This window comes from Triturus cristatus, chromosome 2_1 (genome assembly GCF_964204655.1).
Source record: "Triturus cristatus chromosome 2_1, aTriCri1.1, whole genome shotgun sequence".
Taxonomy (NCBI): domain Eukaryota; kingdom Metazoa; phylum Chordata; class Amphibia; order Caudata; family Salamandridae; genus Triturus; species Triturus cristatus.
Genome location: NC_140581.1, coordinates 1013054336 through 1014207768, shown reverse-complemented (window position 1 = coordinate 1014207768; position 1153433 = coordinate 1013054336). Strand labels below are relative to the sequence as shown.

The 1153433-nt window shown below is 45.6% G+C and overlaps 3 protein-coding genes across 11 annotated transcripts; 1 reads left to right on the top strand and 2 right to left on the bottom strand.

Annotated features, from left to right (window-relative positions):
* Nucleotides 1-174996: 174996 nt before the first annotated feature.
* Nucleotides 174997-175920, bottom strand: LOC146866236 (general transcription factor II-I repeat domain-containing protein 2-like). The gene has a single exon (XM_085640478.1). The coding sequence runs from the start codon at nucleotides 175918-175920 to the stop codon at nucleotides 174997-174999; it is 924 nt and encodes a 307-aa protein (XP_085496604.1).
* Nucleotides 175921-203887: 27967 nt separating this feature from the next.
* Nucleotides 203888-710312, top strand: RIGI (RNA sensor RIG-I). Of its 6 annotated transcripts, none has more exons than XR_014970727.1 (21): nucleotides 203900-204439; nucleotides 260167-260298; nucleotides 301210-301391; nucleotides 323502-323652; nucleotides 335326-335391; nucleotides 366571-366690; nucleotides 400829-400879; nucleotides 402183-402284; nucleotides 429766-429919; nucleotides 437186-437444; nucleotides 450956-451118; nucleotides 466059-466163; nucleotides 473392-473549; nucleotides 478825-478960; nucleotides 506740-506888; nucleotides 535312-535402; nucleotides 554007-554177; nucleotides 606822-606973; nucleotides 634001-634147; nucleotides 669921-671271; nucleotides 671417-674250. XR_014970727.1 is itself a non-coding variant. In XM_085634940.1 (21 exons), exons 1-21 carry the CDS (start codon nucleotides 204334-204336, stop codon nucleotides 708357-708359), a joined length of 2844 nt encoding a protein of 947 aa, XP_085491066.1. In that variant the 5' UTR covers nucleotides 203900-204333; the 3' UTR covers nucleotides 708360-710312. The 6 variants fall into 6 exon arrangements, 4 of the variants coding, with proteins under 4 accessions (XP_085491065.1, XP_085491067.1, XP_085491066.1 ...); XM_085634940.1 differs by lacking the exon at nucleotides 671417-674250 and adding an exon at nucleotides 708331-710312 and having other exon boundaries at nucleotides 669921-670140; XR_014970743.1 differs by lacking the exon at nucleotides 335326-335391 and having other exon boundaries at nucleotides 203888-204439.
* A 68524-nt stretch (nucleotides 710313-778836) lies between these two features.
* On the bottom strand, nucleotides 778837-1142878 carry ACO1 (aconitase 1). 4 transcript variants are annotated; one of them, XM_085634871.1, is made up of 22 exons: nucleotides 1142158-1142517; nucleotides 1057855-1057972; nucleotides 1046505-1046673; nucleotides 1045922-1046059; nucleotides 1037119-1037188; nucleotides 1036838-1037021; nucleotides 1036190-1036329; nucleotides 1035051-1035222; nucleotides 1016506-1016606; nucleotides 1009360-1009476; nucleotides 969760-969919; nucleotides 944990-945125; nucleotides 916871-916990; nucleotides 891690-891774; nucleotides 883955-884111; nucleotides 883661-883785; nucleotides 874127-874231; nucleotides 859950-860092; nucleotides 822047-822194; nucleotides 813628-813750; nucleotides 799056-799247; nucleotides 778837-780068 (listed from the first exon to the last, which is right to left on the bottom strand). In XM_085634871.1, the coding sequence occupies exons 2-22, from the start codon at nucleotides 1057949-1057951 to the stop codon at nucleotides 779955-779957; spliced, it is 2796 nt and encodes a 931-aa protein (XP_085490997.1). In that variant the 5' UTR covers nucleotides 1057952-1057972; nucleotides 1142158-1142517; the 3' UTR covers nucleotides 778837-779954. The 4 variants fall into 4 exon arrangements, with proteins under 4 accessions (XP_085490997.1, XP_085491004.1, XP_085491011.1 ...); XM_085634878.1 differs by lacking the exon at nucleotides 1142158-1142517 and adding an exon at nucleotides 1089647-1089848; XM_085634885.1 differs by lacking the exon at nucleotides 916871-916990 and having other exon boundaries at nucleotides 1142158-1142878.
* Between the last annotated feature and the right edge of the window lie 10555 nt (nucleotides 1142879-1153433).

Genomic DNA, 1153433 nt, shown 5'->3' with positions numbered 1-1153433 from the left:
GACACACATCACCCCGTTCTTTCCTCGCCGACGCGTTTCGGGCTATTGCGCCCTTCATCATTGGGCGTGGTTAAGGCAAAGCCATGACAAGCAGGACCAACAGTTACATCCCCTTTATTTGAATCAACATGGCGTACAGGTGAGTATCACGCACTGGTTTCTGGGACTGGTAGTCATTATATTACCCAGGTGGGTTGCTGCCACAGAATTGTCCATTAAAAAGTTCTTAGAAGCTCAAATATGTCCTATCACAGCTCCCGCCTGTTTTACCAAACAGCTCCAAGTTGCTCCGTGTTACACCATGCCCCAATAAGCAGGAACGGACTCACATGGGGTCTTGTGATGGTGCGGCTCGTGGCCCAGGCAGGACCACTTTATGAGAAAAGGAGGTTGCCGTTGTATTGAGTCGCACTCCAACTCGGTACGCTGTTCATGCAGGCGGCCCCTGCGCGGACACACATCACCCCGTTCTTTCCTCGCCGACGCGTCCCAGAAACCAGTGCGTGATACTCACCTGTACGCCATGTTGATTCAAATAAAGGGGATGTAACTGTTGGTCCTGCTTGTCATGGCTTTGCCTTAACCACGCCCAATGATGAAGGGCGCAATAGCCCGAAACGCGTCGGCGAGGAAAGAACGGGGTGATGTGTGTCCGCGCAGGGGCCGCCTGCATGAACAGCGTACCGAGTTGGAGTGCGACTCAATACAACGGCAACCTCCTTTTCTCATATATATATATATATATATTTTTCTTTTTATTTTTTTTATTGGAAAAAAGTGCTGCAAAAGAAAGCGTCTAGTTTTTTCCCAACAAATGGCATCAACAAAGGGTTTATACTGCTGAAATCACCATCTTCTCAGCTTTCAGGGACAGGCAGACGTTTGTCAGAAAACCTACATTTTCTACTCAGTTTTGGCATTTTACAGGGACATGGGCCATTTTTACAATTTTTTGTGTGCTTTTAACCTCCTTCCAGTTAGTGGTAGAAATGGGTGTGAAAGCAATAATGGATCCCAGAAAGCTATACATTTCTGAAAAGTAGATACAATTCTGAATTAAGCAAGGGGTCATTTGTGTAGATCCTTCAAGGTTTCTTTTTATAGAAACTAACAGTTGAAAATAGAAAATATTGAAATTGAGTTGCAAAAAATAGCCATTTGTGCCAACGTTTTCACCTGCAACTTCTTCTAAGTATGACAGATTTTTTAAAGCAATATACCGCAACATCCGCTGGACCCTTCTGGTTGTGGGTATATATAGGACTTGTAGGTTCACCAAGGAAGCCAGAGCCAATAACTGAGCTGCGTCTTGCAAGGGTTTTTCATTTTGTGCCGGGTATATAGCAATTCATTGGGTAAAATATAAAGAGTGAAAAATAGGTACCAAGGAAACCTATATATTTCCGTAATGGGAACAAAATATAGAGGTTGCAGGCAGCGGTTATTTGCACATCTCCAAAATTGTGGGTATCCATACAAGCATGTGTATTAGAGGTCATTTTTGAAAATGACTAATTATTTAACACATGTTCTTACATGCAAAGAAAGTCAATTGCTAATAACACTTAATCTACTATTCTGTGTTACCCTGAGTCTCCCGATTAAAAATGCTACCTCACTTGTGTGGGTAGGCCTAGTGCCTGCGACAGGAAATGGCCCAAAATGCAACGTGGACACACCACATTTTTACAGTGAAATCTGACCCTTTTTATGCGAAGTGCATAGCTGTGGATATTGAACCCTAGCTCGGCCGGCACCTAGGGAAACCTAGCAAACCTATACATGTTTGAAAACTAGACACCCAGTGGAATCCAGGATGGGGTGACATGTGTAGCTCTCAAGAGGTTCTGTTACCCAGAATCCCTTGCAAACCTCAAACTTAGTAAAAAGAAAACTATATTTTCCTCACATTGCTGTGATGGAAAGTTCTGGAATCTGTGTGGATCCACAAACTCCCGATTAAAAACGGTACCGCACTCGTGTGGGTGGGCAAGGCCCCTGTAGTACCACACCGGCCTCCTTCTCGAATATCAACATGCCTGCCGGTGATAGACAAGAAAAAGCGGAGGTTAGCGCACCAGTCCCCGTGGTACGCAAGACTGAAGAGGAACTCGACACAACGGCCCCGGGAGGGAGATGAGAACCCTGGCCGGCATGCGAGGGGTACTGGAAGCCGAACGAGACAGAGCAGGTACTAGAGGGACCTGAACAGCAGAAGAAGGGTACCGAAGACGGGGAGAATCTAGACTAGGACCCCAAAGCTGCGACTTCATCTCCTCATGACGACGGGTCTCAGAAAAGCGCTCCTGATACCGCTGAGGCCTCCAAACAGGAACTTATCTGTACAGCCCCTGCCACGTCCCAGGAGGGTCGTGGCTACAGGCAAGTCTCCTTCTTCAATTATGTAATAAAGCACAGGTGGTGGACAGGGAGTAAACCATATTAATAATACAGCCCTAACATCAACAGAGACACAGGTGCAGTGACGGTTGCACTGTTCTGTGGAAAATTAGCAACCCCACTCAACCAACATTATTTTCTGTTTCTTTATTTTTTTTTTTACATTGCTGTTGTCTTTCATCGTTTCCTGAAGCCTCTTCACACGCATTCCTAGGAACCGAAGACCCAGTAATACAAAGAAAAACCCAGCGGAGTGGAAACAAATCAAGCGGACATTCTTTTAGAAGTTAACCGACACAAATAAAGTTCCACAACCCATGACTACATTGACCTGTTAATTGGAAGCAAGATATATGGTTTTGCTGCATTTTTGTTGTTGTTGCTGACTACAATAAAAAGGAGGTGTGTATGTTCTCCCTGACTATAGTCTTAAGCCTCTGTATCTTGAGATTCCCTTACACGCCACGGCCCATGTTACAACCTCAAAACATATTGTGGTGACATTAGAATGACCTATCCCAAAACGATCTGGTTTTGCAAGGGGGGGGGGGGGGGTCACCTGGGTTTTTCGCCCCAGGCTTGGCGGACATCTAGGAAAACCTACCAAACCCACATATTTTTTAAAACTAGACACACCAGGGGAGTTCAGGGAGGTATGACTTGCATGGATCCCCCAAAGTTTTCCTACCCAGAATCCTCTACAAACCTTAAATTCAGCTGAAAACCCCCCACATTTTCCTCACATTTCTGTGTGGGATCACCGTGTCATCCCAAATGTCCTTCCACACAGCATTCCCCTCAGTCTCCCGAGTAAATTGATACCTCACTTGTGTGGGTGGGCCAAGTACTCACGACAGGCAAAGGCCCAAAGCGTATTGTGGAGACATCAAAATTAACTATCACAAAACGACCATGTTTTGCAAGGGGGCACCTGCGTTTTCTGCAAATATGACTGCCTTTCTATCTGTTCCTCAAGTACACACACACATACTGGTTGGATTTGGCACGAGGGTGAGTTAAAGGTTCAAAATGTATATTTTAATAACAAGAGATTTCACAAAAAGGAAATGCACTGTTAGTAATTAACCCCTTCCCTGCGGGAGGGGGGTGGCCGCGATTCCGCTGTGCTCGTGACGAGCTCAGCTCTTCATGACTCACAGTGGAGCTGTGCTCATGATGAGCTGAGCTCGTCACGACCCCGCCCACTGATTAATTCTCCCGCACAGCGGGGATTTAATCACGCGTGGGCGGGCCGCGCCAGTTATGACGAGCTCAGCTCGTCATGAGCACGCAGCGGGTTAAAAGGTTAAAACCTGAACCAATGACTCGCTGCTCGTGAGCTGTGAAGCCACGTCAAGGCACCTACCTCTTAAAGGCCAGTCACACACCTTTCATACTTGACACACACAAGACCATTCACAACACCGGCTGCGGGCCCAGCACATAACAACATTCACATCAACAGACAGTGCCGTTCAAGGGTCCATCACTTTCAGATGCCCACATGACTGACAAAGAATCACACCGGCTGGCAGTTGACATAGTGTGTGCAGTGGCGTTTGGCTAGCAGGGTGTGTGATGACCAGCAACAAGTCACTACTCGCACACACCGCCAATAAAGCACCAGCCCACGCACACCGCCAGCCAAACACCTGTCCACCCACACCACCAGCCTACGCACACCACCAGGCAAGTGCTAGTCCACGCACACTGCCAGCCAAGCGTCAGTCCATGCACACCACCATGCCAAACGCCACTCCACACACTCCGTCATAATTTTTTTATTTTTTAACAAGAAAGAAAACACAAACCAATTGGAAATAGATACAGAACTATAACTACAAACATAACAGCGGTAACTAAGTACGCGATTTTAATGCCAGCTGTGAAACTGAACAACAAATATAAAACCATACAGACCAGGCAGTACACTATTAGCCTCACGGTTGCTCCCAAAAACTCTTTTCAGTGTGATACAATCTGAAATGTGGGCACACACAGCCCAGGACTAGAAGGACAATCAGCACAGTGCATACGACTCTCCTTCCACATACCTGTTGTGCAAACAGGCTCTACATCTCTTAAAGGGATTGCTTTTTTTGGGGGCGTGTGAGGAATTAAATCGGCGATATCACTATCTAGCCACATCCTCCACCACTCCAACTCTAGGAACACTTGCCTGTTCCACTACAACAAGGCTGCCTATCACAGATTCCTGAAACTGAACAAAAGTCATCCTTGATGTAGGAGAACACTCATTGAACACAACAAAAGTATTAAAAGTTGCTAAATTGAGGAGATGGATGGCCAACTTCATATACCAAATGTAAGCCTTACGAACAGCAGTGTAAGATTCCAACCTCTGATCTACTCTATCGTCACTACCCATGTGCTTATTGTAGTCTACAATGCACACAGGTTTGCGCACTTCAGCAACCTGACCCCAAACCGTCACCGATTAAGTACTTTCATCATGGATGTTAGTCCGCATGTGCACATCCCTCCTGTCCACAAATTTCACAGCTAGCAGTTCATCACTACGCAAGGCACTGCATTGTCCCCTCAAGCTTTTTGCAAACAAGCTCTTATGGGTAACCTTCACAGTTAGAGCGGATTGTGCCACAAGCGAGAGTGTCCACTTTGAACAATCCCTTAAACAATTGCACAGCAGTGTAGAAGTTATCTAGGTACAAAGGGTGACTTTTGTTGAAAAGCCCTCTAGCAAGTTCCCACACAATTTTCTCTGAAACTCCGCAAGTGGACAGACAATGAGGGGGGTCAATAGTGAAATCCCTACCAGTGTACACCCGGAAATTATAGACATATCCTGTCCTACTCTTAGACAACATATACATCTTAATTCCATAATGTCCCCTCTTGCTAGGAATGTACTGCCTAAAAACCAAACTGCCCTTGAACCGGACCAAAGACTCATCAACAGCTATTTCTTTCCCCGAAGTATAGATCTCTGAAAATCGATCTACAATGTGATCAAAGACAGGCTGAATCTTAAAAAGACGATCACAGTCCGGGTGATCTCGTGGCAAGGCCGAAGCATTATCGACAAAATGCAGCATCCGAAGCAAAAGTAAATACCGATAACGATGCATAATTATAGGAAACATGGCAGTTGCCTTCAAGTGACTGGTAGACCAATATGGAGACTGGGACGGGTTACTTATCAAACCCATCAAGAAAGTTAAACCCCAGTGAAGTAGACTGGGGCCTACATACTGCAATGTAAATTGTAAATTGATACTTGTATAGTGCACTACTCACCCGCAAGGGTCTCAAGGCGCTTGTACGAATACCACTGTGGAACCCATCCTGGCTTTCCCTGTGCGGCGTCCACTCCTGGGCACCCCCAAGGTGGAGGCCAGGCATCCTTAGCGTTGTGGGGGCCGTTGTGGAGATTAAGCAAGCTATTGCCCAGAGTTGCAGAGTGGGACTCCATGATTGGAATGGCACCGAGGCGAGAATTATCAGGTCCGTGGAATTTTTGAGCCCAAGACCCGCCGAGGAGGGGAATTGAACCCTGGTCCCGGGCTAGACCTCTGCATCAGGGTCTGCCGCTCTAATCATTGAGCCACACTTCTTCAATGTGGTTGATTGTGGATGGCCTGGCATGCTTATTAGTCCTCCCCCTCACACGTTTGGTGTCCCGTGCTAGGATTCACGTTGGCTCCTCTGCCGGGACTACTCTACAGGACATAGAGGCGAGGGCCATGGATCGCGGCCTTCTGCAGCCCACAAGTGGTGATCCAGCCTGCCTTGCGCCCGCTGCGCTGGTGCGTAAGGGGCCGATCCCACTGGACAACCTGTGGTGGTGGTGATCAGCGGGCTTTAAAACAGCCGACCCAACAGTGTTCACAGACACGAACCCCGGGGAGGGTGGAAAAGCTGAAAGCAGCGAAGGGACGCAGACAATCAGGAATCCTACAAATATGTCTACTCACCATCAGACGAAGAAAGACCACTCTGTGAAGGACATGTTTGCCCGCCCCAGCATAAAAAATGCAGACGCAACATGATAGGCCGAAGACCGGGGGGGCAACTAGATAAGACCAGTGGGGAGGATGGAGACAGAGAGGAGCCTCCACTCACCCCAGGTGGGAGAAGTTGCCAGTTATATTACCGTTTTTGAGTTATTTTTTTTAACTTATGTTTCTTATGTTCGCTCCTACCTCTTTCTCCATGATGTTTCTGTCTGTTCTATCTCTTGGGGGGGGATGCGGGAGGGCTGGGTGGGCGCGGGGTAGGGGGTTGACTACAACAGGCATGGTGACCATACTTAGCCTCAGTGTTAGGGGCCATAATTCTCCAACAAAGCGGCTGGCTGTACTTTCGTTTCTCAAAGATACCAAATGCGGCATTTGCATGTTACAAGAAACCCATCTGGTCCAGCAGGACTGGCGGCGGATGCGCTCTCATTGGTTCGATCGGCAGTACTTTTCCTCTGGGCTGGACAAAAAGGCTATCTTGTTTGCCACACACTTTGCGGGGAAGGTAGAGAGTGTCTTTTTGGATGTACCGGGGCGCTTGCTAGCATTGCATATACAAATTCAGGGCACTAGATACACAGTGCCACTGTCTATGCCCCTAATGACAAGCAGGAACTGTTCCTCCGGGACATCCTGGGGCACCTAATCTCTACACCGGACAGGGAGAAGGTGGTGGGGGGCAACTTTAATGTTATAATGGGTGGGCTGCGGGACAGATCTTGTCCATGACCGGGATAAAGATAGGTGCCTTACCGCGGGCATCAAGGATTGGTTATCCGAGGTGGGCCTAACTGATCGCTGGCGACACTTACACCCTACAGAAGTGGACTATACATACAATTCAGTGGTACATCAAACATACACGCTGATTGACTATTTCCTTACCACAACGGGGATACTGAGGGCTACAATAACTGCTGACATCGGGAACGCTGCCCTTTCTGACCACCCCCTCATCACCCTACGCTTTCGCCCCACTAGGTCCACACCACACCCTAACTGCTGGCGCCTTAACACAAAACTTACTTACGAGAAGGTTCACACAGCCGCACTGAAGACATTGGCTACCTTTTTGGAACACAACGACACAGCCGACACAGCTATAGACACACTATGGGAGATGTTAAAGGTCGTCATGAGGGATCACTTTATAGGGACTGCTGCGGGATATAACAAAGAGAGACGAGACAAACGAAACCAGTTGGAAAGCCAGATTAAATAGCTGGAGACGGCACATACCCATTCGGGTTTTGTAGTGGTGCGTCGTCAGCTGACTGCTGCCCGCAAACAACTACGTGCCATAGATATGGCAAGGGCAGAATATGCCCTACTACGACTGCATCAGATGTATTATGCAGTAGGTAATAAAGTAGGGCGCATGTTAGCACACCGCCTTCGGGCACAGACATTGGATCAGCGTATAGCCGAAATTAGTGGTTCAAATGACTCCATTCTCACTACAGATGAAGGCATTGCAAATGCCTTTTGGGACTTTTATGGGGCCCTCTACACCGCTGATCCTCTACAGGAAGCGGATGTTGAGGCATATTTGGTCCGAGTCTACCCGCCTGGGGTAGAGATACCCGTATACGCTGCCCTAGAGAAGGACATCACTGTGCAGGAAGTCCTTGCAGCCATACTTAAGGTGCAGACGCATAAGGCACCCGGCAAAGATGGCTTCAGTGGGGAATTTTACAAAACATTTGTTGGCCCCGATACTCTCTAGTTATTTAACTCCATCGAGACTCAGGGAACACTCCCATAGTCAATGCGCTACGCCACTATCACGGTTATCCCTAAACCAGGCAATTGTGCATTGTACTGTGCATTCTCCTTGTTGAATGTGGACGCCAAGATCTTTACTAGTGTGTTTGCGCTCTGATTGGCACCATACGTACAGGGGATAGTTGACCTGGACCAGGCTGGATTTGTCCCAGCATGCGGGTGTAGTGACAATACGAAACAACTGTCACCTCCTGGACAAGACGCCTCGCTCACAGATGCCAACTTCGACGCTGAGAAAGCGTTCGACCGTGTCCATTGGCCATATTTATATCTGGTGCTGGAGCGAGTGGGCCTTGGGCCCCATTCCGAGGCTGGGTACGGGCCTGCTACAAAGCCCCCTGGGCTAGCACTTGCATTAATGGCGTCCAATCCCCCCTTCCCCATAGGGCGAGGAACCAGGCAGGGATGTCCACTGTCCCCTCTCCTCTTTGCGCTCTACATGGAGTCCTTGGCAGAGTGCATAAGGGACAACATGGGGATAACCGGGATCCGGAAGGGTGGGATGGACTACAGGATTATGATTTACGCGGATGACGTGTTCCTGACCCTTACAAACCCGTTTGACTCCTTAATGGTGGAATTCTCAGAGTTTGGGAGAACCTCTGGGTTTAAAATCAATCCGCAGAAATCCCTAGTTCTGGACTTGACATTACAAGAACTGAAACGGGCGTGACTGCGTGAGCAGTTCCCGTTTTAGTGGACGGATGGAGGAGTCCCTTATTTGGGCTTACAGATATTCCCCACAATTGGGGCTACTGTGGACTACAACTATGGTAAATTGCTTGCAATGACACGGACAGACCTTACTAAATGGACGTCAGTGTCTCTCGTGGCTGGGGCGGCTAGCGGCTGTTAAGATGACTCTACTCCCCAAATTACTCTATGTAATGCAGACCCTGCCGCTTCAGCCACCTGCACGAATTCTAGATAAGATACAGGCTCTAATCTGGGACTTTATTTGGGAGGGTAAAAGGGCGAGGATGTCTAGATCAAAAGCTTTCCTTACAGTAGTGAGAGGCGGCTTGGGGATTCCGAATGTTTATAAATATTACCAAGCAGCCCAACTACGGTATATGGTGGAATGTTCACGCACAGTTACTGAAAAGCACTGGTGCTTTATAGACCAGGCTATCGCCGAGATGCACATTTGTAAGGTGCCATGGTTGCCTAAACCATACAGGCCGCGGGGCGTATATGTTTCACCGGTCACGAGAGCAACAGTGGGGGTCTGGGACAAGGTGCACCGAAAGCACAATCTCTCCAATCCGATATCCCCACAGACCCCATTGATAGGCAACCCAGACTTCCCACCGGTGCTAGAGGGTTCGGACTTTAGAACATGGCAGGGTGCTAATTGTAAAATGGTGGAGGACTTTTTTGACACCGACGGCCTTATGGAGTTTACCAAGTTGCAGGATTGTTACCAGCTGCCGAATTCGGCAAGATGGCAGTATCTTGCATTAGCCCACTGGGTCACCCGACCATGGATCCAACCGCATGCGAGCAGACTGCTGCTACCTTTTGAAAAGTGTCTTATTACATGGAGCTCAGAAATTGATGTCAGACATTTATGCATTCTTGACACAGCCTGAGAGCCCCCTGCCTTCCCCCGCCAGGGACAGATGGGAAAGGGAGTTTGAATGTTCCTTTTCTGATAAAGAGTGGAGTGACATCCTACACTATTAGTAAAGAAATGCTCCTCAAAATAGCCCAATACTGGTACCTCACACCTGCACGGGTAGCCAAATGGGACACACAGGAGAGTGGGATGTGCTGGCGGCAGTGCGGACAACAGGGAACGCTTGCACATATCCTCTGGCAGTGCCCCAAGATAGAAAAGTATTGGGCGGAAGTGTTGGCTGCCATTGAAGAAATGTTTAATACAGATATACCCAAATTCACTAGCTACACCTTACTGGGCCTCCCTAACCCAATCACATATCCACTAAAGTCACCCAGGGGGAAAGCAATCACTCTCACTTTGGGGGCGGCAAAGCAACTCCTGTTGGCCAGATAGGGGACAGATCGGATACCCACACATCAAGATTGGCTAGGCAAAGTGTGAGACATCTTGAGAATGGAAATATTGCCAGCTGTAGTCATAAAACAATTACCCCGGTTTGATAAAATGTGGCGGTCTTGCATAGCGTACTTGGCAGACGAGTTCCGTGAATTGACATGTCTGCAATACTTGCTGATCTTACCCCTACTGGCACCTGGTCATACCCCATGCATCTAATCATGGGGACAATCTCAGGGTTGTCATTAAACCGGGAAAAGGAATCATCTCCCCCCCCCCCCACCTTGCGGTCCTCATCCCCTTTATTCTCTTTGATAATGTTGGAGTTATATCTTATGTTTTCGCCTACGTAAAGCTTATCTGACGTGTATTCAAATGTATAACCACCGGCCAATGGATGTAGGTGGTTTAGGTTGTAAAGTTGTTCTCTCAAAAACCAATAAAAACGATTCAAACCAAAAAAAGTTAAACCCAAAAACTTCATCTCACCCAGATTTGTGGGAGTCCACCAGTTAGCTCTAGAGCAGGGCCTAAGTCTGGCACTGTTGTCCCTCAAAAACTGTTCAGCATAAAAAGTAGTCTGCTCAATAATCTCAACCCAAAATACATCATCCATAAATAGGCTGTCTGGAAATCGGTTAAACCCGATTGTGCCAGACAGAACTCTCTTAGCTGCAAATCAGCTGACCCGGTTTAAATCGAGTTTCGCTTATTTTTCATATTTGTTGCACTGCTTGGCCACTTGAAGGAGCCAAAGAGGACAAAACGGCATTCAAGCTAGGCAGCTGTAATTCCAATTACCTGTCCCAAACTCCTCCCGTTGTTCATGGTGTTGTTTGCTCCCTTCCTCCCGCCATCCTTGGCCTTGCTTGCTCATCCCGCCCTCCTCCCAGTGTCCGTCGCTTTGCTGCCCGCCATCCCGTTCCCCTCTTGTGCTGATTGTTGAGCTTTGGAAAATGAAAATCTATACTTTCCCTTCCCAGATTGGGCCCGCTGGCTGGACACAGATCACTGCAGCAGGCGCCTTTATCACAGTTCAGCTTTGCTCTGTGGTAAGCTAATTAGAGTGCTGCTAGATGTGCAGTTGACTCCCCACGTCCCTTGCCCCCAGTTTCTTTTATGAGGGACGCACTTGGCCCTCCCTGGGATCCAGTCTCTGCTTGGAGCAGAGTCCTCAATGTCAAAATCTGAAAATCAAAGGTACCGTCGGTGCTGATCTCACCCTCGACTGATGGCTCGGCTACAAAATTAAACCAAATCTAGGTTTTGTTGACGCAGCAATCATATTCACTACGCTTTTTTTTTCTTTGTGCAGCATTTCATCACATAGGTTGTGCCTCAAATTATTGCTGTTAATTTGGAATCGCTGCTGATGGCTCATTCAGTGTTAGAAAAGGGACTGTACGCAGCCCTATGGCTTCGTACAGTTGATCACTCTGGGTCATTTATAAAATCAGGAATTATGTTACACCAACAAAGCGAGGTTAGAGGAACGCAACCTTATGTGCAGGTGACAAGGTCATTAAGTTAATCAGATCATTTAAGGAAGCCCTCGCCTTAGAGGCCAGGATACTTCTTTGGGTTGTTGGCTCAAGCCAAAGACAGCTGAAGCATGAGTGTGTCTTACGGGATGTGCAACGTCATTAAATGGGGAAAATTGGCTCAGCATTTCAGCTGCAATGCTCTTCTTGCAGGAAGGATGGGTTCTTTTAGTTGTGGATCGTGGGATTTGTATCTCAGCAGTACAGTACGTCTTACAGGAAGGAGGGCGTAACATGTTTCAGTTAGTACTAGTTGGCTCAGCATTTCAACTTTCTTTGCAGATCTTTTCCCCCTGCCTCTGATAAAAATAGATTTCACTATAAACCTCGCCTGTTTATGCCACTTGAATAAAAAACTGAGGCTAGGAGCTATTAACCCCTTCCATGCTGCGCAGATTCCGCCGCTGTGCTGACGGAATCTTGCGCGGGCGTGGTCATGACGGAACGGTTCCGTCATGAGCACAGCTCAACCGTGGCTCATGACGGAACCGTTCCGTCATGAGCACCGAAGGGGTTAATAACGTGTGCAGGCAGAACTTTGGTTGCATTTAAGTTGACATCGGTACATTCTACAGCGCCTTGAGCCGGCCTCAGGGCCACATTAAACAGGTAGCCACATTGGCGTTAGAGTATACACACAAGCCAGGCATACATTTGAATGTACAAACACATCAGAGAAGCGAATGCCTATTACAAAAAAATAATATACAAGTACGTCAGAAAATAGAGATGCAGTGCAATATATAAGCAAGTCACTAAAAGAGCATTGCAGCATCAACCCATGTCACAAAAGTGGGTACCTCAAAATATACACGCAAGTAACAAGTGGGGGGGTTAGTTGTTGAAATATGGGCAGGTCATAAGAGGAGTGCTAAACAATATGCTGGGAACCCCAAAAGAAGAGCTCGAAGAGCTCAAAACGATCTGCTTTATAGCTCTAGTGAGAACCACAAAAGCAGCATATTCTATATAGGGGCACCGAAAAGGGGTAAAATTGAATATAGGGAAAGTCACAAATGGGTTGATTTATTGCTTACAGGCGTTATGGGGCGGATGGCTGTCAAGTCACGAGAGTGGATGCATTTCACACTCACATTTTGCCTTTATGTACATGGTTTGGTTTTAAAATTCTACCTCCTATGCTATCTCTAGGTGGTGCCAGGGGGCGGGGGAGCACTAACCTCCCCTCTTCCTTTAACAGAGAGTTGAGTCTGTGCCTTTTACAATGTTAAAATTAACAGCCTCGCTGCTGCCGCAGCCCCCATCCCCACGCATCTGCTTCTCCTTTGACTGCACTTGATAATTACCAAAGGCAAATATCTCCAGCAAGCTGCAGAAATAGAAGAGGGGAACAAGGAAGGCTCTGTGGGTGGGCTGGTAATAGTTAATCTGGCCCAAAGTAGCATTTCAGACTCCTCCGGTTAATTTGTGGGGGGAAGCTAGCTCGTGTGAGCTGGGAGGCACTTACTTTAGCCTATAAAAACAGGGGCTTTGGTGTACCTGACCTTTATTTGTACTATTTGTGTGCTCACGCACAATCTGCGCACTACTGGTTTGGTTCTCATGACTTTATCCCGCATATAGCAGTGGAGGATGGTGATGCGCTCCCTATTCCCTCGAGCTGTATATTGACACACACTCATCGGCAAACACCCCGTTCTGAGATCAACACTATTGATGCCACTATAGCGGCATTGCAGACGCTAGGCTGCATGGCAGGGAAATTACCACTATATTCCCCTCGCATTTCACTCGGACCTGTCAGTCACACATAAATTAGCGGGGATTGATAAAATGCTGGACCTATATCCCGACGGTGCTTTCTTGACAGATGATGATATTAGTTATGTGCGACATAAGACGCCATTATTCATATTTCTTTTTCACAGGTTAAAAAAAGCAATACAGGTGCACTATCATACTTTCCCTGCTGAACCCCCACACTTCAGACCCTGCACATTATGCTCACTAGCCCAACACGACGCAAACTCCTGACTAAGCTCTACCAAGCGGTTCTAGCTGAGAAGCCCCTCCCGCACAATAAAAGCATGGAGCACATATCTAGATCCTCAATTGACACAGCTGGACTGGGAGCATTGCTGCCAGTTAACTGGTGGCCTAACATCTAATGGTAACCTCCAAATTATTCACTTCAAATACATACATCAGGCATATTACACCCCACATAAATTGTTCAAGTATGGGCTCAGAGACACTGATGCATGAAAGCGCTGTGGTGCTGCAGAGGCTGACTTCTGGAACCTATCCTGAGTATGTCATGGGGTGGCGGTATTCTGGGCCGATGTGGTTCGTAAATTATCTACTATGGTAAACATAAAACTGCAGTGCTCACCACATATCTGTTTGATGGGCTTGGTGTCATTCTAAAGGGTGCAACGGGCAAATTTGGGAGAGTGGCCCTGCTGCTGGTCAAGAGACATGTGGCAATGACATGGGAGGGCATGGCCAGGCCCCCCACTGCACAATGGCTTGAGGATCTAGTCTATTGCCGAGAAAATCTAGTACTCTATGCAGGGAGAGGAGGTGACCTAACGGCTAGAGCGGTCAACCTCGATTCTGGGGAACTGGGTTCAAGTCTCGGCAATGGCGCTGAACATCCTGTGATTCTGGGCAAATCACTTAATCTCCCTGTGCCTAACAAAAATGAATGTGTCCTCATGTAATGCAACTGGTGCTATGTAAAGCGCTCTGATACCCGATTTGGGTCAAGTTCGCGCTAAAAAAGGAACTTCCTACCTCCTCGAGACCCAATGACATCTGGGAACCTCTGTTACAATACCTGAGATCTGTTGAACGAGACAAGTCCCCTGAACATGCGGAATGTTGAGTATGATTCTCTCTCACTTAAATGTATGATACCTCACTATGTTACACGGTTCAGAGATTGACTGCCGAATTTGAATATTTGCAGTATAGCCACGGGATGTTATGTTTGTTTCTCAATTACATGTATCTGTCGATGCTATCTATTGATACTGTCTATGTATACTGTATTCGATTCAATAAATTCTTTAAAAAAAAAAAAAGTAGCATTTCAGGATCCCCATCAAGTGGTAGTAAAGTGTCTGAGTGAGGCTATCCACCACCCAGCATTTAGCGCCAAGACTGCAAAGGGGTAGGGTTGTGTCTCGGAGCTGACAGTACTTGACCTGCTTCTTGAGAGGACGTGGTGGCTTCTACAGATGGCAAACCACTCCATCATCTGGCATCAACAAATGAGGCACCATAACAAGCCCTTGTATCTGTTAGCGGTGCACCTTTCATATGCTGCTACACTTTTTATATGTTGTCACAGTGCCTTATATCTTTTAATGCTGTACCTTGTATCTGTTGCACTTTATATTGGTTGGCACAGAGCCTTGCTTCTATTTGGGGCTCACTGCACTGAACAACTCTGAATTTATTATCCATTTTCACCTCATTCATGCCCCAGCAACTATGGTCGGATCATTGTAAACCCTCTGCCTTGGCCAACCTCCTTGGCCCATTCCTGGAACAAACAGCCTCTCTGGCTGGCAACAAAAAAAGCCAAAGGACTAGATGTATGAACAAGATAGCTGGTGCCTCACCTGTGCATAGAGAGGGCATTTTCTATACAGACTGCACTCCTGTTTCAGCTCTACGAGGAAGAGAGATTCTAAGTCAGGTGGTACTAGACTGAGATCGTACCAACCCAGTCATGGAGAGACCATATAATGTCACTCTGCACAGCACTTTGACACTTGGCCTGCCTTCGGGCCCTACATTGGCGAAGCGGTCTCAAGCTGGAATGTATCAGAAAAGCAGACAGACTAGTGATCTGGCCAAGCTTTGTGTGGTGTAGCTACTCTATCACCACCATCAGGCATATGGTGCTGATCTGTGTTTTTGTTTGCTGCAGTGCCTGAGGTGCCCAGGTCCTGTATTCTGATTCAGGTAGCACTAAGCTGTGATCTTACTTGTCTGGCAGCAGCACTAAAAGGTTGATGCAGTCAGAAAGTAAGCACAAAATGGCAATTTCCACTGAATATTAAGTGGCATTTGCCGATATTGCTCTTACAAATTTGGCATGTCACTGCAATCTTGCTGCCATAGTGCTCTATTGTCTCTTGTTGAGGCCCCAAGGTGCTTTCTGTTTGGTCGAGTAAGTAGCTACATTGTTGTGTATGACTGCAAGGTTGGTAGAGGTGCCTGCTGTAGGCAGACCCCAATGAGGCCCTAATCTACAGTTGGGTGTTAACTTTGTAGGGTAGGGCCCGTATGCAGCAATAATGTTACTGCAATTGAGCGGTCAATTGAGAATTCAGGAGCAAATAAATTCAGTGAAACATGCAGAACATCTGTTGCTAGAGTAGGGCGGCCTTATAGTGTACACCGAGGGCCTCTGCTTACCTCTGTTGTGGGTGAACCCCCTTCCCACGTGCTCTGGTCTGAGCTCAGCCATGATCAAGCCACAGCCTGCTGTGGCCTTTGTTCGATGGTTTGCAGCCCATGCTGGGTCCTGTGAAACATCCATGCATCCGTCAATGTTGAGAGGGCCTTTTCACAGCTAAAAGTTTACATGGGAAGGAAAGAGCAAGCGAGCATGACTAAAGACTCACTGAAGAGGTATTGTATGATGTGCTACAATAAGTTTGATTTGTAAAAATGTATTTGGATCTCATATACACTGTACATGCACTGTCTATATATCATGTACTATCAGTGCGGAAAGCAAGCCATAATAAATGCAAAACGTTCCATAAACACTGGAAAAACATTGTTTTTGCTGTTTTTAATGGTGCAAAAATGTGTAACCACTGATAATCACTGTTTTTTAAGGTATTGAAATCACTGGAAAACACTGAAAAAACTCCACCAGAATTCACCCAAAATAGAAACTGAAAACAGGAATACCTAGCCATAAACAACTGAAAAAACAAACTGTATAGTCAAAAGATTTTCGCAATTCACTCTACACTTTGCATCACCCCTAAAGGCAGGCAACACCGGCTGCACCGTGTTTGTATCAACCCAGATTCCAGCACTTCCAATGGGAAGCCTTGCAGCCCCAGGCTGCAACCCAGATACCTCTTGCTGCACCATTGACACATCAGTGTCCTCCTCTAAAACAGGCACTTCATCCGCACTGAGAGTAGCTTGATCATCAGATGATTCCTCGTGGACAGAAAACTCACTTCCAGAATCTTGCGCTTCCAACTCTGCCTCAGATGCATTGTCAGTCTCATAATCATGGTCAGAGGAATATTCAAAAAGCATACCAACCACCTGCTGAGCAGTAATCCTGTGGCTAGCCATAATCCTTACTCATAAAGGTAACTTGACAAACAAGTCAACAACAACAAACATTTCATAAAATAAGTAATAAACAAAATGTGGGCTGGTGGGGGAAAATGGCGGCAGCTGGTTAGAGGCAGTCGCAGGCTCACGTCTCTCGGCAACATGCTAAATCGCTGAAGGAGGACAGAACGGCAAAAAACGGGAAGGCAGCAAGTATTTTTCAAAACGGGCATCTTTTTCCACTCTAGTAACCTTTAGGGGCTCGATGAGCAAGTGAAGTCGTTTGGATTTGGGAGTTGCAGTACTACGGCACTCAGGAGCAAGGGCGTCTTGGAGGCGAAAAAAATAAAATAAAAAATAACCTCGACGCAAACTGGCTGGCGTCTTTCTTTCCCTCGGTCTAATGCTCGGCGCCTAGTGCCTGATACAAGGCAGCGGCAGTGGGGGGGGAGCTGGAGGCTCGTGGAGGGCGGTGGTTTGAAGCCGCCGCCGGGCTCGCGGTGAGGAGAGGGGTCGCAGCAAGAGTTGGGATTAGATCGGCGAGGCTGTTTTTGGAGCCCACTAGCCCCTCGCATCGGGGGAGCAACGCTAGACTTGATCACCTGCAGGATTTACCAGATACAATCACGCCGGGGGGAAAAAAAGGACAGGAGGAGGCTGAATCCGACACATGGCGAACTTCAATGACTCCGGTAAGGAGAAGGGGGAGAGACTGGGGGCCCAAACTCCATTTTGATAGGGAAACGGGGGTCCAAGTAAATCAGAGCCCACAGCTAGATAGTAACAAAATTAAACCTAACAGGTATACCCTCAGAAGTAGAGAGATTTGGGGGAGGAGGAGAGCTTCCCCTGAACCAGACCCCGCAGCTCCCATGAACACGGCAACAATAGATAAAAAGCAAAGCGCTAAAATAGATAGATCTTCTAAGAAAGTAATAACCCCAACTTCCAGCACGGCTGACAAGAAAGAAAGGAAAAATTCGGGCAAAGCAAAAGCTAATAGAGTTACACCCTCTCTAAGATCCTTCTTTAAAGCTCAGACTGCGCAACTCGTTGTCGGGGGCAAAACAGATCAACCAGAGACTGATATAGCTTTAAAAAAAGGAGAAGCTAAACTACCTACAGCTGAAGGCTCCACCATACAGATCCCCCCAAAAAATAACAAAAATAATAAGGAAAGAATGGAGCCATTGGCACTTGAAAACAGATATGAGCTTTTAGAGCTGGAGAATAGCACTACTGTTGACGTGCCTCCATCCATGCTGCCCAAACAGGACCACCTCAACCCTACGGGGGAAGTGAGTACCCCCCCGGACGATAAATGGTACAGATGCAGCAAATGTTGGAGGGGTGCCCTCCCTCACAGAAGGGCTATTAACAACTTTACTCACGGAAATCAGAGAAAAATTTGCGGTTTCAGAAAACAATCAACTTAAAATACAAGCAGTTTGTGAGAATTTTGAAATTAAACTGAACGCAATCTCTGATAGGGTAGGAGCTGTGGAGGGAGCAGTGGAAAATTTAACGAAACAAGTCGAGAAAAACACCCACGAGATACAAGTATTAAGAGGAGAAGATAGAGCTCTAAAAGACAAACTAGAAGTTTTAGAAAATGCCGCAAGAAGGAACAACATTCGCCTCTTAAATGTCCCGGAAGATGTGGAAGGTAGCGATATAAAATCATTTGTTATTAACATCTTATGCGATATTCATCCCGATTTAGATAAAAACATCTTGGAGGGAGATATACAAAGAGTCCATAGAGACCCTTACTTTAAAAAAACCGGGAAGAAAAACCCCAGAAAGATCCTGGTTAATTTCAAATCATATACCTTAAAGGAGAAGATCCTGACAGGAGGTCTGAAAGCAGGAGACTATAAGAGAGCTGATTGGTCCCTCCGAATCAGATCGGATATATCCCATTTTACTCAGGAAAAACAATGGGAGCTGGGGAAATCATTACAGGAATTGAAAACTATGGGTGTTACAGCGGCTTTACGGTTCCCAGCATCTCTGAAGGTTATGTGGGAAAATAAGATGTACATTTTTAAAGATCCCGAAGAAGCAAATGCCTTCATAAATCGAATTAAGAGTTCCTCAGCGAAATAAAATAAATACTTGTATGTCTTGAGCCGAGGCTGAGCCTGAAAATAGAGGAATCCCTCTAGTAGGTAAAAGGGAGGTTTCCCTGTGGGGTGGGGTGGGGGGATGGAGCCCACCTATAAACTGGAAATGTTGTTTATTTTTATTTTTAATTTGCACAGGGTGGGGGAGCATATGGGAAAAAAAACAAAAAATGTCCTCAGCTGAAGTGGCAATCTCCAAAAAACATTTAGTTTATCTCTATCCTAATCATAACACTGAAAAACTCAATATAGAGTGATGTCGAGGATGAGGAAATTTGATTTAGAAATAATGACGTGGAATGTAAACGGTTTGAGGGTACCCAGAAGGAGAAATAAGATATTGGAATTTTTAAGATTGTCCGAGTGTAAGGTCTTTCTTATACAAGAATCTCATTTACTGAGGGAAGAATGGGAGCTAATTATAAAGCACCATAGGTGGATCGAACATTGTATATGCACAAACCAACCTTACACTTCTAAAGGCTCCGCAATATTAATCAAAAAATCAGCATTGGCAGTGCTGAAAGAAAGTATTGTGGATCCTGCAGGTAGATGGGCGGTGGCAAAAATAAAAATAAATGGTTATGAAATTTCGCTTGTAAGCTATTATGGCCCCAATTGGGATGATGCGAACCCCCACACACATTGATACCCCATTTATTAGAAGTCGATAATGATATAATTTTAGGAGGGGACTTCAACTTGGTCTTAAATCCAGGTAGAGACTCGACCTCTTCCAGAGCTGTATCTACCACAGTAAAAATGGGAAGAGCCTTAAGACAGTTAATGGTGGATATCTAAATCTAATAGATATATGGAGTGAGATACTGGTTAAATCTAAAACGAAAGGCAGCAAGTTCACTTTTCATAACAAAAAGTGCGGCCATAGATCAAGGATTGATTTTTTTTTAGTAAGTACGACTTTTTTTCAAAATACGGTCCTAGTAGCTCATGCCCCCCAACATCTGTCAGATCATTCTGCAGTTATTATAAAAGCAGCTATATGCAAGACTCAATCATCCCGAAGGTGTACTATAAAAAGAACATTATTGTTGGAACAATCTATTATTCAAAAACTAAAAATAGATACTAAAGAATTTTTTGAAAATAACTTAGATTCTGCAGCAATTCAATCAGTATGGGATACATACAAAGCTTTTTTGAGGGGGATATTACTAAGCATAAATTGTAATCAATCTAAGAAGCAAAAAGAGGAAACAGGAAAGTTAGAAATGGAGCTACAGAAACTGTATGAAATCCTTGAAATGGACGAAGATAATGAGAACATCGTAAATAGCATAAAATCAGTCAAGTGTAAATTGAATAATCATTTAGAAGTTATATTAAAAAAGAAATGGGAGGCCAGTAAATTGGCTCATCATGAATATGGGGAAGGGTGTGGAAGGGTTCTCGCCTGGTATGATAAAAGATATACGTTCCCACAAAAATGGGCTCATAGTCACAGAAGAATCAGAAATTGAGGATTCCTTTGTCCATTTTTATGAAAGTCTATATCTGGGGGAGGAAAACCTGGATATGGGAGGAATGGAGGAATACTTGAGGGGCCTAGACCTCCCACTGCTTCGACAAGAAGATAAAGAATTTCTCAATGCCCCAGTAGAAATAGAAGAGATAATCCAAGTAATAAACTCCCTAAAAAAAGGAAAGGCTGCTGGCCCCGACTCTATCCCCAATGAGATCTATAATACACTTAAAGATGAATTAGACCCAGTTCTCTTCCAGTTATTTAACGCATCCTTTTTAAATGGAGACAACACTCCCTCTTCATGGGATGAAGCAACAATCATAGTCCTCTTAAAACCGAATAAAAACCCACGTGAGTGCGAATCATATCGCCCAAAATCACTTTTAAACTGTGATCATAAAATCTTCTCACAGATTATTACAAAAAGATTAAACAAAGTGATAGATCCACTCATTCATCAGGACCAAAAGGGTTTCATGAAAGGGAGGCAGTTGAGCGAATTAACTCACGACCTTATTGGGGCAATTGACCTGGCTCAGACATATAAGATTCCCTTGGCGGTTATGACATTCGATGCCGCCAAGGCATTCGACCGGGTCGATTGGTCATTTTTATTTAAAATTCTACAATGCTTTGACCTTGGGGATAGATGTATAACAGCAATTAAGGCATTATATAAGAACCCTTCAGCTAAAATAATGATTAATGGGAATCTAACTAGAGCAATACATATTGGGAGAGGAACGAGACAGGGTTGTCCCCTGTCACCGATACTCTTTAATATGTACATTGAACCGTTAGCTCACAATCTAAGATTATCACAGGAAATCATTCCCTTTAACTGTAATGGGTGGGAAAAAAGAATAGGCCTTTACGCAGACGACTTAGTCATATTTACTGGAAATCTGGAAAAATCATATGTGGTGATATGGCAGAAATAGAGAACTTTGGAAAGGTCTCGGGCTACCTTCTTAATCAACAAAAAACAGAACTTATGAAGTGGCATATGGACTTTGAGAGCCCCTATGAAAAGAAGAAGATAAGATATTTAGGAATCCAGATCGTGCAAGATATCAACAAAATAGCGCAAATCAATTTTGATAAAACAACCAAAGAAATAGCCTCCCAATTACAATCATGGGGAGCGCTTTCTCTCTCTTTTCTGGGTAAATCCAACATTGTGAAAATGTACATTATCCCAAAATTCACTTTTCTATTTAATGCTATGCCCCTAGAATTCCCAAAAATTTGGTTTGGGAAAGTACAGGGGCTTCTCTCAAGGTTTATATGGTCTAATAAATGCCTGAGGATTGCTCGAAATAAACTTAGGAAAAAAGAGGAATTGCAAGCCCTGACCTGTACTTGTACATGTGTGCATTCCAATTAAAAAACTTCCGACAATTAATGTTAGAAGACTGTATGTTTTCACCTCTCTTCAAAGCCCTCACAAAAGATTTCTCCAAACAAGCTGGGAAGTTTCTATTTAAATTTGGGAACCCCAAATTTTTCAAAAAAGTTAAACTTAAGATATTGAGTGCGGCAATAAAAATTTGGACACAAGTAAGACGAATTCTAAAAATCCCATACTATAATGAATCCGCGCCAATTTGGGACTCCCCTGGCACTCCGGAATGTTTATTGGACAGCTTGGCAGTTCCGTTGAGAAGATCTGGGATCAACACCTGGGGGCAAATTCTATATGAAGCTGAAATAATTTCCTGGCCTCATTTATCATCAATAACAGGAGGTTCGATTTCTAAGTTCAAATTTTATCAGCTGACAAGTTGGATTAGTTCTGCCGGGAAAGATGTGAAAGGAAACTCAAATTTGGCGTATAAGATATGCACTCGTAGTGGCAAAGAAAAAGAAGTAGCTGTCTGGTACTGGTTACTTGCCCAAGGTGGAGAAGAGGACCAGGCCGCATTCATGGAAATTTGGAAAAAAGACCTTCCGGATGAAGACCTTGAAAATATCGGGCAAGTATCTATGTTCTATCTCTGGTCCTATGTAAATGCCGCTTCTTTAAAAAAGAACCACATCTTTACAGCGTACAAGGCATACTGGACTCCCCAGAAAATATCAAAGATGGGAAGTCGAGAGATCAAGAAGTGCCCCAAATGTGGAGATGAAATGGCTAACGAGGTACATATGTTTTGGAGATGCCCGGTCTTAACTCCCTTTTGGGATAAAATTGGTAAGACTCTCTCTTATATTATGGGTTTAGAAATAAAGCTAACAATAGTTTCGGTTCTTTTTGGGTTACTTCCTAGTGAATCTGAAGAACGAAGTCTAACTAGAAACCACAAAGCGCTATTTTTTGTTTTGATCCTTTTAGCCCGGAGGGAAATATGTATCAAGTGGATACTGCCATCTCCCCCTACGGAAATAGAATGGGTACATTCCATCGAAAGGATAGCAATGTTAGACCAAGTTGGGGTCCACAAGAAAAAAGCTAGTTACTGGGAAATATGGGAAAATTGGGTTGAGTCAGGGAATAGTTAGACATAAAGGGAAAGGGAAGGGGGAGAGGTGACATGACAGGTAAAGGAAACTAAAATGTTTAGAAATTAAAATATCTTGTTGCTTTTCTTTTTTTTGTTTTTTCTCCTTTTTTTTTTTTTTCTCTTTTTTTTTGGGTCCTATGATTATTTAACATGCCCAAGGTAAAGCCCTGGTGTATGGGCTGAGAAGGCCTTCCTTTATGGGCAACGTGTTACCGGGGGCCAATGTAGATTCAAGACAAAGGCGATAACCCAGATAAGGAGTTGAAGGTTCGGTTTTTGGAAGTTACATTGTATCCTACCCGCCTTTAGGGGTGTCCTCAAATCGGTAATTACAGGAGTATTCCTTCAGTCTCCAAATGGGGTTAGAGATTCCTTTTTCTTGATTCCTTTTCTTGGAGCAGGTTATCTTCATATGAGGACTAAAAAAAAATAAAAAAAAATAAAAATAAAAATAAATAAACAAAATGTGACTTTATCACAAAGACCTATAGACTCCAAAACAATGCCACTCACTTGCCAGAAACACCTAGACTCACCACCACCTACTCTGCTCAGATGCAGCAAGGACCAACAATATCCCACTAAAAAAGAAAATTACACATGAGACAACGCAATACACATCGTGCACAAATCCAAAAACAATTTCACACTCAAACCATAAGCTAAATATGCTGCTATTATAACACCACTTACAAATAATTCTTTCATGCAGGACCGTATTACTCATTTGGAGTAAACACAACCAAAATGTTTTTCTTACCAAACACCTGCAACTACGCAAACTGCAGATCAACCACTGCCGATACCGCAAACAGGAATCAAAAGCTTTGCACTAGAATAAAAAGGAGAAATAAAACATTACAATCACATATGCAAATAATGCACCACAATATACCAGCCAAGCTGGGGGCAGATGGACCTAAAAATAAAGCCAAAACATACACTTTCAAAAGGGGCCGCTCCCCAAAAACAACTTAGTGAAGCCAACATCTCCGGTGTCTAGTGGCTTCTGCCCCCTTGGGGGCAAAGGGCCTAAAAACATAAGGCTGATCTGCCCCCAATTGGGGCAGAAACAGCCAAAATAATCGCCCCAGTAATGGGGAGCAACCCTTGCCCAAGGGGCCGCCCGCAACATCGCCTAGATTGATCCTTAAAGAAATTCCTGGTGTCTAGTGGGTTCTGCCCCCCTGGAAGCCAGATGGGCCTAAAAACATAGGGCTGATCTGCCCCCAGGGGGTCAGAAACGGCCAAAATAATTACCCCCATTAAGGGTAGCCACCCTTGCCCGAGAGAACCACTTCCCAGCATTAAAAATAAATAAATCCCTGGTGGCCTAGTGGGGCACACAATTTTTTTTTTTTTAACAACTGCCGATTTTCCCCCGCAGGTGGCAGAAACGGCCAACATGATTGCTCCCCCAAGGGGCCGCACCCCAAAAACACGAAAATTATCCCCCCAAAAAAACCCTGCTGTCTAGTGGACATTCCTGCTGCATGATCACACCCCATGCCCGATTGTGCAGCAGGAATGCTCCAAAAAGACATCGGTGGAAAGGAAAACCCTTTCCTTTCCCCCATGCTTCTTTGTTTAAAAAAAAAAAAAAACCCTCCCCATGGAGAAACTCACCTCCTCTTTCTGGACGCGCTGGAAGCAAATGGCTTCCAGTGTGTCTGACTTCATCTAATGACGTTGGCGCACAGTGCTAGCTGATGTCATGAGATGACGTTGGAGAGGGTGCGGGGGCAACGGAAGGGCTTCCTCTGCCTTTCAATGTCATTAGATGGCGTGGGTGGGGGGCAGCATAAGGGCTTTTGCTGCCTTCCCTGGTGGGGGCTGCACAAAGGGTGGCCCACGGGAGGAACGCCAGCGCTCCCCGTGGGTGGGTACTAGGATGGCCAGGAGCCATCCCACGCACATGCCCACTGCGGTGTGTGACCGCTCCTGGCCGTCACAAGCATGGAAAGGGTTAAAGGTTTCCATGAATCCTCACCCAGGACTGCTATTTGGCATGAACTGTAAACTTCAAAAACAACAGTTGGTGGACAGAATGCAGAACAATGTCATACATTCACCCCAGTACAGAGATCTGGGCCTAAATCTGGTATGGACTGTTCCCATGAGGCGCAGGGTCAAGACTGATTTGCATCTGGCCATGTTTGAACTGGGGTGGCGTGGTGAGCAAAATAACGATGGATTAAACCCAGATCTGTGACTGGGGGTGAATGTTTTGCCAATGTGCAACATTGTCCATCATCTTGTGTGTTTTGATGAACTGTAAACTTCACACTCATTCCTATTCATAGAATCTCTACTGGCCCACGCAACAATGAACCAAAAATACATGCCACTCAAACAAAACAAACTACCAATGTTATCCAAAAAAGCCATTCAGTCAATGACCATGCACCGTGTAAAGTACAGTTTTCTGTGTCAGTTTTGACTAACATTTAATTTTTTTGGTAATAATATACGTGTCACGCCATTCATTGGCATTTGCTAGTTAATCAGGATTTTAATATTTTAACTTGAAAGAAATAGTGCATTTCCCTATAGAACCAATTGTTATATACTTTTAGAAAGTGGTTCAGAGTTTGGTATAAGACTTGGTCCTCCTCTATGACTTTATCGAAGGACTGTTGGATTGCTGTAATCTTGTTATGGAGGGAAAAAGCCACCTGCTTGGTCCAATCTTCTGAATGCGAGGATTCTTTCTTAACTGCCTTCGGGGAGGTGAAGGCCTTTGCAATATTAAAAATTTACTTTCCTTTATTGTGTGCAGTTTCTATCTTAACCTGCAAATAGCTCTTCTTGGCTTCTCTCACCTGAGAGTAATCGGATTTTAAGGCGGCCTTGTAAGTCTTCCTGTCTTCAGGTATGTAAGATTTTCACCATTTCCTCTCCAGGCCTCTACACATGCTCTTATCATTGGGATTTCTGACACGATAATGTAGGGCGCCACACCTGTTGGGACCCAAGTAGAGGTCTTACTAGTCAGCAGATGCCTCGGAAATCCACAAAGGTTTCTCTCCTAAACTTTCTTAATGCGAGAGGGAAAAAATCGGGCCTCTCCCGCGCAATGCAATGTTCCGACTGTGTGGGCATTTCTCTGCTCTTAACTTTGCTCTGTGTGCCTGCAGCCTGTTTCTAACACACATCGGGGCAGGGTGAGAGATACACTTTGTGCATTCCCTCTAGGCAGCCAAAAACACAGGAAGGGCTGGATGTGACAGAGGATTCATCTGCATTCTGATGGCCTTCCTGGGCCGGAAGGGGGAAGGTGGCTCACACTTGCATCTGAATAGGCTGTCCTCACACCAAGGGCTGATTATCCACCCATACACACACCCAACAGATAGCCTGGAAGACAGGACTGGGTTGATATGGATCCATGTGTACTTCAGAGAGTTCCTTTGAAGTCACCCCCTACATCAAAGGCAATATTGGGTATAAGTACTGGGGCTCCGGCCCTACCAAATCAGGGCACAACTGGACCTGGGAAGAACTTTGCTGGAGTAAAGGCTACTGTGCTGTAAGAATTGCCACTTTGCTGTGAACGACAGTTCTGTGGAACTGCTTTTATGCCTTGCTGAGCTGTCCTGCTGACCTCTGCCTGGACTGGACCCATCTCACTTGAACTCAGAGTGACTCCAATGGCTTGCCTCCTGTTTTTCTGAAGTCTTGGGACACAAAAAACATCCTTCACTCCTGCTGGTGCTGCTGCACTTTGCCATCTGTGAGTACTACCGTTGCCTGAGGTGCGCCCTCCAGTCCTGGCGCCTCAGAAGTGGGTTCTACAGCTGATTTCTGCAAAAACCGAAGCATCGCCTCAACCTTGTGAGAAATTACGCCGCATCGCCTTACAGCGCTGATGCAGAGGCTCAAGTAACCTTTTGGCCACTAGTGACTCCTAAGCACTGTTTTCACATGTAATCTTCAAAATTCATATCTCAACTTTGTCTGGACGTTTGACATTTTGATCTTGTTTTAATCAGATAACTATTCTCTATTGTTCTAAACCTGTGTGGAGTCTTTTTGTGGCGTTTTAATTGATTTACTGTAATCTAAGTGTTGTACAAATTCTTTACACATTGCCTCTTAAGTTAAGCCTGACTGCTCTGTGCTAAGTTACTAGAGGGTGAGCACAGGTTAGTTTAGGGTGTGTATCTGACTTACCCTGACTAGAGTGGTGGTTCCTACTTGGACAGGGTGTATGCCTCTGCCAACTAGAGACCCCATTTATAACATAAGTTAATTATGGGGTCATTTTTATAGATACCATCATCAACATTTGATTCTGACTGCCAAGCAGCCAAATTGTTAATTGCTGATGCTACTGAGCAAAATTGACAAAATACTGATCTAAAAGAAAATCTAGTCTTAAAAGAAACTTGCAGGTTATCCTAATTGTGCTTAGTTTGTTATCTTCTGGTAGCAGCCTACTAGTTGCTTTAGATCCCCACGTTTCCTATAGCCAGTACCTATGTTAACAATGAATGGTGTTGAAAACCCCTCATCGTTCAGGGCAGTCATCAGTAAAGTACACTTAACATATTATCTAATGGCGATTTGTTTTGCCTGCAGTAGTAGGATCTGTTAAAGCATGCCGACTGACACACACACACACTCTCTCTCTCTCTCTCTCTCTCTCTCTCTCTCTTTTTCTCTCTGTCTCTCTTTCTCTCTCTCTCTCTTCCTCTCTCTATCTCTCTCTCTCTCTCTCTCTCTCTCTCTCTCTTTCTCTCTCTGTTCACTTTGTCAGTTAAACCCATTCTGATGCTTTAACATTATTTTTACACACAGCAACAGACTTCTCCTCATGCCTCTAATGGAGCAAGGACTCGTAGAAAAGAGACTTGCTCGGAAGCGATCCGCTCCTTTAACTAACTAACAAGTTACTAAAAGTATTTTGTGTAAAACTAATGCGCACCACACAAACATGCGGGTTAGTGAAGCTTACTTATGTGTTTAATAACGTGAATAACATAAAAGAAGGACTAAAACTGCTTTAAATAGGGAATCTTTACTGCGCATGCGTGAACTACATCTACGTAATATGACGAGCTGTCGCTTGGAGGGAAATTCTTGCGCATGAGCAGAAGGCACTAAAATGGAGTCTCAAAGACTCACGTGCATGGTATCTGCTGTGCTGAAAAGAAAACAAGCTATTTTACTAATGCTAATGCGGGAAAAGTATTAATAAGTAAAGGGGAATAGAGTAGAGATGGGTGGTATACAGTGAAACCATTTATTTGTGAAAGTAACATTTGTCTTTTTGACTTTATTACTATTGCGCATTTGGGCCTCTCGTATAACTGAAGTAAGCTGATTTAGAGAAAGACTGCGCATGTCTATTTGAAAGAAGCCATGAAGGTCAATGACGGAACACTTGAACAGAAGCCAATCTGAGTGCCATAGCCTGGGAACGGATGGTGCAGAGTTCAGCAAAGAGATGTTCTATTCATCATAGTATCATTAATGTTTCAAAATGGATACATGTAGTGGATGGGAATAACATTTTGAATAAAAATTAAGGGGATGGGTTTGCGAACAATGGTCAGACTGATTTTAGATGACATGTAAGCATGGTTTGATGATCATTTCCCCTTGCCTGACCAATTAGAATTAGAATTTTTATGGTATTGAAACTTTAGTGGGTGGAACATGCAGAACGGAAGGTATAATTAAGATAGCTTTAGTTAGTTAGCGCACAAGAGATGATGAGACGGAGATGCTGTGGGTGTAGCGGGTGATGCTGATGCTGCGAGAGATGCTGTGAGATGCTGATGAAGAAGCCGAATGCAGAACTTTCTATCCTAAGTAAATTGGGTTAGATAAGAAGATCGCAGAAGAATCTCAAGGAGGAAGAAAGTGTCAGAGAGGGGTGCGGCGCATTCGTTGGTGTTCTAGAGAGGTCAACTATCCTGTACTGGGGGCGTGGCTAGCTGCCTACGATGGTGGTCGGGTCTCGGTAGAGCCTCGGGGGGAAGTCAACCTCCTACATTGCCATCCTCGACCTGCTAGCTACGGAGAGTACAGCTACCTGTGCGCTGTGGTCCCCTGGGGAGACTGACGCCTTGTTGGACCTCGGGAGCGGAGATCTCGAGCACTGCTGGTGACGGGCCTCTCCGCCGCTGAGACCAGGCGGAGGTCGCGGGCTTGCGTGTGACACGAGCGGCCCAACGCACCATTGTTTGGCGGCCCCACGGACCCGACGTCACCGGCAGTGATCCTATCGTCGGAACCGCGGCCTGGCCGGCTCGGCAATGTGAGGCGGACCCGATGGGCCTAGTGCGATGAGGTCTGCTTGAGGACACAGGTGCTTTTTTAAAATTATTTTATTTAAAAGTTTTCAGTTAACAAGATCAAGAGTACATGTTCATCCTTTCAGCCATATTACAGAGTACACAGTAGCAAGACAGAATAGTATCATCAAAGTCAATGACAATTCAGAAACACTCAGCCTGGCAGTGAGGCAAATATCATTCGCAGAGGCATATCCGGAGACATTAGCTGGTGGCAGAATGCGCTAATATATAAGCAGTGAAAGGTCCCCAAATGTCCTTCGGTCGTGAGGCTTGAGGCAGCTCCTCCCCATAACTTACCAGCTGATCACGGCAGTAGGCGACATCTCTGAGCCAATGCGCTATCTGTGGTGCAGGTCTGCCATCCCAATGTATGGAAACCCTACGGCGCGCCAACAATAACATCAGTGCCGCCAATTTCCGATTTGAGGCTTTAAGCTTCAACACATTACCTAGAAGGCATAATGTCATATCGCATGTCACCTGCTCACCAATTATCTCCGCTATGGCCCCTGTGACCTTGTCCCAGAAGTCAGACACCTTTGGACAATTCCATGCCAAGTGACAGAAGTCAGCATTATCCATACCACAGCGCCTACAGCAGTCTGACTCCCTGAGCCTATATTTATGCAGTTGTGCTGGCGTATAATACATTTGATGCAGATATTTGTAGTGGATCAGCCGCAAGTTCCCAGTAGACGCATACTGTCCTGTTAACCTACAACATGTTTCCCACTCATCATCTGTGATCGGTTGCGGCAATATAGCATTCCATCTGTCCCTAGGACCCAGTGCAACAACCACCTCATCAGCCTGCGAGGCATTATATAACCTAGTAATTAATTTAGTACGGGTTGGTAAGGTGTATAGTATCTGTAACGCTGTTAAAGTCGGCGGCTCATTCGGGAAACAGGGGTGTAATGTTCTCAGCGCAGCTCTCAGCCTACTATATATAAACGTTGCCATCGCAGGCTGTCCCCCCATCCCCACAAAGGTCTGAAGCTCAACAAATATGCCAGCAGGGTATACGTCACCCATCGTGTACATTCCGGCACCCTGCAGAGCATTGAGTGAGCCCCGTTCACCCGTCACCGAAATTCCCTCATGATGCAGAAGCAGCATTGTAAGACCTGGGGTCTCCAGGCCCTAAGGGGCGGTAACGTGACACGAGCGGTCGGGCCACCAAAGGTCTGTGTGTAAAGCAACCATACAACACGCACCTCTCATGGGACAAGGAACACACACAATAAGTGACGCCACACGGTAGGAGTTAAGTAAATACTCAAGTTTATCCATACAGATCACGTTAGATGCAGTTCATGAGGTAGCAGTACATTTCATAAGCTGGTGATACCACAAATGACATTCATAACAAACCAGTACTGCCTGAGGTACAACTACCCTTCACCTAGAGGTACACGCGCGCTTCACGTTCCTGTAGCGCCTTAGGGGGGTGAGGATGGCGCTAGGCGCGCTAACTGGTGACGACCTCAGAACGGGGCATCTAGCACAGAGAGCTACTCGGAATAGATGTCATTTAGTATTTCATTATGAACATGAATAACAGCGTGCTACTCGTAATCAATAGCACGTAGCCCTTCAACAGGGGCGTGAATAACAGCGCGCTACTCGTAATCAATAGCACGTGGTACTTCAATATGGAACATGAATGACAAAGCGCTACTCGTAATCACTAACACGTAACACTTCAATATGGCACATGAATAACAGAGCGCTACTTGTAATCACCAACACGTAGCACTTCAATATGGCACATGAATAACAGAGCGCTACTCTTAATCACTAGCACGTAGCACTTCAATATGGCACATGAATAATAGAGCGCTACTCTTAATCACTAGCAGGTAGCACTTCAATATAGCACATGAATAACAGAGCGCTACTCGTAATGACTGACATTGAGCACTTCAATCCGGCACAGGAATATCAGAGCGCTACTTGTAATTATTGGCGCTGGGTACTTCAATGCGGGGTAGGACAGTCAATGCGCCTCACGAAGCTTTTAGCGGGAAGCGCCCGGGACGGGAGGAGCGAGTCTCTCGGCTCCGGTGCAGTTCGTAGGGCACCTCGCTTCAGAGCAGTCACGGGGGCACAAGGAGAGGATCCCTCGGCGGGGTCTCTCCGTCACGCTGGCAGGGGGGAACTCCCACGGAGAGGGGACCCGGGCTGAGGGTGCGGTGCGGTTCCCGACCAGTAGGGGGCGCACCAGGGGCAATCCCAGCCTCCGGGCTTACCTCGTTCTCAGCGTCAGACGGCGTCCGCTCCAGCGGCGATGGGGGAAACTCGGCCCCAGGCCTCGCGCACCTTCTCACACAGCTGCGACGGCAGCGGCGGGGCCCCGGGCTTCTCACGGGCCTCGCAACTCTGCAGGGCACTTCTTCCGGCCTCCGGGCCGCGGCGGTGAGTGCGCTGGCTTCCACGTCACAGGGGGGGGCTCAAGTTAAGGATGGGGGTTCCGCGCTCAGCGGAGCACGCTGCCGGGGGTCCCAGGCCAGGTCAGGGAGCGCATGGGTCACAGCGCTAATACCTGGTCGATCCCCGGTGGCTCTTCAATCTGCTTTGCATACGGCTTCAGGGGTCAGTCTGGACACGCAGTCTCAGTGCTTGGCATATAAGTTTGAGAGTTCAATCTGGACACGCAGTCTCTGTGCTTGGCATATAAGGTTTAAAGTTCACTCTGGACACGCAGTCTCAGTGCTTGGCATATAAGTTTCTGTTCTCAGATGTTAGATAAAGTCTTGTTGGCGCAGATGTATCTGGCGCCCTTAAAGGGTTCTGTTACAGGGGGGTAGGGATGGAGAGGGCGACTAGATCCTTCCTAGTCAGGCTGGGCAGAGAGTCTCTGGGTCCTCCTACTGCTGGGCAAGATCAGTGGGTTTCACAGGGTCCCTCACTCACTTAAGAGGCAGCACCTAAATCCTGTCACTCTCAGAGGCATAAGTCCCTGGCTAGGCCCTACCGCCTACACTCCTGGTGGATTCTTCCAGCTCTGCTTCACCCCAATGGCCAACTCACCACAAAAAGTTCCCTCCCTCACTTAAGTAGCCCTAGGTCAGGTGACCCCTAGCCAAGGCGGCAAAAGAAAAACCACACCTCCCTTCTAGAAGGTTCCAGCACATTCCAGGAGCTTCCCCACTCTACCTATGGGACAAAAAAGGCGGGCTGGTGTCGCAACATTGTTGTGGCGTTCCAGCCAGCTCCTGGCAGCTAGGGTGCTACTAGAACAGGCCACTCTGCAGTAGCAGGGGCCTGTGGCAGCCATCTTGGGTGAAGGGAGCACCTGCACCTTAACACTACAAAAACGAAAAAATTCAGGGAAAAAGGGCCATGTCCAACATAACCCCCTTCCAGCCAAAAGCCAGGGTAGACCGATCAATGCCTTGATGGTCTTCCCTGCTTGGGGCGAGAAAAGGTGGACGCAGGCCCGCAACTGCAGGTTCTCTTCCACTCTGGAACACGATGGTTCCCTCTCAATCCTCCCTGGACCAACGAAACCACCCCACTGGGGCTCCCTAGCTAGTTGTGCCCAGGACCGGCCCCTGGGCCATCCAGATGTCTCTGGCCCTCGTGGTCTCGCAGAGTGGGGGGCAGTAGCCCCAGGCCTGTAGTGCCCGATGACCACTCTCCTACTCTTCCTTGCAGTCCTAAACTGCCTCTGGTCCTTCCACCTGGGGTCCACACCCTTAGGCTGACCAGCCTTCAGGGGCGAGGCTCTCCTCCCCCTAACTCTCCTTCTGGGGTTCCTCACCCTACCCTGCGAGGCACCCTCAGACCACCGCTGTCTCCTCAGTACAGGGCCTTGACCCTTCAACTGCTTTCTCAACCTAGGGTCTAAACCCTTAGGCTGAGCCGGTGCCCGAGGCGAGACCTTCCTCCCTCTGCACCCCCTTCCAGATTTCAGCACCCTCCTAACGGGAAAAGTACCCCTGGAAGTCAATTTCGGGGGGACCCTGTTAACAGAGGCCCCACCCGCCAGGTCAGGCAACCCCTGAGCCTGGCACCCCAGCCCAGGATCGAAATCCTGCAACTGGGCCAACCCCAGAACCTCAGGCTCGCTGGTTACAGTCGCCCTGGGTCCTCCTGACACTAGGGGCTCCCTTTCCTCGGGCGGCACATCGGGACAGCCTAAGCTCCCAACCTGGGGCTCCCTTGCGGAACTCTCCAGGCCCTGAGACTGCGGTTGGGGCACCTCGGGACACCTCCCCGTCTCACTCCTTCCTATGGATAGGTCGTGAGGCCCTACAACCCTCTCTCCCTGGGACCTAGCTGGGCTATCTGCCACCTCCCCCACCTCGCTGGGTTGGAAGAGCCCTGCACCACCCCCTTCAGGGTCACCCACCAATGCCTCCTCAGACACCCTGGTGATGTCATCCTGGGGTAAATAAAATTCCAGCTCCTGTGGAGCTTTCGGTATGCTGCCACCAGTGTCCTCACTGGACACATTCATCTGGAGGGCACGCAACTCCAGCTCTTTTAGCCGAAGCTCATGCGCCATCTTCATTTCCTCCATTGCCCATCTCTTGTCTTCTCTTTCCCGTTCCACTCTGGCCAATTCCCTTTCTTTCTCTTGTTCTAACTTGGCCAGCTCCCACCTTAACTGCCTCTCTTCCCTCCTGTCCTCGTACTCCTCTGGAGACGCGCTCCTCCTCGACCCTGTCCTACTACTGGCCCCAGAACGTCTCCCTGGGGGCACATTTTCAGACACATCTACATTCAATATGTCGGTCACTTCTTGGGCGCTCTCCTCTTGAGGTGCCTCTCGTGCCTCCTGTCCCTCATCCCCTCTCCCTTCTGGGTGGGCTTCTACCCATGCCCTAATGGCGGTGCGGAGTTCCGGTCCTTTGGCCTTCCGTACCCCAGGCACCCCCATCCCCTGCCCGAACTCCCTTAGTTGCTTCACTGAGTACCCCTCGAGGTCAGCTAACCGGAATTCCATTCTGGCAGGTGGGGACCTAGACACTAAGGAGAAAAATTCCTAGGGTATAGGTAACAGTTATCAGCTAACCAGGACTCTTGTACTCTCAACCTGGACAGTGGAAATAACAATGCAGCAATCAATGGTTTCAGAGCAATGGAACAATTAGGCGTTTAATTGTGGCGCCCTTCGCCTCACAGAAGGGTGCTGTATGGTCACAGGTCCTAAGGATCCCACCGCTCGCCAACAATGTAAGACCTGGGGTCTCCAGGCCCTATGGGGCGGTAACGTGACACGAGCGGTCGGGCCACCAAAGGTCTGTGTGTAAAGCAACCATACAACACGCACCTCTCATGGGACAAGGAACACACACAATAAGTGACGCCACACGGTAGGAGTTAAGTAAATACTCAAGTTTATCCAAGCAGATCACGTTAGATGCAGTTCATGAGGTAGCAGTACATTTCATAAGCTGGTGATACCACAAATGACATTCATAACAAACCAGTACTGCCTGAGGTACAACTACCCTTCACCTAGAGGTACACGCGCGCTTCACGTTCCTGTAGCGCCTTAGGGGGGTGAGGATGGCGCTAGGCGCGCTAACTGGTGACGACCTCAGAACGGGGCATCTAGCACAGCGAGCTACTCGGAATAGATGTCATTTAGTATTTCATTATGAACATGAATAACAGCGTGCTACTCGTAATCAATAGCACGTAGCCCTTCAACAGGGGCGTGAATAACAGCGCGCTACTCGTAATCAATAGCACGTGGTACTTCAATATGGAACATGAATGACAAAGCGCTACTCGTAATCACTAACACGTAACACTTCAATATGGCACATGAATAACAGAGCGCTACTCGTAATCACCAACACGTAGCACTTCAATATGGCACATGAATAACAGAGCGCTACTCTTAATCACTAGCACGTAGCACTTCAATATGGCACATGAATAACAGAGCGCTACTCTTAATCACTAGCAGGTAGCACTTCAATATGGCACATGAATAACAGAGCGCTATTCGTAATGACTGACATTGAGCACTTCAATCCGGCACAGGAATATCAGAGCACTACTTGTAATTATTGGCGCTGGGTACTTCAATGCGGGGTAGGACAGTCAATGCGCCTCACGAAGCTTATAGCGGGAAGCGCCCGGGACGGGAGGAGCGAGTCTCTCGGCTCCGGTGCAGTTCGTAGGGCACCTCGCTTCAGAGCAGTCACGGGGGCACAAGGAGAGGATCCCTCGGCGGGGTCTCTCCGTCGCGCTGGCAGGGGGGAACTCCCACGGAGAGGGGACCCGGGCTGAGGGTGCGGTGCGGTTCCCGACCAGTAGGGGGCGCACCAGGGGCAATCCCAGCCTCCGGGCTTACCTCGTTCTCGGCGTCAGACGGCGTCCGCTCCAGCGACGATGGGGGAAACTCGGCCCCAGGCCTCGCGCACCTTCTCACACAGCTGCGACGGCAGCGGCGGGGCCCCGGGCTTCTCACGGGCCTCGCGACTCTGCAGGGCACTTCTTCCGGCCTCCGGGCCGCGGCGGTGAGTGCGCTGGCTTCCACGTCACAGGGGGGGGCTCAAGTTAAGGATGGGGGTTCCGCGCTCAGCGGAGCACGCTGCTGGGGGTCCCAGGCCTGGTCAGGGAGCGCAGGGGTCACAGCGCTAATACCTGGTCGATCCCCGGTGGCTCTTCAATCTGCTTTGCATACGGCTTCAGGGGTCAGTCTGGACACGCAGTCTCAGTGCTTGGCATATAAGTTTGAGAGTTCAATCTGGACACGCAGTCTCAGTGCTTGGCATATAAGGTTTAAAGTTCACTCTGGACACGCAGTCTCAGTGCTTGGCATATAAGTTTCTGTTCTCAGATGTTAGATAAAGTCTTGTTGGCGCAGATGTATCTGGCGCCCTTAAAGGGTTCTGTTACAGGGGGGTAGGGATGGAGAGGGCGACTATATCCTTCCTAGTCAGGCTGGGCAGAGAGTCTCTGGGTCCTACTACTGCTGGGCAAGATCAGTGGGTTTCACAGGGTCCCTCACTCACTTAAGAGGCAGCACCTAAATCCTGTCACTCTCAGAGGCTTAAGTCCCTGGCTAGGCCCTACCGCCTACACTCCTGGTGGATTCTTCCAGCTCTGCTTCACCCCAATGGCCAACTCACCACAAAAAGTTCCCTCCCTCACTTAAGTAGCCCTAGGTCAGGTGACCCCTAGCCAAGGCGGCAAAAGAAAAACCACACCTCCCTTCTAGAAGGTTCCAGCACATTCCAGGAGCTTCCCCACTCTACCTATGGGACAAAAAAGGCGGGCTGGTGTCGCAACATTGTTGTGGCGTTCCAGCCAGCTCCTGGCAGCTAGGGTGCTACTAGAACAGGCCACTCTGCAGTAGCAGGGGCCTGTGGCAGCCATCTTGGGTGAAGGGAGCACCTGCACCTTAACACTACAAAAACGAAAAATTTCAGGGAAAAAGGGCCATGTCCAACATAACCCCCTTCCAGCCAAAAGCCAGGGTAGACCGATCAATGCCTTGATGGTCTTCCCTGCTTGGGGCGAGAAAAGGTGGACGCAGGCCCGCAACTGCAGGTTCTCTTCCACTCTGGAACCCGATGGTTCCCTCTCAATCCTCCCTGGACCAACGAAACCACCCCACTGGGGCTCCCTAGCTAGTTGTGGCCAGGACCGGCCCCTGGGCCATCCAGATGTCTCTGGCCCTCGTGGTCTCGCAGAGTGGGGGGCAGTAGCCCCAGGCCTGTAGTGCCCGATGACCACTCTCCTACTCTTTCTTGCAGTCCTAAACTGCCTCTGGTCCTTCCACCTGGGGTCCACACCCTTAGGCTGACCAGCCTTCAGGGGCGAGGCTCTCCTCCCCCTAACTCTCCTTCTGGGGTTCCTCACCCTACCCTGCGAGGCACCCTCAGACCACCGCTGTCTCCTCAGTACAGGGCCTTGACCCTTCAACTGCTTTCTCAACCTAGGGTCTAAACTCTTAGGCTGAGCCGGTGCCCGAGGCGAGACCTTCCTCCCTCTGCACCCCCTTCCAGATTTCAGCACCCTCCTAACGGGAAAAGTACCCCTGGAAGTCAATTTCGGGGGGACCCTGTTAACAGAGGCCCCACCCGCCAGGTCAGGCAACCCCTGAGCCTGGCACCCCAGCCCAGGATCTAAATCCTGCAACTGGGCCAACCCCAGAACCTCAGGCTCGCTGGTTACAGTCGCCCTGGGTCCTCCTGACACTAGGGGCTCCCTTTCCTCGGGCGGCACATCGGGACAGCCTAAGCTCCCAACCTGGGGCTCCCTTGCGGAACTCTCCAGGCCCTGAGACTGCGGTTGGGGCACCTCGGGACACCTCCCCGTCTCACTCCTTCCTATGGATAGGTCGTGAGGCCCTACAACCCTCTCTCCCTGGGACCTAGCTGGGCTATCTGCCACCTGCCCCACCTCGCTGGGTTGGAAGAGCCCTGCACCACCCCCTTCAGGGTCACCCACCAATGCCTCCTCAGACACCCTGGTGATGTCATCCTGGGGTAAATAAAATTCCAGCTCCTGTGGAGCTTTCGGTATGCTGCCACCAGTGTCCTCACTGGACACATTCATCTGGAGGGCATGCAACTCCAGCTCTTTTAGCCGAAGCTCGTGCGCCATCTTCATTTCCTCCATTGCCCATCTCTTGTCTTCTCTTTCCCGTTCCACTCTGGCCAATTCCCTTTCTTTCTCTTGTTCTAACTTGGCCAGCTCCCACCTTAACTGCCTCTCTTCCCTCCTGTCCTCGTACTCCTCTGGAGACGCGCTCCTCCTCGACCCTGTCCTACTACTGGCCCCAGAACGTCTCCCTGGGGGCACATTTTCAGACACATCTACATTCAATATGTCGATCACTTCTAGGGCGCTCTCCTCTTGAGGTGCCTCTCGTGCCTCCTGTCCCTCATCCCCTCTCCCTTCTGGGTGGGCTTCTACCCATGCCCTAATGGCGGTGCGGAGTTCCGGTCCTTTGGCCTTCCGTACCCCAGGCACCCCCATCCCCTGCCCGAACTCCCTTAGTTGCTTCACTGAGTACCCCTCGAGGTCAGCTAACCGGAATTCCATTCTGGCAGGTGGGGACCTAGACACTAAGGAGAAAAATTCCTAGGGTATAGGTAACAGTTATCAGCTAACCAGGACTCTTGTACTCTCAACCTGGACAGTAGAAATAACAATGCAGCAATCAATGGTTTCAGAGCAATGGAACAATTAGGCGTTTAATTGTGGCGCCCTTCGCCTCACAGAAGGGTGCTGTATGGTCACAGGTCCTAAGGATCCCACCGCTCGCCAACAATGTAAGACCTGGGGTCTCCAGGCCCTATGGGGCGGTAAGGTGACACGAGCGGTCGGGCCACCAAAGGTCTGTGTGTAAAGCAACCATACAACACGCACCTCTCATGGGACAAGGAACACACACAATAAGTGACGCCACACGGTAGGAGTTAAGTAAATACTCAAGTTTATCCAAGCAGATCACGTTAGATGCAGTTCATGAGGTAGCAGTACATTTCATAAGCTGGTGATACCACAAATGACATTCATAACAAACCAGTACTGCCTGAGGTACAACTACCCTTCACCTAGAGGTACACGCGCGCTTCACGTTCCTGTAGCGCCTTAGGGGGGTGAGGATGGCGCTAGGCGCGCTAACTGGTGACGACCTCAGAACGGGGCATCTAGCACAGCGAGCTACTCGGAATAGATGTCATTTAGTATTTCATTATGAACATGAATAACAGCGTGCTACTCGTAATCAATAGCACGTAGCCCTTCAACAGGGGCGTGAATAACAGCGCGCTACTCGTAATCAATAGCACGTGGTACTTCAATATGGAACATGAATGACAAAGCGCTACTCGTAATCACTAACACGTAACACTTCAATATGGCACATGAATAACAGAGCGCTACTCGTAATCACCAACACGTAGCACTTCAATATGGCACATGAATAACAGAGCGCTACTCTTAATCACTAGCACGTAGCACTTCAATATGGCACATGAATAACAGAGCGCTACTCTTAATCACTAGCAGGTAGCACTTCAATATGGCACATGAATAACAGAGCGCTACTCGTAATGACTGACATTGAGCACTTCAATCCGGCACAGGAATATCAGAGCGCTACTTGTAATTATTGGCACTGGGTACTTCAATGCGGGGTAGGACAGTCAATGCGCCTCACGAAGCTTTTAGCAGGAAGCGCCCGGGACGGGAGGAGCGAGTCTCTCGGCTCCGGTGCAGTTCGTAGGGCACCTCGCTTCAGAGCAGTCACGGGGGCACAAGGAGAGGATCCCTCGGCGGGGTCTCTCCGTCGCGCTGGCAGGGGGGAACTCCCACGGAGAGGGGACCCGGGCTGAGGGTGCGGTGCGGTTCCCGACCAGTAGGGGGCGCACCAGGGGCAATCCCAGCCTCCGGGCTTACCTCGTTCTCGGCGTCAGACGGCATCCGCTCCAGCGACGATGGGGGAAACTCGGCCCCAGGCCTCGCGCACCTTCTCACACAGCTGCGACGGCAGCGGCGGGCCCCGGGCTTCTCACGGGCCTCGCGACTCTGCAGGGCACTTCTTCCGGCCTCCGGGCCGCGGCGGTGAGTGCGCTGGCTTCCACGTCACAGGGGGGGGCTCAAGTTAAGGATGGGGGTTCCGCGCTCAGCGGAGCACGCTGCCGGGGTCCCAGGCCAGGTCAGGGAGCGCAGGGGTCAAGACCTCCCACTTGACACGTGGCTTCCCTCCCCCCCCCCCCCCCCCCAGACCAATGTGATCAATAATCCGCGGAGTGTGCTAAAGAAGTGCGATTTCAATATTATGGGCATGGTGACAAAGAAGTACAGGAACTTTGGTAAAACTACCATTTTAATTAGAGCCACCCTGTCCGCAAACGTCAAAGGCAGACGGACCCATCTGGCGACCTGTTCCTCACCTAGATATTTAACTGGATCATCACTCCACACTAAAGGGAATCCTAAGTCAAACCTTGCCGTACAGGCCATCAGGGAGATCAATACTGATTTATTCCAGTTGATTCCCAAACCAGAGTGCCATTCAAACCTTATATTTTCCCTAATGAGTTGTTCCAGATATAATGCTGGCTCACGTACATACAACACCATGTCATCCGCGTACATGGAAACTGCCAATGGCCTCTGATGAAAGCGGAGCGCCGCCTTTGCATGTCGCTGTCGTAATATACAAGCAAGCGGCTCAAGCACTATCGCGAAGAGTATTGGCGACAAAGGACAGCCCTGCCGCGTTCCGTGCCATATGGGGAATTGGCCAGACGTCCTACCATTTACCCATACTCGAGCCACTGGACCGGCATACAGTAACTTGATCCAGTTAGTGAAAACGAAAGGTACACCCATTCGATGCAACACAGCTGTCATGTAGCGCCAGGAAATTGAATCGAAGGCCTTCGTGGCATCCAAGAGGACCGCTGCAGCAGGCAACGTGGGTTCCAATAGATGCAGGACCGCGAAGAGCGTACGTAGATTATGAGCCGTGGATCTAGCAGGGACAAAGCCCGACTGATCCGGCAGCACCATGACTGGTAACAGTAGTTGTAACCAGGTGGCCAGGACCTTTGCTGGTATTTTAACGTCGGTATTCATTAAGGACAACGGCCGATATGATTCGCATTTATCAGAGTCCTTTCCTGGCTTCAACAAGGTGATGACCAATGCCTCACGTAGTGTGTCCGGCAGCTTCTGCTGTTCATAGGCATCTTCAAACATGGTATGTAGCTGCGGCACCAGCAAATCTATATATTCCTTATAGAACTCCGCAGGGAGCCCGTCCGTTCCCGTAGCTTTGCCATTAGGCAAAGTGAGGATCGCATCCCTTATTTCACCCACTGTTATAGGGTGCATTAGAAAATCTTGCTGTCTTTTTGACAACCAGACCAAGGCAATATCCTCCAGATATTGCGCTATGTCATCTTCACCAGCTGTCTGTCGAGATCTATACATATCCGTGTAATATCGGACAAAGGTGTCAAGGATACCTGCACTGTCATAGTGTCTAGCATCACCATCCACAATAGATTGCACCATATTGGTTTTCGCCCATTGCATTGTAATTTTGTTGGCTAGAGCCCTACCTGGCCTTCCACCCTCCCCATAATATCTGGCTGTCCAACGCCGGGACATATACTTCACTTCAGAGTCCGCTAAATCATTGTATTCAGTGACTTTAGTTCTGATCAATGCTAGGATATTTATGTCGGATGTGGACTCATATTGACGTTCCAGGTCGATCAAGTCCTGTTCCAAATGTTTCATAGAGACCCGAAGCGATTTGAGCACCCCTGCCTGTAAGCCTATACACACACCACGGATCGTTACATTGAATGCTTCCCATATTGTACCCACATTTTCGACTGAGCCAGCGTTTTCATCAAAATAATGTATAATGGCATCCCTCACACCCTCCCGGAACACCTGGTCCTGTAAGGCCGTGGCCTGCAATCTCCATTGGAATGCAGGCGGAGTGTATGTGGGCACAAGCATTGAAAACAGCACTGGGGAGTGATCCGAGAGCGTGCCAGGCAAGTGACGCACCTCAGTAATTAGTGAGTTGACTTCTTCAGTAGCCAACCAATAGTCTAAGCGAGACCAGGAGCGATGCGCATATGAGTGACACGTACCCTCCCACCCACCTGGGTGACGCAGCCTCCAGATGTCAATGAGGGAGAGCTCCTGTATACCATTTCTAACGGCGTGCGCAGCTTTTTAGACTACGGGTACCACACTAGATTTGCGATCCAGGACTACATTAAGGTCCCCTCCACAAATGATCGAAGCCGGCTGCAGATTATGGATTTTGTTCCAGATCGCCTCATAAAAGACGGGGTCATCAACGTTAGGACCATATATATTAATAAGAGTCACCATCATGCCACATAGCTTCCCCTGTACGATAATATATCGAACACTGTCGTCGCTATCCACATGCGTTGCCATAAAGGGGATATTTTTCTTGATTAAGATCATGACACCTCTCGCATAAGAGGAGTAGGACGATGCCCATTTTGCCCCAGCCCATTTGGTGGCCACATTTTCAACTGCCTGCTTACTCAGATGTGTCTCCTGGAGGAGCGCCACCTGTACCTCATGCCTATCCAAGTAGGCCAGTACCTGCCTCGTCTTCTTCGGATGGTTCAAGCCCCTGACATTCCATGTTATCCATGTAAGCTTGCCTATCTCAGCTGCCATCTACCCTGTTCTCAATGTGTGTAGCATACTGGACATTCATATGCATATTATACATCACATTACATCCTCCACAATGCACTCTGATTCGCATTTTATTGCAGTTAAACAAACCCCCAACCATCCCCCCACCCACTGAAGCATCCCAATTATGCCAAGTATCCCCATTGCATAAAACCCATCAAACAAAACCCCCCCCACCCACCGTGAGCAGCTAATCCGCTCGCACCCAATAAGCATACCCACAACTGCTTGGGGCGTACCCGTATGGAGGACACCAGCCGCCCAACTACCCCCTCGTTGGGATGAGGGGCGGTCAGGGCTATATCTAATTTCCCTCATCTTGTCAGACTATATCAGGTTGTACTATAACCTTTGTACCAAATGACTCGCAACAACGCAAAAAACAGATATGCAACATCTAATACTTGTAGCCCATGGTTGTATGTGCTATCGCTCACTTACACAATGCGGGCCGGCAACGTAGCATCGACAGCTCCAGCTCTACACAACTATTACCACCATGTCAGAGCTCTGAGGCAGTGTCGCACCCTGTACCATTAGATTTCTCCAACAACTTTAATAAGACCCTGGGCGCTACTCCCTGCTTCCATATATTCCCTTTACAAGGCATGCCGTATATAGCCACTTTTGCTGGCCCTTTGAAGTTCTCAAAGACTTGTCTGGACCACAGAATCCCAATGTTTGCTGCCTAATACAGATCCAGATCATCAACTTGTACCAAATATAAAGTGTATTCTAGTTCGTGCGTAGAGCAACTGTGGGCCCACCTCCTAGGAGTTCGTAGACACCAGTACCAAAGACCAGTCACAACCTGCTAGCAATGAATTTAATCTTCAGTATCCGCTCCAGCACCGCCTACGTCTGCCTTTCCCTGTCGATCAATCTGTTTAATGAAGAGCATTGCATCTTTTGGCGTCGTGAATTTTTTGGGTCTGCTACCATGCTGAATCCTGAGCCGGGCCGGGTATAGCATAGCATATGGGATTTCCATTGCTTGCAGTCGCTTTTTTACCTGCTGAAACTCACGACGGGCCTGCTGCACCGCCGTCGTGAGATCCAGGAAGAGCTGAATTTCTACCCCTTGATAGATTGTAGTGCCCATTTCCCTCGCCAATTGGAGCGCGACATCACGATCCCTATGATTGAGGAGTTTGGCGATTATTGGGCACGTGGGAGCCCCTGGAATCGGGCGCGGTGCAAGAGATCGGTGCGCCCTCTCCACCACCAGCAGGTGAGAGAATTTCTCTGCACCAAACAATGTCTTCAGCAAATCTTCAACGTATATCTCCATTTTCCCTAGATTCGTAGATTCAGGCACCCCAATAATGCGTAGATTATTGCGTCTGGACCTGGCTTCCAAGTCCTCGTTCTTCGCATTAATCACGGACAGCAGCTTCTCCATCTGTGCGCAGGTCTTGGCGACACTTCCAACTTTGTCCTCTGCAGTAGAAATGCGCTGCTCTGCCTCGGTCATGCGTTCGTCGTGCTTGTCCAGCCTAGACGCCACATTGTCCATGCGCAGATTGAGTGAATCAATTTTACTGTCTATAGTATGCAGGCTCAGCTGCATTGCCATCATCATCCGTTCAAGTTTACTAGCGCCACCAGCTTCCACCTCTGTCTCCGTGTCCGAGGTGGCGATGGGGGTTGACTGTTTTTTTGGGCGCTTTGACTCAAATGGCAACGTGGATTGCACCTGCTTCTCCGGCTTGCCCATTGTGGAGGTGTACTCACTAGTCTGAAGCGCTTGTTGCCGGTGCACACACCAAGGCACAGTTCAGGTGCCTCCAACCCGACACCGGCAGTGTTGTCCTGTACTTAATACGCAGGGAGGTACCTTTCGCCGCTTGGAACACACAGGATGAAACAGCTCCACAGCAAGGACCCCGTGACCCCGTTCATTCACTGCGATGCCGTCCCTCTCTCCACCGTGCTTCCCGAGTACATCACCAGGCTTTCCGCCTATCCTGTGTGCAGCAGCCAAGGATATGCCCCAAGAGCCAAGATGTCACGTAGCTTGCTGTCCTATGAAGCAGGGTAGGAGTCAAAACGCCAGGCTCAGTCAGTTTGAACACCAATGCCAGCCACACAAGCTAAGTTCTTCTCTGTACTTGCAATGCAGCGCCAGCAACTACAACAGTGGGCGCCCGTATGTCAAAATGGCAGATTCCTCATGTATATTGTGCTCCTGTATCTGTACCGTTAGGAACAATATGGCGGGTCTTCAGCTGCACAGTGCCGCCACCTGGCATCCACACGAAGTCACAGCGCTGTGCGGGAGCCGTCGGAACTTTGAGTGTTCACCGGTGTGTTCCCGCCTCCATTAAGCTTGGCATGCGTCCGGGCAGTGCACCATACGTCAGCGCCCTCCCCGGGGACCCGCCGCGACACTGCAGCCAGCGCCGGCAGCGAAGCAGAACTCACCGGCGCCGGAGCCGAGCCACCGCGCACTCACCCGGTAAGGGATCACCACCTCAGAGCGTCTATGCCGCCTGCTGCTCCACGGTCCGCGGCCTCTTCACTGCTCGCTCCCCATTACAAGGCCAGTCCTCGGGCAGCACAGCTCAGCTCCGCTCTCCGCTCCCGTGTCCCCGCAGCGCGGCTCGGCACTCACATCCCGGGGTCACAGAAAGCCTGCCGCCATCTTCGCAGAGGCCGATGCGGGCCGATTTCTTCGCGCACAGACCACAGCGCGCATCGATAGCGCCCGCTCCTTCAGCAATCTTTGCTCACCAGTCTCGGAGACCAGTTACGCCACCACAAACCACAAACTGTGCCTGAGAGAAGCAGGATATTTTACGGATTTTGGCCCCGACCAGCAGAGCTGCACTAGTGTGCGGCCATCTTGCTGCGGGCTCGCTAGCGCCCCCCCGAGGACACAGGTGCTTGGTGGACGAGCCGGCGGGCCACAGGGTGGAGGCCCGGGGGTGCCTGCGAGGTGCCACTGGACTCTGGTCTTGATCCGGGTGAGGTGCGGAGGCGGCAGAGACCCCCGGGGATGCCTGATTGAACCGGAGACGGACACTGCGGTGAGTTGCTGCGCCCATTTTGCGGATTCTCCTGACCTCCGGTCCTGCATTGCTGGCCCTCCCTTTTTTTCCCTGCAGTGCGTCATGGTGGACCGGACTCCGCGTTGGTGTTGATACCGCGCCGTGAGGATCGCTGGAGGGACCCGTTTGAACTTCTCTCCACGCCAAAACCGGGAGGTTTAGCAGTCTGGAGTCTGTTGGCCCAACTTACTTGCGTTGCTCCCCTGTGGCGCTACCAGACTATATGTGACCCAAAAAAAAAAAAAAAAAAAAAAAAAGCTCGAGGCGGACACGAGGTGACATCTGAGCGGGCTCCCGGGGGTACCTCTGCGACGTGTGCCTGGACTGCGAGCGGACATTTCCTTGCCGAGGTCCTACAGCTGGGTCTCGGTACTGCGACGAGGGGTGGGCCCACCTCTTACGCTTATTGCCCTATCTGCCTACCCTAAATGACCAGAATCCACTTCATTGCACCCAGGCTGAAAACCATACAACATGGGCAGACCCAGAGCAAAACCCACGGAGGGACATCAGGAACCAGGCGCAACGTCCCTGGACTCTACCGAAGACTCCCCCGATAAATTGGACCTAATACTCAAGGAAATCCGTGACTCCAGGGCACCACTGGAATTACAGATTGGCACACTTACCTTGGGCCTCACCTTGCTCAGGACAGACCACGGTAAATTGGCTGCTTCCGTTAAGGAACATGGACAAGCCCTGGAAGACATGGACCCAAGAATAACGGTGAATACCACAACCATTCACCAACTACAGCAACAGGTGACGGGCCTCCTGGACCAGGTGGAGGACGCGGAGGGCAGGAACAGACGCAATAACATCCGCGTAATTGGTCTGCCGGAGCGCTGCGAGGGTACCAGGGCCGCAGAGTTCATGGAAGCTTGGTTCAGGGATAATGTCGCACTGGAAGGACTATCACCGTACTTCTGTGTGGAGCGGGCCCACAGAATACCAACCGGGGCACCCAACCCCGGGGCACCACCTCGCCCTCTGATAGTTAAAATCCTGAATTATAGGGACCGGGACTTACTGCTCCAAAAGGTGAGGGAGAAGGTGCTGATTCAATATGAGAACCATCGCATTTCACTGTACCCTGACTACACCGTCATAGTCCAAAGGCAGAGATCGTCATATCAAGCAGTGAAAAAGAGACTCCAGAAAGCACAACTCAAATACGCTCTCCTATACCCAGCTAGACTGAAAGTCATACATGACAAGAAAACCACTTCTTTGAAAGTCCGGCGGATGCCGAGGAATGGCTGGAGGTCCTGGGGCTGGGCTCGAGCCAGAGTAGCCTTCCTGACAACTCCTCGCAGGGCTCGGGCGGCCGACGGAGGTCGGGTCAACAGCTTACACAAAAATCCACTCAGTAGAGCGGCGGTCTTGGGCCATCGCGAGAACAACAAAAACTTGATCAGGAGGAGGTTCTTGCCGCGGCTGAGACATTTCGAGAGGACTCCACCAGGATACATACGGATACCGAGGAAAGCACTATAAACTCGGATTCAGAGCATAGCATCAATCTGTTCCCTACTATCACACCAAGAGCAGCCGATGACATATTCGACAACTGAGCCTTGAGGTCAACAGGCTACGAACCCGGCCTACTATAGGTATCATAGTACTTTGAACTCCAGCTCAGCGGATCCAGATTCTGACATCCAGCGACCATTGTATCCTTTTACATATGGAGATCAAAACTGTGCAGAGCAATGTTTCCCTTCGTATGTGTATGTAATATGGGCTGGTCATTTGTTGTATTTCTATCGATCGCTGACCTCCAGGTCTCGGTCGACTTATCCCTACTGTACAGAATGGCTGACCACAGCTTGCAACAGAGCACTCACATGGTTGGGATGACTTGGACATGTTCAATATTACATCCCCCCCTGGGTTCCGTCGAGCCGCCAGGGCTCTGACCCCAACACAGACAAGACCATGGTTGATGGCAGCGACCCCCCTATGAGCGTACGCACCGTTATCTGTTTTGTAATTATGGTAAACTGTTGTTGGGCCCAGCATAGTTCAAGAGCTGTGCCACGTTTTGTTAGCGGTCAAGGGATGAGGGGCTACTGGTCGATTTCGGCAACCTGGCTCCATTTCCTATGGAGTTCTACCCAAAATGTTATTGCATGATAGATCCTCTTCCACCTTAGGGTCTTACAACCTACTAACATGGAATGTGCGGGGGATGGGGGCTATTCAGAAGAGGCACCGCATACATGCCTATCTACTACGACGCAATGCCCACATTGTCTTTCTGCAGGAATCCCACCTAACCGAGACAGAAACACAAAAAACACGCAAAAAATGGCGAGGACAGATCTACTCTACTACTTATTCGGCATTTGCTAGGGGTACGACCATATGGCTACGCCACGGGGTCCCATTTACTGAATTGGAATGCCAAATTGATGATCAGGGACGATACATATTACTAAAGGGCACACTAGATGGCTCCTGGTGATTCTGGGCAGTATTTATGCCCCTAATTTCGATCAGGACCAATTCTTACACCGACTGAGCACGGCCTTGGCCGAATGGGACGGTATCCCGTGGGTGTTGGGAGGTGATTGGAACGCTGTTCTTGACACAAACCTAGATAGATCACACCCTGCCCTTCATGGCACAAATGCCCGCAGGCTTGCCGACGAGTTCAACACCTGGACAGATGGTTGGGCACTGTCTGATGCTTGGCGACACATACACCCTACACATAAGGAATACTCTTTTTATTCTCTCATACATAGTCTCCATACCAGGATAGACAGATTCTTATGTTCCTCTTCCCTCGTCACCCAGGCCAGCCACTCTACTTACCTGGCAAAAACATTCTCGGACCACAATCCCCTAGAGCTCACACTTACCTGGAGACGGATACCAACCCCGGTTCCCACCTGGAAACTGCACCCACAAATACTGGAAGATGCTCCGTTCAGGACATCACTCTCTACTACCATTATGAATTATCTAGCAGACAATTGGAACACAGCCTCATCTCACTTAATAGAATGAGACACATTAAAGGTGGTGGTGCGGGGGGCATCCATAGAACAGATAGTGGGGGCCCGGCAGGAGATACATCAACGCTTGATCAGTGTTGAGCACGAAACATTAGAACAGGAGGCAGTGTCAGACCTAACTAAAACAGCAGCTCTACAGGAAGGCCGTATTGACCATGCGGAGATATTGGAGACTCTACGGATAATTGATCATAGAGCGTACAAGCAGCGAAAACACTCAGAGGTGGACAAAACGGGCACTTTGCTAGCCCGCCTGGTGCGAGACAGGCCGGATCCACCGGCAATAACACAGATTCGCAAGCCTGATGGCAGTATGGCCCACACACAACAGGAGATAAATCTAACCTTCTACACTCACCTTAGCACCCTCTACACGGCACCCCCTATAGTTGAGAGCGCCTCTATTGCAGAATTCTTACAGGACCTTACCTTCCCTGTGCTCACCGACACGATACAAAAGGAAATAAACAATCCTATTACGCAGCAAGAAATCCGAATCGCGATTAAAGGACTGAATCGTAATAAAGCTCTCGGGCTTGACGGATTGCCTATCGAATTCTATCATACGTACTCAGACACGTTAGTGCCCACCTTAGAGACAGTATACAGGACCGCCCTCGAAACCGGCCAACTCCCTCAGTCTACCATGCAAGCATTGGTTACCACGATACCCAAGCCGGGACGGGACTGCATGGATATGTCCAATTATAGACCCCTCTCCCTACTGGCAACAGAATACAAAATCCTGAGCAAGGCCCTTGCTAACCGCATACAACCCTACCTCAATACGCTCATACATAGAGATCAGTGTGGGTTCATGCCGAACCGTAGCAAATCTCTTAACACGAGATGGCTGCATTATGTTATGAAGGCTACCCCCCTCATATACCAGTCCGCGGGATGTGTGGCACTCGACCTCTCATGGTCGTTCATGTTTGCGACACTTCAACATTTTGGATTTCCAGACGCCTATCTTAAATGGGTGCGTCTACTATATACTTCCCCCACAGCGCAGGCCCGTACTGGCAGATATATTTCGACCCAGTATACAATACATAGGGGCACCAGACAGGGTTGCCCGTTGTCCCCCTTACTGTTTGTTCTTGCACTAGAGCCCCTGGCAATATCACTCAGGCGATCGGCAGACCAGCTGGGGATCCCCATTGATGGCGCGACCCATCTCCTCTCAATCTATGCGGATGATATCCTGCTATACTTACGCGATCTGACGGTCGAAAATGCTCCCCTTCCAGATATCTTTGCCCAGTTTGAAGCGGTCTTGGGCCTAGCTATAAATCCAAGGAAATCTGTGGCCTACTTCTTCCAGGAAATACCTTACCCTGATGACATACAGTTTGACGCTTATACCTTACCGGTAGCCCCCGCCACCTTTAAATATTTAGGTATCCAGGTCTACCGTACGCAGACGGATCAACTTGATGGCAATCTAGGAAAGGCCATAGTGGCCCTTCGAAATAGTGTGGTTTTTTGGACCTCACTGCCCTTATCGGTCATGGGACGCATCGCCATCTCGAAGATGGTAATGCTCCCGCGACTATTGTATTATTTTGTGAATCTGCCCATTGTGGTCCCTCAGCCTATTTTTAACACCCTGAATACTATACTAGTGGAGCTTATCTGGGGGAAAGGTCGTAGGAGAGTCAGTTTACAAAAACTCCAGTTGGGACATCGCCGTGGAGGCTTAGGGGTTCCTGACCTCAGAGCCTATTACTACGCCAGCCAACTGCAATGGCTATCCTACTGGACGGCTGGTAGAAATTTGCCGGAAATTGGCTACTCAACTAGGGACCTGGACATGGGCACACTAAATGCCCTGCTCCTACCTAAAGCTAAGATTCCCGCTGACAGTCCGCCCCTCCTGAAGACTGCATTATTATGCTGGAAGAGAGCATTGTCCTATACCTCTACAGTGACCCCATACTCGCCGAGCATTCCTTTATTGGGTATCCCCACACCACAGGGCACACTCACAAGCAACAGGATCCGCGACTGGGTGGAGACCGGAGTGGAAGATGTTGGGGCTTTTTTCGGAGATGGGGCTCTGCTGGATCACGAATCCTTCTTACAGGCCACAGGTGCAGCCGCACATTTATACCTATTATATGCTGCGGTCTCTTATTACATTAAAAACACTTGGGCCCCGCTGCGTACTGAACCCCCACAGCATACCCTGGTCCACGTCTTACATTATATGGGGAATGGAGGACACTTAGTCAGATGGCTATATACGGGTATACGAACACATGCCACTGTCACACTTGTATCCCTTAGAACAAAATGGTCTGAGGACTCCACTACTGAAATTCCGGATAAAGCATGGCAGTGTATACTTGAACACCCCAAAAGAGTGTCCCGTAGCGCCAAATTGAAATGTATACAAACAATGGTTCTACACAGGGCAATATCTCACCCCTCACAGGATACATCGTATGTTCCCCGAGGCTCCCCATAGCTGCCCTCGTTGTAAGGGAGACAAGGCGGACTTCCTCCACATGCTGTGGTCATGCCCCCGCCTCCGGGACTACTGGAAGGAAGTCGGTAGATACCTGGGTGAGGTCACACATATTCCCATTGCAGATAATGTTCTGGACTGCCTCATGGGCCTCTGTAGACGCACAAGTACACTGAAGGTACAACTGAGATTTATAGATCTGGCCCTCATCCTAGCAGTCAGAGCTCTTACCATGAGATGGAAGTCTCCCAGGTGCCCAACGTTGTCCAGCTGGCACGATGACATGCTACAGTGGGGGAAAGCTGAGAGCGTAGCCCTCTGGAGGGAGGAAGAGACAGGACTAAGGAAACACCCCATTTCAATGGAGTGGGATGTCATGCTACAAGGCTTCGGACTGCTTGACCCCCTGCCCCTGCCGGGTACCCCAACACCATAGTTTAGTGGACTACTTCTCGACCACCTGATTGAAAGCTCTTGTACCCCAAGCCCCCCCATTTAGTAATTTTAGTGACATATAGACCCCCCTGGTACATTCCGTTCAGACCTCCCTTTAGATACCTATGGCAATACCATAACACAGACCAGGAGCATGGGATGAGAGGGTTAGGGTGGGAGGATGTGGTTGGGATTGTTTATTCCAGTTAAAGAGGATATCTATGTTTTGTGATATGGATGCACAACGACCAACGCTGCGTGGAATTCGGACATTGTTATCTGCAGTTAGGAGTAATTACAGTTCCTCTCCAGCTACATTCTCTGTATCGCTGTATAATGGTTTTATGCACTATACTGTTTATGTTCGCCACCAAACAAGGAAAAAGAATGAAAAAGACCTTTTTGTAACAATTTCTGTGCTGCTTACGCTGTCAAGGTTCCTCAATAAAGATTGTTAAAAAAAAAACTATCCTGTCCTGAAGTCTTTGTCGCCTGAGCTATCCCGAGGGACCCATACTAGCCCTTTGGCCAGGGGGTTGGTCTTCACACCATTCTTGGTAACCATAATTTCGTGTATTTGCAGATGTTCTTTTCTATCTGTCCTCTCCCTTTCTGAGCATAAATCATTGCATGAGTCCAAAGTATGTGTTTTGGTGAATAATCAATGGAATTTTCTCTCCTAATGAATGATGGTGACAGTACTGTATTTTTTAAGTGGTTCACATGCATGTATTTTAGATAAAGATTTAATGGTCCATCAACCAGAGGAAATAAGTTTTTGATCTGTGAAGGGTTAGTAAAGGTATTTTAGACTAATCTTAAACAAACTGTGTGTGTTTATGGTAGTAGAGTATCTGTTGTTGGTACTCCGCTGGATCAGTTTTCTGGTAGCAGAGTAATGGTTATTATTGACTAGTTTGGTGATAAATATTGATTTATGTTTAACAAAAGAGTTCGCGTCTTGTTTTATGTTGTGCAGAATCCTGGGAAATGAATAGCGGGTGGTGACAGAAGCCACACTGCAGTGAGGTTACTCGTCTGTTGGAATAGCACTGACAAGCTACGCAGGGCTGGCAGTGTTAAAATAGGGACTATTTTCGTATAAAAGTGTAGTGTGAGTAATAGCAGAGAGTTTGCTTGTGAAACTTTGGTCTTATTTCCCAGTAGGGGTAACACTGAAGGAGTAACAGTTTTTCGGGAGCTTGAATTAAGGGTAAAACAGAGGTTTTTACTCGCAGTAGAAGAGGAGTAATTCTGAAACTCCAGAATTAGTCAAAATCTTTCCTTTGTTTAGTGGAACAGGCGGAGTAGCGAACGTTTTTATGTTGTTATTAAGCGAAGAATTTAATGAAACGTATTAAGAAAGAAGTTTTCGTATTACTTTGTGAAGGAAGGGTCAGTCGCTGGAGTTGTACTGACATCACAGAGAGCCACGCTGGGATTGGTTGAAACAGCAGGCGTGACACAGAAGCAGATTGTAAAGGAGGGGTCAGTATTAAGGAGAAAATACTGATGTCACAAAAGGCCGTGCTGGCATTGGTCAGACCACGAGCGTGAGCCTAAGTCTGATTGGTTGATTGATAGAAGCAGCACTAGGATTGGTCGAAAAGATTTTTATGTTGGATTCTGATTTGACTGCTGGTGTGAGTCACACCGATAGAAGAGTTCAAGGGTTTGCGGAATATTCTTTCATTTATCGTTCTTCCAGAATGTATGGAGAAAAGAGAAAAATGTTGTTAATAAAGAAAATTAAGAATTTCTTTAAGAAAGTTAAGCCTGTATTGACTAGAGAGGGAATTCCTATTCCGCCACCAAAAACGCCTGCCTCCTTTATGATGATGGAAAGAGGATATCATACTTGTGTATGGTTGGAGATTTGGATGGAATATACAAAAGGTGATGGAGTTTTAGCTTTTCCAGGACATGGTACATTTAATGGGAGAATTCTTCAGAATTTAAGGATGAGAATGAATGATTTAGAACCAAGACCTAAGTTAACTCAGTATGAGGCTTTGGAAGAATGGGAGACTGAGTGATATGAACGAGAGAAATGCAGAGGTGGTAAGAGATATAGAGGATTTTTCCCCAGATATTTGCATGAGTCACGCAAAGGTCAGATGAAGCAATGGAGAAGAGCTATGGTATCAGAAGGTCTATAGCCAGTGTTAATGGCTGAAGAACAGTTGGGAGGCAAGTGTAAGGAGAAAAGAAAACACATGAATGTAACAGGATATGGTGAGTCAGATGATGAATTATTAGAGGATATTTTAACTAAAAATCCTCCACCGTACTAAGAAGGACCCAGTAGGGTCACACCAAGTGCACCGGTAATGGGAACACTCTTAATTCCTCAAATTTTACATGATACATCAGTTAATAGGGTGCTTCAAGATAATGAGAGAGAAGCCCTAAATAAAACTAGAGAGGAAATAGTACAGAAAATAGGTCAATTGAATTTAAATACAGAAGCTTTGACAGTACCAGTGACTATAGGTCCTGTTATCCCACTATATTGAGATAAAATGAGTTGCCCAAAACCCCAAGCTATAATGATTCCTTTGAGTAATACCAGAAAAGAAATAGTAATAGCTGATGATCAGGTCAGTGAATGCGATTCAGTCATTTCATTAATGGACCTTCCAATAAGGGAACCTCTAACTGAAACCCCGAAAAGAGTTACACCCAGACATTCAAAAGAAAGAAGGTCTATGGTACCTTTAGGAACTAGAAGCTCAACAGCGGTCACTCCAGAAGATTTGGAGAGATGGGCACAGGGAATAGAAAAACAAAGCTCAACACCAAAAGTTTTAGGGGCATATTATCAAGTACGGCGTTAAAATTATCGCCGCTTTAGCGGCAGAAAACTGCCGCTAAAGCGGCGATAATGGGCTTAATAATATGCCGCAGAGATTTCCAATAGAAGCCCATGTTGACACCAGAACATGGGCTATTATCAAGCCCATTATCGCCGCTTTAGCGGCAGTTTTCTGCTGCTAAAGCGGCGATAACTTTAACGCCGTTTCTTGATGATATGCCCCTAAGATATTTATAAATTGAAAGTGGAGTTGGAAGAAATGATAGCTGGAAATGTGGGAATAGACAGGTTGATTCTTTACAATGAGGAGGAATTGTTGTTTATATGTAGGAGCATAACCAGAAATGCAAAAATGTTTCATGAGAGATTAACAGAGCTTACTTCATAAATTGGAGTGGATAAAGGGAGATCAAAATTGTTACAGAAACCATATAGAGTGGAGTTTACTGATAAGGATTTGGAGAATATGATTGTGTCTGGAAGAAAAATACAGATAAAAGAGTTAAGGAACATTTTGCAGAAGTGGGGAGACATTGACAAGTGGACAAGAAAGGAGAAGGAAGCACAAGCAAAGGAAGCGTCATCTGCATTCTTGTTAAAAGAATCAGAAAAGGCAGAAAGATTGTGTCCCGTGAGAGAGGTTTCTGGTGGTGGATATGTTCATGTTCCGTGGAGCAAACAAACAATTTCCCTAGGTTAAGAGAGAAACCTGTTGAATGGTACAAACAGGTTGAAAGATTTGTAAAAGTTTCGAAGGTTCTGTTGAAGGATCTGGATGGTCTGTTTGACATAGTAGTACCTGCTGACATATGGACAGAATGTAAGATCACAGTTGATTGGCCAAGTAAGGAGTATGCTAGAGACTCGAAAACAAGAGCACCCTCAGATGAGGTGATGAAGAAATATCACCAAGTGATTACTTTTCGGAAAGGGAAAATCCCTCCTAAAGAAACAGATTGGGTAAAGATAGATAGACCAACTCAAGAGCCAAATGAATCTGTACATGCATATTATGAGCGGCTGATACAGGTGTTTAAGCAGTATAGTGGCTTTGAGAATATTGGTGATAAGGATATGGGACATTTTGTGTATCGGTTTGTGTATGGTTTGAAACCAGAGATTAGTCAGATGATTCACAGCACATGTTGTGCTGGCAGAGTAAGTCGATGGATGAGATTTTGAAATATGCAAAGTATTGCGGAGATGATATTGAGGCAAGGCTTAGAAAGTTAAAAGAGAAAATGATGTGTGCACAAGTGAAATTGTGAGAACAGCAAGAAAATATATAAATACCCAGACTGATAGTCAGGTGAAAAAGCAGAATCAGAATGATCAAGTGGCGAATGGTGGTAAAGTAAGAGGACAAATGAATAGAGAGGAAGCGCAGAAGCTTCCTTGTCATGCGTGCGTAAGCTTGGACATTAGAAGAACAAGTGTAAAAATATTCAGAATAATAATGGGCCAAACCAAAATTTAAATCCACAGACGCAGAATGAAGTGATTATGAATCAGCCGCAGCAGGTAGTTACTCCACAGTATCAAGTGCCACCAGCTCCTATGCCAAACATTGTGAACCCTCAAAAGTACAGTGCGGACGCCGGATTTCACGGAGGAAGTGGTAAGAAAAATTCTGTGGTTTCACAATATCTTTTACAGAATAATAATGATGAAGTGGACTATGTGCAATGACGGTGCCTGAGGGGGGGGTGGAAGAGGAGTGCGTGCTTGGCGCATCCTTGCCGGTAGATCAGTCAGGTCTATTTATTGATGAGAAAGTGGAAGGTAGTATTATCACTTTTCTATTGGATACTGGTGCTACCCGGTCTACTGTGAGAACAGCAGACATCCCAAACCTACCCTTTTCGGGAGAATCCATCCAAGTTGTAGGAGTAGCAAATCAACAGATTAGAACCTCAATCACAAAGCCAATGGAAGTGCATATTGGACATTTTAAAGACATGCATCAGTTTTTAGTTTGCGATTCCAGTCCAGTAAATCTGTTGGGAAGAGATCTATTGTGCAAGATGAACTGCACAATCTACTGTACACCAGATGGTGTTGCCTTCCAAACCCCTGATGAAGACGTTGTATATAAGATGCTGCTAGCTAAGCAAGGTACTGAGGTAGATGAAATGTTTACATTGATAACCGAAAGTGAACTGCCAGAAGAGTTGAGAACAACAGTAAACCCAGAAGTGTGGGATTTTACCGGAAAAGATATTGGGCTGATGGCAAATGTAGATCCAGTGAAAGTGACGGTGAAGGATGGTGCAGTTTATCCAAATACACGACAATACAAAATGAGTCCAGAATTGAAAGCAGGAGTTGCTCCAGAAATTGACCGAATGATTAAACAAGGCATTTTAAAAGATATAATGAGTAGTCCTTGTAATTCGCCAATAATAGGACTTAAAAAGCCTAGCGGAAAATGCAGGATAGTACAGGATTTGAGAAAGATTAACAAAATTGTTGTCCCTTGTCGTCCAGTAGTGCCAAATCCAGCAGTGATCCTTTATCAGATACCCTGGAATGCAGGCTGGTTTACAGCAATTGATTTATGCCAAGCCTTCTTGTCTATTCCTTTGCACCCAGACAGCCAATATTTATTCGCATTTAAGTTCGAAGACCGTGTCTTAGCATGGTGCCGAGTTCCTCAAGGGTATACAGAGAGCCCCTCGATTTTTAACCTCTTCTGTGCCCATGACGAGATAGTCTCGTCATGGAGCACGGTCGCGCTGTGCCCATGACGAGACTATCTCGTCATGAACCCCACCCGCGTGTGAAACGCCCGGCACAGGAGGGGGAAAGGGCGTGGCACCGAAGGGGTTAATCAAATCTTGAAAAAGTGTCTAGAAACATTGGTCATGCCCAGGAATTCAGTTCTGGTTCAGTACATTGATGACCTACTGGTGGCATCAAAATCACGAGAAGATTGTGTCACTGATACAATTGCATTACTGAACCATTTGGCCAAAGGAGGACAGAAGGTGTCTCCAGAGAAATTGCAGTTTTGTCTTCTTATCTTTTCTTATCTTAGGTGCAATTTGTAAAGCACACTGACGCCGAAGCTTCCTGGCGCTGATAGACAGAGTGAGTGAGGAGGGAGCGTGAGTAGCAGAATTCTAGCTAAGGGGAGGGAAGAGGTGAGTTTTTAACAATTTTCTGAAATTCAGAAGGGAAGAGGAAGATTTGATTGAAAGAGGAAGGAGGGTCCAAAGCCCGGGAGCTAGATAGGAAAAACGGCGACCGCCGAATTGCTTGGTTTTGTTTTTGGGAGTGACTAGCAGATGACGGTGGGCTGATCGGAGGTTTCGTATTGGGCAGTGAGGGCGGATAAGAGATTTCCGAAACGCGGGGCCGGAACAGCGGAGGGCTTTGAATGTGAGACATGCCACCTTGAAGGCTGCCCTTTGGTCTATTGGGAGCCAATGAAGGCTGTGGAGTAGAGGCTTGGCCGATTGCCATCTGGGGATTTTATTAATTAAGCGGGCCGCTTGATTCTGGGCGACTTGGAGGTGGTGTAACAGGAAATGTGGGAGACCGTAGTAGATGGAGTTAGAAAAGTCCAGACGGGAGAGCACAAGTGAGATGACTGCTGGGGTGAGTGCCGCGGGGGGAAGTAAGTAGCGAACTTTACGGATCCTCCGAAGCTGGTACATGCAGGATGAGACTACCGCTCCCACTTGGGCTCTGAGGGAGAGTTCGGCGTCAATGATCACTCCCAGACTCTTTACTGCTTTTGCCGGGACTGGGAAAGAGCCTAGCTCTGGAGGCCAGAACTGCGGGCCCCAGTGAGCGTGACTGAGTCCAGGGAGGAGGAGCTCAGTTTTCCCGGGGTTTAGCTTCAATTGGTTCTGGTTCATCCAGAGTTGGATGTGAATCATGACTGCGTGGAACGTATTGATAGCATGTGGTGAGTTGAGTGAAAGGATGATCTGTAAGTCGTCGGCGTAGTTGTAGACGATGATGTCCCATTTCTGAAGAGATTGGATCAGTGGCCGGAGGTATAGATTGAAAAGGAGTGGTGAAAGGGAGGAGCCCTGAGGGACTCCGCAGGACGTGGGAGTTTTTTTGGCGGTGTAGGGTCCCAGGCGGACCGCCTGTGTTCTTCCAGTGAGGAAGGACGTGACCCACTCAAGAGCAGTACCCTGGATGCCTGCCTGCCTGACACGGTGGAGGAGGATGTTATGGTCCACCGTGTCGAACGCGGCCGACAAGTCCAGGAGAACGAGGGCTTGGGGGGACCCAGCGTCCGCGTTGCTCCTGAGTGTGTCCAGAACTGCCAGGATGACGGCCTCGGTAGAGTGGGCAGGTCTGAAGCCGGCCTGATTAGGCTCAAGATGACGGGAAGATTCAATAAAGTTTGACAGGCACTGGGTGACGTGGGCCTCCATTATTTTTGAAAGGTACGAGAGGAGGGAAATGGGGCGATAATTTGACGGCTCTGCAGGGTCGGCGCCGGGTTTTTTGAGGAGGGGCACTAGGATGGCCTCCTTGAAAGAAGTAGGAAAGATGCCACTGCTAAGTGACCCGTTAAGTAGAGGTAGGATGCAATCTGGCAGGTTGAGGCATATGCTCCGCAGGACAGAAGGTGGGCAGTGGTCGTTCGGGGAGCCAGATTTCACACGGGTGGCGAGTTCCGCTAGGGAAATGGGGTCTAGAGTGGGGAAAGTGGTGAAAGTCGAGGGGTTGTTAGAGGAAATATCCGGTGGATGTGACTGGGGAGGGGGAGGGATAGACTTTTTAATTTTTGTGATTTTTTCCAAGAAGAAAGAGTTGAGGGTGTCGCATGCCTCTTGAGTGGGGGTCTGGGCTGGGAGGGTTCTGTCATCTGTAGTGAGTTCGTTCAAGACTCTGAACACCTCCTTAGATTTGTCGACCGCCGACGAGATCCTGTTGGAGAAGTGATCCATTTTAGCTAGACTGATGGCTGCTTTATATTCTTTACGCGCGGCCAGATAGAACTGTCTGGCTGAATCGGAATAATCGCGTCTCCAGGTGCGTTCTAACTGGCGCGTTTTTAATTTCTGAACCTTAAGGTCGTCAGAGAACCACCTATGGGAGTTACGATGCCTAGTGCGGGGGAATTTGACTAGGGGAGCAAACAGGTCACTGGCTGATTCCAACCATGAGCCGATGTCGTGTTCTAGTCCGTCGATGTCATTGGAGGGGTGAAGGGCTGGGCGGGTGTCGGCCAGGGCAGTGAGGAAACCCTGAGAGTCATATGTACTCCATTTCCGTGAAAGGCCACCAGCCATCAGGGGGGTAGAAATCTGACCGGCGACGGTGATGGTGGTATCAACTAGGTTGTGGTTGGACCAGACACAGGGGAGTATGTCTGGTGAAGACATGGCCAGATTGCAGGTCCAAATCTGGTCCAGGATGTGGCCCTTAATGTGGGTGGGTTGGGTGACCTGTTGAGTAAGATTCAGACTATTAAGAGTCTCGAAGAGCTCTGTAGCATGGGGGCCGGCATTGGTGTCGTTAAACCAATAGTTTAGGTCGCCAAAGATAGCGAAGCTAGAGTGCAGCGTTAGCAGATTAGACAGCTGTTCACTCATGATGGTGGAGAAGGATGGCATAGGATAAGGAGGCCGATATAAGAGGAGGAAGGTAAGGGTGCCGATATCAATTTTCACACTGATGAGTAAGTTCTCCACCTCAGGGAGGGGGAGAGAATAAGAGGAGATGGAGTTCAAGCGTTTAGATATGATGGCTGCCACCCCGCCCCCGGGCCGATCACCGGGGCGATCGGCGTGAAGGATGTAATAATCAGGGGGAGGGCAGCCAGGATATCTGGGAGGGACTCTGATGCTAACCAAGTTTCCGTGAGCAGGAGCATGTCAGGATTGGTATTAGATAACAGGATGAAAATGTCCTCGGAGTGTTTCACTAACGAGCGAGTGTTCAGGTATGACACCCTGATGGACGTGGTATTCCTGATCGGCATAGCTAATGGTGTGCGTCCACATAGATGGTGTTGGTCAGGGCGCGTAAGGCCGGCTGTAAGTATGCGGCGGATGGCCGTTGGGGATGGTGGGGTGGCAATATGTTGTAGATCTCTGAGAGATTGAGATGAGTACGAAATAAGATGGTCGGCGTGGCGTGCCCTAGGGCCCGGCCTGGCGTGGACAGGCACAGACGGGCTTGCCTTTGGCGCGCCTTCGGCGCGCTGACGGCGTGCTGACGGCGTGCCCGCTGCGCTCGTCCGCTGCGCGTCCGGAAGATGCACATAATTTGTAGGCGTGTAAGGGTGGCGTCGGGGGGCGTGGCCTCGCAAAGGGGCATGGCCTCCGTCCTCGCCGAGATGGGGGCGGGGAAGTTTGTTGCTGGGGAGTGCCGCGACAGCGCTAACTCCACTGCGCGGGATCAGCAGAAGTGCCAAGAGGCAAGTGCACACAGAGGTCAGCAAGAAGTCAAATATTTAGGCCACAGAATAGAAAGAGGAGTTAGAACAGTGACCCCATAAAGAATAGAAATATTCAAGCAAATGCAGTTACCTCAGGCACAAAAGGAGATGAGAATGTGTCTCGGAGTAGTTGGGTACTGTAGGCAGTGAATTATAGGAATTTTCCTGCTGGCAAAACCATTGATTCAGTTGACTTGGAAAAGAGCAAACGATCCGATTGTCTGGGATGATGAGTGTGTGGAAGCATTTGTGAAGTTGCAAAATTGTCTGTGCGAGGCTCCTGCCTTAGGCATGCCTGATTATCTGAAAGAATTTGCACTATTTTGTTGTGAAAGAGAAGGTTGTGCACTTTCAGTTTTGACTCAAAGACATGGATTAAGTCGACGTCCAGTAGTATATTTTTCTGCTACTTTGGATCCTGTAGCTTCTGCATTACCCGGCTGCTTAAAAGCAGTAGCTGCTACTTGTATGAGTCTGGAGCAAAGTGAGTCGATTGTGATGGGACATCCAGTTAAAGTTTATGTCCCACATTCAGTTGAGATTCTTTTGACAAGAACTCGAACACAGCACCTTACCCCTAGTCGGATGACTAAGTATGAAAGAGTGATTCTGGGAGCAGAAAATGTAACAGTAATAAGATGTACAATAATGAATCCTGCTACTTTATTGCCAGACCCATGTTGTGAAGAAGTGAAAGATGAAGTGGATCATGATTGTTTGGATGTGACTGTGATGTGTACTAAGCCCCAACCTGGCATAAAGGAAGTGCCCTTAAAAGAGCCAGATCATGAACTATTTGTAGATGGGTCATGCTTGAGAACAGAAAAAGGAGGACTCAGTGCAGCTTACGCTGTATGTAAAGTATCGGGGGTCATTGAAGCATCCTGTTTACCGGGAGTCAAGTCTGCACAAGTAGCCGATTGGGGGCCTTAACAAAGGCCTGCAAGATTGGGAAAACTTGGAGAATAACCATATTTACTGATAGTCAATATGGTTTCGGGTTTGTGCACAGCTTCGGCCAGCTCTGGATGCAGAGGGGATTTCTGACTTCTTCAGGATCGCCAATAAGAAATGGCAAACATTTAAAAGAGTTATTGGAAGCAATACAATTGCCAAAAGAAATAGCCAGGTTGTGAAAGAAGGACAGAAGATGATGTATGGGTGTACACTGATGGCAGACCAGTCATGCCAGACTGCCTACTCTCTCAAAGGGCAAGAATGTATCATGGGGACACACATGTTGGTAGGGATGCTATGATTAGACTATTCAGACACAATTGGTACAATCCAAAGTTTAGGCTAGCCGTAGAAAGTCTTTGCCAGAGATGCTTAATTTGTCAGCAGCTAAATCCAGGCAGGAAGACAGTGGTCAGTTGGGGAAAAATTGGAACGGCAGAAGGACCATTCACAAGATTTCAATTAGATTTCATTGAGTTGCCTCCGTGCCAGTGATTGAAATATGTACTTGTCATAGTGTGCCTGTTCTCGAGATGGGTAGAGGCATACACCACAAGAAGAAATGACAGCCTTACAGTTGCTAAATTACTGTTGAGGGAGTTGATACCTCGTTTTGGTTTTCCACTATCGGGTCCTGTTTGGGTCTTATTTCAAATTGATCTTCTTCTTCTTCTTCTTCTTCTTCTTCTTCTTCTTCTTCTTCTTCTTCTTCTTCTTCTTCTTCTTCTTCTTCTTCTTCTTCTTCTTCTTCCCAGACTTATTCTTCTTCTCCTAACTGGTCCTGTTCAGGTCTTACTACAATTTGTTCTTTGGCCAGGTGGAGTGAAACGATTGAGATACTATCTGAGAAAAACAAGAGAAAGACCAGAGCAAGTGAATGAGATTACTAGTCAAACTCAGTCTAAACAGTCAATTGTGAGAAACACTCGACGAAGCCCAAGATTGAAAATTTTGAACAACAAATATAAGGGCCCTGAGTGGACCTATGTAATATTAGATTTTTAGTAAGGAATCAGAAGAAGAAGTAGATGCTACACAGATTGATGAAAGAAAATTGAGACCACCTTAAAAAACAAAGTCTGAATTTCCAGGTGAAGAAAAACAAGAAAATAAATCTTCTTAGATTAAAATGGCGAAAAATAAAGTCACTGAGCAACCAAAACGAAGTTTTAATCAATAGGGACTTGGTTTTCTGATTTAGGGAAAAGTATTTTAGGACAAATAATTCTTCCAGCAGTTGGAATAACGATAATAGTTTTAACAATAATGATTTGGTGCAAGTGTTGCAGAAACAAAGGAAAGGGAAAAAAATATGAAGTTGATGGGAAAGGAAAGAAAAGAAAAGAAAGAGGGAATACGATGAGCTACAGATGGAGGAGATGAAAGGGAGGATATACAAAAAGATGAAAGATTTAGAAGACAAAGATGAAGATGAGAAAGAAAAAGAGGAGAATGAAAATGAGAAATACTGAAAGTTGGCATCTGGTTAGGGATGGTTAATTTTGTGATGCCTCAAAAATGCCATCAGAGAGGGGATTGATAGAGCAAGGACTCGTAGAAAAGAAACTTGCTCGGAAGCGATCCTCTCCTTTAACTTACTAACAACTTACTAAAAGTATTTTGTGTAAAATTAATGCGCAACACACAAACACGCGGGTTAGTGAAGCTTGCTTATGTGTTTAATAACATGAGTAACATGAACGAAGGATAAAAAAACTGCTTTAAACAGGGAATCTGTACTGCGCATGCGTCAACTACATCTACGTAGTATGACGAGCTGTCGCTTGGAGGGAAATTCTTGCGCATGAGCAGAAGGCACTAAAATGGAGTCTTAAAGACTCACGTGCATGGCATCTGCTTTGCTGAAAAGAAAAGAAGCTATTTTACTAATGCTAATGCGGGAAAAGTATTAATAAGTAAAAGGGAATAGAGTAGAGATGGGTGGTATACAGTGAAACCATTTATTTATGAAAGTAACATTTGTCTTTTTGACTTTATTACTAGTGCGCATTTGGGCCACTCATGTATAACTGAAGTAAGCCGAATCAGAGAAAGACTGCGCATGTCTATTTGAAAGAAGCCATGAAGGTCAATGACGGAACACTTGATTGGAAGCCAATCTGAGTGCCATAGCCTGGGAAAGGATGGTGCAGAGTTCAACAAAGAGATGTTCTATTCATCATAGTATCATTAATGTTTCAAAATGGATACATGTAGTGGATGGGAATACAATTTTAAATAAAAATTAAGGGGATGGGTTTGCGAACAATGGTCAGACTGATTTTAGATGACATGTAAGCATGGTGTGATGATCATCCCCCCTTGCCTGACCAATTAGAATTCACATTTTTACGATATTGAAACTTTAGTGGGTGGAACATGCAGAATGGAAGGTATAATTAAGATAGCTTTAGTTAGTTAGTTAGTGCACAATAGTATGAGAGATGATGATACATTGATGCTATCGGTTTAGCGGGTGATGCTGATGCTGGAGAGATACTGTGAGATGCTGATGAAGAAGCCAAATGCAGAACTTTCTATCCTAAGTAAATTGGCTTAGATAAGAAGATCGCGGAAGAATCTCGAGGGGGAAGAGAGTGTCAGAGAGAGGTGCGGCGCATTCGTCGGTGTTCTAGAGAGGTCAACTATCCTGTCCTGAATCCTGTCCTGAAATCTTTGTCGCCTGAGCTATCCCGGGGGACCCTTACCAGCCCTTTGGCCAGGGGGTTGGTCTTCACACCATTCTTGGTAACTATAATTTTGTGTATTTGCGGATGTTCTTTTCTCTCTGTCCTCTCCCTTTCTGAGCATAAATCATTGCATGAGTCCGAAGTATGTATTTTGATGATGAATCAACTGACTTTTCTCTCCTAATGAATGATGGTGACAGTACTGTATTTTTGAAGTGGTTCACATGCATTTATTTTAGATAAAGATTTTAAATGTTCTCGAGTCTGTGGTTATTTACTTCGAAGTATAGAAAAGCTAATATTATGTTCATTATCACCATCAATTAGTTCAACTAATGGTCCATCGACCAGAAGAAACAACTTTTTGATCTGTGAAGGGTTAGTAAAGGTATTTTAGATTCATCCTAAACATTGTGAAGAAAACCAGTCCAGCGGTTTACTTAAACTGTGTGTGTTTATGGGCCCAGGTGAGTATATGGTAGTAGAGTATCTGTTGTTGGTACGCCACTGGATCACCTCCACTCAGTAATTAAGGGGGATTCTGATCTTAATCTTTTTGGGCTGTTAGTCATTGAGTGGCAAGGATCCCTAAAATAAATAAATGATCTGTTCTTGACCAATTGGATGTGAATTCTAATGGCAGCTAAATGCTGTTTTATCAATGACATTCTCTTTAGAGGTTTTCAGTGACATATCCGCAACTTGGGGACCCATTTCCCTGCTTGGGGCATTCCACCAACAAATGCTGTTGGGTATCCAGATTTATATTTCAACGAGTGCAATGCTGACTCATTCCGGGAAATAAGCTTGGATTTTCACGAGTGTTTAATACATCCAGAAGGTAGTGTAGGAGAGAGATAGGCTAACATTAAAACCCCTAAAAAGAATGTGGTTTTTTATGGCATATTTGTGCCAGTTGCTCTCAATGTGCTGATTCTCCTCCCATTTAATTATAATTTTGTCAAACGCATGCTCAATGGTCAAGTCCAAGACACCATGTACAGTGAATATTTGGTTAATTTGAAAAAATTTCTTAAAACCATGCTGGCTAAAATTCTCTCCCCGATTAGCCAATACCTTGTTGCACAGTTGCAGTTATCCTAGAAACTCCCACAGCTGGGGTACCCCAAATTAAATTAAGACATTAAGAAGGATTTGGATAGTCCCAATGTAGCCATAGCATATTTCTGCTAGCTGAAATGCGTGCCTCTCCATTAAGCTCCAATGGAAATTGATGGAGCAAGGACTCGTATAAAAGAGACTTGCTCGGAAACAATCCTCTCAAATAACTCATAACAATGTATTAATCTACGCGGAGGTGATACTTGTTGTCCAAATTTGAATCGGACATCGGGAACCGGAATAGCATCGATTCCAAGTTGGCGGCCTACTCTGGACCTTGCCCCGGACTCGAGTTGGCACGGTGCCCGGGCAGAAAGTGAACAACAACGGCATGCGGGACTTGGACCGGTGCACACCCCCTACTTTCACTTTCGGTTTCGGGTCTCCTCGCTGAAACTGAGGGGCCCTGGATTGTCAGCACAGATTTATAGTGAGACGACTGAGTATCCTGCCAGCTCTTGGACACTAGCCTGGGCTACCTTTCACCGAGGCTCCCTAGATTGGCTCTCTGGGGATTGCTCATCGTGTTGGTGGCCGACACCCTTGGCGACCATCTGACAATGGCGGCTAGACTGGACGGGGATAAGCAAAAATCCAAGACGACTAGGCGGGGAGCTCATACTCAAGCTAACAGCATGGATCGCTATACCCAGTCGAGAGGTTCCCCTGGTGGCTCTCATAAGTCACCGGAGAGACGCAAGGATGGCCCGGGATCGTCGACGGAGTTAACATTGCAGGACGTCATGGGTGCCATCGATGAGATGAAAGTGGCGGTTGGTCAGCAATTCGACACATTGGCCCATAAATTGGACGCGGTCTTGATCGATGTTAAACTAGTCAGAGCGGACCTTTCACAAACAAATGAAAAGGTCAAATCCTTGGGCCTGACGACGTCGAGTCTGGTAACAGACGTTTCTGACCTGCAAGCGGAGGTCCGTAATCTGCGGGCGTCCACCGCTTTGTCTGTCCGTCGACTGGAGGATTTTGAAAGTAGGGCTCGGCGGAATAATGTGCGCATAATCGGGGTACCGGAGAAATCGGAGGCCCCTGCGGCTGACCTCTTCGTGGAAGACCTTGTGATCAACCATCTCGCACCCAAAGGTTTGAGTAAATTCTTTGCAGTTGAGCGGGCCCATAGAGTTCCGGGTGGTAAGCCCAAACCGGGCGCTCCCCCACGGCCCATCATCGCCAGAATTTTTCATTTCAGGGACAGGGATGCTATACTGCAGGCCTCGAGGGTGAGTGGGCCGACGAAGTTCGAGAACACTCATATCAGCTTCTACCCGGACTTTACACAATTGGTCCAAAAGCAGCGACAGGAGTTCATGGGCGTTAAACGGCGGCTGAGAGACATGGACCTGAAATATGCGATGCTCTTTCCGGCCAGGTTGCGTGTTGAGTTTGAGGATCGGACGCACTTCTTTGATCGGCCGGAGGAGGCTGGAGATTGGCTTGATACCCTTCCTCAGCACCGACGTCGAGAGGGACAGACCGAAGGGAACGGAGCGGGCTTGGATGGACAGGATTAGACTTTTGGTTCCCGGTGACTGACTACTGTGATGACATTTCCATATTTTGGTTTGGTGTTTCTATTCAATGCCCGGGGGTTGTGGGGTGCTCAGTGGGGCTCTTTCCTCCTCTGGGGTCTCTTTTTGTAGCGTAGTTTATGTTAGGGCGACAGGCACACTGCAAGTTGGGGGGGCTACATGGGCTCACGCAGGGGTGCAGGGTGGGGAGAGTTGTAACGGGAAGGTTGGGGGGGAGGGGGGGAGTTGGGGAATGTTTGAATGTTCTACAAGGCAACTTCACGCTATACTATTGGTGGTCGGGATCGTGTTCTCTGGGGGGGGGGATTGTGCGCTGGGATGGGATGGGGGTAGGGGATTGAGGGTACTCTCGTGGAATGTGAATGGCTTGGGAGATAGGATTAAACGCGGAGTAGTGCTGCAGTTTTTGAAACGACTGTCGCCAGATATTGTCTTTCTGCAGGAAACGCATCTAATTGGGAATTCTTGCCATGCTATGAATAGGAGGGGATATCGTCTGGTTGCGCACTCTGGTTTCACTTCTGGCTCACGCGGGGCGGGCATCCTGATCAGAGCCTCTCTCCCGTTGGAGGTGGACGATGTGATCCTTGATGATAGGGGGCGGTATGCTGCACTTGTAGGCCGATGGGAGGGCAGAACCATCTCGCTTGTTTCTGTCTATGTCCCGTCAGGATTACAGACCGTAACTTTCGCTGATTTGGGGCGCATGGTCCTGGGACTCCCGGGGGGGGTTCTGGTGGTGGGGGGCGATTTTAACTCTGTCGTATCTGGCGGGGCGGATCGTCACCCTCCCAGGGATCTCCCGGGGGCACAGGCCTGGCTGAGTGAATTTATAGATACCCTCGGACTGATAGACTGCTGGAGACTAATGCACCCGGGGCAGGCGCAATACACCTTTCACTCAGGAGCCCATGGGAGTTTGTCGAGACTTGATTATGTCCTTATGCCGGCGGCCCAAGCTGGGATGATTAGAGAAGTAAGACATCTGGCCCGGGGTATTTCCGATCACTCCCCACTACTGTTGCACCTTGAGGTCACACACGGGGATGAAGGGAGGGTGGCACCGATAAACCCCTGGTACCTGCGTGATCCTAAAATCCGGGCGGACCTGGTCAAGTCTATTGACCGCTATTTCACTGAAAACGTGGGGTCAGTATCCTCTGCTGTCTCGTTATGGGAAGCCTTCAAAACAGTGCTCCGTGGGCAGGCTCTTTCTCTCATTTCCCACTCCAAGAAAAGCAAGAATGAAGAGGTGGTTCGCCTTGAAAACGACATAGCCAAGTTGGAGGGGGACCTGGAACTGGGTGTTACGAAAGAGGCGTTGCATGTTCTCAGTCTTAAGCAGCTCGACTATAGAGCGTTGGTTACTCACGCAGCCAAAGTGATGAGTAGAGAGCAACAGGGGCGCTTATACGATGTGGGGGACAAGGCTGGTAAATTGATTGCATGGTTGGACAAGAAGGAGAGAGCGAGTCGAGTGGTGCCGGTTATTGAGAGAGCGGATGGCGTGCGTGTGACTGACCCTGTGGAAATTGTTGAATGTTTCGCGACTTATTTCCGTGACGTCTATTCTCCAGTCTCGAATGGTCTTGAGGATGACTCTCATCTGTTGCTGAGAGATATAGTGTTGCAGTCTTTGTCTGAGGCGGATAGGGCACTGATGGATGCGACGTTGTCGCCTGACGAGATTGCTGTGGCTATTCGCTCGATCGCTTCCGGCAAGGCCATGGGTCCAATGGCCTTCCCATTGAACTGTATAAATTGCGCCCGGACAAGATGGCGCCTCATCTCCGCGACATGTTTCTTGAGGCACGTGACGTGGGCTCCCTCCCCTATGATCAGCGTCTCGCTACCATAGTTGTGATTCACAAGGAGGGGAAGCCGCGGGATCGGTGTATTTCTTACAGGCCCATCTCCTTATTAAATGCTGAGCCTAAAATTCTTGCTAAGGTTTTAGCTAACCGTCTGGTTGGGGTCGTCGGCGACTTGATCCATCCGGATCAGTCCGGTTTCATTCCTCACCGTAATACGGCCCTGAACCTGAGGCGTCTTCATGGAGTGCTCGCCAGAGCGGAGTACATACGTGAACCGGCCGTTTTGGCGTCCCTGGATGCCACTATGGCGTTCGATACCCTAGAATGGCCATATCTTTGGGCGGCGCTTGCGAAATTTGGTTTTGGCCCCGGGTTTATCGGTTGGGTGAGGTTGCTGTATGAGGAACCGTTGGCCCAGGTAGTTGTGAATGGCAGAGTGTCGGCTCCCTTCGGGTTGGGAAGAGGCACGCGGCAGGGTTGCCCGCTGTCGCCTCTCCTTTTTGCGCTTGCCTTGGAACCTCTGGCTGCCTGGTTACGATGGGAGCCCTCATTGCGCGGCATTAGATGGACGCCTGAATTTGAGGACCGCATTTCTCTTTATGCGTACGACATTCTCCTGTACCTCACATCTCCCCGGCAGTCTTTGATAGTACTGGTCGATGTTCTCAACTCATTTGGTCGCAACTCCGGCTTGGTCATTAACTGGGCCAAGTCATGCGTCTATGTTCTCTCTGGGGACGCTCCTCTCCTTCCGCGTGGCTGCCCTATTCAGATTGCGCTGTCAGGGTTCAAATACCTGGGAGTGTTCATAACTTTGGACCCTGTGGCCCGTTATGAACGGAACCTACTCCCCCCACTCCAACGACTGAGGGCCGACGTCTCGAGGTGGCGACAGCTTCCGCTTTCACCGCTCGGACGCGCGGCGTTGTTTAAAATGATGTCGCTGCCACGATTCCTGTATGCACTGCAAAATACACTCGACGTCATACCGGCCCGCTATTTCCGTGAGGTTGAGAGTTTGCAGAGGCGGTTGTTTTGGGACGGGCGATCCCGAATCGCTCTCACAAAATTGACACTCCCTGGTATGACGGGGGTATTGCACTCCCCGATATCAAGCGATATTATTGGGCGTCCCAATTGGCGGCGGTGAACCACGGGATGTACGGGCCGGCCCTGAACTCGGCGTTCGAGATGGATAAAATGCTATTGCCTGGGGGGGATTATAATAGAGCACTGTATTCGAGGTCTCCTGGTGTGCAGTTGACAGGCCCAACAAAGATAGCGGTACGTGTGTGGCATGCTGCTAATGCTGCGATGGGTTGGAAGGGCCGCCTGACTCGAGCGACTCCACTGTATGCTTCGGATAGGCTGGGCTGTTTGTGGAAAACCAAAGGGTTTGAGAAATGGGATATGATTGGCATATGTAAGGTGAGTGACCTCTGGGTGAAAGGGGAGTTTAAAACGTTTGAAATGTTGAAAGCGGAATATAAGCTAAACGATAGAGAGTATTTCCGATATGCCCAGGTCCGTCATGCGTTGCGCTCGGTTTTCCCTGATGCCACCGCTATCCCGGAAAATTCCCCGCTGGAGGATAGGGTGCTCGATGGCTACGTGCCTGACAGCACAATCTCCTTGATCTATAAAAAGCTTATCAACGATCGGGTGGATCTGTTGACCCGCTTGAGGGAGATCTGGGTGGCTGACGGTTTGGAATTAGATGACGAGGACTGGGTCTCGGCAATAGCCTCCCCGCGGGAGGTGGCAATTCCGGCCCGCCTTCGGTTCGTACAACTAAAGATACTCCATAGAGTGTACGTTACTGGTCCCCACCTGATGCGCATGGGTTTCTCCGTGGATGGGATGTGTAAGCGTGGCTGTGGTTCGCTGGGTACTTTCCTTCACATTATATGGGAATGCCCTGAGGTGGCGCTCTTTTGGCGTCGGGTGCATGCGGTAATGGAGGAGGTCACTCATGTTGCGCTGCTTCCAGAAGCTAGGAGGTGCCTGCTGAACGTGTGGGAGCCAAACGATTATAATGTGGCACAGACGCGGTGGGCGACTTTGGGAAATATGGTGGCCAAACGTAACATCACCCAGTTATGGGGTTCCCAGAGGCCGCCCACGGTCTCGGTGTGGAAGGAGAATATGGATTGGTGCATGTTTAGAGAAAAGACGGAGTATGTAGCGAGAGGCAAGCCGCGGAAATGGACTGGGGTGTGGGGTCCGTGGAACGCCTATCGCGGAGACATCTGTGCCCCTCCACTGGCTGTTGGGCTGGATGCCTCTTCGACCCCCTAGCCAAGCATTCCTCGTCTGTTCAGTTATGAGTGTGTTACAGTTTGTTTTTTCCTCTGCTCCCGTGCCCCCCTCCCTTCTCTGCTGCTGATCATTGGTTCCCTACCTCGGGGAGCGCGTCCTGCTATTTACACTGTCTATTGCCTTGTTTGTGTGTAATGTTTCTTAATTTTAAATTGAAAACTGAAACCGTATTTAATACTGTCACTCAACTGTTGCTTTCGCCTTCATTGGGTGAGATGATGGACCGACGGGCTACCCGGATTGATCAATTTGTATAACTGTGAATGATAAGTTTCATGCTACCTAGCGGCCGGCCCAAAGGGTTGTAGGCCCATGTTTGTAACTCATTGAAGTCCAATAAAGGTTTCTTTAAAAAAAAACAACAAAAAAAAACCCAATGTATTAATCCTGTTTGTAAAGACTAATATGCACCACATTCCATATATTTAGCTTAGAGGAAGCTTGCATATGTGTCTTACTAACAAGTAAACTTAAACAATGTCATGCTTCATCATTGGGGTCCCAACCGGGCTGCCGAGTGCCCCCTGGTTGTGCTACGACGCCTGATTACAGCAGATCTGGTGTTGATGCGTAAATGTGTTGTGAGGTGAATTACTACAGTTAAAAATATCTCTGAGAATCCGTGCCTCTAATTTTAATATTGGCGGCTCAGGATATGGCTAAAAACAATATGTGTAGCGCACTCGGCCACCCGGTTGGGACCCCAATGATGAAGCATGACACCAACCAGGTTGGTGTGTGAGGGGTCTTTTAAGAACTCCTAATGGGTCCATGTTCATACTACAAACAGTGATTAAATTACATACACATAGTGGGTCTGTCTGTTAAAGATTGCAGGGATCTGTTAGCATGAGCTGAAAGCCATTTTGTACTTGGCAGCCATTTTAGTTAGCTATGTACTAGCCATTTGCTTTCTCCCTCTTCCAGAACCTCGCACATGCTCAGAAGGGCCTAGCTAGTAGAATGCAGCTGCTCCTAGTATAGAACTGTCAGGCTGTTCTAACTGATGTCAGCAACTCATTACTCCTCCTACTTGTTGACTGTGCATTTTCTGTATGACCATCTATGTGTGTAACTCTTCTCATATGTACCTGTACCGCCTTCTTTTGAGCCCCTGTGTGGGTATATAAGGCCCCTGTTCTCTGTACTCCTTAGAATGCCTCGTACTGTAACTTGAGGGTACTATGTGACGCAATCTCCCTCATGTGAGGTTTAATAAATGCATTGTTTTTATATTACAGCTTCTGTGCCAATCTCTTCTTTGTTGGTTTAAAAGGACCAGGTGTATCAGTGAAACCCCTGAGAAGGTCTTTGATTTCTTCAATTGGTGCTCAGCGTGGACCTCATCAGAGAAGTGGCTATCCAAGGGAGTGGTCTTGATGGGAGACAGGAATCTACTAAGGAGGCGAGGACAGGACTCTATTAAGGAGGTACCCCACACTGAGATTCTCTGTCTCTGCAGGCCAGTATATTTCTGGTCTTCCTGATTTGACTCCTCCAAATGTTTACCACTCCTGACTGAGAACCTTTTTGGCAGGAGTATTCTAAAAACGACCGTTAGGTCACTCTGAACTTAAAATTGAGAGGTTGGAGATTTTTGTGCTTGGTAAGGTCGTTTGTTGCAACGCTTTTTGGAATTGTATGGAAATTGGCCAATATTTGGAATTTGGAAATATATAAATTGTAATTTATGTAGGCAGGTAATGAGAAACTTTTGAAAACTTGAACGGCACACTTTGAGTTAAGTGCTACTTTGTGTATAATATTGTATATGCTGCAATATTCTTGGCATGCCTTTTCTTAGCACACATCGTAGAATGTGCTGCTTTCTTGGAGGTACCAATATGGAACTTGTATGGAATCAGCCGGCTCCCCTAGACGGGGATACCTAAAAAGGTTAGGTATAAAAACGTATTTCTTCCCTGGTGACTAGTACCCCAAGGAACCAAATATGTACATAAAAAGGATCCTGGTCTCTGCACTTAGTAACATTCATAAGTGGTGATATGCAGAGCGATGTTTGGTGTTCTGCCAGCCAAAACTAGCAAATTTGGTGTATTATTGCTTCTTGAAAGGCTTTTGGGCTGTTTTTTAACTACTTTTGAGAACTTTTCTTGTAAATATGACTTACAATTAATATTTTACAAATGGTTTGGTTTCAGTACAGTCTGTGGGCTGTCTTTTGTTTCTGTCCTAAATGTTGATTTGTGGGTTAAATGTGTGTTTAAATGTCTATGTGGTTTGTCATTGGTGGTACTTGTGTGAGTAAGTAGCGATTGCGCTCTTTGTGTAAGAATGGCTAGCCTTAAGCGCGCTCTATTGTGTGTTCTGAGTGTATGACCCCCTTCTGAAAATGTCTGGAATGAGCTCAATGTGTTTTTTTGTCATCATTCTGTTATGCAAATTATCATTAAAATAAAATATATTTTAAAATAATCCAGCAATGAATTATGTAATATATGCTAAATAGCTGCACGCTATCATTAAAATTGACAGAGTAAGACACTATACATGTGTGCAAATTCCCACAATGCTAAATATAAAATTAGAATTCCTAATAAATAGGAATAAAATAGGCCTCATAGAAAGGAAGAAAAAATGAAATTGTGGGCTTTACAATAATTTGGACAAAGATACAAAATGTCACAGCATTTAGCCTTATGTATTAGGTATTAAAAAGCATTCACATTATCTGAGTCAGTTGGTTGTTGTTGAACTAAACACACATTACAGAACGATAGATTTGTGCTGGCTTGAAAGGCATGAGAATTTGACGCCTGCTGATCACAAGCAACAGCTGTGTCAATAGCAATTGGCTATTTCTGACTGCAGGCTACAGAGGGGAAAATGCTGAGTCACCTAGATTTTAAGTCAGTGTAAACCTGGTATAAAGGCCTGCATTAGAGACTGTTGTTTTAAAAGTTAGAAATCTAGTTTCATTATTTTGGATAACAGAGAAAAGATAAGAAGGGATTTCCTTTCCTAATGCCTTTTTACATAAGCACATCCGTTGGTTTGATGTTAAATAATAAATTGTCCTTTAAAAAGTGGTGCAGACTTTCATGTTTCAAGTAAGGCTTCTGTGCTTAGGGTTATAAATGAATGTGTTAGGAAAGGAATGACACTTGCTTTTCATATGTGCAATCATAAAAAAGGTTGAAGTTATTAAAAAATAAAAATCAAAAGGGGAATTTTGATTATATAATTTTTTTTTCTTGAAGATAAGTGCATTAAATTCGTTTTTTAATCTTTATAATGCCTAATAATAATACTGTGAACTCCTAGCATTAAAATTGAATTTAAGCAGCGTTTTACAGCAATGGGGCAACAAATATGAAAAATGTCACTTCACCCAGGCGTACAAAACTCATTTTTATAAGGGTGTACCATATACATTTCTGATCCCCCATCTCTGGGATATGTAGAGGACATTCTGGGGATGACTAATATGCCAAACAATTGTAGGATATTCATTTTTAAGTGCCCCAAACACCAAAGTCGAAATTGTGCAAAATTTGCTATTTAAAAGCAGTTCTGCAACTCAGAGCAGCTTTCAAACTGCTCTTAGGCTTCAGTAAATGCACACATTTAAGTATAACACAAGTAGCTGACTTCTATACTGCTAGACAAGCATACCGCACACTGCTTACAAATATAAATAAATATAAAAACCCAGCAGAAGTTATTCTCTTACCTCTAAATTACTGGAAAACAGGACTAACAGGACTGCCTTTCAGCTGTGATTCTTCATAGTCACTTTGAATTGAAAAACCGCATGGAATGACTTGCACACAAAATAGGACAGCTGGTGAAGGGTTAAAGGTCGAGTTCTACATTTAGAAGCCTAGCAGGGCTCAGAACAAGGTTTGCTTTGACATTTCGACCTTTGAAACTTTTTGAAAGACGAGATGGCAGGGCAGGGAGAGAAAGAGAAGTTTTGCCTACTTTTTTTTGTCAAAAGCAAGTTTTTGTGCACTCATGAACAGAGGGAAATATAATGGTATATGTGAACTCTGATTAAGAGAATGGATCTGCCATGTATATAGCACTAATGCTTTTAGGGCTGAGTTAAGGAAGCAATGGGATTTAGTTTGAATTCATGTGCCCTCGTGTTACAACTAGTATACTTGCTAAAGGAATTGATGGTTGGTTATTAATGTTTTCTAGCTAGCTACATGTGCTATTTACCTCCTACAAGTGTATTTGTGCTCAGCTGCCACAGATAGAAGTTGATAGTGTCGACAGAAGTAAAACCTGTTTCAGGTTTTCCTATTGTCGAAATGGGGGAAGGAGACTAGCTCCTCTACAAATTAAGGGTAGGCAAATTTATGTTTTCTCTCTCTTTTTCTCACTTTTTTTTGAGCCTGTCTAAATTGTCTAGGAAATAGCCATGAGACATTTAATTGGCTATTCAGTAATACTGTTTTACAAATTGTTAGCATTAATAAAATGAATAAATAAATATGCTATGTTACTGCCCATCCTGTCTGATGAAATTATGAAAGGATGAGTAGTCTAGATTGCTGTTCCCTTATTTGATCTTTAAGGGGAACTAGATGTGGGTAGTTTTTGTTCTAAACTTCTCAGGTGAAAACACCATTATTGTTTATGTTATTCTCATGCTACATACAGTTTTGCAGGGGCATTGCTAGTCTTTTATTAGCTAGTCTGTGTAAATAAACTGACAGTCCTTACTAGAGCTGATGTTGCATAGTTTGGATCGTGAAAAGTAGAATGCAGGAAAGACGCCCATGTGATCCTTAGCAAACATTTTTGAGGAAAATATTGTTTTAAGGAGTTTGTTTGTCACAACATGTTCTGCTGGAGAAATGTCTGTACCCACTATGTTGAAGTTTTTAGTTCTTTATGTAATAGGAATCCCTGTTAAATTAGCAGTTTTAGATTTTCCTGCCTGCACCTATAACATGAGAGCATGGGCCTAAGCGTACAATGTAGGTGCTTTTATTAAGAGAAATAATTTTAGAAGTATCTGCAGTCCTGTACAAGTAATGCAAAGTCTATGAGTAAAAGTGTCTTCAGATGAATAATATAGGAATACACAGATGGAAGGATTTGGAGTATGTCTGTATTGTTTTTCTCTAGTAAATGAACACAGACTTCCTTAGCTGCTTCAAATAGAGTAATAGGTCCAGGGTTTTTTACTCTCAGATAGAAGAAGTGGTTCTTGGGTGCCTTGCTAATATATGGGGCGCACCAGACTAGGAAGTATTCTGAGAATATCCTCTCTGTTGATAGATTATTTGTATGCCTTGTCTAAAGACCTTTTGTTCTATCCACCAATAGATATTTGCTGCCTTACAACCATTGCCAGAGGGGCCCGGACATCAGATCCAGCCTGAGGAGTCAGCACCAGTCCAGCTTGAAACAAGGTGAATGTAACCAGCACAGGCATTGCTGTCAACTAGGACCTCAGTGAAGGTAGAAGGCCGGAAGCACTGGGATGTGAAGTGTGTACCCCTGCCACTGTCTTGGGCGAAAGACGGGGTTACAAATCAGAAAGGAGAAATCGTGGATCAAGTTTTTGATGCCCAGCTGAGAGTCACAGACCGACCAGAACGGGGGTTTGCTTGAGGTGACCCCCTTTGAAACAAGGGTTGCTTCAGGCACTTCAACATCACGCTCCTGAATGCTGGCTGTAAAGTCTGCACCTCTGTTTGTTGATTAAGAAATACCTGGGCACACTGGATACAACCTGTGGCCCCAACGAAAGAGCAGGGTGCCAGCAGGGCAAAACAGGAGTTATGGAAAGACTTGAGTTCATGGTACAGGTGCTGTGTCTTTGGTGCTTGTTAGATTGAAGTGAAGAAAACTGGTGCACTGCCTGAGACACTGGACAGGATCGCTTAGGGCATTTGCCCAGGAAGGTGATTGCCCTATCCTGAAAGAAGAAATTTTTGCCTTGAAACTGGGCCGTGATTCCTGAGTTGTGAGTTGTGCAGCTCCACCGTGGGAACAACAAGAGCCTGCCTGTGAGGCTCAAACGGACACAGGGAGAAGACTCCCCTCTGGCTGGTTGTACAGCGGCTTCAATTTCCCAAGGACTTCTTCTTTTTTGTTAAAAATGTACCCCTTCAGTCGTCCCATTTTTTGAGGAGGAACAGCTCTTTGCGGCTCCTCGTCCTAATTCTCATGGCCCTGTGTGGTCCTCCTGGTCCCCTGGAACCAGGATAGTTTTTGTAATAATATGTCTGACTGCTTTAATATTTGCATTAGGAATAATGTTTATTCTGCGAGACAAAAGTTCATCTGAGCAGTTGACAAATGTAACTTTACCCTTTCCTTGACTATAATGATTGATACTCTAGCCCTCATAAAAGAACACTGGAAAAGTCTATTGAAAATGTTTTTTACATAGAATTGGACTAGATGGTTCTAGGATTTGATTTCTGCTTAGGGTTAAAAAATATTGGTAGTTCTGTTTGTGATAACAGTCAATACTCTCTCCTGCTATCTGTATGACCCAATGCTCTGTTCCCTTTGTACTCCTGCTTATACCTTATATATGCCCGCTTAACAATATTTAGAATGAGAAATGCCCACCTAGCAATGGATTAGGATATTGATGAATTTATGAAAATAAATGTGCAAAATATTTTCTATGTTCCTACTAGATCATAGGAATGTCTTTAGCTCATGCTAAAAGGACCATCTGTTAAAGATTGCAGGGATCTGTTAGCATGAGCTGAAAGCCATTTTGTACTTGCCAGCCATTTTAGTTAGCTATGTGCTAGCCATTTGCTTTCTCCCACTTCCAGAACCTCACACATGCTCAGAAGGGCCTAGCTAGTAGAATGCACCTGCTCCTAGTATAGAACCGTCAGGCTGTTCTAACTGACGTCAGCAACTCATTACTCCTCCTACTTGTTGACTGTGCGTTTTCTGTATGACCATCTATGTGTGTAACTCTTCTCATGTGTACTTGTGCCGCCTTCTTTTGAGCCCCTGTGTGGGTATATAAGGCCCCTGTTCTCTGTACTCCTTAGAATGCCTCCTACAGTGACTTGAGGGTACTGTGTGACACAATCTCCCTCATGTGAGGTTTAATACATGCATTGTTTTTATATTACAGCTTCTGTGCCAATCTCTTTGTTGTTTTAAAAGGACCAGGTGTATCAGTGAAACCCCTGAGAAGGTTTTTGATTTCTACACGTCCACATTGTTTAAGTTTAGTATTCATTTGGGGAACGGGATGCACCCCTAGTCTTATCCCTTGCTCTTCCCTTGATTGTTTTTACTAACAAGTAACCCGAGAGAAACTTAAAATGGCTGCTAACGCGGGAATCTGCACTGCGCATGCGTCAACTGCATCTACGCAGGATGACGAACTAAAGCTTGGAGGGAATTTTCTGCATCTGCGCACTTGCTTCTAATATGGCCACTTGAAGGCTCACATGCTAAGCATCTGCCTCGCTGAAACTAAAACATGCTATTTACTAAATGCTAATGCAGGGAGATTTATTTTAAGTAAGTGGGATTAGAGTAGAAATAGGTGGTATACAGTGAAATCATTTTATTTTGATTTTAACATGTTTCTATTTGACCTCTCTATTAGTTCGTATTTGGGCCTCAGAGCGCTGCTAAAGTCTATACATCACATGGCTACGCACGCAGGCGCAGTGACTACCAGAATTAGGAGTTTCATAAATTTGAAACATTTAGGGGTGGTACATGCCATTAGAAAAGCATGATTGAGGTAGTTTAGTTAGTTAGTTGTAGATGCTGATGGTGATGCTGATGCGGCTGCTGCTGCTAGTGTTGCTGAGATGCTGAGAGACCGGGATGCTGTCCGTGAGCTAATCAAACACTGAAGAAGAAGCGAATTGCAGAACTTAGAGCCAAATCCAATTAATTAGAAGAAGATCGTGAAAGAATCGAGGAGGGAAATAAGTCAAAGACTTAGAAGATGATCGCGGAAGAATCGAAGAGGAAGATAGTGTCAGAGAGGGGTGCGACACAGGCGTCGAATCTAGAAGAGGACATCTATCCTGTCCCTGAAACCTGCCCTGAAACCTTTGTCACCTGAGCTGTCCCAGGGGACCCTTCCACCTCCTTGGCCAAGGGGTTGGTTTTCACACCATCCTAGGTAACTATAATTCCGTGTAGTATGTCATTGTACTGCTCTCTCTATTTTCTCCTCTCCAGGTACTGTCATTGCAATAATATTGTTTAGATGATTTACTGATATATTTGATAGATTGATTTTCCTTCCTTGGAGAAAACGGTGTACGAATTGTATTTTTGCTTTGGCTCACATGAATTTAACTAGATAAACATTTAAACTCTTCCCGAGTCTGTGGTTATTCAAAACATTCAATTTACGTCATTTCACCTTTTACTACCTTAACTAAAAGGTCCGTTGACCAGAGGAAAGTACTTTTGATTTAGAAAGATATTAAAGAAAATGTTAAGGTAAATTGAACTTGAAAGCATATCACACAAATTGTCCCCAGTGACACTTTACGAGCTTACGTTAATGTGTGTTTATGGGCCCAGGTGAGTATGTGGATTGAGAGTATCTCTAGCTGGTAACCCGCTGGATCAGTTTTTCTGGTAGCAGAGCTATGGTTTTTATTAACTAGTTAGGTGAAAAGTTCGACATTTGAGGTATTGATTATGTATTAACTAACCTGTTTGTATTTTGTTTTATGTTGCCTGGAAATTCCCGGGAATATTGAATAGCGGGTGGTGAATGGAAGCCACACTGCAGTGAGGTTACCCGTCTGTTGGAATAGCACTGAAAAGCTATGCTGAGCTGGCAGTGCTGAATTAGGGATTATTTTTCGTATAAAAGTGAGAGTGATTGATAGCAAAAGAAGTTCACTGGCGAAACTTTGGTCTTATATCACCTAGAAAGGGTAATACCGAAGGAGTAGCAGGTTCGTCGGAGCTTGAGTGGAGAGTAAGCGAAAGAGTTTTACTCGTAGTATGTGAAGAGTAAGCGGAAAGGTTTTACTCGCAGTAAAAGAAATCGACTGTTCTTTGGTTTTAGCGGAGCAGACAGAGCAGCGAATGTTTCTGTCGTCATTAATGAAATTTGTCTGAAAAATTGTAAGAATATAAGTTTTTTGTGTTACCTCGTAAAGGAGGGGTCAGTTGCTGGAGTCGCACTGACGTCACAGGGGGCAGCGCTGGGATTGGTTGAAGCATTACAGCAAACAAATGATGGACGGAATGCTGACAATGCAAACATTCTCCCCCAGTCAAAAGATCTGGGTTAAATCCATTGTTCTTTTGCCCACTACGCCACCCCAGTTTAGACCTAGCCATATGCAAATCAGTCTTGATCCTGTGCCCCATGGGAACAGTCCAGACCAAACTGCCAGGCCAGGTCCTCCCTGGACCGGAAACAAGCATCCTGGAACCGGTTTCAGGGTATGTCACCCTTCTTCAGCCTGGCTAGCTTGAATCCAGTGGCACAGTGAGCAAGGGACCCACGTCTGGGCATACCCATCCCACTTAGGGCAAAAAGTGTTACAGCAAACAAATGATGGACGGAATGCTGATAATGCAAAATTTCCCCCAGTCAAAAGATCTGGGTTAAATCCATCGTTCTTTTGCCCACTACGCCACCACAGTTTAGACCTAGCCATATGCAAAACAGTCTTGACCCTGTGCCCCATGGGAACAGTCCAGACTGAACTGCCAGGCCAGGTCCTCCCTGGACCGGAAACAAGCATCCTGGGACCGGTTTCAGGGTATGTCACCCTTCTTCAGCCAGGCTAGCTTGAATCCAGTGGCAGAGTGAGCAGCGGGCGTGTGACTGACGCTAAATTGTAAAGGAGGGGTCAGTAGTAAGGAGTTATACTGACATCACAGAAAGGCCGCGCTAGTATTGGCTAGACGAATAGTGTGAGCCTGAATTTGATTGGTTGAAAGAATAAGAAGCCGAGCTGGAATTGGTCAAACCTTAAGTGTAAGAGAGAATCTAATTGGTTGCCAGAAATAGAAGCCATAATAGTATTGGACAGTGGAGTTTGTATGTGGAAATACGATCCAACACTAATAGGGAATCGCCCAGACAGGAGATATTTAGGATTTGCCAAAGACGTATATATAAAAAGATCTTCACCTAAAATGTAGGGAGAAAAGAGAAATATGTCATTTATGCAGAAGATTAAAAATTATTTTAAGATGGATAAACCCATTAAGACTAGAGAGGGAATTCTTATCCCTCCCCCGAAAACGCCTGCATCATTCATGATGATGGAAAGGGGTTATCATACCTGTGTATGGTTAGAAAATTGGATCGAATATACTAAAAGTGATGGAGTGTTAGCTTTCCCAGAAAATGGTACATTCAATGGGAGGATACTACATAATTTAAAAATGCGAATGAATGAATTAGAGCCCAGACCCAGATTAACACAGTATGAGACTTTAGAAGAATGGGAAACTGAGGCATTTGAGCGCGACAGACCTAGAAGTAGTAGAAGTTACAGAGGATATTTCCCTAGACAGATGCACGAATCACGAGATAGCCAGATGAAACAATGGAGACAAGCAATGGTTACAGAAGGACTGTAGCCTGTATTAATGGCGAAGGAACAGTCAGGAGGAAAATGTACAGAGAAAACCAGACATTTGACAATAACAGGTTGTGGGGAATCAGAAGATGAGTTCATGAAGGACATTTTAACGAAAAACCCTCCACCATACCAGGAAGGACCCAGTAGAACTACTCCTAGTGCCCCTGTTTTGGGAACTCCTTTGGTTCCGCAAGTCATACATGAGCCAATGAATGGAAGGATACTTCATGAGAAGGAAAGAGAAGCAACAAATAATAATAGAGAACTAATACAAAAAATAACTCAATTGAATACACACCCTGAAGCACTGACTATACCAGTGACCATAGGTCCGGTTGTTCCATTGTATGAAGATAAAACAATCTGTCCCAAACCACCAGTCATGACCACATCTATAATGGAGCCTAGAAAAGAAAATATAATAATTGATGATCAAGGCAGTGAGTGCGATTCAGAAATATCATTGATGGATTTACCGATAAGAGGACAGATAAATGAAACCCCAAAAAGAGTTACACCTAGCTGTTCAAAAGAAATACGATTAGAAACTTCAACAGGAGTTAAGAATGCCACAATAGTATCTCCAGAAGAATTAGAAAGATGGGCGCAGGGAAGAATTAAGCCGAAACAGCCGCTAAAGATTTGAGATATTTACAAATTAAGAGTGGAATTGGAAGAGATGATAGCTGGAGATGTGGGATTGGACCGATTAAATGCCTACAGCGAAGAAGAATTGCTGTTTATTTGTAGAAGTATTACTAGAAATACGAAGGTATTGCATGAGAAATCGACAGATCTAGCTTCCGAAATGGGAATCGAGATAGGGAAATCAAAGGTATTACAGAAACCATATAGAGCAGAATTTAGTGATAAGGATTTGGAAAACATGAATGTGTCAGAGAGAAAATTACAGATTAAGGCATTAATGAACATTTTGCAAAAATGGGGAGATTGAGAGAAATGGTAAGCAAGGTGGATGAGAAAAAAGGAGGAAGAACAGGCAAATCGAACACCTTCAGAATTTTTATTGAAAGAAACAGGAAAGGTAGAAAGATTGTGCCCAATGAGAGAAGTTCCTGTAGGAGGATATGTACATGTTCCATGGACCAGACAAGATATTTTGTCATTTACTAATGATTTCCCGAGGTTAAGAGAAAAACCAGTTGAATGGTACCGACAGGTTGAAAGGTTTGTGAAGGTTTCGAAGGTTTTGTTGAAGACTTGGATGGTCTATTTGACATAGTGGTGCCTGTTGATGTATGGACAGAATGTAAAATTACAGTTGATTGGCCTAGTGAAGAGTACCCAAGAGATGAGAAAACAGGAGCCCCCTCAGAAGAGGTAATGAAGAAATATCACCAGGTAATCACTTTCTTGAAAGGAAAGATTCCACAGAAAGAAACAGATTAGGTTAAGATAGATAGGACGACACAAGAAATAAATGAGACTCTACATGTTTATTATGAACTTCTATTGCAGGTTTTCACGCAGTACAGCGGATTTGAGAATATTCGAGACAAGGGCATGGGTCATTTTGTATTTCGTTTTGTGTCAGGTTTAAGGCCAGTAATCTCTCAGATGATTCAGCAGCACATGTTGTGCTGGCAGGCAAAGCCGATTGATGAGATTCTCAAGTACGCCAAGTACTGCGGAGATGACATTGAAAATAGATGTAAAAAGTTAGAAGAAAAGATAATGTGGGCCCAAGTGAAATTAGCAGAGCACCAAGAATTAAAATTAAACAGTTAGACAGGGGATCAAGGGAAAGGACAAGGCCAGAATGAAAATAATGGGGGAAAACAAAGAGGATGAATGAGTAGAAAGGAGACAAAGAAGAAGTTTCCCTGTCATGGGTGCGGAAAATTGGGGCATTGGAAAAACGAGTGTAAAAATATTCAGAATAATAATGGCCCAAATCAAAATTTAAATCCATAGATGCAGAATGAGGTGATAATGAGTCAACCACAGCAGGTTGTAAATCAGCAGAGTCATTTGCCACCTGCCCCCTGGCCAAATTTTGTGAACAGAACCAAGTACAGTGTGGACACAGGATTTCAAGGAGGAAGTGGTAAGAAACATTTTTCTACAAATTCATGTTAGTTAAACAAGGCACAGATGTAGATGAGATGTATTCCTTAATAACAAAAGACGATTTACCAGATGAATTAAAAGCAACCGTAAATCCTTATGTGTGGGATTTTACAGGAAAAGAAGTAGGGTTTATGGCAAATGTAGACGCAGTGAAGGTGACTGTGAAGGAAGGTGCAGTTTATCCAAACACTCGACAGTACAAAATGAGTCCTGAAGTCAAAGCTGGTGTTGCAGCAGAAATTGATCGAATGATTAAACAAGGCATTCTGAAAGAAATAATGAGCAGTCCCTGTAATTCACCTATAATTGGCATTAAGAAACCTAGTGGGAAATACAGGATAGTTCAAGAATTAAGAAAGATTAATAAAATTGTTGTGCCTTTTTGCCCCGTAGTGCCCAATCCAGCAGTAATTCTGTATCAGATACCATGGAAGGCAGGATTTTTACTGTAATTGATCTATGCCAAGCCTTTTTCTCCTTTTCGTTACACCCAGACAGCCAGTATCTCTTTTCATTTAAGTTTGAGGATCGTATTTTAGTATGGAATCGAGTTCCTCAAGGGTATACAGAAAGTCCTTCAATCTTCAATCAGATTTTGAAAAAGTGTCTAGAAACCTTAGTACTGCCCAGGAAGTCAGTTCTAGTCCAATACATTGATGACTTGTTAGTTGCATCAAAAACAAGAGATGACTGTGTTACTGATTCAATTGCTTTGTTAAATCATTTGGCTGATGATGGACATAAAGTGTTCCCAGAGACATTGCAAATTTTGCCAGACAGGAGTCAGATATCTAGGACATCAAATAGAACGAGGAGTGAGGAAAGTGACCCCTGAAAGAATAAAGATAATAAAACAAATGCAGTTACGACAAACACAGAGAGAGATTAGAATGTTCCTTGGAGTGGTAGGATACTGTAGACAGTGGATTGTAGGGTTTTCGTAACTAGCCAAACCCTTAATCCAAATGACAAAGAAACGAGCAAAGGACTCAATAGAATGGGATGATGAGCACATGGAAGCCTTTGTGAGGTTACGAAATTGTTTGTGTGAAGCCCCTGCCTTAGGTATGCCAGATTACACAAAAGAATTTGCTCTATTCTGTTGTGAGAGAGAAAGCTGTGCACTCTCAGTTTTAACACAAAGACACGGTTTGATGAGACGTCCAGTAGCATACTTCTCTGCTACTTTGGATCCTGTAGCATCAGCGTTACCTGGTTGCTTCAAAGCAGTAGCTACAACTTGTATGAGTCTGGAACAAAGTGAATCAATTGTGATGGGACATCCTGTAAAAGTGTATGTTCCACATTCAGTCGAGATTCTTTTAACAAGAGCCCGAACACAGTACCTTACTCTCAGTTGGATGACTTAGTATGAGAGAATCATATTGGGAGCTGAAAATGTGACAATAGTCAGGTGTACTGTATTAAACCCTGCTACTTTATTGCCAGATGTACAAGGAGAGGAGGTGATAGATGAAGTTAAGCATGACTGTTTTGATGTGACTGAACTATGTTCTAAACCCCGTCCAGACATTCAGGAAGAGCCATTAAAAAATGCTGAACATGAGCTATTTGTAAATGGCTTGTGTTTAAGGTATGAGGAGGGAGGATTAAGTGCTGCTTATGCAGTGTGCACATATGCTAGAATAGTTGAAGCATCCTATTTACCCGGAGTCAAATCTGCACAAGTAGCCGAATTGATAGCTGTGATTAAAGCCTGCAAAATTGGGAAAAATTGGAAAGTAACCATTTTTACTGATAGCCAGTATGGTTACGGGGTTGTGCATGATTTTGGCCAGCTTTGGATGCAGAGGGATTTCATGACTTCATCAGGCTCCCCAATTAAAAATTGATATTCGTGAAAGAACTGCTTGAAGCAATACAATTGCCAAAAGAAGTGGCAGTGGTCAAGTGTGCTGCATATCAGTCAGGAGATGACTATGTGACAGCTGGTAATAAGTATGCTGACCAGGTTGCCCAGTATTGTGCCAGAAATAAATTGGTGGTGAACAAGAAAATTGAAATGAGTGGTGTTAGCTGCCAACTTATGTTACTCTCAGAAATAGAAACATGGGAAGAAGTAAGATAACTACAGGATGAGGTGGAAGCGAGTGAAAGAGAAGAATGGCTACAAATAGGATGCCAGAGAAGGACAGAGGATGATATGTGGATATATCTGCATGGCAGGCCAGTAATGCCAGATTCCATGCTTTCACAGATGGCCAGAATGTATCATGGAGACACACACATAGGTAGGGATGCCATGATCAGACTCTTTAGACAGGATTGGTTTAATCCAAGGTTCAGGAATGCCACAGAGAGTCTATGCCAGAGATGTCTAACGTGTCAACAAATGAATCCAGGCAGGAAAACAGTGGTCAGCTGGGGAAGAATTGTAAAGGCAGAAGGACCATTTGTGAGGTTGCAGGTAGACTTCATTCAATTACCACCTTGCAGGGGATTGAAGTACGTCCTTGTCATAGTTTGCTTAGTCTCACGGTGAGTGGAGGCATACCCTACTAGAAGAAATGACAGCATAACAGTCGCCAAACTACTGTTGAGGGAATTGATTTCACGATTTGGTTTTCCAGTAACTTTGGAATCAGATAGAGGGTCTCATTTTAATAATGAAATAATTCGATTAATCGGTGAAGCATTTAAAATTGAACAAAAACTGCACTGTGCATATCGCCCAGAGGCTTCTTGAGTGGTTGAACAAATGAATGGCACAATAAAAGCAAGATTGGGAAAGGTGTGTGTATCCACACCGTTGGAGTGGCCTGATGCTTTACCCCTTGTTCTGATGGGACTCATAAGTATTACAGGATTGAGTCCCCATGAAATTCTCATGGGAAGAGCAATGAGGTAAGCATGTATACTAGGACACAAACTGTTGAATATATCTCATGATCTGGTATTAGATTATTGCAAAGGATTGGCTGACCTAGTGCATTCTGTCTCTCACCAGGTTGGATAGGATGCAGTTGCCAGGCAGCCGATTCAAGCACATGATCTGAATCCCGGTGACTGGGTGGTGGTGAAGAATCACACTCGAGAGTTGTGTCTAGCACCCAGGTGGGAAAAACCACATCAGGTTATATTGGTTACAACAATAGCAGCAAAATGTGCAGGTTTGCCTAACTGGATTCACGCAAGCCATACTAAAAGAGTAGCAGCGCCTGACGACGAGGAACCACAACTGACTCATGCAGTTGAGGCCGCTAAAGCTTGTGCAGCTGAAGGATCTAGGATATCAGATCCTGAAGTAGCTGACCAAGAACAACCAAGCACAAGTCAGGACGACTGGATACCAGTGGTTGACATACCCGAAGTGATTGTAAAGACAAAAAGCAGAACCAGGTTAGAGAGACAGTAAAATAGAGAGGACCAGATAGGTGTAGAAGAACAAGCTCAGGGAAGGGAAAATCAAACTGTTGGAGATCCTGAGCAGGATCAGACAAGGAAAGAACAATATACTCAGACAGAGGTGAACGAAAATGTTCACGGATATGAGGAGGGACAGATAGATCTAGAAGAACAAGATCAGGCTGCAGAAAACCATAGTGCAGTAAGACCTAAGCAGGACCAGTTAGGAGAAGAAGAACAAGTTTCGGTGGAGAAAAGGAACAAATAGAAATAAAACCTGAACAGGGTCAGAAAAGGGAAGAAGAACATGTCCAGGCAGATGAGGCCACAGTTATAAGCCCTGGACAAGGACAAACAGAGAGAGATTCTGAAAACGAAGATAATCAAATTGTGCCACAACTTAACGAAAATAAAACAACGCACGAAGAAAGTGACAGTGCAGTGCAAGCAAAAAGGGTCAGTAGAGGTGACAACTGGCCAGGTGGTGTTAAAAGGTTAAAATAGCACTTCAGAAAAATAAGTGAAGAACCTGAACAAGTAAACAAAGTCACTAGCCAGTCTGGGCAATCAACTAGTAGGCCTAAACGGAGAAGTCAAAGACTGAGGATATTAAATTGTAAGTTCAAAGGTCCTGAATGGACTTACGTGATTCTTGAAGAATTCGAGAATTTAGATTTAAATGAAGAAAGTGATGAAGAAATAATTGCAGAACAGATTGACGAAGAAGTGAGACCCACTTCAAAAGACACAACATTTAAAAATCCCATAGGCAAATCAAAAACAAAGAAGAGAAATCTTCTTAGTCCAAAATGGCTGATGATAGGGTTGCTGGAAGACCAAAACGAAATTGCATATAGAAATGTTGTAGAATATGTATATGTAGTATATTTTTAGTACTCATAATTTGGTTAATGTTAACAGTAACCATCCCTTATTTGATGGTGACAGAAAAGAAAAATAACAGAAACACTGATGAAAGGGTAGCTAACTTTAAAGGAGATAGAGTAGCATTAGGAGCACCAGATGAATTAGACTTACACCACACTGTGACAAACAATGACACTGCTTTAAATGTATTTACAAAGTTATTAGTGCAATATGTAGACACTATGGAAGTTATTGATTGTTATGTATGTATGCAATGACCCTGTTGGCAACCTTTTTCCCAGAAAGAGGACTTTCAAAGAAACTTACTGGAATATGGTCAGAATAAAGTCAGTACTTCACTCTTCGAATACCTCTCTGACTAGGCTATTTCTGGAGCACAAATGTGTGGCCCAATACGAGGATTATTGGGATTTTATATCCAAACCAGGTGATAAAAAAAGGTTATTTTCAGTTCAGAGTAGGTACTCTTCCGGTCAAAGCTTTCACCTGTAAATGGAAGTGTGTATCGGGCAACACATGTGTTTTTTGTCCAGACCAGGTAGAGACAGTTCCCCATATACTCTTTGTCCGGCGTATAAATCTCCCAGAGCCAAATGGATTAAAGCTCTCTGCTTCAACATGGGTACCCGATCTTGTGCCACGGCTCTCCGAATATTAATATCAAGCACAGAAATGCATATTGTGATTGCCGTGGCCAAATTCCTGAGTTGGGCGTGGAACATAAGGGCGAGTAAGATGAAGACAACTTGAACACATGTTAGCACTTTAGGATTAAGTTTAACAATCTTCGGGCCCAGGGGGGGGAAGAAAACTTTCAAACAGTTATGAGTTGTGCTTTGAATAGCTTACCCTCATTTTAATGTACTGTTTTTATCACAATCTTATAATGGAATGAAATTTTTTACTGATATGTTTTTTAATTGTTAGTGTTTTTTATATTGTGTCTTATTGCCAAATGAATTTATACTAAAATGCTATTATTGTATTTAATGGTTGTTTCTTTTATGATCATAATGATCGCAATAAAGACGTCTTTGACTTGACTTGACTTGAAATTACCAGAACAGTTGCAGAAGGTGTAACATATCACCATTTACCCTTAACATATGGTATTTCATGTAGTGTTTTGTCAAGTTTATTTTATAGAACAGGAAAATTACAGTATTATTATTCTAACGTAGATGTGATTTTTTCAGAGGTTCCTATTCGAAAGCGTATGAACCCAGTTCTTAGTACTGAATATGCACAGTTTATGGGTGAATATTTCCTAACAATGAAAATAATAGATATACCTGAAGCACACAAGCACAACTTAACTTGTACATTACACGAAGAAGAAAATATATTTTTGAATTTAGTGGAGCAAAGGAGACAGGATTTCCAAAGAAAGGCTTCTGAAAAGAAACCTCAGACTCCTCAATGGGCTGAGAAAGAGGAAATTTATACAGCTGGCAAGGCTCATGCTGCGATGTCTCTGGATTTTGAAAAGAAAGGGAAGATCTGCCTCCATAGGTTAACAACTGACTATAACAATGCATTTATTGGTTCCAGTGAATGTGAACATAATTTCTTAGTTATCGGGGGATGGGGACTAAAAGGTGGAACAGACCCAGTATTTCCTGGAGTTTATTATGTGTGTGGTAATAAAGCCTATTTTAGACTGCCTGCACATTGGTACGGGTGTTGCTATTTTGGAATAGTATTCCCAAAGGTGTACCATGTGAAAAGAATCACTGGAAGCAATGAAGACACAAAGGAACTAACACGTATCAAGAGAGGTAGTTTTTCAGAAATAGTAGGTGATATATTTAGTGCATTGACACCTTCAGTGGGAGTAATTCTGAATTCACTGAAAATTTGTCAGTTATCTACAGTAGTTGATCGTCTATCGACGGATACTGCTGGGGGTTTCTTGATGATCAATAAAGAAATGGTTGCAATTAGGTCAATGGTTTTACAAAATCGACTTGCTCTTGATATATTATTGGCAAAAGAGGGCGGAGTCTGTAAACTGTTGAAAGTGAAACATTGTTGCATGTATATTCCTGATAAAAGTGTTGAAATTGGAGGATACATTAAAAATATTACGAAATTGGAGGAAATCTTGAAACCACTGGAAGTTGATAGTGTATGGAAGAAATTAACCAGTAGTATTACTACCATAGGGAGATGGTTTACTAATATATGTGTAGAGTATTATAGGTCAAATAATACTACCAATATTTGGAATAACAATATTAGTTTTAGCAATAATGATATGGCACAAATGCTGTAAGAAAAGAAAGAGATATGAAGTGAACGATAGGGGAAAGAAAAGGAAGTATGATGGCTTTCAGTTGGAAGAAATGAAGGGAGATTTATACAACAAGATGAAGAATTTACAATACAATAATGAAGAAGGAGACGAAAAGAAGGAAAAGGCAGTTGAGATGTGCTAAAGTTGGCATCTGATTTGGTGATAGGTAAATTGGTGATGGCACAAATGCCATCAGAGAGGGGATTGATGGAGCAAGGACTCGTTTAAAAGAGACTTGCTCGGAAACAGTCCTCTCAAATAACTCATAACACTGTATTAATCCTGTTTATAAAGACTAATATGCACCACATTCCATATATTTAGCTTTGAGGAAGCTTGCATATGTGTCTTACTAACAAGTAACCAGAGAGAAACTTAAAATGGCTGCTAACGCGGGAATCTGCACTGTGCATGCGTCAACTGCATTTACGAAGGATGATGAACTAAAGCTTGGAGGGAATTTTCTGCATCTGCCGCACTTGCTTCTAATATGGCTGCTTGAAGGCTCACATGCTAAGCATCTGCCTCACTGAAACTAAAACATGCTATTTACTAAATGCTAATGCAGGGAGATTTATTTTAAGTAAATGGGATTAGAGTAGAGATAGATGGTATACAGTGAAATCATTTTATTTTGATTTTAACATGTTTCTTTTTGACCTCTCTATTAGTTCGTATTTGGGCCTAAGAGTGATGCTAAAGTCTATACATCACATGACTACGCACGCAGGCGCAGTGACTACCAGCCAGAAGCCATGAGGGTGTGCTTGGATCCCGTCCAAGGCCGCGTTCGCAACATGTCCTGGGAAAGTGATGGACATCCTGCAGGATGAACAAGACAACTGTTAAATGTATTCTTTTTATTGATAAAGATGTGAAATGCGGGTGGGAAATAAGGCTTGGGAATAAAAATTAAGGGGCGGGACCACTGAATAACTAACTAGAAAATTGTTAAAACTTAGCATGGTGTGATGATCATCCCCCCTTTCCTACCCAATCAGAATTAGGAATTTCATAAATTTGAAACATTTAGGGGTGGTACAAGCCATTAGAAAAGCATAATTGATGTAGTTTAGTTAGTTAGTTGTAAATGCTGATGGTGATGCTGATGCGGCTGCTGCTGCTAGTGTTTCTGAGATGCTGAGAGACCGGGAGGCTGTCCGAGAGCTAATCAAATACTGAAGAAGAATCGAATTGCAGAATTTAGGGCCAAATCCAATTAATTAGAAGAAGATCGCAGAAGAATCGAGGAGGGAAATAAGGCAAAGAATTAGAAGAAGATTGCGGAAGAATCGAGGAGGAAGATAGTGTCAGAGAGGGGTGCGACGCAGGCATCGGATCTAGAAGAGGTCATCTATCCTGTCTCTGAAACCTGCCCTGAAACCTTTGTCACCTGAGCTGTCCCAGGGGACCCTTCCAGCTCCTTGGCCAAGGGGTTGGTTTCCACGGCATCCTAGGTAACTATAATTCCGTGTAGTATGTCATTGTACTGCTCTCTCTATTTTCTCCTCTCCAGGAACCGTCATTGCAATAATATTGTTTAGATGATTTACTGACATATTTGATAGATTGATTTTCCTTCCTTGGAGAAAACGGTGTACGAATCGTATTCTTGCTTTGGCTCACATGAATTTAACTAGATAAACATTTAAACTCTTCCTGAGTCTGTGGTTATTCAAAATATTCAATTTACGTCATTTCACCTTATACTAGCTAAACTAAAAGGTCCATTGACCAGAGGAAAGTACTTTTGATTTAAAAAAAGGTATTAAAGAAAATGGTAAGGTAAATTAAACTTGAAAGCATATCACACAAATTGGCCCCAGTGACCCTTTACGAGCTTACGTGAATGTGAGTTTATGGGCCCAGGTGAGTATGTGGATTGAGATTATCTCTAGCTGGTAACCCGCTGGATCAAAACATAGATTTTTTTAAATCTAAAATGGGAAAAGCTTGTGCCATCTAGGAATTCTGAGAACTCCATCCACAAAGCATATTATACCTAGTAAAGTCTGAATAATTCCAAATAGATTTTTTAATTTCTGCAAATCTAAAATAGGCCTATTATGCCAGGTCACCTCTCCTCTTTTGAATGACAGAACTGTCTATATCATTTTACCACAGCGGAAAATGTTATGAGGCAGTGACATGGTCTGATAGGACTCATTCCCCGAGCAGTTGTGAATGGCACAGCTTTTTTGGCCCCCCGAGTAGTTGTTTCTAGCTCAGCGGAACCTCCAGATGGCAGGTTTTGATTTGTTCAAAAACGTTTCACTCTTGGCAGGTCACAGCTTGGAATAGAATTGGGCACAGTGGCAACACCACCTTGATTAGATTGACCCTAACAGCTAGCATAAACAATGGTTGAGATCGTAAAGTTTTGACCCTTTTGTGGTAATCTAGATGCCCGGGTATCTTTTGGAAGTATTTATGGAGGCTACAAATTCTTAAGAAGCAAATTACTAAGGGGCATATCAACAACAACCGCCGATAATTATCGCTGAGCGCACTTAGCGCTCGATTAATTATCGCCGGCTAGCGCCGATTTTTATCGCTGAGATAGCGTGCTATTAGCAACGCTTATCTCATCAGCGATAAAAATCCTAGCGCTAACTGGCTAACGTGAGATTATCGCTGGAAGCCCAGCGATAATCTCACGTTAGCTAGTTGATAGGGACTCACAAACTTAGCCATGATATCCACCTTCCATAGGATATCATGGCTAAGTCAGTCCTGAAGCAGGTGTTAGGAAAGTAGCGATAACAGGTGTTATCGCAACTTTTCCTGACGCTATGCTTCATAGCGTGGGGCTTGATGATAGGAGAAATGTCGCTTAGCGACATTTCTCCTATCATGTCAGGTCAGGAACGCCCACTTTGCATCTCATTAGAGATGCAAAGCTGGGCGTTAGACATCCCCACGCTAAAGCAAGGTTTCACGCGTTAGCGTGGCCTTGCTAATATAGCGATAAAATTATCGCCGCTTTTCGTCCGAAAATGGCCGCTAAAGCGGCGATAATTTTTTATCGTCTCGTTGTAAATATGCCCCTAAGTTTGAAAATAAAGCCTAAGCACACCATGATTAATTTTATATTCAGGCAATCATATATTTGGTGATGATTTTTAAAGTGCAGTGAATATCTAGATATGTAGGCCACATCGTCTGTGTACAGCTTTATTTTAATTCTACCAGGAACATATCTTTGTACCTCTATCTTTCCGACAATTAATGGCGAGAGCTGTAAAGAGGAGCACGAAGCAGGCAGCCCTGCTGTGTACAGCGGTGATTGAGGATCGCATCTCCGATAACCCCATTGATCAGAGGGCATGCTCCGCCCCCCTCTTATATGCCTGTTGATGATTTGGTGACCTGAGAGGATGTTCTATTCCCATTTACCGCAGCACATAGGAATTCCCAGTTCTCCACATTCAAAGGGGCAGATTTACAAGGAACTGATGCATCTGCACAGATGCGTCAGTTTCCTTGCGCCAGAGTCAAATGTCCTTGCACCACCATGGATGCGCTGTATTTACAATACAGTGCTCCATGGCGCAAGGGTTAACAGATGCGTCAGGAATTCTGATGCATCTATTGGCCCAAAAGTGACGCATTGCTGGAGTTGTGTCGCAAGCACGGCGCAACTCCAGCAATGTATTTAGAGCCCTATACTTACTGTACTGCGTTACTCCTTACGCCTGCTTCAAGCAGGCGTAAGGTTTTGATGCAATGGCGTCCTAAATGTGGCACAGTGAAATCTTGTAGATTTCACTGCGTCACATTTACGAGGCCTTCCTGCACACCCACCCTGCATACATTATACCTGACGCAGGTATAATGTGACGCAGGGCTTTACAAAGTGACGCATCTCCCTAGATGCGTAACGTTGTAAATAGGCCGCATTGTTTGTGCCGCCGTTGCGTCAAAAAAAGTGACGCAATTGCGCCGCAAGAAGGCGCAAGGGGCTTGTAAATCGGCCCCAAAGTATTTTCATCATCTAAGAAACTGATTGGCCATTTCACGCTCGCCCTCCAAAATCGCTCAGAGATCACCTTTATAAGTAAAAACAAAAAAATAAAGAAGTGCATCTCGAACAAACAATGCCTGGAATACATTCCACCTGGTCCGTGCCCACTAAGCACCCTAACCTAGCTATCAAACTCCATGACCTCTCTTCAATAGACTCTTGTGAGCACACCAAATAAGAACCCTCCTCCCTGAAGTATGGCTTTAAAACATTCCCACACCACCGAGGAAGGCAGACTACCCCAATGAGCCTCAAATACTCTTCTCTTGAGACTTTCTTTTGAAGCTCTTCTGCTCCAACAAAAGACCATCAACTTTCCATCTGAACAAGGACGTCGGATTAACTGGTTTCCATTTTGGCCCACATACCAACCAGGCTTGTCAAAGAATAAGGCTGAATGAATACCTGCTTTGTCTATCTCTAACCCCTTAGCTACCAGAAAGCAGTGAAATCTGGTCTGACTTGTGCATTGCAATGTCAGGAGATGATTTTCTCAACATACATGTTAGATGTGGAATCTAGCCATCGGTTCCTTCAGAAGGCTTCAAAGTTTTAAACCCAGTTCCTATAGCTTGAATAGTATAATTCATTTTATCTTAAATTAAAAGTGCCTTTTTCAGTTCTATTAAGGCCTTAGAATTGTCAACAACATGGTTGTAATATGATACCATTGTAATCTGGGTTGAATTGACAGATAAAATAAGCGAAACCTCTGATTTTTCCTACTTTAAATTTAATTTCAATACATGTAAACCTCTGGTCCTTGGAAAATAATGACAGTACCACATTGATCTGCTGTAGAACAGAAAAATAAGACATCTTGGGCCAGATGTGTAAACCTTTTTTTGCGCTCGCAATGGGGAGAACTGCCCGTTTGTGACCGCAAAATAGGGTCCTGGTATGTACGAGTTATTGACTTGCAAAATAGCATTTGCGACTCTCGCTATTAGGAAGGGGCGTTCCTTCTTAATAGCGAGTCTCTATGCCATGTACTATTGATTTACGGCCGCAAAACACTCGCAGTTTACCACCTACTTAAGTAGGTGGTAAACCACTCGCAAACTGGAAGGGGTCCCCAGGGGACCCCTTTGTGAGTGAGTGCGAAAATATTTTTTAAGAGCATATTTTAAGTAATATTTTTTTTAAGAGCAGGCAGTGGTCCCAGGGGCCACTACCTGCCCTTAAAAAAATGAAACTGAAAAGTTTCATTTTTTTAAAAGTGCATTCCGTTTTCCTTTAAGGAAAACGGGCTGCATGTAAAAAAAAAACTGCTTTGTTTAAGTAGCAGCCACAGACATGGTGGTCTGCTGACTCCAGCAGGCCACCATCCCTGTGAGTGTTAGCCATTCCCAATGGGGTCGCAAATTACGCTTGCCTCATGAATTTTGATGAGGCATGCAATTTGCGACCCCATTGGGAATCGCAAACAGTGTTTGAGACACTGTTGTACATTCACTTTTGCGAGTCGCAAATTACGAGTTCGAGGCAATTTACGACTTGCAAAAGTGAATGGTCGTACATCTGGCCCCATGTATACCTTTGGCCCAATGTAAGAATCACCCTCTTGCTTTCAGGCGTTTGAGTTCCATATATGCACTCAAGTGCTTCCAACGGCTGAATTAGGAGCCACATCTCCTGGTGTTGACCAAGTTGTTGGCTTTAAGGGTTAAGACTTTCACTAAGAATCTGCCATCTCTTGTGACTTTTTTTGTGTTTGTTTTTCTCCTCCATTCTCCAACATCCTAGGCCACTCAGTCACCCATCCCTTGCTTGCCCACCAACTTTAGTTGGGTGGAATTATCACCTGTCCCAAAATTCCCCTCTGCCTCACTCACCAATTTCTGAATGTATCCATTGGTGATGCTCGCCTCTCTTTGAGGTCTCAATAGAAAGGTCTGTTAACATGAGAACTAATACTGTGAGAGGGTTGTAATATGTTCCTCCACAAACTTTAGCTAAAACTCTCTCCTAAATCAGTAAATCCTAAAAGTACACCACTATTTGTATGTGGCCGACTTTAGGATTTCGAGGAGGCAAAGGAAACGCAGTGGGCCTAGGCGATATTCACTCTTTTTTGGCAGGGAGTGCCAAACTCCTTTAATAGCTTTGTCACCCATTTGAGTCAGATTCAGTTTTCTTAGCTCCTGCATATCCCCCCTCTCCTCCCAGCGCTAATGGAGCACTTCATAAGTTCTTAGCATTTTCGTTCTAAAGCCTAATATCAATTTTCCTCCTGCCAGTTGTATGTATGGATTGGAAGAGACTAGTTATTCAGCTCCCCACGAGGGTCCTTTAAGGTATGTCTTTTTGCTGGCATCGTCCACTTACCCCTGAGGGGTTGCTTGGACAGTTTTTTTAAAGTCTCCGTTAACTCCTTCAAAGTAGTTTTAAGCAAACGTTTTGCAGAGAACTCCCCATGATATGTTGCATCTGGTATTCAGCAATCTATAGAATGACTCAGCGGACGATAGCGGGAATCCTCTAGTCTAGTGCATAGCTGGTGTAATTATTTTAATGGGTAGGTTCATCTTTAGAGTGTGACGCAAGCTGCAATTAAGTAGCCTTGGCCTTCAGAAGTGGCTCCTTGCCATTGTATCCTAAGGTTTTTCTGGCTACCCAGCTGCATTGTTCTAACAGTGTTTCCTATGTTGACGCCAGCAGAGGTAGCATGGGATGACTCCTCCATGTCATATATGTCAGGACTACCTTATTATCTGCAATATCCAGTTTGGAAAGTCTGAACAAAAATGGTTGTTATCTATCAGCCTCACAGCTTGAGGGCAGCAACTTCCACATACGATAAGAAGCTTTGAGTATTGTCTAATGCGCGGATCCACTTTTTCTGGCCGCTGTATGAGAGTCTGTGCAATTTGATGTTTGCACCAAGGAAAGTGGAAGGGCAAGTTGGTCGCCTCCTAGCATGAGCCTGAGCTTTACCAGATATGCTTATCTTCTGCTGGATCTCATCAAGCTCAATTTCACCCCTGCTCATTTATCATGCCTGGGGGGGGGGGGCTTCCTATTCTTTAGGGCTCAGTTTAAAAACACTGCTCACTCTCCCTCGCCTCCGAATTCTTTCTCCACTTCCATCTTTCTCAAATCTTTTCTCCTGGTGCCCTTGTAGTGTAGTCCACTTGTTAGACCCCTGTCCTGAAATGAATTATCCTGCAGATCACGTTTAACCAGTGTTGAAGTCATAGATCCCAGGGCTTGGGTGACTGCTGCAGTCCCAGTAGGGAAAGGACAAGTTCTCCCCACCCCCTCCACCCTTTGTTTCTTTAAGACTCCTTGATTTGTAAGGGGTGTTCTGTAGTAGAGGATCTCTGTTATAGTCATAATCTAGTGAATAGTCCCGCCCATGTGCGTGGACCCCGGAGCAATAAAAAATAATCTCTAAAAGGTGACAAATCATGCAGACCTGCATACACCTTTAAGAGAGAATTTAATTTAAAGACAGATAATGCAGCCTATACCCACAGGCTACACTGTCCAGTACTTCAACTAGAATTCCACCAACATCCACAAACAGCACTGCCTGTCTAGTTTTTCTCCACATAGGAAAAAACCCTGCCTCTACCAGCAAAAGCCTCTGGAATGATAGAGAGGAAGGAATGGACAGACAAGCCCCATAGGCTGCCATTATGTGGTTGGGAACAGGATACTGTGCCTTTAAGAAAACCTTCCAGTTTTCTAGAACTTTCCCCAGTATCCCAGAATGCCCAGCAGGTCCCATTTACTTTCAGTTCTTTTTTCCGGCTCCTGCTAGCAGGACCCTGGAGCATTGAGCTCTCCCCTTTTCAAGGGTTTAATTGAGATTTTGGCAATTTTTGTCACTTTTTCTTGTGTTTAGTAGCTGGTACTGTCAACATGCCTGGCTTGTTCGTCAAGTGCCCGGAATGTGGTCGAAAGAAGGCTAAAACTGATCCACACGAGGTGTGCATTGGTTGCCTTCCCCAGTCCCACGTGCCTGAAAGCTGTACCATCTACCACTCGTTCTCAGCCAGGACCCTGAGGGACAGAATGAAAATCAGGCTTCAAGTTCTGAAGGAACGAAGACTAAAGGCACCAGGTGGGTCTGGAGGGGCCGATTTGGCCCATACTGAGGCCTCTGGGGGGCTCCCCAGGGGCAGGAAGACCAGTAAGCGCTCCCACTCCCCGTCGACGTCGAGGGCGTCGACGGCGACGTCGAGGAGGATGACCACCGTCTGTTCGCCGTCCCCCCAGGGCTCTGGGGAGAAGCGGCGTCGACGATCGCCGTCGAGGGACCTGCATAGGCCGCCGTCGACTACATCGGCGTCGTCGGTGACGACGCCGTCGTCGGCTCCGTCCAGCGGTCGTCGTCGAGATGGGACCCGGCGTCAGCATTCGCCGTCGAGGGATCGCAGCTCGCCGTCGATGAAGAGGAGAAGGAGATCGACGTCGAGACGCTTGAGGTCGCCGTCAAGGCGAAGGTCGCCGTCGAGGCGAAGGTCGCCGTCGAGGCGAAGATTGACGCCGAGGAGAAGATCGCCGTCGAGGCACAGGTCGCCGTCGAGGCACAGGTCGCCGTCGAGGCACAGGTCGCCGTCGAGGCACAGGTCGCCGTCGAGGCGACGATCGACGTCGAGGAGAAGATCGACGTCGAGGAGAAGATCGACGTCGAGGAAGAGAGAGTCACCGGGATCGGTGTACTCGGTGGTGTATACGCCTCCTCGGATGCCTCTGTCGCCACCTCCTCTCCCGCCTCCGCCGCCTCCGCCTCCACCACCACCTCCACAAATTCCTCCACCACCGCCACCTCCACCACCGCCACCTCGGCCGCGGACGCTGCTTCCGCCGCCCCAGCCTCTGTCGCTGCCACGCACCCCTGTGGGACCGCCGCCGGTTCCGCCGCGGTCGGTTTCCCTTCCACGGTACCCGACTCCGCCGCAGGGGACCCCGAAGCCACAACGCCCACGGTCGCCTGGACCAGCGAGACCGGCGGACAGGCCGAAGCCGAAGAGGTCGCGCTCCCGCTCGCACAGGAGGAGAAGATCACGGAGCCGTGGACGGTCCTCGTCGGACTCAAGACAACGCCGTAGGAGGTATAGGTCCAGGTCGCGCACGCGCTCCTCGGACAGAGACCTTTCCCCGACGCTGTCGGACTCCCCGGGGACGAGGGTGTCTCCGGTGGACGACTTGGTCTCGTTCCAAGAGGTGCTGTTGCGAGGGGCTGCAAAGTTGGGTATCACGGTGACGGTTCCAACACCCACGACGTCCGTGATATTCGAGACGCTTCATAAAAAACACCTGTCTCGCCCCCTACTGCCTCTTGTACCAGGACTGGTGGAACCCGCCTTGGAGCTGTTCCTCACTCCCGCGATGACGAAGGCCGCTCCTTCCAGGCTCATGAAAAATTACAGGGCCCCGGAGTCGGATCCGTCATTTTTGAGAGTAGACCCGAAGCCGGATTCGGTGATCGTGACGGCGGCAAGAAAACAACATGCGACCGCCCCGTCCTCCACGGTTCCACCCGACAAAGAAAGCCGCTGGTTGGATTCGGCGGGCAGGAAGGTGTGTGGTACCGCCGCCACCACCATGAAGGCGGCGAGTGCAGGGGCTTTGTTGGGCCGTTACGACCGGGCCCTGTGGGAGTCCCCGCAGCAATATGCAGACCTCCTGCCTCGGGACAAGAAGGAGGACTTCTTGGAGACGGTGCGCGAAGGCATGCTGGTGTCGAACCAAACGATCAGCGCAGCGGCGGACGTATCTTTATTGGCCGCCCACGCCTACTGTCATGGCGTCCACCAGCGGCGCCATTCGTGGTTGCGCCTGACGTCCCTCAAGCCAGAGGCGCAGCAAAGAGTGGCCAACCTGCCCTTCTCGGGGGAAACCCTGTTCGGGAAGCATGCGGACGATGAGATGGCCCGCATGAAGGCTGAGGCGGAAACCCTGACGGCCGTCGGGTTAGAGAAGGCCGAGAAAAAGAAGCGCCCGTTCCAAAGGAGGTTCGGGTCGTCGGGCAGAGGGCGTGGGCAGGGCTCGGGACAGCAGCAGCCACAACAGCAGCAGTTCCGCAAGCCCTTCCAGAAGCGCCAGAGGGGTAGAGGAGGCCAGCAGGCTACTACCACAACCAAGGGCCCGGCCGGGTCTCGGCCCTGAGCGGTTACTTCCCCCTCAACCGTTACCCACTCCAGTGGGGGGAAGCATTCAATTTTTTCCGGCAGAGTGGAGAAAAATTACTCAGGACAAGTGGGTGCTGAATATTGTTTGCAATGGATACAGTCTTCGGTTTATCAGCCCGCCGCCAGCGATTCCGCCGGTCAGCTCTCGATTCCAGCTGAGAGAGCTCCAGGCGGAGGCAGACATCTTGTTGAGAAAAAAGGCGGTAGAAGAGGTACCTCTGTCTCAAAGGGGAAGAGGTCTGTACTCTCGGTTCTTCCTCGTTCGCAAGAAGGACAAGAACGAGTTCAGGCCCATTCTGGATTTGCGGCAGGCAAACAAATGGATTCGCAGAGAGAAGTTCCGCATGCTTTCGTTGCACCAGATTTACCCTCAGCTGCAACGGGGAGACTGGCTCTGTGCCATAGATCTACAGGATGCGTACTTCCATGTGCCCATAGCGAGGAAGCACAGGAAGTTCCTGCGATTCCAAGTCGGCGCCAATCACTATCAATACACAGTACTGCCATTCTGGCTAAAATCTGCGCCCAGGACCTTTTCGAAGTGCATGGCGGTGGTGGCGGCACACCTGCGGAGGAACAAGGTGTTTGTCTACCCGTATCTGGACGATTGGCTGATCAAGGCATCATCCTTCGCGGAAGCGCAAGAACACTTCCGATGGACGTGCGAGCTCTTGCACAAGCTGGGGTTACACGTCAACATGTCCAAGTCGGTCACGACTCCGGTCCAGTGCATACAGTACCTGGGGGCCTCCATCGATATGCGGTCAGCAAGCGTGTCTCCTTCGGAGGAGAGACGGTTATCACTCCTTCGGAAGGCTCAGGACCTCAGGACTGCTCCATCGACGACAGTGAGGAAGGTGTCTTCTCTACTGGGATCGATGGCCTCCTGTATCTTCCTCACGCCTCACGCTCGGTTACACATGAGACCACTGCAGGAGTGTTTGGAGGATCAGTGGGATCAGAGGACAGGCTCTTGGGACGACAAGATACGTCTGTCGCTGCATGCTCTTCAGTCTCTGAAGTGGTGGTGTTCGGCGGAAAACCTCCTCAAGGGGGTTCCCTTCCACAAGGACATTCCCCCGACGAGTGTCATGACGGATGCGTCTCTCCAGGGCTGGGGAGCACATTCCGGGGACTTGCAGATTCAGGGAAAGTGGTCTGCTCTGGAATCGACGTACCACATCAATTTCCTGGAACTCAGATCTGTCTTCCTGGCACTGAAGGCCTTCCTTCCGTCCTTCCAGACCAACTCGCTGCTGACACAGACGGACAATACAACCACGATGTATTATCTCAACAAGCAGGGGGGGTCGAGATCGCGCACTCTATCGCAGGAGGCGCAGGCGATCTGGCGCTGGCTGCTGGCCAGAGGACTGACGATTACGGCCACACATCTGCCAGGAGTGCAGAATGCTCAGGCGGACGCCTTGAGCAGGCTGATTCAGGAAAACCACGAATGGGTCATAAACGACGAAGTACTAGGAGAAGTCTTCGCAAGGTGGGGGACTCCAGACATAGATCTGTTCGCCACCGCCGAAAACAGCAAATGCCGAGACTTCGCATCCAGGTACTACCAGCGGGGGACGCTGGGGAATGCGCTATGGATCGATTGGTCGAACAGCTTTCTCTACGCTTTTCCACCCGTTCCCCTGATTCCGGCGGTGCTCATCAAGTTGTCCCAGTCCAGGGCGCGGATGATCCTGATCGCCCCGGAGTGGCCCAGGCAGTGGTGGTTCACGGACCTTCTTCACCGGTCTCTCCTTCCTCACATGCGGTTGCCGTGCAGGCCGGACCTTCTCACGAAGTTCGGGGGGCGGATGGTGCACCCCAACCTCTCGTCTTTGAGTTTGGCGGCATGGCTCCTGGAATAGTGCAATATGGCCATCTGAATCTACCAGACGATTGTATGGACATTCTGAAGGAGTCTAAGCGCCCTTCCACTAGAACATCCTATGCTTACAAGTGGAAGAGGTTCTGTATCTGGTGTAAGTCCAAGAACTTTGATCCGACAACATGTAAGGAAGATGTCATCCTTCCATACCTTTTACATCTGGCGCAGTCTGGCCTTAATTTCCATTCCATTAAGGTTCATCTGGCTGCTTTGACTGCTTACAGGAAATGCCCTTCACAGACTTCCTTCTTTCAGATCCCTGTGGTCAAGGATTTTTTGGAAGGCTTGAAGAAAGTGTTTCCTCCCGTCAGACTTCCCTCGCCTTCCTGGGACTTGAATGTGGTGCTGTCCAGACTGATGAGGGAGCCTTTTGAACCCATTCACAAGGCTTCATTGCAGCACCTATCCTGGAAGGCGGCGTTCCTAGTGGCCATTACATCGGCCCGCAGGGTGAGTGAACTTCAGGCATTATGTTGTCAAGAACCTTATACTGTATTTCATGCTGCTAAGGTTGTGATGCGTACTCACCCTAAATTTCTTCCTAAGGTTATCTCTGATTTTCATGTCAACCAGACCATAACTTTACCTACGTTCTTTCAGAATCCCTCTTCGCCAGCGGAAAGGTCTCTCCATTCCCTGGATGTTCGGAGGGTGTTGAAATTTTATCTGGATAAGACCAAGGATATTCGTAGGTCTGACCAATTGTTTGTTAATTATGGCTCAGTCAGGACTGGTCTTGCGACCTCTAAGCAGTCCATTTCTTGGTGGATTGTGTCCTGCATACAATTGTGTTATCAAAAGGTTAATAAGACCTTAAGGGGTAAACCTAAGGCTCATTCCACCAGGGGCAAAGCTGCCACGACGGCTTTGCTGCGTAATGTTCCGATTGCGGAAATCTGCAAGGCGGCCACTTGGAAGTCGGTCCATACCTTTGCTGCGCATTACTGTCTGGACACGGATGCCAGGGCAGATGCTCAGGTTGGGCAGGCTTCGCTGCGAAATTTGTTCGCACAGTAGTGGTAGTGTCTTGTGTGCTCTCCACCGCTTTTGTTGTGTGGGGATGGGCTTGCCATTCTATTCACTAGATTATGACTATACACAGAGATCCCCTACTACAGAAGGAGTAGTTTCTTTTCTGTAACTCCAGTTCTGTAGTAGGGGTATCTCTGTTATAGTCATAAGCGCCCGCCCTCCTCCCCGGTGGAGAGATACTTGTTCATAGGTAGAATGCTACAGGTCTGGCGTGCTACACCTTCAAAAAGAACTGAAAGTAAATGGGACCTGCTGGGCATTCTGGGATACTGGGGAAAGTTCTGTAAAACTGGAAAGTTTTCTTAAAGGCACCGTATCCTGTTCCAAGCCACATAATGGCAGCCTATGGGGCTTGTCTGTCCATTCCTTCCTCTCTATCATTCCAGAGGCTTTTGCTGGTAGAGGCAGGGTTTTTTCCTATGTGGAGAAAAACTAGACAGGCAGTGCTGTTTGTGGATGTTGGTGGAATTCTAGTTGAAGTACTGGACAGTGTAGCCTGTGGGTATAGGCTGCATTATCTGTCTTTAAATTAAATTCTCTCTTAAAGGTGTATGCAGGTCTGCATGATTTGTCACCTTTTAGAGATTATTTTTTATTGCTCCGGGGTCCACGCACATGGGCGGGACTATTCACTAGATTATGACTATAACAGAGATACCCCTACTACAGAACTGGAGTTACAGAAAAGAAACTACTCCTTATGATTTTTCCTTGCCTGTTCCCACTCCATGCCCCTGGCTTCCTTTGCCACTTATCAGTTGTTCACTTAGGCACCTTCCTTTCTTAGGCACCTTCTTGCCTGTAGTTGATGTTTTCCATTTTTTTTCAGTTTCTCAGCCCTAGAGGTCTCCTGGGAGGTTTATCGCTATATCAGGGAAGCCCCAAGCTTACTCAGCAGTGTGTCCAGCTAGCTGAGCGACTCCAATTCTGACTGCAAAACAGCTTGGTTCCTTGGTAAACTGTTATTCTCTGCGTCTGATCTGCTCCAATCATGCCAACATTGGGAGGCTTGTCTCCTCAAGATGCTTCACAAAAAACAAGGGTTTCTGGTCCATTGCTACACATAAACAAAACTCTACTTTTATGGGACTTTTTGCCCTTTTTAGGTCTCGCGACCTGCGTTGCACTGCGCAGCAGTGCTCACGCAGGCGAGAGTCCTTTTGTCCGGGGTTCAGAAATGGACCCTGGAATCGCGCACGCTCGTGCGCATGCGATTCCTTTTGTGCTACCCCATTGGCCTTTGCGTGCGTCTTTTTATAAAAGACTGCACGCAATTTGCCAAAGGCGGGTGCCTTGCTCCGCCCACGGCCTATTGGTGTCTATTACGTGCTTGGTGCGCGTAATAGACACCAATAGGCCATGTGGTTTCAATTATCGTGCCCAGACACGGGCGCGATAATTGAAAGCACGTCTCGTTTAGGGATGCTCTGGAATAACAGCGACTGGATTTCTATCAGGTGCGCACAGTTTGATCTTAGTTAACCAGTTAGATCTTAGTTAACCAGTTACTGAAATTGTAAATATTTTAGCTTTGTACTTGGATTTTTCACTGAGGGCCTTTTCCGACTGACGCTTCTCTTTCAATCTAGACTTTAAATTGCTAGACTCCTGCCATGCACGACCTGCTCAAACCTCGTTTCTGTGTTCATTCTGTTGCGGCTCTTTAACCGCCTTTGTTCATCTCGCCGTTAACCTGTTTGTGTTCGGGGTGTTGTGTCTTTTCTCTTCGCTTTATTTAAAAGGTGATGCGTCACAACGTTGTGTGTGTGGAGGGGGGAGGTAGACTGCAGATGGCTGCGTAAGCATGTATCCCACAGTAAGCCACCATACTTAATTAAATACATTCAAGGCCCTGAATAGAGCCTCGTCGGCAGGTGCACAAAATTAAGCCGTTCATGCTTCAGTGACGGTTTCCATCAATACTCGGCTTGCTTAGACGTCACGAGGTCACGCTGGGATGAATCCTGACCTCTCAGCCATCAGTGGCAGGCTCGTGGGAATGCAAAGGAATGAATGAAGATTTGATTTAATGACACATGTTGTGTTGCCAGCACTTGTATAGCGCCTTTACTATCAGCATGGCGCTGTTGCGCTTTCTTGATCTGGGTGCCATTTTCACATTGTTCTGGGATTTAGTTTGATTGGTTGTGTTTAGTATGTTATGCTAAGTTAGGCGTGCTGCTTTCGTGTTTATTTTAGGAAAGGCAACTTATAAGTGCCTTTGCAGGGTCTGGAGGCTCAGTGAACTAATGTATCCACATCACCCTTAAAAGTTAGAATCCTGGCACGGCTACTCTGTCTTTCATCCTCGTGAGGTCAATAAAATTAATACCATTTAGTTAGGAAAAAATCGATATGCTATTCTGTGCCAAGATGCTCCGAGTGGTGAATGTGTGCTTCACAAATGCAGATAAGAAAATCAATGCTAAGCACTAATTTGTGGGGATTGGGACTTCGTTTTCCTCATCTGACTTTGATTCAGAGCAAGAGAGAAAGGCAGAAAAGGAGAAGGAACAGGAAGCCAAGAAGAAAGGTGCAGCGGATAAAAGCGGGGATGAAAAAGAACTTGCAATACAGAGATAAAGAAACGGGAAACGTAAGGAGGTGGAAAAAGAGGCATTCCATGGAATTAAGACTAGCCTTGACATTTGACAACCTAGGATTTTTGCAGCACTGGCAAGTGGCCTCTAACAAAAAACACTGGTCCCTTGCTCTTAGTTTATGTTCTAATTAAGAACTGGCTGCACAGAAGCTCGGAGTGGCAGGATGGACCATGCCAACTCACGGTCGAGCTACAGAAGGGGGCTCTGCTGCTATTCTTAAAGCTGAAACCAAAGCAACTTGTTCTTTTTGTCTTTTAGGACAGACATTTTCACTATGATGATCCTGAAGTTAAGCTTGAGATTCTGGTGCATATATCAAGTGCGTTTGCAACAAAGCCCTTAGTTTATGTATTCCGGTGGCTGGAGTTGTTGTCTTTGGAACCCAAGGACCTAGGTTCGAATCACGTCCTCCACGCATGACTCAACATTGTGTGTCTCTAGGAAAAACATTTATACAATGGATTAAACCCAGATCTCGTGACTGGGGAGTGGTTGAAAAGTTTCAGCGCTCCGTCCATCAGCATGTTGTGTTTGCTATGTTCGCCCTAAGTGGCCAAGGTGTATGCACAGACGTGGGTCCCTTGCTCGCTGTGCCACTGGATTCAAGCTAGCCTGGCTGATAAGGGGTGAAACCCTGAAACCGGTCCCAGGATGTTTGTTTCCGGTCCAGGGAGGACCTGGCCTGGCAGTTCAGGCTGAACTGTTCCCATGAGTAGCAGGGTCAAGACTGATTTGCATATGGCTGGGTCCAAACTAGGGTGGCATGGTGAGCAAAACAACAATGGATTAATCCCACATCTCTTGACTGGGGGTGAGTGCCCGAAAAGTTTCAGCACTCTGTCCATAATCTTGTTGTGTTTGCTAAACCACTTATACTCCCTGTGCATAAGAATAAAAGTGTGTAATGTAATATAATTGTGTTTTTCCCACTTGGTCTCCCAACACCCCACTTAAGGTGCAGCGCGCCCTTGCTCTCTAGCTAGTTTTGTCTATATAAATACGAACACATGCATACAAGCAGATCTGATTCCAAGCATTTGACTGAACCATGGAAAACATGGGAGGCCAGAGCAGGGCTGTCAGATTTGAAATATTAGTCCGTGGTTGCTGCATGATTTAAGAAAAATGACAGGAAATCTTTTTACATGTGCTTATGCTAATCTATGGCAATTAGATGTCGATGATTCTCACAACTGGAGCTATGTATTTTCTTATCAGGAAGTTGTCTAGAAGGCAGCCATTAGTCTGGAATTGCATCATTTTAGTTTGCTTGGCGTGGGTGAGAAAACATCATTTTGTGTTGGCAGTGTTGGTAAAATGGAGCAGCCTCCTTGTTGCAATACATTGGGGAACACGTGTAAAATGTGTGCTGTGTTCAGTTTGATGTGTAATTTATGGGTACTGTGAGAAGTGCCATCATAGAGTTGGTAGTTCGTATCTGGAGGCATTGTGCTTTAAAGGTTTCATTACAGCGTACACCGAATGTACAGTTAATGTAGTTCATTCCTATTATGCCGCAAGAAAATGGCGCCTTTTGACCACTTCCAGGGTCCTTGTGCACAACACCGGCATTGCATCCTACAAGTACTTACGACTGAAGCAGCATTAAGTGCATAGCAGGTGCTGTACAGGCCTTCAACACTGTGAGCTCGAGTGCAGGACACAGGCTGGTTATTGAGGGTGTCGATTATGGCCCATGGATGTCTGATGAGGGATGCTTCAAGTGACTCACTAAAAAGGCAGGGTTTCTTTGGGTTTTTGAACCGTGATATTGGGAGTAGAGGACCGGCATCTGGCTCTTTCTTTTGTGTATTGTTTGATGTTTTGGGTGGTTGCCTTCAACTTTGGTTTCTAGAAGGCGGGCGAGCCTAGTACGTAGAAAGGCCTTTGTGTCTTGGTGTCCTGCGTTCAGTACACAGGACTGTGACTTTGATCCTCTGCTGCATCAGGAGTCACTGTAATGAGTTTTGTTTGGGTTTGAAGTTCCTGCGCTTGGTGGCACATGCCATGGACCGATGTGCAGAATCGTTAACTCAGAAGTGACTACACATCCCAGGGTGGTGACCCAATCCAGCTAACATTCTACAGACAGGGTGATACCCTCATGAATAAAGAGTGCAATCCCAAAACTTTATAAGATATACTCATCTGGAAGTCTGGAACAGCATGTCGTGCTTTACCAGGCCTAATGCTCGTTTTCTTACCTCTTTATCACCCTGACTTGGTCCACATCATCTGGGACTACATATTATTTTGATCTTTGAAATGCTAGTTAGTTTAGTTAGGGATATTAAGTGATGTGCCCAGAATCACTAGATGTTGAGCTGATGTCAGACCTTGAACATACTTCCCCTGTTCCAACGTCAGCAGCTCTGAGACCATCCCACTACATTCTGGTTTTTTTCCCTCTGGGAAAGGTGACTTTGTAGCGAGGCCTATGCAAAAACTCCCTCCCCCACCTCCCCATCCCTCCAGCAAGTCCTAAAATACACTGGGGCTGAGGTGCCAACATATGGCCCTTAATGAGGCCACTTCTCTTAATCACCCCCACTCCATCCCATTTAGGGTATTATTACCTGGCATGAGTCCAGGAAAGCATAGGGCTGTTGCTGCTACTCCAGGGGGGCCTTGGTGATAATGTCACAGAGGGAGAATGACATTACTTTTGGGCCAGACGGACCACACAAGGCAGGAGGCTGAGGTGAGGATGCCCTATGGGCCAGAACAACATCTGGGCCCCTGTCTTAGTTTGAGCATGGCAGGGGAGTGGCCATGATACTGGTGACACTTTACAGTGGTCTGGGGCTCGGGGCAGACAGTAAGTCTCTGTGGGTCAGTTTACAGAGCACCTAAGAAAAGGCCCGCAGATGACCCTCAAGCACAGGCCCATCGCCCAATGTCCTACTGCCCTCCTTCCCAATGCGACCCTGGTGGTTGATGAGTATCCTTCACAGCTGACATTCAGGCAGCCACTTTGTCCTTTCTTTTTTTCTTTTGGGTGTGCAGGTGTTTTCTTTATCCCATATATTGCGTTCTACCTCACATCCCTGCCCCTCACACTTTCCCTATTGCTCCCACAAGCTCATCTGATGCTTCCCACCTCTCCTCACTGTGCCTATCCGCTTTTCTGTTGACTTTTTTAGAAGCTGAACCATGTTCCCCCTCCTCTTCTATGCTGCCACTACCCACAAGGGTTTAGTTGCTACTTCACCCTTCACCATTCCTCTCCGTCCCACCACAACACATTTTTAGAACCGTTTTTGGAGGTTCTGGCAGCAGCAATTTGTTTCTAGGCTGGTAATTTCTAAATAAGTTGCTTTCACACAGTGATCGAGTACACTTACCAATTGTATGAACTCGTCTGAGTCTACATCTGTATCATGTCTTGCTTTTTCTGTAACTGTGCTAACCTGTACAGTTGCAACAAGACTGCCTTTGTTTGCATTTCATGTGTTCATTTGCAGTTTTGCCTCAGGTGCTGTTTAACAACAGAATGCATCATAAATGCTCATTATTTTATCATAAATTTTAGCCTAGCTGGGCTGACTACATCCTTGTGCCTCAGTTTCCTTGAATGTCTCGCTATGCTTTGACACATATTTGTATTATTGTATTTCCGTTAACGCTGTGTCTAGCGGGTGATGGTTGTGTTTATTAGTTTCATACATGTCTGGTGGTCTGATCATGGATGTCAATTATGGAAGCCATGCCTACTTGGCGATTGATACTGCAAGCATTTTCTGTGCAATATTGTGCCCAAATTATGCATAGGAAGCACTGTCCCTGTTTGCGCCAAAGCACACCTTTCAAAAGGTGCGCTTGGTGCAGATCAGGATAGTGCACCCATTTTTATTGTATGTGCTGCCCCCAAGGACAGCATGTTCAGGGAAGTACAGTGCAACTGCTTCAGAGCCACTCCATGTTACACAGCGCAGGCTGCAACCTGCCTGCACTTTAAAGCGGGGAAAGAGATCCCCCTACAGGTGGGTGTTGTAAGTGACCGCACCCCCTGCAGGGGATGTCTGGGGGTCCACTGGTCCCCCTTGCGTTTTCCAGAAGGCAGCCCTCAGGAGACATACTAGCATTGCACCACCTTTTTGTGGGGCACTTTCAGTGTGCCTCCTAAGCGCCTGTTTGCCTCTCTGCCTGTAATAGGGCATGGGTACAGATCAAACTGATTCCCTCATTTGCATGTGAACCTGCCCATAATCAGTGAGGGAATGCACTCTTACAATAGCGTTGGTGTTGCATGTGTTCCATCACTATTACAGAAAGGGGTGCACAAGCCTCTGTGGCCCTTTTGTAATACCATATTCTCCTCAAGCTCCCTAAGAAGGAGCAACATGTACCAGCAGTAGGATCAGCGATAATAATAACACCAGACTTTTTGGTCATAGCAGCAGTGGCTGGAAGTGGGCAGAGATCCAGTAACTGTTAAATTAATGTCCTTGTTTAAGGATGGTCTCTTGAACCAACATTTCTGTTTAATCTGCTTTCAAATTCAAAAGATTGCTGGTCATCTAAAAAATAAGTGGAGCAAGACCACCTTGAATGTTAAGGACAACATCAGAGTCACTATCACTTTGTTGTATCATGATTCAGGTATCAACAGCATAGTTAAACAAGCATTTGCAATGCAATAGGTCTAGCATTTATGCACGTTTGAGCTATTGGCATTGTAAATGACAATGCCTTTTTCTATGATTTGGATTTTAAAACATAAATAAAAGTCATTGCCATTTACAATGCCAATAGCTTAAACTTGCGTAAATGCGAGACCTGTTGCATTGCAAATGCTTGTTCAGTAAGCCGTCAAGTTCAAGTTCAAGTTTATTTTATTTGTTTTGGTACTCTACTGAGGACCACAAATTTTATACGATAAAATTCAGTATCATATACTTTTAGAATTTCATATTAATACAAAGCTAAAAAAGGTTTTAAAAATTTATAAAAGTTATAACAAACTAGTTCGTTCGGAGGAAATTTGCATACTGTGATCAGATCCTTTACGGTGGTGATACGGCAGTTAATGTATATAGGATACAGATGTTTTGTCCTAGCTGCCACTACTTTTGGGTTAGGGCATATGAATAAAAGATGTTCTACATCCTGCTCCCCTCCGTGGCAGAAGTTACATAATGAAGATCCGTTTGGGTGCCATCTTGATGTTGTGGTTAGCACTTGTAAAATGCCGAGCCTTAACAGGGTAATTGATCTCCTTGCTCCGTGCGAGAGATTGAAGTATATGTATTGTTGCACTTGCTTAGGTGCGATTGTTTCCGTGAAACTTTTATACAGAGTCAATTTCGCACAGTGTGAAAAATCAAGGTCATAACTGAGTCTGGGGATGAAACATTTAAAAAAAAAGTTTCAGTTGTGACGGAGTCCACGTGAGCAACAGGTTAGCATTGATCTCAGCTAGTTTAAATGCAGTGGACATGTTTTTTTTTTTTTTTTAGCGATTTGTAAAGCGCCTGGTGACCCGAGGGCATCCCCGCGCTAAACATTTTGCTGAAGAATACTTGTTTCGGAGCGTCACAGTCAAAGGTCTCGATTTTAAGTAGTGAACGGAGAGTTCCAGCCTTTGCGTGCAGCAGATTATATGCCCACCTGATGACGTTTGCGATAGCTCTTGAGTAGGAGCTCGTGATAGATAATTTGAGGCGAAGAGCTTGCACCGGGGTGGAGTGTGATACCTTCAGCATTTTCCTCAGTATCTTCCCTTCTTTTTGGTCCAGGAATGACCACTGTTTTATTGGAATATATTCCAAAGCAAATGATAAAACTGGAGGTATCTTTGTACTATATACTTTGAGAAGGGATGAAAAATGTCTGTTGCCTGAAGCCGCGTATAGTCTTTGAAGGGCTCCGGCATGCACCTCGGATTTCCTAGTCAGGTTATTAACCTGTAAATTGTTTTTTAATGTCTTAGTGAAAATCCTGCCCAGGTATGTATATTCCTCTGTCTCTTCTATTGTTCCAGCGCCGAGTCTCCAACAGAATTTGGTGCTTCTTTTTCTTCCTGAGAAGGAGACTATTTTTGTCTTGGTGAGATTCGGAATTAAGAAATTTTCCTGACTATATTTGTTCAGAGTGACTAAAAGTCTTTGCATGCCAAAGGGCGTAAGATCTAACATTACAATATCGTCTGCATATAAGAGGGCGTGAATATTCTGGGCTGCGATCTTAGGAGGCAGACTTGGCGTTTGTTGCAAGTGCTGAGGCAAATCACTAAGATATAGTGAGAATAACAAGGGGTCTAGGAGACACCCCTGCTTAAGGCCATTTGCTGTTGGAATTATGTTGGTCAGGCCCTTTTCACTCCCCATTTGCACTTGACACCACGTGTGCGAGTGCAGTGTAATTATAATTTGTAATAATTGTTCAGGGATTCTTAGCTTCCTCAGTTTTTTCCAGAGTGATGGTCTGTCTACTTGGTCAAATGCGGTAGAAAAATCGATGAATGCCGCGTATACCGGTTGGGATTTTCCTACAACGTATTTGTCGAGGATTGTTTGTAGTATCGCAATGTTATCGATAACCGAATGGTTAGGCCTGAAGCCGGCCTGTTATAAGGGGATTAGATCCTGAGAAAATGCCCAATTTTTAAGTTGGTCAAACACTTCGGCGGCGAAGATTTTCCCCGTAGCATCTAGTAATGCTATTTGGCGATAGTTGCCAGCCTGATGTCTTGACCCTTTTTTGAAGATCGGTATTATGATACTCCCCTTCCAGGATTTTGGCACTGATCCTGTTTTAAAGATGAAATTAAAAAGGGGAGAGAGCATCTTACTCCAACCCTTAGGATCTGCCTGTAGGACCTTGATTGGAATTTGGTCTGGGCCGGAGGCTCCTGTGGGTCTCGCCTTTCGGAAATGCATTTCTATTGAGAACGGGGAGGCGGTTCCGATCAGAGCGTTGTTTCCTTCGCTGTTATTCCCGCTGTTCACCGCCTCTTCATTACTCGTGTTTGCTCTGTACAAAGCTGTCAGGTAGATTTCCCATTCTTGAGGTGGAACTGGAATGGGGTGCAGGGCCTTTTTTGTTCCGGTTTCCTTTGCGATTAATGACCAGTATGATCGTTGGTTGCGCTGTTTTGCCGCGATTTGTAGATCGACCCAGTTTTTGTCCTGTGTTATTCTTTTTAAGCGACGCTTTTCTCGCTTGAGTTGATTTTTCAGTTTGTTAATTTCTGCCTGTCTTATGATTGAGCAGTCCACATATTGTGCTCTGATAAGTTTGTTTAGTCTTATTGCAGTTGCAGAATTTGAGATTTTATTTTTGTTTTTATTCGTTACTGATACAACTTGTTTCGAAAAAATTGCTTTAAGTTCTCGATAATGGATTCAAAGTTTGTTATTACATCAGCGGAGTATTCTATAGTTAGAAGATGATTTATATCGATTAGAGTAGTTATTTTATCTAACATAGATGAATTCCAGAAGAGCCTCCTTTGGTTTGTTTTTGCCTCCACTGTGCTATGTTTATACATAATTTGACTAGGAGAGGAGGTGCTTATCTTCCATTGGGTATGTAATAGGAGGATTGCATGGTCACTCTCTTCAGTGAAGTAAATGCGGAGGTGTGAAGCGGACTCAAATGACTCCATACTACTGATCATATAATCTAGGATTGAGAGGGTACTGTTTCCCCGTCTGGTATGCGATGCTGGAATGTCACCTTCCACGTTCCCATTCAAAATAATTCCATTTAGTATTGGAAGTGACGCTAATAGCATTTTCCCCCTTTTATCAGCCCTGCTTCTAGTCGGGAATGTCGGCACCGGTATTTGTAGAGCTTCATCTTTATACCAGTTCGACCAGTTGGAAATTTCGTTATTTGATATATTTCCGTTGAGATCACCCATTATCAGGAATGGCGGGTAAGATTGAGCTTCGATTATTTGTTGGATGGTTTCAAAGGTTTCCTCAAGTTGGACATCGTTCTTTGGTCCGGGAGGGACGTATAAGTTAAAGAGTAGTAAACGTTTTTGGGGGTCTGAGGGGTGAATCTCCAACCTGATTTTTAGACACTGGAATTGCTTAGAATTGGTGTCAACGATCTCTTGAGCCCATAGATACTCTTCCCTTAGTAGGATAGCTATCCCTCCCTTAGCGTGTCCCCGTTTAGCTTCCTGCGCAGGGGTGTCATAAACGAAGTATCCGTCCTGGTAAAAAGTTTTTATGGACCAAGTTTCCTGTAATGCCAGTATGTCCGGTCGATTTTTTGTGACTTCCGTCATTTTTTCTGTGGTTTTCCCTGCCATGTTCCAGGATTTTATCGAAAGGCCATTGCTAAACGGGTTGAGTCGGGTACTTTGCATTTTTCCTACCATTAAGTGACTCTGAAATCCATGACCATGACTGGAACGTTTTTGCTGCTTCCTTTGCTTCTGCATCATGGCTCCAAACTTCTCTTTCTCCGTTCTTTACTGAGATCCTTAGCTTTTGGTCAGAATTTGGGTTTGTTTCTGAGTCTTCAATGTTGTAGGTAGTTTTGTATTGAATTTCAGGGTTTTCCCATAAGGGTCCTTTGGACAATTTTTTCGGGTGGTTAACTGTGATTTCCTGTGTAGGGACCAGATCATAGCCACATTTTTGTAAGGTCTCCTGTTCTCTTAGGATGATCCCTGGTAACACCGGTGACCGAAATGCTACCACCGCTATTTTGGTATTTTCTTTGTCTGGGAATATTACTAAGTCGATCTCATTACTTGTTAAGGTTTGTAACGGAGTTATGCATTGAAGAAGGTTAACTATTCTGCCTCGATTTAGTGGAATGCTGTCTGTAGGAAAAAGCTCTGTTATTTGTAAAAGTTTTGACGATGTTTCTTCCCCTAGAGGGGCTTTTTTGTCGTGATCAACTGGCCCTTTAAAGCGCTCCCTTGACCCTGTAGTTGTTAGATTGAGGTGAAATTCTTCAGCTCTTGGGTTTAAAGTGATATATTTTCGAGAAATGTTATTGTCTGTGTTTTCCGCCGCGTTTCGGTGTGTTCCCTTTGTGGGAGTCGGTGTTTTTGTGCTTTCTTCGTGCTCGTACTGGGATGCGGGGGAAGTTATTACTTTCTGAAATTTGAGTCTACGCGCTTTCTTCTTTTTGATTCTACGTTGCGGTTTTCCTCTTTTTTCCTAGCTCCTTCTTGGTTCTTCTTGATTTCTTGTGAGTCTCCCGCTTGTTCACCGTCGAGGATGATGTTTGCCTTCTTTCCTTGGTCGTTCACCGAACCGGACGTTGATGATTTATTTTTGGTGTTTGTGAAAATAGAATATAGGTTGTGGGCGTCAATGGTATCTTCTCTGAAGAGTTTCTTTAGGGAATATATAGTTGGTTCCTGGTGGTTTTTCTGAGTTCCCTTATTTGGTCTTCCTTTCGTTTGAGTACCTTTCGTTTGAGTACCGGTGTCGCTTTTTCCCTGGACTTGCAGCATGTTGGTGATATTATTATTATTACCTGTTGCCTCTTGAGAGTTTACTGGCTTTTCTTGTGTTTTTGTTGACTCGGTGTGATCTTTTTTTCTTTTTTCTTCTACTAGGAATTTTAGTATTCCTATTTGAACGTCAAGGGTTTGGTCTGAATTCTCCAGAATATGGCCTAAGAATGAGAGGACTGATTCTAGAATTTCTTGCAAGATAAGGAGTGATTTGGACACAGGAGTATTGTAATTAGTTAGGCTGGAGGATTTAAACATGTAAAGGTCTGGTGAATATTCGAGTTCAACTACTCGATCCGGAGATTTTTGTAGTGTACTAGTAAGTATCTCCTCTGGCCTTATTTGCGGTTCGAGCTTCTTATCGTCCTCCTTGACAATTATTTCTGGGCATAAGTTGTTGCAATCAGTACTGCGTTGGATGTTTAATACACTCGGAGTAATTAGACCAGATAAGTCTGATTCCAGAGGGGATTCCTCTATAACAGAAGGGCTAGAATTTTGTTCTGGGTCAAATTCAGGGTTTGTTAGGTTTTGTTCACTTGATTGGTCGTGTAATACTCCCGATATGTCTTTACCACCCTCCTTGAATTCGGGTTTAGTTCCTTTATTTTGCAGTTGACTTTCTGTTTGATCTTTGGTGGTAAGTGTGGAAAAATAATTAGTTATTGCGGGAGTCCTTGTTATCCGTCCACTTTTCACCGCTTTATTGGAGGACTTCCTGATTGCCTCTTCAGTTCCCATTCGTTTCATAAAAATGGTTCGCGACCTCAGTTTCTTAAAAGCCATATCCTTATCCTAAGGCGGTAGATTGTTCCGCCTTCCCGGGGGAGTCGTTATTTTGGGCTTCCCCACGTGTTATGAGGCGAAGTGCGGGCTGTGAGGAGGCGTCAAAATCCCTCTTGGCGTAAGACAAATTATTGGATGGACTCTCTTTCGAGGGCGTAGGGCGTTTTTGGGGGGGGCACTGGGGCGGGGAATGGTAGCGCTGACTGCTCAAATCACCACCACCCCCTTCCCCGAAACCCAGGCACCCCTCTCACCGTCCCTCTGCCGGAGGCCTCCACTCAAGCTGACCGCCTCCTTCCTCTGAGTCCACCGGTTCCCGGGGCTCCTCACCGACGCCTCTACCCACTCCGGTGCTGGGGCTCCGTTGGCGTCTCTGGTCCTCTGCTCACACTCTAGTCCGCCTCAGACTGTTCCCTGATCTCCTCTGCTCCGCTGGTCGACGGCAGGCCTTTAGCTGGTCAGGCCGTATTCGCCGCTGCGGCCGCCGCCATTCTGCGTTTCACTCTGTTGAGACCCCAGTAAGCCGTCAGAGTATTGTTTTTTTAATAAACTTTATTTATAATATTGTATAGCGATTCAAAAAGAAACACAGAGGCGGCAATTAAAAAAATACAGTTGTATGACCATGATATTTTGAACCAAATCTTAATAAAATAGGGAACTGGGAAAAAGAGAAGGAGCAAGTCGACTTAGCGTTTAATAATAACAAGGAGAAAGTGGAACGGCAGAAAAGTGGAGTTTGGAAAGAGAGAGTCAAGGGCAAGCATATATGGGTATAGGAAAAAGATCCTGGAATAGATTAAAGAACAACAGAAGACCAGAGAGTGGAGAAGAAAAGGGCAACAATTACAAATAAAAAATTGAAAGATAAGGAAAAATAGTATTCCAGAGAAATCATGAAGATGCGATGTCTCTGTCCTCGACTTCTTCCGCATCAGAGGGTATCCTCAATAAATAATCTCTGAGCGGCTGCCATATATCTATTGGCTGTGAAGTCAGAGGTTGTAGTGTGGCATAAAGTTTCTAGTTGTATCACAATAGGATAAATCACGCAGCCAGGCTGCTTCACTGGGATGTGTTACTTCCCCAATGGAGGGCCACTTGTCGTTTGACTAGCAATATTGGAATGGCTGTAAAAACTCGGACACCCACAGGGAGAGGCTTTACAAATCCAAGGAGAGCCAATAGTGGATCGGGAGTAAGTGTTTGCTCTGTCAGCGAGATAATACACAATGAACAGTTCCAGAAAGTGAGTATCGGAGAGCAGTTCAAAGCTAGGTGAACGAAGTCTGCATATTCCGCTGCGCACCCAGGACAGCGGTGTGATCTAGTCTGATCTAGTTTGGCCAATGCTTTGGGTGTGGTGTAAGCATGTTGTAAGTATTTAAAGTGAAGCAATTTATGACGGTGATTATTGGAAATCAGCCTGCTTTGTTCTCAGCAATGTTGCCATGTTTTGTCATGAAGTGAGTATCCCAAATCTCGTTCCCAAGCATCTCTCGCCTTTTCCGCTCCAATTGGTCTCAATTGTAAGGAAGTATGATATAGACGGGATGTGAAGTGGGAATTGTCTGGAGTGGTAATATTTAACGTGGGGGGAGAGGGTCTTGTGGCTCAGGGGGGAGGAAGGAAGAATGGCACGCAAAGTTTCCTGTAAGCCTTATAATAGGAACCTGTCCATGTGTGTCGTGTTTTGTCCTTCAGCTAGGGCAGTAATAGATTATAGGGTAGAGTTTGTGAAAAGATTGCCCACAGCATGTTGGTGATGTGTTGCAAGTGTGCGTTGAGTCAAGTTCTCACACGTTAGTGGAAGCCAGGGGTTATTGGAAAGATGAATATGTGGGGAATATAAAGTATCATAACCTAGGTAGCGGAGGAGTTTAGTCCAAGCCCAATATGTGATGGGGAGTGTCTGAATCTCCACAGGATTTCTAGGTAACCCCTGGGGTAGTAGTGTGGAGAGGGTACAATGGAGAGCCTGTGTCATTTCTAGCTCAAGATATTGCAATCTAGCATCAGGATGATACCAAAGTAAGCAAAATGCTCCTGGGCTTCCAAATAATAAAGATATAGATCAGCAGCTGTCCTAAGGGACCATTAGTGTACTTCAACTAATCCAGGGGTGACGGCCCGCTCATATGAGGTGTTTGAGTTAGACTACAGAGATTATCAAAAAACCCTTTGGTCTGCGCAATAGGGATATTGAGAAATAAGTATAAAAAACTTGGAAGGACCACAATCTTAATTATGGCAATTCTCCCTCCTACTGCCAGTGGAAGTTTAATCCACCGCTCATCTTGAGCAAAAAGTTTAACGATCACAGGACCGTAATTACGGCGAATTACTTCGGAACTGTGTCTATTTAAAAAGACACCAAGGTAATTAGGAGAGTCCTCATGCCACTGTAGGGGGGAGTCAAGGGGACAAGGGATCGTGGTGTCCGTCAGCGGAAAGAGTTCCAACTTGCCCCAATCAACGGCCAAGTCATGGGCAAATAGTAATATCTCGTCCACATATAAAGAAGGTAATAGCATTCCACAATGGAACTGGAGCCCGCAATGTAAATGACAATCCAAGAAATGATGGACCAAAGGGTCCATGGCAGTAATAAATAGCAAGGGTGAAAGCGGGAAGCCTTGTCGGGTGCCACGTGTCAGGTGAAATATTGAGAAAGAGCACCATTAAATTGAAGACAAACTCAAGGGGTCGTATATAACAGCGTGATGAGTTCCAGAAAAATATTAAGTTCCCTAGTTTCGTTAGGGTGGCATATAACAAACGCCATTCAAGATAATCAAATGCCTTTTCGGCATCTAAGAGTACAGCTGCCGCTGGGAGATCAGGAGGAATTTGATTGATGACTGCAAACACTGTGCGCAGATTTATTGAGGTAGAGCAACTAAGTATGAACCCTGACTGTAAAGGAGAGATAATACTATCCATTAAGAGAGAGAGATGCATAGCAATAACCTTGGCAAGTACTTTATTGTCATGATTGAGTAACAACAAGGGTGTATGAAGTACAGAGATGAGGGAGCTTACCGAGTTTAAGTAGCAGTGTAATGACCGCTTCGCGTAGGGAAGGAGAAAGGTTGCCCAGTTCCATTGACTCACCATACAGTTCAAGCAAGTGAGGGACTAAAATCGACTTATAGGCCTTATAAAAATTGCCAGTGAAGCTGTAGAACCCAGGAGCCTTTGAGCCACCCAGGGCATCTATAGCTTGGGATATTTCCTGACCTGCAATAGAGAACTCTAAAATTGCTGCTGGCCATTTTCCAGCCACACCATTGCCACCTCAGACAAATAGTCCAGCAATGTGATTTCAGAACTATCGACGCAGGATGTGTAGAGTTGCTTATAATACTTAGTGAACGTACTTAAAATTCTTGCATTAGCCATAACCATGGTTCCATCCTCCAGCTGCAAACCAATTACATACGAGGCTTGGTAAGGCATGCGAAGCAAACAGGCCAGCGTGCATCCAGGTCTTTCTCCTTCACCGTAACTATGTGTTCTAGCTTATTTGTTAAGTAGGCAATCTCGCGAGTAGCTAGGTCGTGAAATATCTGTAACATCGTGTTTCTTGTGTATGATGGGACATGATGTGTGGGGGACATGCTCTGGCTGTCCAGATCACGCAACTTCTGCTGTACCGTCTTTAAGTCGTTTCTGATGCTACAAAGCACTCCTGCATTTTTAGCAATGGATACTCCCCTAATGTAAGCTTTAGAAGCCTCCCACAGCATTGAGTATGTCTTGACAGTTCCAGCATTTGTCGTGAAATATTCAATAATTGCAGCTCAAAGCTCAGTGCGGAATAGTTCATCATGTAGAGCGATGGCAGGGAACCGCCACGTTTTGATCGGTGGACAGGAAAGTGGAATTTGCAGGGAGGCTGCAACTGGGATTTATCCGACAATGTACGAGGTTTATGGGTAATATCAGCGAGCCAAATAAGCACCTCATGGAAGAGGTACCAGTGGTGTATGCGGGTTCACACATTGTGCGGAGCAGAGTATAAAGTGTAGTCCCTATTGTGGGGGTACTGGGAATGTCAGGCATCTGTGAGGTGAAAGGTGTGGAGGAGTTCTGTAAGAGCCTGCAAGGCGTGTGGTTTAGTGACCCAAGATGAACCAGGAGAGTCAAGAGGAGGCTAGCAAGTAATGTTAAAGTTTCCCCCGAGAATTATATGGTCTGCTTGAAGTCGACTCATATAAGTGGAGAGTTCATAAAAGAACTCCAGAGAGTCAACATTAGGGGTGTACATGTTGACCAACAGTACAGACCTGCTAGTAAGGACTCCAGAAACCAAAAGATAACGACCCTCAGGATCAACAATTAGTCCCGACTCAGAAAGCAGATGCTTTTGTGGATCAACGCACAAACACCCCGGGAGTAGGAGTGATAGTAGGCAAAGAAGCGATTCCCACCCCAGGATGAAGCATAAGAGCAAGTGGCGCTCAGCGCCAGGTGTGTTTCTTGTAGGAAGGCCAATCTAACTCCATGTCTATTCAGATAGGTGAGGAGTTGCTTCCCTGTTTGGGGATTATTTAAGACCCTGGTGTTCCACGTCATGCAGGAGATAGTAAGTGAGCAATCAGTCTAGGTCAATGGCATTAATCAAGGAACAGTAAGTGTATAATGGAACAAGTGCATTTGTAGTAAGTAAGGTCATTATATAAACAGTTCTGCAGCTTCTGTGAAGGAGAACAAAGATCATCACATTAAGAACTTTACACCACCCCCCCACCCACACCGGATGAAAGAAACACCGGCGATTCCCAACAAGACCCAAATAAACCAAGGCCATAACAGGGCGCTGTACAACTTCGGGTGTGACAATGCTCCGAAGGGGGAGTCGCCGTAATGCATGAGAGTCCGTAAGAATACGCAGTCTGCCAGCTGGCAATAACAACAAACAGTGCAGCTCATGTACAGTTCTCTGTTTCATCAGATCATAGAAAGCTGCAGGGGATCAAAGCCATAGATCAAAAATAGCGCAAGACCAGGGAATTGTCAAGCTAAGGTATTGTTAATATGGTCAGAAGGTAATGAGGTCGGTAATCCAACTGGGGAGCGATCGTCAGGCGAAGTTGATCCAAGTTTACTTTGTTTGCAGAAGAGTTCAGCCTCCTTGGGTGAGTCAAACTCATGGCATTTGCCATTAAGTTGAATCCTCAACCATGCCGGGTATAACATGGCATAGCGCAGTCCACATTTCTGTAATGTTCACTTGAAATCAGCATACTTACGGCGCGCCTCCTGCACCATTTGTGTACAATCAGGAAAGAGGGTCAAGCCTTGATATTGTAATGTCCTCTTCTCTCATGCCAAACGTAAGGTAGTATCACGTTCTCAGTAATTAAGTAACAGAGCGGTAATGAGACGTGGAGATGCCTGTGGGCCCTCTAAACATCAAAAGTATCAGTGAACGATTCCCTGCCAAACAGTTCAAACAAGAGATTTTCAACAAAAGTGTCCAATGCCCCCGCAATGCAAATATTGTTGCGGCTAGAACGCACCTCTAAATCCTCATTGTTAGCAGCCACCACTTTCAAAAGGTGTTCCACTCTTTCCAGGCGTTTGATAAAGCTGTCCTTTATATTGGGTATTCGCTGCTCTGCATTATCCAACCTGGTATCATGACGTTCATGCGTGCCATCTAGTCTCATTGTAAGTGCGTTGAAGTGTGAGTCACACCCAATTTATGAACTATATTTGAGTGCCCCTCAAATGTCCATCTAACTCAACCTACGCCTCGAGGACTTTTTACCCAAAACTTATTCTTAGGGGTCGTCATCAAACAAATAATACCAAATGTCGACCTCACATGATAATGTCTCCCGATTCTTCTATCCATCTGACCACCTGTTCTGGGACCAAATGGTCTTCTTTTCCAAGCTTACCGATTTAGGACCTCTGTCGAGTTGACCCAGTACCAAGTAGCCTCAGTTCGAAACTTTGGATTTCAGATGTGAGAAACTAGTCTCCTTGTGTGGGGCCCCAGTAATCCAGCCGTCTCGGGTCGTTGCTCATCAGCCTCAGTCTGTCTCTCGACTCATCTGATGGATCATCCTCGAAAAGGTCCCTGTTCGGGCACCATTTTGTGGAGAGAAGAAATTATTAGTAACACAGCTTGTCCATCTCGTCTGGTTCCAAAATCACTCCAAATAACCAGGTTGCCGGAGGGAAAGTATAACAAGCAATATTTATTATACACTCGAGCGGGCACAGGTCCGTACAGCCTCCAGGGAGCTGACATAAGGTATCTGAGGGCTTCATTTATAGTAGTGAACAAACAGGAAGGTGATAACAGACCGGCTAGGACCAGTTTGCTCTAGTTAGCTCAAGCTGAGACATGTATTACAAAAATCTGCAGATGCAGCTAAACATGTTCTTATCAGTATCAGACACTGCAGCCTTGAAAAGGGCAGAGCATTATCTAGACTAAAGCGCAGCTAGGTTGTCTCACATTAGTCACATGATTTACAAGAAATATTAAGACATAACTTTCGGGTAGGCAAGAACAGCAACCCGGCAAGCAACGAAACACATAAAACAGATGTGCACTGCAGATGTGGCATACAAAATGGAAGAGCAAATGGTCAAACTAAATATGGCCTATAGCATATTTTCTAACACATCTCCTCAGTCATGAGGGAGATGAGGACATCTGGGGGTAATATCTAGATGCTATGAGGTGGTGGTGTATGGAAGCCGGGAGATGTTGTCATGGTTTGCAAGGAAAGGGTCTATCCCATGAAAGACTGTGCCATGACAACCCACATTCTGGAGTTTGTGTATAAATCTTGGGTGATGGACAGTATCAAAAGCAGCTGAAAGACCTATCAGAATCAATGCATCAGTCTGATTAGAATAAGCCTGAATTATGAGCTCATCCGTAGATAACAGTATAATAGATTCAGTCCCTCTGCAGAAACAGAAGCCAGCCTGCACATGTGAAGCACCCGTTTGCTATTGGTCTGTGATTTGCAGTGTATTTAGCATCAAGAGATGGTTTCTTTAAAAGTGGTTTAATGAATGTACTCATTTAAGTTCATTAGCCATGTTACTAAAATTCAATATGACACTATTTTTAGCACTATGGTGTTTAGGTCTATGATTGATAAGTAGATTCTTTTTTCAAATGCTGGGGCATGGTTTGGTTAATTGGAGCTCAGACTTTTTACTATGCAATGTTAAGTAAAGAATGGTTTGTAGACATGAGGTGGTTGTTTTGGTTGCCAAAGTGTGTCTAGCTGATTGTAAATAGTAACCTTGAAGTGTGTAGTTTGTTGGCATTTTATTAGGAAGTGATAAGCAGTGGCATCAAAAACCTTTGCAAAGTTACCATTTAATATGTGCAAACTCTCAGGTTCTTTTGTAAGTTAAAAAATAACCTTGAAAGACTTCTTTGCAGTGCATGATTTAAAGAAGAGGCAACAGGAATAATATTTATTGTTAGGTCTTGCCTACAGAGCTCTTTAGCTGTCTGGTGAGAGGTATTGTCATGATTCAACACACACTACAACACAATATGTGTTTGTGTGTGTGTGTGTGTGTGTGCGTGTGTGTGTGTGTGTATATATATATATGTATATATATATATCTGCAGCAACAAAGTAAATGCTCACTCAGGGGATAGTTTATCAGCAAAGATTTAATTTACCAGTAACGCTTTTTGGAGAACCACGTCTCTTTGTTCACGTGGTTCTCCAAAACCCGTTACTGGTAAATTAAATCTTTGCTGATAAACTATCCCCTGAGTGAGCGCTTACTTCTTGCTGCAGATGTATTATGTCCGGTGGGCTTTGTGGGCATTGCGCTCCAACTGCCACGGGCGAGAGAAGGGCGGTAGAAGCAAATTGAAACTTTGATGTATATATATATATATATGTATTAATATGTATATATATATATTTTTTTGTTTGTTTGTTTTTTGTAGAGTTTTATATAGCGCAAACTTGACCCAAATCCAATCAGGTATCAGAGCGCTTTACATAGCACCAGTTACGTTACATGAAGGACACATATTCATTTTTTTTTTTTGTTAAGCACAGGGAGATTAAGTGATTTGCCCTATATTTGCTCTATATATATATATATATATATATACTCTGAAAAAAACAAACGTTACAGGGATATTATAGTTAGGCTGACAAATCATTCGTACAAAACCAGAGAAATTCAGCAGTTATAATTATCTGAGCTAACTATAACTCGTGCCTCCTCACTTGCACTGCTTATGACCTCACATATTACATCATGGTCAGTGAAATCACCGATGGCATCACTGATGACATCTCTGATGATGTCATCTAGTGACTCTGAGGGTTTAAAAAACATATATTAGTGTTAAATGTATACCAAGGTGTATTGATGAATCAGTTGGTGTATGAGTGACTGTATGGATGATTCAAAGGGTGTGTGACTGACTGTATAAGTGAGTGAATAGGTGTTTCAGTGAATTTATGGGTGAGTGACTAGGTTGTGAGAATGTCTGTATCTGTCTGTCAGTTGGTTTCCACGTGGCTGTATGGGTGCATGAGTGGGTCCGTGAGTGGCAGTATGGGTGATTGATTGGTTGTCTGAGTGCCTGTATGGATGTCTGTGTGGGTGGGTGAAAGGGTATGTGATTACCTGCATGGATGAGTGAGTTGGTAAGTCAGTGGCTGAATGGGTTAGTGAGTGTGTAAGTGAGGGGCTGTATAGGTGCCTGAGTGTGTGTATGGCTGTGTCAGTGAGCAAATGGATATGTCAGTGGTCTATGGGTGAGTAACTGCATATGTGAAAGGCAGTATAGGTGAGTGTTGTAGTATATGAGTGGTTGTATGTGTGAGTGAGGGATTGTGATATTGGCTGTATGGGTGAGTGTGTGCTTGTGTCAGTGTCTGTATAGGTGAGTGAGTATGTGTCAGTATCTGTATGAGTACATGAGTGTGTGTGTGTGTGTATCTGTATGGCTAAGTGGCTGTGTGATTGATGGTATGGGTGAGTGATTAGGTGTGTGAGTAGCTCTATGAATGACTGACAGTGTGAGTGGCTGGATGGGTGTATGAGTGGATATGTCAGTGGTGGTATTAGTGAGTGAGTGGGTGTATGAGTGGCTGTATGGGTAAGTGAGTGGATGTGTATGTAGACCTATGATTCATTGAGTGGGTGTGTAACTACTGGTATGGGTGTGTCAATGGTTTTGACAATCATAGTGTGGAAGTTGGAGTGAGTGTATTAATGGTTATATTGGGGTGTGAGTGGGTGCATCAGAGAGTCTGTGTATGAATTCATCAGTAATGTCATCTGTGATGTCATCAGTGATGTCACTGACCATGTCATGAGTTATGTAATATGAGAGGTCATAAGCAGTGTATTGCGGGGGCGTGAGTTATAGTTAGCTCAGCTAAGCCCATCTCTGACAGGAACCAGCCATGCTCCAATATTTGCATCACTGTGAATAAGATGTTCTAACCTTAACTCGGTGATATCCACTTTATCACCTGTGAAAGGTGAAAGATTGGACAGCCCAAATCTCTTCAGGTTGATCATAGATATCTGTAGATGGCACCAAAATGGCAAATATATGCACCTACCTACACCCAGCTATATAATGAGCAGTAAACAAGCTTTTATATGGAAGGTTTATTATTTTTTTATGTCAAAACATAATCTTTTCTTTGTGCATTTTACTTCTAATAGTGCTGCGCAATATCACTGGCTTGACAGCACCAAGAAATAATTAAAACTCTATAAAGGGGGGAGGAGCCAAGATGGCCGACGGGACGGACGCTTGAGCTCCCGGCTCCGTGGACCGTCCGGCCTCCTTTGATAATCCTGATCAATTCTCCTGACCTGCGCCGCTCTACCGCTGCGGATTACCGGCACTGAAGTGACTGGCGTTCTCCTGACACCTTTGTCGGCGGGTTTGGTAGCAGACTCGGTGTTTGCTTCGACCTCCGGCGCTCCCCCTGGTCCCTGCGTGTATGGCCGCCGCTGGACGCCGAGGGATGTGGACGGGGTGCTGAGCTGGATTACTGCGGGTGGTCGCGGGGGTGACAACGCTGGCCGTGCGACTGGAGTCGGACCCTTACGTCCGGGTCGGACTCCCCCCCGCGCTGGCAGTGGTGTGGACGACGTTGGAGCCCCCTAATACTAGCTCTCCTCAGCCACCCTGAAGAACAGCGAGCGGACTCCATTTTGAAGTGTCTTCCTGCGGCGAACGGCCGGTCCTCACGGCAACCGAGGGGCGCTCTCGCCCTGTGCAGTTCCCGAGTGGAGCACGAAGTTTTTCCGGTGTCTACATCCTCGGATCTCCGGTATACATGGTCACTTTTGTCCCGCTACTAAGTGCCTGCAGTGGAGATGACGATGGCGCCTGTTCTTCTTGCTGAGACGCTGGCTGACCCTGGACTCGCAGGGTCTGCGCGCCCATGTGCCCCGGAGCTGATTGCCGCATCGGAGGAGCAGCGGGATAGGGCGGACCGATGCATGGTACAGAGAGACCCGACCTGTGGGGATGTATTGGCCGCCCTCGTGGCGTTAAAAGTGGCGATGCGGAGTACTTGCTGGGCGCTGACCCGGAGAATCGATGAGGCACTGTTCGCAACGGGACGTTCCCGGCTGGAGGATCCCCCGCCGCCCATGTTTTCTTCTGGAGGTGAAACAATGTTGCAGAGCGGAGGGGCGGTGGCGCGGAGTCCTCCTGGCTACAATGTAACGCGTCAACCCATCGACACGGATACAGTTGCAGGGACACCCTCCATTTTGAACGCTGTGACTCTGCCTACGAACTACCTGTTGAGACCTAGCCTTTCACTTCCCTTGCCAGATGTTACCCTGAAGGCACCTATCGCTGGAGCTTCTGTGGCATGTTACTGCTGCGTTTGGGACCCTGAGGTACGATACGGCTTTATTGTCCCCTTTCCTCGAGAGCGGCCATCTTGTCTCTTTGTCCTGGCTGAAGGTGACTCGCAGCAATGGACGGGCCTGAACTACATCTGCCGGTCCGGACAGGGGTGATGGCAGGCTCGTTGTCGCTTTGGTTGGATCGGCGGACGGAGACCTGGACTGATACACGTTTTGCTATATTGGCTGAGTAGTTTTTTAATGACCTGTTTTTTGCTACATGTCGCTGTGATTTCGCCCCCTGTTTCCTTCTTCTGCCGGGGGGCAGACTTGTGACGTACTGAAGTGCTGGGGGGTATTGATTCGAGACCACCGGGTTTACGTGGGTCTTTTGATACTGTGCTGTACATGGCGCAGGAGGTATGGGCGGCGCGGGAGTCCGGGAGTTCGGCAGTGGGGTGGGCTCCTCCCCGCTCTCCTTTTCCTGGGAGTAATAGGGTAGTGCACTCTTCCTTTTCTATGGTTCTTTTTCCTTTCTTCTTTTCTTACTTCTACAGTTCGGGTTCCTATGGGGCGACAGACACGTAGCTAGGGGGGGGGTAGGCCATAGCCTCGGCATGCGTGTAGGGTGGGGGGTCTTCTTCGGCACATTTTTTTTTTTTTTTTTTTTTTATTTCTATGGGCCTTCTTTTTCCTTTTTCCGTCCTTTTCTTACGTCTTTTCTAGGGTCAGTGGGGGGGACTGCTGTTAGGAGGGTAGCGGCTGGGAGGCACACCTCGCTGCGTATCTATATCCTGGTATTATAGTTTCGTGCCTCCATTTTAGATGTGTTCACTGTTAGTTGACTCTCCTGTTGGCTGTTACCCGTTTATCATATGATCGTCTGTTCTGTACACTGATCCGTTCTAGTTTCTGTATCTCCTTACATAAAAATTTTTAAAATTAACCTTGCTGTCTCCTGCCACTCGGTGCACGTGGATTTATTGTAACTTAGGTTGTATGCTTTTATGTGCTGCCGTGCCACCGAGTGGACATATACTTTGCTATCAAGCTTCAGAAGTGTCGAGGCCGGCCGGATGGTTGTAGGCCCGTATTTGTCTTGTACACAGTGCTAAATAAAGGTTTTAAAAAAAAAAAAAAAAAAAAAAAAAAACTCTATAAAGGTGTACGTTTAATTCAATACATTGGTCTAAATGCATGGACATTTCTGTGAAAAGCAAATTTCTCTTGGCATAGCACAGCTTTTTAACCGCCATATGATGGGTATTTATTGTATCTCGCATATTGAAGTGGAAGTTTGCTGGATACTCCTGCTATTTACATGTTGATGGGTGTGAGAATGGCATTTTTGAGCCCTGCCTATTTCCACTGGACCACATTAAATATGGTAGTTCATTGTTTTTTGTTATGGCATTGAAACAATCATGTATATAATACGAGACAGGAAGGCAGCAGCGATTTTAGAAAGTAATAAAATCACCTAGTCGCTTGTCTGGGATCTAAACCGTCATTGTAGGGAACACTTAAAATGTAACTGAAGGTCAAGCCAGTAGCCTCAGTCCTGACAGCGCAGGCCACAGAATTTGTGGTGGGGGGGGGTGTTGCGCGCCTGTCTTGGAGCATGAATTCACATCTCACTGACCCTGCTCCATGTCACTCGGAATTACTTTGCTGGCCCGTTTTTATGGCCTTTAAGTGTTGCATGTAAATAAAGACAACCTAGAAAGGCGCCTTTTACGCTTCCAAGCTGTCTTCATTTACATGTATTTGCAGACCCATTCGTGCCCCCCTGGGAACACTTCCACGGCCCCCCAAGGGGGGCGTGCCTCACAGTTTGAAGACCTTTGCTGTAACCTTTGGTTTTTTCAGTGAACTTCTAAGTTTTTTTTAATCTAGTTCCTAACTATAACGTCCCTGTAGCTTTTTTTTTTTCCAGTGAATTTCTAAGGTTTTGTAAATATTAATTCCAAACTATATTGTCCCTGTAATCTTTGTTTTTTTTCAGTGAATTTCTAATGCTTTTTAAATTCTATTTCATAACTATAACAAGCTTGTATTATTTTTCTATAATTACATATTGAATCTATGATTAATACATTTATTTAACTTTCCCCTTTGTATACATTTGTTGAAAAAGGTGCATCTGAAATGCAGTTTACGTTTTCGCACTGATTCCATGTGCCGCGATGATATCGGTAGCTGCGATCACTGCGAATACATTACAAAATGACAAAACAAAAGCAGACATTCAATACCCACCACCACATACAAAACTGCAAAATAGATTGTAACCAACACACTACACACATTACTATCTAAAAGACTCAATAGCATGCATCACTCCCTTAATATCTCTATAACACAGTGTATAACTCTTCCAGTGGAATATGTGACTGCATGCATCACTGTATCAGTAAGTCTCTCATTCACTGTTTAAGTATTTCAGTGGATCCATCAGACGGTGCATCAGTCTATCAATGGTTCTGTAACGAACTGTGTGACTGTTTCAGTACATCTATGACTGGGTGCATCAGTGTCTCAACAGATCTGTGATTTTGTTACTGTGAGTAGGTGTGTGAGTGCTGTTGCATTTGAAAGTAAGTATATGACTGTCTGACTGTATCTGTGAGTGAATGCATAAGCATCTAAGTGCATGTCTCAGGGGGGTGAGTAAGAGGGTGCATGAGTGTCTGAGTGGGTCTGTGACTGAGTGCATAAGTCTCTCAGTGGGTTCATGACTCAGGCTTGTGTAGGTGTACCTTCTTCCTGACTCATAGCAAGCCGCTGCCAACTAGTGAGCCGCTGCTAAATAGTGAGCCGCCACCAAATAGTGAGCCATTGCCAAATAGTGAGCTACTGCTAAATAGTCAGCCATTACCAAATAGTGAGCCACCACCAAATAATGAGCCGCTGCCAAATAGTGAGCTTGCAAATAGTGAGTCCGCTGCCAAATATTGATCCAGTGCCAGACAGTGAGCTACCAAATAGAGAGCCGACAAACATAGAGCTGCCACACGCCAAACACAGAGCCGCCAAACACAGAGCCGCCAAACATAGAGCCACCAAACACAGAGCCGCCAAAGAAAGTGCGCCAAAAATAGAGCCGCCCAATACAGAGCTTCCAGAGGGTTGAAGTCAAAAAGTTAGGGAAAAGTATACCAAAGATGCCATGTTTAACAGGCAAATAACCAACACCCACACCCCAAAAAAAGCCATCACAAGTGGTATTAATAATTAGGCCTGGGCTGTGAACTCTGCTCGATTCGCAGAGTTACCCACACTCTGCAGAGCAGAGTTCTGAAAAACTCCACTCCGCAGAAAGCAGTTTTATTCCTCATTCATCAATGTTAAGTTGGAGAGTGTGAGTGAGGAATATCTTACTCCAGACCACTTCCTGGCCAGATTTCCCAACCCCTGCAAATAGTGAGCCACTGCCAAATAGTGAGCCTGCAAATAGTGAGCCGCCGGCAAATAGTGAGCCGCCACCAAATAGTAACCCGCTGCCTAATAGTGAGCTATCACCAAATAGTGAGCCATTGCCAAATATTGAGCCACCACCAAATAGTGAGCCGCTGCCAAATAGTGATCCAATAAATTGTGAGCCGCTGCCAAAGAGTGAGCCGACAAATAGAGAGCCGCTGCCAAATAGTGAGCCAACAAACACTGATCCACCAAACGCCAAACACAGTGCCGCCAAACACAGAGCAGCCAAAGACATAGCCGCTAAACACAGAGCCAACAAAGACAGAGCTGCCAAAGACGGAGCCGCCAAAGATAGAGCCGCCAAATACAGAGTCGTCCAATACCGAGCTTCCAAAAATGTGAGGGTTGAAGGAAAGAATTTAGGGAGAACTATGCCAAAGATGCCATGTCTAACAGGCAAATAACCAAACCCCCTCCCCCCCAATAAAAAGCCATCCAAGTTGGTAGTAGTAATTAGATCTGGACTGTGAACTCCGCTCCGTTTGCGGAGTTACCCACACTCTGCGGAGCAAACAGAGTTCCGAAAAACTCTACTCTGCAGAGTGGAGTTTTTTCCTTGCTTTCATTCACCAATGATTTCCCAACACCAGCAAATAGTGAGCCACTGCAAAATAATGAGCCGGCAAATAGTGAGCCACTGCGAAATAGTGAGCCGCTGCCAAATAGTGAGCCACTGCCAAGTACTGAGCCGCTAGAAAATAGTGCACTGCTGCCAAATAGTGAGCCTCTCCAAATAGTGAGCCGCTGCTAAATAGTGAGCCACAGTCTAATAGTGAGGCACTGCCAAATAGTTAGCCACCACCAAATAGTGAGCTGCTGCCAAATAGTGAGCAGCCGCTAAATAGCTAGCCGCTTCCAAATAGCGAGCCACAGCTAAATAGGGAGCCGCTGCTAAATAGTGAGCCACTGCCTGTGAGAAGATGGCTTGGTATATGGTGTACACTGATGTAAGTGAGCACCTTGCACCAATCCGGACAAACCTTATGGTGATTTTTGTGGTCTTAGACAACCTTAGAAAGCTCTCTAAGTGGTAGCTGTGGAGAGCAGCCTTCAGTCTTAGTCCAGAAGGAGTCTAAAGCAGCTTGTTTTACCAGCACATAATCTTAAAGGTATAGATTAAGTGAAAAAGAACCACAGAGGGGGCTCAATTCACAAAGGTAAGGTTAGACGGAAAGTCTAACTTTACAACTTTTGATATTCACAAAGGGTATTTACTATTCGTAAATGCCCTTTGTGAATACTGAAAGTCATAAAGTTAGACTTTCGATATTCACAAAGGGCATTTACGACTAGTAAATGCCCTTTGTGAATACCAAAAGTCGTAAAGTTAGACTTTTGTCTGAATTTACCTTTTGTGAATCGGGCCCAGTGTATTTATGAACATATGTATTTATTATAAGACACTCACTAGCACATACAGATATCTCCTAACCGGAGATATACACAATGCACACAATACTTTTCAATAGAAACAGGTAGGTAGCATGTAAAACACAGTGGTCACCAGTGGGAGACCAAACCATATACTAAATAAGTGGTATTTGAACCACAACACACGTCAAGAAGACATAGAAGTGCAGGGGACCCAAGGATATAGAAGTGCAGGGGACCCAAGGAACCACCTGAGGTAAGTAACCAGGAGCCCCACAGAGGCTGTGTGCAGAGTGGGGTCATGACCGCGGGATCTATGCAAGTCAATGGGTAAGTCGCTGTTGCAATTTTAAAGAAGAAGGATCCTTCCCAGAGGACCCTGAAGAAACCCTGAGGAAGACAGAAGGTTGGAGAGCCACCCCACCCGTGGATACCTTAGGAACCAGGATGTCTGCACCAGGGAATGTGCAGGCATAGGTGTGAAGTGGTGTCGGAAACTGGCGTCAAACTCAATGGAGGACTTCAGGAAGATGTCATTGCTGGAGAAGGTGAAAGTGTCCGGTGGAGCCCAAAGGTGGATTCAAGATGTGAAGAACCTGCAAGCAGAAGGAACAGAGTCTATGCCACTCAGGAGTGACCAGGAGGCAAATGTTGTAGGAGAGCTGACAGTGACCTTGAAACTGAAGCTGGGTGGACCAGATGATGCTGTGGAAGACTAGGAGTCGTACATGACTGTCCCACGTCGGATGTCGAGAGTTGAGGGGTCGGTGTCCAGCGGGAGCACCAACAAGCCTTGGCAACTTCAACCAACGTGGAAGTTGAAGAAGGTGCAATGTCAGGACCAGCAAGGTCCAGGAGACTCACCACAAGCAGGGGAGTCACAGCAGGCCCCGAGCAATCAGGGGAGCCCAAAGACTTCAAAGATGACCCTCAAGAGGACCCGCAGGCCGAAGGCACTGGAGTCGCTACAGGACCTCAAGCAGCTCACCAAAGATGCGGGCCCAATATGTAAGTGATGTGATGAGAATAAAGATCTTGGTCACAGAAGATGCTTGAGGTTGGGGCTACTTGGAGCCCAAATATCTTGGTGGAAAGAATCCAACAAGCCTTTGCAAGTGCAAGTTAATGCTGTGCACAGGGGCTCGGTTCCTGCGGCTCTGACGAGGGATACAGGGCAGACCTTGAGGGATGAGAAGAACTACCACTTGTGTTACTGAGCCTTTCGGAGTCCGTTGGAGCCCAGGATCAGCAGACGGGTTAGCTTAGTAGCTCAGGGGTCCCTCTCTAAGGAGGGGCTGGACAAGGGGGAAGATACTCCTCTGTCCTTTGTCCAGTTACTCGCCAGAGCGGGAGTCAATGGCTCCCTAAACTGGTTTGAACTGGACGATGCTTAAAGGGCATCTCATCCACTTCATGTCCTGCATTCCATTGGTTTGACGTCTCCACGGCAACGCGTCTTGCTGCCTCCAGGCCCTGCCAAAGTAAACCGAGAAGAAGTCAGGTATTTATCGGCACCACATCTTGTGGTTACCGCTTTCGGACAGCAAGGATAAGGTACAAACAATTCCTTCATGCTACTCTGCTCCTAATGTACCGCATTTGATGGACAGTTGTATTGCTGCCTGACTGTATTGCTATGCTACCAGACTTGATATCCTAAAAACTGCTAGCGTTTCGCTTCCAATGTGCTCTATAGATATAGCGTGCTTCACACTCTTTCTTGTTTCTTGATTTGTTGCTATTGTATTCCATTGGTAGCACTGTATTCCTGATTCAACAGAGTACTCATTGACATTACTGCATTCTGAGTACATATAGAACATTCTTTAGTAAATCTGTGCATCAGAACTTACGAGGTGCACTTAGGCTGGAATTAACACTTGGATTACCCACCATTTGCAAAGTATTTGTTGAACTATTAGATGAACCTATACCATGTCCAGAAAAACAATTGGCATGTGCTAATGGTATTTAATGATATGTCTATGCTGATTTAAGGTATTGGTGGGCACTAACTGTAACTGTACCTGTCCCGACAGAATCCAGACTGCATTGTGAAAGCACCCACTTACAGAGTGTTGAGAGCCTGATCCTGATACCTGACCTTCACATACTGCAGTGTATGTTTGTTACTCTCCTGTCCGTCCTCACGTAGTTCCCTGATGAGGAGACGGTTCGCTTTCTCTTTCTCTCACCCCAATTCCCCCTACCCCTTGGGAACTTTCAGGAGTGCTGTGTTGTCTCACTTTCAATGCTACTGAGGTTAGCTCTCAGAGGTCCAATTATCACCCCATCAGAACTATCTGGAGTTTCAGGTGAGTGGCTTGTGACAACACCTGTTTTCACATCCCCTTCCTGCCTGCCCATCTGCGCTACCTGTGGTTTATGGTAGGCAACAAGCATTTTCAGTTCACCTTTTTGGCCTTACCAGCACCCCTCAGATGTTCACTAAGGTGATGACGGTCATCGCAGCTCATCTGTGTAGGTTAGGGGTGCCAGTCTTTCCCTATCTTGATGACTGGCAGCCAAAGGCGTACGCTTTCCAGGCTGTCGTCTCCCACCTCCAGGCTACGGTGCACTTCCCGCATTCACTGAGGTTCACTATCAACATGCCGAAGTCACACCTGACTCCCTCTCAGACACTTCCTTTCATCGGAGCTGGTCTGGACACAGTGCAGTTTCAGGCTTATCCTTCCAAGCGCCGAGTCCGGGATATGCAGGCTATCTTACCGATGTTTCAGCCTCTATCCTGGGTTTTGTTGAGACTGACTTTGAGGCTGCTGGACCTCATTCCCCCCTGCATCCTGCTGATGACACATGCCGGATGGCTCTGCAGTGAGACATGCAGTTCCAGAGAAATCTCTCTGACATGGTCCATATCTTGGAGAGAACTACAAAAGATGTGCAGTGGTTGTTAATGAACCGCAAATGGATCAGAGGCAGACCCCTCTCCCTTCACCAACCAGATCTCACAGTGGTGACAGATGCGTCACTCCTAGGATGGGGTGGCCACCTGGGAGAGGTGAAAATCAGAGGACTCTGGTCTCAAGCAGAATCCGGACTCCACATCAACATACTGAAGCTCCATGTGATCTGACTGGCATTCAAAGCCCTTCTACCTTTCATCAAGGGAAGGCTGGTGCAGGTGTTCATGGACAACACCACTGCCATGTAGTACTGCAACAAACAGGGCAGGGTGGGGTCATGGACCGTCTGTCAAGAGGTCCTGCATCTCTGGACATGGCTGGAATAGCAGGGCATATCCCTGGTGGTTCAACATCTGGCAAGTTCTCTCAATGCCGGCGCGGACAAACTTAGCTGTCAATGCCTAGTGGCTTATGAATGGTGTCTCCACCTGGAGGTGGCGCAAGGTCTCTTTCATCAGTGGGGAGAGCCTTGGTTAGATCTGTGCGCCTCTTCAGACAACAAGCAATGTCAGCAATTTTCCTGCCTCCCAGCTATCCAGTCCCCCCTGCAGCACTACCTAATGTCGGCCGCTGTTCGGCCATGCACAGTTGGCATACCACTGGTGCACCAAAGGCAAGGCCGTCTGCGTCCGTCCACCCCTGGACCGTGCCCAGCACCAAGAACCCTTCCTCTTGGACACTCCACTGCTACAACGCCAGCACCCTCCTCGCAATCAACCCTGGACACCACACCACCTGCCATCTAACAATACTGTAGAATTCTCTTGCACCCTGCGCCTGTCGAAACTGTAAATGCACCTTCTGCCACATCAGCACACCAGTGCCTCCTGCTGCCCAGCCGACCAACAGCACAGCCGACCGGCTCAACTGCATCCTCCTCAATGTGTGGTCCCTCCACAAACACGCAACAGAAATCTGGGACCTCCTCGACTCCACCTCTTCAGACATCACCTTCTTCACGAAAACATGGACCAACATCTGCTCCAGACCGGACATCGCCATCACCATCCATGGTGGCTATAAATTCACCCGCACGGACCACCCCTAGCAGCCAGGAGGAGGCATTGCAATTGTCTGAAAAAGCACACTCCGACTGACCCCGCACTCTAATGACCCGACGGTGACCATGGAACACCTCCACTTCCAGATCCGGACCAACCCCAACACCACCCTCCACGGCACCCTCATCTACAGGCCCCTCGGGCCATAAACCCCCATTCACAGATGCCATTGTAGACCTTATCGCACCCCTGGCTCTCCCATCCACCGACTACATCCCACTCAAAGACCTCAAGTTCCACCTCGACAACCCGAGTGCCCAGAACACCACCCCCCTCCTGGGGAACCTCGCCAACAAAGGACTCAAGCAGCTAGTCACCGCACCAACCCACATAGCCTGACACATGCTCGAGAACGTCTTTTCCACCAGCAGGAACTTCAACTACAGCAGCACCACAGGACTGTCCTGTACCGACCATCATTGTTTACTTCACGCCTTCACCACGTCCACCATATACCATCGCCATCATTGCCCCCCCATCGCAGCTGTATCAAGGCCACCAAAGAACTTCCCGTCAACTCCCTCAGCACCACCACTCCACCAACGCTTACAGACGTCAACACTGCAGCGTCCTACCTCCACCGATGGATCTCCAACTGAGCTGACACCCTGGCACCCTTCAAGAGAAGACCAGGCAAACAACACTCCAAGAAGGCCAACTGGTTCACTCCCACCCTCCACTAGTCCAGCCCCACATGCAGATGTCCCAGAACTCCGCAACCCAGTCACCCTTGCACCATGGCGCAAGGTTGCCTACGTTGGCGCATGGCAGCCATTGAGCGCTAATGTAGGGGAAAAAGACAGGGGGGCTTATTCATGAGCCCCTTCTGACAGTTTCACCCCGCAGGTGCATCATTTTCTTGACATACTTGCAGCGTGATTCTTGCACCACGTTGCACCGTATTTGCAAAGTGACACATCTAGGCATATGCGTGACCTTGTGAAGCCCTGTGCCACATTATACCTGCATCAGGTATGATGTATGCAGGGTGGGCCTTCCCTCGCAACAAAGCCTCATAGGAGTGGCGCTGTGAAATCCATCAGATTTCACTGCAACAATTGTAGTACGCCACTGCGATGGTACCTAACGCCTGCCTCATGGCAGGCGTAAGGGTGATGCCGTGCCACATGGATAGGCTCGCCACATGCATTGCTGAAGTTGCGTCATGCTTGTGACACAACTGCAGCAATGCGTGACTTTAGCGCTGATAAATACGTCAGGATTCCAGACGTATCTGTCATTGATTACGACATGGAGCGCCGTACAGTGAATACTGCGCATCCATTGTGTCACAAGAAGGGCTTAGTGAAAAGTTGCAACGCTGTTTTGTCGCAGCGATGCAACACTTTTCATGAATGAGGCCCAGCAATGTGCCCTATCTTATTGATGGTGCGCATTCCTGCCCTGTAGTTTTGTTTCAGGGCAGCGCAGCAACATTCCTTGCAGTGCTGTTCAGCACCAAAACATTCTGAAATGAGGCTCCAAGTGTTTGCACCATTTTTAAGACCAGCTATTTTCTGGTCTTAAAAAACTGCCCATAACTGGAGTTAGAGGCAGTTTTTTTGGTTTTGCACCATACAAGGAATTCCTTCTAAATTTCGCAAAGTGGGGTTAACAGCAGTTTTTGCACGGGAACGCCTACCTTGCATCTGATTTTCGTTAAGTCCGCTAACAGAAGTGGCGATCCTAAAAATTCACATTTATGCCGGAAAACTGCCGCTAACTGTGGTTAGCGGCAACTTGCAAATACGGCGATAAAAAAAAGCCGGCGTAATGTCAAAAGATTTGCGCTACGGCAGTGTTAACTCCTTGTACATATGCTCCCAAGTGTCAAAGACAGAGCTGGGGGCACTATCTCCTCCACCTTCAATTTAAGACAAGGTACCAGACAAGGCTGCCCCATTTCACCCTCTCTATTCCTACTAGCCATAGAACCCTTTCTACACCACCTGAGAGAAAACCATTACATACCAGGCATCATATTTGGCAATACCACAGTTAAAATAACCGCGTATGCAGACAACATCCTTGTTCTCTCTAAAAATGCACGCTCAGCCATACTGGCTTTAGTGTCTCGATACAAAGATTTTCTGAGACTTCCGGGTACATGCTTAGTAAAGATAAAACTGAGGATAAACTTCTTAACAACCAATGGAACAAAGAAATAATCGGGAACTCTGGGTTGATATGGCAACCAGACTTCATTAATTATTTAGGATTAGAATTCACCAAGAACTGTATCACCACCCTACAGACTAATGAAAATACCCTACTTAAAAATATTAACTCACTATTGGATGGATGGTTACCCAAATTTTTATCTTGGTGGGGAAGAGCCGAAACCTTAAATATAATGGTTACGCCACTTGTTAACTATCTTATTAGTATGCTCCTAATGACCTTGTCAGATGAATTCTTAAAAAAGATAGACAAAGCTTTTAACAAATTCCTTTGGCAAGGAAAGAAACCAAGAATCTCGCTTAAAAAACTCAAACTGGCCAAAGATAGAGGGGGATTAGGCCTTCCCAATTTCAAAAATGATCAAACAGTCTACCTCTGTAAACAGGGCATCAACTGGTTTGCTAATGGCTTGGAATACCAACCGATATGAGTGAAAATAGAAAAACCACTCATAAACAACATCTCCCTCCCTGCAATCTTAACAATGCACACCTCCCACACACTATATCATTCAGAATACTAAACAAACCCTCCTACGATTAGACTATCATTCACAGATCATAATAGGCAATTAGAACATGGACCCCGTATGATATAATCCTATACTCAAAATTGATGGTCAACAAACATACTGGCAAAAAAGGTCAAACAAGGGCATCAACTTGATCAAAGACATCTATGAAGACAATCTACCCCAGCCCTTCTTACCCTGCAAACGCAGTTCAGCTTAGATAATATGGACTTTTATAAGTTCTAGAAATTGAAAGTGCAGATCACAAAACACCCAATGCAACCTTCTCTACTTTCTCTAATAGGACAACTGCTTAAAGCCGGTCATACAGTGTCTAAAATATATAAACTACTGCTTCAAACCCTCGTAAGGTCCATATCTGTAAATAGCTTAAATGGGAAACACAACTAAATACCAAAAATATTGGCTTTGATTGGAGACGTATACATGGAACTCCTTTTATAAACAAGATCTCACCCTCGCTGTCCTAAGCAAATATATGATTACTAATAGAGCATTCTAGACCCCATCCAGAATTCATAAGCTTAAACTTAGTCAAAACCCTAACTGATGGAACTGCAGCCTCCACGAAGGAGATTTGACCCATATACTGTTCCACTGCCCCACCATACAAGTCTACTGGGACAAGATCTTCTATTGTATAAAACACATCCTCAACATTGAATCCACCAGAGAATTCTCCTAAATACTCTTGTGCTACCTGGACCCTCAACTACAAAATGAAAATGACCGATGTCTTTTAGACCTGATGTTCACGCTTGCCTGTAAACTGATTCTTTATAATTGGAAAAACACTAAGGTAGTCTCCTTCCGGATGTGGCAAGAATTACTCTCTTTTCTTAGAGGCGCTTACAATGTACCACTATAACTTTCACCATGACGCCCACCTGTCAGACCTCAATGGGGCTCACTCAATGCCACCTCCTTTAATTTCAAGCCTCCCTGAAGAACCTAGACAACCGTATTACAGTCTCCAGGGCACTGTTTCACCAGATAAGCTTAACCCCACGAATGGAGCCCAATTTATGGATCAATTCAAATGTGATATCAAAGTCACTACAACATTATTTTACATACTTAGGGGCAGATTTATGTTTCCTGGCGCATCCCTGCAAATCAGCAGGGATGCGCCAGGAAAGATGCTTCACGCAAGTTTACCCTTGCGCCATCTCAGATGCGCCGCATTTACAATGCAGCGCATCGTGGCGCAAGGATAAACAGATGCGTCACGCATCTGATGGCATAAGGGCGGCGCATTGCTGGAGTCGTGTCGCAAGCACGACGCAACTCCAGCTCAGGGGCTGCCCATACCGAACATGCTGCGTCATGCCTTACGCCTGCTTCAAGCAGGCGCTGAGTTTTGACGCAGCAGCGTCGGAAAAGTGACTCAGTGAAATCTTGTAGATTTCACTGCGTCACTTTTCCGAAGCTTTTTCCGACGGAACGCCCACCCTGCATACATTAAACCTGACGCAGGTTTAATGTAGCGCAGGGCTTTACAACGTGACGCATCTCCCTAGATGCGTCACGTTGTAAATAACGCGCAACATGGCGCATGCTTTACGCCGCTGCTGCGTCACAGAAGTGACGCAACGGCGGCGCAAATGTCAAGCAAGGGGCTTGTAAATCTGCCCCTTAGTGCTGACAACTTATTTTTCCTTTTGTTTATTTCCCCTGTGTACTTGCATCACACATTACTCTCTGTACATAGGATATTATTACAGTAATAAAATTGTTTGTCATTGTTGACCAAACCATCTACTGAAACAACATGCATCAGAACCAAATTTGCTGTAAGATTGTACACAGCTGTTCCCCTCATCATCTTCTGTAACCTTTTATATAATTGTGCAATATATATGCCACACCCTTTGATTAACTTATTTTACAACTGTCTTCTGGACTGCTTTGTTATTCTGACTTGTTTTGTTTTCTTTTGGAAAAACTCAATAAAAACTACTTGAACAAAAACAAAATAGATCGAAGTGCTCTCTGTATACCCTTGTGGAACTTGGCACCATGCCAAAACCCCATCTCTCTCAACATGAATGAGAACAGAAATTGACTGTCCTCATGTAATGGAATAGAGAAAAAGGCCTGGCAGAGATCCACAACAATAAACCATTCAGCATCACAAGGAATTTGAAAAATATTGTAGCTGGATTCGGTAACACTGGACAACATTGGGCAACTATACTGCTAATTTTCTGAAGATCCTGAACAATCCTATGCTTACCGTTAGGCTTCTGTAAACCCATAATCGGTGACTTGGAAGGACTTCCAATTATTTCTCTCAAAATTCCTTATTTTAACATTGTTTCAATCACTAGAGTAATTCCAGTCACTGTTTCCAGTGTGAGATTATATGGTGGTGTTCTCTGTAACACTGCATTCGGTTTTATTGTTATTTGGATTGGTTCTACACCTTTGATTAGTTCGATATCTTACCCTGAAAATACCATACTCATAATTTTACAGTATCTCATAAATCTGGATGTAAATCCTCTACTGTTCTTACAGAATACATTCCAACAGGTGTTTTCTATCTTGCTAAATTCAACATCTTCATCATGTGTTCGGACTTCAACACCATCCGGTGTGCTGTAAATTGTACAATTCAACTTGAACAAAAGATCCCTTCTTAACAGATAAACAGGACTTGAATCACACACAGCAAATTAATTATCTTCCTCAAATCAACATATTTTTAAAGGAACTTTCTTTGAAACAAGGTTAGTTATTTACTTATTTGCAGAACCTAAAACATGGATCTTCTTTCCAGAGAGGGGTAGATCTGGGACTTCTCCTCTTTTAACAATGGAACAGATAGCACCTGAGTCCATAAGAAACTACACTTTTTGGCCATTTAACTCTCCTTCTACAAATGGTCCACTGTGGTCTACCTCTAACACTGCACCAAGTACTCAATCTTCCTCCCCCAACAGGCACTGTCATTGTGAATTGTTAGACTCAAAACTTTCATTCTCAAACATGGTAAACTGTTGAAATGGGTTCTGATTTTGTAACAGATTTGAGATTGCTCTTGGTGCTTGATTCACATTAACTCTGGGGTTGCCCATGTTCTGTGGAGCCATTAGAGCAACATTATAGGAACTTGTGACGGATTTAGTGTCTGCGTTCGCAGAGCTAGGACCTGAACTGTAACATTTTGCATCTGCATTAGATTCACACTTTTCATTTGTCCAACACCACTTACTCAATTAGGATTCTGTCTAAACTCCCTCTTCAAATGCTCGAGCTTATTACAATAGTGACAAGGAGTCAACTTTTTCAATGTTGCTATATCTATCACTGAATTTGAATCAATCGGAACACCAGGGCCTCTTCCTTGTGGCACAAACCATGTGCCGACTGACCTCCATTCTGAAACCCAGTCCCCTACATTCCACCAATATTCCCTACATACGGCAGATTTTGAAACCCTTTCTAAACCAGCTTTGTTTGCACCAGCATTAATTTTTATTTATGTTTCTTCTGCTTCATCTCTTGTTCATCACTACAGTATTTTGCATACCTCAGGATTTCATATAGAGGTTTTGTCTGCCAACAAATCACATTCAGTTGTCAGTGCATACTGATTTCTGGTCGTAACCCAAGGACAAATTGTGACACAAAACTCCCCAAATCTCAGTTTTCTGAATTTTCTTGTCCACTGTGCTGTTTGAACACTTTAGCTTCCTGAGTAGTTCTATTGATTTTTAACCAATCAATGCCCCTCGCTGAAACTTTTCCCTTCAAAAAGGTAATTACCGAATCTTACTTTGTCATCACCATAGGTGAGGGTGCATGGGTAGGCGCATCTTTGGGGGCTCTGTACATGGCCATTGCACAGCTATCTTACATTGGTCCTGTACATCAATCAGTACCACAATGTCGAAGAAAGTGTTCAAATCTGTTCATAGGACCTTCGGAATTTCCACAAACCTGTCAAGTTGTGTATACCACTGGGAAGGATTCTCTCTCATTTTTGGAAAGTTTTTTGTGAATGTCACAAGATCACCTCTGCTTCATGATACATGAACATACCCTTCATCTGCTTTCTCCCTTATACGGAAAGTTAAAGCCTTCTCTTCAACTGGAGGTACTGGTGGTGGCTTGCCATCTACTTTGGTAATATCTTACTACTTCTTTTTTTCCTTTTTTCTTCAGACACTTCCTCTCTAATCTGTCAAAACAGCTCCCTTTCCGAATGCACTCATAATCCAGCAAAGTGCAATTTCATTCCTGAGGATTGCATTGTCATAATTGTTTCATCTCCTAAGTGTGCACTAAAGCGTTTCTGTAAAGGAATACTCTTTAGTGAGGTGTACCTTGCATGTTCCTGGCAATTTATCGTGTGTGGCAGCTGCACGTTTTGTTATTTTCTTAGTCAGGTACATCAGCTTATTCTCCTGATACTGATTCAATGTGAAATATCTAAACATCCCCAAATAATCTCTTCCAACTCCACTTTCAATTTTAGTACATCTAGGGGGTCTCACCCTTTCTTGACTAATAGGAGGTCTCTCTGTAACTCCCATTTCTTTATTTTCACATGTTTCCTCAAAACATGGGGGAAAACATTCCATCATCAAATGCTCCTTTCTCTCCATGTGCAGTTGGGGTTGTAAAAACAATTGTTCTCCCTTCTCTTAATGTTTGATCATTCTGTGGTGGGGTCCATGCAACAATTTGTGAGATCGGGATGAACCCTGTTGAATCTTGGAACAACAGGATTTGGATAAATATTGATTGGTGCAGTTGCAACAGTAATTGCTAATATCTGAGCTGATACAACTTGCGCAGGACCAGTCAACATAGAAGCTGTAACACCTGAAGAAATTATAGTAGGAACTGCTTCAGTAGGTGCAGCTGTAATTGATAGTGTTAGAGGTGGTTCTCCAATTTGAATTATATTTGGGTTAACAGGAGCTGTAGTCACTACAATACAAGTGGTCATTACACTTTCTGAACCTGATGTTGGAATCGCCTATGGTGGTGGACGTGAGGACAACAAAGCGTCTAAGATCTCATCTCCATAATCAATATTAATAGGGAAATGAAGGTGAGGAGACCGCAAGGAAAACTGATACTTTCAATTTTTTATAGCTTTTCTATTGTTATTGCTGGGAACATTCTATCTCCCTCAACTACACATTTCCACTATCTCTGTTGTTCTTCATCCCATTTAACACCAAAGTAATTACGCACTGCTCTCTTTGCTCTACTCTGGTGTTTTTCTTTAGGTATGAGCTGCCTGCTCCCAAGCATTTAATGATTTATACTGTGTGGGTGTAGGAGGTGGCTTCATCTCATATAGTTTTTCCTTTACGTTTTCAATAATCTTAAAACAAAGGTACCATGTTGTAGAAATCTTAATGCTCCTTCTTATTCAGTGATCTTATGCTAGTGACAAAGCCAGAAACATTGATGAAGCTCTTCATTTGTTGCCATATAATAACTTGGCTTACCTTCTGGTGGAGCCTCCTCGCCTTAATGGACTGAGACTCGCACATCACCTCTCATTAAATCTCTAAGAGCTTTAAAGCATTTCGTGATAATAGCAATTCGACAAATAACGGACAAAAGGGATCTAATTAAATTCAATGTTTTTGTTCAAATCACAATACAACACTTGATGATTCACCAACCAATCCCAGCACAACACCTTACACCAATTGACGTATTTCAGTGTGGCACACTATGAAGTAATTCTCACTCCTCGCAGTGTGTAGGGAAGTGCCTCTTTTGGACATGGTTAGCTCTCACTTTTGTGCCTGAAAAATGATGAAATTTAGACTGGAAGTGCACAGGCTCCCTGCCAAACAGGTCCCCTGTCCCAGATTTCCTTCCCTAAACTGTACCTTTTGTTTCCATAATTGGCAGCCCTTTAGCTCACATATAAGTCTCTACTAAATGGTACCCCTGGTACCAAGGGCCTTGTGGTTAAAGAGGGTCCCTAAGGGCTGCAGGTCAAAGTGTGCCACCCTAAGGGACCCCTCACCAAGCACATGCACACTGCCACGGCAGCATGTGTGCCTTAGTGTAGACAAATCTGAAGATTCGACATGGCACACATCCATGTGTTCTGTGGTGGTTCAAGACGCAATATCTTGAAAGGACCGTGTGCACAGCTGTGAATATCTGTTCTAACTACTGTCAAATTAAATCCAAGCTGTATCTGATATCCTGCAGTATAACACAAATGAAATCATCTCTGAATGATGTCTCAATTGATTATCATTTACTTCAAATAAGATGAATTTTTACACTTCATTGGATACAGTAATATTCAATTTTGCCATTATTTCATGACGATCAATACATAGAAGTTGATTCATAAACATAACATAACAATGTCAGCATTAACGGTCTGGTGATTGATGACCTTCGGCCACTGTCACTGCACTGCAGTTTCCTCGGCAGTTTAATCGGAAACGGCGGCGCATCACAGGGTGACAAGCTTTCTCACTGCGGTATCTCCACTAGACGTTGCAGTGACAGTGGCCCCTGAGGAAGGGACCAGTGGTCCCGAAATGCATTGGGCCAAAGGTCATCAATCGCCAGACCGTTCATGCTGACATTGTTATGCTATGTTTATGAATTGACTTCTATGTATCAATTGTCATGAAATAATAGCAAATTGAATATTACTGAATCCAATGACAATTGTGATGCAAACCCTATTGATACTGACAACTCCACCACTGCAACCACCTTCGGAAGTGCAAACTGCTTCAGTCTTCAAGTTTGGACTTTGGACTTAAGCGATATGGGCAATTTTAAACTTATGTTCACATTAAAGGTAAAGTATAAAAAAACTTTTTTTCAATACCTGGAAGGGTAAAGAGGTTACAAAGTCAGAGTAACTCCTCCTATGTTATAGTCACTTAATCACTTAAATTACTCAGACAGATCAACCGTGGTTGATATAGATGCACTTCAGTGGGGAAAGATGTGAAGGATCTAGATAGGGTAAATTCTTACGTCTTCACCAAAAGGTGAGCAAGGAAAATCTTCCTTTTTGTTTATTTACCCTCACACACCCTAGTGGTGTCATGCTTCATCATCGGGTCACCCCGACGCCTAAAAGTCGGGGTGGGCTCAACCACAGTGTTGGGAGCTCTTGATAGAAGTTGTTGACCTGGGGGGCTGAATAAGTTAAAATACCTCAGACAGATCCCCGGTATCCCTTTATTCTTGGGTCTGTCTGGGTAACTAAAAAACAAATATTGGGTCTTATTAGGAATCTTATGGTCCTAAGACCCTAGTGCCAACATGTTTCAGTCCTATATTGGCCGTAAAGGTCCTGGACTTTCATCAGGGCTAGGTTGGGCCTCCCTAGGAGACAGGACAGACGGGAATTCCCTATCCTGTACGTGGTGCAAGGGCAGAGTAGCTGCTCCTTGTTTGGGTGATTGATTATTTACCAATCATATATTATACTCCATCCAATTCTTGAATGGTTTCTGTATCTCAGGGGACCGTAAAGCGTCTAGGGGTAGCTCTATAGTCAAACCTTCTTCAAGAGTCCTACCCCACGTGCACACCTACTTGGCTTCGGTTCCCGGCTTTCGCCAATTTTAAACTTAGGCAATTATTTCATTTCTAGCTCCTTTTCTCCTGTGAAATTAACCATCTCTCTTTGCTACCAGTTGACGGTGCAGGGAGCTTTGTATCTCAGTCTTTGGCTGTAATCATTAAATAACTGCTGCAACTGGTTGTATGGCACTTTGTTTGCCGGAAAGGAGAAATTAAAAAGAGCAATCTTATGCATACAACACCATGAACAGTGAAGTCTATTTGGGTTATCCACAATAATCAATAAAGAGAGTTGGTGTAAGCTAAAGACTTTTATTAACAATTATAATAATTTTAAATTGTTTAATTTAGTAATATTGATCTTTTAGTCATCATTATTACAAATGTAAATAATCTTTTAGTCTGTATTTCAAAACAAGATAAAAAATTAAGTTAGTGAATATTACAAATAAAATAGGAACAATACAGCAAGCGTGTTCCATAAAGCAATTTCCCTAATCTAAGCATAAGAATGGCAATTTCTTATTTAATTCAAGTAAAAGGTATTAGTTTAGAAACCCAATAATGAGTTTTAATGAGAGAATAAAATGCATAAGACTGAAGCCTTTGAACTTAAGCAATAAAGATGTGCTCAAGGTGGGAAGTGTTCTCAGCTATAAAGCAGCAGACATCTTTTCAAAATAAAAAGGGCTCAATTGAGGATCTCTCCTGAAGAGAGGTACCTTACAAATCTCAGAAAAGAGAGTTCACAGTGCCAAAACTACTCTAGTAACACACACTAAAATTAATTTGTTAAAACGTGTTGAAATATTTGACCCATTCCCCCATTCTCTGCACCCAATTTGATTTCAGCAAACCCCTGGCAGCAGGTAAGCTCCCCAGTTTCTCACGACTTCACAACAGGCCACAGAAACACGTCCATGAAAAGAAAGTTCGTCCACATCTTGTGGTTTAGACAGTTCTTCCCATGAGTAATATTTCCTGCCATCTCCTCTCCTCTCCTCCTGGTGAAAATCTCACTATCAGTTGTCTAATACATAACAAATACCTATTAACTAACTAAAAGAAGGCTTCTGGAAGGTTACAGCATCTGTAGAGGAAGAGAAAAACATCTTGTACAAAACCAACAGCTAAATACGAAAAACAGGCCTTGTAATGCTTATGTAGAAATCAATGTTAAAATGACATTAGTAGTTAGGCTAACTTAGCTCAGTACTTTATGTAACTTCCTTTGTATGCTTGCAATGCCTAAGTATGATTGCCCACTACAAAAATTACATTTGATATACATGTGTTAATTTGCATAGAATTTTGCACTTTCTATTTAAGTGTCGTTTTTGTTTACAAAATGAAGGGATTCCCCCCATCATGAGCACCGATTCAAAGTAGGTCTTTCTATTTCAAAATCATCTCATAAAAGATAATTCTATTTTAAGGCAAAGAGTTCTTACCTGCTTGTTTTGATACTCAAATCACAATATCTAAGGCTGAAAAAGCAACACCAATGGGTGATAGTTGGCTACAGTGTTGGGCAAAGCTAATGGAATTTAAGAATTTTACCCCAACTCATATTTGGGGGCTGATGTCCAGGTGTGACTGGCAACTCAAAATCATTTTTGGTAAAGGACTGTTGTGCTAAAATTGTTATATAAAGGTAAAACATTTTCAAATCCTCACACTGGTTTACAGGCGACGTGTCTTTTTCCTGCCACACTGCCACCCTTTATCAACAATCCCTTAAAAAATGAGAAGGAAACAGAGGTTGTGTGTATGTAAATTTGACTCCGCATTTGCAATGTTAATTATTTTGATTTTGAAGGACAATCCTGCAAGGAACTGGAGGAAAACATGATCTGAGCACATTTCTGTTCATAATGTATCACTCCACTGAATGATTGGGGTTGGATTGGCTGGTAAAGGGGGCTCTGCTTCTTGGACAATTCTAGGACTTTCAAGGCTCACCATGTTAATTGTTTGTGTGTTAACTAACAGGTATATTTTCTGAGACATCTACTTGATACAAAGTTGAAAAGAATTCTTGTCTTTTAAGGCAAACATCAGGTTCTTGGCCAGGCCTTAATTGTCTCACTTGTCTTATACTTCTGCAGTTAAAAGGTGCTGCATAAAACCTGCTTACTGGCTGTCACACAGTCTCTCTTGGCAGTGATAACAGAGCAGATTAAAGCTAAAGTGATGGAAATATTTGTGAGGGTGGTGACTGAAGAAGTCAAACCAAATGCCCTAACGTTGTATGAACAAATTCAGGCCACCACTCAAGATGTATACCATCTAACTGTGATGACTGCTCATCAGGAAATCAGGCGGACAAACCTCTTGGAGCATTGTCGGCATCTCAGATCCAAGAGCAAGTGCAAACTGTAATCCCTCATGAACATTCAACAAGATCTCTGTAGTCACATCCACAGAAGAACGTCTGCTAAGAAGTTGATGGGTAGTGATGTCAAAATACACACATAGTTGATTTTGAAACTTTCATATGTTGACCATCAAGAAGTCATGAAAGCCAAGGGGTGGACACTGTTGTACAATGTATGACACCCTGGTTTCTCGCTTGTCAGGCATTCAGATTAGCTAGAAGACTAGTGTCCCTCTTCTCAGAAGATAGCACAAGCTCTAGGACAACGTCAGAAATGAATTTTTCCGTGCCTCAGGTGTATCACATTTCAAGGTCATGGAGGAAGTATTTTTTCAGTATCTGAAAGTGGATGTAGTTCCGTTCATGCCAACAGTAGCAGTTCTTCCTAAAGCTGTCTAAAATGTTGGTCACCCATAGTTTCCCAAAAGAAATGTAACTTTTCCAAGAGAGTGAATTTCAGTGATTCCTGCAGAATTTGGTGTGATTTTGCTTATGTAGGATCACACCTTGCTGGACTCTGGCTGTGGAAGCACTGGAAAAGTTTATGCATTTTCTAAAGAGGACATTTTAAATAGTTGAGGAACAAAATGGTGACCTGTAATTGGAACTTTTAAATTTTTTTAAGGACAATGTAGGGACACATCATTCTCTTTAATTGACTATACCCCAACAACAATGCATTGGAACAATCTACAGTTGGAGCAATTCCTAGCTGTAGCATGCTAGCTCCTATATTTCCTGACACATTAAAGGTGGAGGAGACAAGGTTGTAGAACAAAAACTCTTTTTTTAAGTGAAACAAAGCTGGACCATCAGAGATCCAACTAGGTCACCTTATGTTAGTGAAAGGTTACAGTTTAACCAATAAATTCCAACTCTCATTCAGTCCTTAAACCCTAACAATCATTCAAGAAGATACAATGTTTACCATGATCTGGGATGAGACCAGATCCCAGTGAAAATTGAGTACAAGATTCTAACGCAAAGCCATCGGATAGCAAGAAAGAAGGTCTACAAAAACGTATGCTAAATTCCCCTTACGGTCACACGTCCAGATCATTAGTGGAGCCGTGATCAGTGAGCCAAAATCTCAGCAAGCTTTGGAGTCTCAATACCATCTGCAGTGTCACCACCACCCATATGTAAAACTGAAAGACTATGTGGCATGAAGGGGGTAGAGATCTGACAACCAAGGGTGCGGAGATATTGTCACATTTTCGTTTTTTGGAAGGAATGCTTTTTCCACTGCACCTGTAAAGGGTGAATGACTCTTAGAAATTGGGGACTGGCGGAGCATGGCGTTAAGTACAAAATGCTATCGCCATGCTCCGCCACTCCAAAAACGCAGGGATGAGCTGTACTTACAAAGATTCGGCACATCCCTGCGGTTTCCCTAGCGCAGGTGCTAAATTAATCTGCCTAGTGCCAATGCAGGCACCCTTGCACCATAGTGCAAGGGTGCCTGCGTTGACGGAATGATTGTTTATGTGGAGGAAGGTGCCCATTCCTCTACATAAACAATCACAAATCGCTTCTCAGTGTGCTGTATTGTGCAGCACATAAAGAGGTTACAATTTATCATTTTTTAAATGATTGTTTATGTGAAGGAAGAAACACTTTCCTGCACATAAACAATCATTCAGGGTGTTTTGCTGGTTCTATGTATGCTGCACAATGCAGCACACATAGAAACAGCAAAAACAAGGAGAAATAATGCATTTCTCCTCGTTTCACCATTTTAAGACCAGATTTTCCCTGGTCTTAATTTTGGCGCTGCCTCCTATTTATGCCACCATTGTAAATAGGGGGCAGCATCAAAATCAATGGGTGTTGTGGCGGAACGCTCACCGCAACACTCATTGCCCACCCCTTTCATGCGAAGTATTACATGAAAGAGAGCCTTATTTATAAGGAGTATTAAGCCATGTTAAGTGGCTTAAATCTGCTTTGTAAATAACGCGAAGCATCTATCGCCAAACGAACGTTGTTAAAAGTGACGTTCCTCTGGTGATAGGGGTTTGTACATATGCCCTTGGGTCTCTAGTTGGCAGAGGTATGCACCCTGTCCAAGTAGGGACCACCATCCTAGTCAGGGTAAGCCAGATAAACACCCTAAATTAACCTGTGCTAACCCTCTGGTAGCTTGGCACAGAGCAGGTAGGCTTAACTTTAGAGGCAATGTGTAAAGTAAATGTGCAACACTTAATACAGTAAAACAAATCACAACACAAAAAGAATCCACACCCAGTTAGAAACATAGAGCTTAATTTAATGAACAAAACAAGACCAAAATGAAAAAAATCCAATAAGTAGAACCGGAGTTATGAATTTTAAAGAATATCTTGAAATATCGTGCTCAGAAACATAAAGCACCAGCCGGGGACATCTGGTCGCACTTGACTGAGGTAAATCCAAAAGTTCATGCCGAATTGACAGAGCGTGGTCGTATAGAGGGACCTGACTCGGACTGCTGCAAACAGTACCATTGGATGGAGAATGTGTAGTTGTCGAAGACCCAATGCGAGGAGAAGAGGGCGGATGTAGATTTGCGCAGTCAAAGATGTGTCATCGGTGAACCCTTTCTGATGAAGGCGATGCAGCGCTGTAAAGCCGTGCAGCCAGCGATGCGATATCTTCATCTGCGGCACCGGTGATGCTCAGTGTTGAGGGTAGATCTGTCTGTTCCGACTAGTGCAACAATGGCAATGCATGAAGTTTAGCAGAAGACAGCCAGAAAACCCATTTCCAAAGGCCCAGGACTGGATTGGCACCTCTTGGCAGGGCAGGACTTACAGTTAGCGGAGTCCAGAGGCTGTAGCAGGGTTGTTGGAAGTCTTTGATGTCCCTGAGAATTCAGAACAGGAGGCAAGCCAGAAAGTCTTTGGTGTTACTTTGGCTCTGGGGATGTAGAGATTCAGATCTAGTCCTTCTCACTCCCAGACAAGGAGGGCGGCCGGGCATGCACAGCAAAGCAGGAGTCCAGCAAGGTCCAGCAGAGTCCAGCAAAGTAATAGTCCTTTCAGCAGCACAGCAGTCCTGCTTCCTAGCAGACTGTCCTCAGGTCTAGAAGTGCACTGAGTTGGTGGTGTCAGGGATCCAGTACTTATACCCAGTTGTGTCTTTGAAGTGGGGGAGAAGTCAAAGACAGGTCTTTGAAGTTCAGAAGGTCCCTATTGTTCCTGCCCTGGCTCCAGGCTCAATACAGGGGGATATGCAGCTCTTTGTGTGGTGACAGGCACAGCCCTATTTAGGTGTGAGTATCAGCTCCTCCCTCCCAACTTGCCCAGGATGGCCCATCAGCCTGGGAATGGCACATCATGATGTGAATGACCCATCAGTCATACCTAAGCTCTCTTTGTGTGTGGTTGTCTAGAGGGGATGCACAAAGCCCAGCTGTCACCCACCCCAGATGTGTGTTCAGAGACAGGGAGAGGCACAGAATGGTTATGGTTAAAGTTAGAAAATGACAGCTTTCTAAAAGTACCATTTTCAGACTTGCACCTTAAAATCCAACTTCACCATATATTGTGATTTTAAATTGTGAGCCCAGAGACACTGAACTCGAAATATCTATCTTTCCCAACTGAAAATTACACACAAAATATGTAATATGGTAATCCCAATGTTAACCTATAGGAGGGATAGGCATTGCAGTAGTAAATAACAAATTTGAGAGTGCTGTAGGCCAACTAGTGCTGTCCATCAATTGTTCTTTTTGCGTTGGCCAACTAGTAGCATTTCATTTACAGGCCCTGGGAACATGTAGTGCACTTTACTAGGGACTTATAAGTAAATTAAATATGCCAATTGTGGATATGCCGATGTTGCCATGTTTTATGGAAAGAGCACATGCACTTTAGCACCGGTTAGCAGAGGTAAAGTGCCCAGAATACTATGGCCAACAAAAATGAAGTCAGGAAAGCAGGAGGTCAGAGGGCAAAAACCAGGCTACTAATGGTTTCCAAGCTTCTGAAAACCTGTTTTTTTAAGTAGTGCCTGCATGAATGTCCTTACTGGATGGCATGTCGACCTATTAGGCCCAAGATGCATTGGATGCAAATAGTGTGCTCTAAAGCATAAATAAAACCAGCCACTGGATAACTCCCCTCACCCTCTTATTTTCTTTTTCTCTTTAGCCACCACAAAAACTCAACACACCTCAAGAGAGTGTGGCCTCGTCTCCATACAAAAAGATTTGGGCACAAAAGCTTCCCTACACAGGGGTGAGTGAGCCTTCGTGATTTAACGTTTCTTTGCGCGCGAGGAGGGGTCCTATGATGACGCATGCCACCATTTTGGGGGGTGGGGGCCTTTCTACCTTAAGTGACTTCTGGTCCTATGTTATGAGAAAGCAGTTTTGCCTGTAATAGACTATTGTTTAAGTAACAAAACGCATGCAACAGACCCGTGGCGCTGGGTGAGGTTAGCAGGTCGGTTTCCACGTACAATCAGGCATACCACGCCTGGACACAGGTTTGTCAAGATTCCTACGCGCCTGCTGTTAAGATCGCCGCAGAACCCTCCGTAGCCCCAGATCCTGCAACATAACAGTATCTAAACAAGCTCGCTTAGGCATCTGAATTAAATTATCAACGATGACTTTTGCTTTCAAATTCCAAGAAGGCGTGTACGCCATAACCTTGTGAAAGCGAAAAGGAAAGAAGGGGCTTTCCGTGCAATTAGTGTCTTTATTGAATGGGACTTCCCAGATGATAGCAATACACAACCATCTTCCTGTGAGAAGGAAACGAAACTTGCAACAATTGTTGGGAAATTGTGGCAGGAGAAATACCCAATGAAGATTATTCTGTAGCTGTGCAAAAATGTCCTTGTGTTTGTTTTCTCACTTATGAAATACATCTGGCGGGTGATAACATTTGCAAGTGTAACAATCTCCTGCCTGGCCTGCTGCATTTTGCTTTTATAAATCTAATTGGTGTGAGAGCAGCTCAATCCAGTTTTTCGAATTTTAATAGTATTTGTTTTTGTTGAGTATGATGGCGTAAACAGGACTTTGAAAGGCAGAACACGTCATACACAGCAAAATACTAGCGCGTGCCAGGGCTAAGTGAGGAATACACGAAGAAATGCATTTCAAGAGTGGTTGGTTGCAATACACCGGCCGAGTGCCGCGAACGCAACCAATATGCTTAGATCTGAGGGGGTAGGTGCTATAAGAACGCATAATTTATTTACATAATAACATCATATTCATTGAATTAATTTCAGTTAAAAGGCATATAATAAACATTTGCTGCTTTCCTTTCCCCTTGTGTAAGTTTAAAAGTGACATTTGCAGTAAAATAGGAGTTCCCTGTGGACCCCTCTCCCTCACAGCCTCCTTCCCCGCCCACACTTGTCAAACTCTTCAATCAAAAATGCAGGTGAAGTCAGGCGTTTAAAATGGTGATCCCATTAAGGTGAATGGAGAATGAATACTATTTTGGACAGTGATATAGGTTTGAAAAGGGAGTGAACCCAATAAAGTCTATGTAAGCGTTTTGTTTGACGGGGGGATACAAGTAAAGAAGGGTGACTCTTGCTAAATACAGGTGAGTTGACAGGTATGGCTTCCTATGTCCTGTGGTGATTTCAGAAAGCAGAATCACAGAAGGGGCCAAGATGGTTGCCGGCGGGCCAGCTCTCTGTGAAGTTGTCCGCAAACATTCAGCGTAAGATACTATGACAGGCTAAAATTTGTAGCCACATCTATCTCATTTGATATAAGTATGAATGTGCAAATGGACATGGACTAGAAAGAGAGAATGACTGTGCAAACAGGTGCACTTCCACTGAGAGAGTGGATGGGCTATGGACTGAGAAGGTTGTGAGGGGTAGGAGAGACCATGGGTAATCTTCTAAACCCTCAAACCAATAGCCGGTGGAAAAGCAACCTGGCTAAAATAGTATTAGCATTTTTTATCAAGTGTGGTTTTTCACCCGATTATGACCTACTACCATGAAAGGAGGAACAATGAGCGCAACCTATTTTGCACTTAATATGACCTGTTGGACACAGTTATGCATAAACAATTACCAGCAGCAAAAGCTAAAGGAGATGGGTTGTGTAAAAACTGAAGCAACTGAAATTTGTGCTCAGCTCCTACTGAGGACCAGTGCTCATATGGGGGAAATAGCTTTTTGCACTTGTTTTAACACTAAAAGTTGCAAATGGTCCTGTATATACATTGCTACATCTTGTGTGAGCCATCAGTATCAGAACCCCATTTCTCACGCTTTAATGTGACCCCATGTTTCCACAACAGTAGAGGAGTATTGAAAGACTACATTATATGCGTAATACAGAATGACAAAAATATTGCATTCACTATACAATAAGGAAAACTTACCTGCAGCTGCCGGACGCCTCTTGCGTTGCACCTCGGTCTTCCCGGACCCAGCAGACACTGGATTATGTCACAGACTCCCTGTGCAATCCACGCACCACTCTCATACTATGAGAGCAGCGCAGAGATTGGACTGAGCGGGCTGAAAAGATGCTCTGCTCAGGACAGGAAATCTGGGGGGTTTCTCCAGCCCGGCTGTTCAATGCAGCCGGGTTAAAGAAACGTAAGTGCAAATGTGTGTTTGGCCGGCCGGAGACAGCCGGCCAAACACACATGTGCACTTAGAAGTGCACATAGCACTCCTTCTCCTCCTCCCAAGGCCCAGTCCCATCCCTCCCTACTACACTCTGGCTCAGTCAGCAACTGAAAAATAAAACAATGAAATTATATTGTTTTATTTTTCTGGTGCTGGCTCTGAGCCATTGGGGCAATGCTCCTACACCATTGCGGTAGAGCCGCCTCAATCACTACATCGACCTATATTATCTATCTCGATTTACTGCTGTGCAACCAATATTAGTCGAAGAGTGGGAAGTGGCAAGGGAAGCAGTGAAAAGACAAGTTATCAATGCTGATTTAAATAAAATTTATAAAAAGAAAAAAAAAGAAAAAAAGAAAAGACAAGTAATCATACACAGCTTACACAATTTAAGATGCTTTGTCTCCATCCAGGTCAGTATATCTGTTTTCCATTCTACAGTCAATTATATCTGTTTTCCATTTTACAGTAAATTGTGACAAAGGCCTGATTTAGGGTCTGATTTTGATGTGCAAGTTAATTTGGAGTAAAATCCATTTTTAAAGGCTGAAATCATTCTCCAGAATCGGTATTTGCATGCTATTTTGTTCCTTTAGGAAACTGTCGTTTGACTGCCCATTACCACAAAATTATTAGAAATAATTACATCTCTCCTGCCAAAAGTTTACCTCCAAATATTTGGAAATCCTTCCACGGTTCCCTCCATTGTTGATTTTTATCCCAAGGTGCTGATTTTGTTCAATCTGAAGTGCAATTAATTATCTCCATTTCTCATTTGACAGTTTAGCATCTGAAGTGTAATGTTATTTATGAACCTATTTTAAAGGTTCCAATTAAAGTCCTTGGTAAGGAGATGCTGTTCTGTCGATAATTTAGAAGGGCTTGCCTAGGCAGCGGTATAACAAAACTTGAGGGGGCTCCCCTGCAAAGGACATTGAGGGGTTTCTCACTTTCTGGACCCAGTCAGCTGCCACATTTGCACAGTATCGGAGGGCCCTCTGAAGTTCGGGCCCCCTCACCCTGAAGGGCTGCGGGACTATTGTTACTCCAATGTGCCTAGCAACCATTAGAAATAGTCACTAATGTGTCAGAGTTGGATTGTGTTAAAAGCAAAGTGTGTCACTGGTGTTTACATTTTTGTATACTGACAGATAATAAGGCCTGTGGACTTTGAAGCCAATAATACATTCTAAATGTAGCTACTGCTGGTAAAGCCCAGTTGGGAAAGAAAAAAACAGTAAAAATGTTCTGTTCAGAGGATTGGTTGGCTGGCCAGTTATCAGAAAAAGGCTACTTGGCTTACAACCATGGCCACTACAAATGTATGTAGAAAAAGAAAGGCCAAATGTTACTAACAATCTTCGGAACTGCTTGTTGACTATGTCCTGGAAAACCTTCTTCTAGTGCAGGGGTCTCCTACCTTTTGTGTAGTGAGAGCTACTTCTGGTCAGTGAAAATCTTTGTAAGCTACTACTAAACCCCAAGCCACTCGCGCATTTTTTCCGAGAGACCTCCCACGCCCAGTTTCATTGATTGGATTGGAAAGTACTGATTTTATCCTCCACTCTGAATTCTTCAGAAGGTTCCATTTTGTCTTTAAGGTTTTTATGGCACCAGTCATGTTCGCAGTTGTATTCTCATTGCTCCCTTTACTTTTTAGGAGTGTCAGTAAACCAGGACTGCAGTACAATTATTTTTGTTCTTATTCAATTAAAAAGAACTTTGAAAGATGCTGAAGATTCTTCTCCTTAGCTCTTTTTTATCTGGATGTCAATACACCAGGCCTCCAGTAAACACTGCATTTTTCTTATCTTGTGCCGCAAACATTTGGAAAGGTGTTGAAGATTCTTCTCTACAACTACTTTTTTCTTGGTGTCTGAAACCCAGGCCTGAAGTACACATTGCTTTGTTCTTGTTCAACTACTAACAACTGTTACCAACAAAAGGAATTTTGAAAGGTGCTGAAGATTCTTCTCTTCTATACCTATCTTTTTTGCTTGTTCTCAATAAACCAGGCCTCCAGCAAACACTGCTTTGTTCTTGTGCAGCAAATAAAAATTTGGAAAGGTGCTGAAGATTCTTCTCTCCAGCTACTTTTTCTTGTGTTTGTAAAATAGACCTGCAGTATACTTTCCTTGGTTTTTGTTTAACTAATAAAAAAACTGGGGGCTGAAGATTCTTCTCTGCAGCAACTTTAACCCCTTCTGTGCCTATGACGAGCTGGACTCGTCATGGAGCACAGTCGCGCTGTGCCCATGACGGGTCCAGCTCGTCATGAGGCATTCCCTAGGGAATCCCTCTGGTGCGGGCACCAGAGGGATTCCCTTTCAACCAAAATAGCCTCGGGAGCTGGGGAAGAGCTTCCCCAGCTCCTGAGGCCCTCCCCCCCCCTTTCACTGTAATGACGATCGGCGCGCACGTCGCGCCAACGTCATTACAGTGAAAGTGAAACTGAAATGAGCCAAGAGGCTCATTTCAGGTTTCACTCTCTACGTGCTCAGGGGGCTATCTCAGCCCCCTGAGCACGTACAAAGACGGGAGAGGTATCGTTGGAAAGGGGAGAATCTCCCCTTTCCAGTGGATCCCTGCTTGGGGATCGCCACAGGATGGCGATCCCAAAGCAGGGATCCACCCACTAGACACCAGGGAGGGGGGAGCAGCCCCTTGGGCAAGGGCCTTTGCTCCCCCCGTGTAAGTTTGGCCAAATTTAGTCTTTTTGCCCCCCCTGGGGAGCAGATGGGGCATTAGCCCCCAATCTGCCCCCCGGAGGGGCAAAAAGCCCACTAGACCCCAGGGAAGTTTTTATAGCAATGAAAATAGGGGTGGGGGCTGCCCAAAACGGGCAGGCCCATGCCCCCACCCCACCCCCCCAATTACTACAGTCTTTCTGTCCCCCCCCGGGGCGCAGATGGGGCATTGGCCTCTAATCTGCCCCTTCGGGGGGGCAGAAAGCCTACTAACAACCAGGGATTTATTTCTACTTTTTTTTAGGGTGCACGCCATTGCCCCCACCCACCCACCACCATTACAGAATTTCTGCCCCCCTGGGGGGCAGATGGGGCATCGGCCCCCAATCTGCCCCCGGAGGGGCAGAAAGCCCACTAGACCCCAGGGAAGTTTTTTTAGCAATAAAAATAAGGGTGGGGGCTGCCCAAAACGGGCAGGCCCATGCCCACACCCCACCCCCCCAATTACTACAGTCTTTCTGCCCCCCGGGGGGCAGATGGGGTATTGGCTCCTAATCTGCCCCTTCGGGGGGCAGAAAGCCCACTAACAACCAGGGATTCGTTTCTACTTTTTTTTTAGGGTGGGGGCTGCCCGCAAGGGGCACGCCAATGTCCCCACACACCCACCACCATTACAGCCTTTCTGCCTCCCCTGGGGGGCAGATGGGGCATTGGCCCCTAATTTGCCCCTTCGGGGGGGCAGAAAGCCCACTAAATACCAGGGATTACTTTCTAGTTTTTTTTTTAGGGTGGGGGCTGCCCGAAACGGGCACGCCAATGCCCCCAATCTCCCTCCCCACAAAAATTACAGTCTTTCTGCCCCCCAAGAGGCAGATGGGAGCTGTAGCCCCCAATCTGGCCCCCCCTGGGGGGCGCAGAAAGGCCACTAGAAACCATGGATTTTTTTGTTTTATTAGTGTTGGTGGTAGGGCTCCCCAAAATGGGCATGACAATCCCCCCACCCCACCCCTAGAGAAACTCCAGTCTTTCAGCCCCCCTGGGAGGGTAGTTGGTGGCAGCGGCCCCTGATCTGCCCCCTGGGGGGGCAGAAAGCCCACTAGGCGCCAGCGAGTACGCAGGCTTTTTTATGCATGGCGGTGGGGGCTTCCCAAAATGGTCATACCAATGCCCCCACCCCCACAAAAAATAGCCACAGTCTTTCTGCCCCTTTAGGAGCATATCGGGATGAAACCCCCTTCCCCGATTACCCCCCAGGGCGGCAGAAAGCCACTGGGCGCCGCCTTTTTTTTAGCAATGTGCATACCTGTGGATTTTGGGTCCTAGCGCAGTTGGCACGTAGGCAAACCTAGCAAACCTGTACATTTTTTAAAACTAGACACCGAGGGGAATCCAGGATGGGGTGACTTGACTGGCTCTCACCAGGTTCTGTTACCCAGAATCCATTGCAAACCTAAAAATGTGTCCAAAATAACACATTTTCCTCACATTTCTGTGGTGGAAAGTTCTGGAATCTGCGTGGGTCCACAAAATTCCACCCACCCCGCGTTCCCCAAAGTCTTCCGAGAAAAATGGTACCTCACTTGCGTGGGTAGACCTAGTGTCCGCGTCAGGCAAGGGCCCAAAAGCAATTGAGGAGACATCAAAATTACCTATCACAAAACAACCTGGTTTTGCAAAGGGGGTCCCATGAGTTTTTGGCCCCGGGCTTTGCGGCTATCTAGGGAAACCTACCAAACCCACACATTTCTGAAAACTAGACATCCGGGGGATTCCAGGGAGGTATGGCTTGCGTGGATCCCCCAACGTTTCCTTACCCAGAATGCCCTGCAAACCTCAAATTTAGCTACAAAATCACTTTTTTCACACATTTTTGTGTGGGAAAGTTGTGGCATCACTGGGCTGACACAAATTTCCTACCACCCAGCGTTCCCCCGGGTCTCCCGATAAAAACGGTGCCTCACTCGTGTGGGAGGCCCAATTACCCGCGACAGGCAAGGGCCCACAACGTAGTGAGGCGACATGAAAATTGCCCATCTCAAAATGACCTGGTTTTGCAAGGGGGGTCACTTGGGTTTTTGGCCCGGTGCTCGGCGGCCACCTAGGGAAACCTGCCAAACCCACACATTTCTGAAAACTAGAGACCCGGGGGATTCCAGGGAGGTATGGCTTGCGTGGATCCCCAAACGTTTCCTTACCCAGAATGCCCTGCAAACCTCAAATTTAGCTGAAAAAATCACCTTTTTCACACATTTTTGTGTGGGAAAGTTGTGGCATCACCGGGCTGACAAAAATGTCCTACCACCCAGCGTTCCCCCGGGTCTCCCGATAAAAACGGTGCCTCACTCGTGTGGGAGGCCCAAGTACCCGCGACAGGCAAGGACCCAAAACGTAGTGAGGCGAAATGAAAATTGCCTATCTCCAAACGACCTGGTTTTGCAAAGGGGGTCACTTGGGTTTTTGGCCTGGTGCTCGGCGGCCACCTAGGGAAACCTTCCAAATCCACACATTTCTGAAAACTAGACACCCAGGGGATTCTAGGGAGGTATGGCTTGCGTGGATCCCCCAACGTTTCCTTACCCAGAATGCCCTGCAAACCTCAAATTTAGCTAAAAAATCACTTTTTTCAACCATTTTTGTGTGGGAAAGTTGTGGCATCACCGGGCTGACACAAATTTCCTACCACCCAGCGTTCCCCCGGGTCTCCTGATAAAAACGGTGCCTCACTCGTGTGGGAGGCCCAAGTACCCGCGACAGGCAAGGGCCCAAAACGTATTGAGGCAACATGAAAATTGCCTACCTCAAAACGACCTGGTTTTGCAAGGGGGGTCACCTGGGTTTTTGGCCCGGTGCTCAGCGGCCACCTAGGGGAACCTACCAAACCCACACATTTCTGAAAACTAGACACCGGGGGATACCAGGGAGGTATGGCTTGCGTGGATCCCCCAACGTTTCCTTACCCAGAATGCCCTGCAAACCTCAAATTTAGCTGAAAAAATCACCTTTTTCACACATTTTTGTGTGGGAAAGTTGAGGCATCACCGGGCTGACACAAATTTCCTACCACCCAGCGTTTCCCCGGGTCTCCCGATAAAAACGGTGCCTCACTCGTGTGGGAGGCCCAAGTACCCGCGACAGGCAAGGGCCCAAAACGTATTGAGGTGACATGAAAATTGCCTACCTCAAAACGAACTGGTTTTGCAAGGGGGGTCACCTGGGTTTTTGGCCCGGTGCTCAGCGGCCACCTAGGGGATCCTACCAAACCCACACATTTCTGAAAACTAGACACCCGGGGGATTCCAGGGAGGTATGGCTTGCATGGATTCCCCAACGTTTCCTTACCCAGAATGCCCTGCAAACCTCAAATTTAGCTGAAAAAATCACCTTTTTCACACATTTTCGTGTGGGAAAGTTGAGGCATCTCCGGGCTGACACAAATTTCCTACCACCCAGCGTTCCCCTGGGTCTCCCGATAAAAACGGTACCTCACTCGTGTGGGAGGCCCAAGTACCTGCGACAGGCAAGGGCCCAAAACGTAGTGAGGCGACATGAAAATTGCCTACCTCAAAACGACCTTGTTTTGCAAGGGGGGTCACCTGGGTTTTCGGCCCGGTGCTCAGCGGCCACCTAGGGGAACCTACCAAACCCACACATTTCTGAAAACTAGACACCCGGGGGATTCCAGGGAGGTATGGCTTGCGTGGCTCCCCCAATGTTTCCTTACCCAGAATGCCCTGCAAACCTCAAATTTAGCTGAAAAAATCACCTTTTTCACACATTTTTGTGTGGGAAAGTTGAGGCATCACCGGGCTGACACAAATTTCCTACCACCCAGTGTTCCCCCGGGTCTCCCGATAAAAACGGTGCCTCACTCGTGTGGGAGGCCCAAGTACCCGCGACAGGCAAGGGTCCAAACCGTAGTGCGCCTCAACAGGCAAGGGTCCTAAACGTAGTGCGCCTCACTAAGTTTTGGGCCCTTGCCTGTCGCGGGTACTTGGGCCCCCACACGAGTGAGGCACCGTTTTTATCGGGAGACCCGGGGGAACGCTGGGTGGTAGGAAATTTGTGTCAGCCCGGTGATGCCTCAACTTTCCCACACAAAAATGTGTGAAAAAGGTGATGTTTTCAGCTAAATTTGAGGTTTGCAGGGCATTCTGGGTAAGGAAACTTTGGGGGATCCACGCAAGCCATACCTCCCTGGAATCCCCCGGGTGTCTACTTTTCAGAAATGTGAGGCTTTGGTAGGTTCCCCTAGGTGGCCGCTGAGCACCGGGCCAAAAACCCAGGTGACCCCCCCTTGCAAAACCAGGTCGTTTTGAGGTAGGCAATTTTCATGTCGCCTCAATACGTTTTGGGCCCTTGCCTGTCGCGGGTACTTGGGCCTCCCACACGAGTGAGGCACCGTTTTTATCAGGAGACCCGGGGGAACGCTGGGTGGTAGGAAATTTGTGTCAGCCCGGTGATGCCTCAACTTTCCCACACAAAAATGTGTGAAAAAGGTGATGTTTTCAGCTAAATTTGAGGTTTGCAGGGCATTCTGGGTAAGGAAACGTTGGGGGATCCACGCAAGCCATACCTCCCTGGAATCCCCCGGGTGTCTAGTTTTCAGAAATGTGTGGGTTTGGTAGGTTCCCCTAGGTGGCCGCTGAGCACCGGGCCAAAAACCCAGGTGACCCCCCTTGCAAAACCAGGTCGTTTTGAGGTAGGCAATTTTCATGTCGCCTCAATACGTTTTGGGGCTTTGCCAGTCGCGGGTACTTGGGCCTCCCACACGAGTGATGCACCGTTTTTACGGGAGACCCAGGGGAATGCTGGGTGGTAGGAAATTTGTGTCAGCCCGGTGATGCCTCAACTTTCCCACACAAAAATGTGTGAAAAAGGTGATGTTTTCAGCTAAATTTGAGGTTTGCAGGGCATTCTGGGTAAGGAAACGTTGGGGGATCCACGCAAGCCATACCTCCCTGGAATCCCCCGGGTGTCTAGTTTTCAGAAATGTGTGGGTTTGGTAGGTTCCCCTGGGTGGCCGCTGAGCACCGGGCCAAAAACCCAGGTGACCCCCCTTGCAAAACCAGGTCGTTTTGAGGTAGGCAATTTTCATGTCGCCTCAATACGTTTTGGGGCCTTGCCAGTCGCGGGTACTTGGGCCTCCCACACGAGTGATGCACCGTTTTTACGGGAGACCCAGGGGAATGCTGGGTGGTAGGAAATTTGTGTCAGCCCGGTGATGCCTCAACTTTCCCACACAAAAATGTGTGAAAAATGTGATTTTTTCAGCTAAAATTGCGGTTTGCAGGGGATTCTGGGTAAGGAAACGTTGGGGGATCCACGCAAGCCATGCCTCCCTGGAAGCACACTGGTGTCTAGTTTTCAAAAATGTATAGGTTTGCTAGGTTTCCTAAGGTGCCCGCAGAGCTAGGGTTCAAAAACTACAGCTAGACATTTTGCCAAAAAGGGTCATTTTTCACTGCGAAATTGAGGTGTGACCACGTTGCGTTTTGCGCCGCTTCCTGTCGCGGGCACTAGGCTGACCCACACAAGTGAGGTACCGTTTTTCTCGTAAGACTTTGGGGAACGCGGGGTGCGTGGAAATTTGTGGATCCACGCAGATTCCGGAACTTTCCACCACAGAAATGTGGGGAAAATGTGTTTTTTTGGACAATTTTTTAGGTTTGCAAGGGATTCTGGGTAACAGACCCTGGTGGGAGGCAGTCAAGTCACCCCATCCTGGATTCCCCTGGGTGTCTAGTTTTTAAAAATGTATAGGTTTGCTAGGTTTCCCAAGGTGCCCGCAGAGCTAGGGTTCAAAAACTGCAGCTAGACATTTTGCCAAAAAAGGGTCATTTTTCACTGCGAAATTGAGGTGTGACCACGTTGCGTTTTGCGCCGTTTCCTGTTGCGGGCACTAGGCCGACCCACACAAGTGAGGTACCGTTTTTCCCGTAAGACTTTGGGGAACGCGGGGTGGGTGGAAATTTGTGGATCCACGCAGATTCCGGAACTTTCCACCACAGAAATGTGGGGAAAATTTGTTTTTTTTGGACAATTTTTTAGGTTTGCAAGGGATTCTGGGTAACAGACTCTGGTGGGAGGCAGTCAAGTCACCCCATCCTGTGAGGTGAGGTACCTTTTTTATCGGGAGACTTAGGGTAATTCAGATTTGTTAGAAATGGGGGTCTCTAGTTGGCAATGGCTGGCCACTGTCCAAGTAGGGACCCTTCTTCCTAAGTCAGAGTAAGCAGCCTACACCCTTTGACAACCCCTGCTCAACCCTGTGGTAACGTAGCACGAGCAGCTAGGCTTATCTCAGAGGCAGTGTGTGAAGCATTTATGACCATACACAGTAATATAATGAGGGACACTACAAATGGACACCACTCAAGTAGTTATGAAAAATAGGTATTTTTATATAGACTTAATCACAAGACCAATAACAGTAAAAATCCACAATACTATAAAAATATAATTACTTTAGAAATGCTGCAAGGAAAAATAGTTCAGGATGCGCAAAATGATGTTTAGTTCAAGGCAGGGGTCTCTGCGACCCTTTTACTCACAAAGTATCTGGTTCCTGGAGCAAAGCAACAAAAAATGTCGCTAAGGCGTTGTAGCGATAAATTCCCACACGCTAACCAGCGATGCGTTGAATCCTTACCGCAAGGGAGGATGATGCGCTGGGTTGCGGGCAGGACAAAGCGACAAACTCCCTCACGCTAAGCCAGTGATGCGATGAAATCCTTGCCGCGAAGGGAGGATGATGCACCGAGCCTGTTGCGTGTGCGATCTTGCTGCGTTGACAAAGATGGCGCTCCGCAAGGAAGCGACGATCCGGATTCGATGCGGGGAAAATGGCGAACGCTCAGCGTCCGCGCTGCGATGATCCTGTTGCGATGATTTCCAGATAGCGGGCGTTTTCAGGCCCACAGACAGGTACTGCGACGATCTTCGGATAGCGGGCGTTTTCAGGCCCGCAGACAGGTGCTGCGACGATCTTCGGGGTTAGCGAGCACTCGGCGACAGCGGAGCGGCGATCTTTCTCACGCTCACCAGCTGCAGCGGCTCGCTAACGGAGGTTAGCGACGATTTCCAGCTCTCTCTTCTCAGCAGTAGAACTAGAGGCCCTGGAACACACAGGAGCCTCACCTGCAGATAGTGATCCTCGCTGGGAGGACACAGGAGGCTGATGGTGGAGTCTGATGTGCCTGAGACTCCAGCAGGAGGCTAGCTCTCTCCTAGCCCTTGGGTGATTGCTGTAGCCCAAAAATAAAAGTCCAATCAAAGTTCTTTTCCTCTTCCTGAAGTCCAGTAGTAACAGCTGCAGGCCAGTCCCAGAAACAGCACACAAGGCACAAGGACAGTCCTTCTCTTGCAGATTCCTGTAGCCACACGGACAGAGGTTCTTCTTGTTATCCAGGAGCAATACAAATTGTAGGGGTTTGTGCACAAATATTTATACCCCCAAAGTCTTTGTTCTTAGAGGTCCCAAGTCTCTGAACCCAGCCAGAACCAGTTCTGCCCAGCCCTGGAGCACTTTGTTGATCAGGCTGCATCCTTCCTTTCAGAAAGAGGGGGTCTGCCTCAGACGCACAGTGGGAGGTGGAGCCAGCGTTCACCTTGCCAGGCACAGTCCTATTCAAGTGCAGGAGCTACCCCTCCCCTTACACAAAGGCAGGTCGCTCTATTCAACCCAGGTCTGACTCAGCCTGCCCTGTCCCTCCAAAACCAGACAGCCAATACACATCATAGCAGAGCAAACTGGAAGGCTTAGGCAAGAAAGTACCTATACTCTAAAAGTGGTAGTTTCAAACACAGAATATAAAAATAACCTTCACTAAAAGATGTATTTTAATATTCTGAGCTCAGGCATACTAGATTCGTTTTTCTACCATGTTCTGTGGGTCAGTTAGGACTATAGAATGTAATAGCCCAGACCTCCCATCCTGGCCTATGGAGAACAGGTAGCCTTACAGTAGTGAAAAACGAAATATGGTGTAATTCACTACTAGGACATGCTACATACATCAGGGCATGTCCTACCTTACACATACAATGCGCCCTATTATAAGGGGGGCTTACAAGATGCCAAGGGAAGGTTTAGGGGCTGGGAAGTGGGTGCACTTCACAGCCAAGATGGTAGTTCTGGACTGCACGCAGACACTGCAGTGGCAGGTCTGAGACACACTTTACAAGCTGCTTCTGTGGGTGGCACAAACCAGTGCTGCAGGCCCACCCGCAGCATTCGGTTTACCAGCCCTGGGCACACACAGGCCACGCTACTAGGGACTAACAGGTAAACCAAATAAGCCAATCATGGATGTACCAATTCGTATGTCATCTTTACAAAGGGAGCATTCGCGCTGTGGCACTGAATGGCAGTGGCACAGCGCCCAGAGCATCTATAACCAGCAAAAACAGAGGAGACACAGCGGAAAAATGGAAGGGAGACTCATGCCAATGGTGCCAGGTCTAACACACGTCCCCTCCAGCTGAAATGTGGGGAGAACTACCCATCCCCTGGGAGGTTCTCATCACTAAGGCGGAAAAATCTGGACAGACCATCAGCATTGGCGTGTTCTGTACCAGGGCGGTGTTCCACCGTAAAGGCCATACCCTGTAGGGAAATGGACCACCTTAACAACTTGGGATTCTCACCCCTCATCTGCATTAACCACCTGAGGGGCCTGTGGCCGGTCTGAACCCGGAAGTGAGTCCCAAACAGGTATGGTCTCAGCTTCTTCAGCGCCCAGACCACAGTAAATGCCTCTCGCTCGATCGCACTCCACCTCTGTTCCCATGGAAGTAACCTCCTACTGATGAAGGCTACAGGTTGGTCTAGTCCCTCCTCATTCATCTGTGACAGAACAGCCCCCACCCCATGCTCTGAAGCGTCTGTCTGGACAATAAATTCCTTAGCAAAGTTGGGCGCCTGGAGTACGGGTGCTGTACACATGGCAGTCTTGAGAGCATCAAAAGCAAAAGACAGGTGTCAGTCCAGTTCACAATCTTGGGCTGCTTCTTGGAAGTCAGCTCAGTCAAGGGGGCAACAATGCTGCCATACCCCTTGACAAACCTCCTGTAATAACCCGTGAGTCCTAAGAAGGCCCTCACCTGGGTCTGGGTCCTGGGGGGCTCCCAAGCCAGGATGGTCTCAATCTTGGGCTGTAGAGGGGCCACCTGGCCACTCCCTACCTGGTGTCCTAAGTACACCACCGAACCCTGCCCAATCTGGCACTTACTGGCCTTGATTGTGAGGCCTGCTCTGCGCAGCGCCATCAACACTTCCCAGAGGTGGCGTAAGTGGTCCTCCCATGAGGAACTAAATACGGCAATGTCGTCCAGGTAGGCGGCACTGAAATCCTCCAGCCCAGCCAACACCTGGTTGACCAACCTCTGAAAGGTGGCAGGGGCATTCTTCATCCCAAAGGGCATCACACGGAACTGGTAGTGCCCATCTGGGGTGGAGAATGCGGACCTCTCCTTTGCCCCATCAGTTAAGGCGATCTGCCAGTACCCAGACGTTAGATCAAACGTGCTGAGGTACCGGGCAGCCCCCAACCGATCTATGAGCTCATCAGCTCTGGGGATGGGGTGCGCGTCGGTCCTCGTGACCGAATTGAGACCTCGGTAGTCCACACAGAACCTAAGTTCTGGCGTGTCACCAGGCGCTGCAGCCTTTGGCACCAAGACCACGGGGCTGGACCAAGGGCTGCTAGAGGACTCAATCACCCCCAGGGCAAACATTTTGGAGACCTCCTCCTTAATGCAGGCCCTTACCCTGTCGGTCACCCTGTAAGCCTTGTGCTTGACAGGAGGACTTTCCCCGGTGTCTACCTCATGGACGCACCAGTCAGTGACACCAGGTACCAGGGAAAATAAATCTAGGAATTGCCCCAACAGCTGGTGGCAATCTCTCTGCTGTTCTGGGGTCAGTGTGGTGGAGAGGACCACACCCTCCACTGACCCATCCTTCTCTCCTGCACACAGGAGGTCAGGAAGAGGCTCACTCTCCTCCTCCATCTCTGCATCTGTGGCAAGAAGCATGCCCACTTCAGACCTCGCAAAGTGGGGCTTTAGGCGATTCACATGCAGGACCCGCAGGGGGTTCCTGAGAGATTTAAAGTCCACCAAATAGGTAACTTGACTTTTTCGCTCCACCACCTCGAATGGACCGGTCCACTTATCTTGGAGCGCACAGGGCTCCACTGGGGCCAGTACCCAAACCTTTTGACCAGGTTGAAACTCGACCAGAGTGGCATTCTGGTCGTGCCAACATTTCATCTCCTCCTGGCTGGCTTCCAGATTTGCCTCAGCAATGTTTCTGAAACGCCGAGTTTGGTTCCTGAAGGCCAGGATGTAGCTAAACACATCCTGGGGAGGTTTCCTGGGAGATTGCTCTCAGCCTTCCTTGACCAAACTCAGAGGCCCTCTTACCTGATGGCCATAGAGCAGTTCAAAGGGGCTGAACCCTAAGGACTTCTGTGGCACATCACGGTATGCAAACAACAGGCATGGCAAGAGGACGTCCCACTTACGCCTCAGGGGCTCCTCTAGGCCCATGATCATGCCCTTCAAGGTCCGGTTGAATCTCTCAACCAGACCGTTACCCTGGGGGTGGTAAGGAGTGGTGAACTTGTAAGTCACCCCACACTCCTTCCACAGAGACTTCATATACTGGGAGATGAAGTTGGTCCCCCTGTCGCTCACCACCTCTCTGGGGAACCCCACACGGGAGAAGATCCCCATCAGTGCACGTCCCACCACGGGGGCCGTCACTGTCCTGAGCGGGATGGCTTCAGGGTACCGGGTGGCATGGTCCACCAAGACCAGGATGTACCTGTTGCCCATGGCTGTCTTGGGGTCCAGAGGCCCCACAATGTCAATGCCCACTCGCTCGAATGGGGTGCTAACAACTGGGAAGGGTTGGAGTGGGGCTTTGATCTTCCCCCCACTCTTCCCACTTGCCTGGCAAGTCTCACAGGTCCTACAATACGTATCTGAACTCTTGCGCATCTGGGGCCAATAAAAGTGGGTGACCAGCCTTTCAAAGGTCTTGGTCTGCCCCAGATGTCCTGCCAATGGAATGTCATGAGCCAACCCCAGTAGGAAGGTTCTGAAGCACTCGGGTACCACCAGCACATGGGCTGACCCCGGCTCAGCAACTTTAGGCTCGCTATACAGGAGACTGTTCTCCCAATAAATCAGATGTGAACCGGACATATCACCTGCTGCCTGGGGCTGCAGCCTGTTGCCGCATACCCTCAAGAGAGGGGCAAGTTCTCTGCTGTTCACAAAACTCCTCCCTGGTGGGCCCCCCTTCCTGCTGCCACTGGGTCAGCTCAGGCAGGTCCCCCAGGTCGGTACTCTGCTCCCCGGTAGGCTCCAGGGCATCCCCCTCAGGGTCTGCTCCCTCCTGGGCCGTGGGAACCAAGGGGGCCGGTTTCCCGCGCCCCCTGCCCTCTCCCTCTAAGGCAGGGACCTGGGCCATATTCTCAGGCTCCAGGTCTTTCTCAACACTCTCTTTGGCTGCCATGGACCGAGTGGTAGCACATGCCCACTCAGGCAGTCCCAACATTTGCAAGTGAGCTCTCCTCTCCACTGTAGCCCACGGTGAGTTCTCTAAATCATTGCCCAACAGATAGTCCACAGGCATGGCGGGCCTCACAGCCACCTGAAGAGTTCCTGAGACCCCCCCCCCACTCAAAGGGAACCTGAGCCACCGCACATTGGCTCTCTGTGTTGTCTGCAGACACTACTGGGTAGAATGCGTGGGGCACAACCTGCTCTTTGGACACCAACCGGGAGCTGACAGCAGTTACACTGGCTCCTGTGTCCCTCAGAGCCTCCACTCTATGGCCATTGATGGTTACCCACTGCCTGTATTTTTTAGTGTTATCAGGCAGTGCAGGCTTAGGAACCATTTCAAAGTCTCCTAGTGAGACAAGGGTCAACTCTACGGGGTCCCACCCACCGGGGGCACCCATCTCCTCCTCCCCCAGGGCTACACTAGCAAGCTGGTGGGGCGGTGCACGGGGTGGTGCAGGAGTATCCTTTTGGGGACACTGGGGGTCAAAGTATCTGTGGCCCACCTGGCCACACTTAAAACAAGTAGGGGGCCTCCTTGGAACAGGATTACCTGTTGGAGGCACTGGCTTCTTATCTGGGGGAGGCTGGGATACCACTGCCTAGTTCCCTTGGGAATTATCTTGGGGCCCTCGGTGGAACTCCCTTGGTTTACCCCTGTCCCCCCCACCTCTCTGCTGGGGACCCTGCCCACCTTTGGCGAAGTCTCCCACTGGACCCTTGCGAACCCGGGTGCTCACCCAGCGGTCCGCCTCCTCAGCAAGCTTCCTAGGGTTAGTCAGCTTGCAATCTATCAGATGCTGGCGTAGCTCAGGAAAACAGTTACTAGAAAAATGCTCCCATGCAATCAAGTCATACAGTTGCTCAAAAGTTTCTACTTTGCTGCCTTTTACCCAGCGCTCCATTGCTCTGCCAAAAAAAGACACATATTCTACCCACGTGGTACCCTCTATCTTCTTGCAGGTTCTAAATCTCTGCCTGTACATTTCAGGGGTCAAACCATAGCGGGTAATCAAAGCTTCCTTCATGTGGGCATAAATCATCCTACTTTCTGGGGGTAGGTCCAACAAGGTATCCCTCCCCTCACTCACAAAGCGTCCCCACAACCCCGCTCCCCAATCCTTCTCAGGGACCCAGTGGGACACCATAGCTAATTCATAAGCGGCAAACCATTGCCCAATATCCTCACTTTTATGAAAATCCTTAATAACATCTTTAGGGATATATACTCTACTCTCAGTATGCACTACTGGTATGCTGCCACCAGAGGGGGAGATCTCAATACTCTTGGCCTTAATCTCCAATTCCCTCAAAATTCTCTCATGTTCAAATTTCATCTTCATTATCTCAACTTCCAACTTCTTATTCTCTAGGTCCTTCTGACCATCCAATTTAAGCTTGGCCATCTCCATATTATGCCGCCTATCTCTCTCCCTGTCCTCCATCTCTTCTGGAGTCAGGCCCCTTGAGGACACACTAGTGCCGGGGCTGGAAACTGCTTTATCCCCTACCAAATCTACAATTTCGTCCTGCTGCTCTCCTGCATTCTCTCCCCCCTCCACAGGCTCTTCCACATTCCTAGGGGCATCCCTGGCTTCTAACCAGGCCTTCAGCACCTTGTAATACTCTTCCCTTCTAGTGAGACCTGTGATAGGGACTGTGAAGCGTTTGCAAAAATATTTGAGCTGCTTGGCATTGTAGGTGTCTAATTTCTCTTCTTCCCAGGAGAGATCCTCAGAGGCATTGGATCTGGGCTTGCCCATTGTGGCAATAACTGGCAATAACGATCAAAAATAGAATCAAAAAATCTCAACAACGTACGTGGTTATGTTATGGTCTGCACTCACTAGTAGTGTACACTATAATTACTGTATGCAATCATAAATGCAAGTCCAGATCCTCACCGCTGACCACCAATGTTAGAAATGGGGGTCTCTAGTTGGCAATGGCTGGCCACTGTCCAAGTAGGGACCCTTCTTCCTAAGTCAGAGTAAGCAGCCTACACCCTTTGACAACCCCTGCTCAACCCTGTGGTAACGTAGCACGAGCAGCTAGGCTTATCTCAGAGGCAGTGTGTGAAGCATTTATGACCATACACAGTAATATAACGAGGGACACTACAAATGGACACCACTCAAGTAGTTATGAAAAATAGGTATTTTTATATAGACTTAATCACAAGACCAATAACAGTAAAAATCCACAATACTATAAAAATATAATTACTTTAGAAATGCTGCAAGGAAAAATAGTTCAGGATGCGCAAAATGATGTTTAGTTCAAGGCAGGGGTCTCTGCGACCCTTTTACTCACAAAGTATCTGGTTCCTGGAGCAAAGCAACAAAAAATGTCGCTAAGGCGTTGTAGCGATAAATTCCCACACGCTAACCAGCGATGCGTTGAATCCTTACCGCAAGGGAGGATGATGCGCTGGGTTGCGGGCAGGACAAAGCGACAAACTCCCTCACGCTAAGCCGGTGATACGATGAAATCCTTGCCGCGAAGGGAGGATGATGCACCGAGCCTGTTGCGTGTGCGATCTTGCTGCGTTGACAAAGATGGCGCTCCGCGAGGAAGCGACGATCCGGATTCGATGCGGGGAAAATGGCGAACGCTCGGCGTCCGCGCTGCGATGATCCTGTTGCGATGATTTCCAGATAGCGGGCGTTTTCAGGCCCGCAGACAGGTACTGCGACGATCTTTGGATAGCGGGCGTTTTCAGGCCCGCAGACAGGTGCTGCGACGATCTTCGGGGTTAGCGAGCACTCGGCGACAGCGGAGCGGCGATCTTTCTCACGCTCACCAGCTGCAGCGGCTCGCTAACGGAGGTTAGCGACGATTTCCAGCTCTCTCTTCTCAGCAGTAGAACTAGAGGCCCTGGAACACACAGGAGCCTCACCTGCAGATAGTGATCCTCGCTGGGAGGACACAGGAGGCTGATGGTGGAGTCTGATGTGCCTGAGACTCCAGCAGGAGGCTAGCTCTCTCCTAGCCCTTGGGTGATTGCTGTAGCCCAAAAATAAAAGTCCAATCAAAGTTCTTTTCCTCTTCCTGAAGTCCAGTAGTAACAGCTGCAGGCCAGTCCCAGAAACAGCACACAAGGCACAAGGACAGTCCTTCTCTTGCAGATTCCTGTAGCCACACGGACAGAGGTTCTTCTTGTTATCCAGGAGCAATACAAATTGTAGGGGTTTGTGCACAAATATTTATACCCCCAAAGTCTTTGTTCTTAGGGGTCCCAAGTCTCTGAACCCAGCCAGAACCAGTTCTGCCCAGCCCTGGAGCACTTTGTTGATCAGGCTGCATCCTTCCTTTCAGAAAGAGGGGGTCTGCCTCAGACGCACAGTGGGAGGTGGAGCCAGCGTTCACCTTGCCAGGCACAGTCCTATTCAAGTGCAGGAGCTACCCCTCCCCTTACACCAAGGCAGGTCGCTCTATTCAACCCAGGTCTGACTCAGCCTGCCCTGTCCCTCCAAAACCAGACAGCCAATACACATCATAGCAGAGCAAACTGGAAGGCTTAGGCAAGAAAGTACCTATACTCTAAAAGTGGTAGTTTCAAACACAGAATATAAAAATAACCTTCCCTAAAAGATGTATTTTAATATTCTGAGCTCAGGCATACTAGATTCGTTTTTCTACCATGTTCTGTGGGTCAGTTAGGACTATAGAATGTAATAGCCCAGACCTCCCATCCTGGCCTATGGAGAACAGGTAGCCTTACAGTAGTGAAAAACGAAATGGGGTGTAATTCACTACTAGGACATGCTACATACATCAGGGCATGTCCTACCTTACACATACAATGCGCCCTATTATAAGGGGGGCTTACAAGATGCCAAGGGAAGGTTTAGGGGCTGGGAAGTGGGTGCACTTCACAGCCAAGATGGCAGTTCTGGACTGCACGCAGACACTGCAGTGGCAGGTCTGAGACACACTTTACAAGCTGCTTCTGTGGGTGGCACAAACCAGTGCTGCAGGCCCACCTGCAGCATTCGGTTTACCAGCCCTGGGCACACACAGGCCACGCTACTAGGGACTAACAGGTAAACCAAATAAGCCAATCATGGATGTACCAATTCGTATGTCATCTTTACAAAGGGAGCATTCGCGCTGTGGCACTGAATGGCAGTGGCACAGCGCCCAGAGCATCTATAACCAGCAAAAACACAGCGGAAAAATGGAAGGGAGACTCACGCCAATGGTGCCAGGTCTAACAAGATTTGTAAAGGAACTGTTATTATCTATTGACTTGCGATGAATTTCTGCCTTCCAAATGAAAGATATTGTGTAAAAAATAAGTCATTCTAAAAAATGACTGATAATTCTCATGCTAGTATGAGTATTCCCAATTTCAGAAATGTGCAAATATCTATTGTTTCTAAACTCTATATTTTGTTCCCATTTCAGAAATACATAGGTGTCTTTCATACCGATTTTTCCATGTACACATTTTTACAGAATAATTACTATATACCCGGTACATAATAAAAAACCATTGCAAGTTGCTGCTCAGTTTTTGCCTCTGGGTTCGTCGGGTTCTTGGTGAACCTACAAGTCCTATATATCCCCACAACCAGTAATGTCCAGCGGATGTAATGGTATATTGCTTTCAAAGAGCTGTCATAATTAGACGAAGTTACAGGTGAAAACGTTGACACAAAATGCTAGTTTTTTCAACTAATTTTCAATTTATCCTATATTTAACTGTTAGTTTCTATAAGAAAACCTTGATGGATCTACACAAATGACCCCTTGCTGAATTCAGAATTTTGTCTTCTTTTTGAAAAAAAAACTGTGTAAAAAATGTTGGGTTTCTGACAAAAGTCTGGTATCCCCAAAAAGCTGGGAAAATGGTGATTTCAACCCCACAAACCCTTTTTTGATAACATTTGCAGGGAAAAACCCAGATGCTTTCATTTGCAGCCCGTTTTCCCCATTTTTCCGAAAAAACCCAAAAGTTTGCTGTATTTTGGCTCATTTCTGTAACCCCTCTAGGAGAATCCACAAACCCTGAGTACCTTTAGAATCCCCATGATGTTGGAAGAAAAGGACGCACATTTGGCGTGGATACTTTATAAGGTCAAAAAGTTACAGCGGCCTCAGCGCGCACTACCCCAAATAGCCAAAAAAGGGCGTGGCACAGGAGGGGAAAAGGCCTGGCAGCGAAAGGGTTAATCTTGGTGTTCGTAATGAAACAGATACCTAGGTTTGGGATTTCACCAGGAACTGTCATTGAACAAGTATTGATTGAGAATGCATTCAAATTATTTCAGTGAGAGACTTGACACTGCATGGTGTCCACTAAACCCTTGTAATCTGATGTGTAGCTTGAGAGGGCAACTCTTATGGAGTCATTTAAATGTTCGTCAGTCAGACGTGTGCGAAACTTAGATTTTATGAAGTTCATATCTGAAAATGCTGATTCACAAAAGATAGGTAGAGCCAAATAGGGAAAAAAGTTTCAATGCAGCTGTGTGGATGTTCTCAAACTTTTCAGCATCCACAAGACTCCAGAAATTAATGTCAGATTGCCTTGATTTCAATTCAATGTCATTTTGAAGTGTGACAATCTCCATTTCCATTGTGGTAGAGTCAAGGTTCAAAAGCGCACTAATTGTCTCTGAAATGTCACTAACATCCACTTCCATGAAGGGGTTTGAAGTGAACATCACACAGGGCTCCAGTTGCTCAAAATCACTAAATCTGTCACTGAACTCTTGATTAAGCCTCATGAGGAGGCTACTGTATTTTTCTATGTCCAGGACCTCAGCCTCAGCTTTGTTTTCTGAAAGGATTTGGAGCACAGAAGGAAAGTGCTGCATCTTTCTTTTCTGTACATGCTGTATGAAAAGGTTAAGTTTTGATTTGAAAGTTTTCACAGAACTTACCACGTTGGTTATTGCCTTGTTTTTGCCTTGCAACTCGTAGTTCAATACATTTAATTTTTCTGTCACATCTGTCAAAAAAGCTAAATCGAGCAACCATTGAGTGGTTGATAACAGTGTGGTATCTTCATTTCTAGACCCCATAAAAGCTTTGACTTCTGGCAATAGCGAAAGGAATCTCCGTAGTATTTTTCCCCTGCTAAGCCATCGGATTTGAGTGTGCAGTAAAAGGTCACCATACTCGGCTGCTAGTTCTTCAAGGAACAATTTGAAGGTTCGGTGCTGTTTGGCCTTTGCACAAAATGAATTAATAATTTTAACAACAGGAGTCATCACATGATCAAACCCCATTACCTTGGCACATATTGCCTGTTGATGTATAATGCAATGGTAGTTCAATAACGGAGGGAAATCAGGATCTGCTTTACAATTGGCAATGAAGCCAGAATTACGCCCTATCATTGCGGGTGCACCATCAGTGGTTATCGCCACTAACTTTTTCAATCGGACATTTTGTTTCACAAAATAATTTTTCACCTCACTCTGAATGTCAGATCCTCTGGTTGTGGTTTTCAAAGACAACAAAGTTAAAAATTCCTTTTTATCAGTAAAATCTTCAAAAACCATTCTAACGAACATTGCCAACTGTGCAATATCGCTTGCATCAACAGATTCATCACATTGAAGAGAAAAATATTTGCATGTCTAACTGCTCTATCATGTTGGTCGATAATGCAGATACCCTTCTTGCCATAGTGTTTGACCCTAACTGCACATCTGAAATGTGAGACATCATTTCAGGGCTATTTAAAGTCTTTGAATAAGGAGATGGCCATTAGAAGCATTGCTTCCTTCACAACGGCTCCATCTGAAAATGTTGCTTTGTGCTTAATCAAGTAATGAGTAACTACAAAGGATGCTTCATTTGCCGCAGTGGCCTTCTTCGTTGGCTTTGTAAAAACAGATTGCTGTGTCTGCAATGCAGATTTCAGTTTGTTTACTTTTTGTGACCTCAAGCTGCTTCCTTTAGGGAACTTCCTCTCAAAATGCATGTGCTTGGTTGAAAAATGGCTCTCAACATTGCCTTTTTTTCCCACTGCAACTTTTGCTCCACAGATCAAACATACAGAGTTGTCTTTAATTTGTGTAAATAAAAATTTGTTCTCCCACTCTTGATGGAAGTAGTAGGTCTTACTCTTTGCCCTTTTGGAGGGGCCTGGCTCTTCATCCATGATTAGTTGTTAAGGCTGTAAGCAAGAGTAAAAACGTTGATGAAGTCAACATCCAATCCATAACAGGCAAGAATACCACGTGGACACCTTTAATAATGTTGTATTGCAGACCATTTGTGAGTAGCAGCCATGCTGGTAAATTAAACAGCAAAGATGGAAAGTGAGATAACTAACCCACCTTAGCTAGGTTTAATTATGAACACAGGAGGACTGCTTTTCACAAATGACCTGAGATTTGATTAATTTTGACCAAAGCGTAGTTCTGGGCTTGTATGATCTTTAGTCGTCTTCTATAAATAGGAAGAGGACTTAAAATTGTACCACACAGACCAAGCGCCAAATTCACAATGATGAAGGTTTTGCAAATCAAAATTTGATTGGGTTCTCCTACATTTGTAGCAAACATTGGACTTTTTAAGACAAGCTTCAAAACTACTCCAGGTAATATTCCATGACAGCTGCAGACTTTTGTGACATAGCCCTGTGACCTCAGGCTTATGGTGACTATCACCCACACCACACAATATCACCTTCCTAAACAATATTAATTCTCCATTCTCTTGGGATTACTCTCTTAAATGCCTGTCCATTCCTGCCCTTTATCTTAGCGCAGCAAGGTGGCTTGCTATGCTGTGTGAAAGTTTGCTAAAATACCCCCAGGGCCCAGACCCATTTAAGCAATTTGTGTGATTGGACCTATTTTTTCCCAAATTTCACCTAATTGCGTGAATGGAAATTATGTGTATGTTGCACACACCTACTAATAACCAGAACCAGACAATGCAAGATATCAAGTGTAGCCATTTTAAAGATGGGGAGAGAATGTGGCCTAACGGCTAGGGCGGTCGAACTCTGAGGTGGGGAACCAGGTTCGATTCTCGGCAGGGGCGCTCAACGTTCTGTGATTCTGGGGCTGGGCAAATCACTTAATCTCCCAGTGCCTAACAAAAATTAATGTGTCTGTTTGTAACGTAACTGGTGCTCATGTAAAGCGCTATGATACCTTTGGGTCTAGTTTGCGCTATAAAACTCCAGTACACAAAAAGAAAATGACACAGTTCCCCTTGAAAAGTACATTCCCCAGGGCCCAGCCTGAAGAACATCACTGCTGTTCAAGACAAGCTGGCATACTATTGCAGCCATACAGGAAGATGATGGGTACTGGGCTGCATGTGTGAGCCTTGGCTCCCGGCCAATAGGCGGAAAAGTGATAAGTAGGTAGGCCATGACATGCTACATTACTGACATGTGGGGTGTACGTTAAGAAGACTCACAGACACAACAGTGAGACAACAAACTAAAGCACAAGCCACAATAGTGACACAACACAAGGCGTGAAAGAGGAGGCCACTGCTTGTCGGAATGGGAAAGAAAAGAGGCCCCAGCACCAAATTAGAAGTAGCCCCATTAGCAAATAAATCCAATCGCTAACAAAAGTGGGCCACATTTGTGAATTATGTTTATGAGAGAGTGATTGCCTGTGACAGATACAAGAAGATCTCTTTTGGTCTTGTAAAATCTAGCAGTGTATCTGGTTCCAGTGCCCTATTGGAGCTCATCCTCTTCATTTCCGTGAGCTTTTCATTAACCTTAATTGGGCATTCCATCTTGTGTCGCTGCTCAGGATGTAATAATCATGAAAGTGTGACCCATTGCAAGTAATAGTGCACCCCTGCTAGTATATAGTTCCCCCTCATATAGTTGCTTATAAAATTACTGAATGATAGTGAGCTTCCCGACTTCATCACAAACTACCATTCCATCTCTCATCCTGACCTAATTTCACCCGTGAATCATCTCACTTAGTGTGTGTTCTGAGCCTGTTGGCAAGTTGCTTTCATACCCGGCCTATTCCATGTTCTGTAAAATGTTTGTTCTGAATGTAATATAATCATTCAGGAGCAAGGAAGTATTTGCTCCACTGTAAGCATTTTGGAATATGGGGAGTTAAGACTAATTAAGCATGCGTTGTTAATGTTAATGTTCACTTTCTGACAGGCCTGCCCGAACATAAAGGCTCAGTACTATAAGACTCACTACTACTATAAGTAGTAATTAGCTGGAAAGATAATTAGTTGTGGTAGGACGGCCGAGGCTTTGTGCAAGGGGCACATTGTGGAAGTAGAAAGGGCGCAGAAAGGGAAAGATACCAAATCGTCTTTTTTCGCAGTCTTTTTTCTCGCAGTTTTATGTTAGGGAATTTTCTTAATTCATTTGCAACAGTTTGCAGAACTGTGCAGTAACTTAAGTCCTGCACATTTCCATCACCAAGGCACTGGTGAGTCTGTTAGAGTGATTCATAACTGTCAAGGCCGCAAAGTGCTTCACTATTGCTCAGATAATTAGCAAAGCTTTCTCTGTGCATAGTTAAAAAGGTGAAGGTTTGTTTTGCAGCAGCTCTAGGAAGCCTTGGAATGGATGTTGTGTGTGCACGTCTGAGGCATAATCCGACCTAGCCTGTGTGGAAAGTGTAGGTGTGTAAAGCATGAGATTGTGAGAAAAGGTGTTAGGACAGGCTCTACTGAACACACGTGAGCAATAGAAGGACAGCCCTATCTCCCCACGAGACCCAGGGTAACCATAATAGAATGCAACAATTGTCCCATGAGACTCACTTATCACAGTACATCTCATACTTTCGGGGTACACAATGTAATGGAATCATTGATCTCTTAACAAATATTTCCAAAAATGAGTACAGAACACCTCTCTCTTGTTTTCCACAAATAACTAACTTACTTTGTAGGTCGGAACACAGTGCAATATATAATGATAATGCAGATGACACAGTGCTCAAACGGTGAACATATACAAAACATACAAAAATGACACTGTACAAAGCCCCATGTTGTAAGATGATCTGAATTCTGAAACAATTATGATAATTAGATAGTAACGACACACAAGGACACTTTCATTTATGGCTTTTTTTGTTTTCTTTTTTTTCATTTCTTTTTTTTCATTTAAGGTACAGGGAGATTAAGTGATTTGCCCAGAATCACAGGATGTCGTAAAGTAGAAAGGTGCATGTGCCCAGCCCGGATAGAAGCATGTGACTCATGAGTACACAGGCCTCTCTGCAGCAGGTGCTCGGGCCACTAACATTCGCATCGACTTCAATGCCCACTTCGGAGAGCTTGGTCAACCCCTGCTACCAGAGCACGACGGTGAGGGTACACAGCTCTTCGGTGCCCTCCCAAGGAACGACAGAAAGTCTGCTGCTATCAAAGCTCTTCCATTTCTGCCCAGTGCTCTGACGCCCGTTTCAAGGAGCAGGGGGGACGTTGAAGCGAGCGAGGTACTGAAAGCGCAGTAGAAGTACGTCGGACAATCCTATATTCATACACTTGTACAGCGTCTCACCCCCTGAACAAACACAAACATATCCCTAGGACAGGTTCTGTGACCTCGAATGCTCAGACTGCAGGCGGGTGGATTAGATAGGTTTGTGAGGCTGAGTGAAGAGGCAGGATTCAAGCGTATTTGGGTTGCTTTGCTGTATTACCCAGTCCCAGAATGTTTTTTAGAAGATTATTAAGACAGCCTTAGGTCGTCGCTAACAGAGATTCGCTGTGGGCTCATTAACCTAGGACCGGCCCATAGGTGGCTGGAACGCACCAGTGACCAGTGCCAGTCAATACAAGCCCAGATCTCCAGGTACAGGCACAAAACCACAATGCATATGTACATATTTATTTATTTATTTATTTATGAGATTTTTTGTGCGCAAACTAATACCCTAAGGTGTCTAGGCGCAGCGAGATACTCAAAGTAACAGCACAGATCAGACCGCATTCTCATTGATTAAAAAGCCAGGTCTTTAATAATTTGCGAAAGTTAATAAGAGTGGATGCAGTTTTAATGTGCGAAGGAAGTAAATTCCAGAGCACAGGCGTTGCTACCAAAAATCTCCTGTCACCCCAGGTGACCGTTCTTGTGCGGGGGACAGTCAAAAGATGGCTAGCTGATGATCTTAGATTTTTTTTAGGGATATACACCTGAAAAGCCTCTTTTAAAAACTTAGGTCCTTTTTGATGAATGGCCTTATAGGCTATACAAAGGGCCTTAAATTTAATCCTGCTCTCAACCCTTAGCCAGTGAAGATGGCGTATGGCTGCAGAAATGGAATGTCGCCTAGGGATGTTAAGCAGGATCCGTGCTGCCATGTTTTGGACGGACTGAAGCTTATTTAAGATGTATTTGTGTGTGCCAAGGAAAAGAGCATTCCCATAATCTAACTTTGAGAAAGCTAGTGTGGTAACTAGCGTTTTTCCTGCAGAGACTGGTAAGTACGGCAAGAGTTTTTTTATTTTCTTCAATACAAAGAAGGTAGCCGAAACAACCTTGTTAACATGATGTCCAAAAGATAACTTGTTATCAAAGATCACTCCCAGATTTCTGACCTTGGTTGCTGGTATTGGAGGCGGGCCCATCTGACTAGGCCACCATATGTGAGACCATTCTGGATGGATTGTGCCAAAGGTCATAACCTCAGTTTTCTCCGCATTAAGTTTCAGGCAGTTACTGTGCATCCATGACTGTACACCCAGTAAACCCTCCTGAAACCCAGCTGCTACCACAGGGCCATTCTTGTGTACCGCCAGCACGAGCTGGGTATCGTCAGCGTAGGTGGTTAAACGCATCCCATATGATTTAATGACCCTCGCCAAGTCCGAAACATAAATGTTAAAAAGTGTGGGACTTAGCGAGGATCCTTGAGGGACCCCACAAGGTAATTCAGCAGTGGGTGAACAGTAATCGCCCAGCTTTACTGCCTGTCTGCGGTTAGATAAAAAAGAGGCTATGAGGTCTTTGGCCAAATGATTGATCCCAAAGGTTGCAACACGGTCGACCAAGATGGTATGGTCGACCGTGTCAAAAGCCGCCGATAGGTCCAATAAAATGAGAACCGCAGCTCCTCCTAAGTCCATAATCTCTCTGATTTCGTCCGAGGCTTTTATTAGTGCTGTCTCAGTTCCGTGTTCCCTCCGGAACCCGAACTGAGTGTCATCTAAGAGTTTATGGTGTTCAATAAACTCTGAGAGCTGTTTATTCATAATGGCCTCTATGATTTTAGACGTAAAAGGGAGGCAAGCAATGGGCCTATAGTTGGACGAAATGGTGGGGTCCAAGGAGGGTTTTTTAATTAACGGTTTGACAATGGCCTTCTTCCAACTCTCTGGGTAGGCACCGGATTTAAATATGGTGTTACATATTTCCGTTAGCGGCTGTGTAATAATATTCTGTAATTTATTCATTATTGTAGGAAGGCAAGGGTCAAGTGGAGAACCTGATTTGATCTTACAGATAAGCGAACTGATCTGGTCTTCAGTAGCTGGCTGAAATTGATCAAAAAAGGAGTTGCTGGGTATTGGTTGAATGATGGATGTAACGTCAGTTTTTCCTAACTGTTCCTTGGAAAAAGTAGAATAAATATCCGTTATCTTGGCTTTAAAAAATGTGGCTAATGAGTCACACAATTCCTGCGAGTTGTCAATTATAGGTCCCTTTGGACTAGAGAGAGAGTTCACTACTTGAAAAAGCATCCTAGATGAATTATGTGCTTGTTCAATTTGGCCAGTATAAAAAAGATTTTTTTGGGTGTTAATGGCTTTTTTGTAAATAGCTAGAGCGCTCTTATACTCTCGCTTAGCAGAGGGACTGTAATTTTTTCTCCAGCGTCTTTCAAGGTTTCTACAGTATTGGCGTTGGAGACGCAGTTACCCGAATAGTGCAAACTGGTGTGTATTAGCCACGGTACATCACAGGACTTGGAAAGAAGATGACCAACCGCTTCTTGGCGAGAAGACTCTGTCCCTGATTACAGGACCCTGCATGCTGGACGGAGGCTTACACACAACGGTATGCACTATTGCAGGGTCTTTAGCAGGCCTGGCCTTTAGTGTCGTATTTTCAGGCCCCAGGCCGGGTGTGCGCCCATGGCTTACCTGCTGCTCTGGTAGCGATGGAAATTAGGTGGCAGGCTGTGCTGCTGAAAACGGCAGATGGCGCGGGTCCCGGCAGTTCTATTCTGCTTGCGCAGCTTGCGCGACTGGCAAAACACCTGCTCTGCCCTTCCACGCCTGCTGCAGCTGCGATGCACTAGCACCCTGCCTTCGCACTCGTGACACGCAGTGCAGTGCTAGTGAGGGAAAGGCAGGGGGGCGCACAGGGTCACAAGACACTCACATGATCAACACCGTCATCCTCGTCGGCCTGCCCCGCCCCAGCTAAGCTCAAAGCCAATCGGAGCAGCTGGTTTGGGTGAGGGCGGGCAACAGAGCCTCAAAACAGCCTAAACAGCCCAAACAACACTGAAGGGCTACTAAAGTGAGCAGGAAGCAGCGCAAGCTACTCACAGGGTCTCTGCGAGCTACCGGTAGCTTGCGATCGACCGGTTGGAGACACCTGTTCTAGTGTGTAGTGCATCATGGTATTCCACATCCTGCCGAGGGCCAACAGCACATTGAACAGGCACTTGTCTCTTCACATGATGTAAAATGTTGTTACACAAAACTGCTTCTATTGCTGCAATTTAGATAAACATGTGTATTCTATTATATAATCCATAAATAAGAAGGATTTAACCAGTTTCTCCAGATGAAATTACTACAATCCTTGTCAGTTAAGTAAAATGAAGTTGCTAACTCCAGCTTCTCCCTGGAGGAAAATACCTCCAAAAGTAGCACTAGAAAACGTTAGGTAAGTGAGATCAAAATTAGCATCTCATAATAACTAATTCGGAGTGAAAACCAACAGAGAGTGTAACCATGGAAGGCTCTCCAGATTTTTGGAGATAAATTGAAGGTGAAGGAAATGAAATTTTAAGTAACAAAATAGCATACAAATACCAATTCTGGAGGAAATACTTCAACCACCAAAAATTGATTTTACTCCATGTTAACACAGATCAAAATCATCACCCAAATGAGTTATTATGATTTTGATCCCTGTTACCTATAGTTTTCTTGTGCTATTTTTGAGGATATTTTCCTCTTGGGAGAGGATGGAGTTAGCAACTTTATTTTACTTCACTGACAAGGATTGGGTTCATTTGAGTTGGGGAAATTAGTTATATCTTTGCTACTTATAGATTTTATCACAGCATAAACATGATTATCAGAATTACACTAAGGGGCCGATTAAGAGTCTGGTGGTCCACAGACCCCCAGACTCTTGGGGGCTTGGCTTTCTCTCACCCGCCCTATTACGATTAGGGCCGTTGGACCGCCATTGCCCAACCACAGCCGCAAGGGCACCGCCATTCCCTGACAGTGTTCCGGCAGACAGGATGCTGCAATATGCTTGGCGGGACCGCCAAGGTCCCGCCAAGCATATTACGAGTTTCTTCTCCGCCGGCGGTGTCATGAAGGTTCCTTCTCCATGAACAATGTGGTGGAGAGGAAACAAAGGGGGCCCCCTGTCCCTACGCCACATTGATATGCATGTAGGGGGGCACAAACTGTGCCCCCGTGTATGCATGCACCCCAGTTCCTGCACAGCATGGACTTAACAGCCCATGCCATGCAGGAACTGTTTTTGGCGTTCTCATTACGGTGCATATTTTCAGTACACCACCGTGGGAACATCCAAATAAAGGTCACTAGTCATGAGGAAACTCCTAATCTGGCGGGCGGCCCAACCACGGTTTTGGTGGTGTGGGGGCAGAGCGGACCCGGCGCTGCACCGCCAACATTGTAATCAGGTCGTAAGAGTAGCAGATTTGTGGAACAACTTTTTACTTCTTGGAAAGTTCATGAAGTAATAGATTTCAAAGTGTTTAAAGTTATATAGGTTTGTGTGAAATGTGCGAAGTATACAATAGCTGAAAAATTACCCAAAACTATGCACAATTATGCAAAATGCAAGGGTGACATTTTGGCCATATAATTTGGCACAAAATGCGTCCATTATGGATGAGATGATGCATTTCATGCTAAAAAAAGGCAAAAAAAGCATTATTTCCTCATTCAGCAGCCACTTGTGTTCTGATTGTTCAGGTTGTTCAATGCTTGCGCTACATTTTTGCAGTGGATGGTACCCAATTACTCCACATGGAATAAACGAGTAGTTTCAGAAATTTTGCTTAGCACAAAATTTACACAAACAACACGAGATTATGCCCACATATTTCACCTGGGCCTTAAGTTCTTTTAACAAAAGGAGAAGGGGGGGCGTGGCTTGGACGGCAGAGCTAATGGCTGCCTGATCCTGCCGATGCGCCGTAATGGAGCAAGTGAAGGGAGATTACTCCGATAAATAGCGAGCCGTCAAGAAAAAAGGACACATCCCGGGGCGTCGGAACTCACACGCCGGAGATTGGTATCATCGCGGAGAGGCATGAACGTCCAGAAGTACTAAGAAAAGTAAAAGTAAGAATGCGGAGCCACCAGACAGAAGGCTGAGACAACCAAGATGGCGCCCTCGAGAAACAACGGAGGAAACTGAAACTGAAACTGTCCCCCAGCTGCGCAACTACGAAGGAGCAAGGTGAAAAAAGTCCGCCGGAACAGCTACAATATAGAGATAAGCCGGCGCTCGGTGGCCATAGGTGAGCGGGGGGAAGTGGGGAGGCAAGCGCCTGGTAAAGAAAAGGCAGCGCGCGGTGAGAACAGTGCTGACCCGAAAACCCCCCCACCGCACACAAGGATCGCGCACACCGCGATACCCCCTCCCTCTAAAGTCACCGACTAAGCAAAAGGGCGGCTGGCAGAGCCACATACGGCAGAAAAAAGAGGAAAGGGGGACAGCAGGGGCAACAGGTGAGCAGACAAGGCGCGAGTCAAGGGAAAGAAGAGACAAAATGGCGGAAGTAGGAATGAAAGCGAAACGGAGGCAGAGCGCTAACAAGTAAGAGGGGACAGTGGAGGCAGAGAAGAAAAGGCCAAACTTACCACAATACACCAGGAGAGCTAAGATCAAACAAAAGCAACCAAGACTAACAGAGGTGGGCGGGCGTGAGCGGGGCGAGCGAGGGAGGCAAGCGCCTGGAAAGAAAAGACAGTGCGCGGTGAGAACCAAGACTAACAATAAACCAAAAAGAAAGAGGAGCACAAGTAGGCGAAGGGGGGAGCGCTCATAAGACTCTAAAGAACATAACAACGCATAATAACGCACACAAAGGAATAAACACCGTTTCCTATGAAGTAGCAGTACGAAAAGGGTCTAATTAGTCCGGCTTCGAGCAACCCCCCCCCCACATGACCGCACATGACCGACTAATACCTCAGGAAGGGCTGCCACAGATACGTAGCAAAATGAACCACAGTGCCCAGGTTAAAACGACCGACCAATACAAGAAGACTTTGGGGGTACCACAGGAAGGAACAACAGAGAACGACGTTAGATAGGGGAAGGAGGAGAGAAGTAGAGCCTGGCGACAAGATAGTCAACAACTTGACCGAATAAAACAGCAGAACAGAAGAACAAACAAAGAAAGACAACACAGACAACACATTGAGCATAAAAGAAAAGAGCTAGCAAGGAGACTAGAGGAATCAACACGCAGGACAAACACACGAGACAAGGGACAAATAGCGACGCAAGAAAGAGACACAAGTGCCAACAACAAGAAAGATGGCTGACAGGGAGAGCAGACTGCACCAGCAGCAAAAGAAAAGCAAGGGGGAACCACTGACATCTGATTCACCAATCAAACAGAGGCCGTACATAAATAACACGCTAGAAACGATTCTTAAGAAACTAGCAGAGGTGCATGACTTGGCAAAATCGACAAAGCTCACCACGGAAACAATCCAATTAGAGATTGTGGCGGTTAGAGTAGATCTGAACTCTGTGAAAATCAGACTGATAGCGGCGGAACAGAGGATTAGTGACACAGAAGATGCTGGACGTGGTATGAGTAAAGAAGTAAGATCATTATCTGAAATCACGAGCGCCTTACCGAAGGGGTAACATACGAATACTCGGGGTCCCAGAAGGAGCAGAGGATACGGCAGGGTCTTGCTCCGCATTCCTCGAGGACCTAATACCAAAGCTCACCAACCTAAAATTCAACCGACAATTTGAATTAGATAAGGCATTCAGAGTACCGGCTGCCAAAGTTCCGACCTCCCAATATGCAAGACCCATCATATGCCAAACCCTTGAGGTCACAACACACGGAGGAAATTTTTAACTACGCCAGGAAGAACCAACAGATCAACTGGAACGGCCACAAAATCATCCTAACCCAAGACTACTCAAAGCCCACTGTGGACACAAGGAAAGGATTCCTCGCTCTGCGCCAGAAACTCAAACACAGGAACATAACATTTTCGTTCATCGCCCCTACAAGATTCAAAATAATAGACAAAGGGAAAAATCACGTCTTCACGGACCCCCGAGAATTGCACAAATACCTAGAGGGCCCAATGACACTACCCATGGACACAGCGCTACATGGTACAGCAAAAAGAGGCCCATCGCCAGAACACAATAATGAAGGAGACTCTGGGTAAAACAACATGGTAAAAGCGAAGAAACAAGGAAACAAAGACTTTGCACATCACTACTACCTCGGACAACCACCAACTGTTGCATCAACACAACTACCTCAAGAATCACTAACTGCTACCTCACGACCTCAGGGAAAAACCCGGGGGAACAAGGACAGAAAAGGTAAAACTGGGGAACCTCTGGGCCTACAAATATCTGTTCCACTGACTTGGGTCCCTGACAACATCAAATACATGAAAGACAATGAAGTCCACAAACAAAAGGAGTACAACAACGGGAAACGATGAGACAATAAGCTCCGGGAGGCGAGAAGGCGATCCTGCCGTCGCACCTTCCGTATCCTAATGAAGAAGGGGGAGGGGAGGGAGGGGAGGTACAGAGTGGGGGGGGGCAAAGTTAGTACATCTCAGGTACTCACTCTTTTCCTTTTTCATTCTTTCCTCTTTTCAAACTCTACATACTCGAACGAATGTCAACGTACTAGTCCGTACAGCTCTAGAAAGGAGAAATCGGGGCCAGAGACACGAGCACCCCCGGGGTGCCTGGAGACCTGAGCATATAGAATGGCCACGCCTTAGAATTACAAATGGCTGGTAGCAAAAATTTCACACTAGCTACAGACCTTAAAATAGCTTCACTCAATGTTAAGGGCCTTAACCACCCCATTAAACGCAAGAAAATTCTAAACTACCTAACAAAGACCAAGAGTGATATAGTCCTGTTACAGGAAACGAAACTAGATGAGGAAGACACCAAACTAATTAGAGCCAAATGGATAGTGCAGAGTGCAAGCTCACCTGCAGATAAAAAGAGGAGGGGGGGCTGACCCTGGTATCCAGGGGGTCGAGGCTAACAATAGACTCACACACACAAGACACACACAAGACAAAGAGGGCAGACTGCTAGTAACAACCCTATCCAGAGGGGAAGACAAACAGCACATAGTGAACATATACGGCCCATACATAGATGATCACTCCTTCTGGACAGAGGTATCTGACTCCCTAGACAAGTTGCCATAAGACGAAATCATTATCGTTGCAGGGGATTTCAACTTACCGCTAGACCCTCTAATAGATAGGCAATCCACGTGCAAATTTCAACCCACCAACTCCCACGCAGCACTACTAAATATATGCACTAAATTCAATCTCAAAGATGCATGGAGCCCATATGACGCTGTGTACCCTCACTAGTATAACTGGATATATTCTTCCATACCCGTTCCTTAGTTTATGCCCGTGTTACACCCCAGTTTCTATGCCATATCTGGAACCCGAGACAACAGGAGATGAACATCATGCTACCTCTATACATTGTTTATGCTCCCTGTTTACGTACCAGCAATATATACAGTTGCTCTGTCCCACTACTGGATGTATAATCTGCTATAACTATCTGATGGTTATGTATGATGGACAATGTGTGAAATATGAAAATGGCAATAAAAATAAGTTTAAAAAAATAAAATTAAAAAAAAAGACGCATGGAGGTTACAACACCCAGCCGAATGAGACTTCACCTTTTACTCCAACCTTCACAAGTCATACATGAGGATAGATTACATCCTAATCTCAGGGAGCCACACACACATGATTGAAGAGTCTACTATCGAACCAAGGCTAGTCTCTGACCATTCAGCCATTAATCTAAAACTAAGCGGCATACACAACGAAGCAACCCCTAAAAGATGGCGCTTTAGGAACAACACCATCAGGGACCCTGGCAACAAAAAGGAAATTGAGGACGCCATAGAGGACTATATAACCTATAATGACAACAGAGAGGTGAGCACTAACACCTTATGGGAGGCACTAAAGCAACCATTAGAGGGAAACTAATAAGCATCAAGGCAAGAATAAACAAGAAAGCGAATCTACAACTGACACAGCTTGAGAAGGATATAAAAAAGGTAGAATTTGAGCATATAAACAATCAGGACAACACAACACTCTATACCCTAAAACAACAGAAGTACGCATATAACAAGATCATAAGCGAGAGAGCAGGTCTGTGGTTCGACAAATGCAAGGCACTCAACTTCTGCGAGTCGAATAGAACAGGGATACTGTTGGCATCATACCTGAAACACAAACGTAACCAGGTAGCGATTTCATCAATCACAGACCAACATAACAAAACATACACAAGACACAAGGAGCTACTCATGACATTCAAAGACTTCTATGAAGATATCTATAGGAATCAAAAGACACTCGACAAGGAGATATGCAAAAAATTCCTAGAAAGGCTGAAACTCCCAAAACTAGATCAAGCTGACACTGCAAAGCTAGGACAAGAAATAAACATCACAGAAATAGAACTGGCAGTCAAATCACTAGAAAAAATAAGGCCCCGGGCCCAGATGGCTTCACAGCCGACTTCTACAAAGCCTTCCTACCCCAACTAACTCCAACCTTGAAAAAAGTTTTTAACCATACAGCGTCATCCGGGGTTGTCCCACTGTCTATGACAGAGGCGACAATAATAGTCATACCGAAGGAAGGTAAAGACCACCAACATCCGGGTAACTATAGGCCCATATCACTTATCAATGCCGACCGCAAAATATATGCCAAAATCCTGGCAGCCAGACTTTACAAGATCCTGCCAAAAATAGTAAGTAACACCCAAGTGGGATTCATGCGGAACCGAATGGCAAGCGACAACACACGGCTATTCTGCCACGTACTAGAACAAGTCTCAGAGAGCCAGACACCGTCAGTGGCCATAGCATTAGATGCAGAGAAAGCCTTCGATAAAGTGTTGTGGGCTTTCCTAGAACAATGCATGTACAGTTTCAACTTGGGAGACGAGTTTGTCAGAATGACAATGGCCCTATACCAGTCCCCCACGGCCCGCATCGCGATAAACGGTTCGCTATCTGACACATTCATGTTACAACAAGGGACCAGACAAGGGTGCCCACTCTCACCGTCGCTCTTCCTCCTGGCGCTAGAAGCTCTAATTAGGGACATAAAATTAAATGAAAACATAAAGGGGATAAACTTTAAAGGAATGAACATAAAACTGGCAGCCTACGCAGACGATATTCTGATAATGACAGAGCAACCCCAAGCATCAATAAAAGCGCTAATGGCCACGATAAAAGAATACTCAGAACACTCAGGGTACAAGCTTAATAATGACAAATCTGAGTGCAAGCCGCTGAATATCTTCTGTTCCAGAGAAGTCCTGGGAGACTCAGGGTTGTCCTTGCAGACCAACTATATCAAATACTTAGGTATACTATTTGGTAGCGACCTACTAACCACAATACGACACAATGAGAAACTTCTACTGATAAAGATAAAGAAACAACTAGTGGACTGGTCACCAAAATTTATGACATGGTGGGGACGAATTGAAACACTAAAAATGATGATCACACCCCTGGTAAATTACCTATCGGGGATGATCCCCATCTTCCTAACAGATGACTTCCACCAAAAGGTGGATAAATTGTGCACCAAATTTCTGTGGAGGGATAAGAAAGCAAGGAAAAGCATAAAAAAACTAAGATTACCGAAAACACAAGGAGGGGTGAACCTAGCAGATTTCAAGCTCTTCCTACTCGCTTTCATTGCCAAGCAGGGCATACAGTGGGTGGATCAAACACCGGAATAAACACCGGTGTGGTTTCAAGTAGAAAGGGCCATTCTGAACAACCTGAACCCACTAGCCCTACTAACAACAAACGCATACCCACACGCGAACAACCCTATACTGAGAAATACCAAAATAGCACTTTTAAAACTTGACAACAAAATGGAGGTCAGTATCAAAGGCTCAAATTCAGAAGCAATATGGGGAAACAACAACCTTAAATACAGAGGTAAAACCCGTAAATTCGACGCATGGATAGAGAAAGGCATCTCGCACCCGCATCAATTAGAAAAGGGAACTACACCAATCACATTCTCTGAACTGAAGACAATCCACCAGCTAGAAAACCTAGATCTGTACAGGTTTTTAAAGATAAAGACAGCCATAACAAAATCAAAAATAACAGACACCACGCCCTCGATCTTCCAATACGTAAAGAACATAAACAAACTAGGCCACCAAGCATCGAAGATATACAAAACACTAAGACCTCTCAAATCCAAACTGAGCAATAAAACAAAGAGATACTGGGATACACACTTACAACCCACAGTAAAAGAACAGGAGTGGGAAAGGATATGGGCATCGGCCACACGAAATAAAATCACACCAGTTCTCGCCCAAACCAAACTATGGCTGTTACACAAAACTTTCTGGATCCCAGCCCGGCTACACACACTAGGGCTCAGAGATAACCCAACATGCTGGAATTGCGATATGGGGAGGGGAGATTTAGAACACCTGGTCTTCCAATGCCCAAGGCTCAAGAACTTCTGGCATAAGGTGATGGACTTTATAGACAATGTTTTTAAGTGCAAGATTACAATGAACTTTGCCTCACTCATTACAGCATTCATTCGAACAGACCTCCCCACTGAGGGAGAGAGAGAACTTCTGGAGCTACTCCTGACAGCGGCAATTAAACTGGTGCTGAATAACTGGAAAGACTCCTCAAAAATATCCTACAGGAACTGGCTCAACTGGATCATCCACCTTAGAGGAGCAGACAATCTGGCAATGCAATACACCCCGTGGAAGGCGTCATCCAGAGGCCTATGGGAAGCGTTGGACAAGGCGCTAGTCCCTTATGACCCGCCATAAGAAACAGCTCCAATCAGGAACCATGGCAAAGACCAGAACAAAAGGACTACCTATGCTTGAGAAAAGTATGCACTCGTGCTTCTATCCTATCCTCTTCCTCGACTTATTCCAACCTATCCTATACACTCCCACTTTAAGACCTCTCTCTTCACTATATGAATCTAGCTAGCAATGGGGGAGACGACCTAAAGATAAGAGTATACTAATCTATATACCTTGTAACATAAGGGCGACGAACCCGACAGACAAATGTTTTTGTATGGCTTGTATGTGTATAAAAAAATGCCTGAATAAAAATAAAAAAATAAAAATAAAAAAAACAAAAGGAGAAGGGGAAAAATCATATCTGGCTGTTCATTTTCTGTATGTTTCATGGTGGTATCAATTCCATTTAGTCCTTCCAAACTAGCTGGGTCCATAGTCTCTAACACATTCAATTCAACTGTAGTAAGGTTAAGCTCTAAGGAATGGCCATGACCTGTTTCTTTAGCATGCAGCTTTGCTATAATCTTTGCGCACTTTCTTGCACAGATAATGTCATTTATTTTTAATATCAGTTACAAGGGGTTTGGTAGTGGATGTAACATTTATTTCTTGCAGGATACTCTCCCAGATACCGTTTTTAATGTGCAAAGATGTACAATGGGATTGTGTACCAAATAAAATGTCATAGTTTGCCAGGACTGAGTCAACAAGCAGATCCAAGCATTGTTCCTAAAATGCGGACTTTTTTTTCTGGATTCCTTGCACTGGTCATGTTTGCCAACGGATTATTATGTTAAATGATCTGCCAAACTAATCCTCTGGACAGAAAACTTTATCTGAGCTGGGCCTTTGTTGCAGCTCCTCTTAGAATGAATGATTCCCAGCTCAGTTCAAAGGCCTGGTTATATGTTAGCCCATAAAAATTTTCACAGCAGTGAAACGCTTTGCTTTTACCTCCACAAATGATACTCCATAACCCTTGTGACTCATTTATGACTATTTCTAATGGTTGCTCAGAAAGCACTTCTAAATTATCCTCAGATCAGCAACTTCCTACAGAGGACTTAATTGGAACCTTTAAAATAAGTTAATAAATAACATTACACTTAAGATGCTAAACTGTCGAACTAGAAATTGAGGTAATTCATTGCACTACACATCAAACATTTTTTTAAATTTTTTATAAATCTTTTTATTAACAATGCTCGTGAGACCATACAGTACAAAATAGTGCCAAAAGTCCATACTTGGAGATACCACAGAAATCAGTAGTAAAACAATCGTGAGGGAACAACAAAGACAATTGTAGTGAGGACTGCTATTTATATACGTACATTGCTAAGTTAGCACAACCGCGTTAGATGTTAGAAAGCCACTTTTGCTGCTTTTGCACACGACACTGCAGTTACATGTTATTATTCGAGAAATGCTTGCTCGCCTTTGCTTCACATGAGAACTGTCTGTTGTTCACATCCCTAACAGTGAGCTGCAAACCTTGGTCTCAACATTGTGTAAAGAAACTGTATGGGTCGCTAGACGGTGCATGTTGTTGGGTTCAGGTTGATTGGCCCACTATTTAGCTATAACACGCACGCAGCTGCAAATACCTGAAAGCCGAGTGCTTTTAATATTGCAGGCTGCATGCTTTATACACATTCGGAAGAAGAGCTTTCCCAGGAGCAGAGTATACCTGATCCTGTGATGTGATCCCACTAAGCTGATCTTTACGGTATGGGGTTCCCCATTCAAGCCTAGAGACCTTCTATTAGTCTAATAATAATAATAATATTAGTTTACTAGCGAAAGGAAGGTGGCTGTAATCCACTGTCATTTTATTATGATTTCTCCTTTCATTTTCTATGGTATTGTAACTATGCTGATGGTTTTGATCGTAATCATTTGTCTGCTTATGTTAGCCAAAGTACTGCATCTTAGGACACGAGGTTTATAAAATAAACTCTTTAAACTTTACCGTGTCTCTGTTTACTCTTATTGTGGACTGATATGATAATAATTACGAACAGGTATTTCTGATTCCCACCATTCCTGAGAATACACTAAGTCGCTTGTTCTGGGTTGTCTATACATTGGGACCGCCGAGATAAACTCGGATAACGAATGGGACACTGATGCTGGTCGGATAAGGGGTTGTGGGTTCTGAGGTGAGTTTTTGGTACACTACAATTCACTGAGGTCCTGGTTTCCTGTGCATAGTTCTGTGCATAAGCAGAATCCCTGCAACTCAATCAGTAACCCCCCATCCCGCCAACCTCTATATGTCCACCCTGGATTCTCTGTATTTCCGCCAGGGCACTCACACTCTCTTCCATTTTTTAGCACACCCCCTAATTTTGTACACAGTTTCTTCAGCCCTTTGGCACCAGTCACGGTCACGATTCAATTCCTCCAGTTGCGGGGGTGTCGGAGCCCCCCATCCCCTAGCAAAATTACGTTTCTCAATTCCCGCAGCCATGACCATCCATATTAACACATCAAACAAAATTAGCATCTTAGTTTTGGTTATTAATAAAAAAAAGTCTGGTTTCTGTAGGAAGAGCGAACTCCAGAGTGGAATCCACCAGTGAAAAGCCACCACCATGAGACTGACCTTGTAGAGGCAATTTCACTGGAGGATTTTCCTTTGATTTCAGCACCTCGTCCAAAAATCAGTAGGATTTTTCATTACCAACCAATTCTAAATCAGGTCTAAAAGGATAATATGGTGGAAAAGTTCCATTGCTCCAGATATAGCACTTTATAAACAAACTGAGGTATTCCATTACCCTCCTCCTTAGGGAAACAGTGTTAACAACACATGCTTTAGATTGCATGCCAATACAACTTGGTTGTTACAACTACAGCGTTGTTACAACGCAAACTATTACATCACAAGTCGTTAAAACGACTTGCTGTAGGGGGCAGAAGGTGTTGGATTTACAATCCAACACCTTCCCTGCTGTTGCACAAACTGGAGTGGGAATAGTAAGTTATACTATTCCTAAGTCCAGCGTGTCCCCTACAGCAAGTCGTTGTAACGACTTGCGACTAATGGGTCGCGTTGTAAAAACGCGGTTGTTGTAACGACCGCGTTGTAATGGCATATGATCTAAAGCATGAGTTGTAAAGAGATATATTTTCCTCCTTATGCTCTAAAATAGTACCATCTCCTCTCCATTGATTTCAACTGATTCATCTGCCAAAGCCACACAATCTCACCCTCCTTGTCAGAGACGCTTTAAGGCATGGGCATAGTGGGTTCTGTCCCAGGGCCCCCACTTTTCTAGGGGCCACATCATTATGCTTTCAGGACAGTCCCAGACAGTGTCATAACACAAATTGATGGGGCTCCTTGCTAAATATGAACAGGGGGCCCCCAGGTCCTTAAGAGCTCATAAATATTCATAGGCTTTGCGCAGAATGGGGGCCCCCTGAAAGGCTGGGGGCCTTTTAAAGGTTGGGGGCCCCTCATGCATCACAGAGAAGGTATGGGCCTTTGTTATGCCTCTGGTCTCAGTCTGACAAGAGTTTTAAACTAACCACTTTGTTCACTTGCTTTCTATTTTTTTTGTCAGTCTAGAATGTCCAGCCAGCACGGCCCCCACCTGAGGGATAGTGAGGGCTAAAGAAAATTATCTATTTGGCCCAGCCCAACTGAACAGGCCTTTGCCTTAAGCAGCATGTGCCACTCACCGTGCAGTAAAGATTGGCACTGAGTGCCACCTTTGTGACTGCATTGTTCCTGTGGAGCTGCAGCCAGACCAGTGCAATAATAGCCTGCTGCCACTTGACTCCGAATGGTAGTCCCATGCAGAACAGACAGTGCAATAAACTAAGGCACCCATCAGCATTGCATACCTGAGTGGTGCTGCCACACTTGCTACACCACACATGGTGGAGAGAAGGCTTGGCCAGACCACTAGTGTTTCTGCTTTTCTAGTGCAGTCCAGTTGGTGATCGCTTGTGCTGAAGTTGGGCCTGATAGTAAGCCACGTATCAGCGTGCAGTGCAGAGCAACATTATTTGGTACCTCCAAGATTGCATTGTCCCCGTGGAGCTGCTGCTGGGCCGGTGTAATTACAGCGTAGTGTCACATGACTCAAATCCCTGTTCCTCAGAGAGCACTGACGGAGTGCAGTAAACAAAATAAATCTCCAATATGCAAAGCCTCAAAAGGGGCGGAACCAGTTCACTCCACCACATGCAGCCCTTTCAAGTACCACGCATCAGGCGTTCGACTAACACAATTTAATGTGGTGGTCCGCACGACCCTATTAATATGCATTATCACACATTTGTAGTGCCTTGACCACCTACGCACGCTGAGCCTGGGTGAACTAAGCAGGTAGTGACTGTCGGTCCAGTGCTGGCGTTAATGAAATGGCAGCGCACATGGTGCCACACTGGCAATCATGCTGCTGCACTTTAACATGATAGGCATAAGCTTCCCGGACTAAGACTGTCAGGTGAGGATGCGCTATTGCAAGAAAAGCCATAAGGAGTCCTCCTCCTGATAACCAGAATCTATGATGATCAAGTGGAAGTGTTGTGTCCCTTTATTCTGCTGTGAAGTCTGCACAGGCACGCGGCACTTTAAAGCATCGAGCAGGAAAGGAGCTGACAGGAAGAAGGTAAAGTAGGAGGGATGGCCAGGCTATGAACCGGAAGCGAGTCGGGAGCTTTGAGGGAAGCATTCTGAAGCAAAGTGTTGTGCGAGCCTGGAGCATGCAAGGGTCTGAGAGGGCAAGCAGCATCAGCACCCAACGAGGCCTGGTGAGAGGAAGTTATTACTGTGAAAAGGAAAGCCCTGACCCTTAGGATGTAAAAATTATCCTTTGGTCAATCCCACCCTGAAGAAGTCCCCGTTTGTAGTGCCAAAGCATTCTCCCTCCCACCATCCACGCTGAGCGATCCCCGTACCTCTTACCGTGAAGTAGTCTGCTTGTTTAAACGTGTTGAGATTTTTTGGAGCATTTTGGGGCATGTGTATCAAGCCCTTTTCCCGTTCGCAAACGGGCCGATTCTCAGAATTATCCCGTTTTGCGAACAGGAAAAGGCCTTTTGGGATGTATCATCCCAAAAGGGTATCACAAATTAGAGAATCGCAAAATTTGCAATTCTCTATTTTGCAATTGCATTTAAGGAATCTCAAATTGCGATTCCTTAAATGCAATGTATGAAGCACAGAAAAAGTGCGAATTGGCCGTAAGGAATCGCAAATTACCACCAACTTCAAGTTGGTGGTAATTTGTGATTTCTTTAAAAAATGCACTGTTTTGCATTTTTCAAAGTGCCATGTGACGCACATACATGCCCTTGAGCATGTATGTGTGCCACATGCGCACACATACATATATCAGGGGTACAACAGGGTGTCCTTTTGACACCCTGGCACCCTTGAAATTGCATTCTCATTTTGCGATTCTCAAATTGCGAATCGCAAATTGAGAATGTCTTCCCATTCATACCTATGGGCCTCCTAGCCCATAGGAATGAATAGGAAGGTATTCCTTAATTGCGATTAGCAATTTGCTAATCGCAATTTAGAAATGCCAAGGAATCGCAAAACATTTGCGAATTTTTTTATTACATCCCGTTTTGCGATTCTCAAATAGCGATTCCCTAAAAATTGCTATTTGAGAATCAAAATAACGGAATTTGATACATTTGCCCCTTTGTCATTCTTTTCTGGACCTTCACCCTGCACGTTACTGCCCACAGCATAAGCACAGCATGCTTCACTCAACAGCAAACACCCCCTTACACAAGTCTTCAAATAACATGCATGCCTAAATTATTCTACGCTTCCAGTTATTTTCTAAAACTTATTTAGAATTTCAGGCTTATGTCCAACCATTAAAAACAGCCAATAACACAGTATAATAGATGTGTATCTATTATGTGTGTGTCTCAACAGGGAAATGTCTGCAATTCGGTGCATGGTCCTAATCAGACTGTGCTGAGTCACAGTGCGCTTGCTACAAACTGAAACTATGTGCCTTGGGTAATTCCTGGTGTCGTGTCTTCTCTGTGGAAGTTAAGATCATGCTCCTGATGCACTTGAAGATTCTCACAAAAGAAGGTTGTTCCAGGTGTTTCATCCTGGCAGCAAAGAAAGTCCTTAGCTGTTTTTCTGCATTCTGCAGTGTAACATTGTTTCTCTGTGCTGAAAATGCAGGGCCATCTAAGGTTGGAGTTTTGTCTAACTAAACTGGCAGTTTTGCTCGCCATGATTTATCAATGCAAAGGATTAATATCATTGCTCAATGGCGTGCACATTATGTATGCTGAAGTATCCCCAAAAACATCTCACCCCTTTTCTACCATACAATTCATAAATATTCATTTGTGCTACCACTTAGTTTTCCTCGTCAAGGAGGATAAATTCATAATATTATGCCTGGTCGCAGTGAGAGCAGGCCCTGAGTGTCTTCAAAGGCACACGGTACGGGTCTCAAGCAGCGGTGCCTTGCAATAAACTCTCATGTGAATTCAATCTACAGTAAATGCAACCAGCGGCGACTTCTCCACTAAGGCGGAGGAGCGTCAACCCACTGAGTGCAAAAGGAAAAATAAAATGATAATAACACAACATTAATAATGTTACGTATTATCATTTTATTTTTAGTGCGAGTAAGGTTAGGGTGGGGTGGGGCTGAGCTATGTGATGAGCAGCGGTTGGTGCACTTAAGTGCGCATGACAGTTTGGCCGGCTGTCTTGAGCCAGCCAAACAGACATGCGCACTTCGCATTTCCCCAACCAGCTGTGTTTCACAGCTGGATGGAGAACATGCACAGACTCCCACTCCCTGTCTGAGCATCGAACCAGGCCGCTCAGACCAATCACAACGCTGCAGTCATGCTGGCGACAGCAGCTTTGTGATTGGCTTAGGGGAGTCTGGGAGCCTGAGTGCTGCTGGGAGCCAGGAACAGAGGGAGAATGGAAGAGAGGCAGTGGCCGTACTCAGGTAAGTGAGCTTTATTTATTTATTTATTTTTAATTCCCTACCCACCACTAATTTTTCCTAGCAGCCGCCACTGAATGCAACTAGTGCTGTACTGCACAGTCTGCAGAAGGGAGCATCATCTGTAACTGTGCCAGCCTACCCTCTCCAAACCGCAACTGACACCTGTCTCCACATCACAAAAACACTGTCTTAGAAGCTGTCTGCAGCCGGTGAGTGAGACTCCGCAGACAGTTCAGCTACAGTGGCAGTACGAAGTACCAGGATTTATTTTCCCAGCACTGTAAAGCTTGATAAGTCAAAGATAAGGCTGGTGATTAATGTTCCGGCTGGAGAGAGGTCAGAGTTTTATCTGCTCGTTGGTTTGACTCTCACCATAAAGTAGCGAGGATGGTTAATATGCCTGCTGCAAAGAAATTATATCAGCATATTACAGAACCGCATTTTACCTGGATGGATCAATGGGTTGTTGTTTTGTCACTGAGATCCCGTTTGTTACTTGTGGTTCAGCCACACCTGGCGCTGAGGTCAGTGGTGTAGCAAGGGGGGGGGGGGAGGCGGAGGGGGTGGTACGCCCCGGGTGGCACGAGTTTTGGGGGCGACAGCGCCCCCCCCCTCTTACATGCATTTGCCTCAGGGACGGCAAACGGTGAATTAATCACCAGCACCCCCCCCTCTTCAGCACGGCCGAGGGCAGCAAAGGCAGGGACCTCCACGGAGGCTGAGTGCCTAGCTACGCATCTGGCTGAGGTTGGGATGCTGATTATTTAGAAATAATAGGTTTAAAAGCACCTGCTGCAGAGTTCGAGTTTCAAATTGCTCAAATGGAGTAATTTCTGGTGTTTGTACTTTTCCATGGACTTCATTGCATGAGTTTGATCGCGAGAAACTGTCACTCTAAGTCTCACACATTTTTAGTCTTTAAATATCACTCATAGATGTAGAGAGCAAGAAATATGGTTTCTGGCCGAATCCTGCACCCAGTCAGAGACTAAAAGACTTTGTATATACGTCCCCATAAGCTGGGAGGACTTGATGGTCCAGAACTGAAAGAAAGGAGGGATGTAGAGAGCCACCCGGGCTCTCTATTACAGTGTTGCCATTTCCACGCATCCCTACACCCCTCGGGGCTCGGGGTCTTTCGGGCACCAGAGTGAAAGTGGTGTCCTCGTGTATTGAATTATTGCGCTGCTGCGGCCTAAATACCCCTAGGCCCCGCCGCGCTACAACAAGTACACTGAAACTATGAAAATGTCACACATAAGCAATCTGAAACCTTGGCAGCGACGCACATGCAGCGGACTTTTCAGGCTGCTCGTTTTTTCTGCTTCCCTGGTTCTAGCCAGGCAGAGAGACTGTTTGTTTCAGGTTGGGCTCAGATGTAGACTGGCCAACAAAGAGAGTTGTCAGTGGTCCGGCCATAGTTGCTGAAGGTGTTAATGAGCTGAAAATGGATACTAAATTCAAGTTGTTCCCAACATGGGGCCCCACATTATGTGTGGCCCAGGGCCCCCAGAAATGTTAAGATGGTGCTGCTCCTAGGAGGTTTAAAATGTTGAGAGGTATGAATTTGGAAGCTCTGTGAATGTCCTGGCCTACCCCGGTCTGTAGTTCTTGAACTTCAGGGCAGCAGTTGGCACAGTAAATCAGCAAGACTCTCACAGATGCTCACAAATTGTGATTATCTTCACACACTCAGGCCCTTCAGGGCTTTATAAGTGGTCAACTCTATGATATCACGAGGTGGTGGGGAGAGAGGGAAGGATGCCATGTGCCTTCCCAGGTATTTTGGCGAATCAGCTTGCATGTTATGAACGTGAAAAGCGCGAGTTTAGAAATCAGCACAATAACTCTGTCGCTTCACACCCCTGTAAATAACAGCTATTAGCCAATTTAATTGTAAATCGTGTTACCCACCTCGCAAGGATGGAAGGCGTAGTCTGCCATGAGAGAAATCGTAACTGTGACCTCCAGGTCGCTGCAGATGTCAGCCGTGAGCGTCAATTAACGGAGATATTTTGCGAGCATTTCACTGCTCTAAAGTGGCCTTCATGTGGGTGGAGGCCAACCCTTATTTTAAACTCAATTTTATAATGGAATAAAATAAAAATAAACATCTTTTGCAGTGCCCCTACAAAATAGTCATACAACCGAGTGCTTTTATGTGAAAACTTCATGCTTTGCCACTGGCATTGTACGGAATACTTCTAGGGCAAGTGGTCCTATTAAAGTCAATGGGCCGAGTTTTTAGGTCGAGGACCGTCCGGTCTGCCGAAGGCAGAACCGGAAGTCGGAGATTTAATGATTCTTAGAGTGGCTATTTAGCCCGCCTCTCTTTTTGCTTCTCCTCCATTGGCTGGCTTCCTAAACGGAGGCCAGCCATTGGAGGAGAGAGCCGTCCCTCCAAATAGGCTCCGTCTTTTTCAGATTCGGGGGCGTGTTCCGTGCTGTTCTTTCCACTTTTTAGCCACGCCCTTTTACGAACAGCAGGAACACGCCCCCGAATCCGAAAAAGTTTCGAAGCTTCCATCCGCCATTTTTTCGCTATCGTCTGGCCGTGAGGATCTTCTTGCTGTTGTGCGTCGAGTGCATGAATGCGATTGGCGTTTTCCAAGAAGCTGTTGCACCTTCCGCAGGTCGGTGCTGCTCGTTGCCGGGTGAAGGGCCTGGGGTGCTCAGGGCCCGGGGTGTTCCCGGAGCGGGAGGGCACAGCGGTTCCTCGCCCGCCCTCTTCTCTCGTCCCACCAGGAAGCACAGGGCCAGGCGCCCACCTCTGGAGAGGCCGGGCAGAGGTGCGGGAGGGAGGAAGAGGCAGCGGACCCCTATCCCGGCCTGGACAGCTGCTACCCAACAACTGTACGGGTACTGCACGGAATGGAACGCAAGGAAAGCCCCCACCATGTACAGTCCAGTGGGGATTGAAACTCCGCAGGCCACCGATTATCCCTGCGCGCCTCCCCGCAGTCCTCTGGGCGCTATGCGAACGGCCAGAGAGGCCGAGTAGATTATTCCTCTTGTAAAGACAGCAGCAGCGCGTCCAGGCAGCTTGTAAAGGAGAAACAGGGTGAAATCCGGCGAGAGGGCCAGGGGAGTATGCCTCCCTGCCAGGCCCCCTCCGGCTGCTTACCATTGCTCCCTTCTGATCCTGTACAGCCGGGGTCCCAGGATGCCCGTTACCTCCAGGCTCCAAGCTGCCCCGTGCCCAGAGAAGGCCTCTCTTACCAAGGCTGCCCCGGTCCGCGGTTCTTGAAAACTTTTTCGCTCTCCCTTCTTCTTTTCCTGTGTCTTGGAGAGCAGCGCAAGGGGCTGGGCAGCCAGAGGGAGGGAGGCGCATTCCAGAGCAGGAGAATTTGGAGTATAATCAGGGCGAGTCCTGCTTCGGCAGCAGCAGTCCCGCCCTTCACGCGGCACACAGGCGGGTCAGACCTCACTCTCTGGGTGTCTCAGTACTGGGGAGGACCCCAACACGCTCGTTCTCACCTGGATTAATGCACATTAGACAAAATGTACTCCTCCAGACCCCCTCCCCATAATAGTTATTTGACTCTTTCAACCTCCTGAGCTTCCTCCCTCCCTCTCACTGTATGCCTAATTATAATGTTGTGCTGGTATCTTTATGCATCCTTATCTCCTGCTATGTAATGCAACTCTTTTTCCTTTGTGTATGCAAACCGCTCTAATACCCCCGTGTCTAGCTAGCGCTATATAAAACGTATAGAATTGAACATAACATCAGGCCACTTACCGTCCATACTCACTGGCAGGGGACCTTTCAACCTTTCTGTGCAGAACACACGTCCCGCATGTGCTAGATATGTAATGAGAGGCGTTCGGTGGTCCCACCCAAATCAGTGTCTTCCCGGGGCACGCGGGCATCGGCCCCATGACTGACTTTTCTCTGCTGTGCCCAGCATCTGGAGACAGACTGACGCAGAGCACATAGCGCCTCACAATGGTGCATCTGTTGGCGCTGCAGGTACACAGACGCAGCCACTCTCACAGTGCGGACACAGAGTTGAGAGGACCGATATACATTTACAGCTGGGCTGTAAAACTTGCAATGAGGCATCAGGAATACGTGCACTGCAGATGCAAGAGCGGCTATCCGAGGCGGAGAGGTGTGTATATATTAACAAAACGACATGCTTATAGGCAGGGGTCAAAATTAAATTAAACCCATGAAAACCTATGCTGCTCACTCTTCCAACATGCGACCATGTGTGTTCATTTATAGGTTGGTGAGGTCTGCCACACTCTGTAAATTGTATGTGCACGTGAAACTGGTAGTATTTCACGGGTAAAATTACAGGAGTATGTCACACAGCCCCCTGCTGCCACGCGCCATCTTCTGTCACAGAGAGCCAGCAGGATTATTGGGGAAGTAGTGGATCTCTCTGGTAAAATATGCAAAAAAAAAGCTAATGCCAATAGAAATGACAATGCCATTTATTTAGGGATACAAAAATGATAAAAAAATAATGAGCAATACCAATAGCTCTACCTATAATATTGCCGAGTCCATTGCATTGTAAATGCTTGTTATTTATCTGAGGGGTGAAGATGAGCCCAAAGAGGGAGACAACCTTCAAATAAGGTTGAGTTCCGAACCAATGCCAAAGGCCAATCATGCGCAGCAGCTGTCGCCTATGATTGGCACACTTCATTATGACGTTGTTCCACTTTAAATAAAGGCAACTGGGCACACATGGCAACATCTTGGAGGAGCAAAGTGGGAGATTTAAAAAAAAAATTGAGAGCATGTATTTCCCCCATTGACGTCTATTGAAGGCAATTTCAGGTGCCAGACAATCAGAATGAAGCCATTGTTGGCTTAAAAAAATCGGGAGTTTGCCGCTTGAATCGGGTCTACATTTGCATGTATGAGTGGGGTACATTTTCTATTATGCAGCATATTCACAAGTATAGAATAGCCTTTTGGTTTAGCGGTTGCATCGCATCGGTGTCATTTCACCCAACACTTATACTGCCCTTGTATCTCTAAACATTGCACTGTAACTGACTCGTGTGATAAAGTTTCGGTTTCCTTTCTCGCTCCTTGACTCCGGTTTCCTGCCTACCAGCTCTACAGAAACTGCCGGAAAGGCGGAGTCTAATTATTAGATGCCTTCAGCAGTACCAGCGCCCTGGTGACAGCTGGGGCTATGGGGGGCGCTGTCGAAGTCTCTACTGAAACACTGATGGACTTGAACTAGCCCGAGGGCGAAGGGGCGGACATGTCTATAAGAACGAGGGCTCACTTTCGATTCTTTCCAGTGTGCTGAAGGAGGGTGTGAGGCCCGCAGCCACTGCCTCTACTCCAGAGTGAGCTCGCGCCCATCTCCTGGCTTACCCGATCACCACCGAGCTCGTGCCGCTCTCCACAGAGCTCGCGCCCGTCTCCTGCGAGACCCGCTCTCCACAGAGCTCGCGCCCATCTCCTGCTAGACCCGCTCTGCACATCGAGGTCTTGCACCAACTGCTTAAGAACAGTGACAGTCCGTGAGAAGTATCCCGTCCGCGCCACCTTTGCAATGTCGGAGCACCAGAAACGCAACCTGGAGAGGGTCAGCAGCTACATAGAAAAGATCGTCAAACCGAGGCATGTTCTAGGCTTCCTCACACCGTGGCTACCGCCAGGTGAGTTGCTACTGTTAGTAGGTGCATTCTGCAGCATACTTAGAAAGAGTAACAAGCATTGGCATAGCCAATAGGTCTCGCTTTTGGGACCTTCTAAGTATTTAGTTATGCAGCACAATATCCTTGGTGCAACCACATCAACTGTTGCGTGGCTAAACACTTATAAGGTCCCAAAGGCGAGACCTATTGGTGTGTGGTTGTGGGTGTGTGGTTGGGTGTATGGTTGTGTGTGTATGGTTGTGTGTGTGGTTGTGGTTGTGTGTGTGGTTGTGGTTGTGTGTGTGTTTGTAGTTGTGTGTGTGGTTGTGGTTGTGTATGGTTGTGTATTTGTGGTTGTGTGTGTGGTTGTGTGTGTGTGTATGTGGTTGTGTGTGTGTTGTGTGTGTGGTTGTGGTTGTGTGTGTGGTTGTGTGTGTGGTCATGGTTGTTTGTGTTGTGTGGTTGTGTGTGTGGTTGTGTGTGTGTGGTCGTGGTTGTGTGTGTGTGGTGGTGTGTGTGGTTGTGTGTATGTGGTTGTGGGTGTGGTTGTGTGTGGTTGTGGTTGTGTGTGTGGTTGTGGGTGTGGTTGTGTGTGTGGCTGTGGTCGTGGGTGTGGTTGTGTGGTTGTGTGTGTGGTTGTGTGTGTGTATGGTTGTGTGTGGTTGTGTGTGGTTGTGCGTGGTTGTGTGTGTGGTTGGGTATGGTTGTGTGTGTGGTTGTGTGTGTGTGGCTGTGTGTGTGGTTGTGTGTGTGGTTGTGTGTGTGGTTGTGTGTGGTTGTGTGTGTGTGTGGTTGTGCGTGTGTGGTTGTGTGTGGTTGTGGTTGTGTGTGGGGGTCATGTGTGGGGGTCGTGTGTGTGGTTGTGTGTGTGGGTGGTGGTGTGTGTGTGTGGTTGTGTGTATGTGTGGTTGTGTGTGGGGTTGTGGTTGTGTGTCTGGTTGTGTGGTTGTGGTTGTGGGTGTGACAGTAATACTAAAAGCATCTCAAAATAAAGGAACACAAAGATCGGGTTTGTGGAAAGAGAAAGCACATTGTAAGTCAAACGGGCGCAGTGTGGTTGTGGTTGTGTGTGGTTGTGTGGTTGGGTGTGGGTGTATGTGTGGTTGTGTGTGTGTGGTTGTGTGGTTGTGGTTGTGTGGTTGTGCATGTGGTTGTGTGGTTGGGTGTGGTTGTGGTTGTGTGTGTGGTTGTGGGTGTGGTTGGATGTGGTTGTGTGTGTGTGGTTGTGGTTTTGTGTGTGTGTGTGTGTGGTTGTGTGTATGGTTGTGGTTGTGTGTGTGGTTGTGTGTGTGGTTGTGGTTGTGTGTCTGGTTGTGTGGTTGTGGGTGTGACAGTAATACTAAAAGCATCTCAAAATAAAGGAACACAAACATCGGGTTTGTGGAAAGAGAAAGCACATTGTAAGTCAAACGGGCGCGGTGTGGTTGTGGTTGTGTGTGGTTGTGTGGTTGGGTGTGTGTGTGGTTGTGTGTGTGTGGTTGTGGTTGTGTGTGTGGTTGTGGGTGTGGTTGGATGTGGTTGTGTGTGTGTGGTTGTGGTTGTGTGTGTGGCTGTGGTCGTGGGCGTGGTTGTGTGGTTGTGTGTGTGGTTGTGTGTGTGTATGGTTGTGAGTGTGTATGGTTGTGTGTGGTTGTGTGTGGTGTGTGTGGTTAAGTATGGTTGTGTGTGTGGTTGTGTGTGGCTGTGTGTGTGGTTGTGGCTGTGTGTGTGGATGTGTGGTTGTGTGTGGTTGTGTGTGTGTGGTTGTGTGGTTGTGTGTGGTTGTGGTTGTGTGTGTGGTTGTGTGTGGGGGTCATGTGTGTGGTTGTGTTTAGGGGTTGTGTGTGTGGTTGTGTGTGTGGTTGTGTGTGTGTGGGTGGTGGTGTGTGTGTGGTTGTGTGTGTGGTTGTGTGTGTGGTCGTGTGTATGTGTGGTTGTGTGTGTGGTTGTGGTCGTGTGTGTCTGTGGTTGTGGTTTTGTGTGTGTGTGTGGTTGTGTGGTTGTGTGTGTGGTTGTGGTTGTGTGTGTGGTTGTGTGTCTGGTTTTGTGGTTGTGTGTGTGGTGTGTGTGGTTGTGGTTGTGTGGTTGTGTGGGTGGTTGTGTGTGTGGGTGTGCGTGTGGTTGTGTGTGGGTGTGTGTGGGGTTGTGTGTGGTTGTGTGTGGTTGTGTGGTTGTGTGTGGTTGTGTGGTTGTGGGTGTGGTTGTGTGGTTGTGGGTGTGGGTGTGTGGTTGTGTGTGGTTGTGTGTGTGGTTGTGGTTGTGTGTGTGTGGTTGTGGGTGTGTGGTTGGGTGTGTGGTTGGGTGTGTGTGGTTGGGTGTGTGGTTGTGTGTGTGGTTGTGTGTGTGGTTGTGTGTGTGGTTGTTGTGTGTGTGGTTGTGGTTGTGTGTGTGGTTGTGTGTGTGTGTGGTTGTGTGTGTGGTTGTAGTTGTGTGTGTGTTTGTGGTTGTGTGTGTGGTTGTGTGTGTGTGTGTGGTTGTGTGTGTGTGGTTGTGTGTGTGTTGTGTGTGTGGTTGTGGTTGTGTGTGTGGTTGTGTGTGTGGTCATGGTTGTGTGTGTTGTGTGTGTGGTTGTGTGTGGTTGTGGTTGTGTGTGTGTGGTTGTGTGTGTGTGGTTGTGTGTGTGTGTTGTGTGTGTGTCTTGTGGTTGTGTGTGTGGGTGTGGTTGTGGTTGTGTGTGTGTGGTCGTGGTTGTGTGTGGTGGTGTGTGTGGTTGTGTGTGTGTGGTTGTGTGTGTGGTTGTGGGTGTGGTTGTGTGTGTGTGGTTGTGTGTGTGGCTGTGGTCGTGAGTGTGGTTGTGTGTGTGGTTGTGTGTGTGTATGGTTGTGTGTGGTTGTGTGTGGTTGTGTGTGTGGTTGGGTATGGTTGTGTGTGTGGTTGTGTGTGTGTGGCTGTGTGTGTGGCTGTGTGTGTGGTTGTGTGTGTGGTTGTGTGTGGTTGTGTGTGTGTGTGGTTGTGCGTGTGGTTGTGTGTGGTTGTGGTTGTGTGTGTGGTTGTGTGTGGGGGTCATGTGTGGTTGTGTGTAGGGGTTGTGTGTGTGGTTGTGTGTGTGTGGTTCTGTGTGTGGGTGGTGGTGTGTGTGGTTGTGTGTGTGTGTGTGGTTGTGTGTATGTGTGGTTGTGTGTGTGGTTGTGGTTGTGTGTGGTTGTGGTTTTGTGTGTGTGTGTGGTTGTGTGTGTGGTTGTGTGTCTGGTTGTGGTTGTGTGTCTGGTTGTGTGGTTGTGGTTGTGGGTGTGACAGTAATACTAAAAGCATCTCAAAATAAAGGAACACAAACATCGGGTTTGTGGAAAGAGAAAGCACATTGTAAGTCAAACGGGCGCGGTGTGGTTGTGTGTGGTTGTGTCGTTGGGTGTGGGTGTTTGTGTGTGTGGTTGTGTGTGTGTGGTTGTGGTTGTGTGGTTGGGTGTGTGGTTGGGTGTGTGTGGTTGGGTGTGTGGTTGTGTGTGTGGTTGTGTGTGTGGCTGTTGTGTGTGTGGTTGTGGTTGTGTGTGTGGTTGTGGTTGTGTGGTTGTGTGTGGTTGTGTGTGTGGTTGTGTGTGTGGTTGTAGTTGTGTGTGTGGTTGTGTGTGTGTGGTTGTGTGTGTGGTTGTGGTTGAGTGTGTGGTTGTGTGTGTAGTTGTGTGTGTGGTCATGGTTGTGTGTGTTGTGTGTGTGGTTGTGTGTGTGTGTGGTTGTGGTTGTGTGTGTGTGTGGTTGTGTGTGTGTGGTTGTGTGTGTGTGTTGTGTGTGTGTCTTGTGGGTGTGGGTGTGGTTGTGGTTGTGTGTGTGTGGTCGTGGTTGTGTGTGTGGTGGTGTGTGTGGTTGTGTGTGTGTGGTTGTGTGTGTGGTTGTGGGTGTGGTTGTGTGTGGTTGTGTGTGTGTGGTTGTGTGTGTGGCTGTGGTCGTGAGTGTGGTTGTGTGTGTGGTTGTGTGTGTGTATGGTTGTGAGTGGATGTGTGTGTGGTTGGGTATGGTTGTGTGTGTGGTTGTGTGTGTGTGGCTGTGTGTGTGGCTGTGTGTGTGGTTGTGTGTGTGTGGTTGTGTGTGGTGGTGTGTGTGTGTGGTTGTGCGTGTGGTTGTGTGTGGTTGTGGTTGTGTGTGTGGTTGTGTGTGGGGGTCATGTGTGGTTGTGTGTAGGGGTTGTGTGTGTGGTTGTGTGTGTGTGGTTCTGTGTGTGGGTGGTGGTGTGTGTGTGTGTGTGGTTGTGTGTATGTGTGGTTGTGTGTGTGGTTGTGGTTGTGTGTGGTTGTGGTTTTGTGTGTGTGTGTGGTTGTGTGTGTGGTTGTGGTTGTGTGTCTGGTTGTGGTTGTGTGTCTGGGTGTGTGGTTGTGGTTGTGGGTGTGACAGTAATACTAAAAGCATCTCAAAATAAAGGAACACAAACATCGGGTTTGTGGAAAGAGAAAGCACATTGTAAGTCAAACAGGCGCGGTGTGGTTGTGTGTGGTTGTGTGTGGTTGTGTCGTTGGGTGTGGGTGTTTGTGTGTGTGGTTGTGTGTGTGTGGTTGTGGTTGTGTGGTTGTGGTTGTGTGGTTGTGCATGTGGTTGTGTGGTTGTGCGTGTGGTTGTGTGTGGTTGTGGTTGTGTGTGTGGTTGTTGTGTGTGTGGTTGTTGTGTGTGTGGTTGTGGGTGTGTGTGTGTGGTTGTGTGTATGTGTGTGGTTGTGTTTGTGTGTGTGGTTGTGCGTGTGGTTGTGTGTGGTTGTGTGTATGGTTGTGGTTGTGTGTGTGACAGTAATACTAAAAGCATCTCAAAATAAAGGAACACAAACATCGAGTTTGTGGAAAGAGAAAGCACATTGTAAGTCAAACGGGTGCAGCAAAGCATTAATACAACAACAAAACAAACAAGATCACTTAGCGAAGACTGAGTGCTGATAATGGATACACACAGCCTATCATGCTAAGAGTTTGATTGCAGCCAATGTGCACTCAAACCTGCCCCCTCCTTGTGAGTTGCACCCCATATTTCATGAGTTGTAACTGCTGCACCCACCATAGCGCTTTGAGATGTAAAGCGCTACATAGGTCTAATCGATTAACCAGTCGCCAACATGCTGTGCTTTTAAAGAGAATGTGCCAAAAGTTTCCAGCTTCCTCATCATGTCCTCATGAAAGCGCCAACGAAAAGACTCCCTGAATGGTGCAACGGACATGAAGCAGCCGCTGCGATCAGAAATAAACACTGTGAACGTTGTCCAGTTTCACAGTAACATTTCCTTAATGTTCTTTAAGTCACAAAACAGTAATACTAAAAGCATCTCAAAATAAAGGAACACAAACATCGAGTTTTTGGAAGGAGAAAGCACATTGTAAGTCAAAGGGGCGCAGCAAAGCATTAACACAACAACATGTTCTTTGATGTTTGATGTTCTTTGAACGAGAACATCAAAGGGGCGCCGCGAAAGTGACCGCGAGTGAAAGGGATCGCGGGCGCTTAATGAGCATGACGAGGTTTGCCAGCCTCTGCTCCTAAGCGCGCGCCCGCACACATGCACTGTAGCTCTAGGCTGGCCATAGGTTTGCCAGCCTCTGCTCCTAAGCGCGCGCCCGCACACATGCACTGTAGCTCTAGGCTAGCCATGGTAGCATTTTTTGAGCCTCACAAAAAGTCTCGCCAGACCAGCGCATGCGCTGGGTCAGGCGAGACCTAAAAAACATTAAAGTATTTGTGTTCCTTCCTGCACAGAAAAAATACTATACTGCCTGCAAGACAAGCACCCTTTGCTTGCATTGGCGCTAGGCAGCCAAAAGTGTGGCAGCCCAAGGCCAGAGCGAGCATACGCCATATTTTGCTAGATATGGTGCATTCCTGCCCTTTCACGCAGCACAACACAGCAAGGTATCTTGCTGTGTTGTGTTGCGTGAAGAATTTATAAATATGGCCCTTAGAGTTAATCTGTTGGATGCCGTTGGTAGTGGTGCTGTACAATTGAGTGCTGTGTTGGTATACATGATGTTGCCACTGAGTAGTGCGGTTTGCACTGTATAGTGTTTGTTCCTTGATGTTGGGGCAGAATTACTAAAAGTAGCATTCAAAGTTGCTGCTCTGCTGTTGCTTGAGAGGAAAAGAGAGGTAAAGCACCATATCTAGTAAGATATGGTTTTGCGATATGATAAGGTGTAGGGCCCCAGGAGGAATGTGGAAGAAGTACTGGAGTGAACGCAAGTCAAGGTGCTGAAGAGTAGAACAACCGATAAATTGGGGACACCGAAGCAACCACAGCCAGGTAAAGCCAGGGGAGGAGGAACAAGAGGGCAGTGCCATTTTGATCTGTGTGCGTGACAAAAGCTATGGGGGACGGACAAATGTATTTGGGTAGATATTGTGGGCCTCATTTACAAGCCAATTGGGCTGCTGGTGCTTCACTTTTTTAGACACACCGGCGGTGGCGCAGTATGCATGCTCATATTTACAAGGCTACGTAAAGTCACCCTGCGTGAATTTTCATGGCCTTATAAATACGGACCCCTTTCATGCATTACACTGAGTGAAAGGGGCGTTCCATGGGTGTTGCTGTGGGTGTTGCCACGCAACATCCATGGAACCTGACACATTCCCAGTTTTAGAAAGTGTCATAAACCTGGGAATTCGTCAGAATCCTACAGCGTAGGAGTAGCTCAACGAGGATAAATACTTTTATTTCTCCTTGTTTTTTGCTCTTTATATGTTTACTGCAGCACACATTGAAGGAGCAAAACACCATTAATGATTGTGTGTCCTTTCCTGTACAACAACAATCATCCTTTCAACACAGGCTGCCTTGCACTATGGAGCAAAGGTGTCTGTCTTGGCACAGGTGAGAAGGACAGGAATGCACCTTGTAGTTACGGCGCATTCCGGCCCTTTTATTTTGATGCACAGTAGCACAGCAGGAAGGCTTGCTGCGCTGCTGTCCATCAAAATATAGTAAATGAGGCCCCTAGTTATGATACCAGACCTCAGTTTACAGTTTGTAACAGATTGTTGGATTTAAACTTAATAAAATGAATTAAAGGAAAGAGATATGGTCCTGCTGCCATGCCTTGCCCACAAATTGGCTGCCCTGTGCCACTCACAGACTTTTGCACCATAGTTCAAAAGTGTGGATTTTTTATCTAACATAGATTTTGTGCTTGAAGGCTATCCTTCCATCACAAAATACTGTGCTTTGACACAACTTAAAACATTTCCATGTTTGCTGTACAATACAGTAAAGATTTGAAGTAGGAAAAGTTCAAAGAAATGGACATTTTTACTATACCTTAATGCCTCCTACGAGGTGGTGTCATTTTTTGGCACAAAGACTTGGCTACCATTTTTAGTAGAGAGGGCACCCAAATGCTCAAGTCCCCTGACGGACACCCTCTCACTGTTGATGTTGTGGGTGAGCAGAAGCAAATAAATCCTGACTTAAACAGAGGAACCAAGCTCCAAGTCTCCTGAAAAATGCAAAAATCATAACTCTCAATTAGGTCATGCCAGTGAGGGAGAGCCATTTTGCTATTTAACTCAGCCACATTCCAAGAAATCACCCTAAGGTGGCGGTGGACGCTAGACTGGGGGACTGTGCAACACTTGGGTTAAAGTGGCAATGGCGATGGCCAATCGGGACCTGAGGTGAACCTGAGGGCAGTGACTTATGCATTGCTCTACACCCACTGTCCTAATGTCATTAATAGGGGCGTTACGCGTGCCCAGGTCTGCTAAGGATCTATCTTCCTTTAAATAAGGCGCCGACTGGCAATCCGCAGCTACTATGCAGCTATCTATGCAAAATGGTATAGGGGCACGAGGCCTAGAATACTGGTGAGCTTCCATCATAAGTCAATCATTAGCTTCTAAACTGGAGCTGCTAACTATCTGGCTGGATGGCTGAAAATCGCACAGCTTGCTATGTTCAAAGGGTATGAAGCGCTTAAACTGGATAGAGGAGGTGTCAGGGGAGCAGGTGCAGAATTCCAGGGCAAGATCTAGATCTGTCTCTTTCAGAGTAAGTTCAATGAAATCAAATGGCTGTACAGATGAGGAACACCTTCGTGCCATGATGATATCCTCACGAATCACCGAACGGAAACCCCTGACATGACTTATCCAGTAAATTGCTTTATTAGTCAAGGAATCTTCCCCCTCATGCCCTTTCCCCATAGCAAACTTCAGTACATTTACCATATACATTTTCTGGGTAACTGGTAGGTGTGGAATTGTTTGTTGAAGCCAAGCGTTGCATGGCGGTGGTGGGGCCCGAAATGAAGATATATCTCTAATCCCAGGGCAGCCAAGGGCGCCATGAGCGGCCACTGGGTTAAATGGGTGGCTGGGTCGTTTAGGTGCGGATTCTTGCAACACTTGGGTGTATGGCACAATTGTTATGCTAGGTTGGGTGGGCCCATTGCTAGCCTGATGCAGTTTACATTGATTGCCCAGAGAAGATGTGTGGGTTTTTGGCACAGGTGCTATGTGCAGTTGGGGGGAGGACATTTTCCAGACTGAGGACTCAACTAAGGTGGTAAGGCTCTCAATCATGTATTGCATGTTCCCTATTTCAGCCCTGAATGAGCTAATAAGCTGGTATGTGTTCTGGGATTCTAAGTAGGGTGCAGATGAATTTGCATTAGATGCAGCAAGCGGCTTTTGGGGATTATTTTCCTCAGGGTCACCAGCGAGGTCCAGGAGGGGTGAAAACCTCTTTGTACAGGGGATGATGGGTTCCAACTGTGACGTAGGACTGCTAGGGGTACCTCGAGAGGTCACGGGGGAGGATGGACCCTCACTACGTGGAGCGAAGCCTCCAAATTGTGGCGGGGGATACTCTTTGATGGCTGCTTCTTGAACATTGCTGGGATTGGGGGAGGGCGAGTGGGGCTAATGGTCCCCGGAGAGGGTTGATAAGGGCAAGTACATAGGGGAACAGCTGGTTCACCGTCTAGAATGCCTTCACACTCAGTAATCAGGCTGTCTATACGGTCAATGTGCTCTAAAATGCAATTGTTCCCTGTGTTCCCTATATTCAATGATTTTCTAACTTTCTTCCCTTTCCCAGTTTGGCTCACCCTGTAATGTTCCATGGTTTTTCCCTTCCCCATCCTTATACAGCCTCAAGCAACAATTTAAAACAGACAAAAGCCATCTGCAGACTACCCCTTAGCCAGCAAAGATGCCGAGATATTATAACAAGGTGGCAATAAATAGGGACATTAACTATTCTAACGATTCCAACCCGTGGGTTCCCACAATGGTTGCCCCGTGTTTCAGAAGTCGTTTAAATTAAAAAGAAGAAAACAAAGCAAAGGCTGTCTCAGGGAGATACTTTTTTGGTTGCATAAATAATACAATCAACCAACGTCACTAACGGCAATCCATAGGGGAATCCAATGTCCCAAGATAAATCAAGGGGCAGCTCTAACTTTATTATAATCAGGGAAACACAAGAACAAGCTTTAGCCAACACCCACAGTTTGTAGAAAAGGAAGGGACAAAAGCACAGTGCCTTGAGAGTCAAGTGGCAACCTGCAGTTGATTTTTTTTTTAAACATTTTTATTAATTTTCTGGTAAGCAAACCAACAAGAAACTTGGAACAGCACACTTCCCATCATGTCTGTCAATAACATACACCATTTGGCAATACATAAGTGGATCCCAGACCAGCACAGTGCCGCATAGCCGGCAACAGTCTCTGACCCCTTCATCCCCGGAGCCTCCCCCTCAATCCGAGTCCGAAGATTCATCTTGTGACAGTGGTGGAGGGTTGCATATTTCCCCTCTGAATTTGTTCCAAGCCCCCCAAACCTTGTCCCACTTTCGGGGGCACCCCCGCCTAATAAACACAGAGCGTTCCGCAAACATTGCTGCATCCATGTCCCTACTCCATGCGGTCAGTGTTGGTCCCCTCTCCGCCCCCCATTTTTGGGCTATGTTCCTTTTAGCCGTGATGATCCCTAGTGTCACCCAGTTCTGCGCCTGCCGATTGAGGTCATTGGGCTCCTACACATTTAACAAGCATCGCCGGGGTTCAGGCACCAATGACACTCCGCACACCTGTGACATCGTCCTCATCACTCGTCTCCAGAAATCTTGGACGATTGGGCAGTCCCAGATAGTGTGGTAAAAGGTCCCCACCTCCCCGCAACCACGCAAGCAGAAGGGATGTGTTGCTCTACTCATTTTGTGCAGTAACTGTCTGGTGTAGTACGAGCGGTGCAGGATCCGAAGCTGCACCAGGCGCAGCCTTGAGGGGATACCCGCCTCTCGCGGCGAGGCCAGCGCCTCGCGCCATTCCGGGTCATCACATTCCCCTACCTCCTCTGCCCACCTCTCCCGCAGGGGCTCCATGGGGTCCGTCAGATTATTAATGAGCTTGCGGTATGTGAGGGACGTAGCCTTCTTGGGCATATACTCCGTCAGCAACCTGTCTTCCAGCGGGGATGACTCCGGAACCTCCTGCCCGGGTGTCAGATGCGACATCAGAGCGTGTTTAATCTGAGTGTATCTAAACCACTCCGAGGGAGCGAGCTCATATTGCTGCTGCAGTCGCGTGAACTGAACGATTGCCCCCCTGTGCCACATGTCGCCCACTACCGAAATGCCGATGGAATCCCAGGCGTCGAACCCTTTGCTACCCCTCAGCCGTCCCAGTTGCTTAGCATCCCACAGAGGTGTGAGTTGAGTCAGTACTCCCCGCCACCCGAGTTTTGCCTGTGCTGCGTGCCAGATAGATACCGTCTGTCGCAAAGGGCCGATCAGCTTCGGTGCCAATCGTCCATCATATAAAGGGGACAGCATACCCCTCTCACCTAGTATGTCTCTGTCTGCCCTAAACGCCGGATCAGACTGTGGCGCGTGGAGCCATTGGTTAATCACCTTCAGCTGGGATGCCCAATAATAGAGCTGGATATCCGGGAGCGCAATTCCCCCGTCGTACCACCCACGAACTAGTTTGGTTTGCGCAATGCGTGCCGGCTTGTTACCCCACAACAGGCTGGAGACTTGCGTTGCTATCGCGCGGAAGTAGGCCGGCGGCACTGGGTATGGCGTGTTTTCAAGTACATATAGGAAACGCGGCAGAGCCATCATTTTGAAGAGCGCCGCTCTCCCCAACAGAGTCAGCGGCAGCTTTCCCCAGTGAAGCACATCCCGCTTGAGGCGATCCATCGGGGGGCTTAAATTGCGCCGAAAAAACTCCGCCGGATCCAGCGTAATATGCACCCCGAGATATTTAAACGAGCCTTCCGCCACCTGGAGCGGACAACCCGTCGGCAAGCGCGGGGGGCAGCCATGCAAGACAAATAGGACCGATTTAGACCAATTTATCGTGTATCCCGACGGCCGGCCAAAAATCTCGCAAATATTAAGCAACGCCAGTATAGAGCGGCTGGGGGAGGACAGATATAGTAGCACATCATCCGCGTATAGAGAAACACGGTCCTCCCATCCGTCCGTCCACCGGAGGCCCCGTATCATGGGCTCCCAGCGTATCCACGCCGCGAGCGGCTCAAGCACCAGGGCAAAGAGCAGCGGCGATAGGGGGCAGCCCTGTCGCGTCCCCCGCGTCAGGGGGAAGTCCTCCGACCTATGCCCATTGGCCGTGACATGCGCCAGTGGGTTAGTGTATAGGAGCCTGACCCAGGCAAAAAATTTGGGTCCGAAGCCCAGATGCGATAATACCGCAAAAAGAAAGGGCCACTCAACCATGTCGAACGCCATACGGGCATCCAGGGAGAGAAGCACCGCCGGCTCCCGCACGCGTCCCGCCCGGGCCAGCACCCCGTGTAGGCGTCTCAGATTGTGGGATGTACTTCTGCCGGGCATAAAGCCGGATTGATCAGGGTGCACAATTTCAGACAGATATGGCGTCAGCCTGAGAGCCAGGAGCTTAGCAAGGATCTTGGCCTCTGCATTGATTAATGATATGGGACGGTAGGAGGTACATTGTACCGCGGGTTTACCTGGTTTCGGGATCACCACAATGGTGGCCGTACGCTGGTCTAACGGAAGCTCGCCCGCCTGCAGGCTGTGAGTAAACATATTTAGTAAGTGTGGGGGGGCAGCGTCTCGGGCAATCTTTGGTATAGCTCAACCGGTATGCCGTTGAGCCCCAACGCCCTACCGGACTGTAACGCACCAATAGCCGCCTGGAGCTCCTCCACTGTGGGCTCAGCCTCCAAGGCCTCCCGAGCCTCGGGGGACAGCGCGGGCATCTGAATATCTTTAATGTATGTTAATGCCTCCTCCATCATCATGGAGGAAGCGGAGGCATAAACCCCTCGGTAATGCTCCGCTAGGGCACGCACTATGGCGCGCGGGTCGGACGTTATCCGGCCCTCCCCAATGTCAAGCCGCGCAATCCACCGGGCACCACTGTCGCGGCGGTCAAGCCACGCCAGCAACCTCCCCGTCTTGTCCCCCACGTCGTAAACTGTATGCCGCGAGGCCTCCAAGCGTTGTCTGGTGCGCTCCGCGAGGTGCTCTCTGTACTTAATCTGCGCCAGTCGCAGGTCCCGGGAGGCCGCGGGGGACGGGTCCCGGGCGTGGCGGGCCTCCGCCGCCTGAAGCTCACGCTCCAGCGACTCCAGCTCGGCCTGCTGCCTGCGTTTGTGTTTCGTAACGGAAGCCATAGCCTGCCCTCGAACCACCGTTTTGTACGCCTCCCAGAGGACAGTAGGGGAAGACACCGGGGCGGCATTTTCTTGGAAGTAGAGGCTCGTCGCCTTCCGTATGGACTTATTAATCTCGGGGAGCCGGAGGTAACCGGGGCGCAGCGGGTAAATGCGGCGCCGCATCAAATGGTATGTCGTGTAGTGCAGGAGAATCGGGGAATGATCTGATATGCCTCACGGTCTGATTTCTACACTGTCAATGTTTTGAATACACCCCGCCGATCCCAGGAAGTAATCTATGCGGGTCTGACTATTGTGCACCCCAGAATGGTATGTGAATTGCTGCGCCGTCGGGTGATGCAGCCGCCACAAATCCGTGAGCCCGATCGCCTCCACGAAGCTCTCAAGGCGTGAAACGCCCCCGCCTCGGGGCCGAGGGGGACAGCGATCATTAAGGTCGTTCATAACCGTGTTAAAGTCACCACCCAGAATCACCTCCCCCTCCGGTAGTGCCATCAGGAAGCCACTAAGCGCTGGGAACGCCACTGCCTGTAACGCAGGCGGAATATAAACAGTCACAATGTTAAGGGGCCGGCCCTCCCATTGGGTATGGATCGCTGCAAATCGCCCCGACCCCTCCGTGTGAACACTGTGCACAATTAGATGGGACTGTCGGCGCACCAGTATGCCCACCCCCCGAGACCCGGAAGTAAACTCAGAGTGTGCCACCATCTTGTATCCCCATCTGTCTAGGGCTTTGCTAGCGGTGCCAACCAGGTGAGTTTCCTGGAGTAGGACCACTGTCGGGGCGCACCTCTTAATACCATGCAATACCAGACCCCGCTTGATTTTATCGCCTAAGCCCCGTACATTCCATGTGAGCATTGAGAGAGGTCGCACCGGGGTCAGGGTGGTCCCCGACTGTGTATCACACTGTACCCCAGCCATTACGGCGGTTGGGACGGGAAGGCTGGAGTCTCGCGGATGTGCTGCTGTAGGGCATGTGCATCACAGTGAAAGCGTGTATCATGTGTCGCAAGTGTCATTGCCAACAAAAACCAAGACCTAAAAAGAAAACCAAGAAACAATCCCCAACCCCACCCCCTCCCTGCCTCCCTGCCATACGGACCTAGAACTGCCCGCCACCCCAACTCAGCAGAGTGCTCGAACCCCATAACCCCAAACAGTACTTGCGTGCAAAGGAGCGGGAGGTCCGAGGAAGACCAGTGCCTCCCCTGTCCCAAGGTCCATAGGTTATACAGTGAAACAGCGTGTGATAGGCCACTCCAACACCGGCGGGCCCCCGGGTGCACCACATTCCAGCAGGCCGGGGCAGACCGCAGCCCAGACCTCATCCGGCAGATCCCTCCTCCATCTCACTCGCCTGCCGCTGTCGACCATCAGGATCGTCAGAGCCCCCAGACTGTCTTTTGCGCCGATCCGAACGTCCGTTACCCTTGACGCGCTGCCATCCCTCCAGCCAGTCATGCGCCTCCTCCGGCGTTTCAAAGAATTTCGTGGTCCCATCCGCCACCACTCGAAGTCGCACCGGGAACAGCATGGCATAGGGGAGCTCACACGCACGCAGCTTCTTTTTAACTTCCAGGAAGCTCCTCCGCTGCGCCGCCACTGCCGCCGTGTAGTCCGGGAAGAAGGACACAGTGGAGTTCTGGAGACGATGGGCGGCGCCACTCGCGCCGCCTGGAGAATGGCGTCCCGGTCGCGAAAGTTAAACAGGCGAGCCAGCACCGGCCTCGGAGGCGCACCCACCTTCGGCCGGCCACCAGGTACCCTATGGGCGCGCTCCACCGAGAAAAAGGCCGAGAGGCCCCTGGGCTGCAGTTTAGACTTTACCAGTTCCTCCACGTACAGGTCCATGGCCAGGTGCCCCTCACTTTTGGGAATCCCAGTTATGCGCACATTATTGCGTCGCGAGCGCCCTTCTTGGTCGTCCAACCTGGCCGCCATGCGTTTGTTCTCCGCCTCCAGTTGCGATACCTTCTGCAGGAGATAGCTGGAGTCTTTCGTTAGGGTGGCCGTCACTTGCTTCACATCCGTGACCCTGGCTGACATTTTTTGAAAGTCCGCACGAAGAAGGGACACATCCGATGAGCTTGACCCCACGGTGGACTGCACCTGCGTCAGAGCAGCCATGATGTCCTCCAGTGTCACTTTCGGCGTCTCTGGCTCCGCCGCCGCCCGCTCAGCGCGCCCCGGGCGGTCCGACAACGAGGAGGGGTCCTTGCTGTAGGCAAATTTGTCCAAATTGCTCTGCTGGCCTCCTCGGGCCCCCTTCCCGCCCATGGCCGCGTCGGGCCGCGTCGCTAGACCTGCGCTCCGTTCACCACCAGTCTGCCGCCGCGACGCAGGGCCCGGATCGGGCGTCGATAACACCAGGCCAGCAGCGGAGCCGATCCCCACCACAGGGTAGCCCCTCAGGCACAACTCGTCAGGCCAGGGCCAGTTCCGTCCATCAATTGTTTGTTGTAACGCTTTTCGCCCTAAGTGGGATGGGTATTCCCAGACGTGGGACCCGTGCTCACTACGCCACTGGAGTCAAGCTATCCTGGCTGATGACGGCTGATAGCCAGAAACCGGCCCTAGGATGCTTGATTCCGGTCCAGGGAAGACATGGCTTGGCAGTTCGGGCTGGACTGTTCCCATGAGGCACAGGGTCAAGACTGATTTGCATATGGCCATGTCTAAACTGGAGTGGTGTAGTGGGCAAAAGAACGATGGATTTAGCCCAGATCTCTTGACTGGGGGAGAATGTCTGCATTGTCAGCATTCCGTCCATCAATTGTTTGTTGTAACGCTTTTCGCCCTAAGTGGGATGGGTATTCCCAGACGTGGGACCCGTGCTCACTACGCCACTGGAGTCAAGCTATCCTGGCTGATGACGGCTGATAGCCAGAAACCGGTCCTAGGATGCTTGATTCCGGTCCAGGGAAGACATGGCTTGGCAGTTCGGGCTGGACTGTTCCCATGAGGCACAGGGTCAAGACTGATTTGCATATGGCCATGTCTAAAGTGGGGTGGTGTAGTGGGCAAAAGAACGATGGATTTAGCCCAGATCTCTTGACTGGGGGAGAATGTCTGCATTGTCAGCATTCCGTCCATCAATTGTTTGTTGTAACGCTTTTCGCCCTAAGTGGGATGGGTATTCCCAGACGTGGGATCCGTGCTCACTACGCCACTGGAGTCAAGCTATCCTGGCTGATGACGGCTGATAGCCAGAAACCGGTCCTAGGATGCTTGATTCCGGTCCAGGGAAGACATGGCTTGGCAGTTCGGGCTGGACTGTTCCCATGAGGCACAGGGTCAAGACTGATTTGCATATGGCCATGTCTAAACTGGGGTGGTGTAGTGGGCAAAAGAACGATGGATTTAGCCCAGATCTCTTGACTGGGGGAGAATGTCTGCATTGTCAGCATTCCGTCCATCAATTGTTTGTTGTAACGCAGGGCCAGTTCATCCAGCAGCTTGGGGCCCAACACCAGGCAGATCTACAGGCAGCAGCCCTACCCACCCCGACCCAGCAGAAGGGGGGGGGGCGCCTCACAGAGCCTCTTTGCCAATCGCCGGCCACCTCTGCAGCCAATTCCGAGTTTCAGCAGCCGCGCCAGGGACCAGGGCGCATCGCAGCACGTCTCCAGCCCCGCCCACAAGACGGGCCCCCAGTCCGGGCAAAAGAGTTGAATACGGGGCCGTCCGCCCCACCGCTGCTCGGAACTCACCTCCGCCGGGTTCACTGAAGCCCCGTGGGCTAGGGGAGAGCCGCTCAGGGCGCGACGAGCGCGCGACCTCGTCCGGTCTGCCCCGGGCCGGCAGCCTCCACTGAGTGGTCCGGATCGTCAGCGCTGCCCCCGGGATACTCCAACAACTCGAGGCCCCGGCCTGGTAGGCCGCAACCCTCCGGAGCTCGCCGGCTGCGTTAGGAGCTGCGGAGGGACTCAGGAGCGGGAGCAGGCGAGGTCGCTTCGCCTCCGCTCCCCGTGTCTCGAACTTGGGAGTGCTGAAAGGCACGGATAAGTAAACGGATGCGAGGGGAGTCGGCCTCACCCTCGGAGCTCACTTAGGCTGCGGCCATCGTGCTCGGCAGCAAGCCACGCCCCTCCGCAGTTGATTTTTTTTAAATGAAACCAGAAGCAAGGGGGGTAGCCCTGCCTCTTCCTGGCAATGACGGGCAAGGATGGGCACGCCCTTGGCCCGCAACGATTTTTAAAGCTTCTCCTGGTGCTGCCTGTGATGTGGGCGGTAACGGGCTACAGTGCGTGCTGGGTCTTGGAGTCCTGACCCAGTCCTCGTAGCAGTGTAGACAGCAAGGTGATGGCAGTTAAATGTGTTAGTGATTGGTGCGATTGCCGTGCACTTTCAAGCATCTTGCCCCAAAAGACTAAACAGGTCATTGGTCAGTGCCCTTTTGATAAATGTGTATTGAACCCCCACTGTCCTGGATACGTGGGGCCTAATTCACAAAGGTGAACATACACTTTTGTCCAATTTTACAATTTGTTGCAATTCACAAAGGAATTTTATGACTAGTTTCTTTATGACTACTTATCTTTTTATGTGCAGAGTCTCTGCCAAAAGTCTGGAGGGTCTGCAGTCGTAAAAATACTACTCGTAAAATTGCTTTGTGAATTGCAAAAACATAAACTTACACAAAAGTGTAAGTTTACCTTTGTTGAGTCAAGCCCTTAGGCTTCCAGTCTAAACTTTGACTTCAAGTATAAGTTTACCTTTGTGAATTGAGCTCCAAAGTGTGTAGTGCTGTGAAGTGCACCTTACTGTTGTTACCTTTCTCCCATTATCACTGCGACCCGAAAATCCTTTACCTCGGGCTCACCCAAAAGACTACTCAATCACTTGGGATGGACCTCTCTTTCCAACTAATTTTTGGATGGACTCATCCCTTTGCTTGGACGGGCGATTGGGGCTGTGGCAGCTGCCCGAACCCAACCATGCCTGCTTCCAGCACAACCCCTCTTCAAGTATGCAAAGGCATGTGGGAAAAAAGCAGGGCTACACAGAACTGCAAGTAAAGAATATTGTGGCTGCAATAACAGTACCGTCTTGAACAGTTTCACTGTAGTTGAAAGTAAAGTCTTCTAGAGACTTGAGAGTAAGTGAGATTAGTAAAACCCCAATCCCAACTCTCATTACCCTGATTATTTAGCACTGAGGGCACATAGGTACTTAAATAAATCAACCATGCTTGAAGTCAGAATCAATAGGCAGTGAAAGTTGACTGTGAAACTAATATTTCCCTGTAGATTTAAAGGTAGTGGTTAGCACTGCCAAATTTCCCTGTTTAAGATTACAATGTGTAGAATGAATGACTTTAGCTTAAGCTGCTGTGCTTCGCTATCCTGATGGTCATGTGAAAAAGACGTGTGCATGGCGTTCAGTTTTGGGTGTAACAGTAGGAGAATTCCAGGACAGCAGAAGTAAACTGACAAAATTGATACAACTGGGGTGCAATAACCTCAGTTTGTCCTTGACCCACAAAAAGGTTCATACAAAGGGATTAAGAAATTAGGTTCTACCTGTGCAATAGATACTTCAGCTGGTCAGAGAGAGCCAGAGGAATGTACTCATTATGATGTCTGTAAACATTCTTCAGACTTAAGTTGCAGCAGAATTTTTCTTCAGGCATTGTTCATAAATATTTTGATCAAATGCATTACTATTTAATATGCTGCTCTTACCAGTGTTCATTGATATGGTGACATCTCTACGTAGCCTTTGTAGATCTAAAAACAGCAATTGACCTGGTCTGCAGCGCCAAAATGTGAGAAGTCCTAGACAGAAAGAGAGTCCTAGGAAATATTCTGGATGCTCTCATAAGATTAGACACGGACAATCATGCACATATCAGATTTAGGCCTCAGATATGGGCCTAACGGGGAGCAGTCTGACTCGTTCAAATCGAGAAGGGTGATTGTAAGGACTGTGTTTTAGTTCCAACACTCTTTTCTTTGTACATCAATGATTTAGTTGAGTTTCTCAACTTCCCAAACAGCAATGCCCCCAAAATAGGCACATCTCAAATTCCCACTGTCCTATTTGCAGTTGATACCCTTCTTATCTCGAAATCCCCGGCAGACTTCCAGGTCACAATTAATCTCTTTCTAGAGTTTTGCACAGACAGAGGACTCAAACTCAACATAATCAAAACAAAATTTATGGTATTAAATTCTTATAGGGCAGTTAAACCCAAAAACCTTGCCCAAAATTCTTTTCTTGAGCAGGTCCATTATTTTGTCTATTTAGGGGTGAATCTGACTCGTAACCTTAGCTGGAGGGCCCAGATTAACTAGAGCGCATTAAAACTGCAACAAGAGACTGGTACGATCTTTACGTTGTCAAAAAGAATGAAGTCCAACAATCTTCTGCTAGCTCTAGAAATCTAAAAGGGATAAGCCAAAAGTGCCAACTTGTATGGCGCAGAACCTTGGGGCTACGCATGTGTCAATGATTTGACACTAGCGGAAAACTGGTTTTTAAGGCAGCTAACAAATCTACCCCAAAGCACTCCTTATCTCCCCGTGCTACAGTAAATGGGACTTTATGCAATTTAATATACTGTACAAATGAGACCCCTGCTGTTTTGGCATAGCTTATGGTCCGCCGAAGAATTGGGACCTTATGGGCTCCTTTTCAAGGAAACCTTAAACACTAAGGGCAGCACTATAATTCCATGGCTGGCCAATATATAAAAATGCTTTACCTGTGGTGTAGCGCCACTGGGCCCATTCACTTTGACTCAACCTGACACTACACCTCAGGTTGTTTTACTTGGTCCTCCGATGGGTTTTGAATTGTGCTGTGAGGGGTCAGATATAGGGGATCTAATCCGGTTGTCCATTGAGGACCAGTAATTGGGTAACTGACCTACAATCCTGTAATTAAATTCTTATAAATAACTCTCAAAACTATACTATACAAGTACAGGGTTATCAGAGCTAGACCAAATCTCCTGAAGAAATTTAGCTGAACTAGAATCATGCAGACCAATAACTCAGAGCTATGCAGAATAATAACATTAGGATCTGCTTTCCAGATATCTCTCAATTAGTATTCCCATCCCTCATTAATACTCAATTGGAATGCACAATCAATAATTTGATGGAAATCAAGGAGATACAGAAACAAGATTAATCTCTTGTGGGACATCAATTACCAAAGCTCTAGAAGAGTTCAGGGAGGGACATGGACCATATCAGCTCAAAAGTTCCATGAGGGGAACAAGTCCGAAAATAGCGCACACAGCATATGTGTCTGCCAAAGGAAAACCAATGGAGTCCGCAAGGAAAGAAGCAAATGATGCGTTTCTCAGTCCGCAAAAAGAGCAAGTTGTTCTGCCTACTTTCTGTCACTTCAATGTATAAAATATTTCCTCAAGTTGTGGTGTGACACCTCCTGGGTCACCTCATCTGGTGAGACCACTCAGTCCATTGATCAGTTTGTATAGGGTGAATGTCAGGCCGCATGAAGAAGACAGATAATATAGCAAAAAGGTGGTGATCATCACGTAAACTGTCGAATCATCCAGTATGTATAATTTCCGAGCAATAGTTTATTTTCAAAAGCACATGAGTGAGTTCAAGAAGACAGTTTCTCACGGCAGACGTTCCCAAAGTAACACATTTGTTGCAAGCAATTCTAGTATATGCATGGGAACTCTCTCTATGCAACATAGTTTCAGTTCACATTGTAAGTTTACAAAGCTGTTCCATGAGAACAGAATCAAGCAAAGTAAGGAAAACGCAGGCCTTAATTGAATTTGGTTGATGAAATCTAGAATATAAAATATCAGAATATACATTTTATTCATCTCCTTTGAGATCCTTATATATTTCTTTTCAACTTATTTGAACTCATAAAACATTTTAGTTCTATTGTAATTTGCATGCGCAACTATGACATATTACTGCATTTTCAAATTACCAAAGTATAAAATTATTTCAAAACATAAAATATTAATATTCTTTCTAGTAATTCTCTTTAGTACATATATCAAGGTTACTCCCTGAATGGTTCAGAGCACTTAGTTTTAGTATAAGCATGCAGCAAGCACCCTTTTCTCTTTTCCCACTTGGTGCACAATTTCACAGATTCAAAATATGGAGTTTTAGAATGAAACCTGTCAATATCACACGTAAATGTCTAAAATATGTTAAACTTCTTTAAATTCATCACACACATCATTAATTTCATATGAAAAGTTAGAAATCTTGTAACATCAAAATGTATCTCATTTACCTTTTGAATTGTTACACATTGGGTTAGCAACTGAAACAAGTTACTATGAACCTATGTTATTTACTCTTTATCTGTATGCTTTTATGATGCAGTAACTGAATCTTTCCATTTATTTGTCTCACACCATTTTTCAATGTATAGTTAGCACAGATGGGGCATGTTTGTCATTTTTCTCTCAGAAGTGTCAATATCGGTTTTATGTGTCAGCTAAAGGGATTCAGCAGTTTATCTGCTTCATCACCTGCTTGGTCTTCATTCCCTTCGAGAAACCCCAAATGAATCTGCTCTCATTCCAAAGCAGTCAATCAAAGGTAGGTGCAGGGAATACTTCTGGGCAGAAGAGATCAGGAAATGTAAATCTGATAGTCTAACCGACAAATCTCTAGATCACAAAAACATCCCAATGTATGAAACCTTTCTCTACACCTCACAGGCCCTATGCCAAGACAGCTGTACTTAAACTTCAGATATGGGACCCTTCCGATCCAAAGGTGTACATCCAGGTGTGAGGAGCAAAACCCCTGGATCAAGCTCCTTAAGTCCTGTATGCAACCTCGTCCCTGTATCTCTGCATCATTTTCTTCTCTTCTGTAGTGCTTATAAGTGGATCTTGTCCATGCCTTTTAGGAGTCAGGAAGTTTAAAGTAGCGTTAAGAATCCTAATAGTTATTATTGTGGCAAAATGTTTGCATGCCGCTATGCTTATGCGAAAATGGAACATAGCCATTTCTTCTACAACCTTGCATAAACCACCTGGCTTATAGACAGCATTGCTTTAGAGAACCATGAATTATACATAATTGCGACGTGGGGTTTGTCTAACTTCTTTGCCACAATATCATACACTTTTTTAAAATGATAATTATTTTTATTAAACATACATCGGTTCAAATAGACATTACAGAGGGTCCGCAAAGTTTTACAGTGCAATAATCACAGGAGGCAAACACATTAATCATTATATACGAAGGGAATGTCACAGGGTAAGGGGGTCATCCTGTACATCACATCTTGGTGGACCACAGGGCTCTCCTCGATATGTATTGCAGGGACCCCATACAAGGGACCACTTTCTGGGGCAGCCCCTTGCCAGGTAAACTGTCTTCTCTATGAACATACACCAATCTAGGTTTCTTTCCCAGGCTTCTAGTGTAGGAGGGTGAGCTGCTCCCCATAATTGAGCACTATCTTTCTTTGCTAGCATGAACCCTACAGTAGCCCACTGTGTCTGGTGAGTGTTTAAGTCTGTGGGTTCCCTGATGTTAAGAAGGCATTGTCGCGCCTCCGGGAGGAGGCAGACCCGCAACACCGTGTTGATAATGTAATGTAACTTAAGCCAGAAAGAACTGATCTGTGGGCACTCCCAAAGTGTGTGCATGAACCTCCCTATCTGACCGCAGCGCCGTTTACAGTCCCCATTTTCCGACCACCCCATGCATACCAATCTGGGCCCCGTAATGTATTTTCTATGGAGGATCTTAAGCTGCACCAGCCTTGGACGCGCCGGAATTGCAACCACTCTAGGGGAAGACACTGCTGTCTGCCAATTCTCATCATCCAATTCCACCCCATCCTGTATCTATTTCTCTCGCAGCAATTGGAGGGGATCAGCCATATGATTATTGTACTTGTAGTAAAGCAAGGAAATGTTTTTTTCAGGAATGTGGCCATCTAAAATCCTATCCTCCAGCGGGGAGGCTTCCGGAACGACAACCCCCTTAGGTAAAGAGGACTGGAGTGAGTGCCGGACCTGCAAGTAGCGGAAGTGTTCAGTATCTGCCAGGTCAAATTCCGTCTAGAGCGTATTAAATGATTTGACGCCTCTGCCCCCCAAACGTCTTTAATATACGTGATACCAATGAGATCCCATTTGTCAAACCCCTTCGATCTCCACAAATCACCCAGTGCCTCAGAGTCCCAAAGTGGGGTGGCCAATGTCAGTCGTTGCCTCCATGCGAGAGAACTAGTAGCGTCATGCCAAATGTGAATGGAATGTTTGGTCAGGCCAGTCAAAGTGTATCTCCTCAGCCGGGAATACAATGCTCTGCTGTAGTTACCTCCTGGGAGAAGCCACTTGTTCATGGCATAACCGGGGTCGTCTGTACGACCATATGTACTATGATTAATGGCTGCCAAATGGGCTGCCCAATACTACTTCTTGATATCCGGGAGGCTGATGCCTCCGTCGTACCAATTTAGCGTCAATTTATTCAGGGCAATTCGAGGTTTACCGTCCCACAGTAGGTCCCTCTGTAGGCCTTCAATCTCCTTAAAATAACGCATTGGAATGGGTCAAGAGTATTCTGCAGGACGTAAAGGAATCCAGGCAAGGACATAATTTTGAACAGGACGGCCCTACCTAAGAGCGAAAGGGGGAGTGATTTCCAGTTGGCTATGTCATTTTTAAACTTACGGGGGGGGGGCAGAAGGTTTTGGGCATAACGAGTCAAAGGATCTGGTGAGATCAAAATTCCCAGGTATTTAAAGCCGACGGTGATAATTTGTATTGGGCAGTGTCCGGGAGGGACGGGTGAGTCCCCCCTCAGTACAAACAAAAGGGATTTACCCCAGTTGATGTTGAACCCAGAGTATCTGCCGAACACCGCAAGAATATCTAACACTACTATGAGTGATTTCTTGGGGGAAGCCAAATAGAGCAGTATATCGTCGGCATAAAGTGAGATGCGGTCCTCCCAGCCGGGTGACCACTTCAGTCCTCGTATCATTGGGTCCCAGTGGATCCAGGCTGCAAGGGGCTCCAGAGTCAGGGCAAAAAGGAGAGGCGAAAGCGGGCAACCTTGGTGGGTCCCCCGACTAAGCCGAAACACAGCTGACAATTTATTATTAACCACCACCTGAGCCAAGGGTTCATTATACAGGAGACATACCCATTTGATGTAAGCCAGGCCAAATCCCATCTTTGCCAAAACCGCCCAGAGGTAGGGCCATTCAATGGTGTCAAACGCCATTGTTGCGTCTAGGGACACGATCACTGCTGGCTCTAGGAGGGTATGCGTTCTATCTATAACCCCATGAACTCTACGTAGATTCAAAGCAGTATTTCTGTGTGACATAAAGCCGGATTGGTCTGGATGCACTAAGCCACTAATTACTTTAACAAAGTGGGTGGCCAAGAGCTTAGCTAGGATGTTAGGCTCCGAGTTCAGAAGGGATATTGGCCGATAAGAGGCACAGTCTGTTTTGGGTTTCCCTTCTTTATGAATGATCCCTGGGCAATGTTACCACTTCCATATATTCCTCGAACATAGATTTCATGTAAGGGGAGAGTTTATCAGGCCGCAATTTGTATAACTCAATGGGGAGGCTGTTCGGGCTGAGGGCTTTCCCAGAGTTTAAGGAACGGATTGCTTGCGCTATCTCATCTGTTGTTAATTTGCTGTCCAGAAAGTCACGGTCCTCTAAGGAGAGACGAGAGAGCTTAATGTTTTGTAATAATCCCTGAGAATCTTCTTCAGTGTGCGAGGTTACCGTTGTGTAAACAGTCCGGAAATGACAAGCAAATTTGTCAACTATCTCCTGCTTATCTGTGACAGAGACATCTCCCTCCACTCTAAGCTCCGGGACCAGTCTGCTCGCCCACTCCCGTCTGTCCAGCCACGCAATGAGTTTCCCTGCTTTATCCCCCAGGTCGTAGATTCTACCAAGTCCCTCCCTACCCAGTGTTTTGACCCTGTCAGTAACTAAAGCTTTATAATCATGCTGTTTCAGGCTCAAGAGATGTAGCTTCTCTGGTGTCACCCCAGATTGCAGCTCTCTTTCTAAACTATAGATTTCAGCCTCGATGTTCAGAACCTCTTTCTGTTTTTCTTTTTTGTCCCCAGAGATTAATGATAGAGCCTGACCACAAATCACAGTCTTGAATGCTTCCCATAGATAGGGACTGGGAAGAGGAAACGGATCCCAAATTATTGGAGAAATAAACGTACATGGCTTCGATAATATTCTCATGAATTTTCGGGTTAGGAAGGTGCCAAGGATTGATTGGGGCTAATCTCCCCACTGAGCGCTGGTTAAGGACCATATGGACCCATATTGGTGAGTGATCAGAGATACCCCTAGCTAGGTGTCTGATCTCGTGTACATAAGTGATTTGTGCAGCTGGCAAAAGGCAGTAATCTAAGTGGCAGAGACTGTGGTGCGCTCCATAATGAAAGGTATGTTGTATCTGGTCTGGGTGATAAGTTCTCCACCCATCCACTAGGCCCATGGCTTTAAGAAACTCAGGCAACCAATGGGAAGAGGACCCCAGTTCCCGTGGGGGATATCGGTCCAGTGTTCCAGAGACCACTGCATTAAAGTCCCCCCTGAGGACCAAGAGGCCATCCAGAACGGCAAGGAGGACCGTGCCCAGGTCTGCAAAAGTAGTACCCTGCAGATCCGGAGGAACATAAACGGACATGAAGATGATGAGACGGCCCTCCCACATTCCTAAAATACCTATTTATCTGCCTCGGTCATCTGCTCATGTGGAACTTATAGCAAGGGGGAGCGTGTTTTTCACCATGACCCACACACTCTGGAGAAGGAGGTAAACCCTGCATGTGCTACCATTTTGTATCCCCCTCTGTGCATAGCTCCACATCGGTTTCCCACCAGGTGCGTCTCCTGGAGCAAGACAATATCTGGTGCCTGTCGTTTGATATATTGGAAAACTACACTGGGCTTAATTTTATCCACGAGTCCGTTGACATTCCAACTTAATACTTTAACATCCCCCATTACACTTGTCATCCAAGTCGTAGATATCTGTACTTTCTACGCGAATAGATTCGGGACCCTGTCTGAAAATGAAACCATTCTTAACACCGATGCAAAAAGTACGACAAGAAACAAACCAAACGTTCCCCTCCCAACAACCCCCCACCCTGCTACCCTGCACTCTGGGCGTGGAACTGCCCATTACGAACTTGCAGAGTGCCTGTAGCCCTAGCAAAAAACTAAAAGTAGAAGAAAATAGGGGTGTAGTATGCCGTTCCCTTCCCCCCTTAAGACAAATTATGAAACCCCAAGGAAAAGCCACACCTCAAAGTTTTGATTCTCAAATAGTCATGAAAAGTTCTCTCCAGTCACCGATAGAATGGCCGCTCAGTACCTGACTCAACCCGGAATGGGCCGAGAATGTCTTGATGCACACCAACTCACTGTCACGGTTTCTCATCTGGTGGTTTGCAACGACTCCTCATCACCTGAACGACGGTCGTGTGGGCTCCGGGCCTTCCTGCTGTCAATCCAGTCTGCCGCCTCTTCAGGGTGTTCGAAGAACCAGGTTCTCCCCTCCGCCTCGATCCGAAGACGTGCCGGAAACAACATGGAGTACTTAAGACCTTTATCCCTTTTGTACCCTCTGGGTGAAGTCTGGAAAGAAGGTGATGACTGCGTTCTCATAGCGGAGAAAGGGCCCCCGCCCTCGCGTTCTGTAGAATAACATCTCTGTCCCGGTAGTTCAACACTCTAGCCAGCATAGGGCGCGGAGGGGCTCCTGGCTTTGGGCGCCCCCCAGGAACCCTGTGGGCTCTTTCAATGACGAAGAACTTACTAAGGCCCTTGGGTTGGAGGTGTTGCAGGATAATTTTCTTAACCAGCTCCATTTGTCAACATTTTTCCAAAAACCTTATCTGGGGGCATGGCACCCAAACATCTTTTAAAAGTTGTTTTTATCAAGCCATATCGAGCTGAGACCTGTACACTGTTCATGTCTGTATTAGAATGCATCATTTGGCACTGCTTGCCATAGAAACTAACACCCAAAAACCCACATCCTATCAGGTCCACATGAACAATGAATCTTAAAGAGCGACAATTGTAATTTGTTCTACTAAAATAACGAGCAAGAACCCTAAACCCAAAGTACATGCAAGTAATGCTGTTATGCTATAATTTTGAGAACAATGTTACTGGTACACTGTGTTCAATAAACCCTACATATTGTCCAGAATATTCACACCCCTTATTATGCATTGCATCAGAACAGTGAAGTGAGCATCCTCAAATAATTTTGAACACAGGCTATGAAGATGGCGCCTCCCCTACTTTGAAGTACTTGGTCCCCCACCCCCATATTCTGGATCTAGTTGCAACCCTGATAGGGACATCCGTGTGTCACCCATGGGACGCCCCCTTGCTGCAAAGTAAGGCAAATTAGTGCATAGTATTACCATGCATTACTTTGAGGCAATTTATTTTCAATTACAAAAAAAGTGTTGCTAAATCTCGCCCCATATATTCTGGGTACTGTTCTCCCTGAGTGGTATTGGTATTGGGTGAGAACACATTTGTGTTGTATGCTTTCAGTGGAAGTCATTGCTGGCATTGTGTCTTGTTGATACTGGGTGGTACTAGTTCTGGGTGCTGATGTTACTGATTGCTGTTAGTTTTGGTACTCTTGGTTCTGGATTCTGTCGGTTCTAGATGTTGACTGTTCTATATGCTCTCAATTTTGGGTGCTGTCAGTTCATAGACCACTCTGCACTGGAAGTTTATGGTTCTGGGCACTGTTGTACCTTTGTCACAGGGGGCTGGCCCACAATTGACATCATGCCTTCTTGTCCCTTCTTCATCATCGTGTGGAACAGCAGTCCTGACATGTTGATGTCCTGCCTGGACCGCTGGTAAGTGCCATCACTCTTGGTGTTTGCAGTCTATAGTCGCACCTGAAAGGGCCTTCGACACGTATGCGCCAGTTACAGATTTGGTAGATGCAGCCCCACATGGGTCAATCAGGATTCGGTAGATGCCTTCCTCAGGGGAGATCAGGATTCAGTAGGTGCAGCCCCACATTGACATGCTTGGACCAATCAGATAACATGCAGGTAACATGCAATTCAAGCTTGTCTAGTCCACAACAATCACGTCGTCCCGAAGTCATGATTTCTGTATGGAACTGTGGTAGAGTCTGGGGGAACCTGATAACTATGCCTGGGCTGAGCTTGTGAAGTTTCACTCCTCGAAATTCCTTTGAGTTACAGGAAAACTCCAAAAAGTTTCGCAGAGTTCCGCAAGCGGGCGAAGTAGGCAACCATAAATGTGTTACAGTACTCAAGGAGGTATGCACCAGCACTTTGAACAAAGCATAGCAAACAATAACAACTAGCTGCTTTAGCTAACACCTAACTCTTCAGGAAAACACTGCAGCATAAGTGAACCACGCAGCACTAAAAAACTGAGCATTGATCACTCAGCCAACATAAGAATCAGGCACCTTTAGTGGCAAGCCCAAAGCCCATTTAAAAATGTTACCCCGCGAGTTCACCAACCAAAGGCAGCTATGCCGGGTCCAGTGAAGCTCTAATTGAACAGTCGATCTGTGCCCCAACCAACCAGATCAAAATGGGATCCTGCACGGCCTCTCCTCAGGCCAATATGGTCTTGAGAGCAGACATCTTATGTTAGGTGTTATACAAGGCTTACTTGCAATTGACATAAGAGTGGAGCCTGGGTGTGAGAAGTTGGCTTGGTATATGCTGTTCACTAGTTCTAGTGGACACCTTGCACCAGTACAATTCGACTCTTCTGCTAGATAGGTTTAAGAAAACCTTTTAAAGAAAGCTATCCTAGTGGTAGCTGTGGAGAGCAGCCTTCAGGCTAAGTCTCAGAGGAATGTAAAGCAGCTTGTTTTACCTTATAATCTCTTGAATTACCAAATGAAAAGACACCACACAGGTATATATATAAAATATATATGTATTTATTACTAGACACACTCTACTAATCTCTTTATGAGATTAGAAGTCAGGAACATATGCACACATCAATGTTTCACAACAAGTTAAGCACAAATATGGCTGGGGCCCTAGTGGCGTACCAGACCATATACTAAAAAAGAGGTTTAGGAATATCGACTTGCAAGGGGACAAGGCCTAGGGCCTTCAGAATCGCTGGGGCCTCACTAATCCACCTAAAGCAGGTAAGTAAAGGACCCGCGGGAGGCGCGTGCAGTGTGAGAACGTCAGGAGCCTCTGGTGATCTGCCGTGATCGAGTGACAGGTCCTGATCCCGTGATCGTCGCCAAAATTAGGATGTAATGACGGGACGACAGAGAGAATAAAGTAAGCGACCAGCTTTATTCAGATTACAGATCGGAATGCCGTTGGAATAACGGTTTACGCACAAGCACCCCAACATTCCAAACGCGCGCCGGGGAACACGCGCACGGACACACAGGGCAGGACGGGGGCGGGGAAGGGACAAGACAGGGAAGGGTCACAGCATGTTACACCTAGGGTCTTCAGAATCGCTGGGGCCTCACTAATCCACCTAATGCAGGTAAGTAAAGGACCCACGGGAGGCGCGTGCAGTGTGAGAACACAGCCGCGGGTTCCCTATTGACTTCAATGGAGCAAGTCACAGTTGGAATTTTAAAGTTCTAGGGTACTTCGGGAGAGTCTACAAGCAAGTCACTTAGAGGGTAAGTAGTTCGAGAGCCAACACACACAGGAGCACCGTAGTGCAGGGGTTAACTCACCCAGGGAAGCTGGGTGCATAGGTGTCTTTTGGTGTCGGGTCGCTGCGTCGTTTTCAATGGGAGCCAAAGAAGACTTGCTGCTTGTGAAGACTGGAGAAGTGTCCGGTGGAATCCAAGGCTGGATTCAGAAGAAAGAAGACCTGAAAGCTTAGGAGACAGTGTTCAAAGTCACTTGCCAGTGACCCGGGGCCAGGAAGCTGGATGCCCACAGATGTCAGGTGATTTCAGGTGATCACAGGCGTATTGACTCTTCAGCCACGAGGTCCAGGAGGCGTTGACTATGACCAGGAGCTGGATTCAGCTTACTGCGGTGTCGGCAACCAGATTGAAGCCAACAAGCCTTGGTAACAGCAAGTCTCGTGAAAAGTGTGAAAAGTCAGCGGTGCAGACCAGCAAGGTCTGAGGGACTCACCCAGCGAGGGTAAGTCAGGGCAGGCCTGGAGCAACTAGGGGAGCCCTTTGATTCTGTAGAAAAGTATTTTGGTGACCCACAAGCCAACCGGGAAGGAATCGCGAAGATACCTCCGGAAGATTCACTTCACAGGAGCCCACGGTCACTCGGGACGAGGTAGGCCTCTGATCTTTGATGGAAATCCTGCTGGAGGCTTGGACCATAAGTGGTCCAATGCACAGGTTTGTAGAACATCGTGAAGGGATTGCACTCAACAATAGTGCACGGTACCCGGGTATTACTGTTCCTCGTCACTCGTGGTGTCCACTTGCCTCAGCTTTGCTGGGGACTCACGATGGCTTGGAGAAGTCAGGAAATCCACTTCTGGGGCTGCAGGGACTTTGGACTCTGGCGGGAGAGGGAAAGTTTGCGACTGTTGATTCAAAGTTTTGGTGCCTGCCAAGCAGGGGAGTCACTCCTTGACTCCAAGGGAGATTCTTCAGTCTTCCAGAGGTAGTGGAACATCGAAGATCCAGGATTCTTCTTCAGAGCGTTGTCCAGGGATATCTAGTTTGCAATGGCAAGGGTTCCCTAACTTATACTAGAAGGAAGGGAGGGACTAGCTCTATGACCCCTCCTATGGGAGGGTCAGGGGAGTGGGTGGCTACAGCCACTTCCCTTTGTCCAGTTTCGCGCCAGAGCAGGGGTGGGTAGCCCCTGAACCGGTTTGAGCTGGCATATGCACAGATTAGCCTACTGCTCCCCCAGTGCAGGACTTCAAAGCACTCTAGGAGTGCACCCACCCAGCCCCAATACACTAAATCCTGTCTGGGAGGTGGTTACACCTCCCTGTGACAGGATGCCTATTGTTGGGCATCCTCCACTGCGAGTTTCGGTCAGCAGCAGGAGGGCAGCCCAGTGTCTGTGCTGGTGGCATCCATTTTGTGATGCCAGGGCTCTTTCAGGATTCTACCGTGTTTCCACAATAGGTACATGTCTACCCCTCTAGAAGGGTGGAATCATACACCCACACCAGTTACTGGTGTGGGGGTATGATTCCAAAGCGTTTGACACCAAACACGACATGTTTTGATTCAGCCATTCCAAAGTTGGCATTAACTGCGAGGTTATAATGCACTTAAAAGTATATGGTTTAACCGCATCCACAAACAGCCACAGAGAATGGACTCTGAGGGCTGCAGAGGGGCCCCACTCAGGCAGAGGCACCCCCTCACATGGAAACCAAGCACCCTGCCCTCAGGATTGATAGGGCCTGCCTTAGGGGTGACTGATAGGTTTATATGTGTGTGAACGTAGAGACATAGTGTACCTATACCTCAGTGAGGAGTGCTAACACTACCTCACCCAGGCTGCAGTAGCAGGCCTGTGGTGTCAGATTTAGTCTGCTTCCCAGGGGTGGCATAATACATGCTTCAACCCCTGGTAGGCCTGTGAAGTGCCTATGCCCTTGGTACCTAAGGTACCATATACTAGGGGCTCATAAGGTACCACAGTATCCAATCACTAGTGCACCTAATATGCACTCCAAGTTGTTAAGAGAGAACAGAGAGGCTGGGGCCCTGATTAGCAGGGTCCCAGCCTGACTATAGCCAGAAACCAGTGTAAACAGCAGAAAAAAAGTTGGGGCAACACAAGTGCAGATCCTACTCTCCTACACAACCCCCCCCCCCCCAACGCAGGGACACTAAACTAACCTTGACCAGTTGAGTCTTCGTGTTCTAAGTGGAAATACCTTGAGAGTCCATCTGCATTGGCATGTTGGGTCCCAGGTCTATGTTCCACTGTATAGTCTATCCCCTATAGGAAAATGGACCACCTTAAAAGTTTTGGGTTTTCACCTTTCATCTGTTTAAGCCATAGGAGCGGCTTGTGGTCAGTCTGATCTATGAAGTGAGTGCCAAACAAGTATGGTCTCAGCTTCTTCAGGGCCCACACCACAGCAAAGGCCTCCCTCTCTCTAGCTGACCAACGTTTCTCTCTAGGGGTCAGCCTTCTGCTTATAAAAGCTACTGGCTGGTCTTGACCTTCATCATTCAGTTGAGACAGTACAGCTCCCACACCCAGCTCAGAAGCATCTGTTTGGACAATGAACCTTTTGGTGTAGTCTGGACTCTGTCAGATGGGGGCAGTGCACATGGCCTGCTTAAGGTCTTCAAATGCCTTCTGACAGCTAGCTGTCCACTGAAACTTTTTTGGCATTTTCTTTGAGCTAAGATCATTTAAGGGGGTCACTATAGATCCATATCCCTTAACAAATCTCCTATAATACCCAGTCAGGCCTAAAACAGGCACTCACCTGTGTCTGGGTGGTTGGAGCTACCCATTCCATTATGGTCTGGGTTTTGCTCTGCAATGGTTGAACTTGGCCTCCACCTACAAGGTGGCCCAGGTACACAACTTGACTCTGCCCTATCTGGCACTCAGTGGCCTTGATAGTGAGGCCTGCTTTCTGCAGGGCCTCCAAAACATTTCTGAGGTGGACCAGGTGATCCTGCCTGGTGGAACTAAAGACAGCAATATCATCTAGATAACCTGAGCAAGAAGTTTCCATCCCTGTCAGAAATGTATTCAGCAACCTCTGAAAAGTGGCAGGTGCATTCTTCAAACCAAAGGGCATCACCACAAAGTGGTAGTGCCCACCAGGGGTTGAAAATGCTGTTTTGGCCTTGGCATCATCAGCTAACTTGATTTGCCAGTAGCCAGCTGTTAGGTCAAATGTACTCAGATACTTGGCTGAGGCCAAAGTATCAATGAGCTAATCTGCCCTGGGAATTGGATAGGCATCAGTCCTGGTGACTGCATTGAGGCCTCTGTAGTCTACACAAAACCTCATTTCTTTCTTACCACCCTGGGTATGAGGTTTGGGCACAAGGACTACTGGACTAACCGAAGGGCTATCTGAAGGCTCAATTACACCTATTTGCAACATTTTCTGGACCTCAGTCCTGATACAGTCCCTGACATGGTCAGGTTGCCTGTAGCTTTTACTCTTGACAGGCAGACTGTCTCCAGTGTCCACCTCATGGGTGCACCAGGAAGTCTGACTAGATGTCAGGCTAAACATATGTCTAAACTGCTGCAGAACTTGTCTGCATTCAGTTTGCTGATGGTCAGTGAAGCTGCTTGCCAAAGCAGCACCATCTACTGACCCATCATCAGGGTTCTGTGATAGCAGGTCAGGGAGAGGGTCACTCTCCTCCTCCTGTTCCTCATCAGTTGCCATGAGCAAGCCCATGTCAGCCCTGTCAACATATGGTTTCAATCTGTTGACATGAAGCACCCTAAGGGGGCTCCTGGGAGTTCCAAGATTCACCAGATAGGTGACTTCTCCCTTTTGCTCAACAATGGTATGGGGGCCACTCCACTTGTCGTGGAGGGCTGCTGGGGCCACAGGCTCCAACACCCACACTTTCTGTCCTGGCTGATACACAGTCAGTACAGCCTTTTGGTCATGCCAAGTTTTCTGTAGTTCTTGGCTGGCCTCCAGGTTTTTAGTTGCCTTCTTCATGTATTCAGCCATCCTGGAGCGGAGACCAAGTACATAGTCCATCACATCCTGTTTGGGAGGTTTGAGAGGTAACTCCCAGCCCTCCTTCACCAAACACAATGGACCTTTTACAGGATGCCCAATAAGAAGTTCAAATGGGCTGTAACCAACCCCCTTCTGTGGAATCTCTCTGTATGCAAACAGAAGGCAGGGAAGTAAAAGGTCCCATTTTCGCCTAAGCTTTTCTGGGAGGCCTTTAATCATTCCCTTTAGGGTTTTGTTGAACCTTTCAACTAACCCAATGCATTGTGGGTGATAGGGAGTGGTGAATTTATAAGTTACACCACATTCCTTCCACATTGCTTTTAGATACCCTGACATGAAGTTGGTACCTCTGTCAGATATGGCCTCCTTTGGGAAACCCACTCTGGAGAAAACTCCAATGAGGGCTCTTGCCACCACAGGTGCTGTGGTGGTCCTCAGGGGAATGGCCTCTGGGTACCTGGTGGCATGATCCACTACCACCAGTATAAATGTGTGCCCAGATGCAGTTGGAGGGTCAAGGGGACTAACAATGTCAATCCCTACCCTTTCAAAGGGTACCCCCACCACAGGTAGTGGTATCAGGTGGGCCTTTGTTGTGCCACCTGACTTGCCTCTGGCTTGGCAAGTGACACAGGAGCGACAAAACTCCTTGGTGTCCTCTGACATATGTGGCCAATGAAAATGTAGAACAAGCCTTTCCCAGGTCTTGTTTTGGCCCAAGTGACCTGCTAAAGGGATGTCATGTGCTAGGGTCAAGAGGAACCCCATAAACGTTTGAGGTATTACCAACCTCCTGGTGGCTCCAGGGGTTGGATCTCTAGCCTCAGAATATAGGAGTCCCTCATCCCAATAAACTTTATGGGACCCACTAGCACTCCCAGCAGCCTCAGCAGCAGCCTGCTGTCTGAGGGGTTCAAGAGAGGGGTAGCACTGTTGCTCCTTACTCAGATCTTCCCTAGAAGGTCCCCCTGCCCCCAAGAACTCAACCTGGTCAGGTTCAAGTCCCTCTGGGGCAGTTCCTTCTTCAGGATCTGCTTCTCCTCCCTCAAGAGGCGAATCTCTGATCTGAGACAGAGGGGAAGGCACTGCCTTAACCCTACTGCTCCTCTTTTTGGGAAGCTGCTGGTCCATAGTTTTAGGATCCAGAGCTGGTTCAGTTTGATGCATTTTGGCCTGTGACCTGGTCCATAACTCTACTTCTGACCAGGCTGAAGTCTCTAGATAATTGCCCAATAGACAGTCGACAGGGAGGTCTGCACTGACTACTACCTTCTTGAGGCCAGTTACCCCTCCCCAGGAGAAATTCACTACTGCCAGACTATGGTTGGTCCTGACATTGCTTGCATTGGTAACCTGGTACATTTCACCCAGGATGATCTGCCCAGGGTCCACTGGATCCTCTGCCACCATGGTGACACTAGCACCTGTGTCCCTGAATGCCAAAGCCTGTTTGCCATTTATTACAGGCTGCTGTTTGTATTTGCCCAGATTACTGGGGCTCACTAGGAAGGACATATCAATGTCTCCATCACAAACCAGCAATGCCTGAGTGGGTACTCTGACTAGGCCAGCGCCCATCTCAGAACCCAGGGTCAACCCTACTACACACTTATTCTGAGTACCACCTCCAGTAGCTGAACTAGGGGGAACAGATGCCTTAGGGGCAGGAGTGGTGGTGGTTTGGTCTTTGGACTTGTTACAATCAGAAGTCCAGTGCCCTTTCTGTTTACAGAATTTGCACCAGTGCTTCTTTTGGCCTTTTCCCTTTGTAGACTGTGAATCCCCACCAGATGCTGATTTTTGGGGCCCTTGTGAAGACTTCTGGTCTTTTGACTTATCCCCACCTTTCTCAGAGCCTTTAGGATATTGCTTCTTGGTGTCACCACCTTGGTTCTGGTTTTTCTGCCTCACCCTGGTTCTGACCCATTTGTCTGCCTTCTTTCCCAATTCTTGGGGAGAGGTCAGATCAGAGTCCAGCAGGTACTGATGCAACAACTGTTTCTGGCAATTATTAAGGATCTGTCCTCTCATCATAAGAATATACAATCCCTTAAAATCAGTAACTCTACTACCAACCAGCCAACCCTCCAGAGCCTTGGTTGCACAATCTACAAAGTCAGTCCAGTCCTGATTCTGTGCTTTCTGGGTGTTTCTGAACTTCAACCTGTACTGTTCAGTGGTTAAGCCAAACCCATCTATTAATGCACTTTTCAGGACTTCATAGTCATCAGCATCCTCTTCTCTAACAGTGAGGAGATTGTCTCTACCTTTATCTGAAAAGGAGAGCCACAAGATTGCTGCCCACTGTTTTTGGGGGACCTGTTGTACTCTACGGGCCCTCTCCATAGCAGTTATCCATTTGTGGATATCATCCCCACTCTAGTAGGGAGGAACAACCTTGGACAGGTTCCTATGGTCTGGAATGTATTCTATGACTCTAGGGACACTGTTGCTGCCCCCAGGGGGTTCTAACCCCTCTTTTCTAGAAGCTCTCTGGAGCTCAAAGGCTTCTTTATCTAAAGCCAACTGCTTGGCCTTGAGGGCAAATCGTGCTTCCTCATACTGCAGCAGTTTGTACATTCTTTCAGTGGAGGTCTCTCTTCTATTAAAGTATGAGCTCCTCTGCTGGACAGATTCCCTGCCAGAGTGATAGGAGTGGTCAGATTCCCTAGAAGGGGACCTAAGCCTCTCCTCCACTCTGTCAGCTCTCTTAGGGAGAATTCCTCTGTCCTGTCCAGATCCTTGTGGATCTGGCCCTTCAACCACAGAGTCCAGGTCATCTTGATTTTCATCATCTGACCCAGACACTGTAATTGACCCACCCCCTGATTCAGACCTGTTAGCTCCTAGAGCTAACCTAAGATCATCTGCTGTCAGCAGATCTATCAGGTGTAGTGTGGAGGGACTCTGTCCTAGCTTCAGGTGCCTTGAAGCACACATGGCTTTCAAGTCAAAGAAAGTCATGTCCTTATACTGAAGCTGAGTGGCTCCACCCTTTGAGGACATTCTAGTGTTGTGCAGTGTTGTACTACCTACACTAGCTTGTGGCCTACTGATCCTAGCTTGAGCTGTAGCATGGGTGTGCTATCCCTTCACACACAGCTCTAAGTTCAGTAGAACTTATTGATACTAAGCTTAACTTTATATGTACCTTGAGTACCTTTAGTGGTTTTCAGTTAGTAATTCAAATAGAGATTGTCTGGTAAAACAATGGCAAGCTGGAATCCGACATGCTGCCCACCAATGTGAGAAGTTGGCCTGGTATATGCTGTTCACTAGTTCTAGTGGACACCTTGCACCAGTACAATTTGACTCTTATGGTAGATAGGTTTAAGACAACCTTTTAAAGAAAGCTATCCTAGTGGTAGCTGTGGAGAGCAGCCTTCAGGCTAAGTCTCAGAAGAATGTAAAGCAGCTTGTTTTACCTTATAATCTCTTGAATTACCAAATGAAAAGACACCACACATGTATATATATAAAATATATATTTATTTATTACTAGACACATTCTACTAATCTCTTTATGAGATTAGAAGTCAGGAACATATGCACAAATCAATGTTTCACAACAAGTTAAGCACAAATATGGCTGGGGCCCTAGGGGCGTACCAGACCATATACTAAAAAAGAGGTTTAGGAATATCAACTTGCAAGGCGACAAGGCCTAGGGCCTTCAGAATCGCTGGGGCCTCACTAATCCACCTAAGGCAGGTAAGTAAAGGACCCACGGGATGCGTGTGCAGTGTGAGAACACAGCCGTGGGTTCCCTATTGACTTCAATGGAGCAAGTCGCGATTGGAATTTTACAGTTCTAGGGTATTTCGGGAGAGTCTACAAGCAAGTCACTTACAGGGTAAGTAGTTCGAGAGCCAACACACACAGGAGCACCGTAGTGCAGGAGTTACCTCACCCAGGGAAGCCGGGTGCATAGGTGTCTTTTGGTGTCGGGTCGCGGCGTCGTTTTCAATGGGAGCCAAAGAAGACTTGCGGCTTGTGAAGACTGGAGAAGTGTCCGGTGGAATCCAAGGCTGGATTCAGAAGGAAGAAGACCTGAAAGCAGAGGAGACAGTGTTCAAAGTCACTTGCCAGTGACCCGGGGCCAGGAAGCTGGATGCCCACAGATGTCGGGTGATTTCAGGTGATCACAGGTGTTTTGACTCTTCAGCCACGAGGTCCAGGAGGCGTTGATGATGACCAGGAGCTGGATTCAGCGTGTCACACAAAGTCTGCAGCTTACTGCGGTGTCGGCGACCAGATTGGAGCCAACAAGCCTTGGTAACAGCAAGTCTCGTGAAAAGTGTGAAAAGTCAGCGGTGCAGACCAGCAAGGTCTGAGGGACTCACCCAGCGAGAGTAAGTCAGGGCAGGCCTGGAGCAACCAGAGGAGCCCTTTGGTTCTGTAGAAAAGTCTTAAGGGGACCCACAAGCCAACTGTCAAGTGATCGCAAAGACACCTCAGGGAGATTCACTTCACAGGAGCTCACGGTCACTCTGGACAAGGTAGGCCTCTGATCTTCGATGAAAATCCTGCTGGAGGCTTGGACCACACGTAGTCCAACGCACAAGTTTGTAGAACGTCGTGAAGGGATTGTACTTGACCATAGTGCACGGTACCTGGGTATTGCTGTTCCTCGTCACTCGTGGGGTCCACTTGCCTCAGCTTTGCTGGGGACTCACGATGGCCTTGGGAAAGTCAGGAAATCCACTTCCGGGGCTGCAGGGACTTTGGACTCCGGCGGGAGAGGGAATGTTTGCGACTGTTGATTCAAAGTTTTGGTGCCTGCCAAGCAGGGGAGTCACTCCTTGACTCCAAGGGAGATTCTTCAGTCTTCCAGAGGTTGTGGAACGTCAAAGGTCCAGGTTTCTTCTTCAGAGCGTCGTCCAGGGATATCTAGTTTGCAATGGCAAGGGTTCCCTAACTTATACTAGAAGGAAGGGAGGGACTAGCTCTATGACCCCTCCTATGGGAGGGTCAGGGGAGTGGGTGGCTACACCCACTTTCCTTTTTCCAGTTTCACACCAGAGCAGGGGCAGGTAGCCCCTGAACCGGTTTGAGCTGGCATATACACAGAGGAGCCCACTGCTCCCCCAGTGCAGGACTTCAAAGCACTCTAGGAGTGCATCCACCCAGCCCCAATACACTAAATCCTGTCTGGGAGGTGGTTACACCTCCCTGTGACAGGATGCCTATTGTTGGGCCTCCTCCACTGCGAGTTTCGGTCAGCAGCAGGAGGGCAGCCCAGTGTCTGTGCTGGTGGCATCCATTTTGTGATGCCAGGGCTCTTTCAGGATTCTACCGTGTTTCCACAATAGGTACATGTCTACCCCTCTAGAAGGGTGGGATCATACTCCCACACCAGTTACTGGTGTGGGGGTATGATTCCAAAGCGTTTGACACCACACACGACATGTTTTGATGCAGCCATTCCAAAGTTGGCATTAACCGCGAGGTTATAATGCACTTAAGAGTATATGGTTTAACCACATCCACAAACAGCCACAGAGAATGGACTCTGAGGGCTGCAGAGGGGCTCTGCTCAGGCAGAGGCACCCCCTCACGTGGAAACCAAGCGCCCTGCCCTCAGGATTGATAGGGCCTGCCTTAGGGGTGACTGATAGGTTTATATGTGTGTGTAGGTAGAGATATAGTGTACCTATACCTCAGTGAGGAGTGCTAACACTACCTCACCCAGGCTGCAGTAGCAGGCCTGTGGTGTCAGATTTAGTCTGCTTCCCAGGGGTGGCATAATACATGCTTCAACCCCTGGTAGGCCTGTGAAGTACCTATGACCTTGGTACCTAAGGTACCATATACTAGGGGCTCATAAGGTATCACAGTATCCAATCACTAGTGCACCTAATATGCACTCCAAGTTGTTTAGAGAGAACAGAGAGGCTGGGGCCCTGATTAGCAGGGTCCCAGCCTGACTATAGCCAGAAACGAGTGTAAACATCAGAAAAAAAGTGGGGGCAACATAAGTGCAGATCCTACTCTCCTACAGTGGGTATCACCTTATAGAATGTGGGCCGCATCTACAAGAAAATGGCACAGCGCTGCAAGCCATTTAGCTGCCGCATGCTGTGTCATTTTGAAAGCATAGTGATCTGTCGTATGAACAACAATACGATGCATCCCTGTGCTTTTCCTCACGCCGGCGCACAATTGGCTGCCAAGCGCCAGCGCAGTCACCCTCGAGTTATTTTGCAAGGGTGCCTGCGCTGCGGGGATGGTTGTTTTTGTGCAGGAAGAGACAATTTCGTGCACAAAAACAATAATTAATGGCATTTTTCTCTTTCTGTACGTGCTGCAAAATTCAGCACACAAATCGAAAGGAAAAAACGAGGAGAAATAAAAGTATTTCTGCCTGTTGCGCCATTCCTATGCCTCCCTATTCTGACGCATTCCCAGTTTACAAAATGTTGTAAATCTGGGAATGTGTCAAGTTCCATGAATGTTGCATATGGACACCCACAGCAACACCCATGGAAAGCTCCTTTCATGCAGAGTAGGGCATGAAAGGGGCCCATTTTTACAAGGCAATGAAAGGCTCGCAGGTTACCTTTATATGGCCTTGTAAATATGGGCAAGCCCATTGCGCCACCGGTGCGTCAAAGAAAGTGACGCACCGGTGATGCAATGGGCTTGTAAATAAGCCCCTTCATCTGTTTCTCCTTGCGAATACATGTAGCATATCGAAATTATACTATTTAATTGCTTAGAATTTTCTGGGACTTCAGTAATGCTGATGTTATTGATTTGATATTTGATTCAAATAGTACTGACTTGAGACTTTCATTATTAGTGATGTCACTTGATTTGATGTTTAAAAATTGATACATAGGAGGAGGAGCCTAGCCTGCAGCCGAGATGGCCGCCTAGCTCTTCGGCTCCGCCGACCCTTTCGCCCTTCGTCGATATCCTGGCAAGAATCCTGCGCCTCCGAGCCCTACGCGTACCTGCGCCACGTTCCTGACCACGATACTTTGACTCCGGTCGAAAACGGAGCTGCCCCGGCGGAGTTGGGCCCCGGTTTCCATTCCGGCCTTCCAAGCGGTCGCAGCCGGGCCATTGCTTAGTGGGGACGGCCGGCGGCGACAACGATAGCAGCGGCCGCTGTGGAGAGGGAGGAGCCGGTGCACCGGACCTGGAGCGCGGCGCTGGGATTCTCACAGCAGCCTTTTCCATGCTCGGCTGCCCAGCGCGCCCCGCTCGCAACATTGTATCCAGCTCCCGTATACTGTATCCCGGCCCAGCTGGGAGAGGGCCGGGATCGCTTCTTTGTTGCAGCCTACAGCAGCGGACGCCATCTTCCGCATCGGAAGCCCTGGTCTCGCCGGTGGGTTTCCCTGCACCACAGATTCCCCTGTCCTTGAAGCCTTTCCACGACCGGCTGCCTCCACGTTTCCTGCACCGCCGGGGCCCCGCAGAGAGCTTATCACCTTCCAGATACCGATGGCCGGTGAAGGGGGCTTGCTTCCCGGGGCGCTCGATGGTTGCTTGCCTAAGATGGCGGACGCAACAGCACCCTCCATCCTTGATCCACCGCTGGGGCTTCGCGACATCCTGGCAGCTCTGGAGGACCTGTGGTTGGCCTTCCGCGACTCTGCCACTGGTTTGGAGGACCGGTTTGATCGGACTTTTTCAGCTGGCCATGATGATTCTCCAGTGCGGCATGTTAAGCCACATCTTCAGCCGACTGTCGGTGGATCACCCGAGTTGAGGTATGTGGCAGTGACGGGGGGACGTGTCCCAGTGCCCGCTGCGGTACTCCTCGGCTCTGCCCTGGAGGAGTCTGACAATCCTGCTCCCTTGGTATGGCCGGAGCTTGTGCCTCAGCCGCCGTTTTGCCCATCTCCTTTGTCCTTTGGTGCCACGTTTCTGAGCGTCCTCCTGGACTTGCTTCCTGTACATCGGCCGGCCGCTACTCTGGGATTTATGCATCGTCCTGCTCCCTGTTGTACTAGCCACCGCATAGCAGTGGCGCATTCTGTGGTCCTTTACTATCGAGCTTCACTCCAGTTTGACTTGTCTCTTACCCCTCGATTGCTGCAACGGACTCCATGGTGGCCCATCCCGTCCAGGTTGGCTGTGCTGCAATTGGATTCTGTTGGACTGCAGATTCGAAGGGGCCAAGGCTGAGGAAGGGGGTTTTTCTTGTTGCACATTGATACGTATATGGCTGGGACTGGGACTTGTGACTGTTGGAGGTACATGTAGCAGGGTGTTAGGTCGGGGCCTGGGGTTGGGTGACCGCGGGTAACGATTTTGCTTGTATTGAATAGATCCTTGGCCCTCCTCCGATCAACCGTGACATTCTTTTTCTTTTTCTTCTCTTTCTCTTCTCCTACATTTCGGGTACTCTTTTGGGGCGACAGACACACTGCTAGGGGGGGTAGGCCGTAGCCTCTGCATGCGTGTAGGGTGGGGGGTATATTTCCTTGTTGGTTTTTTTTTTTCTATGGGCCTCCTTTTCCTTTCTTTCTTTTCTCTCTTTCTCTTCTCCCTTTCTACTCTTTACCTTTCTCGTTTGCTCTTTCCTTTCTTATTTCTGGGGTCGAGGGGAGGATTGGGAACTTGTGGGTAGTGCTTGGGGATCGTCATGTGATATGCTTCTTTTCTATCCTGATTTCATGGAGTGCGATTGATTACCTTACGGATAATGCTTGCTGACTCTTCTGATGATCGTTGCCCACTATAGTCCTAACTGCATTGCTCTGATTCGGATCCTTCCAGACCTGTTGCTATGGACTTATTTCAAAACTTTATAAAACTTAAACCTCATCATCCTGGCGCTCGGCGGCACAATTGTGTATAAACGTAATCTGGTCTATTCGTGCTTGTACTGATATGCTGCTGAATCGTATAATTGCTTGCTGATGTGCCCTTTATTGTCGAGGCCGGCCTGAGGGTTGTAGGCCCGTATCTGTCTGCGCATACTGTTAAATAAAGGTTTTCCAAAAAAAAAAAAAAAAAAAAAAAAAATTGATACATAGCAGTGTATCGTATGCTTTCACTGAAACTCTGTGCACTGTCAAAACTACTGTTACCCAACAGAAAACCTTCATCCTAGCTAGCAATTGAAGAGTGTTTTTAACAAGATGCATTAATCTCTACCACAAGACCATGTCTGGAGACTGCCCATGCTTCTCTGCTCCTTGCAAGGCACTATGATGCCTAGACATGCAACCAGATACCAGTACCTAAACATATACCGCATATTTGCTTTATAAAAATCTACTGAGCAAGGGTAATTTCCTTTTTAGGTTTCAGCCTACAAGACAGCACAGCTGTCTGGTTTGCTAAAGACATCTTGGGGACATTTAGAAAATTGACCCAGGAATGCATTTCGCTGTTGCATAATATTGGCATTATGGTTTATAACTCACATTTTCTGGCTTTCTATTTGCTGGCTTTATTTGCCTGAGGCTGTCCAGCTCGAGTTGGTCCCTCCCATTGCCCAAACCTGTTTACTGTATTCCTTCACATACTCGCTCGCTGTAAACAGGCCTTTAATTCTTGTTTTTATTAGGCTGTGTCTTCCAGGGAGCTTGTTTTTCTTTTTCTTTCTCTGCCTTCAAAGTGAGGGGATTTATGTGACAATCATTTTGGCTAGTGGGGGCTATTTGAGGAAGGCTGTACAGATGTCTGTAAATGAACTGTCCAAATGATTAAATCAATACATTGAGTGATGTTCTCTAGCTGCCCCTTTAAGCTGTCCCGCTCAGCTTTCAGATCTTTCTGGATTTCAGGAGGGGCTTGGAGGTTTAAATCTGCTCTACCTCCTTCAGCTTCCCTTCTATAGATGATACCTCCTCCTTATTTCTTTTATTTCTAAAACATATCCTGCTGGTAATTTGGCCCCGCAAAAAAGCTTTAAGCGAGTCCCATACATTAATCATTGAAGTTGACCCCAGGTTCGTTTCCAGAAACCATTCTGTCTCTTGTAATAAAAAAGTCTTCTCTTCCTCCTCCAAAAGTAAGGAGCGGTCAAATGACCATGTCCGGGCGGGCCCTACTGGTGGACCCACCAGACATAGATGTACCCCTGAATGATCTGAAAGATGGTTGGCCAGATATGAAATTTCCTTCACTCTGCCTCTTAGTGAGTTACTTATCAGCACATAATCTATCCTAGATTGGTGCCGATATTTGTGATTTCGAAATGATACACCCGGCTGCAGACCCGATCTCTCTCTCCATATATCCAAAAAAGCAAATTGTTTCATAGCCTCCAATAAAAGCTCACGAGAATTGGAAGGGACCATAGCTTTACTATTTGGGGTTTTGCCCAACGCAGGGTTCAAGACTATATTAAAATCACCGGCTAAGATTATCGGTTCAGGAAAATCTAGTAAATGCGAGAAAATGGTCTTGAGACTGGAGGGGTCATCGTGGTTAGGTCCATAATAACCCACCAGGGTAAACAGAGTCTCCCTCATCATAACTTTACTGATAACCCATCTGCCACCTGGGTCAACCAGTTGCTGTAAAATAAATGCTTTGGCTGATTTCTTAATAATAATGATAAGGACTCCTCTAATGTTTGCTGTCTGATTCGTGCATACATATGAGCCCACCCATCTTTTATTTTTAAGGAAAGAGGCTATCTCCTCTTTAAGCAGATATGTGTCCTGAAGAATCAAGACCTGAGCCGGTGAATCTTGGAGATACTGTATAATCTTGTCCCTTCTTGGTCTAGTTCGCAACCCATTGACATTCCAAGAAAAAATCTGTATAAGACTCATGTTAAGTCAACCGAAATGCCCACAGGAAATTGGAAGTATGAATTAAAGCAAACCACACCAGCATTGAGCCAACTCAGCTCCAAAAACCCTAACCTTAAGAGTGACGTGAATACAGATACAAACAAAAAAGAAGAAAGAAGGAGAATGAGGATATATATATATATTTTTTTGCTACACCTAACCCAAACCCCTACCCCGTGCCCTCCCCAAACCCACCCCCCCCTCTAGGAACCCTTACCCCAATTATCTGGACAGATGAAGTCCAGGCAATACATCCCGGAGGTACCCACCCAGCCACTACCTAGAAAAAAAGTAGAACATTCCTAAGGAGACAGAGAGACCAGATACGAGGAGAGGCTCTATCTATATTTCATGCGAAGCAGACACAAATGGAATCCAATCAAATAAAGAGTGTGAAATTTAAGTAAATCTGCTCTATCTATATCTTTTCTGATATTGGTGTGACAAACGTTTAATCGCTATAGTCTCTATAGACTCTGTAGTCTCTAAGTATGTTTAATCTTCCATGCAAGAGGAGAAAAAGGTAAGACCCTACTGGGCCCAGTATTACCCCAGTATTACCCCTGATTAGCTCCTTAAACTAAGTTCAGCCATTATAGACCCCCCTTACTGATGCTGTTAAGCAGCTCGTCTGCTTCCTGCACTGATTTTATATTGTGCATTTTGTTGTTGTGCATCACCTTTAAAAAGGCCGGGAATTTCAACTGGGCTACTGCGCCTAGTTTTTGAAAATCTGCCAGCCTCCTGCGCATCTCCCACTGCCTCTCCGGAGTACTCCTCGAGAGATCAAACCGGATCTCAAACGAGAATTCTTTTGCTCTCACTGTTTTCAGTTTCAGTGCAGAATTGAGAATTTTATCCTTTAAGGTAAAGGTAAGAAAATTAAGAAGGATTTTCCTGGGTTTAGGTCTATCGGGGTTCCTACGGAAAGGATCTCTGTGCACTCTCTGTATGTCCCGGATAAGTTCTTCCTCCGAGTCTTCAAGCTGTAAAGAAGTCTTGAGTAGGGAGACGATATAAGAGCGGATGTCAGATCCTTCGCTGCCTTCCGGAATGTTCAATAAGCACAGGTTATTCCTACGTGCATTGTTCTCAAGCCTCTCCATTCTATCGCTAAGGTCGACATGACCTGTCTTTAGCATTTGAATATCAGATTTTGTCCGCCCCAAATCTTCTTTCAATTCTCCAACAGTATTCTCTAGAGCTACCGTCCTAGAGTTTATTAGGTCTACTTTTTTTTCCAAGGATTCGCAGAAATTCCTAATTTCCCCTTGGTTCACTGTGGATACTGCGAAGCCCTTTTTAATGTCCTCAGAAAGTGTAGCGAAAAGACCCTCCCAACCTGAGGGTAGAGATATCGACGACGGTACAGATACAGATAGGGCCCCCCCCTCATAACCTCCATCAGACCTACTGTTAGACATGGTCAGTGACTGTGGCTGTAACTGTAACTGTAACTGTGATTGACTCAGAGGACAACTCAAAGGGTCCGCGCTCGGACCATTCTTGCCCCCAAGAGGTTCCCCTGAATCACTTTGTTGTTGAGAGGATATGTCTAACGCTAATTCCATACTGCTCCCAGAGACCGTATCTAATGTAAATGCTGGTACTATAGGGGTGTTTAAGCTTACGGAGCTCTGTCCTGGAGGCTCAATTCTTGCATTGATAACCAGCACCTCTGGGTGAACCCTAAAATAAGAGCGCAGCGACGGAGTCACTCTACCCAAGCTGTTAATTGACTTACTCTTTTGCTTCCTAGGTTTTATAGACCTCCCTTTAACCTGGTATACCTGAAAGGCAGAGTCACTGCTTGAAGACACTGATTCAGTAATGGGGGAGGGGTCTAGAGAAAACCAGGCAGTGTTCAAATCCTGGGATTGCTCTACAATGTTCCTTGCAGTATCTATTCTGCCAGAGATACTATTACCATCTACTTTGGCCCTCCTTCCACTCACTGTGACTTTTTTTTGATTTCTTTTGCCCTTTCCTGGTAATGGCTATGACAGCTGTTTGCGTTGTATTACCCTCCTGTGTGCTACTAAGGATCCGAGAGGTCACAATCCCTTGCAAGTGCTGCCCCCGCGGAGAAACTAACCCTCCAGCCTCTGTCTCCCCCCTGGTGCCTCGATCCTGTAAACCGGTAACAGCTGCTGACTCGCTGACCTTACCGCCACCTTCCTACGTGGCTTCACCACTTCGGTCCAGCACCTGACGGAAGAAGCCGCTAATGCCGGTTTGGGCGTCGTTCCCCCTATGGTGGCCTCTCGCAGCCGCCTTACGTCCTCTTCAGAGTTTCAGGGCGGCTTCCAGCCAGCGAGATGGTGCAGGTAGGCGTTTCCTCGCCTCCTCTCTACAAATTCCCGGCCGCGCGGCTGACTCGTAGCGCGCCGAAACACACCGCAACTGTGGAAACACCGACCTCACCCGTAAGAAGCAGCAGGGGTGCTTAAAGTTGAAGTTAAAAAATCAATCTCCTTTCAATCTCTGCCTCTCCGTCCCGACTCGACTCATGAATCGCGTCAGCTTCTCTCCATCCCAAATTCAACTCATTGAGTGGCTGCTGTGGGAGCTCCGGGTGCTAGCGGTTAACGCGCGGCCGCCATGTTCCCCTTTCCAATGGGAGACCAGCAAAATTGCCCATTTTGAGTATGGTGAAGGTGCAGGCAAGCTCCTTGCATGAAAATCCAAAGTTGACCGGGTAAGAAACCATATTAAAGAGATCATTAGTGGTAACGATACTCTCTCCTCAGATGGGGAAATTAGTCATGCCTTTCAGACCTACTTTCATGACATCCATTGTGAAGACAAAAGTCTGGATGCCCTTAGTGTTCAAAGTTGGTTGAGGGACATCACCCTTCCCTCCTTGGGGCCTGAACAACAACAACAATTGGATCAGGCCTTTACACAAACTGAGGTCAGAGAAGCCATTCAACGTTGTAAGAATGGGAAAGCAGCGGGTCCGGACGGCCTCCCAGGGAAGATTCATAAGATGTTGGGTGATAAGATCATTCCAACTCTTACGTTGCTTTTTAATCATGTACTGGAGGCCGGTCTTGGGCTCCCAGCTTCATGGAATGAAGCTTTAATAATCCTAATTTTGAAACCGGGGAAATCTCCATCAAACTGCGGGTCATATATACCTATATCATTATTGAATGTAGATGAAAATGTGGGCCATGACCTACTCATTGCAGGGGTAATTTCATTGGGTTTGTCCCCCCTGACCTGGTAGCACCGGATACTATTGTTCATTATACTCGACTGCGTACACGCTTGAGCGCCAAGCTTCCTCCAAATTAATCAAACCCTTACCACTGCCGAGATTATTGAATGTAGATTATAACATTTTTACTTCAATTTTAGCAGCAAGATTAGGCCTCATGGTGGGGGATGTCCTCCACCTAGACCAGAAGGGTTTTGTCAGGAACCGGCAGCTTTTGGATCTCACTTATGATTTTATTGGTGCTATTGATCTCGCTTCCACATATTCCCTCCCTTTGGCAGCCATGACTTTGGATGCCACCAAGGCCTTCGACAGAATGAACTGGACTTATCTGTCGGAGGTCTTGGGGAAGTTCAACTTGGGGGAAACATTTTGTCGAATAGTCCAGTTGATTTACCAGAACCCATCGGCCAGACTGTTGGTTAATGGGAATATCACGGACTCTGTTAAGATCACAAGAGGAACCAGGCAGGGCTGCCCACTCTCCTCTCTTCTTTTTGATCTTTACAGCGAGCCATTTGCCCAACGGCTTAGGGATGACACTAATATTCAGCCTTTTAAGTATGGAGAATGGGAGAGGAAGGTAGCCCTGTACGCTGATGACATTCTGGTTTTATCTGCTAATTACAGTCAGCCTTTCCAGCGGCCATCAGTTTAGCCCAGGAGTTTGGTGCTGTCTCCGGATATGAAATCAACGCTTCAAAGACGGAGATCATGACCTGGAATCTCTCAGAGACCCAGCATTGGGGCCAGCTTAGTTCCAAAATGAGATATTTGGGAGTCCAGGTGGTCCAAGACATCACTAAGATTGCTGATATCAACATGACTTTAGTAGCAAGAGACTGCCAGAGGCTAATAAGATCTTGGGCCTTACTGCCTTTATCTATCTTGGGTAGAATAAATCTGATCAATATGTCGATACTCCCGAAGATTACGTTTCTCTTTAATTGTATCCCTCTGTATTTTGAAAAATCTATGATTGATAAGTTGCAGAGTGAAATTAATTCATTTGTTCATCCAAGTCACCTAGGATTGCCTGGAAAAAGTTGAGGCGGAGAAGAGAAAAAGGTGGCCTACCTTTACCAGATCTTCAGTTGTATGCCTGGGCTTTCCAACTGTCACATTCACGTATGTTATTAAGAATGCCCGTGAATACAGGTGCTGAAGGGATGTTTCTGGCTATGCTTAGGAGTGCCAAATTATCAGAAGAGGTTTTTTTGTTTAAATTTGGGGATCCGAAGTTTAAAAAAAAAGTCAAGCTGAAGGTTCTTCAGGGGGTGGCTAAAACTTGGGCCAAACTGAGAGGTTCAGTGTCGCTGGGGTATTTTTCCAGCTTGGCTTCCCTTTGGGATTCCCCAGGAGCCCCGGAGTGTTTAAAGGATATGTTGGCAAAACCTTTGAGAGAGGCTGGGTTGACGGTCTGGGCAGACCTTCTCCCTGGAGGCACTTTTGTTTCTTGGGAACATCTTGTACATAGAGTGGGAGCAGGCCTTTCCCGATTTAAATATTTTCAACTGGCAAGCTGGGTTCAATCCCACCCACAATTAAATGATAAGAACACAGTGGGTTGTGGTAGTTTTTTAGAACGCCAGCTTGTAACAAAACCCCCAGGGAGGGAGGAAGTTTCTTTTTGGTACCAAGCTTTGTTAGAGGAAGTGGATGATGAATTCAACCTGGCTGAGGAACTGTGGGGCGGTTCTTTACCTGCACAGGACTGTGTTCAACTATGGATGAATTCTTGTAAGACCTTACACAAAGTTGTGAAACCAGCTTGGTTGAAAAGAAACCACCTGTTTACCATTCACAGGGCCTACTTCACCCCTTATAAACTGTCAAAAATCACCAAAGGACCACCAGTGAGTTGCAAGAAATGCAGTCAGGTTGCTGCTACCGACATCCACATGTTTAAGGAGTGCCCATCTCTGGCTGTCTTCTGGGGAAGTGTGGGTGAATTTTTACCAAATACTTTGGGTTGCCCTATTAACATAGATTTACCCCTAATCATATTCGGCTTTGCAGAAAAAGTTACTGGCCCTGCGGGAGCTCTGCTCTTCTATGCTATTTTACTAGCTAGGAGACAAATTTGTATAAAATGGACAGAATCATCTCCTCCCACCTTTTCCGACTGGCAGTCTTCAGTCTTGGCGGTTCCCAAATTGGATCTTGCCAAATCAGGCAGTAATAATAAGAGAGCATTTTGGAACTTTTTGCAATCAAGACGGGGTTCAGAGTCGCCGTAGTGAAGGTTTTTTATTTTTTTTTCTTCCCCCTGAGTCCTATGATTAAGCCATTAACTCTCTTCGGGCTAAGTTGGGGAGTGCCACATTCTATGGCAAATTCTCTGACGGAAGTCATCTAGCTCTTAGAGCTTGGCAGAAGAGGTATCTCAGTGGTTACTTCATTGATCCCCAAGATGTTCTGGTACTAGTAGGCGGGTCCCCCTCTTTAACAACCTGTGCCTCTCAGCTGTTTGGGGGTGAGTACAGACATCTAGGGTGTGATTTGGAGTGGGAAAGGTGGCGAATGAGGACACATTTGTTTTTTTTTATTAAAAAAAATACAATGAGTGATGACATTTCCACACATTATCATTTGTGTGCTGTATACTGTTATCAGTAAAACTGTATGTGAGTGCAAATGTAATGTATCTCACACTAAGGGTGATGTAATGGCCATTTGAATTGAAGATGTGTTGTCTGTAATGGCAGTACCATACCATTCTTACTCCACATTACCCCACTCCACTCTACACTGTACCACTCCACTGCACTCTGCTCTGCACCACTCCATACAATGCCACTCCACTCTGCTTCACTGCACTCTTCTCTGCACCACTCCACTCTTCACCTCCCAACTGTACACCACTCTGTTCTACTCTATGCCAATGCACTCTACCCCACACTACTCTACTATGCACCACTGCACTCTACACCACTCTGCGCCACTCCACTCTATGCCACCCTACTCGGTAAAACTGCACTGTATGCCACTGCACTCTACGCCAATGTACTTTACACCACTTTACTCAAAACTAGTGCACTCTACGCCAATCTACGCTGCACCAAATCACTCTACGCTACTATTATCTATGCTACTGCACGCTATTCCACTCTATTCTAATCTGCATCACTGCACTCCACACCATTATTTTCTACTCTGCACCACTGTACTCTACTTCACTGCTCTCTATGCCACTCTACTCTGTGCCCCTGCTCTTTACACCACTCTACTCTGTGCCACTGGACTCTATACCAGTGCACTCCACACCACTCTACTATACATCACTGCACTCTTTGACAATATACTTTGCAACACTGCACTCTCTTACACTCTCCTTTATGCCATTCAAGCCACTGAACTCTATGCTGCTGCACTGTACGCCAATCCACTCTAATCTAATGTGCACCACTGCATTTTACGACACTCTACGCCACTTCACTCTACTCTGAAACAATCAACACTGCCACTGCAGTCTACGCCTCTCTATTCCACTCTGCTGCTACTGTACAACACGCCACTCGACACCACACCACTTCACACCACTGCACGCTACTGCACTCTATGCCGATGCACTCTACACCACTTTACTCAAGACCAGTACACTCTACACTACTTCACTCTATGACAATCTACTCTGCACCACTGCACTGTACACCACTATACTGTACTCCATGCCACTGCACTCTACTCTAACCACTGCACTCTACATCATTTTACTCTAGACCACGGTACCCCACTCTACTCTACACCTCTACACTCTGCGACACTCAACTCTGCAGCACTGTACTCTCTGCCACTGACCTCTATGCCACTCTACTCTGCACCACTTTACTCTATTCCACTGCACTCTACTCTGCACCACTCTACACCACTCTCTTGCACTTTACGCCCATGCACTCTATGCCATTCTAGTCTACTGTCACTACTGCACTCAGACACTGCACTGTACGCCACTTCACTCTACGCCTCTCTACTCCACTCTGCATCACTCTACTCTATGCCAGTTCACTCTACTATGCACCACTGCACTCTACACCACTACACTCTGCAACACTGCACTCTACACCACTACTCTATAATACTCCACTCTAACGTGCACCACTCCACTTTATACCACTTCACTCTACTCTGAAACAATCTACTCTGTGCCACTGCACTTTACGCCATCCTACTCCACTTTGCGCCGCTCCACTCTACACCACTGCAATCAATGCTGCCCGACTCTACTCAATGCCACTCTACTCTAAGCCACTACTTTGTGCCAATGAACTCTACTCCACTATGCACAAGTGCGCTCTTCACCATTGCACTCTACATCACTCTACGCCACTCCACTCTATGCCACCCAACTCAGCAACACTGCACTCTATGCCACTATACTTTACTCTATTCCACTGCACTCTACACCACTCTACTCTACACCATTGCACTCTACGACATTGTACTCTGCACCATTGTATGCACTCTACACCAATGCACTCTACACCGCTCTACTCTACATCTCTGTACTCTATGACTCTCCAATCTGGAGCACTGCACTCTCTGCCACTAACCTCTACACCACTCTACTCAGCACCACACTACTCTGCACCACTTTACTCTATTCCACTGCACTCTACACCACTCTTTTGCACTTTATGCTAATGCACTCTATGTCATTCTAATCCACTGGCACCACTGCACGCACTTCACTGTACGCCTCTCTACCCTGCATCATTCTATTCTATGCCAGTGCATTCCACCCCACTCTACTATCCATCACTGCACTCTATACCATTCAACACCACTCCACTCTGCAACACTGCACTCTACGCCAATGCAGCCTACGCCAGTACTCTATACCATGCCACTCTAACCTACACCACTCCACTCAACGTCACTTCACTCTACTCAGAAACAATCTATTCTACAGCACCTCACTACATGCCACTGCACTTTATGCCACTCTACTCCACTCTGCGCCACTCCACTCTGCACCACTGCAATCAATGATGTGCCACTCTACTCAGCACCACTCTACTCTATGCCACTGTGCTCCACGCCACTACTCAGTGCCATTGCACTCTACCCTGCACCACTAAACTCCACCCTGCACCACTCCACTTCACTCTGCTCTGAAACAGTCAACTCTGCACCACTGGACTCCATGCCACTGCACTCTACGCCACTCTGTGCCACTCCACTCTACGCCACTGCACTTTATCCTGCACCACTCTGTGCCACTCCACTCTATCCTGCACCACTCTATGCAACTGCACTCTACGCTATGCTACTCTACTCTAAACCACTGCACTCTATACTATTTCACTCTACACCGCTTTACTCAAAACCAATGCACCCTATGCCACTGTACCTATGCCATCTACTTTGCACCACTGCACTTTATGCCACAATACTCTGCAACATTCCACTTTAGGCTACGGCACTCTACATCATTGCATGCTACTGCACTCTACGCCACTCTATTCTACTCTGAACCACTGTACTCTACGTTACTGCTCTCTGCACCACTCTACTCTGCACCACTCTATGCCACTGCACTCTACAACACTGTGCTCTACGACACTCTACTCTGCATGACTGCACTCTACAATACTGCACTCTGCGCAACTGCATTTACGCCACTCTACTGCACTCTTCCCTCTGCACTCTATGCCACTCTACAGCACTGTATGCCACTGCACTCTGCGCCATTCTATTCTACTCTGAACCACTGTTTACTACGTCACTGGTCTCTTCACCACTCTATTCTGCACCACTGTACTCTATTCCACTCTATACCACCACACTGTGCAAAACTGCACTTTACCACACTCCACTCTGCATAACTGCACTCTATACCACTGCACTCTACACCCCTTCACTCTACACCACTCTACTGCACTCTTCGCCTCTGCGCTCTATGCCACTCTCCTCCAATGTATGCCACTGCACTCTGCGCCACTGCACCACTCTACTGTATGCCAATGCATTCTACACCACTCTACTCTGCATCACTCCACTCATTTGCCTCTACACGCTACCCTGCACCACTTCACTCAGCTCTGCACCACTCCACCCTATGCCACTTCACTAAACGTCACTTCACTCTGCAATACTGCTCTCTCTGCCACTGATCTATACACTGCTCTACTCTTCATTGCTCCACTCGATGTCACTGTACTCTACGCCAATCCACTCTAATCTACTCTGCACCACTGTACTCTACAACACTCTACTCTACCCCACTACATCCTGTGCCACTCTTTTCCACTCTGTGTCAATCCACTCTATACCACTGCACACTAGGCCACTCAATGTTATACTGCTGCACTCTATGCCACTGCACTCTACACCAATGCTCTCCACATCACTTTACTCAAAACCAATGCACTCTATGCCACTGCACACTATATCAATCTACTCTGCACCACTGCATGATGCACCACTATACTATACTCTGTGACACTGCACTCTATGCCACTCTACACCATTGCATTACTTCACTTTACTCTGCACCACTTTACTCCACTGCACTCTACACCAATGCACTCTACACTACAACACTTCACTCTATGACACTCTACTCTGCAGCACTGCACTTTCTGCCACTGAACTCTATGCCACTCTACTCTATGTCACTCTAATCTGCGCAACTTCACTCTATCCCACTGCACTCTACTCTGCGCCACTCTTCTGCACTCTACACCAATGCACTTCACACCACTCTAATCAACTGTGCACCACTGCACTCTATAACACTGGACTCTACACCAATCCAGTCTAGGCTACACCACTCCACTCTGGAGCACTGCACTCTATGCCAGTGCACTCCATGCCACTACTCTATACCACTCCACACCTCTCCACTCAACCTGCACCACTCCATTCTACACCACTTCACTCTACTGTGAAGCAGTCTACTCTAGGCCACTGCATGATATGTCACTGCACTCTACACCACTCTACTCCACTCTATGCCACTGTACTCTAAACCAGTGCACTCTACTCCACTTTACTCAAAATCAATGCACCATACGCCACTGCGCCAACTACTTGCAGCACTGCACTTTACACCACTATACTCTACAACATTCTACTCTATCCACTGCACTCTATGCCCCTGCACCCTACGACACTCTACACCACCGCACTCTATGCCAATGCACTCTACACCAATTCACTCAAAACCAATGCACTCTACTCCACTGCATTCTATGCCAATCTACTCTGCACCATAGTATGTTACACCACTTCAATCTAGGCCACTCTACTCGACTCGACTACACTACACTACACTCTACAGCACTCCACTCCACGATACTCTACTCTATGATGCTCTACTCACTCAAACTCTGCTCCACTGACACTCCACTCTACAGCACTCTTCTCCACTCTATGCCATTCTACGATACTACTCCACTCTACTCCACTTAATGTGGCTTAATGCTGCCTTGTAAATAAGGCATCCTTTCATGCTATACGGGCAATGGGTGTTTTGGTAGGCGTTCCACCGCAACACCCATTCACCCATTGATTTTGAGGCTGCCCCATATTTAATAGGGTGGCGTAAATATGGGGCAGCGCCGAAATTAAGATGTTTAATTTCTCCTAGTTTTTGCTGTTTCCATGTGTGCTGTGTTGTGCAGCACACATAGAAACAGCAAAATGCCATTGATTGTTTTATGTGCAGGAAAGTGCCCCTTTCCGTACATAAACGATCATTAAAGAAAAATTACGTTTTGCATTAAGCAGCACACATAGAAGTTTCAAAACGCCATTTCAGATTGTTTATGTGCTGAAAGGGACACCTTTCTGCACATAACAATAATTCCCCTCAAAGCAGGAACCCTTGCACTATGGTGGAAAGATGCCTGCGTTGATGCTAGGCAGATAAATTAGTGCCACTGCAGGAGGAAACACAAGGCTGCAACGTATTGTTGTAAATACGGTGCAGCCCTGCGTTTCAGAAGTGGTGGAACGCGGTGTTAAGCTAAGGAGGCTAATGCTGCACTCCGCCACTTCCTTGTAAGTATGCCACTTAGTGCAGTAAAAGGAACTGTGGTGATGGCAGTTCCTTTTGATGTGAAGAGATGACCACTGGGCCAGTGGTCATCTCTAAATTTGGCAGGTATAGTACTCAATCTGGTTGGCGGAGGTAATGTCTTCTGCCAACCGGACAAACTGTACTCTGTCAGCCAAACATTAAATCCAGCCCTAATTCCATTTTTAATCCTAACTAATTTAAACACCAAAACTATACTAACTTGCCCAAAGTAACCTAACAATCCACCGACCTTCTACAAAAGCTTAGGAATAAAACATCCTTACCTGAACTGGAGCCCCCATTGGCTATATCGACGGAATACTTCTGCTGGCAGTCCAAGGAAAGACATTACACCGTCCATCCTCTTTAGAGTGGACGTTACAATTTATTTTTCCTTTCATTTTAATTTCAGAGTCGCGCCTTCAATGTAAGGGATTCCAGGTAGGGATACTGCATTGTTTCAATTTGGCCCATACTTAAACTATTCTCCTTTGTGTCCTATCAGAGGCTGTTGAACGTATACAAGCTGAAGAATCGAAGGGTGCCACAGCAGCCACAGCCATGTTGCTCAAGTATTTACTGAAGCTGGAAGCAGAGGGATGGTTTCGTGGATTTTTAGACGGGCTCACTGCAGCAGGTTTGTCTGTATTACAGTAATAAAACACTATTGTCTATATAAGTTGTGTATTCATTTGACAATTACATTTATGCTACCTTGTAAAATTAGCATCATTTTATGATGATGTTTGTGATAGGTAATGTGGAATAATACTGCCAGTTGGCCAGTCTCTAAAAATTTTTGGGGGGGAAAGAGGTGGTCCAGATATAAGGCGGCCTTAAGAAAGAAGCAGATTGACCTATTGTGTTATGCCTGCACAAAGCTAAACAGATGAAGCATGCAAGGCGTTTCTGGTACCTGGTAGTCCTGAATTGTGGATCGAGTGAAAAACTTAAGCGATTGCCATCACTTATCAAGAATGGACTGCCTAGCTTTTGGACCTGTCTACTATTAAGAGCGCCAAGTATTAGTTTGGTATTTAGGGTTTCAGGTTAAGCTTCTTGTCACCCAAATAAACACCCCCCCTTAAGAAAGGAGATAGATAGTTTTATCACAAGGGTGAGATACTCGGATGTAATGGGTCCTGACCAGAATCCTATAGATGTGATGAACAAGTGCCCTGATTTATGGGACACGTTTCTTGCTGCACTGTCCCACAACTGTTCTACACCAAAATCATGGATTGGCAGTAGAATACTGCCCTTATACAAGAGGGGCACTGAATTGCCCCTAGTTGATATTATCAACAATCTCTTCTGGCTTCAATGGGAATGATATTTGGCAAAATTTACACTGAGCACCATTAAATTTGAACTACTGATTTTACAATATATTCATGTGAACAATCATGCTTACCATCGTTGGATAGCTGTGGTACAATCTATACTAGAAGGATATGTCAGTTAGGAAACAATCACTGTGTGCTGTATTTATTGATTGCACAACAGTGCTTGTTAGTCAGTAGACACAGCTCTGGAGATCCATCAGGTCTCCTTAAATTGATTATTGTTCTTCATTCTCCGACCTGGTGGAAGATTCTCATGGAAGACAACAAAGGCATTTCCCCCTGCTCCTATTCTTTTCTCGCTGTATATGCATGATTTCCCTAGAACAGTTGCCAATCTGCTAGATTTTCCACCAAAACTAGGGTTACGATCCCTTTAAACCTTAATATATGCCCATGACTGTGATTTAGTTTGATCTCACACCAAAAGGCCTTCAAAGATGTCTGGATGCATTGCAAATATATGCAGACACTCATTCCCTAAGAATTAAAGTGTAAGATAGTTGTGTTAAGGTGTAAGTATAAGAAGATGTGACCAGAGGGGGAAGGCCATCGCCCACAGTGGGGACCTAGGCTCCCCCTATAAATCTTTGGATTGTAGACATTTAAAAGACCTAATTACCATTTATAAGGCAAAGATACCAGCCACATTACTCAAGTACATCGGTAACTTATGTGTCATGGTCTTATCTAAATAAAGGAGAAGGGAACATTTTATGTAAGTTGTGCAACATAAATAATTGGTATTGAGGCTCGACATAGGTTTGACAAGTGCAATAGCTGCAGTAATTCTGTGCACCAATGTCTGACCCAATCTTCAGTAGGCTCATTCCTGGAGCTTTAGCATGGCCATTTAGTAAGGAAGAGGACCTACAGTCCCTTCCTTAAAAATCCTACTAATGCACTACAAATCTTGGGTCTGTCTCAAATCCTTTGTCAGACTAGTCCTATAGCCAGTTGAAAAGGCCTTAAAAGATGTAGTGCCCTTTATGAGCTTTGATGTTGGTAGAGAACACTACTAAAGTATGGAATAACTGGGGAACAGGCCAAGGTCAACAGAATGCACCCCCAGCTAGACCTTTCCATGAACACAGGGTCCGGGAAACAATTACTTTGTTAAGATGTATTGGTCTTCCATTAAGAGCCAGAAAAAGGGTATGGGTGAGTAAGCAAACATGTAAAACAAACTTGCCTCCTCTATTATAGCAGCCTCCTCTTAACTCAGTGTTTTTTATTTGTCAGGTTCTAAGCGACCAGCACAGAGCATTTTAATGTCCATTATAATTTTGTTTTAAAAATAATGTGAAATCTTCAGGCGAGACTTTAATTTTTATGCTGTGTCCTATGAATGAGCAAGTCCGCAATTGTCTTTTTTAAAGTTTTTAAAAGTTTTTTTTATACTGCACTGAATTATTGTGTTCGCTTGTTTCTTTTAGCTGCTAAAAAGTTGTATGTGATTTCATAGAAAAAAGATTTCATGGAATACCATTACTCTTTCACATCAACTGTTTGATGGAAATGTTCAGGATGAATGGTATTTACTATTTCATAGCAAACAATTCATAAAATGCCTTTTTTCTCTAATTGGATTTTCCAATCTTTTTAAGGTATGAATGCAATGGTTGCTGGTCTTACCTGCATTTTGTCAGAGGTATTGATTTCTGCACTTCACTGTAGGGGATATTACTTCAGATTTATATATTTTACATTGTCAAACAATGACTTTGGATTCTTTTAATTTGCGGATCCCTTACCAGACCCCAAACACCATCGATCCTTGACCCCATGGAAACCCCTGAACACCTGAATCCCTAAAAACCCTTCATCATGCCAAATTCCATCCATCTCTGACCCCTAAACTCCGCCCATTCCTGACCCTGAACCCTAAACTCCGCCCATTCCTGACCTTGAAAGCATTTTCTACTCCTAAACTCCACTCACCCCTGAACCCTAAGAATTTTTCACCACACCTAAACTACACCCATCCCTGACCCCTAAAAACGTCTTTCTATGTTTAAACCTCACCTAATTACTGAAACCTTAAAACCCTTCACCACAACTAAACTCGACCAATCCCTGAAGCCTAGAAAACCCTCACCGTCCCTAAACACCACCAATCTCAGTCCTCTAAAACACTTTATCACCCCTAAACTGAACTAATCCCTGATCCCTAAAAAACCCTTTTACATCTAAACTCCACTCATCTCTGAACCCTTAAAACCCCTAACCAGACTAACCCCCACCCCTTCCTGAACCCTAAAAAACCCTTTACCCCACCTATCCATCACTCAACCTTAAAAATCCCCCACAGCCCTAAACTCTGCCCATCTGCGAACTCTAGAAACCCCTCATCACCCCTAAACGCCACCTATTCTTGATCCCTAAAAACTCTCACCACCCATAATCTCCACCCATCCGTGACCCCTAAAAACCCTTGTTGATCCAAACATCACTCATCCCTGAACTCACAAAACCCTCACTACCCTAAACTCAGTGGCGGTTCGCCGTGGGAATGCTGCGGGGTGGATGGGGCGGGGCGGAGGAGGGGCAGGGTAGAAGGGCAGTGGGTCCGACATATGACGGACCGGAGTAAGGTAAGTAATTAAATAAATAAAACAATTTAACTTACGCGCGCTGCATCGCCGAGTTGGCGATGCAGCGCGCGCAAGGTAAATTGTTTTATTTATTTAATTACTTACCTTACTCCTGTCCGTCGTATGTCGGACACCACTCTGCACCACCCTGCCCCTCCTCACCGCCCCGCAGCACTCCCACGGCGAGCCGCCACTGCCTAAACTCCACCCAATTCTAATGTAATTATGGATTGATGTTTAAAATTCTCTTTCCTTTCAAATGTTTCCTATAATTTTCAATTTTTTTGTGTTTCCTTAAAATGATCTTAACTTATTATTGGTATTCCTTGATTTGGTTTCCTCCAGTGTCGTTTTTTAGTTTTTTTTCTCTATGAATTCACATATATCAGCTAAAAATCACTACTTTCTGTATTGATTTAAGTCGAGGTCTAAACCAAAGGTTTTGATACCTTCTCATACCACACATATTTCATTAACTATGTTGGCTAATTTACATAAAAGAGGTATAAGGTAGGATGGAGCATAGACACCAAAGCATTGTAAGTATGTAAAGTAGTACTCCTGTTGTACTATAGTACATACTCATAAACGCTATTTACTAATCTACGGCCAGAGATCTCCATCTAAGCTGCCATATTTTTGATGTGCTGGAGCTCTTTCGCCGCCACAAGTGTGGAGAACTCTGCACACTGAGTTGTATGTTTTTTGTATAAATCTGGGAGGGGAACGGATAGTGGCTGCAAAATGAGTATTAAAAACTTTTAAATGGGTGGAGTAAAGTCAAAATTGAGAAGGAGCACAGGGAGGGACATGCAAATACAATAGAAGAGTAAACTACTAGGGTACTGGGGGCCTAACCCCGGTCAGTGGCTTTCCGACCGACATTAAAGGTTTAAACTCCGATCGCCTCATTACAAAGATGGCAGTCAGATTTTAAACTGGGCTGTTATTCCGACTGGCTTCTGATGGGCTCAAGGAGCCCTTCGGCCAGTCGGAAGCCTCGCATAATCCTTAATGGATGGCTTTTCCGCTGTCTGGATTATGATGTCGGTTTCCAACAGGCCTTCCATGTCGGGCTTTCGACATGGAAAGCCTGTCAGAAAGCGACTTTGGGTGCCCTAGCAGGGCCCCCTTCTCCCCTGGGCCTACGGTTCGTACCTGCCACACGGTGGAGGGATTTACAGAATTCCCATTTCTCTATTGGAGCTTGTGTTGCGGCCGGTTTCCAACCGCCCCCAAGATATGAAAGTTTGCGACTGCATGTGCGGTCGCATCGTAATTGTGGTTTCGTGATCACTGACTGGAGGTTGGTTGGTTCCGCAACCGCAGAGATGTCAGTCGGAGACAACTCCGACCGACATTATAATGAGGACATTGTTCACCAGAGTACCACCCAGATCTATTCCAGTAGTACTGCTGACCATACAGGCTCAAAACTACATTAACCAATACTTTAAATATGTCAAGTGCTACACATGTCCAGACACTGGTACTGCAAGCCATTCTCTTAGAAATCAATGGAGGCACGGAAAAATACTAGCACCACATAGGGAAAAACAGAATATAAGGGTAAAATATTTTTTATGTGTAAAAAAAAAAGATTTAATATTTATTTTATGAATAATTTATTTTTATTTCTTTAAAATAAAATTGGTACATAACACTAAACAAAGTAGACAACATATATTACAACAAGGCTTCATGAACATCAATATCTGCTACTGCAAGGCACATGAATGATCCATCAGGACTCCAGCACACTTGCCAACTGGTGAAACTCACTACAACATCAACCCATCACACACAGACTGTCTTCATAATAAGGCAAGCCTCAAACAAAGCTATTTTTTCACAGACAGAATGTTTGATTTGCATTGCTCGTCCGGAACAATTACTTGAGGAGCAAAGAGAGGATTTACAAGTATAAGATCTACATCTTTGGGATGTCAAGGAAAGTTGTTATTGATAGATACCTCTTCTCTCCAAATGTGATTCTTCACATGGTTGCAGACTGGGAGATGCATATCTACTGCATATGATGTGGAACTGTACCGCTCTCACTTCTTACTGGGAGGCTGTTGTCACTTACCTACCGAAGTACACCAGCTGCGCAGTAGAAGGCACCTGGGAAGTATGCCTCCAGGGCCTCTACTGCGGATTCAAAAAGCACAAAGTAACATCTAGGTTTATACACCTGGGGCTACTTGCAGCTAAGCATTTGATTAGTGGACGCTAGAAGCGTCCGGAGCCCCCGCCCAAGATAGCGTGGTTCCACTCATTGACAACCTGGGCACAGGCAGAGAGCGTCGCCCTGCGCCGTGAGGATACCCTATGACTTTGCAGGCTTCCGATGGCAGTCGCATGGGACATATTTCTCCTGGACCTCCACACCGCCTGGCAAGCAAACTAAGAGCCCATGCACCCGCCATGAGCACTGATGAAACACAGGCAACGACAGGCTATGAAATCTATGTTGTGTCTGGTAGCTTAGTGGACTAATGCATCCACTACAGGGGCCTGTGTTCGACCTCATGGTCACAGGTTCAAATCCTGACATGCCCACTCAGCCTCTTATCCTTTCTGAGGTCGATAAAATGAGTACCATAGAGTTGGGTAACAATAAACATCTGTTATTCAGCGCCAAGATGCCACTTTGGGGGTGAACATGTGCTTTACAGATACATATGTCATGTTATGAAGTGTAACGGGAACACCTACAAGGCCCAATAAGTAGACTACCAGATGACCTAATAGTACAATAGTACTTCACACACATATCCAGTACGCACAACACTTGACGGGAAAGGAGGAATTTAAAGCTGATCTAATCTTTAGGTGGAGTACAAGCCCTGGGGAGCAATAGAGAGCCTAGCTGGCATCAGTTTATACCCGAACACCACCTAACCCCGTCCCTGTCCCCTGCCCTCACCTATCCTTCCTTGCTTCTACCCCACATGTTGCATGCAGACATGGGAACTGACGACACCGTAGGCAAGACTTCATTCTTGTTGGTCATGCTACTTGGCAGCAGACTTCTTGACAACATTGACGTCGGACATCAATGGAGATAATGATATATATTGCTGCTCAAATCTATCTTGAGCTAAAATGCCTATGTGATCCGATTCTGCTCATAACTGATGTATGCACATGTGTAATACCTGTTATTAAACCAACAATTAATAATCAAATGTAAACAAACAAATGGTTGCAGACTGGAAAAGGGCACTCAGTTCACCCCTAGGTTCTTTCAGGCCATGCATACAAACGTCAAACCACTTGCTGCTCTCTGTTTCCTGTCCACTGTATCTTTCCAGAGTATTAATGGAGACATCATGGGCATGTATTGGTACTTGTGGCAGGAACTTAGCTTTATCGCCAGTCAAGTGCACTAGTTTATCGCCATGCTATAGTCACTGATGGAAAGTCAATGGCTATCAAGGGAATTCTATGCCATTGGAAGTGCCTCAATGGTAGGTGCCATTGATTACACAGACATGAAACTTCTGCCTCCCTGCCACATGGAACACCATTTCCACAGCAGATGCCACTGAAACACGATTAACGTGCTAGCGGTCTGCAAAGCAAGGGGTGAAGTGATTCACTAATGTAGATGCTGCTTTTCCTGGGGGCACTTACAACAAAAACATTGCTCATCATTCTGCTCCTGAACATTAGTTTGTTATTGGGGAATTTAGTGACTTGTGGTTAACAAGTAAGTTGAACTAACTCACACTGAGATTCCATATATATCTAGGTAATACAAGAACAAACATAATTACTCATAAACAACCCATAACAATAGACACACATAACACTAACATTGAATTCATGAATGTATAGATTGTGTGCAACATTCTCAGAGTAACCACTTTCTAATAAATATCACATCTTTGTTGCAGGTAATACCATCTCGTCACATCTCCTTACCCCCTTCCGAAATCCAACCACGCTACCTTAACAGAGGTGTGACAGAGCATACACACACACACACACACATGCATGAGGCATCATTGATCACACTTTCGGTATCCTCAAGTTGATCTTCAAATGCTTTGACCATATTGGGTGGTGTGTTTGTACTCCTAAAAAAGTGGTGTGTAAGATTATTGTAGCCTTTTGTATATTGTTCAACATCGCCATGAAACTGGGCTTACATGTAGACGTTACCCCTAAACTACTGCCCAAGCCAGGTTCAAGGGTGGGAGACAGAACAGAGGTTAACATCTGAAGAATCGTAACTCCCTAATAGCCTCACATTTCACTTGAACTGCTAGTTTTGTTCGGCAAGATGGCGGCCGTTCGTACGGCTGGATGAGCCAGTGGTGTATCCTCTCCCTCCTGGAGTAATTCCCCTCTTCTGAGACTTCAATCCCCCAGGATGTATGGGGAGTGACGACAAAATGCAGAGGAATAACGGGGGAAAAAAAGATAAACATTGCTTAAAAGCGCTGCAGAATTGCTAAATAACGATTGCCATGTTCAGGGGGCTGTTATATGCGCAAAGTATTCTTACTGGCAAGCTGTTACGGCTGTGGTGCTGCTCTTTCTTTCATCGCCCCGGAGTTCTTCTTGGCTCATCCTGTCCTCCTCCTGTGCGGAGGTATTCGGTGGTGACAATGCCTCCAAGGTTACCGGCGAAGAATCCCCCAGCCAAGAATAGAGCCTCAGCGGCTTCAGCGGCAGCGTCAACACGGTCCCTCAGTCCCGCGGCGGCCCCCGCCCCCGGCAAGGATTTGCAGGCATCCCGCTGTGATGCTATGGCGTCTGGAGAAGCCGAAGGCAATCGGGCGGCTCTAGCTACAACCAGCAGCAAAAAACCGAAACAGACTCTACCGGCATTATTCAAGCAGCAGTCGGTTAGAGTAAAGACATCTGCTAGTGCGGTGAGCACAGGGAGCATGAAGACACCGGGCATGTTTGATGAGGTGGGTGATTCAGCTTTGCAGTCTGTGGAGGTGACCCATGCGGTGTGTAGTGACGCCATTTTGACCCTTCTTTCCACGGGTGTTCAATCCCACGAGCACATTCCATTGGGTCCTCCTCATACAGATTATGGTGCTGTTAATGAGACCCCGGAAAACATTATTCTTCCAGGCAATGGAATTATGGGAATTGTAGTCCCACAGGGCATTTGTCTGAAACTGTCTTAACTGCCACTGCTGTCATTGCATCAGATCAAGCACTCACTGTTAGGTCAATAGAGTCTAATCCTAATGAATCCATATGTGAGCCTGAAGGGGTTGATACATTTTATTCCCTTTCAGAACACACAGGTTCATCAGAGGATGATGATTTAGACAGGGAGTTGACAGATGATGATAGCGATCCTGTTGACTGGCAGTTCAACGACGCACCTAAGGATGAAACTCTATCTCGAGGCCCTCGCACAGTCCGCAAGGCCTCTAAATTGAAAGATCAAGGGATTTTGCTGTCAAGTAAGGACCCGGGATCACTTGGATCATTGGCTTGGGGCTATTCTTTCTCTACTCAGCCTGGCGCAGTTGACAGTGTTTCTGCTCTGGGTCATGCATTGGCTGATCCCCTTCCGACTCCTTCTGGCGAGATAACTGTCAATTATCTATCAGTCTATCATGGCCCATCGCGAAGAAAGTCGTCAGGAGAGCGCTCGCACTCAAGGGGCGTGTCGTCGGATGCAAAATTCTATACGCAGAATTGCCAAAACTTGCTCTGACATCGCTGCCAGAACTGTCGAAGTCGAGGAAAGAATCTCCACCCTGGAGGACGAGGTGGCAACCCAGAAGGGCCTCACTGACCTCATTAAAGCACAGAAAGACGATATGCTTTGGAAGCTAACCGACCTTGAAAATAGAGCTAGACGGAATAATTTGAGGATCCTAGGGATTCCTGAAGGTATGGAAGGGTCAGACACCAGGCAGTTCATCGTGGAACTCTTTGCTGAAGCTTTCCCAGATGTAAAGCATTGGGACTGGCAGCGGGAAATACAGCGTGCGCATCGCTTTCCTTTCAAACAAAGAAAAAACTCTGCCCAGGCCGGGGATAAGCCTCGTGCAATCCTAATTTCTCTGTGTAATTTTTTGGCTAGCAAGAAAATCTTTGACCTAGCTAGGCCCGATAGAAAAAGAGCAGGGAAAGGCTGTGAATTTTTTGCTAGGCCAGATTTGTGTCCTGCAACTGTCGAGCGGAGGTGGCAGCTCCGTCAACTAATAGCTCCGTTCCAAAGGAAGGGGGCTCAGGCTTTTTTGCTTTTTCCCTCAAAATTGAAGGTAATTTATCAGGGCCAGATTAAATTTTTTCTCTCCGAAATCCAGGCAAAGGAGTTTTTGAACTCTGGATAGCTAAGCATGCTAAGCATGCTATTCTTCACCATCCCGGGGGGGGGGGGGGGGGGCTCTAGATTTAAAAAATGAGGTGCCTAGCCACTTGCTCTGAGCTTTTTTAAATTTTTGATTACCCGATTCATAACTGGCTTAGGCACCTCGTGTATTGGTAAAGTTGGGGTGAAGGATCCAGGGGGGGAGCCGATATAACCAGCTCTTCTCATCACAAGGACTTAGGTCCTGTTGCCCTATAAGGGGGGTTTTGGGGTTGGGGGGGTGGGAGGGGTGGGGTTGAGAGGGGTTTTCTTGGGGTTAAGGTAGGGGCTAGAGCTAGTGGTGGGATTAAGGGGGGGTGCTGTTGGGGGGAATCAAAGGTTTTTGTGCAATGTTAAAGTTATGCCATTGTATTTTGTAGGATCTGGGCTATGCTAAAATTTGCAATTATGGCTGTTATTAAAAGGAACAATGGGTGGCATTTGAGATTAGCTTCATTTGTGAGATTAAATGGGGATGGATAAATTGCGATTAAGCTCGTGGTACATATGCGGCCTTAATGACGGTAAAAAACGAGCCTTGTTTGCTAAAATTATCTACACCATGCAATTGGACATTGTATGTCTGCAAGAGACACATATACTGTGGGGTAAACGGGACAGCTTGAAAGTTCCTGGTTATGACTTAATTGCTTGTTCCCGTCAGACGTCCATGGTTAGAGGGGTGGCTATTTTATTGAAACGAGGAGTTGGGGGTTGTAAAAGGGTCCTAGAGGATAGTTTAGGCAGATGGGCGATAGTAGAATTAGTTTTTGAGAATAGACTTCTAACCATCTGTACAATATATGGCTCTAATTTGGACGACCCTGAAATCTTTAGATATTTAAATTTAGAATTAGCAGGATGGTCTCAACCTATGATTTTGTGTGGGGATATGAATATTAGTTTGCTCTGGAACTTTGATTTTACTGGCTCCTCAAAATACTCTGGTAGGAAACCTCAGGTATTTAAGGCCCTTCACACTTTAGTTCAAGAATACGGACTGATCGATGTCTGGTCTAGGCATAATAAAGATGAAGACGGGTACACATATTTTTCTGCTCCTCATAACAAATTGGTCCGTTTGGATTATTTTTTCATGTCCGATCAGGTGGCAGAGGCATCCTCTATCTCGGTTTATCCAAGAATCTTATCGGACCATAACCCACTCATTGCCATATATCCGCTTCCTCGCACGCCCAGACCACCCAGGGCGTGGACATTCGAAAGAAAATTATTATTGAACTCGGCTTACTTGGAACATATGAGAAAGTGGTTACCCGAATTTTTAAACATTAACAGGAGTACTGCCTCTGACTGTATCGTGTGGGACACGGTCAAGGCTGCAGTACGCGGTGAGACCAAGAGTTTTGCAGCCTTTCAACATAAGACTACTCAGGAGCAGATTAAGAGACGTGTTGAGGAGCTCCGCTCTGCAGAGATGGAATTAATATGTAATGTTAATGTAGGGTCTAACACAGAGCAAAGTCAGCAGAAGGTTGCTATAATTAAGGCTAAACTTTTGGAGTTCTTCGGGCAGGACTTGGCTGCTAAGTTTGCTCATTATCGGGCAACGATATACGAGTTTGGCGAAAATTCGGGCAGAATTCTTGCCAAAAGGCTCCAACAGAGAAGCGTTACAAATCGCATTAGTAGAATTCAGGATTCACAGGGTAATATTCAGGACACTCAAGAGGCTGTCATTGATGTGTTCCTGAAGTTTTATATATCACTTTATATGGACAATAAGCTCAATTCTCTAACTCAACCTATGTTTGATGCTTTTTTTCAGAATATAGATACCCTAAGGGTCACAATGGGTCAAAATGAGGCTCTCTCCGCCCCAATTACCTGGGAGGAGGTTGAGCTGGCGATAAAATCCTTGGCTAACGGGAAGGCCGCCGGCCCTGATGCCATCCCTTTAGAATTCTATAGGGCATTCAGCGCCGAGATCTCCCAGGATATTTTGTCAATCTTTAGGGGAGCACAGAGGGGAACTATCCTGCACTCCTGGTCTCAAACTACTATCGTCCTCTATCAGAAAAAAGACAAGCCTCAATTAAACCCTTCATCTTATCGACCAATCTCCTTGATAAATACCGACAGCAAAATCTATTCAAAAATCCTATCTTCCAGACTAGCGGCGGTTATTACTCCGCTATTATCCATACTGCAGCATGGATTCATCCCGGGAAGGGACACGGTCGACCATGTTCGCCGAGTCATTGCCCTATTGGACTGGGCTAAGGCCACTAGTGCTCCCCTCGGGGTGATCCTGTTAGACGCCGAGAAGGCGTTTGACAGGGTCTCCTGGGGGTTCTTATGGGCTGTGCTCCGTTGGAAAGGCTTCAGTGCTGAATTTATTCAGGCTGTCAAGTCATTGTATATCTCTCCAGCTGCGGTACTCCGTATCTCTGGTCAGCAATCAGGGTCTTTTGATATTAGTAGAGGTACAAGGCAGGGGTGTTCACCCCTGCTGTTTGCTTTATATATCGACCCGTTTCTTAGCAAAATTGAAAGTGATCGAAATATCTGGCCGATTAAGATCGAAACCACTGAATACAAGACATTAGCCTTTGCTGACGATATAGTTGTTTTAACTAGTGGTGTCAGATCCGCGTTTCCAGCTTTAACAACTCTTGCTGAACAATTTGGTTTGTTATCTGGCTATAAGTTGAATGTTTCAAAAACGCAGGTAGTCCAATCAACTGCTATGTGTCCCTCTGCTGCTCCTGTAGTATCAGAAGCAATTTATTTAGGGGTTAAAATTACTGCGTCGGTTGACAATATTCCCGACCTGAATATCCTTCCAGTAATAAAGTCGGTTAATATCAAGCTTGAAAGGTTAGACCATCTGCACCTGTCTTTGTATGGTCGTTGCAATGTACTCAAGATGTTGGTCCTCCCTAAATTTCTCTATCTTTTCAGAACTATCCCCCTAGAGCTCTCGCGAAAGAGTATTGCTAAGGCTGAAACGACTTGCTACAATTTTCTCTGGGGATATCGCCGCTCACGAAGGGCGGCCAAGTGGATGTGTCTTCCTAGGGATCGTGGAGGATGGGCTGTCCCTAATCTCTTGTTATATTATTGGTCTGCTATGCTCCAACATCTAGGTTTACCGTGAATGGGAGAAAGGGCAGAGGTTCCGCTCTGAAATAGACCGACAATCTATGAGATCGGCTTGGGTTCGGCCGCTAAGGGTATATTAACGTGTATTCTGGAGCCAAGCTACTTCAAGAGAACTAGGTTCAAAGTCATAGCTACCATGTTCTCAGTCTGGCGGAAAATTCGCCATAAATGGTCAATTTCTAATATTAATTTTTATACGCCCTTTAAAGCTGCCCGGCTTCTTCCTTTTATTTTTCAGGACCATATTATTTTTAAGTGGCAGCTACTAGGCATGAATTGTATAGGTGATCTAAGTGTAGGTGGGCAAATAGTTTATTTTTCTCTTTTAAAGGACAAGTTTCATTTGAGTACTCACGACTTCTTCAAATATCTTCAGATCAGAAGCTTTATCGATAAACGCTTACACGAAACACCTGCATTGTTTGAAAGGGTCATTCTATTCGAGTTAATTCAAAGAAGGGCTATAATTGGGACTATGATATCCGGCTTACCTGATGACATTGATCTTCAAAATTCTAAGTGGGAGACTAAACTTGGCAAGACCGGTGTGGACTTAAGGTCAGCGTTAGATCTTGCAAGTTTTGTCTTAGTTTCTGGTAGCTTACGGACTCAAAGTTTTATGTCAATCTTTGATCTCTATTACACACCGGCAAAAGTTTCAAAGTGGGGGGCACGGAAGGGTGATTCCTGTTCTAGGTGTGGCCTTTTGGCCGCAGATGCTATACATATGTTCCATTCCTGTCCGAACCTGAGGGAATTCCTCCATGACGTTGAGTACTTCCTAAACCGGGTTCTTAATATTCCAGTCATCATCTCTCCAGAGTTGGTAATAATGGGGTGCGCAGATAGTGAGCTATCTGAAAGAACGACTCATGTCTCTGCATTTTTGTTTATAGCCATGTCTATGATTCGTCTGTGCATTACCTCTCAATGGCTAAGCCCCGAAGCCCCCACGTTTTTCAACTGGAGAGCTAGGATTTTGCCTCTGTTCAATCTGGAGTCAGCAGTTTTCCTATTAAGGGAAAGAAGGAGGCGTGAGGTTGCTTGTAAGATCTGGCTCCCCTTAGAGGAATGGTTAAAGCAATGATTTTCTTATTATCAATAATTGATATAATGCCGAATTTTTTATAACTTCTTGTTTGATTTTTCACTTTTTTTTAACTTTCTTTGTTCCCAGAAAGTCTATAAAATCTTACTCAATTATGTTTGATGCTTTTATTCCCCAACTGTACTCCCTTATGTCTTTACCTTTGTTTATATTTCTTTATGTCAGCTGTTTTTTTTCTTTTGATATGGTATTCATTGTGATATGCTCTTGCCTCTCAATAAAAAAATAAATGAACTGCTAGTTTTGTTGTAGCAGCACAGTAGTTGAACACCGTTGAGTCAATTACAATTGGCGGACTATGTCACGTACACACATGGCATTCTCAGACACCAGTGTTACAACACCATGATGTCACAACTAAACTTGCAAATCCAATGAAATACGCATCCAGTAACACACTACACATTAATCCACACAGTACAGTTTATAACTACATACATTATGCACAGCCACTTGCAATTGCAAGTCACATAATGTAGTGTACAGATAGTAACATATAATACATGTAGGATTACATTTGCATATCTTTATATTCACATGCATGTACTTCTAGTACATAGAAGTTGCAAATCATAATTTTTTTAATGAATGTTTATGTGCAGGAAGGGACACCTTCCTGCACATAAACAATAATTCATAGCACTTTGCTGTTTCTATGTGTGCTGTACAATGCAGCACACATAGAAACAGCAAAAATGAGGAGAAATAAATAATTTCTCCTCGTTTCACCATGTTAAGACCAGGTTTTCCCTGCTCTTAACTTTGGCTCTGCCTCCTATTTACGCTACCCTTGTAAATAGGGGGCAGCATAAAAATCAATGGGTTTTGCGGTGGAACACCCACCGCAACACCCATTGCCCACCCCTTTCACGCTAAACATGAAAGGGGGCCTTATTTACCAGGCGGCGTTAAGCCAAATTAAGTGGCTAAACACAGCCTTGTAAATAAGGCAAAGCCCCTATTGCCACAGGAACGTTGTTAAAAGTGACTTTCCTGTGGCAAGAGGGGCTTGTAAATATGCCCCGCAATATCTTGTTTGAGTATGGGTCAATGACAGGTTGGCACAATGTTCAAGGGGGTGTGGGTGGTATCCACTACCAATGCCAGATCGTTGGCATGCTAGACTATGCAGTACTGGGCCCAAATATGTTTCAGGTTGTGGTTATGGAGTAGGAGTAGGTGGTTTTATGTGGGATGCAGGTGGGTTGTTGGTGGGTTTTGTGGATTGGGTGGGACTTATAGGTTGGTGTTGTGCTCCAGTTGACTAAGGTGCCATGTAGATTGACATGCGCACTTGTATGATATGGTCTATATCAACTACATGGCCATGGCATGGTGCCTTGCCTTTTCCTCCCTTCTGACAAAGATATGTTGTTTGCAGACAAAATATTGGAGAGAAAAAATTGTGTGGACAAAATATTGTGTCAAGAATATCATGGACAAAAATATTGTGAAGGTATGCTTCTAAAGGAAGTAATAGGGACGCGCTTATTGACCTGTATCCCGCATTTGATCCATGAGGCTCAAAATGAGTTCATACCAGGAGCTCTACATCTCTTAATTTAAGGCGACTCCAGTGGCTACTTGAGTCGCCTTAGTGCGACACCCCTATTCTGCTTGTCTGGTTTTGGATCACGAAAAGGTGTTTGATACACTGGAATGGGAATATATGTTTGCTGTACTGAGGAACATGGGGATGTGGGAGGGACTGATTCGGGGGGTCAAGTTACTTTACACAGAGCCAACGGCCAGTCAAAAATAGGACTGCTGATTTCTGCTCCGATCCTGGTGCGGCGTAGAATGCGACAGGGATGCCCACTGCTGCCAGTGCTTTTTGCCCTGGCGATGGAGTCCCTAGAGCAGAGATTGTGCCAGTCATATTGGGATTGGGGTTTAACACTCTGTGGTCAGATGCATGCAGTTTCACTATACGCAGATGAAGTCCTGGTCTATGTGAAAGATATACAAGGTGATGTAGATTTATACTGGGAGATCTGACTGTATTTAAGGCTGTATTGGGTCTGGGAGTGAATTGGACGAAGACATACTTATTCCCTTGCACCCAGACTGTGCCCAGGAACAGTTCTTGTAAAATCCCACCACATAAAGTGGGAAGCCCACACATTTTTGTACTTGGGCACCAATAAATATAATTTACCCAGGGATCTTCTGGAGTGCAACCTCATGAGAACAGTGGCCTCCCTTCACCCCAAATTACTGTTTGGTGCTCACTCCTTCTCACTGTGCAGGGTAGGATTGCATTGTCCAAAATGGTGATGCTACCTGGACTCCTTTTTTATTTAATTAACCTGCCTATTATTGTCCCTCAGGGAACTTTCCTCATGTTGGATGACACACTGTACATCTCGATGTAGATAAACCACTATGCCTCATGCTTACTGAGACATGGTGGGGCGACTCTTCTAACCCTGACGTCGCCCTGGCAATCCCGCCCGATTACAACATCTTCAGAAAGGATAGAGCCAACGGAAGGGGAGGTGGAGTAGCGCTAGTGGTCCGGAAAGGAACTCCCTGTGAGATCCTGCCAACTATTGACATCCGTGGCTCGGAAACCCTAGCCTTCTCTATCACTCTGTCGCCCCACCAATCCTTTAAGGGTCTGCTTGTATACAGACCGCCTGGCTCTCCCGGCACCTTCTTTGAAGATCTGGATATGGCGCTGGTGGAGCTGGCCCTGAAAGCCGAACATTTCATCGTGGCTGGCGATTTCAACTTCCGGATGGATGATTCATCCGACCCGGCGGCCGCCAAACTTTCGGAGGCGCTGACCCCGCTGGGGCTCATCCCCTACTTTCAGGAGCCTACGCATGAGAAGGGGCATACCCTTGACCAGGTCTTTTCGTCTGTCCCTCTCGAGGGTATTGAGATCACTCCTGTCTTATGGTCTGACCACTTCCTCGCAAAATTTGTGATCAAGGGCATAGTTAAATCTGTGCCTATCCCGGCACATCAACAGGGTCGTGTCCACAGGGCTTTCCATCGTGTTACCCCGGAGATGCTGGCCCAGGCAGCTGAGGCCCATCCCTGCCTTCTCTCAGGTGATCTAGACAGGGATCCGCAGACCATGCAAGACTGGCTACTGGATAGGCTTAACGATCTTGCCCCGGAAGTAACATCCCGCCCGACACCGAAACGGGTCTCTGCGCCTTGGTTTACCGCTGCACTGTCGGCTACGCGGCAGCAGTGCAAGGTAGCCGAAAGAGCCTGGCGGGCACAATATGACACTGTTGCCAAGTTGACATACAAATCGGTGGTTAAGGCTTATCACCGGGACATCCGTTTGGAAAAAAAAGCTTATCTAGCCAGGAGAATTGATGCGGCTTCCAACTCTTGCAAGGAGATTTTCTCCATTGTGAGAGAATTCACCTCACCTTGGTCTAACACCTCGGACCAAAAACCATCTGGTACCTGGGCCACGGACCTTGCTGACTTCTTCACGAGCAAGATCCAACGCATTCAGGAGTCATTCCTGGCACCAGTGTCTGCGGGCCAGACTGAACCTGACACCACCACACTGCCACAGGCCGGGCCAGGGGCGACGTTGAGTGTGTTTCCCTCTATCTCTGCTCCGGACTCCCTGGCTCTTATGGGCAATTTAAAATCTGGTTCTCCTCTCGACCCATGCCCTGCTAAATTTCTGGCGAAAGTTGCGGAGGTGATCAACCCGTTGGCTAATCCGCTCTTAAATCTTTCGCTGAGGCTCGGTGTGGTTCCGCAGGCCTGGAAGCAGGCGATGGTGATTCCATTGCTCAAAAAATCTGGTCTAGATCCGAAGGCCCCGGTTAATTATAGGCCCATCTCTCTGCTGCCGGCCCTCACGAAGATTCTGGAAAAGCACGTCCAAGGCGTGCTCTCCAACTTTCTTGAATCTAATGAGATCCTGCACGCCACCCAATCGGGCTTTCGTCCCCATCTCAGTACTGAGACTGCGCTCCTGGAGGTCTCGGAAACCATTAAAGGGGTTCTGGACTCTGGGGGCAAAGCCATGCTGGTGATGCTAGATCTGTCGGCGGCGTTCGACACCGTTCCCCATGATGGTCTTCTCGCTAGACTTTTCGAGATAGGCCTACGGGGGACGGTGTTCGACTGGTTTTCCTCTTTCCTAGCCGGCCGCCGGCAGTCGATCTGGGCCCCGCCGGATTCCGCCGTGATGCCGCCTCTGGGAGTCGGGGTCCCTCAGGGCTCTATTTTGAGCCCGACCCTCTTTAACATCATTATGACCCCATTGGCGGCGTTGGTGGAGTCGCATGGTGCCCAGATCGTATCCTATGCGGACGACCCAGCTCCTCTTCTCTTGTAAGAGAGGAGGCGACTTTGATGGGGAGAGTATTCGGGATTGCCTTGGGGCTGTTTTTCACTGGTTCCATCTAAACAGCCTTAAGTGCAATTCCGACAAGTCCGAAGTACTTTTCTTTGGGTGCGACACTGAACCAGATTGGCAGACCTGGTGGCCACGGGATATGTTCCCTCCGTCCTGCTCCTCTCAGGTTGCTAAGAATCTGGGGGTGAAGATGGATAACAGGCTTACCTTGAAATCCCAGATCCTGGGAGTGTCGGGCATTTGCTTTGGCATCCTCAGGATGCTGCGGAGGTTTCTTCCTCTGTTATCCGTGGAACACAGGACGCTGACTGTCCAGGCTCTGATTGGGTCCAGGTTGGATTACTCCAACGTTCTCTACCTGGGCCTCCCAGAGTACTTGTTGCAGCGGCTTCAAGTGGTACAGAATGCCGCTGCAAGGGCAATCTTTGGCCTTAGCAGGCACTCCAGGGCCTCGGGCTTGCTGGTAACTTTACACTGGCTTCCTATCCGCAAGAGGATCGCCTTTAAGGCGCTGACCTTGGCCTACAAAGCTCTTCACAAGGAGGGAGCCAAGTACCTCCAAAAGAGACTGGTCTTTTACCATCCAACCAGGTCTCTGAGGTCGGAAGCCCTGCACCTTGCTGTTGTCCCCCGGGTAAAGAAAGCGCGCCTCGGAGGCCGCTCTTTTGGACTGCTGGCTTCTCAGCTGTGGAACTCTTTACCACTGGGCCTGCGGGGAGCCACCAGCCTACTAGCTTTTAGGAAAGGCCTTAAAACTTGGCTGTTCACTCAGTAGCCGGTCCTCCGTGAATCTCTGGCCCATTCTTCTGTTAGTTTTATCTGGTGTTATGTTTTTTATGTTGCAGTATTGTCTCTTTCTCCATTAAAGCGCCGGGACACTCTTTTTGATTAGCCGTGCGCTATAGAAATAAATAAATAAATAAATAACATAACACTGGGAAACTTTCTCTGGAATAAAGGCAGGCACAGAGTTGGTGTGGCCAAGCTTCAATTGCCTACAGCTTCAGGGGGCCGCGTGCTCAGAATTTTTAGCACTACTAGCTAGTGGCACAACTCCAATGGCCCTTTCACTGGCTCGCAGAGCTTAACCTGGCAGAGATATCAACCACATTGGGTAGGGAGGTACTATACAGGGTGTAGAACTGTTCTTTCCATAGTCATTAGTGCCTGCATATTCCAATTGCCTTCTCTGCGTAGCCTATGACTGCTACTGCAGAGCCTTGAGGTGCTTGCTGGGCACCCTGATGTATACACTTGACATCCTGATGAGCACTCTCACTGGCTTTTGTGTGGCTGCAGGCAGGGAGGGGATGGTGACTTGGGAGTCCCTGGGGGTGTGCCCCTGGGAAATCTGTACCAAGACCACACTTTTGTCCCATTTTACATGCTGTCAGAGCAGGCTACACTTCCAGCGGGTCAGTTCTTGCTGCCCCAGCGACTAGCTGCTGAGATAGAGTACCTCTGGGGCGCAGTGGCCACCAAGCCAATCATACAAGCCTGGTCTCATTGATTGTGAGAGCCATTCCTGATCAAGGGCTGATCTACTGACCAGACTGAAAGGTCATTGAGAACACACCCTACGCCGCTTACTAGCTTCTAAGGAATAGCAATGGATACTCAAATACCTACGGAAAGTTTCACAGAACATTTGTTTCCAATACATTTAATTTAGCAGTTTGCATCATGCTTATCTGACCCTAGCTAAGCTGCGTAGAATTCATCCTACATCATCTCCAGAGTGCCCCAGCTGCAGACTAGCTATTGCCGATATATTGCACATGCCCTGGAAATGCCATATAGCACATCTATTCTGGGAGTAAGTCTGTGCAATACTTCAAAGAATTACAGGTCATTCGGATATATTTAGCCTGGAGTTATGCCTATTTGGACTTCATGGTCGTCGGAGGGCACGTGGAGCGGTTGCGCAGTTTATTGATGTTGCACTTGTACTGGCCAAACACACAATCACAATGAGTTGGAACGCCACATCGCTCCCTGGGCCAACACCATGGCAGGTGGCAGTGTAGCGATAGGCCATGGCGGAGTTGGCCACATTGCACAGAGAGGAGTTGCAGGGACTCCGTCGACATCTCATAGCCACTGACTGGGATGACTTATTGCATGCTTTTCAGAGTGACCCCTACTCCAACTCGCAATCACCACCATTACACGTACACCCACATACCCATCCTTGGGGAAAGAACGTGTTGATCCCGATAGGGCAGGCACGTTGTAATCCATACAGCAACGTAAATGTGAATGCAAGTCAAAAGTAAGCCTTATACTGTTTGTGAGCTTACTGTTTATTCTTGAGCTCTCATACTTGCAGTGATGACTTGCCCTAGGATCAACGCTACAGTTTCGCAAAGTTTTACTATGTCTAACTCCACATGTATGTACCTTGATGATTTATATATCTTCAAGGTACGTGGATATTGAGTTAAGAATAGTAAACATATTCTTACCTATTTGCAAAATAATGAGCATAGCTCATGAAGGACACTTAGGGAGGAACATGACTAAGAGGCGGGTAAGACAATCTTTTTGGTGGCCGGGGATGGACAGTGACATAGAGGAGGTTGTGAAGGACTGTTATGCGTGTGCAAGCAGCGATAAAACAAAAGTTGTAAGGCAACCTCCCCTTGCTTGTGTGGAATTTCCAAAGCACCCATGGGAGAGGTTAGCAATTGATTTTCTCGGTCCCATTTCCAAGCTTGGTTCACGTATCAGATTTTTAATGGTGCTTGTGGACTATCATTCCAAATGGTTTGTTGTAGAGTCCACTGACTGTATTGAGACTGAAAAAGTAATCGGATTTATGAAACGGACATTCGTGAATGAAGGAATACCTAAGACTCTTGTATCGGACAATGGTGTCCAGTTGGTCTCCAAAAGAATGAAAGATTTTCTCTGCAAATTAGGTGTTGTTCATGAGAGGGTTGCCATGTTCAGGCCGCAGGCTAATGGTTTGGTTGAAAGAATTAACTACATGCTAATGGAAAACATTCAACTCTCAATAACTAATGGGTTGTCATGGTCTGAGGAACTTAAGAAATTAGTGTGGTCATACAGAGCAACACCACATTCAATTACTGGAGTCTCTCCATTTGTCTCTCTCAAGGGACGTGAGCCTGGGGTAAAAGAAGTTCCTGGATGGCTTAAAAACAAAGAATGTGTATGGGTTGATCGTGCTGCAGTGGAAGATAGTGTAGTGAAGCAGCAGGAAAGTGCAACGAATAATTATAACTTGAGAAAAGGAGTGAAGGATTCCGACATAAAAGTAGGTGATTGGGTTGCTGTGAGGAGAGGTGGAATTGTCATTAAAGGGGAGAGTAAGTTCACGCAACCTATACAAGTAAAATCAGTTAAGAAAAATGTCCTTGTTCTAACTGATGGGTCTGCTTGGAGTACTGGGAATGTTTCTAAGTGTCAGGCTCCTTGAGAGTTTGCACGACTGATGTAGTTTTGCATTTTTGTTGTATTTATTGGGTGGCTATGTTTCGCATTTTAATTTTATTGTCATTCCATGTAGGGGGTAAGATATGTGGGGATCTCTTTAAGATAGAATGTAAGGTTTGTTGCCATGAATGGAATGTTGTTCTTTGAAGTAAAGAGTTGAAGCTGGGAAGCTGGTGGAGCAAGCTGGAGGTACCTGAAACTCTGTACTACAAATAAAGATTACCAACTCTACTCTTGTGTTGGAGAGATCTTTACACTTACCTTCTCGATATTTTGGTCCTCGATATTTTTAACACGATATTCTGTCCCGAAAATATTTGTGTTTCGGATATTCTGCCAGTGATCCGGGTATGTACCTGAAGCAACTTCACCATGAATTGAAACCATTTTGTAAGGCCCTCTAAGATAGGGGTCTCTCCCTTAATGAACCCTGGAACATTTTCCTGGTGGGTTTCAATTGTGCTCAGGATCTTGGCCACTTGCCAAATATCTCCCCACATTGAGGATTTATGTTGTAAGAACTGATCATCATAGAGAGCTAGATTTTCATATACCAGACCCTTCACATGTGTTTCTGTCTAACAATGCCAGCAGGTTGCCTATTATGTAGGGTTGAATTCTGGAAGGTTGTGAGAGATAGATCTTTTATTGGAGCTGTCCTCCTCATTAGGGGTTTCTTCTTCAGAAGATTGAGAGAAGATCAGAGTTGGACCTGCGTTGGTACGTGGAGCAAGGGACTCAAGTGGGGTACCTGAAGGCTTGCGTAGCCCCAGTGGGCATCTGTGGCTTTCTAGCTGTTGACTGGGAACTTGTGACCTGTAGGAGTTCTGTAAAAGGGAGATTACTGGCAAGCTATCAGGTCTTTTTGTAGAGATTTTCCTTGGCTGGAAATATTTACCTTCTCATCTTCCTCTGCTATGGAAGCCTCAAATATGGCAGCTTGGTGGAGAATAGGGCTTTCTCCCAGGATTTAATGCCATTCTTTTGTTTGTGGATGGTAAGATTTGATTGATGTTAGTTCAAAGCAAAAGGTGACACTTAAATCTAGAAAATTATACATTAGAATATTACATTGTCGAGTTCTGAGTATGTAGAACAAACCAGAGCCATCAATTCCAGTACATCCATGATGCCTTGGACTTCTAGGTTGAGAAGTCGTAACAGAAACCACTAATCAAGCACTCGGGAAACTGAGGTAATAAAGGAAGGAAAGGAGAAAAACAAAAAAAACATATCACGCTGTGATTACTCAGAACCTATAAAATGAGTACAATATTATTATCACAAGCACTTAAATTAACTCAACACTGAATGTATTATGCAGTGGATGCACAGGAGAAGAAGGCCCTTTCTTATTCCCCTGCAACTGATCTTTTTAGGGTGCTTGCCAGATGAAGGAGTTAAGTTCAATTCAGATTCATAGTTACAGTGCAACCCATTCTATCATACATTGAGGGTCGGAGTCAATAAGTCAGATTAAGTATGGGTTCATTACAAATTCAAAGCCATAATAGAATAAATCAATCTCAAAAACATTGCGTACCAATGCAAAATTATTCAAGGATATCCGAATCTGAAAACAAAATTAATTCTTAAAAGCAATGATCAATGAGAACCTCAGTAGCAATTGTGCATATTAAAAGAAATAAAGCATGATGAGAATATTGAAAGTTCCGATCCTCCTGTCTTTGATGGATTGGAAGGTTCTAATTCCTAAATTTAACTATGCTAAAGAATACAAACGAAATCCCAATTATATCCATTAGGTTAAGAAAGAAAGCTGTCAGCATAGGAGAACTTCTGTAGAAGTTCTCTAAACAAAATATTGCATAACATCAAGCGACACAATAAGAGTAGTGCATAGAGAGCTGTAGCTCACCTAGTCTAAGGGAATTTCTGCTGCAAATTCAAAGAACATCACCTACTTATAGCCACAAAGACACACTCGTAATTCTTCTACTTTGATCCACACATTCGAAATGACCTCAAATTCGTTCACCGCATTCTGTTTGGACACCAGTCCTCCTTTCTGAACTTTCATTTTATTTGCCCTCGATTCCCTTTACGGATACTTATCTTCTTCACACATTGAGCCTTTCTCCATCAATTAGGTCATTGTTCCATCACTTTCCAAAGAAAAACATTCACTTTGAAGGTTAAATGTTGCGAAATCCAAGTGCTTAAGACCTTTGGTCAAGTTAGCAAAGCTAAGACTTCCATGCGTTTTATAATTTCGTGAATACAAATACATCGACAATCACATTATAAATGTAAATGCAATTCTAATTGATACATGTTCCATTATATACTAATTCATAATACCCTTGCTTAGATACATGAATATATGAAGATTAATCAATGCTATAAAACACCCACATGTAAATATATATGAGAACTGCATTTCATTATTACTTCATAAAACATTAGTATTCACACATATATATGTCCTGTTTATAAGGCAAATGCACTCTTGTATGGCTTTAAGTGCACTGCCCTTCATTAGTCCCGTTACATCACATGGATACATTAGCCCTGTGAGATAGATTTATGAGGTCTAGTCAATAATCATGAGGGTGGAGCCAAATTTATGCTGCTCCAATGCACATTTGAACTTAACCACCCTCGTGGTTAGCTTAAGCAGGATCCAAATGGTGGTTCTAGAGGAGGCAGGATAGTGGCCAAATTTAAGAGGTGAATAAATCAGCTCCATGAAAAACCAAAAAGGTAATTCAGAGGGATTTTGGGACAACAGTGCATGTGAAGGGAAGCTGGGTACAAACTGGGTGAGAGTGGGAACCCACCAACATGGTATTGCCATTTGTAGGATTCTTTAAAGCTGTCCAATTTTATGCTAAGACCACTACTAATTTGGACGTATGTCATCAGAATGCAAGGCCATTGGCTGATCTTTCGTTGACCATGGAAGATGATGGCTGATATCTAGAAATGGGCTGCAATGCCCGCCCCACACATGTCAAAGTTGTCATGCAAACCCTGGCTGCCACAGGCAGCTGGGACCTCAGACATTCCCTTGCAGGTCATCCCACTCATGCAAGGACTCTTCAAGTTGGAACCTGTTAACTGACTTAAACCTCAAATATGAGTTCTGACACTATCCCCACCCTCAGATTTCTCTCCCATTTTCCCAGAAAACACCAAATGAAAGGCATGAAGTAAAAAGGGGGCATACACAAAAGATGCAAGTTCCCACAAATAATCAGCTCAAGTATAGTCATACCCATCACTAAGGTGCTGGAGTGGACCGCTGACTTGTCAGCAGTCAAGAACTGCATACACTTCATACTTAGGAACTTCACCCATAATAATACAGAAAGGAGGATCCAGAAAGAGAAACATAGAAGATTGAGAAGTTTTCACCATTGGTTTATGACAAAACTGATGCACAAGCCAATGACAAGGCAGAGAAAGAAAGAGGCCCATCAGAATAGTCATTTTCTCAATAGAAAAAGGGCCGATATAAACAAAGCTAGGCAAAGATTGCCCCTTTTTCTTTGGTCTCTCTCTGTAGGAGTCACTTTGGGACGCACACTCCATATCTATGTTGGTTCATCAGAAGACACCAAAGCCAAGGGAGCTTCAATATTAGCTGAAGGAATGAATCCCTAATGTCTATGGGCCCGATTCACAGAACTAACTTAGGACAAAATCCTAAACTTACTACCATTTTGGTATTCACAGAAGGCACTTACTCATTTTGGTATTCACAGAAGGCACTTACTCATTTCGGTATTCACAGAAGTTAGGAGTCCTAACTTTAGGACTCCTAAATGCCTTCTGTGAATACCGAAAGTCTTAAAATTAGGATTTTTCTCAGTTTAGTAGTAGTATAGTTAGGACTCCTAACTTTAGGACTCCTAAATGCCTTCTGTGAATACCGAAAGTCTTAAAATTAGGATTTTTCTCAATTTAGTAGTCCTAAGTTTAGGACTCCTAACTTTAGGACTCCTAAATGCCTTCTGTGAATACCGAAAGTCTTAAAATTAGGATTTTTCTCAGTTTAGTAGTAGTATAGTTAGGACTCCTAACTTTAGGACTCCTAAATGCCTTCTGTGAATACCGAAAGTCTTAAAATTAGGATTTTTCTCAATTTAGTAGTCCTAAATTTAGGACTCCTAACTTTAGGACTCCTAAATGCCTTCTGTGAATACCGAAAGCCTTCAAATTAGGTTTTTTCTCAGTTTAGTAGTTGTAAAGTTAGGAGTCCTAACCTTAGGACTCCTAAACTGAGAAAAATCCTAATTTTAAGACTTTCGGTATTCACAGAAGACATTTAGGAGTCCTAAAGTTAGGACTCCTAACTTCTGTGAATACCGAAGTGAGTAAGTGCCTTCTGTGAATACCAAAATGGTAGTAAGTTTAGGATTTTGTCTTAAGTTAGTTCTGTGAATCGGGCCCTATGTTCTTGCCTTTTATCTTTCTTATGAGCAGCGATCTGTTGTTCAGTTTGTAGTACAAAGTCAATGAGAACCCCAGTGGCAGCAGTGATGAAAACAGTTGATACTTCTTGTCTTTCAGGTCCTCCCTGAGACCTTGATGAAGTGCAGCTGCTGCTGCTTCATTCATTCATGCATCATCTGAGTTGAGACATTGAAAATGGGTAATACAGGAAGCAAATTTTGTATTTCTCTTACACAGTATCAACAACCGCATGTGGGCCTCTTTAGATGTTTGTTTATTTCTAAAACCCTGCTTGAAACTGGGTTCCAACAGAATAGGGCTGTGTCTCAGAACTAAAGGAAAGGCCCAAATTAGGGCATTTTTAGTCAGATATGGCAAGCAAACGGTTTATTTAGCTGCATATGTAGTAAGTTGCTGTGGTCAATGGAGAAAATGCAGTTGGCATTGGACCAGAAAATCAGCAAAGCATTTTGGAAGCCCCAGAGTATTTCTCAGGTGGAGCAATTGTTTAATCCGTACCAAACAAAGTGAACACAACGCACATCATGGTGGAAGTAGGGTAAGAACGTGCAGAACCAGAACAATTTCCTTGTGATGTACTGGATGTAGGAAAGCTCCATCTCTGTAAATGATTCAAGCATTCTAAGAGGTCTGCTCTTTTTGCACACTGTCCTCATATCCCTTTGTAGGGATTCTACAGCCTATGTCTGGAGAGCAAGGGGATCTGTGGACTGGTCCATATTGTTTTTTGGTGTGGCAAACTGTCAGTTTCCTATTAGGCATAGTAGACCTGAGCCGTCATTCTCAATGTGTCTCTGAAGCCTAAGGGGCCTATTCACAAACTGCATACTTCTTCACTAAGTCTTTGACTGTGTCAGTATTTTTTTTTTTTTTGAAACCGTTTATTACAAGACTCAAAAATATACAAATATGGGCCTACAACCTTCCGGCCGGCCGCTAGCAATGAAAGGAGCATACGATATACATTTATAAAACACATGGTGCTGCGGCCGAGCATGCACAGGAGGTAACATCGTTGCGAGCCACACTGTCCAGACCCCACTATACGGTTCCATTTTAAACTTAAAGAACAACAAATACAAACAAACCCACAAGGCAATCCTCAATCGGAAATAGCAACACGTGCTCCCCTAGAGGGGGGATCCTTGCCATCCATAGGAATCTCAAGAGGGGGGGAGAGATCAGAACTAGGGCTGGGTACACCTAATGCCCAGGTACCGGGGGGATGAGTTGGCTAAGGGGACGGGGCCGGCGACGGATCGGGCAATAACGGTGGAGCACAGATTCCCCCACGGTAGGCGTTCCAGGGGCCCCACACTTTCACCCATGTCGCAGGCTTACCTCTCGCCACATACACCACCTTTTCCCGAAACATGCACCAATCCATATGTTCCTTCCAGGCCGAGACAGTCGAGGGCCTCTGGGATCCCCACAGCTGGGCAATATCACGCTTGGCAACCATATACCCCAGAGTCGCCCACCACGTCTGCGGCACCGAGTAATCGGTAGGCTCCCACACATTCAACAGGCATCTCCTCGCTTCGGGCAACAGCGCCACATGCGTGACCACTCGCAGCACCTCATGCACACCACGCCAGAACCCCTCCACCTCCGGGCACTCCCACAAGATATGCAGAAAAGTCCCCAGCGCACCACACCCACGCTTACACAAACCGTCCTCAGCGTAGCCCATACGCAGGAGCTTTGGCCCCGTCATGTAGACCCTGTGGAGTATCTTGAGCTGGACGAAACGAAGGCGAGCCGGTATGGCCACCTCTTTCGGGGAGGCCACCGCGGAGATCCAGTCCTCGTCGTCCAGCTCCAGCCCATCGGCTACCCAAGCCTCACGAAGGGCAGTCAACAAGTCTGAGCAGTCGTTGATCAGTTTTTTGTAGATCAGTGAGATCGTGCTGTCAGGGACGTGTCCATCCAGCACTCTATCCTCCAGGGGGGAACACTCCGGGATGGAGGCAACGTCCGGAAAGACGGAGCCCAGCGCATGCCGGACCTGCAAATACCGAAAGTACTCGCTGCCCTGCAACTGAAATTCCGTCTGCAGCATCTCAAACGTTTTAAATCCTCCCCTCGTCCAGAGATCCCCCACTTTGCTAATGCCTATTAAGTCCCACTTCTCAAAGCCCTTCGAGGTCCACAAGGAGCCCAACCGCTCAGACGCGTATAGTGGTGACGCCCGGGTCAAACGGTCCTTCCACCCCATAGCTGCATTGGCCGCGTGCCACACTCGCACCATGACACGCGTGGGGCCCGTTAGGCGAGCGTCGGGCGCGCTAGAGTAGAGCGCTCGATTATGGTCACCACCTGGAAGTAGCATCCTATCCATTTCAAACGCCGGGTTTAAGGCTGGCCCATATAGGCCCTGATTAATCGCAGCTAGCTGGGAGGCCCAATAATACCGTTTAATATCCGGGAGGGCAATCCCCCCGTCATACCATGGGAGCGTCAGCTTAGCCAGGGCAATACGTGGCCTCCCGTCCCAGAACAGGCGGCGCTGCAAACTCTCCACTTCGCGGAAGTAGCGCGCTGGGACGAGGTCCATAGTGTTCTGCAACGCGTACAGGAAACGCGGCAGCGACATCATTTTAAACAATGCCGCCCGGCCGAGCGGCGAAAGCGGCAAACGCCGCCAGCGTGCGACATCCTCTTTCAGACGCTGGAGGGGGGGAAGCAAGTTCCGATCATACCGAGCCTCCGGGTCCAGAGTAATGAAGACACCCAGGTACCTAAATCCCTGCGGGGCGACCTGGATCGGACAGCCCCGCGGGAGGATAGGAGCCTCCCCGGAGAGAACATACACACACGATTTAGCCCAGTTGATGACCAGACCGGAGTTACGACCGAATGAATGCAAAACATCAACCAGTACTATGAGTGATTTACGTGGGGAAGCTAGGTACAAGAGGATGTCATCAGCGTATAGGGATACGCGGTCCTCATACTCAGGGGTCCAGCGGAGACCACGGATGGAAGGCTCCCACCGCAGCCACTCCGCCAGGGGCTCCAAGGCAAGTGCAAAGAGGAGCGGCGATAAGGGGCAGCCCTGCCGTGTGCCCCGGCCCAGCTCGAACGGAGCTGACACTCTTCCGTTCACCACCACCTGCGCCAATGGGCCCGAATACAGCAATTTGACCCAACTGATGAACCCTGGGCCGAATCCAAACTTCGCAAGCATCGCCCAGATATATGGCCACTCAAGCGTGTCAAACGCCATGGTGGCGTCTAAGGACGCCAAAATGGCCGGCTCCCGTATGAACGGGGCACGTGCGAGCACACCGTGCAAACGCCGCAGATTAAGGGCTGTGTTGCGATGGGGAATAAAGCCAGATTGGTCCTGATGAACCAAATCGCCCACCACACCGACCAGCCGATTGGCCAGTACCTTGGCGAGAATCTTGGGCTCCGCATTCAGTAGCGAAATGGGCCGATAGGATGTAACCCGGTCCCGAGGTCTCCCCTCCTTGTGGATGACCACGATTGTAGCCAGACGCTGGTCCAGCGGGAGGGAGCCCACCGAGTGTGCCGCCAGGAACATAGCCCGGAGGTGGGGTGCCAGCGTATCCGGTCGCAACTTGTACAACTCGATAGGGAGACCATTCGGACCCATGGCCTTGCCGGAAGCGACCGAGCGTATGGCGAGGGCGATCTCGTCGGAGGTGGGAGCGGCGTCCAACGACACCCTGTCATCCCCGGAAAGGGACGGCAGCGCGATATCACTGAGCAGGGCACGGGAATCCTCTTCCGAGCAGGGAGACACCGGGGAATACACCCCACGGAAATAATCCGCGAAGCAGGAGACAATTTCTTCTGGCTCAGTTACACACACACCATCCGTTTTCTCAATCAGCGGGACCACACGATTCGCTCTCTCTTTTTTGTCCAACCACGCCATAAGTTTACCAGCCTTATCACCCACATCATACAGTCGCCCCTGTTGCTCTCTACTGAGGCCCCTGGCCGCCTCCGTGACGAGGGCCCTATAGGCCGCTTGCTTGAGTTGGAGGACATGTTATGCGGCATCCGTCACCCCACCTTCTAAATTACCCTCCAACTCGGCTATTTCAGCCTCCATCCGGGTGACTGTGTCAGTATTGACATGTTATTGTGCAGTCAAATTGGACGATGAAGTCATTCACGGATGCACCTTCGGGCCAACATTCTCCCAACCTTTGCTTTGGTACTACACCCATTGGTGACAAAAGAAGGTTAAGTATTTGATTTTCTGTAACCAGGCCTGCCAATCGTCCACTTGCCACTTCTCTGTCTAAATTTTCTGCCACCACCTTGGGGTCATCCCTGCAGGAAGTTAAGTTCTGCGCCCATCCATCCTTGCATGGCACCTTGTAGGGTATCCGATACCCTGCATAAATCCTTCCCATAACAACCTAGCTGCTGCACCATGTAGGTATCTGAATATCCAAGGGTGCATTGCTTCCAGTTTAACTGCTGTAATCTCTTTTCCCCACTAGTCTTCTGTGCTTGCCCCCTCCCCCACCCTTCAGCAGTCTAGCTTGTATCCCCCCCTCCGTGCAGGCCAAGAATGGGCATTTTCATCTGCACTTGGAGCACTCATGCTTCAATCTACAAGGATACATTCGCAGAGTCCCCTAGTTGAATTTATAGCAAACTCCCACTGGACCCTACCGACTGTTCCCATCACCCCTCCTGGGGTGGGGTGTAAGTGAAAAACCTTATAAGGCAGTGGCAACCCATTGGCTGTATGCGCTGTTTGCAATGGTCTGGTGGGGGGTCATTAATTGTAACCACAATTCATTATCAAGTTCCCGCAAGACTTTGTGGACAATGCAATGTTTTTGGACCAAAATTCATCATCAGAGCCAGGCCTGGGCCACGAAGTGTAAGGGCACCCTAATAATGTCCACATACTTCCACAGTCCCACTCTGAACATTTCTCACATATGATATTCGTATATATAGCAAAGGCTGCCTTCCAAGTATCAAACTTGGTGAGCACCTGGGGACACTTGGCTTGCTCCCGTTCCTCTGCTTTGGACCCCTCCTTGCAGCTTGTCTCCCTAAGCAGTAGTTTGGATAAATCAACAAATTAATTTCCCAATATATTTTCCTTGGTGTTCAGCAACCGGTGGCCACTAAACTGGTCTGATATCCCTATATGTGGCACCTTTGCTGGCTGTTCTAGTCCTGCTTTTGTTCCAGTGTTGTCCTCTCTGCCCTTCTCCCCACTTCCCTTGGACACTTTTTTCCTGTCAATGTCTCAGCGTTGGACACCCTGTCCCCTCCAGTTTTTTACCCTTTGCTGGGGACTTCTCCCTCTTGAGCTGCCTCGGGCAGAGTCTCCGATCCCTAAATTTCCCATCCCCTCTGCTCAGCTGGGGCCCTCCTTCACTCCAGCACAAATCCCCTTGGCCTGCAGCTACCGCCTGCATGTGTTCACCTTGCCCTGGTCCCTCTGCTGCGGTGCTGCCCTGTGGTCCCCCTATATCCATGATCCCGCAATGTCTCCTTGAGTGGGACATAAAGAGGATCTGCCCGAAACTGCTCCCTCCTGGGTATCGCTAATTTGTCTGCAACTGATTTTATGGGTGTGCTGCACACTCTGCATATGTGGTCCTCCCCACCAGTGATCTAGTACCTCTCCCTGCCTTTCTGACGGCCCCCCTGAAACAAGGGAGTGCTCACCTGTGCGTCTTCCTCTGCTCATGCCAGGTGAATGCGCTTCTTCATTGGCCTCTTTTCGATCTCTGATCTGTACCTCCTCTTTGGTGGGCAACTCATGTGTTGTTTTCCCTTTCAGTCCTTGTGTTAGGTATACTGCGTTCTCCTGTGGTGATAGGAGAACTCACATATAAAGGGTTCCCTGCTTCCCCACTTCAAGGAGAATCAGATCCACCCCCCCCCCTCCTCCCAGTGCTCCAGTCCAACACCTCGGGGGGATCCCCATGGCAAACAGCCACTGGGACTGGCCTCCACCGAGGCTGCGTGTTGCAGGCGCGCCATGTCCCCCTCGTCAGCTGAGGGTTCTGACATTGGAGGTGGGAAGCGGCGCACCGCCCACAGGACTACCAACGCCTTCTCTACATCCATGTGAAATGAAGCCACAGAGGACTGCATCCTCTTACAACAGCGACACAGGAAAAAGTAATTTCCCCACCCACCCTGCATAGTGATGTGTCTGGCAGCCAAATGACCGCCCACCTCATTCCGCTTCTCCTTTTCTCCTCCCAAACTTACCGGGTGCAGAGGGTGACTGGGGCCCTCAGTCTGCAAGACTGAAAATACACATTTGTACTTGTAAGGCAGACCTACTGGCTTTGACAGTTCTTGGTAGGATTGACTCTCAAGGGCTAGCAAGGGCAAAGAATAAAGCTTACTTTTTGGTGCTGCAAGGTTAAAATATCAGACAGAGGTGATAGATGAATGGCACAAATAAATAAATTGTCAGTTCTTTTAGGACTCATAGACTTGCATTCTCTTATAGGTTCAGTAGTTTAACCTGGATGCGTTAGCTATACACTTTAAAATATGTATATCCAGATCTGAGTAGAATCTGAATGCTATGTGTTAAAAACAATGTCATGTCAGAAAGGTCCTGTATGATCTGCATGCTTTATAGGAAGTCTGGAGTTTTCTGTGAGGTATTCAAAAAGTATTGTGTCCTCGGTATTTGCTAATGTCAAGGCTGTCACGAGAACCAGCAGTCACTAAAGCAGGTCTTCTTCAGCTCTTCATCACACAGCAAGGGTTTGGAAGTGCTGTTGAGCCAGCCATGTCGAAACATGTGAGCAGGGACAGGTTCCAGGCTTTGGGGGACCATGAATCCAGGTCCAGGTCCAGGAATCAAAAGGCATGCTCGACGGCAAGCAGAAGCACAAGGGGCATTTTTAGTAACAATTTTTATATAGTGTACTGACTATACAGTACTTTTCCTGTTTAGAAGTAGTATGAATAAACAGGTATTACTGTTACTCAGGTCAGTACAACTTATTTTATCACCCAAGAAGAGTGAAAGGGTGAGTTTAGCTTGCTGGGATTCAACTTGTGACCTGCAGATCACTGCATGCCATGTTTAACTCAGTGCAGCAAACAAGGTGACGGAAAGAATGCTTGAATGAATCTCAGCCACTGGTAATTGCAAGGGGCAACATCCCAAGGCATCATTTTTCACCCAACTATGTCACTATAGACAGAGACCAGCCATATGCAAATCTGTCTTGGTTATCCACCAATAGGGACAGTCCAGCCCAAACTGACAGCCATGTCTCTGCCGGACAAGAAGACATGCAACCCCGAATCGGTTTCAAACTGCTTAGGCCTTGCCCTTGAGGTATAGCTTGAGTCCGATTACATAGTGAATAGGGGGCCTTCATCCCGGCATACCCTGCACACTTAGGGCCCGATTACGAGTCTGGAGGTCTGAGTATTGCCAGACTCGTGGTGCCATGGCGGGGGCAGTCTAGCAGCCACCACATTATGAGCCTAGTGGTCGTGCCGCCCTGGGACCACCGACTCTGCCATGGAACCGCCGTTCCCTGGCGGTGGCGCCGCGGCCTAGCGGCATCTATATGCTTGGCAGACTGCCACAGTACCGCCAAGCATATTACGACTTTCATCACCACCACTGATTTCAAGGTGGTGTTTCCTCCATGGAAACAGTGGCGGTGAGGAAAGAAAGGGGGCCCTGCTGGGCTCCCTTGTGCCACACGCCTTACGGATGCACACAGTGGGGCACAAAATGTTCCCACCTGTGTGCATGAACAGAAATTCCAGCAAGGCATGGACTTTTCAGTCCATGTCATGCTGGAGCTTCTTTTGACTTTCCCATTGAGGTGCCTAGTTTATAGGCACCGCTGTGGGAACAGCAAAGGAAATGACCTCCAATGACTTAAAAAATCATTGTTCGAGGCATGTGGGCTGCTAAATTCATATCTGTGCATAGATCGCCGCCTAGTGTTGGGTCCGGATGATTGCACATTGTTGTCCTGGAAGAGTCTTCGAAGCATCCTGAGATGGGTGACTCCTCCCCTGGACCACAGTGCGCATGGGTATCCTCTCCATCCCCAGATTGTTTTTTTCCGCCATTGGGTTCGGATGCAACTATCTTAGCTCAACTTCGGAATACTTAGTTTAGGCCAAAAGGCCTATAGTTTTCGTCGGTACAGTTACCGTTCGGTGTCGACTACTAGTCCTAGTGCTCCACACCCTTTTCAAACTTTCGATTCGAATTGATCAAAATTCGATGCTCCATCGACGATGGAATCGAGAACTCCGTTCAAGAGGTGTCCGTTGTGCCACGCCAAGTACCCTCACATCGACGTCCACCTGGTCTGTAACAAATGTCTCTCGCCGGATCACGACGAATCAAAATGCATGGCCTGCGCGCGGTTCCGATCCAAGAAAACTCTACGGAACCGACGGGCAGCGAGACTCGAGGCGCAGCAGGCAGCGCCCGCACCCACCAACATATTCAGCACCGAGGACGAGGACGCCGAGAGCGTGGAAGAAATACTATCTAGCCCCGCTTCGGAGCATGGTTCCCGATCGGACGACGATGACGAAGAGCTCTTTCGACGTGAAGAAGCCGTCGACGAGGTAGGGGACATCGACGAAGCCTATGGGGCTGAAGAGGACAGCTCTCCCGAGGAGTTAGGCCAATCCGTCGAAACGGAGACCGAAATTAGTCGTCAGGCTCCGGTCGAGGGATCGCCTTCGGGCCTTACCCAAGACCTAATCCATGGTTCTTCGGCCCCGCCTTCCGGCCCGGCAACGAACACTATGCAAGAGCCAATATTACCCAAGACGACCGGGTTGTTAAACCCAAAAACATCCATCGCTCCAGTCCCTTCAAAATCGAAAGCGAAACTGGTGGTGGTCGGATCAAGGGCGTCGAAACAGTCCGCTGCCCCGGCACCGACGCCGGAAAAAGTCGTCGGCTCCGAACGCGTACAGAAAGACTTCGGCGCCGAGCTCACCGCAGCAGACGCGGTCGACGCTCAGAAGAGGCGCGCACTCGTGCACCACAAGGCGCCGACACCTTCGGTGCCGACACCGAAGCCCGTCGCCTCCGCAGTCAAAATGGCCACCTCGGCAACGTCGACGCCTAAAGCACCGATGCCAAAGAAGTCCTCGACTACGTCGACTGTCGATGCATCCCTTCAAGCCAGTGACCCCCTTCCGACAAAAAAGTCGGGGTCGGCCTCCACACCTACTACCAAGATGCCCACCAAACCACCATCTCAGTTTGCTGTGCAGCAGGTCTCTGCCTCTCTCCAACGTATCCGGGACCAGGTAGCCCTCCACTCTACCTCGGGTCCCCACACTACCTCACCCGGTACAGTGCACTCGGAGCCCACCAACATCACCTTTGGGCTGCCACCGACATCGGCACCGAAACTCTTTCAAATTAGGACACGTGTCCTCCACACACAGTCCACCGCCTCTGGCCTAACAGAACACGACCCTTCAGGGCCACAGTTTATCGACGCCGACACGGGCAGGCTCATGCTCCACAAGCGCAAGATCACGCCAGTCAGGGAAGAGGTGCCATACAAAATTCCTCTTAAACGCAAGCTACCGGCGGAGCAGGAACCAGTGTTACAAGAACACTTCCATCCCCTCCAACTAGCTCCGCAGTCCTTTTCTCCTACCCCTTCTGAATCGGACACAATGCAGGAATATGGTGGGGACGATACCATCTACCCCGGGGACGCAGATCCCGATGACACACAGGATCCTGATCAGGCATGGGATGACCCCACAGACCCAAGTGTCACGCCACATGCTCAGGATGCGCAACTCTACAATATTAAAACTTCTCCTACAGAGGACACGGCCGCATTTAATGCCCTTATCGAACGGGCAGCTGCTCATCATGGGGTGGAACTGCACTCTGACGCCATTGAGGAGGACTTCCTGCTTGACACTTTCGCATCTTCGGAAAGAACTGTCAAGACTCTGCCCATGCTTAAAGGGGTTCTGAAGCCTGCTAAAGACATTTTCAAGGACACCACAAGAGCCCGAGTGTTAAACCCCAGGATTGAAAAGAAATATAAGCCTGCACCTGGTGACCCTAAATACATTAGGGGTCAGTTGCCATTAGACTCTATGGTGGTTGCCAACGCTCGCAAAAGAGCCCACTCACAGACAACTGGTGATGCTCCTCCCCCCGACAAAGAGTCAAAGGTCCTTGAAACATCTGGCAAACGTGTGGCAGCGCAAGCAGCCAATATCCTGCGCATCGCCAATACACAAGCACTCCTGGCACGTTATAACAGGTCACATTATGACACCCTAGAGTCACTGCTCCAACACCTACCAGAGGAGTATAAAGAGTCAGCGGAGCTCCTCATTAGAGAAGGACAACTCCTCACTAATGCGTCCATAAAATGCGCCCTAGACGCAGCTGACACAGCGGCCAGGGCAATAAACACAAGTGTCATGTTACGACGCCATGCCTGGTTACGCATCTCAGGCTTCAACCCCGAGATCCAAAACAATATCCTCAACTTACCGGTTAACACGGAATTTTTATTTGGCCCAGATGTTGACACTACCCTAGAGAAAATAAAAAAAGACACAGATACTGCCAAATCTATGGGGGCGCTACAAACCCAACAATTTCATAGTGGCTCCTTTCGTCGCACTGGAAATAGGGGAACGTCAAGGGGCCAGGGGTCACAACAACAGTATGCTAAAGGTAGCACACAGACCACCTACGACAAAAACAACAGGGGTGGATATCGTGGATCCAGCGCCAAGGGTAGGGGACGTGGATATGGCAACACCAGGTCCTCCCCAAAAAACAAACAGTGACGCCCTCTCCCTACCCCCCGACCACTTAACACCTGTCGGGGGACGACTCCAGCTGTTCCTGCCCGCATGGAAGAACATCACCACGGACAGGTGGGTCAGGGACATCATTCAACATGGGTACTGTCTGGAACTAACTTCCACTCCACCCAACATACCACCAAAGCACCGTCCTATGTCAGCCGAACACTTAGATTTACTCCAGCAAGAAGTGCTTGCTATGCTCGCAAAAGGGGCCATAGAAGTAGTGCCCACCACTCAGCAGGGCACAGGAGTGTACTCTCTGTACTTCTTGATCCCAAAAAAAGACGGCTCGCTCAGACCTATCCTAGACCTGCGACCCCTAAACCTATATATACTGTCGGAGCATTTCCATATGCTCACCCTCCAACAGGTTCTCCCACTACTCACTCAGGGGGATTTCCTAGCTACACTAGACCTGAAGGATGCATACTTCCACATACCAATACACCCTTCACACAGGAAATACCTCAGATTCACCATTCAAGGGAATCACTATCAGTTCAAAGTTCTCCCCTTCGGAGTAACAACAGCACCCAGGGTCTTTACCAAGTGCCTGGCGACAGTGGCCGCACATCTGCGAAGACAAAATATTCACGTCTTCCCTTATTTGGACGACTGGCTAGTTCAGGCCAAATCAGCACAACAATGTGCCGCCCACATGTCCCACACCATTCACCTTCTTCACGATCTGGGATTCTCACTAAATTACCCAAAGTCAAGTCTCCAACCTGCGCACGTACAACAGTACTTAGGCGCTACAATCAACACTCTGGCTGCCACAGCTCAGCCAACTTTAGTGAGAATCAACAGCATGCAACTGCTGATCTCAAAATTCAAACCTCAACACTCCCTGCCGGCGCGAGTGTTCATGCAGTTGATAGGCATGATGGCCTCCTGCATCTTCATAGTCCCACACGCGAGACTACATATGCGCCCGCTTCAGGAGTGCTTAGCACGTCAGTGGAATCAGGCTCAAGGACAGTTGAAAGACCTAGTGTTGGTGAGCGGTTGGGCATACAACTCTCTGCATTGGTGGAATCCACAAAACCTTTGCAAGGGCCGACCGTTCCAAGAGCCTGTTCCACAAATAATACTGACAGCGGACACGTCTCTCCAGGGATGGGGAGCTCATGTACTCAATTACACAGTGCAGGGACTATGGACTACACAACAAAAGAAGATGCACATCAACCTTCTGGAACTGATGGCAATCTTCCTGGCAATGAAAGCATTCAAAGTACACCTGTGCAACAAGGTCATGTTGATCCGGACGGACAACATGACTGCCATGTACTACATACAGAAGCAGGGAGGAACACACTCTCCACAGTTGTCTCATCTGGCTCAGAGCATGAGGAAGTGGGCCATTCAGAGGAACATATTCCTCATGGCGGAACACCTCCCAGGCAAAGACAACCAGATGGCGGATCTGCTCAGCAGACACAGCCACCAGATGCACGAGTGGGAGTTACACCCATCAGTGCTCCAACCGTACTTCCAGCAGTGGGGTCATCCAGAGATAGACCTATTCGCCACAAGGGAAAACGCAAAATGCCAAAGCTTTGCCGCCAGGTTCCCACATCCACAGTCACAGGGCAATGCGATATGGATGAACTGGTCCGGCAGATTTGCGTACGCTTTTCCCCCAGCGCCGTTGATACCGCTAGTGGCACGCAAACTGCGACAGCACTCTCTGACACTCATCCTGGTTGCTCCAACATGGGCACGCCAGCCATGGTACACCACCTTTCTGGAACTTTCCGTGGTGCCGCATCAAAGGCTGCGGATCAAACCCGCACTTTTGACGCAGAACCATGGAGAAATTCAACACCCGGATCCGCAACAGCTGAACCTGGCAATCTGGCTCCTGAAGTCTTAGAGTTTGGCTACCTAAACCTGCCACCTGACTGTATGGAGATCATTAAGGAAGCTAGGAGACCCATTACCAGAGCTTGCTATGCATCCAAATGAAAGAGGTTTGTCATTTATTGCAACAACAACCACATTAACCCGCTAGACGCATCTATTCAGAACATAATCTGCTATCTATTACACCTATACCGATGCAATCTGGCATACACCTCAATACGTGTCCATTTAACAGCAATAGCAGCCTACCTCCAAAACAGGCAGCACCTCTCTTTATTCAGAGTGCCTGCCATCAAAGCCTTCTTGGAAGGACTTAAACGGGTGATTCCCCCAAGGCACCCCCCGGCACCGGTGTGGAACCTCAACTTGGTCCTCACCAGACTAATGGGTCCACCCTTTGAACCTCTCCATTCTTGTGAGATTCAATTCCTCACCTGGAAAGTGGCTTTCCTGGTTGCCATCACTTCCTTAAGAAGAGTTAGTGAACTCCAGGCACTAACCATTCAGGAGCCATTTATACAAGTTCACGCAAACCGGGTCGTACTACGTACCAACCCCAAGTTCATGCCTAAAGTAATATCGCAGTTCCACATGAACCAAACCATTGAACTGCCGGTTTTCTTCCAAAACCCACAAAATATCGCTGAGAGGATGCTCCACACACTAGATGTCAAAAGGGCCCTCATGTACTATATTGACAGAACTAAAAACTTTAGGAAGACTAAACAACTCTTCGTTGCCTTCTCTCCACAACACAAAGGCAACGCCATTTCCAAAGCAGGTATAGCCAGATGGATCGTTAAATGTATCCAAATTTGTTATCAAAAAGCTAAACGCACATTAACGATTCCTCCACGAGCCCATTCAACACGGAAGTTAGGGGCGTCCATGGCTTTCCTGGGAAACATTCCTTTACAAGAAATATGTAGAGCAGCCACATGGTCCACTATACATACATTTACCAAACACTACTGTGTAGATGTACACTCAAAACAGCAGGCTGCTGTAGGACAGGCTGTTCTCAAAACTCTTTTTCAGACTGCTGCAGCTGGCACGGGTGGCCGCCGCTAATAGGAGGTACTGCTGTGTATTCTATGCACAGATATGAATTCAGCAGCCCACATGCCTCGAACTGATTATGCTACTTACCAGTATGCATCTGTTCTTGGCATGTAGGGCTGCTGACATTCATATCGCCCACCCTCCTCCCCGGCGCCTGTCGCAGCTGCAGCTCTCAGAATTACTGTATAGCATGGTCATCACTTCCTGTATCTACTCCATCACTGCCACAATGGCGAAAAACAATCTGGGGATGGAGAGGATGCCCATGCGCACTGTGGTCCAGGGGAGGAGTCACCCATCTCAGGATGCTTCGAAGACTCTTCCAGGACAACAATGTGCAATCATCCGGACCCAACACTAGGCAGCGATCTATGCACAGATATGAATGTCAGCAGCCCTACATGCCAAGAACAGATGCATACTGGTAAGTAGCATAATCAATAGGGTGTACGGTCCTCACGCGGGTTTGGTTGTGCGGCAGCGGGGTGGTCTCCGTCAAGCTCATAATCGGGCCCTTAGGGCAGTGACAGCAACAGAAAACAGTTTCTGAATTAATCTCAGCCACTGGTGAGTACTTGGGACACTTTCCAGTTCATCATTTTCCATTTAACCCTCTAGCCACTCTAATCATTAGGCCAGCTGTATGAAATCAGTCTTGGGCCCACAAAACCACCCATGACTGCCTTCGAATGCTTGTTAGTGGGAAGTGATTGCAGTAGTTCATGCAGGTATTTCAACCATATTTGTTATTCTCATCGTGAAAAGCTGAGGCTGTCTATTGATGGGCAGTTGACAACGGTTAAGCAATAAACCCAATAGCGCGCCCTCTTAAAAGTTAAACGTGCACGTGGACAGTCTCATTACCATGACCCAGTGAATAAGACTTGATGACAATTACTCACAGTCCCATATGTGTTGAAAAAGGCTTGGCATTGTGTTACAGATGTGGAGTCCGGAATCGTTGGGCTTGTGAATCAGGGACAAAGAGGAAAGGTCGCTGATTAAGACAGAAGCATCATTGTTTAATTATTTGTGTTTCAGGTTACACAGGCCTTTCTCAAGCAATCGAAGAGTGGAATTTTGAGAAAATTGAAAGTTTGGAAGCATTTAGGAATCTTTTGCGTGCCATTGAACCAAAAGTCAAAAATGAAATTGACCCTCGAAATATTATCACCCACCTCACCAGCTGCATTATAGACAGAGACATTGAAGAAATTCGGCAGGTATGTTTTCCATGTAGTCTACCGCAGATGATTGTGACCTTTTCATAAGAAAATATTGTAATTGAAAAAGTTCTGTTCTAATCTTTTGTTGTAAATTAATATGTGACGGCCCGAAAGAGGGAGTAGACTATTTAGCAGTAACGTGAATGCATGAATGTGTGACAAGGTTCCCTGTGCTTATAAAACATTTGAAGCAACTGAATGCTGTTTTTACTTGCTTGGTAGGTAACAGTGCTGAAGTCATAGAGCATGTGCCTCCATGTGTAGGTGGATAGACACTTGCCCTAAGACATCCTCAAACTCTACACACACACGCATACACACACACACACGCACGCACGCACGCACGCGCACACACACACGCACACACACACACACACACACACAGGGCCAGATGGCCCAGCTCTATTGATCTTGCCCCCCTTGTGCCCCACCACCACTGCTGCTTAATGTGCCAGGAGGCGACACAAAAAAAACAGTCTGCACCTTGCCATTACATTAATTTCTCTAACTGTCTGATTGCAAAGCAGTGTTGTTTGCTTACATTTTTAAAATCTGACTTAATACGGATGTGTTTACATAGCTCTAGCTAGATATAAATATATACATTTATATACACGCATACAAAGTCAAACATTTAAAGCAAATGTGTGTGCGTGCGTGTCTGTTTATTCACTGAAAAAACAAAGGTTAAAGTGGTTTTATAGTTAGGCATGGTAATAAGATCTTCCCTTATATTAAAAAAACCTTAATAATTCACTGAAAAAACCAACTTTTAAAGAGACATTATAGTTAGTTGTTGAAATAAGATACAAAACTAACGTTAAAAAATCAAAAACAATGAATTCACCAGTTATAATTTACTGAACTAGCTACAACTTGCACTACTTATGACCTCACACATTCCATCACTAAATTACATTATCAATGACGTCACACATGACATCTGAAATCCTCTGGGTCCACCCCAGCCCCACTAATGCCAAGGGGTCAAGGTGTCTCTACCCTGCCCCTTATATGTTTTTATTCATTTTATTTAAAGTTCAGTGCATGGGGAATGAGTCCTTCAGTATCGAAAGGGATGACAGGAGTTAAATCTCCCTCTAGGAATCAGAGACAGTGCTTAATTAGTAAAAAAACCAAAATAAGTGCCAGGGCCCTCGTCCGGAGGATGCTGCAGCTAGCGCCAATCATTGCCCCTTCCAGAACTCACAATGACAGTATCAACAGAACTACTAACCATCACACTTGTACAAGTGTGGCAATTCAGGCTATTCCAGCACCCAAAACTTTAAGAATGGAGTGGGAGGCAAGTATAAGTAATTTTTAATGATGGCTGAATAAAACCACAACTGTTGTGTTCATAGTTAAATTAGACAAACAGCACCACCATGTGGCGGTGTTACCCATTAAGTGCCGGTACTGAGCACCAGAAACCACTGGGTCAAATTAGGAACTGATCAGAGTCCTGTATTTTTAAAAATGTCAGAACTGTAGGACCAACTGTCCTGATATACCTAACTTTTTGACACCTTAATGAATGCATCAAGCACTTCTTTGAACACAATTATGTCAAAAACGGCTGAACAGATTTAAACCAAATCACAAAAAAGCATACTTTCTGAGTAAAATTCTAACTTTCTACCACATTTGGTGTAATTCCTCTGTGCCATTTTTTCGGTATCGAGAGCAAATTTTCCTCTATAAATGAACATGGGAAATCAATGTTTTGAGACTCTCTTCCCTCTTTTTTTTCTTGGTCCCCTCTTGATAGATGAGTACAACATACACGTATATATGTGTATATATGTATATATATATTCACTGAAAAAACCATAGGTTTCAGAGACGTTATAGTTAGAAATTAGCATTTACAAAACCTTAGAAATGCACAGAAAAAACCATAGGTTTCAGGGATGTTAATAGTCAGCTGGCCATTTCACTGGTACAAAACCAGAGAAATTCCTCCGTTATAGTTAGTTCTGCTAACTATAACTCTCGCGCCCGCAATGCACTGCTGATGATGTCACATATTGCATCATTCATGACATGGTCAGTGACATCACTGATGACATTGCAAATGACATCACTGATGACATCACTGATGACATCATCCAGTGAATGTAGTTTAGCTTGAAATTTAAATATGTATTATATATATATATATATATATATATATATACCAATCTGTATTGAAGATTGAGTGGATATATAACTGTCTGGATGGAGGATTTAGTAGCTGTCTGACTGTCTGTTTAAGTGAGTAATTAAAAGTGTCTCACTTAATACATGGATTAGTAACTAAACTATGTGAATGTGTGCATCACTGTCTCTGCTGTTGTATAACATGCTGCATCAGTTGGTCACTAACTACATGAGTGTGTATATTAGTTATTGATTAGTTGGGTGAGTATTTTTATGGGACACTGAGTTTGTGTGTGGTTGGATGGGGTGTGTGTAACTCTATGCATAGATGTGTGAATGGTTGAATGACTAGGTGTATAGGTTTAAGAGAGCATGTGGAAACAGTTGTTTGGTTGACTGAGTGTATTTGTATGTTGGTGAGCGAATATATGTTTTAGTTGTACATCTTCAACAAAGTAAAAAAATAAAAGGCATTGTATGTGAGAGTTGGTGTATATAAATAAGTATGTGTAAGAGTCAGTGATTGTGAGAGTAACTATATGAATGAGTGTATAATTGTAATGGTGATTTTTTAACATATTAACTATGAGTTACTATGTGTTTAAATAAATGAGGTGTTGTTGGATAATTGTGTCAGTGAGTAAATGTAAGTGTGATAAATTTTTTTCATGAGTGAGTAGGATGACTGCATAACCGACTAAGATGACTGCTGTTGTGTCAATGTCTATATATGTGTATAAGTGCATTTGATAGTGTTCAATTAATTAGTGACTGCATGTATAAATCATTCTGTTGTTGAATGGGAAGTTGTGTGTGTAGACTTAGGAATCAGTGAGTGGGTATGTAGTAACTGGTATTGGTGTGTCAATGGTTTCAAATATGGTACTCTGTATTTTACAGTGAGTGATGAAAGGTTATACTAGTGTATGATGAGGTCTATCAGATTGTCACATGGATGATGTCATCAGTGATGTCATTTGAGATGTCATCAGTGATGTCATCAGTGATGTCACTGACCATGTCATGAATGATGCAATTTGTGACATCATCAGCAGTGCATTGCGGGCGCGCGAGTTATAGTTAGCAGAACTAACTATAACGGAGGAATTGCTCTGGTTTTGTACGAGTGAAATGGCCAGCTAACTATAACACCCCTGAAACCTATGTTTTTTTCTGTGAATTTCTAAGGTTTTTTAAATGCTAATTTCTAACTATAACGTCTCTGAAACCTATGGTTTTTCCAGTGAATATATATATATATATATATATATATATATATATATATACATATATTATCTACTGGCGGTCGCCAGTAGATAGTTATAGTTAGGATCGTGTTTCCATAGGAAATCTCAAAATTCTATTTTGAATAACTTTGGCACCGTTTGACGAATCCTCGCGAAATTTTCAAAACTAATGGGGCGCTCTGTTCAGCTCCTACCCTGAAAGTCTCGGGGTGATTCGTCAAGCGGGGGCCGAGAAAAAAGGGGTGTCCCAAAACGCGTTTTCCCCATGCATTTTCCCATAGGACCTTTAGTCGAAGGTACAGCCCGAACGGCTGAACAGAAATATTTGAAATTTGGCAGAGAGGTAGTCCTCAGGTCAGGGAAGTGCCTTTTGCAGGTCTGGTGTAAATCTGTTCAGTATTTCCTGAGAAAATAGCATTTAAAAGCATATAAATATCTATACCCGCGCACCGTGCGCGCACCGTGCGCGCACGGCGCCGTGCACAAGCGGAATTCTGATTGGTTGTTAGATGTCAGTCAACATTCGAATCAGTCGAAATCAGGAAGTGTTGGCCGCCATTTTGTCTGTCGGACTGAAAAGGAAAGGTGGAAAAAAGGTGGAAAACGTGAAAAGGGGGCAGGGAAGAGAGTTCCTGACCCCCTAGTCTTTGTCAGGGGGTCACAGAAGGACCCCCAAGGGTGATAAAAACATTTTAATTTTTTCGAAAAAAATCGCGGGGTGCGCGCACTGTGCGCGCACGGTACGCACCGCACACCGTGGGTCCACGGTGCGCGCACACTGAAAAACCTTAAAAAAAAAAAATATTAATAAATACATAACTTAGGATTTAAAAAACCGTACAAATTCACTTAAAAAACCATAGGTTTCACACACGTTATAGTTAGGAATTAGCATTTAAAAAACCTTGCAAATTCACTTAAAAAACCATAGGTTTCCCACAGGTTATAGTTAGGTGGACATTTCCCTCGTAAAAAACCAATGAAATTCCCCCGTTATAGTTAGTTCAGATAACTATAACTCGCGCGACCGCCACTCTATCACAAGGATGATGTCATCAGTGATGTCATGAGTGATGCCACTGACCATTTCATGAGTGATGTAATATGTGACGTCATGAGCAGTGGATTGCGGGCGTGCGAGTTATAGTTATCTGAACTAACTATAACGGGGGAATTTCATTGGTTTTTTACGAGGGAAATGTCCACCTAACTATAACCTGTGTGAAACCTATGGTTTTTTAAGTGAATATATATATATATATATATATATATATATATATATATCCAAAGCAAATGTTGATTCCATTCCACCTTAAATCAACAGCCGAAGACCAAAAAGTTGCAAAAAGTGGTGATTTATTATCGCTTCGCACAAAACCCAACGCGTTTCGGGGACAACCCCTTGATCACGAGTACAGGTATCGTTAGCCAATCTGCTTAAGTAAACAAACAATCATGTGAAAAATAATGATAGAATACAGACTTAAAGAGTTAACATCACTCAAATAGTCATTTTAGAGAAAAAAAATATCAAAAATTCATGAAATGTTGTCTTGAAAATGGAAAACATGATTATTTCTGTTCTTAATGTTTTTTTTCTCACACAATTAATTTCCAATGGAAAAGTATATAGTCACTCGGATAAGTTCTGAAATTCATTATTCATTTCATTCTTTACCTTTTTGTCCATTCAATTACAACAAAAAGAAGAAAGCTTTATTGTTCACCTCTTAAACTCAATTAATCATAACATGAGTTGTACTAAAAAATTAAGCCCCAGTGGGCAATCATTATATAATTCAGTTAAATAAATGTATTTAACAGGTGTCGGACGAAAACTGGCTGATCTTCAATAACAATGAACAGAACTCCATCCTTTTCATGACTGCTTCCTAATCCAACAAATCTGCGATCTAAACAAAAACCAACAATCATCCTTAAGTTTCTATAGATTAAAGCATAAACAAACAGTTATATATATATATATTTATATCAAACTACCGCTCCTTCTTGCTATCATCACACATAAGAGATACGGACCACTTGGATTTGCTTGATGCCAAATTCAGCGTTTATTTCAGAATAAAGTGCAGTCAATCATGACGCGTTTGAGCCAACACAATGGCCTTGGTCACATATATATATATATATATATATATATATATATATATATAGATTGACTAGTTGGTGCGGGCAATAAAGAAGAATTTACGCACATATTCTGTCGGAGTCCGTGCCAATTTGTTTAAGAAAAGTGAATGGACATTGGGAGCATTGGGAAGTATCGTGGTGCATATATATATATATATTCACTGAAAAAACCATAGGTTTCACACATGTTATAGTTAGCGGAAATTTTACTGATAAAAAACCAATGAAATTCCCCCGTTATAGTTAGTGCAGGCAACTATAACTCACGCGACCGCAATCCTCTGCTGATGCTAATACTGTATTTAGACACTTATTTGCCCATGTCTTCTTCCATACATTTTTAGCTATACATATATTACAAATATTTTTTTTTCATAAAGACACATATGTCATCAGCAGAAGATTGCGGTCGCGTGAGTTATAGTTGCCTGCACTAACTATAACAGGGGAATTTCATTGGTTTTTTATCAGTAAAATTTCCGCTAACTATAACATGTGTGAAACCTATGGTTTTTTCAGTGAATTTGCAAGGTTTTTTAAATGCTAATTCCTAACTATAACGTGTGTGAAACCTATGGTTTTTTCAGTGAATTTGTACGGTTTTTGAAATGCTAAGTTACTTTACGCCATTCGTGGCGTGCGCGCCCTCTTAACGCATTTAGTTCCATGCGCGCACGGTGCGCCCACTTTACGCAGTTAGTGCCGTGCACGCACGGCGGGCACGCGGTGCGCTACGTACACCGCGTGCCCACGTTACGCTAGATGGGCCATGTTCGCACGATGCGCTTCGCGCACCGTGCGCACATGGAGGACATATGATGCACTTTGTTTTGAAAGGTAATATTTTAATTTTTCGTATATTTTATAAGCCATGCACAAATGGTGCCCTTCGGGCACCATTTGCACACGGGGTGGAGAGAGTGTGGATAATTTTTTTTTTTATTATTTTTTTTTTAAATATTTTAGTTTATCTCAATGGTATAATAAGCCATGCACAATTGGTGCCCTTCGGGCACCAATTGCACACGGGGTGGAGAGAGTGTGGATAATTTTTTTTTTTTTTTAATTTTTTACCGTACGCGTACGGTAAGCGTAATCGGCGAAATTACCGAAAAAATAAAAATTCAGTTTTTGGCCTTGGGGGATCTTTGGGGACTCCCTCAACATGGCTATGTGTGTGGGAGCTGTCTAAACAGCCCCTTTACATGTTTTTGGGCTTTATATTTTAAAAATCACTCTCAGTGCGAGAGAGAAAATGGCGGCCGCCGCTTCCTGGTTTCGGCCGATTCGAATGTTTACTTAGATCTAAGAGCCAATCAGAATCGCGCTCGCGCACGCCACCGTACGCGTACGGTAAGCGTACCGTAAGCGCACCGTAAGCTGGCTCAGATATATATATTGATTTAAAGGCTATTTTCTCAGAATCTACTGAACAGATTTACACGAAACCTACAAAAGGCACTTCCTTGACCTGAGGACTACCTCTCTGCCAAATTTCTAGTAATTCTGTTCAGCCGTTCGGGCTGTAGCCCTGTCTAAAGGTCCTATGGAAAAATGCATGGGAAAAACGCGTTTTGGGACCCCCCTTTTATCTCAGCCCCCGCTTGACGAATCCCCCCGAGACTTTCAGGGTAGGAGCGGAGCGTAGCGCCCCACCTATTTTGAAAAATTTGCGAGGATTCGTCGACCGGCGCCAAAGTTATTCAAAATAGAATGTTGCGGATTTCCTATGGAAACGTGGTCCTAACTATAACTACCTACTGGCGACCGCCAGTAGGTAATAATATATATATATATATATATATATATATATATATATATATATATATATATATATATATATATATATATTCACTTAAAAAAATCATAGGTTTCACACATGTTATAGTTAGGTGGATATTTCACTCGTAAAAAACCAATGAAATTCCCCCGTTATAGTTACTTCAGATAACTATAACTCGCGCGCCCGCAATCCTCTGCTCATGACGTCACATATTACATCACTCATGACATGGTCATGGCATCACTCTTGACATCACTGATGACATCATCCTTGTGATAGAGTGGCGGTCGCGCGAGTTATAGTTATCTGAAGTAACTATAACGGGGGAATTTCATTGTTTTTTTACGAGTGAAATATCCACCTAACTACAACATGTGTGAAACCTATGGTTTTTTAAGTGAATTTGCAAGGTTTTTTAAATGCTAATTCCTAACTATAACGTGTGTGAAACCTATGGTTTTTTCAGTGAATTTGTATGGTTTTTTAAATGCTAAGTTATGTATGTATTTTTTTTTTTATATATTTATTTTTCAATAAACTACGTATAAATTTAAAAAAAAATTTATGGTTTTTCACCGTGCGCGCAACCCCGCGATTTTTTTGAAAAAAAATGTAAATGTTTTTTTTGCCTTCGGGGTCCTTCAGGGACCCCCTGACAAAGGCTAGGGGGTCAGGAACTCTCTACCCTGCCCCCTTTTCATGTTCGCCACCTTCTTTTTCCACTCTCGCACTGAAAACAAACAAAATGGCCGCCGACACTTCCTGATTTCGACCGATTCGAACGTTGACAGACATGTAACAACCAATCAGAATTACGCTCGCGCACGTTAGGGAGCGTGCACGGTGCGCGCACGGTGCACGGCTATAGATATGTATGTGCTTTTAAATGCAATTTTCTCTGGAAATACTGAACAGATTGACTCCATATATGCAAAAGGCACTTCCCTGACCTGAGGACTACCTCTCTGCCACATTTCAAGTAATTCTGTTCAGCCATTCGGGCTGTACCTTCGACTAAAGGCCCTATGGGAAAATGCATGGGGAAAACGCGTTTTGGGACCCCCCTTTTTTCTCGGCCCCCGCTTGACGAATCCCCCCGAGACTTTCAGGGTAGGAGCTGAGCGGAGCGCCCCATTAGTTTCGAAAATTTCGCGAAGATTCGTCAACCGGCGCCAAAGTTCTTCAAAATAGAATTTTGAGATTTCCTATGGAAACACGGTCCTATCTATAACTATCTACTGGCGACCGCCAGTAGATTATATATATATATATATATATATATACATATATATATATATATATATATATATATATATATGAATTAAGCAAAGCGTCCTTGCTTCGTGATATATATATATATATATATTCCTCTCGAAAATGTCAACGTTTCACGCGCTCTCAGTAAAGCAAGACCCAGCGACAATCAGGATTACTGTTGTTTATTCACAACGCGTTTCACCTATCACAGGCTTGATCATGTGAAAAGAACCAGCCATTACTGGCAAACGTAAATAGTGTGAAAGCAATGAGCAGCAATGACAGTCTATCATGTGTCTTAATGGCAGACATATTGGACAAGGAAATGTTCAAATCAAAACAAGTATAAAGAACAAATACATTTACATAACTGAATTGCAACTCTGTCACTGTATGTAACCAATTATTGCTCGATTTAAAGAATATCATAAATACATAATTAGGCATGTGCCACATTGCATATTAATGTTGTCTCACTCTCAATACTGATAATCCGCGTAATGCGTTTACACATGTGACATAGTCGGCATATGTCCAAAAACCCTGCTAGGTATCTAGTGCAAATTAACATCATTCCATGAAGTCCTTTGCCGCTTAATCATAACCACAACAATGCCTGTTGAGATATATCTACACAAACAGTGTATAATTAATATGTACAACGTATAGTCATATCAAAAGACAGTCTAATGTTTCTACTTATAATACAAATAATACAAACAGCGATGAAGTTTGCAAATTCAGATAACAAAAGTCTCTTTATCCATGACAAGTGCCCTGGTAGGTCTAGACCATTGTAACGGCTAAAGGCCATATCGTGGCAACTGCCTATTGCAGCCTTATCAGCTCGTAATGGCAAGTGCCTAATATGAAAATACCCAAAACAGAAAAATTTTACAAAAATAGAAATGCATGGATAAATAACAAATGGTTGCAATCATCAAGTGGTGTCTTGGCACTGTATCATGTGATCTCACCATGCCTGTGTTAAAAACCATAATGTACATTGCTGTTCTCACACTGTAGGTGGCCGGACTGACTCAAAATGTTCTTGTGCTCATAAGAGGGAAGAGAGAAAGGGTAGGGAGCCCGTGCTGGTGAGTGTTGGTGATATGGGCCCCTTCCTTTCCTCCTGTAAATAAATCAAAAAGAAAGAAAACAATGATTAAAAACAGGATCACCTGACCCTGTGACAACATACATAGAACATGTAATGTCAAGAACACTAGTCTACATAATGAATGAAGGTATGAAGGTAAAAAACGTAAAACACATAGCAGCTAAAGTAAAGAAGTTATTCTTTCAAATGTACAGACAGTTCATCTTCTTGATTTAAACCCCCTGGGGTCTTAGTCTGAAAATCAATGATCAATTTAGACTCCCTCTGTCTAAGTTTTAGAACTCTGTTGCCGCCTCTGGGATTTTTATCTGCTTGTTCCAGAATGATGTAACTCATTTCTCTAGTATTAGAGAAATGCTTCTCTCCAAAATGGCGTGCTACAGGATACTTGGGGTCGTGATTGACAATGGCCCTACTGTGTTCCAAAATGTGTTTCATAGCCATGTAAGTTGTACTACCTATATACCAAATTTTACAGGTACATTCTATGGCATAGATCACGTAGGTGGAACTGCATGTCAAAAATTGAGCAATAGCTTTATTCACCCCGTTGTGTCTCACTTGTTTATAAAATGTGCTATTACTACATGCTTTACAGTGGCCGCAGGGGTAGAAACCTTTAAGGCCTTGTAAGTTACTAGGGGTATATTTTGTGATGTCGCTATGGATAAGCATATCTCTGATGTTTTTGCCCCTACGATATGTTATAATTGGTCTATCTGGAATGGTTCCACCAATAACGTTGTCGCTTTTGAGAATGTCCCAGTTTTTAGTGACGATATGTTTGATCGCTTTGGCATCTGAGCTAAAAGTCAATATCATTCTCGTCTCATTCTCTTCAGTGTGTTCACTGGGAGGTTTGTCATTTATAGTCTCTGCCCTCTCTATCTTCCCTGCTCTAATGAGTGCCTTTTTAAGCACCCATGTCGGGTAACCCCTCTCTTTGAATCTTTCCGTGATGTTCTTACTCTCCAATGTGTATGCTTCTTCTGTGTTGCAATTCCTCCTAGCCCTCAGCAGTTCTCCAAATGGGATACTCCATTTGAGGGTATCGGGATGACTGCTGAGGGCATGTAGGACACTATTGCCTGCTGTGGTTTTATAGTACAGAAAAGTGTGGATCTTGTTCTGTTTTACCACAAGTTTAACATCAAGGTATTCAACCTCTGTTCTACTTGTGATACCGCTAAGGACTATATTGCGATCATTCACATTGAGTTCCTTGATGAACTCATTAGCTTCTATATCTGATCCCTTCCATACAATAAACAAATCGTCGATATAGCGCAGCCACACCGACACATGCTGGAAGTCCTGTTGGAATATTGGGTTAGATCGGATGTCCTCCTCCCAGTTCCCCATGAACAAATTTGCGAAACTGGGAGCAATAAAGAAGAATTTACGCACATATTCTGTCGGAGTCCGTGCCAATTTGTCCAAGAAAAGTGAATGGATATTGGGAGCATTGGGAAGTATTGTGGCATATATATATATATATATATATATTCACTGAAAAAACCATAGGTTTCACACACGTTATAGTTAGGAATTAGCATTTAAAAAACCTTGCAAATTCACTTAAAAAAACCATAGGTTTCACACAAGTTATAGTTAGCTGTACATTTCACTCGTAAAAAACCAATGAAATTCCACGTTATAGTTAGATCAGGTAACTATAACTTGCGCACCCACAATAAACTGCTGATGACGTCACATATTACATCACTTATGACATGGTCAGTGATATCACTCATGACATCAATGATGACATCTGAAATGACACATTGTGCATTGCGGTCGCGCAAGTTATAGTTACCTGATCTAACTATAACGTAGAATTTCATTGGTTTTTTACGAGTGAATTTGCAAGGTTTTTTAAATGCTAATTCCTAACTATAACGTGTGTGAAACCTATGGTTTTTTCAGTGAATTTGTACGTTTTTTTAAATGCTAAGTTATGTATTTATTTTTAATTTTTGCGCGTACGCTGCGCTTCGCGCACCGAGCGCCCACGTTGCGCATTTCGTACCGTGCACGCCTCGCCATTTTTTACAAGATATCAATTGTTTTTTTCTCCCTTGGGGGTCCTTAAAATTATATATTAAATGTGATTGTTAATTCTTTTTTTTTTTTTATTTTTTTTTACCGTACGCGTATGGTAAGCTTACCGTACGCGCACTCCGCGATTTTTTTTTTAAATTATTGAATTTATTTTTCATACTTTTTGGTCCTTCGTGAACCCCCTGACGAACGCTAGGGGGTCTGCAACTCTCTTCGTTGCCCCCTTTTCATGTTATCAACCTTTGTTTTTCAGTGCGAGAGACAGAAAATGGCGGCCAATACTTTCTGATTTCGACCGATTCGAATGTTTACAGTCATGTAACCACCAATCAGAATTGAGCTCGTGCACGGCACCGTACGCGTACGGTAAGCTTACCGTAAGCGCACGGAGCGCGCTTACAGATATATATATTGATTTAAATGCTATTTTCTCAGGACCTACTGAACAGATTTACACCAGACCTGCAAAAGGCACATCCCTGACCTGAGGACTACCTCTCTGCCCAATTTCAAGTAATTCTGTTCAGCCGTTCGGGCTGTAGCTCGGACTAAAGGTCCTATGGGAAAATGCATGGGGAAAACGTGTTTTGGGACCCCCCTTTTTTCTCAGCCCCCGCTTGACGAATCCCCCCGAGACTTTCAGGGTAGGAGCGGAGCGTAGCGCCCCATTCGTTTTGAAAAATTCGCGAGGATTCGTCAACCGGCGCCAAAGTTATTCCAAATAGAATGTTGCGGATTTCCTATGGAAACACGGTCCTAACTATAACTATCTACTGGTGACCGCCAGTAGATAATATATATATATATATATATATATATATATATATATATATATATACACATATATATCAGACATGTCATGGTAGCAATGTTTTATTTTTTACAAAAAGTCCACAGGAACTTGAAAGTTCCACCAGGCAGACCCATATTGAGCTCAGTAGGCTCACAGCTGGAGTACTGTTTATGTTTCCTTGACCTGTTCTTGCAACCATATGTAACAAGTTTACCTTCTTACCTAAGGGACTCAACAGACTTTTTACAAAAATGTAATGGTGTATCATGGAAACCTCAATGTGATCTCACTGTATACCTTATTCAATCACAATGATGGTATATCTGCATATGAATACTTCCTGAGAGATAGACCAATTGAGTTTCTGGAGCATACCCAAATGGTGATTGAGATGTTGGAATATGGTCTAACGCAAAATGTGTTTACCTTCAACGGACAGTTTTACATCCAACTACAGGGCATGACCATGGGCACTTCCTTTGCTCTCACCTATGCAAATTTATTCATGGGGTGGTGGGAGAAGGAGGTGGTCCGGGCTGAAGACAACAACATCTACATGGAGAATGTCTTGATCTGGTGCTGATTTATAGATGACTTTTTCATCCTGTGGGATCGAGAAATGTCAATGCTGGAGGATTTTATCCAGAAGTCAAATAATAAGGTAGTAAATATTCAGTTCACGGCATTGGCTAGTAAAACATATTGTGAATTCTTGGATATCAATTTGGATGTCGAGGGGAATGAGTTGGTCTCCACCATGCTTAGGAAGCCGACCGCAACTAATTCCTTATTAAACGCTAACAGTGGGCACTCCATGGCCCCGAAATAAAGTATCCTGTACAGCCAGATGCTATGAACTAAAAGGATCAGCTCAACTGAGGAACAACTTGAAAGGTAATTAAGTAACATGAAAGAACAGTTCGTCCAACGAGGGTACCCCACAAGTTTGTTACACGATACCAAAGAGAGAGTCAGAAAAAAAACAAGAGAACAAGTACTTGACCCAACTAATGAGCAACAAGAGAAGGAAAAGACCAAGGGACTCTTTTTACAGTACAACTCAGCACAATAAGCTATAAAGAAAATCTTACAAAAGAATTACCATATTTTACGGAAAGATAATCTATTAAATGAGGTGGTGGATCAAAGTCCTAAGATAACATGTAAAAAAACAAATCTTTGGGAGAAATTTTAATGCGGAGCCATTTGGAACCCATTAAGGAAAGTAATTGGCTGACGAACATCACAAAAGGTTTTATGAAGTGCGGATCATGTAGAGCATGTCAGTATGGAATGACCAGAAAACATTTCCAACACTGGACGGACAGCAAAGGGCCATACATGAAAGACGGAGTTCGTGGTGCATGCACTAAAATGTGGTTGCAATAAGTACTATGTAGGTAGTACCATAATTAAACTGAAACTACACATTCTGTAACATGTTCGAGCCATCAGAAATGGAGATAAAAGTTACCCTTTGGCAAATCACTTTGAAAGAGAACACAATCGCTCCTTGACAGCATTTGGTTTCTTTGGTCTGAAGCGTATACCTAAGCACCCAAGAGAAGGTAACATGGAGAGGGAACTGAGAAAGGAGGAATCAAAACTGATTATCTCGATGGGCACAGAGATCCCAATGGTGCACAACCTTGATGCTGAAGTGCATGTCCATCTTTAGGGAATCAGTGTATCTCCACGAAGAGTGACTCCTCTCTCGGTGTTGAATGAGTTTCACCACGCTAAGAAAGTCTAGCAACAACTAAAAGTCAAGACCACACAATGGACCACATGCTAAGAAACAAGATGTGAAATGTTGTCAATATCGCTACCTATGAATATCATTTGTTCCATCCTCCAGTATATGAATCTTTGAAGGGATACATATTTTCAGTTTTCATCTTGCACGTTTAGACTGTCTAAAGGAGGAGATGTAATTTGACTTTTAGAGATGGTTTTAACGGGGTTTCCAAATCAGACTTTTTTGAGTGATTAATTAATGGACCTAATTATGACCTTTGTATGCACTTTGCACTTTATTGAGGGCAATTTCATTATTATCTGTGCAATAGAACAATTTGGTAAGAAGAATAGTCAGAAAACTGGAAAAAGAGATAGCAAGAAAATTGTATGGTATTAGTACAATTAGGGGACAAAGAATTTACAAGCACTTTAGCATGAGTCACTTTAGGAATACCAACTCGAGAATTTCCATATTTTAAGACTGCTTCAACCTAACGTATGCTCTACCACTTTAATAATGGCACTTTATCATACAGTATGTGCAATATTGGGATTTGCAAGCTGTACAGTGGGGAATAGGACATTAACGGAAAGAGGATAATTATCCAGCACTTAGTAAAAGTCTTTGAAGAAAGAACCAGGATGAGCACTGTAACACAAGTCACTTTCTTGACAAGAGGAGGCTGCAAACTAAAAAGCCCTATGTTTTAGAACCCGAGTGAAATAACCAATTATGATAATGGAAGTCTATGGGGCAGTCACCCATGCAGTGACTGGTTGCTAAGTACCCAATAATAAGTAAAGAAGGATTGGTGTATGATAACAAGAGAATAACAGTAATCGAGTGCAGGAGATTATAACTTGTGAGGGGGACTACAAAACTTTCATTGTTGATACATTATAATGTTTAGGGATTTGTGTAACAATGGGATTTGACAAACATGGGGGTAAAATGGAATGAAAAGACTATACCATTATGCAAAATGGAGGGGGGAATGGAACACAAGAGAAGTAGAGTTCGTTCACCTGTGCTTAACTGGGCATGGTAATAGTAGAAGGACGGTAGATTAAGAGTGTTTGGAAGTCACTGTGGTGTAACTTTATGCCATGTAGAAGGCGGGAGCCAAAATGCGATTTGCTGTTTTTATTGCACTTAAAATTATCATTACCTGTTCGAAACACATGGAATGTTGATGAAATAAAGAAATATGCAACTTACGAAGGATGGTGTTGAGGAGTTTGTGCCACTGCATATATATATTCACTGAAAAACCGAAGGTTGCAAGGACATTATAGCTAAGCTCAGATTTCACTCGTACAAAACCATTGAAATTTAGCAGTTATAGTTACCTTAGCTAACTATGACTTACGTTCCCGCAATGCACTGCTTATGACCTCACATATTGCATCACTCATGACATGGTCAGTGACATCACTGATGACAACATCCACAGACCCAGTCACACACCCCCATACAACCTCATACATCAACTCACAACCACTCACATACCCATTCATAAACCCATTTAGCGACTCACAGACATACACTCACTCATAGAACCACTAACTCAGCCAAATCACCCGCCCATACAGCCACTTACACACCCACTCACTCACCTATACAGCCACTCAAACACCCACTCACCCACCCATACAGCCACTCACACTAGCATTCACTCACCCATAGAGCCACTCACAGAGACACTCACTCACTAAAATATCCACTTACGCAACCACTCACTCACCCACCCAGCCACTCACCCCAGCACTCACTCACCCATACCACTACCCACACAGATACCCACTTACCCATACAGCTACTCACACATCCCTTCACTAATCCAGTTAACCACTTGCATACCCATTCACACATTCATACAATTAGTCACACACCCACTCACTCCCCTGTATTGCCAGTTACACAGACACTAACTGTGCAAAACAGCCACTTGCAAACACTCACTTGTCCATACATCCATTCAAACATATACACACACTGTAGGTGGCCCCATTAGTTTTATATGTGCCGATGTGAGCCACCCCTAAAATTCACATTTGAAGACACCACACACTCATATTCACAATAACACACAGACACAAAATCACATGCACTAATATTTAGGAAGGGAACATAGGGCAAATTCGAGTTAGCATGCTTATGTTTTTCAGTAGTCATTATTAGCTGCTTTCTGATGCGCTTCTATGAGTTTCCTAATGGAAATTTCTATTGACAGTCCTGCAGAACTGGTTTAAGTGTTCCTGCCAGAAATAGTATGAACGTTTTAAGACAGTAGTACTTCGCTACCAACCATTAGTAAACCTGCTATTGAGACTTGTACCGTTTAGGATATTAGTATTCAAATGACCTAGGAATTTGTTTCATTAATTGTAAAATATTTGCTTTCGATTTGAACAATTTTTTGTGCTGAGAGTAAAGACCTGTGCTATTTCTAGCTCCATCACCCTAGATCTTTGTCTAACTTTAACAAAGGGGTGTCCACAAAAATTGATCTTCGTTGAGAAAAAGCAGTTCTATCTCATTTTGAACAAGCATTATCACCCTGGTATGGTATGTCTTGTTCAGTGATTATTTCAAGCTTATCCAGCTGGCAGCTTAAGAGTGCTTTCCTCAGGCCGACCGGTAGTTTCCCAGAGGGCCACATAGTGCTTCACTCAATCACTGTGGGGAAAGCGGGCAGAATGGTGACAAGAGAGCCACCAACCATTGCCCTGTCTCTGTGGTTCTGACCAGAGAGACCAAATGCTAGTACCTGACAGTCTCAGGCCATTTAAGCAGTGAGACTTTGATGTGGGTTGTCAGTCAGCTGACCATGGAGATTTAAAAAGCAGATTCAACATATGGTCTTCTATCTCCTGTAACCTTTTGCTCCATTTTACCCTTCTTCAAAATATTATGTGCATGGTACCTGTAGCTGTAGCAGGATATATGGTCTGGCCTTCTGTGTTTTGTTAGGGTTCGACCAGCTTTGGAACTTTGGGGCCAATACTCAAAGGACATTTCTAAGAAATAGGCTTATGGCTATGCTTTTTATAATAGTTCCATGTTTTAAGTAATTTAAATACCATTCTGTGTTCATAGAAATCTACAGAAATCATGGTTTTAATCCCAATATCAGCTGATTGTTCACTGGCAGGCAATCTGGCATCTTACGTTAGGGTCAAGTTTGGAAACTCAAATATTGCCCTATTCTCTGCACATGGAAAATATTTTCTCATGTGATGAAATACCTTCCTTTACACCCTCTTAAAATATGGGGATGCTTGGGATTTTTCAGACCCAATTTTCAGAAATGGTTTGGATGCCCATTTTGAATGTATCACTATCTCCAGGTCACTGGTTTACATAAGCAATGTCCACAGGCATGACCTGATGGTAAGTGCCTGTGCAAACACAGAAATTATCATAATTTGTGCTACGCTTGCACCTCTTGCAAGTATTATACAAGCAGGATTTGCCTGTTCCTCCTTTTTACCACACTGAAATATATTTACTGAAAAGAATAAGACAGGCAGTATAACTCTACATCAGTGTTTCACATTGTGAGGCACGTAGGCTATGAAAGTCCAGTATGAGACTCAATTTTCAATGTGCAGGTACCTTCCCCTCTTTAATCCCTCTCAAGATATAAAATGCAACATTGTTTTGTATTGTAGACAAGATATATGTTTGAGATTTACGCTGCCAGTGGTAAATTACTGCTCCACTTAGATTGCATTTTTCTGGCCTTGTTTTGTCACAATTTGGGATATTATTTTGAGAAAGGGGTACCCTACCAACTTAATACATTCACCCTGGTTAGGTTGTAGTGAAACATTGCTCTACCCCTGGTAACTGTGACACAAGCAGCAGACATGTTTTACCTACATTCTGACGTAGGGCCTGATTATAAAGTTTGGCAGTAAGCTCGCTATTCGTCAGGGTTCTACCGCCTGCCATAGTTGGAGAGCTCTGCCAGCCTTGTACAGATCTCTGTGAATTGAGAGGAGCCGCCGTCTCGGTGAAGGTACTGAAAGTTTTGTGAGGGCTCCTATGTTTCAGGCAGCCATTCATCAAACTTTTTTGTTTTCCAAAAACATACTCCCAAAGTGGAATTGTTTTGAGTTTGTTTTTGAAAAACAAATGTAAATGACCCTAGTATTTTTCCCCCAGAGTGTGGGGGTCATGGAATGGCCCGTCTTTCCATGGCAGTCCTGAACTGGAAAAAAAATGATACCGTCCACTGAAGACAAAGTTGACCGTTTGATGCACCTACACCGACAGCCAGGGGCATAGCTACCATTGTTGCAGCAGGTGCATGGAAAACGCACCCTAGTTCTCCTAGGGGCCCACTGAACACTGACAGTGTTTATGTTTTGCTACTCTACTGCTGATGACCCCATTTTAGCCGGGCCCCAACAGCAGAACCAGTGGAGGCACTGCGGTCAAAATCATGACCGTCAGCTAGTCCTGCAATAGAGCAGGTGGTCAGTCAGTTTATTGGTCACAGTATAAATCAGGCACTTAGGTTCTGATTACGGTGGTGGTGGGACCGCCACTGTCAGGCCGTTGGTGGCCCATTGGATCCGACCACCGCTTTAGGGTGCAGGTGGTCGGATCTCAGATGGCGGGGGAAAGACAGCTGCGTCCAACAGGATCAAGGATCTCGTCAGTGTGGTATGTGGACTCCTATTCCCTACAATAGGGTGGTGCCTGCTCAAGCACCGTGTAGGGATTAGGATGTCCCTTTCCGTCTGCCCTTTCATGGCGATAAACCCGACATAAAAAGGGCTGGCGCAAAGTGACTTTGGGGACCCCTGGCAGGGCCCCCTTTTCTCCTGGCCCTCCGCTATGGGACCTGGGGAACACCTATGATTCCCTCAAAACATCCCTGCACCATGTGTCAGGCACCGCATGACACATGGTGCAATGTGTATATTTTGTACTGCGGCGTGTGCTGCAGCCCACAGCACATGCCGCAATGCAAAGTATACACTTTGCAAACAACGTGAAGGCCGTTGCATCGCAATGCTGGCTGTGGCACCGCCGACTTCTAGTCAGGCGGTCCTGCTTCAGCCACGGGGCCGGTCGGACAAAAGTCCAACGGGCATCGTAATCAGTCATATTTTTGGTTCTCAAAATCCATCAGCATGGCAAAGCTGTAGCCAGGAAGGATTCTATGACGCTTGGTACAGTGAAGTCCTGCTGAACCAGTTTTCTGCACAGCAAAGAGCGCAGAGTGGGATGAACCTGTTATTCTTGCCTGCTAATGGGTTGTCCACTCTCAGGAAGCCTCTGCACCTTTTTCTGGTCCTTTGGAGGTAGAAAAAGAAAGTATCACTGTTCTCCAACTGCTGGGAACCTTTTTTGTTCCTGGTCACTCTTGCAGCTCTCGGGCCCTTAGTGCACTCTTCTAGGAACCTGGTCTCTCTCCAGCCAGGGTACTGAAGGGCCCAGTCCTCAGTGGTCAGTGGGGTTTTCTTGTAGTCCGAAGTCCTTCTGCTTTTTTTGTCTCTGAAGCAGATAAACAGAAGACCCATCACTTGACCATTGGAGAGCAGTTTGAGTCCCTGGATGGCAGCAGGAGTTAGGAGCACTTCAAATTTTCAGGTACAATCCTTTTCTATCCTGATGTTTTCTTGCCAGGTCCAGGAATGCTCTGGAGAGGTGGTGGGTGAGGTGTCAGTCTTAATCTGTGCACTAGGTGGAGAGTTTCCTACATCCTGATTACAGTCTCACACTAGTCCCACCTCCTCTTACAGTGCTTGTTTTGGTTAAGGAAAACATTCCCTGAAGCCCTTAAAACTAAAATGGTTGTAGCCAATCTCTGCCTGAAGGAGCTCTGATCCTTTAGTAGTACTCCCCAATTTAGACGAGGTGCCTGCCACTTATCTGGGTTCAAACAGGTTTCCCTCCTGCTGGAGTTAGAGCCAAAAAGTGTGGAACGGCCCTGGTAATGATTGGGACTAGTTCCCACCAGCCACACATGGCATCGCCATGTAAGGCTTTCCTTTGTTCTATCCATTATTCTTGTCCCCCTCCCAGATGTCCAGTACCTGTAAGTGACCAGTTGTTGACAATACCCCTGCCTTCCTGGACCCAAAGGCCAAGCCTCTTTTGGGAGCATGATTGATGCTGACAGCCAGGAATGTGTATTGAACCTTTAGAGAAGGGCTGATAAGCAAACTGGTTCTAAACCAGTTTTCTAGTAGGCAACAGAAAGTCAATTTGCTAAAAGTTACTTTTCTTTCACGTTTTTTCCCATTACATTTATCAAAAATCACCTTTCACTTTTGAAGTACATTTTTGAAACTAAGTGAAAAATAACTTTGAATAATTTATTTTGTATTTACCCTGAGGAGATAGAAAATACTGATTGTATTGATATCTAGACTGATTCACATAAAATGTAGCTTTAATTGCACCATGTAGAGATTTTGGCTAATTCTTCATTTTGAGGGCCTTCTATCCCCTACACGTAATATGCCACATTTTTTTATATAATAAGCTTACAGCACTGTGTGCTTACAACATACATTTTAGTGGTGACTTCTGTGTGCTTACAACATACATTTTAGTGGTGACTTATCTAATATATAAACATTGGATGTCTTACATGGCAAATACACTTTTACCAACCAGGTACCACTGCAGTGCTTTTAAACTTCAGCCTAATCAGAGCACAATGGTGCTAGCCGAAGCTGTTGATTTTTGTCATATATGTGGGTGGTGTAAATACACACTCCAGCACATATGATGTTTAACTCCTGTGCCAATTAGGTGAACTAAATGCAAAGTACATGTAGCAGCAAAGCAGAGGCACTATACCACTGTTTAGCAGTGGCATAGAGAACACAATTCTAAAGTTAGCCTCGTTAGACAGAAAGAAAGTGTAGAAACAGCTACAAAAATGATGTCCTTGCTCACAGTTATCCTGAATTATTGCAAATAGGAATTACTTCCCCCAATATGGAAATACAGTCAAGGATATCTCATTACAAATGTCATGTCCATGAATTGGTAAAAATAAACCCAGCATAATACATATTTGCATGCCTGTTGAAACTGAACAAATAGTGCTGTAGATCAAATTTACTGCCAAAATATTTTGACATTGCAGGTGAAGGAATGGGGCCCTTACAGGACAAAACACTCCTGCTTCATTGCCTGGGTGTCTGATGATGGCACATACCACATCTTCACTTAGTGGAATATGGTTCTGGGTTTTACACATTTCAAGTACAGAGTGTATTGTCTTTTAGGCATTAAATCCCTTCGGTTCTGGGTAATATTTATTTTCTGTAATGAGAATTACCATTGGTGGTACCCTTACCAGTAGCTGTAACTTAGCAGACTGGTTTTTACCGTCAGGTGTTATTTCTTCCATTTAAAATCAGAATTTACCACTTGTGGAACTAAATTGCCACTGCAGGTGGAATTCCAAACCAACTTTTTTCAAATGAAGGCCATTATTCTATGTTAAATTGTGTGATTGTTTGAGCATTCCTGAACCCTGGTGGCCTCTTCGTAAGAGTCATCATGACATCCTTGATAATGAGATGCGGGGAACATGCAGTTTGTAGATGGCCATCAAGAAACCTATTTCTCTACTACATGTTACAGACAATGGGCTTTTCTTCTGCACAACATTGCAATTGGTGAATTAAATTCGGTATTTGAATGTTAATGAAACCATGTTTAATAATAGTTGTTCTCACAGAATGTTTCTATCTGCTCAGAGGGTGATTTTTATGTTGCTTTAGTATGTAATAAACTGAGCGAAAGTGTTTTAAGCCATATTTTATGTTGATGCAGATGGCAGATGTAAAAGGTCCAATAGCTGGGGCTGAGAAACTTATTGACTGCCTCCTCCGCTCAGACAAGGAAGAGTGGCCTAAAACTTTTTCTATTGCTTTGGAGAACGAGAGATATGATAATGTCCTTGAACTATGGGACTTAAATGCAGGTAGGTGAAACTAAATGCTGACCGATTTGCTGAACATGTATTTTATATATCTATATCTCATAGTAAGTACTATTGAAAAAAGTAGCATCAGCCACTTTTTTTGGCTTAATGCTGCCTCATACATATTGTTCTTTTTAACGCAGTTTTCTGTGTTAAAGGGGCATGCAATGGGTGTTGCCGGGGGCGTTCCCAGCAACATCCATACTTTTTTGACACTGCCCCAGATTTATGAGAAATCGTAAGTCTGAGGCAGCGCTAAAAACTTACGCCTTCCCAGGGTAGTCGTAAGGGGGAGGCACAACAACTATTTGTATTTCCCCTCGTCTTTCCCTTTTCTGTGTGCTGCATTCTGCAGCACACATAGAAAGAGGAAAAAGCCTCTTGTGATTTCCCTTCCTGCACAAAAATAATCATCCCTGCAATGCAGGCACCCTTGTACCATGGTGCAAAGGTGCCTGTGTTGGCACACTGCAATCTATTGTGCGCCAGCGCAGGGGAAAAGGACAGAAATGTGCCATATCGTATAGATATGGCACATTCCTGCACTTTTCAATTGCGGTAGGGCAGCACCCCAGGAAGGCCTGCGGCACTGCCCTACTGCAAAACCTCATAAATGATGCTCCAAAATTCTTGGATGCACTAATCTCAGGAAAAAGCAGACGTTGCCTCAGAATTTACAAAAGTACAAACATATTTATTTGCTCATAGTAAACAGTGAACGTGCTCTTACCCAAAAATAGAATGAGCGGGCGGCAACCCCTCTCCAGTGGCTTGAATGGCGAATGCTAACAGATTATCTGCCTATTAAATTTTTGCCAAAATCATGTTTGACATACCCCACTAACCATAATATAGAAAGTCACCATGAATGAGCACATGAAATAATACAAGTGATCACACAAGAAATAATCTCAAGCGTGCACTGTTTCAGCTTTTCCTGCCCTTCCAACCTCTCAGTAGTCATTACAAAAATGGTTATGGGGCCTCTTTGAGGGGAAATTAAGTAGGGGCCTATGTACAAGCCCCTTGTGCCGCTGGTACGTCACTTTTTGTGACGCACCACGGGCGCATTTTGCTGGCCCATATAATTACAATGACACCTAAGCCACCCTGCATGGCTTTTCATGTCCTTGTAAATACAGCCCCTTTTCACACACACTTTGTGTGAAAGGGGCGTGCCATGGATGTTGCTGTGGGTGTTCCCATGTAACACCCATGGCTTCTGCCGCATTCCTAGTTTTACAACCTTTCGTAAACCTGGGAATGTGTCGAGTAATGTTTTCATTTTTCCTCATTTCTTAGGTCGAGCCTAGGCACCGCATGCGCTGCTGCTAGGCATGCAGTATTCAAGTATGGCTTTGAAAGCCCTCCCATATTTTTAATTGGCTTGTGTCATTGTCCTTCGTAAACGCTGGCTTTTGAGTCGTTATTAGGCTTGTTAGTCCCTCCTTGGTACCGCCTCATCTGCATTTGTTACCTCTCACAATGACTGGACCTTTTACTTCGATTGTTTCACAGTATGTCTTTTTAAGTCTGTGAGCACTATTTTCTTCAATGAGTTTCTCCTTCTGCAGGCACGACATGTTTTCCTGCAACTGTGCCGCTTTGCTTGCACCATTGGCAGGATGCTGCTTGTTGCGAGAGCTGTTGAGGAAGCGTACATTACTCCCAGTGATATGGCATAAACACTTAAACAGTACACACATGGATTCAAACCTCTGGAATTGCATTTACATTTGAGTGCCTCATATTGCATCCAGTACTGTGTATCTTTCCGGCCCGACGCTCACTTTCGTATCCCGCACCTCTCAGTCAAATAAGAAAACACATTATTACAACTAGCTGTGTGGTATCTTTTACAACTCAAGAGTGGCACAAGCGATGCAACAGCAGACATCTCACATAACTCCGCTCAACTTTCACTGTTGAGCTGCGGCACCACAAGCTGACACCAATTATAAACTGCAAATAAGTAACCGATTTAAAACAAAATGGGGAGAAAAAAAGGAGGTCTTCTAGGAGCAGCCAGAGTAATACAACAAGCATTTGCAATGCAATAGTTCTTGCATTTGTGAGAGTTTAAGCTATTAGCATTGTAAATGACAATGCCTTTTATTTATGTTTTAAAAACCAAACAAAAATAAAAGGCATTCTCATGTAAAATGCCAATAGCTCAAACTTGCGTAAATGCAAGACCTATTGCATTGCAAATGCCTGTTCCTCTCTCTATGCATGGTACATTCTGCAGCACACATAGAAAGAGGAAATCACCTCCCATGATTGTTTTTGTGCAGGAAGGTGTCCCTTCCTGCACAAAAACAATCTCTCCTGAAAAGTAGACACCTAAGGGTGCCTGCATTGGGGAACGGCAGTCAATTGTGTGCCAGCGCAGGAGAAAGCACAGGGATGCGACATATTATTGTAAACATGTCACATCCCTCTGCTTTGAATGTGACTCACTGCGGCGCAGCCAAATGGCTTGCAGTGCAGCGCTGAGTCACTTTCTTGTAGATAAGGCCCTTAGTCTTTTCACCATCAACAGTGTGGTTCACCTATTTCTCTTGAAATAGAAATTGGTGCTTTGTTACCATGCTTGAATGCTTCTTCATCTTCACAAACACTCGCCAAGTCATAAAAATTCTCGTGTGTGTGTGTGTGTATAGAGACTGATTATTGTGCTTCAGCCATTGAATCTTGGGTCAGGACTCGACTTGAGACATTGTCACCATCTTTCTTTGCTTTTTGCGCGCCACCGCCACTGGAATACGTGAGATACTATTTTACATGTAAACAAGTACATTGAAAATCACCCTTTTTGTCGCACTCAATTCTTTATGTAGTGTATATAAAGAGCTTTCGTCTTCATTATGTGTTTTTACTGCATGAAGCAATTTAAGCTTTTATTCACGATTTGTGTGCATAATTCCAGCTCTTAAACACCAGAGGGGAGCAGAGGATTACATATGAATGTTGCCTGATTTAAAGACTTAAACTATTTTTTTAAAAATAAAATGCACCGTTAGAGGGCAGCATGATCACAGCAATGTGGCATTACTGTGGTTACGTCGAGAAACACTAAGGGGCTCCTTTATTAGCCCCTGCGTCACTTTTGCACCACCGGTGCGTCACTTTTTGTCACGCGTCAGTGACGTAAAACATGCTCCATGTTGCGCCATATTTACGAAGTAACGCATCTAAGTAGATGCGTCACTTCGTAAACCCCTGTGCTACATTATACCTGCGCCAGGTATAATGTATGCAGGGTGGGCGTACCCCCGCAAAAAAGGGTCGTAGCAGTGGCGCAGCGAAATCTATGAGATTTTGCTGCGTCACTTCTAGGACGCCAATGCGTCAAAACCTTACGGTGGAGAAGTGTGGCTCAATGATTAGAGCGGCAGACCCTGATACAGAGGTCTAGCCCGGGACCAGGGTTCAATTCCCCGCCTCGGCGGGTCTTGGGCTCAAAAATTCCACGGACCTGATAATTCTCGCATCGGTGCCTATTCCAATCATGGAGTGCAACTCTGGGCAATAGCTTGCTTAATCTCCACAACGCTAAGGATGCCTGGCCTCCACCTTGGGGGTGCCCAGGAGTGGACGCCTCACAGGGAAAGCCAGGATGGGTTCCACAGCGGTATTCGTACAAGCGCCTTGAGACCCTTGCGGGTGAGGAGTGCGCTATACAAGTATCAATTTACATTTTACATTTTACGCTGCCTCATGGCAGGCGTAAGGTTGACGCAGGCCCTTTCACATGGGGCTTGCCCCATGTGAAAGGAACATTGCTGGAGTTGCGTCAGGCTTCCGACACAACTCCAGCAATGCGCCACATTTTGCGCCGACAGATACGTCAGTTATACTGACGTATCTGTCCTTCCTTGCGACATGATACGTCATATTATAAATATGACGCATCATTGGTGTCGCAAGGTGGGTGCACTGAGAAGTGACGCATCGCTGCTTTCACGCAGCGATGCGTCACTTCTCATAAATGAGTCCCTAACTCTCTAGTCCATATCTTACCCGCTTCCCTAACTTCAGCCCTAAACCACACCCCAACCCTAATCATATCTACTGACCCACATGTCGAAGGTTAAATGATAAAATGTTTTAAACCTTATGCCCTCATACAACCTCATAAACCCCAGCTCCATTTCTTACCCTAACTACACTCCTAATGCTTACAATAACTAACGCTACCCTTAACCTTAGACCTTGCTTCAGCCTTAATCCTACCCCTCCAATGCTCTAATCGTGCCTAAAAAAAAACTTTTAATGTGAATATATTGCCTTGAGAGAGGTGTCGGGAACTGTGATGAGGCAGCAACACTTTCCTTAGGAATTGGGGGCTTCATTTACAAGCTTTCTCCGTTGGGCAGCGCCACAAGCCTTCCTGCTGCGCTGCCCTACGTCAAATGAAAAGGGCAGGAATGCGCTGTATCTATCAGATATGACACATTCCTGTCTTCTTCCCCAGCGCTGACTGACAAATGGCTGCCATGCGCCAACGATGCACCATATTGCGAGGGTGTTCGCATTTTAGGGATGATTGTTTTTGTGCAGGAAGGGACACTTTCCTGCACAAAAATAATCAATGGAGACGATTTCCGCTTTCCATGTGTGCTGCAGAAAACGCAGCACACATAGAAAGAGGAAAAAAAACCGAGTAGAAATAATGTTATTTCTCCTCGTTTCGAATCCCCTATGCCACCCTTGGGGAGGCGAAGGCTTTTGACACATTCCCAGGTTTACAAAATCTCGTAAATCTGTAAATGTGTCAAATGGCATGGGTGTTACATGGGAACACCCATTGTATCACCCATGGCACACCTCCCTATTGCAGGGTGGGGCAACGCAGCGACTTGTGCTGCTTTGCCTCAGTCCATATATACAAAGCCATAAAAAGCAGCACAGTGTGGCATTACATGGCTTTGCAGATATGGCCCTGCAGTGTTAGCTGTCAGACGTCAATAAAAGTGAAGTTCCGGCGGAACAGGGTCCTTGTAAATGAGGCCCTGGGTGGTGTCTGGGATCAAGCAGTGGTACTTAGCCGTGGAGTGAAGGTGTGGGCAGGACCGGGCATCAGAATGCAAAGGTCAGCGTCACCCGAAGGTTTCAGCATTGAGGGGTTCAACAGTGAAAGCTTGGGTGGGCTGCTCTTGACAGAGTCCGATTGGTAAAGTGGGCACTCGGCAATGGGCGATGATGGGCCGGTATCCGAGTTGCAGCTGCAGGCTGTTTTTTTTGGGCAGCGTAGTGGCTGAATTGGGATCTGTCAGTGCTGTTCCGATGACGCCAGCAGCCCCGCAGGGTCTGAGAGTCTTTTTTAGAGACCTGTAACTGGAGGCAGATGGGTCACTGTTACCCATTTTTCCCCACGGGGCCGGAGTTTCATTGCCAGTTCCCCAGCAGGTCAGCCCATTGATAAAAAAGCTGATGTGGGCTGGCTACGGATACATTAATGTAAGGAGATTGAGCAGGGGAACTGAGCAGAAGTTGCCTCACTTATATTCAGGTGTGGTTCACAAGTGTGTACTAATCCGCGCACAAAAAGTCCTGGCAACGGTTGCATTCTTTTGTATCTCAGTGAAGTTAAGAAAACATGCCTCTTTTAGAGAACCCCCACCCTCTCCTTCTGATACTACTTAAAACACTGAAGCAATGTTTTGCGAAAAGTTGCAATCCACAAATGTGAGCCACTTTTTTGGGGTGTCCGTGCCTAGTTTTGATCCCAATCCAACTGTGGCTCTTGACATGGGTCCTAATGATTAGAGGAGCATATAAATAAAATCAACTTTTGATGCATGCAGAAGAGCTACAAACTGCAACTTTGTTGAAGATACCCTTGATTTTAATGACATTCCAATTTCCTTTCTGTAGCTCTTCACAGGGGCAATAAGGCTTCAGCAAGTCCCTAGCTATTTGGAAATGGCGCCCGTGCCTGTCCATATCCTGATACCTTTTCGGTTGTGTGACAGTTCTGCTCTGCCCTGAGGCCCTCCGTCCATGCGTAGGGGCTCCGTCCGATGCACTGAGCATTGCCAGCACTGCCCTCTTTCCTAGCCTTGCAGCTGGCTTGGTTGGGGACTGGCCAGGCTGTTGTTTTCAAACAACAATGCAGGGGTTTATTGTCAGCAGCCTGGAAGCAGGAATGTGCCTTGGCGGTAGTGGAGAGATGGTTTTAAAGACGAGACAGTGACACTTTGCATTTACAGAGCATTGGTGTCTGGGAATTTTTTTCCTTTTTGGTTGTTAAAGGTAGACAAAAAGAACAATCGATGGACAGAATGCAGAACAATGTCATACATTCATCCCAGTACAGAGATCTGGGCCTAAATCCATCGTTTTTATGCTCCCCGTGCCGTTCCAGTTTGAACCCAGCCAAATGCTGATCAGTCAGACCCTGTGCCTCATGGGAACAGTTCAGCCCCGACTGCCAGGCCAGATCCTCCCTGGTCTGGAAACAAGCATCCTAGGACCACTCCTCATCATCCAAGATAGTAGCTTGATTCCAGTGGCATAGAGAGCACGGGACCCACATCTGGGCATACCCTTCCCACTCGGGGTGACAAATGCAAAAAGAACAATTGATGGACAGAATGCAGAACAATGTCATACATTCACCCCAGTACGGAGATCAGGGCCTAAATCCATCGTTGTTTTGCTCCCCGTGCCATTCCAGTTTGAACCCAGCCATATGCAAATCAGTCATCACCCTGCGCCCAATGGGAACAGTCCAGCCCGAACTGCCAGTCCAGGTCCTCAAACAGTAGGCAGCATCAAAGTGCTGTGTATGACATGTTGCAGTAATGGGAACAGGTTATTCCTGTGACAGTGGCTGCTGGTGCGGCTCTGCTTCAAAAGTTAAACTTTTTGAAGGCTGGCTTGTATGTAATAAAGATGGCTTTTAAAATGTTGACTTTATTAAAGTGGAGTTGAAATTGTTGACGTAATAATGACCTGTCCTTCATTATAAGCTATAGCAATTCCAAAAATGTTGATTTTGAAAAGATTTTTATTACATGCATTCTTTAATTTATATAAATGTATCCTAATAACCCCCTAGTACTCGTTCACACTTCCTATCCCTCAGTCCGTAAAACCCCAAACCACCCTTTAAAGCTTCCCTTCCCTCAAACCTACAAAATCCTTACTGATCCTTAGTACTACCTTTCACTGAACACTAAAAGCCCCTAACTACCTCTAAAACTGCCAGTCCCTGAACAATACAAACCCATTACTATGCCTTAATGCTACCCTTCCCTGAATCCTAAAAACCCCTTACTACTACTCAGCACATTCTCCACCCTACTGTAAATGCTCCTCTCTACTTTAGTGGAAAAATTCCCCCTTACCCCGTATACACGTATTTTTCTCCTTTCACGCTCAACATTTTTGTATATATTTTTTTGTAACCACAACTTTTTAATTTTTATATTCTATTTTTGTAGTAGGTAACATTTTTGACAACTTTTTTCAGTCTACCTTTTTCCCACCATATTTTTACTGCAAGCTTCAAATTCAACCAGGGCTTTCTTTTGGTACCAGGAATTGGGAATTTGCCATGGAGGTGAGTAAGGTTTTGGAGACCAAGACCAAGAAGCATTGCTTTCCTTGGGGATGTGGTGGTGAGGACTAAGAAAAGAGAGAACTTGCCACTCAGTTGCTTTGACCCAAAATGCAGTTTAATTGAATTTCTATTCATTTTTGACAAATTTGAATTTTCCATTCTGCTACTCGGCACTGGTGCGAAAGGGTCTATACAATGGCAGCTTCCCACCCCATTAGGAAGTGGTGTCCCTCCCCTTGTAGGCATCACTCTAGATCGATAGCGCTGCACATAAGGCCAAGAGTGGCCACTCCCCCAAGAGCCTGACTACCTAGCCTCCAAGAGCCTGACTACCTAGCCTACTAACATGTCAATGACAGGAGGCCCCACGCTTCCTCTTCCCTTCGCGGAACTCACACAAATCAGAGACCCAATGTCACTGGCTCACCGGAATCCTGCAGGGATCAATTTCACATATTGAAGTGAAGCTCTTATCTTCTGAGAGTTGCATGCATCAATAATGCACCAAACATGTACATACCTACATCAGAGACAAACATGGACACCATACCCATACATATATGATTGTCCCACCTCGCAAACACAAAGCTCAGTGCGAAATATTCCAAGGGTTACAGAAGAGTTAATAATGAAGTGGTATTTACTATAAAGAAGTGAGCCCCAGTCTTACCAATACGCTGGGGCTAATGGTTAATCCACCTGCCGTCACCTATGTAAATAACAACAAGGTTAATTGTGAGTATGCAGCTTAATTACAAATAGTTCTAGCAATACTAAGCGCTATAGTAAATCAGCCTCTTCTGAAATATGTTTATCGGCTGTAGATTCACCGCTTAATTTAAACCACACACTATTGGCTGCAAGCTATGTATAATGAAAATAACCAGATATGGATTTAAACATTCTTTTATTTATTGCTTTATTGTACATAACTCATGATGCCTACATGACATTTTCATAATTCAAATGGTTAGGCATTGACTCCTGGCCACCAGTCTAGGTGGCCAAGGGTCAATCCTTAACCAAGAAGGAAATAATTAATTTATTAAAATGACAAGGAGAGTATTGATACCTCCAGGACCAAGCCAATGATCTCCGACCACAAAAAGGGCCTCGTAATATTGTTTGGACCCAAAGCCCAAAAATATGTAAGGCTTCTAGTCTTACACCATACGACACTCTTGTCACAGTATGGATTTACAATGATTTGACAAGTCAAAGAAATTATAAATGTGATATGTTTATGTAATGTCTCAAGATTTTGTATGTACATGTCCTTTATGTTGATGTGTGTATAAGGATTTTTCCAAATGGTACATCATTTATCCTTTGTATATAAGTGAGTGTATTACGAGTGGTATTTTAAAAAAAGGAAAACATAATCCGTTACAAATACGTTTTTGTCATTTTATGTCCTGTGGGTATAACTGTATACTAATAATAGATATCAGCATTCAAGTTAAGAAAGTTGCACAAAGGTCGTAGATTAACAAATATGAGGAGTGAAGGAGCTTCTTTTTAAAGTATTTATGATCATGGTATAGGGGGTACCTTTATACACTATGAGAGTTTACTGATCCCAGCCCCCTAGGTCCATAACAGGATCACTCCTGTAAATTATATTTATCTTACCAATGGCATGTGACATCTGCACCACATTTTCCTTCAGTGTTCCCCATTTCATTAATTTTTGTAAATGTAATGAATCGATCACACGGTGGAAAATAATAAGGGCCTTATTACGAGTTGAGTAGTCTTCCTCTGGGACCGCCACCGCAGTGGTCCCAGGAGCATCACCAAGCCCATGGTTAACCCGCCTGCTGTTTATGAGTTAAATCCAGGGTGGGCTGGCGGTCCGGCAGCAGTGTCATGGTGGCGGGAATGTTAGGCTCCTAGGAGAGCCTGAACAGCCTACTCCAGTCGTGAGAGTGCCTGCAGCACGTACGTTCACGGTGTGGCATGCACCATGTCATGCATGCCACACAGTGCACCGACAAAGCTGCAATTGTAGATGGGCACAACATGTGCCCCGCCGCATGCATCCCCGTGGCCAGATTCACAAAGGAACCCTTTTAGAGCCTCCTTACTTGCATTTACGCCACCCTTTTCATAGCGGGTCCCTGCTATGAAATGTACGGTAAAATTGCAGCTCGTAATATGCTCATCGTTACTGGCATCAGCACTACCAGCATATTCAGCCTCTTTTAAGACCGCTGCCACAGCGGGATCCTGGATCCTGGCTGAGGTGGCGGTCTTGTGGAGGTCCCACCGCCACCATCGTAATACGGCAGTCAGACCTCCGAGGTGGTGGCGGTTGCACCACTACTGCGAGTACGGCAGTCCCAGGACCGCCGTACCCATAATAAAACCCTAAGTGTTTGCAATGTAGCATCATGTGTTTACAAGACTACTCCAAGGTAGGAGATTAAGCACTAAAGGTTTAAGGCACCATACAGCTTTAGAATCTGACTTACAAGTAATGATGCTCAAAAGGAAAATATAAATACTGATGTATTAGACTTAAACCAGCAAAAAATTAACCCTCAAGGTTTTCAGGCCATTAAACAACCTACACTTAAGATAAAGTGAGGCACCCCAATGCAATTAATGTCTTGAACTGAACTTTTGAAGAGAATTGGAAGAAGATTCTCTGAGGTTCCTAACCAAAACAGTTACAGTCAGTTGCTTTGTTATTACCTATGCCTTTTTAAATAATGTATATATTCTAAACACTTACTTCTTTTTATTTGTAGAAATCGTGTGCTATCTGTAAAATATAGTAGCACTGTGTAGCTGCTCACTAGAACTGCTAATGAAGTTGCTAGGTCAAAGGCTACAGACTGTAAACTTCTAGCTCAAACCTGAAGAGGTTTAACGCATGTTATAATTGGAGATAAAGCAGAAGAGCTGTTCTAAAGTTACTACAAACATACTTTTGCAGTCCTGTAGATGATGTGATATCTATCGCACCTTATAAAATCAGATTCCGCTGAGTTGGAGTTTATTGTGCGTGATACATATCACCCAATTACAAGTTTTTGGGGAATGCTGATGTTGTTGTTTACCACACCAAAATCCACATGTTCTGATTAATAGCAAGCATTTTTCCCCAATAAAGTTCGACAGGTTTGACCTTCAAATATTTATCACAGAAACAAAAAGATTTGTAGAGTAACAGCATTTACCCGTCACATATCGCAATTAACCTGGCCGCTCGTAATGAGGGCCATACAATCAAATGCTTTCTCATCACTTAGGAACTTTTATAGAAACTGTGTACTCCAAATGTTCAAGCTTTTCAACTTTTTGGGACATCATTTTTCAATTGTAAATGTTCCAGGATTCTTTTAAATTAGCAGGTTTTTATCTACTCACCATATGCTACAAAGCTGTGCTAAACATCGTCTTCATCAAAACTCCTCTGCAGTCCCAAAGTAATATTGAGAACGCAAATACATTTTTATATTTCATCTGTTCTTATTTACAACAAAATAGCTAACTACAGTTGTGTCACAACTTGAATTATGCTTTCACCCAGGCAAAAAATGTTAGTGTTAAATCTCTTGTATTAATATTTGTTTTCTTTGGGTTACACTACACTAGAGAATTAGTTTGAACCAGAATACTACAATAATGATTTGACTACTATACTACTTTATGTATTATGTAAGAGGTAAGTGCTACAATACATTTTTTTCAATTGCGTTGCCATACATTTAAAACAATTTCTACATTTTAATGTGCCCCATCAGTCATTTCCAATACCAAATATTAAACACATCACAATATCTAACTGAAGAACATCTAAGTGCCACAATTTACATTCATGCCGGTACATATAAACAAGTTACTTAATACTGTACATTAAATGTATATTAATTACAAGATATAAAAGGAACACTTTTTTCATGCAGTTTGCTAAATTAAATAATAAATATATGCCAATTTGTTACATCATCTTTAAAGTACTTCTCTTTATTTTGAGTATTCATCAGCACTAAAAAATGCTATCTCTACTAAACCCAAGTCACATTAATAATACTCCACAAAATACATTTTTCAGTTTTATTCCTACATTAACACCTTTATGTTCTTTCTCACAGGTACTACTGTAGTTAACACAAATTGGCCGTTATGTTTGGAAAGAAACACTCTTTGTACAAATACAGGTGAGTGCAAACCTATCACATTACATTTTATTTCATACAACATTATAAAATTCCCACTTTTAACGACAAGCAAATTCTGTAGGCATTTCTGATCTCCCTACATTTTTGGTCCTTCTTAACTCATCACTTTGTTTCTACCACACCTGTACTAATACATTTATTCAATTACTGAACTAATTTGTTGGTGATATTTCTGGCAGTATACTAATACTTCAGTGCTAATTTAACTATAACACTTGTGTATACATATACAACAGAATTGAACAATTACCTATAATACAACCAAATAAATATAATTATATAAATGTGTGCTGTTTATTTTTCAGCTAAATTGCCCATACCTATTTTTCCTACTGAACGTATAAAATGTAGCCTGATAAATGAGAAAAAAACACAATGTCCTCCGTAAACAAAGATGCAAAAGATACATCACAGTGAGCCACTCGTGTTGCTCTACAAAGACTATGGGGTCTATCAGGATGGCGGTCGGAAAACCCCCATGGTAGCGGGAAAACACCTCCCGCTAGGACTGCGGCATAACAGCCTGTCCAATTAGTATGCTCCGCAGTCGAAATTCGACCGCGGTGGTCGGGTCGCGGCTTTTAACATTGTGGCGGTTGCTGCTGCCAGCAGCACCGCCGCGATGTCCAAAAAGGCATGTCCAGCATAAACCCGCACTGCATGGCAGGCACTGCTCACTGCCTGCCACCTGGTACAGGGACATATAGGGGGTACCATGGGTACCCCCCAGTGCACCCACACCCCCCAAACACATTGGGGGCCCGCAATGGGCCCCCAGAGACATTCTCTGCATGCCTTTCCATGGAAGTTCTACCGCCGCTGAAAGGCAGGCTACCGCCGGCATCATAATCATGCCGGCAGAGCCTGGCCCTGCACCGGCCCCGTTTTAGTGGTCCAGCTCCGCCCTCCAGGCAAGCGTGCGGACTGCAACCGGCGGAAAACTGGTGGGCGGAAAATCTCACCGCCGCAGTCGTCACCACCATGCTAATGGGACCGGCGGTTTTCTGGGTTGCGATTGCGGGCGGACATCTGCCTGCCATCCTAATAGACCCCTATGTTTTTTCATAATAGTGATGCAATTTTTATTGCAAAGCAGTTATTGTTGTAATACTCATTAAACACTACAGATACGACAAGGTTGGGTGTCTGACTATTGTTTTTTATTATTGTACTTTTATTCAACATACACATCAGTATTCCTTGTAGTAGTCCAAAAACACTGAAAATATAATAAACAAAGCAAGCACATACTCTGCAATGCTATTTGTGCATGTTATTTTGTCATAATCACATAAATAGCTTCTTCTAAGAGTGCGCAATGACTTTTGCAGTTCATGAAAGTAGTTTTTGTATCCTTAAAAAGCATTTACTTACACAAGGGTATCATGTGAGTAAATTTCCTTTTAGGAAAAGGGAGTGGGCATTCCAGAGCAGGAATACCATTTTTTTAATGAATTCCCGCAAATGTACACAATTGTTGTTGTTCACGAATTTGTTTGCAAACCATTTTGACTCAGGGGATTTTCTCCTGTCAATTACGGGAAGGGAAAGAAAACACCCACAAAATAGGTGTGATTGTAGAGAAAGGAGTTTCTCCATGGGGAAAAGTATAGGCAAGGGAGAAGGGCTGTGTTCTGATGCCGAGCGTATGTGAGTGCCAGGGGTTAGCCATAGCACCGGAAAAGGATAATTTGTGCTCTATATGACAAATGTAATGCAACTTACATGATATACAAGGAACAATCTATTTCACTTATTACATTCCTAAATGAAATAATAAACACATGCCAATTTGTTACTTCCTTAATAAAAATAGATAACTTAGCTTAAGAACTATAGGTACCACATTTGCATTTTGAAAGTAATGCACACTATTTCAAAAGGGCACAGTGGTAACTACAGATTTGATTATTCACCAAATGGTACAAAAGTGTGCTAAAGATAGTCAATCTGCCTTTTAATTTCTCAGTATTCTATTTGGCTACTTAATTTTATCACGCAACTAGAGCAGTTACCAATTACAACAATGCTATGGCATATTTCTCTTTACTAATTACAAGCTATTTAACATTGCACCCACTAAAAGATGATTACAGACATAATCACACAAACACCTAACATACTTGGCTAACTAAATTACAAATGAAGTAGCTAAAACCCTGTATTTTTATTTCTAATCATTGGATATTGTATTTTTATTTTATTTACATTTTCAACATAGAGCATTTCTTTACAAGTATTGCTAAAGAAAACAGTACTATCCTTTATTTTCAATGGTAAAACGAGTCTCTTGTAACAGAATATTCTCAGCTGTTTGTTCCAAGATTCTCCTGAATGTATGTCACGTCCTTCAATCTTTACATTGCCCATTCATAATTTAAATAAACACACACGTATCTTTTCTTTTTTTCCCCAAATTTTCCATTTTATAGTGTTTATTCCTGTGTCCCTCTCCCACCCAACTCACTTAAACTCTCTGGAAAGCAGAAGGGTGCATTTCACTCTCTTCTACTTGCAATGTGATCCCCAGCATTCTGTTGGAGAGGATGGCCAAGCAAGGACTCCCATGACATTCTCATCTCTCTTGTAAGTGAATATATAAGTGTAAGTATGCTTTGTCTGTCTTCATTTCCTTATCTTTTTCCCCCTCCATCCTTAACATTACCCATGCTCAACTTCAGCCCATGTTCATATATTCCCAGGCTTCGTCTTCAAGTTTCACTCAGACTCCCTTAGTGATGCCACAGCCAAGATTATTTTGTTACATAAAAGTTACCTTACTATTGTAAATAACAAAGAATTCCTGGGTAAACAAGGGCCAAAATTCCAATGCTACGGCCATAGTGAGCTGGTTTGCAATAATTGTGAGAAAAAATAATTGTGGCGGGTCCAGAGGGTAAGGCAAGGCCAAAAAAAAGATGACATTTTTTACTGCTGCTCAAGGATAGTGAAAACGTGCAGGTGGAAGCTTTTACAGCCTGATTAACCTGATTACAGATACTTCACATCAATTAGAATATTTACTAATGGAACTGAGAGACTTCCCACCATCACTTTTCTTGAGTAAAGTCTCCTAAGCAGTAAGATAGGATATCCCTAGAAAGGGTGGGGACAAACAGATGAGGTTCATGTGTGAGGAGTACTAGATCCTTATTGCACAAACAACTATGACCTGGTGGATAGCTGGCTATTACTTCATCCATATAACCTAGGCTTTCCATTTTTAAATGTCAGGAATACCACAGTTAGGTCCATATGAACTATGTTATTTTGCCTGGAAATATTAAAAGCTTAGAAGCTGAAATTATCCTTTCAGATCACGCTCCTATTCACTTGATTCTCCATTAGGCAGCAGTGTTTTGTGATAATCACAAACACTGGAAGTGAGATATGTCAGATATAGCAGAGGAAACAAAGCAAAGTGAGTGCAAAAACCTGAATAAATATTTCTTTGAGTTACACTCTCAAACGTCTAGTGAAATTATGGTCTATGAAGCTATAAAGCTTACCTTTAAGGATTCTGAATTGCAGTAAAATTAGAATTAATTAGTTGATTCACAAACAAATACCTATATCCCTGATTGCGGAAAATATAATTAAATTACGCTGTCTGAGGGAAGACATTATAAGACATATTAAGAATAAGGAGTGAAAGAGAAATACTAAAGGGTGATTTAAAGTTTGGTGGAGAGATTATTCAGTCGCAACGGTGACAAAGTACCCTCTCTACCAAACTGTCAGTCCACCTACCTAATTTATAGGCAGACAGGCCAAAAGTATATAGACGACGGACCCTACGTGTGGAGGATAGTCATCAGCCCACCGGGCCTATTTAGAATGGGCAGTCAGATGACTTTTTCAGGGGTGAGGGACAGCAAAAGAAAATACAAATAAGGACCCCCATAAGATGGGCTGAAACTCCATGGTGTGGGGCTGATTAGTTTTACTTTGTCAAAAAACAAACCCCGCTTCGGGAGTTTGTTTTTGAAAAAAAAAAAACTTTGTAAAAGTTTGATGGATGGCCTTCCTGTTTGATAGAGCCATCCGTCAAACTTTACAGCATTGTCAGGAACTGCTGTGACCACCGTTCCTGCTCATGTTTAGAGGTGTCTACAGGCGGTAATAACCTCCTCCATCCTGAAAGAGTAGCCTTCGACTGTCATAATCTAAATCAGCCCCATGATCAGCAGGCACTCTTCGAAAAGTCATTTGCAGAGGACACCAAAACAGGTAGATTCTTAGCCTTGAAATGAAAAGCTAGACTTATATTTACGTAAGAGAATAAAGAATACAGAGAACGGCATGTTAGATGAGGAGCATGCTATGATGAATGATGTTTTCCTGAAATATTACCAAGACTTTTGTAAGAAGAAATTAGAATCTTTTTGTAGTAGTACATGTGTCTTTATGTGTAACGGAGGCCTTGATAGATTGGCAACTGAAGAGTGATCTTGATTATCTTATTTAATCCTATTCAGGAGGAAGAACTAAGGAGGGCTGTTATGTCTCTTCTATCTGGTATAGCTCTTGGTGAAGATGGACTCCCTATCAAAATATATAAAATTCTTATTACATTGTCTACTTTATTATGAAAACATATTCAATGTTCATATATTTCGCACTGAGCCCGCTCCATCGTTCGGTAAAGGGAAGCTGATCATATTCCCTAAATTCCAAACATTAAACTATCCACAGGCCTATGAATCACATCAGCCAATCACCTTTTCGAACTCCTATTCCAAGTTCTTCATGAAAGTCTAGTCAATGAGCTAGGCAGGCATTATCCTCAGACTTTTCGAGCCAAGTTACATGACTTTTGTACCTGGACACCTTCTCGCTTCCAGTATCTCCTATCTAAAGGAGGCTGTGGATTTCAATAAGAAGAGAACTAACCCTTAGCTGTCTGGTTCTTGGATGGTGAGAAATTCTTTGAAATGCTGAACTGCAAATATCTGATGGCAGTTTTATAGAAAAAAAAATTATCACCTCAGTTCACCCGGGTTAAAACATGTTTGAATGGGGTACCAGACAGGGATCCCCTCTGGCATTGCTATTATTTTCAGGGGTCTTTTGCCCTCATTATTAAAGTCCTGTACCAGTCCAGACATATTAAATACATCCGAAATAAATTGCCAGATGTCTTTTATGATCTCCTATTCCCATACAATCCAGCATCTGTTTAGGTGTAATCGTAGGACTTTTTTTAACTTGCCATCTCCTTTGCTTCAGACCAAGTCTCTAGGCAGTGCCAGAAACTGGCTTTCTTGTATGGAAAGCACTTTCCATCTAACATGTAGGTAAAGTAAACTTCCTTCAGCCAATCCATAATCATTGGGGAGTTAGGGATCACCCACCTTTTACAAATCTCATATCTTGCAGGCAACTTTAAACAGAACATCAGTTTCAATTCCAGCAGGCCAATGCCAAAAACTATAAGAGCTGGACTTCCCTAAATGGGTTGACGAAATATCAGAGATAGCTCTCTACTTACTTCCTCCCACAGAAGATATCAGAACAGAACAACTCACAAACACATGAAGATTGTCAACTGTGGGAAGGTTGTATCTCTTGCTGAGGACCACAAGCAGTTTCTTCAATTTGGATAGTTTTTGCAGAGTTGAGTAAATCCTATGCAGAGTGAAAAAGGGTGTCTTTTTTAGTGTGACAGAAATAACAGCATGCTAGCAGCTTAAAGATACTTGCTATATGTTCTCTAGCTCATGCTCCTGGAAACATCCTTTTCAGGTCGGAAACAGTGGTTTGATCTCATTATCTTCACAATGGAAAGGGTCCATACCATTTCAATACATTATTCTTCGTAGTATTAACTTCCTGTATCTCTGACTCTACAGTCTTAATGTCTTATTGTCTCCAATTTTGTGTAGCAAACCAGGATGATAGCTGAAGTTATTTAAACCTCGAGATTTTATTGGCTATCTTCTCCAAGAAGGTATTTTACAATCCATCATTATATAGCATATCTCTTCAACATACTATTTCTGCCTCCTTTAATGGGATTCTTAATTTATCCTTCATACACCTGGATGTACTTGTGATTCCCAGATCGGAGCCATGTTCTATAACTTGGGTTTCTCCATATTTCTCTAATATCACACTGTGCAGTGGTACTTGCAGAAAGGATTTTATAAACAAAATTTGTAAGGTATTTTGGAGCTCTAAATGTATACAGAAAGAAATTTGCCTTATTGATGCTTTCCAGGATAGCTTTAATGTTAAAACTACACTCGATTGATTGGAATGGATCATAAGCATCCTACAGTTTGTTAACTGAAAGACCCAACAGACAAAATCTGATAGTTACACACTCCCTTTCTCTTGTTTTTGTATCCTTTTTCACTCAAAGGAATAATTAAATAGAAAGAATAGTTTGCGTAGCAGATGCATCTTGACCGGGTTCACTGGCCCATGTATTGTTGTCACTTTTTAAAAAACAATATCTATTTTTGAACAATTTTGATTTGAATTTGGGTTTAAATATTATTAGTGTTCTAGGTGATGATGCCCTCTGATTTCCACACAATTATTTCTACCCACCAAATATGAGCCCCATGTTGTAACCACTGTCTTTGTTTATAATTTAATTGGTAACCTGAAAAGATTCCAAACTTGTGGGTATTCTCCTTAAAATAAATCATCGGCATATACAGCAATTTCTTTCTGATATTCCTGGCATATAAAAGATACAATATTGGGATCTTGCCTAATTATTTGTGCCAGATGTTCTATGTAAAGATTAAACAGGAGAGGTGATAAGCGGCAACCCTGTCTCATTCCCCTTTTGTTAAACCCTTTTCTGCTGTCAGGTTTCTGTGGATTAATAACTTTACACTATGTGCTTTATAGAAAGCTTATATTGCCTTAATGAAATCTGTGCCAATTCCAAAGGTAGCTTAAACATTCCAATAGATATATCAGGGCGAATCTGTCAAAAGCCTTAGCTGCATTCAGCATAATTATTGCTGAATGTGTCATATTTGTTTCTACCAGGTCAACTGAGATGAACAGGAAATACATGAGACTGCGTAGGTATGTCCCAGAATATTTTTTTTTTATCATTCTGTATCAATTATTGTTATTACCACAACAAGCACTTTAGCAAATATACCTGAGAAAACGTGTGTTTAAAAGTGAAATACTTATGTAGAATTCACACATCTTGGGGTATTTGTCAGCTTTATGATTATGGGTTATAGTGGCTTCTTCAAACGCATTAGTATCTGATATCCCTTTCATAGGATTCCGTTAAATATTTGTTTCCATAGTGGATTATGACCTCTTGTGTTTTTAAAATATTTTCATAAACTTCTCCTAGAATATCATCAAGGCCTGCCGCTGTGCCATTTTTGAGTCTCATAACAGTACTTTGAAACTTCACTTCTGAAATATCCAAATTAAACGTTTTTTGCTGACCTGTATCCATTCTGGGTAATTGCTTATCTTGTATCAACCTATTGATTTTGGTCAGATCTGCTTTTATCTCCTCCTGATACAAATCTTGAAAGAACTCGAAAAAATGTTGATACCTAAATTACTAATTAGTTCCTTTCCTGGCTCATAATGTGTATGCACTTGATGTACTTTTCGGTCTTCTCTACTTTAGTTTTACAGCCTAACATCTTTCCGCATCTTTTTCCATATTCAGAATGTGTTAACCTACTAACTCCCAGTGCGCTTTACAGTTCTGATTCAACCTTACTGAATGTGTTCTTGATTATTTCTAGCTCTTTAACCTAGCATCAGTCTTTCTTGTGCAAGATCCTACTCCTGTAGTTTAGTTTTTAAGTCCTGAATCTTCTGTACTGTCAGATGTTTTTCTCATTGTTTTGCTTTAATCTCTTACAATTTGTAATGACTCCTCTCAGAAAAGATTTATATTTGCATTTTGTATAGAACGTCTATCATTATATATTTCACAAGAATCATATGTCAGGGTTAGTCCTGATATTCCTTATATATTAATATTGACTGTATACTAATGGCTCTTCTCTCTTTCGTACACCAAATCAAAAGATATTAGGACAGAAGTGAATAAATGAATGAAAGACATTTATAAAGTGCATGTCTACCCCAACAGGAGAGTCCAAGTGCAAATCAGTCCATAAAACTCCCAAAAAGTCACAGTGGCTCAGAACCAAGGCCAACTGATCTAAAAAGCCAAGTTGTAAGGCTCTTCCGGAACAAAGTTTCTGAATTGACTAGCTTCAACTGATGCAGAAGAGAGTGCCACAACTTTGGTGCGAGGAAGCCAAAAGAGCTCCCCCTGATCCAAGCTCTTTTCACTCGGGGAACCTGCACTAATAAAGCATCAGAGGACCTAAGACGTCTAGAAGGAGAATAGGGAGAAATAAGAGAATGCAAGTATGCTGTGCCTGTCTTCCTAAAAAACTTGTAACAAAAGACCAGGGCTTTAAAACAAGCAGTTTCTTCATCGGGAGCCAATGAAGTGTAGAAAGTGTAGAGCTCATTGATGCCCATCTAGGAAGTTTTAACAAGAGCCGGGCTGCAGAATTCTGGACCTGTTGAAGCCTCCTAAGCCTGAACTGAGAGACCCCGAGATAAAGAATGTAGCAGTAATTCAGATGTGAAATCACTGCCGCTTTGATCACTGTCTTCTGGGCAGATGCAGGGAGCGGATTGATGATGTTCTTAAGAGACTTCAGGATGCCAAAACATTTACCTGCTAAAGTCATAATTTGGCTATCATAGTTGAGATGTTCGTCAAACGAAATGCCTCAATTTTTAATTTTAGGCTTTGGGGAAGGGAAGGAATCAAGTGATGCGGCCACCAATCAGAAGACCAAATTGAGTGCTGCCTTCCGAGAATGAGGACTTCAGTCTTGCCTGCGTTTAATTGCAATCAATTGAGGTCCATCCATTGCGCTGCCTCAGTAAGGCAGGCCCTCAATGACGCAGCCGCATCACAGAATTCTGTGACAGGGTGATAATCAGCTGTGTATCGTCGGTGTATGAAAGAATCAGAAAACCATGACGCATGACGATATCAGCCTTGGGGCGCATTTACAAAATGAAAAGGGTAGGCTCAATGATGTGCCCTGTGGCACCCCCTTGGGCCAGTGGAAGAGTCTTAGAGTGGAAAGGCTCCAGCAGGACTTTAAAGGTGCTGCCCTGCAGAAAAGAAGGCAGCCTTCCCAAGGCCTTGTAACCAACCCCGTAATCCCACAACCAGTAAGTGGGCGTGGGTTACGGTGTTGAACGCCGCACTCCGATCCAGCAGGAACAAAGTTGCTGTGTCACGCCTAAGTCCTCCTTAAAAATGATCACCAATCTGCTTTATTGGATGAGATGACACATATGATCCCCCATTGAACAGAAAGATACTTGAAGATACCAAATTAAGGGAAATTAACAGTTATAAAAATAATCCATTAGTGCCTTTTAACCAAAACTAGAAATAACTTTGAGATCTAAGAACACACACCTTTATCAAATGTTGGGCAAATACATGATTGCTTTACCACAGCGTCATTTTTTGTTCCAGTATTATCTGTTCCTGATTTGTTTTTGATTATGTACTTCCACTCTATTTTCCAATTTTCCTTTTCCTGTTTTCTTTATAAAAAAGAATGTTGTACGATGGTAATATATCAACACAAAAAGATGATGGACGGAATGCTGAACATGGTCAATCATTCACCCCCAGTCACACATCTGGGTTAAATCCGTTGTTTTTTTGCTCACTGTTAGACCTGGCACCTTGGCGTGAGTTTCCCTTCCACTTTTTGATGGTGTGCCTCGATTGTTTTGCTGGTGTTGTCCGCTCAGGGCACTGCGCCACGGCTAATCCGTGCCGCAGTGCAAGTGCTCCCTACGTAAAGTGTACCTGTAATTGATGTTCCTGATTGGTTTATTGGATTCACTGTCAGTACCCAGTAAAGTGCACCAGGGGTGCCAGGGCTTGTGAATGCCAATGCTGCTGGTGGGCTTGCAGCGCTGGTTGCGCCACCCACAGAAAGCGGCCTTGTAAAGTGTGTCTAGGGTCTGCCACCGCAGACCCTGTGCGCGGTCCGGGACCGTCGCGCTGACTGCGCAAGTGCCCCCACTTGCCAGTCCCTAAACCTTCCCTTACCTACATATTAGCCACCCCTCTGGTAGGCCCAAGGGCAGGGTGCATTGTAGGCATAAGGTAGGACATGCCCTGATGTGTGTGGCATGTCTTAGTAGTGAATTACAGCCCTTTCCGTTCTTCACTATTGAAGGCTACCTGCTCTCCATAGGCCAGAATGGGCTGCTGGGATCACGCCAACGCTGTGACCCCAGTGGACTCAGAGAGCATGGTAGAGTGTCAAGTTTGGTATGCCTGAACTCAGAATAATAAAATACTTCTTGTAGTCAAGTTTATTTTAATATCCTGGGTTTGTAAATACTACTTTTAGAAAGTTAGTATTTACTGACCTGACCATCTCAGTCCGCCTCTGCTGTGTGTATGTGTTCTGCCTGGCAACAGTAAGGAGCAGGGTTGGGGAATCCCCAGAGACAGGTTGGCTGCCAAGTGGTGGGTAGAGAGATTACACCTGGATGGGTGGGAGGAGTACACCTTGACTCTTGAATAGACCTGTGCTCTGCCACCACAAAGCCGGCGCCACCCCCTGTGGGGCGGCTGATGTCTCTGCCCTGCTGCTGAAAGGAAAGAGCAGAGTCACCATAACAAAGTGCTCCAGAACTGGACTGAGCCAGGCCCAGGCCCCCTGGCGCTAAAGAACAAAAGAATCATGGTATAAAAGTAGGAGCCTGGCTCCTAAGAAATCAGAATCCTGTTTACCACAAAGAACCTCTGCCCGACTAGAAGGAGAAGGAGACGCTGGAGGAGCTGGCCTGCTGCCTGCCTTGCTGAGAAAGGAGAGGAAGAGACTTACTGAAAAGACTTTGCTACTTTGTGCTTGAACATTCTCCAAGGGCTTGATCTGAGCTTGCCCCCTGAACTGAACCCCAGGAACAGTGGGTTCTTTGTGCTTCTTGCTCGTCCTCCAATTCGAGCCGTGTGTGCATCCCGCTGGAAAAGAGACTGCGCCCCTCATCGCCCCTCCTAGGGCCGTGACACCCAGAAGCTCGCCTGCCTCAAACCCGTGAGAGCCCCGCTCCGTCCCGAGCCGCTCTCTGTCCCCGGGCCAGGCCGCCTGCATCCCTGTCACCGCCTGCCACTGGAGCGCGCTGAACGCGCTATCACCCCTCCTGCCGGAAGCCGTCCGACGACTGTGATCTACGCCGGGTCATGCAGCTGCACTGACCGTGCCCTGCGACCCCGCTTCGCTATCCCCGGACATTTCAGGCCGCGCCGCCCCCGCTGTGGAGACCCTCCTGCACCGCCGTGCTAAAGGGTCGCTGGCCGCGCCTGCCTACGTGCCCACACCTGCTGATTGAGGACCCAAGAACACTTCCCAAGCTGAGAGTCGCACCGACCTGTGCCGACTCTCCCCATCACGAAAGAAGCTCCAGTATCGGGCTCGGGGCCCGCAACGCCTTATTTCCCCGTTCGCAGGAACCGATCTCTGTGAGTACTGGAACTACAAGTAAAGAACCTACGAACTATCCATTTGAAACTACGAACCAAGAACATTTGCCTGCTGTATAACCTGGTGGCCTAGCGAAAACGTTATTGGTCTTGTGATAAGTCTGTTGAGATATATATACCTTATTTTTACATAAAGAATCGTATTTTTATATATATCCAAGTCTGGTGTCCGTTTCTGGGGGGATTGATGTATTTACTGTGTGTACGATTGTAAGTGCTTAACCAACAACGCCTGAGGAATCGCCTTGGCTGCTCACGCCACGCACCTAGAGGGTGAGCAAGGGTCATTCGCGAGGGGTTATCCTGCGCCCTGACGTGGAGGAGAGGGTTCCTGCTTGACACAAGGGCAACCTTGCGCCAACCAGAGATCCCCGACTCTAACATTGGTGGCAGCGGTTGGGATTTCGGATTTGCACTTATAATTTGCATACAGTGAATTATTAATCACCAGATAGTGAGAGCAGACCAAATAACGCAGCCACAGGTTTTCATTTGTTGAACTTTGTTGAGACATCTGCCATTACTGCAACCATGCCTGGCTCACACTCCGCTGGAAGAGCACTCTCTGTGATTTCTGGAATAGATGAGGTGGATTGGGAGAGACTGGAAGGCTACACGATAGAGCAATTGAAAGGCTACAGTGTAAAATTCCGAGTCCCCCATGCTGGATTCAAGAGGAGAACCCAGTACGCCAAGGCGCTGAGAGCCTGGAAGGAGTCACGAGACCCACGGAATGCGGGGGACATCGTTCCACCCGACAACCTTGAGGAGCCCAGCAGGGTCCGGTCGCCAGAGGAGCTGGCAGACAGGGCAGCAGACAGGGCGCATGCAATGGAGATGGCAAAGTTGGCAGGACAGATGGAAATGGAAAAGCAGAAGTTGGCCCTGGAGGCACAACAACGCCAAATGGATCATGATATCAGATTGAAGGAGTTGGAGCTGAAGGCGAAAAGTTTGGACACCGCTCCTTCTGGTGGCAGCACTCCACCAGCGCAGGTAGAGTCCAAGGTGTACATCCCCAAAGATGTAGTAAAGGAGTATTTTAGAAAGGATGACATAGGGCAGTGGTTTAGGGCCTACGAGGTGGCCATGTCCTCACACCGGGTCCCTGAGAAAGACTGGGGAGCGGGGTTGTGGGGAAGGTTCCTTGCTGAAGGGCGTGACACACTGTTAGATTTACCCTTAGATCTCCAAACCTCATACCCCCACATGAAGGAAGCTTTAATGACCAGGTATGGGTTAACTCCGGAGCTATATAGACAGCGGTTCAGGGAGACGAAGAAGATCCCTGAGAGTACGTATGTGGAGTATGTGACCTTTTTCTGCAGAGCGCTGGATGGTTGGGTGAAGGGTAGCAAAGTGAATGATTATCAAGGGCTGCTTGATTTAATTGCATGGGAGCACTTGTCCAGTCAATGTTTTCCTGAGCTACGCCAGCACCTGATTGATAGCAAGCTGTCCAACCCGAGGAAGCTTGCTGAGGAGGCGGACCGCTGGCTCAGCACCAGGGTCCACAAGGGTCAAGTGGGAGACTCCGCCAAAGGTGGGCAGGGTCCCCAGCAGAAGAGTGGGGGGGACAGGGGTAAACAGAAGGGGTTCCAAAAAGGCCCCCAAAGTAATTCCCAAGGGAACCAGCAGAAGGGTTCTCAGCCTCCCCCACCCCCGCAGCAGAACGGGGCCCCGACAGGTAGACCTGTTCCAAAGGGGCCCTTCAATTGTTATAAGTGTGGTGACCCGGGTCACATTGCCTCTGATCCTAAGTGTCGCCTGTTTGGTAAGACCGCACCCACTGGTGCTCCACCCCGGCAAGTAGCTAGTGTTAACTTTGGGGAGGAAGTAGCAGTCCAGGAGGGTGGGGGTCCCGGGCAGATGACCCTAGTCTCGCTAGGAGACAGTGAGATGGTCCCTGTAACCTACCTGCCCTCTAACACTAAGAAATATGGGCAAGTGGTGACCATCAATGGAAAGAAGGTTGAGGCTCTTAGAGATACAGGAGCCAGCGTGACCTCGGTGAGGCAACACCTGGTGTCTCAAGAGCAAATTGTACCCAATGCCTACTGTAGGGTTGTCAATGCTGACAACGTAGAGAGTCGTTGTCCAATGGCTCAAGTTCCCTTTGAGTGGGGGGAGGTCTCTGGTACTCTACAAGTCGCTGTGAGAACTGACATGCCTGTAGACTGTCTGCTAGGGAACGACCTGGAGAGTTCCCCTTGGGAAAAGGTGGAGAAGACCACGCATCTGAGGATGGTGGGTCTACCCGACTGGGCGTGCGTGACCACCCGGTCCATGGCAGCCAGTAGGGGTGTTGAGAGGGTCCTGGAACCTGAGGGAGAGGTCCAGGGACCGGCCTTAGGGAGAAGGCGCGGGAGGCGCGGGAAACCGGCCCCCGAAGTTCCCACGGCCCAGGAGGAAGTAGACCCTGAGGGGGATGCTCTGGAGCCTACCGGGGAACAGATTGCCGAACTGGGAGATCTGCCTGAGCTGACCCATTGGCAGCAAGAAGGAGGTCCCTCCAGGGAGGAATTCTGCAGGGAGCAGAAAGAATGCCCTTCTCTCGTAGGTATGCGGCAACAGGCTGCAGACCAGGCCAATGGTGTTCAGGCCAAAACACACTACGTGTACTGGGAGAGTGACCTCCTGTATTCCGAGCCTAAGGCTGCTGAACCTGGGTCAGCCCGTGTGCTGGTGGTACCCCAGAAGTTCAGAACCTTCCTACTGGGGCTGGCTCACGATGTGCCTTTAGCAGGACATTTGGGGATGGACAAGACCTATGACAGGCTTGTCACCCACTTTTACTGGCCCCAAATGCACAAGAATTCCGATTCCTACTGCAGAACCTGTCAGACTTGCCAGGCAAGTGGTAAGAGCGGAGGGAAGCACAAGGCTCCTCTGCAACCTTTCCCTGTGGTCGGTACGCCATTCCAACGAGTGGGTATTGACATTGTGGGGCCTCTGGACCCCAAGACAGCCCTGGGCAACAGGTTCATCCTGGTCTTGGTGGACCATGCCACCCGGTACCCTGAAGCCATCCCTCTGAGGACAGTGACGGCCCCCGTGGTGGGACGGGCACTGATGGGGATTTTCTCCCGAGTGGGATTCCCTCTAGAGGTGGTGAGCGACAGGGGGACCAATTTCATATCCACATATATGAAATCCCTGTGGAAGGAGTGTGGGGTAACTTACAAGTTCACCACTCCTTACCATCCCCAAGGAAATGGGTTGGTTGAGAGATTCAACCGAACCCTCAAAGGCATGATCATGGGCCTGGACGGTCCAATGAGGCGTAAGTGGGACGTCCTCTTGCCATGCCTGCTCTTCGCTTACCGAGAGGTGCCACAGAAGTCTCTAGGGTTCAGCCCCTTTGAGCTTCTGTATGGTCACCCGGTAAGAGGACCTCTGAGTTTGGTGAAGGAAGGCTGGGAGCAATCTCCCAGGAAACCTCCCCAGAATGTATATAGTTACATGCTGGCCTTCCGAAACCAGACTCGGCGTTTCAGGCAACTTGCTGAGGCAAATCTGGAAGCCAGCCAGGAGGAGATGAAGCGGTGGTACGACCGGAATGCCACTCTGGTAGAGCTTCAACCTGGACAAAAGGTGTGGGTCTTGGCCCCAGTGGAGCCGTGTGCACTTCAGGATAAGTGGACAGGTCCATTTGAGGTTGCGGAGCGCAAAAGTCCTATCACCTACTTGGTGGACATGCAGACTCCCAGGAACCCTTTGAGGGTCCTACATGTTAACCGCCTTAAGCCCCACTTAGAGAGGACCGAAGTGGGCATGCTGCTGGCCACTGATGATGGAATGGAAGAGGAGACCGAGCCTCTTCCTGACCTCTTAGTGGCCTCTGAGAAAGATGGGTCAGTGGATGGAGTTAACCTCTCACCCACCCTGACGCCCGAACAACAGGAAGACTGCCGCCACTTGCTGGGACAATTTTCCGACCGATTCTCCCTGGTTCCTGGTGTCACAGATTGGTGCGTCCATGATGTGGAGGAGAGGGTTCCTGCTTGACACAAGGGCAACCTTGCGCCAACCAGAGATCCCCGACTCTAACACTCACCATGCCACCCCTATTCAGACCCAGCCATATGCAAATCAGTCTTGACTCTGCTCCCCATGGGAACAGTCCAGGCCGAACTGCCAAGCCAAGTCTTCCCTGGACCGGAAACAAGCATCCTGGGACCGGTTTCGGGGGTTTAAAATATTTCAGCAATCCGTCCACCATCTTGTTGTGTTTGATACAATGGTAATATCCAGCAGGAAAAAGAACACTGTGTAACTTTTATGCAATCCTTAGAACTAATGCAATTATTCCTTCATGCTATAAAAGTATATGCAAGCAATTAAAATACAAAAAATGTAGCTAACCAAACAATGCAGATAGAAGATAGCATTTCTGATTCGTAATATGTCACATAATTACTTTAAAAATATTATTATTAAACTAACTCAGTCCCATATTTTGCTTTTCTTTCAGATTCAAGTGCAATTAATGCTGAAGGAACTTCTCAAAACAACAGTTTTCACAGCAACAAAGGGTGAATGAAAATCCATCTATTTAAACCACAATTAACTTTTAGTACTTTATAAGTCATTATAATAAAAGCATAGCATTCCCAATACGCAAAGACTCTCATAGAATTAGTCCAATAAATCTAATGGGCCCGGTAATGTGAATTACCAACCCATTGATATTATCAGCTGTGGTGCTCCACAAAGAAATTTTAGCTGCTAAATTGAGTCAAAATCTCAGTGTGAAATAGCATCTGAAATATCCATGTGAAATAAAGGGGGGAAACATGCAGAAATCGGCGTGGAGACACGGATTCCCACATGTTATTCCCCAAACCCATGTACTCTCCTCTGTTATTCTCTGTCCTCTGAATTATTAGGACCCCTGCTAACAGTAATTTCTTGGATGAGGGAATAACAGAAAGTTCCAGGCCACTGATAATGAGGGCCTAACTTATTTATACTGTATTTATGTTAAATACGTTTACTAACTTCAGTAACATTGCATATATTACTTTTTGTATTGATGTTGTTTTGCCTCATTGCATTGTACACTATTTTCCACAGTTACGTGCATCATTAAAGTACCATATCAGCCCAAATCCAATATTCTGTCATTTAATATACTACAAATACGTAATATTATGGTAATACCATTTAAAGTATCTTTATAGCCATTACTAAATATTAAAAAGAGTTTTACAATAGCAATCTTAATATCTCTTATTATCTATTTTTTACAGAGCAATTAATACAAAGTACACATCAACAACAAAGGTTTGTAGTGAGTCATATCATAGTTAACAATTCATAATTGTTCTTTTTATATCTACTTGTATAAAATAATATCATTTAATACATCTAGGGAAACTAGAATGCACCCAATAAAAACCATTAAGTATACAGGCTGAACATTTTCAACAAAATAAAAAGGAAAAGTATATGTACCACATTTTATATTTTCAATTCTTACGCAGGTTTTCAAACCTGTACTTGGATTAAACATCATGCACCTATCATAATGAACCCTGGAGATGACCTCTACAAATATTAGAATTCCACTGTTAATCAACAAAACAGTCAATATAATGATTTACCATTACACCTACAGTAAATGTATTATTCTTTGGCTTGTGTAATAGAGATGTTAATGATGATTTAAATAATCTTTGCGACACTGCTGTTCTTCCAGTATTTTCATTCTTCCACAAAATGAGCACATCACAGAATTGACATTTACTTTGTAAAACCCCCGCCTTTCACATGGAGCATATATATTAACCTGAATCATCAACAAAACAATAATGACAAATACTGCATCTACAACACAAATACACTAAAATATTAACTTTCAAGACCCATTTTATAATTTACATTGAAACTGCTGCAACCAAACATAACTCAAAATAACTACATAGCATAAAATACAGGTACAGCTCAGTCATCATTATGCAAAACTCTGAAGGTTTGGTTTTCATAAATCACTACACTAGGGTTGTTTTTCATAAGTCACTACATTGCTGCTACTTTTTAAAAACTGTTTTAATGTATTTTTCATAAACAAAAGAGAGAGAAAAAATTGAATCAATATATTCTGTACCTGTAGGTACACTGATTTAATTATCGCACTTTGCACACTTACATTTTACCCTAGCTTAGACTTTATTTAAGAGCATGTGTAGGGAACCTGTTTCCTAGTCTGTGAATGACAAGAGAAGTGGGTGTTTTATTCAGTTGTTTTGTGTTCAATGTTATGACTTTAGTGGCTGATTACAGTTGTGGTGGCTATTTGAAAGATAGTGGTTACCCTGTGGTGTACTTGTTGGTAGACTATATGAGAATGTGTGAGGCCGCAGGTGGGTACTTAATGAACGCCTGCATGACCACACCAATGGTGCGCCAAAGGGAAGCTTTTGTAAACGTGTGTGAGTTGCGCAAGTCAGTCTGTCGTCGGCTCAGCCCAGTATCTGCACCCAGGTAGCTTGTCAGAGGAGGGGCCATTCCGGGATTGGTACTGACTTAATGTAGGCCTAATGTAGGCCTTATTGAGAACTGTAAGTCTGTAGTGCTTCACTGAAAATTATACATCATGGAGGAAATATGCACCAAAATGTAGTTTCGTCATAATTAGGTCTAGAGACTCAGATGAGGTACCAGTGTTAAACTAACCATGGATCCTGTGGGTGCAGATTCTATGTTGCTTTTGCCAAATCTGCATTTTTCCTGGCATTTGAAGATTTTTAATTTTGCTCTTAATTAGATTGCAGGTTTTTGTTCCTCCTGCAGGGCCAAGCTTTTTACTCTGCTGGCCAGCCAGATGATCAGCGGCCTTCCAAAAGTATAGTGTCATTTGCCAATGATTGGAATTGCTCCTAGGAAAGGAAACGATGGGGATTAAATCTGCATGTGCTAAAACATAGGCTTGGGAAGGCTCATCCCAAGGTGAACAAATAGGAGAAGACGTGGCCTCTGGATCCAATCACAGGAGGGCCTCTCCTTTGGAGGTAAACGGGCAGGCAGCTGTGGTATTTAGAGGCATGCTTTAAGGCTGTCAAAGAGATCCATGCTGTCGGAGAGATCTTTCAGCAGATCACTTCAAATGTTCAAATGTTCAAAATGCTGTGCAAGAGGGTTGGGACAGAGGTGGTATGATGATGTATTATCCCTGCATTGGGTAGAGGTGCATCTGGGATGTATCCACCACTACTGAAAAACGTCTATACATGAGAGTGCAAATGAGAGAGAAAGCGATAAAATCGATTTCTTATGACCCTGAAAAAGATCGAACCCCTGTCTGGGGTGTTCGAGCTCCCTGAACTTAGACTGGACTGGACTCTGTGGATTTATCTCTCCAGGGCAAGTGGAGCCGGCCCCCTTACACCTTCTGAGGGACAGGAAAGAGATCATCAGATGCTGCCCCCAACATCTGCTTTAACATTAATTCCCAGCAAGAGGTGAAGCAGGCTAAGGGATGGAAAAGTGCTGGGGGGATAGTCTGCCTTGAGGGCTCTAAGGTGCCACATGAAACAACCCCCAAGCTGAAGCTAACAGAGCTAAAATGCAGAAAGAGCAGACCCCCAAAGAAATATAACCTTTTAGAGGCCAGAGCGATGCTAACCGAAGCTAGAGCCTGCCACCTGAAGCAAAACAAAATCTCCCCCATTTAAAACAGTGTTACAGAGCTCAAGAAAACCAAGAGAGAAGTTTGGTCTCCCATGGGGCAGGTAGAGTCAGACACATGTGGCGTTCCACATTATTGGGCTTCTACAGTCCATTGGAGCCCCCACCTTCCTGGAGGTCAAAGCAGCAGAATAATGGCTTGGAGAAGCTCATGTGCGCTTCCCCCCCCTTTGGATTAAGAATTGTCCCCAGAAACCCCATCTCCTCAGGGACTGAGCAGGAACACAAGAAGACAAACAGAAACAAAAAAAGGCACCTTCCTGCTCTAATTCTCCAAGCTTCCGGAAAGGGCCAGAGACCTGGGAGTATTGACATTAGGCCTGGGGAGTCACAGCGCCAAAAATGGGTCTCCCATGAGGCTATTCCAGGGTGATGCACGTACTGGCACTCTTTTGCAGGAGAGCTGAATCAGCTGTATCCCCATGCTGGAAAAAAGAGGATTGTCAGCTCCCACAACAGCATCCAAGCAGCGACTTCTAGGTGAGGAGCCATGTTGGGGTGCACAGGTTTGGTCTCCCATTCAGCTACTTTGAAAATTGGGTCCCGGGTGCCCCATAGGAGGGACCGGGGCACCCATTCCTGAAAACAAAGAGAGCTGTGGCGTGAAGCAAAATGTAAAAGAAAAAACAGCTGCATCAAAGAATACCCTACGTACAGATCAATAAACCAAGACGTGTGTTCCCCAGGAAGGGCAGGGGCACTACCAACTTCTTTTTAAAGTGCTCTTCAGGTTGCCAGAAGTGCATAGCCCTCCACCAGTGACCATTAAAAAAAGGTTGCACTAAGTCTCTCAGGTTGGATCAATAGTGGCCTATGGAGGCAGTTAATACAACTCCAAGCACTCCTGAAGCTTGGGCCCTAGTTCAAAGGCTCTACAGTATAGGGATCCTCCTGTTGATGGGTTTCTTGACTATTACAAAGTTAACACTGAATCATTACGTGTATAAATGGAGGTCATTGGAATGTTTTATATATAATGACAAAGTTAAGAGTGAATCAGTAAATGCCCTAATGAATCTCACTGTAAGAGGGTGCCAGCTTACGTGGGGTTTTAATGGTGTTGCAGTTTTTTTATGATATATTTCAGATTTGATTGATATGTTGACACCCCGACAAAGCCAGTAGGAGCCTGCCTTTTGATAAATAAGCCCCATTATATTGAGGCTAGTAAATGTGTAGGGTAGTATGGTTATAGATGCCAGGGTTCGCAAGGGGTGTGAATTGCTAGGAGAGTGTCAGCGTAGGTATTTCCACGTCATCATGTATATATTTGTAAATTAGTGCATAGTATTCAGTGGTGTGTGTATAATAAAGTATTTTACTTTTTACAAGTAACAACATTGTCTGGACAGTGGTTGATGAGGTGTTATTGTCTTGTCTGCTGTCGGAGGTACTAGCCCTTACCCCCTCCTCTGATTATGACTTGACTGATCTGCCTCATTACGTCGAGAGAGTCAAAGCCTACAATAGGTACTTGGTTCCCAGTAGTCCAGAGTTTCAGGCGTATTACTTGAGAAGGACTCACATCTTTCCCAACAAAGAACACACTTAAATTACAATTTTCCAACTGATAATACAAAATTTAATTTCTGGGTTTCTGCACAAATCACCTTCAGTCCTGTGGTATAATCTTGCATTAGCTGCATCTAAACCTGCATGAAAATGTCTTTAAAGGTCATGGCACCATGGCTATCAGCCAGAGACTAAAGCTCAATATCCAGCCGTTTTGTAATAATTTGAAAAGGAAATTAGGCTGGCTCGCTCTCAACACTATGCTACTCGGCTGCTAACTATTACCAATGCCTCTGGTAAAATGTTTCGATTGGTTAAAAAAACTCCCCAAACCAGTTAGTACACAACAGTTTGTCTTACCTACTCTCAAACTTCTTTCTTTTGGGACAAAATAGTTTCCATTTACCCATCCATTCCTTCCCAAGTATCCATTTTTGATCTCAATGCTTTGAGTTTGGATAATACTCCCTCTTCACTGAAATTCAAATATTTTACTATGAAATTAATAAAATATTGGGCTCTGCAGAAGATCCTTGTCCTACTCATAATTTACATATGATAACAGCTTCAGTGGCACCAGTTCTGTGTAACTTGGTGAACTTGTCGTCCGTCCCCTGATTGGATGAGGTCTTGCACTGTTCCTTTCTTGAGAAAGCCTTCTTGTGATGCCCCAGTTTTAAGCAGTTATCATCCCATCTCTTGTTGCTCTTTTGCCAGTCATGCTGAAAAAGAAGTGAACCTCCAGTTGTCAAAGCTTATTGCTAACAACTCCATCCTTGCCTCTGTTCAAATAGGGTTTAGGGCATAGCACAGCGGGAAGTGGCATTGGTAGCCCACAATTTGATCTACAGGTGAGTTGTAATCAAGGAAGTGTGCCTGCTCTGATTCTCTTGGATTTCTCAGTGGGCTTCTGCCACTGTGTGTCGTTGCTCGTTGCTATGGAGGTTAAAGGAGGTTGGAGCCGGAGAACAAGCACTGGGATGGATGTGTCCCTTTTTAATGGACTGTTACCAGATTCACGTCATCTGCCACTAAAGTATTTGTGTAGTTTCTCTGTGCCCCTCATTGAATTCTACTTTATTTAACCTGTATATGGCTTCCCTTTCTAACCTCTTTGGAATGTTCCATCTTTCTTGTATGTGTTATGCCTACGGTAATTTGTTGATTCTTAGGTTGAATGGAAACACTAATATGGCCCAAAAGGTGTTCAACTGGGCCTTGGGGATAGTGGCTTACTGGATGTCTAGAAAAGGCCTGCAGCTAAACTCAGAAGCAAGAAGGTAATGGTACTGGGCAGTCCTCCCTTCATCTAGTGTTTGGGTTGGTTGCCGACACTGGAGGCAGTGTTTAATGTTTAGCTGCCCTTCAGAACACAGGTTGTTAAGGTGTTTGCTGCCTGATTTTTCCACCTTGGCATTTTAAGGTATATTTATCTTTTCTTCCTGAAAAAACTCTGTATCTTGTCTTCCTAGCAGGAGCTGGCAACCTCTGGGTACGTGCACACTATTGAATGCCTATGCATTTGTTTTAAAATCCTCCATGATAGAGGTTCTTGTTCATCAAACAGGTTTTTCTAGGTACATGCCTACCAGGACTTTGTGCTCTCACGGAAAACATTTTAAGGTACCTTTACTTTCTATCTCTTGGGGAACTCCATCCCTTCAAATTGTATGTTCATCTATGGATCTGTTTTACATTAGATTGTAAGGCATAACACAGCTGAAAAAATAGTGTGTATGTATCTGTAAATACAGTAAATTAGACACGTTGTTTTTTTCTTTTTCTTTTTTCTTTGTCTTTCATTTGTATGCAGCCTTGAGAAAGCCCGTTGGGCGAAACGCGCGTCGGCTGCGTTGTGTAAACTGGACACTCATATGATTAACAAAGAATAAACATAACATTTCCTGTGACATCAAGATTGGAAACTCATTGTGTATTTCATATGAACATTTTACGTATTTGGACCACACCCAGGAAACAGACTGTCTCAAGGGGTGCAGGTTATGTTTGGGGTGTGCAGCATTGCCTTTTTTGTATATGTTTAACATCTTGGGGATTTTTTCTTTGTTTCCTTGAGATGAATATTACTCTTGGTGGATGAGTATGTGGCTTGGTGCTAGCACCAAATACCATTGCGAATAACAATTGATTGTATTACGGCTGGAACTATACGATGTGCAGGTCCATTTAGCATATCCACTGCATAATTTATATACACAGGTTGTTAAGGTGTTTGCTGCCTGATTTTTCCACCTTGGCATTTTAAGGTATATCTTATCTTTTCTTCCTGAAAAAACTCTGTATCTTGTCTTCCTAGCAGGAGCTGGCAACCTCTGGGTACGTGCACACTATTGAATGCCTATGCATTTGTTTTAAAATCCTCCATGATAGAGGTTCTTGTTCATCAATCAGGTTTTTCTAGGTACATGCCTACCAGGACTTTGTGCTCTCACGGAAAACATTTTAAGGTACCAGAGATTTGTAAATCCCTTCAGGGTAGTAGGGCTTTTGACCTCTTAGTGGCTACTGCATCAAATACTCTACCACTGGAGCTTAGATAACTTCTTACTCAGCTGGAAATTACGAGGAAACTCAAAACATTATAGTTTAAACTCTGAAGGAATGATGTAAGCTTCAGTGCCCAGACGCCTTTCGATATTCATGTGCTTTATGAGTATCAGGGGCCAGGGGCAGGAAACCATGCAGTTGCTGACAAACAAAGGATCATTTTTGATGCAGCACAGTTGCATGCAATGAGGAAAGAGGTACCCAGTAAATCTGCTCATGCTTTACTGCCAGATTTCAGCTATCAATGCCCTCAGTGTAAATTCTATTTGCAAGACTCTTTTCCCATCTCATGGGATTCGCGCAGGGATAAAAAGTTTGATATGTTGCTACTTAATTGCCGCTCCTTGCCCAAACATTCAACAGAGATCCATCTGCTCCTCGAAGAGAGGAGCCCGGATGTTTTATTCTTAACCGAAACTTGGCTAAGTGATGACCTGGATTTTGATGTTGTCCAAGCTCTCCCCTCAAACTATGCTATTCAAAGGCTTGATTGCTGTTGCGAGGTGGAGGCTTAGCCATAATATATAAAAACTAATTTGGTTTGTAGAGTTATAGCCAACCCACTCCCCGATTGCGAAAGTATTTCTTTTGTGATTGATTTAGCACCTACATTCACTTTTTCAGGGCTTCTTGTATACCGTCCGCCCGGCCCGCTCGGAGACTTTAAGAAAGATTTACCGGAAATGGCGGCAAATCTTGCCGCTTCAACCTCCAATTTTACAATTTTGGGTGATTTTAACGTACATTTCGACGATTAGTCTTCAGCTTCCACCCAAGAATTAGTTGAAGAACTGGCTATGTTTCAACTTTTATTGAAAGGAAATAGTCCAACTCATGTCAAAGGTCATATGCTTGACCCTATATTTACCAACATAGACCAGATGTGGGTAGAAGAAGCGGTCCCTATTCCTTGGTCGGATCATTTTCTTCTTCCTTTCAGTTTTAAGTTAGCTAAGATAAACATACGAATTGCGCGAACGACAAAAATTACACGGCAGTGGACAAATCTTCCACTAGACAATTTCATTAGTAAATTGAATGACACAATCCCTCTGTCTCATTTCAATCCCACTGTGGCTAATGAAAATGTCAACAAGTGGATAGAGCGGGCGCTTAATTCTGTTCTTCCGAAAGTCAAAATATCAGAAAAAGTGGGAGCAAAACAAAACCTATGGTACTCTCAAAATCTACGCCAGTTTAAGCAAACCTGTAAAAAACAGGAGAGACTTTGGAGGAAGGATTTTTCAGTAACGAGTAAATTCAAATATCGCGAAGCTATTAAAATATATAAGAAGGAATTTAAATCCGCCCAAGCACTCTACTATCAGGGAAAGATTCTTTCTGCAAATTCCCCTCGGGGAGATATTTAAAATTGCAAATAATCTCAACAGCGGTGTATCCAAATCGCGGACTTTTTTGCAGAAAAAGTTCGGAGTATTTATGACTCTTTTTCACTGGCTGATAGTCCACAAATGGAGGGAGTAAGTGGCAGAGTTGATCTCTTGCCCCCCGCTCCACTACTGGAGGAATTTCCCCCATTGGACCTCCAGACTTTGCAAAGACTAGTGAAAGAGCTTAAATCAGGCTCTCCTCTGGACGCTGCTCCCCCCAGTATTCTTCAAAAAGCAGCTGAGGTTTCTCATTCCCCCTCTTCAGAGTTTGGCGATTGGTTGGGGTCCCCCACTTAAGGAGCGCGTGCTGTCACTTGGGATTGCGGGTTGCCTTGCGGGTGTGGTTTTTTGTGTTGTTGTGTTTTGACAAAAGGAAACCGTATTGTGGGGTTGGAGTTATGTGGCCTGCACTACTGATATCCCCTGATTTACCTTTTTGCACCGCCAAGAGATATTTCTGTATATATGTCATATGCTTCTGCTACTCTAGCGGCCGGCCAGACGGTTGTAGGCCCATACCTGTAACTATTTGAGATTGCAATAAACGGTTTCAAAAAAACAAAAACAAAAAAAGCAGCTGAGGCAGTGTCACCGGTCATATTGGACTGCATAAATTCGTCGCTTTCAACCGGGATGGTGCCTGCTCAATGGAAACATGAGAGAGTCAAGGCCCTCCTAAAAAAACCTAATCTTGACCGAGGGAACTGGGGAAACTTTCGCCCTATTTCCCTGTTGCCAGGGGTCAGTAAATTAGCGGAGAAATACATTAACAGGATTTTATCTACTTTTTTGGAAAATAACTATCGGCTGCATGTTACCCAGACTGGTTTTAGACCCCAACAGGGAACAGTAACAGCTATACTGGCGGCGACAGAAGATATTAGGAAAACTCTTGACAGTGGAGGCTGCGCTGCGCTTATCCTTTTGGACCTCAGTGCAGCCTTCGACACTGTCAATCATCTTCTTATGGGTCATAGATTAAGGGCTGCCGGAGTGACAGGGCTGGCTCTTAGGTGGCTTCAGTCATTTCTGCAAGATAGGGTTTTTTCGGTATTTGAAGGAGACTGGTCATCAAAGGCTATTCCGTTGACCTGTGGGGTGCCTCAGGGATCTTCCCTGAGCCCCACGATGTTTAATGTTTATATGAGTTCGCTGGCAGAGGTCATCCTCCCTTTTGGGATACAGGTGGTCTCTTATGCCGACGATACTCAATTGATCGTCTCGTTGAAGCAGCCAGATCACTCAGACCCTAATCTTGCAGCTTGCCTTCAGGTGGTCTTTGATTGGATGAGCAGCTCTTTCCTGAAGTTGAATGGGTCTAAAACCGAGCTAATGCTCTTCGGGAAATCGGCTCCCTCTGATATTCACCATCTGTGGCCCAGCTGCTTGGGTGCTCCGCCAGTCCCAAAGAGCTGCGTCAAGAGTCTAGGAGTTTGGATGGATAGTAACTTGGATTTTAAGGTGCAATCACGCAAAGTAGCAGCGAATTGTTTCGGACTGCTCAGGAGATTCAGAAAGGTACTGCCATTGTTGCCTTTTCCGGCAAGACGTTTACTTGTACAATCTATTGTATTGTCACGGCTGGATTATGCTAACGTGATTTTTTAATGGCTAAAATTAAAAGACTCCAAATTGTACAGAACTGTGCAGCTCGTATGCTGATGAACATCCCTAAACGGTCCTCGGCTAAGCCGGCCCTTGATATTCTTCATTGGCTTCCTGTGCAGCAAAGAGTACAATTTAAAGCACTCTGTATTATCCATAAATCCTTGGCAGGAAGGGGCCCGCCCCTGATCCGTATTCGGAACCAACGATATGTCCCTAATCGTAATCTTAGGTCAGGGAGCAAAGCCTTAATTGCTGTACCAAAGATCAAACGTGCTTGCAGTGGCGGCCAAATGTTTTTATATAACAGGGCTAAATTGTGGAACAGTATTCCACTACATCTACGCTCTGAACCAGATCATCTTACGTTCAGAAAATTGGTGAAAACCTTTCTTTTTCAGTAATTCTTTTGTTTTTTGCTGAGTGCCTGCCAGCGCTGGGATGCCTCCGGGTAACCACGCGCTCTATAAATATTCTTTCATTCATTCATTCATTCATTCATACATACATAATAATATAAAATAAATATTAAGGTCAGGAAATACCAATGGAAGCAGATCTTTTCATCACAATGTTTCCCAGCAGGGCACAGAATTATCTCACAATTTCTGCAGTGCCACAATAAGGTTTTCATGTTGAACATATTCCTAAATTTCATGCATAGAAAACAGTATATACCCTAATATAACCTGATCTTAGATTACAGGGTTTTATAATTCAACACCTTTCTCATAAACTCTTTCCTGCTTCCCAAATCCTCATCAAGCTTCTCAACAGTACAAACTCCACACATATACGGTTCTCTTCAGCAATTGTCCATTCATTCAAAATTCTTTTGAGGCATCGATGCTTGGTCCCTTATCTTGAATCCAGTGTTCATTACTCTTCTTTCTGCTGACTACAAGGCAAATGTTGCAAATTTATAGTATATTTTCTTTGGGTACAATACTAGAATATAGTGTTTTAAGGTTGAGGCAATTAACTTTCCCACCACTATTTTTAACTGGGTCACCACTTATTCCCAAAATAACTCCACTACTTGACCATATCAAATAGATAAACTCAGCTTTGTCAAATGCCCAACGGGGGCATATGCCTAAACAGGACATGAATATCTTATGAAGAAACACTTGCCTGAAGTACACTCCGTGCAGAAATTTAAATTGTGAAAGGCAAGATTGGGCTTACTGGAGACGATTTTAGTGTTCATGAGGTCCTTATCCCAATCACTGTCACTCAGCTCAGTGCTGCCATCATTGTACCATTGTCATTCTTTTGTTAATGCTACAGTTGGACATATTGAACAGATCGCCCGATACATTGAGATCAGTGGACGCCCAAAATTCGGCAATGAAATGAACTCATGGAATATACCTAGGCCCTGCGGTCTACCTTCTATATAAGAGTGGCCTCTTGAAACACTCTGGTACAGCAGAAATTGTCCACCGTGCAAATGATACTGTGTTCAAGCATTTTCAGAGGCCATTTTTTTCTCTCTTATATTAAAATCACCCATCATCAGACAGCCACCATTCAACCAGCAAAAAATATTCACTGCCACATATAGGCCCAGGTTTACGTAGAACTCATGAAACACAGTAAATAAAGTTGCTGTGCTGTGTATAAGGGAGAGAGCAGAACAGCACCATATCTACTAAGGTGTGGCACTTTTCTGCTCTCCCTTGCGCTGGCGCTCTTTTGGCTGCCATGCACCAAAGCAGACAATCTTGCATCAAAGTGCAAGGGGTCTGTGTTGTGTGAAGCATAGCAATACCTTATAAACAGTACTTAAGCAATACAAAAAAATCACCATTTAGACTATGTTGTATACAGAATATAGCAAGCGAACATTAAAATGTATATGTACACGCTATTCTGATTCACCCACATGGTATAATTGAAATGGCATAAATGAGAGAAAAGCACCTATAATAACTAAGTCCGCTTCTATACACAATTTAGTCCAATCCTACACAGACAATATAACACAAATGCATTACTAATTGTCCTCAAAACACGTTTGCTCAATGCACACTTACTATTAATGTTCCAAGATTGCAACCATAACAATTACTTGTCAAATACCAACACACAACACTACTTTATTGACAAAGTCCAACAACAAAACACTATCCAATGAATATCTCTCACTATAATATCATATTTAAACCCATCACAGAACAACATTGACATATTTTATCTTCAACTACCAACACAAAAACCTTTAAACCTACCTCTATATCCCCCACCAAAAATACCTGTCCAAACATTACTAGCAACCTTATAACATGTAACACTTCAGCACACAATTACCTAATATACCCTCATTGGTGACTTTAACATTGACATTAGGAAACAAACACCTGAAGCAATGAAATCACGATCCTCTGTGTAATATTATTTATTTACACAAATTATACAGTAATATATAACTGGCTGCCAATCCATATTATACCATGTCCATACACACACATCACTTCCACACTTTGGCACTCTTGAATCATAATACTGTAACCTGAACCATTGTGGATACCAGTAACCTAACATTAACACATTCCAGACTTCCAAACCAAAACTGCGCAATAAACAATGCATTGTCTAATTATCTACATGCAGTCCAAATTTACAACACATACAAAAAACCTCTTACAACACTCATTTTGAAAAAAAAGAAATCCCAAAATAATGCTGCTTTTGTCACTTACAGATGCTGTCCTTGCTGAGTCTGCTTGATGCTACAGAAAGTCAAAATAATCCAAATCAAGTGCAAGTTAAAGTCAACGTCATAAAGTGCTCAAGAAAACAAATTATACAAATGCTAAAGGCGAAAGTAAAGTACTCTATCATCTGGCACTTGCAGACACAACAGCTGCAATAAAAGCGACGTGCTACAATGAAGAGATATACAATCACACCAAACCATCCTATGGCCTTCTCATTACGAATTTCATTCTAAACATAAACACCATTGTTATCACAAAACGAACTAAGGTAAGCAGAGTAACACCACTAAGAATACCAACTAATCTGCAATACCAAGCTGAGCAACTATTAGGCCCTCCACCCCTACCAACTTCACCACTCAAAACAGCAAAGATTTCACCCATCAGAACTCTTCTAAGTGTTGCTGGAACTGTTCAAGAGGTAAATGTAACTCATACAACACTATTCAATGCATTTGCATATGGTATTCATTACCAAAAGTCAACATGTAATTAATAGTTTGCTTCCTTTCAGATCCGCCCCACACGTGTGGTACATATCAATGGACAACCAACAGAAGTCAAAACAATTAAAATACAAGACGCAACAGATTCCATTAAAGTTTCATTATGGAGAGAAGCCGCACATGCAGATTTCTCACTGGGAGATTATGTGCTAATGTCAAATGTTACAGTCTCCCAATTTAATGGAGAAAACATATTAAATACTACAAGAATCAGTCGTCTAAAGGTATCCAACCACAAATACTGTGTATGCTGTGCACCTACCATGACCACAATTTACATAGTAACACTTTCTTATATTTATTTTTCATTGTAATCCACAGGTGACAGCGGCACCACCAGAAACTCTACAAATCGAAATTGTAGGACTAGAAAACAGACAAGCAACAAGCTTAACAATTACAACGAGACAGCTTGAAAGCGACACCTTACAATCAATGGACATAAATACGGATATTTTACTAAACTTCTTGCTAATTGAACCAAATACAGAAAAACTTGAAGACTTACTTGTAAATAAATTACCTGTAAAATGTGAAATTGTTTTCTGCAATGGAAAAATACAAGAAATATCTAAAGTCTCACCTAACTTCAAATATTTCTGGACATACTCTTCATGAGCTATTTCTGCAAATGTAGCTTTACAGAAAATATTGCACACTTTGTCTACCATTTTTCTACATTGTTTATAAAAGATACTACAGTCTATTCTTTTAAAAAAAATAAAAAAAACATTTATAATCTAGTTAGCACCCTTTTTAAAAAAACTGTATTTATCATTTTCAGACAATAAACAAAAAACGTACCACAGTGTCAGCTGAAAACATTCTCTGCATGGTAAGAAAATACATCATGTAGCAGTTGCACATATTAACCTCCTTGTGCTGGGACCGTAGTAATGTACATACAGTTACACAGTTCCATAGCATAGCCCACCCTCCCCTCTCAGCATTCCACCCATCCAGGGCCGACCCATAGGTCACTGTAAAGCTATCACACTTTGTCTCGAATTTCCAGTACACGAAAGCCAACATGATTTGTATTGTCAATGCTTGTTCCATAATGTTTTCAGTATTTTCAATTTTTGCCATTTCCAACATGGCCATAGAGGTGAATAGTCTTTGGTTTACAGCCCACGTGAAAAGCACAAAACATTATGGAACGCTTTGACTTGAGATGATAGAGGAAAGTTAATCAATATGGTGTTTATAACTTGATACATTTGATTACTACTTATAAAGTCAGAATGAGTCTATGAGCATGGATCTGTGTTCATCTAATTTGCATAGACCCACAGTTGAATCTGTGGCCCACAGCCCTATCCTGCAACCATTTTTATGTAACTACACCATTACTTGCATAGTAAGCACACGTGCTACTCAGATACTCTCACTGGTTATTTGAAGGTAGTTACGTCCATGACAGACCCCACTTGAAAGAGTTCTTGTTACACTGTGTGTCTCCTGCCGAGGAGGTACCCGGACTACCTAAAAAACAGCTGGCTTAGTGCTATTTAGGATTCCCGAAAAAAGGCAATTTTCTGTAAAGAAAACAGTTTGACAGCTTGGACTCAAGAGTTGATAAAAATTATGACAATATTTTTTTTCTGACATAGGCAATGGAGAGCATTCCTGCGAAGCCGGAGAGGATACTGATAGTGAAATGGATGAAACCACAAGTGCTTTCAGCATGTTGCAATTCTCAGAGGAACCAGAAAAAGAATGTTTGTCTTCAGGTTTGTGACAATAAAAACTATACATAAAAAAGTGCATTCTAGCAAAAAATGATTTAAGTACTACTCTATTTCACTTTTCTCAATCTCTCTGATACTTTTTTCCTTCACTGTTTTGTTCTTTCTCCCTCTTTTTTGCCTTTTCTTAAATGTTTAATGTCACACATTGGTGCATTATAAAGTAAAAATCTGAAACTGAAGCCCATTGTGCATTTGCCTGTTTGCGTAGGGATAATAATTGGGGGCAGTGTGACACTTATTGCGCATGATAGTTATTAGGTGAGATGAAGACCACCTTAGAATGTTTCCCCTGATAGATTTTGTCAGGTCAAACCTGTCAAAAACTAAGATGTGAAAAGGCCTGGCACCAGGTCATGCAGTGCCCACGGTATGCTCCAATTTTGAGGGCCAAATGTGTCATAGGTGCTAATTATCAAGCCTGTTAAACTCTGATATATGGTGCATCGTTTTTAACGGGTGTAATAAACATGATCTACCCCTCTGAGGGACTCATAATCCAGGCCTTAGCAGATATGTGTTTAAATTACTGTTTTCATTTTTTGGGACATGAATTGTTATTTGACATGCAACGAGTTTATCAACCTACCTTCTAACCACTGTCACAACTGTGGCAATCCTCTTAAATAGTGAGCAAAAGGACTATATTGACATCCTTTATATGCTTATGTCTCTGGGTGTCTTGCTTCTGCAATCGTTTAATGACACAATAGACAGATCCTAAGGACTGTCGGTCTGTTTCACAAAGATAAACGTACTCTTTTGTATAAGTTTACGATGGCTATACACAAGGGTATTTTCCTAGCAGTATATTTACAAATGTGAAGTCTCTGCACATAAAAAGATAGGACTGTCCTATCTTTTATGTGTGGATACTCATGCTCCATCCATGGAATGCCTTCCCAACTCAGAGTAATGCAAGGCAGCGATTTGCGCTACCATGTGCTACTTTGGATTTTGCAAGTGCAAGGTGACTTTGCCTGGGTTCGGAAATCTCACTTAAGCTCTTGCATTGCCTTGCGTCGCCTTGGGTGATACAAGGGCAAGGAAGGGTTTATTAGTCGGGCCCCTTGCCAGCAGTTTTTATTTTATGTTGACTACTTCCTGTCTCCTTTTTTCAAGAATTATGTTATTCTACATAATGAAGAAACTCAAGCTAGTTAAATGGCTAGCAAACTTGTCACCATATCCCCACCATGCAAAATGCCAACCTATGTAGCCTAGTGGGCTGTCTTACAGAGGGAACCTCCATGTGATATATCTGGGTGCTTAATCAGGAAGCTGGCTGCTCAGACTATCTTACACATGACAAATCTGACAACTTGAGAAAACCAAAAGGAATTGTTACAAAGACAATAGTCAGTATTAGTGTCTCCATTTTATTGTTCCCCAACAGAAATAGTGACTTCTTTGCAGGTCTTAATGGCCAGACATTTAAGCAATGCATGTCTCCTGCATCTTAAAGGAAGTACAACCTCCTGTGGTAGCCATAATGATGATGGTCCATAGTCCTGTTAGAGATAAACTAGCTAGGGAATCACATAACTCCATTATATGCCAGGATAGTAAATGTCAAATGCTTTCCTGATTAACAAACTTCTAGAGGTATTGATCAGAAAAATAAGACCATCGTGACAGTATTAACTGAATTGAGGTATAGGCCAAGTCAAGACTGAAAAGGCAAATGACCAACGCTCTGTCACTGTCATATCTGCCTAAATCACACCTGACCAAGTGACTAAATAGCCTGTTCTTGAAACGTAGTACTCCCAAAGTACCTATAGTATGGAAGACATTTGTTCCTACCCGCATCTTGCCTTGGAGAGTGGGTATTCAATTTTGAAAAGAGAGATGGTATTGAACGAATATCACTACCTTCTAATACATATAGTGAAACTTCCGGAGAGGTAGCTGTCAGTTTCGGTTAGAAAGGGCTAACAGAAATGTCCTAAAAGACAATGATACTGGCCAACTGCAGGGGAGAGGATGTAGCCTTACGGATAGAGCGGTCGACCTCGGACCTGGGGAACCGGGTTCGAGCCTCAGCAACGGCGCTCAACATCCTGTGATTCTGGGCAAATCACTTAAACTCCCCGTGCCTAACAAAAAAAAAAATATATGAATGTGTTCATCTGTAACAATACTGGTGCTCATGTAAAGCGCTCTAATACCCGATATCTCAGGTCTAGTTTGCGCTATATAAAACTCTAAAAAAGAAAAAACAGGCCTTTGTGGAGCATGAAACCTTGCAAGGGGTGTATAGTCTCTCTCGAAATCTTGTTGAGATTTGTTGGCAAGTAGTTGAGGCCATCTATCTGGGTTGCTACCAAAGTCTAACATTTGTTCTGGCCTTCTAGGTAATGTGAGGCAACACAACTCATGCCAATGTCTATAATACAATACATTTTAAAGCTTCTTGTGGCTGTTTAATGGGAGGCAGATCAAGTCGCTTGCAGCAGGATGCTTATGAGCAAACAACTGACTTTGGTCACTAGAAAGATGAGTTGCTCAATCTGTTTCTATAGCCATAGACACGTATTTTGGTGGAGCTACTAGGAGGACATTTTGTTCAATTATGTTTGATGGCATTAGTGCTCAGCTTTTGATGTGTAACATAAGTCATATCAGAGGAATCAGTTGATGTTTTAGAGGGGAGACTCTCTCAAATGTGTTAGTCAGTATGAAGGAGGGGTCCACAATTAGGCCAAGTGCTTTGGCATTGTTAATCTTTAGAGATGTTGACCTGATGGTTTTCTTTGTTCAAAAAGTCTCACCAGTGCAGTAGATGACTTGTGCAGTTAGGGACAGAAATTCTATTTTATAACAGGTGAGCTTTAGAATGTGAATGGCCGCCCAGTCCTGAATACTAAGACTTTAAACGTACAGTTTGGTACATGAATGTACACTCATATAGAAGGAGCACTCCGTGAGTAGTAAGAATAAACTATAGTAATCAAAAGTATTTTGAAACTATCTTCCACAATAAAACCGAAGAGCTTTTGTTCGCAGACAAAGCATTATTCTTTATTTTTCTCGTGTGGAAATTACAGTGAACACAGCCAACATGTTTTGTCCCGTAAGCACTTGATCTTCTTCAGGGCTGATAAAAATACATAAAATGTAAAGTGTAAAGTTACAAACAGCTACTACTGTAAACACTACTCAAGAGAAAACTAAAATTTGACACATACATTTGAAAACCTATGCTTACAAAATGTACAGTTTATTTTTGGGACACAGATTTCCTCAAACAGATATATTTCTATTTTTGTGACCCTAATTGTAACCCAGATAAGCACCATGTATAATTCCATTGTATAATAGGTTAATAATGTTCTTAATTTAAATTTGATATTGATATACCTCAAATAGCACCTTTCTACTCTGAACCACACAACAAAGTACATTTCTTGAATATATAATCATTCTTTTTTATACTTTTTATCTTCTTTTTTTTTTAATTCCCTCATGTCAACGAGAAGGGTCTGCAAAGCAATGAAAAAAACGCATTGTCTAACTGTCTGCCCAGCGGTCACTGCACTCGCCCTGGTCCATTCCACCTGGATATAGTAGGGAATTGAGACCAAATCAAACAAGCATTTGCAATGCAATAGGTCTCGCATTATTAAAGTTTGAGCTATTGGTGTTCCATTATTTAGCAATGCCAATAGCTCAAACTTTAATAATGCGAGATCTATTGCATTGCAAATGCTTGTTTATATTGTTTTTCTTTTCTAAAAAGTATATTGTTGTGTGTTTTTGTTATGCTATGATTTGTTTTGTTATGCTATGCTTTGATTTGTTATGCTATGCTATGTTTTGTTATGGTATGTTTTGTTATGCTATGCTGTTTTGTTATGCTATGCTGTTTTGTTGTGTTATGCTATATTTTGTTTTGTTATGCTATGCTATGCTTTGTTATGCTATGCTATGTTTTGTTTTGTTATGCTATGCTATGCTTTGTTATGCTATGCTGTTTTGTTATGCTCTGCTATGTTTTGTTGTGTTTTGTTATGGTATGCTGTTTTGTTGTGTTGTTATGCTATGCTATGTTGTATTTTGTTATGCTATGCTATGTTGTGTTTTGTTATGCTATGCTATGTTTTGTTTTGTTATGCTATGCTATGCTTTGTTATGCTATGCTGTTTTGTTATGCTATGCTATGTTTTGTTGTGTTTTGTTATGCTATGCTGTTTTGTTGTGTTGTTATGCTATGCTATGTTGTATTTTGTTATGCTATGCTATGTTGTGTTTTGTTATGCTATGCTATGCTCACACACTGCTGTCCCACAGACATTGCTTTCTCTCTTACACACTGCTGTCTCTTACACACACTGCTGTCTCTCACACTGCTGTCTCTCACACACAGCTGTCTCTCACACAGCTGCCTCACACTGCTGTCTCTCACACTGCCGTCTCTCACACACCATGCTCTCCCTAGGACACACACACTGCTGTCTCTCACACTGCTGTCTATCTCACACACACACACTGCTGTCTCTCACATTGCTGTCTCTCTCACACTGCTGTCTCTCTCACACACACTGCTGTCTCTTTCACACACACTGCTGTCTCACACTGCTGTCTCTCACACAGTGCTTTCTCTCACACTGCTGTCTCTCGCACTGCTGTCTCTCTCACACCATGCTCTACCTAGGACACACACACTGCTGTCTCTCACACTGCTGTCTCTCACACTGCTGTCTCTCTCACACACACTGCTGTCTCTCTCACACACACTGCTGTCTCTCTCACACTGCTGCCTCACACACTGCTGCCTCACACACTGCTGCCTCTCACACACTGCTGTCTCACACACACTGCTGTCTCTCACACTGCTGTCTCACACACTGCTGTCTCACACACTGCCGTCTCTTACACTCCATGCTCTCTCTAGGACACACACACTGCTGTCTCTCTTACACACTGCTGTCTCTCTTACACACTGCTGTCTCTCTTACACACACTGCTGTCTCTCACACTGATGTCTCTCTCACACTTGTCTCACACACACTGCTGTCTCACACACTTTCTCTCACACTGCTGTCTCTCTCACCCCAGCCCTGAGCCCCTCCACACCGGAAACAGCCTGTGAATGTGTTGCCACCGTCTCCCACGTCCTCTTGCGACACACCTCCTCCATCCCCGTGGACCACAGAAGTGATGCTACAGTGAGGTGATTGTCACTTTCTCACAAGCCAACCCACTCACAATAAGTAGAAGCTGGTGCACTCCTGTGGAGGGTTGCTAGCTCTTGTACTACACACTCAGAAAACTGGTTCCAACTGCAACACTACTCCCCGAGACAGACAACACAGCGAAGCACAGGAACGAAGAAAGCACGGACACACCTGGTTTAGCTCCAGTTCTATTACACGCGGGAGGTGGGAGGTCAAAAGACACTTAATGACTGAGAGCTGTTTCATCTCCGATTCTCCCACGGTTACAACCAGGTACCAAAGAGGACTTGAAAAACCTGTCCCGGCATCAAAGGAGGGAACATCACAGACACCTGAAAAGCTGTCCGAGGGGGAGGAATCTGTAAGCAAGACGCAGACGGAAAATAAACACACGCACACCTTTCATTCACAAATTAAAAAGGGGTCCTGGACAAAATCAAAAGAGCAAAGAAGAAAACGGGAATGAAAGATACGAAATTCATTTCATTTCTGGATCATTGAAGGCGGTGTGTACGGAGCAAACAAAGGCTTGTGCAATAGCAGAACATGACTCTTCCAGAAATCTCAAACTTTCTTACATTACGTTTTAAAAGCTCCTCTAGTTTTGCATTTTCACGCTGGCTCCTGCAAGTATGTTGGGGGAGGGAATGGGTTGGGATACGTTACTGTTATAATGGACGAACATGAGGCAGATTTAGGCCTAAAAACGGGCTGACAGAGCCTGCGATATCCCATGCACCTGGTGGGAAAGAGACCCCCGCCTCACAGTGGAATGTTCTGCGCGTGGGCAGCATTCACCGGGAAAACACAGAGGGGGAGGGGCGGGATAACATCTGGTTAGTCAAACTCCAATTATATCGCACAGTGGAACCTACAGGTATCGGAGTAAGTCTGACATTTGTTCCATTTTATTCTCTGCACTGGAAATAGAAGGCTGGCTCGGAGAGATCACAGCATTCGCCCTTATTCTGTGCCCACAGATCAGAGAGAACACGCTGCTCGTCTCCTGCCCACCACCAGGAGCAAGCACCACGCTTCCATCGCAGCAAAGGGCGAAAGCCAACTCTCAGTCCGACTTTTAAAACGCACACAGGGTGTATGGAAATCAATATACAAATCAAGTAGCGTGAATGCCCTTGCTCGCCTGCTGCAAACCCCCAACTGCTCAGAGCTAGGGGCGATGCCAGAAACTTTCACAACTCCTCCAGAGCGAACCCCATGCCAGCGGAGGTCTGCGCAGATCCCCTTATGAAGAGCGCCCACCCCTCTACGACACACTTTCACATTACAGCTCACGAGACCCAGTAAGAGCCTGAGGTAGGACACGCACTCATGTCCCAGGGGTGGCAGCCAGCGCACACAGAGTACAGTAGTGAGAGCTGGTACAGGCAAGGTGCCGGGATGATGTTGCCAACTCTGCGCTAAAAGTAATTAAAAAATAGAGAGGAGTGACTTACCCCGCTACAGCCCGAGGAGTGGCTGCAGCTCCTCTGCTCCCAGCTCCATGTGAATACAAGCGGCACTTGTAAAAAAAAAAAAAAGAAAGGACACGCCCGCAAGTGAACATGTGCTTTCAATTATCGCGCCCGTGTCTGGGCACGATAATTGAAACCACATGGGCTTTGGTGTGCGTAACGACACCAATAGGCCATGGGCGGAGCAATGCGCCCGCCTTTGGCCTATTGCGTGGTCTGTTTAAAAAAAACACCCACTCAAAGCCCATTCACAGAAGACCAAACTAAAAAGACACGCACAAGCGTGTACAATTCCAGGGTCCATTTCAGAACCACTGACAAAAGGACTCTCGCTGCTTGAGCACTGCTGCGCAGTGCATCGCTAGGCACGAGACATAAAAAGGAGACCAGATAGATAGGCCGGGATTCTTAGTTGTTCTCTGGTCGAGGCCACAAACTCTGACCGCAGCCCTGACCCAGTTCTCTGCTATCGGAGGCAGAGGATCCTTCCATTTCAAACAGGTTTCCCTCCTAGCAATAAGAATTAAATAAAAAAGCCACCCTCAACAAGGCCTCCTTAACAACAAAGTTGATGCGCCGTCAATCCCCAAAAGAATCAGAGTTGTATTAAGTTTGATCTTGTGATAAAAGATTCCCTTAAGCAATAGTTCTACAGTGTCCCAAAAGATCTTCAGGCATGGACATTCAGCAAAAATATGAACATCGTTGTCTCCTATGCAGCCACATTTCACAAAATTGGGGGGAGGTTGAAGTGCAAACTTGGATAGTTTATGCAGGGTCCAATAGAGACGATTAATAGTAAAAAAATGGTTACGCTTCAAATTGGCCGGTTTAACCGTTGAATAAAGAGTCTTCAGAGAGCTATCCCAAATTAATTTAGAATTCCTCCTCTGGGATGTTTCCTCTCCAGACCGCATGCACGAGTAGCAACTTCCTCTCTTCTGCCCCTGAGAGTCCATCGTACCACCTTGCGACATCCTTGTTCTTAGGTCTAACATCTTGAAAAAGCAACTCCAATTCATAGTTACCACCAATATCCCTTTTTGATGCTACTAGCCAAGAAGATAGTTGGATGAACTTAAATCTGGACAGCTCATGATTAATTTAATACTCAGTACTTCCCAGGTGTGAACTTCTTCAGACGAAATTAAGTCTGACCAACTTGAGAACCCCACCCTTCTGAGTGGAACACTGAGGGCATCTTTTAGACATTCTGGAGTTCCGGGGGAGTCCCAAACCAAAGCAGCTCTCAGAACCTTTAGCCGGACCTTCTTAAAAAAACTTAGGAGCACCAAATTTATATAAGAAACCCTCTGCACTTGCAGGCCTTATCATTTCCCCCAAAAGATTTCCCCAAGTAGAATTGTCTGTTTTAACCAAAAGCATTCAAATATTTTTAAACTGAAAGGCAAGACAGTACCAATTAAAATCAGGTAAGGCCAATTCCCCTTTATTCAATTTATGTCTAAGCTTTTTCCAAGACATCCTTGCCCCTTTCTGGGCCCAAATAAAACTCGACACCATCCCCTCGATTTTATTGATGTAATTTTTGGGGAATTCTAGCAGGATAGCGTTGAAAAGATACGTTAATTTGGGAAGAATAACCATTTTTATCAGATTAATCCGTCCATAGATTGTCAACGGAAGGTTCCTCCACCTATTTAATAAACGTTCAATCTCATTGGAAACCCTAGAAAGATTCAAATGTGGGATTTTCTCAATATCTTTCACTATTGTGATACCTAAATATCTAAACTTGGAACTTACTTCTCTCTCCCAGTCAGTAATATTCCAACACATGACCTCAGTTTTGGCAGTGTTAACCAAATAGCCAGAGAGAGAACCAAATTCCTCCAGTAGTTCTTCTACCCTTGGGACCGAAGTCAAAGGATCTGCTGTATAAATTAATAAGTCATCAGCATAGAGCGCAACTTTGGAACTGTAAGACGAGCAGCTGAATGGGTCCACTAAGGGAGCAAAACGCAACTGTTGCACAAGAGGCTCTATATAGATATCAAAAAGAAGGGGAGACAACGGGCACTCCTGCCGAGTGCCTCTTAGAATATTAAAACTGGAGGACAATGTGCCATTAAGAAAGAGCTTGCCGAAGCCCCAGTATAAATAGCCTTAATTGTATTAATAAAGTTGGTGCCGAACCCCATCGAGCTCAAAACCTCCCAGAGATAGACCCATCATACTCGATCAAATGCCTTTGCGGCATCAAGTGCCACTATGGCAAGAGGGGCAGATCGCTCCCTGGCAAGATCTATCATGACAATTAACTGCTGGGTCTGATCCTGTATAAACCTCTTAGGGATAAAGCCCTTCTGGTCAGAGTGTATAAACTGGGGGGCGAGCTTGGCTAATCTCCCCGCTAGAATGCTCATAAAGATCTTATAATCTGCATTAAACAGAGAGATTGGACGGTACGAGTCGGCCCTGACTGGATCCTTAAAGGGTTTTAAAATAAGGACTATTGAGGCCTCCTTCCAGGACTGAGGAACCTTGCCACCCTGCCTATATATATAGTTGTACAGAGCTTCCAAAACAGATATCAGCTTATCTATCAAAAGACTATAGACTTCATTTGGAAGGGCATCAGTGCCCGCAGCTTTACCCCTCCTGCCCTTACTTATGCTCAACTGAATCTCCTTCTTAGTAATTGGATCATCCAGAGCCTTACAACTTACATCTGTTAGATTAGGGAGCTGCACTTCCCCAACCAGCTCTTAATATACTCTGGATCAGGAGAGATCTCTTCTCAATATAAGCTGGAAAAAAGAGACAGTAAACAAGCCTGCATATCCTCCTGCTTCCCTGAAGTGTCTCCCATGTCATTAACAACCAGTTTTTCAATAAAATTCCTTGACCTGTCTGCCCGAGTCTTCCAGCCAAGTGCCTGCTTTCTCCCCATACTCAAAATCCTGCATGAACTTAGCATCCCACTGAGCTCTACATTTTTTTATCAATAAAGACCCTGTATTCCATCCTCGCATCCTCAAGTTGCTTCTGCAGCCTTATCTGAACATCGGAGGTTTGCATTCCAGCTTGAAGCAGGGTGCCTTCTAATAAGCCCACTCTGCCCTCTAGGGTCTTAAGAGTTAATCGTTCAGCCCTTTTCTGAGCGGAAGACTGACTCTGCAATTCTCCTCTAAGGAAGGCCTTAAAAGTATCCCAGACTATGTCTAGGGAGGCAGATGCCAGGTTGTCCAGAAAAAACTGCCTACATACTTGTTTTAATACCCGACCTGTCTGAGGATCAGATAAGGTAGCTCTCCTTAGAGTTCATCTAGATCCAACAGGGCTAGAATACCCAACCAAGGAGGGAGTCATAGCTGCATGGTCAAAAATATGGGCTGGTAATATATGTATAGACGATATTCCCCCCCCCCCCCCCATGGTCTTATCAACAAAAAAGTAGTCCAATCTAGAAAAGTGGCCATGTTTCTTGCTATGAAACGTGAAACCCTGCCTAATACCCATCTTATATCTCTGTACGTCCAACAAACCCAAATCTAGCATGATGTTTTTTAGCATCTTCCTAACTCGAGGGGTGTTATCATAGCGACCATTGTTGGATCTATCCTGAACAGGGTCCAGCAAGACATTAAAATCTCCCCCCAAAATGACAGGGGCGGTGGCCTCCATTAGATTCCATTCTAGATTGGACAAATGAGAGGGGTGGTCACTATTCATCCATAAAAGACCACGCAAACCAATTCCACCCCTTCCCCCATAGTCTAAAGTGGCTATCAGCCACGTCCCAAATTTATCAGACTTAGAGGCCTTAATAACACAACCAGCTCCTTTCCTGATTAAGATCGCAACTCCCCTACAAAATGCAGACTGTTCCGAAACCACAAAACGATCTATCCATCGACATTTGGAAAATACCTTATTGCCCTCTGGGGTATCTAAATGAGTCTCCTGTATTAGGCAGATATGAGCACCACTCTCTTCCAAATAGCTCAATGTCAACCTCTGTCTACGTCTACACCTAAGCCCGTTGACATTCCAGGAAAGGATTTTTAATTAATTAAACCCCCCCATCTGACCTAGCAAAGGCAACCATACCCATGGACTGACAACGGAAGCCGCTTACAATATTAAGATGATAGAGGGATTTTTTCTTCTTCTTTTTTTCCACACTGCTACCCACGACGTGACCACCCTCATCCTCCCAACCCTTCACCCTGACCCTCCGTGCCCCCTGCCCCCCCTCATCCCCCCTAGGGGAACCCCCCCAACTAGATTAGGCATAAAGCCTATTGGTCTCCCAGTTGGCTACGGAAAAAGAAAAAAAAAAACTACATCTGGCCTCCCCTCATCACCGCCACCCCAGACCTGCCTCACTATTTGCTTGCCCCCTTCTTAATTTCCTCAATCAACAGATCAGCTTCCTCCACCAAACGATGTATATACATATGGTTGTTCCACATTGTGCAGAGAGAAGCTGGAATCTTCAACTGAGCTCTTGCGCCAAGTTTGTTCAATTCTTCCACCTTTTTCCCCAATTCCCACTGCCTTAGTGAGGTAGTGTGGCACAGATCTGACCTAATCGAGAATGAGTAGGAACCTACTGAAAAAGACCCTTCTTTTAGAGCGGAGGACAAAAGAGCCTCCTGCTTCAGCGGAAAAAGACACATTTACATATTCTCCCTATGTCACAGACTCATCATCACAACCGCTCATCCATACACTCATTCATTGGTGGGGCCCATAACACCTACACACTCGTCTCACTTGAATCTGTACACAGGAGAAAAAGCGCTGGACATGTGGGTATCTCATTACCGATCAGGATTACATTTCTTTACATTATATACATTATACACATCTGCACCTATGGAATCCTGACCTTAACATCAAGGCACTCCACCACTTGGTCGATGGACCAATTAGTTGGACTGGTTGATGGTGATTTAGAACCAATTAAAACACAATTAAAGCCTAGGAAACATTTGATTAATTTTCAATACTCCATTAAAGAATCACAAACTCATTTCTTGTTAATCCAAATTTGTTTATCTAATATTAATTTGCTCTACAGATTATAACATAATTCGGTCTATTTCAAGAAGAAAATCAAATCTTTGGAACATAAGCATAGATTTAAAATTGCAACTGATAGTTACCTGGTAATAAAAGTTGGCGACCCTACGATCACATAGAGGATTATTCAAAGTCTCTGCTACAATCTCCGGAATAAACGGTCCAACCCACAGCAATGATCAAACCATCAGATGACATAACTTCCCGAAAATCAAAGAAACCCAAGGTAAACATTGGAAATCTTGATCAGCTCAACGTAGACCCAACGCCACTGAAGATCAGCCCAGTGAACCACCCACCTTGGGCGGATGAGGGTTTTTATACCCTTTTTCCCTCTTACTTCAGATCAACATGCAACAATTTAGGGGTAGAAACTGTTCGGATTGGCCAGTCCGGGTCAACTTGCAATTTCTTAAAAGTTTCACATGACCCACTGGTTTTCCATGAGACTTGGCATAGCAAAGTATAAAATGTGTTTCTTCTACTCCGGTTCACAGGCAAAAGTTCCAAGGTAACAACAAGCAAGTCTTCTTGTACAGCTCTGTTATTGTCCCCTTGGTATTTCACACCGTTCATCACTTGGCAACCCTCCATGCTTCTATCCTTGACAAGGAACACAATGGTACAGGGCTGAGGTCACTTGGAGATCTCCGGAGCCATCCGATTCTGCGCAGAAGCTATCGCACTCACATGACAGCGGCTTCACAGGAGCTCCATTTTAAGTACTGCGGCCTAGCAGGCCCGAATTCCAACTTAAGCAAAAACAGACATAACAGTAATTAGAATATAGAAATGAAGATTCTAATGTTTAATCCCACTCTAATCCCAATATATATTAGTATTTCCTAGCTTGTAGAAACATTTAAAGCAATACTACTCACCATTCTGCAGTACTGAAAGCACAAACCATCACAAAAGCAACATGAATCATGCAATTCTCTATTCCACCACAATCTAAAGTTAGTTTGCGTACCACAGTTAATTCATGAGTTGTTCTGCCATGCAATTAGGAATTTTAGTCCCACGTGTCTCTTGTGTTTATCAAGGTGTAAGGTTGGTTAATACTTTTTCACTTCAAACTAATTAGTACGAGAATGATTATGTAATTAGTTTCATGAAAAATAGAGGAGGTAAACAAAATTGTGTTTTACCTGCTCCATCAATCCCCCCTTTGGTGATTTTTAACATCACCACTAATCACTAAAATTTTCTAAAATGTTTTCTACGCAAATGGTTTTACTCAGTTCCCTTGCATTTGTTAGGTTACATCATAGTGTTTCCCATATCATTCTCTCTTGTTTTCTTGTACATGTTTTATTGCAACTCTTCTAATTCTATATCTTCTATCTCTCTTTCTCTTATTTCCTTCTCTTTTGCTTTTATCTTCTTTTGTAATTTTCTTCTTTTCATGCACACACATCCTAGTCTTAATATTAACACTAATATAATCACAAAGGTCACAGGTATCAGTATTTTACCCACTAAAGAGCTACCTAATTTTGTTAATAAAGTCTTAATAGTAGAAAAACTTTTACCAAGTTTCTCCCAAACACTTTCAACCTTCAGTGGAACAATTTCTTAATGCAAATCAGTTATATTCTTAATGTACTTCTTTAGATTCTGACTTTCGTCAGGAATGTAAGTACAACAATGTTGCACTTTCAGCATTCCACAGACTCCTCCCTCTTTAGCCAATATAATGTCAAGGGCAAGTCGATTTTGCATAATCATAGCTCTCATGACAACCATTTTGGTATTCACCATTAAGAACCCTCCAGCTGTGCTGGATGATAAACGATCCACAACTGTAGACAATTTTCAATTTTTATGAGCATTCAGAGATATCCCAACTGCTGGTATCAGTGCTCTAAAAATATCCCCTATAATTTCTGACCAACTCTCCCTCCTTCTACGTGTTATTTGCCTACCTATTTCGTGCAAACCGTCCTCTCCACTTCCAACATGAAATATTTTTGGGAAGACCAGGCCTAGGTAGCATGTTCCATACCAGTGGTCCGGTAACCTATAATAAGCTCTGTTCCCACAGATGTAATATATTCCAGGGAATACCGGATCATTTCCTCCTTTAAATCCCCATCCTCCCATGATTTTATATAAGTCATGGCATTCACTTGCACCTACAAAATAATTTTCATAAACAGTATTATCTCTACTGATGCACAATTTCCCTTTCTGGGGCCAATCTAAAGCCATTGCGGGATTTGTTTCTCCCTTTAAATGATTTTCCCTTCCAACATCCCAAAGTGTTGTTTCCATCTTTTCCCCAGACACTTTTCTTTGCATCTTAACTCTCCTCTCCTCTACCATATTCAGGAGGTTTTCTCTTCCTTTCTCAAACTACAAGTAAGATTATTCTTAAACACTTCTAAAGTTAATTCCCTTGTTTCCAAGACAAATTCACCTAATGTCCTACCAGGAATCACCTTGTTTAGTTCAGGAACTACAGGTATCTGTGAGAAAACATTATCTATATCAGTGTAATAGTATTCTAATTTTCCTGTTCTATAAAACAAACTAGCTAACACACTACAAGTTATCCCATATGTCAAAGGAAGATGATGATAAGTGACACCTTCTGACACAGATGCAGGTAACTGCATGCAGACGTAACAGTCCCTAACCTCCATAGTCTTTACATACTCGTACAGTAGCTTTGAAAAAACGTTATTAAAAAAATCATTCATGGACTTATCTTTGTGAAGTTCTGCTCTATCTACCAGTTTTGTAACATGACTTTCATCAGTCCTCCCCTTATTAGTCCTGTTTTCGGTGTGTTTTTCTATATCTTCAAATGTTACTCTAAATGAAATTGTTATTACCAATATGATCCAGACAAGCATTAGTAATCCTGTACAACAAAAATACATTTTACACCATCTTGGGAGAAACCCACATGTAGGTTTTCTACTTTCTCTGTTTGCCATTTCGGTAATGATCAGTGTCTTTTGACTTAGCCTCTTTCGTCAACAATTTACCTTTATCTAAACCTAAGGCTTTGATTGTCTACTTGGTTCTTTTCTGGTCACTTGTCCCGTCCGTAGTTTTAATTCTTTGTGTTTTTCTTTGTCATTTCAATCCATGCATGGATAGTCTTTGTCTTTAGATTCACAATCTTGGTTCAGAACTTCCTGATCATCCGTTTCTTCTCTGATGTCAGACAAGATAACTCTCAGGATCTCCAAATCTCCTTCTTCTTCAACCGCTTCCTGCACAGTCACTCCTAGACTTTCGTGGCTATCCGCTTCCTCTTGTATATCAGGAAGTGCCACATATGTCCATTCAGGTGACTTGTACTTCTGGTTTGGTATCTTTATCCTTTTTAGGTCTCACCTAGCTATTGCGTTTACGCAATCGCTATGCGAGACTCTAGTAAGAGGGGCATTTCAAAGTGCTCCCAAAAGTGTATTGCATGGCGAGCACGCGCACAATCACATGCATCGTGCCGCCATGCAATCCGTTTGGGGAAGCGCTTCAGCCCACTGGTGCGTGCACTTGTAGCCACAGCCTCGGCATCATACTTCAAAGGGTCTGTTCTCCACCTGGAATGCGCTCCCCCGCCACAGCATGCCGAGAGATTGTTTCCTCATGGCGCCTCTCACAACTGTCCCTCCCCCACCACAGGGCTAGTTTTCATTTGCATGTTTCCGTAGCATTTGACTTTTATCACTCAGTAAGAGGACATGCGTCTTTCTCTTTCCTTTTGTGTGTCCGCATCGAGTTGCTCCCTTCCACCACCAATGTGCCCACATTTTTCCTGAGCCCAGACTCACGGAAAGAGGATTCATTTTATACAATAGGATACGAGAAAGCGATTAAGTGTCAAAGCGGTTTTAGCATCAGAAATAGCGGCTCTTATTTCCGGTTCTTTTTTTATGCGCTGGTAATGGTCCGGCATCTCTGCAACGCGATGCATTATAGTCCATTAGTTGGTGCAGTTGTGGTTTGTCTTACACTATTACACATCAATGTACTGAATTGTGTGAAACAAGAGACTTAACAAGCTATCCAAAACCTCATCTCAATACGGTGAGCCGAGAATACCTGCTGAGCCATGAATATTATAGTGCGGCTGTTTTCATGTGTATGCGACTCTTGCAAAGCACATTTCCACCTGGACCCAAACCACTGCGCGTTGCACGAAAAAGTCCTAAAAATATACATTTCAGGAACAAGGCACACCTACCGCCATTGAGGCTGCCTGCTGTTCAGAATCGGGGCGCTAAAGAAATAAAAAAATAGGCATTGGGATAGCCAATAGGTCTCGCCTTTGGGACCTTATAAGTGTTTAGCTATGCAACAGTTGCATAACTAAACACTTATAAGGTCCCAAAAGCGAGACCTATTGGCTATGCCAATGCTTGTTACTCCTAGCAAGTGTTTCTGATCCGTGTCTTCTGATTTCTCTTGACTAGGCACTTCATTCACTTGTTCAGCATTAGAAGATTTTATTCTGGTTAATCGGTATCTCAATCTCTTGAGTTTTTTGGGCCAAATTTCTTCTTTTGATGGCCTCTTTAATTTTGTTCCTTTCCCTTCTCGCTCCGTTTTCCAAGCTCTTTTCTTTAAAGTCCTTCTCTCTTGGGTTTTTTTCTTCACTCTCTTCAGATTCTGTATCGGTCTGGCTTTTTTTACTTTCTATGGAGTTTATCCTCAGGACCTCAGGTTCACTATCTACGTTTATCCCTCCTCGTGTTTCTTCCACGCATTCTTCCTGCTGACTAACTGTCCCTTTTTCTACCTGGGTGTGTGTTGTCCCTACACCTCCTCGAGGTTCTTCCGCAATTATCTTACCCTCACTCTCTGTATCTAATTCTTCACCTTCTATTTCTATGATTTCGGGCGGAATTTCTCTTGTGCTTGTACTCAGGACTTCCTTACCAAAGATTTCTTGTTCAGTTTCTTCAGTATTCTCATTTATTCTTTCTCGTATTCCCACTGGTTCTGTCTCTGATTCAGAACTGGTATCAGAAATTTCATCAAGTCGTCTTCTTAGTGGTATATTCTATTGACCCACAATTTGACTCAAATCTGCTTTGCCTGCTCCTGGGTTTTGACATGTTATTATCTCTTCTGATTCTGATTCAGAGCTGGTATCTGACGCTTCCTGATACTCTTCTTCAGATCGATTTGCAGGACTGGGAACTCGAAGACTGGCATGAATCCAATTGCACACTTCACAGCAGTCGTTGTAGTCAGAATCACTTGACGTGGTTCCCCCCAGAGTGGAACCAGATAATTTCTCCTTCTGCTACCAAATCTCCAGGACTCAAATCATGAGCTTGCTTCTTTTCAAGAGTGGTTGCATCTGGTCCAACCTGATGAAACACAGAATGTACCATATCAGCTAATCCTTTGCAATAATCCAAGATAAAGTCATCAGATATAGGCAGTAGTTTGTTGACAGGAATGAAAACATGTCTCATTGCTCTGCCCATGATAATTTCATGGTGAATCAGACCAGTGTTCCTATCAGGAATTGACCAAATTGTCATGAGTACAAGAGGCAAGACATCTGGCCATTTTAGACCTGTGGCCAAACACATTTTACCCAATCTGTTCTTTATGATGCCATTTATCTGCTCCACCAAGCCTCCAGAAGCCTATGGTCGGTAGGCACAATGCAGTTTCTGTTGTACATTCAAGGCTTAACAAATCAATTTTATAATTTCATTCCGGAAATGCGTTCCTCTATCTGATTCAATCGTTAATGGGAAACCAAACCTAGGAATAAACTCTCTGAGTAGGAGTTTTGCTACAGTAACTCCATGATTCCTTCTGGTCGAGTAAACCTCCACCCAACGTGAAAACAGACAGACAATCACCAGTACATCTCTTAGCCTGTTACATGAGGGCATTTCGATGAAATCAAGTTGTATTTGAGTGAAAGGGTCACACTCCCGTCCTATGGTTGCCAAACTCACCACAGTTTTTCTTCCTGGATTATATTGCTGGCATATAAGGCATCTCTGACAAAGGCTCTCAGCTACAAGCCAAAACTTTGCATTATACCAGGTCTGTTTAAAACGTCTAATCATGGCATCCCTACCTATGTGAGCCTGCCAATGGTACATCCGTGCCATGGTAGAGATCATGCTATCAGGCATTACTGGTCTTTTATCGCGGTAAACCCAAACTCAGTCTGTCTCTCATGGTGCACATCCTGATTTTATCCACTGTTTCTTTTCCTCTTCCCCTGCCTCTTCCTGTAACTGCCTCACGTCATCCCATGTATTCATAGTGTTAGTAAAAAGCAAAGGAAATTACTTCATTTCCCTCTCCCTATTATGGTTCAAGGAGTTTTGATTTCGTGCACAATATTGTGCTATGTCATTGGCAAACTCATTACCAGCTGACACATAGTCAGTTCCCTTTGTATTCGCTGCGCATTTTATAACTGCAATTTGTTTAGGCAGCTGTATCGCCTCGAGTAATTTTCCAACCATTTCTGCATTTCTGATTGGAGTTCCACTCGACGTCAAGAAACCTCTTTGAGACCAAATCTGCCTAAAGTCATGCACCACTCCAAACCCATACTTACTATCAGTAACCAGAGTGACTCGCAGATTCTTTCCCAACTTACATGCTCTAATCAGTGCAAACACCTCAGCAACTTGAGCAGATCGTACTCCTCTCAAACAAGATGCTTCCAACACAGCCGCTACAGTACATACAACATATGCAGCACTCAAAATCCCTTCTCCAGTTTGCAAGCATGACCCATCCACAAACATCACATAGTCACTCTCTTTCAGAGGCACATCTTTTATGTCCGGACGCGGTTTGGTGCAAAAATCAAGCACTTCCAAACAGTCATGATCAACATCATCCTTCACTTCCGCATTCACAGCATCAGGTAGTAGTGTAGATGGGTTCACATTAGTGCATCTTACAAGATTCACATTTGTAGCACCCAAAATGACCTTTCATATTTGGTTAGACGACTATGCGTCATGAACTGAGTCTTGCTCCATGTCAAAAGGATTGCCACATCATGGGGCACAAACACTCTCACAGGATATCCCATCACAATTCCTTCACTTTGTTTCAAACTTTTACACGTGGCTGCCGCAGCTTTCAAACAACCAGGTAAAGCTACAGCTACTGGATCTAACACAGCTGAAAAATAGGCAATCGGTCGTCTCAATCTTCCATGCCTTTGTACCAACACAGAAAGTGCACATCCACTGCAATAGAGCTCAAATTCCTTTTCGTAATCAGGCATTCCAAGAGCTGGTGCTTCACACAAGCTGTCTCTCAATTGTCTAAAAGCCTTCATCTCTTCTTTATTCAGCTCAAGGGGATCTTTTACATCACTTTTTGTTAAGCTTACCAATGGTTTTGCAATCAGTAAAAAGTTGCTGATCCACTGGCGACAATATCCTACCATCCCAAGAAACATTCTGACTTCTCTTTGTGTCGTTGGTGCTCTCATTCCTTTTATTATTCTAATCCTGTCCACAGTCACCTTTCTCAGACCCTTTTCGATCTTATGACCTAAGTATTGTACTTCTTTCTGACAAAACTATAATTTCGATGGGGATACTTTGAGTCCTCTATCAGCGAAATGATTTAACAGTGCAACTGTGTCCACCACACATGCCTCTCGTGTCTTCGATGCTACCAATAGGTCATCGATGTACTGCACGAGCACTGAACTTTCGGGCATTTTTAAATCTTCCAGGGACTTCTTTAGAATCTGATTAAATATGGATTGACTTTCTGTATACCCTTGAGGGATACAGCACCATGCCAAAATACGCTCGCCGAACCGGAACGCAAACATTTGTTGGCTATCAGGGTGCAATGGGATAGAAAAGAAAGCGTGACACAAGTCAATGAATGTGTACCATTCTGCATCATGGGGAATCTGATATAGGATTACCGAAGGGTTCGGTACAATGGGACAGCATGGAACAACGATTTTGTTCACTTTTCTCAAATCCTGTACTATCCTAAAAGTCCCATTCGGTTTTGTCAAACCCATGATCGGAGAATTACATGGACTGCTCATTATCTCTCTCAGAATTCCTTGTTCAATCATTCTGTCAATTACAGGTGTTACTCCTGCAACTATTTCTGGTGTTAGTTTATACTGAGGAACATTCGGGTAATTTACTCCTTCTTTTACAATTATTTTCACAGGATCAACTCTTTTCATCAATCCAATATCCTCTCCTGTGAAATCCCATACTTCGGGTTTTACGTTTTTCTTCAACTCTGGAGGCAATCCTTCCAGATCAAATACAACTAATGCCTCAGTGATTTCAGGTTCTATGTTTGCCATTGTCATTCTATACAGTACGTCTTCATCAGGAGTTTCAAAAGCTATGCCATCAGGGGTACAGAAAATAGTGCAATTCATTTTGCACAACAAATCTCTCCCCAACAAATTTACGAGCCTTGTGTCTCACACGACAAACCGATGCATATCGGTGAATTTCCCTATTTTTGCCATTGTCATTCTATACAGTACGTCTTCATCAGGAGTTTCAAAAGCTATGCCATCAGGGGTACAGAAAATAGTGCAATTCATTTTGCACAACAAATCTCTCCCCAACAAATTTACGAGCCTTGTGTCTTCCACGACAAACCGATGCATATCGGTGAATTTCCCTGTTTCAACCTTAACAGAATCCGTAAGATAAGCTTTTATTTGTTTGTTTGAGACTCCAACTACTTGGATTGTTTCACCAGAGAGAGGAAGATTTTTTACGTCAGCTGATCTAACAGTTGAACGAGTAGCACCAGTATCTACTAGGAAAGTGATGTTTTCTTCATTCACCTTTCCATCCACAAAGGGTCCTGTCTGGTCTATCTCTAGAGTTGTGCCAAGTACGCACTTCTCTTCCTCTCCTAGGCACCGTCAATAACTCTCTTCTGACTCACTCTCATCGCGTTGAAGCCAATACTGCGAAACAGCACTAGCGCGCGGTAGCTTTGTTACCTGTTCATCGGTGTAGAATCCTGTCTCATTACTGTATCTCTGAGGGTTTACGTGCTGTGGAAAAGGTGGCTTTGGCACCTGACACTGTTGGGTAACAACCTGCTGCTGTCGCGGCGGTTGGCAACTCACCTCATTCTGCACCTGTGGATTCAATGATGAATTATCACCATTAGCTCTCGGTGGCAATTTACACTCAGATTTCCAATGCCCTAATTTTCCGCAATTATGACATGGCCACTTCTTCTTAGCTTCCTCTATGCTGACCTGTCCTTTTCCAATATTAGGCTTTTGTTTTGCCTGACCCATACCATTAGCTTGCTCGACCAACTGGGCTTCTTGTCGCTCAGCTACCTTAACCTGTGCCCACATTGCTTTTTCCTTTAGTTTACGTTGTTTGGCCTCAATTTCATCACTAAACATTTTTGCATGTCGTAACACCTCATCTATCTTTTTATTCTGTCAATCTACTGTATGTTGTTTGATCATTTCACTAACTTCGGGCTTTAAACCCTAAACAAATCTGTACACAAAATGACTCAGATCCTTTTCACTTAATTTCTCATCTCCACTATATTGCTTAAAGGCTAACAGTATCCTCTCATAATATGCATGTACAGATTCTTTAGCCTCTTGGTGAGTTCTGTCAATTTTTACCCAGTCAGTTTCTTTTGGAGGTACTTTATTTTTCAAAAAGGTAATTACCTGATCATATTTTTTCATTACCTCCGGATCTGGGGCTCCCGTCTTAGGATCCCTAGGATACTCTTGCGTTGGCCGATCTATTGTAATTTTACATTCTGCCCATAAATCTGCAGGTACAATTATATCAAAAAGACCATTCAGATCTATCCACAACACCTTTGACAGTTTGACAAATCTTTCTACCTGTCTGTACCATTCAACTGGTTTTTCTCTTAACGTTGGAAAATCATTGGTAAACAACAAAATATCCTGTCCAGTCCAAGGGACATGCACATAACCTCCTCCTGGGATTTCTCTCATGTGACATTCTGTTACCACTGGCTCTTTTTCTCTCACCGGGAATGCTGAGAAAGTCTTATCTGTAGTTTCCTCTCTTTTTCGGCACCATCTACTTTTCCACCGATCCACATCTCCCCATTTCCTTAACAAGGCAATCAGCTCTCTAATTTGGGTCAACCTCCCTGCAGTATTCAAGTTGTCAATATCCTTTTCGGAAAAATCTACCCTATATGGTTTTTGTAATGACCTTATTTTCTCAAAATCAATTCCCATTTTACACGCTGTCTCTTCTAAATTTTCAAGTCAAGTTCTCGCTCTCCAAGTTATACTTTTGCAGAGGAACATTAGCTCCACATCCTGATATGCTTTTAATTTTTCAGTTGGAATGGTTCCTACGATTAATTCTTGTAATGTTACCTTTAATCTAAAGGTTGTCGTTCTGTATCTTTTCTCTGTAAACTTCTTAACCAATCACTTAATTCTTCAGACGTGGGTCCTACAGGGGTTGTCTCAAATCTTAATTTATCCGTTATTCTCTCTGGGGTTTCAGTTGCAGATTATGTGGTCATAAGTGTCTTACTCGCTGGACTTTGATTTACAGTAAATTTTTTAGGAGTATTTAAACCTGATGTTCCTGCCATATTTTTCCATTCATTCCCTCCGGAACCGCTTCTTTCTGTCTCTTTTTGCCTACTACAATTATAAGGAACTGTTAAACAATGCTCACTATCTTTCTGTTTATCAAAGACAGGCATCACCGGCTCTATAGTTACAGGTACAGTCACCGCTTCCATATTCTTAGTTAACTAATTTTCTCAGTTAATTCCAGTGTAGTTCTAGGTAACTCGGCTGAATTTTCATTTCCAGTTCTAACGGGTTGTGGCATTTCAGATTCTTTAAATGGATTAATTTTTCCCAAATTAGGTGGCGTTTGCTCAAAAGTTTTATTCATCACAGATTCTTTTACCGGCGCACTCAGCGTCAGTAATGTAGAATTCGGTTGATATGGGGTGGATTTTTATAGAACATGTCCTCCAGCACTTCATCTTCTGATTCACTCACTCCATATCTATAACCTTCTGACCCTGTGTTATTTCTCTTTTCTGTACATTTCCTGCCACTCGTCTCTTAAGCATTTCTCAGAGGAAACATACCATCAGTCATATTCGCATTTCGCCATCTTCTCATTCTGTCATCATGACTTTCTTGACCACAATGTCTAACAAACATGTATTTATATATTCTTCCACTCCGATGCCTTTCCCTTTCATACATTTCTTCTTCCCATTCAGTCAAAGCCTCAAATTGGGTAGGTCTGGGTTTCGGTTCTAACCTCATCATTCTTTCTCTTAAATTTCGTAATACAGCCAAACTAAACTAACCACTTTCTGGAACGCTAGTACTCCATCCTCTTTGGTATACCTTGCCCAATTCTCCAACCAGACACATGTATGATAACCATATTTCGTTACCATAAAAGATGCAGGTGATTTCGGTGGAGGAAGTATCTGTCCTTCCCTAGTCACAATCGGCTTATCCTTCTTAAATAGGTTTTTAATTTTCCCAAACCATGGTTTTTTCTCTTTCTCAGGTGGATCGTAGTACATCATTTTTATTTTTCAAAGTTCTTAATCAACTAGGCTTTGCAAGTCACTTCTTTCACAGCTTCTCCATATTCTGTCCAATCCCAGCGTGACTTACACTAACGCACCAATCCTGGGCGTCTACGTCACACCGGTAATTGTCCAATCACAGAGCAACTCACACTAACGCACCAATCAGTGAAAGCTTCTCCTCTCTATAACTTACCAATCCCAGCGCGGTCTTTCTGACGTCATCCTTTCTCGCTACTCCTGCTCCTGCTGACTCCTCCTTTACAAAAGTTTTCGGCAAACTTTTCTTATGTCTTCTTTAATCAAATATGTTAGTAACAACATAAAACATCTCCATTGCCTGTTTCGCTAAACCAACAAGATAGTTTTGTCCACTTACACAAGAATTCTGTCTTTTCAGTAGGCAGCGCTTACCTCTACCCTACCACAGAATTTTTCAGTTTCGCCGATAAAGTAGCACTTCCCTCTACCTTACCTTTCTAACAAGCAAAAGCAAACTGTTTCTCTGGGGATAAAACACATGTGGTGACTACAATGCTCCTGAGAATTAAGGCTAGAGTTTCACAAGAGTACCTATTACTATTTCACTCACACACATTCATACGGAAAATGTCCCTACCGATAACACACACGACGATGTTACCACCTTTAAACCAGACAATGCGCTGTGCGACTTCACTTGCTACACATTTCCCCTGCCTGCATACAGGGCAACAAACTTCCTACTTCCTGGAAGTCTTTAGAACATTTGACACCATAAAACGCTACACAAACTCAACATAAAGTGTTAGACAACAAAGCTTTGAATATAGTGGTTTTATATACACCAAACTAGTAAAAATAACCATTACTAATCACCAAACTAGTCAATAATAACCATCAATCTGCTACCAAGAGAACTGCTCCAGCGGAAAAAGGCAAATTTACATATTCTCTTTTTTTTTTTGCAGAGCAGAGAGCAAAAATATTGTTACATTGGTCAGAAGGAAAAAGAACAACCAACAAACATCCATATTTGACGCAAATACACAATATATACATTTAACAGCTGAAACCTTTAAAAACAGGGTTGAACACGTCCTGAAATAAATAGAAATCCGGAACACCATAAATTCCTAAACATCAAGAAGCAATTACATCCTCCACTTCCTAAAATACCCAAAAATGTCTTGTGCCTGATGATCAACAAAATGACAACTGGATTCCATTGGGTTCTCTACAACCTTCTTCAAGTGCAAAAACTTAGCAATAATACAGTATAATATATATTTTTTTTTCCTTCCCCACCCCCCATTATGTAGGGGCTTAAAGTGCAACGTGTTAAGGTGCTACATTTTCTAAAGTGAAACGTGCTAAGGTGCTAAAGTGCAAAGGTGCTAAACTTCCAATAATACATCCAAGTTGTCAAAAAACCTCCAAACTTCTGTAAAAAATTTTTTTTTGTTGCCCCAACCCGTTTAGCGTAAACGTCCTCAAATCTCCTTATCCTAGACATTTTTATTTATCCATTTAGGATAAGATGGAATCTCTTCTGATCTCCAATTTTGAATTAACGAGCGTGCTACTGTAGAGCAAATGGAGATGCATGCCTCCTCGGCCCTGGTCAAGTCTGACCTAACTTTGGAGAGCTCAAAGAGAGCAACTTCTGTCTTGGGGTTATCTTTTTTTTTATAGCCTGGCTCATTGCTAAAAAAATGTTACTCCAGAAGGCTTCCAGCTTTGGGCATGTGAAAAGTATATGGAGCCAGTCTCCCTTGCCATGGGACAGACATCGAAAGCATTTATTATCCACTTCCACATGACATTTATTTAGCTTGTCCAGTAGGGTTTTTATTTTATTTCGCATTGCCAGGTAATTCAAGTTAAATAATTGTTCTATACGGATTGAAACATAGATACCCAGATATCTGATCGGCTCTTCTTTCAAAGCCTGAATTCTTAAAGTCGAGGGTAAGAAGTTACAATCTATATTAGGCACTAGAATCTCAGTTTTATTTTGATTTATTTTATACCCTCCTATTTGTTCAAATTTACTGAATTCTAGAAGAGCTTCCTCAACGATCTGTTTATCGGGGCAAAGGTACATAATTATGTTGTCCGCAAATAATTTTAACTTGGACATACCTTCGCATGGGGCTCTAATCAGGGGATTTCTGCGGATTCTTACCGCTAGGGGTTCGATGAACAAAGTAGAGGTGACATCGGACACTCTTGTCTAGTGCCGCGGTTTATTTCGACACTCCCTATTGAATCTCCATTGACTATCACCCGGGCTTGAGCAGCTTAGTAAATATTTTTCAGCATATTTAGTATTTGAACCGGGATGCCAAATTTACCCAGACCAAAAAAAGTGCATCCCAATTTACCAGGTCGAATGCTTTTTCAGCATCGACCATGGTAATAAGGGTGGGTATTTTATTATTTGTTACATAGTCAAGAGCTTGAATTAGGAACCCAGTATTAGTGGACATGGACCTTCCAGCTACAAACCCGGTTTGATCACAATGAATTAGCTCCTGGGCGATGGGGGTAAAGCGTTGTGCCCAAATTTTCATTAGTATTTTAAAATCCGCGTTGAGAAGACTGATTGGCCTATACGAATTAACATCTTTACTGTTTTTCCCCTTTTTGACAAAACTAACCAATATGGATCCTTAAAACTTGGTGGAACACAACCTCCCTGAGTGATCTTATTAAAAAGGTTTGCTGGAAAAGGGGTCGGCTCTCTAAAAAAAAGTTTTATAAAATTCAATTGGAAGTCCATCGGCTCCACAAGCTTTCGCTCCTGCCATAGACTTTATTACTTTGATAATTTCTTCTTCAGAAATATCTAACAGGAGCTGTTCCACCATTGGCCCTGGAAGAGTGGGTAACTCAACCCCGTCAAAGTAGTTATTGATTTGGTTCGCTCCAGCTTCATATCTAGTAATAACAAATTTACATATTCTCCCTATGTCACAGACTCATCATCACAACCGCTCATCCATACACTCATTCAATGGTGGGGCCCATAACACCAACACACTCGTCTCACTTGAATCTGTACACAGGAGAAAAAGCGCTGGACATGTGGGTACCTTATTACCTATCAGGATTACATTTCTTTACATCATATACATTATATACATCTGCACCTATGGAATCCTGACCTTAACATCAAGGCACTCTACCACTTGGTCGACGGACCAATTCGTTGGACTCGTTGATGGTGATTTAGAACCAGCTGAAACACAATTTGATTAATTTTCAGTACTCCATTAAAGAATCACGAACTCATTTCTTGTTAATCCAGATTTGTTTATCTAATATTAATTTGCTCTGCATTAGCATTTAGGCGCTACAGATTATAACATAATTCGGTCTATTTCAAGAAGAAAATCAAATCTTTGGAACATAAGCATAGATTTAAAATTGCAATTGTTAGTTACTAGGTAACAAAAGTTGGCGACCCTCCGATCACATAGAGGATTATTCAAAGTCTCTGCTACAATCTCCGGAATAAACTGTCCAACCCACAGCAATGATCAAACCATCAGATGAAATAACTTCCAGAAAATCAAAGAAACCCAAGGTAAACCATGGAAATGTTCATCAGCTCGACCCAACGCCACGGAAGATCAGCCCAGTGAACCACCCCCCCTTGGGTGGATGAGGGTGTTTATACCCTTTTTCCCTCTTACTTCAGATCAACATGCAACAATATAGGGGTAGAAACTGTTTGGATTGGCCAGTCCAGGTCAACTTGCAATTTCTTAAAAGTTTCACATGACCCACTGGTTTTCCATGAGACTTGGCATAGCAAAGTATAAAATGTATTTCTTCTACTCCGGTTCACAGGCAAAAGTTCCAAGGTAACAACAAGCAAGTCTTCTTGTATAGCTCTGTTATTGTCCCCTCGGTAGTTCAACCCTTCATCACTTGGCAACCCTCCATGCTCCTATCCTTGACAAGGAACACAATGGTACAGGGCTGAGGTCACTTGGAGATCTCCGGAGCCATCCGATTCTGCGCAGAAGCTATCGCGCTCACATGACAGCTGCTTTACAGGAGCTCCATTTTAAGTACTGCGGCCTAGCAGGCCCGAATGCCAACTTAAGCAAAAACAGACATAACAGTAATTAGAATATAGAAATGAAGATTCTAATGTTTAATCCCACATCCCAATATATATTAGTATTTCCTAGCTTGTAGCAACATTTAAAGCAATACTACTCACCATTCTGCAGTACTGAAAGCACAAACCATCAGAAAATCAACATGAATCATGCAATTCTCTATTCCACCACAATCTAAAGTTAGTTTGCGTACCACAGTTAATTCATGAGTTGTTCTGCCATGCAATTAGCAATTTTAGTCCCACGTGTCTCTTGTGTTTATCAAGGTGTAAGGTTAGTTTATACTTTTTCACTTCAAACTAATAAGTACAAGTTAATTCTTAGAATGATTACGTAATTAGTTTCATGCAAAATAGAGGAGGTATACAACATTTTGTTTTACCTGCTCCATCAAGCCTCCTTAATAGTAAAAGTAAGGAAGTTGTTCCAAATTCGCCTTGGCCTTTGCCTTCCAGGATTTCTTTTGAATGGATCTCGATGCACCCGCTGGATTTCTTTTGAAAGATCTACATCTGGTTGATTTTTTAGGGCGGTATCTTGTAGTAATTTAATCAAAAAGGCCTTAATATCCGAACCTTCTGCATCCTCGGGGATATTTATAAGTCTGACGTTATTTCTCCGGCTGTGCTATTCGAGACGTTCCAAGTCCTCCCTCATCTCCTTATTTTGACGGGATAGACAACACACCTCAATTGATGTGTTATCGATGGTTTGCTTTAATTTAGGAACCTCTTGTTCTAAGGCCTCAGTTCTCAACGAGACCTCCTCAAGCTTCTGCGTTAAAGCAGCACAGGACGCCTGTATTGCGACCTGATTCTGCTCCGAAACTGCGAATCGGCTTTTCATGTCTTCTTTAAAGGCCAGTAGAAAGCCCACCAGTGTTTCTGAGTCAGATCCGAGATTTGTGTGTAAGGGTTGACTAGCCACAGATTTTACTAGCATAGTTTGCAAAGACTCCACCCCAACATGAAAATCTTCTCCAGATGCCCCCGCTCCCGTCCCTCTACTACCTCTAAGGCCTGAAATCAATTTGATGTAGGAATCGAGATTGCAGAGGAAGCAACATCTTGAAGTAACTCTGTCGAAATAACCCGGGCAGGAGTTATCGCATTGGGGTCTTTAGGTGCTCCACCTGGAGGTTCCATATTGGGGGTCTAGGATTTTGTATAGAGGAACATGGCGGCCGCAGTGTAAACAGCCGCCGGTCTCCGGTCGGCTTCTCCATGACTCAATGAGCTGGGCTTCCTTCACCCCTATGCCTCCCCCCCTCCTTCATACCTCAGTATTCTGATGCGACGGCGTTGTTCTAACTTGCTCTGACTCGCCTCTACACTTTGCAGGAGTGCGCGGTAGAACGAGTTTTCCCCTCAATGGTGCTGGGGGCAGCTCGTGCCCGCGTCTTGCCGTGGTGCCGGGTCCCCTGCTGGGAGGGAGCTGCCGGGAAACCACGTTACCACCCGGTTCAGTTCCTGGGGCAGCAGTGGAAGAGTCAGCACCTGCAGGGACATTTTGGATCGACCGGGCTTTCAGAAGTATACCGGTTGGATCTGTGCCTTCAGATCAGATGGCGGTAAGACCTCTCCATTAGAGGAGTGTGCAGCACACGGCAATACTTTTAGCAAGTTGGGTGGAATTATTAGAGAACAAGCTGCAATATTTGGTAACTCTGTGGATAATTTTGAAGTGTTCTACCCTGTACCACAAACAGAAGGGACTACAGAAGGGGCTACTAGGGGTCCAAGCGGACCTATTCAGGAGAAAGGTCTGCAGCTTATGGAGAGTGGGAAAACTCCACAGGATAGGCTTACTACTACGTCTAGGAAGGTGTGTAGATATACCCTCCGTACTAGAGGGGGGCTGGCGACTTCTTTTTTCTTTTCAAGGGCTGGAACCCCTGCCCCTTACCTGTTTGGGTTCCAATCTAAATCTTGCAAAAAAAAGGGGGGAACGAGTCTCTGGCCAAGGAGGGAGTAAAAGCAGGGAAAGATACATCCTCTGCTACTACGGTTGGGGAATCCCCTAGAAGTAGGGGCAGAGGGAAGAAGGCTGTGGTACCTAAGATTAAGGCTACCCCTTTTCTGAATTCGTTCTATAAAGCTTTAGCCTCCCCTGCTGTTGTTACCTCTGAAGCTCCTAGACCCCCCAATATATTATCATACTTTTAGCTTGAAAGGTGAAAAGATCTGCTAAATGGAAAAATGAACATTTAGAATAATTCTAAATTCCATAAATACAATAGTTTTTTAAAGGATTTTTTTCTTTTACCCTAACTAAACATTTATAGTGCACCCCGATCCCAATTTCCTATTTAGTAGGCACTACCAATGTCATAATGCTTTAAATCCCATTTAAAAGTTATTAAAAACAACATCATAAACGTTCAATTCATAAAATGTATGCTTTGAATAAGTAAATGCCCCTATAGGCTTAGCTGACATCTCACAATAAAGTCAGCAACGTTTTACAAATAATGTAATTTCTCACCTAATTATATCTCTCCATAAACGATATATCATTTCCATCCATTCTTCTGTGAATGAAAATGTCCACGGCCGGTACAACCCCGCAGTGCAACTGTTGGATCTACTAAACGCAAAGTATTATTTCTTCATTTGCAAATAGATCAAACGCCCCTTACATTTTTATCAAATATTTTCAATCTGAAGTGCTCTAAACATTACACAAAAGTGACTATAATCATTTAAGTGAATTATAACTATACATTTATGTAAGTGTGACATCATGTTATTGAACCACAACGCAAAAGTGCGTACGGGATGAAACACATTGGCTGTGTTTCACCGTATTTCCACAAGAGAAAAATAAAGACTAATGCATTGACTGCGAATGAGAATTCTTCTATTTTATTTGAAAGGTAGTTTGAAAATACTTTAGGTTACTATGGTTCATTCTTACTGCTCACAGAGTGGTCCTTCCATATGCATGTACTTAAGTTTATGTGATTGGATCTTCATTGAACTGTTAACCCAAGGAGCAGAGCACCAGTACATTGGGACGACTTAGAGTGCGGCATCACACCCTATAACCATTCTTAGCTATTTGGTCTTGGTATATGAATGTGCTATTTTTAAAACTAAGACCCCTAAAGCCCCTGCTACAGGATTTAGAGATAGATGGCTGTCTGATGAACCTGATTTGTGGGACTTGACTCTTGGAATGCTATTAAATAACTTATTCCTTGTTTGAAGAAATGAAGAGATGGAAAGCACACTTCTTGCTTGTGACGTCATTTGATATAGTGCTGGCCATGGAGATTTAAGTTAAGGAGTGGTGCAGAACAGTCAATCAACAGAACCTTGGGAACAGAGTTTATTAAGATGACGACACTGTTTAGGCAAAGTCTCCTAATATGCTGGGCATTACGGAAAGCACAACCCCCTGCGTGAGAAAATTTGGTAATCCCCTGGCCTCTTTGAAGAAGTAGTTACTGGCCCCATCTGCCGTAATTCTAAGGATCTTGGTGCAGTCTCCTGGTTCAACACCATGGAAATATTACCACTTCTAGGGGAACCGGAAGATGAGTTACCAGTTTTCCCATGAATACTTTATTTGTAAGTGGACTTTCAGGGTCTCACTTCTTTAGTGCCAAAGGGCCAGATGTACCACCGTTTAGTGTGGTCGAAAACGGGCAATTGGCCCGTTTGCAACCGCTAAAAAGGGTGGTGGTATGTACAAACGCTATTTTGCGAGTCGGTGACTCACAAAATAGTGTTTGCAAGTCGCTATTCGGAAGGGGCGTGCCAAGGGCGTCTCTTCTTAATAGCAAGTCAGAATGGTATGTACCATTGTTTCGCAAAATACTCACAGTTTACCTACTTCAAGTAGGTAGTAAGCCAATCGCAAAAGGGAAGGGGTCCCCAAGGGATCCTTTCCTCTTTGTGAATGGGTGTGAAAATATTTTTTAAGAGCAGGCAGTGGTAGGCCTGCCCTTAAAATATAAACACATTTTTAATTTCTTATTTTTAAACGCATCCTGTTTTCTTTTAAGGAAAACGGGTTGCATTTGAAAAAAAAAGTTTTAATATTGAAAAATCAAACACAGACATGGGGGTCTACTGTCCCCAAGCAGGCCACCTGCCCCGTGTTTGCAGGCCATTCCCAATGGGTCGCAAATTGCGACTTGCCTCATTAATATTAATGGGGCAGGTCCCTTGCAATCTGAGAAAAAGGGTATGCAGTTCCTCAGGTTGGAGAGAGAGAGAGAGTTTAAAACAAGTTGGATAGTCCAAAATAAGACTGTATTCAGACTGGCTATCCACCTGATTAAAAACAAGCTAAGAGTGGCAGCTTGCTGACGTAAGGGTTCAGCTCAGCTATGCTCATCTCTGGTGGTCAACATGTTTCATGCCTCGCGGTCCTAGTGATCCATGGCAATTCTTCAGGACCTAGTGTGAAAGAACTATCTACACAATGTGGTGGGTGCAGATGCTACCTACCACGTTGAATACTATGGGAACAGTCTCTCCATGTATGTCGGGTAACCTAACTAAGTGCTACCACCTGCTCCAATCCGTGTCCGAAGCGGTACCGGGACACCAAGATTCTGGTGTCGATTTGATTGTTACCGGAGTGGGCTGGAAAATCTACCGCTCGAACCGGGGAGCAGTCTGATTAAAGTCTTATTTTGGACTATCCAACTTGTTTTAAATCACCTCAATTCACTCACATCTACACCACTGGACCCCTCACACGCACTGCACTATACGGCCAGGAACAAAAGATCTCCGCTAAAGAGCCCCTTTATGGGTGCCCGTCGGGTATTGCAGCGCCGACCCGACGAGGAGCAGGTCCATATGAGGAAGCATGACACCTAGCTTGCTTGGTGTGTAAGGACCCTAGTTCCGACAAGAGGAATCCCCTTCCTCTCCTGTTCGGTCTCCTTGTTTTCTCTCTCTCTCTCTCTCCAACCTGAGGAACTGCATACCCTTTTTCTCTGGTTGCTTGACAGGGAAGGAATACTGGACCTCCAATAAAAGCCCTGTAGTCCCTTCTTGTTGATATATGCAGGACCCTTGCAACCCATTTCAGATTCACAAACAGTGTCTTATACACTGTTGTACATTCCATTTTCCAAATTGCGAGTCGCAAAACGCCGCAATGTGCGACTCGCAAAATGGAATGATAGTACATCTGTCCCAAAGAGCCTCCTTGGCGTTGCTGGCACCCCTCCTATATAAAAGGGGGATTGCCAGCAGATTTTGCATGGGCAGCATTCTAAGGAGACACTCAGTTAAGACTGAATGATTCTTCGCCACGTCTGGATAGAATTTCTCTGCCCACTCCTCTGACAAGCACCTTGATTCGCCCACTGGGGTAAGCTGAATTAAAAATCACTGCATGACTAAGCCGACTATTCACTTGCATATTGCATGCATTTACGCCTGTTTCATTCTTTGTGAATAGACGTAAACAATGCACAATCACTGCAAAATGTTTTGTGAATGTGACTCTCTTTTTAACCCCTTCCCTGCTCATGACGGAACCGTTCCGTCATGAGCCACGGTTGGCGTGTGCTCATGACGGAACGGTTCCGTCATGACAATCCTGTTGGCGGCCGCTCCGCCTGCGCGGCGCTGTTTCCCCGCCTGTGCGAGGGGACAACGCAAATGGGCGGAGTCATGACGGAACCGTTCCGTCATGAGCACAGCTCAACTGTGGCTCATGACGGAGCGGCTCCGTCATGAGCACAGGCCCGCCGCACTGCCCCCCTGCCCCCCCCAGCGCTGCAGCGGAATGTCCGCAGCAGCGAAGGGGTTAAAACGCATGGGTTTGCACAAGTCTTGTCTGCTTCCCCGTGCATGGTCTCTGCAGGAGCTAGGGTATTATAATCTGTGGTTTCTTCTCTCGTCTTCGGGGCGTTGATATCAAGATGAGGCTCTCTCAAACCAGATGTCATATCAGTACAGTATGCTTACATCAATGCCATATTTTCCACAATCATCCATTTTTCTATATTGGTCCATTGATGAAAACATTTACCTTTTTTATTTCACTCTTTTTTTGGGGGGGGGGGTTCAGCTCGGTAATGAGCCATTTAGGCCTATGACTTGCAAATCATCCTTGACATATTTCTCCCATGGAATTCTTAAGCGTGTGATTAAGGGTGTTGCCCATGATTCTAGTAGCAGAGTTCGGTGGTCACAGTTTTTTCATCCTCAGCCATCAGAGTTGAAATTGGCTCTCAAGTTCCAGTGGGAGAAAGTGTGCAATAATAGTGTGTTCTCGTAGTTTTTTTAAGATGTGGAAAAAGTTTCTAACCCGGCTTTTGGGTCAGAGGATTTAATGGTTTTGCGGATATTTGGGATATATTCATCCTTGTTTTTGGTCTTCTTCCAGCACCTTTTTTGATGTTCATATCATACATTTGTATGAGTTTAAATTAGTTCTTCACCGGAGGAAAGGATGTGGCATTCTTTGATTTGGTTGATCTGTGTCATGGTGAATTGCCTTTATGCAAGCTTCTGTAATGTAATGTTCTGTAAGGCTCTTGATTGTGGAGTTAACTAGGGGTAGTATGGGCTTGAAGGGATGATACTTTTCATGAGTCGGTATGATGATGCCATTGTGCGTTTGGCTGTTGTATTTGGTTTGGTGGGTGAGTTTACCAAACAGATATTGATTGGTAACATCCCACGGGCAAGTTTCCCAATGTTTATACATTTTCTTTCGAAGTGTGGAATTTTTTTATCCTAACATGGTCTGTTTTTTCTTTGGTCTTCAGGTTCTACAGTTTTGTCACAGGGAAACAAGTCATCTTCATCAGAAATTCCAGGTTAGTCCTGTGTTCCAATTCTCCTGACCCTATGTTCTTCAAGGGACTAGTTTCCACAGCTGCATCACATTACAAAGCAAAAAATCCCACTACATTGGAAAGATGATGAGCCAGGGAGGGTGTATGAATGCGAGGTTCTTTGTCGCCTGTTAAAATGTTGCCCCCTTACCACAATTCTCCATGAGCCAAAGGTTGAAGTGGTTGCCTCTCACAAGGCTTAGCCCTGCCACACAGCTTCTGCTTTGTGTGATAGCATCTGGGTAAAGCCCTTCACTCAGAATTGAGCAATAAGCACTTCTTGTAGCTCCTCCGCAGAGTGCCTCGGCATAGACTCTATTTAGAACTGTGGTTGCAGAAGTGCTGTGCCACATCTCTATGCCTGCTGGGGTGGCCTTTGTGAGAAAAAAATCATTACGTCTCTGCATCATTAGAAGATCCCTACACTTGCGGACCTCACACGTCTGTGAAGTGTTACATTATTTCTCTGTGCTTGCTGGATGTGCCTTGCATGAGGGGACATATTTACAATGAAATAGTGCAATTCGGCGCTGCAAGCAATTTTGCTGCGCCAAGCTGCATCATTTTAAAATCTCAGGGATGCGCCATATTTCCAAGAATACGGTGCACCCCTGTGCTCTCCCGGCGCACAAACAGCAGCTGTGCGCCAACACAGGCATCCTTACACTATGGTGCACAAAAAACAATCATCAATGGCAATTTGCTCCTTATATGTGTACCGCAGAACGCAGCACACATAGAAAGAGCAAAGAGGAGGAGAAATAAAAGTATTTCTCCTGGTTGCGCCACTTTAATGCCCCCCCCTCCCCACCCCCTCCCCCGGGAACACCCACAGCAACACCCATGACACACCCATTTGATGTAGAGTACTGTGTGAAAGAGGAACATATTTACAAGGCCGTACAAAGCCACACAAAATGGCTATGCGTGGCCTTGTAAATATGGGCCAGTACACAGTGCCCCCGGAGCATCAAAAAAAGTGGCGTTAGGGGCTTGTGTGAAGTTCCCAGCCTGCTCTGCATAACACACTCCATTATTGCGCAATCCATGTATGAGTAGTTCCTGCATTCATTTGTTTTATTACCACTGCTCTCTGCCTGTAGGAGTAGCCCTTGTGCTGCCACTGCCTTGCCCCATCCTTCCTCCCGAGTGATGTCTTCCGAATGCGTGATCCAGCGTCACTCATCTATGACTCTATGGTTCACAGATATTGACATTTTAATTTTTTTCTAACCAATGTTGCTTCATAAATATATGTTTTTAACACATTTCTCTTGTTTGGAAGTTGCATTTGCTATGAACAGAGACGTTAAACTGAGGAATTACCAGAAAGAGCTTGCCCGGCCAGCTATAAGTGGAAAAAATACCATTATATGTGCCCCTACAGGTAAGACAATTACAATTTAAATGATGTTCAGGGAAGAATATATTTGAGCCACTGTAATAACTATGAAGAAGTATCATTCACAGAGAGGGAGAGTTAAGAGCATTGCTGAATCCCTAAGAGAGGCTACAATGTTGATTGTTACAAAGTGACCTTGTTGTGCTGCACTGCATGTTAGGGAAAGGGCAGGAATGTGTTGTATCTCAGCCAATACTGCGCAATCCTGACTTTTCCCCTGCGCTGTACTATTATGCATGGATGCCTGCTTTGCATGCAGGATTGTTTCCTGCACAAAAACAATCATGAGAGGCAAATTCTTCTCCCTGTAAAGAGGAAGTAACAAGAAGAAATCAAGATATTTCTACTCGTTACACTTCTCTGGTAAGGCATATCTTTTTGGTCCATTCCCAGGTTTACCAGTTCTGGTAAATCTGGAAATGCCTCAATAACGATGGGAGTTGCATGGGAACACCCACACAACACCCATGAAACATCTCTTTTGTGCTGAGTAAGGCAACAAAGCGATCTGTGCTGCGTTTCTTTACTTCAGATTTATGAAGTCACTCAGGACCACGCAAAGTGGCCTTTCGTGTCTTCATAAATGTAAGTTAAGGTTTGCGTCTACCACGTTGCGTGGTGCAAATGTGATGCGAACCGCTCGTAAATAGGCCCCCTAACACTTACTTGCAAAACAAAACAAACAATTTATTGCACATTTGTGGGCAGTGTTCATGCTGTCTCAGTCAGACTGGTAATGCAAGTTTGACTTTTGAATGAAGTGTACTACAGCGGTGTAACCAGATTAGAATGGGGGCTCCATGCAAAACATCTGCTGGTCAACTGGTGACGGAGGCACTGGCTCTATTCTAGGGTGGGCAGGAGGGGGTGGTTCCTTGAGACAATAAACACTGCCCGCTACTTCCCACAATCACGTTAACGAGAGTTCTGCATGACCTAGTGGTAGCTTGCTTGCCTCCGGACTTACACACACCCTTTTCATTTAAGGTGGGCCAGTGTGTCTTTTTATTTGACTGTCGTGCTTTAAATTAAGGCCAATTAATTTACATACCCCCAATTGCTCTTTATACAGGCAGAAGTGTGTATCTTCTGCTGCAAGAGGTGACTCCCCCTTGCTGAATGACATCATCAAAGTTCTAAATAGTGTGGACAACTACGGTAAATCTCATAAAACCTCATAAAATGTTCCTTTGGCAAAATATGGAGGCTCTTCCACCCAAAGAAAAAAGATAAAAGGCAGACACAAACTATAGCCTGTGAAAGGAAAGCATGTGACCTTTAATGTTCTCAGGACTGGCAAAGGTGATTATCACTGCTCTCCCCATATTGAAATATCTCAGATCAATGTGTATACTTTGTTTCGCCACAAACCAACTAGTCTGGCACAGTTTCTGTTTTGATGAAAGTTGTGGGGTGAGATGAGAGGGTTGGTAATTTGACCAAACTCAGGACTCCAGTCAGCTCGCAAAGTACTCTCCTTCAGCTGGCCCAGTCCCAAATCTGTGCTTACTCATACAGTGCTCAGATTGTATCCAACCTCCACAATAAACCCTATCATGTCTTGTAATCGTTCACTTGTTTCCCTATGAAATTGTAAAGTGCTCTATTTTAAGGCATGGACAAGGGGGGGGGGGACAGTTGTCCCGGGCCCCTGTCTTCCAGGGCCCCTTGGGAAAGTAAAGGCTCTCTTTTGTTCTCTCATCCTCATTTATGTATCTCAACCTTTAATGTTTGAGTACATTTTGTTCGGGATCATAAGGCTTGAATTAGTAGAAAATGGGTAATAAAATACAAAGTTGTTCCAAACAGGGGCCCCAAAATATTTTTCGCCCAAGGCCCCCAAAATCCTTAATGTGACACTGGTGCTCCGATACACATTTGGACATTGTCCGCACAATTAAATTGTGTGGTAATAATACATAACGTTTGGTGCTTTTAGAAATTGCTACAACGGCGATAATTAGCAAAATATCAAATCAATGTTATTTTAGCTATTATTGTGAGAAATGCACTCCCCAAGTCTTGGGGTGTGTCCCTCGGGCACAGTTATTGTCCTCCCGTGGAGGTTTCAAATACTTGTCAAAAGATTAAACTTGAAAGTTCATCGAATTTGAATTTGAAAAACTTTATTTGTCATCGTTTTTTTGGCGTTCATTTCAATCACATTACGATAGCAGAGGCGTAGGTATTGAGCTGGGAATTAATTATTCAAAGGTGTGTCAGCTTGTGAAACTCAGTGTTGAGCCTTTGAGAAAGGAGCAAGGAGCTCTGAAATGCATCAGGCTGGAACTTTAATTGGAATGCAGGTTGCAGTTTTTGTTGAAATAAAGGCTTTCACAAGCAAGCTGCTGTTCGAGTGCATCCTTGCTCTAGGGGCAACTTGTGGAACTGTGTTTATCTCGGCAGCCCAGCCGTGGAGGATTGCACCACCCTGACATTTAAGGGGGCCACGAGGTTGGAATCATGCCAGAACCTCAAAGTGGAACAGCAGCATTTTAAATTGAAAAACAAACTTGCACTCTGAGGCCCATTGGAGGGCTGAAAATCTGCAACAACCTGAGAGACACAGCACCCATTTTGGCAGGTATTTTTTGGCACACACTACAGATCCTAGAAGGCAATGCTCATTAGCGGGTGGGGAATTAATTATTCAAAGGTGTGTCAGCTTGTGAAACTCAGTGTTGAGCCTTTGAGAAAGGAGCAAGGAGCTCTGAAATGCATCAGGCTGGAACTTTAATTGGAATGCAGGTTGCAGTTTTTGTTGAAATAAAGGCTTTCACAAGCAAGCTGCTGTTCGAGTGCATCCTTGCTCTAGGGGCAACTTGTGGAACTATATATATATATATATATATATATATATATATTGCTGCTCCCTTCGCACCTGTGTTCCGAGTCACTCACGGTCGGGTGCTGTAAGTGCGGCGGTGCCAGCCGCATAACATTATCGCTCCAAAATTCTCTAGTCGTAAAGAATTAAGCACTCACGGGTAGCGTGTCAACGAGACTTTATTCCCAGAACAGACGCGTTTCGGCAATCTGCCTTCCTCGGTGTTCACAGCACACCGTAAAACGCCATTATTTAAATCTTTCAATGCATCATGGATTTAAACATAGAAAGAGGACAGCGTGAAGTGCACAGATAATACAGCGCCATTTTGAAATGTGTTCAAAATCAAGTATATGAGTAAATAAACATATACACATGCATACTGGGTACATACAAATTAATCCAAGTTACAAAATTGTCAAAATTAGCAAACTTGATAAAGGCATATTGTCTCAAGTACCAGCACATCAATATTTTGAACAACAATTTTGCGTAAATATTAATTCATAAGGCCGTGTATCGGCTTACGCTTTCTGGCATCCGCTCTACTGCACAAAATCAAGCCGTGTATCGGCATTGCCATCGATCAAACCGTGAATCGGCCTTACTGCCCAACTAACTTTCTACAAAAGCAGAAAAAGTAACTGAAAAAGGCAACGTTAAAAACTCACCATAGTGGTCATTGCCCCACCACACCCCACATATTTACATTGATGTTATTGTTGCCATAACCAACTCTCTACTAGGATCCCAGGTGTACCGATAGTTCCTCATTACTATTCAAACCACGAGGGAATTTGGTTTGTAAGTCTATAATGTAGCGTGATTCTAACCTGCGTAGCTTTTTAAGACGATCCCCTCCTCTGATGTTATCTGGAATATAGTCAAGGCCAAAAAACTGTAAAAAGTTTCTACTGTTGGGATGTTTGTCATCATAGTGCCTTGCTACTGGATATGAGGCGTCACTCTTCAATATTGCTCTCCTGTGCTCTAAAATACGAATCTTTAATGCATGAATGGTACTGCCTATGTACAGCAGTCCACACGGACAGACAAGGCAATAAACTGCATAGGATGTGCTGCAGGTTAGAAACTTGAGGATAGGTTTTTTAAGATTTACATCAGGCACTGTGTATGTCAAAACCCTCTTGCTATTTGAGCAGGCCTTGCACTTACCGCAGGGAAAGAAACCCTGCATGTCTTTCAGAGTGCCCTGTATAGTAGGTTGTTTCACTAGATGACTACTGACTAGCCTATCCTTAAGTGATCTCGCCTTTTTGAAGGTTATCATGGGGTGATCTGGAATATCTTCCCCCATGATATTGTCACTTTTGAGAATATGCCAATTTTTCTTCAACATTCGTTTCAAAAAATTGGCTTCTGCAGAGTATGTGGTGATGATTCTGAACTTGGCTTCTGGGGAGTCAACTGACCCTGCATTTTTGCTGGTTCCACTCTTTTCCTCCAGTAACTGTTGTCTAGGGATCCCCCTGATCTTGGCTAGTGTCTTTTCCAAATGTGTCTTATCATAGCCCCTTATACAGAATCTGGATATACAGTCTTTTGCAGCAGCCTCGAAATCACAAGATCTGGAGCTATTCCGTTTTAATCTCAAGAGCTCTCCGTATGGAATGCTCTGGATTAATTTCGACGGATGATTGCTGGTTGCAAAAAGAATGGAATTGCCCGCTGTACTTTTGCGGTAAAGAGCAGTTTCCAGCTTGCCTGCGGAAACAAACACTTTCAGGTCCAGATAGTCCACTGCCACTGGACTCACTGTACCTGAAAAATGTAAGTTGAGATCGTTGTTGTTTAGAATTTCTATATAATCTCTAGCCGATTCTACTGTGCCATCCCAGACAATGAACAGGTCATCGATGTATCGATACCATGCTTTGACCTCACCCTTTATGTTTCCTCTCTCATAGGTTCTGGGCACCTGCCCCTCCCACCAGCCTACAAACAAGTTGGCATAGCTGGGGGCGAAACAGGTGCCCATCGCCGTGCCAGAGACCTGTTTGAAAAATTGATCCCCAAAAACAAAAATATTGTTCGAGAGGCAGAAGTTTGTAAATTCTATCAGCATAGAATTATGCGCTGCGAATCTCAATGATCTTTTGTTAAGGAAGAATTGGACAGCTTTAATACCATCTTCATGTTGTATACATGTGTATAAACTGGTAATGTCCAATACCATGAGTTTATAATTAGCATCCCAAATTAGAGTATTAAGCTTGCTCAGGAAGTCTTTAGTGTCTTTCACATAAGAATCAAGATGAGACACAAATGAAAACAGAAAATAGTCAATAAACATGGACATGTGCTCTGTTAGACTTCCTTGGGAAGACACGATTGGTCTACCTGGTGGTTTCACATTGTCTTTGTGAATTTTTGGTATGTGATAAAAGGTTGCCACCACAGGGGTAGTATTTCTTAAAAATAGATATTCATCGGTCTCCAACATCTGTCCATCATACCATTTTCTGATCAAAGTCTCATAACTCTTCACACTTTCTTGATAGATTTCCCGAGTAGATTTTACATAGTTTTTACTATCTGACAGCTGTCTCAAGGCTTCACTGCAGTAGTAGTCTCTGGTTTGCAACACTATGTTTCCGCCTTTATCGGAAGGCTTTATAATGATAGATGTGTCATGTAATAGACCATCGAGAGCTCTCTTCTCCTCTTTGGTCAAGTTATCACTATGCTTACGCCTTCGGGTGTTACATCTGAATTTCAACAGGTCCTTAACCATTGTATCCGAGAATACATCTATGGCATCAAATGGTAACTGCGGTACAAATGTCGATTTTGATTTAAAAGGACTTACTTCTGATTGTTGTTCGATACCCACAGCTACTGCCCTTTGCGCCATATCTCCAGTGATGCCTGATTGGGTAGGTGCCCATGTGTTGAGATTCTGCAGAAGTTCAACTCCTGGTAGGTCATTGCAGGTAAGTGTATCAGTTATCGTGATTCTTTCTCCCGCCATGATAGTTCTTGTTGATACTGGTCTTGTCTTGAAATATTTGTGTAGCTTCAGTTTCCGTACAAAATTATACAGGCCAATCCTTGTCTGTGTAAACTCCAGTTTACTAGTGGGGCAGAACGTTAGCCCTAAAGTTAATACCTTGATTTCATGGTTTGTTAATACTTTCGGAGTCAGATTGACAACGGTTAAGTTGGTCTCTTTTACTGGCGTTTCTGATTCCTCTTCTTGCGTGACATCCATGTGGGTGTTTAAATCCATGATGCATTGAAAGATTTAAATAATGGCGTTTTACGGTGTGCTGTGAACACCGAGGAAGGCAGATTGCCGAAACGCGTCTGTTCTGGGAATAAAGTCTCGTTGACACGCTACCCGTGAGTGCTTAATTCTTTACGACTAGAGAATTTTGGAGCGATAATGTTATGCGGCTGGCACCGCCGCACTTACAGCACCCGACCGTGAGTGACTCGGAACACAGGTGCGAAGGGAGCAGCAATCTATAACCGAGCAGCACCGCCGCAGTTATATCACATAATTGCCAACGAACGGTAGCGTCTAGCCTGTGTGGAGAGAGAAGTTATCGAGGCTATGACCGTTCGAATCGGTCCGACAACGCAATCACAGTTGTAAATTTTGGAATTAGCGGCAGGTCGAGGGTCGTGTGTCACAAGCATATTCCCAGTAGCAAATCACCGAACTAAGCAGCATCGTTATGTTCAGTGAAACGGCACGCCGTGAAGCGGCGAAGGATATGTTTAAAACGAAGGAAGGCAATGGAAAGGCTGCCACTGGGGTATCGTCGCCACCTACCAGTAGTCTACATATTAACCTCGTCAAACTAGAACGTCTGTACGAGCGAGAGACAAGGAAGTGGTGGGAGGCCACCTCCCTGCAGAGTTATGTGGACATAAATAGAGTTCCCAGGGGCCTCAGAGTCTACACAGTCCCGTCATATGAAAACCCTGATCCTAATCTGCTCACTGAATGGGCAGAACATACAGCGCGATATTGCCAGGGCACATTAGAAATCTTGGTTAAGTACGCTTGGAGTGACCGAGAGAAGGCCCTTTTGGAGATTAAGGATCTAGAGGAACTTCTGGCGAAAGAAGAGGACAAAAACAAAGTGGATGAACTAATGGGACAAATGAAAGCACGTCTGCTTAAATATGAGAATAAAATCAAGGCCAGAAAACAAGAGAAATTTGAACGGGACGAAAAAGATTACCTACAAGGTAGAGTGCTCACGTTTGCACGTAAATTCGATGGCCCCAGGAGAGAACTAACACAAAGGACAATACCAACAGTAAATATACGAGTGGAAACTTCAGAATCCGACTTAACCGAAAATGAATCAGGTGATGAACGGAACATACAAGTATTGGAAGGGGTTTCTAGGGCGACTCCTTTTCACGACGAGTTCCAGATTATAAGGCAATCATGGCTGCGGGGCGGCAAAAACAAACCACCCGAGTATCAGTCCGGAGAACACGTCGATCAGGGTGGGGCCGGAAGAGGCAGAGGCAAACCCACATGGATGTCACGCAAGAAGAGGAATCAGAAACGCCAGTAAAAGAGACCAACTTAACCGTTGTCAATCTGACTCCGAAAGTATTAACAAACCATGAAATCAAGGTATTAACTTTAGGGCTAACGTTCTGCCCCACTAGTAAACTGGAGTTTACACAGACAAGGATTGACCTGTATAATTTTGTACGGAAACTGAAGCTACACAAATATTTCAAGACAAGACCAGTATCAACAAGAACTATCATGGCGGGAGAAAGAATCACGATAACTGATACACTTACCTGCAATGACCTACCAGGAGTTGAACTTCTGCAGAATCTCAACACATGGGCACCTACCCAATCAGGCATCACTGGAGATATGGCGCAAAGGGCAGTAGCTGTGGGTATCGAACAACAATCAGAAGTAAGTCCTTTTAAATCAAAATCGACATTTGTACCGCAGTTACCATTTGATGCCATAGATGTATTCTCGGATACAATGGTTAAGGACCTGTTGAAATTCAGATGTAACACCGAAGGCGTAAGCATAGTGATAACTTGACCAAAGAGGAGAAGAGAGCTCTCGATGGTCTATTACATGACACATCTATCATTATAAAGCCTTCCGATAAAGGCGGAAACATAGTGTTGCAAACCAGAGACTACTACTGCAGTGAAGCCTTGAGACAGCTGTCAGATAGTAAAAACTATGTAAAATCTACTCGGGAAATCTATCAAGAAAGTGTGAAGAGTTATGAGACTTTGATCAGAAAATGGTATGATGGACAGATGTTGGAGACCGATGAATATCTATTTTTAAGAAATACTACCCCTATGGTGGCAACCTTTTATCACATACCAAAAATTCACAAAGACAATGTGAAACCACCAGGTAGACCAATCGTGTCTTCCCAAGGAAGTCTAACAGAGCACATGTCCATGTTTATTGACTATTTTCTGTTTTCATTTGTGTCTCATCTTGATTCTTATGTGAAAGACACTAAAGACTTCCTGAGCAAGCTTAATACTCTAATTTGGGATGCTAATTATAAACTCATGGTATTGGACATTACCAGTTTATACACATGTATACAACATGAAGATGGTATTAAAGCTGTCCAATTCTTCCTTAACAAAAGATCATTGAGATTCGCAGCGCATAATTCTATGCTGATAGAATTTACAAACTTCTGCCTCTCGAACAATATTTTTGTTTTTGGGGATCAATTTTTCAAACAGGTCTCTGGCACGGCGATGGGCACCTGTTTCGCCCCCAGCTATGCCAACTTGTTTGTAGGCTGGTGGGAGGGGCAGGTGCCCAGAACCTATGAGAGAGGAAACATCAAGGGTGAGGTCAAAGCATGGTATCGATACATCGATAACCTGTTCATTGTCTGGGATGGCACAGTAGAATCGGCTAGAGATTATATAGAAATTCTAAACAACAACGATCTCAACTTACATTTTTCAGGTACAGTGAGTCCAGTGGCAGTGGACTATCTGGACCTGAAAGTGTTTGTTTCCGCAGGCAAGCTGGAAACTGCTCTTTACCGCAAAAGTACAGCGGGCAATTCCATTCTTTTTGCAACCAGCAATCATCCGTCGAAATTAATCCAGAGCATTCCATACGGAGAGCTCTTGAGATTAAAACGGAATAGCTCCAGATCTTGTGATTTCGAGGCTGCTGCAAAAGACTGTATATCCAGATTCTGTATAAGGGGCTATGATAAGACACATTTGGAAAAGACACTAGCCAAGGTCAGGGGGATCCCTAGACAACAGTTACTGGAGGAAAAGAGTGGAACCAGCAAAAATGCAGGGTCAGTTGACTCCCCAGAAGCCAAGTTCAGAATCATCACCACATACTCTGCAGAAGCCAATTTTTTGAAACGAATGTTGAAGAAAAATTGGCATATTCTCAAAAGTGACAATATCATGGGGGAAGATATTCCAGATCACCCCATGATAACCTTCAAAAAGGCGAGATCACTTAAGGATAGGCTAGTCAGTAGTCATCTAGTGAAACAACCTACTATACAGGGCACTCTGAAAGACATGCAGGGTTTCTTTCCCTGCGGTAAGTGCAAGGCCTGCTCAAATAGCAAGAGGGTTTTGACATACACAGTGCCTGATGTAAATCTTAAAAAACCTATCCTCAAGTTTCTAACCTGCAGCACATCCTATGCAGTTTATTGCCTTGTCTGTCCGTGTGGACTGCTGTACATAGGCAGTACCATTCATGCATTAAAGATTCGTATTTTAGAGCACAGGAGAGCAATATTGAAGAGTGACGCCTCATATCCAGTAGCAAGGCACTATGATGACAAACATCCCAACAGTAGAAACTTTTTACAGTTTTTTGGCCTTGACTATATTCCAGATAACATCAGAGGAGGGGATCGTCTTAAAAAGCTACGCAGGTTAGAATCACGCTACATTATAGACTTACAAACCAAATTCCCTCGTGGTTTGAATAGTAATGAGGAACTATCGGTACACCTGGGATCCTAGTAGAGAGTTGGTTATGGCAACAATAACATCAATGTAAATATGTGGGGTGTGGTGGGGCAATGACCACTATGGTGAGTTTTTAACGTTGCCTTTTTCAGTTACTTTTTCTGCTTTTGTAGAAAATTAGTTGGGCAGTAAGGCCGATTCACGGTTTGATCGATGGCAATGCCGATACACGGCTTGATTTTGTGCAGTAGAGCGGATGCCAGAAAGCGTAAGCCGATACACGGCCTTATGAATTAATATTTACGCAAAATTGTTGTTCAAAATATTGATGTGCTGGTACTTGAGACAATATGCCTTTATCAAGTTTGCTAATTTTGACAATTTTGTAACTTGGATTAATTTGTATGTACCCAGTATGCATGTGTATATGTTTATTTACTCATATACTTGATTTTGAACACATTTCAAAATGGCGCTGTATTATCTGTGCACTTCACGCTGTCCTCTTTCTATGTTTAAATCCATGATGCATTGAAAGATTTAAATAATGGCGTTTTACGGTGTGCTGTGAACACCGAGGAAGGCAGATTGCCGAAACGCGTCTGTTCTGGGAATAAAGTCTCGTTGACACGCTACCCGTGAGTGCTTAATTCTTTACGACTAGAGAATTTTGGAGCGATTATATATATATATATATATATATATATATATATATATATATATATATATATATATATATATATATATATACGCATATATCATTTTTTCTCATCCAAATGAAGCCCCCATAGAGGAGGCTAAACAATGTAATCATAAACAAACAAATAACATATTTTGCAATAACATATATATATAATATACATAGACCACAGGAAGGCAAGTATAACGTGAACTCCTTTTAATGAGCAGAGTCATGAAAAAAACTGCAACAGAGCAACATTGTTAGCCTACAGGCTGCATTGGAAACCAATAGCATAGAAAATGAAAACAATTGCACATACAAACTGGCACCGTGCCTTTAAGGCAGCCATGACCCCTAGCTTTCCATCATGCCTCAGGGGTGACAGTTAGGTCAGTTGTTATTTCCGGCTCCTTCAGTCAGGACCCTGGAATTCACTGCTCTATCTTTTTTTACCTTTTTGTCAGAAAATTCTTCTTTGATTGTGGTTTTCTACCTTCACTCAACATCTTTTAGGCTCTAGAGTGAGGTATAACAACTTTTTTGACAGAAAGTGATTTATTTTCTGTCATAATGCCATCTCTTTTTGACCCTTGCCCCTCCTGTGGCAAGAAGAAAGCCAGGTCTGATACACATCTTGTGTGTATCCTCTGTCTCCTTGATTCTCATTCACCAGAGACCTGTCAGCATTGCGAGAAGCTGTCCAGGAGAATCCTCATGGACAGAGAAAGGATTCAAGTATATGGTCTCTCTAAAAGAGGTAGGTCTCCAGTGAGACAGAAGAAAAAGAGAGCAAGATCGACGTCGAGAAGCAAGATTCCGATCTGTTCTCCATCAGCATCGGGATCGGCGTCAAACGTACCAGCGGCGAAGAAGACGTCGTTGTCGAAACCTTTGACGGTGCAGACGCACCATTCGAGTTCAAGATCAAAGACGACTGTTCCAACGTCGAGTCACCAGGTAACAGACCCTCCGTTGATGTCAACCCGGCGACGATCAACGTCGAGGAGCAGGCCTCCATCAGCGTTGGGTGAACACTCATCCTCGAGGCACGGCACTCCGTCGGCGTCCCCTCGCAGGCGGTCGGCGTTGAGGCACAAATCTCCATTGATTGTCTCGTAGACGAGCAACGTCGAGGCACAAGTCTGCGTCAACGTCATCTCGGCGACGATCGATGTAGAGGCATAAGATTTTGTTGGTGACTTCGCATATATCCGCGTCACAAAAGTCACGATCACCGACGTAGAAGAAAAAGACCCCGTCAGTGTCTTCTCAGAGGTTGACATCGAGGCACAAGACCTCGCCAAAGAGGTGATTGACGTCGAGACAAAAGACTCCATCGGCGTCATCACAGGGACGCTCGACATTGAGATTAACTCCTCCTCCATCGTCGTCGACCAGGCGGCGATCGATGTCGAGGCCCAGATTTCCCCTCAGAGAAAGGTCAACATCGAGGCATCGATCTCGATCCGGTTCACGTCCCGTGAGCATTTCTCCATCCCCATCACCGACGTCGAGGGCAGGATCTCCAGCGCTGGTTCATTCAGTGACTCCACGATCAACGTCGAGACACTCTCACCAGTCGGCGTTGACCCATCGCACTGTTTCAAGATCGTCGTCCTGAGGTGGTTATCGCGATGTCGAACAGTGCGACTTCTTCGCCTGAACGCCCCCCGTTCACCTGAAGCTCCTGCAAGGGAAGAGAGGCATAAATTGCCATCTATACACCTCTCTCCTAGATGGATGTTGCCTCAACATCACTAGAAACCATTGGACACTGCACAAGCACTAGATAATCAGGACTACTCCAGTCCTCTGCACAGATCTCCTCTAACTCGACTGGTGCAAGCGGTAGATCTTTCTCCTACTACTATATCTAGGGGTCGAGATTGTACACGTACTCCTGCACCCTCCTCAAGAAGGAGATCCAGGTCTCAAGGTAAGAGGAGAAGACACAAATCTCCAACACCCTCTTCCACCCAGTCTTCAAAGAGGGACTACTCACCTACTCTTACAGACAGTCCACCGTCGAGGATCTCTCCGAAGTGAGTAAGTGTCTTTTGTGAATACCAAAATGAGTAAGTGCCTTCTGTGAATACGAAAATGGTAGTAAGTTTAGGATTTTGTCTTAAGTTAGTTCTGTGAATCGGGCCCATAGAGCTGTATATATATATATATATATATCATCAGTTAGCACAAAAGCCACTTTGGTCTAGACCCAAGGCTCATTCTACTGAAGGAAAAGCTGCTACAGCTACTTTCCTTAACAATGTGCTGATTTCCGAGATATGTAAAGCAGCCACTTGGAGATCTATACATACATTTACAAGACACTATTGTCTTGATTCGGATACCAGAGCAGACACCCAAGTAGGCCAGGCCTCTTTGAGGAATCTGTTCCAACACTGATTAATGCTGGTTGTTGTTGAGTCATTCCTTCTCATTTGCCCGCAGGCGGAGGATGGGCTTGCTACTCTATTCAGTGCTTATGACTATTGATGAGGATCCCCTGGAAGAGAAGGATAAGTTACTTACCTATAATCCTAGTTCTCTTCCAGGGGTATCCTCATCAAAGTCATAAGCAACCCACCCCCCCCCCCCCAGGCAAATGAGACTGTTGTACTGTTAAGCTATATCTTTGTGCCCTGACCTTCAGGTCCCCGCAAAGAACAACTGACCTAACTGTCACCTCTGAGGCATGATGGGAAGCTAGGGGTCATGGCTGCCTTAAAGGCAAGGTGCCAGTTTTTATGTGCAATTGCTTTCATTTTCTATGCTATCTAGTAACACATAGCTCATCTCTCAAATCTCTTTTACTCCTCCCTTCGACCCCTCTACATTTTCTTAAGTCTGAATAACTTTTCCCAAACTACATCTTCATGTTGCCATTCATACTATCTTCTCCAAACCTTCTCTGTCTTTCCCTTTTTCTCCTATGGGCGTCTGGAGAGACGCTTCTCAACACCCTCGTTACCTCGCTCAGGGGGGACTCTAAGATCCAGCCTGCTTTACCCGCGCCAGGAGGCGCTGACGGCGTTCTGCACGCCCGAAGGTGCATATAATCAAGTCGCGGCACCTGCTTCGTGGGAGACGCTTCTCAACACCCTTGTTACCTCGCTCAGGGGGGACTCTAAGATCCAGCCTGCTTTGCCCGCGCCAGGAGGCACTGACGACGTCTGCGCGCCCGGAGGCGCATATAATCAAGTCGCGGCACCCAGTTCGCGGGAGACGCTTCTCAACACACTCGTTACCTCGCTCAGGGGGGACTCTAAGATCCAGCCTGCTTTGCCCGCGCCAGGAGGCGCTGACGGCGTTCTGCGCGCCCGGAGGCGCATATAATCAAGTCGCGGCAGCCGCTTCGTGGGACGTGCACGGGTGCACCCGTGCGAAGGATGGGCATCGCCCAGAAGAGGCCGGGCTGGGCCACCCCCCTAACAAAAGTCGGATGGGGGTCCTGTCGAATCATCATTGTCTGTCCCCAGGTACTGTGGCCATAATATATTCTGTTACTCAGAGATTAGTCTGTGCCAAAATCATTCCCTTGTATCTTCATACTTTGTACCTTGTTATCATTAGTATCCCATTTTGAGTAAGCGCAAGGGTGTAGCGGGGACCCTGGATGACTTCATTGTAAGGGCTGAATCTATGCTTAACCACGAAATCGCATTGACTGAGAGGCGCCTCTCTCTTGATCCTGTGACTCTGCAGAAGCGTCTCTCCCTGGGCCATACTACTTCTGGAGTTACTGGAGATACTAGCTCGCCAATTATTTTACAAGCGGAGTCTTATCCATGTAACCTATCAGTTGTAGAAACTACTCTTGCAGCTACTCCTCAAGGCGATGGCAGACCTACTAGGAATCGAGCAACTAAACCTCAACATAAAGACAAAAAGAAGTAGCTTCCAGGGAAGCGCAAGGGGGGTGTTTGTATTCAAAAAGCTAAGCAACAGAGGAGGCATGCTAATGGGGGAGTGACTCAAACATGTTCCATTGGCACGCAAACAGAAGTCACACCCCCCGTTTCCCTAATTTACACACCTGTGGACGCAGCTTCTAACACTCCTGGGGACTATGCTGATGACTGGGCCCTTAGGCGCATTAAAGAACTGATAGACTATAGCTTTACTCTGTTTCAGGGCCGTCTAGATCATATGGACGCTGTACTGTCTACCATGTCTATTTTGTCGGACAAATATGAGGGTTTGCAACTCATTGGGGAAGGGGCAGGTGCGGGTCTAGATACACCAGCTGCACCTGATGTTCCTAGTAATCGTCTTATTTTGGCTGCTCTAGACGAAGTGATGACTAAGCTTAGTGTCATTGAGGATACCCTAAGGTTGGGACGGGGAATAACTTCAACTAACTCCACAATAAACCCTTCACATAATCCTCTAAACCTTGTGCGGGAAATTGGAAAGATGACTCCTCCTATGCAAACTACAGACATGCATATAGCACTGTTCTGCTTGGGTTTTCGGATCAGATAGAACCCGCTCATCAGAGCCTCACTAACCCAGCCAGAACGTTACCCCCTCCCTAGAACCTATTTACAATCCTGCAACCACATATATCTATCACCTAAGGACAGGGGATTCCTACTATGCATACCAAGACCTCACAATCGGCGGCCTCGCGATCCCATACGGATCCAGACCTTTCTGCCCATATGACAGTATCACAAGTGGCGGCCTCGCGGTCCCATACGAACCCAGACCTCTCTACCCAGACGGCAGTCTCAGCACAATCGGCGGCCTCGCGATCCCATACGGATCCAGACCTCTCTGCCCATACGACAGTATCACAAGTGGCGGCCTCGCGGTCCCATACGAACCCAGACCTCTCTACCCAGACGGCAGTCTCAGCACAATCGGCGGCCTCGCGATCCCCTACGAATCCAGACCTCTCTGCCCGTACGACAGTATCACAAGTGGCGGCCTCGCGGTCCCATACGAACCCAGACCTCTCTACCCAGACGGCAGTCTCAGCACAATCGGCGGCCTCGCGATCCCCTACGAATCCAGACCTCTCTGCCCGTACGACAGTATCACAAGTGGCGGCCTCGCGGTCCCATACGAACCCAGACCTCTCTACCCAGACGGCAGTCTCAGCACAATCGGCGGCCTCGCGATCCCCTACGAATCCAGACCTCTCTGCCCGTACGACAGTATCACAAGTGGCGGCCTCGCGGTCCCATACGAACCCAGACCTCTCTACCCAGACGGCAGTCTCAGCACAATCGGCGGCCTCGCGATCCCCTACGAATCCAGACCTCTCTGCCCGTACGACAGTATCACAAGTGGCGGCCTCGCGGTCCCATACGAACCCAGACCTCTCTACCCAGACGGCAGTCTCAGCACAATCGGCGGCCTCGCGATCCCCTACGAATCCAGACCTCTGTGCCCATACGACAGTATCACAAGTGGCGGCCTCGCGGTCCCATACGAACCCAGACCTCTCTGCCCATATGACAGTATCAGCACAATCGGCGGCCTCGCGATCCCCTACGAATCCAGACCTCTCTGCCCGTACGACAGTATCACAAGTGGCGGCCTCGCGGTCCCATACGAACCCAGACCTCTCTACCCAAACGGCAGTCTCAGCACAATCGGCGGCCTCGCGATCCCCTACGAATCCAGACCTCTCTGCCCATACGACAGTATCACACTATCGGCCGCCTCGCGATCCCCTACGAATCCAGACCTCTCTACCTAGACGGCAGTCTCATACGACAGTTCATCCTATGATCACCATAACATACAAAAAGGGAATCAGTCTCACTATTCATCAGATCACACAAGGATTGCCAGTTCGGGCATAGCCTGTTCTCAGGTTCGAGGGGCTCCTCTTTCCTTTATTCAGTTACCACTTACCTGATCAGGGTTAACATCTGTTCATATAGCCGCAGCTGACTAGAAGAATAGGCTACCCTCTTATGCAAGAACACGCATCACATGTTGGTTCACTACAAACTGGATACTTTATTACTCATTACATACACAATCACATAACATTACGATATAACACATAACCTGCAAAGAAAAGTGAAAGATTAAGTTGTACACTCTAATAAGAAAGGGTCGACATCACCTTAGTAGTATGTAGCCTGCACTCAGTGGTCATCTAGGCTCCCTTCTCGTCTGTGCCTCGGCTCGCCTGGAATCACCCTTCTCCGAGTCACTGGGACCTCTTCCTTATCGGCTACTCTCTCCTCTCTGGCTATTCTGTTAGGAAAGCATCTGTCTCTCGGTTCTTCTCCGCCTTCAAGATGGCGTCTGTCTTCCCAGGAATAAGTAGTAGCTTTACTGCTAACGGCTAGATGCCGCCTACGGACTGAACATGTAACTGCCTCAGACTTTCACTAATATAGAGGTGCATTTCCTCATGGAAAATTCCGGCCCGTAACCTGCCGCCCACCAAATTCTTGTACCTCCCCGTACCAAGGACACGTTCCCAGCCGGCCGGCCTGATGTAGTGTCTTCGGCATGAAGAAAAATACAATCCTTCGATAAGGGCCGGCCTGAACCGGTTCTCTCCAAGCGAATAACACCTCATAACTAAAACATTACTTTTGACCTAGAATCATCCCAAGCTGCCGGAGCAGAAAGAAAGATGGAGTCTCTCCCGTTTGAGGCCTACCAGGCCTGAATTCAGCACAGCTCCATGAAATACCCTCACTACAGGACAGGTTATCCCTAATACTAACGAATCTATCCCCTAGGCTATGTGTGCAAGCCCTGATCTATTGGGAAGAGCACAGAATCATGTCGAAGTGCCTAGTAAATAGGCTCCATTCACTACTCTAACCCTTAGGCTTGAATGGTAAGAGACTGAAGTCACATTCAATCACTTGTTAACACAAGAGGGCCGGGAAAATCGAGCAGAACAAGCACATAAACCACTTGAAGGCCATAAGGGAGCCAATAATGTTTCCTATACAGGGCCTCTGGGTCTCTTTAATTTAAATGACACGCAATCCCAGCCTCGACCCCTGCTTATCCCACGTGTGCCCCACTTGGTAATGGAGGAGGACAGATTAAATCTGCCCCCAGAAGCTACTCCATGTACCATTGTACTAGCAAATGCCCCACGGCTAACTCCTGTGATCAAGGAAACATGGTAGGGTCTGAGAAATAAGTCCCTTTGCTGGCTGGGGACAAAAACCGGGCTCATAGGGGTTCTTTTTGACGAGTTTAAAATGGTAAGACGATTCGGCTGGGTAGGGAAAATGGAGAAAAAACTCCCAGGTGATTGTATTGTACTTATCTTTAGGTCGCGGAGGTTGGTACAGGAGGTTCTATGGAGACTCGGCAGTGATCTTGTAAATAGAAATGGTATAAATGTATTGCCCCTTGGCTTTTTTTACCCCCCCAACGAATAACTCTAACTATTCTATAAAGCAGAGAACTACTAACTCTGGTACTAATTTTAGTACACAAGATTGCTGCAGGTTGCCAATGTATAACAGATTTGATATTTTACAAGATCTAGAGGACATTGATTGACTCGCCCCCACGTTGACCACTGTAGTGCAACAAGGGCTAACTCGATCTACCCTCTCTTGTGTAGGTAACAAAACCATGACTCCTGTAGCCGGAGAATCTATTAATGACGCCCCTAGCATTAGGGCTAGCCATCCTGATGACCACAACATAGCTGCCTGGGAAAATTGAATGACATACTACTTGCTAGGGATGTGAATACATCTGACAATAGAATTAATGGGTCACAAACTGTAATTGAAAGCACCCTGTTTTCACCCTTAGCAGTAGACAATTATGATTTATCTAATAATGAGGGAATTAGTAATGACCCGGTAAACTAACCAGTAAATCGTCGTGTTGAGCATTACAACAATGGCGGGCTTGTATTTGCAACCTGGAATGTGTATGGGCTTGCTGGTAAGGTTCTTATACCTGATTGCGCCAAGTTCATTCATAGTAACGATGTTATATGTCTTCAAGAGACCTAGTCTACTAGCCCTGTCCATGTTGAAGGATATTCATCACATTTTGTAGTAGCTACTAGATCACATTCTGGACGGGCAAAGGGGGGGCCTGCAATTTCTTATTTCAAATAAAATTGCCACCGTCGTCAGAAAGGTTTTAACCATAGGCCCATATGCGCAATTCCTATGGCTAAGCAAAAAGGGGGAGAAAGATCTGAAAATTGAAAATTTTTACAATAATATTTTTGATAGTTCACGCGATAGTGTGGTAATAGAAATTGATCAGGGCCTGGAAACATTTTTATCTGGGATTAATGTTGAGTACGCCATTATCTGGGCAGGGGATTTCAATCTACAGGCCTGTGGAGCACCTAATACCAAGCCATGTGGCCTTATAAATATAGAGGAGGAATCTACTCATTTCTGTCACACGACCTATTGGGAAGCACTTAACCTGATGATGGCTAAATATGATCTTAGAGGAGCTGGGGGTGTAAATGAGACCCCGATCCAACCTTTATAGGTAGAATCTCCTGCTCTATAATTGATCATGTCCTGGTTTCCGCTCATGTAAGCCATTTGTGTGGCAACCTCACTGTGGTTCCCACCGTGCTTAGTGACCATAACCTTTTAAGACTACCCTTCCTGTTTTGGGGGAAGAGGATGGATGTCCTTAACTCAATCACACATATAAAACCGGTTGGAACTAATGGGGTTACTATTAAATGGACTGGTATTGACCCCATACTAACAATGAAGAAAATTGTAATTGCTAATAAAAGTGAAATTACATATTGCCTCCAGGAGGAAATTACCCCATCAATATTAATTGAGAACTTTTTTAACATTACTAAATCGATCAACTCCATTTTAACAAAGATCCCTGGGCCATTTGGTAATAAGAAGAAGGGGTGTTTTGATGGCGCCTGCACCAAAGCACTTAGGTGTTTAAATGGTGCCCTGTCCCAATCCCCACGTTATTATTCAATCTTTAAGGTTCGAATATAAAACTGCTATAATATCCCGTAAAAGGATTCTTAATGAAGAGGCATGGGAAAATCTGGCAATTGCTGCTTAAACTAGAAACAATAAACTTTTCTGGGAGACGGTAAATGCCCCATTTCTGAAGAACAATAGTGTCCCAGAAATGTGTTCTTTTGTACCAGCAGATAAATGGGTGGAACATTTTTCCAAAATGTTTCTAAGTAATAGGCAGCCGGCTACAGGGCCGGATGAACACGCCAGTGGAATTAACCTCTCCCTGAACATTACAAACGAAGAAGTGATTCAGGCTATTAATACTAGTGCAGGGGGACGGGCCCCAGGGCCGGATGGTGTCCCGGTTGATGTCTTCAAAACAGCGCCTACTCTATGGGGACCCATTCTAAATAGGGTTTTTAACACAGCTGCTACTGATATAATCCCCAAGACATGGTACGAATCGATAATTATACCTATATTCAAAAAGGAGAATAAAGAAGACCTTAGAAATTACCGTCCAATATCACTCATAGATACATCTATGAAAGTAATGAGTAGGGTTCTCCTTAAAAGATTGAAGGAATGGGCAACTGAATATTCTGTTCTGTCACCTGTCCAATATGGATTTAGGAAACGTTTAGGGGCTATCGAACAATGTACTAATTTAGTATTGATTATTGGGAAATATACTACGGCAAAATTCAGAATCCCTTTACCTTTGTTTTGCTGATCTAAGCAGCGCATTCGATTTAGGTGATCACCATTTGTTGTGGTCAACTTTATCAGAGATGGGTGCCCCTAGGGCCATTATTGGGTTCCTTTCCCGCCTGTACGAAAAACGTACTACCCGGGTCCGTTTAGGCCCTCAGGGAGAATATACAGCGAACTTTAATGTGGGACGGGGGATTCGGCACCAATTTTATTCTCATTATTTTTAAACAGTATTGATAATCACTTACAGGCAATTCATGCAGATGTCCCTATGGTGGCAGGTTACCCAACACCAATTTTATTATATGCGGACGATGCCGTTCTTATTGCAAGAACCCCAATAGGTTTACAGAGACTGATGGATGCATTCTCTGATTTTATGCTACAGAAGAAAATAATTATAAATAAATCTAAAACTTACACCATGCAATGTGGGAATAAACCTAAATCCTCTAAAACCTTTTATATTGAAAATACCATTATCAAGACCGTGAATTCCTTTTGTTATCTAGGTATTCATTTTCACAGATAATGGTTCATGGTCCCAACATATTGCATACACGAAAGCAAAAATGAGTAAGGCATCCCAAGGGATCTTTAAATTTTCCTCTAAGTTGGGGAGCCGGACAATTATGGGAATGGTAGACTTATTTTAAGCAAAAAGTATAAGTATAGCCATGTATGGGGCTCGGCTATGGGGTTACTCTAATAGCAAAGACTTGCAACTCCAAGAAAATATGTTCCTGAAACGCCTATTATACCTACCACCATCTGCATCTAATTTTATTGCACACCACAAGGTGGGCCATAGGTTTCTAGAAGATTCCCTACTGGCTCGACCTATATTATTGTGGGATTCAATTTGGAAAAGAGAGGAAACATGTTTTACTAAATCAATTATTTTAGACTGTCTTAAATTGCAAAAGGCACTTAACGTTCAGTGGCTGCTATATCTTAATACGGTTTTAGAAAAAACTTATAAAACATCAGTGTGGTCAGAAATGCCCAAAACCTTGGCACACACTAAGAAAGAAATAAGAGACACCTTTTTAGAAAATAGGATGGATTCCAGGTTATTGATTGAAACGAACAAATCAACTGTCTCCCTATATATGTCATATAGCACCGATACGCTTACTAGTAATTACCTTTTGCAGGTTGCCTTTGGACAACATCGATATGTTCTAACAAGGTTTAGATGTGGCATTGTACATTTTCTTGTAGCCTTTCCTACTATGCGGTTACACCCGCCCGCAGATTATGTATGTTCTTGTGACAGTCTAAGTAAGCAGAGCACGTTGCACTTTCTGTTGCTGTGTACATTTTATAAGAATCTAAGGCGGTTTTATTTAAAGCCATTATTTATTAATCATAATATTAGATCATGTAAGGAGGCTATGATTTTTATGATGAGATTAGGAGACCCCCTTGACTTGCTATAGTGTTGCACTGTACATTCGGAAAGCAATTGATGAGAGGAAAATAATAAGACTATAGGAGTAATGAATTTGAATGTCCGGTCTTATAAATGATCATTTTGGGTGGGATTATCATATTTTGTTTTTAAATTATTTTAATACTGTTATGGTTAATATATATGTATGTGTTTTAATGTTTTAGCATGATGTAATGGTCCTTTTAACGATTGTGCTTTTATGGCTATCGGTTGATAGTCGAGTAAAGATAATGAAAGAAGGTATGAATAACTTTTCCCAAACTACATCTTCATCTTGCCATTCGTACTATCTTCTCCAAACCTTCTCTGTCTTTCCCTTTTTCTCCTATGGGCGTCTGCCACAACAGGCGTTTCCACTGAACTTTGCCCTGTTGAGGCTAAGATCAAACTCATCCAGGACTCCTTTCCTTCGAGTGGACCGGTCACGTTGCCGGTGCCAGAGGCGGGTATGCCCCCCCCAGTCATGCAGGGCGCCATATTGGCTGAGTTTCCATCTCTGCCAGCCTCCGCCTCCCTTGCGCTCATGGGCAATTTAAAATCTGGGTCTCCGTTTGACCCCTGCCCAGCTAAGCTTCTGGGTAAATTGGCGGAGGTGGTTAATCCGCTGGCTCACCCTCTTCTCAACCTTTCGTTGAGTTCGGGAGAGGTGCCGCCATCATGGAAGCAGGCAATGGTCATCCCGTTGCTTAAAAAGCCGGGACTTGACCCGAAAGCCCCAGCCAATTACAGGCCTATCTCGCTGCTGCCGGCTTTTGTAAAAATCTTGGAAAAGCACGTTCAGTCGGTGCTCTCCAATTTTTTGGAGTCTCATGAGATCTTGCACGACTCCCAGTCAGGCTTCCGCTCAAACCGCAGCACCGAGACCGCGCTCCTTGAGGTTTCGGAAACCATCAAAGGGGTGCTGGATTCCGGGGGCAAAGTCATGCTGGTGTTGTTGGACCTGTCGGCGGCCTTTGACACCGTCCCCCATGAGGGCCTGCTCGCAAGACTCTTTGAGATTGGCCTGCGGGGGACGGTGCTCAAATGGTTTTCTTCCTTCTTGGCCGGCCGCCGGCAAACGATCTGGACATCATCTGACACCGCTGTAATGCCGCCTTTGGGAGTCGGGGTCCCTCAGGGCTCTATATTGAGCCCGACCCTCTTTAATATCTATATGACCCCTTTGGCGGCGGTGGCGGAGTCTTTTGGTGCCCGGATCGTGTCGTATGCCGACGACACTCAGCTCCTCTTCTCATGTGAGAGGGGTGCTGACTTTGACGGGGAGAGTATCCAGAATTGCCTTGGGGCTGTGTTCGCATGGTTCCAACTGCACAGCCTCAAGTGCAATTCCGATAAATCGGAGGTACTCTTCTTCGGGTGCGATTCGGAGCCCAGCTGGCAGGCCTGGTGGCCTATCGACATGTTCCCTCCGTCCGGCTCTTCTCCCATGGCTAAAAACCTGGGGGTTAAGATGGACAAGGGGCTGACGATGAAAGCCCAGATTCTGGGGGTAACCGGCACCTGTTTCGGCCTGCTAAAAATGTTGCGGAAGTTTCTGCCTCTCTTGTCCGAGGAGCACAGGAGGTTGACGGTGCAGGCCCTGATAGGCTCCAGGTTGGATTATGCCAACAGCCTGTACCTGGGCCTGCCAGAGTATTTGCTGCAGAGGCTTCAAGTGGCACAGAACGCGGCGGCCAGGGCCATCTTTGGCCTAAGTAGACGCTTCAGCGCCTCTGGGTTGTTGGTGACGCTACACTGGCTACCCATCCGCAAACGGATTGCTTTTAAGGCTCTGACCTTGGCCTATAAAGCTCTCCATGTGGTGGGAGCTAAACATCTTCAAAAGAGACTCACTTTTTACCATCCCACTCGCGCGTTGAGGTCGGAATCTTTACTTCTTGCGGCTGTTCCACGTGTGAAGAGGGCTCGCCTCGGGGGCCGCTCCTTCAGTCTGCTGGCCCCACAGATGTGGAATTCCTTACCGCTCCCTTTGCGGGGGGCGACTACTCTTTTTGATTTTAGGAAAGGCCTCAAAACCTGGCTGTTTTCTCAATAGGTTTGCTTGGAGCCCCGTTTCTTTTGTGGACTTTTGAACTGTTTTCTCTGTGTTGTGTTATTTTGTAACCTGTTCACCTTACCTAAAGCGCCGGGATTCTCTTTTTGAGTAACCGTTGCGCTATACAAAAAAATAAATAACATAACATAACATAACTGTGTATATGCATCACCCTTTTCACCCTGATATATATTTTTTTTTACAGTTATATATAGTGCGAACTTGACCCGAATCGAGTATCAGAGCACTTCACATAGCACAAGTTGCATTACATGAGGACACATTCATGTTTTTTGTTAGGTACGGAGAGATTAAGTGATTTGCCCAGAATCACAGGATGTTCAGCGTCAATGCCGAGACTCAAACCTAGTTCCCCAGATTCGAGGTCGACCGCCCTAGCCGTTAGGCCAACTCCTCTCCCCAAATATATGATATGCTCTTAGGACACAGCTTCGATCTTGCACGTGGAAGGCCTAGCACTGTAGCTCCCTATAAGTCCTATTCCATATGCACTGTAGTGGTCTTAAGTGGCAAATTCCAAAATGACAACCAAACAGTCGAATACTTTAAACAATTGTGAATTCCTACTAGCCCTTGTCAAAATGCATTTGCAAAGGATGACTGTGACAGCTGTTAGTCCCGGTTACAGGTAAAAGGAGAAAAAAAAGAATAGAATGGGATTTCCAGAGGAGCTGTTGCTCAAAGAGGGAATGAAGGAAAGCAAAGTCCCACAAAACAGTAGTTACTACCAATATGAAAAGAAAATAGGAAATATCAATTAAAGCTCTTTGCTACAAAAGTATGACTATACTATAAAGATAGCAAAGCATCAGCCCCAGTCATTGAAACAACATAAAAACTGTTATGATAAAAAGTTAGGAGCTCATAAAAATAGAAAGTGAAGGTAAGCTAGAATCTGCAGGAGCCCAATGCAATAAAAATAGATGGAATAAAATGGAAGCCTCATTAATTAAAAAGTCAGTAGCGCTACTCTTGAAAAGTAAGGACAATACATTACTTTAAAAACGGGGGTCTTCATCTGCAAGAAGTGAGAGCGATCAAGTTACAAGGCCCTTGTCATTTCAACCAGCTATCTTAACAGCCCAGCATAGTACCTATAGTACCTGCTATGCATGATATTTTGATACACCGAGATTGAATCAATTGTGTCATCATGATGAAGGGGTAAGTGGTTGTACCCGACGGGGGTCTCTTAACACTAGTGGTTGTAAAGTCACATTATAGCAACTTTACCTGCTGCAGCGGAGTTTACCAGCTCTACTCATCCATACACACATCACTCATTTGGGCCCATATACATTCATACACTCAATGAGCTAGTAAATATCCACTGGTCATCAATTTTATTTTACCCTAGGAAACCTTTACACCAGTATTCTTACCATTCCTGTCTCCTGAGTAAATGAACATTCGAAAGATCTAGTAGTAGATTAGAATAGGAAGGAAAATACAATAATGCATTTAATTTTATCTAAAAGAACCACAGACTCAGAAGAAGTTGTAAATGTTTATCTGAATTAATAATTTTGTGAGTCAAATCAAAATGCACATGGATATACCAGAATTCTCCATCAGGAAAAATAGTGCAGTTAGCTTGTAATCAATTCGCATTAATAAATTCTTGCAATGACAGCACCTGAGGAGAGAAAGAATAGAGAGCAAGTACGGAGCATTAACCCTACAATTATATTTACCTAGAATGGTGTGAGGACCTCGACATCAGAGAGTCAAGGAATTCAGGACCAGTTCAGGACTGGGAAGGTGACCTCTTCTAGTGTAACACCAGCATTACAACCCTCTCTGGTGCTACTCTCTCCAGCTCGGGCTCAACGGACCCCTTGATGTGCCTCCTCGGTTATTCCGCGAATTTTCCTAGTGTTGGACTCTTCAGTCAGATTGCAGCTAAATCTGGCAGCATCTCAGCATAGCATCATCATCTCAGCATCAAGTGTGTCTAACTAACTAGAACTTACCTTTGTTATACCAATTCAAATGTATAATCCACCCCCAAATGTTTCACTTCCATGTTCACCCGCAATTTTGATTGGGCTAAGCAGTGGGGTGAGGGCATCACACCATACTAAGTGCAATATTTTTCTTTAGTCTATTGCCTAGCTCCACGCCCCTTAATTTTAATACCCACAAGCTTTATTCCCACAAGCATTTCATATGTGGATCGATAAGTCTGTAATACAATGTTGTGTCTTCTTCCTCTCGTAGGGTCAAGAGTTGTTCTTCCCATGTCCTTGCTGGGCTTAGGGTTTGGCAGTCACCCAATGAGTTCATCGGTCTCAGGACAAGCAGAAGTAACGCAGGCATAGTTGCCACAAGGAAACAAAGACATGGTCACCCTCCAAGGCCCAAATACGAACTATTAATAAAGTCAGAGAAGAACATGTTAGAATACAAAATTAAATGATTTCACTGAATACCACCTACTTCTACTCTAACCCCATTTACTTAATAAATCTTTTGCATTAACGGCTTAGTAAAACTTGCATAGGTTAGTTTCAGCTCAGCATGTGCGTTAGTGCGTTACATTAAAGCAGCCATATTAAAAGCTATTGCGCATTTGCCAAAATTTCCCCCCAAGCGACAGAAGACGCCATACTAAATAGACGCATGCGCAGTAAAGTTCCCGCGTTTTGGCGGCCATTTTAGGACACTCGGTTTACTGGTGAGTAGAATACATAGAAACGCTTCACCTAGATACGAAATGTAAAATGTGGTGCAGAATTAATACTCACGGACAGGTTGATTACAATGTTAAAGGTTATTCGAGAGGTTTGCATACGAGCAAGTCTCTTTTTATACAAAACTTTGCTCCATCATACCTAATTTATATCACATGAGACAGCTCTATTGTTTCTCAAGATGTTTCTAAGTCAATATTAAGTCAGTATATGAACCGGTTTGCAATCTGTACTATGCCAAAAGCAGATATCCTGGCTTTATGATTGTATAGCATATGCAGAATATCATCTTATATAAATATTGGAACCTAAATACCGTTTACAAAAATGTAGTCCCGTTGTGTGTAGAATGTAGATCGTAGATCTTCTATTATTTTAATTTCATTAGGGAAATGTTGTTGTAAATGATGGTTAGGACACTATATTTATGAAGGAGGATACTCCTACAGCGATATTCTAGAACCACACAAGTTTTACTGCTGGTAAAAGGGCCCATTTGCTTATGTCCTAGAAATAGACAAAATTGCACATTGAAAACAAAGGTACTTCATGAAAGGAGCTTGCGTTGTCACTGTTCGCAGCAGACCGTTCATCAGAGCTTAATTTGTAAAGGAAAGAGTGCTAGTGCCCAAGGCTCTACTCAGAAGCCTGCGTCCAGTGCTATTAAATGTTGGTAGTTGGATTAAATCTTTAATCCACTACCAGACTTGAATCAACCTCAGGCCTCTTTAATCCACTGCGAGACATGAATCAATCTCATGCCTCTCTAATCCAGTACCAGACACACCCTGCCCCTTTATGTCTCTCGTGCAGGTTCATACCTTCTACCTTTTTGACTTTTTTCTGTGTTTCTCTTCCTCCTTCTTTTCTTAGTTTGTTTTCTCTCTCCTATTCTCAGTCAATATCTGATGAGGAGAACAAGTGGCAGTCCCAAACAATGAGTCCCGGTTGACCCCATGGGCAACCACCTGCTCAAATTAAATACTGCGGTTGTGTCATAGTTTAAAGATGACATGACATTTATGTAAGATGATAGTGTTCACAGTAAGATTCGTACCCATGAACATGGCAGTTTTGTTACATTTGTGCTAAAAATTAAGATGTTGTTGGTAAATCTTTAATTTTGGTTGATATATCTTTGTTCTCTCTCTCAAATTCAACAGGTTCTGGTAAAACCCTTGTATCCCTGGAAATTTGTGACCATCATCTCAAAACCCAACCCCAGGGACAAAAGGGAAAGGTCCTCTTCCTGGCTACGAAAGTGCCAGTGTACGAACAGCAGAAGAACGTCTTCAAACAGTACTTCGACAACAGTGGGTATGTGGATATTGTGCTGCCTGCCATACCCTTCTCAGCATTTGCGGGCCTAGGCAAGACACATTTTACACATTGACATACGCAGAACTGTAGTTTCGTGCTCACTTAATCAAAGAAAATAAAATTGAGGAGGATTGGAACAGGGAAAAGCCACCACTGAAAAATGTTATACATTCTCCATACACAACACAGTGCTCAATTTTGTAATATTTGATCATTTTCCTGACGCAACAATATCATAAATTAAGCATAGACTGCAACACAGTCATCTTCGATCACACTCACTCAACGACAGAGCAGCACTGCTTAAAAGATAGAATTCTATTTTACTATATAAATGTACCTTGCAATTTTAATGAATATTGTTGAGTAATATGTTGACCATTGGAATTATAATCCACTAACAATTGAACCGTCAGATTGTCTATTGTAAAGATAAATAGTAGGATCGTATTATCTTTAAAATGTGAGAGATAAATATACCACATGTACTAACTCTGCCTAAGCTGGATCCATCTGTCTCATATTGCACCAGAAAATTGAAAGTTCACCGGGAAACTTGTGATGTGATTGAGCATCTGGAACCCAAATGTCTTTAATAAGAAAAACACAGACCACTCCAGTAATTTGCCAAACCATTAGAACAGATTTGGAGGATTTTCTGTGTGTGTAGTAGGAAAGAATGTCTGTAAGAATCCTTAGATAGTAGCCCACTTTTAAAGTGAAGGGTGATGAGATTGTGAGCCAGAAAAGGGGTTCTCTGATGGTGGTCTACTGCTGCCTCCTGTTCTACATTCTAATGCGGAGCATGGAGAAAGAAATTCAGCAGATCCAAAGTTTACAGAATCGAGTAACTATGCTCCATTAGAACCTAGAGAAGTCAGCCCACATCACTCAAGTTCAGAAAGATGTCCATTGGCCCCCAAAGGAGCAAATGATTGCATTTAGAATGTGCTCTACTGCTAGAAAGCTTTCCAGGGACAAGACTCAAATTGCCTGTAGAGACTGCCGCCCCCTTCCCCCAATGAACCATGTCAGATTAAAGCAAGAAGGGATGGCCCTAGACTAGCCGAAGCCTGTGCAGGTAAGAGCGGGGGGGGCCAGGTGAGGCGGGATTTTGACAGATGATGACGAGGGAAAATTAAATAAATAATACATTTTCCCTCTGCATCGTCTGTCTAAATCCCCCTTCACCCGGCCCCACCGCTCTTACCTGCACGAGACGCGGCTGTGCTAGACCCTTCAGAAACCTGGGCCTGAAACCATGGAATGCCTTAGCCGACATTTAAGGAGCCAGCCCTGTCTGCCTCCCATTAAAAAAGATTTCACTTCACATGACAACAGTTTTGTTACCTCCCTGCCAACATCACTCTTATGAGTACCAGATACAGGCCGATGACACTTAGTGATTGACTACCCGGCCAACTCATGATCGGAGGTCTCACATAGGAACCTGCATTACAATATTCTCAGTGCTGTTAAAAGCACCAAGCATTAAGCTGACAAAATAGACAAGCGTAGAAAGAAATGATGTGAAGAATTATGGTACAAGGAAGGAGAACGCAACCTGCCTAGTTATCCCCAAAGAAGTTAATTCACCTCCTGTAGTATGAAAATACCAAGCTCGTCTATCAAAGGCCAACTCTCTAAACCAAACTCTGGAAGCTGAACTAAAGTGACTTTTCTATAGACTCAAGAAAATCGACTTCTTATTATAAGATTTTTGGAAGAGTTGAACCAGTGGTTGATGGGATCACAACTATGCCAGACATTGGTTTCCCTTTACTTCTAACAACCGGCAAGTAATAACAAACATTATTTTTTAAAAAAATCTTTTTATTAACAAAGCTCATAAGACCATACAGTACAGCGTAATGCTAACAGTTCACATTTGGAGATGTCACAAAAATCAGCAGGAAGATAATCATGAGGGAACAACAAGGACAATCAATAACAAACATTATTGAGATCTTTCCTTACTCTGTACATTCCAGTTCTTGGTATCTCACTTGCAAATAGTGGGGTGAATTTTTATTTTTGTGCACCTCAGATCTACACTTAACTGATGACATGTGCTATGCTAATGATGACATAGTGATTGCAGAAAGCCAGTCGTAGCTCCTTCCCTCAAATCACAGGGAGGCTTTGTCTTCAATTCTTGACTTACAGTTATTTCTGCATCTGTGCTAATTTCTTACTCTACCCTTGCCTTGATCTGTTCTTGCCTTACCCTTAATCTACCCGTTTGCCTGTGGCAACACCCAACAGCGCATGGTCAAAGACTGTGCACTGCCAGAGTCTGCCGCCTGCGGAGGGTGGGTCACAAGGCCTGGCTGAAGTGGCTTCCAGACAATACACACACCCTGTCACTCACTTCTTCCCTTTCGTGCTCTCTTTCACTCAATTGCCAACTGTTTCTTTGACCCATCATTCCTGTAGTCCATCACTCTCACTGTTTTACTCCCAAAAACACAAACATGTATTTTTTCCACCCCCGCTTACCTTGCAGTGAAGCTGACCATCTTTGGTGGTTCTCGGCACATTCTCAGGTAGGACACCATCAGACTCCAGACTAAGAAGAGTAAAAAAAGAGAAAAAAAATGGCTGCTGGCCTTTTTCATTTATGCACCAGGGCCTGGAACAGTTTCCTTGAGTTAATACAGGACGGCTCCTAACTCCTTTAATTAGGAAAGAGTTAAAGACGCACCTCTTTAAACAATACTACATCACAAGGCATTAATAGTCCAAAAACTAGCTACCTCTCCTATCACTCATTGGTTTTATGCTTGTCTTTGAACCTATACAGTTCCCTGCTGCTTTTTGTTTTATAGAAATACCACATACATACACATTTCTTTAAGCCATTAAAACAAAACGAAACTACTATATGATGTGGGTTGGAAAAACTGGGATATAAAATGAAAAAAACATATCTTCTGATTCAGCACCACCAGATTATTTTGCTGCACGTCGTTCTCCATGCAAGATCACAGTGTGGCATGTTAAACAGTGTACGCCCACAGTGACGTTGCAGGTATCAATTTCATCCTGTTCCTGGAACGCATTATCATCCAGTAACTGTCCACCAGGCTGGATGGTGTCTGCAAAGCAGCAGGAGCTGTGGTTGTTTCTTCAGCATCCGTCTTTCTCTTTTTGACATTTTATTGCCACTCATGCTCTGCATTGAGTTGTTTGTACATGAATGGCATGGCGAAGCTACATTTGACTCGGTTGCCCCTGCTTAGTGTTTTATTGTACAAAGTCTAAATCACACACTTCAATGTAAATTTTTTCTCTACTGGTGGAATAGTGAAATATTACCACACAATCCTTTGAGGTGGCGATTTGTCTCCAAGTTGTTCTGCCCCTTCTTCCTCATCATACACAAATGGGTTTCTTTTCTTTTATTCCTGTCCAGAAGCCATTGTGGTGCAGGAAAAAAATGTTGCTTCCCCAAAAATAAAGAGACAGCAAAAGATACCTATGCCGAGAAGTGTAATGCTGTGTGTAAAAAGGTCAACACGTTTTTGAAAGTGGAGCTATACATTCACTGGAAAAATTCATTATTTTTAGTGGGCTTCAAAAATGTCTGGATTCTCTGCGGCACCAAGGTTATGCCATGGAGCTGCCTTCCCAGTTCTAGGTACTGTCTCTCCAAAATGACTTAAAAAGCCACTGAGGATTACTTAAAACAAAAATGGCGCTATCTGTTAGCTGTCCATAGCTGATTTTTTGCAGGAGTTGGCTGCAGGCTGGGCTCAGCAACCACCTCTGCTACAGGCAGTGGGGTTGCCCCCTCCATGGAGGGTGGTTCACAGGACAAGGCTGAAGGTAAGGCCTTTTGGCTTACCGCCCCTCCCACTGCACAGAAGAGGGCTGTCTACCCATGGAGGGTGGGTTTCAGGGCCTGGGCGAAGGCCATGCCTGGTGGTTCATTTGCCGCAGCACATGACTGAAGGCTAGACACAGCAATGGTTTCCCATCTGCAGAAGATTGTGTGCAGAGCCACCCCCTGCTTTGCTGTGGGGGTAATTTACCTACTGCAGGTTGTGTACAGGGTCTGCAGCCAGTCCCAACTACGTACAGTAAAAGTCTGTGCATAGTGATTGTGAGAAATTGGGTTTGTGGTTGAGGTGGGTGTTTATGCAGCACTTAAGTTTAAATTTAAAGGAACAGATTAAAGTTATTGGACACCAAAGCACCCAAAAGCACAAAGTGCCATACGCAATTATCTGGTCATGTAAGACCAGGGAAAAGCCACAAGTTCAGGCCGACCGCGATGGAGCACGGGCTAAATACAGGGACCAGGCTAGTCCCACTGAAAAAGTTGCCTTCTGAAAATGCGGCGGCAAGTGTTCAGTTCACACTGGAGGAGGCCGTAAGGAGCAGGGAGAGCATGGTGGATGGTCATTGCTGTAGTACAAAGAGCAGGCCAGGCTTCTTGGATGGCTATCGCTGCAGAACGAAGATGCTGTCGGGTGTCACAGACGACATTGCTGTAGTTTTGCGTTGGCGGTCCTTGCAGGCTGTCGATGCTGTAGCATGAAGTGCATATCTCACGTTGACAGTCATCTCTTGTGGCCACTGTAGCACAAAGAGTCAAGTCCACCTGTGCTTCGTGTTGGTGGTCTACACGGGCAGCAAGATCTTGGCACACATGGGCCTGTTTGAGGTTGTTAAGTGCCCAAAACGTCAGGATTTCTCTTTCTTCTTCCGAGGTGTGTGTTCTGATGACAACCAAGATCCCAGGACCAGGTGAGGGACCTCATGGGGATCGTGGGCTCACTCTAGCAGAGGCTAGCAGGGCTCTGGCAGGTCCAGTCGCAGGTCCAGGCGGTCCAGTTGGAGCAGATCAGCAGGGCAGTTGCAGGGAGGCCTCTGGATTTTCGATCCCTGTATATTCATATACTCTCCAATAACTCTTACTCACTTCATTACAGCCAAACAAACCACAATCACATCCAGGAACAATAAAACATATAACTTCCTCCTCCTAATGCTGGCTCACACACTGAACTGTTGTGCAAATAGTACGGCTCTTACAGTGATATAGTGGATTGAACCTGTACACTGTAACCTTACATGTTAAAGCAAATATCTCTAGAACAAGAAGCCTTAAAGGTTTTTCTTTCTTCTAACAAAAAGGAACTCAAAGGATTCATGACTGTGCAAAAGGACTGTAAGTATGCAATTTTTATGCAAAAGATTGGTGCATGCGCATGACCAATCCTGCTTACACTTGTACTCCTTCCTATATACAACTCATATCCTGTTTGCTATTAGGTTCCCCCATGCTTTGCTGTAACTGAAGACTTCCTTAGGCAGTATTATTATACATTTAAGCCTTGCCTACTGTGACTGGGCCAGTGTTTTTGCTGATACAGGTACTATTAGTGAACTATTAGTGAATCTGTGCAAATACCTGTGGAGTGAATTTGAGCGAATGTATCTGTTCTTTCATGCACATCGGTATACTGTAAAGAGTGCAAGAATGCATGTTAATGAAAATGAGATGTAGCACAGTTGAAGGACCTGAATACAGTATCTGTCGAGCCATCAGGTACAAGTTCCTCATTGTAACTGCCCCAGGAACTCTCAGATGCTCCTATTTGCATTCACTCTTGGTCGGGCGAGCTCTGTATCTTGTTTGTTATGTAGGAGTACTGCCTGCTCTTTTATTAAATGCTTTAGCAGGGAATTGGCCATAAAACACAGAGCACATAACTTTCCTTGCTAGAATGTGTTTTTATGCGCAGGACTGCCTTTAAAATGTTACATAGGATGCAAAAATAAAGCTCACTGCTACTTTTCCTGTTTTGGGGTGCGGTTGCGGGATTGAAGGCTTCAGATTGCAGTGGGCATGTGTGCCCAATTATAGTAGTACATCCTTCCGTTGACTTTAGAGAGATTTCTGGTTGTAATCTGATGAACCACACAATTTTTGATGATCTCAGAATGGTCCTCCACTTAGAACCTTAGGTCCTGAAATCTTTGTACTGAATTCAGAGGAGCCTCTATTAATGAACTGAGATACTTCATCAATTCTGCTGACTTCAAAGGGACTTTAGTAATGACCAGATGTATTGCACCCTTTCTGTCCACTTCCGAGGTAGCACTAATAATGATCTGAGGTACTGCACCCAATCTTCTGTCCCTAAAGTGGGACATCTAGTTGTACTGAACTCCTCTCCATCTGGCAGCATAAGGAGGAAGGTATAGATGAAGAAATAACTGTTGGTGATAGTTGGGATGGTGTAATATCTTCATCAACACTATGTCATTTACATATGAAAGTGGTTCACTATAATAACAGCAAATGGGGTGTTTTTTTTTGTCCGTGTAGCCAAACCTTATCATTATGATTTAATTATTTATTTATAGCATTTGTAGAGCGCACTGCAACCCTACGGGCATCCTGGCGCTAATGCTGATATTTAATACTTTTTAGAACAAAACTGAAGAAGAATTCCAGATAAAGGAGTGATTGTGCAACTCTGAGCGTGCAGTAAGGTTTACTACATGAATGTGCAAAACTTGCAAAATGGTGCTAATTTGTGACAGTTGTTGGGTATTACTGGTTCAATGATGCCCACTCCTCACTCATGCGTAATACATGCACTGGCATAATGACGTTAATTCTTGCCACATTATAAGCACTCTTGCCCACTCTCGGGGTAAGGTTGGTTTGTTGAATATATTGTGGATAGTGCTTTTTAATGTATTTGCTGTTCATGGCATCGCCTAGCCTGCCACCCTGCATTTTTAATTGCCAGTCTCACTTTTTTGTGTCTTTCCCTAATCTTTCTGTTGCATTATATTGCTAAGGAAAGCTAGGACATCTTTAAACATTCTCCCATCCCAAAAGAATGTATTGCTATTTATATAAAATCCCCAACCACTAAATAGCAGTAGGAGGTGTGCCATTCTACTGCAGCTTTGACTCCTGTATTAATATGGGAGCGTTGGTGTCTCAGCATTTTGTGGGAGGGAAACATGAAATTATGTTCTCTGTGGACTATGTCTAGAGATCAGTGTGGAAACTGCTTATTTGCTGATGCACGAAGCTCTCAAAGGATTTCCTTGGTGCTTCCCATAGGGTCTGTTATGATCGCAGCCACTTTATCAAGGGTATTTTTATGTGACCTGGCAATTTATTATATGCAATTAGGAATAATGTACCTTAAGACACTCACAGGAGAAAGCATATCAACTGTGTAGTGAATTTGCTTACTTTGTTGATAACACTGTTATCCCTTTATTTTCCAGGTACACTGTTGCTGGTATTTCAGGAGAAACACACGAGTCAGCCCCGTGTGGCATGATTTTTGAAAAGCATGATATTATTGTGTTGACCCCGCAAATCCTAGTGAACAATCTCAAATTTGGAGTTATTCCTTCTCTTTCAATGTTTACCCTGCTAATCTTTGATGAGTGCCACAACACAACTGGAAATCACCCATACAGTGTACTCATGCACAGCTATCTGAGCATGAAACTGGGCTCTAGTGCAGCAAGACTACCTCAGGTAAATAACTCTGGTGCACATGATCTTTAGTATAATATTAGCCACAATGTGGGTCCATAAACAGTCCAATTTATGAGACTCAAGACTCGCTCGGTCCCTCATTGCTCCTGAACCTCAACAGAGCTTGTTAGCCCTCACACGCAAAATACCTTGGTCGCACCTGTGTGTGTGTGTGTGTGTGTGCGTGTGTGTTTATATATATATATATTTTCGAGGCATGTGTGCTTAGATACACATGCTTTGCATATTCCTGCCATCTAGTGTTGGGTCCGGATGTTTTCAAGTTGTTTTTCTTCGAAGAAGTCTGCCCCAGTCACAAGGTAAGGTGACTCCTGTCAGTGATTGTGCACATGGGCATTGACTCCATTGTTATATTGTTTTCTTTCCGCCATCAGGTTTGGACATGTATTGCTGCGCTCCCGTTCAAAACCATCCCCTCGTGCGCAATCCACTGTACCCTCAATGGTATTGTTAGAGTACGCGTTTGCCTGTTCTCCGCGTATCGTTTCGATCGGTAAAGTCTCCATCTTTGGTCAAAAACATTGTGGGCGGCCTTCGGGCCTGGCCGCATTTGTCCAGCCTCCTGCCAATGGAACGGACTCTGTGCCACTCCAAGTAACCACGCACTGACCTACACCAAGTCTGCAACTTGTGCCACTCACCGGAGCACAAGGAGGAAGATTGTGAGGCTTGTTGGTCGTTCCGGTCGAAAAAGACCCTTCGGGATCGTTGAGCTTGATGACGAGAAATGCAGCCCCAAAGCATTCAACATACCCCGGCTATCTTCGGAGAAGCATTTGAACACAAAGCGACAGCTGTGGAAGAAGAGGAGGCCTTCTCAGTCCCAGAAACGGATTCCGACCTAGAAATCGAATTGGAGTCCAAGGACGTACCAGCGGGACAGGGTGCCATGAGTACAAAAAACCCTTTACCTCACAAACTCTCTTCCACTAAACATAAGGCTTGGGCACCACCTCTGCCTTTGGGCCCTGGTCGGCACCAAAACAAATAGTCAAGCCTTCCAGCTCAGGATCGAGTCGAGACAGATTGTCTTTGGATCTTAAACATTCCGCTCCAAAAGACAAGTCTGGTTCGGAGCTGAAATTTTCCACTTCAAAACCCAAAGTCCGGTTCCGAGCTGAAACCTTCCGCTTCAAAGGACAAAAAGAGCAAGTCCGGTTCCGCACCGAAACCTTCGCCGCCAAAATCAAAAGAAGATCTTCCAAAGTCCCCGGAACCTATCTTAGATGTTATGAAGGAGTGACTAGACCCAAAACAGAAAAAGCTATACATCAACCCAGATACTGGACACATTTTATCTAACACTCCTTCCAAAAGGAAAGTCAGTTCAGAGGACACTGGGTATAAGATTCCTCTTAAGAAGAAGAAAGACATTGCTACAAGTCCTATCCACCATTTTTTGCCTTCCCCTCCACCTCCACCATCTTCATCATTACCACAACTGCTAAGTTCAGATCCAGTTTACATAACACCACATGGTTCTCCTTATACACAGCCTGATTTAGGCGATGATGATTATTATAACAATGTTCATTTACCAACAGATCCATGGTATGACTATAATATTGACCCACCCATGGTTAATGATCCAGATGTATACCCTGCAAAACCATCACCTCCAGATGATATCATATCTTATTGGGAGTGTTCGATTTGCGGGTCTCTACTTGGCAGAGGTAGGTACCTTTGACCAAATAGGGACCCTTGCGTCTATTCAAGGTAAGGGGGTACACTTCTAAAATAACCCCTGCTCACCCCCTTGGTAGCTTGGCACGAGTATACAGGCTTATCTCAGAGGCAGTGTGTAAAGCATTTGTGAACACATACAGTAATATAGTGACAACACTACAAAGGGACACCACACAGGTTGTAGTATAAAAATAAGTATTATTTATATAGACTTATCACAAGACCACAAACGACAAAAATCTGTACTCAAAAATGATGGAAATAGCTTAGTTCTCTTTAGATGGTAAATGCGACACTTATGTTCAATGTACCTTTGGATGCGTAACGCTATACAAACAAAAGAGTTGCAGGGAAGGTGATGCATCGGTTCCTTACATGCAAGAACGGGGATGTGTCGGTTCCTTACTCCGGGGGAGGTGATGCGTCGATTCCCTACTGCTGCGTAGGGGATGGTGATGCGTTGGTTCCTTACCAGAGGGGAGGTGATGCGTCGGTTCTTGTCCGCGTGGGGCGGGTATGCATCGGTTTCTTACTGCGCTTCTGTGGCCATGCGACTAGAAACGCCGTGATGCGATGAAGATCCGGTGCAATGAAACAAAATGGCATCGTCTTCTTGATGCAACAACGATGCGTGCACGCCTGACGGCCGTGCGGCAACTCAACAAATCTTCCGAGCCGCGACAGGCCCTGCAACACGCTCCTCCGGTGATGCGAAGGCGTCTGCTGCAACGGCAACACTCTTCTACGGTGATGCGGGGCGCTTCGGTGATGCGAGGCGACAGCGCAGCGGCGGCACCATTCTTCAGTGATGCGACGACAGCGGCTGCGGTAGTGACACGCTTCTCCGGTGATGCGACGGCGCCTGCTGCAACGGCGACACTCTTCTCTGGCGATGCGAGGCGCTTCTGCAGTGCGATGCGACAGCGGCGACACCCTTCTTCAGTGATGCGACGGCTGCGGCGGCGACACGCTTCTTCTTCGTGAGTCACGCTTCCAGCTCCCAGCGACACGCAGTCTCTCAGAAGGCCCAGCACAACAGCAGGCACTTCAAATTCCCAGCAAGGGAATTCAGGGGGGCTGGTGGGTGAAGTCTGTTGTCCCTAAGACTTCAGCAGGAGGCAAGCTCTATCTTCAAGACCTTGGAGATCCTTTACAAGTTGATGAAAGTAGCACAAAGTTCCTTTCTCCTTTCTTTGGCAGTCAGGCAACCACTGCAGGCCAATCCCCCAAAACAGCACACAGCACAGGGATAGTCTCCTCCTGCAGTCTCTCTCTCTGGTTCCTCTCCTCAGCAAAGGTTCTTCTTGTTTCCCAAAAGTGATCTAAAGTTCTGGGATCTGGGTCCCCCCTTTTATACTCATATTCTCTTTGTTCTCTGAAGGCAGAGAGGCCTTTGCCTAGTCCAAACCAGTTCTGGTCAGTCCTGGAGCACTTTGTTTACATGACTCCTTCTTTCCTTTGACAGTGTGGGCCAGGGACATCAGACGCACCACAGGAGGTGGAGCCAGCATTGTGGAAGGCAAGCACAGCCCTATTCAGGTCCCAGGTGCAACTCCTACCACCACTCTCCATGTAGATCTCTCTATTCAACCTTGTGCTGACTCACCCTGTCTCCTGGAATCCCCCAGCCCCTGTCACTCAAACTCCAGACATGGAATACACAACCTAGCAGAGGTAGGCTTGGATAGTTAGGCAAGAAAATACCCACTTTCTAAAAGTGGTATTTTCAAACACAGAATGTTAAAACCAACTTCACTAAAAGATATATTTTATCATTCTGAGTTCAGGCTTACGAAACTCGAATTTCCTAGTTCCCTGAGTCAGTTATTATTATAAGATGTTATAATCAACCTGCCCATTCTCGCCTATGGGGAACAGGTAGCCTTGCAATAGTGAAAAAGAAAATGGCTGTAATTCACTATCAGGACATACCACACACACCAGGGCATGTCCTACCTTATACATACAATGCACCCTGCTCTTGGGCCTACCTCAGGGGTGTCTGATATGAAGAAAAGAGAAGGTTTAGGGACTGGCAAGTGGGTGCACTTGGCCAGTCAACATGGCAGTACCAGACTGCACATAGGCTCTGCAATGGCAGGCCTGAGACACACTTTACAGGCTGCTTCTTGTGGGTGGCACAACCAGTGCTGCAAGCCCACCAGCAGTATTTGATTTACAAACCCTGGGCACCCATGGTGCACTGTACTAGGGTCTGACAAGTAAATCAAATAACCCAATCATGGAGTCACTAATCCATACATCAATTTACCATAGGGAGCACTTGCACTGTGACACTGAATAGCAGTGGCACAGTGCCCAAAGCATCTTTAACCAGCAAAAACATGTGAGGCAACAGTAAGAAATGGAAGGGAGGCCCACGCCAATGGTGCCAGGTCTAACAGGGAGCTAATTTCAAGGGCAGCAGCTTATCATGGAGTTACACTGCACAAAGAGGCTTTAGATGATGACTTTTTATTTGAGACACTAGGTTCTTCACATAGGACTAGTCAGAGTCTACCTATCTTGAAAGGCATAATGAGGCATGCAGAGGAGATTTTTAAAGACCCTGTTCATGCCCGTATTTTAACACCCAGGGCTGACAAGAAATACAGACTATCACGATCTGATCCTGTTTTTATTAAAGGACAGCTACCTTTAGACTCACTGGTAGTTATTAATGCTCATAAGAGACCAAGCTCACAGACCTCTGGGGATGCACCTCTGCGGGATAAAGAGTCTAAATTGAATGATGCATCCGGTAAAAGGGTGGCTTCTCAAGCCGCTAATCACTGGTGCATTGCCAACACGCAGGGCCTACTGGCTAGGTATGACAGGGCACACTGGGGCGAGATGGAAGACCTACTTCAATACCTCCCAGAAGAGTACAAGAAAAAGGCACAAGAGTTAGTCCAAGAAGGAAAACATATCTATATTCTTCTATGAGATGTGCTCTAGATGCTGCTGACACTGCAGCAAGAGAAGTTAACACCAGCATTCCCTTACATCGACATGCCCGGCTTAGGATTTCAGGTTTTAAACCAGAAGTCCAGCAATCTATTTTAAATATCCCTTTTGACAAGCAACATGTTTTCGGACCTCAAGTTGATGAGGCTTTGGAAAAGGTAAAAAAAGACACCAACGTTGCGAAATCCATGGGAGCGCTTCAGTCTCCATCAAGCAGAGGCTCCTTTCGCCGCTCATTTTATATCCTCAGACCCTAACGCTTCCTCATATAAATCGAATATGCAACCCTCTTCCTCTAGAGGCTTCTACAGGGGAGGGTACAGAAGAAACAGTTTCAAAGGGTGGGGTAAGTGCATGCCAATGCGTAACTCCCCCAATAAACAGTGACTTGCCTACACTTCCCCCCGATCATTTAACACCTGTCGGGGGAAGAGTTCAACAATTTCTCCCCATTTGTCAATTCATAACATCACATAAATGGGTGCTAGACATTATACCACATGGTTATTGCCTGGAGCTCACCAGCACTCCTCCCAATATTCCACCTCGCACTCATAAACTCTTGTCAGAGCACCTGCAGCTCCTCACACAAGAGGTACAAGCTCTTTTAACAAAAGGAGCAATAGAACCAGTTCCACTACAGTACCATGGTTCAGGGGTTTACTCTCTGTACTTTCTAATACCCAAAAAGGACAGCTCCTTAAGACCAATTTTAAATCTAAGGATGTTAAATCTGTACATACTGTCAGAACATTTCCACAAGGTCACGCTTCAACAAGTGCTTCCACTTCTACAGCCAGGTGATTTTATGTCCACACTGGACTTAAAAGACGCTAACTTTCACATTCTGGTTCACCCAGCACATCGCAAGTATCTCAGATTTGTGATATCTGGAAAACACTATCAGTTCAAAGTACTCCCATTCAGAGTAACTACTGCTCCCAGAGTGTTCACACTATGTCTAGCAGTTCTGGCAGCACATCTCAGAAGACAACACATTCACGTATTCCTATGCCTAGACGACTAGCTCATCAAAGCCAGCACATACCAAAAGTGTTTACAACACACTCAGACTACATTAGACCTATTCCACCAATTGGGTTTCACGGGCAATGCACAGAAGTCTCATCTTCAGCCGTCACAAATGCAGTCCTACGTGTGTGTTTCTTTAAACACTTGCACAACTCTAGCTTCTCCCAACGCAGCCCGAATTTGAAATATTCAAACTCTGCTACTACTGTTTCAGACAAATCAATATTTAGTAGTCAGGACTTTCATGCAACTGTTAGGAATGATGGCATCATACATTGCAATAGTGTCTCATGCAAGGTTACACATGCGTCCTCTACAAGATTGTTTAGCACGTCAGTGGAATCAGCCTCATGGTCAATTAACAGATATAGTGTTGGTAGACAGCCGCCCCATCGCTCTCTACAGTGGTGGAACACACAAAAGGGTGGCCCTTCATCAAGCCTGTTCCACAGATCATGCTAACAGCAGACGCATCTCTCACAGGTTGGGGTGCCCGTCTTCACAATTTGACAATTCAAGGTCTATTGGGACAACAAGTACAAAAGTCTTCACATCAACTATGTCGAGCATCTAACTGTGTATCTAGCACTGAAAGCTTATCAGTCTCACCTCATAGGGAAAGTTGTACTAGTCCACACGAACAATATGACAGCTATGTACATGTTCAAAAACAGTGGGGGACACATTCTCTGCAACTGTCACGCTTCTCTTAGACCATTTGGCGTTGGGCAATTCATAACAGAGTTCATCTTCTGGCAGAGCACCTCCCAGGAGTGATCAATCAAATAATTGCCGACCTCCTCAGCAGAAGGCGGCAACAAATACACAAGTGGGAACTTCATCCCCAAGTTCTCCTTCCATACTTTCAACAATGGGGACTCCCACAAATAGATCTGTTCGCCACAGTGGACAACTCAAAATGCCCAAACTTCGCATCCTGGTCTCATCCTGGTTCCCACACCCTCTATACAAAGGCAATGCCCTATGGATGAATTGGTCAGGGATATTTGCCTATGATTTTCAGCCTCTCCCTCTCCTTCCATTACTGGTTCGGAAGCTCAGGCAAACATCCCTCACACTGATTCTAATGGCTCCCACTTGGGCACTTCAACCACGGTTCACAACACTCTTGGAACTATCAGTAGTTCCACATCAAAAGCTGCATCTCAATTCCAGCCTTCTCAATCAGAACCATGGAGAAGTCAGACACCCAAACCCCAAGGAGCTCAATCTAGCAATTTGGCTCCTGAAGTCATAGAGTTTGGTTATCTAAACTTGTCACCAGAGTGTATGACTATTCTTAAGGAAGCAAGAACGCCTACTACCAGAGCATGGTATGCAGCAAAAATTGAAAAGATTTGATATATACTGTACCAACAACATTGTTCCTCTAGATGCCTCTATTCAAAATATCATTTGTTACCTTTTGCATCTGCAGCATGCTGGTCTAGCCTACACTTCCATTCCATTGCATCTTGCAGCAGTAGCCACATATTTGCAAAACAGGCAACATCTATCTTTGTTCCAAGTTCCAATAATTGAAGCCTTTATGGAGGGCCTTAAAAGAGTAATACCACCCGGGGTACCTCCTGCACCAGTTTGGAATCTGAACATTGTGCTTACACAGCTCATGGGTCCCCCTTTTTAGCCATTACACAACTGTTTCTGTAATGGAAAGTTGCCTTCCTCGTTGCGATCACTTCATTAAGGAGAGTTGTTGAGCTACAAGCATTAACCTTAGAAGAACCCTTCTTTCAGATTCATAAAGGTAGAGTAGTTCTTCGCACCAACCCAAAATTCCTCCCAAAAGTGTTTTTTTGCTTTTCATATCAACCAATCAGTTAAGTTACCTGTGTTCTTTCCTCAACCTGATTCGGTAGCACAAAGAGCTCTTCATACTCTTAAATTTCTAGTGGTTTTTATTAATCTTTTTTGGAAATAAAACAAGATTTAGTACTTGACTTTTTGTAAAAAGGTGACTTTGTAAATCAGTACTAGTGAATCCAAAGGTGGTCCAATCCTCACACTTACATTTTAGGGGAACATTTACAAACAGACTTCAAATTATAGTACAAATCATACAAATCATTACATAAAAGAACAAATCAATTTAGAAGCTAACAAAGAAGTAAATTAAATTAATTCAAGGTAAACAAAGGATGGCCTGCATGTCTGAAAGTCTGATAAGAAGCAGGTAGTTGTACAGAGTTGAGACGAGGAAGAGATTTGTTAAGCACGCATATTACATGCCACAAGCTTGTTTGTATCAGAACCTATGTGTGGGTTGGCGTGAGCAGGATTGAGCGGTATGATTCAACCTATGTCAAAAGAGCGTTATTGTATTATATTCAAAGGACAAAGGATTTTCGTAAGACAAAGCAACTGTTTGTTGCATTTGCTACACCTCACAAAGACAATCCTATCTCTAAATCTAGTATTGCAAGATGGATTGTTAAATGCATTCAAACCTGCTACGCTAAAGCTAAAATAACTTTATCTATACCTCCTAGTGCACATTCCACTCATAAAATAGAAGCATCTATGGCCTTTTTATGTTACATCCCTATAGCTCACATTTGTAAGGCAGCAACATGGGCCACACCACATTTACCAACCACATTTACCAAACACTACTGTGTGGATGTGTTAGCACGTCAACAAGCCAATGCAGGTCAAGCAGGGGTAAAGAGACTTTTTCAAACAACTGCAACATCTACCGGTTAGCCACCGTTTTGGGAGAATATTGCTATATAGTCTATGCAAAGCATGTGTATCTACAGCACACGTGTTTCAAACGGATTATGCTACTTACCCAGTAAGCATCTGTTCTTGGCATGTAGAGCTGCAGAATCACATGCGCCCTCCACCTCCCCGAGCACCTGTAGTTGCAGATTTCATTATGTACATTACATACGCATGGACATCTCTGTACTACAATCACTTACTCCATTCTCACCCTCTTGCGGGTAAACAATCTCAATGGAGTTGATGCCCATGCGCACTATCACCGAAAAGGAGGAGTCACCTTACCTCGTGGCTGGGAAAGACTTCTTCGAAGAAGAACAACTTGCAAACATCCGGACCCAACACTAGATGGCAGGAGTATGCAAAGCATGTGAATCTACAGCTCTACATGCCAAAAAGAGATGCTTACTGGGTAAGTAGCATAATCCATATTCACATATATATACATATATATGTATATATACATATATAAGTATAACGCTCCAAGTTCCAGTGTATCAATGATAATGTGAACACACAATCTGAGAGTATGCCCATACAGGGCTTTACATTAATAGAACATGATGAGAATGAGATACCTCATTGAGAAAGAATTAATGAATTGAAACATGCAACTTAAAATCAAGACATTGAATGAATTATAAGTTTAATTTGATTACAAAGAATGTATATTATGAATGAAATGTTTTTTTGCATGTTCAAAGATGGCGACCAAAGTTACATGGCACTGGTCCCTTATTTATGTTTATAGAATGAGTTAAAAGTCAATTTCCGTTTTGAACGCGAGCCGACACTGACGAAAGCTACGGCTGAAACGCGTCTGTTGCACTAATAAATCCGAATTGGGATTCAAAATCTAACCGGAGTGCTGGTCCTTTGTTCTGGTTGTGGAACTTGGAGCGTTATGTTTTAACGGCTCGCCGCCGTTGGACCTGGCACCCGCCGAGACAGAGTGCGGGCTTTTTGGGCGAAAACAACAGGAGCGATGACATATATAAATATATATATATATATATATGTTCGAGGCATATGAGCTGCAGATTACACACTTGTGCATAGATCGCCATCTGGTGTTGGGCCCGGATGTTTGCAGTTTGTTTTTCCTCTTGGAAAGTCTTTGGAAGTCATGACCTCGTGACTCCTCCTTTGGATCGTATTGCACATGGGCTTCGGCTCCATCCTCAGATTGTTTTTTTCCGCCATCGGGTTCGGATGTGATCTTCACGCTCCAGTTCTGAACAGCTTCCAGTTCGACGGTCGACGCACAATCCTCACCCCAAACCGTGGTATTGTTTCGATCGCGATCTCCCCACACTCGACGCGCCTTCTCATCGGCACGCACCTTCAGTTCCAGTCATCGACGGCGGCCTTCGGGACCCTCCAAGCTTCGGTCCTGGCTAATGGAAAGGACTCCAGTTAGAAAAGTGCCCTCGATGTGGGTCCATATTCCCCCACACAGATCTCCACGAGGTATGCAATCTCTGCCTCTCCCCTGAACACGAGGCTCGAGACTGTCCAGCGTGTAAGTCCTTCCAGTCCAAAAAGACTATTCGGGGCGAAGAGCCAGAAGAACTATGGCGCACTGCTCGACAACGATTCCGGATGACATCTTCGGAGAAGGCATCGACCCTCCAGAGCGGTACACCGAAGAGGGCCTCGTCAGCGCTTCCGAGGCTGACGACTCAGATGTGGAGGACATCACCCAGGCGCAGAGGGTCGTGAGTACTGATCCCCCCCCACACCCCTGCCAGCACCGAAAAAGACTCCGGTCACACCTTTGCCTCTGGGCCTGGGTAAGACCAAGGACACTGCTTCCAAAACCCTACCTTCGGGCCCGGTGAAGAAGCCAAGCAAGCCTTCCGGCGGCTCGGGCTCAAGCCAGCCTCTCCCCGGTGCCGATAAACACGCTTCGGCACCAAAAAAGAAGCCGACCCCCATATCGACACCGAGCTCCTCACCGAAGCACTCGGGGTCTAAACCCAGCTCTTTGGCTCCGACACCACCTTAGGTGCCGACCAAAGCACACAAGGCCACCGGCACCGACACTTCGAGGCCGAAATCCATCTCGACGCCGACCAAGCGTCCAGAGGTTCCCAAACCAGGTTCCAAACAACGAACTGGCACGGAAAAGCCTAAAAAGACAACGGCCCGACGCCTTCAGCGCCGACGGACAGACCAGCCTCACCGGACTTATTTACACCGGATCCCTTGCAGAAAACACTCACCAAGGATCCAAAAACTGGACATTTGACACTTTCGTCCAAAAAGAGACATTTGGAGAAGCCTGCTCCACCTCCGCCTCCAAAGAGGAAGGACTCTGCTACCTCTCCGTTCAGGTTACCTTCCCCACCTCCTCCACCCTCTCCACCTCCACCCCCTCCGCCTTCTCCACCCTAACCTCATCGTTCTCCCACCCCTTCTCCACACGATGATGATCATGGGGACCCATATGATGACATTGGGGATGTCCCCCAGGACCTACCCACAGGGGATCCCACTCCTACAGGATCCCCAGACCCATGGGACGACTACAATATCCCTGATATCCCCAACATCCCACAAGATGACCTTTACCCCTCCAGGCCATCTCCACCAGAAGACTCATTGGGGTTCCGCCATCTACTACAAAGGGCGGCACACTATCACGGGGTAGACTTGCATACCGACCCCGTGGAGGAAGATTTCCTCCTCAACACATTCAACACCACACATAGGTCTACCTCCATATTACCTATGCTTAAAGGAGTGGTAAAGCATGCTTCAGAAGTTTTTAAGGACCCAGTTAGGGCCAGGGTCAATAACCCGTGCATAGAAAAGAAATACAAAGCTGCGCCCACAGATCCCTCCTACATCAGGGGGCCAGCGCCACTAGATTCCCTAGTGGTGTCCACGGCACGCAAAAGAGCAAATTCCCAGGTGTCAGGCGAAGCACCACCACCTGACAAAGAGTCAAAGCTACTGGACGCATCAGTAAAGCGCACTGTGTCACAAGCAGCCAATATGTGGCGTATCGCCAATACTGAAACGCTATTGGCCAGATATGACAGGGCACATTATGACGAGTTAGAAAGCATAATGCACCACCTCCCTGAAAAATATAAAGCTAGGGCCAATGAACTAATTCAAGAGGGTAACACTATCACTAACACCTCTATACGCTGTGCCTTAGATGCGGCAGACACAGCTTCCAGGGCCATCAATACCAGCGTCCTCCTCCATCGCCATGCTTGGCTAAGAATATCAGGGTTTAAACCGGAGGTACAAGCCTCCCTCCTTAACTATCCCTTTGACCAGGAACATCTATTTGGCCCAAAGGTGGATGAGGCCCTAGAAAAAATGAAGAAGGATACGGATACGGCAAAGTCCATGGTAGCCTTACAGTCACACCCTCCTAGACGCTCCTTTCGCCGCTCTTCCTTTCGAAGTACATCTAGAGGCTACTCCTCAGACACAGCGTCCACTTCGTACAAATCCCCCACTCAGTCCACCTTCACCAGGGGTTATCAAAGAGGCGGCTATAGGGGTAACAATAATAAAGGCAGAGGCAAAACAAACAACGCTCGCTCTGCCACAACGCCTACCCAATGACTTCCCCCCACTCCCCCCAGACCATTTCACTCCAATCGGGGGCAGACTCCAACATTTCCTTCCCGTCTGGGCTACCATCACCTCAGACAAATGGGTGACACAAATAATTCAATCAGGCTACTGCCTAGAACTAATATCCACCCCCCAAACATTCCACCCAGGCAGCGCCCAATGTCACAAGAACATTTAATACTCCTAAAGCAGGAGGTAATCTCCCTCCTACAAAAACAAGCAATAGAACCCGTTCCTACCAACCAACTAAACATGGGAGTCTACTCCCTATATTTTCTCATACCAAAAAGGGACGAGACTCTGTGGCCCATCCTAGATCTCCGGCCCCTAAACACGTACATACACTCCGACCATTTTCATATGGTAACGCTTCAGCAGGTACTTCCGCTCCTCTCCCAAAATGACTTTTTGACCACCTTAGATCTAAAAGACGCGTATTTTCACATTCCAGTGCACAAAGCTCACCGCAAGTACCTCAGAATTGTAGTGGACGGACAACACTTCCAATTCAAGGTGCTCCCGTTCGGAGTCACAACAGTGCCAAGGGTATTCACCAAGTGCCGAGCAGTGGTAGCAGCACATTTGTGAAGACAACACATCCACGTCTTCCCATACTTAGACGACTGGCTGATAAAAGCCGGGTCATACCATCAGTGTGTTCAACACACATCTACCACCATTCAATTGCTCCACCAGCTGGGCTTCACAGTAAACCACCAGAAGTCCCATCTCCAACCATCCCACATAAAACAGTACCTCGGTGCCACCACAGACACCTCAAGAGCACTAGCCTACCCCAATCCTGCCAGGATTGCAAGCATTCAAGCTCTAGGAAATATTGTTTATGTACAGAAAGGTCCCCCTTCTGTACATAAATAATCTTTAAATGCCATTTAAAAAAAAGATTTTTTATGTACAGGAAGAGGGACGCCAGCGCAGTTTGAAACGCAAGGCTGTACCATATTGTTATAAATACGGTGCAGCCTTGCGTTTCTGAAGTGGCAGAGTGAGGCGTTAAGCCATGACGGCTAACACCTCACTCTGCCACTTCCTTGAACATATGCCCCTCTGCTATTTATTATCACAAACATGGGCTTGTCACAGGCTGCCTTCCTGCATTCAGGATATAATCAATATGGATGAACGTGTACAGCAGCTGTGCCCATGGCTATCAGAGTTTCGGAAAAGATGCTGCACTCATGCAGGGAGTCATACTTCTCTCAACACACTCATGAAGTGGCCCTCTGTCTCGCTAAGAGAACACATTGTATGAACGATTTGCACAGATATGCAAAGGTGTTTTCAAATTGTTTTCTGGGGAGCTGCGTACAATGAGATGGCAATTTTACACCACCCTAAATGCAAGTAACTCAAAAGGAAATAGGCATAGTTGAACATGTAAAGTTTTTTTTTTTATGTCTTTCATTCATTAACTTCTCATTTTTTCCATCCTTCAGATCGTCGGACTTACTGCATCAGTAGGAGTTGGTAAATCCAAGACCATCAAGGAAACAAAGGAATACATTTGTAAGCTCTGTGCCATCTTGGATGCGCATGTCATATCTACAGTCAGAGAAAACCAAGAGGACTTGCAGAGGATTGTATTTAAGCCAGAAAAAAGTAAGTGTAATAGACTTTTGTAGGTTTCTGGACAGTTGTGGCTACCAAATTTCGATTCTCTAATACAAGGTAACTTGGGCTATAGTCAAATTGACTAGTTTTGCTTTGTCTTAAGGTGGGGATTGATTTCTTGAACCCTCTGTGTGTTAAAATAAATTAAGAAGAAATATGGAGCAAATGTCCTACGTTCTTACAAAACTTGGGGTCTGATTTATCATTCAAGTAGTGCAATGCAGCAATCCACCCTGCTGTGCTGCACTGTATGAAAGGGAAAGGGCAGGAATATGCCGTATTTACATCGCATTCCTGTCCTTTCCTAGCGCTAGCACACATTTGGCTGCCTAGCGCCAGCACAACCACCTTTGCATCATATTGCAAGGATGCCCGTGTTGTAGGCAGGATTGTTTTTGTGCAGGAAGGGACACTTTCCTGCACAAAAACAATCCAAGATGCATTTCCCTCTGTCTGCTTGTGCCTGTGCTGCTGAATGCAGCACCCAAAGCGAGGAAAAACAGGAGAAATAAAGCTATTTGTCCTCGTTATGCCTCACCTGGGAAGGCATAGCATTTTGATGCATTCCGAGGTCTACAACTAATGTCAAATCTGGGAATGCGCAAAAATCCATGGGCACATGCATGGGAACACTCACGCTCCACCCATGGAACGCTTCCCTGCCACAGAATAACGCAATGCAGTGATTTTGGCTGCTTTACGTTACTCTGGATTTATCAAGCCATGCAGGGCTACACAAGGTGGCCCTGTTGTGTAGCGCAAGGGTGACGCAGTCCTTGATAAATATGGGCCCAGGTCTTTAAAATAGCTGCATATTTTGTGCGCCGTTTTTGACAAATCTACCTGTTGAAGACAGATAGAAATACAACATTGAAAGGCTTACACGTAAGCAAATAGTATTTATAGGCACCACACCCTCAGTTTTGCTTGACGTAGAGGAACCAATGTATTAGCAAAGAAGTTTATGAATAAAAAAAAATATAGTGCAGTGCCTCGTATAATGTGAGCCATTGCCCCTATGCTGCCAACACAATACTATCTACTTTTCTGTCCAGTATAAAAACTTACCCCCATTCAAATTATCTCACTCTCAATCCATTTCCTGGACCCCTCCACTCTCACATCCCATCCTCATTGTCATTGCTTATAAAACCCAAAGAAAAATCAGGATGTCATTTTTTTCCACATATTTAATTTACAAAATGGGACTGTAAGAACCCAGTCCTGTCAGACTTATGAACTTTGTGTGCTTTTTTTCCTGTTTTTCACCATTCCCTTTAATCCACTCAATGAAGCGCTGTAACCCATCCCTTCTTGATACTCGAATGCAGATTAATTTCCACTTTTTTTGGCAAGTGTATTTTTGTTTACATTTATGGAGTACTTTGCGTTGATCCTTTGACCTATTCCAGACACTGCAGAAGAGATACATACTTCTTTATTTTTTTTATTTTTTTTTATTTATATAGGTTTTATATAGCACTAGCTAGACCCTAAGCTATCAGAGCACTTTACATATAATGCAGGGTAGTCCTGTAGAAGTACATATAAGTATACAGATTAAACATAGAGGTGTATCCAGATAAACATATCTAGGCGATCATTAAGTCGTCAAGATAGGTAGAGGACATTGTAACAGAACAAGATTAAGGCATGCGTGACAAGGAGGAAGCTTAGACAATCAAATCAAATGCCCGCCTAAGGGTCTAAATGGGTTGTGCGACTCATTGTGAGCATGGTTTAGTCTGTTTGAGTATTTAAGTATTTATTGATCAGAAGGTATTTAAGGTCCTGTTTGAGGCATGTAAAGGATGGGTTACATCAGAGATCTCTGGGGAGTGTGTTCCAGATCCTAGGAGCATTTCCAGAGAATGAGTGAGTCTGAGAGGATTTCTTTTTCAGTTTGGGAGGGATGTGAAGAAGTGAGTTGGAGCTTCTCAGAGCTCTGGCTCTTCCTGCTTTGGAAAGTTTGGAACCTAGGTAGTTTAGATTCTGGGTGTGAAGGGCTTTGTGGGTGCTGCAAGGCTTCTTGTAAATACATCTTCCTTTGATGGGAAGCCAATTGAGGTTCTTGAGGGCCGGTGAAATGTGCTCAAATCATTTAACACCTGTTAGTAGCCGTGCAGCCATGGTGAGAACTGTTGTAAGGGGGCAAGGTGGGTTTTCGGAATTCCTGTGATAATAGTGTTTCCATAATCCAGTGTTGAGAGGACAAGACACTGCACTACCATCTAAAAATCATCAGGCAGAATGAAAGGTTTGATTTTCTTGATATTTTTAAGAGTGAAAAGCACTCCTTTAGCTGAGTTGTTGATGTGGTCTTTCATTAACAGATTTTTGTCCAGAGTGATGCCCAAGGACTTTAAGGAGTTGGATTGTGTAAGAGAACAGTTAAGGGCGACCAAGTAAGTGAGCCAACCTTTGGTTGGGAGAGGGTTGTTATTCGGGGAGAAAAGTAGTAATTCAGTTTTGTTGAGGTTCAACTTTAGGTGGTTAGTGTTAAGCCAAGATTGTACATTGATTAGTGTATCATTCAGATGAATTTTGTCACTCGGTGACTTAATATTGAGTAAAGTTGGGTGTCATAGGCATAATGGTGGTATTTTACCACTGCTTGATTTAGGATGAGAGTAAAGGTTTCCATGAAGAGATTGAAAAGAGAAGGGGAGAGAATTGTGCCTTGGGATACACCAGGGGGAACTTGTGTTGGTTTAGATAGACAGTTGTGGATTTTCATTTGTTGTGAGCAATGTTGTAGGTACGAGGTGAACCAGCTGAGGACCATGCCATTGATACCACTGCGGTTCTTGAGTGTCTCAATCAGAGCTGGGTGGTTAAAAGGGTCAAAAGCAGTAGATAGGTCAAGTAGGATTAGGAGGCCTGTGTCACCTTCATCCAAGGATCTGCGGATGTAATCCATTATATTGAGCATGGCAGTTTCTGTGCTACAGCCTTTTATGAATCCTGATTGGAAGGTGTCAAGGAGACGGAATTGCTGTATATGATGATTGAGTTGTAGAAGGACGCATTTCTCCATTGTTTTGGCTAGGAACGGGAGGTTAGAGATAGGTCGGAGGTTGTTGAAGTCATTGGGGCCAGCCCCTGTTTTTTTAAGTATGGGAGTGTTTTGGCCTAGTTGGAGGGAGTCAGGTACAAGTCCTGAGGAGAAAGAGGTTTTGATGATTTTTGTCCAGAATGGGGCGATGATATGGTTGAGGTTTTGTACTAATGTTGACGGGTGGGGATCATTGGAGTGGGATGTGGGCTTCAAGATTGCAATTATATTGTAGACTTCACTCTCAGTCATGGGTTTGAAGTCCGACCAATTAGCCTTATTTTTCAGTTGAAGGAAATCAGAGTAGACAAAAAAATTTCTTGGGGCCATTTGGTCAAGTCTGCGGAGGTAGCAACCATTGGGGCAAGTGAGTCAGCGGGAAGGGTTGGTATGGAAGGCGGATTTTCGACTTGGATGATGGATTGCTCAACATTTGCTATTTTGTCAGTAGAGAATTTGGCAATTTCTTCACAACGTTCATTAGTGGCTATTGATTTGTGAGGGGAGGTAGGGGTAGTTTGTTGTTTGATCATGTTGAAGAGCTCCCTAGGTCAGTTTTTGGCAAGCTCAAGTTGGTTACGAAAGAAGGTGGCTTTTTCTCTAAAGAAGTGTTTCTTATAAGAAAGCTGTGCCGATCTTAGAAGTGCGAGGTGCGTTGTAGAGGGGAGCTGTCTCCATATTCTTTCTGACTGTCTGAGGTGTCTCATCTCACTGTTGAGGTCGGTGCGGAACCAGAAATTAGATGGTAATTTTCTAGATTATGTCAGTTTAAGCGGTGCAATTTGGTCAGGCACGTCAGTCATCGCTGAATTGTTTTTGGGTGGTGAGGTTGATACTGTAATTGGGTCTGGACCCTGGATTCCAATTCCATTATAGGGATTTGTTTGATATTCTTGGCCCAATGTGTAGGTTTGTTGAAGGGGGCTGTGAGAGATCTGAGGTGGGTCTTGATCTTAAACAGTATGAGATGGTGGTCAGACCAGTTGATAGGTGTGATGAGATCAGCTAATTTTTGCTGATTATGGCATCTAGGGTGGACCCTTTGCAATGGGTTGGTTCATTGCAGAATTGTTTGAGGTCATTTTTGTTTCAAGAAGGTTAGTAAGGAAATGAACCAAGGTGTCTTCTGGGTTATTCCAATGAGTATTGAAGTCTCCCAAGAAAACTTCATTTGAGTCTGTTATGGAGAACTGTGTTATTAGATCAGTAAGTTCCTCTGAGACGAGAGTGTGATCACCCTGAGCGTGGTAGATGTAAAGTTTGATGGGGAAGGTGCCTTTAGCTGAAAGTTCAGCTTCAAGGTATTCGACAGTAGAATATTTTGAGGTCTTTAAAGGAGTGAGATGGATACCATCTTTGTGAATGATTGCCAGCCCACAACCTAGTTTCTGTGGTCTGCCCTGTCTCAAGATGTTATAGCCGGGAGGGATGAGCAAGTCAAGAATGGGTGTCGAGAGGTCATTAAGCCAGGTTTCAGTGAGGAATGCAATATCTATTTCGTTCTCCATTATAGCTTCTGCGATATCAGTGGCGTGTTTTACTGCTGATCTGCAGTTGAGGAGCATGCATTATTGATGGCTGGGCCTGTTTGTGGTGCAAAGTGTTTGAATGGTTGTGTATTGTGCAGGTGGTCTGGGAGTGGTGACCATTTGAGGTACTCCACTGGAGCCCACAATTACTGGGATAGTGGACAAAGGTTTGATGACCATATTCTGGGTCATAGTGATGTAAGATGCTAAGAGCTCTTCAGCTTCCAGATCAGATATAAGGCTGTGAGCTCAGTAGGGTCTGTAGGCCGCACAACTCAAGGGGATGGTGGTCCCGTAGGAATGTTGGCTGAGAATTGGGGGACCTATCCATGAAGGCAGCTTCTCACTACGAGGGGTGTGGTTGGAGGTTCAATTGGCCTGGATCAGAAGGTCCTTGTTTACATGTTAGATGTCTTTAGCTATTGACTCACTATTTTGTTCTATTCGATTCAGGAGCTAGGACAGTCTGCCAGTGAGGATTCCAGCTCTAAGGGAGGATGTAAACGTGTCAGGACTTGTGGTTAAGTGGGGTGAGTGAGCTTCAATATAGGGAGGGCCAGTGCTATTGAGGTTGAGGGAGGTGGATATTTTGAGTGGGCAGAGGAGGGTCTGCATTTAGTGAGAGCCTTGGGGGGACTGTATTACTTTGGAGGGGTGCGTCCGTATGGGGCTCAGTCACGACTGGTCTTGTTTCGGGGCTGGCTCGGTCATGTTTCAGGTGTGCTTAGTTAGGAGTACGTCAGTGTGCCTTGTTTTCATATGTTCGTTGGTACGGGTGATCGCCCTGGAAGTCTTTCTAGTGATTACTTGGCTTAAGCGTGATAAGGGGTGGGGGCAGCAAGGTTGTTAAATGAGACAGAGGGTTCAACAAAGGTGAGCACCGAGTCTGTGTGGTCAACTGGGTGCAAAGGTCCAGGTTTGGCTGAAGGAGGTACAGGGAAGAGGGGAAATTGTGGTGCAAGGTCAGGTTGTGTTAGTGTAGTGAGAAGGGACGGATAGTTTCAGTCAAAGATGGAGAGGTTATGGTCAGTGGCTTGTATAAATATGTTCGCTGTCCTGAAAATGAAATGGAGATTTCCCCTCCAATGGTTCGTGAGGGGGAGGTGAGTTTAGTTCCATAGGGGATTTATTTGGAAATCTGTAGGTGGAGAAGGAAGATGTTTCTCCACTTAGCAGGGCGTTTTGAGTAGAAGAGGAAGTCAGTTTTCTTGTTTCCATTGGATGCGCTGAAGACGGTATATGCTACTAGTTTTTCCGGTAGTTGTTTAAGAAGGTTGTGTTTGAACTTCTTTTTTGCGTTATTAGGGAGATTTTTTCAATAACTGTGCTCCATGAGTTGGGGCCATATCTCGTGAGTGCAGTGTCGAGTGATTTGGGGAGGGGGGGACATAGTTAAAATAAAAGATATATATATTTTCTTTTTAACTTAGGAGTTTCTATTTAATCTAGGAAGCGCTGAAAGTTGAAGGCTGAACAGGGCGCTATCCCAGGGGGCTTGTTCTTTCTGTGTTGCTGTGCACCTTGAGGTCAGGTAGGGGGGAGAATGTTGTGCAGATTCAAGGAAGAGAAAGAGGAGGTGAGGGCATGGGTATTTGGGGCAATGTAGCCAATCGGTCTGCCTGGAACCCGATGCCAGATAGCCAGAACATGAATGGAGTATCAGTTAATTGCAGAGGGCCAGTTGCGTGAGGACGCTGCCCCAAAGGATCCGAAGTAGACGTTGTGTGAGCCATGGAATTGGTCAACACCACTCGGTCGAGTGCACTGTCTGACCCCAAACTTCCCTGTGAGCTGCACTACCAACGCGGAGCAGGTAATAGGACTGAGAGTTGCCTCCAAATTTTGGAAAAATTAAAGACAAGGCCTTAAAGAAGAGAGATCTGTCTGTATAACAGAAGAGTTGATATGCTTCATTGGTGTTTAGCCATTTGCAGTTCAGGCCACTCCTCCGGAGTTCTAGGGGCTCTTTACTGTATGATACCCAGCAGGAAGCTAGATTTCCATGCCTCCTTAGGTTCACTGATTGGAACTGAGGTCCGTATCCCAGTGGCAGATGTGACCTGGTAACTATTCATTAAGTTACTGGTCTGGAATCGGGCAGCTTGGCTGCCATTTTAAGGTCAGGCAGACCTAGTGACTATTTGTTAGATTACTCTGGTCTGGAACCGGGCCACTTGGCTGCCATTTTGAGGTCAGGCAGACCACAGGAATGGGTTGCTGTGCTCTCCTCCCTCTCCCTCTGGGGCCTGCCTGTCACACCGGATTGGTGCCACCGAGGAACGAAATCCGACTAACGGCACCGCTTGCCGGTGAGCGCCGATCCGCGCAGATGTCGGCATTGTTCCAAAGCAGATCGGGGACATCAGGACAACTCAAATCCCCACGTTCCAGCCGCAGATCGATGCCAAGATGGTGGGGTCCCCCGGCAATCAGCAGCCTCCAGGATGCTGTCTCCGCCCGGTTCTGCAGCCGCAACTCCCCGCACCAGCCTGTAGGTCACGCCCAGCTCGGTCAAGCGATGTCAGCATGACCAGGTCCTGAAGGAGCCTCCGCAAAGAACTTCTCACAAGAAAGGTGAGACCGTTTCAATGCTCCACAATGTAGCTGGCGATGGCCGTAAATCACCGGTTAGTGCACCCGAGGGAGAACACAGCACTCGGAGCTCGCTTGCAACGCCATCTTGGCTCTCCTCTTCTCTGGAATGTCATTAAAAGATTGCTGCTTCAGTCCAGCCAGCATGGAAAGCTTGAGAATTCATAATTTCTGTAGGGCAAGAAAAGTAGGCTTTCCCCTCTGTCTGACATGCCACTGACCAATGGTGGCTGGCTTTCGAGGGTGGTGAGGTGGAGGGAGGCAGAGCAAGTTCCTCCTCCCTCTGGTGTCTTCTGGAAGCTCTGGACACAGGAAAATGCACTACTCAATCCTGGTGCTGCTCTCACAGCGTGAGAGAAGCACCAGGATTAGAAAGAACAAGCTCTCTCAGCACTCTCACAGCACGGGAGACCTGCGCTTTCTTTAGCCCAGCTGTCTAAGACAGCTATGTTAGAGAACTTTAAAATGTGCATGTTTGGCTGGCCGTCCCAAGATGGCTGGCCAAGGAGACGTGCATTTTAAAGTGTACAGCTACCTGCAGCTGCCACTCAGCTGCACTGGCCCCGCCCCATCCTGACACTTAGTTCGGGACGGGTTGCTGATAAATACAATGGTAATAAATAAACTTTATCACCATTTTATTTTTCAGCTCTGGGGCTTGTGGGGCGAAGCTCCTCCACTCAGATGGAGGAACCACCCCTACCACTGACTGATTCAGCTCAAACACTGTCTTCATTTAGGCCACCTTTGCAGGATTGCATTTTCAAGCTTATGGTACTGTTATTTTTAGTGGAAATTTGCATTGCATCACTCAGTTCCTGACCGTAGCCATTTTAGCTGTACCATGATGGATGCTGTGTCCTCATGTTCTCCACCCTAGGTGCATCTGTGACCTTGCACTTCTTACTGTAATGCGTGTTCATGCATTGGAAGCCAGAGACAGAGTGTAATCCTGTCCTGAAGTTTTCTTAGCGACTCCCTGTCCTCCGACGGCTGTGGCATGATTGGTCTGGTGTTGGTAACACACCCAATGACTAGTTATTGGGAGGTCACATTATTCGGTCGTGGCTTTTATTTAGAGTTCTAATTCTGTTTGTATTTATTTTCAGTCTTTGTGGGAATTAAGGCACATCCATGGAAGTTTTCTTCTATCTAGTAGAATTGATTTTTATGCTAAGCATCACCTGCTCTTTTCTGCATTAATTCACTAGTGCTAAGAGCTTGTTACTCTGACTTGCATTGTGGAAATGCACTCCAAGCACCGACAAGGGTAACCATCCTTGCCTAAGGCAGCATCTTCAAGGCATCTTCAAATGGTGGAATTAAGATCTTTTTGTGCAGGTCAGGAACTTTGAATCAATACAAATTCTCATCTTCTCATGCTTCCTAACACCTATCGTTATTATTAGTAGGTGGTATCAAGTGTAGCTTCTGTCACTGCTTCCGCCTCTTGGCACTAGTCACCAAGTTGTTCAACATGTGACACCACCACAGGTGAAATATATTCATCAGAGTGGTGAGTTTCTTAGTTTTGATGGCGCATTGTCTATATGCTGGAAAAGGAATCATGTGTAAATTATAGTTGGCTGCAGCAGGCTCCACTGGTTGCTTAAATATGGTACATATGCATTGATTGGCTGCAGCTCTGTCAGCGTCCCAGTCAGCTGATGTCTTATATTGTTCACCAGAAACACCAAGCTGCATCGGCTTCAAGCATGTGCACGTGGAACCAGGCAATGGTGCTTTGTAACTGACCTCTACGGTTTCAACGTCACGAGTACTGGCGCCTGGCAGGTGTGGGCAGAGGGTACCGGGGACAAATGTAGTGCCACATGGTGCATTTGCAAACACATTAGGGCGGTAAAATAGGTCAAAACTTTGTATGGTTTATGTATAAAAGTATTAATTGCTTGTGGGCACAAAGGAGCAAATAAATACAACCTATATTTCATGCATAGGGCTCCCCAAACGCTTTAGTTCCTTCCGTACATTTGCTAAAAGCCCTCCACAGACAATATATTCCACTGTGTCCATCACCGCTGCCCAACCCCCCTTGGTGTGATTTAAACATTGACTTACAAGGGGTTTAAAGCATTTTCCTCGGGGAGTGTTTGGGAAACGTAGTGGTAAATTGTGCGTTTTTAAGCACATTAGGTCTTAAATATTACTTAAAGCATGAGTCATGTTACATTACAGGATTTTAGGACTTCTGTACATGCATTTTTCACCAGGGACATATTACACAACACTTGTGAAACATTAGCAGTACATTTTGTCTCTACGTAGGCTAGTGTTATTTAAAGATCGTGCTACAAAAGGAGGTTAGGAACGGCGCAATGAATATTTAGATTATGTACTTCAAAAAGGGGCATTCTATGTAAAACGTCCTGGTTTTCTTGAAGGAAATAATTTCCTCTCAGATGGCTCCACTCAAACTCCTTCCATCTTCAAGAAGACTCTTTTAGGTAGTAGGTGGTTCAATTAGCACTACGCTTCTTCATATTCACTTATGGCACAGAGGTAGATCCCAAGTCGGGGGCAAGGGCTCCCAAGGGGCGACATGATCGCCAAGGCTTGTAAGGGAGGGTTCCTCAAGGGTGGGGGGTGGGTGCAGGGGGGGGCGGGGATAATAAAAAAAAATATATATTCCTCATGTAACCATAAAGGCTGAGAAAAATAAGACGCAACTCCTCTGTAGAAATAAGATCTGGGGCATTCTCGAGCTTCCTATTTTAGAATATCCTCCTTTATGACAGGTACAGTTAATAAAATAAAAATAGTAATCTGGAATGTCAATGGATTAAGGGAAAGTAGGAAACTCTTTAGAAATTGCGAATTTCTAAATAAATCAAAGGCCGACATCTGTCTCCTCGAAGAAACTCATTTGGAGTCACAAGAATGTAAGAGAGCATTCAGGAATCAAAGGTGGATCCAGGACCTTCTCTGTTCTAACCAGCGAGGAAATACCAGGGGAGTGGCAATCATAGTCCGGGCAAACAGCAGGATTAGGGTAGAGAAGTTTGCGACCGATTGTTCAGGTAGATGGCTGACCGCATCCCTAGTGGTAGACAGCTCACGATTTACATGCGCAGTTTACTATGGGCCCAATTTAGACGCTCAAGGGGCTCTACTTAGTCTAAAAACGAGTCTCCTGAATCATGAAACACCTATCATTATAGGAGGGGACTTCAACCTGATCTTTAATGAAACTTTGGACCGTACTTCCAGGGCCAAATTTACCCCTCCACGTAAATCACAAATTGAGCTCAAAAATATCATTAAAGATTTTAACTTGCTTGACGTCTGGAGGGTCAGAAATGACAGTGGCAGGGATTATTCTTTTTACAGTCGCAGATATAGACATCATTCCAGAATAGACTTTTTTCTTTTGGACCAAACACTACTTCCTGGGGTGGATACCGTATCCTATATCCCAGCCACACTTTCGGACCATTCGATAGTGGAATTAAAGATCAAGTTTAAGCAAGGAGAGCAATCAAGAAGGTGGACTCTGGATAGATCAATACTCTTAAAAGAAGAAGTGAAAGCGGACCTAGAGGCTGAGGTAGCTGAGTACTTCAGGATAAATAGTGGTACTGTGGCGGATCAAATGGTATGGGAGGCCTTTAAGGCCTGTCTGAGAGGGCATTTAACCACCTTAATGATCAGGAGAAATAAAGCAAGAAGAAGAGAGGAAGAAGACCGCCTCACTAAAATAAAACAGAAAGTACAACAGTTGCAGAAGGCCTCGTTAGATCAGCAGGCTAATTTAGCCACCATACAGAATGAGCTGGACTCCTTGAGAGTCGAATATCAGGTCTATATTGATAAAATAGTCAAAGATAGATGGGATGCAAGCAAACTGCAAAACTTTTCCTACGGGGAGAAATGTGGTCGACTACTTGCCTGGAAGGTTAGGTCTGATAGGGCCAGAAATCTGATCAAGGGTCTATCTATACGTGATACAGGGGCCATTTCCCACGACAATGTTCTGATCTCTGGGGAGGCAAAACGATTTATGCAGGATCTCTATGCAGAAGAAACAGGTCCTCTAATTCAAGGTGCAGAAGAATGGTTAAATCAGCTTGAATTACCACAGTTATCAGAGGCAGATAGAGATTATCTGATCTCAGAAATACAAGAGGGTGAAGTTCATAACCAGATAAAGAAAATGGCAAAAGGGAAGGCAGCTGATCCAGATGGACTCCCTGCAGAGATCTACCAAATCGGCCTAGATAAAGTTGTCCCCGCTCTCACGACTTTGTTTAATAAGATACACATGTTAGGTGAGACAACTCCACAAACTTGGTCAGAAGCCACAGTTACCCTGATTCTGAAACTGGATAAGGACCCTGTAACAATTGAGTCTTATAGGCCAATCTCACTGCTGAACACAGACTATAAGATCTTTGCTGGAGTTCTGGCAGCGAGATTGGCAAAAGTTATAAAATCTATAGTACACAGAGACCAGAGAGGCTTTATTCCAGGCAGGCAGTTAAATGAATTAACTTTTCAGGTTATTGCTGCCATAGATGTTGCTATCGATAAAAAACTTCCTTTGACTATCGTAGCCATCGATGCAGCTAAGGCCTTCGACCAAGTCAATTGGACATATCTATGGTCGGCACTGTCTGGTTTTGGAATTCCAGAAAATTTTATAATATCAATTAGATTACTCTATTCCTCTCCTAGGGCAAAAATTCTGATAAATGGTCTCCTCACAGACTGGGTTTATATTTTGCGTGGAACAAGGCAGGGGTGTCCTCTTTCCCCGCTATTGTTCAATCTATATATTGAACCTTTTGTTTGCCAGTTAAGATTAGACCCTGTCATTAAATCCTTCAACATAGCAGATCTTACTTTAAAATTCGCTTTATATGCTGATGATCTCTTAATGTTCACCTCTAATCCGGAAGAAGCTATCCCCAGGTTATTCGAGCAGGCAGAGTCCTTTGGGAAAATATCTGGCTACTTATTAATCATAAGGAAAAAACCGAGATCATGCAATGGAATCAGGAGGTGGCAGCTCCGGGGGTAAAATTACGCATGAGGTACCTTGGAATACATCTGGCTCAAGATATCTCAGAGATACCCAAAGTAAACTTAAATATAGTCTATAAAGATGTGTGTAGCCTCCTGCAACACTGGTCAGGCCTCCCGTTGAACATCTTTGGGAAAGTAAATCGAATTAAGATGATCATTTTACCCAAGATCACTTTCTTATTTAATTCTATTCCACTAAGTTTCAGTCCATCTGACATAGCCAAAGTTCAGGAGAAAATTGGTTTGTTTATATGGAATACAAAGACATCGAGAATCTCCTGGAAGAAGATGAGGAGAAATCTGAAAACTGGAGGGTTAGCTTTACCGGACTTATTTATATATTGCTACTCCTTCCATTTCAAAAACTTTAGACTCTTGGCAGATAAGACGGACGCATCCTCCTTAGGTTTACTGTTCCAGGCACTTCTCCACGGTATCCCACAAGGGCAGGAATACTTTCTGTTTAAATTCGGTGATTCTAAGTACTATAAAAGGGTGAGATTAAAAGTTTTAGGCACAGCTTTGAAGAATTGGATGTATATTAGGAAAAGGCTGGGAATTCCGTACTACGCCCCCAAGGCCCCTATATGGGACTCCCCGGGGACACCAGATTGCCTTAAGGATCAGCTTTCACGCCCCCTTAAATCAGCAGGATTAACACATTGGAGCGACTTGCAAAGGGATTCAGCACTTTTAGATTGGGAATCCCTTTCTAGTCTGACTGGGGGAACTCTTACTAGATTTAAGTATTACCAGCTCTCAGGATGTTGGACTACCATATTATGGGAAGCTAATGTTTCTAATCCGAAGATTGATCTAGTAAGTAGAAAGGGCAGATGGAAAAAAGAGCTATCATTTTGGTATTGGGCTTTGATTGAGGTAGAGGGAGTGACAGAATCTGAACTTCAAAGGCTGTGGGGTGGTGTTATAGATCCAGACTTTAACAATTTAAAGGAACTGTGGGTGGACTCCTTTACCATGCTCCATACAGTGGTTAAGTCTGCCCCTCTCAAAAGAAATCACCTATTTACTATGTACAGAGTGTATATATCACCAAAAAAACTAGTTAAAATCACAAGTCTAGCACATCATTGCCCGAGATGCAACTTTTTGGCCGCCGACGATCTGCACATGTTTGTAGAATGCCCAAAGTGAAAAAATTATTGGTCTAAAATTCAAGATTTTCTGGCTGAGGTACTAGATACACAATTAGTGGTCACTACCGGGATGATTTTGTTTGGATTAACTATAGATCTCCATCTTAACGATATGGCGTCCAAATTTATTTTCTATGTTATCATCCTGGCAAGGCGAGAAATATGTAGGGCCTGGAAATATGAGAATGCCCCCAATTTCTCAGAGTGTCTGAAACATCTCATATACATAAGTGAATCTGATATGGCCTGTGATAGTACTAGCTATGATAAGATCTGGGCGGCTCTTGTGGCATGGTGGAACAGATGAGAGTATTCCAATGATTTCACCTGGGCACTGTTGGTTCTTTGTCTCCAAACCATCGAAGAGTCATGAAGATTGAATGGATTGGAGTGGAGCAAGAAAACAGTTGCTACTAGAGGGTTTTTTCCCTCCCATCTCTCCTCAGGTCTTAAACAACAGAGACGGAACATCATGGGTAGAGGAGAGAGGGCGGGATTCTCCATCTAGAATGCCTATATTGGTATATGAGGAATACAAAAAAAAAAGAACCAAAAAAAAAAATCTTCAAGAAGACTCCAGATATTTCCAGAAACTTGTTCAAAAGTTGTGTCATTAGGCATGCACTCTAGAAACTTAACCCTTTTTCAAAGTAACCCCATTTTGGGTCCTATTTACAAGCCCCTTGCGTCGCCGGTACGTCACTTTCTCTCATATTAAAAGTGACGCACCGGCGGCGCAAGGGGCTTCTAATTATAGCACGTTTAATTATATCGCGATGAGATTGGCGGCAGAAGTGGTTGAACGTTTTTTTTTTCCTGGTCGGAGAATGAAAAATCAGATTCCCATGCCGATTTTTTTCCATATATATTCTTTCTCAAGCAGATTTTCTTTTCCATGCATATTTGTTCTCATGCAGGTTTTCTTTTCCATCAGTTTCTACCCCATGTAGATTTTCTTTTCCATGCACATGCAGATTTTCATTTCCATGCACATTTATTCTCATGCAGGTTTTCTTTTCCATCAGGTTTTTCCCCATGTAGATTTTCTTTCCCATGCACATGCAGATTTTCTTTCCCGTGCATATTTATTCTCATGCAGGTTTTCTTTCCCATCAGGTTTTTTCCCATGCAGATTTTCTTTCCCATGGACATGCAGATTTTCTTTTCCATGCAGATTTATTATCATGAAGGCTTTCTGTCCCATCAGGTTTTTCCCCAAGCAGATTTTCTTTTCCATTCAGATTTTCTTTCCTGTGCAGATTTGTTCCCATGCAGATTTTCTTTCTTGCGGATTTGTCCTTTCCAAAAATACGAGAATGGACCTACATCTTACCTGATCTGCAGCACAGACATGCATGTAGCATCCTACGTACACAGACCTGCATGTTGGCTGCTCTGTGGAATAGGTTGTGTTCGCCATTGCAGAAACCTGAAGCTAAGACTTCACCATAGTAAAAACCAACATTTATCTTCTGTCTCCAGTAATAATGGCTGGGATTATAAGCAATGGGAACAACACGTAGTCTTCACATTTCCTTTTTCTTGTTTCTAGTCATTCGAGAAGTGGGAAAACGACAGGAGGACCGCTTTTCGAAGATAATTTCCTCAATGATGGCTAAAACGGAAGAAATGGCAAAGAAAGTGTTCCTCTCTTTAGGTAAGCTGTCGTGGAGTTTCTTTTGTTTATATGACTAACAAAATGATTTCAAAGGAGTGTGTTTGTTTCACAAATGTACACTTAGTGATACGAAAGGCCTAAGCTGAATAAGGAGGCCATGTTATGTTGTCTGCCTTTGTTTAGTTCTATTTTCCTTGATGGTGAGCTGTTCAGTTTCTGAAAAGGCAAATTATAACCAATGAGAGCTAAGAGGCAATGCTGTGGCCTGGGCTTGACTTTCACAAACCATTTTAACCCCATAGTTTAGTCTGGCTGGTTCAGTTGATGGAATCATGACTACAGTTACTAGAATGCATTAGGTTGTTGACTAAAAGCCAAGCTAAACTAAAAGCAAAGGGGTTGAGCATTGTGTTCTTGTCGTCAGTGAGTCATCTGGTAGCCCTATGTAAACATCATTGGAGTAAGAATAAAACAACCAAACAAGACACCAGGACTGAAAGAATCCAAAATAATATTTCCATCCTCTCGTGTTAAATGCCACCTTAGCCCTCTTTCCCTGATTGACCAGGGTTGTGGATTTTGAGTGTGATGCAGCCTTTGAATGGCCTTTGCTTCTCACCAGTGCCACATGAGGAACTGTCTTCCTCTGGACCTCTTTATTATCGGCTGGGCGACAAGTATTAGGATTTGGGAAGTTGGAAATTGGTGTTTTCCTCCAATAAGTGGGACCAGGCCTAGACCACTGGAGAAGCTTTGCTTCTGTGGCCTTTTGGGAAGATTGTTCTTTATTGCCCTGGAGAGCACTGAAGCAGGCTGACCCTGACTGAGAAGGTCAAGTTACAGCAGTGCAATGCGATTTAAGGATCTAGGGGAGCATGTTTACAAGGGGATTGCACCACAGGAACGTAACCTTTTATGGCGTTCCGGGGGCGCAATGCCCTGCACCATAGTTACAAATTGGCATTAAGTCACTTTTGTGGCTTTTTGTGGCTTAAGGACGCTTTTTGTGGCTTAAGGACGCTTTGTAAATATGGTACCCTGTCACACAGTTGTCTGCGTGAAAGGGGTATGTAATGGGTGTTGCTGTCGGCGGTCCACCGCAACACTCATTGTTTTTTTACGCTGCCCCAGATTTACAAGGATGTGTGAATCTGAGGCAACGCTAAAAACCTAACAGCATTCAATAGCAGTCGTTAGAACGGCGCAACAAGGAGAAATACTTTCTCTCCTTTTTTGCTTTTTCTATGTGTGCTGTATTCTACAGCACACATAGAAAGAGCAAAATGCCATTAATGACTGTTTATGTGCAGGAAGGTATAACCTCCTGCACATACACAATCATTAAATAATGGTGATGTGCACAATCCAGGATAGTTAGAACTAATATATAGCCATTTTGATTTTTTATGTGCAGGAAGGGACACCCTCCTACACATACACAATCCTTCCCTGCAACAATGGCACCTGTGTACTATGGCACAAGGGTGTCTGCGTTGGCGCTAGGCTGCTATCTTTAGCACCAGCGCTAGGGAAAGCACAGGGAGTTCACAGTATTGTTGTAAATACGCTGCATCCCAGCATTTTGGAAATGACGGAGCATGGCGTTGCAAAATTTGCCGCAGCTCCGCGCTCTGTCGGTTCTTTGTAAATATGCCCCCTGGGTTTGCCATGAAGTCATGAGAGCCTGCAGCTCACCCGATATTACCTGACTCAGGACATCTGCTTCACAGAAAGCCCATTGAAGGATTGCCCCTCGTAATAAGCTTGCAGTGTCCCTGGACACCCTTAGAACGTGTAAAATGCCGTATCCCCATTTGTAGCCTGAGAATGACACATGGTATTATGATTCCCTCTAGGTACTTGGGATGCTGAGTTGTCTGAGACTGGTTGTCTGAGCCTGGGGCACTTTGAACCATCCAGCTGTAGTTTGAGATATATCTCGATTTTAAGGGGCATCCTTAAAATTGGGATCCTAAACCGCAGTGTTCCCAGTTTCCAGTTTAAACGGACGGGTCCAGTGAATGCCCCAGATCCCTGAGATGCCCAACCCATGCCTAGTCATTCGCGAGTGTGTCCTCTGGTGTTCAGTAACCCGGAAGGACTATCCTTTGATGCTCCCCTCTTCCTGCAAATAGCAGCCCCTCCTATTGAGCAATAAGATCTGGGCCAGTAACAGATATAACTGGTCCCTCTTGAACTGTGTCCAGGACTCTCTTCACCCCCATTAATAGCATACTGTGATTTTTATGTTGGGACAAGCTTATTTTGAAAACCAGAAATCTCCCCTTTTGTGGGTTGGAATCCCAATTCACGTTGGGTGGTGGGTTTTGAGATTGTTTTTAAATATTTTAACAGATTCGGAAAAGTATAGCCTTTGCCAACTTTTAAATAGCTATTCTTTTCAAAATATATAGCTTTGTTTGGCCCTTCAGTAAAATGTTAATGAGTCTGAGCACTGTGGTTACTATATTTGAGCTCCAAACCCAGTGCCATCTCCTAGATTAAGTCTTGTCTGCTTGGGGATTCAGCAGTATATAGGAATAACTTAGTTGTCCGGCTGGAGGACATCAGCACCTGACTCACTGTGACACTTTTGGTAAAGGACATCATAGTGTTAAAGGTATGTTTATATCACGGATGATTCATGTCGAGTCTCTCATTTGATTATTCTGCCCCCTTGTGGTTAGATACAGAATAGTTATTTTAACATCCGCTCGCTTCTGGTAGTAAACATCGTCTGTAATTCGACCTTGGTGACTTCTTCTAAAGCCTTAGAACATCAGACCATAAACCATACATATAGGGTGGCCAACTAGCATGGGCGCAAATTTAGGATAGTGAGTGTAAAAATTTAGGACAAGGGGTCAAAATTCAGGACAAAAATTCGGGGCAACAGGTATGCTTTGCAGACACATCAGTGGATGTCATGCAATAGTATATAAATAAATAGGCAAGGAACATAAGTACAAGTCACTTCTCCTGCCCTGTCACTTTCTCCTGCCCGGTCACTTCTCCTACCCTGTCACCACTCCTTCCCTATCATTTCCCCTGCCCGTCACTGCTCCTGCCCGTTCACTGCTCCTGCCCCGTAACTACTCCTGCCCGTTCACTGCTCCTGCTCGTTCACTGCTCCTGCCCGTTCACTGCTCCTGCCCGTTCACTGCTCCTGCCCGTTCACTGCTCCTGCCCGTTCACTGCTCCTGCTCGTTCACTGCTCCTGCTCGTTCACTGCTCCTGCCCGTTCACTGCTCCTTCCCGTTTTCTGCCCCTGCCGGTTCACCGCTCCTGCTCATGCCTAATCACTGCTCCTGCCCCGTCACTGCTCCTGCCCCGTCACTTCTCCTGCCCTGTCACTTCTCCTGCCCCGTCATCTCTGCTGCCCGTTCACTGCTCCTGCCCGTTCACTGCTCCTGCCCGTTCACTGCTCCTGCCCGTTCACTGCTCCTGCCCGTTCACTGCTCCTGCTCGTTCACTGCTCCTGCTCGTTCACTGCTCCTGCCCGTTCACTGCTCCTTCCCGTTTTCTGCCCCTGCCGGTTCACCACTCCTGCTCATGCCTAATCACTGCTCCTGCCCCGTCACTTCTCCTGCCCCATCACTTCTCCTGCCCCATCACTTCTCCTGCCCCGTCATCTCTGCTGCCCGTTCACTGCTCCTGCCCTTTCATTGCTCCTGTCCAGTCAGTACTCCTGCTCATGCTCGATCACTGCTCCTGCCCCGTCGCTTCTCCTGCCCCGTCACTTCTTCTGCCCTGTTCACTACCCCTGCCCTGTTTACTGCTCCTGCCCTGTTCACCGCTCCTGTCTGTTCACCGCTCCTGTCCATTCACCGGCTCCTGTCCGTTCACCGCTCCTGCCCCGTCACTGCTCCTGCTCATGCCTAATCCCTGCTTCTGCCCCGTCACCACACCTGCCCCTTCACCTCTGCTGCCCCGTCACCTCTGCTGCCCCGTCACCTCTCCTGCCCTGTTACCTCTCCATCCCGGTCGCCTCTCCTTCCCCGTCACTTCTCCTGCCCCGTCACTTCTCCTGCCCGGTCACCACTCCTGCCCAGTCACCTCTCCTGCCCCGTCACCTCTCCTGCCCCGTCACCTCTCCTTTCCTGTTGCCTCTCTTGCCCCGTCACTGCTCCTGCCCCATCACTGATCCTGCCCCGTCACTGCTCCTGCCAGTTCACTGCTCCTGTCCGGTTAGCACTCCTGCTCATGCCCGATCACCGCTCCTGCCCAATCACTTCTCCTATCCCATCACTTCTCCTGCCCCGTTCACTGCTCCTATCTGTTCACTGCTCCTGCCCGGTTACCGGTCCTGCTCATGCCTAATCACCGTTCTTGCCCTGTCACTTCTCCTGCCCATTACCTCTCCTTTCCTGTCACCTCTCCTGTCCGTTCACTGCTCCTGCCCTGTCATTTCTCCTGCCCTGTCACTTCTCCTGCCCATTACTTCTCCTGCCCCGTCACTTCTGCCCCGTCACTTCTCCTGCCCCGTCACCTCTCCTTTCCTGTCGCCTCTCCTGTCCTGTCACTTCTCCTGCCCGTCACTTCTCCTGCCCGTTACTTCTCCTGCCCGCTCACCTCTCTTGCCCCATCACCTCTCCTTTCCTGTGGCCTCTTCTGTCCCGTCACTGCTCTTGGCCTGTTCACTCTGTGTTCAACATTTACAAATTACACATGGGGGCAAGTTCCACACAGTACTCTGTTTGGGGAAAGCTCCTCTGTAATCACTAACTATGATCTCACTGGCACATGATATGCTAAAGGCAGATGGCGGGCGCATTGTCATTCGAAAGGGGATAATCAGCCTCAGTCGGAATGACAATGGGCCTGCCCACAGTCAGTGAGAGCTCAGGGAGGGGCTGCTGCAGCCTCTGGAGTTCAAGAGAGAAGTGTGAGCTGGCCCCTGAGAACTTTTAATCTCTTGGGGATTCTCGCAGAGAACGCTGTAATTAATGTTCAAAATTACAGATAAAAGGCGTCCGTAAAAGGAATGATTACGGACAACGGACATCACACCAAAATGACGGACGGTCTGTGAAATTTACGGACGGTTGGTCACCCTACACACATAAGATTTTGTATTACGCCCTTGCCACCAGGGTTACTTTGGGGTTTGACTAGCATGGAGGAAAAGACAATAGGGCCTTATTTACAAGCCCCTTGCACCGCCGGAAGTGACGCACCGGTGACCAAGGGGTTTGTAAATAATCCCCATAGTGTTTTGCAAAAGGTGTTCAAGGAAGAGGATAGAATCTAGCATTCGCAATAAGCGTAGGTACTGTTTGCACAGTAACAGCACAGAGAGCTGTAAAACGCGCTGTTACCCCATGCCTACATTTCAAGTATCGATAGACCATTTTAAAAAACAAGCATTGGTAAGCCAAAATGTCTGGTTTGCAATTTGAGCCCGGACTAGAACGTTAAAGAAAAGTCTTCGGCAGTGAAAAAACAAACCAAAACCATTGCTTTCTGTATACAGTTCACCACTCATATAACAAATTTAATGTGTAATGATTCAGTGTTCTTTTGAGGTGTACAATATTTTCTCATGCGTTCCAATGCAAGGACTCCATTGCATGTGGAATAATACACCAAAAACGGCCAGTAGCAAGTGGTGAGAGAGAAATATTCCTTTGGATGGACTCAAAACCGACTCTATAAAAAAAATGGTAGCAATACATCAGGTAGAGACTAGCTCCACTGCCGTTTGGTTGCCTAATCTTGAAAGAAATAGATCGAGTGCTCCAATATTTTGTAGCAGGCGCATATAGTTTTGCAAGCAGGGCTTATTCCGCCATCTAGTGGTTAGAGGAGGAAGTAAAACAATTGTCTCGCCTAAAGCTAAGTTTTCTTCTTGAAGATGGAAGGAAGCCATGTTGCCTGCGCATACACGGCCACCCCCACCCTTTCCTGAAGTCAAGATGCTTTTCACGACACCTATAAGAAGTTCTTCAGTCTTGAATATCCGAGCTGCAACAAAACCAGTTACTCTCATTGGGCCATTTTGCTAATGCCCCAGCAGCACTTTTTACTCAAGTGACGCTCCAGAGGCCCAATGTGCTGGCCCATATGTACAAGGCTACGCAAAGCCACCCTGCGTTCATGCTCTTGTAAATATGGAGTAAGGCAATGTCTTACTCGGTGTGGAAAGGGCATGCTATGAGTGTTGCTGTGGGTGTTCCCATGCAACACCTATGGTTTTTGACACTGCCAATATAGTGTAAATCTGGGGCAGCGCCAAAACTAACGCACTCCGAAAGCAGGCGTAACAAGAAGAAATGTTGATATTTCTAGTCGTTTTTTTCTCTTTACACGTGTTCTACATTCTGCAGCACACATACAACCAGAAAAACGCCTCCTATGGGAGAAGAAAAGAACGAAATTATATCCCATACGTGTTACGTTTCCACAGTACTTAGCTTTTAAAAAGTTTTCTATTTTTGAAAATAAAGTGTGCTGGAGTCAAAAATCACCATAGGAACTACAGTTTATCAGGTATTGCGTTCTTTTTATAAGTACAGAAATTTGTGTAAAATGCTTGGGAGTGTGAACAAATTGCGTGTGTGAAATGTGCTGTTGTATGTGGAATTATAGCCTTAAGGTAACACAATAATCTTTGCTAGTATGGAGAGACCACAATATTTTTGCCACATAATGTATACATAATATCCGGAGTATTAAAAGAGTCCCAGTGCTGTTTCAGAGGTGATGAATCAGGGATTTCCTCTGGCCTTGTTTCTGGGTGTCTGACGTTAAATACTTCTATATTGTTTGCATGACCTCGTGTGTTTCCAAGGTTCAAATATACAAAGTTATTTGGTGGAAGACTCATTTTCACAGGGAATGTAGGCTTTCATTCCTCCTTTCTGATGAAAAAAATCACTATATAAAGCAGTTCATGGTGCCTTTTTAGGTAAATCGCAAGAAAATAACATAAAAGCGAAGAAGTTGGTGGTACATTAACAACAATGCATTAACCTGCAGGGGCGTAGCTACCATTTGTGCAGCAGGTTCAGTGCACCAGGGCCCAGAACCCTGAGGGACCCCTTGAACTTTGATAATTTGCAGAATTTTACAACCCCCAACAGCAGTCATATGGGCCATTTTCCTTGCTTGCACCATGGCCCATGACTCTGTTAAACTGCCCATAAATTGGCGCAGAGTGTTGCCAAAGTCTACACAATTGTGTTTGAATTTCTTTTTCTGCATATGCTATATTTTGTTGTTTTGCTTAAAAAAAAATGTCCCAGGAATATTATTTCATGTTTTCTAGATTCTTTGTCCAACATCCAGAACCGATCCTATGGAACACAAAAATATGAGCAGTGGATTGTTGACACACAGAAGAAGTGCCGGCTGTTGAAGTTGGAAAACAGGGATGCAGAGAGCCTGATGTGCAGAACTCTCTTTACGTATACTGAACACTTACGGGTAATTGGCCTACCCACAATGATTATTTGGAGAAAAATGTTAAAGTGCATGCAAAGTTTTTCTTCTGAGCTCGTTGCCCGTGCTTCCAACTGGTGGGTTTGTCATATGCGTAGGCTGCCTGTTCTGGACTCCAACTCATGCCTCTGTCTTCCACCCATCATTTCCATCTCTTTAATTCACTCTTGTAGGTTCTTTTTTTTAAGCATGCCTTCTCCTTTTTCACAGTTTTTCTTCTTTCTCCTGTTTGTCGGATGATAAAATATGTTCCCAAAAATTTGTGCCACCTGCAACCACTGGCACAAATTAACTCAGTCTCTCAGTATATTAATGATATGCAGTGGCGGCTGCTTATAACGGGCGAAAGGGGCGTTGCCCTGCCTAGCATCCGAGTGAAAAGAGAATTAATGTACAACACGAAGCAGCTTTAAATAAAGTGCTCTCTGCTTCTTGTTAACTGTAACACAGATTCTGTTGCTTACTTGCTTTAATAATGAAAGTACTGAGGAGCGAGCCGAGACATGTCCTCGTGCGCATGTGCTGGCTGGGGCGACAGCTCGTGCTTGCCCTTGAGGCACACACGAGGAGAGAGTGATGTCAGCATGGTAGGAGTGGCCGGTAGAAGCGGAATGGTTAACCTGTATATGGGGCGCTTATGCTGTGGTCCAGGCGTTTTCAGCAGAGTGCCATTGAAGTAAATTATTAGGGGCAGGGCTGGCCTACATCGAGGAAGCGAAGTGGGTGGCAACAACTGAAGGAATCCCTTCATGTTTGTACTGCCGTTTAAACATCCTGATTGGATGTTGGAATCTGGGGGCATGGGCTGTGGAGGAGTTCGTCTAGGCAGCTCCGATTTCATTTTGGGGTTGGGTTAATCAGAATGCAGCAGGTGTGCGTCGTGTATGGTGTTGGCGGTTTATTATCTAGGAGGGACACCGGCCAGAAGAGATGGAGCCTAACCAGGCAGAAGCTTTTGAGGTAAGTGACCGACTATAATGTGGAACATAATATACTCTGCCGGTCAAGTGTTCATTGGGCTTTTGTTGTGTCAGCTTTATTCGGAACAGCTTAAATAAAATGGTCTGGTTTTTTCCTCGCTATCAGTTCAAGCACAGTTAATTGAAAACAAACTGAGATATTTATTTGTGGGGCACCTACGGCGTGCTAAACAGAATAATCGTTCTCGGAGACATTTTGAGAATCGGCGTCGAGATGGATCCCCTCCGCATGGTGCTCTTAACATACTAGCTGTTAGTTTAAGGAGGTACTCCGGCTTTTGTGTCCTGTGGAGACTAAAATTAAACTTCTCTTTTTATTTCCGAATGACAGACCAGGGACTCTTCTTGAAGCACACTCCGGAGTAGCTCTGCCTCCACACAGGTCCTCTGGGGATCAGGGCTTCATTTCATGTGAGCAAGGGTACAGTCAGTAGAAGCCGAGGCCTGGCCATAACACCAGCACCAAATGTATTTGTTTTTCATGCACGCACTCTAGTCTACACACCTCATCAGAGCAGAGGCCGCAGGGGCCTGCTTTACACCCCTGAAGACCCTAACTATCGCACAGCACAGAAAAGGAAATTCGTCGTCATTATGAGTTTAAATAATGCTCGACATCATAGCAAAGATGCCCTCTATCTTTCACATGATTGCCAAACAATGTAAAAATTGATGGAGAACGAAGGACTGTGTAATGTGTGTATGATAAAATGAACTGCGGCACATTAACAATTTATGGGCACAGTTTGCGGCTAGAAATGCGTTACGGTATATTACATCAGTCAACGGCTGCTTTAGAATTTCACACACAGAGCCTGTCTCAAAGCCTCTGTGATTGGTTCGAAACTGCAGTATTGAAGTCAGTGCTTGGATAAATACACAATACTGCGCGGTGTTAGTTGGAAGGTTAGCAGGTTAACTCTACTTGCATTATCCGAGTGCGAGGTATTCACAAGTAATCTTGCTACGTGGCTTACTGGGGGATGAGGTAATCAAAACGATTCCAAAGGGAAGATAGATTATTGTGCCATTGTTGCCAGTCGTGCTTTACTCAGAGTGTGTGCATGAAAAACGAAGTCATTTGGGGAAGTTTTTCTCCATAATACACCACCAAATGTTGTAGTTTTCATGGAATATGTCTAGCCTGAACAGCTCGTAGTCTCAACATTAGGTGGTGTATTGCAGCAATTGCTCCGATGCCACCCCCCGAAGTGTGTAATTCAAAAACGGATGACTGTTTTTTTTTCAAAACCAAACAGACTGAGTTGAATTTCTTCCTCACCATTTTATACATCATCTTTTTTGTAAAAGTGAGCAAATTTCTCGTCATTTTGTATTTGCCTCCACCCATAGTTCATTTTATTTTCCTTTGTTATGTAGTTAGCGCCTTTTTTTAACATCAGTTCACTCAGCTCTTCGTCCTCAAGAGCGAGTAGGTTTTTCACGGAGATTCCGCTCGGTGGCCACAATCCTGTTTAAACCATGTGGGTGTGCAGTGTGTACACATCCGAGGATACAGTCGCTGGCGCCTCTTACAATGAGCTGGCACACAGCAGCAGGCATTGCATTGTTATCTCAAAGTTTGTTATGAAATTTTGTGGTTATACTGAGTAAGCAGCTACCTACATCATTATCATATGAAATCTCTTTATTGATGTCGTAACTACAGTTTCACAGTTGCCTTATTAACCTTCGTGCTTTCTCAAATGTACTTAAAAGTGCACCATTTGCCCACTCTTATTACAAATTTTCATACCGGGAGATCTCTTCTCTCCCCCCTTACCCCCCCCATATACCCCCATTATGACATACGGGGACGTTCGCTGCGTTCGATCGCAACATGCTGCTCATCCCAAACTTTTACGCCTCACCACTTTCAAATGTCACCAGCCGCCCCGGATGATATGGACTAACATGAGACTAGAGTCTTATACCCACAAATATAGGAATGTGTCATATTTGAAGAGGTGGGAGAATGCTGCTGGGTGGATTACTTCCCAAAGAATGACTAGGAAAGTGCTGCAATCTCAGGTTCATATTGTATTGTGACTCTGAAGCAACCAAAGCACATAATGCTTTGCTCTATATTTCTGGAACTGTGAAATGTATGTTTCCTCTCATACCAAATTGCCTTTTTGTTCTCCCTAATATATGGATGCAGTTAAACCTTCACCAGGTTATCAGTTTGTGTCAGAATTTTACTACCTAATATGTAATTTGTTTCTTAATCAAGATTGGATGTTGCAATGGTGAATTCTCGAGCACCCCAGTTGTTGATTGTTTTATTAACACCCGGATATCCTGCAATCGTCTGCATTATTTCTAATTCCACATCTATTGCCCCACCTGAATTACAGGTCATCCTTAAAGAAAGAATTCAACATGGTTTACTTAGGGAAGCAGTAGGAACATGTGGAAATAGCAGTAATACCTTAATGTTAACAGTAGAAGTTTAAATATATACGGAGAACACGTGTGGATAAAAAAGACATTGCTACCTTGTATCTGTTAATCTTGATATATTCCCCACTATATGACTCAGTATATAGGTTGATATGGTATGCTTTCGCTCTCGTACAAAATTAACCCCATCTCTACTTTCAATGTAAGTTCACTGTCTCTCCCCTTAAATAATCTATTTAAAGGCATTTGCCAACAATTGATTGAAAATTCTTGAAATTTGCAGTGAGTTGCAATCTATGAATTTTGCTCTCCTTTTGTCAACATTCTAATGTATCTTTTCACACTTAAACCTTACATACGTTTTAGCTCATACTGGAAATTTGAGTGGGGGTGAAGACTTTAGAAGAAGCCTCAGTGTTTGAAGAGCTCCATGGGACCCCTTGGTGTAGGGTTGCAGTCTGAGGCTTCATGCCCATTGTGTGGGCCCTCTACCACCAAGCTAACGGAGAGGGCCGAGTGCCACTGCTTAGTAGAAGTGTGGTAATTGGTAATGGTAGACAACAGTACAGTTCAGACACAAGATCTTGCACCCTAGTCAAAATGTGTGATGTCAACACAGCATTATATAGGGAAAACCTCTAGGTAGGGTGGCTCAGCACAGTTTAAATGCTTTCCATACCTAAGCGATGCTCCCATCGGAGTATAGCAACAGAGCCAGCATGCAGTTTATACCTGACATAAGAATTCAAGCCACTACTGGTAAGTCTTGTGCCAGACTTTTGTGGAATGAAAATAAAGTTATTTTGTTTCTTCCATTTCACGGTATAGCATTACCTTAACATGGCACACTAAATATGTTAATATTAAAATGGAAGGTTAATTAATCTGTTTTTGATTTTATAGGTTGTTTTCAGCTTACTCCTCACGGGGTCTAATTTACAGTGCTTAAAAAATGTGCAGCCATCAGATTAGTGCACATTTATCACATTCAGCTCTTTAAGTATAGTGTAGTATCACTGCATTACAAATGCTGTAACACCATATCACAGAACCAAAGTAACATTACCGTTTGCCATCAGCATCACCCAAATTTAAGCAAGCAGCAAAAATGATTAGAATTTAAAACCAACTGCTGTATCTGTCCCCAAGCTCACAGAAGTGAGTCGAAAAGGAAAGGATATATATGTGGTAACAAGCATTTGCAATGCAATAGGTCTCGCAGTTGCGACATTTTGAGCTATTGGCATTGTTAATGGCAATTCCTTTTATGTATGTTCAATAAGCCTGCATTAATAAAAGGCATTGTCATTTACAATACCAATAGGTCAAAGTTTCTAAAATGCGAGAACTATTGCATTGCGAATGGTTGTTGTTTACAAGTGCCCATGCTGCACTTTCACTAGAGGCCACACCCCTTTCTTTAGATGAGCCGTGTCTAAAGAAAGGTCCACGGCCACTATTAAAGTGAAGCACAGTATCTGGTGCTTTTTTTGTAAAAGTGCCCCGTGAAAGCGTGCATGGTACACTGAATGTTGCAGGAAAGCATGTAGTGCCTGCAGTAGGAGAAACCATTAAAGAAAATAGTGCTTACAAAGTAAATAAGACGTACTGTGTAACAACCAAAGTAAAAGGGTCAGTCCTCATGGGAGGTTACAAATGATGATAAGGCAGTATTAAGAAAGGACTAACAAGCCTATTAAGGAATCAGAAGCCAGCATTAATGAAAGACAATGACAGACGCTAATAACAAATATGGGCAGAGAGTGGCCGAGGCTTCATGTCCATTCTCCAATACAGCATGCCGCACACAGCAGCGCCTTGCGCTGCCCAGGCTCAACCTATAAAGGACATTAAAGTCTGGCTTTTTTATATTGCAGAAATACAACGATGCTCTCATGATCAACGAGGATGCACGCACCAAGGATGCTCTTAATTACTTGGAAGAATTTTTCAAGAATGTGAAGAATGGAGGGTATGATGAGACAGAGAAGAAGCTGACCGAGAACTTTGAAGGTAAGTACATTAGTGCAGCAGTGTAAGATCGAGAAAATGACCATTGCATAGAGTGTTTGCTTTAACCCCTTATTGGACATTTTGTAAGCCCTTAAAAAGAGACACACCTTTAGAAATATGGCCCAGAAAGGCAAAGAGACCATAGACATCAGTATGATGAATGTATGATTTCCAGTTTTAGGGCTTGATTTAGAACTTGCCGGACGATTTCTCTGTCACAACGATGGATATCCTGTCCGACGAAATATAAATTCCTTTGGATATGATGGGGTGTATATTTCGACACACAAGATATCCTTCACCGTTGTGACGGAGTAACCCGTTCACCAAGATCTAAATCAGGCCCCCTAGAGCCTTGGAAGTACGGTTGTTTCCCTTTATCACTCCCTGGAGTCCCTCTTCTGCAAATACCTTTGACTGCTCAGCCTTCCAATTGTTGTGTTTTGATTTAGATACCCGTATATAGGTTTCCCTGAATCATGTCCTTATATAGGCATAATTCACATTGCCCTTATTTAGGCATAGAATCCCAGTCCTTATTTAGGCATTAGCCATGCTAACCAAATACAGGCATGGTCACCTACATCCGTCCATCCCACGTCACAACGAGTTCTTAGAAACCAGACCCTTAAGCCGAACGGGACTTTCCCTAGCTAGGATTATTGATTTCTCCAAAAACTCATATATTATGCATGAACTACTATTCCTTAGGGGTTCATCCATGACGTCTTCCTCTGCCCGACCTTTCGTCAATGCTAGCCTTCCTAAGCACCTTCCAGGTATAAATATGCCTTCCCTTACCGTGGTAAACCACGGCACGACTCGGCATGACTTGACTGCACGGTTCGCCACGGCAAGTTCAGAAGAGACCATATCCCGGCCTGACGCACTGACCAGACGCTGTCATCCCTGCTCACAGAGAATCCAGCTTCCAGTGTTCGGACTCCCTTCGCTGGGTGTTAGAGTTTGAGACCCGGATAGAGATTCCCACCTCGCTCATTCTAAAGGTATGGAGCCGACTAGAACCTAGAGGGACTCTTGGCATACTAAACTTAGTATATACCATACTATAGAAAACAGCACCTACTTTTACCTTGCACTACACTTAGGTTAGGTACACCGGGATAGGACTATTCTAGAAGCATCAGACGAGTATTCACTTTTTAGCCTGTGTTATTTATGTATGTATATATGAATATATGTCATAGCTAAAAGACAATGCTACTGCAGTATTATTTCTTCTTACTGCTTACGCTGTGCGTATTATATCTTGTTTACTGTCTAATGATTGTAACAGCTCATATCTCTTACACGAGAAACAAGACTGTTCAATAAACCCTTTTATTGAAACGCTTGTCTATCTATTTCTGTGTAACTCTGGAGAAACTAAGCTTGACTGAGTGAAACTGTTATCTATTGTTTCCACGATTCTGAGACGCGTTCCGATTCTAAGGGAAACAAAGTTGTCATGTTTATGCGGTTGTCAGAAACTAATCCCTTCTTGTTCATTTGAGAAGTTTCTAGTGACCTCTGAGTAAGCTGGCACACACACAAGTAATTAAGTTTAATGTACTCGATAGGAGCATACTGACCTTAGTCCTATGCAAAAACTATAGTGTACATTATTCCAATGCACAGAGCCTATAAGGGAAATAGGAACTACACTACACAATTTTGCCCTCAGAATTTAAGAAAATATAAATAGGGAGCCTCCTTGCTAGCAAATCTCTTTCCCAAGTTATTGGCTCCCAGGTCTTTAGATAGAGATGTATTTAGACTTCCAAACAAATGGAAATACTTCAACAGTTGTAAGATTAAAGTTTTATAACGTTCTCTCCAAATAAAGTTAACTTAAGTACTATCTCTCCTAATATTCCAGCTTCCACAATAACAAAGCCCAATAGAATGATTTAGAGAAAAATGGCATCCTTTCAATGTGCAACATACAATATGCAGGGAAATATACAAAGGAGCAAAATCAGTTTCTGCTCTTCATCACACCCACTTGAAGACCCAAGGGAGCAACAGATGTACTTGCATTGTATATATTCATTAACATTGGGAGGTAGATTCTACCTACAATGATTTCGCAGGGCTTCAAAATAATGCTATAGCCACCTTTTACATGTAATTCTGATTGGTCTTTTGATGGTTACTTTTACAGATATAGCAGTATTTACATTTATTGTTACCCTGTTGGCAATGTCACTTTAAATGTGAGTTTTGTATCCTTTTGCCTCAACCCTATTACGTGGAAATACCTAAGGCTCTCTAAGGACCACTTATATGTGGCCTTAGTGGACTTAAGAGTGCCATTTGACCTTGTCCCTAGGCAACATTAGTGGTCCAACCTTGCGTCAATGGGAGTCAACCCTGCATTATTAGGAATACGTTTAGACTTCATGAGGAAAACTTTGCCCAAGTGAGATGGGGGTGAGGGGAAGAGCTCACAGATCGCATACTTGTTGAGCATGGGGGGGGCGTCAAGGCTGTGTGCTAGCTCCTACCCTGTTTTCCCCTTACATAATTGATGTTATAAAACATCTTACTGCCTGCACCCATATCCTAATCTGTTACTAGTGGGACTATCTACAGTTTGCCACACAGCCAAATACCCACCTTGCCTTTGTTGTGAGTTCCAGGTATCTTTCTGTCACTCATTTGTGATAAGCAGTGGCACCTAGAGTTCATTGCTCCTATTCTTTAAAAACATTATAAAGTAAAAAATAAATATAAATTAATTGTAACTATTTAATTTTAACAATGAATGTATAAAATAAAATGTTACAGGACATTAACCCATCAAAAAAGTGTAGTAAATAATTATTTATTAAATATACTAGTTTTATTTATAAGTATTCGTTTTAAAGCAGCAGATTGTTGAAAAACAACACCATACGAACACTTTATTTTATTTACTAATTACTAAATGTTATTCCATACATTTAAATTATTTGAATTAAAAAGAAAAAGTTTACTCTACTTTTTAAACATAGTTTACTAGTAAATTTTAAAACAATTACATATTTATTTATTTAGCATTAGTTGCTACAGGGTGTTATGATATGACCCTCACTCCATTGGTTTCAATGGGAGTGGGTTGCACTATCAGTGGTTGACCATGTGTGGTGCTTAACTTACTCCGAGGCTGAGCTGGTGTACATTTACACCTGTTTGACACCTTATAGTGGTGGTAACCTTGGAAGTGTAGTTACTCTTACTCTTTTGTGTTTGTGTGTGTTTGTATTAAGATTTAGTTTCCTAAATCCCTCCTTAACTCTTCCTAAACCTGTCCCATTCAGTAATAAGTATTTCCCATTTTCCAGCCACTCCCTCTTGCCTTTCCTACATTTACTATGAAAATGTATAACCACATGTGCGGCCATAGGCTTGTGAATAGTCTTTTGCAGTACACGAGTAGTACTATTGTAGTACTACTTTACATACTACAATAAGCAGTTTGTGAAAATTTATCTATTATTTGAACTTCTGTGTGAGGCTAATCCATCTTTTCCAATGTCAACTCAAAGTGTGCCTATGTTAAAAAATATCTAATGACCTTGAACTGGATGTGTGTGCCAGGTGTGGACACAAGGGCCTATGTTGTTCTTACACAACACTGCTGGAAATGTATATATGGCAGGATTGTCTAGAGAAAGCTGAGTACTCTGTTCACATTAGCAACAACATTTGGGGCTCCTTTGTCGATAGACCCGTCCTGACACATATTCCACAATAAAACATGTGCTGAACTATAAAGTCCCTTGGTCGGCATTGATAACGGTGGCAGCAGGAGCATGCTTGCAGCACAGGCACTGTGTAGGAGTGGATGTCAAATATGGAAAAAAAATATATATTCTGTGTAAGGTATGCTGAAAGTCCAACAACTCTTATAAAATATTCTTCCCAGATGATGTCTGCTGTATTCCTACTTGATTAACAATATTATTGTCATACCTGGTCCTTCAGCCTTTCCTAATGATCTTCCTTTTGCATGCTCCACTGGCCTACTCTGTTCGGACCTTCTGATAGGTGTTTGCTTCAGAGATCCTTAGGCTCCTCCTTGTGTTCTTGGAGTTGAATCTCCTGTAGAGGAGAAGGGGCTGTGCATCAGAATACTGAGCACAAAATTTGATTGTGTACAAAATATTGTAGCCAAAATATCGGTTACTATTCTTAACTCCACATCTATGTAACTTGAGACATTGTCGGGGTACATATATGTGGAACTAAGAATAGGAAATCTGTTCTTAGCTATATATACTCTTATCTTTATTATATTTTTATAGTGGATATCCTCCTTATGTTGTTTTTTTACCACAATATTTAAGACTTGACATTCTGGTACTATACGCAAGATGGATTTCCATTCCTCTAACAAGACTTTTCTGTCTTTTGAATTTTATATAGTCTGGCATTTTATGCTGACTGTTTGGTTGGACATTATTTGTTTTTCTTTCTTGTAAGTCCCAGGCCTGGAAGAGGGATGCAGTTTTCAATCATATTTCAGTTGCATTTCAGCCAAGGGGCATGTTCACTTCATATCTTTAGAAGTTCAATGAGCTTTGTGCCATCCCCTCGGTTCTTTCTGGATGACTAGGGGCCACATGTATTACGGTACATTTCGGACTGCAAAAATGCTTTAACTTATGTATGAAATACAAAGTGTGATTTGGTAACACGTTACCGAATCGCAATTTGTGTTTGCGATTCAGTATTTGGAAAGGGCGTGTTAGGGCGTCCTTTTCAAATCCTGAATCTGAATGGGATGTATGAATGTTTTGAGACTGAATTACGGTTGCAAAACATTCGTATTTTACCGACTCCTTGAAGGAGGTGGTAACCAATTCACAACTGGGAAGGAGTCCCCAGGGGACCTTAGAGAATGGAAAAAAAATATTTTTAAGAGCAGGCTATGGGCCGTAGTTTAATTTTTTATTCTTTTTAAATGCATCCTTTAAGGAAAACGGGCTGCATAGAAAAAAAAGAGTGCTTTATTTAAACGCAATCATAACCATGGTGGTCTGCTTACCTCAGCAGGCCGCCGTCCCGGTGATGGCGTAGATTCCAAAGGATCGAAAAATGTGAGCTACCTAATTAATATGCACGAGGAAGGCCTAATTGCTAATCACTAATGAAACTCAAAAGAGTTTCATACAGTAGGACTAGTGATTACCTAATTGCGTTTCTTAGAAAATACTACTTGAAATAATGATACATGTGGCCCTATGTACCTTGTTCAATGACGCTTTCAACTTGAAAGCTTGTCTAAAAAGGCACTCACATGTGTCGAATAATTCACATGATCATTACAATACAAAAGCTAGTTGATAGTTATCAAAACAACTTTGTCCACTAGGAATCATGATTCTGTAGACCTTCATTTATCGTGCCATTTTTAGATACAGCTTCCACATCAAACAATCTTACTTCAAGGCAAAGAAAGTGGATGGCCTCCATTGAAATTATTGTTCCGCCCCAAAAAAATATGTTGTTTCTAGCCTGGCTAGGCAGTCAGTTGTCTTCCCTTCAGACTCTACAGGTGCCTTGCTCTTCTGAGTCTTGCCCTGAGTTGCTGCTTCTGCACAGGGCTGGAAGTGTTGGGTCGAAAACGCTCATCAGTATGTCCCTCCGCAGGTCCTTTCTTCATGCCATACTTGCAAAAAATAGGCAAGTCTACTGGATAGACTGCGTTTTAGCATAAAGGAGAGTACTTTTCTGCAAGTCAATTGCCATTTCCAAACAAAGGCAGACTTGTTGCTATCTTATGGTCATAGTTCTGTGCCCTGTCTCCAACTTTTTCAGGTCCCAGCACCAGTGTTTCCAGACAGTCTACAAATACACTTAATCTTGCTTTAATGTTCACTGAAAACGCTCAACGCAAATGCACTATGTTGAGATGGCCGTAGAACGAACTCCGTTGATGGAAGCAATCACTATGACATTTCTCTTTAGGCGGTAAGAATAGAAGTAAGAGAGAGAGTATCTTCAAGGATTCCTTGCCCTAGCGATGCTCTTCTCTGGCAGGAAAGCTACTTAATATTTATTTATGAGCAGTTTGTTTATAGCCCAAGCAAGGCCCAATGATTGGGAAAGTGTCTTACATAAGAGCACTTTGGTGCAAACAGTAGAAAATATAACCAGATTTAATATATAATATTATAACTTACAAATACAATATATAATAAATCTTTTCAAGAGATGACTATAAAGCTAGCATTAGTAGTAGACAGTGACATCAAATTATTAACTGATATAGTACCCCAGATTTTCAGTGGTGACACAGAGGTTTAAGAGTTGAAAGTAGCATTGAAGTAGTAAGGTTTGCGGCTCTTTATTTTTAAAGGAATCATATGATGGAACTGTTGTAATGTCCAGAGGAAGTTCCAAATTCTTGGTGCATTTCTTATGAGCCGGGTAGGTCCACCCATGTTTCAATTAGGGCAGGAAAGTTACGTGGCTATAATAGAAGAAGCAGTGAGTTCAGCCTCAGGTAATCATGTGATATCTATGTTTGAATGTCTTCATGGACTTTGGCTATAAATTCAGCATCTTTATGGAGGAGGGTTTTCAGACATAGCTCAGTGTCATCTGTGTACAAAATGTTAGAGCAGCATAGAGTAGAGGTTTGCAGCTTCATGTACTGGCTGAAAAAGGTAGGAGACAGAATAAAGTCTTTGGGACCCCTCAGGGTTGAAGAGGAAATTAGCCATTTTGTCTTTTTATGTTCTAGTTTTCTAAATATGATGAGAACCAGCTAAGGATTGGACTTTTCAACCGCGGGCTCTCTTCGAGAATTTTCAGTAGAGTGGAATGGATTCAACAGGCAGCTGCTAGGTCACGGCGGACCTATTCCTATTCATTGCACTCAATGAAAATATCAAAGTTTTCTATTTCAGAGAAAACATTATCAATTCAAGGTTCTTCCCTTCGTGATTACCCAGGCATCAAGAGTATTCTCAAAATGTCTAGCAGTGGTAGCAGCACATATATGCAGACAATACATTCATGTCTTTCCATACTTAAATGACTGGTTAATAAAATAAACAGTCTCAGCCTTTACAAACACAATACTCAACAAACCCTAACCTTATTACATCAACTAGGGTTTACCATCAACCTACAAAAGTCACATCTACAACCAGCCACCATACAATCGTACCTAGGGGACATGCTCAACACTCATTCAGCATTGGCATACCCAAATGCAGACAGAATACACAACATTGTAACACTAATTCAACAGTGTCCAAAGAGGGAGTCAAATCCCAGCCAGAACATTTCTGTGACTTCTGGGAATGATGGCATCTTCTATTTCAATAGTCCCACATGCCAGACTACACAAGAGACCTCTACAAGAATGTCTGTCACGTCAATGGACTCGGTCACTAGGTCAACTTCACAATCTAGTGTTGGTAGACAGCCATACACATCACTCTCTGCAATAGTGGAATTCACAAAATCTGTCCAAAGGGCAGCTGTTTCAAGACTCAGTTCCACAAATAAATCTGACAGCAGATGCTTCCCTAATGGGCTGGGGTGCACATCTCTAAGCCCTCACAATTCAGGTAGTATGGGATTCCAGACAGAAGGATCTCCATATCTATCACCTAGAGCTGCAAGCTGTTCACCTAGCAGTGAAAGCCTTCCTTCCTCACGTAAAACAGAAAGTTGCCCTCATTCGAACAGTCAATATGACAACTATGTATTACATGCAAAAATGTGTGGGGGCGCACTTTCTCCAAATATCCCAGTTAGCACATAAAATATGGAGATTAGCGATACATTACAATATTCACCTTCTAGCAGAACATGTCCCTAGAACAAGCAGTCAGATTGTGGACTTTCTAAGCAGGACACATCAACACAAGTCAGTGAATGGGAATTACACCCCACGGTTCCTTGTACCGTACTATCAGACATGGGGGTTCCCACTAATAGATCAATTTGCAACAAAAGAAAATACAAAATACCCATGCTTCGCAAGCAGGTATCCACACCAACAGTCCAAAGGCAATGCTCAATGGATCTGGGATATTTGCATACCCTTTTCCACCTCTCCCACTACTTCCATTTGTACTCGGACAAGCATCTCTTACCCTGATACTAATAGCTCCAACTTGGGCTCGCCAACCATGGTTTTCAACACTGTTAGAGCGATATCTAGTTCCACATGAGAAGCTTCACCTCAACCCGGACCGCCTCACACAATCTCAAGGAGATCCATGTTGCGATTTGGCCCCTGAAGTCTAAGAATTTGGTTACTTGAATTTATCTCAAGAAAGTATGAACATTCTTAAAGAAGCTTGCTAACCTACTACAAGACAATGTTATGCTGCTAAATGGAAAAATGTGTTATATTCTGTCACAAACAAAAGATGAACCCTCTTTATGCAAAAGTACAAACAATAATTACTTACTTATTGCATCTTCAGACTACAGGGTTAGCATATATTTCTATATGATTACACATTGCTGCTATTGTGGCCTATCTGCAAAATAGACAGCACTTATCATTATTCAAGATCCCAGTTATCAAAGCCTTTATGGAGGGACTTAAAAGTGTTGTTCCTCCTACACTTCCACATGCACCAGCATAAAACGTAAACATTGTATTAACAAAATTAATGGGTAGTCCTTTTAAACCACTCCACTTTTGTCTATTGCAATACTTACCATGGAAACTTGCATTTTTAATCGCTATTACTTATCTTATGTGTGTCAATGAAATACTGGCACTAACCCTTGAGAAACCTTTCTTACAACTAGATAGAGACAGAGTAGTACTTAGAACAAATCTTAAGTTCCTACCAAAAGTTGTCTCCAATTTTCATATTGATCAATCCATTGACTTACCTGTTTAGTTCCGCAACCCGACTCTGTTGCAGAAAGGGCATTGCACACTTAAGGTGTCAGAAGGGCTCTAATGTATTATATTGACAGACCTAAACCATTTAGAAAAATGAACCAATTGTTTATTGCCTACGCACCTCCTCGTATGGGAAAGGCAATTTCTAAATCAGACATTTCAAGATGGATAGTTAAATATATCCAAACGTGTTATACAAAACCTAAAAGGCTTTTAACCCTTACTCTAAACCTCACTCCACTAGGAAAATAGGAGATTCAATGGCCTTTTCAGGGAACATTCCTATTGCTAATATTTGCAAAGCAGCAACATGGTCTAATCTACACACTTTCACAAAACATTATTGTTCAGATGTCTTTGTACTACAGCAAGCCAATGTGGGTCAAGCAGTACTGAGAACTCTTTTTCAAACAACTGCAACCCCCAAAGGTTAACCACTGCCTGGGAAGAGAGAGTGCTTTACAGTATCTACAGCACACATGCCTCGAACAGATTATGTTACTTACCCTGTAAGCATCTGCTCTTGGCATGTAGTGCTGTAGATTCACATGCACCAACCCTCCTCCCCAAAAACCTTGTGTAGGTTGCAGTTCATACACTTTATATACTTATATCATACTGCTGCATGGACATATCATTGCGCACATATATAGCATACTTACATTCTTGCCTACCCAAGGCAAAATAATGTGAAGATGGCGTTGATGACCATGCACAGTATTACCAAGAGGAGAAATCACACACTCTCTTGACTCGAACGAAAACAACTTCCAATCATCCGAGCCCAATGCTAGATGGCGGACTTATGCAAAGCATGTGAATCTACAGCACTACATGCGCAGAACAGATGCTTACAGGGTAAGTAACATAATCCTTCTTTTTTGTGTGCGTTTTATATAGTGCGAACTAGACCCGAGACATCGGGTATCAGAGCACTTTACATAGCACCAGTTTCGTTACAGAAGGACACATTCATTTTTGTTAGGCACATGAGATTAAGTGATTTGCCCAGAATCACAGGATGTTGAGTGTCGTTGCAGGGACTCGAACCCGGTTCCCCAGCTTCGAGGTCGACTGCTATAGCCGTAAGGCTACATCCTCTCCCCTCACCCCATTAGTCTGAGATCTATACCAGATGTGTTCCAAACAATTATTTATATGTGTATATATATGTGTGTGCATATATATATATATATATATATATATATATATATGTATATTCACTGAAAAAACCATAGGTTTCAGGGACGTTATAGTTAGAAATTAGCATTTAAAAAACCTTAGCAATTCACTGAAAAAACCATAGGTTTCAGGGACATTATAGTTACTTGGACATTTGACTCATAAAACCAGAGAAATTCGCCCGTTATAGTTAGTTGAGCCAACTATAACTCGCGCGCCCGCAATGCACTGGTGATGACGTCCCTCAAACCTATGGTTTTTTCAGTGAATTTCATAGGTTTTTTAAATGCTAATTTCTAACTATAATGTCCCTGAAACCTATGTTTTTTCTGTGAATTTCAATTGTTTTTTAAACGAGAATTTCTAATTATAATGTGCCTCAATCCTATGTTTTTTTCAGTGAATTTCTAAGGTTTGTTAAATGCTAATTTCTAACTATAACATCCCTGTTAAGTCCCCTTGAATCCTGAAGGTCCCTGGTGGCCAAGTAGCCCACCAGGTACCTCCAGTGAGCGCCACAGAGCTGCGTTGCAGAGAGGTGTTTCTAGGACATGCCCCTTTTTACACCATGCTGCAAACGCAGCTTCTGGCGCACTGCTGCTTGGAGGATGAAGACCACTTGTGTCGTGAGGTCCTCAGGACACAAGAGGACCTCATCGCCCCACCAGCAGTGCACCAGAAGCCGCGTTTGCAGAGTGGTGTAAAAAGGGGTGTGGCCTCGGACCATTTTTCTGCAACGCAGCTCTGTGGCGCATACTGGAGGTACCAGGTGGGCTAGTTGGCCCCCAGGGACCCCAGGATTCAAGGGGACTTAATTTCCCAACTTACAACGTGCCACGGGCGCGTTTGCAGAGTGGTACAGTGAGGGGGCGGGGCCTCCGGTGAGATGCCGGTTTTCTTTTTTTTATTTATTTTTTAGAAGGAGTCTGTGTGGCCTCCCCTTCTTTTACTAGTTTTTTGGGCCCTGGAGACCCCATCCCCCAGGGCCTGTCCCCTTTTTAAAAAAAATTTTTAAAAGCGGGAAGGGGGCCGCGTGGCCCCTCTGCCGAGGCCAATTTCAGCCCCGGGGACCCATCCCCCGGGGCATGGACTTTCCTTTTTTTTTCACAGGAGAGGGGCCCATGTGGCCCCCCTCCTGGGCCACTTCTGGCCCCGGGGACCCCATCCACCAGGGCCTAACCACTCCGTTGGGGACCGTGGGGGGAGCCCCAATGCCTCCACGGTCCCTGCCAGCTCCCCACCTCCTGCGGGAGCCGGCATTGCTTTTCCACGAGGAGAGCTGCTGACATGCAGCTCCCCTTGTGGAAAAGCAATCCTGCGTTTCTTCATTGAAGCAAGAGCAGGGTTCCCTGCTTTCGCTTCAATGAAGCAATGCAGAGTTTGCTATGGCAGGGCGGGAGCCGCACGGCTCCCGCCATGCCATAGCAAACAGCAGTGTCCCTGGGGTGGGCACCCCCGGACACTGCGGGAGCCAGCTCTGGGGGGTGGCGGTCCCCAGGGCCATCGAGGGCTCCAGGTGGGGGGCCGCACAGCCCCCTTCCCAACATTTAAAACCCTGGGGAGGTGGTGGTCCCCGGGGCACGGGACCCCGCAACTGAATTCAGAGTGCCCTGGGGCAATGTGGGAGGCCTCGGGCCCCCCCCCCAATCATTATTTATTACAGCCTTGAGAAGGTGGTGGTCCCCGGGGTGGCCCACGAGGCCCCCCACCCTTATTTAATGAAGCCCCAGGGAGGTGGCGGTCCCTGGGGGCAGCGTGGGTGGGTGAGACCCCCCACGCATTCTTTTTTTTAAAAGCCCCGGGGAGGTGGCGGACCCCGGGGCTGCGGGGGCGTGTGCCCCCGCACATAATCAGCATAGCCATGGCTAAGTGGCGGTCCCAGGGGCTGCGGGAGCCCAGTATTATTTTTTGACAATGACCCAGGAGCTGGCCCACCCGGGGGCCTCATTAAAATGAAGCGTGGGAGCCCACGCTTCATTTTTAAAAAACATTTCGGCGAGATTAGTGACCCCAACGCGAATTTCGCCAAAATTATACAAAAAAATGCTTTTTTGGCCTTGTGGGACCCCCTAAGCAGGCCTAGGGGGTCAGGGGGTTTCTACCTTGCCCCCTTTTCTTCTTTTTTACCCTCTTTTTCACTGTTTTCTTGTGACTCGGTTCTACTGAGTCACAAGATGGCTGCCAACACTTCCTGGTTTGGAGTGTTGGCAGCCAATCAGAGTGAAGCTGGTGCTCGGAAGGGTTCGCAAACCCACCGCGCCCACAGATATCGAAACTTTTTCTTTTTCTAATTTCTCAGGAACTACTGAACGGATTTACACCATTTTAAAACCAGCATTGGCTTAGCCAATAGGTCTCGCTTTTGGGACCTTGTAAGTATTTAGTTATGCAGCACAATATCCTTGGTGCAACAACATCAACTGTTGCATGGCTAAACACTTATAAAGTCCTAAAGGCGAGACCTATTGGCTATGCCAATGCTTGTTGCTACATTTTTAGTAACTTTTGGACCGTTTGAGCCAAAAATAAAATGTCTTTTTTGTTAAAATCGGAAGATTATGTGGCAGATGATGGATTATGTGGCAAATGCGGCAAATCTATAATTATACAAAAATCTGTTCCTCGAATATGAATTTACCTTGAAAAAGAGAAATCGGTATTCCTGAGGGATGGCGCAGGTCAGTTTCTTTATAAGGAGTAATCAAAAAGAAAAGTTGGACACGCAGTTGCATTGAGGACATATGTAACACACGCCAGGGTAGACTTAACGCGGTTCCTGTTTATTTTGCACTGCAGGTTTGACTCTGCATTAAGAGAAAGTGTCACACAACACAAACCAATGTCTAAGGGGCGGGTGGAACACATAACATACGGTGTTTTGGAGGCAAGGTGGCTCAAATTTAAGTACGGGCATTAAAAGGAGAATGCAGGTGTGCTGGTTTCACGGTCCGGTCTTTGTACAAGGGGGGAGGAGGAATACATGCCAGTAGATATACTCAGGACAGGTTCCAACTGCGTGAAGGTCAGGTTACGAAATTTGGCATTTTGCATGCATATGGCTGCCCCAAGATCATGTGGCAAAAACTGCCGCAATTCCAAAGAAAGTAGTAATACAAAGTGACTGGCAGTACAGCGGGGATTACTTCTTCCTACAAGGTTCGGGAGTCTCCACATTCTGTGCTGGGACCAGCACCCCTTCAGCGCTGGTCACAAGACTATCATCCGGGACGTAAAAGAAACAGCGCTCATTGCGTAAGCAGCACAGCCATAGAGAGAAAGGGGCGGCTAGAGAGGTTTACGAAAGCGGAAAGAGTGAGCAGCGCGGTTAGAGTTAGAGACTGGCCGACATCCGAGATGTAGACGCAAAAAGAGGACTTGATCGAAAGATCGGGAAAAATAGATGACCGCATTGGATGCAGATTTGTAAATATTTACTGTACGAATTATTCTAAACTAACCATTGCGATCCCGATTGTAGGTGTGAGAACGACAATGGCTGTGTAGGAAGCACGACGTTATCTTTTACCAAGACGTGCGGCCGCCACCAGGAGTTGTGTGTGCACGCGCGCAAAAAGGAAATAAAAAAAACCACGCAGGCTGGTGAGTGATGTGCGCGCATTATGACGAGAGAGGAAAGCCATATGGTGCCTCTGCTCGTCATTGTGCGCGTAACCACATGCTCTAGGCCAGCCAGCTTTTGGTAGGACTTTTAAAAGCCCATTTACTAAATGTCTCGCAGTGCAGCGCATTCGCTGGCTCAGGCGAGACCTAAAAAGTGCTCTTTCTGAACCAAGGGCCACCTTTTTTGCCAAATTTGGTGTAATTACATTCAGCAGTTCAGGCTGTAGCTTTGTCTAAACACATTTTGGGACCCCTCTTTTTTCTCAGCTCCCGCTTGATGAATCACCCGGACACATTTAAGACCGGAGCGGACTGGAGCACCCGACTAGTTTTGAAAATTTCGCGAAGATTCCTCAACCGACACCAAAGTTATTGGGAAAAGAAAAAACGCTTTTTGAATAGAAACAAGGTCGTAACTATAACTACCTACTGGCGACCGCCAGTAGGTAAAATAAATATATATATGCGACAACTGAACGAAAAGGAGTGCTACATGCCAATACAAAGAAAGGACTACTTGGAATGTATCAATGTGTACCATGATTTATTACAGCTTTGGAAAAACAATGGTTTATTGAATCAAGATGAATATTTATTTTTGTACTGTGAAACACCTACAATACCGACGTTTTATCACCTTCCAAAGGTACACAAAGACCTGACTAATTCCCCAGGCAGACCAATCGTGGCATTCATCAACAGCCTTATAGAAAATACATACATCGATTCCTTCTTGGCACCTTTGGTCAGGGATCTGGCCTCATATATCAGGGACACCCAGGACTGGGATTACAGCTACTAAATGGTTTCTAAACAAAAGATCATTGAAATTTTTGAAAACACAATGAAATGCTTTTGCACGTGCTTTTGCACGTGATCACTTTCTGCCTTACTAATAACATCTTCACATTTTCAGGACAATTGTACCGCCAACTGCATGGGACCGCCATGGGCACGTGCTTCGGCCCCAGCTACACAAATCTTTTCGTGGGCTGGTGGGAGAAGCACGTGGCCTGGCGGGAACCCTATGATCATTGGATTGACAAAATAATTTTGTGTACCAGATACATAGACGACCTCTTTGTAGTCTGGCGTAGAAACCGCTCCTCGGCTGAGGAGTTTGTGGCTTCTCTAAACAACAATGAACTAAACCTAAGGTTTACATGTGAAATTAGTAATACATCAGTCACCTATTTAGACCTTGAGGTCTATATTTATAAAAACACACTATCAACCAGGTTGTTTAAAAAGCCTACGGCGGGCAATACTGTTTTGCACGCCGGAAGTCACCACCCAAGAAGTGTCATCAGAAATATACCTTTTGGTGAACTTCTGCACCTGAAACGAAACTGCTCCAATAATCAAGACTTTGAACAGGTCAAGAATCAGGCCAATAAGAGATTTAAGGATAGAGGGTATACCAAGTCTGACCTCATCCTAGCTGAATCGAAAATCAGAAAAATCAATAGAAAAGATCTTCTTGTAACGAAGGAATCGACAAGACCAGCATGTAACGGCCCTGTGAGGATGATTACCAGCTATAATGAGAAATCAAGTCAGATTGTGCAGATCTTTAAAAAGAACTGGCACATCTTACAAACTGACAACATCCTCAGAAATAATCTACCCTCTTGTCCACAGGTCACATACAAGCGCAGTTTGTCAGTGGGGGACTATTTAATTCATAGTCACTATGACCCTGTCCCTAGAGTGAAAAACCGAATAGGCATCTCAGGTTTCTTCCCCTGCAAACGCTGCAAGGCCTGCAAGTTTAGTGAAAAAGTTACAACTTTCCAAGGCAGACCAGGTGATCCTAGACCCATCCGTAAGATCAAACAGTTACTTAACTGTAACTCGGACTACACAGTCTATTGCTTAACCTGTCCATGCCCCAAACGTTATATTGGGAGCACCATTCACCCTACTAAAAAACGTATCCTTGAGCACATGTGTGCAATTGCAAACAAGAACCCCACTTATCCGGTTGCTCGTCATTTTGAACAATTCCACCAGAGCAACCGTGATTTGTTAAAATTCCACTGTATTGATCGAGTGGATAAAATAGAAAGAGGGGGAGATAGGGTGCGGAGGCTACGGATTTTGGAATCGACATACATAATCGATCTCCAAACCAAGGCCCCAGTAGGGTTAAACAACGATGAGGAGCTTTGGGTTAATTTATAATGACACGCTTAAACAACTGAGAATGATAAATTATGCATGTAAAGATAACATTATATTACTAGCGTGTCATCTAGCGCCACAATCCCTCTCATAAGCTGTTCTAAAGCCCATTCAGGGCTAAATAAACTATAGGGGGGGCTACTCACCAACGATACAAATTAACGTCAAAAAGGATATGAGTCTGTTAAAAGATTTTATATAATTCATATCAGCTGAAAATGTGTGCCTTGATACATGTGTATATATATATATGTGTACATATTGTATATATTTTCATATATGAAATTTACAAACATGATGCCCCCCTACTTGTTTGTTCACGTATTTAATGAGTGAATTGTATAACATTGTTTTTAAACTTGCACCATTGCACTTTATTATAACACAGGGACAGCACCAATTGTAAATAGGACACTTTAAGATGGCCGACATAAATTTGTCAACAATGAAGCTTAAGTCCGTCTTTAATTTTTACTATGGCTCATGTGATGCATACAAACTTTAAATGCTTCCATGTTAGCACCAAAAAACTGACATCGATAAAGCCAGTAGGCGAAACGCGTCTGTCAGTGCAGGGGGGTCTGCACAAATAAAGCACTTTGCTTTGAATTTCTTTGCGTGTGCTTTCCTTTGTGACGTTATGGCGTACCTGGTTTTTTATATATATATATATATATATATCAGGATTATTCCAAGAAAGGCCCCCTCACTTCCAGGGTGTAGAAGAAAAGCAGCACAGCAGGTTGTAAGAAGTCCTTTTTCTTTTTCTTTTTTAATCCACCGATGCAACAAGCGGTCTATACTAGATGTGTTCCAAACAATTATATATATATATATATATATATATATATATATATATATATATATATATATATATATATATATATATATGAACAAACACCAGAGTTCCCACTGTTATCACCTCCAATTCAAAAGGCAAAAAATCGGGACACGGACTCCAAGGTAGGTGCGTGGTTTTCTTCTTTTATTTTTTAAGCAAATAGACGCTTCGGCATGGCGGCATATATATATATATATATATATATATATATATATATATAACAAGTTGTTTTTGTTCCAAGAAGTTTTCTTCCAATCACGAGGCTGTCTCCAATTCTGGTATGTGCATGTGATCATATATACCACCCTGGGGGTATTGCAATTGGTAAATTGTCTCAATTCCCACAGAATTTTGTAGCCCAACGCTATCATTTGTGCGGTCATAATCAGGTGACAGATACTATATCTTCCACATGGGTAGTGGCCCACAACTTTAGGGAGTTTCCCTGGTGTTTTTCTCCTCCCTATAGTTTGTTTGAGTGATCGTGTGTGGACTAGAGAGTCCTTTAGATTACTGCCTCTTTTGTGTGCGAACATTGGTTTGGGTAGGTTAAGTGGCTTGCTGTTCAAAATCCTCAATTTCTGTTGATTATTTTGCTCGTCTGATCATGTCAATATTGAATGTGGTATCACAGAACAAGCGCTCCTCTGTCTTTTTCTTTGGAATGTGATCTAAGAGAGCATCCCTGTCATTGTTCCGGGCTCTTGTATTGTATTGTATTGTATAAACTTTTGTATAGCGCAGCTATCACCCAACGGGTATCCTGGCGCATGGAGACCACGATGACGTGTAACAACAGACCACTGATCAGGAATGTTGCTTCCTGTTCCTGGCAAATAGCCAGGTCTTAAGGTTCTTCCTGAAGTTCAGCAGAGAATCAGCTTGTCTAAGGTATTGGGGGATCTCATTCCAGAGACGTGCTGCTGCCGTACCAAAAGCCCTACCTCCCATCCTTGCCAGCTTTACTCTAGCGATGGACACCAGGCTTTGACTAGTGGACCGGAGGAGTCTTTTGGGCTCGTACCAGGAGAATCGCTCTCGTATGGGTAGCGGACCTATATTGTGTAGTGCTCTGTAGACCATACACAGAGACTTGAAGATAATTCTGTCTTTGATGGGCAGGCAATGTAGGTCCCTCAGTGCCAGAGTCGCGGAGGAGCCACGCTGTCTCTTAAGAGCCAATTTAGCTGCCATAGACTAGACTCTTTGTAACCTCTGCAGGATCTATTGAGGAGCACCCAAATACAAGGAGTTGCAATAGTCCAGTCTACTCAGAATTATGCTTCGGACCACTAAGGGTCTAGCCTCGCTTGGTAGTAGAGGAAGAATTTGCCGAAGAGCTCTCATCAGGGCAAAGCAGATGGCGATTGTTTTATTGGCCTGGGTTTGCATCCGAAGATCCTCATCCACCATGGACCCCCAGGTTACGAACCGTTTTTGCTGCCACTATGGGGTCATCCTCTGGCCTAAACCTGAATTTGCCCATTAAGTGTTTAGACATTTTCGCTGCAGAACAATACAACAGCTCTGTTTTCCCGGCGTTGAGCTGTAAGGAGTTGGCCTTCAGCCAGTCTGAAACCCGCCCCATACATGCCTGAAAGGAGCTCATAGGCAATGCATGCTTTCCTTCGATGGAGAATAACAGTTGGATATCATCGGCATAATTGACCACGTCGATCCCATAAGATTTTATAATAGGGATCAGGGGGCCTAAGTAGACATTGAAAAGAATCGGGCTGATTGCCGAGCCCTGGGGTACTCCATAGCAGACCGGGGACCAGGGGGAAGCAAATGGCGTCATAGTAACCTCCTGCTGTCGATTTGACAAATAAGATTGTAGCCATTTCAGGGCACAGCCTTTAACCCCCAGTCTCTCCAATCTCGCTACCAATACCGCATAGCTAACCGTGTCGAATGCGGCCGACATATCCAGTAACACCAACACCGAAGAGTTCCCGCTGTCGGCTCGCATTCGAAGTTTATCCAACACAGTTGTCAAAGCGGTTTCCATCCCGTGCCCAGGCCGAAATCCAAACTGGTCCCTGTCCAAGAGATGGTTTTCTTCCAGGTAGCATGACAGGGACTTACTAACCATCTTTTCCAGAATCTTAATATGCAACGGCAAGAGGGATATGGGGCGAAAATTGGCTGGCATTGTTGGATTTAAGGACGGCTTCTTCAGCAAAGGGGTAACTGTCGCCTGCTTCCAGCACTCTGGCACTACTCCTTCATTCAGGGATTGGCAGCATATTTGCCGCAGCCCCGGAAATAAATCAGGGCCATACTCCTTCCAGATCTTATGAGGAAGAGGGTCAAGGGACGATATCTCCTGGGCTATACTATTAAAGAGATCTTCAGTGAGGGGTTGAAAGTATTCAAGAGATGTATCAGTTCTAGCTTCCTCATCAGTCAACAGGGTTTCAATGGTACCCTGGTCAAACCCTCCCACAATTTTAGCAACCTTGTCAACCTTGTTTTTGTGATGTATGAACTCTGTTAGCCATGCACCCAGGATTACAGAGGTCCCTCATGATATTAAAGAGGGCCTTTGTGCCATTGGGTGCCTGTAGGATGGAGTTAGCATAGAATTGTGACTTAGCCCCCCTAATGGCCTGCTTGTATTGAGCTTGTGCCGATTTTGAAGCTTTTTTATCTGTTTCTGAGTAAGATCTGCACCACCTTCTCTCGGCCTATCGGCGAGCCGAGCTTAACAATCTCAGCTCCTCGCTAAACCAAGGGGCCGAGGGTGTTCTCCTAACCTTAAGCTTTTTCCTGGGAATACATCCATCAAGGATATTGTTGACGAAATTACTATATCTATTATAGTTCTCCTCTACTGACTCATCCGGATTAAACAGAGTCTGTTGAGGGAAGAGAGAAACTGGGAACCTCTTTTGAAAGTTTCGTCCAGTCTCTCCCCCACCGGAAGGTAGTTTGGTCTTTCCTAACCAGTGTAGCTCTAGGTATAGTTATCCTAAAGTGTATCAGAAAGTGATCGGTCCAGCTTAACAGTAATATATTAAGCACCTCTGACTCAGACTGTTTAGCAAAGACTAGAGCGAGCATATGCCCTCCCTGGTGGGTTGGCTCTTGAATAAGCTGGTGTAGGCCAAGATTCTCACAGGTTTGGCTCAGGGCTTGCAGATGGTTCCCCAGGCTCCCAGTATCCCAGAGATTGAAATCTCCTAGAAGTAACAGTCTGGAGTGTGTCAGTGCTAAGGCGGCAATGGTATCAAGTAACGCCTGGTGTTGGGGATCTAAACCCGGAGGTCTATAACATACTAGGCCTGTCAGCACTCTCCCTTTAGGCTCCTGCAGAGTAAAGCCCAAAAGTTCATATCCAGCTAACTCATTTATCTGTAACGGGGCACAGTCCCATTTCTCTTTAAAAATGATCCCTACCCCCCCCCCCCCCCTCTCTCCCCGTTAACCGTGGTTTATGAAGGATTTTATAGCCTGCTGGACACGCAAATCCAATCTCCACTAAGGAGTCTGGGTTAACCCAAGTTTCTGTGATAAATAGAAAATCGAGGTCCAAATCTTCCAGCAGGTTAGTAATCTCCTGATAATGCTTTATCAGGGACCTGCTGTTAATCAGGTCACATGTCAAAGCACACTGGTAATCCCCTCGCCCCCCCTTACTGATGTTAAGCAATGAGTCCCTGGAGTAGCAAATCCTACCTGTGCAAATTTGGGCAGCGTTGCTAGCGCTAGGCGCGGCCGGTGCGCGGATGGGCGCAGACAGGCTTGCCTCTGGCACGCTCCCAGCACGCCGTTGGCGCGCCTGCTGCGCGCGCACGCTGCGCGCTTGCATTCCCCCCACTTAAATAGAGCCAGCCACTAGAGCGCTAACCAAGATGGTGCTCGGTGGATGGCACTGGCTTAATGGAGTCTCGTGGTCGTCTCTCTAATAGCGATGTGATGTTCCAGTATTTTATAGTGCAAGTGAGTGGGCAGTACACAATTTAACAATATTAAAATTATTTTCGCAACAATTAAAACAAAGTGCCCGCAATGTCAAGGCCGAGCGCAGCGCTTGTACCTACCCTCGCGTCAGCGAAGGGCGCGGTGCAGCGATGCGACAATATACCTAAACCAGGTGCAGTTTCCTAAATCAATTAACAATGCGTTCTGAGGTCTGCGTTGAACTCGCTAAGCGTCTCCTTCAATAGCCAGGCGCGCTTGCATTCCCCCCACTTAAATAGAGCCAGCCACTAGAGCGCTAACCAAGATGGCGCTCGGTGGATGGCACTGGCTTAATGAAGTCTCGTGGTCGTCTCGCTAATAGCGATGTGATGTTCCAGTATTTTATAGTGCAAGTGAGTGGGCAGTACACAATTTAACAATATTAAAATTATTTTCGCAACAATTACAACAAAGTGCCAGCAATGTCAAGGCCGAGCGCAGCGCTTGTACCTACCCTCGCGTCAGCGAAGGGCGCGGTGCAGCGATGCGACAATATACCTAAACCAGGTGCAGTTTCCTAATTCAATGAACAATACGTTCTGAGGTCTGCGTTGAACTCGCTAAGCGTCTCCTTCAATTGTTTGAGTGATCGTGTGTGGACTAGAGAGTCCCTTAGATTACTGCCTCTTTTGTGTGCGAACATTGATTTGGGTAGGTTAAGTGGCCTGCTGTTCAAAATCCTCCATTTCTGTGGATTATTTTGCTGGTCTGATCATGTCAATATTGAATGTGGTATCACAGAATAGGCGCTCCTCTGTCTTTTTCTTTGGAATGTGATCTAAGAGAGCATCCCTGTCATTGTTCCGGGCTCTCTTCATGGCTTTATGGACTACTTTGTCTGGATATTTCCTGGCCTTCAACTTGGCAGCCAAGCTTGCTGCTTTAGTCTTGTAGACCTGAACTTCAGAGCAGTTCTACCTAATTCTTAAAAATCTGCAGAAAGGGAGATTCTTCCTCAAGGGATGGGATGAAAGCTGTCATTCCCTCATTCCGATCTGAAGCCACCAAGCTCTCCTGCGGCATGCCCCAAGGATCATCCCTCAGTCCAACCCTCTTCAACATCTACATGGCACCGCTCGCCAACATCGTCCGCTCACACAACCTCAGCATCATCTCCTACGCCGATGACACACAGCTGATCCTCTCATTCACCAAGGACCACGCCACCGCCAAGACCAACTTCCACGAAGGAATGAAGGCTGTCGCCGACTGGATGAAGAACAGTCGCTTGAAACTTAACTCAGACAAGACAGAGGTCCTCATCCTCACCAGCACCCCCTCCTCCTGGGATGACTCCTGGTGGCTGGCTGCTCTGGGAACCGCACCGCAGCCTACCGACCACGCACGCAACCTGGGGTTCATCCTGGACTCATCGCTCTCAATGTCCCAGCAAGTCAACGCCATCTCCGCCTCCTGCTTCAACACCCTCTGCCTGATTCGCAAGATCTACAGATGGATCCCCACCGAAACCAGAAGGACGGTCACCCAGGCCCTCGTCACCAGCAGACTGGACTACGGCAACGCCCTCTTTGCAGGAACCACGGCCAAACTCCAGAAAAGACTACAACACATACAGAAGCCCTCCGCACGCCTCATCTTCGACATCTGCCGCCACACTCACATCACAGCCCACCTGAGAAACCTGCACTGGCTCCCAGTCAACAAGAGGATCACCTTCAAGCTCCTCACCCACGCTCACAAAGCACTCCACAATGCCGGCCCAGCATACCTCAACAAACGACTCACCTTCTACACCCCGAACCGCCAGCTTCGCTCCGCTGACCTCACCCTCGCCAACGTTCCACGCTTCCACAGGACAACCACCGGTGACAAATCTTTCTCCTACCTCGCCGCCAAGACATGGAACACCCTCCCCACCCATCTGCGACAGACCCAGGACCTGCTGACCTTCAGGAGACTTCTCAAGACCTGGCTGTTCGAGCAATAGCTGCACCCCTCCCCCTCCCTCAGCGTTTTGAGACCCTCACGGGTGATTAGTGCGCTCTACAAATGAGTGATTGGTTAAAAAGATTGGGCACTGTACAGAAGTCGTTTTTTAGCTGACGGTCGCATTGGTGGCCTCGGCGGGGCACAACCTTGGTCCTGATCATGGAAAAATTAGTATGTTCATGGGCAGTGAGTGTGATTTTGTGTATGGTGAGGTGTTTGAGTGGAAAGGGCGAGAGGTTTTGTTATTGTTGATATTGAGTATTATACAGATGGGGATTATGTCAGCGCTACAACAATGTACAGTGGGAGTGGAGGGTGTTTGGTTGGTGGGTTATGTGGGGATGCACACCAGTTTAATGCAGTGTCTACCCAGGGGGTTGGGGGTTTCATTTGTTTTAAGGGGGTGTTTTGTATGGACAGCGGCGGCAGGCACGCTAGATGCGCAAAAAGAAGAGACTTTGGGGATAGCTGTTGTCATGGGACACTATAAGACTATAACATGGAACGTGAGGGGGCTAAATTCATTTACAAAACGCTATAGGGTGCAGACATATCTGGGACGGCTGGGTGTGCATTTGGCTATACTACAAGAGACTCACCTACTGGACACGGAAATACAGAAGCTGCATAAAAAATGGAGAGGGCAATTGTTTGTATCTACCTTCTCCTATGCGAGGGGGGTGGCCATCTGGATAACTCCACAGGTCCCGTTTAAGTTGCGCAGATACAAAGCAGACGTAGTGGGTAGTTTTGTAATAGTACATGGAGACATGGATGGTATGGAGGTGTGTTTGGTGAACATTTACGCTCCAAACTTGGATGATGCAGAATTTTTGGGGGAACTGGAGGACAGGTTGATGTCATTCATTGGAATTCCCGTGAAATGGGCAGGTGATGTCAACTGTGTCTTAGGTGGGGCACTGGATAGGCATCCCCCCAGGCACCACACGAAACCACATATGACGGAAGCTTCGAGCAAGGTGATGAATAGGCTGCAGTGTGTAGATATATGGCGTGATACACACCCTGGAGACTATCAGTACACATGTTACATCCCAGCCTGCGTGGTGTATAGCAGACTAGATAGGTTCCTGATATCACATGAGCTGTGTGATGATGTAGGTGATCTTAAATTATTGAACCGTTTCATATCGGATTACGCCCTGGTGCTGCTGAAGTGGGGACCTGAGAGGTTTAGACTGAGAGTTCCAATATGGAGGCTACAAGCACAGACACTGAAAGATCGCATTTTTAGAGAGGAACTCGGGAGAACTGTGACTGATTACTTTAGTGAGAACTGGTCTACACCAATTCCAGGAGCATCGAATGGGACACCTTTAAAGTGGTCGCTAGGAGGGATTGCTTGGCTAAAGTGGGAGGCACAAGGAAAAGGTTAGAGGTGGAACTAGGCGAAGGGGAAGACACACTGACCCGGTTACAACATGGAGCGCATGCGACTGACCATTCCTCTGAGGCCCTCTTACAGGCACAGCGCACGGTGGGGGAGACTTGGGACAGGCTGGACTATATGACCCGCGGGGAATTTCTGCAGTTATTGCATAGGGAAGGGGATAGATCAGGTAGACTGCTTGCGTGGTTGTTAAAACGTGAATGCCCCTCCCCCCCCCACTGATTCTTACGTTACGGCGCCCTGAGGGAGGTTCTGTGAACACACAGGCCGTGGTTAACACGATTCTATTAGATCACCTAGTGACCACGTACAGCGAAAATACAGGAGACGATGACCCAGATGGATGTGTTTTTCTCCAGGGGTCCCGCATCCGAGGCTCTCGGATGACCAGCGGAAGGATTTAGAAGCGTTATTGTTGGAAGACCTTCAGGAGACCCTGAGAGCGATAGCTAGGTGCAAAGCGCTCGGCTCAGATGGGCTCTCTGTTGAATTTTATCAGGCATATGCCGATATTATTCTTCCACAACTTCTGGATACCCTGCGGGAGGCCAAACAGGTGTGAGCTCTACCCCAAGCCATGCGTGAGGTGCAGATCGTCATGCTCCCCAAGCCTGACAGAGACCCTGAGGACCCTGCTGCGTACAGACCCTTGTCCATGTTGGGTGTGGACGTGAAGTTATTAGCCAAAGTCTTGGCCCTTAGGCTATGGAAGGTAGTGAACTCTCTGGTCCATGAGGACCAATGTGGGTTTATGCCCGGAGGGCAACGCACATGAATTTACGCAGACTGTTGCATGCCCACCACTCGGTTGCAGACATGGACCCCAGGGCGGCGGTAGTCACCCTGGATATCGAAGAAGCCTTCGATACTCTTAGATGGGGCTACCTCTGGGAAGTACTACGGAGAATGGGGTTTGGAGATGAGTATATAGCCGGGGTTAAGCTCTTGTACCAGGTACCGATGGCCAGGGTTCGGTCTGGGAGACATGTGTCGGAGGCCATTAAGATCGGATGGGGCACAATGGAGGCATGTTTGTTGTCTCTGTTGCTGTTTGCCCTGGCCATGGAGCCTCTGGCAATACACTTGCGTAGAGACATGGAGTCATGGGGTGTGAACGTGGATGGCCGCACGCATGTTGTTTCCCTGTATGCAGACAATGCTCTCCTCTATATATGTGAGCCGGAAAGAGCAATTCCTATCGTTCGGGAAATATTACATCTATTTGGAACTTCCTCGGGCCTCCGTATCAATAGTCAGAAAAACATCCTGTTGCCACTCGCGGCTCTGGCACGGGGGGAATCTCATGATCTCCCATCAATTGGCATGGATTGGAAGGGCGATCGCTTCCGGTATCTTGGACTGCAGATTGCTCATAGTCCAGAGGCCCAATATGACCTGAATATGGGATGGGTCTTGGATGGCCTAAAGGCATCAATAGCGTTCTGGATTAGGTTTCCTCTGTCGGTTATGGGGAGAGTAGCGTAAGCAAAAAGGGTGTTGTTGCCCTGTTGTCTCTATGTGCTCCAGAACTCCGTTTGCAAAATCCCGAAGTTGGCATTTGATACGCTGAACAGCCTCCTGATATCCTTGGTCTGGGCTGGAAAGTGGAGCAAAGCCAAATTGGATATACTAAAACTTGACATGGATGGGGGTGGCCTAGGGTTGCCGGACCTACGACTATACTATATGGCGGGCTTGCTGCAATATGCTGCTCAGTGGTGCATGGGAGAACGCACAGTTGAGACGGATTTACTGGGGAGCTGGAATGTGGGAATGCAACTGCAGAAATATCTGATAGGCTCGAGGGTTCCGAAAATGTGCCCGCATATAGATCGCCAGGTTACTGAGGTCTGGAAGCAGGCAGTGACTTGGGTGGTTAGAAAAGCACCATATGCTAGTGCACTACCGCTGCAATGGTTACAGGGGTTTCGGAGGGTACAAGGTGGCATGGATCTCTCGAAATGGTACGAGGGAGGTTGTGCGACGGCTGGAGATTTATACCAGAATGGCACGTTCATGACCTTTCAAAATGCACAGGCCTGGTTTCAGATGCCACCAGGACATTTTTTTACAGTACGCCAAGATATCACATACTGTCCGGGAGATGTGGACAACATTTCCTGATGAACCAGAGGAGACCTGTACACTGGTGACCCTGCTGGACCCAGGTTCCACTCAAGGGCTTATCTCCCGCATATATAAGGCTTTGAAGGTGGATCGGGGCTCGAATTTAGACAAGGTTAGGGCACTCTGGGAAGAGGACCTCCCAACCCCTTTGACAGATGGCGAGTGGAGGAGAGCGTTAGCACAGATAGCCAAAGCTACCAGTAATGCACGGTTTCAGCTAATTCAATTTTATTATCTTCATCGCACATATCTGACCCCCCAGCGCCGAGCTCGATTCACGCCAGGGATGTCTTCCACATGCCTGCGATGTAGCACAGACCCAGCTACATTTCTACATATGGTCTGGAGCTGCCCCCGTCTGCATCTGTACTGGCAGCAAGTGGTGCAGTCTCTTAGCACAGTGGCCGCAGTGCGAATAGATGTCTCCATAAAGCATTGCCTATTGGGGGTACTTCCGATACCCAAGAAAGGGACAAAGATGCATTATAGGTCCGCATTCTTGGGACTGATCCTGGTAAAACGACAAATAGCTATTCACTGGGTACAACCAGGTCCACCTGCATGGAAAAAATGGAGAGAAGACTTACGGAAATGGGGGGTAGCCGAAGAGTGTCGCCTTAAGATAGTGGGGACAGATGACAATGCGAAGAGCGATCTCCTGTAATGGGGGCAAATGTTAACCACAATGTCCACAACAACAAATGAGAGTGAGACGGACAGTGCGCATAGCACGTAGAGCACCATGCCCGTCTCAATACACCCTGAAGAGCCGTCGTTCCATACACCTTCTCACACCATGAACACATGATTCACATGCTAGTTATGAGAGCATCACCAGCTCTCTACTAAGGTTAACCAGGTTGGGCCACCTGTCTGCCGATGTCACGAGGGTGGGGGAAGGGGGTAGGAGCTGGATTGGGGAGGGAACTTAATTCCCTAGTTGAGATGATTATTATTGTTGTTTATTTGTTATGAAGGGTATAGGTCCTATGAATATAAAAACAAAAACTGCATTTGCACTGTTATAATAGACGAGTGGCACGCTCACGTGATGGTGAGACTGTATGTGTACAGGATATGATATGTAGATGCCAAAGACTGTATATTGATTATAAGATCCTGAATCGTATATGCATGTCTTTTGTACGAGATACAGTGGAGGCGGCTTTTAATAAAAACAAGTTTAAAAAAAAAAAGGATTTGCGGTACTCTATTCAGCAGGCCCAACTGGGTCCCTGTATCTGGCTGCACTCCATCGCGGTCGGCCTGAACTTCTGACTTTGCCCCAGTGCGGCACAACCAGATACCCCCCAATAGAGTTTTGTGCTTTTTGGTGCTATTTTTCACTGTAAACTTTTTAATTTGATTTCCCCGGTTCTACTGATGTTTTGGTTTTGTTTTATTTATTAAAATAAGAGCTATTGTTCTAAACTGGTGTGGAATCATTTTTGTGGTGTTTCCACTGTTTTAATGTTTGAAGTGTTGCACAAATACTTTACACACTGCCTCTAAGTTAAGGCTGACTGCTCTGTGCCAAGCTTCCAGAGGGTGAGCACAGGTTAATGGATTATTTGTGGTGACAACCATAAAGGCGAATGCAGCAACTGTTTTCTGATTTTGCCTTGTAGCTAAAAAGCAGAAGCTGTGCGAGGTTTCTGAAGATGACTTGAATGAAAATCCCAAGCTGGATGACCTCATCTGCATTTTGGATGATGAGTACCGCCAGAACCCACAGACGAGAACACTACTCTTTGTCAAGACACGAGCGTTGGTTACAGTAAGAAATAACTCTACTAACTTTTGAGTTACTCATCAGCGTACAGACAAAAGGTAGCTGAATGTGGATAGAGAGTTACAAAAGTGGAAATTGTCTTACCTTTTGTTTAAAAAAAAAGTTACATGCAAACTGCTGAATGGAAAACTAGAATTGACTGATATCAAGTGTTGTAGAAAACTAACTAGGCAATTGTTGCTGTGCAGTGTTTGTGTGTGTGTGCGCACGCGCATGTGCGGAAGTAGGCCTGTGTGTACTTGTATCGAATTCTGGGGCAATGTATGTGTGCACAATGCATTAGGACTAGGCACAGTCCACAGCAAAGGATTCGGGCAGAGGTTGGGATTTTTTTGTGTGTATGCACATGGTGCGCCACATATGTGTGCTAAAACATTTCTTTAAAAGTGCAATCATAAATTATTGTAGAATATCTGTATGACATTGATTAAAAATGTTAAGTAGAACTAAGGTCCCGTACCAAGCATATGTAATGGAAAATTTGTAGTGATCACTCAGACACAGGTGAGTGGAAAGACACTACGGTTTATTCGATGTACATCCCGCGCAGCTTCCAGAGAGAATGGCCAGGAGTAACTGACCATTTAAACCACAACATTCTGTAATAGAACTAACACAAGACAATGCTGTGCGCACGCAGAGATGACATACTACAACATTTCCTTCCTTTTATAATGGACAAAGAAAAACCTGTGAAGGTACATAATTTACTCAGAACAAATAAGAATATCTAAATGAAACACTGAAAATGAAAGCAAAGAAATAAAACACAGAATTTAGAATCACAAGGTAAATTGATCTTGTCTACAATATGTTTAGGGATCTTATAAACTCTAGAAATGTTCCACCAACTCTGTCCATCAACTCTTACAAAACGAGAGACGGCACCCACTTTTATAGGAGGACCAAACTTAGACAAACCTTTTGGTACTTTGTGAGGAAGTTTGATTTTAGCCCAATCTCCCACACATACTGTGGAAATATTGTCGTTTTGTTTGACCGCACATTCATAAGCCGCATTCTTACTGGTGGAAAAAACAATTCCCTCCTTCTTTTGATCACCAACACCCTTGGGTAAAGTTTGCAACCCCCACTTTGTCATCCATGCAGGACACATGTCAAAACAGGCAACTCTCCCTCTCAAAAGTTCAAAAGGACTCTTGTTAGTCATTTGGTTGGGGGTGGTGTGATGTGCCCACAACATGCTTTGTACAGCCTCCTTAACCTCTAATCTATTGCTCATCGCCCATTGTATACATTCCACCAACACCCGGTTCATACGCTCAACAAACCCATTGGCTTGGGGGTGATAAAGGGCCACCCTACGATGTAGAATATTGGATTGTTTCAAAACGCCATTGTTAGAAATGGGATCTCTGGTTGGCTAAGGCTTGCGCCAAAGCCAGGCAGAGACCACCACTCTAAGTCAGGGCTGGGGAGTTACACGCCAAAGATAACCCCTGCTCCTACCCTTGGTAGCTTGGCACGAGCAGTCAGACTTATCCCGGAGGCAATGTGTAAAGCGTTTGCGCGCGCACACAGCAACAACACCCTAGGCCCACCACAAAAGAAACTCCACACAAGGTTATATATAAAAAATAGCCTTTGTATTATAATAAACACATTAGATGATAATCACATAATTTACACTGTGCCAACTGGCACTGGGCAGAATTTTACAGGGGACTATTTACACAAGACAGGGCCACATGGACCACTGTCACAATTAGCACAAATCACCAATTGTAAATGTAGAACATATACCAACTGTAACACAAATTATAACTGTAGAGCACAACCAGTAACTACTGACGCAATAATGACCTCAGCATTATCACAATAGAATCAGGTATAAAACCTATCCTGTATACATCACAGGGGCATAAACACATTATGCAATCTTTCACAAGTCTAACGCATTAGACCCTACCTCCTAAGTATAATTACACTAGGGGCATATATCACACAGGGAAGTATAATCTACCTAACATAAACCTAAACAGGTAAAACAACCTCCTATGCAGAAATCATATTTAGAGGTATGAAACACAGGGTGCGCAAAACATACTACACACGGTACATTTCCTAACACCCAAAGCATTAGTATATAAATCACAATAGCACCTATATCACATTAGGACCTGGCACCCTACAATCCCAACAGCCCCCCTGGCCAACCGGCCATCTCAAAGGAGGGGCTCAAATGCCCTGTGTCCCAACAGTCAGGGCGTGCTGCAAAGGCAACGAAGGTCAAGGTGCGCACTTCAGCGCGGACCTAAACGTTGCAGCTGGCACTAAGTGCTGCGCAGCTGTGCAGGCAAAGATGGGGGCGAAGGAGTGCGTCTCACTCCTGGATTAACCATGTCCCCAAATAACGAACAACCTAAACGGTGCAGCTGCCCACTACTTGCTGGGCAGATGTGAATGTTAACAATGAGGCAGGGTCTCTCAATGGCCCGTAGAAGCAATATGCAAAATGTGGGAGCCACGCACGGCTCTAGAAATGATCATGTCCCCTGGAGCACACTGGCTCCTGAAGTAATCAGCCCATAATAAAGAAAAAGAACTGGCTCCCTAGCACGGTGGAGCGCACTGGCGCTTTAAATAAATATGCCCACGAGCGGGGGAGCAAATGTGGGGGGGGAAATCATGGGCCCCTCTGGGCTCCCACTGGGGCACTTAAAACCAAATATGCCAATAATGTGAGAGCGAACTGGCGCCTAAAACAAAACAGGCCAGCCTCGTTGGAGCGGCCCGCTCTATGGCGGGTCTGCTCATGAAGTAAGCAAATGGGCTATTGAGCCCTTTCTTACCGGGCTCTGGTGATCTTCCGCTGGCCTGCCTCCTCTTCTGGCAGGTGGCGGCGGGCTGGGCAGTAGCGGGGGGGAGCCCATGAGGCTCGGTGGCCTCTTGCTCCTCCGTGGGCTCCGGTCGCTCTTCGCTTCTCCCGGTCCCCCATCTGGGACCGGGACTTCTCCAGCTGCACACGCGGGGCTCTCTCTCCGTGGCGGTGAAGGTCAGCACGATGCTGGGCTTCCCTTCCTCACGGGAGCCCCGCGCTGCTCACTACCGATTTGGCCGCCTCGCTGGACAGTCCTCTCGCGGGGCTTCCCTTCCCGGAAGCCCCGCCCACGGAGTCCCTGCCTTCAGGGTCGCGTTGGGCAGCGTCCCGGAAGGAATTCAGTGTGCGGCTCGGGCCGCGGCGGTGATTTCTCTGCGGGCAATACGGGGTAGGCTCCCGTTAAGTAAACACGCCAAAGCGGGGTGGGCACCCGCGTTTAAAATAGAGAAATAAGCGGGGTGGGCACCCGCATTGAAAATGAAGGTATAAGGGGGGTGGGCACCCGCGCAATCTAAAATATAAGTAGCGGCCATAAGCGGGGTGAGCACCCGCAAGGAACAATTAAAAGGGGCACTCAAAGACGCAGGGTGGGCACCTGCATATAATTAAAGCGAAGTAAGCGGGGCATCCGCAAGGCTCACGAGGAGGGGGGAATCCCTACAATGGGGATTCCCTCAGCCAGGGCTGCAGCGCCACGCTGCTCAGCCCCCAGGCTCTCCCCTTTCCTAGGAAGAAAAGCAACCAAAAAGGTCCAAGAAGTCCTGGGTATCAAAGCAGCTCCCAGCAAGGGAGAGTCCTCCAGGCATCCAGGGGCAGGACAGGGCCCAGGGAGGCAAGCCTTCCCCTGAGTCCCAGCAGCAGCACGCCCCTGGTAGTTTCCAGTCCAAGAACAAGAACATTTTCATGGGGTCACAGCCCCTTTTTTATACAAAGAATCCTTTGTCTCCAAAGGTGCAGAGAAGGGGCGAACCAGATGCAACTGGTTCCTGAGCACTTTGTTTTGCTCAGCCCCTCTCCCTATTCACAAGACAGGCCAGGGACATCAGACGCACCACAGGGGGTGGAGCCAGCACTGTGGAGGGAAAGCCCAGCCCTATTCAGGTCCCAGGTGTACTCCTCCCTGCCATCAACATGCCGATCTCTCCATTCACCACCGGGGCAGACCCATCCTGACTCCTGGAGCCAGGCACACCAGCCAATCACAAGCCAGACAGTCACTTCACATTTATTACACAGACATGCCAGCTTCTAGAAGTGGCACTTCTACACTAGACACAGTAACGCCGCACACATCATTGCGCAGCATTCAACCTCACGAGTTCGCACATACCAAACTCGACCCTGCACTCCTCTCACATCGGGACTTAACACGGTCACTCAGACCCCCCATGCATTCCTATGGGAGGGCAGGTCAGTCTCACTAAAACATACACAGAGCACACGCACTTTCCCCTGGGACACAGTGTAAAAGCGCCTAGAGGCCTAAAACCACTAGTAGAACATAGGAAAAAGGCTAGGATAAATGCAAAAAGTTCTAGGGGTGAATTAGCCAGAAGGGCCATGTCCAACACTACCCCCTTCCAGACAAAACGCAGGGCAGACCAATCACCACCGTGATGGTCTTCCCTGCTTGGGGCGATAGAACACGGACGCAGGCCCGCACTGCAGAGACACCCTCCGGTTCTACGCCATTCTGAATCAACGTGGTTCCATCTAAAAAAAACAACCAAAAAAAACTCAGGCCCAACAAGGCTACCCCATTGGTACTCCCTAGTTGTCCATGGCCAGGACCAGGCCCTAGGCCACCCTGATACCACTGGTCCTTGCCAAACCACAGAGTGGGGGGTAGTAACCCCTGGCATACAAGCCATTTTCCACTCTCCCTCTCAGTGTAGTTTCAAACTACACCTGATTCTTCAACCTAGGGTCCGCACCCTCAGGCTGACCAGAGGTCACGGGCAAGAATGCCCCACCCTACCTCTACTTCTGGGGTTGCGCGCCCTCCCAGGAGAAGCACCCTCCAGAACACAACTGTCCCACCAGTTCAGGACCTCTCTCCATCAACTGGTCTACCACCTGGGATCCACCGGGGTCAGAGGCGAGGGCTCCCTCCCTCTGCACCCCCTTCCACTGGCGAGCAGGGTCTCTTCACGTATGATGAGCCCCACCTGCCCTCAGGACTACAGCTGCCCTTACGTCCAGATCCGGAAACACCGAATACTGGCTCCCCAACCGAGGGACGTACCCTTTGGTCAGATGCCTGGCGAACCAGGACTTAACGAGGGTGACACATAACTAATGGGTCGTGTGACAGTCTGCCTGGTGCTGATCTCACGACCTCCTGTCCATCTGACAGTGCGTGCGGACCCCCCAGGACAGAAGTGGCGACACCACGGTCACACAGTGGCGACTCAGCCCTCCCAGCTGTTCCCTGACCTACTGGTCCCCACTGAGGACTCCCTCCCCCTCTCACCCCTCCCTCTGGACTTCCGCACCCTCCCAACTGGAGCGGTACCGCCAGACACCAGGACTGCTGGAGCTCTGATTACAGACACTCCACGTCCTCTAGACACTGGGAGATCCCCCTCAAATGACCTATTGGTACAGTCTAGGCCCCCGACCTGATGTTCCCTAAAGAAACCATCCAGGCCCTGAGACTGGGTTTCGGGCAGCTGGAGACATGCAGTCCCACCCACTCCTTCTCCGCAGAGTCAGGACGTGAGCCCCTACACCGAGATCTAGCTGGGTCACTCTGAACCTCTTCCACCACGCTGGGCTGGAAGACACCTCAGCCATTACTTTTGGAATCAATGCAAGCTCCCTATTTCAGTTACACCCAAGTATTCAGCAAGCTCCTTATCTCAGAGAACTCACGCTCACCTGTCCAGTGCAACACACCATTCATCCACACACACACCTCCCAGACTGGTAAGACAATTTCTACCGCCCCTGATTTCTCAACCTGACCACCACGTGACACAGGTACCATTACCCCGGGAACTGGGAATGGGAATACATGCACTGGACACACATCTGCTGCCACCACTGGATCCCACCCTTACTGGTGAAACCAGAAAACACACTGCACTTAGGGGATGATCTACTCTCCCGAGCTAGTGACTCCATACCAATTAAGTCCCCACTGTAGGCCAACCCAAGAAATAGCAAACAGCACAGGGGCAATTACCTCCTCCAGCTTCTACTGCAGGCCAACCCAAGAAATAGCTGTCTGCACAAGGGCAGTTATCTCCTCCAGCTTCTGGTTTCTGTCCTTGGTAGGACACCCAACTCAAAGTGCACAAGAAACACATTTCCACAGAAATGACACTTAAAACAATTTAGAACAATAATCACTTTCCATGTGACTATCTAAATTCAGAGTTTTGTAGTGCAGCCAGCTGTCGCTGTGGTACTGCGCAAACGCAAGTCCTAATCCCACCGCTGATCACCAATGTTAGAAATGGGATCTCTGGTTGGCTAAGCCTTGCGCCAAAGCCAGGCAGAGACCACCAGTGTAAGTCAGGGCTGGGGAGTTACACGCCAAAGATAACCCCTGCTCACCCCCTTGGTAGCTTGGCATGAGCAGTCAGGCTTATCCCGGAGGCAATGTGTAAAGCGTTTGCGCGCGCACACAGCAACAACACCCTAGGCCCACCACAAAAGAAACTCCACACAAGGTTATATATAAACAATAGCCTTTGTATTATAATAAACACATTAGATGATAATCACATAATTTACACTGTGCCAACTGGCACTGGGCAGAATTTTACAGGGGACTATTTACACAAGAAAGGGCCACATGGACCACTGTCACAATTAGCACAAATCACCAATTGTAAATGTAGAACATATACCAACTGTAACACAAATTATAACTGTAGAGCACAACCAGTAACTACTGGCGCAATAATGACCTCAGCATTATCACAATAGAATCAGGTATAAAACCTATCCTGTATACATCACAGGGGCATAAACACATTATGCAATCTCTCACAAGTCTAACGCATTAGACCCTACCTCCTAAGTATAATTACACTAGGGGCATACATCACACAGGGAAGCATAATCTCCCTAACATAAACCTAAACAGGTAAAACAACCTCCTATGCAGAAATCATATTTAGAGGTAAGAACCACAGGGTGCGCAAAACATACTACACGCGGTACATTTCCTAACACCCAAAGCATTAGTATATAAATCACAATAGCACCTAAATCACATTAGGACCTGGCACCCTACAATCCCAACAGCCTCCCTGGCCAACCGGCCATCTCAAAGGAGGGGCTCAAATGCCCTGTGTCCCAACAGTCAGGGCGTGCTGCAAAGGCAGTGAAGGTCAAGGTGCGCACTTCAGCGCGGACCTAAACGTTGCAGCTGGCACTAAGTGCTGCGCAGCTGTGCAGGCAAAGATGGGGGCGAAGGAGTGCGTCTCACTCCTGGCTTAACCATGTCCCCAAATAACGTACAACCTAAACGGTGCAGCTGCCCACTACTTGCTGGGCAGCTGTGAATGTTAACAATGAGACAGGGTCTCTCAATGGCCCGTAGAAGCAATATGCAAAATGTGGGAGCCACGCACGGCTCTAGAAATAATCATGTCCCCTGGAGCACACTAGCTCCTGAAGTAATCAGGCCATAATTAAGAAAAAGAACTGTCCCCCTAGCACGGTGGAGCGCACTGACGCTTTAAATAAATATGCCCACGAGCGGGGGAGCAAATGTGGGGGGGAAATCATGGGCCCCTCTGGGCTCCCACTGGGACACTTAAAACCAAATATGCAAATAATGTGAGAGCAGACTGGCGCCTAAAACAAAACAGGCCGGCCTCGTTGGAGCGGCCCGCTCTCTGGCGGGTCCGCTCATGAAGTAAGCAAATGGGCTATTGAGCCCTTTCTTACCGGAATTTGGCGATCTTCCGCTGGCCTGCCTCCTCTTCTGGCAGGTGGCGGCAGGCTGGGCAGCAGCGGGGGGCAGCCCATGAGGCTCGGTAGCCTCTTGCTCCTCCGTGGGCTCTGGTCGCTCTTCGCTTCTCCCGGTCCCCCATCTGGGACCGGGACTTCTCCAGCTGCACATGCGGGGCTCTCTCTCTGTGGCGGTGAAGGTCAGCACGATGCAGGGCTTCCCTTCCTCACGGGAGCCCCGCGCTGCTCACTACCGATTCGGCCGCTTCGCTGGACAGTTCTCTCGCGGGGCTTCCCTTCCCGGAAGCCCCGCCCACGGACTCTCTGCCTTCCGGGTCACGCTGGGCAGCGGCCCAGAAGGAATTCAATGTGCGGCTCGGGCCGCAGCTGTGATTTCTTTGCGGGCAATACGGGTTAGGCTCCCGTTAAGTAAACACGCTAAAGCGGGGTGGGCATCCGCGTTTAAAATAGAGAAATAAGCGGGGTGGGCACCCGCATTGAAAATGATGGTATAAGCGGGGTGGGCACCCGCGCAATCTAAAATATAAGTAGCGGCCATAAGTGGGGTGGGCACCCGCAAGGAACAATTAAAAGGGGCACTCAAAGACGCAGGGTGGGCACCTGCATATAATTAAAGCGAAGTAAGCGGGGCATCTGCAAGGCTCACGAGGAGGGGGGAATCCCTACAATGGGGATTCCCTCAGCCGGGGCTACAGTGCCACGCTGCTCAACCCCCAGGCTCTCCCCTTTCCTAGGAAGAAAAGCAACCAAAAAGGTCCAAGAAGTCCTGGGTATCAAAGCAGCTCCCAGCAAGGAAGAGTCCTCCAGGCATCCAGGGGCAGGACAGGGCCCAGGGAGCTAAGCCTTCCCCTGAGCCCCAGCAGCAGCACACCCCTGGTAGTTTCCAGTCCAAGAACAAGAACATTTTCATGGGGTCACAGCCCCTTTTTCATACAAAGAATCCTTTGTCTCCAAAGGTGCAGGGAAGGGGCGAACCAGATGCAACTGGTTCCTGAGCACTTTGTTTTGCTCAGCCCCTCTCCCTATTCACAGGACAGGCCAGGGACATCAGACGCACCACAGGGGGTGGAGCCAGCACTGTGGAGGGAAAGCCCAGCCCTATTCAGGTCCCAGGTGTACTCCTCCCTGCCATCAACATGCCGATCTCTCCATTCACCACCGGGGCAGACCCATCCTGACTCCTGGAGCCAGGCACACCAGCCAATCACAAGCCAGACAGTCACTTCACATTTATTACACAGACATGCCAGCTTCTAGAAGTGGCACTTCTACACTAGACACAGTAATGCCGCACACATCATTGTGCAGCATTCAATCTCACGAGTTCGCACATACCATAAACTTGACTCTGCACTCCTCTCACATCAGGACTTAACACGGTCACTCAGATCCCCCATGCATTCCAATGTCTAGGTCAGTCTCACTAAAACATACACAGAGCACACACACTTTCCACTGGGACACAGTGTAAAAGCGCCTAGAGGCCTAAAACCACTAGTACAACATAGGAAAAAGGCTAGGATAAATGCAAAAAGTTCTAGGGGTGAACTTGCCAGAAGGGCCAAGTCCAACAGCCATCATCTCCTTTGAAGTAAATTGAACCCCACTGTCTGAAACAATTTCTTTGGGGAAACCCTCCTTTGCAAATAACGCTTGAAAAAAATTATTTACACCATCCGTGTTGGGATCAGCCATGAATTTTTTTTTTTTAATCTTTTTTCATTAAACAGGCTCACAAAATCCCATACAATGCATTACATATATACATAATTAACCATTTCAATACATTGGTGTCCAAAGAATTTTCCAAAGCCAGAGCCACATTGAAATCACATCTCAGTTTCGTCAGAATATACCCTCTTACACCATAGTTGGGACAGTCAGGGATCAACCATGAATTGAACCTCCCACCACTTACTGTAGTAGCCAGCGATCACCACAGCATATTTATACTTGATGTGAAGAACATGAAATGGGCCTATAAAGTCCACCGCCAGCTTCATCCCTGGTCCCATGGGTAACTCAATTACCTGAAAAGGTGAGGTACAAACTTTAATGGTCTTGTCACTTGTACAACATGTCACAACCCTTTGACAATTTCATCAATGTTATGATCCATAGAAGGCCACCAGTATATGTTGCAGATTCTCCTTTTGGTGCTTGTCTGTCCAAGATGCCCATCATGTCCTGATTCAATAATTACGAGACCTCAACCTTTCAGGAGGTATACATTTCTCCCCACGCATGATCATTTCTCCCCTTCAAGAGATAATTCATCAGATATTTTAGCAAACGGTTGAAGTTCAGGACTCAAATTTCTCTCTCGCTGCCACCCTTGAATGATGTGCTCTTTGACAGCATTAAGCACTCTGTCTGATCGTAAATTTTCAAACTATTCAATTTCGGAGAAGCCACTGACATTGCACACATTCACTGCAGCAATCAAACACTCTTCATCATCATCAGGCAGAGTAAGATACTCCATAATCAAAGGAAGAGGGTACCTGGAGAGAAAATCCGCTCTAACGGTTTCCCCACCGGGAATATGCTCTGCCACAAAACTGTATTGTAGCAGTTTGGAACTGAGCCTAGTGATTCGTGGGGTGTGATCTCTAACTAAATGACCATTTAAGATGGCAATTAAGGGCTTCTGATCAGTCAACAATTCAAAGTATCTACCCCATAAAAAGCATTTAAGCTTTCTACCACCCAAGAACAAGCCAATACCGCCCTCTCAATAACGGAGTAGTTCTTTTCGCTTGGGCGTAATGCACGTGAGGCAAAACCAACTGTACATTCTTTCCCATGACTGATTTGGGTGACCAATCCACCTAACCCTTCGAGGCTGGCATCCACTGAAACAACATATTCTTTTGAAAAATCAAACGGCGTGAGAATGTTTCGCTTGAGCATTTCCTCCTTTACGTGATCAAACTCCTCCTGACAATCATCACTCCAAACAGACGCAGTCTTTTTTTTCAACAATTTTCTCATTAGTATTGTCTTAGCTGCAAAATTGGGCATAAATTTTGCATAGAATTCACACACACCTAGGAAAGATGACACTTGCTCCTTAGATGTGGGAGTAGGTGCTTTGACAATTGCCTCCACTAATCCAACACGTGGTTGAACACCCTCACCTGAAATAACATGTCCTAAATACTCAATGGACTCCACACCAAAACACACTTTTGTTTGTTTGCAATAATGGTCTTATCTTGCAATCTTGTCAAAACCTCAGTTAAATGTTTTTCATGTAGTTCCTTGGTTTTACCCGAAACCAAGATATCATCTTGAAACATTACAGTGTCCTCCACCCCCTCTAAAACCTTCTCCGTAATACGCTGAAACAGAGAGGCTGCCGAAGCTAGACCGAAAGGCATCCTTCTGAATTGAAAACTCCCTATATGAGACTTAATGCAGTAAGATGTTTAGAGGTACTGTCTAACTGCACTTGGTGATAGGCGGAAGACAAATCGATTTGAAAAACATCTTGACACCTACAAACCTTGACACAATGTCATCAATCCTGGATAACAAATGGGAATCCACCCAAATCTCCCTGTTTAGACTATGCAAATCAATTCATGCCCTAAGATTTCCATTTTTTTTCTGGGCAACCACCAACGGTGAAAACCACAATGAAGACTCTATTGGCTCTATAACACCAGACTCACACATTTTCCTAAGCTCGTCCGCCAGATCATCTCTGACACTGTAAGGCACATTACGTAATTTGTGTTTAACGAGACTAGCATTTTCCTTTACTTTAATGAGATGCTTGAATCCTTTGATACAACCCAATTTGTCAGCAAACAATTCCTTTTATGCTTGTTAGCCCACACTTGCACGCCATCTGCAGAATCACTGTCTCCCACCAAAGACACTTGCTCTCTAGATCCCGGTCTAAGGGTCATACCATAAAAGACCCTGATGGTACCACCCTAGTATGTTGAGCCCTTTCTTTGCCACATAGACTTTTCCCTGAATGCAACGGTTTTTAAACAACAAATATGTTTCAAATAAACCTTTGAGTTTTATTCTTTTGCCTTCATAGGAAACAGAAGCAAAAACAACCGTTGATGGATAGAATGCAGAACAATGTCATACATTCACCCCAGTACAGAGATCTGGGCCTAAATCCATCGTTTTTTTGCTCACCATGCCGTTCCAGTTCGAACCCAGCCATATGCATATCAGTCTTGACCCTGTGCCTCATGGGAACAGTCCAGCCCGAACTGCCAAGCCAGGTCCTCCCTGGCCTGGAATTAGCCATCCCGAGACCGGTTTCCGGGGTTTCACCCCTCTTCAGCCAGGATAGCTTGATTCCAGTGGCATGGAGAGCACGGGACCCACGTCTGGGCATACCCTTCCCACTTGGGGTGACAAATGCAAAAACAACAGTTGATGGACAGAATGCAGAACAATGTCATACATTCACCCCCAGTACAGAGATCTGGGCCTAAATCCATCGTTTTTTGCTCACCATGCCGTTCCAGTTCGAACCCAGCCATATGCAAATCAGTCTTGACCCTGTGCCTCATGGGAACAGTCCAGCCGGAACTGCCAAGCCAGGTCCTCCCTGGACTGGAAACAAGCATCCTAGGACCGGTTTAGGGGTTTCACCCCTCTTCAGCCAGGATAGCTTGATTCCAGTGGCATGGAGAGCACGTGACCCACGTCTGGGCATACACCTCCCACTCGGGGTGACAAATGCAAAAATAACAGTTGATAGACAGAATGCAGAACAATGTCATACATTCACCCCAGTACAGAGATCTGGGCCTAAATCCATAGTTTCATAGGAAACGGGGCTTCTATATGGTGGCTCAAGGGATTTGTTTCCCCATTTTTGATCAAATAATTCTTCAGTGATGATTGTCATGCGTGCTCCAGAATCCACCAAAAGCTTCAATGATTTGTCATCCACAATGATATCCACATAACGGTCCACACTTTCATCAGAACCATCTTTAACCACTAGGATCAGATCGCTCGCAGAGCTCACAACTTCCTCTAATGTGTCACTTTTTGCATAGTTAACATACACCAAATTTACTTTATCTTTGGACAAACACACCTTAGCAAAGTGATCTTGCTTGCCACATTTGCGACAAGCTGCATTCCTGGTCGGGCAAAAACAGCTGTTAGGTAAGTGAGAGGGAAAACCACATTTTGCACACAAATTTTTGTGAAGTGTACTTTTCCTGTCAGCTCTAACACCAACAGGAGTTTTACTATACTTGTTATCACTGCCTTGTTTCTCACTTTGTTCTTTTTGTTCCGTAACAACAGCTATACCTGCACTAACTCCCTAGATGCTTTTTGAGAAAACTCTATGCTTTTTACTATACTGATGGTTTCCTGTAATGATGGGTTCTTTAATGTGAGTAGTTTCACCTGGACTTTTTTGTCCCTACACCGTACTAATATTTGGTCTCGTATTAATTGAGTAGTAAAATTTTCGAATTCGCATTCTGACGCAAGGATTCGTAATGCTGCAACATATGAAACAATACTCTCATCAGGTTCTTGTTGCCTTATGAAAAACTTGTGCCTAGCCACCACTAAACTCCCATGGATCTATCCCTTATACCAGTCAGAATCGTTTTTGGTGAAGCACAGAGCATGTGCATTGTATTCAGTGCTCCCTGAGCAAAAAGGATCGTTTTTTGTGATTTTTAATTAATTTTAAAACTGTGTGATTTTCATGTTGTAAATGCACTCAGCATACCTCTGATACACTTGCACGCATTTTCGCCCATCTATCACGGCGCTAGCTGCCGTTAGAGCTTCAAACCGGGCTCAGGCTTCTCTGCACTCGGCGGCCATCTTGAGTGGGGGCTAGAGTGGTGGGAGCGCTCTAGTGTACCACATATAAGGAGCCCTGAAGCAGCGCTCGCGAGATCTATCCCTTATACCAGTCAGAATCGTTTTTGGTGAAGCACAGAGCATGTGCATTGTATTCAGTGCTCCCTGAGCAAAAAGGATCGTTTTTTGTGATTTTTAATTAATTTTAAAACTGTGTGATTTTCATGTTGTAAATGCACTCAGCATACCTCTGATACACTTGCACGCATTTTCGCCCATCTATCACGGCGCTAGCTGCCGTTAGAGCTTCAAACCGGGCTCAGGCTTCTCTGCACTCGGCGGCCATCTTGAGTGGGGGCTAGAGTGGTGGGAGCGCTCTAGTGTACCACATATAAGGAGCCCTGAAGCAGCGCTCGCGAGATCTATCCCTTATACCAGTCAGAATCGTTTTTGGTGAAGCACAGAGCATGTGCATTGTATTCAGTGCTCCCTGAGCAAAAAGGATCGTTTTTTGTGATTTTTAATTAATTTTAAAACTGTGTGATTTTCATGTTGTAAATGCACTCAGCATACCTCTGATACACTTGCACGCATTTTCGCCCATCTATCACGGCGCTAGCTGCCGTTAGAGCTTCAAACCGGGCTCAGGCTTCTCTGCACTCGGCGGCCATCTTGAGTGGGGGCTAGAGTGGTGGGAGCGCTCTAGTGTACCACATATAAGGAGCCCTGAAGCAGCGCTCGCGAGATCTATCCCTTATACCAGTCAGAATCGTTTTTGGTGAAGCACAGAGCATGTGCATTGTATTCAGTGCTCCCTGAGCAAAAAGGATCGTTTTTTGTGATTTTTAATTAATTTTAAAACTGTGTGATTTTCATGTTGTAAATGCACTCAGCATACCTCTGATACACTTGCACGCATTTTCGCCCATCTATCACGGCGCTAGCTGCCGTTAGAGCTTCAAACCGGGCTCAGGCTTCTCTGCACTCGGCGGCTATCTTGAGTGGGGGCTAGAGTGGTGGGAGCGCTCTAGTGTACCACATATTAGGAAACAGTGTTCCACCGCGCTAGCGGTCGCGTTTGCGGGGGCGCCGTCGCTGCGCCGGAGTCTCGCCTGAGTCAGCCCGTCTGCGCCCGTCAGAACAAAACACTGCCTAATACTCGGGGACTTTAACATCCACATGGATAAGGGCGAGGATCCTGAAGTGCAAAAATTTCTGGATATGACATCGTCGGTGGGACTGCATATGTATTTACAGTCCCCTACACATGAGAAGGGGCATATTTTAGATCAAATTTTTTCGACCGTTCCGGTGGTCCTTTCCTCCCTTGCCCCAGTTCTTTGGTCGGACCATTTCCTAGCGGATTTCACGCTAGGACATCAGCCTGTGGCCGCCCGCATTTCACAGCGGCTCGCTGCTCGTAGTTCTAGAGCCTTCCACAAAGTCACCCCGGCCATGATCACCCAGGCTTTAGATACCCATCCTTGTGTTTTTACGGGCAGACTGGAGGATGATGTGGTGTGTTTTCAGAATTGGCTCACTGCACGTTTGGAAGCCTTGGCACCATCTCGCCAGGTTAGATCTGAACTGGCACGAGCATCAGCCCCGTGGTTCTCTGCTGCCTTGGCGGCCAAGAGAAGGCACTGCAAGAGGCTGGAGAGAATTTGGAGGAGGCACTATGATACATCGGCTAAGCAGTCTTACAGAGCAGCAGTGAAAGAATATCACAGGGAGCTCGTTGCAGAGAAAAAATCCTATTTGGCCAGAAGGATCGAGGAAGCAGATAGCTCCTGCAAAGAGATCTTTAAGATTGTTAAAGAATTCATCTCTCCCTCCTGCTGCACTTCTGCATCTGCTTTCTCGGAACCTTGGATCATGGAGCTTGCAGTATTTTTTACTAATAAAATACGTACTATCCAGTCAGCGTTACAAGGAACCCAGATCATCTTGAGCAAAGGTTCAGAGGTCGATGGCCTTTCCAACCCCTGGTTATGCCCACCAGCTATGCATATGGATTCTGTGGGCCCTACCCTGCACTGTTTTCCCTCTTTAGAGCCTCAGGCCTCGCTTGACCTTTTGTCTAGCCTGAAATCTGGCTCTCCTCTGGACCCTTGCCCCGCCAAGTGTCTTGCGACCCTGGCACCTGCCCTTAATCCGATCATCAACCCTCTCATTAATGCATCTTTGAAGTCGGGCAAAGTCCCCTCCTCCTGGAAACAGGCCTTAGTTCTTCCCCTCATTAAACAACCAAATGCAGATGCTAAACTGCATTCTAATTATAGGCCAATCTCGCTGCTTCCTGCCCTGGCCAAGATCACTGAAAAGTGTGTTCATACCACCCTTACCAACTTTGTAGAGGGCAACTCCCTTTTACATCAGTCACAGTCTGGATTTAGATCTAACCTGAGCACCGAGACCGCTCTTCTTGAGGTTACTGAGATTGTGAAGGAGACCCTCGATAGGGGTGGAAAGGCCCTGCTTATCATGCTTGATTTGTCGGCGGCCTTCGACACCGTCCCCCACGACCTCCTCCTAATTAGACTCTGGGAGATTGGGCTGCGGGGTACGGTGTTCGCATGGTTTCAGTCTTTTTTGGCCGATCGGACACAAACGATCTGGGCCCCCCCTTTCTCCGCCCGGATGCCGCAGCTTAAGGTAGGGGTCCCGCAGGGCTCCATACTGAGTCCTTCCCTCTTTAATATCTTCCTTACACCTCTTGCGGCACGGGTGGAGGAGCTAGGGGCCCAGATCATATCCTATGCGGATGACACACAGCTCCTGTTCACTTGTGACAGGGGCTGTGACTTCGATGGAGCAGCCATTCGGAAGTGTTTGGAGTTTGTGTTTGACTGGTTTGGGAAAAATGGCCTCAAATGCAACTCCGACAAATCCGAGATATTGTTCTTTGGCTGTCCTGCAGACCCACGTTGGAAGCTATGGTGGCCTTCGGCCATGTCTCCCCCTGCCAGCGATTCGGTTACAGCGAAGAACCTGGGTATGATGGTCGATAACACTCTTTCCTTTAAAACCCAGGTTGCCGGCTTGACTGGGAAGTGCTTTGCCATCTTAAGGATGTTGCGCAAGTTTCTGCCCTATTTATCTTTGGAGCATAAGAAAATTACGGTGCAAGCATTAATTGGCTCGCGCCTAGACTACGCCAACATCCTTTACTTAGGTCTTCCTGAGTATCTGCTGACTCGTCTGCAGATAGTTCAAAATTCTGCAGCCAGGGCAATCTTCGGTTTAACTAGAAGATCTAGGGCCAGCAATCTCCTTGTCTCTCTGCATTGGTTGCCGATTCGTAAGCGTATCTTCTTCAAGACCCTAACTACAGCTTTTAGGGCGCTTCATAATTTCGGCGCTGAATATCTGCAGAGAAGGGTCAATTTCTATCTTCCATCTAGACCTCTGAGATCTGCTGCCCAGGCCAAGGCTATTGTTCCAACAGTGAAGCGTGCTCGCTGTGGAGGTCGCTCCTTTAGTTACCTTGCACCCCGCCTCTGGAACACATTGCCCTTGACGTTGCGGGTGTGCACCAATCTCTCGGTTTTTAGGAAAGGACTTAAAACCTATCTGTTTGCTTTGTAATGCTGTTATGGTTAATTCTGGTTATGTTTTCTGCTATGGCTGTTTGTTTGCTGCTGGTATTTGGTGTGATGATCTTTAGCGCCGGGACGCTCTTTGGAGCAGCTGAGCGCTCTACAAAACAAACAGTAACATAACATAACATAACATTGACAATAAATTGTTTTTCTAATCTGGCTACGACCTCCTCAAATTCGTCAAGCACCTTATCACCTTCATTATATTCCAAGAGAGGTAGATGTTCCAGAACAGCTTGACCCTCAAATCCCAAATTGTGTTCAAGAATAAATCTTTTCCGTTCTGCCTCCCACTGCACCTAAATATTTTGTAAAAGTTCTAAACCATACTTTCCACTTAACTGGTGGGTCTCCTGGAATCTGCAAAAATGGGGGTGGAAGTTGCACACTCTGCATATTGTCCACAAATACAATTGGAAAGTAACAGGTCCTCACATCCACTCACTTATAAAAAAAAAATTCAACAAACAGAAAAAAACAGAGAAATACTAGCAACTCAATAGTTACAGCTTGGAGTCCAATTAGCCACACAAAAAACAGATTACAGTTGCTAAAAACTAAGACCCAAACAAATGTTTACAACACAGTCATAGATAAGAGGATAGCTAAAAGCCCTTCACGCTGGATCCGTAAGCGTCGTTGAAGCACATATAATTTCTGTCAAAAATGTGCAAACATTTGTCAAAGAAATGTCACTGAATGCCAAAATCAACCTCTGCTCGAGCAGGCAAGTAACTAGTCAGCGCGTTAAAATATCACCGGAACTCCCGCTGAATCACCTGCTGTGTCGTGGTGCTGAGTTACATAGCGACGCTGCTCCTCTGACACCACTGACACGGCAATAGGTGCAGAAAAAGGTGCAGTAGTGAAGGAGCTGGAAACGGCACCGCCGAAGATTACCCAGAAGCTTTCCACAGACACACTTCCGGTGGGTAAAGAGACGAGGGTCACCAGACGAGACGTTTCCAACCAGCTTCTTCATGAACGACGAAAGCAACAGCCATTTGCTGAACCGTGTCTTGAACAGAATGCACAGCGTAACCTCCACTACGTGATGACAACACCCAACCACGTCATCAGTTGGATGGCGGTATCCACAGGGTGAAGAACTCCTCTGCCGCAACAAGACCAGAGTGGAGTAAAAAATTAGCTAGCATTCGCGCCCAGAATTTTCTATTCTATTAAGGACACGGAGCCGAGGATTATGCTTCTCTTTCTTATTTATTGCTACTCACAGCAGCCAATGAAAACTTTTCTTATGCAAAACAAACTAAATTTCCCATGATGCATGCACCACATCACTTCCTGCAGAGCCCCATAAGAGCCAGTAATACCGGAACCAGTCCTCTTTCTTTGCTCCGAACAATAAGTCCAATAATTATAACAAAGTTCAACAACAGCTTCCAACGTGGAAGAAACCAGACCAGCTGGGAAGAACGTCAACTTCAAACAGGATTACGCCTAATCCATCTTCTTTTCGGATCCTGAAAAAACAGAGATAGAACAACCCGTAACTTCTGTATAATTAGAGTATATACGCAAAACGGGTGGGCAATAATTACAATACTGTAATTTAACCGGGTGGGATAATCCTCGCCTCCGTGTCCTTAATAGAATTGAAAATTCTTGGCGCGAATGCTAGCTAATTTTTTATTCTATTACAGGGCCGGAGGCTTCGTATTATGCTAGTTTAACGCTGATTAAAAACAACAGAGGATATGTCACCCACCGGTTTATAATAAAACTGTTTAAACGTTGACTCAGATGAGCAGTCTGCAGAATGCATGATATCCTGTACAGTAGAACCCAACATGAAGGTCTTAGAGGCCATAGCGCCTTGATCAGAATGTGCACCAAAGACCTGAGTATCTACACCTGCTTCTTGCATAAAATTTTTGAGCCATCTGGCTATAGTAGCCGCAGTCACAGGTTTGTACGGTTTCTGCAGAGCAATCAACAATTGTACCACACCATCAGGCCTGGTAGGCCTGGTACATTCTTCATAAGCCTTGAGGCATTGGACCACACAAAGTTTAGCATTATCGGGAAAAGCATGATAATCCACACTGCGTGACATGGTTTTAGTTCTAGACGTAATAGAAAACGAAACTCCCTCCGGAGAAAATACTCTACCTGTAATATCAAGAGCTTTAACATCCGAGGAACGTCTACAAGCCGCTAGGCAGAGCAACATGGCCAGTTTGGCCGACAATTGTTTCCTGGACAACCTATTGTTGTCGGGCCATCTATTAAACAGTGACAGAACCAGCGAGACATCCCACAATGAAGAATAATTTGGTTTGGGTGTATTAGCTACTCTGATACCCTTTAGTAGTTTACATATTAAAGGATGCATTCCGACAGGTTTGCCCTCGATCTGAGAGTGGCCTGCCGATATGGCGGAACGGAAGTTATTAACAGAGCGATACGCTAAACCTTCCGACGATTTTTCAGACAGAAAATTTACAATACAGGGTAATCCTGCCCCCTTGGGATCCACATGCTGTCCCATGCACCAACGAACCCAGCATCCTCAGGCTGAAGAATATCGCTTCCTGGTAGAGGGGGCCCACGCTTGGTTGATAAAGCCTTAAGCTTGTTCCGAAAATCCTGGCATTTGCCAACGCTGCCTGAAAGTCTCCAGGCCATCAGAGACAGATGCCCCGAGAGAACCATCGGATGTCTCTCTCCCTGAGGGCCCTGGAGCATCGTCGATGACCATGGGATCCTCCTGGGGAAGTCGCAACTCGCCTCCAGCAACAACGGCAACCAAGGCTGCGACTTCCACAAAGGGGTCACTAATATCACTTCTGCTTTCTGGCGCATCACCTGAGTGAATACGCGAGGAATGAGAATGAAGGGTGGAAATGCGTAATTCAACTTCTGAGTCCACTCCTGCGCAAAGGCATCCGTCACCAGTGCCAATGGGTCCGGCCTCCAGCTGAAAAACGTCGCCATCTGACAATTCAGCCTGGAGGCAAACAGATCGATCTCGCAAAATCCCCATATCTCCTGCAACCACCGGACCACCCGTGGAAGAAGTTGCCAGTCGCTGTAGTCCCTGAGGTGGCGTGAGTTCCAATCCGCCACCACATTGGACTGACCTGGAATGTATTCTGCTAGGACTGAAATCTGGTGACTCAGGCAGTAATGCCAAAAGGCCTTCGCTATCTCCACCAACATTGAGGACCTCGTGCCCCCCAGTTTGTTGATGTCCTGCACTGCCGATATGTTGTCCATCCGAAGAAGGATGCAACATGAGACCTGCCTGGGATATAGTGTCCGGATCGCAAATGATCCTGCGAGGAGCTCTAGACAATTTATGTGAAGATTTAACTCGTCTAGAGACCAACGTCCCCCTGTGGAAACATTTCTGCAGCGCGCTCCTCAACCCCAACGGCTGGCGTTGGATTCTATGACCACCTCCGGTAGAGAGCCGAAGATTGCTCTGCCGTTCCACGCCTCGACGTGGGCCAACCACCATTGCATCTCCTCCCTCACCTCCTGGGAAAGAAGGACTACGTCCGTGTAGGAAAGACCCTTCTGCAAGTGTTGGATTTTGAGTCGTTGAAGGGCCCTGTAGTGTAGGGGTCCCAGAAATATTGCTTGAATGGACGACGCAAGAAGTCCCACTATCCGGGCAATCCCCCTGAGCGAAACCATTTGCTTGGTCAGGAATGAGCGAAGCTCTTTCTTGATATCCTGAAGCTTGGAATTTGGAAGACTGAGTTGGGCCGTCTGAGAGTTTATGACGAACCCCAGAAAATCTATCGTCTGTGTGGGACACAGAACCGATTTTGGTTCGTTGATCACGAACCCCAGGTTCTGCAAAATACGGATGGTCATGCGCAAGTGCGGAACCACCAACGCCTGAAATTGCGCCATGATGAGCCTGTCGTCTAGGTAGACAATCATGCGAACCCCTTGTTCCCTGAGGTAGGCTACGACCGGTTTCAGAACCTTGGTGAAGCACCACGGTGCTGAGGAAAGTCCAAAAGGAAGGACCAAATATTCGTACCACCGGTTCCGCCATTGAAACTGAAGGAATCTGCGATGGGGACGATATATGGGAACGGACAAATAGGCGTCCTTCAGTTCCAGACGGACCAACCAGTCCCCCTGCTTCAATAGGTCTGCCAGCAGATGGATGCCCTCCATCTTGAAGTGCTTGTAAGTCATAAAGTGGTTGAAATCCTTCAAATTGAGTACCAACCTGTAACCACCGCCTTTCTTCTGCACCAGAAAAATATTGCTGCAGAAACCGCGAGGGCCCTCGTTGAAAGGAGCTATCGCGTGTTTCCGCAGCAATCGTTCTATTTCTGAATCTATGAAATCGCACTCTAGTTGGGAAAAAGAAAGCTGTCTGGGCCGATGAACCTGACAGGGTGTCTGAAAGAACTCTAGATGGAACCCCTGAACTGTCTGCAACACCCAGGCGTCCTGTTATAGTTGAACCCAATTGTGATAAAACTGCTGAATACGTCCCCCCAATGGAAGAAGAAATAAGTCTGGAGCACTCACCTTAAGACTCGGTGTTCTGGAATCCTCCCCGATAGGATCCCTTGTTAAAGCGTCGCTTGTTGAAGCGCTGCCTGGTGGGGTAGAAGGTGCCACCGCGGGTGGAGTCCCACTCTCCCCTGCCACGTCTGAAATCTCCTCGCTGAGGACCTTGGGAGAATTGACGCCCAAACGAGCGTCCCCGGCCTCGTCCGGCCCTGTTGAAAACCCCTGCCTGGAATACCCGTTTGATTCGTGCCTGAGCTTTGTCCAGGGTTGTGAAGGTGCCCACGTATTTTGCCACATCTTAGACGAAGCGGTCGCCGAATAGGTTGTCGTCCGCCAATGGGCCAGGCTCCGCCGCCGCCAACTCCATAAGGTTAGAGTCCATGCGCATCAGGATGGACTTTCTGCGCTCCGTGGAGATTGCGCAGTTGGCATTACCTAATAGGCAGATAGCCTGCTGGGTCCAGCCCGCCAATACATGGGAATCAATAGCGGTTCCCGATTTGTGCGCCTCCAGAGCCATCTCCAATATCTTGGCTAGGGGACTGATCACATCAAGAAGCTTGTCTTGGCACCCTCGCAATGCGCGATCTATAGCCTTCTTGGGGTCCTTGGAAAACTTTTTAAGGAAAGTTAGCAGACTGGAGTCAATTTCCGGCGTTTCCGCCACCTTGTCCGTAAGATCCGGTCGGGGACATTCAGACCGCAGTCTGTTGCGCACTTCCTTGTCAAAGTTCTTGCGCAAGTTCTCATGTAGGTACGCTGCCACCTCCGGGGCAGGCAACCAATCCGAGGATCTAGGGTGAACAATATCCGAGGGGTTGAAGGTGAAAGGCGTAGGGGCCGTCTGTGGAGTCTCCACATTCTTAACCTTCCGAGATTTCTACTTGGGAGGGGAATCATCAGGGGTGTCCGATGAGATGGAACCAGGTTCCGAATCAGTATCCTGAACCCTCTCCCTCTCTGTCGCAGTGCGCGGGAGTGACGAATAGGAAGCAGAATGAGGCCAGGACTTGGGCCGTGGCGCCTCTGCCGGATCCTCAGCAGGGGTAGTGAAGCCATGATGCTTCGCAAACCTCTCCAGTTGCCTAGTAATAGGCCTCAATGCAGTCGCCAATGCCTGCTGCACAGTTCCCGGAACTGCCTTCTCCATGGCCTTGTTGACTGACTCCTGCACGGAAGCGTCCAGGGCCTCAACAATATTGGCAGGTGTACCCACCTCCTCCTCATACAAGGTGTCATCCTCCTCATAGTATACCCAATTTTCCATGGTGGAACCAAATTTGTAGACGTACTTGCTCATAAGGCAGCAGTAAGGAGGAGTAACAGGGGGGGAGCCAACCCTCACCACCACAGCACCGGTACCTAGCTCCTCAGCCAAAGCTGTATCCCAATTATTACAGCCCACAGGGCGTAGTGGAGCCAAAAGAGCAAGAAAAGATCCAAGGACGTGTGCTCCCTCCAGGCCCAAGTCGTTTTTACAGCCAGCCAGGCGTAATAGGTGCTCTCTGTATGGAAATCAGCCTGGAATGGCGAAAAACGAAAGAAAAACTACAGAAAACGGGCAGTTACGACGTGCATAGCCCAAATCCTACCAAAATAGCCCAATTGGGCTACGCACGTGGAAACCTGAAGCAAAAACGAAAGTGACCGTCTTCCAGCGCACCGGCTTATTAGGAGAGCCTTCGCGCTATACAATAATGATATGCACCCACCAAAGGCGGGGCGGTACCGTGCTGTTTTAAAATTGAAGCGCTTCCACGCGCTGATGTGCAATATACAAGGCGCGCTTGCCAAAATGCCATAAATCGGCGCGATGCCCCCACGCATCGAGCGCCGTATGCATGGAACTCCGCTAAGCCCTGAAACATCCCCGCTCGCAGCGGGAGCTCCGTAGCGCCCAGGGTGCGAAATCAAGCTCGTCCCGCAAAATCGGGCATTCGGGACACAATGCAAAGCGGCGTTAGAGAAGACCTTAAACCATACAACAAAGCGCCGCTGTCCGCATATAACGCATCAATCATCAAAATAAAGCATTTAATATTGCAGTAATCGAGAGCTCAACTTATCTGTCTGCATGAGCAGCAAAAAAAAAGGACTGGTTCCGGTATTACTGGCTCTTATGGCTCTGCAGGAAGTGATGTGGTGCATGCATCATGGGAAATGTAGTTTGTTTTGCATAAGAAAAGTTTTCATTGGCTGCTGTGAGTAGCAATAAATAAGAAAGAGAAGCATAATACGAAGCCTCTGGTCCTGTAATAGAAACAGAAACGGAGTAGCCCACCACAGGCTAACAGTGGCTCCACAGCATGATAGAGAAATCCAGAAACAGCCAGCAGCTCGTAGTGAAGGTCCTCCTCGGAGTGAAGAGTTGACACTGTATGCTGCCAAAAATCGATTGAAGAAGGACAGTCCAAATATCTGCTCGCACCTTAGCAGAGAGGATACACACGTGGGTGGGGATGTACAAAATAGTCGCCAAATTTGTAGTAATCCGTCGGACATAGGTGAGTGGAAAGACACTGTGGTTTATTCAATGGACATCCCCCGCAGCTTCCAGAGAGAATACTTAGGTGTAACTGACCATTCAAACCACAACATTCTGTAAGAGAACTAACACAAGACAATAGCTCCGCACACGCACAGATGACATATTACAAAATTGTTACCAAGTTCACAGAAAATTAGAAGGTTTCTGCTGAGGGGGAACTAAGGTTACAAAAAGTAAAAGGCAACTTTAAGCCACTCCCTTGTTTTTCCATTATATGACTGTAATTGTGAACACGAATGCATTAATATAATGTATGCTGTTGTTAACTCACTAAGTAAACAAATTAATTTAAAAAAACTTTTAGCCCCTCGCAAGATATACTGCCCCGAGTTTAACATGTGACCTCACAGAAGACCTTATAAGTGAGACTATTTGGATAGAATCACTGATGACATTATTGGAGACAACACTGATGACATCACCAATATTATCATTGATGACATCACCATTAAACACTTCCTCCAAAAGACACAGATGGGGAGGTTCGGAGATGGTCATCTGAAAGGCTGTGCTGTGTCCATTGTGACATCAACTAGAACAATAAGTTTCCAGCCATGTTGGTAGAACAAGTGGCCCCAGCCTGCTTTCCAATTATTTAGTCTTGCTTTCTCTTTAGAATCACCACATATCTTGTTGGCATATGTAACTCGTTTTCTGCAGGTATTTGTTCTTGAGAGTGACTGTTGTTTTAAACCTATGTTTTCAACCTATGTATCTGTGTAAAGTTTTCTGTGTATCTTTAACGATGTAACTGCTCTTTTGTATAGTGCTTGAACATGGCAGTAACCGATCCTATGCAGAATGCTCAGATACTCTTTTGGGTATTGTATACTGTATAAAATGATGAATAAATAAATAAGTTACTGCTTAAAGGATTTATTAAAGTACCACTGCACTCAACCGTTCAAAGTGTCTTAAAGTGCTCCTGTTGCTATCTTGCAATTTCTACTCCAGAGTATGGGGAGATTGTTGCAGGTCAGTGTCTTTTAGCGAGCCATAAGTTGAAAATTGGGAGTATCAAAGTGCAGACAAATGAAGCCTGCTCCCAATTTTATTGCTCAGACTTATTTACGTGTCACCCCTTGGCCAAAATACAACTAGGCCTAACCCACGCCTCCCTGGAAAACCTAGCAACATACTCTCTGATTCAGTCCCTATGAGTAAATCTAACCCTCAAGCCTTTTTGGCTTACGGGCACTGGTGATGAAGTAGTCCTTCTCTCCTCCACCTTATCAGGGGCACCTTCTCCTTCACTGGCGGTGATTACACTCAAGTATCATATATCTCTCTCTTGGGAGAGCAATTGACAGACAGCATCTTGAATTCACTTTCAGAACGTGCGTGACTTGTATCAATGCCTCTGGTCCGGTGTCAGGAGCTCTTGGGCAACAAAATAGGTTCCAATCTTGACCACCTGGATCGGTAACCCTCAATGGCGACTTGAAGGTAAGACTCTTTCAAGTACTGCCGACACACATGAATTGCAGAGTTCTGAGCGTCATCTGTATACACTTTTGACGCAGCAAAGTATTAATGAAGGTTTGTGAAATGGATGACCCCAAAGGAATCGGTCCACGAGTATCTTGGGTCTAATAGGGACAAGTCCATCCTCCACCAGGGTGCTCACTTTGGTCTGGGGTGTTCCAGATGAGAGATTTTCTATGCTACTCCCACCCATGTTGGACTTCACAACTTCACAGGGCCAAAGCCCAGGAGATCTATCCTACGGGCAGCATTCTGCAAACAACTTACACCTATCTGGAACCATGCTAAAACTAATTCTCTGGTGGCCTGGCGGCCTTACATTCAATTAAAACATATCATTGAAATAACTAAATTCCCTGTCAATCGTGTGGGATTCGATCTTTAGCCAAATCCATTTTGTCCTTTTTCCATCAAGAGTAGAGCTACATTGTTGAGCTCCGGCTTACCAGGGCTCTGCAGAACATCAAATCTACTGCGGTCTTTCTCCTTGCACTGCAGTCACATATGCATAAACAGCCGGAAAGTCAGTCAAATACATGCATACATTCATACAAGGAGAAAGAGACAGGCCTGCTACAATGTGAAATTTCAAGCACAAACCAACACCTCCTCCTGTCTGAACTTTATGTATTGATACTTACTTGTGGGTAACTATATGAAATAATTTTCAAAATGAGGTTTGCAAGCCAACATAACATTCGACGGTTTGGTTCTCCTTCATTGATTCTCTTTGTTTTCATATTCATGTGTGCGTGTGTGTGCTTGTGTGTGTGTACGTGTCTGGGAGCACACGTGTATGTGCATTCACTTGTACATAGAAAGGAAGTGAAGGCACAAGAGAGCAAGGCCTTGCAGTCTATCAAGATTCTCAAACTAAAACATTATCAATAAAGTGCCCAACAGTGAAGGAAACAATAACACTAGCATTCTCCAAGTCTGCAGAGAGAAAGGTCACACTGTGGCAGACCCATAGCATTGCAAGGTCACTACTGGTAGAAAGCATTCACTGCTGAAGGCCTACATTGTTGGTGAGATTAATGAAAGATATTGCAGAGTGCTGTGATAATATATTACTGACCAGAGACTGTGGAAAACATCAATTCTGCAGTCTTGAGTCACCGACTAGGCACCTGACTATGCTCTGGCTCTTTATCTTTGGCAGGTCACTGGAGTGAGTTCTCACTGGAGCTGGGAACATGTCAGTGTTGTGGCCAGCATCACTGACTGTACATTGCTGTGAAAATCTCATAGGAAGGAGTGTTTAACTCTGATGTGGCATTGCTGGTAATAGGGTCGATCATATAACAGGAATCATGTACACAGTTCCGAATCAGGTCACGGGCTGATGGCAAGAGGGGGGAACGCCACAAATACATACTCGAACATAGACCTGCGCACACCATTAACATGCACCCACCATTCAGTCTCAAACACTGGCAAACACATATCGATCACATGCACACACTTCACACAGCCATAATTCAATAACTCGAAAATAATACACACAAAAACGGGTTTAGAAATGCTTGAAAAGTGTGATTGTGCTAATTTTAAACACAAACATTGCCAGGAAAAATATCTCAATGCCCTCCTTTCCTTTGTTGTTATTTCGCTTACATTTCTCTTATTTGGACAATCTTAACTGGGCCATTTTACTTTTAAAAATACACATCTGTGAAAATAAAGTATTTCTTTATATAAAAAAAAAACTATTTGGGGGTAGCGATCCACATATCTAAATGCATAATCTTTTGGAAAACTGTGTTAGGAGGTTTTTTACAACTTTGTACAACTGCAAACTCTTGGTACACGGAATTTGGAGGTAAGCAATTAAGAACTAGACAAACATTCTGGAAAAATGTCTGTTGATCCGTAAGCATTTTATTTTCAAGAAAAGATCTCCACTTGGAGTTTTTGTTTGAGCCTGTCACTGTTGGTTGTATTGACCTACAATCTAGTCTTCCCAATCCTTACTTGGTTAGATCCCTAGCTGTGCTCTACTGAAACTGTCACAATGTAGTTCTATCCTCCTCCCCTCTCAGTATAGAAGCTGTCCTTTTCTAAGCTCTGTTTCAAATGACCCCAGCAGAAAGAGGAACTCTCATACTGCCACTGGTTAAATGCACCATTTTAAGAATGTATGATAGAGACATGGATGAACATTTGCAAAAAAGTAAGGCTGGGCAGTTCAATATGCGGTGGTTAAGCAATATTGAAATCTTAATTTACTGGGCCCCATTTTTCAGCGGTTAGAAGATAATTTTACACAGCATACAAACTGTATAAGATTTACTGGATTTTTGTGGGTTTCTATACAGTTTCTGTCAGGGCAGGGGGGTTAATTTAGGTGTAGACACAGTGAGAAGAGTTGAGTTTTAAGGTATTTTGTGAAATTGCATGAAGAGGGTACCTAGTGAAGAACAAAATTCTTAAAATGGATATTTAATGCAAGGAGCATGTCCGTTTTATGGCCAGCCTTAATATACTTAGACTGGGTGAGCTTTTAATAGAGAGTGGTCTTTCAATTCATAGCTTTCTGCTTCTACAACAAATTTTATTTCTGTTCAATGTAAATTTAGAGAGATTTCTTTTTTTGTTTTTTTAAAGAGGTGCTGGGCCAGGCGAATGGTGCTGATGGGTACATATTTTGAATGCAAATCAACAAATGACATATGCTTTTTTCAGGCTTTGAAGAACTGGATTGAAGAAAGTGAGAGCCTCAGTTACCTAAAGCCTGACGTACTTATCGGGCGTCGAAAGAGAGACGAAAGTACAGGTGAGAAATGCACAAAGAACGGTTGTCCTGAGGCTGGGCTCGTTTGCATGCATGTTTTTACTGCGAATATGCATACAACGCATGCCAATACCACGCATTGTTTTTAGATTTAAAAACAATGTATTTGTGGGGGGAGACACCCCCCCCCCCCCCCAACTTACCTTAAATGCATGGTATTGGCCTGTGTTGTAAATGCATATTCGCGGTAAAAGTAAGAGTGCTAAAAAATTAGTGGTAAAAGCACAACGAGGTAAAAACTTCTTTGTAAAGGCCGTTTCCCCTCATGCCGGTCCAAACAAGCATTTCAAATCCAAGAGCTCAGTTATTTAAAGCCAAGACCTATTGGCTATGCAATTGTTTACTAGTATAAGATAAACAATATTGTTTTTATCAATGTGTAGATGTAACGATAACTAATCTATGTTAAACACACGAGTAAGCCCATTACATAAGAGACTTTTGTGCATAATTTTAAATTACCTATCAGTAGTAGTTGATGGAAAGGGATTGCAAAATGCAATTTGTAGTGACAGCGACACATCATCTTGTAAATGATAGGACACGGAGTGTCTATCGGGTCCATTCATGAAAGATGAAGGGCAACCCATTAGAATGCACTGTTACAGGTAACCAACATACATGCACTATAGAGTCAACAAAGAATGCACTGAGTACTGACAACCAGAGTATATTCTTATTAGTGTTTACCTAGGAGCGACAGAGGAGCAACCAAAAGGAATGTACTGACCGGAAGCAGCCGCGATATTATACAGTCCACCCTAAAAAGTCCACCCATGGACAGTGGAAGAGCAACACCTATGAATCCACCGGTTACAGGCATGCTCAGTAGAGTCCACTAATGGAACAGCCCTCCTCTTATGTATACATTCAGCCAGGATATGTGATTGCCCAAGTCCCCTCTTGAGTGGTAAAGTTGCAACCCATAATATAGTGCTGCGTACAGACAGCCATGGAGTATGATCCATAAACTTCACACAGCAGCGAAGGATCAACAACCCTTAAGAATGCACTAGTTACATTTAGCCAAGGTTTATGCTCCATAGATTACATCCAGAAGCAATAGCGGGGAAATCAATCGGAAACAACTTGATACATGCAACCAGGGCACATGCTGGGTACAGTCCGTGTGTGACGTAACCTGTAGTAATGCTATTTTACGGTATGTACTCTACAGAGTGCATCAAGGAGAGATAGAGGTACAACCCATAGAATAGAAATGTACTGGGAACATGTGACCAGAGTAGATGCTCCATAGAGTCCTCTCAGACATGATAGAAAAGCCGCCCATGGCAAGGCACTGGTTTCAGGTAGCCATTGGATTTCGTCTTAAAAGTCCACCAATAAGAGAAGAGGAGCAGCCTATAAAATGCATTGGGGTAGACACCTGGTATATGGCCTATAAAGTCAATTGGTGGAGCAAATCACACACATGTGCAGGTTACAGGAAGCCACAGGTAATGATCTGTAGAATCCACACCGGAGAAACAGAGGGGCAACCTATAGGAATGTACTGTTTACAGAAAGCCATAGCGTATGCTTTATTCGGTTCACCCAGTGGCAACATGAAAGAAGCAATACAGTTGACACCTGAAGCAACATGGAGTTATAGTTTCAGAAGGAGCATATAAAGGTGTGAAGGGAATATAATTATAAGTTAGGGGGAGTGATTAAACCTATAGCCATCACTAGCCCAAATAGGTCCAAATAGAAAGGATGCCGCAGGAGAATGCCAATACCTTGCTGTCTTCCTCTTGGATGTATGACTGGACACTCTGGTTAGAGGGGGTAAGGAGAGTTATGAATAGGACCAGGCCTACACTCACCTCAAGGAAAGCAGACAATAGGCTACTTAACCGCTACTTCATGGAGAAGCATTGAATAAAAGGTAACATACCTACTAACAATTTAGAGTCAGAGACTGAGGCCAAATCAAGATGGATGCCTCTGAACTCAAAAGCATGGCTGGGTATCAAAAACAATCCAAGCTTTACAGACAGTTAATGCACAGTGTTGACCATTCTTCTCTCTTGCAGTGACGATGAGACAAGTGTGATTTTCTGAACTACAAAGTAAAAATACTATGGTCGGTACTTGTGGCATAACCCCTTGTTGATTGCGCAGGGTTCCTGGTATCAGATGAAGTTAAGGTTCACCATTTTCTTTCATGCAGGCCCCTCAAAAGGTACCTTTCACCAGCCAATAAAAGGAGGTTGTCAAGTGCTCTAAGGATGGTGCAGCTGGACTATTCTAACATGTTGGGGCCTGATTATGATGGCGGTCAGAGTTGCCTCCGACCGAAATCTCTGCGGTTTTGGAACCGACCAACGTTGGGTCGGCACTCCGAAACTACAATTACGAGCTCCCATTTCCCTATGGGAGCTTGTGCGGCGGTCGGAAAGCCCGACATGGAAAGCCTGTCGGAAACCGACATCATAATCCAAACAGCACAAATGCCGTCTGTAAGGGATTATGTGGCAGTTCTGACTGGCCGACAGGCTTGTTGAACCCAGCTGATTTGGACTCCGAGCGCCGTGATTGAAATACAGTGATCAGACTTCAAACCAAGAATGTCAGTCGGTAAGCCTCCGAAGAGCAGTCCGAAGCTTACCGACCAACATCCTAATCAGGCCCATTACCTTCTTAAGAATTTGGTGGTCAGGGTACTGCATCATAAATGTGATGGAGTACCCTGTCACCAAAACTCTCAGTCTGCCTGCTCTGTTTTCAATAGCGCAAACTGCCATGTTTCTGCAGGTAGAATCTCCGATAGCTCCACCGGTGGAAACCATTGATCGATGGCCAATTCGACATATGATCAGTCATGGATGTCAGACTGTCCATTAAATTGAGGGTGTGCATTTTGACATAATTTTCTCCGTTAACCCCTTGAGTGCCCCTCCCTTTCCACGCCCTGTGCCGGGCGTTTCATTAGCGGGTGGGGCTCATGACGAGATAGTCTCGTCATGGGCAGAGCGCAACCGCGGCCCATGACGAGACCATCTCGTCATGGGCACTCAAGAGGTTAAAGGTCCAAATGGAAAACATTTCAATTACCCACACTCGCTGGTAAAAAACTCACAGGGTGTTAGTTTTGTATAGAAAAAAAAAACACTTCCGCTTTAGAAGTATGTTTTTGAAAAACAAAAAACGTTGTGGTGCAGATGTACTAAACATAGTGCCCACACAGCAAAGCTTCAGCGCCTTCGGCGGAGATGCCTTGGCAGTAGCTCCTCTGAAGGAACACAGATCTCTGCCAGGCAGGCAGAGATCTATAAATATGGCAGGCTGCAGTTTACCAGGCAGGCAAAGATCTAAAAATATAGCAGACTGTAGTTTACCTGGCAAGCAGAGATCTATAAATATGACAGGCTGTAGTATACCAGGCAGGCAGAGATCTATAAATATGGCATGCTGTAGTCCACCAGGGTTGTAGAGTATATTCCTCATCTGACCTGTAGGAACAGAGGACAGTGTTTTTGCCTGAATCACTAGAAATATGACATTGTGAAGCCAGCATGGAAAGCTCTCCAGCTTTCTACTGGTACATAGGGGAATCAAGTAACAAATTTAGGACCTCATGTATAAAGAATTTATTCTGTAAATGTGGTCGCAAACTGTGCACCAACTTTTACTGAACATAAATACACCCTTCAAAATACTGAGGCACTTACTTACAAACCCCTGTGCTCTGCCAGACCGTCACTTTTATAGATGTTCCGGTGGCACTCAGTGTAGTGCCATATCTACAAGGCCACGTAAAGCCACCCTGCATGGCGTTTCCTGGCCTTGTAGATATGGTGTGAGGAAATGCCACGCAAGTCGCTGCGTTGCCTCACACTGTGATGGGGAGGTGTTCCATGGGCATCATGGTGGATATTCTCACGTAACACCCATGGCATTTTACTCATTCCCAGATTTACAATAAGCTGTAAATCTGAGAATGCATCAAACGTTTACGCCTCCCCAGGTGAGGCGCAAGAAGTAGAAAGAACTTTATGTTCGAGGCATATGAGCTGCAGATTACACACTGTGCATAGATTGCCATCTGGTGTTGGGCCCGGATGTATGCAGTTGTTTTTCCTCTTGGAAAGTCTTTGGAAGTCACGAGGTATGTGACTCCTCCTTTGGATCGTATTGCACATGGGCTTCGGCTCCATCCTCAGATTGTTTTTTTCCGCCATCGGGCTCGGATGTGATCTTCGCGCTCCGGTTCCGAACAGTTTCCAGTCCTCCAATCGACGCGCAATCCTCACCCCTTTTCGCGGTATTGTTTTCAATCGCGATCTCCACACTCGACGCGGCTCTCATCGATCAAGACCTTCGATTCCAGTAGTCGACGACGGCCTTCGGAAAGGACTCCCTTCAAGAAGTGCCCTCGATGTGGGTCCAAATTCCCCCACACCGACCTTCACGAAGTATGCAACCTCTGCCTCTCCCCTGAACACGAGGCTCGAGACTATCCGGCATGCAAATCCTTCCGGTCCAAGAAAACCATTCGAGACCGAAGGGCACGAAGAACTATGGCACACTCATTGACGGCGATCCCAGACGACATCTTCGGAGAAGGCGTAGACGCTCCAGAAGGACAACACACCGACGAGGGCCTCGTCAGCGCCTCCGAAGCCGACGATTCAGATGTGGAGGACATCACTCTGGCACAGAGGGTCGTGAGTACCGAAATCCACACACCCCCACACCCTCGACGCCATCGAAAAAGGCTTCAGTCACGCCTTCGCCTCCGAGCCTAGGCACGGCCAAGAACACTACTTCCCACACCGCACCTTCGGGACCGGTAAAGAAGCCTATTAAGCCTTCCGGCGGCTCGAGCCAGCCCAACGTCGGTGCCGAGAAACACTCCTCCGCACCGACGCCGAAAAAGAAAATGGCCTCCTCCTCGGCACCGAGCTCCATACCGAAACACTCGGTGTCGAAAACCAGCACCAGCTCCTGGGTACCGACACCGTCCCCGGAACCGAGCAAAAAATACAAGGCCACCGACACCCATATCTCGAAGCCGAAAACCATCTTGGAACCAAGTAACCAACCAGCCCTTTCGAAGCCGCATAGTTCAAAAGAGCGGACTAGTGCAGACTCTAAAACAAAAAAACCTACGGCCCGATGCCTTCAGCGCCGACGGACAAGCCACTCTCTGAAGAACTTTTTACGCCTGATCCATTGCAAAAAACACTGGTCAAGGATCCTAAAACCGGACATTTGATGCTCAGCATCAAAAAGAGACAGCTGGACAAGCCTGCCCCAGCTCCACCTCCAAAGAGGAAAGACTTTGCTACCTCCCCTTTGAGAATACCTTTGCCCCCTCCTCCACCCCCTCCACCTCCCCCTCCTCCTTCTCCTCCCCACCTCATCGTTCCCCCACACCCTCTCCGGATGATGACAATGATGATGTCTATGATGACATAGGGGACGAGCCCCATGACCAACCTACAGGGGACCCCACTCCTACAGGCTCCCCAGACCCATGGGACGACTATAACATTCCTGACATTCCTAACGTCCCGCAGGATGATCTCTATCCTTCGAGACCATCCCCACCAGAAGACTCATTGGGGTTCAACCACCTACTCCAGAGGGCTGCACACTACCACGGTGTGGATCTCCATACCGACCCCGTGGAGGAGGACTTCCTTCTTTTTACTTTCGACACCACACATAGGGCCACCTCCATACTGCCCATGCTCAAAGGAGTTATCAAACACGCGCCGGAGGTCTTTAAAGATCCAGTCAGAGCCAGGGTCATCAACCCTCGCATAGACAAAAAATATAAAGCCGCCCCTACAGATCCCGCCTACATCAGAGGGCCAGCACCACTAGATTCCCTAGTAGTGTCTACAGCACAAAAGCGAGCAAACTCCCAAGCATCAGGCGAGGCACCACCACCTGATAAAGAGTCAAAACTCTTGGACGCATCGGGCAAGCGCACTGCATCCCAGGCTGCCAACATATGGCGCATCGCAGATACACAAGTGCTTCTGGCAAGATATGACAGGGCACATTATGACTAGCTAGAAGCCATAATGCAACACCTCCCTGACAAATATAAAAATAGAGTAAATGAGTTAATTCAGGAGGGCAAAACCATCACCAATACCTCCATCCGCTGTGCCCTAGATGCAGCTGACACCGCCTCTTGGGCAATTAACACCAGCGTCCTCCTCCGTCGACATGCCTGGCTAAGGATTTCAGGTTTCAAACCAGAGGTGCAAGCTTCCATCCTGAACAACCCTTTTGACCAGGAACATCTGTTCGGCCCAAAAGTAGAGGAGGCCCTGGAAAAAATGAAGAAAGACACAGATACGGCGAAATCTATGGGAGCCTTACAATCGCACCCTCCCAGGCGCTCTTTTCGCCGCTCTTCCTTTCGAAGCACATCCAGAGGCTACTCCTCTGACACCGCTGCCACTTCCTATAAAGCCCCTACCCAATCCACCTTCACAAGGGGTTACCAAAGAGGCGGCTACAGGGGCAACAATAACAAAGGCAGAGGCAAGACAAACACCTCCCGCTCTGCCTCCACCCCTACCCAATGACTTCCCTCCACTCCCCCTAGACCATCCCACTCCGGTCGGGGGCAGACTCCAAAATTTCCTTCCTGTCTGGACTACAATCACCTCAGACAAATGGGTAATTCAAATAATTCGGTCAGGATACTGCCTCGAACTAACATCTACCCCTTCCCAAACGTTCCGCCCAAACAACGCCCCATGTCATTTAACATTACTAAAGCAGGAGGTAATCTCCCTCCTACAAAAGGGTGCGATAGAACCAGTACCTACCAATCAACAAAATATGGGAGTTTACTCCCTATATTTTCTCATACTAAAAAGGGACGACACTCTAAGGCCCATCCTAGACCTCAGACCCCTAAATCAATATATACACTCAGACCATTTCCACATGGTCACACTCCAGCAGGTACTTCCACTGCTCTCCCAAAATGACTTCCTGGCCACTTTAGACCTCAAAGACGCCTACTTCCACATTCCTGTTCACAACGCTCACAGGAAGTTTCTCAGATTTGTGGTGGACGGCCAACACTACCAATTCAAAGTGCTCCCCTTCGGAGTCACCACAGCACCACGGGTGTTTACCAAGTGCCTAGCGGTAGTGGCAGCACACCTGCGACGGCAACACATTCATGTCTTTCCATACCTAGACGACTGGCTCATAAAAGCCAGCTCATACAACCAATGTGTACAACACACCCAAGCCACTATCCAATTACTTCACGATCTGGGCTTCACAATAAATCACATGAAGTCCCATCTGCACCCATCCCACGTAAAGCTATACCTCGGTGCCACCATAGACACTGCAAAACCGCCAGCCTACCCCAGTCCGGCCAGGATAGCAAGCATTCACGCTCTCCGTGCCAAATTTCAGCCAGAACACTCTCTTCCAGCTCGAGTGTTCATGCAACTAATAGGAATGATGGCCTCTTGCATATTCATAGTACCCCACGCAAGACTCCAGATGCGTCCTCTCCAAGAGTGCTTAGCGCGCCAATGGAACCAGGCCCAGGGTCAATTGACAGATCTGGTGTTGGTAGACGGTCGGGCCCATCGCTCTCTGCAGTGGTGGACCACCACAAACCTTTCCAAAGGGTGACCGTTCCTGGACCCGGTTCCTCAGATAGTACTGACAGCAGACGCATCGCTCTCCAGCTGGGGAGCTCACCTATTAAATCACACCACGCAGGGCAGGTGGACACCCCAACAAAAGTTACTCCACATCAACTATCTGGAGTTACTAGCCATATTCTTAACACTAAAAGCCTTTCAAACTCATGTCTCAGGCAAGGCCGTCTTAGTCCACACCGACAACATGACAGCCATGTACTATATACAGAAACAAGGCGGCACACACACTCCACAGCTCTCTCAGCTAGCACAGAGCATATGGAGATGGGCCATACCCCAAAAAATCTTTCTCCTAACCCAACATGTCCCAGGAGTCCAAAACACTATGGCAGATCTGCTGAGCAGACAAACACAAAAGATCCACGAGTGGGAACTCCATCCACAAGTTCTTCACCCGTACTTTCAAAGGTGGGGCATCCACAGATAGACCTCTTCGCCACCCACGAAAACACCAAGTGCCCAAGCTTCGCCGCCAGACATCCACACCCATTGTCCAAAGGCAATGCGATATGGATGAATTGGTCAGACAAATTTGCTTACGCTTTTCCGCCTCTCCCACTCATTCCATGAGTCTTGCGCAAACTACAACAGCACTCTCTCACTCTCATACTAGTAGCTCCAACTTGGGCCAGACAACCGTGGTACACCACACTGCTGGAACTATCTGTAGTACTGCACCAAAAGCTACACCTCTCTCCACGCCTCTTAATCCAGAACCATGGAGAGATCAGGCACCCGGACCCAGCTCAGCTCAACCTTGCGATCTGGGTCCTGAAATCCTAGAATTCGGTTATCTAAATCTTAACACTGACTGCATGAACGTCATTAGAGAAGCTAGGCGACCCACCATTAGAGCTTGCTACGCAGCCAAGTGGAAACGTTTTGTGGTCTATTGCCACAACAATAACTTCAATCCCCTAGATGTGTCCATTCAACACATCATAGGCTATTTACTACACCTACAAAGATGCAATCTAGCCTACATGTCTATTAGACTGCACCTTGCAGCCATAGAAGCTTATCTACAAAATAGGCAACATCTATCACTCTTTAGAGTACCTGCCATAAAAGCCTTCATGGAAGGCCTCAAAAGAATAATTCCCCCCAGAGTGCCACCCTCACCTGTGTGGAACCTAAACATCGTTCTCACCAGACTAATGGGGCCTCCCTTTGAACCTCTACACAAATGTGAACTTCAATTCCTATCATGGAAAACTGCCTTTCTTGTAGCCATCACTTCCCTCAGAAGGGTCAGTGAGATACAAGCACTTACCATCCAAGAACCTTTTCTCCAAATGCACCATAACAAGGTCGTTCTCCGTACTAATCCAAAATTCCTCCCTAAAGTCATTTCTCCCTTTCACCTAAACCAATCTGTGGAACTACCAGTTTTCTTCTCTCAACCACAGACCGTGGCAGAAAGAGCTCTCCACACATTAGATGTCAAACGAGCCTTGCTCTACTACATCGAGAGAACACAACCCTTTCGTAAGACCAAACAACTGTTTGTGTCTTTCTCACCACCACACAAAGGCAGCCCCATCTCCAAATCGGGGATAGCTAGGTGGATTGTCAAATGCATTCAGGTCTGCTACCACAAAGCAAAACGAACGCTATCCGTTCCCCCTAAAGCCCACTCTACACGTAAGATAGGGGCTTCCATGGCATTTTTAGGGAACATTCCCTTAGATCAGAGGTCTTCAAACTTTTGTCGGCTGAGCCCCCCCATCTAAACCTTTTTACACGTCGAGCCCCCCCACCCCCCCTGACAAAAAAGGTCTGGAAGCTGGTACTCTGCGTCATTGATGGCCATTCCCTCCTGCAGAGCCCTGTGATATAGGGCAAATACTATTAAATAAAGTAAGAGTGTTTAGTAAACTGAAGTTTTTGTAGTGCTTGTGCTTATTATGAAGTTCAAATGAAAAGTCTCCAAGAAAACAATAGCCCAAAAAAATTACATTGGTGCTTTATTTTTCACATAAAACACAAAATTTAGGATAGATTAGTAAAAACACTCCCAAAACACAGGTGAGGGGTGTGCCTGTTTTTCTTCACAGAGACAGTCAATGTGTGGATGGACTCTTGCTTCTGCCATCCTTAGGTTGTGCTCCACTTCCAGTCTTGAGCAGTACCCAGAAACAGGAGTGCTCACAACATTTTGTAATATATTTTTGCTGTTTTATATAGTGCGAACATGACCCAAAGGTATTGGAGCGCCTTACAGGAGCATCGTTTACATTACACAAGCACACATTAATTTTTTGTAAGCACAGGGAGATTAAGTGTTTTGCCCAGAATCACAGGATGTTGAGCAGACACCAAGAATTGAACCTGGCTCCCCAGCCCCGCAGTCTTCAGCTCTGGCTCTTGCGCCACATCCTTGTCCCTATACAAGATTTCAGAAAAAGGGGATCCACAAAACATGTTTTCTGACACAATTCAAAAATCTGTGATTATCTGGAGCATGGCCAGGTGTTGCCGTGCCAATAGGAGCCCAGCCACAGTTTTCCAAGAAGGCCTAGGGGACATCTACATTATACACATGTGATATAAGTGATTCAAGAGAATATATACATCTTTATTCTCTAGCAGCATCAAGAGTCAATTTGTTAGCATAGTTGGCTTAGAAAGAAGATCGCCTTAGAAAGCTTCAGAAATAACTGCACAAGAAAGCATTTAAATTTGGTCTACGAAAGAAGTGAGGACAGATGGTAGGCATACTTCACAATATTTGTTATATTAGGCTTGTGTACTCAGCTCTAGGGATTGGAACATGTCAAACAAGCACCAGCGACATTAATCAAGGTCAAATTCATTTTTCGTAAGTCACTGGTAAATTAAGTGATTTTGCCCAGGATCACATGATTTTGTGCCGATGCCAGGACTCGAACCTGGGTCCCCAGAACCAAAGTCAGGACCCATGGCATTATCTCCAAATCCGCTCCTCCTTGAAGCCTCCAATGTTCCCACTAGTAGTGGCACAAAGGGGAAAGGAGCGAAGCTTTAAAAAAATAAAACAAAAAGCTCTTCACTGTTACCTGCCAGAGAACGGAATCTTCAGGAAAGATACAACCATTGAAAATTCCTTGCAGTAAAATGCAGTAGCTGCCAGGGTACAACCCAGGATAACCTTGAGGGGGGAGGATTCAAGAGAGCCGAAAAGCAGCAACCAGATCTCAAATTCAGCAACCATGAGGCAAAAGGCAACAGAAGAAGTGCTGTTTCATTAGCAAAGTTTGAAGTATTTTGCAACTTTATGTACACAAAATTTGTGGCACTCCCTGGCATCTCTCTTGCTGTCCCGTTCATTGGAGGAACGTCAGTGCTGACGTCAAAGCAGTGCTCTGCTGCAGGAACTACATGCTGATTGGCGGTTCTGGATAACTACTCCAATCAGAGAGCCCTAACTCGAGAGGGGGGTATGAAAAACAGGCAGCAAATATACTTCTGACATGGGAAGCAACCAGGGGTGCAACTATACCCGGACTTCAGGGGGAGGGGGCTAAGACTCCCAGCCAGGGCTGGCCCTAACACTTGTCGCCCACGGTGCAACAGTCTTTTTGAGAGCCCCTCTCCTCGTTTTCCTTGAGTTCCCTCACTACCAATCGCCAACAATGCACCTCATCTCTCTATAACCCCTTTCTGACCAACATTTCACTTTTTTATAGGGCTACCGTAGTTCACTAACACTCATTTCTGTGATATGCATGATACACGTTCTTTGTAGCAGGCACATTAACCCTCTGCGCTGTATGGGTGGCAGGAGTGCCCATGTGAGTTCATGGTGAGCGATGCAACAGTGTGAGAGTAGGGTAAGAGGAGTGACTGCAGGGTGCGTGAGGTGACCATTTGCGTGCAGATGTAAGTGCAGAGTGGGACAAATGAATGTATGGTTAGTGATGGGCTTGTTTGGGTGAGATTGCAGAGTGAGCAGTGAGGGACAGGTGAGTGAAGTGTCACATGAGCAGGGTGAGTAGTGTGCTTGTGTGACTGCAGGGTGAGGTACAAGGTGAACAGCGCAAGAGCATTGTGAGTGCTGAGTGATCACTGTGAGTGCAGAGTGAGCGGTGTGTTCATGTGACCGCAGGGTAAGTGGAGGGAGAACAATGTGGGTTAATGGTGAGTGGCATAAGTACAGGTTGGTCACTGAGTGCAGGGTGATGGAGGTATGAGTGCATGGTGTTCAGTGCGAGTACATTGTGATCCATGTGAGTGCAGGGTGAGTGTGAAAGTGAAGGGCGAGAATGAGAAGTGAGTTGTCTTAATGCAGGTTGCATTCCCAGATACAGTTGAAGTTATTCAGCATGTTATTGAGGGCTGGCATAGGATTTCAGATATAAGTTACACTATTGCTTTTATGGCATTATTCAGGGTCCAGGGATCGAGGGTGGAGGAAATAATGTGCTCATCCTGCAACAAACTTCCAGTCTTGGGATTAGGGTTGCCAGCTCATTAAATTGATGTCCCAGACCGTACAATTTTCAGCACGTATCTGTGCATACTTTGAACAGAAAGCATTTTTAATTGTGTTCTAGGGCTGCCTGAATGATCCATGACTGATAATTAAAGGGAACAAAGATTGAAAAGTCACATTACAAATAAACACATACTATTCTATTTATAACCCTATTTAGTGTCAAGATAAGGCCTTTGCAGGCTCTTTAAACAACAGATGGCTGGCATTTTTCTTTTGGTAACCCAACTTTATATACATATTCATAAAATGCATTCTCACACTAAGGCAGTAAAACGTAAAATCCAAATTTAAGAAATAGGCAGAGTGGGGGCTCAGGGGATCCTGGAACCAGAAAACAAACAGCCTCTGTAGCCAGTTTACACAAGGTGTATAGCTGGTTACACATAGGAACATGGGTGAAATATGGACACCAATGTTCAGAGTTCATTTAAGTAAGCACCAAGCTCACCTGGGTCAAGTCCATTCACTGAGGTAGTGGAGCCTGGGTAAAGCGCTAAACATGTAGCCCTGCCCCTTTACCTGCGACATCGAAACAGTAGTAAAGGGCAAGCAAAAGCCTGAACAAAAATCACTACATAAAAAGAAAAAAAGTTCCATTGTTTTCGGTTTTCTCTAAAGGGATTCCTCTTCTGTTAAGCCTACAATCATGCCTTTTATGACCGGAGCTTAGGAAGTTATGAATGCCATTCAAATGTAACAGGAAAGTTTAAATGGTTCGCTATCAATAGGTCCGTTTTCGGTTCAGACTACCCCCAAGCATATTTTAAAAAACCTGAACAGTTTAGCATCCATTAACAATATTGAAATTCCCGATCGAGACAGCATAAAACGTGTCGCACTCGGGATGTGCATTTTTTGCTCCTTTCTTTTTCCTTTTTGCTATGTTCTGCTTTTATGTGCCCTTTTGTGTTATTTGTATGATTCTTTTACCTTTTGGACTAGTTTGTGCTCTTTTGTGCTTGCTTTGAGCTCTTGTTTGGCTCTTTGTGCTCCGTTTTCAAGATATACATGGCTTGCAAATGGTCTTTAAAGACCTGTGAAAAGCTCGGGCGTGTCGGAGATAAGACTCCAGACACTGCCCTGACGAGCCCCCAGCAGCCCGAGCTGCAGCAGCTGCTCGGACTGAGACACACAAAGCCTAACGGGCCTGGAAGGACAATGGAAGGTTAAGTGGTGGGGTGGAGTGCACGCCCCCTCTGAGGGGATGCTGCGCCCCCCCAGGGGGGCGCGCCCCAGAGTTTGAAGACCTATGCCTTAGATGATATCTGCAGAGCAGCTATATGGTCAACACTGCACACTTTCACTAAACACTATTGTGTAGATGTGCAACCTAAGCAACAGGCTAGTGTGGGCCAGGCTGTACTCAAGACATTGTTTCAAACCACTGCAACAGATACTGGTGGTCGCCGCTAAGGATGGGTACTGCTATATAATCTATGCACAGTGTGTAATCTGCAGCTCATATGCCTCGAACGGCAAATGCTACTTACCAGTATGCATCTGTTCTTGGCATGTAGAGCTGCAGATCTATACACGCTCACCCGCCTCCCCGGCTACCTTTATCTGTTCCAGTTTATCTTATTTAGATACAACACACATGGGCATCTTCACTGTTTATTACTACGCTCCATCATTTCCCTGCTGGCGAAAAACAATCTGAGGATGGAGCCGAAGCCCATGCGCAATACGATCCAAAGGAGGAGTCACATACCTCGTGACTTCCAAAGACTTTCCAAGAGGAAAAACAACTGCAAACATCCGGGCCCAACACCAGATGGCGATCTATGCACAGTGTGTAGATCTGCAGCTTTACATGCCAAGAACAGATGCATACTGGTAAGTAGCATTTGCCTTCTCCTCGTTTTTTCCTCTTTCCATGTGTGCCTCATTCAGCAGCACAAACAGAATGAGGAAATTGCCTCCATTGATTGCTTTTGTGCAGGAAGATGTCCCTTCCTTCACAAAAACAATCATTCCCACAATGCAAACACCCTTGCACCATGGTTTGAGGGTGCCTTCATTGCCGCAAGGCAGCCAATTGCGCACCAGCACTGGGGAAGAGGACAGGAATGTGCTGTATCTCATTGATACAGCGCATTCCTGCCCTTTTTCTTTTTTACTTTTTTACTTAGGGCAGCGCCACCAGAAGGCTTGCGGCGCTGTCCAACCCCCAAACGTTTGAAAATGAAGCCCTGATTCCTTAGTGTTACCTAAACTCGTTTAACTATTTAAAAAAAAACTTTTCCGAATCATTAATTGGGTTTATTAGTTTGTTTTTAAAATGCGCTTGAATGGCCACAGACCTTCAGACTTATTGAATCTAAGGGTCTGCAACTGGTAAAACTCTTTGTACATGAGGCCCTTAAACATCTGTGCACCATCCAGAAGGCCTGTGACTGAATCTGCCTTCACACTTGTTGTGCCCCCAGACACCGGATACCACCACAGGACACAGCAGGTAAGTCTTTAGTATTTATTAGTGAGAACAACAAGCCATTGCTCCTCTCCTCTCACAACAGATGAGAGGCACCAACTGACAATCATAGAACCCCCCACACACAAGTACTATGGCAACACATAGCGGTTCTATAAAGAACATTGAACAAGCATATCTAAGTACAACATATTACCAACCATATGAACAACTCCCCAGATAAACAGTTCAAAACCCAGGGATGTGGAATTATGTAAACATCACGAGAGGGTCAGAGCCATTTGAAACTGAAAGAATGGATCGCTTACAACCAATAAATTGAGTAAAATAACCCATCCTCTCCCAATAAAATAAAATGAGAAAACTTTGTTGCGAATGGCAAAGGGCAAAAACACACTCCGCAACTCCGATCCCAACTGCAAGGGAACAAATGAGTAGACAAGATTCCTCACGTAAGGAAACCTACGTACGTTGTGAAGATGGGGCTAAAAACCCATCTTTCGGCAGACTCTCTTGAAAAAATTGTGGGATTCAAGCACAAGATCAAAGTTAAGAAAGACGCTATACCGGTGAAGCATAAGATCAGGTCTGTACCGTTTAGCCTTAGGGGAGATCTTAAGACAGAATTGGATAGATTGCAGAATTGTGGGATCATTTAGCCTGTAGAATCCAGTTTGTGGTTAAGTCCATTGGTTGTCGCCCGCAAACGGAATGGTGAAATACGTTTGTGCATCGACTTGAGAAGTCTAAACAAAGAAATTTGGGTTGATTCGCATCCACTTCCAAAAATTGATGACCTGTTAGAAGAATTGGGGGACGCAGAATGGTTTTCCAAGATAGATCTGGCCTCTGCGTACCATCAAGTTATGTTGGATGATGAGTCTCGCCACTATATAGCTTTTAATTCCCCTTTTGGTTCTTTTCAGTTTTGTAGGATGCCCTTTTGTCTCGCCTCTGTGGCTTCCGTGTTCCAACGCATAATGCAGACAGTGCTTCAGGATGTAAGGGGTGTTGTCATCTTTCAAGATGATGTGCTTATCTTTTCTAAACATTTAGATGACCATGATAAGGTTTTGAGGACTGTGCTTGGTATTTTTGACAAAAAGGGAATTGTTGTTTAAAAAAATAAATGTGAATTCTGGAAGAGAGAAATAGAATTTCTGGGACATTTTGTTTCTGCTAAAGGTGTCAGCCCGAGGCCAGGTCTGGTGAAAGCAGTTGTCGAATGCCCATGTCCAAAAAACAAGGATGAGTTACGCTCTTTTTTGGGGCTGTGTGAGTTCTATTCACTTTTCATACCTGATTATGCCAGTAAAATGAAGGTCCTTTCTAATATGTTAAGGACGAATGTCACTTTTGAGTGGGATGTGAACTGTCAAGAGACATTTGACTTGGTCAAGTCAGAAATAGTTAATGCAAAAACCCTTAGTGCTTATGACCCAGCTGTTCCCTGCACCATTACAGTTGATGCTAGTAATAATGGTTTAGGGGCAGTTCTTACGCAATCTTCAGGTGTGAGTGAAGTTACCATCAGCTATGCTTCCATAGTACTGCGTGATCCAGAGCTTAACTACTCTGTGATTGGGGGCAGGAAATTTGTCATCCAAACTGATCATAAGCCCCTTGTATACATTCTGGGGGGAGAACGTCTCAAATATGCCATGCCTCGTATTGCACAGCTGACTACTAAACTTTTACAGTGTGATTTTGTGGTTAAGCACATCCCAAGAAAGTAAAATGTCAGAGCTGATATGCTGTCAAGACTTCCTTCAAGTGAGGATGATGTACATGATGTGGATGAGGACATGGAGGACTGTTTTATTGCTTTTGTCGATGCGGTTGAAAATAAGGCTTGCAGTGAGATTGAATGGAAAGAGGCGTTGAGTGAAGATTCTATTCTTGAAAGAATAAAAGAATATATTGTGAAAGGTTGGCCTAGAGAGAGGTGTGTGTCTCCTGAAATTCAACCTTTCTGGAAAGTTGCAGATGAACTGTCCATTGAAGATGGTGTCATCATGAGGGATGGTAGGTGCATTCCTCCTCTTAATGTACGTACCACGTTGGTTGATTGTGCACATGATGGACATCTAGGGGCAACTATGACAAAAAGGCGTGTCAGACTGCACTATTGGTGGCCTTCTATGGACAAGGACTTCGAGTTAAGAGTCAAGGAGTGTGTTGTTTGTTGTGGAGCAGAAAAGGGTTTGAAAGTAACATTGAACAAACATATCTAAGTACAACAACACTACATCTCACACAACTGGGACCCTCCTCTCATCCAGATTGCACATCAGTGAAAAACAAACCTTCCAATAAAATTAACAGAGGGGTAAATCTTTGAGCGCCCAGGGACCCAGAAATTATGCGTAGGATCCGAGTCGGAGTGCAGAATCCATCATTTCCGAATCAGAAATTTTTTAATTACCTAACTTTTCATTCAGCCTTTCTGCTGAAAAAGTTGAAAACTGGAGCAGTGACAGAGAAATGATGGATAGAGTGACGGTCTCACATTCAGTTGGAGTCTTCCAGCCCTTGCTAGGCTTGTCAAACACCTGAAAGTTTTTCCATGGTAAGTCTGCAGAATGTCTTGTAGGTGCTTTATAAAACTCCAAAATAATAAATACATTTCTCAATAAATTAATACTGTGTTGGATCAGGTTGACCCACAGACATAAACTGAAAATAACACCTGACAGGAAGCAACGCAAGACACAGCGCCTCTCCAATCCTCCACAAGGAAGCAATACAGCGCCAAGGAAGGCTCCATGAAAGCACACTGAACAACGAAACAAACAGCACCAAAATATCTGATACGTAAAACAGGAATCTATGACACACTTGAGAAACTGATAGTGCCCAAGTGCATCCGGAGGAAGGGTCTCTTGACATCTCAACACATATAAAATACACTCTGATGCACAGCACTCTGACCACTTTGTACACCTATGCTGCACTCAGGCACATGGTACTCTGAACAGTGTGCTTCCTGTGTTCGCCAGGCGATCCGCCGACATCGTAATCAGGCCCTTAATGTAAAAGAAACTGCTCTGGATGTTTCAAAGGCAAGCATTTGATTAAATACCAGTATGTGTTTTGAACCCGGAAGTTTAAACCAGGAACATGTTTAGTAGTGAGACCTCAGGAAAATCACTCAGTAAAACAGTTTAAATTAAAGCCGCAACCCAACGAGTGAATGTTGGAGGGCATTACACCATAACCTGCATGTCCTGGTGTTTAAAGGGAGAAAACTCCCACTGTCCTATTTTAACGACAGATTTATAATTCCAACACCCATGCAAACAGGAGTTCAGGGGTTTTACTTCTAACACCAAAAACAAAGATTCCAACATCTTAATTACGATCCATACCTTTGATAACAGTAAGCAAAATAGCTCACAGATTGAAACTTTTTTCTAGCTAAATTCCGTAACCCAGCTTTGATATAGGCATGTGTGTATTTATAATGTGTTTAACGTGTATCGTGCATCTGTTTTATGTCCACTGCATTTGAATTTGTTGACAGTATCACGCAAATATCCATTTCGCATTAACAGATTTGCATCGGCAGTAAAAGCTATCAGCGGTCCTTAAATTTCACAAAAATAACTTGTTTTATACTTGAGTTTAGCATCATATTGCACTATATAATATGCTTTTCAATGTTGACGGTGGTATTTCAATAAAAACCTTTTGCAATCAAATTGAAATAACACCAACAGCTTTGACCACCAATTCAGATACCACAAATATACCTCAGTTTGCTTGATCCGTCAATACCACTGAAAAGTTCAAATATTGAAGATATGCATCTGTTTTCAGGTATAAATCAAAAGAATCAATAAATACCATTCAGCTGTGTGGCAGTGGCAGCATGACCTTATAGCGCTAGGTTTAAATGCCTCGTAGCGCTGGATTTAAATACTCCATTTCAAATTTTTGACGTTTTTTGTAATTTTGCTGGGTACTGGGCAAACTCCTGAAATTAATATTCCTTTTCAATCTTCAATACTTTAGGCATGACCCTGCCAAGTCAGAAAGGCGTGCTCGATTCTTTTAAAAGCAGCGACAACAGCAAGATGCTTATAGCGACGTCAGTGGCTGATGAAGGCATCGACATAGCTCAGTGCAACCTGGTTCTTCTGTACGAGTACGTGGGCAACGTCATCAAAATGATCCAGGTCCGAGGTAAGAGGCTAAATGGACTTCAGCAGTCGGAGCTGGTGGTGATTTATCACCATACTTTTATGGCAAAAACTGCGGTATGCGTGTCTATTAACATTTCATTATTTACAGTTCTAGTTTCTTCTATATAGTCATTTTTGTGCGTTTCTTTCAGCAAAAGGTCTATGGCTCCCAAGGACCCACTGCTGTTGAAGTATGAAGGTCATTGTAAACAACTGTCTTACGAAGCCACTGCAAATTGTCACAAGAGGCTACCAGATTTCAAAAAGGCTTGCTGTTTCGGGATGGGGAGCCCCCACATGGCAAAACAGAAGATTGCCCTGTGGCTTTGAAAACTCTTGCTCCAGAGAGGCCTTAAGCAGCATCTAGTGTGTGCAGTTTAAAATTTTAAAGAAAAGGTGAAGGTCAGAGCCTTCAAATGTGAGGGGCAGATTCCTTGGCTATCTTAAAAAACCCCAAGTGAAGCTTGGTCGCCATGTCTGATCTAGCTTAACAACAACCTGTAATAACTGTATAAAACGCATGTCACTTCTTACATCACTACTCATCTATATTATGGACATGGATGGCATCAGAACTTCACTGTAATTATTACCATTGAGTTGAGACTTCACAATAGTAATTGCCAGAACTAGCAAGCCCTGTTCAAGATTTTACCTTCACACTTAGAAACTATTCTGTAGGATTTCTCACCACACGTCGTGCAGCCTCCTCCAGCAGGCCGGATTCGATGAGGGTTTGCCGGATTGCCTTTCTGTGAGGGTCCGGTCACCCTCTGGAGCTTTTACACAAAAGTTCACCAAACTTCTGGAACTTCTTCGCAAGTTGAGGGTCCAAAGTGTCCACAACACAATCCATGGGTCTGTAATCTCCAAGATGGTCCCTGAAAGGTTGGGAGCACAATTCCCATAAGGCACCTGGACAACACCCTTAAATGTCCACTGGTTACACTCCAGGCAGGGTACTCTTGGTGGAGTTGAGGCAGGTGAGATCTGTTAACCTGTAGCTTGCAGGTAGTCCACTCTTTAATCCGTTTGAAGCAAGGTACATCCAAAGGGCTGTAGTTCCAGATAATGCAGCAGGCGCAGTCAGTCAGAATGCAGGGCCTGGTGGTGCAAATCAAGTTTCGAGCTTGACAATCCTTCTTCTTCTCTCAGTTTTAAGCAGCACAGCTGAAAGGCTCTGCCCCTTTCAGATACTTATTCACTGTTCTCTGGGGTCAAGCAGAAGGGCACTCCTGTCCAGTGAGGTGCAGGGCAACACCCCAGAGCATGACCATTTTCTCCAAAGTGTGATGCAATGGTCTCCCAGAAAACCCTATTCTTCCAAAATTCAGTATTGCTGAAGCCTCAGCAGAGAAACATAATATAGCTAAACCAACCTCCAGGATGGCTCATTTCCATAGCTCCTCTCCCTCCTACATCTGCAAGCTCCTTCCTTAAGCCTACCATCTGTCTAGGTTCAGAGTGGTAGGGGGTAGATAAACCTGGCTGTCTCTTTCTACCTTTAAAGCTGAGGTCCCTCTCCACTGCTCTGGCATTCATGTGGAGCAGGGTTCTCTTAGAAGAGATAGCCTTTCCTCCCTGGGTGCCACTTATCACTTCATCAAAGCAGCCTGGCTAATCCCCAAAACACTGACCAATCAGGGCAGACCACTGGAAGGCTGAATTTTGGTTTACAGACAAGAAAGTCTTATAACTTATTTGTGTACATTTTAGGATAAATTCAACAACAGCATGTTGTTGGATTTATCAATGCCATTATCCCAAGTCCTTGAATGATATTTTTCAGTTGTCCCTTGCGGTAGTTATAAATTCATAAACTATTGCAATGTTAATTTACGTGGCTGGGAACTACAATAGGGAAAATAAAATGTCAAATTCCTCCAACACCAGGGCCAATCAAACTGCTTTTATAAGGACCCTGCCTATACCTATGTGACCACCCCCCCCCCCACCCCTCGTACACCTAAGAAAGGCTCCTAGCACAAAATTCGATTTGGGGCAGCACTTTACTACAATGAGGGAAGTGAAATGTGCAATTTCTCTATCCCCAGGGCATATAATTCTAATTTTATAAGGGTCCTCCGTATAAATACCTGACCCCCCCCCCCCCCACACACACACTCCTGGGACAGCTAGAGGAGACTCTGGGGGTGCCTAATATGCCAAAATATTGTACTTTATACATTTTTAAGTGCCACGAAGACCAAAGTCGAGTTTGGGCACAATTTACATTTAAAAGCAGTTCTGCAACACAGGGCTGCTTTTGAAATGACCTCAGGCTCTTGGCAGTGCACACATGCAAGTGCAGAAAGGGCTGCTGACCTCTAAACTGACATGCCCAATTATTTATACTAGGGACTTAAAAGTAGTTTTAATCTCCCTGCCCTAATATCTACTATGGTCTTATAGGGGATGTCATGCCAATCATAGGGGTACCCTCACCCATAGTGTACCCCTAGTGTGTTTAGGTGTGTTCACTGTATTCTAAGGGCCTCATTACAATGTCGGTCACAAACCAAACCAACTGACTCCTTGTCTGAATCGGTTCCAACCGACTCGCGTTCGGCGTGTCCGAACGACCGATTACGATGCTTCTGAACACCGTTCAGAAAGTCTCCCATTGCCTTCAGTGGGAGCCTGTGTTCGACCGACAACACAGGCTCCCATTGAAAGAAGGGGTGGTTGCGGAAAACGTTGCAACCTGTGGTGGGCACCCCATGATGCCTGCCACACTGTGCATGGTATTAAAGAGGGGTCCCATGGGTACCCCCACAGCCTCCAACCGGAGGCCCCTGGAGGAAGGGGGGCCTGCTACGGGCCCCCAAAGTCAGTTTCCGACATTTGTGTCGGACAGACCGATTCGGAAAGGCTGTTCAAATCAGACATTTTAATAAGTCGGTCGGAAATGCGGTCCATAGAGCTGTACGATTCGACTTCGACCAGCTCAGAGTTTCCAAATGCCGATCTGAACAGATTCAGACTGACCGAACGATTGCTTTCCGACCGAGAACATCGTAATCGGTTGGTCGGAAATGTTTCCGACCGAGTCGGAAACATAGGTTCATACACGGTTTAGGGGAATCCAACTGCCACTCGGAGCCTTTACGACTGACAATGTAATCTGCCCCTTAGTGTTTTCAGTATAGCCCTGGGCCTGGTTAGGCAGAGCCTAGGGGCAGTCAGAGTCCGTTACCATCAGCAAAAAAATTGGGTTGCCCGGGCACAGAATGACTTTGCAACAATACTCAACATTTATTCTATGTATCTGCAAACAGAAGATATCTTTCATAAGAAGCAACAGGAATCCAAGTATATAAAAGGCTTGAGGAAAAGATTGAGGGACCCTGTTTCAGAAGAACTAAAATACAACCTACTAATGATATGAAGATATTGTTTTTCACCTTATAGTAGTGTGATTTCGTAAATTGCCTCTGGCCTTGTTCCTCTACACGGACCTCCAATATCCTTATAATGTACAGTAGAGCTAACTATATCCGACATAGCTTATGAAATTCAATATGTATTTTCTAATAGTATTTCTGTTATTAATAATAATAATAATTATAACAATAATGGTAATGGTAATAATAATGTAATGCTCAATCAGTTTTACTTGTTATCACAAATGTTGACAAGGCCTGGAGGCGAACTGCATTCATTCCACTAGGGATCTCGGGAGACTTTGAGGTGGCGAACAAGTTGCTTATCTTTGGTAACGCTCTTTCTGGTAGATACTCTATCCAACTGCAGATTCCTTACCTGTAGAGTATCCCCAAGTGCCTGACCGGATCCAGAGAATGTTATAGCAAAGCTCCTGCATGTCACCAGCTGGTGCTCTGTGGCTCCTTGGTGACTCTGTCCCACCCCAGAAATTACAGTGCTGAGCCCCATATATCTGCCATACCAGCATGCTGACATCAGCTTGTTAATCTTCCTTTTCTGCCCTCAGACTTGGAGAACTTCTAACAAATTGCAGTTGATAGTGTGCCAAAATCTAAGTTGGTACCCTATTATGATTTCTGGAGTCCACTCCAGAGAACGGAGAGGTGGGAGGTCAGAGAAAAATCGGCAGTTAGAGTATTCACCAGAAAGAGTGTTACTGAGGATAAGTATCCTGTTCTTCTAATGGATACTTCGAACCACAGATTTCTTACCTTTAAAGTAGATACCACTGCAGTACCTTCCCAAGGTGGAGGGCCTGAGGAGGGGACTCAGGTTTGGCAGTCTTGCAGGACTAAGTCATTAAAATGGCCATCCCTTTGGACCTTACTGTCAAGGTAGTAGTATCTCGTGAGTATCAACGCCTATGTCACAGTCTGGCAGATTTCCAAAACCAGTATTTCCGATTTGCTAGTCCCACAGTAGGAGCCTTGGCCCTAGTGGAAAGAACGTCATGCTTTTTGACCGGGTGGGGAGTGGGGGGGGGGGTTGCTTCTTAGCCAGCATGTAGCAGATTTTGATGACGAGGACTGCCAATTTTGACAAGGTCTTTTCTGCACCACCTTACCTTTCTTTGCACTAGAGAATCCCATTTAGAGATGAACATCCACGTAACGTTCTTTCGTGTGGTTGATACACAAAGCCCTTTTACTGGCGACATGCGTGCATAATGAAGAATCTGCTGTGCATCTGCACAAATGGGAGTCAGAAGCAGGACAACGTCTGTATACAGAGAACAGCAAAAAAAAATACCCTTTTGATCCGTTAGTACGTATTCAGACGGTTTGACTATGCCTCTGCACATGTTAGACAGACGCATAGTGGCCTGAACGGGACTCTCCTTCAATTAATCGGAAATATGTTCCTCATAGATGCTGCAGTCACTCTGCATGCCGACTAGTTGCTCATACATTGCAAAGTAAACAACCAAGACTGGCAGTCAGGTCGGGAAAAAAAGTTCCCTTTTTTAATATCTTGTAAATTTGCACATAGGAGAGTGATATATAGTAATTTTATTGTACTTCTTTTAGGACATATGCTCATCATGAATGCAGTAGTCGCCTAGCATGATGGCTAGCTGCCCATATATTGTAATGCAAATAACTAAGACAGGTAGCCATGCCGGGAAAAAGTTCTTTTTTTTTAATAACTTGCTATTTTGCACATAGGATATCCTAATCCACTATCCTCTTTTTGTTTTTATTTTACTCATTTTAATATTCCTAATTTTGGAAGTAGAATGGCACTTGTTTTGCCCGTTTTTATGCTCACTTCTTAATTATTGTACTGTCGAAATGGTTTTAGATGCTCAAATATTTTCATGGTTTTAATGATGAAAAGGTTTTAATTAACCATGCAAATAAAATAAATGTTGAAACTTTTACGGTCGAGCAGATGGAGAGTCTTCTCTTTCGAAGGATGAGGTGGCGCAAAAGTTTTTGGCAGTGGAATAGATGATCTGATGTGAAAAGGTGACATAACCAAGGCCACTGCAATTAGGCAATTTTGCATCTGCTGTGTTTTCCGCATAATTAGGGATTTGCCAAATAATTCATCATCTGTTGCATAATCTGCAACCTATAACATGAAATGTTGTTTCTAGCTCAAGCTGATAAAAAGTTACTAAATACATGGCAGCATATGTTTCTATGCAGTGAAAGGCCTTTCACAAAGGTTGACTGGTCATCTTTCTGTTGCTTATTGCTGCATTTGGGTGTCGGGCTGATACGAAAAAAGTGAAACCTTTGCCCAGATAATGTTAACATGTGTAACGTGTAGAAATTACAAAATGTGCTGCATCATTCCGCATAATGTGCCTTTTCCTTCTGCATAATTTAGTAAACTCTCACACATAATTTGGTCAATTTAGTAAACCCTCAAACATAATTTGGTCCACCCCGCCGTATAATTCCAGTGGTGCATGTCATAACTTTGGGTAGGAAGGCTGCCCCAATTTGTCTGGGAAAAAAGTGGTTTAGGGTGACGGCACTGAGAACACCTGTCATTCACTCATGCAGCCCGCAAAGGTGACAGCAATCAGGAAAACTGTTTAGAGCACCAATAGACGCAGTGAGCTGTTATGCTTTGGCTCAAAGGACATGCACATAAGAAATGTCACCACTAAATTCAATTTCCATTGTAGCATGATGAGCGGCTTCAAGGCAATGTGTGATGCAAGCCTTTGATAAAGTGCATCACAATAGGTGAATCTGAAAGATGCTATTAGTTATGGATTACTTATCTTAGAATGACCCCCAGGCGTCAGACTGGATCTGGAGACATTTGTTCGTTGCAGTACCCTTGCACGTTGGTAGGTGGCATCATTCGACTCCACGTCTGTCGTCGGCGTCGTGATCACCAGGATGGCGTCACGGTATCTACTTAGATGCCGCCCGTGCGCGCTGACGTCAGTTCTTTCTTTTTCCGCACCAGCCAGCGCAGATCCGGAGAGATCGGTACCTTAGTCACTTTTTAAAAACTGTTTGTCGACTTGTTTTCAAGTTGTTTGACTCCTGGTACACAGGGATGTCACATCGGTGGACCGGCTTCAAGTCGTGTGGCTCCTGCCAAAAGCTGATGTCGGTGTCGGACCCACATCTAGTGTGCCTCTGGCGTCTGGAGCGCGACCACGACCCGAAGTCGTGCTCTGACTGTTGGGCCATGGCCCTAAGTCTTTAGCGGGAGCGGTCCCGAAAGCTTCTGGAGGCCTGGCATTGCTCCAGGCTGCTCGAGGTCCCAGTCGAGAGAGAGGTCGTGGGAACGGTCGCAGAGCCATCAGCACCACTCCTCTTCTTCGTCTGCATCTAAGTCGAAGCACAAGGAGAAGCACCGTTACTCTTTGCCTTCTCCCCGTCCGTCGGCCGACGAGACACGGGATGTGGATGGTTGTCTTCCTTTGGCTCCGCCCGCGGAGCCTGCTGGGTCGGATCCGAGTTTTCTCTCCTTTCGGGGAGCCGGAGGGATCCCTGCCCAACTTCGTACATTTTACGAAGCTCCCCACTACACCTTCGAGCCCTGCGGACTCGGTTGGGGGTTCTAGGCCTTTGCCTTTGGCGGCTTCGGCCCCAGCACCACAGGGCCCCCAAGGAACAAGGCCTGGATCTGGATTGGCGCCGGTTGACCTGAATACACCTACTCCATCGCAGAATCTATTGACGAGGACACCTCCGACGCTGTTCGGGTCCCCAGCCTGCCTCGACCTCAGCCTCCCCCTCAACCTAGATACAGAGTCAGACCGGTGTTGACTGATGCCGGTACCGGCATGACCAGCAATTGTGTGCCAATTTTCTATCCTGGCGCTTCCTTTCACCCTGAGTGGCAGCCAGAAGAGGGTGAGGAGGACTGAGAGGGGTCAGACCAACTCGAAGATCTGGACTGGAGAGAGGAGTTGGGTGATGCCAGTGGTCTGGATGCCACCCTAGACCTTGGCATGCTTTCTCCCCCTACCGTGGCTACGGAGTAGGGAGCCTCCTACACTGTGGTGTTGCGTGGGGCGGCTGAGGCCTTGGGCCTTGAGCTTCCTACTGTGGCAGTCAGGAATAACCTCCTGACTGAGGTGCTTCAGCCGGCAGCCGCCTCTTCGGAGCCCCTGCTGCCATTCAATGAGGGCCTCACGGACATCCTTCTGGGCACTTCGTCCAAGCCCAGCACAGGGGCTTCTGTGAATAGGATGATTGCCCGACACCACCGCCCAGCTCCGGGCGACCCCATTTTCCTCTCCCAACATCCTACCCCTGAGAGCTTGGTAGTCCAAGCCTTTACTTCCAAAGGCTCGTTCCCTACTGCTCCCCCAGGGAATCCAAGAAGCTGGAAAACCTTGGGAAGAAGATGTTTTCTTCCGCCGGCTTAGGACTGCAGTCGGTAAACACTGCATGTCTCTTGGGCCGATACACCCACTCCGTGTGGGATACGGTTGAGCAGGTGCTGCCACCGTGCCCGGAGGAGGCCTGGGCCACAATCTCCTGTGTGGTTGCCGAAGGGAGAGATGCAGCAAAGTTCACAATTCGCTATGGGCTGCACACTGCCAACTCGCTAGGCAGGACTATTTCAACGTGGGTAGCCCTGAGATGCTACGCCTGGCTGAGAAGCACTGGTTTCCCGGGTGATGTCTACTTTTGTACATGCCCTTTGATGGTTGTCACTTGTTTGGCGACAAGGCAGACCATGCGCTTGAGCACTTCAAGGATTCTAGGGCTATGACCAGGTCCTTGGGCCTCGCGACTACATCTCGACTGATGCAGCCTTCTTTTTGCTGCTATGGAAGGGGTCCCCTGCCACGTTTGTCCCAGAGCCACAGGCTGGCGCAAGCTTCCCAGCCTCTGCGCGGCCAGGGACGTAGGACCCAGCGCTGCGGGCGGGCCAGTCCACCAGTGCTTTCTCTGCAGCAGCCTTCAAACCCCTCCTAGTCCGACCTTTCAGGTGCACCAGTTGCCAGTGGGCTGCAGGATCCGCCATCACCTCCCCTGCTGGCAAATCATCACGTCTGACAGGTGGATTTTGCAGATAGTCCGAAGGGGCTACTCTCTCCCCTTCAAGACTACCCCTCCATCCATGCCACCACAATTCCATCGCATGTCAGAGGATCACTTGGCCCTTCTCAACCAGGAAGTTACGGCTCTCTTGGCCAAGGGACCTATCGAGCGAGTTCCAACCCCAGAATTAGGTTGTGGTTGTTATTCCTACTACTTTCTAGTGCACAAGAAGGACAAAGGCCTGCGTCCTATCTTGGATCTCAGGAACATCAACCGCTTCCTCCGGAAGGAGAAGTTCAAAATGTTGACATTAGCTCAGGTTATCTCTGCCCTCGAGCCCTGGAAACTGGATGGTGGCATTGGACTTGCAGGACGCTTATTTTCACATCCCTGTCCTTCCTGCCCACCGGCAATACCTGCGCTTCACAGTAGGCCACGAGCATTTTCATTTTCCCATGCTCCCCTTTGGTCTTACCAGTGCCCTTCGGGTGTTCACGAAAAGTAGTCGCAGCTCATCTGCGCAGCTCAGGGGTTCCAGACTTCCCATATCTTGACAGCTGGCTGTTGAAGTCGGGCTCGCCACAGGCTGTCGTCTCCCACCTGCAGACTACGGCGGACCTCCTGCATGCGCTGGGGTTCACGATCAGCGTTCCAAAGTCACACCTGATTACCTTTCAGAAGCTCTTCTTCATCGGAGCGGTTCTAGATACAGAAACGGTCATTTCGGGCTTATCCTCCCGAACAGCGAGTCTGGGATATTCAGGTTATGATTGTAGGAGAGTAGGGTCTGCTTTCTATGTTCACCCCCACTTTTTGCTTTTGCTTCACTGGTTTTCGACTTAGATGTGGCTGTGAGCCTGCTAATCAGACCCACAGCCCAGCTGTTCTCTCTATAAATTCATACTATGTACTTTAGGTACATAACCCAATTGGTAAGGATCACCTACTAGGGCCCTGTACAGTGTACCTTAGGTACCCAGGGCATAGGTGTACCCTAGGCCTACCAGGGGTTGCAGCATGTATTATGCCACCCCTGGCTGGCCTTCCATTATGACACAACTGGCTGATCACTCAGCTGGGGCAAGGTCGTGTAATCACCCCTTGCTTAGGTGTAGTATTCCTATACCTACCTTATATATAGACACATGGGTAACCTATCAGTCACTCCTATGGCAGGCCTTAACAATCCTGAAGGCAGAGTGCTTGGTAAAATGTGAGCTGGTGCTCTAGCATGAGCTGAGCCTGTCTGCAGCTTTCGGAACCATGTCCTTATAGCTGTTCTATGATATCGCCTACCATATACTCTTAATGTGCCTTATAATCCTCGCGGTTATGGTAACTATGGTTTTGGCTTTATCAAAACATGTCGTGTAAGGTGTCTAACACTTTGGAATACTACCCCCACACAATTTCTGGCGATGAGGATAGTATTCCTCCCTTCTAGAGGGAGAAGACCTGTTGAAGACCTACTACCCGGTTAAAGTTAACCAGAGCCCCAGCATCACAAAATGGATGCTGCTGCCACAGACACAAGTCTGACCCCCTGCTGCTGGGAGTCATTCCAGCGAGGGAGGCTTGGACAATAGGTTTCCTGCCTTGGGAAGTGCTAGCACCACCCAAGACAGGACTTAGTGTATTGGGGCAGGGAGGGATGAATGAAACGAGACACTGCCTGGGGCACACAAGGTGTCCCATGCCTAGTCCGGTTCAAACCGGTGCTGGGGTACTCCAGCCCCAGTCCTGGCGCTAAACTGGACAAAGGGAAGGGGGTGTAACCACCCCCCTCCCTGGTCCCACCCATAGGAGGGACCTAGCAGGTTACCCAGCCCCCCAGATTAGTATAAGAGTGGGAGCTGAGTCCCTAGGACTTTGGATTATCCTGATAACTGAAACCTGAACAGAAACTCTGGACCTTCGACATTCGACTACGGAAGAAGACCGAAGAATCTCCCCTGTGGCCAAGGAGTGGCCACCCTGTGCAAACAAGCACCATCAAGCGACCTGCCATTTGCTTTGCCCAAGTTCTACGAGGAACCGACTGCAGAGCCCGACCAGCGCCTTGACTTCCAGACTTCTCCGACCCTGATCCACATCCACAGCAAAGCTGAGATCCGTGGAGGCGACGCGAGACGTGGGACCGGCTACCTGGGAAAATTGGCTACTAGCTTCCAGCGCAGCTTCTGAGGCATCCTCGAAGTTGTGCTCTGGGGATTGAGAAGCCCCAACCCCGAGCACCATCTGCACCGAAGATCAGCCCTCCACACTCCACGAGTTCTGCGTGGGGCCCTTCTGCATTTTCCTGCTTGACGCGTCTGTCCGGTTGCTTGCCCGTTGGCTAGTGACCTCTGCGACGACGAACCCTTGACTTTTCACTGCTGGTTTGGCTCCTCCAGACTGGCCCTTGCTTCCCTGTGAAAGAAAAGCACCTCAGGCCTTCCTGGTCTGCAACAGAAGCGAATCCTTCATTCTGCGTGGGTTGCGCTTGCCAAGGCTTGTTGGGTCCAAACTCGACATCGACGCCGCCGACAGCAAGAGCCCTCGTGGGACAGCTCGCCTCCTGGTTCTGGTTGTCCTCGACGCCCCCTGGTACCCGTGGCTGCTGCGACAAGCTTCACCTCTTCACCTGCATCTTCACGACATCGCCTGGTTCCTTCCTGGTTCCTTCCCGGCTCCTGGCTGGTGACCTAGACTCTGTCCCCTCTGCTTGCAGGTATCCTCCTTCTTGATTCCATCCTTGGAATCCACCGGACACTCTTCACTGACTGCCTGTCAGCATCTTTTCTTCAGGCATCCATAGGAGTCGACGACGAAACCCGACGCAAGTTCACACCTATGCACCCGCAGCCCGTGGGCTAGGTAACTTGAGTACTCCGGTGCTCATAAGGGTATTTACTATCCTAGTGTCTAGTTTCCAAGTCTCTAACTCCTAGTTCCTTCCGAAGTGTCCTAAAACTCTTAATTTCTAAACATTACTATTTCTATGGACTTTAACGCATTGCCCGTGAGTGTTTCCACTCTGCACCTGAATCCCGTGGGCCTCCCACTGCCTAGCAACTGATAGGATAGTGTAGCCCCAGCGATTCCCTAGGCCTAGGCCTAACCTGTGTTCGTGACAGTGGTTCTTATACCACTTACTTAGTATATGGTTTGCGTGGCCCCTAGTGCCTAACTGTATTACTTACCTGTGTGACTTATGTATGCTTAAATAAGACTGTGTTGTACTTACCTCAAATCTCATAAAGAGTGCTGAGGGTATTTTGCCTAGAATAAATACATACTATTTTTATAATATATCTGTTGTGGTGTCCTTTCATTTGATATTCAAGGGGTTGCAAATGGTATAACAGCTGGCTTCACATGCCATACAGAGTTTAGCCTAAGACTGCTCTTGTCCATGCTACCACTAGGATAGCGGGTCTATAAGGTTGACTTTACAACCAATCACCATAAGGGTTGTTTAGACTGATACAAGGTGTACACTAGAACTAGTGACATCATATATCAGGCCAACTTCTCACATTGGTGAGCAGCGGTTGGGATCTGAGCTTGCTGTTGTGATACCATTGCAATCTTGAGATATCAAAGGATATTTGTAAGGTGCATATAACATAGCTTATAAATACTTAAGTTCTACTGAACTTAGTTATTGTAGGTTGAAGGGCCTAGCACACCCTGACTACAACTACTAGAGAGGTTTTAGTAGATACAACTAGTGTAGGTAGGTGCACACACTACACCCTCACTAGATCATGTCTCTGAGAGGAGATCAAGTTGATTATCTCTCAGGAGGGGGATATCCTAGAAAGATACCCTCTAGATATGATACCCTAACTTTTCAGGAGATGAGACAATTGTGTACCTCCAGAAAGTTAAAACAGGGTTCAAACCCTACCCTCATTTATCTAGTGGAGATCTTAGAAGAGTATGATGCTCAGAGAGCCTCCCAGGATGGTGTCTTAGGTACCAATGAGGGTCTACCCTCCACAGAAGACTCCCCTCACAATACTGATCAAGATGAGTCAGCAGGGACTTCAGAAGATGAGGTAGACAGCCAGGTCCAAGTTAGGAGACTTAGACAGGCTAACTTAAGCCTACATGGGAGTCTGAATGGGGTCCCCCATTCAGACCCTCAAGTGGACTTAACCAGAGAAGCAGGAGAGGAAGATCCCCTTCTAGGGAATCTATCCACTTCCATGTCTCTAATAGCTCCAATGCCTCTTCTCACAGGGGAATGACTTCTCCGCAGAGAAAAGAGCATCAGGCCAGAATGAGGGAAGTCAATCTGAGGATTGAAAGGGAAGAACTTGCCCTTGCCAAAGAGAGACTTGCTCTGGCCAGAGAGCAAAAGTTAAGTGGGTTAGGACCCACTGGTGGCAGCAATATCCCTAAGGATAGAGACAGAGCCTATGGTAATAGAAACCTGAGCAAGATTGTCCCTCCCTACAAGTGTGGGGATGACATCCACAAATGGATAACTGCTTTGGAGAGGGCTTGCAAAGTACAGCAGGTACCCCAAAGTCAGTGGGCAGCTATCTTGTGGCTCTCCTTCTCTGAGAAAGGTAGAGACAAGCTCCTCACAGTTAGTGATGAGGATGCTGACAATTGCACTGTCCTGAAGAGTGCTCTGATTGATGGGTTTTGCCTAACCACTTAACAATACAGGTTGTTGTTCAGGGATACCCAGAAGACACAGACTCAGGACTGGACTGACTTTGTAGATTGTGCCACTAAGGCCTTGGAAGGCTGGTTATTGGGTAGTAAGGTTAAGGACTATACAGGATTGTATAATTTGATCATGAGAGAACAAATCCTTAACAACTGTCAAAACCAGCTGCTGCATCAACACTTGATTGACTCTGACCTAACTTCTCCCCAGGAATTGGGAAAGAAGGCAGATAGGTGGGTCAGGACTAGAGTTAAGCAGAAAAACCAGAACCAGGGCGGTGATCAGAAAAAGGCAGACCAGAAGGGTAATGAGCAGAAATCAAAAGACCAGAAGTCTTCACCAGGCCCCCAAAAGGCTCAGGGGGAGGGTGGTCCCAAAAAGGATAAATAAAAAAATGGCCAAAAGAAACCTTGGTGTAACTATTGTAAGTCCAATTCCCATTGGTTTAGTGAGTGCACCAAAAAGGACAAGCCCCCAGCCACCATTGCCCCTAAGGCAACTGTACCCCCTAGTCCAGCTGTAAGTGGTGGTTCCCAGCAAAAGGGTGTAATAGGGTTAACCCTGGGAACTGAAGTGGATTCTGGCCTAGTCAGAATACCCACTCAGGCTGTTCTGATCTGTGATGGGGACATAGCTTTGTCCTCTACTGTGGGTCCCAGTAACCTGGGCAAGTACAGACAGACTCCTTTAATCAACCAAAGAATGGCTCAGGCCTACAGGGACACAGGTGCTAGTGTCACAATGGTGACACCTGCCTTTGTGGACCCTGGACAGATCATGCTAGGTGAGAATTACCTAGTGACCAACGCTAGCAATGCCACTACCTCCCATAGTGTGGCAATTGTTAACTTCTCCTGGGGAGGGGTAACTGGCCTCAAGAAAGTTGTGGTGAGTTCAGACCTTCCTGTAGAGTGTCTGTTGGGAAATGACCTTGAAACTTCAGTGTGGGCTTAAGTGGAGTATAGGACCCATGCAGAAATGCTGGGAATAGATGCACATGTCCTTGCTATGACTAGGTCACAGGCCAAAAAGTGCAACACTGAACAAGTGCTGGATCCTGGGACAATGGACCAGACACAACCCAAGAGAAAGAGCAGTAGGGTTAAGGCTGTGCCTTCCTCCCTGCCTCAGGTAGAGAGTCAGCCCTCACAGGAGGATGGTTCTGAGAGCCCTGAAGGAACTGTCCTAGAAGAACTGGAACCTGACCAGGTTGAGTTTCTTGGGACAGGGGGACCTTCAAGGGCAGATCTGAGGCAGGCCCAATTAGACTGTCCTTCTCTTGAACCCCTCAGACAGCAGGCTGCTGCTGAGGCTGCAGGGAATGCTCAAGGTACCCATAGAGTGTATTGGGATGAAGGGCTGCTGTACTCAGAGGCTAGAGACCCCAAGCCTGGTGCGTCCAGGAGGTTGGTCATACCATTGAGTTTCAGAGGCTTCCTTCTTACCTTGGCCCATGATATTCCCCTTGCAGGACACTTAGGCCAGAATAAGACTTGGGACAGACTTGTCCCTCACTTTCACTGGCCTCACATGTCAGAAGATATCAAGGACTTTTGTCGCTCCTGTGTCACCTGCCAAGCCAGTGGCAAATTCGGTGGCACCACAAAGGCCCCCCTCATACTACTACCTGTGGTGGGGGTTCTCTTTGAGAGAGTGGGGATAGACATTGTTGGACCAATGGACCCCCAAACAGCATCTGGGCACAGATTCATACTGGTGATAGTGGACCATGCCACCAGGTATCCAGAAGCAATACCCCTAAGGACCACTACAGCCCCTGTTGTGGCAAGGGCCCTACTTGGAGTATTCTCCAGAGTGGGTTTTCCAAAGGAGGTTGTCTCTGACAGAGGTGCCAACTTCATGTCAGGATATTTGATTGCAATGTGGAAGGAGTGTGGTGTTAACTACAAATTCACTACACCCTATCACCCACAATGCAATGGGCTTGTGGAAAGATTCAACAAGACCCTAAAAGGGATGATAAAAGGTTTACCAGACAAGCTTAGGCGAAGATGGGACATCCTTTTACCCTGCCTTCTGTTTGCTTACAGAGAGGTCCCACAAAAGGGGGTTGGCTACAGCCCTTTTGAGCTTTTGTTTGGGCATCCTGTAAGGGGACCCCTGTGTCTAGTAAGGGAAGGATGGGAGAGACCTCTCAGACAACCCAAACTGGACATAGTGGATTATGTACTTGGCCTCCGCTCCAGGATGGCAGAGTATATGAAGAAGGCTTCTAAAAACCTTGAGGCAAGCCAAGAACTCCAAAAAGCTTGGCATGATCAAAAGGCTGTGCTGACTGAGTACCAGCCAAGACAGAAAGTGTGGGTGTTGGAGCCAGTGGCCCCAGCAGCACTCCAGGACAAATGGTCTGGACCCCACACTAAAGTTGAACAAAAGGGAGAAGTCACCTACTTGGTGGACCTTGGGACTCCCAGAAGCCCCCACAGGGTGCTTCATGTCAACAGGTTAAAGGCATATGTTGACAGGGCAGACATAGGCTTACTCATGGCTACAGATGAGCGGCAGGAGGAAGAGAGTGACCCTCTCCCAGACCTGCTGACTCAGAACCCTGATGATGGTTCAGTTGATGGTGTGGTCTTTTCTGACAGCCTCACTGACCATCAGCAACAGGACTGCAGACAAGTTCTACAGGCCTACAGACATATGTTTTCTCTGACCCAAAGTCAGACAAACTGGTGCACCCATGAAGTGGACACTGGTGACAGTCTACCTGTGAAGAGTAAAATCTATAGGCAACCTGACCATGTCAGGGACTGCATAAAGATTGAGGTACAAAAGATGTTGGAGCTGGGAGTCATTGAACCTTCAGAGAGCCCTTGGGCTAGTCCTGTAGTTCTTGTGCCAAAACCTCACACCAAGATGGTATGAGAGAGATGAGGTTTTGCGTGGATTACAGAGGTCTCAATGCTGTCACTAGGACAGATGCCCACCCAATACCTAGGGCAGATGAGCTCATTGACAGATTGGCAGCTGCCAAGTTTTTGAGTACATTTGACCAGACAGCAGGCTACTGGCAAATCAGACTAGCTGAGAATGCAAAGGCCAAAACTGCTTTCCCAACCCCAGGAGGACATTATCAATTTGTAGTAATGCCCTTTGGCTTGAAGAATGCACCTGCCACTTTCCAAAGGTTGGTGAATCAAGTCCTTACAGGTCTGGGTGACTACTGTGCAGCTTATCTTGATGATATTGCTGTCTTTAGCTCCACCTGGGAGGATCACCTGGTCCACCTGAGGAATGTTTTAGAGGCCCTGCAAAAGGCAGGCCTCACTATCAAGGCCACTAAGTGCCAGATAGGGCAGAGCAAGGTTGTGTACCTGGGCCACCTAGTAGGTGGGGGTCAGGTTCAATCACTGGAGAGCAAGATCCAGACCATAAAGAACTGAACTCCTCCAATTACCCAGACTCAGGTCAGAGCTTTCTTGGGCCTGACTGGGTACTACAGAAAGTTTGTTAAGAACTATGGGTCCATTGTGACACCACTTAATGACTTGACCTCTAAGAAGATGCCAAAGAAAGTTCAGTGGACAGTAAGCTGTCAGAAGGCATTTGATGACCTGAAGCAGGCCATGTGCACTGCACCTATTCTGAAAAGTCCAGACTACTCCAAAGAGTTCATTGTCCAGACAGATGCTTCTGAGTTGGTTGTGGGAGCTGTTCTTTCACAACTGAATATAGATGGTCAAGACCAGCCCATTGCTTTTATTAGTGAAAGGCTGACCCCTAGAGAGAAACGTTGGTCATCTATTGAGAGGGAGGCCTTTGCTGTGGTTTGGACCCTGAAGAAGCTGAGGCCATACCTGTTTGGCACTCACTTTAAGATTCAGACAGACCATAAGCCCCTCTTGTGGCTAAATCAGATGAAGGGTGAAAATCCCAAACTTCTTAGGTGGTCCATTTCCCTACAGGGGATGGACTTCACAGTGGAACATAGACCTGGGACTGACCATGCCAATGCAGATGGACTCTCCAGATATTTCCACTTAGAACATGAAGACTCAACTGGTCAAGGTTAGTTTAATGTCCCTAAGTTGGGGGGGGGGTTGTGTAGGAGAGTAGGGTCTGCTTTCTATGTTCACCCCCACTTTTTGCTTTTGCTTCACTGGTTATCGACTTAGATGTGGCTGTGGGCCTGCTAATCAGACCCACAGCCCAGCTGTTCTCTCTCTAAATTCATACTATGTACTTTAGGTACATAACCCAATTGGTAAGGATCACCTTCTAGGGCCCTGTACAGTGTACCTTAGGTACCCAGGGCATAGGTGTACCCTAGGCCTACCAGGGGCTGCAGCATGTATTATGCCACCCCTGGCTGGCCTTCCATTATGACACAACTGGCTGATCACTCAGCTGGGGCAAGGTCGTGTAATCACCCCTTGCTTAGGTGTAGTATTCCTATACCTACCTTATATATAGACACATGGGTAACCTATCAGTCACTCCTATGGCAGGCCTTAACAATCCTGAAGGCAGAGTGCTTGGTAACATGTGAGATGGTGCTCTAGCATGAGCTGAGCCTGTCTGCAGCTTTCGGAACCATGTCCTTATAGCTGTTCTATGATATCGCCTACCATATACTCTTAATGTGCCTTATAATCCTCGCGGTTATGGTAACTATGGTTTTGGCTTTATCAAAACATGTCGTGTAAGGTGTCTAACACTTTGGAATACTACCCCCACACCATTTCTGGTGATGAGGACAGTATTCCTCCCTTCTAGAGGGAGAAGACATGTTGAAGACCTACTACCCGGTTAAAGTTAACCAGAGCCCCAGCATCACAAAATGGATGCTGCTGCCACAGACACAAGTCTGACCTCCTGCTGCTGGGAGTCCTTCCAGCGAGGGAGGCTTGGACAATAGGTTTCCTGCCTTGGGAGGTGCTAGCACCACCCTAGACAGGACTTAGTGTATTGGGGCAGGGACGGATGAATGACACGAGACACTGCCTGGGGCACACAAGGTGTCCCATGCCTAGTCCGGTTCAAACCGGTGCTGGGGCACTCCAGACCCAGTCCTGGTGCGAAACTGGACAAAGGGAAGGGGATGTAACCACCCCCCTCCCTGGTCCCACCCATAGGAGGGACCTAGCAGGTAACCCAGCCCCCCAGATTAGTATAAGAGTGGGAGCTGAGTCCCTAGGACTTTGGATTATCCTGATAACTGAAACTTGAACAGAAACTCTGGACCTTCGACATTCGACTACGGAAGAAGACTGAAGAATCTCCCTTGTGGCCAAGGAGTGGCCACCCTGTGCAAACAGGCACCATCAAGCGACCTGCCGTTTGCTTTGCCCAAGTTCTACGAGGAACCGACTGCAGATCCCGACCAGCGCCTTGACTTCCAGACTTCTCCGACCCTGATCCACATCCACAGCAAAGCTGAGATCCGTGGAGGTGACGAGAGACGTGGGACCGGCTACCTGGGAAAATTGGCTACTAGCTTCCAGCGCAGCTTCTGAGGCATCCTCGAAGTTGTGCTCTGGGGATTGAGAAGCCCCAACCCCGAGCACCATCTGCACCGAAGATCAGCCCTCCACACTCCACGAGTTCTGCGTGGGGCCCTTCTGCATTTTCCTGCTCGACGCGTCTGTCCGGTTGTTTGCCCGTTGGCTAGTGACCTCTGCGACGACGAACCCTTGACTTTTCACCGCTGGTTTGGCTCCTCCAGACTGGCCCTTGCTTCCCTGTGAAAGAGAAGCACCTCAGGCCTTCCTGGTCTGCAACAGAAGCGAATCCTTCATTCTGCGGGGGTTGCGCTTGCCAAGGCTTGTTGGGTCCAAACTCGACATCGAGCCCTCATGGGACAGCTCGCCTCCTGGTTCTGGTCGTCCTCGACGCCTCCTGGTACCCGTGGCTGCTGCGACAAGCTTCACCTCTTCACCTGCATCTTCACGACATCGCCTGGTTCCTTCCTGGTTCCTTCCCGGCTCCTGGCTGGTGACCTAGACTCTGTCCCCTCTGCTTGCAGGTATCCTCCTTCTTGATTCCATCCTTGGAATCCACCGGACACTCTTCACTGACTGCCTGTCAGCATCTTTTCTTCAGGCATCCATAGGAGTCGACGATGAAACCCGACGCAAGTTCACACCTATGCACCCGCAGCCCGTGGGCTAGGTAACTTGAGTACTCCGGTGCTCAGAAGGGTATTGACTATCCTAGTGTCTAGTTTCCAAGTCTCTAACTCCTAGTTCCTTCCGAAGTGTCCTAAAACTCTTAATTTCTAAACATTACTATTTCTATCGACTTTAACGCATTGCGCGTGAGTGTTTCCACTCTGCACCTGAATCCCGTGGGCCTCCCACTGCCTAGCAACTGATAGGATAGTGTAGCCCCAGCGATTCCCTAGGCCTAACCTGTGTTCGTGACAGTGGTTCTTATACCACTTACTTAGTATATGGTTTGCGTGGCCCCTAGGGCCTAACTGTATTACTTACCTGTGTGACTTATGTATGCTTAAATAAGACTGTGTTGTACTTACCTCGAATCTCATAAAGAGTGCTGAGGGTATTTTGACTAGAATAAATACATTCTATTTTTATAATATATCTGTTGTGGTGTCCTTTCATTTGATATTCAAGGGGTTGCAAATGGTATAACAGCTGGCTTCACATGCCATACAGAGTTTAGCCTAAGACTGCTCTTGTCCATGCTACCACTAGGATAGCTGGTCTATAAGGTTGACTTTACAACCAATCACCATAAGGGTTGTTTGGACTGATACAAGGTGTACACTAGAACTAGTGACATCATATATCAGGCCAACTTCTCACAATGATTCCGATGTTTCAGCATCTGTCCGGGTTTCGGTGAGAAGGACCCTGAGGCTATTGGGCCTCATGCCCGCCTGCATCCTGCTGGTAGATCATGCCAGGTGGCACATGCAGGCTCTATAGTGGGACCTGAAGTTCCAGTGGGCACAGAAGCAGGGGAATCTTTCCGACTGCGTCCAGATCTCGGCGGGCACAGCACACTAACTGCAGTGGTGGCTGTCGAACCAGGATTGGGTCGACGGCAGATCCCGCTCTCTTCACCAACCAAAGTTCACGGTGGTGACAGATGCGTCAGTCCTGGGATGGGGTGTCCACATGGGGGAGGCGGAGATCAGAGGCCCCTGGTCTTCGGCAGAGTCTGAGCTCCACATCAACCTTCTAGAGGTCCGGGCGATCAGTCTTGCACTGAAAGCATTCCTTCCTTCTGTCAAGGGAAGAGTAGTGCAGGTGTTCACGGACAACACCACCGCCATGTGGTACTGCAATAAAGAGGGCAGGTGGGGTCGTGGACCCTATGTCAAGAGGCCCTTCGCCTCTGGACATGGCTGGAACATCAGAGCATGTCCCTGGTGGTTGAACACCTGGCAGGTTCACTGAACGCCAGGGCGGACAAACTCAGCCGTCGGTGCATGGTGTATCACAAATGGCATCTTCACTCTGAGGTGGTGCAAGGTCTCTTTCAACGGTAGGGGGATCTGTTTGCCACCAAAGAGAACGCGCAATGTCATCAATTCTGCGTGTTGGAATTTCCAAGGCGGCACTCGCTCGTAGACGCTTTTCGTCTCGAGTGGAGTTGCGGTCTTCTATACGCCTTTCCGCCTATACCACTTCTGTCCAGAGTGCTGAAGAAGATCAAGCGCAACTGGGCCCAAGTCATTCTTGTGGCTCCGGATTGAGTGAGAAGAGTCTGGTATTCCGAGCTCTTGTACATGGCCATCGATCCTCCGATCAGACTGCCTCTTCGGGAGGATCTTCAGTCGCAGCAGCAGGGGACAGTCCTCCACTCGAACCTGTCCAGCCTCCACCTCCTTGCGTGGAGATTGAGCTGCGACAGTTGCCATCTTGGCAGCCAGGCGTCCCTCCACTAAAACGTTAGACGCCTGCAGATGGAACAAATGTGTGGCATGGTGCACAGCAAAGGCTGTGGATCCCCTTTCTGCCCCTCTTTCAGAGGTTCTCCTCTTCCTTCTTTCTGTGGCCCAGCAGGGATCTGCTCTGGGCACCTTAAAGGCTATTTTTCAGCCGTTTCGGCCTTCCTTCGCCTTCTAGATCAACCTTCTCTTTTCAAGTCCCCTATTGTAAATAGGTTTCTAAAGGGCATTACTCATCTCTTTCCTCCTATTCCTTTTGTAATGCCCCAGTGGGACTTGAATCTGGTTCTGACTTACCTGATGTGTGCTCTCTTCGAGCCCTTACATAATTGCCCTCTCAGACTTTTAACTCTGAAAACTGCCTTTCTGATTGCCATCACCTCTTCTCACAGGGTGAGTGAGCTTCAGGCTCTTTCTTCTAAGCCTCCGTTCCTTGCTGTTCATCTGGACAAGGTTGTTCTTAGAACTCTGCCTTCTTTTCTCCCCAAAGTGGTTACCTCTTTCCATATAGGACAGACCATCACTTCGCCCACCTTCTTTCCGCCCCCGCATCCTTCTAAAGAGGAAGACTACACTGTCTGGATCTAACACTTGCGCTATCCTTTTATTTGGATCGTACAAAGCAATTCCGGGTGGACGATCAACTCTTTGTTGGCTATGAGGGCGCCAAAAAAGTTCGGGGTGTGCAGAAACGGACCATCTCTAGGTGGGTCGTTCTTTGCATCAAAATATGCTATTCCTTGGCAAAGAGGGAACCTCCAGTAGGATTGTGCACCCCTTCCACCAGGGCGACAGCAGCCACGACTGCTTTGGAACACAAGGTCCCTCTCAGTGACATCTGCCAGGCAGCCACATGGGCATCGCTGCACACATTCACTAGACATTATTACCTGGATACTCAAGTCCGGAGAGACAACTTCTTTGGCCGTTTGGTTCTCTGGGACTTCCTGGTGTGAACTTGGTTCGCAGACCCACCTCTAGGGTTGGTATTGCTGGGGTATCTATTCTAAGATAAGGAATCCATAACTAACAGTCTCTTTCAGATGAACAAGTTACTTACCTTCGATAACGATATATCTGTAGGAGACACATATTAGTTATGGATTCCTTACCGCCCCACCCATCCTCCCCATTCTGCGAACTGACTTCTAGCGTAAGGGACTCCCTTTCAGGGCCCTAGTTTTATGCACAAGTGGACAGTGTCTTGCATGGTTCTGCGCTTCTGGTGTAGAATGTCGTGTAAAGAACGGACGTCAGCGCGCAGGGGCCACGTCTAAGTAGATACCGCGACATCATCCCAGCGATCATGACGCCAATGACGGACGCGGAGTCAACCGATGCCACCTACCGACGCGCAAGGGTACTGCTACGAAAAAATGTCTCCGGATCCAGTCTGACGCCTGGGGGTAATTCTAAGGTTAGGAATCCTTAATTAATATGTGTCTTTTACAAATATATATTGGTTCGAGGCATATGAGCTGCAGATTACACACTTTTGCATAGATCGCCATCTGGTGTTGGGCCCGGATGTTTGCAGTTTGTTTTTCCTCCTGGAAAGTCTTTGGAAGTCACGAGGTCGGTGACTCCTCCCTTGGTTCGTATTGTGCATGGGCTTCGGCTCCATCCTCAGATTGTTTTTTTCCGCCATCGGGCCCGGATGTAATACTTCGCGCTCCGGTTCCGAACATTTCCAGTTCGACGATCGAAGCGGAATCCTCGCTCATCGCTGTATTGTTCAGATCCTGATCTCCTCAATCACCTTCTCTTCGACACATCTTCGATTCCAGTCGTCGACGGCGGCCTTCGGGCCTATCCAAGCTCCGGTCCCGGCTGATGGAAAGAACTCCATTCAAGAAGTGCCCTCGATGTGGGTCCAAATTCCCCCACACCGATCTTCATGAGGTGTGCAACCTCTGCCTCTCCCCTGAACACGAGGCTTGAGACTGTCCCGCCTGCAAGTCTTTCAGATCGAAAAAGACTATTCGAGATCGAAGGGCCAGACGAAACATGGCGCACTCCTCGACCTCCGTTCCAGTCGACATCTTCGGGGACGACGTCGAAGCTCCGGGACAGCAGCACACCGAAGAGGACCTCGTCAGTGCTTCTGAAGCCGACGACTCGGATGTGGAGGACATCACTCCGGCGCAGAGGGTCGTGAGTACCATACCCCCTCCCACACCCGCTCAGACACCCAAAAAGGCTTCGGTCACTCCTTCGCCTCCGGGCCTAGGCAAGACCAAAGACATTGCTTCAAACACCCCACCTTCGGGCCCGGTGAAGAAGCCTAATAAGCCTTCCGGCGGCTCGGGCTCGAGCCAACCTGCCAGCGGTGCCGAGAAACACACTTCAGCACCGAAAAAGAGACCGGCCTCTACCTCGACACCGAGCTCCGCACCAAAGCCCTCGGTGTCGAAACCCAGCCTTTCGGTACCGACCAAACACCATAAGGACCTCGGCACCGACACTCCCACGCCGAAGCCTACCTCGGCGCCGACCAAGAAATCGGAGGTTCCAAAAAAGCACGGCACGGACAAGCCTAAAAAGTAATCAGCCCCGAAACCTTTGGCGCCGACGGAACAAACATTGTCTCAGGAACTGTTTACACCGGATCCCTTGCAAAAGACACTTATCAAGGATCCAAAAACTGGACATTTGGCACTCTCTTCTAAAAAGAGACATTTGGACAAACCGGCTCCGCCTCCACCTCCAAAGAGGAAAGACTCTGATACCTCCCCTTTCAGAGTGCTTTCCCCACCTCCTCCACCCTCTCCACCTCCGCCCCCTCCGCCTTCTCCACCCCTGCCTCATCGCTCCCCGACCCCGCCTCCAGACCATGATGATCAGGGGGACCCATATTACGATCCAGGGGATGTGCCACAAGACCCCACCCCTACAGGATCCCCAGACCCATGGGACAATTATAATAATCCAGACATTCCAGATGTCCCACAAGATGACCTTTATCCAACCAGTCCATCTCCACAAGAAGACTCATTAGGTTTTCACCACCTACTTCAGAGGGCAGCACATTATCACGGGGTAGAGCTACACACTGACCCGGTAGAGGAAGATTTCCTCCTCGACACCTTTGATACCGCACATAGGTCTACCGCCATACTACCTATGCTCAAGGGGGTAATAAAACATGCACCAGAGGTCTTTAAAGACCCAGTCAGGGCTAGGGTCATTAACCCACGCATAGACAAAGTATAAAGCTGCCCCCACAGATCCTGCCTATATCAAAGGGCCAGCGCCACTAGATTCCCTAGCGGTCTCCACTGCACGGAAGAGGTCAAACTCCCAGGCGTCAGGAGAAGCACCACCACCTGACAAAGAGTCAAAGCTACTGGACGCGTCAGGAAAGCGCACTGCATCACAGGCAGCCAATATATGGCGTATCGCCAACACTCAAGTGCTATTGGCCAGATACGACAGAGCGCATTATGATGAACTAGAAACCATCATGCACCATCTCCCAGAAAAATACAAAAATAGGGCCAATGAATTAATTCAAGAGGGTAAGACGATAACTAACACCTCTATACGCTGAGCCTTAGACGCAGCAGACACAGCCTCCAGGGCCATTAACACTAGCGTCCTCCTCCGTCGCCATGCTTGGCTGAGAGTTTCAGGCTTTAAACCTGAAGTACAGGTCTCCATATTAAATCATCCATTTGATCAAGAACATCTATTCGGCCCAAAGGTAGATGAGGCCCTCGAGAAGATGAAGAAGGACACAGATACGGCGAAATCTATGGGAGCCCTACATTCACACCCTCCTAGGCGCTCCTTTCACCGCTCTTCCTTTCGGGGTACGGCCAGAGGCTACTCCTCAGATAGCGCGTCCACTTCCTACAAATCCCCTGCTCAATCCACCTTCACAAAGGGTTATCAAAGAGGCGGCTATAGGGGCAATAACAATAAAGGCAGAGGCAAAACAAATACCGCCCGCTCTGCCACACCGCCTACCCAATGACTTCCCTCTGCTCCCTCCAGACCATCCCACTCCGGTCGGGGGCAGGCTACAAAATTTGCTTCACGTCTGGGAGACCATCACCGCAGACAGATGGGTGACCCAAATTATTCGTTCAGGGTACTGCCTAGAATTGACATCTACCCCCCCCAAACATTCCACCCAGGCAACGCCCAATGTCACAAGAACATTCCACGTTACTAAAACAGGAGGTAATCTCCCTCCTACAAAAACATGCGATAGAACAAGTCCCCGCCAATCAGCAAAATTTAGGGGTCTACTCCCTATATTTTCTGATACCAAAAAGAGACGAGACTCTACGACCTATTTTAGATCTCCGGCCTCTAAACACATATATACATTCGGACCATTTTCACATGGTAACACTTCAGCAGGTACTTACGCTCCTCTCCCAGAATGACTTTCTCACCACGCTGGACTTGAAAGACCCATACTTTCACATTCCGGTACACCATGCTCACAGAAAGTACCTCAGATTTGTAGTGGACGGGCAACACTACCTTTTCAAGGTGCTCCCATTCGGGGTCACAACAGCACCAAGGGTATTCACCAAGTGCCTAGCGGTAGTGGCGGCACACCTCAGAAGACAGCACATTCACGTCTTCCCATATTTGGACGACTGGCTAATAAAAGCCACGTCCTACAACCAATGTGTACAACATACCGCCACTACAATCCAACTACTTCACCAGCTAGGTTTCACGGTGAACCACCAAAAGTCCCAGCTAATACCATCCCACACAAAGCAATACCTCGGTGCCACCATAGACATCTCAAAAGCCATATCCTACCCCAATCCTGCCAGGATTGCAAGCATTCAGGCTTTGCGTCAAAGATTCATACCTCAACACTCTCTCCCAGCAAGAGTGTTTATGCAACTAATAGGGATGATGGCCTCTTGCATTTTCATAGTGCCTCATGCAAGACTCCAGATGCGTCCACTCCAAGAGTGCTTAGCGCGCCAATGGAACCAGGCCCAGGGGCAACTGACAGATCTGGTGTTGGTAGACGGTCGCACCCATCGCTCTCTGCAGTGGTGGAACACCACAAATCTTTCCAGAGGTCGACCGTTCCTGGACCCGGTTCCACAAATAATCCTAACAACAGACGCATCGCTCTCCGGCTGGGGAGCTCATCTATTACACCTCACAGTGCAGGGCACATGGACGCCGCAACAAAAGTTACTCCACATCAACCATCTGGAGTTACTGGCAATCTTTCTAGCCCTAAAATCCTTTCAGACACAGATTTTAGGCAAGGCAGTCCTTATTCGCACAGACAACATGACAGCCATGTACTACATTCAAAAACAAGGCGGCACACACTCTCCACAGCTCTCTCAACTAGCACAGAGCATATGGAGATGGGCAATTCCACACAAATTCTTTCTCCTAGCCCAATATGTCCCAGGAGTCCAAAACACCATAGCAGATCTGCTCAGCAGACAGACGCAGCAGATCCACGAGTGGGAACTTCACCCGCAGGTTCTTCACCCGTTCTTTCAGATGTGGGGCATCCACAGATAGATCTCTTCGCCACCCACGAAAACAAAAAATGCCCAAGCTTCGCCGCCAGATACCCACACCCATTGTCCAAAGGCAATGCGATATGGATGAACTGGTCAGGCAAATTTGCGTACGACTTTCCACCTCTCCCACTAATTCCATTAGTGGTGCGAAATCTACAACAGCACTCCCTCACACTGATTCTAGTAGCTCCAACATGGGCCAGACAACCGTGGTACACCACGCTGCTGAAACTCTCGGTAGTGCCACACCAAAAGTTACACCTCTCACCATGCCTCCTAACCCAGAACCATGGAGAGATCAGACACCTGGACCCAGCTCAGCTCAACCTTGCGATCTGGCTCCTGAGATCCTAGAATTCGGATACCTTAACCTTCCCCCTGACTGTATGAACGTCATCAGAGAAGCTAGACGCCCTCCAACTAGAGCCTGCTACGCTGCAAAGTGGAAAAGATTTGTTGTTTATTGCCATAACAACACAATCAACCCTCTAGACGTATCTATACAGCACATCATATGCTACTTACTCCATCTACAAAGGTGTAACCTAGCATATACATCCATTCGGCTACACCTCGCAGCAATTGCCGCTTACCTACAAAGCAGACAGCACCTATCACTTTTCAGAGTGCCTGCCATTAAAGCCTTCATGGAAGGCCTCAAACGAATAATTCCCCACAGAGTACCACCCTCACCTGTGTGGAACTTAAATATAGTTCTCACAAGGCTAATGGGACCGCCTTTCGAACCTTTGCATAAATGTGAACTGCAATTTCTCACATGGAAAACAGCTTTTCTTGTAGCCATCACTTCCCTTAGAAGGGTCAGTGAGATACAAGCACTTACTATACAAGAATCTTTTCTCCAAATGCACCAGAACAAGGTTGTCCTCCGTACCAACCCAAAATTCCTACCCAAAGTCATTTCCCCCTTCCATCTAAACCAATCGGTAGAATTACCGTTATTTTTCTCGCAACGTTAAACTGTTGCAGAAAGGGCTCTACACACGCTAGATGTTAAAAGGGCCTTACTTTACTATATCCAGAGAACACAACCTTTCAGAAAGACCAAACAACTGTTTGTCTCTTTCTCTCCACCACATAAAGGCAACCCCATCTCTAAATCAGGGATAGCTAGGTGGATTGTAAAATGCATACAGATTTGATACCACAAGGCAAAACGAACGCTATCTGTTCCCCCTAAAGCCCACTCTACACGAAAGATAGGGGCTTCTATGGCTTTTCTAGGGAACATCCCATTAGATGATATCTGCAAAGCAGCTACATGGTCAACACCGCACACTTTCACTAAACATTACTGTGTAGATGTGCAAACCAAGCAACAAGCTAGTGTGGGCCAGGCTGTACTAAAACACTATTTCAAACCACTGCAACAGATACCGGTGGTCGCCGCTAGGGTTGGGAACTGCTATATAGTCTATGCAAAAGTGTATAATCTGCAGCTCATATGCCTTGAACGGAATATGCTACTTACCAGTATGCATCTGTTCTTGGCATGTAGAGCTGCAGATCTACACACGCCCACCCGCCTCCCCGGCTACCTGTATCTGTTCCAGTCTATCTTATTCAGATACAACACACATGGGTTTCTTCACTATTATTACTACGCTCCATCTTTCCCTGTTGTCGAAAAACAATCTGAGGATGGAGCGGAAGCCCATGCGCAATACGAACCAAGGGAGGAGTCACCGACCTCATGACTTCCAAAGACTTTCCAAGAGGAAAAACAATCTGCAAACATCCGGGCCCAACACCAGATGGCGATCTATGCTAAAGTGTGTAGATCTGCAGCTCTACATGCCAAGAACAGATGCATACTGGTAAGTAGCATATTCCTTACCGAAGTTAAGTAACTTGTTCTTTAAATAGAGAGGGTTTATAAGATAAACACAAAAAGGCTAAAAGGGCCAGCAGATAACTGCAAGGTCCTGCAGGGCTAACTATACAACAAACAATAATACATCCGAAAGCTTGGCCTGTAAAAAGTAGATATGATGAGCGCCACACCAGGCAACAAAATGTTCCCAGTGCACAGCATATATGTCAAAGAGGGTTGACGGCAAGGATAACATGGACTACTGCATCTGACAGACTGAATGCATTTACCTGCCACCACTCAACCACCATGTGTGAAGGTGTAGTTTGTGGAGAGTCAGATAAAAGATCCTCCCTTGTTGTTGAGACAGGAGGTCCTCCTGAAGTGCTAGTCAAATTGAAGGGCAAATGCTTATCCACAGGAGCTCTGAGTAACACACTTCCCTGGCCCAATCCATGGCTATTAAGAATACTTGAATTTCCTCAGAACTCAAGGCAGAAGAGGCAGTACCGGGAATGCCTGTGTCCTGTCACAGTCGGAAGGCTTATGACGGTGACTTTCCTGGATGACATTCCAGTGTGCAATAGTTTTAACACTGCACATTCTGGATGGCGGGTGAACAGATCTAACCAGTGCATGCACAACTGATCAAAGATACCCCTGTTCTACCTTTGGGTGGAGACACCATTTGTGATCCGCTGGCCATCATCTGCTCAGCTTGGCTGTTCTGGCCTTCATAGACCCTGCTAGATGGTTATCTGCAAGAAAGATGTTCTGCAGGTTCAGCCACCTCAAGAGATGGTGGGTCACTTAGCATAGTATCCAGGACTTCACTCCACTCCATCCTTCTTGTTGCAGTACCATATGGTGGTCATGTTGTCTGTGAGGACTAACACTAGGCTTCTCTTGATGGATGGCAGGAAAGCTTTCAGGGACAGATGGATTTCCCAAAGCTCCAGAAGATTAATATGGAGTCAGCTATCCACCAGAGGCCTCTGATCTCCACCTCCCCCCAATGAGAACCCCCTCACCCACCGAGTGGTGATGCATCTGTCATAACCAAAAAGTCTGGGTTGGGAAGGGATATTCCAAGAACCCTCAGAGATATCCTCATCCAGACCCAGATCTGACCCTGAAACATCAAGGTCATACCCTGAATGTCACAGACTTGCTGTGGTGGTGGAAAGGCCTTGAACACCTTGTATCTAGAATGGCCCCAGTAGAGGGATTCCTCTGCATGGGGCCCAGTGGTTCTTCGGCTCATTGAGTAAAAACCCCAAATATGTCAGGAGTTTATGACTGACTGAGAAGAGCCTCATTTGAGAAGCCAGTTTCGAGGTACGCAGACACTTATGTCCTCGACCTTGAAAGTGGGCAGCAACCTCTGCCATCACTTTCATGAGCTACTGAGGGGCTAAGGGGAGACTAACAGGGAGCATGGCAAATTGGAAGTGTTCAGACTCACAGAAAACCAGAGATAACACCTGTGGGACTGTAAGACAGACATATGAAAATAGACATGGTGAGCATTTTGAATTTGTGTTACTGCAGAGGGGAATTCAGTGATCAGACTTCCAGCTTAAGCCCTGAGGCATTTGTCTATCTTCAATATGAGGAAGTAGTGCAAATGGTAACCCTCTCCAAAGCTGACAAACTCTCAATGGCACCCTGGGCCAGCAGAAGGTTGATATCTGGCTGCAAAATGGTGGAATGATTCATTGATAGTGGATCTGACTTGCTGGGAAAATGGGGTGGGTAGCAAATGGAAGGCTGTGCCCGACCCCTTTGAATAATTTGCAAGACCCATCTGTCTGACATGATGGATCTCCAGCTGGTGAGAAAAGGTCATATCCTGCCGCATCCTGGCTGAGTATGGGCCTGTGAGTACAAGTTAAAGCAGCTTGGCAGCCTCTGCAGCAAAGGAGGAAGACTCATAAGAGAACTGTCCCACTGTGTGCAATCGGCCTCAGCCTCTGCTCAAAAAGACTGAGCCTGTTGCTGCGGCACAGATTGGAATGGCTGAAGTTGTCTGTAAGCTAATCCCCTCGAATAACCCCTAAACTTCCTGTACTGCTGGTGGAACTACTTGGGGGGGAGACAAGTGTCTCAAGGATTGTGCTGTGGCTCAACTATCCTCATTTGAGCATTGAGTCTGCCTTCTCTCCAAACATAGAGCCATAAAAGGGCATGTCTATAACATAGAGGTTGCTTGGACATACCCAATGTTGGTGCCATTAGCTCTGCCAACACAGTCTGTGGTGTCCAAGACGCCACTTATGGCATACTTTGCCACATCCTGGCCATCATGTATTGTTTGAGCCAGCAAGGCTCTGAGATCTTCCGGGACGGCCAACAAGCTTCCTTTGGTGGCCTAGGTGGCGAGTTTAGCTTAGAATCAGGAGGTGATTCCAGCCCACTGGTATTCTGTAAATCTATGCATAGCCCATCATGAATATAGTGTGGGGCAGCAGGTTGTCCACCTTCTCATCATCGTTGGTGTCATGGGGATCCCTTTGCATACCATGAACTCTGTCAGATTCAAACTTAAATGAGTCTTCTAGCATTTGATGGTACTGGCGTCAAGGCATAGGTCAAGGATTAGAGTCTGGTTGCAAACTGACAAGTTGAGCTTGGTAATTTCAGAAAGTGACATAGGTTTGAAGCAGTCAACTATGGTGCGGGGTCAAATACCAGATTTGAGTACGGAGCCTGTACCAACAGAGTGGGCAGTGGCATAGAATAAACTGGCATGGACCAAAGGACCAGGGCAGAGTGTGAACCAGAGTCGGAAGAGAGCCAGGAAAGAGTCTCAAGGAGTCAGTTAGCACCGAGGTTGGGCCATCCAACAGAAATAAAACTGGAGCCTTTTTCAGTGGAATGGGGCCCACAAGAAATCCAGAGGGAGCCAAAAGCACAAGAAAATGCTGGGGCGCTATCTTCCTGGAAGGCCGCTATTTGCTGCACTGTTGACGACAGCCAGGGGGATTCGGGTGTCCGACACAACCAGTTGCAAGACTGAGTTGGGAGTCGGAAGAAGCTTGTGATGTATGATCTTGTGATTGACACCCTAGAAAGAGGTGGTTGAGTCCTGCTTATCTTCTCTGCGCTTATGTCATGCCTTTGGCTCACTGAAGAATTGGAGTGGGAAAGGAACTCTATGCGGGAAAGGCTCCTTGAACGGGATTGCGAGCGGCGATGAGACTTGGATCAGGAGCGAGAATCATGTTTCAACCCAACCTCTTCTTGTGTTCGGCAACATAACTTTTCCAATGCTGCTCTCAAATTGACTTTGGGTGCATGAGGGCATGTTTATCGCACAACTCCGAGTCATGACCTGAGCATAAATACCAAAGACTCACATTGAGCTGGCCCGTAAGCAACATCTGCTTCCGGCAGTCATGGCACAGTTTGAATCCTGTTGCTTTTGGTGGAGTCATCGTCCTGGCACATTGCCTAAGGTAAATTCAGACTTACAAAGTTGGGAGCAGAGCTCTGGATCCATGTCAAATGGCACAGAAAAAAAGAAACTGAAGACAGCTCGCAGGATGGGCAGATTTGGCACCTACATGTAGCTCAATTGTATCACTTCCGGGTTAGTACAGAATCACTGTGGAAACACATGGCGGCACATGGCAGCACACTAGAGCATTTCTGTTAAATTCTCCATATCCAGTATGGTGCCTAGGAGTATTCTAAAGGTGAGGAAATTGCAGTAAGAAGTATTAATTAGAATGATACATTTGAATTGATCACCATCTATTGATCAGGCTGATGTCTTCCTCGACAGAGAAGTAACCTCAAGTGCCTCAGTAACAAAACAAACCTGGACCCTTTGCAGCACAAATAACTAGTGACTGCGTACAGCTATCTGATAACGTTTTTATGAACTGCACACTGGACAAGAAAAGCAATAACATGTAATGATGGGCTTCATAGAGCAAGAACAACTGCAAATACTGGAGAGAGTATTGAGGAGGGAGCAACACATAGCTAAATAGCCTGTGAAGAAAAGGGTGAAGAATTATTGCCCATGTTATGCTATAGAATGTTATTTGGGATTTGTAACTAGCTCATGGCACTGTGATGTGGCACTGGGATTAAGTAGATCTTTACAGCATTGGGGGCGCTAGAGGGCGCCAAGCAAGATGGCCGCACTTGCGTGAGGCTCTTACAGTTCGGGCAGTCATCCGGCTGAAATCCTTGTCATCTAGGGTGGTAGATGCTCTGAAAGTGCGGAATCGGCTGTCGGAACAGAGCAGCGCTACCCTGCAGGCAAAACCAACGAGATTCCAACCTGTAAAACTGAATAATCATAGTCCTGACTCCCGTGACCGCGCTGCACAAAATGGCGGCTGTGCGGCTCGCATGAACTGTACCGGGCGGAGTTGTGGTGACTTGCCGGACCTGGCCGCCTGCGGTTGTGGCACTGCTAAGACCGCTTGGGCGTAGGGACTTGTTGGGCCCTGCGAGAAAGACTGAGGGCGCCGCTTCCCTTTCTGCCCTGCGCCATGTTGGCGCTCCAGATTGTAGATCGCCGTGCCGACCCCCGCGGCAACTGGCCTGGTGTAGTGCGGGCGGCCCGGTGAAACCCGCTCTGCTTCCGCTGGGCCCCGACTCCGACCATCCACTCCCTCGTGCTGAGGTGCTGGCGCTGAGGCGGCGTGGATCGCCGCTCAAACCTGACCGGGCCCCACTGCATGCCCTGTCTCATTATCGGCGGGCCAATACCTACGCTGCATACTCAGGGGGAACCAAGGCCTGCACTCTGGAACTCAGCCACACGACCCTTCCCACGCAGCAACTGCTGCAGTATATATCCAACGTCCATCACAGCAGCCTCTGCAGGCTCTGCTCATTTCAGCGTTTTGAGGCATTACCATTAAAGGGAAAGTTGTTTGGCCATCATGGATTACCACTGGCTGGTACCAACTAAGAGGGTTGTTAATTGAAATATACCCAGGACTAGGAAAAGAATATCCCTTTAATACGAGAGGAGAGGGATAGCTCTTTTATAGGGGCGCCTGGGGGAAGCACGGGGAGGAAGGTGAGCGGCCCGAGAGAACCCCCCCCTCTGAATCGGCGGCGCCGACTGCGGCTGGTAACACCGCCCTATACACTCTTTGCCGCCCATACGGGCTCTACGCTATAACTCCCCGGATTGGCCCCTCTGTGAAGAATCTAATCCCCGGCCGCCATGGGGAAACCGGATGGGCACCAACCAAAGCTCAACTTTGAAGCACGGAAGAACACTCGCTCCCAGACAGACCCCGACGATGACCCCACTGAGGCACTGGCGCCCTCTACTTCAGACTTGAAGGACCTGCTCCTTGTTATGCAGTCTAGCCTGACTTCCATAGAATCTAAAATGGACTCCATGAATGCGAGACTAGATGGCGTCACGCATAGAGTAGACAAGCATGACGACCGACTGAAAGAGGCGGAGAGACGCGTTTCGGACTTAGAGGATGCCTCCGCCGCAACTACAACTCGCACGCTGGAGATGGAGAGAGTCCTAAAAGTTATAGCGGCCAAAATGAGGACTTAGAATCCCGCTCTAGGAGAAACAACCTCCGCATCCTGGGAGTGGCGGAATCAACAGCGACTGGTAGGATGGAGGAATACGTTGAGCGCCTCCTCGTTACACTGTTTGGAAGGGAGGCTTTCTCGCCGGTCCTGGTGGTCGAAAGGGCGCACCGTTCATTGGCAGCTCACCCGGTCCCGGGCGCCACACCCCGCCCGATAATTGCCAGGATACTTAACTACCGGGACATGGCCCTCCGCTTGTCAAGGGAGCGCGGGCATCTACGCTTCGAAGGGATGGACATTTCGATATATCCCGACTTCACGATGGATGTTCAGGATCAACAACGGAAATTTCTCCCCGTAAAGAAGAAACTACAGCAATTCAATCTACCCGACGCAATGTTATTCCCCGCCCGTCTCAAGGTAACGCATCAGGGAAAACACCATTTCTTCAACACCCTGCAACTTGTGCAGGATTTCATCAAGACCTTACCAAAATCGGCCACGTACCTATCCTCTCCGCCCCACTGTCCAGCCAATGGGGGCAACACCTCAGACGTTGAATGAGCAGAAGCTGTAGGGACATATGTGGCAAGCTAAGCCCTTTGGAACTGTGCCAAGCACTGAGCGCATTGGAGACCTATAGAACTAAGCAGTAGGGCGGGCATGGATGGGGGGTGCGGAGTGCCCCCCGCAACTGTGTGTGCTGGCCGCTGCTGCCCCGCCGTTGAGAACACTTCTGTATCCGCCCACTGCGGTCTCGGGGCCTTGGCAAACTGATACTAGAATCCATCTACACCTTGCCACTTTGGCCATTGAAATGCTAATTGCTACACCCTGTTTCTGTACTGTATCATCGGTGAACTATATCAAGCCTGTTAACTGCATCAATAACGGAACAGGATGAACCTATATATACCTAGCCTGAGCACCCTCGCTATAGCGAGGAAGACTCTGGCCGCCCTCTGGACTCCACCTCACAGGTGAACCCTTACCACTGTTGTTGTTTTATTGTAAGTTATGTTATTACCTAGGTCGATAGCCCACGTTGGGGACACGGCGCTGAGGGGGGTGGGACGAGGATCACAGCAGGTTTGGGCTGCTGATGTGGGAGGGGGAGGGAGTTTCTCATATACCTGTTTTAGAGGCTCTAGGCCTCCTAGCATGCCACACGCCATTGCTTGGCTAATCCAACTACACGCCCAGGTACTGACGCCAACTCGATTCATATCCACCAGTAAGAAAGCACAACATACGCCGCCACCATGACTGATTGTACCGGACCTCCCACATACCAATTTCTCACTTGGAATGTACGGGGCTTAAGTGAGACCCCGGAAACGCCGGCACATCATATCTTATTTAGATCGCCATAATATTCACTGCGCGATGCTGCAGGAGACACACTTCAACCCTACCTCTTCCCCCACGTTCGACTCTCCTTGGGCCAGCCACACATGTTTTTCCTCCTCTTCATCACATGCTAGGGGCACGTGTATCCTTATAAAAAAAAAACTACCATACACCCCCATAGGTTCCACTATAGATAAACAGGGCCGCTACACCATCCTTTGGAGTAGACTAGCAGCTCAATCCTTTACGTTCGTATCTTGCTACGGGCCTAACATTGATGACCCAGAGTTCTTCCGGGTACTCTGGGACAAGATTCTGGAAATTGGTTCTACACACTTAATTTGGGGGGGGGGGGGGTTTAATGTTACAGTCAATCCCACACTGGACCGCTCACACCCACAGCCGCATCACTACTCCAACTCACAAACCACTTTGAAAATGATTGTCGCTGACCATGAACTGATAGACGCTTGGCGTCATATGCATCCAACGCTGCGGGAGGGCACCTGCTACACCACGGCCCGTTCTACATGGTCCAGGATAGACGCATGGCTCGTCACTAAGGGCCTTATCCCCTGGTTGACACATGCTTCCCATCTCTCCCGCACATACTACGATCATTCCCCAGTGCTCATCACCCTCACTCCCCCACATGAGAACTCACCCTACTTCGCCTGGCGACTTAACCCATTACCCTTAATTGACCCGGTTTTCCAACAGAAACTTGAGCAGGAGATCACTGACTTCTTCCCTCGGAATGAGGAATCGGTAACGCAATACTCCACGGTGTGGGAAGCTTTTAAAGTCACCATTCGTGGGCTGTGCATCGCTAAGAGCGGGGGTATTTTGCGGGACATCCAAACCACATTGCGCCAATTAGAGACAGACCTTAAACACATAGAGGCCGAGTTGCAAACTGCCCCAACACCGGAGCTACAGGTTCGAATGCGCAGCGTACTCAGTGAGTATCAAGAGGCCGCTGAGAGCGAGTGTCGATTCAGAGGGAAGTATCATAGAGCACGCCAGTACGGTGAGGGAGACAGGCTGGGAAGGGTGCTAGCGTCCTTAATCCGACCGCCGGAATTCGCAAACATAGTCCTCGAAATAGAAGATGAGGACGGAAAACTACACAGGAATACGGCTGACATTATGGAGACGTTCCGCAGGTTTTATAAACGCCTCTATAAAACTCCTAGAACTCATCCAGCAGACTTTGTCCCCTTCTTTGAGGACACTGAGATTGCATGGCTGGGAGAGGGCCAGAGGGAATTTCTGTTGGAACACCACAAGAATGAGGAAATTGTATCAGCCATAATGCAACTGCAATCTGGAAAAGCGCCGGAGCTGGACGGCCTCCTGGCCGAATTTTATAAAACTTTCCATCACTTACTCATGTGTTAAGGCACGTCTATGTAGAGGCTCGCAAAACTGGGATACTTCCCCCCTCTATGCGAGAGGCGCATATCATCTCCCTACCTAAACCGGGGAAACCGCCCATATACTGCGACTCGTATAGACCTCTCTCCTTAATAAACGTTGATGCAAAAATCCTAGCAAAAATAGCTAACCGCATCAGTCCCCTCATAACTGCTCTAGTGCTCGCGGACCAATCGTGCTTCGTGCCCACCAGAGGCACATCTCACAATCTGCGCACATTGTTTGCGCTGCTACACGACATCGACCCTGATATGAACGCTGCGGCTATATTTCTGGACGCCACTAAGGTGTTCGATTCCCTGGAATGGGATTACCTCGCCTTTGTTCTACAACGCATGGGATTTCCCGCCCCCTTCCTGGCCTGGATTAACCTGCTATTCTCGGGATTACAAGCTAGAGTTCTGATCAACGGTGTTCAATCATCCACGTTCACGATAACAAGAGGTACCCCTGAGGTGTGCCCCCTCTCACCCCTCCTTTTTGCTATAGCAATCGAGCCCTTTGTGGCCAAGGTCCGTCAACATTATCGGGAATATGCTTTAATCTACCCTGAGAGACAGATTCTAATTTCCTTATATGCAGACGACCTGCAGACGACCAGACGCTGTATTTGCGAGACCCCGCTGTTAGCCTTAACCCAATTCTTCGATTACTCATCCTATGTGGACGACTCTCTGGGGTCAACGTGAACTGGGGAAAATCCCAGATATTCCCCCTTACAGATTCCACAATACAGTTTGAGCCGGAATACCCACTTGCGTGGTGCGCGGGCACGATCACATACCTGGGTATCAGAGTCTCCCGCTGCGGAGAGGAGCTGATGCGGGCCAATTATGGACGCGCACTTGACCAACAGACAGATAAGATTGCAACATGGCTTGCGTTACCCCTATCTATGGCTGCCAGAGTGTCTCTGACCAAAATGGTAATATTACCCAAATTGCTTTACCTCTTCACCAAAATCCCTCATGCTCCAAGCCGTCATTTTTTAAAAAGTATTAAAACCCAGCTGATCCGATTAGTATGGGACGGTAAGCAGCCCAGGTTGACATGGGATGTCCTCACACGTCCCTTTGACGCCAGAGGATTCGAGGTCCCTGATCTGGAACTCTATTTCATCTGTGCCCAGGCTCACTTTGCGGCCTACTGGATGCACCCCCTACATGCCTCATTTGACGATAGAAGATGGGTACATGACCTCCACACCTTACACAGCTTACCTAAGCACCCCCGCAGTCCCTAGACACCTTGCCTCCACCACTGTACAATGGACCACCAGCGCTTGGCGTGATCTGGCGTATAGACTCCGATGTCCCGTACTCTACTCACCGTTAGTGCCGCTACAGGGGAGACATGACCTACCAGTCACACAGGAGGGGGTTGTCGCCGCATGCTGCGTAAACTATCCTGCCTCACCTGGGGTCAACTATATACGCATGGGAAATTCTGCACTAGTGAGGAATTCTTTGGTGCTACTTCCCCCACCCCCTTAGAGTGCTTTTATTATGCGAGACTCAGACAGGACATGCGATTCCTCACACAATGCTTCCCGCTTGAACCCCCCGTTATGCTCCCCCTCCATGCTCTTTTACAGCAGACCTCCCCTGAGCATGTAGTCTCACTGCTTTATCGCACCACTCAAAGGGAATGGGAAAGAGACCCTGCCCCATCCAGGGGTAAGTGTGAGGAGGAACTGGGACATCCCCTCACTGACGAGCAGTGGTCATTCTGCTGCCACCAGACTGGCGAAATTTCCGCCAATAGCAGACTGCGCCTCCTCCATTATAGATATCTACATCGATTGTACTATACACCGGCTCGTTTGCAACTGCGAGATTATGACCGCTGTGATAGATGCAGAGCGGGGGGCGCTGGGTTTGGGCACTTGGCCTGGGACTGTCCTCCTGTTCGTGAATACTGGAGGAAAGTCCTTAACGTCATAGATGAAATGACGGGTGCACACGTGCCTGATGATCCCCTCACCACTCTCCTGGGTTACACAGAACAGCTCCCCGTCAAAATACGGAGATACGCCTCCTTGGCTGTCCTTTTGGGGAAGAGGCCGGGCCCCCAAGTTCAAAGACTGGCTGAACGACCTTCTATACTGCCAGGAACAGTTACACATCTATGCTGATCTTATGCCACCCTCCTCCCACCCACGAGATATTTGGGCTCCTCTTCAAACATACCTCTTGAAACACTCCGACACTGAGGACCTGGTCCCTGACCCTCGCCCTGAAGAGGATGATACGCGCGATAGGGAAGGACCTAGCGCGACAGTGGGTACCCCAGGGACCGGAGCAAACTGACTAACCTGATGAGTGCAGGATTTTTGTTTACTCATGAAGGGGCAATAAGATTAGGTGACGAATAATGCATGAAAGCGTAGTTGGCGGTGGTTGATCATCATAGGCGACCGTTGGCGTGACTAATGTGGCTATTTGATCTTACTGTTCAGTTGTACCTGTTTGAGACCGGAGTTGCTAGCTGATCTTAACGTATGCCTCCTTGACGCGGCCGGCCCGATGAGGTTGTAGGCGACTTGCTGTGTTCCTTCCCTCACCACCTTCGGTGAAACTTGCATCATATTAGCAATGCCGGCCCGCTGGGATGTAGGCACTTTGCTGTGTCAGTTCTAAATGAAGTCAATAAAGGTCTGTATATATAAAATAAAAAAAAATAGATGTTTACAGCATTATTTGGTTTCCAAAGCTCTATTTTAGTGGTGTAGCTGCAGACTTGTATGATGAGGAGGCACATGTTTGGGCGATCAGCGTGTGCTTGCCATGTCTCAAATCCAGTTTGATCTAGTCGGGATAATATCATCTTGTATGTGAAGCCCATTGTGCTCTCATTCAGTGATATGGTTTGAAGTGTTGCCAGTGTGCCAGTGGTAGATCACAAAAAAACATGATGGGTAAAAATGCTTCAGCCAAATCTTCTTAACCACTGGGAATTTGCTGGTTAGCATTCCATTCCATGATTTTGCAGTCCCTCTGCACCATTATTAGAAATGGGCCATTCAAACGCTGAACAGGACTTAGCCCTCAAAAGGAGAATTTCAGCTCAATTTGCTAGGAAGCCATTCCACAAAACATTTCGTTGGTTTATTTGTTTTTGCCATTACTGCAGTTTTTGCAGCTTCGCATAAGTATCCCTCGAAAACATTTGTGAATTACCACTTAAATCAATGAAAAGGCATTTCCACATGCATAATTGTGTACATTGCGTGCAATTGTGTGTGTGCTTCCTCGCCTGAATGCAATTGCTACCCTTTTCTTCTTCTTCTAGCACCCAAGAATATTAGTGGGTGATCCCTTTCAATTCCCACAGCGGAAATGGATTTACTCGTGCTGTTGACATGAGTAAATCCCTGATGATTTCTAGATAGAGAATGAGCAAAGGAATGGTTTGTTTGAATATCCACAAACAAGAACATTTGTGTGTGTGTTCCTCAACTTTAAGAGCATTTTTGCCCTGTATAGCCATCGCTTTACACAAACATTTACAAGTGAGTACATCTTTTCAAAAGTGTAAAACCAGTTGCTTTACGCTCCTCCATAAAACAGGCTATTTGCAAGTTTAAGTTGAACATATATGTGCGAATGGCTTTAAGAATCAGGCTGACCATACTTAAATTTTTCCAGAAATTGCTTTGACAGGGCACTTCTGCAATTGTAGGGGCTTTCTGGAAAGCAATAGTTCATAGTAAGCACAGATAGTACAAAGTATTAAGGAGGCAGGTTTTATAGGTGCATACATTATGAAAGCAAGGTCACACTGCAGGGTGTAGAAATTGTAGATATGTTATTAAGCTACAAGTTCATTTAATAAGGCAGGATACTGGAGTATCCATGCAGCACAAAGTTGATGCTGTTTGATATTGTCAATGATGTCATGAGCAGTGCATGGCAGAGGTGCGAGTAGTGGTTTGTATAGTTATCCACAACTGGTTAATTTCAGTGGTTTTTAGGTTTTGTTTTGTCATCATAACGTCAAAGCAACAATGAGTCAAAACCTAACTCGAAAACATGAACCTGGATTTGAACTCTAGCTTTCACCCAAAGTGATTCAGATTCTTGTGGAGAAGTGTGGCTCACTGGTTAGAGGAGTCAGACCTGGAAGCAGAGGTCAGCCCGGGACCAGGGTTCAATTCCTGGCTCGGCTGGGTCTTGAGTCCATAAATGTCCATGGACTCGATAATTCTCGCTCCAGTGCATACTCGACTCATGGGTTCACACTCTGCGACTCTGGGCAATAGCTTGCTTAATCTCCACATGGGCCCCTCGCGGCGGGATGCCTGGCTTTCACCTTGCGGATGCCCTGCTGGGTTATCTCACAGGGGAATACCAGGACGGGTTCCCTAAGCAAGCGCTTAGAGACCGCTTGGTGATTTGCGCTATATGCACATTTACATTTACCCGCGACACCAATCTCAACCTCAAGGAGCATGTTGCCAAGATAATCCAAGGCAGTCTGGTACCAGCTTTAACTAGTGGAGAAAGTAAGCAGTTTCTCCCAGAAAGTGACTTCAATACTGCTGTTCAAGCCCTTGTTCTCTCGCATGTTAATTGTAGCAACACTGTACTTTACAGTCTCCCCGCCCTCACATTGACCATTGTAGGAGATTCATGCACACTGCAGCATATCTGAAAAAATATGACAGCATCATGCCCACCCTGAAAAAATTCTACTTGCTCCCCTTGTCCACCCCATCATCTTCAACACCAGCTGCATCACCTACAAAGTCAGCAGAACGGCACCCTTGCTTATATTACGTACAAGCTCACCACCTCTGGTGTCTCTCAGCACACTCAAAGCTAAAACACCATCAAACTAGAATGGCAGAAGTGCAAAACAAAAATGCAAAAGACCTCCATTTGTGCACATGCGTTCCAATATTCCTCAGGACTTCTCCTACCCTTCTCTAGTTTGGGAAATAACTGAAGACACACCTCTTTAAAGAAAACTACATCACAGTGAAGTACAACCTCATACTTTCCCTTAAAGCCCATCTTTGAGTCTACTCAAATACCGCTTATTGACTGTATCTTTGCCTTTGATCCTATACAGCATTTTGCTAGCTTTAGGTGAGATTCACACAAAACTACATACATACATAACCCGCTTTTTCTTAGTGAATTTCAGAGGTATTTTAAACATACGTTAAGGAATTGTGAGCAAAAGAAATCGGAATTTACCATTAACAAAGTTTTTCAGTGGTATATATGTCCCATACAGCCTGCTGACAGAACATATATCTTTAGTGTCCTTTGAGTAAATTCAAAGAGCCCTCCGCCCATCTGTATTGTTGCAAAAGTGTTTCCGCATCAGATGAAGAAGCTGAAATAATTCCAGTAATGCTGAAAAAACAAAGGTGTGAACCAGGAGTTGCCTTGGCCATATAGAAGGTGTTGTGGGACTTCACGTTAAAGGAGATGATTGCACTTGTATTCCAAAAATCTGTCTGCTAGGAAATCTATTCTAGTTCGTACACGCTTGTAGACTCAAAAGGCATGAAAAGAGTTAAAACAACAGTTAGACTGGATTGTGCTTATAAAAAAAGTAAAGCAGTCGATCAAATTTATGTCTAACAGTAGCCTTCCATGTGGTAAAGCATTCAAGGTTTCTTACTATTCCTGATTGGCTTCGCTGGAGTCAATCTGGACAGCACTGCTTCTCACATCTGTAATGAGAAAAATAACTTTGTCATGGCAGCAGTGTAGTGAATGAACTTTATGTTTGAGGCATATGAGCTGCAGATCGTACACTGTGCATTAGATCGCCATCTGGTGTTGGGCTCGGATGCTTGCACCTTGTTGTTGTCTTGTATGAAGTCTTTTGTAGTCACGAGATAGGTGACTCCTCCCTTGAACGATAATGTGCATGGGCATCGACTTCATCCTCAGATAGTTTTTTTTGGCCATTGGGTTTGGATGTAACTTTTGCGCTCCCGTTCGAAACTTTGTTTTTCAAGTTTTTTCGACGCACAAACTCTCTACAACTCTCCAGTATTGTTTTCGATCGCGTGATCTTCGGCGCGCATCTCAACAACTCGATTCCGGTCGTCGACGCGGGCCGCTGGGCCTATCCACGCCGTCGGGCCTACAGCTCATGGAAAGGACTCCATTCAAAAAATTCCCCCGGTGTGGAGCAAAATTCCCACACAGTGACCATCACAAGGTCTGTAATCTGTGTCTCTCGCCAGAACATGACGAGAACGAGTGCCAGGCCTGTGCCTCTTTTCGATCGAAAAAGACCATCCGTGATCGCCGGGCCCAACGACACATCATGGCGCAGAAAGCAGCTCCGGCACCAGCGGACATCTTCAACGAAGACCCAGATGTCCCAGAGGAAGATTCCGAAGACCTGGAAATCGTGTCCGAAGCAGACAACTCAGACAACCATATCACTCCTGGTCAACGAGTGAGTACAACTGCCCTTACCCCCATTCCACCTGAGAAAAAGAAGACCCTGGTCAAGACTTTGCCTGCTGGCCTCAGTCGCGACCGAAAACATACTTCAGAAGCCCCGCCCTCGGGCTTGGCTCCGAAGATAAAGGACAAGCCTTCTGATAGCTAGAGACTGAGCAAACCGCATATCCCTATCCCCAAGGTGCCTTCGGCACCGAAGCCAGGAGACCAACCTACTCCCAAAAATAAATCGGCTCCGACCATTTCCACGCCCAAACAAAAACCTTCGGATCCGAACCCAAAACTGTCGGAACTGAAAAAGATTTCAGTCTCCATAGCCAAGCCAAAGGACTCTAAAACACCTCCTAAGGCCTCGGAGCACAAATCTCAACCACACTCGGACCTGAAAAAGTCGTAGCCGAAAGCGGTTATCGAGGAGGAAGAACTTTTTCCACCGGATCCTGTCGATCCCAAATAGAAAAAACTCCATATTGACCCCAAAACAGGACATGTGGCCGCTGTGTCACACAAGAAGAGGAAGCTGGACACAACAGATACTCCTGCAGTTTCAAACAGGAGGTACAAACGACCATCCTCAACCAGCCGTTCAATCAGGAACAGCTTTTTGGACCGGCTGTAGACACCGCTCTGGAAAAAATGAAAAAGGACACGGAAACTGCTAAATTGATGGGAGCGTTACAGTCTCCATCCACAAGTGGTTCCTTTCGTCGCTCTTTTTATAGAGGAGCATCCAAAAACATTGAAACAGACACTACCTCCTCTTCTTACAAAAACATGACACAAACATCCCCCAACAGAGGATATTTTATAGGAGGATACAGGGGAAATAACAACAAAGGGACAGGCCGAGGTAACAATAACACTTGCACCTAACCCGCTAATAAACAGTGACTTCCCTCCACTCCCCCCAGACCATTCCACTCCGGTTGGGGGAAGACTTTCACAGTTCCTACCTGTCTGGGATTCCATCACAACAGACAAATGGGTAAGACAAATTATCCAGTATGGTTACTGCCTGGAACTCACAGCAACCCCGCCCAACATTCCACCCAAACAGCGTCCAATGTCCACAGAACACCTTACGCTCTTAAAACAAGAGGTTCTCTCACTGCTTCAAAAGCACGCAATAGAACCAGTTCCCTTACAGCATCAAGGAACAGGGGTTTATTCACTGTATTTCCTAATCCCCAAAAAGGACGGGACCCTAAGGCCAATACTCGACCTCAGACCCCTCAATCTCTATATACAGTCTGATCATTTTCATATGATCACTCTTCAACAGGTTCTCCCACTGCTACAACAAGGCGACTTCCTTGCCACACTAGTTCTCAAGGACACTTACTTCCACATCCCCATGCACCCTGCTCACAGGAAGTATCTAAGGTTCATAGCGGACGGACAACACTATCAGTTCAAAGTCCTTCCATTCGGGGTGACCACCGCACCCAGAGTGTTCACAAAGTGCCTTGCGGTAGTAGCAGCACACTTAAGAAGACAACAAATCCATGTCTTTCCATATCTCGAGGACTGACTGATAAAAGCCAACTCATTCAACCAGTGTGTTCATCACACTCCTCAAACTATCCAGCTCCTACACGACTTGGGATTCACAGTAAATCACCCCAAGTCCAATCTCCAGCCCTCCCACATACATCAGTATCTAGGGGCCACAGTAGACACCTCCAAAGCTCTAGCATATCCCAGTCCAGTCAGGATAGCCAGTAGACAAGCCCTAAGCAGCAAATTTCAACCGCAGCACTCCCTCCTAGCAAGGGTATTCATGCAACTCATTGGGATGATGGCCTCTTGCATCTTTATCGTACCTCATGCAAGACCTTAGATGCGCCCCTTACAGGAATGCCTAGCACGTCAGTGAAACCAGGCTCAAGGACAACTTACAGATCTGGTGTTGGTGGACAGCCACACACATCGCTCTCTGCAGTGGTGGAACACACGAAACCTGTCCAAAGGGCGACCATTCATAGCGCCGGTTCCGCAGATAGTGCTGACACCAGACGCATCACTCACCGGTTGGCGTGCCCATCTCCTAAACCATAAAATTGAAGGCAAATGGACCACTCAACAGAAAGTGCTCCATATCAATCACCTAGAATTACTGGCAATATTTCTAGCATTAAAATCATTCCAAGTACATCTAAAACACAAGACTGTCCTAGTCTGAATGGACAACATGACAGCCATGTACTACATGCAGAAACAAGGAGGCACATACTAACTGCAGCTGTCCCAGCTCGCACAAAACATTTGGAGATGGACCATCCCACAAAATATATACCTGCTGGCAGAACATCTTCCAGGAATTCACAATCAGATTGCGGATCTGCTAAGTCGACAGACACAGCAAATAGACGAATGGGTACTTCATCCCCAAGTTCTCCAACCTTTCTTCCACATGTGGAGTCAACCAAACATAGATCTGTTTCCCACACACGCAAACACAAAATGCCCAACCTTTCCCGCCAGGTTCCCACACGTGTTGTCCAAAGGCAATGCGATATGGATGAACTGGTCAGGCAGATTTGCGTATGCTTTTCCGCCACTCCCACTGATTCCTCCGGTAGTACGCAAGCTCAGACAACAGTCTCTCAAAATGATCCTAGTGGCTCCCACATGGGCATGCCAACCGTGGTTCACAACACTACTGGAACTCTCAGCAATTCCACACCAAAAACTACGCCTCTCCCCAACATTGCTGACGCAGAACCATGGAGAGATAAGGCACCCCGATCCAGGACAACTGAATCTAACGATCTGGCTCCTGAAGTCGTAGAGTTCGGTTATCTTAACCTTCCGCCAAACTGTATGAACATCATTAAAGAAGCCAGACACCCTACTACTAGAGCTTGCTATGCAGCAAAATGGAAAAGATTTGTCTTCTACTGCAAAAATAATAAAATTGATCCACTGGATGCTTCCATCCAGAACATCATTTGCTATTTGCTACACTTACAAAGATATAATCTAGCATATTCATCCATAAGGTTACATCCAGCAGCGCTTGCTGCTTATTTACAAAACGGACAACATTTGTCATTATTTAGAGTACCTGCAATTAAAGCCTTTTTGGAGGGTATTAAAAGAATAATTCCTCCCAGACTGCCACCCTCTCCGGTGTGGAATTTAAACATTGTTCTTACCAGGCTCCTGGGTCCCCCATTTGAACCTCTACATCAATGTGAACTTCAGTTCCTCACATGGAAAGTTGCTCTCCTTGTCGCAATTACCTCTCTCAGAAGGGTAAGCGAGATCCAGGCTATGACCATACAAGAACCATTCTTACAAATACATCAGAACAAAGTGGTTCTCAGAACAAATCCAAAATTCATTCCCAAAGTCATCTCTGCTTTTCATCTTAACCAATCAGTTGAGTTACCGGTGTTTTTCCAAAACCCAGACTCTGTGGCAGAGAGAGCTCTTCATACACTAGACGTTAAAAGAGGACTAAACCCATTCGCAAAACAAAACATCTGTTTGTAGCCTTCTCCCCACCACATAGGGTAACCCCATCTCTTAAGCTGGGATCGCAAGGTGGATAGTAAAATGCATTCAAATATGCTACCAAAAGGCTAAACGCACATTAATAATTCCCCCTAGAGCACATTCAACACGCAAACTAGGGGCTTCCATGGCATTCTTAGGGAACATTCCCTTAGATGACATATGTAAAGCAGCAACATGGTCTACACCACACACCTTCACCAAACACTATTGTGTTGACGTGCAGGCTAAGCAACAAGCTTCTGTAGGCCAGGCTGTTCTCAAAACACTTTTTCAAACTACTGCAACGCATACAGGTGACCACCACTAGGGGAGACACTGCTGTACAGCCTATGCACAGTGTACGATCTGCAGCTCATATGCCTCGAACGGAAAATGCTACTTACCAGTATGCATCTGGTTAGCAGCGGACCAGTGGCGCAATGGATAATGCGTCTGACTACCAGTATGCATCTGTTCTTGGCATGTAAAGCTGCAGATCCGTACACACCCACCCGCCTCCCCGGGACCTGTATCTGTTCCAGTATTATCTTAATTAGATTCATTCACATGGACATCTCTTCTACTTCTTACTGACTCCATCATTTCACAATCTGAGGATGGAGTCGATGACCATGCGCACTATCGTCCAAGGGAGGAGTCACCAATCTCGTGACTACAAAAAGACTTCTTCCAAGACAACAACAAGGTGCAAGCATCCGAGCCCAACACCAGATGGCGATCTAATGCACAGTGTACGGATCTGCAGCTCTACATGCCAAGAACAGATGCATACTGGTAAGTAATATTTTCCTTGCTAAGCCACAGTAGTAGAATATCAGCCACTTGCTCCTGTTGTGCTTATGGGGGCAGGGATCAACCCTCACAATCACAATGTTTCTCAGGGAAGTATTCTGGCTGATTGTAGGCTTATTTGTCAGTCATCGAGTAGTCAAGTTCAGCAGTGAGGGCAGTAGATTTGCGCCAAACCCTCACCCTGAAAGAAAGGAGTACCCCAGCCAGAGAAACAAAAATGAAGATAAAAGTTCAGCTCCAGAAGTGCTGAGAACCAAAATCCGTTTTGTGAGTTAAGAGCAGAATACACTCTGCCCCTGTGAAATTTGTAAATTGTCTTGGGAACTAGAGGCAGATGAGAAAAATAAGACATTACTTGTTAGTCCGAGTTGATAAGAAAGGGGGTCTCTTAAGGTGCCCAGTCTTCTCCTCATTTATGCTTAAATCATTTTGTTCAGGTTGCACCTGTGTTGATTTAGGAAATGAAATAAGACCTCTTCAAGTTTTGCAGAGAGCTGGTTGGATCCACCATGGATACCCAGTGGATAAAAGGAAATAGGTCACTGCTACATTGATATAATATGCTCTGAGAGTCTGCTTTGTTTTTTTTCATTTTCTAGTGAGGGGTATACGTCGCTCAAACTTCCTTGATATAGAATATTATGCCAGGCTGCCCAGGTAAAGCAGTACATTTTCCTTGTATTTAAGACAATGAACACAGCTTTCAACTATATGCTATTGATGTGATGGTTATTGCCCTGCTGTGATCAGGGAATGCGAGCCTTCAGGAGACTGAAGGCCCCGCCCCCATTCATGCAGTAATAAATTCGTCATGAGGGTCAGGAGCCCCAAAAAGCCGTGAATGAGAAAAGGAAACCCAATCATCAGATGCAGTTCGGAATCCCTCCACATAAAGTCTTGTTTCATAGGTTGGAAACTGAAATCATCAACAGCTAATGATCAGACTCTTGTCTCCAAAGAAAGGCTAGAGGGGTGATGTTTGCATTTAAGGTTGAGCCACGAGGCCCACATGGACAAGGGAAGATAGTACTGGGTGACATTGGATCTGAATGCAACGTTGACCCTCTTGAAGGGACATCCTTTTGAACCAATGCATAATTGTGCTATACCATATTTGTCTTTAAAGGAAGCATACCTTGTTGCAATTCCTTCTTTCTAAAGGATTGGTGATTAACATGATTTGGCTGCAAACATTATCTCCATTCAAATATATAGTGAAGGTGATAGAATGCACACTTTCTAAAACTCTATCAAATGTATGTCACCATTTTATGTTATATCGACAACTGATCCTCATTAAATGTTCTTGGGGACAGCCGAGCTACAACCGTAAGCATAGATGCCCAGATGATTCTGTTGTACCATTCCCATAAAACTAGAGGTTTTAGACTTTCCAGTTCATTATTCCTTTCATTTGGAAGCAAGAATAAGTAAGTGGTCCTTAATAAATCTGCATTGCACATAGGGAGTATTCAGTGTATACATATGTGTTCCAAGAATGCAGAATGGAATTTACTAGCAAATAATGCTTTCATTAGAAATCTTCACTACCAAGACATCTGCAGAGCAGCAACTTGGAGTTCTCCACATATATTTACAGCAGTTTATTATATTGATAAACACACAAGGATGGATACACAGATACTACAAGTGGTGCTTACAAATTTATTTAAGAACGCTTCTACCTCACACCCACTGCCTAGCTAAAGATACTACTTGCTAATGTATGCCATTCATGTTAAATTATAGTACATTTATGTGACAGAGGTAACAGTTACATATGCCAATAGTTTCATCTGTGACCCACACTATCTCCAATGGTGGTTAGAGCACTAACAAACTGAAACACACACATCCACACTGTGATGAACGTGCAAAAATATCAGTAGATGCAATCAAAGCGTCTACAAAATTTGACGTATTGCATGACCTCATTACAGACTTGCTATCTTAGATGCCAGGAGAAAACCTTCAAAATAAGTCACACGTTTCCTAACCACCTACTAGATTGTAGCAAGAATATGCAAAGCATGTGACTGCAAATTCGAACTACAACATTTTTGTTGTAAGCAACTGTTTTCACCTTATACAGTGCCTGACAGACTCCAAGCTCTTAATTAAGGATATGATTTGGTTTATGCAACAGGCAGAGTAACAGGGCCCCCGGGATGTGACCTTATCAGTGCTTTCTTGTAGCAGAGCAAGAGTATGCAAATTCACATTGTTACAAAGATCAGAAAGGAGTCTGTTGGTTTTTGGGAGATGAAGTCCAAGTGTAATGAAAGAAGTGTAGAAAGGTGTATATGTGTATGGTATTTCTATAGTGCGAACCCTAGCCAAAAGGCAGTGGAGCACCATACGTGGTCAAAGACAGGCATAAAGTTAACGCATAAGAGATGAGGAAGCTGGTTTGGGGATGCACTGTGATGCAGGGTTCTTTAAAGCAGTGATTCTTCAACGTTCCTAAATTGGAGCAGCGTTGGTGAGGTTTTGATGGATACAGGGATGTTGATCCCGATCTTGAGGACATAGATGGAAAAGGATATCTTTAAAAGAGTGTTTGCCTATTTTCAGAAGCTTCTTTTAACTTGGGTTGAAGGAGAAGAGGTGTAATTTTGAAGGGAATGGCTATCAGATCTATCAGGTTTGAGAGGGAAGATCAACCATGAATCAGTTGGTTGGTAGGCGATGATGAGGTCATATAGGTTTCTATTCAGTTTGAAAGACAGTCGTGGAAGGAGATGTGATAACCACTGCATCTGCAAATAATGATAAAGTCCATAAATAAAATGGGAGATCATTTAATGCAAGCACTTCTTTATGGAATTCTGTACCATCAGAAAAGAGGACATGAAAGAAGGTGGCAAAAGCCAAGAGTCTGTTTCAAAAGGAAGCGCTAACATTTGTGTCTTATGAGCCCTGCTATGCAGCATCAGTGGATAAATGCAGAATGTCCAGGCAGTCCATACACACATTAGCATATAGTTCTGAAATCATAATGGATTGGTATGTGATAATCAAGCAAATGATTCTCACGGCGATGTCCTTCCCTTCTGCTTTAAGAATTATGAAGAGAGCAAGCCTGGAATAATGGAATTGATGGTGTACCTACGGCTTGCTTTGAGGTACAGTTTCGGGCTTCTTTCAGGCCCTACAAACATGGAGCCTGGGTCTCACCTACCTCTACTGCGATTTTATGTAACATAGCAGCAATTGTTTGATCGAGAGTCTGAGGGAGTTTCGCCCTCTTGTATCGTTTGTGCAAAGTTTCCATCTTAAACCAATGGTCCAGTACATCTGTGTCAAGGGATGAATGGAGCGGATTGAGGTCCACAGGGAAAGAAAATTGCTGAAAGGAGGGTCTTGTGCAGTCTACAGCTGTTCTACTAAGAATTAGTGGAAAACTCATGCCATAGGAGGACTGCAGTGGGATCACTAGAGGAAAACTTTCCGGATGCGTTACTCCAATATGAAGACTAGCAAGGAGCTATGATATCCCCACGCACTTAGCTTGTGCGAAACGTGGGAAAATTCGGTGAATATATTGCCATCTTGCTGGCCCTTTTAAATGCACCAATGCCTCAGAGAGAGAATGAGAGAAAGACGTCTCCAAGGCAGGAAACTTAAAACAGCCCACATGGGCAGACGTGCTAATGTGCGCTAGAACAAGAGCAACTCTTTCAAATTGCGGCCGCGATCGGTAATGAGCACGATCATTACTAGAGGCTGAAACCGGCCTCCAAGTGTCAATACCGGCCTCCTGGGGCTCCAGCCTCCCAGGGGATTGCCCGTTTGCCCGGCTGGCCAGTCCGGCCTTGCTCCAAGGGAGCCAAAGAAGGAGTTAAATAATGGAAAATGCAGTGCCCCCGCATTTGCAATGAAAGATCCTGTGATATTGGAGATCCTCTGTGATCTGTTGACATACAGCCTACAGTCACCACTGTAATACGCTGCATGAAACTGAAACCAAAATTAAACACTTGGAGAAGAAGATAGAGAAAATGATCGAAGCATTTAACAAGGGTAGAGACTAAAATCCTGGCGCATGTGGGAGGCCTGGTGCAACAGAGGTTATTTAAACCTGGCCTCATATCCACAGTTGTTGACTGTGCAGATGGATAGCCTACCCTGAGCATTTGTGAAATCTTGCAAGTGAAGGCTTTATATTTCACTTCCTCTCCTGCTAAAAGAAGGTGAGAAAGTGAAAGGGAGCAGACAGAACTTCTTTTTCTGGGGTATTAGTTGTTGGCTCTCCCTATTCTGTTTAGTTCTTGAAAATCAGTGTTCGTGATGCTCAAAGCAAGGTTTCACAGGCAGAGGTGAGGTGTAGCTGCTCAGTCTGAGGGAGCACCAGGGAAGCAAAAGCAGCTGCATTGATGAAGGCAGTGGGTGGATCAGGCCTACCAACGATGGCATGGCCCTACAAAATGGCACACTCTTCAAACATGTTCTTCCACTCAACAGATTCACTTTCCCCCCATCTTCTACTGTTACACATGCATCTAACTCACATGCTTAGAGAGCTTACAACCAGGGCAGGATATAATTGCATCCTAAATGATGAGGAAAGATTGTTGACTCCGAAACAGACACACATACCAGTGTGGAGGAAGCAAGGCTTCACTCTGTCTTCCAAGATGAAGTTGCCAATAATCAGGAGCACTGTTAGGAGCCATGCACAGCACCACAGGAAAGAGTCACAGAAGCTGCTTGGTAGCAGATCACTCATTCCTCAAATTGTTCACATTTTTGAAAAATAAAATGCTAGATGTGAACCAAACACTTGCAGGGAGGAGCAGTGTCTTGAAGCTCTTAGACCAGAAGAAAAGTTGAGGGAGAAGAACATGCTGTTCTTGAAGAGTGGTAGCTCACTGGATAACGAGATCTGAATTCACAAAATATTTCTGTGACTTGAGTCTGAATCCTGACATATTCTTAAATCAAATACACCTACATAGAAAAAGCTCTATGAAACACGCCAAAAATCTATGGGTGATATAAGTTGGAACTGAGGAAAAGTATGCACTCGTGTATATGTGATGGGCATAGCAATACTTAATTCAGATTGTTGTACACATATCGCATGCGCTTATGTTGACTTGATATAATCGGATATTGAACTTTACAAGATGAACTAAAACAACCACCATCATTCAGCTGAAAAGCTACCCAAGTATGGGTATATAGTTTCAATGTGTAGAACTCCTAGACATACACAGTACTTGTTTTGTGCTCCCGTCACAAGGTGTACAATTTGTCTTTGCAGGTCGTGGGCGCGCAAAAGACAGTAAGTGCATCCTGGTAACAAGTAAACCAGATCAAGCGGAGAAGGAGAGAATTAACATTGAACATGAGACTATGATGACTAAAGCTCTGGAGGAACTGCAGCTGATGAAGGAGAAGGAATTTTTAGACATGGTAATTTTACTACTTATCGAAATTCGAAAATATAATTTAACAAATATAATAAATATGAGAATGGTTTGCCATCAATGCAAAATCAAATAATTGAGTTCCTCACAAACAAATGTATATTTAACATGCCTGGTTAGGTTAGTTTGCTCTTTCAGTGATTTATTATCGAAACATGGAGAACACCCAGAGAAATATTAAAAGAACACAGTTAATAAACGTGAAAAGGATGAGAGTGGGTGAATAAGTGAGTGGGATTTCTCAGCTCTGAATCTTTGATATTCACTCGTATGGCAGAATTGTTGACCTGACTGATCATAAAAGATGTGAGGTTTAGACAATATCTGAATATAACATCATTAGTACCAAGGTGGAAAAGTCCTGTCACCTCGCTGCAGCAATTTTTAGAAACTGGTAGCATTTTGCGATCACAGTCCCTGCAATTTGCAAGATCACAGGATTTAGCTCCAGCAAAATGGCTTTTCTTTATGTACAAAAGTCCTTTTCTGAGTTGGAAAATTCTTTCCGACTGGTAAAAGAACTTTTGCGATCTTTTTTGAATCGCAAATATGGAGTGCCCGTCCTTTGGAAAGGAATGTATCAATGGTTTATGACCGCAATTGGGGTTGCAAACCATTGATGAGTTACCGACCCACGAATTAAGGTGGTACCTGATTCGCAAAGGGGACGATCCCCTTATGACCCTTACCCCTTTCTGAATCGTGTTGGCAGCTTCAGGGTGGAGAAGGCAGTGGCCCAGGGGACTACTGTTTGCTCACCGTGAAGTTTTTCAAAATAGCAAACTTTTTTTTTTTTTAAAGCAGCAATGGTAACTTTAAGGAGTACAGGCTGCTTTAAAAATAAAGGGGCATATTCTCAAGGAGTTATCGGCACTTTATCGCAGCCAAGGTCACAATAAATGTATCACCCCATTCACAAGCCAGTGCTAACAGCCCATAGCACCAGTTTACCACTGATAGCAGCCACAAAAAACATCGCCACAGATGACCCCGGCAACAATCGCTAATGAGATGCAGAGTAGGCGTTCCCGTGCAAAAAGCCGCGTCAACACCACACCGTAACATTCTCAACGACCAGCCAGATCAGCGATAAGTCCATAAAAAATGCAATATGGCGCATTAGCAGCAGGAAATTAACACCTGCTCTGACCTGGTGCAAAGTAGGACGACAGCCTGCACCACAAAAGGGAGCCCAGCCCACAGCCACACCTGAAGACCAACAGATGCCATGAAGCCACTGATCATGCGGCCTGGACACCCAAGAGGGCCACAACACCCACCGCCACCACCCCCAGGACCAACCCCTTCCCCCCGGACCCCCAACGCACCAACCTCACACACCCAACACCAGAGAATGACATAACACACCACAGGCACAAAGGGACAAGCAACATCCCACATCAGACAAAGCTGCTGGCCGTGCTGCACCTGTTGGCCACTGGTACCTACCAACCAACAACTGCCAGAGTCGGAGGAGCCCTATCAAAGTTAAGTTCCACAAACCTGTCCTGGATGCCATCATCAGCTTGGCACCCCAGTACCCATACTTCCCACACACTGCGTAGGAACAGCTGGAGACCAAACAAGGCGTCTACCCCATAGCTGGCTTCCCGCACGTTGTGGGTGCAACTGACTGCACACGTGTCCTACTGGTGCCCCGTGGCAACACTGCACACAATAACTGCAACAGAAAGCGCATGCATCCCATCAATGTGCATGCAATAGCGGTTCCCCAGGAAATCTCCACAAACGTCGATGAAAACCACCCAAGCAGTGTGCATGACTCCGACATCTCCCGACAGTCCATCAGCAACCAGCGCTACCAGGATGGCACCTAAGGAAATGCACTGCTCGTTGGCAAGTACCAATGGAGCACAACACACACCTCAACTCCACAATCATGCAACGCATGCAGTTTGTTACATCTCCCTGTAAGCGTGACTGGAGTGGGCTGGCCCAGCGTACGCCAGGCCAGCGTAGGGGTGTGAATAAAAAGCACGTAGCTCTGGGCGTGGTCCTCTTCTGGAATGCCCAACGTCTCTGCCAGGGCGGCGCCCCTCAGCCCGCCACGAGGCTGACACCGTTGCCGTGAGTGGTGTTGCCTGCGATCCTGAGCGCCTGCTGCACTCCAGGCCGCTGGTTCCCAAACTTTACTTGCCCCCCCCCGTGCAGCCAGGCCTCACTGCTCACCTGCTGACACCGGCGTGTGTCAAAGAGGGCTTACCACGTGCAGGTGCAAGCTCCAAGCCCGAGGCCTGTGACCCTGGCAATCTGCTACGACCAACACGGCCTCCGCGAGCAAGGCCTGCAGTACTCCTTTCTCGTTGACGTACTGTACCGGCATACACAGCGGACTAGTAGGTCACACATTTGGAACTGAGTCTTGATTACATTATGGTAGGGAACATCAATTATGGCTGATTTGATGTCACTATACTTCCTTCGAGGTGGTGCCACCAGGTCTTAGTAGTGCATCACAACCGCACGATTCTGTGGGCCCACGTGGACTACTGCTCTCGGCCTATGCTGCGCGGAGTAGGTCACACAATTGGAACTGAGCATCGATTTTTCAATGGCAGAGTACATTTCAGTGCACGCAAGGACAGGTGTAAGAGGATGACGCGTTGCATTCCGGAGGGAATAGGATTTTGAAGGTGATCGAACACTAGTGACAACTGCCCCGGTGTCACTAACTCTGTGCATTGCGACCCAGCGACACGTGGTTGTGGGCCACTGCTTACCGCTGCCTCCGGCCTACACTGCGGTCAAGTAGGTCACACATTTGAGACTGAGTCTTTGATTTAGCAATGGCAGAGAGTGCATATCATTGTACCGACATCATCGCAGACTGCATCCCCTCTCAGCCCCGGTGCCACTAAGTTTGTTCCCCGACAGCCATGGACACTTTCTGGTTGAACTTTGGTGGCAGCTGAGTCTATGGACTGGTGGTTGTCACCATTGTCATGTAGCTGATACCTAAATGTTGGTGAAAACAAGCTGCAGCATTCTACTCCTCCATTTGCTGCTCCCAGACGGCTACTGCCCTCTGCATCATGCCCTGGAGGACACCCTCCACTGTCCCCCGCAGCCCTCTACCACATTCACCTCGGACATCGATGGGGACCTGCTTAGTCCGCGTGGCCCTACCGCAGTGCACCGCAAGTCACGGTCCAGCGGTGGGGTCCCTGTGCCGGCCGCTGTGCATCCGGGGCCACTTACTCTGTGCTGGTCAGGTCAGGGACCCCTTGTTCAGAGATATTGGATGGCCTCTGAAGCGATGGCCTTGGGGTCGTCAACGCCATGTCTCTGTGGCCCTGCGCTGTCCGCTGCCTCTGGCCTCAACTGTGGCCCACCAGGACTCACACATCAAATCGAGTCCTGACCGGCCCGGGCGTTGTATCACCGCAGGAGGCACACACCACCACCACCAGAACCAACTCCAACTGCCAGTGTCGAAACGGTCGTACTGGCAGACTGACGGAGTTGCTCACACCTGTCGTGGATGCCATCTTCTGCCTGAGCCTCTGCTCAGCACTCCAGGTGCCACTAATTCAGTGCACCACGAATCATCGCCCATTACTGTTTTGGTTATGTGCTGTGGAGAGCTCACACAGCAATGTCACCTCAGGCAGTGTGGGAAACCTGGGACGACGATGAGGAAGATGATGCAGGTGTGACACCCCCCCCCCCCCCCCCCCCACTGCAGCTGCATCAGGAATGTCCCGAAGGGACACAATCCTAGCCATTTTCTTCACATGAGCGCGCTCAGCTCTAGTGCCCCAACCTCAATGCAGTGCAACTCACGGACACTTCTGTTTGCTCATTGTGTGACCTCTGGACTTGCTCCGGCTACCTCCATGATGCTCCGCAATTGTCCCTGTAATGCTGGTGTTGTCTGTTTCCATATTCATAGTGTTCACTGTTGTATTTGTTGCCAGCACCAACAACTCCCTGAGGGCTGGCTTGCACTCACCCCACAAGTGCCCGAAGCCAGTTGCAAAAACTATCTGCGTGTGTCCGTGTGGTCATGATGTGTGCACGAGGGCCCCAGGCCCTACAACATTACATTGTGCTGTGTACAGTGGACGCAAACCATGTCATCGTTGACAGCGGGTTAGAGCTTGGAGATTTAGCTTTGTCGTCAGCCACTCGATACGTAAGAGGGGTGTACTGGGCCGTCATATGGAGGACCAGCGTGGGTGTGTGGATGGTAATTACGGGGCTCTGGGCGTAGTTCAGTACAGGAAATGTGCAAATGCATGTGTCTGTCGCAGTGTTGGTCTCCTTTGTGGGGTGTAGGTGGTCCCTGATGGGACTTCGACACCGCATATGTGATGTAGTTCGGCTTCCATGAGCTCTGACCCCACTCGCACCTGTTCGGCCACCTCCTTTTGGCATTCTGACACCTGGCATTGGAATGCGATGTGTGCCTCGGTGAAGTGTTGGGAGCCATCCATGGTGGCGGGTGCTTCCTGCTGTGTGGTCTGTGCAGGGACTGGGGTCTCCTCTATGTAGCTTGGCTGCCTGCTCCTGAAAGGGGGTTGCTTGAGATGTCCATGAGCTGTTGTAGGGCGTCGGTGTCGAAGGTGTGGTGGTTGTCTCCGGAATCACTGATGGGTTGTCTGGTCTGACCTGCTGGAGGTGTTGTTCGTCCCTCTGCAATGTGAAGGGGAGATGCATGTTGACATTGTGTTGACATTTATGTTGGCGCATTGTTCTTGTAGACATGCAGACTGTGTGACAATGTACATTTCGACTGTTTGGGCGGTGCTGGCAATTTGAGGGGGAAGTGGACATTTGGACTACGTGACGGATGCGAGATTGTACCCATACATATGCATCTCACAGTTCCCTGCTCTGTCAAATGTCATTGGCCTCTTTCTGCGCATGAGCTGACCCAGTTGTGTCCCCTGTTCTGCAGTGTCGGTGTTGCACTTTGTGCCACATTGTCATGAGATGTGCTGTGATTGCAATGTGTGTGTGCTCCAGTGTGCCACGGGGATGAGGGACATGATCCTGGGTCATTATGGGTGTGCTGTGTGCTATACTTAATTTTGCATGTGTGCCATTGTGCCCATCTCCCACCAGTCCCTGGTCGTTACTCACACTGTTGTTGTTGTGTCAGGTCCTCTCGAGCTGTGTCTGTACTCCCACCTCCTTGCATGCCTCCACACTGATGACGGGCCTCCATGTCCTCCAGCTCCTCCTGTGGCACAGGACTTCCACCTCCTGTCGCCGTTGCTGCCTTCCTGTTGGCAGCGGCTTTGTGCCTGGTTTAGGTTTTTACATCATGCCAGCGCCTCTTGACCTCCTCCATTGGCCTCCTCGACACTCCGGCTGCATTCAAGGTAGTCTAATTGTGGGTCATTTGCTGGTAGTGTTCTGTCACCTCCGTGACGCTGATCTTGTTTTCCTGCAGACTGCACCCCGTCTTCCTCTCCCTCTTCTCCTTGGCCTTCCCCGACCCCGTTGTTCCTTGCTGGTGGTCTGTGGGGCTTGTGGGGTTCGTGTTGGCCTCTGTGCTCGGTCAGGGTGCATCCATGATGCTAGGACTTTGGATTGTTTCTGGTGTGTTGATTTTGTAGCTTTTATAGTGCATTTTCCCACCAGACGCGTGGGATTTACAGGCCTGACGCTGGTTTTCGCTGCTTTTTGTATCGCGATTGGCCTCATCGCAACTTTTTTTGCGTTCGTCTTTCGCATTTTTGCGGCGTGGTGTTGATTTTATCGCAGTCATTTGATGCGTTATCTGGTGACTATCGCATGGTGCCGCCATGTTGTGAATACTTGGTTAACACGGCATAAATTTCCCATGATAGACTGTCTTGTTGGAGGTTGTGTTAAGTAACTTTTGCGATGGTTATCACACATTCTTGAGAATATTCCCCCAAAGTTTTCCGTTTTGGATTGCAGTCATAGGGATGGTGATCTGCTGTCCCTTGCATGGCGCCACCAATAGGGGGGTTTCAAATTATAACCAGCCTAATGAATAATAATTGGCCAGGTCGTTTATGTGACCCTCTGTGATTCAGTTTTTGTGAACTGACCTATTAGTACATAGGTTGGTTCACAAAATAGTATTCCATTTTCAAAAAGTGGAGCAAAATTTGCGACCACTTTTTGAAAGAGGAATAATATTACATCTGGCCCTGGAATAGGTGAGCGAAAGAACCAAGGTAGGGCACTAATGCAAGTGTGGTTCCCCCATATATTGCTGATCAGAGTTAACCATTTGTGAACCATGCATGCTACCTCTCTGATGCAATGCCTTATGTTATTGGCATCCAATCAATGCTGTAAAGGGTGAAAAGAAAATATGAAACCATGACCTCACAGCAACATCGTTGCACAGCTTTGGGCCTGCTGAGGAGAAACAGCTATTTCTGTGGAAAAGACCCTCCTAACATATTTTTTCATATCTAGCCAGCAATTAAACACTCAGCGCCTCATTCGGAGTTATCTGGTATTTGATGCGGCTACACTGCACCCAGTAAATACTTACACCATTAAATGTGCTATTTACCAGGTGTGGGAGTTACAAATTGTCCCAAGTTTGCATCTTAGAGTGACAGGTAGGGCACTAACATTGCATCCTGTAGCCCGTCACAGCTGCAAAACTGAGAATGCAGGGGGTATTTTCTTCACATACATTTTACCTTGCAAAAAAGTGAAACAATGATGAACAAGTTCTTAACCTGATTCTGACTCTATCTCCTGTACACACCAAAATTTGGATAGCCATGGACTCACAATGTCACTCTAACACTACTGTCAAGGTAAGGTGTTGAAAACTTTTCAAACTAAGGACAAGAATATTTTAGTTGTAGATTACATTGCACTTCTACTATTAAAACCGAAATAAAAATTAAACGAAAAAGGACCGAATTGCAAACATCACAGATTTCTATAATGTTTCTTTGGCACTGCACTAATTGTTATATTAAATAGAATAAACATCTCAAATGCATTGTGGACATTAAAGGTCAACTTTATAAATAAATGATGCAATAAAGTTGTTATGGTGCGTTGTGTCAACAGGAGAGAGCAGAACAACACCATATCTACAATAATGTGGGGCAGTTCTGCCCTCTCTCTATGCTTACCCACTTTTGGCTGCCATGTACCAATACAGACACCTTTGCGCCAGGGTGCAAAGGTGTCTGCATTGTGGTCAACATAGTTTGTGAGCAGGAAGGTGTGCTTTCCAATTTAATAACTATGCTTTAAGGCGTCTCCCTTAAGACAGACAGAGAGAGACAGCTGCCTGAAACTCATATCCGACAAAACAGAAGTACTGATCTTCAGGAAGAACACCTCCGTAAGGGACCACTGCTGGTGGCCAGTAGAATTTGGACCAACACCCGCACCGACAGACCATGCACGCAACCTTGGCAACATGCTTGACAGCCAACTAATGAAATAAAACGTCAATTCAACGCAGTCGCCGCCTCCTGCTACCACACCCTCCCTATGCGCCTCAGAGTCTGGATCCTTACCAACACCGGAAAGAACGTCACGCAGGCCCTCATCACCAGCCGTCTTGACTATGACAATGCTCTTTACACCTTATTCTCCACCCAGCTCCTCAAAAGACTCCAGACTATACAGAACGGTGCAGCCAGACTCGTCCTGGACTGCCCCAAACGGACCCGCATCACCCCAATTCAGAAAACCACTGGCTCCCATCCAGAAGAGATGCCAGTTCAAGATCCTCATGCACGCTTACAAAGCTGTACACGATCAAGAAACATCAACCATCAACTGAACTTCCACCTGTCCACAAGACACCTGTGCTCCGCCTCACTCGTCCTCGAACACACACCTCTGCATCCGTTGCAGCGGGGGCCACTTGATCTCCTTTATTACTGCCAAGATCTGGAGCGACCTTTCCCTATTTATTTATTTATTTATTTATTTGTAAAGCGCAACATTCATCCCATAGGGATATCACGGCGCTGATGTAGCGGGAGGGTGGTGGTTACGGCTGGGGCTGTTAAGGTAGGTGGCATCAGTCCTTGGGGAATAAGTGGGTTTTAAGTTTCTTCCTGAACGCTATGTAGTCCTCGATCAGCCGTAGTTCCAGTGGAAGCTTGTTCCAGTGCACGGCTGCGATGTATGAAAAGGTGCTTCCACCTGCCCTGATCTTTTGCTCCTTTTAGTCTCAACTAGTGCCTGAAGACGTGACCATAGGCACCTGGGAGGAGTGTAGAATTTGATTTTATTACGAAGCATCCTAGGGCCAGTATGATGGAGTGCCTTGTGTGCATGTCCTAAGAGCTTAAATCTTGCTCTTTGATGCATGGGCATCCAGTGAAATTGCCTCAAGCAATTGGTTGCTGAGCTGTATCTGCCTTTGTTGCACAACAGTTTGGCCACAGCATTTTGTATCACTTGCAGACGTTTGAACAGATAGTCTGGCATGCCAACAAAAAGTGCATGGAACGACCTGTCCATCCATCCACCTCCGAGCTACACCCTCCCTGGCAGAAAGAAGCTCAAGACCTGGCTTTTCAAATGGAGACACATCACCCTCAGCGTCCAGATACCCTTAGGGGTGACAGTGCTGCACTATACAAATGCTGATTAATTGATTACCTGTTTGCATTTGTGCAGCCCACCGGTAGAGGGCCAAAACAAGGAGAAAAAAATACTTTTCTCTTTGTTAGGCCTGCCTCAAGGAGGCACAGGAGTTTGGCATAAATCCCTGTCTACAGTTCTTTCTAGATAGGGATTTGTGTCAAAACCCATGTGTGGGTGCTTAGGAACACCCATGTACCATCCATGGAACTCCCCCTTTACCCAAAGTAATGCTACCTTGAGTTACTTCTGGTCACAATCCAACACAAATTGTGATTTAAGTTAGATTGTAAATATCAACCCAACACTTTGCGTCAGGTCTGTTTTTTAAAAAAGTAACACAAACCAGAGGCAACGTCTTTATAAATCTGGGCACTAGATCTCACCTGAGTGTTTAATGAGAGAAGAGCACCTGTCATGCGAACCTCCTACTACTAACACCATCACCTCAGACTTGAAGGATACAAGCTTATTTTCTTCCCCATCAGTCAGTTTATAATTAGAACACCTGAGCAGTGATTTTCTCTTGTATCAGGAGCTCTGCAGCTCTATGTCTATTCATCTCCCCAGCATACAGCCAAATGTAAGTGCAAACATGGTGTTTGCAGGGGGAGGCAGAATCTGCCAGTGTCTGTAATTTTACATTAAAACTGGAGACTGTGACAAAACATTCAGAACTGATGTAATCAAATGGTATTGCTTCAAAAGTGAATTCCCATCCTATTGCTTTAAACAGGACACCTTTAAAATTATTAACTACAAAAGGAAAACACAACTTCAGAAGAGTTTGCACACAAATTATATAGCATGTTTCTGCAATCTACATTTTTGAAATACAGCATTTTGAGAAACATTATTATGTGCTCTGTTGTACATTATTAACAGTCTGTGAGGCCGGGCATCGCCAGCTGAGATAGCATTGAAGTAGTTCATTTTCAATTGACTTTTAGTGCCGCAAATGTCATATGAGATACACTCATACACTTGCAAATCTGGCATCACCTCTTATGTTTATTTTCTATGTCATGCACTGATCATGGTCCTGTGGGGAAGTTGGTGCATGGTGCTTTGCCAAAAGGCAACATCAAGCAACCTGCCGCCTTCAGCAACATTACTCCCTCACAAGATATTTGCAACCAGCTCTCTGAATTGTCCTGTAACAAAATCACCTCCATACATAGCAATTTCGACCCTCAACTGGACCTCATCACCTTTGCAACCCAACTTCCCATCACTGCAGATGAACGAACCCTGACCTCGTGGCCAGCTGTCACCATCGTCAAAATTGCTGCTCCCATGAAGACCATCCAGACATTGACTCCATCTGTCCCTTGCCCCCACCATGCCTTTACCTAAGGACTTTTAACCGATCAGCATAGCACTAACATCCAACCACAATGCCTCCATCGACTCAGCCTTATTCCCAAACACTTGGAAACATGTCACCATCATGCCCCTGCTCAAGAAGCCATCCACTGATCCAGCCACAGTTTCCAACTACAAACTCATCTCCCTCCTACAATACCCTGCAAAGGTCTTAGAAAAACGAATCAACCAATGCCTCACTGACTACCTCTGCACCTCGCTGTCTGGATCAGGCTCAACCACAGTACAGAAACAGCACTCATGGCCTCCACAGACGCCACCTGAATGATCCTTGACAAAGGAGTCATGGCAGACCTCATTCATCTAGAAAACTCTGCAGCATTTGACACAATTTCACACCCCATCCTCATCATCCCCATCCACAACTCTCAACCCATCCTCATCAGACCTGCACAAGATTGGCATCCAAGGAACTGCTCTCCACTGGATTTGCACTTTCTTAACGGATAGAACAGAAGCTGTCAGTCTGGCACCTAGCTCCACATAGGCCTGAAAACTCATCTGTGGAGTTCAAGGTTCATCGCTCAGCCCCACCCTCTTCAATACATACATGATGTCTCTGGCCAACATCATCTGTGCACACAACATCAACATGTTCTCCTACACAGGAACATGTGACTCACACTCTCCCCCTTCGATAAGACCCTCCCCCAACACAAGAAACAAGTTTACACCCTCCATGAACTAGGTCGCTAAGTGGATAACAGCCAACTGTCTGAAGCTCAACACAGGCAAGAAAAAAATAATGATTTTTGGCAAGAACACATCACCATGGGACTTCCAACATGTGGCCTGACAAAGGCCTGACAAACTTGGACCCACACCCATAACCTACGCCAGGAGTGTAGTATATCCATTGGAAACAAAATGGACATGACCACAGAAGTCAATACCGTCACTGCATCCTTCTTCCACACCCTGAAAATGCTGAGGAAGGTATTCAAATGCCTCCCAAGCAACACCAGAAAAACGTTTACCAATGCCGTAGTCACCAGCAAGTTGGACTATGGGAACACTCTATGCAGGGATCACCAAGGAACTCACTAGAAGACTACAAACCATCCAGAACCCGATATTCAGACTCATCTTCAACCTCACACACACAGAATTCATATCACAACACAACTCTGGGAGCTTCACTGGCTCCCAATATACCAATGCACTCAATTTAAACTCCTCACACACACATTCAAGGTACTGCACAACTCAGGTTGCATCTAACTTAATAGTTGCATTTCCACCAACCGCCCAGACACCTCCACTCAGCAGGACTTCAGCTCGCACACATCCAACACATGCACAGAACCTGAATAGGAGGCATTCTGACACCTGGCATTGGAATGCGATGTGTGCCTCGGTGAAGTGTTGGGAGCCATCCATGGTGGCGGGTGCTTCCTGCTGTGTGGTCTGTGCAGGGACTGGGGTCTCCTCTATGTAGCTTGGCTGCCTGCTCCTGAAAGGGGGTTGCTTGAGATGTCCATGAGCTGTTGTAGGGCGTCGGTGTGGTGGTTGTCTCCGGAATCACTGATGGGTTGTCTGGTCTGACCTGCTGGAGGTGTTGTTCGTCCCTCTGCAATGTGAAGGGGAGATGCATGTTGACATTGTGTTGACATTTATGTTGGCGCATTGTTCTTGTAGACATGCAGACTGTGTGACAATGTACATTTCGACTGTTTGGGCGGTGCTGGCAATTTGAGGGGGAAGTGGACATTTGGACTACGTGACGGATGCGAGATTGTACCCATACATATGCATCTCACAGTTCCCTGCTCTGTCAAATGTCATTGGCCTCTTTCTGCGCATGAGCTGACCCAGTTGTGTCCCCTGTTCTGCAGTGTCGGTGTTGCACTTTGTGCCACATTGTCATGAGATGTGCTGTGATTGCAATGTGTGTGTGCTCCAGTGTGCCACGGGGATGAGGGACATGATCCTGGGTCATTATGGGTGTGCTGTGTGCTATACTTAATTTTGCATGTGTGCCATTGTGCCCATCTCCCACCAGTCCCTGGTCGTTACTCACACTGTTGTTGTTGTGTCAGGTCCTCTCGAGCTGTGTCTGTACTCCCACCTCCTTGCATGCCTCCACACTGATGACGGGCCTCCATGTCCTCCAGCTCCTCCTGTGGCACAGGACTTCCACCTCCTGTCGCCGTTGCTGCCTTCCTGTTGGCAGCGGCTTTGTGCCTGGTTTAGGTTTAGGTTTAGGTTTTTACATCATGCCAGCGCCTCTTGACCTCCTCCATTGGCCTCCTCGACACTCCGGCTGCATTCAAGGTAGTCTAATTGTGGGTCATTTGCTGGTAGTGTTCTGTCACCTCCGTGACGCTGATCTTGTTTTCCTGCAGACTGCACCCCGTCTTCCTCTCCCTCTTCTCCTTGGCCTTCCCCGACCCCGTTGTTCCTTGCTGGGGGTCTGTGGGGCTTGTGGGGTTCGTGTTGGCCTCTGTGCTCGGTCGGGGTGCATCCATGATGCTAGGACTTTGGATTGTTTCTGGGGTGTTGATTTTGTAGCTTTTATAGTGCATTTTCCCACCAGACGCGTGGGATTTACAGGCCTGACGCTGGTTTTCGCTGCTTTTTGTATCGCGATTGGCCTCATCGCAACTTTTTTTGCGTTCGTCTTTCGCATTTTTGCGGCGTGGTGTTGATTTTATCGCAGTCATTTGATGCGTTATCTGGTGACTATCGCATGGTGCCGCCATGTTGTGAATACTTGGTTAACACGGCATAAATTTCCCATGATAGACTGTCTTGTTGGAGGTTGTGTTAAGTAACTTTTGCGATGGTTATCACACATTCTTGAGAATATTCCCCCAAAGTTTTCCGTTTTGGATTGCAGTCATAGGGATGGTGATCTGCTGTCCCTTGCATGGCGCCACCAATAGGGGGGTTTCAAATTATAACCAGCCTAATGAATAATAATTGGCCAGGTCGTTTATGTGACCCTCTGTGATTCAGTTTTTGTGAACTGACCTATTAGTACATAGGTTGGTTCACAAAATAGTATTCCATTTTCAAAAAGTGGAGCAAAATTTGCGACCACTTTTTGAAAGAGGAATAATATTACATCTGGCCCTGGAATAGGTGAGCGAAAGAACCAAGGTAGGGCACTAATGCAAGTGTGGTTCCCCCATATATTGCTGATCAGAGTTAACCATTTGTGAACCATGCATGCTACCTCTCTGATGCAATGCCTTATGTTATTGGCATCCAATCAATGCTGTAAAGGGTGAAAAGAAAATATGAAACCATGACCTCACAGCAACATCGTTGCACAGCTTTGGGCCTGCTGAGGAGAAACAGCTATTTCTGTGGAAAAGACCCTCCTAACATATTTTTTCATATCTAGCCAGCAATTAAACACTCAGCGCCTCATTCGGAGTTATCTGGTATTTGATGCGGCTACACTGCACCCAGTAAATACTTACACCATTAAATGTGCTATTTACCAGGTGTGGGAGTTACAAATTGTCCCAAGTTTGCATCTTAGAGTGACAGGTAGGGCACTAACATTGCATCCTGTAGCCCGTCACAGCTGCAAAACTGAGAATGCAGGGGGTATTTTCTTCACATACATTTTACCTTGCAAAAAAGTGAAACAATGATGAACAAGTTCTTAACCTGATTCTGACTCTATCTCCTGTACACACCAAAATTTGGATAGCCATGGACTCACAATGTCACTCTAACACTACTGTCAAGGTAAGGTGTTGAAAACTTTTCAAACTAAGGACAAGAATATTTTAGTTGTAGATTACATTGCACTTCTACTATTAAAACCGAAATAAAAATTAAACGAAAAAGGACCGAATTGCAAACATCACAGATTTCTATAATGTTTCTTTGGCACTGCACTAATTGTTATATTAAATAGAATAAACATCTCAAATGCATTGTGGACATTAAAGGTCAACTTTATAAATAAATGATGCAATAAAGTTGTTATGGTGCGTTGTGTCAACAGGAGAGAGCAGAACAACACCATATCTACAATAATGTGGGGCAGTTCTGCCCTCTCTCTATGCTTACCCACTTTTGGCTGCCATGTACCAATGCAGACACCTTTGCGCCAGGGTGCAAAGGTGTCTGCATTGTGGTCAACATAGTTTGTGAGCAGGAAGGTGTGCTTTCCAATTTAATAACTATGCTTTAAGGCGTCTCCCTTAAGACAGACAGAGAGAGACAGCTGCCTGAAACTCATATCCGACAAAACAGAAGTACTGATCTTCAGGAAGAACACCTCCGTAAGGGACCACTGCTGGTGGCCAGTAGAATTTGGACCAACACCCGCACCGACAGACCATGCACGCAACCTTGGCAACATGCTTGACAGCCAACTAATGAAATAAAACGTCAATTCAACGCAGTCGCCGCCTCCTGCTACCACACCCTCCCTATGCGCCTCAGAGTCTGGATCCTTACCAACACCGGAAAGAACGTCACGCACGCCCTCATCACCAGCCGTCTTGACTATGACAATGCTCTTTACACCTTATTCTCCACCCAGCTCCTCAAAAGACTCCAGACTATACAGAACGGTGCAGCCAGACTCGTCCTGGACTGCCCCAAACGGACCCGCATCACCCCAATTCAGAAAACCACTGGCTCCCATCCAGAAGAGATGCCAGTTCAAGATCCTCATGCACGCTTACAAAGCTGTACACGATCAAGAAACATCAACCATCAACTGAACTTCCACCTGTCCACAAGACACCTGTGCTCCGCCTCACTCGTCCTCGAACACACACCTCTGCATCCGTTGCAGCGGGGGCCACTTGATCTCCTTTATTACTGCCAAGATCTGGAGCGACCTTTCCCTATTTATTTATTTATTTATTTATTTGTAAAGCGCAACATTCATCCCATAGGGATATCACGGCGCTGATGTAGCGGGAGGGTGGTGGTTACGGCTGGGGCTGTTAAGGTAGGTGGCATCAGTCCTTGGGGAATAAGTGGGTTTTAAGTTTCTTCCTGAACGCTATGTAATCCTCGATCAGCCGTAGTTCCAGTGGAAGCTTGTTCCAGTGCACGGCTGCGATGTATGAAAAGGTGCGTCCACCTGCCCTGATCTTTTGCTCCTTTTAGTCTCAACTAGTGCCTGAAGACGTGACCATAGGCACCTGGGAGGAGTGTAGAATTTGATTTTATTACGAAGCATCCTAGGGCCAGTATGATGGAGTGCCTTGTGTGCATGTCCTAAGAGCTTAAATCTTGCTCTTTGATGCATGGGCATCCAGTGAAATTGCCTCAAGCAATTGGTTGCTGAGCTGTATCTGCCTTTGTTGCACAACAGTTTGGCCACAGCATTTTGTATCACTTGCAGACGTTTGAACAGATAGTCTGGCATGCCAACAAAAAGTGCATGGAACGACCTGTCCATCCATCCACCTCCGAGCTACACCCTCCCTGGCAGAAAGAAGCTCAAGACCTGGCTTTTCAAATGGAGACACATCACCCTCAGCGTCCAGATACCCTTAGGGGTGACAGTGCTGCACTATACAAATGCTGATTAATTGATTACCTGTTTGCATTTGTGCAGCCCACCGGTAGAGGGCCAAAACAAGGAGAAAAAAATACTTTTCTCTTTGTTAGGCCTGCCTCAAGGAGGCACAGGAGTTTGGCATAAATCCCTGTCTACAGTTCTTTCTAGATAGGGATTTGTGTCAAAACCCATGTGTGGGTGCTTAGGAACACCCATGTACCATCCATGGAACTCCCCCTTTACCCAAAGTAATGCTACCTTGAGTTACTTCTGGTCACAATCCAACACAAATTGTGATTTAAGTTAGATTGTAAATATCAACCCAACACTTTGCGTCAGGTCTGTTTTTTAAAAAAGTAACACAAACCAGAGGCAACGTCTTTATAAATCTGGGCACTAGATCTCACCTGAGTGTTTAATGAGAGAAGAGCACCTGTCATGCGAACCTCCTACTACTAACACCATCACCTCAGACTTGAAGGATACAAGCTTATTTTCTTCCCCATCAGTCAGTTTATAATTAGAACACCTGAGCAGTGATTTTCTCTTGTATCAGGAGCTCTGCAGCTCTATGTCTATTCATCTCCCCAGCATACAGCCAAATGTAAGTGCAAACATGGTGTTTGCAGGGGGAGGCAGAATCTGCCAGTGTCTGTAATTTTACATTAAAACTGGAGACTGTGACAAAACATTCAGAACTGATGTAATCAAATGGTATTGCTTCAAAAGTGAATTCCCATCCTATTGCTTTAAACAGGACACCTTTAAAATTATTAACTACAAAAGGAAAACACAACTTCAGAAGAGTTTGCACACAAATTATATAGCATGTTTCTGCAATCTACATTTTTGAAATACAGCATTTTGAGAAACATTATTATGTGCTCTGTTGTACATTATTAACAGTCTGTGAGGCCGGGCATCGCCAGCTGAGATAGCATTGAAGTAGTTCATTTTCAATTGACTTTTAGTGCCGCAAATGTCATATGAGATACACTCATACACTTGCAAATCTGGCATCACCTCTTATGTTTATTTTCTATGTCATGCACTGATCATGGTCCTGTGGGGAAGTTGGTGCATGGTGCTTTGCCAAAAGGCAACATCAAGCAACCTGCCGCCTTCAGCAACATTACTCCCTCACAAGATATTTGCAACCAGCTCTCTGAATTGTCCTGTAACAAAATCACCTCCATACATAGCAATTTCGACCCTCAACTGGACCTCATCACCTTTGCAACCCAACTTCCCATCACTGCAGATGAACGAACCCTGACCTCGTGGCCAGCTGTCACCATCGTCAAAATTGCTGCTCCCATGAAGACCATCCAGACATTGACTCCATCTGTCCCTTGCCCCCACCATGCCTTTACCTAAGGACTTTTAACCGATCAGCATAGCACTAACATCCAACCACAATGCCTCCATCGACTCAGCCTTATTCCCAAACACTTGGAAACATGTCACCATCATGCCCCTGCTCAAGAAGCCATCCACTGATCCAGCCACAGTTTCCAACTACAAACTCATCTCCCTCCTACAATACCCTGCAAAGGTCTTAGAAAAACGAATCAACCAATGCCTCACTGACTACCTCTGCACCTCGCTGTCTGGATCAGGCTCAACCACAGTACAGAAACAGCACTCATGGCCTCCACAGATGCCACCTGAATGATCCTTGACAAAGGAGTCATGGCAGACCTCATTCATCTAGAAAACTCTGCAGCATTTGACACAATTTCACACCCCATCCTCATCATCCCCATCCACAACTCTCAACCCATCCTCATCAGACCTGCACAAGATTGGCATCCAAGGAACTGCTCTCCACTGGATTTGCACTTTCTTAACGGATAGAACAGAAGCTGTCAGTCTGGCACCTAGCTCCACATAGGCCTGAAAACTCATCTGTGGAGTTCCTCAAGGTTCATCGCTCAGCCCCACCCTCTTCAATACATACATGATGTCTCTGGCCAACATCATCTGTGCACACAACATCAACATGTTCTCCTACACAGGAACATGTGACTCACACTCTCCCCCTTCGATAAGACCCTCCCCCAACACAAGAAACAAGTTTACACCCTCCATGAACTAGGTCGCTAAGTGGATAACAGCCAACTGTCTGAAGCTCAACACAGGCAAGAAAAAAATAATGATTTTTGGCAAGAACACATCACCATGGGACTTCCAACATGTGGCCTGACAAAGGCCTGACAAACTTGGACCCACACCCATAACCTACGCCAGGAGTGTAGTATATCCATTGGAAACAAAATGGACATGACCACAGAAGTCAATACCGTCACTGCATCCTTCTTCCACACCCTGAAAATGCTGAGGAAGGTATTCAAATGCCTCCCAAGCAACACCAGAAAAACGTTTACCAATGCCGTAGTCACCAGCAAGTTGGACTATGGGAACACTCTATGCAGGGATCACCAAGGAACTCACTAGAAGACTACAAACCATCCAGAACCCGATATTCAGACTCATCTTCAACCTCACACACACAGAATTCATATCACAACACAACTCTGGGAGCTTCACTGGCTCCCAATATACCAATGCACTCAATTTAAACTCCTCACACACACATTCAAGGTACTGCACAACTCAGGTTGCATCTAACTTAATAGTTGCATTTCCACCAACCGCCCAGACACCTCCACTCAGCAGGACTTCAGCTCGCACACATCCAACACATGCACAGAACCTGAATAGGAGGACAGGGGTTCTCTAATATTGTTCCCAAAGTGTGGATTGGCTCTCTCGTCTCTTCTTGAATTCAGCATGAAATAGAAGACCTAGCTTTTCAAATTACCTACCTACCATACTCAAGGCAAGGCTCACACACCTGCTCAGCGCCAGGATCCCCATGCCGGTGATAGTGTGCTTTACAAATACACATAACATAGCAAAAGGAAGTTGCTTTTGTCAAATGTGAATAGGGATGATGTCAATAACTGAAGCAAGGTGGAAAACTAAGGTTAACATTTTTCACTGATACACACTATGTAACATATTTATCAAGGTTTTGTGCAATCCTTGCACCACACAAGGGCGATGCAACACCTAAGTGAGATGTATTAAGTCACGCATGACCATCTTGCGTGGCCCTGCATGGCTTGACAAATCTAGAGTAATGCCAGGCAGTGCAAATCGACACACTCTGCCCCAGGGAGGCATTCCGTGGGTGGAGCATGGGTGTTCCCATACGTCCACCCATGGATTTTGGCGCGTTCTCAATTTACCATTAGTGGTAGACCTGGGAATGCACCAAAATGCAATGCTTCCCCAGATGAGGTGTAACATGGAGAAATATTTTTATTTCTCCTCGTATTTTCTCTTTCTGTGTGCTTCATTTTGCAGCACACATAGAAAGAGGAAAATTCCTCTCAGGATTGTTTTGGTGCAGGCAGGAGTACCATCCTGCACATAAACAATCCTACCTATATTGCAGGCCTCCTTGCAACACAACGCAAGGGTGCCTGCATTGGCGCTAGGCAGCCAAAAGTGCACCAGTGCTGGAGAAGGAAGGAATGCGTTGTATAATGCCCTTTTGCTTTCACGCAGCGCAGCAAGGAGGCTTGCTGCATTGGGCTACATGAAAGATCAACAAATCTGCCCCTCCATATTCAGGTGCAATGTAAGCTTGGCATTTCTAAACTTAACTTCAATCGTGGATGGATATGAAGAGAACGGATGATTCAGCTAAACATGCCTCGTATAGGAAATGTTGCTCTCTCCAACGATGGAGGAAATTGCATTTATACCTGAGCCTGTGATTAGACCCTCTGTGACTAAGAAAATGCTTTTTCCTGGGTCTGAATAGCCTGTAGTTAAACTTTGAAATGCTGATATGCACGCATCTCATCCTATGTATAAGCACCAACCATAATTTTTCCCTTAATGTTTTCAGTAGATTTCAACATTAAACTTGATTCATAGACATATCTGGCTTTTTCCAAACAAACTCTCCTATTCAGAAATCTGCTTGGAAAAGCGCATGCCACCGGTCGGTTTACCTGGATAAATAAACAGGCTCTGGGTCTGTTTTCTGGCATAGTTCTCTGGTGATGTTTTTCTCCTTATTAGACCTGTCATCCTAAGGGTGCTCTTCCCCCAAACCTTTTTGACTGCTTACCTCCTTTTTTGCTGATCCTTAGGTTGGCTTTAGACCTCTGAGCACTTTACCACTGACCAGTGCTAATGTTTATGTGTATCTCCCCTAAACATGGTAAAATTGGTATATATACAATTGGCGTATTTAGTTTACTTGTAAGTCCCTTGTAAAGTGGTATACCCTATAACCAGGGCCTGAAAACATAAATGCTCCTAGTGGGCCTGCAGCACACAAAGGTAGCCTTTCGAACCTGTCTTAGACCTGCCATTGCAGGGCCTTTATGTGCAGTTTACTACCACTTCAACTTGGCAAACTACTTGCCAAGACTCAAACTCCCCTTTAATTACACATAAGTCACCCCTAAGGTAGGCCCTAGGTAGCCCACATGCAGGGGGCTGTGTAAGTAAAAGGCAGGGCATATACTGATAAGTTTTGCGTGTCCTAGTAGTGACACACACCCACATTAATTTTTCACTATTTTAAGGACTACTCCTCTCATAGGTTATCATTGCAAATTCCTTAATATACTTTTAAGCTGTAATTCCTGATTAGAAAGGATTAGCTGCATCATGTTTTAAATGGTAATGATAAATCCTCTGTTCGAGGCATGTGAGCTGTAGATCACAGGCAGTGCATAGCTCTAGTGTTGGGTCCGGATGTTTGCACTTGTTTTTCTTCAAAGAAGTATTTCCAGTCATGAGGTAGGTGATAATGTGCATGGGCATCGACTCCATCTTTGGAATGTTTTTTTCCGCTATCGGGTTCAGATGTGTATTGCTGCACTCCGGTTTGGCACCGTTTCTAGGACCCCTTCAAAACACAATCCACTACTCTCAACGGTATTGTTATCGATCGCGGTTTCCCATTCTTTGCATATCGTCTCAACTCAAAACAACTGGAACCGGAAAACTTGTGGCGGGCCGTCGGGCCTACCCACGCCGACTGCGCTAGCAGTCGATGTAACGAACTTCTTTCAAACTCTGCCCAGGGTATCGTGCTAAATTTCCACACACTGACTTGCACGAAGTGTGCAACTCCTGTCTGTCTCCACAACACGACGAGAAAGACTGTGACACGTGCTGATAGTTTCGATCGAAGAAGACGCTTCGTGACCGTCAGGCTCGATGTCACGAGGTGCAACCTCAAAGTAGCTCCACACCGGACATCCTCGGTGAAGATTCCAACACAGAACATCATGCTCAGGCAGCCGAGGAAAAAGAACAGCATACCTCCGTGTCCGAAGTCGACTCCGACATGGAAGAAGAGGAGCAGGTTACTCCTAGGTCAGTGTACCGTGAGTAAAGATACCCCCTTGCCCCCTCAACAAACAAAGAAAATGGCTTGGGTCTCTCCTCTGCTTTCGGGCCAAGGTCGGCACCGACAAAAAAGTTCAGGGGCCCAGCACCGAAACACAAAGATAAGCCTTTAGGCACGGGCTCAAGCCGGCCCCATATCGATGCCCAACCAACACCTTTGGCACCGAAACCCAAACCGAAACATCTCTCGGTGACAATTCCATCGTTACCGAAGAATCCACCTTCGGCACAGAAAAGGTTCGGAGCCGAAACCTTTGACGCCGAAACCGGCGAGTAAGGACAAAGACACTTCGTCTAAAGAGCCTTGGCCCGATACCCCGACTTCAGATCCGAAACAGAAAAGGCTGGTGATAAACCCAGATACGGGACATATCCATGCCACCCTTCCTAAAAAACGGAAAATAGACCAGCCAGAGAAATACCACATTACTCTCAAAAGGAAAAGTGTGGGTACAAACCCTTCTCCACCGTACATTCCACCTCCTTCCCCAACTGATCCCAACCTACTCATCACACCCACAAATTCACCACCGCCACCACTATCACCAGACCCACAGGATAAAGGGGATAGGGATGAGGATCAGGATAGGCCACAGGACACTGACCCCTGGGAGGATTATCACACTGACCCAAACTCGGATAATGACCCAGATCTATATCCGTCCAGACCCTCACCACCTGAGGATAACACTGGTTATATTGAGCTCCTTAACAGGGCTGCTCAATATCACGGGGTGGAGCTGCATAAGGAGGCGTTAGAAGAGGACTTTCTATTTGAGACCCTAAGTTCCACTCAGAGAGCCACTCATACACTACCAATGCTTAAAGGGATGTTAAAGCACGCAGATGAAATATTTAAAGATCCTGTGAGGGCAAGAATAATTACACCTAGGGAGGAGAAAAAGTATAAATCTGCACCAATTGACCCCAATTACATCAAAGGTCAGTTGCCCTTACACTCTCTTGTGGTTTCCAAAGCTCACAAGAGAGCTAATTCACAGACCACAGGCGAGGCTCCTCCTCCTGACAAGGAGTCCAAGCTAATTGATGCCTCAGGCAAAAGAGTAGCTTCCCAAATGGTCAATCATTGGCGCATTGCTAATACTCAAGCTTTGTTGGCCCGATATGATATGGCTCATTACGATGAGCCAGAAAAACTCTTGCAATTTCTCCCTGATGAGCCTAAGTCTAGGACTAATGATCTTATCCAGGAAGGCAAACTCATTACCTATACTTCCATCAGATGTGCCCTCGACGCAGCAGACATGGCAGCTCATGCAGTAAACACTAGCGTACTACTACGCAGGCGTGCTTGGTTGAGAATCTCAGGATTCAAGCCTAAGGTACAAACCTCCATTCTCAGACAGCTGTTTGATAAGGAACATCTCTTTGGCCCAGCAGTTGATACCTTGCTGGAGAAAATGAAAAAAGACACGGAGGTCGCAAAGTCCGTGGGGGCTTTGCAGTCATCTACAAATAAGGGTTCCTTTTGTCGCTCCTTTTACAGTGGTGGCTCCAAAAATTTATCCAAACAAACTTCCTCCTCCTCTTATAAGGGTAACAAACAATCCTCCTCATCAAGAGTCTATTTTAGAGGGGGATGTCGAGGAAACAACAGAAAGGGAAGAGGTAGAGGCAACTCCACACGCACTTCCCTTGCAAACAAACAGTGACTTCCTTCCGTTACTCCCGATCATTCCACTTCTGTCGGGGGACGTCTCTCTCAATTCCTACCTGTCTGGAATTCAATCACCTCAGACAAGTGGGTACTACAAATTATCCCATATGGTTACTGCCTTACTGCCACGAGCTTACAGACATTCCCCCAGATAGTCCTCCAAGATCACATACAATGTTCTAACAACATATCACCCTCCTTAGGCAGGAGGTTCACTCTCTTGGTAAAACATGCTATAGAGCCAGTCCCCTTACAATACCAAGGGACCGGGGTATATTCCCTGTACTTCTTAATTCCCCAAAAAAGACGGTTCTCTCAGGCCTATACTAGACCTCAGAGAAATAAATCTATACATTCAGTCGGACCACTTTCACATGGTCACACTCCAGCAAGTGCTCCCACTACTTCAACAAGGAGACTTTCTATCCACTCTGGACATAAAGGACGCCTATTTCCATATTTCCATATTCCCATACACCCTGCTCACCGCAAATACCTCAGGTTTGTGGTAGAGGGCCAGCATTATCAATTCAAGGTCCTCCCATTCGGAGTAACTACCGCACCAAGGGTTTTCACAAAGTGCTTGGCAGTAGTTGCAGCTCATCTACGAAGACAGAACATTCACGTCTTCCCATACCTAGACGACTGGCTCATAAAAGCCAGCTCACAACAAAGCTGCCTACGTCACACTCAGAAAACAGTGTAACTACTCCACGACCTTGGGTTCACCATAAACCTGACCAAGTCTCATCTACAACCATCCAACATACAGATGTGTCTAGGAGCCACAGTAAACACTCAAAAAGCTCTAGAATGTCCCAACCCAGCCAGAATCCACAACATGCAGACTTTAATCTCTCAATTTCAGCCCCAACACTCATTACCAGCTCGCAGTGTTCATGCAGTTACTAGGAATGATGGCATCTTGCATACTAATCGTACCTTACACAAGACTTCAAATGCGTCCCCTCCAGGAATGCTTAGCGCGTCGGTGGAACCAGGCTCAGGGTCGGTTATCAGATCTAGTGATCTAGGGGCCGCACCCCGCGCTCTCTGTAGTGGTGGAATACACAAAACATTTTAAAAGGGCGGCCCTTCATCGACCCGGTTCCACAGATAGTGCTAACTGCAGACGCATCGCTCACTGGCTGGGGAGCTCATCTCCAAAAACATACCATTCAGGGCATGTGGCCTCTGCAACAAAAGCAGCTCCACATAAACCATCTAGAGCTGCTAGAGATTTTTCTAGCGCTCAAAGTGTTTCAACTTCATCTAGTAGGCAAAGCTGTCCTAATTCGTACAGACAACATGACAGCAATGTATTACATACAAAAACAGGGAGGGGCACACTCTCCAGCTGTCACAACTAGCTCAGACCATCTGAAGATGAGCTATAAGTCACAAAATGTATCTCCTTGCAGAACACCTTCCAGGAGTAAACAACCAGATTGCATGTCTGCTCAGTCGTCAACGACAACAGATCCACGAATGGGAACTCCACCCTCAGGTTATCCTCCCATTCTTTCAAATGCGGGGCTTCCCAGAGATAGATCTGTTCGCCACACACCTAAACGCAAAATGCCCAAGCTTTGCATCCAGGTATCCACACCCATTGTCCAAAGGCAATGCACTATGGATGATTTGGTCAGGGATATTTGCCTACACTTTTCCACCTCTCCCACTCATTCCATTAGTGGCTCGGAAGCTCAGACAGCAGTCCCTGACACTAATCCTAGTTGCTCCCACGCCCGTAAACCCTGGTTCACAACCCTGCTGGAGTGATCAGTAGTTCCTCACCAAAAACTACATCTTACTCCCAATCTCCACACTCGGAGCCATGGAGACATAAGGCATCCAGATTCCAGTTATCTCAACCTTGCGATCTGGCACCTGAAATCCTGGAATTTGGCTATCTCAATCTTCCGCCAGACTGCATGAATGTCATCAAAGAGGCTAGGCGCCCTACCACATGCAGCAAAGTGGAAGACGTTTGTTATATACTGTAATAATCCTATCAACCTGCTTGATTTTTCAATACAAAACACCATTTGCTATCTATTATATCTACAGCGTACCAATTTAGCATACACATCCATACACTTACATCTTGCTGCAAATCTACAGAACAGAAAACATCTGTCTCTTTTTAGAGTGCCTGCTATTAAAGAATTAATGGAGGGACTAAAATCATTCCCATTCCCCCAAGACTTCCACCTGCTCCAGTGTGGAATCTGAACATTGTCCTTACCAGACTAATGGGTCCACCTTTTAAGCCATTGCATGGATGTGAACTGCAATTTCTCACTTGGAAGGTAGCTTTCCTCATAGCTATCACATCACTGAGGAGAGTGGGTGAGCTTCAGGCACTAACTATAGAAGACCCCTTTTCACAAATACACCAAAATAAAGCGGTTCTTCGGACCAACCCAAATTTCCTACCTAAAGTCATTTCTGCCTTTCATATCAACCAATCTGGTTCTTCCCTCAACCAGATTCTGTGGCAGAACGTGCTCTACATACCTTAGATGTGAAAAGAGCATTACTCTTCTATATTGAAAGGACAAAACCTTTCCGTAAGACCAAGCAACTATTTGTTGCTTTTGCTCCACCACATAAAGGAAATCCTATATCAAAATAAGCTATTGTACGGTGGATAGTCAAGCGCATTCAAACATGCTATATTAAAGCAAAGCGCACATTACCAATCCCCCCTAGAGCACGCTCTACTGACCAACTAGGGGCCTCTATGGCATTCTCAGGATATATACCCGTAGGTGACATTTGCAAAGCTGCAACATGGTCTACACCACACACTTTTACAAAACACTATTGTGTAGATGTCTTAGCTAGACAGCAAGCTAGAGTGGGCCAAGTAGTTCTGTGTACTATATTTCAAACAGCTGCAACAACTACAGGTTAGCCACAGCTTTGGAAGATAACTGCTATATAGTCTATGCACAGCATGTGATCTACAGCTCACATGCCTCGGACAGAAAATGCTACTTACCACGGTATGCATCTGTTCTCGGCATGTAGAGCTGTAGATTCCCATGCGCCGACCCGGGTACCTATACCTGTTGCAGTACTATCTTACCTAGATACAATATACATGGACATCTCTCTTTACTACTCTTACTAACTCCATCATCACCCTCTGCGGCAAAACAATCTAAAGATGGAGATGATGCGCACTATCAGCGAAAGGAGGAGTCACCTACCTCGTGACTGGAAAGACTTCTTCGAAGAAAAACAAAGTGCAAACATCCGGACCCAACACTAGATGGCGAGCTATGCACAGCATGTGAATCTACAGCCCTACATGCCGAGAACAGCTGCATACCGTGATAAGTAGCATTTTCCTTACTGGTAAAGTTGGATTCACCATTACTGTTTTAGAAATGACACTTTTAGAAAGTGGTCATTTCTCTGCTCTTACTGCTCTTTGGGCCTGCAGCCTGTCTCCAATACACTTCTGGGGTAGGTGACAGCTACACTTTGTGCATTTCCTGTAGACAGCCACAAACACAGGAAGGATAGGTGTTACAGAGAACCCATCTGCATTCATCTGCATTCTGATAGCTCTTCTTGGGCAGGAAAAGAGGGGAAGCTGTCACTTACACCTGAATAGACAGTGTCCTGTTTCCCACACAAAGGGCTGATAGTCTGGAACCAGGGCTGGGAAGAAAGGGCCTGTGTGCACTTAAAAGACCCTTCTTTGAAGTCACCCCCACTTCCAAGGCACAACTGAGTATAAGTACTGAGGCTCTGACCCTACCAAGACAGTACACTCCTAGACCTGTGAGGAACTCTGCCAGAAGTGGACTTCTGTGTTAAAAGGATTGCCACTCTGCTTGATTTCTGCTATGGAACAACTGCTTTTCTGTGCTGCTCTGCTGCTCTCTGCCCTGCTGAGGAGAAGGACTGAACCCATCTCATTTGACCCTAGTGCTACCAGATGTCCCTGGTTGGTGCTTTATGACTTTAAGCACTATAATTTGAATGAATCTTTAGAACTCCATAACTTCGGTTCTACTTATTGGATTTTTGTCTGTTTGGTCTACTTTTACTCATAAAAATATAATCTATTTGTCTAACCCTGTGTGGAGTATTTTTGTGATATTTTCATTGTGTTACTGTGTGGGTGTGTTGCACAAATACATTACACATTGCCTCTTTAAATAAGCCTCACCGTTCTGTGCCAAGCTACAAGAGGGTGAGCACAGATTATCTTTTAGTGTGTATCTAACTTACCCTGACTAGAGTGGTGGTTCCAGCTTGTACAGGGGGCACTCTGACAACCAGAACTTCCATTTCTAACACTCCTCTTTCTTTTCGACTTTGAGAGCAGAGTAGCTGACACTCCTTTGGAAATCTTCGCTTCAAATGAAAGCAAATGCATGTGTTCAGGAGTTTCAATGAGTTGGGTGATGCTGATGTTTCTGTTTCAGATTGCTAGTTTGCAACATTATGAGAAAATAGTACGTGATGCTAAAAATCTAAGTGCAACACGAACTCCAGAGGGTGGCAACAAGAAACTGCTCTGCGGAAGATGTAAAAGATTTGCATGTTACACAGAAGACATCAGAACTATACAGGTAAGCAGCATATGGAATACACCTGGCAGTTTCACAAGTACATGTTGTAATAGCTCAAGTGACGGGTTGGCAAGGAAGGCTGTGAACCAGATATTTATTACTATCTCCTGCTTGAGATGAATGACATTCTCCATGGCAATGTGACTGTAAACTCTCAATTTATTCTGTGGAGCTTGATTACCTTCGGTAGGGCAGAGTTTCTTCACACCACGGTGGAAAGACTCAGGGTTAGAAAAGAATGATTATCTCTGGTACCTCTACCCATCCAGCAACAGTGCTTCACTGTACACTACTGCCCAGAGTAACAGGGTTACATACAGTCCTTGTTATGCCTTCTTAAGCTCAGGGTTTGGTGCTCCTCTGGTTCCTGCATCACACCTGTATATTACGGGTGGCCTCTACCTTTGTGATAACTGTGACCACCACTGGTTTGAGCAATACTCCCCTCCAAGCCTCCAATTGTGACCCATCCCTTCAGTTACAGCATGTGAAGACCCAGCACCACTGCCATCTCAAAGAGATGGCAGTGTTTTACCATGAAATCAGTTGTGTTGGATGGTTGTTTGGGTCCTGCCTCATCCAGTTGCAGTGACTTAGCACTATTTAATGTCTTTCTCCTTCCTGGCTCTGGAATCTCTGTGTCTGTTTCCCCCACTCTTTCTCTTCTACCAGTTTGATGTCTTCCTCAGCGGGTTGCAGGTTAGCATCTTTCTCCACAGGTTTTAAATCAACATTTCATTTGGTGTTCTTGGAATCGGTTCCAAGAAGGGTACTATTGTTGAAAGGAATGAGTGGAGAAAGTGGGCATCCTTGTTTCGGAATTTGAAAGGTTACCCTTAATTTTTACTTTAGCTTTTGAGTAGAGGGCCAGGGTCATAGTAGTAAAGTCTTGCTCCAGGTCAGACTTGCCTAAAATAGCCCTGAAAAATGTCCAGGAGACCTTATCAAAGGCTTTTTCCTCATCTAGAACTATTATGGCGGATGGAGATTCTAAAGCCTTTGCTTTTTTCCAGGACATGGCAGAATAATCTGATGTTGTTTTACGGTAATCTGCCTTTGAGAAATCCGGACTGTGCGGGTGAATAAGCTGATTAAGAACTTTTTGAAGATTCCTGGCAAGGATTTTGGCATAGAGCTTACAGTCTATGGGGCGTATTTTTTCATTTTTTTTGTTTATTTTTTTACTTGTATTTATTAACGTTTCTCCAGTACAACATACTTCAATGATACAGTATAGTCTCAGTACAAAAACATCACAAAATCCTTGGCATCTATGGGGCGTATTTCTGAAAAAAATCACGCAGCGCAGCAAGTCAATTTGCTGCACTGCGCTACATGATAGGGAAAGAAAGGACAGGAATGTGCGGTATTAACATAATACAGCGCATTCCTGACCTTTCCCTGCGCTGATGCACAATTTGCTGCGTAGTGCTAACGCAGGCATCGTCCTTAGTGGCATAACCATACTACTGAATGCTGACTTCCAAGCCTCGAATGATGTCAAAAGGAGTGCAAGGTATATATCAGATGGTCGCAAGAGTGGGAAATAAAGAGGCACACCACAGAGGGGTGTGTTTCTCGAGAAAAATATGGGTCCAGGAAAACCTGAAGAGTCTGGTCCTTCAAGGAGGAGACAAACGATTTGAATATACCATGGTCTTTTGTGCTAAAGATGGAAATCTACTCAACAGGAGAAGATGATCAGATGTGTCAGAAGCTATGGACAGATTCAGCAAGATTAATAAACAAACTTCTCCCTTTGCTGCAAATCACAGGGTGTCCAAGGAAGGCAGTCTCTGTGCCATGTCAGGTCTTAGCCTGATTGCATAGAGGTAAGATAGTTTACAAGAAAGCTCTGCTGCTGGGGAACGAATATATTTTTCAAGAATCGTAGCGAAAACTTTCAGGTTTGAAAATGTGTCTTTAATTAGTCAGAACACTGGGATCAAGCATATTTTATTTTGTAGTAGAATTGCCAACATGGTTGTTAGACCTGACACCATTGACGTGTGTTTCCCCTGTATTTTTGCCTTTGCCTCCTGTGTTTTTGCTGTGTGTTGGACTACGTTTTTGCTGGTCTAGATGCTTTGGGCACTTAGCTTTGTTCAGTGCCAAAGTGCAAGTGCTTCCTTTGTAAATGATTGTTATGGATTAGTGATTCCATGATTGCCATATTTGATTTACTACTCAGTGCCTAGTACAGTGCCCAGGGCCTGTAAATTAAATGCTGCTAGTGGGCTTGCAGCATGGATTGTGCCACCCACATAAGCAGCCTGTAAATGTAACTCAGACCTGCCATTGCAGAGCCTGTGTGCAGTCTAGTACTGCCATGTCGACTTGGCAAGTGCACTCACTTGCCAGACCCTACCCTTCCCTTTTCGTACATGTTAGTCACCCCTAAGTTAGGCCCTCTGGGCAGGGTGCAGTGTATGTGAAAGGAAGGACATGCCCTGATGTGTTGGCATGTCCTAATAGTGAAGTACTGCCAATCTCGTGTCTTACTATTGCAAGGCTAGCTGTTCCCATAGGACAGAATAGGGAGTTTGTTTATAACCTCTTATAAGTATAACTACCCCTGGGAACAGGGTAGGAAAATTGAGTTTATTATGCCTGAACTCAGAACGTTAAAATGCACCTTTTAGTGAAGGTGATTTTTACATTCTGTGTTTGAAAATACCACTTTTAGAAAGTAGGTATGTTCTTGCTTAGCCATCCAGTGTGCCTCTACTAGGATGTGTATTGACTGTCTGGCTTTGGAGTGACAGGGGCTGGGGAGGTGCAGTGGTTCCAGAGAGACTGGATGGGTCAGGCCTGGGCTGAATAGAGTAGGTGGAGGAGATTTCCTTTGACCAGAATGGGCCTTGTCTGCCTTCCACAATGTTGTCTCCATATCCTGCGAAGAAGCTGCACCAGAGAGGACAGAACTGTTTTTTACTGAGCACAGGGTTTCTCTGCCCCCAGAGAACAAAGGATTTTGCTGTAGAAATATTGGGGCCCAGACCCCAGAACTTTAGATCTCTTTTGGGACTTCAAGAGGAACCTCTGCCAAGGAGAAGAGCTGGAGAAACTGGAGGAGGAGTACTGTCCCTTTGCTGTGTGCTGTCTAGGGTTGGCCTGCAGTGGCTGTTTCTGCCAAGGAGAGGAGCTGTGTATGTATCCTGCTTGAGAAAGTATCTCAAAGGGCTTGAAGTGGAGCTTGCCCCCTGTTCAAGAGGTCTCAGGATCAGCAAATACCTCACCATCCTTCTGGGCACCGTCTCTGGTTCTGCTGGTTCCAGTCGCCGCAGAAGAAAAGAGCAGCCTACTCCATCACAAGTCCGTCGCAGACTCTGTGTCCTGACGGCACCGCAGAGAGCTCCGCCTCACTTCGCAACTTAACCCTGATCTCACCGACTCAGCCAACAAGCCGCTGCTTGCACCGTGTCCTGTGGGCAACGCACTCTGCACCACTTCACTACACGCTGCACAGGCTTCACCGGCTCCGTCGCTGGCCGACTCACACATCAACCAGCTCTGTCGCCGCATTGTGGCCTGCCAGCAACGCATCGTGACCTGCCAGCACCTCATTGAGCAATGCAATGCAAGCCTTGGTCTCACCAACTCCGTCAACGATCCGCTGCCTGCACCGAGCCATGAGGACACCGCACGCTGCAACGCTTCCATCTCACATTGCAACTGCGATGATCGCCCCTGACCGGCCCTTACCATTGTGTCAGCCACAGCAAGAAAGGTACTGCCTCCAAGTCTGTTGATGCTTTAGCTAACCCGTAGCGACGTGGTTGGCTGGAATTGGTAGACTCTGTTGTGTTCAGTATCATGGTAGCCCCAAAAGGAGCTACCGAATCGAAGGAACTGTGTTTTCACGTCGTTCCTGGAATTTAAAGGTTATTTTACACTGTAACTATTTTTACAGTATTGTATGTTGGATGTTTATCTCGTTTTTGGTCTTGTTGGTTTAGATAAAGTTTTGCTTATTTCTCTAAACTGGTGTGGTGTCCATTTTTTGTGTTTTCACTGTGTTAGTGTATGCATGCACAAATGCTTTACACACTGCCTCTAAGATAAGCCTGGCTGCTCATGCCAAGCTACCAAGGGGGTGAGCAGGGGTTATTTTAGAAGTGTATCCCTTTTACCCTGACTAGGAATAAGGGTCCCTACTTGGACCAAGGTACCTACCTATGGCAACTAGAGACCCCCATTTCTAACACTGATTTTAGCTGGTCTGGGCTGACTCCTTGTTGACTTAAGAGATTAAAAAATGAACAGATGGTAGGGGTTGTAAAGGGTGAACATTGTTTATGGGCCATGCTGGAGCCTTTACAAAGGGGGCGTCTGTGGGCTTCAGTGATAGCAAGATTTTTTCTACCACTCCCCAGGATGTTATAAGGCTTCCTTGCCTTCAATAATGTCTATGTCAAGTAAAGGTCAGATGGCAAGGGAGCCCTCGTTATCGTCTTTTTTTTAGTTTCCATGGCATAAAAAGAAAGCAAGGGCTATTATTAAGGGGTCCCTGGCTACCTAGAATTTATTTATGATAGGACAAAGAGAACACTGTTTAGAAGGCATGGCAAAACATAGATTTGGTTCTAGGAAACAAAATAAGAAAGAGCAATACTTGACCACAGTGACACAAACAAGACATTGCCAGAAAGGAAGGATGGTGAGGAATTGGCGAGAAACAAGAAGGGGTGGTGAGTGGGGAAATGAGGCACATACATTGGTGGGAGAGAGGAATGGGGGTGGCAGGCAGGGGAAACAAAGAGCACATAGACAAAAGAGAGAATGGTGTGAGGGAGGAATGCGAGAGGGTGGCATGCAGGAGAAAGAAAGATCAGGAAAGAAAGAAGGCCAAGGGGTAGTCAGCAGAAGCGGATAGAGCGGCAGACATTTGTAAAGTAGTCAATCATGCAGTTCAAGAGAGGCACTGCACTGGAGGTGACAGCCAGTAGCATCACATTATAAGAGATACACTTCTCTGGGTTGACTGAAAGAGGCTGGTCAGGAAAAGACAATTTTTGAAGGAGACAGACGAGAAGCTCACTCTAAATATATTGTAAACAAATTTATCTGTTTGAAAGCTGTGCTGTGAACCAAGACCTAAAAAGGATGACATTCTAGTACAGCAATTTTATCTGCTAAAAAACACTTTTGTGCTTTGTTAAGAACATAAGTATGCCTCTTTGTCGGCTGGCTGTTGGTGCCTACTCCAGTTTGGTCCCTGAAGTTGTATTAGTGGGGAGTAGGGTTGGTTATTTTTGGAGTGCAGATGTCTCCGCTGTAAGTATACTCGAGCCGTCCATAGTAAAAGCATGTGAGGGCCTCCCATCTGGTGCCCAGGAGAAGGAAGCTGAAGCGGTGTCCCTCATGAATTTCTGTTTGGGGAAGCCCTGTCTCTTGTGTGTGATGGCCCGAAAACCAGAGGGCCACCTACTGTATTTGAGCTGCTAGTTAGCAGTGCAAGAAATACAGGGCACCCATACCTCCTCTAGAGGGAGGGAGTTACAGCACCTGTAGTTCCACTTTGTTTTCTGCCAGTTCCCCAAATCAGGTCATGGACAAGGAGTCAAGTTGACGGAGGTACGTTCAGGGATAGCGAGCGGGAGGTTTGTAAAAAAAGTAAATGAGCCGGGGAAGCATCACCATTTTGTACAGTGCAACGTGACCTGCTACAGACAATGGTAGCGCTGTCCAAAAGGATAACCGGGACCTCAGAGAATGTATGGCTCTGTCAAGGTTGCCCTCAAGCAGATCCTCCTCTTTGTAGTATATTTGGACCAGGTTAGTCCTATGCTGCCCAGTAGTACAAACCTTTCAGGGAAATGCTCAGTAATTGGAAAGACTAGAAATTTGGCATAGTTTACACTAAGGTCGGAGATCTTGCCAAAAGTGTTGAGGATTGAAGGAAGCGGGGTCAGGTTCCATAAACATTGTGAAGATAAAGTATCATATCATCAGTGTATAGGGAGACGATGTGTGTCTGTCCCAGTGGTACACCCCAATCTTGACCTCTAGCCCGGAGGTGCAATGCAAGCAGTTCAAGCACCAGAAAGAACAACAATGGGAACAGGGGGCATCCTTATTGGGTGCCCTTGGACACCAGGCATGCCTTAGATATTTGGCAGCTCCTTATGACACTGGCAGTAGTGTGGGTGTAAAGGAGACAGATCCATTCCAGGATCCGGAGGGCGAAGCAAAAATGTCAAAGGGTCTAGAAGATATAGTTCCAGTTCAGTGAGTCAAAAGCCTGTTCCACGTCAAGAGAGAGCGAGGCCTCACCTGGTCAGTGCCAGGGAGCCTGTTCTTTGATCGCTTAAAGGCGTTGATTATTCAGAGAGGTTTTGTGGTGGCGGATGAACCCATTTGGTCTGGGTGGATTAACTCAGATGGAATGGGACGGAGACAATCTGCTATGATTTTCAAAATAATTTTATAATCTGAGGAGAGGAGGAAGGGAGGGATTGATTATGGCCGGGCTTCGGTATTGGTACCACCAGGGCTTCGCATAGAGTAGGCGGGAGGGATCCTAGGTCCCTAACTTAGTGAAACATTTGTAAGAGGTGCAGCATGAGGGAGATCATAGGCTGCATAAAATTCAAAAGGCAGTCAGTTGGTCCTCGGTGATAGCCTTCGCGAAGGGTTCTGATCGCCTCGCCGATTTCTTGCTCCGTGATTGGGCCATCTATGGCAGACTGGCAGTCACACAGTATCTGTGGCAAGGTATGTCATCTAGGGAAGGGTATTGTGTGTTGTGCGTCATGGGATTCCTCTCTTGGTGCAGTCTAGTGTAATAAGAGCAGAAGATGGTGTTGATTTCTGTTCGTAAGATACGCATCATTCCAGTCTGATCTTTGATTGCGTGTATAGGGGTCACTGAACAGAGGGGCTTAATGAGCATGGCTAGGAGTCTGCCCAGCTTGCTAGCCTTAAAGAATTTGTGTGCTGTCCAGTCGAGACATCAGAGGCTCTGCATCAGTGTGGCATGGGTCTCCCTCTCCCCGTCTAGGTCCTCTCTCAAGGCAATGTCTTTGATTGCCCTCATCTCCAACCCCTCAGGTACCCATCAATGTTTTGGATTTGATTGTTGATAGCCTATCAGGCTCCCACAACTGTGCTAATACAGTTCTCCTGTGGAAAGATTTTGAAGGCTTCTCACTCTACAGTGGGGAGGAGGCTGAGCCTGTATTTTCAGTAAAATAAGTAGTGACCGCTTCCAGGAGTGTTGATCTGAATGCGGTATTCTCTGGCCAGAGGGGCTGCAGTTTCCAAGCTGGGACCGGAGTGTGTACTTTCTCCCATTGCACATCTACATACAGGAGGTTGTGGTCAGAGAAAGTCTTACCGAGGTAGGACGTGCGGGTAGTTTTGATAATGAGGTCATTGGAGCATATTATGCAGTCCAATCGAGGGTTTAGCCCATGGGGCAGGTAAAAAAAGAATTATTTTTCGTGGGGATGTTTTGCTCACCACATGTCTGTCAAGGACCAGTGTAGTGACCACACTACCTATATGTTGGCATTGCAGGCTACCGGGGGGCCCGCGAGAGGTGGGATGGGATCTATATAGTAAGGATTCCAAAACGCAACTGTAGTCACCTCCAAGCAGCCATTGTATATCAGCTCATTGAGCTATTTTATCACACAGGGAGTCTAGGAACATTGGATGATCGCAGTTGGGAGCATATATGCTTCCTAGAGTATGGGCTGGCCATCAAGTTGGCCCAGTAATAGAACAAAGTGACCGTCTTTGTTGGTTATGGAGTTTTCAGCTGTGAAGGGTACTCCATGGCAAATCCAAATTTCCGCACCGCTGAAGAATGAAGAGTATAAAGTGAGGAAAATGTGGCCTCACCAGCGGCTACACAAGGGATCACCGCCATTCCGGTCAAGGTGGGTCGCCTAAGTTGGGAGAGAACTTTGTAACATTTAATGGTATTCCCCATTCCCTTAACGTTTCAGGTTATAAATTATTAGGTTTCCTTCTGTTTGTGAGGCAGGGTAAAGTGTGAACTGTGTTGGGAGGCCTGCCCTCGGACTCAAGGAAGGAAAGTGGTAACCCCCATGACTTCAGTGGTGTGTCTAGGAAGAAAAGGTGTCGAGAGCATCACGATTCAAGAAAAGTAATATCCCCGAACCCCCAAAACTGAAAGGACAGAGGCCAATGGGCCATCCAACCAAACACTATAATTAGCTAATCTGTAAAAATAGATGCTTCAAACAATATGGTGGCAATCGCATGGGGAAGAGAAGCATTTGCCACAGAAAGCAGGTCTTATCAGTGAATGGGGCCCATCTGCCCTGTAGGATAGAAAAAATGGTGGAGAGTCTGGCCTTCATGGGAAGGGGGATCTCCCAAGGACAATGTCAGGTGGGAGGGGGCAGGACGTCCACCATTGAGGCCTTCTAACAGACACGTTGAGGGAATGACCACAGGGTATCAAGTGTTCCAATATGGGTATTATTAGGTTGTCCGCTGTCTGAGAGGTTACTTGCAGTCTCTCCCGCAGTAATGTTGTCAAGTCTGAGTCTGAGGATGAGTCCGAGAATCCTTTATCAGGGGGTGAAGTCATAGTGGATCGAAGGTCAGCCGCCGGGCTCAGGGCACCCTCCAGCTCATGGATGATTGTTCCCTTATGGGAGTCCCTGCACCCAACCGTTACAGGCATCCATGACAGTTGTGGCCTGATCTAGCCCCTGATGAGAGGAGGCTGATGCCATTTGACCATCCAGTGGGCCCCTTGGGCCATGATGTTGATCCAACCTAGACCGTACTTCTGCAGGTTCCTCAAACAATTGTGTGTGGTCTTCAGCTACCACTCATAGCAGTGAAGGAAAAAGTAGGGCATATTTGAGTATCGAGTTACATAGCTTCCTCTTGATACCAAGGAAGGAGGCAATTCGGTTTTGAACCGCCTCGATAATGTCGGAAGAAGGCATAACCCTGGAGAAATCCACCATAATTGGGTCCATCAATCTAGGTCTCTGAAATAGGAAATCACAGTCTTTGAAGTTAGAGTCTGGCAACCATAGGACGTGGGGCCAATGAGGAGGAAGGACTCCGGCCGGCACGCAGTGGGCCTGTTTCACCGTGTACAGAGTGAAGAGCTCCTTTGGGGTTACCACAGTACGCAGCCAGGAATCTAGGAAAGTTGTTGTTTCTTCTCCCTGAGTGCCCTCTAGGATACCCGTCCCTTATGTGTTATTCCGCCGTAGCTCCCACTGCAACAGCTGCTAAGGCGGGGTATTATTTAGTACACAGTACCAGGCTCCATGTTCAGCCGCAGGGGGGGGTTTCCAGTAGGTCACTGTCCCAAAGGGCAAGACTCGTGGGGGAGGCTGTTCGCTCTCTACACTCACAAAGTCTCTTGTCACATGGGCAGCACCAGCGATTCACCCTGAGCCAGCCCAGGGGAGCCACACACCACAACCCGGGCAGTACACATCGTGTCGGGCGGGTGGGACCGAGGGCCCATGGTAGAATGCTTTTGGTTGGTCCAGCAGAGGCCCGGACAGACACCACAGTGAGATCCAGAATGCTTCTGCACATCCGGTCCAGCATAGCCACTCATGCAATATGTCGGTCTCTGCAGGTCCCCCTCTTCTTCAGGGGGTCTTTCAGGAAGCCCCTTTTATTATCAATTATTGGGAGGACCTCAGTAGAAGAAATGGTTTTCCTGCCACATTGCCATTACATGTTGTAAAACTCTAGCTGGCCTATCCCACAAATTTATTTATTTTTCGAATTTGATGTTCTGTTGTGCTCTTTGGTTTGGGCGAACAAATGCCCCCGAGTTAAACTGAGTACGTTCAAACTCCCATGAACAAATAGTGGGTTGTGACTTATTCCTTTAAAATGTAGCAGCGCAATTACAGCATGCAGTTCAGTGGTATGATGAGAGACCTACCTAGGAGAAATATCTTTCAAGGGGAATCTACTCAACAGGCAATCTAACAGAGTCATTTATTTTTGTTTATTCTGTCCTGAGCAAACTGCAAATATCTGTTTGAGGCATATGAGCTGTAGATCACATGCTTTGCATAGCATGCCATCTTGTGTTGGTTCCAGATGTTTGCACTTCGTAGTCACGAGGTAGGGGACTCCTCCTTTCGGTGATAGTGCGCATGGACATCGACTCCATTGTTAGATTGTTTTTTTCTGCCTTCGGGTTCGGATGTGAATTGCTGTGCTCCGGTTCGGCACCTTTTCTTGGGTTCCCTTTGACGCGCACTCCACTACCCTCGACGGTATTGTTTCTTGATGGCGTTTCCGGTTCTCTGTGTATCGTTTTGACTCAAAGAACTTTAATTGGAAAACTTGTGGAGGGCTGTTGGGCATACCCATGCCAAGCTCGTTAGCAGTCGATGGAACGGACTCCATTCAAGCTCTGTCCCGGGTGTCGCGCTAAGTTTCAGCGCACAGACTTGCACATAGTGTGCAACCTCTGCCTATCCCCGGAACACAACGAAAAAGGTTGCGACGTGTGCTGATCGTTTCGATCTAAGAAGATGCTCCGTGACCGTCGGGCTCGACCTCACGAAATGCAACATCAGGGCGGCTCTTCACCGGACATCTTCGTCGAAGATTCCGACAGAGAAGAACTACACGCTCAAGGAGCCGAAGAAGCAGAACATATCTCCATATCTGAGGCAGACTCCGACATGGAATAAGAGGAGCACGTTACACCGGGTCAGCGTACCGTGAGTACAGAAACCCCCTTGCCCCAGCAACACAAGACCCAAAATGCTCCAGTACAAATCAGAAATAACTGGTAATAAATCCAGACACTGGACATATCCATGCCAAATTGCCTGAAAAAGGAAAATGGGTCTGCAAAAGGATTACCACATTCCTCTGAAGAAGAAAAATGTGGGTACTAACCCTTCTCCACCTTACATTCCACCTCCTTCGCCCACTGATCCAAACTTACTGATCACACCCATAAATTCACCACCACATCTATCACCTGACCCACAGAATGAAGATGATGGGGATGAGGATAGGCCACAGGATACTGACCCATGGGAAGATTATGACACTGACCCAAACACGGATAATGACCCTGATTTATCAGTCCAGACCCTCACCACCCGACGACAATATAGGATATATTGAGCTACTTAACAGAGCTGCTCATTATCATGGGGTTGGGCTGCATAAGAGGCTTTAGAAGAGAATTTCATATTCGAAACCCTAAGTTCCTCTCAGAGAGCTACTCGTACACTGCCAATGCTTAAAGGGTTGCATAAGCATACAGATGAGATCTTAAAGGATCCTGTGATGGCAAGAATCATTACACCCCGGGTGGAGAAAAAATATAAACCTGCACCTACTGACCCTGCCTACATCAAGGGTCAGCTGCCTTTGTACTATCTTGTGGTTTCCAACGCTCGCAAGAGAGCTAACTCACAGACCACAGGTGAGGCCCCTCCTCCTGATAAGGATTCAAAATTAATTGATGCCTCGGGCAAAAGGGTAGCGTCGCAAGCAGCCAATCATTGGCGCATTGCTAATGCTCAAGCTTTGTTAGCTCGATACGATAGGGCTCATTATGATGAGTTAGAGAAGCTCATGCAATATTTACCTGATGAGCATAAATCAAAGGCTAATGACCTTATTCAGTAGGGCAAACTAATCACAAATACCTCCATCAAGTGTGCATTAGACACAGCAGCCCGCGCAGTAAACACCAGTGTACTGCTATGCAGGCATGCTTGGTTGAGAATTTCAGGATTTAAACCTGAAGTGCAAGCCTCCATTCACAACCAACCATTTGACAAAGAACACCTCTTAGGTCCAGTAGTTGACACTTCGCTGGAAAAATTGAAAAAGGACACTGAGGTTGCCAAGTCCATGGGGGCTTTGCAGTTACCTTCAAATAGGGGAACCTTTCGTCGCTCCTTTTAGAGTGGTGCCTCCAAGAATATATCCACAGAGAATCCGTCCTCCTCTTACAAGGGCAGCAACCAATCGCCCTCATCAAGAGGCTATTTTAGAGGTGGGTTTAGAGGAAATAACGGTAAGGGAAGAGGCAGAGGCAACTCAACACGCACCTTCCCCGCAAATAACAAGCAGTGACTTCCTTCCGCTAACTCCTCCGATCATTCCACTCCTGTTGGGGGATATCGCTCCCAATTTCTCCTTGTCTGGAATACAATCACCACAGACAAATGGGTGCTACAAACTATCCAATATGATTACTGCCTGGAACTTACAGACACTCCCCCAAACATTCTTCCAAGATCACACACAATGTCACAAGAACATCTCACCCTTCTCAAGCAAGAGGTTCTCTCTCTGTTAGAGAAAGGAGCTATAGAACCAGTCCTGTTACAATATCAAGGGGAAGGTGTATACTCCCTAATTCCCAAGAAGGATGGCTCTCTAAGGCCTATACTAGTCCTCAGAGAACTAAATCTATACATTTAGTCGAACCACTTTCTCATGGTGACACTCCAATAAGTGCTCCCTCACCTTCAGCAAGGCGACTTTCTGTCCACTCTGGACTTAAAGGACGCCTATTTCCATATCCCAATACACCCTGCTCACCACAAATACCTCAGGTTCGTGGTAGCAGGCCAGCATTATCAATTCATGGTGCTCCCATTCGGAGTAACAACTGCACCCAGGGTTTTCACCAAATGCCTGGCAGTAGTCGCAGCTCATCTACGAAGACAACACATTCACGTCTTCCCATTCTTAGACGACTGGCTCATAAAAGCCAGCTCACAACAAAGCTGTCTACGTCACACTCACAAAATAGTGCAGTTGCTCCACGATCTTGGATTCATAGTAAAGCTGTCCAAGTCCCATCTCCAACCATCCAACACATAAGCGTATTTGGGAGCCACTATAGCTACATATAGGCTCTGGCCTACCCCAATCCGACCAGAGTCAGCAATATGCAGACTCTACTCTCTCAGTTTCAGCCTCAACACTCATTGCCAGCTTGAGTGTTCATGCAGTTACTAGAGATGATGGCGTCTTGCATCCTAATTGTCCCTTGCGCAAGACTTCAACTGCGTCCCCTGCAGGAATGCTTGGCACGTCAGTGGAACCAGGCTCATGGTCTGTTATCAGATCTAGTGTTGGTGGACGGCTGCACCCATCGCTCTCTGCACTGGTGGAATACACAAAACCTTTCAAAAGGGAGGCCCTTCATCGATCCGGGTTCAACAGATAGTGCTAACAACAGACGCATCGCTCACTGGTTGGGGAGCTCATCTCCAGACGCACACAATTCAGGGCATGTAAAGCTTGCTGCAAAAGCAGCTTCACATAAATCATCTAGAGCTGCTAGAAGTTTTTCTAGCGCTCAAAGCATTTTAAGTTCATCTAGTAGGCAAAGCTGTCCTGATTCATACAGACAACATGACCGCAATGTTCTACATACAAAAACAGGGGGAGACACACTCTCTCCAGCTGTCACAACTAGCTCAGACCATCTGGAGATGGGCCATACGTCACAAAAAGCATCTCCTTGCAGAACACCTTCCAGGAGTAAACAATCAGATTGCAGATCTGCTCAGTCGTCAAAGACAACAGATCCACGCATGGGAACTATACCCTCAAGTTCTTCTCCCATTCTTTCAGATGTGGGGCTTTGCAGACATAGATATGTGCGCCACAAACCTAAACGCAAAATGCCCAAGCTTCGCATCCAGGTATCCACACCCATTGTCCAGAGGCAATGTACTATGGATCAATTGGTCAGAGATATTTCCCTACACTTTTCTGCCTCTCCCACTCATTCTATTAGTGGTTCGGAAACTCAGAAAAGGGTCCCTGACACTAAACCTAGTTGCTCCCACAGAGGCCCGTCAACCCTGGTTCACCACCCTGTTGGAGCTCTCAATAGTTCCTCACCAAAAACTATATCTCACACCCAATCTCCTCACGCAGAGCTGTGGAGCGATAAGACATACAGATCCCAGTCATCTCAACCTTGTGATCTGGTACCTGAAATCTTAGAGTTTGGCTACCTTAATCTCCCGCCAGACTGCATAAACATCATCAAAGAGGCTAAACGTCCTACCACAAGAGCCTGCAATGCAGCAAAGTGGAAGCGTTTTGTGATATACTGTAATAACAACCAAATCAACCTGCTTTATATGCTATTGATATGAACATGATATGCTATTTATTACATCTGCAGCTTTCAAATTTAGTGTACACATCCATACACTTACATCTTGCTGCAATAGCTGCATCCCTCCAGAATAGACATCATCTGGCTCTCTTCAGAGTGCCTGTCATTAAGGAATTTATGGAGGGACTTAAAAGAATCATTCCCCCAAGACTTCCACCTGCTCCAATGTGGAATCTCAACATTCTCCTCACCAGACTGATGGGTCCACCTTTTGAGCCATTGCACAGATGTGAGCTGCAATTTCTCACTTGGAAGGTAGCTTTGCTCATAGCTATCACATCACTGAGGCGAGTAGGTGAGCTTTAGACACTAACCATAGAATAACCATTTTTACAAGTACACCGAAATAAAGTGGTTCTTCGGACCAACCCTAAAGTCCTACCCGAGGTCATGTCTGCCTTTCATATCAGCCAATCAGTTGCGTTGCCTGTGATCTTCCCTCAACTAGATTCTGTGGCAGAACGTGTTTTTCACACCTTAGATGTGAGAAGAGCATTACTCTACTACGTAGAAAGGACAAAACCTTTCCATAAGACAAACCAACTATTTGTGGCTTTTGCTCCACCACATAAAGGCAATCCCATACCAAAATCAGGTATTGCACGGTGGATAGTCAAGTGCATTCTAACATGATATTCAAAAGTAAAACGAACATTGACAATTCCCCCTAGAGCGCACTCCACACGCAAACTAGGGGCTTCTATGGCATTCTTAGGAAATATACCCATAGATGACATCTGCAAAGCTGCAACATGGTTTACACCTCACACATTCACAAAACACTATTGTGTAAATGTGTTAGCAAGACAGCAAGCTAGTGTGGGCTGAGCAGTTTTACGTACACTATTTCAGACGACTGCAACAGCTACAGGTTAGCCATGGCTTTGGGAGATAACTGCTATAGAGTCTATGCAAAGCATGTGATCTACAGCTGACATGCCTTGAACGGAAAATGATACTTACCCAGTATGTATCTGTTCTTGGCATGTAGAGCTGTAGATTCACATGTGCCCACCCACCTCCCCGGGTACCTATACCTGTTGCAGTAACATCTTACTTAGATACATATATACATGGACATCTCTTTCTACTACTCTCACTTACTCCATTATCACCCTCTGCGGGAAAATAATCTAACAATGGAGTCGATGCCCATGCGCACTATCACCAAATGGAAGAGTCACCTACCTCGTGACTGGAAAATACTTCTTCGAAGAAAAACAAAGTGCAAACATCCAGACCCGACACTAGATGACAGGCTATGCAAAGCATGTGAATCTACAGCTCCACATGCCAAGAACAGATACATACTGGGTAAGTAGCATTTTCCTTATTGTCTGATTAATGACAATCATTACAATTGAAGAGAAGTATAAATCCATATGCACATTAATTCATAGAATGACTTACAAAAGATAATGTTAATTAGATAAAACCATTAAAAGTTCCACAGAGCTCAAAGCAATAGTGCTACAAATATTATGATGCTTTGGAGGTAACATACCATATTGGGAGATTGATACCGTGTATAAACATCATAGACTATATTTACATATGTATTAAATGAACAGGTGGACGATTTAAAAAAAGTGTCTCTATGCTTACATCTCTTTGTTGCACTCCACATTGGTCTGCAAGAATTTTAAATCTGAATTCTGCACATTGTCATACCGACATTTCAAGTTCTCAATGTGATCTTAGGCAAAAGATGTGACTCATGAGAAGGAGAACTCAATTCATTTTTTAAAGCTGGTTCAGAAGAATGGGTATTCGTAAGCGCTGGAGATGGGTCTTTTCTGGCTGAGTTCAATACTGCCAGTGGAGCTAATTGGCGCCTGGAGGCGGAGCAGAGCTTGAGCCACGGACGAGGGCCTTCACTTGGCAGCCTGCGTTGCACGGTGGCGGAGGACAGCGGGGGACTAGCGGTCCACAAAGGAGCAACTGAGCTGCCGTGAAGAGGAGAGCGCACTGCAGGGCGGCTGTCGGGAGCAAGGAGCAGGGTTGGCCATGTTATCGGAGCCCGGCCGGGGCTCATGGTCACGCTATCAGCCCTAACACATGGGGGAGCATCCATTGTTCCTGCAGGTGAGGGGGGGCCCCTCACGCTGGACGCAGAGCTGAGGGGCTGCTATTTGAGCCTGTGAGCGGGAGTGAGAGGATTGCTGTGGGGGGCCGTGGCTCCCTCAGGGTCAGAGAACTGCCTGGGAAGCTTATTTTCATTTGCTGCTAAAGTTACCTGCTATTGCTGATTTTGTTTTCTGGACACTCGGAGGGGACACAGCCCTGAGGCAGTGTGTCGTGGATTGCCCTTCGGTGATTTTGGTACCACAGGAGGGAGGCACTACATTTCCTGGTTGCCTTAGCGTTGTGCACACCGCAAACATCATCAAGAGCGCTGGGAGGTGCACAAAAGGAGACTGGACTGGGCCCACCCTCTAACAACAGGCCCCTTGTGATCATCTCCCGATTCACATAAACCCAGGTACAGCAGTGCTTTTCTTTCCGCTTGTGTGATTTGTAATTACTCATCTGGCATAGGCGGATCTCACTATCTTAAACATGAGTAATTCAGCAATGAGCAAATCTAAGGGAGTTAAGGGAACATTGGATGCATTTATTACGAGGGCGGAGACATTACTTTGCCACGAGATTGAACTAACTGAGAGGCGGCTTACTCTAGATCCCTCATCCCTGCAAACGCGCTCCTCACTGGGTATGCATATCGCGGGCTGTATCCTTCAACATCAGATCTGTTCACCTTCCACTACTCAAGGGATGGCCCCAGTTACTCCGGCCCCATTACACGATGAACTAATAGTACCTACGACAGATACTCCCAGTGGGTTTAGTATAGCCTCTAGGACTCGGACGTCTTAACTCCCTTCAGTGGGCACGAAGGCAAAGGCATCTGAATCGTAAGAAGGGCGTGGGTCCACAGAAATCAAAACAAAAAAAAGTGCATCGGGATGATCGTGCGGTGGCAACCTGTTCCATTGGCACACAGACTATGGATGTCTCCCCTTTAACATTGCATACTATTAAGGAGGATAAAACTGTTATGATTGCTGCTGGTGTGATTGCCCTGGACACTGTTCTTGAACGGATCAATGAATCGATAGACAAAAACTTTGCCCTCTTGCATGGTCGTCTAGAGCATTTGGACAGTGTATTGACCAATTTGTTTGGACACATTGAGCCTCCTACTGCTGCTGAGAATCGCATGACCTTGAGGAAGGGCCCGTGTTCTGATAATCCCCCCATTCACCATAAATCAGCCCTGGTTCCCTTAGAGAAATTGCTGGCTATGACATCTGCTATTGAGGATTTATTGAGTGAAGCGCAGGGTGCAGACCTTAATAATACCTTGCAAAACTGCCCAAGCTGTGTATTGATCGACAGCAAGGCAGTTCAGCCCTCTCTGGCTGATAACTTACAACCGGCTTCCGCGGTATGTGCCGGTTGCAAGAATATTTCTAATTTAATCCATAATAAAGTGCCGGCCCAAGCGAGGCCTAGAGGTTCTTCACCGTCGCCTAATCCCCGGGTAATTTCAAGGGAGAGGGAAAATGGGGAGGAGGTGCTTTTAAACTTGCCGACTGAGGCCACTCCCTACACAATAATATTGATGAACGTCCCGCAATTTACCCCAAAGTCAATCGAATCTTGGGAGTCCCTAAGAAACAAGGCCCTCTGTTGGCTTGGGTCTAAAACCGGACTAACAGATGCCTTATTTAGGGAGTTTTAAATGGTAAGAAGAGTGGGATGGGTGGGAAAAAGAGAAAAAACGCTTTCTGGAGATTGTGTTGTCCTCACATTCAGAAAACCAAGTTCAACACAAGAGATTTTGCGTAGACCAGGCTCTAATCACGTGACCAATTTTGGAATTAATGCATTGCCTCTGGGCTTCTTTTACCCTCCAATAAACTATACTCCCTATGTAACACAGCAGAGCTTTTCTCACCCTTCGAACCATCCCCAATTCAGTTTAACTTAGTGTAATAGATTTGATATGCTTTCTTCTCTGGACGATATTGATTGACTTGCAAGTGGAAGTAGCCATGTGGTCCTAACACAAATTCCCAGAATTAATTTACCTGGTCATATGTTACAAATTACAGTGCCCCTGGTTGATGTTCAACAAGTTGATGCCTAGGCCGGAGATACTCATGTAGATTTTAACACTGAGAATGGGGAATCCCAACAAATTCTAAACACCTCTTAGGTATGTTCACCTAATAGTCATGGTCATCATTTTAATGTTTCCATTGTTGACTCTCCCCACAATGATTGTGTATCTCAGTGTGTGTCTAGGACCAATCAAACGTAAATTCTCTTTTGGAATGTGGCGGGACTTAAGACTAAATTGACCAACCCTGCCTGGCTTGAATTTATTCACAAATGTGATATTATTTGTATTCAAGAAACCTGGGTAGATCAAACACAACATATTAATGGGTACAAACTTCTTTTAACCCCAGCGGTTCCATCTAGCCAGGGGAGGAAAAAGGGTGGTTTATGTACATATATCTCCTATAGGTTGAATGTATGCAAGATAGATTTTGTGGAGTCCAAAACTTATTACCAGGTGCTTAAAATATGCACAGATAATTCTCATTGTACAGTATTAGTACATTTTTATAATAATATACCTGTTCTGGACATCATACAAATTCTGAAGCATTTACAGAAAGATCTGGATAAAAGATCACTAATAAAGACCTTTGTATAATTTGGGGAGGGGATTTTAACGCTGGACCTTGTCTGTACGCTGCAGGAGATATCTGTGGTATAGCACTAGATGATAATGATTTGTCCTATTTCCTGCATTCTGCTCTTGGCGACTACCTAAATCTGCTTAAATATAGTTTGGACTTGGGGGGCGTGGCCGGCTGCGCAGCGGAATGGCCGCTTGTCGAGCGCGCTCCGCCGGCCAGGAGAAAATCCTGCAACAATCCTAACGTAGGTGAGGTCCTGATCTGCCGAAGCCCGCTGTGTCCTTAGCTGTGGCGATCGGGCACCCGGCGCTATCCTCCTGGTGCTTCCTTGACTTGCGTGTGTGGAGAGCATCGCCGGACCAGGACTGGGCAGGATCCCGCTGGCGCTGACCGGGCGAGGGGACTACGCGAGCCCGGGGTCGCGGCCTGGGGAGGCCCGGGGCCGAGGCGCTAAAATCCTGAGACCTGTGAGCGCCGATGGTGGCAGCGGAGTGCTATTGAGGGCCGGTCTGACCCCTAGAGGAGACGGGGACCCGTGTCCTTTGAAGGAGTTGGAGATCGCAGGCATTGGAGGTGAGAGCGGTGGCACCCGGGGCTGAGGCGCGGGCCGGAGCCGGCCTGAATGTGCAGGCGGAGCGGTTGCGGTACCTTGCCCTGCTGCGACGGTGGAGATTGGGAGTCCTGCAGTAACGGCCTAATTGCTAATAAGCCCCCCCGCGCTGGTGCCTGAGGGCGGAACTACATTTCAGAAGGTCCCTTGGGCTGGTCGCATGAGTGGTTGTGCTTGCTCCTTGGGCCTGTGAGGAGAGGCGGAGAGCCCTTGCTGCCGGGGTGGTTGCAGCGCTAGGGAGAGCATCAGAAGCGCCTGTGGGCCCGGATTGGGGGCACGGCTCGGAGCTCTACAGGAGTGGTGGTGGAAGACGCGCCCGTGTGCATCGAGGTGGGACCATCATCGGACATGCTGAGGGTCTGTTGGCTGACGCTGCGGGCCCCGCCATTGCTGTTTATATGAGGTTGTCGGATAGGGGGAGAGCTGCGCGGCCTTAAATGCGGTGCTGAATTGTGGCGGATGGGTGACATTGTTGTTGAGGTGCTCGAGGAAGAGATGGTGGGCCCGGCGAAGTGAGGTGGGTACTGAGCCCGTCCCGGACACAGACACAGGAACATTGTGGTGGTGGTGCGCTGCCGTGCTGCAGGGGCCTAGAAACTGCGTGCGTCCCTGCTGCGGTGTGACTGAACTGGGCCTCCTACCTGGACCTGTTGCTTCGTGGCAGTCATGGGCAAGCACAACGCCAAACAACCGAAGCTGACCTTTGATAGTAAGCGCGCCTCACGCCATGCCGAGGCGGAACACGACTCGCGAGAAGGGGGATCCCAGGACCCGCAGACAGATGACCAGGGTGGGGACCTGAAATCCCTAATGTTGGAAATGAGATCCAGCCTGCGAAACATTGATTCCAAGTTAGATGCCATGGCCGCGCAGCTGGACTCCGTTAAATCGCAGGTATCGACCCACGAGACTCGTCTGGATGATCTGGAGGGCAGACAAATGGAGTTCCATGAATTCCAAGTGGAATCGAAGGAACAGCTACTTCACATGGACAATCTTCTGAAGGTCATTCGAGCCAAAAACGAGGACTTGGAGGCGAGGTCGCGACGCAGTAACCTTCGTATTACGGGAATTCTGGAGAAGACGGCCATTTCCACAATGGAATCCTACGTCACAGAGTAGCTGCACGAGCTGTTTGATCCTCACCTCTCCTCGGTCTTTGTGGTGGAGCGAGCCCACAGGTCGCTGGGCCAGCGGCCCCGGTGGGTGCCCCGCCCAGACCTATTATAGCGAAACTCCTGAATTATCAGGATCGGGACATAGTCCTCAGGAAGGCGCGTGAGAAAGGCACAATCACGCATAAAGGAAACACCATCTCCTTTTACCCGGACTTCACCCCGGCGGTGCAGGCGGCAAGACGTGAATTTCTCCCAGTAAAGCGGATCCTGCCGGAAGCACAGATTCCATACTCGCTGCTGTACCCGGCAAAGCTGAAGGTGTCCGTTGAGGGGCAGTCCCACTTTTTCACAGATGCGAAATCTGCGCTAAAATTTGCCAAACAAACCTGTGGGAGGCCGAAAAAGGGGCATCGAGAGGCTGTTGTGAGGACGGAAGCCAACCTGAGCGATAATGACTAACTTGATGAGGCCATGGCTCAGGATCAGGCCGGATGCCTTGTGCGGAAGGGCGCCCTGGACTCTGTAAAGAGGGGACTACCTATTACCTTGAGGACCCAATCAGTACCACTTCTAGAAATTGAGGTACGCGGTGGGTTGCATGCGGACAGACTCCCTGAAGTCCTCCCGGCCACCTTGCATGAAGCAAGGAAGTTCGCCAGCTTTGCAGCGCCCCCATGGGAAGGATCCCAATGACTTTGTTGTGGGTTGTATGTTTTGGTTATTATGGGGGGGTTCTTCTACAACCTGTTTGGGGGGTTGGAGTGGGCGGGGGGGTGAGTTTTTGTTATTGTTTATTGCCAGTATTGAAGGTATGCTTTGAGCTAATTGCACTGCAGTGGGCCGAACATCACACAATGGGTTCAGTCATTATGCTTGGATTAGTAACACTCGAAAATGGCTGCTAATGCCCTAAGTTGCCTTACTTGGAATGTCCGGGGGCTTAATGATGGCAGAAAGACGAGGCTGGTTCATGCATATCTAACTCGTCACAACATAGACATATGCATACTGCAGGAGACGCACTTGAATGTGACGCCCTCGCAGAGACTCCGCCATACTCGATGAGGACATGTTTATTTATCTACATACTCTAATTATGCACGAGGGGTGGCTGTGTTGATCAAGAAGGGGCTGGACTGGAGGGAGAGGCATGTGCTGTGTGACCCAGAGGGGCGATACGTTCTGATACAGGGGCTCTTATGTGGTATGTATGTGACCATTGCTGCTGTATATGGCCCCAATGTTGATTCCCCTGAGTTTTTCCACACCGTCTGGTCTAAGATTAGGGCGGCTGGCAGTCAGACTGTGATATGGGGAGGAGATTTTAACGCTATTCTGGATGATACGATGGATAGGAGGGGAGCTGCCCGTGCTTTGCACCCGGCGGCCAGTGCCACGCTGGGGGCGATAGTGGCTGACGGGGATCTTATTGACATCTGGCGCTGCCGTCACCCCCAGCTGAGAGAGGGAACGTGCATTTCCGACCACCACAATTCATGGTCGCGGCTGGATTACTGGTTGGTGTCCCATGATGTTGCCTCATGGTCTGTGGATGTCGCACACATGCCCCGATCACTTTCCGATCATTCCCCGTGTGTGTTGAGATTGGCGCTTCCCGGTGCGCCGCAGCGCTGCTTTACCTGGCGTCTTCCACCTTATGCTTTATTGGATGAAGCCTTTAAGGAAGAGATCAGGGCTGACATTATTGAATATTTTGACCTGAACACGGGCTCGGTTGCTGCTGTGGCCTCACTGTGGGAGGCTTTAAAAGTCGTAATTAGGGGGAAGTGTATAGCCCGACAGGCTGGAGTCCTTAAGTCCATAAGGGGGTCGCTTGCCTCGCTGGAGTCCGGCATCAAGGCATTGGAGGATGAATTCTATGCCACGGGGGACCCTAAAGTAACCGGCTTGATAAAAGCTAAATTGTTAGACTACTCTGAGGAGTCGCAGCGGGAGGTCAAGTTCCTGGGAAAGCACTCGGAGGCTAGGAGGTATGGGGAGGGAGATAGGCCGGGGCGAACGCTGGCTACCATGACGAGGCCCCCCAGAGCTGCGACGTACATCCACGAGATCCACAATATGTCTGGGGAAGTACTCCGGGGCAGGGGGGCGATTTTGGCGGCCTTTTCGGCCTTCTACACTACTCTATATAGAGCTACGTTGGACGAATGCCCTGAGTGTATGCAGTCATTCCTAGATTCTATCGCACTAGCCTGGTTCAACGATAACCATAGGTAATACATGGATCTCCCGTACACTGTTGCTGATGTGGTGCAGGTCATTAAGAGCTTACCCCTTGATAAGGCCCCCGGTCCTGATGGGTTAACCACGGCCTTTTACAAGGCCTATGCTGATGAGCTGGCGCCAAAGCTGCTGGACGTCTATGGGGAAGCCCTGGAAACGGGGGAACTACCTAGTTCCATGAGGGAAGCTACAATAATAACTCTATTGAAGCCAGGGAAGTCAGAGACCCAGCTAGATTCGTACAGGCCACTCTCGCTGATAAATGTAGATGTCAAAATATACGCAAAATTAATCGCCAATCGACTGCAGCCACTGCTGCCCATGATTGCGCTCCCTGATCAGTCCGGGTTTATCCCGAGGAGGTCGACGTCGCACAACTTGCGCACCATTTTTTCAGTATTACATTATTTACACCCTGAAGAGCACGCCGCAGTGGTGTTCCTTGATGCCACAAAGGCGTTTGATACCTTGGAATGGTCGTTTCTGTTCACAATCCTGGGTCGAATGGGGTTCAGTCCGCTTTTTATAAACAGTATTTGGCTACTATACAGCTCCCCTAGAGCTCGGATTAGGGTCAACGGGATGCTTTAGGACCCGTTCCCGATATCCCGTGGCACAAGACAGGGGTGCCCTCTTTCTCCACTGTTGTTCGCAATAGCAATGGAGCCTCTTGCAGCGCGGGTACGCCAACACCACACGGCTCGAGGAATAGGCTTTAGTTCCAGATGTCTTCTGATTTCGCTCTACGCGGACGATGTCACTTTATACCTGATAAACCCGAAAGAAAATCTGGACCCTGTTTTGAGGGAATTTATCCGATTCGGGGGTCTGGCTGGGATAACAGTCAACTGGTCCAAGTCGGTGAATTTCCCCTTAACGGACGGCACGCCTAAATCAGACTCTGAGTATCCGTTACAGTGGGAAGCAGACAGAGTAAAATATCTGGGAATATGGGTCAGTAGGGATGTGCAGGAAATTTGGAATCTAAATTATGGAAGAGTTATGACTTGGTTGGAGGAGAAGGTCAAAATATGGACGAAACTCCCGCTCTCTTTGACTGGTAGGCTGGCCTTAACCAAAATGATCGTACTCCCCAAGTTTTTGTATCTGTTTGCAAATATTCCCATTCCCTTAACGACACATTTCATTAACTCTCTAAGGTCAAGACTGGTGACGCTGGCGTGGGCAGGGGGTCAGGCGAGAGTCTCTTGGGAGCTGCTGATGCTCCCGTTGAGGCAGGGGGGAATGGGTGCGCCAGACATGTGGTTATATGCGCTTAGCGCTCAGGCTCAGTATCTACACTACTGGGTGCACCCAACACCTTTCCAGCCACATGTGGCGGTGGAACGTGATGTGATCGCGCCGACTCCGTTGAATGTGGCGATCTGTATGCCAGCTGGCCGCCCCAGAGTGGACATAGACACTGCCGGCACGCTGAGATTGGCCTGGGGAGAGCTGCGAAGGAGAGCGGGGTTCCCAGTACTTTATGCCCCATCGTTGTCAATAGCACGGAATCCTCTACTGCCGTGTGCTATGGATGGCATTGATGGGACACTTGTACAGAAAATGTGCCTCCGCACGTTTGCTGACTTATTCCCTGACAATGTGTTCAGACCCCCTCCATCTGGAGAGGGAAACTGTGCAGTGCCCTTCGCCGAGAGCTTCCTGTATCATAAGCTCCGGGCGGCATGTAAGGCCCTTAGTGGGGACTTCCCGGCTGCTCCACCGCCTTTGGATGCCCTGGAGAGCGTGGTTGGATCTCCTTCCCCCCGCAAGTTGGTAATGCGGATTTATAAGATTATGCAAGATTCGGCTCCGGTGATCTGCCCTAAATCATTGCAATACTGGAATGCTGAGCTGGCAGTCCCGCTGACGGAGGACCAGTGGAAGTTTTGCTGTGGGTAGCTAACTGAGCTGTCGCCTAATTACAGGCTCAGATTAATTCACTTCAAGTTTCTGCACAGGTTTTATAGAACCCCTATAGGGCTGCACAGGAAGGGGTTGCGTACGGATAGTGAATGCTGGAGATGTGGATTCTCCCCTGCCACGTTTCTGCACATGGCTTGGGACTGCCCAAAAGTAACGGATTTCTGGTCGAAGATATTCACCTCCGTCAATCAAATCATTGGAAGATCTGATTTGCCGACTCCCGAAGTGGGGTTACTGGGGTTTGTCAAAAACACATTGCCGAAAGCGCGTAAATTGCATGCTCTGTTATTATTGTTTGCTAAAAGGCAGGTGGCGCTGTGCTGGGGTGGGAGGAGGGTGCCAACAGTTGAGGGTTGGTTGGATGCGGTTACATACGGTCACACTCAGCTCTCTGTTTTTTGGGAACTCATGCCGCCCACTTCCAGGCCGCGAGATATCTGGGAGCCATTTTTGCAATGGGCGCAAAGCCGGCAGGTTGGGAATGAGTAGATCTGTGGGGGCTCCCGGTTTAGGATACCACTGAGGGATGGTAGGGTGGGAGGTGGGCTCTAATATTTGGCATCTCGAGCGCTGCTGCAGAGGGAGCGCACCTAGGTACAAATGACGGGGAAGGTATGTAGCGAGGGCTGCAATTCTGGCGGAAGATATGAAGATGGAGTGGAAGTGTAGGGAAACTGTGTCATATTGAGCCCTTGAAGGGTAATGTACGGGTGGAGGTTTTACGACGCAATGGGATATGTAGCTAACACCCAGCAAAAGGTGTGATTCACAGTTGCATTCTTTATCCTCTATGTTTGTCCCACGTCCGGACACGATGCTATGAAGGAATATACTGATCGTACTGGTTTGTCTGTTTGTTGTTGGTATATTGTATTGTATGTAATTGAAAATGTCAATAAAAAATTAAAAAATTAAAAAATATAGTTTGGACTTGGGTTTTGTAAATGATCTTTGTCTACCACCAATCCCGTTTAGCAGTACTTTTAATGGCCGTGGTCTGTCTTCAGTTATAGACCACATATTAGTATCAAAGAGATATGCAGACAGAATACATCATTTTAAAATACATCCGGTTGCTGTTAGTGACCATTATCCTATTACTGCCTTTATAGATCTTCCTGCTAAGTTATTAACCAGTAAAAGCCTGGCTATTCAACCTGCGGAAGACATAGTTATCAACAGACTGAATGGTTATACAGTTAAGTGGGTGGGCGTTGACTCGTTACAACTATGCAAGTCACTTTTAAGTAGCTGTAAAGATGACTTCTTGGTTTGTCTCAATGAAAGTGCCAGCAAGTCTGATGTTCTTGGTTCGACTCCAAATGCTCAAAAGCACATGCAGCCTTGCTAACCGCCTTGCATAAGCTCATGAGAGATGCAGGAGCAATAAAAAGGGCAAGAGTAGCATATAAGTGATTTCTTAAAGAACGTAAAATTGCCATAGGATCGGAATTATGGCAAAATCTTAAGCCAGCCTCAGAACTGAAAGACACGAAAGGCTTTTGGAAGGTGGTGAATGCACCATTTCTTGCCTCTATGAAATTACCTAGTATTGAAATCACACTGGGGGAGGCTCAATGGGTGACTCATTTCTCTAATCTCTATTGTAATCTGGTAGAGCCCCAAAATGAAGAGGTCCTGAGAATAAACCCCCCCAAGCTATCAGCCAATTGATATTGACTTCAATGTTAATGAGGTGATTGTAGCTATAGATGCGAGTAAGGGAGGCAAAGCCCTGGGCCTGGATGATATACCTGTGGACAATTAAAATCTTGCCCCACGCTTTGGGGCCCACTATTAACTATGGTCCTAAGGGCTTGCTGTACCCATGGATTTACAGCAACTTGGACGGAGTCCATACATGTCCCCATTTATAAGAAAGGCAACCATAATGACCCAGCCTGCTACAGACCCATATCACTCTTGGATTCTCTTGTAAAGGTGGCAGGGCATGTGGTCTTAAATCGATTGCAGCTTTGGGTAGAGGAAAACGATATAATTTCAGAATTACAGTATGGATTTCGTCAAGGCCTGGGTACTGTCGAACAGAGCCTGAACTTGAATCTCCTGATGGGAAAATATATACAGGCCAAAAGTTTATATTTGGTTTTGTCGATCTGAGCTCAGCTTTTGATTGTATCAATCACCAGAAGCTATGTAGTATATTAGAGACCATGGGGGTGGATTTGCCAATTCTACATTTATAAAGCAGTCTTACTAAGACGCTAGGGCCCAGGTTCGATACGGGAGAAGTGGCGAACTCAGCCACAGTTTCCCTGTTAAGAAGGGGGTGCCGCAGGGGTGTGTGCTAGCCCCCCTTCTGTTTACACTCTATATTAACAGGTTGGGAGCAACTTTGAGAAGTGAATGCCTGGACCTACCAGGTATTGGTAATAGGCCAATTGGAGCATTGCTATATGCGGATCATGCTGTCCTCTTGGCCCGTACCCCCCTTGGCCTACAGAAAGTTGTCTCTAGCTTTTCTGCCTAAATGTTAGATCTGGATTTTAAAGTAAACATTAATAAAACATTCACAATGAAATGTTGTAAGTCCAATATTAAGTGCTGCGATTTCTATATTGATAATAGGAAACTCACCTTCACTAATCACTTTTCTTATTTGGGCATTGTATTCGAAAGAAGGGGCCTATGGGCAAAACTATTGACTCCAGAAAATTGTTATTTTGCAAAGCCATAGGTGCATTGATACATTTTTCTAGAAAGCTAGGGAAGTGTCCAATTGTTGATCTATTAACAATCTATAAAGCCAAATGCATACCTATTGCCATGTATGGAGCTGGCATCTGGGGCTATGCCAACGTTGCGTCTTTACAGTTGGTAGAAAATGGATTCCTAAGATACCTTTTAGTGGTACAGAGTAGCACTGCTATTTTTATCTGTCATGCTGTGTTGGGGCTGCCATACTTGTCCAACTTGATTAACATGCAGCCTATCCTATTATAGCATAAGGTTTGGACAGGCATTTCAACTACCTTAAATCGGGACGTGATTAACGACTGTCTGTCTCTTCATGGGGTAGACCGTATTCCCTGGATCACATATGTTAAGAAATTCGTAAATGATCTAGGACACCCGGAGTATTTTGTTAATCCTGACAGTTTGAACCATGTCACCAGGAATGAATTAAAGTTGTTATGCATTGATCATCTGGAGAATACTAAACTGTCCACAAATATAATGAAGCCTTCAGTTAAAGCAAATCAATGGTTTTGACCCAATTAGGAACGCAGCCCTATCTAATAAACACCTTAGGAATTTATGACGGGTTGCTATTGACCCGTTTACGCCTAGGAAATCTTCACATTAGGGTCACTTTTCCAAATATAAACGACTGGTCTCGTTCCTTATGCTTATGTCCCTGTGATAATACGTCTGTACAGACCACAATTCATGTTATTTTTTTTTGTACGTTTTATACTCTGCTTAGGAAAAGATGGATTTTACCTATTTTAAAAGTGTATGGCTTGGGACAATGCCAACCTGCTTTTTTAAAGTTGCAACTTTTAAATGATGGAACGGTGACTGATCACATAGCTAAATATTTGAAAGGGGTGGTTAGACATAGGAAGTCAAAGGAAGGCCCCTCTTTTTTCTAAATCGCTTATGATTCTTTCTTCTTTTATTTAAATTGTTATGATGTCATTTATGTTTTAAGTGCATTGTGTTTTTATGGTTTAATATGTCGTAAATCGAATAAAGAGTATTCTGTCTGTCTGTCATACCGTATTGGGGCGTTGGCACCAATGTATACACATCATTAAAATCACATTTCATGAATCCGATAAAACTATTAAAACTGTGCTTCACTGAGCATAAGGATGTTCAATAAAGTGCCTCCATGCATACAAATCATTACTGCATTCAACCTCAATCTGTGTTAATATTGATTCATAATCACTAAAGTTCCTCCATCATTACATCTTGTTACTGCACTCCAGTTTGGGCTATGAGACTTTTTGGAGGCCGAATTAAGTGTATTAGCATACCATACTGGGGTATTGGTACCACATATATGCATCTATAACACCAAATTTCATGAATCATATAAAACTGTAAACACTGATTCAATGAACGGATACATAAACAATAAAGTGCATACATGCATACAAATCATTACTGCACTACACACAGTCTATGGGGTTTTAAATCCCGGTTCAACATATTATCTACTTTAAGAATGAACTTAACAAATTGGGTGGTTAGACTCGCTGATTTCTCAGAGAGGCAATATATTATAGCTTGGCTGCATGTTCTCACCCTCTGGTTGATAAAAGCAGGTTTCAGCTAAGCTTGCCGCTCTTGTAGTAAACGGGGGCAGATGCACACAATGTGTAATAAAGGTTCATTTGGGACACCACAAACTCAGCAACTATTCGCTGACTATTTTCCATCCTTTTTTGGGTATCTTCCCAAATTTTTAACCCGAGAAATTGATCCCTTAAAACAGTACTGCTAGGGCCTCTTTATCCAGCAATAAGGATAAAAAATGTGTTAATCGATTTAATATCTACTTCAAAGAGTTTTTTTTATATCCAAATGATCAAAAGGCTGAAAATTAAACGGTATGCAGGCTCTCATTTAGGTACGTTCTCCAAACACTTGCATAGTCATGTTTTAAAAGTTCTTGCCAACACAGATGTGCTAGAGTCCAAGGGTCGGATAAATACAAGAAATATAAATATTTAAAAAATGGCAATTGTCTTACTAGAATTTGGCTGGTCAGGCCAAACTCCAGTTGGACATTAGCATGTCCAGTATTTTTCGGAATCTTGAAAATAGACTTAAAAACTTTAATTTGTAGATTGTCCAAAAGTTTTGAGTCTATGTCATGAAAAATTACCGACCCATAGGCCAAAGAGGGGATCAGCTTTGCCTTCATAGTTTTTACTAGGTGCTCATGGCTGAGACATGAAAGCTTATCTCACAGTGTTCTAAAAACAAACGAGAGAGATGTGGCTTCGGCCTTTACATTAGTAAAATGATTTGTAAAGGCTACTCTATCATCAAATGTAATTCCTAGATACTTATAGGACCTTACAGATTCAATCATTGACCCATTTACTTTCCATTCTCCATACCAGGTTTAAATTGACCTATTGTCATTATTTTAGTTTTCTTTATATTCATTTGTAAACGATTGGCTATAATATAGTTGCTGAATAATTCTATTAGCCGTTGTAAGCCTATTGGTGTATGACTGAGCAATATGGTGTCATCAGCGTACTGTAGTTATTTTATATTGGAACCTGAGAGATTTGGCGAATGAGCATTAACTTTTTGCAAATGGAGCTGTAGGTCGGCCATAAAAAGAGTAAAGAGACATGGGTTTAATACACAGCCCTGTTGTAATCCGCTAAATGTTTCAAAACGGCGAGTTGTATGGCTGCCATCTCCCAATTTTACCTGGGACCCATGTATTTGTGTATGACAGTATAATCATGCCTAATAATTTCTGTGGTACACACCATGCTGCCAGCTATGACCAGAGTAAACTGCAGGGAACAGAGTCAAAAGTGGCTTTTAAATCTACAGAGCAAATATATAACTTTTGGCTTTTTTGTATTGCCCTCTCCACTAGCAATGTGAGGGGCAGTAAATGAGTGATTGTTCATTGTCCTCTTCGAATTCTAGATTGAAAAATTGGTGATATATTTGATGATGTGGCCCACTCTTCCAGATCCTTAAGTGGGCGTGTCACAAAACTTTCGCCTCCACATCGGTTAGAGCGATTACCCGATAATTGGCTGGGTTATCTGCTGGGCTACTCATGAAAATAGGTTGTATAATACTCTTTTGCCAGGATTCCGTAATCAATTTAGTTGTTACAACATCTTTAAATAACGGAGTTAAGATTCTTGCCCACAGATCTGTGTTAGCTTTAAAAGCGGCGTTGGGAATGCCGCTGAGGCCGGGTGAGACATTTGATCTGATTCTACCTATTGCTGTTTTTACCATTTCCTCATTTATACACTCAGTTAATAGATTTTCATCATGAGGGTTTTCGTTCTCCTTGCTCCCACAGCTTATATTGGTTATGGTGGCTGGACTAATCCATTGGACGTTGGCTCCTATATGAGTTTCAGGCAGAGGGCCATATAGCTTGGAGATAAAGGTGTTCCATCCAGATTCGGAAATGTTAGCACTGTTCACCCTCTTGCTACCATATTCCAAATCCTTGATTGTTCCCCAAAAGGCTTTTGTATTGTAGGTTTTTCAGGCGTAATGCAGCTTTGTCCCTATTTTCTCGTGATGGGCCCTTTTTGCCTTCCAAACCTCCTGTTTATACGTACTTCTCAAACATTTCAGTGAGCGCATTTTGGAAAGATTGAAAGCACCATTTGGTTGCTTATATATTTCCCTTGTTGCTTTGTTGAGAGTCTTCTTTTGAACATTTAACTTGCGCGAATACCACCTATTATAAGTTGGCCTGATAAGGTGACCCCTGGCTGTTGTTTTGACTGAAACATGTTCTATTAATGAAGTACATAGACAGGGCCACATTTCCACCATAGATTTTTCTAATCGTAATTCGCAGAGTGCTGATTTTATTTGATTCTTTGTAAAGGCCAAGTTCTCAGGCTGTTTAGATGACTGCCATATCAACATTTTTAAATTAATGGTGGTTGGTATTTGTTGGAAAGTTCTTGACTTTGGCTGATATTGAGCTGCTAGAGCCACCGTTATAATTTGGGAACTGTAATCACTTTCCACTCAGGGAGCAACGTGGTACCCACCAATTCCAGATGCTAATGTCCTTAATGACTTAAAACTAGCAAAAGCTCAGGAAACAAGGATCGGTCTCATCGGAACACAGCCACAGTGACCAGTCATTATACCGAGTAATTATCCATATGTACTCCGATAGGTGGCAGCTGTGAGGGAAAAGTAATAACAATGGTGTTTTAAAAGGCCACTATTTGCCCCCGATATTCCACTATGTCCCATAAACCCAGTAAAGACACGACAAAATAAATGACAAGGATTAGATGGAATAGATGGAGGCCATGAAACCATAGGGGACATACATCCAAATAATAAATGTGTCACTTTCACTGAGGTGCAGGAGATATTAGGGGTGGTCCTAAGTCAATTTTATCTATACGCAAAATTGGCACACACAACAAGAGAGGTCTGGATAGCATTTCTAACACAACGACAATAATACGATGTCTGATGGGCAGCAGAAGACTAAATATGAATATATATATGATACTGATTCAGGATAGGAAGCAAGAGATTAAGCTGGCATGCAAGACATTGTCACGAGACTGCCCTGAACCACTGACAGACACAGATTGGAATAAAGCAATTATTAGGTGAAAACAATCCCAGACAACTCACGGTTCAGACAGATTGTGGGTCATATTTATATAAAAATGTCGGAGCTCAGAGCTGCACCAAAATCAGCTGCAACTCACTCTGACATTTTTAAAACGCAGGGTTGCACTGTATTTACATGAATACGGTGCACACTTGTGCTTCCCCTCGTGCTGGGCAAAAAAAAGCTGCCTAGTTCCAGCGCAGGCACCCTGGCACCATGTTGCAAGGGTGCCTGCGCTGCAGGGGGGATTTTTTATGTGCAGGGAGGGACACCATCCTTCACACAAACAATCATTTATGACAATTTGCTCTTTCTATGTATGCAGCACACATGGAATGAGCAAAAAACTAGGAGAAATAAATAATTTCTCCTCGTATCGCCATTCTAACACCTAATACTCCATGCTGTTAGAATGGCGCTGCCTCAGCCTTGTAAATCTGGGGCAGCATCAAAAAGCAATGGGTGTTGCGGTAGAACGTCCACAGAAACACCCATTGCACACCCCTTTGCCGCAGAGGACTGCAGTGCAAAGATGCATATTTAAAAGGTGGTGTTAAGCCATTTGGCTTAGCACCACCTTGGAAATATGGGAAAAGGTGCTACCACCGGAGCCTAAAAAAAGCGACACTCCGGCGGCATTTGGGGCTTGTGAATATGCCCCTCAGTTTCACTACCTCTGCAAATCAAATATACTCTGTAAGGTCACCAGCATGTGAATGATGTAGAACTCTAAATGCCGACTTCCTACACATGGTGTGCGCTTACCTGCAGATTTCAGAATTCTGGGACAAGGTGATTGAGGGATAAGTAAAGCAACGTGAACAATACCTTAAAAGAAAATGAAACCGTGCCTACTCGAGATACTACTTGTGAAAAAGGTAATAAAAAGGAGAAAAAAAAACATTTGTGGTTTCGGGCACACTCTTGGCGAAGAGATGGAGATTCATTAGGTGAGCACTGGGAGACCAAAATATGATATATAGAAAAAAGATTTCAACGAATAGGTGCTAGCAGATGAGCAACATATGAAGCTTATGAGAAAAGATGAGAAAGTAACTGAAGACTTAGGGCCCGATTATGAGTTCTGAACCTGTGGTGGAGGTGCGGTGGTGGTCGTGGACTGCCACACCAGTGGTCTGACTTTTGTATTATGACTATGGCAGTCAGACCGTTTTGGGCCTCCGGGCCAAGAGGTGCCTGCAGGGGGGCAATGTTGGGCCCCTTTGTGTGCAGTCACCCCGTTCCTGCACAACATAGACTTTAGAGTCCATGCTGTGCAGGAACAGGCTTTGCTGTTCCCTTTGCAGTGCCTTTTTAATAGACCATGAGATAACTCGTAATCTGGCAGGCTGCCCGGTGGTCGAATTTGGCAGTCCTGGAGCGGCGCTCCAGGACCGCAAAACTCGTAATCAAGCCCTTAGATGGATGGGCGAAAATGCTAACACAATTAAAACGAGATCCTGGACCAACTTGAATGCTAAAGGCACAATTGATACAATAATACGAGACTAGATTGCAAACACCGAATTGGGATTAAAGAAAGAGTTTAGCTATCAGGGAAGAAAAGATATGGTGATAAAAAGAAGCAAAATTGCCTAAGCCGGTGTAGCAAGTCCCATATAAACTGCCATCAGCTGTGATACAAAGAAACTGAGTAATGACATATGCGATTTCAATAACTGTGGACAATGAGTACTCTTACCTGTATACCTGAAAGTATGTAACATGGTGTTAAAAGCTCATACAAATAAACCTAAAAAAGGCATCAGAGCTACATTTGGGAGTGTATAACTTGAGGATCACCATAGACATTTGTAGGACAGGCTAACGAGGCCCATACCTGAAAGTCGAACCAGAAATGATGAGAACGTATAAAAGGATAAATATTAGCAATTATGTTATATGAGTTGTTTGAGAAAATGGCAACCAGCATGTGACCTTATATGTGGATAGTAGATGTCACCAATTCCTGAAACGTTATTTTTCTTATGATGAACGAATATGAAGCTAAACTATTATCAGCTGTGCCTAAGGAGTATATCAATAAAAGGTTAAAGTACAGAGATATTCTTCCCCCGGAGAAAGGTAGCAAAGCAGCCATGGGGAACTTAATAAAACACCTTAAAATGTGCACCTGCACTTATTGATGAGCAATTCCTAACATTTACAAGAAGCTAAAATGGTTAATATTTGTTCCTCCTTTGTCTCTGTCTCGATTTGTGTACGTCTGGCTTCCTCTCTCTGTTACTCCCCTATATATGTATGTTCCTCTCCTTCAGTCTCTCTGTGTTTCTCTCCCTCTGTCATTCTTTATTTGTCTCTGTTACCTCCGCTCCTTTTCTCTGTTCCACTCTTTTTCATCCTTCTCTGACACTCTGTCATTCTCGCACACTCTTTCTTTTCCTGTACTCTCTTTCTTTGTTTCCCCCCTTCCTCAGTGCTGCCTTCCTGAGGCCGGGGTTTTTATGTGCAGCCTTTTTAAGCTTCAACAAAGAGCCTCAAAATGGCAGAATAGGTAAGGGCATTTTTTTAAAGCGTAAATAATTACGAATCCTTGACATTCTGGCATACTATGGCTTATGTAAAGCATAGTTCTGATCTGGTCAGGTCCTGAATCGTTTAATGGTGTTTTGACTGGTGAGATTAAGGGCCTTTTTCACAAAGGTAAAATTACACTTTTGTGTACGTTTATGATTTTTTGCTGTTCACTAAGGGATTTACAAGCAGTATCTTTACGAGTACGGGGTCAGTTGTACTACTCCACCTATAGAGTGCTTTCTTTGGCCCAGGGTCATGCTAGAAGTTAATGAGGATGAACAGGAAACAGTCACTAATAATAATGAATATTTGCAGTGAAGAGTGTCTCATGTAATAAGAGCCCACCTATGCTCAGAGGTGTAAGATGTTCTCTGTACATATGCTGGTCATTAGTATTTCTTCTCAGAATGTAGTTACAGGTTTCTTCTGCTCCGTATGCTCTAACCCTGTGGTCTGCTGTTATTTTGGCCTAGACCGAGTTGCCATAGTCACATATTTTGAGCGTGATCCTACTTTGAAATTGTACTCTTACTTTTTCTGGATCACGAAACTACTAAATTCTATACAGATTGGGTTGTTCTAAAGCAAAGGAGGAAGCTGATGCAGTCACAAAATGTGGGAAAAGGTAAGATCTAAATGTAGCAACATAAAAGCAGTGAGAAATGTGTAAATAAATAATAAATGCATACATAGAAAAATAAGAAGCTTAAGTGTAGGGGTCCAAAGTTTTTTCTTGGGGGCGTAATAGTGAATGCTAGCTTTGCTGAATATCTAGGCTGCCTATGCTTGATTAAGCCTTTATGGATAACTTTAATGTCTTCCTTCTTTCTCCGTTTCCCCCTTTTCATCCCTTCTCTTTCTTTCTCGCAGCCAAAATCTGATAATTTGTTTCACTATTCTTGCTCTCTGTAAAAATCTTATAATTTAACATAAGTTCTGTTACTTAAAGATGAGTGCCGGTGCACCCCGCCTGCAACCATCAGCACAAATTAAACACTGCCTAAAAGTCGGAATATTTCTTAGGATTCCTCTGTTAACATGCTGTAGTCAAATAATTACGCACTTTGAGTGTTGCTGTACATCTGCTTTGATGTCCATATTGTTATTTGAGTATTTTTGCGTTTTTTGTTTCAGAACGCGCACCACGCCGTTATCGACAAGACGTTTGAGGAACGATACCGCACAAAGCCTCACACAAAACCGAGATCATTTCAAGGCTTCCAAAAGAGGAGCAAGCTCATGTGCAACGATCCAAAATGCCTCCACGACTGGGGGATCACTGTAAACTATCGCACTCTTCGGGACATCCCACTCATAAAGATTGAGAGTTTTGTGGTTGAGGATATTGAGACAGGTGAACAGAATTTTTTCCCCAAATGGGTTCTTGTTAATTTTGCGATGAAGGAATTTAACATGAATGAAATGGTCAAGAAAGCACCGACTGACCTGCAGTGATCAATTTGTTATTGATCACCGGGGAACCAATCGCAGTTGAAAGGCACACTATGAAGTTTGTCCTCATAGAATAGTAAGCAAAAGTTGAGCTTCTTCATCCATCTCAGCAGCCATTAAAGTTTTGTATTTTAGTACATTATTTTCTGCCTGCAAAGCTTTCGCATGAAAACCCAGACCATTGTTGAAATGAAGGTACTTTTTGGTCGCAAATACTTCTCTCTCCTCCTTGTTCTCCCATAATTTTCCTTGTTTTTGCTTTAAATGTTTATACAAAAGACATACCATTTTAATATTTTTTTTGTTAGGTTCTTCATGAACGATATTTCTCTAAAATTTTTAATTCCACAGCCCTTTCAGAAAAAGCATCCAAGTTTGCGATCCTTTGTGTTCAGGCTTTTTAAATAAAGCTGCCCGCCTCAGCTTTGTACCTTACTTATTTTCTCGTACGAGTTGGTGGGATTTTTTTATTCAGTCCAGAGTTTTATCCTGTTACATTATTCTCTTGTGTTTAATGATATTTTTAGCAAAAAGTCTCTATGAAATTATATTTTTTCTCTGGTCTTTTTTTTTTACAGTTTGTTGGGTGCACTATGTTTTGCTTGGTGCGTGGTTTTAAAAAGCACAGCGTGTATATAGATGTTTCGACCATTACAGATCAAGATGGCAGATGGGTGGGCTTAAGTCCCTCAAGTGTTCCTTTGGCATAGGGTTTTTTTGTTACTGTATATGTTGTCCACAATAAGTTGCCAGATCTATTGTTCGGTGTAGGATTCAGCTCCATTTCTTGAAGCAAAGGCTTATTATAACTTTGTGTACTGCAGGAGATCATTTCCAAAGATCTGATTTTTGGAGAAGTTGCGAAATAATAATGACAGCATGTTTTATATAGCTCTTCCCCACACAGGTTTGTAGTCTGTAAACACTGCATATTGCGGTACTGCTATTACCAAAATTGATTGTGCTGGATTGAACTATTTTTGAAGGCTGGAAGACTGAGTTAAATTTGTGGTAATCAAGATTGTGATTGACAGCTGACAGCCGACGTCAGCAGTGGTCTTCCTTCCCTCCCGCTCCCTTTCTCTTAGAGCCCAGAGGCATTCGCAAAGAGTTCAGAAGTATTTGTTGCCATAACACTTCAGTCAATGTTTACTGTTTCTTGCTTCAGTTGTATGTAGCTTGTTGTCATCATTAGCTACAATATCCTTTATAAGAGGACCTTCTAGGAGGCACTAGTGATGGAGATTAGGTGGGTGCCCCTGCAGAAGATAAGGCATCCCACTGCATCAGATATTATCCAGGAGAGACCCATCCATGTATAGAATAAAACAACTGCAATGTGCCGTATGTCAGAAGTATTTGAAAAATGTACTGTACTAAGAGATTATGTTGGTGCTGTTGATTCACGGAACAGTTAAACTCACTCAGAACTATGAAATGCATCTAGAAACACTTTCACATGGAATCATAGGCACACATGCCTGTATTTTTAAAAGTATTGTTTTTGCATTAAGAAGGTTTTACATAAAAAATAACCATCAAAATTAAAGTAAGGGAATGTAATATTTCTGTGGGCAGGTACCACAATAAAGCACAGTAGATCACAGAACAATAACAAGACATAGCTGTCTCTTATATACTGTACCTCAGGAGCACAAAGACCAATCTCAAATAAAACAAAGCAAAAGCATCCTAAAAACCACAAAGGAAATATAAAGATGGATTGACTTGTCACAAACTGATCACTTTTCCAAATCCACAGCTTCCTCGTAGTACTTCAGGAGAAGCTGAAGTGGGCTATACATGAACCACTGGAAGGGAGAGATTCCTGCTCTAAAATAAATTCTTAGAATTGGCCATGACTCTCATTGTATGGCCCCTATATGTCGCTTGTGCAGAAAGGGAAGCAATGGGGATTTTAATTAGGCTAGCATAATTTGGGTAATTTCACGTTATTCATGTGACGTAAAATTCCAGAAATAACACCATTATGCCACGTCATGCAATTAAGTGCCATTCGCAGCAAAGTTTTACTGCAGATGTGGAGAAATAACATGAACAGCTTAACAGCGACCAGCTGTTGAGGTCACCACTTGTGTGTTTTGCATTATTTTCCACTGTAAAATACATCCTTGTGTCAAAAATCGATGCTAGGACGCATTTCTCACTAAAGTATAACACTAAATGGCAAATTTGCATTTTGTGTAATGTCGCGTAGTTTCATGAAATCAATTACACAAATTTCACACGCACCCAATTTTAATACGTGTTCCTGTTCCTACATCCAACCATTCTTTACAAAATCCCCACTCTCACACACAACGGATATATACAAATACCTGCTTTCGTGCCCTACTCTGCCACCAACCTTAGGGCATCCCACTTTCCGCCCCAATAATTAAATTTAAAATTAAATATATGGTCTCCTGCAACCATACCTCGAAAATCCCACCTACCTTATGCTTTCTCTGCACCCCCTCCTTCAGAATTAAATAACCCGTGTCCTGACAACCCCCTCACCGCTCTCTTCTTTACACTACCTGCAGAAAGTAGTATAGAAGTCTGTGCTTCCTTCCTGTCTTTGTACACCCGAGGGAGGAAACGCCAGATGACCCCACTGCTTACCTCAGGGAGGTGGAGCGTGATGGATCAGCATTTGTCATTTCATCGCTCCTCCCTGGTGTATGCACACGCTGGGAAGGTGGGAAAAGACATGAGAGATTGCGATTGCACTGCTTCCATGAACTGTAACATGATTGTGGTGAACAAACAGTGATGTTGTGGTGGTGAAGTTTTGGGAACAGATTTATGCGTCCGTGGTAACAGGTTTTACCCTTTTAACCATAAAATAAGACATAGCATTTGCAGTTTTCCAGAACTCTCTGCCAACATATTGATGGTTCTGACAACAGATTGATGAAGTTACAAAAGTCCTAATAAACTGAGCCTGAATGTAAACTATATCTTGGTATAGTAATAGCAGAATACAGATGTCACCAATGTTTTGAAAATTTGATAACTGATAAAACAAGCATTGGCAAAGTCAGTTGGTGTGAATTTACCGTGCCAATGCATGTGAGCAGAGGCATTCACAAGTGCCGCTTACATTCTTTATAACATTAAAGCCTGCCCTGTGGCTTTGCCATTACTAAGTGGAAGAGTAATAAAGATTGCTTTCTCTACAGAATGCATATATGAGATGAATGTAACAAACAGTGTAATGATTGAGTGTACTTTTCAAATGTAAAATAGTCCCCTATGCTTTCTAATGGAAGAACAGCTGGGTATTAACCAATGAGCAGATAGCATATGGTGAGAGGACGCTACTGGAGAATTTGTAACAATACCTCTTGCAGACCGCTGGGCTGACAAACCAGACCTAAAAATATGATTACATTTTGAAAAACAAAATGCATAAATGAACATTATCTGATGAAAGTCTGCTGCATTTCCAATGAAGGGATGTGTAACTTGCCACATCTAATGTAGTCCTGTTGTATGTCAAAAACTGTTTGTGAGTAACATCGACCTGGAATGTCACTAAGAGATTAAGCCCCAGTCAAAACTCTCATTCACAGTAGATAAAATAAGAATATTGACAGTCCCCTATCTGATAGTGGACGTACATTAGGAATACTTTTAAAACAATGATACTTGAATAAGATATACAAAATTAAAGAGTTAAAATTGTCAAAATATATGATTGGATTGTGTTAAAAAAGATGACTGTACACAAGGATATTAGGAGACGTGCATCATAGGAATGAAGCCATCAATACATTAATTAAAATTCTACTTCCCCTCACCCTCTGCTTCATTTTGATCAATTTCTTATTGATTGTCTATAAATTGTATAACTTTATTATTAAGGAAACATTATAGTAATTAGTAAATATTGAAAGATAAGCATGTAGTTGCATATGGAAGTTGCAGAAATAGATTTCATATGTATTGTAAATTGTCTTACAAATTGAAATCCCGCCTTGAAAATAATAAAAATATTTATCAAAAACATGTGCACAATTGTCTTTTATGTGAATACTATTAGTGCTGTTTTAAAATTGCCCATAAGGAAAAGTTGAACTGTCATAAGGCTTAACACAGTGAGGCACAAAGGAATAAGAGACTCGAAAGGACCAAGGCAACCAATAAGTGGTACAGATAGATATTTAAGGGTAAACATAAAAGAAGAACTGAGACACAGACCCTAAAGTGTGAAGTCGAAATTGACTGATAGGAACATATGACAGAAAAACCTATCTGTTTATTCTTCTTCCAGAAGACCACCATAAAATGGCAGATTCCCTGCCATGCCAAAGTCTTTTTTAGGACATGTCAACTGTCGCTGATTTTCCCCGGATGTGATGGAGGACACAAATAGGGGAAAATGTAGATTGGCCTCCACGTGCTGAGAAAAAACACTCCTGCCATTTGATTTTTTGTTTAGAGAAAAACAAATTCCTGTTTCGGGAGTTTGATTTCTCTAAATAAAAAAAGTTTCCTGAGCAGGTACTTTAAACATGGCGCCCGCTCGGCAAAACGTTAGTGCATGAAGGGAGCTGCAGAAGTGGCAGCTCCGTTCCTAACCCAGATATCCCTCCAAGGCAGGCATGAAACTCTAAATAGGGACGACGATCCATTGCTAGGCAGGTGGAGGCCATGGTCTCTGCCATCCCCAGGTGTCCTGGTGATCCATCCTCCAGGGTTTAAATGACCACCCAAGTCATATAGGAGTTCATGTGACTTACAAGAGAGCAATAAGGATGTATGATGTTACAACGCATGCTTTTACAACGCATGCTGTTACAACAACATTTTTACAACGCAAATGCAGTGACAACGCAAGTCTCTTTACAACGCAAGTCTTTACATCGACTTGCACTAGATGGCGTGCTAACATTAAAAAAGTGTAATTTACTATTCTAACTCCAGTCCACGTAACAGTAGGGAAGGTGTTTGGATAGTAAACTACACTATTTTTAATGTTAGCACGCCATCTAGTGCAAGTCGATGTAAAGACTTGCGTTGTAATGGCATGCGTTATCAACGCATTTGCGTTGTAACAGTTTCGTTGTAATGGTAGTGCGTTGTAAAAGTTGCGTTGTAAAGGTTGTTCCCCGAGCAATAATAGTGGAAAAGCAATAGCAAAGATATGGGTCAAGAAAAGTCTCCAAAAACAACACCAGCAGGAACAAGGCAACAATGTATACTACCGTAGGTAAAGTCATATTTTGCCACACCACATCTGGCATAAGGACACCGCTTAATCTTATACGGGCATTCATGTGCCTCCTACTGGAGGCAACCTCTGCAGCCGCCTAGTCTTTACTTGCCATAGAGCCAATCCTGAGTACCTGATGGAAATTGGCCTTACAGTACTTGCCATCCATCCAATAAATTTTCATATTTTCCTAGTCATAAAAAACTGATAAGGTAGTGAGTAAATGAGTCTGTTTCTGCAACTCACACTTTACACACCTAATCGCCTTTATGTGTTTGGGTGAATTTACAGTGTGAATTTCTGGAGCATGAAAGGTGCCTGTGTTGGAGCACTCAAACTAAAGTTCTGCACAGAAGTGAAAGGTTCCACACAATGACTACTAGTGCTAGAGTGCATTCAGGACAATCAGTTGAGTGAGAATATTCACTCAAGTCAACTGCTTCTTCTTGAAACTATCAAAAAGAGTGTCAATAGTGCTAGTTGTTATGTGGCGTGCGCTTCTGCCAGTTGGCAGCTGGTCAAAGACCACAGACTTGCGTCATCCACACAACCAGACTATCCAGAAAACCATGGTTAATTTTTATGACTAAGACCTTGATTCAATGCAAGCATACGATCCATACCTGAAAGAGTATTTTGCTTTGCCGATCCACTAACCTTTCTGTAGCAGATACGTTTTTATTTTTATATAGTCTATTGTTCTCGCAGTGCGTGCACCTTTTAATTACAATCTTCTGAAATATGAAATAAAATGTATTAGCTTACTAAACTTAATTTCATGCCATTGTAGTGAAGTGTGAATTTGAGAATGTGAATAAGTGTCTATATATGATGGCTGCATGCCATCGGGGACAGACAGTTCAGTCGGCGATACAAGCACATGTACCACTAACAGAATTGCAGACTTTGTCGAAGACAGGTGTCAGTGACAAAACTTCACAAGTCTTGAACCCACTACCTAGAAAATTGCCTTATGATATTCTCCTTCCAGCTCTACCCTCAGATCAGATTGTAGATTTGTCCAATACTAACCTTTGTTGAATATTAAGGGGGTAACCCATAAATACTACCCAACCTGGGTCAGTAATACAGTACATAAAGATGAGGTCACGGTAGCAAAGAACTTCTTTTTGGGACAATATATAGTAGCAAACACCAATAGTTTGTTGTGGCATGAGTCCAATTTATTTACTTTAAGTGAAGCATCTAATGCAATTGTATTCAAAGCATTAGCAAATAATGGCAATGCCGTTGCTCATTATGGTTACAGTGCAATATATTCAAAGCATTAGCAGATAATGGCAACACCGTTGCTCGTTATGGTTACAGTGCAATATATTACAGTGCTCTTGGTGAAGATGGGGAAGAAGGAAGGGAATGGGTGTTAAGTGGTAATGTGTGTGTGGAGGACAGGGAAAAGGTATTTGTGACATATATACATCAATGTTGCATGATATGAACTTTTCCGGCCTGTGGTAGGTCAAGCGTTCCTAAAAATACACATAATTCTAATGGACAGGCACTTTTTTAAACATTGCCGCCAGAGTTTGTGTTGTATGATGTCTGTGTGTTGTCGACATTTCGACCCCTAGGTGCAGGATTGAATGGTATCCTTACGGTGGGATCTTCATCAGGACTGGACTGAGAAGAGCACATAAGAATAATCGGAGAGATGGTATAAGGAAATGAAGATATACTCATGTGTGCTACTATTATGTCTGGTGATCAGTACCTACTTAAATACAGCGACGGGGAACCTCCGCCGTGTAAGTGGAAGGTGTTGGCTTGAAGAAGCTCCTAAAGGAAGAAGGAAACAGTCACATATCTGCTGGTTTAGTCAGCTACTCTCACTGTATGAGAACTATGGTCAGGTACTTACTCATCCATGAATGGGTGGAAGCATGCAGCAGTATCTCAACAGCTTGCGATACAGTGGTAACCAATCCCGTGGAATCTACAAAAGAAAAATCAATGCGGTTCTGAATAAAATAGACTGGTCGTCTGATGACAAGTTTCATGGCAACTAACTCCCCTACGAAGGAACGGCTTCTTGTATGATGTCTGTGTTGTGGCCCCCGGGCAAGACACCTAGTCTGCCACTGTCTAAAAAGTGCCAACCCCCGCTGTATGCCTTAGCGGGTGATGTTTCAAGGTAAAACCGGATGCCTGGGTGCTGCAGTCATTGTAAGTACGGCACTGGTAGGATTAGCTTACCTGTTTCTCGACAAAAAATGCTCCGAATGAAGACCGGCTGCCGAAAGACTGGGTATATTTAAGGCGTGGTTTGGGTGCACGAGGGAGTGCAGCCGCTCAACCTTACTGAGGTAAAGGGACGCGTCACTAGGTAACCAATAGTGGGCCCCATGATTGAAATGCTGGGTCATACTACGAAACTCGGAGGGAGTATGTAAAATGGCGTTTCAATCCCATGATTGAATAAGTAAATACACAGCCGTGTCATGCATTCAAATACGGAGGGAGTGTGAAAAATGACGTGTTGGTGTCATAATGTGGCAATATAGTCATTGTATGTGGTTGATTATGTGCCCTAAGCTTAAGATTATTTGTATCCTAATTGGGCAAGCATCCATAGATATATCGTTGTAGACGTCGTGTATATAGGTATTCTTGTTACACATTACTGAAAATATACCCTGCTATGCAGTTGTAAATGTTGTAAATCTGGCATTCTACTTGCGCATATGGAATAAATAGCTTCTAAATTCTACCATAGTACATGATTAGCATCCAAATTACAATATAAAAGGCATGGGAACAGCAGTCACGGTTACTAATCGCAAAAATTGCTATACAGTTATGGTAACAAGGAATACAACCCCGATCATTAACCTGTCAGAATACACCCTATCCACTTCAACATCAGGGCAGAATTACACCGCTTCTTCCGGAAAGTGAGATTGAGACACTTTTATAGACACTCCACCCCATCACTATACACATCAACCACTGGAATGAGTCCACCCTCTGGTTTGATAACTACGGTTTTGTTATTCTTGAGTGTGTTCAGGGCTTCTTGTTCTCCTTTAGTGATGTTGTATTTGACATAAGACTTGGTTGAGCATGCCTTTAAGACATCACGAGTGACCACACTTTCAAAAGTTAAGATTTTGTGCGACATCATTTGGCCGAGTGGCATGAATGTAGAGGGTGGTCTCATTCCAGTGGTTGATGTAGATAGTGATGGGGTGGAGTGTCTATAAAAGTGTCTCAACCTCACTTTCCGGAAGAAGCGGTGTAATTCTGCCCTGACGTTGAAGCGGATAGGGTGTTTTCTGACAGGTTAATGATCGGGCTTGTATTCCTTGTTACCATAACTGTATAGCAATTTTTGCGATTAGTAACCGTGACTGCTGTTCCCACGCCTTTTATATTGTAATTTGGATGCTAATCATGTACTATGGTAGAATTTAGAAGCTATTTATTCCTTATGCGCAAGTAGAATGACAGATTTACAACATTTACAACTGCATAGCAGGGTATATTTTCAGTAATGTGTAACAAGAATACCTATATACACGACGTCTACAACAATATATCTATGGATGCTTGCCCAATTAGGATACATGTAATCTTATGCTTAGGGCACATAACCAACCACATACAGTGACTATATTGTCACATTATGACGCCAACACGTCATTTTTCACACTCCCTCCGTATTTGAATGCATGACACGGCTGTGTATTTACTTATTCAATCATGGGATTGAAACGCCATTTTTACATACTCTCTCCGAGTTTTGTAGTATGACCCAACATTTCAATCATGGGGCCCACTATTGGCTACCTAGTGACGAGCCCATTTAGGACAGTAAGGTTGAGCGGCTGCACTCCCTCGTGCACGCACGCCACGCCCTAAATATACCGAGTCTTTAGGCAGCCGGTCTTCACTCAGAGCATTTTTTGCCGAGAGACAGGTAAGCGCGGACACTGTCCGCCACCTTCAAACTATTTTTATTTAAGTTGTGACCGTTATCTTCATTTTGAGGCATGATTGTTCGTTCTTAATTTAGTATCCTGAACTCACGACCTTGGCTTCCCTGACTTTACACTGCGGGAGCCTGACAACATTGCAGACTTCATGACTCAAGCAGATCCCATGATGAGCACTTTTAGACATCACACCCTCGTGTCGTTGATACAACATGAGCACTAACGCGCTCAAACCTAGGACAACATACTGGAGGCATACCGTGCTAATCTTACTAGAGGCACACCGTGCTAATCCTACCAGTGCCGTACTTACAATGACTGCAGCACCCAGGCACCCGGTTTTACCTTGAATCGTCACCCGCTAGGGACATGCAGTGGGGGTTGGCACTTTTTAGACAGTGGCAGACTAGGGGTCTTGCCCGGGGACCACACCACCGACATCATACAAGAAGCCGTTCCTTCGTAGTGGAGTTAGTTGCCATGTAACGTCATCAGACGACCAGTCTGTTTTATTCAGAACCGCATTGATTTTTCTTTTGTAGATTCCACAGGATTGGTTCCACTGTATCGCAAGCTGTTGATACCGCTGCATGCTTCCACCCATTCATGGATGAGTAAGTACCTGACCATAGTTCTCATACAGTGAGAGTAGCTGACTAAACCAGCAGATATGTGACTGTTTCCTTCTTCGTTTAGGAGCTTCTTCAAGCCCACACCTTCCACTTACACGGCGGAGGTTCCCCGTCGCTGTATTTAAGTAGGTACTGATCACCAGACATAATAGTAGCACACATTAGTATATTTTCCTTTCCGTATACCATCTCTCCGATTATTCTTAGGTGCTCTTCCCAGTCCAGTCCTGATGAAGACCCCACCATAAGGATACCATTCAATCCTGCATCTAGGGGTCAAAACGTCGACAACACACAGACATCATACAAAACAAACTCTGGCGACAATGTTAAAAAAGTGCCTGTCCATTAGAGTAATGTGTATTTTTAGGAGCGCTTGACCTACCGCAGGCCGGAAAAGTTCATATCATGCAACATTGATGTATATATGTCACAAATACCTTTTCCCTGTCCTCCACACACACGTTATCACTTAACACCCATTGCCTTCCTTCTTCCCCATCTTCACCAAGAGCACTGTAATATATTGCACTGTAACCATAATGAACAACAGTGTTGCCATTATCTGCTAATGCTTTGAATATATTGCACTGTAACAATAATGAGCAACGGCGTTGCCATTATTTGCTAATGCTTTGAATACAATTGCATTAGATGCTTCGTTTCAAAAAGTAAATAAATTGGACTTATGCCACAACGAACTATTGGTGTTTGCTACTATATATTGTCCCAAAAAGAAGTTCTTTGCTACCTTGACCACATCTTTATGTACTGCAACACTAACCTGTGTCACAGAAGCATCAACCAATCAACTGTGGATGCAGGGCCGGCTTTAGTACTGTTGACGCCCAATACGACAATCATTTTTGGCGCCGCCACACCCTATGACCGCCTCCTCAGATTCTCTCACTACTACAGGGCAAAAGTGTCTCTCAACTCACCAATCGTAAATTATTTCTAAAAACAGCGTCCCCCTCCCCTCGAAGGTCAGCGCCCCTTAAACAGGTCTGCGCCCAGTGCAGCCACACCAGTTGCACTGCCTTAAAGCTGGCCCAGTGAGGGTGTTGCAAATAGTTGAAAAAATGTCTTTTGGTTGCCATCATGTCAGCCCATGCCAGTGAACACCAGACTTTCTGCTTCAGAATTGTACATTATTTGCGGTTTATCAGCATAGGACCCCTCTGCACACAATCAACATGTTCTAGTCTCTGAGATATTATGGGTTTCAGGATGAGTGCAGTTGATGGATGTCACAAATGTTTTGTCATTCAGGAATACCCAGAAACTGGGGTGTGCCAACATTACTGTTTTTATATATTCTGGATGCCATTGTAAGCAGTATATCTGATCTAATTTGGTGACATTGAAGTTATTAGTAGGAGTGGAGTGGACCGAGCCTGGTCCCCATATCCAAAACAAAGCAAAGATGGATTACCACTACATAGACAAGCTGGACTTACCTGACATTGCAAGGACCTTGACTCCAGCAGGTGACAGTCATGCGCATGTTGACGTGTTTCCCCTGCTGATGAGACACCAAGTAAGAACGCCAGTATCAATGTTCTCCATCCAGTGATGGTTGGGTGTCAGAATATCGATACCGAAAAATACCACAAATATCTTTTGACTAAATATAATTTACAAATATGTCTAACCAGTGGGTGTAGATATTCTATCATTAACAGCAATGGGGCAATATTTTTGTAAAAGCTATTTATAACACAATATTTTTATAAGAGGACATTTTGGCCAATTAATCCTGATATCACAATGGTGGTACTGGAAGCTGTGCTGAGGACAGGAACCCTCCGAGCATCCAGTTGCATCCACCCTGCCTAACATGTCAATTCAGATTTGCTGGTAGCGGTTGAGCTCATTGTGAATCTAATACTGTAAAAGCACAAATGGCACATTTTGGGGACAGACTATTTCATGACAAGCAATTCTAATTTGCAGATTATGTAGTTCTTCTCCTGGAATGCTTCAGTTGGTATGAGCGAGAGATCTGGGGGAGCTACACTCTCATTGTTTTAACATTGCTCGTGGGCCCTCAAAACCGATGCTGAGGGCCAGCAATTGATGGGACACTGAATGTTAGAAGCAGTGATGAAGATAGCTTCTCTGTCACTCTTTTAATTGTCAGTAGACAGATTGTTGAGGTAAATCAAGACATCAAGTAATTTCATGTTACCCCGGTATCATTCATTTGTCTTTGGAATGTTGAAGGTCCTCTTGAGGATCTCTGGGGCATTTTTCTGAATTTTTATCAAACCTGCAGGAAGAAGAAAGCCGTTTGTCCTTTTATTCATTCACCATATGGATCTGTTCCGCAAGTCCAACATTGAAAGGGAGCTGGACTGAGCAGTGATACATGGGCCTTGCACACAATCTGAGAATAATCTCAGAGGCCTTTTGGTGGAGTCAGGGACAAGTGCTTTATGCAACTTGTCAAAGTAATATTTGTCCCACCTGTTTGAAAATTCATCATTGCTGTTTGGCCACTTTTAGTGCTGTGTGTGAGGAGAAGTCATAGCATGTGCTTGGTAAGACATTCTGAGCATGAAAGAAAGCAGACAGAGCTCCAGACAGCTCATTGCCAAATTCACTAAACTATTTTCACATGTTGCCAAAACAATTGCTGTTGAACCATAAGGTGCATGATTTTAATGAAGATTCTACACTGCCAATAAGGCTGTCTTCACCTTTGATGGCATTGCATCTAGGGTGTTAAGAGCCTGTGAAGGTCATTCTCTTTGCTTATGCACTGCAGTTGCAAAGCTATAGCCTCATCTGAAAAGCACTAAAGTGCTGTATTCTGACCAAAGCTGGAAATGGCCATGGGGATCAGTGCTGTGAATTACACTACATCCAGTGACAATATGGTATGTGGTGCTCCCCTACATTTCAACTCCTCCAAATCTAAAAAAGCTTGCCCCAGGTGGAGCTATTGCATCAACATTTTTATTGTGGCCTTTTATGGACATAAAATATGTAGAAAGGCAAGTGCAAGCTCCTGATGTGGCGTCTGGGCCCTGAAACTAGACTCTTAATTGATTAATTCTCAGAGGACAAACCTGACACAGGTTAGCCTCCTTCTCTACTTCAGGCCTTAGTCCTGTGAATTCCATGAGGAGAAACATAAGGATGCATTTCATTTTGCAAGGAATATCTATGGAGGTTGTGAAAGCTGTGCGAGATCCAAATAATGGTATATGTCACTTAAAAAGGAATCATTCAAGCATATGTGTGGTGATGTCCTTCCTTTGACAAGATGGCCTTGGGGCTGGGCCCTGGTACGTGATTAATTTCAAAGGAATTATACCCTGTCGCAATCAGATGTAGCTAAGACCTTGGCCTGCCGCTTCTATTGTCCTTCTAGTTAGGCTAGCACCACTCACTATAGTGTGAAGGGATGGGGGTAGAACTGCCTCAGAACTTTTTTCGAGTGACCACAGGGTAGGGGTTGCCCATTTTCATAGCCACACATCTGGATGGGGAGAGGGAGCTCTGACAAGGGGAAGGAAGGTTCTGCCATACTGGATTTACAGAGAGAAGGGCACTGTGGGATAGTTTACTGTAAAACATAAAGGAAGTTCTATTAGGTAGGGTCTTCCCTGGGAACTTTTACCCCATTGATTAATTTAATGAGTAGACAGGAGTTGACCCCACCCACAGGTTGGCTCTGTGCATAAATGTGGAATTTCCTGTGCACTCATCAGAACACTTCTGGCCCTGTGGAAAATTCAGAAGAACTCACCTTCTGCTTGACTCGATACATTCTGATGGTTTTGGCTGGCGTAAGTCATGACCCCCAAGTGCTGTCCCTAAGGTCCTGGCCCCTTGGCTGGTGTCAGAGTGTACTCCTCCCTGCCTAACCCTAAAAACTTTTTCAACTTTTTGCCATGAGAACCAGAGTGGGACCGGGACCAATTTACGAAGCAGGTCAGCTAAGGGAACATAGCGGCTGAGAATGAGCTTGCTGGGGCTCCTGCTACATTCTTCTCCACAGCTGCAAATGCATTTAAGCAGGACTGCCATCTGAGGACGTCAAACCTTCTTCAGCTACAGCATGCAGCCTTGCCCTGCTAATTAAATCCGACTTCCAGAAAAGTTTATAATTCTGAACGTAGAAGGCTTCACCGGACAAAGCCACCACCTGCATCCGATTGAAATTGAAGACTGTTTGGGCATGAAACATATACTTTTCCTGCTCAGACCTTTTGCCACCTTTGTTGACTGCTTCACCAAGATCTTGTCTGATGGCTTCCCATCATCTATGAGCCCATCCATGACCATAGCCTGCTGCCTTGTTCCTCTTGGAGACTTTATGCTTCTCGGTAATTTTCGAAGCGAAATCATAACATTTGGACCAGTATGAACCTGATCCCTGTAGCTGAACAGCCTTAACTTTCACCTTAGTGGCAGTCGGGAGCAACCAGATGAGCTTGGTTGGCACGTAATGCTTTTTGGCGCTATTTTTATTACAAACTTCAAAAATTAGTATCTCTGGTTCTGAACTTAGGCTTATTTAGTGACTTTTGTGGATCACCCTGAAAAGGATTGTCATTATTATTTGAGTTGGGTTCTCACCCTTATCAACTAACACTCCAATGTCTTCCAAGTATGATATTATGACTTATGGGACTTCCATTCTGGAACACAACACCAGAGTGTGTTTAGTCTTATCCAAGTTAAGGGATGCAGGTCTCACACTAAAATGAGACGAGTGCCAAGTTGGTGTTAGTTCCTTGGACAATCAGGTACATAATATCTCATACAATGGGATTATGCCAAAAATGAGTTTGTTGGATGCTGTAAAAAAGGCTACGCATCCCAATAACAAGAAGTAACCTAAATCCTTCTTGGGATTGGTAGAATACAGGTCTACGTATGTCAAAATATTTTCTGAAATTACTTATTATCTTCAAGAGTTAGTGCAAAATGGCAATAAGTTAAATTGGGATGACAGATGTCAGGAGTTATTTGATTGTGTAAAAATGCTAACGTTTCAGCCCCATTCCGAAACTGAATGCAACTATTTGCTATTGGAAAAAGAGGCCATCAAATATTTACAGTTTATCTTATGGGGACTACAATTCATTGTAGAAATGGACCATAAACCACTTACAGACATGTTCACAACTAAGGGAGAAGAATATAGCACTCCACATGTTGCCAAATGGGTTCTGAGGTAAGAGTGGTTTTTTTTACAAAGTGGGTTGTGTTCCTGGCGAATGCAACCTAGCAACTGATTTATTTCAAGAGCCCCATTAGAGATAGAGGATAATTACGAGGCAAATTAATGCCCTGTGTTGAAGATTTAAAATTCAGCCAATTCCAAGGATGGCTGAAAGCAATGGACAAAAAAGACGAGGTCAGCTTAAGACCTACACTATCAAAGGTTGGCCTTCTAAGCGCAGCACACTGTGGGCCATATTCTCAAGGAGCTATCACCGAGTTAACAGCACATTTAGCTGCGATAAATTCTTCGCACCATTCACAAGATGATGCAAACAGCCGATAGCACCAGTTTTCTGGTGATAGCATCCTCCAAAAACATCGCCACGGATGACCCCGGCAACTATCGCTAATGAGATGCAGAGTAGGCGTTTCCGAGCAAAAAGCCACGACAATACCACTCCACAACATTCTCAGTGACCTGCCTGATCTGCGATAAGAACACAAAACATGCTATAAGGCGCGTTAGCAGCAGGAATTTAACACCTGCTCTGACCTGGTGCAAAGTCGGACGACAACCGGCTGCAGCCAAGGGAGCACAGCCCATAGCCAAGCATGAAGAACAACAGATGCCCCCGAGCAACTGAACATGCAGCCTGGAGCACCAAGAGGGCAACAACACATACCCCCCCACCCCTGACCCCACCCCCTCCTGACAAGGAGAATGCCCATCAACCCCACAAAACCATGACCCCAGCAAAACACCTGAAGTCGCACAACCACAACACCTAACAGACAGGTTTGGCCACAAAAATTGAAACACACATCCACATCATATAACCAAAACAAAACCTTTATTACAGATGAAACAAATGGGAAACAATCATGAAGAGGCACTGCGTGTCTTCTCCGGGCATTACGTAAGTCACAGCCTGCAAGACAGATAAGGTGTGTCATGCGCCCATCAAAGGACAGAGAGCGAGAGAGAGAGGGAGAGAGAAAAGAGAGGGAGAGAGAGGGAGAGAGGGAGATAGAAAGATAGAGTGCAGACACTGCGGACCCAGGCCCCACTGCTTACCTGCAGCCACCGGTGTGTCTCCAACCACGTGCCTGCACTCACTGCAGTTCCCCAGGTCACTCATCTGAAACAGTTGCCAGAGACATGAATGGCAGAGGCCATACAGTAGCACACGCCATCACCGCTTGCCAGCCCCTGCGCACATAGGCTGCTGCACCCCAGCCCCTCCCATCTCCCAGCGGAGACTGCCCGCCCCTGCGCGACCAGGCCTCACTGCTCACCTTCGCCACCGGCGTGTCTCCAAGAGGGCACACCACGTGCCTGTGGGATCTCCAAACCCATGGCCCGCGACCATGGCACCCTCCACATCATGCAGCCATGCACCATGGGCCACCAGGTCACACACATGATTCTGGGTATTGATTTCACAATGGCAGAGGGTGCAGCAGCGTTGTCGTCCCCCCCTGTGAAAGTGAGCGGAGTGGACTGGCCTGGCGTATGCCAGTCCAGCATAGGTGTGTGAACAATGACCCCAGAGTTGTGTGCGTGCTTCCGTTCTGGCCTGGACAAGGACGTAACAAATGTGTGTTTCCCCGTTCTAGTGCCGGCGCCACCCAGCACGCAATCGGCAATGTGTCATCCTGTGACCCAAGTCCCACAACATAAGCAACATGGACGTAAGGTGCAATCAATGACCCTTCATGCATTAATGCCTCCACACTTGCAAGATCATAGACATGACACATCGTTGTGAAAATGAATGTTTAATGCACATTCAATGGAGTGTTGTATGAGGAGCAATACAGGGCCATGCAAAGCCCACCTTGCAGCGTCGGCCTGTGGCGGGCCATCCAGAGTCCTTCTGTGAATGACAGGTTCCTCAGTAGTGGAGGAGTTCAGTCCGCAGTCTATTTTCATGGGTGACCAGACAGAATATGGCAGTCCATGTCGAGGTCAAAGGTGAGTGTCGCTGAATGCATCGGGGGACACTGGAAGGGGATGATGCTGAGTGCAGAAACAAGCATTAACAGGCCAAATGGCAAAGATGGATGCTACCGCTTCCTTATGACCACAGTGCCAGATTCATCCGCATCTTCATCCACTGCCGTTTCAGGTGCCTCACATGTGGGTGGTGGTGTTCTGTCTCCAGCACTGTGTGGCACTGACACCGCAGGGGCCGGAGATATGGATGGAGTAGTAGCAGCAGCATGCATCGGCGCCAGGACTTGTGGCAGCAATGCCATGAGGATGGTCTTGATGGCATTGAGGGACCCAGCCATCTCTCGCTGGTATGCAGCCGCTGTTTCCACACGCTGACGCTCCCTGTCGTCCATGAGCCTCCGCATGAGTCACAACTCCCGGGCAAGCTCGCTGGAGCCACTATGACGGGACAGTCGTTCTTGAGTCCGAGTCAGGACCCTGGCGATGTCGGTCAAGGTTCATTGGAGAGCATGGAGCGGACTGTCGGTGTCCGTTAAGGACTATGAGTGGTCCCTGATGGCACTTAGAAACCCACGTATTGTGTCTAATTTGTCTGCCATGCGGTCGAACCCCACCTGCACCTGTTCGGCCAGCTTCTCCTGGCACCCCAACACACGGAGTTGGAAGGCCATGTGTTGGTCGTGGGGTCCTGGGAGTCAGCCGTGGTGGTGGGTGCTGTGTGAACTGTGCAGATGGTGGGTTCTCCTCGTAGCATCTGGGCTGCCCTGCTCCTGGAGGTGGGGGGCAAAGGCTGTCCACAAGGTGTTGGAGGGCGTCGGGGTCGAAGGTCTGGTTGTCCTCTTAGTTATCAGAGAAGAGAGGTTGGGACTGCTCTGCAAGATGTGTTGTATTCCCCTCTGCAATGTGAAGGGGAGATGCAGTTTAACATTGTGTTCACATGTATGTTGACGCATTGAACATGTTTACATGCAGACTGAATGAGAGTGTACATTGTGACTGTGGAGAGCTGCCTATGTGATGCAGGACAGTGGACATTTCGACCACTTCACGGATGTGTTTGTACTTGTACATTGTCAACTCACGTTTCCCTGCGATGCCATATGTGATTGGCCAGTTACTGCACACAAGCGGGACCAGTTGTGTCCCCTGTTATGTTGTGGACGATTTGCGGATGTTGCCACGTCGTTCTCAATGTTGTGGTGCTCTGCATGTGATGTGTGTGTCGCATTTTGGGGGAGTCGCCCCTGCAGCTTTGAGTTCGCTGCCCCTCATCACTTACATGCGGTGTGCCTCTGCCTTCTGTGCTTATACAGTGCTGGTATGTGTCATTCGTGGGTTCATTGGTATCTTGGTGGCAGTTGGGGGTCTGGGGCATGGTTTGTCTGATGATGTGCTGTGTTTACTTGTGCATGTGTGCCATTGTGCCCATCTTCTTCCATCCCCCCAGTCCCTGGTCGTTACTCACCCTGTTGCTGTTGTGTCCGGTCCTGTGGAGCAGTGTCCGGTCCCCCAACTCCTGCCACCGTCTTCCCACTGATGACTGTGGACACCATTTCCTCCATCTCGTCCAGCTCCTCCTGTGGCGCTGGACTGCCACCTCCAGTCTGCATTGCTGCCTTCCCGTTGTGTGCAAGCTTCTGCTTGGTTTTGCGTTTGACATCATTCCAGCGCCTCTTGACCTCGTCCATTGTCCTCTTCAGTACTCCGACTGCATTCACCTTGTCCACGATGGTCTGCCATATTCCATTTTTAGTTGCCAGTGACACAGTGGAGGTGACGAACAGTAGTTTATGGTGTTCTATCACCTCCGTTATCAGGATCCTGTTTTCCTGCAGACTGAACCTTTTCTTCCTACTCTTCTTCTCCTTGGCATTCCTTCACCCCGAAGTCCCAGGCTGGTCCTCGGGGGGGGGGGGGGGGGGGGGCTTGTGGGTTCCGGTTGTCCTCTGCACTTGCTCCAGCTGACTCCATTGTGCTTCGCTGTTGTTTGGCTTTTGTATGTGTTTTTTTCACTGTTTGTAGTGCATTTTCCCATATGTCGCGTGGAGATTGCAGGCCTGTGGCTGGTTTTTGCTGATTTTTGTATCGCGATTGGCGTCATCGCCGCTTTTTTGGCGTTGATGTTTCGCATTTTTGCGGCGTCGCGTTGGTTTTTACACGTTGGTTTGATGTGTTGTCATGGGACTATCGCATGTTGCCACCGGCTTGGAAATACCACGTTGACACAGAGTTATTTTCCCGCAATGGACTGCGATGTGGTGAGTTGCGATAAGCTACTCTTGCGGTAGTTATCACACATTCTTGAGAATATACCCCTGAGTGAGGAATTAAAAGACCACTGGGAGGCCAGGAATGAATTGAACATCATCGATGGCAAAGTTGTTAGGAACACCTAAGTCATACCTTCTATTGAGCTGCAAAACAAGATTATGCACCTTGCCCATGAAGATCATTTGAACAGAAACCTTACAAACCCCCAGACTCGGGTGTAATTATTAGTTCCCCATAAAGGATTCATTAGTGGTACAAAAAGTAAAAGAGTGTACCAGTTGTGCACTTAGTGATAAGACAAAATAAAACTGCAAACTTCTTTTAGCTTGAGTGCCCATTCCAGAGAAACCATGGGACAAACTAGCATTAGACCTTATTGGCCCCATTGGTAAGGAAGATGTACCCAAGCAGTTCATGTTTGTAATAATAGACTACCATTCACACTGGATTGTGTTGTCCAAGATGGTAAACCATACTACAGGTGGGTGGATTGATTTCTTAAGAGATGCATTTTCCATTAAAGGAATTCCTTCCACTTTATTCACAAATTATGGGGCGCAGTACACCTCAAATGCCATGAGAGAGTTTTAACCAAATTACCTATTGACATCAGAAAATGGTCTGTATTGCCCGCAGCCAGTTGTCTGGTAGGGAAGGCCAACAGGAGGATAAAGACATGTATTCAACTAGTTTGTGTAAATGGACACCGGGTAGAGAAAAATCACTGATCGCATATTATGGGTTACTTACCACACAGCTCCCAACCTGATCACAAGTATGTCCCCATTTGTGTCCCTCAGGGGTTGGTATCCTTGCACAACATGAGGCCTCAGTTTGTTGGGAAAGGGAGTATGTGTGGGCTTTGATAAGGGAGTTTGCAGAAACTAAATCTCAAATCATCAAAACAAATATAAACATTGGTATGATTCTAAACATGGAGTGAAATGTCAACGTTGCGCCATGGGTAATTTAGTGTTATATCAAAGACCAATCCAATCGGTGTTTGGGGGATGTAAATTCTCCAAACCAATATGTATTGCTGAATTCAAATGTAACATTGCTATAATAAACAATGGACAAATGTGGATCATTAATAGACTGGTTAAACACCAGATAATCATTGAGAACTATTGTGGTGTAAAAGAAAGATCTCCTATGGTTCGGTCTGATGATGAAGGTAACCAGTCTCCCAAGAGATTTAGAACTGCTCCTAGAGGGTAAAAGGACTCTTAAATAATATGATCCACTCGTTTTGCTTTCCATGGCTCCCCGATCGATAGGAAAGGTGTTGTAAACTTACCTCAAATTGCTTTATTCACCTGTTGTCCCTTAACGACTCTACTATTTCCCCCTTTTCCCCAACCTCCTTGAGTTTACTCCTCCAAACACCTTCCCTGCTGGAAAATTCTGATAGTTATAGACTGTTCATGCTGAGGCGAACTTTTATCTCAGATGAGAACTTGGAGACAGTAAGTAAAGAAATACTTCACTTACCTGCTATTTCTGTCGCGTCATCTCTTAAATGAGGTCAGGCCCCATTGGTATTTGAAGCAGGAAGTACAAGACAGTGGGTGTGTCAGGAGACTTGTGCAGGAGTGTGCAAAGTAGGAAAATGGAAGGAGCTCAAGTTACCCAATGCTACACTTGGTGCCTCAGTGTACCCTGTTCTCTGGTGTTTTGTATACTCCTTTTGCAGCATTTACTCAAATGCTCTCACTATGGTGAGATATTTGGGAGTGCAGCAAAGCAGCTATCTTGGAAGGTGGGAATTAGGTCGAACAGTACATCTTCCAAATACCTCGGGATCCGTCTCTACCACTCCTCCTCAGATATGTTCAAGGGTAACCATAGCAGGGCATTGGCGAGTCTTAGGGCCACGGTCGGATTTTGAAAGAGCCTTCCATTGGCTCCAATTGGGAGAGTGGCATTGGCCAAAATGATCATGGTTCCAAGATTGTTGTATTTCTTTACCAATCTGCCAGTAATCCCGCCCAGAGCCTTTTTTCGAGATCTAGACTCCCTCCTCAGTGCGCTCATTTGGGGGTCCGCCAGACACAGAATAGCCCTGTCAAAATTGCAGCTGCCCACCACACAGGGCGGCTTGGGAGCCCCATCATTCGAGGCCTACTTCTTGGCAGCACAGCTGCAATGGCTGTCTCACTGGACGGCAGACAGGTATACTGTGGAAACTCACACCATCGCAGGACGGATATCGGTTCCGGAGATCCGTCGCCTACTCCTCCCTGGCACTAAACCAAAATGCACATATCCTCTACAGGTGTCAGTGGCACGTAGGTGCATGCTGCGGATACACCGCATGTCCCCGGGGACTCCGTTGTACTCCCCTCTACTCACTCTGGTGGGATGGCCCAAACAGGAACACTACTACACACATAGCACGCTCCGCACGTGTACATCGTGTGGCTTAACGGAGGTGGAGTCCCTTTTCGATGACGGGCAACTACGACCGTTCCATAGCCTTGTGGAGGAGTACGATCTTCCCCCGGGACAATTCCTGCTTCACCGCCAACTCCTAGATAGCTACCGACCGTATCAGGACCTAATCAAAGGGGAGCCACACACACATCCAGTTATCCACACGATTCTACACATGGGAGCAGGGCGCCATCTAACTACATGGCTTTATAAAGCCATACGGGAACTGACTAATAAGCCACTGGAGACCCTGCGAGCCACCTGGGAGGCTGAAATCGGGCGGGTGCTCCATGAGGGGGAGTGGGAGAGAGCTCTAAAGTACCCTAAGAAGGTCTCTAGAAACGCACGCTTTAAAAACATTCAATATTACATCCTGCACAGGGCCTATTTAACACCTGCACGCCTCCAACGATTCTACCCTGACACTCAGTTCCTATGCCCCAGATGCCATGAGCGGAATGCAGATTTCCGACATATGTTTTGGAATTACTCCGTCATTAAAATTTTCTGGCACCACATTCACACTGCTTTGGGTACCCTCACAGGGCTAACCTGCATGAACACATGGGAGGCCAGTGCCATAGGCATCTTTCGCGCAGGTAAGCAGCACAGGGTGCAGACTCGGTTCCTCTCCCTAGCGGTGCTCTTAGCCAAACGCAGCATCGCCATGCATTGGCGTTCCCCCACCGGTCCACCGTTGACTGCTTGGGTGGGAGCTACACACAAGTGGGCGGCGGCGGAGGAGGAGACATTGCGGGAGGAGGAGGTGAGAGGGATCCACAAACACCCTATATCAATGGAATGGACCATGCTATTATATCAGTTTAAGCAGCTATCCCCGGGAGCAGACCCAACAGATGGCCCACCCACATCGTCAGTCCTGCACACGCAGTCACAGACCCTGCCTAACTAATCTCTCGGAACCCCGACCACATGAGCTCATAACAAGCCCCAGCATCAGGTATATTATCGCAGTTTTAGGTCGAACCACATAGGACAGGCAATCATGAGTCACAGAGGTGCCTTACCCATACGACGTTTCATACCCTCGCTAGCGTAACTGGATAAGTTCTTCCATGCCCGTCCCCTAGTTTCTGCCCGCGTTACCCCCAGTTCCTGTGCCATATCTGGAACCCGAGACAGCAGGGCATATACGTCACGATATATCTGTACATTGTCTATGCTCCCTGTTGACGAATCCCCAGTATATAAAGTTGCTATGTACCACTACTGGATGTGCAATCTGACATGACTATTTGAAAGTTTTGTATGATGTACAATGCGTGCAATATGAAAATGGCAATAAAAATAAGTTTTAAAAAAAACAAAACAGTACATCTTTCAAAGGTCTCCATATTTGCAGTTTATTTTTTATTTCATTTTGCTCCTCATGAGCCTTCCTAATAGCAGCCTCTTGTGCTTACAGTTGCTAAAACCACAGTCTGACAAGTCATTTTTTTTCTAACTTTAAGAGCTGGAAGTTAATACTTGACCACCACCGTTGTGTTCTTTTCCTGCTATTCTTTGATATTTCAAGTGAAAAAGATGCGCATAATGCGTTGTTGTTTTATGTGAGCACTGATAGCAATCCAAGGCTCATACAGTTGCACTAATCAACTTTTGTGTGCAAAATTGTTTTGCACCACGAAGCGACAGCACTGCAATAATTTATTCAAAGGGGCTGTATGGGGAGGAAAAAAGTGCAAAAAGTCAGGTTTCATGCAAAACCAGATCTATTGTATTGCTACATTTATATAGCACTTACTAAACCTATATGGGGCACAGAAGCGCTACACTGTGTAGGGTGTTTGGTTGGAAGTATGTTGTGTTTGTTTTGAACCTATATGGGAAGTGTTTCTATGTTGTGTGTGAGGACCCCTGAGGTGCAGTTATGATGTTATGGAACACAGTGCTTAGCAGTGCAATGGATGAAGAAGTCTGACAGATAGGCACACAGTTTATGGTTTACAGTAAACTGCAGCTTTAAGCAGCTCTGCAGGTCCTTTTTTAGCATTTGTTATGTAAATAGTTCACTTAGCTGGTTACTGTACCAGGTTGTTCATTCTGAAATATTATCTTTAAAGCTTATGGTGCTGAGCAGGCATAGTTTAAAGGGAGAAGTGGTGGAGTGATCTGCTGGGATGTCCTTTGATATTATCCCAAATCTGATTGCCATTGTGAGGTACCAAGAAGTGGCCTTAGTATGTTGCCAGACGGGACCTTAGCGTTGGAGTACATTAGAGTCTCCTGTTGGCCAGCGGCATATGGCAGATCTCTTCAGTTATTCAGTGCCTGTACAGCTGGTGATAGGTAACTTACTGCTGTGAATTGGTATAGTAGATGATAAATATTACCATAGCAGTTTTGTCTTATGTGAGTGTAAGAGTGTCAAGCAGTAAAAGGGAATTATTAAACAGCCTGTATGAACTAAAAAAAAGACTAACTGCAGTGTTATGGTACCATTCCATGTGTTTACTCCAGTTTCTGTGTAATAGGTTCAGATTTAGAGGGAGAGAGGGTATTAGTAGATGAGCTATAGTAGATTAGGTATTGTTAGGGTGCAGAGTATGACTTTTATAGGAGAGGTTATGATCTTTGAAATAAGGTGTGGACAATTTTCAGGATTAAGGCAAACATGCATGGGATTTATAGTAGGTTGTACTCAGGGCGCAGAGGCATGCAGGCTACAGAAAGGAAGCAGAGAATTTTTTGAAAGAGAAAGGAGAGTCGGGAATTGGAAATTAAAATAGCATTACGCAGCATTGTCTGCTATCCTAATGCCGAAGGGAACTACAGACAAACAAGGGACAAGCCGAATAGTGTGTGATATTTCTATGTTTAAAACGTGTTATTGCACTTAATTTACACATCTTGCGTAGCTTACCCTTTCGTGGTTGTCCTTGCACTAAGACTTACACTGAAGGATTCACCTCAGAACATGTCTCACAGAAGGCACGACTTAAACAGATTTTTTAGTTTGAGCACAGCAGAGGGACAGCATCAGCATGTGGCACTTGCAAATGCTGGCACTCAGTGACTTTTTACGATTGGTGCAGCACTGCTGTGTGCAGTGCCTAATTTGAGCTGGTGGTTTCCAGTGCTGGGCACCGGCACTTAATTGCCATCACCAGCACTTATGACAGTCTGCCACACGGTGGCGCTGTTTGTCTAAACTAGGGATGAACACAGCAACAGTTGTTTATTAATTCAATATACATTAAAATTGACTAATACTTGCCGCTCAAGCCAGTCTTATAGTTTTGGGGGCCTCAAATAGTCTGAAATGTTACACTTGTGATGTTAAGCAGTTGTGTTAGTTCTGTGATTGGCGGCGCTTTGAAGGGGAAATGGGTGAAGTGGCCTCCTGATGAGGGCCCTGACAAATTAAGCACTGGCTGATTGTAAGTAAATCTGGGTTTAAGTATCATGGCTTGAAAAAGTAAAGATTTTGACTGCAAGTGATATGACGCTTTCATAGACGAATTGGTGGTTAGTGACTGTAAAAAGGTCTCAGTCTCAAAATGTTTTTTTTCAGCATGCTGTTATTTTCCTGGATGTTATTCAATCTGCGCTAGACCAATGTTTACAAAATAACATTTTTGGATTTCGCAAGCAATAATTAGACAATTTCCAACAGAGACAAGCTATAATACATGATAATGATTTGAAGAACAAAAATGCCAGCATGGCATTTCTCATAGCTTCCTTTGCCATAATGCACACACAAGTGCATTCTTCTTCAAATCCTGTTGATGGATCTGCTTTAAAGTTACCACCAGGAAAGCTCTTCGAAGCTCTCTTTACAGACAGAGCGGCTATAAAGTTTAAACTAGTATTCTCTCCAGCCTGGATCTACGAATTGTATGAATCTTCTCTGAAAAAATAAAAATAATTTACAGTTGTTATTGTTAGAAAGCACATTCAGAAAACGTTCTTTCATCTGCCGACACCTCTCTCTTGCACACGGGCGGTTTCAGAGCTGAGTTTGCAAGCAGGGGCCCAACCTTTTACCCGCACCACAAAGCCAGAAATCCCCTAATAAGACCGGTTTCCAGAGAAGTAACACTTTAATGGAATCAGCAGAGCGGGGGGCCCATCGGTAATCTGCTGTTAAAGACCGCAGAAGGCTTTTTCGGAACGAGCAGTTACTTGCAACCACCAGATTTATTGCTTTCGATTTCAAGCAGCCCTGGCACGTGCCTCGCTCAGACAATCACTGGGAGAGAGTAGGCCTCTTTCTTAGACCACAGGGAGGAGATACTTCTGGTCCAGAATGCTCCAGCCATGAAGCAGCCGCTTGCCACAATTACACGAGGCTACGAACAGCCTCAGTCCACCAGCATTAGTCTAAATTTAGAGGTGGGCCTCATGGATTGTTTGTAGGTCAAGCCTGGGCAGCGCATGTGCTGCTCTGCGAGCCATGCTGTATTGGAGTATGTACTTGAAACACCGCCTGCTCTTCACCTTTATTTGTCATTGGCTTCTGTCATTGTCCTTCGCAAATGCTGGCTTCTGATTCGTTATAGTCCCTCCTTAGTACCGCCTTGTCTTCATTTGTAATCTCCCATGAGGACTGGCCCTTTTGCATCGGTTGTTACACGGTACGTCTTCTTTAGTCCATAAGCACTATTTTTTTTATTGAGTTTCTCTTACAGCAGGAGGGTCTCTCATGCGCAGTTGTGACCACCGGCTTGTTTTTTTGACTCATAGCAAATAGGGAGCTCTTTATGGGCCATGGGAGACAGAAGTGGGCAACTCAGCGATGCCTTCAAGCACTTGGAATACAATAGGTTTCGAATTTGCGAGAGTTTAAGCTATTGGCATTGTAAATGACAATGCCTTTTAGATATGTTTTAAAAACCAAAACATAAATAAAAGGCATTGTCATTTAAAATGCTTATTGTTCAAACTCACGTAAATGCGGGACCTATTGCATTGCAGATGCTTGTTGTTACATGACTTTAGTATCTCTACCGCTAGTGTGGCTTTCGCAGCTCTGCAGCTTTTCTGGTTAGTTGCAAGCCAGAGCCAGTATGCCTTGACCAGTTTGGTTGTATGCAAGGAAAGCCTTCCTTGTCTGGAATTGGTTAAAGCTGGGGCTTGTGCGGATGATTGGAAGAGTGGGTGGGTGGAGATGGCCCTTGGGTATTGAAGCGCATGAGGATCTGAGGGTGCTCCGGGCTGATAATAGGCCTAGGGGAGTTAGAGTATGAAGGTTACAAATTCAGGGAACTGTGATTGGATGACAGGAAAGGCCTCATCCAGTGCCTTATTGGCTGGATACACAGTAAGAGTTCAAGACCACAATCTAGAGAAGGAACAGGAGCTCACCCAGGAAATGACAGGCAGAGTCACCAATCCTGCTCTGGTAAGCCATAAAGAATAGCCTGTGAGGGAGACTGGGGGACGGGACACAAGACACAAGGGAGAGCAGCCACTGCCAGGTAGCGTTAGTGTTAAGTAATCTCTTCTGAAAGCTCACTCTCCCACCTGCTCTTGTAGCAACTCAACTCGGAATTCTGCACAGCCGGAGACCTCCTGACCTTGCGATAACCCAGTTGTGTAACATAATACAGGCTCTTCATTAGAAATCATTTATTCAGGAGGACCCCTCAGACCACCTGCTGAAGGGAGGAACTCTTTCCTCCTGGTGAGTCTCTTGTTGGGCATCAGAATGAGCACATTTTGGGCTATCAGAAGCGTACTGAAGGCACCCTAGTATGTAATTTTTTGTGTAGATTCTCAGCAATTTTGTCTAAAACTGGAATATTATTTTATTCTGTATTTTTGCCATAATGTGCTTATTTTAGTTTACAGTGGTTTCTACCCGAGTTTCCACTAATAAGAAATACTTGTATTTGCTGCATCAAAAGTCTGCTAAAACTGGAAGTAGGTCTTTCGAAAAGGTTTCACCATTCTCTTTTCTCACTTTAAAAATGTAGAGAAGCTAGCGCGCATCCAAGATGGTCGCGTGAGCACAGGGCTCCCCGGACCCTCTCTGCTCCTCGGAATTTATCCTGAGAATATCCTGACGTGGCTTATGGAATCTGGGAGATAAAGACCAGCTGAGCGTATATCTCTTTTCAAAACTCAAATCGGACCTGGGAATCCTGAGTTGTCGTCGTCGGAACTTTTGGGACCCACCCGACGGAGGTGATCGGGGTGAAGGTGACCCGAGGGACCGGGCTGCAATTGAACAACAGCGGCTTCAGCGCGGTGCCAGCTGCCGATTCACCACTTTCGGTTTCGGTTTTGCCCTTCAGGAGACCGGCAGGGAGGTGCGCTCGGGGTGGAGAGGTGCTTCCTGGGCCTCTGCATGAGGTTTTCTTTCATCTGCCACTAGAGCGCCTATCGCCTCGGACCCCCTATACCGACATTTTGTGGTCTTCTTGCTGGTGCCTTACACCTCTTGATTGGAGGTCCCCTCGGGTGACCGTGTTCACATGGGGGGCAAAGGGGGTCCCGAGGGCCGCAAGACCAAGGCTTCCCTCCGCGGGGGGGCAGTCCAGAGCAATAACATGGACCGCTACACCCAGGGCAGGGGGCCCTCTGGCGCTGCTGGCCTCCCCTCGGATACTGCGGAAGGAGGCGCGACCGCCACTACGGAACTATCCTTGCAGGACATTATGGGCGCCATTGATGGCATCAGGGAAACCATCGCGACGCAATATAAGGCCCTGGCCCGTAAGATTGACACTGTCGCGATCGATGTCACCCTGATCCGGGCCGACCTCTCCAAAACTAACGAGAAGGTCCAGGCTCTCGACGCACGGACCTCCACCCTCGGTGCGGATGTGTCGGATCTGCGGGCCGCGCTTGGAGACATCAGGGTGGTTAACGACCATATGGCCCGGCGGCTTGAGGACTTCGAGGGACGGGCCCGACGCAACAACATCCGCGTCATAGGTGTACCGGAGTCCTCTGACGGCCGCCCGGTTGACCTCGTGGTCGAGGAACTTATCCTGAAACAGTTGTCCTCGGCTGGCCTAAGTAAGTTCTTTGCCGTGGAGCGGGCCCATCGAGTTCCGGGCGGTCGGCCACGGCCGGGGGCCCCCCCGAGGCCTATCGTGGCCAAACTGTTCTATTACAGGGACCGCGACGCTATTCTGCAGGCCTCACGGACCCACGGCCCGGTTCGTCATGAGAACTCGACCATCAATTTTTACCCGGACTTCACGCAACTGGTCCAGAAACAACGGATGGGATTCCAAGGGGTGAAGCGTCGTCTCCGTGAGCTGGGCCTAAAGTATTCGATGCTCTACCCTGCAAAACTCCGAGTGGAACATGGGGATCGGACAGCCTTTTTTGACTCTCCTGTGGCTGCAAGTGACTGGCTGGACTCTCTGCCGGACGGAGGTGGCCGTCCCGGACCCTCTGCGGGCACCGCAGGTGATGGGTCCCCTTTAGAATGACTTTTGGTCCTTGATTTTGCCTTTTTGCACTGTACAGTCGGGTCTTATTTCATTTGCATATTGTGTTTTACCAGGACCAGTGAGGGGGGCGGGCGGGGACGGGTCCCTTACCTCCTCTGGGTTCTTTTCGTAGAAGGGGGTTAGTGGGGCGACAGGCACACTGCAAGTTGGGGGGGTTTTTTGGCCCGCAGGGGTGCAGGGTGGGGGGAGTTGGTCCTGGGGTGGGGTTGGGGGGGAGGAGGGTTTGTTTTGCTGTGTGTTTTTTGTTTACAGGGCGAGGTACTGATTTTTGTCCACATTTGGGAACTGTGCTGCAGGCGGGGGGACCCTTGATCTATTGGGGGGGATGGGGGGGGACGGGTTGAGGCTTATGTCATGGAACGTCAATGGGTTGGGGGACCGTATCAAGCGGGGTGTAGTACTGCAATATTTGCGTCGTTTGACTCCTGATGTGGTGTTTCTCCAGGAGACGCATCTGGTTGGCAATGTTTGTCATGCAATGAACAGGGGGGGGATACCGCCTCGTGGCCCATTCTGGTTTCACAACTGGTTCCAGGGGGGTGGGCATTCTGCTGCGAACCTCACTTCCGGTGGAGATCACTAAGATAGTCTCGGATGACAGAGGGCGCTATGTGTGTTTGATTGGGAGGTGGGAGGGGCAGCCCCTTGCCCTGGTTTCAGTTTACGTCCCCCCGGGCCTCCAGAACTCCACCTTCACTGACTTGGGTCGAATGCTGCTTGACCTTCCGGACAGCCTCCTGCTCATGGGCGGGGACTTTAATTCTGTGGTTTCGGGTGAACTGGATCGTCACCCACCAAGGACCCTCCCCGCTGCCCAGGCATGGCTGGGTGGGATGCTGGAGACCTTCGGCCTGGTGGATAGTTGGAGATTAATGCATCCGACCCAATGTCAATTCACCTTTCACTCGGGGGCGCATGGGAGTCTCTCTAGGTTAGACTACTTCCTTATGCCCGCGGCGCAGACTGGTCGGATTCGAGAGGTCAGGCACCTGGCGCGGGGTATCTCCGACCATTCTCCGCTGTGGCTTGTTTTTGACACCGGGCCGCGGTCTGCAGGGCGGATCGCTCCCATTAACCCATGGTACCTGCGAGACCCTACGACTCGTGACAGCCTGGTTAAGGCTATGGACCAATACTTCCTGGATAACGAGGGGTCGGTGTCTTCTGCAATGTCCCTGTGGGAAGCCTTTAAAACCGTGATCCGCGGACACGCCCTTTCCCAGATAGTGGTGGCTAAGAGGGTCAAGAGTGAGGCAGTGGTGAGGCTGGAGACTGACATCTTGGGGCTGGAGTCGGCCTTGGAGGCGAATGTTACTCCGGACGGGCTCCATGCCCTCAGCCTGAAACAGTTTGAATATAGGTCCCTGGTCACTGACGCGGCCAAAACTATGTATAGGGAGCAGCAGGGTCGACTGTACGATGCCGGGGACAAGGCGGGAAAGTTGATCGCGTGGCTGGACAGGAAGGAGAGAGTGAATCGTGTGGTCCCGGAGTTGCGTGCTGCGGATGGTGTGTGTGTGACGGAGCCTGACGAGATTGTGGAATGTTTTGCCGACCACCTCCGGGCTGTGTACTCCCCAGTGACTGACAGGGATGAGGACGACTCTCGCCTTCTACTGAGGGATATCGCCTTGCCCTGCCTGTCCGTTGAGGACCGTGAGCGGCTGGACGCCCCCTTGTCGGTGGATGAAATAGCGACCGCGATCCGCTCCCTTCGCTCGGGCAAGGCTATGGGTCCCAACGGTCTGCCCATTGAGCTATATAAATTGCGCCCTGACAAGCTTGCGCCCTTCCTCAGTCGCATGTTCCGTGAGTCTCTGGCGGCGGGTTCCCTCCCGGTCGATCAGCGTTTGGCCACGATAGTCGTTATCCCCAAGGAGGACAAGCCGCGAGATCGCTGTACTTCTTACCGGCCTATTTCACTGCTAAATGCGGAGCCTAAGATCCTGGCGAAAGTCCTTGCCAATCGTCTGTTGAGCGTCGTGTGCGATCTGATTCATCCGGACCAATGCGGATTCATCCCGCATCGTAACACCGCTCTTAACTTGCGGCGCCTTCATGGCGCCCTTGCCAGGGCGGAGCTCCTCTCCGAACCGGCCGTGCTGGTTTCTTTGGATGCCACGATGGCTTTTGACACCATCGAGTGGCCATTCCTCTGGGCTGTCTTGGCTAAATTTGGCTTTGGGGAAGGATTTATTGGCTGGGTGAAGCTTCTGTACACGGGACCCATGGCTCAGGTGGTGGTGAACGGGCGGGTCTCTCGGCCCTTTGCCCTCGGCAGGGGCACGAGGCAGGGATGCCCGTTGTCCCCTTTGCTCTTCGCTCTCGCCCTGGAGCCACTCGCGGCTTGGCTCCGCTGGGAGCCCTCGCTTCGAGGGATCCGGTGGGCCCCGGGCTTTGAAGATCGGGTTTCGCTGTATGCGGACGATATTCTCCTATATCTCACCTCACCGCGGCAGTCGCTCAACGTCCTCTTTGACGTTCTGACTTCCTTTGGGAGTAATTCGGGTCTCACGATCAATTGGTCTAAATCCTGCGTCTATCCGATCTCCGGTGGTCCTCCACTCCTACCGCCTCGGCTTCCGATCCAGGTATCACTGAGCGGCTTTAAGTACCTGGGGATATACGTTTCGCTGGACCCGGTGGCTCGCTATGAGCTGAATCTCCTGCGTCCGCTTCGGCGATTGCGAGAGGATACGGCCCGGTGGTGCAGGCTGCCCCTGTCCCCGCTGGGTCGGGCCGCGCTGTTCAAAATGATGTCCCTTCCCAGGTTCCTCTATGCACTCCAGAATTCCTTCGACGTCATCCCAGTGGCCTACTTTCGGGAGGTAGAGAGCCTGCAGAGGAGACTGGTGTGGGACGGGCGGGCGCGTATTGCTCTTGCTAAGCTTACTCTCCCCTGGTATGACGGGGGCATCGCGCTTCCCGACATTCGCAGGTATTATTGGGCCGCGCAGCTTTCGGCCATCAACCATGCCACGTATGCGCCTGGCCTGAACCCGGCGTATGAGATGGACAAGTTCCTGCTTCCCGGCGGGGACTATAACAGGGCGCTGTACTCCCGCTCGGCTGGCCGGACCCTTACGGGTCCTACTAAGATCGCTGTGCGGACCTGGAGGGCCGCCACTGCGGCCACGGGCTGGGGTGAGCGACTGACATGTGCTACTCCTTTGTTTGCCTCCGATCGCCTGGGGAGCCTCTGGACTACGAAGGGGTTTGACCAGTGGGACACGATTGGTATCAGCAAAGTGGGAGACCTGTGGCATAAGGGCGCGGTTAAGACTTTCGCGGCTCTTCAGGCCGAATATGAGCTTACGGACAGGGAGTTCTTCCGCTATGCCCAGGTTCGACACGCCCTGCTCTCGGTCTTTGGAGAGGGGACCACGATCCCGGTTTCCTCGCCCCTCGAGGACCGCATACTTGACGGACATGTCCCGGACAGCACTATTTCTTTAATTTATAAGAAACTGATTAATCATCGGGCTGACCTCTTGGTGCGCCTTCGGGAGGCTTGGACGGGGGATGGGGTGGAATTGGACGACGAGGACTGGCAGTCTGCACTGTCGTCCCCCAAAGAGGTCGCCATTCCAGCCCGTCTCCGGTTGGTACAGCTTAAGATTCTTCACCGGGTGTATGTGACGGGTCCTCGCTTGGTCTCGATGGGATATTCCGACGATGGGCTCTGTAGGCGGGGTTGTGGGCTCAGTGCCACCTTTCTCCATATCCTGTGGGAGTGCCGCGAGGTGGCGGACTACTGGCGCCGGGTACATACGGTTATGGGACAGGTCACTGGGGTTGTGCTGCTGCCGGAGGTGCGTCGCTGTGTCCTGAATGTGTGGGAGCCCAATGATTATAGCGCGGCTCAGACTCGGTGGGCGGCCCTGGGGAACATGATTGCCAAGAGAGATATAGCGCAGCTTTGGGGTGCCCAGCGGCCGCCCACCGTGTCAGTATGGAAGGAGAATATGGACTGGTGTATGTTCAGGGAGAAGACTGTGTATGTTGCCCGTGGTAAGCCGGGGGCATGGGGCAGAATCTGGGGGCAATGGAATGCTTATCGCGGGGGTATCTGTACGCCCCCCCTGGTGGACACCGATATCGCTATGTCCCCCTGACCCTTGACGGTTCCGGGCACCTTTTGGAATGACTACATATGGACGTTCAGTTCCCTTGGCCCCCCCCCCCCGTCCCCAGCCTCCCGGTACTCCTTCCTTTCGTGTGCTGCTTAATGGTCTGACCTGGAGTTCCCCGGAGGAAGCCTGACCTGCGCCGTTTGTCTTTATGCCTCGCCTTTTGTTTTTCTTTTAGTTTTCTGTGTTTGTTTGATCTAAGTCTCCTGTGCCTCTAGAACTATCCGGACTCACTACGGGGCCGACCCCCGGGAACCGACTGCAGCTTTGATAAATGTATATTTCATTCTGTACTTAGCGGCCGGCCCTGGTGGTTGTAGGCCCGTGCTTGTAATCGAATTATTGTTCAATAAAAACTTTAAAAAAAAAAAAAAAAAAAAAAATGTAGAGAACCTGTAGGTTGTGGCAGTTGGCCAGAACACCGAATTTTACGTTTTTGAAACAATGAGAAAAGATGTTTTCTTCATGAAGGCCATAATATTTTGTTTGTTGTAGAATACCTTTAAGTAGAGGGTGTTGAGATGTCAGTGAATATATTGGGCTATACCTTTTAAGACTCTCAGATCAAGCCTAGGCCAAGCTTTCTTACACCAAAGGGCATATTTATGAAAAGGTTGTGTTATGCAACGGGGCACAAGAGTGACGCAACTCTTAAGTTTAATATATGAGGCCATGCAAGGTCACATTGGATGACTTGCATGGCTTGATAAAATATATAGTAACGCAACACAGCGCAATTCCCTGCGCTGTATTGCTTTGTCCTAAAGAGGTGTTCCATGGGTGGAGCGTGGGTGTTCCCTAGGTGAGGCATAACGAGGAATATATCTTTATTTCTCCTCGTTTTTTCCCCCTTCTATGTGTGCTGCAAGAGGAAAATGCTTCAGAGGATTTGTGCTCAGAGAATTGTTTCTGTGCGTTTTTTCCCCTTTCTATGTGTGCTGCAAGAGGAAAATGCTTCAGAAGATTGGTGCTCAGAGGATTGTTTTTGTGCAAGAAGGTGTCCCTTCGTGCACAAAACAATCATGCTTACACCGCAGGCACCCTAAGGGGTCCTGCATTGGTGCTAGGCAGTACATTGTGTGCCAGCACTGGGAAATTACAGGAATGCGCCCTATATTGTTAAGTACGGAGCATTCCTGCCCTTTTCCTATCACGCAGTGCAGCAAGGTGACTTGCTGAGCTGTGCTGCCTGATTATTTGATAAATATGAGCTCAAGCATCACGACTGTCTGGCACCCAAAGCAGGAACAGCTGGTAGGTGGGCAAAATGGTCTGCCTTCGACCACAGTTCTCCAGCAGGGACAACAGGAAGCTGCAACTAGTGCAGAGGTTTTATTAATCAGTTCCCATTGGATTGTTTATATCAGATTTACTTACGTTGTATACACCATGGGCAAAAGGTGACCAACCAATGCCTTAACATTTTCTTATTCGGAACGTAATCATATTTTGAGCCTAATCATGGTAACTGGAGGATCTATCAATCAGCAACTTTTAAGATTGCATTGCTTCTCCATATGTCTTTCTTCCACAGGACAGTTAGGGCTGAATATGCATCTTCACAAGGCACCACCAAATATCACACTAATGCGATAAAGGTTCTTTGATTTTTGAGGATTAACCGCTTTTCAAAGTATTCTCACTGTCCAAAGACAAAACTGACAGACAAGTACACAATCAGTACATTATAGGCTGCCCTTACCCCAGCAAGCAACAAACCTTCAATAACCCATATCTGTGCTTTCATCAGACATCCAACCGTACCCTCATCAATAGTACTACAGGCCATTGTTTGAACCTCTCCTACATCCACCAAATCCTCACATCAGGTGTCATCAGGATCTTCTAATGCCTTTTAACCATAAGGGTCCGTAGATCCCTCCCAATCATCAACCAATCCAGGCTTGTCACAGGAATAAGGCAATGGCTCTGGTATGGCGAGTCTTCCCCCTGTCGGAGCCAGCTTTGGACAACGCCCATCCGGCTCTGTATCAGAGTCGGGATTTAAGTTGGTGGCAGCACCACCGCTGGGTGTCGGGATGCTGGGGGCGTTGGCACTGAAGCAGGCACCGGGGAAGGTCCGGGTAGCTCGACCGGCACCACTCGGTTTTCGTCACTGGATCCCTGTGACCTGACTGTCTAAGAGGGCAAACCCTTCAGTGGAAGACCAGAAGGGACCCCTACCAGACCCTTGGGGCCTGAGGGTGCTCCAGAGGGGTGGAAGAATGCAAAAATAAGGGGCATCGCCTCATAAAATTGTCTTAGTTGGGCGGGGGTCGCTCCAGAAAACTCAAGGAGCGACGGGGATGGCCCAGGCTCCATCACTGAGCTAGGCCTCGGGTGTCAACATCCCTGCGACTACTCCAAAGACCTGCACTGCAAAATCAAAGACCTCTTCGATTATTTTTTTTCTTGTGGGACATACCCGACTTCCCAGACAACTTGGAGTGGGATGATGATCACTTGGTACAACTCCGAGAACGAGCTCGGGACCTTCCTTGTGACCGAGATATGGAACATGGCAGGGTCAGTCAACGTCAGGTGGCAAGGAGCTTGAGGGACTGCACGCTCAGCACCTTAGAGGTGCATTGCGCAGCATGTCTTAGTGTTGTGATCGAGTTTCAAACACCACTGGTAATTAAATGTGGGTCCTCAACCGACATCTGGCGGCGACAGACGCTGCACAGCTTAAACCCTGCCTACTTGGTGGACATCCTACACACCAGAGGACAAAGTCTTAAAAAGTATTTGACAAAAAGTAAAAAAAAAAAAAACAGATTAGTCAGAAAGTGACTAGGGTTAGCTCGCTCCTGATCTGCGCTGACTGGCATGGATAAAAAAACAAAAGAACTGATGTCAGTGCGCTGGGGTGGCGTCTATATAGGCACTTCGCATATCACTTCCAACATAGATGATGCCTCCTAATGACCTACAGGGGTACTGCTCATCAAAAGTTTCCAGATTCAGTCTGGCACCTGGGATATATTCTAAGGTAAGGAATCTGCAGCTAGAAGTCAATTTCAGAAAATTATGTGTACATCCTGATGGAAATAGTGTTGTATTTGCATGAGTTTATTGCCATTTCCAGCAATTTCGAAGCCGGTTGTCTTAATATGGAAACATCTGTTGACTCTGTCACTGAAGAAAATCTGCCACAGTAGCAATACTCTTTATAAACATTAAAGAAGCAGACTTTAGCCCGAATGGAAGTGCTTAGCATTGATAGCCTTGTGCCAACACCTCTGATAATGTCTATGTTCTGAATGCACTGGCTATGAAAGGAAACATTCCAATAGGGTAAGAAACTCAACTTACTGCAGAAACAGGAGAACATCCTAGAGGGTGTCCATCCAGAAGGATTGTTTCCTCAGGAATTTGCTGCATTCTCGAATGCCTAAGATCAGTATCCACCTACTGGTCATTTTTCTGACCACAAAAAAAGCGTTAATAGAAGCCCACATTTTCCTGCCTCTCAGGGAGCTATTCTATAGCTCGTGACAGTCTCTTTTTACAGCGCCCAGAGTTGGCAGTGCTACTTAGTCACATGTGTCCATTAGAGCAGTCTAACCAGACTGGAGGGATGAGGCACTAGCACCCTTGAAAAGTTGGGAGAGCTTACTGGTAGCTTGGGGCTATGACAGTAATGGACCCTTTTTTTTAGCCAGCAGACCTCTGTATAAGAGCTGCTGTTTAATACTCAACCCTGGTCAAATCCGAAATGTTGGTATGAATAATGATGTCTCCCCTAGATGTTGTAGTAAGAGGATCTTCCTCTCTAGGCCTGGGACCATCTAGAGCTATGAAAGAAGGTAAAGTGTCTGTACTGTAAACAACAACAAAAACATCAGAAAACAGGCATGGTCTGTATGCCTCCATGTTCTGCACATCCTCATTCATGTTTCGCTAAGAGGCTGGTACCATCGAAATGCAAATCAAGATCTTGACCTCCACTACTGGGTGAAAGGATGTTCTCCTCAACCAGCTTGCTGAGGTTAATCAGCATTAGACACATCAACAGCAGCAGCATCTATGGCTGCTGAAGCATTTGCTCCTTCCATCACTTCCTTTGATTCACTCATTGCATCTATCCTTGGGGATGAGGTGAAATATTCCACATCTGGCAAAAGTAATGCCTTATAAGTCACTTACCTTCGGTAGAATTCTTTCTGTAGGATATTTAATCTTCCCACAGTTTTCTCACCCTGTGATTATTGCCAGGTACCAGACTCAATCCTGAAACGTTTTCACCTAGAAGTAGCTCTCCAGTGGCATCAAACTACTCCAGCCATGACTTCATCCACCATAAAAGTGACCCCAGCCTCTCAACAGTGCCTCCTGGCGTCAGTTTCTTCACTTATAGATGTTGATCTAGTGAATATGTTGGAATGTGCTTTAATACTTTCAGACAATTATTTGAAAAGTCATGACGCATCTTAAAACAAAGAATGCGCCAACAAAAGATGGAATGCTAGGTCACAGCTTTACCCTGATGGAGCGGGAATTCACAACAAGAAACCCGCTTATATTAAGTACCCCCGTAAAACGTACTAATTTTAAGCAGTAAATAGTATAAACATGCAGTTACACACCACACATGTGGAATTTGCTTTGCAATATGAATGGAGTTAATCCTAACAATATGTAAATAACCAAATGTGTAATAATGTGTAGAACGTGATATGAATGTTTCGCATGGCACATTGCATGAATATGTAGTAAAAAGCATGACGTGTTGCTTTGTCATAATAATTAATGCTGTTTTCCTGCTTTTGCTATGCTAGGTTAACTGTTAACATTGGCTAGAGAAAAGGTGGGTGGTTAACAGTGAAAAATATAATTACCACATTATTAATAAATGTCTACTTTCTGTTCTTCTAGTAAATGGTCGCATCTCCATTTTGCGTTAAGTTAGCCAAACTGAACTGAATGAAACTTGCAGCACGTACAAACTACGTGATTGAGTGGCTGGAATGCGGTACAAGCTGAAAGAGCATGGCACGGTGAAGGACATGACGTTTGACGTGCAGTAAACTCCAGTGTATTCGTGTGAAAAACCCACAAGATGTTAAACGAATAACATTTGTCCTTAACTTGTTACTTTAACCTCATGAGAGAAGAGGGATGTACACTGAATATGTGGGAACGAAATCTTAACAATGGGGTAGTTAGAAGAAGTATGACAATGATAGTGTGACCATCCGCTCCTCGTTTTAACCAATCCCGTAACTAGAATGGGTGATTTTTAGCACCTTTAGTGGGATGGACATGTATGGTAAGTGTATTAAAAAAAAATAGGTGATTTGGGGTGGGGCCAGAGAAGTGAGGGCGGCAGAAGCGGCTGCTGTCTTAGGCAGGGAGAGAGAGGGTGCACTGCTGAGGATCAGGTGGCAGAGAGGCCTAGATGTTCCGGTACTATCTTTGTCCTGATCTTAGTCTTTGATCCCTGACTCTCTGTCTGGGGGTCGCCTGCCCCTACCTAGGCCTGGGTGGTGGTATTCCTCGTTTTTAGGTTGAGCATCAGCACATGCGCTGTCTGCAAGACCTGCAGTGATCTCTCTAAAGGAGTGTAATCTGTCATTCTAGCATGCTTCCTGCAATTGGTTAATATGTGCGTCATTTTTTGTTTCCTTGCTCCTTATTTGTAAGCGCTCCGATACATCATTTCCGGTTATTCGAGAAGAGCACCGGCCTATTACAGTCCCCTTACACTAGTAAGTGTCATTTGTTATTGGGGGACTTCTTGTTTATTTAATTTAATGCTGGTGTGTGGCACTGCACATTTTCACTTTGCCTGCTTTTATTTGTTTATGCACAGCTGTGCATGGCGCGCTTTCGATTTCCCTATGGTTGCCGACTACTTTTGGTCAACAGTGTGTTTTGGCTGCGACATTTATAGTATGCAGCGTTTTTTCTTCTTCTTTCTATCAGTGCCCTCTGCACGGCGTTCGTGTTACTGGGGTGATTTATTGCATAGTGTAATGCTAAAACCCCTCATTCACAGCCTTGAGAAAAACTTTGCACTTCACCAAGGATGAGAACCCGGCGCAGTGTATTTTCTAAGGTTAAGCATTCTTAATTAAATGAAGAGCAAGATCTTGTGGCTCGCTTCTAACTGGCTATGTTCACTTGCTGGAAAGCAGAGTCTTGTTTACAGTGCTAGAAGATGATCGGGTAGGAAACTGCTTTAGACATATTTACTAATAGTTCTTACTTGCCCATTCCTTGTTTATTTGCTGCACACTTTTCTATTCAGTACTTGGCAAGCTACATATGTTAGAAATATGTGAAACTATTCCTCCCACATATTTTAATTTAGGTATTTAGGTATTTTAAGAGGCTGATTACATTCAGCATTTACCAGAGGAATGCATTTATGGCCGTAGCACAGAAAATAATTGGGAGAAGTTAAACCAGGCTATGCGGTGGGTCACTGAACTTCTTGGTCAAGGTCTCGCATTTACAAAAGTTAGAGCTATTGGCATTATAAATGACAATGCCTTTTATTTATGTGTTCATGTTCATGAACAAAACAGATAAATAAAAGGCATTGTCATTTACACTGCCAATAGCTTAAACTCTCGCAAATGCAAGATCTATTGCATTGCAAATGCTCGCTATTCCTTGGGTTGGTATCTTTGATAACTCGAAGTTATTATCCTTGTACTTTTGTCTCTTCATCTATCCCTCCGAATTGAGAATTGATTAATGTACATGTCTGATGTCTCTTCATCTATCCCCTCCATGCAACCTATGTTTCTTGAGATTGATTATTTGCTGAGGGCTTAGAGTGTATTTTCTCTCATGAGGTATTTTTTTTTCCATTAATGCATTTGAGTTAGATAAAATTTAACAATTTGCAACAACGTTTCTGTGGTTAATTTAGTTTGTCAATGTTTGAGTAACTGTTGCCTTCAATTTTTCAACTGATTGGTCCATCGACCAAGAAGATGGAAATTTGAACAAAAGGGTTTATTGAGAAAATTGAGAACTGTCTAATTATTAAACTGCTGAGCATGAAGAGGTATTGAATTAGCAAACTTGACACCAGTGCAACAGGGACTTGGGTGTATGTGTATGGGCCAAAGTAAATGAAATAATTGAATGTTCGTCCCTGTCCAAATTATTGGGTCCACGCTGGATCAGTTTCTTGTTAGCAGAGTTATGGTTTAATTATTGATTAATTAGGTAATGGTTATTGAATATTCACTATATGTTTTAAATTGAAGAGCTAGTGTTTTCGTTTATATGTTGTTCAGAAGTACAGGTACAAGAGGTGCCAGAGGAATCCCAGGAAGGAATTGGAAGGGTGTGGTGAAGAAATCACACTGCAGGAGTACTTTGTCTGTTGTGATAATACTGAAAAGCTAGGTAGGGCTGTCTGTATTATGTTTAGAGAAATTTCTATGTGAAAGAAGAAAGTTTGTAATAGTGAAGGGTCACTGTTTTTGAAACTCTGGTAAGGGAATCCGAGAACAGTAACAGGACAACCCTCTGTGTATGTCAAGAGGCCCTCTTGTGGTTACCTCGGTGCGATCTTGAAGAACAAGTTACTTACCTTCGGTAACGATGTATCTGGTACAGACCTAGTCTAGCTGCAGATTCCTTAACTTAGAATATCCCCAGGCGTCAGACTGGTCCGGAAAATCTTGCGCAGCAGCACCTCTGCGCGCCGGGGGGCGGCGCCGTACGGGTCCGCCCTGACATCGTTCATATATGCCCTGCCCCTGCGCGCCGGCATCAGTTTTCGTCAGAAGACTTTTCCACGTCAGGACGCAAAGCCACCACCAAAAACGGTGAAAATATGGGAACAGTGTGCAGAAAAAGAAAAGAAAAAACAAGGTATGGTGAAAAAAACATCACCATAGAAAGACAGTGCCAGGCACCATATATTGTAAACCGAGGGAGGGAAAAGAACAGAGCACCACTCTGGGAGGGACCCTACAATCATTAAGCCCAAAACCTCCCCCGGAGGCAGAAGAAGATGCAGAGCATAGGCAGGATTGAACCCTTGGCCTGTGTGAGCCTGTGTCGCCAGAGGCACACGACTCACCATTGAGTCATAGCTCCGTGGCGAACCATCACAGCAGCTGGCAGAAAGGCTGCAACCACAATTTATGACAGTGAAGGACAACCAGTCCAGAACCCAGGAGCAAAGACAAAGTACCATAAAGCATCACCCAAAAGGAGATGTCAGATCCGAAAAATGGACCTGCCGAATGCAGCATTGTCAGAGACTGCAACCGCTAGATTGAAGGGGAGGCAAGAGACCTCAAGCGGTTGAAGAAGATAGAAGGGAAGAATTAGACTCACATCGGACAACCCAGGGTAGGGGATGTAAATGACATGAGCATACCGTCCAATCACAAGAATGGGCAGAGCAGAGCCCCGAATCAGAATGTAGCTTTGTGAGTCGGAGTGAAGAGAAGACGTCACCCCACAGAGGAATAAAGCCACCTAAAGGGAGGCGAAGACAAGAAGCCCGACCTGAAAAGATTGTCGCAGGACAGGGAAGACGGGCGGGCGTTAAGGAATCTGCGGCTAGACTATGTCTCTACCAGATACATCGTTACCGACGGTAAGTAACTTGTTCATCTGATAGAGACATCTAGCCGCAGATTCCTTAACTTAGAATAGATACCAAAGCCAAACCCCTAGAGGAGGCGGGACTGCGACTGAACCCCACGAAGGTCCAGAGAGATCCCAGACGTCAATAACATGACCAAAAGAGTGTTGTCAACCAAAGGGTGAAACACAGTGGGGACAGAAGTGACAGCGCAGCCAACCACTGGAACCCTAAGCCCTGAAGAGAGCAGGGAATCAAGGGGAGGCGAGGGCACCACAGCCCATCCAGAATAACACGTAAACCCCCACATGTAGAGGGGATGAGAGAAGGAAAACACCAAGCCAGAATGCTTGTACCTGATTGAAAAAATGCCGAACTTTGAAAGAAGACTAGAGGCATGAAGGATCCACAGTATCCAAGGTGTCGACAAGAAGCCAGAGCTAGCCCCAGGGTAAAACACTGTTAAACCTGCTCCCATAAAGATACGAAGGCAGCAGGATACTGACCCACGCCCAGCATGGGCTGACATGGAAGAAAAAAAACACACCCAACAAAGAAACTGGTGTGAAAAGATAGTTCAGCACCTTGCAGGAAGTAGAACTTAACCTTATGGTGCGAAAGAACTGCATGATGCGGCAGTCGACAAGTCAACCCAAAGGACTGGTTAAGTGGTATGGTGGCGCCGTCACATGTACCACAGAGGAAGAGTACTGCGGAGACCCTTGCCAGTCAGACATGTGGAGAGCATTGAAAGGATGCCCCTAGACAGCCCGAAAGACGCTCATACGCAGCCAGGAGGAACACCAGGAAGCAAGACAGCAGGAACAGCTGAGATGCGCAGATTAGCAAGAAGGCAACGGGCCGCACAAGCCATGAGGAAGAACATGGCTCAGAAACAGCCTCAAGAAGATGCTGAAACCCGGTCAAACCCAGGCACTAGGGTACGCTCAAAAGTACCCGAAGTTACACAGAAAGTGGAACTATGCCAGGCTACAAGCAACGTCAGCCGACAGTCCGGAAGAGAGAGAACAGTCCCCTCGCAGGACAATTTAGAAGAAAAGGCGAGCCTAACAAGGGAGTACTTAGGACCAGCTCACGGATCCTAGACGCCAGGAAGAGCGGGGTTGAAGGAGAACCGTCTCCACGAGTCCGCCACATTTAAGAATGCTAGTGGAACGTAGAAATCCCTGTGCGAAAGCAGCGAGGATGTGGAGAAAACTGTTGGGGAATAAGCCAAAGGCCATAACAACCTACAACAGAGAGGTCCATGGCAACTCCCTACTTGGGAGAACAACCCAGAAGGGGCTGCCACCAAAAGACGGATCATAGGACAAAAGTAAGATGCCAGGCTATGCGAGGTAGATACCACACAGCATAGACCTAGACCCGGAGTCCAAGCACTACAGACAACAGAGCGATGCGACCCTGCGGGACGCAGTAAAAGGAGGTATATGAGCCCCAGAGGGATACCCATATTTAAAACTCCACAGGAGCATACAAAAGCAAAGGCACCTGCCACCAGCCAACACCCCACATAGGGCAAGGGTCAACCCCTGGCAAGAAGAGGGCTATACAGACAATACAGAGGCATCAACCTGCCTCTGATAAAAACTGGTCCGTAAAGCAAGACCGCAACGAAGAAGAAAAGTCAAGCAGTCAATGGCACGGCAGAATTACGGTAGCCCTGACAGAAGCCTGGAGATCGCCGAGTCAGTGTGGGACCCAAAAGGTCTATTCCATTAAATGGCATGTCTTGGAGGCTCTCCCAAATATTATCAGGGAAGCGACTGTCACGCATCCAGGCATGACAGCGCAAAGCCACCGACCATGCAAGAGCACGGCCCACAGAGTCTGTGGTATCCAGGGAGGAGCGTATTGTAAAATGAGCCATTTCCTTGCCATGAAAGACAAGACGGAGTAACTCAGGGAGCAATTCCTCTGGAAAGGAAGGGAGAAGATTAGCCACGGAGTCCCAGAGTGCAGAGGATGAACATGCAAACACACATGTAGTGTTTAAAGCGCGGATCGCCGCACTAGAAGAAGCATAAAGCTGTCTTCCACATGCATCCAGCCACCTGGATTCCTGGTTTGGAGGCAACAAGGGCAAAGTGGAGGAGTACTGCAACCCAAAGGCCGCCTGAATTACCAGGCCCTGAGCGGTAGGGTGGAGGGACAGGCAAAGTGGATCCCCCGGGGCGGGACGGTGCCTACCAACAATGGCCTGATCAACCGGGGCTCCGGAAGAGGGCCATGCCCACGCGCCACGCAGGGCTTCTAATAAAGCCCCTCCAAGGAGTAGCAAAGGCTCCACGGTAATGGGCTTGAGATGGAGCAGATCCAATAAGGGATCGGGATGAGGGGCACCACAGGAGGCTGAAAGCAGAGGATAGCAGCTGCCTGGTTGATAGTCTGCGCATAGGCGGCCCCTAGCTCAGTAGGCACCCTAGGAGGGGACAAGAGGCCGTCTGTAGGAGATGGTTGGTGGCTTATTCTCCCAGTTGCCATAAAGAGCGGCACTGGGGAATGACCCGAAGGCCATGCCACACTAGGGACCTGCACCAGTGGCCCCCGACCAGGAAAACCACCAGCAGCCTCGGAAAAGGCTGTAGCAGATACCGGAGTCACCCGACCCCGCTGAGGGGACAGAAACGGGAAGTCAACCCCAGGCATTGACGCCAGTGTCGAACGGATGGACACCGGCGGCCAGGGATGCGTCGGCAGCAGCGGGCGCTGTGTCGGAGTCGACTGGACATCGACGGCCTCCACGATGGACGTTACCTCGACGTTGGATGATACATCGCCCCAGACGTGGGATCAGGCTTAGAGCTTCGTGTGGGTTTGGGCGTCGAGCCAGTCATTGGGTCCTACGTGGTTCCCGGCTCTGAGCCCGGCGTCGCTGCTTCCGCCGTCCGCACAGGAAGCCGCACAGGGCTATGCGTTGACTGGCGGTGTGAGCCTGGCATCGAGCCCGGTGTCGCCGGCGTCCCCGGCGCCGCTTCCGCCATCTGCGCAGGAAGCCGCCCAGGGTTATGCGCGGACTGGCGGAGTGTGCTAGAGCGACCAGGATGGTCTGGACCACAGCCCAACGTCGTCGCCTCGGCTCCGGAGTCGGAGTCAGTGCACACAACCCTGGTCGGGGAAGGGCCCAGCCTGAGTACCCTCTGCCTCTGTGGGGCCCAAAGGCATGCCAGGGAGAGAGGGGGATTCAAATAAGGCCTGAAGAGCCCGGGAGTAGGCCTCCATTTGGGCGTGCATCGCTCCGACTCCTGGAAAAGGAGGGTATGGAGGAGGTGACTTCCAGGCGCCCGTAGCTGACCTCTTACGAGAGGAATGGGCGCCAGCGACATGTCTACGAGAGGTGGACCTCGGTGGACGCTTGTGGCTCCGCTTTCCTTTTAGGGCGCCGGTCGCGGGAGCGGCCTCGGGAACGAGCTCCCTCTGGAGAGGGAGAGCGGCGGCGAGAAGAAGCTGGGCCGGACTGCCGTGCGGCCAACAACTTCATACGACGTTCCTATAGGGACTTCGGCTTCATCTGTTGACAGTCGCCGCATTGTTTGGAATCGTGGTGCACACCAAGGCACCACATGCAAATAAGGTGCGGGTCAATGCATGACATCTGACGCGCACAGGCCTTACAGGCTTTGAACCCGGAGGGCATTGCACACTGTTCCGGTAAGACACCAACTGATCTCAGCGGGGCAGGGCATATACAGCTCCGCTGACGTCATGTCCATGGACGACGTCAGGGCGGAGCCATACGGCGCCGCCCCCGGCGTACAGAGGTGCTGCTGCGCAAGATTTTCCGGATCATTCTGACGCCTGGGGATATTCTAAGTTAAGGAATATGCGGCTACACGTCTTTATCAGGTAGGAGTAGATAGGTTATTCCGGAGCTTGACAGAGAAGTAAGATAACGCTGGTCGTTATTATTGCTTGCAGTATATGAAAATATCTTTTGAAGAGTAGAGACTATCTCTTTATTTAGTGGAACAGACGAATTAGCATTGTCATTTTATGTTGGTACTAACAGAATTTTGAATAAGAAAAATTCAGAAAAATATTGCCATAAATCTTTGTAAAGTGAGGGTCAGTAGCAGGAGTGATACTGACTTCACAAGGTGCCGTTCTGGTTATGGAGAATACAGCGGTTGTGTATCAAAGAGATTATTGTAAAGGGAGGGCAAGTAGCAGGAGTGATACTGACGTCACAAAGCGCCGCGCTGGCATTGGTCAGACAGCGGGGGGAGCAGAGTGGTGATTGGGTGACTAGTGTGAGGCGCGCTGACATTGGACACGACTAAAAATACATAGTTTATGGAGATTGGTTAGTTGGTGTGAGATGCGCCGGGATAGGATAAAAGTTAACAACTGGGAAAAGGAAAATACGGACAGGTTTTGGTGTTTTGATCTGGTAGAAAGTTGCTAATAGAATAGTCTGAAGATGGGTTTGTGGAAGAAACTAAAGAATCTTTTTAATAAGGACAGGCCGATTGTGACAAGGGAGGAAATTCCTATTCCGCCCCTTAAACACCAGCATCCTATATGATGATGGAGCGAGGATATCATATGTGTGTATGGTTAGAAAACTGGATGAAGTATACAAAAGATGATGGAGCGTTAGCCTTTCCTGAGTTTGGTGCGTGTAACGTAAGGATCGCACAAAATTTGAGAGATAAAATGAATTCCTTGGAGCCAAATCCTAGACTCACACAATCTGAAGCATTGGAAGAGTGGGAAGCAGAAGCATTTGAGAGAGAGAAGGATCGAGGAGGTAGAAGGAATAGAAGATTTTTCGTAGGTTGCCCATTTGAGAGGCGAGAGGATCAAATGAAAAGATGGAGAAAAGCTGTAGTAACTGCAGGGTTATACCCAGTTTTGACAGTAGAGAGTCAAACAGGAGCTAAATGTTAGGAAAAATTGAAAAATCTGGAAGCATCTAGAGAGGGTTTGGATGAAAGTGATGATGAATTATTAGAAGAAATGATGTTAAAAAGACCTCCGCCTTATGAAGAAAATTCAGGGGGGTTGACTCCAAGTGCTCCGCAAACAGTAAACATAACCCTATTAACTCCTCAAGTCACTGAATTAGCTAAACAAATAAGAGAGAATGAAGTAAGTCTTTTAAATAAGGCTAGAATGGAACAAGTACAGAAACTGAATCAATTGAAGTTCAATGCAGAAGCCCCGACAGTACCCGTTACTATTGGTCCTGTGATCCCACTATTTGGGGAGAATTTAAATTTACAGAAAATACCTACCTTAGCATTCCCAAAAAGTAGCGTGAGGAGTAACATAGGGAATAATGAGAGTCAAAGTGGACAAAATAATACCTTGTTGGATCTACCGGTTGGAGATCTAATGACTGAAACCCCAAGGAGAATTACTCAATTAGAGCCGAGGAAATTAGGTCAAATTATCACTCCAATAGCTGGAAGCTTGACGGGTCCCTCCCCAGAAGAGCTCAGTAATTGGGCAAAAGAGTTAACTAAAACAGATGTACAGCCTAAAAGTGTGAATGTGAGTCACTTAAAAGTAGATTTAAAAGAAATGATTATTGGAACGATAAGTTCAGATAGATTGGGGACTTATAATGACGAAGAATTGTTGTTTTTGTGAAAGAGTATTACTTGGAGAGGAAAAACTTCCATGAGAAATTGTCAGAAGTGGCTAGTGAATTTGGTGTCGATATTGAAAAATCAAAGGTGTTACAGAAGACGTACCGCATGGCTTTTACTGACAAAGATTTAGAGAGTTTAAATAGGATAGAAAAATGGAGAAGTAAATGGGTGAAAAAGAAGGAAGAAGCCAGTGCAAAGGGAACATCCATGTTTCCATTAAAGGAAACTGAGCAGGTGGAAAGAGTTTGTCCCATGAGAGAAGTTCCAGGTGGAGGATATGTCCATGTACCATGGACTAGACATGATATATTGTCATTTAGCAATGATTTTCCTAGATTACGGGAGAAACCGGTTGAGTGGTATAAGCAAGTGGACCGATTTGTAAAAGTTTCAAAGGTATTGCTGAAGGATTTAGATGGCCTTTTTGAGATAGTGGTTCCTGCTGATTTGTGGACAGAATGTAAGATTACTGTTGATTGGCCAAAGGATGAATATCCTAGAGATGCAAAAACAGGTGCCCCATCAGAGGAGGTGATGAAAAAGTATCAAGTCATTACCTTTTTGAAGGGAACAATCAGTCCAAAGGAAACAGATTAGGTTAAAATTGACCGAACAACCCAAGAGCCTAAAGAGTCGGTTCACGCCTATTATGAGAGGCTGTTACAGGTGTTTAAAGAGTATAGTGGGTCTCAGAATATTGGAGATAAGGATATGGGACATTTTGTCTATCGATTTGTATATGGATTAAGACCTGAAATTAGTGCCATGATACAGCAGCATATGCTGTGCTGGCAAAGTAAATCAATCGACGAGATTCTAAGATATGCCAAATATTGTAGCGACGACATTGAATCTCATCTTAAAAAGTTAAAAGAAAAAATGATGTGGATACAAGTGAAATATGCAGAACAGGAAATTAATAATTTTTTTTTTTTTTTAAATTATTTTTATTGCAGGAATCAGTAAATCGTTACATAATCGGTCAGCATTATATGTCAAGCCAGATCAATGAGACATACCCCTCCGTCCCCCCACCATGAGTCGCTTACACAGCCAGTTAGCCCACAACCCTGGGGTCGGGCGGCGGAATTCAGTGGGGGCTCAGAAGGATGTCGAAGCTGGCCTGGATGACCCACTGTCCATCATCTGCTTTTCCAAACAAGCCTATAAACCCAAAAAGAACACCCCACCCTGAACACACTACAAACCCAGGAAAACTCACCCATCTTCGCCATCAGCGCACGGCAACAACCGCAACAGGATCTACTAAAGGACCCATGGGGAGAGCAACAAAGCTGAAAAGTGCGATTGTCTATCGGGACTCGGGGCGAGCCGCTTCCTCACGCTCAGAGTCGCTGGGGGCGCAATAGTCCCTAAGGGCCTGCACTAACATCTCCCATTCCAGCGCTGCCTCCTGTGCCTTCTCATTACCCTGCCTCCAAGCTAGCTGGTATCTTAGCGTGCTCTCCCCCGCCGCCCACTTCAAAAGTTCGCTGTGCCACCGGCCTCCCGTCGGACCAGCTCGTGCCTTCCAGTTCCTGGTCACCTCCCGTTTAGCAAGGAGCAACCCCAGATCGATAAACTTGCTAGATATTTTATTCTTTGGGGTATGAGGGAACCAGTGCAGGAGACCCACCGCCGCGTCAAACGATAAGGATCTCCCCGTCGTCTCCTCCAGGGTCTTCCCCACTTCTACCCAATAGGATGTCAATCCCGGGCAGGCCCATAGCATGTGGAGAAGGTCCGCCTCCTGGGCCGGGCACCTGGGGCATTCCGCCGAAGTTGTAGCAAAATATCGCCTGATTTTCACCGGGGTCAAATATGCTCTGTGGAGCACGTAGTAGTGGACCAATTGAAAGTGGGCGTGGCGTGTGCCCTACCAGGCTCGCCGCACCAGCTGGGACCAGGTCGTCTCCGGGATGTCCTCTTCCCAGCGGTTTCTCAAGGTGGTGAGGGGAGCCAGCCCCTCATTGATCAGCCTGCCGTAAAGGCAAGTGACCGCTTTTACCGTGCCCGCAGACATCATCACGTATTGGCATACCGGGGATAAGGGGGGTTCCTCCTGCCCGCATCCCCAGTGCGCCTGGATCGCTCGAACAAGGGCCGAGTGCAGCAGAAAGTCGCCGCGGGGAATCCCGAAGCGATCAATGAGCTCCTGGAAGGGCAAGAGCGTCCCGTCCTCGTATAGATCACCGACTATCTGTAGACCGGCGTCCTCCCAGGTCGCCAACCGTGACCAATCGCCCCCATGGGGCAAAGCCGTTAGCATCCCCAGAGGTATTTCGGGCGCATACGGTGTCCTCAGGTGGCCCCGGGCATGAGCTCGGTTCCAGCACAGGCGAACGGTCCGGTCCTCCTGTGACAAGTCCTGCAAGGTCAACCGTTGTCTCATCGCTATGAAGGAGAGAACATGCCTGGCCATGCCCGTTCCCCTCCTGTCTTCTGGGCCCCGGAACTCCCGGGCGATCTCCTGGGTGAAGGCCTGGAGCTGCGCCGCTAAATAATACTTTTCGAAGTCCGGCACCGCAAGCCCACCCTCCTCCTTCGGCCTCATCAGGGTCTTGAGGGCCACCCGCCGGCGGCCCGAGCCCCAGAGGAATCCGACTATCATTGATCGTAATAGGCGAAACGTGGCCGGTGGGACCCAGAGCGGTAGTGTCCGAAAATAATATAACAACCGGGGAAGCGCCACCATTTTAAGCAAGGCGATCCGCCCTGCCACCGAGAGCGGTAGCGTGGCCCAAAAGCTCATACTGCCTCGAAGTGCTCGAATGCCCCGGGTAATGTTCCCATCCAGGAGGTCAGAAGGTTCATGGTAGACATACACCCCTAGATACTTAAAGCATTCGGGTTCCCATCTAATCTCCCTACCTAGAGCAGGGGTGGGGGTGCCCCTGCGGACCGGGAAAAGACAGGTCTTAGCCCAATTCACTCGGAGGCCCGAGACCTCCCCAAACTCCGTGAGCGCCGTCGCAGCCCCATGTAGGGCAGCGAGCGGGTCTTCTAGGAAGAGCAACAGGTCGTCTGCATACAATGAAATGTAGTGCGGGCCCGAAGGAGTCCACAGGCCCGTGTAATGGGCTCCCGACCGGAGATGCAGCGCAAGAGGTTCCACCGCCAGCGCAAAGAGCAGTGGGGATAGCGAACACCCCTGCCTCGTGCCTCGCTCCACCGGATATTGCGAGGAAATCAGCGGCCCCGCCCGAACCCTGGCTGACGCCGAGGCGTACAGAACCCTGGTCCACCTGATGAAGCCCTCCCCGAGGCCGAACCTCCGTAGCACAGTACAAAGGTAGTCCCATTCCAGGCTATCAAAAGCCTTCTCTAAATCCACTGATAGGACAACCGGGCACGGGGCGTCCACCAGCGGGTCCCCTAGCAATCGAAACAACCTGCGAATGTTCATGGTCGTGTTACGCCTGGGGATAAAGCCAGCCTGGTCCTCATGTACCAAGGAGCTCATGTGTCCGAGCAGCCTCGAGGCCAAGATGCTGCTCAGTATTTTATAATCCACCGTCAGCATCGATAAGGGACGGTAAGACCCCGGATCGGATGAATCCCTACCGGGCTTGAGGAGCGGGACCACCAATGCCTCGCACATCGAGCCCGGGAGACGCCCAAGCCTCTTTGCCTCCCCGTATACTACCAATAACCTAGGGGCTAGGAGATCAGCATAAGCCGCATAGAACTCCACAGGAAGGCCGTCCAGGCCCGGGGTCTTGTTTCTCGCCATCTTTTTAATGGCGCTACGGATCTCTCCCAGTTCTATGTCGGACCCCAAGGCTTTCGCCACTTCCTGCTCCATTGTTCGAATCTCCAGAGGCCGCAAATAATTATCGAGCAGGTCAGGGTCTCGGACCGAGCGACTGCGATACAAGCGCTCATAATATTGCCGGTAGCAGCTCAGAATCGCAGGCTGGGTGTACACCTGGGTTCCGTCTGCCCTGCGCATGGACGTCGTCAGCGAAGACTGCCGCGTCGGGTTGGCCAGCCATGCCAACAGCGCGCTCGACCTATCCCCCTCTGCGATGGACCGAACCGTATAGGCCTTATAGTCAAAACAACGGAGCCGTTCGACCTCCGCCGCCACCGCCTCCTTCGCCTCCGCCGTGCGTGCCTGTAACTCGGGGCGCCCGGGGCGGCGTAATTCCAGCTCGCGGAGTTTTCGATCCGCTGCCTCTAAGTCGGCAAGGATAGTTCGCCTCACGCCGACCTGTTTAGAAATGCAGTACCCCCTCACCACCACCTTAAAAGCGTCCCACTCTAACGCTCTCGAGCTCGCGGTGCCACCATTGGACGTAAAGTACTCTGAGATCGTTTCACCTAGGGCCGCCTTGAAAACACTGTCCTCAAGGGTCTCGGGCCGTAATTTCCAGGTGGGCACCGCAGGCACCCCGGGAAACCAACGAAGGTCCAGCAGGAGGGGGTTATGGTCAGAAATGGTCCTGGTCAAATATTCAGACCGGACCGCTGCTGAAACCAGTTCGGGCGAGCCAAGAAATCCGTCCAGTCGAACGTGCAACTCATGGAGGCTCGAGAAGTATGAGTAGTCCCTAGTTGTGGGGTGTTGCGCCCTCCAGATATCCGTGAGACCCCAGTGAGTCTGCCAGTCCCTACGATCCCTAGCCAAGCGCCGAACCGGAGAATCGGGGAGGGGTGGGTGCGAGCGGTCAGTGTCTACATCCACTACTGAGTTGAAATCTCCACCGAGCAGGAGGGGCCCGGAGAGGCAATGGGCCAACGAGCCCGATAACCTGGAAAGGAAGGCAGTCTGCACAGGAAATTAATAATGTTACACAAAACCAGGGTCAGGATGGACAGACAAACAGTGAAATTCGAGGAAAGTTTAAAATGAGTAAGGAAGAGGCTAAGAAGAAATATCCTAGTTATGCCCCAGTTACAGGTGCCACAACCTCGTATACCTCCCAACGTGAATGCTCACATGCAGATGTACATTGCAAGTTCTGGATTTCAAGGAGAAGCGGTTTGGTAAGAATCCATTAGTTAAGCAGTATTTGGAGCGTTGTAGTGAGCGTGAGTTGGATACGACACAGTGACGTGCCTGAGGGGGGAGGAATAATGTGTACTTGGCGCATCTTTAGAGGTAGATCAGTCAGGTCCATTTATTGATGGAAAGGTAGAAGGAAAAGACATCACCTTATTATTGGACATTGGTGCTACCTATTCCACTGTGAGAGCAGCGGAAATCCCAAACCTACCCCTCTCGGGAGAAACTATCCAAGTTGGAGGCATTGAAAACAAACACATTAGAACACCTGTCACAGCCCCAATAGAAGTTCACATTGGAAATTTTAAAGACATGCATCGGTTTATGGTGTGGGATACCCGGTTCGGTAAATCTCTTGGGCAGAGAATTGAATTGCACTAGTTATTGTACACCGGATGGTGTTGCAATAATGACACCGGATGAGGATGTTGAATACCAAATAATGATGGCCCAATGAGAGTCAGAAGAAAGTGAATTATATTCACTACTGACAGAGTAAGATTTGCCATAAGAGTTAAAAAGTACAGTGAGAACAGATGTATGAGATTTCACAGGAAGAGAGATTGGATTAATGAGAAATGTGGACCCCATTCAGGTGATCTTGAAGGATGGAGCAGTGTATCCCAATACACCACAGTACAAAATGAGTCCAGACGTAATTGCTGGAGTCATGCCTGTGATTGATCAGATGATTGAACAAGGAATTTTAAAAGAAATATTGAGCAGTCCATGTAATTCACCCATTATTGGTATCAAAAAGCCTAACGGAAAAAATAGAATAGTACAGGGGATTTGAGAAAGGTGAATACAATTGTTGAGCCATGTTGCCCGGTAGTACCAAACCCTGCTGTAATTTTATACCAGATTCCATGTGATGCTGAATGGTATACAGTTATTGATTTGTGTCAGGCATTCTTTTCCATCCCCTTGCATCTGGATAGCCAATATTTATTTGCTTTCTGGTTCGGAAATCATGTTTTAGCATGATGCTGAGTTCTTCAAGGGTATACTGAAAGTCCATCAATCTTTAATCAGATCTTTAAAAAATGTTTGGAAACTCTAAAACTGCCTGGAAACTCTGTCTTGGTCCAATACATCGATGACCTACAGTTGGCATCAAAAACACGAAAGGCATGTGTAACAGACTCCATTGCTTTACTAAACCATTTAGCTGAAGGAGGACACAAGGTTTCACCATCAAAGTTACAGTACTGTAAACAAAAAGTTCAGTACTTAGGTCATAAGATTGAAAAGGGACTAAGGAAAGTGACCCTAGAGAGAATCAGTATAATCAAGAAAATGTATCCACCCCGAAATCAGAAGGAAGTGAGGATGTTTTTAGGAATGGTTGGATATTGCAGACAGTGGATATGTGGCTTCTTGTTGATTGCAAAACCTCTGCAAAGGTTGACACAAAAAGATGTGAAAGATCTGATTGTACTGGATGACGAGAGTATGGAGTCTTTCAATCTATTGCGAAACAGTCTTTGTCAAGCGCCTACTTTGGGAATGCCATATTATTCTAAAGAATTTCCCTTGCACTGTTGTTAGAGAGATGGATGTGTGCTTGCGGTCTTAACTCAGAAACATGGAATGGCAAGACGTCCAGTAGCTTATTTTTCCGCTACTTTGGACTCTGTTTGCCGCTACATTACCTGGTTGCTTAAAAGCAGTAGCTGCCACTTGTGTAAGTTTGAAACAGAGTGAATCAATTGTGATGGGTTACCCAGTGAAGGTCTATGTGCCTCACTCTGTTGAGATACTTTTAACTGGTCCTTGGACTCAATATATGACATAGTCGGCTGACTAAATGCGAGAGAGTGATCCTAGGTGCTGAAAATGTGACAGTGGTAAGATGCACTACTGTGAACCCTGCCACATGATTACCAAATTCAAGATGTGAAGAAGTGAGAGAAGAAGCAGAACATGTTTGTTTGGAACTGACGGAGCTTTGGACTAAGCCCCGCCCAGACATTGCAGATGAACCGTTTGAAGAATCCGATTGTGAATTGTTTGTAGATGGATCACGTCTGAGGAATGCAAAAGGTGAATTGTATGCTGTTTATGCTGTCTGTACATTGACTGGAGCCCTGGAAGCATCATGTCTAAAAGGCATAAATTCTGCCCAAGTTGCAGAGCTGGTCGCTCTTACCAGAGCTTGTAAATTGGCAAAAGGTCTAAAAGTAACAGTTTTCACTGACAGTCAGTACGGATTTGGAGACGTACATGACTTTGGTCAGTTATGGATGCAAAGAGGATTTATGACCTCCTTTGGCTCTCCAATTCGAAATGGGACAACTTTAAAGGAATTATTGGAAGCCTTGCAGTTACCAAAAAGAATTGCAGTTGTAAAATGTGCTGCCCATCAATCAGGAGATGATAATGTAAGAAAGGGTAACAGATACGCGGATCAATTAGCGCATTACTGTACTCAAAATACCCTGGCCATAAATAGATCAATAGAAAGAGGAAATACCGAATGCCCCCTTATGTTCACCACCACATTTGAGACTTGGGATGAGGTGAGAATAATGCAGGAAGAAGTTAGTGACAAAGAGAAAGAAGAATGGGAGAGAGCAGGTTACAGGAAAAATGATGAAGAGATATGGGTATACTATGATGAAAGACCAGTATTGCCAGATTCATTGCTTTCTCATATGGCCAGGATGTACCATGGACATGCGAACATTGGATGAGATGCTATTGTAAGAATGTTCAAGCAGTCCTGGTACAATCCCAAGTTTAGGCTGATCGCTGAAAGTCTGTGCCAAAGGTGTGTTATCTGCCAGAAACAAAACCCAGGAAGCAAGACAGTTGTTAGTTGGGCTATAATTGGGAGAGCAGGAGGAACTTTCACCCGACTGCAAATTGATTTTATCGAACTACCACCATGTAATGGACTGAAGTATGTCTTGGTCATTGTTGGTTTATTTTCTCGCTGGGTGGCAGCCTACCCAACGAGCAGGAATGACAGTCTTACTCTAGCAAAATTGTTGTTGAGAGAACTGATCCCAAGATTTGGTTTTCCAGTCACTTTGGAATTAGATAAAGGATTGCATTTTAATAATGAAATATTTTTAATGATCTGTGCTGCTTTACAAATTGAACAGAAATTGCATTGTGCCTACAGACCAGAGGCATCTGGTATTGAGCAACAAATTAATGGCACCATAAAGTCCAGATTAGGGAAGGTGTGTGCATCCCAGTGGCGGCTGGTGACATTTCAAAGTGGTGGGCGTAAAGCATTGTAGCGAGTGAGCCCGAACAACAAAAGTGGGGTTCGGGGGGGAAATTTTGAAAAAAGAGTGGACAAAAGGTGCATTTTCAAGCAAATCCGCATCAGGTACATGTTCTTTGCAGCAGGCACATTAAGCGTCTGCGCTACCTTTCCATGAGTCAAAACTTCCACTAGACAAAACTCTGATCTCTCTCCAGGAAAAACATTAACCATCAGCGTTATCATGACATTTGTGTATTGTTTCTGAAAATTGCTACAGGCCAGGAAGGTGGTAGCAAGTGCTTTTAGAACCATAATATACTTGCAACGCCCTTCCAATTACACACTAGACAAGAGAGCAATATGCTGCCTAAATAAAAAGTACCAGCAACCTGGAAAGAGCAAAGTAAAGCATGTGAAATGTAAGCAGTAAGAACATGGTTTAGGGTTACCAATCTACCCATCAATCAGGCATTGCAGTACCCCACGATTGGTGCACTTCCCCACCAGGGAAAACAATGTTGTTCAAAAAAAGACAAGAAAGCAAAAGTACTGCTTCACTGCAAACTCTGTAAAGTAGCGCTAATATGTTTGGGTGTGAATAAAATCAATGTAGCCACTTTGCGAACACTCTGACTTGCTTTATTTAGTTTTTTATTTATTTTTCATAGTTTGAACCTTACTTGACCAGAGAGTGGCGACTGGTGAAGTTCATTTGGGCAAGAACATTGAAGCAGAGTTTTTGCGCACTATGCACATAATTCACCTTTTGTCAAATTGTATATATCAAAATATATGTTACTGAAGAAAACAATTACCAGCAAAGTGCCACATGTGGCGCAGCGCAGTGCCAGATAATTTGTAAAGGTTTCATTAGTCACTTTTTCCTTGCTGATTGCTGTATTCCGGAGTGTCGGTGAAACCCTTGGTGCCTAGACTGTGTCTCACTCTGTGCATCAAAAAACAGAAGGCACGTAGTGACATCCTCGCGCTAATGAGCGCTCAACATTTGTACAGCAACTTCTGGGTGTCACCAGCGCTTGCCTGAGAAGGGAACTGAGCCCAGCACAGTTGCCCAGGATGACAATGCTTATAAAAGAGAGGCATCGGGCAGAAAAGCTGGTCTCCCATACTTGACTGTTAGGCGTCTCTTCACTCTTATTCCATCAGTCACTGATTTTCTAGGCTCTGAAGGGTGGGGTTCACGTTCAGCAAACTGTACAATAAGACTCACCCCTCACCCCCCCACCACGACCACCCACTCTCACTTTCCACTGCCAACAACTTCCACCCACCACGAATCTGACAGAAATGCGTTCACTCTAGAAGCAGCAGTTTTCCTCTTTACTCACTTCTAGAAGTTGATAGGAAAAGAAGATTATCCATAAATTGGCGATTTTCCCCCGGTCTAGAATATAACAATTTTCTGACTGTCAGAGAAAGAGAGTTATAGAGTAATTTGATTTTAATACTACTACAGCACTTGGAATCAGACTAAAAACTGTAATCTGTTTCCTATGTTTACTATGCTGGATATCGAGGCCACGCAGGCGAACGAGAGCCTATGCGAACAGCAGAAAAGGAGGAGGTGGTCATGGAAAGACTCACTTTACACCTACAAAACCAAAATAGCACCAAACAGGCCTCAAATATGTTTTGAAACATGTGCAATTAAATGTTTTTTTTTCAAGCGAGCCATTACCACGTAGCATGTTACTAGTATTGCAGGTAGAAAATGAAGATATTATGGGAGAGGCAGAGAAGGGTGGCTGTATGGATGAGAGTGCAACAGGAGAATCAGAAGACATATGCAAGGAAATGCTTTCCACATACAGAGCAAAATTCCAGCAAAGTGGGCTCAGATTTAATTTGAGAAACTTACAAATGCAGTTTCTCCCCAAAAACCACACATTAATAGTTCCTGTTAAATGAAAGCTTTAAAATTACAAATCTAAACTACCGCAGCAACGACTTCAAAATTACTTTGAAAAACTTACAATTAAATGCAACGTCTTTCTAAAGACCACACAACAACAATGGCTCAAGTGTAGTGCAATTACGCATGGGGGGGGATTACAATTTAAAAAAGAAAGCTAAGCTTACCAGACCAGGTCCGCGCAGCGCCTCTCTGCTTCTCGGCCGGGTCCCATTGGCGCCTCTTCTAAGGAACAGCACTGGTTGGCCACCCCTCTAAGCCAATACTGACGCTGCTCCAGCAGCGCCAGCATTGGCTTAGAGCAGGGTGACTCACCGCCCGCCTGCCCATTAGGAGACCGAGGTTTGAGCCTTTACTCAACCCTCGCTCTCCTAATGGGCATGTGCCAGCCACAGCAGACAGTAGTGCGCATGACTGGGCACGGAGCGAAAATTCGCCCCCTTCACCCAGCATGCGCACTGCTGCCATGCTGTGAGCTCTGCGCCACCCCTGGTCTGCTGCATGTCAGTCACTCAGCAGCATGACGTCGGACCGCCCTCCCCCTTCAGAATCTGAAGGGGGTGGGCAGTCCGAGTTCATGCGGACTGTGACTGACATGATTGTCAGAAAATTCTCCCTCGACGCCAAGGCGAAGGAGCTGCCGGTGTGGGCGGCTTGTGGGGCAACGCCCCAGCGCCCTTAATGGACGCACCGCCACTGGTGCATCCACAACACTAAAATGGCCTGATGCTTTGCCCCTGGTATTGAGGAGTCTCAGAAGTGTACCTGACAAAAAGACTGGATTAAGTCCCCACGAGGTGCTGATTGGAAGAGCAATGAGACAAGCATACATACCTGCAAATAAATTGATGAATCTATCTGATGATCGTGTGCTGGACTATTGTAGAGGAATGGCGGACCTGGTACGTTTTGTGTCTCACCAGGTTGGAGGAGATGCCACACAGACTCAGCGGGACCAAGCACACGACCTGAATCCTGGAGAGTGGGTCCTAGTGAGGAAGCACTTGAGAAAAACGTGTCTAGAACCCCGTTGGAGCGGGCCTTACCAGATCATATTGGTGACGACCACAGCAGTGAAGTGTTTTGGTTTGCCAAAATGGATACATGCAATCCATACCCATCTAGTCCCAAGTCCAATCGAAAGACCTGAAGAGCAGCAACTGAGAAACAGAAATCGACAACCAGTAGCTGAAGTGTGTGAAACTGGAGAGTCTGGAGTGACAGATTCTGATGAACATTTTGTCAATGAACAACCAAGCACAAGTCAAGTAGAAAGGGCACCAGATACTGGGATAGAAGAGACTGCTGTTGATTCAGAAGAAGGTGAGGCTGCTATTGAACCAGGAGAAGGTGAAACAGCTGTTGAGACAGAAGAAGAAACAGCTGAGGTTCCAAAGACCATTGCAGAAGAATATGAGCTCTCAAAAGAATTAGAAGAGGGAGAAAAGCTAGTGAGACAGAATCAAGCACTGAACCGACAGAGACTGAAAACCAAGAAAAACAGATAGAAGTAAGACAGAATAAGAGAAATGGCGAACAGAACACAGAAGGTGATAAGATAGTTCAGGCAAAGAAACCTAGAAAGGGAGACTGTTGGCCAAGAGGGGCAAGAAGATTGAAATACAGAATAGTAAGAAGAAGAACAGAACAAAGCAACAAGATTTCTAGTCAAGCAGGCAGACTTAGTGGAAAACAAAAGAAGATCGAAAAGAACAAGAATTCCCTGTAGAAAATACAAAGCCCCTGAATGGACCTACGTGATCCTCGAGGGGTTTGAAACTTTAGGCCCAAGTGAGGAACACGGGAGTAGTGATACTGAAAAGGAAGATGAGGACAAATTAAGACCACCTTAATAAGAACCGTTACAAATTAAGGTGGAGAAAATTGTCAGATCAAGTCATCTATGGACTCAGAAATAGCCAAGGAAGGTGAAGACGAACGTCATTGGGTGTAGGATGATACAACATTTATACATTTTTTTTACTAGATAAGTGTTCATTTAGATTAGGTTGTTAGAATTTTTCATTTTCTTTTTCTAGCACTAAAATGGCAGGAAATGAAGTGACTGGACAACCAAAATCTAAACTAAAACGTAGATGTGTCAAGTTTTGTTTATGTAGTGTTTTTCTACTAACATTCTTGTGGATTCTATTAATTGTTGTTATACCAATTTTTAATGTGAATAATAACGGAAATAACACTAATTATGTCTCTAGTGAAAGAATTCAGAATGTTGCTAAACAGATAACAAAAACTAATGAAGAGCAATTAGATGGGAGTATTTTCCATCATGGTGAATCAACTATTGACTTTTCTTTAAATGTGTTTACTAAACTGTTGTAAGAGTATACCAACACCATGAATGTGAGCGATTGCTATGTCTGCATGAAATTACCCTCGTCTGTCTCTGAAGGTATAACCTACCATCATCTGTCCTAAGTAGTCTATTTACATGGAAGGTAATTTGGAGCATCAATATACAGATGTAGACTTAGTATCTTCTAAAGTCCCAATTATAAGAGAATTAAACAAGGTAGAAAGTGGAAACCATGCACGTTATATGGGTAAATGTTTCCATTTTATCAAACCACTAGATCTAGAATATGCTTATAATAATAATTTGACTTGCGGATTGTATTATGAAGAAAGACATGGTAGAACATAGAAGAGAAAGTTTCCCGAAGAAAGCTGCTAAGCAGAAAACACAAGAACCACCTTGAGCATTTAGAGAGGGAAAATATGAAAAGAGTGAAACTTCTGCTGCAATGTCCCCGGAATGCAAGTTATGTTTGTTGAGAGCAAAGACTAACTACAACAATTATTTTATTGGCACTAGTGAATGTGAGCATACTTTCCAAATTACTGGAGGTTGGGGATTAAAGGGTGGAACTGATCCTGTTTTACCTGGGATTTATTATGTGTGCGGTAGGAAAGCCTATTAGAGGTTACCTGCCCACTGGTATGGGAGTTGTTACTTTGGGATTGTCTTTCCAAAGGTCTATCTTATAGACCAAAGAGATCATAGTGTCAATGAAATAAAGCAAGGAATAATGCGTAGACAGAGAGCAAGTTTTTCTAAAATAATAGGTGATTCATTTTCTGCACTAATACCCTCAGTTGGGGTAGTCCTAAATTGACATAAAATTCGAAAATGGTCTACAGTGGTTGATTGTTTAGCAACAGATACTGCTGGTGGATTTTTAATGATTGATACTAAAAATGGTGGCAATAAGATCAATGGTTTTGCAGAATAGACTTGCCCTTAACATTATTTTGGCAAATGAGGGTGGAGTCTGTGGAACGTAAAAAATTTAACACTGTTGTACCTATATCCCTGATAAAAGTAAAGGGATAGAAGGATACATTAGAAATATTACCAAGCTGCATAAAGATTCAACTCAACTGGAGGTTGACGGTGTTTGGGAGAAAGTTAGTAAGAGTATTACAGCTGTGAGAAATTGGTTTTCAACGTTTTGGAAAAGTCTTTTGGGAAAGATAGTGATGCCAGTACTTTCAATAGCAATAACAATTTTTGTAATAACAGCGTATAAATGTTGTACGTGCATGAAAGGAAGAAAATTCTATCAGATAAAAAGTATAAAAAGAGAGGAGTAAAGAGAACTCGAAGAGATAAGTGAAGTGTACTAGGATATGATGAAGACTAAATGAGAGTGCCATGAAAAGAGAGAAAGACACTGAACTCTAGATAAAATGAAAGGTGGCACTCGGTACGGTGAGTATTTATGATGGCTTCAAAAGCCATCAGAGGGGGTAATTGATGGAGCGTGGATTCGCAAAAAGAAACACGCTTGTATTAAGTACCCCTGTAAAACGTAGTAATTTTAAGTAGTAAATAGTATTAACATGCAGTTACACACCACACATGGGGAATTCGCTCTGCAATATGCATGGTGTTAATCCTAACAAAACGTAAATAACCAAATGTGTAATAATAATGTGTGTAGAACATGTTTTGCATGGCACATTGCATGAATATGTAGTAAAAAGAATGACATGTGTTGCTTTGTCATAATGATTAATGCAGTTTTCCTGCTTTTGCTATGCTAGGTTAACTGTTAACATTGGCTACAGAAAGGGTGGGTGGTTAACAGTGAAAAATAACATCACCACAATATTAATAAATGTCTGCTTTCTGTTCTTTAAGTAAATGTTCGAATCTCCATTTTACGTTAAGTTAGCCGAACTGAAATGAATGAAACTTGCAGCACGTACAAACCATGTGATTGAGTGGCTGGAATGCTGAACAAGCTGAAGAACAAGTTACTTACCTTCGGTAATGCTTTTTCTGGTGGATACAGTATCTGCCTGTGGATTCCTCACCTTGTGAATATCCCCTGCGCCAGCATCCCACTGAATTTTTTCCCCAGCTCTCTACACCGATGTGGACGTCATAATACATCGGCTCCGCTCACGACTCCGTATGACGTCACTGGAGCCATAAGAGAGCCACATCGGCGTGATGACTTCAGTTCCACCCATTTTTTCCGTGCCTCCGAAGCGAACAGGTGGACCAACGACAGATACAAAGTATACACAGTATACAATATTCTAACAAACATACATAGTACATGTATCAAAGGAAAGCTAAAGAACATGAGCATTTCCTATAAGTGTACCAGATTGAAAGAAGAAACAATGCAAAACAACATGTTAAGCAAGGCATCCTTTAAGGCATACAAAGGTGGACAACGGGGAGGCGGGTGGGCCAGTGAGGAATCCACAGGCAGATACTGTATCCACCAGAAAAAGCGTTACTGAAGGTGAGTAACTTGCTCTTCTGATGGATACATCTGCCAGTGGATTCCTCACCTTGTGAATAGATTCCCACAGCAGTCTCACTCCTGGAGGAGGGTGTCCACCTTCCTATACCAAAAAGTCCTGCAAGACAGAGCGCGCGAAGTGGCCCTCCCTCCTCATCTCAGAGTCCAAGCAATAATGCTTTGCGAAAGTATGGAGGGAGGCCCAAGTCTCGGCCTTACAAATGTCTGCCACCGGAACACCCCTGGCCAATGCAGTTAGACGATTTGGCCCTAGTTGAATGAGCCCTAATACCCTCAGGAGGAACCTTACCAGCAAGGGCGTAGCAGATCTTGATGGCTAGGATGATCCATCTGGACAGAATGCGCTTGTGCATAGCATTGCCTTTAGAGTGTCCAATATAGCCCACGAAGAGCTGATCATCCAAACGAAAGTCCTTCGTTCTGTCCAAATAAAAGCTCACAGCTCTTTTAGGGTCCAATCGGTGAAGTCTTTCCTCCTCCTTGGAAGGATGAGGAGGTGGATAAAACACAGGGAGAGTAACGGACTGCCCCAGATGAAAGGGAGTAACTACCTTAGGTAGGAAAGCAGCCCTGGTCCTAAGAACCATCCTTTCAGCATGTAAGGATAAAAACGGGGGGTTTGAACTAAGAGCTTGAAGCTCACTCACCCTCCTTGCCGAGGTATGGCTACAAGAAAGACAGTCTTAAAGGACAACAGCCTCAAAGGACAACTATGAAGGGGCCCAAAAGGATACCCCATCAAAAAGGTTAAAACAAGATTAAGGTCCCACTGTGGCATTACAAAAGGAGTAGGTGGAAACCTGTTAGTAAGACCGCTGATAAATCTTAATACAATAGGAGATTTAAATAATGACAGCTGATCTGGAAGACACAGAAAAGCCGATAAGGCTGATAAATAGCCCTTAACCGTGGCCACAGCACAACCCTGCTGTGCCAAGGAAAGAGCAAACTGAAGCACATTAGAAAGATGGTCTTTTAAAGGGTCAATGGATCTCTCTCCACACCATTTTACAAACCTAGACCACCTATAAGAGTAAATGGATTTGGTGGAGTGTCGCCTGGCCGATAAAATAACATCCACCACATCAGGCGGGAGAGAGAAAGAACTCGGGTTGCCCCATTCAATCTCCAGGCATGAAGGTGGGGGTGTAGAACCTGTCCCTCCGACTGCGAGAGGAGGTCTGCCCTGAGCGGGAGACGGAGCGGAGAGTGCGATGAAAGGTGAAGCAGATCTGTGTACCACACCCTTCTTGGCCAATCTGGGGTGATCAAAATAACTTGGGCCCGGTCTTGGCGAATCTTCCTCAGAACCCGAGGAATCAAGGGTATGGGAGGAAACGCGTAAAGGAGATGTGAGCTCCAACTCAACTGAAACGCGTCCCCCAACGCCCCCTGCAACGGAAACTGGAGACTGCAGAATGATGGGCAACGTGCGTTCTCGCGAGTGGCAAACAGGTCTATCCGAGGAGCACCCCACGTCTGGAAGACGCGACGAACTGCCTCCGGATGAAGCCTCCACTCGTGGTCGGCGGAGAACTGTCGACTGAGACTGTCCGCACGTACGTTCAGCACCCCAGCCAGATGATTCACCATCAAGCAAATCCGATGATCCTGAGCCCAGGACCAGAGCCGCAACACCTCTCTGCAGAGACGGTACGACCCTACTCCTCCCTGCTGTTGACATACCACATCACGGTAGTGTTGTCCGTCAGGAGTTGAACCGACTGACCGCGAAGGGAAGGGAGAAAGGCCTTGAGCGCCAAACGTATCGCCCGCAATTACAGAAGATTGATATGAGACAATCTTTCCTATGGAGACCAAAGACCCTTGATCTCCAGATCCCCCAGATGAGCACCCCACCCTGCGTGGAGGCATCCGTTATCACTGTGGCCACCGATGGAGGAAGATGAAAGGGCTTTCCTTGAGACATATTGCCCCCCCACGCTTCACCAAGATAGATCCGTCGCAGCTCCTCTCGAGATCCTGACTGACTCTCTGAGATCCCCGTTGTGCTGATACCACTGCCTGCGGAGGCACCACTGGAGTGCCCTCATGTGCCAGCGTGCATGGTTGACCAACAGAATGCAGGAGGCAAACAGACCGAGCAGGCGAAGGACCTTCAGAACTGGAACAACCGCTCCATTGTGGAATAAAGGGATCATTTCCTTGAGAATTCTTTGAGGAGGAGGAAATGCTCAACACACAGTAGTGTCCAGTACTGCCCCTATGAACAGGTTGCGTTGAGAGGGCACCAGGTGAGATTTGGGCACATTGATCGAAAAACCCAAGTCGAATAACAGTTGAGATGTTACCTGCAGATGATGTTGCACCATCTCTGGGGACTCTGCTTTCAGAAGCCAGTCGTCCAGGTAGGGAAAGACCAGAACCCCTGACCTCCTGAGATGAGTAGCCACCACTGCCATCACCTTTGTGAAGACTCGAGGTGCGGTAGTAAGACCAAACGAGAGAACCGCAAACTGGTAGTGCTGCGACCCAACAGTAAAACAGAGATACTTCCTGTGCGACTTCAGGATTGGAATGTGGAAATGTGCATCCTGCAAGTCGAGCGACACCATCCAGTCTCCTTGCTGCAACGCTTGAAGAACCTGTGCAAGGGTCAGCATCTTGAATTTCTCCTGTTTCAGGTAAAAATTCAAGACTCTGAGGTCCAGGATTGGACGCAATCTGCCGTCCTTTTTGGGAATCAGGAAATACCGGGAGTAGCAACCCTGACCCCTTTCCTGCTCCGGAACCACCTCTACGCACCTTTTTGAAGCAATGCAAGAACCTCCTTCTGCAGAAGGAGCAGCTGGTCCTCTGAGCAAAAAACTTGGCAAGGAGGGTGAGGAAACTCCTGAAAGGGACGGGCGTACCCATTTTCTACGAGGTTTAAAACCCAAAGGTCCGTCGTGACCGATTTCCAACCTCGCAGAAAGTGGGACACCCGAACCCCCACAGGTCTCACATGATCTAGGATGGGGGATCTAGGACTGCTTTCCTGAAGCTTCATTGGGAGCAGAGGAGGCAGAAGATGAGGATGGGTTGCGGCCAGAACCTCTCCGGCCCCTTTGTCTCCCTCTATATGACCTAGAAAGGATTCTGCTGCTGCTGTTGCTGCTGTTGTTGAGGCTGACAGAAGGAACAAAATGAGGACCTCCCAAATCCTCTATACTTTCTAAAGCCAAATCCCTTAGCAGGCGTCTGCAAACCCAAAGACTTCGCAGTTACCCTGCTATCTTTAAATCTCTGTAAGGCGGAATCGGCTTTTTCCCCAAACATCTTTTCCCCATCAAAAGGCAAGTCCAATAATGTGGCCTGAACATCAGCAGAGAAGCCTGAAGAACGAAGCCAAGCTTGCCTTCTAGTGGCTATCGAAGACCCCATAATTCTAGCCACAGAATCAGCCGTGTCTAGGCCCGACTGAATAACCTGCCTGGCGGCAGCTTGAGTATCCGTAACAACGTCCATAAAAGAGGCCTTCTCCTCTTCTGGCAGTTTAGGGGCTAACAGTTTCACCGAGCCCATCAGAGCATGAATGTAGCGCCCCAATAAACAAGTGGCATTAGTCGACTTAAGAGCCATGCTTCCAGATGAAAAGACCTTTTTGCTGATTGTTCGATCTTTTTAGAATCCCTATCAGCTGGTGCTTGAGGGAAGGCACCTGAAGACTGCTTCGAGCAGGAAGCTTGCACTACAAGGCTCTCTGGTGAAGAGTGAGAAGAAAGGAAGCTCGGATTCCCCAGAGCCACCCTATACCTCCTTGCCACTTGTCTGGAGACTGCAGGCGAAGAAAGTGGCTTGCGCCAAACGTCCACCACAGGCTCTAAAATAGCCTCATTAAAGGGCAACAAGGGCTCAATAATCGAAGATGGTGAATGCAGGATTTCAGTTAGAAGGTTTGGCTTATACTCTGCAGAGGGCAACTGTAAGTCCAACAACTCTGCAGCCTTTCTGATGACTGAATGATAAGGAGACAACTCTTTTGGAGGAGAAGAGCTAGCAGAAGAATGCTCTCATTCTGGAGTAGTATCAAGTCCACAAAGCATCCTGAATGCCTTCAAACTCATCAGTTGAATCACCAACCTCACCTTCCTCCACTTCCTCCCTATAACGTTCGTCCTCCAAAATCCTGTGGGCCTCTATCCAAGAATGGATCCGAGGACTCGGCAGCGGCACCATACGCGGAGTCGGCGGTGCCAGATGCGGTGCAGATGGAGTCAGCATCGGTGTCAAGGGAGGCTCTGAAGAAGGTAAACGATCCAGTCGAGGCCGGGATGAATCACCAGACGGCGCCGGGAACTGCCATGAAGGAGCCATCGGCAAGAAGGGCATAAAAGGAGCCTGAGCATAATGCTGCGGTACTCCCAAAGTATACACCATTGGACCCACGGGACCAGAAGGTGCACCGGATGGGAAGGCAGCCCTTTGGAAAACCCCCCATACATCGCATTGAGGAAATGCGTTGGATCCGCACCCGGAGTCGGGAAATGCGGGTATGGGTTTGACCCTGGATCCGGTTAAGGAGTATCAGGAACCGGGGCCGAAGTATCCTCCACTGGAGCCGCAGGTTCAGCTGGCACTGGAGAAAGATCTTCAACCTGGTCCGGCTCGGCGTCAGAAGCTGGAGAATCCACTGGCGCCGGGGACTGCACCGGAGTCAACTTCAGCGAAGGCGTCTTCTCTGGAGACACACGAGGAGAAGGAGAAGGAGAAATAACTTCCTTGCTTCGACGCCGAGGTGACGGCGACCTCGAAGCCTTACTCTTCGACGAACAGCGCCGAGAGCTATGCTTCCTCTTCTTTCTGTATTTCTTCGACTTTGAAGAGTGTGAAGTCGACAACTCCGGCCTTGACTTCTTCTTCCTACCTCTCCTTTCCTTCTTCACTTTGGCCATGAAGTTTCGTCTCCCTCTCCTTCAGGGCCTTGGGTTTCATTTTTCTGCATCAGGAGCAGTCATCCACATCATGGTCCGAAGAAAGGCACCACAAACAATCATCGTGGGGGGTCAGTAATGGACATGTGGCCCCCACATTACCTACAAGGTTTAAAACTTGACTCTCTCGTCGAAGACCTGGTAAATCCAGATACAGTAATCCACTGCAAGACAACAAAGTAGCAGGAGAGTACTGGAAAACCGTTATGCGTCGACGGCGCGGAAAAAAGGGAACAGACGTCATCACGCCGACGTGGCTCTCTTATAGCTCCGTTGACGTCATACGGAGTCGCGAGCGGAGCCGATGTATTATGACGTCCACGTCGGCGTAGAGAGCTGGGGAAAAAATTCTGTGGAATGCTGGCGCAGGGGATATTCACAAGGTGAGGAATCCACCGGCAGATGTATCCATCAGAAAGAGCATGGCACGGTGAAGGACATGATGCTTGACGTGCAGCCAACTCCAGTGTATTTGTATGAAAAACCCACAAGATGTTAAATGTATAACATTTGTCCTTAACTTTATCCTCATGAGAGAACAGGGACGTATACTGAATATGTGGGAACGAAATCTTAACAATGGGGTAGTTAGAAGAAGTATGACTTAATGATAGGGTGACCATCCACTCCTCGTTTTAACCAATCCCGTAGCTAGAATGGGTGATTTTAGCAACTTTAGTGGAATGGACATGTTTATGGTAAGGGTATAAAGAACTGGTGACTTAGGGGGGGGTGAGAGAGAGGGGGTGAGAGAGAGAGAGAGAGAGAGAGAGAGAGAGAGGGGGTGAGAGAGGGTGAGAGAGGGTGAGAGAGAGAGAGAGAGTGTGACAGAGAGTGTGAGAGAGAGTGTGAGAGAGAGAGAGAGTGTGAGTGTGAGTGTGAGAGAGAGAGAGAGAGAGAGAGAGAGAGAGAGAGAGAGAGAGAGAGAGAGAGAGAGAGAGAGAGAGAGAGAGTGAGAGTGAGAAAGAGACACACACAGAGGTTCTGGTCCTATCTATGTCCTGATCTTAGAGTCTTTGATCCCTGACTCTCGGTCTGGGGGTCTCCAGCCGCTACCTAGGCCTGGGTGGTGGTTTTCCTCGTTTTTAGATTGAGCATCAGCGCATGCGCTGTCTGCAAGACCTGCAGTGATCTCTGTAAAGGAGTGCAATCGGTCATTCTAGCATGCTTCCTGCAATTGTTTTATTTGTGCGTCTTTTTTTGTTTCCTTGCTCCTTATTTGTAAGCGCTGCGATACATCATTTCCGGTTATTAGAGAGGAGCACCGGCCTATTACAGTTCCCTTACACTAGTAAGGGTCATTTGTTATTTGGGGACTTCTTGTTTATTTAATTTTATGCTGGTGTGTGGCACGGCACATTTTCACTTTACAATAGCTAACTGCTGCCTACATTTATTTGTTTATGCACAGCTGTGCATGGTGCGCTTTCGATTTCTCTACGGTTGCCGACTGCTTTTGGTCAACGGTGTGTTTTGGCTGTGCCATTTAGAGTATGCAGCGTTTTTTTTTTTCTTTCGATCAGTGCCCTCTGCACGCCGTTTGTGTTACTGGGGTGATTTATTGCATAGTGTAATGCTAAAACCCCTCTTTCATGGCCTCGAGAAAAACTTTGCACTTCACCAAGGACGAGAACCCGGCGCAGTGTATTTTCTAAGGTTAAGCATTCTTAATTAAATGAAGAGCATGGTCTTCTGGCTCGCTTCTAACAGGCTATGTTCACTTGCTGGAAAGCAGAGTCTTGTTTACAGTGTTAGAAGGTGATCGGGCAGGAAACTGCTTTAGACATGTTTACTAATAGTTTTTACTTGCCCATTACTTGTTTATTTGCTGCACACTTTTCTATTCAGTACTTGGCAAGCTACATGTGTCAGAAATACGTGAAACTATTCCTCCCGCATATTTTAATTTAGGTATTTTGAAAGGCTGATTACATTCAGCGTTTACCAGAGGAATGCATTTATGGCCACAGCACAGAAAACAATTGGGAGACGTTAAACCAGGCTATGCGGTGGGTCACTGAACTTTTTGGTCGAGGTCATGCATTTACAAAGGTTAGAGCAATTGGCATTGTAATTGACAATGCCTTTTATTTATGTGTTCATAAACAAAACATAAATAAAAGGAATGGTCATTTACAATGCCAATAGCTTAAACTCTCACAAATGCGAGACCTAATGCATTGCAAATGCTTGTTATTCCTTGATAACTTGAAGTTATTATCCTTGTACTTTTGTCTCTTCATCTAGCCTTCCGAATTGAGAATTGATTAATGCACATGTCTGATGTCTCTTCATCTATCCCCTCCATGCAACCTATGTTTCTTGAGATTGATTATTTGCTGAGGGTTTAGAGCATGGGTACTCACAAACATTCTCTCAGGCCAAATTTACAGCGTGGTTTGTGGCTGAGGGCCACACCGGTGGGGGCGAGGTCAGAGGGGGCGGGGCTACAGCAGAAAAAAACTGTGACCATGAGGTTGAACACATGCCCCTGCAGCGGACGCCTTGGTCCACTGAGCCACCAGACCGGGCATACACACATCTTTCTCTCTCTCGCTCGGTCTCCCCCTCCCTCTGTCTCTCCCTCCCTCTGTCTCCCTCTCTCTCTGTCTGTCTCTCTCCCTCTCCCTCTCTTCCTCCCTCTATCTCTCTCTTCCTCCCTCTATCTCTCTGTCTCTGTCTCCCTCTGTCTGTCTCCCTCTCTCTCCCTCCCTACCTGTCTCTGTCTCCCTCTGTCTGTCTGTCTCCCTCCCTCTGTTGCCCTCCTCCCTCTGTCTGTCTCCCTCCCTCTGTCTCCCCCTGACTCCCTCCCTCCCTCTGTCTCCCTCTCTGTCTCCCTCCCTCTGTCACCCTGTCTCCCTCCGTCTTCCTCTCCCTCTCTGCCTCTTTGTCTGTCTGTCTCAGTCTCTGCCTCTGTCTGCCCCTGTCTCTGCCTCTATCTGTGTCTGTCCCAGTCTCTGTGTCTCCCCCTCTCTCTCTGTCTCCCCCCCTCTATCGCCCTCTCTCTCTCTCCCTCTCTCCCTCTAGCGGTCTCCCTCCGTCGCCCTCCTCCGTCTGTCTCCCTCCCTCTGTCTGTCTCTCTGTCGCCCTCTGTCTCCCTCCCTGTCTCCCTCTGTCTTCCTCTCCCTCCGTTTCCCTCTCCCTCGGTCTCTCTCTCTCCCTCCCTGTGTCTGTCTCCCTCCCTCGGTCTCCGTCCCGGTCTCCCTCCCTCTCTCCCTCCGTCTGTCTGTCTGTCTGTCTGTCACCCTCCGTCACGTCACCTCACCTCACCCCGCGCGTGTGGCAGCCAGGGCTGAGATAGCTTCCCGGGCACACACACAGCCGCACCCACACACAGCTGCTCCCGAGTACTTCACAGGTCTTTAAAAGACCATTTACTTGTTAATGAGGCTTTGTTGTATTTCACCTCTTCTTAGCGCCCCTGCATCTCCACTCTGACTATTGCTGGAATCGCCCGGCCCCCATAGAGCAGTGTGTCTCGGAGTCCGCGCTGCTGCGGAGGGGACACTCTTTAAAAAAAACCTTTTTTTTAAAACACAGGTACAATGTCTGCAAGGTCCGCGGGCCGCCAAGGAAGGATTGCCGGGCCGCTGGCGGCCCGCGGGCCGTACTATGAGTATCCGTGGTTTACAGTGTATTTTCTCTCATGAGGTAGTTTCTTTTTTTTCATTAATGCATTTACGTTAGATAAAATTTAACAACTTGCAACAATGTTTCTGTGGTTAATTTAGTTTGTTAATGTTTGAGTTACTGTTGCCTTCAATTTTTCAACTAATTGAACCATCGACCAAGAAGATGGAAATTTGAGCGAAAGGGTTTATTGAGAAATTGAGAACTGTCTAATTATTAAACTGCTGAGCATGAAGGGGTATTGAATTCGCAAACTTGACACCAGTGCAACAGGGACTTGGATGTATGTGTATGCGCCAAAGTAAATTAAATAATTGAATGTTCGGCCCTGTCCAAATTATTGGGTCCGTGCTGGATTAACCCTTTTTTTACCCTAGCAAAACGGAGGAAAAACTGATCATCTACTTGAGCCAATGTTACAGGACAATGTAGTATACACTGACCAGCTTATACTCAAGACTGTGCAGTCACTCTTCCTACTAGGAAGGGTGAGGAGTGAGAGAAGATAGAAGAGAGGCATTCTCGCCCATATTGAAGGCAGGCACCACCGTTGATAGGCGGGGCACGCCCACAGAACCAACTTGTCAGAGTAGAAGACAGTAAGAGGTAGCTGGACTGCGGACCCTGTAACTCAGGACCCTACAGAGCAAAGTAATTGCCACCAGAAAAGCAGTTTTCAGAATTTGTTTGGAAGTGTCAAGGCTATCCTATGAAATGTTGAGAGAAAGGACCATTCGCATGTTTGGGAAAGACTAATGTTAGAAAGATTAGCCATTTCCTACAAGGGATGGACACACTACCCAAGAAGGCACATTAAATTGCCGATTGTTTTTGGTAAGATTAGTCAGTGTATACATTTTCTATACCATGGAATAAAGATGCATGGACTCGGTGTTTCGAGGGAGGATAGAGAAGGCGGCATTCAATTCTGCTAAGGACACTTGAACCACCAATCTATCGGTGGGAGGATGAGCTTACAAACTTCAGATAGGATGGTGCAGGCCTTAGGCAGTGTGCAAGCTGTCTATAGACTACTGGACACAACATGGTTCTCTGCAGGCAGCAAGCAATGGCTCAAGCAACGCCTTGTTGTAGGGTAAAAGAGGTTCAGGAGCTACGGAAGACAGCTATAGAAGTTCTGTGAGAATGTTTGAATTGAGCTTATGCAGTTGGAAGGGGAAATTCAAGCAGAGGCCTAGCTTTATTACCCAGGCCCTGAAGGAGTAAATGTCTTTAGAGTTAGGGCCTGAGGGATAAGGAATAACCCCCTGGGAGACGTGTAGAGGCCAACGGTGGGTTAAAGACCAAAACAAAGATCAGCATGATATAGGGAAGGGGGAAAGGTTATCAGCCTCTGAATCATCTTTCTCAATCCACTGGAATCCACATTTGGCAAAGCCCTGCATGACTGAACGTGAGCAAGAGAGCTCCAGCTTACTGGTGAACATTGGGAAGAGGGCCCCGAGAGTCTGGTTCTCAAGGAAATGCCATAGTTTCTCTCTACCAACTCGTAGGCCCTCCTCTGTCTTCAAGGCTTATGAGAGGTAGGCAAGCTATGGTGAGGTGGAGATGTGAAGGAGGCCGAGTAGGAGTTGGTGGAAACTACTGCATCAACTAAGGATTGGCATTGTTTATCTGAAGACGCATACATTGACCAATACACGTAGTTTATATGATCAGTGACAACCGCTTTACCCTAAACATAAAACAAGTGATAAATATTACTGCTGCTCCATTTTCTGAAGGCCAGCCATGCGAAGGCCTAGCAGGCTGCTCCAGCTTCTCACAGTGCCTATCTGCTAGATTACTACTTGAAAATTATCCTCCCAGTTCTTGGCCTCTAAGAAACCTGGGGTGCTGCATGAGTGTCAGGTAATGTGTGCAGATCAGACCATGATTACAAAAACAAGATTGTAATTTTCAGACAATCCAGGGACACCTAGAGTGACCTCTGGATCCCTGATTTATTGTCTATGCACAACCTGGCAATATACACCTTAAAGTTACCCTAAAGGGTACCGTCACGACTACCAATCCCAGTGTTAATTTATTAAATATTTACTGAGAACTTTCACAACTTGGCTGCAAAATGAGGTGTCACGGAATGTGCAAGGCCCAAGCTGCCAATAACTCCTTGCATCAATTTGGATTGGGATGTTGATCATCATGAGTGTTGATTGAGCAGAGAGCATACGTGGGAGCAAGTAGCATTTAGGCACCAAGGCGGATCCTGAGTGGAAAATAACAATGTATCATGGTCAAAGGGGTGAGCAGAAGAAATCTACCTTCCCTGCATTGAGGACCTAAGCTGCACTATACAACACCTACAATTCTTAGATATGCTTGTAGCAACCAAACTTCTCAGAAGAGGCAGACTGCACTCGGCCAGCACTACATATCTACTGCCGGTATAATAACTGGACTGAAGTTCACTCCCATATAAAAGCAATAGGATAACCTATTAATCTCTTTCGTGCCTACTCCTGCCTATGTAAGAGCTACAAGGCTCGGCCAACCCATAGGTTACCCCACTACAGAAGCAGCTCCTTCAATTGAGCAGAGGAGCGTCGCCCCACAAAGGAAAGCCAGAGGCCAGAGCTCAAAAATAGGTTAATTTATAACCATTTTATTTTTCAGCAACCAATCCATCCCAAACTGAATATCAGGACATGTCGGGAGCTGTGCACTTACATTTAAAATGTGCATGTCTCTTTGGCTGGCCACCTTGGTATAGCCAGCCAGACATGCACATTTTAAACCTCTCTAACCCAGCTGTCTAAGACAGCTGGGTTAGGTACAGCGCAGTCCTCCAGTGTTCTTAAGAGTGCTGAGAGAGGCCGCTCCCTCCAATCCTGGCGGTTCTCTCACGCTGGTTTACAGCATGCAGAGCCTGGATGGTTAGGGGACTTGGCTGGGTCCTGCGTTAGAGCCTGCCTCGAAGAGAGAAGACCGATCGAGGAGGATGCCGCAACGTGCAAGAAGGTAAGTGTATTTCAATGGTTTTTTTCTGTGCAACCAGCCCTACCACCCTTGATACATGCCAGACGCCACTGCCCAGCTATTGAGTTTTTAACCAACAGGCATGGCACTGCAGACCTTGCAATTATATTTCCATAACAGATGATAATAGATTTGCAGACCCATCGTGATTAAATGGAGCAAATAGAAAGTAACTGACAGGGACCAGCAATGGACTAGCACAGCATAAGGGCCAAACGGGTTTCTAGTAGCATGCGGATATGGAGCCAATTCCACAGGCTGCGGGTCTTCCCAACCTTCAAAGGATTATTTTGACACAGATATTTATGACATCAGGGTTAGAAGACATTCTGTGGAAGCATTCCCCATCATGACATGATTCCTAACGTGGACCAGGCCCTACTTTGAAAAATCCATTGATGCACATATACAGTATACTAAATAATTCACAATATAGCTATTCCTAAACTATAACTCAAAAGCTGCCAAATCTGTCCCTTCCACAAACACTACTCAAGCAATGAAAAAACATCACATCAAAGGGCATGTAGAAATACATGGTTCATGTGACCCTTGGTTTTAGCTGACAACACTGTAAGAAATTGAGTTACTGGTTGAGGAAGGTGAAACCCTACTCAAGCAGCAGTCACAATCCCCGTCAGGGGGAAGTCACAAGCAATCCCCAAATTATCATGTGCTTAACCCTCTGGTAGCTTGGCACAAAAGCAGTCAGGCTTAACTTAGAGGCAATGTGTAAAGTATACAGCATTTCAACCAGTAATAAAGTTAAACGCAACACAAGAAAAATTCCTCACCAATTTTGAAAGATAGAATACAATTCATTAAATAATTTAAGGTAAAAACGACAAATGTGAGAGCTGAAAAAGTGCAATTTTACAGATTTAGGTAAATTTAGCATACAAAAAACAAGGTGCTAACTGTGGTTATCTGGTCACGCTGGATCAGGACAAGTTCGGGCCGTCTACAGGGAACCAGTTAGACCCGCTGACCTAGAGTACCTAAGATTCTGGTTGCGGAGCATTGCGAGGTCCCGCGTCGAGGATATGTCATGCAGCTGAGGTGATGTGAGGCCCTAGAAAGGAGATGCGTCATGCAGCAGTGGTTCCGGGGAGCTGCGAGGCGAGGTCCTGTATCATCGCTGAGGAAGCTGCCGATGAGAGGCTTGAGGTGAAAAGTCATGTGTCGAAGATGCGTCACATACTGGTTAGTTCTTAAGAGGCTGCTGGGCTTGCGATGAGGAGTCCTGCTGCAGCAACGGTTTCGAGGAGGCTGCGGGCTGTGTTGCTAAGTCCTGCGTCGCTAAGTCCTGCGTCTGGGATGAACTGCACAGCGGTTCTGATGCAGAGTTTGGTGAGGTGATGCGCTGTGGCTCCAATGCAGATTCTAGGAGGCGATGTGTCGGTTATAAGCACCACTTGGGGTATTAGGACTCACAGCAGGCAGAGTCCAGGTGTTGGGCTCAAAGTGGTTGGAGACTTCTGTCCCTGAGGCTCTGGTCAGGAGGCCAATCAACTAGCCCTTGGATTCACTCTCCTGGTAGCAAAGGAGTAGCCAGGTCCCATGTTGAGGATTTGTCAAACAGCAGGTGAGGTGATGCAAGGCCCTGGAGAGGTGATGCATCATGCAGAAGAGGTTCTGAAAAGCTGCAAGGCTAGGCCCTATGTCGTCATTGAGGAGGACACCGAGGGACTTGCGATGCAAGGTCCTGTCGGTAATGCATCACGCACTGGCCTGTTCCAAAGAAGCACCTTGACACCCTCCCGGGCGAGTAGTCAGGCTTAATAAATACTGACTGAATGATTGATTGAAACTTCTAGGCTTGTAATGCAGAGTCCTGCATCTATGCGTTTTGCAGGGCGGTTCTGAGGAGGCTACGATGCGAAATCCTGCGTCTGGGATGTACTGCACAGCGGTTCCGATGTGGAGTTTGGTGAGGCAATGCGCCACAGCTCTGATGCAGAGTTTATGAGAGGCGATGCGTTGGTTCTGCTGGCACCAAAGCTGACCTGGCAGAGCACTTTCAGGCTCACTTCAAAGGGTCCATGACTGGGGTAGCACCACTTTCGGGGGTAGGACTCACAGCAGGCAGAGTCATGGTGCGGGGTTCAAGGTGTTAGGAGCATTCTGTCCCTGATATTCTGGCAGGAGGACAGCCAACTAGCTCTCGGCATCACTCTGGTAGTCTTGGGTTCAAGATGTAGGTCCAGTCCTTCTCACTCAGGCAGGAGAGCAGCAGGGGGGTAGTTCTTCTTGCAGCAAAGCATTCCATATTCTGAGTCTTTCACAGGTCCAGATGTGTACTGAAGAGTTGGAATCTGAGTCCCAATATTTATACCCAGTGCCCACTTTGAAGTAAGAGAAACTTCTTGAGGTTTCCACCACCCAGAGGTACTTGGAATATCCTACCTCTCTGTCCTGGCCCCAGCTTGTCGGGGTCAGAATAGACTAACCCCTTTGTGAGAGTGCTCATGCAAAAAAATTAATTTTTATGTATTGTTCAGTAAATAAAAACCTACAATATAACGCATTCATACACACTTCATACGTATTATCATTATGAAACAACTTTTTTTCTTTAAACAATTAAAATAAGGGTTAATCCCACAATAAGAAACACTCAATTAGTCTTGTTAAAACCACCCAAAAACCTACATATGAAGTGCGTGGTCCACCTGCTATTTCCTCTTTGCCTAAAGTGCCCCATTTTCTCTGTTAGTTACAAACATGCTACACCCTATGAGTAAGCCCAATTATTTCTATGGTATGGCCTACAGGTGGTCTTAGCCTGAGCATTTTTGGCACCTCACGTTACGGAACCAGCTTACCAAGTGTAAAGCTTTAAAGTGATAAGTGCCTTTTGTTAAAATCCTCTCAAAGCTTGACAGTGCTTAAACCAAAATATTTCACGTTGTTCCAGGTGCTCATGTGATGAGGACGTAGTTCCACTCGTACAATGTCTGTCTGTATGCCCTTCTAGGCGATTAATAGGATAATGACAGTAAAAGCCCTTTACTGAGCACAATTAACCAGTTCCCCTCTTCAAGGTCTACAAACTTTAAAAATGTTCCTGTAAATTGCAAAACTTCTCCCTGCAAGCCGGCTATTACTGCTTGACAGCATGTACATATAGCTTGATGAATACAATCCTGCCTTGACAGACTTCTGCGTTCGGCTGTTAGAGCTGGGCAACTGCAGACTATGTGGCAAATGTCTCCTCTCTTGTAATTGCAGAGACGACATGACCTTACACTACTCAGTTTTTTCTAAGCTGGAGCGTCACTGCGAAATTGAAAATTGCCAAGGAGAGTCCCAAGAGCTTCAGCTTTGCATTTAGACTATTCAAGCACCCCAGATAATTCTGGGGTTTTAGCTGGCTGTATGATGCAATTATCATCCACGCACGAGATCTTTTCGCCAATGTCTCTATCCAATAGTGCGGCCATTTTTTTAGTGGTATAGTTAATAACTCCATGAAATGCAGAGTGAGAGTTAAGTCCCACAATAGTTCTGCCTTAAACGTGGATATAGCCAAAATAAAAAATGTGTGCGCCTTCGTATGTTTACAATCGCTTATTGCCTCCCAAACAACTGACATGAGAGTGGAGTTATTGTTGTTTCTAGGTGTGTGGCAGAATTTCAAATATGCCCCAAGCTATTTAAGTACTGTCTTCTCAGCCTAAACTCTAATTGGATTTGTGCCAACAATGCCTGCTGTGGGTGATTGAACAAGCGCCGATAAGTTCTGTTACAAGTTTATCTATGATGTTATCAGCCTTCCATTTAAAAATCTCCATACCATATGTCAGAGATGGAACACGTTTGCCTGACATAACTTGTAGTAATGGCTTGAGGGACAGACCTTTTAAGCAATAACGGAGGGAAGCAAATGAACAAGTTACTTACCTTCAGTAACGATATATCTGTAAGAAACATTAGTTAGATTCCTTATCTGAGAATATCCCCAGGAGTCAGGCTGTATCCGGAAAGATTTTTTGTCAGCAATTCCTTTGCACGTCGCTGAGCGTCGTCTGCGGATCCGCGTCCGTCGTCGCCGTGATCGCCGCCCTCGCGCGCTGACGTCAGTTCTTGTACATAGCTTTCCGCGCTAGGAACGCAGAGCCACGCAAGAAACCGACACTTGTGCCATGAATCTAGGGCCCTGAAAGGGATGAACTTAACCCTAGATATCAGTTCGCAGAACGGGGAGGATGGGTGGGGCGGTAAGGAATCTAACTAACTGTTTCTTACAGATATATCGTTACCGAAGGTAAGTAACTTGTTAATCTGAAAGAAACACGTTAGTTAAATTCCTTACCTGAGAATAGATACCCCAGCAATACCAACCCCGGTGGTGGGTCTGCGAACCAAGATCACACCAGGAAGTCCTGGAGAAGGGAACGGCCAAAGAAACCGTCTCTCCGGACTTGGCTGTCCAGGCAGTAACGCTTAGCAAACGTGTGCAGCGAGGCCCACGTTGCTGCCTGACTAATGTCCTGCAGAGGGACTCCCCGACCCAGGGCAGTAGTGGCCGCTGTGGCCCGAGTGGAATGGGCCCTCAGGCCCACAGGAGGTTCCTTCTTAGCCAAGGAATAACAGGTCTTAATGCACAAAACAACCCACCGAGAGATGGTCCGCTTGTGCACTGCCCGCCCCTTCTTAGCACCCACGTAGCCAACAAAGAGTTGGTCGTCCACCCGGAACGGTTTCGTGCGGTCCAGATAGAAGGAGAGCTCATATTTTGGGTCCAGATGGTGGAGCCTCTTTCTCTTTCGAGGGATGCGGAGGCTGAAAGAAGGTGGGCAATGTAACAGACTGGCTGATGTGAAAGGCAGTAACCACCTTAGGGAGAAAGGAAGGACGAGTCCTTAGAACAACCTTGTCTGGATGAACAGAGGAAAGGAGGTTTAGAAGAAAGAGCCTGGAGCTCACTCACTCTTCTGGCAGAGGTGATGGCAACCAGGACAGCAGTTTTAAGAGTCAGAAGACGAAGAGGGCAACTATGAAGTGGCTCAAAAGGAGCACACATCAGATAGGTTAACACCAGGTTCAAGTCCCACTGAGGCATTACGAAAGGGACAGGAGGAAACATGTGAGTAATGCCCTTAAAGAATCTAGCAACAACAGGGGACTTGAAAAGAGAAGGCTGATCAGGAAGCCGCAAGAAGGCAGAAACAGCTGAAAGATAACCCTTGCAGAGCAGAGCCCTGCTGGGCCAGGGAAAGAAGAATGAGGAGAACTTCAGAAAAAGGGGCGGAAGGGGGATCCACAGTCTTTGCTGTGCACCATGCCACAAATTTGTTCCACCTGCAGGCGCATACCGTTTTAGTGGAGGGACGCGTGGCTGCCAGAATGACATCACAGACTTCAGAAGGCAAGTCAAATGGCATCAACTGTCGCCGCTCAATCTCCACGCATGGAGTTGGAGGCTGGACAGGTTCGGGTGGAGGACCGTCCCCTGCTGCTGCGACAGAAGGTCCTCCTGAAGAGGCAGTCGAATCGGGGGATCGGTTGACAGACTGAGAAGCTCGGGATACCAGTACCTTCGTGCCCAATCCGGAGCCACAAGGATGACTTGGGCCCGGTCGCGCCTGATCTTCTTCAGCACTCTGGGCAGAAGAGGTATAGGCGTACAACAGACCGCAACTCCACTCGCGACGAAAGGCGTCTCCGAGCGAGTGCCGCCTTGGAAATTCCAACGCGCAGAACTGATGACATTGAGCGTTCTCTTCGGTGGCGAATAGATCTAACCAATATAATCTAATTATAGTGTGGAACACCAGAACATGATATTCGGCGGCCACCTCGGCCTTGGTGAAAGAGTCCAAGGCTTCGTTTCTATTCATTGAGATGAATAGACGATACCGGGTCGGACGTATACAGATGCCACCGGCTGTCGGATCTACAACTAAACAAATAGAATCTGAACACTGCGTATTAGAAAGTGAAGCTGAACTAAATAGCAGTTCGCTAAAAACAGAGCAAATAAAGATAGCAGTTTTTAAAAAAACGAACAGGATACAGAGACGAAATAGACCTAAAGAAACATAGGAACCTTATCTTCCCTAACAAGATTAGAAACAAAGCCTTGAACTCTTTCACCAAGGCCGAGGGGGCCGCCGAATATCATGTTCTGGTGTTCCACACTATAATTACTGAAGAGATACAAACTGGAATAATTGGGACCCATAGAATTGAAGACACCATTTTAATCGAAGGGAAGCTCCCTCGCCCCAAATTTTAAAGAACGGGAGTTGAAAAGATTATGGTCTTGAAAAAGAAAGGCATAATTTGATTAGTCCTTCGAAACGCATCGACGCTCTCAAAATAGCCACAAATTCGTTTGTACATGTAATGGTAGACATTGATGATTGATATTAATACACAACCAAGGTGGTCTAACTTTCTGTCCAAGATTGTGGCAGTCAATGACAGATGTGATTGTCTATTGTTGTTCTAGATAAAAACTCTCGTATATAAATTGTGGTATGTTTTTGATATATTGTTTTTAACGTTGTGTGTAATACAAATGTTTTTATTGTGATCTTTTCTGATCAAAAGGCCTTTTATTGAATTGTATTTGATGAAATATACTGAAAAAATTTCTATTGTAATATATTCAAGTGAAAAATTTACCGACGACGAGTCCTTGTGCCAATGACACAACCGCCTGTGAGTTGTACCCCAGAGTGAGTGGTGTGTATTTGATGCATGTAAGTTGAAGTAGTGGTCTAAATTCCTCCCAGAGGACAATTTCATACATAGTTTCGTGCACGAACCCTAGTCCTTTGGGTTTCCAAGGGTTCCTCTCTTTGTTATATGTTCAGAGAGCCCGCAAGGTGTTGAACCACCAGGGTGATGCCCTGATGTTCCAGCCATGTCTAGAGGCACAGAGCCTCCGGACAAAGGGTCCACGACCACACCCCGCCCTGTTTGTTGCAATACCACATGGCGGTGGTGTTGTCCGTGAACACCTGCACTACACTTCCCCGAACAGAGGGAAGGAATGCCTTCAGTGCAAGCCGGATCGCCCGCAGCTCCAATAGGTTGATATGGAGCCGGGACTCCGCCGGAGACCAGAGGCCTCTGATCTCCGCCTCTCCCATGTGGCCCCCCCATCCCAGGAGGGACGCATCCGTCACCACCACATGCTCCGGTTGGGGTAGGGAGAGGGATCTGCCACTGACCCAATCGCGGTCCGTGAGCCACCACTGCAACTGTCCGATGTTGAGCCCACTGGAACTTCAGGTCCCACTGCTGAGCCCGCATCCGCCACCTGGCGTGATGTACCAGCAGGATGCAGGAGGCCATCAGACCCAACCTGACCGAAACTCGGGATAAAGGCTGAAAGATCGGAATCAGAGCCTGAATATCCCGAACCCGCTGTTCTGGAGGATAGACCCGAAAAAGCGCAGAGTCCAGAACCGCTCCAATGAAAAGAAGCTTCTAGCAGGGACTCAGATGTGACTTCGGCACGTTGATGGAGAACCCCAGCAAATGCAGGTGGTCGGCTGTAGTCTGGAGGTGGGAGACGACTGCCTCGGGCGAGCCCTCCTTCAACAACCAGTCGTCGAGATAGGGGAAGACTGGAACCCCTAATCTGCGCAGATGAGCTGCGACCACCGCCATCACTTTCGTCAACACCCGAGGGCCACTGGGGAGGCCGAAGGGGAGCACGGTAAACTGTGCTCGTGGCCTACCGTGAACCGCAGGTAATGCCGGTGGGCCGGCAGGACGGGGATGTGGAAATATGCGTCCTGCAAGTCCAACACTACCATCCAGTCTCCAGGGTCTAGGGCAGCCAGAACCTGAGCTAAGGTGAGCATCTTGAACTTCTTCTTCTGGAGGAAGGCGTTGACGTTCCTGAGGTCCAAGATAGGGCATAGGCCCCCTTTGCCCTTCTTGGGAACCAGAAAGTAGTTGGAGTACAACCCCGACCTACTTCTGGGCCAGGAACGCGCTCAATGGCCCCCTTGGCCAAGAGGGCCGTAACTTCCTCATGCAGAAGTTGCAAGTGATCCCCCGACACGCAGTGGTACTGCGGTGGCATGGCTGGAGGGGTCGCCTCGAAGGGGAGGGAGTAGCCCCTTTGGATGATTTGCAGCACCCACCTGTCTGACGTGATGGTACACCAGTAGAGCAGGTGATGGCGAACACTGCCTCCCACTGGTGTGGAATGGGCCTGAAAGGTCGGACTAGGAAGGCTTTGAGGCAGATGCTGCGGGGGCAGATGTGGGCTGACCGGCTCTCTGTCCCCCTGCTTCGCCTCGGCGGAATCCACGTCCGCGACCACGTTGAAGCTGGTTCTGCGGCCTGTGGCTAGACGGACTTGCGTGGGCGCCCCTTCTTTGGCCACGAAAGGGGCAAAAAGCGGAGGTTTGCAGGCACGGGGCTGAGAGGCCCTAGGACTTGGCTGTAGCCCTGGAGTTCTTAAAGCGCTCCAGCGCACTATCCGCTTTGTAGCCAAAAAGGCGATGGCCATCGAAGGGCATGTCCATGAGGGTGCTCTGGACATCCCCGGAGAAATTCGTGGATCTCAGCCAGGCGTGGCGACGAATCGCCACCATCGTCGCAATCGCCCTACCTAGCGAATCTGTGGTGTCAAGCCCACATCAAATCGAGTACCGTGCTGCATCCCGCCCCTCAGCAAGAGCCTGGGCGAGCCGTGTCCGGGCCTCCTCCGGACACTGGGGCAGCACGTCCGCCACCGTATCCCACAAGGAGTGGGTGTAACAGTCCAAAAGGCACGCGGTATTAATGGACCACAACCCCAAACTGAGGGAGGAAAACAGCTTCATCCCAAACTGTCACAACCTTTTGGATTCCCGATCTGGAGGGGCGGTCTGGGACATAAAGGCCTGGATAACCAGGCTCTCAGGGGTGGGGTACACCGACAGAAAGCTGGGGTCACCTGGTGCAGGGCGGTGGCGCCGGGCCACATTCCGGTCCACAGGAGTGACTGTGGAGGGCTTGGACCAGGTGCCCATCAGAACGTCAGTCAGTGCTTCATTGAACTGCAGTAGAGGCTCCGAAGAGCTTACTGGCGGTTGAAACACTTCAGTGAGGTTAGTCCTCACGGCCGCTGCAGGGTGCTCCAGATGAAGGGCTGCGGCAGCCCTGCACAGCACCACAGAATAGGTTGCACCCTCCTCCGTAGCCACGGAGGGAGGAGGGATGAAGCCAGTGTCAGGGGAAGTGTCGAGACCACTGGCATTCCCCAGCTCTTCTGCCCAGTCCTGATGAAATTGGCACTGCTGTGACTGCTGTGCCAGAGGGTCCTCAGACCCCTCCCAGTCGTCCCCGTCATCCGACTCCTGGTAGACAGGTTGAAAGGACGGAGCCGGGCGGTAGGTGAATTGCTTATCCATCGGCGCCGGAGAATGCGCTGGGTGGCGCCGCTCCGACGACGGACCCGGACTGGGGCTAAAACTGGGGATGACGTTGTCCAAAGACAGCGCTGGGGGCGGCACCATAGGGGTCGGCGGCGGCGGAGGGGTCGGCAGGTCAACCGGCGTCGACCGGGATCCAGGCCTGGATCCCACGGGGTCCTGCGGCGTCGGGACCGAAGTCGACGACAGCGCCGGGCCGGAGCCGCCGGCTCGCTAGGCCTCCCAGTCGGACCTGCTGGGCCCGAAGGCGTGCCGGCAGGCCTCGACGGTGGAGCGAGATGCCTCACGGCTACGAGGAAGTCCCGAATCTCGTCAGGAGTTGCATTAGGCACAGGGACCGGAGGGAATGGGGCCGGATGCGACTCCTGCGGCTCCGATGGAGACGCGCGGGTGGTGCCACCCGGACCCTCAGTCGAGTCGCGCGACAGGGGAGGGGAGTTAAAAGAGCGATGTCGCCTCTTCGACTTCTTACTGTGCCTCGACTAACCTGAATGCGAGGACTTCGAACCAGACGAGCGGTGATGGCTTCGGCTCCGCGACCGGTCCCTCGACCTCCTCGACCGGGACCGCGAGCGGCGCGGAGCCGACTGCCGGATCTCGAGGAGCTTGCTGGACCGCTCCCGCCTAGCCTTCGAGGTCAAGGCCCGGCAGTCGGGGCATGACTCAGCATCATGGTCGGCCCCAAGGCAGTAGAGACAACGATGGTGGTGATCCGTAACTGACATCAGTCGGTTACAGGCGTCGCATGGCTTGAAACCGGGCATCCCTACTGGCACCAGGAGTCGAGGTCGACTCGAAAGATGAACCAAAAAAGTCCCAAACGTTTAGTCAAAAAGTGACTAAAGGGTATGCTCTTCCCGGATCTGCGCTTACTGGCGCAGAAAAAAGAAGAACGGACGTCAGCGCGCGAGGGCGGCGTCTTAAGTACTCAAGACGACGTCATCCCGGCGATCATGGCGCCGACGTCGGACGCGGAGCCGCAGACGACACCTAGCGACGCGCAAGGGTATTGCTGACGAAAAATCTTTCCGGATCCAGCCTGACGATATTCTCAGGTAAGGAATATAACTAACGGGTTTCTTTCAGATGCTAGGATTTAAGAGTTATTCCTTCTTTGTAATGCAGCGCACTGGCTCCTAAATGAGCCCCTTGCATCTAATATTACCCCCAAATATTTGTACTCTAAAATTGACTCCAGCCCGGATCCTTCTATGCTGAATTTTGGGCGAGCTGCTGTGCCCTTTGTCACCAACATGGTTTTTGTCTTACTTATATATTGACCTTTAACCCATCGGACGAGGCATACAAAGCGGTTTCACTAATTAACCACTGCAGCCCCACCTTTGTGTAGCTCAGCAGCACAATATAGTCAGCTTTCAAAAGATGGGAGACCTTAAAACCGGCCACCATCGGGGAGTGCAAGTTAATGTTATTCAAACCAGAGGAAATTTCAGGGAGGTACAAATTGAACACGATAGGGGCCAAGACACAGCCTTGTTTGAGGCCGTTCATTACTGGTATATTTTTTTTTTTTTTTTTTTTTTATTGTTGTGCCTTGGCCAAACCTAACTCATGTTCAAGTTATTGTATACAATATTTGAATCGCTATCAGGAGTTTAGATGATTCCCCATTTTGATAGATTGTCCCAGAGAATATTCCACTGCACCGCATCAAAGGCAGACCGAAAGTCAATAGAACACAAATGAAGATTCAGTGAGAGACGCCTGGCGAGTTCAATTAGAAGTGCTAGCATTTGAATGCTAATAGTTGTACCCATGCCTATGATAAGCCCAGTCGGATTTCTCGGCTGCAGGTTTCAAGAGTCCACCCAAGATGTTAAGTCTGCCAGCAAACATTTGGCGAAAAACTTGGCCTCACAGTCCATTAGGGCTATCAGCCGATAGTTGGCGGGGTCCGTGGTTTGACCGGCTTTATAAATCGGGGCCAGGATTGATCCCCTCCAGTTATTCAGTATTTCTTCGCTCACCAGGATATAGTTAAATAAAGTTGTCAGTTTCTTTGCCCAGAATTGTGGGTTTTCCTTGTAAAGTGCTTGTGGGAGGCTGTTTGGCCCCGGGGCACCATCCTACTGGCTATTGCAGATAACTGTAAACAAAAGTCCTGTGCACACGTTGGGTAAGTATTAATAAATGTCTATGAGAAACATTATAATGTTTAAGCAGGAATGAAGACAGGGTGAAACCCAGTGGACTTTTTTTGGGTGAAATGTTTTTAAACCTTCTTCAGAAGGGAAACATCAAAGGAAAAACCAGAAGACACGTGTTTCGTCAATCGGGCAGTCACCCGTGACTCTTCAGGGCTGAAAATTACGCATTAAGCACAGAATCGTGTGGCCGGTGATAATTCCAACCCGGCCAGATCGGGTTTCACAAGCAAGGGAGGGCTAGTAGTGGCACAATGGATAAGGGTAAAAGAGGGGAGGACAGATCAGTCACTTCCCTAGGTAGCAGCAACGAGGGATGACGGGCGGGTTCAACCGTCACAGGTGATTTCTTAACAGTCCAGGAGAAGTAGGATTGTTGCTCTTTCCGGTTGCGGAGGGGAGTATAGAGCGCCATTCTTCCTGTATACTTAAAACCATACATAGAACCCTCATTGCTGATAACTGTCTCCTCTATTTTAGAATTGATCACAATACGCAGGTTTTCCCTGGTATTTTTTCGGATGGCTGCTTCTAATGAACCGGTTGCCGTGTCTGTATCCCCCAACATGGTGCACAGATACTTTTCCCAAGCTTCTTGAGATATATTGGACGTTTATTTTTGGAATTTCCTACTGGTGGATTAGTTTACTAATTTCCAAAATTCTCTTTCATTTTTGAGTTTATAGGCATAGAGGATTTTGCTCCAGTACTGATCAAGCTCAGTTTTTGTTTAGGCCCAAACTTCTTTTTTGTAGAGCATCCTTAGCTTTGATAAAATATCACGCCAGACACTAGAGGAAGGGTAAGGTCTTAAGACCCTCAGAGCGTGGTTCAATTTCTCTATAGCTATTATAAGTTGCACTGAAATTTTCCTAGGAAATGAAATCACTGTGGTTGTTCTGGCAGTATGCTGAACGGCGTTTTTCTCTACTAGGAGCATTGAGAATTGAACCAAATGAATCAAAGGATTTTGAGTTGCATCGTACAAATTATCCCACAGCTCTAGCTTGGCGTCCAATTTTCTCTATACAGGCTACTGACCACTGTAGCTTTTTGTAGTTTTGTTCCGCAGAATAGCCTATTTCCGGGGCCGGTTGGTCGTGTAATGTGATATTTAAATTGAAAATAATCATTTGCGGCTGATGGTCACTCTCCAGCCTGTTACCCAAACTGTAGTTTGTAACCATATGATATAGAGGAAGTGATACTAAGGAATAATCTAGAACTCCGTGGGATTTTATCAAGTAGTGAGACGGCTGTGCCAGAATGTCTGGAGTCACCCGGCCGTTCAGTACTCGTAAGCCCAGGTGCTCCAGGTTACGCACCGCATCTTTGCCTGTTCTGTCAAACAGTTGTTTAAAAGCTTGAGGTGACGGAAAGTGTCAAATTTGGTCGATAATGCCCATTATTTGGTCCCTGGGCGTAGCCTGAAAAAGATTCATGTTAAACTCCCCCGACAAGAGAGTCAAGGAAACTGGATTATTTGCACATTGAGATGATATGAAACTCAGTATAATTCCAATGGATTTTTATTTCCTGCTTTTATGGGGGTGAATGTGAGCGTTTATTATCAACAAGGGGGGTCATGTTGAGGGGGTGGTTTGGCAACACCTTAATCGCCTGTATGTTTGGGTGATCAATCCCAACGTCTTCAATTTTGATATTCAGATCCACAGATACATACAAAGCTAAGCCCCCTGCAGCATGCCCCATTGATTTTATTTTAATTGCTGGTTTGCTGTAGCATAAATATGCCGGAAGATAGATTTCTTCTTGAGCCCATGTCTCTTGGAAGAGCACTATGAGATATCTTCAAATGCAGGATAGGAACTCAATATTCCATGAACTGACGTCAACTTTGTTCTCTTTTTGGCCCACTAATGCTCCATTTTTCTGTCAATTGCTTGCTTCTTCATATAGTCCAGAGAGCAATGAGCCCGGAAGCCAAGATCAGTTAGTATTTTGGTGTAGGGCTTGGTTTACTGTGACCTTCTCATAGCGCTTATCTTCCTGGGGGGGCTGTAATGTCTCTGTACGATGAAATTGATCAGCTCCTTGCCCCTTTTAAAATCAAAGTTGCCGGTAATTGACAATTCTTCGTAGAATTTAATGGGGTTTTCGTAGGCTTTTGACATCTTTTTGACTCTCCTCGAAGACCTTTTTCCACCCCTGCTCCTTCCGCCTTGGGACAGGGTTCACAACCTTCCGGGTAGAGAAACTGTGGATGGCTTCCTCCTTTTCACTCGTCATGTCTATTCCCCATTTTGCAAATGACTCTTTTTCTGCCACACTTGATCAGCTAAGGTGAGTGTTGACCAGTGATCAGCATCGGTTCTTCATTGCCCCATGTTGGAACGTTTAAAAATGTGACTGAGTGGATACCTGGAGACTCAATGTGGTTTAACGCTGGTATTTCTTTGGCCATGCGTATCATAGTCCCTCTATTTATTCTGTCAAAATGCCCCCTGGACTTGTATTTTGGAAAAAAAATGTCATTTTGCAACGGTTACTGGGTGGGCCGGTGTAACACAATTCTCTTGGGCTTGGTTGAGTTATAAGAACTACTACCTGCTGGGTACTGAGACCCTGCTTTAATGTTTGTGAACTCTGTTGAAATGCTATAGTGTCTTGCGCGAGATTCCGTTTTTTCTGTTACTACCTCAGGGGTATTCAATATGTCCGGAAAGGCTTCTTTATTTCCATCTTTAGACAGCTTGCATGTCTCGCTGACTGTAATTATGTTGCGTTGCACTGAATCAGCCGGGATCTTTGGGCCAAGGTGGTAACTAACTAGATTGGCTCCTGTTGTGTCTGGCTCCTTTTTACCCAAAGGGGGTTGGGTGGGCTGACTGCCGTTGGATCTGGTCCGCTTGTCGGTCCTTTGCCTTACTCTATGATTGTTCTTTGGCTTGAGTAAAATTCAGGATAAACCCCTTTTCTTCAATGCATGCCTCCTCTACGGAATCTTTTTGCTTTCTTTCTAGTGGAACCACTGACTTAATAGCTTTTGCTAAAAAAGCGGGTACACATGCCCTGGGTGACCAGTGGGGAGTTTCTCTGTGAATGGATTGACCTTTTTATTATGTGTTTTCCTAAGTCTTTTGTGCCGTCGCTTTGAAAGCTTGGTCGGTACCCCTTGTGAGGCATGTCCTGGGACTACTTGTACAACTGAGGCTCTCCTACCCAGCGGGCAAGGGTCTAATGAATGGAGTGGGGAATGACCACTGGGTACCAAGATTGTAACCAGGCTACTTTGTAGTGATCCTTCAACTTCCTTCCCCAACTGTATGCTCTCTGCACTAGTAGTTTCCCCCGTGGCCTCCCCTACTTCTGATGGTATTCTAATGGAAGCTTTTTTTCCAACCCCCCCCCCCGTTTTAATCAATTCGCCCTGAAGAGGGCATCACAACCGTGGAAGTTTTTAACTGCTTCTTAATCTCTGCAAGAATAGATTCCAACATCTCAAGAAGCGAGGTCAGTTTGTCCAGCTCTGGGCTGCGGGCACAAGTAGAATAAACTGTGCACCAGACTGTGCCCTTTGAACAAGCAATTTTAGTCAATTGCAGTGATGTATAGCGCCATTGTATTTAAAAGGTCCACCTGAATATCTAACTTACTGGATTGATAGGTCAGGCGTTAACCTATTGAAATGAAGTAAGCAAGATCTCCCAAGTATTGCTTTCAGATCCTTGTTCCCTTGGGGATTGACTGTATGGAATGTCGGCCTGGTATACAGATGGCAGGGGTATCAGCCAAGGGGGAACCAGTTACGGCAGGGTATAATCCGGGCAATGTTGCTTCCTCAGCCTGAAACTACCCCCTGGGGTGGTAAATAGATCTTGTCTAATTGGACTTTTTTCTCCGGGGTTGATGAATTGATGGGCTGGCCTATTAGTAAATGTGTCCTATTAATTTCCAAGTCTAACCCCCGAATAGGGACTATTCCATCTAGACATTCCATTTTGAACTTCGAGCTGGCTGTATTGAAGCAGGTATGATGGCATATCTCAGCTGTAACCTGAAAGTCCTTGCCTGACCTGAAGGTTATAGTTGACTCCTTACCCCCGTTTAATTTTCCATAGCCGGTACTGGTGTATTGTTAGGACCTGCTTCTTGGATTGTAGTCGTAACTGTTAACTGGTCCCCCAACTCACTGCTTTCCCTCTTTTCTCGTACAGGACTACTTTTTGTAGCCCAGGCTTCCCATTGAAAAAAGCTCTTTTCTTTTCAGACTCTCGACAGGGACAGGCGCGGTAGATTCCTCCTTTTCATCGAAAGCCGTAATAGGGTCTGGTTTTGAAATTTCTGGCAAAAGCAGCTGTATCGGGATTTGTAAACTACAAATGTAAATATACTTGTGGTATGCGAGTAGGGCGTCAACTGGGTTCTTTAGAAAGTGAGATTTGTTGAACACTTTATTTTGTTGTTTGTGGTTGGTTGCTGGGACCTGGCGATGGGATAATGCAGGCCCTCTTCTTATTCTACCATGCTTGACTCGACCTCAGCACCCCCACGAGAGACATTAGTTAAGATTAGACCATTGAGCGGCTTCTGTCTAGACCGTGCTCCCAGAGGCGCACCTCTTGTTCTCCCTGAGCGCCTAATGAAAATGTATCCAAGTGGTAGTTCTGGGACTCTGCTACTGAAAGACCGCTAGATGATACTTAGATGGCACAGAACGATTAAATAATAAAAATTTACATAGGCCTTATTACCTCCCTTCTTTGCCTCCCAGCTCAACAAGGTACTTCGGGGCGTTGTGTAACCTGGAGTGGCGTACTTTTTCTTAAATGTGGGCAGATTAAAGGAGGAGCAGCAGTAGGTGTAGGCTGAAACTTGGGCTGCTCTGGGCCTGTCCTTTCCTTTCCTTTCACTTTACCTCCTCCTCAGATGGGGCTTCACTCCTTTTTTTGCCAACTTGCCTGTTGAGCCGTGCGCCAGTGTGGACGAGTGTGTCTCACCCCTCATGGGAGACTGCAGGTCGCACCCGTATCTCGTCAGGCAGCCTCCGACAACCACCTGTGTCCCTCACTCTGCTACTAACTGCGTCCGTGAATTGGCACCCACAGAGAGGCTGTGGTGAACAGTGGGGGGTGCGGAGGGACAAAAGCAGTTTGTCTCTCTCCATCGCCCCTCGTATCTCTTGTGGCGTAGCAGTCAGTCTCTGTGCAACCACGTCTCCACGTACCGCACAACCACTGTCAGAGCTCATGCAGGGACTTTGTGATGTGCAATTGTGATAGGTGAAAGCTCCTCCCCTCGTTAACTCAGAGTGGTTCATTCTGCCAACATCAAGCTTCTCTTGTGGTCATTGTCTGGTAACAATATACAAAGACCAACTGCCAACTACACCTAATCATATGAGCCAGGACACAAGCTGCAGACACCAAATAGATGGGACAAGAAAATGGCAACTTTCCAAAAGAGGCCTTTTCAGAATTGTGACTAAAAATCCAACTTTACCATTAAAGAGGGCTTTAAATTACAATTCTTTAGAGATCAAACTCAACCTGTCTACCTACCTGCTCCCAATTACAGGTTATCACTTATTAAATGTAATAAGGTAACCCAGTGTTATCCTATGGAAAAGTTAGGCCTTGCAGTAGTGAAAAGCGTAAAAGTACATGTGCAGCTTTTTAAATACACTGACCACTGCGTTTGAGGCTGTTCAGGGACGACCCTAGTAGTGACTACATGTGTTAAATGTAAGGTTTGGGTATGGAAAAATGCTACAAATGAGATCAGTAAAAATAGGAGGGGTAAAGGCAAAGGGTATGGGGGAAGAGCACCCTACGCTGACAGATCCAACTGATATCATGCATTTTGGAACAAAGAAAAACAATTATTTCTACATGCCAGAAGTGGTCTCAGTGTACAGAAGATCAATCTTACTGATAACTGCACTGAGGGGAGTTATCCTTGAGGCCTCTTTAATATTTACAGAGCTGGCAGACTAGAGGTTGTTCAATCAATCAGGGGTTGGTAAAGCCCGACTACTCACCCAAAAGGGTCTCAAGTGGGTGGGGGTTGTAGGGGGTGGCAGCTCCAGGAAGTTCATGGGCATTCGTCGAAGAGTCAGTTCTTATGGTTCTTTATGAACCTGGGGAGGGTAGGTGTCTGTCGGAGGTGGAGAGGAAGGGTGTTCCATGCCTTGACAGCAAGGAAGAAAGAGTGCCCTCCTGTTCTGGTGTTCTTGATCTGTGGCACCATAGCAAGGGAGAGCTGGGCTGGGCGGAGGGATCTTTTGTGTGCGTGGAGCGAGAGGCGGTGGTTCAGGTAGGTGGGTCCGGTGTTGTGGAGGGCTTTGTGGGTGTGGGTGAGGAGCTGGAAGGTGATTAGGTTAATAAGCCTGAAAACTGCTAGCACACTGTGAGGACACCCAGAGTCGTGCTGTAGACGATGCAAAGATCAGATGGAAATGCACTGTTTTTCCTCACAAGTTGCTTGAGCTCATCAAATAAGCCCTCATTGAGCACTCCACTGGACTGCCTGGTTGGTCAGGGAAGAAGTGGTGCTTCCGGGAGTAGAGCTTTCCCAGTTTTGGAGCCTCACAGCTCAGTCTTTTAGTACCTGCAGGGTGCAGGGGAGCAGCACTGCGGTTCCAGGGGAGTCCCTGGTTCTCGGGCGAAGTGCTGGCATCTCCCAAGCTTTGGAGACACAGCAGCTTCAGGACAAGTCGCATCATTCTTCTTTCAGGTCAGCAGGATCTGATTATCTGGTGCTAGGAGCTCTCCTAAATACTAGATGTAGGAGCATTAGGGGAGTTTAGGGTAAGAGCCACTGGGCCACTTACCCTTGGAGTCACTATGGAATCATCTGGATCTTGGGTTGTATAGGTTGAACTGGGCCTCCACCTATAATGTGGCCCAAGCATACAACAGAGCCCTGTCGTACCTGGCACTTGCTTACCTTGATAGTGAGGCTGTACTCTGCAGGGCCTCAATGAATTATCCAAGGTGGATCAGGTGATCCTGCCAAGTGGAGCTAAAGAAAGTAATATTGTCTAGATATGCTGAATTATAGGACTCGAATCCAACAAGGACTTTGTTCACCAACCTTTGGAAGGTGGCAGGGGCCTTCTTTAGCCCAAAGGGCATAACAGTGAACTGGTAATGCCCATGGTGTTGAGACTGCAGATTTCTCATTTGCTCCAGGGGTCAGACCAATCTGCCAGTACCCTGATGTCAAATCAAAAGTACCGAGAAATGTGGCTGCCCCTAACTTGTCAATCAAATCGCCTGCCCTGGGAATTGAGTGAGCATCTGTCTTGGTTACTACATCGAGGCTCCTATAGTCCACACAGAACCTCAGCTCTGTTTTACCACCCTTGGGATGAAGTTTGGGGACTAAGCCAACTGGGCTGGCCCAGGGGCTCTCAGAGGGTTCAATGACTCCCAGTTCCTGCACCTTGCTTACTTGAGCTTTGATGCGCTCTTTGACACGATTGGACTGCCTTTAAATTTTATTTTTTACGGGTAGGCTGTCCCCAGTGCCCACATCATGTGTACACCAGTTGGTCTGACCAGGAGTCAAGGAGAAGAGCTCAGAATACTGATGCAGGACTTGCCTGCAGTCAGCCTGCTGTTCGGCAGATATAGCGTCGGAAAAGACAACTCCTTCTACTGACCCATCTTTATGGTTGTGAGAGACTGTCAGGGAGAGGCTCACTCTCTTCCTCCTGATCCTCATCAGTGATCATCAGCATGGCCACATCAGCCCTGTCATGATAGGGTTTAAGGCGGTTTACATGGAAGACCCTTTTAGGGTTCCTGCAAGTGCCAAGGTCCACCAGATAGGTGACGACCTCTTTTCTTTCTAGGATAGGGTAGGGTTCACTCTGTCCTGGAGTGCGCTAGAAGCCCCAGGATCCAAAACCCACACCTTCTGTCCTGGTTGGAACTCCACCAATGCAGGCTTTTGGTCATACCAGAGCTTTTTGAGCTCTTGGATTCCCTGAAGGTTTTTGGATGACTTTTCCATGTATTCAGCCATCCTTGAATGAAGGCCAAGTACATAGTCCCCTATGTCTTGTTTAGGCTCTTTCAGATGTCTCTCCCAGCCTTCCTTCACTAAACACAATGGTCCCCTTACAGGATGACCAAACAGAAGTTCAAAAGGGGAACACAAACCTACTCCTTTCTGTGGTACTTCTCTTTAGGCAAAAAGCAGGCATGGTAGTAAGACAACCCATCTCCTTTTGAGTTTTTCAGGGAGCCCACCAATCATACCTTTCATGGTTTTGTTGAATCTCTAAACTAACCCATTTTTTTGGGGCTCAAAGGAGTGGTAAACCTGTACGTCATTCCACATTTAGCCCATATGGCTTTGAGGTAGCCAGACATGAAGATACTATGGCTGACACCACCTCCTTAGGAAAAACCACTCTAGTAAAAATATTAAGGAGGGCTCTGGCAGCTGCAGGGACAGTCCTTAGTGAAATAGTTCCTGGGTGCCAGGTGGCATGATCCACAACCTCCACTATAAATCTATTCCCCGATGCCGTTGGAGGGTCTAGGGGGCCACTGGGAGTGGAATTAGGGGATGCTTTGGGTGGCCACCTGCTTTGCCACTGGCTTGGCAGGTGGCACAGGAGTTACAAAACTCTTTCACCTTCTGGGACATAACTGGTTAGCAGAAGTGGGTAACTAACCTACTCCAAGTTTTGGCCTGGCCAAGATGCCCATCTGAGGAACTACCACTCTCCTAGTGGCACCAGGCTTGGGGTCTCTGGCCTCAATATTAAGGAGTCCCTCCTCCCAATGAAGAGCCACTCCCTTTTCCTGATCAACAGCTTGCTGTCTCAGGCTTTCAAGAGTGGAACAGGTCCTCTGTCCCTGGCATGGATCTTACCATGAACCCTGGGCCTAGGAGCTCTGCCATGTAAAGCCCAGGTTCCTGGGGCTCAGTTCCCTCTGGGGCTGACAGGTCTTGCCCGTGAGAAGAGGGGACATGAGCTTGTGTCTGTTGTGAAGCTGTTTTCCCAGACTTCTTGCATTTTTTCTTGGAGGGGTGGGCCATTACTCCAAGCTCCAACTCCTCTTTTTCACCCTGGGCTTTGCATTGTGCTCTTATTTTTACACACACATCCAGGTATACCCAGCATAGCTGCATTGGTCTTTCTTTCAACCTCAGCCCATGCTGAGGACTCAAGATAATTTCCTAGCAGACAGGCTACAGGAATTGTAGAGGATACCACCACATTCTTTTGGCCAGTAACCCCTCCCCATTTTAAGGACACCATTGCCATGGGATGGACCTTAGTTTGGTTGTTAGCAGTGATGACTGGGAATGTCTCACCAGTCAGATACTGTTCTGGGGATATCAGTTTTTCAGTCACCATAGTGAAACTTGCACTTGTATCCCTCAGTGTTTCGCATCTGATCCCATGAAGCTTCTGTCTGTATTTCTCCAGGTTACTGGGCCAGTCAACCAGGGCAGCTACATCCACCCCACACTCTGAGACTAAAGGTGCTTCAGTGAGCTCTCCAACCACACAGACGACAGACTTCCGGGCGAACAAGCACGCCAGCTCACAGTACCGATGTTCCCTGATGAAGGCGATACGCCGAAATGCATTGGAACGCTGAATAAGACGATGCTTTGAAGCAAACATCAATATTGCATTTTGGGAAATGAAGTTCTTTTCAGAATAACTAAGATATGATTGTGAAAATAAAAACAATCTTGAACATTCAGCAAACGATTGAGTAACACATTTACTTACAACCAAGTGAAAAGCTAATTCAGCCACAGACCAGTGCCCAGGGAGACACCCCACGTGGGTGGGGTTGCTACATATTTTGAGCTCTCCAACATGGTCAGGGCTCACCTGGGATTCCATCTGCTGCCTTACCACTGCAGGTGCACGAGGGGCGGGGGGGTGTTGGGACAGCCAGGATCTACAGTTTAGTTTACAATTAAAGCACCAAGCCTTCTTGGAATTCCAGTTCTTACCTTGGTATCTACACTTACACGGCGAATTGGCTGGGGCTCACCCTCCAGAACAGGTTTTTGTGGGCCTTGAGTAGACTCTTTTTGTCTTTAGACTGTTCACCATCTTTCCTTTTAGGGGAAGGAGGGTAGTTACCCCTTTCTTTTAGTCAACCCCACCATGAGTTGTCTTGACTGCCCTTGTCTTGACCGAATGGTCTGCCTTCTTCCCCAACTCGAGGATAAAGTGGAACTAGGTCTACCAGGTATTGACAAACAAGTTACTTACCTTATGATTATTATTATTATTAACATTTCTAGAGCGCACAGCTACTTCCAACGGAAGTGTCCCGGCGCTAGCATCCAGAAAGTTGAGGGAGGAAGAGAGAAAGGCTAGAGGGAGTAGCTGTCTCTAAGGTAGCCCAAACAGCCAAGTTTTCAGGGCCTTCCTAAAAGGCAGTTCCGCATCTAGCTGTCGGAGATCATTCGGCAGTGTATTCCATAACATAGCTGTTTTAACGGAAAAAGCGCGCCCACCCGTCCTTGCCTTCTTAAAGCGCGGAGTAACCAAAAGATTGCAGCTGTTTGATCTAAGCGTTCTTGCTTGATGGTATTTCTGGAGCCTCCGCTTCAGATAGAGAGGACCTCCCCCTCTTATTGCTTTATGAGCCAACACAAGAGCTTTGAACTGAACTCTTTTCCTTACAGGGAGCCAGTGCAGGCTGCGCAAATGGGGAGTAATGTGATATCGTAATGACACATTTCTAATGAGCCCAGTTGCAGCATTTTAGATACGCTGTAGTCTCCTCATCAGATAGTCAGGGAGGCCAATGTACAGGCTATTAGCGTAGTCAAGTTGGGAAGTGATAAGAGCATAAACCACTGACTTCCTACAGTTCATGGGTAGGAAGTGAAGAAATCTACGTAATGCCTTCAGTCTCCAAAAACACAGAGGAGACATGCGTAATTTGTGCCTTGCCTGTAAGTTGGCAATCAAACCTGAAACCCAAATTCCTCGCCGAGGTTACAGGTACCGGAGGAGGTTTTAACTCTGCTTGCCACCATAACTCGGTACGTGGCGGAATAGGTTGATTGAAAAATAAGACCTCAGTCTTATCAGTATTTAGTTTTAAGCAGCTATCTGTCATCCAGGAGGAGATATTTAAAAGGCACTGCCTAAAATTAGTGAAGGCTGTCTCGCTTTGTTCTTTAAAGGAGAAGACCAGTTGCGTGTCATCTGCATACGAGACATGTACACCCCATTTTTCTACAATTGCCGCCAGAGGTGCAAGATAGACATTAAAGAGTGAAGGGCTCAATGCAGAACCCTGTGGCACCCCCTGTGACATAGACCTAGAACTTGAAACATGAGGATGTTAAAAAACCTGTTGCGATCTGCCTTCCAGAAATGACTGAAACCATCGCAACACGGTCCCCGTCACTTCTACATGATGTAACCTATTCAGGAGGATCTTATGGGAGACCGTGTCAAATGCTGCGGATAAATCCAGCAGCACCAACATTGCAGTTTCCTAGGTCACGGGTTTCACAAATCGACTCTAGGAGGGCTGTCTCTGTGCTGTATCCTGCCCTAAAACCCGACTGGGAATCATGTAGATGGTTATTAGATTCAAGGAAGTCTGAGAGTTGCCTCTGGACTTCCTTTTCTAGGATTTTAGCTGGAGCCGGCAGTAGAGATATGGGTCTGAAATTATTTAGCTCTGCTGGGTCGGCATCCTCTTTCTTGAGGATAGGCCGGACAAAGGCTTTTTTCCAGTCAGATGGAAAGATTCCAGTCTCCAAAGAGGTGTTCCAGAGTGGATTCAAGGTGTCATTGAGCATGGGCGCTAGAAGTTTAAAGAGTCTGGCAGGACAGGGGTCAAGAGGGGAACCTGGCTTAACTTTCATTAATTCCTTCAATGATACTTCCTTCTCAAACGGGCGAAAGGTTGACCATTTGACTGATGTGTCGAGAGTTGCCACATCCTGCATTTCCGCAACCGGAAAGGCAGAGTAAATGGACAAAATTTTATTGTGGAAGAATGCAGCAAGTTCCTCTCAGAGTGCCAGAGATGGTAAAATCGTGCTTTTTAAGATCTGAGGTTTCATAAAACCCTCTACTATCCTAAAAATCTCTCTGGGGGAATTGTCAGCATCCATAATTTGTTTTGCCATGTAGTCTTCTCATAGTTCCACGTTTCAAAGTATGGAATTTTCTCAGTGCTGCCTTATATACACCTTTAGCTGAGGGTTCGTAGTCCTTTCTCCAGACTCGCTGGAGCCTCTTACATCGACTTTTTTCTCTATGGAGCTCCATATTAAACCACGGTGCTGATGGTTTGCTCCTAAACACTTAACATGATCTGATCGGTGCTACCTTATCAAGGGCTGCATTGATCCACAAATTAAAAAGGGGAGCATCTAAAGTAGGATTCCCAGACAGTACGGGGGGGGGGGGGGGGGGAAGTATTATATAATTCATCCCCCATTGATTCAAGCGTAACCTTCCTCCAATTTCTTCTATTCTCTGTGATAGACCTACTGTGGCTGTCAGAGACCTTCCGACTCATCCTAAACGTGACCAACATATGGTCCGACCAGGTCACCGGTAGAGGTTCTTCCACCTTAATGACCAGGTCATTAGTAAAAAGGAGGTCTAAAATATGGCCGGCTGCATGGGTTGGAGATAATACTTTTTGCGTCAAATTTAAACTTTTTAGGGTATCTCCTAATTGGGTGGCTAAAGAGCAACTCGCAATGTCCATATGGACATTAAAATCACCAAGAACGGTGAAATTAGAGTATCGTACAGAAAGGTTTGCAATGCAGTCAAACAATATCGGCCAATAAGTGGCCGCGGTGTTCGGGGGTCTATATACTAGAAGCCCTGCCATTGAAGAGTTGTTAGAAAATTTAATCTGAAAGGACATGGCCTCTATGGGCCCCATGTCCTCGATTTTCTTATAAGAGATTTCCCAGCCTTCCCTCAAAATTATGGCAAGGCCTCCCCCAAGCCTATTATCTACCCTATTGACCTTAATTATTCTATAGCCCATAGGGATGGCTAGACAAATATCAGGGTTTGAACTCTCTCTCAGCCATGTTTCTGTCACAAACAGCAGATCCCAATCGTAAGTTTTTAATAGCAGCCAAATTTCTGCAGCATGTTTAGGGAGAGACCTGCAGTTGATCAGGCCGGCCTTAATCTGTTGTCCGCAACTGGGACTGTAGGGGGGATCAAAGTGAGGTAGTTCCTCAGATATACCAGGGCCTACAACTTCCTTCAAAGAAGGCCTATTTAAAACAAACTTACAGGACCCACACTGGAACTAATTATGCCCTCTTCCTCCTACTACAATCTTATGAGGTTCAAAACATGTAGGCTTTGGGCAGTCTGGCTGTGAAAATGCAGACAGCTGCTCTTTAGTCCACACCCTTCTCACCTGGGGGGAGCTGCAAGCAGCATGGCTGGCGCTGAGCGCGACCCGCGGGCGGGCGCAGACGGGCTTGCCTTAGGCACGCCAGCGGCGCGTCCGCTGCGCGCTCGTGCCAGCCCGTTTCTTATGTATTGCCCCTGGTGCTGCGTGATTGGTCCCCTGCCCGCCTCTCTCCAATTGCAGCCGGAAGTGTCAGCGCGCATGTGCAAAGGCGCAGCCACATACCAACAATCATACGATTTCTAAAACAGTTGTGCAATTTAAACGAGTTTTAGCCTCCAAAAATACGGGACCAAAGCTTCAACAAATGTGCAAAGTAGCAATTTAAGAGTAACAGTACCGCGTCTCTCCCGGCTCACACCTCAGGAGGATGCAGTTGGGCGCGCTCGCGCCAGCCTGTTTCTTATGTATTGCCCCTGGTGCTGCGGGATTGGTCCCCTGCCCGCCTCTCTCCAATGGCAGCCAGAAGTATCAGTGCGCATGTGCAAAGGCGCAGCCACTGACCAACAATTATACGATTTCTAAAACAGTTGTGCAATTTAAACGAGTTTTAGCCTCCAAAAATACGGGACCAAAGCTTCAATGAATTAAAAACAAATGTGCAAACTAGCAATTTAAGAGTAACAGTACCGCGTCTCTCCCCGCTCACACCTCAGGAGGATGCAGTTACTTCAGGAACGATATATCTGTAAGAAACATTAGTTAGTTAGATTCCTCACCTTAGAATATCCCCAGGCGTCAGGCTGGATCCGGAAAGATTTGTCAGCAATACCCTTGCGTGTCGCTAGGTGTCGTCTGCGGCTCCGCGTCAGTCGTCGGCGTTGTGTGCCGGGATGACCTCGCGCGCTGACTTCAGTTCTTGTACATAGCTTTCCGCGCCAGGAACGCAGAGCCATGCAAGAGACCGACACTGGTGCCAAAAAATTCTAGGGCTCTGAAAGGGATGACCTCAACCCTAGATATCGGTTCGCAGAATGGGGAGGATGGGTGGGTCGGTGAGGAATCTAACTCACTAATGTTTCTTACAGATATATCGTTACCGAAGGTAAGTAACTTGTTCATCTGAAAGAAACACGTTAGTTAGATTCCTCACCTTAGAATAGATACCCCAGCAATACCAACCCCGGTGGTGGGTCTGCAAACCAAGATCACACCAGAAAGTCCTGGAGAACAGAACGGCCAAAGAAGCAGTCTCTCCAGACTTGGCTGTCCAGGCAATAATGTTTAGCAAACGTGTGCAGCGAGGCCCATGTAGCTGCCCGACAGATGTCCTGCAAGGGGACTCCCCGACCCAGGGCAGTAGTCGCCGCTGTGGCCCGAGTGGAATGGACCCTCAGCCCTACAGGAGGTTCCTTTTTAGCCAAGGAGTAACAAGCTTTGATACACAAAACAACCCACCGAGAGATGGTCCGCTAGTGCACCGCCCGTCCCTTCTTAGCACCCACGTAGCCAACAAAGACCGGAACTGCTTGGTGCGGTCCAAATAAAAGGACATCGCCCGTTTTGGGAGAAGGTAGGCAACGTAACAGACTGCCCGATGTGAAAGGCAGTTACCACCTTAGGGAGAAAGGAAAGACGAGTCCGGAGAACAACTTTGTCTGGATGGACAGAAAGAAAAGGAGGTTCAGAAGAGAGCCTGGAGCTCACTCACCCTTCTAGCAGAGGTGATGGCTACCAGGAAAGCAGTCTTAAGCGTCAAGAGACGAAGGGGACAACTATGAAGTGGCTTAAAGGGAGCGCACATCAGAAACGTCAAGACCAGATTCAAATCCCACTGAGGCATTACGAAGGGGACAGGAGGAAACATGTGAGTAATGCCCTTAAAGAAGCGAGAAACAACAGGGGATTTGAAAAGAGAAGGCTGATCAGGAAGCCGTAAGAAAGCAGAAATAGCAGAAAGATAACCTTTTAGGGTGCCCAGAGCAGAGTCCTGCTGGGCCAAAGAAAGAAGAAAGAGGAGAACCTCAGGAAGAGGGGCGGAAAGAGGATCCACAGCCCTTGCTGTGCACCATGCCACAAATTTGCTCCACCTGCAGGCGTATACCGATTTTGTGGAGGGACGCCTGGCTGCCAGAATCACATCACAGACTTCAGGAGGCATGTCAAATGGCATCAACTGTCGCCGCTCAATCTCCACGTATGGAGGTGGAGGCTGGACAGGTTCGGGTGGAGGACTGTCCCCTGCTGCTGCGACAGAAGGTCCTCCTGAAGAGGCAGTCGTATCGGGGGATCGATCGACAGACTGAGTAGCTCGGGATACCAGAATCTTCGTGCCCAATCCGGAGCCCCCGATATGACTTGGGCCAGGTCGCGCTTGATCTTCTACAGCACTCAGGGCAGAGGTGGTATAGGCGGAAAGGCGTACAACAGACCGCAACTCGACTCGCGACGAAAGGCGTCCCCGAGCGAGTGCTGCCTTGGAAACTCCAACACGCAGAACTGCTGACATTGCGCGTTCTCTTCGGTGGCGAATAGATCTAACCAAGGCTCTCCCCACTGCTGAAAGAGGCCTTGCACCACCTCTGAGTTTAGACGCCATTCGTGATCCATCATGCACCAGCGGCTGAGTTCGTCTGCTCTGGCGTTCAGAGAGCCCGCCAGATGTTGAACCACCAGGCTGATACCCTGATGTTCCAGCCATGTCCAGAGGCGCAGAGCCTCCTGACAAAGGGTCCACGACCCCACCCCGCCTTGTTTGTTGCAATACCACATGGCGGTGGTGTTGTCTGTGAACACCTGTACTACACTTCCCCGGACAGAGGGAAGGAATGCCTTCAGTGCAAGCCGGATCGCCCTCAGCTCCAGAAGGTTGATATGGAGCCGGGACTCCGCCGGAGACCAGAGGCCTCCGATCTCCGCCTCTCCCATGTGGCCTCCCCATCCCAGAAGAGACGCATCCGTCACCACTACGTGCTCCGGTTGGGGTAGGGAGAGGGATCTGCCACTGACCCAATCGCGATCCGTGAGCCACCACTGCAACTGTCTTGCAGTGCCCTCCGAGATCAGGACGTGGTCGGACAGGTTGCCCCGATGCTGGGCCCACTGAAACTTCAGATGTCACTGCAGAGCCCGCATTCGCCACCTGGCATGATGCACTAACAGGATGCAGGAGGCCATCAGACCCAGAAGCCGCAGCACCAACCTGACGGAAACCCGGGATAGAGGTCGAAAGATGGGAATCAGAGCCTGAATATCCCGGACCCGCTGTTCCGGAGGATAGGCCCGGAACTGCACAGAGTCCAGAACCGCTCCAATGAAGAGGAGCTGCTGGGAGGGACTCAGATGCGACTTCGGCACGTTGATGGAGAACCCCAGCGAATACAATAGGTCTGCCTTAGTCTGGAGGTGGGAGACGACTGCCTGGGGCGAGCCCGCCTTCAACAACCAGTCGTCGAGATAGGGGAAGACTGAAACCCCTGATCTGTGCAGATGAGCTGCGACCACCGCCATCACTTTCGTGAACACCCGAGGGGCACTGGTGAGGCCGAAGGGGAGCACGGTAAACTGAAAATGCTCCTGGCCCACCGTGAATCGCAGGTAACGCCGGTGGGCCGGCAGGACGGGGATGTACAAGTATGCGTCCTGCAAATCCAACGCTACCATCCAGTCTCCAGAGTCTAGGGCAGTCAGAACCTGAGCTACAGTGAGCATCTTGAACTTCTCCTTCCGGAGGAAGGTGTTGACACTCCTGAGGTCCAAGATAGGGCGTAGGCCCCCTTTGCCCTTCTTGGGAACCAGAAAGTAGTGGGAATAACAACCACGACCTACTTCTGGACCAGGAACGCGCTCGATGGCCCCCTTGGCCAAGAGGGCCATAACTTCCTCCTGCAGAAGTTGCAAGTGATCCCCCGAAATTCGGTGGCACTGCGGTGGCATGGCTGGAGGGGTCGCCTCGAAGGGGAGGGAGTAGCCCCTTTGGACGATTTGCAGCACCCACCTGTCCAACGTGATGGAATGCCAGTGGAGCAGGTGATGGCGAACTCTGCCTCCCACTGGTGTGGAATGGGCCTGAAAGCACGGACTAGGAGGTCTTTGAGGCGGAGGCTGCTGGCGTAGAGGTGGATGGACCGGCACGTTGTCCCCCTGTACCGCCTCGGTGGAATCCACATCCGCGACCGTGTGGAGGTTGGTTCTGCGGCCTGTGGCTGGGTGGACATGAGGGGGCGCCCCTTCTTTGGCTACGAAAGGGGCGAAAAGCAGAAGCTTGCAGGCGCGGGCCGAGAGGCCCAAGGACTTGGCCGTAGCCCTGGAGTCCTTAAAGCGCTCCAGCTCACTATCCGCTTTGTCGCCAAAAAGGCGACTGCCATCGAAGGGCATGTCCATGAGGGTGCTCTGGACAGCCCCAGAAAAACTCATGGACCGCAGCCAGGCGTGGCGACGAAGCGCCACCGTGGTAGACATTGCCCTACCCAGCGAGTCCGTAGTGTCCAGTCCACATCGGATTGCATGCCGCCCCTCGCCAAGAGCCTGGGCGAGCTGTGTCCTGGCCTCCTTTGGACACTGGGGCATCACGTCCTCCACCGTATCCCACAGGGAGTGGGGGAGTAACGGTCCAAGAGACAAGTGGAGGTTAATAAACCGCAATCCCAAACTAAGGGAGGAGAAGAGCTTCTTCCCAAACTGTTCTAGTCTCTTGGATTCCCGATCCGGAAGGAGGTCTGGGAAGTAGAGGCCTGGATAACCAGGCTCTCGGGCGTGGGGTGCATGGACAGAAAACTGGGGTCGACCGGTGCAGGGCGGTGGCGCCGGGCCACGTTCCGGTCCACAGGAGGTACTGTGGAGGGCTTGGACCAGGTGCCCTTCAGAACGTCCACTAGTGCTTCATTGAACTGCAGCAGAGGCTCTGTGGAGCTTGCTGATGGTTGGAGCACTTCTGTGAGGAGGTTATTCCACACGACCACAGCAGGTAGCTCCAGCCCAAGAGCTTCAGCCGCCTTGCGCAGCACCATGCAAAATGCAGCACCTTCCTCCGAAGCCACGTTCAGAGGAGAGATGAAGCCAGTGTCAGGGCAGGTATCAAGACCACTGGTATCCCCCAGCTCGTCTGCCCAGTCCTGTGATAACTGGCCCTGCCGTGTCAGAGGGTCACCAGACCCCTCCCAGTCGTCACCGTCATCCGATTTCTGGTAGACAGGTGGAATGATCGGAGCTGGGCGGAAGATGAAATGACCACCCAAAGGCGTCGGGTGCGGCGCCGCTCCGACGCCGGGACCGGAGTCTATGACGGCGCCAGAGCCGCCGGCTCACTAGGCCTCCCAGTTGAGCCTGCGGGCCCGAAGGCGCGCCGGCAGGCGTCGACGGCGGAGCCAGGCCTCTCATGGCCGAGAGAAAGGCACTGATCTCCACCGGAGTCGCGTCAGTCCCAGGGACCGGCAGGTATGGGGACGGACGTGACTCCTGTGGCTCCGACGGAGCCGCATGGGTGGTACCACCCGAACCCTCAGCCGAGTCGCGTGACCGGCGAGGGGAGCCCGAAGAGCGATGTCGCCTCTTGGACTTATTATGCTTGGACTTACCCGAAGACTTGGAACCAGATGAGTGGTGATGGCTGCAGCTCCGCGACCGGTCCCTCGACCTCCTCCTTGACCTGGACCGTGAACGGAGCGGAGCCGACTGCCGAACCTCAAGTAGCTTGCGGGACCGCTCCCGCCTAGCTTTCGAAGTCAAGGCCTGGCAGTCGAGGCACGACTCGGCATCGTGGTCGGCCCCAAAGCAGTAGAGGCACCGGCGGTGGTGGTCCGTAACCGACATCAGTCGGTGACAGGAGTCACAAGGTTTAAAACCAGGCATCCTACCGGCACCAGAGTCGAGTCGACGAGATTATGACCAAAGAGTCCAAAAAGTGTAGTCAAAAAATGACTAAAGGGTATGCTCTTCCCAGATCGGCGCCGTCTGGCGCGAAAAAAAAAAGAACTGACGTCAGCGCGCGAGGGCGGCGTCCAAGTACTCCGACGACGTCATCCCGGTGCACGATGCCGACGACGGACGCGGAGCCGCAGACGCCTAGTGACGGGCAAGGGTATTGCTGACGAAAATCTTTCCGGATCCAGCCTGACACCTGGGGATATTCTAAGGTGAGGAATCTAACGTGTTTCTTTCAGATGCACAGTTACTAAATATATGCTCTTTTATGATACGGTCATACAGCCCATCATAGTTTTGCACCTTGTTAACTTTCAACCAACCAACTAGTGTTTTCACTGAGAAGACTATAAAATCTACCCAAGTCAGACTGAGTTTTCAGAGTCTCCCTGAACCTGATTAGTGGGGAGTCAAAAGCCCTCAATCAGGGTGTCCTTCATGAGGTCATAGGACTCTGCATCTGTCTCATTCAGTGTCAGGAGCGTTACCTACACTTTCCTGAGAAAAGCTTCCAGAGAAGAGAGCACCAATACTTCTGGCTGAGTTTCCTCATTCTACAAGACCTCGCTGTAAACCATTTGGCGATATCATCAACCTCTACTATCTAGGGACAATCGCTTTGGAGATTTTAGAGTCAAAAGCTTCATCTTTACCTCTATTTAAAACTTTGCTGCCTCCATAGATGGGTCTTGGGCCCTTCTCAGCTCTTTCCTTTTCTATAGCCAAGAGTTTAGCTTCTAATTCTATTCTCTTGGCTAGTATTGAAAGATCTGAATCTTCACTGTCAGTACATCCAGCCCTGCCATCAGTGGGATTGCTGCTGGAATCATCATCTACTTCATCATTCGTCTCCCCAGAAGGGGTTCTTCCTCTGCCAGAGACCTAGCATTCTCTGCAAGCACCCTTTTCAAATACGCCTTAGTGGGTCTAGATCCCATGGAGAGGTTCAATGCTTGGCAGAGGGACTTAAGTTTGTCCAACTTAAGTTTCCTGTAGGGTCCCAAGTTGAGCTCCTGTGAAAGACTTGCTACCTCTGTCATGGTCTTAAAGTAGTTGGGAACTTTTTAGGAATATAACGAAAAATTCTAATCAAGCTTTTCTAAAGGGCCTAAATACAATACTAAACAGTTTTACTGTGGCACTTAAAACAAGGCCCTAACAGCTAGGTTAAAACAATTTAGAAACTATTCAAAATCGACAAAAATATTTTGAACTAATAAACATTTTGGATTCCTTAGTGGAAGCACTTATGAACCATGTGGTACAGCAGATGTCAAGCCTTGTATCCCACCGCTGCACCACCAATGTAGGAAGCTGGCTCTTTATATGATATACCAAAAAGAGGTATATCGTGCAAAGAGTCCAGGTATTCCCTTACTAGTGGACAGGGGCTTGCTCTAGCAATACCAAGGTGCTCTTCTAGGGGGTAGTGAATTCGAGCAGCCTTAGGCTTATCCGAGAGGAGTGTTAGACATAAGCAAAAAATAAAAACAGTCAATACATACTGTACATGACTCAATCAGTAGATCCACACCCATTTATAAAAGTAACATGTACCATTATATATAGTTAGGCACCAGAATCAATATGATCAGGTAAGTACGTTTTGAAATAGAAATTCTTGAGTTTTCAAAAGTTGACATTTAGTGCATTTTTCAGTGGCTGCTATGTTATCCTACGAGAGGAGAATCAAATACGGCATACAGGTAGAGTTCAGCGACTTATGTGACCAATCTCCAGGACTTGAGGTAAGTCTGGGGAAAGGTCCAAGGCAGCAGAAGCTGGTCACCTCCACTGGCATTAGGGCCACAGAGTTCAGTGGTGCAATACAGCATTGGGTGCCCAATATTAGTCTATGAGGATTAGTCTTCACGAAAAGATGCTGCAGGTTTGAACTGGGAGGCCTGTCGGACTGAACCAACAAGGGAGCTCAGGCCGCACGATGCTCTGGGAGCCTTTGGTCCTGTTTTTAATGGGCGATGGGTGCAGAGGTGTCGGGTTTTTGTAACTTGGAGCAGTAGAGGGGACCTGCAAACAGAGGCTGCAAGCAGTGTTGACAAGTCCACAGCAGGGAAACCAAAGGTGGACTTAGAGTCTGGAGGGTCTGGGCACCACATTGGCACCACTGGCCCACTTCAGCTCAGGCTAGGCGGCTCGGGTGCAGGGGTGCTTTTCAGCATTGGGTTTTCATGGTCTTGGAGCATCCCAACTCAGGCTTTACTCCACGGGAGTTCCTGGTTCTTGGGCAAGGTGCTGGAAGTTCTTCCAAGCTTTTGAGAAACAGCAGCTGCAGGACAAATCAGCTTTTGGCACAACTGTTGAAGTCAGCAGGCAGGCCGGCAGGGTTGGCACCAATTCAGTTGCTGGGGCTTCTGTTCTTGCGAATTGTCAGACCCGTATTCTTACAGGTTGGCAGGATCTGATTTCCTGGTGCCAGGTTCTCCCCTAAATAATAAATTTAGGGGAGTGTAGGGTAGTAGCGAATGGGCTACCTACCCCTGGGGTCACTACACCCCCTACATGACCACTTCCCGTGGGAAGTAGGCATAACCCTGCAGAGGAATTCCTAAGTTTGCCATCACAAAGATGGCAGACTCTGAAAAGCCGTATCCACTTCAGGTAGCCCAACTCAGGGGTGGTACAAGCCTGAGGGTGGGCACGGCTCCCTGACTACTAAATTACCGATCTGTCTAGGTGCCAAAGAAGTTGTGGACAAAGGGGAGCGTCATTCTCTCCTGTAAGGCAAGCCAGATTTGCATACCAAAGCGTTGGGCTCTTTGACGCTCCCTGCCATGGAATGCTAATTTGCAGGTCATCCTGTGGGAGGGGGTGTAAACACCCTCGGCTCGAGCAGGCTTTGTTCCTGAACTCCTGTGAGCAAAGGCTCTATGCCCCTAGGGGTCAGAAACTTGTCTCTAGTGGGATGTTGGTTAAAACCAGTCAGCTGGCACACCAGTAGCTGGTAGGTTTTTAGGGCGCACCTTTAAGGTGCCCTCTAGGCGCAGGTATTAATAAATACAACACTGGAATCAGTGTGGGTGTATTAATATGAGAGGTTTTATACCAAACATATGTTTCCAGCGAAGCCATCGTGTAGCTGGGAAACTCGTCTTTGCCAGTGTACAGTACATGTACTTAAAAGAGCTTCCTAGGTCATTTGTACTGGCAGCAATTGAACTGATTGACCCAGGGGCATAGCTGCTCATGCAGTTATACCCACAAATGTAGTATAGTGCACACTGCCTTAGGGCTGTAAGGCATGCTGTAGGGGTGACTTACCTATACCGCATGCATTGTCTGCAGGCATGGGATTCAGGAATGTGTGCCATGTGTTTTCACTTCACCAGGGGTACCACTTACTAGGGACTTACAGGAAGTGCTAACTGTATTGTCAATTGGGGTACAATTGCACAGTTTGGGAAAGGAGATCTGGCACTGGGGACCTGGTTAGCAGGAACCCAGTGCACTTCCAGTCAAAATCACATCAAATACCAGGCAAAAAGTGGGGGTGACCATGTCAAAAAGTGGCACTTTTCTATACTCAGTCACCTCCAACCCAAAAGTCTGTAGCTGATTTGCTTCACTGCTTGTGAAGTATCATGCCTGAAGTAACAGCGCAGTGTCAGGAACTTCTGTTCCCCTGAACCACACACAGGTGAAGCTCTATCACATTCTCCGGCTATATACATTTTCTACATCATCCCAATCTTCATGTCTATATCATGGTCACTTGAATCCTATGCATGTCAAGAACCTGCCAACAGGATGGCCATAATGTCAATTTGTCAGTTTATGCCATGGCCTTCGATAATTAAGTCTGGTAGAAAGACCCAGACTGATAGAAAACCCATAGACGGAGAAGGACACAGAAGCAACAATGACAACCACAACAAAAATCTTGAAAATAGTTTTTAATCTGATTCAAGTTAGAAATTGTTTTTGTAACAATCTAATGCTACACAACAAAAACTAGAGCTTACACGGGATATTTAAAGAAAATGAAAATTCACATTTTTAATATTCTGTAAAAGTTGGTTATTTAATAAGCATTAGAATCGAAGATAGGATATCCCAGTAAATTTTGTTTTAAAAGTGCTGATATGAGTCTTACCATCATCAAATTGAAGGGTATTTTTTGGAAGATGGTTTTATTTCACCCCATAGTGCTTACAGACCAGCGTGTGACGTCTGCTCTCACACAGCCTGATAGCATTATGTACTGCACACAGTAAAAGAAAAACACATAATAATATAGTTTTGCAATGGTATTTTGACTTTTTAATTTGGTTGCCATATTTTGCTTATTCTGGGTATAATATATAGATTACCACATTTTGCAGGTTATCATTTTGTTTTGGGGTATTGGGAATTAAAGCAGTGATAAAATCTTGGGTGACAGAAAAACATATCATGTTTGTACGCTTACCTCAAGCATAATTGCAAATGAAATGGACGGCAAGGGTGCTAAAGAAACAATCCAACAGAATAAGAATGTGTTCAGCCGGGGATCGGTTCTAGAGCTAAAGGAACAATCGAGGTAAGAGTTCGAAGACTGAAATTGCAGCCATCACAGATGGCCCATGAAGGGATATCGTCCTCCTCCCACGCTCTTAGTCAACATACATCTTTCTAACCATGACCCAGCGAGTCTATTCTTAAAGGGAAGCATTCAATGGTCATCTGCACTCTCTCCCAATCAATGGAGAAAGGTGTAACTGAAAGTTTATCACAATCATGGGGGATCTCGGCAGTTCTGGACTTCACCTTGCTGTTTCACAACCATACTGCATTCTGTCCATCACGCTCATTAAATGAACAAACGTGTAGGGTTGTGAAAAACATTCTAATAGTGTAAACAAGCAGCATGGATTCAAAGCCCATAACCAGACCAGCCATTTCATTGTGGTGCTTTCCTAGGTCTGGGATTCTGTGCAGGCCCATGCCAGGCCAAGTGGGAAGAAAGGAGGAGGAGGCACAACAAGGCATTTTTATTGGACATCTTTTCTGTTCACGCCTAATTAGCCATTTTACGGATCATGTAGTTCAAGATGCCACCATTTCGGAAGTAGGCCAGTTCCACATCCGTATCAAATCTCATGACTGCTTCAAAGGTCTTCCCAGTGTCCAGCTGTAGAAAAGCGAAATAATATTTAGTTTCACTGCATGACAATATTAATTTTTTTAAAAGGCAATTCTAATTCTAGTAAGTATAATGTTTTACAGAAACGTGAACGTTGGTACTTTATATAAAAACTTAAGTCCTTCCCGCATTTCCAGATGCAAGATGGAGATAGTGTATGGATTTGTACAGGCCCAACAGAATAATGGTTGCAACTAAAGATTGCAGTCAATATTAGCTTCTCTACTTGGCCATAAAATCACTTATGCTTCAGACTAAATATTTGTAAGAGACTCTCACAAAAGATGAACAGCTGAAGTTAAAACACTTACGTGGTAAAGCTTCATATATAAAAAGCTTGACCCATTCCCGTGCACAAGTCTTCAAAAATATACCTTTTCTGATTGAGCCAAAGGTTCTGAGGTGTCTCCCAGGAGTTGCGGATGTAAAGTGATGCGGTAACTGAATGAAGAGTACAGTTTCTAGAGTCTAGTGTAGAGTACATGTATCTCTCTTAAAGAGGGTAAGAAAATGCTACTTCATTTCAATTCATAGTCTTGACTAGTTCTCTACCTTCTACATCAGAACATCATGAGGAAGAAAAGGCACCAGTCTTAAAATCACTTTTTCCTCTGCTGTTCGATCTGCATCCGAGAGTGATAAAAACAAACAAGCATTAGGTAAAGTCAGTAAGGTCTATCATTGGGCGAAAGCTTTATGGCAATACTTGGGTCTCGGCTAGACAGCGCTTGCGCTGTCTCTTTGAGACATGCTGTATATACTTTGTGGGCTTCAGTCCACCCATAGGCTTTCCACTTGCTGGCTCCATCGTCACTCTCCTAGTCTTTTTTCCCATTTGTTCATGGCATGCATTTGTCATCCCTCTTCCTGTGTTTAGCCCTCACAGAGACCAAGTACTATATCAATCCACTGATCACCATTTTACAAACTACTTTTTTCTTTGTTAAAAAGGAATCCACAGAATCAGTCCTGTTTTCACTTCCTTCAAGCTCCTGTGTAAACTGTAAATCTTGTTCTGATCTCGTTTGCTGGGCATTCAAAGACTGAGGTCAAATGTCAGACATTGTTTGCTTGTCTTTAGTGCGTGTTCAGCTCTCTCCAGACTCACAGATGCGCAGGGTAAGTCTGTTTTTTTGCAAACACAAATTAATCAGTGTGTCTGGTCTGTCTCCTTGTTATCTCTCTTTTGTTTTCAAAGGTGCGTCGACTTGTAAAGACTGCGATGTTACATCACTGAGGCAGCGGCACGGATACAGGAGCCTAGACACTTTTACTCTCTCTTTCGGTCGTTTATGTACTATTAAATGTGGCCCTTTGAGTGGCGCTTATCGCACTCCAAAATGCATCATTTAGAAAACTGTGTGTTTTGTGCAAAAAAAACCATTTACTGATAGTCACAAACGCTTTTTCATTATATGCATATGCAAGCCACAGAGCGTTCTCTGGTGCCATCTGTTGTCTGCGAGATAAGCAGCCCATTCTTGCAACTTAAAATTGTGTCTCTGCATTGTAGCCCGGCAATGTAAGAGCCAGGATTTTAAAGCTCCACCTCGTGTGTGTGACTACATTGTGCAGGCTGTCAGGGTGTCGCACCTTTTGGCTTTTGTTTTGTAATACCGCCAGCCGATGCGTTTGTTTCTTCTTTTTGTAAGAAACCTTACAAAATAACTATTCACAACGACATCTGCAGGTATTTCCGCAGATTGCGTAGCCGACGAGAACTAAATCGTGTATGCTTGTGGTTACATTTAGTATACATTTTTAAAATCTGTGCCCACATGTCTGTTTAGGTATTCAGAGGTTCCCGCTTGCATTATTTGCAAGAACACTACAGAAAGAAGTGGCTCCAGTATTTGTTTGACTTTGCTGAGGGAGGCATTTGTGTTAACTAATGTAAGCTCGTGGTTTTCCTTAAGACGAAACCAAATGTCTTGAAAACCACAGATAATTGAGCTAAAGTCAATTGAAATTCTTGGTCTAGGAAGCCTAGGCTTTTTATGTGATACAGGAGGCCTGCAGCGGAGGAAGGTGTGTGCAAGTGGGGCGTAGCTGTTCTAAAACAGCTCTATTGTAAGCAATGCATGTAAAAAAAAAGATCAGGTATCCTTCAGTTGGCATAACCAGGGAAGTAGAAAACAAATCTTTTCCACTTTGCAGCGTAACATGCCCTGGTTGTAGGTTTACGTTCCTCTCTGAGAATGGTCAAACATTCTGGTGGGAGATTTAGTTGACTGAATTCTATGACATAAGGAGCCAAATTGCAAGGTTGAGTTCCTTTGGATTTGGGTGCCTGACTTCTCCATGATTTGAGTGAGAAGATCGGATTGGGGGAAGCTTCTCGTGTGGCACTACTAAAAGTTCGAGTAGTGGGGTGAACCATGGTTGTAGAGCTCAAGTGAGAGCTAGTAAAATTAGAGTGAGAGAAGTTTGCCTTAGCTTCTGAACCACAAACGGAACAAGCATTGAAAATGCAATAGGTCTCGCCTTTGATTAAGTTAAAGCCATTTGCTTTGCGAATGGTATTGTATAGCAAAGCAAATGGCTTTAACTTAATGAAAGGCGAAACCTATTGCATTTGTAATGCTTTTTTTTTTTTTGCGAGTTGTTCCGACTGCATGCATTGTACCTGTCAAACCCAGCCGTATTCCTCAGAGAGTTGGTGAAACGGCTGCCGTCATTCCTTCTCATGAGGACGAAAGTGGCTTGCTGGTGACTACAGTGCACCAATAGGAGTTTGGTAGTAAGAAGGGGAAAATAATCTGTCAAATTATATGCCCTGTTGTGAACGATTTTGACCCCAAAGATTTTTTTTTTTTTTACAAGAATGCCATTACAGTGCAGCGCCAAGCACTGATGGAACGCACACAGGTACAGCGCCAAGCACTCATGGTAATAACACACCTTCGTGTTAATTGTAAAGTGATGCAAAGTATTATATTTACCAGTTTTCAGTCAATCCTTATCTTGGATATTTTGCAATAATGAAACGCCGAGCTTAGCAGTTCCATGGCCTGCATCTGTGTTACTCAAGATAAAACGTATAGAACGCAGGCTTTGAAAAAAGTTTCTTTCCATATGTACTCTCGAGAAGAGCCGCAATCTCTCCAACTTTTATCTCTTGATAACAGAACTAATGCTGTAGTCTGATTGTACCAAGCTTCAATGTGCTCATGCATGTAAACGCAGTCATGCACAAAGGTGCGCTGGCTATATGTGTAGTGTGAATGTTTAACATGCTGTATTGCACTGCAAGCATGGGGAATAAATGAGGGCTTATATCTAGGTAGTAGAAGAAACCTACAAAGAGAACTTAATTTCCTATCAACCATCTGCACAGAAAGGGACGTCACTGGATTTCCGATCATCCATCGTACAGGAAGTGAGATAACTGGTTTCCGTTTCCCACCCACCCACCCACGGCACCCTGCACTCCTTCTCTTACCCACAAATTACTTAATGGTAGCTGCAAAACGGATGATGAAAGGATGCGTGCAGCAGGCACAGCTGCGCCCATCTGCACCATGTCCAGCACCAGGGACCCTGGTTCTGTCCCAAGCCCCGCTACCGTGCTGCACTCCTCTATGCTTTCAGGCCTGGCTGCCGCTCACCGCACTGCTGCCACACACAACGTTGAACGAAAGTAAACGTGTCTCCTGCAAGTTCTTATGATCAACCACTCCTAGGCCAACAGCATCCAGCAGCCCACTTGCCAATAGCTAAAACTCGCGAAATATTCAAATATGGTAATAACAGGAAATTAAAGAGAAGAACTTTTTAATTAAAAAGTTGTTAAGAAAAATACAATTTACTCTTCATCACCAAATTTGTTGGTAGAGCCCCAAGAGATAGTGGAGCAGATCTGCCACAAAGTAAAATAACACAACCATTTGCAATGCAATTGGTCTCCCATTAGTGAAAGTTGGAGTTAATGGTGTTGTAAATGACAATGTCTTTTGTTTATGGAGTGGATCTATGTAGTGTGGAGTTTAATTATATGGAGTGGATTGAACTTGTTAGTTGTGGAATTGTGTGGGGTGGAATAGCATGTGTGTGTATTTGTGTAGTGAAATAATGTGGATAGTAATTATTGTGGTATTAAATTAGCTGGAATTATGTAGAATGGGAGTGTTATGGAGTGTAAATATGTGTATTGGTATGTTGTCTTGTGGCGTGGTATGTAGCGGAATTTAATTATGTGGTGAGCTGTTGAATTGTGTGACATGATGTTGAATTTTGAGGTGTGGATTGGATGCGTTTGTTGTGCAAGTGTGTTGATTTGAATTATGTGGTTTGTTGTTGCATTATGTGGTGCAGAATGGAAATGTGTGGAGCTGAATTGCGTGGCGTGGAACTGTGGTATTTTGACTGAAATTATGCTGATGGGAATTATGTGGCATGGTGTGGAGTGTATTTGTATGGATGGTTGCTATGTGGCATAGTGGTTTTATGTGGGATGTATTTATCTGGTATTTAGTAGAGTGTAATTAGGTGGCAATGATTAATGTGCACCTATGTGCAAAGTCTATACTGAATGTACTTTATTATCCTTTATGAATAATGGTAAAAACAGCTGCAGGAGGACTGTCAAAATTATATGTGTTTGCAGGGCATGTTTTAGCCTTAGTAAGTTGTTGGATGCAAAGTTAACACACAGAAATCACCACAACATTTCCAAAATGATCCTGGAGATGCTGCCAGAAAGAGTACTTAAATGAAGGGTTTCAGGTGATATTACAATTTGGATGCAGCACTTTAAACCATCCCTTACCCATGACTTGGAAAATAAATAACTTTTTAAACATAATTTAGGTGGTGAATGCAGATTTAATGAATAAAGCTTCAGCAGCATTTCAAATATTTAAAAATGCAAACTCTAAACAAGTTTCTTGAAATTGGATTAGAACTCAGACATACAAAGTGCACAGTAATCTAAATACAAAGTCTTGATCTGCTAGTGTGCTGGGTTTAGGACACTGCCCTGGTGACTGCCCTGGTGACATTACATGTGAAGTCTAATGGCTCACTGTAGGAGGGTGCAGTCGCAGACGCAGCCATAAATCTCGGCAGGGAGCTCATTTATGGAAAAGAGCCACCTAGCGAAGCAAAGAGGCTCAGCTCGGCAGGGGCTCATGTGAGAAAATAAATAGCTGTTGTGTGTGAAAAGTGTGGCAGAGCAGAAATAATACAGAGGAGCAGGACAGCATGCCAGGTCCGTCATGTGGGGGAAGTGCACGGAGCAGAGAGGCACACTGGCGAGAGCCATAAAAGCACAGATGTGGGGAAAGAGCAACAGAAGGGAGACCTCTGAAACAGCCCTGCCGCTGCGCATTGGGGTTGAACTAACGCCAATTAAGTAATTTTCTCATCATTCCAGCACAAAAATGAGAAAAATTGAGCAATAAATCTCACAGGCTATAATTAAATTAATAGTGCGTTAAACACAAAACATGTACAACAAAAAACACCTGTAAATGGCGCAAGAAAATAAAGTGACCGTTGCGTTTCAAAATCGGAATGTTTTTATTTATGTAGCTAAAAGAAAGCACTTCTTTGTTAATTTGCACAAGCACAGTGGCACACAATAATGGGTGCAGACTGCAAATAAACAGCGTGCTGAAATTTTGAAGAGTGCTACACGTTTGCAGTTAACCTCGAGGAAAACGCTTTCGAGGAATACGAACCGCTGCAGTGCTGGGGCCAAGGTGCCCTCTGTTAGCCTCGGACGGGGGCACACACGAGTGCACCATTAACCCCTTCCATGCTGCGCAAATTCCGCCGCTGTGCTGACGGAATCTTGCGCGGGCGTGGTCATGACGGAACGGTTCCGTCATGAGCACAGCTCAACCGTGGCTCATGACGGAACCGTTCCGTCATGAGCACCGAAGGGGTTAAAGACCCCGGCAGTGGGGTAGCAGGCGGGGCAGCGAGGATATGCAGCATGCAGCTGAAGTGCTCCCTGGTGGCAAAGTGCAGCTGGGGCCGGGAGAGATGTCTGAGGTGCCGGCCCACATACTAGGAGATTGAAAAGAAGTGGCACAACAGGATTTCGCTCGACTCCTCTAAGTAACAAGATAAAAACAAATGTAAAACCACGATGGAGTAGCGTTTATTGCAGTTTTATAGAGCGCGAACTCCACATAAAGATATTGGATCACTGTGCATGAGCACTGGTTAAATTACACAAGATCACATTCATGTTTTGAGGCACGGGGAGAAGTGATGTGCCCAGAATCACAGAATTTTGAGCACGCCGAGATTCAATCACGGTTCTCAAATTCCAAATTCTGCAGTTCTGGTTGTAACGCCACAGTGAACCCCGCAGCTGGACAGACGTGGAGATTAAGACTCACAGTGCCATTAAACGGAGCCTTGCCGGTGGTCGTGTAGGACAACTTGTATTTTGCTGCTTCTGTCATTGCATACAGATATATAATACTGATAAAGCAAGCAACTTTACACCTACAACAAGCCAGGGCTATTGGCTTTGCCAATGGTTGTTGTTTGTGTAAGATAAATCAGCAACAACTACGGCTTCCTTGTATACAACATTGAAAATGCTTCAGTTCTGAAATGATGAGACTGAAAGAACTAGAACGAGTCTCCTTGAAGTTACCTCAAAAGCAGGGACGAGTGGCACGGATAACCTGTGGGCTGGAAATCCGCACCTCTTAGGAATGTAGCTCTGCCCTGTGACAGCCGCTTCCTTGTATGTAAAAGCACTTAAAACGCCGGGGACTCTTCAAACGTGCATTCCTCCTCTCAGCTGAGCCTAGACTGCCTTAGTCCTACACTATAACCCCCCCCCCCCAAATAAAACAAGCTCGGTCCCGAAAGTGAAAGAGGACCGTGCTGCAGCCGGAGCATGGGGATCTCTTGTCTTCATGGGGCCATGTGTTTCTAATTAGAAACACATGGCCCCATAAAGATAAGAAAGTGCTTTGCGACAGCAGCAAAGCAGGTGACCCAGTACGGCTCAGAGGCCAAAGGGCGTTACCCAAAAACCCTCATTTCCAATGGCAGACAACCGTTTAGCTTAAACGGTGACGCCAACCAATGGAAATGAGGGGCGGGGCTTCAAGCCTTCTACTGAAACTCCTCCTTAACATTAAATCTCGCTGAGGCGAGCAGCGCTTTGCGCTGCAACGCCACACGAGACCTAAAAAGAGGGAGAGGTGGGAAAGCAAAGGCAAATTTCTCTGACCAGTTCATCCAAGAGGCATTGCCCTTACATAGTGGGTTTGGGAGTCTGGAAGTGAAAGTTGAATGTTTTGCGTTGTCTGCAGCTGCGAATAGGTCTATCTGTGGAAACCCCCCACCTGCAGAAGTATGAGATGAGGACTCTGTGGTGAAATTCCCACTCATGGACTTATTGCTACATCCTGATGAGGAGGTCAGCAACATTGTTGGCTGTCCCTGAGAGATGTTCCGCTAACAGGTGAATGTTGAGACGTATTGCCCAAGTAAAATTATCTGAGATAAGTGTGATAACTGTAGAGAGTGGCCCTCCCACTCCCTGTTCTTGTAAATAGAACATGGCCGTTGTGTTGGCCATCCAGACCAAGACAACTTTGCCTTTGAGGTTGACTAGAACTGCTTTCAATGCTAGGTGAACTGCTTGGAGCTCTAGTGGAGACTCTGGTGTTTGATGTCGGCAGAGACCCTGAACTGTGAGATTCTGTAGATGTACACCCCACCCTGTAGGGGATGTGTCCACTATGAGAATGATTTGGGAAACAGGGTTGAGGAGCAGCCGCCCTTTTGATAGGTTCTGTGCATTTCACCACTGAAGAGAATGATGTGTGCAGCAATCATCACTAGATCTTGTAATTGACCCTGTGACTGAGAGCACTGACTTACTAGACAATCCTGCAACGGACGCATATGTAGTCTTGCATGCGGTACTATTGTAATACAAGCCGCCAACATGCCTGGAAGTCGTTGAAATATTTTGACTGTTATGTGTTTATTGGGGTGAAACTGATGTAGCAGTTCTGTGATGTTGTGAATCCTGACTGCATTTGGGTAGGCTAGTCCTATCTGTGTGCAGTCTTCCCCTGACCGATATTAAATGGTCGCGGGGTGGGGGAATGAAAAGTGAGTCACTGTTTGGAAGTGGAGGGTGTGGGACGAGTGGAGGCACTTCTTCCATGCCCTCTGGAATTATTTATCTGTATGTGCCTCTGTAATATCCTCTTGATGGGCAGGAATTATGCTATTGCCTAAAAGAAGAGATAGAGGCATCTGATGGTTTTGTTTTATTACCCTGTTTGAATGCGGGGCATCGAAACCACCCATGAGGAATGGGGGTTTGAAGTCCCCCATTGATTTGGCAATCTCTATGTACTTAACTTTTCTAGTGTTTCGGCCACCTGGGGAACAAGCAGATGTTGTTGGTCAAAGGGTACATTAAGGAGTGTCTGCTGTACTTCTGGCTTAAAGCCAGATATACATAGCCAAGTGTGTCTAAATAGCAGTATGCTTGTATTTATGCCCCAGGTGGCTCTGTCCGCAGAATCAAGGGCCTATCTAATGGAGTTGTTTGATACTATTTTGCCCTACTGTACAATTTGATTTCCTCTTTTTTTTTACTCTTAAGGAAGATGTTGGAGGAGTTCAAATGGGCCCGGTCGTACTTTGCTAATAACCCCTGAGTATTGGCAATTCGCCAATGATTGGCTGACTACACCGCCACTCTTTCCCCAGAAGCATCAATGAGTTTGGATGAGGTGGAGGAGGAGCACCTGCTGATGGCTGAGAGGTTGCCCTTTTGCGGGCACTATATACCACCAGGGAGTCTGGGGGAAGTTGTCCTTCAATGTAAAGTAGATCTGACGGTGCAGCTTTGCATTTTTTATCTACACATGATGTAATGATGCATGCCCGTACTGGGTCTTTAAGGATGTCATCTGAGTGACGGAGAATCCCCTTTAGCATGGGCAGATATTGACATGCTCTAGAGTGTTTCAAAGAGGAAGTCATTCTCTAGAGGGTCTTTGGGCAAGGGGACCTGGTGATATGCAACTGCCCTAGCTATAAGTTCCTAGAAAAATGTTGCATCATCCGGGGGCGTTGGCTTAGCTGAGTATAGGTCTAGTTTATTATCCCTGGGTCTAGGTCATAGTAGTCCCATGGATCTGTGGGCTGCTGATCATTGTCATTTCCTCTTCCCTCACCCCCAGTATCAGACTGTTGCAAACCCTGTGGTGCAATGTCTCCTGTGTCACTAACCGAGTGACGTGAGGAAGGTGTTGGTGGTGGTTGTAGTGAGGGAGCTGTAGAATAATCAGGAAAATGTGGCTGCAAAGGACTAGTTGCAATGTCATTTTTCTGTTTCTTAGGAGGTACAAGCAGATCAATGGCCTCAAAAGAAAGCTGGCGTTTCGATGAAACGTGCGCTGATTTTACTGCCTTTGCCAAAATCCGACCAGTAGAAGGTTAAATATAAAACTTCTGTTTCAGATTAAGCTTCTCTTTCTTAGTTTCAAGGATCGGTTCTGGTGCCAAAATGGATTGTTTTGATGCAGAACGTGTTTCTTGTTTTGGCACCAGAGTGATTGATGCTGAATAGGTGGAGGATTGGGCACCGAGATTAGTCGGATCAAGTTTCAATTTGGCTTTTGGTGCCGGGCCCAAAGGCGGGGCATTCTTAGCAGATATTAGTGGCAGACCATGGCCTGATAGCAGTGGTGGCCCGGAAGCCGTAATTTTTGTAGAACCCAAATGTCTCTTAGTGAGTTGGGAAGGGACATGGGTACTTACTACGCATTGTCCCGAAGGGACGTCTTGTATCTGTAGGCCCGACTCTATTTCAGGTTCGGATGCCGAGTCCGAAACGGAAAAGGCCTCTTCCTCTGCTGCCAAAGTCTCATGTAACTCTTCCTCTGTCTGTTTGACATCTTGTTCACCAGAGATGTTGGGTGTCTCTTCCAAATCTTGGGACTGCATCTCTTTCCAAAGCGCCCAACGGTCCTGCAACTCTTTCTTCGATCAAAAAGATCGACAAGCCTCTCAGTTTTCTTTGTTATGATCAGAAAAGAGAGAGAGGTTGCAAACCTGATGATGGTCTGTATGCTATTTTGCATGGCAGTTGGGAGTTCGTACCTTCAGCAATGCATTGTTGGTCAAATCCGATGAAACAGGAAACAAGGCCCCAATGGAAAATGCCTGAAGGCCACAACTGGAGAACATGGAGGTGACGTTCGAGGGATTTCTTCTGTTTTCAAAAGGCAAAGCTAACAAGAACAATACCAGCAAGTAAAGATGTGATCAACGAACCGAAGGAAGCATGAAATCGGTCTTGAACTGGAGAGCTGAAGAACCAGTCCAAACTCGATGACGGAAAGAAAATAATCTGATTCCCTTGCGCAATATCACCAAGAGAAGCCACTTTACCTTGTGACTTGAGACTTCTTAGAAGAAAAAAAACAATTTGCTCACATCCGAACAAAACACTAGACAGTAGGAGTATGCCAAGCACAAGTATCTACAGCGACATATGACGATAGACAGAGAATGTGCTGTAACTTTGAAACATTTGGTTTACAGTTAGTGGGCTACAGCCTGCCCACGGTCAACATGTGTTTGCAGTTCTCATATCCTTAGTTGCAGTTTGCCATGGCAAGCATTTGTCATGCCTCTTCTTGTGTTTGGCCTTCCTCTAGAGCATCTACCAAGTACTTGTGTCCATCCACTGCTCTGGTTTTTGGAGCTACTTTATTATTTGTGTATAGGCAGTCCATAGGAGTGCATGTGTTTTCAGTCGCTTCTTTGTCCCCCCACCCGCCCAATAAGTGTTGCCTCTTTTCCATCTCATTCCCTACCCTTGTCTGTTTCTTCTTTAACAATCCCTCCTTCCCACAACCACTCACTTGTGTTCGGCTTTTTTGTTTCTTGTAGACTCTACCCCCCTGCACTTACCATCTGCAAGCAAATCATGGCCTTCTCAGTCAGAGTCCTGCTTCTTTTATGTGCTTTAAATGGAGAGTAGTACGTTGCACATCTTAGCATGGTCTATGCTGAGCCTAAGGCAGCCTTGCCTCCCGGACTTCAGTAGAGCGGTGAAGTCATGCTACAATCAACAGCCTTCTACAACCAGGTACCGAGGATTCTTACACTTGGCCCCAGCAGCCCCAGCAGCCCCTTGTACTCTTGCCTTTCATAAAAGGCCAGAGAAACAAAAGTGCAAGGTGTAAATACAGAAGCTACCGAGAATGTGGACAACAAGGGTAAACAGATACAGCGCCGGAAAAAGGTTTTATTTTGAGGCCCCTTTTCCGGTTCATTGCCTTTTTCATTCCCACTCATGTTCCTTCTTTTCTTACGTGGTTTCCCTGCCATTATGTATTTGCTTGAGCACCTAGTTTAGGTTCACAGACGGTGATCAGACACCATCCGCATCCGAAGTTATCAACATTCACAGATCCTTGTGTGAGAAGTTAATTGAGGCTAGCTTTTTTTTCTTTGGAGTGCTTGTAGTCCGCATTTTATAACTGAATAAAGAAAGAAATGCAAGTCCCAGAGTGCAAAGCAAAAAAAAAAAAAGATACCTGGACTGAACTACTCTTGAAGAGACAGAGGAAGCTTGGGAGATTTGTGCTCCACAGCTTCCTCTATTAACCTGACAGAACAGTTCCAGTAGCTCAGGAGCGTCAAATGGGGCCACTCTTCAATTAGCAGGAAACCAAGGTGCATAGACTGCCAGGGGAGCATCATACTCATGTGTGTTTTTCTCGGGCCATACTCCCCACCCTCCTGTTGCCGATGTTGCTTCTTCCCTCTCATCCACTACCCTCCTGTTGTGTGCGTTGCCCCTGCCCCCCCTTACCTGCCATAAGAAAAACAACCATTGGCAAAGCTGATAGGTCCGGCCAACGCAACAGTTACTGGCTTTGCCAATGTCTTTTAGCCATGTTGTATAGCAGCATGGCTGCTATACAACATAGCAGAGTCAGGGGAAAAGATAATCTATGACGCAGCTTGACAACATTGCTAAAAGACATTGAGAAAGCCAACAGGCCTCCCATTGCAGAGACCTAATGGTTTGCCGGTGCCCGTTTTGCTATGTTTTTTGTAAAATTTGTTAGGTTAATGATGGGCCCGCAGTCTAAAAAAATAAATAATAATTGCTACAGGCAAAAAGGTTGCTTTGGGCTTACAAAACAACAAATAAAAAAAAAAACACATGCATTACCATAGTAGTCCCTGGCACTGAAGAGAACTACTTTGGGTGTGGGTGTGTTCCTTGTGAAAGGGAATCATGTTCTAACTTGAAGTGAAGTCAGCCAATGGCTTGAGTGGGCTGATACTTTTCCCCTTAACCCCTTGCATGCTCATGACAAGCTGGTCTCGTCATGGCACACAGTGCTCGTGTGCTCATGACGAGTCCAGCTCGTCATGAAACATGCAATGGAAATCCCTCTGGTGCGGGCATCAGAGGGATTGCCTTTCTTGCTGAAAGAGCCTCGGGAGCTAGGGAAGAGCTTCCCCAGCTCCCGAGGCCCCCCCCCCCCCCTGGTTTCCCTGAACTGACGATCGGCAGGCACGTCTCGCTGACGTCATTTCAGTGAAACCGAAACTGAAATGAGCCAAGAGGCTCATTTCAGTTTCCCTTTCTACATGCTCAGGGGGCTATCTCAGCCCCCTGAGCACGTAGAAAGACGGGAGAGGTATCGTTGGAAAGGGGAGAATCTCCCCTTTCCAATGGTACCCCTCCCCAGTGGATCCCCAAGCAGGTATCCACCCACTAGACACCAAGGAAGGGGGAGCGGACCCTTGGGCAAGGGCCTTTGCTCCCCCCAATTAATTTTGGCATCATTTAGTCTTTCTTGCCCCCCCTGGGGGGCAGTATTCCCCAAACTGCCCCCCCTGGGGAGGGCAAAAAGCCCACTAGACACCAGGGAATTTTTGGGAAATTAAAATAAGGGTGGGGGCTGCCCAAAACGGGCATGCCCCCACCCTTCCTGCAATGACTAAAGTATTTCTGCCCCCCCTGGGGGGCTGGTGGGGCATTGACCCAAATAAAAGAAAAGGGTGGGAGCTGCCCAAAACGAGCATGCCCATGCCCCCACCCCACCTGCCACCATTACTGTCCTGGGGGGCAGATGGGGCATTGGCCCCTAATCTGCCCCCACTGGGGTGCAAAAAGCCCACTAAACACCAGGGATTTTTTTTTAGAAATTAAAAATAAGGGGGGGGCTGCCCAAAATGGGCATGCCCATGCCCCCACCCCCCGCAATAATTACAGTCTTTCTGCCCCCCCGGGGGGCAGATGGAGCATTGGCCCCTAGTCTGCCCCTTCGGGGGAGCAGAAAGCCCACTTGACGCCAGGGAAATTTTTTGAAATAAAAGAAAAGGGTGGGAGCTGCCCAAAACGGGCATGCCCATGCCCCCACCTGCCACCATTACAGCCTTTCTGGGGGGCAGATGGGGCATTGGCCCCTAATCTGCCCCCACGGGGTGCAAAAATCCCACTAGACACCAGGGGGGGGAGGGGGGGGGCAGAAAACCCACTAAATGCCAGGGATTTTATTTTGCCCACTTTTTTTTTAGGGTGGGGGCTGCCCAAAATGGGCACGCCAATGCCCCCACCCACCGCCACCATTACAGCCTTTCTGCACCCCCCGGGGAGCAGATGGGGGCAGTAGCCCCCAATCTGCCCCCCCAGAGGGGTAGAAAGCCCACTATCCACCAGGGATTTTTTTTGAGCAATTGCTTTTAGGGTGTGGGCTGCCCGAAACGGGCACGCCAATGCTCCCCCCTCAAAAAAATGACAGTCTTTCTGCCCCCCGGGAGGCAGATGGGAGCTGTAGCCCCCAATCTGCCCCCCCCCGGAGGCGCAGAAAGCCCACTAGAAACTCTGGATTTTTTGGTTTTATTAGTGCAGGGGTAGGGGCTGTCCAAAATGGGCATGACAATACCCCCACCCCCAGAGAAATTCCAGTGTTCCTGCCCTCCGGGAGGGCAGATGATGGCAGTGGCCCCTGGTCTGCCCCCTGGGGGGGCAGAAAGCCCACTAGGCGCCAGCGAGTACGCAGGCTTTTTTTTTAGGCGTGGGGGCTGCCCAAAATGGTCATACCAATGCCCCACCCCCACAAAAAATAGCCACAGTCTTTTTGCTCCCTTTGAGGGCATATTGGGACGAACCCCCCCTCCCCCGTTTCCCCCCAGGGTGGCAGAAAGCCCACTCGGCTCAGACTTTTTTTTAGAAATGTGCCTACCTGTAGATTTTGAACCCTAGCTCTGCCGGCACCTAGGGAAACCTAGCAAACCTATACATTTTTTATAACTAGTCACCCAGGGGAATCCAGGATAGTGTGACTTGACTGGCTCTCACCAGGTTCTGTTACCCAGAATCCCTTGCAAACCTAAAAATGTGTCCCAAAAAAACACATTTTCCTCACATTTCTCTGGTGGAAAGTTCTGGAATCTGCGTGGGTCCACAAAATTCCACCCAACCCGCGTTCCCCAAAGTCTTCCGAGAAAAATGGTACCTTACGTGGGTAGGCCTAGTGCCCGCGACAGGCAAGGGCCCAAAACCTATTGAGGAGACATCAAAATACCTACCAAACCCATACATTTTTGAAAACTAGACACCCGGGGGAGTCCAGGGAGGTATGGCTTGAGGGATCCCCCAACGTTTCCTTACCCAGAATCCCCTGCAAACCTCAATTTTAGCTGAAAAAAATCACTATTTTCACACATTTGTGTGTGGGAAAGTTGTGGCATCACCGGGCTGACACAAATGTCCTACCACCCAGCATTCCCCCGGGTCTCCCAATAAAAACGGTGCCTCACGCATGTGGGAGGCACAAGTACCCACGACAGGCAAGGGCCCAAAACGTAGTGAGGCGACATCAAAATAGCCTATCACAAAACAACCTGGTTTTGCAAAGGGGTTACCCTGGGTTTTTGGCCTGGTGCTCGGCGGCCACCTAGGGAAACCTACCCAACCCACACATTTCTGAAAACTAGACACCCGGGGGATTCCAGGGAGGTATGGCTTGCGTGGATCCCCCAACGTTTCCTTACCCAGAATCCCCTGCAAACTTCAATTTTAGCTGAAAAAAATCACTTTTTTCACACATTTTTGTGTGGGAAAGTTGTGGCATCACCGGGCTGACACAAATTTCTTACCACGCAGCGTTCCCCAGGTATCCCGATACAAACGGTGCCTCACTCATGTGGGAGGCCCAAGTACACGCGACAGGCAAGGGCCCAAAACGTATTGAGGTGATATCATTTTGATGTCGCCTCACTACATTTTGTGCCTTGCCTGTCGCAGGTACTTGGGCCTCCCACATGTGAAAATGTCCCTCCCTGGAATCCCTTGGGTGTCTAGTTTTCAGAAATGTGTGGGTTTGGTAGGTTTCCCAAGGTGCCGGCAGAGCTAGGGTTAAAAAACTACAGCTAGGCACTTTGCCAAAAAAGGGTCATTTTTCACTGCGAAATTGAGGTGTGTCCACATTGTGTTTTGTGCAGTTTCCTGTCGCGGGCACTAGGCCGACCCACACAAGTGAGGTGCCATTTTTCTCGGAAGACTTTGGGGACCGCGGGGCGGGTGGAAATGTGTGGATCCACGTGGATTCCAGAACTTTCCACCACAGAAATGTGGGGAAAATGTGTTTTTTTTGCCAATTTTTTAGGTTTGCAAGGGATTCTGGGTACCAGAACCTGGTGGGAGGCAGTCAAGTCACCCCATCCTGGATTCCCCTGGGTGTCTAGTTTTCAAAATTGAATAGGTTTGCTAGGTTTCCCTAGGTGTCAGCAGAGCTAGGGTTCAAAAACTACTGCTAGGCACTTTGCCAAAAAAGGGTAATTTTTCACTGCGAAATGGAGGTGTGACCACTTTACGTTTTGCGCCGTTTCCTGTCGCGGGCACTAGGCCGACCCACACAAGTGAGGTACCATTTTTATCCGGAGACATAGGGTAATTAAGGTTTGTAAAGCAACTGTTATTACCTATTGACTTTCGATGCATTTCTGCCTTCCAAATGAAAGACATTCTGTAAAAAACAGTCATTTTGAAAAATGACCGATAATTCTCATTCTAGTATGAGTATTCCCAATTTCGAAAATGTGCAAATATCTACTGTTTCTAAACTCTATAATTTGTTCCCATTTCAGAAATACATAGGTGTCTTTCATACCGATTTTTCCATGTATACATTTTCCCACAATAATTGATATATACCCGGTACATAATAAAAAGCCATTGCAAATTGCTGCTCAGTTTTTTACTCTGGGTTTGTCGGGTTCTTGGTGAACCTACAAGTCCTATATATCCCCACAACCAGAAACGTCCAGCGGATGTAACGGTATATTGCTTTCAAAGAGCTGTCATAATTAGAAGAAGTTATAAGTGAAAACGTTGACACAAAAGGCTGTTTTTTCAACTAATTTTCAATTTTTCCTATAATTAACTGTTAGTTTCTATAAAGCTTTCCGGGATCCATTATTGCTTTCATACCCATTTCTCCCATTAACTGGGAGGAGGTTGAAAGCACAAAAAATAGCAAAAATAGGCTATGTCCCAGAAAAATGCCAAAACTGTGTAAAAAAATGTTGGTTTTCTGGTCATTCCCTAAAAGCTGGGAAAATGGTGATTTCAGCCCCACAAGCCCTTTTTTTATACCATTTGCAGGGAAAAACCCAGATGCTTTCATTTGCAGCCCTTTTTTTCCAATTTTTCCCCCAAAAAACAAAATTTAGCTGTATTTTGGCTAATTTCTGGGACCCCTCCCGGGGAATCCACAAACCCTGGGAACCTTTACAATCCCCATAATGTTGGAATAAAAGGACGCAAATTTGGCGTGGATACCTTATGTGGTCAAAAAGTTACAGGGGCCTAAGTGCGCACTACCCCAAATAGCCAAAAAAAGGCTTAGCGGGGGAGGGGGGGGGGGAGGGGGGTAAGGCCTAGCAGCGTTAATACGTGGTTAATACATGCTAGAGTGGCCGGATGATAAGTGTGAATGACACCAAACATAGACTAATAATGCATGAAGTCTGGCTGAAACCCCTATAAGTAACTATGTTATACACAGAATTTTAGTTAAATCAAAAGGTCTTGGCTAAGACAGACTTAAAAATGGCAAGCAGTCTGGCATTGGCTGCAAACCTCTTGGCTCTGATAAAGAAAGAAAGAAGGGAAGGAAAGAAGACAGGCATAAAAGAATGAAAGAAGGAAGGCGGCAAGAAAAAAGGCAAGAAAGAAAGGAAGGAAATCAAAAGAAAAACAATAAAAAGAAGGAAATAGAGGTGGAAAACAGAAGAAAAACAAAGACATAAAGAAAGTGAAAAGCAGGAAAGAACGAAAGCAGGAAAAAGAACGAGAGAAGAAAAAAGAAAAATGAAAGAAAAGAAAAAAGGAGAAAAAGAAAGAAAAAAGATGGAAAGAAAAAGGAAAGGAATGAATGAAAGAAAGCAAGAATGAAAACAGGCAAGAGAGAAAAGGAAGGAAAGTGAAGGAAAGAGGGAAAGGAGGAAAATAGAAAGTGGGAAAGAAAGAAAGAGGGGAGAAAAGGAATGAAAAAAGGCAAGACATAAGGAAAGAGAGGATAACTTAATAGAACATTTTCAAATAAACACAATTTGATCAGGTATGCTGTAAAATAGCAGCAGTCTGAAAAGCAAAACACTTCAAAAGGAATTCACAACAGCATTGGAAGTGGGCACATGGGATCGGATAAAGATGGACTGTCCATCAGAAGGACTCTGCTATCACATGAGGCTCTAAACACAAAGGCAACAACAAAGAAATGATGAAGTTGAAACAAAAACACTGGTACTGAAGGAAAGTAGCTTGTGTTAGGAAGTGCTCCTTGTGAGATGGTCACTGAAAATGCAGTTAACCGGTGGCGTACGTAGGCTGACCCACTGCGAAATACGACATTGGGAGAAAAACATCCTCAGAAGTGTAAATTTGAGAGTGAATCTTTGGCTTAAATTAGGGTCCAATTGTAATACTACCTTGTTTGAAAAGAATCTAGTAAACGGAATGGATGACAAAAGGGCACCTATTTCTCCCAAACGTATTCCTGAGGTTATGGCTACTTGGAAGATTATTTTTGCAGTAAGCTATTGAACTGATGCGAATTCTACCAGCTCAAAGAGAGCCAGCTTTAATCCCTTAAGGGCTAAGCTAAGATCCCAGAGAGGAAGGACTGACTGTTGAAGTCTTATCACTGACCTCAGCCTTTACTGGATTGGGTAGTTAAAGCTAGTTGCTTAGATATACTGGGGGTTGATGCCAGTCCTGCACCATACATCCTGCAATCAAGTGTTTTCAAATCTTGTCTAGAAAAAGCCACCCTGGATCTCCGTTTTTTCTTTTCTTTTTGGGTACCAAACTGCTCTATGGAGATTCTGGACTTCAGGGAGGTATGCCAAAGTGGTGGCAGTAAGTTTCAGATCCAGCTCTTAGACTGCCTTTGAGACAAACATTTCTCTTTTATTAATCTCCCATGCAATAACATCATAGTACTTTTTTTTTCTTGAACTCAACATATCAGGGGTTCTTTTTATATGCAGAATAAGCGAATAAGAAAACATTGTTTTGTGTGTGCTTGTATGTGTTAAATACAGGTTGTCTGCAGACCACTACCATTATAAAGCTTTTGTGCAGAAACCACATAGGCCTTCTTTCTTTTCACTTATGCACTGTAGCTTTAATGTGAAAACTACCAAAGTCCTCACTGCCATAAGCAACTGCCTAGAAGAGAAGGTCAACTCAAAGCATCTGAACAGCAGTAACTGAGCAGTTCAGAAGGCAAACTACCATTCACTTACTTGCATGGATTCCTATTGTCGTTTAAGGCACACAAGATAAAATGCTATGTTTATCTTGGCAATTACGGGTGACTAATATATCGGTGGGCTGAAGTGAAAAACAAAAGTTGGGAAAATTGTAGAACTAAAAATTAATAAGACTTTTTTGCCCAACGTCAGCGATCCTGAATATTTTCCATTTCTTCTCACCTTAATTAGAACTTTCATTCGTGGTTTGAGGTCATGATCTTCTGGAATGATGATGGTGTAGCGTTCTCGTCCAGTGAGCCCAAGTGTGTCTGCATTATCCCCAGGCTGGTATTCTAGTGGAATCACTCCCATTCCAACTAGGTTACTCCGGTGAATGCGTTCATAACTTTCAGCAAGAACGGCTTTGATTCCCTGCAAAATTAGATGTCAATTAGTCCCTTGTTATATTTTGCAACAATGTCACTCGAGTTGCGATGAGTAAAGAATGAAACAAAAATACACTGGAATATAGTAGTACTTCTAGGGGAACATGCACCAAGCTAGGCAATTGCGATTCCTTAATAGCGATTATTAAGGTATCGCTTTTAAGGAATCGTAATTGCCTATGCATGTAGGTTTTAGCGATTCCTACACATTCCTTAATTGCAAATCGCGATTCGCAATTAAGGAATGCCTTCACATTCATTCCTATGGGCCTATAGGCCCATAGAAATGAATGGGACAGCATTCACAATTTGCGAGTACCAATTGGGTACTCACAAATTGCGAATGCAATTTCAAGGGTGCTAGGGGGCCTAAAGGCCACCCTGACACCCCCCCAAAACATGCATGTGTGCACATGTGGCGCACACACATGCCTTAAGGGCATGTGTGTGCGCCACATGGCACTTAGAAAAATGCAATTTTATGCATTTTTCTAAGGAATTGCAAATTATAATTTGCAATTCCAATTTGCAAAAATGCAGTTTGCGATTGCATAATGCATCACAATTAAGGAAACAGAATTTGAGATTTCCTAACTGCATTCGCGAAATAGGTAATTGCAAAAATTGCGATTACCTGTTTTGCGAATGCCTTTGGGCTTGATGCATCGCAAATAGCATTTTACCGGCCGCAAACGGTACGATTCTGAGAATCGGCCCGTTTGCGACCGGTATTTTGCTTGATGCACGTGCCCCCTAGTCCTAACGGAAGTACCACTCTGCAACCAGTTTGCTTCACAATTTAAATATGCTACCCTGTGCTGCTTCTGGTACACTACTTTATTCATTGTCCTCATACACCATGACTATAACTGGATTGCAGTATCACAATTTCAGTCTAGTCACTAGTTTGAAAACACAGCTGACAAACTCAGCCCTTTGTAGTGGAAGGCACATCCAGTTGTGAGGTTTTGGATGCAGCTCCCATATGAAGAGTGATACTAACAAGCATTTGCAATGCAAATTGGTCTCGCATTTGTGAGAGTTAGAGGTATTGGCGATGTAAATTACCATGTCTTTTGACCATGTGTTTTGGATTGGAGTGGATGTATGTGCTGTGGAGTGGAGTTATGTGGGTTTGTTAGACGCATTTAGACCACAGGTCCTCCTCAACTATGCTGCCTGATGCATTGTGCTAGAAGACCTGCCTTTCTTAGGGTGGAACTGTCCAGGCATAATTTTTATATTTGCAACTACCAGGTATTGCATGGAGGCCGGGAGCATGTTAAAGAAATGTCCACTCGCAGGAAGAAAACTGTCAGCTCGTCTGGGGCAATTGTTTTTACAGAAACAAACACCACTTGTGGTGTTTGTATCTGTTAAAAACAAAAAAGACAACATAGCTACTATAAGATGGCAGCCTTCTTTGCTGTTCATCAGTTTCTTACTGCATTACAAGGAGATCAAAAAATGATTATAACCACAGACAGAATTTACAGTTTCATAATGTAAATCAGCAGGTAGAGTTTACTAGTGATTAGATGCTAATAAACACTGCTTTCCCTGTAAATGAATACATTAATGGTGAAAAACTCAGCAATGGACTATTCTGCTGGTAATAGATTTTTTTTCTTATCGGAACGGTCTCTGCTAGGCGGTTTGGGCTGAGGCAGTGTAAGTCACATGTCAGCCTCTGCTTTCAGAGGCGCAAAATTGTCTGGAAACCTTGATATGCAAATATAGTCCTGTCTGCCCCTCTGCAAGCAGAGTAAAGTTTTGCTAGAAATAACTGATCAGGGTTTCTGAAGAGGCAGAGATGAGTAAGCATGGCAGTCACAATGAAAATTAGGTCTTCGAAGGTGCTGCTGCATGTCAAGTTCTCTTTTAAACATCAGTCTGTAGTAAAATGCAAGATTGTCCATATTAAAGACTGTCGACAGACTACGGATAACATCGCTTTGTCACGGGAAAATTTCGAACGCTGATCGAGAAACTGATGGATAATTATTGTACAAAACTCAGTATAATACAAATTTTCAGGTGGGCACGTTATGTGTTAAATACTTTTCAGGTGGTGAACAAGCTCGATATTATTCTATGGAACAAGCCAGGCTATTAATATTACCCTCGATTCTGCCCTAGTTTATTGAAATAAGTGTATGTTACTACGTATTGCAATACATATAGTACTGCAAAAAACACGTTACAGCAGCACATCATACACTATCTTTACACGGTCGTACCTAGTACAATAGGAGTGTTCTTTTAAGTGTGAACCCTGGACAACATGCTCTAAAAATGGCATTCCTTCTATGCCACCTTCCCGTTTCTTTTGCTACTCGCTGTTTAAAGGTCAGAGCTCTGCCTTCAGACCATGAGGCGTTCGAAACTTGGAAACGCTGCCATTTTTGGTGCCCATGTCACCTGCAGATAACCTCAACTTGCAGACAGCGGCGGGCTCTAGACAAGCGATAACACACAGCCTCCACATGAAAAACAGAAATTTCGTGATACCTACTTGGGCCACGTGTTCGTGTCTGTTTGTCCGGAGGCTGCAGACGGGAGGCGCTTCACTGTGGCCTTCAAGGGCTGGCTGTGGCAATACAGGGAGGCGTGGCCGCGATTTCGGGGCCATTTACCACCCGGCCCACAGTCTCACACGCTATCCTGAAAGTTTGGTGCGGGGCCGCCCAGTGATACCGTCCTGGTGGCCTCTTGGCGCTGAAATTGGGCTGCATAGGTAGGGGCATAAATAATAATACCGCTGTGGTAGCAGCCCGGTGCCAACTATCTGCAGCAGCAGCTCTAGGAGCTGCGCAAGTACTGAATTTGCGGCGTAGCCTGCAAACCGTACATCTTGAAGCTGGCCACCCGCCTTACCTGAATCTTTGGGAATATTCTAATGAAACATGCATCGCTTGCTGGAAGGGTGGGAGACGCTTCTGGTGTCTGCCTAACATGTTACAAAGCTCTGAACTTTCTATTTTTAACAGGCAGGGCACGAAGGAGTTAACCCCTGAACAGGGAGTGTGTGCACTTTGGTGTTAGCTGCCTCCCACTTCCTAAATCCTCTCTCTCCTCCCTCAAAAATGAAAGAATAACATTGGTTCACATCACCGAAATCGCACAGGGTCAACAGTCCAGTTTAGATCATGTTTGAAGCGTAGCCCGTTCTCAAAAACAGAAAATATTGCTCAACTAGGAACATCACATGACAAATTGGACAGGAAACAAATGAGAGACAAGACAGCCCAGAGAGAGTGAACTTACAGCAGCACGGTGGGCACGCAGCAACACTACTTCCCTCCTTGCGTTTCACTTAAACTGTGTAATGTGCAAGCCAGAAGTCACCCGTGAAGCCAGTGAACCGGTGCGAGCTGTAAACACTGCTTCTGCCTCGTGCGCACCAGCCCCCCCCCCCCCGCGGCTGCAAACGTAAATAAAAAAATACATGCTTACTGCAATACGGACTCCACCGTCTCTTCAGCTGCACGGACGCCGCTTTCACAACCACACGTTGATCTCTCTGCATCGGGCTTTAAGCCACGCCCCCAACCAGGCACGGCCGCCTACTTCCTCTTGGGACGTTGTCTTCCTGCAAAGCCCGCCTATGTCCAGGGAGTCCACCCGACTTCTGACTCGGGTTGCGACGTTTTTTTTGTTGACGCTGCGTCTTCCATAAATAACAAAAAATGCGGGGTAGGCTCCCGCTTCCATGGTATCAATGTCCTGCCTTCTTCCGACAGAGTGCCTACTTTTCCCCGCCCACAACGCATGCCTACAATGTAAGGCAATGTAAGGCAAACGGGAGTGCGAGTGGGCGCCGGGCGTTAATAAGGCACAAACAATAGAAGTGGGGGGCGGGAGAGAAGGCTCGGACAGCAGGAGGGGTGGCACGGGCACAAAGTAGTGCTTACAAAACACGCAGTAAAGGGGCCAATAGCCGTGGAAGGAGACATGGCCGTCATAAGGCGGGACTAGCAGCCTCTAAACTAATCAGAAGGCATCATTTACAAAGGTAAAAGCCACAAGCCAATGAAAAAGTGGGCGGGGGAGTAGGCGTGGCTTCCCTCACCTATAGTGTATACTGCATGCCTCGCAAAGCGAGCAGCGCATGCGCTGCACCGCTAGGCGAGACCTAAAAACTGTGATCTTAAGCTATCGTAGTAGTGAAGAAAGACTTAATTGAAAACACAATGATGAAGTCCATTTGTGTTTCACATTACTGCATCGGTGTAGAACTTAGGACCGGCTCCATGCCAAATTTGTGGGATAGTTGCACAAAATGTAATTCAGTTGTATTAAGATAAATCTGCCAATTTACGACCATGGATATCCTGAAGATCTGGCATGGATTCAGCCTTCCTGGACTGAACAGGTATACTGGGCAATCTGCTTTAGTGGAATGAGTTACTTAAATTCAGCAGCAATCTTTCTGACAGTAGTGCATCTTTCTATAGATTTCTTACACGAACCCCGTTCCAGATTCCTAACCGGATTAGGGGGCATTTTTCTGGTAATCCAGTCCACCCAGTTGTCCTTGTGCGGCTTCAGCCGCTTACCTACAGGACTCTAAAGGAAGTGACGTGCAGGTCCACATATGGTGTCGAAGAAGTCAGTTACATCACTTCTGTGGATTTTTATACCCTTTTCAAACGCTAATGCTGGAACAGGGCAGATTTAAAAAAAAGGGGAGGTGATAAGCGATACGAAGGAAGCTTTGATCCATCAGAAATAATGTTACCAAAGGTAAGGAAATTTGTGCTAACAGATATACCTTAATGCAAATTCCTCATGTGAGAACACTACAAAGCAGCCTAATTATGAGATTATGTCCAGATGATAATCAGATTTGAACAAGAAAGGTCTAATGTACAGCCCTGCCAAATTCAAATCTGGATGGTGCATCAGTAGCAAAAAAGTAATTCTTTAAGAAATAATACAAAGGAGAACTAGGTAGCAGCCAGACTAAACAAATGGATAATGATGCCCTTGAGAAAGGCCGAAGTTGCAGCCGCTCCCTTATTTCAGTGAGTTCTAAAACCCTATAGATCTTCACCAGCCAACCCGCTGGACTTGAAATTCAAGGATTGTCATCTGTATACTTTAGGTTATAAAGGCCCAGAGATAATAGACAAATGAGTTGTTTTCAAGTCTTGCTTTCCTTCGATCATACACCCCCCCCCCCAGGTCAAGACTATGCTGTCTCTCCCCAATCTTTGAATGATTAGCAAGCCCAATTCAAAAACAAGGATGGGGAAAACAGAATTGATAGATATTTTGGATTACTCTTTGGATTAAACAATCTGAATAAAAAGCATAGGGGGGCTGCAAAACCACTCTAGACTCAGCACGTCTCTCATTAGGCTCTCCATTTAGCTATAGTGTTGAAGTTACATTTTGTGCTGTTGTGGCTTGCATTTTCATTTCATTCCATTCTCTGGAAAATTAAATCTACCACTTATGGAAAAAGCTTGCATTTGTGGTTGGCCAAACTCTTTCTGCTCATCTGGTCTTCTGTCTGTTGTGGTCAGAGCCAAGACAAATGAGCTGTTATGGCCCCTAGCCAAATTATCATCTCTCCCACTGAAATGGCTTTTGTAGGAGAGTAGGGTCTGCTTTTTATGTTCACCCCCACTTTTTGCTTTTGCTTTACTGGTTTTCGACTTCGATGTGGCTGTGGGCCTGCTAACCAGACCCACAGCCCTGCTGTTCTCTCTCTAAATTGATACTATGTACTTTAGGTGCATAACCCATTTGGATAGGATCACCTTATTGGCCCCTGTACAGTGTACCTTAGGTACCCAGGGCATAGGTGTATCCTAGGCCTACCAGGGGCTGCAGCATGTATTGTGCCACCCCTGGCCTTCCATTATGACACAACTGGCTGATCACTCAGCTGGGGCAAGGTTGTGTAATCACTCCTTGCTTAGGTGTAGTATTCCTATACCTAACTTACATATAGACACATGTGTACCCATCAGCCACTCCTATGGCAGGCCTTAACAATCCTGGAGGCGGAGTGCTTGGTAACATGTGAGATGGTGCTCTAGCATGAGCTGAGCCTGTCTGCAGCTTTCGGAACCATGTCCTTATAGCTGTTCTATGATATAGCCTACCATATACTCTTAAAGTGCCTTATAATCTTAAACGGTTATGGTAACTATGGTTTGGCTTTATCAAAACATGTCGTGTAAGGTGTCTAACACTTTGGAATAATACCCCCATCCCATTTCTGGGGATGAGGATATTATCCCTCCCTTCTAGAGGGAGAAGACATGTTGTAACCTACTTACCCGGTTAAAGTTAACCAGAGCCCCAGCATCACAAAATGGATGCTGCTGCCACAGACATGAGTCTGACCTCCTGCTGCTGGGAGTGATCCCGGCAAGGGAGGCTTGGACAATAGGTTTCCTGCCTTGGGAGGTGCGAGCACCACCCCAGACAGGCCTTAGTGTATTGGGGCAGGGAGGGATGAAAAGAATGAGACATGCCTGGGGCACACAAGGTGTCCCGTGCATAGTCCAGTTCAAACCGGTGCTGGGGCACTCCAGCCCCAGTCCTGGCGCGAAACTGGACAAAGGGAAGGGGGTGTAACCACCCCCCTCCCAGGTCCCACCCATAAGGCGTGACCTAGCAGGTAACCCAGCCCCCCAGATTAGTATAAGAGTGGTAGCTGGGCCCCAGGAGATTAGATTATCCTGAACCTGAAACTTGAACAGAAACTCTGGACCTTCGACATTCGACGAAAGAAGAAGACTGAAGAATCTCCCTTGTGGCCAAGGAGTGGCTACCCTGTGCAAACAGGCACCATCAAGAGACTACCCTTTGCTTTGCTGAAGTTCTACGAGGGACCGACTGCAGAGCCCGACCAGAGCCTTGACTTCCAGACTTCTCCGACCCTGATCCACATCCACAGCCGAGCTGAGATCCGTGGAGGCGACGAGAGACGTGGGACCGGCTACCTGGGAAAAGTGGCTAGTATCTTCCAGCGCAGCTTCTGAGGCACCCTCGAAGTTGTGCACCGGGGATTGAGAAGCCCCAACCCCAAGCACCATCTGCACCGAAGATCAGCCCCCCACACTCCACGAGTCCTGCGTGGGGCCCTTGTGCATTTTCCTGCTTGCCGCGTCTGTCCGGTTGCTTGCCAGTTGGCTAGTGGCCTTTGTGACGACGCATCCCGAAATCTTCACCGCTGATTTGGCTCCTCCAGACTGGCTCCCGCTTCCTTGCAAAAGAGAAGCACCCCAGACCTTCCTGGTCTGCACCAGAAGCAAGTCCTCCGTTCTTCGTGGGTTCCGCTTGCCAAGGCTTGGGGAGTCCAAGTCCAACTTCGACGCCGCCGACAGCAAGAGCCTTCGTGGGACAGCTCGCCTCCTGGTCCTGGTCGTCCTCGACGTTCCCTGGTCCTCGTGGCTGCAGCGACAAGCTTCACCTTCAATCTTCACGACATCGGCTGGTTCCTTCCTGGTTCCACGTGGTCACTGGCTAGTGACCTTGACTCTGTCCCTTCTGCTTGCAGGTCTCCTCTCTTCTTGATCCCAGCCTTGGGATCCACCGGACACTCTTCACTGACTGCCTGTCAGCAACTTTCCTTCAGGCATCCATAGAAGTCCACGACGAAACCCGACGCAAGTTCACACCTATGCACCCGCAGCCTGTGGGCTAGGTAACTTGGGTACTTCGGTGCTCACAAGGGTAGTGACTATCCTAGGGTCTAGTTTCCGAGTCTCGACTCTCTAGCTGCTTTAGAAGTGTCCTTAAACTGTTAATTGCTAACAACTACTATTTCTATCGACTTTTACGCATTACGCGTGAGTGTTTCTACTCTGCACCTGAATCCTGTGGGCCTCCCACTTCCTAACTGTTGCTAGTGTAGTGTAGCCCCAGCGATTCCCTAGGCCTATCCTATTTCCGTGACAGTGGTCCTTATACCACTTACTTAGTATATGGTTTGCGTGGCCCCTAGGGCCTAACTGTATTACTCACCTGTGTGGCTTAACGTATGCTTAAATAAGACTGTGTTGTACTTACCTCTATTCTCATAAAGAGTGCTGAGGGTTTGACTAGAATAAATACACTTTATTTTATATATAGATCTGTTGTGGTGTCCTTTCATTTGGTATTCAAGGGATTATATATGGTATCACAGCTGGCTTCACATGCCATTCAGAGTTTAGCCTAAGATTGCTCTTGTCCATGCTACCACTAGGATAGCTGGTCTATAAGGTTGACTTTACAACCAATCACCATAAGGGTATTTGGACTGATATAAGGTGTACACTAGAACTAGTGACATCATACATCAGGCCAACTTCTCACAGCTTTCACTCCTCTTTTCTTGTTTAGGCCAGATCATTTCTGTTAAAGTGCTGCTCAAAACTTCAACCCATTTCCTTCACAGTTTTGGACATATGCACTGAGGAGCATTAAATTCCAAGCATATGTGAAGACGGCATTCTCCTGAAGTCAACAGACGAATCTAGAAATTGTGCTCTAGATGTGCTCCCCAGCAAAGATGTGTCTGTCACCAAGTTTATTTTGGCAAAGTGGGTTGGTAGGATGAAAGGCCTGTTTTCTAGAGCTGCACAAAATTGGCTATATTACAGACTCAAACTCCATTGTAGTGGTCTGATGCTCAGATTGAACAATCAAGAACGTGCAAAACGTTATAAGGTCTAGGAGCCGCAGAATTGACTATGTAGTCTGTTGTGACTTTTTCAAGAAGACTAAAATAAACTGCCTTCTGTGTCCACAATTACACAGATAAACTCATCATTCTGATTTGATGTCAAGTGTTATCGCTCCTGTAAAAAAGAAGCTTATATTGTGTAAAAGGCTGTCCTTCAGCAGTGGAATATTTTATTGATTCAAACGTTTGACTTAATTCCCATCTCAAGGCTGCTAAGACTCCAGACTGATGATGGGGAATAATTCAAACATGACTCCATGAAAGATCCAATAATGAAGAACAATTATCAGAAAGTCATCATTATATTTGGATATGCGAAGCTGTTCTGTACAGCGGTTGACTCAAGGCACAATTTCTTACATCCCAGTCAAATAATTTTAGAAGAGTTTTTATCTGGTCCATGTCCACAATTTAATGGACAGACCAATTATCAACCCCTGAGCACATCTGGCTGCTGCAACCATACTGACAATTATGTATGCAGGAACTACAATCATGTAGCAAGGCTCAATTTGTGTCACAAAGCTGTCCATGGCAGCTCTTTAGTAAGAGATTAGCTTTTTTATTTCACACAAGTACAGCTGGGATTAATGGCAGATCAACATTACTTTCTTCAGTGTCAGTCTGTGTAGTTCATCAAAAAAGCATTCTCGCACGACCCTGGTTGGAGAAGCCAGCTTGCGTACAATGGGAATTTGCGGTTCAGACTGGTCGCAAATAAATCCAGATTGGGCCTTCCACAAAGCTGAAAGATCTGGTCCAGCGTCGGCTGATGAAGTTCCCACTCGTGGTTGGACGAGATTGACCTGCTCAGGGAGTCCGCTAAAATGTTGGACACTCCCGGAACATGAACTGCTGTTAAAGTTATTTGATGTTGAATCGCCCAGTTCCAAATCGGTTGGGCTTGTAGGGACAGCAAAGTGGACTTTGTGCCTCCTTGTTTGTTCACATAATGCATGCTTGTCGTGTTGTCCGTCCAGATCAACGATTGTGCCTTTATCAGGCAGTCGTCGAGGTAGGAAAATATTTGGACGCCCGCTTGATTAAGGTGTGCTGCCACCGGTGCCAACCTTGGTGAACACTCGGGTGCAGAGCGGAGGCCAAAGGGAAGGACTTGAATTTGCCAGCCACTCTGAAACGGAGGAATTTTCTGTGTCTGGGTAGGATGGGGACATGAAAATAGGCATCTTGAAGGTCCAGTGTTGTCATTTAATCTCCTTGAGATAGGAATTGAAGTACTTCTTGGAGAGACAACATCAGAAATGATTGCATTTTGAGGAACTTGTTGAGGGACCGAAGGTCCAGGATGGGGCGCCAGTCCCTCGATTTTTTCTTGAAGAGGAAGAACCTTGAATAAAAACCTGCACCCCTATGTTATTTTTGAACCACTTCGATCGCTCCTTTTTGTAACATGACTTTGATTTGGCTTTCAGATGGGCAGGAGGAGGACCTCTGGGAGGAGAATTTGAGGGAACTTTTACACATTCTAGGGCGTGTCCTCCGGACACTATGTCCAAAACCCATCGATCTTTAGTGACGGCAGACCAGTTTGAGAAGAAATGAGAGATTTGGCCTCCAACTTTGGTTGGGTTGATGGGTAGAGTGGTCGGCAGGTGGCGGCTGTCACTGCTTTTTTAGGTTTAAATCTTTATTTGCATTTCATAACAAAGGCCAACAATAAGCTGCACATGTGTTTACCGGCGCTAGTCAAGTCATGTAATGGTACATTGCTGTTCACGGAGGAAACCAATCGTATGATCACTGCCGATGGCCAAAAAAGGAAACTTACCCTACCCTCTCCACCCACCCACCCACCCACCCGACCCATGTCCACGAATCAAAAAACAAACCAACAAAAAAACCACATTAAGATAGGCTTACTGCCCCGCAGCCCATGTGGTTCCCTGAGATTCCCCTTCGGGCGGGGATGATAAACGCAATAAGTGGAGATATCTCGGGCAAGTGAACTCCCTATACTCAGAGCAAAGGAGGGTGAGAAATGGCTGCCAGAGATCCACGAAGGTGGAGCTCTTCCCAGCCAATGTAAGGGTGATCTTTTCCATCCTCAGGACCAGCCAGAGACGTTGTAGCCAGCCAGTGAATGTGGGAGTGCGTGTAGTCTGCCAGTGAAGCAGAATGTTTTGCGTGGCTGAGCCCAATGCAACTGCGATCTGGCAACTGCGTTGGGAACGAAGAGGATATGTGAGGGGGTTGGGGAGGCCCAAGAGAATATAGCTCAGGAAGCGTGGGAGCTAAATATCGAAGTGTTTATCTATTTCTGTCACTGCTTTTTTGAGGAATCTCTGCGCGAAGATTTCCCTCTGTACTGTTTATAAGAGGGAGCTGGTGGTTGACGATACGACTGCTGTTGCTGGGAGGAAGAGTAATGTTGTTGTGCCTGATAAGATTGGTATTGCCTGTTCTGATTGTAGCCTCCTCGAAAGGAATAGGAGGAACCATGACCCCTTGCACCACGAAAAGGCTGTTTCTTAAATTATAACGTGCCAAGAGCACGTGCGGTGTCAGTATCTTTCTTAATTGCTTGGAGGGCATCGTCTATGTGTTGTCCGAAAAGTGATTTGCCGTCGAAAGGCAGATCAATAATCTTCGTTTGCACTTTTTGGCGAAAGGCAGTAGCTCTTAACCAGCCCTGCCTTTGGAGGACTGCTGCTCCTGCCAGTTGGCAAAAACCCGTGGAAGAGACATCCACTGCGCAGTCTATGATCTCGGCAGAGATCCTCTCATCTTTTAAGCTTCTGATTTAGAGTCTTCAGGCAACGTATCAATGAAAGGAGAGATGTTCGACCACATTTGCCTATCATAGCGGCCTAGTATGGCAAGGGAATTAGCCGCCCGGACAGTAGTTGCCGCCATGGTGGAAAAGATTTTCCCAATAACATCAAGGCATCTGCCCTCTCGATCCGGAGGGGCCGACAAAGGAGAGGAGGGATTCCTGGCACGACATTGAGCTGATTGAGAAATAACCGAATCCAGCTTTGGTTGACCAATCAAACAGGCTTGTGAATTGTCTGGTGCTTTGTATTTTTTTATCCAAGCGTGGCAGGACTGCAGGAATGGAGGCAGGGGTCTGCATGACTTTCAAACCCTCCTGCCAGATTAAATCAATTATAGGTATAGCCCAAACCGGTTTCTGTGGCTTGAAATCGTATAAAAAAACAATCCTCGTCCTTTGAGACCATAGGGAGATGAAATATTTTGGCTGCTCTGTCCATTAGGACATGAAATCCACCTATATCCACAGGTGGAAAGTCAACAGGAGTCTGAATCTGGTAATTGTCCCACTCAGTAAGCAGGGATCTATCATCTAACTCCCCTTCTTCTCTATCCTTATCAGTTGCATGTGTGTCCTCTATATTTTGAGCAGTTGATGCCACCGGAGAAGCAGGAGGGGGCGGCCCAATAATTGAAGAAGACGGAGGAATAGGCGTCCGAGGAATCGAAGAAGCCGGCTCTGAAGGAGAAAACGGAGGTAGTAGTCATCCAAGATATCTTGTATATTAGAAATGAGTGACAAAGGCATCTGTGCAGCTGGATTTTCAGAATGAGATTGAATATTTGGGTCTGAGTAATAGTCATACTCTTGTTCATCATCGATGTCCTGGCACTTAATGAGGAGCTCTAAAGGACTACGAGCAGATCGAAATCTATCATCCTCATCTGAATCTTCCTCATCCTCCCCATTATCAAAAAGTTGCACAGGGAGATTAGGAGAAGCTTGTATTGGCAATAAAAGGTCCATTGAAGACTATCTGCTTTGAAGCAAAGAGACCTTTTTTGTTCTGAAGGCGGCAAAAGAGCTGCTGAAGGCTTCAAAGGCACTAGAGGCATCAAACCGGGAAGCGATACCAGAGATTCTGCTGATGAAGCTGCAGCAGTCGATGAAAGACTTACTTGCTCCCCCATTTGGAAAGACTTCACAATCGTCGACGAAACCACCATCGACGAAGCAACGGTTGACGAAGCAACCGTCGATGGGACAGGCATCGACGACGCAGGCGTCAGCGAGGTAAGCGTCGACTGAACCAATAGATGTTTGGAGGATCCCATCGATGAAGAGGTGTCCATCGATGAAGGTTTCTTCTTTTTCGTCGTCGACGAAGAGGTAGAAGATGATTTAGGCCTCGCCATCACGGAGACCATCGTCGACGGAGAAGACGCAGACATCACCATAACGGGTTTAGGCGAAAGGAAGGTAGCAGTCGTCGTCGTAGTTGTGACGACGGAGGACTTTGTCGACAGCGGAATTGACGACGAGCTCGTCGACGAGGCACCAGTTTTCTGAGGTAAAAGTCTCTCAGACAGGGATTTTGATGCCTGAGACTTGATCTCGAAGGCGTAGAAGGTGGAGATTGACCCTTAGAGAGAGCTGGAATCCCTTTAGAAGAGGAAGGCTGGTCTTCACACTTAGAAGAGTGGTGTTTCTTCAGCACCTTAGCCTTAGGAGATGACATCTCCGTCTCACTAGCCTTTTTCTTTGAGGCAACAGTCTTGAGAGAGGAATCACTCTCCACATCAGATAATGGGTCATCCTTCATTTTGAGCTTCTGGAGACACAGAAGTAGTCGTCCTTCGCTGTCCCTGAAGGTCTTTTGAGGAAAATTCCTGCATATTTTACAGTCACTCACCTGATGGTCAGGTTGTAGGCAGTAGATACACTTCTTGTGTGGGTCTTCAGAGTGAAGTCGCAATTTTCCACAAGATTCACAGTGTCTGAAGAGTGATCTCTTTGTAGTAGACATTATAATGAAGATGTAAGCTGAATTCTTGAAGAGTAAAGTTGGAGTGCTGAGCAGAGCTCAGGGAGACTCCCTTCACACGACGTGCGGTAAAAAATCTGAGGGACTGAGCCTCTGGGGAGAAGGTTCTAGAGGGTGCAGACGCCTGATTGGCTGGAGTTTGGACTATATCTAATGACTTGGACGAGCTAATAAAGTGACAAGTTTTTTCCTACTGAATGCTATGTTACAATATTGCCTATGGAATTTTTTAGCTATGCTATTGTTATACTACGTATATATATATATATGTATATATATTGCCATTTTATATACCTTGGGACTTCCACTTTGACAACGGGGAATGATTCAAGCATGTGAATCTATGAAACACACCCCAATACTGGAGAAATGATGTTGTGTTGCCCACAACCCTAGGGATTACTCTGGCCCCACTATGCTGGGGAACCCCAGAGTCAAGGACCACATAGCACCATTTTGAAACCCATCGCCCTGGTGAGATTATTTGGGACTGCCCTTATTTTAATAAAAAAACAGGCTAATGCCGATTTTACAGGCAACAAAATAAACTTAACAACTTACTATTTATTTGAACAGTTATGACCTAAAACAGAAATTGAGAAACATAACCGTATTCAGTTTTAGGCTGATGTCTTGCTCAGTAAGAAATTCTGGAATAGCCACTTCCGGTCTAAAATAATACATATAATCTTAGTAATCGAAACAAGATCCGAGACAAAGGGGAGACGCTTTATCCCTAGACATAGAAAAATCATATATTTTAAATTTACATGCAAGTTTAGAGGCACTGATTTCCTGGAAATTGTGAAATTTGCAAACGTCTCTTAATTTACTATGGTAACGTCCAAAGTAAAGTTACTATAACTTGCAGAGAAAGCTAGCTATACATTTAAACTTACCAGGAGAAAAGGTCCTTTAGCGGCCCAGTCTCGGGAACTGCCTGAACCATATTCCTTGCCTGCCAGGATGATCAAAGGAAGGCCTGCTTGCTGGTATCTCTCAGCAGCGTCAAAAATGGGAATCTGCAAAGAGGACAGAGCAGAGAAAATTTCAATAGCGCACGGTGTACTGCATAGTGAATACAAATAGAACTAGTTGAATAGTGTAGAATGTGCACATTGTCAATAGCCTTGAAACACAAATATAAAGGATGACAGTAAACAAGAAAGCTGTTTATCATGGCAATACAACCATAGCACGAATCAGGACATTAAAGATGCACAAGTCAAAATAGTGTGTGCAGAGCACTCTGACTACATGAAAGAAATGTAGAAGATAAATTATGTATTTTAACTAACAGAGGGGAATGCCTGCTGTGGTGTCAAACCATATTTCTCACTTCCATAGTAAAATAAACAGTAAAATGCTTTGAAAATTAAGAAAGCAATGTTATTTATTAATCCTAGTTCTTATCTATGGAAATCGTCTGTATAATCAAAGAATAACCAGATCCTTCCATGCCCGGGATTTTAAAGCACTTTTACAAAATATAAAATCTTGCTTCCATTTTAAAGGAAAAAAGTAAATAAAATAACATGAGGGAAATTAAGCCAGATTGGGGCCAGTTTCCTAAACTTCAAATGTAACAATGTTCCTTTAAAAGCAACAATACCAACTGCGCCCTACAATGGCCTTCATTGGTTATTGGTCTAAGATCATTTTATGGGGTAACTGAACCTTGAACCTCTAACAGGGAATTACATTAACACGGTCAATTCATGATGTAGAACGAGGTTTACATGCAACCATTCCTCCAAAATCATGCTATCTTCATCGACAAACATTGAATAGAACAGCAGGATAATCTCCAATAAGGTGGGAGGGTTAATTACTCAAGAATGAAATAGTATACATACAGCTGTCCTAAGAGAAGCGCTGAATTAGATAGTGGCCCATCTGTTGAATTATAGAGGGACAAGCAAAAATGTCTATTGGAGCAACAATGGTAAGCATCTTTTTCACTTTTACCTGCACAGAAATGCAGAAATATCCACATGCTGTACTTAGCTGACGGCGCCAAGCAACTGACAAATTTGATCCAAACCCATCCATGGGTGTCAAACCTTACAATAATAATAAAAAAAAAGTAAAAAAAAAAAAAACAGTCTTTACAATGGAAAGCAGTCCTACACCATAAGACTACTCCCACTGTATCTACATATCTATATAGTTATCTACATATTGATATATTTCTCGGCCTCTGCTTGACGGATCACCTCGAAACATTTCAGGAGAAGCGGGGGGGAGGGGTGGGGGGGGGGGGGTTTGTGGAAGTTTAATGAACGTTTGTCAAACAGAGACAAAGTTATTTGAAAACAAAAAATGTTGTTTTTTCTATGGAAACACAGACCTAACTATGACATTTATATATATCGACATTTGAATATTAACTGTCTGTCCATTTACATACACACTCAAATAGTATGAAGGCAGACTGAAAGACCTATATGGTATTTACTGCCATTAAGAGTAGGGAGTGGACGCAATTCATCAGAGACAGTTATGCACAAAAACTAAGCTTTGAGACAACGCCCTCCAGTTTTCTTCTAGATTCTGCAGTGGAGTCTGCGAGACGATCATTTACTCATCTTAAGCGGTACTCTGATAATAATGTGGAACTTGACCTCCAGTAAAAGTGAGCTTATTGGTAGGCTTGCCTCTAATTTTTTTTTTTTTTTAGGTAGGGGTAAATGATAATCCTATGTCTTGAGGTGTGCTACTACCACTGCTAAGAAGGATGTGGCAGAGGATAGAGGTGGGGATAAAGGTGGGGAGAGGATGTGGTCTGACGGACAGAACTGCCGACTTTGGTGCTGGAAACCAAGGTTCGAGCCTTGGGGTCACTCCATCTCCCTATGCCTACCGAAAAATAAATGAATACAAAATTAATGCGTCCTTGTGTAACGTAACCGGTGCTCATGTAAAGCGCTAGAATAAATTCGGGTCGAGTTTTAGTGCAGAGCCTCTCGGAGGCCGAACGGCAGAAATTTGTACTTCCAAGTCCGAGCACACCTCAGCATGGCTTGTGAAATTTGCTATCTTTTGTTGCTACTGGATTGTGAACGTGTGCACCTTGAAAACAAAGCTGCCAAGTTTTCAGATTGCTTACATGTGACATCTCCATTTTTCTAGCGTGCTTGCTTCTGTGTGACATTTTACTACGAGTATACCAAAGCAGTAATAGCCATGTTATTACTTCAATTTCAAAATTGTAACCCCTTCTTTGCAATGCAAGGCTCTAGAAATAGGTGCAATGCCTATAATCTACGTATATCTCTGTTGCCAGACATGCACATTATGTCTTACATTGATTTGTAAGGAGTTGGCTTCTGCCTTGTAACTACATCGCAGCATGGCAAGGCAGTTGTTGGACTGATCAGATGCAGACCCATGCCAAATAAGGCCCATTCCCTATCGTGAAGCAGAATACTTTGAGCCATTACTGGCCTTTGCACACGATATCAATTGGATTCTGGGATCTGTAGTTGCCTTTCATATCATTGTGGGCTACAAAGCCAGAACTGGTAAAAACGTGTTGCAGGCCAGCAGCCTCACTACACAAGTCGCTCAATGAGGGTGAGTATTCATGATCTTAGAACTATGTTAATTCTTGTGTTCGGCTGAAGGTCCAACAAAAGGAGATCAAGCTGAAGATGAGGGTTTTACACCCTACACCTATTTTAGATTTTTTGAAGGAACAAAACAAAAGTAAAACATCGGCTTTTAATGTGGGTAAGGGGGCGGGGCGGGGGGGGGGGGAGGGTTATTTCTTAGCAATTTTGCAGTTGCTACTATGGACAGGTATGTGTGGCATGTTTTGGGGACTTTTATAAACAGACTTTGCTACATAGGCACGACTTGTAGCTTGGACACAACAGTCTCTAGTAATCCAAACTATTGTCTTTTTCACACACCTCAACAGCTGGCAAAGTAAAGACTTTATGTTGCTGTCCTTTATGTCGCTTATGTTAAAAAGATTCAGCTCTTTTATGAGGACTTTCGAAATGAATATCTTGAGTTTGTTCGGCGCCCTAATAAAGTGACATGTACTTCATCAACTTTGCCTCTGATGTAAATATTTTAAAATTATAATTTTTGGCAACTTTGTTTTTAAATTAATCCACATTTTGGGTAAACGTTTCTCTATTTAGGCTCTCCTCCTTCGCTTGGCATAGTACGTTTGAGGCAACTGTCAGTCTAAAGAAGAGTTTCTGCATCCTTGGTGCAATGTTTTAGAATGTCTGCCGGTGCACTGCCGCAGCTATAAAGCCCTGAAGTAGCACGACCATTATTTATTAGACAGCACACTAGTGATGACAGGCATAGAAGGACAACTGCGGTGGGCAGGGCAACAGGTTCTTCATGGTTCCGACCAGTGTCTGAATGCGTGAGGTGCATGCACTGTTGTTCTCTGCTATACTGCAGTCCCCAGACTCCCTCCGACAACGAGCAGACTGTAGAGCAGTACTGATGCTAGACAAAACAAATAATAAATGCTGCCTGGCCAGAGTGTGCCATGTCACAATGGAAGGACCTTCAGACGGGCCCAGGACTATCTATAGTTTACTCTTACTTGATACTGTGGCAGCTTGGCCTAGGAATCATTTGCGCTGCTCAGAAGCCATGGTTCTGAATCAACTCAGGAACTCGAAGAAGAGGTTGGTGAGTGAGAGAACTAGGGTCCTGTGCTCACTTTGCCACTGGATTCAAGCTGGTCTGGCTGATGTGGGGTGATGCCCTGAAACCGGTACCAGGATGCTCGTTTCTGGTCCAGGGAGGACCCGGCCTGACAGTTCGGGCTTAACTGTTCCCATGAGGCACAGGGTCAAGACTGATTTGCAAACGGCTGGGTCTAAATTGGGGTGGCGTGGTGAGCAAAAGAACAATGGATCAAACCCAGATCTCCTGACTCGGGGTGAGTGCTTTAAAAGTTACAGGACTCCGTCCATTATCTACTTGTGTTTGCGAGTGAGAGAACTCACCAGCATTCTGCCAAGGGTGTCCCTATGAATAGACTTCTAATGGATCCTAGACTGGTGTCTGTGGTGGGAGGATCCAACTTGCAAGCTGCAGAGCATACACTTGGGTACAGTCTCACGCTTTTCCAATGAGAGCAGCAGGAAACTCAGAGGGCACAATCGGAACACATCCATGGTGGCCACAGTGAGGAGTCCATGTGTTTTGTAACCATCTATGAAAGCCTCAGCCAGCAAGCTAAACAGAAAGATATTTAATTCTGTAGAAGACCAGTTTGGAAAATTAGAAGGTGCGCACAGCCATAGGCACAGTAAGACTGAACAAGCTGCCAGCTCTAATCTAAATCGGTATGGCGGGAAAGGTGAGCCCTTCTCACCAGGACGATATGCTTCCCGATCACAGCATCCTGTGTCTTGATCGGCCTGCTCCCTCCAAGCACCACCGTGCTGGCTCAATTTGCTTCTGGGAAGCCCTTACTTCCAGCCATGTTGTTCTCACTGTTCCTGGAGGTTCCCAAGTACCCCGATTGCCTTGTCTTAAGCGCCATTTTTCTGGCTTCAGACGGCGCTATGTGGGAGGGGAGATGGTTTGCCCATTCCACGATCCCACCTTGTTTATCAACCAACCAGCCTTCCCCACTAGTGCCAGCTGCTTCCCGGTCAGAGCATCCTGCACCCTGCTGGGCTCTTTCTGGGAAGCCTGTCTCTCTTGCCCAGTTTCCTTCGTTCTGGCTGTAGCTCCTCTGGGCTGGGAGCGACAGTATGGTGAGACGGGTGCTCTCTTCCCGCGATCATTGTTGCCACTCAAAGTTTCCTTTGTAGGAACTGGGGTTTCCCCCCTAGTGCTGAGCTTTTGTCCTTGGCTGCTGATGCACACCAGTATCTCTGCCTGTTAGTTGTCATCTTTGGTAGGTGGTCGTTATCTGCTGCTGTTACTTTCTTGGGAGGACTCCCCGTGATGGTGGCAACCACGCTCATGGTCAGCATACCAATAGAGAAGGCTCATGACCTCCTCAGGGAGACCCCTGCCCTTACAGCCCTGTGGGACCCCTACAGATTGGTCCCTCTAAACCATTCTGACCAATCGGAATTATCCCGGGCTCAGTGCCTTCCCGCTCGCATGTTCTGCCCTCCCAGGATGGGTTCATTGCGGGCCCCTCAGTGGTCGGCTGCGCCTTCCCAGCCAGCGTGCTAATCATTCTAAAAGCTCTAATGTAGTGGAGGGGAAATCCGAGTTTGTAGTTTCCTCACTTCATAGGAAATTGGGAAGTGGTTACTACATTTTGGGGCAAGTCGAAGGTAGGCAGGTGTGTCGCCCCCCCTCGTCTCCCCCCCCCCCCCCCGCAAAAGTACGAGTTTTGGCCATGTTAATGCAGAGGGAGCTTTCTTTCATCAAGTAGAGCATATGGTCCAAGCACAATGTGATGCTAGTGGAATTATTTGGTTGATTTCTAGCTGGATGTGAAGACGCATGTTTTTCTAGTATGTCTGGATGCTAAACTGATGAGGGTAGCAGTGCAAGGGACAGACGCGGATATGAAACAGTAGGGAAGTGATGCGATGATCCTTGTGGAATGCCAGTGGACGCATGGAAAACTCAGCTGACCCAATGTTGATTTACTGGCTACAGTTGAGGATAAATAATAGGATCCATGGCAAACAAAGGCTGTCCAGTTATGCCCGTTCAGTGTTCCAGCCAGCCTTTCAAGCAAAATTGTATGGTTAACAGTGTTTTAATAGTTTAAAATGCATTTACATAGCGCTTCCTACTCCTGTTGAGGTGTCAAAGTGCTTTACAGCGAGTAGCACGCTACCCGGGAGCCCACAATTAGCAGTCAGTCCTTTAGTTATTGGAATTTATTTGCATGCTCATTCCATGCATTCACGCCAGTTTCTTTGTGGAGCAGTATTGACACAGATGTGCTCAAAGGGAGCTATGTGAGAAGCATTTCCTTGCTGGAATTATTAAAATAGTTATGGTTTCTAAAAAGAGCTTAAGCTGGATAGGCATGTGATTTAGAGTAACTTGTTTACAAAAGCGGCAGGCAGAAAGGTAACAGTGGTGCACTTAAAAAAAAAAAAAAAAAAGGATATAGAAGTAGGTAAAAGTTTTATAGAATGTAAATTCATGCACAATTTTAAGGACTATAGCAGGTGAGGAGTTTTTGCATGCAGTTTGCGGATGTAAACCTGCTGAAACACTTAAATTCTGCTCCTAAGAAATGTAGCTAACACAATCTTTCTAAAACCACTTAAGAGGGGACACAGATCCTTCAAACAGTGAAAAGGAAGCCCTGTGCTTGTTGAGACCCCTTTACTGTCAAGCAGTGTAGAAAATAAACACATTCAATTACCTGTAATTACGAGACACCCCAGAGACCCTTTTTATAGACCTACTACAGCCTTGTATGTAATACTGTAAAGCATAGTTACGGTTTATGCACATCATATGCACTATACAAACCTATACATATAATATGAAACTGGTTATGTAAACACCCACCAACTTTAACATATGACAAGTCACTAGATAAATACATTGCAGCAATCATTAGTATATTCAGTTCAGACTTGTGACTCATTCAATACCTGGCTTAGAGGTTATAGCTCACTGCATCCACCTGAAGAGCATGTCCAGCAGAATGGATGTGTCTGAGGGCCCCTTCCAGCATCCACCCTGCCTTGTAGTGTTGCAGACCACATCAGAGCATTAAGGCTGTATTTTTTTTTTTTTATCTTCATCAGATTCCCCGCCCCATGAGAGTCCAAGTACAAACTGATGGCCAAAGAGCCTTTGGTTTAGTAGAGTTCAGATTGTGTTAGCTGGGCAGGTACTGAAAGGTCAGAAAAACTGTGACCTACGTTTTAGGTCCAGGAACAGCTCTAGGGGCTAATCGCTTGTACTTTCTGGACCATCATCCCAATGAAGTGGCATGAGTCTTATCTTCAAATTTTAGGAATCTCACCCACAAGTGCTTGAAACAACGAGTGCAAGTCCTATACAAACCCACCCGAGAGAGCAGACTCCAAGAACCTTGAAACCAATCAGTTGTCCGTCACAAAAACTACAGCAGGAGCTATTTCGACTGCATCTCAGAATTCAATTCTGAAGGTAGCAACACAATAGAGATCTTGCATCAAAGGGATATATCCCTTCCGCTCACCTAATGAGAGGTACTGCAAGCTCACTGTTTCTACTATTTTACAGCAAAAACGTACTAGCAGTCAGCAGTATGATCAACATTAGAAACTAGGCATAGAAAATAATTATAAATGATTACAATTATATGACAATTATAAAAATACTAATTGCTCAATTTAGGTCATTAGTGAGTTGATGAATATTTATGCTGTTGCACGTGCCAGCCAGCAACTATAAAACTGATCACACATGTAAACAAGCAATGGCAACATTAATTGGTCATATCTTTAATAAGCATGACTGACTACCTTAGAATGATTTTTGTCAAACTATAACAAAATTCATGGCAAAATAGCCACCAGTGTGTGTTTATGCGTGTCCTTGCACTGAAACCAAGTTGTAATTTTTTTTGATAATTTACTGTTCCAAGACAGCCAGCCATTTTCGAATGCTAAATTATGAGATAAGGTATGGCAAGATGCTGTGCAAATGAGCACAAGTGAGCAGCCCAGAGGCACTGTGCAGCTGACGGGCCCTAGGAAAAGTAATACAAAAAAAAAAAAAAAAAAAAAAAAAAAAAAAAAAAACAAAGCGGGTGGGGGATAAACAGAACAGAAGAGGAGGGTGTGGGAGCTGGTGGCCATAAATGAGCAGTCTGGTAGAAGTGGATGTAAAGAAGCTATGTTCCATCGAATCAAAAGCATCAGAGATGGAAAAAAGACATGCAATAATGAGTAAGTAGTTACACCAAAGCCTATCATGTATTGTAGATTACAGTTCTTCAAACACAGACAATTTCTTTTGGTGGGTGAAACCTAAAATAATAACCATGTAGATATATAAAAGCAACAAACCATAGTTTTTCATAGGCAAATAACTACAGTAAGTTCTAGTTACGTTGCACTCATTTATGTAGTGGTATATATTTATGGTGCGCAATTCTAGAACATAAAATTTGGGAACGAACGCTAGAGGTCCATGGCCTACTGCATGTTGAATAATTTCAGTAATGTTAGTCGAAGTTCAATAAAAGCAGTCATCATAGGACAGTAGGCAGTGCAAAATGAACACAATGATCGTGTACACAATAAGCATAAGCTGTTGTGTATAAAAAAAGAACAAAAGTAGAACTGTTGTACTGTTTTGTTATTCTTATCGGCATAACGTAAGGCAAACTAGGCATTAGTGCCGTATACTTACTGTTTCCTTTGAAGGGAAGTGTATTGTTTGTGGTGCCTGTTTATTAAGAAATTTGTTAAACAGACGAATGTTGGCAAAAGTTCCTCTAGCCATGACAGCATCATTTCCTCTCCGGGACCCATAGGAGTTAAATTCTCTGGGAGTTAAACTAAAAAGAAAACATTTTTGCAAAATAAATGGTTGGTAAAGAAAGGTCAGCATTCAAATGAGTAATTGACAGATTAATTAAGAATTTGACGCACAGCTCTCTGTTCACAAAGCATTATTCAAAGTATTGACAACTGCCTGGCAAGAAGTCTTGGAAGGAAAAGTTACTTAACTGTTATCCTAAATTTTCCTCTAGGGGAATTTGCATTAATAGTTTGAGCAGTGAAATGTCTCACAGCCACGGGGAATCCCAGAGCACTTTTTACAAAAATATATACAACAGATGTAGGAAAGTGCCCCTTTTTACATGATTACCCCCCCCCCTTACGTTTTGCCAGATACCGGATGCTAACTTGTCTGAGTGTGTGGTGGGACCCTGCTAACAAGGCCTCAGCACCTGTGTTCTTTCCCAAAACTGTAACTTTGTTTAGACAATTTGCACACCTCTGGGCCACATGCAAGCCCCTTGTAAAATGTATCCCTGGTACCAAGGGCCTTGTAACCAGAGAGGGCCTCTGAGGGCTGCAGCATGTATTATGCCACCCTCAGAGACCCCCTCATCTTAACATCCACACATTGCAGGCTGGGTGTTTTGTTGCAGACCAAACTGAAGTCGACATAGCACACATCCCTGTGCGTCATGCCCACCAACACTGCCTGTGCAGGCCTTACATCTTACCACAGGTGAGTGCATAGCTGCATAAGCAATATGCCCCGACAGTGTGCCATTCACTGACACTAATTGCAATGAAGCCATTTTGAGTACATGGGCTGGGGGTTTGTCATTATGAACTCCAAAGCACCATGAGGCTTTACTGAAAACTGGGAAGTTTGGTACTTAACTGCTCAGCATAATAAACCTGCAGTGTTGGATTTATTATAAAATGCACTCAGAGGGCATCTTAGAAATGCCCCATGAAAAACAACCAACTTATAGTGTTTTGGCTGACTGGTCCCCACTAGCCAGCGACCACCAGACTGGTTTCTGACCTCATGGGGTTAGAGCCTTTGTGCTTCGGAGGTCAGAAACAAAGCAAGCTCTGGGGGGAGGAGCTTCACATCTCCCCCGGGCAGGAACAGCAACACTTGGCAGTGAACCTTAAAGGCTCTCACCTTGTGATGTGCTGATTTGGGCAGCTCCAACTGGTGGAGATGACCGACCCCTTGTCCAAGCCTCACTTTTGGTGGCAGGACAGACAAGAAAATTAGTAAACAGAGTAAGAGTGGCCACCTTAGCCTGGCACTAGGGTCTGCAGGAGCTAAGGTGAACCCCCTACCCCCCCCCCACTTAGAAAGACTCCGTCTTGAATTGGAGAATTAGGCCAAATAGAACAGGGATATGCCCCTCTCCGCAAAGGGAGGGCGCACCCAAAGGGTGTAGTCACCCTAGGGGACAATAGCCATTGGCTGCTGACCCACAACCTCAGTGACTCCCTTAAATTCAGGAGCTGTGCAGCAGTGGAGAATAAGACGACAACTGACTTGCGACCCTACTCCAAGAACCCGGAGTGGCCTGCAGCCAGCAACCTGCAAGAACCCGGGGACCTGCGCTGTGTTCTAATCTGGTCTTCCTGTGGACACCTGATTTGTCCAGCCAAGAAACCCAACCCAAGGGCTCCGGATCTAGGCAGATATGCAATACTTACAACACTCTGCACCAGACGCCCACGGCCCACGTCCAGGTGGCCGACCGACCCAGTGAAGTTTCCCTGGTGATCCTGACCTGGGATCCAGCGTTTGCCGATCTCTCCTGACCTCCCTCTTGACAGACACCTGCAGCCTCAATTTGAAGTGTCCCCCCGACCAGACCTGGTGAGAAAACCCCTAAGTCGAAAGTGTGCCCAACCAACGGTGTCCCAGCATCCCCCCACCATCGAACTTACTTATACAGTCAAGGGATTCCCTCTGGAAACCGAGCCTGCAGCATTTTTCCCCAACTGAGGATCTCCTTTGATTTGAACGTGGCCCCCTGACGCCTTCTTTGCACTCTGCACCAGGCCGCCGCTGGTGGTGAAGTCCAGTGCTCTTTGGTGGCCCCTTCAGTGCTGATCTTAAACCCCAGGGCCTGAGTACCTAAACCACAGGTACCTACCTGTAACCGGTGCCTCTTTGATATGCCCCTAGCCTCCATAGGATAACATTTGGCCCACTGAGCTCTGCACTAGGCCGTCCCAGCACCGCTGGTGGTGCAGTACCTACTTTGGTCAGATCCAGGCCCAGTGTTGACCCAAACCCCCGGAAACTTAACTTGAGAACCGCTTACTTACCTGTAAGTTTCTCAACTTTCTTTTTCCCATAGGATTGCATTGGTCTCTCATTGTATTGTATTAAGTGTGATCCTTGATACAAAGTGTCTTTCTGTATTAAAAAGCCTTACATGCATGTGCAAAGTATTGTTTGATACCAAACAAAACCTACTGCCAGTAATTAAAAGTATTGCACAAAAGTCTACTTACCTGTAACTAAGTTCAACTTGGTCTCTAGAAATAAAAGTAACTAAAGTAATATTTTTCTCCGAACATTGGCCTGGAGTGAGTCATTGAGTGTGTGTTCCTGCCTTGCAGGAGTAAGTACACCAAATGCATTCACACTACCCTCTGATGTGCCTAACTGAATATCCCAGCTACTACTAAATTGAGAGTAAGGTAATATCTAATTTTTTAACCTCTGCCATACCGTTGTGGATTTACTGGACTGTGCACACTATACCCCTTTTTGGTATAGTATATACAGAGCCAGCTTCCTACAACTGATTTTTCTTTTTGAAAGTCTATTTTTACACAATGTATTTGACAGGCTGTAAAAGGTTATATCGGCCATATTTCACTTTAGGCCAGATGTACAAAGCCATTTTGCAGTCAAAAACCCTGCGATCCACAAAACCAAAGGGTTTGTGATCGCAAAAATGTTTTTTCCAGTCCGAAAATCCTTTAGGACTCGCAAAATGATTTTGCAATCCATTCCAAATCGCAATCAAGAGGGGGCGTTTAAGGAGTTGAGTTACAACAGTATGCATCAATGTTTTGAGACCACAACCGCGATCTCAAACAATTAATCAGTTATCAGCACCCTAAAGGAGGCAGTAACTGCTTTGCAAAGGGGAAGGTGTCCCCCTTGGGACACGTTCTCCTTTGTGAACTGTGTCGGCAGCCAAGGGAAGAGTAACCAAGCAGTGGCCCAGGGGAATCACTGCTTACTCCCACTGACATTTTCTCAGACAGGATTTCTAAAATATTTAATAAAAAAGCAGGACCAGTTCCGTTAAGGAACATGGGCTGCTCAAAAAACACAAACTGTACCATTTGCAAACACAGGGATGGTGGTCTATTCTTCCTTGCAGACCGCCATCCCTTTGTTATGAGCCAATCACAGGGGATTGATCTATTCATTAATCAAGGTATTTTGCAAAACTGTGATGGGAATGATAAATTTTTAGTCTCTCCTGAGCAACGTTCACACTTGATCTGACTGTTTCTAGATCCGCATAGTCCTGAACCAGATAGTCAGATTTGTCCCTAAACCATGTAGAACGCAGGGATGGCCTACCACACAAAATGGAGAAATCCAGGTTACATCATGAGGGGCACGGTGATATGCCCAGACTGTTCTTTGAACAAACTCCTCATATTACCACCATAAGATAGTTCAGTCTGGATACCCTCCTAGAGCAGCCGGTTGACCCTCTCAACGGCACAGTTCATTTATGGTGGGTACACCGCAATGTTGTAATGTTTGATGGGCTACTGCTTATGGAAAGTAAAAGACAGACAACTGTTTTCTTTCTTTTTAAAGACGAAATTTCTTGCTGAAGGTCATTGCTGACCTTATCAGGGTTATCTAGTTCAGCAAAAACATTTTGGCCCTATAGGGGATGACAGGGATACTAAAGTCCCCTACTTCATACCTGTGTTTATATATTTTTAATTCTGTCAAGGCATCCACTGCTAAAATTAATAAACTAGGATAGTTCTAGGCTGCTGTAAAGTCTTTCTTTCTTTATATCTCTGGTTGATATGGAGTATATACTCCTATCTTAAAAAACTATTCCTAAGAAAACCTTCGCTCCTACACCTCGGACTCATTTAGGTCCAGGTTGCAGGAAGCCCGATGATGAAGCATGCCACATCTTGATGTGGGTAAGGGCCCTGCTTTTCCCAGAGTGATCTCTGTGTGGAGTAACAACAATATTTTGAGATCATTGTGGAACCCTTTAGTTGTGTGTATACATTTATGAAGGGAGGAGAAGGGTTAGCATTCTTTAACCCTTTTGCCTATTTCTTAGCACAAAATACTTTCTTATGCCCATTTCGGATGCAAGGAAGGCATTTTGCGATCAGAAAATAGCGTTAAATGCTGGGAGTAAGTTGGCGGAAAATTCGACCCAGAGTACATTTAGTAAGCGGGGCGGCTGCTTACGCTTGCTGTTAGTGTTCTGTGGCATTATCACTATTTCTTAACACAAAATGCATTTTCATGCCCATTTTAAATGCAAGCGGAAATTTTTGCGTTAAGAAATGGTGCAAAATGCAGAACTTATCTTCTCACGTAATTATGCGGAATTGTTAGGTAGTTTCACATGATTGAGCTACACTGAACCCTAATTCAAGTGTCCAGATAATAAGAGTTCAAAATCCAAGCTGCGAAGTTTAACAATGGAAAATTTGGATGTTGGATCTGGCCCCCAAATCCAAATATGAGATCAGGTTTGCTTAGCAGCTTCTTGCATGGACATTTTGATAGAAGCAGTAGGGGGATTAACCAGTACTGGAATGGCCACTCTTGAGAAACGTTGATTATTCTTGCTTCGTTTTTCATTTGTTTAAGGATGATTGACACAATCAGTGAGATTGGATGAAATAATTCGACCAACTTACAACCAGCTTAACAAAAGTGCTCTCACCATAGTGCTTGACTGGTATTACCTAGATGAGTAACTTGAAACTTTCTGCATTTGTGAAAAGATTTGTTTGCAGAAAACAGTTTGCAAAATGCATCATGCAGCACTGTGTTGTATATAACCCATTCATGATTTCCTAAATGGCACGGCTGAGGGAAATCTCTTCAGCATTATGAACCTAAGGAAGATGGAGTACTCCAATTTGCAAGTTCTGAGAATCAGCCCTTTCCAGAAGGTTCATGTTTCTAAGGACGAAGCTCTGTTTCCAGGTTCTTCCCTGTATGTTGATGTAACACATCAGTATAATGTTATCTGTACAAGCAGAGGTCCTTTTAAAAGCTTGGTAGAAAAGATTTAAGGGCAAGATGGACTACCCTTAATTCCAAAAGGTAGATGTGATATGTATTGGCTTTCTCCTGCTATCTTCCCTGCACCTCCAGATGATTCATGTGTGCTCCTCAACCTAGCAGGGAAACCTTTGCCACAATATTTTGGGGTAGAATGTCTTGATGGATTGAAAGACCTTTTACAAGATTGGTTGTTCAGCAACACCAGGGAAGAGACTTGAATGTAGCCTGAGAGAGAGTTAATCTGTCTTCCCAACTGCCTGAAAGCTGGCATCATTGAGTGAGGCATTGATTAATTGGTCTCCTCTGTAGTCTGGCTTCCAGTACCAGAAATATGCAGAATGCCAGTGAATCCAGTAGTGATGAGATTTGAAAGGCTATCAGATGTTTTGTCTTTAGATGTTTATGACACTTCAGATGGACAGAGGACAGTACCTTTTCTGCAGGATACACCTTTGCTGCATGCAGGTCTATACCCGCTCCCAGGTAAAGAACAGATTGGAATGAGCTGCACTAAACTTGGATTGATTCACTCAGACCAACGTGGTGAGGAACAGAAACTGCTACTTTAACGGTACCAAGCCCCATGAGAAGTGGCTGGTTTTATAAGCCAGTCAACCAAAGGGAGGTGGGGGCACATGAAATTCATCATCTTCCAGAGATGTGCAGGGACTACGGCCATGCACTTTGAAAATGTTCATGGAGCAGACTTGAGAACAAAAGGATGGACTCTATTGGCAGCAAACACAGCCCAACAGAAATCTCAGAAACTTGCAATGCTTCTGTATGATGAGAAAGTAAGCATCCTGAAGAATAAGGCACACATTCAATGCCCTGATGGAGCTGGAGGGAGATGTGTTAAACCATGTGTCAGTTGTCCCAAATCAGAATTCGAATTGAAAAAGGTCTGACAAACTGCTTGGTAATACTGAGCGCTGCTTAATATTCCCCATTCTATACACAAAGCTAGTAGTCTCCCAGTAATCAGGTGGCAGAACTGACTCCGGTATTAACACCCCAATTTTACCAGGAGACTGGTAAGACCCAGTTAAGCGAATCTGCAGAGTTGAAGATAGTGGTTTCAACATGGGGCACCTTTTTCAATGGAAACAACATGTTAGGATTCCATGTTGCTGGGAGTCCCATGCAAATTGCAGCACCATTCTATCTCTTCTATGTCAAAGAGGATAGACATGCAGACTACAAATGCATGAATAGAAACTGGAACACTAAAATTAAAAGGGTATTATAAACAGGTACTGCTATTACATTGATGATGCTTGAGCTGTTGACCTCCGAAGAGGAATTCTAAAAATTAAAGGGCTTGCTGTGAATTCAGCATAAGATGCTTCTAACCACAAAACACTATATAAAATGGACACACAGGGAAGTAATCAGCATTTCCTAAACAGTTCAAAAGGACTGGTCTGTAATATTAAAAGTAGGATAAACACCAAACGTCTCTCCAAGCAGCCTCTGCTTAAAGTACTCCAGACAGGACACAGTTACGAAAGAGCTTGTCCACATCGATTCCGTAAGAATGAAAAGTAGAGAAGAATTATCTGTTAATGCCCAAGAAACAACTTTAGCCTTGCCCAGAACAGAGAAGTACACCTTTAGTAGCACCAGTGGACATTGTCTCATCACTAATAAGCGCACTGTCACCTCCAGCAGGCTTTCTCTCTATTGAACAGGTTGCTTCCCACTCTCAATAAGACCCATGTTGTCCCATAATGGTTGTTCTTGTCCCCAGCAGGCTTGTTTTGATCACCATAAGTGGTTACTGCTTTGTGTTTCCTGTATAGCCTATTGTAGATTTCCAATGTTAATGTAACTGTGCACGTTGTAGACCTCATTTTCCTTTGCACATGTTACTATATAAACACGTTTGCTTTTGTGCCACATTGAACTTTCACATGGAACCTGCATTTGTGTTCATGTTCTGTTCTTTTCCTGCGATTTTGTCTGAATACTACAGACAAGGTCAAACAACAAATGTCCCTTGTTATTCTTTCTGGCAAGACACTAGCACTAAACATAACACAAGAATGCAGTTACTGTTTATGCGCACACATGTCCTGTCATATAGATGAGCACATGGGCACACATGAAACAAGCGTTCTGAGACAGGAGCACTGCGTCTGCTGGGAATGTATAGTCTCCATCTGTGTATGCTAAGGTAATCCCAGAGATCATTCATATATAATCATTTAGTTTTAGTAGCAGAGGAGGCGGGTTAAGTCACTCAGTCCTATAAAATGACAGGGCTTTTCATGGTATATGGATTATTAACCATGCTAACAGTATTTTTACTATGCATTTGTTGTCAGATTGTGGCATGTATACTGCATTCCAAAACATGATAGTTTAAATATTCTAAAAACTTCATTTGTGTCTCATGATTATCTTATTGTGGGCAAGTACAAGTGAAAGAGCGAAAGGGTGTGTCCTGTTACCGCGACCCACGAGAGGGTCGAGAGTGTTGTGTTCTGGGGTGCCAATTCTCTTGTTTCTCTGGTAAGGTTAGGAGGGCAAGTGAGGCACTATAGCTAGTTGGACTCAGACGTGTATATACTGAGGTGGTATGGTGACTCAGTCCCTACCTACTGATGTTCTTAATACATATATACAGTATAGTCGCGCATAGGCAATCGAATATGTTTTTTTGCTGTGAAACTTTTTATGGCCTTTGGCCGAAATAAAGTATTTCAACACATACTGTTGTTCTATGGTTCCAAGCATAGTTCTGTTCCAGAGCAGAATCCCTGCAATACTGCCTTCAGCAGTGTTTTTTACCACATTAGTAGGTTCTCTTAGGTGCAAGAGAGTGTTTCCAGCTTTATAAGGGTGCAAAGGACAGTCTGGAAAAGGTTGTGAACAGCGAACCACTGCTGACTAACTTCAGCTGGTTTATTGTATACAGAATGTCTGTTGGCCAGCCCTCGGCTCAATTTAAGTGAATGGATAATACATAAATAAGCTTCACTGCAGAAGTATACCCTCCAGCGAGATGTAGAAAAAATTGTTTATTCCAGTTCTAGGTTATATTAAATGGTATATACACACACCTTATCACGAGCTGAGATGCTGGCACTGTAGGTTCCTCCCCACTTCCTGCAACTGTAAGGAGTCACAATATTCATCTTCCAGATAGGCTCCCCATCCATGGGTGTAGTAGTCGGTTACTACCATAGTCACAGCCATAGGGGGAGGGGAGGCTATCCCGCAGATCAGGTTCGCCTCATTCCCCCACCAGTTTCGCTGCTGCACTGAGGGGGTATCACGATGAAGTTTGAAAGGTCTCCGCCGTAATGTAGTCACTGCCTGAGGAGGCACAACTGTAGGGACCTCATGTATCAACGTGCATGCATGACTAGGAGAATGCAGGAAGATAGCAAATCATGGCATCTTAAAACTCTCAGGACTGGAATTCGTGTGCCTTTCTAGAAAGATGGAACCATTTGCTGAATTTATCTGATCCTTTGCAGTGGGGGAAAGGCGCAGAGACGACTGGTGTCCTGAACCAACCCTGTGAACTGCAGCCATTAGGAGAGGGCCAGGGGCAAGAATGTTGCAAAATGATGTAGTAAACAAATGCTCTCATAATCAAAGAGGGAGAGAGAGGGAGTTGTAGTCAATTCAGCTCCCGGTCATGTACAGTGTAATCAATGGAGAATGTTACAGCAGGGTCAGTGTTCCTGTTAGTCTAAAAAAAAACCTAATTCACAAATTAACCGTTGGTGCGGTATATCTTGGTTCTCCGCAAGGTTGTTTGTGTGTAAAGCACCATCATTGGGTTTTATTTATGCTTTCCTCCACCCGGAGGATGACCAACTGGTATTGGCAGAAGTGATTAGGGAAAGTGAATTGTGAGGTGCAGTGCTGCTAAAATTGCCTACTTCTGAAGACCTAGTATTTATTTGTTGTAGATGGGGCAAAAGTTAAAATTACGTGACGGCGCGGTGTTAGAAGAGTAACTGTTCTAGCGCACCTGTGATGAAGCGGTCAACATGTTTCAGCCCTTCTACACCCTTTCGGGTCTGTGGGCTTTCTTCAGGACCAGGAGGCGCACGTTGTAATTTGGTTACGTGCAGAGAGAAGTGGTTCACTTACCCTTCTTAACTGAATGTGTTAAGAACACTTACGTTTTGCAGAGGTTATTCTATCTACAACTGGGGGAAAAAAGCATTAAGACAAGATAATAATAACAGTCTTCTTTGGCTATTGTGTATATAGATATTTGTTGGTGATGCTAGTAGTTCCAATTGAATTTGTCGAATTGTACTCCGAAAGCTACATGTTTGAATGGTTGTGTCTGCTGTGGGCCGAATAATGTGCCCACTGATTTTACATAATGGTGGTGTACGTACTGGTGAAGCTCCATTGAGAAAGCTTTTTTGCAATTCACGCTAAGCGCATCGTTTAGTAAAGATAAATTTTGTTTGATTGCCATAGCATTGCATCGATCAGCAGCACATTTGTGTGCTATGGGTATCTGCTTGTCTGGGTTACAATTGAGCTCTTGGTTTACAGTTGTGTCATCAGGGCGAGTGTGTATTCCTTTTTAAACAGTAGGTATTCCTTTTAAACAGTCAGATTATACGTGCGGCACGTCTATCTCTTGATGTTGCATCGTTTCTCTCTCCTGAGTGCTGGAAAAAGGGGGAGCGGCATCATTGATGAGCTCTGATAAGGGTACGTAGTGCATCCGCAGGATTGGGGGAAAATGCAAAAAATACAAATCCTTTTGGCAATGATTTAAAATAAAATAAAAAAAGCCAGATACTCAGCATGTTTTTATAACAAATATTTGCACGATGCGGCTTGCTGAAATATGTTTAAAAAATCTTCAAAGGTTTCAGGGAGATCGCACACATTTTTTGTATGAAAGCTAACAGTATTAGCAAACTCTCCAGCGGTTTGCATTCTTTGCAACATCATTTTGTACATATGCAGAGCATTTTTAGAGAGGAGAAAGCGGCCTGTAAACAACTGGAAAGACTCTGGAGAGTAAACTATGGCTTAGAAGAAAAAACAAGATATAAGGAAGCATTAAAAAAATTCCGCAAAGCCATTAGGAAAAATAAAAAGCGCTTCTATGCGGACTCAATCAGACAGGCAGAACAGTCCAGCAAACAAGTGTTCAAAGTAGTGCAGTCCTTCTTCAAACCTCAATGCATTGAAAGAGAGGTTGTTCCCACACCATTACTCTGTGAGCAAATTTCAGAATACTTCGATCTTAAAATTAAAAAAGTATATGACTCCTTTGGCCCAGTAATAAGTACGGTGAAACAGGATACAGCGAATAATGGCGAGTCAGGAGGAACCCTCACCCAGTTCGCGCAGATCTCCCTGAACGAGGTGAGGCAAGAACTCAGCCGCTGTAAATCCGGCTCCCCTGATGATCCCTGCCCTGCTAAACTGTGGAGCACCTTAGCGGACTCTGTAGCGCCCACACTTCAGAGTATCTGGAATTCTTCCATTACGTCAGGAATCTACCCCGACGTTTGGAAGCATGCCACTCTTCTTCCCCTAAAGAAAAAACCTAACGGGGACCCAGATGACCTCACGAATCTCCGCCCAATATCCCTGCTAGCCGCCCCGGGTAAAATGCTGGAAAAAGTGATACAACGCCAATTGAGTAAATTCGTGGAGACTAATAACATTCTCCATGAAACTCAATCTGGCTTTCGACCCGGCTTCAGCACAGAAACAGCGCTCCTAGAGGTAGCCGAGTCAGTGAGGTGGTCGATGGATGCGGGACGTTCAGCTATGCTGGTACTCCTGGATCTGTCGGCCGCCTTCGATACGGTGGACCACGCTAGACTACTTAGTCGACTGGCAGAGATAGGCATTCAAGACAACGCGCTGAAGTGGATAAACTCTTACCTATCTCAGAGAACGCAGAAGGTGGCACTTGGGACGTTTTCTTCCACACCCAAAACCCTCAACTGTGGAGTCCCGCAGGGTTCGGCCCTGAGCCCTCTCTTGTTTAATGTTTATCTGGCCCCCCTTTTTACGCTAATTGCCAACTGGGGTGTTAAGGCAATTTCCTACGCCGACGACACCCAGTTGGTATTTCCTTACTCTGAGATGACACAGGGATCCTTCGCAAACTTTAAAGGCTGTCTCCAGGACATTGCTCACTGGATGAATATCAACAAGTTAAAACTAAATGCCAATAAAACCGAAGTTATCTTTTTCGGTAAAGGTCCCACCCCCGCCCCAGAGTTATGGTGGCCGACGGAGATGGGGCCCCCCCCCCTCGCCCAGTCTCTCGGCAAAAAACCTTGGAGTGAGATGGGATAATAGAATGTCTTTTACTTCCCATATTCAACAAGTGGTTGGCTGCTGTTTGAGTAAACTAAGAAACCTCCGAAAATTTCTTAAACTTCTACCAGAGAGTTGTAGGAAACTGGTAGTCCATGCAACAGTCACCTCACGGCTTGACTATGCTAATGGCCTCTACCTGGGCCTCCCAAAATTCCTAACACATAAACTGCAGGTAGTTCAAAATGCGGCTGCGAGGCTGTTACTGCGAATTCCTTTCAAGCAGTCAGTCTCTCCGCATCTTCGAACCCTGCATTGGCTCCCTGTGGTCAACCGGATAAAATTCAAAGCTCTGACGCTTGCGTTCAGATCCCTGCATGGCTCCTGCCCACTTTACCTAAAAAAACGCCTTCCAAGATATTCCCAAAGCCGGGCACTACGGTCAAATGACCGTGTCTTACTGGCTGTCCCACGAGCAAAAAAGGCCCGCCTTGGCGGACGCACCTTTTCAGCAAACGCCACTGTTCTGTGGAACTCTCTACCTCAAGCAATCCAGCAGGCTCCATCTGAACACTGCTTTAAGAAGATGCTAAAGACCTGGCTCTTCTCACAGCCACGCTAGGTCTTCCATCTCCGCCCCAGGTCTTCTATGGTTCTTCTAGCGCCGGGACACCTCCTCGCGAGGTAGCTGTTCGCGCTTTATAAAATCCAGTATTATTATTATTATTATTTCAACTTTAAGCAAAAATGAGCCAAGGCCTGCTCATTTCAATTTTAGATCTTTTTGCTCATTCCTCTTTGGCTGTACTTCTCCCTGCACCCATCTTTTCTACTTATACTTTTCCCTGCATATATGGCTCACCTTCCACACCTTTATCAGCCTGCACCCATCCTATAACCATCTCTATCTGCACCTCTCGATCTTAACCTCTCATTTCCCATGTTTCCCTCCTGTACTACTTTTCTGTGCCTGCCTTCACTTCTCCCTGTCCTCACCTCTATTTCTCAGTATCTTTTCCTGCCCTTAATTCTTAATGTCAGTACCAATCCCACCAGTCACGCAATCTGCATCTACCTCTGTCTGCATCTCTGAGCCCACTTCAGTACCGCTAATGTCCATATACTTCCCTGTCCACATTTCACTGTACTGTGTCTTACCCCTTTTCTGTCCTCACATTTGCCTGCTTTATTCTCTTCTCAGTAGTATCTCTCTATGCTCACTATCTTAGTTTCCACCTCTCCTTAGCTGTAACCTTTCCCTGCACATTTTCTTATCCATACCAGACTGTATTTTATCCTGCCTGCATCTATCACTTTTCATAAAAGTCACACCTCTGCTAACACATAATTTTCCCTAAATAACTTTCCCTGTACCTCTTCAGCCTGTAACTCTCCCTGCCCAAACATTTTCTAGTCTGCTCTTCTCCCAGACCTCACTTTGCTAGCCACAACTCTTTTTTCCTGTACTTTTTACTGTGTCCAAATTTCTCCCTCACACTACTTCCCATGCCTATGCCTCTTCCATCTCACACCTTTTTTAATTACAACTCTCCCTGTCTGCATCTATTCTAACCGTACCTAGCAAGTTCTTCTCCCAGAAAGTACCTCACTTGTATCTCTACATGCCCACAGCTCTTCTAGTCGGCACTCCCCAGCTGCACAAAAAGGAATGACAAATATAATAATGATATCGTATTAGGAGAAAAATATCCAGTGGCTATCTGCTTATCAGGGTAAGTTTAAGTAATTCACAGGGAAAGGCTAGCACCTTTGCAGGTACAAAATAACCCTTGCCCACCACGCATGAACACAAAGCAGTCTAACATCCTTCCAATTAAAAATCTTTCCAATTAGAAATTAGTGATTTAGCAGCAGAAGAATTGCGAAAATCATTTATTTTCAGCAATAGTTAAATCGTGTGACAATACAGATTATGTACAGATGATTATATTGCAATATTAGTTGACTTGTACATTATTTATAATGTTCTATAACAGAGACCAAAATTCCAGAACAGATGGCCAATCATTCAGCAGAAGTCTCAACAGACTAAGATATATTTTACAGTGCTACCATAACGAGTTATCAAGCATCTTGACTTTAAACAATTTGCATGGTGTCCATAGACAATTATATAAAACAAATACATTGGTTTGGTAAAGAGATACTGGCATTCGTCCAACCAGAAATATTAAATGGGCCATATTTTCTTTCATACTTCAGTGACTAATTGCAGGGAAAGACCAGAGTCACATAAATTAGAAATAATGATTAGATTAACTGTATTCACACTAGTACATGTTTCAAATACATTAGAAGAAATACATTCTATATGACCTGATAACGTATATATGTTTAAGCAGAATTCTAAAATCAGGAGTTGAAGCAATAGGTAAGCCATTCAGGAAAGCATACAGTCACACAGAATGTGTACTTATGTTATCTTATGTGAATTTATAAAGTGCATGGCTGCCCCAGCAAAGGGGCGTCCCAGCGCTGACCGGCAGAGGAAAGATAGGAGGCGGCAGAAAAGGCAGATCATAGGTCAGAGGGAAAAGGGGAGTTTTAGTGGCCTTACGGAAGGCCAAGTAGCTGTCCATACTGCGAATGTGCAGTGGGAGCGAATTCCAGAGTTTGTCCGCCAAGATGTGGAAAGAACGTCCTCCTGCGCACACTTTCCTCACCCGGGGGACAGCCGCCAAATGCTGGCCCGAGGATCGAAGGTGGCGGGTGGGTGAGTTGGGTAAGAGCAGATTTGCCAGAATGCTAGGTGAAGACAGATTCATGATTTTAAAGGCAATGCAAAGGGACTTGAACTCGACACGCCAAAGCCACTGGTAACCAGTGGAGTTGGCGGATGGCATTGGTCGTGGGGCAGGTTCTAGAGAGGCCCAAAAGAGTTCTGGCAGCCGCACTCTGAACCCTCTGCAGATGTCGAATTTCCACCTTGTTGACCCCCAGTTACAGAAAGCTGGCATAGTACAGTCTAGACATGATGGTAGCCTGCATAATAACCCGACGCATGGCAGGATCAAAGAAACCTCACATCGGCTTGAGACCCCGCAAGAGGCCAAAGCAGGGGGGTGCCACTTTTTTTGTTTTGACTTGGAGACTAAGGGCCGAGTCAACCCATACATCCAGATTTTTTACCACTGGCTTGGGGACGAGTGTAACTCCCAGAGACGCTGGCCACCAGCGCTCGCTCCACAGCTCAGTCTCTCCCTACCAGCAAGAGCTCTGATTTGCTGGTGTTAAGCTGTAGACAGTTAGCAAACATCCACTCCGCAACAGCTGCAAGATCGCTCGGAAACTTAAGGGCATTCTGCGTGGAGTCGTTGGAGAGAGCAACTACCAGCTGAGTATCGTCGGCATACGATACTGCCGTCAGTCCTTGACTCCAAGCTACAGCCACCACGGTTGGACATACAGATTGAATAGCGTAGGGCTCAGTGCTGAGCCCTGAGGGACCCCTTGTCTCACAGTATCTATCAGAGAGGAAAAAGGGGGGGCTGCCACCTGGAAAGTTCGCTCCGCAAGAAAAGAAGCAAACCAGCCCAGGGCTGAACCCTCAATCCCAGCCCCCTCCAACTGTTGTAGCAAGATCTGGTACGATACCGTGTCGAACGCAATTCAGAAGATTAGAGATTATACTTCTGTAATTTTAGAAAGAAGAAAAATATATCCTTTTGACTTATGCAATGTATATAAAAAAATTCCAGCATCTAACAAGGATTCCCAAAAGAATTATGCCAGAGTGAAATGTTGTTTAACATTTAATACAAGAATAAAAAAGTGCTTCAAATTCTAAAACAGCTACTTTTGTTCCTTTAATAACAGGAGTCATATCCTTGATTTTGCCATTTCCCTCTTGATATTACAGCCAGCAATGAAAAGGTTTAGCTACAGTGCATTCAATCCCACTCTGTTTCAGTAGTGAAACAGAGTCATGTATAAGTGAAACCATCTAAAAAATTGACAAATTAAAAAACATTACGGTAGTTCTAGAAATTTGGAAACCCCATACGACCCTATGCTTTTATATCTTAGAGGTTATATTGTATTATTCTTGGCAGTTTGTTACTCAAAAAGAATCTAAAAATAATTTTTCTCACTTCTTAAAGAAAATACAAGGTGCCTGAAGGGGTAGCTTAGATAGCAGGTGCAATAATGCTCAGTAACTTAATTTCTACCCCATCAATTTAAAAACAATGAGGATCCCTTATCACATTTCTCTTTGAGTTTCCAGAAGATAATATTTCAAATCCATAGACTTTTTAAAGACCAAGCAAAATAATTAACTAGGTATTTAAGGGTATTAACTTGTAACATATCAGGTTTGAAAAGATAATTTAAAAGGAAAAAAGACAGGTGTACTACGATCAGAAGTATAACCTCAAACTTTAGAGCTTTCAATAATAGCTGGAATGGTAAGACTAGGGTTATCAGTAAATCGAGAATTCACACAGGCAGAAACTTTAATTCTATTGGATAAGTTACTTTCAGTAACGCCTTATCTGGTAGAGACATATGATCTAACTGCAGATTCATTACCATTGAATTTCCCAGGCGTCGGACTGGATTTGGAAGATTTTTCTTCGAGCAATATCCCTGCGTGTTGCTAGCTGGTGTCAGTCAGCTCCGCACGACATTGGCAGCGTTGTCCGCATCAGAAGTGACGTCTGCGTTGTAGGAGAGTAGGGTCTGCAATCCTATGATCACCCAGTTTTTTTGCTTTTACTTCATTGGTTTACGACTTTCTCCGGCTGTGGGCCTGCCAATCAGACCCACAGCCTAGCTGTTCTCTCTCGAAATTAACAAACATGTACGTTAGGTGCATCCACTAATTGGAACTGGGCCACCTTGTCAGTCCCTGTCTCAGCATACCACAGGTATCCAGGGCATCGGTGTACCCAGGGCCTACCAAGGGCTGAAGCATGTATTATGCCACCCCTGGAATGGCCGCCCAAATCTGACACAACTGGCTGCACGACAGCTGGGGCCACGTGGTGTAATCACCCGTTGCTGTAGGTGTAGTATTCCTACACCTAAACCCTAAAATGGACACATGGATTCCTATCAGTCACTCCTATAGCAGGCCTCATCAATCCTGAAGGCAGAGTGCAGGGAACCATGTGGGACGGTGCTCTGGCGCGAGCTGAGCCCGTCGACGGCTTGCGGAACCAAGTCCTAATAGCCGTTCCATGGTGACGCGGGCCAACTACTTTTAATGCATTATAATCCTTGCGGTTATTTGCTAACTTTGGCATCGCATCACCTATACATGTCGAGTAAGGTGTCATACGAATGGGAATACGAACCCCTCGCCAGTCCTGGTGACGGGGTTAGCATTCCCCCCTTTTAGAGGGACACGACATGGAAGTAACCTTGAACCCCGGTTAAAGTTGACTCAAGCCTCAGCATCACAAAATGGATGCTGCCACCAGACACAAGTCTGACCTCCTGCTGCTGGGGGACCTTCCAGCAAGGGGAGCTTGGACAAAGGGTTTCCTGTCGAGGGCGGTGTTAGCACCGTCCCAGACAGGGTTTGTGTATCCCAGGTAGGCAGGGCTGAAAGGAAGGTGATTGCAAGTGGCACCCCGGTGCTCACTGTGCATAGCCCGGCTCAAACCAGTTTCGGGGGCACACCAGCCCCTGAGCTGGCGCGAAGCCGGACAAAGGATAGGGGTGTAACCACCCCCTTCCTGGCTCCACCCATAGGTAGAACCTAGTCACGGGCCAACCCCCTTTTCTTAGAATAAAGGTAGGAGCGAGTCCCCTTCCCAAATTGGATAATCGGATAATCAGATAATCGGATAACTCCGAATCACGAACTACTTTCCACGAAAGGAACTCTTGACTATTTCTGAAGACTCTCCCTTGTGGCTAAGGAGTAGCCACCCTGCACCAGCAGGCACCATCTAAGCGCTTGCGGTTTGCTGTAAGTCTCTCCGACGGATCAAGACTGCCCAGCTCGACGAGACCCGAGTTCCCTGCCATCTCTGACCTTTTACCTCCCTCATCAGCTCAGCTGAGAGTCGTAGGTGTGACGAGACCTGCGGGACCGGCTATCTTCAGAACCTGCACGACGCTTATCTAGCACGCCCACCGGGGGACCCTCGAGTGAGTGCACCTAGGGTTTGAGAAGCCCTAACCCTGAGCAGCTCCAGCATCGAAGTCTGCCTCCCCAGCATCCCCGAGATCTGCGTGGGGGCCCTTCCGCTCCTTGTTGCTCACCGCGTTGTTCGACCACTTGCCGACCGGCTTGTGGCCCTCTTCACGACGCACCACGATTGTTTCATCACTAGTCTGGTTGCTCCAGACTGGCTCTTGCTCCCCTTCAACAGAGGAGTACCACGGACCCTCCTGGTCCACTCCCGACGCCATCTTGACTCCCCCGCTGGGGTGGCCACTGCCAAGATCCGCTGCCCCTTCCTGGGCCCAGCATCATCGACAGCAGACACCTTCGTGGGACAGCTCGCCCTCCATCCTGGTCGCCGCCGCGCCTCCTGGTCCGAGGAACAGCCGAGTCCGACGTCACCCACTCACCTGGTCGAGGTGACTTCAGCCGGTACCCTCCTGGTACCCACACGATCGCTGGCTAGCGGTTGAGAACTGAGTCCCCTCTGCTTTCAGGTTTTCCTTCACCACCGATCCAGGCTTGGATCGCCCTGAACATCGTCACTGGTCGCCTGCCAGCAACTTCTTCTTTCAGGCTCCTGAGACTACACGAGGACTCCCGACACCTTGACGAACTTCATGCAGCCGCAGCCTCCGGGCTAGGTAACTCGAGCATCTCGGTGCTCCATCGCAGGTTCGCTCTACAAGTGTCCAGTTCCTTTTTCGTTTAGTCCCACTGATCGGATCGCTCCGGAATCAGTATCTCCAGACTCTAACCATTCGCATTTCACTGTTAGTGTAGATGGTTTCTCGTGCCCCTCGGGCATTTGTGTAAATTGTGCAACTGAAGTATTTTTCTAAGAGTTTTGTAGTGTGCCTAGCTCCCTGACTCATAAAGAGCCAGGGTAGTCTTGTTATAAATAAATATCCTTTTATTTTCATAACAACTTGTGTGGTGTCCTTTCACTTGGTGTTCAAGGGGTATATGTGATGGTAAACAGCTGGCTTAACACGCCCTCTAGAGTTTAGCCTAAAGACTGCTCGTATCCACGCTACTAGGATAGCTGGTCTAAAAGGTTGACTTACAACCAATCATCAATAAGGGTCGTTTGGAATGATACACAGTGATCACTAGAATAGTGAGCACTACATATCAGGCCAACTTCTCACATTGGTGAGCAGCGGTTGGGATTTGAGCTTGCTGTTGTTTTACCACACACGTATCCTAAGAATATCGCAGAAAAAGATCACATAAGTACCCAGGTACATATAACTTAACTTAGAATACTCCGAGTTCTACTGAACCGGCTGTTGTAGTGTAACAGGGCTTAGCACACCCTGACTACAACTCTTAGCAAGGGATCAGTAGGTAAACCCATAGTGTAGGTAGGTGCAACACTTACACCTCACTAGAAAAGCATGTCGGTCCACGGAGAGTCTGCAGGGACTCCCTTAGTGGTCAGTGACCCTCCACAGGTCGTGTCACGATATGCAACTCTTAGCTTCAAGGAGATGCGACAACTGTGTGCCTCCAGGAAGCTAAACCAGGGTTCTAACCCTACCATCGCAATACTGATAGGTCTCTTAGAGGCGTACGATGCTAGGAGGTCCTCTAACCCAGGTCCCCCCAGTGCAGATGGGAACATGCCTCCCTTAGAGGGAACCCTCGGTGACCCAGACCTCGACCTCCACACAGAGGAGGAGGACGAGGACGAGTTATCGGGAGACGAGGCAGACAAAGGTCCAGTGGTAGTCGGCAGGCTTACAAGGACCAACTTAAGCAGGCATGAGAATGGAACTGGGGGAGCCCCGGGCCCACGCTCAGGCAGGCTTAACCTTGGGAACGGACGAGCTAGGTCTCTCTCCAGAGGCTCTGGCAGATCGGTTCATACACATGTCTCTCAGGCACCTTCTCAGAGAGGAATGACTTCCCCTCAGAGGAGGGAGCATGAAGCGAAGATGCGGGAGGTCAATCTGAGGATCGAGCGGGAAGAACTTGCCCTCGCCAAAGAAAGACTTGCCTTAGCCCGAGAGCAGAAATTAAGTGGGTTAGATCCCACTGGTGGCAGCATTCTCAATAGAGAGAAAGACAGGGGTATAGACACTAGACACCTGAGTAAAATCGTGCCCCCCTTTAAACAAGGGGACGACATCCACAAGTGGATAACTGACTTGGAGAGGGCCTGCACTGTCCAGTGCGTCCCCCCAAGTCAGTGGGCAGCTATACTGTGGCTTTCCTTTGAAGGTAAAGGAAGGGACAAGCTCCTCACTACAAGAGCTGAGGATGCTAACAACTACCAAGTCCTGAAGAACACACTGATTGATGGGTTCGGCTTAACCACGGAACAGTACCGGGTGCTGTTCCGGGACACCCAGAAAATTCAGTCTCAGGATTGGGCTGACTTTGTCGATTGTGCCACTAAGGCTTTGGAAGGCTGGTTGCTGGGTAGCAAGGTTACTGATTACACAGGATTGTACAATCTTATCATGCGAGAACAGATTTTAAACAACTGTCAGAACCAATTGTTGCATCAGCACCTTGTCGACTCGGATCTGACCTCTCCCCAAGAATTGGGAAAGAAGGCAGACAGATGGGTCAGAACAAGGGTCAAGCAGAACCAGAATCAGAACCAGGGTGGTCAGAAGAAAGCAGACCAAAAGGGTAACAAGAACGAACAAAATGACCAGAAGTCTTCGACAGGTCCCCAACAAACCAAAGAGGGTGGGGGTCAGGCTTCACAGAAGAAGAAGACTCAAGAAGGCCAGTCAAAAAGGTGGTGCCAATACTGTAAAAGTAAGACTCACTGGTTTAGTGAGTGCACCAAGAAAGGAGGGCAAACTCCTACCACTGCAGCCCCTAAGGCACCTGCGCCCCCTAGTACAGTCAGCAGTGGTAGTGCGCCTCCCAAGGCATTAGTTGGGTTAACCTTGGGAACCGAGGGGAGTGACGACTTAGTCGGCACGCTCACTCAGGCCGTCCTTGTCTGTACAGGGGATATGGATATGTCCCCTGATGCCAGTCCCAATACTTTGGGCAAATACAGGCAGACACCTTTGATAAATGGAAAAGTGGCTCAGGCCTACAGGGACACGTGTGCCAGTGTCACCATGGTGACGCCTAACTTCGTGGACCCTGGACAGATCATGCTAGGTACCAGTTACCTAGTGACCAATGCCAGCAACGTCACTACCAATCACAGTATGGCAGTTGTTGATTTCTCCTGGGGAGGGGTAAGTGGCCCGAAAAAGGTTGTGGTTAGTTCAGACCTCCCCGTAGAATGTCTGTTGGGCAATGATTTGGAAACGTCACAATGGTCAGAAGTGGAGCAGAGGACTCACATGGAAATGTTAGGTTTGCCAGCACATGTCCTTGCTGTGACCAGGTCACAGGCCAAAAGATGCCCCACTGAACAGGTGCTGGATCCTGGAAGAACGGACCAGACACCTTCCAAGAAAAGGAGCAGTAAGGGTAAGGCTTCGCCTTCCCCCTTGCCCCAGGTCGTGGATCAAGTCTCCGAGGAGGCTGACCTTAAAGAACTGAGGGAAACTGAGCCGCATGAGCTTGAACCTGGTCAGGTTGAGTTTCTGGGCTCAGGGGGACCCTCCAGGGAAGACCTGGGGAAGGCACAGTTAGACTGCCCCTCACTTGAACCCCTCAGACAGCAGGCCGCTGCTGAGGCTGCAGGGAACGCCACAGGTACCCACAAAGTGTACTGGGACGATGGACTCCTGTACTCTGAGGCAAGAGACCCCAAACCTGGTGCGACCAGGAGGCTGGTCATCCCCTTGTCTCTGAGAGGTTTCCTTCTCACCTTGGCCCACGAGATTCCCCTTGCAGGTCACTTAGGCCAGAATAAGACTTGGGACAGAATTGTTCCACACTTTCACTGGCCCCGCATGTCCGAAGATACGAAGGAGTTTTGCCGCTCCTGTGTCACTTGCCAAGCCAGTGGTAAGTCAGGTGGCACGACAAAGGCCCCCCTCATACCACTACCAGTGGTGGGGGTACCCTTTGAACGAGTGGGGATCGACATTGTCGGACCAATGGAACCCCAGACAGCATCAGGGCACAAGTTCATACTGGTGGTGGTGGACCACGCCACCAGGTATCCTGAAGCTATTCCCCTTAGGACCACTACAGCACCTGTGGTGGCACGGGCCCTGCTTGGAGTGTTCTCCAGAGTGGGCTTCCCTAAGGAGGTCGTCTCAGACAGAGGTGCAAACTTCATGTCGGGATATCTGACTGCTATGTGGAAGGAATGTGGTGTCAACTACAAGTTCACCACACCCTATCACCCACAATGCAATGGGCTGGTTGAGAGATTCAACCGGACCCTAAAAGAGATGATTCACGGACTACCTGAAAAGCTTCGGCGGAGATGGGATGTCCTGATACCCTGCCTCTTGTTCGCCTACAGAGAGGTCCCGCAGAAGGGGGTTGGCTACAGCCCTTTTGAGCTTCTGTTCGGACATCCTGTAAGGGGACCCCTTTGTTTGGTAAAGGAAGGATGGGAGAGACCTCTCAGAAAGCCGGCATCAAACATTGTGGACTATGTGCTCGGTCTCCGCTCGCGGATGGCGGAGTACATGGAAAAGGCGTCTAAAAACCTTGAGGCGAGCCAAGAATTACAGAAAGCTTGGCGCGACCAAAAGGCTGTCCTGACTGTGTACCAGCCTGGACAGAAGGTGTGGTTGCTGGAGCCAGTGGCCCCAGCAGCACTCAAAGACAATTGGTCTGGGCCCCACACGATCATTGAGCAAAAGGGAGAGGTCACCTACTTGGTAGACCTGGGAACTCCCCGGAGCCCCCACAGGGTGCTCCACGTAAACAGGCTCAAGGCATATGTCGACAGGGAGGGCATGGGCTTGCTCATGGCCACAGATGAGGGACAGGAGGAGGAGGAGAGTGACCCTCTCCCAGACCTGCTCTCTCAGAACCCTGACGATGGATCAGTAGATGGTGTTGTCTTTTGTGGCAGCCTCTCTGGACATCAACAAGAGGATTGTAAACAGGTTCTTCAATCCTTTCGACATATGTTCTCTCTGACACCCAGTCAGACCAAGTGGTGTACCCACGAGGTCGACACTGGGGACAGTCTGCCCGTAAAGAGTAAAATCTATCGGCAACCTGATCATGTCAGAGACTGCATCAAGACAGAGGTGCAGAAAATGTTGGAGCTGGGAGTCATTGAACCCTCGGACAGCCCCTGGGCTAGCCCCGTAGTGCTCGTGCCGAAACCTCACACCCAGGGCGGTAAGAAAGAGATGAGGTTTTGCGTGGACTACAGAGGTCTCAATGCGGTCACTAAGACCGACGCCCACCCGATACCAAGAGCAGACGAACTTATCGATCGGTTGGCCTCGGCCAACTACTTAAGTACGTTTGACCTGACAGCTGGGTATTGGCAAATCAGGTTAGCTGAGGAGGCCAAGCCCAAAACAGCATTTTCTACCCCGGGTGGGCATTATCAGTTCGTGGTAATGCCCTTTGGTTTGAAAAATGCACCTGCCACCTTCCAAAGGCTGGTGAATCGAGTTCTCACTGGGTTGGACGACTTCTGTGCGGCGTATCTGGACGATATCGCTGTCTTTAGCTCCACCTGGGAGGATCACCTGGTCCACCTGAGGAAAGTGTTAGAGGCCCTGCAGAAGGCAGGCCTCACTATCAAGGCCACCAAGTGCCAGATAGGGCAGACACAGGTTGTATACCTGGGCCACCTTGTAGGTGGAGGCCAGGTTCAACCATTGGAGAGCAAAATACAGGCCATCCAGGACTGGGCTCCTCCAACCACCCAGACTCAGGTTCGAGCTTTCTTGGGCCTGACTGGTTATTACCGGAAATTTGTCAGAAATTATGGATCCATTGTGACCCCGCTAAACGACCTGACAAGTAAAAAGATGCCAAAAAAAGTTCAGTGGACAGCAAGCTGTCAGAAGGCATTCGATGACCTAAAGCAGGCCATGTGCACAGCACCTATCCTAAAGAGTCCAGACTACTCCAAACCATTCATTGTCCAAACAGACGCTTCGGAGCTGGGTGTGGGAGCTGTTCTATCGCAACTGAATTTTGATGGTCATGACCAGCCCATAGCTTTTATTAGCAGGAGGCTGACCCCCAGAGAGAAGAATTGGTCAGCTATTGAGAGGGAGGCCTTTGCTGTGGTTTGGGCCCTGAAGAAGTTGAGGCCATACTTGTTTGGCACTCACTTCAAGATTCAGACCGACCATAAGCCCCTCTTGTGGCTAAATCAAATGAAGGGTGAAAACCCCAAACTACTTAGGTGGTCCATTTCCCTACAGGGGATGGACTTCACAGTGGAGCATAGACCTGGCACTGATCATGGCAATACAGATGGGCTCTCCAGGTATTTCCACTTAGAGCAAGAAGACTCACCTGGTCAAGGTTAGCTTATTGTCCCGAAGTTTGGGGGGGGGGTCATGTAGGAGAGTAGGGTCTGCAATCCTATGATCACCCAGTTTTTTTGCTTTTACTTCATTGGTTTACGACTTTCTCCGGCTGTGGGCCTGCCAATCAGACCCACAGCCTAGCTGTTCTCTCTCGAAATTAACAAACATGTACGTTAGGTGCATCCACTAATTGGAACTGGGCCACCTTGTCAGTCCCTGTCTCAGCATACCACAGGTATCCAGGGCATCGGTGTACCCAGGGCCTACCAAGGGCTGAAGCATGTATTATGCCACCCCTGGAATGGCCGCCCAAATCTGACACAACTGGCTGCACGACAGCTGGGGCCACGTGGTGTAATCACCCGTTGCTGTAGGTGTAGTATTCCTACACCTAAACCCTAAAATGGACACATGGATTCCTATCAGTCACTCCTATAGCAGGCCTCATCAATCCTGAAGGCAGAGTGCAGGGAACCATGTGGGACGGTGCTCTGGCGCGAGCTGAGCCCGTCGACGGCTTGCGGAACCAAGTCCTAATAGCCGTTCCATGGTGACGCGGGCCAACTACTTTTAATGCATTATAATCCTTGCGGTTATTTGCTAACTTTGGCATCGCATCACCTATACATGTCGAGTAAGGTGTCATACGAATGGGAATACGAACCCCTCGCCAGTCCTGGTGACGGGGTTAGCATTCCCCCCTTTTAGAGGGACACGACATGGAAGTAACCTTGAACCCCGGTTAAAGTTGACTCAAGCCTCAGCATCACAAAATGGATGCTGCCACCAGACACAAGTCTGACCTCCTGCTGCTGGGGGACCTTCCAGCAAGGGGAGCTTGGACAAAGGGTTTCCTGTCGAGGGCGGTGTTAGCACCGTCCCAGACAGGGTTTGTGTATCCCAGGTAGGCAGGGCTGAAAGGAAGGTGATTGCAAGTGGCACCCCGGTGCTCACTGTGCATAGCCCGGCTCAAACCAGTTTCGGGGGCACACCAGCCCCTGAGCTGGCGCGAAGCCGGACAAAGGATAGGGGTGTAACCACCCCCTTCCTGGCTCCACCCATAGGTAGAACCTAGTCACGGGCCAACCCCCTTTTCTTAGAATAAAGGTAGGAGCGAGTCCCCTTCCCAAATTGGATAATCGGATAATCAGATAATCGGATAACTCCGAATCACAAACTACTTTCCACGAAAGGAACTCTTGACTATTTCTGAAGACTCTCCCTTGTGGCTAAGGAGTAGCCACCCTGCACCAGCAGGCACCATCTAAGCGCTTGCGGTTTGCTGTAAGTCTCTCCGACGGATCAAGACTGCCCAGCTCGACGAGACCCGAGTTCCCTGCCATCTCTGACCTTTTACCTCCCTCATCAGCTCAGCTGAGAGTCGTAGGTGTGACGAGACCTGCGGGACCGGCTATCTTCAGAACCTGCACGACGCTTATCTAGCACGCCCACCGGGGGACCCTCGAGTGAGTGCACCTAGGGTTTGAGAAGCCCTAACCCTGAGCAGCTCCAGCATCGAAGTCTGCCTCCCCAGCATCCCCGAGATCTGCGTGGGGGCCCTTCCGCTCCTTGTTGCTCACCGCGTTGTTCGACCACTTGCCGACCGGCTTGTGGCCCTCTTCACGACGCACCACGATTGTTTCATCACTAGTCTGGTTGCTCCAGACTGGCTCTTGCTCCCCTTCAACAGAGGAGTACCACGGACCCTCCTGGTCCACTCCCGACGCCATCTTGACTCCCCCGCTGGGGTGGCCACTGCCAAGATCCGCTGCCCCTTCCTGGGCCCAGCATCATCGACAGCAGACACCTTCGTGGGACAGCTCGCCCTCCATCCTGGTCGCCGCCGCGCCTCCTGGTCCGAGGAACAGCCGAGTCCGACGTCACCCACTCACCTGGTCGAGGTGACTTCAGCCGGTACCCTCCTGGTACCCACACGATCGCTGGCTAGCGGTTGAGAACTGAGTCCCCTCTGCTTTCAGGTTTTCCTTCACCACCGATCCAGGCTTGGATCGCCCTGAACATCGTCACTGGTCGCCTGCCAGCAACTTCTTCTTTCAGGCTCCTGAGACTACACGAGGACTCCCGACACCTTGACGAACTTCATGCAGCCGCAGCCTCCGGGCTAGGTAACTCGAGCATCTCGGTGCTCCATCGCAGGTTCGCTCTACAAGTGTCCAGTTCCTTTTTCGTTTAGTCCCACTGATCGGATCGCTCCGGAATCAGTATCTCCAGACTCTAACCATTCGCATTTCACTGTTAGTGTAGATGGTTTCTCGTGCCCCTCGGGCATTTGTGTAAATTGTGCAACTGAAGTATTTTTCTAAGAGTTTTGTAGTGTGCCTAGCTCCCTGACTCATAAAGAGCCAGGGTAGTCTTGTTATAAATAAATATCCTTTTATTTTCATAACAACTTGTGTGGTGTCCTTTCACTTGGTGTTCAAGGGGTATATGTGATGGTAAACAGCTGGCTTAACACGCCCTCTAGAGTTTAGCCTAAAGACTGCTCGTATCCACGCTACTAGGATAGCTGGTCTAAAAGGTTGACTTACAACCAATCATCAATAAGGGTCGTTTGGAATGATACACAGTGATCACTAGAATAGTGAGCACTACATATCAGGCCAACTTCTCACATGCGTCACTTAAACAGGTGCCACCTCGGCATGCTGACATCAATTACTTTTCACAACTTTCCACGCAAGAAACGTGGAGCCTTTTAGAGTGCTGACATTGGTGCGTTTGAAAAAAACAGGGCCCTGAACGGGACCGACCTTGACCCTAGAAAATTGTCTGTAGTGCGGGGAGGATTGGTGGTTCGGTAAGGAATCTGCGGCTAGATCATGTCTCTACCAGATAAGGCGTTACCAAAGGTATGTAACATGTCCATCTGATAGAGACATCTAGCTGCAGATTCCTTACCTTTGAATAGATACCCAAGCAATACCATCCCCAGTGGAGGGCTGCGGGCACATTTTATACTAGGAAGTCCTGCAGGACTGAACGGGAGAAGTGCCCATCCCTGTGGACTTGACTGTCCAGGCAGTAGTGTTTGGTGAACATGTGCAGAGGCACCCATGTTGCTGCCTGGCAGATATAAAGTACTAGGACTCCATGTGCAAGTGCAGTGGTCGCAGCTTTAGCTCTGATGGAATTAGTTCTTAAGCCTTCAGGACGCTACTTTTTCACCAAAGCATAGCAGATTTAGATGCAGAGAACGACCCCATTGGTGATGGTCCGCCTCTGCACCGCCCAACCTTTCTTCGCACCAACATACTCCACGAAGAGTTGGTCGCTCACCCAGAAATCCTTAGTGCGGTGGTCAAGGTAGAACGACAACGCTATTTGGATCCAGACGGTGGAGTCGCTCCTCTTCCTTACAGGGATGTGGAGTAAAGTATAGTGGGCAAGGTGGCCGATTGTCATCTTGCATATGGAATTGCCACTAATAAATGCTGTTTTGAAACTGAGCAGTCGAAGGGGCAATTGTACAGGGGAGATAGGAGCAAATATGAGAAAGGTGGAGAACCAAATTAAGGTCCCACTGAGGCATAATGAAGGGGGAAGGTGTAAACGTATGTAGAAGACCTTTTAAGAATCAATTTACAATAGGTGACTTCGGGAAGAAGATCAAAAGCTGTCACATGCTGTTGCTCAGTCACCTGCAAGAGGGTGTAGAGTTGACAGGTTCGGGTGGAGAACCCTCCGCTGCAACAGAAGATTCTCTGAAAGGGGATTGGTGCTCATTTGCAAAGCTTGGGATACCAAACTCTCCGTGCCCAATCCGGAGCCACAAGGATGACTTGGGGCCCGGTTGTTCCTGATCTTCTTGAGAACTCTGGGCAGTAGTGGTATGGGCGGAAAGCCGTAGAGAAGGCCTGAGCCCGACTCGAGATGAAGTGTCTCCAAGCATGAGCAGCCTTAGAAATTCCAGTGTGCAAAACTGCTGACATTGCGCGTTCTCAGCAGAGGTAAGCAGGTCTAACCAAGGCTCTCCCCACTGCTGAAAGAGACCTTGCGCCACCTCTGGATGGAGACGCAATTCGTGATCTGCTAGGCATCGATGGCTGAGTGCATCCGCAATGGCGTTCAGAGAATCTGACAGGTGTTGAACCATCAGGGATATGCCCTGCTGTAACAGCCAAGTCGAGAGACGTAGTGCCTTTTGGAAAAGGGTCTACGACCCCCACCCGCCCCGTTTGCTGCAGCACCACATGGTGGTGGTGTTGGCTGAACACCTGCACTAGCCTTCCATTGATGGAGTGCAGAAAGCTCTCAATGCCTGTCGGATCATACTGAGCTTCAGTATGTTGATGTGGAGTCCAGATTCCGCCAGAGACCAGAGTCCTCCATATCTACCTCTCCCAGGTGGCTGCCCCATCCCAGGAGTGATGCATCTGTGACTACTGTAAGATCTGGTTGGGGAAGAGAGAGGGGTCTGCTTCGGACCTATTCACGGTTTGTCAGCCACCACTCCAGGTCTTGTGCAGCTTCCTACAAGATCTGGACCATGTTGGAGTGATTCCCCTGATGCTGCACCCACTGGAACTTCAGTTCCCACTGCAGAGCCCGCATATGTCATCTGGTATGTGTCACTAGGCCGAGATGCAAGTATCATAGCCTGGACTGCCGCTAAGGAGGATAGGCCCCAAACTGCAGTGTGTCCAGAACTGCTCCAATGAAAGGGAGCGTCTAAGAGGGAGTCAAGCGTGACTTTGGTACGTTGATAGCAAATCCCAGTGAATGCAGGAGGTTCGCCGTAGTCTGGAGGTGGGAGATGACAGCTTGGGGAGAGTCCGCCTTTAACAGTCAGTTGTCGAGATAGGGGAAAACTGAAACCTCTGCTCTGCGCAGATGAGCTGAGACCACCCCCATCCCCTTGGTGAACACCCAAGGGGCGCTGGTAGGGCCAAAGGGGTGCACGGTGAACTGAAAATGCTCATGGCCTACCGTAAACTGCAAGTAGCCCCGATGGGCAGGCAGGATTGGAATGTGGAAATAGGCATCCTGGAAGTCCAACGCTACCATCCAGTCACCCAGGACCAGGGCAGACAGGACCTGAGCTAGTATGAGCATCTTGAATGTTTGCTTTTTGAGGAAGTGCTGGAGGGCTTGAAGGTCTAGGATAGGTCTCAGGCCCTTGTCCTTTTTCGGAACCAGAAATTAGTGGGATAGTAACCACAACCTACTTCTGGCACTGGAACCCTCTTTATGGTTACCTTGGCCAGGTGAGTCATGACTTCCTCCCAGAGTAAAAAGAAATGATCCTCTATCAGCCCATCGTAGGATCAAGGCATGAAGTGACGGGTGGTCTCGAAGGGGAGGGGAGTAGCCCCTTTGGACTATCTAAAGGACCCACCTGTCTGAGGTGAAGGTATGCAGGTGGTGGCTAATCCTGCCACCAACTGGCCAACCATGGTCTGGAAGGGCGAGGCTATAATGGCTTGGAGGCGAGGCCGAAGCTGCTGGGGGGTAGGCATTGGGGGTTGGTATACTGAACCAACCTCTAGCCACCCGACCCAGTGGTCTGAACAAACCATGCCCTTGCAGGGGTTGCTGAACTTGCACGGCTCGTTGGCTGGGGTACGACTGGCGCAGCGGAAAGCCCTTTCCGTAACAACGAAAGGAGCAAAAGGCAGACTAGGAAAGTGCAGCCACTGACGGGCCCAAGGACTTGGCCACAGCCCGCGAGTCCTTAAAGCGCTCCAGCGAGGTGCCTACCTGGTCTCTGAAGAGACGGGTGCCATCAAAGGGCATGTCCACGAGAAAGGCCTGGAAAGCCTCCGAAATGCTAGATGTTCTCAGCCAGGAGTGGAGTCTGACAGCCACCGTCCATGAAATCGCTCTGCTCAGAGTTGTTAGTTTCTAGCCCAGATCGAATGGCAAACTTTGCTGCATCTCTCCCATCTGACACAGCTTGGGAAAGGATGGACTCCTTGCGCAACCGTTTCCCACAGATTATGGGAGTAACGGGTCAAAAATAACGCAGTGTTCACCAACCACAATGCAAGGCTGGTGGAAGAAAAAATGTACTTGCCCCAACTATCCAGACTCTTGGACTTCCTATTTGGGAGAGAGGGAGTGAACGTGCCGTGGGTCATTGAGGCCTGGACTACCATGCCCCCTGGGGTAGGGTGGGCGGTGAGGAAATTAGAGTCACCCGGAGCAGGGTGTTGGCGGCCAGCAAATGTCCTATTCACAGGGGCCCCTGTGTTGGACTTAGACCAGGTTCCAAGAAGGATGTTCGTGAAGGCCTCATTAAATGGGAGTAGGGGTTTCGAGGAGGAAACTTCCAGCTGTAGTACCTCCGTCATAATGTCTTGACCGCCACTTAAGGAAGCTGAAGGCCAGTGACCTCAGCTGCCCTTCGCACACAACATCATACGACGCTCCCTTTGCCGTAGCCACGTTAAGGGGAGAAAGCATACCAGTATCTGGAGAAGTATTCAGTCCACTGGCCCCACCCAATTCCTCATACCAGTCCGTTTCCTCCTCAGGTTGATCCTAAAGGGTCCAGCGATCCCTCCCAATCTTCTCCCACTCCTAGACTTTCAGAATGGAGCTCAGGAAATGACCTAGGACCTGGAGGTCCTGTTGGTGCAGGTTGATGTGATACCAGCTCCGAGTCACTGGAAATAAAATGTGGCTGGCGTAGTTGGGGGTGGTTTGGGCAGCAACCCTGCTGCATCAAAATTCTCAGAGTTGGGCAGGGGATGCTCCAGCTCACGGAAAATCGGGGAGGCATAGAGCCGACGCAGATTCCATAGAACGAGGCCTTAATCGCGGAGGCTCCTCCATCATGTTGGCCGATGAATGGAGAGAAGTGAAAGCACACTTCCGCTTCTTGTGTCTTTTGTGACTCTTACCTGAAATCCAGACGATTCAGAGTGGGACGAAGAGGACTTGGGACTCCTGGAGTGGTGCCGGGAACTTCCTATCAGCCAGGAGCATGACCTCAGAGAAGACTAGCAACGCAGTGTCGCCTGCCAAGCCACATGCAGCTTTAGGGACAGCTCCCTCAAAGCATTCGGAGCAATGGCCCAGCAGTCAAAGCACAACTTCAAGTTGTGGTCGCGCTGCGGACACCAGAGACAAACAAAATGCAGGCCAGTCACTGACATGGCGCGGTGACAGGTGCCGCATGGCTTGAACCCAGAAGTATTTTTAGACTTGGAACCTATACACCAAAAATGAGTTGGAAAAAAAAAAGCCTGACAAAAAGTGACAGAGGGTATCTCTCTTCAAGGATCAGCGCCTGACTGATGTGGAAAGAAAAGAACTGACATCAGTGCGCCGAGGTGGCGCCTATATAGGCGACGCGGATGTCACTTCCGGCGCGGATGATGAATTGACGTGGAGCTGACTGATGCCACCTACCGGCGCACCGGGGTATTGCTCAAAGAAAAATCTTCCGGATCCAGTCTGATGCCTGGGAAATTCAACAGTAAGGAATCGGAGGCTAGATGTTTCAATCAGATATCATGAATTACTACACCATCATTTTCTTTTGAATTATGAGAGAATAAAGTAATAGTTCAATAGTTAACAGAAAAAGAAAAGGAGGTAACACACATCCTTGCCTGGGGCCTCTAAAGAGACTGAATGAGTTGGAAGAAATTATATTAATATAAATATCAGCAGTTGGTTTAACAAATGGGCCTTTCATCATAATCTTGAAAGTCAAAATGGAAAGATTACATATTTTTTTAATTAAAAAAAAATACCACAAATTAACCTTATCAAATGCATTTCCAGCATCTAATGCCAAATACCAATAGGAGAATTTTATGGAAGCAGCTTAAAATAAAACCTGACACAATAAACCTTTAAAAAAACTAGAAATAATACAGCCTATCACCTTTGATAGTCTAATATTTTTAAGTAACCTTAGAATCTTGATTAGTTAATTAAATAGACCTACAATTAGAGGCAGAGCAATAATCTTTAACTTGTTAAGGCAAACTACAATTAGGGCTTCAGTGTAAGTACAAGAAATAAAGTTAGTGTCACAATTTTCAGGAAACCGGGGTAGTAGATAAAGCATTAAGTGAGATGAAACTGTTTTATAAAATGTGGCTACCAGATCTGAGACAGTAAATGACAGCTTGAATGTTATCAATATAAATAGGAGAGTCTAAGTTATTTGTCTTTTTTCGGAAATGGTAGATCAAATTCAAGATGTAAACAAATTGTGTATACTATATTATTTTGCATTTCTCCTGAATTATTATATTTTTTAAATTAAATTTCATAAATGCGTCAGTTAGGTCATTCAAACTAATAATTTCTAGTTTGAATCTGTAATGGCATGTTTTTTTCTTTTCGCTTTTTAAATAAACAAATAATTAGCTACAGGTTTCTCTGATCTATTGGCATTAAAATTGTTTCTAGCTTTATCGTTCACTAATTCATAATCTCCTTTCCTACCACTTACAGAACAGTATTCATTATGCTGTTAAACATGTGCAAGTTACATTTCAAGTTATATTATTTGAAGTCATGAATAATCTTTCAAGTTTAGCAATCTAATTTTTCTGATTAGAAATTAAACTTTAAACATGTCTGTATTTATATGTCACCTTGGTAATAAAACAGGAAAGTTTAGCCATTTCACACATTCAGAGATTAAGGCGTAATCAGAGCTATCTGCTCACTTATAGGCTTTGAAATTAAATGGCATCAATTCCTAAAGGAGAGCTGGCAGCCAGTCCTTGGCAGGATCCTGAAAATGCTTTTCAGCAATTCCCTTGTGCGCAGGTAAGTGCGTCATGCAGATCTACGTTAACTCTGCCTCACCCCGGAGGAGCCACATATAATCACCACCCATGTGGTCTGATGTCGGATCCTTTCTGAACTCTGCCCGCATCATCGGCTGCAGAGTCAGTCATTGACTGATCACATTTGACAGTGTGCAGATCTCTAAATAGGGATGTTTCTTTAGAAAAATCTGTTTGATTTTGAGATTAAGCAGAAATAGCAATAGAAAATAGAAGGGTCACATTACAGCCAATGTATCCATGGCAACCTACTGCACCCAAAGGACAGTTTATAATATGCATGTACATTCAGACAATGAAAAGGACAGAAACGTAATACAGAACCCCAGCCAATCATCTCATCTTCTGTATAATCCCACCACTGACTCCATATTTTGGAGTGTTTCCTCCGCACGCCTCTCACTTTGTAGACAAGTCCTTCTGATTTGGCACAGAAGTCCATTCCCATTCACCCAGAGCGGAGACGTTTTCCTCCTGCCAACGGCATGCCAGATTTCTTTTTCTACTAATAGGTCAATGGCAAATATTCCAAAATGCCAAGCAGCATCATTTTGGGATTTAAGTTCATAGCTATATCTACTACCTTTCCCAACATGCTACTAATATTACATCAGTACTCAATCACCAATGGGTAGGACCAGATCATGTGAAGTACGTCCCTGGGTGGGATTTACATCTTTGGCAATAAGGGTCCTTCACCCTCACCATCACCTACAGCATTGTTTGCTTGTAATGATATTTGTCAAGACACTTGCATTGAATGGCACAGAACCTGGCCAGAATCCTTAATGTGGGTTCGGGAGAGTAAACGGTTAGTGAGTAATCTGTAAAGCTGTGAGATGCCATTCTTTCTCAGGGTGTCCACGACACCAGCTTAGCTTCAGGGGATTGAACTCTGGGAACGTAAGTAGCTTGTTGTCATAGCTTTCTAGGGCGGGCCTAAGCTGAAAGTAACCAAAAAATTGGGTTTTGTGTAGTAGGAAGTCTGTTATCAGGTCTTCAAAGTACCTCATATGGTCACAACGCCAGACATCACAGATTCGAAATACCAATCATGTTGAATTGCAACCTTTTTATCATGGGAACAAGCGTCCATTCCACAGAACGGGGAGGTGGAAGTGTCAGTGAGGAATCAGCAATTAGAGTATCAACTAGAAAGGGAAGCAACTTGGTCTTCTCATTGATACTTTTAACTGCAGATTCCTCCGGTATTGAATAGATAGCAAAGCAGTACTTCCTCCTGTGGTGGGCCTGAAAAATTATTCAGACCAGAAAGCCCTGTAGGAACAAATGGGCAAAGTGTCCCGCCTGAAAGACTTGCCGTCAAGGCAGTAGTGTTTTATGGGCATGTGAATGGACACCCAAGTTGGAGTCTGACAGATGTCGAAGACAAGCACTGCATATACCAATGCAGTGGTAACAGCCTTGGTGGAATGAGCCCTCAAGCCCTCATTGGGCTGTGTCTTATCCAGGCATAAAACTATCCATCGGAAATATTCTTTTCTGTAGTACCTTACTCTTCTTTGCTCGTGCGATCCCCACAAAGATCTGATCGCAAACCTGATGGTCCAGGATATGATCAATGTAAAAGCTCAAAGATTTTTTGGGTTCCAAATGATGCGTATTTCCTCCTCTTTGATGGATGAGGTGTAGCAATGAATGTTGGAATAGTTATGGATTACCTGACAGGAAAAGGCGTCACAACCTTGGGCAGGAATGCAGACGCACTCTGTAGCTCTAGTTTGTCCACAAAAAAAGGAAGTATATGGTTGCTGGACAGACCTTACTCATGCAACAAGCTGATGTAATCACTATAAGGAAGCCTGTCTTGAAAGTCAAAAAAGACAGGACAGCTGTGCATTGGTTCAAATGGGATACACAAAGTATACAAGAACGAGGTTAAGGTCCCACTGCAGCATCACAAATGGTATGGGTGGAAACATGTGAACTAACATTTTCAAAAGACACATCACAAAAGGTGATTCAAACAATGGATAATTTGGTAAACAAACAAGCTTGAATAATCTTAAACAGTGGACATAGCAAGTACTTGCTGGACTACATATAGAAGAAATAGTACAACATTCAACATGGCTTGCAACGGTTCTATCATACAAGAAGTACACACACCTCTACCAGCGTCAGCATAGATGGGTTTTATGGCCATCAAGTGACATCCAATACCTCGGGAGGGAGGTTGAAAGTGATGAAATGTCGCCATTCAATCTCCACACATGGAGGTGTAGATTACCCATGCCCGATGGAGGACTCTGCTCTGCTGCTGTGTTAGAAGATCCTCCCGAAGTGGCAGCTTGAATGGTTGCCAGATGCTCACACCAGGAGGTTCTGTGTAAAACACTCTCCTGGCCCATTCCAGAACCACTAAAAGGATGACTTATTGATACTCTTTAGAACTCTGGGCAGAAGCAGTGGCTGGAAGGCATACAGGGGTCCAGAGCTCCGCTCTAAGAGTAAAGAGTCTCGTCTTGGGTATCCAATGCACAAAAAAGTAGGTACAACACATTCTTGATGGTGGCGAAGTGAGCGAGGTTGAGTCCTCCCCATTGCTGGAAACTGCCCTGCACCACCTCGGGGGTAATTACCTTCGCGATCTGCTAAGAATTGCCGACTGAGTTTGTCTGCCCTGGCGTTCAAAGATCCTGCCTGACAGCTGACTACCAGGGAAATGCCCTGATGACTTGGGCAGTTTGTGAGGAAATGAGGTGTATTATATGGTGTGGTTGTTCAACCTCACATTGTAATACACTTACCGACCCCGTGAGGACCAATAGGTTTCGGTTGTCAAACCTTTCACTTGACCTTAGGTAGTTGTAGCCCAGAGCAGTCAGGCTTCCACAAAGGAACAAGTGTAAAGCATTTAGACAGCATCAAAACAATTGAAGAAGAAATACACAAGACACTCAAGAAATCAGACACCAATATTGCATTTGCTCCTCTTCACTCTCCCACGCCCATTCTTCAGGCAAAACACACTCCCTCTCCTCCTCTGGTGCTGATTAAGGGGTTTACTCTAACATTTGCTTGCCACACATGAAACAGGGTAGATAGATAAATAAAGAAGAAAAATACAAATTGGGGACACAGCCCATCTGGCATCGGCTTACCCCCTAACCCAGATTTTGCTTAGAATGAAGGGACATGCTGGTAAAAGAGTTTCTAAAGTATACTAACTGCTAAGGCACATATTATTCCAACATACTACTTGATTGCACGATCAAGTGGAATGAAGAACGTAAGTTGGATTACTGGGTTAAGAATTGTGGCAAAATCGGACTTTGAAAAGGACAGCCATACAGGATTGCTACAATTGACCAGACTCACATTTTTCTTTTGCACAATTCTTTTTAGAGATTCCCCACATCAAAAGGCTAATTAAAGAAAATCTACTATTCGCTAGCACAATGGCTCCAAAGTTGACAAGGCTGGCTCCTTAAAACAAATGCCTTTTCATTGTGATATTTTTAAGGAGATTTTGAAAAATTATAAGTGATTGAACTGATCCCCGAACAAAATAAGTATCCATACATCTATTGATTGAAATACTACCTCTACATCTCAAATCTTTTTATAACTCGATTTCAACTGAGATTAAACCAATAACATTCTATTTTGAAGGATATGAAGGGAATAAGAGTAAAACAATCGAGGTCCTGGATTTTGGTTTTCCATCTGGGGAGCAAGTCTCGTTTACAAAGAAAATGAAAATTAAATTAATATCACTGAATTTCGGGGACACAATTAATACTCGAGTCACAAGATAATTTTCTCCATTTAAAAGATTCTCTTTTGCTATATTTGGATAACTAGCTTTACTATAATCTGTACATAAACTACAAATTATGATATATTCCAACAAAATTCACATTGGCTCTGTGAATAAATTGAATCAGAGATAAAACAGCGTAACTGTTATTAATTTTATTTCTGTAATGGATGTCATTTGTATTCATATTACCTTTACTGTGCCGGTTGAAAATTTATCTACTATTCATTAATTGTTATGATTAATGTATTATGCGGGTCATATTCAATAAATGTATTGTCTGTATGTATTATTACATAGTGGTTAAAATCTTACAAAAACGTTTTGCTACTATATATTTTGACAACAGGAAGGTTACAGTTCAACAGCAGGGTTTCTTTTGAGAACAAAACACATTTTGTAGCAGAGGCTACAAAACAATTTTAGGAACTCTCGCAAATCCAATTTATAGATGAGATGACCTCCAAAAGACACATTTCTGGTATTCCATTTTAAGAAAGAGAAGCAAACATTTCAAAACACTTTCTTCAGGAACAAAGCGAAGCCTGCAAATCTGTAAAAATTGATATGTTTTTTCCTAGTTCGACTCTTCATTAATGCATGCAAATTTCAGATACGACTATTAGTTTGCTATTATTCAAAAGTGTTTGACAGTTTCAACTGAAATGACAAGGGAAGATGATGGGGTGGCAAATGTCCTTCAAAAAAACTATTCCCATGTTATTGACAATAGAACTCTGAATGCTATCTGATTTTGCTAAGCAAAACATCAAAATGGCACACAAAAATAATGTTTCCCTATCAGCTCGTATGAATCAAAGAGCTGTAAGGAAGTACTGAAATGTATGTGTGAGAGATTGTTGCATGTAGGTTTCTTTCTTGTGTTCTTTTGCGAAAAAATACAACACAAAAAAAAACTTCAAGGAAGATTTATTCAAGCTATGAAAATGGGTGAAAGAGATGCATATAATTGTGACTTGATTGGTGTATTTGAAAGACTGCACAAATGAAAATTCCTGGTCAACAGGCAAGCAATGTTGGGTGAACATTGTAGGAATATGGGGACCTTGATAAGGCTATTAAAATGCAGCAGAACTAAATGAGAAAGTAAAGGCCCAGAGCAGGCACCGGTGGCTTAAACATTTGTAATTCAGCTTACCCTTTGCTGGTTAAGTATTGAGCAGCAGGACTGTTTCGTGCAATGTTGCCAGCAGGAGAAATGTGATCGGTGGTTACTGAATCCCCCAGGTTCAACAACACATAGGCATCCTTTATTGATTTTTGGGGCTGCAGATCCATTGTCTAAATTAAATTTAAAAAATGTGAGTCAGCATATTAAATAAAATCTTCATATTATTGTGGCATTTACAACCCATATAGTACAAGGTGACAATATGTTCCATGGCAACGGCACAGGCATGTTACATAAAATCCGATTCACACCTTTCTGCCAAAAAAATACGTGACCCTTCCACTCTGCACACCCTTGCTCCACAGTAACCACAAAACAAAACTGTGCCACAGGTATGCAGTGGGTATGAAACAGTGCAACAACCTAAAAAAGTGGGTCTAAAGTACAAACGTTGAGTCAGTGGCATATCTGTACTGTATGTACAATATGCAGAAAGTCAATGCAATAGACAAGCACATCTGTTGGAAGAGAGGACACACATATGGAACAGTACTTGAATTGTCAGTGACTTTGTAATGGGTATCAGATGCCTTAAATGTTTATCGACAGTTATTGATGTTGAGAAAAATACTTGTCCTTTGTGGATGTGAAAATTAGGAGGTAGCTAAGCATCTGGTTTAAAACATCCTAATCCCAAAATCAGATTCAGAGTGATACAGGAATGAAACCACAAGTTTAATGTTTGAGACCTTCCAGGCACGGTTACCTGATGCTTGACTGAGGCGCAACAGTGTGCATTCCCAAACTCCAGTACACAACAAAGAGGGGCTAATGAGTAAACCGCATGGGTGACTTGGATGGACTACCCAGTAGTTTATCTCCCTCCCTCAACAGCAGGAAGAGAGGCAATGCAAGAAGATTTGCAGTAAGCCATGAAGGAAAGTGCAGCAGCCAGAGTCCCTGCATGGCTGCCACTAAAGCTTTGAGTGAGGGATAAGAGCACAGGGGATCATGGTGTATCTTTTCAGTCCTTCAAAAGCTGTGGTTCTTCCATCACCTGGAAGATTATAAATAAAATAACTGAGATTTGTTAGAGACAGCGAACCCCTGTGATGCAGGACATAGAACACTGCATGATCATAGTAAAGAAAAACGAGGGTCCAGCCGGATAACAGACTTGAGAAATTTTTCTTCTAATGACAGCGAATGCAGTAAGCAGATAGAGGTGTACTGAATTCTCCGAAGCCTATGTTGTTAGCTGTATTCTGTGGTCTATGTGTCAAATCGCAAAGCTAGCAAAACAAAAGAAACTCTCCAATCAAGGAAGAAATAACACACCACAGCAATTAGACACCAAAAGAGTTGCAAACAATTCATCCCCTCGCTGCCAACTCTTACAAAGGAGGATCCTCTGACTTGCTTTACTGACATCAAAAGAAACTTTGATAAATCTTTCAAAATGCATCGTCATAAGCTCCAGTTTAATGCGAGAGGTATCAGGGAATTAAAGACTTGCAATCCTGCAGCCCAAACCTGAAGCAACAGAGCTGCTAGATTAGCTCATGTTGGAATCCATCTTTTTAATGACAACCTCGACTGTCAGTCTAGAAACTCAGGTGAACACACACAAAAAAAACCTGAAGATCTGCAAAACAGATCAAAACATCACAACATTCAAATCAAGAACCTGGGGCAAGAAACCGAGGGTTATGACATACATGCATGCCTTCAGGCCTTGTTTAGGAAGTAGCTGCAAAAATATTAATCTTTTAGAATAGGTGCTGAAAGAGCATACAGAGAAAGAAAAAAAATAAAACAGACCAATACTTCATCCACACAATGCTGTGGGTAAACTCTAGTTTATTCAGATGTAAGAAAGTCCTGGAGACTTAATATACAAGTGGAAATGGGGTGTGGAGAAAGAAAGGAGATGGACGAGGTAGATGGTACATAGGCAGAAAGTCTCAGAGGGGGATTAGTATTGCACATAACCAGTCCTAGCTCAATAGAAAAGCGTTTGCCAGTGGTGAAGTAATTGTACTGTGCAACAGGTATTCTCACATTTGAGTACTGTAATCCAATGATGTCATAGTGTATGTAATTTTTCTATAATGATTCGATGTTAAGAATGTTGAGGTCTTCTATGTTAGGGAAGTTATTGGGGGGGTTGGAGGGGCAGGAAAGAATGGGATACGACTAACTCCTGTCTAAGAGATACTGGATGGTCAGACAGTTCAAATGGGAGTTTTTTCCAGTTTGAGGCATATTCTAGGTGCTATTTATTAGGTCCCAACTCTCCTAATAAAAAGTCAAGAACTTGGCAAACTTTGAGGGAGCTGAAACCAGATTTTATATTTTTAGTAGGAAACTCAAGTGTCCAATATTGCATGAGGAATACAGGCTTACCTGCTCAATGCTTTGCATAACACTCCTCAAAGACAGCAGGGATAATAACATTCATTATAACACCCCCTTTACACATTTGAATGAAAAATGTCCCTAAAGGAAGATGCATGCTGGGCAAGAGTCTCACTGCTAAATACTTACACCCCAAACATGTCTACATGAACAAGTTGCTTAACTGGAGTCTTTTGGGTGGAAGGTCATTCTAACCACAGATTCTTCATCTTTAGTGTAGATCCCCAGCTGCCAGACTGAATCTAGAGAATTCTACTGCAATGCTTCCTGCACCGACAGGTGGCATCATGTGGCCGCCATATTGCCCCAGAAGTAACAGAGCTGAGTGCGGACATCAGTTTTTTTTTACTCTTTCACCCTCTGCACCTGCAGACGTAGAGCGGGTTCAAAAAACAGCCTTGGCCCTGGCACAATTAGCCAGCAGGATTTCAGGGCTTGCCGATAGAACAAACAATAATGCATCTGAAAGTCTGGCTTGCATAGGGTCGATATGATGAATGCCAAACCAGGCAATGAACTCCTCCCAGCACCAGTGGACTTTGTCAGAGAGCATCGGGCTGGAAGGATGACATCACCTATTGTAGCTAGCAGATGGAACATATTTAACTGCTGCTGCTCAATCTTCACACACACACAGAGGTGTAGGTTGCGGAAATTCAGGTGCACTACCCTCCCCTATTGCTGAGACAGGAAAGCCTCTCAAAGTCATAGCCAGATTGGACAGCAGATCCGACACCAGTGCTCAGTTGCAGTCAGAATGAATCTCAGTGACTTTCCTGGAAGAACCTCCAGTGCTCATTAGTTTTGGTGCTGCATGTTCAACAGTGGTGAACAGATCTCACCAGAACATCCCACACTGATACATACAACACTTGTCACCCTGGGATGGAGATGCCACTCGTGCTTTACTAGTTGGAGTTTGCTCAGCTCACTTGCTCAGGCATTCACAGAGCGTTCAAGATTGTTGGCTACCAGAAGATGTTCTGTTGGTCCTGCCACCTCCAGAGAGATGAAGTGCTTCCTGTCACAGAATCTAGGACTCCACCCCGTCCCACTTGTTGTAGTAGCATATGGCTTTTGTGTTGTCTATGAGGACCGCACCAATCTCCCCATAATGGACAGCAGATGGCTTTGAGGGGCAGGCAGGTCGCCTAAAGCTCCAGAAGACTCATATGTCTGCCAGAACCAAGAGGCTTCCTAATTCCGCCCCACCCCCCCCCTATGTCCCCCCCCCCCCCCCAGCTTAGCAATAATGAATCTGTCACAACTGTAAGGTCTGGGGACAGGAGAGTGGTCTGCGATCAGGTTGGCGTTTGTCTGCCACCAAAGACCACCTGAGCCATCTCGTGTGATTTGCATGTTTCAGAGAGGCAACCCTTATGCTGGACCGATTGAAACCGGCGGTACCGCTGCAGGGCCTGCTTGTGTGATATGGCTTTCGGGACAAGGAGCATGCATGAGACTAGGAGTTCAAGAAGCCATCGAGCCATCTTCAAAGAAACCTAGGATTGAGCCCAGTGCATCTGGATCAAATCCTGAATGTCCTAGATTCACAGCAGTGGTGGAAAGGCCTTGACTAGTGACAATGAAGGGAATCCTTGGTTTGGAGCCAAGGTGGAACTTCGGCATATTGATCGAAAGCCCCAAAGATGTGAGGAGTTAGTAATTAGGAGGTGGCCTACAGCAGAGTGCAGAAAGCCCACCTCAAGCAGCCAGTCCTCTAGGTATGGGAACACATGAATACCCAATGTCCGAAGGTGGATTGTGACTTCTATCATCACTTTGGTGAACACCTGTGGTACAGAGGTAACACTGAACTTTCCCCAGGCTCACAGTTCACAACACTTCACCCTTCATGCACATAAATCCAGCACATGCGGTCACTGCATCGCTCATGTAATGTATCCCTTTCCGGTATACATACAACCACTACACGCACTCACCGAGCATGCACTGCACAGCACTGCTCTATCCCTGTTATGTTATGTTAATTTATTTCTTCTATAGCGCACGGCTACTCCCAGGAGCGTCCCGGCGCTTTGCTGAAGAACATTGGCAGACAAAAACAAAACATAGCGACTGCAAAAAAGAGACAGAAAAGAGACTCAGGTTACCTAGAAAAACTTAATTAGTGAAGAGCCACGTTTTAAACTCCTTTCTAAAGGCAAGGAGACTCGGGCCTGTTTAAGAGAGAGTGGTAATTCATTCCACTCCTTCGGGACTAGGTAGCGGAAGGATCGACCACCCATCCTTGCACGCTTAATGACCGGGACTGTCATTTTAGATAGCAAAGATGATCTCAGGGCCCTGCCCGGTACATATCGGGAAAGACGTTTCCTTATGTACTTGGGGCAAGAGCCTTGTAGAGCCTTAAAGGCAAAAGTCAGGCACTTAAAAAGAATTCTTTTAATGATCGGCAGCCAGTGTAAGTCTCTCAAAAGGGCCGTGGCGCCGGCTCTTCTTGGGAGCCCGTAAATAGCACGGGCTGTCGAATTCTGGACCACTTGCAAACGGGTCAAAAGATATTTTGGTAGGCCCAAAAAAAGGGCGTTTGCGTAGTCCAGTCGCGATCCAATCCAAGCCTGAACAATAGTCTTCCTATGCTGAACAGACAAAAGAGGAAGGAACTTTCTCAGCATCCGTAAAATGCCGAAGCATTTACCTGAGAGGCACGAAATATGTGGCCCAAAAGACAGTTCACTGTCCACAATTACTCCCAGGTTTTTTGCCTTGAGTGACACACTGTCAGGTGGAAACAAATCTTGAGGCCACCAGGCTTTCCAGTCTGGTTCAGAGGTGCAACCAAAAAAGAGCAACTCCGACTTGTCGGGATTACACTTTAACCCATTACACCTAAACCACTCGAAGACCGCCCCCAAACAGTCCTTGATCTGTACGCCATCGAAAGTTCCGCCCCTGTCACAAGTGAACAGGAGCTGGGTATCATCGGCGTAGGATATGACCTGGGCGCCAAAAGATTCCGCGACTGCCGCCAGAGGAGCCATGAAGATATTAAATAGCGTGGGGCTAAGGATGGAACCCTGCGGTACCCCTACCTCTAATGGAGACATATCCACGGAGAAAGGAGGCGCCCAGATCGTTTGTCGGCGGCCGGCTAGAAAAGATTTAAGCCAACTCCACACCGTTCCCTGAATGCCGCACTCCGAGTCTTTTAAGGAGGCGATCATGAGGGACGGTGTCGAACGCCGCCGATAGATCTAACATTACCAACATAGCCCTTCCTCGAAGTCGAGTACTTCCCTGATGGCATCCGTGACCTCTAAGAGGGCTGACTCTGTGCTGAAATTTGCACGGAACCCAGATTGCGTGTCGTGCAGCAGATCGTGCTCCTCAATGAAATTAGAAATCGTCCGATGAACAAATTTCTCGGCCACCTTCTCCAGGGCGGGGAGAAGGGAGATAGGTCTATAGTTGGCATGGATGAGGGGGTCCAAGGTAGGCTTCTTGATCAATGACAGGATCAAGGCATGTTTCCATGCTTGTGGGACCACTCCTGTTATCAATGAAGAATTCAAGAGTGGATTCAGTAAAGCATTTAAAGCAGGTGCTACCTTCCCCAGATGTTTAGCTGGGCACGGGTCAAGTGGAGAACCTGATTTCAAACCAGACAGAAGCTCCAGGGAGGTGTCAAGACAAAGATGAGGAAAAAGTGAGAGAGAAGGGCCTGAACTCTCCCTAAATACAGGGAGGGATGAGAAACCTGCGGCCAAGTGTGAGCTAGGGTCGAGAAGAGAGGCTTGAATAGTTGTAATTTTGGTCGTAAAGAAAGTTGCAAGCTGTTTTAACCATTCTTCGGAATGAATATGAGATGGAGTGCAAACAGCAGGGGACATAAAATCCAAAACAACTTTAAAAATTTCCTTACAGCCATTTTCAGCCTCATCAATTCGACGCTCAAAGTATGCTTTTTTTTCCTTCCAAATTGACTGATGGTAGGCTTTAGTTAATCCTCGAAATTTTGCTGTCTCAGTCAGGTCATAGGCCCGTCGCCAAACTCTCTCTGCCCTTTTACAGCCCTGCCGCTGCTCCCTTAACTGGGGAGTGAACCATGGGGCAGACACTCTGCGCTCGCCACATTTATGCTTCTTTTCGGGAGCTAAGGTCTGAAGTCTTGCTGTCAGCCAACTCTGAAAGAGACTGAGATTCTCCTCCAACGTACCCGGAAGAGGACATGGAAAGAAATTAAGGGCCTCAGATAACATCTCCGCCGAAAGTAGATGGAAAGGGCGCGAAGATCGCGAGGTCTGTATAGATTCTCTCACCCGGGTGAGAACAGCGACAGGTACCGAGAAAGGGGCCCAATAATGATCAGACCAGAGTACCGGTTGTAAGGACTCTATCACAATAGTTTTTGTAGAAAAGATCTGGTCGAGGGTATGGCCTTTGTTATGCGTTGGCTTTAGAAGAAACGGAGACAAACCTAAGGTATTTGTAATGTCACTTAGTTTCATTGCGTCAGGGTCCGCTGCGATATCCATGTGGATATTGAGGTCCCCAAGAAGCATGCAGTGCTCTGATCTGAGACAGGGGACAGAGAGAGCGACTTGTAGTACATCAAAGAACGACCCAGTCGGCCCCGGGGCTCTATACAAGAGAATCCCGGTACAAGCCTGGAGGGGGGAGAGCTGAAGGGTGAAGCCTAAGGCTTCGCATCCCTGAATGTTCTCTACCGGAAAGGTTGAGCAGGGGATGTTTTTATTGACCACAAGAGCTACTCCTCCCCCTCTACCAGATGTTCTGTCCCTCCTAAAGATGTTATATTCCGGAGGGATGGCGTTGGCAAGGTCAGGTGTTGAACAGTCACTCAGCCATGTCTCCGTGAGGAATAAACATGATATATCGGAATTATACAATAAGTTCCAAAAATCCAAAGAGTGACCGATCACGGATCTGGTATTGAGAAGGTGGCATTGGAAAGGGAGCGGAGTGGTGTCAGGCGCAGTCCCGGTGCAAATTGGAGGCCGCCACCCACAAGTAGAACAGCTTTTTCGAAAAAGCCGACTGCCAGGAAATGAAAGATGACATTGGCCACTAGGGGGGCGCAAGGCAAGTAAATCGGCCGCACTGTAACATACCATACCGGTAAGATTAACCACCGGTGTTACCAGCATAGACCGCAATAGACACCTCTCCGTCCTGCTCCGGACACTCCCGAGACGCGGACGAGCGCAGACGGGCAGGACTCTGGCACGACTCCGGCGCAGGGAGGCGCACACCACTGCGCGTCACCGCTGCGCGTGCAGACGGCTAGTTTAAATACGCCGTCGGAGCCTGCACTGCCCGCCTACTCCCCCAAAATGGCACCCAGCATACACCTGGCAGTTCCTTCCCAAACCAAGATGGCTGCAAAAAGATCACCACACTTCCCAGTAACGTGATCCGCCAAAGAGCGGTGTTGGAGCAAAGTTTTAATGTGCAAGTAAGCGGATTGAAGTGTGACTAAAATCAGGGGATAACAAAGAATAAACAAATCAAATGGCATACAAGAGGGTTAGATTTTAAAAATAGCGCTAATCGCAAATGCGTTTAAATCTGCGGCAGGTAAAGGTTCAGTCAGCTAATCCTGTACTGTACCCTTCCCAGGCACATTTAAAAACAGCGCCGAGTCACTCCTGCACTGCACTGCACAGCATTCTAAATCTAACTGATGTAGGCCAAAGATGAGCATATAACAGTGGAACTTTAGGGGAGTGGGCCTCTAGACCTCACTACGGGCAAAGAGGTTAAAAAGGACTTTCACTCCTACTGATCACTATACTGTACGCTACCACCACTGTGCTCATGCTTCTTAACCTTTGGTGAAGGCAGTAGCCTTCTACCAGTATGTGAGCACTTAAGGCACACCTCCCTGTCCAACAAGACCGCAATCTGTGGGACAGGCTTATATCATGGCACACATGCATGATCCGTGTTTTTGGCTATGACAGCAAAAATCAGCATTAGGAATCTGGACAACGGTATAGTTGGGCACTCAGGACAGGGGTACACATCCATTACCATGCAAACGACTTTTCCGTACCAACAATGCAGTAGCAAATAACACACAATAACAAGTCCAATCAATTATCTAAATTATGAAAAGCATATGGTTTATTCACAGATAGTTAAAAAGATATGCTAAAAGTAAGATACAAAATAAATTAAACCTGCAGCACAATCCCAGATTTAGTTATAACTCCTTAATACTATTCACACTTTAGGTCTGCAGTCACGATTTTCTGGCACCCACCATGACTCAAGGCTTCACCAACCGCAACTGGTAACTATCAATAATCGCTGCATCTCAAAGAGGCAGGACTATAAACAGCTTCTGCTGGAGGACGCTACTCTGCGATCCCTGGCCACGCGCCACCGTATATATGAGCAGGGTGGACGCACGGGTAAGCTCCTGGCATGGTTGGAGCGTAAGGAACAGGCTGCGAAATGGGTAAGGGCGGTAACAGGCCCAAATGGTACGTTGATCACGGATTTCGAAGAAGTTTATCGGGTCCCGTAGCACTCGCAGGCCTCGTTGGCCGCCGCCCTTCTGCCCACCATCAAAGTGGCGAGCCTCTCGCCTCAAGATAGGGAGAAACTTGACGCGGATCTCTCGGTGGAAGAGGTCCAAAAAGCAATAGCAGACGCTCGGTCGGGTAAAGCGATGGGTCCAAATGGCATGCCCATCAAACTCCTTAAACCTATGTCTACGAAGCTGACGCCACACTTGTTGAACTTTTATAACGAATGCTAGGATTCGGGAGTGCTCCCAACCGATATCCGTAATGCTGCCATTGTGGTGATTCATAAACCCGGCAAACCGGCGGAGAAGTGCAAATCGTACCGCCCTATCCCGCACTTAACGGTGGAAGCGAAAATCCTAGCCAAGCTCGTGGCCAATCGTTTGCTCCCGCACCTGATTTGATCCATCCAGATCAGTCGGGTTTCATGCCAGGTAGGAACACAGCTAGAAATCTTCGCCCGGTCCACGGGGTGCTGGGGAGGATCGATACGATTGAAGAGGAAGCGGTCTTACTGTCACATGATGCCACGATGGCGTTTGACACTGTCGAATGGGACTACCTCTTCGTGGTCCTCAACCGTATGGGGTTTGGTTCCAGGCTGATTGGATGGATCAGGTTGTTGTATGAGCAGCCCACGGCGCATGTCCTGGTTAATAATCACTGCTCTACCTCTTTTCCCCTTCGGCGGGGCACAAGACAGGATTGCCCACTGTTGCCGCTCCTCTTTGCCATGGTGTTGGAACCGTTGGCGGTCTGGGTGAGGGGCGACCCCAAAATCAGGGGCCTGAAGTGGACCCACGAACACGAGGACCGCATATCGCTCTACACGGATGATATCTTATTATACTTGGCCACACCAGCACGATCTCTGCATCGGGTTCTTCATATTTTCCACATCTTTGGGGCACATTCGGGGTATCGGATCAACTGGTCCAAATCTCAAATGTATGCACTCTTGGGTGAACCCCCATCTAGCCCTAGAGGTAATGACATCCCGGTGGTAGACCAGGGCTTTCGATATTTGGGAATTTTCCTTACACCTGACGTGAATCTTTTTTAGAAGCCCCTGCAACGCCTGAGGTCGGATTTCACGCATTGGAGGTCACTGCCCCTAACTCTCTTGGGACGCGCCTCCCTGTTTAAAATGCTCGCTCTCCCACGATTTCTTTATGCCCTGGAAAATGCTCATAATCCGATCCCAGACTTCTACTTTTCGCAAATTGAGGGGGTGGTGCAGGGATTGCTATGGGAAGGTCGTCGTCCACGGATTGCCATAAACAAACTCACTATGGGATCGTATGATGGGGGTATAGGACTGCCAGATTTGCACCTTTATTATCAGGTGTCACAATTGACAGCCATCAATAGACGGGCATTCGGACCACACGATGACCCCAATTTTCGGCCAGATCAGTAGCTGATGGGGAAAGGGGGTTAACAACAGGGCACTGTATACGAACCATGGTAAACTGCAGTTGACCGGCCCCACGGCTCGCATGGTGGTGGTGTGGCACGCGGTCCAGCGTAAGCTGGGGTGGCACAATCGTCTTACTAAAGCTACTACGTTGTGGGAACCTGATATCTTAGGCCACCTTAGTGCATTCCCAGAGTTCGACAAGTGGGACCTGATTGGGATTTCTAGGGTTGGGGACCTCTGGGTCAAGGGTAAAAAGGCCACGTTTGCAGACCTTCAAACGAAATACCACCTTGCTCACTCTGAGACTTTTAGATACATACAAATTAGTCACGCCATTGACGCAGCCCTTCCCGGGGATGCCCCCTTCCAGATTCCTCCCCACTGGAAGATCGACTATTGTTGGATCCCAAGGACCGCAAAGCCATCTCCCTCACGTACAAAAAAATAGTAAACAATCGGACGGATCCAATGTTGAAGATACAAGAGAGCTAGGTGCGCGACTTGGGGGAAATGGGAGATGATGACTGGAGAGAGGCGCTTGCTTCCCCCCCAGGGAGGTGACAATTCCAATGAGACTCCGACTGGTTCAGCTTAAGGTGCTCCACAGGGTTTATTTTGATGCAAAGATGTTGTTCAGGAGGCCTGACTCGCTCCGTCTACGATGATGCAACCAGACTGGTACATTCACGCACATACTCTCGGACTGCCCCCACATCCAAAACTATTGGCCGTATGTCACTCAGCAACTAACCAGGGCCTGTGGCAAACCCATTCAGCCTTCCACCCAGGTGTGCCTCCTCAATATTTGGGACGCAATAGATCTCACCCAGTCAGAACAATCGTGGGCGACCATGGGGTGAACCATAGCCAAACGCAACATTGCCCAGAAGTGGGGGTCTGACGTGCTACCACGGGTGAGGGACTGGGCGAACGACATGGATTATGCCATGGTGGCTGAAAAGACTGTGCTTAAGGGGCGAGGCTGCCCCAAAAAGTGGGACAGTAAATGGGGAAGGTGGAATAAATATAGGGGTGACGTATGCATTTCTCCTACAGTGGAACTGAGAAGGGAGAGGCGAACATTGATGGAATTCCGAGATGGGACAGCAGGGACCCTATCACCGGGCAGCCACCATTAGAATGACAGTGCAGATACTACACATCTGTTCTCAAAATGTTTATGGACTGTGTAAAGATGTTACCACTGCAAGGACAGTTATGGTGGTAGTTGAGAGAAGTACTAAGTATCCTCTGACTCTGCATAAATGGAGAAGTGTCAGTGATTTTGTCCGACCTTGCTACTGATATCTGTAATCAGTGTGTAATGCCTGTACTGATGCTTTTTGTTATCAATAAAAATTGTTAAAGTTATTAATAATAATAATAATAGCTGCATCTCTGGAATATAAAACAAGATAGAATCGGTATATGAAACTCAGGTGATTTAAACTAAACTCTTCTCTAGGGCCTGAAGGTGCACAAACTCCTCACACCTCTGGAACTAGACTACACATTTACAGAACTCACAAGGCCTCTATGGTAGATTTTGAAGAGTGAAGGCTCATCCAACTTATGTTACAGGAGCACTACCATAGCTCTACAGTTCAAGCTGCTAATCAAAGGTCTCAGAAGCAAAGTTTCATGTAGGAATCCAGACATGAGCCCATTGAGAACAGACAGAACCCAGCAAAGGCACAGCTCCTGGCAACATATTTGCTTGCAATAGTGTACAGACTATTCTGGAATTCTACATTATGTACTCTCTCGGAGTCAACGATGAAAGTACTGATCATGCTCTGGCGACCAAAGTAGGAAGTCGTTGGTAAACAGAGCACTGCCTTTTCCAAAGTTATAAGACTTAACTTCTAGGTATATCCTATTGTGTCTGAAGCTTCTGGACCAAGATATCACAGGATGGACCCATTTTAATTTGTGGTTATTAAAATGACATTTTTGTGCTCAGCTCAGGTCACCAATGCTAGGTGAGCAGACGCCACACAGAAGATAAGCCATTGACAAATTCACTCAAGCAGATGGAACTTCCAGTAACAAAGGAAAGGGTCCAGCGGCCTCTGCCACTTCTCAGGCAGAACAGGCTGCATGGAGTGGGTGTGCAGGAGTTTCTGAAAGTGACACATCCCCTGGACAAAGGTAGGCTTCATGAAATCAATTCTCTCCCTCATGTCCCACACATTAAAGGCAAGGAAACCTAGTTATGGAGACTGGGTAAACTGTATCCTAAAAGAGGAGCTAGGAAGAAAGAAAAAAAAAAAGACTTGTGTTCAAACTTTTTACCTGCACTGCTTTTTGCACATACAACATAGTTGGTGATCAACAATGCAGCAGCGTATGATGTAGTACCACAAAGAGTAGGAGACAACATTAAAGGAGTACTCTCAAATTCATAATTTACCAAGAAACTTACGTTCTAGAAGTAGACTGCATAGATCCTGTTTGACTAGACTTTAGAGCAATAAGGGTCAAATATATGTTTGAAAAGGTATTAACATGCGAGAGATAATTGCCAACAGGTCAATCCGGAATAGAAGAACTGAATGGGAGGACGAAACATTATTTCTTGCATAACTGAAACTAAAGTGACTTATGTCCAATAAACATAATTCCTAGGATGTACACAAAATCAAGCAACAGAGCAGGTGATGCCAGTGGAAGATCGTCAATGATACCCACATTCTGAGAGGATGAGGCATTAGGTGAGCCACAGAGAACTCTCTCATCAACTCTGTTGCACAGGATGTTTGCTTCAAATACTTGACCTCAAACCCACAAAAATATTCCACGTTCTTTAGGAGTTTTAGGTCATAGTGAATGGCAGGTAGTGCATGCTCTTAACATGCTATCCCAGACATGATAGAAGTTCTTGCGGACCCAGGCCATCATATTAAAGCAGGGACCTTCACAGGTGGAGAACCTGTTCATAAAGGTCACAAATATATGTTCTGATTGGAAAGAGAAAACACTCACATACAGCATCTGGCAGCATATAATGAGATTATCGGAGTGAGCTGCTTTGTCATTAATAACAAATTTAGCATTGTTTTTTAAACCTATAATTAAATATGGGCCAGATGTACAATACTCTTCATGTCGCAAACGGTCTGATTTACAGAATCAAGCCATTTGCAACTGGAAAAACGCATTTCCCTATGTACCAAACCCTAACTATACCCTCGGGGACTAACTCACTAGTTATCGGATTTAAAACATAACCACACAACTACTAATTTACTGTCCATCTGTAAAATGAAGACATTCATGCTTTCACCAAAGGACATGTCACACACACACTGAGCAGCGTCTGATGATCCCTGCACCGCACTATTAAAAACAAAACATTGGGTACACTGTAGTACCAGTAGCAGATACCGTACACATCTGACAACTGTAGTAGTATTCCTTCACATACCCCATTCCGCTAAGACAAAAACATATGTCTAACCCATTAAATACCTAATAAACTGACAGACTGCACTATCCTCTATCAGATATAAGAGCTAGGAGAACAAACATTGCTCATTAACATTATGCCATGTTGTATTTCACAGAAAGGGCAATTTCATAGCATGCAAAATTATGTTAGAAAAATTGCTTGCCCAACAATATGTGCATTTGTCAAAACAGATGCTTCCACGGCAAAGCCCACTACTATGAACATACTGGGATTATAAAAGATCTCACAATGGAAGGCAGCACATTATCAGTACACCAAAAACTTACCCAAAATACCATTAGAGTTCACCATTAACTAAAAAACATTACAAAATGCAGTCCATTCTCATAAGTGTGACAAAAAAATAAAAAGTTACCAAGAGAAAATATTCACATACCAAGTTGTCAAAAAAGGGTGGAGATTTAATATATGTAGACTTAGGATTCCATGTGTAGAGTTGATCTGATGGGGCATACAAGTTATTCCAGGATTCATTAACTTTCTGAAAGGAAAAGTAAGGTTCTTTTAATTGCATCAGCATTAAAACCATCAATTCGAATGTTAGACGTTGTACATGCTCAATGAATACAGAAACAGTAGATGCATTCTCTAAATATAGGATTTCATGAATCTTCAGCGAATAATCTTGGTTTCTGACAAGATTTGCGAGGCCTGCAAAGCCTCTTTTTAGATCCCTCTGGCATGGTGGTATTCAGGAAAAGAACCCAACAGGGGTTACCTCCGAGTTGCTTGAAGACTCAAATAATTTCACTTCTGGGAGAAGGAAATGGTCAAAAGGAGACTGCAACACTGAGTTCGCCCCCTTGAGCCAATTGGATTCCTATGATTAACGCGTAGGCTCTGACGCACGTTGTACCTTTATACAGGGTTCCCATAATTTTACTGGACCGGAATCCCTAGGGGCGGGACTTGCATCAGATATTATCAACCCCAGTTTCGAAAGTTATAGTGCAAGCCCGCAGGGGGAGCCTTTTATTGCCCCTAGTGATGATCTACACTTGATTAGTTGGAACATGGCTGGGTTTGCTTCCAAGTTTAGGGATAAGAATTGGTTAAGTAACATCAGGGGATTTCCCCTGATTTGCCTCCAAGAAACATGGGCAACTACCAATACCTTTTTCTTTGAGGGTTATAAAATTTTTTGGACCTGCTATTCAATCATCCTCCAGTAGGGTTAAAGGTTGCTTGATTATTTTCATGTCACTGGAGATTAAGGGACGGGTCATTGAAATTTATACCAGGGTTCCACTTTACAAGCCACCACAATTACATTACTTGGCTCAGTCGTTCTTTATTTGATTAATTTATATAACTCACAAACATGGTACCAGCCTACTTCTTGTATCGAAAGCCCGAGACAACACATTCAGTCAATTGTAAAATGTCAGCGAGTGTTGATTAATTTTATAACTGTAGGAGATTTTACTGTTTCTGTGATTGATGTTTGAATTCATGGTAAAATTATCCTGATGTAGGGAGTATACAAAGCATGTTGTACCTTTTTATCTTTCCAGGCACGTCCATCTCGTTGTCTGTAAATTATCAGTTCGTCCTGAAGAAGGTGAGACCATACTGGGGTCTATCACCGAAACGCGTGCCGGCATTAGAGCTCCGTTTGGCAATGTGAGAGAGATATATATATATATATATATATATATCCTACTGGCGGTCGCCAGTAGGTAGTTATAGTTAGGACCAAGTTTCCATAGGAAATCCGCAACATTCTATTTTGAATAACTTTGGCGCCGGTCGACGAATCCTCGCGAATTTTTCAAAATAGGTGGCGCGCTACGCTCCGCTCCTACCCTGAAAGTCTCGGGGGGATTCGTCAAGCGGGGGCTGAGATAAAAGGGGGGTCCCAAAACGCGTTTTTCCCATGCATTTTTCCATAGGACCTTTAGACACAGCTACAGCCCGAACGGCTGAACAGAATTACTTGAAATTTGGCAGAGAGGTAGTCCTCAGGTCAAGGAAGTGCCTTTTGTAGGTTTGGTGTAAATCTGTTCAGTAGATTGAGAAAATAGCCTTTAAATCAATATACATATCTGAGCCAGCTTACGGTGCGCTTACGGTGCGCTTACCGTACGCGTATGGTGGCGTGCGCGAGCGCGATTTTGATTGGCTCTTAGATCTTAGTAAACATTCGAATCGGTCGAAACCAGGAAGCGACGGCCGCCATTTTCTCTCTCGCTCTCTGAGTTGGGCAGCAAAAACTAAGCCAAAAAATGGCTAAAGAGGCAGTTTCGTCACATCCTAACCACCCAGCATTGATATAGGGGTCCCCAAACAACCCACATTTACATTTTTTCGGTAATTCGCCGATTACGCTTACTGTACGCGTACGGTAAAATTTTTTTTTTTTTTTTAAATAATCCACATTTTCCCCACCCAGTGTGCAAATGGTGCCCGAAGGGCACCATTTGTGCATGGCTCATTACAGATATAAAATTAACAAAGAATACATTTCAAAAAGATGCGCATAATATGTCCCCCATGTGCGCACGGTGCGCGAAGCGCATCGTGCCTACATGGCCCATCCCGCATAATGTGACCACCGTGCGTGCACGGCACTAACTGCGTAAAGTGGGCGCGCAACGCCACGAATGGCGTAAAGTAACTTAGCATTTAAAAAACCGTACAAATTCACTGAAAAAACCATAGGTTTCACACACGTTATAGTTAGGAATTAGCATTTAAAAAACCTTGCAAATTCACTGAAAAAACCATAGGTTTCACACATGTTATAGTTAGCTGTACATTTCACTCGTAAAAAAACAATGAAATTGCCCCGTTATAGTTAGTGCAGGCAACTATAACTCACACGACCGCAATCTTATGCTGAGGACATATGTGTCTTTATGAAAAAAAAATATTTGTAATATATGTATAGCTAAAATTTAATGGAAGAAGACATGAGCAAATAAGTGTCTAAATACAGTATTAGCATCAGCAGAGGATTGCGGTCGCGTGAGTTATAGTTGCCTGCACTAACTATAACGGGGCAATTTCATTGGTTTTTTACGAGTGAAATGTACAGCTAACTATAACATATTTTTTCATAATAAAGTCACAAAAATCTACTCCACCTTCCCCACTTCTGATATAACTCCGGATACACTTCACTTTTCCCCCCCTAAAGCACCTCGGCACCCAGATCAGCCTTTCCTTGAGCATTTTGTTCCCCTGGATCTTGACATTTTAAGCAAGGTGGCACGACAAGTAAAATCTGGCTCCCCCCGCGATCCCGCCCCTCCAGAAGTTCTATTACAGGCAAGCCCAGTCACTCTGCCTGTCATCCGAGATCTTCTAAATAGCTCTATTTCCGCATGCTCAGTCCCCACAGCCTGGAAGCAGGCCATGGTACGGGCACTACTGAAAAAACCCAGTCTGGACCCAAACGATTTCTCCAGCTATCGGCCCATTTCACTTCTCCCCTGGACCAGCAAGGTGTTAGAGAAGCACATAAACGCGCAGCTTGTCCAGTTTCTGGAGGACCACTCCTTACTACACACATCCCAGACAGGCTTCAGACCAAAGCATGGCACTGAAACCGCCTTGCTAGCCGTCACGGAAGAAACTCGAAGGATACTGGACCAGGGAGGATCAGTGGCAGTGATCCTCCTTGATCTAAGTGCCGCCTTCGATACGGTCAGCTACACCACCCTGCTGGACCGTCTCCATAACATCGGAGTTTCAGGTGACGCTTTAAGGTGGTTCGATTCCTTCTTGTCTGGGAGGTCGTTTCAGATCTTCGATGGAGAGATGGTATCCTCGAGTAAACTTCTCAGCTGCGGAGTACCACAGGGCTCTTCTCTGAGCCCTGTACTGTTCAACATCTACATGAGGCCACTGGCGGGTGTTGTCGAACCATATGGCATTAAAATTGTGTCATATGCCGACGACACCCAGCTTGTGGTCTCGCTGGCTACGAAGAACAATAGGCATTCCGCAGCCGATCTTCTAAACTGCCTGGTGGACGTCAAGGGATGGATGACCAACTCCTCCCTAAAATTAAACGGTGATAAGACGGAGCTTATGCTCCTAGGCCCTCCCTCTCCCGTATCCCTCACGTCTCTGTGGCCCAATGTTCTGGGTTCCCCTCCCACCCCCAAGGACAGTGTCAAAAGCCTGGGGGTGTGGCTGGATAATAAACTCTCCTTCTCTACTCAGGCCAAAAAACTGTCTTCCACCTGTTTCGGCCTACTTAGAATCTTGAGGGAGGTTCTCCCGCTACTCCCCCTCGAGGCTAAAAAGGTGGCGATGCAAGGCCTCATCCAGTCTCGCCTGGATTCGAACAATGCCTTATATACAGGGGCACCGGAGATAACCCTCCGAAAACTGCAGGTCGTCCAAAACTGTGCAGCCCGCACATTGCTGGAGATCTCGCGCACTCAGTCAGCCAGACCTGCTCTAAAAACTCTCCATTGGCTGCCAGTGAGGCAGAGAGTCACCTTCAAGGCACTGTGCCTGGCGCTCCACGCCTTCTGGAAAACAGCTCCAGCCATCAACTCCGACCTTATCATTCCTTACCAACCTAACAGGAACCTTCGGTCCACGGATGCGTTCCTTGTTGCTGTTCCTAGAGTGAAGCGAGCCAGGTCGGGGGGCAGGCTGTTCTCCTTGAACACTGCCAAACTCTGGAATGCCCTCCCCATCTCACTCCGATCCAATCCTGACCTCCTCTCATTTCGCAAAAATTTAAAGACCCATTTGTTTGCCAAATCCGACTCCTCCTAGACTGCCTCTAGATCACTCCTTGCTTCTACTCAGCGCTTGGACGCTTTCGGGCAGCAATCGCGCTTAACAAATATTTTTACATTTACATTTACATTTACATGTGTGAAACCTATGGTTTTTTCAGTGAATATATATATATATATACACACACATATATATATCTGTTGTCAAATGCTGCACCCTGATTTTGTAGGACGCATGAGTATGTCTGGGTATGTTTTTGTCTGGTTGAATGTATGTGTGAGTGTGATGTAGGATGTGCTTGGATTTTTGGGAAAACAACTCTTATTATGTTCTTATATAAAACTGTAAAAACTAAACGAATAAACAAAATATTTTATGTTTGGTACTTGAAGGTTTTTGTATTATATTTCGGAAGGCCAGTGTTTCAAGTTTGGTGAAATGCATCAGTGACTATTAGCACCATATGACTTTGTTCACAGGCAGAGAAATATTGTTTTGATTAGCTGTCTATTTTCCCCTGTGTTCTCTGCTGGCCATTTGTTACAGGGGCCCCCTTCAGCGGGGGGGGGGGGGGAGGGGAAGAGGAGGGGGGTTGCACTAATGTCATTGCTTAATTACTTCAATCTTGTTTTCTCCATAGATATGTTGACTAATATTGATGGTGAGGGACGTATTCCCATGTACACAGGAAGGGAGAGTGATAGCGCTAATGATTATATTTTTCTGTCTGCACAATTATATTTTTATAATCACCAAGTTTAGTATTTCTCACCAAGCGTTCAGTGATCATAGTCCTCATCTCAGTTTTAGGGGTACCCCGTCTTCAACCAAGGGGCCGACATGGAGATCTTGTTGTACCCCTGACTCATTCTCATGGTAGACTTTTAAGAAGGGCTATCGTGGAACCCGAGAATTTCCTTCATTCTTTGTTTCATATTTGTGCTAAAGGAGTATCAGCACGTCTTAACCTTCTAGGTCCAGATCGACTTATTGCTTTTAGCCGAATAGCCCAAAATGCTGATGAGCTATTACATGTACCATATACAAAAACAAACGACTCTGCCCCCAAAAGGTTTGATGCTGGGTGTTCCAGGGCCCTGCATAAGTTAAGGATTGCGCTCAAAACCACTCCTAGAGATGTAGAACAGGTAGAGACCTGTAGACATACTAATAAGGAGGAGTTGAAGAGAAAGAAAAATACTTTGAGGGATATGGCCTGGGATGAACTGGTCCAAGCGAGTACAGTAAGAAATAGTTCGATTTTTTAGCACATAATAAATCAGCTCTGCTTCATCCAGGACAATGTTCCTACTATGCACCACCATATTACTGCTAAGGACTGGGTGACCCACTTTGAGGGAATGTATAACTGCTTAGATGTGTCAGTTCTAACTGAGGAGAGGGCAGTGGTCCTAATAAAATCTGGGCTGGTTTTTACACTGGAAAAGATAACCAAGGGCATAAAGGCCCTAACCAGACAAAAACCCCGGGACAAGATGGTATCTCGCCTGACTTGTAGGTTAACTACCCAGATTTGTGGAGCCCATTGTTGACCGTTGCTTTGAATGCGGGAAGGCCTGCCACCCTCCTGGTTATCATCAGTCCAAGTCAATCCACAGTTCTACAGGCTCATAATACCCATTAGATTCAGTTGTAAAGATAGTAGGGCGGGCACTTTTAGATAGATTGAGATGCTGGGCTGAAGACAGCTTATAATCTCTGATCCTCAAAAGTGGTTCCAGTCAGGCAAATCCACCATAGATCAGTGCATTAACCTCTATACGGTGGTTAAAAATATATAGTTGCACGCTCAAAGACAATCCACATGGTGTTTATGGATCTTATAGCGGCATTTGACAGAGTTACCCATGATAAGTTGTGGAAGATCCTGTTAGGTCTGGACGTGGACTTTAATATAGTTCTGTTTCTGCAAGAGCTTCGTACTGAGACAGCTGCTAGAGTCAGATATTCCAACAATTCTTCATGCACTGATAGCTTTTAAATCTCTTTGAATGTTAATGGCCTGGAACAGGCATTAATTGCAGCAAAAGTAGACTGCCCAATGATCTGTACCCGCCCCTACTAGTAATTTTTTACACAGATGACGCAGTGTTGATAGAGAGAACGGCCAATGGTCTGCAAACCCTTTTGAATAGATTTGATTTCATTATGAGGGATTTAGAACTTTGTCACCCTCACTAAATACCACGTTATGATGGTGAGGACAGGAATCCCAGTACGAAATCTTTTAGCCTGAACTGACACTTATTGGCAAAGGCTGGGTGTGCTATTTGACTCTAATCTGAGTTTGAAGCCCCTGGTTGGGGTTAAAGGTCAGGAGCTCAGGAAGACCATAGGAGTAGTCTTTAGCTTTGCTGCTAGGTTGGGTAGTAGTCCCCTCCAAGCCCTTCTCAAGAAGCGTCAGGCTAAGTGTGTGTCCAAAGCTCTATAAAGGCGCGCTATTTGGGGCTTTTTGGACCCACATGAGCTTCAGGTGGAGGAAAACAAACTTCTCAGACATCTAACTCTATGTGCCCCAGAGTACGTCGTCCTTCGGTGTACACGAAGAATTGGAGGTCAGGTATTTAAGCGATCGTATTGCCTTGCGCCCTTTGCGGAGTTGGGTTAGGATCTGGTCCAGAGAGGAGCTGGGTCTGAATCGAGAAGTATGAAGGATTGTATGGTACCCAATCAGGCCTATAAAATTCCATGACTTCAGTATATAATGGACTCTCTCTCTAATCTGGGAAGGAGGGAATTGTTTAAAAATCCCCTGGATATCTGCAGAGGGGACCACAAATGGGTAACGGTACATTTCATGGAATGGGTGACATTTCCTAGGGAGGGAGCAGAGCTGTTGAAACCCACTGTTAGGAAATATTTTCTGACAACCACTACACTGGTCATGAAGCCATATCTAACTTTTGTTAAAAAAATTAATTATAGGGATAGATATCAGCTTGCAAGACTCCGATTTAATTTACTGCACCTGATATTTGCTACCTCAAAAGGATGTTTTGATCTAAATTCTCTGGGTCCTTGCAATTGTGACAATAAATCACCTTAGGATGCCATGTACTTTATGATGTCTTGCACTTTTTATACAGAACAAAGGAGGGTTTTTATTGTAACTGTTTTAAAAAGGAAAAGTTTTTTTACAAGTCCATCCTGCTTTTATATGTTTACATATGTTATCGGATGAATATGTCATAGCAAATCTTATAAGTTACTTTAGTGCTGTAATTATAATACGGCAAACGCGGGTTGAGTAACGGAATGTTTAAGCACTTGTATATTTATTAATTCTCTATTTCTGTGCACAATGTTCTCATATACAGGCTATCATGAATCTATTATGTATTGTTTTTATAGATGTTATCTTTTACAGTTAACTAAAACCAAATAAAGAATTTGTTGATGATGATGACTGCAGCACTTTAACTGAGCTCAGGGAGACTCCCTCACACATGACGTGCAGTTAGAAATCTAAGGTGTGGTGGCCATGCAGGGGAAGAGTGCTTCAGGGTCTGTGGTCTGACTGTTTGAAGTTTGTTCTTCTAAAACAATGTGAAAATGTTTACCAATGTCACTTAGCTTCTCTAGAGCTTTCACAGCTTGTGTTTGACACAGATTGTTAATATTACTGTGGCACTCCCATCATGACAACAAGTAAGATTCAAGCATGTGAAACTATGAAAGAATCAATACTGGAGAATCTGCCTTATAAGCCACAGCCAGACTTCTTTTTTCAGAGACATTTGATGACATTACTCCAATTCTGGTCTAGCTATACTGATTTCATATCAAGATCAGAATCAAATTTAAGCTAGGGTGTCAAGCCTACAAAGAAGTCCACTTAGACTCTCCTGTGGATCTGGCTATTTTCCTTAAGATTTCTAGCGGCATGAGAAATCTCAGGGAAAAAGGGGGTGGTGATGGACAGAGTTTCTGAATGGTGCAGAATACTCTTACCAAGTCAAGAGATCATGGTTTTAATCCATCACCGTTTTTTAGCTCACTGCTTGGTAGTTTGGTTTGCCCTGTTCCCATCATGCACTTGGACAGGTACAGACTAATTTGCATGTAGCCTGGTTCTGAGCTGGGATGGGATGGTGCAGTGAGCTAAAAAACGGTGATGGATTAAAACCATTATCTCTTGACTTGGTAAGAGTATTCTGCATCATTCAGAAACTCTGTCCATCACCACCCCCTTTTTCCCAAATCGATTTTATCCACACTCAGTGTGGGAGGGTATGCTCAGACGTGAGTCCCTTGCTCATTGCACCATCAGGATTCAGGCAAGCCGGGCCGACGAAGGCTGTGATGCCAGAAACCGGTCCCCGGAAGCTTGTTTCCTTCCCAGTATAAGAATTGGCTTGGTAGTTTGGTTTGCCCTGTTCCCATCATGCACTGGGACAGGTACAGACTAATTTGCATGTAGCCAGGTTCTGAGCTGGGATGGTGCAGTGAGCTAAAAAACGGCGATGGATTAAAACCATGATCTCTTGACTTGGTAAGAGTATTCTGCATCATTCAGAAACTCTGTCCATCACCACCCCCTTTTTCCCAAATTGAGAAATCTCAGGAGCAAAATTAATATTCTGTATAACCTCAAATATAGAAGCTAATGTGCATTGCATTAGCCACTCACTGATGCCATCTCGCTCATTTGGAACCCTCTTCCTGCTGAAATCAGGACCAACCCTACCCATCAGACAACCCTCCACCACATAAAGAATCATCTATTCAAACGGTAATCGTCTAAAATGACTCAACTACATTTGGTTACTTGTGTACGTTTACTTCTACCTCTCATTTTCCCGTAACTGCAGTCCATTCTGACTGCTAACCCTCTCCGGCCCCACTCACTCATGCCTGTTCCCTCCCCCTCCTCTCCTCTCCGTTCCCTCTTTTCATCCTATGTTCGTATTCCTAGTTTGATGGATGACCTTTCCCTGCTTCTTTCCCTCTTTTCCCCTCTCTCCCGCTCCCCCATCCCAATCTTCTTTGTCCTTCTGTTCTCTGCCTATTGTTACTCTGGTTTCTGTTCGATGTACGCCTGTTGTATCACTGTTGCTCTTGATATGTAAATCGCTCTTATATTTCGGTACCCATGCACTATATAAATCTGTTAAATAAAAAAATGATGCTTTATTATAAAAATAAAAAAAGAACATAACATTTACTTTGGAATTCAAAATCACTTTACCTCAATTTTTTCATACACTTCATTAAACATTCCAGGGATGACAAACTCTCGTTCAACATCTTGAATTTCATCTCTGGTAGGCCAGATATCTCGTAAAAAAATTGGCTTTCCTTCTGCATTTTCTCCTAATGTAAAGTAAACACAGGTTATGGCACTTCAGCAATATACAGACCGCAGCAAAAAGATATGGGTGGAAAGCACATTCAGCCCATTTAAAAAAGAGTTCACAACACACAGAAAAATGGTAAAGGCAGGAAAATTAATACAAAACAATGAATTCTCAAAGTATCTTACCCAAGGGATCTTTTTCAAAATCAATTCTTATGGTGCCAGCAATGGCATATGCAATTACTAGTGGTGGAGAGGCCAAATAGTTTGCACGTGTGTTGGGATGTACACGACCTTCGAAATTCCTATTCCCTGACAAAACACCAACTGCTACAAGGTCTCCCTGTGAACAAAACAACCAAAAAATTAAATACAAATGTGAAACAGAACAACAAGCAAAAGGCAGAGTGGAGGTAGGGACACTAAATCTCGCTTTTAGGAGATGTGTTTCTCAAGTGCCTTATGGTTGCACACAAGACTTCCAGTGAAATGCGACAAAAAAAAAAACCTTAAAGACAGAAGGTCAACTGTCCCATTCTAAATCTATGAAAAGAACCGTGTCAAATCTTTAAAAACACACAATGAGGTCTCACTTCTTAAGTACCCAAATCTAACTCTCGAAAGCTGAATGCAAAGAAACTCAACATGACACAGGTATCCAATGTGCTTAAAGAAATTCACCTTAAGTAGCCTAGTAATTTACATAACTTGAAACGTGAAAATAGAAATCGAGCATTAGATACTCCCTCCCCTATATGAAATGCAATTTATAGGAGGAGAGCAGCATGATTTGGCTTATAAATATGACATGTGACAGAAACGAGTGGGAGTTCCCAAATATGTTTAGTTAAGGTAGATTTCTCAAGAGGAATTTCTGGGGACATTCTGAAACAAAGGTACCTATCACAGCTGTTGATTAGGCTGCATAAAGTAAAAGCAAGCTAATATGTAACAAATGAACAAGATACTTACCTTCAGTAACGATATATCTGAAGAAACATTCCTCACCTTAGAATATTCCCAGGCGTCAGGCTGGATCTGGAAATATTTTTCGTCAGCAATAACCTTTGCGCGACGCTAGGCGTCGTCTGCGGCTCCTCGTCAGTCATCGGCGTCGTGCGCCAGAATGACGTCGGAGTACTTAGACGCCACCCTCACGCACCGACGTCAGTTTTTGTACATAGCTTTCCGTGCCAGGAACGCAGAGCCATGCAAGAGACCGACACTGGTGTCAAAAAAGTCTAGGGCCCTGAAAAGGAGAACCTTAACCCTAGATGTCAGTTCGCAGAACGGGGAGGATGGGTGGGTCGGTGAGGAATCTAACTAATGTTTCTTACAGATAGATCGTTACCGAAGGTAAGTAACTTGTTCATCTGAAAGAAACACGTTAGTTAGATTCCTCACCTTAGAATAGATACCCCAGCAATACCAACCCCGGTGGTGGGTCTGCGAACCAAGATCACACCAGAAAGTCCTGGAGAACAGAACAGCCAAAGAAGCCGTCTCTCTGGACTTGGCTGTCCAGGCAATAATGCTTGGCAAACGTGTGCAGCGAGGCCCACAATGCTGCCTGACAGATGTCCTGCAAGGGGACTCCCTGACCCAGGGCAGTTGTCGCCGCCGTGGCCAGAGTGGAATGGGCCCTCAGCCCTACAGGAGGTTCGTTTTTAGCCAAGGAATAACAATACACAATACAACCCACCGAGAGATGGTTCGCTTGTGTACCGCCCTCCCCTTCTTAGCGCCCACGTAGCCCACAAAGAGCTGGTCATCCACCCGGAACTGCTTGGTGCGGTCCAAATAAAAGGACAGCGCGCGTTTTGGGTCCAGACAGTGGAGCCTCTCTTCCTCTTTCGAAGGATGCAGAGGTGGAAAGAAGGTGGGCAACGTGACAGACTGCCCGATGTGGAAGGCAGTCACCACCTTAGGAAAAAAGGAAGGATGAGTCAGGAGAACAACTTTGTCTGGATGGACAGAAAGAAAAGGAGGCTTAGAAGATAGAGCCTGGAGCTCACTCACCCTTCTAGCAGAGGTGATGGCAACCAGGACAGCAGTTTTAAGAGTGAGAAGACGAAGGGGACAATTATGAAGTGGATCAAAGGGAGCGCACATCAGATACGTCAATACCAGGTTCAAATCCCACTGAGGCATTACGAAAGGGACAGGAGGAAACATGGGAGTAATGCCCTTGAAGAAGCAAGAAACAACAGGGGATTTGAAAAGAGAAGGCTGATCAGGAAGTCGTAAGAAAGTTTGAGTTTGAATTTAAAGCATTTATAGAGCGCACGTTCACCTGGCGGTTTCATGGCGCTGTAGTGTACAGAACCCAGAGAACAAGAAGATCAGGGGGGAGGCAGTACAAGACAGTTACAGTGGGAAGGCTTGTGCGAAGAGAAAAGTTTTTAGCGCCTTTCGGAAGAGTGAGTATTGGGTAGAAGATCTGAGGTGGGCGGGGAGAGAATTCCAAAAAGCGGAAAGCAGAGATAGCTGAAAGATAACCTTTAAGAGTGCCCAGAGCAGAGACCTGCTGGGCCATGGAAAGAAGAAAGAGGAGAACCTCAGAAAGAGGGGCAGAAAGGGGATCCACAGCCTTTGCTGTGCACCATGCCACAAATTTGTTCCACCTGCAGGCGTATACCGATTTTGTGGAAGGACGCCTGGCTGCCAGAATCACATCGCAGACTTCAGGAGGCAAGTCAAATGGCATCAACTGTCGCCGCTCAATCTCCACGCATGGAGGTGGAGACTGGACAGGTTCGGGTGGAGGACCGTGCCCTGCTGCTGCGACAGAAGGTCCTCCCGAAGAGGCAGTCGTATCGGGGGATCGATCGACAGACTGAGTAGCTCGGGATACCAGTACTTTCATGCCCAATCCGGAGCCACAAAGATGACTTGGGCCCGGTCGCGCCTGATCTTATTCAGCACTCTGGGCAGAAGTGGTATAGGCGGAAAGGCGTACAACAGACTGCAACTCCACTCGTGCCGAAAGGCGTCCTCGAGCGAGTGCCGCCTTGGAAACTCCAATGCGCAGAACTGCTGACATTGCGCGTTCTCTTTGGTGGCGAATAGATCTAACCAAGGCTCTCCCCACTGCCGAAAGAGGCCTTGCGCCACGTCCGAGTTGAGACGCCATTCGTGATCCATCATGCACTGGCGGCTAAGTTCGTCTGCTCTGGCGTTCAGAGCCCACCAGATGTTGAACCACCAGGGTGATGCCCTGATGTTCCAGCCATGTCCAGAGGCGCAGCAGACAATGGGTCCACCACCCCACCCCGCCCTGTTTGTTGCAATACCACATGGCGGTGGTGTTTTCCGTGAACACCTGCACTACACTTGCCCGGACAATGGGAAGGAATGCCTTCAGTGCAAGTCGGATTCGCTCTCAGCTCCAAAAGGCTGATATGGAGCCGAGACTCCGCCGGAGACCAGAGTCCTCTGATCTCCGCCTCCCCCATGTGGCTCCCCCCATCCCAGGAGGGACGCATCCGTCACTACTACGTGCTCCGGTTGGGGTAGGGAGAGGGATCTGCCACTGACCCAATCGCGGTCCGTGAGCCACCACTGCAACTGTCTTGCAGTGCCCTCCGAGATCAAGACAAGGTCGGACAGGTTGCCCAGATGCTGGGCCCACTGAAACTTCAGGTCCCACTGCAGAACACGCATTCGCCACCTGGCGTGATGCACTAACAAGATGCAGGAGGCCATCAGCCCCAGAAGCCGCAGCACCAACCTGACCGAAGCCCGGGATAGAGGCCGAAAGATGGGAAGCAGAGCCTAAATATCCCGGACTCGCTGTTCTGGAGGATAAGCCCGGAACTGCGCCGAGTCCAGAACCGCCCCGATAAAGAGGAGCGTTTGGGAGGGACTCTGATGCGACTTCGGCACATTGATGGAGAACCCCAGCAAATGCAGGAGGTCGGCCGTAGTCTGGCGGTGGGAGACGACTTGCTGGGGCGAGCCCACCTTCAACAACCAGTCGTCGAGATAGGGGAAGACTGGAACCCCTGATCTGCGCAGATGAGCTGCGACCACCGCCATCACTTCCGTGAACACCCGAGGGGCACTGGCAAGGCCGAAGGGGAGCACGGTAAACTGAAAATGCTCCTGACCCACCGCAAACCGCAGGTAAAGCCGGTGGGCCGGCAGGACGGGGATGTGGAAATAAGCGTCCTGCAACTCCAAAGCTACCATCCAGTCTCCAGGGTCTAGGGAAGCCAGAACCTGAGCTAAGGTGAGCATCTTGAACCTTTCCTTCCGGAGGAAGGCGTTGATGCTCCTGAGGTCCAAGATAGGGTGTAGGCCCCCTTTGCCCTTCTTGGGAACCAGAAAGTAGTGGGAATAACAACCACGGCCTACTTCTGGACCAGGAACGCGCTCGACAGCCCCTTTGGCCAAGAGGGCCGCAACTTCCTCCTGTAGAAGATTCAAGTGATCCCCCGACATGTGGTGGCACTGCGGTGGCATGGCTGGAGGGGTCGTCTCGAATGGGAGGGAGTAGCCCTTTCGGACGATTTGCAGCACCCACCTGTCCGAAGTGATGGAACGCCAGTGGAGCAGGTGATGGCGAACTCTGCCTCCCACTGGCGTGGAATGGGCCTGAAAGTGCGGACTAGGAGGGCTTTGAGGCGGATGCTGCTGGGGTGGATGTGGATGGGCTGGCACGTTGTCCCCCTGTACCGCCTCGGCGGAATCCACGTCTGCGACCGCGTGGAGGTTGGTTCTGCGGCCTGTGGCTAGACGGACGTGAGGGGGCGCCCCTTCCTTGGCCACGAAAGGGGCGAAAAGCTGAAGTTTGTGGACGCGGGCCGAGAGACCCAAGGACTTGGCCGTAGCCCTGGAGTCCTTAAAGCACTCTAGCGCACTGTCTGCTTTGTCGCCAAAGAGGCGACTGCCATCAAAGGGCATGTCCATGACGGTGCTTTGGACATCTCCGGAAAAAGTCATGGACCGCAGCCAGGCGTGACGACGAAGCGCCACTGTGGACGACATTGCCCTGCCTAGCGAGTCAGTCGTGTCCAAACCACATCGGATGGCATACCGCGCTGCATCCCGCCCCTCGGCAAGAGCCTGGGTGAGCCGCGTACGGGGCTCCTCCGGACACAGGGGCAGCACGTCCTCCACCGTATCCCACAGAGAGTGGGAGTAACAGTCCAAGAGACAAGCGGTGTGAATAGACAGCAGCCTTAAACTAAGGGAGGAGAACAGCTTTTTACCAAACTGCTCCAGTCTCTTGGATTCCCGATCCTGGGGAGCGGACGGGAAGGAGATCTGGGAAGTAGAGGCCTGGATAACCAGGCTCTCAGGCGTGGGGTGTTGGAACAGGAAACTGGGGTCGCCCGGTGCAGGGCGGTGGTGCCGGGCCACACTCCGGTCCACAGGAGGTACTGTGGAGAGCTTGGACCAGGTGCCCTTCAGAACATCCATCAGTGCTTCGCTAAATGGCAGAAGAGGCTCCGAGGAGCTTGCTGACGGTTGGAGCACTACAGTGAGGAGGTTAGTCCTCACGGCCACAGTAGGGAGCTCCAGCCCAAGGGCTTTGGCCACCTTATGCAACGCCACAGAAAAGGTAGCACCTTCCTCCGAAGCCACAGTCGGAGGAGATATGAAGCCAGTGTCAGGGGAGGTGTCAAGGCCACTGGCATCCCCCAGCTCATCTGCCCAGTCCTGTGATAACTGACCCTGGCGGGTCAGAGGGTCATCAGACCCCTCCCAGTCGCTACCATCATCCGATTCCTGGTAAACAGCTGGAATGATCGGAGCCGGGCGGAAGATGAAATGGTCACCCATCGGCATTGGATGGCGCGGCACTGGCGTCGGGCCCGGACCGGGACTGAACTGGGGAACAGTGTCGTCCGGGGGCGGCACCGGTGTCGGCAGAGGAGGGGTCGTGAGGTCGACTGGCACCGACTGAGATCTAGGCCTGGATCCCGCGGGGACCTGTGGCGTCGTGACTGAAGTCGACGACCGGGCCGGAGCCGCCGGCTCGCGAGGCCTCCCAGTCAACCCGCGGGGCCCGAAGGCGCGCCGGCAGGCATCGACGGCGGAGCGAGGCCCCTTATGGCCGAGAGGAAGGCACTAATCTCCGCCGGAGTCGCGTCAGTCCCAGGGACCGGCGGGTATGGGGACGGACGCAGCTCCTGCGGCTCCGACGGAGATGCGGGGGTGGTACCACCCGGACCCTCGACCGAGTCGCGCGACCGGCGAGGGGAGTCCGAAGAGCGAGGTCGTCTCTTGGACTTCTTACTATGCTTCGACTTACCCGAAGACTTGGAACCCGACTAGCGGTGATGATGGCTGCGGCTCCGCGACCGGTCCCTCAACCTCCTCCTCGACCGGCAACGGCGCGGAGCCGAGTGCCAGAGCTCGAGAGGCTTGCGGGACCGCTCCCGCCTAGCCTTCGAGGTCAAGGCCCGGCAGTCGAGGCACGACTCCGCATCGTGGTCAGCCCCAAGGCAGTAAAGGCACCGGCGGTGGTGGTCCGTTACCGACATCAGCCGGTGACATGAGTCACAGGCTTTGAAACCAGGCATCCTACCGGCACCAGTATCAAGTCGACAAGAGTCCAAAAGGTTTAGTCAAAAAGTGACTAAAGGGTAAGCTCTTCACGGATCGACGCTGTCTGGCGCGGAAAAAAGAAGAACTGACGTCGGCGCACGAGGGCGGCGTCTAAGTACTTCGACGACGTCATTCCGGCGCACGACGCCGACGACTGACGCGGAGCCGCAGACGACGCCTAGCAACGCGCAAAGGGTTTTGCTGACGAAAAATCTTTCCGGATCCAGCCTGACGCCTGGGGATATTCTAAGGTGAGGAATCTAAAGAACGTGTTTCTTTCAGAAGCCAGACATTTTCAATGCTGAAGACCAAAATGCAGCTTTTCCTACATCTTTATGTGGCCATTCGAAACCATAGAGGACCGTATTGAACTGAATCCACTAAAACAACTTAGATGATGACAATTCTAAAGTTGGCAGAGTCCAGTGTTTAATTTTTCACAAATTCTGCAGTTGTGCTTGTTTGCAGTTGAGGTGTATCTCACCAACTCACCAGTCTTCCGGCTGTTGACCAAACTAAACTGATGAGGTTTTCTCTTACCTCCTGCACTAAAGCCTAGGGCCAGCGACTACTACAATGAGACAATTCCTTGATGGGTCTTTTAGCTGTTTGCTCAGGTGCTTGATGCCAGTTATTTAGTAGCTGTAGTCCTTAGTAGTGAGCTTGTAGCCTGCTTTCACTGCATTTCTCATTTACAAGTGTTTTTCTTTCTGAAACATTTGGCATATCTATAGCCTGCGTCCATTGCATACTGCCAAATTAATACACCAGACTCTACCTATACTCCTCTGCTAGTCAGTCTTGTCTTCCTTGCATGTCCCAGTCTCATAACAAGAACAGTGACAAAAAAAATGCCCAACACCATTGGCTATCTCCACGCAGACCTACCATCATGTAAGATCACCGGTACAAACTGAGTACTGCAAATTCAAAAACCTTTCCCTTGGCTAGCTTCATAACTTAGTAGAAAGACTCAAGGAGCCCTAATGACTTATTATATTCAAGAAAGCCCCCAGGACTGCCAAAACATTGTGGATTTGAAAAAGAAAGCAGATTCACAGGCTGAACTAACCTGATCGTCTCATGAAGCTTCTTGAGATAAATTACAGAACCAATGACTCGTTACTAAAACGACCATTGATTACATTTTTTTGGCAGTCTGTAACAATTGCAGGAGAAGGACAGAAAAGACACTTCGTAGCAGCTATCAAATTGAATCTCTCAACAATGTTTTCTCAAAAGGCCAGAGTCAGATTGTTCTGCTTTGTACAAGGTATATGAAGATTGCTATATAGTCAACTAAAAACTCTGAAATATAGGCAGTGATTACATTTTAGAGTAATGTATTTTTTACATGTTTACATACCTGAGTTATAGCTTCTACAACACTATCTGGCAGAGGGCCGCTGTTTCCGATGCAGGTCATACACCCATATCCTACCACATCAAATCTAGGTGGAAATTACAAATATAAAAGATAAGCACAATAGGGAGCACCTGCTACAACTATTAAACACTGCTAAAAGAGGTAAGTTAAAGGATTTTACAGCTGGATACATTGACTGAATTAAGGGCTATTTTATTAGCTAGTCAATGCCATGCATGAAATACTGTCTGTGAATGATTAGTTACAATTAAGTGACCATAAGTAAAAAAAATGAAAATACAAAAAAATACATCAATAATGAAACCACAAGGTAGTACTTCGAACGATATGGATGCATTGCACTTGAGAGAGAGAAAATATGCAGTTACGTGCAAGAAAGTGCGAAAATTAGATCAGGGCTGGATTCCACAGAGTTCTGATATCATTTATCTAATACTTTAAATACAGCGAGTAGTTAACCTCTACAGTAGGGAGAAGGGCAACATTTAAGTTCTTTCAGCAGTTAGAGTTTTGGAATAAGAAGTGTCAGTGAAGAGGTAAGCTAAATATATAAAAAACAAAGGTTACAGGGACGTTAAAGTTAGCTTTAGATTTTACACACACAAAACCATAGAAATGCAGCAGTTCTAGTTGGTTATCTCAAGTAACTTTAACTTGTGCCCTAATGCAACTTTAATTCGACCCACACGCCATGCACAGTTTTCTCATAAATAATTTCACTGCGAATGTCATGAGTAATGTAATATGTGGGGTAATTAGCAGTGCATGGCGACGGCGTAAATTATTGTTACTGTAGGACACAAGTTATAGTTACTTGAGAAAACTATAACTGATGAAGTTCTATGGATTTCTGTGGGTAAAATCTGAACCTAACTAGAACGTCCCTGTAACCTTTGTTTTTTTTTGTGTGAATTTCTACGTTTTTTTAAATTCTAACTATAACATCCCTGTAACCTTTGGTTTTTTCAGTGAATATATACAGGTTATTTAAGGCCATTTCCTAACTGTAATGTCCCTGTAACCTTTTGATTGTCAGTGAATTTCTACGGTTTTTAATGCTATATCCCAACTAGAACATCCCTGTAACCTGGGGGTGTGAGTGGCTGGGTGGGTGTCTAGGTGTGGTGGGTGTGTCAGTGCATGTGACTGGATGTGTGGGTCTGAGTGGGTGTGTGAGTTGTTGTATAGGTGTGTAGGTGGGTGTGTACGTTTGTGAGTGTGATGAGTGCCTCTGAGGGTCTGCAAATGGGGGTGGGATTGGTTTTCTGAGTCTCTGAGGGGGTGTGTGAGTGGTTGCGTATGTGTGTGTGTTTGTTACTGGTTGTGTGGGTCTGCAAGTGAGGGTGCAAGTGGTTTTGTGGGTCTATGAGTGAATGGCTGGACAGGTGTGTGAGGGGTTGTGTGGGTATGTAAGTGTGTTAGTGGGTCTCTAAGGGGTTGCATTTTTTTTAATTGGGGTCTTCCGCAGATTCACATGGGGGCACCACTGAGAGTTGCGTGCCCCACCCCCCAAAAAAATCTAAATGTACAATTTCTTGGCCATGAGGGGTACATCACAGACCCCTCCATCAGTCCCATGGGGATCAGGCTACCTCTATCCTGACCCCTTATACACCATTTATACTTTATTCCCAACCCCTTCAACCCATCGGAACCGTGTACCGATTGACAAAATGGCGGCCACAACTTTTCTTTCAGGTTGAGGTCAGCCAATCACGGCATCACTGTTGGCGCATGGATCCCTAAATGTGAATATACATAAATCTTTTTATTAAAGAACTCCAAAACTACTGAAGGGATTTACACCAAATTACAAAAAGCACTTTTTCTGGACCAAGATCTAGCTTTCTGCCAAATTGGGGTACTTCCATTCAGCTGTTTGCGCTGTAGTTGTGGCTAAAATCAATGTGGGAAAAGTTATGGGACCCATGCCTCCCACCCCCCCACTTTGTGAATCAACCCCAAACTTTTCAGACAGCAGCTGTATTGAGTGGCAAACTAATTCTGTGAAGATTTATCAAACAGCACCAACGTTATTAGCAAAACAAAAACCGCTTCTCCTATGAAAACTAGGTCCTAACTATAACTACCTCTCTCTCTACACACACCCACACTCACCCCATACACCAAACACCCACCCCCCCTAGCTAGCTACAGACTCTCACCTTTTGAACATTTCCCAGGCGTCAGACAGTGATCCCGGAAACTCTAAGATCACGCCGCTCCTCTACGCCGAGACCGGTCCTGAGAGGAGGGGGAGGGGGCTGGGGGGGGGGGGGGTATGGGGCTCACTGCCCGAGTGTGACCCCTGTCAGCCCTTATGAGGCCCTGGGAGAGGCCTTCACGCTCCCCACCGCTACAGGTCCTGACAGGATCAGGGACTAGCCTCCCTCCTGTACAGAGCTGATCCAGGTAAGACTGATGTGGGGGGTGGGGTGGCCGTGTGGCTGATCACTACAAACGCCCTCTCCCGTCCTCATTGCAGGGGTGGTCATCAGGGGATGAGCCCCCACCCTTCGCACATTGCCGCCACTGGGGCTCTCTTCTGAGCCGCATGATGTGGGTGTACTGTGACAGCCCTCTTCTGAGCCTGACATAGGTGCATAGATGCCCAAATACAGACAGAGCGACCTTGCAGGAACTGCCCCGGGCCTAGGATGGCGCTCTGGTGAGACCCGTGGACTGCAGGGCACCTCTCCACCACAGCAGAACACTGAGATGCTGCCTGTCCCAATGGGAAACGGGCAGCGCTCTTTTGCTCCTGGACATAGCCCCCGCTGCTCATACTTCCCCTGGCCCTCACGCTCCCAGGTGCAAGCAGGCAGGAAATAGCCCTCATCGCCAAACCCAGGGACCTACGCCCACTAAACACACCATAAACTCCTGGTGGCAAGAATCTGGGCATAAAGTCTCAGGTGTACACCCCAGCCCCGGAGTAGAAATAAGCTGTTTAGGGCCACTTTGGAAAACCTACCGCCCAAGTTACGCTGAGGACCAGGAGTCGGAGAATGCTGTGGACTGTTACCGCTAGACAGTGCCGTGAATCAAAGAAGCGTCCTCACGGAGGCAGATATTCGCTGGGCCGCGTTAATCGCACAGGGCAGTTCGTTAACTCATAAAATGCACTGTCCCCCCACTTGTGCTGCCAAGGGGACCAACAAGCAGAGACCCACCTCTCCACTGCTCACTCCATAGCAGACTCGCAACCTCTGTTGATAGAAAGCCGGCTATCCACTTAGCCCCATTCCTCACCCTCCCATACGGCCACAAACATTTGGAAAGACTGCCTCTAGTACTTCACCAGGTGGGCCACACTTTGACTGTGACGTAGCCTTATCCTCAAGGTGAGACAGGATACATTACTTGTTGGAATGGGCACTCTCTCTCTATATATACATAAACCTTGGAGTGCATTATGATGGAGAAAGACAAACGGACTGGAACATAAATGGATACATTCTATGTAAAGCCCCCTTCAGGCACCACTGTGGGGCAGCAGCAACCCTTCTCCAGTGAACTGGGCACTATCCTGCAGATCATTTAATCTTCCAAGGACACGGTCACAACTAAGATTGGAGAAGTTGGAATCGATATCAGGCTACTATGTCAAGACTTATACAACATGGCCGGCAAGGTCTCCGAAGCAGAGGGATGAATCTAGACATTGGATGAGGAAGTAGTTACAGTCAAACACTTTATATCTATACTCCCTGCTACTACTGCCACCCTAGAAAATTGTGTGGAAGACACAGAAAATAAATCCAGTCGAATAAACTTGTGGCTCGTCTGCTTCCCAGAGGATACTGAATGCCTACATACTGAAATATTACAAAGAACGGGGTTTATATCTTCAATGCCACAGGGAAACTGTTGCCTTGGTTCGTGATTGAGAGGGCGCATTGATCCCTGACCTAGTGCCAACCTTCCGGAGCATCCCCATGTCCTCTGATAGATCGCATCCTTAATTCCAAGCACAGAGATGCAATACTCTGAGAAGCCCATCAAATAGAAGCCCTGACTTACAACTCCAATCAGATAATGATCTTTCAAGACTATTCCAATGCTGTCCAGCAACTAAGGAAATCATATGATGAGGTTAAATAAAATCTTTGAGCTATGAATGTAAAGTACATGCTCATACTGCCTCAAAACTCAGTGATACATGACTCTTAAACCATCTTCTTTGAGACATCCTGACAAAGCCTGGGAACAGGCCACTGAAAAGTCAGACTCTCTGGGTAAGCCACAGCTGAACCACCATCCCTCTGGGTGCCTAGACCGAGGACCGGCAGCCAGGTCTTAAAGGAAAACACGATCACAGAGGCAAATGCGAGGCAACCACAGTACCTCCTGATCTTCCGAAATCAGTGGAGCTCACTACTGGAGCAGCGAGAGTAACCAAGTAACATGCAGCCTCAACACTTGGACCATGCACTGACATTACTTCCACAGCCGATCAAAAGTCCTTAAACTTTCTTCACCAAAACGAGGGGTGTGGCCCTAGGTCTCAGAGGATGCCATACATGTGGGACTAAAAGAGAAATTATATGTATAACTTCCACTAATATACATTTTTGAGAATCCTACATAGGAGGAGGTCCCTCACAAATGTTTGGCCCGTAGTTGCTTTGATGGTTTATATTTGGGGGTGCTCTAGGGGATAAGTATAGGGTGGTGGGATTTTGGGGGCGAAAAGGGTAGTTCTGCACAAGTTTGTTCACTTTGTGTGCGTTTTGTTTCAGACCATTTTATATCTACATACACAGAAACTGACACAGGTGCGTCTTGGATTAACGATCAGTATAAGCAAATGTTAACTTGGCTCTTCAACACTTTTTGGCTTGTTCACACCTGCTGGCTTTTCACAATAAGACGGTCTCCAAACTAGATGCCACACTTTAAAGTAATGCTGTGGACTGTCAGCGGCCACGTTGACCACATCAAAAGGACTGCAGTCCTTCGGAATACTCAACGCTTTATGCCTGCCATGTTGATGCTGCAGGGAACACATTTACCGGGGACACACTGCCCCTTCTTAAAACACCTTGGGTATGACCCCATATCATGCAGAGCTCCCGGGGTGTGGCAATCCATCTCCGCAAGACATTACCACTGGTGGTAACCTCCGCTATTTAAGATATTCAGGGCTGTTTTGCAGGAGTAGACGATCCTCTGGAATGGCAACAATAAATTTTCAGGAGCACAAATTTACTGCCATAATTACCTGCCCAGGCTCTGGTAATGTTATGCAGGGCAATTCTGGTATTCCACCAACCGCACTGCAATTGCTGCAACACGCCCACAATAAACAGACAGTCCTGAGCCAAACAACTCTTGGACTTACTGGACTTCAGGTTTCTGTGCGATGCTCGGAGGGTATGGCACCTTAAAGAGCAGGAATTCACTCACACTTCAGCAGCGCACAAGACACTGTCCCAAATTTATATATCTCTCCTTACAGCCACTGATATCCCCCACCTGACAGGAGCTACACTCCCATCTAGGGGAATTGCCCAATTCAGGCGAACAAACATACATCATCCTATCTGGCAACTTAATGCATGGTGCCTGGTTGACACTCACTACTCCAAAAACCTTCAAGGCTGAACTTCAGGTCAACTTGGTCCACAATATGGGAATGGTCACATCCCCATGGATATTGTGGGCAGCAGGGAAAGCAACCATTAGAGGTCTAGCACACCGTTTTCTACGACATAAAGAGAAATAAAAACTCAAAACAGATCACTGAGTCGCAAATAATTGACACAGAGACAAATTCTACTCACTCCTTCAGCAACCCTGAATCACCAACTCCATCTCTCTCGCCCTTCCCTGAGGCAAATTTCGTTTGAAGAGGCACAACAATGCTGAAGGGTCTTCTACACAGCAGGTGTATGAAAGGGGAGACAAATGTGGTAAATTGCTATACTGGCTGGCTACTAGCGAAAATGCCTTCAGGATTGTCAGAGATAGTTGACCCACCAGCCATTCACAGATGTACCTCGGCTAAGATTGCATCATCATTCGCTAATTACTAATGACAGCTCTATACCTATCATACTCGCCCCCCGGTTGAATGAGACCACCCAATCCTCACTTATATCCCTCTGCCACAGTGCTCTTTATTCCTAGAAGTGCTCTTGACAATTGAGGAGATCAGAGACCTGTTCACTGACATGAAATAAGGGAAAACTCTGGGGCCAAACTGGTTCCCTGTAGAATTTTACCAAAGGTTCTGTGACCTGCTTAGCCCCTACTTCGAGTTATACAAAGCGGCACTGGACAGCTCCCCACCAAAATTGATGTTGCCACAATAGTGGTTAACGTGAAGACTGCCCAGCTGCCCAATTGCTCCTCCTAGTATTGGATGATCTCCCTGATCAATACGACATCAAGATAGCCACCAGAATACTCGCCAACTGGCTCCAATAAGCTCTCCCGATATTGAATTACGCCAACCAATGTGGTTTTATGCCCACCCATAGTACTAGACACTGTAAATATTGGTTTCAAGCAGCCCTTGCATACTTCTCGATCCTACCAGACCCATGTGCCCTCCTCTTACTAGATGTCAAAATAGGTCGTTGAGTTGGTCGATTGGTCCTTTTCGTTTGAGGTCTTGAAACAAGTGGCCTTTTGCCCCAGATTTAGGGCGTATGTACGATTACTATCCACTGCCCTGTCTGCCACAGTAGGGGTGAATGGAATACTTTCAGACAAATTCCAAATACACAGAGGACTAGGTAGGGTTGCCCTCTCTGTATCCATTCCTCTTTGCTCTAGCCATTGAACCACTACCATGGCTCATCCGAAGCCCAAGTTTCATGGTTGGAAATGGGCCAATCTGACAGATGAGATAGCTCTCTATCGGGATGACATCCTCCTTTTCTTAGCAACCCCACATTTCTCAGGTACTCGCATACTGGAAATGCTGTCTGAATACAAATCAGTGCCCGGTCTCTGGGTGAACGGGCATAAATCACTCGAGGTTCCTGTACATGGTGATCAGAACACCGTAAACTGACAATCACCCATTACAGTCAGAAAGTTGAGCTTTAAATATCTGGATCTGAAACAGACTATTAGTTATAGATTCCTTACTTTATAATTGCCCCCAGGTGTCAGACTGGTTCCGGAGAAACTTTTTCTTAGCAGTACCCCTGCGCGTCGGTCAACTACGCGCCTGTCGTCAGTATCGTGGTCGCCGGGATGACGTTGCGATGTCTACTTAGGAGCCGTCCCTGCGCGCGGACGTTAGTGCTTTCATTTTCTGTGCTAGCCAGCGCGGATCCGGAGAGTGCTTGCCCCTTTGTCGTTTTTTGACTCACTTTTTTTTTTTTAACTTTTTGTCGACATCTTTTGACTCATTCGTCTCCTGGTGCACAAGGGATGTCCAGCCGTCATCCCGGTTTCAAGCCTTGTAACTCCTGTCACAAGTTGACTTACGTCACCGATCCACACCTCGTGTGCGTTTGGTGCCTGGAGAGTGACCACAACACGATGTCGTGCTCGGACTCCTTGGTCCTGAATCCGAAGTCTTTGCGGGTGCGGTCCCAAAAGCTTTTGGAGGCCCGGTAGTCTGCTCCGCACCGGTCGAGGGAGAGGTTGCGGGACCGATCGCGGAACCATCACCACTGGTCATAAAAGTCTTTGCACTCCTCAAGTAAGTCGAAGCACAAGAAGGCGGCGAAGAAGCATAGTCGCTCTTCGCCTTCTCCCCGTCTGTCGAAATAAAGTTACGGCTTGGATCACACCAGACACTTCTCTCCTTCCCGGCAGCAGCACTTTCCAGCAGATAGCCATTGAAATAAACGACGATTCCCGACACCATTTGACACCTATGCATCCGGCTTCCCTGGGTGAGGTAACTAGAGTACTGCGGTGCTCCTGTGGGTGCTGGCCCTAGAACCCCCTAAGTCTAAAGGGGTTTGCTCAAAGTCCTCTCCTAAGTGTCCTTAACTTCTAAAAATCCAACCGCGACTTTCCCATAGAATAGTACGGGGCTCACGGCTGTGTTCTCACACTGCACACGTCCCCCGTGGGTCTCCTGTGTCACTACCTTGGGTGGTACCTTGGGGTCCCAGCGATTCTACGTGCTCTAGGCACTGTGTCTAGTCATGTCAGGGTTCTTATACCACTTTAATATATGGTTTGGTCCGCACCTAGGGCCCATTGTATATTGTGCTATTTACTGTCATTTTAGAACTGTATTATTGTGTGCCTGGCTCTTAAATCTCATAAAGGGATTAGTAGAGAGTGTTTAGAAATAAATACATATATTTTATATATATATATACACACCTTGTGTGGTTCTCCTTTCCTTTAGTGATTCATGAGGTTATAATCTGGGAAACCAAGCGGCTTTACACTCCTTTAAGACTTAATCTGAAGGCTGCTCTCCATAGCTACCACTAGGATAGCTTTCAATAAAGGTTGTCATTAAACCTATCAATAAGGGTTGTTTGGACAGGTGCAAGGTGCCCACTATAACTAGTGGACAGCATATGCCAGGCCAACTTCTCACAGACTCTACCGTCTGGACCCAAAACGTGCGCAGTCTTTCTATCTTGACAGCACTAAAGACTTCCGGGTGGACGATCAACTCTTTGTGGGTTATTTGGGCGCCAAGAAAGTTTGGGCAGTGCACAAACGTACCATCTCTTGATGGGTCGTCCTTTGCATTAGGATCTGCTATTCTTTGGCTAAAAAGAAACGTCCAGTAGGACTGCGCAACCACTACCAGGGCGAAGGCAGCCACTTCTTCTTTGGGACATGGTTTTCCTTACTTGACATCTGCCATGCAGCCACATGGGCATCCATGCACACGTTACAAAGCATTACTGCCTGGACAGCCAAGTCCGGAGAGACAGCTTTTTTGGTTTTTCTGTTATTCAGGACTTTCTGGAGTGAACTTAGTTCGCAGACGTACCTACGGGGTTGGTATTGCTGGGGAATCTATTCTAAGGTAAGGAATCTATAACTAATAGTCTTTTTCAGATGAACAAGTTACTTACCTTCGGTAATGATGTATCTGTAAGAGACCTATTAGTTATAGATTCCTTAACACCCCACCTATCCTCCACGTTCTGCAAACACACTTGTAGGGTTAGGGACTCCCTTACAGGGCCCTAGTTTTGTGCACCAGTGGTCACTGTCTTGCATGGCTCTGCGCTTCTGGCATGGAAAGTTGAGTCAGAAATTACGTCAGCGCGTAGGGACGACGTCTGAGTAGACACTGCGACGTCATACCGGCGACCACGACGCTGGACGCAGAGTCGACCGACGCCACCTACCGATGCGCAGGGGTACTGCTAACAAAAGATTTCTCTGGATCCAGTCTGATGCCTGGGGGTAATTCTAAGGTAAGGAATCTATAACTAATATAGGTCTCTTACAGTTACATTGTTACCAAAGGTAAGTAATTTGTTCGTTTTCACATCTCCAGGGACCCAGACCTTGCATGGAGTCAAAACCTCACACCGCTTATCACCAAAATAAAACAAGACCTCCAAAAAGGAGATCAGCTTCCTCTCAACGTAATGGGGAGAGTGGCCCTATTCAAGATGATGGTCCTTACTAGATTCTTATACACTCTTCAACACTTCCAATTTAACACTCAGAATTGTTGGTTCCAGAAACTTCATGCTCAGGTCCAGCAGTTATTATAGGTGAACCCACCATCCATAGCAGCATTCAGCAAGTGTAGACAATCTGATTATGATAGTGGCCTAGGCATGGCAGACAGCAAACTGTATTATTGGGCGTCCCAGTCGTTAGTAATTAATAACTGGTTGTCAGGGGTGGTATGACCCAGCCAAAATGGAACTCTCATGCTTAGGACTATCATGGGACTCCTCCATGGTGACCGGATCCCCCATCATCTCCCAGAAATGACTGCAGTCATTTTTAGGGTATGGAGAGTTGCGTTACGCTTCATGGGGTGGGAATAAACGCTCACGCAACTGATTCCACTATGGGAAGGAAACTGGCAACATCATACAGCCCACGTCAAAGGTTTTAAGAAATTGAATACATTGGCCTCATCCTAGAAGATGTCTGGCAAAACCAGCACCTTTGAGCCTTTCAACAGCAGTTCTCTCTGCACCACATATAGTTTCATAAATACCTGCAGCTCTGCCACACCTGGCCATACCACTTGCAAGACTCCACTGACCTATCTGACTTCAGCACTCTTAAAGCTAAACTCCTTACAGGTTCACCTTGGCAAAGGTGCAATCTCCAGTATTTACCGGTCATTGGTAATTAATGCCCCCGAGGTGTTCCTGGCATTTAAATGGAAGTGGGATAAATAGATAGACCCCATTCAAGATGTATGGAGACGCATGCATAGCTCCCAGCAAAATAGTAATTTCTTTCGGGCTGTGACAGTAATAACAGAACAGCCCGCCATCCTTGGTTTAATGAAAAATGTTGAAAGGCTAAAATAGCTCTGGTTTCTGCCAGTAAGGCTAATGATAGACCTCTGATTAAAATTTACAGAGCGGCCTATCGAACTAGTACTGTGGAGGCAAAAAAAGGATGGGAAAGTGACAAGTGGGAAACTCCTAGAAGCTCCTTGGGCACCCGTGACATGAAGACATTCTAGAATGTGGTAAACATGGGTAGCTCCGAAGGAAATCCGGCAATAGAGCCAAACATAGGGGCAAATGTGTGGAAGGACCACTTTGAGTCCCTCGACTCGAGGGCAAAGCCAGAGGCTAATGTAATGAATGACATGTCATTCCCTGCAGGCCGATCGCCCTAATGTAACTATAATCACCCCTAGAGCGGCGGATGATACCCAGATGATAACCCTTACAGAGGAAACCGGTGCTCTAAGCCAAATTGCTCCTGGCAAGGCACCAGGGTTAGACAAGATCCCCGGGGATGTGTCCCGTAGCGAACCAACTATTTGCCCCATATTTCTGGATTTTATTTAACACTGTCATGCAAGGTATGGCAAACCCTACTATTCGGGCCGGGGCTGAAAGAATACCAGTTTATAAAAAGTGAGGTTGCCCACAAATTATAGGCCCATAAGCCTTATTGATATCAGCCAAAAAATCTTTGCGCGTGTGCCGTTACACCGTCTACTGAGCTGGATGGAGGAGCACAAAGTTCTTAGCCCGTTCCAAGTAGGGTTTAGAGAAAAAATGTCCACATTGGACCAGATCTTCAGGCTACAAATATTACACTGCAAGACCGTGTGTATAGAGGGTGGCAGCCTCTAAGTTTTGTAGACCTGAAATCTGCATTCGATCTGGTCCCAAGAGAAGCTGTGGGCAGTCCTGCTAGAGATGCGGGTCCCGCCATATTCGTGGCAAGTATTAAAGCGACTACACAAAAGGAAATTACGCACAAATAAGATTTGGCAAGCACGGGGAACTCACCACACACATCCCTGTAGATAGAGGAGTACGCCAGGGGTGCGTCCTTGCCCTGACCCTTTTTAGTCTTTTTATAAAACGGGTTAGTTGATTTTTTAAACACCGAGACGGATATAGATGCACCCAAGCTGGCAGCACGAAATATCCCGGCCATGATGTTTGCGTATGATACTTTGTATACTCATTGGATATTTTTAAAATAGCAGAGAGTCTTAAATAAATTTGATGCCTTTTGCAAAGGGGGCTTGAGATTAATCTGCAAAAAAACACATTTATGGAACTTAACTCAGCCAAAAGTACCCGATCAAACCCATGTTTAGATGGTAGACCCCTAGAGAGGGGTTATCTTTGGTTATCTCGGCATTATAATCACTGAGAAAATGGACTGGGGGGCACAAATGTTTTTAAAAACAGCCTGAAATTAGTAACAGGGGGCTTGGCCACAGGGTTCCGAAATTCTAGCCATAAACCGGTGGGCTCAGTAGCAGAAATATATAAGGTTCAAACTAGAGGTGCTGCTCTATATGGAGCTGAAATATGGGGCCACGGCCGCATTGATAGTCTAACACAAACAGAAAACTCATATGTTAGACAATTGTTTGGTCTCCCCCGTAGTACCCCACTCATACCGCTACAATTAGATCTGGGGGTCAGGTCAATTGCGCATGAAGTTTCTTTGAGACCCCTTCTATTCTGGAGACGTTTGTGGGTTACTCCAGAATTGCTCAAGTATAGAGAAGAACTAAGAGAGGTGATGAATCTACCTGGGGCAAGGAGACTACCATGGCTTATTTACGCCAGGAACACCCTTACACTTATGGGTCTGGGTAATCTTTGGGATAATCCAGAAACTACATGTCCCACAATCTAAAGAAAAGAGTTGAAGGGTTGCTACTGGGAGTATAAACTGACCCAACTACAGGGGAACCACTCAATGGGAAAACTTACTGCAGCCTTTATGGAAATGAAAGAGCAGTACATACTAGAGCCGGCGCTTTATGACATCAAGCCGGCTGCCGCAAGGAAGCTCTATTTGCAATTTAGGCACGTGGTATTGCCACTGCATGCTTTTACGAACAAATGGGCAGGCCTACAAACCCTGGGTTGCCCGTCCTGCAATAGCGCAGAATAATCAGAATACCACGTGTTCTTTTTTTGTACTGGCTATAAGAAAGCAAGAAAAGGATGGCTGGTCCAGATATGCAAAAATCTGGGAACTAGGCAATGCTCAGAGGCTTTCAGGTTACTGAAATATGATATTAGCCTCCCCATAGCTTTCTCGTGGCAGGCTTTTTATTTTCCATGTGGTGTACCCGTAGAGTTTTCTTAAAAATGACCCCTAAAGATGGCGATTAAATTTGGGGACACCCTTTTCTTAATTGAAGGAATTTTATATGAATTGCATGTGTATTTTAGTATTATTTTAATTAATGTATTATTTTTCAGGTGCACATTACTTTGGTGAGTAGGATTATCAAGAAGCAGAACTGGTGTCTAAGGGTTTACAACAATGTTTTTTAGCCTCCTCCCTGATTAAAGTAAATTGTCAATATATGAACTCTTCATCAATTTCTCACGGCATTGCAAATTCCTTATGATATATTGCACAAGCACTGTATTGTAACCAGTTAATGTTCTAATAATCCTCTTATGACTGATACAAGCACTTTATACAAACACACATATTATCACTTGAATAGTTGATTTTTAGAGATAGAGTAAGAGCGGAAAAATAGCCTGGTATTGTAAATTGAACTTATGTACTGCACATACAATTAATTGCAGATTGTGAGCCAGGATTGATTGCAATATAGATTTCCGCAGTTAATTTATGTCTTAAGTATACAATGCTACAAGATGTTTGTATATATTTTTTTACTTGTTTTTAATATAAATGAAATGTTCGATTCTGTTCAAAACGCTTTTATGGTCATATTGACCGAAATAAAGTTTTACAGCTACAGCAGCTTGTGGAACACTGGGAAAATCTCCCAACCTCAGTTTCCGCTGCACTCTACTAGATGCAGATTTTTCCATGTAGTACTGTCCTGCCTCCGAATAACCGGGCTCTGGAAAGGGATTGAAAGGACACTCTTGCATGTCCTGAACAGACGCATACACCTAACCTCGAGGGTGGATCTACTGGACATATTGGAAGACTTGGGTGGCCCAAGCTGTGAACGGATAATGGTGGGAGTGGCAATGATGGTAGCCAAAAAAAGACATTGCTCGCCAATGGAAATCCTTCCAACCTCCAATCCTGGTCAACTGGTCATGAGGGGTGGACTGGTGCATCAAGATGGAACAACCGATTTACTAGGTAAGAAGTTGTCCACAGAAACATACCAAGATTTGGGGACAGTGGTGGTAGAATCACAGACTTGAGAACGAGGGTTGACAGTGATATATCTGAAATTATAACCTTATGGCAGGATAGCTATCAATGTACTGAATGTACAATGGTTTGTATTGCATGTTTTAAGAATAACAAAAATTGGCTTGTCATGAAAAAGGGTAGAAGCATTTGGCCAGGGGGTCTTTTCTTCCACCAGCCTAGCCCTCTGCTCTGTCAACGCCAGCTGCTTGTTGGGCCGTTACTCCCATGCGCTTTGGTATTTGGTGCCTCAAGTCTTCCCAGGTGTTAATGGCGACCTTCGCTCGGTCTTGGCCCAGGCAATTCGAAATGGTGGCGATGCGGACAATTTCATGATACGTTGTAGCTTGGACACCACCGATTCAATTGGGCGAGCTATTGGCATTAGTGTTGCCATTCACCCTCAAGGTGGATGCGATCTACTGGGTTCTCAAGCGACATGGAGTCATCACTAAAGGACATCCCCTCTGATTGGATGCCCCTGTGTAGTGTCCATGCTGACTCCGCCCTCAAGCGGTTTAAAGAAAGCAGGGCTACCTGTTGCTCTTTGGCCCTCTCGGGCCCTCCTCACCAAGCGCACCAGTTACAGTGCACCCTTTCCAATTGTGGATGAGGCATCCCTTATCCCAAGCCTGTTCAACCCCTCAGAGGACCCAGCAATTTAACGGTTGCGGCCGAGGTCCCACAGCCTACGTTTGAGGACAGCGTACATCCCCAGCCAACACCGCCCACCCTCACCTTCCAAACCTCTTTAGCATGCTCCTGCCAGAGCACAGCCACTCTACAGGAAGTAGAATATGACTATCAATTCTTTAAGGGTTGGATCTCCATGGAAAGTTGGGTACCTCAGAGGTATGCTCTCTTATTCCTTTCTTCCCTATTGCACCATACACACTCCCCAAACGACCGAAGGAGAAACATTTCTCCATTTTGTGGAATGAAGTGCAAGCCCTTTTGGCATAAGGGGCTACTGAGAGGGTGTGGGCGTGGTTGCAATTTCCCACCACTTTCTATATTAGGTCTATATTAGACCTGATCCCTCAAAGCTTTCCTCCAAAAGGAGAGATCCAAGATAGTTATCCTGGGCCAGGTCTTATCTGCCCTCAAACCTGGAGACATGATGGTGGCGTTGGCCCTACAGGATGCCTATTTTCATATTCCCGTCCTGGCAGTCTATCTGCGGTTTGTGGTGTAGGGGGAGCATTTTCAGTTTACTGTACTCCCCTTTGGTCTCATCAGTGCTCCACAGGGGTTCACTTAAGTGATGGAGGTGATGGCAGCTCATCTTTGGAGGTCGGGGTACCAGTCTTCTCCCACCTCAACTGGATGTTGAAGGCGGCATCGCTACAGACAGTCATCAACCACCTTCAAACTAAGGAGAACCTCCAGTCCTCTTTGGCGTCACTATCAATGTGCCACAGTCACACATGACTCCTTCTCAGATGCTCCCCATCTTCAGAGCCATTCTGGACACCTTTCAGTCTTGTGCTTTTCCCCCAGAAAGGAGAGCCAAGGACCGTTAGGCTATGTCCCTGATTTTTCAGCCTTGGTCCTGGATTTCAGTGAGGCTGACTTTAAGGCAGCTGAGACGGATTGCCTCCTGCATCCTGCTGGTCGAGTGTGCCTGGTGGCATATGCGGGCTTTGTAGGGGGATCTGAAGTCCTAGTAGGCCCTAGATCAAGGGGACCTCTCCGACCACATTCAGAAACTGGAGGAAACTGCAAAAGATTTGTAGTGGTGATTACTGGACTGTGACTGGGTCAGTGGCCGACCCACTTCCCTTCCCTAACTAGACCGGACAGTGGTGACAGATGCATCACTTCTGGTTTGGGGCGGCCACTTGGGAGAAGTGGAGGATCAGAGGAGTCTGGTCTCCCATGGAGTCCCGACTCCACACCATCTTTCTGGAGCGGAGGGTTTTCCACTTTGCGCAGAGAGCTTTCCTGACGTCCATCTGGGGTAGGCTGAAAAAGGCACAAAAGGCCAATACCACTGCCATGTGGTACTGCAACAGCCAGGGTGCGATGGGGTCACAGACCCGGTGACAGAGGCCTTGCACCTTTGAAATGGCTGGACCACCAAGAGATTTCCCAGGTGCTGAAGCACCTGGCAATATCTTTGAATGCCAGGACAGACAAGCTCAGTGGATCATAAATCGCATGTACACCCGGAGGTGGTGCAAGAGGTCTTTTGCGAATTGGGAGAACCTTGGCTCGATTTCTTTGCCAACATCGAGAGTGTGCAATGTTAGCAATTCTGCACATTGGAGTTTCCAAGGCGCTTCTCGCTCGGAGACGGGGCCAGCCTCATGTGGAACTCTGGACTCCTGTATGCCTTTCCTCCGACAGCACTTTTGCCCAAAGTTCAACAAGATCATGACATTCTTGGCCAAAGGCATCCTAGTGGCTCAGGATTGGGCACAGAGAGTATGGTATCTAGAACTCCTGGGCTTGGCCATTATGCCATCTGATCAGGCTTCTCCTCCGGGAGGACCTGTTGTCGCAGCAACAGGGCAGGGTTCACACCTGGGCCTTTGGACTCTCCACCTTTATGCTTGGAGGTTAAATAACGACAGATGAACACCTTCAACCTGCCTCCGGAGGTAACTGATTAGGCGTCTCTCAAAGAAAACGGTTTACACTAGTTGCTGGGACAAATTTGTGTTTTGTGCGGCACTCTCCAGACTGATGCCCTCCAGTCTAAGGTATCGGGTCTTTTGTTGTTTGTTCTTTTTCTTGCTCAGTAAGGGTTTGCTATAGACACAGGTACGGGTTATCTTTCGGCCTTCTTGTGGTTGCCAGATGTTTAAGTCACCAGCTGTGATGTGATTTTTTAAAAATGTTTCCCCCTTCTTTTGAGAGGCCCCAGTGGAACCTTAAACTGGCCTGACTTATCTGATGTGGACTCGGTTTGAGCTGGTTTACAGCTGTCCCTTACTGCTACTTACCATAAAGACTGTTCCTTGTCACCATTACCTCAGCACAGCAAGTGAATGAGCTTCAGGCTCTTTGTGTTAACAACCCACCTTATACTACATGCTTTACAGACAAACTGGTTCTGTGGACTCCGGAATCTTTTCTGCTGAAAGTTGCAACGCTGTCCACATCGGTCAAACTATTACCATGCCGGCGTTCTATGCTCCACCTCGCCCCTCTAAGGAGGACTTAGGACTCCATTGCTTGGACCCCAAGAAAGTGCTAAGCTTCTACATATATTGTACCAAAGAACACTGGGCTGATGGTCACCTCTGTCAAGTTCCTTGAAGTGAAAAAAGGTATGGCAGCAGATGAGAACCATCTCCCACTGAATCGTGCTCTGCATAAATACCTGCTATGCACTGACTCAAAAGCGGCCTCTAGAAGGACTGCGTGCTCATTCGACCAGGGCCAAAGCTGCTACTACTGCCGTAGCAAGTGGAGTCCCTGTTCTAGACATCTGCCAGGCAGCTAAGTGGGCTTCCCTACATACATTCAACAAAGCACTATAGTTTGGACAGATAGGTTCACCAAGAGGGGCATTCTAGATGCTCAGTCCAAGAGGAATTTCAGGTTTGAGTAAATTCACAGACCCACATCAAAATCGGTACTACTTTGGTAGCTAACAAAAAAGGCAAGGAATCTGCAGTTAGAAGTCTCTATCAGAAGAGCAAGTTACTTACCTTCCGTAATGCTCTTTCTGGTGGGGGACTATCTAGCCACAGATTCCTCACAGACACTCTCCACCTCCAGGCTTTATGATTGAACTAAGATCCCAAGCCTACCAACTTGCTTTTGAGGCTGTGTCTTGGGGCTTGGAAAATCTTGAAAGCAAGTGACAGCACGAGGAGTAGAGCTTATAGAGGCCCCATAGGTGATTTTCAGAGAGCAGAACGGCGTCAGTGTGGAGACGCAAGGTGCCACTTTCCAGCACGCAGAGGTGCTTCTGAAAAGTTCCCCAGGTTCAGTCTGACACCTTCAGAATATTAAAAAGGCGAGGAATCTGTGGCTAGACAGTCTCTACCAGAAAGAGCATTACTGAAAAGAACTTGTTCATATTGCCCAGTGGCAGTAAACTGTGGGTAGAAATAGTTGGGACCATATTTTCCTTTTGGTTTGCTAATAACTGTGGTGCAATTTGACGAATTTCCACAAAACTTTCCACAAAAAAATTAAAAATACGTTCATCCACTTCATCTCCCTCCTGGAAAGTTTTGGTATAATCCCTCAAGCGGCGGTCAAGAAAAAAAGGTGGAGGGTGTCCCAAAACACATTTGCCCCAGGCAATTTTCCATAGGAAAATTGTACTCCAATACCGCAAAAACAGCTGAAGGGAATTTTATTAAATTAACCAGAAAAGGAGCTCGTGATACAGAAATCGTGCTTTTTGTGATTTGGTGTAAAGCTTTTCAGTCATTTTTGGGAAATGAATGCTCAAATTATAGATACTTTGACAGTGGACTTGTATTAACAAATTCAAGCGTTATGATTGACTAAAGGGGCTTTTTGGAGAAAGCACTCGGATTGGCTGGCTGCAACGTGGACAGAAGTGTTGTGGCCACCATTTCATGACTCGGACCCTCTCATGAAAAGGTTTTATTCATTTTGTAAAAAGCCACCGGGGTACAGGCTAGGGATATCTTGACCCCTAGCTCTTTGGGGGCTGACTTTGCCAGGACCTCTGCACTAGGAGACAGAATTTTTTTTTTTGTGCTGCGGTCCATCATGTCTTCCCCCACCCCCTGCAGTTGTCCTGCGGGAGTGCCGGAATGGTACAGGGCCCGCTCAAAGCCAAGTGCTGGCCTCAGGGAAGCTATCCCTGAGGGCCTGATGAGAGTTAAATATCCCATGTACCACATCTCTGTTCCCTACCCACAACAGTGCAGACAAGGAATACTGGTTTACTCCTGCAGAAGGCGAGAGCAGAAAGAACGGTTGCTCCTGCCAGGAGGGAGCACATGCCACTATGGCTAGCTCCTGCACCAGCAGCAGACGATAGGTGTTGTCTGGGTAACCAGCAGGGCTGCAGATATTCTCCTGTAGCCCTCAAAGGGAGCACGAGTTGTGGTGCCTCATGTGGGACAGGGCACCTAAAAAGAAAATATATATACGCACGATGAACACCGTCCGCACGATGAACTCCATCCACTCCGGATCTCCTACCGACCCCTGCCCTCAACACGTCTTCAACAAGGCCGACGCTGTCATCGCACCCCACCTGCGGGACATCATCAACACCTCCTTCGACACCGCCACCTTCCCGGAGAGCTGGAAGCACGCCGAACTCACCGCTCTACTAAAGAAGCCATCTGCCGACCCCAAGAACTACCGCCCCATCTCGCTGCTCCCGTTTCCTGCAAAAGTCATCGAGAAGACCGTCAACAAGCAGCTGGCCGCCTTCCTCGAGACGAACGGTTCCCTCGACCTCTCGCAGTCTGGCTTCCGGGCCAACCACAGCACCGAGACCGCCCTGATCGCAGCCACCGATGACATCCGAGCACTGCTTGACAACGGAGAAACAGCAGCCCTCATCCTCCTAGACCTCTCCGCGGCCTTCGACACTGTCTGCCACCGTACACTAGTGCAGCGACTCAGCAACGTCGGAATCCAGGAAAAGGCAATGGAGTGGATCACCTCCTTCCTCGCCGGAAGGACACAGAGAGTCCGCCTCCCCCCGTTCAGATCTGAAGCCACCAAAGTCATCTGCGGCGTTCCCCAAGGCTCCTCGCTCAGTCCAACCCTCTTCAACGTCTATATGACCCCCTCGCAGACATCGCACGCCAGCACAACCTCAACATCATCTCCTACGCCGACGACACCCAGCTGATTCTCTCCCTCACCAACGACCCCGCCACCGCCAGAGCCAACCTTCACGAAGGGATGAAAGAGGTAGCCGAATGGATGAAGAACAGCCGCCTGAAACTGAACTCGGACAAGACGGACGTCCTCATCCTGGGATCCTCACCCTCCGCCTGCAGTGGCGTAACGAAAGTTGAGGGGGCCCCCCTGCAAAGTACACGGAGGGGGCCCCCTCCCCGGGCCACCACCTACCACTTTTGCAGAGGAGGCCCCCTGGAGCTTGAGGGCCCACCCTGCACCGAGGGGGCTGCGGGGGCTTATCTTACGCCACTGTGAAGATGCCAGACATGCCTCTTATTTCAGTTATGGACCGATCTCATTAGAAAAACAACAGACCTACAACTTCGGGTCATAAGACATCCACTTTAACACCAGGTAAAAAACAGAACAAATTCATTTTGCACTGACATAGCAACAATAATTAGCCCATAGTAAGATTATTCTATTTTGGCCACAGCCCAAAAATAGAAAAACGTTCTCATATGGCCCGGCAGTGAGGTCTGTGGGACTAGCAGGTTTCTGTGCCCGCGGAGGTCTGTGGGACTGGCAGGTTTCTCTGCCTGGGGAGGTCTTTGGGACTGGCAGGTTTCTGTGCCCAGAGAGGTCTGTGGGACTGGCATGTTTCTGTGCCCGGGGAGGTCTGTGGGAATGACAGGTATCTGTGCCCAGAGAGGTCTGTGGGACTGGCAGGTTTCTCTGCCCGGGGAGGTCTGTGGGACTGGCAGGTTTCTCTGCCTGGGGAGGTCTGTGGGTCTAGCAGGTTTCTCTGCTTGGGGAGGTATGTGGGGCTGGCAGCTTTCTCTGCCTGGGGAGGTCTGTGGGACTGGCAGGTTTCTGTGCCCGGGGAGGTCTGTGGGGCTGGCAGGTTTCTGTGCCCGGGGAGGTCTGTGGGGCTGGCAGGTTTCTGTGCCGAGGAGGTCAATGGAACTGGCAGGTATCTGTGCCCAGAGAGGTCTGTGGGACTAGCAGGTTTCTGTGCCCGGGGAGGTCTGTGGGACTAACAGGTTTCTCTGCCTGGAGAGGTCAGTGGGAGTGGCATGTTTCTGTGCCCGGGGAGGTCTGTGGGACTGGCAGTTATCTGTGCCCAGAGAGGTCTGTGGGACTGGCAGGTTTCTGTTCCCGGGGAGGTCTGTGGGACTGGCAGGTTTCTCTGCCTGGGGAGGTCTGTGGGTCTAGCAGGTTTCTCTGCTTGGGGAGGTATGTGGGGCTGGCAGGTTTCTGTGCCCGGGGAGGTCTGTGGGGCTGGCAGGTTTCTGTGCCCGGGGAGGTCTGTGGGGCTGGCAGGTTTGTGTGCCGGGGAGGTCAATGGAACTGGCAGGTTTCTGTGCTTGGGGAGGTCTGTTTGACTGGCAGGATTCTGTGCCTGGGGAGGTCTGTGGGACTGGCAGGTTTCTGTGCTTGGGGAGGTCTGTGGGGCTGGCAGGTTTCTCTGCTTGGTGAGGTCTGTGGGGCTGGCAGATTTCTGTGCCCGGGGAGGTCTGTGGGACTGGCAGGTTTCTGTGCCCTGGGAGGTCTGTGGGACTACCAAGTTTCTGTGCCTGGGGAGGTCAGTGAGACTGGCAGGTGTCTGTGCCCTGGGAGGTCTGTGGGGCTAACAGGTTTCTCTGTCTGGAGAGGTCAGTGGGAGTGGCAGGATTCTGTACTTGGGGAGGTCAGTGGGACTGGCTGGTTTCTGTGCCCAGGTAGGTCTGTTGGACTGGCAGGTTTCTCTGCCTGGAGAGGTCTGTGGGGCTGGGAGGATTCTGTGCTTGGGGAGTTCTGTGTGGCTGGTAGGTTTCTCTGCCTGTGGAGGTCTGTGGGACTGGCAGGTTTCTCTGCCTGGGGAGGTCTGTGGGGCTGGCAAGATTCTGTGCTTGGGGAGGTCTGTGGGACTGGCAGGTTTTTTCTCTGCCTCGAGTGGTCTGTGGAGATGGCAGATTCTGTGCCTGTGGAGGTCTGTGGGACTGGCAGGTTTCTGTGCTTGGGGAGGTCAGAGGGTCTGGCTGGTTTCTGTGCCCGGGGAGGTCTGTTGGACTGGCAGGTTTCTCTGCCTGTGGAGGTCTTAGGGGCTGGGAGGATTCTGTGCTAGGGGAGTTATGTGGGGCTGGCAGGTTTCTCTGCCTGGGGAGGTCTGTGAGGCTGACAGGTTTCTGTGTCCGGAGAGGTCTGTGTGGCTGGCAGGTTTCTCTGCCTGGAGAGGTCTGTGGGGCTGGCAGGTTTCTGTGCCCAGAGAGGTCTGTGGGGCTGGCAGGTTTCTGTGCCCAGAGGTCTGTGGGGCTGGCAGGTTTCTCTGCCTGGAGAGGTCTGTGGGGCTGGCAGGTTTCTGGGGCAGGATGCCACATAATTCCACACGTCACACAATTCCACAATTCATACACACACAATTTATCACACAGCATAATAACACTCCACATAATACCACTCAGCTCCACATAATTAACCTCCACATAATTATGCCCTACTCCATACTGCATACATACACTCCACATAAATCCAGTGTATGCCACGTTAAAACACTCCACATAGCTACACTTCACACCATGCCTCATAATACCACTCAACATAATTTCACTCAACAGCGCAACTTCCACGTCACACAATTCAATTCCATTCCACACCACATAATTCACAAAAAACGACATAATTCAGACTTACACTACAAATGCACAACACACCACATACATCCAATCTACACCACAAAATTCCACATCATGCTACAATATTTAACAGCACACCACATAAGTAAACTCCACTACATACCACTCAACAACACAAAATAGCATTCCAGATAATACCACTCCAAAACACACAATCCCACTCCACTCAATACCACATAATTACACTGCACTGCACACCATGCCACATTATTTCACTACACAGATCCAATCCACGCAACACAATTCCATAACTAACAATTCAAATCCAAACCATATTTGTCCACTTGACACCACACACATTCCCTCCACTCCAAACAGAAAATGCACAGGTAAAATACATTGTCCATTACATCAATAGCTCTAACTCTCACCTTCTAATGTGTCCCAGCAGATCCTGTTTCTGGAGCTGCAAACTTTCCTGCTGAAGTCAGCTCTGTGCCCTGTGGTGAATGCTGTCTCTGGGGCCCCCACCCCCATCCTTTCCCCCTGTCAGCTCTCCTCTGTGCTGCCTTCTGCTGTCTCTGGGGCCCCCACCCCCATCCTTGTTCCGGGACTGGCTGGTGGCTCTGACTGAAGAGAAACAATGTAACTTGTTACATTGTTTCTCTTCAGTCCTGGGTCAGCGCAGGAGCTCCGTGCAGGCTGCTTTAGTTAGAGAGAGAGGCTTGATTTAGAGCAAGCCTCTCTCACAGCTCTCTACCGAAGAGCTGAGGGGGCCCCCTTCATTTACTGAAGAGTGGGGGCCCCCCCGCACCGCGGGGGCTGCGGGGGTGTTTGTTACGCCCCTGTCCGCCTGGGACGACTCCTGGTGGCCCCCCGCCCTAGGCAGCGCACCCATACCAACAGACCACGCACGCAACCTGGGCTTCATCCTGGACACCTCCCTCTCCATGACCAGACAAGTCAACGCCGTCTCCTCGTCGTGCTTCAACACCCTGCGCATGCTACGCAAGATCTTCCGGTGGATCCCCACCGAGACCAGGAAGACGGTCACCCAGGCCCTCGTCACCAGCCGTCTGGACTACGGCAACTCCCTCTACGCCGGAACCACCGCCAAGCTCCAGAAGAGACTCCAGAGGATCCAGAACGCCTCAGCACGACTCATCCTGGACATCCCCCGTCGCAGCCACATCTCCGGACACCTGAGAGACCTGCACTGGCTCCCGGTCAACAAGAGAATCACCTTCCGACTCCTCACCCACGCACACAAAGCCCTACACAACCAAGGCCCAGGATACCTCAACAGCCGCCTCAACTTCTACGCTCCCAAACGCCAGCTTCGATCGACCGGCCACACCCTCGCCGCCGTCCCCCGCATCCGAAGAGCCACCACAGGGGGATGTTCCTTCTCCTACCTCGCCGCCAAGACATGGAACTCCCTCCCGACCCACCTCCGCCTGACCCAGGACCACCTCGCCTTCAGGAGGCAACTCAAGACCTGGCTGTTCGAGCAGTAGCGGACCCCCCCTCCCCCAGCGCCTTGAGACCCTCTGGGTGAGTAGAGCGCTATATAAATGCTTGATTGATTGATATATATTTAAGTGTGGCCAGTCTTGGGCCAGAATCCCAGGTTTTGCACGGGCTAGGAATCATAAGGGCCATGGGACCCTTGGGCCTCCTCCTGCAGCCCCCAACAATGCAATGAGTTGTGGGTGCCTCGGTGGGACCAAGTCACCATCAAAATATTTTTTTTTTTAAAAACAACATGTGTGGCACAAGGCTGCCCAGAAGACTTTCACTGCTCCAGATAGGATGGAAGGCCCCCGCACCTCCCACCCATCATGCCCTGCAACGACTTTGCTTATACAGCGTTTTCTTCCTCGGGCTTTCTCAAAGAGGGACAGAGGCAACACCACTTATTCATTAAAATGTTGTTTAGGGTGGCAGGGAGCGCAGCAGAAAATCACCCAGGAACGTTTTATGAAAACATAATTGAATGCATGACCCCAGGAGAGCCTGCCATTATTTTTGAAGCACTACAAGCTGTATGTTCTTCGGCTGGAATGTGAGGACCCCTGATAGTTGGTCCTATGGCTGAATTATGTGGCCTGAAGATTGTTTAAAATAAATAAATAAAAAATGTAATTAAAAATCACACCCATGCTTATGGTTGCTTTAAGAGTGCTTTATTTAAAATATTGTAGTGGTGACAATTCCAATTAATAATCATTGCAATGTGTGCATTAATGATGAACTGTGATGTGTGGCTGATTGAATAATTTGGTGACCCTTTGAGAACGCCAAAAGTTCTGCTTTATTTATGTTGATGTGATGAACCTCCCCCCTCCCCCCACAAAGGCAATAAATAGGTCCACCTTTTATATACTGATGTCCTGAACCCTTAAAGCCAGAAGGACCACCTTATTTAACATGAGACCTCCTTATAATGTGATGCTGCAACTGGTACAGGTAGGGAGGGGTTATTATTGTGGTTATGAGTGATGTAATATGTAAGGGCACAAGTTCTAGTTCGCTCACTGAACTATAACTGAACAATTTCATTGGTTTTACAGGATTAAAATGAAACACGACTGACATTGTCACCTTACTATAACACCCCTCTAACCTTTGGTTTTATCAATATATGTGTGTGCCTGTGTGTATGTATATGAACTAAGTTTATATGTTGTTAGCAAGTATGGAAATGCTTTCCTCTTCACTAAGAGCTCTTACTGCAAAATTCTGACTAATGCAATGTACCATATTTTTTTACCACTTATTTTCGGACATCCAGTTTCCACAAGTACTCTGGATTTCATTATTACTAAATAAAAAACTAAAATAAAATAAAACTGACACCACAACTTAAAAAGATGAAGGATGTCCTGTTCTAATCAGAATATTAACTAAAAATAATACATGAATTATGGGCAGTGTAATTCTTCTCTCGTCTCACTGTCATTCAAAATAGAGAAGAAAACCCATTACCCTGGCTCCCTGCTGTTGGCGGACTGACGACACTGTTTGCTGGCTGGCTCATTGATCTCAATATGCTGGCTGGTACTATCCTGCAGGGAATGATTGGAAATGTCGTTCTTCTGAGCAAATCTAACATTGAAAAGACAGAAGGAAAAAACATTACCCAGTATGCCTGCAAGTGGAGGCCGTAATTCCGATGGGTAAGATATATTTATTCACATATAATCCTGAAACGTAAGTCCAGAACGTGTTTCCACAACAGAAATAAATAACTGCACTGCGGATCAGATGTATGTGTGCTAGAGAAGGCAGAGTAGGACCACAGCACTTTCAATGATCTTCTTAAATCTCACCATGGCAAGTCACTAAAAGCCACCACTCATCTACTTTCCTCAACTGTATTTATTTTATTTCGGTGAAGATCAAGAAGCACAATGAAAGTGCTTTTGAGATAAGTAATGTCGCTTCCTCTAATCGGTATATTAACTGATTCCTTTTTTTTGTGAGGAAGAAGTCAACAAAAATCCTAACTTATTAATTTTGAAGTAATTTTATGTTTTTCAAGTAAAAAGACAGCCATGCTTAACATTCTGCGAATAAGTGACTTATGACAAAAAATAGATATCAACAGTTTAAGGTTAGGTTCATACAGAATTCTCCCAACTCCATTTTTTTTGTTGCCTGGGATAAAGACTTTTGGCAGAGCAGCACCGAGCGCAGTGAGTCAGTAGACGCAAGGATAATTCCAAGACTATGCAGCTGGAATGATGAACATGTTACTTACCTTCAGTAACTATCTTTCTGGTGGATACTCCATCTGACCGCAGATTCTTCATCGTGTGACTATTCCTAAGGCATCAGACTGTACCAGGAAGCTTTCAATGCAGTTCTCCTGCGTTAGGGTAGGTAGAGCCGTGTGGCTCCGCTCCGAAAGTGACCAGCAGATCCGCATACAAGCCCCATCCATGCATGCAGACGTCAGTTGCTTTCCATGCTGTCTGCGCCTTCAAACACAAGGCCTCTTAGCATATTGGCATGACCAGTGTAGATCTCCAAAACTGCAACCTTTTTAGATGAAGGCGAGAAAATCCAGTTCACAGAATGGTCTGATGGGAGGGTCAGTAAGGAATCTACAGTCAGACGGAATATCCACCAGAAAGATAGTTACTGAAGGTAAGTAACTTGTTATTTTGAGGGATATTTTATTTCTTACCTTGCAAATACATACCATGGAAGTACCTCCCAAGGTAGAGGTTTTGTGAACGGACTCATACCAAAATGTCCTGTAGGACAAAGGGGGCAAAATGTCCCTTTCAAATGACCGGAGACTCAAAGCCGCAGCGCTTTGTGAACATATACTAACGCCCATGTAACCTCCTGACAAATATCTAGGACAGGACACAGTGGTAGCAGATTTGGCCCAGGTGAGTGCCAAAGCCTTCTGAAGGTGCTAGTTTGCCAGTCCTTAGCAGATCTTTATAGAGAGATCTGCACTCTCTTGCCATCCTTTGCTACTGAGATCCCTACATAGAGCCGATTGTACACTTGATGCTCCTTGGTATGGCCAATATAAAAGCTTAGTGGTCTCATAGGACCCAAAAAGTATAGTCTCTGGTGGAGCAAAGAATGCCAGAAGCACAATAGCCTGCACAACATGAAATGGAGTGACTTTCCGCAGAAAGGAAGCCTGGGGCCTCAACACTAACTTATTTGGGAAGAATGTTGTAGAAGGTGGATTGACAGAAAGATTCTGCACCTCACTCACGTGCTTAAGCCCATTCTTATGGTAATGAGAAAGACTGTCTTCAATGTCAGAAGTCTCAAAAGACAACTGTGCAGCGGCTCAAAAGGAATGCACATCAAAGAGAGAATGAAGTTCAAGTTCCACTGTGGCATCACAAAAGGTTTCAGTGGAAACAAATGTGGGATATTTTTTATTTTAAATCACATCACAACAGGAGATTTAAATAATGAAGGCTAATCCGGCAACCACAAAAATAGCCAGAAGGTCTGGGAAAGTATTCCTTAACAGTGCCCAAAGCAAGCCCTTGCTGGGCTAGGGAGAGAACAAACAACAAAACTTCAGACATATTTGCTTGTAACGGGTCAACAGGCGAGACACAAATCCACAAGCTGTCCCAACAACTGGCGCACACTGATTTTGAGGAGGGATGCTTTACTGCCAAGATGACATCAACGATCGCCGAATGAAGGTTGCCCTGCTACTGCGAAAGAAAAACCTCCTTAAGCGGCAGCTTGATCAGGAGACAGATGCTCATGTCCAAAAGTTCTGAGTACCACTCTCTCCTGTCCCAATCTGATGCCACTAGGATTACTTGGGATTGGTCAGCTCCCCCACCCCTCCAAAAAAAAAAAAAAAAAAAAAAAACCCCATACAATTTTGAAAGTTTATTTTCTTTAGTTACCAATCAAAATTGAATTGGTGACTAATAGGAAAAGAGAGCTCCTGCGTCATTTTGTAAGCGTGTGCACATATGGTGCCACTTTAAAGGTTTTTTAGTTTTTGTTATGTTTTTAAAAACTTTAGCCATGCTGCACAGCATCACAGATGCTGTGAAGAGTGGCTAAAAGCTACTAGTGAAGCCAATAAGAATAGGCACTAAGGTCAGACCCTTTGGCTTTGCCAATGCTTGTTGTTACATGTGGGAACAATGCCTTTTCACTAAATCCTACAAAAGTTCACAAAGTCTCCCATAAATGGGCATCCATGCCTACCGTTTGAGAGGGATATGTGTAGGAGGCAAGTGGGTGTTGTGTGTGCATGTTAGACACTAACAAAGATTAATACTAGTGTTCACTGGGATACCCTGTACATGAGTGCACACAAAGGTTTTCCTGCAGACTGCCTGAGTGGACATAGTCAACTGTTGTGAAGGAAGCCCTGCCTGAAAGGAAACATTATTTTGCTCCAATCTTAGTTCTCAGTCATTGATATTCTCTACATATCAATAAGCAATAGAATATCTCAGAGCACACAAGGTATCGCCAGAATGGTATAGAAGATATTTTAATTGAAAAAAGTACTGGACAAAACAGTACAGAAGACATTCTCAATACGTTTTTGGTTTAAAAAATGTTAATGTTAGTAGAACTTATATAGCGCACAGCTACCCTAAGGTGTCCCGGCGCTTGCTGTAGTTCTCCCTACACTTGCAACAAAAGAATCAAAACAACCAAGTTTTGAGCGCCTTCCTGAAGGAAAGAAGATCCTTAGAATTCCTTAATTCAAACGGAAGCTGATTCCAGGCCCTGGCCGCTCCTCCCACCCCATCTGGCTTTCCTTATGATGGGAAGGATGATCAGCTTTGCTCCCAGGGAGCGTAATGATCTTGCTGGAACATACCAGCGAAATTGTTGTCTTAGATGTAGAGAGCCTGTATCCTGCAATGCGCGAAAAACTAAACAAAGAGCTTTGAATAGAATGCGCTTTTTTATAGGTAGCCAGTGAAATTTCCTTATGGCGTCTGAGATAGGAGTAGACCTTGATGTTCCCGTAAGCAGCCTAGCTGCTGAATTTTGGAGCATCTGGAGTTTATGAAGGTTACCTTCCTGCGTGTTCAGATAAAGACTATTGCAGTAATCAAGGCGAGACAGAATCAACGCTGTGACCACGGTAAATTTGTATTCTATAGGTAAAAACGGGAGCACTTTCCTCAGGCTTCCGAGAATGTATGAGGTAGATGAAACTACCGCATTCACCTGGGCTTGCATAGAAAGCCATTTGTCCAAAACTACACCGAGATTTTTTGCTTTTCTCGAGGGGACTGGAAGGGTGCCCATAGATTCCGGCCACCAACTAGGGGTCCAAAGATTGGCATTATTGCCAAAAAGCATCACTTCCGTCTTACTTGCATTGAGCTTTAGACAATTTTGTGACATCCAATCACCTACCGCCCTCATACAATCATGTAGTCTTTCCCCTGATGCCCACTCCTGGCCTGGAAGCATGGAGATAACAATTTGAGTGTCGTCAGCGTAAGATGTCAGAAAAAAGCTGAACGATTCAATCAAAGGGGCCAGAGGGGCTACATAAACGTTAAAAAGGGTAGGGCTAAGGGAGGAGCCCTGTGGGACCCCACAAGGAAGTGAGAAGGGGTTCGAGACTAAATCACCCAGAGCCACTGACTGTCGTCTATCGGAGAGAAAGGACTCTAACAGAGACCAGGCTTTCTTCAGTATACCGCAGGCCGAGAACCGGTCCATCAAGACTCCATGATGGACCGTGTCGAAGGCCGCGGAAAGGTCAAGCAGGATCAGTACGGCCTTACCACCTTGATCCAAGGCTCGCCTAATTTCATCCGTTGATTTGAGAAGAGCAGTCTCGGTACTGTGTCCCTCTCTAAAGCCAAACTGGGTGGGATCAAGGGCATTAGTATCGCGCAAGAAGATACTCAGTTTGTTATTCAAATGTTTTTCCACCAGTTTCGCCGGAAGGGGAAGACGTGAAATGGGGCGAAAGTTGTTTGGGTCATTCATGTCCAAATTGGGTTTCTTCAGCAAAGGACAGACCGAAGCGGTCTTCCAGCGTTTAGGGAAATGGCCAAGAGTAAACATAGCGTTGAAGATGTTCGTCAGTATCAAGGCTAAGGGTTCAGGTGCCAATTTTGCTATTGCCACAGGGCAGGAGCAAAAATATCCAAGGTGGATTTTAGCCTCGGACATGCCGTCAAGCCAGAGTTGGTATTGACCGGGTCTTTAAAGGTTACAAAAACGTTTGCCACTTTATTCTGGAAAAAAATGGCAATTTCCTCACAGAAACCTCTTGTCGGCGTTAAAAGAACGGACGATGGATGCGCCAGTCTGGTTACTATATTATAAAGTTCCTTAGTGGAATTACTTGCAAGCTTGATCTGGTGTGCAAAAAACTCTTAGTGTGCAACAGTAAGTGATTATAACACTGGATACTTTGTTTATAAGTATCTTTGGCAGCTGGAAGATAACCCTTTCTCCAGGCCCGTTCCAGCTGTTTACAAATTAGTTTTTGAACAATTAACCAAATCAGTCAAAGTTCAGTTGACTGCAAACACCTGTCCTAAGCACTTTTAAAAATAAAGGAATATATTACTTTCCTATACAGCTGTTCGTGGCATGAGCAGCTGTAGAACCACATGCTATGCTTACTATTGCCATCTAGTGTTGTGCTCGGATGCGTACAACTTGTTTTTGTTCAAAGAAAGTCTTTAGAGTTACGAGGCGTAGTGACACCACCCTTAGGCAGTACCATTTATGAACATGGGCTCCATCTTCAGATTGATTTTCTCATCCAGTGGGTATAGGATAAAGAGCAAAGTGAAGCATAGAGATGTTCATGTAATGAGTAAAGACTATAGCAGGTGTACTATCTGCAACACCCAAGGGCTTCTGGGGAGGTGGGTGGCGCATGTGAAAAGTGTACATAGGCCAGCTTGCTCAAATTGGGCTTGCTGTTTTGCTATAACGTCCACACAGTAGCGTTTAGTAAAAGTGTGTGGTGTGGACCAAGATGCAGCCTTACAAATATCTGCAATTGGAATGTTCCCTAAGCCATTGTAGCTACTTTTTCACTAGTACAATGTGGCCGTGGAGGTGTTAGAAGATGTATTTTTGCTTTGGCATAGCATGTTTGTATGCATTTGACTAGCCATCAAGCTAGTCTTTGTTTTGAGATAGCAGTCCCTCTACAGGGTTTTGAGAAACTACAAACATCTGCTGAGTTTCCCAAAACGCTTGTGTTCTATCTCTATAATATAATAAGGCTCTTTTAACATCTAGTGTATGACGTGCCCTTTCTGTTGCGGTGATCAGGTGTGAAAAGAGCACTGGTAGTGCTATGGTTTGGCTGAGGCAAAACTTGGATATCACCTTTGGTAGGAACTTTGGATCGGTGCGAAGAACTACTTTATCAGAAGGCACTTTGAAAAAAGGTTCTTCTAGGGTCAGTGCTTAGATTTTCACTCACTTGCTAATTGATTATAACAACTAGGAAAGCCACTTTCCAGGAGCCAAATTGCAAAGGACAAGAATGAAGAGGTTTGAAAGGGTGCTCAATTAACCTTGTGAGAACTATATTAAGATTCCAAGATGGGATTAGGGGTAGTCTGGAAGGGATGACTTGAGTCCCTTCACAAAAATTTTTTAATTTCATGGATTCTGATCAGTCAGGACAGTTTCCCGTTTTGTAGATTTGCTGCCACTGCAGCTAAATGCAAGCGAATCGATATGTAAGCTAGGCCTAAGAGTTGCAAATGTAAAAGGTAACATACAATGTCTTGCACCTGTGGTTCTAGAGGACTAATATGTTTGGGAATGCCATAATGTACAAACCTTTTCTTCTTTGATGCAGAACAAGCCCTAGTGGTGGGGCAACAAGCTTCCCTAAGGATACTCGTACGCTCAGGGATAAATTGAGATGCCCAAACTCATGGATTTGAAGAGCTAAATCGTTAGGTTGAGTTGCTTTGGGTTGAGATGCCTTGCAGTTCCTTAGTATTGCGTCAGAAGATCCAGCCTACTGGAGAGCTTCTGATGAGGTACTGACTAGAGAGAGCTCTAGGAGGGCTGTGAACCACGGCTCTCTTGCCCATGTGGCAGCTATTAGAATTAATGTGAGGAAAGTTTGTTGTAGTTTCCTGATCACATATTGAAGTAGTGGGAGAAGTGGAAAAGCGTAGGCAAATATCCCCGACCAGTTAATCCATAATGTATTCCTTTTTGACTGTGGGTGTGGAATCGGACAGCGAAGTTTGGGCATTCTGCGATTTTGGCGGTTGAGAACAGGTCCATGTCGGGGAATCCCCAACATTGGAAGTAAGGAAGTAGGACTTGCAGGTGGAGTTCCCACTTGAGGACTGGCTGCTACATCCTAAGCAGGTCTGCAAAGTCGCTGTCCACTCCTGGTATATACTCCGACATAAGGTGTACTTTGTGGAGTGTGTGCCCCTCATTTCTGAAAGTAGTAGTATGCAGTCACGTTGTCCGTTTTAATTTGGACTGTTTTCGGATGAATGTGACAGAAAAACGCTTTGCGTGCAAACTGAATCTCTCCCAACTCTGGGTTTATGTGGAATGTTTGCTGCAGGGGAGTCCACAACCCTTGAAAATGGATGTTCTGTATGTGTGCTCCTCAGCCTGTAAAGGATGCATCCGTGGTTAGGGCCACTTGTGGAATTGGATCCAGAAAATCCAGATATTGGATCTAAAAATGGCCTGCGCAGCTGCAAATGTTTGCTGTTTCACCACTGCAGCGTGATGTGTGCTGTCTTTTAATAACAGTAGATCGTCCCACTGACTCTCCGTTTGTGACCACTGCTGTGCCAAGCATTCTTGGAGTGGACGTATGTGAAGCCTGGCGCGCGCAACAATGGCAATCCAGGATGCCATAATTGTACCAGGCTCTTAACTATGCGAACCATGGGAGGTTTTAATCAGTGGCGCATACCCGCATTGTTTGTCCAGCGTGCTGGGGTGGGACTAGGTCACCCAGAGATCCGTTCACCAAAGAGAGGAGAGGCGAGAGACTCCTGAAATACGCTAAAAGTGTGCCTGGTATCCCACAGCAGGGGACATGCCGGGGCTAGAGTCTGAGCATCGACCGGGCCAAGACAGTAAGTCATCGGCTGAAAGAGGCTGGGCCACCTTACTTAATCCCTTGGCTGAATGTTATTGATGGAAAAGCCACGGATGGTTTGTCCTGTACACTCTTGGTTGAAATCTGATTGCACAAATACCTATAATGCTTTTAAAAGAGAAGCCAATATAACGCCACAAGAACCAGCTGAGGTGAGAGTTGAGAGAAATAATTATAAATTAGCTATTGAATTAAGAAAGGCGGATATCAGATCCAAAGCTTGGAAAGACTTGAAATACGTAGCCAGTTTAAAGGATAATAGGGCTTTCAGGGAGGTTGCAAACAGACTCTTATTTACTGACAAAACTTCTTCAGGCATAGAATGACACATTCTGGAATATGAATGGGTCGTACACTTCTCAACCCAGAAAATTGTGAACCAAATGCCCTCATTTTTAGTGGACCGTGTTGTTACATCTATGGCCCTAGTAGAATTTATTATTACCATCTTGTTGGGGTGGGGGGTATGAAAAGCAATTTTGAATTCCATGACAGGAAAGGATTCAAGCCCAGATGGGGTCTCAGCAGAGCTCTTTAAATATAACTTAGATTTCTGGGCCCATCTGATTACAAATGTCTTTAGGGCTCTAATAATTAAAGATCCAGTTGAGTCATGGAGAGAGAGTCAGTCACAGTCCCTTTCTATAAAAACAAGCACTGAAAATGCAATAGGTCTCGCCCTCGTTTAAGTTAAAGCAATTCTGTTTGTAATTAGGTGGCTTTTTAGCTTGCTTTTATTAGTGTTTTTCAAACTTTCATGTACATAACATACATATGTATGCATGCATTTATATTTATATAGATATGCAGATTATATATATGTATGTGTATATATATATATATATATATATATATATATATATATATATATATTCACTGAAAAAACCATAGGTTTCACACATGTTATAGTTAGCGGAAATTTTACTGATAAAAAACCAATAAAATTGCCCCGTTATAGTTAGTGCTGGCAACTATAACTCACGCGACCGCAATCCTCTGCTGATGCTAATACTGTATTTAGACACTTATTTGCCCATGTCTTCTTCCATACATTTTTAGCTATACATATATTACAAATATTTTTTTTTTATAAAGACACATATGTCATCAGCAGAAGATTGCGGTCGCGTGAGTTATAGTTGCCAGCACTAACTATAACGGGGCAATTTCATTGGTTTTTTATCAGTAAAATTTCCGCTAACTATAACATGTGTGAAACCTATGGTTTTTTCAGTGAATTTGCAAGGTTTTTTAAATGCTAATTCCTAACTATAACGTGTGTGAAACCTATGGTTTTTTCAGTGAATTTGTACGGTTTTTTAAATGCTAAGTTACTTTACGCCATTCGAGGCGTGCGCGCCCACTTAACGCAGTGCGTTCCGTGCACGGTTTTTATCAACTTTAATAAGCCCTGTACATTTGGTGGCCTTCGGCCACCAAAAGCACAGGGGGTGGGGTCAATGTGGATAGTGTTTTTTTTATTTCGATTTTATAATTTCATGTTGCCAAAATATAGTTTTTTTAATGATGTAATAAGCCCTGTACATTTGGTGGCCTACGGCCACCAAAAGCACAGGGGGTGGGGTAAGTGTGGATAGTGTTTTTTTTATTTCTATTTTTTACCGTACGCTTACGGTAAGCGTACGGTAAGCGTACTCGGCGAAATTGCCGAAAAAAAAATAAAACCGTTTTTGCTCTTGGGGGATGTTTGGGTACTCCCTCAACATGACTATGTGGGAGGGAGTTGTCAAAACAGCCCCGTAACATGTTTTTGGGCATCATGTTTGATAAATAACACTCAGTGCGAGAGACAAAATGGCGGACGCCGCTTCCTGGTTTCGGCCGATTCGAATGTTTACTAAGATCTAAGAGCCAATCAGAATCGCGCTCGCGCACGCCACCGTACGCGTACGGTAAGCGTACGGTAAGCGTACCGTAAGCGGGCTCAGATATATATATTGATTTAAAGGCTATTTTCTCAGAATCTACTGAACAGATTTACACCAAACCTACAAAAGGCACTTCCTTGACATAGGGACTACCTCTCTGCCAAATTTCTAGTAATTCTGTTCAGCCGTTCGGGCTGTAGCTCTGTCTAAAGGTCCTATGGAAAAATGCATGGGAAAAACGCGTTTTGGGACCCCCCCTTTTATCTCAGCCCCCGCTTGACGAATCCCCCCCCCCGAGACTTTCAGGGTAGGAGCGGAGCGTAGCGCCCCACCTATTTTGAGAAATTCGCGAGGATTCATCGACCGGCGCCAAAGTTATTCAAAATAGAATGTTGCGGATTTCCTATGGAAAAGGGGTCCTAACTATAACTACCTACTGGCGACCGCCAGTAGGTAATATACACACACACACACACACACACACACACACACACACACACACACACACACACAGATATATAAAAGCATATGTATATATGTGCATATGTTTGCAGGTAGGTAGAGGTAGAGGTAGAGAGAGGTAGAGAGAGGTAGAGAGTGAGGAGTAGAGAGCGAGTAGTAGAGAGCGAGTAGTAGAGAGCGAGTAGTAGAGAGCGAGTAGTAGAGAGCGAGTAGTAGAGAGCGAGTAGTAGAGAGCGAGTAGTAGAGAGCGAGTAGTAGAGAGCGAGTAGTAGAGAGCGAGTAGTAGAGAGCGAGTAGGAGAGAGCGAGTAGTAGAGAGCGAGTAGGAGAGTAGTAGAGAGCAAGTAGTAGAGAGTGAGCAGTGGAGTAGTAGAGAGCGAGTAGTAGAGAGTGAGCAGTGGAGTAGTAGAGAGTGAGTAGTAGAGAGTGAGCAGTGGAGTAGTAGAGAGTGAGTAGTAGAGCGTGAGTAGTAGAGCGTGAGTAGTAGAGAGTGAGTAGTAGAGAGTGAGTAGTAGAGAGTGAGCAGCTCTGCTGACCTGGTTCTCTGGCTCTAGAGCAGCTCTGCTGACCTGGTTCTGTGGCTCTAAAGCAGCTCTGCTGACCTGGTTCTGTGGCTCTAAAGCAGCTCTGCTGACCTGGTTCTGTGGCTCTAAAGCAGCTCTGCTGACCTGGTTCTGTGGCTCTAAAGCAGCTCTGCTGACCTGGTTCTCTCCCTCTAAAGCAGCTCTGCTGACCCGGTTCTGTGGCTCTAAAGCAGCTCTGCTGACCCGGTTCTGTGGCTCTAAGGCAGCTCTGCTGACCCGGGTCTCTGGCTCTAAGGCAGCTCTGCTGACCCGGGTCTCTGGCTCTAAGGCAGCTCTGCTGACCCGGGTCTCTGGCTCTAAGGCAGCTCTGCTGACCCGGGTCTCTGGCTCTAAGGCAGCTCTGCTGACCCGGGTCTCTGGCTCTAAGGCAGCTCTGCTGACCCGGGTCTCTGGCTCTAAGGCAGCTCTGCTGACCCGGGTCTCTGGCTCTAAGGCAGCTCTGCTGACCCGGGTCTCTGGCTCTAAGGCAGCTCTGCTGACCCGGGTCTCTGGCTCTAAGGCAGCTCTGCTGACCCGGGTCTCTGGCTCTAAGGCAGCTCTGCTGACCCGGGTCTCTGGCTCTAAGGCAGCTCTGCTGACCCGGGTCTCTGGCTCTAAGGCAGCTCTGCTGACCCGGGTCTCTGGCTCTAAGGCAGCTCTGCTGACCCGGGTCTCTGGCTCTAAGGCAGCTCTGCTGACCCGGGTCTCTGGCTCTAAGGCAGCTCTGCTGACCCGGGTCTCTGGCTCTAAGGCAGCTCTGCTGACCCGGGTCTCTGGCTCTAAGGCAGCTCTGCTGACCCGGGTCTCTGGCTCTAAGGCAGCTCTGCTGACCCGGGTCTCTGGCTCTAAGGCAGCTCTGCTGACCCGGGTCTCTGGCTCTAAGGCAGCTCTGCTGACCCGGGTCTCTGGCTCTAAGGCAGCTCTGCTGACCCGGGTCTCTGGCTCTAAGGCAGCTCTGCTGACCCGGGTCTCTGGCTCTAAGGCAGCTCTGCTGACCCGGGTCTCTGGCTCTAAGGCAGCTCTGCTGACCTGGGTCTCTGGCTCTAAGGCAGCTCTGCTGACCTGGGTCTCTGGCTCTAAGGCAGCTCTGCTGACCTGGGTCTCTGGCTCTAAGGCAGCTCTGCTGACCTGGGTCTCTGGCTCTAAGGCAGCTCTGCTGACCTGGGTCTCTGGCTCTAAGGCAGCTCTGCTGACCTGGGTCTCTGGCTCTAAGGCAGCTCTGCTGACCTGGGTCTCTGGCTCTAAGGCAGCTCTGCTGACCTGGGTCTCTGGCTCTAAGGCAGCTCTGCTGACCTGGGTCTCTGGCTCTAAGGCAGCTCTGCTGACCTGGGTCTCTGGCTCTAAGGCAGCTCTGCTGACCTGGGTCTCTGGCTCTAAGGCAGCTCTGCTGACCTGGGTCTCTGGCTCTAAGGCAGCTCTGCTGACCTGGGTCTCTGGCTCTAAGGCAGCTCTGCTGACCTGGGTCTCTGGCTCTAAGGCAGCTCTGCTGACCTGGGTCTCTGGCTCTAAGGCAGCTCTGCTGACCTGGGTCTCTGGCTCTAAGGCAGCTCTGCTGACCTGGGTCTCTGGCTCTAAGGCAGCTCTGCTGACCTGGGTCTCTGGCTCTAAGGCAGCTCTGCTGACCTGGGTCTCTGGCTCTAAGGCAGCTCTGCTGACCTGGGTCTCTGGCTCTAAGGCAGCTCTGCTGACCTGGGTCTCTGGCTCTAAGGCAGCTCTGCTGACCTGGGTCTCTGGCTCTAAGGCAGCTCTGCTGACCTGGGTCTCTGGCTCTAAGGCAGCTCTGCTGACCTGGGTCTCTGGCTCTAAGGCAGCTCTGCTGACCTGGGTCTCTGGCTCTAAGGCAGCTCTGCTGACCTGGGTCTCTGGCTCTAAGGCAGCTCTGCTGACCTGGGTCTCTGGCTCTAAGGCAGCTCTGCTGACCTGCTTATTAGGCTCTAGATCAGCTCTGCTGACCTGGTTCTCTGGCTCTAAAGCAGCTCTGCTGACCTGGTACTCTCCCTCCAACCCCGCCTCACACGAAATATACTCGTCAGCTCATCATAATGCGCAAATGAATGCATGAATAGATTGCTTTAAAAAGCTAAACACCAGAGAGATAAGGTGTGTTGATGATTCAGCAGAATTCCACATTTTGCGAGGGTGGGGGGGCTGAAGCAGGAGAGGTTGTCAGCGGCCATTACAAGCGTGTGGACAGCGCTGCAAATTAGAAAAAAAAGTCCTTTGAAGGAATGAGTGTAAATCCGCCCGTAAACGATCCAATCCCAGTGGGCATGCCTAAAAGGAGACAGGGTGGCAACAAGGAATGAATGACATGCCCTCAGTGTAATCATTGCACTGCTTTAGGCCTAATTTGTGACGCCAAACGATGCGCACAAATGAAATCTGCAGGCAGAGCTGGGACGAGGCTTCTTGGAATCGATACGATTCCAAGATGTGTCGTATGACGAGAGCAGCGCATGCGCTGCTGACGTCAGGCCGAGACCTAAAAAGGAGATAAAAATGACAGAGAAACCTATATGAGGGTGCGATGCACCCGGCTCAGTGATCAGACACCCCCCAGTCAAGTCACCTGCGGGGTTAGACAGGTTTGTATATTGACCATTTTTATTCTGATTTTTAGGTCTCGGCTAGCGATGGCTGCGCTTGCGCAGTCTCGCTCGCGAGACATAATGACTTGGGTGAAGAGGGGCTTGAACCCGCCCCTCTTCTTCCCTGTTCTCCATTGGCTGGCCTAGTAAATGCTGGCCAGCCATTGGAGAAGAGGTCCCGTCACTCTGATCCTGCCCCGTCCTTTTCGGATCGGGGGGCGTGTTTTTTGCGAGAAGTCTCAGGGAGGAGACAACAGCAAAACACGACCCCCAATCCGAAAAGGACACTCCCTTTCTCCGAGGCATTTTCTGCTGTGCCTCGGAGAAAGGCGGTGGTGCCCCGGCGTTGCTCCCGCGCACACATGCTATCGCTTTTACTAATTGCACTTCATCGCGTGAGATGTCTGCTGTTAATTTAAAGCGTTCTTTTCAAGAGTCACCGTAACAGCAACAGAAATAGACATTATCACGGGTAGGCAGCAGAATATTTCTATTTCCAACACAGAAAAAAAAGCGTCCCCAAATTGTGCTGATTCTGTTGCCGGCGGCCCCGCACGCTGCTGTGAATAACCTCAGAAGCAGCAGCGAGAAATAGCGAAGGCGAACTGACGAATCAGCTGACGGTGACCCTGTGTCTTGAAACACGAGCCGCGAGCGTCCACGCATCACGAGTTGCGCGCGGGAATCAAAGGAGCTGGTGTCATGTTAGTTACACAGATGATTGCCCAGACATGTGAGGTTTTTAAAACGAGGCTCCTCGCATGTGCGGCAGCTGTATTGTCTCTGAAAGTGTGGGATACTGTGAGACTCCGCACGAGTTGCAGGCCTCACAATTGCCGCTGCCGCACGCTGGCTGGTGTTAAAGGCGGTTTATTGTCTTGTAAGGAAGGGGCGAGGGGAGGGTTTGGTGGTTGGGCGGTGCTAATAATTCAGTCGTGATTTTTGCAAGGAGGGAAAGGCCGTCATGTTTTAACAAGCAGTACGAAAGGCGACGCGAGTGCCGCCTTCCGTGATATTGAATGTAGTAATTTACCATATTTTGAGTTGTGGTCCACGACAAATATGAGGCAAACAACATTAACAAAATAACGCCTCCGAATCCGAAAATGCCGCTGCGTCATTTTTCTTTTTTTTTCTCGTCGTCGCGTCTAGAGTCCCGAGAGTCGGTCTTCTCCCGTAGCCATGTCGGTGTGCTCTGTGCCGCCCCCTAGCAGTCCGTGTCTCCATGGCCGGTGCTCATCTCTCGCCCTCTGATCCCCCAGAGTGTCCCCCCATGCTCCATCCCACCCCCTGGACCCTGCCCTGCCCCTACACTCTTTTGGCCTGGCCACCGCCGGCTTTCGCACTGCTAAGTAACTTCCGAGCGAGTGGGCGGTGCGGTGCCAAGCCGGCTTTGCCCAGGCCCTCTCTGACCGGCAAGTATACAGTTGACTACTTCAACAGCTTGGCAGCAGCACAGCGAGTGAAGACAGGGGGACTCGCGAGCACGGGGGGTTGCGGATATTATGACAGGGCACTGGGGGCGCGGGTATAGTTTTCATAGAGGCAAGAGATCGCAGCGCCTGTCAAGCAAATCGTTTGATTTCCTTGTGTCTTGGGCAAAAAACATGTGACTAGGCTTGGTCCATTGTAACCCCCTAAGGCAAGGTTTGTGTAATTAAAAATACTTTTACCAACAGTTCATTCCGGGTGACGTAGCATTTTTCGCCAGTGAACTCTTACAAAGAGGTTACGGTGGAACAAAATCCAGTCCGTTACCTCATCCCCAAGTCACAACCGGCACAGAATCCAGTCCAGGTTTTCCTTCGCCCACGGTTGCTTTTAGAGAGATTTCTAGGAAGTACCCACCTCCCTGCTTGTAGGCAGAGGCAGCAGTCAGGGGCCTCTGCTTCTCTGACAGATGGCTTATTTCCTCAGCTCAGTCCGAGAGGGCAGATACCAGATTGCCCCCCCCCCCCCCCCCAAGAGCCCACTGGGAGTCCCTTGCATCAGCACCCGCCCCTTCCACAACCAATACAACACCTGAAGGCGATCAAGCAAGACTGGCAGCTTGAGTGGCAGCCGCAGGGAGGGGATGGTGGCCACCGCCTCACTAGTTAACGACTGGAGGCAGAAGAGAGAAGGGCGTCCAGAGAGAAGGGACAGAAAAAAGCAGTAGGGAGAGAGATGGGACGGAAGACAGAAGGAGAGAGAGCTGGAAAGGGAAGAAGCAAGGATGGAGGCAACTGAAGAAGGGCAAAAAAAAGAGAGAAACAATGCAGTAAAGGAGTAAGGAAGTTGATTGAATATGCCCATTGCTGTCAAGTGTCCCTTGTAACATGCGATGCTGTTCGATAGCAGTTAGAAGTAGGCAGCATTGTATATTTTTTTCCTCGTGAAATAAATGTCATTTTCTTAGTTGAATTATGCTGGCCGGACTTCTATGTGAAAATTGTATGTGGGCTATGTACTTACACACAAAAGTAAAGTGAGACACCTGTTCAGTCTATTTTCCTGAGGATATCCAGTGTCACCAGTTGCTACTACAAACAAGCATTTACACAAGTTTAAGCTATTGGCATTGTAAATGACAAAGCCTTTTATTTATGTTTTAAAAACAAAAACAAAAATTAAAAAGGCATTGTCATTTGCAATGTCAATAGCTCAAACTCGCGTAAATGCAAGACCTATTGCATTGCAAATGCTTGTGTATAATTCTCTCTCTCTTCTTTGGATAAAGGTATGCTGAGGAAAAATAAGGTTTTCTCCTAAAAAATGAGTGCCGGTGAGTGCCACCTGCAACCACCAGTTCACATTTACCGGTGTGTGTGTGGTGTCAGTGTTATGCCGTTATGTGTGCTGCGAAATGCACGCATGCGTTGTGGTTGTGTTAACTATTGTGTTAGGATTATTTTGGATATAGAAATGCGTTTAAGCGTTGAGCACGGTTCCTTATGCCAACTAAGGTGCACTCATATGCAGAAATGTGTGTTTGTTGAAGTTTGTGTTTGTTTCTTGTGCGTGCTTGTGAGGCTGTAAGAAAATAAAACTTTATTAAAGATAATAAAAAGCCTAATGTGTATCCGTGCTTTGCGGCGAATGGCTATACCGGTTGTGTTTGTGTATTTAGAGCAGACGATTGTCACGCCATCATAAACACCTTTTAATAATTGTGTGTGTGTGTGTGTAGGTGGCTCTGTGGGTGGCTCTATTTGTCTGTGGGTTGCTCTATGTGAGTGGCTCTGTGTGGGTGGCTCTGTGTGTGTGGGTGGCTTTGTGTGTGTGGCTGTGTGTGTGGGTGCAAATGCAATAGGTCTCGCATTTGAGAGTGATTAAGCTATTGACATTGTAAATAACAATGCTGTTTCTTTATATGTTTTAAAAACAAAAACATAAACAAAAATAATGTCATGAGCAATGCCAATAGCTCTAACTTTAACAATGCCGAGACCATTGCATTGTAAATGCTTGTTTATTAGTGTCCTTGACCTCTTTAAGTTCTTGTACTAGCGATGTTACCAAAATTGGTCTGCGTTTGGTCCCCGTACCTTCGAAAGCGAGCGCGGCACGGCTTTTAGCTCCTACTATTAATGGATTACAAGAGCTTTTAGATGGGTTTTATTGTTTCATGAAGGGGCTGAAGCTCAAGGTTAATCATAGTAAATCTTATATTTTAACCAGGGGTCCAAAGAATACCTGTTAAAAATCTTTTTTGATTTGAGAAACCCCCATATTGAAAACAATGATTTTTAGATATCTGGGCATTTTACTTACTGTGAACATGAGGTGGGAACAAATAATAATGCAGAGGTCTCTATCAATGGAGCCCGTGTGCTAAACACTTTAGGTTCACTAAGACACTGGATCACAAGCCCCCAAAATAAATGATTATGCTCTTGTACCGCTACATACAATTCTATATTGTGAGACCATGTATTGACCATTGACTCAGTTTTATTTTAACTGCATTTTGTAAGCACAGTTTCATCTTGTTTCTGTATGACCCTGCCTTTCCGTTGCAAAGGTAGGCAGGCTCAGGTTACTTGCACACACAGAAATGTTTATATTTTTCACTTCACCGAGCGGGCGAGATGAGCTGCTAGAACAGACAGTGTGGGCTGTGTAGCCCAAGGATGAGAAAGTGAAGAAATCTGCCTCAGCTCTCATCGGAGCCTGGCCAGCTCTGTTGAGTGACCTTGACGCAGAGTGTAGCCAGCACATATAGGAGCAGATGAAAGGAGGGGGAGCTTCTAGAAGCCTCTGTCTGCGTGGGTAAGATTTAAAGACGGAGACCTCTTGGTGCTTTGACAGTAACTCTCCCGCAGAGTGGACGTACTGCCCAGTGATACTGTGCCTGGTTGGAGAGCTCCCTGCCTTAGACTGTCAACTGGTTCCCCAGTCGTGCAGACAGAGATGATGCTAAACAAACAGCCGGTGATGTATTCCAAGTTTTAATTACTCATTCTTGTGTACATGAAGTTATCTTTCTATGCATTTATTCTTGTGTAAATGCAGTTATCTTTCTATGCATTTATTCTTGTGTATATACATTCATTATATACATTTACTTTACATGAGCATTATTGCTACTCGATATATGGGAACTTGCTGTATTAAATAATTCCCTTTACTTTGTAAATGAGTGTTGAGCTCGGTTTACGTTGTACCTTGGTATTCTAAAGGGGTGTAGAGTCCTATTTTGAAGAGTGCTCACATTGTATCCTGGTGTTTTGAAGTCTTGCTCAGATGTTCTGAAGAGAAAGCAAGACAGCTCTACAAAAGCAAATACCTCTCTGTGTATAGAACTGGTATATGGGGGCATGCGTCAGAAGGCTCTACAGTTTGTTGAGAGTACATTTTTGAATAGGCTCTTAGGACTTCCTAAATCTACCATGAGTCTTATAGCCCATAATGAAGTGGGCTTAGACGATCTGGTGGGCTTGGCCCTTATTCTGCTGTGGGTCAAAATATGGTCCACTCCTGAACTGAGTTTTATGTATTCAATAGTGAAGGATTGTTTGAACCAAAATAATATGCAAGACATCCCCTGAATTAATTATGTCAGAAATACTCAGAGACCTAGGACTGAGTAGTCTCTTTGAGATTACAGACAATATGAGCTCATGCTCTAAGATGATGATAAAGGAAAAGTACTTTTCGTACAAAGAAAAGCGGAGACTAATGAAAGTGTTTGATATAGTGAAAGTTCCATCCTATGTCTCACTCACAACTAATAATGTTATGGAGCCCTACTTAATGTGGATAAATGTTTCCTAACACTGCTTACAGTCTAAATTATCCATTACTTAGAGCCTTTCCCTGTCACAGGGTCTTGGTTTGCTTCATTACCCTGCTGTCCCTGCGATGGAGTCTCCAGCCAGTCAACTAAGCACTATGTTATTTTTAAGGCTTCCGTTTTTTCCCAGATTTTTTCAGATAAATGCCGTAAGAAAACAATGTGTTTCCTCTCTGTATTTCTTTTTAAAGTTGGGAAAATACTGAAAATGGTGCTTCTTTTAAGAGACTCTCCATGCCGTCCTTCATAAATTCCAGACCACAGCTGAGCAGATAGACCGCATGGTTAGTTAAAAAACAGGATGAGATTTCCTTAAACACAGACATATGCTAACACATATTTGTAGCATAACGCTAATATGTACCTGTGAGTGTAGTATTTTGTTATAGGTGGCTGCCTCATTTGCTAAAACATGACAGGCATCCATGTATAAGTGCACGTCCAAGAGTTAAATAAACATGGAAATATACCATTTTACAGTTCCATTTATTCTCAAAACACAAAATAAATATGGATAAATAGCAATGAGATGACCAAAAAGTAAACGTGGATAAATATAGATGGAAGTGTTAAAAACAAACAAAACATAAAACTGGGAACCCCAGTTATTTTGCACTTAGTCCCTTAGATTTTGGTTTCTCCATCCTATTTTAAGTGGAAAACTTTTAACACCCACCAAGAGGGTCTGCTTGTTTTACAGCGCCTTGAGTTGCCAATGATCTGTTTTGCAGTTTGGAATTTTATTACCCAGTCGCTGAATGTATGGAAAAAATATGCGATATAAAGTGGGGGTGGTGATTGTTAGGTTGTAGAGGTATTGGCCACAAACTGAATTTTAAAATATATTGATCTGTTGTGATTTCATTCTGTATGTGTATTAAATAATGTGCTTTCATGGTAACACACTTGACTGAATGCACAAGTTACTACTTGAGTAACGATATATCTGTAAGAGACATTAGTTAGTGATAGATTCCTTACCTTAGAATATCCCCAGGCGTAACTGACTGCATCTGGAAAGTTTCGCTTAGCAGTACCCCTGCGCGTCAGTAGGTGGCGTTGTTCGGCTTCGCGTCCGTCACTGGCGATGTAAGCGCAGAGATGACGCCACGGAGAGTACTTAGGCACCACCCATGCGCGCAGACATCAGTTCTGTACACTACTTTCCACGCCAGGAACGCAGAGCCATGCAAGATACTGACCATTGGTGCAGAAAACTAGGGCCCTAAGAGGGATGACCTTAACCCTAGTAACCAGTTCGCAGAACGGGGAGGATGGGCGGGGCGGTAAGGAATCTATCACTAACTAATGTCTTACAGATATAGCGTTACACAAATAGTAACTTGTGCATCTGAAAGAGACACATTAGTGATAGATTCCTTACCTTAGAATAGATACCCCAGCAATACCAACCCCGGTAGTGGGTCTGCGAACAAGATTCGACCAGAAAGTCATGGAGCACGGAACGACGAAAGAAGCCGTCCCTCAGGACTTGACTGTCAAGGCAGTAGTGCTTGGTAAACGTGTGCAGCGAGGCCCACGTAGCTGCCTGACAAATGTCCTGCAAGGGAACGCAGCGTCCCAAGGCAGTAGTGGCTGCCGTTGCCCTGGTGGAATGGGCACGCAGCCCCATAGGAGGCTCCTTCTTAGCTAACAAGTAACAGGCCTTGATGCACAGAACGACCCACTGAGAGATGGTCCACTTGTGCACAGCCCGACCTTTTTTGGCGCCCACGTAGCCAACAAAGAGTTGGTCATCCACCCGGAACAGCTGTGTGCGCTTCAGATAGAATGAGCACGCATGTTTCTGGTCCAGACTATGGAGCCTCTCTTCCTCTTTTGAAGGATGTGGAGGCGGAAAGAAGGTGGGCAAAGTGATGGTCTGCCCGATGTGGAAGAGCGTAGCAACCTTTGGCAAGAAAGAAGGACGGGTCCTTAACACCATCTTGTCCGGATGAACAGAAAGGAAAGGAGGTTTGGAAGAAAGGGCCATGAGCTCACTGACTCTTCTGGCAGAGGTGATAGCAACCAGGAAAGCAGTCTTTAAGGTGAGAAGACGCAAAGGACAGTTGTGAAGTGGCTCAAAGGGAGCACACATCAAGTAAGTCAACACAAGGTTCAAGTCCCACTGGGGCATTATGAACGGAACTGGAGGGAACAGGTGTGTTATGCCTTTCAGGAAACGGTTAACAACCGGAGACTTAAAAAGAGAAGGCTGATCAGGAAGCCGTAAAAAGGCAGATATGGCAGAAAGATAACCTTTGATAGTTCCCAGAGCAGAGCCCTGCCGGGCCAAGGAAAGTAGGAACAGAAGAACTTCCGAAAGAGGGGCAGAAAGGGGATCCACAGCCTTCGCAGTGCACCATGCCACAAATTTGTTCCACCGACAGGCGTATACCATTTTAGTATGAGAGACGCCTGGCTGCCAAGATGACATCACAGACTTCGGGAGGAAGATCGAAAGCTGTCAACTGTCGCCGCTCAATCTCCAGGCATGGAGGTGGAGGTTGGATGGGTTCAGGTGGAGAACCGTCCCCTGCTGCTGCGACAGAAGATCCTCCCGAAGAGGCAGTCGGATCGGGGGATCGATTGCCATGCTGAGTAACTCGGGATACCAGTATCTTCGTGTCCAATCCGGAGCCACAAGGATGACTTGGGCCCGGTCGCGCCTGATCATCTTCAGCACTCTGGGCAGAAGTGGTATAGGCGGAAAGGCGTACAAGAGACCGCAACTCCACTCGTGACGAAAAGCTTAGCCGAGCAAGTGCCGCCTTGGAAATTCAAACGCGCAGAACTGATGACATTGCGCGTTCTCCTCGGTGGCGAATAGATCTAACCGAGGCTCTCCCCACTGCTGAAAGAGACCTTGCGCCACGTCCGAGTTCAGACGCCATTCGTGGTCCATCAAGCACCGGCGGCTGAGTAAGTCCGCCCTGGCGTTCTGAGAACCAGCCAGATGTTGAACCACCAAGGTAATGCCTTGACGTTCCAGCCACGTCCAGAGGCGCAGAGCCTCCTGACATAGGGTGGGGTCGTGGACATAGGGTCCACGACCCCACCCCGCCCTGTTTGTTGTCTATGAACACCCCAAAGAGGAAGAATTTTGGTCATACATCAATAGGCTCTCAGGGCACGGCCATGATTGGCGCAACATGGTTACCAGCCACTCATGGATTGCCCATGTGGCTACACTGTACGGTTGCGCGCCAAGTCAGGCTCAACTGCATCAGCAACATCACTATATTACCGATGATTTGCAAAATATCCTCCCTCCACCCATCGAATATATAGCCGTACAGCCGGTAACAGGGAAGCTCTCGTCTAGCGAAGAAACATCAGCGCACCAGGTTGAAGCGAACAGTGTGACACAAATTCTAAAAAAACATCAGAAAGGACGAGGCACTGGGTCCCAACGGCTTACCAGGACACCTCTTCAAAGATTGCAATTTCTGGGGTACCATACTTACGCCACTTTATCAGTATTGCCTGACCAACTCAGTAGTCCCGGAGACTTGGAAAGGTTCTTTGCTGCAACCCATTCACAAAAAGGGAGACACCGGGAACCCAGCGAAATATAGGCAGATTGCTCTCCTGGATATCAAGGCCAAAGGATATGCAAGCCTCCTTCTGCAAGATCTACAGGAATGGGCTAACGATAATGAAATCCTATCAGCCTACCAATCTGGTTTTAGGCCTGGAGCATCAACAATGGATAACATCTTAGCCCTCACTTACTTCGTTGCAGAACAGTCCACTCAGAAAAAGCAGCTTCCACTCTTTGCATGTTTTGTGGACTACTCCGCGGCATTTGATGGTGTTAACCGGAGTCTGCTGTGGCGGAAACTGCAAAACTGGGGGATACCATTGATGCTGCTAAAAGCAATAATCAGTCTCTACACCGGAACCTGGGTACGGGAGAAACTCACGACAAATGCAGCCACTAAAAATCTCCTAACAGACCAAGGGCTGAAAGAAGGCTGCGTACTGCCACCTCTCCTTTTTAACTTGTACACGGCAGACCTCGGCAAAACATTATCAAAGGCTAACCTTCTATCTCCTAAAATTGGCTCGACTAGATTATTTTTAATGCAGTACGCGGACAATATGGTGCTATTGGACCACACCAAAACAGGCATGCAAAGATTACTGGAGGCATTAAACAGATACAACATCAACTAATTAAAGGCAAATGCGGGAAAGACGAAGATAGTAATATTTGGGAAGCATGCCAATAAACTCAGACAATATTGGAGACTGGGCATCTTGAAAATAGCAACAACGACCAAATATAACTACCTGGTGGTTTGGCTCACGAGCAATGGGAAGCCCACGGCACACATCCCTTCCACTGAAACAAAAGCTAAGGCAGTGGCGTATGCTCTATGCAAACTGAATTCTAAACTAAGCGGGCCATCCACAAAATCCATCAGAAAGGTCATAAGCGTCAAGCTGCTACCCTCACTCACATACGGCCAATTAGCATTCCCAGCGGCTTTTAGTAACATCTTGGAACAAGCCAATTGTCGAGCGTTTAAGCAAATTTTCCAAATACCAACCCATGCCCGGAATGCACTGGTACGATTGGAATTCGGGCTAAACAAACAAAGTTACGAACATTGGGCCTCGATTGTGCGGTTCTATCGAGGGGTATGTGCGGCCCCTCCGCACACAATGAAAGCAATTTTAAAAACAATTTTTGAGAAAGTAAACAACTCGTGGTCCAAAGTCCTGCACACGGTCTGTATCGAATTGCACCTGGACATGTCCAACTGGCAGGATTTTATTCATCAGCCCGGTACCCTAAAATCGATCTTAAAAAACAAGTTAGACTACTCTCTAAGGAAGAGGATATGAAGGAACTGAAGCTCTCCAGCAGTAACATCAGGATACTTGCTACCTCCTACAAAGACTGCCTAAGGCAGCCATACCTTGATGCCGCTTTAAACAAGTCAATTTTAGAGCGAATCTTAGCAGTGACACTCATGGTGCTGCTGATAGAAGACATTAACATGCGCTGGAAATCTTTAGAGGTGGTCAGTACTTGCCGACTCTGCCAACAGTACGAGGAATCCATGGTTCACATGGTTTGCATATGCCACTGCTTGGCACAGGTGTAGGAAGGTGGATATCTGACTATGGTTACCCCCAACTTTTTGCCTAGTGTCTAGCTGGTTTTTCGACTTAGTTGGCCTGAGATCCTGCCAATCAGGGTCTCAGGCTGTCTGCTCTCTCTGTAAAATGGACTCCATGTACCCTAGGTACATAACCAATTGGTAAGGATCACCTTATTGGACCCTGTACAGTGTACCCTAGGTACCCAGGGCATAGGTGTACCCTAGGCCTCCCAGGGGCTGCAGCATGTATTATGCCACCCCTGGTCTGGCCTTCCAATCAGACACAACTGGCTGATCACTCAGCTGGGGCAGGGTCGTGTAATCACCCCTTGCTTAGATATAGTATGCCTATATCTACCCTTATATATAGACACATGTGTACCTGTCAGTCACTCCTATGGCAGGCCTTAACAATCCTGGAGGCAGAGTGCTTGGTAACATGTGAGATGGTGCTCTAGCATGAGCTGAGCCTGTCTGCAGCTTTTGGAACCATGTCCTTATAGCGGTTCTATGATATAGCCTACCATATACTCTTAAAGTGCCTTATAATCTTAAACGGTTATGGTAACTATGGTTTGGCTTTATCAAAACATGTCGTGTAAGGTGTCTAACACTTTGGAATAATACCCCCATACCATTTCTGGTGATGAGGATATTATTCCTCCCTTCTAGAGGGAGAGACATGTTAAAATCCTACTTCCACTGTTAGCCTCTGACCAAAGCCTCAGCATCACAAAATGGATGCTGCTGCCACAACACAAGTCTGACCTCCTGCTGCTGGGAGTGATCCCAGCCAGGGAGGCCTGGACAATAGGTTTCCTGCTTGGGGAGGTGCTAGCACCTCCCCAGACAGCCTTTAGTGTATTGGGGCAGGGTGGGCTGAAAGGAATGAGACATGCCTGGGGCACACAAGGTGTTCCTTGCATAGTCCAGTTCAAACCGGCGCTGGGGCACTCCAGCCCCAGCTCTGGCGCGAAACTGGACAAAGGGAAGTGGGTGTAACCACCCCCTCCCAGGTCCCACCCATAAGGCGTGACCTAGCAGGTATCCCAGCCCCCCAGATTAGTATAAGAGTGGGAGTTGGGCCTCAAGACTTTAGATTATCCTGAACCTGCAAAACTGAACAGAAACTCTGGACCTTCGACATTCGACGAAAGAAGAAGACTGAAGAATCTCCCTTGTAGCCAAGGAGTGGCTACCCTGTGCAAACAGGCACCATCAAGAGACTACCCTTTGCTTTGCGACCGTTCTACGAGGAACCGACTGCAGAGCCCGACCAGAGCCTTGACTTCAAGACTTCTCCGACCCTCATCCACATCTGCAGCAGAGCTGAGATCCGTGGAGGCGACGAGCGACGTGGGACCGGCTACCTGGGAAAAGTGGCTAGTAACTTACAGCGCAGCTTCTGAGGTACCCTCGAAGTTGTGCACCGGGGATTGAGAAGCCCCAACCCCAAGCACCATCTGCACCGAAGATCAGCCCCCCACACTCCACGAGTCCTGCGTGGGGCCCTTCAGCATTTTCCTGCTTGCCGCGTCTGTCCGGTTGCTTGCCCGCTGGCTAGTGGCCTTTGTGACGACGCTCCCTGAAATCTTCTGCGCTGGTTTGGCTCCTCCAGACTGGCTCCCGCTTCTCTGCAAAGAAGAAGCACCCCAGACCTTCCTGGTCTGAACCAGAAGCAAGTCCTTTGTTCTTCGTGGGTTCCGCTTGCCAAGGCTTGGTGAGTCCTAGTCCAACTTCGACGCCGCCGACAGCAAGAGCCTTCGTGGGACAGCTCGCCTCCTGGTCCTGGTCGTCCTCGACGCTTCCTGGTCCTCCTGGCTGCAGCGACAAGCTTCACCTTCACCTGCAACTCTTCACGACATCGCCTGGTTCCTTCCTGGTTCCACGTGGTCACTGGCTAGTGACCTTGACTCTGTCCCTTCTGCTTGCAGGTTTCTTCTCTTCTTGATCCCAGCCTTGGGATCCACCGGACACTCTCCCCTGACTGCCTGTCAGCATCTTTCTTCAGGCATCCATAGGAGTCGACGACGAAAACGACGCATCTTCACCCCTATGCACCCGCAGCCTGTGGGCTAGGTAACTTGGGTACTCCGGTGCTCATCAGGATAGTGACTATCCTAGTGTCTAGTTTTCAAGTCTCAACTTCCTAGCTACTCCGGAAGTGTCCTAAATCTATCTATTTCTAAACTGTAACATTGCTATTGACTTTTACGCATTACGCGTGAGTGTTTCCACTCTGCACACGAATCCCGTGGGCCTCCCACTTCCTAACTAACGCTAGTGTAGTGTAGCCCCAGCGATTCCCTAGGCCTAGGCCTATTCTATTTCCGTGACAGTGGTTCTTATACCACTTACTTAGTATATGGTTTGCGTGGCCCCTAGGGCCTAACTGTATTACTTACCTGTGTGACTTACTGTATGCATTAATAAGACTGTGTTGTACTTACCTCTAATCTCATAAAGAGTGCTGAGGGTTTGCTTAGAATAAATACACTTTATTTTATATATATATCTGTTGTGGTGTCCTTTCATTTGGTATTCAAGGGATTATATATGGTATCACAGCTGGCTTCACATGCCATTCAGAGTTTAGCCTAAGACTGCTCTTGTCCATGCTACCACTAGGATAGCTGGTCTATAAGGTTGACTTTACAACCAATCACCATAAGGGTATTTGGACTGATGTAAGGTGTACACTATAACTAGTGACATCATACATCAGGCCAACTTCTCACAACAGGCACGTCGCACTTTACTAAAACCATTGTTTTTAAAATACGGAACACGTACATGCCAAAACGCAATGAAACTTCTTTTCAAATTGGACATTCCAATGGAAGTGACACAATTTGCAAAATTTGCCCACAAGGTGAAAGAACTTTTAGGCAACGCCTCGAACATGTAACTGCACAGTCACAAAACCTTCCTTGGACCCAGGTAGATGAGCGAAAATCTGCACTTTACCGAAAAAAACTCTAAGTCAATGCCTTAATCAGGGATTAGAACTAATTGAAGGCTTTGACAGTTGACCATTTGCACTGCTTTTATTCGTTTTATCGTCAAACGTAATATTTTATATCCATTTTATTCATGTATTATAACAACATACTTTAACGGTCAAATACGTACTTATTATAACTGAAGTAATTTAGTGCTGGAATATTTCTGCTTGATCTCCATTGTAACAATTTTAATTAATTAAGACAATAAAAATGTATTAATTATTCATTCCCTCAGAGTAAAGCCTCTTTTTGAAATATGTCCCACAAGATCTCAAAAAGTCTGGGTTTTTTTAGATTTAAAAGACAGTCAATTGCCAGGTGCTAAGTCCACAGATATATGGTGAATCTTTGTAAATAGCAAAGTCCAAGTTGAAAATGTTCACTTATCGAGGAGGACAATGAGCCTGAGCTCAGAACATGCTCTACACACACGACAAGGGCTAAAAATCTGAAGCACTGAGGCTCACGGGGGCAGTCTTCAGACCGAACGTCTCCGATTGGTTGAAGTCTGGTTCCTTTCAAATTATGCAAATAAAATATTGAAAAGTCTCCTTGACAGCCTAAAGAATATGTTTCGAATTGAACTGCAATTTGAAATTTCCATGGGACTCCCAGACCATCAACTGGGAGGATTCAAGCATGTAAATCATGAAAAATGCGATCATGGAGAAAAATGTAAAGAGTATTTCTTAGGTGCTTGTATTTTTTGGGCCTAATTTGGTTCACACTTTTGTTTTTGCAAATTGGTCTTTATCTTCTATTGGGATTTGGCATTAACTCACTTGTGCTCATGAGTGTCAAAAACACTTTGCCAATGGGAGGGACACTGAATTTGCACTAGAAATAGTAGGGCAACGGAGGATGTCTGTAGTGGTACTCTTTTTGTACAAACCAAGGGTGCAGAGTTAGAGTTTGAGGTTTAAGGTTACAGCTGAAACTTTGGAGCTATAGCTTTAAAACTTGTATGAAGGCCTAAAAATAAGAACTATACATGTTAATGGTTTTAGTTACTTGCCTATTAAATATTGTAATGTTTTATGTAGTAAAGCACTAACTAAACATTGCAAATACAGAGTGTTCTTTACTGTGAAACAGCAAAGAATAGCACCTAAAAAGTCGACCCAGATACATGAAAAAATAATACATTACATCACGGGTTTCCGCTTCAATGCATTATGGTGAAAACCTAATAATTATAAAATGTAGACAGCGAAATATGGTTTTGTAGCATTATAGTATAGTGGAAATCAGTAAGCGCAATGTCAGAAGTGTTCCAGTAAGAATAAACATGCAATCTTACAAAACAGAAAAAAAAGGTGTAAATGATCATAACAGTTCAAGTCACAATCATATTTTGGTCTTTAAACCCCCTGCCCATCCTTGATGGGAGAGCAAGTATTTATTAAATACGGGGCAGAAACGAAGTGCAGACGCAGAACAATGATACAAGTAGATATCTAATTTGTTCATAGAAGGCTGCTTAATATGAAGACAAGAATCACAGCACCCCTTCTCCATAGGACGAGGTATAGTCCTTTGAAATTGGGGAATGAAACTTAATTTACATTGTGGCCAGCGAACTGGTATGTACAAAAACAACTCTTACCCAAGTTGTGCAAGGTATGGCATGACTCCACTGTTCTTCAAATAATAAGTTACCACCCCACTGCCCGGGGACAAACTCGTTTTAACATAAGACTTCACAGTTAGTCCGGCATCTATTGCTTTTTTTGCCAATAACCCTGCATAGAAACAAAATCAAAGCAATATTTTAATTTGTTACAAGTTCTCCTCACCTTATTTCATCCTCTGCTTAAACTTGAATATTATCATGCAGATAGCTGGAATAACAAGTGCTCTGTGCATTTTTATTCATTTATTGTGTTCTCCAAATACACTTCACTTTAACTTATTCAAAGGTAAACACGTCCCTTCATGAGGATGCAATGCCGTATTGACCGCTGGAAAAGTAACTTAAAAGCTTTACAACTAGACGATAGACGTAGTAATGTATCCCACTGGTTAAATAAGCAGGTTAAGCAATACATGGAACCAAGTAATCCGGATAATTACAGAAACACTCAATTGTAAATGAAAATATCCTTTCATAAAAATCATGAACATTTATGTAATATTTGAGATTTGGAACCATGCACGCAAGCACACACATATATACAAAGCTATGTAGTAGCATCGTATTACAGATTCAGCAAGCTCTGTGAGTCCGTCTTTCAGAAGGAACTAAAAAATCCACTTCCTGCACCTCTTCCTTAAGTAACAGTCACAGATAGAGCCATCCTTTTCTTACTGTAATACCAATAGTATTCTGTACCATTTCTTTTCCTGTTCCGTACACACTTGCTATACATGCTTTCTCACTTCTGTACAAGAACAATAGTTACTTACCTGTAATCTGTGGTTCTCCAGTATTGGTGTCTTTCATAGATTCACATGCCTGAATCATTCCCCGTCGTCGGAGTGGGAGTCCCACGGTACATAAAAAAGCAATAATTATGCATATAATAACAAAAAAACCTTGGTAACACAAAACCAGGAAGTAAAGTAGCCCTAAGCTACAAGAAAAAACTTCCACACTTATGACTATCATAGTCATTATGTACAGTCCAAACTGCAGCCAATCAGGCGACAGTACCCACCAGAATGTTCTCCTCCGAGGCTCAGGCTCTCAGATTTTCTCGCACAGGAGTGAACCAAAGTAGAACAGCCTAAATAGCCTCTGAGGGGAGGTGGGCGGGTTGCATGTGAATCTATGAAAGACACCAATACTGGAGAACCACAGATTACAGGTAAGTAACTATTGTTCTTCTCCAGTATTTAGGGTGTCTTTCATAGATTCACATGCCTGAATCAGAGTAGATAGCAGTACAGAGCTTAATGCTCATAAGACGCCCCTTAGTACCATAGTAAATACACATCACCAAAATGTTATAATCATACATAAATACATCTGTGTTCAAGATATGCAGAACAATTTCAAGACATAGAAACATTATGGAATAAGCGTCTTATAGAAAAGAGCATAGTGGAGGAGGGAGAACAGAGGATCACCGTATTTGAAAAGATTCCGGAGAACAGCTTGTCCCACTGATGCATCTGCATCGGTTGAGGCCTCCAAACAGTAGTGCTTGGTAAAAGTGTGTCTGTTGGACCAGGTTGCCGCTCTGCCGATCTGATGAAGAGGCACACCAGCAAAGAGAGCGGTAGATGAAGAAATTGCTCTCGTAGAGTGCGCTCTTGGGGTTGCCTGCAAAGGTCTTCCCGCCTGTTCATGGCATAAACAAATTGCAGCAGAAATCCAACGAGCTATGGTTGGTTTGGAGACAGAATGTCCTTGACGTAATCTACCATAGGCCACAAACAGTTAGTCTGATTTAAGTATTGTTGCTGTCCGTTGTAAATAGAACTTGAGACATCTTCTGATGTCAAGGGAATGAAAGGCCCTTTCCGCAGCTGTCAGCGGATTTGGGAAGAATGTCTTTAAAATTATTGGTTCATTAAGGTGGAAGTCCGCAGGAAATTTTGGCATGAAACTGGGATTAGTGCGTAGCACTACTGATTTCGAGGTAAATTGAAGAAAAGGTGGATTAATAGTGAACGCTTGAAGGTCACTGACTCTTCTTGTTGATGTCAGAGCCAATAGCAGAGAAACTTTCCAAGAAAGGAACTTTAAGTCCACTTTATGAATAGGTTCGAAGGGGTGCCGCATAAATTGTGTAAGCACTACATTAAGATGACAGGATGGAGGTGGACGTCAAATGGGGGAAACATCCGAAACAATCCCTTGAAGAATTGCTGAATGACTATTTGAATAAAGAGAATTAGATCCATCCTGCCGAAACCTTGAAATCGCCGCTAAGAACACTTTCAAAGTAGAATGGGAGAGGCCCGATCTAGCCAAATGAAGGAAGAACTGTAAAATTTGTTTTGGTTTAGCACGAATCGGGTGTATTTTGACAGATTGACACTGTGAGAAGTTGGCCTGATGTATGATGTCACTAGTTCTAGTGTACACCTTATATCAGTCCAAATACCCTTATGGTGATTGGTTGTAAAGTCAACCTTATAGACCAGCTATCCTAGTGGTAGCATGGACAAGAGCAGTCTTAGGCTAAACTCTGAATGGCATGTGAAGCCAGCTGTGATACCATATATAATCCCTTGAATACCAAATGAAAGGACACCACAACAGATATATATATAAAATAAAGTGTATTTATTCTAGTCAAACCCTCAGCACTCTTTATGAGATTAGAAGTAAGTACAACACAGTCTTATTTAAGCTTACATTAAGTCACACAGGTAAGTAATACAGTTAGACCCTAGGGGCCACGCAAACCATATACTAAGTAAGTGGTATAAGGACCACTGTCATGGAAATAGAATAGGCCTAGGCCTAGGGAATCGCTGGGGCTACACTATACTACCAAAGGTTAGGAAGTGGGAGGCCCACGGGATTCAGGTGCAGAGTGGAAACACTCACGCGTAATGCGTAAAAGTCACTAGCAATAGTACAGTTTAGAAATAGATAGATTTAGGACACTTCCGGAGTAGCTAGGAAGTCGAGACTGGAAAACTAGACACTAGGATAGTCACTATCCTGATGAGCACCGGAGTACCCAAGTTACCTAGCCCACAGGCTGCGGGTGCATAGGGGTGAAGTTGCGTCGGGTTTCGTCGTCGACTCCTATGGATGCCTGAAGAAAGATGCTGACAGGCAGTCAGTGAAGAGTGTCCGGTGGATCCCAAGGCTGGGATCCAGAAGAGAGGAGACCTGCAAGCAGAAGAAACAGAGTCAAGGTCACTAGCCAGTGACCACGTGGAACCAGGAAGGAACCAGGCGATGTCGTGAAGATTGCAGGTGAAGGTGAAGCTTGTCGCTGCAGCCACGAGGACCAGGAAGCGTCGAGGACGACCAGGACCAGGAGGCGAGCTGTCCCACGAAGGCTCTTGCTGTCGGCGGCGTCGAAGTTGGACTAGGACTCACCAAGCCTTGGCAAGCGGAACCCACGAAGAACGGAGGACTTGCTTCTGGTGCAGACCAGGAAGGTCTGGGGTGCTTCTTCTTTGCAGAGAACCGGGAGCCAGTCTGGAGGAGCCAAACCAGCGCAGAAGATTTCAGGGTGCGTCGTCACAAAGGCCACTAGCCAGCGGGCAAGCAACCGGACAGACGCGGCAAGCAGGAAAATGCAGAAGGGCCCCACGCAGGACTCGTGGAGTGTGGGGGGCTGATCTTCGGTGCAGATGGTGCTTGGGGTTGGGGCTTCTCAATCCCCGGTGCACAACTTCGAGGGTGCCTCAGAAGCTGCGCTTGAAGTTACTAGCCACTTTTCCCAGGTAGCCGGTCCCACGTCGCTCGTCGCCTCCACGGATCTCAGCTTTGCTGTGGATGTGGATCAGGGTCGGAGAAGTCTGGAAGTCAAGGCTCTGGTCGGGCTCTGCAGTCTGTTCCTCGTAGAACGTGGGCAAAGCAAAGGGTAGTCTCTTGATGGTGCCTGTTTGCACAGGGTAGCCACTCCTTGGCCACAAGGGAGATTCTTCAGTCTTCTTCTTTCGTCGAATGTCGAAGGTCCAGAGTTTCTGTTCAAGTTTGCAGGTTCAGGATAATCTAAAGTCTTGAGGCCCAACTCCCACTCTTATACTAATCTGGGGGGCTGGGATACCTGCTAGGTCACGCCTTATGGGTGGGACCTGGGAGGGGGTGGTTACACCCACTTCCCTTTGTCCAGTTTCGCGCCAGAGCTGGGGCTGGAGTGCCCCAGCGCCGGTTTGAACTGGACTATGCAAGGAACACCTTGTGTGCCCCAGGCATGTCTCATTCCTTTCAGCCCACCCTGCCCCAATACACTAAAGGCTGTCTGGGGAGGTGCTAGCACCTCCCCAAGCAGGAAACCTATTGTCCAGGCCTCCCTGGCTGGGATCACTCCCAGCTGTAGGAGGTCAGACTTGTGTCGTGGCAGCAGCATCCATTTTGTGATGCTGAGGCTTTGGTCAGAGGCTAACAGTGAAGTATGATTTTAACATGTCTTTCCCTCTAGAAGGGGGGAATAATATCCTCATGTCCAGAAATGGTATGGGGGTATTATTCCACAGTGTTAGACACCTTACACGACATGTTTCGATAAAGCCAAACCATAGTTACCATAACCGTCTAAGATTATAAGGCACTTTAAGAGTATATGGTAGGCTATATCATAGAACAGCTATAAGGACTTGGTTCCGAAAGCTGCAGACAGGCTCAGCTCATGCTAGAGCACCATCTCACATGTTACCAAGCACTCTGCCTCCAGGATTGTTAAGGCCTGCCATAGGAGTGACTGACAGGTACACATGTGTCTATATGTAAGTTAGGTATAGGAATACTACACCTAAGCAAGGGGTGATTACACGACCTTGCCCCAGCTGAGTGATCAGCCAGTTGTGTCAAAATGGAAGGCCAGGCCAGGGGTGGCATAATACATGCTGCAGCCCCTGGTAGGCCTAGGGTACACCTATGCCCTGGGTACCTAGGGTACACTGTACAGGGGCCAATAAGGTGATCCTATCCCAATGGGTTATGCACCTAAAGTACATAGTATTAATTTAGAGAGAGAACAGCAGGGCTGTGGGTCTGATTAGCAGGCCCACAGCCACATCTAAGTCGAAAACCAGTAAAGCAAAAGCAAAAAGTGGGGGTGAACATAGAAAGCAGACCCTACTCTCCTACACACACCACATGCAAAATGTCTTCCATTTTAGCTTGTATGTTTTAATAGTAGCAGGTGCATTAGCTAAAACTTCCCGACAGTCCTCAGGAAAATTTAGGTGTGCGAATTCAAGGTGTTGAGGAGCCATGCCGCTAATCTCAAAGAAGCTGGGTCCGGGTGACAGATTCATCCGTTCTGGATGGACAGAAGGTTCGGTATTGGTTGAATGGGATCGCACTCCGAGAGGAGATGTTCGGTGAACCAGTATTGGCGAGGCCATCTGGGAGCAATGCGTATCATGCGGCAAGGTTGTTTCTTGATCTTGCGGAGAACTCGTGGAACCAACAGAAACGGAGGAAAGGCGTAGGCATATATCTGCGACCAGTTCATCGAAAACGCATTCCCGCATGAGTCGTTGTGGGGAACCCAACTTGCAAAGGATGGTTATTTGCGGTTCTGGCTGGTCGCAAACAGGTCTAGATTGGGGTGCCCCCACTCTTGAAAGACTCTAAGGTTGGTTGATTTAGCTCCCACTCGTGATTGGATATTGTTGATCTGCTGAGGGAGTCCGCTAGAACATTGCCGACTCCTGGAACATGAATGGCTGAAAGGCTGATCTTGTGACGAATCGCCCAGTCCCAAATCTCTTGAGCTTATTGAGATAGTAGGGCTGACTTCGTCCCTCCCTGCTTGTTCAAGTAATGCATACTTGTAGTATTGTCCGTTCAAATTAGTACTGAGACTCCCCGAATGATGGTTCGAAATGACTTCAGAGCCAAGAAAATGGCTCGCAACTCCAGATGGTTGATATGCCACTTCTTTTGCTGGAAGTTCCACTTGCCGTTGACCGTCATCCCTCGAGGGAAGCATCTGTGGTTATAGTGAAATCCGGCAGTTCGACTAGGAATGCACATCCTTCCCCTACGTTCTTTGACTCCACCAAAAAAATGCTTCTCGCATCCGAGGAGTGATGCGAACAATGTCGCCGAAAGACCCCGAAATCTGTAACCATTGAAGGTTGAGTTCTTCTTGCAATGGTCTCATTATGTAACGGCAGTTGGGTATCAGAAAGATGCAGGAAGAAATCATCCCTAGGAAAGACTTGTACAAATGGACTGAAACGCACTCTTTTGATAGCAATAAGCGAGCTAGTTTGCAGATCTTGAGTTGTATTTCTTTTGAGACGAAGGCCTGAGTCAGCTGTGTGTCCAGTGTGGCTCCCAGAAAGGTCTTTCTCTGTGATGGAGTCAGATGAGATTTTTCGAAATTTATGGAGAGACCCAGAGATTTGAACAGTAACAGACACTTCCGAACATGTTAGTTTGTGGTTTGAAAAGAATTTGCCTTGATAAGGCAGTCGTCCAAGTATGGGAAAATTTGAATTCCTTGCAGACGAAGGTGTGCGGTCACCGGTGCTAGGACCTTTGTAAATACACGGGGTGCTGATTGTAGACCAAACGGAAGGACTCTGAATTGAAAGTCTCTGCCAGCCACTCTGAACCGTAAAGATTTTCTGTGTCGGATTGGTACATGAAAATGAGCGTCTTGGAGGTCGAGGGTGGCCATGTGATCCCCCGCCGAAAGAAATTGGAGGATTTATTGAAGTGTTAACATTCGGAAAGATAACTTATTCAGGTATTTGTTGAGGGCACGAAGGTTGAGAATGGGGCGACATTCTCCCGACTTTTTAGAATCAGGAAAAATCTCGAATAAAATCCTGTTCCTGTTTGTAAAGGAGGGACCTTATCGATTGCTCCTTTTCGAATCATCAGATTTATTTGGGAAAAAAGCTCCTTGAGATGAGCAGGAGGTGGTCCTTTGGGAGGAGAGTTTGGGGGAATCTTTATGAACTCCAGAGCATGGCCTCTGGCCACTATATCCAGAACCCACTTGCCTGTTGTAATTGCGGACCAGTTCGAGTAGAAGTGGGATATTCTTCCTCCAACTTTTGACTGGGGAAACAGCAGGAATGGTGGCAGGTGGCGGATCTCATTGTTTTTTATTTGAATCCCGTCCACGATAGGAGGGCTTCCTTCTTGATTGGGAGTAGGAGTTACCTTGCTGTTATGTTATGTTATGTTTGGAGCTTTTATATTGCGCACAGCTGCCCCAGCTAAGGGGCGTCCTGGCGCATGACCGGCAAAACACAACTAACACTGAACAGAAATAGAAATAGAGCCGAAGAAAGGGAGCGGTATTTAAAACAAGAGCGTTTTTATAGCTTTCCGAAACACTGCTGTCCGTATGACTGCTGCCTGTAGGGTTGAAATCTTTGATTACCTTGAGAGGTTTGATATGATCTTTGCTGAATGTAAACTCCCCTATTGGAAAAGGATCCACGTCCTTTAGCACCTCAAAAGGACAACTTCCAAAATTGAAGGCTACCAAGAGATCTCGCCGTCTCCGTGTCTTTAATAGCCTGAAGGGCCTCATCGACATGTTGGCCGAATAGCCTCTCCCCATCAAACGGCATGTCAATAATTTTGGTTTGGACATCTTGGCGAAAAGATGTAGCTTTCAGCCAACCTTGTCTCCTCAGTACTGCTGAACCCGTTAACTGTCTGAATCCTGTGGAAGCAACATCCACGGCTGCGTCAATGATTTCCGCAGAGGTACACTCTCCTTCCTGTAAAATCTTCAAGGCCTCAGACTTGGAAGGTTCTGGCAGCATGTTAATGTAGGGGGAGATGTCTGACCACATCTGCCTGTCATATCTCCCTAATATGGCTGGGGAATTTGCAGCACGGACAGTCGTCGCAGCCATAGTGGAAACCTTCTTTCCAATCGAATCCAGACGTCTGCCATCCCTGTCTGGCGGAGCGGTTATAGCGAAGAGGGGTTCCTGGCCCGTCTCTGCGCCGCTTGGGTGATGACAGAGTCAGCTTTTGGCTGACCGATGAGGCATGCAGGTGAATTACTGTCTTATATTTTTTGTCTAACCGAGGCAAGACTGCAGGAAGAGAATTTGGTGCTGCCATGATCTTCAACCCTTCCTTCCAGATAAAAACTATGATGGGAATTGTCCTTAGTGGCCTTTGTGGTTGATCTTTAAAATCATAAAGAAAGCAATCATCTTTGTTTGTCTCCATAGGTATGAGAAACCTTTTTGTCACCCTCTCCATAAGGAGATGAAAACCTCCGATGTCTACAGGAGGAGAGTCAACGGGAGCTGGAGCGGACGGTGATGGAGTTTGAATTTGGTATTCGTCCCACTCCGAAAGAACAGACTGATGATCCACTTCTCCCTCTTCCCCGTCATCGTCCGCGGTATTAGCAGAATAGGAATGACGAGATGGTACTGGAGAAGGTGGTCTAGGAGATCCTAAAGAAGATATAGGAACCCTTGGCATGGGCGTTGATGGAATAGACTCAGTCGATTCAGAAGGAGGAAAACAACGATAATAGTCTTGCAACATATTTTGTAAATTATTAAGCAAGGCCAAAGGCATTTGCGCTGTGGGAACCGTGACATGAGCTGGAGCTTCAGGCTCAGGAAAAGGTTCTTCCTCCTGGTCGTCGTCTTGATACTTTACAAACCATTCCGACGGACTCCTAGCCGTGCGGAATCTGTCATCTTCTCCAGATTCTTCTTCTTCTTCTTCCTTCTCAAAATCCAGTAATTGCTCAGGCAACTTCAATGGGGAAAGCTTTCAATGAGGAGCCACGACGTTGTAGCAAAGAAGCCGCCGTTGTAGGCAGGGCAGAGGAGGCAGTAGCCAATGTTGCAGACCAAACTTGCAAGTCTGTGCAAGAAGACAAAAGAGGTGTCGACGAGATCGTCATCGATGGAGCTGGCGTCAGGAAAGTGATTGTCGACGAGGCAATCTTCGTCGACGAGGCAATCTTCGTCGACGAGGCAATCTTCGTCGACGAGGCAATCTTCGTCGACGAGGCAATCTTCGTCGACGAGGCAATCTTCGTCGACGAGGCAATCTTCGTCGACGAGGCAATCTTCGTCGACGAGGCAATCTTCGTCGACGAGGCAATCTTCGTCGACGAGGCAATCTTCGTCGACGAGGCAATCTTCGTCGACGAGGCAATCTTCGTCGACGAGGCAATCTTCGTCGACGAGGCAATCTTCGTCGACGAGGCAATCTTCGTCGACGAGGCAATCTTCGTCGACGAGGCAATCTTCGTCGACGAGGCAATCTTCGTCGACGAGGCAATCTTCGTCGACGAGGCAATCTTCGTCGACGAGGCAATCTTCGTCGACGAGGCAATCTTCGTCGACGAGGCAATCTTCGTCGACGAGGCAATCTTCGTCGACGAGGCAATCTTCGTCGACGAGGCAATCTTCGTCGACGAGGCAATCTTCGTCGACTAGGAGGCAGTCGACGACGAGGCAATCTTCGTCGACTAGGAGGCAGTCGACGACGAGGCAATCTTCGCCGTCTAGGAGGCAGTCGACGACGAGGCAATCTTCGTCGACGACGAGGCAGTCGACGACGAGGCAATCTTCGTCGACGACGAGGCAGTCGACGACGAGGTGGCCGTCACTGCGGCAGTCTTAGACGAGATCTTCTTAACCTTTGCAGTCGACGGAGCATTGACGAGAGATGAAATCTCCATAGTCGACGAGATGGGTCGAACAGCAACAGAGACCAGCGTCGACGGAGAAGAAGCGGACGCCATGATCATCTTGGGTCTCGACGACGAGAAGGTAACCGTCGACGTAGAAGTAGCATCGACGATGATAACCGTCGACGACGGAGATTTTTGCGGAGGTAAATCTTTCTCAGGAAGTCTTTTTGATGCCAGAGACTTTCCAGACATTCTCGGGGGCGTAACATGCTTAGACTTTGAAGGTGTTGAAGCCTTTTTTGAAGAGGAGCCAGAGCCCTTCGCAGGCTGAACTTTTCTCGACACCTTAGCCCCAGGAGATGATAAATCTTCCTCAGCCATCCTCTTTCTAGAGACATCGATGAACCAGAGGCCACACTTCCCACCTCAGATAAGGGGTTATCCTTGTCCTTGATCTTCTGTAGCCACAGAAGTAGGCGCCCTTCTCTATCTCAGAGGGTTTTCTGAGGGAAGGTCCTGCAGATCTTACAATCTCTCACCTCATGATCCGGATAAAGGCAGTAAATGCACTTCTTGTGAGGGTCTTCTGAAAATAGCCGGAGCTTCCCACAAGATTCACATGCCCTAAAGAGAGATCTCTTAGAAGATGACATTTTGAAGAGAAGGAAAAATCCAGAAAAAACTTAAGTACTGAGCAGAGCTCAGGGAGAGTCCCTTCACACGACGTGCGGTAGAAAATCTGAGAGCCTGAGCCTCTGAGGAGAACATTCTGGTGGGTGCCGTCGCCTGATTGGCTGCAGTTTGGACTGTACATAATGACTATGATAGTCATAAGTGTGGAAGTTTTTTCTTGTAGCTTAGCGCTACTTTACTTCCTGGTTTTGTGTTACCAAGGTTTTTTCATTATTATATGCCTAATTATTGCTTTTGTATGTACTGTGGGACTCCCACTCCGATGACGAGGAATGATTCAGGCATGTGAATCTATGAAAGACCCTAAATACTGGAGAATTTTACCTACCCTGTCTTCCCACAGCGGTGCAACACCCCGCTGCTTTGTTGTTTTTAAAATACGTTTTGATGTAATAATCCCATAAATTAATGTATTAAACTCAAGTCTACCAGGCAGGAACACATTGTAATGAAAACAATGTAACTTTACTAATAAATGTGTCATCCTATACCCAAGTAACTACTGTAAAGGCATCAAATATCTTGCACACAAACTGTTAGAAATCATGCAGTTGTATTTGTGAGTAGACTAAGCCCTACGCTACCCCACTTTGCTGTTATTATATGCTTGACTCCGAAACAGGGCAGTTGCATAATAAAAACAAACAAAATCAAATTCTCCAGAACAGTATGTTGAGTAATAAGTTGGAACAATCTTTAGCCACAATTTGCCAGGACAATGTTTTTCCATAAGGCCTGAAATTATGCCAAATGCGCTTTGTGATACAGCACGGATGCCTTACACAGCTCGACAAGTTTGAACAATTAACCTGTGTGCTACTACAGCTGTGACTGCCCTGCTTTTTAGTTTTGGATTCAAGTGATTTGCGCTTTCAGGTTATCAAGAGATGGTTTTAAAACATTACAAATGGTTGTTCTTTCCTTTCTGCAGCAAGTGTGCATCAAACACCTTTTGGTCAAGGTCCCTATAAATGACAATGCGGGGCGATGCCTGGACGAACAAGATGGCAAATGTCTGTCGAGCTCTTGTCCCCCACCGTCGAGAGACCGCTCGCCTAGGAGCTGGCATCCCTATGGGGTCAGAGGGGGCCGGACAAGCTCCCCAGAAAGCTTTAGGTGCCTAAACACACCGAGCAGAGCGGCCCTAGTCGCGGCCTCCGAGAGCCGCTAAACCCAAGTTGGCAGTGTAGGAAGGTGGATATCTGACTATGGTTACCCCCAACTTTTTTTTGCCTAGTGTCTAGCTGGTTTTTCGACTTAGTTGGCCTGAGATCCTGCCATTCAGGGTCTCAGGCTGTCTGCTCTCTCTTTAAAATGGACTCCATGTACCCTAGGTACATACACAATTGGTAAGGATCACCTTATTGGACCCTGTACAGTGTACCCTAGGTACCCAGGGCATAGGTGTACCCTAGGCCTCCCAGGGGCTGCAGCATGAATTATGCCACCCCTGGTCTGGCCTTCCAATCAGACACAACTGGCTGATCACTCAGCTGGGGCAAGGTTGTGTAATCACCCCTTGCTTAGATATAGTATACCTATATCTACCCTTAAAATAGACACAGGTGTACCAATCAGCCACTCCTATGGCAGGCCTTAACAATCCTGGAGGCAGAGTGCTTGGTAACATGTGAGATGGTGCTCTAGCATGAGCTGAGCCTGTCTGCAGCTTTCGGAACCATGTCCTTATAGCTGTTCTATGATATAGCCTACCATATACTCTTAAAGTACCTTATAATCTTAAACGGTTATGGTAACTATGGTTTGGCTTTATCAAAACATGTCATGTAAGGTGTCTAACACTTTGGAATAATACCCCCATACCATTTCTGGTGATGAGGATATTATTGCCCCCTTCTAGAGGGAGAGACATGTTAAAATGCTACTTTGCTGTTTAACTCTAACCAAAGCCTCAGCATCACAAAATGGATGCTGCTGTCACAGACACGAGTCTGACTTCCTGCTGCTGGGAGTGATCCCGGCCAGGGAGGCTTGGACAATAGGTTTCCTGCTTGGGGAGGTGCTAGCACACCCCCAGACAGACTTTAGTGTATTGGGGCAGGGAGGGCTGAAAGGAATGAGACATGCCTGGGGCACACAAGGTGTCCCATGCATAGTCCAGTTCAAACCGGTGCTGGGGCACTCCAGCCCCAGTCCTGGCGCAAAACTGGACAAAGGGAAGGGGGTGTAACCACCCCCCTCCCAGGTCCCACCCATAAGGCGTGACCTAGCAGGCAACCCAGCCCCCCAGATTAGTACAAGTGTGGTAGCTGGGCCCCAGGAGATTAGATTATCCTGAACCTGCAACTTGAACAGAAACTCTGGTACTTCGACATTCGACGAAAGAAGAAGACTGAAGAATCTCCCTTGTGGCCAAGGAGTGGCTACCCTGTGCAAACAGGCACCATCAAGAGACTTACCCTTTGCTTTGCTGAAGTTCTACGAGGGACCGACTGCAGAGCCCGACCAGAGCCTTGACTTCCAGACTTCTCCGACCCTGATCCACATCCACAGCCGAGCTGAGATCCGTGGAGGCGACGAGAGACGTGGGACCGGCTACCTGGGAAAAGTGGCGAGTATCTTCCAGCGCAGCTTCTGAGGTACCCTCGAAGTTGTGCACCGGGGATTGAGAAGCCCCAACCCCAAGCACCATCTGCACCGAAGACCAGCCCCCCACACTCCACGAGTCCTGCGTGGGGCCCTTCTGCATTTTCCTGCTTGCCGCGTCTGTCCGGTTGCTTGCCGGTTGGCTAGCGGCCTTTGCGACGACACACCTTCGAATCTTCACTGCTGGTTTGGCTCCTCAAGACTGGCTCCCGCTTCTCTGCAAAAGAGAAGCAACCCAGACCTTCCTGGTCTGCATCAGAAGCAAGTCTTCCATTCTTCGTTGGTTCCGCTTGCCAAGGCTTGGTGAGTCCTAGTTCGACTTCGACGCCACCGACAGCAAGAGCCTTCGTGGAACAGCTCGCCTCCTGGTCCTGGTCGTCCTCGACGTCTCCTGGTACCCGTGGCTGCTGCGACAAGCTTCACCTCTTCACCTGCAATCTTTACGACATCGCCTGGTTCCTTCCTGGTTCCACGTGGTCACTGGCTAGTGACCTGGACTTTGTCCCTTCTGCTTGCAGGTACCCTTCCTTTTTGATCCCGGCCTTGGGATCCACCGGACACTCTGCACTGACTGCCTGTCAGCCACTTTCCTTCAGGCATCCATAGAAGTCCACGACGAAACCCGACGCAAGTTCACACCTATGCACCCGCAGCCCGTGGGCTAAGTAACTTGGGTACTTCGGTGCTCACAAGGGTAGTGACTATCCTAGGGTCTAGTTTCCGAGTCTCGACTTTCTAGCTACTCCAGAAGTGTCCTAAAACTGCTTATTTCAGAACTGTACTATTTCTATCGATTATACGCATTATGCGTGAGTGTTTCCACTCTGCACCTGAATCCCGTGGGCCTCCCACTTCCTAACTGTTGGTAGTGTAGTGTAGCCCCAGCGATTCCCTAGGCCTATTCTATTTCCGTGACAGTGGTCCTTATACCACTTCTTTAGTATATGGTTTGCGTGGCCCCTAGGGCCTAACTGTATTACTTACCTGTATGACTTAATGTATGCTTGAATAAGACTGTGTTGTACTTACCTCGAAATCTCATAAAGAGTGCTGAGGGTTTGACTAGAATAAATACACTTTATTTTATATATATATCTGTTGTGTTGTCCTTTCATTTGGTATTCAAGGGATTATATATGGTATCACAGCTGGCTTCACATGCCATTCAGAGTTTAGCCTAAGACTGCTCTTGTCCGTGCTACCACTAGGATAGCTGGTCTATAAGGTTGACTTTACAACCAATCACCATAAGGGTTGTTTGGACTGATACAAGGTGTACACTAGAACTAGTGACATCATACATCAGGCCAACTTCTCACAGGCAGGTCAGGAGAAATACACATCTCCGACTCGCCCAAGTAGCATCGGCTCAACCAGTATACGCGTCACACTCTAGACCGCACCAGATCCAGGCCCCATGCATGCCCTTCTTCCCTCTGTCAGGGGGTGTACCAGAAAAGGCCAGGCGCACCCCTCCCTCCAGGCAAAATCATCCAATAGGCCTCCCGGCCTGCAGGACCAAAGAAGATCCAACTAAGCTCAGTGCAGGAGGACCTATGACCATATGGCAGAGACCAGCACTGTGGCTCGACAGGCGGAGGAGCGAGGTGGCCCCAGAGGGCAGGCGACCAGGTAAGGGGAGGGTGGAGTGTAGGGGGGGGAGGGGAGGAGTGTAGGAGGGGGTTGGCAGTTGGAGTCAGAGATCATCAATGGCCCCGGGGTGCAGCCGACCAGGTAAGATGTTGAGTGGAGGGGGGGGGGGGGGGGCTGTAGGAATCTACACCCCGATCACCCCCTCCACCTCAGCCACATCACATTCTGCTGAGAGAGGCCTGGGAACACGGTGCCCTGTGTGGCAGGCAGGGGTGGCTCCTTTAGGACGGAGGAGCGTTGCCCCACTGCTTTTTCGCAGTGCGAGAAGCAGAAACATAAAATGGTATTTTAAATACCATTTTATGTTTCTGCTTCTTGTGCCCCGAGAAAGCAGAAGGGTATGCCTGGTTGGGGGCCAACGGGTGGGCGGGTCAGGGAGGAGCAGCTTGCTGAAGGCTGTGGGACCTGACTGTTTGGTCGGCCCTCTGGGACCGACCAAACCAGTCATGTGCACTCTGCATTTTCTCTATGTAGGCTGCATGCAGCCTAGATAGAGATAATGGCCTCCCCATTGGCGCCCAGCTGGGCGCTGTCCCCACCAATCACAACGCTGCAATTGCAGCGTTGTTATTGGATTAGGGGAGGGAGGCTGGCTGTTTTTTTTTTTTAAACCCCCGCTCGCGAACCCCTGCGCAACCCGCCCCAAGCACCTGTGAGTTATGCGAGCTGCGGCTGGTGGCAGGACTAGCGTGGAACTCTCTCCAGAACCGCGTGGTCTGGCCCGGGAGTGGCATCAAGTTGGTGGCCCTGGAAGATCAGGGATTCGCAAAGGGGCTTGTGCTGACCAGTGGAGGAGGTCATTGCAGGCCGAGGTTGATGGCTGCCTGCTCAAGCTGCCCAGGTAGATGCCCATGAAGAAATCAGGTTGGCAACCCCTGAAGTGGACTTAGGCACTGGCCTACCAGCAACAGAAGAAGGAGAGGGGGGGCCTGACCACTGGCTGTTTACCCCACACGCTGCAGTGGTAGGGCCTGAGGGGACAAAATGGGAGCGACAAGGCTCCCAAGGCCAAGCCATGATGGACAAATTCACAGTGCCACAGTTCGTGGTGTTTGAGTGGGAGGGCGGTGAAGGGTACCCCAGATGGAGGGCATGGAGCCAGGTTGCACCAGCTGGAGACAACACATTGGTGAGCCTGCAGGCCATTCAGGATTCCCGGACTGCACGGGGGACCAAAATAGGCGAAGTTGGCATAGATATGGCCCTGCTGTGCCAAGACTAGCATCAAATTGTGGATCATGCGACAGGCGGAAGGGAGGATATCAGAGTTGTAGGACACATTTGGGGCCTCTCCTCAAAAGTAGCTTGTCTATCCCATAGCGCCAAACCATCGCAGGAACGCTTGGAAGATGCTGAAAATGGGGCGCGTAAGAATAATCTCTGCTTCACTGGATCCCGGAAGGGGAGGAGGGTACGGCCCTAGAGGCTGAGAGCACGATTCCTAAATAACAGAGACCCGAAAACCATCCTGCGGTGTGCCAAAGGGAAAAGGCCCTAGATGTTCCAATCAGAACACCTAATGATCTTCCTCGACAGCACCAATTTCTGAGCTAGATAACGTTTGTGATGTAATGCCTTGAGCGTCATACAAGCGATTTTCAGATGAATTCTAGCCTCGAAAGGTAGCCAGTTGAGGGCTCAAGGTCAGGGGAGATGTGACTGTTTCTTTTGGAGCCTGTGAGGAGTCTAGCAGCTGCGTTGACTGAAGCTCTTAGAGGGGCCGTCGTCGACCTGGGAAGGCCGCAGAGAGTGGCACTCCCATATTCCACTCGGGATTACTAGAGATTGAACTGCCTGTTTTAAGTCATTTGTGGGCAGGAAGGGCTTCAGTCTTCAAGGTATTCATTTGAAAATGTGCTCCTTTTGTAGAGGCACTGATGTGTTTCTGCAGGTTTAGATTTCTGTTCAGAGTCACTCCCAACGATTTTGCGGAGTCGATAATGAGAGGTTGACCTTTTAGTGCTGTTAGGTGGTTCATCCAATCGAGGATGATGGACTATTGGACTGCAGTTTCTGTTAATCAAGGTGAAGAGTTATTAGGCAAGGCTTGTCCTTTTCTCTGCCCTTCATTTCTTCAAGCAGGGTGATGAAAGCCATGTGCAGAGATTTTAAACTTTATTATGCCCTTGTTGTGGATACTTCTTGGAGCCAGCATCATTGCTACCTGCTGTGAGAGCCATCAGCTAGCACAAAGGCTCTGGATAAAGGATCTCGGAAACATCCAGGAATTTGCATACAAATGAACCAACCCAGGACAATAAACAACAAGCATTTGCAATGCAATAGGTCTCACAGTTACCCGAGTTAAATCTATTGGCATTGTAAATGACAATGCCAATAGGCATTGTTATTTGCAATGTCAATAGCTCAAACTCGCGTAAATGCGAGACCTAATGCATTGCAAATGCTTGTTTTTACATTGGTGTTGAGTCCCTGATTAGAGAGGATCCATTGTGTGATGTGCCAAGATGTGGGAGGAAAGAATTTCTCTGTTTGCAGATAACGTTCTGCTATATGCGTCGCAACCCGAGCTGACTATATCCAGAAAACTGAATGTGTTTCTGGGTATATAATAAACTTGAAAAATCCCACATATACCTTTTTACGCAAGGATTATCGAGATTGCCAAGGGACTGCCAAATTCTTATTGCACTTGAGGGCTTTAAATACCTGGGCACTTATGTAACAAGAAATATAAATGTGTTCTTTGAGCAAAACCCTTACACATTACTTGTCTATATCAAGAGGGATGCCTGGCACTGGTGAACTCTACGGCTGTCACTTCTGAGCAAAGCGGCCATGTTTAGGCTGGTGTCCATGCCCAGGTTTCTATGCGCTCCAGAACACCCCTTGCTGCATCCCAAAGGAATTCGTAATGAGGATGGAAGCTGAGAGCAGGCTGTTATTATGGGAAGCTGGCCCCCCTATAGATACAAACAAATTGACTAGGTGAGTGTATGATGGTGGGCGGTCTATTTGGCATCAAGAAATATTATTGAGCAACACAGCTGGCAACGATGAACGACTGGGTATCCGCAGCTCAAGAAGCAACCACGGTTAGGATAGAAGGGTATGCAATGGGCAAAAGCGGCTATGCAGCAGCATTATACAGATAGAGATTTAAAGGAATACACCTATCCACACACAGAAGTGATATCAGTTTGGAAAGAAGTGACAGTCTACTTGGGATGTGAGGGGATAGTGAGGCTTTGGCAGAAGTGGGCAAGTTAGAACGCTTCACCAAGTGGGGCCCAACTGGCAAAACAAAAATGGGAGCTTTATGGGGAAAAGGGGAAACCGTGCCTCTAGAAACTCTCTGAAAGGAGTATCAGTTGGCCGAGACAGAAGCATAGAAGTATTCGTGGCCGGTCTTTGTTTATCCGTGCACGTTGCACAGCGCAACTACTATATATCTGTGTGGCTCTTGGTGTCTGTTTGCCTGCGCGTGCGTGCGTGTGTGTGCCCGTGCACCTATCTGTACCCGTCTGTCTATGTATACTCTGAAACTCACCTCATTATTGCAAGAAAATATTACCGAAGATGGGCCCAACTTGCCACTTTTTCAGTGTAACATCGCTAAGAAAAAAAAAAAAATTGTACTCAACCATTCCATATATTTTTTAGATAAGCTGGCGTAACGAAACTGTAATAATTTTGGAAAACCTTTCAATCACAACCAAAACCACTCACCTCACTGACGGTGTCTGCGCGCGTGTTCATTAAACAGTTGATTGTTTCCCTAGAAAGTTATGTGGAATTCGCACTAACACTGGAATGTGGTTCCATATGTTCATCTCGTTCGCGTTGCAGTGGCTTTGCTAGTATATTCGATTGTTGATTTTCAGGACATTTTCGGTGGTTTTAATAATTCCAATGTTTTACAGTCTCGTGAACGCCAACGCGTTCACATGACTGATTGTTTAAATATAAAATAGAGTGGAAGGCCGTGCACGGTACTTATGTGTGTGTGTTTACATGTGTGGAGCACGCACCTAGCTTGCGGTCATCTGTGCGTGTTTATGCAACTGCACAAAGCGCCTCCAGGTCCACTGCGCCATTGTGTAGGATAGTACCAGCCCTGCAGTGTCATACCACACCTTACATTACACCCTTACACTAACACCGTAAGAGAGACTAATATCTCTAGAAATGTCCGCTGAGATCAGCTGATATTTCCATGAGCTGTGTTGCGATCTCTGTGCTACGTGAGCACACAGTGTCCGGTGTGGTCTGAAGTACAAGAAAGGGGGTTAATTGCTTCGGGTCCGCTCACGCACGAACATAGACATAATGTAATTTTACAAGTGTGAATACATGCATGAAATAACAGCAGAGCGACGGAGACGAGTAATCACACTCTGTCTCGCAAGTCATTAACCTGGCCCTCCGTTCTTGTCTTCCAGATTCATAATTGTCGACCTAATTGTGTACAGGGTTGACCGGCTCTTACGAGGCACTCCAATAAAAGTGTGTCCTCTCAGATCCTAAAGTTTTATCATCTAACAGAGCAGTAAAAAGAACAAGTGGTGGGGGTGAACTTAAATGCAATGAAAAGGAAAGTAGCGTGATCAGTGTATGGAGTGGAAGAGAAGAGAAAGGAGAGAAAATAAACAGGAAGAATAGAACAATACAATATGAAGAAACAAGCCTGAGATATGAGATGGTAAAAAGGGGAGAAGGAACAAGCAGGAAGTGGGATAAGGGAGGGGATGGCAAATGGTGTGCACTTTCGCGGCCGCTTTGATGTTCTCAGTGGCCGCGCGGCTCACTGAGAACATCAAAGCGGCCGCGAAATGATCACGCAGGCTGCCAAATGGTGCGCGCGCCCGGTGCACATGCACTGTAGTTGGCGGCCTGAAAGCACTGGTTTGCACTTCCAAATCCCCCTTTTACAAAAGCTCTGGCTCAGGCGAGACCTAAAAAGGACAACTATTTAAGGGCGGAGATGGAGAACACATCAAATATGTAAGGACCAAATGGTCATCCTCTTGTAGCATAATATAGGGAGTAAGGAGATATCAGTTTGTAAAACTCTTTAGGAATCGCAAGACAATGGGGAATTTAAAAAGAGAATGTTGATCATGTAAAGGTAGATAAGCTATCAAGGCTGATAAATAACCTTTAACTATTGCAACTGTACAGTGAGCTTGGAGGATATCAAGACTTGTCTGCATACCATTTGACAAATCTGACTCATCTGCCAGAATAACTACCCTTGTTGGAAATGCATCTAGAGGATAAAATTATGTCTACCACTTCAAGGGGCAAGGAAAATTATCTTAGGTTGTCCTGCTCAATTTCCAGTCACGTAGGTGGAGACTCTGGAGGTTGGGTTATAGAACCTGCGCCTGTGAATGAGACAGGAAGTCTAACCTGTGAGGGAGACTAAGCAAAGGGCACAGGGAGAGGTGAACAAGGTCCACATACTACACCCTTATCGGCCAGTCCGGGGCAATTATAGTACTTGGGCCCACTCCAGGCAAGATTTCCTCAACACTGGAGGAATCAAGAATATAGGAGGAAGCATGCACAGGGGTGGAGAAGACCACTTGAGATGAAACAAGTTCCCCAATGCACCCTGCATAGGATACTGGAGGACACAGAATGTGTCTGCTGAAGTTGTTGGGTAGGAGTCAGTGGAGTGCCTTGCGGTGCAGACAGCATCCCATGCGGAACCAGAGAGGTAATGGGCTCACGAACTTAGGGAGTCTGGCTCAGCGCAGACAGGGAGGGGCAGTAATCATTGGCGGCAATCCCACAGATGCTGGCCTTAGAAATGGATTTGCCAAATGGACATGTGGCAGTAGGGTAAAGGAAGTGAATATAGTCAGTTGAAAAGGCGTTGGCATTTCTCCAATGGTGTAGGTTAGAGTAACCATGGGGACAACAAGCACACAAGTAGGGATCATGGCCCGATTAAACATATTGAAAATGGCATTCAGAAAGGTCGGCTGATCCGTTTCCAGAGCTGAGAAGTCAGGGCAATGTACTACTGACTAGGACCTTGGAGACACCGCCACAAGAAGAACCAGATTGAGGCTGGTGCCGGACCCGATAAAGCCACAGCTGCTGGACCAGTGGAGTCTGTGCTAGTCCATTTTCTTCTGGTGAACGCTTGACATCTGATTGTGGACGAGGTGAGGGCACAGGTCTTGGAGATGGTGACTTTTTGAGGCTTGTCACTTGGACTCGTGCCTCCTCTACTTTTGGTGTTTTCTTTGTGAAGACTTAGCGGATGGAGGAGATGGAGACCCTGGTAGAGACTTTAAAGGACCTCGCTTTTCGCATTGTGCTTTGGTCATGAACATCTTGCACCTTTTTTCCTTCAATGCATCTTCTGTCAAAAACGACATGCCTTAATGTCATGGTCCGAACCATTCCGTCCATAATTTGTTGCAGTTGCACTTTTCGCACTAAGTGGGATGGGTATGCTCAGATGTAGGTCCCTTGCTCACTGTGCCACTGGATTCAAGCTAGCCTGGCTGATGAAGGGTGACATACCCCACAACTAGTCCCAGGATGCTGGTTTCCGGTCCAGGGAGGACATGGCTTGGCAGTTCGGTCTGGACTGTTCCCATGAGACACAGGGTTTAAACTGATTTGCATAAGGCTGGGTACAAACTGGGGTGGCGTAGTAGGCAAAAGAACGATGGATTTAACACAGATCTCTTGACTGGGGGAGAGCGTTTGAATCATGCAGCATTCCGTCCATCATTTGTTGCAGGTACGAGCCTAGGCACCAGAGACAGATTTTGTAAGGGTTCGTGATGGACATCTGACCCTCACAGTCTCTGCACGGCTTCATACTGGAATGCTTCGGAAGAGACATTACAACGAGAACTGCACCTATAGTGATAAAAAAGGAAGAGAAATCGGCGTAAGACTTCTCGTGTTATTCCTGAGGTGAGCTGGCTCCGGAACGCGTCGATGGTGCAGTGACTTCATGCTTTGCCACATGCAAAGCAGTTATGAAGCGGGAGCCGCCTACTGATGTAAGAGAGCTTTCCAGAACGAGAGTGCCACCTTGGGTATTCAAAAGGTGAGGAATTTGCAGGTAGACATAGCTATCAGAAAAATATCAGCTTCAGGAATGATTCCTAAGAGATTCCCAAAAACACAATTTTGCCCCCTTCATGTGAGTGAAAGTTGGGGCACCTGCAAAGTTTTATGAGCTTCTGCATAAAAAAAATGTGAATGCATCTAAAAATCCACCTGGCAATACAGGACTTGCACTTATGTGATTATGCAAAAGCAACAAAAAGCATTTCTGTCTTTATGATAGGTTTAGTACAATAAACGTAGTACAGAAACACTCCAACATAAAATGCAAGTAGAGAGCGCTCAGGAATTTTGTGCAATGCATTGCCTAATGTGAAAACATAACTACTATAGATAAGGACTGACACAGGTAGGAGGGATGACCACTATCTCTACGGGATTATAAATGGAGATTCTTCTATTGATACAGCTTAGAACTACTCAACTCTAAGCAATGAGCCAACTGCCACCAAGAAAGCCACTTCTGCTAATAACCCTTGAAAGTGCAACAATGCATGGTTTCAAATAGTGGACTCGAGAATTGTGAGAGCAATAAATAAGTTCCATACTGGAGCTGGAAGTGGTGGCGGTGGAACAATCATCTTAAGGACTACCATAAAGGCTTTAAAAACGAATTCTAAAAACAGAAGCATCTTATCTATTTTGTAAGTAACCCGATGGAAGTGGAGTCTTTGGGAGCGATCTGTTTCTCTAGGTCATAAGTGTTTGCGGTGCAGTCTCTTCTTGAGATCATGTTTTCAAAGTTCATCTTCCATTTGAGTCATGTCTTCTTTGAGTGTGGCCATTATGATGAAGTCACTCCTCTTTAAAAGTACACATTTTATGCTTGGTTTAGGTCATGTACCTGTGAAGGTACTTACAGTAAAGCAGACTCGACATCAATGTCCATGGACTGTTCCATATGAAAATTCTTCTTGTCCTTTCTAGGTCTTCCTCCAACTCCACACCAAAATCCCCTTAATGCACTTCAGGCTGGGGAAAATATAAAAGTGTATTTTCTAGATAGAACTCATCCTGCCCATCTACCTAGTTCGCAAACCCCTTACGAGTTATTCTGACACGACCTGGTGCCATGAAATGAAAATGGACTACTGAAGAGTCGGAATGATGTTTGGTGTTGACGCCTTGAAGTCTTGTCTCTTCATCTTCTACTACAAGCTTGAATGATTTCCTCAGAGTGCACTTTTATGATCAATTACTTCCAAACAACAAACCTCTTAGTATAAACATATACTTTAAGATGGAGTCTGTGGGTCATGTCAATTGTGGGTTTTAGAGAATCGGTCATGAGTCATTTGAAGCACACATGGAAATAAAACAAAACCTTTTTGAAGAAAAACAAAATTATAATATTCTTAATCCAGTACTGCATGTAAATGTAACAATCAAATGCTGCAATCTAGTTTTATGAATTCCCTGCACTTGTGCAGATCTTCCCTTTTCAATGTGTGAGAAAAGGCTTACTGTCAAGTGAGTGGACAATCTAACAAAATACCAAAGGTGGAGGTAGTGCTTGCTGGGCTCCAAGGTTGCAGATCTAACTCTTGGGCACTTGATGTGGGGAGCTAATTCGAGGTCTGGCGACAGCATTACTTCTGCAAAGGAGAAGATTTTGCCCCCACAAGTGGTTTTGGTAGTTCCGGTGCAGCTGTAAACACCCTCCGACATGCCTATTACCTGGGGGATTGATGAAAGGCATTTTGTTCTCTTGTGCCCTGCATAGTTATGAAGGATTTCGTGAGGACCTGGCAGCGCATAAAAGATCCTTAGGGCAGAGCCGGATTCTGTAGGGTTCCCTGTGTTGGAGACTGGTGTGTCACGAGGGAGCAGTGGTGAAACAGACTACTGGGGTGGGGCTGGGATCTGCCAGAGATATCTACAGCCTGTGCTCTACCTTTTACATAGATCATCCTTTTTACCGTGGTACAATAGTCAGTGCCACTGGAATTATGCAATTCTGAGGCCGCGGCGATTCTCACAATTATGGGTTTTCTACATTTGCCACATAGACCGTCATCTGCTGCATAATTTTCAGATTTTAACTAAAAAATTGTTTCTAGCTCAAATGGTTCAAACGTTAAAAAAAATATGGAGATTCTGGTTCCTGCATACCGGAACACTTTTTGCAAATTATGACTGGTCACCTTTAAATTGCTTAATGCTGTATTTAGGTGTTAAATTGTTACTAATAAGGTGAACTCTTTTGACAGACTGTTATGGAGGTGTAAAAATTACAAAATGATGAAGTAATACTATCACAAAATCTGCCACATTATTCCGCATACTTTGCCTTTTACTGCAGCATAATTTGGTCCACCTCTGCCGCTACATTCCAGTGACCCGACTATAGTATCAGAAAATAATTTGAGTATTTAAAGGCTTCCCACGTGAACTACGGGGACCTATAAGCATTGTCATTAAGTTACCTTTAATGACACAACGTGGTCACACTGCTCAGTGATTTAAGCATTTGTTTCTGACAACTGTGTGACCAAAATGGGGGGGGGGGGGGGGGGGGGTGGAGGGGGTGGGAGTGGGAAAAGAAAATCTGGTAGTAAGACATAAAAAAAAATATTCTCCCATAAACAGTTCCACCGATGAACGGAAAGAACATCACCCTAGGCTATTGCTGGGAGCAAGTCCCTATAAATATTGGTCTCAAATTTAATTATCACTGGAAGCCTACATTTAAATCCTGTTCACATCAGCATGTCCTGTTACAACAGTCATAGGCCCTTCCCTCTGCCAGAAAAATTCGACAAGAGGTTTTGCATTTGAGTCACTTATTTGAAACATTTGGTGCCAAAACATTTTAGTTTTTAAATGCATAGTTTTCCAGCCATGTTTCTGCACATCTTGTAATTGAGCGTGTTTTGTTCCAGCATGCAATAGCTGCTGTAAAAGTATTTTCCAAAGACAAATTGAGATTATGTGTGTTCATTTCCCACCACTAACCCAAAACAGTGATTGTAGCTATTACAAAGGTTTTCACAACAGGCACACACTCCGAGGTCAAAACAAAACAACCCAAATTATAGTAATTTCAGGGCAGGCAAGCACATGATTTTCCACTTCCCCACAAAGGTTCTACTGTTGTGGATTATAAAGCATTTGGAGGCATGAAGTTAGTCATGCTTACCTGCTCCAAGCATTACAGAGGGATTACTGGTGTTGGTACAGCTGGTAATTGCAGCGATCACTACGGAGCCATGAGCAAGCTCGAAGTCTCTCCCATTATAGTTAAACTTCACACTGGCATTGTGATGTTCGGGGCCGATCTGGAATCCTTTAAACCCTTGCTAAGTAGGAGAAAGTGGAGATTAACTTTCATTAGCACAAATGTTTATTAATGCATTAACAATACTGGGGATAATGCAGGGAAAACAACATTTCCACGTAAAATACAGAAAAGCAATAGTAACTAAACGGGCATGGGCTGGACATTTTTCTTAACAAGGAAAAGATCACCGTGTAAAACAATCAATTGCAATGCAATCGGTCTTGCATTTGTGAAAGTTAGAGCGATTGGCGCTGTAAATGAATGTTTTTTACTTCTGTGTTGGTTTGCAGTGGAGTGGATGTATGTTGTTTGTAGTGGCAGACCTCAACTTAACAATAAAATCAGTCTAAGACTCATATAACGGTTCACGGCCAGACAAACAACAAATCCAGATCTTATATTGTTAATATCATCAAGATCTGCTCTGTCCTCAGCATTCCATGCCTGGGGCTCTTATTTAATGAAGCTCTTACCTGAAGCCTGCTGAGACAAATGTGGGTAGCTGTTTTCACAAGAATTGTAGAGGCACTGTTCTATTTTGTTAATCACACACAAATTACTCTAACTGACCATCCAGTGGTCGGTGAAGGTGCACTATGATGGGAAGATGTGAAGAATAAAGTAAGGGGATGTTTGACTTCACCAATAGGTGAGCAAGGAAGCACTTCCTTTTGGTTTAGTTACCCTCACACACCCTAGTGGTGTCATGCTTCATCATCGGGTCACCCCGACGCCTATAAGTCGGGGTGGGCTCGACCACAGTGTTGGGAGCTCTTTGAAAAAATTAGAGACCAGGGGGGCTGAAAGATTAAAAAACCTCAGGCAGATCCCCAGTTTCCCTTTATTTTTGGGTCTGTCTGGGTTAATAAAATTACTTAAAATATGGGTCTTGTTGGGAGTATTATGGTCCTAAGACCCTGGTGCCAACATGTTTCAGTCCGTGCGAAGCCGTAAAGGTCCAGGACTTTCTTTAGGGCAAAGTAGGCCACCCTGGGGGGCAGAAAAAGGAATTCCCTATCCGGTCTGTGAAACAAGGGCAGAGTAGCTGCTCCTTGTGTGAGTGACTGATTATTTAATCTGTCATGCGTAGTACTCCATCCGAAATTCGGAGCGTTCCCGTGTCTCAGGGGACAGCAGGGCTTGTAGGGGTAGCTCTATAGTCAAACCTTCGTCAAGAGTCCTGCCCCGCCCGTACACCCGTTTGGTTACGATCCCCGGCTTGTGCTATTCTGTTCTATTTTGCCCAAAAATTGGGCAGTAAAGCCCTAAAAGAAATGGTAGCAATCTACAGGCGTACAGGATTATAGCACCACCCAGAAGATTGACAAGGGCGTCCTGAGAAGACTGCTAGCAGTCCACCTATTTGTGTCACTTAGAATTGGAGATGGATTATATAGTTGACCACATCAAGTCCGTCCCATTCTTTTATGGCTATCAACTTGGACAAAAAACAGAACAACTTTTAACCAACTGGCAGTGACAGACTGCATGAGGTCAGATAACGCTATGAAGATTCCGTGGCTGGCCTATATAAGGAATCTTAGCCACAGTTTGAATATGCTGGAATTGGGTCTGCAGCCCAGAGGCTTTGTCCTCCTCTTGCAAAAACAAATTAAAGGCAAGGTTTTTAGCCATATGGCAAACCAACAGAGAACATTTGGGACTTCTGAAATAAACTGTGATGAACCACATTTCAATCATTACAACTCTTGGCACAGAGCTATATCTTATCTGGGTCTTGATTCGCCCACCTAGAAATGTACTGACACTATTAAGGCTGAATAATGTCCATTGCATGGTCGCCTTTCCTGAACACAGTTCTTATAATTCATATTTACCCGTGTGTGCTTGTGACTTTTGATCTCCATAGACTACGATGCATTTTTTTTGCGAATTTTATGTGAATAAGGTGGCACTTTTTTGGTCCTAAATATGAGACGTGCCAATTTCAGGCATTGCAGGCAAACCATGCTTTTTATTCAATCTTTAACTTCGATTCATGTTTGTTGGGTTCCAGTCTCGTTTATACAGTATGCTATCAGAATGATAAATGCTTTCTGACTGTCCAAATGCTCGTTATGTTTGTTCTGTTTTAATCTATTATTGTTTCATTTACCAAATACCTTTATATGGGTAAGTTTTTATTTGTATTTGTTAAAACGGTTTTGAGAAAATGTAATGCGGTTTACTTCTTATTCTTTGTTCACTATGCGATGGAAAGGTATGTGATGGTAGACATCATGCCTGTATTATTTTTATTTTGTGTCTTTTATGTTACATTATTAACCAAATAAAGAATATTATAACATTAAGTTACTCTCCCAGAATTTGTATTACAAACATTATAGGTAAAATATCCACCCAGAGGCTGCAGCGCTTTCCTAACAAGTAACGTAAGGCAATACTCAAAATAGACAAGAAATGCCACCTAGGTTGCCCACAAAGTCTGGCAGTCACATAGGAAAACAAAGTGGTAAGAGTAAGGTTGGGGAATTTAATACACAGCCACAATAGAGAAGGGGCTTTATGGGAATAGTACTTAACAGAAAAGAATGTCAAACATAGGTTATGTTTGGCAGAGAGCAAACCCACATATTGCACTAGAAAATGAGCTAAGACGGCTGGAATAAAAATGCAGCAGAGTGCGAATGAAGGAAGCTGGGAAAGGAGAGAATGGACTGTAAAAAGTGTGACTTCTGAACATGGTGGAAGAATAAAGTCACACTGAAATTGGGCTAGTTCATGAAACAGGGAAACATTCCTGAATAGTGCTAGCTCTAGTAACATGTTACTTGGGAAAACAGTGTGGGTATAGGAAACAAGAATGCGCTGTAAGACAGTAGTAGTCAAGAAACAAGGACAACTTGCTAAAATGTTCATGTTCAGGAAACAAGGGAATACTTTAACACAGAAATAGGATTCTCTGAAAATAGAAAGTCAACTAACAGGGCGAATGCATCAATCACCAACACAGGAGTGAAGCAGACACCGGACTTAATAGAGATCAATAAAGATTACAAGCCTCAGATGCTCCACCCATCCTTGGTCTACAAGGACAAAAAAAATAATAATCACAGAGTAGCGGGATGCTAGGAAATGCAGTCTTTGGCATGAAAAGCATATGGACTGCCACTAAACCCAAGCCAAATCAGTAGTGGTTTTCTAGAAGCTAGAAACCAGCATTGGCATAGGTCACAGGATCAAGGCTTAAGGAAAATATCGTATCAAAGAAGAGCATTCTGGTTGTCACAAAGCCTAATAAGGATTTAAAACTAAAGTCAAGTTTTGAATAATATCCAAGATGTGGAAAGTAAACAAAGGATTATAGTAGCCAATATCATGTAGTGTAGCCCAATATTGGGATGCCCGTGCTTAGTGATGGGCATGAGAGAACAGGGAGCAAATTGTGACATTGCTTTACACACAGATGGTCCCAGCTTTAACAGTCCTAATGCTTCCAGGCCAATGGGCTCCAATTCAGTTTGCATCAACAAACGTCAACAAATCCAGAATTAATATCACCGTCACATAAGTTATTTTCCTGAACCGATGCAACAATACCCCTGCTGTCCTTCAGGATCTTTTACTGCCTATCTCATGACCAAACTTCTTCAAAGCTCTCTGCATCACTCTCTGGGCAATCAATGGTACAGGACCATTTTATGTACAGTCAAACCTAAGCTACTGGATAAAGACAGCAGACAAGGTTGTGAATAGGAAGTTCTAGTTTAATGACTCGCAAGAGTAGGCGACTGCATTTAGGTCCATTGCGAACTGTCCAGAACAGTGGGGAAACAATTCTACAATCAATATGATGAAAAGGTGCAGAAGTGATATTAACAACATCTATCTCCTTAAACAGGAAAAAAGCAAAAACAACATCAAATATGAAGAAAACAAGAAAACTACTGAAAGACAACAAAACCCCTTAAACGCAAACTGGAACAATGAAGCAAACACAGAGATGATGGACAGAGCGCAGAAACTTTGCAGACACCCCCTGTCACAGATCTGGGTTGAATCCATCATCGTTCTTTAGCTCACCTCGCCACCCCAGTTTAGAACCAGCCATATGAAAATCAATTTTAACCCGGTTCCTTATGCGAACAGTTCAGCCCAAACAGCCAAGCCAGGTCTTCTTTGGTCTGGAAACAAGCACCCTGGGACCGGTTTCAGGCTAACACCCCTCATCAGCCAGGCTAGCTTTGCATTTGGCTGGGTCTGCAACGTGGTGGCGAAGTGAGCTAAAGAATGATGATGGATTCAACCCAGATCTGTGACAGGGGGTGTCTAAAAAGTTTTAGCGCCCCGTCCCATCATCTCCTTGTGTGTCCTTAATCTGGAACAATGCCCAGACATTGTGTTAGTCTCTGAAATGCCTGGATAAAGCAACCCCCACAGAATATTAAATTACAGTGTGAACAGGAAGTTCTGATTCAGAGATACCCGTGGCATTAACGATTTCATAGTTGTTGGAATTTTTAAATAAATTCTCCCCCAGATAGTCCTATCAAAGTCCACAACATTTTCAGACATACAGTCAGATACCACTATTTAAGATAACTTCAGCCTGCTCTTCAGTGACAGGTGTAACAGCACCACTGTTCCACCAGCCTCTTGCTACTGTGATTTTTGCCAGTGTGGAATACACCCTCCATCGCCCATGTTTTCCAAGACTGCACACACCTAAGTGACTCTTTAGTTACCAAAGCAGATCGCAAAGAAATGTCCCCAGCTGTGGTGACAAGCCCGGTCTAATTCAATGAATTGGACCGCATCAAATGAGGGGTCTGAGGGCTCCTAGGTGCTAAAAGCTTCAGACGCAGGAAACCTAGTTTCAATAAGTATGTAACGGAGACCGCAGGAGTCCCACTCACTGGCAAATGCTTTATGTGGACTTGTTTGCAATAAATCAAAAAAAAAAAGGAACAAGCTTTACTCCACCCCCACACCGTCTGTGGACCACCTTCGCTTTTTCACTCTATCGTAGATAGCAGAAATTGCACTGCCTCATTGCACACAGCCTCAGCCCCCCCCCCCCCGCAGCCCACATCGATTATATAAAGGCTAAGCTGTTGTAATATGTTCACATTTCGAAGAAAGACAGCAGAGCAGTACAAAGGTGCAATACTGCATGATAGGCTTACTGCAGCGAGGCAGCAAAATTCATTAAAAAACAAAAAAGCAGCTCCACAGGGCATGCATGATAACATAACGTCCGATCGCCCACCCTGTGATATTTGTGTTCATGTTTGTGCCACCAACCCCTCTTGTGACTGAAAATAGTATAGTGAAATTAAAGACCGTCTCGAGTATTTGTGTGTAATAACGTGGCTTGTAAATAACGTACCAGAGAGTTCCGAGAACAGGGTGTGTAGTTTTACAGAAACAGTTGCAGAACAAAGCACAACTCTTTTTCGGATCCCAACAAGAGAACAAACAACAACTGCTGTGGTGATTTGAAGCATGAGCAGCAGTCTGCATACAAAGCAAATAAGGAAAGATAGGAGTGTTCATACCCTCTAAAATACCATGTGACCCAACAAATGAAGGGTGGTCACATGCTTCTCTGAGGGGCAAATCTCAATTTTACAGGCACACTTCGCATAATAAACTCTGCCTGAAAGTAACAATCCACAGCTTGGAAAACACAAAGGGAGTGGGGGCAGTTTTGAGGGACCCATTAAAGCGAGAAGGGCAGTTATGTCATTGTGGGCCCCATGAGCTGCCACTGAAGTGTTTTTTTGTAAATGTTTGTGCCCGTTTATCGTTGTTCACTGGAAATATTTGCTTAAATAAACAGTGAGTCGTATTTTAGGCATTGTTTTTAAATGAAGGCTCGTGGGATCATGCTAACACAAACATCGCAGAGCAAGCTGTAAAAATAATTAACAAGCAGTAAAAATAATTAACAAGCAGGAGGCATCTGGAGTCAGAGAAGAGGGAGCAACCGTGGGCGCGGGCGAGTTCCTGAGCCTAAACAATCAAAAAGAATAAAAGGGTGCTCACAAAGTAATAAATAACATGACTAACAACAGTACATGTAACAGGGGCAATCCTCATGAGAGGTTACAAACCTAGACAAGCATTTGCAATGCAATAGGTCTCACTTTTATAAGAGTTTGAGCTATTGGCATTGTAAAATTACCATGCCTTTTATTTATGTTTTGGTTTATAAAACAAATAAAAGGCATTGTCATTTATAATGTCAGTAGCATAAACTCGCATAAAAGCAGTGTGTGGAGTGCAGCAGTGTGCGGCGTGCAGCAGTGTGTGGCGTGCAGCAGTGTGAGGAATGCAGCAGTGCGAGGCATGCAGCAGTGTCGTGCAGCATGCAGCAGTGAGTAATGCAGCAGTGTGCGGCGTGCAGCAGTGTGCGGCGTGCAGCAGTGTTTCGTGTAGCAGTGGGCGGCGTGCAGCAGTGGGCGGCGTGCAGCAGTGGGCGGCGTGCAGCAGTGGGCGGCGTGCAGCAGTGGGCGGCGTGCAGCAGTGGGCGGCGTGCAGCAGTGGGCGGCGTGCAGCAGTGGGAGGCGTGCAGCAGTGGGAGGCGTGCAGCAGTGGGAGGCGTGCAGCAGTGGGAGGCGTGCAGCAGTGGGAGGCGTGCAGCAGTGGGAGGCGTGCAGCAGTGGGAGGCGTGCAGCAGTGGGAGGCGTGCAGCAGTGGGAGGCGTGCAGCAGTGTGCGGCGTGCAGCAGTGTGCGGCGTGCAGCAGTGTCGTGCAGCATGCAGCAGTGTCGTGCAGCATGCAGCAGTGTCGTGCAGCATGCAGCAGTGTCGTGCAGCATGCAGCAGTGTCGTGCAGCATGCAGCAGTGTCGTGCAGCATGCAGCAGTGTCGTGCAGCATGCAGCAGTGAGTAATGCAGCAGTGTGCGGCGTGCAGCAGTGTATGGCGTGCAGCAGTGTTTCGTGCAGCAGTGTGCGGCGTGCAGCAGTGTGCGGCGTGCAGCAGTGTGAGGCGTGCAGCAGTGTATGGCGTGCAGCAGTGTGAGGCGTGCAGCAGTGTGAGGCGTGCAGCAGTGTGAGGCGTGCAGCAGTGTGAGGCGTGCAGCAGTGTGAGGCGTGCAGCAGTGTGAGGCTTGCAGCAGTGTGCATTGGCAAAACATGTCAGCTAATGTCAGACCGATTGTCTTTGCCAATGCTTGTATTACTAGTGCATACACAATGTGCTGATGGTAAAAGACCCGATGGAAGTGCAGGGAAACATAATGACACTCGTCAGATTTATTTAAGAAGCTAACAAGCTTATTTGCAAATTTCCCCGTATAAAACCTGCAATACAAACTCGAAAGGGCAGAGGTTCCCAGTAGAGCCTTGCACACTGCTGTAAGGTACAAAAGCAAATCTGACAAGTAGGGATGTGTTTCCATTATTTACCTTTGGAACCCTTTCCTCCCCTGCTTCAGCCCGCATTTCTAATAATTAGCCCCGGGTGCCCAGTTTATTTTGCATTGTTTATTCAGTTTGGTCTGTTGCTCATCTCCTGAAAATGTAGACACCCGGGGTGAAAAAACGCATAACCACTCGGAGAAAATGTCCAATTAGTGAACTGGCTGCTCTTTAATTCAGTGATCTAGAGCACATTGCGGGAGAACCAAGCTTTCCTTTAGAATTTGGACAAAACATTTCATTTTAAGGCAAATGTGTAGTCTTGTGTCACTGAAAAGAGCTCATTTCTTTAGAAGAAAATATTCATAGTATTTTTAATGGAAAAAGCAGCGTATACCGTAAGAAAATTATTTTGATGCACTTGAATGTGTATCGGTCCCGACACCCCGGAGTGAGTTCCTTGGGGAGGGAGCTCTTGACAGAATGACATGACATAAAGGCACAGCAGCTGATGGAAATCATCTGTTGTTCTTCTGGGCAGCCTGGAAGGCGCGCGCTGTTGTTGAGACCATCACAATGCTGGTAACGGTTTAGCCAGGGAACTTGCGCAATGTGGAGTGACACGGGACTGACAGCATGAGGCATCTCTGCTCAGTGATGCAGCGAGAGCAGTATCTCACTGTGACTGTTACCGGTCAATTACAAGACAAGCCTGGCGGAGCGCACTGTTGGAGTGGTGTGGTCTGTCGCCATAATGCAGCTCCTGCGATAATGACCTGTAAGACCTGGCCCTGAAAAACAATCGTTTAGTTCAAGCTTTTCAATGGAAAGTTCCAGCAAATCTAGGTTTGTTTTAACCGGCTTGTGTACGTGTTTCAGTAGTAGGAGTTTGTTACGTAATGGTTCTTGCGTTGAACTTTGAGCTGGGCGAGCTGTCATATCGAAACCGTAAGTATTCCGGAGGTTTCGGTTTCATTTACGAGTTACTTGTTTTCCGCGGCTCAGACTGCGGGATTCACCTTGTCAGATGGACGCTCGAAGTAACTTTCGCGGTGAGTTGCACGGGGCCGAAACAAAATCAGTCGGTTTTTGTCGATTGTGCGTTCCGTGGGGATGTAAAGGGCTTAACTCGCCCTAGAAATGTTTGCGTTGGGATTTTCAATGCGGGAAGAAATACGAAAGGGCGAGTGTGAAAATCTTGTACGGGACTTTTTTGTAAGCAGTAAAAAATTACTTCCAAAAACATACTGTCAGTTTTTACTTTACCTTTGGGACTGTGTAAAGAGGTCCATAGCTCCGAGGATGTGGCGTTACGGCCAGAGTTTCGGACACCAGGTTCGAGTCTCCGTGTTGTCTCAAATCCTCAGACTCTGGCCTTCACTTAATCTACCCGTGCCTAAAAAAACAAGCATTGGCTGCACGCGCACCTCGCGCTTAAAGTTTAAAAAAAAAAAAAAAAAAAAAAAAGACAAGCCCGGCAGAGCGTGGAGCGCGCGCGCTTGGGGGCGGGGGAGCAGACCCTTTGAAGTGCTCCCAAAAAGAGGATTGCATGGCGGCACGATGCGCGTGATTGTGCGTGTGCTAGCAATGCAATCCGCTTTTTGGGAGCACTTTTAAACCCGCTTACAATAGTCTCGCTTTGCGATCGCTTACGCGATAGCAAGGCGAGACCTAAAAAAGGAGTGACTACTGAGAATATTAACCAAAGAAAAGCAACCATTTCCTAAGGACAGTAAAATGAGCCAATTTCAAGGATGGGCAGTGCTTAAAAGACCATATTCTAGATACAGAAGGTCCCGAAGAAAGAAAGGGTTGAGCTACAAAATGATGCAATACAAATCTCAATAAATTATTCCCAGGGAATTTACTAAATAAACCCTGCCGAAACTATTCTAGGAAAAGTGACTTCAGAATGGAAATGCTAAAGGTACTCAGCTGTATGTATTGGAAGTGTGACAGTCTGTGGGACTCCCTTTACAGAGAGAGAATATATTTATATATTACCTACTGGCGGTCGCCAGTAGGTAGTTATAGTTAGGACCCTGTTTCCATAGGAAAACCGCAACATTCTATTTGGAATAACTTTGGCGCCGGTCGACGAATCCTCGCGAAATTTTCAAAACTAATGGGGCGCTACGCTCCGCTCCTACCCTGAAAGTCTCGGGGGGATTCGTCAAGCGGGGGCTGAGATAAAAGGGGGGTCCCAAAACGCGTTTTTCCCATGCATTTTTCCATAGGACCTTTAGACACAGCTACAGCCCGAACGGCTGAACAGAGTTCCTTGAAATTTGGCAGAGATGTAGTCTACAGGTCAAGGAAGTGCCTTTTGTAGGTTTGGGGTAAATCTGTTCAGTAGATTCTGAGAAAATAGCCTTTAAATCAATATATATATCTGAGCCAGCTTACGGTGCGCTTACCGTACGCGCACGCCGCCGTGCGCGAGCGCGATTCAGATTGGCTGTTAGATCTTAGTAAACATTCGAATCGGTCGAAACCAGAAGTGGCGGCAGCCATTTTCTCTCTCGCAGTCTGAGAGGGGGTTAAAAAACAAAGGCCCAAACCATGTAAAGGGGCCGTTTAGACAGCTCCTTGTCAAGAATTCCTGTCATACAAGGGAAACACGCCCTTATGTAAACAGGAGAGCTGTTACATAACTCAAGGGAAACACGCCCTTATGTAAACAGGAGAGCTGTTACATAACTCAAGGGAAACACGCCCTTATGTAAACAGGAGAGCTGTTACATAACTCAAGGGAAACACGCCCTTATGTAAACAGGAGAGCTGTTACATAACTCAAGGAAAACACGCCCTATAAAGGGAGGAACCGGGAGGTACAAGGCTGTCGGATATTGTGTTTACACCGACGTACCTGCTTCGTGAAGAGCAGTGTTCCGGAGTGGTGCTCCAGTAAGGCAAGAACGGAGGTAGGTCGAGTCGTTACTCCCTGGGCCGTGTCTTGCCCCATCGTCACCTGTGAAGGACCCGGAAGCTCTACCGGTCAACCATTGAGCTTCGCTTTTTGACTCGGCTGAGTCCAAGCGCAGTGGCGCTTTTGCTGGTTGGAGTCGTAACTCCCAGCCCGACCAGAGACACAGGGACTGCCAGCTGTAACGCACACCAGGAGGTGTTTGCCGCGTTACAGACTCGGAAGTCCACAGGATCGATCGAGCGGCTGCTCTCGGTTCAGTCTTCTTGCTTGTGATTGGGGTATCGGTGACGCATCACCAGGAGGTGACTCCGCGTCCCGGTGCAGTCTGAGGAAGAGGTTGAGCGGCTGCTCCCTTCAGGTAGAGACCCCGGCTGGGTGTTTCCCTGACTCCTCGATTCTCCCCAACACTCTTCGTGCCCCTCACAGCCTACCGATTGGCATTGTCGGCCATTTCATTTCTGCCCTCTGTTGGCATACGCCGGGATCGGCGTATATGCAGAGGACGGTTAGGACCATCCGTGCTGTGGGCTGGTAACGTACTTAGCCTGGAGGATTCCAGTGACTATAACTTTTGTTTGTTCTTTGTATTTTATTTGCCTTCATTAAAAGAACTAACCCTTCACAAGTGGTTGCGTCCTCATTGTCGTGTCTGTTAAACGATCCTGAGACGTTCAGGGCGTTACAAAATATCCGACCTTAATAACACTAACTGTCTCCCGGTCGATAACAGACATGGCAACACTTGATGATGTGCTGGCTGCTTTAGCGGCCATGCAAGTTGAAGTGGCTGCCTCTAGGCAAGAAACAGCCGATGTAAAAGCCAGACTGGATGCTATCCAATCGGACCCGCTCACGCCCAGCACCTCCCTCACGAACCAGACCCCTGCGGTAGTAGTGGAAATGCCGGTAGCCATCCCCTTGGCAACACCAGAGAGGTACAGTGGGGATCCTAACACAGTGCAGGTATTCCTCACACAAGTGGCGCTACATTTATCGTGCAAACCAAAGGCGTTCCCCACGAGTCAGGCTCGTGTGGCTTTCCTTATATCCTATTTGGCTGGAAACGCGGCACAATGGGCCGTACCTCTGGTGAGCAGGGACGACCCCCTCTTATGTGATTGGGGTGCTTTTCGCGAGGAATTCCTGAAGGTATTCGACAGAAGGGCTGACTCGTACACGGCGGACCGTGAAATGCTTGAGTTGAGACAGGGATCCAACGACCTGGTGCAGTATCTCAACGCGTTCCGAAGGCTGGTTGCGGAAACCAAGTGGCCTGTTGCTAAACAGACGGCGCTCTTCCATCAAGGGCTGTGCGATGAGCTCAAGGACGCCGTGGCTCATATTGACCCTCAACCCAAGACATGTGAGGGCCTTATCAACCTGGTATTACGGCTGGAACATAGGCTAAGTGAAAGAAAGGGGGATCATGGGAGAAAAGGAAAATCCCTTCCATCCTATGTGACGGTGGGAAGTCCTGAAACTTCCACCGCATCCAAGGGAGAACCCATGGACATCAGCGCAATACGAGCGAGCCTCACAGCCACGGAGAAAGAGTCACGCCGTAAACAAGGATTGTGCCTATATTGTGGCAAAAAAGGCCACTACGTACGTGAATGCCCTGCCAAACCGAAGACGTCACGTTATCGGGCCAACCGGTCGGTAACAGCCGTGGTGGACATACCGGCGGAAAACTAGAGGACTCCAAGACCAGAGAAGGGGCATCTCGGAGTCACTCATCCATCCCTTCACTTTCCAACTCGGTCACTAAGGGACAACGACACCAGTTTATCACGGTGCACGTGGGAGTGCATGACCAGTGGATACCCGTTGTGGCCATGGTGGATTCAGGGGCCACTGGCATGTTTATGGACCACAACGAGGCATGCAGGCTAGGGCTAGTGCTTCTTCCCAAAGCAGTACCCGAAGACGTCTATGCGGTAGACGGAAGGCGATTGGTGACGGGGCCCATCGGACAGCACACGGGGGTCCTTCCGATGAGATATGGGAGGAACCATTTGGAACAAATCGATTTTAACATCATCCGAGCGCCCCAATATGGCGTCATATTGGGATTGCCGTGGCTACAGAAACACAACCCCTTTGTGGATTGGCCAACACATCGCATCGAAATGACGTCACCGTATTGCATCCTGCATTGTGGAATAAGAACGGAATCCCTTGACGCAGATGAGAGCGGGAGTCAGACGGTGGCTACAGCGGCAGAAAAAGATGTGGCTCTCCCCCAGGCTTATCACAGTTTTGAGGATGTATTTGATGAGGTGAAGGCGGAAGTGCTACCACCACATAGACAGTTTGACTGCCAGATCGACCTGGTGCCAGGGGCCAGCGTTCCCAGCGGCAGGCTGTATGCCCTGACGGAGCCTGAAAACGTGCATCTCCGGGGGTACCTGGATAAACTCCTCAAGCTAGGATTCATCCGCCCGTCCAAGTCTCCGGCCGCCTCGCCACTCTTCTTCATCCCGAAGGCTAATGGGGAGCTGAGAGCCTGTGTGGACTTTAGGGCATTGAATGCGATAACCATAAAAAATCGGTACCCCTTGCCTCTCATCAGTGTACTTCTGGAACAGGTCAAGAAAGCTCGTATCTACACCAAGTTGGATTTGAAAGGGGCATACCATCTGGTGCGCATGAGGGACGGAGACGAGTGGAAGACCGCCTTTAAGACCAGGTTCGGCCTTTTTGAGTACCTCGTCATGCCGTTCGGTCTGTGCAACGCCCCGGCAGCCTTTCAGTACTTTTTGAATGAGGTATTCAGAGAGGAGTTGGATATCTACGTGGTCGTATATATCGACGACATCCTCATCTATTCGTCCAGTGTGGAGGAGCACGTACACCACGTCAAAGCTGTGCTCCAAAAGCTGAGGGAAAACATGCTGTTTTGTAAACTCAGCAAGTGTGACTTCCACGTCACATCCGTGGAATTCCTCGGAGTGATGCTGAGTCCAGAGGGACAGGAGATGGCAGAACGAAAGATCAAGGCGGTGAAAGAATGGCCAGTGCCCCAAAGCGTGAAGGACGTCCAAAGTTTCATTGGCTTCGCCAACTTTTACAGGCGGTTTATAGATGGATTTTCAGGAGTGGTGGCCCCAATCACACAGCTACTGAGGAAGTCCAAGGAGTTTGTCTGGTCCCCTGAAGCGAACAAAGCCTTTGAGGCCCTGAAAAGCGCCTTTGGTAAGGCGCCGGTGTTGGCTCACCCCGATCCGGATCTCCCCTACGTGGTGGAAGCGGACGCGTCGGATGTGGCGCTGGGGGCTATCTTGTCCCAACGCAACCACGACACAGGGGTGCTTCATCCCGTTGCGTACATGTCCCGCAAACTCAACGACGCCGAACGCAACTACCATATTGCGGAGAAGGAGCTTCTCGCAATCAAGGACGCCTTCACCGAATGGAGGCATTGGTTGATGGGGGCAAGACATGTGGTATCGGTGTACACGGACCATCGGAACCTACAGTTCATGACGGCCACTAGACACCTTTCTCCCAGGCAGCTGCGGTGGATGATCTTCTTTGCGGGGTTCAACTTCCGCATCACATATCGGCCGGGGACGGAAAACCGGAAGGCGGACGCCCTGTCCCGTCAATCTGCAGTTAAGGAACCATTGCCTGCAACCGAGCGTTCCATCATTTCCCCGAGGATGGTATTGGGGGTTATCCAACCGGATACTTTCCTGAGGGGAATAAAGAGAGGGATCAGGTCATTCGCATGGCGGAGGTGGCTCCTCAGTCACAGAGAATGGCAGCTGAAGGACGGGATACCCCTGAAGGGCAGGTGCCTATTGATACCCACGCCTAGGCTAAGGAAACAAGCATTCATCTGGTGCCATGACTCTCCATGCGCAGGTCATTTGGGCTTTGAAAAAACGGTGGCTAGCATGGGACGGCATTTCTGGTGGCCAACCATGAGAGTGGATGTCAGGAGGTGGGGACAGGAGTGTCCTACGTGTGCTACCATGAAGGCCGACCATGGCCGAACCCAAGGGCTCTTACATTCACTTCCGACCCCGGATAGACCATGGGATAGCATATCACTGGACTTCGTGGTGGGCCTACCGGTAGACCAGGGGATGACGGCAATACTGGTGGTGGTGGATTACTTGACGAAAATGGGGCACTTCATCCCCTGCAAGAGAGTCCCTACGGCCGGGGAATTGGCGTCACTACTCCTAAAGAATGTGGTACGACTGCATGGATTACCTGGGGTGATCGTGTCGGACCGGGGGTCGCAGTTTACTGCGCAATTCTGGAAGACTTGGTGCACTGCGCTGCATGTTAAGACTGCCCTGTCCACCAGCTACCACCCTCAAACGGACGGCCAAACCGAGCGCCTGAACCAAACGCTCAAACAGTATCTGCGATGTTTTGTGGACCAGGGCAGGGAAGAATGGGTCGACTTGCTATGGGTTGCAGAGATAGCCTATAACAACGCCACTCACAGCTCCACACAGTCATCTCCGTTCTATAGCAACTATGGCCAACATCCCAGGTTCTTGCCATTTCTACATCCGTTCAGAGAGGACAGGATTCCCGCCACAGCGGACAGGGTGGCACACATAAAAGACACGTTGATGCGCTCAAGGGCTGTCCTAATAGAGGCCAAGAGAAGATACAAGGCTGCGGCAGATAGGAAGAGAAGGCCCGGTCCACTGTACCGCACTGGAGACTACGTCTGGATATCCACAAGAAACATGAGGTTTCGAAAGAACAGTGTGTTCCATCCCAAGTACATGGGCCCCTATCGAATTACCAAGTGTATGGGTCCCGTGAACGTGAAGGTGTGCTTGCCCCAGTCATTGCGGATACACCCTGTCTTTCATGTATCATTGCTCAAACCAGCACCCTCCAAGCCGTCTGGGACACCTAGGCCGGTATGCGTGGAGTCGGAGGTGGAGTATGAAGTGTCGGGCATACGGGCGTCCAAATGGCGCAGGGGGAAGCTGTGGTACCTGGTTGCGTGGAAAGGCTATGGCCCGGAGGAGCATTCATGGGAACCGGCTGAAGGGGTTCATGCTCCGCGCTTGGTCTCCTTGTTCCATCGGCGTTTTCCTGCCAGCGCTGGACCCGTGGGGAGCCGCTGAGAGGGAGGATGTACTGTCAAGAATTCCTGTCATACAAGGGAAACACGCCCTTATGTAAACAGGAGAGCTGTTACATAACTCAAGGGAAACACGCCCTTATGTAAACAGGAGAGCTGTTACATAACTCAAGGGAAACACGCCCTTATGTAAACAGGAGAGCTGTTACATAACTCAAGGAAAACACGCCCTATAAAGGGAGGAACCGGGAGGTACAAGGCTGTCGGATATTGTGTTTACACCGACGTACCTGCTTCGTGAAGAGCAGTGTTCCGGAGTGGTGCTCCAGTAAGGCAAGAACGGAGGTAGGTCGAGTCGTTACTCCCTGGGCCGTGTCTTGCCCCATCGTCACCTGTGAAGGACCCGGAAGCTCTACCGGTCAACCATTGAGCTTCGCTTTTTGACTCGGCTGAGTCCAAGCGCAGTGGCGCTTTTGCTGGTTGGAGTCGTAACTCCCAGCCCGACCAGAGACACAGGGACTGCCAGCTGTAACGCACACCAGGAGGTGTTTGCCGCGTTACAGACTCGGAAGTCCACAGGATCGATCGAGCGGCTGCTCTCGGTTCAGTCTTCTTGCTTGTGATTGGGGTATCGGTGACGCATCACCAGGAGGTGACTCCGCGTCCCGGTGCAGTCTGAGGAAGAGGTTGAGCGGCTGCTCCCTTCAGGTAGAGACCCCGGCTGGGTGTTTCCCTGACTCCTCGATTCTCCCCAACACTCTTCGTGCCCCTCACAGCCTACCGATTGGCATTGTCGGCCATTTCATTTCTGCCCTCTGTTGGCATACGCCGGGATCGGCGTATATGCAGAGGACGGTTAGGACCATCCGTGCTGTGGGCTGGTAACGTACTTAGCCTGGAGGATTCCAGTGACTATAACTTTTGTTTGTTCTTTGTATTTTATTTGCCTTCATTAAAAGAACTAACCCTTCACAAGTGGTTGCGTCCTCATTGTCGTGTCTGTTAAACGATCCTGAGACGTTCAGGGCGTTACACTCCTAAGCACCTAGCCATGTTGAGGGAGTCCTCAAAGATCCCCCAAGGCAAAAAACGGAATTTGAATTTTTTCGATAATTTTGCCGATTACGCTTACCGTACGCGTACGGTAAAAACTAATAATAAAAAAAAAATTATCCATACTCTCTCCAACCCATGTGCAAATGGTGCCCGAAGGTCACCATTTGTGCATGGCATATAACAGATTTGAAAAATTAAAATATTACCTTTCACAACGAAGCGCATCATATGTCCTCCATGTGCGCACGGTGCGCGAAGCGCATCGTGCGTACATGGCCCATGTAGCGTAACGTGGGCACGCGGTGCGCGTAGCGCCCCGCATGCCCACCGTGCGTGCACGGCACTAACTGCGTAAAGTGGGTGCGCGGTGCGCGAAGCGCACCGCGTGCTCACTGTGCGCACCGTGCGCGCACGGAATGAACTGCGTTAAGTGGGCGCGCACGCCACGAATGGCGTAAAGTAACTTAGCATTTAAAAAACCGTACAAAATCACTGAAAAAACCATAGGTTTCACACACGTTATAGTTAGGAATTAGCATTTAAAAAACCTTGCTAATTCAGTGAAAAAACCATAGGTTTCACACAAGTTATAGTTAGCTGTACATTTCACTCGTAAAAAACCAATGAAATTCCCCCGTTATAGTTAGTGCAGGCAACTATAACTCACGCGACCGCAATCCTCTGCTGATGACATATGTGTCTTTATGAAAAAAAAAATATTTGTAACATATGTATAGCTAAAATTTAATGGAAGAAGACATGGGCAAATAAGTGTCTAAATACAGTATTAGCATCAGCAGAAGATTGCGGTCGCGTGAGTTATAGTTGCCTGCACTAACTATAACGGGGGAATTTCATTGGTTTTTTACGAGTGAAATGTACAGCTAACTATAACTTGTGTGAAACCTATGGTTTTTTCAGTGAATTTGCAAGGTTTTTTAAATGCTAATTCCTAACTATAACATGTGTGAAACCTATGGTTTTTTCACTGAAATATATATATATATATATATATATATATATATATATATATATATATATATATATATATATATATATATATATATCTCTATCTCGCTCAACTGCACTTAAGAAGCGCGGCACGCTGAAGGCGGGTGCTTCAAATGCGGTGGTGCCCCACAATTTCTATTTACGCTCCATGACTCCTCCAAGATTACCAAAAGGAAACTCGAGCACTCACGGGTAAGTAGTATGGCAGCTTCGTTTAATTCGGAGAAAAAAACAACAAACGCGTTTCGGAGCTAGTCCTTCTTCAGTGTTGTTGCTATGTTCATTACATGATACTCTTTATATACATAATTAGAGATAAACATAAAAGAGGTCAGAGGGGACGGCGGTCCGGCACTTTTGGGCGCCATCTTTGAAGGGTCAATCTATAAATCAAAGTTATATACAAGGGTGTAAAAGTAAATGATTGCGGATTGACTGTGAAAATAACGATTAATATATGTCAAAGCATATAAACATTTCATTTGGTTCTCATCAGACCAATATAGAAGTCAAGATTACTTCATTCGATGCGTTTTTCACAGTACAACCCAAAATGTATAAAGCCGTGGATCGGCAATTCACCTACGATAGGTGGTTGTGTAACCCTTCATAAGCGCCATCGGATATTGTCCGATTAACCATAATTTACAATTCAGTGGTTATTGAACCTTTCTATACTCGCCGTGTATCGGCTTGATGCTGACTGATAAAATATATGGTCACGGGCAATCAATTTAAAGAAAAAGGAAAAGAAGCAGAAAAAGAAAAGGAAAGAGACAGGAGGAAAAAGAGGAAAAAGAAGAGAGAAAGAAAAAGAAGAAGTAAGGTGTAGAAGAAAGACAGATATGACACAGTTTCAAGAGTCAATATTTAACAACACATTCAGTTGGTTCATAATGGGTCACAGTGATAATCACACATAGCGATTGACAGGTCAGTTATTTTAGAGTAGCAGTGACTATTGGGATGTGTACTACTAGGTCCCTAGGTGTACTATCAATTCTTCTCCAGAATTCAACCCATAAGGGGTCTTGGTTTGGAGATCGATTATGTATCTTGATTCCAGTCGTCTCAATCTTGCTACTCTGTCCCCTCCTCTGGCATGCGCAAGGACACAATCAATCGCAAAAAACTGCAATAGGTCCCTATTGCTGTTGTGTTTTATGGCGAAGTGCCTTGCTATGGGATAGGTGAAATCTTTCTTCGCTATCGCTCGCATATGCTCTAGGATTCTAAATTTGACGCTGTTCACAGTGCCTCCCACATACATAAGTCCACATGGACATTTTAAACAGTATACCACATACGGTGTTTGACAGGTCAGAAATTTGGCAATGACTCTCCCTTTTGGTAGGCCTTTAACGTTGTAGCTAAAAACTCTCTTGCTGAAGGCGCAGGCCTTACACTTTCCACAGGGAAAAAAGCCCTTCATTTCTTTTAAAGTGCCCTGTTTACGGGGAATGGGATCTAAATGGATATGTACCAAATTATCTCTTAAGGATCGAGCTTTCCTGTATGTGATTTGGGGGGTCAATGAAACATCAGATCCAATAATAGGATCAGTTCTTAACACATGCCAGTGTTTTCTAAGGATAGATCTCAACCTAGATGTGTCATTGGAGAAGGTCGTGATCAGCCGAAATTGACCCTCCATTGATCTATTAGTTTGTTTTGTTGTAAAATGTGTTCCCTTGATGTTTTTCTGACTCGTTCTAGTGTGCTCTCTAAGAGGTTGGTGTTATAACCTCTTATTTCGAATCGCCTGAGGCTGCCCTCAGCTGCTAGCTCAAAATCGCACGGTCTTGAGCAATTACGTTTTAATCTTAGGAGTTCGCCGTGTGGAATACTGTTCTTTAACTTATCAGGATGGGCACTAGAGGCATGAAGGATACTGTTTCCCGCTGTTGGTTTGCGGTAGAGGTTAGTTGTTAATTTCCCTTCTTTTACTTCTACTTTCAAATTTAGATAGTTAACTGCCACTAAACTAATCTCTCCTGAAAAGTGTAGGTTTACATTATTCTTGTTGAGGTGTTGGATGAATTCATTTGCTTTGCCTATGGAACCTCTCCAGATCACGAAAAGGTCATCGATGTATCGATGCCAGGACACTATTTCCTTTGTCCATTCAGAGTTGTCCGCGCTCCAGACCACCTGCTCCTCCCACCAGCCCACGAATAGATTCGCATAGCTGGGGGCGAAGCAGGTGCCCATCGCGGTTCCTGAGATCTGTCTAAAATATTCTCCTTGAAAGAGAAAAATGTTATTAAAAAGACAGAATTCAATGAGTTCCAACAGCATTTTGTTATGGGTTGCAAATTTTAAGGCTCTTTTCTTGAGAAAATGTTCGATAGCGTTTAGCCCTTGGTGATGGTTAATACATGTGTAAAGACTGTCTCTTCTACACCTTACTTCTTTTTCTTTCTCTCTTCTTTTTCCTCCTGTCTCTTTCCTTTTCTTTTTCTGCTTCTTTTCCTTTAAATTGATTGCCCATGACCATATATTTTATCAGTCAGCATCAAGCCGATACACGGCGAGTATAGAAAGGATCAATAACCACTGAATTGTAAATTATGGTTAATCGGACAATATCCGATGGCGCTTATGAAGGGTTACACAACCACCTATCGTAGGTGAATTGCCGATCCACGGCTTTATAAATTTTGGGTTGTACTGTGAAAAACGCATCGAATGAAGTAATCTTGACTTCTATATTGGTCTGATGAGAACCAAATGAAATGTTTATGTGCTTTGACATAAATTAATCGTTATTTTCACAGTCAATCCGCAATCATTTACTTTTACACCCTTGTATATAACTTTGATTTATAGATTGACCCTTCAAAGATGGCGCCCAAAAGTGCCGGACCGCCGTCCCCTCTGACCTCTTTTATGTTTATCTCTAATTATGTATATAAAGAGTATCTTGTAATGAACATAGAAACAACACTGAAGAAGGACTAGCTCCGAAACGCGTTTGTTGTTTTTTTCTCCGAATTAAACAAAGCTGCCATACTACTTACCCGTGAGTGCTCGAGTTTCCTTTTGGTAATCTTGGAGGAGTCATGGAGCGTAAAAAAAAAAATATATATATATATATATATATATTCACTGAAAAAACCATGGGTTTCACACACGTTATAGTTAGCTGGACATTTCACTCGTAAAAAACCATTGAAATTCCCCCGTTATAGTTAGTTCAGCTAACTATAACTCGCGCGCCCGCAATGCACTACTGATGACGTCACATATTACATCACTGATGACATCTCAAATGACATCACTGATGACATCATCCAGTGATTGTGTGTTTTTCTGAAAATTAAATATGTTTTATATTTATGTATATCTCAAGGTCAATGGAAGAATAAATGGGTATATAAGTGTCTAAATGGATGCTTTTTTTGAAAAAAAATTTGTGTAACTGACTGATTAAGTGTATCATAGTGAATACATGGCTTACTGAGTAATCTTTAAATATGAAAATATCTGTATCAGTTTCTTACTTTGTGTATAAGTGGCTGCATGGGTTGGTGAGTAGCTACATGAGTGTCTATATAGGTTATTAGTTGGTTTTTTATCAGTATGAGTGTCTGAGTTTCTGTATGGTTCGGTGGGGGGTATTACTTAGTGCATAGGTGCATGAATGAGTGACTCACTGTTTGTATGTGTTGAATACAGCATGTGTGCAGGACTGTATGGGTGGATGAGTGTGTGCATGGGTGTGTTAGTGAGTGAATGACTGTCTCAATAGTGTCTTTATGAGTAACTACATATGTGACTATTGGTGTATATAAGTGAGTATATGTGAGAGTGAGAGATTGGAAGAGTTCCTGTATGAATAAGTATGTGTTTCTATAAGTTATTGTTTAAAAGAGTAAGTATATGTAAGTTTCTGTAGAAGTAAGTGTGGTGGTGTGTGTATAACTGTATATGCAAGTAAATGGATGTAGGAAGGTGGATATCTGACTATGGTTACCCCCACCTTTTTGCCTAGTGTCTAGCTGGTTTTTCGACTTAGTTGGCCTGAGATCCTGCCATTCAGGGTCTCAGGCTGTCTGCTCTCTCTGTAAAATGGACTCCATGTACCCTAGGTACATAACCAATTGGTAAGGATCACCTTATTGGACCCTGTACAGTGTACCCTAGGTACCCAGGGCATAGGTGTACCCTAGGCCTCCCAGGGGCTGCAGCATGTATTATGCCACCCCTGGTCTGGCCTTCCAATCAGACACAACTGGCTGATCACTCAGCTGGGGCAAGGTCATGTAATCACCCCTTGCTTAGATATAGTATATCTATATCTACCTTATATATAGACACATGTGTACCTATCAGTCACTCCTATGGCAGGCCTTAACAATCCTGGAGGCAGAGTGCTTGGTAACATGTGAGATGGTGCTCTAGCATGAGCTGAGCCTGTCTGCAGCTTTCGGAACCAAGTCCTTATAGCTGTTCTATGATATAGCCTACCATATACTCTTAAAGTGCCTTATAATCTTAAACGGTTATGGTAACTATGGTTTGGCTTTATCAAAACATGTCATGTAAGGTGTCTAACACTTTGGAATAATACCCCCATACCATTTCTGGTGATGAGGATATTATTCCTCCCTTCTAGAGGGAGAGACATGTTAAAATCCTACTTTGCTGTGTAACCTCTGACCAAAGCCTCAGCATCACAAAATGGATGCTGCTGCCACGACACAAGTCTGACCTCCTGCAGCTGGGAGTGATCCCAGCCAGGGAGGCCTGGACAATAGGTTTCCTGCTTGGGGAGGTGCTAGCACCTCCCCAGACAGCCTTTAGTGTATTGGGGCAGGGTGGGCTGAAAGGAATGAGACATGCCTGGGGCACACAAGGTGTTCCTTGCATAGTCCAGTTCAAACCGGCGCTGGGGCACTCCAGCCCCAGCTCTGGCGCGAAACTGGACAAAGGGAAGTGGGTGTAACCACCCCCTCCCAGGTCCCACCCATAAGGCGTGACCTAGCAGGTATCCCAGCCCCCCAGATTAGTATAAGAGTGGGAGTTGGGCCTCAAGACTTTAGATTATCCTGAACCTGCAAAACTGAACAGAAACTCTGGACCTTCGACATTCGACGAAAGAAGAAGACTGAAGAATCTCCCTTGTAGCCAAGGAGTGGCTACCCTGTGCAAACAGGCACCATCAAGAGACTACCCTTTGCTTTGCGACCGTTCTACGAGGAACCGACTGCAGAGCCCGACCAGAGCCTTGACTTCCAGACTTCTCCGACCCTCATCCACATCTGCAGCAGAGCTGAGATCCGTGGAGGCGACGAGCGACCGGCTACCTGGAAAAAGTGGCTAGTAACTTACAGCGCAGCTTCTGAGGTACCCTCGAAGTTGTGCACCGGGGATTGAGAAGCCCCAACCCCAAGCACCATCTGCACCGAAGATCAGCCCCCCACACTCCACGAGTCCTGCGTGGGGCCCTTCAGCATTTTCCTGCTTGCCGCGTCTGTCCGGTTGCTTGCCCGCTGGCTAGTGGCCTCTGTGACGACGCACCCTGAAATCTTCTGCGCTGGTTTGGCTCCTCCAGACTGGCTCCCGCTTCTCTGCAAAGAAGAAGCACCCCAGACCTTCCTGGTCTGCACCAGAAGCAAGTCCTTCGTTCTTCGTGGGTTCCGCTTGCCAAGGCTTGGTGAGTCCTAGTCCAACTTCGACGCCGCTGACAGCAAGAGCCTTCGTGGGACAGCTCGCCTCCTGGTCCTGGTCGTCCTCGACGCCTCCTGGTCCTCCTGGCTGCAGCGACAAGCTTCACCTTCACCTGCAAGTCTCCACGACATCGCCTGGTTCCTTCCTGGTTCCACGTGGTCACTGGCTAGTGACCTTGACTCTGTCCCTTCTGCTTGCAGGTTTCTTCTCTTCTTGACCCAAGCCTTGGGATCCACCGGACACTCATCACTGACTGCCTGTCAGCATCTTTCTTCAGGCATCCATAGGAGTCGACGACGAAAACGACGCATCTTCACCCCTATGCACCCGCAGCCTGTGGGCTAGGTAACTTGGGTACTCCGGTGCTCATCAGGATAGTGACTATCCTAGTGTCTAGTTTTCAAGTCTCAACTTCCTAGCTACTTCGGAAGTGTCCTAAATCTATCTATTTCTAAACTGTACTATTGCTATTGACTTTTACGCATTACGCGTGAGTGTTTCCACTCTGCATACGAATCTCGTGGGCCTCCCACTTCCTAACTAACGCTAGTGTAGTGTAGCCCCAGCGATTCCCTAGGCCTAGGCTTATTCTATTTCCGTGACAGTGGTTCTTATACCACTTACTTAGTATATGGTTTGCGTGGCCCCTAGGGCCTAACTGTATTACTTACCTGTGTGACTTAATGTATGCATAAATAAGACTGTGTTGTACTTACCTCTAATCTCATAAAGAGTGCTGAGGGTTTGCTTAGAATAAATACACTTTATTTTATATATATATCTGTTGTGGTGTCCTTTCATTTGGTATTCAAGGGATTATATATGGTATCACAGCTGGCTTCACATGCCATTCAGAGTTTAGCCTAAGACTGCTCTTGTCCATGCTACCACTAGGATAGCTGGTCTATAAGGTTGACTTTACAACCAATCACCATAAGGGTATTTGGACTGATATAAGGTGTACACTATAACTAGTGACATCATACATCAGGCCAACTTCTCACAATGGATGTTTGATTCTTTATTAGCATGAGTGACTATGTGTGTGAGTAACTCTATGGATGAGTGGCGTTGTGTAACAGGATGTATAGGTGTATGAATACATATGATGAGTGAGTACATGTATGAGTGACTGTAGAGGACTGTTGGTGAATGACTATGTGTATGTGGTTCTTAGAATTACTGATTAGGTTGTTGTAACTGATATTGATATGTTCATTATTTTGAACATTTTAGTTTCTATTTTTGAATGTGTGTTTCAATGGTTATATTAGGGGAAGAGGAGGTCTGCCACTCTATCACAAGGATGATGTCATCAGTGATGTCAGTGACCATGTCATGAGTGATGTAATATGTGACGTCATCAGTAGTGCATTGCGGGCGCGCGAGTTATAGTTAGCTGAACTAACTATAACGGGGGAATTTCAATGGTTTTTTACGAGTGAAATGTCCAGCTAACTATAACGTGTGTGAAACCCATGGTTTTTTCAGTGAATTTGCAAGGTTTTTTAAATGCTAATTCCCAACTATAACGTGAGTGAAACCCATGGTTTTTTCAGTGAATTTGCAAGGTTTTTTAAATGCTTTTTTTTTTTTTCTTTTTACATATTTTAATTTTAATTTTCTATCCTTTTTTAAAGACTATGGTTAAATTTTAAAAATTCTACAATGTTTTTATTTTACCATTTTTTTAAAATAAACAGATAAAATTTATTAGTATTACATATTTTTTTTTTTTTTTTTTTTAACGTGCATGTACGGTAAGCGCACGTCTTGCTTTAATTACGTTAGATTTCTACGCTGTTTGCGTTCATTTACGCAATTTGCGTAGACGCACGTCACGCGCGCACAGCGCGCAACGCGTACGCTGCACGCGCACGTTACGCGGAAGTGAAGGGGCGTGCCTGTTTTGCGCATGAGCGCGTCTTTTTTACGCGCATGCGTACTTTTGCCGTAAGCGCACCGTAAGCGCACCGTAAGCGTACGGTGGGTCATGTGATCATGAAACACAACTTTTGATTGGTTGAAACTACTTTCAGTTCTAGAAATCTCCTACACCACACCCATTCCCCTCATTTCTGCTTGTGATCCCTTAGGAGAAGGAGCTGGGTTGTCTTTGTGATACGATGGCAGAACAGCAGAGCCCTTCTGAGAGTGAGGCTAGCAGCACTACCTTGAGGCAGAGAACGAGGAAACAAAAGACCTCTTTCATATGGGAGTATTTTTCTTTTCCAGAGGGCCAGCAAAAGGTAAATGCACCCTTAGTGACTTGTAAGCTGTGTAAGCGTGTACTTTCAAGAGGGAATCCCAACAAGAAGTATTCCTTCGGGAATCACACCATGTTGAGACACCTTAAGGATGTACACAGAAGGACACATGCTCGACATACTGAAGGTAACCCTTCAGTAAGTCAACCAAGCACATCCACAGCAGCTCAGCCTGGACCATCATCTGCAGGGCCGAGTCCTTCTTCTGCAGGTCAGGTGAGCCCTTCATCTGTGGTGGGAGCATCTCCTTTTTCTTCTCCTCAGGAAATTAACCCTCGGTTTCTGAGGGTTGAAATACGGTGCGCCACTTGTCATGATCTAATTTGTTATAGGGAGACCAGTATTTCCCTAGTGAACAATAAAATAGATCAGCACATTTGTCGTACCGTCTAATATTCCCATTCTTTCTTTCCTCTGTCCCTGCATGAACACAACGGCTCTTTTAAGAGCCAACCTTACCGTTCATCTATTTTTTATATATGTTTTTAATACTTTTTTTTGATTTTTTTTTACCGTACGCGTACGGTATGCGTAATTATTATTTTTAAAAAAAAAAAAACACTAAAAATCAATTATCACATTACAAGGTCCTTGAGAGACTACAATGAAAAACTGAAAATGTGATTGTGGAGAAGTGGAAAAAAGGGACCATGATATTACCATACCCACTCAAAAAAATATTTATTCATGTAAATTTTTTTTTTTTTTTAATTGCTTTAAAAATGGTTCTAGTTTTCGAAAATGTTCTATCTCAATCTGAAAAGAAAAAAGTATTAATATTTAATAAAACATTTTATAATACAGTACACATATTTACATATTTTTCAAAAAAAATTGCCTTTTTTTTGCTGTTTTCAGAATATATTGCATTTCACTATAAATTGTGAAAGCAATTGCATTCATCATTTAACAGCGGGCAAAAAAAAAATTAACAATCTCAAAGATTGTTTTAAAAAAGCCCACAATCTCTTTTTGCATAAACATAACTTTATAGAAATGCATAATATTCTTAAAAAATATCATCTAATATCAATACTTATTTCTTTAAAATACCGTCTGATATTTTTGTTTCAGAAGTATAATCACAAAAATATATCTCAAATAACTCCACAATACATCTGGTTCCATTTCCTTTAGGCCAAATAGTAATTTTAAAATTCTTTTTTGATTACATTTCCAATGGTAATCCAATAAAAATCTAAAGTTTAAATTGTACAGATCTCACCGATTCTCTGTAACATTTTGGTTTCCGAAAGATTTATTAATAATGAAATAAGTCCACAATAGAATTGTTTACCTTTCCGCATGGCCAAATAGTAATTTTAAAAATCTTGTTTGAATAAATTTCCAATGGCAATCCAATAACATTCCAAAATTTAAATTATGCAGATGTTACCGATTTTTTCGAAATTTTTGGTTTTCCAAAGTTTCATTAAAAATTGAAAAAGTCCACATTACAATTGGTTACTTTTCCATTAGGCCAAATGGTAATTTGTAAAATCATTTTTTTTGAAAATTCCAATGGTAATCCAATAAAATGGTAAAATTGTTTTGTCCAGATGTTGCCAAATCTCTCTAAAATTTAGGTTTCAGGAAGATTAGATAGGAATTTGCTAAATCAAAAGGCAAACGTTGCTTAAAAATCAATTGGGAATCATTACACAGTGTCCAGCCTTTTTCACATTTAAGATAAACTGTGTAATGACCAGAAGTTACAGTAGGTCCATCATGGAAAATTATTGCAACTGTTACAAAAGTTTTTCCTGAAATTGATAATTGCTGTCCTGTAAACTTCTTTATTAAAGTATCTAATTTTGAACCATCAGCTTTACAGCGTTGCATCATTAAAATTACATACTGTCCGTATTCCTTTAAAATTAACGTTGAAAACATGTCAGATTGACACTCACTGCATTCCGTGCTATGATTAGCATCTTTAACTAATTTAGCAAAAGTGACTGTTTTACTTTCTGGCAATGTTAAATAAATAAACCTTTCAGAATCAACATTAGAGCCACATATATTATAACAGTTTTCACAACTATGTTCCCATTTATAAGAGAGACCAAATAAATTTTCAATGGGAACCCCTTCTTCTTCCAGTACCTGAAGAAAAAACATCAAGAATTCCTGTGCGTCTTGCTGTACATTTTGAGAAAACTGTGTTCGTCCTGAACATACATCTAAAAGTTTTCTAATTTCAGTAGCACTTTCTATTTGAGTTTTATCATTACTCAGCTTTTGAAAAAGGAGACTCAACTCAGAACAGAATCTTTTTCCCTGATTTACTATTATCTGCTCTTGCACACTTTCCAGATAAAATGCAACATTCAGCACTACATTAGCGTAGCAGTTGACACCAGAGCTATTTTCAAAATGACATCCTACAACCTGTTCTTCATTTTCCTTTTTCTTTTTGCTTGCAATTCCATCACTCCTCTTTTTTTTCCTCCTCTCTACATCTTCATTACAGATATTCTCATTTCTCCTTTTACGAGAAACTACACGTTTCTCCAACACAGGATACTGACCTAAATGAGGAGCATAGCTTCTTCTTAATCTATTATACTCCTTTACACAATTTGCATCAGCACTAACTTTTGAGTCATCAAAGTCTATCATGAATAAACCTGATAATGTTTTCACTCGTGACAAAGCAACATATGCCATACCTTCTTTGAACACAGTTGAACCAATGTTCACAAATGCACAATCTACAGTCAATCCTTGAGACTTGTGAATAGTTACAGCATATGATAGAGAAAACGGAAACTGCTTCCTACGTACATATAAGTCTTTCACAAGCATGAAACGAACAACGACAAATGTCTTTAACTTCTTCTATCTGATCAAATTTTATTTTTAAACATTCAATTCCATCTTTTTTCTGATAATTAATAAAACCCACAACTCTTCCCATAGCTCCATTAACTAAACCTTTTTCAACATCAAAATTTCTCCTTAAAAATACTCTACAGTTCATGCAAACATATATTTTTTTCTAATCCAGCTGTTTTGGAAATGTTCTTCTCTAGTGAATCCAATTTATTTTTCAGTGTGCCTGTTAATGTGACAGTAATTCTTCCATCCTCAATTTTGTCCACTGCTTCCAATTTCCTGATATCTTCCTTTTCCAATTTCAAAAGCTCCTCATTGAATATTGAGCATTCACGTAGAGTTGGCATTAAGCAGATGACACTTTTCTTTTCTGCAATGTTCTTGTATATGTTCTCTGCAACTATTTCTTCCTTTGGAAATAAATTATGTAGCAGCCGACTCTGTAATGCTTTCGTGCCAGCTTCAGTGAGTAGTCCAATTCTGATATCTTTCAGAATACTTCCATATTCTTCATCGTTTGCTTGCCTCATATTAGTAGTAAGTTCCTTGTACTCAAAGAAGGACCAAATATTTGCATTACCGATGCTTCCCAATGACTTCTTTGTGTCTTCATGTGTCACAGTATTAAACACTGGTTGTCCTTTAACTGGAGTAAGTTGCAAAAGATCCCCAAAAACTATGACGTGTTTTTCTCCAAATAACACGTCATAGTCTGTCTTCAGAATTTGCTGCATTCTTAAATGCACAAAGGCAAGCATTAAGTTTGATACCATGCTCACCTCATCAATAATGAGAACTTGCATCTTCTTCAATACTCTTGAAACTTCCAAGCATGCTTCTCCAGTTAGCTTGTTGTATTGTATTTTGTTCTCATGCTCCACTGGTAACATTAGCAAACGATGTAAAGTGATTCCTTTTATGTTATATGCTGCTAACCCAGTTGGAGCAGTAACCACACAAGACAAAGTAGAATCCGTTTTTTGCTGTAGGTAGCTTCTGATGACTTTTATAAGGAAACTTTTTCCAGTTCCAGCTTGTCCACTTACATACATCCTGATTGGATGAAATGATGTGCATGAGCACTCTTTTTTTTCATGTAGAAATCCGTGATCAATTTTGTTTCTGATCTCTTCATAAATTTGTTGCTGCTCTTCGTTCAGTTGTCTTTCCAAATTTTGTAAGTCTATAAATTCTTCTTGAGCTTGATTCATAGCCGTTTCCACTTCATTCATGGCTATTGATGCTTCATTTTCAACGATTGGTTGTCCTAGGGGATCTTGACTGAGTGTTCCTGAACTTTGGCTGTCCTGAGAACTGTCTCTAGCTATTTCTGCTGCAATTGTAGTTTCCTGTTCAATTTCTTCATTTAACATTTGCAGATAAGTTGAGAATGTACTGCATTGTATGCTGTCTTTGCAAGCATTAAAAGAATCTTCATAGCTTTGAAATTCTCCCAGTAGTTCATCCTCTGTACGCCATGGTTTAAACAGCTGTAAAAGAGCCAAGTAGTAAAATTCCTTTTTGTCAGTAGTGTCGCAACTCAGCTTCCTGTGATTTATCAAACTTCCTTTTGTTTGCTTCACCAAACATCCTTCCTCACCAATGACTTTATATTTTCCATTGTTGATGTCTTCTGTGGCTTTCCGTGAATAAATGTAGTTCTGCAGCACTTCATAGAGACACATGTTCTCCAGATGATGACTTCTCTTGGGATAATACGTGTCCAACATGTTTGATTTCAAAATATCTGTACTTTCTGGGTCATTCTCGGCCAAATATTCAATTTCTCCAACAGATTTCAGTACCCGATTTCTCATTGCTGCAAGGCCTAAACTTGCCCAAATTATTCTTCTTGATTTCGAGTAGAGACTTGCAGAAGATAACCTATCTGAACATTCGTAGGATCCAATTTCTCGATGCGATAACATCTTCAAACTGAAACTGTACAGCTTCTTACTGACAGTCTTCTCGTGAGAAATCTCTTCCCACATTTCCTTCAATTCTGTTTTTTCTGATTTCGTAATGTAAGACGTTACATATCGAGCAACAGCAATGGAATTGTCAGCTACATACTGTATATCCAGGTTCGCATTCCACATGGATAAAATGACTGGGTTGTAGTCATTTATATTTTTTGATTCTTCTTTTCTTTTAAGGTTGTAGGTATTCTTAGGTGATTTTCTTGTGATAGTATGTCTCACAGATGACATAAAACTGTTTACTCTTCCATTTGAAAGAACAGGTCTAGGAAATCCAAATCGACATTTAGTGTAGTATTTATCTTTGCTCTTGTATTTCCGTCGACAGTATTTTCCACACCGATGACTTTGGAAACGTAAAACTTGCTCCTTTAACTTTTTCTCTTCTGTGTTTTTTGGTATAGCACATGTTGCATATTCTTCAATGTAAGATAACACTGCTTCATCAGCATCTGTTCCAAACTTTGGGGCATCCTTGATCCACAACAGCATATGAATATGAGGAGCACCTCTTGCCTGGTACTCTTTTCTCCAAAAGAAATCCACTACTTCTCCTAGAGGTGGATTTTTTTTATTGCAGATGAAGGACATCATAGCCTCAAATCTATGATTGAAATATCTGCAAACATTAACTGGATCCAATGAGCACAGTTCTCCTGCTGTCTTGTATTCGATGTTTTTAATGTTTGAATTTGCCTCTCGTAGAAAATCCAGTAAATCATCCCAAGCGTACTCAGCACAGCTTAGGGTAAGGAACCGTGTTGGTGTTCCTAAATTCCGTAACATGCATTTTAATTCACCATGGCGTCTGTACCAATATTCATTTGTCCCACGCTGACAAGCCATCAGATTGATCAGTTGTGTTTCCAAATGATCATCTCGGTGCTGCACTTTCTCCATAAAATCCTTAGCAGACACATTTTGTAAATGTACTCCACTTTTTAAAATGTGATTTACTGCATAAGACAGTGCAGACAAGTTGCTTTCAAATAAAAGATGGAACAAATAAGGAATACTTTGTCGAAATCTGGGATCTTCAGCATATAGTCTTGTAGTCCGATACTCAGAAGCTGGAATCTGTTCCGGACGTTCATCGTATCGTCCTCCTTTTCCTTTAGGAAACAGCTGGGGAAAACATCGAGCTTCCAAGCTCTCCTCCCATACACTCACGGGAGTTCCTTTTGCTTTCTTCATCTGAAATAGATCAATATTGTCTCCCATAACTTCTTTTGAATGAAGAGGATGTATGCTAAAATGTTCATAAATTTCTTCTTCCTTTGACTTGTCCACTTTTTCAATTTGTCCAGTTGGTGTTTGTGTCTTCTTGTAAATCTTCTTCTTCTTCTTCTATATAAATTGATTCATACCATTTGTTATTCCTTTTCAAATACAAATTTGCTCTTTGTACTTTCCGTACATCTACCAGCTCCTGCCAAATCTTCTTATTCTTTGTAGGTACACCATTAACCAGAATAATTAATGGTTCAGTTTCCAAAGTATCCGCATCAATAGTTTCCATATTTTTTTTCAAATCCAAGGGCAAATACACCACTCTACCTTTTAAACCTCTCAGTAAATCTGAAGGAGGTAATTTACCAGTTTTGGGCTCCATACGTACTATGGTCTGGAACGGATGAACACATTGAATGAGTATAGACTCATATGTATTTAATTCAGAAAGTTCAGCAGGAATAGCATCCAATTCTAAATTATTATGTACAGCTCTGGTCGGCATTCTATTTTCTTCTAACTTATTATAACAGTATTTACAAATACGCTGAACTTCACCCAATTCAAAACAATTTTCAAGAAATATATATGTGGCAAAATCCTTCCACTTATAATTATCTTCATTTTCACTTTTTCTATAGAGATCAACATACCTGGTTTGTTTTCTATAATGAGTTCTGCGGCAACAAATACAAGTAATATTTGGTCTTTCATTAGAGATTTTTTCAAATTTTGTTATGTGATCATTAAATGTCTTACTTACAAATGGTTGTACATTCTCTTCCACTTCTTCCTCATTTACTGTGTCCTTTTCTGCACTGTTTTGTTCAGGACCAAAGTAACAAAACTGAATTTCATCAACAACCTTCTCTACATCTGATACTGACCCACGGAACAGAGCCCTATTCAATTCATCTAACTTTATTGCTGGACTTTTAGCAAAATACAACCGTCTCACAAACTTTCTCATTTCAGTATGATGAACAGCCAGCATTCTAAAATGATGGAAAACACTAATACACACTTTTCTAGATAGACAAGCCAGAGAATGACCCTGCAAACCAGTATTCTCTCTCACTCTGCATGGATCTAGACTTTGAAGCACCTTAATCTTCTGTTTTACACTTTTTTTACTATATTCTCTTAGAAACTCACGAAATGTATCAATAGATTCCTGACGCACAGTGCAAATACTACTACAATTCCAAGTGTACACTGGGGCTTTAGGACGTCTCCCCATAGCCTCATCCGCCATCACTTGTACCTCATCTCTTGGAACCATTATCTCCTTCTCCATTATGCAACCATTTTTCACTTCGTAAGCACGACCTCTGGTGTCAACTGCATGCAGCAAACTATTACTTTGAAAATAACTCTCTTCATTAAAAAAAGGTTCACTACTTGAACTATGCATCCATTTTCCTAAAAACACTTTACAAAAGTTTGTTCTGTTCACTACTCTTTTCCTTTTGCTTTGTGATTTCAGTACATTAACCATTTTATCTAATGTACGCATCCTATTCAAAATTAAAATGAATAGTTTCCTTTTTAATTCTAATGCCTTTGCTGCAATGGCTTCAATTTCTTTTTTTCTCTTATAAAACTTAGCCTTTTGCTTATATTTCTTCACATCCTTTATCAAATTGGATATAACTCTCCTCTGAAACATTTTTCTACGTATCTCTTTAAACGCTGTTTTTCTGTTTAAGTTAATCTTTTTAGTTGCAGAAGGTATATTTGCATTAACTAAATGCTCAATTTTTTCCTCTCCTTTTCTATTGAAAACATTCTTTCCAGTACAGACATTTTGTACATTTTTCCTTTTTTTGAATATGTTCTTTAAAAAATCTTTTGTTTGCTTACCAGAAGATTTTTTCTTTTTCCCAACATGAGCATCTCCAACTAACTTAAGTCCTCCAGTTGTCTTCAAATATAGGTTTTTTTTGTGGTCTTTCTTTACTCTGGATTTTGTAGGCATCTTAAATTTTGTTCACTGCTCTTCAGTAATACCTGAAAAAAACTAAAAAAAAATTCCTTTATTTTATTTAAATATATTACTACATTTTTTATGTTCTTTAGAAATCTTAAAATACTATAAACCCCTTTCCTATAAATGAAAATCACAATAACACCTTCACAAATTAAATTTCTAAAAATAATTCCTGTGTGCACACAAAGTCATGCTTTGAAATTAGGCAGAAAACGAAATTTCTTTGCCAATTGCAAAACATACTTTCTACTACTTTTTAGGCAAGTGAAAAGTACTTTTACAGACTGACACATTATGAATCCACTTTTCAGATTCTTAAAAAAGCACATGTCCAAACTGCTTTTTCAGACCAGCACCATGTGTAACCTGGGTAACTGACTACACTCCAGCAAGGGCAACCAGCCTTAGTGATGCTGAATGTATTTGCATTACTGACTGAAACCTCAAACCCCACTCGCTTGTGAATACTGTGCATGATTCCACAGGGTAAGCAGCTGGGTGTGTGCTAAGAGTCTGCTTCTGCACCAAAAAATGGCTCCCCCTTTCCATCTAATGCAACTGTGAAATCACCAGAGCAATACGCAATAAATCTCTGCCTGTAATTCCTATATGCACACAGAGTCATGTTTTCACATTAGTCACAAAACGAAATTTCTTTGCCATTTTGAAAGCACACTTACTACTCTTTTTTTTGGCAAGTGATAAACACTTTTACAGACTGACACATTATGAATCCACTTTTCAGATTCTTAAAAAAGCACATGTCCAAACTGCTTTTTCAGACCAGCACCATGTGTAACCTGGGTGACTGCCTACACTCCAGCAAGGGCAACCAGCCTTACTGATGCTGTATGTATTTGCATTACTGAGTCCAACCTCAAACCCTTAAAGTATTCTTTATTTTTACCAGTACACCTTAATTTATCGTGAAAACATAGTCCATATTATTTTACATGTTCCTCACATTTAAATTTCTCCCAAAACAGAAAATAATATACACAACTTCAACAAAAAGAATTCCATTTCTATTATTCATTTCTTAATTTACCATATACATCCCCTCTCAAACTCTAAACTCACCTTTAAAATTAGTTAGCTGTGAAAGAAATGTGGCACTCAAACAGCAGATTATCAGAGCCAGGATCTCTGTTCTTTACACCTCTCTCCTCTCAGCAGAACCAGATAATGGCAAACTTTCCCTCTCTTTTTCCACACATATACATGTTGTTGGAAACCCCCACTCCCACACTAGAAGGGGTGGTGGTGGTCTTCCGAACACACTGTGGTAGCTTGGCTCGAGTGGTCAGGAATCAGGCTCCGTGCTAAGCATACAACATACCCAAACAATAACCATGCGTGCATCCGTTCCAAAAACGACTCTACACCGTAAAAATTATGAAAATAACTTTCTTTATCTTCTTTTTCTCTTAGTTGCTGATTGGAGAAAATAAATAACAATCACAATATACAAACTTTTTTAGAAAGTGCAGGTCAAATAAATACTGGCTTAATGATTCAATAAATAGGGGTGATCATAAATACTGAAGGCATAAATAAAAGTGCAATACAGACAGGCAATTAAATATTCTGAGGCAATAAATACTGTAACCAATAAATATTGTGCATCAATAAATAGGTTAAATACAATAAATACAGTGCCCCTAATAAATACTTAAAAGCTGACAGTGACACTCATGGTATCATATCACTTTTGAATTCCTAAGGGCTGATTTGGCCCAGGCACAGCTTGTGGGGATGTGGAAGGCTTGAGGGTGTCTACTCCCTAGCTTGGACAAGGCTGAGGCCTAAACTGAGGTAGATAAAGGGGGAAAATACCAGAGACCTGGCTCTCTCTCTCCACACAACTTCTCTAGATTAGTCCCAGTTCACCCCTGGCACAGTCAGGTTGGTTCCAGCACCTCCCTAGCCCCTTAGAGCAGTCTCTCAGGTCTCCACAGGGCCTTAGGCGCCCTCTACTCCACTTACTGCCCTTTTTCTGATGCTCCGACGCCGCTGGAGTCGTATCGATGCCGTGAGGCGGTTCCGGTTCGATGTCGGCGGCCTCGGCACAATGTCAGTTCTTTGACGACGCCGGCAGGCGGATCCGGCCTCGATGTCAGCGGCCTCGGTTCGATCTCGACCTCCGATTCGATGGCGTCTGGCAGTCTTACTCGATGTCTACTTCGGGCGGCTCCGGTCCGATGGCGACCTCGGATTCGATGACGTCGGCCGGCCTTGCCTCGATGTCGACTTCCGGCGGCTCCGGAGTGCGATCCTCACTCCCGACCTCCGGTGCTCCTCACAGGTTTCCGGCGACTCCGGAGTGCGACCTCCACTCCCGACCTCCGGCACGATCCTCACAGGTTCCGGCGACTCCGGAGTGCGATCCTCACTCCCGACCTCCGTTACCCTTCACCTCGGTCTCCGACGACTCCGGAGGGCGGACTCTACTCCTCCGATGACGCCGCTCACTCGACCTCGGGTGACTTCCTCCTCGACCTCTGGTATTCCTCACGACCTCTGACGGCGCCCTCTCTCGACCTCTGGCGGCTCCGGGTACGACGTCTGCTTTCCCAGTCAGCGCCGCTTCTCCACCTCGGGCTCCAGGTCTTAGGCTACTCAACGTCGGACTTCAGGGAAACCAGCTTCCAGGTCAGGATCTTGCTGTTCTCTTGTTTCTAAGGCCTGTTCCTGCTGTCCAGGTCCTCAGGATGGTTTTTCTGACTTCTTCCCACACAGGGCTCTAGGCTGGGCTCCGTCAGTAGGGACTAGTATCAAGGGTGGGTTTATGGACCCCACTCCAGGCACAAGTTTCCACCCCTGCTGCTTCACTCCTTCCTCCTTCACGTTTTTGCTGCTCACTCCTCACCAGTCAGGTGCCAACCGCCAGCTCCAACTGCCAACTCTCTGTCTTAGCTTCCCAACATTCTAAACCGCCTCCAACTGTCACAGGGTTCTGGAATGTTCTGGAATGTGCTAGTAGGTTCCAGTGGATGCTGGTGATGTCACAGGTGGCCACCATTTTGTGCTTCAGGCACTCAGACAGAAGTTTCAGGGGTAGGTAAAATGGCTCCCTGAATCTGCCTCAACACTAAAAACGAAAACAAATGAGGGAAAAAGGGCCAAGTCCTACACATGTTAATTTCAAATCTCAGTGCTTCCCCCTTTTTTTCAAATGTAATCACACATTTCTATTGGTTGAAAACCAACCCTTTTCCAAAAGTACCCTTCCCCCAACTTGACTTCTGCCTAGTACCCTTCCCCCAACTTGACTTCTGCCTGCTACCATAGCAACAGCTCATGGAACACTGCTGTGTGGAGTTAGGTCAGAAGTTCATCAAACAATGTTTCAATTCCACAGAGCAAGAGTGCTTGACTTTTCAAACCTAACAGCAAATCCATAGTACTGTTCTTTGGTAACACATTTTTCTGTACCAATACAAAACATGCTTCTATTAATTTACACATACAGCCTAGTTTTTATTCTAGAATGGTATGAAACAGCCAATCAGTTCTTTTTTTATGAAAAAAATATGTATGCCTCCATTTCCAAACTGTCTCATTTCTTTTTACCATTCTACTGAATTACACCTCCTGAGTGCATCCAGTTCTCCTTTGAAGATGTTCACAGTGTGGATTGTAGGGCACAGCTATGTCTTCTGGAGTGAAAAGTATGCAGAGAAAACAGATATGGTGAGAGACCTTGCTTTGCCAAATGTAGACATTAAATGGATTGGTCAGAGAGGGTTAAAGTGGCACCAATTGATGCCATTGGTGAAATCCTTCATGCAAATCCAACACCCTGACCTCATAATAGTGCACTGTGGTGGCAATGACCTAGGCACTTTGACTGGGGTAGGTCTGGAAATGCTTATGAAGGACACCTTTGCACAACTGTTTTCACTTTTCCCTATAACTGCCTTTGTGTTTTCTAACATATGCCAAAGGCAAAAATGGAACTGGTCCAATCATTTTTGTCCGCAGATTGACAAAGCAAGAAAGCACGTCAACAAATCTGTTTCTGCTTTCCTCCGTGACTATGGTATGGGTTCCATTTACCACAACAACTTGCGTTACGACATGCAAGACATTTATAGAGGAGATGGTGTGCACTTCAATGATGAAGGGAACAGAGTCTTCCTCTTGAACCTTAGACTCTGCATCGGTACTTACTTGTAGGTACCACTAAAAAATCACTTCATAAACACAACGGCTCTTTTTAGAGCCCCCTAATATCTAAACACTTAAATCTGCATTGCAGTCTCCAGGTACCCCTATTAGTGTACAGGGGATTGCTTTAACAATCCAAAAGGTGCTCTATTTGTGGTAGTGTGGTTGATCAGCCTTAGGCTTATCAGAGGGGAGTGTTAGGCATCTGTTGCGCACACAAATCAATAAATAAGACAATCACAATATGCAGACCGGCAGTTCTGCACAAATAAGAAATATTTAAAAGAAGCGCTAGACATGTTTGCCACAAAGCAGATAGCGGCTGCAATTCTTTCTATTAGATTTACAAAAAGCAGTTGATCATATGATCTGGGAAACGCGTCTGTTTACTGGAGAGATTTGGATATTCTGCCCAAATTACGGGATTTTAAAAATAAAAATGCACTATAATCTAAAGCTAAACTAATTTTTACACATACTAATAGTTCTCCAGTTTTGGGATAACAACAATATGTGTGAAGCGGTCTCCAATTTGTGAGTAAGATAGCTCACACTGAGAGTTTCATGGCCAGTTCAAGAAGGTTCACATATATGGTTGTCATCCCTAAACTGAAGACCTATTAGGCTGTGTACAACAGCATCATCTGCTTAGGACACCCTGGTTTCCAAGCAATAAGAAGTGGGGTGTCCATTTGTGAACAATCTCTTCACAAATGGATACTAAACTGCATTGGATCATCTTCCATTGGGATATATAAATTGACTAATGTTAACCATAGTGAATTAAACTTAAATTTCACCCAGCACCACCACACTTCTGTATCTGGATGCCATAGACGGATCTTAACTTAGGCAGTTCTACAAATATACATTGCCACAGCTCAATGTTTAACACCCGGAGGAGAAGCCTTTAAAACCCACCCATATTTTAAACATATTAAACTTAACTAGCCTATTAAGGGAATGTGGGTTTCTTGAAATAAACTACTGTTAGCTTATGGCTTTTCATGCAATATTCAATTGCTTGTCTTTTCCTCCTATTTAATCTGTTGACATTAAATGAAAACAACCTAAACATATGGCAACCCTGGAGAAGGCCTTGCTGGAACTCTGTGGAGCCATTCTTTTAATCTACTGCAATAACTCGCCCAGGGCCTACCCAAACTTGCCTGAGCCTTCTGATGTTCAAATAAGCAGTACTCCTCTCTCCTACCATATGCAAAGTGCATACATTAAACATTAAAGTGCAAAAATAGTGCAGATTCACAAAAAACATTCTATAAATTGCTTCCATAAGTGCATACCCTATAGAGGGCATTCTATCATGTTCTCCTATCTATTCTATTACGTACACAGCTACCTTTCTAGTTCTCCCTGTTTGGGGTACCCTTCAGAGTTTCTAGATCTATCATTCAGACATAGCCATAACCTTGCCCTCTTTCACTGGTTCTTTTTGCTTTTTTTATTTTTATCAAACCACTAGCCTTATCCATCCGGAATGATAAAACAGTTCAGGCTCCTATTTACCCCATTTCCACATAATCATAAAAGAGAACTAGCCTATAAATACATTAACAGAATATAGATTGCCTTGCACATTCAAGCTCAGATTTACACACTTCGGAAAATGTGCCTATAGCATAGTTTCAGTTCACTTGTTTCACAGAGTATAAAGCCTCCTGATTAGGAGAAAAACACATTTAGAGTCTCAGCCAGAGTGTAACAAAGAAATGTGAGGGTGTATGGGATTAGAATTTAAAATACTAAACAAACAAAAAGCGACACTTTGGAATAGGTTATGTTTGGCTAAAATGTTTACCACGTGTAAGCAAAACAGACCATTATCCTTGCATTTCTTCAAGGTTCAAAGTTTTCATTAGCTTAGCTTGAACTTCAACTTTTTGGGAGTAATGTAAGATCAGGTCGCTCACCTTGGCACCTAAACAGCTCTCGAAGTCCTTCTTCATTTCAGAAACTGCTACTTTGTCCTGGGGCCTTTTAGGGCCACTGCAGCAAGGAACCACAGTGCCAAGATCCAACTCAATCACCTAATCGGGAAAATAAAATTTGTGTGAGAAGTATACATCCAAAAATACATATTTCCGTGTGTGCGCTTACAATATGAGAGTATATAGGTACAATATGAGACAGCAGCCAGGAGTCGAATGATCATTTACATTGGAAAAAGACAGTCCGAGGAAGCACCCTGTGAACTCTGATGTGCATCAAATGATACTTCAGGGCAAAGAGGCACAACTTTTCAGCATAATGGCGTGAGTGAAAAATTTGCATAATATGCAACATTTTAGGATCTGTGCCCTGGAGGGTTGAGAACGAGAGGTGGTAGTATTCAGCAATGGTCAGATTCTGTAGGCTTATCCAGTATCTGGTATGTCGATTTTTAAACCCAGACCTTAATACAGAATAATACCTATGTTTGGACTGTGGGCACTTTGGTCAAACCCCAAAAGTCTAGAGCTAGCCTCTAACCCATAGTCTGGCTTTGTTCTTAGACCCAGTAAAAAAGTAAGGAAATAGCTTGTGTTACAGACACCAAAGAATTGCATCTTTGAAACACACAAGTCTTTCGCTGCCTGCAAGGCATCTTCTAGAAGCGCAGGACACAATGACAACGCTTGCTCTGCTTCTGCTGCTAGAGAAAGCCCGGAAACTAACCTGGGGGGCATATGCATGAGTTAATCAACAAGGAAAGAAGAGGTTACTTTAACCACTGTCTACAAAGAAGGAAAATGAAGAACATTTTCAAAATCTGTCAGACCAACTTGAGCCTTTCTTTTATCTTCCTGGTCAACACTGATGGTTAATGTGTGTATGGACAGACGCCCATGTGGGTGTCCATCAAATGTCAGCTTCTTATGTATAGGATGAGGTGTTCCCTTAAGTGTACAACAGGATCATCCAAACCAAATCTCAATCCATTTTACAATCCATTTTGCAATCCCATTTTAAAATGGTGTTGCACTGATGCAGTTGTGCAAAAGCAACAAAAGGTTGATCTGTTTTGCGGATTGGCTTGGTAGGCTCAATATAGGACTTAAAAGCCCTTTTAAGACAGTGTCCAGGTCACATAGCATATAGGTTCACAGATCTTTCAGGCACTGAAACAGGATCTGGCCTGTGGTGGTAAGGAGAGATCAGGATGGAGCTGTTGGTTATGTTTTATAATGGTTTTCTAATTTTGTGGATTACTTTCATGCCAGCCTGATAGTTGTAGGCACATTTGTGCCTTATTATTGGAAATCAAATTAAATTGAATAGAAAAACACTTAGTGCAAAGTAGAGATTTCTGCAACACTTTGTGGATTGGTAAAATAAAAGTTGGTAATCAATAGATTTATCAACATACAAGGTGACACAAGCTTTGGGAAAACCTTAGGATATGTATGCAAAATAACTATCCTTAATAGCTTGTAAATAAGTCTCCTCAACTGAAATCAAGCACCGAATGAGATCATGGCTGCAAAGAAACAAATTGGTTGCACTGGTTCAAGTGTCGTCTCCTAAGCTGTGTAAGAACACTTCCTTTTAATCCCATATAGGTGGTGGAGGAATGTTTGGTGTCAGAACTCTTAAAACTTTGTACCAAGGCAAGAATGAATAACACTAAGATGCATGCATCATTTTGTTTTATAACTAGGCCGCAATAGCAGTCAAATGGACTTGCACTAATGTGCAAGCTAATTTTTGCAAATGTCTTTTTTAAAATAACTTTCTCTAATGATTTTATTGCATACACAGTAATAGGTTGGTATCACAGTATGATCCTCATTTGCAATATACATGAGGGTAGTTAAATTAGTTTACTGTCCTAACATAAAATCAAGAATAGCAATGATTTCCCCCAAAACATGCAGATGCATCATAATAGGTGGTGAAACATTCAAATTAGCCAGTGTAGACATTTATATAGCCAAGTTGAGATAGTTCATCAGCAGACTTCTACAGTGAAGGACATTCCATAAATATGCGAGCAGCAGATCATTTCAAGACATTGCTACTGGGTTTCCTCCAAGCATTGGTGATCTCTTCATAAACGTAATGAATGGGAGCAAAGTTCTGTCAAATTAGTAAACTCAAACAGATGGTAGGCAAAAGCTTCTCCATCGGGTAAATATTCCAAACCTTACCCCACCATTGATCACCCGTAGGGGAAGAGGGTAACTTTCACATTTGGGCCAGTGTCAATGTAGCTGGAGATGAGATATGAATAATTAGTTTTCGTAATGAGTATGTAAGGGGTATGTGGATTTCTCTCTGGGGGCACACAGTAAAAGCATTGAAGGCTTTAGGGCCAATGATAAACTGGTTAGTGAACTTATGTGGGACAACATTTTAAACCAGTATGTTTGAATATGGACTCAACACCGTCACATGTGTAATAATGTACTACTTTCTGTGCCACCTTTCCAAGGATGCTAGATACTCAGTCCCCAACAGCCTCAGAATCAACTTCACTGAAATCCAGGAACAATGCTGAAAGATTTGCATCATAGTCTGATTGTCTTGGACTCTTTCCTGGGGGAAAGGCAGAAACCGAACCCTGTCCAGAATGCCTTCAAACAGGGGGAGCATCAGGAAAGGAGTCAGGTATGACTTTGGCACATTGTTAGTGAACCTCAAAGATGAGAGGAGGTTTGAATGTAGTCTGGAGGTGGTTGACAATTGCCTGGGACGAGTCCGCCTTCAAAAGCCAGTCAAGGTAGGGGAAGACTGGTACTCATGACAGTCAATGGTGAACTGTCACCACCAGCACCATCAATTTCGAAAAAAACCCGAGGGGCGCTGGTTAGACCAAAGGGGAGTACAGTGAACTGAAAACGCTCCAGTCCCACTATGAACTGCAGGTAGCGCCGATGGACAGGTAGGCTGGTTATATGGAAATAGGTGTCCTGCAGGTCCAACGCCACCATCCAGTCTTGAGTGCAGACAAGACCTGAGCCACAGAGAGCCTCTTGAATTTCTCCTTTCAGAGAAAGATGTTAAAAGGGTGAAGGTCTGAAATAGGCCTCTGTCCTTCTTGGGCACCAGAAAGTAGCAGGAATACAGACTACCGCCTACCTGTGGCGCTTGCACCCTATCGACAATGGCCAAAAGGGCGTGCACTTCCTGCTGCAAAATGGAGAGATGGTTGATCCTCCATCAGTCGCTAGGGGGAGGGGGCGGGCAGAACCCAAATATCTGATGTTATTGGTAGCCAACCCAGGAAGAATCATTGGATCCTGTCTCCCGCTGGCCGACTGTGCTCCTCTAAGGGAAACAACCTTTACAAAGCGGTTGTTACATCGCATTCCATAACAACGCAATGCCATTACAACGCAAGTCATTAGATCGACTTGCTCTAGATGGCGCTCCAACCTAAGGAATAGTATGATTTACTATTCCAACACCTTCCCTACTGTTGCACAGGGTGGAGTTGGAATAGTAAATTATACTATTCCTAATGTTGGAGCGCCATCTAGTGCAAGTCGATCTAATGACTTGCGTTGTAAAGGTATTGCTTTGTAACAACGCGGCCGTTGTAACGACCACGTTGTTATGGAACACGATGTAAAAGCATGCGTTGTGGCATGCTATATTCCTCCTCTAAGGGCATACTAAAGGGGTTTAGCAGGTGGGGTAGCAAGGGGGGCAGTGGACTAGGCCGCGGGTCAATGGCCACTAAGGTCACTACCGCAAAGCTACTGGGTTCCTTGTGGAGGCTGGATAGGCTGGTGTTATGGGCAGCTAACCAAAGCCGCAAAAGAAGCAGTAAGATTGGCGAGATGGGTAGTAAGCCCATGGTGTGTGCAGAAGCGCTGCTCTCTTTAAACCACTGTAAAGTGGAATCAGCCTTGTTCCCAAGCGAGGAGTCCTGGCATGTTCATAAAATAAGACTGGATGTAGGACGAGAATCCAGTTGATCTCAGCCATACATGGTAACAAATTGCAACATTGGTGCCAATGGGTTTATGGATGGAACCTGTGGTGTCCAAGCCACAACAAATTGTGAACTTTATGCATTACAACCATCTTGGATAGCCTGAGAAAGGGCAGGTCAAAGATTTTTAGGAACACCAGGGAGGACTTGAGTCACCAAGTCCCAAAGGGTTTAGGAATAGCGTCCCATGAGAACTGGCGTTTACAGATTGGAGAGCTAGGCTGGTAGAAAAGAGAGAGAGAAAAAACTCTTCCCAAGTGTTTCCCCCCCCGATTAGACTCCCTATTAGTGGGAAATGTAGGAAAAGCTTTGAGGTTAGACCCGCATGCGAATGCTTGCACCATAAATATTTCGGGGAGAGGAAAGCAGGATCACCCGGCGCAGAATGATGGTGTCTTGCAATTGGTCTGTTAATTGGAGGGCCAGAGCTGTGTTTGGCCTAAGCCCCCCAGAAGGATCTCCGTCAGCGCCTCTATAAACAGTAAAAGGGACTCAGAAGAGTTCTGCCTCCGCTGGAGAAAGTCTGTCAATACGCTAGTGTTGACCTCCAAGGTGGGAAACTGGAGGTCAAGGAATTTGCTGCCCAACGCATTACCATGGTGTGGGAAGCGGACTCCTCTGTGGCCAGTCCAGGGTATGGGGGGGGATGATAGGGGAGAAGTTCCGTTTTAGTGGAGGCCTTCTGCAAGTCACCATATCAACCGTTGTCTTGATAGGGCTGAATAAACTCATTCCCTGCATCATAATCCTTGTCCAAGTCAGTGCAGGGAGTGGCTCCTCAACTGTCGTCAGGTGCAGCTTCCGTCCAGATTGGACCAACACAGAGTCGGACAGAACCTCATCCGGTATCTATGGAATTGATGCCAGTGTTGAAATCCAGGGACTGGAGTGGACCGTGGCACTGGAGGCAGGGTCCAGACTGGATACAGAAGTGTTGACACAGACTTGTAGGGTCCAACTGGAACAGTGGACAAACCCGCCGGAGGCTCTCCGGATCGAAAGCCTCTCAGCTACTTGGGTGCACTAGATGGAGTTGGTAAGGATCCGGAGAATCAGAGCATGGTTGCGTGGAACTCTTCAATCTGCGGTGGAGTGGAAGACAGCCCCGGAAACGGGATCAGCTGCAATGGGCAGGGGACTACAGGAGAGACCTCTGGAGCAGCTACAGTGACTCTTTGAGCGGGACCGGAGCTTTGGACATGGACTAGGACTTCTCGGCGAGGAGCCTTCTTATGCTGGTGATTTTAAGTTTCACTGTGCGGTCCCAGATAGCCTTCGGGTTATTCGATGTGCAGGCACACCTGATGGGTAACTGTCACAGGTATTTCTTTGTGACAGTCCTTACAGGACTTCAAACCTTTAGAGGATGAAACCCATTGAACACTGAAGAAGTTTGAGGTAAGTGTCTCCAACAGATATGAGAGAGAGCTAAGGATCAGCGTCTAGTGGCATGGAATGAAAGGAACTGATGTCAATGCACAGAAGTGTCACATATTTAGGCTCCGCACATCAATTCCAGAGTGGAACATGCTTAGTGCAGAGCTGCACTGCACGACATCCCTGCACATAAAGGTACTGCTGAAAAGTTCCCGCAGCCAGCCTGAATCTTGGTGAATACTCTTAAGGTGGGGAGTCTACATAGAGAAGTCTCCATCAAAAATACATGTCCATACATTCACTGGATAACTTCAAGGATGCCAAGCCTATCATTTCCAGTGGCAAATTGTAAAGATGTAAGACCTAGTTTACTTCCTGCTGTGAGAAAGAGAAATATAGAAAAATACTGAGAGAGAGACAAGGGACAAAGAGAGAAAGCAATAAGACAAGCAGATTTAATACCAGCTCCAGAGTGCTCACACAGTAACTGAGCGAGAGCACAGGCTTTTCTTTCAGCAATGAAACAAACATGAACTTGATTGGAGACATGACTAGTTCACAGGTTCACAGAAGCATTTAAAAAAAGCTCCTAGCCATAAGCCTTACCCATAAAAAGAAAAAACTAGTGGTGGTTAAGCCATGTGCTAGGGTTTTCTGTGCAAAGATTACTGCAACAGGTTTTTACTGGGTGGGCAGCCCAGGCATACAGGTAAAGGGCGTGGAGGTTAAGGATATCTTCCTGTGGAGTCTTCCATGATTTATTGATTGTCTCCCTTACTAACCTTAAATCACCCAACGCTTGACACTAACCTCAAAGTTACGTGCACCTTCCTTCCAAAGGGATAACATGCATTGTCTCGATCATTAGTCCTCTGGGTACTGTAACCCAAGGGTCACCTATAGCTATCCCTCAATAGACCGATTTATGCAGACCCCACAACTGGGGTTGGCGTGGTCATCATTGAACTCACTAGCGGAAGCTACCAGCCCACAAATGTCAAGTGTCATTACTTATTTTAGGGATATGATTTCACCCATTTTCTGTGGATCCCCTACACCCTTAACTGGGGAGTGACTGGATTATCCAAGCGTTGTAACATTTCACTTCTAGGTGGACCCAATAGACCCACCTCTGAGGTCTGTGGCTCATATTCAGTTCAATGTAAGGCTAAGTGATAGAATGCACACCATCTTTTATTTCTTCAGTTGCACCATCTTTGCTTCTAGGTGGAGCCCACAAATTTCCAAGTGCAATCATTAATCCATAGAATTACTTCTGTAGCTTTCCTATGTTACATTATCTTCATCCCTGGATGGACCCTAAAGTACCACTATAGTGGAGTAATCGAGTGGTCTGAAGTTGCGCAATTTCCTCTTCTGAGTAGACACCATAGACCCTCTACAATGGTATCATGGGGGTCACATGCTATAAAGCACGGACTTTAAATAAAAACACAATAATAATGATGATTAAAGCCAAAATTAAAATCGAGGGTGCAGGAATCATGTAACATCTCCAGATCCACAGACAAGAGTGTGGACTAGGGTTGAAGCTGAACATGCTCCTAGATTCACAAATTGCTTTATATATGCCCTCAGAAAGTTCCTTTCCTTCACACAGGAGTGAGTTAGGGTGAGAACGGTAATGAGAGCAGTAGATGTTAAATCTTTTGATGCTACGAGACAAAAATTTGAAAAATACTCAAACAATGGCTATCTGCCCATAAGAAATAAAAAGATTAATGCAACATCATTTATCTACCTGTGTAAAGTCTGGGTCTTGGTTTGAATTGCTGAAATCTCTAAACATGCCAACAGCTTCAAGATACTTTTGAATGTATTTCACTTTGTCTTCATCACGACCTAAGGAGAAAGTCAGATTCAAACTTTGAAAACAAATTGTTTAGTGTAACCGAAAAAGCAGTTGGATGTAAATAAAAAGCATCCTTCAAAAATAAACCCTGTAAGAATATAGGTAGTGCAATACAAGTTAAACTTGAACACAGGTCTATATTTCTGATAACTTTAATTTCCATAACTATGAATTTGCTTTCAAACTTATAACCAGGGAACATTTCAATTTACTTAAAAGTAGAACATCCTATCGCAGAGCTAGCTATTAGAAACCCAATTTATTTTTCTTCATCCATGAGATAGCCCAATGAAATTAAGAATTCTGACAAATCATCATAGATTTTAGACAGTTGGTTTTAGTACTTTACACTCAAGAAAACAAGCTTTATTCCACAGCTTTATGAGGTGAGGCAAAGTAGGCTGTATTAAGTGGGGCAACATAAGGTTTCTAGATTGTGGGCCTCATGCACAAAAATTCCATTTAAGGATAGGTAAATTTGGACAAATAATGATTAGCAGTTTGTTATTTCTTTAATGGAATATACAAAATGGATTTGTTAGATATGGTCGCAATTTGCGCACCAACTTCTAACAATTCCATTGGTATTTTGAGACCAGACCTATGTATTATAGGTTGGTTCTCAGAGAACCAAACCGTAGTGTGTCAAGGTTCGACCTACCTCAGTAATATGCATGAGATAGGTTGTACATTGAGACCCACTACGACTGGCTGCAATGACTAACATGGTGGCCTACTGGGGTCAGCAGAGCACCATTGCCTGTGGTTGCTTTAAATAAAGCATTCTTTTTTTTTTTAAATGCAGTCCATTTTCCTTTAAGGAAGACTAGATGCGTAACAAAAACAACAAAAAGTACAAACACATTTTTTATGACCAGGCAGTGGTCTCGGACTACTGCCTGCTCATAAAAAAACGTTTTTGTGAAAATTCACAAAAGGGAGTTGATAAAATAATATTTTGTGCTTGGATTTTGGTCGCAAAACATTATTACGTCTCTGAAGGAATCAGCATTTGGAAGGGATGCCCTTAACACACCCCTTCGAAATACCGATTCGGTATCTGTCCCAAAAACAATTTTTAAATATTCGGTAACAGATTACTAAATCGCTAAATAAGTTTGGCGAACAAAAAATGCCATTTTATGGTCAGAAAGCTCTGATTTTACGAATCAGAGCCTTACAGACTCTAAAAATGGTATGATAAATGAGGGCCTATATGGTTAATTATTGTGAGCACCAAATCTGCGTGATCTGGCTGTAATTAGCAAAAGATTGTGAAACAGATTTGCCATGTGCAGCAGGATAATTGTAACTTTGCAATTTGTAACAATCTGACAATTGATTGGCAGAGGTAGGTACCACTGTCCAAATAGGGACCCTTGCTTCTAGTCAGGGTAAGGGGGATACACTCTTTAGATAACCCCTGCTCACCCCCTTGGTTGCTTGGCAGGAGCAGACAGGCTTATCAAAGGCAATGTGCAAAGTATTTGTATCAACACTCACAGTAACACAGTGAAAACATCACAAATGGACTCCACATCAGTTTAGAAAAATAGAAGTATTTAATCTAAGCTAAGCAAGACCAAAATGACAAAAATCGAACATACACAGTTTAAGAATATGATTTTCAATGAGTTCTAGGGTTTGCGTCAAAATAATCCACAGTTGCGTCAATTTTAGCCCAAAGTACCTGGTGATGCGACGAAAGTTCCAAGCGGCAACTGAAGCGTCGAAAAACAAGCGATGCGTCACTCCTGAGACCCTGGGGAGGCGATGAGACAGCCCCGGTGCACGCAGCGGACGTGTTGCGACGAATCCGGTCTGTATGGGGAGGGAGGCGATACCTTGTGTGGATTCCGGCGCGCAGGTTTCCCCGGTCGGATGCGCCTCGCTCAGGCACGATGCGACGATCTTCGGGGCGGCAACGATCTCCAGTGGGGCGACGATGCGCGGCGCAGAGTTGATTTTCTTGTCTCGCGGCCCCTCGATGCTTTGGCTCTGCGACGATGTTCGCAGCGACATGATGCGGTCCGCAAGTGAGTGGTGCTACTATCACACCCAGCGACGACAGGCCCTGCGACGATACTCGCAGCAACAGGAATCTTCCCGCACCGGGGCGATGCGCTCCGCAAGCGAACAATGCGTCGGTTCTTGCAGCGGTAACAGGCGCTGCGACGATCTTCGCGGCAACTGGTATTGTCTCGCACGGTCAACGATGGATGCACTCCGCAAGCGAGCAATGCGCGAAAATTGCAGATCTTGTCCAGCTCCCCAAACAGCAGGCACAACTTTCAGAGGCCCCACAATTGGATCAAGCACTCTAGGAAGGGCAGAACTCACTCAGCAGAGGTCAGGAGGGAAGCTGGGGGTGAAGTCCTTTTGTTCCTGGGAGTTCTTAACAAGAGGCCAGCTCTCCTCAGGCCCTTGGAGATCTCTTCAAGCAAGGGGACAGAGCCAACAGCAAAGTCCTTCCCCTCTCCTTGGTAGCAAAGCAACTGCAGGTCAGCCCACAAACACACAGCAGGACAGTCCTTCCTCTTCAGTCTTCCAGCTTTCTCCTTGGCAGAGGTTCCTTCTTGATTCCAGGATGATCTAATTTTCTGAAGTCTGGGTAGCCCTTTTTATACCAATATTCCCTTTGTTCTCGGAGGGCAAAGAGACCTTGGCCTAGTCAGAACCAGTTCTGGTCAGTCCTGGAGCACTTTGTTTACTTGACTTCTTCTTTCCTTTGAGAGAGAGGGGCAGGGTCGTCAGCCACCCAGCAGGAGGTGGAGCCAGCATTGTGGAAGGCAGGCACAGCCCTATTCAGGCTCAGGTGCTATCCCCTCCCACCACTCAAGATGCAGATGGAGCCATTCAGCCTAGGGCTGACTCACACAACCTCTGGGAGCCACCCAGCCCCTGTCACTCACAAACCAGACAGTGAATTCACAAACAGGCCAAGGCACACAGAAAGCTCAGACAAGAAAACAGACACTTTCTAAAACTGTTGTTTTCAAACACAGGATTTAAAAAACATCCTTCCTAAAAGATGCGTTATTAAATTCGGAGTTCAGGGATACCAGACTTTAATTTTCTATCTTGCTCCTATGAGAAGATATGCAGATAAACCTTATACACAGCATTCCCCATTATAGCCTATGGGCAAGATAGCCTTTCAATAGTGAAAAATGAAAATGGCTGTAATTCACTACCAGGGCATATGACCCACACTAGTACATGCTCTACCTTTCACATACACTGCACCCTGCCCAGGGGGTACCTAGGGCCTTCCGTAGGGGTGTCCAATGTGTATAGAAAGGGAAGGGTTAGGCCTGGCCAGTGGGGACACTGGTCAGGACAGCATGGCAGTTAGCAACTGCACCCAGGCACCGCAGTGGCAGGCCTGAGACACCATTTTAGGGCTACTCATGTGGGTGGCACAATTAGTGCTGCAGGCCCACTAATAGCATTTGAATCACCAGCCCTGGCACACTTGGTGCACTTTACTAGGGACTTCCTGGTAATGCAAATATGCCAATCATGGATAACCAATTACAGAAACAATTTACCTAGGGAGCACTTGCACTTTGACACTGATCAGCAGTGGCAAAGTGGCCAAAGCATCTAAACCCTAAACCAGCAAAAAGGAAATCCAGCACATCGTCAAAAATACAGTAGGTAGAAACAAAAAGTCAGGGGAAACCACGCCAAAGATGCCAGGTCTAACAATTTATCTGTGTGATTCCTCTTGGAAAAGTAAGGCTTGTAAAACTCTGATGTTTGCCTTCAGAGGTAAAGCCAAAATCCCCAAATTCCACTCCAACTTCTGCCATGTAACAGGAACTCTAAACTGTGTGCTGTAAAGCCAAGAGTCTCAAAATGTTGATGAAGGGAAAGTTACTCAGCTGCAACAATATTTCTCTAGCTATGGTAGCCCCCCCGAAGTTCATAACATTTGGACTCCTATTTAGCAGTTAGCAAGGATGTAGAAAATACATTAAATGGTAATTGTTAGCATCACTGTAAGCCAGTAAGATTTATTCTTCTTTCATTTAGTTTTTGAACTTTTCAATAAAAAAACGGAAAAAAAAACCACAATACACAACGTTCAACAGCATGGTCCCCAGAGAAAGGATATATTGTACCAGTTTCTTTTTAAAGCGATCGGTACTCCTGTTGGTTCCTTTTTTCAGCTTTTAATATGCAGTCAAGCTCCAATCAGAGGAGGATTGATTAGGAATTGAGAGAAGAAACACACACTGTAAAACATGGTTACAAGCAATTAAATTACATCTACTGCAAGGTACACTCCCCGGTTTCACAAACTTTAGAATACATCCCAAGTACCTCCATTTTTAGAGCGATAGCTTTCGCACTTGAGAACCAGTAATCGCGCACTACTACAAAAACAGTCATTATTGCCCCCTCTATTAGGAGGCAAATAAACATTTTTTTAAATCCAGCTCTGTTTGAAGAAATCCCTTAAGAGGTCAGGTTTGTCAGCACAAAGTTATACATTCAACAATTTAGAGAGTTCATGGACTGCTTTATCCAAGCTAGCTTGTGCATAGGGTATATTTAATAGGTCTTACTCTCGGAAGTTCTTTTGTTCTCTCAAGTAAGACCAGAAGGCTTTTTAGGTCCAAAAAATGTAGCACTTATTCCACCAAAGAAGTTTTATTTTGAAAAAACATGTGGCACTCAACCACTTCAGGTAAGAAAAAAGGAAACTTTGTAAGCACAGGAGCAATGTTTCATTCAGTGCAACCAGGGGCACAATGAGCTTGCGCACCTGTTTTTTGCGGCCTCAGGGCATTGAAGTATAACTGAAGGGGTTGCAGATGCTTGTGCAGTCCCTTCTTTAAAACAGATAGAAACATACCCACCAAAATAGCACTAACGGAAACTTGGTTAACGGAAGCCTCCAGCCCCACTAGTGCCAGTGCGATCCCCCCTGGTTATCAGATCCTGAGGGCAGGGGTGGGGTGTGGCCTTAATCTTTAGGAGTTTTCATTTGCCCGATTGTGGAGTTAGAGGGGACTGAGAGCCTTGGCTTTCTTTTAACAGTTTCCGCCCACCCATCTATTGCAGGGGTAGTAATCTACCGACCGACGGGGTCCGCGGGAAAGTTCCTGGAGGATATTAGCCAGGCTATCTTCCCTATTGCCGCCAAATATAATCATTGTCTGGTTCTCGGGGATTTCAACATTCATATGGATAACCCTACGGTGAAAGAGTCCATGGGGATGCGTGAATCTCTTGACATACTCAACCTGACTCCTTATGTTTGCCTCCCTACCCATGAAAAGGGTCATACTCTGGACCAGATCTTCTCATCGAAGCAGATTGAAATGGATGCGTCTCTCCCTATAGCATGGTCAGACCATTTTCTGCTAGGTTTTAGAGTCCGCTGGGAGTTAGGCAGTTCCCTACCACATGGTAAACCCCGGACTAGCAGTTTTAGGCCTTTTCATCGGCTTACCCGAGAGGCATTGCATAGCGCTCTTGGCTCTCATCCTATCCCCCATAGTGGAAACCGAGAGTGATTTCCTCCCCCTTGAGAATTGGCTTCATGTACGTTCCTTAGAGCCTGCCCCTCCTATCACCCCGGTAGCCAAAACCAAAAGAGCCTCAGCCCCTTGGTTCACCAATGCGCTCAGGAAGAGCAAAAGTGTGTGCAAACGCCTTGAAAGAGTGGCGGACTAACTATAACCCCACGAAAAAAATTACTTTCAAACAGGCCCTGAAAGACCACTATAAAAAGGTCCGTGAAGAAAAGAAACTTTTCTTTACAACCAAAATAGAACAGGCGGGTAATAAAAGCAGAGAACATTTTAACATTGTGAAGTAATGAAGATGCAGGAAACAGATGACAGGAACAAGGTAGGCTTTGTAGGTTCTTTATTGTAGGATGTACACAAGAGACCCCATCCTTCAACATCCAAGAGTAACTGCCACAGCGTTCAAGAAGTAACATTCTGCCTCAAGAACATTCCACATTAGAATATGCCAACACAGTATGACATAGACAAGTGACCTAAGCCCACTCTAGAACATTACATCATCTCCCTCTTACAACCTAGAACACTACATAAAACACTACATCACCTCCCTTTTTCCCAAAACACCAAACCCAAAGAACAAAAATAAAAAAAACAAAAAGCTAAAAACAGCACTGTGACTAACAATAAGCCTCAATCTTGAAATCTTCGAGGAATTCTCCTCAACCTGATAGGTCTCGACGATTCAGGTTGAGAAGAAATGGAGGGAACAGGTACAACTTGAGACCCATCTCCCTCTACACATTTGGGAGGACATTTTGCAACCCTGTTAAGATTCCACACTCTATGATCCTGAGTTCTGACAGCATTACCTAGAAGTTTTATCACTTTTATTGGTTGACCAAATTTAGACTTCCCGAACCTCCTCTCAGGTAGCTTTACCCTGACCCAATCACCCACCTGAATAACCGTTCTCTTAACACTCTTCTTGTTGTCATACAACTCCTTTCTCTTAACCATTTTATCCATTTCACGATCCCTCCAACCTTCAGTTTTGTCAATAGGACCACCCAGTTCCAACCTTCTTGAAGTAACCCAAAGAGGATTCACCTGCGTGCTGGGGACCCTTCCTCTAAACAGAGTAAAAGGGGAAACACCAGTAGAGGAATGGGGTGTGACTCTATACTCATAAACCTTTTTAACAACAGCTTCCTCCCAGTCATACTCAGACACTAATGCCAGCTGCATAGTTTCCTTGAGCACCCTCACAAACCTCTCAACCACACCATTGCATTCAGGGTGATACAATGCAGCCCTTTTATGCAAAATCCCTCTTTCACGGAAAAATTCCTCCACCACACCAGACACAAACTGCACTCCATTGTCTGTCAGTACAGATGCTGGCAACCCTTCACCAGCAAAAAGACCATCAAGAAAATTGATGACAGCAGCAGAATCAACACTGTTCACAATTTTGATGACTGGCCACCTGGAAAACATGTCCACACAGACCAAAACATACTGATCTCGAGACTTCACCCTTACCGGTCCGAGAATGTCTACAGCAATATCAGACCAGGGACCATCTGCTTGCTTTCTGATAACCAAGGGTTGAGTCCTACATTTGAGAACCTTGTCACTACCCGCACACTGAGGACACGAGCGCACCAATCTTTCAATCATAGTGTCCATTGCAGGCCACCAATAACCTTCCCTCAGTCTTTCTTTCGTCTTTGCAATGCCCATGTGACTGGAATGAGCATTCTCAACCAATTTTTGGCGTACAGCAGTAGGAACCACCAGTCTACTTCCTCTAAAGAGGAGCCCATTAGAAAACGACAACTCGTCTCTGACATTCCAAAAACCCTTAATCTCCTCATCACACACATGCTTCTCACACCACCCATCACGAACAAAACAAAAAACACGCTGAAGGACAGCATCATCCCTCAACACAGCATTCCATTCATCTTCAGTGACCACCCCCTGGGTGACCAGACACACACTCCATTCACCACCAGAAGCTTCACCCAAAAAATAATCCTCCTCATCATCACCTTCATCTGAAATAGTGGACCCACCAAGTCTTGACAAACAGTCAGCAAGAATATTGTTAGCACCAGGCAAGTACTGGACAACAAATTCAAATTCTTGCAATGCAACGACCCATCTCCTTATCCTATGTGACACACGGTCAATCCCTTTTTTCCCGAAAACTTCCTTCAACGGTTTGTGGTCTGAGACTACAACAAACCCTTTACCCCACAAAAATTTTCGCAGTTTACGAATCGCCCAGTACACAGCTAGAGCCTCTTTCTCAACGACCGAGTAATTGCACTCAGCCCCTCTGAGAGGCCTTGATATAAACAGAATGGTATTGTCCCCTGCATCACCGGACTGTAGTAACACAGCACCCAGTCCTTTGGAGCTGGCATCAGTCATAACATATGAATTCTTATTTGGATCAAAACTTGAAAGATTAGGAGCTTTTTTTAGATGATCCTTAATCAAATCAAACTCAGAGCTACAAGATTCATCCCACTTGAATTCACAACCTTTCTTTAATAAGGCCCTGATCTTTTCTGTATTTTGAGCAAACCCAGGAACAAACTTATTATAGAACTCTGCCATCCCTAAAAACTTTGTGAGTTCGTCTCTACTTGCAGGATAATTCAACTTACAAATGGCCTCTACCAAAGACGGTTTTGGCTTAATTCCTGAGCCAGAAATCATATGGCCCAGGTACTCAATCTGCTTCACATCAAATTTGCACTTGTCCAACCTGAGAGTGAGACCAGAATCTTCCAACCTTGAGAGAACTTGATTTACCCTTTCATTGTGTTCTCCCAAACTGGACCCGTACACAAGGATGTCATCCTGATAGACTTTGACCCCAGTAACACCCCGTAAAGCATTTTCCATCACCCTTTGAAATACCGATGCAGCTGATATTAAGCCAAAGGGCATTCTAAGAAATTTGAAAGTGCCAAAAGGCGTGATGAAAGCAGTCAAATCTTGGCACGAGGGATGGAGTCTGACCTGATGGTAGGCAGAAGATAAATCTAGTGTAGAAAAGTGTGTGGCTTCACCTAACGATGACAACATTTCGGTGATGTTTGGAAGAGGGTAATGATCTACAACTACCGCCTTATTCAGTTCTCTCAAATCAATACATAACCTGGCCTCTCCGTTGGCCTTTTGGGCCATAACTACCGGAGAAACCCACTCTGTGGCTTCAATTTCTTGAATGACCTCACTATCCAACAATTTTTTTAATTCCTCTTTCATTTTATCTCTTACCAATAAAGGAACATTCCTGACCTTGGCCACCACGGGAATAGAATCTTTTTTGAGTTTAATCAGGTGCACATACTTTCTAAGACAGCCTAGTTTCTTTTCGAACACTTTAGGGAACTTATTTATCCAAACACTGTTATCAGAGATGGAAGCAACAGTGGAAAGATCCCTCAAACACACTGAAGGAGATTCATTGGGATCTAAATAAACCCCAAGATCACGTTGGTGTGACCAACTGATTAACGAGTCCCCTTTCATTGAGACATAAATCTTCCCAGCCGTGATCCTCCCTTTGTAATCTATAGTACCCATAAAATATCCCAACAGGCTTATGACCTGACCACCATAACCTCTAGGAATAATATCAGGCTTAAAAAGCTTCACTTTGTTGATTAGGTATTTTACATAGAAAATTTTTGGAACCAAAGTGATCTTGGCCCCGGAATCAAACAACATATCCACCTGATTGTCATTCACCAAAACCTACTCTACAGGACCATCTGCTTGCTGACTGTAAATTTGTGAAACAATAAGATCGCCCTCATCTTGCTCATAGATGTCTACCTCATTCACCTTTTTTGTATTCTTGCTAGCCCTACAACACTTAGAAAAATGTCCTTTTCTTTTACAAATAGAACATGTAGCTTTCCAGCCCGGACAGTCTTTAAAGTTAGCCACATGACCTGCATTACCACACCTAAAGCACTTTACAGAGAATTTTGGATTCCAGTACTGACGTAAGGTCTTAGAGGAACTTTGTCCAGATTGAACCGAAGACTTTACCAAACTATCAGAATTCACATTAGGTTTTATGTTGATCTCTTTGACATCCGTGTCAGCACTTTTTTCAGAGACCGACCCCTTTTTTATGGCTTCAGAACAAGCCTTAGAGTGTTCATGCATCTTTAAAGTAGTGATAACATCTTCCAGCGGTGGATTGTCTTTCTGCCAAAGTGCATCTTTCGCCTTCTCAATCGAGGACCCCAACATGAGTTGGTCTCTAAGTCTTTCCTCCAAGCTACCAGCAAACGAGCAAGTGGAAGCTAGTTTGCGCAACGATGTAACATATTGTTCCACAGTCTCATCATGTCTTTGAACCCTCTTACCAAAATGATATCTTTCTAAAACCATGCTCATTTTTGGTAAATAATGCAAATCCATCTTCTTAATACAGATTTCGTACTCATTGAGGGAGTCTCCATCCGGTAAATCTGGGAGATGTTCAAAGACTTCCTGGCCCTCTGAGCCAAGGCAATGTAAGAACAGAGCAGATTTTCTTTCTGCACTCAGAGACGTACCACACACCCTGGCGTAATTGGCAAAAACCTTTTTCCATTTTATCCATGGAATAGTGGGATCACCAGGAGCGGACAGAAAGAAAGGCGGAGCAGTGACATTCTGCATAACCGCAAAGAGAAGAAGTGAACAGCAAGAGAGAAAAAAAAAACAAAAGATGGGATGTAAAATATGTGAGCAGGCTACAGAACCTCTTCTTTTATCTAAAATAAACAGATGCCTATGTCTGCATTACTTAAGGTACCTACGCATATTTTAAACAATGAGACATGCACATCAACACCTTGTAACCCCTAAACGATCTGCAAATGAGAAGGGCTGAGCAGATCAGCGTAGGGAGAGAAAACGAGGCTATGCAGATCAGCGTTGTCACGAAATATCCAGACAAGTCACTGTAAACCCAAAAACGATCTGCAATGAAAAACCACAAAGCTGTGCAGATCAGCGTTGCCAAAACGTGAAAATCCTAGACAGTACCTTGTTTTCCAGCCCTGGACTTCTGACTACTTGCGTGTGCTCCGTAAGCGGTGTTTCCAAATGCAGGGTGAGTTGCCAGGTGACTCTGCAAAAGACGGAGGAAACAGAGACGTGTACGGAGTGACGTCAAAGCTTCCCCCGTTGCTTGGTGACAGGAAACAATAGCGGTGACTGCAGCGTGTGCGGAGCGACGTCAAAGCTTCCAACGTTGCTTGGAGACAAGAAGCAGCTTGAGCCCAGCGCGAGGTGAGTTGCTAGGCAACGCTGCGAGCGCGCACGGGCTTTCGGAAGTCAAAAACCAAACAATAAAAAAAAACTTTATAGATGCCTGCGAGTGTCCGACCCCTTTCCTAGGATTCAGGAAGAAGCAAACGGCGTAGTGGGCAGCAGGGCCGCTTGATTCAGGCAGAAGCAAACGGCGTAGTGGGCAGCAGGGGCGCAGACGCTCTCCAAAGGCCAGGGAAATCACCGCGGCAGCAATCGTGGTCCCGATAGGATCTCCCACACGCCTCGATGATCGGCAGACAAAGCGACAGTAGAAGAGTGCGCGAATAGAATCCGAGGCAGCCCAAAGCCCATTTAAAGCAGCGAGTTGGGGTCTCTTGACAATCACAATTTCCAGTCGTCGCCAAAATGAAGTAATGAAGATGCAGGAAACAGATGACAGGAACAAGGTAGGCTTTGTAGGTTCTTTATTGTAGGATGTACACAAGAGACCCCATCCTTCAACATCCAAGAGTAACTGCCACAGCGTTCAAGAAGTAACATTCTGCCTCAAGAACATTCCACATTAGAATATGCCAACACAGTATGACATAGACAAGTGACCTAAGCCCACTCTAGAACATTACATCATCTCCCTCTTACAACCTAGAACACTACATAAAACACTACACATTGTTAAGGACTTTGCATCTCCCAAGGCTATCAGCAGTCCTTTTGCCCCTACCAGTGATTGGATTAATCATCTGGCCTGTTTTTTCCATGACAAAATTAAAAATATCCAAGACTCCTTTGAAGCCCAGCCACCTGTACTGGAGGCAGCATGGATCTGTGCCCACCTAAAATTCTTCCGCTTTTTAAGAAACCTGCGGCTGACCCACAGGTTGCCGGTAATTATAGGCCTGTATCATTGCTGCCCTTTTTTTCCAAGGTTTTGGAAAAATATGTTAATAGGGTCATTATGGATTTTGTGGAGGCCAACCATTTTCTGCACCCAAGTCCTTTTTAAGTGACCGCCTACAAACCATCTGGTCCCCTCGTTTTTCGGGCCCCTATTCCTCCTATGAATGTGGGGGTCCCTCAGGGCTCTGAGCCTGACTTTCTTTAATCTGTATATGGACCCTCTTGCGCTCCTCTCTGAGGAACACTGTGCTAAAATAGAGTCGCATGCGGACGACAAACAACTGTTTTCTTGTGAGAGGGGTGCCGTTTTTAACGGCAGTATGATTAACACCTGCCTATCAGAAGTATTTCGGTGGCTCGGGCAAAACCAACTGAAATGTAATCCTGAGAAGTCGGAGATTATTTTTTTCGGCTCCCATCCCTGTGTGGATTGGCATCAATGGTGGCCGCAAGTTATGTCCCCCATGCATCTTCAGTCAGTACCGTGAAAAATCTTGGGGTCAAGTTGGATGCAGCCCTGTCTATGAAGACTCCGATCCAATCTGTGGCCGGAACCTGCTTTGGATTATTTAAAGTGTTAAGGAACTTTCTCCCTCTCCTTCCGGTCTCACAGAGGAGGATGGTAGTCCAGGCCCTGGTGGTATCGAGACTAGACTATGCAAATTCCCTGTATCTGGGTCTTCCAGTCTACTACTCGGCCGCCTACAAGTGGTTCAGAATGCGGCGGCCAGAGACATTTTTTGGGCAGGGTCCTGGACACGAATGACTCCTCTCTTGGTTTCACTGCACTGGCTGCCAGTTTGTAAAAGGATTTAATTTAAAGCGTTAGTCTTGGTTTTTAAGGCCTTCTATAAGATAGGGGCGCCACATCTTGGAGAAAGGCTCCAGCACTATGTTCCACAACGGACCTTGAGGTCCTCCGCGCAGCTGTTGATGTCTACGCCTACGTTTTTGCACTCCCAGGTGGGCGGCAGATCCTTTCAAGTGGTGGCCTCGCGGCTATGGAATAGTCTGCCCCTCTCTCCGAGACTGGTACAGGATCTCCTCTCCTTCAGAAAAACTAAAAACATGGCTTTTTCATCTTTAGCCTGGCATGTCTTAGTTTCTGGGGTTCTATGGTTCTGTGTTACATGGTCTTTTCGCAGCACCAGGACACTCCACGGAGTAGCCGCGCACTTTACAAATACCTACCTAACAGAGGCAAAAAGGAAATCACAAAGAGGTGGTGCACATTCAGTGTGATTCTCAAGGGCACCATCCTGAAAAGGGGCACCACTGAACCCACACACATTTCCATGCAAGAGGAATATTGTCCACCCTACTCTACGCAAGTGCTGGTCAGGTTCCACTTCCAATGTAAAAGACCAATTGGCTGCTTCAAATAGCTGCTTCGCCTGTCACTAACGTGTTGCCCTTAGGGCAGCACATGATATGAAACAGAGCATACCCAGTTAGCGCCTGGCGTACCGCGTTGAAGCTGCACCACGGCACAAACAGGGACAGAAAGGACCAAGTGCAGTACTGCACCCTGCTTGATTCGTGAACTACTGAAAAACCCTATGATCTGACAAAGCCTGTATGTCGCTTACTCTTTTGAGGGAGGTTAGAAAGCCAAGACAAATATTCAGGTATTTAGTCCTAAAAAACCCCATACATTTTAATAACACCCTGCTCAATTCCCATGAGACTGAGTGTACCTATCCATAAAATCATGTATTACTCGAATCTTCAAAAAGTAAAGAGATTTTCAGAATGCTATAACTGGCAATAAGTTAACAGGAATAAAACCATATCGAAGATCAGTGGATCTTATCACCTGTCAGCAATGATTTTTAACACCCTGAACTGTACCATTGACCCTTAAGGTTGGGTAATATAGGGGCTTACTTGGGAGCTGACAATTAAGACCGCTGAGGCTTCAACCAACTGAGTGAGTCAGACTGGAACCTAGAGCTTAACTAGTAGACTAACATGGTCCACAAGATCACCTCTGTGATGCTGGCGCTAAATCGAATACCTTGAATGCTAGCACTTTCTGCTTCCAAGAAATGAACAGACCTATTTATAGCTACTATGCGCAAGGTACCAAATTTTCAAAAACACTACCACCATAGAGTCTCTGCAGCTCCACAATCGAGACAGGGCTTTGTCTTTAATACTCCTGGTTAGTGCTGCGGGTAAGTTGTGGTTCCTGGGTGGTCATGGTTCTTGAGGCGTCCTCCATGCCAATTCTCTAGTCAGCTTGGCCTTAAGCAGGTCTTCGTTGGATCAGGATAGCTTCTTTCCTTACACAGCCAATCCAGTTCCTCTTTTCAAAGGTTACAGCAGCAAGGCTTTCTCTGAGATCCTAAGCTTTCCACTGGCCTGTGCAAGGGAAGAGGAATCTAGCAGAGATTACTGGTAATGCGGTTGCTTTGGGCTGCTGTAGTTACTGGAGTCAGATTTACTAACATTCCAGGCAACGCATCAAGAGAACTTGTTGCGTTGCATGAAGTTCAGAGAGCAAAATGCACCAAATTTACTAAGACATGGCACATCTTTGCTCCCACCTAGCGCTGGCGCACTTTGTTCTGCCTAGCGCCAAGGCAGGCATCCTTGACCCATGGTGCAAGGGTGTCTCACATATGGGCAAGATTCTTTTTGTGCAGGAAAGAATACTTTCTTGCACAAAAACATAATCCTTACAGGTTTATTACTCTCTCATTGAGCTGCAAAATGCAGCACACATGGAAAGAGAAAATAAGGAGGTAGACACAATATTTTGGGATAACCCCAGGTTTACTGCCTTTAGTAAACCTGGGATTGTGTCAAACTCCATGGGAGGATGCACTGGAATGCCCACTCCTAGACATTCCTCATGCTTATTAAGTGCATCGCTCGCCGCGCACTTGATTGCGATCACTTTCACTTTTGCGGCCGCACGTCGCCGGGCATGCACCACTCCCTTTATACTCTCCCTTGTTTTTTTTACTTTCAGCACGCGTACACACAACTCCCGGGCTTGCACCCCCCCTCACTGGATAAACCAAGCTGACCCAAGACTACAAACCCTAGAATACATTTGGCATAGTCAGTCTGGTAACCATACCGGTCTTTGCCTTTAGATGCCATTACTATATCCCATGTATTTTCGATTACCTTGCCTGATTTTGTCCATTATCACTCTTAAGTATTTCCGTATATTTATAAAACTCACGGGAACATTTTTATCTTACTCCTCAGGCTCTCGTACCATTCCACGTTTTATCTCTGGCCCTCTTATTCCATTCCATATACTGGACATCTTTGGAAATCTCTAGCCTGTCTCCGGGTTGCCTTCCTCGAGACGCCCATTTCTTAGTCAGCATCGTGTGACTGAATAAATAAATCTATCACCATATGTGATGAAGGCCGACCGGCCGAAACGCGTCATGACAGGCAGTTGCGAGATTAATAAATTCAATTTCTTTTGCCACCAAGAGGAGTTCGCTTCGTTCCTTTTCGCCATACCAGGAGGTTCAGGAATGCTGGATTGTTTGAGATATATATATATATATATCTACTGGCGGTCGCCAGTAGATAGTTATAGTTAGGACCGTGTTTCCATAGGAAATCTCAAAATTCTATTTTGAAGAAATTTGGCGCCGGTTGACGAATCCTCGCGAAATTTTCAAAACTAATGGGGCGCTCCGCTCAACTCCTACCCTGAAAGTCTCGGGGGGATTCATCAAGCAGGGGCCGAGAAAAAAGGGGGGTCCCAAAACGCGTTTTCCCAATGCATTTTCCCATAGGACCTTTAGTCGAAGGTACAGCCCGAACGGCTGAACAGAATTACTTGAAATTTGGCAAAGAGGTAGTCCTCAGGTCAGGGATGTGCCTTTTGCATATATGGAGTCAATCTGTTCAGTAGTACCTGAGAAAATTGCAGTTAAAGTACATAAATATCTATAGTCGCGCACCGTGCGCTCACGGTGCGTGCTCCCTAACGTGCGCGAGCGTAATTCTGATTGGTGGTTACATGTCAGTCAACGTTCGAATCGGTCGAAATCAGGAAGTGTCGGCCGCCATTTTGTTTGTTTTGAGTGTGAGAGTGAAAAAGCAAGGTGGCGAACGTGAAAATGGGGGCAGGGTAGAGAGTTCCTGACCCCCTAGCCTTTTTAAAAATCGCGGGGTGCGCGCACGGTGAAAGACCATTAAAAAAAAAAATTAATACGTAGTTTATTGTAAAATAAATATATAAAACATATAATAATAAATACATAACTTTGCATTTAAAAAAACGTACAAATTCACTGAAAAAACCATAGGTTTCACACATGTTATAGTTAGGTGGACATTTCACTCGTAAAAAACCAATGAAATTCCCCCGTTATAGTTAGTTCAGCTAAATATAACTCGCGCGACCGCCACTCTATCAAAAGGATGATGTCATCAGTGATGCCACTGACCATGTCATGAGTGATGTAATATGTGACGTCATCAGCAGTGGATTGCGGGCGCGCGAGTTATAGTTGTCTGAACTAACTATAACGGGAGAATTTCATTGGTTTTTTACGAGTGAGTAACCCACCAGGAACAGAAAAGAAGAGCAAGGAGGAAGTTTCTTTAAAGTAGAGTGATTCTCCCTATGCCAATAAGCAGGGAAGGTTTCAGGGAGAGTCCCCTTGGGGAAGAAATGCCTTTAAGGAGACCCATCATTTTAGCAAACTGCATCATTCACACTTACCTTTGGCAATCACACACACAGATTGGCAAGGGTCTCAAAGCCAAAGGGGGCTGAAGTAAACTTTTTTTAGTCACCATGTCACACTGAATGTTATTCACCGTTTAGGCCTGGGGATGTGCACGGAAGAGAATCCAAACCACAAAAACCCAGGTCTATGCACCCATGAAACCAGCAACTAAGGTTCTTCTTTTGTATAATCCATGCACAGATGTCAAGTCAAGGTGGCAGTGGGAAGCATGAAACAAACGAGAAGGAGTTTGGTGACGCACTCCAAAAGATCCTTCAAGTAACGCTAAGTGATTTCAGCTCACCTAACTAAACTGTTTGTGCATGCTCCTCAGTATTTGTGGGCTGCCCAAATCACATAATAAATTAATAAAGTGATTGATCAGGTAAACAGTTACCTGAATTAACTGGGCGCACAGGTGAGTCAATACTTTTAAAATGTTTATACCGTGTATATCACAAAATGAATCAATCACATAAGCAAAAGAAATGTATCCATCGACATTTTCATTAGTGCAAAGCAGATATCACATCAATACAAATCTTTTGTGATTGTTACAATTATATCCATACATATGTAAAGGTAGAAACATGCAAGCTTAAACTTATAACTGAGTACATATTACAAAGAATGCATTGTTCTTGAATGGGGTTCCACTTATTCGTGTAAGGCCCTGTGCATTTCGGGACTAGATCAGCCGGACAGATTGGATTGATTTTCTGTGGGTCTCCTCCCAGTTTCTTCACAGCACCACGCATAGCTGCAAAATCTACCACTGCAAGCACACTGCTAAAGCAAAAGATTTACAGAGACTGTATACAGGGAGAACATTGTGTTTGCTTTGATTCCGTCTTCCACCGGGAGCAGTTGAGTCTAGCTGTTTTTGGCTACGTGGAAGGATCCAATTTTTTCACTACATCCGTATACCGTTTGGATTGGTATTCACTGCACATCTCGTGTAGCATGCCCCAAGAAGAAGGGACAGTCTGTCCCGAAATGCATAGGGCATTACACGAATAACTGGAACCCCATTCAAGAACAATGCATTGTTTGTAATATGTACTCAGTTATAAGTTTAAGCTTGTATGTTTCTACCTTTACATATGTATTGATATAACTGTAACCATTACAAAAGATTTGTATTGATGTGATGTATGCTTTGCACTAATGAAAATGTCGATGGATAAATGTTTTTTGATTATGTGAATGATTCATTTTGTAATATACACGGTATAAAAGTGTTAAAAATTTCAAAAGTATTGACTCAGCTGTGCACCCAGTTTATTCAGGTAACTGTTTACCTGATCAATCACTTTATTAGTGGGAAGCATGAGCCATGCGTTCCAGAGTGAGAGGCAACAGTCCCAGACAAGGAAGCTGCTTCTGTGCAAACATCCTCCATCAGTACTATAAATATTTCCACGGTCTACACTTGCTTTTTCAACTTATAAGGCAGGGTTTCACAAATCGATGAGTCAGGACTTAAGTTTACTGAAAATAAAATGATATACAATTCTACTTGAATTCTTGATTCACTATCTAGTCCCCTCCTTTCCACTTCACACAAAAAAAAAAAATCTTCAATTCAAGGCAAAGGATATTCTGATACTCTCAACCATGATAAAAACTGAAAGCCACAGAAAAGGGAAGTTGCAATTACAGTACGTGATGCCAACACGAGGGATTGGATCATAGGGTTTCATTTCATCGAGATCTATAAAACACGATAAAAAGGGAGTAAAAAAAATAAACATCTTGAAGAATTTAGTTTTACATATCTTTGTCAGTGAAGAAGTGCAGTGTTTTAAGTCTTTGTCTGGGACCCAGCCCACCTGAATGTTACAGCAGTGCTCAACTTCATTAGAAGGTCTAGAAATGTAGAGCTGGAAATCACAGCCAATGCTATATAAAATGAAGTTAGGATTCTAAAAGTAAATGTAAGAGCTTTCAAAAGATGAGAGGCCCTAAATGCATTAGTTACATTGTAATATGAATTTGATTGTACTCTAATATTTAATCAAAAGATATGTTTTTAAGCACTCACCTGTTTGTTGCAAGTAGCTAATGCTGACATGATCAACCGGAAAGAAAGCTGCAGTTGCTCCATATTCTGGACACATATTGGCTATGGTGGCACGGTCAGCAATGGACAGTTGAGCTACACCAGGTCCAAAGAATTCCACAAACTTGCCCACAACGCCAACTTGCCTAAGGTGCTACAATATTTAAATAGAGGCAAATTTTATTAACGGTTGTTTTGTTATTTATAATCATTTTTCTGTAGCTTTAGAATACAGGGAGATCATTCAGTCCCCAACATGTTCCAGTAAAGCAGACAAACGTGCTCTTTAAAACATTTCCTTACGTGCTCAATGAGGGACAGGAGATTAGCATGATAGAGGGTTAGCTAATTACACAGGGCAATACTCTGTTAGATTTGGATGTAGTAAAGGGAATTTCACAGAGGAAAGCAAATCAAGCTGGGCTTTCCTCTTTTCTCAGGAGATCAAACAAGGTCTAAACAATTTTCAGACCACAGTGAATATCCAGAAAAATAAAACAAAAGTGATGGATGGAAACCTTGATTTATTATGAGCCGCTGGTAATTCCTTAAATCACTCTCCAGTTTATCAGTTTTTTTACCACTATGTCACCTTTGAGGAACCAGAGATATGTAAATCAACCTTCGTTCTGCTCAAATACGAACACTCTACCATGAAGTACCAGGCCAGAACACAATGGAGTGATTGCAGCCTAGCATAATTACCAGGAGCTGAGAAATTTGGAATCCACCCCTCACTTTTTTGTTTTACTTAGTGCGAGGTGAACGCCAAGATGTAGGCCCCGTTCTCACCATGCCATGGGACTCAAGCTACAGCCTACTACGAACGAGAAACAAATATGGCATAACTAGTCTACGATAACTTGGGTTATCATTTAAAGGAGATGTGACCCGACTGGTCGGCCTAGACTGTTCATATTTGAACAAGACAAAATCTGATTTGTATGTGGCTGGTTCCTGTCTGAGGTGGCATAGTGGGCAAATCAAATGACTGAATTGTGGCCCAGAGTAACTACTTGCGCTGGAGATTAATTGAAACAATCCATCCATCACGGTTTTGTCTTCCTCCGATTCAAAAAATAAAACTTTAAAACCAAACCAGAAACAAAACTGAACTTTACCTTAGTAACAGTGAGCACAATGTCTGTGGAAGTCACCAACTGGTGAGGCTTTCCCACAAGTTTGTAGCCAATGACTTCAGGAAGCACCATGCTAATTGGCTGGCCCAGCATAACTGCCTCTGCTTCTATTCCTCCAACCCCTGAGAAGATAAATTAAATAACACTAAAACACTGAACAACAAAATACAAAAAATACAAAAATCACCTCAAAGAGTTTAGAATCAAGGATGATTTTGCTGCCCAAAAAATTGTTTAACTTTGCAATCAATGAGAAAAATCCAAACAAAACCTAGATATATCTGACGACAATTAGCAGTCATCCAGTGAAGTAAATTAGCACCTTTGAAAGGCATCGCAAATTCAGTCCAGAAACAAAGTAACAGCATCAAAACCAATGGTAAAAGATTTTTACTGAAAATATGTTTGGTTAAGATGGCTGGTATTTTAAAGTTCACAACATAATTTCCGAATTCCATATGAAGAAAGTAAAGACTATAGTACATAAAAATAAAACCACTCGTCTTTAATAACCATTGCCTGTTAATATTCTGCTTTCTATGTAGTGCAGCATTAAAGATATTTGCTCAATCACAAACTACAGATGTATTTTTGATACAACAGTCACTGTGTATAATGTGGATTGCTTACCCCAGCCTAGTACTCCTAGTCCATCTATCATGGTTGTGTGCGAGTCAGTTCCCACAAGGCTGTCTGGATAGTAATGGCCATCTTGATCAAAAACCACTCTCGCCAAGTACTCTAAATTCACTTGGTGTATGATGCCCGAGCCAGGTGGGATAATACGCATGTTCTGAAAAGCTTGTGAACCCCACTGTAAAATACAAAAAGTAAATCTCAAGGGTTAAGCACAACAAGCAGTGTTTGTATTGTTTCCTGTGTGCACAGACTCCGTTTATATGTCCCCATACCTTTAAAAATTCAAATCGTTCCCGGTTCCTTTCAAACTCAAGATCTTGATTTTTCTGTAAACTGTCGGCCCTGAAAGAAAAAGCAATGCAAGTTCGGTAACATGAAAAGAGTGGCCATTTCAGAAGTATGCATAGTTTATTTATGCCACTTTCAATGAACATTACACGGATTACCCAACAATTTTTGCTAGTCTAGCATAGCAACAAATACCCACAAATCTCCTTATGAACTAACTCCACTTTTATTTTACTTATCTATTGTACTCAATAGAAATTTGTTTATAATGGAAGGAAAACATGGATTTCAATATTTAGCAATATGCAGTCCCACTACAACTCGAGGGTCAAGTGCTGTAAGAGTGCATTTGCTATGTCATCAAGGTTATTTATGAAGAAAAAGCAAAGCTATCCAGCCCAGCAGTCTCACCAGGCTCTCAGTTTTAATAGTCGATAAAATATGTCAAACGATAAGGTTACCTTATGAAAATGCTCACCCCCACAAAGCCTTTGCTTTTATTTGCCGAATGTTATGATACCCTACATTCTCACGGATTTCGCAAACTTGATTGGTTTCTGGTTGGTGAAGTAGCAATGTATATAAAGTGGCAGCTGGTGATGGTTATAACCACTCCCCTAAAGAGAGATTTTGATTATGATGACATCTGTTATGCTGTCAGATCTAGACGATTTTTTTTATTGTTCTGTGTACAATTCCAGTGATGGTGCATCTACACTTGTCCTGATCAAGACCCTGTTAATGGAATTTTATGGGTTGAAGCATCTACAGATTCATAGACTTGGATTGTTTATTTGACATTAAAAGAGCTTAGGTGACCCAATAATGCCTCAAGGGCATCATTATACAAGGATATTTCTTCATTAGCAACCAAAGCCTGTTTTTTCTTGAAAAAATGTGTTATAACTGCACTTGAGTCACTTTTTCAAGTGCACTGTGCAGTTTTCCCTGTGTGAAGCATTTTACACTTATGTAATGGTGTTTAAACCTTTCTTGCAATGTAAAATATACATGTGATATCTAGTTAAAATTCCAGGGGGTTACCACTCTACTACAAGTGTTTGTTTGAAGCAATATATGATGTTCCAAGTAACATATTTAACTTAAATAATAAGTCCTTATGAATCACTGTGTTTTTACGTATTGTACACAGTTTACAAGGAATACATGGTTGCCGCTTTTTTTTTTATTAAGGAGATTTCTGACACATGTCTTTTCCTTGAGAATCACTGTCAGGTTGAAGCAACATCATCATCTAGGGACCTAGCACCAATCAATGTTTCAGCCCCATTGAAAGATTTTTAAAAAAACCCTGAAAACTAACCACTTCCACCCTGCACAAATGTTGACAAAACAAGACCTAATTCAGCTACATAGAAGTAGGAACATAAATTCCACAGGTCTTCCCTAAAGTCAATCTGGTATAGTGATAAAATAACGGTAGATGATACAGATATATTTTTGATAGGGTTGGGCTATATTTGGATTAACTACAACAAACTATGTATGCCACTGGGTTTACATGTCCGTTGGAGAAACCAAAACCAATGCTAAACTACAGGATTCACACCTTTGTAGCGTTTGGAGATAAAAAAAAGCTGCAGGGAAGATAAGAAGAGTGAATCACTATGTTTTTAAAAGAACCCTCACTCACCAACCTAGTTGGTGACATGCTTCATCATTGGGTTCCCACCGGAGAGACCGAGTGTCTCCCCGGTGTGCTACGACGCCTGAATTACAGCGGAGCAGGTTTTTTTGTGTGTGGGTGCAGTGCAAAGAGTGATAGTGTAAGTTTAAAATATGTCGCAGTTTCAACCAATAATGAATTTAATAATGGTAAACTGGACACAGTTAAAATGGTGTGGCGGACGGTATGAACTGGTGATAATTAGACCAGCTACGTCCTAAATCAGGTGCATAGTGAAAGGAGTGGTCAACATGTTTCTGCTTCTTGCGTCAGTGCACGAAGCATTCGTCAGGACCTAAAGTGAGACCACCACGGCGGTGTACGCACGCTAAGGCGTACCCTAACCTGTGGGATCAGAAACCGCTTTGAAACTTACGGTTGCGTTTACCCTTCAGCAATTTCTGAGAGGTTCAGTTCTGTTGAAATGAAAAAAGGACAATACAGAACAAACAAACAGATTCACATCATACATATATATTTGCACAAGAACAGGCATGAGCTAAATCACACACGTGTCGTGAGGAAATTTCATGCACACACATGGTGGGGATTTCCATGTCCTTGGAACTGCGGGTAGCAAAATTCATTAGTATTAGCCCGTGTTCAAAATCTAAAGGCATGTGGTGCTCTTTAGCGCTATCGCTAATTGTGCCGATAAAGTGATACACCCTGTTTTTTGTGGGGTGATACGGCAAAGCGACAAAAGTATATGGCCTTCACATTGGTGGTCAGCACTGTATTATGGCCGATCTGTAGGAGGCGGTAGGAAAAATAAAATAAAATAAAATGCTTGGGTTGTGATGGAGAATCGAGGGTAAATGTATCAAGTGGAATTGTGAACATCGCGAGAGACAATCTCAGTGCTTACGTGATGTTCAATTTTGTTTCACAACATGAGTCCGGGTGGGAGGCGGGACTTGTAGTCACACTCTGGACGTGGAGTGAAAAGAATAAGAAAGATTAAAAACTTACACGATTGGAGGGTGGGTATAGGCTTCCGTCCTGTAGCCCCATTACTTACTACTCCAAAGCCACCAGCCCTCTGCAACACCTATTCGGCCCTCCTGCGGACTCGGATGTTGATGCACATCAACATCCGAGTCCGCAGGAGGGCCGAATAGGTGTTGCAGAGGGCTGGTGGCTTTGGAGTAGTAAGTAATGGGGCTACAGGACGGAAGCCTATACCCACCCTCCAATCGTGTAAGTTTTTAATCTTTCTTATTCTTTTCACTCCACGTCCAGAGTGTGACTACAAGTCCCGCCTCCCACCCGGACTCATGTTGTGAAACAAAATTGAACATCACGTAAGCACTGAGATTGTCTCTCGCGATGTTCACAATTCCACTTGATACATTTACCCTCGATTCTCCATCACAACCCAAGCATTTTATTTTATTTTATTTTTCCTACCGCCTCCTACAGATCGGCCATAATACAGTGCTGACCACCAATGTGAAGGCCATATACTTTTGTCGCTTTGCCGTATCACCCCACAAAAAACAGGGTGTATCACTTTATCGGCACAATTAGCGATAGCGCTAAAGAGCACCACATGCCTTTAGATTTTGAACACGGGCTAATACTAATGAATTTTGCTACCCGCAGTTCCAAGGACATGGAAATCCCCACCATGTGTGTGCATGAAATTTCCTCACGACACGTGTGTGATTTAGCTCATGCCTGTTCTTGTGCAAATATATATGTATGATGTGAATCTCTGTTTGTTTGTTCTGTATTGTCCTTTTTTCATTTCAACAGAACTGAACCTCTCAGAAATTGCTGAAGGGTAAACGCAACCGTAAGTTTCAAAGCGGTTTCTGATCCCACAGGTTAGGGTACGCCTTAGCGTGCGTACACCGCCGTGGTGGTCTCACTTTAGGTCCTGACGAATGCTTCGTGCACTGACGCAAGAAGCAGAAACATGTTGACCACTCCTTTCACTATGCACCTGATTTAGGACGTAGCTGGTCTAATTATCACCAGTTCATACCGTCCGCCACACCATTTTAACTGTGTCCAGTTTACCATTATTAAATTCATTATTGGTTGAAACTGCGACATATTTTAAACTTACACTATCACTCTTTGCACTGCACCCACACACAAAAAAACCTGCTCCGCTGTAATTCAGGCGTCGTAGCACACCGGGGAGACACTCGGTCTCTCCGGTGGGAACCCAATGATGAAGCATGTCACCAACTAGGTTGGTGAGTGAGGGTTGTTTTAAAAACATAGTGATTCACTCTTCTTATCTTCCCTGCACTTGTTCACATTTGATGGACACACTCTTTTGTTGTTGATTTATACTAGCCCTGGGGGACTGAGAGTGGCTCCAAAAAATTCCCTCCCTCTCCTGTTGTTAATTTATATTGATAAAAAAAAGCTGTCATATGAAACCTTGCCTACTTTACCCAACCATAAAGTCAAAACTCTGGTTGATACTGTCTGAACAGCATCACTTTCTCTCCAAAACTTACTTTGCTTGCCAAATATCCAAACAAAGCAGTAAAATTTAAAATAAATGGGGAAAGACGGACTACCTTGAATAGAGCACCTCAGACTACTGAGCAATGGTACCTAATTCGGAAATCTTTCTTTACTGCTAGAACAGTTCTGACATTGGCACAAATCAGTCTCAATACTATCAACAACTCCTTCTGGACTGGCTCCAAATTATATACACAAACGGGATTCCTGCCGGCATTGTCACTAAATTGAAGGAGATCTCTCCGATATGATGTTGAATATCCTGTGGTCTGTCCCTTCTGAAATAAAATATATGTGTACACAGATTATTTTCTATTTTCCTCTACATCTTGACCCAGTGAAAGTGTGCTTAGGTAGTAACTCTGTACAACTACCCCAGAATGAAAGCAACAGGAGTGTTTAGTTAATATCAATTTTTACTCAAGTGAACTAAAAAAATAAAAATAAATTATTCATAGCTTTAACTCCTTGTACAGACGGAGTAAAATACTTGAATTGAAGGTGTTGTATCTTTAGGAATCTGTCAAACTTTTTCTCTGGGGATTAGAACAACAAGGGCCTCTAAACACTGAAAAAGTGAGAATTTGAGGGATCCCTACTCCCTTGGGCTTCAGGTACTATGTTTGCAGTGGAAAGTTAGACCTACAAAACCACCTTAATTCTCTGGCAGACATGAAAGGCAATTCGGGCAGAACTCAAGGGAGTTGGTGCTGGGCAAGTTCACATGCACTAAAGATGTTGATGTTCGGCAAGAGTAGTGTGAACACAACTTTGATAATAGCTCAAGAATATATAAACATATTAACATATTAAATGATAAATTCAATCATAGAGCATATATAGCACAATATATGCTGCTGCAATGGTGTTAAATAGGCAGAAAGCCACAAACACACCTTATTATGCTCATTATTACTAGAGGATTGTGAATGCTGCCGTAATCTTAACCCAAAAGCACAATACAACACCAATGCAAATAAGGAACCGTTCAAAAAGTCTTAAGCAGTGTTTCAAATACATTGAAATACATGATTCCCCTAGCTGACCATGATCAATACAATACAAAACAATGGGAGGTTTAGAACCCTCCCACCAAAATAGAGTTGTTTTGTTAGTGTACCTGTTAACGTGCAAAGGAAGAGGATCCAAATTCAAAGAGTCAGTTTACTTGATCCACAAAGGCAAGTCTACTGCCGAATCTAAACAACGGTGACCCAAAATTGGAAAATCTTGTCATCAACGGGAACCCCATACTCAAGCGGGACCAAATTGAATGACCACAGAATAGATTCAAGTCCACAAACAAGAGAGGTCTAAAGGTCCCACACAATCCAGCTAGCTGGCAAACAGACTGGGTACTGGAGTAAAGCAACACAAAAGGATCAAAGAAAAAAGGAAATAATAAAAGTTGATTCACAGAGGCAGTTTGTTCACCTGCTTGAGTCACCACTCAGCTCAACTGCACTTAGAAGTAGGAAGAATACTCTATGTATATGTCTAACTGTTGTGGCTGCGACGTCTCCACTGCCAGCATAGCCAAGAAATGCAGTACCTTGTGTAGTCCCGCGGTTCCCAGGGTTCAGAAGATTCCAAGTGAAGCCAGCAGCTTGTGTGTTTCACTCATCTGGGCCTGCCTTCCCGATAGCTCTTAGACTCCTTGCTGCTGCTGCTCCTTGATCCTTCAGCTCCAAAATGGCAATCACCTGCCTGAGGGCTTGCAGCTGCCTTTTAAAACTGCTGCGCACCTAGTCCGCTTCAGGTTTTCATCTTTCTTTTCCTTCTTCATCATGGTTGTATATTTATTGGTTTGTTTTTGATGTTCCCAATCCTTTGTGCTTCCTGTCATATGGCATTTTGATGTCATTTCCTTTCCATATAAAGGTTTCAGTATGTTTGGAGGGTGCATCGGAACAAAGATGTGTTCCTTGGCCTGTTTCCTCGATTTCTCCACTGGCAGATCCTGACTTTTGGTTCCTGAAAATTACTTGAATGGATTACAGATTCCTCGTTTTCTTCAATCCTTCAAAGACGCTGTCCAACAAGGAGGCTTTATACGCCTTTGGCTCTTTCCTCCTGAGAAGGTGGCGGCTTCGAGGCCACTTGCCTACCACATGTTACAGTATTTAGTGACCGTGGCTTCCGAAAACAGTTGTACGTACATCGGACAGCAAAAGAACCGGAACCAGATTACAGGTAAATGTCCAGAACCGAACAGTCACTTCCGACAGCTGGACGAATAAGAGTGCTGATCAAGGAGACCATGAAATCAGTCTGATGCACAGTTTCCCATTTCAGAGAGGAGTCAGAGATGTCCCACTCCCCGGATTGCAACTCAGTAGTCACTGCCTACATGCAAATGGCCAGTAACACCTTCCAAGGGGATACTCAACACAGTGCAGGGAAACAAGAACAGCAAAGGAAACAATGAGTTAAGGAATAGAGTTACCTTTGTGGGGCTGCATCCATCCTCAATCTTGCAATAAACATTCTTACCATAGTAAATGCTTGCCAACCGCTACAGGTAACCCTAACAAGAAGTGCACCAGTAGAGTACATAATGAACTTACCATGCACACAATCACAAATAGTTACTGCAAAAGCCATGCAAACATCTCAATCATACAACAAATAACAGCAAAGGGACCAACATCTGTCCCAGGCCTCTGGATTAACTGACACAGATAGGTCATCAGAAATCTCCCCTAGGTGGGACTATGCACCTCAAAAACTATGAATATTCTGCCACTACTCAGGATCCGAGCAGAAAGGTCAAAGGGGGATACCCTAACAAAACTATATGACGAAGAGTGTGGAGGATCCAGGGTCACAAATGTACCGTAAAGCAAAAGACAAGGGACCTTTCATAAATATGGGAACAACTGGCAGGGGTGGCACAGATGCACAGGTTGTTAGGCACATTAATCCTCTTTTAGAATCGACATAAGTTGGCCAAATGATAGAGCCAGAGTTTGTGGACTAGAAAAGGACATTTTGTGTGCAAGTCACCCATCATCTGTGGAGGGAGGAAGACATTTGCTGCTCCAAGGGTGGTTCTACACAGTTGACCTGTGGATCACAACAGGAATACTTACTACTCTGGATAGCACTGTGAGACAAATGGGTAGTGTCCACTTTAACAATCTCTCTTCCCCACATTTTACTGGGAGGTAAAGAACTTCCAGCTGGTGTGGAATGTATTAGTATCGCAACCCTAATGTTTAGCTAACCGAGATTAAAAGGTCATCAGATGATGAAACCATTGTAGTAGACAATGGCACTGATCCTGTGGCCTCAGCACTGCAGACAATGGTCAGCTTAGGTAGTAATAGCCTTGCATATAAAGTGCTTTGAGAAGTATCGTTCATTGACAACCACACACTGTCAGTTTTTTTTTTCTTTTACTGAGAGTTTTGACGATCAAGTGGCAATCAAAGGGTGATCTATTAATTGAGGAGGAGCTTACTGGTTCCCTACTGGGTCATCCAATGCTATAGGAGGGTACATGTAGTACAATGTTACATTAATATTTCGTCAGTGCCAATTTTAAGATTTCCCATCAACGACTTCTGGACTGACAACGGGCCATAACTCAAGCATGTGAATCTATGAAAGATGCTGGAGAACCGCTGATTGCATTGCCTACATCTGAATGGAATTAACCAGCCAAAGATCTACAAAGAGAGGCAGCAAAGAGAAAACCAAGTAGCTGCTGCGAAGCAAGACATTTCTGATAAAAGAGGAACCTTTAATAAGGGAAAAGGATGTAAGCCTACAAGGGCCAAGTCAAAGCTGTACATGTTTGCTTAGAACAAATGCAATTACATGATCACCAAAGTCATCTAAACAAAGACACTTCAAGCCACTGTGGCCCCATGAGTGAAGGTCTTTGCATAATTAAACCAAAAGCTTTAATTGAACTGCCTGCAACAAGAAATTTCTTTCAAGATCAGTAATCAAGAATTGGTCAGATGCATCTGACTGAATCAGCAGAAGAGGGAACTTGTCAAACTCTGCCTAGCAAGATGACACTGAAAACAGAGTCCTCTCTGAAAATAGTGAACTACTGTTACAAACAACAAGACAGCCAATTATTCTAAAAATTGCATTAGTAGGCATTCCACTTCATCCCATCCATTTCAAATAAAAGAGAATTTTGTTTTCACCCAAGTGGATGACTTTTTGTCCATTGCTTAATGCTGACCTGTTTCCTATTGCATCCCCCTCAAACCTCTTCAGAGCCGGACCAAACAAGAGAATAGTCCTGTGATTTACAGTAATGACGCAACCTTTTAAAATATACATTTCTTACACACTAAGGTTTATACTTAGAATTGTCATGATGTTTCCCGCACTCATTCCATTTTACTACATGCACAACAACTGTCTAAGAGAGTGTTTTAGTTAAAAATGTCACATTCACAAGAAACATTCCAGGATTCCAAGTTGTGGATTAAAATAAGAAAACTACATAGGACTGTTATCTATGCTATCTCTACCAAGAAGCACTATTGTGTAGTAATGTACCTCTGGCAACTGTAGCCCACAGTGTAAGAACCAGCAAGAGAGATAAGTTCAGAATAACCAAGTTAATGCAGAAGTGTCTAGCGCCTTACCTCTTATTGAAGTCAACTTGAATAGAGTGATCAATGACTAGATCAGCCGGACAGATTGGATTGATTTTCTGTGGGTCTCCTCCCAGTTTCTTCACAGCATCACGCATAGCAGCAAAATCCACCACAGCAGGCACACCGCTAAATCAAAAGATTTACAGAGACGATGCAATAATAAACCATAATTAAAATCAAACAATACCAGTCAAATTTTAAGTAAGAAAATCAAGCAGTAAACACCAAACATTAAAAAGGCATGCAAGGCGGAACAAACACTACAAACATCAAAAAGGTTTCACAGAAATTCTTAGTAATTAACTGTAAATCCAAGTAGAGCCATAGCATACATTGGTAAGATTGGTGTGTAATTGCTTTGTAATAGAAAAGAAGCCTGCAGAGATGCATTGCTTATTGTTACTTAATGGCACTTGCTTGTATTGCAATTTTGCACACTTAAATGGCTAATCTTGCAGAAATGCTCTTCTCCAAATCGGAATTCATGAACAATGTATAACTACTTCTACTAAAAAAACTAGAACATGCACAAAAAGTTTACTTGAGAGAATCTGTAGTGTATAAGACTCACGTGAAGTCCTGTAGAATCACTCGAGCGGGCCTGAAGGGGACTTCCACACCCTTGTGCTGCATTACACTCCAGTTCAAGATATTTTCAACATCATTCTTCTTGACGAGAAAGTCGTCGCAGTTTCGGACAGCTGCTTCAAGGAGGATTCGGATGCAGTACGGTAATCGGGCTGCAAAATAAATATCAATGTGTATCTTTCTTCATGTGCAGGCATGACAACTGCCAAACAAGACTAATGCGATCTTAGAAAAACACTCTTTCAGAGGAACTGCATGAAAATAGTCTTTTATAGGTCTTCCTCATCTTTGTGAGAAACAGATGATATTAGTGGACATCAGTAAGGCTTCCACAAATATCTTAAACCCATCCCAAAAGACTGATCCAACGAGTGCACAGCAGAAAGTAAACTTTTATACCCTGCTCAAATCTAATACACCAGGAAAAAAATTATATTGACAGCTGCAGATCTGTACACTACAGGTATGATGTTGGCAATATGGACTTAGAAGTATGTTTATGAACTGTAAGCGGGAGGCATCAGTTTCCAGAGAATGTGCCTTGCCTTCTGCAGCCCCATGTCCTTATCCCCTGTACTGGTCTACCGTCCTCATTTTCACAAAGGTGACATGTCAAGCAGCACACACCTCTCTGTGATGAACTGGCTGCTACATGCCACGCTCAACACTGATGTATACCATTATTCACATTATCCTTTGGAGTTTGGTGTAGCCTCATTAACAAGGTCTTCTGTATTTCTGTACCCTTTGTGGAAACCGTATATGACAGTGGTGGGTTATTGTTGGTATGGTTCTACTTGATAAAACCAATAAAAAAAAAAAAAATAAGAAAATAAAACTATGGTCAGGAGAAATGTCTATATGAAATTGCCTCATCCAGACATTGCCCCCAAGCCCTACCAACCGTGGACTTGCCTATGACCAGGGGCCAACAGGGCAATGATGGGGCCCGTTAAAGAAATGTAGCAAACAGATCTGCGCAGCCCCCTACTCTTGAATCAAGCATTGGCAAAGCTAATAGGTTTAGCTGTTGGAATCTCCATTGCGGTGCCACATGGCCAAACAATTATATTAAAAAAAACTTTTGATGCATCCACCCACATTATTTTGTTGCCACATGCACCATGCAAGCGCACACCTACAAAATTACACTGTCACCTTTTTCTCTTTTTAGTTATTTATCAAAGTTGAACTGTATTACGACATTTCTATTGTGCATATTACCCCTAAGTGGTGCACTGTGGCGCTTGCCTACATCGGTACCACTCTACACTATGTAGGATGGTGGGTTCCAAGTGTTTCACCTCCGTTTTGATCCAATGTGGAAAGCGTTTCAATTTAGTGAGTGATGACTGCTAAAATGAAGTTATGTTATGGGACTCAACACTTAGCAATGTGATAGACAAAGTAGTTTGCGAAAGAGGCACACAGTTCACTAGCTTGTAAGTTTTTTTTTTTTAGTAAACTGGCATCTTTGAGAAGCTCTGCAAGTCTCTTTATGGTATTCTGGAAGATCACAGTCCACTTATCTGGTTACTTCACTGGTTGTCCATTCTGAGATATTTTAATTTTATGATCCTGAGCAGGCACAGGTTTGAAGGGGAAAAGGTGGAGATTATTGGTAATAGTTTTGTGCTCTCAAGAAAACCATTCCATGCATTTACCTCAGTTTGTTTTTTAGCATGGTTTAAATTAACAGGCGTTGGATGCAATAATTAGCCTGAGAGTGGGGAGTATGTGAATTCATGCAGATGGTTGGTGGGATGAATAGATGACATGCAGGCGATCTGGTATTGTTAGGTTACAGGTTTGCAATTTCGAGTTGCAGCCACCCGGCTGGTTAAAGTTGTACGTAATGTTTGGTCAAACACAGTTTCTAAGTTGGACCTTGTATTGGGCTGTTTAAATCGGAAGCTGACGGATACAAGAATCTTATTCAGTTGAACTGATCAGCCCAGTAACAATGCTTTAATACCACACATAGGAAATACACATGGCGACAACCCCAACTATATAACTACACTACTTAGAACATACGGGGAATGGGATCACTACACAAATGACATAGAATCTATGCGCAGATAGCTAGGCGTAAAGCACATAGTGTTCTTACAAAAGACGAATTTATCCACAGCAGAAACCCTTTGACTACAAGAAAATGTGGAGGGGACAACTATTTGGCACAAACTACTCAGCGTTCGCACGGGTTGCGGCGATATGGGCTGGGATCCCATTAATTGCACACGAGAAGCGCATTGATAAAGAAGGTAGATCTGCACTAGTGCGTGGTACACTGGATGGCAGTCGATTGGTGCTAGGAAGCTTATATGCTCCTAATGTGGACTAATACACATTTTACACCAAGGTAGGAAGGGTACTGGCAGACTGGACTCTGTTCCCCTGGATACTGGGGGCCGATTTCAATGCAATTTTAGATACTTATCTGGACCGGTCTCACCCGCCCACCCCCTCCCCCTCCCAGGTGTGACTTTGATATGACAGGCTAAATTGTTACAGATTTGGGCACACGGTTGGTCATTGTGGAAGATTTGGCGTAGCCATAATGGGGGTATGCGGGAATACTCATACTATTCATCTGCACAGGAATTACATACCCAAATAGATCACACGGTATGTAGCCCATCCCTCCTAACACAAGTCACCCACACAGCATATATGGTAAAACACTATCAGGCCACGGGTCTTTGGAGGCCACCATTTTCTGGGGTCGTTTCCCTACACTGGTTCCCACTTGAAGGCTTGACCCTCGCCTCATGGAAGATGATGTATTCCTAAACACCATAGCTACTACCATTAAAACATGTTTCGCCTACAACAGGGATAGAATGGGAGGCCTTTAATGTAATGGTATGTGGGACCACAATCATCTCAGTGGTAGGGGCCCGTCACACCCTTCATAGGGAACTTAAGAAGGTGAAAGACACTAGGCAGGTTGGAACGCGACGCTGCTCAAACCGAAGCCGCCAAAGCAGACCTTCAAAAAGGCCATATACAATATGCAGAACTCCTAGAACAACTGTGGGTGATAGATCTTTGAGCTTACATACAAAGAAAAATACATACGGAAGCGGATAGACTGGGTACACTGTTGGTACGTCTAGTTAGAAACACCCCCCAATTGACCCCTATAACAGAAATACTCACTTCTCAACAGACCCGTGTAATCACACAGAGTGAAATTAATGATGTTTTAATTATTACAAAGCCCTACAAGTAGAGTGGACCCACAGGAGCTTAGCGATTTCCTGGGCTTAGTTCGCCTCCCGCAAATTCCAGCGGAGGCACGTAAGAGGTTAGCTGCACCAATCAATACTGCTAAAATACATACAGCAATTCTCCCCAGAAACAAAACACCAGATAGACAGATTACCAGCCGAACTATACACCACATACGCCCACTTATTTACCCCTAGAGTTTATAAACTATATCAGGAGGCATTCAAGACCGGATTCCCTACCCCCACCACCACCACCACCATGCCAGCCCTAATAAGCCCTACCCAAGCCCTGGAAGGACCACTTTAACTTATCTGCCTATCGCCCACTATCTTTACTAAGTACAGAATATAAAATACTAAGTAGAGTGCTATCCAGTCGTCTCCAACGCATCGTGCCACAATTAATACATATTGACCAGTGCAGATTCATACATCTCTCAATATACGCAGGCTATGCAATGTTATGTTTGCTTGCCCCTGAGGAACTGATCGGCGCGGGGTGTAGATCACTAGATATCTGCAAAGCATTTGGCATGCTAGATTGGGACTACATGCTTGCTGCTCTACAAAGATTTGGGATTCCCACCAAAAACATGCAATGGATTTGGACACTATCACCTCCCTAAGGCCTGGATACGCACAGGGGCACATATTACCTGCATATCAAATTCAAAGGGACACGAGACAGGGCTGCCCATTTCACCCATGTTGTTCGTGCGCACACTTGAACCCCTCGCTCACAGATTACACGCTGAAGCAATCAATGGGGAATAACTCTTAACCATACACTCCATGCAATATCTGTTATGCAGATGATATTCTTGATTTCAAAGATCTATGGGAGAACCTGTGCACAGTAGCATAAGTTTTTACTCTGTTTGAATCCACTGCGGGACTAGCCATCAATTACGAGAAATCATAAGCATCACCCTTTTGTTCTGACCTGCCTAGGCGCACTATTCCCTTTGAGATCAAGACATAACGGTGGAGCCGGCCTCTGTCCGTTACTTAGGGATTCAAGTTTATAGGAACACCCAGGATCTAATTGAAGGGAATATACGCAAAGCAATAAACTCCCTGTGCACCCAGGTTACTTTTTGGACGTACCTGCCCCTTTTGGTCGCTGGTCGCCTGGCAATCGCTAAAATGGTGATGCTACCACAGCTCCTTTACTTCTTTACTAATTTTCCCGTAGTAATTCCCAGAGCCGTTTTTAAGACACTAAACTTACTGTTGACGGACCTAATTTTGGGTCTCTGGCCGCAGACGAATTAGTCTAGCAAAGATACAGCTCCCATCGGATGCCAACATTCGCACAAAATAGCTTATACAAACCACAAGCTTGACTGGGGCACACTGCATAAGTTGTTGTGCAGGGGGGGGGGGTTCGTCCCCACCCTGCTACTCAAGATGTCTGCAGTTAAGGAAATACTTTTGTCCATATGTTAATGCTGTTCAAACTTGTATTTATGGTTCATTAATTGAAAGCCTTTATTATTAGGGTGAGCACTCCAAGTAAATGGCGTAAGCTCGGACTGCACTACTGACAGTGGCTCCAGCATCAAAATGTATACACAAGTTTTCAGTTTAGCAATACGAGGCTATGTATAATGCTCCCAGAATGCTCTCTGATTTGATGCAAACATTTGCAGAAACTTGAAAGCAAGATTGGAGATTCTTTGCTTTCAAAATAAAATGTTCATTAAAAAAATGAAAGCAGGAAATAAAAAACATTTCGCTAAACTACTGTAAAATGTCAGGTACCATTTCTTTGCAGCATCATTTAGTAACATGTGTTGATGCATGCTAATATTTCCCCAAAATACTCATAATGGAAAATCAGTGCACCCAGATTCAATAAGATTATGGGAAACAAAAATAAGCAAGCATTGACAAAGCCAGTTAGTCTGAAATTGGTGGTCAGCTTTTTAGTTTTGTCAATGCGTGAATTGTTTTGGCATGGTTTTTGTAAAACCTTATTGGTGTTGGTGCTGCCGGAACCGCACCATTATAACAAACATTGGTAAGAGCAAACATTATTTTTGGTCTCACAAAGCACACACTGCCACAGTAGTCACTGGCACTGAACAAAACTACTTTGTTTGCCGATATGCTCCTTGTAAAAGAGCAGAATGCCGTCACTCACAGTAAAGTCAGCCGATACAGAGAGAGAGAGACAGAAATTTAATAAACGCAAATGGTCATGGTCAACGCCAGACCAAATTAGGAGCTCAATTACTAAAGAAAGTCTCAAAAGTGCACCCATGGTATATGTTCTTGCGTTAAGTGCAGCTATACGGCTTTCGTGAATTCCCAATAATTTACAGAAGTAGGACAAGAAATAGTACTTTTAGAAAATATTTGTGAACTGCATTTTTGCATGAGCAAATGTGTGTGTAGATTTTCACACAAAAATCTTGAGTGTTTGCAAGTTCACTTCCCTCCAACCACTTTTTTCCCAACTCTGGAAGAAGGTTTACATCTGCCATTGTCAGGGGTATATTTCCAACATCTCTCAGTATGGGAAAAGATTAGAGAAGAATTGTTGAAAACCCTTAAAACATGCAAGTTAGTAGGTTTGCACAGATTCAAAAGGGCATTCTAACCCTGAAACTATTGCTTTCCACTACCTTCAGCCCCAGTATGTAGATCTGCGGAAACGTGGCAACACAAGGGGTTTGCAAGTATTCAAACACTACTATGGTATGAGCCCTGCCATGATCAGAGAGGCTATATCGGAGCTCCTTTATAATGAGATTGCTGCCATAATTTGTCGCCGCACTACATGACACCAAAGGAACAAGTGGATTTTGTTACAGGACACGTAGATATATGAAGCAACCTGCCCCAAGGACAAGTAGATATTTAATTAAATTCCACACCCCTGCCTGTGGTTACAAGCCGGAGATTCGGTGAATTGTTTAGGGACGGGATGTTATTGTCACACACAGATTTTGTAAATGAACAAGGCATCACAGGATCACTCTTTATGGAACATGCCAACCTGGTCCATTATCTTAAACAGCACTGGGCACCCCAAGGGGCAGAACTGGCCACAAACAAATTTATAGATTTTGTTATATCTTATGGGAACAGGAAGACATTTGACCCGATGGCTTTATCAAGGGATCCGGGCACACCAACTGTCCCCTTTAGTTGTAGAACGCCACAAAAGGGAAGAAGACAAAGAGACCACTCACAGATAAGGAAGGGAAGGCAATACTGGAATATCCAAAATGAGTATCCCGCAACATACGTTTCAAGTTTATACAATATATGTTAACACAACGTGCCTATTTAACGCCACACAAACTGCACTTAATCTCTCCCATCATTTTGGCTGCCTGCCCTAGAAGCACGGAGTGAGATGCAGATGTAATACAAATGGTCTGGCCTTGTAATGGCTTATTTAATTATAGGGAAACGGTCACAGCAGCACTGAAGGAGGTAGTAGGCGATATGGGATAGCATTTGGCCAAAACATGTATATTAGGGCTTATATACGCTCAGGAAAGGGAGAGTAACCCGGGCCAAATTCATAGACTAAGCACTCATTTTAGCGAAGAGATGTATAACTAGGAGATGGAAATCAACAACTCCCCCCAAGATACAAACATGGAAGACAGAGGGCGATCTTTGGGGGATGGCAGAGAGCTGAAACCTTCGTAGGGAGGAAAGCAGAGGACTCGGGAAGAGACCCATCGCAATGCAATGGGACCTATTATCAGAATCCTTTAAAGCAGCAGATATTCTAAATATTCTATTGTAAGGACACTAGATGACCCAGTTACACCCAAAGTTAAACAGGGGCACCACAGATGATGTGACCCTATCTGCCTGAATCTAATCTACTCTTTCTACAGATCCAACCATAGACAGTCTAGCGGATAGCCCGAATCAGTCAACCCAAACACACGTATCCCCAGAACCCCAATCACAGATGCACATACGCCAAGCTTCACCCCAATGGTCACCCAATATAGGTTGGGCCACTAACACTGGGATACTACAAGGTACCCGTCAGCAGGGGGGAGAGGGATAATCACTTCGGCTGGTCTTCTTTTGTTTGTTTGTTCCTGTTGCACTAGGGACTTTTTTTGTGTGTGTTGTTTTTATTTATTGTGAAACACAGAAAATCGATAAAGCAGTGTCTATGAAAATTAGCAGTCATTAGAGGGGAACAACAACATGCAATGGTGATCGGAAAAATGAAATACAAAGTATTGTTCCGTTCTCATGGGGAGGGGACGGGATGGGGGGAGGCAAACTAGGGACTTTGTTATTTAGTCATGTGATATACCGGAGCAACCGCTAAGACCATAGCGACAGCTCGAACTGCAAGGATACAATCCTATTCAATTTAAACAGTAGATTCTAACAGCAATTCATCCCACAATAGCACTATACTGCTTTGTACAATGATTATTGATGACCTTGCATCCATAATATGGGAGCTGTGTGCATACTGCATAGAGCTATGGCTTGGAGGGGAGCTGTGTGCAGGCTGCACAAGGGAGAGCTGAAGCCTGGAGGGGGGCGGCTGCAATCATTATTTGTGAGCTGTGAGCATGCTGCACAGGGGAGTGCTGAGGCCTGGAGGGGAGCTGTGTGCAGGCTGCACAAGGAAGGGGGGGAGGGGGGTGTATGCAGCTGCATAGTAGGCCCCAGTTCTGTGGCCGGTAGACAGCCTACAGGCTGCATCCACCAGAAGGATGAGACTTGTGACAGTTGCAAGGCGGGTGCAGGGTTGGGTGCAGGCTGCTTTCAGGAGCACTGTGCGGTGCGGATGGCAGCTGTGCGCAGGCTGCAGCACCCTCCACCAAAACAAAATAAAGTCCTCCACCAAAACACTCCGCATTACCTCTCAAAGAAACTCCACACTGCAACTCCACACTGCGGGCTCCACTCGACCTCTGAGAAGCACCAACACCCTACTCCTAATCCCACCTCTGCATAAAAAGAAAGCCACACAATCTCGCTCCTTCTCTGGCAAAGTCCCTATTATCTGGAACGTCCTCCCAAAAAACCTGCGCTGTAATCCCTCCTATTCTAGTTTCAAAAAAGACCTCAAAACCCACCTCCTCAATTATTATTGGGGTTCCTAACCTCTGTCCTACTCCGGATTTCTTATCTATCACACTATATTTGTTCAGTAATTATATACCCTGTTCGCCTGTTTCACCATTTACCTAATTACTTAAATGTATAGCTCCTGCCCCTGTTTATTTATCTGGTCTTGTATAATGCTCATGTTGTCTGTACTTTGTCAATTTTTGTTGCACTACCTTTCATATGCTTTTATACCCTATGTGCCTTATACTATCCTTGTCTTGTAAAGCGCTCCGATACCTATGGGTCTAGCTAGCGCTATATAAAACCTTCAAAATAATATAAATAAAATAAAACCCTCAAGAAATGCACCGTATGGGCACAACACACTAAGCTTTCAAGGGGGTCGACATAAAAAGAAGAGGCCGGCTTGTGCAAGAGAAGCAGCCGTGAGATTACAGTAACTGCCCCTGTGCTGTGCCTGCACACCGGAGAAAATATACACTGCCTGCACTGACCCGGTTTACAGGCGGAGCAATTGTGTTTTACCTAGCAAGCGTGACAGGTGCCGCTCTGCCAGGCAGAGGCCAGGGTGGTTACACACACATGCAGCGCCTATATAATAAAATGTCTCTTCTAATGGTAAAGTGCAGGGATGCACACTTCAGAGCTGGCGGTAAAATGCGTCGTCTATCCTCACTGGCGTGAATAGGTTTATAGATCACCTTTTCGCCTGTGTGTCTGCAGATTTAAAAGTCGCACCCCCCCCTTTCTGATGGAAGAGTGCACAGACTGCCTCTTTTGGGAACTAGCTGCACGCCCAGTGTGCAGAGGAATGCTAATGTATCACAGCTGCCCATCTACCCCCTCACCCAGCTTCTGTCCACATGGTAACAGACCGCTTAGTTACAGCGCTCTGCCACCCGCCAGAATCTAGCAGCGCTATATAAAACTACTCGATAAAATGAACTGCGCACATACAAGTGATTGGGGGATACACTTAACGCGCGCATGGAGTGCTATGGCCTCGAGACACGCTGATGTAATCCAAAGCAGGGTGCGCACCAGTGATAGGTATATAAAGCGATTTATGGTTCAAAGGCACAGGGTTTCTGAGAACCACTGAAAACAAATACCTCTGGACGACACCGAAAGTGTCCTCCAGCCCCGACCTTTTCACTTCGCTCACACCAAGAATTAAACCGGTTTAATTCTCAGCATGTTACCTCTCACTTGAGGCAAGCGCGGTCCCGAAAGCGAAAGTAGGACCGTGCAGCAGCCGAGCATGGAGATCTCTTGTCTTTATGGGGCCATGTGTTTAAACAAATGGTCCCATAAAGATAAGAAAGTGCTTCACGACAGCCGTGAAGCAGGCCACCGAGTCCAACTGCAAGCTAAAGGGAGGTAACCAAAACACCTCATTTCCAATGGCAGGCCACCGTTTAACATAAACGGTGACGCCGGCCAATGGGAATGATGGGCGGGGCTTAAAGCCCTTTACTGAAACTCCTCCAAGACAATAAATCTCGCCGAGCGAGCTGCGCATGTGCGCAGCCACGCTAGCCGAGACCTAAAAATAATAGGATCGAAAGGCCTAAATTTGTTCCATTCCATATCATTATACCTGGTGCATAATGTCTATATGGTATCAAATTAATTCTGCTTATTGAAACTGCCATTAGGACACGTCGAGTGGGCAATGCTCACTTTTAAAATGTGTATTAGATCTCAATGGGAGGTCAGAGGATATACCTCTTGCAAGGCGATTCTGCTACTTTTTCTTTTTCCAATGCATTAGTTCATAGCAATAAAAATGGTAATAAACTAAGATGCCGAATTCCATCACTGTGAAAAGCTGAACCTATTACGGCCATTTTATAGTTTTTGTAGTGATCTATGCAGTAAATGTAAATTAAGAGTACAACAGCAATCTTTAATGATTATTACTCTGTCTGGAAAGCAACGGCTAGATTTTACTTCTTCCAAGTATGTTCTCCATAGGGAGAAAAATCATTTGAGGACCTTAAGAGGAAATCTTCCACACCTGGCTTTTTTTATGTATGTACTGATAAGAAATGTTATCTTCAAGGGGGAACTTAATACAACAAATAAGGGTCCTGATCTAGATTTGCTGCTTCCACTGACCTTTTTGCCTAACATATACTATTTCTAGCTGTGTTTTTAATACAAGTGCTAATAATATAGTTTATTTACTTCAGAGGTGGTTCAATATTTTGCCTCTGGCTTCATTTACATTGATGCATTAAGATCTTCGTTTTCAAATACTGAAATTACAACACTAGAAGACACTGTAAATGTCCTATTATACTCTCTTGCACTTATACAAATCTACCTGTTGCAGAGAGGATTGCGGTCCACAGGGCATGCACAACGATGCAAAGAATATACATATGTTTTCTAATTTCTATCACACAAGTCTAATTTTGTGAATAAGCATCTGAACTCCTCTTATTGCCTCAATACAATGAATACTAATACTGACAGAGGAATTGTAAAATGTATATATACACACACCTCTCCTTTTTCACTTGCCAACTCAGAAAAATACAAACGTCCTAAGCCCAAGGTTAGTGGATTGTATTTGCTAAATGTGACTAAAAGTGCACCCTATCCAAAAGAAACAGTATGGTGCTTTACATGCCTATCAAGCAGAGGCCACTTAGTCTTCCTTAGAACAAGCATCAAGTAAGGGGTGGGATAGGGACAATAAAAAGGTTTGATTACATTACTAATGTCTCAATTAGAAAAGTGCCTGAAAGAATTTGGAAATATTTTTATCATCTCAGGTTAAGTGTAGGTGGAGTAAAGAGTAGTTATGGTTGAGAAGGTAGTGAATGCAACATTTTTGTAGGTGTACATTAGCCACTTCAATAGTGACATACAACAGTTGCTGGATAAAAACAAACATATTTAATATCCTCAAGCATATACAAGCAGTGTTCCATTCCAATGTACATCTTCCAGAGCCATACTGTAAAAAAAAAAAAAAAACACCATTCACAATTGACTACATGGTTTACATACCATATCTTGAATCATTTAACTTGTTCAGATTGTAGAACTTTTTTTCTGGCTGCTCAGGGTTTAATGGGTCAACGATGTGTGCAAAGGGATTACTCATGATTATAGGCTGTCAGCGTACCTGGAAGAAAATGAAAGAATCATTAGCCAAGGAAAATTGACCATTAGGAACATCATTGGCCATAGTGTGCACCAACATATTAGAACAAAACACACCCTTTAGTGCACAACACTGTACTAAAGTCTTATAGCAGGCAAACAGTAGTCAACCAAAGGGCACACAATCCCTTTCATAGAAATTACACAGAACCATCAAAAGATGCCACCTAGACCGTAATCAACCTACATGCGAAGTACATGTAATTGATAATCTATATCTTTCAAAAACACTGCTTGAATTTCTTGTCCATCTAAATTCCAAGCCACTTGTTCACTATCCCCTTCCTCTCTGTCTTACTTAAAATAGTTCTAGCTCCCTTCTCCTGATGTTCATTTACTTCTGGATACATCTTGCCCATTTGGTTCTACCACTGATCTTTGTCCAGCACACCTGCTGAAGGAAACAAGCCCAATTATCTCTGAATATCTTTGTGCATTCTTCAACAGCTCTTTAGAATCAGGCTTTGTCGTAATTGTCTGGAAAAATGTGGGGGTCCCCCCTTTACTGAAAAAGCCTCACCTCAATCCTTCTATACTGACCAGTTTCAGAACCATCTCCACTCTTACACAAGTCTATAAAAAAAGTGGTGCATTCGCAACTTCAGGCTTTTGAAGACACCAACAATATTGTTGATCCCTGCCAGAAAGGTTTGCAGTCAAGCTTCAGTACCGAAATTGAAGACTTTCAGCATTAGATGACCTACACTGAGGAACTGCAAGTGGTGGTGCCGCAGCCTTGGTATTACTTGACCTTATTGCTGCATTTTGCAGCCCCGACTACCACCTCTTATTTCAGAAACGTCATGAGATTGGCTGAAGAGGCAAAGTCTTAGACTGGGTTCAAGCCTTTCTTTCTAATCACTCTCAAACGTTATTCTGATCACCATTGAAAAGGGTGGTGCATCAAGATGCTATACTCTTACTTTTCAACGTTTGCATGCCACAACTTGCTCATCTGCTACACTATTTCAGGTCCAACTATAGATGATGGTCAACATCTTTGCAATCCATCTCAATTCCTTAAGTCTACAGTTGATTTTACTACCTATCATACTGCAGTGCAACACTGGATATCAGTGAACTTCATAAAAGTGAACTCTTCAAAAACTGAGATGCTTTTAACTAGTATCAGCACTCATTAAATGCCAAATATCAACGAATCCCAAGAATACTGCTGTAAAAACTGTTCTGCATTCAGATACTTCAATTTGACAAATTTTCAATAAATCTTCACATTTTGGTATAGATTTCCTGATTCTTATTTGGAATTTTATTACCATGCCCATTGTTCTAGCTTTTATTCAATTTAGATGCAACAGCATTAACTTAGAAGCCTCTAACTCACCCCTCAGCAGCCTGCTACAGGTCCAAAATGTGGCCACACAACATCTTATTTAATGCAAAAAAAAAGGGAAATATTTCCCTTGCTCTCAATCTTTTATACTAGCTCCCCATCCACAAACATAGCTATTTTAAACCTCTAACCACTGAGTACAGGCATATTCATTCTTCCTCTCCCCATTCATGGCTGCTAAATTCAATGGCACGCTCCCTTAAGTTCAGCTAACCAATTCCTCATTCATACCCCTCGCTCTCACAAGGCATGTTCTGGCGACAAAGCTTTTTCAAAAGCTGCTGCCCTGTTTTAGAGTTCTCCTTCTTGGCGTCTAAGATCTCAAACTTCCCTGGCACTGTTCAGAAAACAGCTGAAACCCGGCTTTACAATTTATAACCCTACTGGTTAGTCCATCTCTATTTCCACACCCATGAAATTAACAACTGCTCATTCTAATAACTGAAGTTAAACAACATTTATCAGGCAAATACACCCATACATGCAATAGTCCCATAGATAAAAACAAACATACAACCACCAATCTGATCATCGCTATACGGATTAATATAATAACCGCACACTCCTTAGGATATGATCAAGAAATCTCATAAATAGGAAGAATCAGGCAAATAATCTGAAAGCTTTACCAGATCATATAAATCATTTATTAAATCAGATGGGACAGACAAGACTCCTCTATGAAGAGAATGTGTAGAGATTTATGCACAAAGGGGAGTGATCACTAAAATGCAAAACAGAGACAGCCTCATCTAGCACTCAGTGGCATTGCTCTGGATAAAACTATTCTACACACTGTATGGAAAATGAAGCAATTACACTGGACAATGAATAATGGGAAAGCAAGGATATGGATGTAATCGAAGTGTGAAGGCCTAAGTGGCCAAATGGTGAATCACATACATTAACCAGAACAAACAAGAACTGGTCACAGGAAAAAAAAAAAAATATCTGGCCCTAGTTTGCACATTTAGTTTAATCCTAGTTAAAGTTTTTATGTGGATTCTGATCAAGCAATTTTTACAGTGATCTGGGTCTCCGCCACCTGAGACAGGATGCCTAGGAGATAGATCCTATCAAACAGCATTAGTGTTACAAAGTGGCCAAAATGGGACAAGTCAAAACTATGCAAAGCAATTAAATATATTTACAGCAAACAGATAATATATGGTTTCAACTGAATGTGTTCAATATACATCCTGTGCTGGATACAGCAGTAATAATAGCCACTCTGTAAATCTTGTGGGTCTAAAGAGGAGAGGTCAGAGATCCACCTGGATGGTCTTTATTACAGTTATCCCTTGAAAGGCTGCTGCTCTCAAAGTATTTTTCAGACTTCAGAGTGTCCAATTTGAAACCGGTGATGAAAAGGAGAAGAAACGGGTGAGGAAAAAGAGAGGAACCTGCAGGGTAAGACGTATAAAAGTCCAAGAAGCCAGCCATATGGGATAGATCTCTTCTAGCATTGGTGCTTGTCCTCTTTATTAAGGTACTCATTGATTAGCCCCAAAAGTATCAACTAAATAAAAACGGAGTGGGCTTTCCAGGGTTGTGAACTGGATGATCCTGCAAGTGAAGATGTCTGCAGTAAACGTATTGAAGTACGGACTAGCAGAGAAATTGACTTGCTTCAACCTTTTTAATGAGGCATACGTTTTAAGAGTGCTTATGGTACTTCAGTAATGGGATTTCAACACATACTAAATTAGAATAGAGTTGCTCTCTGAGATATCTGCATATGCATCACTACTGGGTTACCACTGCAGTCTGCACATAAGGGAAGAGGTTGATTGTTGGAGCTCTATGAATGTCTCAGTAAGAGAAGAACAGGGTGTGGTGCAGGTCAGCAGTGAGGTGCATCAGATCAGTCCTGGAAACGGCTCAATACTGGAATAAAAGAACGAGGCACATATCAGGATAAACAAATAAATAAATCACATTCAGCCAGCGCCACAACACTGGGTAGCACTGGCTAGTGCCACGTCAAATCAAATCACAAGAGCTTCGAGAATGTGGCCTAATGCAGGTCAAAATAGATGTGCATTACGAGACCACTAATTGTGTCAATAACGAAATGTCAATTACAAGGTGTAAGACAAAATGAGGTCTTGTGAAACTGCTTAACAGATTTAAGTTGCTCTAGTCCAACTATGGATAGATTGCAACAGATCAAATTCGAATACTGGCCAATTTAAAAGTACATGATGAAATTCAAACTCGATGTGTGGGTTGAAATGCACTTTATAAATTCTTAAAGTAAATTAGCATATTTATCTATTGCAATACAGCCAGCGGAACAGCCAAAAACCTTCTCGGGAACCATCTGTATGAGGCCTCAGCTGTAGTTCCTTATAGATGGAATGAAGAACACAGGTGCGGACTGATTAAACGGCCCTTTATATTTCTTATCTCTGCTGGGAGGGGAAGAATATGCTTTAAAAAAAAAACTGATTGTAAAAAGGTACAATTTCCAGAGAACAGTGGTAAAAGAATACAACCATTATAAGCATAGACGGTATAACCCAAAATTCAACTGTTCCATCTTCATGCCAGTTCTCCACGCTATTAATCAAAGGCTCTCAAATGGTACTTTTCTCAATGGTACACTACTGAAAATGCGTACTGCAGGGAGCTAACCGCTCCTGCCTTTAGTTTAATCTTCCCATGGAGCCCCGTTGGACCGATGATACACACACACACACACACGAGAAAACAATACATCAACAACAAAATATATATATATATTCCAGCCCAACCTCCTTAGAAAATTGAAACTCTTCATTCCAACAAAATACATTCAGAAATACACAAACCATGGCTATATCGCACCCAGCGAACAGAAATGCTACACAGACCGACCCTTCCCAAAGCTCCTCTAGATTGTCGCAGAGCTACATAACTTATAGCCTAATAGCCGACAGTCTGGTAAAAAGAATCAAGACGTCAGGTGCAATTAATTTTTATTCTGATAAAAAGGCCACTGGCTTCCCCTAGATGATAGAAGTAACTTCCAGATGGTGTGCATCACCCACAAAGACATACACATTGGCCTATCCCAATAATTAATAAAGACAAACTCATGAACGCAGCTGGAAAGCATGGTCACCAGCATAAGTGGCAAGCTTCTCTTGGTAGAAATAGGTTTAATTCAACTGTGTCCAAAGGATCCCTGCATCCGCTCTATCCCAGAGACTGTGGTGCGGACGAGTAATTTGTGCTGCAATTTAACAACTGCGTGCAATACAACGTCAGAGCAGAAACTGAGAACATTTCAGACCTGACACTGGATAGCAGGAGTGTGCACTGCAGCAAGCCTCGAAAATATATATGCTACAAACAGGAACATAAAAAGTAACATTTAAAAGAGGACCGTGATTAATAAAGGGGGCGAAAAGGCAGGCTTGAGACCTGTGTGCAGCTCAAGCTGAGTAAGGGCATATGATAGGGTAAAGCATTAAAAAGGGTTGTTCTACTCCGAGTAGGAGGTTTGCAGTAGGCTGAAATGATGAAGGGGTGGGTAGGGATTCATACCCACAGTGCCGCCAGCTTTTAGGCACTGTACAGCAGCAGTCAGGTACAAATGCTAGCCAAGGACAGGCAGCCGATGGAAAATCGGTCCTAGTAAATGTAGCTGGAAAGACGTCCAGGACACAGTAACAAGTATTGCGACATGGAGGTTGCTGGGTTATTTGTGAAGGACAGTGAGAGCTATGGGCACAGAGTTGCTGAGAGTTGGAAAGAAGTGATAAAATGAGAAGCTACAGATAAGAATACAATATAACATTTTGGGGGTTTCAATTGTGCATCTTATTTCCTACACAAATCTTCCAGCCCATCAATTTGACAGCTACAGAACGCCTAACTATGACACAAACCATAATCTATAACCATGCCTTACCAATCTCTTCAACTATTGCCCCTACCTCATGCCCTCTCAAATAACATGCTGTATCATAGTCCTGTGGCCAAAACAGTGACCCATCTGAGGCAGGGAGTAATGGCATTTCAATGCATCGCCTGGTGATGGGTGTGGAGGTGGGGGGCTGATTTAGCCTCCAACTCACTACTGCAGGCCTTGTGAGACACTTCTACCAGCAACTTTCTGAACCTCTGAAGGCGAGGCTTTGAACTACAAATCCAGAAGATTCCCCTAACATCGTAACCAGCCCCGCATCATGGCTGGACAGGATGACAGCTGCTTCATAATGACAGCTTTTTTTTTTCTTTTAAATTTTGCCTCTAGGAAGGCTTGTTGGCACATCAGACGGATCATCTCTGCCGAGTGCGGCTCGCTGAATCTGCCTGCTAGACAGACAGAGGACGGGCGAGACGCAAACTGAGCCACTGATCTGTTGTGCGGACGTGGAAAGCAGTGCCTTGCTTGGAAGACCACGAAAGTGCAAGCAACCAAGTTGCACCAAAATGTGTTCAATGAGACAATTTCCCCTTTGATGGTTAACTTTACAGTATATAATGCACGTAAAGCAGGTCTTAGAGCAACCAACTAATTGAAACGTTATTACACTGGTGTGAAATGCCTGTTGTCAATATTGGCTCACAATTGAACCAAAACGGTCAAATGCAACTCTTCAGCCTCTGTACCGGCCATGTTTAATTCATTTTTACATATTTCAAAACAGGTATTTGATAGAGTGCAAGCCTAGCTCATGCAAGCAGGATGAGCACGGTGGAGAGCAAAAAACATATTGCATGAAAGGCGGTACTAAGAACAGTGTTGACTGATAATAGCCCTTCCTCCTTTAAGCTGAGGACTACCGATACCAATGAACAAGACATTTGAAAACAAGCATTTGCAATGCAATCGGTCTCGCCTTTGGGACCTTATATGTATTTAGCTATGCAGCACATTAGCCTGGGTGCTGAAACATCTACTGTTCTTTAACATGGATGGAAAGTAAGCACCAAACTGCGTGACACGCCATGTATGGTAACACATGGAGAGAAATATTGCCTTTCCACGGGAAATGGTATAGTCCAAAGCTCTATTTTTAATATAAAACCAGGGCCTTCGGTGGTTATATCACTGAAATTACAAGATCTGAATATAATCCTCCTGAGAAAAGGGAGAGCAAGATGACTTCTTTAGAGAAAATAAACGCTCACCTTACATCAAGCAGGGGACCATAAGTAAGGAATAAACAAGTATTTCTCCATAAATCGGAGATTCAGTTTCTTAACTCAATGACCGGAAATTCGTTTCTCCTGAATATAACCAGAACATCTTGAGAAAATAGCTCACAAACATTAACAAATATGAGCATACTTTAACATAATAGCAGTGTCTGTAAAGTGAAGAGTGATTCTCCAGGTCATCCTGGTCCTAAGAAAAGAGTTGGCACTTGATACAAAACAAAAATGTATTATGAAAGAGCTGAAAGAACCCTCAAGACCACTTATGGTTTCCAAAAACATGTATTCATCTTTTACATATCCTGATGAGTACTGGAATAATTTATAACAAAAGAGACCACCAAGCAGACATAATGCTATGGAGATAGAAATGACTTAAACCCTGAACTTTTAGGATCAGAATCTTATATTTAACATAAGTCACCCAGAAATAGATGGCATAACTTATACACTTGCCAATGCTATTCTCTGGTGTTTCCTTTTAAACTCCATGTGCTGTGTGCCCAAAAGGATCCCCCCAGCTTACGAGACTTTCCACTTTGGGGTGGCATAGAAGCTTGAAGAATGAGTTTTCCTGCTCTTCTTTCTCCAGATAAAATATCTTTAATTACCCATATAGGTGGGAGAAGGCCATGCCCACTAGAATGCACACGAACCAATGGCAGATTTACAACACCACTGATCGTGGTGCTTGCGGGAGATGAAAAAATTGGGCACAGTGCCACTCACAGCCCCAGAATTCACCTGCAGTGGAAGAAGCCAGACTCAGCACTCGCAGTATCTGGAAGGGGTAAGGAAGGCACCCTTACTAGGCAGAGAAAGGGCAACCTCTCTCACACGTATTTCATTTGTTTTGTAGCACTAATTAAAGCAGCGTAGGGTATTAGAGCACTTTACTTTCCACCCGCATTATACAGAAAGAATGAATCACAAGTGTACAAATGAGTGTGCATGAAATGTAAAATTAGAGAAAGGACTACACAGTGTAGGAGTCACAAGACAACCATACTGGTAGGCAGTATATATTAAGAGTGCTTGCTTTTTCCAAACACAGACTCAGGATTTAAAATTTAACACTGTGGTTGGAGTGGCATTTCTAGTAAGAATTTATTTCTAACAAAAGGAACCCTTTTTAGAAAGTTTAGGATAATGAAAGAGTGGGGAAAACACAATGTTCTAACTTATACCTTGTAGTTTGCATGCAACTCTTTGATGACAATAAATAGCATTGCTCTACATTAGGAATGTAGCTAATGAAGTGCAAATAACAAACGGATGTGTGTGACTAGGGCAGTTACTCACTGAGCTAGCTACGTGCGATTTGCATGGTACACTTTCTTTCCAGCAGGAATGATAAGCCTTTGCGCTACTTTATGATGAGTCAAAACTATCACTATACAAAACACTCACTCTGCAGCAAAAACCCTAATCACCAGAATTATTTTCCCACTTTGATTGTTGTCTGGAAATTGCCTGACCCACAAGACACAAGGAACTCAAGCAGTCCAATTTAAAAACATAAAATATTTCAAAACATATTGCCCAGGAGCTCAGCGCACCGGTGACACAGCCCTAAAACCAGTCTTGGCTGGTGTGCAATGCAAAGGAAAAGCGATAACTAAGGTGCTTGGAACATTGCATTCCAGATGCTCAGTATATATTAATAATTTTTTCCCACACAGGAAGACATTTTTGCTAAGTTGGTAAACTCCTGCATCATTTTATCAAGTGATAAAAAGTTCAGAGAGACCAATGCACTCCCTCAAAATATAAAACAATGAAACACAATGAAACACAAAACCCGGCCAGATTCAAATCTGTCTGGTCATACCCAATGCCCACCAGTTCAGCTGAACATCAGCCCCACTACCCAAACTTAACACATCCCCAGACCAGGTGGATTCTAATGCATCGGCCAAACCGTCAGGAGCATGCATGTGGCCTCATAGTCCACCCTGACAGCTCCGCAGTTCTCAGCGTTACCCCTCGGCAGTCGGTGCAGCCAGACATGAATCTATCCCTGGCTCCGCTGTGCCGAAGGGCCTCAGTGACCCTCTCACCACGTCTATCTGCAGAGACCCTGCCGAGTCCTGCCAGTGGCTAAGCCTCTCAGCCCAGTGCGTGATGCCGCTCTACACCTCAGCATTGCTCCAGCTTAAAGCTATCCAGCCCCAGACTAACAAGCGCAGGTTCTTAGCATCTGGATACACTCACAGGGTGGGCAGGGTGGGGCGGTGACGTGCTTTAAAAGTCCTGCTAGAGGAGGACACTAGTAGAGTCTGTACAGAAGCCAAGGTCTACATTACCACTCAGTGCCTGACACAGTAACCCAACGCCCACCTCACACCCCCTGGGAGTCCAGTTACCGATCAATGGCCCCATGCCTCTCACTACCATCACCCTTCACTCAATGACCCCAATCCACCACCTGCGACAGGAAACCCCTAGACACCACCTTGTGACAGACACCGCATGCACTGGTGACAGGTGACCCCATGACACCTCATGTGCGCCTACAATCACCAGGTGACCCCACGCCTAGTTAATAACGTGATGCCCAGTACCCCACACACCCCTCTGTGCCCAGGACAGAGACCCCATACACTGGTGACAGGTGACCCCCCCCCCCCCCCCCCGACACCCTCACACAGTGCCCCCAGGCCTCGTTGGTGAAATGTACCCCTCTCACAGCCCCACTGTGTCTCCTCACCCTGATAGACCGGTGACCTGGCATCCTACGTACCCATCACTGTAAGCCCTCATCCCACTCTGTGCCTGTCACCGTGACCCCTCAGTCACTCGGTGAATCCTGCCTGCCTCCGTCACCCCTCCTGCTCTCACCACCCTCTCCACACCAGGGACTTCCCTCGCACCCACCTCTGGCCTTCGCCGCCAACTTCAGCTTGTCCAGACTACGCGCAGTAGGAGCAGGAGCCATTCCCACGATCGCGTGACCCTAAGGTGCGGACAGGGAAGACGGACTGCTGTCTGCCAGCCTTTGTCCATCCCGACGGGGACAGCCATCATGGAATCAGGCAGCAAGGGCATAGACATGTCTGTTGTAATATTAGCGAGGGAGGCTTGATGAAATAGGGTACATACTGTTGTACATGCTGCCCTGCGGTGGCTCCCAAACCTGCTGGCTGTCCTAGCTATCAAGGCGCACTCTCCCGCTCCCTCAGTTTTATGTTGCGCAAACTCGACCTCAAGCGGGCACTGCAGCGCTTCACGAACGGGAGCGGGAGGGGGGCAGTGCTTTACATGAGCAGTAAAAGGCACGAATGGGAGAGCGCGGGAGGGGGGGCGGCGCTTTACATGAGCAGTAGAAGGCACGAACAGGAGAGCGCAGGAGGGGCGGCGCTTTACATGAGCAGCAGAAGGCACGTACGGGAGAGCACAGGGGGGGGGGGGGGGGGTGAGATGGGAATACTGTGTGTCTGTGCCTGGGAGGCACTCCATCAACATCACGTCATCACGTGCTTCAAATAAGAAAAAGCCAACAACCAAAGGTTTGAAAGGCACACTGGAGAACAAATGAAAACAACTATTTAAAAAGAGGTGGTCTTCCACTCACTAAAGTATATACTGCATGTCTCAACGAGACCGCGCAAGCACTGCCTAGGCGAGACCTTAAAAAGGTCTTTGTCAATAATGGAACTGGTGCTCATGTAAAGCGCTCCGGTACCTTCGAGTCTAGTTCGGGCTAGAAGAAATGGAAAAAAAAAAATGAATGCCAGGTACACGTTTCACAGTGCATAGTATATGAATTTAATCAATCAGTTCTCCCTACAGCGGGTGCCTATAGATCACATTCCAGCGTCAAGATATTTTGTGTGTTACTCCTTTGAATCTCACCCACCTGAGGCAGGCCACTACTCACCACTTAATTCCGCTTCAAGTGTTGATCCCCCAGCTTCTAGTCACGCTGCTGTCAAACGCCCTGTATTCCAGATACCAGTTTCTAGCCTAATCTCCTTAAGGTCAGGTTTCTTAGCATTTTTTAACAAGGTCATACAAGCGTGAAATGGGAAAGTAATTCCTTGATCATGTGAAATAAGCTTTTTTCTTTATTAGGTTTCTTTCACTGCCATGTACTGGTTTCATGCTAAGCGGAAGATTTTTAACACTTACTGAAGCTGTAGATAGCACAGATACAGTCTTTCCAGGACCGCCGTTCTTCCCATTGGATACATTTATATTCAGCTGGTGTTCAGCAGTTCATTTTCTATACGGTTGCCTCAACACTGGTCTTTGGTAGCTTGTTTTACAATTTTGTGTGGTGGCTTCAGAACCTACTCCCAAGGATTCCATCTGGTGTTAGGCTACATTTTTCAGAGTTTGAGGTTGGCTTTAGGCATTACTTCCAAAAAGCCAATCAAGAAATTCTCTAACATGAAGTAGAGTTTAGAAACAGAAAACAAGCATTTGCAATGCAATGGGTCTCAAATTTACAAAAGTTTATGCTATTGGCATTGTAAATGACAACGCCTTTAATGTATGTGTTTTTAAAACAAATAAAAGACATTGTCATTTACAATGCCAATAGCTCAAACTCTCGCAAATACGAGACCTATTCGGTGCTATAAAAGGGATTTTAAAAAAACACATTAGGCCAGAGCTTGTTCTGCCTGCAATAGCAGGTAGGACAAAGCGATTTGATAAAATAGTGCTCGGAGGCTGTAATTGAAGCTCACATAGCAACAAAACACATAACAGGGGGTGTAACAATGGGAGGTTACAAAATGAGACTACGCCGTACTAAGGAGGGACTACTAAGCCTATTGACCAATGAACAGCCATGGTTTACAGTGCACAATGACAAGCCAATGAAAAATATGGGCGGAGAGTGGGCAGAGCTTCAAGTCCCTACCTCAATACAGCATGCCTCGCAGAGTGGCGCATGCCCTGCCCAAGCTCGACCTATAAAGGCATTAAACTTGCCAGAAGGGGAAACAGACGATTCCTGCTTTCAAGGTACCCAATATGGCAGGTTGGGGTGAACTCAAGGGGTTCTTTCCCAGACTTTCCTGTGAATCAACCTTTTTCATTATTTTACAGGTCCCATAGGTCTGCTCTGCATGAGACGATTTCAAACGTCTCGCTGCTCCATTAATACTTTGGCTGATGTGCACGGACCAGCATAGGGACAGTTTGACACAAAGTTAAGGAACGCCTTTCTTAGGTAGTCTTGACAATGCTAAATGCGGTCCTCTTTTTTGCTATTTCAGCACAGCTAACTAGTTGCCTAAAAAATAAAAACAAATGATCGAGCCTTCAACTGAGCAAATTAAGTTAAAATTAAGACTGAGCTGCAAACATTTACTTTAGGCCATAGCATTTTAATTATGATTGCGCTTCGAAGAACTACAATCAGACAGGTGCTGTAGAAGATCTTCAGAAAAACAAATTATCAACTTGAGCTGAAAGTTTTAAAAACAAAATGGGCAAATTCAGCCCTGCCAGAGGTAAATGCAGACAACTAAAGATACTACAGGCTAATTAAAGTGTTATGTGTCATGGTTAACCCCACTACCTTAAGTCCTTCTTTGCCATTTAAGACAGCGGACATGTAAATCTTTACAGAACATTTCAGTCTTACAGTTGACTTGAAGACTTTGGAACGGTCTACACAGATGTGGCAGGCGTTGCTAAAGATTTCTGGCCTGGTTTTTGTTTTGTGGGTACCAGAAGAATCTATTTCTTGCTCTTTCCAGATTACATTGTCGTACGGCTGGCCAGTACTCTACAAATTCACTTAGTAAAATTTTGAAAAGGTTCTTGCAATGTAGTTCTGAAGAAAAAAAACAATCTGAATCCAGAGACCCAATAAATGATATCTGGGAAGCATCTAAGGTAGTCTCATGGGCATGACTACTCCAGCAGATTAATGTGGAATCAGCTCTACACCAGAGACCAGTCCCCAGATTTCCATCTACACCAGATGACCTCCCCAGTTTAGCAGGGACAGATCATCATCACCGTAAACTCTGGGTCGAAAATAGAGATAGGCCTGCCACTGGACCAACTGTGTTTGAGCAGCCAAAACTACAAGTCTCAAGCCAGTTCCCCAGAGACCCAAATGGCATCAGTCAGACTGCCTTGATGCTGTGCACATTTAGCTTTAATTTCCATTGCAGAGACTGTGTGTACCACCTGGCATAGCTGGCATGGAGGATGCGTAAAGCCAAGAGGTCAAGTAGCCTCAGAGCTGCCTCACCAGGATTCAGGACCAAGCCTGAAACATCAGGAAAATAGCCGTTGCGGTGGAGGGAAGGCCTTAAACTCTACTGTGTCCAGGATTGCCCCAAATGAATGGAAGCCTGTGCGATAGAGTCAGGTGGGACTTTGGCTGAGTGACAGTGAACCCCAATGATGTCAAGAGTTCCACTCTTGTCTGGAGATTGTCCACAATGGAGTATGGGGAGGTTGCCTCAGCCACTCATTGAGATATGGGAATACTGGTATCCCTGACCGCCACCGATGGCCAGCAACTATCGCTATCACCCTGTTTGTGTACACCCAATTGACACAAAGGCAGAAGGAGAGCACAGCAAACTGAAAATACGAGTCCTGGCCTTCATTTACCTGCAGATAATGTCTGCGAGACTGCAGGAAGGGGACATGAAAATACAAGTCCTGTAGGTCCAAGTATATCATCCAGGCACCCAGGTCCAGAGCAGATAGGCTCTAGAGCAGACAGGCTCTAGAGCAGCATGAACATGCTCAATTTGCCTCCACCCCCACCCCAAACATCCTTCTTCCGAACGAGTACATAGCGATAAGAACTTCCTCCTCTTTCGAAATCCGGGACCCTCTCAATAGCAAGCACCCTTGGAGAGTAGCAATGGCACATCCTGGAAAAAGAGCTGAAGGACTGATGCAAAAGCTGGCCCAGACGCTACTGGTCAGATTCTCATCCATGGCTTTGAAAGGACTAGGGTGTCTGCTTCTTCACTGGTTTGGGAGGCTGACTCAGTATATCTCTAAACCTTCAGAATTGGTGTGGAAACTAGGATCAACAGCCCGAAGGAGTACATTGCAGCTCTGCAGTCCTTGAACTGTAATGCAGAGTCCATCTTCACACCGAATAGGCGGAATCCACCGAAAGGCATATTCATGAAGGGGGCCTGTACATTGGGTGAAAATCCAGTAGAATGCATTCATTTGTGTCTGTGAAAGACAACACTGGGTCCAACTGTCCTTTCAAGGAAATCTGCAGTGTCCAACACCTGCATAGAGAACCTATTTGGGAGCATTCTGTCCAACATGTATGATCTGGGACAAAGAGGCCCAAAGGTCTTCCAGGACTGCCAGAAAGATCTCTCTGGCCATGTCTCAAAGGGCAAGTGTCTAATGGCCCAGGCAAACAAACAGCATATACGGATCAGAGTTAGGATTACTTTACTGGTTAAGGTTGTAAAATAAGGCTCTCTGGGGCGGGGTGCTTTGCACGGCCTCCATGTCACCATGTGCCACTCTGTTACATCAGACCATCTGCCTATTCACAGGCAGGCAATAAAAAAAAGATGGTCATCAAAGTATCAGTGAGGGTATTGTCTCCGAAGTTCCTGGCCCAGCTGCAAAACCTGTTAGAGCATTTATTTGGTCTCAGAGGTTAGCTGCAATTCCAGTGCCTCGGCACCTCTCTGATCAGAAAATGAGACACTCTTCTCCTTTGGCGGCCCAGTTCCAAGTCAAGCTCTGTTCACTGCGATTTTGTAAATCAATATAGAAGGCATAATCAGTGTAGTGAGGAGGAAGCACGCTATCATCATCATCATCATCATCTTGGGGCGCCCCCTGTTCTGACCAAAGAGATAATGGTGCTTCTGCTGGTAGGTCTGATGTGGCAGGGGACTGAGTTAGAGTCAGGTTGCAAGATGACGGATTGCACTTTTATTTCAGAGTGTGACATCAGTAGGGTTTGAGCTGAAGTAGTCTCAGTATCCAACACTGGCATCAGCATCGGGTCCTTCTTTAGCATCATTGGCACCGATGACTGAGTAACAGAGACTGGAGTGTCTCTTGGACCAGAGCAGATGTTTCTACCAGGATCAGTACAAGCCCGGTAACTGGTCCCAAAGGGACAGACAGAGCCTGGTATGGATCCGTTGGTGGTAAACATTTTGGAGAGCCCTGCTGTTTCGTGAGACCTGATGCAGAGCCAGAAGGAGCTGGAAATGCAGCAAATATTTGCAGCACGGCCTCCAGAATAAAGTCTGTAACATGGAGCACAAGCTAGACCTACGTGAGGGCTGTGAATTCTTGCATTCAGCAACATGCAACCAGTCTCAGATTGCCTTCTAGTGCATAAAGGTGCACTTTTTGCACAACTTTGAGTAGAGTCCCGAGCCCAGACACCAGAGAAATTGTAGGGTCAGTGACTGAATTCTGCTTCCTACAGTTGCAGCATGGTTTCAAGCCTGTAGTTTTGGGTGGTGACATTGTTTCCAAGACACTGGTGAAATCATTTACAAGACGTTGGAAAACCAAAGCAGTAGGGAGCAGAGCTTCAGATCCAAATGGGATAGTGCTGAAAGAAATGAACTTACCTTGGCAGGGTTGGTGCTTATATGTGGCTCCGCTAAGTCACTTCCAGGGAGATACAGAGCCAATGCAGAGCTGTGCAACACTACCTAGAGATGAGCTGGAGGATTGCTGTTTTCCTTTCCGGTTGCAGTATGGCACCTTGGTGTTATATAGTGAGGAACCTGTGTTAGAAGTATCCATCAGAAATGGGGTTCTTCAACTGTTAGGTCACTAGTAGTGGAAGAGAATACTATTTATTTTAAGACAACCTGTGAGCACTCATTTAATCTATTGAAGAACTATTTTATGGGGGATGTGATAGAAACGCATGGCTTTCTTGTCCTACTTCTCCTCTGGCTGCTATTGCAGTATACAAAAGAAAGACACATGCTACGAAACCAGTTAAATGAGTAAACGGTGCAACCAGGAGTGCAGTAGACCCTTGGCTGATTAGCCCCAACTAGTGTGAAACCAGTGCTGGCTTGCTTTTGTTCCGGTTCAGGGAGGTCCTGGGCTGGCAGTTTGGGCTGGACTGTTCCTATTGGAGCAGGGACAAGAATGATTTGATTATGGCTGGTTCCAAACTGAGGTGGCATGGTCTGCAGAATAACGAAGGACTGGGATGAGGCAGAGTAATTGCCAGTAGCTATCCATCATTTTTTTGGTAACTTTTGTGCAACTAAACTCTGACATTTCCTCCTGAGCTCATCACCAACGTGGCACTTATCCTTTGGTTACTCATTGAAAACTTGGATACTAGTTTCATCCATCTGGCTCATTTATTTAAGAAGCTTGATAACGGTCAACTAAGATAACAACCTACAGCTGTTACCAGCTTCCTATAATCTTGTAGTACATAACGAATCATTTAACTTATTTGAAGCCCTTCAATTGTAAATGGCCAATGACTAGTTGTGCTGTGGAGGAGATAATACATCACTGGGTAGAAGCTGCAGACTGTTTTCTTACAGTAATCAATCCATTCATCCTCCCTAAATGGTGGCTGCCCATAGTAAATGTAAAGCTCTCTTAAGAGCAGTTACAATAAAAAAAAGAAAAACTCTAGTGCAGCAAGATTTGAGGTATATGTCACATCCTGTGCTCATTTGTAGGAGAGGTCACTTTTATAGTAGTCTTAAAAAGGAACCGACCTTCTTGACATAGGAAGCCAGTAGCTGGTTTAAATGGGCTAAACGTCATAAGAAGCAAGCAACAGTACGCTGCCTTCTGAGCATGTTTGACCATAAAACTATGTGCTACTAGCTATACCAGGGTGGTAAGCACCAACTTGTTAAACACAACTGATGGGCATAAGCATAGGTTACAATGCTCCACTGGAAAATCAGTCTGTCACTTCTCCCATATCCTGTCTTCCACATTTACGATGTCCATAACCTCAGCAGGGAAAATCTTCAGGATCTACGACAGAATGTGGATCTACTAATCCATGTCTTCAGCATAGTGATGTGTCTGAATCAGACATAGGCTGTGCATATTTTCCAGGTACTGATTTGACTAAGGAATTAGAAGCAACTTAAATAGCAAGCACAGTTTCAGAAGTCTTTTTTGCAGTTCAGATTTTTGTGCTCTTTTAAAAAAAAAAATACCTACCACCATGTGTTTGTCATAGGATCTACAGCTTGGCCCCAAAGAGTTTTGAGCTTGAAGGTGCAGCTTAATAAACCCATTTTAGGTCTGGCATAGAGACAATCTCACCCACAATCCTGCACAACAACAAAAAATTCTTTCAAAAACATAACATGGAGTAGTATATGGGGCCTTTTCAGCCCTCTTCATCCACTGCTCTGTTCAACTGTCCTTTGCATTTGGCTTTCAACCACTTATGCATACAGCAGAGGTCAACCAATTAGCCCACTCCAGAGATTCTTTTTCTTGCACTGCCAGTGATGGCATTTTGCCTGATGATGGGTGCACATCTACCTAAATCTAAATGCACTTCAGTGCCAGGTCTTGTGCACCGATTCTTTACTCTGTCAATGTTTTTCTCTCTCCTTCTTTATCATTTTTTTTTTTGCAATTCTTCTGCGTTTGTAATACGTTGTCACTTAACAGTAATTCTAAGCCAACAGTACCCTTTTCTGTCTGCCAATAAGAATCATATATTCCTGTGAGGTACACGAAAAACGGGTTTTAATACCTGTTCAAATTACACTTACTGCTAGAAATCACATATACTACTCCCTTAAAATTATATGCAGAGGTTCATTCATTCTCATTATTTTTGTAGTGGCATATGCTTGCAATTGAAAACGTAACCATACCAACAGCTTGGCAAGGCCAGACCTATTGGATCTGCCAATGCTTTTAGTAAATTGACCAGGTATTTTGATCTAGGTCCTTTGAAACCATAGGCTTGATGCCCAAGTAGCAGGCTTTTTTATAGGTTGTACTGCCAAAGGCAGAAAAGTAGAAGTATTTCAACATCCCTGGGTCAGTCCAGCATTTTCTTTGCAGTGTTTAGCCCAGATCGAAGCTTAATTTGTACCAGTGGTGGTGGGGCTGGAGGGGGGCACCAGCACTCACTAAGTAGCCTTTGTATTTAGCAACTCTGGCAATCGGCAATACTGGTCGTGGTCTCCTAGGAAAAAGATGGGTCCCTGACCGGTTTAGTTTTTTTTGACAAATGTAGCACCAGCACAGACAGAATGTCTGCTTGGAATGTGGAAGTTATGTTAAGTTTAAATAATTTTAGGAACCTACCATGTGATATCAATAACCTTTAACTCAAGGGCTGGTTCCTCATGAAATTCTATTGTTCCCGTGATAACTCTGCGTAGTCAACAAACGACGTTTTGACATTTGCGCAGAAGCCTAGATCCTGCAATATCTATTCCGAAAGCAGCTTGTTACTGGTGCCTGGTCCTACACCATGCCTTAACAAGGACTGGCAAAGCTGTAGGTCTGGACTTTTTGCCACAGCTATTAAACACCGGCAAAAAAATGAAGAAAAAAGCGCGAGGACGTGTGCCAGCATGCGTCATAACACATGCGTATGTCTGTGTCATGACGCTAGGTCAGCCCTGTTGGATAACATAGTGTACCATCAGTCAAGTTATATAACAATTAAGACTATGTCGTAGAGGTAAATAATTAGCAGGGACAGCGTCAGATGCAATTTTGATAACTTGTCTTAGGAATCCAAGTGGAGATAATGTGAAACTTATTTTACGGATTGATAAAACCTTCTAATCGTCAGAATTCTAGAAGTCAAAGCAATGTTGCTCTTGCATAATAAATAGGCATATTACTTCCCTGAAACTACTCAGAGAGGGGAATGATCCTTATTTAATACATCAGAACTTAAACAGTAAATTCAGTATGGGCACCTTTCACATAGAAATGATACTTCTCCTTCCTGTTACAGCTCATTCTTGACATCACAAACACAGATTAGTATTAAAAAAGGGAATTCGTTTCAGCTGTAATTCGCTTTTGAACCCTCAAGTAAGGCAAGATGGAAGCCACCTTGCACGTTCCATTCTTTCAGCAGACAAAGAACGCAAACCATCTCATATTTCCAGTGGCCCGACATTCCAAGCAGTTTAAAGTTATTTTTGAAACGATACGACTGAAAAGTAATCCAACTACACTTCTAGTTGGCAGCTTCTTTTAACACCATAAATTACTCCAAAAGTATTCCCTCTACCTGAAAGTCTAATTAAAAACCCAGCACTGCTAAATAAGTTCGACGGTCTGTAAAGAACACCTTTCATACAAATGGCGTTACATAGTAATGGGTTTAAATGACCCGACAGGTTTAAGAAGATGGGAGAGTTTTCCCCTCAACCAAAAGTGTTGTAGACCGACGAGCCTGTGCATTGTGTTTCAGCTGTACAAGCTGTGAAAGGAGTTCGAACCATACATACTATACCGCTTGCTTGTGAGGCTCAGAGACGAACAGTACAAAGTAAGTATTCCTCCCTCAAGATGGAAAATATTTTATTCTTGCAGTAGTAACTGGTCTCGATGTTCTTAGCTCTTGAAACATTACAGTAGCACTTCACAGGTAAATGTAGCACAGCAATGGTGCAGCAGTATGCAGTTAAGTATGCAATATTTGGGATCTTTTCAAGCAAGTCGACTTATGCCTGTGTTATAAAACACCGAGGTGCACGGCGCGCAGGCTGTGGGGACCCGCCCCTACATAAGGACAGCCAAGATAACTGGCCAAGCCTAGGAGCTCTGCTTCATCGTTCGATGTGGATTACAGTCCATGGGACTTCAAAACTAAATGCAAATGTATCAGACGTCAGTTGTATATTTAATTACAAATAAATTATCTTCAGAGCAAGATCCCGACTCATTCCCAGGCTGAAAGCGACATTAGGTTGTTCACTGTTAATCTTCTAAATGTCAATTCATTTATTAAGCGCACATCACAAAATAAACGAATGCAGGTACCTGCAGTTTATAGAAAGACATCAATAAATAAACCAGTGGCTTATCCCGGTGTAAGATATTGGCTTATTAGTTAAATAGGGTTGCTTACCCACCTTAAGTAATAAACGCAATCCTGGTCAGGGTTAATCACTTAAGTCACTAAATTAAAATGAGCTCAAACCCCTGGTAGCTATGGCACAGAGCAGACAGGCTTACCTTAGGGCAATATGTTAAGTATGTATAAAGCACCCAAACAGCAATAAAGTTCAAACACCACAAGAAACATTACAAAACAATTTAGAAAAAGAGTATATTTTTATATATAGCATGGCTCCAAAAACAACAAAAATCCAATACAGCAACTAGAGATATGAATGTTTAAAGTTTTAAATAAAAATAGCGCCACAAAGCATTAAGCTACAACAGCAGATAATTGGCTGCAGTAGACTGGGACGCAAGCACAATTTAAGGCCGACAGTAATGGAGCACAGGTCGGATATAGCAACCAGGATCGAAACCTGGTTGGGATTTGTACCTTGGGACTTCGTCTCAAAAATGGAATGCCAAAATCTTTAGTGTAGCAAGGCAGCATGCTGTAGCCGAGAAGGGCTCCATGAGGTGAGATAGCCGTTGGACGAGATCCTGGTGAATCCGTTGGTTTTTAGTGGGAAAGGTTCAAGCGGAGGAAATTAGAATTTCGCACCCAGGAAAAGTTCCTCACTGGCCCAATACTTTCAGCCTTTGCCCAGTCATGATTTTTAGGTCTCGCCTGACCCAGCGCATGTGCTGGTCTGGCAAGACTTTTTGTGAGGGCTCAAAAAAGTGCTACCACTGTAGCCTAGAGCTACAGTGCATGTGCGCGGGCGCCTCATTTTCACGGCCGCACGGCCGCTTTGATGTTCTCCGTGAGCCCGTTTTTTTTTTCCTGCTTATTACTTCTATGTCGTAATGGTGGCACCCGTGCGCCGCCATTACTACGGAGCAGTAATAAACAAACAAGCATTGGCATAGCCAATAGGTCTCGCTTTTGGGACCTTATAAGTATTTAGTTATGCAACTGTTGCATGGCTAAACACTTGTAAGGTCCCAAAAGCGAGACCTATTGGCTATGCCAATGCTTGTTAGACAATTTTTTTGGAGCTTGGATACCTCCAACAGGGCAAGTTTGCCTACTGTAGCCGAAGAGGGCTCTACGAGGCCAGATACTATGTCTGAGAGGTGCAGCAGACGAGGAATTGCCGACACTAAAAATCTCTGAGTGGGGGAAACCTTCAGTCCAGTGCCAAAGCATTTTCATAGGATTGGCTTGGCAGGTTTGTTGTTGTTCTTGGGGGTCAGGACTCCCGCAGAATCCAACAGCAGGTTCCAGGCCAGGTCCAGTTGGAATTGGTCAGGCAGCAAACTTCAGGAAAGGCCTCTTGTTGTGTCCCTGTAGTCTGAATAGAAGGTCAGTCTTATGTCCCTTGGAGTCCACTTTTTAGTCTGAGTACAAGAGACAGCAGGTCCAGTCTTTCAGGGCTCTTCTAGGGTCAGAGACAGCAGGGTCAGTTCACTTCTGATCTTTCTCAGGTTCATTAGTGTACTGAGGAGTGTACTAGGTATGCCAGATCTATGCCTGGCACCCGCTTGTGGGTGGGGCTGAACCCTGCCTTCCCCTTAATCAATGAGGTAAAAGATCCCAGGGATAACCCTATCCACTTTTGCATTTCATGTGTGCCCTACTACAAACAAATCCACTGTTCCCTTCTCTGCCAAAATCCACAATGGTCAAACCCTTCTCCCCTTGTGCGAAGCCTGTGTTCATACCCCAGAGGTGTGGCCAGGGAAATGAGCAAACTCTCCTCTTAGGTCACATCAAAGCACTTCTGGGGGTAGCTCCCTCCTCACTGGGAATGGGGCTTGCCTGATTGGGGGAACTAAAGGCCTGCCCAGGTATCATCTGACATCTCCCTGTGACAGAGGAGGGCCCTTTCAAGTAAATCAGGTTCCAGAGTATTGTCCAAATGGACATCGTGCTAGAGGAACACAAACACATCCCTAAACCCTGGCCTCTTCTTAGGGAGCAGTTTTCACACCATATTCAGGGCTTGTGCAACCAGAAGGCAGCAGCTCAAGGCTAATGCAAAGATGCTTTAGGCAGGGAAAAGTAACTTTCTGAAAGTACTTTTTCCTTAATATTTATAGAAAATCCGACTTCGACATAGAATTGGGCTTTTAATAATTAACAAAGAGTTCTTGAATAGGTTTCTGGCAGTTTCCTAGCCAAAGAAATAACTAGTAAATGTAATAGTGCATCCCATTGCTTTTCTATTTAACAGACAGCCTCTCTACATAAAAAATATTTTTGGGTTCTATTCACTGTAAGGGTGTGTTCAACAACTGTCTACATGTCTTGCTTTTAAATACTACACATCCTGCTTCACAGGCTTTCAGGCCTACCTAAGGGTTACTTATTAATATTTTAAAGGAAGATTTATACCTGTGAAATTAGTTTTTCATAGATGAAATTGCAGCTTTTAAACTACTTCAGTCAGGCTACAATGATAGGCCAGTAGCTATGTTTACACTGCCACTGTAGTGTATGGCACAATAGGTGTGGTAGTCCACTACAGTGGCATTCACTGAATACACCTGGCACCATATACTAGCGACTTATAGGCACATTAAATACACAAACTAGGAGCATACCAATTCAAACCTTTTAAAAATGTGGAGAGGGCACAAAACGTTATTACTGGTTAGCAGTAAACACTAGTTGGATGAGCCAAGACGTGACTGAAAGAATTAAGCCAAAGGCTAAAATAGGCTTGCCGAAGAAAGCCAATCGTTGAAAGGGTCAAGCCTTAATTACAGATGTTGCTAATGGGAGGTCCATTTGACAACTGCACTGCCATGATCAGGCATAAACAAAGAAAGCTAATCAATCTGCAGAGCAACTTAACATTTATAAAAAGCATCTAAACAATTCCTAACATAGACCCAATTTCTGTATGCTAAAATCCAATCTCCTTTCCAAAAATATCAAAGTGCAACATAAAATGTAGTTCTCAAGCGCACAGGGGAACAACTGCTGCATCATTACATTCAAGATGATCAATAGAACCATGTTTTCAACCATTTAAAAAAAATCTCAAAAGATGGAGCCTGACCAATAGTGACAGGCACAGAATGGTGTAGTTTATGACTCAGAGTAGAATCGTTGCTGACAAAGTTGGATAGAAGTATCAAAACCATTGGGTGATAACAGAGTAAACGTCTATATAGCTGGTACCTTGCAATTTATTTTTCTTCCAATTTAAAAAGAAATTTAGCCCTTCACTGGTAAACTAGTAAGGGATTTGAAAAAAGGAGGCACACATTTTATAAGGTCTCCAAAATTTAAAATAAAATTTGAATCGCTTAATTCACCACATGCAAGACAGAGTAACCACAATAGGAAAACACAAAATATTTTTTGATTTATTCATCAAACTTTAATTATACCAGCTCTAATTATCTGGGACCCAAGTATACTTAATCGATCAGCATTTAGAACAGGGGTGTGCAACATGGATGTTCAAAGGTTGGTGCCATCCCTTATTTTTATAATCACCACAAACTACGTTAAAGATTCCAGTTTACAATTATTGTATACATTTTCTTTCATGTGCAGATCCTGAAAATCTGTTATCCTGGTCTACGAGAAGCCACATTGGACACCCACAGTTTAAAACACTGCGGATGCGTTGACCGAGGTAGAGAATGACAAAGTGAAGGATGAATCACATTTCTCAAATTGCTTGCGTTTGAAAATACTTCAATACATAGGTAATAAAAGAGAACACTAAAACATTCGTCCTCTCCTACCATCATATTTCCATTTTCTATTGTCCCTAGTTGACAATGCTTTACAAGATTGTCACAAAAGATCAGCAACATCTTATCCCATACGCTCTCTGTTGGAATACCTGGTGAAGTAACCCTTGATCCAGGGTACCCCCTGCACAGGGTCATTGAATATGGAGGTAATTCGAACTCAGCACATTTTCAGTGTCGGCATAAAGTATGCACCTTTTTAGCCGCAGAGAGGTCACTTGAGAATCTAGCAAAGAGAACCGGGAGTAAACGCTGCTTCAAATCCTTTTTATTTTTGGTGCTTTTCTTCCTTCTTCGGGCTAGATTACTATGCGGTAAGAAATGGCTCCGACCGGCTGTCAAAGCCATTCTTACTGCTTCGTAATCTCCTGTACAGACTAATTTCTGACCGACCCATTTTGATGGAGACGGTCAGAAATTATTCCAAACAGGTGTTCAGAATGGCTTACGACGGTCTCAAGAGAGCCCGTCCGCCATTGGGAAGGCCTTCAGCAATCCCTCGGCAGGCTCTTTCCGGCTGAGGGATTAAGATGCCAGCCTTTCTGTGCCGGCCTTTCCGACACCGAAAGGCATTGGGAATCTGTCATTGGAGTCCCCAGGCAGGGCCCTCATGGGTGCAAGAAGTCGTAGGGTTCACACCATCACATGCAGTAACTCATACTGTTGATACTTGAAACGTGTGCACAGGTCTTCTGTTAACCGCTGAATAGCTGCCTATGGTGCCCCCTGTTGATCCCTGCACCTGGTGGCAGGCACTTTGAGGTGCCTGCCACAGGGTGCAGGGATGAACTGCCCCTCTTTACAATGAGAGCATACCTTCCGTTCGCAATGCATGCTCCCATTGAAAAGTATAGTATTGCGACCGAACAGGGTTCGATGGTCACATCCTACTTCCTGGGCTGGAACAGACGACAGTAGGTCATTCGGTTTCCGGTCCAAACCAATGTCGGACTGACTCCAGTCCCTCCGACATAAATTCGGGCCCAAAGAGTCCTATAAATAGAAAATAAGGACCCAAGCACATCTAAACTCTCTGAAGCTGGTCCAACTCTGCCCAACCTTATCCTTTCTGTAGCACATTATGGCTGGACCTGACGTGGACCTCTTCTCATCCAGTACCAGAATTACACAATTTTTACTTACCCTTGAAAATGTGGAAATTAAACAAAAGAACACACCCCATACATTTCCAAGATCATCCCGATAAAGGTGAAAAACGAGCACTAACGCACCCCAAGTGCTAAAACCTCTATAGATCTCGCCAACCTGAACACCTACCACTCAACGTCCAACCTACCATTTATCTGCAAGACACCAAAGTAAATGCAACATCATATTCAGCAGTAAACATCCTAGTCTAACAAAAGAAAGGTGTCATTTCTAGTCACCAACAAAAAAACTACTTCAAATTTCAAAGGCAATAAAGGTGGCAGGTTGAACCAATCCTAGAGACTCATGGTCCCACATTCTTCTAGAGCACCCTGCCAGCTTTGGGGTGTAACGCAGACTATACTTTGGTCCCCCTTAGTAAATGAAGGACTTTTCCTCCCTACCATCTCAGCAATGGCACCCATTTTAGAGCAGTATATTATTTTTCATCCTGTCAGTATTCTGACTAGTTAAATTGTAATCTTGAAAGACAAACATTGCCAGAATAAAAGTCAACTGCCTCATTTCAATGCATAAACCAATGTCTTCTGACAGGCTCTTATGAGCCCACATACAGTTGTTAATAGACATGACAATAACCAAAAAGACTCAAGGCTCTTAACATCACTTGATCATTTGTGCATCAGACACCCAAAACTGATCTACAAGCAAAGTCGCTGGAAGTCAAACTTGCCTTTCCTTTGCCCACCACATCAACAAAAAATAGCCGTATTTTAGACCTCTGAACCTGCAGGAACATCTAAAGCCCCTCGCCCTCACAACTACTATTCAATCCTTTGCTCGCTCGCAACACCATAAAAATACAATACTGACAAACTGTTATCAAACACTTGTTTTCCAGGACCAATACAACAATAATGGAGACAATGCATAAACAGAAGCTGACTTGCACAAGGGAAAGGGATCATTTAGAGAACCAACCACCACCGATGGAACACACTTCGCTACCAAAAATCAGAAACAAACCACTTCTTTTAGAAAAACCCTAAAACCCACCTTCTTTTTACATGACTTTATATCCCTCCTTGTTTTTGCATTTGCCATCCTAAGTGCGCTGGGTATGCCCAGACGTGGGTCCAGGGCCCGCTGTGCCACTAGGACCAAGCTATACTTGGCTACAGAGTCCCAACTAGGGCAAAACCGGTCCTAGGTTGCTTGCGTTCTAGTTCATGGAGGACTTGGCCTGGTAGTTCAGGCTGGACTGTTTCCATGAGGAGCTGGGTCAAGACTGATCTGCACATAGCTGGGCCTGATCGGAGGGGCCATGGTGGGTAAACAACAGTGGATAGGGATGCTGCCTTGACCAATTGCCAGTGGCTGGGATTAGTTTACGCATTCCATCCATCAACTTGTTGTTTTCGCATTTGCTGCCCTAAGTGCACCAGCTACACCAAGAGGTCGATCCTGGGTACACTGCGTCACTGAGCCCAAACTAGAACTGGCTGAAGAGCCCTAACTAGTGCAAAACCAGTCCTAGGATGCTTGTGTTTAGGGTGTCAAATATGATTCGCATATGGCTGGTTCTACAAGGAGGTGGTATGGTGAGGAAAAAAAAAATGTTTTGGGATGCAGCACGAGTGATTGCCAATGGCTGAGATGAATTCAAACATTCCATCCATCACCTTGTTGCTTTTCTATTTTCTAGCCCTTCAAGCACAGCAAAAGCCTGTAATGTAAACGCAGACTTCTGTAATAAGAATGCTGAATGTGCTGTGCTTCTCAACTGACATTACATTTGGTACAGATGTAACTGCGCTACCAGAGATATACTTGAGCGATTCCACAGTGTACTCTATGGTGCATTGAGTACAACACTCACGTGGCAGAATACCACACAAAGGAATAAAATAAATCACGCTCACATTTAGTTTTTTTCGATTTGTGTGCAAACACAGTAGTATTTATCACACCTGCAAACGCAGGGGGCTAAGAAGCAAGCAAGTTACACTTCCTTTATTAATCGCTGTATAGATGGAATTGGAGTATCTTTAAACATTCAACTGGACGAAAGAAGCAAATAAGACAAAGTCTGAGCTTAAAATCCAAGTAGCAAAGCTGGGGGACATCTTGGTGCACAAAGACCCTATTTGGGCAAGTAAGCACATTTCATACTTCAAACCAATGAGATTCGCAGATAAGCTTCTCTCTTTCTAGATTTCCTATGTGATGTGCATGTATTCTTACCACATAAGGAATCAAGTATTATGATTAATCCAGTGTATAGGGCCCAACTGCACTGTTCTGGAGGACACAATACCTTATTTCAGCAGAGAAACACCAGGGAGTTCTCCTCCTAAATTCCCTTGTGGGGAGTTCTGCCATTCACTTACCAGTGTAAGTGGGCGATATGTATTGGTGATGAGGTTGCATATTTGGAAAGTAGTGCAGTTATTGATAAATAATATTTTCCAATACATGACCTTTACCCAAGGAAAGAGTCTTTCAGACAACAAGGCAAGCATGATCCTCATGTACAAACAGTGACCATAATAAACCAGCTGGAGATTAAATGATTAGAGAACAATTGCAAAATCATCAGAAGACTGAAAATGTTATTGTGTAGGGATGACGATGGTGTTAAACATCAGAGCAACTAAAATAGACGATTTATAGGGATCCATCTCCACTTTTTACATTATATATTGTTTAGATGAGAAACACGTTACAAATTGTGTAATGTTGAAAACAGTATATTGCTAGCAAAGACGAAAATATGTTTGAGTAAAAGCGGATACTTCTAAAGATTATGCAAAAGAGATTTAGGTGTATACGATTTTATTTCCTTGAAAAATAGAGGTTTGTTTTTGATATATTTTATGAAAAATAAATAGGATTTAATTTTGATAGAAGTTTGTTTGCATATGAGAGTCGTTTTGTTGCTTGATTTATACAACTCACTCCCCTCGTTCCAGAAGGGTCACTTTTAATGTGTGACGGACATTAGGACTCATTCAGCGTGTTGGCTTCAACTACACTCTACTGTGAGTCAAGATACCATGCGCCATCAAAGACCGTGTGCATTTGCTCTTCTTTAATTCCCTTTTGTAGTACTGTTAATCACACTCTCAGGCCCATGCCTTTCTTTTCCTCAATCAGATTCCTCTCTTCATTCCCAATTAGGTATTTTCCCTACAAATAATTTCCAACATGCCCACCACCCTATTGTTTTTTTCTTTACGTAAGGCACTCACCTGCCACCTGCCTTGGACCAATCAATTATCAACAGAACTGTACTGTTTACTCGGTTTATGTTTAAGCATAACCGATACATCTCTCATATCGGCACTCAATCAAGGATATGTTTTTGCTGCTCTTTATCGGACAGTAAATCTTTTATGGGTAGAGACATGAGTTGTGCCTGATGCATAACAAGTCCAAAGGAGAGAGAAAGTATTTAGGAAAGAATTAAAACTGGCAGCGATGTGTATCTGATGACAAATGACAGAAAGCAAACTGTAGTATTCTCAAAAACAAAGAATGGATCAAGTTGTAATCATTACTCTTGAATAAAGAAATCAGCAGCAAGTTAAAATACATACTATAAACGATTCAGAACAAAACTTTCACAACTTGTAGGGAAAATCTTAACGTGTACATGACAAAGACTTCAGAATTAAAATATATGTAATTATAGAAGTAATCTCCCCACCAGACCTAAATATGGTCAATACAAACAAAAACTCTAAATATTTATTACAAAGTTTGGAAGTAACACAAATTCTTAGGAGGTACACTGGCTGTAGACCCGGTCCCTTCAATGCGCAATGCAATCTTGTGTTAAAACACTGCCAGTTAAAGAGTTCTTAAATAAACTATACTCATCAGTAAAGTAAAGGTCTACAAATCAAGAATAGGCACAAGGGCATTCCAAGTATAGAGCTACTCACAAAAGAGGGGAAAATAAAATTAATTTTAATCGCAAACTTTATTTTTGCATTTGTTTGAAATGAAACATGAATGTTCGCAAGAAGTGTGCAAAAGGAATCCCAGCTGGTACAGAAAAAAACTTTTTAGAACGTGGTTAGATAACTGATGTGGAGCAGAAATGAGGAAGTGTAGGAGTGAGTATCAGAAAGTACATAAATATCTCAGAACGTGATCCAGGGGTCATGCCAGGACCACAACAAATGCATATCAAGAAAATACTTCAGTAAGTGGTCACTGCACAGGAGGAAATTCTGGAGAGCTTTGTGGCACAATTAGGCCATCTATACTCTCTGAATCCGAGGAAGAGCATTTCAGTGCAGAAAGTCCAGAACAGAGAATGAAGGCTGAGAAGCTGGACGCTGTGTCAGATGTGTAGGGTACTGGGAGAAAGCTCATCAGACTAGCATACATTTGGCATGATCATAGCTGTTACAATTAGGAGGCAATAAGAGTTTGGGAATTGTCTCATGAAAGTTGGGAACATGGAAAGACTGCACCATTCTACTCGCAGATCCAAGATGGTGGTAAGAGTAATTGGGGTCGGTGCTGAAGAAGATCCATATGGCAATGCTAAGAACTTCTCATCACACTTATAAAGTGGTTTTGTGGCAGGGCAAGAACAATATTATGGCAGTGATTAAGCTCATTTAAGAAAAAGGAGCAGCTCGGGCACTAGGTCGAATAAAGAGAAGGCACAGCCAGGTGAAGGCAAGTGTCACCTGGGTGCCAAAGTCAATCAAGTAGTTATAGGCCAAGAAAGTGGATTAGTATATTGGAGGAAACAAGATAAAAAGGCTTATTGATGTGAGAGCTGTGGATAATTATTGGTGGGATTGAGAGGGTTAGGTAGGAAAGGAAAATACATTTTAGTCTTTAACAAGCTTTGCACGAGGGTGCAATGAGCCACACTGAGATTAGATGAGGTGGGGGTACAGGGTGCGTCGAAGAAGAAAACTTAGGTATTAACTCTGACTAAGGAATAGAAGAATACAACAGAAGCAATTGAGTTGTCAGGTAAGGATGAATAAAAGAGAAGAGAAGGAGGTTAGAGAATGAGCCCTCTGTGACTCACTGGCGGAGTGGTGGTAGGAGGTGTCTGAGGGGGAGTAGAACCAGACTAAGCGAAAAGTTGTCGCTGGAGTAGAAAGAAGATCATGCAAGCACTGTTGGATACTCCAAGTGAACAGATGGAAAGCAAAACAACAATTTACAACATTGTTACAGAAAGCCAGTAAAAAGGAACAGGTGATTATTGGAAGTAATATTTGCTTGCCCATCAAACATTTAGATGCAGGCATATATTCGGCATTTTACTAGCATTAATCATACCATTACTTAATTGATCCACTCAATGATACAAGAGTTCCCCAAGTTCAACACAATCACAATTTGTGGCCTTTTGAAAGATACCAGAAAGGTTCAAAGGCAAAATTACAGAATCTGCACTCAGATCTGCATGGCAGGCCTTGCAACATCAGCAGCAGCGGGCATCAAAGAATGCAAGATTGCGACTAGGAGTTGCAAATGTGGCCCTATTGCTGATGGGGGATGGGAGGAAGCGTCATAAGCAAAACTGTATTTTTGCCTGGGGTATAAAAATCTTAACCACTGCTCTTTACATCACCTGCATGTTTACCGTGCTTCAGGGATACTTAGACCAGGGGTCTCCAACCTTTTTTGTTATAAGAGGTACTTACGTTGAATGAAAAACATCCCAAGCTACTAATATCATCAACAATTTAATAGTGACCACATTTGACAAGATTACATATGTGGCCACCACATGCAAGATACGAGCAGTGATCACCTCAATTCATCAGGCATGGTTGTCGGCACTAATGTAAAAAAAAAAAAAAAGCTACGTCAATGTGAAATGCCTCTAAAACGATAATGCATAACAGCTATAGCTGTAATGCCCCTGGCACCAAAGTAATAATATTAGTTATAGCCCTCCCGAACGTCATACGAGTTAGCACTCAAATATCAGCTTCAAATATATACACATGACAAAGGTGGCTTGCCGTCGAAACGCGTCGTGGCCCTCTTTTTGTTAAGAAAATATTCTTGTTAATCCTCCACAGTGGGGCCTGTCTTTTTCGTTGTGACGGGATTGGAGATATATATATATATATATATATACACATATATATATATATATATATATATCTCGCCTGCGTCAAGGCAAGAATCAGGTACTGACCACATGGGGTAGATTCAAATAGAGTGCTTCTTATTTCGGTGCGGATATCACATCAAATATCTTTCAGATGGCATGTGTCCAGCATTACGCGTTTCGTTCGAGTCACCGCAGGCTTGATTATATATATATATATTTATTTATTTTTTCCATTCAACCACTTTTCTCCCAACATCAGCTTCAGAAAACCCCTTACTGACTACCAAATGCGAGTCCACTTTTAAAGATAACTAAACAATTCGAAATAGCAGGCTGAGTGGTCACAATCGTGCAAGACATGCAAATCGTGGGACGAAAAGGGTTAAAAGTAACAAAAAAAGCCAAGAGTTAGGTGCGTTAAGAAATGAAAATTAAGAGTTAAGATAAATGTGTGGTTCGAAGAAATATGTTCCACATGTGATGTAGATGTTGTCCATCTGCGTTGTTTAGGTGTTAGCCCCAGGCAAGCCAGGTCATAAAGTAATAATTAACGGGCTGTATTCTGCCTATTTGTGAACTAAAAAAGAAAACTAAAACTTGAACTTAACATTAAAATGTGAACGGCGCCCAGCCCAGTCTTTCAAGTTCATTAAATGCTCCACCCCAGCCCCAACCTCCACCCTTTTTCTGATGGAGGAAGACAGCCTTGCCAAGCAGGTCATATCCAAAACTAAGTCACAAGAGCGATTCTCGGAGTGATTACGCTTCGTTACCCCCAGGGGTCTCTGCATGTTTCTGTTAACTACAGAACAGAAAATCGCGCATCTACTTTTAAAATTGACAAATGCCACCGCGCCCTAATGGTTTATATACTTTATTTTTTCACTTATGTCAATTCATTTTTCAGTTTCTCCTTTGCAGTATAATTCACTCACAAGTCTCACACTGTTATCAGGCTGGGGTCTTTGTCTTCAAAACCAGCATTTAAGTAGTATGCGCAGATTACACATGACTGCCCCCTAAACAATCTGCAATAGAGGATCATTTATTTATTTACAGGACAAGTCTCGATATAAAAATTGAGTGGCCAACTAAAATTGAGGAAACGGGTAACAATACGGAATTGCAATTACCTGGATGACCCTCCGAGCAGGAGAGGAGGTAGCCTGGCTCTTACTGTGCACTCTGAACCAAACGACAGAATGTGTGGGCGTGGAGAAAACGCGACAGCTAACAACGAGCACTATAGGACTCGGTTGTTGTACCTCACATCAGAAGAATCAACGTGCAGTGGTACCTTGTTGGAACAGATACACTGCTTAACCCTAACAGGATGGGCACGAACAGGGGTTAAGAAATATTGTAGTAAGTGAAGTGGGTAAGAGTTCCGCTTGGCGTCTGCTCAGGGCAACCATCCAATTTGTTAGCAATGAGCCCTGGGACGTCAAGGGCAGAGCCACGCATCAAAACTGTTCTAAAGGTTACACTGTAGTCTGTGGCTGGAACAGAGGCAGAACATAGGTTCCGAAACGAATCTATCATGGTTGCGTCAGCCACAGTGGGGTACAAAGGGACAATGGGCAAATACATACATTGCATAATAGGGCAGCGAGTCAATGATATCTCAGGTGAAAAGGACTTTACACTTTGTCCTTTTAAAGGCACCTGCAGAAAAACACCGGAGATAAGTACTAGTGCACAGGCTTCACAGCAAACGACAGGTTGAAAGAAAACCGCTAAAAGGGACTTCTGATCCGGAGGACAAAACACATTCTTGACCACCGAGGACACGGAGAATTAGAAGTAAAGAGAACAGTGCAGTCCAGAAACGCCTTTACCAAGCCCCAGCCAGTTAAGGATGCGATATCTGTGGGCTAGCTTTCCTACCAGTCGACCAGCTCCTGGAAACGGTAAACTGCAATACTTGGTGGTAATTGCTCGAAAATAGCAGTAGGAACAGTCTCTGAAGAACTGTGCATCTGACACAGTGATCCAAGCCAAATGTGGTGGGACCACAACGAACCAAGCTGTCTCTCCAGAGGTACTGCCAACGCTTCGAAGGGAAGGAGTTGTTTTCCTGTAGTATTTCTGATGCATAGGTTTTCCTCAGCCCTCCTCAGGCAAATGTAAACATTCACTTGACAAAGCAGCGGGCCTAGTCTGCTCTACACATCAGCCAGCTTGCGTGACAAGCTACATCAAATATATTCTCAGATAGCTCCAATATTGCAGTGCTATCACTGCACATGGAAGAAGGCTCTGCTCAAAGTATTTTTCAGCGCAATTCGGAATTCATGGAGTATAAGGCAGAACAATACACTGAGCTGGACCTCAATGGAGACCTTGATGGAGGGGAGAGGAGGGAACAAGAGAGGAGACACCCCTTAACTTCCTCAGCAAGGGACGCTGCCCATGGACTCAATCCAATTAAATTAAGCCCTAGAATGATTAACATTCTAGATCACACGAAAAGCCTGGATATTCATTCTGAGAGTAAGTTTAGCAATATTAAATTCTTATTTGCAAATGTGTAAAACAACACATAAAAAACTAAACCAAAATAGAATCTGTGAGCACACCAGGAATTTGTCAGAAGTTTTAAATTATCTTTCATGAACTACATGATATGGTCCAGTGGTACAACGCCACTTGTTTTATAACGAAATTCCAGATTCAGGAACTAAAAACACTCAGTCTTCCCCTTACAATAACTTTAATAAAACAACGGACATATACACTTGTTTTACAAAACAATTTTATATAAAGCAGCTTAAACACTCAGTCTTCCTTTTACAACAACTTTAGAAACAAACATAAGCAATCGGTCTCAACAATGTCCTAGCTGTTGGCCTGGTCAATGTGAAGGTCTTTTAGCCATGTTGTCTAGCAGCACATCTGCTGTTCTGCATGACTGAAAGTTAATGAAAGCCAAGAACCACAGGATGTTGAGCTGATGCAGAGTCTCTCTGCTTCCCATTTTGAGTTTATTGTCCTGTCCCTCCAAACACAAACAAGCAGTTGCAATGCAATAGGTCTCGCATTCACGCTAGTTTGAGCTATTGGCATTGTAATTGACAATTACTTTTATTTATGTTTTGGTTTTTAAAACATAAATAAAAGACCTTGTCATTTACAATGCCAATAGCTCTAAATCTAGCAATTGCGAGACCTATTGCATTGCAAATGCGTGTTACAAAATGTGACGTTTACTGCACACTTTTTAAACATTCTGCCTCCACCAAATGACGCTGCAGGACGCCCGGGATACAACGTATGCTGTCTGCAGACACAAAGACATGTGGTTTGTGTGATATGCAACCCAACCCAAGCCTAGCTGAATACAGTGTGGTTTATCAGAGCCATATATTTTAGCGTGCGCGGTTCTGCTGCAGTCCGTAATTTGAAGCGGAAGGATGTGCCACTCAAAAATGAACGCAGATGGAAACAAACGTATACACTGCCGAAGAGCGACACAGACAAAATCGCACACACTCTGGTACTATGTAAAGCTGAAACCAAAGGCATGCGCCTCGCCACAAAGAGAATGCCCATATGCCGTTCACGGCAAAACTACAAAGAATGCAGAAACCCAGGCTCCACAAGTGGCTCACTTCTCCTTGCCTATGCAAAAAAAAAAAAATAGTAAATAAAAACCACAGAAAGAAGAGCAAGTTGGGCGCAAAGAGACTTACTCAAGTTCGGCAAAAAGGATCGGTGATAAGTTTGATGATGTCTCAAAATTAAAAGACTGCATGTCATGGCTCAATACGCGTTTGTTTTTTTTAAATCTTAATTTATACTTGTTTTCCATCCAATATAAAAATGCCAAAGCTGGTTTAAGATAGTGAGTCGATATCATAGGCTTCAATTTAAGAAACAAATATTTTATTAAAGTGATGACACCCTACTATACATAGATACTAGTAGCCACTGGGGAATACAAGTCCCTGCAGTTGTTTAACAAAGGGGGATTTCTTTTTCAGCGGCTGTGTTGTGAAAAGTTAAATGCAGTCTCTCAAATTGAAGGTATCCAATGTCTGGAGCTGGACGACCCAATATCTTGTACTGTGTGGAGGGAGCATCATTATTTTTTAGGAAAAGCAAAGACCAGCAAGACAGCTAAAGCTATCTTTAGGCCAGATATAAAAAAGCAATCATAAGAGTGAAGAGTTATTTTCTCTTTTAGCCTGCAATTGTACTTTCGTTGATGACATTTCTAGAAAAAAAAACACTCACTTCATTGCACAGTGTGTTTTGCCATTCTATGGGAAACAAAATACAGTTTTTGCTTTTTTCTCAGACAGCCATCAAATAAGAAATATTCTGTATTTTTAAAAGAGCAACAATTTGGTCCCAGGGTGACAGGTGTGGTAAGATGAAGGCAAACTCTTTAAGCTTTCTCGGAGTTTTAAGTAGATTTCGTTTTTCACAACTAACTCAAGCCACATCTAGGAGTGTTTTTGGGCTAAAAGATGCTGATGGATTTACCCCCTTATCCCTAACAGAAGACATTCTGGTGAGTCTAAAACCCGGACCAGCTAGGTGGTTCTAGGTGAAATAGTCCAACCATATGTCCTCATTTTCCAAAGTAGTTTTTTATTGTAGCGTATCACTCTTGCTTTATCTTTCTAAAACGGGAGAGGAGTTGGCCTAACGGCTAGGGCGGTCGACCTTGAATCGGGGAACCGAGTTCGAGTCTCGGCAAGGACGCTGAACAGCCTGTGATTTTGGGCAAATCACTTAATCTCTCTGTGCCTAACAAAAATGAATGTGTCCTCATGTAACGCAACTGGTGCTATGTAAAGCGCTCTGATACCAGATACCGGGTCAAGTTTGCGCTATATAAAAGTACTAAAAAGTTATCTTTTCAAGAGTTTGCAAGATGTTGTGCTTACATCTATGCCAACGTTGTTTTGCAGAGTTAAACATTGTTCGTTACTAAGTTATATGTTGTCTTTGGGGCTAAATATAAAAGTGATATTGAGTGGCGAAGAGGCTTGCAGGGCCTTGCTGATGCTCCGATACTTTCTGATATCGAAAATATCCTGGTGAGGATGCAACAAGGCGCTATCTATCTCGAAGGCAACCTGGAATCTGTATTTTAGTCGCTTGTTCTCTTCCCTGGAAAGGCTGGCTCCCCTTTGACCCTGATGACCTATCGCGTCCTTAGTGTCTGTAGGGGCTTATCTGATCCCCCTACCCCCTTGTACAGATGGAGGGAGGGGGGCCGGTAGAGCAGGGGGTGCGGGGAAAGCGGAAACACACAATGGAGAAGAGGGGGCTAAATAAGACAGAGAGAGGTGGACAGCGAGACAGAGACAGCACATAGAAGAAAGAACAATATACACAGAAGAAGAAATATGTGCAGACAGACAGCTGGGGAGGAAATGGAAAGAATGAGTAAAAGAAAAAAAGAAGTAGAATTAATAGACAGTGGTTGGGAGAAACAGAGAGATGGAGACAGAAAGATTGAGAGAGAAAGAAATGGAGGGAAATGTGAAAAAAAGCGGTGAGAGATAGAGAGGCCAGAGAACGAGGCAGGGGAGAGCGAATGGTACAAACAAACAGAAAGTGGAATGAGAGGAAGAAGAGGGCAATGCATGTAATGGAATACGTGGCAGGAGGGAGAGAATGGGAGAGGATGTGGTCCGTCGGCTGCGCTGCCGCCTCCTGAATGTGTAATGTGAATACGGTGCTATGTAAAGCGCTCCAATACCTTCGGGTCGAGTTGGCGCTATATAAATATGCAACAAAAAAAACAAGACAAGCCCGGCGGAGCGTGGTGCGCGCGCTTGGCGGGGGGAGCGCATTCCAGGCGGGGGAGCGGACCCTTTGAAGTTAGATTGCCAAACGGATTGCATGGCGGCACGATGCACGTGATTGTGCGCGTGCTCACCATGCAATCCACTGTTGGGAGCACTTTTGGGAGCCCCTTACTAGAGTCTCGCTGAGCGATCGCTTACGCGATAGCCAGCGAGACCTAAAAAGCGCTGTGACGTGGCCTGCGCTGCCTGCTTCATAGCGCTTTTTTAAGTGACTTTCAACCATGCTGAACAGCAGATGTGATGTTAGACAACATATCTATAAGATATCCACATTGACAAGGCACTATAGCTTAGTCATTGCCGAGATCTATTGGCTTTGCCAATGGCTGTTCGGTGTTGATGGGGTCTTGCTGAACAAATGTGGAAGGGATAGTGAGAAATAGCTGAGGAGCTTTGTAGTGAACTGAGGATGTGGCGTAACGACCAGAGCTGCCGACAGGGGAACGAAGGGGCCTATTAGGATGGCGGGCGGAACAGAGTCCGCCCGCCATCCTCGCGGTGTTGGGACCGGCCGCCAGACATGCAGCGGACCAGCACCACGAATTAGGATGCGACCGCCACCCTGGTGGTCGCATTCGGCATTTCCCTGCACCACGTGGCAGGCACTACACGGGGCCTGCCACTTGGTGCAGGGAACTGCAGGGGGTACCATGGGTACCCCCCACCCCCCCCCCCCCAAGTGCACTCTCCCCACCCCTCCGGGGGACCCGCAACGGGCCCCCAAAGTCAATCCCCGCCAGCCCTTCCATGGCAGCATCGCCACCATGGAAGGGCCCGTTACCCACCCACATAGTAATATAGCTGGCGTTGCCTGCTAGGCACCGCCACTATATTCCTGGCCCAGCACCGCCCGGCCGGCAATCGGAACGATTGCCTACTGGCAGAAAAGCGGCAAATGGACTTTGCGTCCGGCACGATACCCCCCGCCATCGTAATATGGCGGGGGGTATTTCACGTTACAATGGCGTAACGGTCGCCACCGACTGCCTGAAAACACAGGTACTGCTATGGAGTGCTTGAAAACAAAGAAAAATTTAGCTCCACAACCAGAAGCAGGAAGGAGACATGTACTTGGTCCATGCACTATGGGAGGGCCAAACACAAAAAAAAAAAAAAGAGGACATGAAACCAGCATGCCATGACAAATGGCAGCAAAGAAAATGAGATGCTGAAGTTAACCAATTGTAAGTTATAGGCAGCCTCCAAGTCCACAGATAAAACACATTTGAACAAAAACAAGAGCAACCCTTATGTCCATGTGAAAAGGGGTATCAAGTTATCCTTGGAACAAGAGTTCACATGGAACTCATGCTTTGGAAGGTTTTTTAGATTCACAGCTCTTTCTGTGTAGAATCAATCATTATAACAACATATTTGATTAAATCAACAATGTTATTCAATAAGGATCTGTGAGAACGATAAAAGCACAGCCAGTATTTCTAGGAGTAACTACAGTTCAGCCGAACAGAATTATTAGATGGAAATTATTTAAATAAAAATTTTCTGAGTGTCTTTCAGGACAAAAAAAGGAAAGTATGTGTAGACCCAAGATGTGAAGCCAAACCAAAACCAGAGAAGGAAAGGAGAGGTAAGAAATTAACATATACGGTGTATTGGCCGATTCATATCAAAAGACCCCAGTTTACATTAGGTACATTTTGGGAGACAGGGAACTAATCATTGTATCACAATTATGAAACGTGGTCTGTCTTTGTACATTTGTCGACAGCGTTTCAACTCTTGGAAAGATAAAAGGGTCTCATCAGGACTGAAATTGCCTGGGGTTGGGTTGGCTTGTAGAAGTGTTGATCCACATGGTAGGGACCACTAAGGATTATCAATCGAAATCAATACTAGTAGGTGAGAAAACATCTAATATAAACTAGTAGGGGGTGACCATCCCCTTATTTGTTCCGTAGAAGAATTCTGGAGTAGCAGTAATAGGCTCTCTTCAAGAAACACGAGGTCTTGTAGATTTAAAAAGGCATAGCAACTGAAATGGATTATCTTCAAAATAATAATACCTAGTATGGCAATTAGTGCTCGTATTGGGACCGCCTTGCAGTTTTCTATGAGCCTGCTCTTCCCGTTGGATACACAGTGTATTCACCAGGGAGTGTCCACAGAGTTGTTCTACCTCACTAAGATGGCAACCTTCCTATTCTACACTTCACTCCTTTCCCTATCCAAGATGGCGACAAATTCCTTCTTGTTTTATCACTTCCTGTTTTTATCACTTCCTGTTTTTATCACTTCCTGTTTTTATCACTTCCTGTTTTTCTGGAGTATAAAAGGGGTAGAACCTTTTCTTTCTTTGCGTTGCAATACTTCTTGTTCCTGCTGGTTTGTCCTCGCTCCTGTTTCGGTATTTCTTTCCTTCCGTTGGTGCGCCTTTGTTCCTTTTGCGTCTCCTGCGCCAGTTTGGGTTCCTGTAGCCTCCTGCTCCATCTAGGGCTTCTGGTCTTAGAGTGTCTTCCTTGCTCCTTGGTTTCTCCTTCCTTTTCGTTTCTGGAGTCTCCTCTTCATCAGAGGTTTTTCCCTACCTGGTTTTTTCCTTGTGGGACTCCTTCTGGAAGGCACTGGCTACTTGGGCTTCTCACTGTCGGCAGCACCATAGCTACTGGAAACGGTCGCCCATACCTCGGACAAGGCGGAACTTACAAGAACCGAAGCCCCAACATATCAAGACTGGTAAGAAAGATTCAAAACGTGACAACTGGTTGTGTTGTTATCGTGCTCACAAATCCTTATTGAATAATACTCAGATTTTTTGTGTGGAATTAATCATTATAACATCATATTCGATTAAATCAGGAAACTAATAAACCTACCCAAGAAGGAGTTCCATTTGAACGCTTGTTCCAAGGATAACACAACACATTTCTTCAAGACAGCACATTTGCTGTCTAGCCAAGACCTAAAAATTGATATTTATGGAAAACAGTCCTACATCGGTTTCTAACGGTAAGCAACATGGTCTAACAACAAAATTAGGAAATAAACTGGCGCAAAGTAAAGAAAAAAACAAAAAATACTAAGGGCCTGATTATGATCTTGGGGGAAGAGGGTTAGTCTGTCACAAATGTAACAGATATCCTGTTCGCCATATTACAATTCCATTATATCCTATGGAACTTGTAATACAGCGGACAGGATATACATCACGTTTGTGACGAAGTATCCCATCCACTAAGATCATAATCAGGCCCTAAATCCGCTCTGGTTTCTCCTTTCCCTCATAACGTGTTGCAATATAACGGGCTCTGCCACAACATGGCAGAAAAAATTCATGATGCGTTCTGGTGGACATTAATACATTTTTACACTAGCAATGTAAACTTATTGGGAAAATGTTCAATCAAGTGTTATTTTGACTGCAGAGGGACTACTACAGGCGGAATCAGAAAGTTACTAAGGCAAATCCAGAGACAAGACCAAGTTCAGCTCGAAGCAGATTACAGTGTGCCAAAAGTTCCTTGCGGCCCATAAACAGATTTCTACTGAATTACAATCCATGTGATGACATAGTCCTCAAACTGTTACTAGGTAAACATAAATGTTATTAACTTGTACACAATCACGTGCAAAATGTGCTAGTTCATTGCTCCCAAGGAGAACATACCACAAAATTTTGTGTCACTAAAGTGATTTAAAAACCCTTTCAGGAGTTACTTTATCACACGTTTTGCGTGGATTAGTTTAAATCATTATTTACCTGCTCTCCACAATTTGTATTTCCACTCACCTCCCTTGACCCCTTCTTGTGAACAATGCAGGTCAAAATCTTGAGATCAATAAGATCTCTGCACTTATAAGGATTTCAGAATATCAACTCTCAACGTATCGCAAACATAGCATCAATAGGGATACCCTCCTGGGTGATATTGTGTGCTGTACCAATACACATAACATGGGGTGCATGGAATTACTATTCCTAATTCCACAGCTACTTACATTAAAATGTTAGTCCATATTGTACAGTCGATTAACGTTTAGGTTTATATAAAGAAACTCAATATTTATTTTGGAAGAACACCCATGTGAGCTTGGAATATTGACTTCCACTCCCCTGCATGATCACCTCCCCCTTCATCTTTACTTCCACCCCAAATCTCTGCTTTGCCTCACTCTCTATCCATGACCTCGAAGTGCAAGTGTGCAATTTAGCGCAGGGTAAAAAAAGATACATTACGCAGACAACATTTTCTGGGAATTATATTAGGCCTCTGGGTATGAGGTCCTGGAATTTGGAGGCCTTTAACAACAGGCAGCAACTTTTATTTTGAGACTACACTGCGGCCCTTGGAATCTACAGGCCTGAAACAGGACCAAAACTGTTGCCAGAATCTCACACTGGATTTTCTGCAGCAGCTGCAGCCGTGGTTCAACAGAGAGGGTTCGCAAGGCAGTTCATCTGAGCACAAAAGGGTGGAGGTTGTGCGGAGGGTGCACGGACTCCGAGACGCAATGAGTCACAGATAAAATGCTCCAATATATACCTGCATTAAACAAGTTAATTGCTCTGTTGCAATAAACCTACTAGCCAGAGCAGGGATTTTCCCAAGACCCACTCGGAAAATTTACATAGAACGCAGGTATTTCACGACTTAAAATCAAAATGACTAGTGAGTTGCGTGTGCATGTACCAGAGGGCCAGTTACATAGACCCCTCTGTGGCAACGTTTAGAGCCCCTTTGAAGAGACTGCAATTTCAAAATGAATGACAGACGGAGCATGCAAGGAGATTGCGTCAGTGCTTAGGCAGCATGAACAAGCAACTGACCTGCTGGGATGCTAAACCTCACATCCACGCATTAATGCTAAACCTCACATTCACATCAATTAGATACAAAAGCAATGATTAGCAAAATCTTCAGTTCAGGTAATATACAGCTCCACCGTTCAATGTAAACGGGAGCATCCTGAGGGAAGACTCGATGTAAGGGAAATCAAGTTGGTACACTTAAAGGAAACAAATAAGATATGATAGATTAGAAATTAGAGACACCTTTTAGGGGACATAAATGAAAAGCAGAATGAAAGTGCATTTGAATGCAATGTAAATTCAAGGGAATTGGGCTGCCCAAAAAGGTTAACGACATCCAAACAAAAATATAAATGGTCCACTGACACAAGCTAAGTCTCTAATGGATAGTTCTATGTTAAAAATCAAACTATTTTCTCTGAGCGAAATACTCATGAATATGACCGATATGAATAAATAAAATTGTAGAAATTGTACATGCACAAAATATGGAGATTACAAGTTAATGAAGAAGGTAAGAATGTAGCCACATTCCTTTGACTGTTATGGCTTGACTCGAACTGCTTGTTTACTTGGAAAACGACCTTGAGAAAAAAATATGTTTGCAACACTGGCTTTTTAACTGAACACAAAGTTCAGGATGACCTCACTACGCCTGATGAACCCTTGCGAGGCAAAGGCTGCATGTGATGAGCCAGCAATCGGACCGCACAAACATTGACCCCCAGAACCGCGATCACTTGCTGAAAGTTTGAAAAACAAGTTTTACCCTCTTTTCTCAATGATGGTCAGCTGCTGAGTAACAAGCAGAACTTTATTTAAAAAGACCTATTTCCAACTGTAAGAAACAAGTCAATAAACAACTACACATGGTCTTAATTCACATTACTTTCCTCTGTACGGTTAATAGACTTATCTCAAGGTGACATCCCCGCAAATATCTAAAATGAAAGCATCCCTCAGAGTAGCAGCGGTGGCTACTTTTCTTCTGGCACAGTGGACCCATGGTTTACTGTTTCTGGTCCACTGGATGTGTGCAAGCAGATTATGATGTAAAACAGTGTTCCCTCCATCATAGACGTGAGGGTGAGATTGTCGCTGGCATGGCCTGAATCTACCGAACGTGCTCAGGATCAATTTTGAAGACTATGGTGGCACCAGTCTAAACTGCTGCTAAATGCACCCCTCTCCTTAGGAAGTCAACCAAAGTGCTGGAAAAAGAAATCATCATGCAAAAATAAATAAAGAAATAATAATATATATCCCAAGCACACATTTGGCACGGGATAACGACCCTCTTACGCGTTTAACATTTTAAAAGAAAATGGATGGGGCGAGGAATTTTGCTGAGCTACTGTCGAGTTTTAAATACCAATTCTCTGATGCTCCATTCAATGAAACATGCTTGAAGCAAGCCAATATTTTAAAAATAGATTAATAATCAAGAATGAGTAACATTGCTATGGAGTATATATTATGTGTAAAATAAAAATAAACTTGGCTTTCGGTTCTATAAATGTTTATAAAAAAAAAAAAAAAAAAAAAAAAAAAAAAAAAAGAAGAAGTGCACCAGTAGCCTTATGTACTTTGATTTGTGCAGATTTCTTATGTTCATAAATTTACAACAGTTAATAGAAGTAGGCCTGGAAACTACTCGTTGGAAACTATGCTGACTTCCATTTTCACATGAGCAAATCTATACACATACTTTTCCTCAAACGAAAATCTGCCGAGTGACTTTACATTCCTCTTTCTCTACACCCACTTGGTCCTCTCTCAGTAAAAGTTTTAGTTCTGACTTTGAAAGGAGTAGATTTTTAACAATTTCTAGCTTGGGAAGAGAATTTAGTGAATACCCTTAAACAGGTTAGTTTGTAAGTGTGCATCAGTGCACATACTGCTAGGGTATTCCAACTCTGGAACTACAGCTAACTACTTCTAGCCCCCTTATGGAGCTTTTCAGAAAGATGGCAACATCATAAACCTGCTAGAATCTAAACACTGCTATACTAGAAGACCTGAAGTAAACAAAAAGTGATGGATGGAATGCCTGAATCAATCTCAGCCACTGATAATTACTCGACAACATCCTAGTCAATTGTTATTTTACACACTGTACCATCTTAGTTCGGACCCAGCCATATGCAAATCAGTCTGGACTCTGCTTCAACAGGCACAGTCCAGTCCGGACTGCCACGCTAGGTTCTCCCTGAACCAGAACACAGGCAACCCATGGGCGGTTTTTCCCTAGTTAGAGCTAATCGGTCAGATATAGCTTGATTCCAGTGGCAGTGTACGCACAGGAACAAGACCTGGGCATACCGTCCCACTTAAACAACTGCACCCAAGAATACAGAAAGTGATGGATGGAACTTGGAACTGTTTCTCAGTCCTTTACTATTTTGCACTACAGCCGCCAACATCCCCCAGCACATGTTTATTGAACAAGGTATCACTTGCTATTTCTATCCAAATCTGATGACTCAATTTAGGAGTGCTTGAATTCTTTGTTTTGTGCAAACATTTGACAAACGCTTTTTTATCTTCTTATTGCCCACGCCGAACTTTAGCCCGATTTGTGATTGGGAGGATGGCTAGCAAAATATATCGTTAGACTTTGCTGACGATTGCACTCACCAATACATGCAAGGGATTATGGAATGGCTACCAAACCATACAATAAAGATGATTGCAGTCGCTTTTCATTAACTTTATTAATGACTCAAAGGAGGGGCCCTGCACTTTGGTCTGTAGTAATTTCAAAGTATGACTCAAAGAGTTAACTTTAGTTTCTAATGACAACATATGGTCCTGATAACAGCTACAATGATCAAAATGATGCTGAGATATTTATGAGACTTATGATTAAGAGTTTCCCTTTATTTATGTGCCATGAGCCTTGCCTTTTGATTTTCTGGACTATTATTACTATATATGTTCTATCTAAATGTATTCCCAGTTTTAATTTTGCCACAGTATGAACCCAGCTCGTTTAGAAGCCTTTGGAGGCCTATGGGTGTTTTGATCATGAGAACATTGTTGTTCGGATATCGTAATGTCGACAGATGGCACTGACCTAGCCTGGAGGGTCAGCAGTCAAGGTTACCAAGGGTGTGATATTAGTCTGCTATGAAAAGGTTAGACAATATGGGAGCCAACACAACCCCTTATTTGAGCCCATTAATGAATGAGATTTTACTTGAAATAATCCCATATTTCTTATTTTGGTATGAACCCACCTGTTTGTATAAGTAGTTGGATGGCTTTACAATAACCGCGGAGCAATGTTAAATTTTTATAGTTTTTCCAAGAGCAAGTTTCTAGACATGGTCAAAGGCTGCTATTAAAGAAGAAAAATGGTAACAAACACTTGTAAAGTAAAGATTGAGAGGAATGTCAGCGCGCGCAGGCTAGCCCGGGTGGCGGATTAATAGCGATCCCTGGAGCAGGGCAGACCGTAAGGGGGAGGCTGGAGGTGGCCCATTGCTCCCCGCACCCGGCACGGCTCCTGTCACGTCCCTGCCTCTTTGAGGCCTGCACTACACTGCCTCCGCTTACGCCGCACAGCAGAACCTCACCCTCCTGCGCAGATACCCCGGAGCCTACCTGCGGCACTGAGTCCCGACTGGCCGAGCAGCTGTGAATGCGCTCCACCAGCAGCATTAACCCTTCAATGCCTTATTGGGGGTCCCGGTTTCCATTGGGGTCCCGGTTTCCATTGGGATCCCTGCTGCTGCAGCCTACGCATCACCAACGTGCAGGGCCACCAAGCTGTGGATGGAACTGGGTTCCTGATATCCCGCCGACCCCCTCCTCTTCGGAATGAGCCGGTTGCACTAGAGTACACAATCAGCCCACCTCCTCTCTGCTACGCCTTTGTGGTTGATCAGTAGCGGTTGCCCTATTGGAGCTCTATAGGGGGCCGCGCACCTGACTTACACTAACCCTCCACATCGGTAGCATGAGGTCCTTGTCATTCCTCTGCTGCCCTTCGGCCTATTAGGTTTGGACTGCGAAACTTCCATCTCTCTCTGCCAGACGGCCTTATACGAACGTAACAGGGAGAACTCTTTTGTTGCACTATATTCTGGGAGATATACCTGACTGCTGGGATTTGCTGGAACCCGTGTCTCTGAGCTCCTGCCCCACCTTCGACTGCTCCCCTCTCAGCAAACAGTTCACCACACCAGTTTGCTGCTCTCTGCACTGCGGCATGGGCCGCAGGGATCCTAAACAAAAAACGCTTCCTTTTGAGAAACTCACTGAGAGAGCCGTGGAAGAAACTCCTAACATGGCTGAGGGTGGGCAGGGGTCGAATCCAGATGGCGCCCCTTCTTCAACATCCAACGTGCTCCTGCAGGAGATGAGAAAAATGATCCCTGCCCCACCCTACCGGACGTTCAAACACAGTTACTCTCCTTGTTCACCACGCTGTTTCCCCTACCCCCTCCACCTCCGCTTCCCTCCTCCTTCCTTTGGCTACCTCTCCTTTCCCTTCCTCTCTCCCCTGAATTCCTCTCCACCTGCTTGCTTTGTCTATCCTTTTGCCTATGCTCCTTTAAATTCTCCCTCCCCTCACCCTTTTACTTTACCCCTTACCCCTCTACATGCCATTTTTCTAAAAAATGTAACTTGTAACTGTTGTGCCCGATGTAACAATGTAGAATTTTTAAGATACGCAACTCTCCTCATGTAAAGCACTCATAATTCATAGTACTCTTTCTTTATCTACTTCCTTTGCTCCTATCCCCTCTTCCCCTGAATCTCTCCCCTTGCCTGCTACACTGCCTAGCCCCCTCTCCTTTCTGCCCTTTTACTAAGCACTGCTTCTCCCCTTGTTGGGGAAAGATCCAATATTTGTATTCTGGAGTCTCAGCGAACCCGCTGAGAGAGTCCACAGCGCCAGGGGAGCCACTCACAGTTGAGGTATGGTATGGCCCCCCTTGCCAAAGCACTCCCTCTCCCCTTTTTGGAGAAGGATCCAGTATGTAGGCCTTGGAGTCTCAGAGATCCCTCTGAGAGAGTCCACTATGTAAAGGGAACCTCTCGCAACAGTGATGGGGAAATGAACCACTTCCCCTGGGATCACAGCTTACTGGACTTTGGATGCAGCTATGACTCATCTACCGGTTTGTGTCCCCGTCACCCCCCTCCTCTTTCCATGCTGTGTCTCTTTCCCTCATTCGTTCTCTGTCTACTTCCCCTGCTCCTACCCCCCCACTGAATCTCTCCCCTTGCCTGCTTTTTCCCTTATGTATATGTCCTTATTGTTTGTTTCGACCTTGCATACAACTATGTTGCCATGCTCTAATAACTGTGTAACCTTTATAACGATGTAACCTGCAACTGTGGTTTGATACTCATGTAAAGCGCTCTGATACCTCCAGTTCTAGCCAGCGCTATATAAAACCTTTGAAATAAATAATGTCTCACGTTAGACTGAAAGTGTAAGGGACTCTGCCAATGCCTGGACAGAAACCAGTTTGTGAAAAAGGGAAACAATCATGCTAGAGGGCCATGGCTCAAGATCAAACGGAATACAACCTGCTAATTATTTGGCTTCAATGTCCAGCAACGCAACTAAAAAATGCTTGGGGGGGGTGGGGGAAGTGTGTTGTGACATTTCCCTTTTTGTATATCAGCTGAAGGATGGATCATGCCATGAATCTAGAATAGTTTGCCTTAGTAGACACTAATTGAAAAGTGGTGAGAGCATGTTAGCTCACACTTGCTGATTTACTTTAAAGAGGACATTCGGTAGGAAGTTTGGGCCAGGGGTACTGTCTTGCAGCCCTTTTCTAATGATGGAAACTGCAAAGTTGTTACTAATCCCTTCAATTAAGGAGCACTGAGGTTTGCTGGCGTGACAGGATTATGCTCGTCTCCATGTGAGAAGCATTGAGGTGTACTTGATGAACAGTTTTAAGTTTTTATCATCGCAGGTGGACTCTAAAAATATGATCCACTGATCTTCGGCTACATTTTGACTGAGACGTTACATGATTTTGGGCTACCATCAACAGATTGGCCCTAAAATTGCCTTTGTTATATGCTGCCAAGAGCTTAACACAAAACTTTCCCTGGCTTCTTTTTGGCATGCCAAATTGCTTTTTTTTTTTTTTTATATATATCTTTTTTGCATTTTTGGTTACTCTTTGGAACAAGTTGAGATCGGTCAGGTTTTTAAGCATTAGTCTAGTTTTTCTTTATATGCGTTTTTTTTCTCCATTTTGAGCTCTTTGCTAAACCACAAATTACTGAGGGATCGTACCTCTTGAGAGGACTTCTTAGTCATTTTAATGTTGAGGTTAAAGGAGAATTATATTCCCCATGAGAAGTGTTCCCAGTGTTTGATCGGACTGGTTCCAGTTGACCCATTTGTAGTGGATGACTGGCCACATGTTTGGGCAATAGCTCTGCCTTTGAGAATATTTCTTGGGCCTGCCTGTCCATTTTACCCTTTTCATGATCTCCATAGCAGTCTGGCCTGAAATGTTTGCAATTTTCTCTAGGGGGCATTGACGTTTCGGATAGTAAAACCCAGTGAGAGGAGGTCGCTTCATGCTCTTAAATATTTCAAAATTGAACAATGGATTGAAAGGCTGAACAGTGTGTAGTCCAAAACAGCTTCTTGAAGACGGATAAATAAGCTGGAGCTGCTGGTCAATCATTTTTTTGTATCTACCATTTAAGGAGTCTCGGGCACATAGAATGAAAATTCACAGCTAGGGCCTCCCCTCTATTTATCTCTTTTTTGTGGCATGCACACTGCTTGCGAGATCATCCACCTTGTATTAAGAGTGTTGGGTAGTTAGTAAGTTGGCACTGAAGTCTCCTGTGGCTATACAATTGTCTTTCGGATATCAGCATTTCAAGTTCTGAATTATATGTTAGTATCTGCAGGAGAGGATTAGGCTAACTTTTTCCACTTTATTATACCAGCAGCAATTAACTTTAACGTTATGAAGATAAAAATTACCTACATTTCCTAGAATTCCTTGGGAACAGAAACAAAAACAGTCCATCCAATCTTGATGCTGTAGAACCTCGTAACATTCTCTGAAAACACTATCCCCCTCTCTCTTTGCTGCTCCAGCAGCAAAAAAAATGTTTTTATTCTCTCAGCATTTATTGCTTTAATAGTGTTACTTCACGGCTGTAACAAGCGTAGAATGCTAAAATCCTGCTGAAAAGTGTGTCGCTATGCGTTAACAGTGTATTTGGTGTGTTAACATGCTTAACTGCCCTGGTTTTGCAGCACCAACGCATGTGTGCACTTTAAAAAGGCCTTAATGGATTCACAGCCCCTCCCTATGGACACTCAGAACCCTACTATCTCAGAAGGCTCCCCCACCCCCACTCCAATGGAGACGATTTTCCCAACACCTCTGAATGGGACGTGGAACCTAGCAGACCAGGGCATCCATCTACAAACCCCTTTGCCTCGGAGAGTGACTCTAATGCGAATGCTGCTTCCCAAGTCCCAGACTGACATGTTGGACCCGGATTACCTTTTCCATCCGCATTCTGCGGAATGGTCCCCACCACCAAGTTGGCCTCCTATATAGTGGGCAGATGCAAAAAAAACTAGAAAAAGAAGTTTGCAGTTGTCTCTGGGCTGAGTGCCCTAGGTCTTTCTTAGAGGGTAATGTGGCCCTCACCCAGAGATAGATGCCAGGGTGGCTACTTTCTTTGCGAAGTTCTTCTGCGATCCCAAGGAGAGGATAGATAGATCAGGCCAGGATAAATTACTGGACGTGGCAGGACCACTATCCAAACTACTGGAAATAGCTGAGGATACCAAGGCATCTGTATTCCTAGTATCCCCGGAGTCCCTGTCTAGCTGGGCTCAAAGGGCTAACTGTGTGATTTCAACAGAAAGGAGTAGATCCCTCCAGATTAAATAGGGAGCAGAAACTGAGCGAATTATCCACATCACAGGCGTGCCCCATTGCCCATGGAAGCATCTTTGGGACCCGTTTATTTGAGAACTGGGCACATTTGTTAATACTTTCAATTCTCTGGATAAGGCTCAAACATCCACTAAAAGATTTTTTACACCCAGTGTTTTTGCCGAAGCCAGTCGTGGTAGGGAGTGCTCAATCAGCTGTGCTTTTCACCAAGCCTTTGCTACGGGTATCGAGTCCGGCCTAGGAAAGTAGCAGAATACCTCAAAGTTTGGCAATTTCTACCCAACCAGGAACTACCCCTCTCACTGGGGTGTGAGAAGCAGTTCGAGAGGTGACAACGCCTACAATTATTCCCAGGGTGAGAGTACAGAATTCAGCAGGGTTAAAACTAGGGGGACTTTTTGCTCATCTGAGAGGCTCTTTCCTCAGATGCTAGGGTTCTACAGACCATCAAATGGTTTCAAATAGAATTCTACGAGGTTCCCTCTCAACTGCGAAGACCAAATCTCCTGTTTTTTTTCTCTGAAACAATCAGAGTTGGTGGATCTAGAGACTGAGCAACTCTAAGAGCCACCATCGTCTCAACTGTGTTATATCCCAAGGGCTTTCTCAGCAACCCTTTACTGATAGAAAAGAGGGATGGAGGTCAACACCCCATTATCAATCTCAAAGAATTCAACTAGTGGCTGGTTTACCGCCATTAGAAGATGGAGGGCATCCATCTTCTCAGAGACTTATTACAGGTGGGGGGACTGAATGGTCCGTCTGGACCTGAAGGACTCCGAACTCGAGATATACATCTTTCACCTTCACAGACATTTCTTGCAGTTCTAATGTAAGTCGCAAATATTCAAATTCACTTCCCTTACTTTCCGTCTATCATCCGCTCCACGATGTTTCACCAAGATGTTGAAACCGGTGGTCAAGCACTTGAGTGCCCGGAGTGTGAGACTGATAGTCTACTTGGACGATATTCTTATCATGAACCAATGCCCAGTACGTCTTTCCAATCACCTGCAAATGACTATTGATCTACTGAAGTTTCTCGGTTTTGAGCTCAACAAGAAGTCTATGCTCACCACATCCCAGACTCTGCAATTTCTGGGAATTGTGGGAGACTCTGTCAAAGCCACCCCAAGTCTTCCATTTACCAAACTTACCAAGATAAAGCACAAGGTCAGGAAAACACTATCGAGGCATTTGATGTTGCTGCACCAGTTAAGTCCGCATCGTGCATCTGCTCACATCAACCATACAGGCCATATTTCCAGGATCCCTTCATTATCAGACTTTACAACGCCTACAGATTTCCCCATCTTCAACAGGGTCTTAACTATTTACAGTTGATTCCCCTCTCGCTAGATGCAAAGGAGGAACTACACTGGTGGGTTTCCCACAAGGAAGCCTGGAATAACCAAGCATTATTTGGCTCCCAACCCAATCTCGTGATAGAATCGGATGACAGAGGGCTGGGTTCTGGAGCACACTGCGGAGAATACTTCACAGGAGGAAAATGGTCTTCAGGCCCTCCACATAAACTGTCTGGAATTAATGGCAGGTTACTTTGCAATAAAATGCTGGACCAAAGGCAATGTCCAATGTCGTGTCCTTCTCAGGATGGACAATGTGGCGGTGGTTCGTTTTGTCAACATCTGGGAGGAACGAGGTCAAAAGACCCTTTCATCTGGATCGAATATTCTGCGACTGCTGCCTGGCCAACCGGATTTCGGGGTCAGTGGAACACCTTCCAGGGAAGTCCAATCAGGTGGCAGATTAGCCTTCCCATCACTGGAAGGATGTTAGCCTCTGGAAACCACATCCATGGGGGTTTCAATAGATTCAGGACCAGTGGGGTACCTTCATGATAGATCGGTTTGCCTCTCGGTTGGATTACCAGCTGGACAGATGCTGCAGTTGGCAACCAGACCCCAGTACGGTACTGACCGATGCATAGCTCCAGGATTGGGATACAGAGAAAGGATATGGATTTCCACCATTTGCGATGATCATGAGATTATCCATACAAGTTTGGCGATAGCGGGCGAATCTGGTGGTGATCACCCCGGTTTAGAGGTCTTAAGACTGGTTTCCAGCTCGGATGGAACGTTCTTGGCATTTTCTAATGCCTCTAACACTGTTTCCGGGTCTCCTCTGGGATCCCCAAGGAAATCCTCACCACCTGGTCCTATCAGGCTCCCTTTACTTCATGGCGTTGAGGATTACTGGGAACATTAGAAGGTATCAGGCATTTCAGAAGAGGCTCTCATTACTCGCCAAAGCCTTGCCAGATACCAATAAAAGATACTGTTTCACCTGGTCTTGTGGTTGGGTTGGTGTCTCAAATGCCAAGTGGATCCCTTGGGGGCAGGCGATGTCCACATCCTAAATTTTCTGGCAGCCCTAGCCTCAGAAGGTTCGGCTTATAGGTCAATGAATACATTCAGATAGGCTATTTCAGCTAGTAACTTGCAGACAGATGGACACCCAGTTGGGGAACACACTTCAGTCTGCAAACTCCTGAGGGGTATTAGGCGATCGGTTCCAACAGAACCCAGGTACTCTACATTATAGGATGTTAATAAGGTTCTTAGTCTGTTCAAGTCATGGCCCTCAAGTAAGTATCTGTCAAGGAAACAGATGCCGGCAAAGTTAAGCTTGTTGCGTTTGGTCTCCTGCTGAAGAGTCTCAGATGGGAGAGCACTGGATTTAATAGGTAGGGATTGACCCCGGATGGGGTAACTTTTCATATTTTTAGACGGACAAAAAGCGGTTCAAAAACTGCGTCATACCCAGCATTTCCGGATGTTCCAAAACCAAGTGTTGTTAGAGCAATAAAAGGCTTACAAGTCTATGACAAAAGATCTTTGCCTTCTGGGTGAAATGCAATTGTGGATTGCTCTCAAACCAGTTTCTTCCCCTACTATTGCCAGACGGGCTATGCAAGAGGTTAATATTGATAGCTCTCGGTTAGGGGCTCATTCTGTAAGAGGAGCCATGGCATTCAAGGCTCTCTCTAGGGGCTAGATTGCAGGACATTTTCAATGCAGCCGATTGGTCCTCAGATTATACTTTTAAAAGGTTTTATTATTCTCAAATCTGGCAACCTTAGTGGTGGAAAAGATTTAAAACTTTAAACTAGCTGAATCCTCGCCTCCGGGTACTGACATAGAATGAAAAATGTCATTGTTGTCGTAATGGAAAGTTTAAATTCTATTAACAACACTGGGGCGAGGATTAGCCCACCTCTCCTTCCAACTAGGTTAGTAAATCCATACAATGGAACATGATGGTACAGTGTGAATTAGTCCAATTTAAAGGTACATACTTTATGCAAATGATGAAGAGTTGATGGCACCTTATTTTGCTACATCTATTTAAGTTTGATGTTGTCCACAATAATGGCAGATCTTGTATACACCACAGTTGTGAAAACAGAATCCTTATGATTTGGTCTTCTACAGAACAGATACGAACTAACAGCAGTGATCTTTGGAAAAGGCAGCTGTGTTCGCAGGACGAAAGGAGGGGGATAGACAGTTTCCAGAGAATGTTAAGAAGTTGTACAATGTCCAGTTTGGATGAACTGTTTTTTTTGTTTCCATTACCAAGGACATGTGTCCCCCCTCCCTTTTACCTACCCTTCCCCCACTACCCCCATCTTCCTCCCCTAAGCACTTACTTACCTCAGCTCTCTCCCCATACCCTCACAAACTCCCCCACCACACCCTTGCAACCCCATCCCTTCTCTCCCCTTGCTTCCCTACCTCTCTTCTCACCAAACCTCCGTCTCCGCACTCCCCTCCCACCACCACCACCACCACCACCACCACCCCCCCCCCACCCAGGATGCGCAGACCTACCAATGTGCGAGATCCAGCCCCCCCCCCCCCACCACCGGAGACAGCATACGAGGCTACCAGCCACAACAACCTGGTCTTCTTTCTTTCCTTCTTCCTCCTCTTTATCTCTTTCACTGTACCTACATCCAACCCCCCCAGCACTGTACAGATATGCCACTGACAACAGGACAGGAAGGTAGCCCTCCCATCTCTGCTCCACAAATTTGACACACGACCCACATGCTGCCTATACCACCTACTCTCGGGGGCCCTACCTACTTACGGGTCTCGCCCTCCCTCCACTCAGGAGACATCTCTTACCCGATATCCTTACCTTCCCCTGAAAAAACCTGAAAACACAGTTTGCTGTAAACTTCGCTAGATGCATCTTCTGGGAAGCAACCCAACTTCGGTGACACAGCTCCTCAGGGTTCACTCTCTTACAGACTATTATCCTTCACCCCGATCTCCAGTACCACGTAGGAGCTTTAGTTCATGTCCCTTCAGCAGCTTTTAGACATTGTCCCCCTCCCCCACTCTATCCCGGTTATGTACCAAGCCATCCTGTTTTTCATTATGCAACGCTATCACATATATGCGCTGGATGACGATTACCCATGTTGTACATTCTTATTTCTTGCTTAATAAACACCGCTACTCATCTATAGAGGTACTCGCACACGTACTCAGTCATGGAAATAACTAATCACACTGCCATTTACTCACCTATACAGTTATACACACACAAGCTCAATTACTCATACAAATACTAGCACATTCTTATGGTCTTATACAATCAATGATACAAGCACACACTCATCCATACAGCCACTCACACTATCACACACTCTCAGTTATAGTCATTTCTGTACTCCAACATAAATATATACTGCCGTTCACATATGTAGTAAATTACACATGTACTAATGAAATATATATTCACTCACTAACACAACCATACACATCTTCACCCACCCATACAGTCCCTTACAGACCTAGTGTTGAAACCATGCACCCAGTGAATCACCCACTGACACATCTATGTACAGAGTCACACACATCCCACCCACACAAACACTCAGGCACCCATACAGATACTCAGACAACCAATCAACAACTTATATAGACACTCATGTACCTATTCACAAAACCATGCATCCGCTTACACATCAGACAGACAGACGCATACAGACATTCACACAGTTTAATCACTAATCCATGCATTCAGGAAGATACATTTAATCACTCACTTATACAGTCAGTCACGCATCTACTAAATCCTCCATACAGACAAATACACCCACTCATTCCCCAATACAGCTTGGCATATATATGAAACAAAATTAAACTTTACAGAAACAGACAGACACTGAATGATGTCATCAGTGATGTCATCAGTGATGTCATTTGAGAGGTCATCAGTGATGTCACTGACCATGTCATGAGTGATGTAATATGTGACGTCATCAGCAGTGCATTGTGGGGGCGCGAGTTATAGTTAGCTGAACTAACTAGAACGGGGGAATTTCAATGGTTTTGTACGAGGGAAATGTCCACCCAACTATAACGCTCCTGAAACCTATGTTTTTTTTCAGTGAATTTCAAAGGTTTTTTAAATGCTAATTCCTATCTATAACTTCTCTAATCTATGATTTTTAATGATTTTCATAGGATTTCTAAATCTTTACGTTTCAGTGTATAAATTCCTTTGATTATGTTTTTTTATATTGCTTTTCACCAGTTTAGTAAGTTTTTTTTCTCCACTTATTTCTTTTAAGAATGAAAAAATATTATTTGTTTAATGAATTTTTTAAAAATATATTTTTTAAACTATATTTTTAATAAGTTTTTTTTTACAAGTTTTTTTTTGAGTCGCTCGCCCAACGCGTTCGGAACCGCGCACCCTATGCAAGAGAAATCGTGCACCCAACGCGATAGGATGCGCGACTCCTAATTTTACCGTAAAAATAAAAAAAATAGCCCCTATCACAAATTTTTATTATCCCCGGGGACCCCATCCCTCGGGGCTTATAAAAACATGTTGAGGACCGTGAGGGGAGCCCCAACGCCCCCACGGTCCCAGCCGGCTCCACGCATCCTTCGGGAGCCGGCATTTCTTTTCCACAAGGGGAGCTGCTGACATGCAGGTCCCCGTGTGGAAAAGCAATATGGTTTGGATTTTGAAAGAGATAGCAGGTTTCCCTGCTCTCTTTCAAAATCCAAACGAAGTTTGCTATGGGAGGACGGGAGATTCCCGCCCTCTCATAGCAAACAGTGTCCTGGGGGTGGGCACCCCAGGACACTGTAGGACCCTGGGGTGGGTGGCGGTCCCCAGGGCCCTCGAAGGCTCCAGGAGGGAGGCCACGCAGCCCCCCTCCCTCAATAAATAAAGCCCCGGGGGTGGTGGTCCCCAGGGCTTGGGGGGGCCGTTCAGCCCCCCCACCCTATTTATTTTCTAGCTCTGGGGGGTAGCGGTCCCCGGGGCTGGGGGCCCTTTAAATTTTACACGCATTTTGCCCCCGGGATTTGGCACCCCGTGGCCAATTATTAACGAAGCGCGAAAGTCTGCGCTTCGTTTTTTTTTGTTTTTTTGTTTACGGCCGGATCCGTGCTCCCTGCGCGCATTTGCCGTTAAAGAAAAACAAAAAAAAAAAAAAAAAGAAGGGGTCCTGGGAGTCCTTCTGGGACCCCCTAAGCAACACTAGAGGGTCAGAGTATTTCTACCCTGCCCTCTTTACATCTTTCACACACTTCTTTCCCTTACTTTTTCAGCCTCGCTTCTACCGAGGCACAAAATGGCTGCCAACAGTTCCTGGTTTCGAATGTTGACAGACACTTGACAGCCAATTAGCATTCAGCGCGTGATCGGGCGGGTGCGCGCACGGTTCGCATAGGGTGCGCGTAACCTCCGAGGCCATAGATATACATGTACGTTTAACTCTAATTTCCTCAGGAGCTACTGAACGGATTTACACCATTTAAGCAAAAGGCACGAGTCTGAACTGAGGACTACCTTTCAGCCACATTTGGTATAATTCCGTTCAGCAGTTCGGGCTGTAGCTGCGTCGAAAGGTCCTATGGGAAATTGCATGGGGAAAACGGGTTTTGGGACCCCCCTTTTTTCTCAGCCCCCGCTTGACGAATCGCCCCAAAACTTTCAGGAGAGGAGCGGACCGGAGCTGGCCAAAAGTTTGGAAAAGTGCGGGGCAACCAATTTGACGTTATGTGGGCGGAGGTCAGATTTTCCAAATAAAGGTAAGCAGTCATAAGTCAATATATCGCCTCGATTTGATGGGTCAAAAGAGCCTCTTGACTTGCATTAAGGGTAAAAAATAAGTTGTCATTCATAGTAATCTAGTCTGTTAAGGACATTTCGTTTTTGTAAAGCTACATGTTCATTTAAAGAACATACAAAAACGTCTCAAACTTGGGAGTGTTCTTTTTCCTTAGAAATACATGGGTCCAGGAACCTTCAGTGGCTTGTGTGCTAAAGGTGCACTGATGCCATTCCAGATTTGAATTTTACTTTTGCTGCAGCCTCAGTTAACTAGATTCTGAGCAGGCCATTAACAGTAGCATACCAATCTGGCTTGCCAAATTGTGGACACGTCTAAACCAGGTTAATGGACTGCCCCCCACATTGCCCAACATATCAATCACACATGCTTCATAATGTCTCAACTCTAGGTGATCCCACACCCTGACCCAGCAAAGGTAGGGTTGCAGTTTTGCTAGTTAACGTATGCTCACAATCCCAATGTCTAACAGAGGGACCGTGGGTGTACTTAACCACAGGAGGAAAGTTATCTCAGAAAGAGACTATTGTACAGAGAGTGGCACCGTGTTATCATGCACCTAAATTTGTTTGGCAGGAAGGTCCATTTCCAAAGCAACCAGAGAATATAAAGGAGTCCCGACAAGCTGCTTTTGCTGCATTTGCAGGGTTGCCACAGTATGGAAAAGTATTTTAAACAGCAGCACTCTCAAAAGTTAAACCCCAAGCACAAATAGAAAAGTTCCAGTGAGACTTGTACCATCAGAAAAAAAATCTGTGATGTATGACGATGTACTCTTTCATCTTTCGATGGTGGGTCTTCAACAGCCAAGGTGTAATATTTTCTACTGCAAATTAAGAATGTACAATGTTGGATGTATCCATCTCTCTAATAATAAAATATATATATATTTTATCTACTGGCGGTCGCCAGTAGATGGTTCTAGTTAGGACCGTGTTTCCATAGGAAATCTGAAAATTCTATTTTAAATAACTTTGGCGCCGGTTGACGAATCCTCGCAAATTTTTCAAAATAGGTGGGGCGCTCCGCTCCTACCCTGAAAGTCTCTGGGTGATTAGTCAAGCGGGGGCAGAGAAAAAAGGGGGGTCCCAAAACGCGTTTTCCCCATGCATTTTTCCATAGGGACCTTTAGTCCAAGGTACAGCCCGAACTGCTGAACAGAATTACTTGAAATTTGGCAGAGAGGTAGTCCTCAGGTCAGGGATGTGCCTTTTGAATATCTGGAGTCAATCTGTTCAGTAGATTCTGAGAAAATTTCAGTTAAAAGTAGATATATATCTATAAGCGCGCACCGTGCGCGAGCGCAATTCTGATTGGTTGTTAGAGGTCAGTAAACATTCTAATCGGTCGAAATCATTTTGTCTCTCGCAGTCTGAGGCAGTGAAAAACAAAGGTGGAGAACGTGAAAAGGGGGCAGGGTGGACAGTTCCTGACCCCCTAGCATTTGTCAGGGGGTCACTGAAGGACCCCCCAAGGGTGAAAAAAGCATTTATTTTTTTGACGAAAAAGCACGGGGTGCGCGCACGGCACGCACAACGCATCGTGGGTGCTCGAAGTGAGCGCCCACAGCGCGCGCACGGTGAAAAACCTGAAAAAAAAAAAATAAATAAATACATAACTTAGCATTTAAAAAACTGAACAAATTCACTTAAAAAAAACCATAGGTTTCACACACGTTCTAGTTAGGAATTAGCATTTAAAAAACCTTGCAAAACCTTGCAAATTCACTTAAAAAAACCCATAGGTTTCACACATGTTATAGTTAGCTGGACATTTCCCTCGTAAAAAACCAATGAAATTCCCCCGTTATAGTTAGTGCAGGCAACTATAACTCACGCGACCGCAATCCTCTGCTGATGACGTCAGATATTACATCACTGATTACATATGTGTCTTTCTGAAAAATAAATATTTGTGATATATGTATAGCTAAAGATTAATGGAAGAAAACATGGGTAAATAGGTGTCTAAATACAGTGATGTAATATCTGACGTCATCAGCAGAGGATTGCTGTCGCTTGAGTTATAGTTGCCTGCACTAACTAGAACGGGGGAATTTCATTGGTTTTTTACGAGGGAAATGTCCAGCTAACTATAACATGTGTGAAACCTATGGTTTTTTAATTGAATATATATATACACACACATCACATATACACTCATATGCAAAGAAAGCGGTGCCTTTGACGAAAACGCACTCCAAAAGGCTTACTTTCATTAAGAACAAAGCACAAACAGGAATTTCCATTGCCTTAAAATTCCATCTGCGTAACACGTTTGGACATAGCAGTCCTTGATCACAGGCAAAGCTCAGCGGCAGCAGCATGATTGCAGGCACCTGAATACCTTTTAAATAGAGTCCCATCGCATGCGACTATGCTAGTGTATGCTGGTAAAGGTAGTACTACACATGTCTTCTAACCCCAATGGGTCTGCCAACTCTATGCAAGAAGTAAAAATAATTTCATAAACCCTCCAGTGGGCTAAAACAATCTCCCATTCCCGCTGTGCTGGAAATTACCTCCAAGCAGATTGCTCCAAAAGTACAACCTGTCCAGCCATGGAGGCGCACCACAGCGGAGCTTACTGTTAGCTCTCTCGCTCTCTGCAGCTCACTCAGACTCTCTCGCCCCAGCTCTAGCTTTCTCTCGCTCTCTGTTGCTCTCTAGCTCACACTCCTGCTAGGTCGGTCTCTAGTTCGGTCTCTAGTTCTAGCTCCCTCTCTCGAGCTCGCTCTTGCTCCCGCCCCCTCGCCAGAGATTATATATATATATATATATATATATATATATATATATATATATATATATATATATATATATATATATATATATATATATATATATATATAGATATTTTTTTCTACATCTCTTTATATATGTATCTATCTATATTATATATATATATATATATGTATCTATCTATCTATCTATCTATATCTATATCTATATATCTATATATCGATCTAGCTATCTCTACAACACACACACACACCCGCCCCAAAATGGGTCTATTTCATACCCACAAAGAGCATGCGGTTTCTGCCTGAGACCCCTTGAGGCACACCTTCAAGTAAGAGGAGTGCCTTTACTCCTTCTCAAGCTGGCAGTAACCCAGGTCTGGCTGGTTGCAAAATATACCTGTTACTTAGTAATTTGAGTCTACACTCACTGGGCCATTTGGACTCTGATCCCGTTAGCTCCCTGCGCCACATTGCTCACAGAAAACCAGTTTTTGCTTGCTGAAGTCTGTAAAAGATCCTTCCTTCTCCTCTTTGCAGCCTCTGCTTTTTTCTGTTTATCTTTCCCTATACACCCCTTCTTCTCTAGTCACACCCTTGTGATCCCACACGCTGCCCCCTCACTCACCCACCAGTGAATAACTGCACCCCTTTCTACGCTCTTGCTCTCTTTGCAGCCTATTTCTGGTCTTTTCCTCCTGCTCACTCTGCCCCATTGTCGTTCCCCCTCAGAGGCTCCTATTGACTACCAGAATCTTCTGATCAGCTCAATAGCTGTGTACTCTGCAAACTACAATCAAGGGGCTACAGTCCTGCTTTTTTGTGACGAACTGTGATTCTGTTGGTTTTAAATTTGTGGAAGGGGAAATTATATCGCGGACGCCAGAACCAAGTGGATTTTCCTGGGGGGGGACAAGAAGTTTTAAAGGGTAGTTCGTCCAATGGGCAAGACATTAAATCAGGCTAAGAAGGGATCGAGCTGAGGCACTAGGCTGCTCACGGCAAATCACGGTAGCTTTAATAATTCCTATAACTGTGAGACATCAGTAACAGCATTGGGTTGGCGGGGAGATACCCGAGCCCACCCCAGGAAAGGGATTTTATTTTCCATTTGTGAAGAAAAAAAAAAAACAACACTTTGGTGTGGCTCTGCTGCGGCTCGAGTGTGGGGTAAAAGGCAGGAGAGAGTGAAACAAACGGAGGCTAATCCCTGCCCCCTGAATCCTGACTGTTTTCTTTTTATTTGGGGTGGGGTGGGTTCTATCAGAACACTAGATATCTGGATACCCACGGAGCTCAACAGTCCCTCAATCGCTGACAGCACTCCAAGCTCTCCCCAAGAGCAGCGCTAGTCTCCATATAGGTAACATAGTGCTCCCTTTGCTGAAAACACTGGTGGGCCTTATCCCGCTTCATTCAGAGAGTAGGATGTAAGTCAAACTACACTCTGAAGATGCAAAAGTTCCCCAGTTCAGGGCGGTATGCCAGCATGCCCCATGTCCTAACCTAGGGGCAGAGTCAGATGCCCATCATAATTGTGACAGCTTGTGTGTGGATACCGTGGATCTGAATCATGCAGCGGTCTGTCTTATGCCACCAGCATTCCTCACCTGTGTCAGATGCTGGTCACTGAGAAGAGCATGTGGGGCAGTCACAGTGTCCACCAAGTGCTTAAAAGCCTCACCAAGGGTAATAAGTAGTATAAATGCAATTACAATACCAGACCACGCCTTTTTCTGTGATCGTGCCTGGCCAACAAATTAACACTGGAGAGGCTTCAACGTACCAGGTAAACACCCTTCCATCCCACCCCTGCTGCTTTCATTCCCTTGTACTGCAGCCAGAACTACGCAACATGCAGCAATTAAAATAATATATATATTTTTGTTCAATAGCAGGGGTGTAGCTTCCATCTGTGCAACAGATTCAGTGGCACCGGGGTCGAGGGGCCCGAAGGGCCTACTTGAACTTGTATCATTTCTATATTTTACAGTTCTAATTGTCGGGGAACGGGGAGGGAGTGAGAGCATTTTCTTCCTTGGATTAGAACCCCGGACACACTGGCTACTCTACTGATCAGTAAGCCATAAAATGTGCTAATTGTTTTTAAAGACTAGACTTTTATGCTCTGGTTTGCATAGAACCACCGAATGCGATGCCGGAATCATTTCCATGGCACTCACAAGTGCAGCCCTAATGAATGAGCAGTATGGACCGGTCTCTAAAAACATGAAGCCCATGATTGTTACTTTTTTAGGTCTCGCCTGACCCAGCGCATGTGCTGGCCTGGCGAGACTTATTGTGAGGGCTCCAAATAGTGCTACCAGCCTAGAGCTACAGTGCGCGGGTGCGCGCGTCGCGCTTTACCGCAATTACTTTCACGGCCGCAGGGCCGCTTTGATGTTTGACCGCGATCACTTTCACTTTTGCAGCGCTTGGCATAGCCAATAGGTATCGCTTTTGGGACCTTATAAGTATTTGGTTATGCAACAGTTGCATGGCTAAACACTTATAAGGTCCCAAAGGCGAGACCTATTGGCTATGCCAATGCTTGTTATTCTTTTACTGAGGTGCTAGCCCAGCTTCATAATACAGTTTCCGGTCAGCCGCATATCTATTTTAAAATCAGATGTAAAATCCTCTACCAGATTGCTGCGAGCATGGTGTCGCCTTGAGAAGCTTCACCATGTCTTTCCAAGTAGAGATCCTAAATGACTACCAGTAAATAATAATCTGGTAATAGAAACTCGCTTTGATAATCTCTTTCTTCAGACTAAGTGGATCATTTTGACTGTGCGATAGTTTACAATTCCATTTCATACTTGTGTAGCCCTTCTAGCTGAACACAACCCGCTTTTCAAGCTTATGAACTCCAAAGTAGGCCACAATAGAATTGAACACAAACTGCAAAGACAGCATTCTTTTCTCACATGAGTTTTTGGTCTGGAAGATGCTGCAGGGTTAGATAGGCAAGGCCAATTTAAGTAAAAGAATGCACCTATCTACACTAAAGATACTAACAGACAGTCAGCTAACAGGGGCAATTCACACAAAGCAATTCAAGCGACCCTCACTCACCAACCTATGTCCAGCTCTACAAAACACTCCTACATACCCTTGTACCCCTTCAGACACACAAAAACCCCTTCCGTTCTACATAAACCACAACTGTGGGCTAAATCTCAAAATAAAAAAACCCTATCCCCACTATACCACTAACCACACAGTTTTTTTCAATGAAGCATGCGCACTCTATTATCATCAAATATTTTGTATCTATAGGTAACCTGTAATCAATCTAGTATGCTACCTCGAGTGGCTCCCTCTGATCTTGGGTGTTAACATGGAATATTTATGGACACATTATTCAATATATGGTAGTGTCCTCCTGTGGTGCACTATTGATGTGGTACAAAGGTACCTTCCTAAGTTTATTACTGATTTAATAATTCCTCATGCACTTGTCTCATGATATATTTGATGAGAATAATGATAATTAAATTGTTTGTCTCCATTCTTCGTGGGTTTTTATTTGTAGAAGTGTCAATGCATAGCATCACAAAGTGCCACGTCTTCCTTCCCCACTGCATTTCAGGCCTCTACTCATTCTTCATCCACTTCCTCTTGGTCTGACGACAAGCTAAAAGAGGCCTGAAACGGAATAATTGAATTAAAAAAAAAAAAAAAACTAGGAAAGTATCTTTGTACATCACCAGTAGTGCACCATGGGAGGACACTACCCCTTAGCGGGGAATGTGTACATATATTTACTCCCGCAGACAGTACATATCCTTACTCCCCTCAATTGAACTCCCCGTCTACTTTTTAGGCCTAGCGTTGCAGTGCGCAGCCCTCCTCGCGCAGCGAGAGACCTCTTGTAGGGGGACACGCTATTGGCCTTTGCGTGCGTCATTTTATCAAAGACAGCCCGCAATTGGCCAAAGGCGGGCGCATTGTTCCGCCCATGGCCTATTGGTTTCGGTTACCCGCACCACCACCATGTGGTTTCAATTATCGTGCCCAGACACGGGTGCGATAATTGAAACCACATGTCTCGCTGTGGCGCGCGCAACACTTGCGGGCTTGTTCAGAGTTTGAATTTCCCCCATGTCCTTGAGTTGCGCGGTTTCCACTAAGGAACTTATTTATTTATTCCATTAAATGGGAGTTCTTGCGGTTTCGGCTTCCAGGCGACTTCAGTATAAAACGGCCCTCTTCCAGCTTCCATTAATCGATTCACAACTCTTTTGTGGTGAAGTTTTGTGCATAGCAGTGTGGCTTACATGTTTGGCTGAGTAAAGTTTTTCGTGTTATTGTTTGCATGCAGAGGACGACAGGGAGTCAGAAACAGTAGGTCTGTATTTATTGTAACTTTAGTTAAGCCATAAATCTTGGAGTGCAATATCTGTGAGGGAGCAGCGCGGTCCGTGTTTATGATAAGGCAACCAGGCAAATCACAGGCGTGCGCACACACAGTCACACCAACACACAAGCATATACCTACACGCGAAAACACTCGAAACAGAAGCAAGGCCACATAAAAAGCGACTTTGAACATCTTTTGGAAACAACGGGCTTTGTAAAAGCGTTTTGGTGGCATATTATGCGTAAATTAAACTTCTCTAAGGAACTGCCAACCGTGGGGTTCACGCAAACTATATAGCAGTGCTGTATCTGTGAACACGGACACGTGTGTGAAAGAGGAAGAGAAATGCAGAAAAGTGGAATGCTTGTATACTCATGAACTTTTCTGTGCTTCCCAAAAGATGTTCTATAAAAATGTTCTACTCAACGATACATGCCTCTAGAACATATGCACAGTAGGTAATGACACTATTTTTTTTTTACTATGAATTGTAATGTTCACTTCTCACCACAAATGGAAGTAAATGTGTACATCTCCTTTGAGCCATGTAAAGGATAACTCGTTGTATGCATTCATTCTTTCCACTAAAAACATGGATGTGCGGACATTCAGTGGTCTGTATTTCCGTCCATACACAGCAGGGACACATTTAGAATACAAGTGACTTCAGTTAAGAGCCTCCTTTGTCCTATACTTTTCTATGTTGCAGTCGGCGGTAAGGCTGGAGCCGAAGCAGCGCCACTAGCATTGTGGCAGGCCTGCAGTTTATATTGGGTTCAGCTGCCACGGCATAGGCGCCTTGCTGTACGGTAAAAGCGCTCAATACGGTACATGTGTTGTCCGTTTAATAGTTCGCGGCTACACCAGACCCAGCAAGACACTGTCTGTCCGAGTTAATTTGTTTCATCACATGAAGCGGTGTGTTAGAATGTTAATGTCAGCGCGCTCTTTATTTACATGCTGTGGAAAAAAGGAGTACTAATTAACACTTTGACACTCCCCCATTGGTGTGTAATCGACTGTTTCGAAGGAGCAGCGGTTCATAAGCTATTGAGTGCTTTAAAATTGCGTTTTCTCTATTGCAGCTTTTTAAGACATGGGTCAGTGGCAATGCTGGAGGTGTTCAATGATGCATTTTTTTTATTACTGCACTAAAAATTTCACATATTGGTACCAAATGAAGGCTTAGAGAAAACAACAAAGGATTAGAATGGAAATCGGAATTGAAGTGTAAATAATTCGACCGGTTCTTACCTAAACGCTGTCATTACGCCGTGAACTGCAATAGTCTTGTATGTTTACATTGAGTGTAGATTAGGTTGCTTTGGAATATTGAAAAAGGTAAAGGTTGGAAAATGTGGGAATTTGAGACCATCGATAACAGGGAATGCAACGGACATTTCTATTTATTGAACTGTCCTTTTTGTAATGGTGTTTTAAAAAATAGATATTTTCCCTTCGTTATCATGAAACGTTTCTTATTTACCGTGTTAAAATGAAATTCTTTACCCGTTCATTTGACTTTTATTTGCTTTTGCAAGGAATATAACTGAATTGTTATCTGAAACCGTGTGATGGTACTGCTTTCTTGCAGAGATCTATTTGTAGTAGTACTTTTGTCACTCATGCAACCATTACATAACTAAATTCTAAGCTGTGAGTGATGGCATTCACTATTTAAGTTAAACATCCACCTATTTTTACAACTAACATCTTTGTTCTCGGAGACGGATTAATTTATTGTTTTTCGTTTTGTTGTTGTTAGCTTACTCTCCACTGCCCGTTTTATTTTACATTTGCAGTGTGGTATGTTGGGTGTTATGAATAAGTTACTACTCTTCTCTTTAGTACTTTTGGTTTATACCTCCTGTGGATGAAAGGCTGAGTTAGCCCCACTAAGCTTTGAATCTGATTCCTACGGGTTGCACACAGATATTTCTGGTAGCCATTCAACACGGTGAGCAGGATCGTCGGCCTCTCATTGTTTCTTACATTGCTTATAGGCAAAAAATGAGTTTGTGAGGATGAAAAATGAACATTTTGTTCCCTAAAGCACTCGTTTTAGAGATGTCCTTGAACACGTTGACTTGTTTGTTTCAGCTGGGTGTCCTGTTTGAATGCAGCGCATCTAATGAAAGCTTATTTTACGTTTTTTGAAGTTTCTGATTGTCTACATAACAATACGTGCAAAGTAAAATCCTAAACTGCGTAGTGAGTAGAAACTATCTGTTAGACCTGGCACCTTGGCGTAGGTCTCCCTTCCATTTTTTGCTGCTGCCTCATGTGTTTTTGCTGGTGTTAGATGCTTAGGGCACTGTGCCACTTCTGTCCAGTTGCACAGTGCAAGTGCTCCCTATTGTAAATTGATGTATGATTTGTGATTCCATGATTGGTTGGTATGGTTTACTTGTCAGACCCTAGTACAGTGCACCGGGAGTGCCCAGGGCTTGTAAATCCAAATGCTGCTGGTGGGCTTGCAGCACTGGTTGTGCCACCCACAGAAGCAGCCTGTAAAAGTATGTCCAAGGTCTGCCATTGCAGAGCCTGCGTGCAGTCTGGTACGGTCATGCTGACTGGGCAAGTGCACCCACTTGCCAGTCCCTAAACCTTCCCTTTTCTTCATATCAGATACCCCTATGGTAGGCCCAAGGGCAGGGTGCATTGTAAGGATAAGGTAGGACATGCCCTGGTGTGTGTGGCATGTTCTAATAGTGAATTACAGCCATTTTCATTTTTCACTATTGCAAGGCTACCTGTTCTCCATAGGCCAGAATGGGCAGTTTGATTATTACATTTTATAATCCTAACTGACTCAGGGAACATGGTAGAAATTCGAATTTAGTATGCCTGAACTCAGAATGATAAAATACATCTTCTAGTGAAGTTGGTTTTAACATTCTGTGTTTGAAAATACCACTTTTAGAAAGTAGGTATTTTCTTCTCTAACCATTGAAACCTGCCTCTGCTAGGCTGCATATTCCTTGTCTGGAGTTTGAGTGACAGGGCTGGGGAATTCCAGGAGACAGGTTGAGGTAGCCCAGTGGTGAATAGAGAGATCTGCATCTAGATGGGAGGGAGGAGTTGCACCTGGGATCTGAATAGGGCTGTGCCTTCCCTCCACAATGCTGGCTCCTCCTCCTGTGGTGCATCTGATGTCTCTGCCCTGCACTCTGAAAGGAAAGAAGGAATCATGTAAATAAAGTGCTCCGGGACTGACCAGAACTGGTTTGGACTAGGCAAAAGCCCCTCTGCCCTCAGAGGACAAAGGATTTTGGGGTATAAGTATTGGGACCCTGATCCCAAGAATTCAGATCACTTTGGGAAACAAGAAGAAACCTTTGCTGAGGAGAGGAACCAAGAAGAAACTGAGGAGAGACTATCCCTGAAACTGGGGGATTGGCCTGCAGGGGTTGCCTACTGCCAAAGAGGAGAAAGGAACTTTGTGTGTACTTTTGCTCAACTTGTGAAGGATTTCCAAGGGCTTAGAAAAGAGCTTGCCTCCTGCTGAAGTCTCAGGGACAACAGACTTCAACCACCAGCTCCCCAGAGATCTTTGGAAGTGCCTGCTGCTGTGTTTGGGCCTTCTGAGGGATTGCGTGTCGCAAAGAGCTGGAAGCGAGACTCACGGAGAAGAAGCATGTCGCCGTCGCATCACTGAACAAGGGTGTCGCCGCTGTAGCTGTCGCATTGCTCCGCATCACGAGAAGCGCCCCGCAACACCAAAGAAGCGTGTCGCCGTCGCAGACATCGTAGCCGACGCATTACACCGCATCAAGAGAAGAGTCTTGCATCGAGGAAGAAGCGTGTCGCCGTCGCAGCATCTTGGATGACGCCGCTGTAGCGGTCGCATTGCACCGCATCAAGAAAAGCGCCTCGCATCCACGGAGAAGCGTGCCGCCGTTGGAGCTGCTGCTGTCGCATCTCTGAACAAGGGTGTCGGCGCTGTAACGGTCGCATCGAGCGGCAGCATCTTGCGTCGCTGGAGAAGAGTGTCGCCGCCAAAACCGCTGTCGTCGCATCACTGGACAAGGGTGCCGCCGCTGTAGCTGACGCATGGAGCCGAGATCTCTCGCAACATCGGAGAAGAGAGCCGCATCAGGAAGATCTTCACGTCTTTATTTGTTTGCACCAAACTTTCATCGCATCAACATCGTTGCAACACTTTCGTTGGCCTGCGTGTCGTATCTAAAAGGTACATGGACTTAAAGTGTCACATTTAAGAACTAAAGAGAACTAAGCTAAAACTACCATTTAAAGTAACAGTACTGTGGACTTTTGTCGTTTATGGTCTTGTGGTAAATCTATATAAAGAATACTTATTTTTTATATAAAACTTGTGTGGTGTCCATCTGTAGTGTTGATTACTGTATGTGTTCACAAATGCTTTACACACTGCCTCTGAAATAAGCCTGTCTGCTCGTGCCAAGCTACCAAGGGGGTGAGCAGGGGTTATTTTAGGAGTGTACCCACTTACCCTGAGTAGAGGCGAGGGTCCTTATTTGTCACAAGTGCATACCTGTGCCAACTAGAGACCTCCAAGTCTAACACTATCGATTTAATCAACGCGGTTTCATTTCCTTGCTGGAAGGAGCGATTTCCCTGAAGAGAAAGGGTTAAAATACCTATTCTTTCCCCACTTGAAATTCTCATTTTACTGTAGGGTAACATGGTTTGTCGCCAATAAACAAAAGTAATGTCGCAAACAGCTTTAGTTGTTTTCGCCAGCCTCATTTAAATAAATAAACAAATGCGTACATAGACAGACTTCGGTCAGCCCTCTTCATCGACTGTCCTATTCAGCTGTCATTATCATTTTCCTCCCGTCTGTCACTGCATACAGCACAGGCAATGGGCCAGCCAATTTAGCTCTCTCTCAGGGTGTGTGACAGTATTTTGCCAATCATGTGCATCGCCTAAAAATAAGTGCACTTCACTGCCAGGGCTGATTGAACAATACTTTTGCACCGTTTCTTCCCCATTCTTTTATTTATACTTTCGCAGTCATATTTGTGTTTAAACTATATGTTCAGGTTATAGTAAATTAGACCTAATGGTATATTTTCTTAGTGCCAGTGAAAATCATATTTTTCTGTTAAGTATATTAAAACAAACAAGCATTGGCATAGCCAATAGGTCTCGGCTTTGGGACCTTATAAGTGTTTAGTTATCCAGCACAATATCTTTGGTGCAACAACATCAAGTGTTGCATGGCTAAACACTTCTAAGTAACACTTATAGTTTTATTAAATAGGTAGTCCCTGCCACCTGCTATACATTCCATCCTACATTTTAAATTCCTTTTTTGTATTTGTTTTCCTCATTTAACACTTCTTTACGTTAACATAGCCATTGATTTACTGTACAGTTGCTATAAAAGCATATAATATGGTATAGTGTGCATTTTCTTTCTTTAAAGAATTGCTCCACTGCAAAGAAAAAAAAAAAAAAAAAAAAAAAAAAAAAAACCATTCACATTTACAATGCTAATATCTCCAACTCCAACAAATGCAAGACCTATTGCATTGTAAATGCCTGTTCTAACTAAATCCTCCCACTACCCTTTAACATCTCCAAGTACTGTCCGTGCCATCTCCCTCAACCCAAATAAACTGCTAGAGCGGTCAGCCTCAAAGCTGGGGAACCGGGTCAAATTTGCGCTATATAAAACTAACAAAAAAATAAACAGAATTCTTTCATACCCTTTCCCTACACAACCCCTCACTTCTTGCCATCCAAAGCACGGGAAGCCGCTCTTTGAACACTCCTCTCCAGTAATAAACCTACCTCTTACACCTACTCATTCAGCAAATAAACCTTCTAACCCCAGTGTATCACCCTTCACACTCCCCAGAGACTCTCCTTTAACATCCAACCTTACCCACTCCTCTAAAACTTCAACACCACCACATTCAAACCCTACCATCTCAAGTCACTACACCAATATCACACAATAGTAACCAACCAAAACAAACCCACAAAACCTTTCTCCATAAAACTATTAAGACATAGCCAAACTCCCATCCCCAAACCCCAAAATGTATCTACTATGTTTCTAATGCCAACACAAATAACACACATTCTCACCCATCTCTACCTCACGGTTTCCATGCAAAAAAGGACACAAATCACTCAGTCCAAAAACAACCAATAAGGCTACCTTACACGCCTATCATCCATCGCACAGTTTAGTGCCATAAAACAAGACCCTCATGCTCCACCCCTATCTCTCACTCGTAACTCCTACACCTTCAATTCTTTTAAAACTTTTTTACTATGTTTTCTTTAGAGAACCCAAGTCCATTCAAGGTAAAAAAGTTAAGTACTGAAGAAAAAAAACACAGGTTATATTAAAAGCATTGACCAGTATAAGAGTTTTTGATTTTTAATATGGTTTATGTTTAATGACCACATCAGGAGTATACAAAACTTGCCCTGATGAAGACCTACCTATGTGACTATTGTCCACACGCTGATAAAGGTCAAAACGCGATGGCTTACCAAGAATGTTGAGGAGTGTAATTGACCGTTTAGGGGCCAATCCCCACATGTTCAAACAATATAAAGTCACAGTGGGGTTGACTAACTTTGAATTTAATCTTAGCACTGCATATTGTGCTACTAAGGAAGTTACAAGCTGTATCCTGTATGACAGAGCTGCCCTGATTTTGCTTGATCTCTCTGCGGCCTTTGATACTGTTCATCATGGACTTCTGCTTGATCGTCTGGACACACTTGGGTTGTTTGGATCTGCCTGGAAGCTGCTCAAATCTTTTCTTACTGATCGAGAGCAACTGGTGCGTCTTGGAGATCTTGCTTCACCTTCCTTTTCTCTTCCGTGCACGGTCCCACAGGGGTCCTTGCTCAACCCAAAGCTCTTTAATCTCTATGTCACTCCTTTGGCAGATCGGATTAATTCATTTGGTTTCGCCTTACCATTATATGCGGATGGCACACAAATTGTCGCCTCACTATTCCTGGAGCAACAAGTTGTGGTTGCCAAATTTTGTGACTGCAGGAGGGCAGTTAGTATGTGGATGTCATCTAACTGCCTTAAACTGAACTCCACCAAAACGGAGGTGTTACTGTTTAGAGCTCAACCCTACTTCTGGTGGCCTTTTAAACTTGGTCCTCTTCCGTCGCCAGCAAAATCAGTTCGATATCTTGGAGTTATTCTTAATACTGAACAGTCATACACTAATCAGGTCAATTCTGTCACTTCTGCCACTTTCCATCCCCTCAAAACTATTCGGAAGATTCTACCCTACATTCCTTCTCTCCCCTGCAGAAAACTGTGGTTACATCCTTGGCCTTGTCGAAACTCAACTAGTGCAATGGTCTTTACTTAAACATCCTCATTACGTTAGACCGTGTAGAATGCAGCCATCAGGGTTCTCTGCAAACTTAAAAAATAATATTTTTCCTCAAATATCTAGCAACTTCACTGACTCCCTGTCAGAGCTAGAATCATATACACATTGCAATGTATAGTTTACAAAGCCCTGCCCGGTCAGGGCCCTGAGTTTCTGAAGTTGACTTTCTCTTTCTACCTTTCATCTAGATTTCTACGTTCCGCCTCATTCAAACTTTTGCTGGTCCCTCGCTTCAGACTAATGAAATGGAGCAGTTGTGGTTTCATCCTGGGTTCTTCCCAAGTCTGGAACACTCTCTCTTTTTCCATTAAATCCTTTCCCAATCTTCTGACCTTCATAAAAGAGCTTAAAATGTGGCTTTTTATCTCACTAAATTCAATTTTCTGCTTAATCCGTCACTCCAGTTTGCTCACTCAACTAGCGCCAAGACAACTTGTTATTAGAGCACTTAATAAAACCTCATATAATAAATGTTATGCGTTAGACACTTGGATGTTTATTGTAATAGGACACTAAACTCAGTTCAAAAGCTCTATTGCAGGTTCCATGAAGCTGTTCTATTAATCTGACAAAAAGACACCAAAACATAGGAAAAGAAAATAAGCCCCTTGGAAGACTTTAACCCCTTCGCTGCGGCGCGAATTCCGCATTCCGCATACCGTATGGGGAATTCCTCCGACTCCGAATAATATGTAGTGAGGAAGAGGAATGGAGAAAACATAATGCAGGAACAATAAAGAGATTTGTAAAGAGAAAATACAATAAACATAGTAAAAAACTGCTGGAACAGAGCAAATAACAAATCACGAGATGAGTGTCTGACTACAAAAAAAATGATCAAAAACAACAAAAGGAGGAACCAATAAGACTGATAATGAATTTCTCTCAGGAATCTAAAGAAATTGTGAGCATCATTAAAAAGAATTGGAAAATCTTGCAATTGGATAGCATTATGGGAGAGAAAATGGGACCTCAACCAGTAATAACTTACCGAAGAGCAAAAAATTTCAAAGATCGGCTTGTACATAGCCACTTCAAAATCAGCCAAGCAAAAGAAACATGGTTAAGGAAGAAAGGTTTCATAAAATGCCACAATTGCAAGGCGTGTCAGATCGCGAAACCAACAAGTGAAACAATGGCAAATGAAAAAAATCGATACCTTGTAAAAGCCAATACACGATCTACATAATAGAGTGCCCATGTAAATTGAAATATGTGGGAAGCACCATATGTGAACTAAAGAAAAGAATTCTTTAACACATTCGCGCCACAAAAAATAAAGATAAAGCCAATGCAGTGGCCAAACATATGGAACTACACCACAACAGCGATTGGAAATCCCTAAAATTTTATGGAATTGAGACAATACCCATCAATGCACGAGGAGGAAATCGGGAGAAACTACTTCGACAGAAAGAATCACGTCATATTATAAACTTTAGGAGCATGACCCCTCATGGTCTAAATCAGTCTGAAGAACTTTACATACATCTTTAACAAACTGAGAACGAACACAGTAATGATAGAACAGTGAACCACTTTTTGAATCTACTAAACAGCTAGAATTGGAGCACGAGAAAAGGACCCAAAATATGACCGAAGTATCGGGATGATAAGGCTGCCTTTCAAACTCGAGCAGCACAATAGAATATTACATCAATACAATTTGGAAGAAAAGGGTTACTAGTAACTGAAAACTTTAGAACATTGCCCACTGGAGGGCGGTAATTTTCATATCAAGTCAAAGGAGAGACTTTTTTGAAGGGACAATAAGTTTGATTTTGTAACAAAAAAGCAAAAATAACATAACGTGAAGTTTAATAGTTGATTGGTTTTTTATAATGATTCACTGTATGTACAATAATGAATGAAATGAGAAAAATATTAGCCAATTACCTGTGCTAAAGCCTACCAGCAGGGAATGAGTACATTTGTAATGGGACTACATCTCCCAGGAGGCTGCAGGTGAATGCCCCGTCACTCACAGGAAATGATGTTACAGCATTTCCTTGAAATGATTTGTTTAAAATGTGAAGGTTTTCGTAACACAAACAACCGTGATCAAGTCAACGGAGGTTGACGAAACGCGTTGGTTGGATCTGTGTAATGCGGATGAATAGGACTAAAAAATAAATTGGATATTGAGCAACAGTCGCTGGAGTGCGATCCTATTTTCCTCGTTGCGGAGGAATTGTGGTGTGTATATGTATATATACACACTTATATATATATATATATATATATATACACATACACACACACACACACACACACACAAAAAATCCCCAATAAATATTTTTCTAAAATACTCAAGAGTTTCATAATCCCAAATGCACCGAAGGAACCCATTTCTCAGGACTTTGTCACAAACTGGCCACTTGTTACACAACAAAAGCAAACATGTTGGATGATTAATACTTCATGCACATAAAACTAACAAAGCTAACACTTTAACAAATCAGTGGAAGGTTAACACAGCCTCTGAACTCCTTCAACGGACTGAACTCCTTCAACGGACTATCAACTGAATTTTTGGGACCTCCCAAAAAACACAGCAAGCCAGTTGCCCCTCTAAACCCTTGCCCCTCAAAACTCTTCAAAAACATTCTGCTAAGAACACCAGCAGCAATTGCAGTTGGAACACTAATCAACAACTCTTTAGCACCTTGAGTAGTAGCACTTTATAAGATTACGGATTGAACAAAAGGAATTTTCCTAGAGGACTTAAAAAGGTATACATACACCCATCCATTATTAAAGAAAACAAAATCTGGACCTTCAAGAACCCAACAATTACAGAACTATTGTAATAGGACCATTCCTAAGCAAACTCATAGAAAGAGCAGCCTACACTCAGTGGTCTCAATTCATCGAAAACAAATCCCTATGTTGACTTCCAAATAAGATTCTGTCCAGGAAAAGGCACCATATCAGCCCTAATCTCCATCTGGGAATAAATTAAAAACATGGGGTTGCTGTGCTACTTCTTTTAGACCTTCCAGCTCCCTTCGACAAAGAACAACATTACACACTAATCCTAAAACTTGGGGAAGCCAGCATAGAGGGTACTGCACTCACTTGGATCTCATCTTAACTTCATAGTAGACCCACACCCCTCGTTTCACATCCAAACCCTAAAGCATAAAACCAGAAGTACCTCAAGGCTCTATCATCTCACCCCTCATTCAACATCTACATGACATAATTACCAGAACTGAACAATGTTTTGTCTTCATCTGCTATAAATACACAGAATCTTCTTAAATTGGAAACTGCAAAACATTAATTTGCCTCTAGGCCGTTAACCAGTGGATGGTATGGAGCAACCTCAAAATGAATGCCTCCAAAACTGTAATACTCCTCTATGTCAACTGGAAACGTTATGACACTCTTTGTGCTTGGCCTGACAATCTAGGGCACTCGCAAAAAATATCCAATGAGGTAACATGTTTTGAAATTATAATGGACTCCAAGCAGCCAACTAATGCCCAAGTAGATACGTTTTCCAGATCAAGTTTTTTTTTACCATGAAAACCCTGTGACGCATCTTCCTGCATCTAGGATCCCACCCCCCCCCCCCCGCCCCCCCCGCCCACAGGGTCCTAAATACCAATTTCTCATCCTATCAAAACTAGGGTTATCTAATGGTCTATATCATGGCTCACCTTTATCAACCATAAAAAGATTGCAGAAAATTGTAAAATCTGCTGCCAAACTAATAGTAATTGTAACACCACAAGCACATATTTATAATAGCTTAAGAGTTCTCCATTGGCACCCCATCACAAATTTGCAGCTTATAAGGAAAAAGAAAATACATGTGTGACACATATTTCTCTGTGCAGGCAGCTAAGTCATGTAATTCTTTCCCCCACAAAAATAATATCCACTGAGAACAAACTCCGATTCACTAGTCAAAAGCTGGCTCTTCCCTACACGATTACAATACTCCCCAAAAAATTACACACCAATGGTATTAGCAAGACTTTTAACAAGCATTGGCATAGCCAATAGTTCTCGCTTTTGGGACCTTATAAGTATTTAGTTTTGCAGCACAACATCCTTGGTGCAACAACATCACCGTCTGCATGGCTAAACCATGTACCTTATAAGTGTTTAGCCATGCAAAGAAGGCTGAAGAACGAGAAAGAAATAAAGTGGGATAAACACAGAGGAGGTGGTAACAGAATGGGTGGCGGAGGGAGAGCCACAAAGAGCTAAAGAAGAGAGGGAGGTATAGAAGAGGGTACAGAGATATAGAAAAGAGCTGAGAAGCTGAGTGAGGAGGCAAAAAAGAGAGTGTGGGTGGGGGGACTCAAGGATAGATGCACACAAAGGCAAAGATTGAGGAGGGAATGGTACAAAATGTGGAGGAGTGAGAGGGGAAGGTACAACGGGAGATGAAATGAGTGGGGACGGTAAGGGGTAAGGAGGAGTGAGTTAAGAGACAATGGAGACATTATTGAAAGAGGGGAGGAATGGTAAAAATCGAGGAGAGGAGCAAAGAGACAGAGATAACAAAAGACAGAGATAAGAAAAAACAAGCGCATGTAAAGAAATCAGGAGGGAGCTGAATTGGTGAAGGGAACACATGGGAGGGAGAGAAAAGGGGAAGAATGAAAATAAATGGGACAGAAAATATTTGGCGGAATCCACCACTGAATGCGAGTGTCCAAAAGAGGAGGGGGCTGAAGAAATGGAGTGGAGGAGGGCACAAAAGGTGTCAAAGAGGCTAGGGGTAAAGAGGGGCACAAGGGTCTGGTGGAGGAGACCAGGAGAGAGACTACTGGTAAAATGATGAAAATGAACACCTGGTTATAGAGTGAAGGGGCGTGAAGGTGAGGGCGTGTTGAGGTGGACGAGTTAGCGAATAGATGTTCTACCAGGGGATTGTCTCACATTCTGATAAGTGATCACCTCTAGTGGCAAAAAGAGAAAATAACAGAGTTAGCAAGAAATAAGGGATACCTAATAGTTCTAAGGCTCATAACTAAGCCTGGGCAAAGTACTACGCTACGCTCGCGTAGTTTGCGCTACTTCGCACTACGCGAACTGCACGTAGCACAGTGCTAACACGCGTAGAGTAGTGTTGCGTAGTGCTGCGGTAATTTTTTGCTTGCTCGCGGTCCTCAGCGTCAAGTTGGCGACCGCGAGCAAGCAAAATGACATCCCGGCGAGACATTTTCCTTGTTCGCGATCAGCAACTTCAAGTTGGCGATCGCGAGCATGGAAAATAAACCTCCCGGCGAGATTCCCAATGCGAGGAGGTCAGGTTTCTCATTGCGAGTGGTCGCGTATGCTCGCGACCGCTCGCGATGAGAAACTACCAGTTCGCGTTGAGAAAGCTGAAGCTCGAGTAAAAATCTACTCGAGCAGCAGAAAACTACAGCTCGCACTGTGCAAGATGCCATTTTCAATGATTGCACAGTGCCGGTTGCTTGTCCGCACTGTGCAATCATTGAAAACGACATCTGGCACAGTGCGAACAAGGTACTACGCAGTTCGCGAAGTGCTACGCGTAGCTCGCGTAGTGCGAACTTCACTTTGTGTAGCTTCGCGAAGTGCTACTTCGCGAACTACGCCCAGGCCTACTCATAACATAGTCCTATAACAGGATTGGGTGGTGATGACACTCCCAAGCAAAACACACTTTTTGCCTGGTAACTGATTTTCTTTGAGCCTAGTGTATATCCTACAAATGGGGCCCACTATTTTGCTAAATATTTCAATTTAAAAATCAGTTGGTCCATACCAGATCATTGGAGAAAGAAAGATCATTGGCCTAACAGAACCAAACGATGGCATGACAACATTGAGGCAGTGGCAAGGGGGCGCAGATACTCTCACACGGAGGCCAGATGAGACGAAGCAAAGAGCAAAGTTGACAGAGGCGCCTAAAGCACAAAAAAGATTAACAGTCATTGAGCGCCTCAGAGAAGGTCCAGGAACTTTACAGATGGACCCACATTCCCAGAATGCAGCAGCACCAAATAGCAAGTAGTGTGATACTTGAATCATAACAGCAAGAGGGGCCAGAAAAATATCTTGGAGTCCTGGGTGGTCAGCGGGGAACCTGAGCCTGGGAGTGAATGAGGCCCTTTTGGCTGAATTTTGGGTTGTTGTAATGGGGGAAGGGACCACAGGTGGGAATGGTGTGGCAAATGGATAGGTGTGAGATCTCATAAAAGTGCGGACATACAAAGAGAAGCATGAACAGGCACATTCAAGCTTTCTTCTTTCAATGTAAAAGGATTAAACTCCCCCACTAAAAGACGTAGACTCTGGAGGTACACAGGTGCCTGGTACCTGAATGTTATTGTCCTCAAGGAAACCTACCCGTGATGTAGGGACCAATTTGAATTGAGATATGCAAAATACCAGTTCTGGACGCCAGCATCGTGAAAATCTGCATGGGTTACAATTCTCCATAATGGCCACCTGCAAGGGGCAAACTAAGATGAGGAGTGGTACCCTGTGTGTAGGTTTTGGAGTGTACAGCTCGAATTGCTTCGCTAGTTCATGACATTAATAAATGTGTACACCTCCAAGGCAGGGCTGGACGCGTTTTTGAAGGGCATTCTTGAGGAGGTTGTTCAAACAAGCTGGGGGAAGGTGATCCAGGGAGGTGCCATAAACATATGTGAGACCCTGACTCGGTAGAAGCCAGGTGACAGGGCCGCCGAGGGTGCAATGTCTAAAAGGAAAGATTCAGAATGTGGGTTTTGAAGACACATGGAGGATCCTTAACCCAATGGATCAGAACTACACCATCTACTCAAAGTGTGGCATTTCCCTTCTGTGATTATACATTCATGTCACAAGGGTTGATATGTAATATAGAGGAAGCGAACATCGCAGAGCTAGCACTAACAGAGCACGCACATATTGAGATGATATGGGCTATGGCTGAAAGGCGCAATCCGAGACAGTCATGGAGATTAAATATGGGATTATTCCAAGACTCAGTTGATAAGGCCGAAAACGCTATCAAAAGAACTTCAAGATGAATAAAGATGGTGCACTACAAAAACCACACTATGGCGTGCCATACATTCGAAGATATGCAGTTCAGTCATGACAATAGCCACAAGCTGAGCAAGACAAACATGGCTAACTGGGAGCAAATTAGTTGGAGAATAAAGCCTTGAAAAAGGCTATTAAAGCCAAATCAACTTCGGATTTGATCGCTTCATAAAGGGTGGATGATACATTAACAAATGAAGGCAGGTTTGAAAATAGTCGGAAGTTACACCTGTATACATATTCACTCAGCATATTCCCACTCATGAATCTTGTAGAGCCATCAGGGGCAATTTTCAATCTAGTGGCATCACTGCACTGCACAGCATGCAGGGTAGTATAGTAGCAAGCCTACGTTTCATATAAAGCACAATTATCATGCATTGCCTCTAGACTAATGTGTGCCCACTAAAAAAAGTGGAAATCTATGGCTCAGATTGATGCCTGTCTTTTTGGGGATTCATAAAGATCCCGTAGCAAACACCAGGAAATCTGCATCAGAAGTAATTTTCCAGGCACACTGCTACTCCACTGTACTTTTATCGTTGATTTTGTGCGATGTGATCCACTGAACCAAATTACTGCCTAAATGGCATTTGTATAGATACAACACTTGCTTTGTTTTCTCCACATGGAAGTATTTTTTATGTAGAGAAAGGTCTCCCTCTGTGCCCTCTGAAAGTATTAGGGTGTCTGAGACTTTTTCACATCCAAATGGTAGGGGTACAAATTAGCCAAGCAAAGGTACAACTTTGCGGGTGTTCGCAATCTTCTCAGTGGCCGCCACATGCTTCTCCCCTGGGAACACCATATTTGTTCAACCCTTAAGGCTGATTTATGGCTGCAGAAAACAGACCCTACAGGTTGATTTTCCTCCTTGATAAGTTGCAGCTGCAAGGGGAAAGTGCTTCAGTCTGAGAACAGGGGTCTGCCATTTGCACTCGGAGATTACACTCTGAATCGTTGTTTTTATTTATTTTTTTGCACATTTATATAGCGTAAACACGACCCAAAGGAATTGGAGCGATTTACACGAGCACCGTATTTACATTACACATTCAGGCACGGGGAGATTAAGTGATTTGCCCAGAATCACAGGATGTGGACGCAACCCCGAGGCTCGAACCCTGGTTTCCAGCACCAAAGTCGGCAGTCTAGGCGACGGACCACATCCCCTTCAGAACTATGGACATCAGTGCTCGATACAGGTTATTCTTGGTTTACAGTGCAAGAGAGAAGTGGTAACATGGAAAGCGAGACATACTGAGTTACTCGGAGGCTGTTCCCACCCTGGAGTCGCGCTATCAATTACTTGGCACGCGCAGCCGAAAGGCTCCTCTCAGGCGCCAGCCAGGAACCCAAGTGGCGCACCACCGCGCGAGCGCTGTGAGCAGCTTCTAATGTCTGGGCGGAATCCTTGAGCAGTTCAGATGGGTTGTCGTAGCAGAGAGCCGGAAGCAGGTTTCTTAAATAGCATAATTGCCAGATGGTACCTTTTAATTTGTTGTGAATTCTCTTCAGTGTGTTTGCAAGTGGCGTTTTTTTTTTTCCATTGACATTTTGTAGCTAAATTGTTTGCCTCGCGAGGACACCCAATGTGGCGTCAATGTATCCGGAGAATGTGATGACATTAATTGTCTTGGCTTTCATATTTTGCTATCCGGGGCCAAGTTGATCCATTTAAACTATTTTTTATGCGCTTTAAAAATGTAACACATAAATGTGTTGTTTGTAGTGTATAGGCTCAATTTTTCAGATCACAACCTTTGCAATTAAAACAAGCATGCGAGCGGTGCAAAGAAGCCCGGGAGTTGTGTGTGCGCGCACACCGCGAAAGTGATTGCAATCGGATTCACGTGATAAAGCCAGATGGCAGCTGTGCACGTCACGCGCGCGTAACAGCAAGCTGGTGGCCGGAGAAAGCATGTGGGTAGCACTTTGAAAACCAACTTACTAAATGTCTCGCCAGAGCAGCACATGCGCTGGCTCAAGCGAGACCTAAAAACACTTCTCTGCCATGAATAAAACAGCGCATGTGTATACAGATCTTACACGTATCAATAAACAGAGATCCACTGAACCTTCTAAGAGCACAGGTGACAAAAGTTCAGGTGTCAAACCACCCAACACCCGAACAACTTTCAATCACAATATATGTGAAGTAAACACACATTCCCAGTCCTGCTGTGAATGCTCACGCTGTGTGTTTTAAGTACCACAAGACAACACCTCTGACAGTTGAATAGGTTTATTTGCAACAGCCTGGAGAGACGTGATCTTTCCCTGCCAGCCAAGCTCCAACTGGCATTAGTCGAATACCAGTCTCTCCAGGACAACAAAAGAACAGTGTCAGGGTTCCATATTCTATCACATTAAAGGAACCGCATTACAACACTATGCAATATCAAAAAGTAAAAACGTGCTTCGGCATGCACATGGATCCCAGTCAAGGAAAGTAAGCCACTCAAACAATATAAGTTGCTCATAACAGTGGTAGACATAAAACAATTTTTTTAACAAATTTAAAGTATTGGTGGTTACAAACTGTATGGATGCCGTCTTGAAACATTTTTAAACCAACTAAAAAATGCACTATGTCATAATGTGATACTTTGAATCCCCAAGTGTAAACATTTATGGCACAATGTCAGGACACCACATCATTCTGAATGATAAAGTAATAAAATGGCAATGTCAGCACAACAAACGTAATAATCAGATAGCTTGTGATCTGTAAATATCTGAACAATGCCTGCACGTTTGGTCCAAAGTACATTCCCAAAACAATAATGCACAAGTGAGTGACATCACAGAACTCAATGAGGACAGGACTTGTTAAAAGATGCTCTGATCAATAGGAGGAATCCCCAAATTTGAGAAAAACATGACATGATGAAAAATACAAAATGCCTCTACCAGCATTTCCTGTCCTCCATTGTCACCTAAACGCTTAAATCTTGCGGTATATGGCTACTCTGATGGGAGAATTTAGGTAAACACACAAAAAACGATGACCCCTACTGCAGAAATAGTGCACAAAGCTTCAATGGCACCGCTGAATACTGGGACCCTGCGGGCACAGAGTGGTATGGGTCCAAACAACCTGACTCCGCATGTCTACAGGATCATGCTCCAGTAGCCCAGCTTCACAGTGAGCAAAGAAATATGCTCCAAAAACAAAGGGGATTTGCAACCAATAATAGATGAATTAATTAAGCATACAACTATAATTGATATCTAAACAAATGCAAAATATTCAAACCCAAGAAAACATTAGATGGTGTTGCAACTAGGAATGACAGAGTGAAGAGCTGTTGAACGCAATGAATCCCCTGGCAGCATGGGTAACACAGACACTTGCATTAGATTTGTCCCTACTTTCAACATTATGGCTAGAAAAGTCAAACGAATCCTACAAAGACAGGGCAAAAGCTCAGAACGGATGAGGTGGTGGCCAGAAGTATTAGTGAGCATCCCATTCTGGAGAAGCTGCTTACTTAAAGACACGGAGTAAGTACATCGTGTCTAATGAAACACGGGCAGATTCCCTCTGATCTGAAGGTGGGCTTTTTATATTGCAGCAAATGCAAAGCCTAAAGGAATAGCAAGAATATTATCACTTTGAGTATTCAATGGCACCTAGCAACATACTATTTCAAAGATTCTGGTCTGTAATTCAGACATCACTGTCTATGGTTTAGTTTGTCCTTGCAGTACAATATACATTAGGAGTACAATACATCCAGTTTAGAGACAGATACTGGAGCATATGCATCCTATTAAAATCGAATGACAGCAGGCCTTGAAAAATCAACTTGCCCACTCGCAATGGTGAGTCAGATTTTATCATGGCAAGCTATTTTTAAAGGTCTACTGGCCCAGTCTGGCAGAGAGCTTGAGTTCGCAAAGTAAAGGCGTTCCGTTCAATCAGAAAGTGAATGAGTAATAAAGATGCCTTTAAATCTTGCTTTTATTTTGTCACACTGCTATGCATTCAAAAGACAGAGGTCAAATGTCAGCTTAGGTCTTCGTAGAAATTGTTGCTTATTTTATCCTGGAGATTTGGCGTTTTCTTTCTCGGACTACAAAGATAGAGGATTTTGTAAAGTGAACTGTCTTGTCAATCATGCTGTTGTACAGGGAGTATTAAATGAAAGACTGCAGGATGACCTTTTTTTAACAAAACATTTAAATAGCTTGTAAATAAAGTGTTCAAACATTTCAAAATATATCAGTAGTTAGGAAGGCACATTTATTGTGCTTGTTAAGTGTGATGGAAACAAAGATTTTAATAGGATCAAAACACATCAGAACACTTTAATTGGTGTAGAGCAAATAGCATATATTTGCTGAAACAAGATTTCCATACATTATCATTTGTTCAATATAATTCTATCAGTAAAACTTCATGCCAGTGGAATGATTGTGGCAATGCTTTAGTAATATATTTATTGAAAGTAAAAGTTTTTAAACATGAAACGAGAAACACTCCTGCCCTGGTGACAATGTTAATTGTGAACCAAGTGGAAAATCAGAGAGCATGTGACCTAGATTCTTACTGAACATCGGGCAACAATTTAAGACTATTAAATCAAACAAGACAGATATATACACATATATACATACACACACATATACACACATACATACATATATATATATACACACACACACACACACGCCAAACTCACATATTTGAATGTTCTCTCTAATATGATAATGATGAAAAGGGTGACTCACTGAAATAAAGTATTAGCCTAGGATCACACAATTTGAGACAGACTCAGGAAAAGCGCATTACAGTTAGGTCAAGTAGATTATTCAAGTCACTAGATCTGCAGGTCAGATAATTGTATTAATAAGTCTTTAAACCTGTAGAGTCATTATCCAATAATCTGACACTTAAATCAAGTACATGGAAACAATGACACTTTACTCAAATTCTTTGCCGTAGACAGAATTTCCCCCCCATATCAGAGGTGATCTAAGAGTACTTAGTTTGGAATTGAAGTACATTATACGTTTTGACACCTACAGAATAAAGAGTTGAATGTTCATTTAGGCTCAATAACAACTATTAGATGATTGCTCTCTTTTAGTTGTGTTAATCAGGTTGTGTATATTTATATACACACATACATATGTACATACACATAAGTACCTCTATGGGTTTATGCATCGGTTTATACAGCAAGAAAATGTAATAGATTTAACAGCCTAAGTATATTTATGCACAAAAAACATGTGTACGTCTGGCCATGTAAATATTATATGTATGTACATATGGATATATTATATATAGGTTCATGTCTTGAATAGAGATGTGACTAAGTATATGTATGTGTCTGCATATATTCAAATATGTGCATCAATGTATACATTCCTTTTTTTAAGTTATAAATTAACAAATTCCACCTCTTCCATACCCTCCACTCTCCGAATCACCCCAAACATTTCCATCTACTATGGACTCCCAAACATGCTTTCAAACCCTTTCCCTCTCTTCAAACGAATTCATCCCACTAAAAAAGAAAGCCTCCATCACTCCCAATAACATGTCAAATCATCCCTTTCCTAATCAACTTCAATGAATCTATTCATATTCGTAACACAAGATTAAATGTCGGAGATCTCAAAAGCACAAACAAACTTAACACAACTAAAAGGTACTAGGAGAAGGAAGCAGAGATTGCAAACTACCACATATTTGCCTCTAACCTTGGGTTTAGACTACTCGCCGTAAAGTGTTTCAACACCTTTTCCAGAGTAGTAAGAGGTATAAGGATTTCCAATTACAATCCTACGGGTTGTATACGCTACCAATCACAATTTGATTAGGAGATTTTATTTAGAAACGTAAGCACAACTAGACGCAAGATAAGACAATTTGCATTTGAAAAGCTGATATGCAATGAATGTAAAAACTCGTTATTTCTGAGACTTACTAAACTTGATTCCACGGTATACACTACATGACCTTTATTCGCGATTAGAAGCGATTCAAAAGAGCGTCAAAATACTCAGATCTAAGAAAAATGATACTAGCGGTTTGAAAAAAGGAAGCGCATGCAAACACTGATCTCATATGATCATATACCCAGCAATGAGCAAAAGTAACAGACCCTTGGCGGTTTGAACAATGGGTAGTATTATTAAGGGTACGCATTCCATTAGGGGTGCACATTTCAAGCGAATGGTAAAAGACTGGGATGGCAATGCATAGATTGGAAACCCTTCTGCACATTTTCGACCTACAGAGCTAATCCTATGGCAAGTCTCAGTGGGGGGCGAGCCGGGAAGGAGATGTCATCTGCCTAATGCAGCAGGGGCCCATGACTCATCTGCCAGAAGTCGCATCATTTCCACTGCAAACAAGTCTAGTGCAAAAGGAGGTGCGGACATTCAATCAGTCAAGACGATAACGTGAAAGGCCAACCACCAAAAACCCACCACCTAGCCCCTAGTGCACCTACTACTTCCCACCTTGCTCAGCTGACCTGCTATTATACCTACCAGACGCAACTGCAGCTGTTGGGGAGAATGCCGTTCAATAAAAGGTGACAATTTGCTGCAGTTTGGAGTCACCAGCCGTGAATTCAGCCTAATGCCCACTGTCCGTTGTTGATCTTTTAACGGATGTCATTTGTCGATAATTTCAGCACTTCCGGGTCGTATAACCACCGATTCCCCCAGATGAAAATCGCTGGCTGTGGAGGGCCTGGGAACGTGAAAGGTGACCTAGGATTGGATCATTAGCGGCATCTCAGCCAGTCCCAATGCGCAGCACAGAATTCCGAAGTGATGATTGGCTGCGAAAGCTCACTTGCCTCTGTCCTGGTAGTCCTCCGACAATAGGCGAGTGCCGCACAGTTTGGAGGGGGTGGGGCGGGGCTTGGCTGCGATGACAGCCTGTCTCCTGCCGGGTAATCCAGGCTGCTGCGGTTCTGGATGAGTGGTGAAAAAGGGATGGGTTGCAGGAAGACGCGGCAGCTTGGAAGCCCGGAGCAAGGCTGACCCCAAGCGGTCAGAGCGTGTAATGGCTGATCAGAGTCCAGGGATTTTGGCCATGGGTGACAAGATGAAGAGTGGGTGGGTCTATGTGTTCCCGACTGGCATTGAATATATCATACGCGGCATCTCCGGAGGTCGACTGGTTATGGGGGGGAGGGGTTCTAAGGTATATGTGGGATATGCAACGGTCTAAGTGGAGTGCATTACAATTTATAGGAACTGTGATCCTGAGAGCAGGAGTGAGGGCGGGGTCAATGAGACGTGGGCGTAGTCAAAGTCATTCCTGAAAATAACATATACTCTAGACTGGTTGTGTGGGTGTTTCACTTTCCGGTAACTGCATATAACCTAACGAACACCTTAAATGAAAGAGAACTGCAAGTTGAACCTTTCAGTAGGAAATGCACTAGTTTACATTATCTGTAACGTCTATAGGGTAATATGATAACTGCAGAAGTCTGTGTATGTCCCCAGAGAGCCACAGACTTGAATCCTGGTTGGTGTAGTAGAAAATAGTGGCATGCATTTATTAGTGCTATAAGGTCCAAGCCTGTGACAGAAAGAACTGTGAAAATGCTAGTTGTTATTTTAATTTTGCATTCCACACCGTAAAAGATAGGCTGCCTCAAAATGTGCACAATGGTTGAGTTTTAAGATGAAAAAAAATGTGCTCCCAAAATATAGATTTAAGTATTGCAGACTTTACCTATAGCGAGGATTAACAGGCATTTTCAATGCAATAGGTCTCACATTTTTTTTAGTTATAGCTATTGACATTGTAAATGGTGATGCGGTTTGAAGTGGAATTATGTGTGTTGAATTGGAATTGTCAGTTGTGGAATTGTGTGGGTTGGAATTTTGTGGTGTGTGGTGTATTTGTGTAGTGGAATTATGTGACATGGTGAATACATAGGGGTGAGAGCTGCACATAATAGACAGAGAGGGAAAGGTAGCTTGTACAGGAAGTGCTGAATGAACTCTAGATAGAGGTGGTGCTGAGTGATACTGAGGTGGTGCTGAGGTGGTGTTGAGTGATGCTTTGGTGCTGGAAAAAGGAGAGTTGTGAGCATGCCCTCCTGATTTCGCTGGGAGATCTGCCAGATGTCTTTGAGCTTTGCTGCTTTTCTCTTTGGTTATTACGAAGAAAATCCTTATTGCTCATGGATATTGTAATTCTGAGTGTCGATCAGCTGCTCACAACCTTAAAATAACTGCACATGCCCCAAAATGCATGAGAGCCCATTTCATCAAAGAGGAAAACACTTAACACAATAATATATTTGAGCAGTCAGCCATCACTAAATATGTTTTAGGAGTAAAGATGCTTGTACTACAGCGAATAAGTTGCACTCTGGTGAATGCCGTTTTGCTTTTAGAATGCGCGAAAACACTACATGTAACAACTGCAAAGAGTGGTTGAATGTGTCACGTGCATTGTTGGTGTCTATGAACAAGTACACAACTCATTACATTGAACATCTGAAAACACTGTAATTTTAGGTACAACGGTTAAAGCAAAACTACAAGTCCAAAGGTGCAATGCGTTGTTGGTTAATAAGCTAGCATTAGGTGAAGTTGGCAACAAAATGGGGCGGTTGGTTTCTATATCTATTTTGACACATTTACAACACATCCACTTTCAAACCCGCCAACATAGTGTCAGTCCCCTTGTTTTTCTCAGAAGGTGTTTGAGACTGTTTTGTAATCTTTAGAGCATTTTATGACTAGCTAACAGAAACATAGCATGCAAGCATTTGCTGTCTAGTAGAGAGAAGAAAGATCCAAGTTTTAATCCCAGCATCACTAGTTTGAGCGATCCTGGGTGAAGCGTACTTTTCTATGCCACAGCAGTTATCTAGAAATGTGGGGTTCACCTGCACCCCAGGAGAGCGCTTATTTTAAGCGCAATCTAAAACACACAGCAGTAAAAAGCCAAGACCTTCCAGGTGGCCTTGTATCACATTCCAGGTAAGTAGGAAATACCTGATTCTAGTAAAAAGGGGAAAAGGTATGTGGGATTAGAGTGGGACTGGCCAATTGTTTCCAGCAAGATATTTGATAGAAGGCCTGTGGGATGAACATTGTGCACGGGATATCGTGTAAGGAGTTATTCGGCTTGTGGCGTGCTGGCTCTTTTTGTTCCTTTTGTATCTTTGGCTCATTTTGTTTTGTTTAGGTCCTAATGTAATTCTGTCCATTTATGCAGTATGGAGTACCATTCGAGATCTTATTCTGTGGCTGTTGTTTTATTACCAAAATCTCAATAAAGAAATGGGCAAAAAAAAAAGATAAAAGCCCTGGACTGGACTCGGAGATATTGGATGGCACAGCATCACAGAGACACAATACGCCTCACTGTCAAGCAAATAAACGGAAGACAGTGAGTATCAGATAACAGAAGAATATTTTTTATAACTGGTAAGTACAATATAAATACTGGAGGTGGCTTACCCAGTTGGAGTTGAAGTATTGCTTTAACTAGTCCCCAGGCAAACCCTAAAACATGCATGAGAAACAAAGACAAGTAGTGTGCCACTGCAATAGACAGCTGAATCTTAGTCACCGGACAAAAAACGGGCGATCTGAAAACATTTCAAAAAGAGGTTCCTAGTCGATCAAGACACATCAAGGGATAACCGGGGCAAGGGGGGACGTGGCTAGCGAGAAAAGATGCCTGATGTGCTCTAACGAGGCTCTGCACTTTTACCCCTATTATCCCCTAAAACGCTGCCAAGATAGCAGTGGAATTAGGAGAGGGGAGAGCTGCAGCGACCGGCCGACTGTTACGGCCTGAACGGGAGGCGACCGGCATTGTGATGCCGCCGTGTTGAGTCGTACAGCACCAGCTGCAAGGATATTTTGCGGCCCTTCCTGGCACACTGATTCCGCCCGAATCGTGGCCCTGATGGAACCTGGAAGTCAGTTTGGGCCTAGGTTTGTCTAGGACGCAAGCAGAGGGTTCTGGAGATCACTGCGGCCAGACCCACGCTGGGTGAGAAGAGGCCCTGATTCAGTAGCAGCACACAGACCTCACTAACAATACAGCAATCGATGTCTCTGGAGCGCTGATCATCGTGCAGGACATCCTACTGCCGCAACCCGCCCTGAACAAGGGGGCACTAAGTGTGTGGGGCCACCTATATTCTGGCTCTGAGGAGGCTAGTGACCGAGATGTCCTGAGGTGAGTGGAAGGTAGGGGAGATGCTTGTCCCTATCTGGGGCCCTGATTTCACAAAAAATGGCAGCCTGGAGAGGGTCCTGGAGGTCGGATAAGGCATAGGCCTAGCTGCCGCGTGCGCCATTGCCAAGAGATAACTGTAGGTCACCCTGTGCTGGGCGAAACCTGGGCCCCCCCAAATGACCTGTGCCCTGCAGCGATTAAGGTCCCATGGCTCCTAACAACAGACACAGAGACCATGGGAGGCGGGCCAGAGGGGAGGCCACAGAGTCACCACTGAACTAGTAACAGCCCCCAAACAACCATGCGGGGTCACCTTCATCTACTGCAGGCTCCCCTTTGGAGCAATTGAAAGACATCTACCCACGCCCTCTGCACATGGGGAAAATGCATCCTTAAACCAACACTGATCCCTACCATCGGCCAGCAGCCCCAATTTAGTTCCTCGGGACACCTGTCCATGGAGCTCTGAGCTTAATCGAGTGGGACGACGGCCCCTGTACGACGCTGGAGCGCTGGAGAGGTGCTTCACAGCCCCAACTAACATCACCCAATCTGCCATGCTGTTAATGGCGACTCCCCCAGCCGGCGCAGGGCAGTGCTGGGACGGGGTTTCTCCCACTCTTCCCTTCTGTTAGAGTCACAGCCCACAGAAGATACTTGTGGAAGCGAGTGGCCTGAGGCAGCGTTGAAATCACCCTGGACACTAGGCGGCGCACCCACACGGCCCAGCTTGGCTGACCTGCTGGCTGGTGCTGGGGACGCCCACCTGCCCTTGGAGGGACGAAGTCGACCCCACGCGCTGAGGCGGGGAAGAGGAATCCTAGGTGCTGTGAGAAAGCAGCCTGAGACGCCACTGCTCGACTTCAGAGGCAGATAAACTTGTGCCGCCAACCCAATTAAACAGCCTCCAACCCCATCGGAGTTCCCATTGGGAGGCCCCTACATGCCTACCGCCCAACAGCTGGTCATGGGTCGGCGAACTGATCATGGGTTGCCTGTGTGCTATCGCTCCGTTTGCAGCAGCATGCCCGGGGGCGGGTGAGATGCCACATTCTGAGGAGCTCGGAACATGAGGCACCCCATCTAGCGCTAACTGCCAAGCTGGACACAGGGCTGAAGGCTGTTTAGAAAATCGAAGCCCCCCTTGACCAAACGTGTACATCACTGCAATCAAAAATAGATCAAAATAACCTCTGACTTCACTCTCCTGCATGAAGTCCACTGCAAACTAGCCAATAAAGTACGCACCAACAAGCTTGCATTGACAGACCTGCAGCCGACCACCCATGCAAGCACTACAACTCTGCAAAATCTACTTGATTGTGTGAACACTCTAGAATATAGACTAGAAGACACAGAAGGCAGCTCACGCCGGAACAATATAAGAGTGGTGGGCCTCCCGGAGGATGGCCAAGATGCAGTGTCGTACACGAAGAACTGGCTGCGAGACCTGTTACCGTGAGATGCATGGTCGCCTCACTTCATGGTGGATGGAGCATGCACACAGGGTACCTACACACAGACCGCCACCAGGCGCTAACCCCAGACCACTCCTGTTTTGATTGTTAAACTTCTGAGATCGAGATACCATCTTAAGAGAAGCACGCAAACTGTAAGAAATTAGGATAAAACATTTCCAGACCATGGGAGTTCCAGATTACACAGCACAGGGGCAAACGCCGCCTCCCTGAACTGGACATACGCTACTCCCTGTTGTTCCCGGCCAGTCTCCGGGTGGTGGCGAAGGGCACTAACTGTTTCTTCGACTTCTCCATCAGATGCCTGGGACTGGCTGGAAAGCACCGGCCTTAAAACCTGGCGCTCTTCGCCTGGAGGCGCATCAGGGGGCCCACGGGATAGGAGGGAAAGCCATAGGGGCCGAGGCAGGAGAACTGGCCGCCCTCCTCCACAGGCGGCTGTCCCCAACTTGGAACAGCGGAGCGACGAGAGGCTCTTCACATAGCAGCTGCAATCGTGACCAGGCACAGAGTTCGGACCACGATGCAGACTCTGCCAAATCCTTGAACGAAGATGACTCTACTCACACCTGGCCGGCAGATCCGAAATCGCCGGTTCAGCCAGATGTACTACACAGACGTCGGACCACAGAAGGGGTCGGAAGAGGTTTGCTAACCCAGACACAGCTATAGAAGAGGCACTGCTGAATCCGGAGTTGGGTATGCACCTCTCACCACAGTTTTAATATCAAATAATCATAAGATTGAGGTCAATAACTGCACACTAAACTGTTATGCTCAGGATCGAGGGCCGCATTAGTTAGACACACTACTACCTGTATTTTTACTTTGTCCCACCCATTACTCCCCACCTCCCAAAGTTAGCAGACTAATCCGCCACTAGCACAACACAGATAATACACAGGGATGACCCTAGACATAACAGCCACCACTGATCGAGATACGTTGCTGGCCAGGACGCAAACAAAGTGCCTAGTATACAAAGCGTAAACTAACATGTATACTGATGCAAATGTGTTGGAACCAAATATGTGCTGTTGCAGTTGTTCCATATATACTTGAGCCGGATGTCCCAAAAACCATGTAAAAGGAAATGCAACTGTCTACTCTGTTAATGAAAAAGAAACCCAGTTTTAAAAAAAATGGGATAGCTGGGGCAAGGTAAAAAAAACACAATAGGAAAGCAAAATACCAATATCTGTCCCAAATCAAAAACGGGCCAGAAGAAGGAAGCAGAAGAAGGGATACCGAGCGAACCAACAAAGGGGAAAAACAACAAAGTTGTGGGAATGGAATTATGCGTGCAAACTGTAACATCAAAGGAGGAAAATCGAAACAGTCAATGTGGCCTAATACAGTTATCTGTGGCCACTAACCCTTTATAGGGCTCTGCCCTCAAACCAGAAGGTAAGCCACTGGTCCTCTGGTGGCTGGGCAGCATGTTTCAGACTCTACCCTGGAAGCTGTTGTCCTCTGTGACTGTAGCCTACATTACCCCGTTGTCGATTTCCTCTATGTAGTATGTTTTCTAACTTTTTTGTGCAGTATCTTACCCCAAAACCTGACAATAGGCGAATGAGGAAACTTACATTTAGGTCTCTTTCACTTTCTGTCCAGTAGACCTGTAGCTGAGTCACATCAGTTTAGCACAACATCACTGGCACTTTCAGAGACCTATTGGCCTTTCATTAGCTAAACCCAACAACTATTAAGAACATGTTATTTGGAATTTGTTACCTTTTCTTTAGACTGGGCAGTCTGTTACTGTGACTTTTTCAGTCTACCTCTTCCTTAATACCTTGACAGGCCTTGCATTGCAGTAGTGAGGGCGTCTAGCTGATTCTAGTCACACCCAAAGGTCTACACAAGATCAGGAGAATGATGTTTATTTTTTATTTATTTAACTTATTATAGTGCTTTTATCCAAACTGCTGTAGAAATGAATCAGTGACAACAAAGGCAATCTCAGGGGCAAGGTCAAGAGAGGAGTAGATGGCGGAGGGAAATATCAAAATGTTCTAGAATTCTGCAGTGGAACAGAAGCAGAGAGCTAGGTCTGAAGTGAAAAATGTAATTAGGATCCAGTGATTTCTAGAGAAGAGGAATCATAGTTGGAAAACAAGCTATGAGATTCTGGTGCCTGCTCTAAGATGAGCTTATGGAAGAAAGATTCTTTGGCAGCCTTGAGACAATATGTGTATATACCATGAGCAGAGACATTGGGATAGAAGACTGAGGTACAATACTTGTTCTATAAGCATTCAAATAGTGTGGAGTGCAGAAAGCTCAGGCATGAGCCAGGTTTGCCTGGTTGTCTTGGTAGGCCCGAAAACCTTACTGAGGGCAAGAGAGTTGAGTAGAGAGAGGAGGGTAAAAGCAACAATGAGGGACAAGCATCATTGGGGAAAGAGGAAAACTCATCAATACAAGGTAAAGATTTGAAAGCAGCAAAAACAATTGAGTCTGGATGAAAGTCTTTCAAATTTGGACAATCATATGTGGGACATGAGTAGGCAGTGTGAGTACTAGCGACCGAGACCATGGCTGACTTGAAAAGTGGTCAGATGGAGGATAGTGGAAGAGAGAGGAAGGAGAGGACTTGAATGCAAAGGGAGAACATATTAGATCCTAGTTACCATCCTATATATGGTAGGATTAGGGGCCTGGTGAGTGAGGTTAAGAAATTGAGTAAAGATGAGGTGAGGACGTGTCAGACCCTGTTTGGGGAAGGGGCAAGGGTGGCACAGGGCGAGCAGGGACTACTGGGCCGTTGCCATATATGCCCTTAATAACTTGATTATCCAGCCTAGTGCTTATCTTTATTAAAGAGAAGTTATACACTTTAAAACATAATACTACACATTATACAAATGTATTGGTCTGTGGTGGAGGGCCACTGTTTTACGAGCAAGGATCCCCCTCTGCTCCCCGTCCACCTCTCTTCATGCTCTCTTAGTGTCAGTGTAACTCTGGTATGGGTCTCAGTCACAGGTGCAGTGCTACCCCTTATCTTAGGCAGAGTTGTGGGCTCAGTCTTATGTCTCTCACCAAATTAGAGTCTCAGGTTTAGGCCTGTTTACTTAGTTTCATGTCCTCCTCTCTGTGTGTGAAAGATGTCCCGTCCATAGGAGCACTGGTCATCTGGTCCAATGTCTGGAGCAGACGTGGGGCCGTAGGGTGAAGTTCACAGTCAACAGCAGACAGGAACCCTCTTCTGGGCACACATTGAGTTGGCTGGAGGTTGGGACCTGTGTGTCTTGATAAAAGTACTTCTCCTCTCTGGCTTGGTAGTTAGTCAGCAACTCTGATGGACAGACCTCCAGTGAGGATTAGGCAGCAATGCAGTCTGCGTTTGGTCTCAATTCTGGGTGGCAACAGTGGGCCACTACTAAGCGCTTCACAGTTCAGCTGCAGTGTCGTAGCCTAATTGTGCACACTTCAGTCAGTGCCTCAGGCAGCCGCAAAGTCACTTGGGCACAGTGTACAAACACCACAAGGCACATGTTGGGCAAGTGCTGCTGGCTAACCACTTCAAGTCCATTTTGGCACAATTAGGCAAGTGCCACAGGCTTGGCAACAGTCAATTCTTCAGTGGCACAGGCCACTCAGGCACACTTGGGCAAGTGCCACAGGCTACGACACCCGTGGTCGGTTTGGGCACACTTTGCACAAGCGGCATGGACTAGCAGCTGCCAGGTTTCATTGGGGTGATCGGTTCGGGTACACTTCAGCAGTGCCATGGATATTCTGCTTCATCTAGGGTGACGGGCTCCTAATCGGGTGCTCACCAATCATGCTCTTGGGAGTCTCTGGTGGATAAACCCTCAACTCCAGGGTCATCCACTCTTGTCCACAATGGCAGTCAGCTCGTCCTTCAGGGTTGGCTCGCCACTTCCCTTTTCACTCAGGCAGGTCGCCTCCAGGCTTTCAAGGACAGGAAGAGAGTCCTTCCTTCAGGGCAGACTGCAAATGATGTCACTTCACATATGGTAAGCTGGCTTTCAAGCAGACACCAGATCTGGTTACACCGTAGTCCCTTTGGTACTCTCTCGAGAATTTGAAACTGGAACAAGTGAGTCAACAGCTCTCCCTGTTTTTGCAGGTACAGCAGAGAGGAGATGTGTATTGTCGGTCTGCACTCAGAACCAGTTCTCCTTTCATGTGTGCTTCTCAGGAAGACTTCCAGACTCAGTCATTTTCTAGAGTGATATACCTCACGATTGGGTCGTCCCCAGACTGAGGCGCCCACAACAGATGAATAAAGAGGTGTGAACTTGCTACACCTGACAATCAACAGCCAGACTGCCAGTAATCTGGACAAATGATAAAAAGCTGGCATTTTCTAAAGGGCCCTTTACATGGAGTCTGCAGTGCCACCTTACACCAAATGTATGTCCTCATTAATACTAATCAGCAGCTCTTTGTAGTAAAATGACCTTATTGAACTACTTAGTGGAAGCCTAGCTCTTCTGTCCTACTTCCCTGTGTTGGCTAGGTCCCACCCAGTCTCAGAAATGTCAGCAATACCCTTCCGCTTTCTGGGGAAGAAAACTTTCCTCCATTTTGGGCATATGAACAGGTAAGGTTTTTATTTTTTAATGGAACCCACATGAACCCTTTACTCTGATTCACTCAGACATACATGATACATGTATCACGTGGACTACTGACACATAAAGACAGGCACACATTCACTTGGGATACTCGGTCACGGATATGGGTCTAGCTTGCAGCAACAGAACTTTACACTAGTGGGCCTGTAAGCCACCACTCCCATGATAAAGATAAAAAGGTCTTGTAACAACTATATGGTCACTGAAATAGAATGCTGCCACCACCATTCTAAATGCTGGTACCTATGACAGGGGCAGTAGTCCTTTGTCACTTAAAGTGGACTTGGTGCCCTCACCTCCCTTCCTCGCACCCGGGTCCAGGATTACACTTACGTCAAAGGACACCTCTAGGCCCTCAAGTTCATATCACACTATGGAGGAGAGATTTCCAACCCCAACAGGAAGCACAGACGTTTCATCAGTGATATGAAAGTTAAGTCACAAAGAAGTGACAAGAAAGCAAATGGGGGTTCTGCTAGTCCTAAGTTCTTGCCAACCTCTCAGCTCTCCTCACTCAGCCATACTCCCTCAGGCCAATCAAGCAGAAGCATACTAGATTTCTGGAAAGTTGAGAGCATTTCTTTGCGCCCTTTTTCAGAAAGGTCAATTGGGCTAGAACAGTCAGTCACATGCAATACCAGTACCTACAAGACTTTTCAATGCAATAGGTCTCGCATTTGCGAGCGTTTAAGCTATTGGCATTGTAAATGACAATGTCTTTTATTTATGTGTTTTTAATAGCAACACATATATAAAAGGTATTGTTATTTCTAATGCCAATAGCTATATCTCACGCAAATGCGAGACCACTATAATGGTGGCCGTGGCCCTTTCTTTAGATGCTGCTTACCATATTCAGGTTACAGTGAGCAGCATCTAAAGAAACGGCTGCGGCCAACATTAAAGTGAAAGCTCGTATGGGGCGCTTTCACCCAAAGCGGAAAAAAAAAAATTAATTAAAAAGCTTCTGTAGCGCAGACACTAAAGTGAAAGCGGCCCGTGCTGTTTATTAAATAAGTATGGCCATTAAAGTAAATGCGGCCTGCGCTGTAAACTAAATAATTAAATAAGCGCGGCTGCTATAGTTAAAGCAGGACGTGCTGTAATTTAAATAAATACATTACTAATAATATAAAAGCATGCGTCGTGCTGCGATGTCCTGGGTGGAATAGGGGAAGATGATTGAAAAAAATAGTGCTCACCGACTACATAAAGCAGACCGTGAAACAACACAAGTAAAAAGTCCAGTCATTATGGGAGGTTACAAATGCAGACAAGGCGGTACAAAGTAGGGACTACTAAGCCTATTCACAAATGAAAAGCAGCGATTTTTCAAGAACAGTAAAAGGAGCCAATTGAAAAAATGGGCGGAGCTTCTATGCCATACCTCAATACTGCATGCCTCGCAGAACAGCACAAGTGTGCCCAGGCTCTATCTGAAAAGGTACCTCCAGAAACATGCAGAATATGGAAGGAAACTGGCCAACGGAAGCAGTACTTGGTCCA

What these genes read in the sequence shown, in the direction of transcription:
- RIGI (XM_085634936.1), top strand. Translation starts at nt 204,334, where the DNA reads ATGTCGGAGCACCAGAAACGCAACCTGGAGAGGGTCAGCAGCTACATA. An exon ending in AGACACGAGCGTTGGTTACA is followed by an intron (nt 506,889 to 535,311) that starts GTAAGAAATAAC and finishes TGCTTTTTTCAG; the next exon opens with GCTTTGAAGAACTGGATTGA. An exon ending in AAAGAGAGACGAAAGTACAG is followed by an intron (nt 535,403 to 554,006) that starts GTGAGAAATGCA and finishes TCAATACTTTAG; the next exon opens with GCATGACCCTGCCAAGTCAG.
- LOC146866236 (XM_085640478.1), bottom strand. Translation starts at nt 175,920, where the DNA reads ATGATAGGGCGTAATTCTGGCTTCATTGCCAATTGTAAAGCAGATCCT.
- ACO1 (XM_085634871.1), bottom strand. Translation starts at nt 1,057,951, where the DNA reads ATGAGTAATCCCTTTGCACACATCGTTGACCCATTAAACCCTGAGCAG. An exon ending in AGAGCTGTTTAGGTGCCAAG is followed by an intron (nt 969,920 to 1,009,359) that starts GTGAGCGACCTG and finishes TCTCCTACTTAG; the next exon opens with CAAGGGTTTAAAGGATTCCA. An exon ending in CACCCTTTTTTGACAACTTG is followed by an intron (nt 860,093 to 874,126) that starts GTATGTGAATAT and finishes AATTTAATTTAG; the next exon opens with ACAATGGATCTGCAGCCCCA.